Source organism: Diceros bicornis, chromosome 23, assembly GCF_020826845.1.
Source record: "Diceros bicornis minor isolate mBicDic1 chromosome 23, mDicBic1.mat.cur, whole genome shotgun sequence".
NCBI classification, from domain to species: Eukaryota; Metazoa; Chordata; class Mammalia; order Perissodactyla; family Rhinocerotidae; genus Diceros; species Diceros bicornis.
Genome location: NC_080762.1, coordinates 9,074,313 through 10,015,000, shown reverse-complemented (window position 1 = coordinate 10,015,000; position 940,688 = coordinate 9,074,313). Strand labels below are relative to the sequence as shown.

General features: G+C 36.8%; 4 protein-coding genes across 11 annotated transcripts; all 4 read right to left on the bottom strand.

The window, feature by feature from the left end:
- Positions 1-12,555: 12,555 nt before the first annotated feature.
- On the bottom strand, positions 12,556-35,452 carry LOC131420321 (protein LEG1 homolog). The gene is made up of 6 exons (XM_058566163.1): positions 35,152-35,452; positions 31,148-31,234; positions 30,203-30,387; positions 29,126-29,226; positions 17,865-18,103; positions 12,556-12,743 (listed from the first exon to the last, which is right to left on the bottom strand). The coding sequence occupies exons 1-6, from the start codon at positions 35,450-35,452 to the stop codon at positions 12,556-12,558; spliced, it is 1,101 nt and encodes a 366-aa protein (XP_058422146.1).
- A 4,908-nt stretch (positions 35,453-40,360) lies between these two features.
- On the bottom strand, positions 40,361-107,180 carry LOC131420320 (protein LEG1 homolog). The gene is made up of 7 exons (XM_058566162.1): positions 106,850-107,180; positions 105,218-105,304; positions 103,213-103,397; positions 102,576-102,712; positions 98,839-99,077; positions 40,602-40,739; positions 40,361-40,416 (listed from the first exon to the last, which is right to left on the bottom strand). The coding sequence occupies exons 1-7, from the start codon at positions 107,178-107,180 to the stop codon at positions 40,361-40,363; spliced, it is 1,173 nt and encodes a 390-aa protein (XP_058422145.1).
- A 29,193-nt stretch (positions 107,181-136,373) lies between these two features.
- THEMIS (thymocyte selection associated) lies at positions 136,374-321,886 on the bottom strand. The gene is made up of 6 exons (XM_058566324.1): positions 321,711-321,886; positions 284,331-284,489; positions 250,333-250,791; positions 227,043-228,091; positions 149,238-149,392; positions 136,374-138,021 (listed from the first exon to the last, which is right to left on the bottom strand). Exons 1-6 carry the CDS (start codon positions 321,799-321,801, stop codon positions 138,006-138,008), a joined length of 1,929 nt encoding a protein of 642 aa, XP_058422307.1. The 5' UTR covers positions 321,802-321,886; the 3' UTR covers positions 136,374-138,005.
- Positions 321,887-382,814: 60,928 nt separating this feature from the next.
- On the bottom strand, positions 382,815-929,116 carry PTPRK (protein tyrosine phosphatase receptor type K). Of its 8 annotated transcripts, none has more exons than XM_058566316.1 (32): positions 929,004-929,116; positions 925,910-925,975; positions 777,421-777,543; positions 706,100-706,371; positions 632,059-632,140; positions 629,859-629,974; positions 609,633-609,807; positions 578,935-579,228; positions 486,402-486,704; positions 480,785-480,894; positions 479,444-479,645; positions 475,507-475,612; positions 468,447-468,720; positions 465,646-465,682; positions 423,727-423,865; positions 415,578-415,738; positions 413,693-413,728; positions 409,414-409,598; positions 407,620-407,707; positions 406,462-406,538; positions 403,609-403,645; positions 401,979-402,076; positions 401,438-401,554; positions 398,228-398,382; positions 395,979-396,114; positions 395,595-395,744; positions 394,535-394,708; positions 391,187-391,318; positions 390,922-391,047; positions 388,069-388,232; positions 387,459-387,594; positions 382,815-384,306 (listed from the first exon to the last, which is right to left on the bottom strand). In XM_058566316.1, the coding sequence occupies exons 1-32, from the start codon at positions 929,059-929,061 to the stop codon at positions 384,253-384,255; spliced, it is 4,383 nt and encodes a 1,460-aa protein (XP_058422299.1). In that variant the 5' UTR covers positions 929,062-929,116; the 3' UTR covers positions 382,815-384,252. The 8 variants fall into 8 exon arrangements, with proteins under 8 accessions (XP_058422299.1, XP_058422300.1, XP_058422302.1 ...); XM_058566317.1 differs by having other exon boundaries at positions 423,727-423,862; XM_058566319.1 differs by lacking the exon at positions 413,693-413,728.
- Between the last annotated feature and the right edge of the window lie 11,572 nt (positions 929,117-940,688).

The following is a 940,688-nucleotide window of genomic DNA, read 5'->3' as shown; positions in this document are numbered from 1 at the left end:
TCTTTTCTCCCTCTTGGCAGAAGTAATGTTTGTTCATCATTGCTGTTTTTCTATGAGGAAATATTTCCATAAATATCCCTGGAATCTTGCCCTACCCCTCATTTCTCTCCCTGAAGGTGGAGAAGGATATCTGTTGATGGATGGCAATTGGTTGGAGCTCATATATTGAAAGTCCCAAGAGCCAGCAATCGCTGTGCTTTCGCATTTATTCCAACTCTACATTCTCATTTTCTCTTTTTACGTATAGCCACAACTCAAATCTCATATCAGTTCCAATGTTGCCTTTCAATCAAATTGTAGCTTATAAAAATCTAGAGATAACTAGCAAATCACTAAATTTTGTGCCCCTCCTGTCAGTGGTACATAGACAAAAAACAACCTTGCCCCCAGCCGCAACCCAAGCAACTAGGTGGTGCCATGTAAGTAGTCCTGTACAGTGTTTTTATTTTTAACTATGATTCAGATTCTATTTTTCAATATGATTTTGAATTTTTTAAAGGAAATAATATATATGTATGCATGGGTGTGTATATATATATAAAGTGTATATCATCTGTATGTGTAAACCAGCTGGTCACTTCTGGTTCTAGGCATTTAAAAAGAGGTGATGCCTTCTTTTAGGCTAATTCTACTGATGGAAGTGCCCTGGGTGCCAGAATCACCCACCATGGAAGAAAGTCCCCTGACATTTCTTTTCTCCCAGTTGGTGGGTTGTCTTTTCATTTTGCTTATGGTTTCCTTTGCCTTGCTGAAGCTTTTTAGTCTGATGTGGTTGCATTTGTTAATTTTTTCTTTTGTTTCCTTTGCCTGAGTAGACATGGTATTCAAAAATATGCTGCTAAGACTGATGTCAAAGAGCATACTGCCTATATTTTCTTCTAGGAGTTTTATGGTTTCATGTCTTACATCCAAGTCTTTAATCCATTTTGAGTTAATTTTTGTGTATGGTGAAAGAAAATGGTCTACTTTCATTCTTTTGCATGTGGATGTCCAGTTTTCCCAGCACCATTTACTGAAGAGACTTTCCATTCTCCATCGTATGTTCTTGGCTCCTTTGTTGAAGATGAGCTGTCCCTAGATGTGTAGTTTTATTACTGGGCTTTCAGTTCTGGTCCATTGATCTCTGTGTCTGTTTTTGTACCAGTGCCATGCTGTTTTGATTACTATAGCTTTGTAGTATATATTTTTTTAAATTTTTTGTTTATTTCAGTAACATTCGTTTATAACATTGTATAAATTTCAGATGTACATCATTATACTTCTATTTCTGCACAGATTATGTCATGTTCACCACCCAAATACTAATTACAACCCATCACCACACACATGTCCCGAATTAACCCTTTCGCCCTCCTCCCTCCCCCCTTCCCCTCTGGTAACCACCAATCCAATCTCTATCTCTATCAGTGATTGTGATGCCTCCAGCTTTGTTCTTTATTCTCAGGATTGCTTTGGCTACTCAGGGTCTTTTGTTGCCACATACCAATTTTAGTATTCTTTGTTCTATTTCTGTGAAGAATGTCATTGGGATTCTGATTGAGTCTGCATTGAATCTGTAGATCACTTTAGGTAGTATGGACATTTTAACTATGTTTATTTTTCCAATCCATGAGCCTGGAGTATCTTTGTATTTCTTTATGTCTTCTTTGATTTCTTTCAATAATGCCTCATAGTTTTCAGTGTATAGTCTTTCATATGCTTGGTTAAATTTACTCCTAGATATTTTAGTCTTTTTATTGCAATGGTAAATGAGATTGCATTCTTAACTTTTCTTTCTGCTAGTTCCTTATCAATGTATAGAAATGCAACTGGGTTTTGTAGGTTGACTTTTTACCCTGCAACTTTGCTGTGGTTGTTGATTATTTCTAATAGTTTTCTGGTGGATTCTTTAGGGTTTTCTATACATAAAATCATGTCATTTGCAAACAGTGAGAGTTTTACTTCTTTTCCATATTGGATTCCTTTTATTTCTTTTTCTTGCCTAATTGATCTGGCGAAAACCTCCAATACTATTTTGAATAGGAGTAGAGAGATTGGGCACCCTTGTCTTGTTCCTGTTCTCAGAGGGATGGCTTTCAGTTTTTCACTGTTAAGCATGACTTTGGCTGTGGGTTTGTCATATATGGCCTTTATTATGTTGAGGTACTTTCCTTCTATACCCATTTTATTGAGAGTTTTTATCATAAATGGATGTTGGATCTTGTCAAATGCTTTCTCTATCTCTATTGAGATGCTCATGTGATGTTTACTCCTTATTTTGTTAATGAGGTGTATCACATTAATTGATTTGTGGATGTTGAACCATCCCTGTGTCCCTGTGTCCTTGGTATAAATCCCACTTGGTCATGGTGTATGATCCTTTCAATGTATTGCTGTATTCAGTTTGCCAGTATTTTGTTGAGGATTTTTGCATCTATGTTCATCAGCAATATTGACCTGTTATTTTCCTTCTTTGTGTTGTCCTTGTCTGGTTTTAGTATCAGGGTAATGTTGGCCTCATAGGATGAACTAGGAAGCATTCGTCTTCTTCAATTTTTCAGAATAGGTTGAGAAGGATAGGTATTAACTCTTCTTTGAATGTTTTGGTAGAATTCTCCAGAGAAACCATCTGGTCCTGGACTTTTGTTTTTTGGGAGTTTTTGATTGCTATTTCTATCTCTTGTGATTGCTCTATTCAGATTCTCGATTTCTTCTTGATTCAGTTTTGGAAGGTTGTATGATTCTAAGAATTTATCCATTTCTTCTAGGTTATCCGATTTGTTGGCATATAGTATTACATAGTATTCTTTTATAATCCTTTGTATTTATGTGGTATCTGTTATAATTTCTCCGCTTTCACTTTTAATTTTATTTGTTTGTGCCTTCTCTCTTTTTTTCTTAGTGAGGCTGGCTAAGAGTTTGTCAAATTTGTTTATTTTCTCAAAGAACCAGCTCTTAGTTTCATTGATCCCTTCTATTGTTTTTTTTAGTCTCTGTTTCATTTATTTCTGCTCTAATTTTTGTTATTTCCATCTTTCTGCTGACTTTGGGCTTTGTTTGCTCTTCTTTTTCTAGTTCTTTTAGGTGTAGTTTAAGATTACTTATTTGAGATTTTTCTTGTTTGTTGATACAGGCCTGTAATGCTGTATAAATTTCCCTCTTAGTGTTGTTTTTGCTGCATCCTATAAGAGTTGGTAGGTTGTGTTTTGCTTTTCATTTTTCTACAGGTATTTTTTTATTTCTCCTTTGATTTCTTCATTGATCCAATGGTTGTTCTGTAGCATGTTTTTTAGTCTCCACTTATTTGTGCCTTTCCTAGCCTTTTTTCTTGTAGTTGATTTATAGTTTCATAGCATTGTGGTTCAAAAAGATGCTTTATATGATTTCAATTTTCTTAAATTTATCGAGGCATGCCTTGTTTCCCAACATATGGTCTATCTTTGAGAATGTTCCATGTGCACTTGAGAAAAATGTGTATTCTGCTATTTTTGTATGGAATTTCTATGGAGATATGTATTAAGTCCTTCTAGTTTAGTGTTTCATTTAAGGCCACTGTTTCCTTGTTGACTTTCTGTCTGGATGATCTATCCATTGATGTAAGTAAGGTGTTGAGGTTCCCTACTATTATTGTGTTGCTGTTAATTTCTCCCTTTAAGTCTGTTAATATTTGCTTTATGTACTTTGGTGCCCCTGTGTTAGGTGCATATATGTTCATAAGTGTTATGGCCTCTTGGTGGAATGTCCCTTTTATCACTATATACTGCCCCTCTTTGTCTCTCATTGTCTTTCTTAACTTGAAGTCTGCTTGGTCTGATATAAGTATGGCAACACTTACTTTCTTTGCTTGCCATTTGCTTGGAGCATCATCTTCCATCCTTTCACTCTGAGTCTATGTTTGCCTTTAGAGCTGAGATGTGTTTCCTGGAGGTATCATATTGTTGGGTCTTGTTTTTTAATCCATCCCATCACTCTGTGTATCTTCATTGGAGAATTCAATCCATTTACATTTAGAGTGATTATTGATATATGAGGTCTTAATGCTGCCATTTTATCTCTTGTTTTCTTGTTGTTCTATATTTCCATAGTTTCTTTTCCCTTGTGTTTCTTAATGGCATTTCACTTTGGTGGTTTTCTGTGATGGTTTTCTCTTTATTTATGACTTGTGGCTCTGCTCTGACTTTTTGTGTAGTGGTTACCACAAGGTTTGCATAAAAGATTTTATAGATGAGATAGTCTATTTTATGGTAGCTTCTTATCTCCATTAGCCTAAGCAAGTTCCATCCCTTTCCTCTTCCCTTTCTGAGTTATTGTTGTCACAAAATTATTCTTGTTTGTGTTGTGAGTTTGTGACTAAATTGAAGTGTTTATAGTTATTTTTGATGCTTTACTTCTCTTTTTCTTTTATGTTATAATGAAGTGTTTGCTAACCTGTTCTGATAGCTGCAATTTTCTGATTTTCTCTATTTATCTCCTTGCTCAAAGTTTTGTAAAACTGTGCCTTTTCATTTCAGGTCGGAGGGTTTCCTTCATCATTTCTTGTATGGCAGACCTAGTGACAATGAACTCCCTCAGCTTTTGTTTATCTGAGAAAGCTTTCATTTCTCTTTTATACATCTGAAGGATGGTTTCGCTGGATAGAGTATTCTTGGCTGCCAGTTTTTGTCTTTCAGTATTTTGAATATATCATTCCATTCTCTACTAGCCTGTAAGATTTCTGCTGAGAAATCCACTGAAAGCCTGATAGGGGTTCCTTTGTATGTTATTTTCTTCTGCCTTGCTGCTCTTAATATTTTTTCTTTGTCATTGACTTTTGCCAGTTTTAATACTATAAGCCTTGGAGAGGGTCTTTTTGCATTGATATAATTAGGAGTTCTATTGGCTTCATGTACTTGTAAGTCCAGTTCCTTTCCTAGGTTCGCTAATCTCCTAGCTATTATTTATTTGAACAAGATCTCTGTTCCTTTCCCCCTCTCTTCTGCCTCTGGAATACCTCTAATCCTTATATCTCTTTTCCTGACTGAGTCAGATATTTCTCAAAGAATTTTTTCATTTTTTTTAAACCTTAATTTTCTCTAGTCCTCCACCTGAAGCATTTCTATGTTTCTATTCTCTAATTCACTAATTCTTTCCTCTGTAACCTTCAGCTCTGTTTTTTATGGTTTCTAGATTATCTTTTATCTCATTAATTGTGTTCTTCACATCCAGAATTTCTGTTTGTTTTTTTTTTTTAGAACTTCAATCTCTTTGGTGAAGTATTCCTTCTGCTCATTAATTTTATTCCTGAGCTCATTGAACTGTCTTTCTGAATTTTCTTATAACTCATTGAGTTTCTTTATGACAGCTATTTTGAATTCTCTGTCATTTAGATTGTAAACTTCTATGACTTCAAAATTGGTCTCTAGATACTTGTCATTTTCTTTCTCCTCTGAAGTGTTACTGCGGTTCTTCATTGTGTTTGCTGAATTGATCCTTTGCTGGTGCATTTCTGTTGGCATCAGGTTGCAGATTCCACCTGCCACCACTGGGGGTAGGGCACGAGATAAGTTTTCTGATCCTGTCCCATCTCATGGTAGTTGTGCCAGAAGGGCCACTCTGCATGTGTGTGGGCTGGCTGCAGCTGCTCAGCAGGTTGCACTCAGGTGGGTGGGGTTGCATGCTACAGGCAGGGCCTCTGTACTCTGATGGCACTCACTCTCACATGGGTGGAGATGCTGCACTCAGCAGGGGATTTGCTGAGCTGCAGTGGCGGGTGGAAGTGGCACCTACATGGGGACTGAGATGCCACCACTCAGTGGGGAGCATTCCCATGAGTGGGGCCACTGAGGTATGGTGGGCACTCCTGCAGGCCAGGCTGCCACTCCAAAAGCATTTGCACATGGCTGGGCTGCCCCTGCCTCCACTTATAGTTGTTCTGGGCTGGCCCCTGTGTGAGGATCTGTGACCTGGCTTGCTGCCACCGGGGTGAGGGAGGAGTGTGCTCATCTAGTTCCACTGCTTCTTAGGGATCCAGTCCACCTACCTTCAGATGTATGGCTGCATAAATCTCTCAGGCATCCTGTTGTGTTATGTAGAGAATCCTCTGTTTGTTAGTGAATGTCTGTTTAATTGTCACTTAGAAGTGAGAGATAAAGGGAACAACTCACTCTGCCGTGATGCTGACATCATTCTGGGAATTGAGATTTTTATATCTCAACCAGTCAACACTTTGCATTTCTTTTCCTGGTGACAATAGAGTAGAGATGGAAATGCCTTACCAACAAACATGGAGTGACTTGCAGATAAAGTGGAGTATTTGTCAGTTTCTGAGAAATGTTAGTAAGTCTTGGTCTCATTTGTGTCTGTCTTTCTTTTTCTCTCATAGCAACTATAATAATGTCACATGTTTTTACCTTGAGTATGTGTAGTTCTCATGGAGAATCACTGTGAATCCAAATGATTCTGATTGGTGAGATATCAGCAATGTAACTACATAAAATAAACAGTTCCATACAAAATTCAGCAGAGCTTTTTGTTAGATTTGGCACTTACTGGATCCTTTTTCCATTTCACTTTATATACAAGCCAAGAGCTGTATGCCTAACCTGTCTGAACTTTAGTGAGATTTGAGCCAAAGGCTTGTACATAGGTAGAATATATAGGAATGTGATCCTAAGGAAATAGTGAAAGAAAAGGAAAGAGGAAAAGCTAACACAAAGAGAGATAATTGAGCTGCCACCACTAAGGTAAGCAAGCTTAATGTTATGGGATATATGAGAAATATTATGAAAAACATCTTAGAACTTCTGGCCTTGAGACATGGAAGTGATAATCATTTATCCAAATGCTTTCATCATCCATTGTTCAAGGTGTACTAATTATGTTTTTTATTTTCATATATTATGATGTTTTGATATCTCCTGGTGGCTTTACAGACCTAGAGAGAGATTGCGTCTCTCAGAGCCAGTTAATTCCTGGGGTTGAGAGACAGCTTGCCCAAAACATGCTTTTCATGTGCAGACTGGCAGATCTAAGTCTGAGGCCCTAACCACCTTCTTATCTCTCACACACCAAGCCAGTATTTCCCCTGCCATAAGTTATTCCAGGGCCAGGTACTTGGAGACCACCTCTATTGCCCAAAGCCAATCCTAGACTGTTTACTCTTCCCTGTCTTGCCTTTCCCGAGGAAATCTCAATAAAGACCTGACCTGTGCCTTCTCCTCACTCCTGTTGTCTGCCTCATGGCCATCCTCGTGTTTCCCCTGTGCCCCTGTGTGGTGTGGTATGCTCACTTCTTTCTGGAAATGTAAGTAATAAATTCTTCTTTCAATGGCATTGGGCTCTCTGTGTTCTCCTTCAGTCATACCTCCATAAACTAAATCCTAGGTATAATTTTTGAACACAAGAGTGGCCTAATGAGTAGAAAATCTCCTGCCATTCTGGTTGTACAAGTCTGAGTACCCAACAAGTTCTTGCAGGTGTCGCAGGTAGTAGCAGAGGTGTAAAAGCTCAGGGCAGTAGGTAAAAGGTACAAGGAGTGACTGAAATTAAACTGCAAGTTGCACCAGAATGAATCACATCAAAACCTGTGTGGAACTGATCATAATAGCAGCAGTGGCTGCAGTCAGAATTGAGTCCAAGAGGATTCAGGAGTGATGCACAGGATATGGTTAATTCAGAACCCCTGCACTAAGATCTGAACTCTGGGCCATAATTAGGACTATGTAGGCCATGGGCTCACGCAGGCCCAGCCCTTCCCTGTATGTACATGCTGTATGTTTATTCTAACCATGGTGAGTTGCCAGAAAACTATCATAAAATCATTCCCAAGCCTCAGACCTAGTTTGACAGATATTCGTTGAGCAGTGACCTTATTCCTGGTTCCGCATCAGCACTGGGTTGCCATGGGAAGCAAGGTAGAAGAGATGCCTGTCTTTGAGATGTTCAACAAAGAATTACTGTAAAAATTTAATCTCTAATGAAAAAAAGAAATTTGAAGGTATGGTAGAAGAATTTTACCTTTTTTCACCTCACCTCTATTTCTCTTCAATGTAAAGGTGAGGTTTCCTTTTCTCTCTCGTGTGAGTGAGCGTAGAGAATGGGCTGATACACCAGCTGCTCTATACAAGTTCCAAGTCTTATTATTTCAGGGTTCTTTTCCTGTGGTGCAACTCCACTGCATGCCAAGGTGAACATCTGGCCCTCATTGCATCACTCTGTGGAAATTAGGGCATGAGTAACTGGCACTAAGATGTTCTGTGAGTAGTAAGTGGGCTGTTTTCAGATCCAGAGGCATCTTGTTTCCTGTCAAAAATTGTATGTACATGAAATAATGAAATACAAAAATTATATATATATGAAATAATATATATTATGTATAGGTACATTATTTCATAATGTATGGTATATTATATATGATATATATCATCTGTATCAATACATAATATATATCATAATATATATATAAGAAATAATTCTTGGAGACAAGGAAGAGATTCTGTAAGGAACAGAGAGTTGTTGGGGATAGGGGACATACTGAGCAAACTGTATGGTCAGTTGGGCAATATGTGAGACTCTACTTTGAAACAAGCAGCCTGAATGAGACTTTTGGTTTTTCTCTCTAAGTGGAGCAAGAAAGTGTCTACAGATAACCAAGTTTGTTTTGTTTTGTGCAGAGTGAAAACATTAGAATTTCATTTGTTTGTGCTCCCTACCCAAGGCTGGAGGAGAAGGGTCCAGGAGTCCCAAGAGCTGGTATAGGGATTTGTATGGGCCAAAACATTGATAGTCTGCTTTTTTGGTTGCACTTTCTTCCAGATGATAAGAAAAAGGTTAAGTAGTTCCAAAAGCTAAAGGAAGGCTTTAAACGGGCTGAAAACTATAAGTGGGCTGCTCTACTCCACCTTGAAGGTAAATATGTCTTCTTACTGGCATGGAGACACATTCTCTGAATCCCGCCAATCCCTTGCTCCCCCTCTACCCCTATCTCAGCTGCTTCAAGGATTAGGGGTGGGGCCAAAGTATCCCTGTCCCTAACAGAAACCGAGGGACATGTGTATGCTAAGGAACTCCAAAGGCAAGGAGAGATTCAACTCTTTATAGCTCTGTTGGAAGTGGCCAAAGTGGACAAAGCCGTGGACTGTAGGGTGGAAGACATTGCACCACCGCAGCAAGTCCTATTGCCCTATTGCAACTGGGGGAGGGGAGGGGTACAGGAAAAAAATAAAAACAAAACAAAAATCCTGGGGCCAGCCCCGTGGCGCAGTGGTTAAGTTCGCATGTGTGCCTCTTTGGTGGCCTGGGGTTCGCGGGTTCAGATCCTGGGCGCTGACATACTCACCTCATCAAGCCATGCTGAGGCGACGTCCCACATAGAGCAACTAGGAGGATGTACAACTATGACGTGCAACTATCTACTGGGGCTTTGGGGAGCAGAAAGGAAAAAAAAGGAGGAAGATTGGCAACAGATATTAGCACAGGGCCAATGTTCCTCAAAAAAAAAAAAGAAATCCTACCCTACTGGAGATGCAGGGAATCAACTTGCATTCAGATCATTAGAAATCTCTTACCTCCAGGGGGCTCTCAGTAACTAATAAAGTCCTAGGTTGGAGACCCAGTGATACACAGCCTGACTGAGACAGAAGATGAACCAGGACAACAGAGAATGATTCTGCCTACCTACTCCAGGCTAGCAAGCATCAACTAATAACAAACTGCTAACACAAGGGAAGAGCAAAAACATGGAGAGAGACTCTCATTGAGGCACAGGCTGATGCAGAAAAAACTGAAAGCTGAGGGTAGAAGAGGATCATTGAGAAAACCCTCCAGCAAACAAGTTCTCACCCTAAGCACAAAAGACCCTAGAAGAATATTAAGCCAGTGATGCACTGAGAATAATGACAGCAACAACAAAATATGAATCTTGGCTGGATTTGTTCACTCCCTCTCAACTAAAAGCCTATCAGAATAAGAGGCCTGCCCACATCTAAGCATAAACACTTTTTACCCTGCTTTCTACTATCCTGCACATGTCGTTTGGCTTTCAACCAAAAATTATGAGTCACACAAAAAAAGTAAGAAAAAATAACACACTGTCAAGAGATAAAAAAATCAGCAGAACCAGAGTCTTATATGACCCAGATGTTGAAACTGCTTGGCAGGGAATTTAAATTAACTATGTTTAAGATATTATAGGTTTTAGTGGAAAAGGTAGACAACAATATGAATATGTAAATAATTTCAGCAGAGAGATTTAAAACTATGAGAAAGAATCAAGCGGAAATATTAGAAATTAAAAAAAAACACACATGGCAACAGAGGTGAAAAATCCCTTAAAGCTCTCACCAGCAAACTCTACACAGCAGAGGAAAAATGAGCTCAACGATAGGTCCATAGAAATTACTCAAAGTGAAACAAAAGAGAAAAAAGAGCAAAATATCAGAACAGAGAATAAAGGATTTGTGTGATACTATCAAACAATCTAACATCGGTATAACTGGACTCTCAGAAGGAGAAAGGAGAGAGAATGAGGGAGTAATATTTGAAGAGATATTAGTGGATAATTTTCCAAAATAATGAAAGTTATCAATCCCCAGAGCTAAAAATCTCAGAGAACACCAAGGAGAATAAATCTCTCTCCAAAACACCCCTAGACACATCATATTCATCCTGGATGGAATCTAAAAATAAAGAGAACATATTGAAGGCTGCCAGAGAAAAAAGACAAATTACATACAGAAGAATAAATGGAAAGGTTCCAATAGACTTCTCATCAGAAACTATACAGATGACTAGATTGTAGAGTGAAATCTGTATACTAAAAAAGAAAAAAATTAAATGAATAAGAAATAAAGACTTTTTCAGTGAAATAAAATGAAAACAACCACCACCACCACTACTATGAGCATTACGACTGCCAATAGCAAAACAGGGAATCCATTACTTGCAGGACTACAATGCAAAAGATGTTAAAGGAAGTTCTTCAAGCAGAAGGAATTTGGTACCAGAATGAAACTAAAAATAATGAAGACTGCTAGATATAATAAAAAGTAAAACAAACATAAAATTTGCATACTTAGTAATTTCTCTAAAAGACAGCTGACCATTTAAAGAAAAATGATAGCAATATGTTTATCCCATATGTAAAAGTACAATTTATGACCATAGCACAAAGAAGAGAACAAAATGGGAATATTCTGGCACTACACATGAAGTAACACAATATTATTTGATGGTAGATTACTCAATTAAATTTTTATGCTGCAATCCTTGGAACAACCAATTTTTATTTTTAAATGATTTGTATTTCTAAAGTGGTATGAAGTAGGTAAATAGTAGAGATAAAATGAAATCATAAAAAATACTCACTGCAGAAAAAGGCAAAAAGTGATAAATGTGATAATGAAGGAACATATCTCTTTGTGCTTGGTAGATTTAATCTAAACATTTAAAATTACATTAAATACAAATGGTCTAATCATAAAAGTTCAAGACTGTGATTGTTTGGATAAAAAAGTCAAGACCCAATTATATGGTGTAAACATAAGATAAAGATAAAGACAATGGAAGAAAACAATCGAGATTAATATGATAATTCCCAGTCCATAAATTTTTCTACTAAAAAGTTTGATTTTCCTAAAGCAATAGTGCAAATACGAGAACACAAAAAACATAGAAAGCATTTTTGGAGTCATTTTTCATGGATTTTTTTAGGCTATATATATCCCATGAGCTTAACCATTGCTATAAAGTTTATAAAATAATTTGTCTGAACCAATAATTTACTTCAGAATTTTTTGTTATTTGATCGGAACTTCAGGTGTAAGTGGGCATCTGTGAATAGTTTGTACATAGCTATTCAGTCCATATGTTTCTTTCTGAAAACAGCCCACTCATTCTCTGCATGAAATGGAAGATTATTGTCAATTATTTTTACTCTGTGACTGTGTTAGTCCTTGTCCACAGCTCCATTGGAGCCAGTGTGCACAACTGGGAAGAAATAATGATGAGTCATGTGGAAACGGAGCAAAGGAAGCCAGTCTGTATATGGCAAGGGAATAGATAGTGCCCTTTCATCCCACTATTTCTATGCAGTATTGTTGCACTCCACATAAATCCTCTTCCTTTTTTCCTTCATTTATTTGAGCTATTTCACTCCATAAAGCTAGATTACTTTAATTTTTAATTAGTAATGTGATTACTAATCAAGATACTGCCAGCCACCATTTCTGATATGGAATAGAACAATTTCTATTGGATTAAAGCCATCTGTAGAAAACACATATATTAGTTTGTAATGATGTACTCAGAAATTTGTCATGTGTTTATTGCACTGCATGTACTAATGTGCCATTTTCTTATATCTATGCTTGAATACATACAATGCAGAATAGAAATAATGGCCCCCAAAAGATATCCATGTCTGAACACACAGAAGACATGAATAGGTTAGTTTACAAGACAAAAGAGATTTACAGATGTAATTAAATTAGGATCTTGAGATGGGAGATTTTCCTGGACAATTTGAGTGGACCCATTATAATCACAATGGTCCTTATAAGTAAAAAAGGGAGGCAGGGAGGTCAGAATCAGAGAGAGATTTCAAGGTGCTATGCTACTGGTTTCAAAGATGAAAGAAGGAACCATGAACCAAGGAATGAGGGCAGCCTCAAGAGGCTGCAAAAGACAAGAGAATTGACCCTCCCCTGCAGCCTCCAGAAGGAACTCAAACTTGTCAATACCTTGATTTATGTTCAGTGAAATCCATTTCAGACTTGTGATCTCCAGCGCTGTAATATAATAAAGACGTATGGTTTTAAAGCCTCTGAGTTTGTGGTAATTTGTTACAGTAGCAAAAGGAAACTAATACAAATGATTAAAAGTTATTAACAAATGAAGAAGATTCCTATGAATGATAGAGTTGCCATAATTCAACATGGGCATATTTCATGGCTTTATATTCTTGGAGTTTATACTATAGTAATAATTTATTTTTGCTATAATAAGATACCTTATTAGTGTCTTTTTCATCAAAGTACCCTGTGCCACATTTACTGTGTTGTACATATTATACTGGATGCCCACTACCTTCTCGTTATTGAACTAGTCAATTTTTATAACCAAAATCTTGTGGACTCTGCAATAATCTTCATTTTTTTCCATAATCTTAATTGTTTCAATAAGTATATTGAAGTACTGGGAATTTGGTAAGTTGCTTAGGTTTAACCAGCTGATACCGCCTAGAAAATGACAGAGCTTAGATACAAACTCGAGTCTTTCTGACGTCAATGCCTATGTTAATTTACCAGGCTCAATTTATTCATTTTATTTTTCCAAAGCCGTTTGTTAGTGGATATAATTTGCCTGTGGATGGGGACCCATGTAAACCTGTGTAAGCAAGCTTCATAAGAGCTGTGGAAGGAGAGTCCCCAAGAGGACAAGCATGAGGGAGAGCCTCCTTTTTGTCAGTGCACATTGTCTATTCTTAAAGGAGAGAAATTTTGCCCCCTGTGACCCTGAAGTACTCTATAAAAAAATATGAACTAAAAAAAGAGATGTTAAGAACATAATTTTCTAACTTTGAGAGAACGAAGAACCTACCAAAACATTGATAAATCAGGTAATATATTCTAAACTAATAGTTTGTTTTCAAGTGTTTTAGAAATCCAAATTCATCATCCAAATTTTCACTTAAAATCTTCTGCCTCTTGACTACTGACCATGAAAATCCACTCCATCAAATTTCATGAAATTAATTTAGATAGAATAATATCCAAAAATCCAATCAGGTTATATGATCTTTATTAATTTAACAGCATTTGTCAGTTATTTAACCCAATCTACATTGGACAGTTAACATTTTAGTTATTATTGATATTAATTACATAATTATTAATTAAGCAAATTAACAGCAACATTAAATCAAATTTTAAAATATGGGCACAGACAATGACAAAATTAAGCAAACATGTAAGGACTAATCTTTGAGAATACTGCTCCTTGAGAAATTATCATTGTGGATTTTTATTTTATTAAAATTTTCCAGAAGCATTTAATTAAAAAAGTGAAGGATGAATTCCAAAATCTCTATGAACAGTTTCCTTGCAACTTTTAACTTCATTAAAGTTTTCCATACAGCAAAAGACAATGTTCCTAGAAAAATAAAGATATTTAAAAGTTGTAGGTAAAATTTTAATTTTTATCCCAAATGTTCAAATTATTTAAAACAAAATTCAATTTAATTAGTATGAAATTAGTATATTTTTATAGACATTCTTTGATGAAACATGTTTTTCTCTTTAAAATTATGTTATGCCTTCATATTCAAACTTATAAGATACACAAGTAACGAAAGAGAATAATGGATACAGCGATGATTACAGAAATGAAAACCCATAAAAAGTGAAGTGACATTTTTCACATATCAAACTGTTGCAAATTAAAAAGTTTGCTAATGTTCACTTTTGGTGTCTGTGCAGAAACACGAACCTTAATAAATAGTTTCTGTTGTTTTGTTTTTGTTTTTGTTTTTATTTTTACAAGAACACGGTCTATAGCACACTCTTTAGTTGCTGTGTAGCAATACCTGATCCACGAATTCATTCCTAGTAATTTAATCTGTCACTATTCCAAAAAATTAATAAAAGAATAGGTTGAATGTCATTTTAGCATTGCCTAAAACTGTAAAGAATATAAATCCATTCAGTGGAAAGCTATGTACTATTTAAAGAGAATGATGTCTGTCAATATTTGCTGACTTGCTGATACCTCGAATATACAAGGTTAGTGAAAAATACATAGTGCAAAGCAGTGCCATACACAAAATTTCTTTTATGCAAATAACAAGGTTTTTGCCAAATAATTTATTCATTTATTTATATTCACTAATTTATATATATATATATTTTGTAGGAATGAGCCCAAAACTTTAAAAAATATGTCAGGCAAGAAATCAAGGTATGGAGGTTAAGAGATGATGATGGCGTGGGTAAATTTTATTTGCATTGAATAACTTTCTGTAGCATTTTAATTTTTAATAAAAGAAATATAATGAATATATTTTAAAAATAAATATAAATAAAATTATAGCCATAAAAATGAAATATTATTAAGAAATGGAGAAGTATTTAGTAATGGTGTGAATTTTGAGTAGAACAAATGTGTCAGAATGGATTGATCAGTTAATGAGCAAGAAAGAAAAATACAGAAATCTTGAGCCTGGGCCTACTGTTCTTTCCCCTCTATTGATTCCCTGTTAGGAAAAGCATGTTTATTTCCAATCGCTTTATTTCATGAGCAGCTATTTCCAGTAACATCCCTGGACCTTTGCCCCAACCCTAATTCTTCGCCGCGGAGGTCCCTGATTGGTAGCTGACAATTGGTCGGGGCTTATTTATCAAACGTCTCAAGAGGCAGGAATCACTCTTTTCCCCATATTCCACTAGCAGCGAGGCAGGGCAGCCATACAAGTAAGTGATCTATTCTGCAGACTACACTTTCCCCTGAGTAGCTTTCTCAAGTCTGAATGAGGTACATAAATAACTATTTTAAGAAATGCCAAAATAATGGAGACTTGAAATCTCAGAAATATCAAAGCATAAAAAGGCTAAAATACATAGAAGTTCAGCTTAGTTTCTTAAATTTTCTGATCTCAAAAATGTAGCTGAATGTTACGTTAAAAAATTTGTTCAATCTATGTTTATTGACTATAAACCAAACATGTTGAACTGTAAAAATATTTTAATTCACGATATTCTATACTTGAATTAATTAAAAATATCTGCCAAGGTTTTCAGCACCATTTCTGAATTCTGAGCATCAGGAGCGTGCATTTACTAGAGGAAGCTAGGAAGCAAGGTAGCTAGTTTAACTATATTCCAGTTTGTCATTTTTTTCCTTTTCTTTTCTTTCTTTTTTTTTTGAGGAAGATTGGCCCTGAGCTAACATCTATTGCCAATCTTCGTCCTTCTTTCCTTTTTTCTTCCCCAGAGCCCCAGTAGATAGTTGTATGTCATATTTGTACATCCTTCTAGTTGCTCTACGTGAGATGCCACCTCAACCTGGCTTGATGAGCAGTGCACAGGTCCGCGCCAGGATCCGAACTGGCGAAGCCCGAGCTGCCAAACCAGAGCACCCGAACTTAACCGCTATGCCACTGGGCCGACCCTCCTTTTCTTTTTATTGTAGCATATAGAGTCAATTCAAAACTCCTTAACAAATCCCAAGCTAACTTTAGTAAAACCAGAGCTTACAAAAATCTAAAACTCTGTTATATGCAATCTTTAAATGAAATCAATGCTAACCATCCATTTAATCTCTCACTCTTTACACACTAGGAAGTTAGAGTTTGTTTATATCAGCTGGGCCTAGATTGTACTCTCTCTGTTTGACAATGTGGCAAACATGACTGGCAGATCAACAAATTCTGTGGTTTCCCAGTGCGTGGGGCTCAGACAAGGATTAACTTGCCCAAGTCCCTCCCATCCCCCATCTAGTGGGGCTGTATGACTTTTCTTGCTTGTAAGGTAGATGAGAAACAGTTATGTTTGTCACTTCTAGTGCTAGGTCTTTAAAAGAGGGGCTCCCCTTTAAGCTCTCTAATTGCTTTGATTTTGCGGTGGGCACACAGTGGTGAAGTTGTGAAGATTGATGGAGCTGCAGAGGGAAGGATCCTAGCTCCTGAATTACCAAGGAGGAAAGCCTCCTCTCAATTGAGTAGACAACCTGAGTCACTATGTGAGCCAGAGGTAGAATCCTATTGAGTTTTGCCACTGCAATTTGAAGGTTTATTTATTAAAAGAGCAAGTGTTACCCTAAGTAACGCATGCACAATTTTTAAATTTAATACACAATGCATTCATTTTTATTTTGACTCGTATCTTATTTCTGAATTTTGCTTTAGGAAATAGAAATTAAACACACACAAAAAAACATGTATGTATGTGTGTGTGTATGTATGTATACAGACATATTCATATATATTTATAAAAATATGACTATATATACATTTTTTTTCCTCAATAGAACAAGGGTAAATAATATCTCGGAAATTTAATAAAGTAATTTTCAAATTTACCATTGTGTATTTTCTTCTGTTTTCCACTATTAGTAAACCTAGGATTTGGAAAATTTGGAGAAATACACCTCCTCCAAAACCAGAATTTTGAGGGGTCAGATATTTTTCTTTATGTCTACAACCCATAGAACTGGATGAGGAAAGTTCATGTAACAGAATTTATTTCATGGTTCTGTTAGTAATGAAAAGTGTCATTATCATGTTTATTATGTTTTTCCTTTAAAAACAAAACAAAATGAAATAAAATGGTAAGACTTATCCAAGAAAGAGAGATTCCCATTATCTCCTGGCCAAACTAAAATGCAGTGATACTAATCTGTCTTTGTACAAGGACCCCAGGGGAGAGGACATGCCAAGTAAGGAAGGGCCTACAATATATGCCCATTAAATAAAACCTATCATAAGCCCACAAGGATTATTGTTAAAACTTTGAAACAGATACCTATAGGAAGTCAACATTAACTTTTTTTTTTTTTTTGGCTGAGGAAGATTTGCCCTGAGCTAACGTCTGTTGTGGATCTTCCTCTTTTTGCTTGAAGAAGATTCGCCCTGAGCTAACATCTGTGCCAATCTTCCTCTATTTTGTATGTGGGTCCCCACCTCAGCATGGCCACCAATGGGTGGTGTAGGTCTGCGCCTGGGAACAGAACCCAGGTCACCAAGTGGAGCATGCCAAACTTAACAACTAGGCCATGGGGCCGGCCCCAACAGTTCCCTTTTTAGAAAGTCTGCTGTAACGATTTATAATTATGATTCTAATGGTATTTCATTACATATGAAATCAACACAGTGTATAGAAATTACAAAAAAATAATAAAGTCTCTGGGTCTCTTACCTGTATACTCATGCATTTTTTGGATAAAATTTAGAGCAAGCAAGATTGTGTTCTGAAAGCCAGTAAAGTCCTTGATGAAGGGGGCCCTATCCCCACTAACAAGCACCCGTGTTGGCAGGCCCTCTTGGAATTCATGCGTTCTAATCAAAGTTGTAGGAAAGAGGGATGGAGCCAAATAATCCACGAACAAAGCCCAGTTTCTTTCAAAATCTGCTTCTTGTTTAGAGTAATATTTTAACCTAATAGACAAGTAGGGGAAAAGTATGCATTTAGAATTAATCTACTTAGAATTTTGCCAACTTAATTTTTAAAACACATAATTCATTCAAAACAACATTGTTCTACTTTTTAGCAGATAGTTGGTGTTGAATATATGGTGTTGATTTCAGCCTCTAGATCGGAACATTTGAAGAGATGTTGTTAGAATTTTAAATCCGGAAATTACCATCCTAGAAAATATATATTTTTAGTTAAATGTTTTGTCCTTTTCATAAAGCATGCTCTCTTTGCATGAACTCTGAAATGTGACCAAGTCTCATTATTTTAACACGTAAAGATAAAGATAAAAGTCAAAGAAGACTAACAAAATTTCTGCTGGATTTGGATATCTCCTGAAGAACACATGAGTTTCATTTCAGATAACTGCTAAAAAATGAAATAGAGAATTTTTCTTGCTTTTTAGATAGTTTGGTATTTTTTTCTGATGATGTATACTAGAAAGCCAATTTTTCCCTTTTTTTTCAGATGTACAACTTAATGATTTGAGATTTGTATATATTGGGAAATGATTGCCACAAATCTAGTTAACGTTCATCACCATACATAGTTACAACATTTTTTTGCTTATGATGCGAGGTTTTAAGATCTACTCTCTTAGCAACTTTCAAATATGCAATACAATATAGTAGTCACCATGCTGTACATTACATCCCCATGACATTTATTTTATAACTGGAAATTTTAAAATTTTGAGCCCCGTCACCAATCTCTGTACCTATGATCTTGGTTTTTTTTAAGTTCCACATATAAGTGAGATTATAAGATTTTCGTCATTCTCTGTTTGACTTATTTCACTTAGCATAATGCCCTCAAGGTCCATCCATGTTGTTGCAGATGGCAAGATTTTCTTCTTTTTTATGGCTGAATACTATTCCATTGTGTACATATGTATATACTACATTTTCTTTATCTATTCATCTGTCAGTGGATACAGATTGTTTCTGTATCTTGGCTATTGCAAATAATGCTGCAAAGAATATGGGGGTGTAAACATATTTTTGAATTAGAGTTTTCGTTTTCTTCAGGTAAATACCCAGGAATGGAATTGCTGGATCATATGGTAGTTCTCTTTTTAATTTTTTAAGGAGCTTCCACACTGTTTTCCATAGTGGTTGCACCAATTTACATTCCCACTTTCTCTTCTTATGGAGAAAGAAATTTTGATTTTAAATTTCCAGCGAATAATTTTATATCTATATAATCTGTATCACTTGTTCTAGCAGTCTTCTGAGTATGTAAACAACTTGGGGTTTTGAACCATGCTTGTTCCCTCTGAAATATTTTACACTATATGTCTTGCTTATCAGACCCTATGTCCTTCAAGCCTTATTATGGAAGTTATATGGCTTGTTACATTTCCTCTGGTATTACTCTAAGTAATACAGACATGGGGGTCTAGGTACTATGGATTCAGAAAGTAATTGGAACATTCCTTTCCAATTGGAACATTAACCACTTCTGTGAAAGAAACACACCTGTGTATATGCGTTTCCTATGCAGCTATGAGAGTATGGAAAATGAAATAACTAACCTGTTCTTGATTACAGAAAACAGGTAGGCACACCATGCTTTTATAAAACCATCATAGCCAAGTCTCAAATTTAAGAAAGAGAAAACATGAATACATAAGGATATTCAGTAAGGGTCACACAATCTTGATAGTAGCACAACTAGACATTGCATAAATTGTAGGAGAGTCAATAGCACATAAAAAAGAGAAAAGAGATGTGGACGTATGTTTTTAATTCTCTTGAGTATTTGCCTAGATGTGGAATTGCTGGGTCACATAATAACTTCAAGTTAACATTTTGAGGAATTCTTAAACTCTTTTCCAAAGCAAATGCACCATTTTCTATCCCCACCAGGATTATACGAGTTCCAAATACTCCACACCCTCTCCAACACTTGTTACTGTCTGTCTTTTAGATTTTAGCCATTCTAGGAGGTATAAAGTGGTGTCTTATGGTTTTAATTTTTATTTCTTTAATTACATGATTTTTAGCATCTCTTTATGTACTTTTTGGCCATTTGTATGTCTTCTTTGAAGCAATACCTACTCAAATCCCTTTTCAATGTTTAAAAACTGATTTGTTTCTTATTATCTAATTATAAGAGTTTTAAAATATAATTTGGATACAAGTCTCCTACAGATATATGATTTACAAATATTTTCTCCCATTCTGTGTATTGTCTTTCATTTTCTTGATGGCCTCATTTGGTGCTATTTTCTCCCATTCTGTGTATTGTCTTTCATTTTCTTGATGGCCTCATTTGCGGCACCAAAACTATTTAGTTTTTATGAGGTCCATTTTATCCACATTTTCTTTGTCACTTGTGCTTTTAGTGTGACATCTTAGAAGAAAATTCCTAACTCAAAGTAAAAAATCTTTATAATGACTTCTATAGTTTTAGGTCTTACATTTAGGTCTATGATGCATTTTGAGTTAATTTTGTTGTATTGTAGGAGACAAACTTCATTCATTTGCTTGCGGATTTCCAGTTTTCCCTGTATTGTTTGTCAAAAAGACTATTTTTTACCCATTGAATTGTCTTACACTCTTCTTGAAAATCTACTTTTCTTTCTGTACTTTCAGTTCTATTTCATTGTTCCACATCTATCATTATGCAGTAACATACTGTCTTGATTACTGTACTTTTAGACTAAGAAATTAATAGAGATTGCATTGAATCTGTAAACAAATTTAGGGAGTGTTGCCATTTTAAAAATATTAAGTCTTCCAATCCATGAACACAAGAAGTCTTTCCCTTTATATATCTTTAACTTCCTTCAACAATATCTTGTATTTTTTCAGTATATCCAAGTTTTGCAATTCTTATGTTAAATTCATTTCCATGTATTTTATTCTCTTTGATACAGTTATAAATATATCATTTAGTTTCTTAGTTTCATTTTGGGAATTTTTTATTGCTAATGTATAGAAACACAATTGATTTTTGTATGTTGATCTTGTATCCTGTCAGGCTGATGAACTCACGTATTAATTATAATAGATTTTTTTTTTTTTTTGGCAAGGAAGATTAGCCCAGAGCTAACATCCATTGCCAATCCTCCTCTTTTTTTGCTGGGGAAGATTGGCCCTGGCTTAACAACCATGCCTATCTTCCTCTATTTTGTATGTGGGACACCTGCCACAACGTGGCTTGATAAGTGGTGCGCAGGTCTGCACCTGGGATCTGAACCTGCGAACCCCAGGCCGCTGAAGCAGAGCACGCGAACTTAACCACTACGCCACCCGGCTGGCCCCTATAATAGATTTTTAGTAGATTTCTTAGAAAGAAAGTATTACTACTTCCATTCCTATCTAGATTACTTTTATTTCTTTTTATAACCTGATTTCCTTGGCTGGTCTCTCCAGTATAATATTGAATAGATGTGGTAAGAATGGACAACCTTGTCTTATTTTTCATCTTAAGGGGAAAGCATTCAGTCTTTCATCATTATGATATCAACTGTGGGTTTTTCTAGATGCCATTATCAGGATGAGAAACTTTTCTTCTCTTCCCAGTTTTTTGAATATTTTTGTTATGAAAGAGTGTTATCATCAAATGCTTTTTCTGTGTCTATTATGATGATCCTGTGGTTTTTGTCCCTTATTCTATTAATATGTTGTATTATATTGATTGATTATCAGATACTGAGACAACTTTCCATTCCTGGAATAAATCCCATGTGGTCATGGTTTATAGCTCTTTTTTATGTGTGGCTGGGCTTTGTTTACCAGTATAGTGTTTAGGATTTTTGTGTCTATATTCATAAGAAGTGTTGGTGTGTAGTTTTCTTTTCTTGTGATGTGCCTGTCTGGTTTTGGTATCAGAGTAATATCGTCATTTTGTTATTTGTTCTTACATCTTATATCTTTGTCTTCTTTTCCTTCATTACTGTCTTTTTTTGTGGTCAACAGATAGTTTCTAGTGTAACTGTTTATTCCTTTGTGGTTTCTTATAATATATTTTTTTAAAATTTGTTTTCTCAGCTGTTGCTCTTAGCTGATGAGGTTACAATTACCATCATCTTGGGCCGGCCCCGTGGCTTAGCGGTTAAGTGCTCTGCTACTGGCGGCCCGGGTTCAGATCCCAGGCACGCACCGACGCACTGCTTCTCTGGCCATGCTGAGGCCGCGTCCCACATACAGCAACTAGAAGGATGTGCAACTATGACATACAACTATCTACTTGGGCTTTGGGGAAAAAAGAAAAGAAGGAGGAGGATTGGCAATAGATGTTAGCTCAGAGCCGGTCTTCCTCAGCAAAAAGAGGAGGATTAGCATGGATGTTAGCTCAGGGCTGATCTTCCTCACAAAAAAAAAAAACAACAACAACAAACAATTACCATCATCTTAACTTAAAACAATGTAGTCCGGATTAATAATAACTTATTTTAATCATTTACATAAATTTTGCTGCAATATAATTCAATTCCCACTCTCCTCCTTTGTGCTATTATTATTATACTAATTACATCTTTATACATTATAAACCCATCAAAGCAGTTTTATAATTATTGCTTTATGCAGTTGTATTTTAAAATCAAATAGAAAACAAAAGTGATACAAAAATATACATTTCTACTTCTTTTATGTTTATCTATGTAATTCCCTTACTGATACTGTTTATTTCATCATGTGCATTTGAGTTATCATCTGGTATCCTTTCATTTCAACCCTAATGACACCTTTTATTATTTCTTGAAAGGCAAGTCTGCTAGCAATTAATTCCCTCAGTTTTTGTTTATCTGGAAATGTCTTAACTTCTCCTTCATTTTTATAAGATAGTTTTGCTGAATATGTATTTCTTGGTTGACGTTCTTTTTCTTTTAGCACTTCAAATATGTCATAGCTCTGTCTTCTGGCCTCCATAGTTTCTGATAAGAAATCAGCTCTTAAACTTATTGAGGATCGCTTGTACATAATGAGTCATTTTTCTCCTGCTGCTTTTAAGGTTCTTTCTGTGTCTTTGGCTTTGGACACTTTGATGACAATTTGTCTAAATTCTAAATGTGGCTTTTCTTGAGTTTATCCTACTTAGAGTTCATTGAGCTTTTTGGATGTGTAGCTTAATGTTTTAAAATCAAGTTTGGGAAATTTCTGGCTATTATTTCTTCAAATATTCTTTCTGCCCCTGTTTCTCCCTTCCCTCCTTCTGGGAATCCCATTATGTATATGTTACATGTTTCATGGTGTCCTACAGGCATGTGAAGCTCTTTAATTTTCTTTCATTCTTTTCTCTTTTTGTTCCTCACTGGATAATCTCAATTTACCTATATTCACGTTCAATGATTCTTTCTCTTGCCAGTTTAAATCTGCTTTTGAATCCCTCCAGTGAATTATTTATTTTGGCTATTATACTTTTCAACTCCAGAATTTCTATTTTTTCTATAAATTCTATCTCTTTATTGATATTCTCTACTTAGTAAGACATTGTTGTCAGTTGTCATACTTGATTTAAATTCTTTAGACAGGGTTTCTTTTATTTCTTTAAACATGTTCATAATAGCTGATTCAAAAATTGTGTCTAGTAAGTCCATCATCAGAGCCCACAGAGGAACAATTTCTATTGACTGAATGTGTGTTTATGCATGAATGCAATACTTTGCTAGTTTTTTTGCACATATTTGACTTTTTTTTTTGAACACTGGACAGTTTAGACAATATAAAGTGGCAACTGTGAAAATCAGATTCTCACCCTCACCAGGGTTTATTGTTGCTTGGTACTTTCATCATTGTTTGTTTATTGATTTGCCTGGACTAGTTTTGTTATTCAGTCTGTATTCTCTGTAGTGACTCATTGCTGAAATCCCTGCTCAGTAAGCTCAATGGTCAGCTAATGATTCCTTAAAGATTTTCTTAAATTCCTTGAATCAATAAGTCTTCTACCCTTTGTGAGAAGCTCGGTGTATGTGTTGGGGCACACCTTCAATGGTAAGGGCTTTTACAACTTTGCCTTAGCCTTTACTTCTTACTTGTTCAGGGCCTCAGTGTCAGCCAGAGGTGAGATATTGGGGTCCTCTCAGTTTTTGCCTGTGTATGTCCTCAGTTCTGTCCATGTTTGTGGGCTTCTCTATCCCCAGGGATATTTCAGGCCTTTTCAAAGTCCCCTATGGATATCTCATCCCCCAGATTGTCCTTTTAAGTTTTTGGCCTGGCTCTTGTTTGCTCCAACTGCTGTAGTAGTCTCAGGTAGCTGAAATGTCAAACAATTGATGCTGATTATTTTTCATGAATCCTTTGGGGATAGGAATTTTACCACAGAATAATTAGTTTAAATAACTACAACATCTTGCGAATAAAATTTTTCCAGGGAGCTATAAGACAGGTCAAATAGTGACAATGCTCCTGGGATGGGGCTTTTTGAGGAACTCCAAACCCAGTATGCCCTTTTGGTGACTGCACAGCTGCTGGTTTTCACACCTACAGTAATTACAAGGCTGTTAGTTTTCAAGACTCCTGCAGAGCTAGGGAAAGTAGGATGAGATAGGCCAAGTTAAAATACCACAATCCCTGCTGTTCTTAACTAAGTTTATCAATTTTGCTGAATAAATGTTTTTCAGATTATTGCAAGCCATTGTTGCTAGACCAGTAATTCTGAAAATGTTGATTTTGATCATTTTTGGCAGCATTTTTGTTACTTTTATGAAGGAGTAAACTTAGAGAGATCCTCACTCTGCTATTCCAGAAGTACCACCCAGATTATTTCTTCAACAGTTGAACAAGTAGAGTCACATAGAGAACATAACACAATTTTTTAAAACCAATAATATGCAGATCTAGGATTTGAGACTGGATGTTCTGGTTCCAGAATCATATACTTAACTACTACCCTATATTTCCCTTTTTAAATAATAATTGAATTCACTTTATATTGACTGCAGATTATACAGCAATTATTATGTTATGGATGTATTTCTCAAAACAACCCTATGTGTTATTATTCCCATTTTATATATGGAAAACTGATTAGAGATTTCTTATGTCCAAAAGCCAGGATTCAATACTTGGATTTGTCTGACTTCAATGCAAATTATGTCAAAAAGTTTTATTGTATCAAAGAATGATCATTATCTTAACACATCCCAATATGACCTCTGATTGAAATTATAAAAATAATATAGTAAGTAAGAACATATCAACAAAGAGATTAGAAGATAAAGTTGAGGAAATTGAATAGAAAGTTGCAAAAAACAAAAATGTGGAAAATGAGAGAAAAAAACTAGAAAAGTTAGAACTATGATATAGAAGATTTGATATAGAAATAACAGGAATTCCAGTAATAGAACAGAGAAAATAAAGTTTTAAATAGACTATGCACTGCACAAGATGAATGAAAAATAACACACTAAAGCACAACTGCTTGAAATTTCAGAAGCTTTATGAAGAAAGAGAATACTCTATGATATTCCAGAAAGACAATAGGTTATATTCAAAGGATCAATAAACAAAATTACTCAGACTTCTTAATAGCTAGAAGCCAATAGAGCAATGATTCTAAATCTGAAATAAAATTATTTTTGATCTATGATTCTATACCCAGCCAAATTATCTGTCAAGTGTCATGATGGAATAATGTTATTTTGAGATATGCAGAAACTCAAATTTAACCTCCCATCAATACTTCTTCTCCATTTAAAAATGGGATGCATGAAAATAAGGAAGTAAACCAAGAGAAAGGATGATATAAGGTGCAATCAAGTAAGTGTGAAGGGAATTTTTGTTCACTTAACTGATATAAATCTATGGCTTATTTCATCACACTTTGTAAGACTCTTTATGGAAAAAAAATCTCTCCCACATTTTTTGCATCTAACTCATTGTCTAGTACATTGCTTTGTACATCCTAATGTTCAACAAACACTATCAATTGGTTTATATATCTTAAAGAAGGAAGAAGAGCCGTGGTTGATATGGATCTTTGAACATCAGTTTGCAGGATACATAGTTTTACAAACAGAAGTGCTGTGAGAGTAACAGCGTGGTATTTGGAGTCAGGCACACTTGATATACATCTTTGTCCTGCCACTATCTGTGTAACTTCAGCAGATTTACTGTATATAAAATGTATTGTAAGAATTGAGTGAGAGAGAAGAAAATTCATAGTTCCGATTCTGACACTAACACAGCTATTTAAAACAGAGGCTGACACTTACGTAGACAGTCAGTTATGTAAAAAACAGAGGTTTAGGAAATAAAGTAAATGGGTTAGTATGAAAAACAATTAACTGTTGTACTTATATATCCATGTTTCTGCAAACAAAAAAGATGTTATTTTCTGAGGTGGTGTTTGAAAAAAACAGGCGCATACACATTTAAACTGATTCACCAAACAATTCGTATGGATGCCATCTTTTCTCAGGTTGTTTATTAGTTCGATATATTGAAAAATTAGTCAAATATTTCCAAATTCATCACATACAATAATTAGAAATAAATGCAATGAGCATGAAAAACTAAGTAAACCCACCAGCTGGGAGAAAATATTTACAAAACGTATATCTGATAAGGGGTTAATCTCCATAATATATAAAGAACTCACACAACTGAACAACAAAAAAACAAACAACACGATTAAAAAATGGGCAGAGGAAATGAACAGACACTTCTCCAAAGAAGATACACAGATGGCCAATAGGCATATGAAAAGGTGTACAACATCACTAATCTTCAGGGAAATGCAAATCAAAACAACACTAAGATATTACCTCATGCCCATTAGAATGGCTATAATCACCAAGACAAAAAACAATAAATGTTGGAGAGGATGTGGAGAAACGGGAACACTCATACACAGCTGGTGGGAATGCAAACTGGTGCAGCCTCTATGAAAAATGGTATGGGGATTCCTCCCAAAATTAAAAATAGAAATACCCTATGATCCAGCTATCCCACTACTGGGAATCTATCCAATGAACCTGAAATCAACAATCCAAAGAGGCTTATGCACCCTTTTGTTCATTGTAGCATTGTTCACTATAGCCAAGAAGTGGAAGCAACTCAAGTGTCTCTTGACTGATGATTGGATCAAGAAGTTGTGGTATATATATATATACAATGGAATACTACTCAGCCATAAAAAAAGACAAAATCGTCCCATTTGCAACAACATGGATGGACCTGGAAGATATTATGTTAAGTGAAATAAGCCAGAAAGAAAGACAAACACCATGTGATCTCACTCATATATTGAATATAAACCAACACATGGACAGAGAAAACTGTATTGTGGTTACCAGTGGCAATGGGAATGAGGGGTGAGCACAAGGAGTGAAGGGAGACATGTATATGGTGATTGACAAACAATAATGTACAACCAAAATTTCACAATGTTATAAACTATTAAGACACAAATAAAAAAAAAAACTAAGTAAATGATGGAAATTACATCAATAAGCAAAACGTTATCTGCAATATCCCTAAACTTTAACCACTTGAAGTACTGTGATGCTTGTCAGCATAAAAACAGGTTCTCTCATGCCTGGGAAAAGACTAATGCTCTGTAGACATTGTAACAAGTGGCCAACAAGCCATTTTTAGACTTCTTCGATCAATCAAGGAAAAGTTGTCTTAGAACAGGTTTTTGTAAGCCTCCAATCAGTGACATCTCCTTATTTCTGCAAGTCGGCCAACCAGGAATAGACTCCCTGCATAAACATGCCTCTAATGACAATTGACCACTGTCTCACCTGAGTAACCCTCTTATATTGATGATTCAACCCACTCAAATATCTGAAAATCTACCAATCCCTGAACTCTGCATCTCCTAACAACCCACCACAAAAGGAGAAGAGTGCTCTGCTCGGTGATACTGTGCCTGACTGATGTCATTCTTCCTTCCTAGAGTTCCAATAAATTCAGCTTTGTCTTTTTATTTCAGATATTGAGTGCTGTTCTCATCATCCTTTCAGAGTTGCTATGAAAATGCTATTTCCTAGGAGTATCTAATCCTGCATGTGATTGGGAAAACCTACAAATGAAAAAGCAGTATTTTACAAACTATTTTATATAAACTATAATGACTTGGTCTCAATTCCAATCTTGATGTTGTCAACGCCCTCTCTGCTTCCTTGGCTGATAACCTCACCCCTTTTTGGCAGTCATCAGAAGTAGGTTGAGCAGTTGAGTCACAGCTAAAAAATGTTATCATGGCTACAATCCTAATTCATTTCATAGACAAGCCAAGAGGATGAACCCTTCCATTGACCAATAAAAAAATTAGCCCTTGAAACAATACCAAGAGATAAAATATACAAAGCAATAAAAGTCTGTGATTTATCTTAATTGGATTTGGGGTCCGTGAGAAAGATAAAACTAGGTGGTTAACAAGAAGACCTCGAACATGTGTGCCAGTGTTCATATGTGATCTTTAAACCAGTCACCCTTCTTTCCTTCTTTCCACACCATGTGTCACTCTGGGTGGCAGATACCACCCCTAAGACAGTGTCATTCACTTCCATATGAACTCATGCTGCCTCATTCAACCTAGTTTGCTATAAAATGGAGAGAATTTTGACATCATTTTAGCTATCTGGCACGATAAGCAAGATGCTTTTTGAATATTTCCCTCCAAATATGTGTTAACCAAGCTATTTTCCCTGATCAAAATGATGCAGAGATCCTATAATTACTTGCTATTACATCCTTCTGGTTTATAGACAATAGTTTATGTTAAAACCAACTTTTTTAAAACAGTCTTTTTGTACTTTTGCTTCCATTTGTTTTATTGCTTTTTATTTTGTTATGTTTTGTGTTACAAATCTGCTTTGCTTCATATTTTTCCCTCCCTACTTATAAAATACTTTTGAACTTTATCCAGTAAAACATTTTCTTGTCAGTTTCCTCTTTATCAAATAATTCCCCATGGTTGACATACTGATAAATAGGTAAATTGAAAAAGACTTCAATGAAAAAAATAATGTAAGATGCAAAGATTGTTACCATATTAAATCAAAATAACTTTAGATCCATTCTTACCTATTGTGAAAATTTTTACGAGCAACCTCCAAGGATGAGACATGCGCAGCCCATAAGTACTTCAACAAGTCATCACAGTTACTAGAATTTGACTTTACATGCTATTGAAGAAGGAAAAGGTTATTAATATTTAGGCAATTATGACAATCTCTCCTCCTGAAAATCAATTTTATTTACAAATATAATTTTTCAACATTCTAAATGAGGGGAGAACATTTTTTCTAAGAGTTAAGGTATGAAAGATTTAATGCTTAACACTCCCTAAAGAGCTTAATACTAGTTATATTAATTACTATATATTAATTAGTTATATTAATACTGAATCCATTTGAAAAGAATAAACCATGTGTTTTTGAAATGTTCAGAATTTTATGCTATTAAGAACCAGACCTTTAATATTTCACTTTGTTTTTCTCTAGCCATGCAAGGAACTTTCCACAAAGTCTTCAGAGTCATAAATGGGGGAAAGGGGAGGAATGAGAGTATTTTATCTAATCATATGCAATATAATGGGCAAGTTCTCTAAAGGGCACTTCTATCTTTAGTTCTTTACTCTTTCACCCATGATGCTCTACTTGGGACATAAATATTTGATTCTGATTGTCAAATGATCATTTCAGTCAACTCATAGATGATTGACTATCATATACGATTATTTGTAACTGTTTATTAAATAAGCTGATCAAATTCACCACACTTATTCCATAACTGTATTTCTATATAGGTTATTGCTTAGTTGACCTGAAATTATGATGAATTAGGACACTTCATGCACTATTAAGCCATAATTTCTCCAGGTTCAGATGTTCGTATATAATTTATTTGGTGTGAGAAGAGTGGATAGGGCAACCTCAATACTGTATTGGTAATAAGGGTACTAAGGAGATATGATGTCATGTGGTAATCTACTCATATCTACTCATAATATTGTTGTCATCATAATAAGCATTTTCATATTAGGAATTTTATTCCTTAGGAACATATTGTTCAATGTATAAAAAAATTCTACATTAAATATTATTGAAAAATTATCTGGCTACCCTCAAAGAGTATTAATTAGAACTCTGAAAAAAAAACCTGATAAAATTCATTCCACTTTTTCATCACTTCTGGAAAGGATGAATGACAGCTAGAAACATTATAACAAAAACTCATCTGATCCTTGGATGGTGGCAGAACAGTGACATTGTCTGATGATATCCCCATTATGCCAGAATCAACCGCGGCAAAGAAGGGCATTGCAGAGAGATAATAATTAATGTCTGTATAAACAAAAAGTCATTATTAATGTTATCATATAAAAGAGGTTGTTTTTGAAGTAAAGAAATCCACCAGAAAAGTAAAATCCACAGATCTAGAAACATGGTAAAACTTAAGCAGTAGTTCTGGGCACTTCAGAAACTTTATCAGAAATTTCCCTTAGTGTTATATGCAACTCGAACATACTTCTCTTAAAAACCTTACTCTCATAAAGCAGAATGAGTTCATCTTGTAGATTTATTATTTCAAATCCTAGATAATAATTACACTGGAATTTAAAACACTAATTAAATTCTAAAGCACAATAAGTGCAAAAGAAAAAATTTGTATCTTATCTATAAAATACTATTCTTTTATGAGTTTTTATTCTAAGTTTGAAAATCTGATTATCTTTAAAATGTTCTAAGAGGATAATATATTCTAATATTCTAATAAAATATCCTAGATTTTTTTCTTTTTGTTTGATAACATATCACAAATTCCTACTTCTGTCCTATGTATTTAAAGCAAGTTTTTAGGTTACTAGTTTTCTCTAACTGACATTTTCATAGTTGGATAAGGTAATTAGTAAATTTTTAAAATATCTATCTAAAAACCCATTTCAAAACATTTAGAAGACTTAGATCAAACAGATTCTTTTCATAAAAGTAGTAATTCTGGTTTTGTGGTTTTTTTTTTTTTTCTCTAATTGGGATTATAAGTTGAATTGATTCTTTGTGGAAAGGTCATCTATTTGAGGTTTGACTGTTACATTACACTCACCGGCCGACCAGCTGTCCACAGAGATGCACAGATGATCCCCAGATTCATGGCCGCAGTCTGTCGTTTGGGTGGGATCAGCTAATCTGCCTAAAAGAGAGAGGATCCAGAATTGAGTTTACTCGGCCCATTTTTAAGCTATACATAAACTAGATACTTTATGTTTACAGGAATGCACAAAATTTTTATTCTCTGAAAGAATTGTGTTAGCCTTCTCAACACTGTCTTTCCTTCACTTTGTGACTCTGGATAAATAAATTCTGCAAGTCTCAGTCTTCTTTTATCTATTTATTTTTTTGTGAGGAAGATCAACCCTGAGCTAACATCTGTGCTAATCCTCCTCTTTTTGCTGAGGAAGACCGGCTCTGAGCTAACATCCACTGCCAATGCTCCTCCTTTTTTTTTCCCCAAAGCCCCAGTAGATAGTTGAATGTCATAGTTGCACATCCATCTAGTTGCTGTATGTGGGATGCGGCCTCAGCATGGCCGGAGAAGCAGTGCGTCAGTGCGTGCCGGGATCCGAACCCGGGCCGCCAGTAGCGGAGCACGCGTACTTAACCACTAAGCCACGGGGCGGCCCCTGCAAGTCTCAGTCTTCTAATCTACATCCTCGGGAGACTAACAATGACCATCTCGTAGAGGTTTGGGGATGTTAAATGAAGAAGGACATACAAAGTGCTCAGCTCAATGAACATGTGCTCCATAAATATTAGCCATTATTTTATTTTTTCCCCTTTTCTTTCCTGTTCCTGACTCTATATTTACTATGTCCTTCTTACCAGTTCTGCCTGTCTGTTTCCCAGGAACCTATACTGTTTCTTGTTTATTTTCTCATTCTAGTGCTTCACTTGGCTCTTCATGACCTGCTTACCCCCAAGTGGGCAAGAGTAAAGATCTGGATAGTTCTGCGAGTGCATATAAATTTCTCAGAATTCCTATTCCTTTTTTAAACTGCAGTAATATTCAAGTATGTGAAACATTCCTGGCCTGAATCTTAGGCTTTTTCTCATTTGGGAGTTGTTTTGACTCTAATTCCAAGACTCCTTTTAAATCCACTCACTCTCTGAGGACATTCACCCATGATGCTAACCTAAGGATTTCCTTATGTTGCTTACCTCCATATCTTCTACTCTGAAACCTCACTGTGCTCCAGTTCCATATTTGTCAAATCCTTCAGGAACTCCTTTAGTGGTGATTCCAAGTTATCGCCAACTGAACATGCCTGAGGCTGATGCTTCATGAACTTTCCATGTTTTTCTCTCTTTTGAGTTCTTTTTTTTTTTTTTGCAGGGAAAGATTCACCTTGAGCTAACATCTGTTGCCAATCTTCCTCTTTTTATTTTTCATCCCCAAAGCCCCAGTGCATGGTTGTATATCCTAGTTGTAAGTCCTTCTAGTTCTTCTATGTGAGCCACCACCACAGCACGACAACTGATAGACAGGTAGTGTGGGTCTGTGACTGGAAATGAACCCAGGCTATGGAAGCAGTGAAAGCACCAAACTTTAACCACTAGGCTATCAGGGCTGGCTCGTGAACTTTCCATTTCTTGTCAGAGGATTTTCGCTACTCTTCTAGACATTTTATAACCAAACTGTATTCTCCTGTTGTTTTACCCTCTGAAGAATTTTTTTCTTGCCTTCCCATGGCAAGAAATACATCATTCTCAATACCTTTGACCAAAATCTGTTTTTCATCATACTCATTTTTTCAAGAATAAAATTAATGCTATATTTGTTACTATTCGAGCACAAATTTCTCCTGTGAACTTACCCTGTTTTCCCGTTATACTATTTCCCTAGAAAAAGTTACATATCTCCTGTACTTTCAACATTTCCCTCTCTTTTTCTCTCACATGTATCACATTAATTCCAAACTTTGTCCTTGAGCTCATTCTATTTCTTCATGGATTACTTTTTTTAAATCCATAAACATTCTATCCTTTTTCAAGATTCACTTCAAAACTTATTCTATTCCCACATTATTCCAGTTCATAACACTCTCACTTTTATCCAGTACCTTATGTTTTGGCCCTGTACTGTCTTCTGGTTGTATTATTTGTAGCTTTCTTTCCTAACCACGTTAGGAGTCCTTTGAGGGAAGGCATGAAATCTACTGTAAACATCTTTTACGCTTGCCTCAGCCACCCCTTTTTCATCTCTTTTTCTGTTTGGTGCACTTATCCTGCTTCAGATTCCCAATATTCTCTTCCCAATTCCAACATTTTTCCAAGTAAAATTTCTGCTAAGCAATAAAAATGAATGAATATCGACATATGCAACTAGATGGATGAATCTCAAAATAATCAAAACATCTGAAATAAATCAGACCAACAAAGAGTATACAACTGTTTATATGAAAATTCTAGACAATGCTGTCTAAACTGCAGTGATAGAAAGCAGATCAGTGGTTACCTGTGAAGTTGGGGAATGGGGTGGGGTGAGGAATTGAGGGACTTGGGGGGCAGGGAGGGAGTTGACTTAGAGGTAGGGAAGTTCCTGAAGATGAGAATACAAAGGGAAAAGAAAATTTTTAGAATGACACATATGGTCATTATCTGTGGTGATGTGTTCAAGGCTTTATACATAAATCGAACTTATCAAATAATACATTTCTAAAGGTACAGTTTATTGTATGTTTATTATACACTAATAAAGCTATTAAAAAAACGCTACTAAGCAAATAAGAAACAAGCTTTTAAAGTGCTTAAGTCATGTGCAAACATTAGGTCCTTGTTACTAAGCTAAACCATATTGCTTAAGAGCCCAATTAAAACTACTCAGTCTGACTTTAAAGACATCATATAAACTGGCCCTAACTGATCTCAAATTTACTACTCACTACTCTTTTTCACACTTTAATTCTCCTGTCAGTGTAGTAGTTTTGCTCCCAATACAGCCTGCTATTGTTGCCATCTTTGTAATTTGTATTCTAGCAATGCCTCCACCAAGGTTTTTGGTCTTACTTTCTCCTCATGATAATCTCAGCCCAGCGTTGTCACTCTCTTTCCTGAGCTGCTCTTGTTCTTATGGTCCTTATATTCTCTTTCAGACTTAGCATACTGTTGGTGAAAAATTTTTATGAGCTACTTTCATAACTTTTAATCCTATTTTGATTTTCTCTAGTTATAGCACAGAATACAACTCAATTAAATTCTAAGTAAAATCAGCCACTTGAAAGAGAGAAGAATTCCATTTATTGGTTTATAAATGAAAATGAAATTTTGAAAAGTATCCAATCTAACATTCTATCTTTCCATTTTCTCATTACTGGACCCTGAGTAGAAAACTTTCCTAGGAACAGGTGTGTGTCCCCTTCAAGGGCGTTGCTTATTGTTTACAGTGAACCTTATGTTTGGGCTTCTTCTGAACCATGTCTCAAAAGTTCAGATATTCCTCTTCTCCAAGCCAAGGACAGATTAAAAATAGGAGTTATACTAGGTGTCAAGAGATCTTCCCCACCCGAGCTCAGGATGTCATCACAGATCAGACCTTACAGAGTCTCCTCCCTTGTCTTTTCCACAGCACCACCCACTTTCTCATTGATTCTTTTCTTCTAATACTGTTTTCTGGAAGCTATTGGTGAAGGTCTCTTATTTCTTGAATGCCATTTTTAGCCAGAACAAGATAGGTTGGGATTTATAATATTTTTGTTCCAAAACAAATCTCTACTTTTATTCCTGAGTGTAGATGCAATTTTCTGGGAGAGAACATATGAGAGAAAGGTTTTCCTACGGAGGATTTTTGATATTTATTGGACATTGCTGGGTAGAAAAACCATGCACACAAGGGGTATTCCATAAATGCTTAATAAAGACAGATTAGGGAAGAATGAGGAGAAAAATAGAAGAGGAAGAGTGAGAAAAGAATAGTTGGAAAAGGAGTAGGAAGGGGAAAGAGAGAAAAAATAATTTTCCAAAAAGTGGCAGTGTATATACCAGCTACCACTTTCTAATTAATTTAGAGTTAAATCAAATGATCATTGTAATGAAGAATAGAGTCATTCTTACCTGTATGATATTGCCATCCATGCTGTACAGCCAATCCCCATAAAATATTTTGTTCATTTTCCGGTGCAAATTTTTCAAAATACTTGGCTGTCTTGTTCAATAGGATTTTATACGTCCCCAGTCTCTCAGGGTAATGCCAGACATTAATGATGTACTTTCCATTTTCTACATTGTAGTCACTGAACTGACCAGGACTCTCTTTCCACAGAGGGGGATATGCCTCTGAGATGCTGGATGTTCCTGCCAAAGAAGCAAAAATACAACCAAATATTACACAGGCCCAGGAAAGACTGAAAGCCATAGTACTTAACGTGGAGATTGAGGTTATCGTGGGACTTTTATTGGGAAGTGGTGGAGCAAGTCATATTATGTTTGCATACCTCTTCCAATCAACACTTTCAATTCTCTTTCCTGGCGATGACAGAGTGGAGATAAATAAATGCTTTGCCAAAGATAATAGGATACCTCCCTTGTTAATCATCTCCCCAAAAACTAATGTTGATTATGCATCAGTCTCTAGAATTTTCAGCAAGACTTGGTTTCTTCCTAAATTTGTTTCTGTGTCTGTCTTCTCTCTGTTTGTCTCTCATGTTAACTATAATAATAAATTGGATGTCCTTCCCAGAGGTACTTGTATTTTAAAGGATGGCTATTGATCCAAATTAATCTCTAATTGGAGGGATTTCAGCAACACAAAATGGTAAAGAAAATAATTTCAGATAAAATTTGGAAGACATTTTAGTGATATTTTGGACTTTACCATGTCTCTTTTAAATCTCAGCCATGTGCAAGTCCAGACTATGGCAGAGCTGTCGACCCAGACTCCACACTAGCAGGATCTGAGCCAAAAGTTTACATGCAAGTAGTTTATTTGGGGATTACAGAGTGAAAGAAAAGGAGAGAAAAAAAGGAAAGTAGGGAAAGCTAAGACAAGAAGAGATAATTGGCTTGCCTCCACTAAGGGTATGAGTGCTTATATTGTCTTGGGACTAATGAGGAACATTCTTATGAAAGAACCACTGGCCTTAAGGGATGGAAGTGAGAAGCATTTTCTCTCATCATCAACTGGTCAAAGGTGACTCAAAGGGTAGAAACTCTCCTGTGGTTCGGGTTTCACAGTCCTGTGTGCTAAGTGGGCTCCTGGAGGTGTCCCATGTAGCAGCAGCAATGTAGAAGCCCAGGGCAGTAGATAAGAGGTAAAAGGAATGACTGAAAATAAGCTGCAAGTTGCACCTGCATGAAGTAGGTCAAAGCCTGTGTGGAACTGATCATAGCAGCAGTGGCTGCAGTCAGAATTGAGGCCAAGAGGATTCAGGAGTGATGCACAGGAGACGGTCAATTCAGAACCCCTGCACTATGACCTGAACTCTGGGCCATAACTGGGAATACACAGGCCATGGGCTCACGCAGGCTCAGCCCTTCCCTGTATGTACCTGCTGTGTGTTTATTTTAACTACAGTGAGCTGCCAGAAAACTCTGTCAGAAAATCATTCCCAAGCCTCAGATCTAGTTTGACAGATATTCATTGAGCAGCGACCTTATTCCTGGTGCTGCATCAGCACTGGGCTGTCTTAGGGTACAAAGGAGAAAAGATGCCCGTCTCTGAGATGTTCAACAAAAGATTACTGTAAAAATTTAATCTCTAATGAAAGAAAGTAGTTTGATGTCTGACAGATGAACGTTCCATTTAATTTGGCTTTTTTCCCAGCTTCATTGAAGTATAATTGACAAAAATTGTATACATTTAAGGTATATAAAGTAATGTTTTGGAATACATATACATTGTTAAATGATTACCACAATCAAGCTAATAACACATCCATCACCTCACATAGTTACCATTTTGCGTGTATGTGTGTGGTAAGAGTATTTAAGATCTACTCTTTTAGCAGATTTCAAGTATAAAATACAGTATTATTAACTATAGTCGCTATGCTATACATTAGGTCTCCAGAACTTATTCATCTTATAAGCGAAAGTTTGTACACTTTGACCAACATCTCCCCATTTCCCCCACCCCGCAGTCCCTGGTAACCACTGTTGTACTCTCTGCTTATGTGAGTTTATGTGAGTTCAGCTTCTTTAGATTCCACATATAAGTGAGATCATACAGTATTTGTCTTTCCTGTGTCTGGCTTATTTCATTCAGCATAATGTTCTTCAGGTTCATCCATGTTGTTGCAAATGGAAGATTTCTTTTTTATGGCTAAATAATATTCAGTTGACTTCTTATAATTTACATTTTATTACTACATAGAGGAGAACTAAACACATATGCAATGCTAGAAGACTACAAAGGAGGAAGACATATCTTAATGTTGAAGAATCCTGTTAGTGGAGTAGGAAAGTTTATGTATAATTTATTAGTTCAGGAATTTTTTTACATTATAGTGCATTTACTATTATATCTTAATCTTTTACACAATATTGACATTACTAATCCTAAGAACTCAGGACGGCCTTTTAAACAACTTTTTACCTCATGAATCCAGATGTAATGGAAAGTTTAATTTTTTATTTCTTCTGGAAGAGGGACATCGCTTCATTCTTTCTTTCATTCTTTGACTAACTATCCATTTAGTGAACACTAAATCACTAAGTGTGATATGTTATGGAGAATGAAAAAATTTAAAAGACTCCAGTCATCTTTATTCTCAGGGAAAAAAAATCTCAAGAAAATTATGAGGAAAGAGTTATAAAATTTCAGAAAAGGGATTGATATCTGTAGGTCTGAGATGACAATGGGTTCATCAGACAAGGGGAGATTTTACAGAGGATATGGTCTATGAGTTGGAACTCTTCTTTATTTACACACATAGCTTCCCTTTCCATATAACTTGTTTAACTCTGGATGTAGGTCTTCCAGAAGCAGTTGAAAATGGAATGCGGTAAGAGAAATGAAGTGATAAGTACAGTGTGAGGGAGAACTCAATTGTATGCACTCAGTTGAGTTGCAGGCATGAGTTGTAGCTTGCTAAGACACGAGTTCAAATGTCTGTCCTTCCATAAATCTTTCACAATTAGCATATTGCTATGCATGCAACAGGTCTTCTTTCAATGTATTTGGTTACATTTGACTTTAGCAAATGAGACTGTATTCTGGATATATTGTGAATAGGTCAGTGAAAGAAAAAAAAAAGAAATCAGTAACTCTTAATTTTCAGTTCCAAATTAATGGTTCTGTCCTGAATGGCTACATCTGAACTTTTTTTTATTGCCCTTCATGTTTATTAGTTATCCTTGCTATATACCAGTTTCATGCTCCTTAAAATGAAACTTGATGTCTGTGGTACTTGAGTTGGGTAAAGACACAGGTCCAGGAAAGGTTAGCTACCAATTATTAACCACTTCTAATTTATGTAGAATTTAAATATAACCTGGCAGTGAAATCATCACCAACTAACTGCCCTGAGTAACTCAAAGGAGGTTTTGAAAGCACTTAACTGCTTCCCAAAGTTGTTTTTGAATTATGTTGAGACGCAATCACCAACCACCTTGAACTGGTCCAAACCCCACCGCAAGAGCAACACCTGCTCAGATGGGCCGAGGTTTGTCCAAAAATTACCTTTGCTTCATTTTAATGTTAAGATCTCCACTCCAGGAGGAAGTTATACCTTATTAACATAACATGTGATGTACATGAAAGCATGTTTTCAAACAATGCCTGTGTGAGCTTAACCCACCTCTGCATGAGATGATGAAACTTCCCTTTTGAATGTTCATTTGCCCTCCAAAATAAAAGGCCCTTGTTTTCCCTTGCTCGGGGAGCCATGGCTTTGGAAGTGATTCCCCATGGTCTCCTTATTTGCTGCAAATAAACTGTACTTTGTGTGACAACTAATTCTAGCAAAGGCTTTGATTTCAACTCACCAAGAAGTGAACCCACTTGAGTTCAATAACACAATCAGGTGAAAGTTTGTTTAATTGCCAATATTTTTTTCTTGGTTAACTATCAATAAGCATCTAATAAATATTTTTTCACTCATATTTTATTTGTCAAATTCAATATGTCTTCTTTCACTCAGTTTGTTGAAATGTCTTAAAATATACCTGAGAAAAAAATTGGTGCTTTATATAAAGGCATGATATGGTGATATAGAATTGTGCTGATACTGAAACAGAAGTGGTCAAAGAATTATTTAAGGACATGATTATAATCTTCCAGGACATGAAGATTCTATGCTACATCACAGATTGCAGGCGCGAAACTAGAATTCTTTCACTTTTGTTATAATATGTGCTGTAAAATTGGATAAATATAATATAAAAACTGTAACTAACCTGTTTCTTTTGGTGTAATCTTCCATCAAAGGCAATCTTGTGTGTGTGTGTGTGTGTTATCATTTTGATATGCTGTTCAGTTCATTTGCTTATGTTAGGATTCAATTTTTTGTTTTTAACTATATTCATTTAATTTTATTTTTAGTGTAAGTTGTTAACTTTTTAAAGGTCAAAACTACATGAAAAGATATACTCAAAGTTTTATTCCTTTCTCTATCCATGTTCAACACATGTTCACTCACACATGAGTGACCAATTAAATGGTTTCTGGTTTATCTATCCTGTTTTTTTTTTGTGTGTGTGTGTAAAAATAAGTATATCTATATCTATTTGTCTATGTATCTATCTATCTACCTCTATATTTATGTATCTATCTCTTATTGTTCCCTTATTTTTTCTACAAAAGGTAGAATATTATCTTTACTCTTTGGCACCCTAATTTTTTCACTTAATTTTTTTTCTGGGAAATTATTACATATGCCCTCGTAGAGATATTCTTCATTTTAAAAAATGGTGCTTTTTTTGCTGACTACCTAGTACTTCTCTGTGTGGATGTTTAATAGTTTATTCAACCAATATCCTAGGTATGGCCATTTAGATTTTTTCCAATATATTTCAAATACCAATAATATCACAGTGAATAACCTTGGGTATATATTATTTTCCATTTCATAGGAGGTGAATCTCTTAGGTAAATTCCCAGAAAAGGAATTCATTATTCAAAAGATTAGTCATAGGTACTTGTGATTCTGGAACAAAATGGCATAGACTCATATTTCCCTGCTTCTCCCATCTACATAGAACGAAATGCCCTAGAAATTATTCTACAGACCATGGTAAAAGGATTCTGAAAGCTGTCTAGAAGAATGTGGACTGGCTAGAGAGCTCAGGACTTTAGAAATGGCATTGTGATGAGTTCTCTGGGTTTTCATTCATCGACTGTATAATCCCGGACTGCGAGCCAGAGAGATCTGCAGCCTGGAACTGCCAACAGAAATATACAAGAACATCAAGAAAAGCTGCTTTCTCTGGCCGAGAACAAGGAAAGGAGACGTCCAAGAGAGAACTAGTGGGGGCCCAGCCCCTGCTCCACTACCTGAACACCTGCAAGCTGACTAATATGTAGGCAGCTCCCACTCCACAATCAAGGCATAAATGGGTAGTCTCACCCTCTGAAAGGCCAGCAGCACGAATCTGTGTCTCTCTACGACCTCCACACCTGCAGCTTCTGCCCTCACCCAGATTGTTGTTCAGTGACAGCAGGTGACTCAGGGAAGTGACTTCTTTAGCAGAGATTGTGTCGGAGCCTAATAGCACCAGAAGAACACAACAGATCAAAATAACATTGTAAGGGCTGAGAAAACTAAACTGTCATTGGAACTAAAGCCCACAAAAGTTGACTGGAACTCATATACTAAACCTGAACAAGGATATTCTGTGCTGAAATGGAAGATTTATATAGGATTAAGAGTCTCCTAACATAATAATCAAACATTTAGGATACAATCAAAATCATCAGACATAATCAGAAAGAGCAGAAAGAAAAGAAGCAAAAAAATCATCATTTTAATGAGAAATTATAATCAACAAATGCCATTACTGAGATGAATCAAATGTTGAAATTATCTGCCAAGAGTTTTAAACCAGCCATCATAAAAGTGCTTCAGAATCTAATAGACGTTTATAGAACACTCCACCCAATAACAGCAGTATATAAATTCTTTTCAAGTGCCTGTGGAATGGTCACAAAGATAGACCGTATCCTGAACAATAAAATAAACCTTAACAAACTTAAAAGAATTGAAATCATAGAGAGTATGTTCTCTGATCACAATGAAATCAAGCTAGAAACCAGTAACAGAAGGACAGCAAGAAAATCACCCAAGATACAAGATGAACAAACAAAAATCAATCGTTTCTACATACAAACAAGTAGAAACCAAATTTTTTTAAAGTACTATTTACAATCACTCCAAAGAAAATGAAATACTTAGATTTAAATCTAAGAAAACATGTAAAGGATCTTCAAGATGAAAGAAATCAAAGAAGACCTAAATGCTTGTAGAGACAAACCATATCTATGCTTTGGAAAACTCAATATAGTAAAGATGTCAGTTCTCCCTAAATTTTTCTATAGGTTTAACACAATTCTTATCAATATCTTAATAAGTTTTTTTCCCTAGATGTAAACAATCTTACTCTAAAATTTATGTGGAAAAGGAAAGACCCTATAATAGTTAAAAACTATTTTTCACTTTAATAATAAAGTGAGAGAAATCATTCTTCTTGGCCTACTACATAGCTGCAGTAATCAAGACAGTATGGTACTGTGGGAGGAAGAGATACATAGATCAATGGAACAGAATAGGGAAACTAGAAATAAATCTGCACAAATATATGCAATGGATTTTTGACAAAGTTGCAAAAGCAATTTAATAAAGGAGAGATAGCTTTTTAAGTAAATGGTGCTGGAGCAGTTGGACATCCACAGGCAAAACAAGTAAACCTCAATCTAGTCCAAACACCTGATACAAAAATTAACTCAAAGTACATCAGGGACATAAGAGTAAAACATAAAACTGCAAAACTTCTAGAAAAAACATAGGATAAAATATTTGGGACCTAGGACAAGGCAGAGCTCTTAGACTTGACTCCAAAGCACTTAAAAGTGAAAATTCATAAACGGAAATTTGATAAATTGGACTCAGCAAAATTAAAAAATTTTTCTCTGGTAAATTCTCTTAAGAGGATGAAACGATAAGCCATAGGAGAAAAACTGATAAATTGGACTCAAAAATTTTTTTAAATTTTCCTCTGTGAAAGATTCTGTTATGAGGATGAAAAGACAAGCTACACACTGAGGGAAAATATTTGCAAACCACATATCCAACAAATGACTTGTATCTAGAATATATATAGAATTCTCAAAACTTAACAATAAACAATAGAATTAGAAAATGGGCAAAAGTCATGAGCAGACATTTTACTGAAGAAGAGATACAGATAAACACATGAAACAAGCACACAAAAAGACGCTTAACATCATTAACCATTGAAGAGATGAACATTAAAATCACAATGAGATATCGCTGCATACCTATCAGAATGCCTAAAATAAAAAACAGTGATAACACAAACGTTAGTGAGGATGAGAGAAACTGGATCATTCATTCATTGCTGGTGGGAATGTAAAATGGTACAACCACTCTGTAAAAGAGTTTGGCAGTTCGTTTTAAAACTAAAAAGGGTCTTGCCATGTAACCCAGCAATTAAACTCTTAGGCATACATTCCAGGGAAGAGACAATTTATTTTTCAAGCAGAAAATTGTGCACAGACATTCATAGCAGCTTTATTTTTAATAGCCAAAGACTGTAATAGCCAAAAGCCCAAGTGGCCCCAGTGGATGAATGGATAAACAAACTCTATATCTATGCCATAGAGTACTACACAGCAGTAAATAGAAACAAACTGCTGATACAGGCAGCAACTTGAATGAACCTTAAGGAAATTATTCTGAGTAAAAATAGCCAATCTTAAAAGGAAACACACTATAGGATTCCACTTATATAATGTTTGTGGAATAACATTAAGTATAACCATGATGAACAGATTAGTCATTGCCAGGAGTCAGGGTGGGGGAAGGGATGCGCTGAGTGTGGATCTAAAAAGGAAGGATGAGCAAATCTTGTGGTGATGCTATAATTAAGTATCTTGATTGTGGTAGTGATTATACAAAGCTACAGATAAACATATAATTTTATATGATAAATTTGCAGAGGAGGACAGGTATAACTGGTGAAATCTGAATAAGCTGTATGGATTGAACAAATATCAATATTCTGGTTTTGATAATGTAAAATGTTAACATTGGGGGTGTTTAGGTGAAGGGTGCCTGGGACCTCTCTGTACATTTACTTGCACTGTCTTATAAATGTATAATTATTGCAAAATAGAATTTTTTTTAAGTGAGGATATATGTTGTTTTGTTATATATAGTCACATTCTTCTGTGGGTGTTGTGTTATTTTGCCCTGCTACTTACAGTAATGAAGATTTTAAGTTGTCTAGCTTTTTGCTCATTTCAGAGTAGAAAAATGGTGTGCCAGTGTGTATTTAATTTACATTTCTCTTATCATGAATATGTTAACACAAAGAATATAACTTTCAAAGCAGATTCACATAAATCATAAATCTTTCCCAACCCCAGGTTTAATTAAGGATTTTAAGGATACAAGCAAGAAGCAGACATCGACAGAATTTATTTTTTGGAGGGCAAGAAACCTTCAGACATTGCATCCTAATTATCTTTTTCTCCTGCACTAATGTGCAATTTGAATTTGGATTAATAGATGTGTTCTGAACGATGTATACAAATACACTGTTCTCAAAGGCAGTGATTTCAGTTTTGGGCTCCCCAGTTTTATGCTTTGTTACTTACATGGATAAAAAATGCCTACAAGATTAACTCCCGTCATCAGCTCTGTCCCCATAAATCCATAAATTCTATGTTTATGTACTGGCAAGGATGCAGAAGAACTGGATCAATCATGTATTGCAGGTAGGAACGTAAAATGGTACAGTCACTCTGGAAAATAGTTTGACAATTTCTTATAAAACTAAATGTACACTTACTATGTAACCCAGCAATTGCACTCTTGGGCATTTATCCTGAGGAAAAAAAATTATGTTCACATAAAAACCTGTACTATATGAGTTCATGGCAGTTTTATTTCTAATAGCAAAAAACCGGAAACAATTCAGATGTTCGTCAATGGGTGAATAGTTTAACAAATTCTAGTACATCTATATAATGGAATACTACCCAGCAAGAAAAAGGAGCAAACTATTGATATGTGCAACAACAGAGATGGCTTTTAAGATCTTTATGCTTAGTGGAAAAACCAATCTTAAAAAAGGCTACCTATAGTACAATTACATTTATCACATTCTCTTCGACCCTGGATAAAAAATTCTACAACTCTCAATTTTCTAATCCAAATACTAGGGCTACTAACTATAATTACATGATAGTGGTTTGGAGAATGTTAAATGAATATGGAAATACAAACAGCTTGGTGTAGTGAACATGTACATGGTAAATATTAGCTATTCTTTGTTTTCCTCTTTTTTTTTTTTTTTTTTTTTGGTCATCCTCTCTTATTTCCTATTTTCAAAAAAGACAAACTTTTAATCTATTGTACCTTCTATGTATAGTTCCTGCAGTTGTCTTCTAACTCTATGCCCATCTCTTTCCCGCTTTCAACCATTTCCATTCTGGGCTTAGTCTATCTACTTTTGCTAACCTCCTCTTTTCTCAAAGTCTCCCCAAAGCAGTATGTTGACTTTTCATTTGTTCCTCTAGGCTTACTCATCTCCCTCACTGGGTACATCCCCCTGTTTTCTCCCAATACTGTTTTTCTGCAACACTTACCTTACTTCTTTCTCATCCCCATCCCCTACACTCACTATGTCCTCACTATGTCACCAGTTCTGCCTGTGTGTTTCCCATGAACCTATTTTGTCTCTCTTCTATCATCTCATTATAGTTCCTCACTTGGCTCTTCTTGACCTGCTTACCCTCAAGTGGAAAGAGTAAATACTACTCAGCTATAAGAAAAGATGAAATCCAGCCATTTGTGACAACAGGGATGGACATTGAGGGGATTATGCAAAGTGAAATCAGTCAGAGGGAGAAGGTCAAATACCATATGATTTCCTTCATTAAGTAGTAGATAATAACAACAACAAACAAACACATAGAGACAGAGATTGGATTGGTGGTTACCAGAGGGGATGGGGGGAGGGAGGAGGGCGAAAGGGATAATTCGGCACATGTGTGTGGTGATGGGTTGTAATTAGTATTTGGGTGGTGAACATGATGTAATCTATGCAGAAATAGAAGTACAATGATGTACACCTGAAATTTATACAATGTTATAAACCAATGTTACTGCAATAAACAAAAAATTAAAAAAAAAAAAAAGAAAGTAAAGATCTGGGTAGTTCTGTTAATTCATGTAAATTTCTCAAAATCATTATTTCTTTTCTTAAACTGGAATAAAATTCAAGTCTGTGTCATGTTCGTCTTCTGGTTTTTAGACTCTGTCTCCTTTGAGGGTTGTTCTGAATCCTGCCTGCAAGACTCTCTCTCTCCTTTTAAACCTACTCTCTGAGGATGGTCACACACTACACTAACCTAAAGGATTGTTTTATGTTGCCAGCATCTGAGTCCTCTGTCCTGAGTCCTCGCTGTGCTCCAGTTCTGTTTTGGTCAAATCCCCACAGAGCCCCTCCGTCTGTGATTTCAAGTCACCTCAGACCGATGCCTGAGGCAACGCGTCACCGTCAACACAAGCAAGTCTCCTTTGTGAACTTGCCTCTTTGTATTGGAAGAATAAAATCTTTTTCAGTTTCATCACTCCTTAAATATCTTTATCTCTGCTTCCCTCCTTTACAGCCAATCTGTGTCAGCATCCTCTCTTTTTTTCCTTTAAAAATTTTTTGGTTTGCCTCCCTTGACCACTCTTTAATCCATGCTTGTACCTCACACCTGGATTAGTTTCATAGTGTCTGAGCTGGTCACAATGATTCCGTTTTCTTCTGTTAGTTAATCTAACACCCATTCCCAATAATCCTGAAAAAGAAAACTATTTTTGTCGTATCTCTTTCTTCAAGACACAAAGTAATTCTATATTTCCTACTGTTTCAAATGCAAATTCCTGGCCTACTTACACAATATTACAATTAACTTATCTCCTAAGTACACTGCATGTATTTCTGATCTGGCTGGGCCTTTCATCTCTATCCCTCTTCCTTGGTATCACACACGTCACCATCATGATACTTCTAAACCCTATTTTTTCTTAATTTCATTATATTTCTTCCTACATGGATTACTGTTCTTTCCTTTTCTTTCACCTATCCAAATTCTATTCAATTTTGGAGATTTACTCCAATTCTCTTTTCCTTCAATTATCATTCCAGCACATAACACTCTCTCTCTTCTGTAGATCTTATCACACTTGTGAGATAACAGAAAATATATATATATTGTTCTCTGTCCCCAGTTCCCGGCACAGAGCTCCTAAACCCTTATAATTTCCTAAGTGATAAGAACTCTGGTAGCATCTTCTGTTCTATTGAGGTGACGAGGTGGGCTCCTAGATGGCTGCTAGATGGGAGCTGGTCACAGGCAAGACCAACCCATGATTAGAAGCTTGGAATTTTCAGCCCCACTCCTCATCCTCCAAAGAGGGGACAGGGGCTGGAAACAGAGTTAATAATTAATCATGCCTATGTGAGGAAGCCTTCATAAAATCCCAGGAGCAGGGAGCTTGGAGAGCTTCCAGGTTGGTGGACACACCACCCCAGGAAGATGAAGCACCACAACTCCACAAGGACAGAAACCCCCTCACTCAGGACCCTCTCAAACCTTGCCCTTCGTATCTCTTCATCTGGCTGTTTATCTGTATCCTTTATCATATCTTTTAATAAATCGGTAAGTGTATGCTTTCTCTATAATCAACAAATAAGTCATGGGGATGTAATATACAACATAGTGACTATAGTTAATAATACTATATTGCATGTTTGAAAGTTGCTAATATAGTAGATATTAGTAGTTTTCATCACAAGAAAAAAAATTATAACTATGTATGGTGATGGATGTTAACTAGACTTATTGTGGTGATCATTTCACAATATATACAAATATCTAATCATTATGTTGTACATCTGAAACTAACATAATGTTATATGTAAATTGTACCTCAATAAAAAAGAATTCCTACACTCTCTAAGGGGTTTGGCTTTATCTTGAAGTCAGGTAGCATAAAGTTATTGTAAGATTAATAATTGGATTATCTTTATTCCTGGGATGTATCTCAGAACAATCTATGGAGGGGAAAAGTAATTACAAGGTATAAACAAAACAGCTTGTCTCCTTGACATTAGTCTTGGCAGTGATTTTTTTTGGATTTGACACCAAGAGCAAAGCCAACAAAAGCAAAAACAAACAAGTAGAACTACGTCAAACTAAAAAGCTTCTGCATAGCAAAGAAATCATCAACAAAATGAAAAGGTCACCTACAAAATGGGAGAAAATATTTGCAAATCATACATCTGATAAGGAGTTAATATCCAAAATACATAAAGAACACCTACAACTCAATGGCAAACAAACCAAACAATCCAATTAAAAGATAGGCAGAGGGGGGCATTCAGCTTCAGCAGCCCAGGGTTCACCAGTTTGGATCCTGGGCGCGGACCTACTCACCACATATCAAGCCGTGCTGAGGCGGTGTCCCACATAGAAGAACTAGAAGGACCTACAACTAGGATGTATGACTATGTCCTGGGGCTTTGGGGAGAAAAAAGAAAAAAAACGAAGATTGGCAACAGATGTTAGCTCAGGGCCAATCTTCTTCTTCTTCAAAAAAAAATATGGGCAGAGGAACTGAATAGATATTTTTCCAAATAAGACGTACAAAGGTTAACAAGTACATGAAAAGATGCTTAACATCACTAATCATCAGGGAAACACAATACAAAACCACAATGAGATTTCACCTCACACTTGTTAGAATAGCTACTATTAAAAAGACAAGAAATAATAAGTATTGGCAAGGATGTGGAGAAAAGGAAACTCTTGTGCACTGCTGGTGAGAATGTAAATTGCTTCAGCCACTATGGAAAACAGTATGTAGGTTCTTCAAAACATTCAAAATAAAACTACCATATGATCCAGCAATTCCATTCCTGAGTATATATCCTAAGGAAATGAAATCACTATCTCAAAGAAATATCTGCACCCCTATGTTCATTGCAGCATTATTTACAGTAGCCAAGACACGGAAGCAATGTAAGTGTCCATAGACAGATGAATGAATAAAGAAAATGTGGTATATATATACACAGTGGAATATTATTCAGCCATAAAAAGAAAGAAATCCTGCCATTTGTGACAACATGGATGGACATTGAAGGAATTATGCTAAGTGAAATAAGTCATACAGAGAAAGACAAATACTATACGATTTCACATATACGTGGAATATCGAAAAATAGAACTTATAGAAGCAGAGAAGAGATTGGTTGTTGCCAGAGGCAGGGTTTGGGGGATGGGGGAAATATGTGAAGTAGGTCAAAGTTACAAACTTCCAATTATAAGATAAACAAGTTCTGGGGATGCAATGTACAGTATCGTGACTATAGTTAACAATATTGTACTGTATATTTGAAAGTTGCTGAGAGAGTAGGCCTTAAAAGTTCTCATCATAAGAAAAAAAATTCATAACCATAAGATGTTACAGATGTTAACTAAACTTATTATGGTAAATGATTCACTATATCTATATATTGTGAGATATATATATCAAATTGTTATGCTGTACACCTTAAACTAATACAGTGATATATGTCAATTATATCTCAATAAAACTGGAAAAGATAAAAATAAAAAAATAAACTGGCAAATATAAGTAAGTGTTTCCCTGAGTTCTGTGAGCTGCTCTAGCAAATTAATCTAACCCAAGTAAGGAGTTGTGGGAACCCCTGATTTGTAGCCAAGTCAGACAGAAGCTGTGGGTAAGCTGGGGACCTACTGCTTGCTCTTGGCATCTGACATGGGATGGGAGCAGTCTTGTGGGACTGATCCCTAAACCTGTGGGATCTGACACTATCTCCAGGTAGATAGCGTTAGAACTGAGTTAAATTTTAAGACACCCAACTGGTGTCTCAGAGAATTGCATGGCATGGGGAAAAACCCCAGACACATTTGGTGACTAGAAGTGTCACAAGTGAAGTGTTCTGTGTGAGTGTGGTAGTAGTGTGAGAGGAAAGGAGACACACAGGCGAGAAACACACAGTAGGGAAAAACTGAATTTTTCCTTTACGACACCCCTATCCAGTACTTTATACTTTGGTCTCTTGTTGTCCAAGTGTTGGTTTATTTCTAGCTTTCTTCTCCAACCATGTGTAATTCTTTGAGGGAAGTCATGAAAAACTCTCTTAAATTCCTTACATATCCTCCGTAGTCCTTAGAATTGAGCTACTAGACAGGTAAAAATAATCGTCACCAGACAGGTGAAGTCAGAGTCTGTTCTACATTAAATTATGAAACAAATTACTAGTTGTTCAGTGCCCCTCCCTTTTTCTCATCTTTTTTTTTCCTTCCCTGGCACCTCTTTGCCCTGGTGTAAGCTCCCAATATTGTCTTACTGGTTTCATTATTTTCTATTAAAATCTACCTACTAAACAAAAAAATGAAAACTATTGGTACACACAACATGATGATTAAATCTCAAAATAATTATTCTTCATGAATAAAACTTTTATATGATTCCATTTAAACAAAATTCTAGAAAATACAAAGCTAACTACAGGGACAAAAGGCAGAGAAGTGGTTGCTTAGGGCAAGGATGTTGGGGCAGAGAGGGGAATGAGGAAGGACTTATAAAGGAAGTAGAGAGACTTTTGACGGTAATAGATATGTTCATTGTCTTGATTGTGATGACATGACTGATGAGTGCAGTTTATTGTATATCAATCATATCTCAATGGAGCTGTTTTTAACAAGTCCTCTGCCAATCAAGCAAGAAGCAAACAGTTAATAGGCTTAATTATTGGGCAAGTTCTAGGTCCTAGTTCCTGGGTGTCACCACAGAGTCTCCTCTCCAATTTCTTAAAAAAGCAACAAAAATTTTCTCATTGATTCTTATCACTTACCTGTTAAATTGCTTTTGTTAGCCAGAACAAAGTTAACTTTAGATTTATGATGATTTTTGTCCCAAACAATCCTCCAATCTAATTACTGAGTGTTGACACTATTTTCAAGAGGAGGAGAACCTTTACAGAGAAAAGTTTTCCAACACAGGCTGTCTCTCCTTTGTCACTCCAGTCAGAGAATTTCAGATATAGCATACTAATCTTCTACAGCCTTCTATGGGTAACGTATATAGCCTTACTGTTTTGTTCTTGGAGGTATTCATAGTGCTTAGAACTGAGCTTGTCACATAACACCAACTCAATTAATAGCTTATGATCATAGAGTGAACTAGCTCTAAGTCTTTAGAGGTTGGCAGCCACGTGTTTTGCCTTAGTGAATGCCCACTGTCTAGTACAGTCTTCTGCAGTATGTTAGTCACTAGCCACCTGGGCCATTTAAATTTAAATTAATTCAAATTAAATAAAATTAAAAATTTAGTTTCTCTCTCACATTAGCCCCATTTTATGTATTCAACAGATACATGAGGATAGTGCTACCGTACTGGAAAGTACATATGCATAATATTCATCAAGGAAGAAAGTTCTATTTGCCTGCGCCTGGTACAAAATCCTGAACACAGAGGTCATTCCTTAAATGCTTGATACGGAATAATAAGGAGAAAAAAATGAGAGTCATGAGAGAAAGAGAGGCATAAAAAAGATAAAGTGGTGAAGAGAGAGAAAAATAACGATATTTTAAAAACCTGATATCCCTATTAGTTTACTTTATATTAGAAATTTACTAAAATGAAAAAGAGAATCATTCTTACCTGAATGATATTGCCAGTCATGCTGTAAAGGTAATCCCCATAAAATATTTTGTTAATTTTTATGTACAAATTTTTCAAAATACCTGGCTGTCTCGTTTGCTAGGATTTTATACATCTCCATTCTCTCAGGATATGCCCAGTTGCAAATATATTTTCCATTCTGTACCCTGTAGTCATTGAACTCACCAGAACTTTCTTTCCACAGAGGGGAATATAAATCTGAGTTATTGAATATTTCAGCTAAAGAAGCAGAAATCCAGCCAAATATTACAGATGTCCAAGAAAGGTGGAAAGTCATGGTGCCAAAGCTAGAGATTGAGAAAATGCCAAGGCTTTTATTGGGAAACTGAGGAGAGAGTCAAGGCGTTTTTTAATATCCTAGCCAATCAAAACTATGCATTCCTTTTCCTAGTGATAATAGGGTGGAGATGGGAATGCCTTACCAATGAAACTAGGGTGCCTCCCTTGTAATATAATGTTGCCAATCTGGGATTTTACTCACATGACTTGAGATAAATTTATTATTAAACTTATTATAAGGCTATATGAATAAACATTTTGAAGAACTTTAAACATGTTTAACATGTATCAACACTCCTGTATGCAATACTTAATATTGCCTATCCAGAAATTTGAAAGTGTGTGTGTGTGTGTGTGTGTGTGTGTGTGTGTGTGTGATAGAGAGAGAGTCATTTTTCTTTATTCCTATAATCTCTATTTACTCTATGTAAATCTTTCAGAAGTCAATTTATTTATTTCTCCTCAGAGGACTTGAAAATGGTTGCTGTTTAGAACTGCATTGGAATGAAAGGAACTTCAGTGGAATGGAATGAACACCATTAGAATGGAATGGAATGCCGAAGGTCAAATGTCCAATCATTAGCATGATTCAAACGGAAGTTATGCAATCATTGATTGGAGCTTATTTGTAGAAGGCATTTATACATTGACTAAATATTGTACTAAATGTTTTACATATTTGGATTTTTTTCTGGACTTTACCTTCTATTCTATTGCTTGGTCTGTTATTTCCTAATACCACATTGTTTTAAATAATGAGGCTTTCTAATACGTTTTAATATATGTTAGAACACCTCTCTCATTCTCCTTCATATTCAGAGTTTTCCTGATTATTCTTGCTTGATTATTTTTCCAGACAAAATGTAGAATCTGCTAAAAAATTTAGACTTCTAAAAAAATTCCATTAGTACTTTTTTTTTTAATTTTTTGTTTATTGCAGTAACATTGGTTTATAACATTGTAAAAATTTCAGGTGTACATCATTATACTTCTATTTCTGTATAGATTACATCATGTTCACCACCCAAATACTAATTACAACCCATCACCACACACATGTGTCGAATTATCCCTTTCACCCTCCTCCCTCCCCCCTTCCCCTCTGGTAACCACCAATCCAATCTCTGTCCCTATGTGTTTGTTTATTGTTGTTATTACCTACTACTTAATGAAGGAAATCATACGGTATTTGACCTTCTCCCTCTGACTTATTTCACTTTGCATAATCCCCTCAATGTCCATCCATGTTGTCACAAATGGCTGGATTTCATTGTTTCTTATGGCTAAGTAGTATTCCATTGTGTATATATACCACATCTTCTTTATCCATTCGTCCCTTGATGGGCACTTAGGTTGCTTCCAAGTCTTGGCTATTGTGAACAATGCTGCAATGAACACAGGGGTGCACGTACCTTTACAAATTGGTGTTTTCAAGTTCTTTGGGTAAATACCCAACAGTGGAATAGCTGGATCATATGGTAGTTCTATCTTTGATTTTTTGAGGAATCTCCATACTGTTTTCCACAGTGGCTGCACCAGTTTGCACTCCCACCAGCAGTGTATGAGAGTTCCCTTCTCTCCACTTCCTCTCCAACACATGTTGTTTCCTGTCTTGTTAATTATATCCATTCTGACGGGCGTGAGGTGATATCTCATTGTAGTTTTGATTTGCATTTCCCTGATAGTTAGTGATTTTGAACATCTTCTCATGTGTCTGTTAAGAAATGAAACTGTCACTATTTCCAGATGACATGATTTTATATATAGAAAACCCTAAAGAATCCACCAGAAAACTTTTAGAAGTAATAAACGAATATGGTAAAGTTGCAGGATACAAAATCAACATACAAAAATCAGTTGCATTTCTGTACACTAACAATGAAGTAGCAGAAAGAGAAATTAAGAATACCATCCTATTTACTATTGCAACAAAAAGAATAAAATACCTAGGAATAAACTTAACCAAAGAGGTGAAAGATCGGTACATCGAAAACTATAAAACATTTCTGAAAGAAATTGAAGAAGACACAAAGAAATGGAAAGATATTCCGTGCTCTTGGATTGGAAGAATTAACATAGTTAAGATGTCCGTACTTCCTAAAGCCATCTATAGATTCAATGCAATCCCTATCAAAGTTCCAACAACATTTTTCACAGAAATAGAACAAAGAATCCTAAAATTTATATGGAACAACAAAAGACCCCGAATAGCTAAAGGAATCCTGAGAAAAAAGAACAAAGCTGGAGGTATCACACTCCCTGATTTCAAAATATACTACAAAGATATAGTAACCAAAACAGCATGGTACTGGCACAAAAACAGACACACAGATCAATGGAATAGAATCGAAAGCCCAGAAATAAACCCACACATCTATGGACAGCTAATCTTTGACAAAGGAGCCAAGAACATGCAATGGGGAAAAGAAAGTCTCTTCAACAAATGGTGTTGGGAAAACTGGATAGCCATACTCAAAAATATGAAAGTAGACCCTTACCTTACACGATACACAAAAATTAACTCCAAATGGATTAAAGACTTGAATGTAAGACCTGAAACTGTGAAACTTCTAGAAGAAAACATAGGCAGTACGCTCTTCGACATCGGTCTTAGCAACATCTTTTCAAACACCATGTCTGATCTGGCAAGAGAAAGAATGGAAAAAATAAACAAATGGGACTACATCAGACTAAAAGTCTTCTGCACAGCAAAGGAAACCATCAACAAAACTAAAAGACAACCTAACAATTGGGAGAAGATATTTGCAAATCATACATCTGATAAGGGCTTAATCTCCAAAATATATAAAGAACTCATGCATCTCAACAACAAAAAAACTACCAACCCAATTAAAAAATGGGCAAAAGACCTGAACAGACATTTCTCCAAAGAAGATATACAGATGTCCATTAGTACTTTTATTGGGATTAAATTACATTTCAGATAATCTCGGGAATGTTAACATTTTGATGATGTTGGGTCTTCCAATCCAGGAGCTTGTAATGCTTTTCAATTCATTCACATATTCTTCCTCTTTGGAACCCATATAAACAATGGATAAAATAGCAATTCATAAGTAAATTAAGATATGTTTTCAGTAAAATTAAGATATCACGAGTTAACACCAAAAGTACCAACACAGCATATATGTGTAGTAATTACTTAGTGTCATAAGGAAATAAATTAGAATTATTAAAGTAATCTTCAGAAGAATAATTTAAAATGATTCACCATTATCAGATTCACTGTGGTATAAATGTCTAGTTACCTATCCCAATGTCTAGTTAGAGGGTCCATACCTCATTGGAAGTTGACCTCTAATGATAGAGGCCTCCTTACCCAGTGGTATCTACCCATAGTGATATTGGCCTTTCCACCTCTATCTGCATTGCCTGAGAAAACAGTAATGGCCTCTCCTGAAGCAGTTGCCATGCAAGACAATGCTGATTCTGCTCAAGATCCACCCCATCACCCTTGTTTGCTCCTAGAGCTATAACTCGACTCAAGTTCCAGCAGGCCTCTAATGGTGAGGCACAAAGTGTGACCCATGAGGAGGTATGTTATTCTCTAAAACAATGACTTGAATTCTCTAATTTATACAAGCATAAATCTAGGGAATATGTGTGGGAATGGATATTAAGACTGTGGGATAATGGTGGAAGGAATATAAAGTTGGATCAGACCAAATTTATTGATGTGGGCCCACTAAGCAGAGATTCTACATTTAACGTTTCAGCTCAGGAGTTACAAAGGGCTCTAACAGTTTGTTAGTTTGGTTGGTTGGCTGAAACATGAATCAAATATGCCCCTTGTTGGGGCAGGGAAAATCTCCTTTCTTCCCTTCTTGTGTTCTTATGGCTGGAGTACTAATAAAATTGACACAAGACCAGATTAACAGGAGAAAAACCCAGTTTAAAATGTACACATTGGAGATCATAAAGAAATGATGCTAGGAGAAGGCAGTATGTATATCTTTTACACAAATAAACATAAATTTGTGAGGAATTGCCAGGACAAAGAAACTTAGATTTAAGGTATATAAATAGTGAGGAACTTAAGCAGAATTTAGGCTTCAGGTAGTAAATTAGCAAGATTTGTTTATGCAGGCTTCTCTGCCCTGAATTCCCTAGTTCTGGTGGTAAGGATGCAGAAATACTACCTTTCACGTGGGAGATCCATGGAAACAGAGACAGGAGGGTCAGAATCACCTTTTTGCTTCTCAAGTAACTTTAATTCAAAATAACCAATATGCTATTGTGGGATATTTTGGAGTGGCCTGCCCTGGGCCCCAACCCCCACCATGAGTGAATTGGAAATGCCCAGCTTTCCCCTCTGAGAGGGATTCAGAGGCTGAGGAAGATTGGAGTGTTATAGTAGATTTGTCATTTAAGACCAACTCAGTCACACGGGGACAGTCCAGATACATACCTTTCTCCAACTTCTTAAAATAAATTTGTGAGATGAGCCCCAGCATCCTTGAAGAATTCTGTGATTGCTCTTCTCTGTAGGCCAGACCTTACAGTGGGAATTGCAGCCACTCAACTGGAAAACATAGTTGCAGTGGGAGCAATTGGATCCCTTGGGGTGGCATGGGCCAGAAGACGGCACTCCACTGTCAAAGGCAAGATGGGCGTGTTTGCAGTAATGGACAGTAGAGTCACAGCAGCAATCGCAATAGTCTGACTCTAGCTGACCTATGGCATTGACTAATTGATCCTGGTGTTCTTAGAAGAGAAATAGATTGGAAGCCTGCTAAATTTATACTTGATCTGTATGTGCAGAAAAATTCTAGGTCAGGTGAATAAAAGTCTAACTCATATCGTAAAAATAGAGAGTCACAGCCCACAAATAAATTCCCAGATTTGAGCCAGTTTGTAAACTTAAAACTCTTTGAATGAGGGGGAGGCAGGTTATCCTTGAGAAAGGACCCCAGCACATTACTGAAAATTTATACTGTTAATCTTTCTCCCAGACTTCCTCAAAAGGACCTACAGCCTTTTTCAAGATAACTATAAACTGGAGAAAGGAAATAATCAGACTTATCAAGGACTGCTAGACATTGGATCTGATCTGACACAAATTTCAGGAGACCCAAAATGTCACTGTGGCCTACCAGTTGGTGTAGGGGCTTATAGAGGACAGATGATCAATGGAATTTTATCTTAGGTCCATCTAATAATGGGTCCTGTGGGTCCCCAACCCATGTTGTGGTTATTTCTCCAGTTCTGGATGCATAATTGGTATAGACATACTTAGCAGCTGGCAGAATCTCCACAGCGGTTCCCTGACTTGTGGAGTAAGGGCTATTATGGTGGGAAATGACAAGTGAAAGCCATTAGAACTGGCTTTATCTAGGAAAATAGTAAATTAAAAGCAATATCTCATCTCCAGGGGGATTGCAGAGATTAGTGCACCAAAAAGGACTTGAAAGATACAGGGGTGGTGATTCCCACCACATTCCCATTCAACTCTCCTATTTACTCTGTGCAGAAGACAGATGGCTCCTGGAGAATGACAGTGGATATTGTAAGCTTAATCAGGTGATGATTCTGAGAGGCTGAGTTTTGAGATGCCTACTAGAAAAAGCCTACATTTCTGGCAACAAACCATTAAAGGCAGTTCTGGCGAGAGCTCAGAAAGAGAAAAGAAATGCTGTAAAGAAAGCCTCAATCTTCTTAGAGAATACCTAAGTAATCACGAACAGAATGTTGGTAGAAATATGGATGGTAAAGGCCATTCTGATGAGATCTTGGATGGAAATGAACAATATCCTATTGGAAACAGAAGGAAAGACAATCCTTTTTATAAAGTGACAAAGAACTTGGTTGAATTTTGTCTATGTTCTAGTGTTTTATGGAAGATAGAACTTGCAAGCGATGACATTGGATTTTTTTTTTTTTGCCCCAGAACCATTAAATACATTTATTTATTTATTTTTAATTTTTTGTTTATTGCAGTAACATTGCTTTATAACATTGTATAATGATGTAAACCTGAAATTTAGACTGAAGAGATTTCTAAGCAAGGTGTTCAAGGTGCAGCTTGGCCTCTTTGACTGCTAATAGTAAAATGAGAGAAGAAAGAAATGACTTACACGTGGATTGTTAAGCAAAAAGGAAGTAGAACTTAAATAGTTGGAAAATTATAAGCCTATCCATATTGCAAGTAATAAGAACACTAAGGGTGTTGCGAATCAATTGTTTGACAAGGAGTTTATATGGATCAGCCATCTAAACAAAAACCAGACACTATTCTTCAAGACAATGGAAGGATGACCCTAAAGTCAATTCATAGCAGTTCCCACTACAAGCAACAGTTCAAGTGTGGGGAAGAGAGAGGTGGGAAATTTTAAAGGGTAAGCTGCCTCTCTGGGGAGGATGATCCCACCCCGTGCCTCAGTGGTGGGTGATGTTGCCACTCCACTGGGCCTAGAGGGCGGATCATCTAACCAAAGAGCTTTAAGGTTTAATGTTGTCTGCCATGTCAGGTTTTAGGGCTCTGACTTACTTGGGAGCTGTTACCACTTTCTTCTTCCTATTACTCCCTTTTGGAATGGGAATGTCTATCCTATGACTGTCTCACCATTGCATTTTGGAAGAACATAATTTGTTTAGTTTCATAGGTTCATAGCTGGAGAGGAAATTGCCTCAAGATGAATCATACCCTGAGTTTCATCCATACCTAATTTAGATGAGTCTTTGGACTTGGACTTTGGAGTTAATGCTAGAATGAGTTAAGACTTTTGGGGCTGTTGGGATGAAATTGATACTGAACCTCTTAATCTCAAGTTTATGTGCCCAAAGCACAAAAAGTCAATCACTGAGACACCAGTGCTTGGAGATGGAGAAAGATTTATTCAAATTGACTAAAATGAGGAAGGATAGGTTCTCTCAAATCCACATTAACAAAAGAAGAAAGCAGGAGGTCTTTATAGAGCTAAGGAGCTTGGGAGGAGGAGTTTCAGAGAAACGAAATTAAGTTTCTGTTTCTTTCACTCCAGATAAGCCCTTGGACAACCAGACTTCTAGGTGTCGACAGCAGCTTGGGCTAGTTATCTGGTGGTTATAACTTCCTTAAATGCATTCTTTTTCTTCTGCAAAACAAGCTCATAAATCCTTGTAACCCGTGAGTCACCCCCTCAGGTTAAATAGGAAAAGAGCAAGTTAACAAGATTAACTTCTTTTCATCTGTGTCTATGTTGAGAACAAGGTTGAAGGGTTATCACGTTCTTATTGAACAAGTACCTGACTTCAGAATGAATGTTTTTTCACACTAGAAGGACATGAATTTGGGGGGAGGGGTGGTCAGGGCACTGCAGAATGTTATGCAGTGAACGTTTGTGTGTCCCCCAAAACTCATATGTTGAAATCCTAACCTTCAATGTGATGGTACTAGGAAGCGAGGCCTTTGGGAGATGTTTAGATCATGAGAGTGGAGCCCCCATGAAAGGGGTTAGCACTCTAATAAAAAAGATCCAGAGAGCTCTCTTTCCTTTTCTGCCTTCTGTCATGTGAGGACACAGAGAAAAGATAGTTGTCTGTGAATCAGGTAGTGGATTATCACCAGACACCAAATCGGCCAGCACCGTGATCATGAACTTCCTAGCCTCCAGAACTGTGAGAAATAAATGTTTGTTGTACAGTCATGTATTACTTAACCATGGGGGTACATTCTGAGAAATGCATCCTTAGGTGATTTCATGATTGTGCGAACATCAAAGAGTGTGCTTACACAAATGTAGATAGTAAAGGCCTACTACACACCTAGGCTGTATGGTATAGCTTATTGTTCCTGGGCTACAAACCTTTATAGTATGTTACCGTATTCAATACTGTAGGCAGTTGTGACACAATGGTAAGTATTTGTGTATATAAACATAGAAAATGTACAGTAAAAATACAGTATAAAAGATAAAAAACGATACACTTGAATAGGGCACTTACCATGAATGGAGTTTGTAGGACTAGAAGTTGCTCTGGATAGGTCACTGAATGAAGGGTGAGTGAATGTGAAAGGCCAGGACAATACACTACTGTAGACTTTGTAAACACTTAGGCTACACTAAATTTATAGAATTTTTTTTCTTCAATAATAAATTAACTTTAGCTTACTATAACATTTTTACTTTGCAAACTTTTTTTTTTTTTTTGTGAGGAGATCAGCCCTGAGCTAACATCCGCCAATCCTCCTCCTTTTTTGCTGAGGAAGATGGCCCTGGGCTAACATCGGTGCCTATCTTCCTCCACTTTATATGGGACGCCGCCACAGCATGGCTTACCAAGCAGTGCGTCGGTGCGCCCCCGGGATCCGAACCAGCGAACCCCGGGCCGCCGCAGCGGAGCGCGCGCACTTAACCGCTTGCGCCACCGGGCCGGCCCCTACTTTGCAAATTTTTTAATTTAACTTTTTGACTTGTAATGACTTAGCTTAAACCCAAACATGTTGTACAGCTGTACAAAAATATTTTCTTTCTTTATATTCCTATTCCATATGTTTTTTCTATTTTTAAAATTTTTTAAATTTTTTACTTTTTAAACATTTTTGGTAAAAACTAAGACACAAGCACACACATTAGCCTAGGCCTACAGAGTGTCAGAATCATCAACATCACTGTCTTGCATCTCCACATCTTGTCCTACTGGAAGGTCTTCAGGAGCCACAACATGCATGGAGCTGTCGTTTCCTGTGATAACAATGCCTTCTTCTGGAATACCTCCTGAAGGACCTGCCTGAGGTTCTTCTTGAAGAAGTGTCACTCTTCTCAGAAATATGTCCTTGGTGGTTTGCTTGGAGTGTTTTTTTTTTTTTTTCCATCGTAGATTTGCTTGTAAGCAGATAATGCACCATGAACATTCCTCTTTATTAATGAAAACCTTTCAGTGTTGAGGTCCACGTTTTCAAACTTTTTAGTAGCTTGTTGAGGTCTGCAAAAGCTTCTGCTAAACCCTTCACTGTGAATTCTTTTTGGAGTTCTTCTCTTTCTTCTCCTGCAGTTTTCTCTTGCCTCTTCTTCAGCTACGTCTTCCTGTTCCGGTTCCAACAACTCCTCCTTAGTGAATTCCTCAGGAACCACATCTAGCAACTCCTCAATGTCATCCTTAACCACATCCAAGTTAAAATTGTTTACCATCTCAACCACAGCCTTGTTGATTTTTGCAACCTCTTCCTCTTCGGCAAATCCTTTGAAGTCATGGATGAACCTCCTCAGTGTCTTCTTCCAGATGCCATTCGTACACTCCTTGGTGACATCACCCCAAGTCCAAGTAACATTCTTGATGGCAGTCATAGATGCTATAATCCTTCCAGAATTGCATCAGTGTCTTCTTCAGTTGAAGCAACAGTCTGCGCAAAAGTCCTCTCAGGTAGTAAGCCTTAGAAGCTGCTATAACTCCTTGATCCACTGGTTGGATTGAAGAGGTGATGTTTGGAGGGAGAAACACCATTTTGATATTGGGATGAAGATCACCCATAAAAGGAGGCTGTCCAGGAGCATTTTCAACAATAAGCGAAATCTTCAAAGGTATGTTATTCTCCAAACAGTACTTCTCCATTTCACTGGCATAGTAATTCAGGAGGGCATCTTGGAAGAGGAGCTGGGTCATCCATGACTTCTTATTGCTCCTGTAGACACTGGCAGTGTGTGCTTATTGATATGCTTGAAGGCCCTGGGGTTCTCATTGTGGCAGATCACAAATGGTGATCTGGTGATTCACCACAAATGGTGAAATGGTGATTGAAACCACAAAATGTTTCAATTTGTAGCCCACAACATTATCCCCCAAGCAAGACCATTATCCTGTCCTTAAAAGTCTTGAAACCTGACATTGACTTGGCCTCCTTATGGATGAAAGTCCTTTCAGGCATCTGTCTCTAGGATAGGAAGTTTCCATCCATATTAAATATTTGCTTTGGCAAGTAATTTTCCTCCACAGTCAGCTTATCTAGAGTTTCCAAAAATTCTTCAGCTGCCTTCACATCAGCACGTGCAGACCTATCATTCAACTTTTACATTATGTAATGAACAACGATTCTTGAATCATTTCAACTACCCAGAGCTAGCGGTAAATTCAACACTGTAGTTGGGTCTAGCCTTTTCTTTCAACATGGCAAACAAATTTTTCCTTTGGCTGTGATCCTCATGGTGCTGAGAGGGATACACTTCTGTGTCTGGTCTTCAATGCAGGTAATTAGAAGCTTCCTCATGTCTGATATAGGCCCCTCTCAAATTTTTGTTAGTTTCATTTCCTTCAATGAAGCAGATCCTTTAACAGCTTGTCACTTTTTTCTTGTTCTTCAAGATCACAGCTATAGTGGAATAGGGCGTACCTAACTTGTGAGCAATAGCCATCACTGATTTTCTACCTTTGTAGTCCTTAATCACGTTTAATTTTGTTTCCAGACCAATCACTTGACGTGGCCTCTTACTGACAACATTAGCAGTGGATTTTGTATGCTCAGGGGTCATGATGAACAAAACAACATGAGATTAAATCAAGCACAGGAGAAAATAATGCAAACAAGAGATGCAGTAAACACCAGATATATGACGCTGCTCCCAGTGTAACACGGCATACTATTTTACAGTAAACATTTTTTTATAAATAGAAAGAGTACACTCTAAAATAACGATAAAAAGTATAGTATAGTAAACAAAGGAGTAATATAGTCATTTATTATCATTATCAAACACTATGTACTGTATATAATTGTATGTGTTGTACTTTTATATGACTGGCAACGTAGTAGGTTTGTTTACACCAGCATCACCACAAATACATGAGTAATGCATTGCGCTATGCCATTATGACAGCTATGATGTCACTAGACAATAGGAACTTTTCGGCTCCATTATAATTTTATAGGACCACCGTCCTATATTCAGTGTCTCGTTGACCGAAATGTTGTTATGTGGTGCATGACGGTATAAGCCATCCAGTCTACGGTATTTTTGTTACAGCAGCCTGAATGGAATAAGGCAAACAGTAAAGCCATTTAGCCTGTTTGAGGGAAGTTATTACATCATGAATTCATAATTTCTAATAGATAATAGAGTTATTCATTTTTCTATTTCTACTTGAATCAGTTTTGGTAATTAGTATCTTGCCAAGAATCTGTTTATTTTATTTAGGTTCTCAAATTAGTATCATTTTGCTCATGATATTTCCTTATTATCTTTTTAATGTCTAAAGGATATGCAGTGATGTTCCTTCATAAAGTCTTAATGTTGACAATTTGTGTCTTCTTTCTTTCTTTCTTTATTAGGCTAGCCAGATAAACTTTATTCATATTTTTAAAGAACTTACTACTGGTTTTGTTGATCTTCTCTATTCTTTTTTTCATTTTCTGTTTCCTTGATTAGACTCGTTGTTTACTTTATTCCACATTCTTTGAGTTTACCTGTCTTCCTTTTCTTCCTTCTTAACATGGATTATTATATCACTGACTTTGATCTCATTCCTTTTTTCCAATATAATGATTAAAAATATAAATTTCCCTCTAAGTATTGCTTTAGCTGTATTATACTAATTTTGGACTGTTAAACTTTTATTTTCATTCAGTTAAAATTATTTTTTATTTCATTTGTCATATCTTCTTTTCTTCATGAATTATTTATTCATTTATTGATTAATTTCCAAATATTTGTGTATTTTACAGATATATATTTGATGTTGCTTTCTAATTTATTTCTGGTGTGATAAGAAAGAAAATATACTATGCAAAATTTTAATTCTCCTAAATTTATTAAGACTTGTTTTATGTCTAAGCAAATGGTCTATGTTGGTGAATTCTCCACATCCATTTGAAAATAATGATTACTCTTCTTTTTTTGTTCATGTTAATATATAAATGTCAATTAAGTCAAGTTGTTTGTTAATGTTCAAATCATTTGATTCCTCACTAGTTTTGTTTACTTTTTCTGTTTTAAAAAAGGGTAACATATGCACCCGTAATTGTGAATGTTTGTTTCTTTTCAGCTTTGTCATATTTTGCTTCTTGTATTTTGAAGCTATGTTATGTAAGTGCACAATTAGACATTTTATGTCATCTTGATTAATTAATGAAATTTTCATTACAATATGCCCTTCTTCCTCTTTGATGGGAGGGTCAAAGTTTACTTTATCTGGTTTTAATAGAACCACTCTCATTTTTATGCCTAGTGATTGCATATTACATACTTTGCTTTTCCTTCACTTTTAAGACACTTTTTCCTCTTATTATCCTTATATTTAAAGTGGTTTTTGACAAAATTTAGTTAGATTTTGCTTTTCTACCTAGTCTCGCATTCTCAGATTTTTAAATAATGTGTTTAGTACATTTATATTTAATGAAATTATTAACATAGTTGGGTTTAAGTTTATCACTTTGCTATTTTTAATATTTATCTTGTCTTTTTTAATCTTTTTTTGCTTTTCTTACCCTTTGTTGTCAAGTATTTTTAGTCTATTTTATCTCCACTAAATTACCTATTTTATCTCTTCACAGCTATACTATTTTATTATTTATACTATCTCTCTATAGCTATATTATTAGTTTTTCTGTGATTCAAAATATGCTTCTTTAGCTTATTTTATTTCCAAATAATATTATACTACCTCACATATAATGTGAAAAAAAAATTACAACAGTATACCCCCTACACTCTCTTGTATTGATGTCAGACATTTTACTTCTAAATATTATAAACCTCACAATACACTGCTATTATTTCTGCTTTCAACAGTTATCATTTTAAAATATAAAATGATAAAAATATCATTTATGTTTCCCCTCATGTTTACTATTTTGGGCGCTAGTCCTTCCTTCATGTAGATCTTTGTTTTTAACTGGTATCACTTTATTTTTGAATGGATAATTTCTTTTAACATCTTTTGAAGTGCAGGTCTACTGGTGTGAATACTCTTGTCTCTTTTTATTTTTTTCTAAAAAATATTTTTTTCCATCATCCTTTTAGACATTACTTTTACTAGATGTAGAATTATAAGTGGACTTTTTTTTTTCCCTCTCAGCACTTGAAAAATTCTATTTTATTTCTTCTGGCTTTCATTTCTTCTGGTCAGAAATTTCCACTCTTGATTATCTTTGTTTCACTGCCTGACTGTATGTAATTTTCTTTTTACTTCTGGTTGCTTTTAATTCTCTTTATCATTGGCGTACAGTAATCTAATTTTGACATACTTTGGTATAATTTTCTTTGTATTTGATTCATTGATGTTCATTGGGCATGTTAAATCTGTTAATTTATAATTTTCCTCAACTTTGGAAAATTTAAGTCATTATTTCTTCAAAAATGTTTTGTGCCATCTTCTCTCACCTTTTTTCCTGGATACTAACTACATGTACCTTAGGCTACTTGATATTGTCTCCAAATTCAGAAAGTCCCTCCATTTTTTCTAGTATTTTTTCTCTCTGTGCATTTTTTAGTATAGTTTTTATTACAATGTCTTCACTTTCAGTGATTTTTCTTTTCAATATCTAAATTGCTTTTAATTACACTCAGTGATAATATCATTTCAGATATTATATTTTTTACTTCTGGAAGTTCCATTTGGTTTTTTTTTATATCTTCTATTTTTCTCCTACTTATGTTAATGTTTTTCTTAAGTACTTGAACATATTTACTCTATTTACAATATTGTGTTAAATTTCTTTTTCTAATCCGTATATCTCTGTCATTTCTGGGTCCCTTTTCATTGACTGATTTTTCTCCTGGAACTGTTTCACACTTTTCTACTTCTTGCGTGTCTAGTAATTTCTTTTTGGATGATAAATATTTTGATATTTACGTTGGTTTGTGCTAGATATTGTAGTCTTCCTTTAAAGAGTGTTGCACTTTTTCTATGGCAGACATTTAATTCACTTATGGTTTAGCTTCATCCTTCAGATACTTCCTAAAATATTTTTTGGGAGCAACTCTAGAGTCACTTTCACTTGGGACTAGTTCTTACTACTGAGGACATTTGTGGTGTCTATTGAATGCTCCGCTTATTCAACAAGATTTCTCCAGTATGGTTAGAAGAAACTTGACTGAGTCCTGGCCCTCTGTGAACTTGGGACATTTGAAGGCTTAAGCTCCCTAGCAATTATTTTTTTCTTTGACCTATAGAATTTCACTTTACATACATGCATATTGCTGTTCAGCTTAAAGACTCAAAGAGAACTCCATGCAAATTTCTGGACTTGTTTTTTTTCATGCTTCCCTTTTTTCTGGTATTATACTTTTTAATTCTGGTAGCCTCAGTTTCTCTAAAGTCCACTCTGTCTCTCCTTATGTCAGCATAAACTCTGGAGTCTTGAGGATTCTCCTGAACTTGCCATAAGGCAGAAAGCCATGGCTATTATAGGGCTACTAGATTTGTTTTCCTTCTCTAAATGAATTCTGACTTGTTCTGATTGCTCTCCCATGCCCCCAAACAAATTTTATATGTTCTACCAGGGTTTTAGTTGTTTATGTAGAAGACAAGTCCAGTTGGAGTATCTTTGTAATAGCAGAAGGAGAAGTTCTGAAAACTACAACTTTGAGCACCTGGAATGGATTTCTAAGTACTTCATTTTCAAGGAGTGTACTGACAGATCTTGGTATAACAACACTCATGAAAGAGGCAAGTTTTTAGTGTTTGAGTACTATAGGTAGCATTTTTATCCTAGAAAATGACAGCTCTGAATTATTCAAGAGTAAAATACCCATAATTCTTATTTTGTGTTAGACTTGAAGCCAATAACCCCTACATGGAGGGCCAGGGAGATAATTTTTTTTCTTTATCACGTCATTGCTGATTTAAAGAAAAATAATATCTAAGACAAAGTTGATATTCTGAAGCCTACTTAAAAGAAGATTTTTGCCCATAAAAGATATTCTCAGTAGAGATTAGGTGCATGATATGAAGTCATCAAGGTTAGGAGAGAGATATGGAAAGAAGGAGGTATAACTTTTCCTAACTGCTTTAAACATGGGTAAAATGATCTAAAATACTCTAGCAACTACAAGTTCAGAGATGTTGCCAAAGTCCAAAAATCTAACTAAGAACGAGAGAGAAGATTTCCGAAGCAAACTAGATTGACTTCCCCTGGGGACCTTTAATTCTTGATAAGAACACCCTTAAAGTTGCAGATAGAGCACCTTTAACAAGTGGGCTCCCATGCCTGGAATACTAAATGCTGGCCATAAAAGTGTTAATGAATGGCAAGAAATTCTGGGTAGGTCAGTACAAAATATTTAGAGTAATAGTAAGTGAATTTTGAAACGATAACGGTTATTTAAAACGAAGAATTCTTGTATCTCTGTGCTTCCATTTGATTTTTTGTAGTCTCTGGTGAGTTATATTGGCTGGAAATGAGAAAGTAGCTTGAATAGGTTTGTGAATTTCAGCCTAAAGTACAACGTGGCCTTTGAATTCTTTCACTTCATGTACTCTTTGGACCCCTGTTAGAGATTTCTGGGGCCATGACTATACTTCTTAGTGGTAGTCCTGAGGAATGGGGTCATGAAGATGGAAGCATAAGGGCTCTGATTTATTCTGATCTCCTCCCCTAAGGATGAAGTCCAAAGCCTGTTGAATATAAACAGAATTTTTAAGCCTGATTGGTTAAGTGAACAAAAAAATATCGTATTAAAGTTATAGAGTTATTATATCATAATTATATATTTATGTAAGGTAAATTTTGTAATTTATATTTATAAAAGGCTTATATATTATATATATATAATACTTATAAGAGTATAGAGTAAAGTCATTTTTCCTCAGCATTTCTCCATTGATGCATAGAGTATAAATATCCCATTTTCTTTTTTGTGTGTGTGAAATTTTTGTTATACATTATTGTTTATGACTCACCGTATAAGTGCATCCCTCCATCTCTTTCTGGCTTATTTCACTTAGCATAATACCCTCCAGGTCCACCCATGTTGTTGCAAATGGGATGATTTTGTCTTTTTTTATGGCTGGGTAGTATTCCATAGCATATATATACCACATCTTTTTTGTCCAATCATCAGTCGAAGGACACTTGGGTTGCTTCCATGTCTTGGTTATAGCGAACAATGCTGTGATGAACACAGGGGTGTATAAGCCTCTTTGGATTGTTGATTTCAGGTTCGTTGGGTAGATACCCAGTAGTGGGATAGCTGAATCATAAAGTATTTCTATTTTTAATTTTTTTGAGGACTCTCCATACTGTTTTCCATAGAGGCTGCACCAGTTTGCATTCCCACCAGCTGTGTATGAGGGTTTCCATTTCTCCACAGCCTCTCCAGCATTTGTTGCTTTTTGTCTTGGTGATTATAGCCATTCTAACGGGTGTAAGGTGATATCTTAGTGTTGTTTTGATTTGCATTTCCCTGATGATTAGTGATGTTGAGCATCTTTTCATGTGCCTATTGGCCATCTGTATATCTTCTTTGGAGAAGTGTCTGTGCATTTCCTCTGCCCATTTTTTTATTGGGTTGTTTGTTTTTTTGTTATTCAGTTGTGTGAGTTCTTTATATATTATGGAGATTCATCCCATGTCAGATATATGGTTTGCAAATATTTTTTCCCAGCTGGTGGGTTCTCTACTCATTTTGATCCTGGTTTCATTTGCCTTGTAGAAGCTCTTTAATCTGATGAAGTCCCAGTTGTTTATTTTTTCTTTTGTTTCCCTTGTCTGAGTAGACATGGAATTCAAGAAGATCCCTTTATGGCTGATGATGAGTAGTGTACTACCTATATTTTCCTCCAGGTGTTTTATAGTTTCAGGTCTCACTTTCAGATCTTTGATCCATTTTGAGTTAATTGTTGTGTATGGTGAAAGAAGATGGTCTATTTTCATTCTTTTGCAAGTGGCTGTCCAATTTTCCCAGCACCATTTATTGAAGAGACTTTGCTTTCTCCACTGTATGTCCTTAGCTCCTTTGTCAAAGATTAGCTGCCCATAGATATGAAGTTTTATTTCTGGACTTTCAATTCTGTTCCATTGATCTGTGTGTCTGTTTTTGTATCAGTACCATGCTGTTTTAATTACTATTGCTTAGTAGTATATTTTGAAGTCAGGGATTGTGATGCCTCCAGCCTTGTTCTTTTTCAGGATTGCTTTAGCTCTATGGGGTCTTTTGTTGCCCCATGTGAATGTTAGTATTCTGTGTTCTATTTCTGTGAAGAATGTCCTTGGGATTCTTATTGGGATTGCATTGAATCTGTAGATTGCTTTAGGTAGTATGGACATTTTAACTATTTTATTCTTCCAATCCAAGTGCATAGAATATTTTTCCATTTCTTTATGTCATCATTGATTTCACTCAATGATGTCTTATAGTTTTCATCGGATAGGTCTTTCACTTCCTTGGTTAAATTTACTCCTAGATATTTTATTCTTTTTATTGCAATTGTAAATGGGATTGTCTTCTTGAGTTCTCTTTCTGTTAGTTCGTTGTTGGTAGATAGAAATGCAACTGATTTGTGTAAGTTGATTTTGTACCCTGCCACTTAACTGTAGTTGTTGGATTATTTCTAATAGTTTTCCAATGGATTCTTTAGAGTTTTCTATATATAAGATCATGTCATCTGCAAACAACGAGAGTTTCGTTTCTTCATTGCCTATTTTATTCCTTTTTCTTGCCTAATTGCTCTGGCCAGAACCTCCAGTACTGGTTGAATAAGAGTGGTAAGAGTGGGCAATCTTGTCTTGTCCCTGTTTTCAGAGGGGTGGCTTTCAGTTTTGTCCCATTGAGTATGATGTTGGCTGTGGGTTTGTCATATATGGCCTTTATTATGTTAAGGTACTTTCCTTCTATACCTATTTTGTTGAGAGTTTTTATCATAAATGGATCTTGGATCTTGTCAAAAACCTTCTCTGCATCTATTGAAATGATCATATGGTTTTTATTCCTCATTTTGTTAATGTGGTGTATCACATTGATTGATTTGCAGATGTTGAACCATCCCTGTGTCCCTGGTATAAATCCCACTTGATCATGGTGTATGATCTTTTTAAGGTATTGCTGTATTCAGTTTGTCAATGTTTTGTTCAGGGTTTTTGCATCTATGCTTATCAGGGATATTGGTCTGTAGTTTTCCTTCTTAGTATTGTCTATGCCTGGCTTTGGTATCAGGGTGATGTTGGCCTTGTAGAATGTGTTGGGAAGTGTTCCATCTTCCTCTATTTTTTGGAATAGTTTGAGAAGGATAGGTGTCTTCTTTGAATGTTTGGTAGAATTCTCCAGAGAAGCCATCTGGTCCTGGGCTTTTATTTTTTGGGAGGTTTTTGATTGCTGTTTCAATCTCTTTACTTGTAATTGGTCTATTCAAGTTCTCTATTTCTTCTTGATTCAGTTTTGGGGGGTTGTATGAGTCTAGGAATTTATCCATTTCTTCTAGATTTTCCAATGTATTGGCATACTTTTTCACAGTATTCTCTTATAATCTTTTGTATTTCTCTGGTATCTGTTGTAATTTCTCATTTTTTCTAATTTTATTTATTTGAGCCTTCTCTCTTTTTTTCTTGGTGAGTCTGGCTAAGGGTTTGTCAATTTTTTTTATCTTCTCGAAGAACCAGCTCTTTGTTTCATTGATCTTTTCTACTGTTTTTTTAATTTCAATTTCATTTATTTCTGCTCTGATTTTTATTATTTCCCTCCTTATGCCGACTTTAGGCTTTGTTTGTTCTTCTTTTTCTAATTCTGTTAGGCATAGTTTGAGGTTGCTTATTTGGGCTTTTTCTTGTTTGTTAAGGTGGGCGTGTATTGCTATGAGTTTCCCTCTCAGGACTGCTTTTGCTGCATCCCATATGAGTTGGTACTGTGTATTTTCATTTTTGTTTGTCTCCAGATATGCTTTGATTTCTCCTTTAATTTCATCAATGATCCATTGGTTGTTTAGGATCATGTTGTTGAGTTTCCACAGCTTTGTCACTTTCCCAGTTTTTTCCTTGTAGTTGATTTCTAACTTCATGGCATTATGGTCCAAAAAGATGCTTGTTATGATTTCAATCTTCTTAAATTTATATAAGCATGCCTTGTTTCCCAACATATGGTCTATTCTTGAGAATGTTCTATGCGTGCTTGAGAAGAATGTGTAATCTGCTGTCCTTGGATGGAGTGCTCTGTATATGTCTATTAAGTCCGTCTTCTCTAGTTTTTCGTTTAGGTCCATTATTTCCTTATTTATTTTCTGTCTGGATGATCTTTCCATTGATGAGAGTGGGGTGTTAAGATCCTCTACTATTATTGTGTTGTTGTTAATATCTCCTTTTAGGTTTGTTAATAGTTGCTATATGTACCTTCGTGCTCCTGTATCAGGTGCATATATATTTAAAAGTGATATATCTTCTTGGTGGAGTGGCCCTTTTATCATTATATATTGCCTCTATTTGTCTCTCATTACCTGTTTTATCTTGAAGTCAACTTTGTCTGAGATACCTATGGCAACACTTGCTTTCTTTTGTTTGCCATTAGCTTGGAGTATTGTTTTTCATCCTTTCACTCTGAGCCTGTGTTTGTCTTTAGAGCTGTGTTTCCTGGAGGCAGCATATTGTTGGGTCTTGCTTTTTAATCCATCCCACCACTCTGTGTCTTTTGATTGGAGAGTTCAGTCCATTTACATTTAGGGTAATTATTGATATATGGGGCTTGTTGTTATTTTATCGCTCTTTTTCTGGTTCTTTTGCATTTCTTTTGTTTCTTGTCCTGTGTGTTTCAGACTACCAATTTAGTTTGGTAGTTCTGTATGGGGGTTCTCTTAGTTTTCTCTTTCTTTATCATGTGTGATTCTGTTCTGATTATTTGGTTAGTGGTTACCACGAGGTTTGCAGAAAAAATCTCGTGGATGTGATAGTCCATTTTTTGATGGCCTCTTATTCCCTTAGACTAAGTCGATTCGATCCCTTTCCTTTTCCCCTTCTAAGTTATTGTTGTCATATCTTATTCCTTCTTGTGTTGTGAGTTCATGTTTAACATGATGAGGTTATATTTATGCTTGGTGCTTACCTTCCCTCCATCTTTGGTTTTATAATTAAGTGTTTGCTAATATATTTTGATAGAGGACTGCAATTTTTCTGGTTTTGTCAACCTATTTTCCTCCTTGTTCAAAACTTTGAATTCCCTTTCTCTTTTTTTCCTCAGGGATGAGGGCCTTCTTGAGCACTTCTTGTAGTGGGGGTCTTGTGGCAATGAACTCCATTAGCTTTTGTTTGTCAGGGATACTTATTATTTCTCAATCATATCTGAAGGATATTTTTGCTGGATAGAGTATTCTTGGCTGAAAGTTTTTATCCTTCAGAATTTTGAATATATCATTCCACTCTCTCCTTACCTGTAAAGTTTCCATCAAGAAATTGGCTGAGAGCCTGATAGGAAATCCTTTGTATGTTATTTTTTTTTTGTCTAGCTGCCCTTAATATTTTTTCTTTGTTGTTGACTTTTGCCAGCTTTACTACTATATGCCTTGGAGAGGGTATTTTCATGTTGATATATTTAGCAGATCTATTGATTTCATTCACTGATATTTCCAGCTCCTTCCCCAGGTTTGGGAGCTTCTCAGATATTATTTCTTTGAACAAGTTCTCTGCTCCTTTTTCCCTCGCTTCTCCCTCTGGAATACCTATAATCCTTATGTTGGATTTCTTAATTGAATTGGATATTTCTCAGAGAGTTTCTTCATTTCTTGTTGGTCTTAGTTCTCTTTCCTCCTCCATCTGGAGCATTTCTGCATTGCTGTAATCAATATTGCTAATTCTTTCCTCCATATTGTCAGCTCTGATGCTTAAGGCTTCCAGATTTATCTTTATCTCCTCTGTTGTGTTTTTCATCTCTAAGATTTCTGATTGGTTTTTTTTTCGTAGTTTCAATCTCTTCTGTGAAGAAACTCCTGATTTCACTGAATTGTCTGCCTGTGTTTTCTTGTATTTCATTAAGCTTTTTTATGATGGCTATTTTGAATTCCCTGTCATTAAAGTTATACATTTCTGTGCTTTCTGGGTTCACTTCTGGGTGCTTGTCATTTTCATTTTGGTCTGGAGATTTAATATATTTTTGCATGGTGTCTGTTGGTGTTGGCTTACTTTTCCTCATAGTGAAAATATATAGTCACAGTTTCCTCCTGCTGCAGCTTGGTGGGGGCATCAAGGGCTGTGTATTCTGGCCCGCCTCAATCCATGGGCACTCTCGTCAGCCCCTGGCTGATCTGAGGCATGGCTGAGAGGAGGTTGCTGGGGGGGAAGCGTGGGAACAGCTGGAGCTGGAGCATGGGAACAACTGAGACTGGAGTGCAGCTAGGTTGAAGCAGCTGGGGCTCAGGTGCAGGTGGGTTGAAGCAACTGCAGCTGAAGTGCCACTGGGCCAAATAAGCTGGAACTGGAGTGTGCTGGGCCAAAGAAGGAAGAGCTTGAGGGCCACTGGGCCAAAGAAGCTAGAACTAGAGTGCACTGGGCTGAAGGAGGAGAAGCAGGAGTGTCTCTGGGCCAAAGAAGCTGGAACTGGAGTGTGGTGGGCCAAAGTTGCTGACACCAAGTCAGCTGGAGCCTGAGCACAGGCCAAGTCGAAGCAGCTGGAGCCAAGAGGGGATTGGTCAAGCCAAAGGAGTTGGGGGAGGGGTGGTGGTCAAGCTGAAGGAGCTGGGGCTGTGGCATGGTGGGGCCTGAGCTGCCGCTGCCTCTGGTGCAGGGGTGCAGGCTCTCCCCACTGCTGGTCAGGTCCAGGCACCTGGGGGACACTGCCTGTGGGGCTGGGGCTGAGCTGAAGTGCTGCTGTGCTGAAGCACCAGTCAGGTGGGCGGGGTGGGGGAGGGGTGCTTACTTTCACCTCCCACCCCAATATCAGAAGTATTTCACCCCATTGTGGCTCTCTGCTCTCCTGAGGGGCTAGCTTGTTGAAACTACCCTCGTAACAGCTCTGCTCCCTCCATAGGGGGATCTCCTAGAGCTGTGAGGGGTCTTGCAGAGTGCTGTTTTTCACGTGGGGGGGTGAGAGCTGCGTGGTCTAAGTCTCTGGGTCGCAGTCCTTGGATAAGGAAGGGAGCTCCTCTTACCTCCTTCCACCCACTCTGGGTATTCCAGCACCTCAGTCCTCAGGTGTATGGCTGCCTGGGTGACTCAGACGTCCACTGTGTTGTGTGAATAGCTTCTGTTGGAATATGAATGTCCTTTTTGTTGTGTCTTAGAGGGGGAGAGTTTAATGGGGAAAGCTCACTCCACCATGATGCTGACGTCACTCTCAATATTGCATTTTTCTGAAGAGCAGCTTCTACTAATCTCTCACACTGGAGATGCTCAACACTATCTTCACATTAGAATCATCTGAGAAGGCAGAATAAAAATTATTTTGCCCAGGCCAGGCCAGAGAGATTCTGATTTAATTTTTTCAGGGACAGAACCCAAGAATGTGTGTTTTAAAGAGCTCCCCAGGTGATTTTAAGGTGTCGCCATATTTGAGGATCACCGCTCTCCCATTCACTCACTCTTCCCCAAAGGAGGAGGAGTGACTTACAATGTTTCTCAAACTTTAAAATACATCACCTGGGGGTCAGGTTAAAATACACATTCTGATTCAGCAGATCTGGAGTGGATCTTGAGATTCTACATTTCTAACACGGTGGTCCCTGGATCATCTTGCCAGTTTGAGTAGTAAGGTCTTAACTGTTTGGTGAGATTAGAAGGAGGTGTACTCAAGTGAGGCTCCACTCCCTCCTTTTCACTCTTAGTCAACAGCCTTTTTCCAGGGGAACACATTTTCTCCTCTGTGGTATAAGTGACCTGCCTCTTTAGGAAAAGGCCTGCTGTTGAAGAGATCGGCCTACAACTGATGTGTGAGATAATCTTCTACATGGGTGAAGTATTCCTCATCTGTTTCTCAAAACATAAGGAGAATTATGAGCAGTGGTGGTATATTATGGCTTCTAATACTAATACCACTGGGTATTTATCCAAAGAAATTAAAATGAACAATTCAAAGAGATTTATGCACCCCTAAGTTAATTGCAGCATTATTCACAATAGCCAAGATGAGGAAGCAACTCACCTGTCCTTTAACTGATGAATGGATAAAGAAGATGTGGTATATATACACAATGGAATACTACTCAGCCTTTAAAAAAGACACATTTGTCCCATTTGCAGCAACATGGATGGACTTGAAGAATATATTGCAAGGAGCTATTAGCAATATGATTAACAATCATATAATAATAACAATATAGGATCTCACAGGAAATGTTGGAGAATCCTTAAATGATTCTGGTCACATTTTGAGGGACCAAGAGAAAAATATCCCAGATATATGTGAGACAGAGGACTCTCTGTGAAATACCGTCTATTGTTTCATGCTTATTTAAGAACTTTGGTGGGAATTCTTGCTATAATTTCAGGCAAAGTCACAGAAAATTTTATGATTTTTAGTATTTTTCGGAGTAGCTTCAATCGTTCAATACATACTTATTAAATATCTTCTTATTCTAAGAACTGTGAGTCATTCTGCTACTATAGAGAAGTAGTTAAAATTATATCCTCTACATCCTCCCTTAGATGTATATGATCTTGTAAAGAACTTGCCCTAAGTAGTTTTGCATACCAAGTCTCTGACTTGTTGTTCTATCTAGCAAAAATGATTAAGCAACTTAATCTAATTTAACCTGTAACAAAATGAACATCATGGATCTTTTCCCTCTCTGACTTCCCCATTCTGGATGTAAAAGTAGAAAAAGACAAAGAGTAAATATTGAAAAGTGTCTCTCATTCTTCCTGTTTTTTCAATGTGTGAGTGTATGTGTGTTGTGTGATATGAATTTATCCAACCTTTTAATAAACACAAATAGGGACATGCATATTATGCACAATACAATTTTGTGCAATTTTTTAAAAATTTGATTTTCATATATCAGTACATAATAGCCTACCCATTCTTTTTCACGAATGGCATAGAATTTTCTTGCATTAATTTGCAATAATATACATATCAAGACCATTTCAGGGATAGTTTGGACCATTTCTTCTTTTCCCAGTGAGCAACTTTGTGGAGTTTATTTTGCCATAGGACAATAATATATGAATGATAAAAATATTGCATGTGGAATTTTAAATTTTTGAAAAATATTGCCAATGTTATTTTTTCAAACAGTGATGGAAAGTGTATATATTCTTACAAACTTGTCAGTACTCTAGTCTTAAATCTTTTGATCATATCCATTTTTAACAGATGCATTTTTTTTCTGTGCACTTATTTTGCTATGAACTGACTTTTCATATCTTTTACCAAATTTTCTACAGGAATCTTGGTATTTTCCTTACTGAATTGTAACATTTATATATAAGACAAGCCCTTTTTTTGTGTGTGAGGAAGATCAGCCCTGAGCTAACATCTGCCAATCCTCCTCTTTTTGCTGAGGAAGACTGGCCCTCAGCTAACATCCATGCCCATCTTCTTCTACTTTGTATGGGATGCCGCCACAGCATGGCTTGCCAAGCAGTGCATCTGTGCACACCTGGTATCTGAACCCACGCACCCGCGCCGCCGCAGCAGAGTGCACGCACTTAACCACTTGCACCACAGGACTGGCCCCCAAGACAAGCCCTTTTTGATATATTTGTTGCATACTCTTTTCATTTGTCTATTCTTTCCCTGTTTTATTGATATATAAGTGACATTTAAGATTGTGTTAATTTAAGGTGTACAATACAATGGTTTAATGTATGTATATATTGCAAGATAATTACCACAAGTTTAGTTAACATCCAACACCTCACATAGTTACAATATTTTTTTGGTGATGAGAAATTTTAAGGTTTACTCTCTTAGAAACTTTCAAATATATAATTCAGTGTTACTAAATATACTCACCATGCTGTACATTACGTCTCCAGGAGGTAATTATCTTGTAATTGGAAGTTTGTACCCTTTGATCACCTTCATCCACTACCTCCACCTCCCACCCCCCTCCTCTGGCAACCACCAATCTGTTAGCTGTTTCTATGAGTTCAGTTTTTTTAGATTTCACATATACAGTACTTGTCTTTCTCTGACTCATTTCACTTAGTGTAATGTCCTCAAGGTCCATTCATGTTGTCCCAAATAACAAGGTTTCCTTCTGTTTTACTGCTGAATAATATCCCATTGTATACATGTAGCAGACCTTCTTTATCCATTCATCCATTAATGCATACTTAGGTTGTTTCCATGTCTTGGCAATTGTAAATAAAGCTGCAGTCTACATGGGGATATATATATCTCTTCAAGATAGTGACTGTGTTTCCTTCAGATTAATAGCCAGAAATGGAATTGCTGGATCACATGGTAGTTGTATTTTGCATTTTTTGAGGAACGTCCATACTGCTTTCTATAGCGGCTGCATCCATGTACATTCTTACCAACAGTGCACAAGAGATCCCTTTTCTCTACATTCTCGCCAGTAGAGATCTGCTTTTTTTTTCTTTTTTGTGAGGAAGATCAGCCCTGAGCTAACATCTGCCAATCCTCCTCTTTTTGCTGAGGAAGACTGGCCCTGGGCTAACATCCGTGTCCACCTTCCTCCACTTTATATGGGACGCTGCCACAGCATGGCTTGACAAGCGGTACATTCGTGGGCACCCAGGATCCGAACCTGGGCCGCTGCAGCAGAGGGTGTGCACTTAACCACCACACCACCGGGCCGGCCCCTAGAGATCTGCTTTTTTTGATGATAGACATTTTAACATTGTGAGGTGACGTCTCATTGTGGTTTTGATTTGCATTTCCCTGATGATTAGTGACGTTGAGCACCATTTTTGTGTACCTGTAAGTCATTTGTATATCTTCTTTGGAAAAATATCTATTCAGTTCCTGTGCCCACTTATTTTTTTTTTTTTCCTATTGAGTTGTATGAGTTCTTTATATCTTTTGGGTATTAACGCCTTAACAGGTATATGATTTGCAAATGTTCTCTCCCATTCTGTAGGTTGCATTTTCATTTTTTTGATGGCTTCCTTTGCTATGCAAAAGCTTTTTAATTTGATGTAGCCCCATTTGTTGATTTTTACTTTTATTGCCTTTGCTTTTGCTGTCAAATTCAATGTCAGGGAGCCTACTGCCTATGTTTCTTCTGGGAATTTTATGGTATCAGGCCTTATGTTCAAGTCTTTAATTACTCCATTCACATAAATGTAAAAAACAAGCAAAAGTAATCTTTGGTGTTAGAATAGTACGTATCTTTGGGATGAAGTAAAAGAGTAGCAAATAAAAGGAGGAAAGTAGTCCCTTGAGTGATGGTTAGATTCCGTTTCTTGCCCTGGGGGTTGGTAACACATGGAGCATTTATTTTTTGACAACCCCTTGTGTTGAATACTTCACATTTGTGTACTTCTCTGCATGTGTGTTATTATCAGTAAAAATTTATTGCAAATATTTTATTCTATGTTTCTGGCTTAAGAGTTATGGTGATAGAAATAGTCCCTTTTACATATGGAACTCGGTGATAGAGAACATGGTTAAGGGACTTTGAACACTAAAGTAAACATACTTTCCTAATGTAAAACAATTCCATTCTTAATGGATTCATTATTTACAATAATCTCATTATTCCTGTTTTGACAGTAATACTTAAAAACCAAAATGAGTAGACCTGAAATTGTTCAATTCTCTAAAACAAGTAAGGTTTTCGAAAAGCTTAAATGAGATAATGCTTAAAAGCACTAGACATAGTTCTTGGTCCACAGAAGCACTCAAAAAAGTAGACAAGTTACCATTAAAAAAGGGGCTAATTTATTAATGATACTGCGGATGTTTTTAAAAGAAGGCTGGAGCTGCAGGTTAAAACAAAAAAGTGTTGAGGCAATGACATCGCTAAGACAAAAAAATTATACTGTTTCAGCCTGTATTGCAAGCGGACAACTTTAATACTAAAAGATGATGGACTAGGCATAGAGTGATGAGAGTTGTTGAAAAAAGAGTCTGCAGTGGCAGAGAGGAAAATAGCCAGAGAATATTTTATGAATGAGTTAGGAGATTTTGCCAAGACAATTCCCCTTTGAGTACATACTTTATCCTATCTAAATCAAAATACATCCTACTCAAAACACCAATATTAAACACTTTACAAAAGATAGTTGTCAGTGATATTTACCATTAAGAAGAATTCTCTATCCAGGGTTTTCTGAGGTTCATATATCTATGTATTGTCCTATAGGAATAACAACATGAAAGTTTGTTGAAGGTTCTTTGGAGACAAAATCTCATGTTTAATGGCTAAACTTCGGTAATCTAAATCTCTGCCACTCACATTTATACTAAGAAATTACTCATCGGGGTCGGGAGGTCATGGACAGAGCTATGGGCAGGAGCACAGAAGCTGACAATGGAAATCAAGGAAGACCTTGGACCAGGGAGACAAAAGGCTTAGAAGAGAAACAGGACCAGGACCAGGATTCTAGACTTCTCCTGTTCACAGCTTTTATTTACCAATACCTGGATACGACTGACGGACACTTAGCCGCAGACCCCGCCGGAGTCATTGTCAACCATTAAATGAAATTTCCTGTATTTATCTGGGTTTATGTAAAGCGTGTAAATTCACATCATTTATCCCACTACGTTTTTAGTTGTTAAGAAAGAAAAATGGCCACCTCTTTAAGAAATCCCTTAGAAAGTATTACATGAATCTGGTGACTGGGTGGATTTCACAGAATTGTCAAACGACAAACAGATACTAAATTAGTACTTCAAACCATTTTGTTTTCTAGAGGTGAGGTGTTGCACGTTGAAATCTCACACAGAATCTTCTACCACTCTATTTGCATAGCTACCTTATATAAAAATCTAGAATCCAAAAACAGAAATTAATTGCATATTGCATTCATTTATAGAACTTGATCAGACAGTTTTTTCTGATTACGAATCTTACACAGTTTGCGCTAAAACCCACTATGGGGATAACTCTGATGGGGATGGGCTGATATAAGTTTATATAAAAATATTGACTGTGCTATGTTTTTATACTTCAGTACTTACTAGGAAGTTATTTTGAATATGTTTTTATTGTATTTTACTCCACTCAAAATCCTTCTTTATTTAATTCTGAGCTATTTTGAGTTTTATCATTATATATTTACAATTATGAGTTTAGTTGAAATATTGACTAAATCCCCGTCAATGGTGTGAAGATTTAATTAATTACAACTAATTATCTCATAACATTGAGAATAGGGCAAAAATGTGCCACATAGTAATAACATAAAAAGTATTTTATATAATAAAATACATATGTACACGTACAAAAAAATTCCCTGGAAATGTAGACTGCACACAAGTGGTAGAAAATATTTTGAACATGTGAATCTGTATCAATCTCAATTGAGTATGCAAAATATGAATAAATTTAGATATTTCAAGCAAGAAAATAATTAATACTAAAATTAGATGCTCAAGGAACTGATTTTAGGGCTGGGAGAACAAGGCTCAAGCAAAAGTGCCATCTGAATCCAGGAGATCAGGAGGCTGCAAATACAGAAAAATGCCACCAATGCCCTCAGGTGTCTTCAACATTGAAGCAGGTTTTCGTAGGAGAATTCCCACAATCTGATGCAGACTTCCTCTGCACTCTGACCAAATATCTGTCCACACTGGTTAGAGAAGAATGAGTCTTCTCCTTCTCTTCCACCTTACAAATCCTGCATGAGTACCTCTTATTGAGATTATCGAAGCCAGAGCTCTCCCCATAAGTGAAACAAGGAAATGTAGTTCCCGTACCAGACTGAGGGATTAAAGATGATGATGAGCTAACAACAGGCAAATTGATACAGCCACACCTTTGTTAACTCAGCATACATATACACCCTTCTATTCTTTCAAATGCTAATAATAAACAAAGATCATGCTGCACCAAGCTTTGTGTAATCAACACTCTTACAAATGAAGATAGGCTCTTCTCTCCAGAAAGTGGGGAATCCAAGTTTTGTCATTCACTCTGTGTACCCATCTTTGGTTGACGATCATTCCCCTTCTAGTTCAATGAAACTCCTCCTTTGACATCCCACAACCCAACAACAAAATTTTAGAGTCAAATGTGTATAAAATAATACAGAATAAGAAAAAAGCCACTTAAAGATACATATAGATATATAACCAAAGAAAGAAAACATACCTGTCTTCAATAGTAGCCATTATTGGAACTGGTCATGGGAAAATTATAACTTACTTTTGCAGACCCATTCAGAGTTCTCTTTGTGAAATGACCCAAGACTTTATTCCTGAAGTGTCTAAGACTGTGATAGCCCTGCATGTATTGAGTTGCTGTAGAATTCAGTAATTTTTTACCATTGCATTTAGGAACTGGCCAGAGAATTTCTTTGATGCCAGAAATATCTCTTCTTACCTCCTTTGTATAGCAGGAATCATAATTCCCTGGGATAATTAAAGTCAATCAACAGATTTGCCTATTTATTGCCCATCTCATAAATATCCTCCTTCATGAATTCATACTTGATAGCACAGTGCCATGACTCACATAGGCATACCTGATTTACTTGTCCCAATTAAGGATGGGTTGAAAAGAAGTAGTACTATTACCTCACTATGATCACCACGAGTGATCTTTCTAATATATAATTCAGATCATGTTTCTCCCTTGTTTTCAGTGCACTTTCCCTTTGAATTCCATAGGAGAAAATAAAAAAAAAAGATTTAGCTTTAGGAAATCTACACAAATATTAATATTGATCTGCATCTCAAATAAAATATATGTGTGTGTGTATGTGTGTATTGTGAGGGTGTGTGTGTGTGCATATATTGCAGGTAAATAGGCCGCAAAATATACATTTTAAAAATATTTTTATGACTTGTGCTGCTCTTGATGAACATTTAATAATGCTGCATCTGCCTCTTGGCACCCCACACAGTGTTGCAATAAATATTCTCTTTCATACAGCTTTATCTATAGGAGCTTTGAATACTTTAGAATGAATTTCCATTCAGAACTGCTAAGTAAAAGAGTTTGTGTCTGTTTCTTAATATCATTTACATATTACCAGAATAATTCTCAACAATATTGTAGCAATTCACAGTTCATTGAAAAATATATGAGAGTGATAGATATATCCATAATTTTTTCCACAACTAGTTATTTCTTTTCTTTTAGCTTTATTCCATCTGGTGGGTGAATTAATGGCACTTTGTTGGCTTCTTAAATTTGCATTTTCCCATTGAAGTAGCTGGCCGCACTTGCATATGTGTACGTAAAATTTTCATTTCCTCATCTGTAAATTTTCTGTTTGTATTATTTGCCAACTTGGCAAATATGATGGGAGAAAAAATGTCACCCCATTGCTAGTCTATTTATAATTTACTTTTCCCTGACTACCAGTGAGGTTGAATGAATTTTCATGTGTATTGGAAAACCTTATCTTACCTTTTGTAATTTGTTTTTGCCAATTTTCATTTTCTATTCAAGTTGTAACATCACATTGCATTTTTCTAGTCAAATTTCATCCTCTTTGTGGCAAAGAATTTTGAATTTTCTCTCTTTTCTTTTTTGACCTTTGAAATAGTGATCAACTCAGATTACTTTATTTTATTTTATCTTTAAATTACAATACAGTCAAATTGATTTTTTCTCATTTTGAGAAACAGCTTTGGTACACAGCTTTATGAATTTTAAGACCTGTGTAGATTCAAATAAACACCACTATAGTCAGGACACAAAAAAGTTTCATCATCCTCAAAATTCCTTTACACTATCCCTTTACAATGACCACTTTTCCCCATCTTTGTCTCTGGTAACCACTGATCTATACATCATCACTATCAATTTTTCTTTCTGAGAAAGTTGTATACATGGTATCATACAGTGTGATATTTTATTATTGGCTTCTTTCACTCAGCCTTAGCGGTTCACCTAGTTGTGCGTATCAAATTTCTTGGAGGAGTTTTGTTGTTGTTTGTTTTGTTTGTTTTAATTATATTTTAATGTTTTTTGTTGCGTGGGATTCCATTGTATGGATGTGCAGTTTGTTTATCCATTCACCCACTGGAGGATATTTGGGTTCTTTCTGGGTTTTGGCAATTAAAGATTGAACTGTTGTAAACAATCTAGTAGAAGTTTTTGTGTGAACATACCTTTTCATTTCTCTGTGGTAAATGCCCCGGAGTGGGATTGCAAGGTCAATGGTAGGTGTCTGTGTAATTTTATAAGAAATTGCTCAAGAGTTTTCCAGAGTGGCTGTTTTAGTTTGCTATGGCTGCTGTCACAAAGCACCACAAACTGGGTGGTTTAAACAATAGAAATTAATTGCCTCATGGTTCTGAAGGTAGAAGTCCAAGATCAAAGTGTCCATAGAGTTGGCTCCTTCTGAGGTTGTCAGGGAGAATCAGTTTCATGCCTCTCTCCTAGCTTCCAGTGGTTTGCTGACAATCTTGGTTTGTATCATGTCATCTCTCATGGTCACCTGGTATTCTCCCTGTGTGCATATCTGTGTCCATACTTTCCCTTTTTATAAGGATACCAGTCATGTGGATTAAGGGTTCACCCTACTCCAATATGACCTCATCTTAAATAATTACATTTGCAATGATCCTATTTTCAAATAAGTTCACATTCCAAGGTACTGGGGGTTTGGACTTCAAAGTACAAATTTTGGGAGGACATAATTTGACACATGACAGTGGCTATTTCATTTGGCATGCCCACTACAATGTATGAGAGTCCCAGTTCCTCTGCATCCCCACCAACACTTGATGTTGTCAGTTTTATGTTAGCCATCCTAATAGGTATGCAGCAGTATTTGTTGTACTTTTTAATTGCATTTCTTTAATGGCAAACTATGTTGAACATCTTTTTATGTGCTTATTTGCCATCCTTGTATCTTCTTTGAATAGAAATGTCTATGCAAATTATTTGCCCATTTTCAGTTGTGTTGTTTGTTTTCTAAATGTTGAGTTTAGAGAGTTCATTATATGTGCTAGGTACAAGCAGTACATTTTAGATACAAGATTTGCCAGGATTTCTTCCTAGTCTATAACCTGTCTGTCTTTTCATTTCCTTAACTCTGTCTTTTGTAAAGTGAATATTTTTAATTTTGATGAAATCCAATTTTTTATTATTTTCTTTTAAGAATTATGGTTTTGGTGTCAAATCTAAGAACTTCTTGCCTAACTCTAGATTACTAAGATTTTCTCCTATATTTTCTTTTGAAAATCTTATAGTTTTACATTTAAATTTATGATCCCTTTGAGTTAATATTTATATAAGACGTCAAGTAAAGGTTTAATTTTTAACATATGGACATCCAACTTTCCCAACATTTGTTTAAATGGGTTTCCTTTGACCATGGTATTGGTTTTGCTCTTTCATCAAAAATCAATTGGCTTTATTGGGTCTGTTCTGGAGTCAGTGGGTCTATTTCTGGAGTCTCTATTCTATTCCATCCATCTGTCTACCCCTTCACCTTTATCACACTGTCTAACAACCGTAACTTTGTACTAAGTCTTAAAATTAGGTAATGTGATTCCTTTAAATACATTCTTTTACTCAAAATTGTTTAATTCTACCTCCGTTGACATTCCTTTTGGCATTCCACATAAACTTGAGAATCAACTTCTCTATATATAAAAAAATCCTGCTGAGATTTCAATTGTACTGCATTAAAATCCATAAATAAACTGGGGAGAATTTACATGTTTTCCAGAATTATTTTTCCAATGTTTGAACATAGTATATCTCTATGTTTCTTAGTTTTCTTTGATTTCTTTTAGTTGATTTCTTTTCTATAAATTAAAATAATAAACTAAAAATTTATTCAAGCTATACATGCATATCTTTTGGAGTCAAAAAGTTCTCTAAGTAGATGTTCTTATAAATGAAAAATGGAGTTGGAGTATTGGAGAGCTAAAAACTGTCCATAGCACTTAATATCAACATGATTATATTTGTTGTCTACTGTGTGTCAGGCAAAGTGTGGGTGCTGGGACCGGTAAATAAAGAATAAATAGAACAATGAGCAAGAGGTTACATAATATGTTTAAATGGTACACTAAATTAACAGAAAAACAAGATTAAAACCATGATTAATATTAATAGTTTATGATACTAAAACAGAAAATAATAAAAAGGTTAATATGAAAATTATCATACCATTCATATGTAATTAACATGAGGAACACTAAAGTAAAGTAGTAAAAGTTAAAATGGCAATATTTAACAAAAAGGAGTAAAGAAATGACAAACACAGACACCAGAACAAAGGTCAAGGATGAACCCGTTTGAGTAGAAGATACTGTAGGTAGATATACAGCTTCATAAGTCCGGAGTTACTCTCCCTTGGGTGCCTTCTGATGCTGGGATTTGCTGTACAGGACGCATGAGGACGGAAATCCACGAACAGCTGTCCTCAAGAGAGAGCCGATGTTTGGGTGCAGATTGTAAACATAACTGTTATCAGTCATCGTTGCCCTAGCTGAACTAATCTATTCAACAAGTATTTACATCAATTTTATGGAACTTCCCATGGAGCAAAATTATACCAAATCAAACAAACAAACAAAAAAGTTTCTGTCTCTAAACTGCTTCTGTTCCACGTGATTTACCAAATACCAAATGGCAGTTGTGTTTTTCCTCGAACCTACTTTCATTGCCAATTTTACTTGTTATAGGAATAAGTTAATTTAATCAAATATTATATACATTGATGATGAAAAGTACTTTATTGCCTTTCTCTGAGAAGTCTCAGTAAAAGAGAATTGCAAAAAAAATGCTGTCATATTAGAAATAAGCTACAAAAGTTTAGGGTGGTGGATTTTAGAAGAATTCTGCACTCAGACTACTTCTGAAGGATCCTAAATTTTACCTAGTTTGCAGAAATGTATCTAGGAAATCATAAACAAGACATTGTGTGGTTGAGACAAGAAAACCAAAGCTGAACCCTAATTAGCCAAGCCAAGGGAAGGTTGTGGCCATGGACCAATCACTGGCTGATGCATGGATAGCTTTAAGTTTTAAGTTAGATCTAAATATTTGTCATGTTTATATCTTTTTCTGTTTTTTGGTTTTCCAGCCTAGCCAATCTGTACCCATCTCTGACCAACTCCTTTTCATCCAATTGTGACTTTAGGAAGTTTCCCCTGACTTTCACTTTGGCTTTTGTGTCTGCCCTCCACATCTTGACCTATCATCCTCATCCCTTCCTCTTTTATGTGTTGCCGACTCTCCTGCAATTTACTTCCTGTCCAGATGAGTGTTTATTAAGACTTTTCTGTCCTTACCGAAATACTTATAGGCTCACTTTTCTACCCTCCTGTGTTTGACCAGCAGCTGTGGTATATTGTAAAAAGCAGTGACCAACACAGTATTGAAGGAGAACAAACTGGGAAGACTGACAGCGCCCTACTTCAAGACTTACTATAAAGCTATGATAATCAGGACAGTGTGGTACTGGTGAAAGAACAGACAGACCAGTGGAACAGAAGAGAAAGCCCAGAAATAGAACCACACAAATATAGTCAACTGCTCTTTGACAAAGGAGCAAAGTCAATACAATGGAGAAAGGGTAGTCTGTTTAACACTTAGTGATGGAACAATTGGACATCCACATGCAAAAAAAAAAAAGCACTCTAGACACAGACTTTTCACCCTCTGCAAAAACTGACTCGAAATGGATCATAGACCTCAATGTAAAACTTCAGTGCTTGCGATGGAGGGAGAGATGAATAGGTGTAGCACAGAGGATTTTTGGGGCAATAAACTATTTTGTATAACACTGTAATGGTGAATATGTATCATTATACATTTGTTGAAACCCATAGAATGTACAATACCAAGAGTTAACCCTCATATAAACTGTGGACTTTGGGTGTCAATGATGCAGCAATGTAGGTTCATTGATAGCAACAAATGTACCCCTCGGGTATAGGATGTTGAAAATTAGGGAGGCTCTGAATGTGTGGGGTTGGGAGGTACATGGGAGCTCTCTACTTTCCTCTCCATTTTGCTGTGAACTTAAAGCTGCTCTAAAAATAAAATCTGTTAAAGGAAAAAAAAAAGTATTTAATCATTACCAAGTTCTCCTAGGGGAGAAGGTAGCAGAAAGGCAGAGAATTAGTGTGCCCCCAGCATCAGATTCCAAAGGGAAAGCAAGCACTCTCATCTGGGTAATGTTATTGTTTATTCAAAATTAAGAAACATGAACTAAGTAGCTACCTGTAAGGGGTACATTGCTGGATGGTTTGAGATGGGAGATACAAAGCGCAATAAGAATCTAACCTTTGTTCACTGTAGGGAGTGGTGAGGTTTAGGACACACTACCCCCAAATATGGCACCTTGGCATGGTGAATATTTCAAGCTGAAGGAATCTGAGAAATGGCATGTGCAAGAAGGAGCTTCTGACCTTCCCCTGAAGCAGGTCATACAAACCTCATGTGAGTGGTGCCCTCCGTATACCTGGACGAGAGGAGCAAATTTATCTCTGAGGACAAAGGGACAAGAAGAGACATCTGAATGAACAGGCCTTGCTAAAAAGTTTCCCCAGTCAACTCCATTTACCTCATATCTTTTGTCCTCTTATGTTGCTACTCCTTGTCGAACCTAGCACAAAACACTCAGGTTTAACCATTTCTTTGGGCTCATTTCCTTACGAAAGTTCTCAAGTCACATAAAATCTATATTAAATAAATTTGTATACTTTTCTTTTGTTGATCTGTCTTTTATTACTGGGACCTCAGTTGAGAATTTAAAAGAGTGGAATAAAAAGAATTTTTCCTCTGCTGCAGAAGAAATAAATAGATAAATACATAGTCTTTACTGAGCCAGAGGAGTTTGGAGGTAAAAGAAGTGATTAGCTCAGCTCTGGGGGCACAGGGAACTTCCTGAGGATGACATATGTCCTCAGTGTTGAAGGATGAATGGGATTTCACCTGGTGAGCCAGGTAAGGAGGGGATTCATGGCAGAGGTAAAGGCATGCAAAACATTTCACAGGGAAAACTCTTGCTGCACGCCCAGTCAACTGGGGCTGATGTAAGGATTATACAGTTGCCACACTTTTCAATCACCTTGATATTTATTTTTTACTTAAGATGTCCCTTGAAGAAATCCTGTCTTTTGGAGAGGAAAAGCTAGCTTTGGAGCAGACTGCCACTAGAAAATTATCACACTTTTAAGAAGGAATACAAGTTCTTTCTCAATGATGCATCACTTTCTAAGTGCTCCCTCATTGTAGGAAACATTTCTACTTAAATGATTGCCAGATTTTAGTAGAAATTTTGCCTGAACATTTCTGCTTTTTAACTCTATGAATCTAGTGTTATTTAGTCATGGCCCTAAACAGTGGTATTATTTGGTATTCAATTATATTGAGTGTTATTACCTGAGGAGAAAGAAGTGAAAATTAAACTTCGATGAGTTAATCCTTTATAAATTTAAAGTCCTAATAATCTGGTTTCACATTCCCAAAGAATAAAAATTAAAGTCACCAACATCTCCCAAAATATATATTCTACCAATGGAACTCATGCACTTAGTTCAATGGCAGATAATGTCTAATCATCTTCCTTGAGAATTAAGGAAAATGAGACTCAGAAAAATCTCAATTAATTTGCATTTATTTCTCCGTTTTTTTAGATATGAATTTTATGAAATAGAATTTGCAAAAAGCTGGGCTGTCTTTGTCAATTGAAGCCCTCATTCCTACAATCTTAATAAGAAATTTGTTTCTAAAGGACCTATCACAGTGGGTTCTTATTACTGGAGATAAAGACTCCTTCATTAGTGACTTTGCTAAGTCGTAGGACAGTGTTGTCTGATGTAAATTTTCTCCACAAGGCACCTAATTCTACAGCTTCTACAGATTCTTTGGTACATTTTCCATTGTATGGCAGGGAAGGGTGAAGAATTAGAAGTTTAATCGTAGATATAAATCATTGCAGTGCAGGATCAAGGAAAGAAAGTGTGACAGCCTCTAGATCATTTCATCCAGTGTTTCTGCAACAAGAGTTCCTGGCACCTTTCTTGCTCTCCCACAACTGGTCTGCCCTCTCCATGGGGTCTTCAGACAGCAGGCCTCTTGCAAAATGCCCTTCCGCTGATTTTGAGGTAATGTGAAGCGTCTCTATTCCTTTCCTAGGGCTCATGAATTTTGCTTCCTCCATTGCTCTTGAACAGAAAAGAAAGTTAAACACAAAAACTTGCCCAATTGGTGAAAGCCATAATTAAAACTGCCTTCCCAGAGTTTTGCTATCCAGGTCTGTAGATTTCAGACATGAGCAAAAATCCTTTCCCCAAATCCTAGTGTTTGGCCCCAGCCCTTCCCCAACTCCTATGCTATAGAGGAAGAAACCGAAGCAGTCTGTAACTGAAAGTTTGAAAATTACCCATGTAGCCTAGTTCCAGAACAAATGTGCCCTGTTGAACTGAGATATAACATAATTGAATCATCTGTACCCTTATAGCAAAAATATCCAAATTAATATGGGTACGGGCAGAGGGCAATTATACATTTAAAAATGATATTAAGAATAACTTTTTAGATATCATAACTGTATTCCAGATTGGATGATATAAACTCTCTCTTACTTTTTAGAGCGTAAAGAAAGGAGAGTGATGGGAGAGTTGGAAGCATTTAAAAAAAAGTCTTGGATGTTACAAATTTTAGCTTTCCATGAGCTCCAATTTTACTGAAAGTTAGCATTGGGTTAGATATCATATTTGAAAAAACATTAGTGGAGAAAAGGAAGAAGCAAATTTTTTAAAAATACATCTGCTTAGATTTATAATTAGACAACCAGCAGCATCTAGTGGTCGTTCCCATGATCAATCCCTCTGTTCATTTCCATTGTTGCTTAGAATTCAGTCACATGCCAAAAGTCTTGGCAAGTATGTGAATTAAGTTAAATAAATAAGTAAAATAATACAGGAAATGATATACATTGAAATCTAACCATTAGTTTTAATGTATAAGTAATAGAAACATACAATACATATACTGTTATTTACAACTGTTTGCTTGGTTTATGAAAGATAGAATTTAATACATTGTGTATTAAAAATTGTTCCGCTGCTTTACTTGTCGTAAAAAGGATTTTAATGTTTCTATACACAAGATATAAGACTTTAATTTTATCAACCTGAACCCTAAACATTAAATTAATATTTTAAGAATCTTGGTATAGATAATGCTCCATTGTTTTAACTGATAGAATTGTCATGGATTTTGAACCGCTGTTTATTGGACATAACTGTCTGAAATGAGCTATGAGAACAGCCAGTTTCAATCCTTGAATACACATACTCTGGCTGTGAGGTCTCATACACACGTTAACAAATGATAATAGCAAACAATCAATTGCTCAGTGATTACTTGAGACAGGAAACATTGCCTGAGGTTTTTATATTTTACATGGCCTATGGAAAAATACATAATCAACAGTTGAATACAGATTAAAAACTGTCAGGAAATAGGCTGATTCCTATTAACATAATTCAAATGCTCTTAAAGACTAATTATTACAAATATTGATAATACGATATATAGTATTGATACTGAAAACATATACAGGATTGCAATCTAAAAACAGAGAGGGTAAATGGAAGAAAGAGACCAAGGTTTATTACGCACATTTCAGGTGCCCGACACTGGGTAATACTTCATGCACATCTGTCATCATACTTCATCTCCATGACAATTCTGGAGACAGATGTCTTTGCCCCCCACACCCCCAATTTATAGATAAATAAATAGAGTCTCTCTCTTGTGATCACACAACCAGTAAATGACAAAGGAGGATCTGAATTCAGCCCAATCTGACTCCAAAATCAATGCTCTTGGTCATTATCAAATCATCATATACATGCACTAATTTACAGTCTGGGCAAAAAGTTTTAAAAGTGATATCACCATTTTTTTTAGTCTTCTCATTGTTTCCCAAGCTTGGGGAAAAATAGCTCCAGGTCACATGTTGTCTTGAAAGATGCCCCACTGGTCAAGTCTGACTTTTGTTCATCAGTGAACAAAGTCTTTCATTTCACACTCTCATTCCACTGTTACGTTAGGCACTCATGAGACTAGAGAACAAGACAGGCAGGTCCCTGTCTGCATGGGTCTTTCCATCTAGTTGGGAAAGACAAACACATTTAAAAGGTAATACAACCTTTTACCTGCTAAACTCGCAATGGGCAAATACACATTGCTTGGAAATGGATAGCCCGGGTATCTAAATCTCCACAATTAAGGATAAAGTTTAAGATACAAATCTAAGTTAAAGGCAGTATACTCAATTAAATTTGTACAGCATTAGAGATTCATTCATTCAAAATTCACATATTAGGTACCTATAATGTGTGACTGCAGATACAAAGACAAATGGCAGAAACAGCCTGAACACCAGGAAAGCAAGGAAAATGTATGCAAACAGGTATTCACAGCACTGCATGTACATTATTGTACTGTGTGCACTAAGTGGTGAAGGAGAGGACGGAATGAGGGTGTCTGCTTGAAGGAATCTTGCAGACTTCACAGAGGAGATGTTTGAACTCTGCAGTTCACTAGCTCGACTGAGGTGGGATAAAAGATCATGCCAGTTGGAAAGAGAAGTCCATGTAAAGACAAGAAAGAGATGGAGAGAAGTAGATGGATTTGAGATGTATTTAGAAAGTAATAACATCAAGTAATGACTCCTCATGGCCACAGTGTCATGGGGAATGTGCATCGTCACTAGGATGCACGAGAGTCTGGTGCGATGAGAAGAAGCTGTTGATTCTTGTACATTAAGTGGTCTAAGCTGACATCTTCTCTTTCCCCAACATCATTCCCAAATGGTCAATAATTATTCATTTCCTATTTTGGTGACACTTACTATTTAATATAGTTGTAACATTGTCCCTTAGTTATTTTCAAAACTGTAATATATTTATTGCCAAATGTTAAACTATATACCTCTATAATTAGGCTCACAGTGTGTGCTTTACATGGTAGAAAGGGACTGAAAATGACTGTGCAAGCTGAAATTGTGCAAAGTGATCTTAGTATTCAATGAGGACTATTAAAATTGTTCCATAACTTTTAAAAATTCTATCTAAACATTAAAAAATCTTACTGCCAGCCATAAATGTATAAGGAAATGAAAAAATAGTAAAACTAATGTTTATCCATTACACTGGAATTTAAAAATACTTGGAACATTGAAAGTTAAAGTGTCATATTTTTTTCTAAAAAATTTATCGAGAGGTGTGAAGAGCCTTTGCCTTATTCTTCTCATCGCATGTCTTACAATACCCGTGTGCATAATTGGTGAATTGTCATACTCCTTCTAAGTTTGGATCAGCTTCCAACATTGGGTCCTTTCAATGTTGTAAAATATCTCAGAGACTTCTTGTAATGTGAAGATTTGTGCTGTTGGTACCTCTTCTGAGACATCTTTATCCCTTCTATCACATCAGCTTTCCTCCTTTATGGCAATAAGTTGGCCTTCACCCAGTTCCTCTGGCTGCATACCTAGAGTCTCTCAAATGGCAGCAGTGTCAAAATTCCACATTCGGCTGTTCCTCCACAACTCCATGCATGTTAGATTCAAATCTCACTGCCAGTGTTATCACTTTTCCTTTCTTTGCTGCACTTTCATTTTTATTGACCTCTTTAATACCCTCTTTGGATTATCCAATTTTGTAAAATGTCAAATGAATTTATCTTTGAGAGATAAGGAAGCAACATAACTATGTGCTTGGCTGTCCTTTTGTCAAGCAAATAACAGATGTGCAGTGAGTGAATCACCAACATACTTTAAAAGAAGTGACGTGGTTAGTCACTGATCAATATGTATACATATTATTTACATAGGAATGTGTGGACTGAAGAGCTAGCAGCAAGGTTTGCACTATATGCACTCAGTTAATTTACTGTGAAACTGAAATTTGAACCGTGTTGTTGGGACACCGGTGTGATTTGGTGTTACTCCACTAAACCGTGGTGACTGAAAATTGTGCATGTTGGAACCATGTAAGGCAAGGACTGCCTGTGCCCACACACACACACACACACACAACATACACACCCAACCTACCACACTAAAGGAGTGGAACAACTGGAAATCTCATACATGCTCATTGAAATGAAAATAGGACAATTTCGGGAAACACTTTGATAGTTTCTTGAAAGTTAAACATATACCTACCATATGACTCAAACATTTCATTCCTAGATATTTACCTAAGAGAAATGGAAGTGTATATCCATAGAAGGACTTGTACACCATTGTTCATAGCAGCTTTGTTTGTAATAGCCAAAAACTCAAAACAATCCAAATATTCATGAACAGGTGAATGGATAAACAATTTGTGGTATAGTCTATACAATAGAACACTACTCAGCAGAATAAAGAATAAACAATTGATATATATTCAATAACACTATGGCTCTCAAAATAATCACACTATGTAAAAGAGGGCAGACAAAAAGTATATACTCCATGATTCCATTTATAAAAAGTCTAGAAAATGCAAACTAATTCATAGTGATAGAAAGAAAATGGAAAGTAGTTGCCTAGGTACAGAGAGGAGGAGGAATTACCAAGGGACACAAGGAAATTTTGTGGCATCCTGGATATGTTCATTATGTTAGTGGAGGTGATGGTGTTATGGGTATATGTCCAGTTTATCAAATTTTCCCTTGTCAATATGCACAGTTATTATATGTCAAAGATATCTCAATAAACGGTTATAAAGATAAAAATATATGTATAATATTTACCTTTATCTTTTTTTACTGTCATTAATTTTGCAGATACTTAAAAATTGTATTGTTTTATGCTAGCTCATTAGAAATATAAATTAATAAATTAAGATAAATTTAGTTGAATCTTTTTTAAAAAATTTGTTCTGATCTTTCATATCACAAAACAAGAATTTTGATTAAGTATTCACACAACATATTTAAAGTTCCATGTCATTCTTCTTTTTATTCTTATTGTCCAGTAAATTTCTAAAAATAGGTAATGAAATGAAAAAGATTGCTAAACAGTTGCCTTAATTATTTGGCTAGTGGTCAGTGTAATTTTACCACTAAAATTAATTAACATAGCTGCCAACTGTTAGCATACGGAGCTAGTCACAGAAACATTTAAAAATAAAAATTAAGCTTTTTTGTTCCCAAAGATGAATTTTTTCAATTAATTTAGAGAAAACAAATTAGGACAATCCAAAATATTGATTACAATTGTGGGTATATTGTTCAATATAAAATTATCTTTTTTTTAATTACTGAAATTCCCATTTAAGGTTGGTTTAAATATACTGTATATAAATAACAAATGGTTGGTAACCTAAAATGAATTTACTGAGCAAAACATTTGAAACATTATTTAAAAACAAGTGAACTAGAAGGACTCACAACAAGAATATTACAACTATGTAATGGGGTTTGGGGGAGAAAAACCAAAAAAAGGAAAAAAAAAGAGGAAGATTGGCAGCACATGTTAGATGAGGGCAAACATTTACCAGCAAAAAAGGAACCCAAAACAAACTAACAAAAATGTTTATGTTCCGCCTGGCAAGGAATATGATTAAAAATTAAATAAATAAAAATAAGTATCAGTAAGTTTTATATTTGCAGAAATCAGGGGAAACCATAACTTTCTTCTTCCTTCGTCATAACGGATTTTTACACTTATATTTTGATGTAATTGAGTCAAACTTGAAGTCGGACATGTCTGTGAATCAGAACAGGAGCCTGTAGGAGAGAGGCGGTCACAATCTAGTCATTCCATCTTTCTTGTCACTATTGCCTCATTTCAGTTGAGTGTTTGTGGCCCCCACTGCTGTTAATGGAGTTAATTGTTAACTCCATTATAATTTTCTTGCAAAGAAAATTAACAAATTTATATGAATAATTTACTTTATACAAACTGACTGATCATATGGTAGTTCTATTCTTAATTTTTGAGGAATCTCCATTATGGCTGCACCCATTTACATTCTCACCAACAGTGCGCAACGGTTTCCTTTTCTCCACATCCTCGCCATCACTTGTTATCTGTTGTTTTGGTGATAGCCATTCTAATAGTTGTGAAGTGATATCTCATTGTGATTTTGACTTACATTTCCCTGATGATTAGTGATTTTGAGTACCTTTTCATGTACCTGTCGGTCATTTGTACATCTATTTAGAAAAATTTCTATTCAGTTTCTCTGCCCATTTTTAAGTCAGATTTTTTTTCCTATTGAGTTGTATGAGTTCTTTATATATTTTGGATATTAACCCCTTATCAGATATATGATTGGCAAATATTTTCTCCCATTCTATAGGTTGCCTTTTCATTTTTTTTTGATGGTTTCTTCTGCTGTGCAGAAGCTTTTTAGTTTAGTGTAGTCCCACTTGTTTATTTTTACTTTTATTGCCTTCGCTTTTGGTGTCAAATTGAATGTCAAGGAGCTTACTGCCTATGTTTTCTTCTAGGAATTTTATGGTGTCAGGTCTTACATTCAAGTCTTTAATTCAATTTAGTTTTGAGTTGATTTTTGTGTACGGTATAAGATAGTGGTCCAATTTCACTCTTTACATGTGGCTATCCATTTTCCCAACACTATTTATTGAAACGACTATTCTCTCCCCATAGTATATTCTTGGTTCCTTTGTCAGAAATTCAATGACCACATATGCTTGGGTTTTTTCTGAGCTCTCTATTCTGTCTCATTGATCTTTGTGTCTGTTTTGATGCCAATACGATATTGTTGTTTTGATTACTATAGTTTTGTAATATAGTTTGAAATCTTGAAGTGTGATGCCATCAGCTTTATTCTTCTTAGTCAAGATTGCTTTGGCTATTTGGAGTTTTTGTGGTTGCATACGTTTTGTCTCATGACTTCACTTATTATTTGTATTTCTTTATGTAAAGATATCTCATTTGTATGTAGACATTGATCAACCTGTTATTTGACTTTTGCACAGTGGATCTTGGTCACTAAGACCATCTCTTAAGGAACAATGATAATATAAAAAATGTCATCTCCTTTCATAAGAGGCAATTTGGATTGAGAGGTAGTTAAAGAATACTGAGATTTGAGGGTAAATAAAAGACTGACACATTATAGAGAAAAGGTCTAACTGGCACCCGGAACCATTAGAAGATACTTAACCTAATATAATTATTTCCATTAATGCCTCGGCAAAGATTTAACAGCAGTAAGTTTTAGATAATTTTTAACTCATATTTTTAATGTGTTTTTTTTCCAGAAAGGGGATTTAAGACCAAAAATTATATGAAAAAGGAAAATTATAAGTTTGAGTGATTTCCACTGGAGGAGCCCAGAAGTTTCCAACTGGACAGTGAAAATGATTTCTCCAAGTGCTCAGACACTAAGGAAATGGCCTCTTTCACTATGTGGATCAACAATTGTGTTCATTTTGTATGGTACTTTGAGCTCAGACATAGAATATAAAGTAGTTAAAATCTCCATTCCAGGTACCAAAAATTGTATCTTGTAAGAATAATCTGTTAGAGAAGAATTTGCCTTGCTACGTGGCAGTCTATGAGTAAGCATTGAAAAAAACTATCAAAACTGTAAGTAGTATGATCTGCTTTCAGCATAGATATTTGCGTATTCAAGTGTAACTCAGGCATTCTATAGGATTAATTAGGCTTCCAGCAGATACACAGCTAAATTCTGGGGGTGACGAGGGGGAGGTTATTGGATGGTAAGTTCCAACATACAAAGAGGCAAAAGGGAGAAGAGGAACCAAGAAATTTTCATAAAATAATAGTCATAATATTTAATTGCTTTTAATCATGGAATTAAATTGATCAACTGCAGCATACATTTAAGATACTAAGGATTTTTAAGATGACAACAGCATAAATTTAAGCTACTAAAGACTTGGTATTAAGAGGAGCCTCTTAATGAGGAAACGTCCCGCGGCCTGTCCAAGTTTTGAGTTCATGAGAGTCTTCCAAATTGTTAAAAACGCACCTCCTGTGAAAATAGAACCATTTATGTTTCCAGGTGATAAAAATATGAATGCAACTTAGAAATCTAAAAATATACAAAACAAATTAAATTAAATTTTCTAATTAGAGGATTTATAATATATTAGTACCTCTGCCTGATAATTAGACTTGTCAAAAAACAAAAGAAAATACTCTGTGTAGGAGAGTCTAACAGCATAAATGAAGAGCTATTTGCCTTATTTGAGAATGAGATCTATTCAAAAATTCTCAGTCAATGCACTAGCCACTATAACTTATGGAATAAATAAAAGAAAACTATGAAATAGTACAATTTTATTTAAGCTAAGATATTTCACACCTATGGTAACACACTTCCTTCTCCTGCATACAATGTTTTGTGTATTGGCCTGAATGTTTTTCTGGGAGGAAGGAGACATGGTTGTTGTCCAATTGACACTAAAACTGAGTGATATTTGGCAACTCAGCCTCCCTGGGCCTTCGAGTCTGTCTCTGAAAAGATGGACTGGAACTACAGAGCCTACACAGTTCTAATTCTAAAATGCTGAGATTTAAATACATAATATACGTTAATCCATTCATACTTTCATATTTCCAAGGAAGGGAATACTGAATAGTGAAGAAAAATAAAACCCACAAAGATTGAGTTAGACAGCTCCTAGTTCAAATCTGCTTCAGCTACTTACAAAGTGTATCATCTCAAGCATGTTATTTAACCTCAACGGATCTTTCTTATCAAAACTGGGGACAATGCCACTGATTTCATACTGTTATTATGGACAGAAAATAAAATGATGTCTGAAGGCATTAAGCCTAATATCCATTATTTAATTGATGCTCAAAAATATATACATTTTTAAACATATATTATATAACTCCCTCTCCCTGCTCCTGGCCTTCTTGCGTTTATCCCGACCATCTCTATTTCATATAATAGTCTCCATTTTGGTAGACGACACTACCTTACACTCCATCACTATCACCAAAAGTCACTGAGAGTCATTATCTCGTCCTCCCCCTCCTCAAAAGCTATTGCTAAGTCCTGTTGATCTGATGCCTTCATGTCCATTCAAATCTGCCCCGTCGTGTTGACACCCACTGCTATTCTATTGCCACATTAAATTCTATTCGAGCCTTAGCAAGAGTTCCAGATTCAGAATTTTACAATTCACCTCCAGTATCCTCAATCTTATTTGCTTTTTAAACTGAAAAATCACATCACTTCCTTGCTTAAAAGTTTCTAGCACTTCTTTAGTTTGCTCAAATATGAGGGGACTGTGCAATTTATAGTGACACCTCCAGCTGTCATAGCTATGTATTCCCATGTTCTTTAGGGAAACCACTCCTCTTCCTCTGCTTTAGGCTCGGCGTCTAAATGGAGAGGCCACCCTCTAATATGTCCATCCCCCTGTATTACAACCATGGCCAATAGTGAGCACCTGACCTGAGCTTGGCCACTTGTAGTGTTTAGCCTAGCTACTGCAGCAATGAAAAAAGTCACATGCTTTTCAAAGCATTGTGAATAACTAATCAGTAAGCGATTGCATGGATTGCACAGTATGAAAAGGGAAATGGAAGATATTCTACTCGAATATAAAAAGTGATGGGAAAGCCACCCTTGATATTGACCTAGGGTAGCCCGAGGAATGGTCAAGGTAGTGGTCAGAGGAAATTAGCCTTTAGAGTATTTGAAGGAGGAGCAGGAACTAGTCATTTAGAGAATCAGGGGAAGTGGATTGCTGGCAGCATGACACGTGAGGGCACTGCAGAAGGCAGATTGCAAGGCTATCGTATTATGGGAGGCAAGGGAGACTTACATGCCAATAATAAAGGGTCTGGTTTTCACAACCTAATGGGTTGGAGTCTTAATCCAAAACCCAGAATATTATTAGTGTAATCATAAAATTTTTAAGAATAATCATATGAAATATTTATTTTAGAACAGTCACACTGCAGTAGCTGGATGATGTATTGAGGATAGTTTATACAAAATGTGGTTAGATCAGCTAGGGGGAGAATGATGAAAACTAGGTGAGGAGTGATAAAGATTTGTCCTAGGGAAATCCACATGTTGCAGAGGAAGGAACAGAATCAAGTGTGATAAGGAGGCAAGTTGTAAGACCTCATAACTCAGGAGACACAACATATGGGTAACATGGTCACAGTTTGCTATGCCAAATGTGAAATGTCTGTGAGATCTGAAAGTGAAATTTCCCACTACTGATGTTCAGCATTGAGGGCTTAGCTAGAGAGTACAATATTCTTACTGATGCTGTTTCAGACAACGTGCTATGTTGTTTCATCTGTAAAGAGTGATAAGAACAGGAGGCTGAGGACAGATAGCATCTTAAAAAGCTGGGCAGGGAAGGAAAAATCTAGGACAAAGACATATTTTGTCTTTTATTTGGGAAATAATTTGGATCGCCTCTTGCTTTTGCATAAGCTTTGCCATAAAAGTAAATGTTGAATTTAGTTATATTATTGCACTGATGAAAATAAATTGTGATATTTTATTTATGGATCTAATTTATCTATTAAGATATGAGGTCTTAGAAAGATTATTGTTAATTATCATAATTATATTTAACATATCTAAAGGATAGTAGGTACTCAATAATTGTTGTTGAATGGGTCATTAAATATATTTGGAGTTTATATGACTTTGGTTCTTTTAAGCTTCATGTATATTATAGATCATAATCATACCTGTGATTCCATTTACTTTCGAAATGAGTCTTACTGAATTCAAAAGTGCTTTTTCCCGTACGCTGAAACTACTTGTGAGAATGTGATGATCTTGATCTGTGAGTAGCCTATGTGGGAAACCCACTAGGAATTCTGCTGAACTTTCAAAGTATGGGCGATATCTTGCATCTTCGCAAAATTCTATAGCAAGTAGAAAGTCTTTGGTGAAGTCTCTTTCAGTTTCAGAAGAATAAAATGATCTAAAAGAGGGACACACTATTAGCAACATGAGTTACAAAGTATTTCATTTTAACTACAAATTAAAGTCCAAATTGTGTTTTCACCTATGTTCCTTACGGTTATTATGTAATTTACTGAACAGCTTACTCCTCAGAACCTACAATTTCAGTATAATATAATTAATCCCAATAGTATTTTCTACATTGTGCCTGGCTGGAGACTCTTATGAACAGCAACAGAGAAGGCTACATTCTGAATTATAATTTTAAAAAATTGCAGCATACTAATCAATTCCTCTCTTACTTCCATCAGATTTATTCTTTGTAATTTCTCATTGTATTTCTCCTATATCTCATTCCTATGTCCTCACTTCTGCTAGCATCACTTGCTTCCCACAAAAGAAGCTCATGCACTGCGTAAAATGACCCAATATAATGAGTAGAGGGTCATCTAATAGTGATTTCTGAGAATTCTGCAACAAAGTACATGATTGACTCTGATGTTTATTGTGCATGTATGCTTAGAATTATTTTGTAATTCATAGGGAATAAGAAATAGATTAGAAATTTGCCTTGGTAACCAGATCACCTTCTTGAATTTATATATACCGGCAAAAACCAGATGGAAAATTCCGTTGAAAAATTAATCGCATTAACATCACATAAAATCTTCAAACATGATAACATCAAACATAATAATTCCAATGAAAGATGTTAAAGAAGTTGATACAGGAAACTATAAAACATCTTGGTAAAAAAGGACATTGGCAGAGTTATAAAATATGGAAATGTTTTTAACCTTATTTAGTCATCTAGAATTTTTAATTAATTTCCACATTTTTAAATAATTCCATTTTTAAATAATTTCCACAATTTTTAAATAATTTCCACATTTAATTACTATTATTTAAAAGAATGGATAAAAGCATGAGAAGTGACTATATCAAGTATAAGAAAGGATATGGAGCAAAGGAACATATCAAGACTGCTGGAATGATCACTAATTTGGATGAAAATACAAACTATTTGGCAGTATTTCCTAAATTTCAACATATGTATCCTTTGTACACAAAAAAATCCCTTCATCAGAAATTCAATCATAAGCACACTAAAAGGCATATATGAGAATGTGCGTGATAGTGTTATTGGTAATAGCCGAGATTTAGAAACAATGCACTCGTCCTTCTACAGTACACCGGTTAATTAAACTGTCATATATCGCTCTGTCATTATACAAATATGAAAAGGCCAAAGTGTTGCTGCACACATCAACATGGATAACTCCAGCAATGAAAATTTCAATGGAAGAAGCCAACATAGGTACTCTAGTATTCCGTTCACACAAAACATAAAAACAAGCAAAAGTAATCTATGGTGTTAGAATAGTAGTTGTCTTAGGGTTGAAAGGAAAGAGTAACAAATAAAAGGAGGAAAGTAGTCCCTTGAGTGATGGTTAGATTCTGTTTCTGGCCCGGGGGTTGGTAACATATGGAGCATTTATTTTTTGAAACCCCTTGTGTTGAATACTTCACATTTGTGTGCTTCTCTGCAGGTATGTTATTATCGGTAAAAATTTATTATGCGTATTTTCTTCTCTGTTTCTGGCTTAAGAGATATGGTGATAGAAACAGTCCCTTTTACATATGGAACTTTTACATATGGAAGTCACTGATAAAGAACATGTTTAAAGGACTTTGGTGGTGAACATGATGTAATCTATGCAGAAATAGAAGTATAATGATGTACACCTGAAATTTATACAATGTTATAAACCAATGTTACTGCAATAAACAAAAAAATTAAAAATAAAATAAAATAAATAAATTTAAAAAAGGACTTTGAACAATAAAATACACATATTTTCCTGAGCTAATACAATATCGTTCTTAACGGATTCATTATTTACAACAATCTCACTATTCCTGTTCTGACTGTAATACTTAAAAACCATACTGATTAGATCTAAAATTGTTTAATTCTCTAAAACAAGTAAGATATTTGAAAAGCTTAAATGAGATAATGTTTAAAAGCACTAGACACAGTCCTTGGTACACAGGAGCACTCAAAAAGGTACACGAGCTACCATAAAAAGCAGCAGGGGCAAATTTATTGATGTTTCTGTGAAGATGCTTTTAAAGCAAGTTTGGAGCTGCTGGTTAAAACAAAAAATGATGAAACAGTGGGCACGACATGGCTAAGATTAAAAAATTGCACTGCGTCTACCTTTATTATAAGTGAACAACTTTAATACTAAAAGACAGTAGAATAGGCCTAGAGTGATGAGAGCTGGACAAAAAAAGTTTGCAATGGCAAAGAGGAAAGTAGCAAAAGAACATTTTATGAATGAGTTACCAGATTTTGCCACGACCATTTGCTTTTGAGTACATACTTTATCTCATCTAAATCAAAATACATCTCAATCAAAAAATCAGTATTAAATACTTTACAAAAGGTAGTTGCCAGTGATGTTTACAACTGTGAAGAATTCTCTCTCCAGGGTTTCCCGAGGTTCCCATGTCTATGTATTGTCACACAGGAATAACAACAACAAAAATTTTGTTGAAGGCTATTTTGAGACAAAATCTCATGTTTAAAGGCTGAACGAAGATACTTTAAATCTCTGCAACTCACATTTATACTAAGAAACGACTCACTGGGATCAGGAGATCATGGACAGAGCTATGGGCAGGAGCACAGAAGCTGACAATGGGAGTCAAGGATGACCTAGAACCAGGGAGACCAAAGGCCTAGAAGAGAATAAGGACCAGGACCAGGATTCTGGACTTCTCTTGGTGACAGCTTTTATTTTACCAATCCCTAGACACGGCTGACAGATACTTAGCAGCAGACCACACTGTAGTCTTTGTCAATCATTGAATGAAATTTGCTCTATTTACCTGGGTTTATGTTAAGTATGTCAATTTCGCATCTTTTATCCCACTACGTTTTTATTTGTTAAGAAATAAAAAAGGCCAACTCTTTAAGAAATCCCTTAAAAAGTATTATATGAATCAGGTGAGTGGGAGAACTCAACAGAATTGCCAAACAATAAACAGATACTAAATTAGCACTTCAAACCATTTTTGATTTTGGGGGACGTGGAGTGGTGTTGCAAGTTGAAAGCTCACTGAGAATCTTTTACCAATCTATTTGCATAGCTACCTTATATAAACATTTAGAATCCAAGAACAGAAATTAATTGCATATTGAATTCTTAAAAAAAATAAAACTTGATTAGACATAAAGAACTACTTTAATACTAATTGTACTATCAAAGAAGGTTATGGAACTTCCTCCCAGAAGAAGTGTCAACAACCAGCAATCTTTTCGTCAACATCCTCTCTGATGGGTCAGATGATTTTTAGATGAATTGCAAATAAAAATAGAAAAACTGTTTTCTGAGACAGTCTGGAGAATATGAGAAATGACTATTTGAGGAAACAAAAACTTATACATTATGTTTTACCTTGCCAGGAAGAAACAAAGAGTTAATTGTATAACATAGAGCAATTATCTTACATGTCACTGAACTTCAGTTGTCCAACTTCAACAGCTGTTCGATGTAACTTCCACATGTAAAAAATCACTGTGTCCTCATCTGTGTCGTACTTAGGAATATCTCTGATAATTGAAACTATCTTTCTGGACTGCAAATACTAGAGAATAAATAATATTATCCATGTGAATAGAAGGATTTCAAAATAAAATTAAAATAAATTTAATCATCAGTCTCATGAACTCCTGAAATAGAATACTATGAAATATTTGTCTAGCTGATTATCTAGAAATGGGTTTATTTTCTAAATAAATTTTAACACTTGACAGTGTCATTTACCTTTACTTATTTGCTTTGTAAACAGATTTTTCTAATTTATTTGCATAGACAAACATAATTTGGTAATTTTTACACCAAGTCTACTGAAGAAAGCTTTTTTATAAATAAAATTATACTAATTTGCTATTAGTTATCCATTTCGTATCATTTCAGGATAGGAATAGAAACAATTCCAGAAGAGAAGGGGCAAAACTCTATACTCATGGTTTCCTATGCAAGTAAATATGAAGTTTTTTTCTATTTTTAAATCATAAATCCAACACAAAAGCTTCAGTGTCTTCATTGACCCCACTCACATAAAGAATAACCACATTATTTTACCTGATAATACTGGTTGGCTGCATCCATAACTTGTGGGTAGGTTGCACGGCATTCCACAATTGAATAACAGAAGTTAGATCTGTATTCCTCCCGAGGTATTAATTCTACCTCATATGGTAAATTCGTCAAAAACTCAGATTCAATTGCAGCAAGGAAAGATATAACAATCATATAGAAGGTAATACCTGTAATGTAACAGAAGAAAGGTGTCTGGAATCATCAACTGTCCATTCAAAAAAGAAGTTAGCAAAATGACTAAGGCTCAGCCTATACGATTTAGCCAGTTCATCCCCCAAACCATTGTGTTGAATTTGTTGCCTCTAGGAAATGCACAGGACTAGGAGAGCTTAGGGTTAATAACAGACAGGAAATTTCCCACATCAAGGGCACAATTTGCATACAGATACTTGTACATGAATCTACCTAATTCAACCCATTTCTCAATTATCCATGCTCTATATTTATTTACTCCTCAATTAGGAAGTATATAATAAGGTCTGACTGAAGAAAACATTTATCTCAGTTTGGGTATATGTGTCAATGATGCTCAATATGTGTTACTTGTAGAGACTGTTTACCTATTGAGGAAGAGGTTTTGAATTAACTGTCTTGTTCTATCCTCTCAGTTTTTTAAAGGATTTTTTACTCTCTTTCCAATCAACCTCCAATACTTTCCTTAATTTTCAGTTTGATATCTTTCTTCTGTTTCTTGTTACGAATTCATTTCAACGAAGTACTCACTCTAGTACTGGTGCATATTCTGTCTTTGGACTGTTTATCTACTTCTTAATTCCACTGTTCATCTCGTCTACCAGGATGCTGGCAGCTCCCAGGCCTGGGTTATTCCTAGGCCTACTCCTCAGCCTGGATTTGGTAGTCACAGGCATGATTCCATGCCTTCTGTTAATGAACCACATCCGCCCGTACTCCTGCTTGACAGACAGAGAACTATTTTGATTGTTAATCTAGCTGTCAAGTAGAAGCCAAGATAACTAGCAATACAAAACATAAGGGAGAAGGTACAAATAATAGACAGGAATTTCTAGGAATGTTCTTTGGTCCTTTAGATGACAAGTCATCTTCTCACTATTTCAAACTTGATAAACTAGGTGACCTCATTCCTCTTGTTTCAACTTTTAACCTAAATCCTCAAAATTTAATGGATGATTGTCAATATAAACTTTACCTTGGTCTTTCTATACTGGGCCTGAAAGATTTTGTTCATTACCAAGTTCATGACCTTTACTTTGAAATGTGCATTAACAGGATTCGCTTTTTCAAAAGGATGTCATTAGTGAATTTATATTTCTGCATAAACCATTGAGAAGCAGCAGACATATCAGATGTATGCTATAGTGAAAGTGGTCTCTAAGGCCTCAAATAAGTCCCGCAGCTGGAAAAGAAAAATCATTATCAAGCATTTTGCAGGTTAGGGGTTTAGGAAGGCAACTGGCACAGTGATTGAGAAAATGGATTTTAAAGATAGACAGATGAGTGTTAAGAATCTATTACTAGCTTTACAGAAAGAAGAAAATTACTTAACTTCTCTCAGCTTCAGTTTGACTATCTGTATTATGAAAATATTAATATTAATGTCATGCTAATGATTGACATAATCCATGTCTCCATAGGGCTTAAGTAAGAGGCTGGAATGTAGCTGTGTGAAATAAATAGTAGCTAGCTGGAGAAGGGGCTGAGAGCATGTGGAATAAGCAATAGAAAGTCCGACACACTGGGTACTTTAAAGGATCATCTTCTTTAGTATCTACTGAAAATTAAAAATGTGACGTACACCATAATTTAGAAATGGCCATAGTGAAAGTTATCTTTCTTAAGTGGTCTTTTAAATTGATTAGTCCCCAGGGAAACTCCACAGAAAATTGTAAATCTTTACAAACAAAATGCAGGATTTACCCCAACTTGAATTCTACCCTACATAAAACCAGAGTGAGAAGGTCTTGTGGCCACAGATAGTAAAGAAGTATGAGACAGAGATAACTCTTACCTCCCCAGCCACTGTTGATGGATATGCAGCCAGGGCCTCCAGCCTCATAAGCACAGATTGAACTATTGGGTGGTTCTGAATATCGACCTGCAGAGTAAACAGAGCAGTTAAAAAAAAATCTCTAGGATGAAAGTTTAAGCTCTTAATAGAAAGTCGTGAGAAAGACATATATGCTTCCCTTCAAAAAATAGGAAGGAGGTTATTCCTGCTGATGATATGGTCCATTCACAGCATTTCATTTGCTATCACACACTTCAAGAGCTGGAAGCTTCTCAGAGACTCTCGTATGTAAAGACCCCTTCTCAACTACGCTGGACCAGCAGAGTGTCTCACTTCGCAGGCAGCCTCCGTGGGTCACTTGATTCATCCTCAATAAACCAAGAGCTCCTTCTTATAATTCAAATGTGTAAGAAGTCGTTGTCTATACCAAGGTACCACATTCTAAGCCTTGTTTCACTCTGTGTTCAGTCTGAGTTTCTTGGAAGTGTAATCACTTCCAAAGAAGATAATTTGGAAAAGCATTTCATGAAAATGGAAAGTTGGTTCAGTTAGGAAACCTTGGCAATAAGAAAATTGGTTCAAGGAATAGAAAGAGTCAAAGCCAGATAGAGAAATTCACCTAAACACAGGAAGAAAAAAGAAGAGCTTTTTAGAAACCCAGAGTTCCAAGCTGAAGCATCACATCTCTACTTGATTTCCCTATTCTCCTTGCTTCAGTACAAGAAGAGAGTGGTCCAGTTACTAGATCACTTCTTCCTGTTTTCATTCTTTTCTTCTGCCTGCATTTAACAGCTCACAGAAAGGAGACTGTGTATTGAGAGCCTTATCTTAGACACACATTCCATTAACATTTTACGAGGCATAGTCCAAACATTTAAGGGAAAGCATGTTCCCTCCCTTAGTGTGTATGAAACTTCACTCTGAGTTTTATAGTTAAAAGAAGCTTTTGTCATATTTCCTATAATAATCTCATTTTATGAAACAAAGGCGTGTATAGTCCCACATTTCTCTGAGAAGATTGTCAGACTTTAAGATGATGATATCTCAAAATGGAAGATTTTTTATCTAGAGGGAGATATTTCTTCTCTAACCAATATGTTTTGCACCACACACGGATATATATGTATATTTTTTTTTTTTGAGGAAGATTGGGGCTGTGCTAACACCTGTTGCCAATCTTCCTCTTTCTCTTTTTTCCCAATGCCCCAGTATGTAGTTGTATATGTTAGTTGTAGGTCCTTCTAGTTCTTCTATGTGGGGTGCTGTCTCAGCATGGCTTGATGAGTGGTGAACAGGATTCGAACTGGTTAACCCCAGGCTACCAAAGCAGAATGCGTGAACTTAAGGGCCATACCACTATGCCAACCCCAGGGATATTTTTTGTTAATTGCATTTTTTATCAGAAAGTCTAAAATTGTAAAGAGATGGTATGCCAAATAATTTTATCAACCAAAAGGAGTCTTTGGTAAGGTCATAAAAAGACCTGAATAATGGCAGATAAATGATTGTATTGACTGTACCCTCTATGAGCATTCGAACAGTATCACTTAAACACATTAGCTATAATGACACTCTCAGTAGAGGAAGAAAGAAAAATGCAACCTTCCTTGGAAAGAAATCAAATGCACGTACCTGTCTTATATAGTTCTCCACAAAACAAGGTGACTGCCCACAGTACATTGCCTGTATTGTTTTGTCCAAACCCAGCAAAGTATTTGTTTGATTGTGTAATAAGGATCTTATACATTTGCAGTCGATCCAGGTAGTTCCAGGGGTCAATGATGGTTTTGTTATTCTGTACTGGAAATTCTGCAATGTCCCCATTAATCTGGTCCCAGAAAGGAGGGTAGTTGTCACTTTCATCTGTGGCTGACCCTGGATTTTGGGGCAATCCCACAGAAAAGAAACTCAGGAACAGAAAAGTAGGAGTCATCAAAGAAGACCACATCTTCTCATTGCCCATTGCGCTTAGGCCTGTCTCAAACTGTGACAAATTTTATAGCAGGTAGAAATCAAACATCCCCTTTGCCAGTTAGAGAATGAATCTCTGAGTAAATAATACACTGACCAATGAGAATATGCATAACTGATGAGCAAATAAATGGGTATTTGCCAATATAGAATTAGTAATTACAATTATGAAATGCTATTGTGAAATGTAAATAAATCATTTGCACAGATAATTTACTGCAGATAGTTATTCATTCATTTCCTGTTGTTTTAACAACAATAAACAAACACATAAAGACAGAGATTGGATTGGTGGTTACCAGAGGGGAAGGGGGGAGGGAGGAGGGGGAAAGGGATAATTCGGCACATGTGTGTGGTGATGGGTTGTAGTTAGTATTTGGGTGGTGAACATGATGTAATCTATGCAGAAATAGAAGTATAATGATGTACACCTGAAATTTATAAAATGTTATAAACCAATGTTACTGCAATAAACAAAAAATTAAAAAATATATATATATTACACCATTCATAAATGTAATTAACATAAGGAACACTAAAGTAAGTAGTAAAAGTTAAAATGGCAATATTTACAGAAAGGAATAATGAAATGGCAAACATAGGCAACAAAACAAATGTCAAGGATGAACTCGTTTGAGTAGAAGATACTCTAGGTAGATATACAGCTTCATGAACCTGAGGGAACCCTGCCTTGGGTGCCTTCTGAGGCTTGGATTTGCTGTACAGATTGCACAAGGATGGAAATCCAAGGACAGCTGTCCTCAAGAGAGACTCAACGTTCGGGTGCAGATTCTACTCATAACTGTCATCAGCCATGGGTTTGCACTAGCTGACTTAATCTATTCAACAAATATGCACATCAATATTGTGGAAGTTGCCATGGATCAAAATTGTACCAGACAAACAAACAAAAACGGTTTTGTCTCTAAGGTGCTTACGTTCCAGGTGACTTACCAAATACGAAACGGCAGTTGTGCTTTTCCTCAAACCTACTTTTAATGCCAATTTTACTTGTTATAGGAATAATTTAATTTAATCAAATATTATATACATAGACGATGAAAAGTACTTTTCTTGCCGTACTCTGGAAAGTATCAACAAAAGAGAATTGAAAAAAAATTGCTGTTTTATTACAAATAAGCTATAAATGTTTGGGGGGGTGGATTCTAGAAGGATTCTGCACTCACACTACTTCTACAGGATCCTTAAATTTTACCTAGTTTGGAGAAATCTATCCAGGAAATCATAAACAAGGCATTGCATGATTGAGACAAGAAAGACAAAGCTGAACCCTAGTTAGCTAAGCCACGGGAAGACTGTGGTCATTGACCAATCACTAGCTGATACATAGAGAGCTTTAAGTTTTAAGTTAGAACTAAATGTTTGTCATCTTTATATCTTTTTCTGTTTTATGATTTTCCACTTTAGCCAATCTCTACAAATCTCTGACCAACACTTTTGTCATCCAATTATGGCTTTGGGAAGCTAACCCTGAATTTCACATTTGCTTTTGTGTCTGCCCACTATATCCTGATCTATCACCCTCATCTCTTCCTCTTTTACGTGTTGTCAACTCTCCTGTAATTTACTTTCTGTCCAGATGTGTGTTTATTAAGACTTTGCTGTCCTTACTGACAATACTTATAGACTCACTTTTCTACTCTCCTGTGTTTGACCAGAAGTTGTGGTATATTGAAAAAAGCACTAATCAACACAATATTGAAGGAAAACAAACTGGGAGGACTGACACTACCCTACTTCAAGACTTATTATAAAGCTACAGCAAACAGGACATTGTGGTACTGGTGAAACAATAGACAGATCAGTGGAACAGAAGAGAGAGCCCAGAAATAGAACCACACAAATAAATCAACTGCTCTTTGACAAAGGAGTAAAGTCAATACATAGGAGAAAAGGTAATCTTTTTAACAAATAGTGCTGGAACAATTGGACACCCATTTGCTAGAAAAATGAATCTAGACACAGATCTTACACCCTTTACCATTGGCCATTCTGGGAATTTTTGTTTTAGATAATTCCACTTTAAAGGTCGCCCTTAAAAGAGAAGACTCAAAACCTCTCAGAAACAATGCAATGTATTCTTTGACTGATATACAGAAGATTCTAAAAGACAAAATGACTTCAAAAACCACAAAAAAGGATACTTACAAAAAAGAATCTTTAGTAAAAATTTTAACCATCTGAGCAAATAAACTTAACTTAGTTCATCTGCCAGAAGAACAATTTGGTGCAACTATTCTTTTGAACTTTGTACCTGAGACACGGCTAAAATTTTAAAGATCTCTGTGTTTGTATGTTTATGTACGTAAGTCTCTCTCTATATTTGTCTGCCTTCAGATGATATAATTTCTGAAGGAACTCTATTTAACTGGCTTGAAGTAAGCGCTTATATAAATTATTTCTAAATGTAATAGAAATTAACCCAAATGTCTTTCAAGTTAACATGATATAAAATGATCTTTGGTAAGTGAAATCTTGTTTAAGTTGTTGGTTTGATTGAAATAGACATGTTTTCAGAGTTATCAACGCTGGATATGATACAAACATGTTATCTCTGTTACAAAACTTGTCAGTAAAAAATAATAACTTAGAATAATAGCTGATTTTGTCTAATGTCTCATGAGGTTTTTGTAGACAATCAAAATATAATTATTGGGAACAGGTAAACTAAATGGATGTGAAAAAGAGAAAAGTGTTCGGGGTGAACTTTTTAACAATAATTGTGTGTCATGGCCTGTGTACTTAAAATATCTTCAAAACCTTTTGGTGACTTGAAACCTTACAGTTTTGCTAAATTAAGTTAAATGATAAAATTTTTTATTGAGTATCTAGGTCAATTACACAAATGATAAAATATTAAAATTAATTACTAGGCATAGATTTGTCTGCCTTTTGCTGATTTCAGAGGAACTAGACGATGCCTGGGTTTATTGGCGAACGTGTTTTGTGCCACGCTGGGAAATTTTCTATAAGAAAGTACATGTTTCTAGAAAGTCTGTATACAAGAAAAGTAAGGTGTGTTTTCAGTAAAGAAAGTATAAAGAATGCAAATATTTTTATTTGTTTTGTTAAGAAAGATAAATTTGTCCTAACGTACTAGGAAAGAAAAAAAGGAAAGAAGACATGGGACAAATTCTGAATGTAAAAGCAAGCTACAGAAGGTTTGTGGAAGTAAAACCCTGAGGAAAGAGTTTTGTGCATGGTCAAGTTGCCTAAGAGTGAAATAAATTTAGTAAGGTGAATAAGTTTCAATATCAAAAGTAAACTGGTGCAAAATTAGAATTTGGCTTTCTCTCTCTTAAAAGGATAATCTTCTTGAACTTTTGGTCTGCTCTTGATAAAGAGGTTATAAAATGTTTTTCTTTATCTTAGCAAGTTTACCTAAATGACAGAAAATCAATGTCATGTTAAAACAATTTCCTATGTTCAGAAAGACTGAGGTCTCTTTATTAAGGTTTTTTTTTCACCTTTGACATTTTCTGTTGTCACCTCAATTAAATGGATAACTAAGCATTGTTTCCTATTTGGCCAAGTGTTTTAAAACCTTTTGATATTTTTAACCTATTTCCTCAAAATTAAAGTCTCTCTTTTGACTTAAAAAGGAATTTAAAATTTTCCAATCAGGGGTCTGTCCCCAAGGCATAGTGATTAGATTCAGCACACTCTGCTTCAGTGCCCAGGGTTCACAGGTGCAGATCCCGGGCGCAGACCTAACCACTCATCAGCCGTGCTGTGACAGTGACCCACATATAAAGTGGAAGAAGATTGGCACAGATGTTAGTTTAAGGCTAATCTTCTCCAACCAAATAAAAGAGGATGATTGGCAACAGATGTTAGCTCAGGACTAATCTTCCTCAGCAAAGAAAAAAAAATTCCAATCAGCCCTGGAGCTTCCCAAAGATTTTATTCTCTCTTTCTATAAAGAGGGAAATATTAAATTAATTAGACCCATTTTGTATGTCAAATTACATGGGAAGCATTGTAGAATAAGTAATGATAAACCTTCTTTGATTATATTGTACAAGTAAATGTTATTAATGTAAGTATTGTAAAAATTATATAACATTCCTAATGTTCTGCTCTGTCCTGTTTATCAGTCATAATTTTAGGTATTATCTTAACATGTTATATGTCAAAGAAATAACCAAGTTTCTTTGCCAATTGCCATTTTGAAGTCTTTTATCATTTATAGACATTTATTGTTTTACTCTGATGCTTTTACAAATATGTTCATCTTCAGAAAGACTCATGGAAAGGACTATGAAGCTTATTCTAAAATAAGCTTTATCATAAACTTCCAGATCATAAAACTAAACTAAATTTAAAAATTACAGAAACATAATGGAGAAACAGATGGATTCATAAACTGCTAACAAAAAATTGAGGGGAGGCGGTGTGACATCAGCATCATGGCGGAGTGAGCTTTCCCATGAATTCTTCCCCCACAAGATACAACAAAAGCAACAGCCACAGACCAACAACGGAATCCCAGACAGTGAAAACCTAGAGCGGAGGGATCCACACTGCTGCACATCTGAGAGCGGAACGTGCTGGGCCCCTGGAGGAAGTGGGGAGAGGTAAGGAGAACTCCGAGAACTCCGCTCCCTCCCCATCAGATCAGCGATCCCGGTCCGCGCGGCTCCCAGAGAGGGGGGAGGGGCGGCCCTCGGCGGGGAAACCGTGGCTCTTCGGACTCTCTCAGCCAGTGGGAAACTCCCGCACAGAGGACTCAGAGGAGCCACAGGGCTACCATCAACATCTGAGCACCCCAGAGAGCGGATAAAGAGGGGTAAACGAGAAGCCTCCCACGTCAGGGACCCAGAGGGCAAAAGAGAGAGCTCCCCCCTCCCCGCAACCCGGAGTCTGCAGCTCGACCAGACCTAGCGATCCGAGGCAGACCTGATCAAACTGGACTGGACCCGTGGATCACAGCAGGAAAAAAAAAAAAAAAAAACTGTGGATCGCAGCAGAAAAACTGGGGCAGAGCGCAGGGGGCTTAGACTACACAGCCCTTTACCACCAGACAGTGGCGGCAGGTGGAAATTGCAACCAGAGACTTCCAGGATGAGGAAAAACAAAACCAACACAGGAACCACAATGCAAAAATATATGAAATCACCAGACCAGAAACAAAATGACAAGTACCCAGAAATCAACCCCGAAGACACAGAAATCCATAAACTAAATGACAGAGATTTCAAAATAGCTATCATAAAAACACTCAATGTAATACGAGACAACACAGACAAACAATTCAATGAGATTAGGAGTTTCTTCACAAAAGAGATTGAAATCATAAAGAAAAACCAATCAGTGTTGATGGAGATGAAGAACGCAATGGAGGAGATAAAGGAGAATCTGGAATCTTTAAAGAACAGAGCTGACAATATGGAGGAAAGAATTAGTACTTTAGAGGATAGGAATACAGATATACTCCAGATGGAAGAAGAGAGAGATCTAAGACTAAAAAGAAATGAAGAAAGACTCCGAGAAATATCTGACTCTATTAGAAAATGTAACATAAGAATTATAGGTATTCCTGAGGGAGAGGAGAGGGAAAGAGGAACAGAGAGCCTATTCAAGGAAATAATAGCTGAAAATTTCCCAAATCTGAGGAAGGAGCAGGAAATACCAGTAAGCGAAGCCAACAGGACGCCTATATATATTAACAGACAAAGGCCTTCACCACGACACCTAGTGGTAAGGCTAGCCAGGGTCAACGACAAAGAAACAATATTAAGGGCAGCTAGACAAAAACAAAAAATAACGTACAAAGGAACTCCCATCAGGCTCTCAGTGGATTTCTCAACAGAAACTTTTCAGGCTAGAAGAGACTGGAATGATATATTCAAAATACTAAAAGACAAAAACTTTCAGCCAAGAATACTCTATCCAGCAAAAATATCCTTCAAATATGATGGAGAAATAGTAACTCTCCCAGATAAACAAAAGCTAAGGGAGTTCATGGCCACGAGACCCTCACTACAAGAAATACTCAAGAAGGCCCTCAGGCCTGAAAACAAGAAGAGAAAGGGAACACAAAGCTTGGAGGAAGGAGAAAAGTAGGTAGACAAAATCAGAGAAATAGTAGATCTTTACCGGAATAGGTTAGCAACCACTTAAATACTAAACTCAAAGATCAAAGGAAGAAATTCACCAAAAATAAATTTAACCTCATCACTGTAAACACACAGCCACAACACAAGATAGAATAAGGTATAACAAGAGCAACTTAGAAGGGGAAGAGGAAAGTGACTGAAGTGACTTAGTATAAGGAAATAGGAGGCTATCAGATAATGGACTATCTCATACACAAGATTTTTTGCCCAAACCTCAAGGTAACCACTAAACAAATAATCAAAGCAAAACCACATATGATAAACAAAGAGAAAACTAGAAGAATCATAAGACAGAACAACCAAACTGAATTGGCAGTCCAAAACAAATGGGACAAGAAACAAAGGAAATGCAAAAGAACCAGAAAATAAGTGACAAAACAGCAACATTAAGCCCTCATATTTCAATAATTACCCTAAATGTAAATGGATTGAACTCTCCAATCAAAAGATACAGAGTGGCAGGATGGATTAAAAAGCAAGACCCAACAATATGCTGCCTTCAGGAAACACATCTTAGCACTAAAGACAAGCACAGGCTCAGAGTGAAAGGATGGAAGACAATACTCCAAGCTAATGGCAAACAAAAGAAAGCAGGTGTTGCCATACTCATATCAGACAAAGTAGACTTCAAGATAAAACAGGTTAAGAAAGACAAAGAAGGGAAATATATAATGATAAAAGGGACACTCCATCAAGAAGACATATCATTTATAAATATATATGCACCCAACATAGGAGCACCAATGTACATAAAGCAACTATTAACAAACCTAAAAGGAGAAATCAACAACAACACAATAATAGTAGGGGATCTTAACACCCCACTTACAGCAATGGATAGATCATCCAGACAAAAAGTTAATAAAGAAATATTAGACTTAAATGAAAAACTGGACGAGATGGACCTAGTAGACATATACAGAGCACTCCACCCAAAAACAGCTGACTACACATTCTTCTCAAGCGCACATGGAACAATCTCTAGGATAGACCATATGTTGGGAAACAAAGCAAGCCTCAATAAATTTAAGAAGATTGAAATCATAACAAGCATCTTTTCAGACCATAAGGCTATGAAACTGGAAGTGAACCAGGAAAAAAAAACTGGGAAAGTGACAAAATGTGGAGATTAAACAACATGCTACTGAACAACCAATGGATCATTGATGAAATTAAAGGAGAAATCAAAAACTATCTGGAAACAAACGAAAATGATAACATGCCATATCAAACCATATGGGATGCAGCAAAAGCGGTCCTGAGAGGGAAACTCATAGCGATACAAGCCCACCTTAACAAACAAGAAAAAGCCCTAATAGGCAACCTTAAATTACACCTAACAGAACTAGAAAAAGAAGAACAAACAAAGCCCAAAGCCAGCAGAAGGAGAGAAATAATAAAAATCAGAGCAGAAATAAATGATATTGAGACCAAAAAAACAGTAGAAAGGATTAATGAAACAAAGAGTTGGTTCTTCGAGAAGATTAAACAAAATAGACAAACCCTTAGCCAGGCTTACTACGAAAAAAAGAGAAAAGGCTCAAGTAAATAAAATTAGAAATGAAAGAGGAGAAATTACAATGGATACCATGGAAATACAGAGGATTATAAGAGAATACTACGAGAAATTATATGCCAACAAATTGGACAATCTAGAAGAAATGGATAAATTCTTAGACTTATACAACCTCCCAAAATTGAACCAAGAAGAAATGGAGAATCTGAATAGACCAATAACAAGTAAAGAGATTGAAATAGTAATCAAAAACCTCCCAAAAAATAAAAGTCCAGGACCAGATGGCTTCTCCAGTGAATTTTACCAAACATTCAAAGAAGATTTAATACCCATCCTCCTCAAACTATTCCAAAAAATAGAGGAAGATGGAACACTTCCTGAATCATTCTATGAGGCCAACATCACCCTGATACCAAAACCAGACAAAGACAATACAAAGAAAGAAAATTACAGGCCAATATCGCTGATGAACATTGATGCAAAAATCCTCAACAAAATATTGGCAAACCGAATACAACAATACATTAAAAAGATCATACACCATGATCAAGTGGGATTTATACCAGAGACGCAGGGATGGTTCAACATCCGCAAATCAATCAACGTGATACATCACATCAACAAAACAAAGAATAAAAACCACATGATCATCTCAATAGACGCAGAGAAGGCATTTGACAAGATACAACATCCATTTATGATAAAAACTCTCAATAAAATGGGAATAGAAGGAAAGTACCTCAACATAATAAAGGTCATATATGACAAACCCACAGCTAACATCATACTCAACGGGGAAAGACTGAAAGCCATTCCTCTGAGAACAGGAACGAGGCAGGGCTGCCCACTCTCACCACTCCTGTTCAACATAGTACTGAAGGTTTTGGCCAGAGCAATTAGGCAAGAAAAAGGAATAAAAGGAGTCCAAATAGGTAACGAAGAAGTGAAACTCTCACTATTTGCAGATGACATGATTGTATATATAGAAAACCCTAAAGAATCTGTTGGAAAACTATTAGAAACAATCAACAACTACAGCAAAGTTGCAGGGTACAAAATCAATCTACAAAAATCAGTTGCATTTCTATATGCTAATAATGAACTAACAGAAAGAGAGCTCAAAAAGATAATGCCATTTACAATTGCATCAAAAAGAATAAAATACCTAGGAATAAATCTTACCAAGGAGGTGAAGGACCTATACAATGAGAACTACAAGACATTATTGAGGGAAATCCACGATGACATAAAGAAATGGAAAGATATCCCATGCACGTGGATTGGAAGAATAAACATAGTTAAAATGTCTATATGACCTAAAGCAATCTACAGATTCAATGCAATCCCAATCAGAATCCCAATGACATTCTTCACAGAAATAGAAAAAAGAATACTAAAATTTATATGGGGCAACAAAAGACCCCGAATAGCTAAAGAAATCCTAAAGAAAAAGAACAAAGCAGGAGGCATCACAATTCCTGACTTCAAAACATGCTACAAAGCAATAGTAATCAAAACAGCATGGTACTGGTACAAAAACAGACACACAGATCAATGGAACAGAATTGAAAGCCCAGAAATAAAACCACACATATACGGACAGCTAATTTTCGACAAAGGTGCTAAGAACATGCAATGGAGAAAGGAAAGTCTCTTCAATAAATGGTGTTGGGAAAACTGGACAGCCACATGCAAAAGAATGAAAGTGGACCATGTGCTATCGCCATTCACAAAAATTAACTCAAAATGGATCAAAGACCTGAAGGTGAGACCTGAAACTATAAAACTCATAGAAGAAAATATAGGCAACACACTATTTGACATTGGTTTTAAAGGAATCTTTTCGGATGGCATGCCTACCCAGACTAGAGAAACTAAAGAAAAAATAAACAAGTGGGACTTTATCAGACTAAAGAGCTTTTATAAGACAAATGAAACCAGAATCAAGATGAACAAACAACCAACCAGCTGGGAGAGAATATTTGCAAAACATACATCTGACAAGGGGTTGATCTCCATAATATATAAAGAACTCACACAATTGAACAACAAAAAAAACAAACAACCAGATCAAAAAATGGGCAGAGGAAATGAACAGACAATTCTCCAAGGAAGATATACAGATGGCCAATAGGCACATGAAAAGATGCTCAACATCACTAATCATCAGGGAAATGCAAATCAAAACAACACTAAGATACCACCTCACGCCTGTTAGAATGGCTATAATCACCAAGACAAAAAACAACAAATGTTGGAGAGGATGTGGAGAAACAGGAACCCTCATACACAGCTAGTGGGAATGCAAATTGGTGCAGCCTCTATGGAAAACGGTATGGAGATTCCTCAAAGAATTAAAAATAGAGATGCCCTACGATCCAGCCATCCCACTACTGGGAATCTACCCAACGCACCTGAAATCAACAATCCAAAGAGGCTTATGCACCCCTATGTTCATTGCAGCATTATTCACCATAGCCAAGAAGTGGAAGCAACCTAAGTGTCCCTCGACTGACGATTGGATTAAGAAAATGTGGTATATATATACAATGGAATACTACTCAGCCATAAAAAAAGACAAAATCGTCCCATTTGCAACAACATGGGTGGGCCTGGAGCGTATTATGCTAAGTGAAATAAGCCAGAAAGAGAAAGACAAACACTGTATGATCTCACTCATATGTGGAATATAAACCAACACATGGACAGAGAAAACTGGACTGTGGTTACCAGGGCAGTGGGGGTAGGGGGTGGGCACAAGGGGTGAAGGGAGTCATATATGTGGTGATGGACAAACAAAAATGTACAACCCAAAATTTCACAATGTTAGAAACTATTAAAACATCAATAAAAAAAAAATTGAGGGGATTTTTTTTAGAGCTGACAAGATACTGCAAGAACTGGATGCCTAACTTTTCACTCATTGCTCAACCTTTTATATACATATTACTTAAGTCGGACCAGTCTGATTTGATTAAATGAACACCAGAAGGAGAAAAAGCCATAAACACCTCAAAGTCCATTTTGGCTCAGGCACCCACTTTAGGTCACCCTAATTTCAACTTGCCATTTTCTCTCTTTGTACACGAAGATAAAGGAAATGCTTTAGGTGTGTTAACTCGAGAACATGATGATCACCATCCATCTATAAGATATTATGATCAGGGATTAGACTTGGGAGCAAAAGGACTTCTGCCATGTATGGGAGTTATTTCAGCAACAGCTCCCTTGTGTAAAGGTACTAAAAAAAATGATGATGGGGTGTTCTTTAACTATGTATGCTCCTCATTCAATTGAAGCCTTGTTAAATTCTCATCACACTCAACAATATTCTGCAAGTTGAATAACTTCTTATGAAATTGTTTTGTTTTCTCCTAATATAACTTTGCTTAGGTGTAACAGGCTAAGTTCCACCACTTTGCTCCCAGATGATGCCAAATCAATGAAATTTGGTCACGACTACATAAAATTAATTGACCAGCTTTTGACTCCTAGGTATGATGTACATGAGTGTCCTATAACTAATGCTGACCTTATGTTATTCACAGATGGCTCACACTTGCGTAGACCTACTGGGAAATATCCAGCCAGATATGCTGCGGTTTCTGCAGTTTCCATTCTTGAGAGGTCTCCCTAGCCTGATGCTCATTCACTACAACAAAAGTGAATAGAGCTTGTCATTTGGCTAAAGGAAACCACAAATATTGGACTAGCCCATGATTTTGGGATGCTCTAAAAACAAAGGTTTTTTTATTGTTGTTGTTTTTTGCTGAGGGAGCCCAACCCTGAGCTAACATCTATGCCAAGCTTCCACCATTCTGTATGTGGGTTGCTGCCACAGCATGGCTGACGAGTGGTGTAAGTCCACACCCTGGAAACCAAACCTGCAAACCCAGGATGCCGAAGTGGACCCTGCTAAACTAAATCCCTGGGCCAAGAGGCTGTACCCCTAAACAAAGGTTTTCTTTAACCTCTATTAGACAGCATATTAAAAAACAGTAAAAAAGTAGTTGCTTTCTTAAAAGCCACTTTACTCTGTAAGAAATTGGCAATAATTAAAGTACAAGGTCGCTCCAAGGCAGACACTTCAGAAACTAAAACAATCAGAGATCCAAAAAGAGCAGGGCTTTTGTTTCCCACAGGAACTTATGGATTGGACCATATCAAAGCCCAATACTTTCTTTAGAAGCTCAACTTCCATTTCTACATTATATTCATGATCTGACTCATTGGGCCCCAGAGAAAATGGTCCCTTGGGGAAAACAATACTTTTGGAAAACCTCTTTTACTATAGCATGGAAAATATACTCTAAGTGCTTAGCCTGCCCTACAAACAACCCAGGGAGGCCCTTACATAATTCAAAGGAATTTTCCCTTTGCAAACCAGACCATTTGAAATTTGGCAGATGGATTTTATCCAAATGCTTCCCTTTCAAGGTTACCAATGTGTACTTTTATGATTTGCATGTTCTCTCGTCTGGCTGAAGCATTTCCATGCTGAAGGGCTATGGCTCAATCAATAAGTAAACTACTACCAGAATGTATTATTCCAGTATGGAGAGTTCCAACAGAAATACACAGTGACCTGGGACTCATTTCATTGGACATATTATGAAGGAAATTTGTAAAATCTGGCCTATGTTGCATTATCTTCACTGCAGTTGCTACCCTCAATTGTCAGGCCTAATAGAACAAACAAATGGCATAATTAAGACCCAACTGGCTAAGCTCACATATGCATTTTCTTTACCATAGCCTAAAGCCCATCTGCTGGTATTGCTTAACCTAAGATCAAGACCCTTTGGCAAGCACCGATTGTCTCCATTTAAAATTACTACTGGGAGACCTATGCATCTAGATGAAGGATTATATGAACCTTCATTGTGAAAAGGTGACACACTTCACCATTGTAAAATCTTAACCAAACTATTAAAGGAACACTCGACATTGGTTGCTGATGCATATGACACAAACTTACCCAAGCAGGAAGACATACAGACTGATGATTTACAGCCTGGTGACTATGTTTATCAGAAATGTCACCATTTAAAAAATCTCTTTATGGCCTGAGTAGGAAGGACCTTACCATGTCCTTCTGACTAGTTCCTGTGCAGCTAAATTACAGGGAATTGACTCTGGATCCATATTTCTCACTTAAACGGTGTGCCTACTCCAGAGTAGGCCTCAGAGCGTGTTTCAGATTTATGACTGAAATGCTGCTGACAAAACCAGGATGACAAGCAGCCGACAGCTGATGTGGATAGCTCTCCCAAGAGGCTGGACCAGGCTAGTAATTAAGGGACAACATGCATTATTTTTGTTTCTTACTGGACTCACCTACTCTTGTCACAACATTTGTCTTCCCAAGTCTCCCCAAGTCTCCCCAATTCTTAGATACTAGCTATTAGTCTTGGAAAAGTTTACTACTTTGAGTCCAACAAATGGTGAGCCCATAAATCAAATCATGTATAACTCTAAAACCCAGAGTCTAAGATTTACCTTATGCAAACCTGTTCTAAATCTTCCTATTAATTCTGACTTCACAGGATACATCTATTGTATAGGATGTGCTTTGGGGAAAACCTCCCAGGAAATTTTGCCAAGGGACATTTTTGGGAGAAAAATTATAAAAATTGTATTCACATTTGTATTTTTGATTGTGTTGATTATTGTATTATTCCAATGCTATGCTAGCTGTCAGAGAGAGCAACAACAGGACAAGGCCCAGATGATGTTAGCTAGGAAGGTAGAAGCAATCTGGAATGCATTTATATAAGTGACATATACGATAGATAAGGAAATGAGAGGTACCCCACCATGTTAGAGAAAAACTAAAGGAACACCTCATTGGTCAAGAATGCAACCACAGGTTGATAACGATCTAAAGGGAGGATTGCGGACAGATTTTTGGGACCCCTCTCCCCGGTCTAACAGGCGAATCTAGCAAGCAAACTGCATAAGCTTTAAGCCAGTACAGTAAAATCCACGCTGTACTGTGAAGCATCCATGCAGGCCATCTTCCGCCAGCCTCAAATGACCTTGCAACCCCACGTCTCATGACTGAGGAAGCCAGCTGGACAGATCCACAATAAGAAGAGATAAAGGAATACCTCGCTCTCACATTTCCCAGCTGCATTTCTTAGAGATTGAGAGGCTAATTAACAGTCCTAGTCCTCACTTCCCTCCACACATAGATAATGTCAGCATCTCTGCACTTGTTTGATGTATAACCAAGAAATTCTTATTTATGTTACCTTCAATGCATAATCTAGAAAAAAGCTGAGGTGCACTCTATCCTTTTTTTTTTTTTAACACACATGAACACTAATTGTAATTTTTTTTCTCTTTTCCTCTTCCCTGCATGTACGCTGTTTGTGAAAGAGATATAAACTGCACTTAAACTCTCACACCTGGGAGCACTTCCATCAGAGCACTCTGCTGAACTGTTTTCCTGGGGTTTGAACTCCTCACTCTGATTACTGAATAAATCTACGTTAATATCACTTAGACTCTTAATTCACTTGACAGCATACAAAACATTTTATGGGGAAAGCTCTTGCTGCATGCCCAGATAGTCAGCTGGGGCTGGTGTAAGGATTAGACAGTTGCAACACTCTTCACTTACCTTAATATTTATTTTTTATTTCAGATATCCCTTGAAGTAATCCTGTTTTTTTGGAGGGGAAAAACTAGCTTTGGGGTAGACTGCCATTAGAAAAATATCACACTTTTAAGAAGAAATTCTTTCTTGAGGATGCTTCACTTTCTAAATGCTCCCTGGTTTTAACACAGCATCTCTACTTAAATGCTTGCCAGATTCCAGCAGCAATTTTGCCTCAGCATCTTTGCTTTTTAACTCTATGACTCTAGTGTTATTTAGTCATGGCCCTAAACAGTGGTATTATTTGGTATTCCATTATATTGAGCATTATTACGTGGGGAGAAAGAAGTAAAAATTAAAAATTCGGTGAGATAATCCTTTATAAATTTAAAGTTCTAATAATCTGGTTTCACATTTCCAAAGAATAAAAATTAAAGTCGCCAACATCTTGCAAAATATGTATTCCGCCAATGGAACTCATGTGCTTAGTTCAATGGCAGATAATATCTAATCATCTTCCTTGAGAATTAAGGAAGGTGAGACAGAAAAAACTCAATTACTTTGCATTTATTTCTGTTTTCTTTACATTTGAATTTTATGAAGTAGAATTTGCAAAAAGCTAGGCTGTCTTTGTCAACTGCAGCCCTCATTCCTACAATCTTAAGAAGAAATCTGTTTCTAAAGGACCTGTCACAGTGAACTTGCATTACTGGAGATAGACTCCTTCGTTAGTGATGTTGCTAACTTATAGGACAGAGTTGTCTGCTCTAAATTTTCTCCACAAAGTACCGAATTCTACAGCTTCTACAGATTCTTTGATACATTTTCCATTGTATGGCAGGGAAGGGTAAAGAATTAGAAGTTTATTCATAGATATAAATCATTGCAGTGCATGATCAAGGAAAGAAAGTGTGACAGCCTCTAGATCATTTCGTCCAGTGTTTCTGCAACAAGAGTTCCTGGCACCTTTCTTGCTCTCCCACAACTGGTCTGCCCTCTCCATGGGGTCTTCAGGCAGCAGGCCTCTTGCAAAATGCCCTTCCGCTGATTTTGAGGTAATGTGAAGCGTCTCTATTCCTTTCCTGGAGCTCACAAATTTTGCTTCCTCCGTTGTTCTTGAGGAGAAAAAAAAGTTAAACGCAAATACCTGCCTGACTATTGGAAGCAGTAATTAAAACTGCCTTACCAGAGTTTTGTTATCCAGGTCTGTAGATTTCAGACATAATCAAAAATCCTTTCCCCAATTCCTACTGTTCTACCCCAGTCCTTCTCCAACTCCTAGGTTATACAGGAAGAAAGAGAAGCAGTCTGTTACTGAAAGTTTAACAATTACTCATGTAGCCTAATTCCAGAATAAATGTGTCCAATGGAACCAAATTATAAGATAATTGAATCAATTGTAGTCCTCACTGCAAAAATATCCAAATTAAAATGGTTATGGTAGCAGGCAAGTTATACATTTAAAAATTATATTAATATTAAGAATAACTTTTTAGGTATCTTAACTACAGTCCAGATTCGGATGGTATAAACTATCTCTTCCCTTTAGGGTATAACGAAAAGAGATTGAATGGAGAGATAGAAGCATGTTTCTTTTAAAAAACATTGGATGTTATAAATTTTAGCTTTCTATGAGCTCCAATTTTACTGAAAGTTAAATTGGATTAGATATTGTATTTGAAAAAACATTGGTGAACAAAGGGAATAAGTAAGCTTTTGAAAGTACATCGGTTTTGATTTATAAACTAGACAACTAGCAACACCTAGTGGTCATTCCCATTCTCTTCATTTCCATTGTTGCTTAGAATTCAGTCACATGTCAAAAGTCTTGGCAGGTATTTTGAATTAAGTAAAATAAATAAATAAATAAAGTACAAGAAACAATATAAATTTAAGCATTAGTTTTAATGTATATGTAATATAAACAGACAATACACAATCAGTTATTTAGAACAGTTTATTTGGTTTAGGAGAAATAGAATTTAATACATTGAGTATTAAAAAGTGTTCAGCTGCTTTATTTGTCATAAGAAGGGTTGTAATTTTTCTATATATGGGCTATAGGACTTTATTTTTATCAACGTTAACCCTAGAAGTTAAATTAATATTTTAAGACTCCTATTGTAGGTAACTTTCCATTATTTTAACTGATAGAATTGGCATGGATTTTGAACCATTATTTATTGTACTAACTGTTTGAAATGGGCTTATAAGAAGAGCAGGTTTAAATCCTTGAATACACATAATCTGGCGGTGAGGGTTCACACACATGTTAAGAAATAATAATAGCTAATAATTAATTACTCGGGGGTTGCCTGAGGCTTTTATATTTTTCTTGGCCAATCAACAAATGCATAATCAACGGTTGAATACAGACTAAAAACTGTCAGGAAATGGGATGATTCCTGCTTATATAATTCAAATGCTCCAAAAGGTTATTTATTTCAAATATTGACTATATATATAGTATTGATACTTAAAACATATACAGAATTGCAATCTGAAAACAGAGAAGGTAAATGGAGTAAAAAAAACCAATGTTTATTATGCATATTTCAAGTGCCCGACACTGGGTAATACCTCGTCTCTATCTGTCATCATACCTCATCTCCATGACAATTCTGGAGACAGATGTCATTTGCCCCCTACCCAGTGCCCCTAATTTATAGATAAAGAAATGGAGTCCCTCTCTTGTGATCACACAACTAGTAAGTGACAAAGGTGTATCTCAACTCAGCCCAGTTGGACTCCAAAATCGATGCTCTCAGCGCTTATCAAATCATCATATATGTGCACTAAATTTATAGTCTATACAAAAAAGTTTTAAAAATGATATCACCATTTTTTTTAGTCTTCTCATTATTTTGCAAGCTCTGGAAAAAATGGCTCCAGGGTCACATGTTGTCTTGAAAGATGCCCCACTGGTCAAGTCTGAATTTTATTTGTCATTGCATGAGGTCTTTCATTTCACACTCTCATTCCACTGTTACGTTAGGCACTCATGAGACTAGAGAACAAGACAGGCAGGTCCCCGTCTTCATGGGTCTTTCCATCTAGTTGGGAAAGACAAACACGTTTAAAAGATAATACAACCTTTTACCTGCTAAACATGAAAAGGGCAAATACACATTGCTTGGAAATGGATAGCCCGGGTATCTAAATCTCCACGATTAAAGATAAAGCTTAAGATACAAATCTAAGTTAAAGGCAGTTCACTCAATTCAATTTATACAGCGTTAGAGATTCATTCACTCCAAAATCACGTATTAGTTACCTACAATGTGTGACAGCAGATGTAAAGACAAATGACAGAAACAGCCTGAACACCAGAAGCTCAGGGAAAATGTATGCAAACAGCTATTCACAGCACTGCATGTACATTATTGTACTGTGTGCACTAAGTGGTGAAGGAGAGGACGGAATGAGGGTGTCTGCTTGAAGGAATCTTGCAGACTTCACAGAGGAGATGTTTGAACTCTGCAGTTCGCTAGCTCGACTGAGGTGGGATAAAAGATCATGCCAGTTGGAAAGAGAAGTCCATGTAAAGCCAAGAAAAAGATGGAGAGAAGTAGATGGATTTGAGATGTATTTAGAAAGTAATAACATCAAGAAACGACTCCTCATGGCCACAGAATTGGGGGGAATATGCATCGCCACTAGGATGCACGAGAGTCTGGTGCGATGAGAAGTTGATTCTTGTACATTAACTGGTCTCAACTGACAAGTCCCCTTTCCCAGACACCATTCCCAATGGTCACTAATTAGCCATTTCTTATTTTGGTAACATTTACTATTTAATACAGTTGTAACGTTGTTCCTTATTATTTTTAAAACTTTAAAATATTACCAAAATGTTAAACTATATACCTCTATAATTTAGGTACTCACTCCTTGCTTTATGTGGTAGTAAAGAACCATAAACATGACTGTGCAAGCTGAAATTGTGCAAAGTGATCTTAGTAGTCAATGGAAACTATTAAAATTGTTCTGTGGCTTTTAAAATTTTTGTCTAAACATTACAAAATCACAGTCAGTTATAATTGTACAAAGAAATGAAAAAGAATAGTGAAACTAATGTTTATCTAGTACTCTATCATTTAAAACATTAGAAACATTGAGAATTAAAGTGTCATATTTTTTTCTAAAAAATTTATCAAGAGGTGTGAAGAGCCTTTGTCTTATTCTTCTCATCGCATGTCTTACAATACCCGTGTGCATAATTGGTGAATTGTCATACTCCTTCTAAGTTTGGATCAGCTTCCAACATTGTGTCCTTTCAATGTAATATATCTCAGAGAGTTCTTGTAATGTGAGGATTTGTGCTGTTGGCACCTCTTCTGAGACATCTTCTCTCTTTTTTTTTTTTTTTTTTGAGGAAGATCAGCCCTGAGCTAACATCCGTGCTAATTCTCCTCTTTTTACTGAGGAAGACTGGCTCTGAGCTAACATCTATTGCCAATCCTCCTCCTTTTTTTTCCCCCAAAGCCCCAGTAGATAGTTGTATGTCATAGTTGCACATCCTGCTAGTTGCTGTATGTGGGACGCGGCCTCAGCATGGCCGGAGAAGCGGTGCGTCGGTGCGCGCCCGGGATCCGAACCTGGGCCACCAGTAGCGGAGCGCACTCACTTAACCGCTAAGCCACGGGGCCGGCCCCTGAGACATCTATCCTTTCTATCACACCCACTTTCCTCCTTTATGGCAATAAGTTGGCCTTCACCCAGTTCCGCTGGCTGCATACCTAGAGTCTCTCAAATGGCAGCAGTGTCAACATTCCACAGTCGGCTGTTCCTCCACAACTCCATGCATGTTAGATTCAAGTCTCACTGCCAGTGTTATCACTTTTTGTTTCTTTGCTGCACTTTAATTTCTGTTGGCCTCTTTAATACCCTCTTTGGATTACCCAACTTTGTAAAACGCCAGATGAATTTATCTGTGGGAGACAAGGAAGCAACATAACTATGTGTTTTGCTATCCTTGTGTCAACTGAGTAACAGATGTGCAGTGAGTGACCCATCACCAACATACTTTAAAAGAAGTGATGTGGTTAGTTACTGGTCGATATATACACGTATTTTTTACATAGGAATGTGTGGACTGAAGAGCTAGCAGCAATGTTTACACTTTGTGCACTTAGTTAATTTACTGTGAAACTGAAATTTGAACTGTGTTGTTGGGAGACTGGTGTGATTTGGTGTTACTTAACTAAACCATGGTGACTGAAAGTTGTGCCTGCTGGAATCATGCAAGGCAAGGACTGCCTGTGCCCCCACGTACACTTACACACACACACTGGACTTACCACATCAAGGGTGTGGAACAGCTGAAAATCTCATATGTGTTGATTAAAATAAAAAATAGGATAATTTCGGGAAACAATTTTGTAGTTTCTTAAAAAATTAAACATACACTTACTATATAACCCAAACATTTCATTCCTAGATATTTACCTAAGAGAAATGAAAGCATATATCCATAGAAGGATTTGTACACCATTGTTCATAGCAGCTTTGTCTGTAAACCAAAAACTCAAAACAATCCAAATGTTCATTAACAGGTAAATGGATAAACAATTTGTGGTATACCCATACAACAGAACACCATTCAGCAAAATAAAGAATAAACAATTGATATATAAGCAATAACACATATGACTCTCAAAATAATTACACTAAGCAAATAAGACAGTCAAAAAAGTATACACTCCATGATTCCCTTTATAAAAAGTCTAGAAAATGCAAACTAATATACAGTGATAGAAAGAAGATAGAAGGTAGCTGCCTAGAGACAGGGAGGAGGAACAAAGAGAAGTAGGAGGAGGAAATACTAAGGGACATGAGGAAATTTTTTGGCATCATTGATATGTTCATTATGTTGATCAAGGTGATGGTTATGTGGGTATAAGTTCAAATTTATCAAATTTTCCATTTTTAATATGTGTAGTTTATTGTATCTCAATTATATTTCAATAAAACTGTTTATAAATAAATATAAAAATATATTTATTACAGTTTTCTTTCTCTTATTTTACTGTCATTAACTTTGCATATACTTAAAAATTATATTGCTTTATACTCATTCATTGCTAATATAAATTAATTAAAATAAATTGGGTTTAATCTTTTTTCAAAAATTTGTTCTGATCTTTCATGTCACAAGACAAGAATTTTGACTAATTATTGATTATTGATACAACATATTTAAAGTTCCATGTCACTCTTCTTGTTATTATTATTATTGTCCAGGAAATTTCTAAAATAGGTAACGAAATCTAAAAGATTTCTAAAAGATTGCCTTAATTATGAGGTTAATATGCCACCAGTATAATTTTATCATTAAAAGCAATTAACAGGGCCGGCCCCGTGGCTTAGCGGTTAGGGGAACGCGCTCCGCTGCTGGCGGCACTGGTTCGAATCCCGGGCGTGAACGAACACACCACTTCTCTGGCCATGCTGAGACCGAGTCCCACATACAGCAACTAGAAGGATGTGCAGCTATGACATACAACTATCTACTGGAGCTTTGGGGGGAAAAATTAAATAAATAAAATCGGGAAAAAAAAAAGCAATTAACATAGCTGCCGGCTGTTAGACTATGGAGCTAATTAGTCACAGAAACATTTGAAAATAAAAGTTGAGCTTTTTTTTCCAATGACTAAATATTTCAATCAATTTAGAAAAAGTAAATTAGGATAATTCAAAATATTGATGACAATTCTGGGCATTTTATTCAATATAAAAGTTTTTTTTTAATTTACTGAAATTCTCATTTAGGATTGGTTTAAATACACTCTGTAGAAATAACATAACAAATGGTTGGTATCCTAAAATAAATTTATTGAGCAAGACATTTGAAACAATATTTAAAAATAAATATCAGTGAGTTTTATATTTACAGAAATCAGGGGAAACCATGGACCTTCATCTTCCTTCTTCATAACTGATGTTTAAACTTACATTTTGACATAATTGAGTCAAACTTGAAGGCGGACATGTCTGTGAATCAGAACAGGAGCCTGTAGGAGAGAGGCGGTCACAATCTGCTCATTCCTTTTTTCTTATGTTGCCATGTTACAGTTGACTGTTGTGGCCCTGCCTGCCATTAATGGTCAGGTTTTCTTGCAAATAAAATTAAAATTAACAAATTTACATGCATAGTTTATACAAATTGATGAATACTGTTCCAAAAAATATCAAATTTCGGAAGCAAAAAAGCGCTTAGTTTGGCAATTTCGGCACATGAGTCTGTGGAGTACTGTTAGCCTTGCTCCAAGGCTGGAATGTTACAGTATCCTCGTCATGTTGCCTGGCGTTTCCAGAGATTGAATATTTGCTCTAGGCTGCAGCTCTTTGTAACTACTGTAACAGAAGAAATGCAAAGAGAAGAAGATACGAATGCTGTTGTTGAATACTCTGACATGAAATCAGAAACTAATCTAAAATCTAATATAGCCTAAGCGATATGAATGTCAATGGAAAAATCAAAATCAGGACAAGCAGATAAAATATTTTCATTGTTAAAAATGGAAATGAGTCTATATGAAACAACATGCACCCTAACAACCAATCTTTTTTTTTTTTTTTTTGTGAGGAAGATCAGCCCTGAGCTAACATCCATGCCAGTCCTCCTCACTTTTGCTGAGGAAGACTGGCCCTGGGCTAACATCTGTGCTTATCTTCCTCTACTTTATATGGGACGCTGCCACAGCATGGCCTGACAAGTGGTGCATCCGTGCACACCCGGGATCCAAACCCCGGGGCTGCCAGCAGCAGAGCGCGCACGAGCTTAATCACTATGCCACAGGGCCGGCCCCACAACCAATCTTAATAATTCAACCAACATCAATGCAACATTTTCTGTGTCTGGAACATTTGTCTCAAAACAAAGATCAAGCATTATGGCTAAGGATAATTACTGCTTCATGTATTATAAAATTTTATTTTAAGAATAATGACTTTTAAGTAATACATAATTGTGTCATTTAATTTTTAATGTTTTTATTTAACATTTATTTTGTTAATATTCTTTTTTTAAATATTTTCTATCATCAAATTATTTCAAGTAGACACCATTTTCACATCTTATCACAATATATTCTCTCAAGAATAATAAACCATCATTTATCACCTAATCTTTATTTTTTAACTGAAAATCTCTGAATCTAAAATTCTGCCATACAAAATGATTCATTATTTACTATTATGGGCACTGATTATTATTTTAAAACACCAAAATAAATTATTATTGCAAAACATAGGAAAAAATCTGTGATTTGGAGAATTCGCCAGATTCCTCAGGAATTCCAATTTCCTATTCCCAAATCCCCAGTATTAACATCTGTAGGGAATTTGAAAACACCCTTTTAGCAGTTTTATTTTTTCCTCACTTCAACAGACCCTGATTTACAGATTTATTTAAACTCTAGCTCCACCTCTAATTTCCATGGCTTGGAGTATCAGCCCTGGGTTTAGATTGCACCTGTCTATCAAATTGTTCCAGGGCTTTGTAAACGCATGTCCAAAATGTCACTTCCCCATGACTTGTTATCTCCCCATCTGCAAACAGGATGTAGGGTTATTTTGAGCAAATCTTTCTATACACATACCAAAATGAAATAATTAGCTTACTCAAACACAAACCACAGTGACAAAAATCATCAAAAGTTATATAGAATAAAATATATGGTCTAATTCTCACTTTCAGAAGGGAAACCTATTTGTGACAAACTCTGATAAAGTGAACTTATGTTTTAGGTTTTTAGAATTTAGAGAAATATCTATGGATACTTTTTACTTTTTAATACTTTTTTTTTTTTTTTTTTTTGTGAGGAGATCAGCCCTGAGCTAACATCCGCCAATCCTCCTCTTTTTTTTTTTTGCTGAGGAAGACGGCCTTGGGCTAACATCGGTGCCCATCTTCCTCCACTTTATATGGGACGCCGCCACAGCATGGCTTACCAAGCAGTGCGTCGGTGCGCGCCCGGGATCCGAACCAGCGAACTCTGGGCCGCCGCAGCGGAGCACGCGCACTCAACCGCTTGCGCCACCGGGCAGGCCCCACTTTTTAATACTTTTAATAAGTCAGTCAGTAATCCATATAAAGTTATTATCAGGCAATTATTTCCACGTAATGGGAGAAGGGAAATAATATAGCACTTCTCCAATAGCACACTATTAGTCTAATCAAGGATATGAGCCTTCATAAATATTTTTGCCACTATTTCACTATTAATCTCTAATTTAGAAATAAGAGCTACTCGTGTCTGTAGAATCAAACTGAAATGGAGTCACTTATGTCAGGGACAAAATATAAACAGTAAAGGCAGGGGCATATAGGAAACTTAACCTCACCTTGCAGGAATTCACAGCTCTTCTCAGAAATCAGTAGAGGACACAAGCCAGTCCCCAGATGCCAAGTCTGTTCATGCCATCTCTGGACTTCCTTGTTCCCCTGACTCAGCTACTCTGATCCAAACAACAAAGACGACCTCTAGGAAACCAAACAACTGAAAAAGCCAAATAACTTCCGTATTTATCTCATAAAAATGCCTTAGTCTGTAAGCAACTTGGAACCCATTTTTCCCATAGCCTTGAGTTTCCTGGTTTGCAGGTCAAAAGCCTTGCAAAAAATCTTTCTGCTTTGTTTTATTCAGTATGCAGAGTTTGGTTTTTGATAGATCTTTCCATGCAGTGGAAGTATTGACCCCACACTTGAGGTTTCCTCAGAATGTACAGAAGCAAAAATTAATAAAGAAAATAAAAATTTAAATGTCAAGACTACGTCTAAAAGAGTATAAATATCAGATGCATTAAGTACTTTGATAACACTGACTAAAGAGTTTAGCTTTTACTTTTGAATTCTGCAAAAGAAAAGAATTTGACATACAATATAGAAAGCGCTTATTTTCAACAAAAGGATTTGGGGGCATTTTAAGGAATATCCTAGAGAAAATGTATTTCTTATCTTTTATTAGCATGTGGGATAAATGTAAATAAATATTTATGAGATTATCTTAATAGAAAAATGCATTCCAGCAAGATACCAGAGCAAAAGTATAGGCCTCATAATGTTACATATGATAAAATGAAGTGCATACAGGGGATTATAACGTGTATTTTGAGGGAGGTTTGCTGAATATCTACATCCTCTGTTGGCCAAATCAAAAAGCAGTGTTTTCCTTATGTCTTTTTTTTCTTTTACTTATTATAAAATATTTCATATATACAAAACATTTATATGTTTACACATATGATGTAAAGATATAAAGAATCTGATATGATACACACACATGTATATAAAGAATTAAAAAGTGTGGTATAAAAAATACATATGATATAAAAAAAAAAAAAGTATCCACATACCCACCAACAAGCATAAGAAATAGAACATTACCAATACACTTGAAGACCCTTAGACTCCCATCCCCAAACTCTCCTCAACCTCTACCACAGGGTAAGTAGTGTACTAAAATTTGTGCTCATAATTCCCTTGCTTTATCATATACATGCAGCAAAGTGCACAATTCTTCAATGTGAAGCTCGATGACTTTATATCTATGTGAATCTCCCTGTAACCAGAACACAGATTAAGATATGGAACACGGCCAGCACGGAGAGCTCTATTGTACCTCCTCCCAGTCATTACCAACTCAAATGCAACGAGTGTACTTCCTTCTATTCACTTCAAGCAGTGTTGCCTGTTCTTTAAATCCTTACAAATGGAATCACACACATTTACCATTTTTGTGTCTGGCTTCTATCACTCAACATTGTGGTTTTGAAATATAGTCACGTTGTTGCACGTATCACTGCACACTCATGTTGTTGTGCATCATTTTCTACAATTTACTTGTCTATTCTCCAGCTCATGGACATGGACTGTTTCCAGTTTGGAGCTACAATGAATAAGGCTGCTACAAATGTCTTTGTACACGTCTTATTGGCAGGCTAACACACTGAGTTTTGTTGGATTTACAATGTAAGAGTGGAAATTCTGGGTCATGGGGTAAGTATGTGTTTAGCTTTAGTAGATATTGCCAGTTTTCCAAAGTAGATGTATCAATTTAAACTCCCACCAGCAATATGTGTGGGTTCTGATTGCTCTACACTTTCTTCAAAACTTGATTTTGTATTTTTTTTTTTTGATTTTAGCCATCTGGTGGATTTGTAATGGTATATGTCATTGTGGCTTTAATTTTCATTTCCCTAAAGACTGCTGTGATTCTGAGCACATTTATATATGTTCATCATCCATTTGGTTATCCTTATTTATGAAATGCCTGCTTAAATCCTTTATGCTTTCTTAAAATTAGGTTGTCTGCATTTTACTTAATGATTTGTAGGAGTTATTTATATGTTCTGGATACAATTCTTTTGTTGGATGTATGTATACCAAATGTCTTCTCCTATTCTGTGAATTCTCTTTTAACATATGATTCCTTCTTGATTCTCAGATTTTTATTTCTGGATTTATTTTCTTTCTTAGAGTTCATCTTTTATATAGTCTTGTACTGAGAATTCACTGATTATAAATCCTCCCTATTTTGTTTATCTGTAAAAGTCTTTTATTCTTTTTTTTTTTTAACTATATAATTGGGTTCAGAGTTTTGAAAGTTTTTTCCCTTAGTACCCTGGCTTCCAGCTTCTGTTTTAGCCCTGGAAAAGTCTACTATTTTCCCAGTTGATGTCCTAGGCTTATCTTTGCATCTATCTTCTCAACTTTCACTATTATAGTCACATCATATTATATGATGTTTGGGGAAATATTTTTTTATCTTTCTTGAGATATGCTATATTTTCCTTACTCAGAGAATTGGTATCTTTTATCAATTCTAGAAAGTTCTCAGATATCATCTCTTTGAACATTGCCTCACCTCTGCCTTGCACCATTCTCTCAATTTCTCCTGCTCTAACTCTAATTAAATAAGTATTATGCCTTCTTAAACTCATCTCAATGTCTTTGACTCTCTCTTTTATGTGTTTCATTGTCTTGTCATTCTTTGCTGCATTCTGGATTATAACTTAAGATCTACCATCTCACCAACGCGCTCTTCTGTCGTGCCTAACCTGTTTTCATTATTATTATTATATTTTTTGTGTCTAGCATTTTTATGTTTTGTTTGCACTCTTGCAAGGAGAAGACCACTAAAATAAGTTTTATTTTCAGATTGTCAATCAAATACACAAGGCTCAGTAGTCTTACCCAGCACCAAGTTTACTCAACTTGAACAAAGGGTAGAAAAGAGATAGCAAGTACTATGCAGAGCAAGAAAATCCTGGAGGCTTCAAACACCTAGATGCAGCATCTCATGTGCCCAATCATTGCACTGTTCTCAAGAACTGACAAGAAGATTTAAAAGTGTGAGTCACATCAGCATAGGGAAGCCATAGGGACCAGGGATCCTCAGCCTAAGTACCTTTGTAGTCACCTAGATGTGTATCTAGCTCCCATTCTTTAGTGCAGCTTCAGTACATTAATGACAGAATATATATATTATATATATAATAAACAATTGGGACAATCATGCACAGAGTGCTTAGATTTGTCCTTTCATAAATAATACAACTCCTCTTAGAGTAGATCAAATAATAAACACAGTCTTCTGGGCCAAGCCCATCTCACTTGGTTCCACTGGTTCCACAGACCCTACCAGTGGGCAATTCTTCATTTCTCAAGTTACAATCAAAGCAGATACATAATGGCTCTTGGAACCATAGAAATGATTCCTTGGTTTGTGGAGAAAGAACTATTCTAGTAGAAAAAGCTGAGTTGAATCTCTTGAAACTACCGTCACTTACTTCTAGGCAGTACAGTAAACATAAAATGATATCATATCCCAGGTGTATTGGCAGAAATCAGTGCCACCCTCAAAGATTTAAAGAAAATATATAGTATGTTAGATAGAATCAATTATTAGGGAGAAAAATAAAATAAAGTGGGGAAGGAGACAGAAAGAAGCGGTGGGGCTGAGGCTACACTTTGAGGTAGTGTGGTCAGGGCAGGCATTTGTATGACACCTGGCGGAAGTGAGGGAGTGACCTGTGTGGATGTCTAAGCAAAAAGCATTTCCGGATGAGGAGAAAGCAAATGCAAGGGCCTTGAGGCAAGACCACCCTGACCCATTTGATGAATGATCAGGGGGTCAGCATGACTTGAGCACAGTTAGTGTGTTGTGTATTGGTTTGATATGATTTCAAATCCACCTGTTTGTGACAAAAATGAAACTGTTTTTAAGAGTGGAGTTGTTTTGATCTAAGAATGCAGTTGTTTTTATCAGTAAAGTTGTTTTGATCTAAGAGTGAAGTTGTGTCAGGATGTCATCATTGGACATCTGTGGCCATTGGTAACATTCGGGAGGTCAGCTGCTGAGGGACGCAGATGGGGGCTTATGCATAAGAACATCTGAAGAAGCCACTATGGCAAGGGAACATTTAAACTATAAATACCGAGAGTTTGTAAGGACCACACGAGAATGCTCCATCTGGGCAAAGCTACCCATTACTGATCTAAATAGCTCCCCAAGGACCGTGAGGCATTAGCTCCTGCCACGGTCAAGGCGACTCTTTTGACCAGCAGTGGTGAAAGCCATGCAGCTGCAGGCAAAGGAGATTATCTTGCCCGTCAATACTGGCACCGTCATTCCCTAGCAACGTGCTCTCCCTTTCACGCTGGCAGCTAGATATCAGCACTCAGTTGGCGAAGCCATCTCCCCCGAGTACTGGTAGAAAGGTACTCTTAGAACTAAATTTGGACTTTATTTCTTTCATCTCCCCCTTGCCTGTAACAGTAGTGTAATTAATCTATTATTGGTTTGGAGCATGTTATTTCTCTATTGGCTTATTAAGAGACATTATCCTGTATGCTATTGGCTTGTGAAATTATCATAATTTCTGCAGTGAATCTGTGTTAAATAAATTATTGGCAAAGACAATCTCAGTCTCTGAGTGTTATTTCCCATGCCCCAAACAACACGTAGTGAGAGGAGAAGAGGCCAGAGAGGTAACAGGAATAGATCATGTAGGGCTTTGTAGATCATTTTAGGAATTTTGTGTTTTACTCTGAGTGAGGTGGGAAGCAACTGTGGCGTGAAATAATATGATACATACTAATGAGATCATTCTGGCTACAGCATTAAGAGTACCTTGATTGGTAGCAAGAACTAGAATAAGGAGAATGGTTACAGCGTGACTATAGTAATCCAAGAAGAGCTGATTGAAGTTTAGGCCCCACAGTAGTAGAAGTGGAAGCAGTAAGAAGTGGTAAAATTGTGGAAATAGTTTGATGGTAAAATCAAAAGAATACTTTCATTCTATTAGATTCCATTTTTAGTATTCCGGCCAATTGAGATATATTTGGATCCTAATTCTAATTCTGACTCTTCCTTCCCATGGATTTTACATATCCTCTTCCTTTTAGCAGTGACTTGTATTCAAAGGCTTAAGCCTTTGAATAAACATCCAGAAGTCTCATTAATGTTGACTTTGATCTTAAAACAAACACTTTTTATATCAAAGTTCTGGTTATTAGAGCCAAACACATCTCAAAGAAGAACATTTTCCTTTCTCCATTTCTCACTCCCTTTCCATCCCTTTCCCAAAACTACTTGACTGATTCAATTAGGAAGAGCACAGCATTACTAATTGGCAGTCTTGGAGGCTATCTGTGCAGCCTAACCATGCGATGAAATCTGGTCATTGTGCTCAGCACTAGAGGTCCCTGGTCGCGGGGTATGGGGGAAGCCTCTCTCTCCTCTTGGCTTAACACAGGCAGCCTCCTCCTTAATAGTGAAGAATTGATTTCAGTTCTAGTTAAAGAGTATTTTAACTTATTTTTTATAGGAAGATAGTTATTCCACAAACATGGTAAAGAACACATAAACACACACACATACAGAAATGAAAATTAGAAATTTATTGTCAACCTCCCAAAATCTTCCATAGATGAGTATGAAGTTTATTATACTTTTTAATATCAGGAGAGCTGGAAGTACAGTACATAAAAGGATTTATATTAAATTAGAAATGTTACATATGATTTCTACTAGAAAGCTTTTGAAGATTTGCAATAAAACTAAGACATGCATTCTCTTGATTTTCTAATCAAAGAATTGTACTTACTAAACGTACAAATTTAATTGTTCTCATGTACCAAATAAAAAATACTAAGTATTCATTATTACTTGAAAAAATAACAAATTGGCCTGTGAGTTGTATGAGTCCAAAAACACCAGTTTGTCAATGTTGTTGGGTTGAAGAAGGATTCTCTGTGGAAGTCAATAATCAAATGTAGGGACATAAATCTTGAAAAGTTCCTGTTCTTATGGCCAAAAACAAGCAAAATAAAGAAAAGTGAAACCATCTCAGAAAATTTCAGAAATTATAAATAACAAACTATGTTACCACATCAAATCACTAAACAATTTCTAGGATATTGGAAATCAGGATTCATTTCCACTTAAAAAAAATCAAAGATACATGGAAGTAAGCAAATTTGAAATATTAACACTGCCTGAAAGCTTTCTAACTGTATTTTTTTTCTGTTGAAAAGTTGTCTCATGATTTTTTTGTCTTCAGAAACTCTTTGGTACTAAACCAATGAATAATTTCCATACATAATTTAAAATAATTATGATATTAGCTGATATTAGCTAACAGTTTTTGTGAAGAGTGTGACCTATGAACAAAGTCTAACGCTTGCCATTAAATTCCTGTATAACTTTAGTAAGATAACTTCTGTCTCTTCATTTTGTTATTGTCCCTGTGTACTTAATACATAACAATACATAAATGAAATAGTTTTCCTACAACCCTAATAAACATTCATCTAAAGGGTTATCTAATATACAGTACATAAAATAAGAAGGCACATTATCAGATCTTTGTGATATTGCAGTCACGAACTCTGGTTGTTAGGAGGCAGAGGAGAAAGTTATGGAAAATTCCTGTGACTCACGATGACTTTGGCTAACCCTCAACCACATTTATTTACAGTGTGTTTCTAAAACAAACTGAAAGTGTGAAGTCAGACGCATTTCCACAGCTCCAAGGCAATCAGACAAGAAACCTGGGTATTCTAAGTCATTCTTGGATATCATTATTTTTTAAGTTATTTTTAACAGGAATGCTGATAACACTAGAAAAATGGCAAAAGAAATTCTGAAAAAAATGTATTTGTTGGGTTTTCCTTCTATTTTGGACTGGTTTTACTCAGAAACTGAAATATAAAATTATCTTTCAAATGCTTAATTGTTGGTAGTGGAAATAAGAACCACAAAAAATGTGCACATTAAATAAATATGTCCTAAGTAACAATGAAACAATACATACGGATTTTGACACAGCAGAATAGGCTATGTGAATTCCATACCATAGGTTTCTCTTTAAGTTTTAGCTTTTTAAACTTTCAAGGTTGTTTTCTCCTTTGCAGTGGCTAGTCAAGTTTCTTCTGGGGTCTGCTGGAGAATAGTTGTTTTTCAACTACAAAGCTAGGCTTACTTTTCCATTGCAACATTTATGTTCACTGCCCAAATGGCTTCAGTCACTTCTCATTATTTTTGATGTTTTTCATTTTTGAAGATTTCTATAAGTAAAGAAAAAATAAGAGGAGTTTTTCAGAAATACGTATTGGAAATAGCCAGGAAGGACACTACTTGCGTTCAAATACCGTTTATAGGCACTCACATGCATATATGTTTTTGGAGTAATAATCGCGAGCAAAATAAGAAAAGTTGGGGAAAAAAAGGAAGAAAAGTAAACTCTTTAGAAATAACGTAAATGAGGTAGGAGATAATACCTTAAATTTGTGAAGTGTTTTTCAGTTTACAAAGTGCTTTTCTTTGCATTTTAGTTTATCCTTATAAAAACTCTTTATACAGGTAACGTAAGGTAAAAAACTGAATCCACAATGAAGTTAGGAAACTCGCCGAGCAATCACACAACCAGTAAGAGACTGAAGCTGATTGTGCTCTAAAAAAATGTCTGATTGCAGACCCAACACTCTGGCTGTGGCGCAACGCCTACGGAATAGAGCCCAGACCTAGCGGAGTTCTAAAGACTGCAGAGGACAAAAAGGTGAACTATAAATGTTAAACTGAAGAAAAAGCAATAGGTCTCAAGCTGTAAGATCTAAAGCTTCTACGAACATATACACAGACTTGACTTGAACACAACATCATATCAAACTCTCCAGTACAGAAAGCTACACTGCAAATAGAAATTCTGAGTTAGACAAGACGTCATTCTTGTCGGCTTTGTGGAGCATGGGGAATGGGTGGTTTAAAAAAACCCTAATAGCACACACTAGCACTATACTTAATGGTCAAGAGGTACAGAAACCTGGTCTCTCTAGCTCTCGCATTCCTCTTTTGTACTAGTGACTGTTAAGTGCTGCCACGTGGATGTGGAGAGAAGCCCTCTGAGGCCCTTGCCCCTGAGTGTTCATTAGCCTATGACTTCCTCCTTCCTCCCTTTCTCCCTCCCTCCTTTCCTTCCTGCCATCTTTCCTACCTTCTTCCCTTTTTCCCTCCACTTCTTCCTTCCTTTCCTCCTTCTCTCTCCTTCCCTCTCTCTCTCTTCTTCCCTTGTTTTCCTTCTTTCCTTGTCTCTCTCCCTCCCTTTCTTTCTCTCCTCCCCGCCCCAACTTCTCCCTCCTTGTTTCCTTCCTCCCTTTCTTCCTTCCCTATTTTTCTGCTACATACTAACTCTATAACCTTAAGGAATTTATCTAACTTTTATGTGCCTCATTTCCTCATCTAAAAAAAAGGGGGGAGATATAATAATGCCTATTTTATAGTTATATGGCAAAGATTAAATAAGTTAATAAATATAAACGGTTTTGTACTTTACAGTGAAGAGTTTTACTGTCTCAGCAACTGTTAGCTATTTTTATTATACACGAGAAATATAAAGACAAAATATAGTTTTGTGACCTCTGAAGAGCTCACAGACTAATTGGGAAAGAAGAAAGCGGATGTCGAAGCAGAATTTCTCCACACATCATGTTAATTCCCCCCAACAGCCTGAATTTATTTTCCTCTGTCAACATCTCCCTTCAGTGCTAACTGGGGCTGGGGGCTGGGGGCAGGTTGGGGGTAGTCAGTGGCCTGATGAGAGAAAGATAGTCTGGATTCCATGCTTGCCTTGATTTCATGCTCTCTCTCATCATCCACTATCCCCAACTGCTGCCTTTAGATGTCTAGGCCTTCCTTACATCACAAACAGCAAAAAAAACTACACATTGCAGAATACACATTATAGATGAAAGAACACAGGACTTTTAGGCAGTGTGCCCTGATTTATTTCCCAGTTCTATCACCTACTATCTTTGTGACTTTATCTGTAACAAGGGATAACAACAGTATTTCTCAGCGTTGTTTTTCCTGGGGGAAGAAGGGGAGTGAAGGCAAATGAAATGGATATACATTATAGCACAGAGAAGCAGAATCTGAAGACGTACGTCTGATTCCTAATTCTAAGACTTATTGGCTGTGTGTCTTGAAGAATCTCTGAATTTCGTTCCCTTATCTGTGGATGAGTTTTGAGAGTAATAACTGAATCATAGAGTTGAGGAAATATCAAATGAAATAATGGGTCTGCAAGTGCTTTGTAAAATGTAAAGTGCTACAGAAATATTACTTGCTATTACCACCTAATATTCACATAAAACTATTATAAGCCTGTCGTTTGAAAGTTCAATCTGTCATCTTGACAGTTATTAGTCTCACTCTCCCTTGTCAATAAACTGATTTAAGATAGTACATAGTTAAGCAGAAAAATGGGAGGTGAAGGAATTAGAATAATTAAATTATCTCAATATAAAATAATAGGATTTAAGCAAACTTAGTTTTGGAAGGGACCTTACAAGTCACGTCTCTCTGCCTGATCTAGCCCAATCTTCCACTCAATACAGGAATGTTCTAAAAAATATCTTTTCTCTGGTGGCATGCTAAAATTGACAGAGCAGATTTCATATTGAATAGAAACTGTATTCTTTATTGAGTTAACTTTCAAGAAATCTCAGAATGTGCAGGAACTGATTTTTCTGACAATTATTTAGGTTTTAAAATTCAAATTGATTTAAAACCCTGAACTCTTTTGGCATTCATCAACCACTCCTTTTGGAACTGTCACAAACTAATATGGAGGCGACGTTTCTTACATTGAATTAAATATTCACTGATTACTTTTGAAGAGTCACAATTACTTAGATATTCAAATTAACTGAGTAATGTGGAATCATGTACACTCAGTTCCTTGAAGATCAAGCCAAACACTTCATCCATAGAGGAATAGATATAGAAGGTAGTTTCATTTTGTTTTGTTTTTCTCTCTAAAAAATATCTTTCAATAGTCAGAAGTGTCCTTCAACTGTCAAAATCTACATCTTTGTGAGAATAACCCACTGTTCAATCCACAAAATGAAGCTTGATATACATAAAATTAGATGAGTAATTTTTTGAACGAGAGGATGAAAGTGAAAGAAAATCTCCATTTCCTCTTATTTCAGAGGAATCAAGTTCAAGTATACCTAAAATTGCTTTACATTCTCTTGTAAAGCTGATGTTTCCTGAAGAGTTCATCTGAACCAAGGCCAGTCATACTCTGCTCATTTTCCCTTTTGGGAACTTGAGTACCAGTCTCCTCAACTTGCTCAACTTGATGGTGACCAGTCAAACCTGCAGTGAGCACATCTACCTTCTTTAGGAGGCAGCTGGATTGTGAAATGCAGTTTCCTGGAATCTCTTCCAAACATTTTCAGCTGGATTTTCTTCCATGGACCCATTTTCATACTTGTGCCCATCCTCTACTTTCATTAGCACCTATTGTAACTAATGAATTGGTTGCAATTGAAATAGCTGCTTTATTCTTCCTCTCCTCTGCAGTGGTTAAGTGGATATGGCATCATTTTTCAGAAATGAGTCTTATATTTATACTCCTGACAACTGTTTTTGCATACGGAAAATGTTTGATAGGTGTCATACATTATCTGTCAAATACAGAATGGGAGTCTGGGGTTCATTTCTTTATTCAAGAAATAGTTATTGAGAGCCTACAATGAGTCAGGCACTCCTCTAGAATCTAAGGATAGAGCAAATTGATAAAAAATCCCTGACCTCATGGTGCCCTCATGTGAGGAAAGTGCCCCATAAACAAAATAAAGAGGGAAAGTGTATAGTATGTTAGATGGTATAAGGGAAGATAGGCAGTCCCAGTTAGAAAGGTTACGATTTAAAATAAGGTGGTTACAGACAGGATCACCAAGAAGGTAATGGCTGAGGAAAGACCTAAAGGAGGCAAACCTGGAAGCCGTGTAGATCTCTGCAGGGAAGATTATGCCACTTAGAAAGGACAGCCTGTGTAAGCATTGAGGATGGAGCGCCCCTAGAATTTTTGAGGAACAGTTAGGAGGCCAATGTAGCTAAAATAGTGAGAAAGAGGAAGAAGTAGAGAGACCATTAGAGGATTTTGAGGAAAGTAGTTACATCATCTGCCTAAGATTTTAACACTTTCACACTGGCTGTTGTATTGAGAATGGACAGTATGAGGCAAGGGAAGAAGCAGATAGACTAGTTAGGAAGCCAATATAAAAATCCAGACGAGAGATGACAATGGTGTGGACTAGGTTGATAGCAGCGAACGTGGTAAAAATGGTCATACTCTAGATAGTGTTTGAAGATAAAGCTGATAGGATTTGCTGATGATGTGGGTGTGATGAGTGAGTAGAAGAGAAAGGATGTTCACAATTCTTCTACTGCATTATTTTCCAGCGTGGTCCAGAGACCTCTGGCATCAGAATCACCCGAGAAACGTGTTGAAATAGATTCCAAGTTCCAACCTGAGAACTTCTGAATCAGACTTTCTAGAGCAGGGGTTGCAAACTTTGACTTTAAAGGACCAGAGAGTAAATATTTTAGGCTTTGCACATGGTCCCTGTCAAAACTACTCAACTCTGCTGATATAGCAAGAAAGCAGCCACAGACAAAATGTAAATGAACGAGTGAGGCTGTACTCCAATAAAACTTTATACAGACGTCAAAATGTGAATTTCGTCTAATTTTCAAGGGTTAGAAAATGTTCCTCTTCTTTTAATTTTTTTCCAACCATTTAAAATGAAAAAAACAAACATTCTTACCTCATGGGTTATACGAAAGCAGGTGATGGGACAGATCTGACCACTGCCAGAGTTTGCCAATGCGGTTCTAGAGAGCAGATCCCAAGAATACGTATTTCTAACATGCTCATTAAGTGACTTTTTTATGCATAAGAACTTAAAGAATCACTGAGATAAATTTTGAAAGTTACTGTCATCTGTTCTTGCTTTGCTTAGTTCCTGGTCAGAATAATGATGGGCTTCTTGAATGAAATAAGAACCAGAATTGGTTTGGAATAATAAGGATTGTCACCTGCCAATGAGAATAAAGGTTAGAAGAAAGGGGGAAAGAAATTAAAAATGATAAGATTGAAAGTTGTTCATGAGGAAAATTAGGGAATTGGGGAGAAGCTCAAAAGCTTATTATTTAGAAGTAAACTCCATACTTTAAAAAGATGCATTTACCATTAAAAAGAATCAATCAATGATTTGTACATAACTCCATAAAGGTCAAAGTCAGAAGTCACCATATAGATCCCTTGTTCTACCCAAGTTCAGATACTGTCAATGGTCTTTAAAAATATATTATTTTGTCATATGAAAGAACACTACTTATCATAAATTGCACATCACGCACACAGCTCATCTCTGCTTGTAGCAGCCCTGTATTAGGTCTCAGGTATTACGAGTTTGCACGATGACATCTCTTCTTTTTTTATTTTATCATCTAATGCTTCAATTGCTGTTTCTTTCTAGTGTTACACTCAGATCATAAAATAATGGAGAAGGAATAAGAAGAAAGTTAATTCACCTAAACAGACTTGGTAATCATAATCATTTACTGAAATAGTGATCATTCTGGGTTTAAAATAATTGATTTTGCTTCTTCATCCAGTAAGTATTTTTCAACCTTATCTCTACTTTACTGCCATGCTATTGTCTTTTTTGTCTCAATATTTAATTCACCAAAGTTTTATTTCTGATACTGAATCAAATAGAAACCGTCAATTTTTATTTTAGAGAACATAATTTTTAAAAATAAACTCAAATGCAGTTTTAAGTCCTACTAGATAGATCTAAAACTATTAGCAAAGAGCTTTTGGATTTTTTGAAGAACTTGGTGCAAAAAATAATAAGTTCATACATCTCTAGCAGACATTATAAAAACTCTAAGAGTGGTAATAATGAGAAGCGAGAGGACGTGGACAGTAGACAAGACTTTCAACAGGACACCTCAATAACCTCTCTCCATCTAACACTCCTAGCTCCTAAGAGTTGAAAGGTACATGCCTTCAAATCTTAATAGATTCCTTTGTGAACCAACATGAGACTCAGTTAATACCAAACTACAACAATCAATATGCAGAAAGTGCTAAATAAAGTCTGTTGATTGAGTTCTATGAAAATGATAAAATAATTTTTTAGTGTCTACTCTGTGCCAGTCTCATTACACAATTTCATGTGAGGCAGGTATTTTTATCCCCATTTTATAGATGAGGAAATAAAATCACAAAGAAATGTGACAGTCTTTGAATTAGCGCTCAGTCTTGGGTCTGCCTGGTTGCAAAGCCTGTACGTGGTCCTCTATGCCCCACCATCTCACAGACTGTTTTCCCAGTGGTTAATGTTCCTGTCCAGCCACAGAATGAAGAGAGAATGGAGTGAAACAAAAAAAAAAAAAAAGAAAAGAAGAATAATGTTTCTTTGTCTAGAGAACTGTTTTTCCTTTTCAATATGGTATACGGTTTTGCTTTTATAATTAACATTCTGCTGATGAGATCTCCCATTGGTGAAGGCTGACAAGTCAGATTTTCCATGAAGAGCAAGCACTGCAGGAAATAAATTAATCTCTAGGGAAGAAGAGGGACAAGGCTGTCAGTACTCACACGGCTGCCTATTAGGAAATGATATTTCAGAATTGTTCAAAGAATGAAGTGACTGTGGGTTCCCCTTCTAGCATATTCTTAAACATTTAAACCTTCTTAGAAGAGGAAAATAGGTTGCTATAAAACGAAGAGCAATTTTATAACATTTTACTACAGGCTGTCAGTATTTCCAAACTGAGATAATACCCCCTCGAAATGTAAAGGAAATTCTACTAGTATCATTATTTTGTTTATATTATGAAAAATCCACATTGATGTTAAATAGGAGGATAAAACATATATCAGATTTCAGATTACCAGTTTGAAGGTATCCAATATTTTATTTATTTATTTATTTTTTGCTGAGGAAGATTCACCCTGAGCTGACATCTGTGCAAATCTTCCTCTGTTTGTATGTGGGTCACTGCCACCGCATGGCTGCCGACAAGTGGTGTAGGTCTGCACCCATGAACCGAACCCTGGCCGCTGAAGTGAAGTGCACCAAACTTAACCACTAGGCCACGGGGCTGGCCCTGAAATTATCCAATATTTTAGATAACAGGTTTTCTAGTCCTTGGAGTAAACATAATTATTGAGCTTAGACTTACACACTACTTAGAATAATACTGAATTATTGAAGTGTTCCTTTATTAAAATTGAGAAACAAGAATATATTTTATGATACCTAAAGTGCTTACCTCTTGATAGCATATATTCAGTCATTCAGTCAAGGTCTTTAATATAGAATTGCCACTTTCAAAATCGTCCTGATAGGGAACTGTCTTATGTTTTGTTTCCCATCATACAAGTAAAATCTGAAGTTTAGGTTTAACATTAAGATTAAATTAAAGCTCAATACAAAGACTTCTGTATTTTCCTATAAATGCATTCTTTATTTCTAGTTTCCACCTTGACCTCAGTGAAGAATTTTTCTATGGAGCTTGTTGCCTCTCATCTGTTTAATGTACCACAATAAGTAGGTTCCTAGATGTGGTGAATCATTTCTATGTGAGTCTTACTTAGACATGAGCAACAGTTACATTACTCTATGATATCAGAATGGGCCATAGAATCACATGCTTTCAGAATTCAGGTTACCTGGCACACCTTCTACTTTGGTGAGGAAAGTATAACTCAGAAAAATGAAGTGGCTTATGGAAGGCTACACATCTAGGTTGTGCAGAGCTGGGACCGGACCTTAGGGTACCTGCATTTTATTTTCAGACTCAAAGTTCATCTCACTACTTGACAAGTTTAATTTATGAAGGATGAGTCATGGCATGGGGTCAGTCTAAAGATGTAGGAATAATTAGAAGAACATAGTTGAAGCTTCAAAAGAAAGGAAATTCCATGAGAGAATGTTGATCAGGAGTATAAAATATGCTCAGTAGAGAACACTTATGTAGGGCAAAACCAAATAGGCATATTTTAAAAGATTATCCTTTCCAGCAAATCTTGCAGTTTCTAAAGAGACACGTAAGGAGGAAAAAAGAAATCAGCCTCTTGTTTAGCCAGTCAGATCACCAGAAGCAATCATTGAAATTAGTGAGTGACCTACATAATAACCACATCCTCCTCACAGCTAAATGATAATCTTCTGATTCCAAATGAATTTGACCTTGGCTGAAGGAAGCCATCTTGCCCACAGTCACTCCTCCTTCTCAGGGCAGCTGCGTCGATGATTGATTGATGCAGGGCTATAAAAGCCTGGCATCCTCACACCAATACAGGACAACTCTGAAGAGCCACGCCAGCTCCTGAGCTCAACTGAGGTCTTTGTTGTGACTGCTTTATGATTCAACTTCTCCCTGTGTCCAGACCTGCTTTGGTTCCTCTGCCTTATGTGCTGTTCCTGAGAGCACTTTCCAGTAAACTTTCCATGTGCAAGTCCACCCCGGGAACTGGACATACAACAAATAGCTTAAAACAAACATTTGCACTTAACACGTCATCTACCAAAAATAGCGCTTAAACTGATTAAACAATGAAGCCCTGTGCTCTTCCTGAGCTACTGCAGCTGAGGTAAGGCAGGGATGAGGTCCACTAGGGAAGGTCAGGGCTTCCACGTCTCTGCACAATTGCAGTGTTTTTTGGACTCATTGCCCAAGGTTTCTAATCACCTTCCATGTCCATAGGATTCATAGAGACCCTGAAATTTCCCAATAGGATACAGTTCTCGAAGGAAAAAAGTACAGACAGAAACTCAGAGACTGCAAGAGTCACATCAGGTGGTCACAGCCAGCACTTTGCAGAACGTACTGTTGGGAAGCAAAGTTTTCCTTAGCAATCAACTCATAAAGATGCAGAAGTTATTTATAACAGCTATGGTTCAATTGGGGTTTATTATGTACTATACTAAATTTAACCTATTTTATCTAATGTAGTCTTCAAAATAGCCTGTGGTATAGTGCTATTATTAACTCAATTTTATACATAAAAAGATAGAGACGTTAACAAATTGCTCATGGTACACAGCTAGCAAGTGGGAGGCCAAGATTTAAACCCAGCAGTCTGAGTTCAGACTCCAAAGGTTAACCACTTAATCATCCTACTTTCAGAGAACTGTTCTTTCAGTAATTTATGGACCAAATAATGTGCAGACTTAATAACAATGTTCCTAAAATAAGACGTCGGCATCGTGGAGCAAACAGAGTGAATCAAGGGCCCAGAAAAGGTCATCCATGAGACATGGTAGAGCATTTTCATCAGTGTCTTAGTGAAGAGGAGCTGGGACTGATAGCACCAATTCTGAGGTATAGTCGACTGTACTCCTGGCTGCAAGAGTAGACTCTCATCATACAACGTGCATTCAGCCATTCACGGCCAACATTCCAGTTGTTTACATTGAATTCCAAAATAAAGAATGCCCTTTAGCGTGATGATCAGATACATATCTAAAATGGTTGCACTTCATCTAACTGAAAGAATAAGATCTGGGTGTCCAGAAGGAGCAAAACTAGAAAAGCAGCACCCCCTCTTAATAAAGTTTTTGTTTTGTTTTTGCTTTTGTCCGTGATATGCTACTAAGACTCTAAAGCTGCCACTCTTACCCAAAGCAACTTCGGGAAATGACTGACTTGAGTCTAAGCACTAAAAAGAGGAGAAAGCTCAGAAAGGGTATCATTTGCCCATCCTGGATGCCAAGGTAGTTACTGAATACTCAGAGAGGAGCTATCCATCCCAAGCATGGTAAGTGGAGATCCAATGGGTCTTTTTTTCTTTTTTCAAACGAAGAAACATATACTATATTAGACAAGATAAAAATGAAGTTTAAAGAATCATATTTCTGCTTTACTTAACTTTTGTATTTTTACATATGGATTGTCATACAACTCTAATTCATCAGGAAGACAGACTCTGTAATTTATTACAAATAAGGAAGCAAATTAAATATTGCCCAGAGAAGCATACTAAATAATTTCTAAATAAATGTGTGTTGAAATTAATCTAACTAAGGAGATTTTATTTTATTCTCTTAAATAAAGTTAGGAAATCTCACTTGCCTAGAACCACTACTTTAATTCCAGGTCCTCTTTTTCCCTAAGCTATCACTTTACAGGCAATATGCTAAAGCAGGTGATGCCTTGGTCTGTAACATATTCTGCACTATTCATTCAGGGTGCAAGACTGGGGCTGCCACGTACCATCCCAGGAAGATGCACACACAGGGGTAGATCAGATAACAAGTTTTCCTATGACTGAAACAAAAACTTTGATCTCAGGAATTGTGTTATCTGGTACTTTTTAGAATCTATAATCTTAAGGAAAAAAATTGTTTCCCATGAATAATAATGGCTTGAGACTGAACACGTTGCAACAATTTTCACTGTAGTAGTTGTTTCTTTTATAGTCATGCTTGATTATATTTGAAATTTGGAGGAATTGCAATATGCATGGTTTTCAAAGCCCTTTACAGAATTTCATTTTTATCACTCGGAGAGAGTCAATGAAAAGGTAATAAGAAAAACTCTATGGGATATTTTTATAGGAGTGTCAGAAGCCAGTAAGCTAACTACATGAAAGAATCCAGATTGCACAGACAGAGTTTCACCAGAAACACTTCAGAGACTTTATATCTTGTATTTTGACTTTTTAATGCCGTTGGAGGAAAAAAGAGTGCTAGCTACAAAACCAAATAAAGAGGGGAAAGGAATAAACCATATGCTTAAGAATAATTACAGTTTCAATTTTCTTACAAACGAAAGGTGAAGTTTCAAAGATAAAATGTAATAGAAATTGAGCTGTTTGTTGTCTCTAAAATATTGCCAAGGAAGACTATTCTCATTTCCCTTGCTAACTCATCCCAGATTTCCACAATATGGAAGTTACTCTGGGTCGCTTAATTGAATGCTGTCAACTTCTCCACAAGTCCATTTTCTCTTGCTTTGCTTCCAGTAGAGATGAAAAATATCAGATCACTATCTCTATAAACCAAACTATCATCATTCAGTTCTGCATTAGATTACATGGCCGACAGTTCTTTAAATTAAAAACATCTCAATTATTTTAACCTCTTTTCGAGCCATTAACCCTTCTTGTTAATTCTAGCAAAAATTTCAAAATATTGTCGTAATGATACAAGCAGTCTTACAATACACTTTCTTGGCTGTGGAAACCATAAATGAGGAGAAAAATCTAATAACAGCAAACAATGAACAGACCTATCATTATTGTGAGGGTTTAATATTATGCTACACTTGAAACCACATTTCAATGAGATTTGCAGGGCAGGGTGGCCACTTTGGCAGAGCCATATAGTCCAAACAAAATGGTAGTAAGAATCCGTACATTGTGGATTTGTCATGTAGGCAGTTAAAACCAATACCAGGAGGCTTAACTGACCTGTGGTTACATTGTTGCCCTGCGACTGCAGCTGGCCCACTCTTGCTTCTCTCTTTCTCCCGATTGGCCAAATCATTTTGACAACCAACTGGTGCTCTTGAATCCAGGCCAGCTTGATTTGAGTGCGGTTTCTTGGATGTGTCTACATGGAGACTCTGAAATGACACAGGCCAGAGTGAATGATTTCACATGTAAATTATCAGTCCAAAAGAAACACTTCCCAGAGATATGACAAGGATGAACATTTATCATATGGAAAATTATTTATGGATATTTGAAACAGAACATGTTCTATGTCAAAGTGAGTTCCAAATTATATTTTCACCAATATATTTTGGTAATCTAGGTGTGAAATTTTTGAGGCAATCTAAGTGACTAAAATACGAAGTCATCTCAGACACAGAAAATCATCTTCAAAGACAATTTGTGCATATTACCTTCTTCTTGTGAAGCTGATAATAGATTTTTCATCTAGAATATTTTCACTCAGTTTTTATTCTTATAGTTAAATAATCCAGCATTTCAATATATATTATATAATTATATATTGTATAATGGAGAGCAAGTTTCTTTTCTGTATTATCTGTACTCTTTATATGAAACAAATCATAATATCTACTTTAAAATAACCCACACTTCAATTAGCATTATGCAAACTTGACAAAGCTCCTCTAGTCAATTTAAGAATAATAATTCATTACAACCATGAATTATTAAGGAACAACATCAATCGACCCTAAAACTCATCTCACACATAAGAGATGTCATAGTGTTTGATATTATACTGACATATTATATGCTTCAAAAGAATCATCAGATAGGAGCAAAAACTACAGACCTAAATAGGAAATTGAATTTTCAGTGCTTTGCTTCATACTCATATTCAAACTAGAAGTTTTTCAGTTTGAGTGTGATTATAAATTATTCAATGATTCGTAGAGTCAAAATTCGCCAGTCAATTTTCGTCATCCACATTAGCCATTTTGGCTCACTAAAGGATAGGATCATGAACAACTTTCCTTAAAAGTTCCTCCTACAGACTGTGTATAGCATTAAATTCATTAAAAGCTTATATCAAAGTCTTTAAAGCTTGGAAAAAGCCAATAAGGAAATTAAGGTCCAGCATGACTAAATAATTTACCCAAATTAACAGAATGCACAGGGCCGAGCCTCAGCAACATGTCTCCCAGCCCTTAGCCCAGTGCACTTCACGTCACTCTATGATCCATTTGTTCATTTCTTCATTCAGTGTAGTGGACTGGTTGCCCTGGTGGCCCCAATTCTTCAACCTCTTCTGTATGCATGTCCTTTCCATGTAATTTTACAGTACCCTCCTACTCTGACTTTTGACTTATCCACGTGGCTTCTTCTGAACCAACAAGATATTGACACATGTGACACAAACAGAGACTTGAAAGATGCTTGCACAATTGGTTTTGCTTATTCTTGTCCTTCCACTATGACATAAGAACAGGCCTAGACCAGCCTGCTGGAGGCTGAGCAGGAGATCAGAATCAGGTTACCCCAGTCATCTGAGCGGAGACAACCAACAGCCTGTAGAACCCCAGACATTTGGGTGAACCCAGCCTAGATTCACTGAAACTAACTCAGATCAGCTGGACCTCATAGCCTCATGAACTAAATAAATGTGTTTTTGACCGTATGCCATTAAGTCTTTCTGGTGACTATGCAGCCTTGTATGGCAATAGATAAGTGGTACATCCAACAGCCATTTATCTATAGTATCCCAGACAGTGGATGTAGTGTGAGAACACAAATACAAATATGACATGGTCTCATACTCTAACTTGTTCAAACACAATTTCTTAAATTGTTTAAAAAGAGAATTGAAATAGAGTGTGGAAAGTCATTTGTAGATAATTCTCAAGTTCCTTCTCCAATGGCAAAATATACAATCCTGATGATACTACTGGGAACAACTCAAAAGATCAGAGTTTGAATGTTGGTATTACCTAGAACTAAACCACTACACTTGTTTATAGTTGACCCATCCACAGCCCACAAAAACGTAAGTCCATCACTCAGTGTGAATTTTTAAATTTATTGTCGTTATTGTATTACCACATAGCTTTGGAAAGAAGCGGATTCAACTAGCATCTAAGTACTTTCATGATTTTGAATTAGATACTTTTGGAAAATACATTATTTTTTCAAGTTATTAGATGAGTATTAAATCATAATTTCTCAGTACTGAGCAATAAACGAGATTAAATAGGGAAAGTAGCTTCGTGCTTTTTCATACCAAATTCAGTTGATAATATTAAAACATTGAGGGGAAAATGTAGGAAGTTTATGCAAATTAGGTGTTTTATATTATATCCCAGACTTCAAAGAAGAAATGGGGAATTTAAATAAAATCCTTAAATCCGAAACCTTTAACATGAAAGGCTGAGGAGAGAAAATGATTGCTTGATCAGAAGGAGTCAAGTATTGCAAAAGCCCAGTGTTTCTTGGTGCAAATCTCTGGCAGATTGGACATTTTATAAACATATTAGCATTTCAATAATTAAGAACCCACTTTACTGGAGGCAGTCTTCTCCTCGGGTCAAGCCCTGTCAGGTTTTCCAACCTCTCCTTTGCCCACTTGATATGGCCAGGCTCCTGTACCCCGGTCCTAATGTAAAGGGAGGTAGATGTCTCCTAAGCTACTGACCCTGCCACATTCTCTCAATCTTGTTTACTGAGCCCCTCCCTCCAGTTCCCTGGGTCACCAAACCATCCTCAGGTATTGATTTTCTGCTACAGTAAAATTCCCACAATGCTCTGTTCTTCACTACCCAATTGCCCTCCAGTAAGCACCTCCCTCTCTCCCTCTCTTTCTCTTTTTCTCTCTCTTTTCCTATCTCTCAGATTCTACCACTGTGTCTTCAGAACTTTGTTCCATGGTTTGCAAACTTCACTACATACTCAGCTTTCTTTTAGAACATTGTTTATACCTTCCTGCCTTGACTAATATCCCAGTCTCCCTAGAGGACGGCACTTCTGCCAATGAAAATGGCTCTTACGCCACCACACCCTAGATAACCTCTTGCCCCTAGTGCTGTCCATTGCATCTTTACCTCCTCAGAAAAATTCCTACTGCTTTGATGTTCCTGCCTTCCAGCTATGCACCATCTCCCTTCTCAGTGGTATCATCTATCTACTAATCTCTAGTCACAATCCAGCCTTCATAAAAAGGCTGGATTATTGTGTTCCCTTCTAGCCCCATGATCATGAATGATGTTCACATCTACACAAATGTCCCCTTCAACATCCTGACTGGATCTCCTTATTACCAATAAACTTTTCATTTCTCTACCTTAGGCTTCACTCCCAGAGTCACACCTGAAAACTGTCATAATCTGAACCTTTTCCACCCCCAAAATCTCTAAGTATCTTCCTCTCTCACCTAATCTCCTATCCTCAAGTTTATTGTCTCCACTGCAGCCAAGCTTCCACCGCCAAGACTGTTTTTTCCACCAGGACTATTCTTGGACTTCATGGAGAACTGAGATCCACTGATCCCTCTGCTTTCTCTATATCCACCGGCCTTCTGGGCTCTTTTCCCTTTTTTCTCTACACAGCATTCATCCCAGTTGGAAAATTTCAATCTAGCCAGTAACCTGTCAGACTTTATCTTGTTTTGTCCCTCAGCTGTCTAGCCACACCCTTTCCTTGGCTCTGTGTCCCTCCTAACACTCTGACCACTCATTCTTAGTCTCCTCTGCTGGTTCAACCTCCTTTACCTAAACATTGACTGTTGAGAGTTTCTCAGGGTTTTGTTATTGACCCAGTTTTCTTTTTAGCATCCCTAGGTAATTCCAACACTACGTGGCTTAACTTACCATCTATATGTTTGTGACTCCAGGGGTGGGGGGAGATTCATGAAATGAGACGAAGCAGGGGTTGTATGACATGATAAGCACTCTGGTCTCCAATTCTAACGTCCTTTAGCTCTACAATCCCATCACTCTTCCTTCCTGTCTTGGCTTAGCCATACCGTTTGCCTAGAACATTCTTCACAAACTCTTCCTCCTTAATTTTACTGAGTCTCAAGTTCCTGCAAGTTTTCCCTCACCATGTAGACTTCAGCCAGCCCTTTTGTTTTCTAGTCTTTGAACACCTTGTACTTCGACTGCAATGCAATTGTCACAAATACAATTAAATAACACCTGGTTTAGTTTTTAATGTCTATCTCCTGAATAAAATATACATCCACTGAGAATAAGGACTATGTCTGTCCTATTTACTGTTCTCAGTCGTTATCTCAGTGTTTAAATATAGTAAGTGTTAAATAACTACATAATAAATGAATGGAGACTTAGGTTGTATGACTTTTTCTTTGGCCAGCTTATCAATGGTCACTACGTAGTCATATGTTTGCATGTGAAGAGTGATATCCAGTCACTCCTAACAGTAATGCTGATTATATAGTTGAAAGGCACACATATTTTGACTTGTTTTATCCATAAAAAGCACATATTGCAAATCTTGTGCTTTTAAATAAACTCATTGCTGCAATCATTGCAAACACCATAGTTACATAGTATTCCATACATCTCTTTGATTCAACATGGATTGGTCACTGTCTATGGAAATTATAAATTTAATAATGGTGATGTTAGGCAAAGAGATAACTTGAGAACTGAGTGTGTATACTCAGTGACCCCGTATTCCAGAGGCACTAGATTGTGGCCCGACAATAATAGAAGAAATAAAACTCTCTGTAAGCACTGCCTCAATAATGCCAAGCTTCAACCCGAAGATCAGGTACAGAGGAAAATGAGAAAAATAAAATGTGTGCAAAGCATAAAGAGGAACACAGATATATTTGAGCTGGCATGCATCAGCTCTTTGCGACCACTCTGTTTTTTTATCTATTTTGTCATACTTCAAAAATAAATCCTGTTTATTTTGTATAATTTCCATTTAACTTGTCTTTAGAAATGAGTCATTAGGATCCTGTCTGCTAATATAAAATGACTATTAAATTATTTTTCATGTTATTCTTGGCTTGTAGTTTGCATACTGCTTTTAGTGTTCCTACTGAAAGCAATGATCCAATTACATGGTACTGAATATTTTTCTTATGAACAAAGAAAGGAACAAATAAACATTACACAAAAAATAGTTAACCTGGATGTCATGAAAAAAATTGAAAGATTTCTTCAAATCCATCTTTCGTCTCATACCTATGGCCATGTTGTTGGGTAAAAATCATCCTTTTCCAAACAATTCATTGAGATTCCCAGTTCATGATTATACCACTTGTGTCTCTTATCCCCAAGGGCGAATAAGGCTTGCTTTTCCTTACAAAGCCACAGAGGGCCTGTCTTGGCCCAGAGACTAAATATCGTTCACATTTCAAACAACATGAAGTATCCCAGATAATGTACTTTACTTCTTACTTTGTAGGAAAGCACTCTTTTAACAGACTGAAAAAGGTGACCTCCTTCTTTGCTCATATAAACAGCTGCTCCTTCCCACTGCCTCTCCGTTTTCACTGCAGAAAAGTAAATTCAAGTGATCCTGGGGAAGAAATTTCAAGTGATATTTATGAAGAAATTTCTCATTAACTAACTTTCTTCCTGAGAATTATATTATACTTAAAATAAAAACCACGGTAACAGTAATTCAGAGACTACACATTAAAATTGGGAAACCAGGATCAAAATCCAATCACAAGAAATATAGCTTTGCTATGCACTTTCAAATTATCATTCTAGGAGAACACGCAATCCTCTGTGTAATCTCTCTTCTAATGTGTGTGTGTGTGCGTTTGTGTGTGTAAATGTGTGTGTCTGTTTTCTCTTTTGTTTGTTATATGGTTGAATCACCATGAATAATTTAGAAAATTATCCAGTGGTTTAAAAAAACTACTAAATTTCTCATTGTGCATTATAAAGATCCAATTAAACAGAGGCAAATGTTTGACTTTTCCAAGGAAAACATTTAAACAAGCAAGCATATAAACCGGAAAATAATCTAAAGTTCATCATCCATGTAAACAGTCCTTTCAGACAATAATCTGAAGTTTCATACAATTATCCATCCATACTAATAAACTGCCTTTTCTGCACAGAATATGTTCTTTATACCAATTGAAAGAGAATGCTTTTGAGCTTGTTCCCCCCAATCCCAAAGACAAGCCTTCTTTGACACCTTTCCTGCCCCTTGCAGCCTTAGGTTGTTTGCAGGGGGTTCCCTAGGCCTGTGGTTGGCAGGCCTCGTTTTGTCAGCCCATCTGAAGCCCATTTCCATCTCACCCTCTTCTCCCAAGGCTTCAGGCTTTGGCCCTCCCAGGTGAGACTCTTTGCTGGCATCACCTACCCTCATCAGCTAATGCTCTTGCCCCCTCAACCGTGCACACCTTCTTCTTTAAATGGGACTATGCTGGCTAGGATCTGAGCTGGCAGCCAAATGGGGGCCCTCAGACCAGCCACAGGTGCATGTATGTGGCTTGACACTTATATACTCTTGGGCCCAATTATAGTTAACAGTTGGGACAGATTCCTCTCCCCTGACTGCTCCAAGTACCACCAGAAGTTCAGACGTTTGCAAGAGTTGGGGTTTTCTATCTGCTCTGCCCTTTCTCTTGGGTCAGAGAAGAGGCAATTGGCCCACGGAAAAGAAAGATGTCTATATCTGCTTCCCTGGGTGCCCTGATAAGAGATGACAGCCTTCCATCTCAGCTCTTCATGGACCTCCTCTACCTGCTGGACTTGCTAGGACCAGATCCCAGAACAGCTATTCGTGCTGGAATTATGATTAGAGATCTTACCACGCATCATAGACCAAAGACCATACCATGTTCTCTGGGAAAGAAATCCTTCATTTACTATTAATATTACTTTAAACTTTTGCTTTCAGAGACATGTTTCCAGAACGCATTATGTATTAAAGGAAGATATTATAAGACCACATGTTTTTCAGTTGCACCCTCCTCTATTCTCCCTGCTGAGAACTAGACAATTAGACATCTAGAAGTCCCGCTATCCTGATCTGATATTTATTTGACCACCCTCTTGGGAAAAATCAAACTCGAGCTCATGGGTGCAGGAAGAACTCAGTATAATCACACCTTTTGTTTGATGGAAACAAGTTTAAGAATTTTCCTCCAGAGTATTCAGAGTGGAGAAGCTCTTCCCACCCTCTGTCAAGCTCAGTTCAATCTGCTTCCTGCTATTCTAATCTTCTTTGAATTTAGCCAAAGATGATATGGACACTTGAGGCAATGCTTATTCAACATATCTTTATTTTAGAATGAGGTCAGAAGAGACAGCTAATCTGTACATTTGTTATTCTTAAGGAGATAAATGAGAAGTCTGGCTGCCCTCAAAGATATTAACCTGTCACTCCAAATAATGGACACATATGCAAAATGGTTTGCTATTTCAGAGCTGCTGTGACAAGTTCATCCCCTACAAAATACCAAAGTTGGTTTATTACAATGTTGATATTATGAACACTGGAATAGCTCTTCAAGTATAAATAAATTTTTTTCTTTATTTTGCCTTCTTGCAAATTTTATAATTATTAATTCACATGGTTATTGGTATGACTTTCATAACTCCTATTTTAATTGGAAAATCATAACTCTTAGACCCTGTGAGGGTAATCTGTGGCCAAAGGACAGAAAAATTAATCTTAGTTTGAATTATAGAAACAGAAATTACAGTAGAATAAACTATGTGGCACATTTCTTGTTTAGATTAGTTTTTGGTGAAATTAGTTTTGAATCAGTGGACATATGAATAGCATTTGAAAAGTGTCCAGCAGAGCAAAGCTTGCTGCAAATGGCAGATGGGAACTGCAGTGTACCATATAATAGTTCTGTGTCTAGGAAAAGCATTCTAAATTAATTTCTTAAAAATTACATTTCAAATCATTTTAACCTTCTAGGTATTAAAACACAGGCTTTCACATGAATCTTTGAAATATATACATCCTGGCAACCTGATTTAAAACATTGCTGTATTGTTATTTGGCCAGAAGCAATTTTGATGAGTATAATTCATCTCACTATTTCTTTAAGCATTCACATCAGATGAAATGTTAAATGGTGTTCTTGACACTGAAGTGTTGCTAAAATGTAAAAAGTCGGTGCCATTGTGAACAAGTGCCATACATAGGATGTAGTTCTTGAAGGCTGCTTCCCACCCATCACCTTATGTCAAGCCTGACAACATTTCTTTGAAACCCTTTCCTATGAAGGTTGCCTTTCTCACCTCTTCCTACTCACACCCTATTCCTCATCCCCTTTATAAAGCATCCTCTGGCATCGCCATCCAACACCTTCTCTAAATTTCTGCAGAATCCAGGTATGACCTTTCAGTCATCTCCAGGATCCTCCCCCACTTTGCTCATAATGCCCTCTTCAGCTCACGTCCCACTCTTTGCCATCCCTCTATCAACATGACATCAGAAGGTCAAATGTTCACAACTGTCAAACACTTTTTTCTACTCTTTTTTATCCTCTTGTGAGTACAATCAGAACTTAGACCTTATTGTCCCTCAAAATTTCTCCATCATCAAGATCTTGGATTCTGGCACTCTCCTCTCAGCTCACACTTACTTAACACTGTTCTTCCCTCTCAGTCAGTTCATTTCTGCCCATCAGCCTCCTCAGTGCTCACTTGTTTTCCAACCCAAGGGGTCCTTAGAATCTGCTTGTTAATAGTTCTCTCACTGCGGTTATAAGATGCTCACTTTCCATTCTACTCTTTTTGCCAATCCCTAAAAATCACTTTCTGTTCTCTCATCCCCAAAGGCAGCTCAGTGCTGGTAGGGAAAAAAAAAAAAGTCTTGTAATTTTCCTAGGTGTCTCTGACATAAATTCCTATTGTGTGGTCTTCTGAAGACATCTGAGTCTTCAGCATTGCTCAGTTACCTGAGAATCTCTGCTCCAGTTCCTGTGAGGGATTCATAGAGGACATTTCAAATCTTTTCCTCTTTTATCCAGCTCACAATCGCAACCTGGCATTCCTCAATCTTAGGAATTTATTTAATCACTTAATTCATTGAGATTGTGGCCATCTGAAATCCATTCCTGCAGCTTTCCTTATCTTTTCTTAGAAATGTACTTGATTGCTCCTTTCTCACTGACTTACGGTGTTCTGTCCTCTTTCTAAAGTAAATGCCTCTTCCTTTAAGTGTGATGCTTTCTCTCTCCCTTTCCCCTTGACTTACTTAATCAACTATTCTGCCCACTTCTAGTGTATTCTCTGACTCTGCCTCTCCATTGCCTTGTTCATTTTCTGTCAAACTTAAGTAAGAGTAGTCTATTCTTACTGATCCTTTTCCTTCCCCCCAACTCACTTATTATCTGGCTATTCACCATATGGAATCTGGTTTCTGTTCCTACCACTTAACTAAAAATATTGCCACCAATAACTTGCTAATCATCAGTCATAAATTCCCTGGCCTTTTCTCAGACCCCGTGGTTCCTGAGCTTTGTGCTGCACATAACTGTTAACCACCTCATCATTTGTTTAAAGACGCTTTCCTCTCAGTCTCCAGTAAGACTGTACTCTTGTCTCTCTTCCGTCTCTTGGATCCTCATTCACTCATCTCTTTTGCCATCGTTTCTCTTTCTCACCATTCTCTAAATCAGTGATCTCTACACCATTCTGATTGTGTGTTCTTAGCAATAAAAATTGTAAGCATAAAACATAAATGTGATACATGTATCTATACACAAAATTATAGATATATACTCTACTAACATATACATGGTTATATACATTTACTCTACTAATATATCACATGCACTATAAAACAAACTCAAGGTAGAAACTTTAAAATAATAAATTAAGTTGAAGCAAAAATATTTTGAGCAAAATTTATTTCATTTATTGATAATATTGAGAAAAACAGTTGAATAGTTTTCATTATTTTTTAAATCTTAATTTAATACTTTGCAATACAGCAATTCAATTGTTTCCTTCATAATTCAGTTGATTCATATACTGAGTTTTAGTGGCTATCACCACTAAAAATGATGCTTCACAAAGATATATGGTTCCAAATGAAAAAGTACATTGTTAATTGCTTTCACTAAGTCAGAATGCATATTTTTCAACAATGTCTACTAATTTTGCAAAGGTAATATGAATTTGAAATTGGCTAGTAATATCCCATCTTCCCTGATGGCAAACTGTTTTTAAAAACCACACAGATTTGAGTTGATAGTTAATTAATGTTTTAACTATTAGGTTTAAAACCCAGTGAAATTCTTTGGAAGATTTTATAAATGGTTAGAAATTTTGTTTCCAAGTTTTTAAAGTTTGCAAGATGAGATGTTTTATGGGTTGCACACTGTTTTCAGGAATGAAAGCACATTTCAAAACAATCCATTTCCAAAATGTTCTATATAGGATGACTTTTATTACAGTTATTTTCTTCTCCTTTTAATTGAAGTGACAGCTCAAGTGTGTATGTGTGTGTTTCTCTCAGTAACAGATAGGTACCTGGAATCATGGATTAGGTAGACAAATTTGAACACTTGCCTTTTTGTAAAATAAATCTTACTATTAGTACACCTTTAATTTTTGAATAAATGATTTGTCACAAGATAATCTGCAAGTCGTTATACAGTAAAAACGAATGCCATAATCATTCCCCATCTCACGAAGTGTCATGAGGATCCTACTACATTTTTTACTTCTGTTTCTATAAATTAACCATATTCAAAACATCCTGCAGAACTTTGTAAACTTCTGGCTACAATTTCTTTGCTGCAGTAACGTGCTTGTAGTGACACTGGAAATACATTTCATATGTGGATTCATTTCTCTAATCTTCCTTTAGAATCACTTTAAAAAATTCTAGACAATGCAGTGGCTCTATCAGTAGGTGTACTCAGTTCATCCATAAAGCAGTGCGTTCACTAAGAAGTCATTAAGGGATAGAATAATGGCTTCTCCAATGCATTTAAAAAATATTTCATGGAGTGCATTATTGAAGCACAATCTAGCAAATATAATGAACATATATGCCAGGAAAAAACTGAACTCTCATGCAACATTTTAGAAAATCTTCCTCATTAAGTCATTTGTTCATACAGATGATAATAACATGTAACATTTATTTTGTGGTTACTAAGTGTCAGGCACTATTCTATGCCTGTTGCATGTAATAGCATATTGAAATCTTCAGCATTTTTATGTAAGCATCTTCCAAGAGTATTTTCAGAAAAAGAAATGGTTTTAATTTGTCACTATATTGTTTCTTCGTATTACCTTAGCCATTTTTAATAAGAACTGACTTACTCAATAATATGTAGGTTTTTCTTCACCACTATTAAAAAAACTCAAAAGAGTTAACGTTAATTTTAACAAATTTTAAACGTAATGAAGTACACGATTGAGTATAACACAATTATAAACAGCACTGAAAAACTATAAACAATTGTCTTCGTATTCTCATTGCTTAGTTTTAAAATACATTGTTCATCACCATGGTTTCATTTTCTCAGTCGCTAATATCACATAACACAGTATAAAATATGGGGAAGTTTGCTGTCACTTAGAGTGTTTGTCAATTTTCATTTCACTCTTCTTGATAATGTCAACTTTCTGGCTGACATCTTGATGGGTATTATTAGTTCATTTTCTGGTTTTTCCTTAATGTGGCTGATGGAGAAATATAAGTGTGAAAACTGTTAGTTCTACTTTTTTTTTGCTTACATTATAAGTACAAAATTTTAACAAATTTTTTTACTGAAGTATATAATACTTTCAGAAAAATGCACAAATAATAAGGACAGCTCAATGACTTGACACGGATTGGATGTGCCTATGTAATTACTACTGAGATCTGGAAATAGAATGTTAATAGCCCCTTGGCAGCTTCCTCAACCCAGTCACATTTCCAGATCTCTTCCTCCAAGCTAACCACTACTCTGACTTCTAATATCATACATTAGTTTTCTTTCTAGTTTGGAAACTCTCTATACTTTGAAGGACAGAGTATATTCTCTTTTGTCTCTGGTTTCTGTCTTTTTATTCATAACTTCATAGAGTATTCTATTGTATGAACATACCAAAATTTATTCATCTACTCTACGGTTGAAGAACATTTGAAGTGTTTCTTATTTTTATCTATTGCAAATAAGGCTGCCATGAATATTCTTACACATGTCTTTTGCGCACATGTATACACATTTCTTTTGGGTGCACATAGGCATACGTTTCTGTAGGCATGTAATGGTTGGGTCAGAGGGTGTGTATATGCCCAGTTTTAGTAGATCCTGCAAAACAGTATCCTGGGATATACTCTGACCAGGAGTATATGAAGTATATGTAGTTCCAGTTTCTCCATATTCTTGCTAGGATCCGGTACTGTCAGTCTTTTTATTTAACCATTCTGTGATTTTATACTATTATCTCATTGTGGTTTTAATTTACATTTCCCAGATGACTAATGAGGTTAAATAGCTTTTCAATGTTATATTGGTCATTGTGAAGTACCTATTTTGTGAAGTAACTATTCAAGTATTTTGCCCATTTTCTCTACTGTGCCGTCTGTATTTTTGTTATTGATTGGTAAAAGTTCTTTATATATTGTAAATACAAGTCCTTTTTAGTATCCCTTCTCTGTTTTGCAAATAACCTCCTCCACTCTGTAGCTTGCCTTTTCATTCCCTTAATGGCATCTTTATTAGCATAATCTTTAATCAATGGGGGGGGGTTAGTAATTTTTTAAAATACTTGTCTGTTTTGTGAAATTTGATTTTGTTTAAACTAGAAAATAGTTTTCAAACAACTTGACCAGGCTCATCAAGTCTGCAGAATAGTGCAATACACTGAAATCAAGGGTACCACTGTGTATTCTTGGCAGGGTACCTAGCAGGGTCCCAGTCTCAGAAATACTCAATCTCTGGCAATAAAAACAAGATCCAGTGGCCAGAACTGCCTTATAATTTGAGCTAATAATGATCATCAACAGCTGCTAACATTATCAAAAAACAAAAAAACCACCATATGTTACGTATTTCCTGATGGAAAATACACAGCAGCCTTTGTGGTGTAGTCTTCCCCAAAAGTCAAATCTGAATTTATTAAGCTTCAAGAGTTAACTATCAATTAACAGAAAAACAGAAGAACATCTTGAAAAGAAGCCCACTCACCGGCAAAACAATCTTAAAATATATGACATCTAGAATATATGACATTTAGAATATATGACATCTAGAGTACACGGCATGTGGTACACCAGGAAAGAAACCGATATACAAAAGTCCTATGAGAAGTACAAACAATCTAGAAATAGAAGGTGTTTGGAAAACAAAGGGCACTAAAACATCTCAGTTAATTCCAGTTTCTACACAAGTTGCTTTATGTAACAGGCAAAAGAAACACCATTTCTACTCCTGTTCACTAGCAACCACATGGATACAATAGGCAAAAATTCATGCTGTGGGTGTTCATGCTATAGAACAAATCCAGTTTCTCCAACAAATTGAGAAAAAAATAGGAAGAAATCTACAGATTAAAAGAGACTTTAAAACATATCATTCAGTTGCAATGTATGCACCTTATTTAGATCCAGATTCAAACTATAAGACAACATTTATGAGCCAATCAGGCAAATTTGAATCCTAACTTAATATTTGGTAACATTAAAGGATTATTGCTGATGTTTTCAGATATGCCAATTATATTGTTTCAAAAAACCCTACCTTTTAGAGGTACCTAATGAAGCATTTATTCGTGAAATGAAATGAAATGAAATTATGTCTGTTTCCCCCCCGGCCCCAAAAAAATAACCAGTGGGACTGAAGAGTGAGAGATATAAGTAAAAAAATTAGTCTTGAGTTGATAGTTGATGAAGCTGGATGATGGGTACCTGAAGGTTCATTATGCTATTCTCTCTACTTTTGCATATACTTAAAATTTTCCATAATAGTTTGGCATGACTTGAGATCAAGGCCATAATAAACTTATGTACAATGTGAGGACGCATGAAAAATTAAACTAGATTTCAGAAAATAGGCTATAGTTTCTTAAATCATCTCATCTGCCTGAAGTTGAGGTTGCTGGTTAGTACTAGGACAGGATGACATAGCTGGATCTCCTGTGGTCTCCAAGGAGGAGAATTTCAGAGACTTGACTCGACTTCTCCAGGAGCTGTAGAAGAAGCTGCAGTTTGGACAGTGTTGCAGGGAGTGGGGAAGAGGGTAAGGGGCTGAGGTTGCAATTTAACAACAAGACTGAGAAAATGAATAAATACAAGCTATAAGGTGTTTTCAAAGTCAACATGCGGGTCATGAGAGGCATCTCGAAGAACAAGCCAGATAACTTCTGAAATAGCTGACATTGTGTTCAAGAGGCCCTATGCTGTAGACCAGGAACAATCTGTCTTGCATGCTGACAGCCTCAGAAAGCCCTAAATGACAGTCCATGGGGCAGCTCCTCAGAATTGTAGGCATTAATGGGTGATGAAGCTGTTTCTCACATGGGCAACTCGGTGTCACCTGCTCTGGGATGTGGAACATGGAGATTTATTTATTTAATGATGATCGGTGATTCTCCCAGGAAACTCCAGGGAAATCAGCTAGTATGCACTCTTCTTGAAGATTTTTGAGTGCTAATCCTCTATGCTATATATATTCTTGGTTAATGAAACAATCGGTATAGTCAGTCATATAGCTCTGGACCTTTTTGGAAGGGGTTGTTGGTGGACAGTAACACAGATCAGACCCTCCAATGTGGCCAAGCTCACTGTCCATCACGGCATTTACTCTCAGTTAATTACGGGGAATAAAGAGGGAAGAGAAGGATGTTTGGGTCCAGGCGTGTTTCCCATCTAAAATTTTCCCTTCATAGAAAACCAAAAACTTAGACATATCATATCTTTTTTGATGTTTTAGTAATGCATGTCTAAAGTCTTGTATTGAGAGGAAATAAATTTTATTATATATAATTTATACATTAAAGTGGAGCGATCTTAAATTCACACTGAGGAAATATTGAATATGAAGCATAGTTGACATACATATATACATATACACACATTCATCCATACCATTTGAAACTTTGCAGAAAATGCTTCAACGCACTCTCACATTTACTTTGAAGAGAGAAATTCAGTAGAGTAGAGAGTGAAACTGATGATAAGGGATATTTAAGAACTGAGTATTTATTGATACGGGCTTTATGACACCAATTTCTAGCCCCAGGGTCATAGAAGCACTTTAAATACATTAAAATCTCTACACAAGTTTGTGATCTGTCATTATCATCTGTCAAGTTGAAACTCAGCTGATGGAGAAACTATGAGAACCAAAGCTGATAAATGAAACTCAAGTACAAAAGGATTAAACAATATCCTCAAATGCAAACGAGACCAGAGTCTAGACTAAAGGCTCAGGGTTTTCAGCCTTATATTCAGACTACTTTTATTACTTTCCATTTTATTAATTCTTCTATATTCTTCTTACTCTCCTAATGTAATCTCAGTTGTGTATTATGTTACCCTTATTGTCATGAGAGAGTTCATTCTGCTTTCTTAAAATTAGAAAATGATGAGTAGAGAAAACTGAAAGACCAGGTAGAATAAAAGAAAAATATTTGTCAGCGCCTTTTTTTTTTTTTACACGTCAGAGAAAAGATAAAACAATAGAACAAAAAACAGGAAGGAATTTGCAAAACAACAATAATGATATGGTTATTAATTAAAACATTGCTCAGGTAGCGTTTGAGTCAAAATATCATTTTACTCCTGCCTTAAAAGTTAAGACTGTAAACAAATACTTGATAAGGCAATGTATTTTAGTAGTAACTTGATATTCCCACCAGATGGCAGTCTTCCCTGGCTCTTTGCAGCTTCCTTCAGGAGTCTAGCTGTTCACTGTGGACAAAGCAGTGACACTATATCTATGTACTCAGTTTGAATATGGGAAATCTGCCAGGACTCTGTGGCTCCAGGATTAAATGTCTCTCATTTGAAAAGAGGCTTCCATGGGCAGAGGTTTTTATTCTTTCAACTCATACATATATCTTCGGGACAAAGGCTATTTACATAAACTCCAGGCTTAAGTTGAGCTCAGGATCTCAGTTGGCACTTTTTCTTGATGTTCAAGACTCCAAGAGGCTGGTAAATGCACCAGTGAATATTTCAGAGTATTATATTTCTTAAAGCAGAGCCAAGTAAGAAGTATTCAAATGCCACCCATACCTCAAGTATTCTTATCTAATCTCAGCTCCTAGAGTATTTACTTAAAACATTTTCATTTTCTTGGCAAGGAGCTATGTAAATACATTCAATTTTACCTTTTTTATACATATGCCCTTAAGACATTTTGACTAATGTGTTAGGTTTGAGAATTTTACTCTCTAACTACATGTGCACAAACATATCATAAATTAATCCTGGAATGAAAGGCTTATCTCAATGATCAGTGACATCTGCATCCAGGAATTATAAGCAATTGAGAATTTATCCACTCCCTATATTGCTAGAGAGAACCTTAGTGCATTTTCCAATTTATTTATTTTTAACTTGTACTTCTAACAAATTTATATCCCTGACATGGATCAGTATTAGCAGACAACTATTGCAATATGGGAATTCATACGATCCTAAATGTGGTCTACACTTTTTATAGGGAATAGGCTAGGAACATTCTCACAGGGCACCTGTGCAGGGCAAAGGGCTTTGGAGAAAGAGACTTCTCAGGCAAGGGGATGATGGTGACTCAGAGAAGCTGAGGTGGGATTCTGTCCTTACGACCTCATGACCTCAGCTCTTTCCTACTGAATGGTAGCAGAACATACCATCCCAAAATATGACTGTTGGAGTTCAGGGTGTGCTACCCCAAAATACGCCACTTTGGTATATTGATGATTTTGAGCTGTAGGCACTTGAAAAACAGTAAATGCAGGGAAAGAACTGTTTCTGAACTCCTCTTATCTGCCTAAAACACAGATCCTCCAAAAGGAATTCAGTTGTCATTAATCCGCTCCCCAGGAATTTCATCAACCAGGGAAGGTTGATTCATCACAGGCAAGGAGACTAGAAGGCAACACCCCGCCCAGACAAACTTTGTCACAAACTGTCATACCTTCCATCTATTCTTCTAACGGCCCATTCATCTTTCCTATAAATCACTTCCTCTCTCCTAAGAGGCCCACGACCCCCTCCCCTTTCCTTATTAAGATGGTATTCAAGCCTAATTTCCAAAACTATCTCTTTGGGTTGCTCAGTTTCCCTGGGTATCTCCCATGTACACATGAGGTCTACATGTCAATAGACCTCTGTTTGCTTTTCTTTTGTTAATCTGTCTTTTATTACAGGGGTCTCAGCCAAGAACTCAAAAGGGTGTAGGGAAAATTATTTTCCTCCTCTACACTACTCACACCTAACAGGGAAAAGCACAAACCATGGAACAAAGCTACTGGTAAATTCTACCCTGCCCTAGATTCTCATTCTCTCTCCTTCGCCCCTACTCCACACAATACAGGATGCTGCAAATCTAGAGAATTTAAACTATTTTTCAAATGCATAATATAAAGCAAGTGTTAAAATTCAGTATAAGTTTAAGTAAAAAAAAAACAAACTCATTATCCAGAACTAAATTCCCAGTCATCCGCTGAGAATGGAACTATAATCCAGTTGCCAAATAATGTAGCATATGCTGATACAATTATGCAGAGAAAAGGAAAAATTTCTATGGATGGGGAATTGGGGACCAAATTATTCAGGTAAACAATGCAACAAGGAGAGGCTGTAGTATTGTTCATGCTAGCTGAAAACAGAGAAAGTTCTACCCTATTTCAATAGCAAAGAGTCATAGGTTTCTCGTATAAAATTAGAGTTTTCAATTTAACTTCTCTCTTTAAAATTCCTCTAAAACTCCCGTCCTATAGTCCAAAGGATAAATTCCCGACTACTTTCTGCGACCTTAAAGATTATTCCACTGCCCTCTCTCATACCTCCCCTTCTGTGCTTTGCTTTGCAACTCCCTGAGCAGGCCCTGACTGCAAGTCCATCCTGCTACATAGTGTGCTCCTGGCAGTCTTTCTGCTCGTTCATCTTTGAAATTTCCAGTGAGTCCTCAATATGTATGTGATGGATTAACTAATCAATTAAGTAACTCATGGTTAGTTTTCTGACTAGGCTATCTCTGTAAAATTCCAGAATGTCTGGGAAATATATGCCTACTCCTTTTTCCTTGGAAAGCCCTGGAATATCTGTATTATATTCGTTTCCTATAGCTGCTGTAGCAAATTACCATAAACTGGTTGGCTGCTGACATTCCTTGGTGTTCCTTGGCTCGTAGCAGCATCATTCCAATCTCTGCCTCCATCTTCACACTGCCTTTTCCTTTGTGCTCTGTGTGTCTAAACTCTGTCGCTCACTCTCTTATAAGCTATGTATGACGGCATTTAGGGTCCTCCTCTCAAGAGGCTTAATTTAATCACATCATTGCCATATAAGGAAATATTCATTCTTTTGCTGTATGGAGTAACAGTCACATTTTCAGGTGATTAAGATGTAGACATCTTTTTAGGGGCCACATGCAGCCCACCACAACTTGAAAGCAAGCAGTTGACCACATGAGAACACAAAGTCCAAACTGGGTTCAGGGTATCTCTCACCAACACAACATTTTCTTGGTTAGACCTAAGCCCAGACATTTCTATAGCTCTTAAATGGAACTCTTATGTATAGTACCCAGGTGGATGGCTCTTGCTAAGTGAGCTACAAATAACTGACACCTCCTAGAGAACAAGAGGATGCACGAGACAAAAGTGAAGGGGACTCTGGTGATAAAAGGATAATCTGGAAGACAGACCTGATCGATGACCTCTAGTCCTACATGTAGGATCAGCCAATGCTGTGGACGTCCGGGGGTGGAGACCTCAAACACACGCAGTCCAGAGAGAAGCATTTGGGAGCTACATACAAACGTAGATGAGATGCCCAAGATAAAAAATGAATTTTCGTTTCCAAGCAACAAAGGAGTTGAGAGAGCGAGAGTAAGCAAATTGTGTGGCAAAAAACAAATCAAAATTACTTCCAACTACCTCCAAGGGCTGAGACTATAGGAAGAACCAGCCAGTGGGAAGAAGGAGAACCTAGGCAGCCTACTGAAAGCTGTAAACCTAACAAATTGTTCCAAACATATAAACTAAAATGAAGTTTTGTATGAATCTACAATCTGCCACTTTGCCAATATTCTCATCCTCTAAGATTCCATTATACTAATCATTAAAAGCATAAAGTGGTTTATAATATCATTAACTGAAGGGCTCACATTCAGCTAATATGCATTGGTACCAAGCAGAGGACCATTCATGCTCAGGTAAGGTATATTCTGAATGGCCAGTGTCCACATCAATTTTCTCCAGTATCATCTCTGATTGTATGGATGAGCATGTAAGGATAGGGTTGAAAAAAGAGCCTTTGGAGAGGGGATCCCTGCACCTTGAGGCAGAGATTCTCCCCAAATTCCTCCAGGGAAAGAAGTAGGAAAATAATAAGAGCCTTTGCAACAGGAACCTAATTGGTTTTTTTCTGCTTTACGGGTCTTTTCTTGGCAAGTGGGAATATTTTATCACAAAGGACATCTAAAATCATTCAAAATACCCATTAGGTGCTGGAAACTCAGACACCTTCAGAGACCATGAAGCAGGGCTCAAGACAGATAATAGAAAAAAAGCAAGGACCATATTTGTGATTGATTCCAGGGTTGAACTTACCAGTCTGACACCAGTTTGAGAGGATCTTGTCAAATAAACATTACTGAAGTTTGGAAGCCTCTCGTGGATTTGTATGTTGCTATAAATTTTTACTGGATAGAGAGTTCAAACTGTTCATAATCGTAATCCAATGTAATCAAAAAATGGAACAAAGGGATAAATAAGGTGATTTTAATCAACTCAGTTACATAGTCAATCCCATTGATTCTCCCAAAAGTGGCTCTTAATTGGCCTAAAACCTCTCAATGTCTGAAAAAATGGTGATCATATGCAAGGCCAGCTTCATTTTGCTGAGTTGCTCTATAAAGACATGAGAGCATAAACAACTTGACCATTTTTGGTTTTTTGCTGTCTGAAAATGAAGTTAGTATGTGGTTACAAGCAGCTACGGAGAAGGGGAGGACTTATTTATTGAAGCAATCTCTGATGGACATAGCATTAGACCAGCAGAGAGCATTTATGAGTTATTAGGACACAAGGATACAAACTATAAGCCATTTACTACAATATTTTTTTTAAGAAATAAGAATTTAGGGGACATTTTACTATATATATATATATATATATGTTTTATATTACCAATAAGTGTTCTAACATCTAAAAATGAAAAGCTTTAAAAAAAATTTCTGCTTTTTTAATCATGTTCAAAAACATTTCTACCTCTCTCATCCCCTCCATCATATATATACAGACATTTGCACGTTTGCTTGCCCACCCCTGAAAAGTACTTAAATTTTATAGATACCACCTATGAGAAACCAATAAAACCCTACAAATACTGTAGCTCTGTAGGAAATTCAGTTTTAAATCTGCAAACATACTATCCAATGTCACTATTTCTCAACAAACATGCGGTTAATAGACACAGAAGCAGCAAAAGATAACAGTCCACAATACATAAATTATAAACCTATGGGTAAGCTTATCATTTTCCTTAAACTTTGCTATTAAGTTTTCTGGTGCGTTTTCAGTACTTTTAAGGGTCAAACAATGATCTATACCTCATTTAAGTAGAAAATTATCATTTTTACTTCCTTTGGTGTTTATTTTGATCTTGAAAATAGCTCATAGAATAGCATTGTTTGCTGTTGCTTATCAAATTTCATTTGCAATATTATAGACTCAAAATCATAGGGGGAGGAAGAATCTGCTAGACATATTATTCACTCTCTTCCGTAACAAAATACAGAGGCAAAATGGAGTGAACAAGGCGGATATGCCAATTAAGGATATACAACAGTTCTAGAATGAATTCTTAAGGTTTGAAGCACACAAAAATCTAGAGACACAGCAGGAAGTGTTCAGCTGGGAATTTAGAAATTTTGATTTTATAACCAGCTTCTCCAATTCCTTAAGTGACCTATGGAAGTCAGTTATGGTCACTCTGCTTTTCAGTTAATCTTTTACTATACCAATGCATTCTCATAATAGACCTGCTCCTATAATCAATTTCTTAATCTGCAAAAAGCAAATAACAGCTACTGGCTGGCCAAGGTAATGGGTCAAGCTTACATGAGGCCACTCAGGCTAGATGGGAGAGAGAAGAAATCATCAGACTCAGATACTTTTCCATCAGATGACAGCTGCTCTTCAAGCAAACAATAGCAAACTGGCAACAGTGAAAAATGACAAAAGAAGTGGTTGCTACAGAATGAATAAATGAAAAAATTTAAACAAGTTCTTTGCAGAACAGCCAAGGGAATTACATGAAATATAGCGGGGAAAGAGGATACGGATCATTGTGGAAAACAGTATGGTGGTTCCTAAATAAATTAAACATAGAATTACCATATAATCCAGCAATGTGACTTCTGGATATATATCCAAAAGAATTGAAAGAATTGACTGGAATATATATTTGTACACCAAAATTCATATCAGCATTATTCACAACTGCTTGTTGTTGTTCCAACTTCGGCTGCATTCACCAGCCGAAGGTGGAAGCAGCCCAAATATCCATTGACAGATGAACAGATAAACAAAATCTGGAATATACATACAGTGGCATATTAGTCAGCCTTAAAAAGGAATGAAATTCTGACACATGCTACAACACGGATGAACTTTGAAGACATTGTGCTAAGCGAAATAAGCCAGACACAAAAAGACAAGTATTGTATGATTTCACTTATATGCAGTACCTAGAGTAGTCAAATTCACAGAGACAGAAAGTAGAATGGTGGTTGCCAGGGCCTCGAGGGGAGGGAGGAATGAGGAGTTATTGTTTAATGGGTACAAAGTTTCAGTTTGGGAAAATGAAATGTTCCAGAGATGGATGGTGGTGGTGGTCGTCACACAGCAATGTGAATGTACTTAACGCCATTGAACTGTACACCTAAAAATCAATTTAAGTGGTAAATTTATGTTATATATAATCTACCAGGATTAAAAAAAGGATATGAGGGATATTTCTTCCCAGGTTTTACAAAAATCAATTATCAAAAAGGCTAACATCTCAAAGAACAAATTATTTTAGAAATAATATACAGCATGTGAAAAGATGATTCGTGAAAGAAAGGAGAGAGAGAAAGAGGGCTATTCTCTTGAGGAAGGTCAGCATGCCAATAAGAGATCCAGAGAAGGCAAAAAGGCAAGAAGCACCACTAGATGACTGGCTTCTCCAGGTTAAAATAATGATATCTCAGCTCTGGTGATACTTTTATATTAGAGCCTCTTAATTTCAAGTTTATCACTTGGCTGCTCATCTTCTCGGCACCAAACATTCCAGGTAGGAAGTCTAAGCTTGAGAAAATGTCATCAGCCTCAATTTTTCTCCCACCCAAAGCCAAATTAAATGAAAAGATTAGCTTGATATCTAGGAATGTATAAATGTGAATGGAATGGAGGAAAGAGGTTCACGTTAGAAATATGCTTGGTGTTTAAGAGGAGTGAAAGAATGAGATATTTGGGAAAACAGTAGGCCACAACTGTAATGTTCAGAGGACATTATCCTCTAAACCCTGATGTTACCCCAGACCCTTCAGACTGCACTATTCAGTCCTTAAATGTAATGAGGAAGGACTATAATAGGTTTCTTAAGATAGAGTCTCGCATGAAAGATGTACAAGTGTTTCTGAGTTGCTATGGTATTGGCTTTGTGCACAGATGATGAATTTAAACAAAACTACAGACATCTTATTGTGCCCCAGGCCACCTGACACATGTGTGACGCTGAAGATGATGATGAAATTACTTCCTTTCAGAAATCTTAACCCAAATTTCTCAGGTACACAATGTATCATAAAAGCAAAGCTTGTGTTTAGAATAAGTTCTGTTGAAAACAATGTATAAATAGCGAAAACTAGGCCTATGTTTTTCAATATTATTCTAGTCATTTCTGTGTTATACCTACAGGCATGTCCTTAGGTAAAAGAACAACAGCTCACTAGGTTTTACTTCCAACAACATAATATGTTACCCTTTGAAAATTGCTTTTGGCCCAGAAAAAAAAAAACTAGCTAGTAAAGACAAATAACTGACATCTGGAAATAAAACTTTTATTAAGTTATTGAAATGGACCAACTTTCCAATATCTGATATCAGGTGCAATGGTAAGAATTGCCCCTAGAACAGACTGTTCATTGCCTGCTCCAGGCAATTTTTCTCCAATAAGTTGCAGAAGCTGCAAATGTCTTTATTGGGTTTGCAGAGTCATCTGGTCACTTAGCTCAGGCAGTTAAAGAAAGGCTGATCCTTTGGAAATCTTCAGTGGAAACAACATTTGTCTCTAATATTCTCTACTGGTTCCTTCTTCCTCCTTCAATTCCCCAATTCCCTCTAAATCTTTATGTTACCTCAGACCCTTCAGACTGTAGCAAACGCACAATTGAAAAATATGAGAGGGAAAAGAATAACATAAAGAAAATGAAACACAGTGGAACTTATGTCGAGATGGCTCCTAAGCTTTAGAGATATTTAAACAGAATCTTCTCTTTATCTTCACAAGGAATCAGCCAAGGTGACCAGAACAGCACTCTCACACAGATCTAACTTGTGAGAGCTTAAATTATTCCCCAACTCTTATGGAAAGTAATTTGGAAACACATATCGAGGCATTTAAATATCACTCTACCCTTGACCAATAATTCTACTTGTGGGAAATATGCCTAAGTAACCAATCTTAAATATAAAATGTTTTATAGAGAAAAATTAGAAATGATCATACACATGACAATCAAAATCCCAAGTAACACAAAATAACTAGGGAAATTGTGGTGAATCCATAGCGTAGATTTTTAAAGCCATTTGAAATGATGACCTATAAAACTTAGAAATATCTTTATGCTATAATTTTATGCTGAAAAAAGCAAATAGCGCAGGTATGTTATACAATGTATTTGCACTACTGTGTCAAACTACAAGTACTGGTCTGTTGGTGTGAGCATATTTAGTATTTTACCCCGTGAGTGGATTTTGATCCCAATTCTAATTCAACACATTCAACTGTGTTACTTTAAGAGTAAAAGTTTTTAACTTATTTTCTAGACCTATTCTCCTGTATTTATAAATAAGGGTAGAATTCTCAAAGATTATCTGTACTACTAGAATAAGATTTGAAAGCGTGAAATGCCTATTGTTAATAAGCATATTTAAAAACATTGAAAGTATTTGTTTCAAACTCAGTTTATATCCAGCTATTTCTCCATTTATTCCCAAGTTCTTCTTTTACATATGCTACTTCCAACGAATAACATTCTGTTAAATATCATTAATTTGGGCTACATGTGAAAGAAAACTCAAAATATTAGTGATTCAATGGTGACATTGTTTCTTTTACACAAAAAAGTACAATAAAGGTAGGCTGTCCAAGGTTGGTGGGAATTGCACAGTATCAGGGATACAGACTCTCTCATCTAACATCCCCAAAATATTGCTTCCTCTTCATTGCTTCTTCCACATAGCTGCTGAAGCTCCAGCCATCAGAGTCACTACAGTGACCAGCACTTCACCCCCCACTTTAGAGACACTTATTGGAATGTACATATACTATTACATACTTATATCTCACTGGTCATAACTGTGTCATATAATCTACCTAGCTGCAAGGGAAGCTGGGAAAGATAGTGTTTTAACTGGTAGCCATGTCCTAAAAACCAGGAATTTATATTACGAAGGAGGAAGTACAGAAGTACAATTAGAAAACAATCAGCAATCTGCCACATAGGTCTTATTCTTCCTTATATTCCCATAGCACCTAGCACAGTGCTTTGAATGAAATACATGTACAAGAAATATTTGAGGGCCAGCCCTGTGGCGCAAGCGGTTAAGTGCGCACAATCTGCTGCGGTGGCCCAGGGTTAGCCGGTTCTGATCCCAGGCACGCACCAACGCATCACTTGGCAAGCCGTGCTGTGGTGGCGTCCCATACAAAGTGGAGGAAGATGGGCACAGATGTTAGCCCAGGGCCAGTCTTCCTCAGCAAAAAAAGAGGAGGATTGGCAGATGTTAGCACAGGGCTGATCTTCCTCACACACACAAAAAAAATTTGATAAATAGTATTTTTAAAATTTAATTCAACTTATGTGAGGTGATTCAGTAACAAATTTGGGAATATGATCTAGAAAGCTGATTCTAGTCATTTTTATTAAGTAATAAATCAAAGATGAGCTGAAAGATTTAACAAGGATACACTGCTTATGAAAATATTGTCTTTAATACTAAAAAATTGGAAATAATAAATGACCAATGATAGAAGACTGATTGTGTAAATTACAGTATGTCCATAAAATATAATACTATGCATGGAAAATGTTGGATTTATGTTAAATTAATTGAAAGGAGTTGATTACAAACCGGATTGAGCAGAGGGGAAGGAAACTGAAAGGAGATTTATCAAAATTATTAAGGTAATTAACTAAGTATTGAATTATAGGTAATTTTACATTCATGCTTATCTCTTTTTCAAAATATTTTTCAATAATAAAATTTTTTGCATAAAAGGCTACACATATGGAAAAGTTACTTTTTAGATGATATTCAGAAAAGTAATGCCGGCATCAAAAAAGGATGGTGCTCATAATTCACACTGAATATTCTTCACACTCTTAAATGTATACTGAGGGACACGAGAAATCTCCGTCTTATTTCTTCTTTATTATGTTTGTTTCCCTACTTTCCTCTCATTCTCTCTTAGACACTTCTTTTTATCAGATACTCCTCCTTACACACACAAACACACACACACTTGCACAGAAAAGAAGGAAGGAAGGGAGGGAGGGGAGGGAGAGGGAGGGAGGGAGAGAGAGAGACAAGAAAGAAAGAGAGAGAGAGAAAGAGAGAGAGAGAAAGAAAGAGAGAGAGAGAAAGAGACAGAGAGAGAAAGAAAGAGAGAGAGAAAGAGAGAAAGAAAGAAAGAAAGAAAGGGAGGGAGGGAGGGAGGGAGGAAGGAAGGAAGGAAGGAAGGAAGAAGGAAGGAAGGAAGGAAGAAAAAGAAAGAAAGGAAGAAAAAGAAAGAAAGAAAGAAAAAGAAAGAAAAACTTCCAAGGGAATCATAAGAACTGTTTAAACTATAAATCATCTCAATGTTATGAAGACAGCACATAACGAGAAGAGACTCAGTGTTTCTGCTAGTGTTCTCTACAGTTGGTAATGCTGCTGAGTTGGGGCTAACGGCTGGCAGAATCTGCTGCTAGCAGGACTATAGTCTTGCCTCGCTTAGGTAGGTTATATCTATTTGGATTCATTCACTTGAAGGGTGTGCTTTACCAACACACATAATGAAGATCTGACAGCCACATGGAAGTATTATGGATAGTGCAACAAAATGGGAATCAAGAAACAAAGATTTTAATCTCAGTTCTATTACCATTACTATATAACCTTGGGAAAGTCACAATTTCTCAGAAACTCAGTTTCCATGGTAACTTATAATGATATAATACGTAATATTTAGATGCTTTACTGAATTAAAATTTGATATTCATATCTCAAATTCCTTCATAGGGAAAGCAACCCTGGATTGAAAACCAGGAGATTGAAGGGTTCATTCTCAGTTCCCCTCCCAACTTTTTATTGATTTGGGGGTAGACAATGTATTAGGAGTTAACAGCGTATCTGTAAACAAAAGAGTGGGATAAGATGAACTCCAAAGTCTCACTCAGTTTAACGTGCCATGATTCTTTGAGTATGGCCTCCATAACAAGTTCATATGCCAGAATATTGCCATTGGCAAAAATGTCCTCATGTGTGAAACCTGACCCAGCCCTGAGGATACTATGCCTCACTGAAGCTAGAGCTCACTGCAGGATGAAAACTATTCTTCTTTTATCTGGAAAAGCGTGTAATTATTCAGTCTATGCCCGTCACAGTATGGATAACTTCTTCAGCCTACGTTGTTCAAATATGACAAGAGCATAAAGATATCGGTGATTATAAACTGACTGTAAGCAAAGCAACTGAACTCGATATTTATTCAAACCCCAGGATTGATGCTCTCTGTGTCAAGTTAATGGCAAAGAAAAGTCTTTATGAAACTAGATATGAAGCATTGCACATCAGCAGCTTATTTTGAAAGAAGATTTGAAACAGAAAAGAATGATTCATATTCATAAAAAGGCTCTATCACATTTTCAACGCTCCCTTACGATTTTTGCTGCATGTGCCGTATGCCTTCATAGGAAGCGGCATCCCTAATGTAGCAGTAGACTTTCAGCCGCGTCTGAAATAGATGCTGTGATAGGACCAGAGACCTTTTAGAGAATTTGTGAAAGGAGGTTAAGACTGCAATTAAGTAATCTTACTATAAGACGCAGACAGAGCATTACTGGGCCATCAGGTTAAATGTTCCTGGACCCCACTAGATGAAAGATGAAGCTTAAGCCATAAAATAGGCCTTATCCCCTGGACACATAGCTGAACTGGAAGTTTATTAGAGCACAATACATCATGGGGAATTGCAGCCAGCTCCACTGACCATAATAATACCATGTCATGTGTTTTACAGAATATAGGAATAGATTTGGAGTTTTTGAATAGATCAAGGTACTAATAAAAAGGGACTTTGCTTGATCTTTTCTGGGATACTAATAAAAAGTCATTCCTAACCTCTGCTCATGCAATGAGGCCACTATCTTCTAGAGCACTTGGAAATGCTTATCAGAAATGTTCTACACAAAGTGTCAACGGCCTCATTATGATCATTGTTATTAGAGGGTATTACCACACTTCTGTCCAGGTCTCAGTCAACTAACTCTGTTGGACCTGTGTGGTAAACAGAGAGCTGTCCTCACAGGGGAAAGGAACAATTACTGGAGTCTTCTTCTAATTAATAGCATATTCTGATCTTTAGTTGGATAAAAAGGGTTTTTTTTCTCTTAAGTGAAAGAAAAACTAGAAAATATTATGGTTTATATATTATTCTATTGAGTCGGACAGTTTTTTTGTCATGACCTTGGCCTAGATGTAAAGTATCCCTTCATATATACATTTCAAGCACCGATTTTGTTTATTTTTATACATCTCTCATACAATATTTTGTATGGTCAATCTGAAAAGAAAACATAAAACAACTTATTAATTATAGGCACGATTTCATTCATGCTCAATCACAAATTCTAAACCAGGATGTCAATGCATCATCAAAATGAGAGCTGTTCTCCTAATAAATGTTTGGATTTGGATTCCCATAACAGGGGCACAAAACATAGTCAAACTATGGGGCCGGCACCAGGGCCTAATGGTTAAGTTTGGCGCATTCCACTTTGGCAGCCTAAGATCAGTTCCTGGGTGCAGACCTACACCACTAGGCAGCGGCCATGCTGTGGTGGTAACCCACATACAAAGTAGAGGAAGATTGGCACAGATGTTAGCTCAGGGCAAATCTTCCTCAGCAACAAAAACAAAAAAACATAGTTAAACCAGATCTTTTTATCTGACTTGAGGCAGGAAAAATCTGTTTGTTCTAAGATTGTCTAGATAATCACTGATACAATTTTAAGTTAATGGTTGAAGTTTATGGGAAAGTTAAAATATGATAAAGAAACTGCTTAATATTCATTTCACCATATTTAAATGCTTTACAAAGCATAGATTATACAAGCAACCTCAACCCACTAAGGGGTGGTATTCCTACGCTCGGGTAAAGAGATCCAGAGAATTTTTCTAGAAAAGCATTCTCAACCATACGTCTAAGCTCCTGTACTTTTTCACGGTTTTTTTTTGGACTATGTCTAAGCTCCTGGACTTTTTCACATTTTTTTAATGCAGTTGAATTTTAATACAAATAATTTTTTCAAACTGATATTTAATATATAATTCTTATGGTGAAGTGTGGAAATGTATATGAAGTTGCAACTTGGGATGCTGTGGCCTAATGATGCCATTATGGACCCAGATTCTTACTATGTCTCCACTCTGCCATTCTCAGCATGTCAATTTTGTCCACTGCCCAGTTCCTCTCACGGTCACAAGACAGCTACTAGGAGCAACTCAACAAAATGATTCTTAGTTCACATCCACTGGAAGACAAGGAAACCCCTCCCTCAACAAAGGAATATAATTTCCTCCCTTCAATCCCATTAGGCAACCTTCGATCATGTGCTCAGCTCCAGACCAATAATGGTTGATAGCGAAATTGCCTTAAATGAATCATAAAATAACTATGGAGCTTGGGACAGAGGTTTAAAAAACAGAGGTTATATTGGGAAGAGGGAAGACAGAAATGCATTCTGGGCATTCAGAATGCAGTTTAGGGATTTGAGAAGGACAGTGAAGGCAATAAAAACAGATGAGGAAAGAATGGTGAATAGTGAAAACTGTTCAAATTAGTGAACTGCTTATAAATTATCTGTTGATAGTTTGGAGAATGCTCATAATATTCATAACGAAACATGTATGTAGGATATGTTTCTAGAAATTATTGCAACTAACTGGAGAATTTTCCCAAGAAATCAGGTTAAGGGTTATCTTAAAACTCCATCACAACCATTCTTGTCAAAAGACCTCCTAAAAAACTATATGATAGTTTGTTATTTGGGTAATAAATTCTTTTTTTTTTTTTAATTTATTTATTTGTTCCCCCAAAGCCCCAGTAGATAGTTGTATGTCATAGCTGCACATCCTTCTAGTTGCTGTATGTGGGACGCGGCCTCAGCATGGCCGGAGAAGCGGTGTATTGGTGCGTACCCGGGATCCGAACCCGGGCTGCCAGCAGCGGAGCGCGCGCACTCAACCGCTAAGCCACGGGGCCGGCCCAGGGTAATAAATTCTTTAAAGAAAAATTTTGGTCTGCTGGTATGTGAGTATCTTTCCTCTAAAACTGTCAGCATCTACAGAATACCTGTCTTCCAGGAACCTATAACGCTCCAAAACTGTATCTGGCATTAGCACCATCACCACCAATGACTCAGGCAACATAATTCAAGGTTATAGCCCATGATAGGCATTGAATCCCTAAATAAAAGACCTAAATACTTTTCAGATTAAATGTTATTATAAAGGACTGATAGATTTGGCTTCCCAGTCTAAGCACATTTTGGATTTCTACTGAGACAGCAATAGAGATGTCAATGAACAAGAATTGTGAGGTTTCCCATAAAATGTTTAACATTTCTTGTTTTGATGCCAAATATACACTTCTTCCGTCATCTTACAGAATGCTGGAAGAAACCATCTGGCATATCAAGACACCATTTTTTAAAAGATTTTTTTTTTTTACTTTGGTATCAACTTACTATAACTTTTAATTGTGTACTGCACAAATATTCACCACAATCAAACTAATAGCAGAAAATCAGCAACATTCTCATCCTATGTGTCATACTTCAGCAATCAATATTCAACACTAACTCATCCAAGGACAGAAAAGGATTACGGTATGCAATCAAAGTAGGTCATTAAGTAATCCTCCTTTTAAAAAAAAAAAATAAGAAAGAAAGGCTGTATTGTCATTGTCATTAAAAAGTTAGGACTTTCATTTCAACTCTGTTTAATCTAATTTTCTAAAAATCTACATGTAAAAATATCAATATGCAAGCAGCTACTCATTTGTATGATTTTGCAAAAACAATTGTACAGAGATGCTGTCAGGTTAAAAAGGTAGCCCACAGACATCTCATTAACCTGTAGGTCAATGCCACAAACGCAACTGTACAATCATGGAAACATTTTACCAAACCTAAGGTTATTACTAACCAATCTCACTTTTGCAGTAACACAAAACATGAAAACTATTGTGTGACATTCTCTTACAGAATACTTCCATGACCAAATTCAATATTATTCAAGATGACTGTATGCCCATTAGCCCTAATGGCTACTTTTGACAAGATGATAATAAAAATAAAGAGATGAGAATGATCAGTATACAAAATATTTCAGAAAGCATTCTGGCACTTTTAATGAAGCTTTTGATTTTTTCCCCTGACTTCTCTAGCTGTCACTCAACTGCATCCTCTAGTATTTTTCACTAATTATTCACTATTTACTAATATGACAGCTACTTTATTTAGCTGAAGAAATAAAGCCTCGTGTGATAGTGTATTTTCTAGTATTTTAGTATGCTAGTCAAATTAATTCCAAAAGTGAGATTTATCAGAGTGGTTCATTGTTTACCTTTTATGAGGGAGTGGCAATGTCACTTTGAACCCCAAGATGCGCCTGCTCTGCAGTCCAGTTATTTATAGCCTAATAAAAAATGCCACCACAATTAATCTTGGATTTTTTTTTTCTGTTAATTGGACAACATACAATGACTTTTCAATTCAGACTTTTCCTCATTAGAATGTTTCTGCCAATTTGTGATTTTTGTGTCAAAAATAATAATAAAATAGTACAATGAAAAAATTGTTGCCAACTTACTTTAGAAAGGAAAAGTAGGAACTCAAAAATATCTGTACTGAAAGTCAAAAGCACATTCTTTTACTCCATAATAGAGCTTTTGAACAGAACATTCTGGGATGATAGAAATGTGTTGTCTGTCACACTAGCCACTAGCCACATGTGGCTGTGGAGCACTTGAAATGTGACTAGTTGAATTAAGGAACTATATTTTTAATTTCAGCTAATTTAAATTTAATTTAAATAGCTCTACAAGGCTAGTGGTCATATCAACCATGATATATAGTGTAATATGCTACTGGTTTCTACAATTATTGTCAGAGTTACTGATGATGTTTCTAAGCCTTAGATAATATATATAAATTTATTCTTGAGTAGATTAAAAAAAATGTGATAATCTGTAAAGGTGCTAATATGTTTAGGAACTTTATATGTAAAGAGAAATCAATTCACTCATTCAGATAGATTGATAGATAGATCTATCTAGACTACATATGTATATATACACATATACATATACACACACACATTGCATTACTTAGCTCAAATTAGTTAGTTGTGGTATCAACAACCACCAATTCTTAGTGGGTTACAACAACATAGGTTTCTTATTCCTGTTATATGCTTCACCGAGTTAGGCTATAGCTAGGCTCTGAGACCAAGCTGAAGGAGTGGCTACTATCTAGGACTTTGAAATTTCTTGGCAGAGGTTAGAGAACAATGGTGGAACCATGAACTGGCTTTCAAGCTTTTGCTTGGAAGTGGCATATGTCACATATGTCACATTTCACTGGCAAAGTCAAGACACATGGACAAGTCTGATATCAGTGGCGCTGAGAATATTATCTTCCTTCAGGAATAACCTGATCTGTAGAGAGGAATCGGAAAAGGGCAGCAAATATTTTGACAATAATACAATTTATTCTCTATAGATACATACCTACATAGATATAAAAACAGAGAGATACATATACCCACAAATATGTGTATGTATATACATATATACATACACATATACGTGTATATACATATATACTTACACAGCTTCATTACAAAAGAGATTTGAATTGGCTAACAATTATACATAAAACCAGTAGAATATAAAAAATGAAGAATTGATAATACAATAAAAATAAGATATAGTCAAAAAAGACTGAGTATACAATTATCAAATCATAGGTCCTTTACAGTTGACAGAGTTGGGTTGTACAATGGATTCTGAACTTCCTAGTAGCCCAAAAGAGGGATACACAATCAATTCTTACATTTATATTAATCATAAGATAAATCAATTTCTTTGGGAAACATAGCTTTTAATGGTACAACAATTTGTGAAAACACTAAGTGATAATGAAAAAGCAATTCCTTAACAATTACTTTGAAATAAATATATATTATAAATACATACCACTACAATAAATAAATAGCTCTAATGCCTACTAGTATGCCCTCAGTAGGTATTTAGTGAATGAAAAAAAAAAAGACAGGAATGTTGGGTTTCCTATAGCAGCAGCATAAAACCACTTAATGTGTAACACAAAAGCACAAGAAAGTAAACTATCTTTTACTAGAAGGTAAATATATAAATATATATGCATATGGAGATTTCTAATTGTGTGACTTGATGCAATGAAAAAGTTTAGAGTATGGGGCCGGCCCGGTGGCGCAAGCGGTTAAGTGCGCGCGCTCCGCTGCGGCGGCCCGAGGTTCGCTGGTTCGGATCCCGGGCGCGCACCGATGCACTGCTTGGTAAGCCATGCCGTGGCGGCGTCCCATATAAAGTGGAGGAAGATAGGCATAGATGTTAGCCCAGGGCCGTCTTCTTCAGCAAAAAAAGAGGAGGATTGGCGGATGTTAGCTCAGGGCTGATCTCCTCACACGCACACACACAAAAAAAGTTTAGAGTATATAGAGGAATGGATGGGCTACAGGTCATTTAATTGTTTGTGAAAGAGAGAATTATTGGATCACTTCATGAAAAAAGAAACTGGTTCTTTATTGGGTAAGTAACACAATCAGAATTTACAAGAATTTCTAATCCAAGCTGTATACTTTAAAGCAGATACTTAGGTGGTTGGTGCAGTTCTATGCACATTTTAAGGACTTACAAATTATTTAACTAACTAAAGAACTCAGTGCTAGAGATGTCAAGAAGTCTTGAAAGAAATATACTAAAAGCCTGAAGTCATGTTAAATATTCTCTTTTAAAATAGCTATGTGTTACATACAGGAATCGGTTATATTCTTCAGAATTTTGGAAGAGTACTTTTATTTTAATTAGTAAAGAAAGGAAATTTAATATATATGTATAAATTTGTATAGGGAAATAGATTTAATACTTTAAATTAAAAGGATTTAATTGCAAGGAAATTTCTGTTTGTCGTGATTAAACTTTTATAACATAACACAGTGCTTTCATAAATGTTAATCAAATTAATCAATGAATAATAGTTATAGGTAAACTTTGAGGTTTGCTCAGTCATCAGTCACACATAGGTAGGTTAATGACATTCAAAATTACATCTCTAACTGTAATCTCGCCCCTAATCACTCAACTCAAATACGTAATACATATTCAACTACCCTCCAACGGGTACAATTGCACATCCAAAAGACATTTTAAACTAACATCCAAAACTTAATTCCTCCTCTCCTCTCAAATATGTTTCCTTACCAATCTTCTCCATCTCAGTAAATGGCAAATCCTTTCTTCCAACTGCTGAGTTTAATAACCTTGGAGTCATCCTTGATTCTTTGTTTCATATACGGCCATCATTGAATTATGATGGCTCTAGCCTCAAATATATCTAGCCACATCTCATCATATCCAACCCCCCACATCCCTGCTCCAAGCCACCACTATGTCTTCTCAGGACTATTTAAAAGACTTTTTGCATGATGTTTTTTATTTTGTCTTTACCGTTTTACAATCTCCTTCATAGAGCAGCTAAAAGGATCATTTCACAATGTAAATTAGATCATGTTACTTCCTTACTCAAAATCCTCTGTCGGCATCCGATCTTACTCAATAGAAATCTAAAGTTGTTATTGTTGACCACATGATCTGGCCCCTGTTAACTCTTAAATCTAATATCTTACCTCTTATCTCTACTCCAGCCATGACAAGAACTCTATCATCTCAAGGCCTTTGCATTGTCTGTTCCCTCTGGCTTACATTGTCTGTTTCCTCTGCCTCTGTCTGTTCTTCTCTTAGAAATAGGCATGACTGGTTTGCTCACTTCATTCCCTGACCACTCTATCTAATTAACTAAAATAGCTGTCGCCACTCTCATCATTTTCTCTACCTTATCTAAATAATTTTTGATATTCATCAGGCACTGAAAACTATATTCAGCCTGAAAAGTTGGCATTGACCTTGCTCACATTTATCATTTCTATCACCTCCTCTGCATTATCTCTTCTTTCTGCTATTACTCTAAGCAGTTCTAGGCTAAATAAACAGAAGGAAGTCATTCAGGGTTGTCTACCAAGTTACTAACGTTCATGAAAATCAAAGAAAAACCTAATCAATATGCTCTTTATCTGCACCAAAAAAGGGGACAGATAACTGTTAATAACTGGATAATCATAGAGTCTTATATAAGTTTGAAATACCTGGGTTGAGAGGTGGGAAGAAAGACAAGGAAAATGCTTTCAAGTGTTCCCTTTGTCAATCAGGCCCAACCTGGGTTTGTTCATTTACTCATGAATTTGAGACTTCAGAGTTTGAGAAAGAAGAGAATTTGCCTGATTTCCAGGAATAACTTGTAAAGAGAAAGTCCATTAGAAAGGAAAGGAAGAGCGTTATTATTTTAATTTAAGTACACTCACCAACGAAATTTGTGAATGATTAAATTATTCTTGATCCTTAATACGTGTTACGTAGTGCTTTATAGTTTACAGAATGTTTTCATATACATTGTCTTCTTGGATCTTCAAAATCAAGATTTGTGTTGTGGCTGTAACTGGATTAACTAATTAATATGATCCTAAACAAAAGTTAATTTTGACTACCCAAAGGAGTTGATGGTTGTATGAGGCAGGTGTTTCTGAGCAACACTAGGCTTTTGCATATCAGAGTAGGTTATTATTAGAAGTGATTTAAAAACAAAAATAAAAAAAGGCATTTGTCCTAGCTTTTCTACTCTCCTTAGCTATCATGAGTCATGAAAAAAGTTACCTCATCACTTGCAAATGACTAAAAATACATAATTAGAGATGACTTCCTTTAGCTTAAAGTTATACTCTCTTGATATAGATCTGAGCTATCCAATATGTAACTAGTAGTCACATGTGGCTATTGAAACATGGCTAGTCTGAACTGAGACGTGTGTAAGTGTAATATACACACTAGATTTTTAAAACTAAAAAAAGAATGTAGATGATCTCTATACTGATTACATATAAATCAAAGAAATTAATAATATTTTGTAAATATTGCGATAAAGTATATAAATCAAATTAATTTCACTTTTTTAAAAATATTATTACTAGGAAATTTAAAATCACATCTATGTCTCATATTTATGACATACTTGTACTCATATCACTATTGGACTGTTAGTACTGTGAGGGAACATAATAAACAAACCTTATACATTCCTTAAAGCTGGTTTAATTAGATTTAATTAAGGAAGAGATAAATGAGAGCACAAAAGTATCTACCACGAGTTCAGAAAGACACAGGAAAGTGTGCAACGTAATCTGTATCTTAAGATTGGCTGATAGAGGCCTTTATGGTGGGCAACATTTATTGAGTGCTTACTAGATACGGCATTATGCTTACTTTATCCCACTTAATATTCATAAACCCCCATAAGGTAGAAATTAAATCAGGACCCAAGTCATTTGCTTAATATTTTTCCACAGTCATTTGTTAAAAATTAGCTTGTCTTTCTCTTTCATTTGGTTGAAACCTGCAAACTTGGAACTTTTTCACTCTAGCAGTTTCACATTATTTGGAGATAAAATTAATACTAAAGAAACATTAAAAAGTAAAAGTGATTATGAAATGTATCTGTGCAGGAGAATCCTGTGATCAACAAGATAAACTGCTTATTAAGTGTATACAGAGATATAATTGCCTCAGAGAGAGCCTGAAAGGAACACTAGTCCACTAAAACCTTCCCTATCTGCACTCTGACTATTTAAGGCCCTATTTCCTAAAATAATACAGTTGATAAGGATCCAGGACAGGCCCCAAGGAGGGGTGTTGCATGCTGGCTTCACACTAAGGCAGTGGCGATCATTGGTAATGTGGGAGATCAAGATTTGGCCACCCTGAAATCTATCTCTTTACCTTGGTTGTTTTCTCTAAGGACATTTGACCTCCCCCACTAACTGCCTAAAGAATTTGACATGGTGGCTCCTTCCTGGAACAGATCTTCTATCATGATGGCTATAAAGATAATGTAGGATAGAGGTTACAATAGCAAAGGCACCAAGCCTCTTTTATCAAAAACTCTGTCTCTCCCTGACCACATTATCAATAGATGACCCTGAAAAGAATTGTCCTTCTGCCCTCTGAAGTCCCAGGCCACTACCCACCCCCAACACGTTCCTTCGCCTTTAGCTGCAATACTTAAGCAAGCAGCTTAGACAGAGGGACGAGTTGCTCATTTCTGAGTTTCTCCCATGTATACATGTTATTAAACTTGGTATTATTTTCTCCTGCTAACCTGTCTTGTTGATTATTTGGCCAGCCAGAAGAACCTTAAGGGAAAGGGCAGAGGGAGATTCTCCCTCTTCCCCCGACAGTTTTGGCGTAGTCGCCAGGAGCCACACTGGCTGGCAAGTTGCCTTCTCTGGCTGGAAGACCTGCCTTCTCCCTGGACTACTGCAGATGATGAGATACGGGAACGCCTGACGAAAGCCGGCAAAAGGTAAGACTTCTTACCACGTCAGCCTCCCAGAATCTCTATCTGCGGAGCCCGGCGGAAGGAAGTGGTGAGAATTTTTTCTCTTTCTAAATTTAGATTGGCAGGAGGAAATATTTGGGAAACTAGTTTCTTGGGCTTTTAGTGACTCTTGGTTTAAATTTGGTAGAGTACTCTTGGTTTTTGATCTTGATCCCTTTTCCTCCCAGAGGTAGTCTCTCTTTTTCTCTTTTGTCTGTGTCTTTTGTCATAAGAAGGAAATACCACAGGGTAGGACGCAGGCATAGGCCCTACAAGCCTGCTGTCCGGGCCGGCCCCACAGACTGGTGAGTTTGCGGGTCTCACCAGACCGGCGTCTACAAACTTTGCTGTGGGTTATTATGCACATGAAGTGAAGGCCATTGCCGAGGGCATCTTGGAAGCCAAAAAGGCCGCAAATTTGGTGGGTGCGGGTCGAGCAGTTAAGAGCCATTAGGGCGCTCCCCACTTTCAGAAGACTCCTGTGACAGGATAAGTTGGGTCACGGAACCGGGTAGATGACACAGGTCCCCCACCAACTGCAAGAAAATGTCCGTGCAACGACGAGGTACTCTGTAAAGCACACAGTCCCCGACCCCGCGGCACCTCCCCCTCTAGGTATTATTCTGGCTCCAAGAGACCTAAGGCGTGGCTAAAGCTGTCATTGTGCACATAAGAAAAAAAAAAACCGGATGAGGTTTTTCCTTCTGTCTTGTTCTGTGTCCTGAGAAAACTTGGCTTTGTGACCAGTGAGAATATTCTCCTTGGTCTCCACCATACGGAAGGTGCATTTACCGGGGTGCAACTTGGTGGCCAGTCGAGTAGACTGGGGTTCCGAACTGTCTCTGTCCGGCTGTGCCAAGCTCTCAGGGGAGTCTGAATATCTTTGGGAGTGAATTCTGTGGATCATGGGGGCTACATCATCTGCACCCTCACCAGGGACGCCTCTTGCATCCATGGGAAAGATTTATTCTAAGGGTGGAAAGTTACTTCCGGGTCTTTCCTTAAAAAGGCTTATTGGTTCGAGTCACTATTGGAATAAATATACAAATGAAGATCCTACTCGTCAATGGCCAGACGACGGATCCTTTGAATTGGAAAAACTTCTAAATTGGGGGAAAAAAATGTTTTGAGAGCTCTCACATAATTGCTTAATTGGTACCTAAGAATTAAGGCCAGAAAAAGGAAGGGAAAAATTTGACTAGTCTTAAGACCTTGACTCAGGTTACAATTGAATTGAGAACATGTAAGTAAAAGTGTAAGTGTTGATAAGATTATAAAGGTTGGAATGTTTGAGCTAATTTTATACAAAGAGGTTACATCAACTTTGCCTGAGTATGTTTTAAAATGTCTGACTGGGAATGCTTCTCTTGTCCAAAATTAGAAGACCAAGACCTATTGATAAAAATCTTAATGATAATTATGTTTAAAGGTATAAGAGGTGATGAAATTTACATGAAATTTTGTAAGAAAAAAACTGATGTTATTTCTATTACAGAACTGGTTAACAAAAATAGTAATTTAAATCATGGCTAATTTTATCTAATGTCTTACGAAGTCTTATAGGCAATCTAAATAATTATTGGAAATAACTAACTAAATAGTTGTAAAAAAGATAAATGTTGGATGAACTTTAAACAATAATTATGTGTTATGGTGGTTACCGCTTCCAAACTCTTTTTGGTGACTTAAAACTTTAGAGTTTTGCTAAAATTTATGATAAAAATTCTCTGAGTATCATCATTTCCAAATAACATAAGATATCAGACATTGATTGTTAAATGTACATTTGTCTACTTTTGGCTTTTCATTACAGGAAAACTAAAAGGTGTTTTGGGTCTATTGGTAAACATGTGTTTTATTAAAAGATTGTACTATAAAGTAACATATTTCTAGAAGTTATGAAGTGTTCATAAATTTTCCAATCCACAAAATGCTAATGTAAAAAAAAAAAAGTTTATAACTGCTTACTTAGTTTTTACTTAGAAGTCAAAGTCTATAAGGGTTAAAATTTCTAATTAATATATGTGATTGAAGCTACTAAAAATTAAGAAAAATATGTCTGTGTACAAGGAAAGTAAGATGTATAAAGGTACAAAGAATGGAAATATTTTGTTTGGTTGATTAAGAAAGATAAATTTGTCCTCAAGTACTAGGAGGGAAAAGAAAGACATGGGACAAATTCTGAATGTAAAAAGAAAGTTATAGAAGGTTTGTGGAAGAGGAATTCTGGAAAAGGAGTTTTTGCATGGTCAAAGTCAAGGCTAAGATTAAAATAAATTTAATTAAGTCAATAAGTTTTAATAGCACAAGTAAGCTGGTGCAAAATTATAATTTGGTCTTATTTCTCTTAAAAGGATAATTTGCTTAAACTTGATAAAGAGGTTATAAAAGATTTTTCTTTGCCTTTGAGTAAATCTACCTAAAAGACAGAAAAAAAAAAAAAAAACCTGTTAAAATAATTTCCTGTGTTCAAAAGACTCAGGTCTCTCTATTAAGGCTTTTTGGACTGTTAGTGCTCTGTTTGCATTGACTTGACTGTTTATATTTTTGACAAGCCTCCCCAAAATTCATATCTTAAATAAAGTCTTTTTTTTTACTTTTTTTCTTTGAGAATTTTCAAAGGGCCCTGGAACTTCTCAAAGAAATTTGCTCTCTTCCTATAAAGAGAAAGATACTTAACTTATTAGGCTTATTCAGTATGTTAAATTACATGGAAAGCATTGTCAGACAAGTGATGATAAGTCTGCTTAGGTGCTATTATGTGGGCAAATGTTATTGATATAGGCATTTTAAAATTGTATAACATTACTGAAATTCTGATCTGTCCTGGTTATCAGTCATAATTCTGGTTATTATTATTTTAAAGTGTTGTATGTCACAAAATTAACCAAATTTCCTTGTCAATTGCCATTTTGAGGTCTTGTTGTTTACAGACTTATTTCTTTGCTCTAATGCTTTTGCAAAATATGTTTCATCTTCAGAGAAGTTCATGGAAAGGACTTTAACGTTTACTCTAGAATACAAGTTTCTGACAAACTTTCTGATCATAAAACTGAACTTGGTAAAAAAAATTACAGAAATCCGATGGAGAAACTGATGACTTCATGAAGCTGCTAACAAAAAGATTGGGATCAAGAATGGATTACACAGGACTGAATGAACTGATAAGGATGATTATAATTTTTATGATTTTTCATTTGAAGTATTGCTGAATTTTTAATGTTTTGTTTTTTCAGATTTAAGGAAAACTTTTTCTCTTTTCTCCTGAGCTAGCTATGACTTATAGCAATTTGGTAAATGATACTTTTGTAAGTAAAATTGAAATATTTATCTTTTTCTCTCTACCTGATCCCTCGAATTTAGAAACTCTTCATAAGTGAGTATTGTTGTTTTCATGGCAATATAGTTATTTGCATAAGTTAAATAAGAATCTGTTCTCCTTATAACAGGACACAATTGGAAACACTGGTTCTATTACCAAGGTTGTGACTGGAACATCATATTTGCAATATAACCATACAGCTTTTGAGGAATGAAGATTGGACTTTATGGAATAAAGCCACGTGGAAATATTGGCCTGGTACCTTATGTTCCAAGCAGCACTTACCAGGATAAGTAAAGAATGTCACTTATCTGGCAGGTACAAGGAACCTTGAAATATTTTGGGGAAACCTCGGAATAGAGGAATTCACCCAAATTTATAGGTATTGCAGGCAAAGTCTGATGACAAAATCCTTGGCTTGGCTTTCCTGGCCTCGAGAGACCTTTAAAGTTCAATGTGAGATTCCTTATAAAAAGTTCCAGCAAAGCAGATTTAAAAGAGCCTATGTGATCAACTGCTATTCTTGCTGTACTTATGTAAATAATTGAGCCAACTCTATTGGAACTAGACTTATTTTGCAAACTAGTTTTAATTTTGCTATCTTAATAAAAATGAGGGTGATTTTAGAGAGAAAAATTATATTTCAGTAAAAACTATTTCAGTATAAATTTGCGGGTATTAGATCCTAGTTTTGTTGTCTTTTGAGGTTTTTGTTTTATGTCTGTTGACTGGACTGGATCCTGATTTCTTCTAGTCTCCTGAAATATCTGGCTACAGATGTCCAAACTAACATTTTTTATTTTTTTTTCCATCATTTTCATTTGAAATCACTGAGAACTGAACCTGCCCTTTTTCCTGAAGCCTTACAAACTGAAGCTGATGAACTTGATATAAACTAGAGATGACCTGACGACACCATCAGAGACATTTTAAACTGCAAAAGATACTTTGCCGCTGACATCTAAAATTCTTCTTAACTGGCTGTCCTCTTATCTCAAACTCGTTTCTAATTTGCTCCAACCATTAACCTTGTTTTTCTTTTGTTTCCATAGAAATGCTTCTATTAAATACTTGATTGTTTGCTTCCACAATATAGGCATAACCTTGAGAGCCCACCTGCATCATCACCTTCTGAAATGAACTTAATTGAACTGATCTATTATCAGGACTAAGAAATGTGTTCAGTGAGATGAAACAATCTACCAACTCAGCTTCTGTACTATGAAACTTCTTTAAGTTTCAAAAGGACTGTGAAACTTGTAGTTTCAAAGGCGGGACTGTGGGAGATCAAGATTTGGCCACCCTGAAATCTATCTCTTTACCTTGGTTGTTTTCTCTAAGGACATTTGACCTCCCCCACTAACTGCCTAAAGAATTTGACATGGTGGCTCCTTCCTGGAACAGATCTTCTATCATGATGGCTATAAAGATAATGTAGGATAGAGGTTACAATAGCAAAGGCACCAAGCCTCTTTTATCAAAAACTCTGTCTCTCCCTGACCACATTATCAATAGATGACCCTGAAAAGAATTGTCCTTCTGCCCTCTGAAGTCCCAGGCCACTACCCACCCCCAACACGTTCCTTCGCCTTTAGCTGCAATACTTAAGCAAGCAGCTTAGACAGAGGGACGAGTTGCTCATTTCTGAGTTTCTCCCATGTATACATGTTATTAAACTTGGTATTATTTTCTCCTACTAACCTGTCTTGTTGATTATTTGGCCAGCCAGAAGAACCTTAAGGGAAAGGGCAGAGGGAGATTCTCCCTCTTCCCCCGACAGTAATCACACTGTGACTCAATAACAGCCTGTGCATTATCTTACTCTTCCCATTCTCTCATTCAATTTTGTGTACCTATATTTTTTCTTACCTGTTACTTAAAATCTCCAGAAGTTGTACTTTTCCTGAAGAGATTAACATAAATGTTGTCGTTTGTTTTGCTCTCTCTCTTCTTCCACATTATGATAAAATTAGACCCCCTCAACTGCTGTAGGAGATTATGCTTCATTTTGTTCTGACATCTCCATTTGTATGGGCCACCACCAGGGAAACCTCATTAAAAGTGAATTTCAAAGCTGCATGTAAACCACAAGTGCCCCATAAATCTAATCCTGTTACAGAGACCCTTGCATTCTCAAGGGACACACCTTGAGACTTTCAAGAATTCTCAAAGTCAAGAACACTATTACAGCACATAATTTCTTCCATAAAAATTCAGTAATGCAGAATGAAAAAAAAATGTAACTGGTCTCTTCAGACTCTTACTGGCTCTACAAACACAAAGCCAAAATCATGTATAAAGCTATTTGAGGGATGAGGATTGCTACTTTCTTAGCTCTCTTTACTGCTCACCAACATGATCAGCTGGCTATTTTCTGGGAACTATTTCACAAAGCAACAAAGTTTTCATCATGTCACGAGGGTAACTGTGTAGAAGATAATGAAGAGAGAACAATAAATACCCAAGCTGTGATGGAATGCCAACCCAGAAAAATGGATGGAGAAGCTAACTTCAGCATACTAGCTTCAAAGCATGAGAGATTCAATTTCAGTAGTGGTAAATTACAAATTATTACATGTTATTGTGCCTAAAGATTGTGTGCAAAATAATGAAGAGAATTTTGTAAGGCCAAATGTAAAGAATTACTCAAGCAATTTAATCAAAATTGAATTGTATTGGGTATATTTGAATGCTAGCTGACCATTAGAGTATTCCTTGAAGAAATCTGTAATTATTCCTAAATAAATCCTTAGTAATAATCAATCTAGAGCAAAGCTTTATTGAGTGGCTAATGTAGAAGCAAAGAGATCAAAATTTAGCACCCAAAATTCAGAGCGTCTGCCCTCATGACTTTCAATTTGTAGTACATAGCTGAAATCGCTCTTTCATATTCTCTCTCCATGGCCCCTTAATGTGAGAATTCTAACAAACTCTCAGTCATCATCCAATGGGCCCATTACATTGCACTCTTTGCTCCTCCAATGACTCCTTATATTTTTGTGATGCCCACCAGGAATCCCCAAGTGGTTTTCAGACATTCCATGTAGTTTTTTCATTTCTTTGGTGCAGTAACCAACAGTTTTATTGAATGTAACATGAACCATGAGTAGCATTTGGAAATCTTTTTTTTTTAACCTTTAATTGAATATTTGGTAAAAATCGTTGGTTATTAGACACAGAGTTAGCCTCTTTTCTATTCTGCTTCCAAAAATAAGAGAATTCCTTTCCTTAGGTAAGTAAAAATGTAAAATAAGTCCAATATAACAATTGGTGAGTATTTGTTAATGGTTTATGATAGAGCCCCCAAATGTTCATAAGAACTTCTTCCCCTTTCCTCTTAAAATCTCTTTCTGTGAACTATAGCACACACACGCACACAAACACGCAATTTGCTCTATTTAGTTCTGAGCCTAGCTATTTAATGTTTTTTCCATTTATACAGATTATAAATTGGTGGAGGAATATGATGCTTCTTTCATTTAATTAAAGAAGTGTACTTTCAGAGCAAAATAAATGTTAACTAACACTATTTGTATTCCGGGGATCCATCCTCCATCCCTTCTAACTAACTTAAATACCATGCTGTGTTTCAGATCCGTTAACAACTCCAGGCACATTTCCCTCCCCTTGCCTCTGTCAACCCAGCAAGCTGTTCCTTCTGACTTCAAAGTGTGAATATTTTTGCTTCATCATCAGTTTTGTAGTCTGAAGGGGGAATTGGCTTACCTAAAAAGAAACCATACTTTCCAACAAAAACAATAGAATAGGGATGCTAATCACCACTTCCTTTTAAAATATGTATGCCTCTTCCTCCAAAAAGAAAAAGACAAGGGAACTTGCTTTTCTGAAAGAATAAAGGCAAAATGTGAAAGAGATCTTCAAACAGTATTAATTATATTTTTAAAATTCAGGATATTAAAATCACACAACGTAATTATCAGCTGAATTATTTACATATTCAGACAATTATTCTGATTGGAAATTTAACAGTTCCAAAAATATTAAAATATTTCTAAACAAAAGTTCCCATGTTACTCATCATTTCTACAAAGTCACCTGGATATAACCCAATGTTGAATGTAAAAATATCACTTTGTTTTCATCATGTTGGCTTAGCTTTCTAACAGGTTCTAATTTTTTTGGCAATCCTGCTCTTAGCTCCTCTGGCGCATAATCAATCTTTCTTGCCTAAAACGTGGCTAACCCCGAAGAATCTTAAAACCTTAAGCAACATAAAGTTAAACTCAATCTAAAATGCAAATATTAGTGTTTTAAACACAACATCAGAAGACAATGTTCACTTCCAAATCACTTTGCAGACCTTTCCTTACGAAGTGGCTTTCTGAATTCTGGTCAACTAATGGCTCTACAGGAAGATGGAGACATTAATTATATTTGGAAGAATTATTTGACTTCTTAAAGCTACACTTCAAATGAAAAGTTAAATGAGGAAAGAACTAGATTGGAATAAAACTAACATTTTTAAGGATCCCATTAAATTGGGCAAATCATTTGAGTTAATACTCCTTCGATTTCTTTGTTTTGTTCTAATCAGTGATTGAATGAGTTGTTTTAAACTTCTAAGTTTGCTGTATTTATTATAAATAAACGAAAATAGGTACCAATTTTTGAGAACTTTTGTGCTTGGCAGTGTATGAAGTGTTTTCCTACAATATCTTCTTTGATATCCCCCAGGAACTTACTAGGTAAATATTATCTCCTCATTTTACAAGTGAAGAAAGAGGCACAGATGTGAAGCAATATGTTCAATTCCACTAAGTCCGTACACTCAGGCATTGCTCTCTCCTGTCCATCATGCTTATTGTTCCAGCTTAGGAAGACTTTATTTATGCTCCATTAGATAAAGGAGCTTAAAAATTACCATTATATTCCATAGCAATCACTAACCACATGTTGAAAGTTGGAACTGGGAAAACCTTTAATTATTTATGGTTCATCTAAACATAGGTTAAGGGCCGGCCCCATGGCTTAGCGGTTGGATGCACGCGCTCCACTGCTGGTGGCCCGGGTTCGGATCCCGGGTACGCACTGGCGCACCGCTTCTCCGGCCATGCTGAGGCCGCGTCCCACATACAGCAACTGGAAGGATGTGCAACTATGACATACAACTATCTACTGGGGCTTTGGGAGAAAAAATAAATAAATAAATAAATAAATAAATAATTGTTAAACATAGGTTAAAACCAAAGATGGGATTCTTTTAAGTTGCACCATTGACTTTTTCTTATTCTTTTTACTTATGCTAATTACCAATAACTAATAAATACGTAGCCCTTACTTTCACTATTTTTCCTTTCTTCCTCCCCAGGGTCACTGCAGTCAGCATGGTATGTGTGTATCATACTACATATGAGTCTCAGAATATATATATGATCATATGGAAATATATGTCTTTATATTTGAGCTAACAAAGTGTTTTCTTTAATTGCTTAAAGATTAAGCTCTTGAAATCATCCTCTGGAAAAAATTTGGATGTGATGTTTCATTTTTGTATAGCTAGATCATTCAAATGTCTTCCTGTTTCTGTCATCCCATAGACTATACTCTTCTCCTCTTTCGTAAGCATGCTTGCCAACAGATTCTAATTCCTATGGCTTTTTCCCGGAAAATCAGCAATATCTTTCAAATCTAATGTCATTACGATGTTTACACTCCCAGAGGAGTCTAAAACTATAAGAAGTTCTAGCAAATGATTTAGAGGTTCAATCTTTTCATTTAGGTAGCTCACTAAAAGGTAGAGGGAGACTCAGTCTTCAAGGAATCCTTATTCTATAAGTCGAATTTGTTTATTAGACTTCCCTTGGGTCTGCCAGTCATGATCTGCTTAGCATAAAAATGAGGTTATGCTAAAGCAAGTTGATAGCACTGGGTAAGTTCCAGAATTCAATGTCTGTATGTGTATAAAGATATGCTGATTTAAACTTAAGAACCTAAAACCCCTAAATTGCTTTCTGCATAATTTTAAGGATAGAAAAATAATTAACAAGCTAGAGGTAATCCCAAGATTTTGCTGATAAGAAAATAGAACTTTGGCCTAAAATACACTTCCTTGGGGAACAAGGCAAAGAATGTAGCTTTTTATAATTGTCTCATATAATAAAGCTAATGTGGAAGCACTGAGACCTATCAGAATGTTTTGAAGTACCAACTTATCAAAGAATCATAGTTTCTGATCATCACACATACTCTTGATATATTTCAGCATGACTAGCATGCTAAGTTCTAGTTCTAGAAACTTCCAAAAGAAGAATTTACATTTTTAGAACATGTTTGAGCCTCTTTATCCCATTTTCCATCACTAAAATGAAAACACTGTTAAAAAATACTCAGATCTCTTAAAAACATTTTATTTAAAAAAAATTATCTGCTTTCCTATGACTGATAAGTCGCTATAAATCTAAACTTCCACTAGAGGATTTTAAAAGATATTTTAATGACAACAGGAAGATTATGGATATTTTCATCACATACATGACATCTGGTATCTTCTTCCCTGCCATGATCTATAAATGGCTCAAACTGTCACTTAACTTTATAAAAAGCAACCTTAAGAAAGAAGCCAAACAACCCAACGAATGATAATTAATATAGCAACAACTGTACAAGACTCTAACATTGGTGGCAATGTAATTATATGCCAGAGAAAAAGAGTTAAGATTAGCTCAAGTTCAAAGTGAGAAAATCATAATTGGCCAATTTATTCATTTTTATTCTATAAAATCTTAAATTCTTATGCATAGTTAGTGGCTTGTATGAGTGTCTCGGTTATCTATTGCTGCATAACAAATCACCCCAACATTTAATGGTTTAAAACAACATCATTTTATTATGGTCACCATTCTGTAAATCAACTGGGCCCAGCTCTGTGATGTCATCTAGGTCTGCAACATCCCAGAGGGCTCACTCTGTGTGAGCCTGGCACATTAGTGAAGAAAGCTGGGCTCTGCTGGGATGCCGTGACAACTGAGCATCCCAATGGTCTCTCCAATAAGAGAGCCAATTTTTTCACAAGGAGCTCAGGGCTACCCTAAAAAACAAAGCAGAACCCACCAGGCCTTCTGAAGGTTTAGACCAGGAACTGGTTCAGTGACACTTGTACCACATTCAACTGGTTAAAGCAAATCACAAGGCTAGTGCAGATCCAGTGTGAGAGAGGACTGTGGAGAGGCTGGAAGACCAGGAGGCGTGGTTCATTGGGGGATATTGAGAGTTTAGCTAAGCTACTCCATGGTATTGCTGCCTCAGCATCCATTTTGTTCAGCCAAGCAGCCTGTGGGGGCCTTTAAACTGACATTAACCCCTTCGTGCAAGCACATGTCCTAGATAACTCCCCAAAAGTCTCAAGTAAATCCAAGTACCTGATATATCTTCCCCAAAGGCCCTTGTGATAAACAGTCTCCTCTGCCTCCCAGGGTCCTCCCCTTGTGCATTCCTTAGATAAGACCTCCACAGAGCTTACCAAAACCCCGTTCTTTTTGGTTTAAATTAACCAATCCTCCTTGGCCCAGGAACTCCAAAGCACTTACCCTGGGACCCTAATAAAGCATGGTCCCCTGGTCTGCCAGCTCGCTCTGCTGCACCCTGCCTTGACCTCCCTGTGTGCTCCCTCCAGGTTTGCTGTGTACTTTCTCCCAGACCTGTGAGTAATAAACTTCTCTATTTCAATTCTCTCATGATCTTTTGTTGAACCTCAGCTCACCATCTGACACCCCGGGGCTCTCCTTAACAAATGTTAATTTCATAAAATAACAATAGTGGCCATCTCTGGAGAGTAGCTACCACAGTTAGTCCTCCGGCCAAAGATGATGCACATTCCTCATACTTTCGAAATACTGTACACTTACCAACCTCCCCAAACCCCCCAAGTCTCATCCCATTTCAACATCAAGGTGACACTTTAAGTCTAGGATTACATGATGTAAATCAGGTCCAGGCGCAGTTGAGGTTAGTTGCAGGAGACCTCTTCTTGATCAGAAGACCATGAAATAAAGAAACAAGCCATGTGGCCCCACATATCCAGCATACAATGGAGAGACAGGATCAGGAGAACAACAACAGACACTTGCATTCAAAAAGAGAAGGAAAAATGGGAGCAACATAGGAGTCACAGGTCTGAGAAAATTCTGAGATCCAGCAGAGCACAGTTGCCATTTCACTTTGCTCAGAAGGCAGGGACTATGCTGAAGGACCCAAATAGGTTCCCTAGGGGTGGTTCTTCTTGGCCACTAGCCCCAACGCTCTGGACTCTTGACACTACCCTCTGAGTCATCTTCTTTCCTTAAGAAATGGCTCATATTTGCAGCTGAGTGATATTCTCAGCCTGCTTCCTGCCAGGAGGAAGTTTGGGGGCTCAGGAGCCTTTTTGTTTATAACGATCTGTTCTTTTCAGTACAAACTGGTACAATTCCTTTTAAGACCTGTAGATGTGTTATGTACAAATTAAAATCAAATTCATTAGATAAAAGAGACATCCACATATTTTCTGAGTGGGGTTTTTCTCTATTTTAGGTCACTTATGATGATGCAGAGGCTTACAGCAGAGAGAGTCAAAGAGGATGTCCTCAAGATTCTTACAAGTCATTTCTACAGAGAGGAAAAATGAGACACTCACAATTTTCTGAAGCCTCAGCAAAATTACAGCCACACCTTTGGTCTGATTTTGAACTGGAGGCCACAATACTTTATTGGCAGCACTCTGAATTTGACACTTTGCCCTCAAACTTTTTTATTTTGATTTTTCATCACCCCAAAAAGTTATTTCATTCTTCTTTGCATTGAATATCTCCTACCCTTGGCAGCAAATGATCTGTTCTCTACTAATATAGATTAGTTTTGCCTTTCTAGAATTTTATGTAAATGGAATCATGTAGTATTTATTCTTTAATATCTGGCTTCTTTGGCTCAGCATAAGGCTTTTTAGATTCATTCATGCCTTTGCATTCCTTTTCATTGCTGAGTAATATTCTATTGTGTGGCTATACAATGGCGTGTGTATCCATTCATTTGCAAAAGAACAGCAGGGTTTTTCCAGTTTGGGGTTATAATAAAGCATCTATAAATATTCTTGTATAAGTCTTTGTGTGGATATGTTTTCATTTCTATGGTAAGTATCTAAGAGTGGAATGGCTAAGTGTTGTGATAATTTTATGTATAACTTCTTTAAAAAATTGTCATATAGTTTTCTTTTGTGGTTTTTTTTTTTTTTTTTTTTGAGAAAGATCAGCCCTGAGCTAACATTCATGCCAATCCTGCTCTTTTGTTGCTGAGGAAGACTGGCCCTGAGCTAACATCCACAACCATGTTCCTCCACTTAATGTGGGACGTCACCACAGCATGGCTTGACAAGCAGTGCCTTGGTGCGAGCCCGGGATCCAAACCTGGGCTGCCAGCACGGAGCGTGCGCACTTAGCCACTACACCACGGGGCTGGCCCCTGTCATATAGTTTTCTAAAGAAGTCGTATCATTTAATTCCCATCAGTAGTGCATGAGAGTTTCAGTTCCTCCACAAGCACACCATAAGTTGATATTGTTAGTCTTTTTTAACTTTAGCTATTTGGCAACTCATTGTGGTTTATTGATAGTGATTACTTTAAATGTAGATCATTTTTTCATATAGTTATCAACCATTTGAATGACTTCTTTTGTAAAATGTTTGGTCAAATCTTTTTTTCTCTCTTTTTTTAAATTGTGTCATCTTCTCATTGTTGAGTCGTAAGAGTTTTTTATGCCTGACAAATATAAGTATTTTGTCAGATATAGGTATCTCTAACATTTTCTCTCAAGTTGGAGTTTTTCTTTTCATTTTCAGTAGAATATCTTTTAAAAAAAGTTGTTAAATCTGATGAAGTTCAATTTAACTTTTGTTAGTGATTTATACTTGCTGTGTCCTATTAAAAAAAATCTGCCTTCTCAAATTGTGAAGATTTTCTCCTATATTTGCTTCTAAAAATTGTATAATTTTACCTTTTTAATTTGGGTCTACGATTCATTTTAAGTTAATTTTTGTGTATAGTGTGAGGTTAACGTTGAGGTACAATTTTTTCCCAATTGGTAACAAGTTGTTCCAATACCAGATGTTCCAATATTATTTGATTAAAAGACTATATCCATTCAACTACATTGGCACTTTTCTTGAAAATCAGTTGACCATTCATGTCTGGATTTATTTCTCTGCTCTCTCCCATTGCATTGATCTGTAGGTTTATCCTTACACTAGTACTGCACTGTTTTGATTACTGTGGATTTGCTAGTAGTGTTGAAATGAAGTAGCATTTGTCCTACAAATTTGTTCTTGTTTTCAAAATTGCTTTGGCTAATTTAGGTCCTTTGCATTTCCATATAAATTTTAGTATTAGCTTCTTAATTTCTATTTTTAAAAAGGCAGCTAGAATTTTTATTGTGATTTAATATATAGGGTTTAATATATAGATCAATTTGGCATAATTGGCAGCTTAACAATACTGAATCCTTCAATTCATAATCATGGTATATCTTTCCACTAATTTGGTTTTCTATAACTTTTTCAATTTTCTTGATTTTATCAAAGAACCAATTTTTTTCCATTGATTATTGTTTGCTTGTTGTCTATTTCTTTAATTTCAACTCTTATCATCCTTATTAATTCCTTCCTTTACATTTAATTTGTTCTTCTTTTTCTACCTTCCTATGGTGGAAAATAGATTATTGATTTTAGATAGCACTTTTTCTCTATCATAAGCACTTAAAACTATAAATTTATCTGAAACACTACTTTACCTGCATTCCAAAAATTTGAATATTTTGTGCTTTTATTTTCAGTCAGTTCAAATTATTTTCTAATTTCCCTTGTGATTTTTGTTTTTTGTTTTTTGGGTTTTTTTTTGGTGAGGAAGATGGTCCCTGAGCTAACATCCGTGTCAATCTTCCTCTATTCTGCATGTGGGATGCTGCCACAGCATGGACCAATGAGTGGTGCGTACCTCCACGCCAGGGCTGAACCCGGGGACCCTGAGCAGCAGAAGAGGAACACACGAACTCAACTACTACACTGCCACCAGGCCGGCCCCTCCCTTGTGATTTTTGTCTTTGATCCATAGATTCTTTAGAAGTGTATTGTTTAAATGCCAAATAACGAGGAATTTTTCCATATGTCTTTTTGTTATTGATTTCTAATTAATTCCATGTGGTTAAAGAATTTACTTCTGTAATTTCTATTCTTCTAAATTTAACAAGACATTTTTATGTTCCAGCAGAGGTTTGTGGTAGACAACCTCTAAGATGACTCCCCAGTGATCACTGCCCACTGAATTCATGCTGCTTTGTAATTCACTGACTTTGAGTGTGGGCCAGATTCAGTGACTGGCTTCTAATAAATAGAATACGGCAGAAGGGATGGAATCTCACTTCTAAAATTAGCTGATAGAAAGACTGAAGCTTTTTGTCTTAGGTACCCTTTCTCTTGCTCTATCCTGGACCTCTCACTCTGGGGGAGCCAGCTGCCATTTTAAGGCAGCTTTGTAGAGAGGTTCATGTGAGTGATGTTGGAATCAGCTCTTCTAAGGCCTGCCTCAAGCCAGGTAAGTGAACTTGAAAGCAGAACCTCTCTGAGTCAGCTCTTTAGGTGAGAGCAGCCCCACCTCATACCTTGATTGCAGCATCGTAAGGGACTCTGAGCTAGAACCACCCAGCTAAGCTGTCCCAGATTCTTGACCCACAGAACCTGTGACATAATGAATGTTTGTTGTTTTCAGTTACTACATTTGGTATAATTTGTTACGCAATAATAGATAACTAATGTAGATATTGGTTATATATCTTAATGAATGTTCCATGACTGGTAAAGAATGTGTGTTTTTGCTGTTTTTAAGTGGAGTTTTCTATAAAATCAATGAGCTCAACTTAGATGATAGTGTTGTTCATTTCTTCTAGATGTTAACTTTTTCTTTCTTTTTTCTGTCAATTACTGCCAGAGGAGTGTTGAAATCGCCAACTACAATTGTGCATTTGTCTATTTCTCTTTTTATTACGATAGGTTTTTACTTCACATATTTTGGAACTCTCTTACTAGGTGCATACACGTACAAGAACTGTGGTATCTTCTTGATGAATTGATCTTTTGTGATTATAAAATTTCCATCTTTATATCTGGTAATATTTCTTGCCCTAAACTCTATTTCATCTTATATCGTCTCTCCAGCTTTCTTTCGAAGAGTATTTGATGCTCTATCTTTTCTCATTCTTTCACTTTTAACCTATTATATTTATAATGTATTTTCTGTAACTGTTGAGTCTTAATTTTTTATTTAGTCTGACAATTTCTGCCTTTTAATTGGCATTTTTATCCATTTACTTTAAAGTGATTATTGATGTGTTTGAGTTTAAATTTACCACCTTTTTTTGTTTCCTGTTTGTTCCATCTTTTTTCTTTCTTTTCTGCCTTGTATTAATTGCAAATATTTCCTCTCTACAATTAGCATATTAGCTTTACTTTCTTATCTAGTTTTAGAGGTTGCTTTAGGGTTTACAATATTCATCTGTAATTTATGACAGAGTTGTTCCAAATATTATGCTAGTTTTGATCTTTAAGTTCTTCTTCATAATAAGACCTGAGACATCATAATCAGGAAAACATATTTTCCATTGAAAATTTCCAGTATTTCAAATATAAAACAGAGAAAAGATTTGTTATATGACAGTATAGCCTAATAAGGACTAAATGTTTATGCAAATAATTATATTTTTAATAAAAATAATTTTAAAAAATGTTGGCCTCTGAAAACAGCGTTCTAATTTCCTTTTAGACTATAAAATATTGTTAGTACTGGATCAAGAACTGGAAGGCAAGTGCTGCTTACCAGAGGGTGGATAAACACCATTGTGCTTGGGCTGTGCTCTAATCTTCAAATTCTTCGATACTTCCATATTCAATTAGAAATTATTTATATGATAAAAGGAGTGGTTGTTTATCATTTTAAAAGCATTACTTGAGCTTTCTAAATAGGATAATTCATTAAATATTTCTCTTTCAGTTTCGAGTATATGTAGAAAGGTTGTATATGTATATGTAATATATGTATAAGTATATGTAGACATTCATTAGTTTTACATTTGTTTCTGGAGGAGTGACTAGATTCCCTAACATATGAGTCACTAGAATCTATTCATTGTGAAACCGAGATTGTAGGATTGCTGTTCTGTTTACTATTATAGAGGCTGGAACTTGACAAATACACAAATGCAAACATACCAATGGTTGGTTGCTTTCCAGAATTTTGTTGAGTGAGTATATACCTAAACTGAATGTAGAAATCTCAATGCATTCTCAATGTTGGAGGAATCATTGAGCAAGTTAAATAGTAGTATATATTTAGTATATATATATAGTACACACACACACACACACACATATATACAATTTGTGCCAACATGAACGGACTCTAATTATGCTAAGTGATATAAGCTAGTCATAGAAGGACAAATACTGAATCATTCTACTTATACGAAATATCTAAAGTAGTCAAATTCACAGAATCAAAGAGTGGAGTGATAGTTGCCAGTAGCTAGAAGGAGGAGGAAAATGGAAATTACTAATCAATGGGCATAAAGTTTCAGTTAAGCAAGATGAATAAATTCTAAATATCCGCTGTACAACATTGTACCTATATTCAACATTAGCGTATTGCATGTTGAAAAATTTGTTAAGAGGGTAGATCTCTTGTTGTGTTCTTACTACGATAAAACAAAAAGAAAGCCTCATTCTTGGAGCATTGTCACTGTTACCAATCTGGAAGCTCCCTGGAAAAGCCACTTTTGTAAGACTTGTCATTACTTGATCTGACTCCACACGCCCTCTGGGAATAGCTCTATCACTGGAGCATTGTTGAAAATAATCAGCAGCAGTTATTTAACACTGCGTCTTCCTGATGCTGTGATACCAGTTGCAGCAAGCAAGATATAAGATATCAGGTTATCCTTTCCATACTCTAAATCCCCCCAACTTTCTTGCTTCATTTATCTCTGGCTCTCTACAGTAACCTTGCACGTACGCACACACACACACGCCACCACCTTCTTCCTTTAACCAGAAAGCAAAAACCTTTCATGTCTACTCATTCAGATACAAAGCCACAGAGATCACCAATCTACTGGGTCTGTCACCATGGCACTCTGCTGCACTCATGTCACCATGTTCTCTGTATGACATCATCCTTAAACTTAGTATGTTTCAATGAAATTCAAACTCACCATCATCACCAGGGAAATGCTTTCAACCCTCCACCTCAATGGTCCTGTATGTATGTGTGTGTGAAAAATTCCATATTTATACATACATTATTTCTTGGACCTCTTTTTTGAATGTATCATGGAGTACAAGTGATATACAGAATATCATGACAACTAATACCATAAAATGTTTCATTCTTTATCAGTATAACATGGCATGAGCCTCATGAAGGGAAGACATTAGTGTTCAACCTGAAATTGTAAAGGATCTGAGACTTTAACTCTACATATAAGAAGCCAGCCTGCTACAGTGATAGGTAAGTAGATAGGTAAATAGTACGTAAATAATACGTAAATAAATAAGTAGGAGGATAGATAGACTGACAGGAAACATGAAGTCTCTAGATCAGAACACAGTTTATTATTCAAAGAGCATCTTAGCACTAATGAGGTTATGAGAACTTGATGTTACCCTGCACATAAGAGGGACTGTACCACAGACTCACAAAAGTATGACACTAGTTGGCTGATGCATTGACCCATACTCCCCTCTGGAGTGGGAGAATCTTTTACTCTGGAATGTTAGCAAATGTCTCCAGGAGAGATGAGTCTCTAAATGTCTCTGAAGCAATATACAGTCTCTATCTTCCAGGACACATTTGCTATCCAATCATCTTTTAACCAGGTTTGTCAGTGGTCTTTCCTCAAAAAGCCTGGACCATGTGGTCACATGAAAGCATTCACAGAGAATTGCCTCTCAACAATCACATCCAGGGCTTGAGGCTAGACGGTCTGGTGGCCTTTCCTGATTTAATAATGCACTGCTTTCTATTATTGAATAACAAAAGATTGGGAGACTAATGTAAAGGAAGTTTCTCATTCCGTGGGAAAAAATGTAAAATGCTTTCTTTAACATTATTGACATTTTCATTAAACAAATCAATGATACGCATAATTATTGCCTTAGTCTGAACTACCTGAATTTTTGAGAGTAATTATTTACTGGCAGTAAAATGGTACTGGCAGTAAAATATATGATCAGATTGTAGTTCTTATTTGAAAATAGGTTCTTTTCACATTTTATCCCTATATCTTTTCTTGAAAAGACAAAACAGAAATTATTTTACCAGTGGAGAGTCTCCCTTTTTATCACTGAATAGGCAGTAAATTTTTATATCTTATAAATTCTGTTCAGACAAGGCTACTTCACTTAATCCTTATTATCCTCTGCCCACTTTCCCAGAACATGACCGGATATTAGAGAAATAAAATTGACTTTATTTACTTTGATATTGTAAAAATATTTTCAAATAAATTTCAAAATCAGAACAAAATGACCCTAATATGCAGATCACACTTTAGAAACAAACCTTCGGTATCCTGAACATTACTGATGTTAATCATTTAGGACCCTCTTACAGCCATAGTGAGTCTTTTAAAGCATAAATTATATCATGCTTTATGCTTATATAAAGCATCATATCTCTGCTCTAAACCCTTTGATGGCTTCCCATTTAAGTCACAGAAAAAAATCAGTCTCTTCAATGGCCTATAATACCCTACATGGTGTGCCCATCCTCGGTAACAGTTGTTTTGTTTGTTTCTTTTGTTTTGTTTTGTTTTGCTTTATCTACATATTTCCAACCAACTGATAGATGGCTGGATAAACAATTGAGTATAATTATCAGGTAGCTTAGAAATAAGTCTTAGAGTTATGTAGCTTTGCCCTGAAATTGAATGAATTCTGTATATAATCCAAATCTTTTTACCAGGGAGATTTTTCAAGTGTCATGAAAATTTGTTCTCTTGTTCAGCCTCAGACAAAAATTTATTAAGCATCTTTTGAAGACCATCATACACTCATTCAAAACATGGTATTTGCTGTACAGACTATTTCAGGTCTAACAAAGGAGATATGTACACCCATATTAATATTAGCAAATAAAGTAGCAAAAGAAAAAAATGCTGAGGAATTACAAGGAAACTATGGTCAAAATCACTTAATTACTTGATCCAAACCAGAAAATTCTCCAGAGTGAAGTGAGGAATATCCAGAAACTTAGACCTGCTCTATCTAAGAGGAAGACAGAACAGAAGTAGAGAGACATTAATTTTATAAAGTTCAAAAAAAATTGAGTAGCAATGCCAATATACAATCTAGGTGTATTGGCTTAACACAGTCTTTGTTCACCTGGTTAGCACACAGAATCAGTGCAGATGCAAAGAGGAAAATGGTACACAACACCTGTCTCTCCAACCGTGTGTCAGCAACACCATTTTTGTATAAAAAGAAAAATCTCCTTGCTTCTAAACTTGTGTTTCTGATGTACTTAATCACAGTGCCTTTCACCTAGAGGAAATAACTTTATTTCAAATATAGAAATTTACATATAAAGCAACTAAAATTAAGCTGTCTTTTAGATGGGGCTATATTAATTTCCTTTTTATAGGTTAATTATTTAACCATAGGCTATTTCTTTGGATTTTTGTCTTTACAACCATCCCGTGATGAAGGTGCTATTGCTCTGTTTTGTCGGTGATGCAAACAACACAAATGGATTCCATGCAAGGAACAATAGAGCGGAAAAGTTGATAGAGACATCACACACCACTTTTCCAGGAGGCATCATGAGACCATAAGAAGTGCCTGGGTTCTGTAGGCAGGAGAGCAGGGAGAAAGGACCGTCCCGGCACTTTCTGCAAATGGGAACCCTGGGCAATTTTCCTTAGCTATGAAAAGGTGTTAATGATACCTATATCACAAGGTTATGTTACAGGGGTCAAAAGAGATAGCGTACACAAAACCACTGTGTATTACTATTATAGTTGCTAGAAAAGATACAACTTTAAAATTTTGTAATATATTTATCAATAACCCAATGTTAGGAAAATTCTGAGAATCATCATTTTGGATTGTGTTTCTGGCTCTCTCAAAATGCTTCTCATTTTGAACTATTCCCTAAAAAGCCTATGTTGCCAATCAAATCTGAATTACTGCTTACCTCTACAGGCCACTCTCTTGAAGACCGATTACCTTTTAACCATGATTCAAGATTTAGTTTTCATAATAGGAAATAATTCTGCAGAGTGGTCTGGCAGGGCTTTATAGAACTGCTTCAGTCAGGCTAACGTGTGCTTTTATTAACTATATTTCCTGTAGCTGCACAGACAATGAGAAACCCACTTCTGTGAGCAGAACCAATTATAACTGAACAGGCACATTTTTTCCCTGGCCTGGTCATGATGTCAAATACTTGATTAGAAAGGTCTTGTGCTTTTAGCTAAATGGAGGTAAATTTCTTTCCATTTGCAAGAACAAGCTATTTCTGCCTTTCATTCCATAGCCTCTTAGTGTCTTAATTCTGGTCTCTCAATGGCAAATAGAGTCTCAAATGTAATACCCTGGAGATGGGGAAAACAATATTGTTATATTTGTTTGAAAACAAATTGAGTTAGCTTCGGGAAGGAATAGGCTGCACCATTGCACAAAATCAGATGCATGTGTGACCTAGGAAAAAAGAGAGACAAGTTACACAGGAAAAAAGGGTCCCAGTGGAGGCAACATGGCGATGGAGTTGGTAGCCCTGGAAAGGAATCTCAAGAAGAGTGTCAAATACAGGGAAACTTTAAGATGAAACAGATAAAAAGGTGGGCGGGGATATTGCTGTGTGCATATCAAATAGAGAGACACAACCACAACCAATCAGGTGTGGAAGTGCAGGACTGAAATAGGAAAGGGTGATTCTGAAAAGAGGCAGTTCCTGGGAAAATCGTCTTGGAGAAGGTAAGAAAAAACAGGAACCAAGTTCCTACTAAACGCGAGACTAAGAAGACAAAGCAGGCCCTGTCACAGACAAGGGCTCCTCTTTGGGTGCCAAAGACAGAGAAACTCACATGCAATGTCATCAGGAAGACCATCATCCCACCCAAATACCATAAACTTATTTTTGGATACCTCCTGTTTCTTCTTTTTAAAATTCTTCAGTTATAGCAAAGTGACCTGTTGATATTTCAAGGGACTCAAATGAAGATTTTTCAGTTACTTTTAACTCTTTACTGGCCAGTGTATAGATACAGAATCATAAATTGGTAGAATATTTAGGCTCTAAGAAATAGTACTGATCATTTACTCTAACCCCACTTTATAGTCAAGGATGCTAAGATTATCCCAGATCACATGGCAAACTAGTAACAGAACCAGGACAAGAATCATATTCCCTTAATTTCCAAATAGCACTTTTTCTCACCATAGATATCAAAGATTAAATTTTCAACATTTTCAAAAGAGAATTGCACCTATATAAAGTCCAAGAGAAGAAAATACTGTTAATAAGAGAATGCAGGCAAGAATAAGCTAAATTTTAAAGGGTAGTTGTAGAGTTATAAAATGAAGATTCGTTATTGAAAGTAGAAAGAAAAAATGCAACTCAGAAAGAAATACTTTTGGCTTTGCACTCAAAATGTAGCTGGAACTAACCATGTCTTATTACCTCCATTGCTACCCTCCTGGTCCCTGTATGGTATCATGTATGGCAATGTCCCCCTAAATGGCCTCCCTGTTTCCATCCTTGCTTCCCTACTGTCTGACAGCAGCACAAAAGTCAGAATAAGCCATTTAAAATGTAGCTCCATTTTTGTTACTCCCCAACTTGATCCTCTAATCGCTTCATGTCTCATGAAAAGTTAAGCCAAAATCACTACAGTGATCTTCAAAGACCTACACAATCTGCCTCCCCCATTTCCTCTCTGATCTCATCCCCTTTTGTCTCCTTCACTCACTATACTCCAGCCATCCTGGCATTCCAACCGATTCTTGAGCACATTAGGCACCTGCCTGCCTCAGGGTTTGTACCATCTCTTTCTTATGCCTGGAACACTCCCCCACTCTCTGCATGGCTCATCTTATCCATTCAAGTCTTCAGACAAGTGTCTTCTTCTCCGTAAGGCATACCATGACCATCCTATTTAAAGTGATTCTACTCCCCTGGCACTCTTAATTCTGCTTATCTGGCTCCCTTCTTTTTTCCAGAGCACTTTTCATGCGCTGATGTTCTATATTATCTATTCCCACTAGAATGTACCAGTAACCGAGTATCAAACCATTTACCAAGGTGTTTTGTTACTGATGTGTTTGCAGCACCTATAACAGTACCTAAAATATAATAATCAAGAAATATTTGCTGGGGCCAGCCCCGTGGTTTAGTGGTTAAGTGCACACGCTCCACTGCTGGCGGCCCAGGTTCAGATCCCGGGCGCGCACCGACGCACTGCTTCTCCGGCCATGCTGAGGCCGCGTCCCACATATAGCAACTAGAAGGATGTGCAGCTATGACATACAACTATCTACTGGGGCTTTGGGGGAAAAAATAAATAAATAAAATTTAAAAAAAAACTCAAAAAAAACCAGAAATATTTGCTGAATGAGAGATTTGACTAAAAGCAGATGATTGCAATGTCAAAAGACATAATCTCTGGTTTTACTCAGGTGAAAATACATAAATCCTGCATCACAGAGCGAGTACCACAGCACTGAGTGTTCCTAACTCTGAAGGAAGGGATCTAATATGAAGAATGTCAGAGTTTGAAGGAATGTCAGAAGTACATCAGAAATTGATAGAAAGATACACGACTTTAACGAGAAGATTTAACTAAATGGGACATCAAGCCACTTACCAAGACGGGAAAGCCAAGTATCATAAAAATTTATATTCTTCCAAATTAATATTTAAGTTTAACATAATTTCAATGAAAAGCCCCACAAGAAGTTTTTACAGAAGATAAGGAAGTGGTTTAAAAGTTGATTTGAGGGGCCGACACTGTGGCTTAGCAGTTAAGTGAGCATGCTCCGCTGCTGGTGGCCCGGGTTCGGATCCTGGCTGCGCACTGACGCACCGCTTCTCCGGCCATGCTGAGGTGGCGTCCCACATACAGCAACTAGAAGGACGTGCAACTATGACATACAACTATCTACTGGGGATTTGGGGAGAAAAAGGGAAAAAAAGGAGGAGTATTGGCAATAGATGTTAGCTCAGGGCCCGTCTTCCTCGGCAAAAAGAGGAGGATTAGCATGGACGTTAGCTCAGGGCTGATCTTCCTCACAAAAAAAAAAAAAAAGGTTCATTTGAAAGAATAAGGAGCTGAGAACCTACGTAGTTAGTGATAAGGAGAAAAAATATATGTCAATATTAAGACATATTATAAAATAGTACATTGTAAACTACTGATTTAAGACAAACCAGGTAAATCAAAGAAACAGAGTAAAAATCGAGAAACTGCCTCCAGACAGATGAGTAAAGAATAGTTTACTAAATATATGGTACTAGGAAAGTGTATTAACCCTTTGATTAAAAAAAAGATTTTCTTCATTCAATTTACAATGTATAAAATAAATTCCTCATGGATTAAGGAGTTAAATAAAAAAACATAAAGAATTAGAATAATTATAAGTGGATTTGATTTTAAGGCAGGTCAAGCTTTCCAAGCTTAAAATTACATAACTAAATTATGAGAATGAGTATTTTGAATGCATTAAATTAAAATAATAATATTTGTTATTGCTATTATTATTGTTATTATAAAGCAAACAACCACTATGAGATGACCCTGGATGGAAAAGCATTGATTTTGAGAGATGAAAAAACTGGGAGAGAGTTAAGGATCAAGGGTTAATCATTAGGCATTAGAGTTTAGAAATTTCACTTCCTACTCTTAGCTATTATCACCAGACCTTCAGCAAATTCATTTTTACCTACAAGTGCATTGTTAGTGGTTCCTTGAAACATCAAAGAGAACAAATTGAATTCACAGTTTAGGGCTCTTTTAAAGACCAGAGCAATCTGATGCAGTTGGAACACCTGTATTGAGATGAAAAATCAACATGAAGTAAGAGTGAAAAGCAACAATAAAAAGGGCAAGAGGAAGTTTTGGAGGTGATGGATAAGTTTATGGCATAGACTGCATTGATGGTTTCACGGGTGTTTACTAAACTCATCAAAGTATATACAGTGATTATGTATAGCTTTTTGTATGTCAAAAGTAAAAAAATAAAATTCAGGAATAAAAGAGTGAAGAGCAAGAAAGCAAAGGAGACTAGAGAAGAAAATATAAATCTCTCACATAAATTTTTGGAAATAAAGCAGGAGGGTATTGGAATGTCAAAAATTAAATGAAATTGAGGGCTTGTTTGATTTTACTTGAACATTAAAAAACTTGACATCCAAGGGGCCGGCCTGTGGCTTAGCAGTTAAGTGCGCAGGCACCGATACTGGCGGCTCAGGTTCGGATCCGGGCGCACACCCACGCACCGCTTCTCCGGCCACGCTGACGCCGCGTCCCACATACAGCAACTAGAAGGATGCGAAACTAAGACATACCACTATCTACTGGGGCTTTGGGGAAAAAAAGGAGGAGGATTGGCAATAGATGTTAGCTCAGAGCCAGTCTTCCTCAGCAAAAAGAGGAGGATTAGCATGGATGTTAGCTCAGGGCTGATCTTCCTCACAAAAATAAATAAATAAATAAAAACTTGACATCCAAAAGGATGACTGGAGATAAGTGCATTTCACATACCCACACATACATGCTTATATACAGAGATATGCACACATGAGTGTACACATGGGTAGTATACATATAAAAACATATACACGTACACACATACTTATAAGCAATTTATCGAGTAAGTTGGACTTGATAGGATATAAGCAGGCACCAACTTCATTCTTGTTCTTTTATATCCCTTCAAATTTCTGTGAACTAGTGGTTGTTCTAACCCTGCATAAAATCTTGGGGAAATCCCATAGCCTTTAGTGAACAAACAGTTCATAAAAATTTGCATTTGTGTAATAGCCACTGAACTCCAGGCCAGTTTAGTATAATAAACAAAACTCAGAGACCTTCCCTAATTTAAAGCTTCTTCTTGTAGTAGCTTAAGCCCCCTCGAGGCTTCCAAATCTACAACAGAGTTGAAAGTATTGTTGACTTCTTAATTATTAGCTCTCTCCATCTCCTTCTCCTACTCACTAAGTTCTCTTTTGTACTTCTCCAACATAGGGTCTAGGGAGAAAAGGGAGTAAAGAGAAAGGATACACAGTCTTGAGTTACCAATATCTCTGTAATTTGGACATGGTAGACGTTAAAAACTGACCAATTCATTCATGGGATACTTCTGCAGGTTACTTGGAAACCATCCCAATTGGGAACCACACTGTAGCTTCCCTGCTTAAGGCTAGCCACTTACAACTATCACCCTCAGCTCCTGGACTTCAGGAAATACATCCATCGGTCAAGGTCCCTTCCTTTCTCCCAAGTTCATATCTTGTCTCCAGAGAACCCACATATTTGCTCTGCCATTGATGGAAGTGCAGTTTACTCTCAATATCACTTATCCCAGGAGGGGGGAATCTCCAGTCACAGCATCTTACCTTTAGATTTTGTAGATATGGGCCAGTTCCTGTTTTCCTCAAACTCCCACAGCCCAAGGACAAAGCCCCCAAATGGATCACCTGAAGACTCCATCACATAACTTGAGGTGGCGGAGAAAAACCCAACTTCCTTTACCCATAATGTTCAGGATAAAAAATTCACAAGATATGGTTAACTCTTTGCAAAACAAATCTTCTTTCCTCACCTTGCTAACTTCTTAACCTTTCTCTTTCTTGACCTGAGATGAAGAGAAATGCCCCAGCACTTAAAGAACATTTGCTCCTGGCTTCCAAGATGTGAGACTAGACACTGATTGTAAACCCTTCATCTTCCAAGCCCTGCATGGATAGTCTAGCAACTCACTTTAAAAGGTGGAGGTTCATGGGCTCACCTTTACTTCTAAGATTTGGGGTCTCTGGAATAATTCCAGGGCAAAGAGTCAAATGTAACAGTCTGTTAGACTACACACATGTATACGTATGCATATATGTCCATGCATCACTTTATCACAGACACAGATAAATACAGAATCATATATGTATGTGTATCTGGATCTGTATGTTAATGAATAATGAAAATATAATATTTATAGAACAAAATATTAATGTGATGATTACTGGTGATTTCATTTTCTTCTTTTGTTTTCTCTATTTCCTAAAATAGCATGCCTTTCACTTAAAACCTTTTAAAAAGCATAATAATGGATCTCATTTTAAAAATGTGAACCCACTTAAAAAATAAAACAAAAGATCACTGAAAAAGAATGAATAACCCAGAAACAGAATTTTATATAAAGAAATTCATTACATGATAAAGAAAGCATCATAAAATTGGGAAGAATTACTTAATAAATGGTATTGAGATATTTTGGAATCACCTTCATAATAAAAATCAGATGGGTTCAACAGTGTATAATACATATATATAATATGTACAAACACACATACATGTACATATATATGCATTCATACATATATGTATGTATCTGTATTAAATATATATATGAAACCAAATTCTAAAAAAATTAGAAGTAAATAGAATTGATGAACATGTATTAGATCATTGGAATGGGGATAAATTTAAAAGCATTGAAAGCAAGCACAAACGAAAAGGCTAACAAATTTGGCTGCACGAAAATTTAACACTTCCACGCAGGAGTATTAAGAATCAGCAGTCTGAAAATACCCCAAGATGTGACAGATTTTCAGAGTTTTTTAAATATATGGACTGCAAAGGAATTTACTTAGAGAAAAATAAAATACAATAAAATTCCTTCCTTCTTCCCACAGACATTTATTGAGTGATTGCTCTGTACCAGGAACTTTAATACAACACCAAGGAAGCAATCACAGTTATATAATCCCAGGCCTAAAGAAGCACAGAGTCTAATTAGTATGACAGATGAGTGAAAGAGCCATCATAACATTTTACAGTAAGTTCTATGACAGCAGTTCATAAGACCTGTTATGAAAACCCACATGAGGAGCCCCAAACACAGACGTGTGAGCAAGTGTACGGGAGGTACGGAGCGCCAAGGAAATTTCCTTAGAACAGGTAACAACAGAGTAGTTTAGAGATGAAGGATAAAGGATGGTTTAGAATTCTAGCTCTAACACTTACTGGTAGCTCTCTTTCCTTGGGTAATTACTCTCTGAGACTCTGTTTTCTTGTCTATAAATTGGGAATAATAATAACACTCATAGGGACACTGAAAGGATTTAATGAGAATTATTTAGTTATTTAGAATTTAGTAAGTCCCCAATAAATGGTTGTTGAAAATAAATAAAAATTTGGAAAGATTGGGAACTCAGGAGAGAATAAAGTCATTGCAAACTGCAAATTTAGTATGGCTGAAGTATAATGTAAGGCATGGTATGGAGAAAAGTTAGGTTTGAAAAATAAATAAAAGACAGACGTTAAAAAATTAAAAGGAAAGCCAAAAAGGATTTTTAGCAAGAGAGTTACGTGGTAAGATTTTTCCTTTTAGAATGATCAATATGTCAGTGATGTGGGTAATAAATTTGAATATAGTGTGACCAGAAATAAAAAGATTAGTTAGGAGATGCTCTCAATAATCCAGAGGAGAAATGATGAAGACCTGAAGTAGGGAGGTGTACATTCAAGACATATTAAAGAAGTGGAATCTACTTCTACAGAATTTTATAGATAAATGGGAAGAGGGGGAAAAAAGGAAGGATCGTTCCTACATGTCTGGTTTAGGTTACTCAGTAGATGGTTGTCACATCTGCAAAGATAAGAAATACAGAAGAAGGATTATTGTCTTGTTCCAGTTTTCCTCTACTTCAAGGCATAATGGAAGGTTATGCTTTCTCACCCCAAAATAGACATAAAGATTATAATTTTCCTCTGGCCAATTAAATAAGTGCAGTGGATAGAGCTAGAGATAGAGATCTTTCCTCAGTGCATTCTTCTCAATTCATGATTCTCTACCTTCCCTTACTCATACAATGACAACTAGTCGTATTCCAGAAGAAGGAGCCTCCATCAGTGTGAGTCTCTAACAGAGGATGCTGTTTCAGATAGTTTCTGCTACAGTTTCTATAGTTCCATGAAGATTTAAGTTACTTATAAATTAACTATGTTGATGATTTCCACAATTTTTTGTAATGAAAAAAAAAATAGGCATCAATCAACCATAGTTTGAATTTTAATTCTAACATCATAAATATTCTCCATGGTAATGAGTCTCTTAAACTATTGCTCATTATTTCTACCCAAAGAGCAATAATCCAGACTTTTGGTCTTGGAAAGTTACCCAAAGTTGATGAGCCTTAATCACCTATAGAATCTGGATAATAATTTGGGGACTAACTTCATTGGGTTTTTGTGAGGATTAAATGAGTCTATACGTGTAAAAAGCTTAGAATAGGGACTGATTCGCTGTAAGCATTTAGTTCATAAAGCTCATCCAGTTGCTTGTTTTTAGGGTTTTTTCTGTACTTCTTTTGTCCCTGGTATTTTGGAATTCCTCACAAAGCCCATCTTTTTTTTCTCAGGAGCGACACACTCTCCAGCTTCATTTCATCTTCTCGCAGAACTTCTTTACCATTTATTTCTGCTGTCACTTGAATCATCTTCAGCTTGGAATTCTTTCCCGAACTACAGACCATCGTTAACTTCACACTCGACATCTGAGCCCAGACATCTTACAGACATTTCAAACTGAGCATGCTTTCAACTAAACTCTTGCCTTGCCCCTGCAAAACCATCCTTCCATCTACGTCCTGTGCTCCTGAGTTAATGAATTTCACCACCATCCATTCTGACGTCTATGTCAGAAATTTGGATATTTTCCTTACATTTTGTCTTTCTTATTCTCTTCATTTCATCAATCGCACATCCTACACATACCATCTCCTAAAATCCTCTTGAGTATTTCTCTTCCAGTCATGGAGGCAGTCATCTTCTCTCTCTTATATTAGTACTTTAGCTTTCTAATTGGTCTCCCTGTTTCTATTTGAATCTATTATCTGCTCTATAATTAGAGTGATTTTCTAAAATACACATTTTAATAGCTTTATTGAGGTATAATTGATGTTTTCCCCATTGTAAGTGTACGATTCAATGAATTTAATAAATTTATAGAGTTGTATAACCATTGTCACCATCCAGTTTTAGAACTTTTACAACATCCCCCATGCCTGTTTGTGATTCACCCCCACTCCAACCCACCACTCTAGGCAACCACTTATCTCTTCTCTGTCTCTATAAAATTGCCTTTTCTAGATGTTTTGTATTTAAAATAGAAATTTTATTGTTATTTCTCTGCTGGAAACCATACAATAGCCTCTGTAGAAAGTCCAAGGAGGATAAGGAGAAATGGGAACCAGTTTGTTTCAGGTGCTAAAGTTCTATCTGTGGGTTTAATAGGGCACCAGGGATTATTGTCAGAGAAGAGGTGAAAGTGACAGGACAAAAGCTACCTCTTGGGAAAATAAAAAGAAAGGAAGAAATGACTAAAAGGAGGAAAGATACGAGATGGTGGGAAGGGTCCCCGAGAAATAGTAGCAATCCTTAGGAAATTAGCCAAGAAGAGAGGGGTCCACAATCATGTAATCACCTGATGGCTGAACCAGGTAAAGGAAAGGTCAAGTAACGTGAAGACTGAGTTCAGACCATTGGGAGAACATGGTGTGGCAGGAAACCTAATAAGTTAATACTGAGGAAGTCTCATTGTCCACCTGTAACACAATGATGAAGAAGTGAACCCTGAGCTAAGAAACTTGGTAAAGCCACATCTTTCCTGATCTGACCTTCTCTGCTCTCCCACCCTTGTATTATTACTCTATACTACAGCCATTATAAACCTCTCCCAGATCCTGGTAGAGTTATGCCTACACACTGTCACCAACACATGATGTTCCTTCTGGCTGGATCACACTAAACATCCCTCCATATCTTACTAATTCTACTTGTCTAAACTTACCTATTTCAACCTCAACATCTGAATATCTTTTTCTGAGTTCAATCTCAAATTTCAAAGGAGGTCTTAATAAGTTGTCTCCAAAATTCCTGTACCCTACCTCTAATCGCACTCTCTTCTCCAGTTTCCTTACTGTAATTGTCTGCTTCCCGGTTTCTAATCCGTTAGACAGGAAGTCCCCTGAGCATAAATACTGTATTTCATTCACCTAATGTGTCTCCAGTGCTTATCACAGCAAATAACATATAATTAAGCCTTTATATCTATGAAACTAAAATAGGGGTAAACAATTATAATAATAATCATTGTTTTATCATTCTAAAATAATTATAGATATAAATGATTTAAAAGCATTTCAAATACAATGTACAGAGTAATTTTAAAGAAATGCAAACCAATAGATTTTTAAATCTTTCTCCTCAATCTTTTAATGCAACTATATAGTTCTATTTTTCCTCTATGTAGCAGTAACATACTTCAAATTTTTCTTGGCTTATTAAGCATGTGTCTATTATTCTGAGCTCCTTAACATATTAATCCTTATTAGCCTTATTCTTTTTACAGGTCCATATCTCCCAATGAAGAAAAGGCTTCGTATTTTCTCTGGATGTTGTGTTATCACCTACTTGATGTGAAATTCTAAAATTACTAGTCCTAGTCCTAGTCTTAGTTCTAGCTCCTGAAGTTTATTTCACCTAAACCTGAATTGTTACTAAAGAGTTTTCTGCTGATGCCAGGAATGGCCTTAGGTCTTCCATTAAATTCTAACAACTCTCCGATAATTCAAGGTATTCTCCAGCTTTTTCTAATCACTGAATCAGGAAAGAAAAATCCCCAGCATGATAAACCTACATTTACAAGAATAATGTGTCAGAAGGAAGTGCCTTTCCTCACCTGATGGCTTCCCTGACCTCTGACATCTTCCAGGGGTGCAGTGGAAGACTTTGTAACTACTGTAGACCAGACACAGTGTTACAGGCTGGCATCTCTCAACCACTGAACTTTCCTTAAAAGATGATAGATTTTAAGCACATTTAAATACATTTTAAAAGAAAGATATGAGATAATTTCCGGTTGCTTTCCTTAATGAATCCATATACATAACTAATTCCACTAAGAGCCATTTTATACATATAAAATGAGGAATTTGTGAGTGGACAGGAACTTAGAAAGTGAACACAGATAGAGAAGAGATTGAGGATTAAGCTCTAAAGCACTCGAACATTTACAGTTAAGGTAGAACTAGCAAAAAATTCAAGAGAAAATTCAACCACTGCAGCATAAGGAAACCAGGAGGACATGATGTTCCAGAAGACAAAGAAAGGATTTCAAATAGTAGGCTTGTTCAACTGTGCCATTTACCACTCAGTATTCAAATAGTATGAGGACTGAGGATTGACCATAAAATTTGGCAACCTGGACATTACTAGTAACAAGGACACATTACATACCTCTCTGCCTCAATTACCTTGTCTGCGAAATAGGGATAATAATAGTGCCCATTTCATGAAGCTCTGTGAAAGATTAAATAAGATAATAATACACTTAAGCACCTAGCATAACGCCAGCCACAGAGGAAGGGCTCAGTAATCTGCAGATGGTTTTTTAATTACAGAAGTCTGAGACCAGTCTGGATCAAAGACCTTACAATATTTTATTGAACACAGGATGCCTGACAATCCTGTGAGAGAGAATTTGGCTGGAGAAGAATCTAGAATGAATAGAAAATGTTGAAATGATTACAGCTCAGGGGAGAAACTACAACTAGAGACAATGGTGAGAAAAATAACTTGAGGAGGGCAATTCCCATCCTTGGATAACAATTGAGAGTACACACCTCATATGACTTGAAGTTTTACCCTATTTCACAACCGGTAACTGTGTACTTTTTTAACATTAGTTACGATTTGGAAAGCATTTGCAAACAACAACTAACTTCCATTAAGGACAAACGGTATATAAAGTGTAGTGATCTAAATAAGCATAACGTTACAAGTTAAAATTACGTTCTTATCTCTTATACTAGGAGAGCAGGTATTTCTCGCTTTTTATGTATTGTGTAACAGCATAATCTTACAATCATCCCTTTTCAATTCTGTGTCTGCATAAATAAGAATAGATTTATTATACGGTTCTTGTGGTCTTTGATACATAAATTTATTCTTGTTCAGTTCATTTTGTAGTCATGGCCTTCTGATTTTATAGGATTTCCTTTAATTTTTTTTCTCTCCTCATCAAATTTAAAATTAACTATGTGATTCGTTCATGGTATACGTCTTAAACAACAGCATATCTTACAAAATAGCTAAAAGCAAGTTGTTCTATTAAAAGTGTATCCTCTTTTTTTTTTTTTTTTTTGGTGAGGAAGATCAGCCCTGAGCCAACATCCATGACAATCTTCCTCTTTTTTTGCTGAGGAAGACTGGCCCCGGGCCAACATCTGTGCCCACCTTCCTCCACTTTACATGGGACACCGCCACAGCATGGCCTGACGAGCGAGATGCATCAGTGCACGCCCGGGATCCAAACCCAGGCCACCAGCAGCAGAGCACGTGTACTCAACCACCACGCCATGGGGCTGGCCCCCTAGAAGTGTATCTTGATAGTTAAGTACCGGGTAGATGCTTTCTAAGATGTGATCACACTGAAGTTAGATTCTACATGAAGTACTATATGAAGAGTTCAGTGCTATAAAATGTTGGCTAATGCATTTGTATGAATCATTTCTTTCTCTACAAATTTTTAGAGTCTTTATGGACCCTTTGATCTCTTAAATTCAAAGTTCATTTTCATTTACTGCTCTCTTCTATTTTTCATATGAACCTTTTTCTTCTTAAGTTTTCTACTTTTCAAAATTTGAAAAAACAATACTGATTTTTGGAAGCGTATCCTTATGCATTCTTTCCTAGCCATCTTATACTCATTTTCTATCTTAACATTTACCCAGGAAATTTGACTTGGGAAGCAAAGCATAAATGTTTTCATTTATGTAGGTCTGACATCCATGAAAACACCACCAACAGATTAAAAGTAATGGTTGACTTGCAAGAAACTGGGGAGCTATAGCAAAACTTATTTGCTCAAGTATATAGGTTATATCCTATCAATTTATTTCTAGGCAAGGTTTTTACTCTAAAATAAATTCAGAACTGATAAATATAGTAATGGATAAATCAGTATTGGAAACTGCAAAGCCAAGTTAGAACTTACCTCTTCTAGATTTCTCCAAATAATTTTTTAATTTAAAAAACAAAACTGAAGGTAGTGAGCTCAAAGAGCAGAACTTAAATATCTAGCGAGCCCACACTCAACTCAACGATTCTAGGCACTAAGATAAGAAATTGGCAATTCAAATGCCCTCACTTTATACATACTGTGCACTGAACATACCAAACTGCCAATTCTCCTGTTATAGCTGGTCGTTTCTAAACAGAAATTTCCAGGTTATGGACATTTAAGAAAACGAAAACCATTCTAACCTTTGTAAAAACCAGAAATCTAATGTGAAATGATTTGCTCCAAATTTCATTCAATTGTTTTGCCAATCCATTGGTAAAATGAATATTTTTTTTAAAATTCACATTTTTTGGAGCTAAAAAGTAATACTTATTAACACTGAAAATACGATAATCATATATTTGGTGACATTTTAGTTCTGACTCCACAGATGGGAGAGGGAGGCGAGGAACAGTATTAATTAATTTTTTCATCAGGTATTCCCCACTCCCCCAGTGAGAACATTCTTGGTTGGTAAAAGGCTCAGAGAGGGCCAAAATTTTGGTTCATTCAAGAATTTCCAAGTAAGAGTATACTTAATCATCCCATAATGGAAACAAAGTTCTTTGGACAGAAACTCTGTAGAGAAAATGAATATTTTATTATAAATGAACTTGTTCATTTTTTGGTTGAAATTCTCTTAAAATCAGGCAATGTTTCCTAATGCCTTACTTTACCTAATTCTTTTTCATTTAAGACTCATGTAAACCATTCTTCAGAATGTATTAATGTAGTACATGTCAGGCCTACAGTAAAACTTTAAAAATTCTGACTGTTCTCCAGGAGCACAAAAAGAACTTATAAATATTCTGCACTTCCCACTGTGCACACTTCTACCTGCAAGGTTTCTGTTGGAACTCGAGTTTGGCTAATTTTAAACTCAGCACTTCCTTTAATCATCCCTTGCCCTCTCCTCCCATCTTTTTCACCTCCTCCTGCTATAGCTGCCTGTTTACAGGCTCATGCCGCTTACTAAACTATAAACCTCAGGCAACTCAAAAACCATGATGTATTCATCCATATGTGTCTTGCCCTAAGAACAGCTCAAATATCAGCCAAAAATATGCTAAAATTGTATCTCGAAGTTAAAATCTGTCAACTTTTGAAGGGAAGATCACAAGTTCCCTTTATTTTTATTATCCAGACTTAAAATCCCAATTTTTTAAGTATGTCCATGATCCACCTTCATTGCCTACGGTCTTTGAAAATTGCTAAAATATTAATTTTCCCTGTTCACAGGAAAACAGACTTAGAGCTTCTATGCTAGACCAAGAGGACACGCCAAGAGCAGAGAGACAACAGTCTTCAGAAGCTGAGTGGGTTACAAATCCAAACAGGCTTAATGCTTTTACAACAAAACAGGAACAGATCACACCGTTTGTGACCAAATCCTGTAGACGGCACACGCAGGGCTGTAATACTCTTCTCTAAAGATCAGGATTTAGCCCAGGAGCGTGGGTTTCTTTAACACTTTTCAGCCACTCTAACTGTCACACCAGATCAGAGGCGAGCCTTTGCACTCGGCAGCAGCAGCTGCTGACGTGTTCTCTCCTCACTTCCCAAAAACCAGTGCTCTCCTTCTGTCTTTTTCAGCCCTCACTATCCTTCTGGTACAGGGTTTGTTTTCTGCTCAATTCACAGTACCTTGCCATTACTGCCTCCCTTTCTCTTTGCCTTAATGTCTCCTGTGGGTGTTCTCGTCCAACAGAAATCTAGAAATTCCGGCAGCAAAGTGGACACTTGGGCATTAAATGGTCAAACAGAGTTAGTGAAGTGCAAGATTTCTGGTCCCAGTTGCAGTCTCAGAAGGAGCGGAATATCTCATCTTTCAAGCAAAGGTTTGTTTTTCTATCTGGTTATAGGCTCTTTCATCAGAATACAGAAGTTACATTCCTCCTGTGTGGCACTCAGAAGTCATAGCCATATATATCCGTGACAGGCAAAAACCCCAGTGAGCATATATTCTTTCAAACTCTCTGAAACTGCTTCTGACACAGAAACTAACCATCTAGGAAGGCAAGTCCACCCCACAACATTCCTAGCTAGAACACAATTTTAGGCCCAGCCTCATTGATTTAGTCCTTTTGCAATATTGTTTTCATCTGATTAAGAATCAGAATGCACAAATTTTAAAAGATACTATTTCTACATTGTCATAAGCCTAAAAGGAATTTTGAGGGGTGATTTGGTATATTCTCATCCCTTTGTTGAGACCCCATATATTATTCTCCCAAACAGTTAACTAACGATCACATTTTAAAAACAACAATAAAATCTTTCAATGTAAAACTTCATAGGCCTTGAGATATGCTGTCATCTCTGTTGATATCCATCTCCCCCCCACCTGCCCCTGCTCATACCCACATTACAATTCTCAAATTTCTACTACAATTGTTTTTTTTTCCTATTTAGGTACTGCTAAAGCCAGAGAACGGCTGACAATCTTACCCTGGAAAACAATTCTACTTATCCTAGTTCCTATAACCTGTCCTCGTATATTCTTAATTTCTAAATTCCTTAGATGAACTTGTAGGGTTGATAACTGACAACGGATACTTGCTACAAGTAAATTTGGCTAATACTGAATACATTTAGTTTCTTACTCTTAGACAGCCCATAATCCGTCCTGTTATTTAACAGTTCAAGAAATGATCTAGTAAAGCTAATGACCTGCTGGGAAGGCAAAAGTAAACTCATATAATGAAGCATCTGATACTCTTCTCTACATAAGTAATCTGGTATTTTAATGAGTTAAGTGCGTTTGAACATTTAAACTCTGAATAACCCTTACAAATTGTTCTCTGAATTTAAAGCAATATCCCACATACAATCTAAAATCTTAGAGGCTTGTTTTCAATGGCTGCTTCCTGCCTGTAGAGTATTAAAAAATGTTCTATTTAATCACTTCAAAAGCATACATAGAGAAAAGAGCTTTAATGTAGATGTTAGAAGAAACATAAAAGAAATATATGAAAAGATGGCATTGTGATAATAAGAAATAGTTAGTTGTAAGACTTTTGAGTAGATTATGCAGAAACTGACAGTTTCTGTTTATATTCCAAAAATGATCCACTAAGTGGATTCCTATCTTCACGGTGAGAAAAATTGTTGAAAATGAAGAGGTCAGTAGGTCTGAACATTGGTAAATTATAGCGTCCTCTGAAATTTTTGAAGTGATTTCAAAGAAAATATAATTCTTTATCTACCACAGTAGAATTGATGGAACTAATCATAAACAAAAAATCATAGCCCCTTCTCAACTGACTGATAAACTTTCAACCAAGCAGGAATCTCCTGACAACATCACTGACCTAGCATTTCCTAGCTTCTGCTATAATCTTTTCGGAGACAAGAAATCTGTTCCAATATATTACACCAAAATTGTTCTCCCTTTGACTCTCCACCAATGTTGTAATGGAAAATAAGAATGTACTCTTTGCCACGAGTAGCTCTTTAAATGTATAAAATAACTAATATCATCTACTACCAAGTCGTTCAAGTTTAGACTACCACTCAGTTCCCTCAACCTCAGATGAAAATGGTTCCTGGACCTTTTAACATCTTAATAAACAACTCTTAACATCTTAAAAAACTTCAATTAATCAATACTCTTTAGCAGTGAGCCTCAGAACTAGACACAAGAAACCACATGAGGTCCAGTGAACAAGCAGTTAGGAATTATTAAGCTGATCTGGAATCCTACGTTTATGAATTTAGTTAAAGATTTCCTTAGTAGCTGTGAGATAATGGAAAATATATATATTGGTTTCTGCCCCTGATTCCTGGCGCAGAGCTCCTGAAACCCTTATAATTTTCTAAGAGATAAGAGCACGAGGAGTATCTTTCGTTCTAATATTTGGTCTTTGACTCCAGTTTCTGACACAGGGCTCCTAAATTTCTTGGAATTTCCTGGGTGATAGGAGCATCCTTTGTTCTAGTGATGTGACTCTGGTTGGGCTCCTGAAGACTTCCTGGATGGGGGCTGGTCACAGGAAAGACCAAGCGACGATTAGAAGCTTGAAATTTTTAGCCCCTCCTTCATTCTCCAGAGAGGAGAGAGGGACTGGAAACAGAGTTAATAATTGATGCCTATGTGAAGAAGCCTCCATAAAAATCCCGAAAGTACGGGGTTCAGGGAGCGTCCAGGTTAGAGAACACATCCACACACTGGGAGAGTGGCACATCTCAACTCCAAGGGGACAGAAGCTCCTGAGCTCAGGACCTTCCCAGACATCGCCCTATGTATCTCTTCATCTGGCTGCTCAACTGTATCCTTTATTATATCCTTTAATAAACTGGTAAAAGTAAGTAAGTGTTTCCCTGAGTTCTGTGAGCCACTCTAGCAAATTAATTGAACCTGAGGAGGGTCTCATGGGACCCTCTGATTTGTAGCCAAGTCAGACAGAAGTTATGGGCAATCTGGGGACCTATTATTTGTGATTGGTTTCTGAAGTGGGGGGCAGTCTTGTGGGACTGAGCCCTTAACCTGTGGGATCTGACACCATCTTCAGGTAGATAGTGTCAGAACTGAGCTGGACACCCAACTGGTGTCACAAAACTGCTTGGTGAGGGAAAAAACCCACACATCCAGTGTCAGAAGTGTTGTGAGTGTGGTGGTAGTGTGAGAGAAAATAAGAAACCCAGGAGGAGGACTGGAGGTTTTTCCAAAACAGTAGCCTAAACATAACATTGTTGTTTTGTGAGTTTCTCTCCTAGTTAAACACTTAAATCATTTCCATCTGACATTCTGTCAAAGGGCATTTTAAAAAATGTTTAACCTATCTTTTTCTATGAATGCTTTCGTGGTAGTTTGGGATTTTTGATTCCTTCCTTTCCGATTGTAATGGACATCTATTCTTTTGTATCTCCAGATCTTCACATGCTGTTTCAGCATCTCCGTTATTTGAGACAGCCCGTCCTTATTCCTTTCCCCACCAATTGGCTGTAGTTGGAGCAGCCAACGAGTTTATTGAACCAGGAGATGGGCATGAGATCCAAAGTCCTTGTCTTTTTAAATTGGAACCAAACAAAGAGTTCATATTCTTCTCTAGTGATGAAAGTATGAGACGCAGGACTACTAGCAGTAGAGTGCCTCGTGTGAATAAAGCTAGCCTGTGAAAATAAACAAATGTGCGATGGAAAGTAAGGGCCACTCTGGCCGTGTTCAAGATCCTGCTTCCAATTGTCTCTGAAGCTTAGCTGTACACCTAGGTTCTCCATGAGCTAATAAATTCATCAAAAGGAAAAAGAAAAAAAAAAGCTACTTTGCCAACAAAACAAGTCCTAATTTGAATATAGATTTCTCTATCTAAAGTTTTTACTTATTCCTCCCTCCCAACTTTCTGTCCTATATTAGCTTTCTAGTGCTGCTGTAACATAAACTTGGTGCCTTAAACAACACAAATTTATTATCCTAGAGTTCTATAAGTCAGAAATCCAATACAAGTCTGGAGGTTGAGGCATGGACACCTCAGGAGGGGTAATGGGGTGGAGATGGGAGGATAGGATATTATTCTGCCTACCACTAAAAATGAAAACAGCATTTCATCTCTCACGTCATTGAACTCAGTAATAAAAATATAGTAAACAGGAGAAGCCAGACACCCTCCAGATTAATAGTAGCCCGCTAATCAACATTATTTGGGAACAGTTTGATTTTAAACGACTCCTTCAAAATTGTTTTTCTGGAAAGGAAATTTCTGCTAGTTTTATCTTTGAAGATGAGTTTGAAGATCCTTACTGGATTTCCCCAGCATACAATCAGAAAGCAATCTTTGAAATGTAGAATTAAAAGTATTTCCACACCCACATACTTGAAGCCTAAGGCTGCTATCATTCCTGTATATGGAGAGTAAACACAGCATCTCTCTTTGTTTTACTAATTGCTTTGTTTCCCCAAGCTGCCATCACGACATCTGTCGGGCCAGAATGCACTCCTTCCACGCCCCATAGAACCACTGCCAATCAGATAAACGACCTACGCTCCACTGTGGAAGGACAAGTGCTTTCCAAGCCCTCGGCAGGTGGTTTTCAAGAGGCAAAGACTTCAAGTAAAAAGGAAGCTGCAACTCCTCCCCTCCCAAAATCTTTAGAGTGGTTATGGAGTTGTTGATTCTGTAATGATCTCATACTGTCTGCAATTTTATTGATTTTGTTTTTCATAGAACTGTTGAAGATTACAATTCTCAGATAGGCAGAATGTGGGCAGATGCTCATATGCTCACACACAGTTCTGCCAAGATATTTTTACATCTTTCTGCACATAAAATAAAACGAAGACGTGTTATAGATGCATGGTATTGGTAACCCCCCAGGAGAAGAAAGGATATATTGTATGCTCATTTCCTGGATGAAGTATTAAAACAACTCTACCTAGAAAAAATGAACAGCACTTCCAAAATAAAAGAGATTTGCTTCTGAGGCACCTTCTAAAATATTCCTAATTACCAAAACTCATTGAAACAGCAATTTGGGTCATCATATCCAAATGTCATCCCTGCTATTTCTAATTCAATATAAACTTCTTGTCACATCTACTGGTTAAGCATCAAAATACAAAATGCCGTGACAGCTTATGCTCTGCTGATGTTCATTCATCTACTGTGCATCGGAAAGGCTCATTTCAAATATGGCATGAAAGAGAGAAAAGTAAGCAAACAAACAAGCTGGGAAGAGATTGAAATAAACTTCCTCAAGAAAAACACTTCAGAGGAACAACGGTAAAATCATGGCCTTACCTTGGAAGACTTAGGCAGACCCACTGTCCCTTCTTCTGCTAAGTTTAGCAGGGTTAACTTTGTTTCCTCTACTGAGGGATGTTTGGGAGGGCGAGGTGGGGGGTGCAAGAAAGAGCTTTCATATCTCCGCATCATGTAATATTGTTCTTCAGTGATCTCTTCGACCAGAGTCCTGACTAGAAGTGATCCTGTATCCCTAGACAAATTACTAACTAGCTGAACAGTCATATTCAAGCGTCCTACAGGAATTTCCCAGCACTCCCTGGGCTTGGCAAAGTCACTTATGAGTAGATAAGAGTCTGTGATAGCTTCCTCCAACTGCAGTCCTGGGGTAGCAGCCAAAATGTCTTCCTCAATGGAAAGATCTCTCACAGATACCTTCACATTGAAGGGCAAGTGGAACTGCGCACAGAGCTCAGAAATCTGGTACTGTTTCTTATCATGAATCACCTCAACGAAACCTCCTTCCATGTACAAAGGAAGCAGTGCTGGCTCATAAGATTTCTCGAGGATTTTTTCACAGGCCAGAACGTTCACCACTTTTTTGACGCCCTCACAGAGGACTTCAGTCGTCTGCGAGTGATGTACTAGAAACTGATCTCCAACAGATACGGATGACAGCTCATCGTGAGGAGGATGAAAGGCTTTGGTGGCCACCACGTGGAGAGGCTCCTTGTCACTCTTCGCTATCTCTAGGTCATAGGCGGTTGGGAACTCCCGAGGTCGCCGCTTGAATTTGCCTTTATAGCTAGTGGGGATCAAGAAGTGTCTTTTAGGAAAATTGCTTCTAATTTCTGAAGCTAAGATCCTTGATGCCTGGTACTTTTTGTGGATCATAATGGTTTTGCCCGGCTGTAAAATGTTTCTGGGTAGCTGGTTTCCTTGAGGTGCTTCTATGATTTCAGCCACTATGGGGAACTCTTTGCTGGTCATCTCAAAAAGGTCTTGCGTAGATAACAGCTGAAGAAACCAGCTGGCATCATAACTGTCAGTAATGTCTTTGACTTCAACATCTAAACTGGGGAGGATGCGGACTATATCCTTTCGGACTGAAAAAAAAAAAAGATTATGACATTTTGTGCAACAAAATGTTGCAGTGAGGTAATATTAGACTCTCTCCAGGCATCAGAGATAAATTTTATTTTAAAAAAACAAACTCAGATGCTGATGATATAACATTTCTTATGTGTGACTTTCCTTTTCTCAAATTTTAAAATGAAATAGATAGTATATAAAATCAATACCCATAAACCTGCTGCTTAGCTTAAAAAATAGACATTAACCAGTACCGTGGGGCCCTATGAACTTCACCCAAATCACATCCTCCTCACTACAACCTAAGGGTAACCATTCCCCTGATTCCAGTGTTAATCATCCCCTTGTTTTTCTTTATAGTTTTATCACATATAACATACAGGAATATATGTACATGTGTGTAAATGTATATGTGTACGTATTTTTTTCCCAGGAGGTTTATTATATCATTTTAAGTCATGCTCTTGAGGTCCAGACATTATATGTAAAATTACCTTAGAAGAAAGTTTTGGTACTTCAAATAAGACCCTTCCTGCATAAGGCCCAAGACACACATTCTTTATACAAAATTTTATCCTGTGGGTACAACCACATTGCAAAATCATGGGCTATAAGATAGTTAATGCTGGTAAATGGAAATGGATATCAAGATGCAATCTTTTTCCAAAGTGAAAGTTCTTCCTTTCTCCACTGGTGCTACATTAGTACCTGGAAAAGGAGCGGCAGAGGATGGGTCACAGTCAGAGGAGCCACTCAGGAGCCCTAGGCATCCTGGTCAGCTGCTTACCGATGTGCCCTCTGCTTATTGTGTCACTGGGGACTAATGAATCTCTATATTCTTTCCAAGATCCCACCGTCCCAGAAGTCTTTCTTTGAGACTACAGAGACACTTAAAATACTGTCGTGAAATGATCTCCTCTCCATGTAATTCCCCAGAGAGTATACTTATAAATGGTTTTACCTTTAAAAATAAAGTTACATGTTAATGTTAATAGGATTTTATAATGGTGTATATTTTCTTGACAGTTTCCTAACCCTTAATGTTTTATAGCATTTTCATGATCCACCATTGTTTCCCAATATTTCCAGCCACACTTCTGTCAATATTCTTTCCTCCTTGCATGCTTTAGGAAATGATTCGGAAGATTTAGAAAACAGAATTTCTTCTTATAAAACATTACCTATATTATTACTTTTTGTATTATTAACTGTTTGTGCAGCATCTGAAAACTGTAACTCCATAATTTATGTCATATTATTCGTACATGCTGTGGAACAGAGTTCCTGAAGACACAGCATGAAAAAGTATTATTTTATTGTCTTGAATATAAAAAAGAAAAAATCAATGCTTGTCTATAGGCTGAAAGTCGGTAAAAATTGTACAGATTCTTCATTAAAAAAAAAAGAGAGGGGCTCAAATAACACTTCTTACCTGTATCAGTTTGTTTTATACAGTTAATATATCCAGACTTTTGAGATTGTTGCCACAGGATTCTCTGAAGCCCAAGGTAATTTTAGAAACTCTAAAATCTTGGTTACGTGGTTCAAAGGGAACTAAGTTTAAGAATTGTAGAGCTAGCATGACAGAGGCTCACGTCATTTCTCAAGTCGAGGGAACAGCTAGACATTGGTAGAAGAGATGCCATTAAGGAATTTCTGGGAGTTCTAAGTTGATCCATCAGAACATAGGGACTCTAATGCAGGCTAGATGCCAATCTATATGGGGCATAGTGGGTACTATGGGGAGAGAATTGTCTTAATACCTTAGCTAAACTTTATTTCTGCCAGAGAAAACCGCCAGGTCAGGCTATCGAACCTCTGTCAAATGTTTATGTATCCAACTCCTGACTCACTTCAATACTTCTGTACCAAATCCACTGAAGGCGTGCTAGCCTATCTCATCCTATTTGATGTATCAGCAGCATTTGACAGAGCAGATTTTACTCTCCTCTTTGCTACATTTTCCTCATTTATTTCCTTCTTATCTTACTTATGATTCTTCTCAATTTCTTTGTTGCTTTCTTCTGTCTACACACCACCCACTCTCCCCACACACACACCTTTTAGTGCATCTTGGTTCTCTTCCTTTCTCTATCTACATTCACGCCCACTGTGAGCTTACACAGTCAGTCTCATGTCTTTAAGTACCATCTGTATGCTGATGACTCCCCAAAGCATATCTCTAGCCAAATAATTCTCCTGCACTGCAGATATCTACTTAAGACCGCTTGGATGTTTAATAGATGTCTCAAAATTAACAGGCCCAAACTGAAATTCTGATCTTTCTGACCAAAACCTAGTCTATTTCTTGCTTTTTCCATCTCAGTCACTGGAGACTCCATTTTCCTTGTTCAGTCCAGAAATCTCAGAGACATCCTCAGCTTCTCTCTTTTTCTAGGACCCAACATCCCTTACATCAGGACTACCTTGATCTAAGCCACATAATCTCTTTCCTGGTTTATTGCAGTGGCTTCCTGACTAGTGTTCTTACAGTCGAACCTGTATAGGACAGCCAGAGATTCTTTTTAAATGTGAAATTGATACGTCTCTCTTCTGTTTGTAGCCCCACAATGGCAGTCTTTCTCACTCAGAATAAACGTGAAAGCCTTTACCATGGTCCTAGGTACCACTTCAATCTCACCTGCCACTGAGTCACCTCACTCTAACTTACTGCTGTCTCCTTGACCTCCTTGTTGTTCATCAGGTATTTGCATGGCCTGTTTCTTTTGCTGCTGCATCCTTCAGCCTGATATGTTTGTGGCCAACTTCTCTTCTTCTTCACCTCTGCTTAAATATCATCTTCTCAATGAGACTTACTCAATAAGGGCTTGCCACAGACTGAATGTTTGTGCCCCCACTAAAATTCATATGTTGAAACTCAATGCCCAGTGTGATGGTATCTGGAGGTGAGACCTTTCGGAGGTAATTAGGTCATGAGATTAGTGGCTTATAAAAGAGATCCTAGAGAGCTCCCTTGCCCTTCTGCCATGTGAAAGATACAGCAGGAAGATGTCTGTCTATGAACCCAGAAACAGATCTTCATCAGACACCACATCTGACAGCACCTTGATCTTGGACTCCAGAATTGTAAGAAATAAATTTCTACTGTTTATAAGCCACTTGGTCTATGGTGTTTTGTTATAGCTCTCAAATGGACTGATATAGTGCTCTATTTAAAATTGCAACTATCTCTGTCCCTTGCCCTTCTCTATATCTCTATTTTCCATGTCACCATTCACCTTCAATCTCTCTATATAATTTGCTTATTTATTATAACCGTTGTTTGTTGTTTGTTTCCCGAGATTGCAACATATCCTCCACAGGGACAATAGTCTTTGATTGTTTTGTTCACCAATATATCCTGATGTCTAGAACAGTGCCTGGCACATAGTAGGTAGTCAATAAATGAATTGAATAAATTAAAAAGTTGCCAGAACAATGTCCTTATTGAGCACTAAAGGATGTGATCTGGTAAACAAGTGGAGTTCCACGTAAAATTTCATTGGGAAAGAAAAAAACTTTCTACTGCTAAAACTCCTGCTACACATCATAGAAAATATTGTATATTTCATTTAAAACATGTCCCTTTAGGTTGTAGTTTATCTTACTCAATGGCTTATTCAATGCAATAAATACTTTTGTACAATTTCTACAAAATAATCTAGACATTTTATGGTATAAAAATAATCATTATGCATACACCTTAAGAGAAGATTCAATACAGGGAAACAGCGTATGCAGTGAAAATCAACAACTCTTCTTAGATCCATCAGAGAATCAAGGTTACAGGGCAAACCATCACCCCAAAAACTAGACAGATAAGTGAATACAGAGAGTTACAGCTAATTGGGAGCAGAAACCACTGCTGGAGCCAGCAACTGATAAGAACACTTTAAGAGTAATTGACTAATTGGTGGAGACTATGCATGGACAAGCTTCAGAGATAAAGCTTCTAGAGGGCCACACATAGACAGATCCCCCCACGCTTTCCCGAGTTTACTTTTAGGAGCCCCACCAGGTTCTCAGAGTGAAATCGGAGAAAAATCCCCTCATGCTTTGAGCAAGGTGAGGGGAAAAGTAACCATTTTGAAATACACCCAGACCACTAGGGTCTCCTCAAAAAAGGCCTGCCGTCAAGGAAAACTCTTTACCACAGACTAACCATGGGTTTTACCGGAATCTAGCTGATGTGGGGAAAGGGAATTACCCACCTCCAACCTCCTTTATCCTTCCCCACGGGGGAATGGAAATACCCAACTCTAGCTCCCACTCACCATTTTATCTCACTAAGGGGCTGTGGGAAGGAAAGCTGAGAAGCACTTGTGAAGGTCACAACCCAGGGGAACAGGGCCTCTAAAAAACCGAAACCTAATTATGGGATTATAGAATGCTTCCCCTCCCCAACATCTTACCGACCATATCAACAGGACTTCTATATAACAGGGGATTATCATGGAAAGAATGGCATTTGGGACTCTATCTAAGGAGAGGTCTCTAGGGAAAGACAACAGGGGAGACAAAAAATAAGGACATTACATAAAACTTTAGCCTCTGACACCTAGAGTGACAGCAAACAGTAAACACAAATGAACTGCTAGACAGATAAACATAAAATCTCACACTAAAGGCCTATGTACTTCAGTTTCTTTTACCTGATGCCTCGTGTCCAGCTTTCAACAAAAAATTACAAGGTACGTTAGAAAGCAAACAGCATAGTCTGAAGAGACAGAGCAAGCATCAAAACCAGACTCAGATATGGCAGAGATTTTGGAACTATGGGACTGGGAATTTAAAATATGATTAATATACTAAGGGCTCTAATGGAAGAAAATGCAAGAAAAGATGGGTTATGTAAGCAGATGGAAACTCTAGGAAAGAATCAAAAGGAATGTCAGAAATTAAAAACAAGGTAATAGAAGTGAAGAATGACTTTGATGGGTTCATCAGTAGATTGGACACAGCTAAAGAAAGAATCAGTGACCTTGAAGATATATCAATAGAAATTTCTCTAACTGAAAAGCAAAAGAAAAAAGAATGAAAAAGAAGTGGAACAGAATATCCAAGACCTGTGGGACAATTACAAAAAGTGTAACATATGCATCATGGGAATGCCAGAAAGAAAAGAAGAGAGAAAGGAACAGAAGCAATATTTGAAGTAATAATGGCTGAGAATTTTCCAAAATTAAGGAACCTTAGAGAACAAAAAGCAGGATAAATACCAAAAAATCAACACCTAGGAACATCATATTCAAACTATAGAAAATCAAAGAATAGATAAAACTTGAAGCCAGAAGAAAAAAACATCTTATCCATTGAGGAATAAGGATAAGAATTACATTAGACTTCTCTTCAGAAACCACGAAAGCAGAAAGACAGTAAATTGCATATTTAAAGTGTTAAAAGAAAAAAACCATCAACCTAGAATTCTGTGTCCAGTGAAATTATCCTTCAGAAGTCAAGACTATGTCACCTCAAAATACACCACTTTGGTATAAGGATTATTATTATTATTATTTTATTGGTATAAGGATTATTTTGAGCTAAAGTTACTTGAAAAATAGCAGATGCAAGAAGGGCATTCTAATCTCCCCAGTTTCTTTCTGAAAACAGGAGATTAAAAACTCCTATGTAAAAGATGCCCCCTCCCACCAGGAGAAAAGAAGTGTTCTTCTATGGGGAGTCAAAGCCAAGAGAATTCTGCACAAACAGACCTGGATAAAATAATTCTTGTGAGATCTCGAGTCAAGATGGTGGCGTAAGCAGATTCGGAACTCACCTCCTTCCGTGGACACAGCCAATTTACAACTACTCGTGGAAAAATTACCCCTGAGACAGAACTGAAAACTGGATAAGAGGAACTCCTGCAACAACGGACAATCCTAACTGAGGTAGAAGAGCCAGAGACTCCCTTCTAGAGAGGAAAAACGCCGCCTCCACAAGCTGCCAGCTTCACGGCCGCCGGGAGCAGCACACAGGTACGCAGCCTCCCTGGAGGCGCGGGGCCCTGAGCCGGGGAGCGCCCCCACTGTGCGCATTTTGTGGACCAAGCACAATCGAGACCAACGGCATAATATCTGACTTTGCCTGCTACTAAAACATTGGGGAGTACCCCCAGAAAACCCGGTTCACAAAGAAACTAAAACTGGTTCTTAAATGGCCCACGCGCAAACTCACTCGTTTCAGAAAGCATCCTAAAATCACCAGAAAGAAAGGTGCACAATGCTTTGGTGAAAAGAGACTCACCTAATAGGCCCTGAGTGCATCTCGGTGAGGGGTGAGACCTCTCCAGGGTCTGGGACATTGGCGGCGGCCATTGTTGTGGCCTGGTGTGGGCATGCTGACACAGACGCCATTGGAGTTCTCCCTGAGGTCTGCTAGCCCAGGCTCTGCCCCACTCGCTAGAGCACCAATTTAATCCAGCTCAGCCAGGGTGGGCAGCCCACCCTAGAGACTGGTCCCACCCAACAACAAGCCCTCAGGTAACTTGTGGGCCTGCATAGATTGGTGACTGGATTCTCTGCAGCCTGGCAACTGAGCCGACTTGAATGGGGCAGGGTGTGCACAAGGAGCAGGTGGAGAGTGTGGGGCGGTGGCGGAGTGTGTGGGGCTCCCGCCGTGGAGAGACTGGGTCCGCTTGGGGAGGTCGGGGCACGCACACGGGGCAGGATTGTGTTGACTGTGTGTGTGGACCTGTGGGCGGCAGGGCTTGTCAGCTGCAGAAGACTTGTGCTTCTCAAAGACCCACATGGGGGGTTTGCCCCACCTTCCAAAGCCTGAAACAATTGGGTGCTCCTGTGCCTGAGGCCAGCCCCACCCAGCTGCAATCCTCAGAGAGCTGGCAAGAGACCTAATAGGCTAGAGGCTTACAGCAATTGTAAGGCCCTGAGCCTAACAACCTGCCACCCTGGGGGCCTACTCACTTAAAAGAAATACGGCAACACAAATGTGGTATTAGAACTTACAGCCAACTGTGCTGGGGCTCCCCACACCTGCTAAAGAGACTGAAGGGCCCACAAAAACTACAAGCAGCTGAGCATTACAACAGCTGGCCAGGAGCATAACTCGGCCTCCCTGGGCGCCTACAGGGAGAACAAACAGGCCACAACAGAAGGACACACGTAGCCCACATAGGGGTCACCCCTGGAACATTGAGAACTGAGGGAAGCACACTGGAAGCCTCCTAAGGCATCACTTACATAAGGTCACGTATCCAAGAGCAGGAGACGTAGCTGACCTACCTAATACGTAGACACAAGCACAGGGAAAGAGGCAAAATGAGGAGGCAAAAGAATACATTCCAAGTAAGGGAACAGAACAAAACCCCAGAAAAGGAACTAAGTGAAACAGAAATGAGCAACCTACCCGACAGAGAGTTCAAACAAAGAGTGTTAAGGATGCTCACTGATCTGGGGAGAAGAATAGATGAACTCAGTGAGAATGTCAACAAAGAAATGGAAGATATAAAAAAGAACCAATCAGAAATGAAGAATACAATACTGGAAATGAAAAATTCATTAGAGGGACTCAAAAGCAGAGTAGAGGATACAGAAGAACGGATCTGTGAGCTGGACGAAAGACTAGGAGAAATCACCCAAGGTGAACAGGTAAAAGAGAAAAGAATTAAAAAGAGTGAGGACAGTCTAAGGGACCTCTGGGACAACATCAAGCGCACTAACATCCATGTTATAGGTGTCCCAGAAGGAGAAGAGCGAGACAAGGGGGAGGAGAATTTATTTCAAGAAATAATAGATGAGAACTTCCCTAGCTTAAGGAAGGAAGCAGACATCCAGGTACAGGAAGCACAGAGAGCCCCAAACAAGATAAACCCAAAGAGGCCCACACCAAGACACATCATAATCAAAATGTCCAGAATTACAGAGAAAGAGAGAATCCTAAAAGCCGCAAGAGAATGTCAAGTTACATACAAAGGAAACCCATAAGTTTATCAGCTGACTTCTCAGCAGAAACCTTACAGGCTAGAAGAGAATGGCACGATATATTTAAAGTGCTAAAAGGAAAAAAATTACAGCCAAGAATACTCTACCCAGCAAGGTTATCATTCAAAATGGAAGGAGAGATCAAAATTTTCCCAGACAAGCAAAAATTAAAGGAGTTTGTCACCAAGAAACCAGTGTTACAAGAAATGTTAAAGGGACTGATTTAAGGGGAAAAGAGAAGACCACAAATAGGAAAAATTATCTATTTCCATGATAAGAACGTAATGGATACAAATGCACAAAAAAGTGGTTAGATATGATATCAAAAACATAAAAGGAAGGAGGAGGGGAGTTAAAGAGTACAACTTTGAGACAGAGGTCAAACTAAAGTGACCATCAATTCTGTATAGAAGAAGAAAGGAACAGAGAAGGACTACTAAAACACTGAGAAAAAAGAAAAAGTGAAAAAATGGCAGTAAGTACATACTTATCAATAGCTACTTTAAACGTCAGTGGACTAAATGCTCCAATTAAAAGGCATAGGGTGGCTGACTGGATTAAAAAACAAGACCCATATATATGCTGCATACAAGAGACACACTTCAGACCTAAAGACACTCACAAACTGAAAGTGAAGGGATGGAAAAAGATACTCCACACAAATGGCAATGAAAAGAAAGCTGGGCTGGCAGTACTCATATCAGACAAAATAGACTTTAAAACAAAAACTGTAAAAAGAGACAAAGAAGGGCATTACATAATGATCAAGGGAACAATCCAACAAGAGGATATAACACTTGTAAATATCTACGCACCCAATGTAGGTGCACCTAAATATATAAAGCAATTATTAACAGACATAAAAACAGAAATAGACAGTAACACAATAATAGTAGGGGACTTTAACACTCCACTTACACCAACGGACAGATCATCCAAACAGAAGATCAATAAGGAAACATTGGCCTTAAATGACACACTAGAACAGATGGACCTAGTAGATATATACAGAGCATTCCATCCAAAAACCAAAGAATACACATTCTTTTCAAATGCACATGGAACATTCTCCAAGATTGATCACATACTAGGCCACAAAACAAGTCTCCATAAATTTAAGAAGATTGAAATAATACCAAGCATCTTTTCTGACCACAACGGTGTGAAACTAGAAATCAACTATAGGAAGAAAATAAGAAAAGCCACAAATACGTGGAGATTAAACAAAATGCTACTGAACAACGACTGGGTTAACGAAGAAATCAAAGAAGAAATCAAAAAATACCTGGAGACAAATGAAAATGAAAATACGACATGCCAGAATTTATGGGATACAGCTAAAGCGGTTCTAAGAGGGAAGTTTATAGCGATACAGGCCTATCTCAACAAACAAGAAAAATCTCAAATAAACAATCTAACAATGCACCTAAAGGAACTGGAAAAAGAAGAACAAACCAAGCCCCAAATCAGTAGAAGAAGAGAAATAATAAAAATCAGAGCAGAAATAAATGAAATAGAGACCAAAAAAAAATAGAAAAAATTAATAAAACCAAGAGCTGGTTCTTTGAAAAGATCAACAAAATTGACAAACCTTTAGCTAGACTCACCAAGAAAAAAAGAGAGAAGGCACAAATAAGTAAAATCAGAAATGAAAGAGGAGAGGTTACAACAGACACCTCAGAAATACAAAAGATTATAAGAGAATACTATGAAAAGCTATATGCCAACCAATTCGACAATCTGGAAGAAACGGATAAATTCTTAGAATCATACAACCTTCCAAAACTGGATCGAGAGAATTTGAATAGACCAATCACCAGTAATGAGATCGAAACAGTAATCACAAACCTCCCCAAAAATAGAAGTCCAGGACCAGACGGCTTCCCTGCTGAATTCTACCAAACATTCAAAGAAGACTTAATACCTATCCTTCTCAAACTCTTCCAAAAAATTGAGGAGGGGGGGAAGCTCCCTAACTCATTCTACGAAGCCGACATTACCCTGATACCAAAACCAGACAAGGACAACACAAAAAAAAGAAAATTACAGGCCAATATCACTGATGAACATCGATGCAAAAATCCTCAACAAAATACTAGCAAATCGCATACAACAATACGTTAAAAAGATTATACACCATGATCAAGTGGGATTTATTCCAGGGATGCAGGGATGGTTTAACATTCGCAAATCAATCAACATCACACACCACATTAATAAAATGAAGAACAAAAATCACATGATCATCTCAATAGATGCAGAGAAAGCATTTGACAAGATACAGCATCCATTTATGATAAAAACTCTGAATAAAATGGGTATAGAAGGAAAGTGCCTCAACATAATAAAGACGATATATGACAAACCCACAGCTAATATCCTCCTCAATGGTGAAAAACTAAAAGCTATCCCTCTAAGAACAGGAACCAGACAAGGATGCCCACTGTCACCACTCCTATTTAACATAGTACTGGAAGTCCTAGCCAGAGCAATCAGGCAAGAAAAAGAAATAAAAGGGATCCAAATTGGAAAGGAAGAAGTGAAAGAATGGCTATAATTAACAAGACAGGAAACAATATGTGTTGGAGAGGATGTGGAGAGAAGGGAACTCTCATACACTGCTGGTGGGAGTGCAAACTGGTGCAGCCACTATGGAAAACAGTATGGAGATTCCTCAAAAAATCAAGGATAGAACTACCAGATGATCCAGCTATTCCACTGTTGGGTATTTATCCAAAGAACTTGAAAACACCAATTTGTAAAGGTACCTGCACCCCTGTGTCCATTGCAATGTTATTCACAATAGCCAAGACGTGGAAGCAACCTAAGTGTCCATCAACGGACGAATGGATAAAGAAGATGTGCTATATATACACAATGGAATACTACTCAGCCATAAGAAACGATGAAATCCAGCCATTTGTGACAACATGGATGGACATTGAGGGTATAATGCAAAGTGAAATAAGTCAGAGGGAGAAGGACAAATATCGTATGATTTCCTTCATTAAGTAGTAGATAGTAACAACAATAAACAAACACATAGGGACAGAGATTGGATTGGTGGTTACCAGAGGGGAAGGGGGGAGGGAGGAAGGTGAAAGGGATAATTCAGTACATGTGTGTGATGATGGGTTGTAATTAGTATTTTGGTGGTGAACATGATGTAATCTATGCAGAAATAGAAGTATAATGATGTACACCTGAAATTTTTACAATGTTATAAACCAATGTTACTGCAATAAACAAAAAATTAAAAAATAAATAAATAAAATAATAATAATAATAATTCTTGTGTTCTCCCCATATAGTTTAGTTACTTTTTCACACTTGCCTTTCTTTGTTCAACCTAATATAAAAGCATATAGGTTTCACCATTTCTTTGGGTCTTCATTTCCCTATAAGGGCTCCTATGTCACATAAAACTTACACAAATTTTTATGCTTTTCTCCTCTTAATCTGGCTGATGTCAGTTTAATTCCCCGGCCCAGCCAATAAAATCCTAAGAGGGCAAAGGTAAAAGTTTACATCGCCTACAAAAATGAAGGAGAAATAGACTTTCTCATACAAACAAAAATTGAGGGAATTTGTCACCAGTAGACCTGCCTTGCAAGAAGTGTAAAAGAAGTTCTTCCAGAGGCCAGCCCAGTGGCATAGCGGTTGGTGCTCCGCTTTGGTGAGCTCCACTTCTGTGGCCCGGGGTTCGCGGGTTCAGATGCCAGGCACGGACCTGCACACCTCTCATTGGGCTGGGCTGTGGTGGCATCCCACGCACAAAAGGAAAAAAATAAAGGAGTATTGGCACAGATGTTGGCTCAGGGCCAATCTTCCTCACCCCCCCCCCTCGCCCCCCCAAAAAAAAGTTCTTCCAAGAGAAGGAAAATGATATAGGTCAGAAACCGAGATCTACATAAAAAAAGGAAGAGTGTTGGAGAAGGAATAAGTGAAGGCAAAAACGTATTTTATTTTTCCTATTTTTAATTGATAGCAGTTTGTTCAAAATAATAACAACAATATATTGGCTGATTATAGCTCATAGACAATGAAATGAATGACAGCAAAAGTATAAAGGATGGGAGAGAAGAATTGGGAATACTCTGTTATAAGGTCCCTGCACCACTCATGAAGTGGTACAGTGTTATATGAAAGCAGACTTAGATTATAAATATATAATGCAAACTCTAAGGCAACAACTAAAAATATTGTTTAAGTATAATTGATATGCTAAGAGAGGAGAAAAAAATGGAATCATATAAAAGACTCAATTTAAACCACAGTAGGCAGAAAAAGAGTGAGAGAAATAACACATCTAGTTTGGGGATGGGGATAAAAATAGATATTATGAAAAATGTGGCCACAACATGAGTTTTTAAGGATGGGAAGAAATTCCAAGCCAAGATAGGATAGGAGACAGAATACCCCAGATGGTAAGAACACCAGGATCAGAGATAAGGAGGCAGAAAAAATAGGGTATTGTCCGTGATTAACATGTAATCCAGCCTCGGGATTGTAAACTAGAGCACAAAGTCTGGGCAGGAGACCCATTGAAAGTAAGACAAGGAAGATGAATCGACCTTTGAATGCCAGGCAGAGGAATGTATAACTACTTCAAGAGGAAAGCAAAATAGTTGAGATTAAGAATGACCAAATTAAATTAGGAATTTGGCAGATTAATTTGACAGCACAGTGGGAAGAGAAGTTGAAATCAGAGCATTTGCCTTTCTCTGCTAACTGCCGTGAAGCCCACAGATACGGACAACTCAATCTGCCTAATTACTTTGGCATCAGCTTCAAATTTTATGTATTTTGCTCTCGTGTCTGTTAATGCCTTAAAACAAAGCCTTTCTTGGTGTCTTATACTATTCTCTCTACTCTTGCATGTTTTAAGTTCTCCAGAGCCAAAAGTTAAATTAAATCTTAGATTTGTTTAAAGTAACCTAGAATTTGGAAATGACATCCTCAAGTTTTTAAACTAGAATAGGTTTAACTAATCTTTATGACAAATTTTATTATATCTAAGTATGTGTCCAAGGGAAAGATTAAAAAAATCAACATTTTTGTTTTGTTTTTCTTATAAAACCAAAAGTTACATGCTGTTATAAAAATACTTTAAAAAATAAGAAGGGAGAAAAAACATTACAATCTTTTATAAATTTATCAGCTTTAGATTATCACTGCTTACATTTGGTATATATAATTCCAGTCGTGCATGTGTGCATTACAAATTCTTTAAAAAAGCATTTGTTATTTTACAGCTGGAAAAATGTAATCCTCCCCCCTGCAAAAAAAAAAAAAAAAAAAAAAAAAGCAGCTATAGAGTTTAAGCTAAATTAGAAAATTTCCCAAAAAAGTTATCTTGACTTCAAAATGATAAAGAGATAAGAAGGCAGCAACTCAGAGCATGAGAGACATTCCTGGAGGTGTTGATTACAAATTTTCCAGTTTCAAATTAATTTGAAGTAAAAACGATATATATTCATACAACTCTAGTTTAGACTTCCCAAATTTTCTTTCTGGGTGAACATGAATTGTTCTTGCTTGGGTATGTTTACTGGTTATCCAAAGGGAGCTCTTGTGAAAACAATTTCCGTTCCATTTTCTCTAAAAAGGTAGCATTGGTTTCTTCTTTATGCTGCTGAGTCATTTCATTAAACTTTGTCTTTCTGCCTGTTCTCTCAGGGAAAGTCCCTTTACAGTTAGGGCTAAGGTTACCCAGAATGTGGTGCTTTTCTGCATTTTCCTATGCAACAACTCATTTAGCTAAGTGTGAATTTTGGCAACTCCGCTAAAAATTATCTTTAAAGAGAAAATAAAGACTTATATTTACGCTTGGTAAATGATGGGCAATGCATATTTCCTTCAACAGTTAATATTCAATTCTGGAACACTCGAAGTCTCAACTCAGCATGTGAAGACCTATCCTTGCAGTTGGACCTGAATTAGTAGCACGGGGTTGGAAATCTGCTGAGATAATCTTATTCACGTCTTGAAGGCAAGGTGATTGTTTCTGGATATTTTTTTCTACATAAGTCTTGTAAATTCTAACCCTGCAGTTTCTCTCAATTTCTAGTTCCTCCTATATTATTATTTAACCACAATATTAATTCATATATTTGTTGGAAATTTTCCCTTTCTAAGTTTGATTTCTTTGTCATTTACTTTTCAAGGCTATACATATTTTTCTCAAAAGCACTTTCACAAATGTCATCTCCAGGTCTCAACGACTCACTGAATTGTTTTGATTACATTTTTGCATCATATTATAGTCTTTATTATATGGTGATTATTAGATGCACTACTAATTTCTGAACTCTGTCTTATTCTAGGCTTTTAAATTACAATTTGCTTACCGTTCATCCATTTGGTTTCAATTTTCTTTATGAATATTCTGTGAAGTAATTTTTTTTCTGCTTACTCATCTTCATTTCAACTTGAGAAGCTCTACTGTGAATTTCCATTTTGTTAGAAGGTTCTCGCCTTGTTCTGCTGCTATTTGTATTTATAAATAAAGTGCCTTCCAGATTGCTCTCAAATATTTGTAGCAGAAAAAAATCATCATAACCCTCACTGAGAAATCAAGAGTCATTTAAAATGTGAAAAAAATTGTGAATACTTGATATATGATATAGGTTTATTTGTAACACTCCTCTGTCTTTTACATTTTCATTTGCTTTATTAAAGCTAAGAAAAGCGAATAGCCATTTTCTAATACTGGATGATACACTTCAACATGTTTTCTTCGTTGATGTTTGTGATGGTTAGTTTTATGTGTCAACTTGACTGGGCAATAGCACCCAGTTACTTAATCAAACAGTAATTTAGGTGTTGCTGTAAAGGTATTTTGTAGATGTGATTGACATCTAAATCAGTTGACTTTAAGTAAATGATGTTACCCTTAATAATGTGAGTGGGCCTCATCCAATCAGTTGAAGGCCTTAAGAGCAAAAACTGAGATTTCCCAGAGAAGAAGAAATCCTGCCTCAAGACTGCAGCATCAACTTCTGCTTGAGTTTCCAGCCAGCCGGTCCTATAGATGTAGATCTTATAGCACCTGTAACTACATGAGCCAAGTCTTTAAAATTAATTAATTAATATGTAATTAAGTATATAATATAATTACATATAATATACAATATTAACTATATATAAAATTAAATATATATATATTCTCTTCCTCTGGAGAGCCCTCACTGACAAAACATTATTTAATAGTTGGTAGTGTAAGAATAAATAAATAGACTTATGTAGTAAAAACTATGCTTTCCTTTGCTTGCTGTTTGATATTCCTACTAGCAATAAGATTCCTGCCTAAAGGAAGAAAATGAAATGGAAGGTGACTGGAGTATCCACTGGCTCTAAGTCACAGTATTTTCATAGACACATTAGGAAAAGCATCACTAATAAAAATCGAACCTATTATACGATTATAAATGACATCAACTTTGGTGCCATGAAGAGAATACTCAATCTCCTTAGCTATTAAATTCATAAATATGTCATTGTATAAATCAAATCTGGATATGGTGACTGAGAAAATCCTTTTGTTACCTAAATAGGAACTTTGTACTGTATAATATATGTATACAGAAACAATTATTTTAGTGGCTTCATTCATTCATTTATGCATGTACTTGATTTATTGACTATTTAACATTTACTTTATCTCAAGCATTGGGAAGATAAAAATAAATACATAAGAAATTGACTCTGGTATTTTTACAAATTACTGAAAATTATGTTTTATGAAAAATATTAAGTTTATAAATTACATTTATCATCTAGCAATATTAGCAACCAATTTTTTCAGGATTATACTAGGTCCAGGAAAAACTCTAAGCTAGGACTATTAAGTAAATAGGCTTATGGGTGATATATGTTGCTTTCTAACCCTTTCTTCTCAAATTTACAAAGATAAAAAACAGAAAAAGAAGGAAAAAAGAGAAGAAGTTTCAATGAACCTAAAAGATATCTACAATCCTTAAACTAACTGAAGACAGAACTCAGATGGGAGAATGGGAAATGATTTGTCAAAATAGAAAAAGGAAAGCCCACGTGCCTAAGGAGTCAGAGTCCAATGAAAGTCAGCCTTTTTTGCTCCACAGGACCCCCAAAAGGCTTACGAATTGGAGGCATAAGGCCCCTCTGAAGATGGAAGACAAGCTAAGGGGAAAAACAAGGAGATTATGTGAATGTCTGAAGAGCAGTTAAACCCAGATCTCCAGCTCTGAGCTGGGGAAGATGGGTGACCATCCTTCCACGTCTCTCTCTGCAGGAGACAGCAGACACAGGGTCTCAGGATCTGGAAACCAGGCACTGGTGAGCAGGGCAGAAGCACGGACTGAGAGCAAAGGAGGCAAACCTAAACCTGTGGGGGGGATGGTGAAACCCTCAGCAACTCCCCACTCAGCTACAATAGCTTCATAACCCCCAGCAGATACCGAGAAGATTCTTCTCAGGTGAAACTGAACAAGTCCTAGAGGAGACTCACAGAACCTGAATTTGGAGAATGCTCCAGTGAAAAAGCTGGCAAAATGAAACCTAAGATTCATAAACAAAGAGCTTGTATATAAATAGTGCCTCCCTTGTAAATTGGAAAAAAAAAAAATTGTCTCACATGTCAATACGAACAAATAGCAGATAATCACCAGGCATTTGAGGAAAACACTTAACAAGAATGACAGACCAAAACTTAAAAAAAAAGCAAGCCCAAAAGAGGTAGATAAAATGCAAGGAACAGTAGAAAACTTTAAGAAATTGTAAAATATTCACAGAGAGATAAGATATTGCATCCTTAAAACAAAAACATGGTAACATTTAAAAAATGACGTAAGAAATAACTCTTGGAAATTAAAAATATGATAGCTGAAATTAAAAATTCATTAAAACAGTCGGAAACGTAGTTAAGGAATTTTCCCTGAAGGTAAACCAAAGACAAGGAGACATAAAATAGAAAAGAAAATAGTCTTAGATCAGTTCAGGAGCTTCAACATGAGGTTAGAAGTAACAGAAAGAGAAAAACTGGTTGAAAGGAAATTGTCAAAGAAATTTTCCCAGAAAGGAAGGACCTGAACGTCTAGACTGAAAAGTACCATCGTGATGAAAGAAGAGACCCACCACAGAGCACGATACTCTGACACTGCAGAATACCCTGGAGAATCTCTCAAAGGCAATACTGGAAGGTAGAAGATAAGGGAGCAAAGTTGTCACAATCCTGAGAAGTTATTTTCAACCTGGAATTCTATAAGTACTCAAACTACCAATCCTATGTGAGTGTAGAATAAAGGTTTTTCAAACATGCAAGTCCTTTAGTTAACTAATTAATATCTTCTGCACCTTTGTCAGGAAGCAAGTGAAGGATGGACTTCTCAAAACTGGAAGAAAACCAAGAAAGAAGTTATTTGATTCCAGAAACTGCTAGTACACACAGAAGTGAGTCAAAGGGGAACCGCCACAGTGGTTTTAAATGGAAGTCCCACGACAGCACTGTTAAGGACTAAATGTGTGTGTGCTCTATTATCCACACATTAAAATCCTACTCCCCAATGTGATGGACTTAGAAGGCGGGGCCTTTGGGAGGTGATTAGAACTAGATGAGGTCGTGAGGGTGGCGCTCTCATGAATGAGGTTAGTGCCCTTATGGAAGTAAGGAGAGAGCTTGCTTCCCCTCTCTGCTCTCCATTGTGTGAGCATAAGGAGAAGTCAGCAGTCTGCAACCGACAAGAGGTTCCTCACTAGAACTCAACCATGCTGGCACCCAATCTCAGACTTCAAGCCTTCAGAAATGTGAGAAATAAATTTCAGTTGTTTATAAGCCATCCAGCTTATGGTATTTTTCATTTTTTGTGGAGGGGAGGAAGATTAGCCCTGAGCTAACATCTAATGCCAGTCCTCCTCTTTTCGCTGAGGAAGATTGGCCCTGGGCTAACATCCGTGTCCATCTTCCTCTACTTTATATGGGACACAGCCACAGCATGGCTTGACAAGCAGTGCATCAGTCCACACCCGGGATCCGAACCTGCAAACCCAGGGCTGCCGAAGCGGAGTGCGGGAACTTAACCTCTATGCCACCGGGCCGGCCCAAGTGGTATTTTTGTTATAGCAGCCCAAGATGAGTAAGACAAGCACCCATGCAGCAGATCTAGAGAGCAACAAATTCAGATTGGAGCATAAGCATGGAGGGTTCCAGGAGGTACTTCAGGAGGGAAAACAACAGAAAAGGTAGATCTCCTGACAGTTTGGGCTTTGTGGAAAATTGTGTTGAATGGCTTTTTTTTTACAGAGATGTTGGAGAATACTTCAAGATTTAGGAGAGGATGGAAAAAAACCAACAATGAAACAATAAGGTCATCATTACAGAAAAACAAAGAGTTATACCGAATTGGAATTTAGACACTATACACCACTTGACCCACCAATGAATAGTCACAATAATGAAAATACTAACGCTTAACGTCACTCACCGTGTACTGACAGAATGGGGAAAGGGAGGAGCAAGTACCTTGAAGCAGCAGAATGTAGGAGAAATTTGGGAATGGTCAAGGGCACAAGGTTTGCTGATAACTTTGTTATAAGTCTTTTTACCACTATTCGACTTTTTTGACTGATAAAAATTGAAATTATTTTTAAAATAAAATGAGAGAAAGAAGAAATCTTAGAACACTGAAAGATCAATGTATTCTTTCTCCTATTCATTTATCATCTATTATACAATATTCAGATACTGCCTTTCTGATATAACCTTTCTGCTCACATGATTTCAGCCCTCTGCTTATAAATGAATTAACACGTCATATATCTGAGCAAAAACTGAGTTTTTTCCCTAAACTGAAATGCAGCTTTTGGAAGGCGCTGAGTTTTTTTTCCTAAACTGAAATGCAGCATTCCAACTCTTAAAATTCCGTTAAAGAAGAAATAATTATCAATCTATACATCAAAACATAACACCTTTAAAAAGTTTTAATCATCAAGATTTCTGGTGTTTTAAAAACAAGTTTAAATAGCTGACTCAATTTGTCATTTGCAAATATTCTGTATTTCATTTATTACACTAATATGAATTTTATCTTCCCATAAAAGGCACAAAAATATCTTGCTATGACTTATATGATACCAGTAATTAGAAGTCTTGGACAATTGTTTATATCTACTTTCCAAAGACAGATAATTGTTTAAAAAACCTTGAATGTATGGTGATAGAGCAGTTTCAGTCCTGTCATGGGGATTATAACCAACAGTTTCCAGGAACAAATATTTCATTTAAACACTTTCTGCTACTTTTCTTCTTTACGGCACCTAAATTTTCACATTAATAACATATTAAAAACTAGCACTAGGACTATAAGATTTTATATCCTCTCTTTTTTCTATTTACTTGCTGTGTTCTCTTTTCAGCAAATCAATATTTCACAGCTTCCTGTAGTTCTCAATCTTTTTCATCTTGCTTTTTCCCCTAAGGTTTCTCTAAAATTTCCTATCTCTGGCTCAGACCTATTCTTTTTCTTGCCACTTTAGAAGGAAGAATTCGAGCCAAGGGGAGTTTGAACTGTGCCTGACACTCAAGGCCATTGGAAAACAACTTAGCAAGCTACATGCCCTTAACTTCAAGGCAACTTAGCAGGCAAGATGCCCTTGACCTCAAGGCAAGTTTGAATCTTCAATATAAGAAAGAATATTGTAAAACAAGACTACGCTTGATTGAAAAAAAGAGTCTATATTTTATATTTAGAAGAAAAATGCCTACAATGAGAATAATTTTAAAAATTGGGCTTTTTGTGTTGGACAACCATCCTCTATTTCCAAGAATATTCTGTAGTCAGTACACATGCAAAACCATCGCATACATGCCAAACAATCGCGTACAGCATCTGTCCCAAAATTGCTATACAATAAGAGCTAATGTTTAAAACAATCCCTAAGAGAGGGCCAGCTGGGTGGCGCAAGCAGTTAAGTGTGCTGCAGTGGCCCAGGGTTCGCCGGTTCGGATCCCCGGCGCGCCATTCACACACCACTTGGCAAGCCATGCTGTGGCGGCGTCCCATATAAAGGGGGGGAAGATGGATATGGATGTTAGCCCACGGCCAGTCTTTCTCAGCAGAAAGAGGAGGATTGGCAGATGTTAGCTCAGGGCTGATCCTCCTCACACAAAAATAAATAAATAAAAAATAAAGTAAAATAATCCCTAAGAAATTCAAGAGCCAAAATAACTAAAATCAAAATTCAGTTTTAATATCATTAAAGAATGGAAATTGAACTAAAGCCTTTTGGGAAGGACTTTATTTCAACCAAAGGCTTTCTTCTGGGACCTTCGCTGGTTAGCAGAAACCATATTTAGGTCCATCTAAACAATTTTGCTAATATCCCCTGCTCTTCTGTCAATCATTACATTTAATAAATTGCACCACCATTCAACCAGTAGATCAAGCCAGAAGCCTGAGAATCAGGTTGACTTCTTTGTTCCTTCCAATAGACCTCAAATCTTGCTGGTTGTACTTCTTAAATACTCTTTAACACTAACTGTCCCTCTAATCTCCCTCTGATTGTGTTAACCTGCCAGTACCCTACCACAGATCCAATGGCCTCACTACACCCCTCTGACCCTGTTCCTCTCAGCTAAAACCCTTCACTAATCTGCCCTTTGGACAAACAAAATATATGCCCTTAACATATATTCAAGACTCTCCATGACTGATTCCACTTCTCGACTGCATCTTTTGATATTTGTCTCAACCTGCCTCTCCTCTCTTTTTCACACCAGCTGCACTGGAGCTTCAATCTTGCTTACCTGCTTTCCCACAAGCTGCAATGACTTCCTCCAATATTGTCCCCTCCTTCTTGGCCTGACTATCTCCTGTTCATCCTTCAGGTCTTAGTTTAAATGCCATTTCCTCAGAAAAGCCTTTCTTGATCCCTAATCTAAATTCATTAAATGTTGTAACCACCTTGTTCACGTTCTTAGGTTCTGGGTTGGCCTTCACATGCAGCTGTGTGATAGGCGATGCCAATGGTTTTAGAAAATGAACAAATTTTAAAATGAGAAAATGGTATTCATTATTTATGAAAATTGGGGAAAACTCAATTATCAATTTTGATTGCACATTTTGGGATAGCTAACAGAGCACTAATGTGAGGTCTAAAATTTGCTGTAACTTCAATTTTTTATCATATTAAAAATAAGCATGCTGTGGCCTCAATTTTTTGTAGCACTAAAAAATAATCACTACTCGAGTGGGATTCCTTACCTATACCTTTAGTTCAAATGATTAATCAATTTCTGGTTAAATATTTGCAACAAAATTTAACACGCAGTTCTAAAACCTACCCAAAGGTCCATATCAATTTTTTCATAATTGTATAAGCAATCACCAATGTTAATAGGAACAGAGATAAATAAAATTTGAGACATCCAAGGGTACGCTTTGACCAAACATTTTTACATAGTGTTTTTTTTCTCAGGTGTATTATATATAGTACCTCAAGAAAATCTTATTTCATTCTCAAAACAAATCCAAGAGGTAGGCAAAAGGGGTTTCATCATTCCCTGTGCATAGACACATTCTAAATGGCTCACCCAATGCCACTGCCTTTGAAGTTATTTAACTGGAGGTAGAATCCAGAAGTTTTGACTGCAAATACAGAACTCTTTGCTCCATTCGTGCCCCACTTATGTGCCATAATCTTAAAAATTTAAAGTATTAATTCATTCAGGGTAACAACACTCTCTTTAGATATTCCTATTTTAAAATGCAAATAATCCTATGAAGATGACATATTCAAACACACTTATGTGTGAATTAATTTGTCACATCATTTTCCCTTATGTTAGAGGGACTCCCAGCTAACAGGAAGATTTATGACCAATAATGGGTGGCTGAAGTAAAAAGGGGAGGTCTGCCGCAAAAAAGGGAGTAAGGGACCCATTAAAGAAACTTTGCAATCTTATCTCTTTGTTGACCACCTCCACACAAGAAAGCCTCTTTCCAATCAAATATGCTCTACTCTAAAAAGTAGCTCTTTTCTGACCATGTTTAACTGGAGGTGATAGAAATGAATTAGTATTTTAATCTATCTGTACCTGACAGTTGCAGCACCATACATTTGGATAGCACTACACAATTTATAAAATATATTCATATACATTATTCAGTTTGATCCTTGCCCAAAATATATGGTTTGCTTATTTATAGATGAAATTCTAACTCCCAGCAGGCTTAATGGACAAGTCAGGAACAGAGTCCCATTCTTCAGACTCTAAAGCCTTTCTCTTCCCCACGCCCCACAATGCTCATGTTCGTAGAGCATTATTCTCAGTGGATACTTACATTTCATCACACCTTGAATTTCATAAACAGGCTTGAGAATCAGAGTACCATAAAAGCCTTTAGGGAATGGATTTGTTAAGTCCCACTTATTTGAAAAATCTGTGAGTTGCACTGTTCGTGTTCTGTTCTTGGGGATCTTCCATTCGACAATCTCCTTTAGGGTATAAATATGTTCATCTTCACACTCATAGAATTCTCCTTCTTGTGACAAAGGCAAAGTAAAGGAGTGATTTTGGTGATTCCTTACCACTCCACAGTTCACCATTATTTCTCCATTGATCTCTTCAACTGAGTTCAGCATGATTTGTTCATTCTGCTTTATGATGAGATTCTCTAGTTGTATATCCTTCTGATGATAGAAGCAAGGATGCCCTAGTCTACTTGGTCCAATAGGGATAGTCCTTGTAATTTCTTCCATGGTAAGGTATGGAGTTTTATCAGCCACAATCTTAAAAAGACCTAAGAACAGAATTGTGTGAATTAAAGAGAGTTCTTACAATGAAAATTCTCATAAGAAAAATCACAGAGAGAGAGTTATAAAACAAATATAATGTAGCTTTTTAAAGTAATGTACCTTTTTAAAGATTAAAGATACTTGTTTTAATCCTGAATTTTTCTAGGTAAAATTTTAATGTACTGTCTGTAGATTACTGGTCATCATATCCAAGCAAGACAAATGGAAACAAGGGAAAAGCACCTTGAAATAGAAAAGGCCTTGTTCTTGGAAATGGGAAATCTGAATGAGATACTGGCTGTGTCCCAACTACCTGTGTGATCTGGAGCAAGGCATTTAATCGCTCAAGACGACATTTTTTATTTTTAAAGTGAGATGATTGGATAGATCAGTGTTTCCATAAATATATTCTCTGGACGCACAAAAACTAAAAGATATTCCAGAAGGAAACTGTTTTGTGGTCAAATTAATAATTACAAAACTATATACCTGGAACTAGACAGTGATGATGTTTGTACAACATTGTGAATGTACTTAATGACACTGAATTGTATATTTTAAAATGGTAGATTTTATGTTATGTGTATTTTACCACAATAAAATATCTACATATTTCTAATTAATTTAATATTTCTAAGAAACTTTAGATGTACTGTGACTCATATAACATGCAGAATTTCCCAAATTTCTTTGATTATAAAACTTTTGGGGAAACATTCATGAATAAAACACATCATGATATATTAGTGCTCCACATAACTCTCCTGGGAAAATGCCAGGTTAGGTTAAGTAGTTCTGGATTTAATATTCTCGATTATATACTATTTCTTCTCATTACTTCTCTAATTTTGCAATAGTTACACTGTTTGAATTTTTTTCCTCTAATACTATCAGGATAGTCACTAATAACAATGAATTTTTACTGGTTTTTGTTTATGTTTTATTTTTACTGTAATTTTTTATGCCTGCGTATTTAATTCTCCTCTTTGAATTATTTTGCTTTTATTTTATGGGCACATTTGCTTTGCAGCACCTTCAGAAATTTATTTATTGAGTAGATTTTAATAATTCCAGAGAAAATAAGAACAAAGAAAAAATTGGGTAATTGCGTTCTTAACCCAAAAGTAAATTAATGATAATATTACATACTAGCATGCACCGAGAAGACAATGTTTAAAAAAACTTACTAGAATTATATAGCTTGAAAAAATCATTTATTAGTTTACTCAACAAATAAATCCCAATTAAATTCATCTATATATCAAATCATTATTAACCAGGTTGTAATGTCTTTTATGTATATTTGGGGTTACTGTACAAAGATTTATAATCAGTTATTTTTGTAGTTGATTTTTGCTCAAACAAAATACAGGATTTTGGCTATTTTTAGATATAAACTTCCTGAAAAAGTGTGATTCATGCAGTCTTGACAAGGAATGAGTCAGGTAGCCTGTGCAATCTGTCCGGAAAACCTCTAGAAACTGAATAGTGTTCATCCACTGCATGGTATGCTTGAAGACAGTAAGGCAAATAAACATTTACTTTGAAGGAACTTCTTATTTTATTATGTCTTGTATCTGGGAAAATCCATTAAAATAGTATTCTTGAATTCTCCACTGTAAATGAATTTATGTGTGTATGCATGCATGCATGCACATATTTAGTCTCATTTGTCTGTGTGCGAAGATTTATTTCTTTTTTTATTTTATTTTATTTTTTATTTGTTCCCCCAAAGCCCCAGTAGATAGTTGTATGTCATAGCTGCACATCCTTCTAGTTGCTGTATGTGGGACGCGGCCTCAGCATGGCCGGAGAAGCGGTGCGTCGGTGCACGCCTGGGATCCGAACCCCGGCCGCCAGCAGCAGAGCGCGCGCACTTAACCGCCAAGCCACGGGGCCGGCCCCGAAGATTTATTTCTGAGAATCCACAATCGTTATCAGGGTATTGAAAATTCAGCATTTTTTTGTGAAATAAGTTTAAAAAAACAGCTACCTCGAGTCTCATAAACGGTAGAGACACATAGTTTGATTTCTATCCTAGCTATGTTGATGACATAAGTCACAGAAGAATTAATTCAGCATCTTCTTTCTTGGGGAATTGAGTTCACCTAAGGTAATAACAGACTTAAAATGATATGCAGTAGGAAAATCCTGAAACCCTAAGGGCCACCATTATTTCAAGTTAATCACACACTTCAGAGCTGTCTTGCTGGATGTCTCTATTGCAAGAAAAATCTATCTACGAATCCATGTGTTTTCCCTTAGAAGATGATTAAGTACACAGTTTGGCATGCTAAGTGGCAGAATACAAGAAAAACTATTTGATTAACATTTCTTGATATACTATTACAGCCAATCCAAAGAGTCCCTCTTTATAAAGAGCCACATAATACCACACAAATTAGGGCAAGTTTTTTTTAATATATACAAATATGATGTCATATTGGAACTTCAATTTCACAATAAACTAAAATGCTGTAGGCCTGATCAGCTTTCAATTTGACCAATTTTTCCTCCATCTTTTTCACAAAGAGTATAATAGTTTTATACTGGAGAAAATATGATTTGTTATACTTCCAAAGAAAAACAAAACACATTTCAGGAGCTGAGTGATCATGACAATGATTACACAATAAGCCCATATGTAATCTTCATAAAGTAAGTTAAAAAGCAGAAAGAAAATAGATTTCTATTTCCAAATTTGATTGTCACTGATTAAAATGGATATTATTGTTATTTTTAAATTAGGAAAAGTTGTTCATAAAGAGCATGTCACTTGAGAAACAAAAATTATAAAGAAATACAATTGATCTGTTGAAAATTAGTCAATAAGTGAATTCAGTCTCTAAGATTTTGTCCCTGAATCTTAGATTTTGGGGGAGTTTATATTTTTAATTAATTCTTAATGATCTATAATCATTATTATTAATAGTAATAATAAGAACTGAAATTTGTTTAGAAATTTACAAGTTTGAAAGATTTTTTTTCATATGCATCATTTATCCTCACAATAAGCTTTTAAGAACAGTAAAACAAATATTATTACTGGGGGGTATAAAAATGGTCCTGATTTTCATGGTCATGACTCTAGAACCTCAAATCAGACCTTTAACATCCAAGTCTTATGCTTACCACCCCACCAGGCCGCCTCCCTGACACATATATAATTTACAAGGACATTGCTTATGAAAACATGCTTATTCTAGTTCACAAAATATGTATCAAGCTCTCACGAGCTGGTCCTCCCTTTGCATGGATCAGCCTTTCCAGACGCTCCAGTATGAGAAGAGCAAGAATAATTTCCTGGTTCACTGTGCAGAATTTATGCTCATCAGATTTTTTTCCTACTTTTTTCTCTTTCTATCTCATCAACTCCCACCCAAATAGGGAGTAATTTTAAAAATTAAATTTTCCCACTGTACATTACAATATTAATTAATATACATAGCATAAGATCATTGTCAAGAGTTCACAATCTTCTTTCCTAGTCAAATCTCAAGCTTGCTTTCCTAGTTCCCACCAAATATATTCCCTCTATCTCTGAGATAAAGAATCTTAGAGTGAACTTTACCTACTACTTCTCATCTTCCTCTCACATCACCAAAATTAGGATTATTAAAATATTAGCAGCTTAGAATCTGCAGGAAATTTACATTTATGATATAATTTAATTTTCCAAATAGCAATATGAGGCAGCTACAAATAAAACACAAATATGTCACAGATAAGCACGTGAAGGTTTGAAGAGATGCCATAAATTCTCCATCATCACATAGCTCGTAAGATACATCATAGGTCACCGTGTCTCTAAAGATCAAGGGCTTAATCACAGAGTTACGTTTCAACCTTTTGTTATTATTGTAAATCACAAATTGTTTGTCCAGCCTTTCATTAGCTAACAGGGAGGGTTCCAAGGTAGTTGCCCACCCTCCTTTTGGGTGCAGAGAGTCTTAGAACTTTTTAACTCGGGCAACATAAGGAAGTGAATGTCACTGATATTTAAGACATTGATTGGCCCTAGTCTCATCTGTTCATGTGTCAGAAGGCCATGTGCCTGAAGGTGTAGGTGAGGCCTCAGAGGGAGGCCTGGGACCACACAAAGGGAAGGGTTGACAGTGCTGCCCATACAGGTTCATATAATTTCAGGTGCTGCAGGTCACCTGGCCATTTGTAAGTGGGTTTCCAGAATGTATTATCATAGTTTTTAAATACAGTAATTCTCACAAAATGGATAAACGGCTTCAAAGTGCTGAGAAACCATATATTAAAAATAAAACTACTATAAACACAAGTGAACAATGAAACAATGGCAGGGTTGACATTTTTACTCCCACCCAAGGTTGTCTTCAGCCATGTTATGAGATAAAACAATGATACTCTAATGAAATAATTAAGTGGTTGAAACTTTTTTACCACTTCAAATTTATCAAAATATGGATTCATATTCACTATCATTATAAAGAAATTTGCCCTTGAGATATAGGTAAAGATACATCAAATACACACACATAATTTTAAATAATATATATTTGAGATACACGTTTAAAAATTTCTAATGGACTGAGCTACGTGAACAGATTTGGAGGCAAATCAGACTGCTACATATTTCTGATCATGTGTCTTGTCTCTCTGCCAAAAAAGCAAAGTGTGTCTCACTTAATTTTGTGAGTTTTTGCTTCCACCTCTTAAAAAACTGCACTTCATGTTCTGCAATCAAATGCCTAAACATCCTTGTTATTTTGTACTTGCCTAAATAGATTTCTCATTTCATATGCTTCTTGTGACTTTTCTATCATTTTTTTTTACATTCCCAAGACAATTCTTAGGTCAGTATATCTACAAAAACTGTATTCTTCAAGACAACCCCAATTCCAATATTTCCAAATGCTAGCTCAAGCATCTCTATTGATACTGATTTGATACTCTATCAAAGTAAAAAACTCAAAATCCTTGAGCAAAGAATTAGAATATATAATAATAATGTCCAAACTATAAGAAAATTCCCCAGATTTCTGAGTCAATTATAGGATTATTGAAATCATCAACTAATGAGTGATTCCAACAATCTTGATAGAAGAGTCTCCAAGAGTAGAAACAAGGAACATGAGGAAAGTCAAAATTCATAAGAAAATTTTGCATAGTAATTTAACTGAATGTTTCAGAGGAGAGAAGATATATCAAAGATGTTGACCAAGTTTGTTCAGTATTTGATGAGACTAAGTGAGGCTGTAGAATTCCTATGTTTAAATGTCTTTACATTCATAGTGGACTCAGAATTGTGTATAACAGCTATTAAGAGTTTTTGATAGATCTTTTACCTGTAGGTAAAAAGAATAAATCATAAAACCTTTCAATTCATTTTTACCTCTTTTGTTCAGCCATTACATAAAAACAAAAAAAAATCTCTTTTTCCCAATGACATTTAAACCCCTTGAAAAGAGTGACTATGCAATATCTAACACATTTGGGATGTTTCACAAATAATTTACATTAATAATGTTAGGTCTTGAAATCAAATGATATAACTTGATGTCTATGCCTAAAGCTCTGTTATAATCATAGCTTGTTAACAAATGTCATACATACTTGTTCATGTTAAAGCTTTCTCTCTCCCAAGCAATGAGAATGAGTAATAGACCTAGGATTAGGAGTGAGAACTTGAGAAATTCTTCTTCTCATCAACCTTGGTGAGAGCACAGCTCCCTGGATTCTTCAGTTCTGTAGAGCACTGCCCCTTGCATTTTGGGAAGACACATATAGGCATCAGGACTAGAAAGAAACTACACAGACTTTAGGCACCCCAGATCTCTCACTAAGCTTAGCTAGGACGATCTTCAAAACACCACACATTTACTACCCCTAGCCCTGGATGACTCTAGGCAATAGAATTTTCAGGGCCAGTGACACACAACTACCCCAATGGTAAAGTGGAGTGGTTAAAAGTACAAATTGTTGGTTCAGACAATGTGGGTTTAATTCTGGCCTCAGCCCTTTCCTCGCTGTGTAAACTTGAGAGCTTAAACTCTCAGGGCTACGATTTCCTTTCCTGTAAAATGGAGAAAATGATATCATCTACCTCATAAAGTCAATGTGATGATTAAATAAGTTAATACATGTAACATGCTTAGACAGTACTCAACACATAGCAAGCACCAAAAATGAAAAAATAATGGTTATTCTTTCTCCTCATTTTTTTTCACTTTGGAATTGTAAACCATTACAAGATGGTTATAAGGTCAGAGAGATTAGCACTCATAGGGCCAAAGAGGACAAACTAGATATTCCAATCTAGATCATATTAGATGAGACAAAACATACAGAATCCACAATTCAGTATCTGACCCAGATTGAGCAAAAAATCCTGGCAATGAGCTTTTCCACAGATGTCATCAGAGTTTCTGAATACGGAAGTGAGTCTCAGGTGACCTCTTTAGGTGGACTGCCTTTGACAAAATATTTCCAGGTTGCTTGGAGGAGTTTGACCTCATGCTTTGATAAATTGCTTAGAATTTAACCATCCTAATTTTATGCCCATAATGAGCAGATTATGGAAAGATGTAAGCAGACGTTAAATGCAAATATTGTACTGCTTGTAGTTATTCACAAGGTATACATTACACAGTTGCTGAAGTTCCCTTGAAAAAAAAGGCACAGCAAAATGCCAAGGCATTTTTGAAAAGGTGTTTTATTCATGGCTCTGAAAGTAGTTGAAGCCCATTGAGGGAGGAGTATATTTTCCCTCTATTTTAATGATCTAAATTTTGCTAATGGAATGTTAGTGGAAAGAGTTTGGGAGCCCATGTGGCACTGATTGCGTTGTTCAGTATTGATGTTGCCTGCAAATTAAATGTACCTAAGTAGCCACCTGTTTATGCTTATGATTATGTAAAGTCCCATATGTTTCCCTCTCTACACATGGGAGGTAAATATTGAAAAAATTATTCTGGTGTGAAGGGTGAAAACAGCAGCAATTCTTCTATAACTGTCAACATATGCTATGGTGTTTCTTTTAATGTTGTGCTTTGTCTGACATATTTGCTGATTTTTACCACGCAGCATTCAAAAAAATCTGTTACTCATGGTTATACAAAACAATTAAAAATCAGTTTACATTAAATTCAAATTAGGAAGAGATATAATTTTCCGATGTAACCATAAGTTTTAATTCAGAGCTTATGATTTAAATAGATTTTGATTTGCACGATAAAGAAAACTGAGCTTCTCTTTTTTCTAAATTCACCAGCATATAAAAAGGAACATTTTCTTCCTGAGCACATTCTTTTGATTCCACATTACTAGACAACAACAAAAAAAATAACTCAAATAACGTGAATTTGAAAATCCCACCTAAAATCGGCAATGGGCTCTTCCTCTGGCTAGCCCGCTACTATTCCAGCTGGATTTGCTCTGGAAAGCAGCTTGCTGGACCCCAGACAGAAGATCTGACCTGGTCCCTGGTCAGCAAGAGCTCGCGAGCAGTTCCAAGATGAACCTCTTTGGAGCTTTGGGAGATTTAGCGCAGGAAACACCTACGGAACTGCCTCAGACTATTCAGAAATTGGCCCCGATGGTAGCTTGCAGGAAAGAGCAGAGACTGCACTTGCTGTTATTGATCACTTTAGACGCTGAAGACAAACAAATTGGAATTTCCTATGGTTTATATGTGATCAAGAGAGGTTTAAACATTAACTCTCTAGCAGCCTAGACATGACAGTCCCTGACTTCCCAATAAAGCATTCACAAAAAGACACAGAATATGATAGAAAAAGATGAAAACTTCCCACATCGTCAGAAACTAAGACTAATAGACCAACTGCCCCCAAATGCCAGAAATTACTTTCATAATAAAGAAGATAGAGCTGAAAGGAGAACATTAGAGGTCTATCCATGCTGGGTCTCATGCAACAGAGGAATCTCTCTAAATTTTTTAAAGATAATGAGAGTAATAACAATAGTTAATGATCATTGAGTGCTTTCTATAGGCCAAAGTTTGTAGTAACCACTCAATGGTCACCTGATTTCATTTATTTAATTCTTGGAAGAATTTTATGAGATAAATAGTATTAATATTTCCCAACTTTACAGATGAGGAAATTAATAAACTGATGCACTGAAGCATGTCAGGGAGGTCGCTCAGTCTTTTAAAATTTTGGCAATTTTTTTTCAATCTTGACATATTCATAGATAGAAAGAGATAGAAATAGTTTAACATTGAAACTATACCATATACGTTCATTTGGATCCTACTTGTTTAATTTAACATTGAACCATGATTAAATCTCATGTTTTAAAATATTTTTCACAAATATGATTTTTAATGGCTGTATAATATGTTGTAAGGGATGTATCATAACATCCTTTTCTGCACTCTTGGGCATTTAAATTGATTCCATTATTTCGCTATTACAAATAATTCTAGAATGATTATTTCCTTAGAGTTTTTTCTAATAAGTGGAACCACTGAGTTAAACGCCCTTTTCTCAGCAGACTTTTGGTTTCAGGAGGCAGGGACCAAGACGTGAGTGTATCCCTGTCATCAATCATTATCTCTGCATATGCACAAAAGAAATATTGCCAGTTGATTGGTAGATGGCTCGTGAAATATAATATTAAATTTATTTTCAGAAAGGTTATAACCTTTATATGCTATTCTATATACCATTCAGCTGGCTTTGAGAGTGACCACTTGACAACACCTTTATCAACTTTATTATCATAATTGTAAAATCTTAGCTAGTAAATATGTAGAAAAGTTATTATTGTTTTAATTTACATTAATGAATCTGAATTAATTTCTATGTGTTATAAGCCATCCGAATTTCTTCTGTTCTTCGTCCATTTCCCAGTTAGTGTTCCACTACACTATTTAATTGACTTTTTTTTGTTTTACATTTTAGTGTTATCTAGTCTTTTTAAAATTGTATCACTTTGCTGTTAAACTTTTCTTTTTGTCTTCACTTTTCTGATATACAGAAAGTTCCATTTTATGTAATTGAGTAGTTGTTTCTTTATGGTTTTTCATTACATTTATAATCTGAAACTTGTTTCATACACAAACATAAAATAGTTTTATGTAAAATGTAACTTTTTCATCTACTCCAACTTTCCTTTAGTGTGTGGTGTCAGAAATAGATCCAATCTCACCTACTGTTATCTAAATTGATAACTATATTACAATACTCTACTAAATAATTCTTCCTTTAACCCCAGATGTGTTAAATAGATGTGATCAAATAGAAAAGTACGCTCTATAGTAAGGTCTATTTCAGAGCCGTAAACAAATGCTTATGTGCATGGGCACTAGAGCCAAATTCAATGTACCACTCTGAGGTCTCTATAACAGTTAGTACCACCATTATTAGTTTATTGATTCAGCTTTTGATTTTCTGTAAGTAACATTCAGAATAATTTGTTATAACTTTGTAATAGGTTTTAACATTGGCAGGACAAGTCCTCCCTTATTGTTCTGTTTTGTAAATATTTGCTTGAATATTTTCACTTGTTTATTCTCCCAAATGAACTTTAGAATTACTTTCTCAAGAGCTAACATAATAATAATTATGATTATAATATGGGAATTTTGTTTATAATTGTGTTAATCCCACAAATTAATCATCTGCAGTTGATGTATAAACAATATTCAGTTTTCTGATTCAAGCACTTAAAATGTCTTTTTGTTTATTTTTAATAAATAATTAAGCTTTTATAATATTTTAAGTAAACAAAGGAGTTAAAATTTTATAATATTCCTTATACTAGGTATAAAGATATTAAGCCTAGTTGTTCTATGCTTTCCACTTACTCTTTCTTTTTTTTTTTTTTTTTTGGTGAGGAAGATTTGGCCCTGAGCTAACATCAGTGCCAATCTTCTATTTTTTGAACGTGGCATGCTGCCACAGTATGGCTTGATGAGTGATGTGTAGGTCTGCACCCAGGATCTGAATCCGCAGACCCTGGGCCACCAAAGCAGAACATGCAAACTTAGCCACTACGCCACCGGGCGAGCCCCTCACCTTACTCTTTTTAAATAGATTACTCTTATATATTCTAAACAGCCATAAATGGAAAGTTATAACTATATATAGATTTGTCTATATATAAATATATTTGCTTATGTCCATATTTTATTTATATATTTCATATATATTTGCTTATATGTATTCATTTTTTTATATATTTTTATCCCGTCATCTTACTAAACTCACTTATTAATTCTAACAAATTTAAAATTTTTGTTTCATTTGATTCTATTGGTTTTTCTGGACAATCTTACTGCAAATAATGATGATCACCTCATTTCTAAAAGTTTTCCAATTCATTTGTGTCTGGACATATTTACTTCCTTATAATTCTAGAATGTGTTAAATAAGAGTACAAACAAACACCGTTACAAGAACAACTCTTCTTTTGTACGACTCACTGGGTTTTACTACTTGGTGCCTACACCTGGCTCCAGTGCTCACCTAGTGGTGTGACCTCCTGCCGCCCTCTGTGTCAAGCCCTGCCAATTTCTAGGATTCTGAAGGTTTCTAAACTCATGTTGCTGAAAAAACTGAGGCAGGGATACTAAAAACCATTGAATTATATACTTTAAACAGCTGAACTTTATACTATGTCAATTATAGCTCAATAAAGCTGTTAATTTCAAAAAATGAGAGGGGGGAGAAAGATGGGCAGTTAAGTAAAAGCTTCAAAAAAGCAGTTAGATAAGCCCTCTCATTAGCTCCTGGTGGAACATAAATTGGCACAGTCTTTACAGAATGTGATTTGGCAATATGCATCAAAAGCTTTAAAAACAGGAGTGACGTCAGCATCATGGCGGAGTGAGCTTTCCCGTGAATTCTTCCCCCACAAGATACAATAAAAGCAACAGCCACAGACCAACAACGGAATCCCAGACAGTGAAAAGCTAGAGCAGAGGGATCCACACTGTCGCACATCCGCACACTCCGCTCCCTCCCCATCAGATCAGCGATCCGGTCTGCGCGGCTCCCAGAGAGGGGGGAGGGGCGGGCCTCGGCGGGAAACTGTAGCTCTTCGGGCTCTCTCAGCCAGTGGGAAACTCCCGCACAGAGGGCTCAGAGGAGCCACAGGGCTACCATCAACATCTGAGCACCCCAGAGAGCGGATAAAGAGGGGCAAACGAGAAGCCTCCCACGTCAGGGACCCAGAGGGCAAAAGAGAGAGCTCCCCCCTCCCCGCAACCCGGAGTCTGCAGCTCGACCAGATCTAGCGATCCGAGGCAGACCTGAACAAACTGGACTGGACCCGTGGATCGCAGTGGGGGAAAAAAAACAAAACAAAACAAAATAAAACTGCGGATCGCAGCAGAAAAACTGGGGCAGAGCGCAGGGGGCTTAGACTACACAGCCCTTTACCACCAGACAGTGGCGGCAGGTGGAAATTGCAACCAGAGACTTCCAGGATGAGGAAAATCAAAACCAACACAGGAACCACAATGCAAAAATATATGAAATCACCAGACCAGAAACAAAATGACAAGCACCCAGAAATCAACCCCGAAGACACAGAAATCCATAAACTAAATGACAGAGATTTCAAAATAGCTATCATAAAAACACTCAACGAAATACGAGACAACACAGACAAACAATTAAATGAGATTAGGAGTTTCTTCACAAAAGAGATTGAAATCATAAAGAAAAACCTATCAGTGCTGATGGAGATGAAGAACACAATGGAGGAGATAAAGGAGAATCTGGAATCTTTAAAGAACAGAGCTGACAATATGGAGGAAAGAATTAGTACGTTAGAGGATAGGAATACAGATATACTCCAGATGGAAGAAGAGAGAGAACTAAGACTAAAAAGAAATGAAGAAAGACTCCGAGAAATATCGGACTCTATTAGAAAATGTAACATAAGAATTATAGGTATTCCTGAGGGAGAGGAGAGGGAAAGAGGAACAGAGAGCCTATTCAAGGAAATAATAGCTGAAAATTTCCCAAATCTGGGGAAGGAGCAGGAAATACCAGTAAGCGAAGCCAACAGGACGCCTATATATATTAACAGACAAAGGCCTTCACCACGACACCTAGTGGTAAGGCTAGCCAGGGTCAACGACAAAGAAACAATATTAAGGGCAGCTAGACAAAAACAAAAAATAACGTACAAAGGAACTCCCATCAGGCTCTCAGCGAATTTCTCAACAGAAACTTTTCAGGCTAGAAGAGACTGGAATGATATATTCAAAATACTAAAAGACAAAAACTTTCAGCCAAGAATACTCTATCCAGCAAAAATATCCTTCAAATATGATGGAGAAATAGTAACTCTCCCAGATAAACAAAAGCTAAGGGAGTTCATGGCCATGAGACCCCCACTACAAGAAATACTCAAGAAGGCCCTCAGGCCTGAAAACAAGAAGAGAAAGGGAACACAAAGCTTGGAGTAAGGAGAAAAGTAGGTAGACAAAATCAGAGAAATAGTAGATCTTTACCGGAATAGGTTAGCAACCACTTAAATACTAAACTCAAAGATCAAAGGAAGAAATTCACCAAAAATAAATTTAACCTCATCACTGTAAACACACAGCCACAACACAAGATAGAATAAGGTATAACAAGAGCAACTTAGAAGGGGAAGAGGAAAGTGACTGAATTGACTTAGTATAAGGAAATAGGAGGCTATCAGATAATGGACTATCTCATACAGAAGATTTTTTGCCCAAACCTCAAGGTAACCACTAAACAAATAATCAAATTAAAACCACATACGATAAACAAAGAGAAAACTAGAAGAATCATAAGACAGAACAACCAAACTGAATTGGCAGTCCAAAACAAATGGGACAAGAAACAAAGGAAATGCAAAAGAACCAGAAAATAAGTGACAAAACAGCAAAATTCAGCCCTCATATTTCAATAATTACCCTAAATGTAAATGGATTGAACTCTCCAATCAAAAGATACAGAGTGGCAGGATGGATTAAAAAGCAAGACCCAACAATATGCTGCCTTCAGGAAACACATCTTAGCACTAAAGACAAGCACAGGCTCAGAGTGAAAGGATGGAAGACAATACTCCAAGCTAATGGCAAACAAAAGAAAGCAGGTGTTGCCATACTCATATCAGACAAAGTAGACTTCAAGACAAAACAGGTTAAGAAAGACAAAGAAGGGAAATATATAATGATAAAAGGGACACTCCATCAAGAAGACATATCACTTATAAATATATATGCACCCAACATAGGAGCACCAATGTACATAAAACAACTATTAACAAACCTAAAAGGAGAAATCAACAACAAAACAATAATAGTAGGGGATCTTAACACCCCACTTACAGCAATGGATAGATCATCCAGACAAAAAGTTAATAAAGAAATATTAGACTTAAATGAAAAACTGGACGAGATGGACCTAGTAGACATATACAGAGCACTCCACCCAAAAACAGCTGACTACACATTCTTCTCAAGCTCGCATGGAACATTCTCTAGGATAGACCATATGTTGGGAAACAAAGCAAGCCTCAATAAATTTAAGAAGATTGAAATCATAACAAGCATCTTTTCAGACCATAAGGCTATGAAACTGGAAATGAATCAGGAAAAAAAAACTGGGAAAGTGACAAAAATGTGGAGATTAAACAACATGCTACTGAACAACCAATGGATCATTGATGAAATTAAAGGAGAAATCAAAAACTATCTGGAAACAAACGAAAATGATAACATGCCATATCAAACCATATGGGATGCAGCAAAAGCGGTCCTGAGAGGGAAACTCATAGCGATACAAGCCCACCTTAACAAACAAGAAAAAGCCCTAATAGGCAACCTTAAATTACACCTAACAGAACTAGAAAAAGAAGAACAAACAAAGCCCAAAGCCAGCAGAAGGAGAGAAATAATAAAAATCAGAGCAGAAATAAATGATATTGAGACCAAAAAAACAGTAGAAAGGATTAATGAAACAAAGAGTTGGTTCTTCGAGAAGATAAACAAAATAGACAAACCCTTAGCCAGGCTAACTAAGAAAAAAAGAGAAAAGGCTCAAGTAAATAAAATTAGAAATGAAAGAGGAGAAATTACAGCGGATACCATGGAAATACAGAGGATTATAAGAGAATACTATGAGAAATTATATGCCAACAAATAGGACAATCTAGAAGAAATGGATAAATTCTTAGACTTATACAACCTCCCAAAATTGAACCAAGAAGAAATGGAGAATCTGAATAGACCAATAACAAGTAAAGAGATTGAAATAGTAATCAAAAACCTCCCAAAAAATAAAAGTCCAGGACCAGATGGCTTCTCCAGTGAATTTTACCAAACATTCAAAGAAGATTTAATACCCATCCTCCTCAAACTATTCCAAAAAATAGAGGAAGATGGAACACTTCCTGAATCATTCTATGAGGCCAACATCACCCTGATACCAAAACCAGACAAAGATAATACAAAGAAAGAAAATTACAGGCCAATATCGCTGATGAACATTGATGCAAAAATCCTCAACAAAATATTGGCAAACCGAATACAACAATATATTAAAAAGATCATACACCATGATCAAGTGGGATTTATACCAGAGACGCAGGGATGGTTCAACATCCGCAAATCAATCAACGTGATACATCACATCAACAAAACAAAGAATAAAAACCACATGATCGTCTCAATAGACGCAGAGAAGGCATTTGACAAGATACAACATCCATTTATGATAAAAACTCTCAATAAAATGGGAATAGAAGGAAAGTACCTCAACATAATAAAGGCCATATATGACAAACCCACAGCTAACATCATACTCAACGGGGAAAGACTGAAAGCCATTCCTCTGAGAACAGGAACGAGGCAGGGCTGCCCACTCTCACCACTCCTGTTCAACATAGTACTGGAGGTTTTGGCCAGAGCAATTAGGCAAGAAAAAGGAATAAAAGGAATCCAAATAGGTAACGAAGAAGTGAAACTCTCACTATTTGCAGATGACATGATTGTATATATAGAAAACCCTAAAGAATCTGTTGGAAAACTGTTAGAAACAATCAACAACTACAGCAAAGTTGCAGGGTACAAAATCAATCTACAAAAATCAGTTGCATTTCTATATGCTAATAATGAACTAACAGAAAGAGAGCTCAAAAAGATAATACCATTTACAATTGCATCAAAAAGAATAAAATACCTAGGAATAAATCTTACCAAGGAGGTGAAGGACCTATACAATGAGAACTACAAGACATTATTGAGGGAAATCCACGATGACATAAAGAAATGGAAAGATATCCCATGCACGTGGATTGGAAGAATAAACATAGTTAAAATGTCTATATTACCTAAAGCAATCTACAGATTCAATGCAATCCCAATCAGAATCCCAATGACATTCTTCACAGAAATAGAAAAAAGAATACTAAAATTTATATGGGGCAACAAAAGACCCCGAATAGCTAAAGAAATCCTAAAGAAAAAGAACAAAGCAGGAGGCATCACAATTCCTGACTTCAAAACATGCTACAAAGCAATAGTAATCAAAACAGCATGGTACTGGTACAAAAACAGACACACAGATCAATGGAACAGAATTGAAAGCCCAGAAATAAAACCACACATATACGGACAGCTAATTTTCGACAAAGGTGCTAAGAACATGCAATGGAGAAAGGAAAGTCTCTTCAATAAATGGTGTTGGGAAAACTGGACAGCCACATGCAAAAGAATGAAAGTGGACCATGTGCTATCGCCATTCACAAAAATTAACTCAAAATGGATCAAAGACCTGAAGGTGAGACCTGAAACTATAAAACTCATAGAAGAAAATATAGGCAACACACTATTTGACATTGGGTTTAAAGGAATCTTTTCAGATGACATGCCTACCCAGACTAGGGAAACTAAAGAAAAAATAAACAAGTGGGACTTTATCAGACTAAAGAGCTTTTATAAGACAAATGAAACCAGAATCAAGATGAACAAACAACCAACCAGCTGGGAGAGAATATTTGCAAAACATACATCTGACAAGGGGTTGATCTCCATAATATATAAAGAACTCACACAATTGAACAACAAAAAAACAAACAACCCGATCAAAAAATGGGCAGAGGAAATGAACAGACACTTCTCCAAGGAAGATATACAGATGGCCAATAGGCACATGAAAAGATGCTCAACATCACTAATCATCAGGGAAATGCAAATCAAAACAACACTAAGATACCACCTCACGCCCGTTAGAATGGCTATAATCACCAAGACAAAAAACAACAAATGTTGGAGAGGATGTGGAGAAACAGGAACCCTCATACACAGCTGGTGGGAATGCAAATTGGTGCAGCCTCTATGGAAAACGGTATGGAGATTCCTCAAAGAATTAAAAATAGAGATGCCCTATGATCCAGCCATCCCACTACTGGGAATCTATCCAACGCACCTGAAATCAACAATCCAAAGAGGCTTATGCACCCCTATGTTCATTGCAGCATTATTCACCATAGCCAAGAAGTGGAAGCAACCTAAGTGTCCCTCGACTGACGATTGGATTAAGAAAACGTGGTATATATATATACAATGGAATACTACTCAGCCATAAAAAAAGACAAAATCGTCCCATTTGCAACAACATGGATGGGCCTGGAGCGTATTATGTTAAGTGAAATAAGCCAGAAAGAGAAAGACAAACACTGTATGATCTCACTCATATGTGGAATATAAACCAACACATGGACAGAGAAAACTGGACTGTGGTTACCCGGGAAGTGGGGGTGGGGGGTGGGCACAAGGGGTGAAGGGAGTCATATATGGGGTGATGGACAAACAAAAATGTACAACCCAAAATTTCACAATGTTAGAAACCATTAAAACATCAATAAAAAAAAAAAAAAAAGCTTTAAAAACATTTTTACTTCTGAAGTCATAATTTCATGTATATGAAATTAATAATCAGAAGTGCAGACAAAACTTCAGTTAAAAGGCTGCTCTTTACAGCATAAATTGCATAAATGAACATGTTCAGGATGGATTGATTAATTATGGTATATGCATATGAGGTACTATTCTACAGAAAATAAAAATTATGTTTTGAAGAATAATGACATAGGCAAGTCCTCAGAAATAGACTTATTTTCTATTATATTAAAACATATATCTCTATGTGTATGGGTGAAAAACATGTAAAACAACAAGGAAATGCAACAAATACTAATGCTAGATAGCTCTGGGAATGAAATTATAGAGAGTTTTAATTTACTTCCCTGCTTTTTCTTCCATTTTCTAATTTTCTGCAAGATATATGTGGTATTTGTAAAATTTAGAAAAATCAATACATTTTATAACTTTAAAAAGTTATGTTCTTTATGTTCATACAAAAACCTGCACATGGATGTTTATAGCAGCTTTTTTCATAATTGCCAAAACTTGGAAGCAACCAAGATGTCTTTCAGTAGGTGAGTGGATAAATAAACTATGGTACATCCAAACAGTGGAATATTACTCAGCAGTAAAAAGAAATGAGCTATCGTGCCATGAAAAGACATAGAGGAAACTTAAATGCATGTCACTAAGTGTAAGAAGAGCCACTCTGAAAAAGGCTACATAATGTATGATTCCAACTTTATGACATTTTGGAAAAGACAAAACTATGGAAACAGTAAAACAATCAGTGGTTGCCAGAGGTTGCAGGGGAGGAAAGATGAACAGGCAGAGCACAGAGGATTGTTAGGATAGTGAAAATACTCTATATGAAACCATAATGATGAATACAGGTCATTATACCTTTGCTTAAACCCATAGAATGTACAACACCAAGAGTAAACCATAATGCCAACCAAGAACTATGGATGATTGTGATGTGTCAAGGTAGGTTCATCAATTATAACAAGTGTACCACTCTGGTGGGGGATGTTGATAATGAAAGAGGCAGTGCATATGTAGGGGCAGGAGGTACATGGGAAATCTCTGTACTTTCCGCTCAATTTTGCTGTGAACCTAAAACTGCTATAAAAAACTAAGTCTATTTAAAAAAAAAAAAAAAGCTTTTGTTCCAATGGCAGAAACTTTAAATCGCTGATATGTAATAATGTATAAATATAGTAATGTGCTTTAGCAATGTCCAGTTAAGACAGTGAAGAACTGAAGACCTGAGTAGACAATTTTTTGACCATCTCATGAGAGTCCCTCCATGGTAATACGTTAGAGGAATTGTGCTTGTAGGAAAGGGGGATGGCAAGAGCAAAAAGTGATGGGATAGATTTTTAGATGTACATAAAATATAACAAACACCATGAAAACTTATAGAACAGTGCCAGATGTGGAAAAGCCTATCTTAAAATAATCTTTCTGACTGAATTCTGGTCTAATGCTAAAATGTACATAGGTGAGTGAAAAGAACATTTTCACGTAGAACTGCAGTCAATTTGTTTTCCAGATAAAATATATTTCACTTAACCAAAGACCAGGGACTTAGAGAAACAATCTGACCATGTACTTAAGAGCAGAACAAAAAATAGGACAAAAAAAAAGGGAACTGAAAATTAGCGTAAGCCTGAATTTCTTGTACATTTAGATTACTTCATAGTATATTCAGATTACTCCTTTTTGTCTAGGAAAATATTTTGTATAACAGACATAGCTGAATTTATTTTGCTTAAGTGAGCACAGTGGGGAAGAGATGCCTTAAGTGAAGTTGACCCAGAAAATTTGGAAGAATAGCTGGTGATTCCTTGAATAGTAAATTATCCAAAAGGCAGGGAGCCCTATTTAGGGCTTGTCCGAATTATGTGTCAATGTAACATCCAGATGGAAAAATAGAAGCAAATTCGGCCTTATTTCTTGCTTCTTTTAGCAACAGATCTTCAAAAAACAGAATATAAAAGGCTATTCACTATAAAGCTATTAAATATATTTTAAATATTTTTTGCATAACAATTTTCCTATCAGATCCTTTTAGAAACTGATATTCTAGTCAAATGAAAAATTAGCTACAATCATAAAATGGCTAAACATGAAAGGTTCAGTCATTTCAATGGTAGATGAAACATATAATGAATGACAATTAAATGTAATAGTATATGTTTTTATCAATTAAGTATATACTTTACCAAATGAAACAATGGGGAAATTCATCTTGAAAATGTTAATGTATTAGGTATTTTGGTACCCAGGCATGAAGGAGCAAGTTTCATAAATTTTAGTCATTTAATCTTAACCAGTTTCTTGAAGAAATAATTCTATTATTAATCCAATTTTTGTCATTGGTTATTCTTAATACTTTTCTGTATTTTTCACATTTATTATTAAAATGATTTTGAACAGAATCTTACTGCTAAGGGATATAGACATGTTAGGAGATAATTCTTCACTGTGTTTGTACGTGTTTGGAGGTACCAAATTTGTTTCCTGATAGGTATAAAAATGATACAGAATATCTCCCTCCTGGGAGACATTCTACCATAGTATCTCCCTCCTGGGAGACATTCTACCATAGTAAAGTCTCTCTTTTAGCCCCAAAGGAAATTTTATTACATTCCAGGGTAATGAAGACAATGTTTTCCTAGAGGGCAAAGATTGGCAGGTTTGCCAGCAGCCTCTCAAACATTTGGGATTTCCTGCACTGTGTTCCTCCGCTGTGCGTTTGGCACCCACCTGACCCTGCTCTATATCATCCCAAGGGACATGAGGCTCAAGGAGCACTAAGGCGTGAAGCTCATGCTGTCTGCTGGGCCGTGAGAAATAAACTGCTACATTCATTTGGGCTCATTGTTTCATTAATGACCTAATTTATGGTAGAAAGTGTGGCAAGTTCAGCATGGCAGCTAACATGGCTACTTAGGGATGGCTTGATCACTTGAGAGGTAAAAGCCGTTTATCCATTATCTAGTAGAAATTCATTTAAGTAGGAAGCACTGCCTGAAGCTTGTCTTTCAAGCATGATTTACATCCATTAAACATATGAAGGAAATTTTATATTTAGTGAATTTTCTAACATTTATCTAAAAGTTCCAATTTCATGTTATTTTGGGAGTGACATCAGTTTAGATCTATTTAACATTACAATGCTTACTGTATATAATAGAAAAATTAGAAAGGATGCCACATATCCAAGGGATCTGTGAATCTTTATCATAACACTGACGTTGGTTGACAAAAAGACCATTTTGCTCTTTTTTGATGATTAAGAAAGAAGTGCTTCCGAGCACAGATTTTGGAAGCACACTCTTTAGATCTGTATCGGTGCTCTCCAATGCAGAACCACCATCGGAGGCATTGCATTGAGCATTTGAAACATGGCCATTTGAAATTAACATAGCCTGAATCGAGATGTGCTATCAGTGGAAAACACATGCTGGATTTTAAAGACGTGGCATGAGAAAAATGTAAAATATCTCAACAACTTTTATATTGGTTAGACATTAAAAGGATAATATTTTAGATAAATATTTTAAAATAAAATATATTATTAAAATTAAGTTCACATCTTTTTTTTTTTTAACTTTTTTAAATGTCTGTGCTAGGTAGCCTCCAAGATAGCCCCCAGTGATTCCTGCCTCGTGGGAGTCACACCCTTGAGCGGTCTCTTCCCAGACTGCACCAGCATTTGTCTGTGTGATCAAAAGAATATAAGAGAAGTGATGGTAGGTCACTTTTGAGCTTGGGTTATAGAAGACTATGGTTTCCATCTTGGGCGTTCTCTTGCTCTCAGATCACTCACTCAGGAGGAACCTTATGGAGTGGACCATGTGCCAAAGAACTGAAGCCTCCTAGACAGCTACAGAAATAAACTTGGATGAATGAACATGAACATACAGTCTCACATTATATTTCTATCAGACAGTGCTAGTGTAGATTCAACACAACCACTTACTAACTAGGTGATCTTGGGCAAGTTACTTGTTTTCTCATATGCAAAATGTGAATTCAATTAGTAACCTATATATATAAATATAGGTTATATATATATATAGGTTATATATATATATACACACACACACACAAAAGTGTTTAGAACAGTTTTATATGTAAAAACATTTATAACAATGTCTGATACATCACTAGGATTCTCATTTGAGTGAGTGGTATGGGCAGGATAGAGTGTAGTATAGTAGTGAATGTTCCATCTCTAAGCTCTACTATCACATTTCTTACATGCCTCTTACCTCCAGCAGCAAAACTTCTACACAATAATAAAATTTATAGAGTATGATCTAAAAATTCAAGCAAAAATTTCTTCAATCTAGCCTTGTAATTTTAATGGTGGTTTTATAGATGCAAACACAACCTTCCTTGGACATATGGTTTAGAGACACTTACATAAACTTGCTATTCAGGAAGAAAAAAACTCTGATCATCAGAAAAGTGTACTGAAACACTTTCTTTTGGGATATTTCTCATGTCTAAAGAGAAGGTATTTATTATTATTGCTTTATAACAATACAGAGGAAGAATAAATCTTTCCAGGAAGTAATCCAAAATTTGGAACTTCACTATAACCAAAGTATTACATGATATACCAATTTGTGGAGATAATGCAATCAACTACCAAATATCAGAATACATTTTGGTTGTGTTTGGCAAGAATGGCACATGTTCTAGCTCATTAAAAGGTTAAGCCAAGAGGACTGTCTCCTAAAAGAACAAATCATGCTTCTAAAGCAGTATGTTTACTTCCATAAAGAATTGAAATTATTAATTTTTATTTCTTTTAACATATTGAAAACTTTTCGAGGTAACAAAATAGAGACATATTAAAACATAACATTAATATAAGATGCAACTAGTGACGTATATTGCAAGTTTAGGTCTCCATTCACATTTTAGCAAAAAATCAAATTCCAGTTTGTCTGCTGAAAGTATCCTTGCCAAATCTCTACAAAGCTTTTCTTTCTTGACTGTTGCTTGAGCTTCTATTTGCTGGAGCTGCTTTTATAAAGCTATATTTACTGGTCAAAGGCTGGGCATCTTTCTTCAGTAAAGCCTCTTTATTTGCAAAGAAATCATTTACGAGCACTTTGTCAACATTATAATCATCTTCAACAAAACTTTCAAATTACCGTGAGAAATTCAGGATTTGTGTTAATATACTTTAATAAAGAAGGGTAGATGATGTCATCAAAAATAGTGGAATAATTACCTCTGAAAACTGTTTCCTCCATAAAAGCAATGGAGAAACTGTTTTTAAAAAATCATCAGAATTAATTTTTTCAGAACTCTAGAAATTAACTAAAGGATTGCAGCAATCTGGGGAGCATTTATTAAAGAAAAATGGCTGAATTTTGGCAAGAACAGCAAACTTTGCAGCATTTAGCTTGCTGTATTTCCACTTCTCTCACCCCCTTCAACTCCAGAGTAGCCTTGAAAACCAAAAGCCTGCAATTATAGCCAAAACCAGCAGCCTGGCAGTCACAAGAGGGGGTAGAAGGTAGTTGGAGTTCGTCCAAAGTTTGTTCTCAGAGAATTGTCATTATTTGATATGTCTGGTGACTCCCTAGAAGATTCTACTTGCAACACTGTCTATCTGATTTTATTTTGAGCTCACTCAGTGGGAAAAGACTTTTCCTCAGAGCATTTGTCAAAAACAACGAGAGACAATTATTTAATTTTTGTGGCTGCCTGCAGTGGTGTATAACAGTTGGGGAAAACAACAGGCTAACCAAAAAGTTTAAAAGGAAAAGCCAAGGAATGAGATGTCCATAAGGACATTGAAAAGTTCCAATATATTCTCAGAAAAGTTCCTATATATTCTAGGAAACTAGAAGATTGCATACATGTGTAGGACTGTGCACATGCCCCAGACTGTGTGCATGCTTAGGAAAGACCTGATAAGGTTCTAAACTCCCAAGTCTGGCTGACTTTGAAGCTCTACATGAGCAAGAAGCAAAGACTAAGCAAGAGTTTTCAACCGACTTGTTGAGTGTTGAAGCCATGGCCCAAAATGAACACAGAGCCCCTCAACAAAGACTAGGAGACTTCTTTGTTCCAGTTGTTTAAGGAAATCTCTGTCCAGACATTAGCTGTCCACTAAGCTAACTCTAAGCTAAGCAGAGACTTCAGTGGGCACACATGACAAAGAATGCAGACTTTAGAGATTTAGGTCAGAAAAGGCACTAAAGAACCAGCAATCACAATAAGCCTGGAGGGGGGCGAGAATCCAATTTCTAGAGTTGCCACATTATGCTGTTTAAAATATCCAGCTTTCAGGGGCCAGCCCGGTGGCACAAGCAGTTAAGTAAGTGAGCACGCTCCACTGCAGTCGCCTGGGGTTCACCGGTTTGAATTCCGGGCGCACCGACGCATTGCTTGTCAAGCCATGCTGTGATGGTGTTCCATATAAAGTGGAGGAAGATGGGCATGGATGTTAGCCCAGGGCCAGTCTTCCTCAGCAAAAAGAGGAAGAGTGGTAGATGTTAGCTCAGGGCCGATCTTCCTCACAAAAATAAATAAATAAATAAATAAAATATCCAACTTTCAACAGCAAATTATGAGACAGGCAAAGAAAGAAGAAAGTGTGGCCCATATACCGGGGGAAAAAATAATCAATAGAAACTGTCCCTGAGGAAGCTCAGACAATTGGATTTCCTAGAAAAGGAATTTAAATCAGCTATTTTAAATATGTTCAAAGAACTAAAGGAAACTATGTCTACAGGTCTAAAATGAAGTCTTACCAAACAGAGAATATAAATCAAATTTGAAGATAGGTCAATTGTGATTATCCACTCTGAGAAACAGAAAAGAAAAAAGTGTGAAGAGAAATGAATAGAGTCTCAAAGATATATGAGACACCATCAACCACATCAATACATGAGTAATGGGTGTCCCAGGAGGAGAAAAGAGAGAGAAAGGTATAAAAAGAATATTTGAAGAAATAATGGCCAAAATTTGATGAAAAGCGTTAATCTACACATTCAGGAAGCTCAATATACTCCAAGTAGGACAAACTCAGAGATTCATGTCATCATGATCAAGCTGTTGAAAACAGAAGACAAATAGAGAATTTTGAAAGTAGAAAAGAGTTATCACGTACAAGGTTTCTCAATAAGCTTAAAAGCTAATTTTCACTTGGAAACCATGGAAGCCATAAATCACTGGGATGACGTATTTGAAGTGCTGAAAGAAAAGAACTATCAACCAATTCTCTACCCAGAAAATTTATTCTTTAAATATGAAGGAGAATTAAGACGTTTCCAGGTAAACAAAAACCAAGAGAATTTGTTACTATCAAACCTGCCATATGAGAAATACTAAAGAGAATCCTTGAGGCTGAAATGAAAAGACACAAGACAGTGATTCTATTCTATGTGAAGAAATAAAGAGTACCAGTAAAGATAACTACAGAAGTAAATATAAAAGAAAGTTTAAACGCACTTTTTTGTGTTCAAATCTTTTTTTCTCCTATCTTTTTAAAAGACAATTGCATAAAGAATAATTATAAATCTGTGTTGATGGTCACACATGTGTAAAGGTGTAATTTTTATGATAATAACAACTCAAAGGAGGGGGTAGGGAATGGAAATATAGAAGAGCCAAATGTTACATGCTATTGAAATTAAATTAGTTAATCCAAACTAGATTGTTATAAATTAAGACATCAGTTGTAATCCCCAGGAAACTATTGAAAAAAATAACTAAAAATATGTATATATTTTTAAAAAGCATTGGACTTCTTGTTTCTGATCTGGCATATAAGGACTTTGCAAGTTGTCACTCTGTCCTAACAAAACATAAAAAGCTTAACAAACTGAAAAATTAACAGCTCTTCTTAGATCCATCAGAGAAGTAATGTCAGAGGACAAACTACTGCCTCCAAGATTGGAGAGACAGACAAGCAAGTACAGAGAATTACAAGTTACCAAAGAAGAAAACTCTACAGGAACCAGTACCATGGTAGGAAAATCTGAACTATAACTGACAAATTGCTAAAGGTTCAGAATGGACAAGTCTAAAAGTAAAAAATTCTAGGAAAGCCCACTCACAGAGGAGCCCCCACAATTTTGTAAATTTTACCTCCAGGAACTTGACTAGGCTCTCACAGTGAACATCAGAGAAAAATCCCCTCATGCTTCTGGCAGGCAGAGGGTAAAAGAAATCATTTTGAAATACACCAGAGCATTCTGTTCTTTTTAATAAAGCCTGACCTCAAGTGAAACTATTAGTGTTTGATTAGAGCCAACGGACCAGAAGGGAGGAAAATACACAGCTAACACCCACTCTGGCCTTCCACTTAGGGAAAATACACAACCAAAGCCCACTCTAGCCTTTCCACTTGGGCAAAGGGAAACACCCAGCTCTAGCCCACTCTAGTCTTCCACGTGGGAGAAGGGAAATACCCAACTCCGTCCCACTCTAACCATCCTGTCCCACCTAAGGGATGGGGAACAGGACTGAGAAGCACTTGTGAAGTTCACAACTTAGAGGTACAGGCTCACAAAAATACTGAGACCTAATCATAGGACTATAGAATGTTTCCCCTCCTGTCACACCTTATTGCCACATTACTAAAAGCCTATTTACTGCAATTCCTTTTACCCAGTACATGATATCTGGCTATCAAGAAAAAATTAAAAAGCATGCTAAAAAGGCAATATAGACAATTGAAGAGACAGAGCAAGCATCAGAATCAAATTCAGATATGGCAAGGATGTTGGAATAACCAGACTGGAAATTTAAGACAGTTGTGATTAATATGCTAAGAGGTTTACTCGATAAAGTAGAACAGGTGGGCAATGAAAGCAGAGAGATAGAAACCTATGAAAGAACCAAAAAGAGATGATAGAGATCAAGAACACTATAACAGAAATGAAGAATGCCTTTGTTGGGCTCATTAGTAGACTGGACAGAGATGAGGAAAGAATCTCTGAGCTTGAAGATATATCAATAGAGCTTTCTAAAATAGAAAAGCAAAGAGTAAAAACAAAACAAAATAAAATAAAACAAAAGGTGTAACATATGCATAATGAAAATACCAGAAGGAAAAGAAAAAACAAAAGAGAACAGAAGCAATATTTGCAACAATAATGACTGATAATTTCCCCCAAATTAATATCAGACACCAAGTCTCAGATCCAGGAAGCTCAGAGAACACTAAACTGGATGAATACCAAAAAAAACTACACAGTAATATCATATTCAAATTGCAGAAAATCAAAGATAAAGAAAAAATCTTGAAAAAAAAGAGGAATAAAACAACTTACTTACAGAGGAATGAAGATAAGAAGTATATCCAACTACTACTCAGAAATCATGCAAGCAAGAAGAGAGTGGAGTGAAATAATTAAAGTGTTCAGAAAAAAAAAAAAAAAAACTCACCAACCTAGAATTCTGTATCCTGAGAAATTATCCTTCAAAAGCGAAGGAGAATCAGACTTTCTCAGACAGACAACAATAGAGAGAATTTCTTGCCAGTACATTTGTTCTGCAAGAAGGGTAAAAAGAAGTTCTTTCAGAGAGAAGAAAAATTATATAGGTCAGAAACTTGGATCTATGTAAAAAAAAAAAGAAAGAGCATCAGAGAAGGAATAAGGGAGGGTAACATAAAAACTTTTATTTTCTTATTCTTAATTGATCTAAAATATAAAAGTTTGTTTCTACAAATAATATCAACAATGTATTAAATTTTGCATGCTTATGTATAAGTGAAATGAATGATATGAGGGACAGAAGGGATAAATTAGTAACATTTTGTTATTATAAGGTACTTACACAACCCATGAAGCAATATGGTGTTATTTGAAACTGGACTTGGATTGTTTGTAAGTATATTGCAAACTCTAGGGAAACCACTAAAAAATGTTTTAAAAATGAGTATAATAAGTAGAATTGATATGCTAAGAAATGTGAGAAAATATAATCATACAAAATGATCAGTTAAAACCACAAAAGGCAGAAAATGTATGGAAGACAGAAATAGAAACAAAGGCAACAAATAGAAAATAGTAACAAATATCATAGACATTAATCCAACTATATCAATAATCACTTCAAATGTCAATGGTCTAAATATAACAACTAAGAGACAGTTTGTCAGAGGGGATCAAAAAACAAGACCCAACCATATATCATCTACAAGAAATCCACTTTAAATATAAAGACAAATACAGATTAAAAGTAAAGGGATGAATAAAGATATACCATGCTAACACTAATCAAAAGAAAGCTGGAGTAGCTAAATTAATTTCAGATACAGCAGACTTCAGAGCAAGGAAATTTATCAGGGATAAAGAGGGACATTACATAATGAGTAAGAGTCACTATTCCAAGAAGACATAACAATCATTAATATCTATGTGCCTACCCACAGAGTGTCAAAATACATGGAGCAAAAACTGAGAGAACTATAAGTAGAAATAGATAAATCCACTATCATATTTGGAGACTTTAACACCCCTCTATCAGAAATGGATAAATCCAACAGGTAGAAACAATAAGGATATAGTTGAACTCAATGGCATCATCAATCAGTGAGTATAATTGACATCTATAGACTACTTTATCCAACAACAGCAAATTATATATTCTTCTTCAGCTCACATGAAACAGTCATCATGAAAGACCACATTCTGGGTGATAAAACACACCTTAACAAGTTTAAAAGAATATAAATAACACAATATCTGTTCTCAGACCACAATGTAATTAAACTAGAATCAATGACAGAAAGATAACTGGAAAATTAAAAAATACATGGAGATTAAAAAAGACACTTGCGGTCAAAGAAGAAATCTCAAGAGAAATATAAAAATATTTTTGACTAAATGAGAATGAAAATACAACTTATCGAAATTTGTGTGATGCAGCGAAGCAGTGCTTAGAGGGAAATTGAATTGAGTGTGTATATTAGAAAAGAAGAAAGATCTAAAATCAATAATCTAAACTTTCACTTTAGGAAACTAGAAAAAAGAAGAGCAAATTAATTCTAAGTAAGCAGAAGAAAATAAATAATAAAAATTACAGCAGAAATTAATTAAATTAGAAACAGGAAATCCATAGAGAAAATCAACAAAACCAAAAGCTTGTTCTTTGGAAAGAGGAATAAAGTAGATAAGCCTTTAGCTAGGTTAACTAAGAAAAAAAAGAGAAGACACAAACTACTAAAATCATAAATGAAAGAGGAGACATCACTAGAGATCCCATAGACATTAAAAGGATAATAACAGGGGGCCAGCCCAGTGGCACAGCGGTTGGGTTTGCGCACTCTGCTTCGGCAGCCCAGGGTTCACTGGTTTGGATCCTGGGTGCAGACCTGCTCACCACTCATCAGGTCATGCTGGGGCAGCATCCCACATGGAAGAACTGGAAGGACCTACAACTAGGATATACAACTATGTACTGGGGTTTGGGGGAGAAAAATGAAAAAAAAAAAAAGAGGAAGATTAGCAACAGATGTTAGCTCAGGGCCAATCTTCCTCAAAAAAAAAAAGGATAATAACAGAATATTATGAATAACTCTATACTCCAAATTTGATAACCTACCTGAAATGGAAAAACTTCTTGAAAGACACAGTCTGCCAAAACTCACACAAGAAGAAATAGACAATCTGAATAGTCTATATCTACTCATGAAATTGAATCAATAATTAATAACCTTCCAAAATAGAAAGCACCAGGCCCAGATGGCTTCACTGGTGAATTCTACCAAACATTTAAGGAGAAATCGTACCAATTCTCTACAATATCTTTCAGAAGATAGAAGTATAGGGAATACTTCCTCACTCATTTTATGAGATCAGTATTGCTTTAATACCCAAACCAGGTAAAGACAGTACAAGAAAAAAAACTACAGCCCAATCTCTCTCATGAACACAGATGCAAAAATGTTCCACAAAATATTAGCAAAATGAATCCAATAATACATAAAAAGAATTATACATCAAGGCTGGCCTAGTGGCATAGTGGTTAGGTTTGCACACTCCACTTCGGTGTCCTGGGGTTCATGGGTTTGGATCCCAGGCACGGATCTACACACCACTCATCAAGCCATGCTGTGGCAGCGTCCCACGCACAAAACAGAGGAAAGTTGGAACAAACATTAGCTCAGTAACAATATTCCTCGAGCAAAAAGAGGAAGATTGGCAACAGATATTAGCTGGGATTTATCCCATTATGCAAAGACAGTTCAATAAGTGAGAGAACTGACACTATCTCACATCAAAACTTACTATAAAGCTACAGTAATCAAGACCATGTGGTATTGGTGAAAGAATAAACAAATAGATCAATGGAACAGAATGGAGAGCTCAGAAATAAACACATATAAATATACTCAACTGATCTTTGACCAAGGAGTAAAGGCAATACAATGGAGAAAAGATAATATTTTCAATGAATCATGCTAGAACAATTGGACATTCATTTGCAAAAAAATGAATCTAGACACAGACTTTATATCCTTCACAAAAATTAACTCAACATAGATCACAGACTTAAATCTAAAATGCAAATCTATAAAACTCTTAAAAGAAAATATAGGATAAAATCTAGGTGACCTTGGGTTTGACGATGATTTTTTAGATATGACACCAAATTCACAATCTATGAAAAAAATAATTGATACACTGGACTTCACTTAAAAACAATTGTGCTCTGTGCATAATTCTGCCAAGAGAATGAGAAGACAAGCCACAGAGTGGGAGAAAAATATTTCAAAAGACTTATCTTATAAAAGACTTGTGTCCAAAATAGACAAAGAACTCTTAAAACTCACAATAACCTGATTACAAATTGGGCAAAAGACCCGAACAGACGCCTCACCCAGGAAGATATACAGATGGCAAATAAGCATACGAAAAGATGTCTAACGTCATATGTCATTAAAGAATTGAGAATTAAAACAATAATGAGATACCATAGGTGTATGTGTGTTATAATGGCCAAAATCCAAAACACTGACAACACAAAATACTGCTGAGAATGTGGAACACCAGGAACTCGCATTCAATGCTGGTGAGAGGGCAAAATGATACAGCCATTTTGAAAGAGAGTTTGGCAATTTCTTTAAACTAAACATACTCTTATCATATGGTCCAGCAACCATGTTCCTTGGTGTTTACCCAAACAAGTTGAAAACTTATATTCACACAAACACCTGAACATGAATGTTTATAGCAGCTGTATTTATAATTGCCAAAACTTGGAAGCAATCAAGTTGTTCTTCAGTAGGTGAATGGCTGAATAAACTGTGGTACATCCAGACAGTGAAATATTATTCATCCCTAAAAACAAATGAGCTATCATACCATGAAAAGACATTGTGGGATTTTGATATTGGGGAAGCTGTGCATGTTTGGGGGCAGGTAGTGTATGAGAAATCTCTGTACCTTCTGTTCAATTTTGTTGTGAACCTAAAATTGCTCTAAAAAATAGTCTTAATTAAGAAAAAGAATTAAAATAGTACACTAGAAAATATCTATTTAACAGAAAAGGAGGCAATAATGGGGGAATAGAGGAAGACAAAAGACCTAAGACATATGAAAAACAAATAGCAAAATGGCAAATGTAAATACTACCTTATCAGTAATTACATTAAATATAAGTAGATTAAATACTCCAACTGAAAGGCAGAAATTGGCAGAGTGGATTAAAATATATCACCTATTTGCTGTCTACAAGACATATCTCAGATTCAAAGACACAAAAACTTTGAAAGCAAAAGAATAGAAGAAAATAGACCATGCAAATAGTAACCAAAAAAGTAGACTGATTACACTAATAACAGACAAAATAAAAAAAAAAAATTTTTACTAGAGACAAAGAGTATTATATAGTGATAAAAGGGTCACTCCATCAAGAAGAGATAACAATTGTAAACACACATACACCTAACATTAGAGCCCCAGAATATGTGAAGCAAATGCTAACAGAATTAAAGGGAAAAATAAACAATTTAACAATAATAGTTGGAAATTTCAATACTCTATTTTCAATAATGTATAGAACTAGACAGAAGATCCACAAGGAAATAAAAGACTTGAACAACACTATAAACCAACAGACATCTGTAGAACACCCCACCCAACAACAGCAGAATATGCATTCTTCTCAAGTGCACATGGAACATTCTCCAGGATAGGCCATACGTTAGGCCATAAAACAAGTCTCAATAAATTTAAAAGGATTGAAATCATACAAAGTATGTCTGCTGACCACAATAGAATAAAATTAGAAATCAATAACAAAAGGAAATTTACAATAAAGAAATATTTTTAAAAAATATATTGGACTTTTTGAGTTTAAACTCGAAGAGTTTAATTTGAAAGTTTAAAGTAGAGTATAAATAAAGAACTTTTCTGTTAAAATTTATGAAAAATATTAATGGCCTTGAATTTTTTTCTTTCTCCCTAGTACTGATGTACAAGGATTACTCCTATACCTGGGATCCTTTTCACCATCATTTAGGAGTCCTCTTTGAAAGAAAGTACTCCCAAATCATCACCAATCACTTTACCCCTTCATTTTAACCCTGATCTTTACAATAAAACTAGTTTGTAAACACATTTTTCAAATTGTCGCTCAATTAATGCAAGCTTATCATGTAAATTGAAAGCTCAAAGGGATATTCTAAATAGTAACTCTCCAAGTTAAACTGTTTGTCAAAAGCTAAGCGTTTTAACTACTTTAACAAGAAACATTCCTTCCACCAGAAGATTCTAGTCATTTTAACTTACTAAATATTTATTATGTACATCTTCTCCTAAACACTGTGGGAATTAGAGCAATAAATGAGATTCAGATGCTGTCCTCAACAACCTTGTGATCTATTAGGCAGATGGTGCTCATAAGACAAGCACACAAATAACTTCAATTATTTGAAAAATGTAATAAATGTAATGAATAAGACATAAAAGACTATAGTGATTCAAAAGGGGGTTCTTACATCCAATTAGAGTACTTAGGAAAAGCTTCTTCTAAAGCAATTGTTCTCAACCTTGGCTGCTCATTAATATCACCCTGGGAACTTTCGGAAATCTTCATAAACAGACTTCATCCCAGACCAAATAAATCAGAATATCACAGGCAAGTGGCCTGAGCATCAGGATTTTTTTAAGATCCCTAGGTGATTCCAATGTGCAGCCAAGTTTGAGAACCATTGCTATCAAGGATAGGGGTGAGTTAGGAATAGTTAGAATTGAACAATGGGTAACATATCAGTTGAAAGGAGTAAGACCTTGGAGCGCTTGGAAGAATCCTCTCCTCATATAGCTAATTTATTTCATTCCCCAAACCTCAGATCAAGTCTAACATTCTCTGAAAATCTTTCCTTGACTCCACTGATGATAATAATAACAATGGTAATAATAGTAATAAAAGCTGACACTTTTTATAGCCCTTGCTATATAAGTGCCATTCTAAGCACTTTAAATGTACTTCAATACCAATCCTCCCAACAACACTGGAGGATAGATAGTATTATTATTGTCATTTTACATGAGAGGAGAGTGAATAACTTGGCAAGGTTACACAACTAAGTGGCAGAGTTGGGATTCAAATATAATGACTCCAAAATCTATGTTCTGAAACATGACCAACTGGAGTTAAATGTTTCTTATCAAGGCTCTCCTAGAACCCATGAATACTTCAATCATACCACGAATAACATTATACTGTAAATATTGACTAGGTTTTTCTCTTCCCCTAATCATTCATTCATTCTCTCAATAAACAATTATTGAACACATTCTCTGTGCCAGAAAATGTGCTTGGGACTAGAAAAACAAAATCACATATGTCCTATTTTATCTGTCAAGAAGTTCTAGTGTAGAGCAGAGGTCCGCAAACTAAAGTTCACAGGCCAAATTCTGCTGGCCACCTCTTTTTGTAAATACATTTTTATTGAACTACAGCCATGCTCATTGGTTTATGTATTATCTATAGCCTCTTTCATGTTACAGCATCAGAGAAGAGTAGTTGTGACAGAGACCATCTGGCGGCAAAGTCTAAAATATTTACTATCTGGTCCTTTATAAAAAAAGTTTGCCAACTCCTGGTCTAGAGAATAAGACAAATAAGAAAATCATCAATGACTATGATACCCAAGATACTATGGGAACATAAAAAAGAGATATCTGGAATAGGTTAGAGGATCAGCAAATTTTCCAGAAGACATGATATTTGTGCTAATTTTGGAAGGCTGAGTAGAGTTAATGAGACAAGTAAGATCAGACAGAGAAGTTTAGCAGGGACCCAGAGAACTAGAATAACGGAAGAGGAATAAAGAGGATAGATATGTTTAAGAGATATGAATTAGTTCTACATAACTTACAAAAATATGTCTTTATTTTCTTTATCCCCACTATCCAGCACAGCTAGTGGTGCATATAGTTGAAACTCTAAATGTCTGTTAACAGAAAAGATTAAGTCCTAAGTAAAGGACGTTTATTGAAAAGGGGAGAAAGTAATTGCCTTACTTTCCTACTTATTAGTTTTAGTTCCTAAAATCACTGAATTATAAGAATTCTGATTGTTTTCACCCACTGCACTAGTGAAAAAAAGACCACCTTTTCATTGTTTTTAATTGTGTAGATGTTTATATCTATTAATAATATGGTTTTACAAATGAGGAATGGTTACAATATACTGTACCTGGAAAATTCATCGGCAGTTCAAATGATTGTGGAGACTCACAACCTTCAATGTGCTCACAGATTTCAGCTATGATCTTCTTAATTTTGAGGCCAGTAATTTTAATCACTTCTCCTGTCGACAAACAGCATTCATTTCCAAACATTTCATAAATAGAACCTGAAAAAAAGAAGAGTAAAAAGGGCCTTTAAAAAAGAATTCAATAACGAAGAACAAAGCTGGAGTCAAAAACCTCATATGAAGTGTTTTTATTCAGTTTCTCTCTTAGCTACCTACTAAATAGGAATTTAATCAAGCTTGGCAAAATGTACAGCATGTCCCAAGAAAAATATTAGATTTTCACTTCATCCACTGGGCAAAGTAAAAACAACCTTGTGTTTGTTATTATTGTAAATTGAATTTACGGTTTCCTCAGTCCCTTCAGCTCATCTTTCCAAGGTCAAACTACAAACATGTCTGCCCCTGCTGGGATTTATGATCTATTTTTGCTAGGTCACAGAATTTTAGGCTCATATGAGTCAACAATGACCTAAGTAAGTACTACAAACAAGGTTGTAATACAATCTAAGACCTAAAGACTGAGGGTTTGCACGCCAGGGCTTTATATAAGAGCATCATATCTATTTGTTAGACCTGGTTCTCTCCATCATCATGAATATAAGGCTTTTTGTCCATTTTATCTCTTGATTTTTGTCAAGCTGGAAACAACTCTCAATATCTTTATGGCAGTAGGGGGCAGACCAGCCCAGATAAACTGAAAAGCTTCATTTTAGTTCAGGATTCAGCCTCCTTCCTAACGAATCTTTTATCATAAATGCTAAAGCTAAGCTTTTCATCCATTTGTTTTCCTTTTATATCTCCTGGTGGAAGAACAGTGAGCAGTGAAATAACCAGAAGGTGAGCAACAGGACAGAGGAGAAAAAAGTTCTGGATAATCTACTCTTAGTGAAAAGGAACAATCGGAAAACGACATCTCTGGGATATTATCACTTCACAGTTGAACAGTAAACTAAAGGCTACAGAACTGTGGGGGTTGAAACATATCAATTTTTCCTTACCTCCACTATGATTTATATCCTCTTTACTACACTAAGATGTGAACCATATGAGCATAAGGTTTTAGGTTGGTTTGTCTGTTTTCTGAATTTTTCTCTATTGAACCCCCTCCTCATAGAATCTTGCCTGACATACAGCAAGCACTTAAAACATTTTTACAGCAATAATGGTTATCATAAAAGTTGTCAAGCCTGGCATGCAATCTAGCTTTAAACAACTCTGTGATTGTATCAGAGTCTCAACAGGGAGCAAGGAGCACACAAAATAGAGTAATTTGAGGAGGTTTTAACAAAGGAGCAATTTACACAGAGACACAGCCAGTTCTAGGCAACGCAAGAAAGTAAATGTCCTGACCTCACTCTTCTCCCTCCATCTGATTCTCCGCCAGGCACCGCACTGGCCAAATCCAGCCAGAAGCCAGAGGACAAGCGGGCTGCGCATGCCTCCACAGAAGTCAGCCTCCCCAGCAGAGAGTGGAAGCGAAAATCCAGCCACCAACCTTACTGCCCATTATTTAATGAGGATCATTTTTGCAGACATGCTAATATATCTGCTCCTCAAGTTTTGAATATAAACTTTCACAACTCCCTCCTTTTTCCATACTATTCCTTTAACTACATATTTGTTCACACTTTTCATTAACTCGAATGCATAGTGTTGTCAGCCATCTCAAATCCTTTGTGGAACAAATTAGGATATTAAAATATAATAATAAATTCACAGTGACATTTTCCTCCAATGAACTCAGAAGAGTTATTTTCTATGATCCTCATTTGGCAATAATCACATACTAACATTTTACATCTGCAGTATTATCTCATCCTGTACTTAACTTTTTATGACTTTAGTTTTTATTACTCCCAATTCAATTTTAAGCTTCATGAAACAAAATATTACATTATATTTTTGCATAATTACAACACATCAACCTCCCCTCCTCATTCATTCTTCAAACTTTCATGAAAACCTACTATGTGTCAGGTATTTTGACTGGCAGTAGGTATCAGAGATGAAATGTATAATCTCTTCCCCCATTGAAACACTGTCTTGAAGGGATGAGACAGTAAGCCGACAATTGCAACGCAGTATGAGAAAGTTATAATATAGGAAATACAGGGCATTGTGGGAGTATATTGAAGATATTTAATTAAGCAATTACTTGAGAAAGACATTAAGGAAGGATTCCTGGAGGAGATGACAGCTGAGTTTTAAAGGAAGCATCACAAGATGTTAGAAGAGGGAGAAGAAATAGTATTTGAAACGGCACTGAGATGTGAAAGAGCCTGATACATTCTGGAAACTTCAAGTAGTTTGTTATGTCTCAAATGTAAAGTAAGAAAGAGGAAGTGGTAAGAAAGGAGCCTAGAGAAGTAGAGGGAGTCCACATCATGCAATGTCTTTATGAAATTACCAACAAACACAAAAGCCGATTGAAGTCTGAAGCAAACTCAAAGTCAGATAATCTACATTTTCAGTTATCAGGGACCAAGAACTAATACCAATTTAATGAGAGGTCATAGGTATCTAGGTGCTTGCTATCCAAATTGTGGTCTACGGCATCCCCTGGGAACTTGTTAGAATCTTGGCCAGACCCCAGACTGGCTGAATCAGAACCTGCATTTTTAATAAGATCCCCAGATGATTCATAAGCACATTAAGGTTTGAAAAGCACTGGTCTAGGCAACAAATGTGTAACTGAAATAGTTTCTGTTCTGAGCTTGTTGCAAAACTAACCCAAGAGGGAAGGACACGCCAGGCAGAGGAAGCATTTAGTGCCATTGAGGTGGAGGATGTTGTCCGTGGGGACAGGGAAAAGGAAGGATTTTAAACAGGAAAGTGACATGGTAAGATTTTTCTTTGTCACACGAAATAGAATGTAATTTAACCTATCCCATTTCAGCTCAAGTCTTTTTGGCTTAATTTCAATGCAATGAGTGTCTAATTGTAGATGTAATGTATATCAAACTGACTGACTTGGAATGCCATTTTTCTTTCACAGGTTCCACTGTAATTCCAAATTAAAAGATGAAGTTATGTGAGATTACACACCAATTCACAGGGAATATAAGCCAGAATTCATGAAGAGAAAATACTGTGAGTTTTAGTCATCACACAAAATGCTTTTGACTCTTCAGTTCTCTTTCCAAGCATCTATCTCCTTTTGGGAAAAAAAAAAAATCTTTTCTTTCAGTCATGTAAGAACAAGAACCTCAAGCAAATGTTAATCTTTAACATTTATCTTTAATTCTTTGTGACTTCCAATTTTCTCTAAGCAAGAAAGCTGTTAATTCACTTTTAAGAAAGAGAGTGGTCAGCAATGTCCGACACTAGAAAGTGGTATCCATGATAGGCGACAAGAACATACAGCAAATCTCAAATCCCTCAAGTTTGAAGGGTTCTTGTACTTTGTTATCATCAATACAATGTCTCTCAAAATATATTTTTTCCTCAGTGAAAATATAAATGATTAATTTTAAAAATAGCCAACTTTCAGGGGGCCGGCCTGGTGGCACAAGCGGTTAACTGTGTGCACTCCGCTGAGGCTGCCCAGGGTTTGCCAGTTCGGATGCCAGGCGCGCACCGACACACCGCTTGTTAAGCCATGCTGTGGTGGCGTCCCATCTAAAGTAGAGGCAGATGGGCACCGATGTTAGCCCAGGGCCAGTCTTCCTCAGCAAAAAAGAGGAGGATTGGCATTGGATGTTAGCTCAGGGCTGGTCTTCCTCACAAAAAAAAAAAAAGCCAACTTTCATAATCTCAGAACAAGCACATATATTATGTGTAATTGCCTTTTAAAAATGTGTTGAGATGTGTGTCTGAACTATGTGTTTGTGTATATGTAGATACAGATATTAAAATAGTTTTCATTTCATTTTAACCACAAGACATGTATTTTGAATATGCAAAGCTCGAATCTATTAAATCTTTCCAGACTGATTCTTTCCAAGTCAGAGCATATGTATTCAGGATAATGCCAAACATCAGAGAAAACGGGAACAAAGCAGCCTGTTTTCAGTGATCAAACATCGCCCCTGAAGGCTGTAATGAAAGAGCCCTGTGCCTTTGAAATCACCTTTTCTGTAATGCTACTTTGCTCAATAAAAATGACACATTAATATTCTCTTATGAGCTCATCCCTTATTTGACAATCCACACAAGCAATGCTGTGATCACATCGGAACAGCCAAAACAATTGGTTCAACAGATTTTCTTCCATTTCTTGTACAAAGTTAAAAATGTGTGGCAGTCAGAAAGAGGAAATTTACATCGTTTAGAGATTTTTTTCCCTTTACACAAGATGCACCCATTCCCTCCATTCCCCATTCCCTCCCCTAACATACCGGGCCCCTCATCCCTTATTAGGCTGTCAAAATTCAACCAATCCTAAAGATTCAGCTCATGTTCATTGTCTTCCTCAAAGCATTCCCTGCTCTCGACACCTAAGACAGAATTAATTCTTTCCTCTGTGTTCTAATAGCACCTTGCGTATATCTCCATGATAGCCCCTATGTGATTATTATCACAGCCTGCTATCAGAGTATTATTTTCTGACCATTGATATTATGCATATTTTAGAATTTATTATGAGTTTCTAGAGAAGAGGTACCATCTTAACTGTATGTATACCTCTCCTCACATACACAGAGCTAATACTGCAGGTTTTGTCACTTAGTAAATCCTTAGTGAATGTTGAGTTATAACTTAGCTTTGCTGTAAAATGACAGTAAATTATTATGAATATAGTAGAAGTTCTTCTACATCAAAGGTTAAAGCATGATCAACCCAAGGCTTTGGCATGGGTTCTGTCTTCATTTAGTATGTCTAATATCAAATGTGCAAGTATATGTGAGATTAGCTGGTCACGTTGTGAACTCCCTAGACAAGGGACATTAAGAGTGGGTCATTCTATAATACACATCTCTACTTGTTAAGTTTACCACTTTACCATATGTTCACTATGTTTATATTGCTCTACTTGAGGGTGAGGTTCCTGAAACGATCTGAGATATGTTTGGAGGAGTTTGGAAATTACATCTGTAAAGTATGATTGATATTGTACGACAGTGTATATAGAACCGCATCAGACTGAGGATGGCAGTGGAGATGTATCTTTGCTCCTCACAAATAGGTACGATTATTCTTTGCTCAAGAATAGGGCAAATTACCAAGAAGGAGCATTTCCACAAAGGAAACATATAGGTGTGAAATTATTTTATTGGCAATATCGTCCCTAGCCTTTGTGATTGATAAGGCATTAAGAGACCATTATAGTGATACATTCAATTTTCCAAATGAATCTCTAGATAGTTCATCATAGGAATGAAGCTTCAAGGGAACTACGGTTGCAACAGACAGACATATACATGGCCAGTCTCCCATAAAGAGCTGTCTCTATCCCCTGTAAGGCAGAGACAAAGTCATTCCCACTACATGAAGAATACATCTAAGAAGAGATGAGTGTGATATTTGAATGCAGTGTACAAATAAGTAAGCGTTAAACAGCAAGCTCACGACTTTACTAGGGGTGGATTCTACCAGTTAGATACCGGCTATACCACAGAGAGATATATCTGAACATTGATAGGAAATGATCTTTCGAGGTCATAGAAACTCTCTTCCCATCTGCCAAAATTTCAGTATAAGGAGGGCAAAACATTGACAACAGGTAGTAAGAAAAATCATGGCCACTCTAAGAAGAGCCAAGGTATAATCTCTCTTACCTCTAAGAATATGGGGTTCTTCTTGTGAATTGGGGGTTTAAGTGTGATCCAGGAAGTCAAGTTTAAAGACAGGAGTGTGCCAGAGACGATTGTGAATGTTGGTGAGTCTTAAAAAGTTGGAACATAGGGAAGCAATGTAAGGCTGGAGCCTGCGAGTCAATAAAGCAGATTAAAATCACAGTGAGACCAGAAACAAGAAAATGCCCAACTTTTCAACCACTCTGAGTGAAGTGTGTGGCATTGAAATGACTAAGTTTTAGTGGTTGAGGAAGGGAGATTCAGTTTCATATACCAGCTAACAACTTGATGTTTGTTTAATGGCAGAATCAGTTCAAAGATTAAAGAAAACTGATAAAAGGGTTTGCAAGTTGGTGTTATGATAGAAGTCATCATTGCAGCTCTTTGTGTTAACAATTATCAGAGCAAAGGGATTTGGGATGTGTGGGTACGAAATGAATATCCTTCTCACGCATCTACGAAACGTTTCCTTGTGACAATGGAACAATTCAGTGGTTCTGCACCTCCTGACACTATTATTAACCAAATATTCCCCACATTTTACCAAAGTTTAACCCTCAAAATGACATCATAAATAATGTTATAATTTCTTAATAAACAACTTTGCCTTGGGAGTTGGTTTCTTGTTTTAGGAAAGACTTGGTTTCAAGTACATTTTCTATACTTTAATATACCTGCCTATGTTTCATATCCTAAATGTTAAATAAAGCTACTATAGACCTCTATAGCCATTTAAAAACATAAACCTGTTCTCTACATCCCATTTAATAAATAAAAATATACTGATTAAATTGATTGCACATGGACTCCAATGTGCTATGGTATGTTCATCCAATGTATACAAAAGAAAGCTTCACTATATTATAAATTTTCCTTAAGTTCATCAGCATTGAAGCCTGTATTAGCTATTCTGCTTATGAAATGCAGAATTTCAATTTAGAAATTGAGAGTAAAGGTTTAGAAACTTTTATAGGAATTTTGAAGTTATTTTATGTCTGTTAAATTAAATAATAAAAAATATGCTTTATTTTTTGTCTTTTTTTTTTAAAGATTTTATTTATTTATTTTTCCCCCCAAAGCCCCAGTAGATAGTTGTATGCCATAGCTGCACATCCTTCTAGTTGCTGTATGTGGGACTCGGCCTCAGGATGGACAGAGAAGTGGTGCCTCAGTGTGCGCCCGGGATCCGAACCCGGGCCACCAGCATCGGAGCGTGCTCACTTAACCACAAAGCCACGGGGCCAGCCCTATTTTTTGTCTTTTTTTAACTTTTATTTTTATAATAATTAATTTATATTGCATTTTATTAAAGTATCAGTACATAGTGAATTGGAAAAGAAAAGAAATTGGACCTTCACCACAGATAGTTTGAGAAGCACTTCCTAAAACATTAAGTAAAAACATATGACCACAGTCAGTGTAGGGAACCAGGATGTAGTCTCAGGGAGTTAGAGTAAAATTTGAACACACTGGAAAAAGGAAAGTTATAACCTAATACACAAAGTCGTAATCGGTATTATTAACTCATCCATCTCAATGTCACCAGTAGCCTGAGTACCCTGACTAAAGGACACAGGAATTTTAATCAACTTGACAGTAATAGTTCTAATTGCAAGTTATTACATTGGCATTCTGATTTGTACATTATACTCTTCTGAGTTGTATGAGGCAGTGCTTGAACCTAATTGACCCCGGATGCTTTGAGTTGTTGGACCTACACAGCTAAGGTCTAAAGCCACAAGCAGGTCAAATCACCTAGGAGATGAATTCTGTGAGTTCTACCTAACTAGTGTGCCAGGTATTCTCCAGGAGAGAGATGGCAAATATCTAAACCATATTCTACCATTTTTCCTTCCCGTGGCTAATCATCCATAGCACATTTTCAGCTGAATCCAGATGAGTCCTAATAATCCTCCTCAACATAAAGTTCCCGGTGACTATCTATCAATTGAAGACGGCATACCGGGTATAAATTATTCCCAGCCCAGTCCTGCTCTGTGACTTATCTTGCATTCTTTAAGCCCCCTTGGATGATATTTATTTTTAAAGATTTTAATCCTCAGATTGGGCTCATTTACTCCCAAAGGCTTAGTTAAAAGAAATCTGGAAGAAGAAAACAGACTCCCTCAATCCATCATTTTTTCCAGGGCAGCTCTCTAAATTGAGGCATAAAACATCTAACTTGATAATAATCACAACTTGATAGAGCCGGATGGTAGCTGTAGGATGAGTTTCAATTTCATTTACATCTCTAAGCAAAGTGCCATGAATTCTAATGATCTCTTGAATCATTGAGTCTCAGAGTCAGACAGGATCTTAAATACCATCTAATCCTACTAACGTATTACAATGACTGAGTCTTTATACAATGTCTCTACCAAGTGGTTGTCCAAAATATATTTGAAGACTTTCACTGATAGAAATCCAATTATTTTAAAGTGACCTACTCTACTTTAGAGCAATTCTCACTGCTAAAAAACTCTGTATTTGATTAAGTGTTATATGTGTTCCTACAGAATATACACATTAGAACTACTTTTAGCCTTTGGAATCATACAGAAAACAGCTATTTCTTTCTTCTACATAGCAGCCTTAAAATGTTTGAAGATAGCTGTCACTAGTTGTCCTTTATAACAAACCAATCTGTCAAATAATTGAAATATGTCTAGGGCCACTGTTTACAGCATAGGTTGCCCATTATAAAACTACTTGAGGCCCGGCCCCGTGGCTTAGCGGTTAAGTGCGCGCACTCCGCTGCTGGTGGCCCTGGGTTCAGATCCCGGGCGCGCACCGACACACTGCTCCTCCAGCCATGCTGAGGCCGCGTCCCACATACAGCAACTAGAAGGAAGTGCAGCTATGACATACAACTATCTACTGGGGCTTTGGGGGAAAAAATATGTAAAATTATAAAATAAAAAAAAAACTACTTGAAGCACAACTTACATGGATGTGAATGGGATTCTTGAAGTTGTGCAACATGGCATCATGCCTCTCAAAAATGTGTGCCCTTGAGTGTTCCAGGGGAGGCTCAACAGTACCTGTCAGGGATGTTCAAAGGAGGTTTCCTGCCATGAAACTAAAAATCTTTGCATGAGGAACAAGGCAGCCATTTCATACTAGCAACATTTGGCTTTGCCAACCAATGAGTCAAAGGAATTTCTGTAGTAGAAACAATAAAAACGTTCTAAAGTCTAGTAGTAAATTTAAGGAAATAATACCTTCTAGTAGCTGGATTCTTCCTCTTCATTCCTTCCACCATTAAAGGCAAGACATGAAGATTATTTCCCCAGGAAAGGAGAGAGATTTAGTCATTGTTTAGTTCTGAGACTCAAAGAATTTTTGAATACCTGGGGAGATAATAATCTTGAAACAATAGACTTTATTGGAAGGGGAAAATGTTTTTTCACAATTGCCAAAATCTTTTTATGTGAATATAAGAATCAAATAATGGAAGATATCACATAGTAGATTGTAACAAGGAGGACTCAGTACATGACATAAAGGAATTTCCTGCCTGGCTGCAAAGAAAATTAGGATTATTTTTTAAATTGCAAAAATGCAAAGAAATCTAATATTCTATTTTTTATTTCCAAAATTTGCTCTTTGTGCCGCATCAAGAAAAAAAATAGTTTTGTAAATCAAAGCTTTTGATTTACAAGAGCCATTTCTTATTGAGAGAAGTGAAAGCCAGGTCCTAAGGAAGAAGGACATTGAATTTATACTTTGAAGTTAATTTTTAAAGAGAATAGAAGAATCCCAGGCTATCTTATGGGAGACCAGCTGGGAAGGAGAGAGGTGAGTTTAATGGAAAGTCATCCTGGAGAAGATTAGTTGGACCTGATTTGGAGACATCATGTGGAGAGGTACAGAGACTACCATAAACAGCCTACCCCGCATCGTCTATGATCAGCTTCAGGAAGCTGTGACTGCAGTCTATGACAATTGAGCACTCTAATAAGCACTAAATTAACGTGAAAAAACATGCTCAGTTTCTCATCTTCTCACTTCTGTCTGTTGAGGGCCTCCTTCAAAGGCTGTATGAATGTCCAGCAAAAATGATGTCTACCCATGTGTTTCACAGGCCCCTACATCCACCCTGAGGTTTGACTACTTACTAGAAGGACTCACAGAACTCAGAAGAGCTGTTATACTTACACGCACAGTTTATTACAGAGAAATGCTACAGATTAAAATCACAGATAAAAGTGCATAGAGCAGAGTCTGAGACAAGTTTCCACTCCTATCCCAGTGGAGTCACATGGACAGAGCTTAATTCTCCCAGCTACGGTGGATGACAACATATATGAACTATTGGCAACCAGGGAAGCTCACCTGAGCCTTGGTTTCCAGGGATTTTATTAGAGCTCAGTCACATAGGCATAGAGTGCCCATATGACTGATCTTAACTACTCAATGTTCAGTAACCCCTTCAGAGGTCAAATTTATACAGCATGACCCAGGACCCCAGTCAAACAAGAACTGGCATTCACCAAAAGTCACATTGTTAACATAAGCTATCTAGAGTGGCCCAAGTTCCAAAGTGTACAAAGACACCCCTATCCGGCGGGATACTCCAACGAGGCAAAGGATTCTTTCTTTAGAATGTACAGAGTTCGAACATCCAAGGCCTACCGAGCTAACCCTTTACTGCACACCATGTCTCAACACTTTGTTAAAGCTTGTTGAGAAAAAGCTGTCCAAGGCTCATAAAGAGCAAAAAAGAATAATAGATGTCCTTTCTGTAGAGAGCTGTATATTGTCTAGCAGATCTTTTGAGAATTACCTGATTCTATAGAGGTATGCAACTTTGAATGACATTATAATGACATTTAGATAATTGATAGAAATGTAAATGATACTTAGCCATAGCAATGCAAATGATTATTTTCCAGTGAACTAAAAATAATTTTTTTCCGGTATATATACAATTGACCTATGCCTTATGGAAAAGATAGCCCTAAACACTACATATTTGAGGATGATAATTGTGTTTGAATACTGGAAAATTCATTTCAGCATTTCTGATTGTATTTTTGCTTGAGTGTGTGTGTGTGTGTTTGAAATGGTGTTAATATCTCACTGGTTCTCTCATTTAAAGAGTTAAATAAAATCTTTCACATGTTCGTTTTATGTTTATATGGGAGTGATGTTTTTAACTTTGAGAAAAATTTCACTTCATCAATTTCACATTAGTTGTATAGCATTTGCATTCTCTTTTCAATACACCCAGTCATTTGTAACAGAGAGTGGGATCCTTGGTTCCCAGAAGTGCATTGATAATTTGATAAGGAAAGTGTTCAATATCTGTATTTGGGTGGAAATGCACAATGATGAAACTCATCCTCCTTACATTTGTAAGTATTGTATCTGATTTATACCGTAAATTTTCTTCGTTTTCTTTTTTCTTTTTTTGCCTTGCTTTCTCTTTCTTTGTTTTCTGATTTATTGAAGAATTAAAAAAAAATTGATATAGTAAAGAGAGAAGATTAAAGATCTATCTTGTCTTCAAAATATATTAAATGTACTTAAGTTCCTTCTATAAAATGCAATATTAATTATAAGTTGCCTACCCAAAATGTCTATAGTTTTATTCAGTGAGTAAAAATTCTAAAATAAACACTGATTAACATCATTGTATAGTTATGTGACTTAATAGCCTAATTTATTTTTGCAGATCAAATTACCTCTTTATTATAAGGCTTTTCTCATCATAACAAGTCTACAACAGATAAAATTTCAGTATCATTTATTTTTAAGAATGATAAATATTTTAAATTTTATGTTTAAAAAGTCAGATTGAGAAATTTTAAAATACAATAAAATTCTAACATGCATGCTAAATATTAAATCACACTTCTGTGAAAGAGCTCACTGTCCCCATATTTCTATAAAGTTTTGAAAACAATGAGGAAAGTTTCATACCAAATTGAGCTGACAGGTATAATATTGAAATAATTTCCAGTCCTCTTATTAATCAGTTACTATCATCCACTGAGATCCTACACAATGAAAAGCACAATACCAGAAACTATCTAATGATACAAAAACCCAACCAACCAACCAAACAAACCAACAAAAATCAAACAAAGAATCCCTCTCTTTGAGAAGTTTACATTCTAGGTAGCTGGAGATAGAAGTCACACATAGGGGCCGGTCCCGTGGCTTAGCGGTTGAGTGCGCGCACTCCGCTACTGGCGGCCCGGGGTTCGGATCCCGGGCGTGCACCAACGCACCGCTTCTCCGGCCATGCTGAGGCCTCGTCTCACATACAGCAACTAGAAGGATGTGCAGCTATGACATACAACGATCTACTGGGGCTTTGGGGGGAAACATAAATAAATAAAATCTTTAAAACTGGGTTTCAACAAATAAAATATAATAATTAAAAAAAAAAAAAGAAGTCACACATAAATAGTAAAGAACAAAAACAAGTAAAACAGTAGGTACTGATGCCAGGCACAAAGAATTGTAGCTAAGCCTACTAAAGATTTTTGAATCTTTGATAGAACCGATAGTAGCCAAGAAAAAATGGTTTTCTGTGACATGGAAAAGGAGATTTGACTACTCCTTTCTGAAGACTGTTCCTTTCTTCTGGTGCAAAAAAACCTAGAGTTTTTTTACTTATATAAACCATTTTTCTTGAGAAAACTTTGAGGCAACGATTGACTTGAATGTAGCTGTGTTTAGCCAAGCGATTTCTCTTTAATATTAATTGGTATGTTTGAGTCAAAACTCTTTCTCTACTTGGAGAAACAAAATAATGAATGGTTGTGAACCCACCCCAAAAACCCAAATTCAGCTGCTGAAACAAATCCCAACAGCAGTTGCTTAAACAGGAAATATTTCTCTCTCAAGTAACAACCCAGAGGTAACTTGTCAGCCTTTATATGGAATCCTCATAGGATCCAGCTTTTTTGTGTTGCTATTCTGGCCTCTTTAACATAAGGCTTCTGTCTGATGTCCTAAGATCGCTGTTCCAGCTCCTACCATCGTGTCTGAATTTCACCTAGTGAGAAAGAGAGACGAGGAAAAGGAGGAAACATTCCTTTTGTTTTAGTGGTATGTAATAGAAATTTCACACCTCAAATACTTTCACAACCTGCGGGCCAAAACTTAATCAAGTGGCCACGTCAAGCTTCAAGAGAGCTGTGCAATATCATCATTAGCTGGGCAGCTGTGTTCACAGCTTAACCTCTGTTACTACGGAAGCAGGAGAGAACAGATATAGTTAGGGGAACAGCTAACAGTCTCTGATCTAAAAGGTGAGAGAAAAATATGTATATTTCATGATTTAAATTAGGCTGCACTGTGCCTGTAAATCTTACATTGGCTTATGGGGAAAAGAATGTATATTTTTATTTGAAACACCAAAGACAGGAGGTCTGTTGCTGAGGTTGAGACTGTAAGATGGAATTTCAGGGCTTATCTTTATCTCCACTCAAGAGCTACAATTGTTAAAGACACACACACACACACACACACACACACACAATTCCTCTCTCCATTAGTTTCTAGGCATTTAACTAGGTAAATATCACAGATAAGAATGCCTTCTCTAGAGTGAAGTTCAAATCCAGGATCTACAGTTAATAGATGTGTGACCTCAGGCAATATCTTCATTTGTAAAGTGGGATAGTGCCTCAATTTCCTTATCTTTAAAATGAGGATGGTAATATTACCTCAAATAGCTGTTTTGAGGATCAAAGAAGATAATCAATTTTTAAGCACATAGTCAGCACCTATCTATTTAAGGCTTAATAAATATTAGCCGTCATTGGTGTCATCATTATTATTTCATATGATGTTGTTTAAGACTGAATAATTCAGTACAGTGTTATACTATTGTAGGCTGGTGTAATTGTCTTGGTCAAGATGAAAGACGTGTCCTCTTACGGATGGGGGTGGGGTGTTCCCTGAATAAAAAATTGATATTTCCTTTGTCAATAATCCTAAGAAAAGGAGAATATATAGAAGAGAAAATAGGGACTTGAGAAGGTGGACTTGGACTGAGAGTAAAGATATATTCAAGCTCACTTTTCTCGCAACTTGTACCAACAAACCTTGGTACGCCGCAAATGGGTTACAAAAGTGCCAACATATTGAACTTTTCATTCCTTCAAGTGACGAGCTCAAGTGAGTGTGGGATGAGTGCTGGCTTTGGCTGGTGACCTCTGACTGCAAGCTGCCTTGTCTGTTTACCCCATGTTCCAAACAAATATTTCACTGTTTATATGTGTCTGACATAATTTAAACAGTTGGGAGGAATAGTCCAGGAGGACTACTAATGGAAAAGATAAGCCGCTGTCTTTCATATGGAGGTTGGCCGAGACGTAACTGTTACACCAGGCAAGGATACTGCTCTATTGCCATTCAGAAAGGAGCCCTGAAAGATAGTTTATTTGTTTATTTATCAACTTATTCATTTTTAATGTATTTGACAAATTAATTGAATACATGCTATGTGCCAAACCAAAGGACTATGATAAGTACTACTGATGTAATGGTGAACGAATAATATGTGGTCTTAACCTTCATGAAATTTTTAATATATTGAAGTAAAAGATATTGATCAAAGAATCATACATATATATGATTACAAAATGATAATTACTACGAAAGAAAAATGCATGATACTAGGATAAAGGGCCTGGGCTTCTGGGCTCCATGAATAGTACAACTGTACTATATATATTTATTAAACCATTCAACAAATATTTACTGAGTGCCGGGCATATGAATCTCAAGCTTACAGTAAAGTTGTATTAAAAGGCTTCATCTGGGACATCTGTTTCTGGGAAGATGGAGTAGACATACATTCTCCTAACCTCATATATCCCAGACCTGAAGCTGAAGGAGCTGGCAACCTAGAAATGCCAAGGGGTACAGACAAAAAAAAAAAAAAGTTCCGACGAATCTTGATCTCTCTAGCCAAAAGACCAGGAAAGTAACAGCCTGGTAAGACAGCAAACTTTTTGACAGTAAACACTGTACTCAAGCCAAATACCACAGAAAAAAATTCTGGTTTCACAACCACCCACCCCAGGAAAGGCTTTGTGGAGACCTTAGAATCCCACCCTTGATGAGGTCTTAAGATACTCACCCACTCTTTGCTGCGGTGGTGTCAGAAAAGGCAGACTTGAGAGATGAGACTTGCATCTTTGTGAGGCAGTAACGAGCCCCCACCCTCTGTCAGGGAAACCGAGTGGGGAGTCAGGACTTCCACCCCCACCCTGCAATACCGAGATGTTCTTTCTTCTCCCCGCTGGGGTGATGTCAGAGGACGTCCAGTGAAAAATTAGGACTTTCACTACTGCCCAAAGTAATGAGGCACTTCCCCACCACATGGTGTAAATGGAGGTCACGCATGGAACACGCATAATGAGGTCAAGAGTAATGAGGCACTCCTATCCCTCCCAGCAAGGGTGGTCTTGGTGAAGGCCTAGTGAGCAGCCAGGACTCCCACTCTGACCGGCAGTAAGGAGAATACCCTCCCCTGTCAACAGAGGCTGAAGGGGGAACTTGAACTTCTACCCCACCTGGCAGTAATGAGGCAGTGCACCCCAACCCCCACTGAAGAAACAAAAAACAGGAACCAAACAGAAACTAAAGATCCAATAGCAGACTCAAGCCTTGACACATCACCTATGGGACTCCAAGAGGGAGTCCAGAGCAGCACTGTCCAACAGAACTTTCTGCAATGGTGGACATATTATAATTTGAGCTGCCCAACACTGCAGCTGATAGCCTCATGAGGCTCATGAGCACGTCAAATGTAACTAATGTAACTGAGGAACTCAATTTTTAAATTTATTTACTTTAATTAATTTAAATTTAGATACATTCACACACCACATAACGACCTTTCAGTCAATAATTGACTGCATATATGACAGTGGTCCCATAAGATTGGTACCACATAGCTTAGGTGTGTAATAGGCTATACCATTGAGGTTTGTGTAAGTACACTCTATGATGTCCGAACAATGACGAAATTGCCTAGCAACGCATTTCTCAGAACGTATCCCCATCGTTAACAGATGCACGACTGTAGCTACATAAGGCTAGTAGCAACTGTATTGAACAACATTTCCTTTTTCTACTAAAAAGGAAAAAGGGAAGCTTAAATGAGAGCCTAGATTCTTCTATCGGTAAAGTGCTTCAGAGCTTGGTAATCTGGGCATTATCGAATTACCTTCATTGTCCTCTCATACTAATGAAGTCAGCAATAAACAACCCAAAGTATAAGTTCTTACATATGTAGTAGTTGATGGGTGATCATGGCCAAATAGGGTCCATCTGGAAGGCTGGTTATTAATATTTATGGAAAATGCATTCCAGAAAGTAAAAGGATCACTTTCAGATTTCAACAAATTAATGTGTGTTCAAGGATTATCTGACATCAAGTGTCTTTCCAAGATGATCTGATTACAAAATAAAAAGTCAGTGGTTGAAGAGAACTTAAGGAGAGTGGATTTGAACTATAGGCAATATAGTGCTATTCTAAGCAAGTTCTCTCAAGAGCTACTTGCAGAGTAACAAAAGACACCAGGGGCAATGAGATGTGTGACCAGGTACTGTAGTGATGTAAATATGCAGTGACAAGAGCCTGAACAGGATGGCAGCTGCAGACATGGAAATGGTCCTCCAGGAACTGGTGAGAGAAAAGTAGAAAAATGAGACCAAAATGACTTCCAGACTGCGATGCTGGGGCAGGAAGAGAACGATGGCATACTAAGACATGGAAAAATAGGGAAGGAAGCACCAAGCTCCTTGATATATTGTTTCTAATGTCAAATGGTCATCCTTAAGAAGAGATGGCCCTATCTAGTTCCTCTTAAATAACTGTTTGCCAACAGGCTGCACCAGAATTAGTTGGGGAAAATTGAAAAATATAGATTCTTGGGCCATACTACAGAAATTCTAAATAGATTCTCCAGTGTGGAACCCACGAATATATCGTTTTTTTAAAGTTCTCTAGTAGATTCCAAAGTTTACTTAGATTTGAGAAATACTGTTACAAATCACCAAATAGGTAAAGAGAAATCAGGACTACATGTCAACCTGGGAAATCGTACAAATTTAAGAGTTAGTTAAAACTATAAGAGTAAAAACAAAACAAAACAAAAGCAACTCTATGGATAGATTTGCTCCACCGAGAGTGAGAGAACAGAGCATTTGAGATGTGCCAAGGTAAACATTTAATATTATCATAACGTGCATGTAATCTACTTGAAATTATTCAACATAGACAATGAGATACATACGTATGTGTTCAATAGTTTTAACCTATAGCCCTGGGGGAGAGATGAGGAAAATGTTAACATTTGAAGTACGCTAATCACAAATATAAACCCAGGGTGACGAGGTAAAACGCAAAAGGTTTATAGGAAGTCCATACTCTTAAAACAACTGTCACAAGTGTCACCTACATTTATCTCCTACTAATACAGAAGTCTCCTTAACTAGAATAATGGATATTAGTAAGACTGCTTCATTGGTGAAATGAGTGGTGTTCAAAATGTGTTGAATGGTCCCAAATGTAGCATAGGTGGTCCTACCTGTTCTTGCAAAGGGGTACCAGAATCTAGTGAGCCCATTAAAGGTGCTATGGTTCACAGACTTGGTTGGGCGGCTGATTCAAAGCAGTTTTGTCATCTAACTAGAAGGGTAGCTGGATCTTGCTGCTAGAATATTGCTGCAGAAATCTCTAATGAACCTTTCATGCAAGGTGCTGTCAGAGCATCTAAAAAGACAAACAACTGAGACTACATCAAGCTGACACACAGGCCATATAACCGTTTTTATGCCTGCTTGCAAATAAGTGTTTTACATTTGGCAAAATTTGATCTAAGGTTTTCTTTCATTGTATGAGACTACATACATCCAAGGATTGATGGTTATCAATATCTACCAAAAATAACCTAATAACAATGAACAAGCAAATCAATTCTGGTCAGTTTGCAACAAAAGTTATCTTCTCCAGAAAGTTTGGCCTGATTGGTTTTTTTTAGTTACTCTTGATAAATAGGATGAAATTAATATTCATCAATGGGTTACTTTGGTAAAAAGGAGCTGCTGAATTTTACTGAGCAGCCAGCCTGTGGTTTTTTTTAAAAACATGATGCTTCCTTGAATAATTCTGCTTTTTTCAAAGGAATCTGAGTTAGAAAAGCAACTAGCAGGAAGCCCAACAGTAAAAATACAATGCTGCAGGTCACTTGTCAGATGAATGGCATCCATCAGTAGTTAATTTCACTGTGAACTTTTTAATGAGAACTTGCAAATGAATGGCTTATTGTTCCAAGTAAGAAGAGAACATTCCTAACAGCAGAAATTAACATTTCCATTCTTACTTTTACCTTTAGTGGTTATTATCTTAGGTATATTATCTGAAAATTCAGATGGTCTAATCAATAGTTGACAAAAACGATATCAATCCAGGAGTGATCACATAACTTGTTGAGCATAGGTGAGTGTAGAGCAAGTCATGACACATTTCTGTAACTGTTATGTCTGACTTCTCGAAGAGGCCTTGACTTCTTGAGGAGGCCTTAACTTCTTCTAGAGCGCCTTGGTGATTTAAGGATCTTGGTTGCTGCCAATTCAGCCAGATATTAGATACCCAGTCAGAGCATTAGCTGAATAAATGGACATTCTTGGAGATTTATTTATTCATTTGATTATTTATGTTTCCTTGTATTTAACTATCATTAAGAAAGATAATTGTTGATCCTATTTGAAAATAACTTTGAAAAAGAAAGTTCTAATCTTTTTATTAATAATCGGTGAAGGGAATAATTGCACAAAAACATGACTTTGGATAGGTCTCTGTCTTTATAAAATGAGGAGCTTAGTTCCGTTGATCTAAAATGCTGTCTCATTCTAAAAAGAGGAGATTTACTAGAAAGGTAGAAAGTTACTTTTTAAAAAAATGAACAAATTATGCGGGGGCAGGGTGTAGGGGGAAAAAAGAAAATGGATCCTCGGGGCGGTTAGGGAGGGAGGGTGGGTAAGCTGCTTCTGAAGTTGCGGATCTGGCGCACCTGGAGAGGCCGGGGGCGGTGAGGGCGCGCGGCGGCGGGAGGGGGGCGGCGAGAATCCGGGGTGGGGGTGTGGGGGCGGCTGCCTCGCATCTGCGCAGCCCGCGGCTGACCTTCACGACCTGGAGCTGCCCCTGCGTTTCCCAGGAGTTACATCCCGCCCCCTCCAGGCCGGTCCCACTGTGGCGTATTTTCCACAACTGGCCAACGGGAGGTGCGCCCGCGTTAACGCGACCCCGGAGCCCGCTCCTGCCCGAACCCGCCGCCGGGTCTAGCCCAGTCGCTAGGATCACAGCCACCTCGTTCTCCTGATTTTTTAAAGTATGCAATGCGTGTATAGTTGATCTGGATTTTTTTTTAGGTGCCATCTCTATTATTATCCTCTTAATTATTTGTCCTTTCTTTGAATGAAAACCTTGATGGCAGTGGGTTTTACTTTTTACACCCCCCACACTCCTTCATGTTTTACTACAGCACATAACGGGTATTCCAAGTACATTACTGTCAAAGAGCATCTGTAAATGTATCCTATCTCATTTGACTAAGTACAGAGGAGCATGGAAGGGAGGAAGGGAGGGAGGGAAGGAAAGAGCAAGGGCCAGACTGTGTCTGATCTAAGGCAAGTTCAAATTTCCATTATTGTCAAGATTCTATAAACTCTGTGGACATGTTAAATGGTTGCTGGGTTTTTTTTTAATTACTGGAATACATACATTATATTGAAATAGGAATATGTTTAAATTGGTAACTGTGTTACTCATGTTCAAAATCGGAAGTCTCTGCTAATGAACAGTTAATTCAAAACTCACATGACTTGATTTCAGGAGTTCTGGGAAAAAAAATGTTTTAAACTTTTCCTGATGTCAATAGAGAAGTAAAAAAAACTATCCTTTGGTTTGTGGTTAGAGTTCACACATGGTTTATGGGGCAGGTGTTCTTTCCTTAACTGACGCAGATGCTGAATCACTAAAACCAACACTTCTAACCTAGAGTAAAACTCTTTAGACCTAATTATTCTTTATGAGAATCAAAATTGGATAGCTAATTTCATTTCCCAGCTTAGTAGGAAAACCTGCCCCATTTCCTACTGAATTGTCTTTAAAATAACAACAAAATCTTGTAAAATAATGACTATCTGTTGCCATGTAAAAAGTATTATTTCATATGAAAAAGGTATGTTTCATTTAAGTAAATTTCATCTCATGGCTTTTACTAAAATCTTAGTTTTAAAAAGGTGCAATGATTCCAAATATTTATTAGAACTAAAACAAAGTAGATGTCCCAATTAAAATGTAAAGTTTTTAAGTTAAAGAGCTTGAATATTATGTCAAAGATAGATACTTCTAAAAATAATTTTTCAGATTTCTTTTTACACATTACTTGAAGTCACTTTCTCTCCCATTTTCAATACTTACTCACTAGTCAGTTAGCAGTGCCTAACAAAATTTATCAGTATCATGATACACAAAAACATAAAATACTACACTTAAGGCAAAAGTTTTAAATTTCATTCCGTTAGTAAATGTTGTTCAATGTTAAATAATTGACCAATAATTTGTACCTATTAAAATGAATTTAGGTAATTTTTATCTCTAATCAAAATGTCTATTTCACAGCATTTGAAAATGTAACAGCCAAAAAAATATAATTTTTACTTAATCTCTTGCTCAGTCATTTCTTTTTACATACAAAATGAAGGAAGCATATGAATAATCTATATATATATGATTATATGCAAAAGCATGTGCCAGCCTCCATTTTTTAACTTCGTATTACATAGTCAAGGTTGGTACTTAACAACAAATAAGCTAGAAATTTTTAAGTGTGAACACTCTACTATAGATATGAATAATGTACTTGATTATACAAAAATGTCCGCATTTTGGAACATCTCCACTGAGGTAAACAACACAAAAAATTTCCTGGCAGTTACTTTCCTCTACAGCTTTTGAAAATAATGCAACCGAAATTACTCTTATCTGAGCTTCTTTAGCTTGTTTTTAATGTACCTATTATGAACTTTTTCCTAAAATAAGTCCTGCTTGAGTAAATTTTAGGGGAAAAAGCATTCCATTCAAGCACACACACAAAACTGCCCTAAACTTTTAAAATTCTTTTACATTTTTAAACTTCAAATATTTTTATTTATTTATTTACTTATTTTTTGTGAGGAAGATCAGCCCTGAGCTAACATCCATGCTAATCCTCCTCTTTTTGCTGAGGAAGACTGGCTCTGAGCTAACATCTATTGCCAATCCTCCTCCTTCTATTCCCCAAAGCCCCACTAGATAGTTGTATGTCATCGTTGCACATCCTTCTAGTTGCTGTATGTGGGACGCGGCCTCAGCATGGCCGGAGAAGCAATGCGTCGGTGCGCGCCCGGGATCCGAACCCGGGCCACCAGTAGCTGAGCGCGAGCACTCAACCGCTAAGCCCCAGGGCCCGCCCTTGATTACTTTTTAAAAAGTAATGTTTAGTTACAGTGAAAGGGTAACTTCTTATTGACCTGCAGTCTATGGCCCAAAGGCCAAATTATACAGTAGCTGAAGTGTCACATCTTAGATAACAGAAAATGGTCCCAAAGTTTTTATAGAAAAAAAATTGAACATTTTTTTCAAACAAGATGATGCCTTAAAGAATGGAGCCACAAATGTAGTTTTCGTGTATTAACAAATCAACATAATTCCAAATATTTTTTCAATGAAACTGAATATTTAAGTTTTCCAAATTCAATTCTGATGGTCATCTTAGTGACCAACCATAGCCACTGACACAAACAAAGCAAATTTGTATTTATTTAATAAACTATTATCAATTTTATATTTGGGGATATAATAAGTTTGACTTCAATTTAAAGTGTAAATATAAAAATTTTTCAATTTTCAATGTCTGTGAACTTAGGTTGTCCTGAATCTCAAGATCAGTCTCATACCTGTGCAGCTCAACAGAACATGCTAGAAACATAAACATCTACTTCAGAAATTTAATCCTTGTCTTTAATAAATCTTTATAAATGTAAGCTCATGTAGAGAGATACTATTGCTCTGTTTTCATTTGGCTGAAATTCTTTTTAAAAAATGTGACAGGCCATATTTCATTAGACTTTTACATAATCTCATTCCTCTTGAGTCTGTATGAACCAACATCCATGTTGTAAATACATAAAAAGTGAAAAAAGTTTTTGTTCTGTGGAAATATTTAAAGCCTATGAAATATAAATAAATGCAAGTTGGATACAATGCTATAATTTTCAAATTTTCTAGATTTCACTACCTTGTTCCTGGCTGATTAAATTAAGCCTGAAGAAAATTAAATTCAATTAGCCATAAAATAATTAGGTTGGCATTTTTGCCATATGAATTCTCATATATGCATCAAATCTATAAATATAATGTATATTATAATCATATAATGCATAATTCACTAAGTATCATGATTCAATATACTTATTCAACCAGTTTTAGAGTTAATTCTTCCATGTCATACCTATCAAATTGAATCAGTAATAAATAATCAGTAATAAGTAATATTATTAAAAGACAAAAAGAACGTATCTAATACTAGTTATTTCTTGTTCGTGTTTACTTTAGTAACCCAATTTGTGTAATCAAACTGCATTCCATAAATTATTATAAAATTTCTTAAAAATACGGATGGTTCTATAATGATGGAATTTGCTATAGAATTTTGTAAACTCTTCAGGTCGGCAGAGCAAGAATAAACTTAATTATTAGTTTTCTCCCTGGGGCAGAGGTAGGTGATATGGCAAAGAGGTGACGTTGAAAATGGAAATAATACTCTCAGAAGATACTCCAAAGATTAAAAATCTTTACAAATAAGATGAATTAAATAATTTAAATAAGATTAAATATATATTTGTACATATACGCATATGAACACTAAATCTGTGTATAGATGAGTATATATAAAGTATTATTTAATTACATACGTTATATTAGATATATTCACATATATTTATGTAGAAACAAACACATATATGAAATATATTTACATATGTATTATATATGCTTACACACCCAAATCTATATACAAAGGGCATGGCACAGTGCCTAGCCCATAATAAGCCTTCAACATATAGAGCTATAATCATAATTAATAATCTATGACAAACTATGTCCTAAAGCAGACATTTACCCCAACACTTTCTCAGTCTAGTGCTTTACATCATTTCTTCTCATCAACAAGCTACCCCACTTTCTCCTTTTCCTCCAACAGAGACAGGGGTTTTTTTTGTTTGACAGGCTCCTCCTCCGTCCATCCTCCCATGTTGGTATTCTTTGAGAAGCACATACATCTTCTGACCTGACACGTGGACTATAGGGCAATGCTTGAAATAACAAGGCTTCTTTTCACCCCTTCACAAATCTGTAATGTTAAACCTGACAAGTTCACTACTCTTTTTACTTCAGACGTGCGTTTTTGGTGGTCTAATGTTCATTTGCGTCTGACTGTCCTATAGCGCTTCAAATTCATTGGAATATAACTGAATCATGCCTCCATCTGCAAAACTGCTGCTGCTCTTGTAGAAACGCTTTCAAGTAATAGTTTTATCATCTGCCATGGTTACTCAGTCCAGAAACCTCAGGTCTGTCATCAACTCCTCCCTCTTGTTCGCTGCTTCTCATAAGCTGTCCAGTTCAGAAGATTCTACCCAAAAAGACCATGGACTCTGTCTTTTCCCTTCTATCTAGCTGCTATTAGCTCCTTGCTAAACCTCTGCTAGACTGGATGTCTAATCTACTCATCCAAGATGATTTTTTTGCCTTAGATATCTCAGAAATTCTTTGGCTTTTTCTATAATTTTTGAATGATTTACAATGAACATGTTTTACTTTTACAATTTGGAAAACACATTATAAGTATAATATCCTTTTATAGATTCCTGTTGATTACAGAATAAATTCAATATCCTTATGATAGTTCGGAAGCCTTTTAAAATATAACCACAAATTATCTGATTACCCACTATTCCCTGAGCTGTTCTTGGACCATATTTTGAATTTTCAAACTTGTATAACCTTCTAAACACTTTTCTCTCATTCTGGAAACTTCCTATTTACCTGCTTATCTTCTATACAGGCTGAAAGCCCCAGGAAAAAGTATCACCACCTCTTGTTAAGGTTTCTCTGACTTCTTGGGTGTAAGTTGTGCTCTTCCCAATGTTCTCAAAACAGTTTATGTCCATTACAGCACCTTTCACATTTTATCATAAATATTGATTTTAAAAAAAATCTATCTCATTTTACTGGCCTATGGAGTCCTTAAGGGCAACAACCATACTTTATTCATTTTATAGAAAGAAAGAAAGAAAGAGAGAGAGAGAGAGAGAGAGAGAGAGAGAGAGAGAGAGAAAGAAGGGAGGGAGGGAGGGAGGGAAGGAAGGAAGGAAGGAAGGAAGGAAGGAAGGAAGGAAGGAAGGAAGGAAGAAAGGAAGGAAGAAAGAAAGAAAGAAAGAAAGAAAGAAAGAAAGAAAGAAGAAAGAATAGAAGGAAGAAATGAAGGGACATAGATATATAATTTTAAGGAATAATTTACATGATTTTAACATATGTTGGCAGGAAAAAGAAATATAATATTTAATATATTCAAAACACTGTACTTAGAAATCTTACCTCCCAAGAGGAGAAAAACATCTTCATGGTATTTAAAAATCACTATAAAAAACACTTTTGAGCATTATATTTATGGGCTCATTTAAACAAAACTATGCTCTGACCTCTGGAAATGTATGTGTAGTTTCATCAGCATTCTCCGTGATAAAAGGTAAAAGAAATGGCTCATGGTGTCAAAATCATGGTGAAGAAAAAGTTTTAGCATTGTTTTCGTTATTTTTACTAATTTAGATTGGTATCTTCAAGTTCCCAATTCTTCTAAGAGTAAAACTAATGCAGTTTCCAAAAGGACCATATATGGTTCTCCATTTCTTCTCTGATTTTGTATCTGATCACTGCCCCCTCCTTCCAGCCTCACTGGTTTCTCACTTTTTCTGAAATATGCCAACACATTTCTGCCATAACACTTTACTGAAGATGTTCTCTCAGCTTGGAAAGCCATTCACCTAGATATCCATTTGACTAACTCTCACATCTCGCAACTAGAGAGAGCATTTTCTAACTGAGTCATTCCCAACATGCTTTATAACTGTGTAGAAAGTTGGTTAATTCTTCCGTTACTTGGATGTAAGGCTGTAGAAAATTCTGGCCAACTCAAATGGATCTTAGATCTAAAGATGAGATGAAACTCATCTAAAAGAAAACTGTGCAGTAAAGGGTTAACTCCATGGGCTTGGGATGCTCAAATTCTGCACATTCCGAAGACAGGACTAGCCTTTGACAGGCTCCTGAGAGATAAAATCTAAGCCCTTGGAATATCCTGCCAGATAAGAGTGTTTTTGTATATGTGGGAGCTTGGGCCACTCCAGATAGTCTATGCTAACGGTGTGATTTATGGGGAATGCCTGTTTTTGGTCACCCGGGGTCCTGGATCGCAGTGTATCACTTGATCTCTGGAGGGGCTGGAGACTCAGCAGCTAAGGTCAGTCACACAAATACTCCACGCCTATGTGACCATCCAATAAAAACCCTGGACATGAAGGCACAGACGAGCTTCCCTAATTGGAAATACTTTGTGTGCCTTGTGACACATCATTGCCAGGAAAATTAAGGACTATCCATATATCTCCACTGGGAGAGGATAATTGTCTTCTCATGGAGTCTGTCCTCTATGACTTTTTTCCTTTGCTGACCTTAATCTGGACCCCTTCCCTGTAATAAATCATAACTCTGAGTACAACCGCTTTTCTGAGTTCTGTATTTCTAGAAAATTATCGAAACTGGTGGTGATCTGGGGGACCCCAACACAAAACATTGGAGGAAATTTTTGTGATCTTTGATTAAGTATCATGATAACAAAAGCATGAGCCCAAAAGAAAAAAAATTGATAAATTCATCAAAATTTAAAACATTTTTCTTCAAAAGACAGTGATAAGAAAATGAAAAGACAACCCACAGAAGGGAAGAAATATTTGCACTTGCATATCTGAAAATATTTGCAAATCAAATATCCAGAATACAGGAATAATTCTTACAATTCAATAACAAGAAGACAAACAAAGATGGGCAAACAATGTGAAGAGGCATTTTATCAAAAAAGACAAATAAATTGCTAACAAGCACAGAAAAAAATGCTTAGCATCATTTACCATTAAGAAAATGCAAATTAAAACTATAATGAGATGTCATTGGCTATAATATAAAAGATAGACAATGCTAAATTTTGGTAAGGATGTGTAGACACTGGAATCCTAATACATTGTAAGTGGAAATGTAAAATGGTACAGTATTCATATTATCTCCAAAGGGGAAATAATACAGATCTTAAACATGCTACAACATGGATGAGCCTCAAAAACATTACGCTAAGTAAAAGAAACTACATGAAAAAGACTACCTACTGCATGATTTATGTTATATGAAATGTCCAGGAAAGGCAAATTTATAGACAGAAAGCAGATCGGTGGTTGCATGGGGCTGGAAATGTAAGTGATGATTATTGGCAAATAGCTCAAGAGACTTCTTTGAGGTGATAGAAATGGTCTAAAATTGGTGGTGGTTGCACAACTCTATAAATTTATTAAAAATCATTGAATTATACAGTTATAATGGATGAATTTTAAGGTTTAGAAAATTATACCTCAATGAAGCTGTAAGAAAAATGTAATGGGAAAAGACAGAAAAATAAACAGTAAATAAGTAACTTACATGGTATGTAAAAGAAGATAGGTGTTTGGTACAAAAAAAAAATGAAGAACATAACAAGGAGGATAGGGAATACAGGGATGAGGGGGTAGAAAATTTGCAGTGTTAAATAGGGTGGTCAGAGTAGGCCTTATAGAGAAAGGAGTTAGTTAGCCAAGTTGACATCTGGTAAAAGAGCTTGCCAGCCTGAGGGAAGAGACTAAGCAAGAAAAGGCTTTAAGGCAGGAGCATATCTCCAAGCCTGAGGAAATAAGAGGAGGCCAGTGTGGCTGGAAGGAGAAGGAGATTTGTAAACAATAAGCTCAGATAAATAATGAGAGTAAGGAGAAAAAAATATAGGGCCTTACTACCCATTGTAAGGTTTTTACCTCGAGAAAAAATGGAGAGTCATTGGAGGATTTTTAACACAGGAGTGGCATAATCTGACATACAATTTAAAAGCATGACTCTGGATGCTATGTTGAGAATAGACTTTAGAAGTAAAAGAGGTATATTTCTTATGCTACTATATGTCCAATACAGGTGAGTGAGGGCAGGGTCTCTAATAATTGTTGTCACTTAGGGACCTAGACTGTTGAAGGCTCCATTTTGACATGGTCTACCAGACTGAAATATCTTAAATTATGAACTGGTTCTTAAAGTATCTGCCCCAAAATGATACACATTACTTCTCTCATTACATTGGCAATGCAAGTCTTATGGCTACAAGAGAGTTGGAAAGTGCAATCCTATGATGTACTCAAAAGAAGGAGAAAATTGTAATAAATAAACATAATTTTTTTTTAATTCTTCAAATTTGTTCCTTGGATATAAACTGCTCTTTCAAAGAAGTGAAGATGATATGATGACATATCTATGATGTATATCATAATTACTCACGAGCTAGTTTACCCAGTACTTTAATCTGGGATACATGCTGGCAATTTTTAGCTCCCAAAAGGGATCTCTAAAGTGTGCTACGTACTCCACAGAGTATTACAAGATGTAAGGTAAGAGAAGAAAATATTAGCGCTTCAATTTGTATTCATTTCTACATCAAACAAATAAGAAAATTAAACTATACTACTATTCAATACAAAAGTTTTCTAATATTTAATTTTAAACTTTACTAGTATTTAATATTAAAAAAATCCTAATTTATTCCTACATCAGATGGTCACATGACATGTATAGTCCACAACATACTGAGACAGATTGAGAATTTCAAAAAATGAGAGCTAAAAGAATTGTCCTAATTCATTCATTTACTTGGAATACTTCCATATCATGGGTTTTATATGTGTCAAGTTAAATTGATTTAAGAATTGTTATAATCTAATTTTAACTATACTAACTCTCACAAAATAGACAATAACTTTGCAAGATGCCTACAAAGACACATAAGAATTGAAGATTGCAGAACCTATCATGAAGAAAATGGCAGAGTGACACTTCTAATCCTGGTACAGACTTGTCATCAGCTCCATACAATTGCTATCTAAAGAAAGTGCCAAAATCAGATTTAGGAAGAAGATTATTTCACATATAGATTGATTATCCACCATCATTAATGATAAATCTGCTCTCAGTGTATATTGTATTTGGTGTATATTGGACTTTTTGAGGTATATTTAAGAGCGATCATTCAAAACAAGTACCGAAATAAATTAGAACCATGTCTTTGAATCACTCTATCATATGGTATTAAATCAACATTTTCATAAACATTGATGTATTCAGTAACGAAAATATTTAATATTTTCCATAATTTTCAGTAATATTGCTTTCACTAAAATATATGAATAGTTAATATAATAAAGTTAACAACTTTTGTGAGAGAAAAATCGGTTTTATTATGAATGAAAAATTAAAATTGTTTAAAATATTATTAATTTTATCTTTATTTTATCCTCTTGCAATTTTTATTATTGTGTATGTTTTAGAATGACCATAAATATCAATAAAGAAATACTCATATTAAAGGTACATGCTCATTTTTTTTTAACAGATGAGGTTTGTGATCGAGTAAAGTCTTGATCAATTAGTTCACAGATGGGGCATTTCAGCCATGAGCTCACTCTGTGGCCAAAACTGGCTTTTCAATTGTCTACTTGAAATTTCAACTTAGATAAATAACAGGTATTTATATTTAACATGTCCGAAACAGAACTTTTGCTTTCTCCACCAAACCTCTTCCTCTCCTGGTCTTCACAGCTCTGTCAAATGCACAAACATCTATCTGGTGGTTTAGGTCAAAATTCTTGCAATCATCCTTCAGTCTACCCCCTCACACTCATATCAAATTCATTAGTAAGTCCTGACATTTCTGCTTCCAAAGTATATCCTGAATTGGTCTTTTCTCTACAGACTAAATCAAGGCCCCATGATCTCTTTTCTGGATTATTGCACGGCCTCCTGACGTGTCTCCTGGCACCACTTTTGCCCCACCAATGCCTATTCCCCACAGAGCAGCCATGATTCTCCTAAAATGGCAATCAGGTCCTGTCAATCTCCTGCCTCAAACCGGTCATTGGCATTTCTTACAAAATCCAAACTCCTTGAGATGCTCTTGCCCACTCGTTAAACCTCCTCTCATATGACTCTCCTCCTGGCTTTCTATATGTACGAGGTACAGAGATATTTTTATCTTCCTCAATCAGACTAAGCTCTTTTTGGTGTCTAGATGTTTGCACCAGCTGTTCATGCTGCTTGGAACACTCATCTCCCAGATCTTTTCTTGGCTGATTCCTCCTGAATATTCATGTCTCTGCTCCTAAATCAGCCCTTTAGGGTGTGCGGCCTTCCCTGACCACGTGATCTCACAGGCCCCCCCTCGGCTCCCCCAGCCCCACTCTGTACCAAATTATATATTACTATGGCCTTTGAGGCCTACAAAATCTGTGCCTCCCCACATCCCAGCTGCACCTCCTACCGTCCTTCCCCTCACTTGCTCTGCTTCATCCCCACTGGCTTCCTTCCTGTTTCTTAACTAGATGAAGAAAGCTCTAATGTGGTTTGCACTTGCTCCGTCCTCAGCAGGAATGTTCTTCCAGATATGTGCAAGGCTCATTTCCTCAGTTTATTCTGGCCACTCCTCAAATTTCATCTCATCAGAGATATCTGCCCTGATCATCCTATCAAAAGATCATCTCTTCCCTCTGCCTCACTTTACTCTCTACCTATTTAGTTCTTCATGGCACTTGTATATATTTTAAATTTATCATTTGTCCCATCCACTGGAACATAAGCTCCAATAGGGTAGGGGCTTTGCTTTTTCCCCCACTGTAATTCTAGCCTCTTGAACAATGCTTGATAATACATTATTGTAATTTACATAAGCTATACCATGCTGAGGCTCATTTGATGTTTGTCTATAAAACAATCATTATTTTTCTTTTTGGCAATTATATTTTAAGTTAATTTCTAGAGGGCAGATGTTTTCATGCACATGTTGTATGTTGATGAATATTGCCCAGTTGGTACCTAGAAAGTCCGTAGTAGTTTACACACGCACCAGCTGTGCCTCCCCTCATTCCTGCACTTTCATGCCTACATTGGGTTTTGTGAATCTTTTCAATATCTGTGAACTGAGGTGATTAAGAGTGATTTGTTGCTTTATTTGCATTTTATTGTTAGCAAATTTGAAAATTTTTTTATATGATTCTGGCTTGTGAACTGCCTTTTATATCTTTTTCCCATTTTAAAATTTTATATTCATTTTTGTTTACTGTTATTTAACAATTCTTCATATACTTAGAATATTTACATTCTGTCTGCTGTCTAGATTGTGAATATTTTTCCAGTTTGTAGTTCGTCTTTCATCCACATTTATGTATTTTTTTTTCGATAAGGAAGTTTTCTATCTCATAAGTTCAACTTCTTCATTTTTTTAAGTCCCAAGCTTAATATTCTTCTATGGTTTCTTTGAGTATTTTTACTGTTAATGTTTTAACTTTTAATATTTCTTCTCCATATTGAATTTATGTTGGTGTATGTGGCAGTGGTGGAATTCAAATTAGTTTTGTTTCACTTTTTAAAAATAGTTGATCAGTTTCTCTCATAATATACCAACATTATGGTAATCATAATAATAACAGTTAAGATTTACTGCAAGATTTCTATGGGCCAGTCATTTTGCTAAATATTTTATATACAATAGCTCAATTAACCTTCACATCAACGTTCAGGGTTAATATTCACAACCCCTTCAGGGTTTTCTTAAGATTGGGACTAAGCAAGTGTTGAATGTTATAAATTGACCATGGAATCATCTCTTGTTGGTAACAGCCAGAAGGCAGAGTCCTGAGTTTATAACCCTGCTTGGTTCTATGCTTCATATGAGTAGGGCAATTTAATTAATGCTTGAGCAACATGTTAAGAGTATCATGCTGCCTGTTATCACTGTGGTTGTAAAGTGGGAGCGTTCAATCCAGTACCACAGAACCTTACATGACCTTGTGTCAGCCTTTCTCAAATTCCCTCAAACCTCCCTTCCCCAAAAATCTCTTGTCATGGAGCCATCACTACAGGATGGGCGAAACCTGGTTCCACTGCCTGCACTGATACGAAAGGCAGAAAGGGGATGAAGTGTATGTTTCTTCGTACTTAAAACAAAAGACTCCAAAATATTGGAAGTAAATGCTTAGAAAAAGGTATTCCAAAAGAAAACTAGAGTAGTAATATTATTACTGCTAGCTAAACAGAACTTAATGAAAAAATCATATAGGAAAAAGGATGATAATAATAGAGTACGAAGATGTAACCCTCATTAACATAAGTGCATGCAACATCTCAACCTCAAAAATATAATGAAACAAGACAGAAATGAGGAGTGAACTAGATAAATGAACAACTGTCGGAGGATTTTTTTTACATAACCCTCTCAGAAAATGATAGGTAAAGCAGACTAGAAATAAACAATGAGAGCAAGATCTGAACAAAACAAATAAAAACTCAAGTTTTTGGTATATATAGAGTGATGTTATACCAAACAACAAAATATATGCTTTTTTTGAGCACATATGAAATATTTCCAAAAGAGAATGTTTCATAGTGTAAAGGAAGCCTCAATTAATCCCAAAGGAAAAATATAATACAGACTATTATTCTCTAACATAATACAATAAAATTATTAATTAAAAGCAAAAGAATAGTTAAAGGAAATCATATATCGTCAGAAAATAAATAGCCATTGCATTTAAAAGGAATAAATTATACTTTGAGCTGAGTAATAGAGAAAACACTACATGGCAAAATTTATGGAAAATAGTCAAAGAGGTATTTAGAGGAAAAATATATTTTTAGACACACTTATCAAAAAGCAAAAAATGTTTTAAAATGACTGCCAATACAACCCAGGAAGCTAGAAAAGGAGCAAGGGAGCAAACACAGAAACAAGAAAAGATAACAATGAAGATGAAGTCAGAAATCAATGGAAAAAGCAAAATAATAGAGAATATTAACAAAATCAAATTCTGATTTCCCTCCAAAACATTCCATGTTCAGTAGTTCTTTCAGGAGAATTCTACCAAATTTCAAGGAAGAGTTTTAAACCTATTTTGTTGTTTTGCAAATTAACTCAGAAAATAGAAAACAACAAAATCTATGTAGCTCATTTTCGGGCTAGTGTTATCTTGAATCTAACACAGATGAGTCTATTAGCTCCTTTCAATTATGATTAAATGCAAACATTTTAAATGTAATATCAAATCCCTACATTGTATTTTGAAAATGTATATATAATATGAAAATATTCTTCAACTCAAAAAATCTTTAAAGGTAATTTACACTAACAGATTGAAAATACCAAAGCACATTATTATCTTCATCAATGATGAAAAAGTATTGATTAAGTTCAATGCCTATTTATTATGAAAACACCTAGAAAGCAAGAAATAGATGAAAACTTCCTTAACTTAGTGAAGGTTAAATACCAATTTTAATGAGCATTACACTTAACGGAGGAATTTTAGATGCATTTTTTTTTTATGATTAGGAATAAGACAAGTATTCCCATTATTATTTAACATAGTACTGGAGGGCCTGGCCTATAGGTAGGAAAAAACTTAAAGGTAAGAAAAAAGAGACAGTTGTAAAACATAGTAGGGAAGAGACACAACTCTTGATATTTTCTAACAATATCAATATTTAGGTAAACCAATGAAATAAAAGATAAACTATTAGAATTAATAAGAGAAGTCATTGTACTGCTGATAATATTTACTTGTATTTCTCCACTTCAGTGATAACCAATGAGAAAACAGAAAAAATATGATATCATTCAATATAATATATATATATATATACCCATGTGTATGTGTGTGCATTCTAGGAACTAGCCTTGGATACACAAGATCTCTACGGAGACTTTTTATTAAACTTTAATACATGATTTGGAAGACAGGTTTTTGGTTTTTTGTTGTTTGTTTATTTGTGTGTTTTTAGTGAGAGATAAACTACACTCACGGATGGGAAGACCTTACTATTTAAAAAATTGAAATTATAATTTAAAACATTTCTACATTAGAAATCCCAGCTCAGCAAAGTTTCATTTGCAATTGTACTAAATATTGAAATAAGAAATAACACCAAATTTACACAACATCTTTCAAAGAATAGAAAAAGACTCTACCCAAGAACCTCCATAAGTTCAACATAAATCAATACAAAAACCAGGCTAGAACATTATAAGAAATAAAAATTATAAGCCAATTTCACTTGCTAAAAGATGTACAAAAATCCTAAAAATAATTTGGTAAACCAAATTCAGTGTTACATGACCAAACTGGTTTTATTCCACAAGTAAAAGGCTTAACATTTAAAAAAATCAATCAATGTAAAAAAAATCATATAATCATCACAAAAGTTACAGAAAGAGTATTTGATAAGTTTAACATACCTTCACGATTTTTTTAAAAAATTGTTGGAAAACTAGAAACTTCTTTAACCTAAAGCAAACATGATATTTAATGATGAATTATTGAAACTTTCTCTCGTGATTGTGAATGAGACACAGAGGTCCTTTATCATTACTCCTATTCAATATTATACTAGAAGTACTAGCCAGTGCTTTAACTGAAGAAAGAAAAAAGTACAATAATTAGAAAGAAGAATAAGATCCGTCAATATTCACAGAAAACGTGAATGTGTACATAACAAATCCAAAATAATGGAATAAAAAAAGTCAAATAACTAAGAATAAATCTGAAAAAGTGCAAGAATTCCACAAAAGAATTATAAAATGTTATTGACAGAAATGAAAAGAGATCTATATAACTAGATAGGTATACCAGATTCATGGATCAGAAGACTTAATTTAAAATGATGCCAATTCTCTCCAAACCAAAGCACTGCTAATCAAATGCCAAGAGGACTTTTGTGGAAGTTGATAAGTTAACTCTAAAATGTATATGAAAATTCACACAGCAAACTTGAAGGAGAATAATAATTGGGAGAACTTATTCTACAAGAATAGTTCTCAAATTTGGCTGTATGTTATAATCATCAGGGAGATTTTTAAACACCTAATGGTGATGCCCTGTCACTTACATAATTAAATCCTTATCTTTTGAGGAGAGACCCAGGCATCTATATTTTTAATACTTCCCAGGTCTTTTTAATGTGCAACCAAGTTTGAGAACCATGGCTCGGTAGCATATTATTCTATAAAATACAGTATAAATTACATATTATGTATTGTCGCAAACCTGCATTAATTAATACAGGGTGAAATCAGTATAAGAATATAAATTAGATGAATGGAACATAATAGAAGCTGTGGAAAGAGAACTAGACATGTATGGACACTGTTTATGACTAATGTAACACAGTAAGGCAGTAGGAAAAAGGCAGTTTTTCAATAAATGTCACTGCACCAATTGAATCTACAGAAGAAAAAAAAAAACATTGATCTCAGGCTCACACTACATACAAAAAAATCAGTGCCAAGTAGATTGCAGATCTGAAAGAGAGAGTCAACAAATGAAATCTCCAGAAGATAATATAGAAGAATATCTTCATGAACTTAGGGTAAAGAAAAATATCTTTGACAACACACAAAAAGGAAAACAATTGTAAATTGACTACACTAACATTAAAATTAAAAACTTCCATTTATCAAAAGACTCCATTAAAAAAATGAAATGTCAAGCTATAGACTGAGAGAGGACATTTGCAACACAGATAACAAAGTGTCAATATCTCTTATATGTATATCTCCAATATATATAAATTTCATCCAATCAATAATAAAAATTTATAAAATCCAATAGAAAAATGAGCAAGAGAAATGAGCAATCTTTTTGTAAAATAGCCACTCAAAAGACCAATAAACCTATGAAAAGATTCTCAGTCTCATTAGTCACCAGGGAGATGTAAACTAAAACCACGAGCTATCACTATACTCTTACAAGAATAACTAAAATTAAGAAGACTGATAATATCAAGTGTTGCCAAGGATATGGATTAATTGGAACTCTCATATACTGCTGATGGGAATGTAAATTGGTATAACTACTTAGAAAATTTGTTTTTCGTTAGCTACTAAGGTTGAACATATACATATCATATCACATCGTGTTTCCACTTATTTACATACCCAAATGAATATATATACATATGAACATGCATATATAAGAATGTTCATGACATTACTAGTAACAATCCCTAACTGGAAATAATCCAAAATGCTCATTAGCAGTAGAATGGATAAATAAATTATGGTATATTCATGCAATGGAATATTATATGCACTGAAATAAACTATAGAGAACAACTTGGATTAACTTTACAAAGATAATGTTGAACATATATGCCAACCAGAAAAGAATACATTCTATAATTTTCCAGCTCATAAATGAACAAAAGCATAATAATGACTACCTTTGGGAAGGATAGTGGATAATACTTGAGAAAGGGCACAAGATGGGACTTCTAGAATACTTATAATTTTCTATTTCTTGACCAGGGTGGTGGTTACATGAATGTACTTATTTTGTGAAAATTCATCAAGGTGTACACTTTTTTTCTCTTAATTGAAGTATAACATAGTAGTAAGGTATTGAAGAATGAACATAGTCTGAACACATGGAGAGACATTCTATGTTCTTTTGTAAGATAATATAAAAATGTCAATTCTTCCCAAGTTAATCTATAAAATCAACACAATCCAATACAAATTCCAGTTGTATTTCTGAAATAATTGATTTCTTTAAAAACATATTTGAAAGGTCTATGAATAGCTATGTCAACTTAGAAAAAAGGAGTAAAAACAAGGGATTGGTGTATATGTGAACTACGTATTAACACTTGTTTGGGAGACATAGTTCAAAAATAGTGTGATTTTGATACAATTGAGAAAAAAATAAACTAATGAACTAGAAGAGATATTTCAGAGACAGATTAATCCAGAAGTGAGCACACAATATTGTTTAAAGGCAGCAACACTAATCAATGGGGAAAGGATGCTAGCTCAGTAAACGATACTGGGAAGTCATGTTTATTATATGGAAAAAACTAAAATTGGTCCTCCAAATGGATTAAAAACTAAATGTGAAATATAAAACTGTAAAGCTGATATAAAATAATGTAGGAAAATAACTTTGCAACCTGGACATGTAGAAGGACTTCTTATACAAAGCCTCAAAAGCACAAACCATGAGACAAGCAATGATTTGGAGCTGGCTTAAGAACACAGACACATTTCATAATATTGTATACATGGAAAAATGTGGTCTGATTCCAAATAATCAATTTACAAATGAGTTAAACAAAACCTTGTACTAGCTAATGACAGCCTGCTTCAACTCATTGCCTGCAGGTATGTGTGTGTACATGTACGTATGAACCTAATCTGACATTTGTCAACCTTTGTTTTATTTTGTAATATAATACCTAATACATTCTTTTTCTATAAACAGGACAGATTTGCCTACCAAAAGTTCTTTAAGTTATTTTCCCAGTAGTTTGGAGTTGACCTGACTGCTGCCTCAATTCTACCACTTTTGTGACCAGAAATATATATTTGCCTAGAAAATGACTCTTTGTCTTGCATGTATTCAAACTAACTGCTTAAAGATTCTAGGGTATATCTTGTAGGCTTTAATGTTCTTTTACCAAATTAACGTGGTAAGTACATCTAAACATACTAACTTCAATAATTCAATAAATAATTCGATAAAGTCAGTAACCTTAATTGAACTCTGATTTATCAATATAGGTTCTTAAAAATTATCCTGTCATTAGTAGACATTAATTTCTATACCTTCAAATAAGAATGTCATTATTTAAGGAATTAAGAGTTAGGCCACTACAGAAAGAATGAGAGAAGCGGAGGCATAGGCAACATTTAGAAGTGGTTTAAGAGTTTGGTGAATTTTTCTTTCTAAACACTGTGCTTTTAATAGTTGCTTTTGTGTTAGAAAAACTAAATTTTATTTTTTATATTCTAGAAACAGAAATATGGATAACAACTTTTCAGTCTTGATTACAACCAATTTCAAAGAAAAGGCAGAAATAATTTGCCATTTTTGTCAAACCATTTGAAGGCCTACAAAAAGCTCAAGAAGCTTCACTTAATTCCTTGTCCCCGTCCACCCCAGAGTCCTGTCTAGTAGCTCCCTTCTGCAACACTATTGGGTCTTGACCATTTGTCAGTTAAATACTTTCTCTCTTTTACGATAACCTTTCAGAACTCATATATTCTCTATTAAAATTTCCCCCTCCAATTCCCAGAGTATATACCTTACAAGCACTTGCTAGCCAGCCAAGAGACAGGAGGGTGCTTACCTTCAAAATAGATGCCGGACTGGATCTCTAGGACCCTGGGGAGGGTCCTGAGGTCAAGAGCATGGATGAATTCTTCCAGCGACAATGCCATTGCTCTGGCTTGGATGGTGTGCAGACCTGGTACTTACAGAAGATTGTGGCTTCTAGGTGTCGCTTGTCTGCAATTGCAGACCCTGTTCATCATTCCTCCCTCAGGCAGGCAGGGATGTCACACTAAAGCCCAACTGGGGTGGAGTAGCTCTATGTGGGGAGATCAGCGGGGAGGGAGGGAGGAGGCAGGGGACAAAAGGTGTTACAGCTCTTTTTGTTCTCATTGTGGCTTCATTTCCTTCTGACACTGAAGTAGAACAGGATGGGGGTGGGGTGAGCATGTCTGAACAGACACTATCAAAAAAATGAGAATTGATAAGTAGCTCACTCTGTCTGTTGCTTGTCCAGGTGTGCATCTGCAGCAGAGGCAAGACTGTTTGGGGTCAGAGTTGCTTGTGGTTTGTTGACCAGAAAAGAACAGGAATGCAAGACTGAAGTCTAATCTTAAAAACGGCACCATGTTGATTCTTGATCTCTTTAGTTCATTTCTAAAGTTTGGCTTTGTGCCTTATTTGCATACACTCAGTGCCTTTATATTAAATTTGGTTACAAAAGTCTTTGTGTCAGCTCTTTTCAGAAATCTGATACTCTGGAGAGAGAGGATCGAAACCACTTTTTATTCTTCCACATTAAAAATTTTGCTGAATCTTAAAGGAGGGTGGGGGAGGGGGCAATATGCAAAGTGATGCAGTAAATTAATTCAGTAAGTTAATATGAATTTTCTAATCACCACCCTATAGTGAAAGTATCTAAATCTGTTGTTAGGAAACTTGGGTTTCCTGGGTCTAGCTCTGCTTTTGATTTACAGGTGACTTCAGCCTTGTCTTCTCTGTTCCTCATTTGTCTCATTTACTAACTGGAGAAGAAGTAGAAGGAGTCAAATAGATTGCACAATTTCTTCCAAGGCCAAAATTGTACAATTCTGATCCTGTGGTCCAAATTTAGGGATGAAAAATGCCCAAAGTCAAAGGAAGCAAGAGACGCCTCATGAAAACCAATCTCTTAAACATCATCCTTCTCTCGATTCTTTGTCTTTGGCTGAAACAATGTTTTAGAGCTAGAGTATACAATTCAAGGTGATATTTTCTAAATGTTTTTAAGGGTGAATAAAGGAAAACCGGGTGGAATAGATACAGGTGAAAGATGCTGAGAAGCTGTACATTCTTCTTATAAATTGGACTCCAGGCTCCCCGTCTAGAAACAGTTTTAGCCTTAGGCTGCAGAGAGCATAGCCAGATAGGGAGAGTCTGGGCTCCTCTCAGCTCCACCATTTCTTTCATATAAATGACCTAGCAATAAACATACTGCCTTATTTTGCTAGAGCTTGCAAAACTCTTTCAGCTCTTATAATCATTTTTGACACTTGCAGTAATCTGCTTGGCTTCATTGTGCAGGGGAGGAAGACAAATCTTCTACCCTCTGAGTCCTTCTGGCTGGGATACGAATTAAATTGACATGAGACAGAATAACAGGAGAAAATCAAACAAAACTTTATAACACATACATTGGAGAGACCCAGGAAAAACTGAGTAACTCGCCAAAATGGCAGAGGTTCTCATCTTAAATACCATCTTCACCTAAAGACGAAGGAAGATGCTAGGGGTAGCAGGAGTCAGTTATGGGAGATTACCGGAAAAGCATAGTAAACAAAAGTAAGGTTATTATTCAGATTTAAGTCCTTGCCTTCCATATTGATAAGAGTTTCTAGAGATAATGTCATTCCCCCCTTCTTCCTGGTGCAGAGAGGGAGATACATTTACAGATGGAGGTTTCTCTTACAAATGTAAATGTCTCTTACAAAGGGTAAATTCTATTTTTCAGAGCTTCTCCCATGTCTGCAGCTTTTAAAAGTAATAATCCTCATCAGCCCAAAGTAATCCTTATGCCAAAAAGACACATTTTGGGGTGGCCAATTCTGATCCCCCGTAATTGCTTTCCTTACAAAACTAGAATTTATGGGGTCACATCAATTGTTTTTTTACTAGTAGCTTCTACATTCTCACTTGCAACTTTTTTGCCCCAAAATTTCCCAAATTTAAACAGTCTGCCTGCTGCACCCGTCCCCTAAAGCCTAGGATCCTCAGTCAACTACAAACATTGTTTACAGCCTAACAGCGTTATCTCACTTGGTTGAATATATGAAAATGCTGCTGTAGACTTCTCAAAAATCATACATGTGTTAGAATTGGTGCCACAACAAATTTCATTTGATACTTAATCCAAGCTGGATGTCATTGGATTTTTTTTTTTTTTAATTTTACCAAGTCAACTTTCTATCCTACTAGCCAAAGAAGCCATTTCAAAATATCATTAATATCTTACAGTTATCTATGCTACCCCTGTTTTTGCTCTTCAATAGATGACCCTTGATTTCTGTTACAATCTGATTCTCTTGCATCCTCAATCTTAGTTAAGACACTACCATTCTCTCAGTTTCCCAAAGCAGAGGGCTGCATTGTAGAAGATGACATCTTCAGCCTCCAAACCACTCCAGCCCTATGGATGGCAATATCAATATCACTCCCTCTGTTCTTGTTCTGTATCCTTGCTGTTAATACTGTAGTCCAGATTGGAATCACTTCTGACACTGTAGGCTAGGAAATTCTGGCATGAACAGCCAAGATAAAATTGACAAGTGTATTGAGAAGGTACTTGAACCACCAGGTAATAAGATGAATGATTAAAATTCAACAATTGAAACAGCAGATTACAGGTGTAACAATAGTCAGATTCATGAGAATTTAGAAACAAACCAGAGTATAAATAATAATTTACTATATGAAAAAGGTAAAATTCCAAAGCAGTAGGGAAGAATGTTTTATTCAACAAAGTTGTTAATTTTTAAAATAGAAGTTTCCCCAAATTCTAAGTAACAAAATTGTTTAGATAGATTTAAAAATTAAATTTAAATAAAAATAAACCAAAGGAAAAAAACCAGAAAGATGTCTGGACAGGGTAAGGAAAGAACTATTTCTAAGCATTAATGGATGTCTGAAAGGAAAAGACTAATAGATTGGACAACAGACGAAATACTTCTATAAATCAAAAAGGAGCTTTAACAAAATAGAAAAAAAATACTTCAAATAAAGAATTAATGTCTTGGGGCCCACCCGGTGGCACAAGCAGTTAAGTGCCCACACTCCGCTGTGGCACCGGGGTTCGCGGGTTGGGTCGGATCCCAGGCGCGCACAGACACAGCGCTTGTCAAGCCATGCTGTGGCGGCGTCCCATATAAAGTGGAGGAAGATGGGCACGGATGTTAGCCCAGGACCAGTCTGCCTCAGCAAAAAGAGGAGGATTGGCAGATGTTAGCTCAGGGCTGATCTTCCTCATAAAAAAAAAAAAAAAATTAACGTCTTGGATCTATAAAAATCACGTATTAATCAATATGCAAAATAATATATTCAATGACTTCTGCTTCTGGCTATGAGCTTGTATCTGACCAACTCTCCGACAAAGTGCAATGGGAAAAGTGGATGATTTTTTAAAAATCTGTTTTAAGGAATGAGAGAGCTACCAGAGCAGTAGGGACCTGAAAGACCAAGATCCTGAAAAGCAGGAAAACACGATGAGGGGAGCCCAATATTCTGCACTTCTTTTCCCCTCAATGCATTTGTGGATTAGTAATTGGCACCACGAGAGGGGCCGAGAAGCAGAGCAAAAGTGGTGGTTAAGGAGCAGAGAAGCCAAATTGAGTCTTTAGCACTTTCACATGGCCTGGGAGATGAAAATCGGAATTTGGGGCTAGCCGGGCATCCAGGGGAACTCGGAGAAATGAGTTGTTCAGCACATTTCTCCTTAGGGGTTTTACCCATTGGAATGCAGTGCAGGGTTGATTGTATGAGACACCAGTCAGAAAGTGGTGAGTAAGAAGCTAAAAAAGCCCAGCAGTGCTTTCCAGCAGTCTCTTAAAGCTGGAAAGACGAGGCCTGCAGAGGAGGAGGGCGGGGCTCCAGTAAATGCCCTGAGCTTTCAGCTGGGGCCCCTGGAAGCTGCTCCCTAAAAGAAAGGGTTGACTATAAATAGAACAGGCCTTACAAAAATTGAGGCCCTGACTAAATTTAGCTCAATCCCTGATCGGATTAAGGTGATCTACCCCATTTAGCTACCAGACAAAAGCAAAAGTAAATCCTCCCTTGGGGGGAAAACAACCAGAACTTCTATAATTTTTTAAACACAACATCTAGGACAATAATAATAATAATAATAATAATAATAATAATAATAAGCATACCTGACAACAGGACAAGGAGAGAAATAAAAGAGGCCATTGAAACAAATCCATGGTGACTCGTGTATTAGAATTATTAGACATGTAATTTAAAATAATTTTAATTAACATGTTCAAAACTAGAAGACAAGAAGGAGAATTTCAGAAGAGAACTGCCATCTATAAAAAGCATCAAATTAAAATTCTAGAGTTGAAAATACAATAACTGAAATTAAGAATTCAATAGTTGGATTTGACAGCATTTTGGACAGACAGTAAGAGAAGATAGTTGAACTGGAAATAGAAGAATAGAAAATATCTATTCTCTATCTACAGAGAGATAAAAAGAAAGGAAGACTTAAAAGTAAAAGGATGGAAAAAGATACACCAAGAAATCATTAAGCAAAAGAAAGCTCATGAAACTACACCAATATCAGATAAAGTAGATTTATAGACAAGAGGCACTGTTAGACATTTAATAATGAAAAAGTGATCAATTTACAAGGAAGACATGACAGCTCTAAATCTATAGGCACCAATAACATAGTTTCAAAGTATCTAAAGAAAAATTAACCAAATGAAAACAAGATATAGAATCCACCATCAGAGTAAGAAACATTTACACATATATTCAATCATTTACACATGTATTCAATTTCAGAACAATGAAATATTTAATTCATAAAATCCACCCTGCTGAGGGTGCAGTATATAGCCTCTCATACATACTGCAAACTGATGTGATCTATCTTGAAATCAATTTGATCTAGTAATTTTACATTTAAACATAATCAGATACAAAGATTGATTTATACCATTAATTGAAGCATTTATTACTTTTAATGGCAAAACAAAAAAAGGAAAGAAACCTAAAATACAAGAACGGAGATTATTTACATCAATTATCCACATAATTATATACTATGATGCCGTAAAAAGCACGTTTTCAAAGAAAACATTGTTGACATGAGAAAAATGCTAACAATATAATGTTAAAAATTGAAAATAGAGAAGCAGCATAGAAAACAAAATCTAGAACAGCTACTAAATTTTATATTTTTAATGTGCTTGAGTGTGTTTTTATTTAAGAAAATTAAAAAGATTGAAAGCCACTGAAATATTGTTTTTTTCTCTTGAACAAATAGAGATTACTTTTTTATTCTGTCATTTCTAGTACTTTCTTTGTACTGTTTTCACCCAAACCACCTATTACCCTATTCTTCTTTATTATATCTTGGGGACATTTTTTATTCCTTATCTTAGCTTCATACTCATGGCCATGCTCTTTTCCTTGAAATATTCTCTTTACTTGGCTTCCCTCATTTTTCATCCTATTTTTCTACTTGCTCCTTCTAGGTCAAATTTGCAGCCTCCTTTTTTTCCTCCTTTTTAAATACTATTGTGTTCTCAGTCACAACATATGATTTGGGTATTCAAATGCAATTTTTATCTTACATGTGAAGTAAAAGATAACATAAAGCCCTGAAAGGGCTGAGTCTAAGGAAACAAGGTGACATGGGGCTAAGGTCCCCACGGAGAACAGGCTATTGCATCTCCAGCCAACTGTCGTCAGGAAAGAATATAAGCCCAATGGTACTAGTTTTTCAAAATTTTCAAGAAAAACTAAAAATAATGTTTTTCTTGTGAAATCACCTTTATATGTTTACAACTAATTCTCATTTTTAAAAGTGATGGCCAAATTAATATTTTTATGTGAAATTACCTGATCTTTACTAAAAATTTGCAGCTTATTCTCTGAAAAGGAAATGCTGGCCAAAAATAAATAAATCACAAGGCTGCCCATTATGACCTCTGACCTGTATGGGTATGGTGATGGCTTCTAAATCTATGTCTCTGGCCCAAACTCTTTTCTGAGATTGAGACCTATGTAAAACCTTTTGGATATTTTTCAAACCTTATATTCAACATGCCCCAAATTGAACATTTCATTTCTTCTGCTTTCCCCACTCCCATCCATCCCCCTCCCCCCATCTGTTCTCTCCTCCTATATTCTTTCATCAATAAATAGCATCACCCTCACATCCAGTTTTCCAGCCAGAACGCTGTCTCATTAGTGACACTTGCTCTCTGCCACCCCCTCCACCAAACAATCACTGAGGAAATCCAGGTCTATTGCTGGGACATTTCTCAAATCTTCTACATCTCCCCAAGCTTACTACGCCTACGAAATGAAGGCCACCACCATCTCTTGCCTACCTCAGGGTAAAAGGTCTCAGAATATCAAATTTTTACAACTTCCTTCCTCACTTCCTTCCAGTGAGGCCTGAGTGAACTTTCTAAAGTGTGAATCTGACCGAGATTCACTTATAAAACTCTTCAGCAGTTTATTCTTCAGTGGTTTTGTTTTAGAGTTTCTCTGTTGCAATAAATATGTTGCAAGTGACAGGAACTCAACTCAAACAATCTGCTTCACATGACTTGTGGCCAAAATTTACCCCTTTAGAGTCCTAACATCCTGTGTGTGATATTTGGTCCTTTCTTTCAGGAAAAGAAGGAATAAACACTTGAGACTGAAAGCTTTCGTTCTCAGGTGAGCATCACCAATGTCTGAGGGCATCTGTCTCAGAGAGACGCATTTCACATTATTCCAATAACTTAAATATGCTTGGAAAGTTCTTGTAGAGAAAAATCTCTGTTCAAACACTAAGCTTGCCCCTCAATGCTTTTACTAAAGAACAGAGATGGGCCTGCCCATTAACCCACCTAAAAGGAGGTGAGAGAGTAATAGTGTCATCATTGCCAATGATTTCTGCCCTAAAGAAAGTAATGTTGAAAAAAAAGAGAAGGAAAAAAGAAAAATAAAGAAAAGCTAAAAACAAGCCTTGCACAAGATACTCATTCTTTTATTAAACTCTCAGTAGCTATTTTCCTAAAAAGTGAGCAGAACCAGCTGAACATAAAAAAAAAAAAAAATCTCACTACATAAACTACAAAGCAGGGATTCAAAACCAATATTTTAATATTTGAGTATGACAATATTTCTTTGAGTGAAAACTAAACCTTAAAGAACAATCATTTTGACTGGTATCTAAATCTCTTCATTTTCTGAAACTTTCTCCTCCTTATTCATTTTTGTAAAAACAAAAATCAGGAGTTGTCTAGAAAATAGGAATTACTTCCTAATTTTGGCTTAACTAAAATGTGGAATTTACTGTTTCAAGTCATAGATGAGTTACGAAGCAATTCTAGCTACAGGATAAACTGATTTGGGGAAATCATACAATATCATCAGAGCATCAGACTCAGCTTTCTTCTGCAATCCCGGGTTGCGTTTCTGGGATATCATCCTGTTATGGGGGCCCCTGGCAATTCAAAACTTATATCTTCCCAGATCCAAGTGCAATGGAAGAGACTGCCTTCTCCTAGTTATACCAGGAAAAGTCCCAGAATAAGTCAGATTGATTCAACGTGGGTCACATGTCCATCTCTCAAGCAATCACTGTGACTATGAAAAGGAATATGCTAATTGCCCAGGTCAGATTCATGTGCTCCCCTTTGAATTTTATTAGGCTGGTGCCCCAGCCAAATCACAAAAATGGAGTTGGGAGAGGAGAAGTCTCAAAGGAAAATCAGTGTGCTATTACCCCAAAAAAGGAGAAATCAGTGTTTGATGGGCAAAATCATAGAATGCCTACCATACGTGTTCCTGTGGCTACGTGGCTCCCTATTTGCAGTCTTTGATCACCTTGCTCTTCTATCTCCAACTGGAGGTATAATTATGTACATTCTTAATGTATGAGAATGAGTATGAATTATTTTAATAATCCAGAAAGAAAATTAAACCTGCTATAAAACAACTTATTTATCTTGTCAAAATCCACATGAGCATATCTTGAAAAGGATTGCTAAATCAAAACCTCTCACCTTCCCCAGTGACTCTGTGCAAGTCCTGTGAGCCTGTGCCTTCATCATGGCCCCATTCTCAAAAAGGCACTTGCCTCCTAGTATTTTTTTCTCCCAATGCAGGGCTCACATTTCTTCCCAAGTAGGTTTATCATTCTGATCATCCTTTTTGCTACCCTAATGCTCAATTGTTCTTTCTGAAAACATTTGTTGAACCTTCCTCTGCGCCTGTCATTATACAAGGCACTGGGAACATAAATAAGCCCTTAGAGAGGTTACGTCTTAGCAGACCATGCACGCAAGTTAAGAATCACAATCCGATGCCTAAAGTTCTCCACAGAGATGAGCAACCTACTTTATGGGAACACACAGGAGAGACACCCAACCCAGGAACTTGAAGAGTCAGGAATAAATTTCCCTAGGGAGAGTGTTCTGAGGTTAATTTTAAAGGGTAAGAGGCAGTTAGATAGCCAAACTTGCTCACTTTGTGGAGGCTTTATTCAAATAGATGGATTTTTTTTTTTTTTTGCATGAGGTTCAGCCTGTTGCCAGAGAGTGCAGAGCAGGAGCCCTCCTGAAGTATTTTAATAACAGAAGAACATGCTTTGCTCATTTGCCAGATAAGCAAGACATGACTGAGGACATTATGTTTCTAAGTTCCTCTATTTTACAAACTAAGAACATGATACACAATTTCACTGAGATCATTTTCAAAGTTGGAAAAGTTATAGATCTAGTGACAAGAATACCTGGGGCAAGAACTACTCATGGAAAGAAGCCAATTTTCTGAGAAACTATGTTCGGCCCCCCTGACCACCCCCTCCCCACTCCTTCCCCCCGTCCCACCCCACCAAGTAAGAATCTCAAAGAAACCAAGAGTAGCAATGGGAGAGATTTACAGATTCGCTTTACAGAAAAAGAATGACTTTAGATTTCATTACTTTCTAATGTATCTAATTTCTTTTTTTTTTTTGTATACATGAAATAGCTAAGAATAAATGAAGTAAAAGCCTGATAGATGATGATTTTTCACAGATTTGTGGTCATAGTTCAAACTACCTTCTCAGTGACTCTGTTTTCCAATTAAACTCTGAGAGCATTACAACCAGCCTCATCATTTTCCGAGCTCATTGTTTTAGAAGACGTATTTATTTCATTCTTAGAAATCATGAATTTATCTTCCAGAGTTTGTTATCAGGGAAGAAACTTTTTGATATCATAAATAGTTATGACCACATTATGTGAGTATTTGTTTTCTGATGGTAGATATTCAAAAGTAATTTAATATTTTTAACTATTTTCCTGCAGCACTATTCCCAGAATAAAACTGTCTGAATAGAATAAGGCATTGGGAAACCTGTTCCTACTATCACCCTGCCTCAAAGAAGATTAGAGGACTTCTCATTTAAAACACAGCTTAGAAAGTAAAGCAACCATCATTTTTTTATATTTAAAAAATTAATTTTAGAATAGGTTGTAGATTTACAGAAAAGTTGCAAAGATAGTACGGAGATTTCCTGTACACTCCACACCCATTTCCCGTCTTGTTAACATTTATGTTACTGCGGTGCCTTTGTCACAAGTTAGACACCAACACTGAGATATTATTTTCTAAACTCCATACTTTTTTAGAATTTCATTACTTTTTTACTAACGTCCCTTTTCTGTTCCAGAATCCCATCTAAGATACCCCATCATATTTACTCTTCACATCTCCCTAGGCCCCTTTGGGCTGTGACAGTTTCTCAGACATTCCTTGATTTTGATGACTTTGAAATTTGAGGAGTATTGATCAGGTATTTTGCAGAATGTCCCTCAATTTGGGTTTGTCTGATGTTTTTCTCATTGTTGGACTGGAGTTATGGTTTGGTGAGGAAGACCACAGAGGCAAAGTACTGTTCTCATTCCATTATATCAAGGGTTTATGCTACTAACGTGACCTGTCACCCATGATATTTAACTTGAATCATCTGACTAAGGTAGTGTTTGCCAGGTTTCTCCACGGTAAAGTTACGTTTCTCTTCTTTTTGTACTATTTTCTTTGGAAGAAAGTAATTTAGCACAGTCTACAGTTAAGGGGTGGAAATTTATGTTCCAGCTCCTCGAGGGAGAAGTATCTATGTAAATATTTTGGGATTCTGCTGGATGAGAGATTTGTGTCTTCTCCTCCATTTATTTATTTATTCAATCATGTATTTACATCAGTGTGGATTCATGGATATTTATTTTATACCTTGGGTTATAATCTAATACAATTTTTTTTATTATTTTGTAGCTCAAATTGTTCCAGCTTTGACTGTTGCATACACATGTCTATAAAGATTTCTAGCTGTATCCATCTGTATCCACATTAAGCTAAACCTGGGTTCATACTGATGTCTCCAACTCTAATCCTGTACTGCATGGTTCATTCTAGCCTTCTCCTCTTGCCTATTTGTAACCTTCCACTCCAACTATGAGAAATCTGTGTCTCCCACCATCTGCCATTCAATTGCTCATTTTTTCAATCGTAGCATACATGTCAGAGATTTCAGAAGTGTAAACCCATACACAGGTACCTTTGTGAGAAATAGCTTTATCAACTAGGGTACACTGTTTATTATCACTCCTTTTGTCTTTAGTCTTACAGTTTTCAGTCATTTCCAAATTCACTGAGGTCAGCATCGCTTTCTCTCCACCTGCTTCATTAAGGTTATGTCATACATCTATATATAAATACATAGTACAGTTATGTAATAACTGTACACATAATATACATGTTATACATAATAATACAGTTAGATTCTTTTGTCATGGTCTGAATTCCATCCTGGAATTCCCCTGGCAGTCATTACTTTTATAAGCTCTGTATTACTTACCAGTGAGATGCCTAATTATCTTTTCTAAAATACAGAAGAGAGACACAAGAGTACATATGAGCATTAAATTCCCAGTTAATAATTAGGTTTTGCTGTATGGAAATACTTAAATGCATGTTAAATGCGTGTATGGAAGTTGAAAAAAATTAAGATAATGCAAAAAACCGTAGAATTAATAAGTACTTTGGGGCCTATTCCTGCCATGGAATATTATGCAGAGTGAAAAATGAATGATATACAGCTGTACTCATCAACATGACTGCATCTCAAAAACAATAATGAAAGAGGCCACAAAATAATACAAATAATATGATTACATTTAACAGGCAAAAGTATATTTCAATTAATACATAGTAATATAAACAAAGGAATAAGAAACACAAAAATTAAGATACTACAAATATTGGGGGGAAGAAGGAAAGAGAAGTGTTCAAGGACCTCAAAGGTGGTGGTAATGGTCTATTCCTTAAGCTGAACAGATGTTTTTATTATTATTAATATTATTTATTATTATTTAAATTTATTAAACTTATTAAATAAGCACATATGCTATTCAATTTGGCAATTTTATTTTTTATTTTTATTTATTTTTTGTGTGAGGAAGATCAGCCCTGAGCTAACATCCATGCCAATCCTCCTCTTTTTGCTGAGGAAGACTGGCCATGAGCTAACATCCATGCCCAACTGCCTCCACTTTATATGGGACACTGCCACAGCATGGCCTGACAAGCGGTGCATCGGTGCGCACCCGGATCCCAACCCTGGCCACCAGCAGCGGAGCACGCGCACTTAACCGCTACGCCATGGGGCCAGCCCTTGGCTATCTATTTTTTTTTTTTTATTGATGTTTTAATGGTTTCTAACATTGTGAAATTTTGGATTGTACATTTTTGTTTGTCCATCACCCCATATATGACTCCCTTCACCCCTTGTGCCCACCCCCCACCCCCACTTCCCGGGTAACCACAGTCCAGTTTTCTCTGTCCATGTGTTGGTTTATATTCCACATATGAGTGAGATCATACAGTGTTTGTCTTTCTCTTTCTGGCTTATTTCACTTAACATAATACGCTCCAGGCCCATCCATGTTGTTGCAAATGGGACGATTTTGTCTTTTTTTATGGCTGAGTAGTATTCCATTGTATATATATACCACATTTTCTTAATCCAATCGTCAGTCGAGGGACACTTAGGTTGCTTCCACTTCTTGGCTATGGTGAATAATGCTGCAATGAACATAGGGGTGCATAAGCCTCTTTGGATTGTTGATTTCAGGTGCGTTGGATAGATTCCCAGTAGTGGGATGGCTGGATCATAGGGCATCTCTATTTTTAATTCTTTGAGGAATCTCCATACCGTTTTCCATAGAGGCTGCACCAATTTGCATTCCCACCAGCTGTGTATGAGGGTTCCTGTTTCTCCACATCCTCTCCAACATTTGTTGTTTTTTGTCTTGGTGATTATAGCCATTCTAACGGGCGTGAGGTGGTGTCTTAGTGTTGTTTTGATTTGCATTTCCCTGATGATTAGTGATGTTGAGCATCTTTTCATGTGCCTATTGGCCATCTGTATATCTTCCTTGAAGAAGTGTCTGTTCATTTCCTCTGCCCATTTTTTGATCTGGTTGTTTGTTTTTTTGTTGTTCAATTGTGTGAGTTCTTTATATATTATGGAGATCAACCCCTTGTCAGATGTATGTTTTGCAAATATTCTCTCCCAGCTGGTTGGTTGTTTGTTCATCTTGATTCTGGTTTCATTTGTCTTATAAAAGCTCTTTAGTCTGATAAAGTCCCACTTGTTTATTTTTTATTCAGTTTCCCTAGTCTGGGTAGGCATGTCATCCGAAAAGATTCCTTTAAAACCAATGTCAAATAGTGTGTTGCCTATATTTTCTTCTATGAGTTTTATAGTTTCAGGTCTCACCTTCAGGTCTTTGATCCATTTTGAGTTAATTTTTGTGAATGGCGATAGCACATGGTCCACTTTCATTCTTTTGCATGTGTGGCTGTCCAGTTTTCCCAACACCATTTATTGAAGAGACTTTCCTTTCTCCATTGCATGTTCTTAGCACCTTTGTCGAAAATTAGCTGTCTGTATATGTGTGGTTTTATTTCTGGGCTTTCAATTCTGTTCCATTGATCTGTGTGTCTGTTTTTGTACCAGTACCATACTGTTTTGATTACTATTGCTTTGTAGTATGTTTTGAAGTCAGGAATTGTGATGCCTCCTGCTTTGTTCTTTTTCTTTAGGATTTCTTTAGCTATTCGGGGTCTTTTGTTGCCCCATATAAATTTTAGTATTCTTTTTTCTATTTCTGTGAAGAATGTCATTGGGATTCTGATTGGGATTGCATTGAATCTGTAGATTGCTTTAGGTAATATAGACATTTTAACTATGTTTATTCTTCCAATCCACGTGCATGGGATATCTTTCCATTTCTTTATGTCATCGTGGATTTCCCTCAATAATGTCTTGTAGTTCTCATTGTATAGGTCCTTCACCTCCTTGGTAAGATTTATTCCTAGGTATTTTATTCTTTTTGATGCAATTGTAAATGGTATTATCTTTTTGAGCTCTCTTTCTGTTAGTTCATTATTAGCATATAGAAATGCAACTGATTTTTGTAGATTGATTTTGTACCCTGCAACTTTGCTGTAGTTGTTGATTGTTTCTAACAGTTTTCCAACAGATTCTTTAGGGTTTTCTATATATACAATCATGTCATCTGCAAATAGTGAGAGTTTCACCTCTTCGTTACCTATTTGGATTCCTTTTATTCCTTTTTCTTGCCTAATTGCTCTGGCCAAAACCTCCAGTACTATGTTGAACAGGAGTGGTGAGAGTGGGCAGCCCTGCCTCGTTCCTGTTCTCAGAGGAATGGCTTTCAGTCTTTCCCCGTTGAGTATGATGTTAGCTGTGGGTTTGTCATATATGGCCTTTATTATGTTGAGGTACTTTCCTTCTATTCCCATTTTATTGAGAGTTTTTATCATAAATGGATGTTGTATCTTGTCAAATGCCTTCTCTGCGTCTATTGATACGATCATGTGGTTTTTATTCTTTGTTTTGTTGATGTGATGTATCACGTTGACTGATTTGCAGATGTTGAACCATTCCTGCGTCTCTGGTATAAATCCCACTTGATCATGGTGTATGATCTTTTTAATATATTGTTGTATTCGGTTTGCCAATATTTTGTTGAGGATTTTTGCATCAATGTTCATCAGCGATATTGGCCTGTAATTTTCTTTCTTTGTATTGTCTTTGTCTGGTTTTGGTATCAGGGTGATGTTGGCCTCATAGAATGATTCAGGAAGTGTTCCATCTTCCTCTATTTTTTGGAATAGTTTGAGGAGGATGGGTATTAAATCTTCTTTGAATGTTTGGTAAAATTCACTGGAGAAGCCATCTGGTCCTGGACTTTTATTTTTTGGGAGGTTTTTGATTACTGTTTCAATCTCTTTACTTGTGATTGGTCTATTCAGATTCTCCATTTCTTCTTGGTTCAATTTTGGGAGGTTGTATAAGTCTAAGAATTTATTCATTTCTTCTAGATTGTCCAATTTGTTGGCATATAATTTCTCATAGTATTCTCTTATAATCCTCTGTATTTCCATGGTATCCGTTGTAATTTCTCCTCTTTCATTTCTAATTTTATTTACTTGAGCCTTTTCTCTTTTTTTGGCTATCTATTTTAAATTATAAAGTTTAAATAACCAACACTGTATACTCATCTGTTCATTTTTTTAATAGGTATTTATTGCACTCGTACCGTATGCCAGGCATTGAACTAGGTTTTGGTGATTTTTCTGCTGACTTCAAACAGACACGATCCCTTCACTCATGGAGCTGACAGACTAATGTTTGTTTGTTTGCCAGCAATGGGCAATCTGACATTTTTTCCAAAAATGTCATGAGCTTAATGGCCATGGTCACAGCCTATCTGTGCTGTCTCACCTTTAGAAGCCAGTCTGCAACTTACTCAAGCCCTGAGGCATGAGCTTAGGATAAGAGAGAATAGAAGAGCTCTGGAAGTCACATAGTCATTCCCAAGCTTCCATATCAGCCTAGACTCAGGAACCTCTTGGGCCAGCCCTGTGGCTTAGCGGTTAAGTGCGGGAGCTCCGCTACTGGCGGCCCGGGTTTGGATTCCGGGCGCGCACCGACGCACCGCTTCTCCGGCCATGCTGAGGCCACGTCTCACAGACAGCAACTGGAAGGATGTGCGACTACGACATACAACTATCTACTGGGGCTTTGGGGAAAAAAGGAGGAGGATTGGCAATAGATGTTAGCTCAGAGCCAGTCTTCCTCAGCGAAAAAGAGGAGGATTAGCGTGGATGTTAGCTCAGGGCTGATATTCCTCACAAAAAAAAAAAAAGAAAAAGAAAAAGAAAGGAACGAACCTCTTATGTCCAGGACTGGTCTGAGAAGTTCTCACTGGAAGACCAAACCCCTCTTTGAGAAAACTCAAATCCCTTATTCTAGACTATGACCAACTTCTGTGGTCTAACTTAAATTATTCATAGACATAATACATATAACTGAAAAAGTTTAAAAGCATTAAGTAAGTGTAAGAGGAAAAACCATAATCTTCCTGAAAACATGACAAATGTTATCACCCTTTGGTATTCTATAACACTGCCTTCCACACGAAATGGTGTTTTTTGTCTTACAAAGTCCAACTCATGTAGTGCGGAAGTTAAGGCCTCCAGAACCCAGCCTGAAGTTACCACATTCCAACACTTCTGCCATGAATCCTGTCATCTAAGGAAAGTGAAGCACTTGTTCTTCCAGGAACATGTCACTAATCCAGTGAAGAAAGACTGTTATTGTGTGCTTTTCTCAGCAGTCTGACTGGGTCATGTGTCCATCCCTGAACAACCTCAGTGGCCAGGTGACTGTAATGCTCTGACTGGCCAGGTTAGGTCACAGGCCCATTCTGACACTGGACATAAAACACTTGGATGGAGAATGAAGTAGGAAGTGATTCCTCAGAGAAAGGCAAATAGATATGGGGTGGGAAAAAATAATATCTCCTACACTCATCTTTTAAGTTCCAGCTCTAACTCCTTTACCTCCATGAAGACTTTTCTGATCTTTAAACCATTTTCAAAATTCTCTCTTCTTTCTTAGAAGTCTTGTTAGCTGAACATCTCTTCTCATGTGACCTTTTATGTGCTTTTTTCTGTTTCTGGATTGTAAATTCCTTCAAGGAAGGGTCTGTGTCTAATTCAGCTGCATGTGCTTCACAGCTTCAAACACTGTGCTAAGAAATATTTTCTAGAAGAACAAATGAATGGCGTTCACATAGTTGTTATATTTAGTTGAATAATCTGAAAATGAACCAGGTTAAGCTCTTCTCCCCTCTCCTCTTCTTTTCCTCAAGATGACAGAGGAAATCACTACCAGACCTGGACACAGGCCGATGTTAGTGCATTTATCTCACCGAGAGATTTCTCAGTTGAACTAGGACTATAAATTCAGGCTTTTAATCCCCAAAGCATTATTTAATGTGTATCTGAAGTAAATATTGACCACCTAAAGAGGCTAAATCTTCTTCTCCTGAGTAAGATTTTATGGTTCACACCTTAGAATTCAGTCACATGTACTCTACGTCTGGACTACTAGTGTTGAATTGGTAATGACAATCAAGGACTGTGTGCTTCCTAGGACTTAGTCTGGAGAAAATATTGCTCTTAAACCCCTTACTGAAGAGTACAGAGAAATGGTAGATGCTGTCTCATATTGCTATTCCTATAAAGGCAAGTCTGCGAAGATACGAAGAAAAACAGATTCTTCTTTCTTGCCACTTTATAAATCTCTATGCGTGAATCCCTTGTGATATATATCATTTCATATAATGATAGAATTTAAGGAATGAAAAGAACCTTTTCTATAATAGAGTTAAGACATAACTGTATGGCCTCTACAAAGTCCTATTTTGTTTCATATAAAGTAGTATTACAGATAAAATTCCAAGTACAATATTTTATAAATGCACATGATTTGGTTATCAGAAGAGCAAGTGACTTGAAATAGTTTGACTTTATTTTATGTATAACCAGTGAACTTAAAGAGCTGCTCATTGTTCAATACTATTTTTAGACTCAATTCCATATTACTTTTCTCTAGCTTTACTGAGGTATGATCGAGAAATAAAAATTTAAGGTGTACAACGTGATGTTTTGATAAATGTATACATTGTGAAATGATTACCACAATCATTGGTAATCACAATCATTACCACAATCATAAACATATCCATCACCTCAAATAGTTACTTTTTTTTTTTCTTTTTTGTGGTGAGAACACTTAAGAACTGCTCTCTTAGCATAATTAGCATTCAAGTATACAATACATTGTTATTAACTATAGTCACCATGCTGTACATTCAGTCTCCAGAACTTATTCATCTTATAACTGAAAGTTTGCACTCTTTGATCAGTATCTCCCTTTTTCCCCCACCCCCAAGTCTCTGGTAACCATCATTCTACGCTCTGTTATGATGAGTTCAACTTTTTTTAAAATTCCACATATAAGTTTATATTATGCAATATTTATCTTCCTGTGTCTGGCTTATTTTACCTAGCATAATGTCCTCCACATTCATCCATGTTGTCACAAATGGCAGGATTTCCTTCTTTTTTAAGGTTGAATACATATGTGTGTATACGCATATATTTGTTTTATCATTCACACATCAGTGGACACTTAAGTTGCTTCCATATCTTGGCTGCTGTGAATAATGCTTCAGTGAACATGAGAGTGCAGATATCTCTTCAAGATCCTGTTTTAATTTTCTTTGGATATATACCGAGAATTGGGATTGCTAAATCATATGGTAGTTCTATTATTAATTTTTTGAGGAACCTCCTTACTGTTTTCCACAACGTTTACGCCAATTTACATTTCAATCAGCAGTGCACAAGGGTTCTTATTTCTCCACATCTTCATCAGCTCTTGTTACCTTTTGACTTTTTGATAATAGCCATTCTAATACCTTTGAGGTGATATCTCCTCGTGGTCCTGATTTGCATTTTCTGGTGATTAGTGATGTTCAGCATCTTTTCATATACTTGTTGGCCATTTGTATGTCTTCTTTGGAAAAATGACTATTCAAGTCCTTCACCCATTTTTTAATCAGGTTATTTGGGGTTTTTTGCTATCGAGTTGTCTGAATTCCTTATATATTTTGGATATTAACCCCTTATCCAATAGATATTTTGCGAATATTTTCTCCCATTTTGTAGGTTTCCTTTTCATTTTGTTGATGGTTTCCTTTGCTATGTAGAAACTTTTAGTTTAATGTAGTCCCACTTGTCTATTTTTGCCTTTGTTTCCTGTACTTTTGGTGTCAGATTCAAAAAATCATTGCCAAGACCAATATTAAGGAGCTTTTCTCCTATGTTTTCTTTGAGGAATTCTACATTTCGGGTCTTATGTTTAACTTTTTAATTCATTTTGAGTTGACTTTTGTGTAAGATAAGGGTCCAATTTAATTATTTTGCATGTGGATATCCAGTTTTCCCAACACCATTTATTGAAGAGACCATCCTTTTCCCATTGTGTATTCTTGGCCCCTTTGTTGAGAATTAGTTGATTGTATGCGTATGGGTTAATTTCTGGGCTCTCTGTTCTGTTCCATTGGTCTATGTGTCTGTTTTTTTACCAGACCATACTGTTCTTATTACTATAGCTTTGTAATATAATTTGAAATCAGGAAGTGTAATGACTCCAGCTTTGTTCTTCTTGCTCAAGGTTGCTTTCACTATTTGAAGTGTTTCGTGATTCCATACAAATTTTAGTATTGTTTTTCCTATTTCTGTGAAAAATGCCATTGGAGTTTTGCTAGGGATTGCATTGAATCTACAGATCATTTTGAGTTGAATGGACATTTTAATAATAACAATTCTTCCAATCAATGAACATGGGCTATCTTTCCATTTATGGATGTCTTCAATTTCTTTCATCAATGTTTTATAGTTTTCAGTCTACAAATCTTGCACTTCCTTGGTTAAATTTATCCCTCAGCATTTTATTCTCAACTCCATATTATTTCAGTTTTACATATATTAACTTCTCATTATATAGTACATAGTTGATGGATCCATCTTTTGCCATATTTATAGGAAATGTAATTTTAGAAAACCACAGAAAAACATTTTAAAGCTTTTGTTGGGGGTGTTGAATGGGGCTTATCATACCTCCCCTTTGGGAACAAACAAAATTGAAAACAAACATAAGAAGCAAAATAGTGATGATAGTATAGGATCTATTTGTTGTTGTAGTTTGTTTGGGTCCAGCTGGACCAGAGAGCATACCTGTGACTAGGAGATAAAACTGGAGCCTCCAATCACCTTCTCTCAAGTCTAGAGCTTGGTATGGACAGTTGAGAGTTAAAGTTCCCTATTCTAAATGTAAGAAAATTTAGAGCCTCCTTCTCAAGTCAGACTTTCAGGACCGTCTCTGGAAAGCAGACCCTGATGTGGCTATGCTTACTAATTAAAGGCAAGGCAGAGACAGATAAAGTGGTCTGCCTGGGGGCAGGAGAGAGAGAGACTGAACCACACGTGAACCTGTATCCCAATCTTACCAGAAAAGAAACATCTCCTATGGGAGGAGCAAGTAAGGAAGAAGAATGGGCAAACTTTTTTTCTGGCATTTAAAATAGAGTACAGAAGTTTCGATTTTATGGAAAATGGAAATCCAGAGTCAGAAAATTAGCCCTATATTTTGGTTAATTTAAAAATTATTTCATATTTTGAAATCTAGAGAAAATATAGAAAGAATTTCTATATTTTTTTACAATTAAAGACCTTTATTGAAAATATAAGCCTAAGGAAAGAGTTAAAAAGGATGGCCAAAGTTAGAACCACATCCTCTCTGGGGGAACCTTAAATTTGAGAACATTAAGACAAAAGAAAGTAAGAAAAATAAAATGGATGGCGTTCATTCATTTCAGTGGTTAGTAATGCTCAGACAAGGTAGTTAATTACTCCCTGCTACACTGTTAGATTCTAAATCTGGTACTTCCACCTTCTAGTAGAGTCAGGGAACACTTCAATACACTTAAAATAAATTTCCTTTGGCTTAAGCCAGAATCAACTTCTGTTGCAGCCAAGGACCTTAAATAACATACTACCAGGCATTGTTTCATATTTTGCTGAGGCATAGGACAAGATGGAGGCCTAAGCTGACAGACAGGTCAGAACACCTGGTCTCAAGCCCACTGATAAGAAACAGAGGCTCCCAGGCAAGGACTGGAATCAGAGAGTTTGAATCTGCAAGATCAGCGGCTTTGAAATCTAGTCCACAGAGTCCAGGAAATGGAAATAGACACAAGCAAACAATCAAAAAATGTATAAGTTACATTTCTAGAGAAACCAAAGCCTGGAAAATTACAAATTACTGGATTATTCAAACTCTAAAATAATCCCCAATATCACAAACTATAGGAGAATGATTACAAAAGTGGGATGGTCCCCAAATCTTCCCCAAAGCTATCTCAGATGTGGTCTGGAAGTCAAAGTCAAGAGAACAGAATGGAGTCAGTCCTCCAGTTACATTTTGGGACTGTAACACACAACAGCTGCTTCTGGTACCAACCTCTGTATTATTTAGAGTCCTTTGATTGCAAGCAACACATACTAATTAAAGCAATAAGAGGGAATTTATTAGAAGGATAATGTATATAGAATTGATAAGATGCTGAAAACAGGACAGGAACAAGGGTGGCAGGAATGTATGGACAGTGTACCTAGTCTTTCACATGAACCCCCAAATCAGCAGATATCAGTGCATCCCAGAGTCAGAGCTCCTCAGGATGACCATACTTTTGATGTATCTGCCTGGCACCTGATCAAAATTCCCTTCCTTTTGGAATGGTCAGCAGGGGAGCCCCTCTCAGCCATATTTGTATGATATGATCACTCTGTGGACTCCAGTTGATTAACGCAAGACCAACTCCTGAGACAATCCCAGCAAATCAGATTCTCTTCCACAGAAAATTTAGAATTTGAGCTAAAAGACATGCTGGAAATTGGGAATTAAGTGTCACTAAAGTGAGAACTTTTAAAGAACCCGGCACAAACTTCTGCTTCTAAGACCTGTTTTTCTCGTTTTCCACATTCCAAAGTCCTAATGGTTCAACATTTCCTTGGATTTCATGAGCCTTCATATGTTTCTAATAAATTTCCTCTTTCTGCTTAAGTTAGCATGAATCAGCTTATCTCATTGATATCTGTGAGAACCCTACCCACTACACTGTCTAGATGAGGTCCTCACTGTGAGATTCAGTGTTGGTTTTTAAGAGTCATGCATGGCACAAGTAACCTTAGAAGCCATTTTCTTGGAGAGGCCCTAATCCCAGTACAGAGAGTACGTCATCATTTAACTCCACACTGGTACTTAAGACTCCAAAGGACAGACTCCCATCATTAAAAATAAATAAATTAACTCATGTATAATACATGCCCTATGATTGACATTTTAATTCTAAAGAAAGAGAAAGATTATCAACCTGATTCTTCTGGTAACAGTAGTATTTTTATCTAGGCTACATCTCTGTAATTGGCTACTTGCAAGTCGACAACTCTGAGAGCATATACCTAACCAGTGATAATTGTGGTCCTCGAAGTCTTATGCAAGAAGGATTATCTTGCCAAGAGCTGTACATTTGATCAGAGAGACTGATGCTAAGGATCATTATCTGCATAAGGGCATTGGAACAACTCAGGTCTTCTCCTCTCCCCCTGCAGGGAAGAAGGGAACCAGGAAGGGCCCTTCACCCCCACCACCAGCAAAGGAGACCAATGTAAATATAACCTCGTACATGTAAATATAAACCTTGAGTCTTTAGAATGCTCCATTTGTGAACCTGATGTGTCTACAAAGAGGGTGGAGCTTTTAAATCTTGATGTGGTTAAACCTAGATTGGACCAGACTCAGTATTTCCTGCTGTGTTAGCTGAAAGTAACAGCCACCCATTCCAGTTAGATTAATCTGAAGAGTCTAATTATAATAAAGTTTCAGAATTGTTTAAAGACAAGCTTGCAACTGGGGATCAGGTAAAAACTAGAATCACAAGTCAAAAAACCATCTGGAACTTAATGTGTTCTCTATCGATCTTTCATTTTTTATTTTCTCTGCATGTCATAAAAGAGTCTAAGTAACCCTCCCACGTTCACTCAGCTAGTTTGTAATAGAGGTGGAACTGAAATCCAAACCTTTTGACTTCTGGTTTTGAGCAATTTCTACTTCACTTTATCTCTGCCTTGAGAGCACCTAAAATCAGCTATGCAAATCTAACTCCTTTCATGTTTTACTAATTGGTAAATTGCACCAAATGAACATGTATTAAATGAGGTTGATGAATAGTTGCATGAAGGCCCACATCTTTCCCTCCTCCCTCCTGTCTGCTTCTTTTCTAACGTAACGAGGTAGGTGGAGTCATTGACCATGATGTCACATAGTCCTGGCTCTGCACCTCGCTAGGCAGACCCTAAGCAAGCCATTTAAACTGTCCAAGTCTTGACTTTGTCATCTTTAAAACAGGATAGTAATTGTATCACCTACAGAGTATTGCTGTTAGAGTGAAATGAGATATTGCACACGCACGACATCCATAATGCACCAGCGCATGGTAAATCAAATACTTTTGATGGTACTAAAGCTATTAGAATTGCTATTCCCATGTCAGTCCTCCAAGCAGCTCTGCCATCCCGTCTGCAGGTCTAAGCACAAATGCCATGGCGCTGAGCTTTCTCAAAGCAAGGATATTTATATTGATAAAAACAATCTTTCAGTGTTCCTGTGGAGGAGGAGGTAAGCTGAACAGATGAGTTGACAATCATTTGTGACCTAATCCAAGTGTCAAAGTCTGGTTTCCCAAAGAGAATGGCCAGTATTTCTGGGCAGTTGTCAAACCTCCCGATTTACACAGATGCAAAAGCACCTGCTGAATTAACCTGTGACATTTGCCAGAGCCAACCTCTGCCAAAAACAAATCTGTCTCCTCACGGCATGTTGAATAAGAGACAGGGGTGCATTAAACATTTACAGAGACACTTCAAGATAGTCTCAGGTAACGGGAAGTGTTTTGAGATTTATTTGGCATCCTTTAAGTGCACGTAAGACACCGGGAGATACACAGGGAATATTCCCGAGATTTTTTCTTTTCAATCAGCTTCCTTTGTGACTTTTACACTATAATTTATTTTTAAAGAGGCATCATAGCTTTCTGGGTGCCATAATAAAGTCTAAAATAAATGTTTTTTCCCAGGTAAGCACTATTAAAAGGAAAAGATACTGAATTCATTTAAATACATTTGCAAAAGATTGATTTTCCCAAGGAAGTGTACGTATCTTATTTCTTTAATTATTCTTGAAGTTTTGCTTATCAACTGACAATATCCTACAGAAGGGAAGCAAAACACCCTGGCTTTCCTGACAGCAAAGAGCTATAATAATACTAGAATGAAAACGAGTCTGTCACTTTCCTTATCTGTTCTGATGTCTGCGTTACTGGGAGTCAGAAATGAAATAACCTCCACACTAGTGAACACAGTTACCAAGAATGTATTAAACTGAAAGTTAAATTCAAAGTCCAATTTCTCTAGTTTTTTGAAGATTAGTATACTCACTCTAAACTCTAAGTCACCAGTATGATGAGTTATACAAAATTAGAGTAAAATATAGTCATATTTGCTTTATTTTCCTGACTGCTTTTCTTCTCTATAGCTCAGCACCTGCCATTGTGGTTGCTAACAGCAGGGTTTCTCAGAGATGCATTAGCACCTGATACAGTCTCTCCAACTCTCACGCTAAACCCAGGTCACCAGCCCCAAATCTCCTTTCTATCTTAGCACAGTTCCTCTTTAGAAGCCGTGGTCTCTTTCTTGTCCTTCAGCTTGGTTCAGGTCTTCCTGAACCTGGTCCTCCTCCAAAAGCAGTAATCTCTGTTGAAGAGTGGTGATGGCTATACAACACTGTGAATGTACTTAATACACAACATTGTGAATTGTGCATTTAAAAATAGTTAAATATAGTAAATTTTATGTCGTATATATTTTATCACACAAAAAAGTAATGATCTCTAACTTTTATTCCTAGGTAGCAGAGGGACTTGCTTCCCAGAGGGTCCTGGCCTTCTTTTTCCAATAGGTCCACCATCTCTACATCTTTGCATGCCAAAGGCAAAGGCTTTTTGTGCTAATCACAGGTATACAAAATAAAACTGTGCATTTATACCCTTTTCCTCCTCCTTCAAGAGGCAGAATATAAATTTCCCTCTTCTTGAATCTGTGTGGGCTTATGACTCTCTTGAAATCAGTCAAATGTGGCAGATATGATGCTGTGTAAATTGTGAGGGTAGATGATTAAGGGCAGTTCATCTTCTTTCTTGCTTGCTCAAACTCTCATGTCGGCTCCCTCAACTGCCACATAAGCAGTCCAACTACCCTGAAGCCACCACGCTGTAAGGAAGCCCAGACCAACCCCCACAGAGAGACCAACGCAGAAACCCTAAGACGACACGGAGAGAGAGGGGCAACCCTCAGCTGCTCCACCTCCAGTCACTCGCTGACTGCAGCTGCCTGAGACTCGGAGCCAGAACTGCACAGTCGAGTCCTTCTCAAATCCCAGAATCACCAAAACAATGAGAGGCAATAAAATTATTGTTTTCAATTTTGATCCCTAAGTTGTTATGCAACAATGGAGAACTGGAACAGAATTTGGTACCTGAAAGTGTGACGTAATAAAAACCAAAAATAGTGACATTGGGGTTAGGGCCCGGCAGAAGTTGGAAGAGCTTTGAAGAGACTATTAAAAAAAAGGCTAAAGGGCTTGGAGAAAAATTTAGCAGAATCGTGAAAGACCTGAAGGAGGCAGTCTGTGAAAGCTTGAAGGAAAGTGAGGAAAACGTTATTCGAAGGTTTAGGAAGGGAGATCCTTTCATGTAGTGACAGAAAGTTGAGCAAAGCTGTCATCTGAGATAACGTGGAACATAGAAAACGTACCCAAAGAACTCAGTGATCCAGCTGAGGGGATTTCCAGGCAGAGTGTTAGGAGTGCTGCCTGGTCTCTTCTAGCTGCTTATCGTAAAATGAAAGAAGAGACGAACTGAAAAACAAACTATTCAAGTTTTAAATTGGATTTGAAGAGTATGCAAAGGCACCCAAAATAATCTTTTCAGTTAATAAAAGCTTCCCAAAATGAAAAAGGGTTTCAGGCCAAAGATCAAATCCAAAATGTGAATGTAGGAATATAAGAAAGACCCACGGCAGTGCCTCATGGCACCTTTCAGACAAAATGGTCTCCAAGGACCTGAAGGGTATGGTTTTCAGTTAAACAAAAAGGTTTCTAAGAATCTTAAGGGCATTGATGCTCAGCAGCCTCACAGGTAAACCCAAGGTAGAAAAGTGCTTATCTTGAAAAGATCTGTGGGTGTGGCTTTTGTCTAACGAGAAAAATTAGAAATTAATACACAGGAAGCCTGTAGCATTTTAAAAGAATTGTATTCAAGAAAACTGAATATTAAAAAGAGGTCTCTGCCCAGTGGGTGACATAGTGGTTAAGTTCGTGCTCTCCGCTTTGGTGGCCCAGGGTTTGCAGGTTCGCATCCCAGGCACGGACCAATGTACCGCTCATCAAGCCGTGCTATGGCAGGTGTCCCACATATAAAATAGAGGAAGATGGGCACAGATGTTAGCTCAGAGCCAGTCTTCCTCACCAAAAAAAAAAGAGAGAACTTTGAACTCTTTAATTTTCAAAGGCAGCAAGCAAGATGATAAAACTAATGAAATACAAATACAGGCTCCAGGCTCATCTTATATATTTCTGGTCCCAGTCCTAAAATCAGTCATTTCTCCAAGGAGTCTTAGTTCCTTTTTTGGAGGATGGTACTAGAAATCAAGCTCTGAGTACGAGGTGTGCTTATTGCTACTGGGATGTCATTGCTTCTAGGCCTTCTCAGATGACAGAGTAAAGAAATATGTGTGTGTAGTATCCTGTATATGCACACATATTTATAAATATTTCTATATATATGTATTTGTATTAAGCTAAACATGAGTTCATAGTGATGTCTTCAATGCTAATCTATTACCACATGGATCATTCTAGCTTCCTCCCCTTGCTTATTTCTAGCTTCCCACTCCACAAGTGAGAAAGTGGTTTCTACTACCACCATCCATTTACTTCATTGTTTCCCGTGAGGGTGTGGGTTAACAATTCTGATACTGCTATACATGTATACTGGCATTAAACAATATAGTAAGTGGATGATTGATTTAAAACTGGGACAAGAAATACATAAGACAAGAAGATGAGCCTGGGGCATTTTGTAGTAGAAAGGAAGTACTCCTTTTGTAGAAAGGAAGTACTCAAAAAAATAAAATACAAACACACACAATGATAGTGTATGTCCAAGGGACACAGGGGCCAACTGAAAGAGTCCCAATGGCCAAACCTGGAAACAACTTGAAAAAAAAAATTCATAACGTAGTATTGGATTATAACTCAAAGTACAAAATAAATATTCATGAGTCCATGCTGATATTAAAAAATGATTAAATAAATAAATGGAAGAAAATACAAGTATCTTCTGCAGAAGAATTCCAAACAACTTATATAGACATTCCCCCCTCAAGGAGGTAAAGCATAACTCTCCACGCTTTAAGTGTATCATGTGCATAATGACTTTCTTCCAGAGCACAATCTGGAAAGGCACAAAAGGTTAACTTTTCAGTTGAGAAACCTAACAAACACTATCTTAACTAGGTAATCAGAGTCAAATCAACAGTGGTAAGTCATGTTGATAGCATGTCCCCTTGATATTATGTGATACAAACAGCACTTCACCTCTGGGGTTTTCCTCTCCAAACCCTATAACTCCAGTCTAATAATGAGAACATCAGACAAATGACAATTGAGGGACATTCTGCAAAATACTTGACTATTACCCCTCAAAACTCTCAGTCATTAAAAACAAGGCAAGTCTGAGAATCTGCCACAGTGAAGAGGAGCCTAAAAAGCCGCAACAAGTAAATGTAATATGGTATCCTGATTGGGATCCTGGCACAGTAAGAGAACATTAGGAAACAACTAAGAAAATCTGAATAAAGTATAGAGTTTAGTTAATAATAGTGTATTAATACTGATTTGTTAATAGTGACAAATGTACATACTAAACTAAGATATTAATAAGAAGTGAAATTAAATATATGCAAGAATTCTCTGTATGGTCTTTGCAATTTTTCTGTAAATCTAAACCTATTCTAAAATAAAAAGTTTATTTAAAAGAAAAGAAATATGGAAGGATCTGGATCATCCTAAGGGTATCACAGAGTTTCTGTGAGATCACAGAGATACCGATCCTGGATTACCTATTGCCGGATTTCATTTTTCTTTTTTTTTTTTGGTGAAGGAGATCAGCCCTGAGCTAACATCTGTGCTAATCCTCCTCTTTTTGCTGAGGAAGACCAGCTCTGAGCTAACATCTATGGCCAATCTTCCTCCCTTTTTTTCCCCAAAGCCCCAGTAGATAGTTGTGTGTCATAGTTGCACGTCCTTTTAGTTGCTGTATGTGGGACACGGCATCAGCGTGGCCGGACAAGCGGTGCGTCGGTGCGCGCCCAGGATCCAAACCAGGCTGCCAGTAGCAGAACGCGCACACTTAACCGCTAAGCCACGGGGCCGGCCCTTGCTAGATTTCTTATTGCATCTGGAAAATTTCTATGTGGCTAAATTACACTTGATATAACTTTCTAATCCTCCCTGGCAGAGTAAGGCCATGATCAATGGGTATCCTGGGTCTCAGAGGTGTGAGAGAAGAATGGTAGGACATAGAAAAGGAAGAATCATAGAAAGGACCAAGTTCTTTCCGAAGCAGGATCGGTATCTTATGTACCCAGATTCTTACATCATAATTGTGTGAGCAACTACCCTTCTTTTTTTTTTTAACTGAAAGAATTATTTGCTTTCCACAGTTGAAGAAAAATCTCTAACTGTTGTTGTGGATTGTATTATCAAAACAAAGAATATTATAAAAACACGGTGAGTAGAATCTTGAGACAACCTAAGGTAGCAACTGGAGTTTGGCGGAGACAAGGAAGAAAAAGAATACTGACAGAGCATTCAGGAAGGAATTTTTAAGATTTGGTGTGAAGGAAGATGATTGAACATAAAATGTCATGTCACCACAGTCAAGAATGCCTGGAGTTACCCATGATCCTCAGAGAATCATTCTTGTTTGGCAGGTTTAAGCTCCTACCATCTGCAGGGCAAAGGAGGTGATAATCCGGCAGCCCCTTGTTTGTCTTCGGGATTTTGTGCATCTTCAGGCAGAAGCCCCAGAGGCCCAGTGCCTGAGTGAATGTCTCATGAGACTGCCCAGAAAGGGTCTGGGTCCCTCTTGTTAACTGGTTGTGTGATTCATCCGGTTACTGTCCACAGTCGAGGATGCCTCACCAACATCATCAATTAAAGGGGCAACGAGGAATTGGATTTAGGGTAGAAACCCAGATATCGATTGGTATTCTGTTGGAAGCAAAACGAACAAAATAGAAACACAATAATATCAGAAACAGAAAAGTAAAATGTGGTAACCAAGTAAAGCCCATAACCCCAGCAGCAAGGGTATGATGAAGCAAAGGGAAGATCCTGATTTTGGTTCCTGGGCTATTAAGAAGGAACATCCCAAAGCAGATCACTGTAAAAAGGATTTAATATCTATTTACTTCTGGTTATAACTCACCCTTTAGAAGCCCCTGAAGGTCATACCCACGTCATTCCCCCCAGGGTTTTAATGGGATGAATATGGAGGTGCAATTGTGGTCCTCAACTTTGACACCTTAGGAATGGAAGAAGTTCTAGAGACAAATTTTGCATTTTACTTCCTTTCTCAGAAAACCCCATGTCTCATTTCATAAATTAAAAACTTGGCATGATATATTTAATTGTAATTTCTTCCTCAGCCTATGTAAAGTTCAATCTGAAACAATTTCCGAGTGTTTCATTTTAATGACTGAAATGTGTATTCAATTCCTATAAAAATCGAAAGCTCCATTCTGAATGCAGTTGACATTCGCCAGCACATAATTTAAATTTCTCCTAGTAATTTTCTGCCTTCTGTGAGACAGTGATATTACATTGCCTCAAGGCATTTTGCATATTTTGTTGATTTTAACATTTAAAGTCCTGGTGGTTTTTACTCTCTCATTATGTCCCTGTTCATGTCCCACATTTCCCTCTACTTCTCTCTAGGAAGCAGTGAGAAAGGGAAATAATTCGTGTGAATTGAAAAAGCAATTTCTCTGAGCTGGGGACAGCTGAGGGTTTGAGAAGAAAGCATTGATGAAGACACCAGGAGTCAAGGAATTTTGTTCTGGTTATGATGACTATGAGGATAAAATAATTGAATCCTTCTACCTACTATGTAGAAGTCCTAAAAACAAAATGGAAGCCAAGGCCTCGATTGAATTTTAACATTTAGGGAAACAAAAAAATAAATTTATAAAATCACTATATTATTTGAAATTTTTAGGCAAAAGAATCGGAGAGTCATGGAGAAAAATAATCAAGTACTCTAAGTCTCTGACTTGTCAAAAGTAAAGTGTGTTGAGTGCAGAAGAAACACGTGAATGAAAACAGGAGAGAAGAATAAGCTAATCTGATCAGAAGGCAATGGCAAGATCCATTATGTCTGTTAAAATTTTCCAGATACTTCCATTCCAATGTATTAGTATGAAAACATAGGGACTGCCTTATATCTATATTTACTTGTTAACATATATACGTATTATATACTTTACATCATGACATCTAGACTATGATACATATTCCCAGGTATATACATTTAAACTTTAAATAATAATATTCTTTGTAAGTATTTTCATTTTTAATCTTTACCCCTCCTTTCTTTTCATCCATCTGCTTTCTTTGGCCTAGATCTTTTTCGTTTATTCATCCATCAATCCATCCATCCAACACTTATTAAGAAATGCCAGTGGGGTACATTAAAGATAGCCACAAATTCATTGACACTTTTCAAATTGAGAGCTGGGGTCTACTTAGCCTCATTTTGAATCTAGATGGGCTCTGCACCTGCTCTGACTAAATAGAATAATTGACCAAGTAGAATTAACGTTGTTCCGTTTTTTGAGCCAGGCCTTAAAAGACTGTGAGATTCTGTTTCCTATTTCTTGAAATGTTTGTCCTGGGGAAGTCAGTCTTTGCAAGAAATTCAATGGTCCTGAATCTACCATGGTTTGAGGAAGCCCAGGCTAGCCATGTGCAGAGGCCGTGTGAAGGGAGACGGCCGACTAGCCCTGGTGACAGACATGCAAGTAAGGAAGCTTTTGTATGACTCCAGCCACAGGCCATCTGACTGCAACCATATGAATAACCCTAAGAAACAACCAACCACTGAGCCAATCAACACCCAAGAAAGACAAAAAATATGTTGTTGTTTTAGACAACTAAGTTTTGGAATGGATTATTACATGGCAATAAATAACCAGAACAACCATCCCCAGCGTAGGGTGCTGGGAGGATAGAGAGAAAAGTAAAACAAGAACCCCTCTCTCAAGAAAAAGTAAAAAAGAGTTTTAATTAACATGAGAAGTTAGTTCTCATGTTATTTGTGTTCAGAAGTAGTTAAAAAGAAACTAATTCTACAGGAACATAGAAGAATAAAGGATTAATCATGACTAGGATCAGGTTTCATAAAATGTTCATTGTAAAAGTAAAAGAGAGGTGAGTTGCACTGTGTGAATTACTTAAATTCTCTGAGCCTCAGTTTCCTTATCTGTAAATCTTGTAAAGATTAAATAGGTTAACCATGTAAAATACTCAGAATATGGTCAGGCCCACAGTAAATCATCAATATATATTAGCTGCTATCATTATTACGATTATTATTATTATCAGCAGCAGTAGCAGTGACAAATGCCTCCAGCCCAAGATGTAACTGAAAAGACCAGTAACTCTAAAGTTAGTTCCGCTGGCCCTTGTGGGGAGAGGAGGCCATAGTAACACTTCTGCCTCTCACGCTAACGTTCTTTTGAGCATCTTTGTTTTTCAACAGCCACCAAATAGTTGTATTGCTGCAAGTCATACTAGTCTGTCTAAAATCACTGTTTCTAAATAGTATATAGAGGGAAGACATTGTGGCATCATGTTTAAGAGTGGGTTCAAATCCTGTTTCAAATACAGACTGGCTGTGTGACTTTCTGTGTCTTCTCAGTTGTCTCGACTTCCAAACAAAAAATAGTTATTTCTCTACCTCAGTAAGTTGTAGAGAAGATGGAAGAGGATAATCCATGTAAAGTCCTCAGCACATAGTGTTGAATACATTAGTTGTTATCGTTATTAATTATTATTATTACCACTGGCAAGTAAAAATAATACAGTCCTTACAATGTTTGATCATAATTATTATCATTTCTATGAGAAAACCGAGATTCAGAGACAAATCACTATCCCACTATTACCTAGCAAGAAACTGAAAACGTCAGACTTTAATTCACATCTGGTTGATTTCAAACCTTATTCCTTCTTGAAAAAACAATAATATTTACTATAAACAGGAACTAACACACATTCTCACTTTATCAGGGTTGCTAGATTTAGCAAGTAAAGGCAAAAAATATTCATTGTTTATCTGAAATTCACATTTAACTAGGTTTCTTGTGATTATCTGGCAACCCAGTGTCCTTTATATCTTTTTAGCTGTTACACCTAAAAGCATTTTTGTTTTTTTGCTAACCATTAAAAATCAGACGTCTTGCCTTTTGCCACTTATATCTTCTTTCGTTAGAAGAAATTTAGTTGAGAGAAGGAACACGTTCTTGTATTAGATATCTCTCACCCTTAGACTTATAGATTGTCACCCAAGCAGATCGAAAGTGCTCCTTGGAGAAACGGACTTTGTCTCACTCATGTTTGTGTCTCCCAACACTATATATAACATATATGGGCACTCCAAAAATGCTTGTGGAATGAAAACAGCAGTCGAGAGTTCTTAGGAGTCCTTCAGAGGGAAGATTTGTGCTGCGATAAAATATTTTGCAAATGGTGTGTGCAGCAAATATGAAGTGGCAAGAACTTTGCGTAGCGGTTTGGCAACTCAGAAATTAACACTCTTCTTTTTTCTACAACCAGAAGAAACATCAAATCCACTTATCCAAGCCTTAGGTAAATACTTTGACTACTTGCTTATTCATGTTGAAGCTCTAAACAGACAGAATCAACTGATGCTAGCATATCTGGAATGTTAAACGCTACGGACCAAAGTTTGATTCAAAGCTGTATTACAGCAGGAAAGTTTCTTCATCGTCATTATTATCATCATCATCATCATCATCACCATTATCATCATGTTATACCTATTTGCACACTGCATCATCTCCAGGATTCCACTCAGTGAGAAAATCATAAAACTGAGGAAACCTTTTGGAGAGAGCAAGAGAAACCCTGACTAAGGTTTAGCCACAGGGAAGAACAATAGAGTGCCCAAAATAAAATTACCACAAAAGACAGAAGCAGTGGTTGGAATGGAGAAAAAGAAAAAAATAAAATTTTTGATCTGTGAGCTGGAAAAACTGGAAGGCAATCTGACTCAGAACAGACTAATGCTCTGGGGAAGTAGATGCATCTAAAGAACTGTGGCACCAACAGCCCTGGCCAGCTTTTGCATGGAGATCTCTTGACACGGTAACTCTGGAGGGGTGGGGTTATCCCCTCTGCCCAGGCCAGGAATCTGCACTAGCAGCCATCAGAGTGGCAAGAGAAGTGGAGTAATCCAACATCTCTCTGAACTTGACCATCAGTGATGGCACTTATTTACTGTGGGCAATTTTTCTGCCTTATATGATCTTGTGTAATTTACTTATCTCTGTGCCTCTATTTTCTCATCTGTAAAATGGGGTTAATAATGGTACCTATGTCATGTCTGTTGTACAAGCTGACATTAAATAACAATATAGTAAATCTTTACTGTTAATATTACCTATTTTTCACTGTAGACACTGTATTATGCAGTGACAAAGCTTTGTTATATTAAAAGAAGCAGTAGCCTTGGGAGCCCAAAACAGTTTTGGCCTTGAACTCTCTGACTCCATACTGAGGGAGAGAGAGGGCGTTTCCCTCTTTGAAGGCCCCTCTGTCCTGGGCAGTAGGGGGAAACATTCAATCATTCCAGTCTACCCCAATAATTCTTTTGTTGTTGTTGTTTTGTTTTTGTTTTTTTGTGAGGAAGATTGGCCCTGAGCTAACATCTGCCAATCCTCCTCTTTTTGCTGAGGAAGACTGGCCGTGGGCTAACATCCATGCCCATCTTCCTCCACTTTATATGGGACGCCGCCACAGCATGGCTTGACAAGCGGTGCGCCAGTGCGCGCCCAGGATCCAAACCGGCGAACCCCGGGCCGCCGCAGCAGAGCACACGCACTTAACCACTTGCGCCACCAGGCCGGCCCTACCCCAATAATTCTGACATCAGTTTTCAGGTCTGGTGGTCTAGCAGAATGCCAGAGCACCTCAAAAAGCCAACAGCATCGTGGGTGCAGAGCATTCGCCAATCTCAGAGCATGCCCTGGGGCCAGCACCAGCTCTGAGACCTGGAAGTGAACAGGACTGGCAAGTCTGGCCAATACTAAACACACAAGGATTCCTGGATGTAGGGGAAGAGGGAGCTCCTGAGGAGGGCAGGCATCTGTTGGATCTTTATGCTTTAGGCCACCACCTCAAAGTATGGCACTTCTCACCCAATTCCACAGGCACAGAAAAAGTAGTAGCTTCAAATATTTTTTCTAGATGGAGCAGAGGTACTTGTGGACCAAGGGCAAAAAGATGCTCATTGCCGGGGTAAGGAGAGGAAAACGACATATATTCTATAGATCACTGACATGAATGGCTCCTATATTTTCCATTTAGATCAAGGACGAAGAGGACACAACCTCTACATCTCCTGTCTCAGAACTTGATCCATTTTTTCTTAGGTTCTAGAAGCTACACACAGATTATTTTTATTTTTTCGTTCATGCAGTGTAGCATGTTTTAAATTGTTAGCGACTCCTGGATATGACTGGGGTTAGGGATTTGATAATAGAATAGCAGTATGTGATATTAGATTTTTTAAAAAGTTATCTCACATTTCTTTACCCTTTAAGTAGACTTGACTTGTTTAAATTGTGAAGAATTTATTTGGAAAAATGAGAAACAAAAAACCAAAAAATAATTCTGTATCTGTTTTTCAACATTTTCTTCCTCCTGATGATTCATCTTATTTCTGTTTTGCTGACTCACTTTTCTTTGAGTGTTGTGATTCTAAGGCAACTAACTCCTTTAATGTTTTTTGCTTTTTAAAAAAAAAAAAACCCACAGTCTCCTGGTTAAAACACATTTAGAGCGGTTTATTTTCTTCTCTTTCCTCATCAGTTCTCAACGCAAATACAGTACTCACAACTCGTAAAAGACCATCTGCAGTGCTCTTTTCAACACTTGCAGAAATACATTTAGTGGTATGTTTGTGGATGGCAAACTGATGACAGTGCATTTGTCTATCTGCCTTTCTACTAAACTGTAGATCAACACAGGGTATTTGATGTATACCATGGATTATAAGTGCCGTGCTCAACTCTCCTGAAAATGGGTTATACCAAAAGCTATAAGCATGAATCAACAGTACTTTATTTAGAGTTGGAAATCTACAAATCTCAGAATAGCTTATTCTATATCGATTCTTCTGTGGAAGAGATATAATCTTTGGAGATTATGTTGGCTAGAATTTTCTCTCTAAAAAAAAAAACAAACAAAACAAATAAACCAAATAGTAAAAATCCTTTCTCTTTCAGAGAAGTCCTTGCAATTTCCTAGGAACAAATGAATAAGAGCTCATCAAATAAGATTTCTATTTCTGCTTCTGTCTATGATGTGTGTATGTGTGTACATATACTCAGCAGTGGTCCTCAGCAGAGAACTGCTGGGGCATACAGAAGTTGAGGATCCAAGTTCTTCAGCCACCACGTAAGGAGTTCACCTGCCCTTGGGCCACCACGCCGTGAGAAAGCCCAAACTAGACCACGTGTAGAATTCATATGCAGAGACTCAAGACTGCGTGAAGAGAGAGGCCCCAAGGTGACAGGGAGAGCCAGTACCCAGCTGCTCCAGCTCCCACTGTTCCAGCCCCATATCGCTGTCTGACTGCAACTTCATGGAAGACCCCAAGCTGAGACCTTTCCAAATGTTTTACCCACAGAAACTCTGAGATAATAAAATACTGATTGTTGTTTTAAGCCACACACGAAAAGAGATGGAAAACAGGTATTTCCCTCAGAGCATTTCCCAACTTTTGGAGCACAGTGAGAAACCAAGAATCTGGACACAGGATTTAGTCAGGGGGCAACTGCAAAGAGGAAGAGAACTTCTGAAAATATCAGGGTGTTAGACAGACAAAACTTTGAGTTCAAGACTTTCAAGCAGCCAATATTTATAATTAACAGCTCTTTCTACATCACACCCACAAGAATGGCTACGTTGAAAAAAAGACCAATGATAACCAGTATTGGTGAGCATGTGGAGTGACTCGAACTTTCAAATGCTGCTCAGGATTGTTTAAAGTGTTACAGCCACTTTGCAAATCTACTTGGCTCTCAGCATCTACTAACGGCAAATGTGTATATCCCACTCCTAGGTATACCCTTAGATATACACTTAGCAGAAAAGACTACATATGCTCATGAAAAGACATGCACTAGGGCGTAGTAGCACTATTCTTTTTTTTAATAATTTTATTTATTTATTTTTCCCCCAAAGCTCCGGCAGATAGTTGTGTGTCATAGCTGCACATCCTTCTAGTTGCTGTATGTGGGACGCGGCCTCAGCATGGCCGGAGAAGCGGTGCGTTGGTGCGCGCCCGGGATCCGAACCAGGGCCGCCAGTAGCGGAGCACGCACACTTAACCGCTAAGCCACGGGGCGGCCCAGTAGCACTATTCTTAATAGAGAAAAACAGGAAACAATCCAAATGTTCATCACAGTAGAATGGACAAGTAAATAACGTTATATTCATACAATGAAATACTCTTCAGTAATGAGGGTGAATGAATTACTTCTATGAGCAGTAGCACAGCTTAATCCTGTAAACATTATGTTGATTGAAACAAAGCCAGACACAGAAGAATTCCTTCTATTTGATTTCATTTATATAAAGCTCAAATACAGGCAAAATGAATTAATGCTGTGAGAAGTCAGGAAAACAGTTACCTTGGAAAGGGGAGTGACTGGAAGTGGTCATGAGCAGGGATCTGGGATGCTGCCAATGCTCTATTTCTTGATCAGTTGGTTACATGAGTATTTTCTTCTAGTAAAAATGTATCGAGCTGAATTTGTGCATATCAGTATGTAAGCTGAACTTCAACAAATAATTATTATAAAAAGTAAGATCTTGCCCCTACACTTTCATGGATTTCATTTCTGGGAACCCCCTAGGTTTTCACAGTGAAGAGGTAAGGAATATCCCATCCCGGCTCTGGTGGGAGTTGAGGGGAGGGAAGTAACCATTTTGAAATACACCTAAAGCATTCTCCATAACAAAGGCACGCTCTCCAGGGGAAAAGACTTGACCAGAGCCTTACCCCAGGTAGGAGGAAGGACACTTCCCCACTCCAGCTCCCTCTAGCCTTCCTGTCTCACCTAAGGGGAGAAGAAAGCAAAGAAACACCAGTAAAAGTCAAAGCACAGGGACACAGGCCAACTAAACAGCTGAGATGTAATCATAAGATTAAAGTAGATCACTTACCCTCTCCCACATTTTACCACCACACCAACAGGGCTCCAATATAATAACAACAGATTCCAGCTGAAGGAGCTGCAATGCGCAGACTCTATCTAAGGCAGAGTTCTTAGAGAAGCCCCAAAACAACAGGGAGATAAAAACAAGGAGACTAGAGGAATCTGAAGCCAATGGCACCTGCAGCTACAGCAAACATTAAACACAGCCCAGTTCCTAGCCAGATTAACACAGACCCTGGCACTACAGGCCTGCTCACCTCAGTTCCTATTACCTTACGCCTGGCCTTCAACAAAAAATCACGATGCACGATAAAAGGCAAGAAAAAAGTTCTCTGGGCTGAACCAATACATAGTTTTTATGTATAGTATAAATTGTCTCCTGAAAAACTGAGTTAAGGTAATTTTTCTTCATTGAGTATAAGGCTTAGTTACCTGTTTGACTTTATAGTACCAAACTTCTAGAGACTGTAATACTGAATTTAATTAACACATTTTCTGCCAACATGCTGAACAATATTCTCTACCTCAGATCTCTACTCAAATGTCACCTCATCAGTGAGTCCTTCTATTACTTAAAATAGCAATATTTCTCCACACTCCTGACCCACTCTCCCTGTTTATTTTTCTTCATCGCACTAATCTTTGTCTGATACATTATATAGCTTACTCGATTGTTATGTTCCTCCCCCCACTTGAGTGTAACCTTCATGAGAGCTGTCTGTTTTATTCATTGCCCCTCCCAAAGTGCTTACAACAGTTAAGTGTTTGGTAAATATGTGTTGACTAAATATACACTTCATCAACATTTATTTATAGTTAAATAAATATACCAGACTATATCATGGTAGCTAACAGTGATTGAACTCTTACTATGTGCTAAGAACTGTGCTAAACAGCTATGGGTTTTACATATATTACTTTATTTAAGCTTCACAACAACTCTATAGGGAGATGCTATTATCTTTTCCCTTTTGTAGATGAGAAAACTGAAAAACAAAGAGATTAAGTAAATTATCCAACAGATAAATTGGACTTTTTTTTTTGAAGTCTTAGAATTTTGGCTAAATTACAAACATTATAAACCACAAATGGTAGGAACCCACTCAGTCTAAAGAAGAGCCAATATACACATCTCTATTGCACTTAGAAGATATGTCAAACAGTTCTATCATCATCAGACCATCACCCATGTCCAAAGTATATAAACAGAAGACTAGGAATTTGGAAGAGGTTTCTTGGAAGTAATATAGTTCTTTCCAGGTAGTCATTACTAGATTGATGGAAAGGGCTGTGGCTTTCCCATCTCCTCTCCTCCTTCTCTTATCTTGCCTGCCTTCAAGGGTTTGCTGCCCAAGAGAACAATCTGGAAATGATCATCTCACTCCCATACTTGCTGAGCTTCAGAAACTCACAGACACTCCCTAGCTCATTGCACCAACGTGAGATGCAATGAGAGAATTCTCTATACCTAACCTGTGTCCTCTGGAGTTTGGGAGCATACATGGACATAGAATCAGACATCTGCTTCTCACCTGGATAATGCTGAAGGCAAATTGACAGCTGAAGCTGCTCCTGATGGCAGGGCCCAAAGACAGGGAGCCATCCACAGCCATCACTCCCAGCAGTTTGCCATGACGGAGCTGGGATGAATCCATGTTGAGGGTCCCCATTTATGAAGGTGGATTGCCGGGCAGCAGAAGCTCAGCAGCAGGAGACCATGGGATAAACCCACCAGGTGAAGGACCTGAGTGGGGCGTGACCAGATGTCAGTCAGAGAGGGTGCCATAGATATCAGGAAACCATGCAGTGCAAAAGTCCCTACAAGTTCCCCAAGGAACGAAATGCAGCACAATCTGGCATTTGGACATCTCTCCCAGAGCAGGCATTGACAGTTTATCAGTGGTAGCCAAGAGAAAATAAAATTGCAGGACCAGTGAAGTAAGAAATAAAAAGTTTACACCTTAGTTCTGATCTCTCCTCTCCTTCACTGTGCTGCTTCCGATTTCTTTTATGTCAGGTAAGAGAGAGGAAGAGTGAACAAACAGACCCTCGACTAATGCAAGACCACAAGCCCCAGCTCACCATGAGTTGGGATAGGGAAGGGAGTTGCCTTTAACTGGATTAAGATTTAATTATCTTGTAGTCTGTTCTGGAACTTATAACACACAAACTTCTTTTAATTGAAAGTTCTCAGCAAGCTATGGGGTCTGTCTGCCCTAGAGATCAAGGGATGAAGAAGGCAAGATCAAAACAAACATGTTGGAAGCAATGGTGAAGAAAAATTAAACTTTCCTGCTTGTACCCTATCAAGATTGGATTATTCTATAAACAATTTACAATGATAACGTTTATACTATATATAGCCTTGCTATCACAGAAAGTAGATAATTAAAAAGGAATATAAAATAATCCTCATGATTTCTAAAAACACTGAAATATGGCAAAATCTGGGCTGAGAGTCCGCTTCCTATTTTGGTACCAAGGGTCTAGGTTTGTGGTGTCAATCATGGTATAAATGGATTAGTATTATTATTTTTTTTTTGCTGAGGAAGATTGGCCCTGGGCAAACATCTGTGCCCATCTTCCCCTACCTTATGTGTGGGATGCCTGCCACAACATGGCTTGATAAGCAGTGCGTAGGACTGCGCCCGGGATACAAACCCCCAAACCCCAGGCTGCCAAAGTGGAGTGTGTGAACTTAACCACTACACCACGAGGCCGGCCCGAGAAATGGATTATTTTTGACACAAATTCCAAACTCAATCTCAGTCAACCATTTTGCATCTTCACCAATAGCCATGTGTGAAATCTGAATGCGGGAAAGACCAACACAGTAGAGAAGACACAGTGGCATATCCAATCTGCTAAGAGACCATAAGATTATCAAGATTATGTGTGAAGGGATAGCAAAACATCTACTTAGATGACAAAATAATAACAACAATCATTGATTGAGCGATGACAGTCACTGTACAAAATATTTGACTCAACTCATTTAACTGTCACAATCACCCATGAGGTAGGTTCATTATCATTCCCATATATTTTACATATAAGGAAACTGAGGCAAAAAGAGATTAAGAAATTTGTTCATCGCCCAGCTAGTAGGTGGCAGACAGAACTTGAACCCAAGCAGTCTGGATTCAGTCTATGCTTCCTCTAATATTTCTGTAAAATAAATGCCTCAAGGGGCAAAACAGTACTAGTCAAAATTCTTTAAAAGTAGTTATGAAATTATAAGAGAGTGTTTTCTTAAGAACCCAGCACTCCTAATGCCAGAGGTGTCAGTTTTGAAAAATTTCCTCTGCCCAAAGTTGATTATAGCATTACTATAAAATTCTCAGTGCTTGTCTCTTCTGGGTCTTCAAACCCAGGATGGTGGGCAGGGATTTCTTTAAAGTCAAATTTAGCTGGAGGGGAAATATTAATCATTAAAGGTGGACTGGCCCCAAAGGCTTAGTGTTTTTGTTCTTTTATCTTTACACTTACTTCTTGTAATACAAATATTACAAGACTATATATTTCTGCAAATTTTTTTAAAGCCTAAATATATATTGGTTTCACAATTTTGATTTTCACTTTACCAACACTCCAGTTGAAATAGATGTTAAGTGCTCAGAACGAATGCGTTCATTCCCTCAGCTACTAGGAGTGTTGCTGCCAATGGTTCCCAGCTGAGTTCATCCCTAGGAATTATCCTTGGCTGAAAGAAGCAGGCTCAGTCAATATTAAGACACTTCCTTGAGGGCTACTTGAATTTTATGAGTAATCAAAGTTGTGGTACAAAGCTCCTGAACCCCTGGATCAACTGAGATGATTCTGAAGGGCTATCCCAGTTTTAGAAGCTCCATAGGATCAGGTGAGGCCTCTGTTGTGACTCATCACAGTTCCCTTTCATCCTCTGCCCTATTTTGCCTCCCTCATCCCTCGCTCATGTTGATCCCCAGTAAAGGCACTCCCCGATATACCTGCATGCAAACCTCAGAGCCTTAGAGTCCATTTCCTGGGGAATCCAACCTAAGACAGTTGGTACCAAGAGTATTTCTAGGAAGCAAACTCAGAAATGTGATTGTGGAGCTAGCTCCGCTGCTGGCAGTGTGGCAATAAGGACCCCATCACTTGTAGTGCAATTCTTAGAATTATTACCAGTGGCGAACTGGGATGAGACAACTGGTGAAATGGAATGTATTGCCAGGTGTAATATCTTAAGATTTTGAGAGATTTGGGTGAAATAATCATAAGAATGATGGAATCAGATGGTTTTTGCTGGGACAATGAGCATACTGGAAAAAGGCAGTGAAAAGCTGAAGGTGATTAATCACCAACACAAGGTAGGGTGGTAAAATCAGTGAGTCTCCTTGGGACCATATAGAGACTCTCATTTCCTACAGCCAGAGAGCATAAAAAGCTGAGGATCAGACCCAGGACTTATAAAAGAGAACCTGCTCCAGAACAGGTTGAATTCCTAACCCTGGCAGGTCTGATATGCTAAGGTCAGGGCACTGATTGAGAAAGAGTGGGACACTGAGACTTGGAATGGGGACATCTGAGAAAATGTACTAAGGGATCCTGAATCACCAGAATCCTCTGAACCCCTGAGCTGCAGAAATATCTCATTCCTCCTTCTTAATGGTTATCATTCTCCCCTTGCTTGAAGATAAAGCATAGGTTTCTGACCTGAAGGACAACAGCTTCCTTGCTCAAGATATAGCCCCACTTTCTCTCCTTACTACTAGAAAAGCAGCTAGGATTGGGTCACAACATAACCAGGCCAGAAAAGTGCTAGGAATGCTAAGAGAAGATTGTCACTAGATACCAAAGGCACTGAAGGACCTAGGCAATACGTGTGGGTAGGTGCGTGTGAGTACATGTGAGACTGGCTCTTGAGAGTACTATAACAGGGGGGCTGGACTGCAAAGTTGGATAAGGACATTTTTACTATTATGGGATCACTATAAATCACCACAGGACTTAATACACTGGCAAGAACTTGGCAGATGATGCTATTACATTGCTAGATTGGCTCTAGGATGCTTGGAAAAATGATGGTGTACACTGAGTGAAGTAGAGATATCAAGACTGTCAGGACAAATAGTGAAGAAAAGAATTAAAGAGCTCAAAAGTGGGCATACTAGAGTTGATAGTCTACATAAATCCAAGAAAATCACCAGATGACCGTATTCTATTGGAGGTCCTAGAATGACTTCCAATAAAGGTAAAGAATGTGCTTGGGAGAAGGGCAATGATGTCTTAAGAGTTTATTGGAGGCTATCCTCTGTAGACCAGAGCTAATGGTAGGATGTGCTGGAGGTGGAGGGAGGCCTGACACACAGAGAGCTAGGAAGGTAGTTAATAAAATATGGTGTTATCAGAACAAGATAAATGGACAGTCTAGGTTATTCAGTTTACACAACTAACATAAATCAATGGTTCACTATCAGAAGGCCAGCCACCCCAATAACAAGACATGATCAGTTTCGAGACCAGAGCTAGTTCTCAGAGCTAGGAACTCATTGACTGTAGGAGAAGCTGGTTAACCATGAGGAAGGAAACTGCAGTGTATGGTGCATGACAGGTATACAGAAGCTAAGTCCCCCAGTTCTTTCCCCAAGGGAAGCATCATATTTGTTACTGTGTACTGGAGAAAGAGGACTTCTCAAACATTTGAGTATTCTCAAACTGCTGGATGCACCCTCATTCCCTACCCCCATTAGATTGGTAGCTAATGGGCTCAGGGGATAAATGGAGTCCGGACTCAAATCCCACTCACAGTGAGTTCACTAAGTCCATAGACACGCCTATTTTTCTAGTCTCCAAATGTCTGACTCAAATGGATACCTTATGAGTTGGCAGAATCTCCACATTTGTTCCTTGATCTGTGAGATAAAAGCTATTGTAACAGAGAAAACCAAAGGGAATCCTCCGAAACTTCCTCATAAAATGGTAAGTCAAAAACAATATTGCTCAAGTCTATGAGTATACTAAAATATGGAGCTGTGCAGTTTCAATGGGTAAATTGCATGGTATGTTAATTTTATCTCAATAAAACTATTAAAAATATTGCAACTTTGGGAAATAGCAGACATTAGTGTCACTCTTAACACCTACAGGATGCAAGAATGGTAGTCCTTATCATATCCCTCTTTAATTCACCTATCAGGCACCTAGAGAAACCAGATGGATACTCTAGGTAACAATGGTCACCACAAACCCAGTCAAGTAGCAACTCCAATTATAGTTGGCACTCCAGATATATTATCTTTACTACAGCAAATTAACATGGACTTAGAAATGTGATATGTGGCCACTGATCTGGAAAATTAGTTTTTTCCATCCCTATCAGGAAAGAGGACCCCAAGTGATTCACATCCACATGGGATGAACAGCAGCACATATTTACGGTCTTGCCCTAGAGCTGCAGTTTTTTGCCAGTCTTTGACATAAAATAGTCTGAAAGTATCTGGACAGTTGGACTTTTTGCAAAAGATCAATTTGGTTCACTATTCAATGAAAAATTGCTAGTCAGACCTGATGAGCAAGAAGTGGTGAGTACATTGTAGGCCTTGGTAAGAAATAATAACTCCTGAGTCTGGTAGGTAGACTCTACAAAGATTTAGTGATATGCCACATTGGTAAAATTTTTAGGAGTCCAATGGTCTAGGACAGGCTGAGACATCCAAAAGTAAATTACAAAGAACTGTCCAAAGTAAAGAACAAAGGATTTCATCTTTCACCTCCCAAGTAGAAGAAAGTACAATGCCTACTAGAACTCTTCCAATTCTGGAGACCGCATACCACATGCTTTGGAAACTACATCAACTGATTTGCTGAGTGATAAGGAAGGCTGCTGGCTTTGAGGAGGGTCCAGAGTAGGAAAGGGCTCTCAAGCAGGTCCAAGTTGCAGTTCAAGGATCCCAGCTTCTTGGACCCTGAAACCTGGTGGACTCATGGTATTAAAGTTATCTGTGGTGGGAAAGATACCTTGTGGCGCTTGGGCCAACCTAATAGGAGAATCACAGCATGAGTTCTGGAGCAGTGCCATGCTATCTGCAGCCAAGAATTAGTCATTCTAAAAACAACTTTTGGTGTGCTACCGGGCCCTCTTAGAAATGGAGCATCTGACCATAGACATGAAGCAATAAAGAGGACAGAGCTATCTACCTTGAATTGGATTCTCTCAGACCCACTGAGTCATAAGGTCAGACAGGCCTAGCTGTAATCAATTCATTGCAAGATGGGGATGAGTGGTATCACCTGGAGCCAGCAAACGAAGACAGGTAAACTGCACAAGATAGTGCAGATCCCCATGTCCTTCTCTACTGTTTCACCAGCACTCTTCTCTCATCAAATAGCTATAGCAAAATGAGAACTGACCAGCTAAAATTGGGGAGAAAAAGGCCATGCTAAGTTCATAAATTGGTTGATTTAGTAGATGGGTGTAAGCTGGTAAAATAAAAAGCTCTTCCACTACAATGCCACTTAATGGTGGCCTTGAAAGACCGTGGCTCGAGAAAATTATAGCACTCAAAGTTTTGGGCAGTTCTCCTGGTCATCCACTTTGTATGGAAAGAGAATAGCCGTGTATAAATACCCATGAATTCATGGATAGTGACAAATTGCACGGCCATTTGTTTGAGGTCCTGGAATGAGAAAATTAGAAAATTGCAGATAAGGAGATTTGAGGAAGATGTATGTGGCTACATCTATCAGAGAGGACGTAGAGTGTAAAGATCATTGTATTACATGTTAATACCAGAGAATTTCCACCACAACCAAGTGGACAGAATTAAATAGCTTACTGATGTTTACACAGACTTTGTCCTTAGCCACTGGCGAATGTTCAACCTGACAGCAACTGAGAACAATGCTAAGCCTCCAATATGGTACTCATCCCCTGGACAAACCAGTTATTTGGTGGTAGGTTAAGTAAACTGGATTCCATCTACACTGAAAAAAATCAGTGATTTACATTGACTGTAACCAACAGTTATTCTGGGTATGGGTTACTTTTACCACTTTCAGGGCCACTATCCACTATCCAAAGACTTACAGAGTTATATCTACTAACATGGGATCTCTCATAACAACAAATAAAACCAAAGGAACTGTTTCAAAGCAAGGGTGGTTCTCCAGTGATCACATGGTCATGGAATTCCTTGGTCCTATTACATTCCATATTACCCAGAAACTACTAGCTTGATGGAGTGATGGAATCGCTTGTGAATGTGCTGATGAGACATCAGCTTGGATAATGGGCACTATCCTTCATGATGTGACACACACCCCAAATCAACATCCATTATATTGTTCTGTGTCCCCAGTATGTAAATACTTGGGTACAGGAACCACAACGTTCGGGCAAGAGTGGCTCTAAGGTCATTAATCTTACTGACTACTTGGAGTTTTGTTTCCTGTACCTTCAACTCGAGGATCTGTGGCTCTAGTGTTCTGGTTCCCAGAGAAGAAACACTTCCAGAAGAGGACACAGTAAGAGTCTTATCAAACTTTAAGCCTAAGTTGACCTCTGTCCACTTCGAACTCCTTGTACCCAGAGTTCAGCAGGCAAGCAATGGTGTCACCATCATGACAGGTATAATTGATTCTGATTTTCATGGAGAGGTGGCAGGGGGCAAGGCTCCTGGTACATTATGTCCTACATAATAGGACAGGCAAGAATTCATTTGGTGCCCAAGTGATCCACTGGGGCATCTGTTGGTTCTCCTATGTTCATTATTGACAGCAAATAATTAAGTACAGCAGCTGTGGTTTGGGAAATGCATGGGGACTGGGGTGGGGGTGGGGTGTCTCATCCTTCATGGATGTGAGTCTGCATCACTCAACCACATAAGCCATCAAGACAAGCAGAAGAGCTAGTCAAGAATGAGGCAAATCTAGAATGCGTAGTAGAGGAGGAAGATGATGTATATCCCTGAAATTAGTTGTAGCAGTTTGTGCTATCAATCTTCCTCTTGTATGTTTTCCTGGTAATAGAGGCCAACCCAAATCTTGGAAGAGCTGATTCCAGATGGGATGAATTCATTATATGAAGTAAATGGATCTGAGAGACACCTGGGGGTGAATTATAATGAATGCTGTGGTATACCACCCAGATCCCTCCTCAGAGCCTATGCACCCATTCCCCAGCTGTCAGAAGTGTTGCCTATTGACAGCTCTTAGCTGAGCCCCTCTCTAGAAATTATCCTTGGTTTGTGGAAACTTCCTCATCCAAGGTTACACCCCTTCACCCTGGGTAGCCTGCAGCCGATGATTGGTTGATGCAGGCATACAAAGGCCTGGCTTCTTTGCCTCAGTTGGAGCAACCTGCAACTGTGAAGGGCCATCCCAGCTCTGTTGCAACTGCATCATGGTTAAACTCCTCCCTCTGCCAATCCTGCCTTCCTCACCCCTCTTATCCGTTGTTCTCAAGAGCACTTCCTCTAATAAACCGCCGGCTCTCTCATCTCCACCTCAGCATCTTCTCTTCAGGGAACCGACCTGCAATATTACCTAACTCTGTTAGAATGATACTTCTTTTTTCTCAGCTAGCTGTTATGAATGTATGCTAAATTATTTTGTTTACATTCTTCCAAAACAAGGAATAGTCCTTTTAAGTGTATACTTAAATGATTCTTTCATGTCTCCTGAAGGCCTATGTGTCAAATTTCAGCTAGCATCTTTTTCCTTGTCTTCTTCCTAAGATAAGGTTGCTGGAGCTGGGTAACTGAAGACACAGCTGAGGAGATCTGGCGTTTACTCATCTAATATTCAAAATTTCCATATCTATTTCTTCTGTTTCTACAGACCTGGCATAAAGAGAAACCCTGCAACAGCTCCTTTTAATATGAAACAAAGCAAAGTCTTTACCAAAGCCACCAATTTCCTGTGTCTTTAAGCCTCTTTACCTCATTTCAAGAACCACAAAACACTATCATTAACAAAGTCAACAGTATTTCTCAAGCTAAATTCAAATTTGATATTTCAGTTTGTTTATCACAAAGAAAATCTCCAGAAGAGTTTATGGTTGCCTGGATAACATTTCATTGACAACAAAATAAAGTCCAAATGCCTGCCAGGTTAGGTCCTCCATCCTTTGTCTTTAAATTGATCTTCACTATAGTCGGCTCCCGCTAAAAGGGCTGATATACAACTCACTACCATCTCTCATAGTTTTTTGGAGTGCCCTCCTCTCTCACCACTCTTGCCCTCATTAGTCAAACCCCATCTCTCATGTCATCTCTTTCATAAAGTTTTCATGACCAACAGAGGTCATGAAAATGTTTCCATTGCTCATGGGAGAAAGACCCTAATCCTTAACATAGCCTAGGGGCCCTGTATTGCATGGCCTCTATTACACTCCAACTTTATCTTGTACTTTGCTCCCTCAGTTTCAGCCCAACTGGCATTTTTCTCTTTACAGTACCATATTCTTCCTCCTAAAGAGTGATTTGCATACGAGCCCTCATTCTTATAAGACTTCCTTTGGCCTGGAAGTCCCAGTTCTTAGCCTGGTTAATTCTTATTCTTTGAGATCTAAGATCAGTCTTCACTTCCTTGGAGAAACTTGACCTGATTCCCCAGAAGAGGCAAGAATTTCTTTATTATGTGCTCTCACAGAACACATAATTCCAGTTATGCTGTAGCTATGTGCTAGTCCCCCTGCTCTCCTTACTGAATCAGAGCGTTTCTTATTCACTCAGTCCAAGCTTGAGTAGAAGATCAGAAATACCCACTGCAGATATTTCCAGGAAGAAGGGATTAAATACAGGAATGCAAAGCAAGTCTTTGGGGGTTACGGGGAGCAAAGGCTGGGGGAAAACTGCCATGAGAATTCAGGAGCTCATGAAGTGCAGGAGTCATTTGAGATCTCTGCTGGACTTGTGTGGCTCATTCACGAGAGGATGCCTAGAAGCTGCTGGCCAAACCTCCTATCAGCTGCCTGCTAAAGCCCACGAACTTTCCTTCCACCCCTGTGGGAATACTACCTTCTGCTTCTTTTCTTCCTTCTAAATCTGCTGTGAACACTTCTCATTAGTGGAATCTAATCTACTAGGAATTTTGGGTAACATATTTCCCAGGCTTCTAGATCAGGGTCAACAAAGTGATTCTATAAAAGGCCAGGTAGTCAAATAACTTTGCCATTATAGCATGGAAAGCACCCAGAGACACTGAAATTTGAATCTCAGATAATGTTTACCTGCTACGAACTCTTGTTTTTCTTTGGATTTTGCCCCCAACCATTTGCAAATGTAAAAACCATTCTCAGCTGGGGAGCAGTACAAAACAGGAGGCAGGCTGAATGTGGCCTGCAGGCAGTTGTTTGCCAATCCTTGTTCTAGACCCTGCAAAACAAGAGTGGAAATGGTGGTGACATGCCAACAATCTGCTCCCTAACTAATAAAACCACAATGATTTTAGCATCTCAGTGAGGCCATAGGTGTGAGTTAGGGGAGGGGAAGTGAAGAGTAGGAGCATATGTCAGGGGAGTCTGAGCCACCACTCTTGAAATTTACTTGTGGTTTCTTACCTGCGCAGGCTCAGTCTTACACATACCAACTATATTTCATAAAGGAATGCTACTGCACACATCCAACTTTATGATTTGGGTAACACTCAGTTCTTGATGGTAGCCATTCTTATAGTCCATTCTCATAGTTACTTGGTGTTCCATACCATACTCGGCTGTTCCTTTTCTACTAGGGCCAAGTAGCAAAACCAAAGCAGCTTTATCAATGGGAAATAATAATTAGTAGAAGAAGAAAAAGCCTTCTCCCCAAACCTCAGGGATCTGCATTATAATGTTACGGTTGCTGGATACGTACTTCATCCCTTTCTGCCGCAAATTCTTCAAGTACCACTCGGTCTGCTGGGTCATAGGCCTATGTGGCAGGTCAGCTTTTACAGACGCCTGGACCTGCTGCAGACCTTCTCTTGCTCCATACATCTCTCAGAACAGGAAGCCTTACAGATTACTTGGTGGATGGATCAGAGCAGCATACCTAGATATAATGCCTTAGATATACTAAGTGCTAGGGTTTTTTCTGTTGTAGGCTGAGCTAAGTGAGGCAACTTATCTCTCATGTAAGAGAGAATATCATGACATTTTCACACCTTTGTCCTCCTAGAAACTTCATAATCTCCCAGGTCTGTGAACTTTTGCATGGTTGTCTCCCTTCTTCAGTTATGCTTTTTCTTCCTAAGGCATCTGGTTGTTAGCTTCTTCCTGATGACATGGTCAAATTAATACACCACAACATAATATTCTGTTGCACATCGAGATGATCAAGGTCCCTCCAGATCAGAATACCAGCTATTCCAAGTACCTGTCTGCAATGATGAGGTAAAGGGCTTGTACCAGAGTGTAAATCAATTACTGTTCCCTTATTACAAAAGTCTTGCTAAGAAATAAATTGTCAGCTGAACTCAGCAGTGTACTTAGTGACATAGTTCACATTCTGGTGCAAACTCCTTAATTCACTGGGGACAAGTAGGAAACATGGACCAAGCCAGCTCACAGAGGGCTCTTTGAGGGTCACCGCTCCAGTCTAGACTATAACACGACAGAGATCAGACACAGCCTTGATAAAAGACAACAAAGAGATACTGCTGAAGCGCTGGGCAAAGGTGAGATGTTGCAGGTTACATTTACTGATGGGAACTAAAGGGAAAGCATTTGCTAGGGCAATAGGTACATATCACATGCCAGAGGTAGACTTGTTTTTGTAAAGATACCAGCTATTATTTGCATCAGATTACCAGTGTCCCATTGCCCCCGGCAAAGAATCTATCCACGCACTCATCGAATGTAGGAGTGACCCAATCCCATAGTCCAATTTGATGGACTGTGTCTTAGGGCCACTTCTGGGACCAATTGCTGTATCAGTCAAGATGTTGGCAAGAAATGGATGACATACTCAAACACTAAATTGAGAGATTTTTTTTTTACAAAAAGACTATTTACTGTGGTACTAGCAAGTTTAGGGGACCAACAAAGGTTGATGAAGCACTGAGGAAGTAGCAAGGGGTGAATGTCATTGTCATCCCTAGACCTGAAAGGGAAAGAGGATGAAGCGGCGTTCCTGGAATTAGGAGAGCTGAAGCCATGGGGTGAGGGGTGGCCTTCCAGGAGGTCGGTAGAGGAATGCAGTTACTATGAAAAACGTGCATCAGTAGGAGGAAAGCACCACTGCCCCGGCCTCCTGCCACGTGATCTCCCAGTGGTGCCTTGCCTTGGCCAAACCCAACTCTAAGTCAGAGAGCAAGGGAGTCCAGGTGATGCATTCCCAAGAGGTCAGCCTCCCACAACACACAGCTAGGCAGAGAAGGGCAGAGAGAGGCTCTTAAGAGGCCAAGGAAGAAAAACAAATAGAGAATAACATACATTCACCCACGAGAGAAAGTTTTGATAAAATAGGTTGTATCTCTACACAAACACCATACAGCAACTTAAAAAATGAACTAGCTTTCCAAGATAAATAAATATCTCAACAACGTAAGCGAAAAAACAGGAAGCAGCAGCAGGATGTCCCTGCTGTAACATTTATATAACATTTAAAATCCAACAAAACCATATTTTATGGATTCATAAATATGTAGAAAAAGGAAGTTCTAGCAGTAACCACTGGGGATGCAGTTCTGTAAACATCCCTGTTATGAGTTGAATATGTCCGAAAATATCTCTATTCTACCCTCACACTTGAAGGATTTGCCCAGGTGTGTTAGTTATCTATTGCTGTGTGTTATGGGTTGAACTGCACCCTCCAAAAAGATATGTGGAAGTCCTAACGCCCAGTACCTCAGAATGTGACCTTATTTGGAAATAGGTCATTGCAGATGCAATAAGTTAAGTTAAAAGGAGGTTATAGCGTGGTAGGGTGGGCCCTTATTCCAACGTGACTGGTACCGTAAGAGGGGAAGAGACACAGGGGGAATATCACGTGAAGATGCAGGCAGAGATCGGGGTCATGCAGCTGCAAGAGAAGGAAAGCCAAGGATTGTTGGCAAACCACCAGAAGCTGGAAGAGGCAAAGATTCTCCCCTATAGGTGTCCGAGAAAGGATGGCCCTGCTGACACCTTGGCTTTGGACTTCTGGCCTCCAGAACTGAAACAATAAATTTCTGTTGTTTTTAAGCCACACAGTTTGCAGTACTTTGTTACAGCAGCCCTAAAAATCTAACACAACAATCTCAGGACTCTTACCTAGAGTAAGTGACATGCTTCTAGGCTATCAGGCCCCATTAGGTAGAGGTAGGCAACTCCATCTTTTAGTCAAGGGCAGTCTGCTCTTCTGCCCTGGTATGGTTCAGGGCCCAGATATGCAGACATAGTGTGGTCCAGGAGCCCACCTCTCACTGTCAGTCGGCCCTTTGAGTTCAGTTTGGCTCTGGTGCTGCCCATCTCCCCTGCCACCCCCAGGTCACGCAGCTCAATCACTTGCTCACTGCTATGGCTTTCTATACACTTTTTAGGAAAGCCTCTCCATTTCTGATTGATGAAATTTTTATCTCTAGCTTTCATAGTAGGCTCTGTGTTTATAAAATATGTTTATATGTTGCTATCATTTATGTGTTTGGACTGGAATGGAGAAAGATTTTGCTTATATTCAATCAGTGATATTGAACTGGATGAATTGCCATAGTCTCTTTAGATGCAGATTTATTTTCTGTTTCTCATGATTCTGAGTCAAATTGCTTACTAAAGAGCCCATTGAATTCATGAATACTATAAATGAAGTGCCAAAGTACTTAGGGGAATGAGCTACCCAGTGTATTCAAAGGATAATCCTGGAAAATTCCCAGGATCAGATGCCTGTGGGTTTCATTTATTTGTCTGCTTCTTCAGAAACAGAGACGCTGTATGACATTTTGGGGAAAACAGGAGAAGAAAGAAGAAGCCTGGATTCTAGCTCTGGCTTAAATTGTATCTAATAAACGTTTATTGAAATCTGCCATGTACAGTGCAATGTATTAAGCTCTGGATTATGCAGTGTGAGGGTGGAGAGAATGGAGGACCAAGAAGAATATACATCCAAACTCTGTGGACCACTCTCACTGACCTCACATTGTGCCACGCTTCTCAGTGCACTCCAGCCTCACTGGCCACAGTCTCTTCCTTGTACTCATCCAGCTTCATCCCATTTTGGGGCTTTGGGTTGAAAGGACCCTCTCTCTTATTCTCTGTAGCTACCCAGGTCACTTGTAACGTCATCTATTGTTATCCTCTGCTCAGCACACGTCACTATCCATCTGTCTTGATTGTTTATTTACTCTCTATATTTTGTTCATCTTTCTGTCTTCTCTATCTGGTTTCACTCTCTTGGGCCTGATTTTGGACAAACGCAAGATTGGGATTAAAATCTTGTCTCATATTCTCTTTCTTTTGGATACTATTACAGTCCAATAATAGTAAGAGAAGGAATATGCTGGAAAGGAGCACTTTCTCCATTTGAAAAAGAGATTGTGGATTCAGATGTCAATGACTACCTGATGTTTTCCTCTAGATTCAATAAGTAGGGAGATGGCTTTGGATTATTTGCCCTGAGGTGTGGTTGAGAATTTTATAGTTGTATGTTGGATATTGTTGGGTCAACTCCTAGGTGGTGTGTGTGCTGTGGCATATCTTTGGTCAGCAGAAGAATCTCTCTCTTCAAGTTTCACCTTTCAGGGAAGCTTGAACCCTCTTTTCAAAACGAGGTACAAGATCACAACCAGGATATAGACATTGATACAACCCACCAATCTTGTTTAGACTTAATCCAGTTTTGCTTTTACTCGTTTGTGTCTGTGTGTATTTGGTTCTGTGCAGTTTTGTCACATGTGTAGGTTCGTGCACTCCCCACCACAGACAAGCTACTGATCAGTCCCATCCATACAAGGATCCCGTGTTGCCTTTTATAACTACACCCACCTCCCATTCACCCATTCTTAATCTCTGGCAATAACTGATCTATTCTCCATTTCTAAAGTTCTGTCATTTAAAAATGTTACTAAATGGAATCATATTGCATATACCCTTCGAGATTGGCATTTTTTACTTAGTATAATTCCATGGGGATTCTTTCTAGCTATTGCCTATATCAATAGTTTGTTCCTTTTTATTGCTGAGTAGTATTCCATAATATCGATGTACAACAGTGTGTGTAACCCTTCACCTATTTTAGGACCTCTGGGTTGTTTCCAGTTTTTGACTATTACGAATAAAGCTGCCATGAATATTCATGTACAGGTTTTTGTGCGAACGTTGTTTTCATTTTTCTGGTAAATGCCTAGGAATGCAATTAATTGCTGGGTTTTATGTTATTGCATGTTTAGTTTTATAAGACTCTGACATGCTCTTTTCTAGAGTGGCTCTACCATTTTACCTTTTTATCAGCAATTTATGCGTGATCCAGTTTCTCTGCATCCTGGCCAGCATTTGGTGTTTGATATTGTCACTATTTTTTATCTTAGGAATTCTGAAGATGTGTAGTGATAGCTCGTTGTTGTTTTCATTTACATTTCCCTAATGGTTAATGATGTTGAACAGATTTTCATGTGACTATTGGCCATCTGTATATCCTTTTGTGTGAGATGTCTGTTCATGTCTTTTGCCCGTTTTCTAATTGCATTGTTCGTTTTCTTCCTGTTGAGTTTTGAAAGATCTTTATATATTCTACAGCTGATCCTTTTATCGAATATGTACTTTGCAAATATTTTCTTCTAAACTTGTCTTTCATCCTCTTCACATGGATTTTCCCAGAGCAAAAGATTTTAGTTTGATGAAGCCCAAATTATCAATTTTTAGTTTTAGAGATCACGCTTTGGAAACCAAGTTTAAGCACTCCACTTAGCCCTAAATCCAAAAAATTTTCTTTTTTTCTTTCCCTAAAACTAATACTGCACTCTTCGGATTAATACAGCAATATAGTAAGGTTTGATATTGGGTAGAGTGATTCCTCCTGCTTTTTAGTTCTTTGTTAAGATTGTTTTAGCTATCCTAAGGCCTGTGCATTTTCATATTAATTTTAGAATAAGCTTGTCTATATCTACCAAAATTCTATTGGGATTTTATAGGAACTGCATTAAACCTATAGATAAATTTTGGAAAAACTGATATTTTAACTATGTTGAATCTTCCAATCCACAAATATATCTCCCTATTTATCTAGGTATACTTTGATTTTTGTATCAGCATTTTGTAATATTCAGCACATAAACATGATACATATTTTGATAAATATCTATCAAAGTATTTCATTTTCTTTGGAGCAATTGTAAATGGTATTATGTCTTTCAGTTTCACCACGTCCCTTATTAATATACAGAAATACAATTGATATTTTTGTGTTGATCTTGTATCCTGTGAATGAACTTAACTCATTTATTAGTTCTAGGGCATTTTTTTAAAGATTCTTTGGGATTTTCTACGTAGACAATCATGTCATCTGCAAATAGGGGAAGTTTTATTTTATCCTTCAAATCTGTATGACTCTTGTTTCTTTTTCTTCCCTTCTTACAATGCTAGAAATTCCAGTACCACGTTGAATAAAGTATTTGCCTTGTTCCCTATATCAGAGGGAAAGCATTCAGTCTTTCTCGTTTAGTACGAAGGTAGCTGTAGGTTTTTTAGATGTTACCAAGCTGAGGAAGTTTCTCTGCAGAGAGTTTTTATCATGACTGAGTGTTGGATTTTATCAAATGCTTTTTCTCAGTTAGTATGATCATATGCTTTTGTTCTTCAGCTTGTTGGTATCTGGTGTATAACACTGATTTTCAAATGTTGAACCAGGCTTGCATACATGGAAATAATCTCACTTGGTTATGTGCATTATTCCTTTTTACTTTGTTGGATTCAGTTTGCTAATATTTTCTCGAGGATTTTTATGTAAAATTCATGATATATATATTGGTCTGTAGTTTTCTTTTTTTTGTACTATCTTTCACCAGTTTTGGTAACAGGTTTATATTGGCCTTATAAAATGAGTTTGAAGGTGCTCTCTCCTTTTCTAGTTTCTGGAAGAGATTGTGTAAAATTGATATCAATTCTTTAAATGCCTGATAGACTTCTCCAGTAAAATCATCTGGGCCTAGAGATTTTTTTTTTTTTTTGGAGATTTTAATTATAAATTCAATTTCTTTAATAGTTATAGGATTATTCAGTGTATCTATGTCATCTTGTTTGAGTTTTAAGTTTGTGGTTTTTCAGGAATTGGTCCATTTTTTTCTAAATTGTCCAGTTTATGAGAATACATTTTTTATAGTATTTATATTATATTTTATAGTATTTTATTATCTTTTTAATGGCTGCAGTATCTGTAATGATGTCCTCTGTTACAATCCTGAAACTGGTGATTTTGTATTCTCCTTATACATTTTGTCTGTCTTTCCAGACGTTTATCAATTTTATTGATTTTTCTTAGAATCAGATTTTTCTTTCATTGATATTCTCTATTGTTCTCCTATTTTCATTGCCATTAATTTCTGCTCTTATCTTTATTTCCTTTATTCTGCTTGCTTTTGGTTTATTTTCTTCTTCCTTGTCTATTTTCTTGAGGTAGGAACTTAGATAATTGATTTGAGATCCTATCTCATTTCAAATGTAAGCATTTAATGCTATAAATTTCCCTCTCAGCACTGCTTTAGCTGAATCTCACATATTTTAATATGTTGTTTTTCATTTCCTTTCTGGTCTGTTTTTAAAATTTCCTTCGATACTTTGTCTTGTGAATTTTTTAGAAGTGTATAACAATTTCCACATGTTTAAAGATTTTCCTTTTGCCTTTTTGTTATTGAATTCTATAGAAATCTTTTAAATTTGTTTTATGGCCCAAGATGTAATCTATCTTGGTGAATGTTTCACAGGTGCTGGAATAAAGTGTATTCAGCTGCTGCTGGGTAGAGTTTTCTATATTTTTCAATTCGATCCTGTTGGTTGATTGTGTTGTTCAGCTCTTCTATAACTTTGCTGAGTTTTTGTCTACTAGTTCTATCAGTTACTTTTGGGGGTGGGTGTTGAAGTTCCCAACTGTAATTGTGGACTTGTCTATTTCTCCTTTCACCTCTATCAGTTTTTGCTTTATGCATTTTGAGGCTCTGTGATTTGGTGTGCACACATTTAACACCATTATGTCTTCCTTATGAATCGATCCTTTTATCATTATGTAATGTCCCTGTATGTAGTAATTTTATTTGCTCAGAAGTCTACTTAATTAGATGTTAATTGCAGTTACTCATTATTTTCTAAATGGAATGTTTGCATGATATATCTTTTTCAATCTTTTTATTCTCAACCTACCTGTTTCATTGAATATCAAGTCTTTCTTTAATATAGTATATAACTGAGTCATGCTTTTTTAAAAAACCCAATATGTCAATCTATGTTTTTATTGGCATATTTAGACCCTTGAAAGTAATTATTGATATGTTAGCACTTAAGTCTGTCATTATTTGTTTTCTGTTTATTTTCTCTGGTTCTTATTCCTGTTTCTCTTTCTGTACTTTCCTGTGGTTTATGTGACCACGTTTTAGGATTCCATCTTGATTCATTTATAGGGTTTTTGAGCATATATCTTGGTATAGTTTTCTCAGTGGTGTCTCTGGTCATGACAATACACATATGTGATTTATTACAATCTAGTGTATCATTATTTTACTACTTTGAGTATAGTATGGGAACCCTACTTCTATTTAGGTCCCTTTTTCTTTCCGATTGGTTATAATTCTTGTTTCAATCATCAAAAATGATTTATAAAACAAATATATGAGGAAAAGGCTGTTCCATTGTACGTATCCATAATTCTGCTCTTTCCATTGTTCTTCCTTTCTGATGCTTGAAAATTCCTTCTTTTTTCATTTCTTTTTTGTTTGAAGAACTTCCTGTAGCCATTCTTTAAGCATAGGTCTAGCAACAAAAGTAACAGAGACTAACGGCCTGCAAGCCTTCAAATATTTACTATCTGGCCCTTTACTGATAGGCGTATGACTTCTCTAGGTTTTAATTTCTTAAACTTAACAATAAGGACATTGGATTTGATAATCTCAAATATCCCTCTATCAGCTCTCATGTCGTGAGGAAAATCAACCCCTTGATTTCTTATGTGAAGGTAGATTTTTTTCCCTCAGTGACCACATTTGAGGTCAGACAATACAGAAATTGGCATTGGAAAGTAAGTAATTAACAAATACTTACTCGCTTTATCATACCAAGAATATAACATGAAGGTGGAAAGAAATCAATTTCAGTCTGCTGTCTGTGCTTCGGGTAATTAGCTTTATGGAAATGGAGTTCAGGTTCCCACTGCGGGCTGGCAAGAGCCCATATGGTTTTGCCCCTGCTGTGGAAGTCAGCATCTACCTTCACAACCTGGAAGTGTGGTGCTTCCACAGATGCTTTTCTGCACTTGTGACTAAAGTGGTTCAGACCATCCCATGGCTCACAGAACAAGCACTCCCCTTTTGAGTTCTCATTACTATTATTTCCAGAAGAATTATTTCCTAGTCATCATTTTAGGGGTACTTACTAGGTGAAATGTGTGAATTACTTTCTGAAATATGCTCTTTTGAATTGAGTCCAGGTAGGAGGGAGTAGAAAGAGACATTAACCTTGTTTTTTTCCATCTTGAGAGATGAGATCCATCTACACATATTTTTAAAACAGAAAAATACGTGGGAAAGTAAGGCAAATAGTAACCAAAGAATAAGTGTGAAAAAATAGTTATGATGCCTATTTTAGGACAACCAAAATTCATGTTTCTTTAAAAACACTTTTAAAAGGTCAAAACAGTAAAATAACAGTTATTTTACCATGGAGGTGACAAACCGGAAGCCTGCGGCCCTTATGCAACCACACCAGATACAGCCTTCTGGCAGGTTTTGTTTTGCACAGAGTTGGGCCGGAAGATTATTTTTGTCTTTGAATTTAATTGGTTGCCAACATTCAAAAATTTTAAGCGTTCACATAAAAATTTAGATTTCCACACTCTTGAGAGACGAGACACTATTGGGTCCATATTCCCATGCAGCAAAGGCTGCTGGGAAGTAAGTGTGCCATTCTCCTGGCCATCACATGGGCTTTCCAGTCCACATGGGAGCAGCCTTTTCTCTTCATTCCCTCTGGTCCCCACGTCAAACAACAGTTGTCATTTGTCATGAGTCTCATGTTGCTGTGTTTCTTATAGTAGAACTGAAGATGGCAGGGTATCTAGCATCCATTTTTCAATCAAAAGTGGGAAAATACAAGGTGGACCAGAAGGGAAATGTGTCTTCATAAAAATGGGACAGTTATTTTTTTGTAGAGATGAAAAATATTCCCAGTCGAAAATGCACAAGCTAAGGATGTCTGCTATAATAGTACAACCTGAGTGACCATTCTGAAATATACCTGGCCTACTTCCCTCACTCACAGTACCACTGGCCTTGCAGGCATTTGGGTTTGCCTCTCCTCTTTCTAAACAACAAATGGATGCCATGAAGATCTTGTTTTCTCTACTTTCCCAGATTGATTTTGTCTCAGACCAGGCAACATAGTGGGAATGCATGAACTTCACCTGTCTGTACATTCTGAGAAAGAACTCATGGGTGACTCAATTTAGATATTCTTGTTTTTCATATTCTACATCTACTTAGATTGCATTTAAGTAATGAGGGATTTTTGTTGGGGTTTTTTTTTTTCTTTTTGGCCTAAATGCTGTATATCCTCTAACTGAATCAAGACTAATAAAACTTATAATTCTAGTAAGACTATGTGAAAATGAACACAACAGTATCAGAATACATCAACACAATTTTCTGTGTTAGATTCCAGGTATTGTAGATTTCTACAATGGATGCATCATGAGAGATGGTATCTGTCATAACATTTCTCCCCCACCTCTACCCAAGCATATCTTAACATTAAAGAAAGGGCATTCAGATATTCAGTAGGGTCTTTATGTTTGTTTTGATGGTTTAGAAACTCCATCCATGGGTTTCTTTGGGGATATGATACAGTGTCTCTCTGGTGTTTGTTATCTTCCAGGTTAGCAACTCAATTCACTTTGGAGGAAGCTGGAAGTTCAGAAGTGTTATATATCTACCACATTTCCATTGATTTTTGTACAATTTATATTCCAGGAGCCAATTATAGCTGACCTAAAATAGATCCCAAGACAGAGCTTTTCCTTTTAGTTTCAGAGAGATAATATTCTAATACACTGCAAGAGTTCTGAACAAATTCAGACAATATCTCTCCCACTTCAAGGCTCCCTAAGCTGTGGGGAGATTTTATGAAATAATATTTAAGTAGAAATTATTATGGGAGGCACAGTCAGCTGTCTTCTATCTTCACTTAGAATAGTGTTGAATAAAATACCCTATTGCCCCTACATTAAAACAGAGATGTTTACTAAAACACTGAAATGATTCTAGGAAGGCTGTGGAGTTTCTGTCTATGGAAATATTTTATAAATATTCTACATATTACAACTGGGGTATGAGATGGAATATTGATTTCTGGCTATTTTGTTATGAAAAAAGACTGCTTGCTGAAGCGCATAGAAATTAAATATAAATGTACAATTGTCATTTCCTTGTGAAAGTTAGGCAAATCTCAAAGGTGGTCTTCTAAAGCTAACAGACTATCTCGTATTTCTAGTTGAGCTACAGACAGTCATTTCTCTCCTGCATTTTAACATTTATTGGTGTCTAGTAAGTTTTTCAGATGCCAGGAACCTTTCTTTATCTACACTACTTTCTGGCAACAGAGCAGATTTAAAAATGAGCAGCCGTTGATGTCTAACTTCCAAGCTTATTACCTGGAATCCAAGAGATCCTCAATAAGGTCAATATTGAATGAACACATCAGCACATCAGTGTAGAGGTAAACATGTCTCCTCTCCTTCCTTGTCCAGGCAAAAATATCTTTGTTGTTGTTGTTTCTCTGTCACTGTCAGAGATCATTTGGCTGCAATACAGCAACACATTCATGCAAAAACCTTTCCTTTCTCCAAAAACTAAATATTAGAAAAAGACTAGGCAGCTCAGACTAGATAGATAGCTAACACTTATTTTCAAAAGTACTTGGTTAAAACTCATAAATTCCCAGTTGCTTTTCTCTGGCCCACACACTTGCAACATTTCTCTAGTGATGATATACAGAAAGGGGATCTATAAAATTCAAGATCATGACAGCCATTTAAGGAATAACTGATATAGAGATAGGAGGCCTTTAACTACAAACAGTATGACCACTTTTTACGAGTTCTCCCAGGACATCTCCTGCCCAGAGGGCCACAGCTGAGTGGGACAAGGCCATGCATGGGACTACTTAGGGAGCTCCACAAGGGTATAAAGTATAACTTTCTGAATATGAGTTTTGGGAAAAACAGATTTAGAGCACCCCCTCACCATTGTCTCCTGATGAATTGGCCTCTGTGGTGCCCAAAGCAAGCATGACATTTTTATTTCCTGTTAGAGAGAAAGATGATTCCTTTCGTTCTTTGTTTGGATTTTGGAGGCCACATGGACCTCTGAGTTTTGTGGACAGTGTGAGTCACAGTGATTTTGGTGGTATGTGGGTGCAATCACGTGAGTAGAAATGAAATCAGGGTCATGCAACAAAGCAGAATCCTCCATAGGATTAACATCATGAACATTACTGGGGAAAGAAAACTTGGGTGAGTTTGTGGATTTTTTGTTAAATGCATCCATGTTTAAATGGAAATTAGTCTTCCTAGGAAAAGATAAAGCCTTTTTATCTAAATTCTTACTAATAAAAGTCACAAATGTTTCAATAATGTACACGGCAAATGGAAGTTTGAAGATACCCATAATGATAACACTTTCTGAGAAAATCAATTAATGAGGAACAATAAGAATGAAGTGCCCAATTTTCTTCATTATGCCATTGAGGAAGCAGTATGTTTAGTGGAAGAGAGTGAACTGCTCAAACAGACTCAGATTTGAACCTATCCACCAATCATTCACCTTTTCATTAGCTTCAGTTTCATCATCAGCAAAATAGGAATGATAATTATTATTTGTCAAGTTTTTTATAAGGAAGAAGTAAGGGAATGTATATTACATAAAAGGATAGTGATATATAAATACAGAAATTAAAAAAAATTTGATGTTAATCCCCCGGCCTTTTTCTATTCTACTCATCTGGATGTTCTGACATTCAATATAAGAAATAAAAATGAAAGAAATTAGTGCTTGGACATTAGTTTTACTTTTAATTGAATTTTTGTGGTCTATTTGTATCAATGAGAATAGGCTATTTATTTGGGAGTGAAGGCATGAAAATTAAGAGGAGAAAACGATGTGCAAACAATAACTGTTGTAATTATAAAACCTTTATTTCACTCTTACTTTAATTAAATCTTTGTAAGCACCATGTCATGTACTGGCAATCTAGAAAGAGGATACTGGAATGCTTTAGTCAATAACAAACTGCAAGCTGATGATGTAAAGTTATAGCTACGTGGAGCATGTGAACAAGACCACATTTAGAAAGGGTCACTTGCGATCCTGTGACAATGCACAAAACAGGAATCCGGCATTGATTAGTTCACGCTTTCTATGGTCAGAACCCAAAGCTTGTGCAAGTAAATATCAAAAGAAACACTTTATCACATTGACAGTTTACAGTTTGCTAAAACTTGACCCTGAAAGCATATATGTTGCCATTTTGTTTTCTTTACCAGTGCTTGGTCATAGGCTGGAAAGATCAATCCCTTTAAAATTTAAATGATGCTTAAAGGCTATGTTCAACATTGCGCAAGTCATCAGCAAGGCCTTTGAATGTGTGCAATTCTCATATATGATCACCAAACCATTATTTACTTAATGAAATTGTGAAAAATTATACATTTCTAGCAAAATGGTTTAATTTGGTCCTATATTAAAAGACCCAATTGCCAAGGTGTTTTACATAAATTTAATTCACAAGCATGTACACAAGAGAATCACTATAAAGAACATTGCTTCCTGGTTTATAATAAAAAGTTTGTCCTCTACTTACACTAAAACATACAAAAAATAATCTACAAAAATCGTTTACAATTGATTTTAGTGAAAGAAAAAGCTTTCTCCAGAAAAAAAAAAATGATTGTGTGGTGGTAGTATTTTAGCCATCAAAAAAGGAATGTAAGTAACCAATAAATATAATGTGCTTTCTCCATATAGACATATTTACACTTGAGTCTTTGGCTTATGTTTTTTTCAAAAAAGAACTTTAAATGATCCAGCCATCATTGCACATTAAAAGAAAATAAGCCAGTTATATATATTTATATATTTATATAGAGATCTGCTACACTTGAAACATATAAAAAATGAACTTTACTATGAATTTGCACAGCTTTTCTTTCTTCTTCCTTTAATGATTGAACATCTTTTATCTAGAAAAGGGAGAAAAAACGCCACGTAGAAAATATTAATTCATGCAACACGTGGTGGCTGCTCTACCAAAACCAGGAGAGAAAAGGCTGCATATTCACTGTACAAACACTGGTAAGTTCTCATTTGAATCTGGTTCTTATTAAATATAATTTATGTGGCACGAAATGTTGATGCTTTCATACAGTAATAGAAACTAATTGAGTCCTTTTTATTAAGATACACAACTTCATAAGAAAAATACTTTCACCTCTCGAATGTAAAAGTCTCCCACCCCCCACATGAAAATCTCTCTGCACAGGTGTCACAGGTGCCACAGCTGCTGGTTCCACAGACGAGCAGGGTTCTAGCTGGACGCACTCTGCAGTCTCACCCAGCTACGAAGATTCCAGATACTCCAAGGCCACATCATAGCAGAAGCGGTACTGCTCCTGAAAGATGTGAAAACAAAAGGGTGGAAGAAAGTTAAGAAAAAGGAGGCTGATGGTGAATGCTAGCTAACAAACAAATACTGGGCAACCAATTTAGATTATTCAAGAACTACTAATTATCTTTTCTACATACACGTTTAATATCTGGGCATACGTATTTTACAGTTGAGTCTAATGATTGCTGTTTAAGAAAAAGGAAATTGATATAAAAAGATTTATCTTTGCCTTATATTTTCTATCATTTCTTTTAAATCTCCAGTATTTTTATCTGATTATAATAGTAATACCTGATCATTACAGAAAAATCTCCCATTATAGGAAAATACAAAGAATCAGAAAAAGAGTTTTTATAAGTCTATCATCAGAAACAATCATTGTTAAAATAATGCCTTAGTTTTGCTTCAGTTGTTTTTTTTTTCTTTTTTTGTGAGGAAGATTGGCCCTGAGCTGACATCCTTGCCCATCTTCCTCTACTTTATATGGGACACCACCACAGCATGGCTTGATAAGCAGTGCATATGTCCTCGCCTGGAATCCGAACCTGGGAACTCCGGGCCGCCAAAGCTGAGCGCATGAAATTTGCTGCACCACTGGGCCAGCCCCAACTTCAGTCTGTTTTTATGCATGGTTGAAATAATAATTACATACATATATTTGAGGATATAATTTTATACTTTATTTGCTTTTATTTAACATTTTTATGCATCTTTTCCCATGCCATTGACACCTCTTTTAATACTACATAAAAGTCTAACATACGGATCGTTTGACTATTAAATTGAGTTTATTTTTTCTCTATTATAAATAATGCTACAGGGAACACGTGCAAATATTCTTCTCCACGCTTCTGATTTTTTTTCTTAGCAGTAAAGAAAGAAAAAAAGCCAGTCATTTCAAACCGCCACTTCACAATTCCAAATTCTTAATTTCTGAAACAGTTTTTGGTTCATCAGAGTATTTAAGTGAATATTTCAAGAATAGTTGGTAGTTCTCAAATTTTTTTGAGCTTATTTATACCCGAAAATTGATTTCTGCTGCTTTTATATATTTCAGACCAGTTGGTTGGCAGTAAAATTTTTGAGTTAAAACTGCCTTTCCTCTAAGTCCATCTATGTGCTGCTCCATTACGAAGAATTTAGCAAAATTCAAGGACTATACTACATATTATGACTTAAACATGTAACTCATTAAAAACTTCCCAATGTAAAGCCTATATTATTTCTAAAAAGAACTTCCAGGTGCCTCCAGCAATAAACTAGGGTCATAAAAACTTTCCCCAAGAGGTCTTTATCAATCCTACCCAAGTAGGTATGTGATTTTAAATTAGCCTACCTCCGTGGCAAGTATGTTTGAAGGACCAAAAAGTACTTGAAAACAGTTAAGTCTCTGGTAATTTGGTTTACTTGTAAATTTCCTTACCAAACCTGACAGTTCAATTCAATAGCACATTAAACTAATCATTAACCGATTAAACGCAAATCAGAGGGTGGGGTGTTTAGTCAGGATTCAGAGGACATGAATGTAAACGTAAGCAGTAACTCTTTGGAAGGTTCTAGAATGGCAGAGTTTAACCATAGATTTTTTTTTTAAAGCAACAGTGGGAAATCAGAATTAAATTTGAATTCCAAGGCCAGAAGTGACCCCATTAATGATTTTAAGAAGACTTGATCTGAGAGACAGAGGCAGAGTTTACATTAAGAAATCTTCAGACTGCAAAGAGTATAAAGACATAATCACTACCCATCCATTTTGTAAGAAGATCTGAGAACTCTACCTCAAAAATCCCTCAAATCATCCCCCTTTCTCCATCTCCACTGCCAATACCCCAGTCAAAACCAACATTATCTTGTCTGCAATAACCTAAGATTGAGGGGGGGAGAGGGGGTTTGAGGGAAGAAGTCTGTCATCAGACTTAAAAGCGAAACAGTATAAATGTAACTCTTTAGATTTTGTCTCAGGAAGCAATGCACCTCTTGTGTGAACAATCCATGAGCAGGAAGTGGTGAAAATACTTTAAAGGCTTATGAATTGCTCATGTTAGTTATCTGATCATCTTGATAAATGTAGGGCAAGCAACAATGATGCCTTGGTTTTTCTGGTTTACTTTTCTGTGAGCATACACTACACAGCTGCTCCCGACCTTATCCCACCGTGCACAGATGTGTAAGCCACAGATGACTCTCTTTAGGACTGAAATATGCTAGAGAAGTTTTTCTTTCTTACTCTGCACACAGCTTCACCCAGATGAACTCCCACATACACATCCTTACCTGTTCATGTTTTTTAAGCTGTGTTCTGATTTTACAAGGCCTGGCAAATTCAAGTAGCATCATATGAACTACTCTCTATAACTGGTAAAATCTGAAAACTGTCAACGATGACAGTGTAAAAATTTATAATTCAAACAGAAATGAAGATTTATAGATAATAACTAAAATAAATTTTAGTTGCCCTTTAAAAACTTTGGGTGTCTAGAGGCTGGCCCCGTGGTGTAGTGGTTAAATTTGGCATGTTCTGCTTCAGCAGCCTGGGTTCGCGGGTTCAGATCCTGGGTGCGGACCTACACCACTTGTCAGCCATGCTGTGGAGGCAATTCACATAAAAAATAGAGGAAGATTGGCACAGATATTAGCTCAGGGCTAATATTCCTCAAGCAAAAAAAAACGGGGTTGGCAACAGATGTTAGCTCAGAGAGAATCTTCCTCAGCAAAAAAAAAAAAAAAAAAAAAAACAACTTCGGCTGTTTAAAGTGCTGATGCAACCTATGAGTATATCCCTCAGGATAATCAAGATACGTTAAGAAATAAAAATAAGTGAGAATAAAGCCTAGACAGCAGGATTTATTCTTAATATAAACCATTTAAGAAAGCTTACTGCCGCAAATATTCATTGCTTCTACCAGAAAGAAAATGCTATACATTTCCCAAATTAAGTAAAAATAGTTTACTTCATCTCTAGTAGTTTATGTGATAGGTGATTAAGCTCTTTTAGGGAGGGGGGATACTCAGCAATTCATCAGTTAGGCAGGAAAGCCCCCACAAAGACTCACTGACACATCTGATTCCTGATGCGTATATGAAGTCAAATCACAAGTAGCTCTACAACTGACTAACCTCTACACCCCCTTCCCCAGCTAAGCCTCTGTGACTCACCGGGGCCTCCACCATGTTGGGCTTGCTGTTCCTCAGTGTCTTGACAGCGTGGAACACATCGACAACATTTTGCCGTTTCACCATTTCGACAACAATGCCTATCGCACAGAACATGCCACTTCGCCCACCACCATTTCTGAAAGCAAAGAAATTTGCTTCCATTATCTTTTAAATTTTTTTCCATTTGTGTCTTAATTTTGCTTCATACGTGTGCATTTGTGTATGCAGGGCAGAGAGGAAGGACCCGTGAAGACGACGTTAGCTCAGGAGTCTATGCTTAGGAATATGCCATGGGCATAGACTGCCCCAACTTAGGTACCTTGAGATTTCAACCGATTTGTAAACTGTGTAAATCAGAAAAGTGGTTTAAAATAGTGTTTTAAAGAGTTTAAATCATATAAAAACTATATAATAATCAAATTTTAAGAATATACAAAAATTAAAATTTGTAGCTAATTATAGAATCATGAGACAGGAAGATTATTTTAAAATAATATTTATGAGGTCCCTAAGATGGGAGTCAGATACTCTTTAACATAGACAATGGAAAGGCCAATGAGGAAATGAGCTCCAAGGCCCCAGAATGGCCACACCAAGCTGCCATACTCACAGACAGTGGATGATCGTCCGCCCTTCCCCTTCCTCGCATTCCTCCTGCCATTTTTCCACCTGCAGGATCAGTTTCAAAAATGACCGTTTGGAGCCAGGCACTTCTCGATGAGAAGCCCACCCTAGATACTGAAACTGCTGCACCATCAGATAACCTTCTTGTGGCTGTTGAGGGAAAAGTATTCTTATGTAAGTAAGTTGGGACTAGAATTGTTACTAAAAAGCAAAAGGTGCATACCATTCTACACCATGGTATAAATGACATTTACACTGAGTCTAGCTGATGCAAGTCCAAAATATGTACACACAAGTGCAGAAACGTTCTAAGTTACAGAAGCAAGAAACATGAGAATTATCCTTTGTACAAGCTTCCTCGTCACATCCCCTATCCAATAATCAATTCCTATGATTATACTTGTTAAATAACTTTCAAATTCATCTCTTTATCATGACTGACATCATTGCACTCCCAATCACAAGTTATGATAATTAGCTCCTAGTTGATCTCCCTGAATAAACTTTGATCTCCTTCCAAACAGTTCTTACCACACGCATCATGATTTTTTCAAAATGCAAATATGATCTTGTCATTCCCCCGCTTTAATAGCATAAAATCCAAATTGCTGTCACGGCTTAAAAATCCTTACATAATCTGGCTCCACCTCCTTCCCCAACCTTCCCTTTACTCCAACACACTGCTCAAGTTCTAGACACACTGGCCTTTTAATCCATTTATCAAGTCATTTCTTGCTTTGGGGACTTCATACATTCTTTCCCTTTTGCATTGAACATTTCCTTCTTTCAATCCCAAAGAGAGTGACCAACTTTTCTTGGGTTTGCTGGGGACTTTTCTGGTCTTAGCACTGAAATTCTTGTGTCCTGGGAAAACTCTGTCCTGTATAAACCGGATAGTTGGTTATCACACCGCCCCACCCTCCAATAGCTTCTACTGATTCTTCAAGTTTTGGCTTAAATATCACTACCTCAAAGAACCCTGACCACCATCACCCAGCTCTGTCAGACCACTCAGTCAAATGCTCCGTATTCTGTATTTTTTCCTCTATAAAATTTCTCATATTTATAAATAAATGATTATACAATTAGTAGTTTAATCAATTAATTATTCATAACTAACAATTATTTGTTAATAATGGATTATAAAATTAGTTGTCCTCCCTGATAAAATAAAATTCTTTAAGGACTCTTTTTCCCCTAAACTCTGTGTCACTAGAATCTAGCAAAACACTTTCTGAAAAATTGTTGAATAAATGAATCCAAACCTTAATCCCTCAAATGAAAATGTAAGACAGAATATGCAATACATAAGTAAGCTATATCATAAGGCATTGGATCTGAAGCTCCACACGGCAAGGGCTCATGAATTTTTTGGTAGGACAAGGACCTACCTAGTACAACACCCAAACTCTCCTTGGTGCATACTAAATATTTGATGAAGTAAATAACATTAAGTAATGAGATCGAAAACAGAAAAAAAAATCATGTACCAATAAGGACTAGAACACCAAAAACAGAGAAAGATAAACAAATGAACAAATATGCTGACAAAAAAATGTAGCACAGATTTCAGTTCCTGTTCCTAGAATATTTTTCATACAAATAGCTCAATTAACAGACAAGTCTTACTGTCTTAGTTTAGCAGCTACGGTTTCTCAGCTAAAATATTACGAGAACCGTAATGTCACAGATGTGCAGACATAACGAGATTCCATTTAAATTAACATCTAAGATATGCATGAATATTATGAGATTTAAATTATCCTTTTTTCTCCACTGAAATGAGCAACAGAATTGGATATGATTTTATCCTCTGCTTATAGCGATATACATATAGACTTATTAACCAGAAACACATATAGTCATTTTGATATGAGAAACACTGAAACATAACAATCCTAATCCCACACTTAAAATAATACACATACACAGATCCACTGCTCTAAAAATCAGAGCAATCTTTCTCTTTAAAAAAAGAGTTATGACATGGAAGTTACTAATGTTTTAGAAATTCTGCTTGCTATTTGGTTACATAATATAAATAGTTTTTATTAGTATTTTTTGTTTTTTGAAAGAGAGACCCCAAACTCAATTTGTCATTTAGCTCAAAGGGCATGGAAAGTAAGGAAAGAAGACTCCTGAGGGACACAGTTGCTACTTAGCTCCTGGGAAAAGGCACAGTGGTAGCAGCACCGGTTCTATCTTTAGATCTGGGCAGAGCCAGATGATGGGACATCTAGAAGACGAAATTGTAGGTGGGAAGAGAATCAATGATGGCTGTGATTTGCCTTTTCCTTCATGTCTGGGGTTCTCTCTTACATGTAGGATTTGGAATAGTGACATGGAACCCTTCTATAATGGCGGATCTGACATAACCTTTACTCCTGAGGTGAAGCTTCTTCTCTGTCATTATTATTATTATATTCTTATTTTTCATGCCTTTCTTTTTCATGCAATTCTTAATTGCATGTCTTTTGTGGGCTAGATCTCTATACTAATAAAACACGCAGTCAACCTTGAGATAAGTCTACAGATGCTCAGAGGCCTGGCCCAGACAATGAAACTCAGTTGAGCCAGGGCATCTGTATCTGGGTTTCTAGATGGAATATGTTAGTCTAGTAACCGACCAGGAAATCTAGCTTCCAGCACTTCTGCCTTCCTGTTTGTAGAATGCATTCTGTTCTAGGACTAAGGTATAAAATGGTTACTAGCTTTGGGACTCATTATGTAATGCCTAATAATTTTACTATCCGTATTGTCTGAATGGAATTATGCCTCATCACGGTTAGGATCACCTGTTCTGGATCAACTCGGTTACAATGATTAAACAATAACTTACTCTTGTTAGATTGCATATCCTAAAAATCCGGTTGATCACATCACAGTCCATTGAACAAGACATGCATTCCACTTGGATAGGGCCATATCGCAGCATTCCTTCCTCTGGCCAGTACTGAGGGCAGCCCTAGATGATGGATGTTTTGAAAGAAAAAGAAAATGAGCATGATTTTTTTCTAACTAGGATACTATAAAGCAGATTTTAGCATTTTATTACTACTTTATTAAGTTGTGTGTAAGTACACAAAAGCAACCCAGACATTAACCTGGGACAAGTCGACTTCATTTAACATCACAATGGAGGTACAGCCATAATCATACACTAATCTCCAGAAGTCTTTCACAGTGTTTGGCAGAGGGTATTGTGTGACGATGAAAGCAGCTGGTTGCCTGTAGCTCTGTGAAGAAACAAGGTAGATAGAGAAACATAAGAACTTAAAATGCATGGTCAGTTGTACAAGCAGATTTAATGCATTTCAATGTAGGACCAGTAAGATGTAAATAGCTTCACACGGAGATGGAGCCAGACTGCTGTCGAGGCCATGGAATAACAGATTTGGACCACTGAAATGTGCTAGAACTAGTAATTAGTCAATCTGATGGTAAGACTTCAATGCCTCAACAGCAATTCAAGTCAAGAATTTACGTTTTACTTTGTCAAGGAAAGTAAATACGGGACAAAAACAGAAGACGAAATTAAAGAACTTCTTGAGGTTAAGATCATCCACGAGGTGTCCATCGGGCTGTTTCAGTTTTCCAAAGGTAGTCAGCGTGAGAGGTTGAAGGCGAAGTAGGCACAAAATTCTCTGTGTGTGTGTGTGTAAGTATATATGTATCTATCTATCTATCAATTGTTATAACTATTGGGCTCTCCTCCACTCCAAATAAGAAAAACACAAATGTCTTAAACTCATGTGCTTTTACATTATAGGGATATTATCAGCATATTCTGCACATCTTGTAAGCAATCCACTTCCCAAAGTTTTCTAGGCATTTCTAATGTATATCAATGGTCAGAATTATAGTATCAATCATTCAAGATTTTTCAAGTGCCAAAGCACAAAATCAGTGCACTTCTTGGCCTCACATAAGAAAGAATGGCTCCTTGTTTGTCAAGTGCCCCTTCATTGGGACACAATACATTATCTCTTTCTAGAAGAGGGGGTAGTAAAGGCAATGCTCATCTGGCCTGGGCAATCTATTGTTCTGCAGACTGATGATCTACACTAAAACAGAAATATATATTTCTATGTAATAATTTAAACCAATGATTTGTAAAAAATAACTAGAGGGTTGCCTGAGATAGATTTCCTTAATGCTGTTAAAAGCTGTCAGTGATTTCCTAACTCATTGGTATCACACTACTCTTTAAGTTCTTCAAGTGTATTAACATCAGTGTAGAAACGGATCCTTGAACTTCACTGACCTTACCACCATTTGGGAAATGCTGCTGACCATGGCATTCCATTCCATGGAAGACTGCAGGATAAATGTGAATAGATGGTAACTCACCTGGCTGTTTCTAATTGACCTCAAGATCTTACAAAATTACATCTGCAGCTGGAGTGAGTGCCTCCTAAGAAAGGTATGAAGGCTCATGGGAAAGGATCAGAAGAAAGAAGCAAGCTTTCCTTCTAATTAAATGTCTGCTCCATGGAGGGTAAGTCAAAGGAGGCTGAAAGCTATCTACTCATTTTTTTTTTTTTTTTTTTTTTGTGAGGAGATCAGCCCTGTGCTAACATTCGCCAATCCTCCTCTTTTTTTGCTGAGGAAGACGGCCCTGGGCTAACATCTATGCCCATCTTCCTCCACTTTATATGGGACGCCGCCACAGCATGGCTTGCCAAGCAGTGCGTCGGTGCGCGCCCGGGATCCGAACCAGCGAACCCCGGGCCGCCGCAGCGGAGCGCGCGCACTTAACCACTTGCGCCACCGGGCCGGCCCCGCTATCTACTCATTTTTTGAGTCACAGGGGAGGGGAGATAGATGAGGAGAAGATGATATGGGAGAAGACTGAAGATTTCCTATTTTTTTCCTCTCTAAGTACAGGAGCATATCTAAGGCTTTTAAATCATAGAATCCTTGGCCCTACCTCCTAATTTTTCAGAGGCATAGCAAAAGGGTGTATAACAGTAATGATGCGAGAGAGGGCAGGCGGAAGAGGGGAGTGTTGACCAGTGAGCCTTGTTCTTGGAAGTCAAACTAAACTTTACTTTACTTTTCTGAAGCCCCAACTATACTAAATCCACAGTGCAGTTTCCACTATGAAATATATCTGTGTTGAATCACAGCAAATTAAGCAGAGTAGGAACAGGTAGAGTACAAAGCTCAGTCTTCATATTGACTAGAAAACAACCTGGAAATTAAGAAAAATTAGACAGAGATGCCAAAGACAAAATTGAAAGGCATCAATATCTTTCCTAATATTATTATTTTCTCCTTCCCTTTTCCACATGGCCTACTTTCATTTCAAATATAGACTCAGAAGCAAAAAGATCTTGAGTGTTTTCTCTGTATTTAGTATATTTGCCTTTCCAGACAACTAAAATGGGAAGAAATGGTACAATGAGGATCCAATGTGATTTCAGTGGCTATGATTAATGGTTGGGCAAGACTCTGGTCAGAGGGAAGATGGAAACTTTTTGCTTCAGCTTGCCTTTAGACTACTCTGCTCTGCAGCACAAAAAAGAGCAAAGGAACTGGCTGACAGATTTGTCTTAGAAGTAGAATGTGGGCTTTTCTAAGTCTCTACTATCAGAAGCTAATTTTGGAAAACAGAATAGAAGCAACAACTTAGAAAACTTCATTATTAGTCACAAAAGAATGAACTCTGACTTCTAATTTCTCCTTGCTATGGTTCCATAGGCTAAAGGCAAAAACTAGAAAGGTTTACAAATGAAGGTGATCAACTCTTTAAAAGGATTCTGAACCTTGAGAGCCTTCTTGCTTCTTCCCAAGGTAATCAAAGCAAGGTGGCCAAAGATACAATTTAAAACTCTCTTTCCATGTTGTTCTATCTGTGGGATGCTAACATGCTGAGCACATGCTCTTGCATTTACAGTTTATGAAGTTTGGAGTGGAGCCAGATAGTTCTTTCATTGTGATGGATGTGTTAACATAGTATCTTCCATGTCTTTCCTAGTTACTTATAAACAGTCTCCATTAATTATGGCCAATAAAACAAGTTAGCTATAAATTACTGGAACATTAAATGCCAGAGATAAAAATTTCCCAAAGTAACACAACTTCAGTAGGATATAGCATTCTGTGATTTTTAAAATTCATTCTTAATTGTATTCAAAATAGATAAGCATGATTTTCTTTTTTGAAAAGAATTAAGATGAAAACTATCACCTACAGATATTTCCCATACAGAATATAATAACTGACAATCAAGATCCAAATTTACAATAAAGCCTAAAACTTACAGTTTCTAAAAATCCCTAAAGGGGAAATTCAAAATCATTCTCCAAAAAAAATTTGTATTTCAATGAAAGTTTCCAGTTTTCCTTTTTAGGCCATTTTAGTTTTCTTGAAAAGAAAACTAGCCAGTGTTCATCGTATTATGTAGTTTTTCATGACACTTTACACTAACAAACAGAGCAGTCTCTTACATCCATAAGAGCAGCATTGATGTAGTTACTACTCTCCCCATCAATTGTAATTAAAAAAGGCAGACATCTGTCAGGTGGCAGCATGTCCATGAAACGGTTCTTGTCATGGTTCCTTGGCAGGCATGCTATACTGCAGTCTTCAGCTTGTAGTCGAGGGGTGACTGAATTCAACGTCTAAAAGGAAAAGGGGACCCATGTTAAAAGACAGTGACCCATTTAACAGCATAACACAGATCCATCAAGTATTCAGGAGGTCAAGTAGAAAGTGAAGGATTTGCACAAGGCAATGGCGTTTGCCACAATGACAGGATGATAGACTTTGTAGTTAAAACTAATGAAGCCTGAGAAGTGACAAAGAAACAATATACACATTGTTCAGTGTGCTTCTTCTTGAAAGGAAAAGAAAAGCTAAACAACACAGTTACCTGCAAAATGCATTGCCTAAACAAAGGAAATAGAATTAGAGCGGCCTATGATGACTCCCCATCATCAAAGTTGGAAATTATCCTCTGTAATCACATTTTGGCATGCCATATTTAAAGTATGCTGTGACATGTCAGAAAGAGCACTGGGCAAAGAATCAAAGTGTAGGTTTCTAGAGCTACTCTTGACGTCACATTCACATATCTTCAGGGATGTTTTAAGGGCACTGAAAACATTTAGGGTTATTTAGAGACAATGTTTAGTACAAACTTCAGCTATTACTATTAATGTGCTTGATTTCACATTGTGAGTGACACACAAGGTCAAAATCCACACACCTGCATTAAAAAAGGTTGTAAATACACACAAATCACCAAGAAATTTGACTTTTATGATACCTTTTTTCCATACTGTTCCCTGAGTCTGAACTCATTTGTCCTTCAAGATACAGCAGATATGAGCTCATTAATACAAAAGTGATTCCAGAATATATATAATGAAAGAGACAGGTATTATATTTAAAATAGGGCCAAAGGTTATAAATTTGACTTGAAAGACCTTCCTCAGAAGAATTAATAATGGCTGGAACAAATTGTAACAAGTGGCTCATAAAAGAGGCCCTAGAAATAGTAAATACCTGGAATTCATCTTTGAGATGCGAAGAGTTAGTCTGGGAGTCTATTCTAATCATATCGAAATATGCAGCTTTAAATTCACGGACAGGTATGGCCGTTTCTCCACATAAGCAGGCTTCTAAAATGGCATCATGGATAAAAATGTACTGTTCCTATCAAAAGAAAGAAAAAAATTTTTCATAGTATTTTAATAAAAATCTTGTGACATCAAAGGTAGAGAATACAAAGAATTTTCTCTCTATGGAAATATTAATAAAAATATCAATATTTTTCTATATGACTTGATGAGCTAATACTGATTCTATGTGAAAACCATTTACTGCTTCGTTTGATAAATGTTGGAGGGCAAAAAAAGGCCACTAGAGGTAAATCAACGATCAACATACCTCTGTCTGGACCATATTGATACGACGAGATCTTAAGGCCTTGACACAGTTGTAGATGTCAACAACACCCTCTCTCTCAGCCATGTCCAGCATAATGTCAATCACTATGTAACAGCCAGTTCGTCCAGCACCAGCACTGAAAAAATTAAACAAATCTAAAGAATTGCAAGAAGTATGTCTATGCAACCGAAATAAAGATCCTTTCGACTTTCAGATGGGTGATTCAAATTGATTTAACAAAGTACAAGACATAATTTGTATGTGTACTGTGTAAACACTTACTAATGTACAAATAAGTTTATGTAGAGTATCCGCTCTGGTGTAAACTGAAGATTGGAACAAGAGTTCCAAATTCAAAAATATAAACTTTATAAATCAAATTATGTTTTGAAAAAAATGTATATACGTTATTCAAGTTCCACAGCTCTCTTACACAGTCTTCATTTTATGTAAATCAAACACACATAATTTCAAGCTCATAGAACTGATCAAAGGGTGGACTCAGGCTTTAAAATTTAACGTAAAATTGAAAGACGCTTATACTCATGTAGTTGTGGGTCCTCTGGCAAATTGCAAAAATGCTGGGTCAATGTCTTAAACAGATAGACTCTTGTAAATACCAAGGCAAAAGAACATTAATTCCAAAACCTCTAAATGGAAAATCTGAGGAGTCATAATTCAGGGAAAGTGTTAATGGTGAGGGTGGGGAAGAAAATGGTGGTTATCACTGCGGAGGAGACCAATAGTAGAAAGAATATTTGAATGGCGAGCTGAAGAAAAAATGAAAATGAATTGTTAGGTACAGAATATAATTCTTAATAGGTCACAAAGACAGCCACTATTTTACAGTAAATAATTCAGTAACTGAATTATAATACACTGTTGATCATTTTACCCTTTGGGAATGTTTCTCCAATTTTATAACAGAAGTCAATGGAGCAAACAAGATATAGTTGGGATTTTTTGGGGGAAATTCACTTGGTAGTCAGCTTCCTCTTTTCCACAAATTCAGAGATACCTGAGTGTAAGTGGAAAATGACACTTGTGTTTCATGAGAATATCTGAGAATCTTGGAGCACTTCTGAAGCAAGAAATTCATAGGAAAGTAAACCTCTATAATAAGTCAAGACACCCCTGAATTGAAAACCTGTTTATCTCATTTCCTAAGTGCAAAGATGGGCCATTAACATTATTTCTTTGTTGTCCAGATTTGGTCACTTCTCTTAAACCCACTGTTCTTTAAGAAATTTAAGTAAAAGATATTGTGGCTATCTCTATTTCTTTTTTTTGCCTACCATCTTCTCAGTCACTGTTCCCAGGGTTTGAGACAGGAAAGTAATTGAAAAGTACATCAGATTTCTTGAGGAGGATTGAATTAAAGATTTTTTTTTCAAGGTACACAGTATCTAATCCTTATGGGATGCCTTACTTTTATTTCATTCTCTCTGGTTTTTTTCTCCCTCTTTTATACATGGTCATTTAAATTCTGAATAGGTTGGATTTTCAGAAAGAAAAAAAATACTTAAGTACAACCTATTACATAGCTTGGAGGGGATAACATGTGAGAATGGTATGCAGCATTTAGGAAAAGCTTTTCAGATTCAGGACATATTTTTTCTGTTCACATCTCAAAATGAGACCATGTAATTTGCTTTTAGTGTCTCTGAATGCTTAAGATAAGTTTCTAATCAGAAGAAAGTCTGGATATAATGTTAACGTTTTTCTGGCACACATTTGCTGGATCTCACTGATGTTTTCAATGTCCTCTGATGGATGGCTTTTTTTTTCAATTCTTAAATAGCTGTTTTACAGCACAAATTCTTGCAATTTAGGCCATTTAGGTAACTGTATGTCTCAAATTTAGTTTTAAAAGCTGGGATTCTATTGGAAATTTACTAGATTGACAAGAAATCTCTATTTTAACCTACCATTGCATACAACATGGGATTTGCAAAAGTGATTAAAAAAAAAAACAAACCAAAAACACAGATGTTGCCACTAAAAGACAGAGTTTCTACACTCATAATTGTGGACAACTCTACACACATTAGGATGAATGCATTTATTTAAGTTTCTATTTTATACCCTCCTTACAGCTAACTTCTATTTTATTGCTGTTTTACCTTATCTGTTAATACATGCAAGCTGGAACCTTTTAAGCGTGCATTAGTTTTTGTGCTTAAAAGCCTTTCTTGATACTTTAAGACAGCTGGCTGCAAACAATCAACACCGTTTGGACCACCACTCACCTGCAATGCACAACGATGGGGCCAGCACTGGGAGGGTTGGAGAACTTGACTCGCCGGATGAAGGAAAGAAGCCCTGTAGCATGGTATGGCACTCCATGGTCAGGCCAGCCCGTGAAATGAAACTGTTTAACTTCACGGATCTCATTGTACCCCCTCTGTGCAAACAGTGTTTTCAAAGGACCAAAATAAAGCCATTAAACACAATCATGGGTACTAGACTTGATGACAAAAAAAGAAAAAGAAAAATTGACCAAGATCATGCTTTTTCGGAAAAAGGATGCTGGCCTGACACGGCCTAGGAGCTTACCTTTATTGTCAGACAACTGCCAAAGAAAGAAAATTAGAAGTCTTGCTCAGTTCTATAAGTCTGGGTAAATTTTATGTACTTGGACAGTTTGTTCCTTACTGGGAATGACAACACATAAAATTATTAGGGGAAAAGGAAGAAATGGGAAAGCTAAAATGCTGCCCTATTGACCCAACGCACTGAGTTCTCAAGTGGTGTATAAAAGCAACTTTCTAGCTTCTCACCTCACAAAGAGATTTCAATGCCTTGCTTATCCATGTTGAAAATGGTTTTGAAGCATAGCATGTAGGGATTTTCCAGGACAGTGCTACTCTAGATTGGTTTGTAAAAACATACAGACAGCTAAACTGTTCTTTGGGTGAACTATTTTTCTTATCTCTGGGAAATAATTCAGCACACGTAGTATTATTTGTAGTAACAAAAATATAAAATGAAAGAGGCAAAGCATCCATTGTTGTGCCCCTTTCCTACTGAGTTAATTTAAGAGAACTCTTTAAATGCACATGTCAAAGCTTTTTCCTTTCTTTTTGTTAAAGAAGCCTGTAGATAGTGGTAGCACAGCTTGGAGAGCACAGATGAAATGCTACAGAATTTATTTTGAAGAATCCACATTTGTAGCAAAAAGTCCTCCACTATAATCTATATGATTCCAACTCTACTGTGAGCTATCTGTGAAATCTCAATCTCACTTGCACAAACAGGAAAAGTAGAAAAATTTCATGGGATAAATGAACCAAATTGAGAAGGTTTACCTTTAGAGTCTATCCTATATAGATCAATATCATCAAAACCTTGGAAGCCAGTGATCATGTCTTCTTATTCTTTTTAGTTCCAATTCCTAGCACAATACTCTACACAAAGCAGGGCTCAACAAATAATTCTAGCAGTGACAATGATAAACATCATCATCGAATCATATAAATGAAAAAGTCACTTTTTTACTACTTTTCAAGTCAACTCTAGTGAGGAAGGTCATAAATTGTTCTAAGACCTGAGTTTAGACAATTACTTCACCTCCTCTATATTAATCCTTTTACTGGAGTTGCTGTAAGGGCCTTGATCCTTTTGGTAAATTTTAAGACCTGGCAGCACATGTTACCTTATCATTTATTTAAATCTTCCTGAGTAATTTTCAAATATGTGGTATTTCAAAAAAAAAAATCACTCTTTTCCAGTTCAAAATAAGAAAACAAGTTAAAAAAAACCTATGATGTTCCAATTAGCATTGCATTAAATCTATAAAGTGGTATTAATATCAACTATTCCCATTCTGGGGCACAGTGCACGTCTCCATTTATTCACATCTTATTTTATGCCCTTTAATACACTTGAGTGGTTTTGTTCACTTAGGACTTGTATCTTTCTTGTTAAATATATTCCTAGATACGTTAGAATTTTTTATTATTGTTAAAGAGAATTTTTAACGCCTACTTCTGTTTATTGCTAACATAAAGAAAAGCTATGATTTATGAATATTTAACGTGAATTAGTCACTTAAATAAATGATTATTAGTTCCATTTAAAAAACATTATCTCTGGTTTTCTTGGTATAAAGTTATTTCATCTTAAAATAATTTCGTCTTTTCTAATAATTATGCAGTTTATTCCTTTTGTCATCTTATTTCATTTGATAGAGCTTCCAAAAGTGTTGAACGTAAGTGAGAATGATTACCCATATCACATTCCTGACTATGACAGAATGCCTTTCATTTTTCACTTCTTAACATGCGTGCTACTAGCTATTGTTGAATCACCTTTGTCATGTTTAGAGTCTCCTTATTTTCCTAATATAATTAGAGTATGACTATAAATGTCATTTAAATAAAATTAAGTGCACTACAATATCTATTAATAAAATATATGGTTTTGCTGATTTAATGTACTGACATAATGAAATATCCCGCCAGATTTCCCACCACAGTTGTAATATCCTTGCATTCTTAAAAAAATAATCATTATAGATCATGTCGTGACGTTTTCTTACTTCACTGCTAGGTTCAAACTTTCAATCTTTTATTTTGAAATGTTTTCAAGCATTTTCTTGAATGCAATTGGTCTATAGGTGTGTGTGTACACACCTGAGTGAGTGAGAGACGGGGGTGGAGGGAGAAATATCAAAAAAGAGAGAGAGAAGAGCTTGAGAAAGTCTTTATCTGGTTCTATCAGTTATTCTACCTTTTAAAATGTATTTAGTCAGTTTTCATGGTTTTCTGTGGCCTACATAGGTTGATTAACATAGGCATTAACTATTCCTTAAAGGTTAGAGAAACCTCAACTATAAAACCACAGTGCAATTTTAATGGTAAATTTTAACATTCTATTTTCTTCTATCATCTTTTCAGATTTCTAACTCTTCTTGGGTCAAATTTTGAGAATTATTATTTGCTAGACTATCAGTGTATTTAGACTAAAATCTATGCCTCCAAGTTTATAAATAATATTTTTTATAACTTTCCCAATAGCAAGTGTAACTGTAGTTATATCCCTTTTGTATTTTCCAATATCGCATACTTTGTTTTGATTGTTCTTCATTTAAAATCGACAGTGTTTAGATATTTTATTGATCTTTTCAAGGAACTAGCTTTCTGATCTAATTTATTCTTTTTTGTTTCTTTTTGTTTTATATCTAATTTTTCTTTTGTCCTATTGATTTTTTCTGATTTTCTGATTTTATAATTTTTCACATGCATCTAGACTGCCTTTCAAAATAGAAATTATTTATGGATTTAATATGTGTCTTAAGGTTTAGAAACCTGCCTGGCACATGGTATACTCTCAAATAAATGTTTGTTGAATGAAGGAATGAACAGATTTTATAGCACCATCAAAACAAACCTTGACAGGGACTTTAAGAGAAAAAACACTTTCAATATACATATTTAATAGAATTTTAGGGTACTTACCCTTTCCAGGGTGAATGTCCTAACTACATATTCAGCAAGTGGTTCCATTTCTACACAAGTTACTTTGAAGTCACCATAAACTTCAGTATCATCAGGCCAATACTTATAGCACTTAACCTAAATGACAAAAAGAATATATAGGTGGACCTGAATACATAATATACCTTAACCAAGTAGGTCTAATTTCACTGATAACTCTTCAGGTCACAGTTAAAATACAGCTTAAAAAAAAAGCTATAAATGAGATAAAAGAATCTGTTACATACACAATAAATAGAAAAATTTTGTGTACTCTCATAAAAATATATAAGCCTGATAATGTAATAGAGTCTAGTCTAAAATCAAAGTTTATTTTATTACTCAATAAGAAATCAAATAATTTCTCAGTCATCGAAGGTCCATTTAGGAGCACTCATTTGAAATGTTATACCTATGAACTTTTTTTTTAAGAATTAAATTATAATCTATTTTAAGCATGTTATATTTTGTTACTCAACTTATACTCATGTTTTATGACAAAAAAAGTCTTTTTTTCTCTTACCCGGCCAACCTCAACTAAATTTGTAACCATCACAATGCAGGCAGACTGTTCTTGCCAGATCATTCTCCAGAAATCATATACTGTTTCATGAACTGGGCCTATGAAGAAATTAATTTGAATATTATGTTATTAGAGAAATTTCATAGTTAGAAGTAAGCAGTAAGAAACATAGATAAGATTAAAAGCAGAGTAAACCAAATAAACCAAAAAAGAAAATTAAAAGTCTAACACAAAATGTCACTGAAAGTACCTAAATGCAGTTCATATCTAAATAAATTCACACTACAGGCAAAACTATAGGCATATACAAGTTTTTGGGTTTTTTTTCAATTTGCCGTCTATACTTCCCAATTCAGAAGCAAGTATCACTAGTTTCTAAGGTATTTATATCTGTCTCTGAGTTAGTTTAATGTATCTTCAGATATATGTGAAAAATAGGAAGTCTTATACCACTAGCAACCAAATAACATTACCGATAAATATACCCACATCATTTATAAACAGTGCAGGTTTAGGGGTTAATGAAGAAATATCTGTACATATAACAACACAGCCTAACCTTATGTTATTATATTATCATCTCCAAACTGCAAAAGCACCCACTGGGTTACACTCAGTACCATAAAAAAAACTAGAATAGGGGCTAGCTCGGTGGCGTAGCAGTTAAGTGCGCGCGCTCCGCTTGGGCAGCCCGGGTTTCGCAGGTTCGGATCCCGGGTGCGCATGGACGCACCGCTTGTCAAGCCATGCTGTGGCGGTGTCCCATATAAAGTAGAGGAAGATGGGCACGGATGTTACTCCAGGGCCAATTTTCCTCAGCAAAAAGAGGAGGATTGGCAGATCTTCCTCATTAAAAAAAAAAAAAAATAGTAGAATATTGTTCACCATGGATGATCTTTCTAAGTTTAAGGAGTTTGCAATTAAACTCAATTAATCCAAAGCTATGTGAAAATACTTAGAAAACGACCTCAGTCAAAAGAGGAAACACAGCTTTTGTTTTACTTTCCTCTTTCATAAAATAGATACGCAGGTTCTCTTGTGATGGCCAGTGAAGAGATAACTAAAGGTGTTTGGGATACTTCTATTCCCCAGTGTGTCACTGTAACAAGATTTCCAGACTTGCTTCTTATTTTCCAAGAAGAATGACCTTGACTAAGTTCTCTTTAGAACTTCATTTTGTTTCAGTCTCGACTTGTAAAAAAATGCTGGATGACAGTCTCACATCTCATTATCACAATACTGGTCTGGGTACTATTATACTCCTGGCCAACAGACTACGCTGCAAGAAAGCAGGCAACTTACACAAGATGAGACCTCTCTGGCTTTCATCAAAAATAAATAATTCCTCTGTCCAGCACTATTGACTAGCGCCCTGGGACATCAGAACACCATGGACCAAATCACTTATCAGTAGCTTCTCTTTTACTTTTAATTGAAAAATAATCAAGCTTTAATTTATACATGTTTTACACAGATAAAACAATTTGTATTATACGTATGAATAAAGAGCAGTGTTACTCAGAAGAGCTGATCTTTTTTTTAGTGAAGTCAGATAAAATTGCAAAAAACAGCATACGGATGAATATGCAAGTTTGGTTGTTCAATAATATTTAAAAAGGCAAAGTTTTACCTTGAGTTGCAATGTAGTGGCTTGGTCTCTGGTAACCCTAAAACAGGACAACAGATTGGTTATCATTTTACATCAGTATCAGAAATAAATGAATGAAGGCATAAAAAGATGAAGACAACCACCTGTTAAGATTAAGTTATAGTAAAAAGTCCAGAAATGAGTAGTGAACTCATAGTTCACTTCTCAAACCTAAGTTATCTGAAAGGTAAACATAAAACAAAAATTAAATATTTTAAGAGCTCTGATTAGAATATATATTGCATAATTGAGTTTTGTTTACTAGGGATTAACCTCACAGATTTTGTTTGGTATCACTAAAACGTTTATGCCTTCATGTTAATCTTTAGTCATTCATTCCTGGCAAAATTGTGTTCAAAAATATTACTTCTCATTTTATCATCCAAAAGTACAACACACTGCATTACAAATGGACAACAACATATTAGAACCATAAAAAAATAACAGAACATTCCAATGTTAGAGCTGGACAATGCATGTGTGCATTAAGTAAAAGTCCTGCCGAGATATTTTAGAGAATATTCCTGTACTATAATATGTTAAGGAATCTGCCAAAACTATTTTGTGTGTGCTGATAACGTTAATTTACACACACATAATTATAGGTACACACATATATAGGGAAAGAAGAATTTTTAAAAAGGCATCTTATCCTGAACAAAAAATTTAGATATTTTTTTCTCTTTTCTTAGTGTGCCAAGAGTTCTGTGTGGTTAAACTTTTAATATTGTTTCAATATTAAAGGAATAAGAGATTATTCCTGATAAGGAATAAGTTGTTAGTTGCTCTCAATTGCGTTGCATTCCAGTAGATCACGAATACCAAAAATGTTTATGATAACAGGGTTAAGCTTTGAATTTGTTTTGTATTTATCAAAGGGCTTTAGTAAAAGCCTGTGGTACAATTTGTCCACATTCTGGTGTAGGCAACTCAATACACTTATAAATGCATGTAAACTGAGATCTCCAATCTAAAACTTAATAGGTTGAGCATTACACTGTTGCAAATTTGGAAGTTTTCTATTTCTTAACATACCAACATAGCACAATGTTTTATGGAATAATCTTATCTAAGCTTTATAAGCATTTCATCTCCTGTTTGTCATGAAAAATTTACCAATTGCAGAAGATGTCTTTTAAGTATAATAAACTAATGGGAGATGGAAAATTACGAAATTGTTAGTAATCAGCCAAAATATACTGGGGTCTTAACAGGAAGATTGGATAACAACATAGTCTCATTTAGAACATGGTTTCACCGTATGAACCATGAAGTAGTATTATTACAAGGCTCCAGTGTATATGTTTTGGCAGAAAACCAAGGTTCAACTAAACAGGTAAGAACAAGTTCAAATTTGTCAGAAAACTGTTGATTTTTTTATTCCAAAGAGTAGACCCTTAGTTTAGTTTCCCATGTTGAGACGTCTGATAAGTTTAAAATATTGAATGAGAGTAAAACGATGATCAGAAATTTAACCAATATACTCAGAGATTATACTTAATAAAATTCATTAATTCAAATATATTAATAAAGACAATTCACAAGAAAACATGAACCTAAATGTGCTAAAAGTTATTTCCCTGTCTATGGAAATTAGAAAAAGTTGGGCCCTAATTTTCATATCTTTTATATATATAAATGTATACATATATGCTGCAATATTTGATGTTTCTACCTTTTGCCTTACAATTAATGCATATTTTGAATTGATAAATTTCAGCACACCTAGGTTTGACTATAAAAAAAAATAGCCGAAGTTTAAGTGCTTAATATGTGCTAGGCATTGTGCTAAATGCTCAACATGCATTACCTTATTCAATTCTCACAACAAAGTAATGAGGTTAGTACTGTTATTATTATCCCTCGGTAAAGATGAGGAAATTGAGGCACAGAGAGATGAATTAACATTCCAAGATTTCCAGTGTGATTTTCAACCAGGAATTATGAACAAATTCCTGTCCTCTTTATATGTAATGTAATATATTGCTTCCTTAACAATATTTTCTCTCTTATTTGATAATTACTTTCCATTAAATAAAGAATTTACGTGTAGATATGTTTGTAACCAAATTTAACAGTGGAACATGTGATCAAAAGAACCAAACTTTTTGATTTGCATGATTCTATATATATGTGTGATATGTGTATTTTACAAATGCAATTTAGTAATTATTTTGCCTAAGTAATTTTAATACTTTACAAACCAATACCACACACCACAAAATAGTCTCCCTACCCATTTTTAACATCAGAAGTCAAATGTGAAAAGTAAAATTTCAGAAACACTAATACACATCATACTATCCAGCTTCTCACATGTGTTTGGGGAAGGGTAAGAATAAAAGCCAGAAACAGAAATCATCAACAAATAAAACTCGAGTACATAAGAACTTGTCAAAAGCTAAAAATGGTCCTGTCTGTCTAAACATAGAAAAGGAAGGAGGTAAAATAGATCTTGACACATGTAAAGGAGTTACAAAAAAAAGAACATAGATATACTGAGACTAATAGGTGAAGCATGCAGAGATAAATAGTAGTAAGCATTAGTAATAACTGTAATTAAGACTAGTTACATTACATACTTATAATAGGGTGCTGTTATTTACATATAGTGGTACTTACATCCCTGTACAGCCAAATCTACAGCCCAAACCAAAGTCAGGTGTGAAAGAAAGCACAACAGCGTCAGTAAGTACTAGGACGTAGAACAAGGAAAAGTGTACAGTTTGTTCTTTATTTTAAAAAGCTAGCAATCACTTTATAGGCAATAACAAGCAAAAAGATTCACAGGTATAAGCCAACAAACCGGACTTACTGAACTATCAAAATACTTACATCTATATAGTTGGCATTAATGTAATCTGAAGAAGGATCATCCTCAACAGGTTGCAAAATTACTCGGGAGTGATCATCTAAAATTTTTAAATAATAAAATAAAAGCTATTAAATAGCTCCCCTGTCCTGAGACAATGACACTGGTAGAGACTTAAAATAATTCAATGGTTGATAAGAGCTTATCCATAATATACTATCAAAATTTCCTTAAACATCAGACAATTGAAGAAACATAAGAATTTTAATGAGCTTATTACAATATAATATTCTGTTAATAAAGCTTCAACGATTAGCATCTTCATAGTTAGAAAGCTTTTAGGGGACATGACAAAGTCTGATAAATCATCATTTGAGTCATGGACTTGTCTAAAGAATTGAACTTGCCTTAACTCCTAATTTTGCTTCTTAGGCATGATTTTAAATGTGTGGGATCCTTTTTGCCTGCACTTTATAGCAAGTGAGCCGCAGAACTAGGGAGTGAATTTAGAACTCCTGCTCTCAACTTTTTCTTTCCTGAGAGTCAAAGTTAAATTTTGACGTATTCATAAGATACTTTACAATAATTTAAATTGAGAATAGAGTGTTCTAAGTAAATCAGTAGCTAGTTACAAGCAAAACTATGTTACTTTCCTTACTGCTTCTGTAGTTTCATATGATAATCAATTTATTTATCCCATATATCCTTCTTGAAGACTTAATGAGAAGGAAGTCCCTCCCTAACATGGAGCAATGGAGTTCAGACACTGGCTCCAAGGAAGGAATAAAGTTATGTGAAAAGACTAATACTCCCACCTTGAATATGTTTCCTGGAAGTCTTATAGTAATTAATCACTGAAAAGATCTTTCTCTTTCATTAACCTGATATTCTCAGCTGTTTAATAACACCCTCATGCATTTATGTGCAAACATAAAATCAAATAGAACTTTATCTTCACAGGGTGAAGAGTCTGAGTCAATTTAATTAATGAGAATGATGGCAATTTCAGAGTCACTGCTAATAGCCAATGCTGTTTTAATATTAATTAGATTACTTTACAAAGAGATGTGCATCTTCTGGGATTCTCTTAAAGTTTAAAACCATATAGGGAGGAATTGCAACATATTATTTGTCTTCTACACACAATACTTACATTCACCAAGAATTGTTTGAGAACTTACATGCTATAATGTTTCCATATCGGTTTTTGGCTCTATTTTGATCTTTTTTAGCTACATCCCAAGAGGCTGACTGTCCTTCAAAGAAACTCTGGAAAAAATAAATTAACAAGCAGACTGAATTTAATTCCTTTTTCTTGAATCAGGTCATCTGTTCTGAAGACCAAAATAGTAAAAGCCACTTTCTTAGGGAGGAAGGGAGTCCTCCAGTGGTAAACAATTCCATTTTCAGACCTCAAAGCCTGTTTGTTGGACTCCTACTTGCTCATCTTGGATTGGACTGAGTTCAAATTAAGGACAAGAAAACACTTTAGAGAGAAAAAGGACCTTGAAAGTATTTTAAATTTAAGATTGCTATAACTTTGTGAGATGGAAGGAGAGAAAGCATTAAAAACTTCAAAACTACTTTTAATGACTATCTTTCAAATGTACTTTCTTTAGCATTTATAACAGGAAAAAGAAAACCTGTTTTCCCCCATAATTATTCATTAAACTGTGTGCAGTACATCACATTTCAGTTTCTTTGAAGATCATGAAAAGGACTGAGTCTCTATGATAAGGGACCATATGAAAATCAAAAGGAGTCACCATCTCCAAGAATCTTGGAACAGATGAATCTGTTGATTGGTTTAATTACCATATGCAGCAATTTAAAATATGGCTATAGATTTCTTTTTGTAGAAAAACTTAAACTTTGCTCAACACAGGAAATGGGGTCTTCAAAGAGTTAACGTTCTTTGAAGTGAGGTACACAGGAATACACATGAAACGAACAAAAAGAACCATCTCTGGCAGAATATTTATAATTCCTTGCACTTATTTTGTTACCACAGCATAGTGTTTCTGGCATATATTTAAAACCTACTTTCAAAATTCAAAGATAATTTTATTCGCTCCCAAACTAAGGTATGCAAATAATCTATAAATAAAATGTAGAGTTTAGAAGATTCTTCATGAAGTTGGATGTATTTTGGATGTTCTTTCAAAGTAAAGTATTGCTTGAATTCTTTTACTTTAAATGTGTGTGTATGGTGGTACGTGTATGGCGGTGAAGGAGCTTTCTTCTATGCCCCAGACTGATGCTTCTCAGCAAGAGAAGGGTGGTGGCAAAGGAACTTTTTCCTTTTTGCTATCTTACGTTTATTGGGATATTTAGTTTAAATCACATCCTTTGTAGTTTAAATCTTGGCATTTTGGTTTGAGTAGGAAGGGGAAATAAGATTGGGAGAAGAATTTCCCATATGCTTCTTTTGGCTTCTTAATGTTGTTTGGATTTGTGGTGTTCTGTTTTCTTCCCAGCCATGCTCAACCAATCATCCACAAAACAAAACTAAGAGTGACAAGCAGTACATTTAGAACACAAAGCTTGATCCCATTTCTCAGCAGAGGGTCAATAAGCAAAGAGGCAGAGAAGTTCCTACTGTTGAAGTCATTCAAATGATAGATCCTATTATGATACAATGGGACTTAAGGTATGTTGCTATGGATTTTTGAGTGGAGAAATATAAAGTCTAATAAAATGGTTTTTAAATAACATAGTAAAATAAATTATGGAATCCAGCATTTTTTCATTCTTAAAACAAATTTAGACCTAGATATATCCCTGGGAAGTACCCTTTTCTTTCAATCCATCTACCCACTCTCCCCGTATACACACTTGATTTACACTCATAAACACAAGATTAGAGAGTCTATAGCGTACTCCACTCCTTGTTAGGCTAAAGGGAGGAAAAACTGTTAAATTCCACTGAGTATCATGGTCAGAAATAAAATTTAACATAGTATTGAAACTTTCACCTCATATTCCTCTTTGAACCCATAGCTGTCCGAGGTCTTCATGAGATTAATGTGCTGCAGTAAGTCGGCCACCCTGATGGCTGGGTGCAGCTGTCCCGTCTGGTAAGGGGATTCTGTCCCCTCACAGAGGTAACGAGGTACATCTAGAAGACGACTGGACTCTGCTGTAGCACTGTGGTTCTCATCTGGCATTTTTCAGATTCCAGAAGATTAAAAAAAAGACAAAGTTATCTTGTTTAATATATATCTACGCAAAAAAGATTTTAAGAACCTAAAGATCTTTCTGATATCAGGAGGAAGGGAAAGAAATATAGTATAGGTCTAAGGCAGCATCCCCATAAAGACAAAGCTCAAGATATGAGGTCAGAGTATATTACGTTTATGTCAGCAAGACAGCAGATGCTGTGAGACGTAGAGAGACATCTGATCCACTTTAAAAAAAATATAAGGAGGAGATTTTGCTGAGTTCTTGCTTTTTCTTGTATCTGCAGTCAGAGCAGTATAGAGTGGAACCAGAAGATCAAGTTGTCAATTGGAGAGGTGTTTTCATTGTTGATTAAATTGAACAAACTCCTTCCCACCCATTTCCCAACCTCCCTCATGGACCAGATCTAGGCCACCCATCCTCGTAGGGCTGCTGTTCTCACCCTTGTGGCCCTACTGTGACCTACCACCTGGGCTTCTTACCACGATACACTCCAGACTGGGAAACATGGACATTCTACAGAGTCACCCCCTGGCCCTACTCTGTCTGCTAGCCAGGTGACATGTGCATTTACACTCAATCTCTGCCCCCTTGGTTTATTATTATTGCTGTTGTTTTTATTGCTAATACATTTTGACTCTTCTGGCTACTGTGTGAAAGAAACCAGGGTATGTCTCTGGGGCAAAACATATGGGTACTTCCTCTGGAATTCTTCCCTGGCCCATCCAGGCTGAGCTACTCAGCTCCTGCTTTATGTTCTCATGGCCTCCTCCTGTTCTCCTGCACGTCATTTCACCGACTCTGTATTTTAATCATTTGTTTACTGGTCTATTTTCCTCACTAAACTCTGACTGCTTAGAGTGTACAGACAGGGTCATATTTTTCTTTTTATTCGTAGTACCTGGCTCAAGGCAGTCACTCAATAAATATTTCAATGAATGAATTAGTTAAAATCAATTGAATACCTCACCACCCACATTTAAGTGTAGGCCCCATCCCGACTGTGTCATTAGCTTAAAACGAAATGAAACTTTTAAGTCTCTTTCTGTCATAAGAAGGAAGAAAAGAACAAGAACATTTTACCTATGAAGAATAAATATTATTTTAATGACCATAGTACTAATCGTTACAATGAGAAGAAGCATGCTTATATTTATCACATTTAAACTTAGCACTTTAAAAAAAAAACAAGTGTTTTAAAGGGTGTTACTTTGAAAAGCATTATACTGCCATACTCGTTAACAGAAGAGAAAGTACACTCTTAGGGGAACTTTTGATGTTAATGATAATGCATACTGTAGAGAATGATATTTAATTAACAGTTAAACATATTTCAAGTGCTGGTACATTTGCCTGTTCTATCACCAACTCTACAAATAGGATATGGCAAAAAATGAATTGTTGTCCCCATGATAAACATTTTTTCTTCCTGGAGAAGGGAAAAAAAAAAAAAAGAACCCCACAATCAGATTTGTGTGCTTCTATAATTTAGCTTGATTGCATTTACTTTACTTTCTCTTATTAGGCTGAATGCTTTTTTTTTTTTTTTGCATTTACTTCTAAAAATACCACGTTGAATAAAATAAAAACCCTCGTGGATTCTGCTGTGACCTAACCACTCAACTGGATGAATGCCCTTCACTCAGGTTTTGCCCACCCCTCTACACACAAACATTTGCTAGCAAACATGATTCATGAGAGTTTTCTCTTCTTCCTATGAGACTACACTCAATTGATCTACCTTTGCTAAAATATGACAATCAATAAACTGACATAAAGAATATATACATCTCCCCAGTAAAATTAAACTCAGAAGCCACTGATCTGGACACTATCACAGAATACACAGCTTAGGATGAGAAGTAAGGAGAACAGATAATGTCAGAGGCAAAATGCAATCACCCCAGCTGGAATAAGGCAGCCAGGGCTCTGTGGAGCAGCCCAGAGCACACATTGGACCTGCTAGAGCAGCAGAATATTTACAACTGTAAAAGGCTCAGTGAGAAACACAGAATTTACCCATATTCCAAATCTTACATGATTGTGACCCAATATGAAATAGACAGTGCCTTTCCTTTTGCATTAAGGTTTAATACAGTAGTACAATGAGCAGTAGTCTTTAAAATAATCACATATGAATTATTAATCGTAATACAGTTCCACCTCATTAAACCTAATATGACTAGTAGTGAGAGCACAGGTACTAATTATTATCCTTATTACACTTTTGAGAATAATAATTTCAAATATTTCCCTGACGGATTTTCTAGAGTTCTTTGCAACACACTTACCAGTTATAGGGACTTTAACCCAATGAAGCAGTAAAACACAAAAAACAAAAACATGAACCAATATGAAAAGTTTCTAAGCTCTTTTTAAATCAGTAAATAGATATTAATATCAAGCAATATTTGAAGTGATTTCAAAAATTCCTTTATAAATACAAAATCAATTGGATGCAAAACAACTGTAAACACCATGATTCCAACGTTTTAGCTTTTAGAGAATATTAAAAAAAAAAAAAAACCCAATCAGCTTGACTTTCCAAATGAAATAAAATGCATAATGACTGTTTGTACAAATAGATTTTATGACTCTATTGTGTTAACTCTAGTCTTCCTTAAACATAAATATCCCTTTCCACAGGGAAAATTATTGCAATAAACTTTTAAACTTTATAGTTTGTAAAACTCAAATCAATATGTTCTGAGAATTTACTGTAACAAAATTTTCATATTTGGGCAACTAATTTTTTCCCAGTGAGTTTTTAATATTTTAATTGAATTTTACTTATTATTTTGATGCTGACAGCATTCTACAGTGCTCAGTAGAGGACGACATTTTCAGAGGCATTTGACGCCTCTCCAGTGATCATGATTTCCGGCTCCTCCCCACAGGATTGGGCCCCCCCTTTGGGGCAAATTCCCTAGTTCACTTCCTTGCTATCATTGGTGCGGACATCAAAAGGAGAGTGTAATCAGAGATACGGAACATTGACTTTCAGATTCTTTTAGAATATATGTTCTTTATGTTATAAAATTATAACTTTAAATAATTATTTTAGTGAAAAAGAGGTGCATTATACTTAACTGAATTAGTTGTATTGTTCTAAAATATTTTAAAAATGTAATTAAATGTTGACTACATGGATAATAAAAACATGCATAAAATGTAAGCTAAAATTTTATTTTCACAAGAAATTTAAATATAAAACATGAGAACTGGGGACTTTTAAGACACATTTATCAGGCAATATCCACATTTCTTTGGTTAAATCTTAAATATCAGAAATACCAGGGTAAAACTGATAATAAACTTATATACATATAAGCATGCTGGTCATGAATCATTGGTGTGTAATCAGTTAAGGAATAGAGCACAAATTGAAATGAAATTCATTTTATTCTTAACTATACAGTTAGATTAAAAATTAATGTAATTTTACATCTGAAAAGTCCTTATTCATCACTAGCAATACCAGCTGTCTTAGATGTTATATAATGGTAAATCTTGGCTTATTCTAAATTTCTTGAACGATAACACTTATCATGTAAGGTGCATAATATCCACATCAATATTATAGCAAATTTACCTGCATTTATAAATTCTTAATAAAGACAAAACTAAAGCAAATGCACACGTTCCAAATGTTCACTTGGAAATGTGTTCTTTAGTTGCTGTAAAATTAGGAGGATTTAGAAAATCCCTTTCCATTTGATAGACTTTTATATATAAACAAATTATTCAGGTAGCACTTGCCTGAGATGTGTTCATTCTACTAACTAGGATATATAAATATCAGTCATATCTTAAGGGCCATTGTACTTTTCCTCCAAATCTAAAAGAACCAAGAATTAAAAAATATGTTGCTTTAGAAAAGCATACTTTAGTAATTTGAAAAGTGCTAGATCTGATTGGGTTGACCACAGTTGCGTTCTTTGATAAGATCATGACTACATTTTCAACAGTAGGCTGCTTCCTGCACGGTAAATAACTACCGTGTAGACAAAGCTATAACCCATGCAAGAAGGCGTAATCCATGCAAAAAAGGATGATAAAGAACTAGGGCCTCACCTAACACAGCAGTCGGCACAAGCGGATCATTGGGCACTGCAGGAAAACAAAGCTCATGAAGGAACATATTGCCCTAAAGTTGTATTTTACACTCTTTTTTCCTTTAAAATAGATTTATGCTTTCTTAGGAAGGATAACTATTAAACTGTCTTTGATTACTATAACCTGCGAAGGTAAAATTCTCTTTTTTGGCTTGGGTTATCTCAAAACACCAGGAAACGTGCATCTATAATTATAGTTCAGTACTCTGTTCAATTTAAAAAGCGAGGAAGATTCAACTTGACGTTATAAACATTATAAAATTAGTGCAAGGTACTTAAAGAAATAATTATCTCATACTCATTCCAAATAAATTTTTTCAGTTAACTGTGGGAAACAGAGTTAATTCTTTCTCCAAGTTCGTAAGTGAATGTTTATCATTACACTGCTGGATTTAAGCTCCTTAACGAGGTACTAACATAGGCAATAGATAGAAAAGTTTGGGGAATGAAATGCTTTCAAATCCTTAACTGGTTAAATATTAAATCAAGTGGTTAGAGAGATGGTACATCTATATTTTCAGCAAAACTTACTCTCAACAATAATAGTGTTTTATGTTCTTTATCATTTGTCTTATAATGAAATAAAAATAAAACAGATCAGAAAGGCTCTATCATGATTAAAACCTAATTCCAAAATGACTCACACAGCATTTCTAACTTCTAATTTGGTGTAGATCTATACCAGGAAAATGACGGTCTGCATTTAGGGCCAATAATTGTTGAAAAATTTCACAGGCCGAACATTTCAGAAAAAAACTTTCCTTTCTGAAAAGACATAAATGCATACAACCTACAAGTACTTGATTTTCTCAACCTTATCACTAATATATGGTTATAATATGTATAGGAAATAATGTTTGTATTATGTACTTCTTTTCTTATATACATGTTTTCCAAATTGGGATAAGCAAACCTCTGGGATCTGAGGCAGAATGCCTCTGTATACACAAGGCCAAGGATAAGCAGGATTTGCCTTCCTGAAGTATCACTTTTATTTAAGGATTTGAAGAAACAAAGTCAGGTAATTTAACTTAAATTTTAGTAACAAACTAAACACGGTACTATAGAACAGAAGATAAAGTTCATAGGAAATTTGAAGATAAACAGTAATACTGACTGGGGGGCAATTATTCAAACCATTTGTCATTAAGCAGTACCTCAGTGGAAATATTTTAAAGATCCTATCTTCATAGATCAATGTTAGAAATTCTCTACATGAATATATGGATGGAAGGATGGTTGGAGAGACGGATGGATGGATGGATGGATTTCACCATTCCCTGCCAATCCTTCAATTCAAGTAAACTTTTGGATGTCACACCAGATACTTAACAGCATGTAGACTGATCTTTCACCTAGTTAACTTTTTATTACTGAAATTTCCCAGAGGTCTACAGTAGAATATTTTAATAGAATAATTTTACCCATGCCAATAATTCCCTGAAAGAATTACAATGTCTCCTCTGATCTCAAAAGGAACTTTATCATACACAAAGGAAGATTCAAATGACTAACTATAAATAAATTATGATATGAACTAATTTTCTGTAGGCAATCAAGTATTTTAACCTAAAGCAGTGACATGTGATTTGGTCTGACAGGTATATGTTTGGAATATATCTTATGATATAGTAAGAAAACTCATGTGGTTTGAAGTTAAACTAAATCCAATATCAAGACTGAAAATTAACCTTCTTGTAAATTCCATAATATTCTTTTTGCTCTTTCTAGCTGCTGCTTCTCTCTCTTTCTTACTCTCACTATTCAAAAGGTAACTTGTAGAATTCAAAGTGGACTTAAAGACTTTCAAAAATCATTTATTAAAATGTTAATGAAGAACTTACATCTTGGACTAAAATTATGTTGGTCCATGAAGGTGATGGACAGAGGATCTTCTGCATGCAGAGTGCTCTGATCAGCATAACTTCGATCCATAGCATTCACCATGTGAGTCATCTCCTGCCGCGTGTTCCCCATAGCATCTTTACGTTTTTTAGCAAGCTTGCTGCCAAGGCAAATACAAAACGGAAACCTTAGCATGAGGCTTGAAGGAGAGTTGACACCTGCAGTAAGTAGTTCAGGAGAGCCCGAGGATAAGGATATAGTTGTGATTTAGAAACTCTAAGAACCGGTCATAATTTTAGGAATTAAGTTTGACACTCAAACAATATTTTTTGGTTGTTATAAAACTATTCTATTTGTCAATATGGATGTTTCAACATTCAAGCTGTCAACCCAAACTTCTCATCATTTCTTGTATTTTGTCATTAAAATAAATATATCATAAAATATAACTATACTTTATTAAAACCATAAATAAATACTTCTTTAGTAGAGTTGTTCAAAGAAAACTTAAGGTAAAGCTAAGTTTTGGTTTCCCTCCTGGGTGATTAATTCTTTTGATCAACTTTTAGAAGTTCTTCTGGGGAATAACGTGACTACTTTTTCAAGTTTATTTTACCATAATCATTCAACTAAAATAGACAATGAAATCTCTCATTCTTCATTCTCTGTTTTATTACCCAGTAAAAAATGCAACATGTGTAGCATTAACATATTTAGCAATATATTTATAACATTAATCCAAACCTAATCTGAAAATGTATAGAATCAACCACAGCTAGATATAATGCAAATACACATGAATATATGGGAAAATTATATACTGAATAAGAAAAGAATTTTGAGAAAAGTTTTAAAAATGCTATGTATTGGTATTATACAAATGATCATAATCTTGACTTATAGACATGGTGAAATCCTAAAAATGTGTTTTAGAACCACATGGAAAACTATCACCTACAGAAATGTCTTATAAATGCAGCAGGGCAAATGATTTAGGGAATCTGGAAATTAGCAGAGTCAGACTTTTGAGCTATTCAAATACTGATGTCTTTAAACTAAGTATCAAGGATGTGAGATACATTCTGGTTCTTTGCGAATGTTACACATGAAATATACAAGGAAAATAACTATTGAAGGTATCCAAAACATTTACATCACATTAACAACGCAATTTATATCTGATATAAATAAAGGCATTCTAAAAGCCTGGAGTAGTGAGCCTATGTTTCGAAGTTTACGGCAGCAGTTTGCATTGTCTTGGAAATATTCTTTAGTTGTTTTAAGAACACCATTTCTCAGCAGGATTGTTAGCTAGGACATATTCTTCTGAATCTCATTAGTATCTGTAGTAAATGTACTACACATACTTTTAAAAGGCTCATTTAATAGTTGTGTTTATGTCCAAAGGCTTTTCCTTTAAAAAATTAATCTAGCAATTTGAGGGCTGCTCCTGCATAGGATGTTTTTCTCTGAGAATTATTAGTACTTGGCCTCATGGGGTATATACTCTACATACCCAACATATTAACACAGCAGATCTGACATCTAAATACAATAGTCATAAACCAAGCTTTAGGGATGGAAATGGCATTAATTTCTTTTGTGAAATAATAACGATGATAACAACAGTACTAGTAAATAAGAAAACAATGACAAAAGTATAAGAACTACCACCACCACCACCATCACCACCACTACCCCTGCACCATCACGACCACCACCACCACCACCATCATTTATTAGCAATGTTTGCTCTATTCACCGAAAGAGCTATTATCTCGTTTTTTCTAGGCTAGGGGGTAAACACCCTGTAAAAACCTTACAGGCTTCAGACAGGTAATATAAATGAGTGCCACTGCCAGTGGTAAGACACCACCATGGAGGGGACTGTGCAGAACTGGAGATCAGTATGGGGGCAACCTGCCTAAGTGACTATTGGCATCTGATCCCAGTGTTGAGTTTCTGATTTTTAAATTATTTTTAAAAAGAAGTCATGAATCCAAATATTTATGTTAAATTTCCTGATTTTTTTCAAGTGGTCCTATTTTTTGACACAGTAGATGGGGCAAATTGAACATCAGCAGATCATATTTTATTCTATAGACTTCACTTTTCATACTTACCTCTAGGCCGTCATATAGGATATTTGTTCTTTGACCTAGAGTGTTCTTTTATCTCTAACATCTGCTTAACTTCCATTCCGTCTTGCCTCATCAGGGAGGCTTCTCCAACTGATCCAAATACAATGTGTCCCAGGTTAGGTTTCCCTGCTTGGTGTTTTTATAGCACTATGTACTCTGTCTAGAATAACACTCATCACTTATCATTCCAAGTACCCTTTTAATTGTTTTCCCCACTGTGTGTTCCATGAAGGGAAGGACCATCTGTACACCCCCAGCACTTAGAGCCATGTCTGGCACACAGCAGGCATTCAATAAATACTTGTTCAATGGATAAATTAGGTCTGCATTGTGCTTGGCACTTTCCATTTGTCAACTCAATTAATTCTCAGATGAACCTAATGAAAAAGGTATAAGGATTCTAATTGTATAGATGAGTTCATTGAGGTTCAGACAAGTTAAATAACTTGCCCAAGGTTCTTTATCTAATAAGCAGTGAAGAATGACCCGGTTCCAAGGACTAAGCTCTTATACTATATCTAGTGGCTGACTTGTTTTTTGTTTTTTGGGTTTTTTTCTTGCCACTTTACAAAGTGTCCTGTAATATAAAGCATCTACTTATGCTAGGAGTTAAACATTTGTTGTTTTAAATTTGAGAATAAGAATGTGAATACACCGCAAATGTTTTCCCATTTTAAAATTTTAAAACAGCAAAAAAATAGTTTAAGGAATAACTTCCAATCTTTGTTTCTTGGGCAAGAAGAAAGAATGAGTTCATTTCTCAAAAAATTTGAGAGATTGAATTGGATAAAAATAACATAACGAGATTTGGATTAAAAATAATGTTACAATTTTGAAGATGGGCAGTTCAAAGCAAACAGAAAAGACATGTTTAAACTTTGAGGTTTTACTTTCAAACATATATAATTTATACATATTTCATGATTGAGGAAAAATAGAAAGTAATGAATTTGTCAATGCATGACAGGTAAAATGTTTCATGGCAATGAAGGACTTTCATTTTTCAGAATCACAAACCTTTGTTAGTTGACAAATTATGGAGGAATATAACCTTTGTTATATCTGCATTATCAGCTTGGTTTATACCTTAATCCTCACAACAACCCTGTGAGGTAGGCTTTAATTCAGGTTATTACAAAACAAATAAAAATTAACATTGGAGTTGAGTGTTTTGATCAAGAACTGACAGTTACTATGACGATGCCAATGAATGTTAGCTCAAAGATCACATCTGGTTTTCCCTAAAGTTCTACTCTAATTTATTTCTACTTTTATTTTTAAAAAATCTCTAATTGAGATTAGCTTCACTAGGTATGTTTAAGCAGCTTTTAAAAGCATATCTCTGTGACATACTTTGTAATTATGATTGTGCCAGTAGCCCTAAGTACTGCAATAACAGTATCATAATCTACTACATTGTCTAGAATACAGAAATGTTACTCATCCACCAAAAAGCAATCGCATTCTAACATTATAGATTCCTCGACGGTTAATGGTAAGCTTATTGACATTCTAGTAATTAAATACTTATTGATTCCTGTATATTTGATGCTTTGTCTCCCTCTGAGCAACCAGCATATATAACGCGCACTTCAGGACAGTTGAGCAATTCATTTTGCAACTACTTGAGTTTGACAGATGTGCAAACGACTTTCACTATCAAAGCAGCCAAAAGCATAAACTTCTGCAGGTGGATATATGGGTGGGCTATAAAGAGGAAAAGTGCTCCATCACTGTATGAAATGGTACAGTTAATTACTTTTGGCTTCATCAAACATGATTTAACTAGGATATTATGATTCATCACAATAAGCTAGGAGCACTGTTAGTTTACACCTGCTTGTTTTAGTAGATTTTAAGAAGCCAAATGCTTATAATATTTAAAATGTTGGCAGAATTCTATTACAGTCATTGAGACTCTTATCAAATTATGTTGTAAAGCTGGCTTAAATTTACCTAGTGAAATAAATACTGTGGGATATATGCTCCAAATACACTTAATAACAATCCTTAAGCCTTAAATGTTGGTGGATCAAATATCGATCAAGCAATGTCCAAGAATACTTTGTTGTAATGGTCCTTGGGATTGGATGAATACCCTGGCATCTAAGGTCATAAACTGAAAATGACTAGGGAAATAAAGTGCACAATACTCTCCATCGTTATCCAAACCAGCATTCCATACCTAAGTATAGGATGAGCTAAGACTTGGGAAGAGAAAAGGAGATACGTGACACCTATGTGCGTTTTGTGTAGGCTGACATGGGGTTTTTTTGGTCTTTGTTTTGTAAAATTATTGTCCTATTTAAGTTATAATAAGCAAATTCATTTTTCTTCTCTAAAAATAATTTTTATTTATTTGTCACTGCAACATTATGATTGTGTCCATTTGTTTTTACAAGAGCATATTGATTGCCTAGATGGCCAGACCATAAATGTTCTGAGGTTATAACCCATCCTGGATTCCTGGAAATGTGGAGAGATGTTATCACAGTCAGACCTGACCTGATTTGCATCTTGTGAAGGCCTTCTGAATGCTCTTCTACGAATACATCACTTTGGGTCAGTTTGTCAAATAGAAGTGTTACATAAAGATAGGGATTAGTGAGTTACAACCTTATCTCTACTTTACCAGATGACCAATGTATCATATTGATAAGGCACAGGTTGACTTAAGTAAATAAAGGATGTTCTGGGCTGTAGATTAAAGCTACTTATGGAAAATTGTAAATAAAAATTAAAAGTAGCTGAACATACAGAAATACAATATCCCTTTTTAAAAAGATTAACAAAATAAGTTAATACGTAAACTTTATAGTTTTAGAGTCCAGAAAAACATATTTTTTGAAATGTCACCAAAATCACAAACATTTTGTTTTTGTTTTTTTTTTTGAAAAGGGATACTGCATCTTTAACACATGTAAAGTCGTATATCACCCATTTTCTACTTACAGGTAGTAGGAGTAAGAATAGTAGCTCCTCCTGGCAAGCAAATCACAGACAGTGGAAAAAGAGAAGCAATGGTAAATGAAAAGCGTGACTCTGTCACATTCAATAAAGCAGAAAAATGTGCGTTAAAAAATAAAATAAAATAAAATAAAATTCATGTTCTTTTGGTTTGCATTTCAATTTGCTCATGCATTGGTTAGATATATTTCGCCATGCAATTCAACAGATATGCAATAGAAAAATAAAATTTAAAATACATAATTTGGAAAAAAAAACATGCTGACATTTCTTTTATTGCCAAAAAAATTGAAAAATTAAATGGATTGTGTATTTTCAACATGCAGTTAAGCATAATATCATCCATTACCATCTAAATGTCATGACAGATGTCGCAGCTGTGTATAGAACTTGTACACTAAATTGACTATTTTTCTTTATACATAAACATAAAGATCTATTAGTTTAATATAGAATATATGCAGAATGACACCCAAATTTCTATAAACAAGTCATTATATCTTAATGGTACACAAGTACATACATATATTATGTGAATATATATATGCACCATCAATATATATACACAAACATATTTCTACAGTAGATGTATGTGACTATGATACCATACACAAACATTTACTGTATTGAAAGAATTTCAAATTTATGTTTGGAATTATCAATGTACTCATGCTGCGCATTTAAAATATAATACATAACCAATGGAAAAAAATGGCATACATTTGGAAATAATTCAAGTGATAAAATTAAAAATGACATTGCGTTTTGAAAGATGCAATATCCCTTTTCTTAGCCTATAAACTTACTTTATATATATACCCTCAACTGTAGAATTTTACTAAATTGAATTCCAAACCATTTCTTTTCACAACACCCAATACACAGAACTTTTTTCAACATGAGAAGTATACCTACATATATTATTCCCAGTGAAGGATTAAAGTCTTGAGAAAATTAATAATTTCCCACAAAAATAAAGATCATAAGAGGCTAAAATAATTTGTTTTTCCATTATTTTTATTATAGATTTATGTATTGAAGGTAAACTATATTATATAGAAAATTGTTTATCTAAACTTGATACTATCCAATACTGTGTATGTATAATAAACATATTTGTGATTAAATCATACACCATACATGTGTGACACACTGCATATGAGTAGAAGTCATTACAAAGTTGCTTATTATATATCAGAAGGTAATATATCTAAATATGTAACTTTTTCTATCTATAAAATTGCAACTTTTCCTAGTCACAGAGGCAGTGGTAAGGAAGAGAAACAAAAGCCCTAGCATACTTTCTATCAGAAGACAATCAATTAAAGCGGAATTATGAAAACTCAAACATTAAACATTTTAACAGAGAGGCTCATTGATCCAACCATTTAGAATATGTACCAGAAAAAGGATTTGTTACATTGTGCAATTTTAGAGAGTCGTCAGAGCATTTTACCCACAAGAAAATCATGCGTAGATTGCTTTGGTAGACTTCAGAAAATTTAAGTTTCAATTTTTTTGTTATTTCTAAAACAGAGGGCCATGGATAAGGAAGGCTACAATAACGAATAAATGTTTTCAAATAAATAACAAATAAAACCCAAAGTTTAACCCAATTCTTACTGAGTGAGGACATAATTAGAACTCATTTTCATGCTCTCATATCCAATCTGAAGTGACTGGAATAATTTTAATTGTGAAGCAAAGTTTAGTTAACTCTCTAAACTGTTTAGTCCAGTTAACTCGCCAAATACATATTTAAATTAAATAGAGACATAAGATCTGAAGGCTATATTCAATGATTTTATTGATCTTGATTGCCAAATTTGTATTACTAAAATACTTGTCTTCCTGTCTCAAATATGATGTATTTTCCAACCACAGAGGTAGACAACAGCAAAAAGAGAAAGCACTATTGGGGAAAGCACGTATGTAGCTAATTTAACACAAAACACTATAATGCATACCTAATGTTTCTAATGCAGATGTGTCTTCTCCAACATATATATCTCCAGGGGATAATTGTAAAGAGGCAATACATTAAAATAAACTCTGATGGAATCATTAAACATGTAGTATGAGTCTTATCTATACTGTTAATGATTTGAGTACAAAAGAACAATCATAATAGTATATGATTTAATGTAATCAACACCATTTATTATATTAATCAATATAATTCATAAATTACAAATACTTCTATGCACAAAACTATTTTAGGACTGTACTCTGCATGTAAAGATTTTTTTTAAAAGTCCTTCCAATTTGTAGTATTATCTAAAACATATGATTGGAAGGATTGGAGATTTGTGTTAGTTTCTAACACAATGTCTTACAGATAATGACATTTTATAGAATGGAAAAAAGTTCAATTTATGAAAATTGTATACTTTGAAATGTTTTTCAGAAGGAGTATACTTTAATTTCCAAAACAAAGTTCAGTCTAAATTCCAGTAGGTCTTAATATCTTCACATAATTCCAGAAGATGGCGATATTGGTTGATATAGTATAAAAGACTAATAATGCTCAATTTTGTAAAAATTGACACCTCATATTAAAGTGCCGAAATATTTAGTCAGTGAATATTTAATATACAATTTCACAAAATAATGTTTATATTCTTCTCATATCTTATTTGTAGCCAACAATAAGAAAAATAGAGTATAAAATAATTCATAGACCATAATGCAAGTATCATACTAAATCCTTATTTTGCCACTCTTATTAAATAACACTTCAAATATAAGATAAATTAATATCTCCAGTATCTCTGCATTTGAGAAATTTAAATTCATACATTAATTTCAAGGTTAACTTGACAAAACACATATGTTTATGTCAGAAATTAAACTGCAAATAACCAATAAGAATTTATTTTAAAAGCATGAAAAATAAACTCAGATGCTGGCAACATGATTAAAATAAAATGACTCTTCTTGTTGCTTGTTCTAATTTAAAAGAGCTCAAGGAAACAAAAAGTGTTTAAAAACTAGTGACATAAGTAGTAAGTAAGTGGGACAGAACAAAATCAGGCCTTACCTCTTTTTCACAATTAATATGACAACTAGGAGGAGGAGGATGAACACCAGAATTCCAGCACTAATTCCGGCTATTTTCACCACTCTGTCTGTCTGCTTGGCTGGGTCTGGAATCACTTCTGGTTCTTCTGTTGCTGCTGCTAAATGAATCAAAAAAATAAGTTACCGAAAGCCGCTAATTATCACAGAAAGGAAAATTCTTCCTAGCCAGAAATTACTACAAAAGACAACTTGTTTATTTTACTTGAATAGAAATACCCCCAAAATATAAATACAGAAGCATGCTAAACTACAGCATGAGAGATTTAGGGTCGAGATAAGGGAAAAGTTTTCTGAATAGGGGTTTTGTTAATGCAAAAAATAATATGAAAACCTAGAAATAACCGTCAAAGGGAATAGTGAACTATTTTTCTCCAAGGGTGTTTAAAAGTCAGAACACAAGATTTTTAGCAAATAGTACAATGGAAAGACATGGGCCCAGATTTAGAGATTCATTTGTTCATGGGTTCATTCGGCAAACACCTCTAGACTCAATTGCAAAGTGAACTTGGTACCTTAAGGTAGTGCCATGGCGCTTGTCTGGGACATAAGGAGTTTTGATAAATAAACGCTTAGTCTAACTGCGAGAGGTGTGAGTTTATGATTTGATACAGAAGATTTGAAATGAATACTTGCTTTGGAGGAAGAAGAGAATAAGAAAAGAAAAACAGATACATAAAGGAATATTTCACATTCTCTTAACAAATAAAACCCAGATAATAAACCTGGGAACAGAACTTTGAGAAGATGTAGGGTTTTTTGTTTTGTTTCATTTTTAATTCTTTGTATCCCCTTACTTCATTTCTTTCTCGAGCATCCCTCATATACACACACAATAAAAATTACAAATTTTAATCAATGTACAAGCTCTAGTAACCCTCTGAAGACATCTTTCTTTCACCTCATTTACCTTGAAAACTGGCAAGGAAGGTATTATTATCTACGTTACAGATAAAATAACTGAGGCTTAGAGAGATAAGGACCGATGATAAATTGCTCAAGAACAGAGACAAAATCTAACACTTCTCCTATCTTCCAAAGCAGCATTTCTCAATGTCTCCAGATCCACAGCCCTTCCCGCTAAGAATCTGGGTGACAAGAGCACAGGTGACTCTCAGGATGAGGCACATGTGGGAAACTGCCTTCAGGCACCCAACACAGGGTCAGGAGATGGTGGCTCAATGAATGAACAAATGAATCCCTAAGTCTAACCTCATACCTTTCCAATGGATAACCTGCTAATGCCCTTTTTAAAAACTATCCATTTTTCTGCATTCCAATTCTTTCTTCTTTAGCTTCTCTCTCTTGGCTTCTTTACCCTCACCCCCGGCTTTTACCCCCCATTCTGCACACCTAAATATCTGCCTCAGTTTCCCAACCAGCCACAGTTTCCCCCAAAAGGGGACTGACACAAGGTTGCTAACATAATTTTTCCAAGTAGGAAATTAAAAAGAACTAATATCAATATCATTTCATAAAATGGTAATTTAAAGCTAAACCAGTAGGTAACAGAGCTTGAAGAAAAGTGTTAGAGAGAACACAGTTCACTTTGTAAAACAATTCATTTTAACCGTTTTAATTTATCTTATTTCAATTGGATAGAATAAAACTTCCCCACGGACCACTGTTTGGTAACTACTATTCTCAAGTAGGAAAAGCAGGCCTTCATCCTGTATTTTCTGGTAAGCAAGGGAGTTTTCCTTTCTGACTTGACACTTTCCATATATCCAGGCTTCAGGGAATTTCCAATCTCATTAATTATGAATAGAAGTAGTTCAATGCTTAGCACATTCCAAACTACACATTAGGGTTCATTCATCAAAACATGTATTAAATATATTAGAGATCTCATCCTTCCCAAGAGCAACTTTAGAAATATATACCTATAGCATGTATATATCTATATATATCAAATATAAACCTATATAATATATATATAGTTCATTATATATATATTTCTATATATATGTATACATAATGAAAACAAGGAGCATATTCCAAAGTTGGATATGAAGTCTAAAAAGAACATATATATTGTTTGTAATTCTCAAATTGGATTGGTTTGACACAGTTACTGCCTCAAATAGAAAGGGAAACAAATTGTCCAATGTAGAAATTCCTAGCAAAAACTTCAGTACCAGCAACAAGGCATTGCTAGTCACTAATGAGAGCTTACTCTCATTAGGTTCTATGCGACACTTGGCTTCCAGAGGGGAATGATAATGATCCCTTTGCGGTTTTCTGACATCTCACAGCATTAAATGTTTCTGAAACGCTTTGGAAGAGTTCTTGTTCAATGAAGTAAATATATTTTTAACATACCATTTTAATTCAATGAAACACATACTATTATGGGATAATTTTCTAAAGATATTATGCCATAAGTAGCATGCTATATTTCATAAGAATCTTCAGAAGTGCTAAGCCCCACCAGTAGCAGACAATCTTCATAATATACACAGGTACAGATATAAACTATCACCATGAAGTATAAATACCAGCTTAATACCAACTGGGGTTAGTAATTAAATAACAAAATTGACATGAAGGTGATGGGTAAACAATTTCAAATTCAGATGATGGAGAATTTTTTTAAGTCATATTAAATAATATAGATTTGCTAATGAATTAATCTAAGCATATTTCCAGAAACAAAAAGCCAAATCCAAAAGTAAATTTCTGACAAATGATACAACCTTGCAGGTGTATTCAGAGTGCAAAATAGTGAGACTTTTATCATCTATTATGTAAAACAGTGTTATTACTTTAAAGTCATAGTCATATGTCTTTGTTAAACACTGGACTTCAATTAACATTTACCAAATGAATAAAAAAGAAAAAAACACCACGTTCGTTCATTTGGGTTGGGTAAGGTGCTTGTCTGTCATGACTACAACTCTTGTGCAAAGACTTGTTCATCGACGCTTCAACATCATTATTCAACTTGAGTATAGAAGGTTATCAAATTCTCTAGGAACATACAATTTAGTGGTTATTTTCCCTTGATTGTGAATCCTCCTCAAGGTCTTTAGCTATGACATATATTATTATGATTATTACTACTACTACTAACAGTATTTTTAATTAAATGTCTGCATAAATTTATTACTTTAGATACTTTAATCACACATATTTTTCTAAGTTCTTGGCCTACTAGAATCAAGGAATATAAATATCCTATTTAAAGTCATTCAAGCTCAGAAGATTCATTAATGGAAACACAAGCAGTAGGCCCTAAGTAAGCATTTTCTATTTTCTTCAAAGGGAGCAAAAGCTATTACAGTGACCGCACCTCTGAGCCCTGTGTATAATTTATGCACATACACAAAGGCAACGTGGAGCACCTTTTGCAGAAACGCTTTCCTTTGCCATAAATCTTTACCTTTTTTATCTGTCAAAAAATATTCGAAGAGTCCCCAGTGTTCTGAAGCCAAGAGCAGCATAATTCTTTGGATAGTGAGAAAAAACTAAGGCAGTATTTCATTTTCATTGAGCAAATTTATGAGATGCTTTTTTTTCTTGCAAAAGTAGTTAAAGTAACTTTATAAATTGTGTTTTTGCTCCTACTCCTTAAAAATAACTTACTTAAAAAATTTAGGTAAAAGACTTAAGTAGAAAATACATAAATACCTAAAAAATACACAAATTTACTTCAAAAAATTAAAATTATTTAATAGCTGTGATCAGACAAAACCATTTTTCCACTTTTAGGATGGATATCAGAGATGGAAGCCTCTAAGTACAATATAGTAGGTGATGGCATAGTGGCTTCAGAGACACCAACAACGCCCTGCAAATTCTGCAGATCCTTCAGGTCTTTCACTAGTGTTTTCTTTCTTTCTCAGCTATAATTCTGGAAAATTGTTCACACTCACTTCCCAATCATTACTAAAAGTCCCATAATCAACCTTATGTTCCCCAACGCCACCAACCCACCATTACCAATGTTTCTTATGACTTACTAGTTACTGAGTTCAACGTACACTTTTCTCATATCATTTTATGTGCCCTCCTGATAGCGTTTGACACTACTGTCCGCTCTCTCCTTCTTGAAACACTCCCTTCCTGGGGTTTCTATTACTCGGCCATCTCCCAGGTTTCCTATGACTCTGGTCTCTCCTTTCCAGATCTCCTTTGTGAGTCTTTCTTACTTCCCTTAAAAATAGGTGCTTCTTTGAGTTCCTCAAGGACCTGGGCCTCTTGACACTGTTTTCCATACTTTCTGGCTTGGTGATTTAATCCACTTCCATCATTTCAGCTGCCATCCATGCTGATCACTCTCAAATCGATAGATGTCTAAGAGCTCCAACTTGAGCTCCTGAGCATGTAGTCATCTGATTCTCATTACACGTCTGCACTTCGATGTAGGACAGTCACCTTCAACACCTCATATCCAAATCTGAACTCATAATCTTATCCATAGACAAGTTCCTCCTCTAAGACATACGCTTTCAGTCAATGGCACAACTCTTTGTGCAGTTGTTCAAACCAAAAACCTGGGCATCACTCCTGAATCTTCCTCTCTCTCCTGATCTCTAGGATTAACCTATAATTTATCATCCAGATTGGGATGCTTTTGAAAGTGAAAGGGGATATCCTTAATAAATATAACAAGACAAAAGGTAAAAATTGGAATTATCCTGGGCAAACTGGGATGTTCGGTTGCTTTACTTTTTTCTCATAAAATTAGTTACAAAGTACTACTACTTCCTAAATATCTCGTCTCTACTTTTTCCATCTCTGCTACCACCTTAACTCAGGTCAACATCATCTCTCACTACATTACACAGCAGCCGCCTGTCTTTTCTCCCCGACTGCATTCTTTGACTAATCCACATCAAAACCCACATTGCAGCACAGAGTATTTCTTTTTTTCTTTCTTTTTTTTTTTTGTGAGGAAGATCAGCCCTGAGCTAACATCCGTGCTAATCCTCCTCTTTTTGCTGAGGAAGACCGGCTCTGAGCTAACATCTATTGCAAATCCTCCTCCTTTTTGTCCCCCAAAGCCCCAGTAGATAGTTGTATGTCATAGTTGAACATCCTTCTAGTTGCTGTATGTGGGACGCGGCCTCAGCGTGGCCGGAGAAGCGGTGCGTCAGTGCGCGCCCGGGATCTGAACCCGGGCCGCCAGTAGCGGAGCGCGCGCACCCAACCGCTAAGCCACGGGGCCGGCCCAGCACAGAGTATTTCTAAGACTTCAATGTATCATGTCACTCCACTGATTAGAACCCTGCAATGGCTTCCGAATGCTGTCAAGATAAAGTCCATGAAAGCAAGGACCATATTTATTTTGCTTACCATTAGGTTTCTAGCAGATCCTGGAAAGGAACAACAGTACACAAAGTATTGGTTGAATAAATTAAAGAATGACACTAAACCTGCCTATGAGATAGACTCTAGTAGCATACAGAAAATCAGCTGTCTTAAAAAAAACACAAGGATATATTTGGTCAGACACAAATCTTGTTTTCTTTGGATGTTGGCATAAGACAAACTTGGTACATAGATTTCTGAATTGTCTCTAGAAATTTCAAGCCCCTCTACTAGCCATTCCTTCACAAGGCTAACCTTTTCTACTATATGCCACCATCTACAATCAAACCCAAGTGTGGGGAAATTCCAGCATCATAGAAAGTACAAGAGATTTGATATCAGCAAGACTCTATTTTAATTCTTGGATCCTTCTCTTATCTGTTGTGTGACAATGAATAAGTCAACATCTCTTAGAGTTATTTTTTCATCAAAAAATAAAAATAATAACAGTGTCTATATTATATAGCTTTTGGGAATATTAAGTGACATAATGGTGGGAAAAGTTTTTATAAACTGTGAAACAGTGGTATAGTAGAAGGAGTAGTAGATGCTGTTGCCCTGGTTGGAGATGGCTTAGATGTTAGCCCTTTGGGTCCATCATGTAAAAATTAAAAATCATGACTAGGAGAACTGACATTACTGAAAAACAGTTTAAAAAAAATCTTAGCAGTCTATTGTATAAATATATAATGATGAGTTTTGTAAAGTACATGTTATTAATTAAACAGTCTGCCATAGTGCACGGCTAAGCCTTACGGGCATCTTGAAGCATGTATTATTTAACTCAATGATCCTTTGAAGTCACTTTGCCTCATCATGTCATCTGATCTTATGAAACTTGTCTAGTCTTAGATTACTGACAATAAAAAACAGCGTCTATCAGAGTTTTATATTAGTGAAAAATGAAGACAGCTATATGGCACGCATTTTGTTTAAACAGTAACTAGAATAGAGTTTATTCTTGTTTAATACAGATATGGATATTAACTGAAAATTTCTGATGTGGAAAATAATAGTGCAGAAGCCTACAAAGACTTTAAACAAGTATGAAATAAAAGTATAGATTCATATTACAAATATTTAAAGTTAATTTCACACTGCTTAAGGGATCTTCTTGTAGTCTTAGGTTCTCTGAATTTGTTTTGGTTTTGAAACCACAGTTCAAAATGTTATATAAAATCCTGAAGAAATGATAGAAATACCTTTTTTTTACTTGAGGTAATATTGGTTTAAAACATTATATAAATTTCAGGTGTACATAATATTTCAATTTCTACATACACTACGTTGTGTTCACCACCAAAAGGCTGGTTTCCATCTGTCACCATAAAAATGTCCTCCTTTACAAACACTTTCACCTTCCCCCCACCACCCTAGAAATACCTTTTAAAAAAGCACTAAAATAAGTATCACATTTCAGGAATGTACTTAAAGGTTTAAAAACACGTAAAATATTTTTTACTTCATAGTAACTTAATGAATGGCAAATATTTTATGAATTTTTCATTAAGTTTCCCATTTAGTTAAATTAATTCAATTGGGTAAAATAGAGCCTTAGTGTGTTCTCTTACTTCTTAAAACAATTGTGTCTATTTTCTAAGTTATTTATGCAAACTGTCCTCAATTCTTTATTCCATCTTCTTGCTGCCTTAGATCAAGACCTCAGCATCTTGCTTTTTTACCAAGACTTTCTGATTTCCAAATAGGCCCCCTCAGATTTATCCTTTATAACGCCACCAGCATGAGTTTTCTAAAATGCAAATGTGATTAAATGACTCCTTTAACTGCTTTCCATTCAAGAGGAAAGGCAAAAGTTCTTGGTATGACATATAAGGCTTTTCAAAACTAGGCTATAATCAACCTTTTCAATCTCATCTACTGAAATTTCTTTAGGGTATCATATACCCTAATCATTGAAAAGCATCAGCCATTTCCCAAATACTCCTTCATCTATTTCAGGGTTTGGCAAACTGTAGCCCCACGGGTTGTATCCAGCAGATTTTGACTGCAACTATTATATGACCGCAAATATTCAACTTTACAAGATAATATCACATTGTTACCAATTTACGTACTTACCAGTAGGGTATGTCAACTCCATTTAAATTACATCTTAACACTTTGCATTATCAGACTTTGTAATTTTTGCCAAGTTTATAGTAGAAAATTATATCTAACATGCATTTGATTATGGAAATTATCTTTTGAGACACTTATTTAAAATATTTATACCTATTTCTTCTCTGAAATGCTTAGCGCACAACTTTGACCCATTTTTTTGTATTTTGTTTTCATCTTTTTCTTATTGGTTTATAGAAATATTTTGTATGTAGACACTAATTCTTTGTCAGTTATATGTGTTGCAAATATTTTCTAATGGGTTACTTTTCTTTCACTTTGTTTATGGTATCTTGATGAACAGCAGTTCTTAATTTTAATAAGTCAAATTATCATTTATTTGAATTCAGAAAAACAATCTTTTCCTTTTTCTCTAAAAGTTTTAAAACTGTGCATTTCACATTTAATCCTGGATCCACCTGGAGTTGCTTTCTGAGTATGATGTACAGTAGGAAGATACTTCAGGTCCCCAAGCCCACCTGCATAAATATCTACCAGTTACCTGTGGATAATTTTTGAATTGATCCAATGATCTACAAAACCACTTCTGTCCTATGTCCAAATTACATAAATGCATGAATTTAGTTTCCATATTTCCCATTATTTTCCAAGAGGCAATATATCTATTCTGTGCTGATAAAACATGGTTTTAGTTACTATAGTTCTATAGTATGCTGTAATATATGACGAGCATGTTCCCATGCCTCATCCTCTTCTTGAGCATTTGTTTTTTTTGTGTGTGAGGAAGATCAGCCCTGAGCTAACATCCGATGCTGATCCTCCGCTTTTTTTTTGCCGAGGAAGATTGGCCCTGAGCTAACATCCGTGCCCATCTTCCTCGACTTTATATGGGATGCCGCCACAGCGTGGCGTCACAAGCAGTGCATTGGTGCGTGCCAGGGATCTGAACCAGAGAAGCCCGGACCGCCAAAGCGGAGGGCGCGCACTTAACCACTTGAGCCACTGGGCTGGCCCCTTCAGCATCTTGGCTCATCTTTATATTTTGCTGTGGGTAACTTCTTCAGATTAAAGACCAGGTGATAAATTATCTTTTCACTTCTGTCAAAGCTGCTATGTAGTCCATCCAAAGAGTTTTTTAATTTGAACAATTATGCTTTTTCTTCCTAAAAGTTCCATTTGGTTCTTTGCAAATGGTTCTTTGTTTAGTTTTTCTCAATAGCATCTTGCTAAGCTTTATGATTTGCACTTTGTTTCTTTAAATATTTTGCCCACGGCTCTTTCATATTCTGTACCTGACAACCCTAGTCCCTGCAGTCCTTTGGGATTTAGGTCTGTTGTTTCTGCTCACTCTCACAGTGAGCTACTTTCATGAATGCTTGGTGACCTTTGATTGTGAGTTAATTGCTTTCTGTTAGTCTGTGGGAATCCTGCAGGCCTAAATTGATCATGCTTTCATCTAAAAAAAGAACTTGCATCAGCTTCTGCCAGTGACTATGAGGTACCACAGGACTCAGACCACCTTTGCATCCCTCAAGAGTACCAGCTCTATACGGGTGTCCCAGGCTAGGCAACCCCTTTATTATCAGCCTGAAGATCAGTGTCTCAAGGGATCAGTGTCTCGAAGGACAGCTTCAGCATCCCCCCTTCAGGGACTACCCACCCCTCCCTCTGCCTATCGCTCACTGTTCTCAGCTTCGGTCACATACCTTTTTTGGGGGGGGAGAAGCAGAATAATGGGTCCTTAGAGATCTCCCCTAGGTGCTGTGAGCCCAGCAATGTATCTAAAGACTTGTCCTATCCAGGTAGTATTGTTCTGCAGAGGTCCTCAGAGTACCTAATCTGCCAGGCTTCCAAAATTGGGAGTCAGATCATGGGATTTTATGTTTTTACTTTTCCTAAGAACTTACCCTTAACTACACTCTCACTTCTAAACACCAGCTAATTATTGCCCATAACCCATATGTAAAATTGTTTTGCAAATATATTTCAATGTCTGCAACATAGACTAGATTGGGAGCCAATTGAGGGCAGAGATATAATCTCATTCATCTTTTTTATGTCCAACGATTTATACAGTAACCAACAGTTCAGTTTAATGAATAAATAACAAATAAAAATGTACATTTGTCAAAGTGTGTTATCCACATAAAAGCATATTATCAACTACAATATATTGTTTAAAGTTTTAACATTTTTGAAACAATACATAATGCTAGTTAGCTGAATTAATTTATGAAATCTATAATCGTGCTTTAAGAAAAATTCTGTTCTACAGGGCAGCAATTGGTAAAGAACTTCAACATATCTGGAAAATAGACTAATAGGGAACACTCTAATCAGATGGCAATAAATTTTTTTTGAAGAAGCAGATTGGCCCTGTGCTAACATCTGTTGCCAATCTATCTTCCTCTTTTTCTTTTTTCTCCCCGAAGCCCCAGTAAATAGTTGTATATCACAGTTGTAGAGTTGTAACTCTTCTGTGTGGGATGCTGCCCCAGCATGGTTTGATGAGCTATGAGTACATCTGCACCCAGGATCTGAACCAGCGAACCCAGGGCCACTAAAGCAGAATGTGCGAACTTAACTGCTATGCCACCAGGCCGGCCCCTGCATTAAATATTTTTGTTATAACAAAACCATTGATCTGGGGTTAAGTCCCATCTCTGCCACTTACTAGCCAGGTGACCTTGAACAAGTTATTGAACCACCGCATTCCTCAGTTTTCTTATCGGTAAAATAGAAATGATAAAGATTCCCACCTTCTAGGTTGACAGGAAGATTAAATGTGTTAAAATACATAAAGTGTTTAAGACAATACATGATACATAAGGCCCCAGTAAGTGTTAGGGTATATATAATTCAATTCAGATGAAATTCTTTTTCCAAATCTAGATTACTAAACCATAGCTAATATGAGTTCTAATAAACAGCATCACATGGAGAGAAGTCTAATTTCTAAAAGTACAGAGATACTAATGTTCTTCTACATCATTTATCACATTTTTGTTCAATACCTCAGGGGTACAAAAGACGGTACTAGGCTAAAAACTGGAAAGATGAACAAATATTCTTCCTTCAGAGAGTGTACAATCTAGAAGCGGAGCGAAGCACTTAAGTAACTGAACTTATTAGCAGAATATGGCAAAAAAGGGGCACAGCAGGGCTCCTGCACAGGCGGACGACACTGTATCTGGTTTGTTGACATCCTCAAACATTTCTTAGAATCACTCAACATGAAAGTTCAATTCTGATTTTTAGATAAAGAAAAAACTCAGAGGAGGTAAACGGCTTTTTCACGGTCACAGTATTTGTTACTGACACAATTAAAAACATCGCCCACGCTTCCTGACTCCCACCTGGCACTTTCCATTGGAAGAAATGTGATTAGCAACCTCTATTAGGAAGATTTTTACCACTGTCTTCTCAAAGAGAGAGAGAGAGAGAGGTATCAACTTCAATCACTACCTAACAAAAAGAAGGAAGTAAAGCTAGAGGGATAGAAATACAAATAAACTGGCAGTTAGATCAAACTCTTTCTAGAAAAAAAGCAGACGAGTAGATAGGTGGATGGATGGATGAAATCTGGGAGGGCTCTTAGAGGAAGTTATAAATGATTGGGAAAAAAAGGAAAATATAAATTCCATGCCCCATCTTAAATCCATGAAGAAGACATGGGTTTCCTTCCTTTCATTAATAAATAAATTATTTCTTGTTCCTGGCATGTGCCCAGCACATTTCTAGGCTCTGAAGAATCATCACTGAACAAGACAGAGAATAACTCTGCTCTCATGCAGTTTACATCCCTGTGCTGTGAAGCACGTGATACACAAATAAACAAGCATCGTGTAATTGTGAGAAATTCTATACCTAGCGTTAAAATAGGGGATGAGATAGAGCACATGGTGACCTCTTTAGAGTCAAAGGGGAGGGAAGAACTCTCTGAAGAAAACATGGAGGTGGACGGTGGACTTTTTATTGAGATGAGGGAGAGTGTATCATATCAATAGTAAAATGCTCTGAATGCCTTGTCTATGGACTAGGCATTAAAGGGAGTTCAGAGATTATGGAGCTGTTTAGTTGATACAGAAGTTTTTTTTTTTTAACCTCAAGTAATAAAGGAGACGAGAGAATAACAATAGAGTTGAATTAAAAATTAACTTGAGGACGTAAAAAATAAGAAGACAAATAATACAATGCCATAACCCTGGAGAATAATGAGCTGGCCCACATTTATGCCAAAGGTACTGGAAGGGGAAAGGAAAGTGTAAATGATAAGGAACTACATCTTCCCTCTACTGATTATCACGAGTGGGACATCCAACTAGTAATGGCCTATTCAGAGTAAAACAGAGTGAGCTGAAGATTGCTGAAAAATAAAAGGAGTAAGTTAAAACAAACGATGCTGGATCACGTATCCACACAGTGTTTATAACAAAGTAGTCTACAGCACAACTAAATTTGAACCTTAAAGTGTAATGTTTATAAAATGATGAACGTGGATATTGGGAGATGTTAGGGGAAAAAACCTTCATGATAATGTCAGTGATTTGTTTTTCTTCCATAAACTACAGGATCAGGAAAGTCTCTTCTTCAGGGAAAAATTTGGAATATTAAAATCCAGGCACTGCATGTAATTAAAAGGCAAATGCACTTGACATTTTTGTTGGCACAGAACTCAGAATGCCAGATCTAGGCCAGTCATCCAAACATGCCATTCAAAGTATAAACAGGAAAAAAACCCACATTTGAATGCAATGTAATTTGAAATATTAAAGAAATAGAAATCAAACAAAACCTTTAATAGTGCTCAAGTTATAAGGATGTGATGTGATCTAAAATAATAAATACAACCTACCTTTTAACCTATTTCCACTTGCCTTATTTGTAAAATGAGGGGTTAAGATTAGCTGCCTTTTTGGTTGCTTTTAGTTATGAATTCTACTTTCAATTTCAGCAGGTCATTTTCCACCAGGGCTTGGATAATTCATTAATCTGGCATATCTCACGAGAACACACAACAGGGTTTAAATCATATTAATAGAGCTTGCACTGCAATTTTCACAGGTGTTTATTTACGAAATTAGAGACTGCCTTAATATTGTCCAGAGGAGCCAGATTAAAAAATGATTGTATTGGAGTTCCAGTTTTTCCAAGATAATTTAGTATAAAGTCTAAATTATTAATCAATGTTTTAGAATTTGAGATTGGTTTTTAATCCCCAAATATCTTTTGGCCTGGAGTGAACAGAGAGGAGCCACTTTTTTAAATGGTTCTTGATAGTCTAAAATTATCTCAACACTGGCTATATTTCACAATTTCTGCTTCTCAAAACGTCTAGCAAACACTTTCATCCAAGATACTTTAATTGACTATATTTTGTCCACTTCTAGATAATGAACCTCTTCTTATATTCAAAGTCCTCCTCTTATCTAAACAGGACCCTTTCAATAGGAAATTTCTATCTCTTCAATGAAGCCTTCCCCAGTCCTTCAATCTCATTCTCCTCTGAATTCTTATGCCCTTACTGGTTCTATCTCTTCTCTGTACTCTAAATCATGGGCTAACAGACGTAGGGGGTAGTTTTAGGAGGAACAAGGGTTTTGAGGTCACCATTCACTGATTATATGGATTTGGGGAGGTTACATAACTTCTTTGAATCTCTGTTTCTTTATCTATAAAATGGAGCAATAATATTCTCTCATACACATTCTAAGAATTAAAAGAGAGAATCTTGAAGCTCATAAAGGTATGTTCCCTGTGTGTGTTTTCCATGTCTTTTTTCTTTGAGGGCACACACCTCCATTCTCAGGCAAAGAGTAGGGATTCAGGAAATATTTAATCTCCAAATCTCTTACTTACTGTTAGAGATTTAACCACCAACAATCTGCACAGCACTGTTTGGGAAACAGAGTTTTACAGTGTAAATGCAAATAGACTACTTAACCTTTTGCCTACTATTCCAAAAGGTAGGTAGTCGGTATAAATTCATTCCCAGAAGAAGAGTGTCCATCAGAGGTGCCTTCAGCTCTCCCATACTCCGAGTAATATCCTTTCCTCCTTTCACCCTGCTTTACATTCTACTGCAACCAATTTTTAAAACACTGTGGGGAGGGTTGTTTTGTCTCTTTGTGATCCCAAATTTTGGTCCCTTACTTTTCTTTTCTTAAAATCTAATTCTCATCAATCTTCAAACAAGTGGCTTCATTTTTCTTTAGTATATTTGCTTTTTCAATTACAGTCATGCATCACTTGATGGGGATACATTCTGAGAAATATGTCGTTAGGCGATTTTGTAACTGTGGGAACATCATAGAGTGTACTTACACAAACCTAGATGGTACAGCCTACTACACACTTAGGCTGCATGGTACTAGTCATGTAAGACCACTGTCTTATATGTGGTCCATTGTTAACTGAAACATCCCTATGCGGCGGATGACTGTACCTCAAAGCTCACTGAATCCACTGTTCAGATATTTCTTCCATTTATTGTTTTAAATTCCTTCAAGCTGGCTTCTAAGCACCCCACTCCAAATGAGTCCTGCTACTGTCAAGGACTCCTAGCTTATGGAGAAAAAGAAACACCTGCATTTATTCTGAAGCGATCTCTGAGGCACTGGCCCCCAGTATCACCAGATCACACAGCTCGGCTCCCAGTCCTCAGTATTCCCTGGCTGACCTACCTTCCTGGACGATGCTGATCAACTCCTCTTCCATTAACCTCCACGTAAACTTGCTCTTTCTCATGGGCTTCACGGAGCCTTAGATTTTATAAGCATATTTCTTTTTCAATCCCACCAACTTAATATGTTTTCATATTCGGGGGGGTATAGAAAGCCAAGCTTTTTAAAGGAAGATTGTGCTCTTCTACAAAGTTTATACATACTTGGTAGATCAGGTGCTGCATCTTGCCTAACCTTAGCTACTTGAGATCACTGCATAAACCAACATGCTCTGACACAGAGACTAAAAACTTATACGTATTATAAAACCCCATCCTCTGTAGTGAACTGAGCAGCAGGATTTGCAGAAACAAGGAAAAGGGCAAAAGAAGTAAAGCAAAGACCAAATCTGAAAAAACAAGTATAATTTGAGAAACAGAGATACATAAAGATATTCAATAAATTATTAATAATAATGTCATGCGTGCATATTAACAATTATTCCAAAATTCTTAGCTGAAGATTGACTCTAGTTGCCTTGACAAAAACCAAGCTGAAGTTACAAGTGAAGAATCAGGTGGAATCATAGGATTTACCCTATTTTTTTTTAATCAGTTTTGCAACATAATAATTCCATCAATTTTGCAAGAATAAAGATTAATCTTTATTCTAATTCTTTCATTTCTTTCTTTCAACTTCTCTTCCTTTTTCCTCTAGGTTATGTTCATGCTGTTTGCTCCATCTCCTTTCCACATCAAATTAGATCTATGAGATGGCTCCAAACAACCTAGTCTTGTGTCTGCAGAAACAAGGAGTAGTGTGGAGAGGTGCCTCACACTGGCTCCTCCCCACCCCTACCTGCACACCCATGCCGCATCTGTGCTTTCCAAGCTGCATTTATGGGGGATGAACTGGCAAAAGTCCACCCACCCCTCTTTCATCAGAAGTAGACCCCGAGTCAAAGGAATTTAATCCAAATTGGGAAATGAAAGCTGGCTCTGTCCCTCTCTGATGGCAAAGGGAATGAGCATTGACAACGAGTGTGATTTCTCTTGTGAATGGGCAGGACTCAGGAGGAGCGAACAGACCCTGATGTTCCTTTGTACAATGGTGGACACGTTTACCTACTAATGGACAGTGGGAACGGGCAGGTCTGATTTTACTAAATGGTGAGACCAGAATCATGCTGATAGGAGACAGAGTCTACCCCGGGGTTTCGAGTGTATTGTATTCAAAGAAAAAAAACTTACCTGCAAGGTATCCTTGTATCACAGGGGATTTAATAAAGGGAACCAACCACAACTCAACTCTCCTTGGAAAGTAAACTGCACTGGACTTAGGTTTCTCTAGCCATAATATTATAACCCACCTCAATTTTACCTTCTTAACATCTTCTAACCTGCCCCACCGACCTGAAGATATGGAACATCTGGTCAATGACTGAGGGTTTCAGTTTGTAGCATGAAAGAAGGATCCCAAGTGTGATGCATTCTTTTGAGTGGACATTTGATTGCTTCTGAAAGAAGGAGCACAAGTCTGAGGACTCTCAGGGTAGCCCTAAGAAATGAGGAACGAGGAAGGAAGGAGGGAGTGTCCTTAAAGGAAACCTCTTATGGAAAGTCTAAGTATAGAAGGATGCTTCTCACTAATGGTAAAGGAACTAAGATACACTTAAGTCAACTGAAATTCCCCTGTTTATTCCTTCCTCATCATTACATACTTCTACAGTCTTCCCTCAGGACAGGACCTTGCATAACTATGTTGCAATTTGAACCATTTAGTCTTGTGGAACAAGATGGGGTGGATACACGGCTGGGAAGGGATGGGTCTGATTTGCTCCATTTTCTTGTATCTGGAAATCCTGCTGGCTCTTAAAGTGGATCAGCAAACCATGATCTTACAAATCCTCTTGTTTCCCAGGAACATTTTTAAGGAAAAAGACAATATTAATTGTTCCCTATCATATGTTTGCAATACAATAAATGTGTGAGTTTAGTTTCAAGTTTTAAAAAGTGACAATATTTTTACAGTGTACAAAACTAGAACTACATTTTAACTAATCTCTGAAAACCACTAGAATTTATTAGAGAATTTACCAGGAGCATTGGGAATTCTAGGCAGCACACCACTGTAATAATGAACATTTTTGATTGTTTTGCATAGCTAAGTGAAGAGATCCACTTCTGGACAGGAACTGAGAGGGTGCCCAGCTATATCAACGTTCCATTAAGAACTGAGTTCCTAGGAAGACAGAGAGCCTCCATCTGACATCAGTGGTCACCACTCTCTCAGAAATTTGTGTGACCGAACTTGGATGTGGAAAGCAGTACCCTCTTTAGAGAGCAGCAGATGACCTCAGACCCAGTCATCTGTTCTGTAGTCCTTCCCTGCATGTACTAACTTCTGACCTTGAATTCACACCTTCCTAAAGTCAAATTTTATCCATCAAACCTCTCTGGAAGCTAGATTCACAGTCTCAGCCCTCCTAACTTTCTCGACTCTCCTTCAGCCCCAGACCTGGTGTTGCCACCTTTCTCTTCCTACCTGTGGTGGTTAATTCATGTGTCAACTATGACTGGGCCATGGGTGCCTTGTTATCCGGTTAAACATTATTCTGGGTGTGTCTGTGAGGGTGTTTCCAGACGAGATTAGAATTTGAACCACTAGACTGAGTAAAGTAGATGGTTGTCCCCACTGTGGGTGGACCTCATCCAGTCCATTGAGGGCCTGAATAGAATAAAAAGGTGGAGGAAGGGAGAATTCCCTTTCCCTGCCTCACTGCATAAGCTGAGACACAGGTCTTCTCCTGCCCTTGGACTGGGACTAGAATTTACATCATTAATTCTCCTGGATCTCAGGCTGGCCTCAGACTGGAATTACACCACTGGCTTTCCTGGGTCTCCAGTTTACATACAGCAGATGCGGGATTTAGCCTCCATAATTGTGTGAAGTAATTTTTCATAATACATCACTTCTATATCTATATCCTATTGGTTCTGTTTCTCTGGCGAACCCTGACTAGTACACTACCCTTCATATTATCTTCACCACTGAATTTGCTCCCAGCATGGCTGTTCCGTATTTTGCTGTGGTTTCCCATTAAAACTCTGCTGGAATGTATTCTTTTCAAAAACATGATAAAAACAAAAAAACAAACAATCACTGCCCATCTAGTATATTTTAAAACAGGACTATTTGATCTCTTATTTTTATAAACAGAGAACATCTCTAGGGCAATCAGATAACTCACAGATTTTAATCTCTGTCCACTCATATTTTTCTTTTCAAAATAGGCATTTAACCTACTCCTGAAGTTCAAAGCTACTTAAATATTCCAAGTCACAACAGTAACTCAATCCGTTAAGCACCTAACATTTCAACCCACATGAACACACTAAAATAATTCCTTGTAAGAGCCGTATAAACATCTGGACACATCTTATCCTATTACAACACCATGTACTGTAGCAACTGAAAGTCTATTCTAAGCTCATGACCACAACCGCTTGAATGTAACAGCTAATGTTCTCAGTATAAGATTATGTTGCTATGGCACCAGCAAACCATGATCTTATGAATCTTCTTATTTACCAGGAACAGTTTTAAGGAAAAAAGAAAATATTAATGGTTCCCTATTATATGTTTGCCTTTATAATAAATGTAAATTGAGTATCAGGTATGGAAATTAATAATATTTTCTTAGTATACAAAACCAGAACTACGTTTTAACTAACCTCTGCTAATTCCCAGAATTTATCACTAGACTTTGCAGCATTACCGCTATATTTCTGCAGTTCATTAACATGTACCAATAAAATGAATATGAGAAAATAAAATGTAAACTGCAATATTTACCTTTTTAACTGAGGTCACAAACACGGCTAGTTTATTTTGCAGTATAATAAGTATATCTTTGACATATGTGGAATAAATTCTACAAAGCTAAAGGAAATTTCCAGCCCCTTTAAATTAGATTATCTAAAGCTATTTCCAAATCCCCAACAAACAGTGAAACAGAGTTTTGCATTCTTCATGTATGAACTTGGCTGACAACAAAGATTTGCATAAGACATTCTCTCCCTATGAGGCCAAGTTTTGTTTTTCTTCATTAGTTTCTATGAATTCATATTCCAGAGTCTCTGATTCAGACAGATTGTTTTCTCCAACTTTTGTTATATTGAAGTTATTTAAGCTGAACCTCAAAGGAGACCAAGACATTCTTATAAATCTTTTGCAAAATTGTTCTACCTTATAGAGAAAGAATAAGTAAACACATTTAAATGAAGATGAAAATCAATGGTTTGTAGATTAGAAAACTCTGGTTCTATCTTTGCTCAAATAAGATAAAATGCTGACTCAATAGCTACATCTAAGAGACAGGGTCATAACATAACTTTCTTTCTACATATTCATTTCCAATTTCAACAAATTTACTACCAACTTGGTGGCTTAAAACAATGCACATTTATTCTCTTACAGTTCTGGGGACCAGAAGTCCGAAAGCAGTATCATTTGGCCAAAATACAAGGTATCCAAAGGGCTATGCTTCCTGCAGAGGCTCTAGGGGATAATAGGTTCCTTGCCTGTTTCAGCTTCTGATGGCTGTTAGCCTTTGACTTGGAGTAACATCACTCCAATCTCTGCCTCTCTGGTCATGTTGCCTTCTCCTCTGCTGCTGTCAAGTCTTCCTCTGCCCCTCTCTTATGATATACTGGTGATTGGAGTTAGGGCCCACCCAGTTAACACAAGATAATCTCTCCATGTCAAGATCCTTAACTTAATCACATCTGCAAATAATCTTTTCCTCCTGAGGTAACATTTACGGGTTCCAGGGATTAGGACCCTATATCTTTAGGCAGCCATTATTCAGCCTACTAAAATCTATTTGTTTCCAACATGTTTTAAGTAGTCTTTTTCAAGGTACATGCTTTAAGTAATCAATAGACTCCCACAGGAGAGAGATCAAGGTGATGGCATTAAGGAGCAAGGGAAGACAGAGTATCATCTGCCACATCTGATAGACCTTGTGGGCAGGCCTACTTCTCCTCATTCCCACTGTTAGTGATATGTTTTTATTGCTAACAGGACCTCTCTTCATTCTCCACATACTTATGGACATAGTAGCTGCAGAAGACCCTGCAATTTGCTTCAAAACTTTACTCTTCTATGTGTATATGATCTTTCCTTTTCATCAGATCAGATAACACAATCCAGTCATAACAGCTGTTTCTCAACAGCTGAAGGGTTACATTTGGAAAAGTATGAGAATCATTCATGCACTCCAATCTTATTTTCACGAAGCCCTTACTGTAATTACAGGAGTCCAATGCCCCAGTTCCTCTTCTTCACATGGTCCAAGCTCATTTGCATCTCCAGCCTTTAATGAGGCTGCTGTCCTACCCTACCCTTCCTCTGCAAGTCCAATATCCTTTGTTCTCTCCTTCAATGTCTACCTCAAATCCATCTTTTCCATGAAGCTTTCACTGGTAATACATTATCACTTCACATATCAGAATCTCATGGACTTCTTTTTATTAGAATCTCATAGTCTTTTAAAAAACAGTCTTGATTATTACTTGTTTTATACTTAGTTAAATACATGTATATTTTCACCATTACACTGTAAGTTCCTCAAAGGCAAGGACTGTCTTTCTCAGAATTCATGCTCTCTGCCCCGATCCTCATCCCTATACACCCACATCTTGCTAGAGAGACTTTTATATACCTGTGGCTCAATAACTGTTCAATTAATTAAGCTTGTTCTCTACGTTGGGCAAACTATTTCTAACTACATGACTTTGCTTCCCCAGTCAAATTATAAAGGAAAGAGATTATCTCTTCTAATTCCTGGTAAAAAAAAAAAAAAAAAAAAAAAAAGATAGTTAAAAGACACATAATACATACTTATTTATTAAGGGCTTGAATTCCTAAAGAGAAACAAGCTTTATATTTGAAATTGGTATTTTAAATAGCTATCCAGAATAAAAGTTATCTTTTTAAAGAGGAGAAATAACTATTCAAATAGTACATTAGAGCACACACTTTAGTATTTCAAATGATATTATTTCTTTGGAAAATCAAAATTATTTTTAAGTGTATGTTCAAATAATGTGTGCTATTTAACAAGTATGTCTTATTTCTATTTTTATATTTCAAAATATAGATCACAGATAAATTTATTTTATCCAAGCCAAGAAGTATAGAATCTGGATTTTTTAACAAATACCTGAGTGCTTTTTATATGCCAAGCACTGGATAGATGCTCGGCTTGTACCAGCCAATAAGAGGCAGAATCCATCTTTTAGTTTAGAGGGGGAAAGAGACAGTAAACAAAATTTTATAACTAACTGTAATAAATCCTCTGATGTAAAAGACAAGGTATTATGAGAACACATAAGGGAAGAAAGACTCTAATCTAGTTTCTGGAATAAGGAAAGGATAATTATACTGAGGCCTAAAGAGAGTAAGGCAGTGAGACACAGGTGTTGAATAAATAGGTATTGCAGTCACTGGGCTGTAACTCTGAAGAGAGGTCTGAGATAAGAGAAATAGGTTTACAAGCCATCCTAGTATAGGATCCTATATAGTACGGTACCCTGATTGCAGCCATAGGGAAATTTTATAGCAAAAGTACAAGAGAAGAGGACCCAGGTCCAAGCCTTGAGGAGTAGTTAAAAATGAAGGTAATGGTGTGGGTAAGCATTTCAGACAGGTGCAAAGGCTTTCTTGCAAGAAGCAATTAAAGACAGCTTAGTGTGGCTAACTAGTGGGACGTGACACAAGGCCACACTTGAAAGCTAGTTTACAACCAGATAATGCAGGGCTTTGTAGGCCAGACTAAAGATTTTAAACTTCATTTTAAGAGCATTTGGAAACCACGACAGTATTTTAAACAACTGACATAACCAGCTTTGCATTTTATTTATTTATTTATTTATTCATTTATTTTTTTTTTTTAGGAAGATTGGCCCTGCTAATATCTGTTGCCAATCTTCCTCTTTTTTCTTTTTTCTCCCCAAAGCCTCAGTACATAGTTGTATTTCATAGTTGCAGAGCTGTAGCTCTTCTATATGGGACGCCACTTCAGCATGGCTTGATGAGCGGTGACTAGGTCCGTGCCCAGGATCCGAACCACCAAACCCTGGGCCGCTGAAGCAGAATGCGTGAACTTAACTGCTACACCACACTGGGCCAGCCCCCAGATTTGCATTTTTAAATGCTCTCTCTCTATGGCTATCACATGGAGAGTCAACAGGAAGAAGGCAACGGTAGACATGGGAGGACCAGCTGCACTGATGCCACAGTGGTCCAGACAAGAGATGAAGGTGGCTTGGACTAATCTAGTAGCAGTGGAAATGGGAGAAAAGCAGACAAATTTAAGTCGAGGCAGTGGACTGAAGAGTGCCTGATGATTGGCTGGGTAGGGGATGTTAGGAAGAGAGGAGTCAACCATAATTCCCAAGTATTTGAGCTCCTCAGTGGATGGCAGTGATGTAAAGTGAAATAAAGAACACTGGAATGAGAGCAGGTTTTAGGGGGCAATGATCAGATTAGTTTTGAAGGTCTTGAGTCTTATGTGCCAGGGAGAAAGAAAGATTGCAGTTACAGGGCTGCAGCTCAGAAGAGATGTCTGAGATGAGAGAAATAGGTTGGCAAGCCATCCTAGGACAGAACATGATTGCAGCTATGGTAAAATCTTGTAGCGAGAACGTAAGAGGAGAAGAGGGCTCATATCCAAGTCCTGAGAAACTCTAAAAGAGGAGTAAGAGCTAGCAAAAAACATGAAGAAATTGTGGATGGAAAAAAGAAAAACCCATGATAGTAGGGTATTATGGAAGAAGCTAAGGAAAGCAAAACTCTTGGTTTAGTTTTATTCTAAGTTTGGATAAACAGGGGAAGTATTTACCCAAAAGGTTATTTTTAATTGTTATTTTTAAGTCCAAGAACTAGAGGCCAAAGGACATGTTTATTTAGACATTTTCAAACTGCATAAAAGGCTTAAATTCTTTGTTAAGTGAAAAACTAAATATATAATTTTAAACCTCATGCACTAAATAAATAAGTTACTAAGCATGATACATCTAAAGCCTATAATACACTTATAGATTACAACTAGAAATTGACGTGGAGTATTTTTTGGGTAAAGTTAAAAAGCAGTGATAAATTATCAATTGTTTGCCAAAAGTTTATGATTCATGAAAAATTTAGCTACATATGTGCTTTCGTATTTGAAAATCATATTATGACTAGCTAGATTTTTATAAGATCTCTCTTCTAAATATCTTAGAATAAATTTTAGGTTTGTTTTCCTGTTGTTACAATAGGCAAGGGATGAGGTATGATACTGTTTTACAGATCAGAGAGACAGCAGGAAAAATCTGAGTCAGGAAACATTGCTGTGTACTCTGGGGCAAGGTACTATGCTTTCCTGAGGCCCAGTTTTCTCAACTTTAAAATGGGATAAATAATTGCTGCTCTCTCGGTTTGTTTTGAAGATTATTGAATATATATTTAACATACCTGGAAGTGCTTGGCACATAGCGGGAACTTAATATATAGTTATTGGTATCAACATTAGGGAGTAAAAAATTACTGGCATGCAACACATTATATACCTTGGCAGGATTACATAATTTTGAAAAATATTATTAGCACTCTTTTTGCATAGTGTGTCTTATGAAAATCTTTATTTGTTGTTTTTAAAATGGAACAGGGATTCAGTAGTAGATGAGGAAGTTATTATTCGTTTTTTATTATTTTCCTTCCCATTGCAATAAGCAGAACATATCCTCACACTGAAATTGTGGCTGATTCAACACTCTAACCATTGTCCCATTTCATTCATTCAGTTTGCATTCACTAATTCATTTAATAAATATTTTGGAGCACCTGCTGTGATGGCTGCTGAGGGCAGATTCAAGCTCTGCTCTCATGGAGCCTGCAGTCCAGAAGCGGAGACAGACATTAAACAAAAAATTATAATTGAGTTTAGTGCCACAAAGGAAAAAGACAATTCATTCCTTTTCCAGACTTGACTTATACTTCACAGTGCCCAGAGAACTCCTGGATCTTGACGGACCTTGTCACTTATCACATAATTTACAACAATCACTTGTCTGGCCCCATTAATGTATACAGCCAACATACACTTTCACTAGCAAGAGAAGAAAATATCTATTACCACGTGATGACTGAAGTATTTTCACTTCTGCATCCTTTCTTGGAAGAGTGCATATATCATTTCCTTTAAAAGCAGACTCTACTAGCATGCGTCCCCCTAGACAGAATCGTGTGTCCATTTAGCAAACAGGTAACTATTGTCTGGCTGTTCAGTAGTTCATTCATTGAAGAAATATGTATTTGGGGCAATAATGTAAGTCAAACAGTGTAGACAGCACATGAATAAGACAGCACCTGCCTTCAAAGAGTTCAAAGAGTCTTTCAGGAAATTGCATGCCTAAAAGTCAAAGTGACCTTTTGAAACACTTTTTCACAACTTCCTCTGTTGAATGAATGATTATTTAAGAGCATCATAAATGCCAAGTTCTTTTAATATATTATTTCAATTAACTTTCACAAGTACCTACGAGGTATGTGTGGCAGGCATTTGTATCTTCTATAGAAGAGGACAAGGACACAGAGGTTGGTATCACCTCTTTCCTAGTCTACCTTGCGACACTGCCCTTACTGAAGTTTCTGACTCCAAGTCCCACTCATCTTTATCTATCTGCAGCCTTCCTGTGTGGGTTTTCTAAAACCCAAATATAATCCTATGACTGCCCAGTTTCACAGCCTAGGAAACTTTCAGGGAAAATGAAAATGGGAATGTAAATTAAAGTAAATAGACTATTTATAACAGTATTTAGCCACTTAAAATGAAAACACATAATGTAGGAAAAGCTCATGATACAATAGTAACTACAAATAATTAGAAAACACAATTGCTGCAATTATGGAAAATATTTATGTAAGCATTTGATAAGAGAAAAGAAAAAAAGCAAAAATAATAATTGTTTTAGGATAGTGTTTCAAAACACTTAATGTTACTATATTGTTTTAACAATTTTTAAAACAGAGGAGAAAATGAAACCCTGAAGCAGTATTGATAGTTGGCCCCTGTTCTCAAGATAAAAAGTTCAATCCCGAGTCTTGCCTTGTCTCAGGCTCCAGCAGTCAAAAAGCAAGAACTTCCTGGGGAAGGCAGGTGTTATCTGTACAGCTCAAGTGTTTCTGGTTTGGTGGGCCTGCTCTGACCTCAAAATCCTGTCTGATTTTGACCTCTGACCTGTTCCTAATTTCCAGCTCCTGCATAAGGCAGACTAACGAGGCTTCCTCTGGCTGCTGTCTCTCACCTGTGGACTCCATGTGAGCTCTGCCTCCCACTTGAATCTTCCCTTTCAAGTCATTGCTGGTTGGTTCCTGCCCCACCCTACCCCCTGCTTCTGGGTTCTGCGCTGTGTTGTTCAGCCTTCTTGTGGTTTTCCTCCTTCTGGCTTCTGGCTCTGTGTGACGGGTCAGGCTGCTTCCCACAAGCTTAGCCAGTCACGGAATTCAGATCAGTAACAGGAGATTCGCTATTTTGTTAAAGTTTTGTAAAGGTCACAGTTCTAATGGTTTCATCAAGTTATACTTCTAGGAGAGTAATTCTAAGCTCTGGTTATAATTCAAGACATTTTTCAACCAAATATATTGGTCATTATTTATAATGTCTTACTTGCCTATGAATTGATTGTAAGTAGATATAAAAAAATCAAACATCAAATATGAACAAACTATCAGGGTGACAACATTCACCTCTTTAAGAAGGATGAATAAATGTAATAAGTCTGGTTCCCAAGGGCTGAAAGGTTCCGTAGGTTCTCTATTTTTTAATATTTTAAATCAATCCCATGAAGAAAGGAGTCAGTGGCCTCTGTCACAGATCTAGGTCTGGGGACTGAAGGAACACCAGCAGCAATGAGGTTCACCACATGTAGGGCAGAAACACACTCAGGACAGTATTGCCTGGACCTGACACCAGACCTTATTCCCTGGGATGATAAATATTTTTAAAAAGATTAATGTTAATAACCCAGAGGTGTCCCCTGAACCAGTTCTAAGCTATGTGATCTTCCCAGGGAGAAAGCAGCTGAGTTTCTACGTCTGAACAACGGCTGGGAAGGTCGGTGAAGACAATATGTTGCTTTTGGGAAGTGGAGAAGGCAGTAGATGTGGAGAAGGTAGGAAAAGAATGAACTTTGAGTATTTGAGTTTTGAGTATTTCTAAACTGTTCCCAGTTGTTCGTATTCCCTGAGGAGTAACTGAGAAAAGTACTACTGATTTGGGGACATAAAGGTGACACTTGTGGCCTGGCACGGATGCCAGAGCTATGCTCTTAATTGGAAGGTGGATTTTGTTGGGGATTGTCTGGAGATACTGAGGTATAATGGATAAATTGTGGTAGAAGGCAGTAATTGTTGAAGTCAGATTTAGAGCATGAAAATCCAGCTGATAAATCTCTTTCCAGAGAGTTTAGGACTATATTCAAACCTCATGAGATCATAGTTATCCTCACAATTTTCATCTTGCCAAATTCTGAGGATTTTAAAACAGCATATGTCTGCTATTATTACATTAAGATCAATTTTTGTTTTATTTTACTGACAGATTTAGATGTTAAATGAAATGGTGGTTTTACATTTAATGAAAGATTTTGTATTATAAGATAAAATTGGTGATTAAAGTTCAGTATCACACGTCAAGAATAGTTTTGCAAACAATATTGGGTCTGAGTAGGATCCTATGAATGCCAATGAGGATTTGAACACCTTAAGTGTCACACATCTTCATATAAAAAGAAATAGTCCTTTACAGTTAGTAGCAGCTCCTTGAATCCAGACCGGTCCTCCCATACAAGCTGTGTCCTGATCAATAACTGTGTAGACAGGGTAACTAAACCATCCTCAAAACTGTTATCCATATTATGTTTTTTACACAAAGGGCAGTACATTTTTAAAAAACCAACAGAAAGAACTATACACACAGTTAAAGCAACTAAATCTAACTGTGCATCACTATAGAGGAAGGCAGCTAAGGCAGCCCAATCAACTTCTCCTTTCTGTTTTCAGAAATATTTCAACAACATGACAGAAAAGCTATAACATGCATTCAAATTGGTGACTGAGTTTTGATCAGTAGCATTCCAATCAAAGTGTTTAGTACAAGCTTGTTATATAACAAGTTGTATTCATTCACACATTCATTCATTCATTCATTCATGCAGTTAATACAAAAATATTAACTATCCAGAGTATCGTAAAGTAAATGAGGTGGTACAGAGACTGATACAAAAGAAAACAAAGACAGGTTCTGAGTTTTGGGAAACCTATAGTCTCCATGGATTTTAAAATAGGCCATCAAAATGTTTTAACATTTTTAAATGTTAACAGTTTCAACATTTAAAACTGAAAAATTTTTTTTTATAATTATATTTATTTATTTATTTTTCCCCCAAAGCCCCAGTAGATAGTTGTATGTCATAGTTGCACATCCTTCTAGTTGCTGTATGTGGGATGCGGCCTCAGCATGGCCAGAGAAGCGGTGCGTCGGTGAGCGCCCGGGATCCGAACCCGGGCCGCCAGCAGTGGAGCACGCGCTCTTGACCACTAAGCCATGAGGCCGGCCCAAAACTGAAATTTTTATATTTTACAATTCCTCTTTGGAGAATGGAGTAGTTGTGTCAGATGCTATTTTTGTTTTGTTTTTAACTTGAAGAAAACGGATTGGGAAATCAGAAGTAGACAAGCAAGACTTGAAGACTGAGACACGAACTGGAGTTATGTCAAGTATGTAACTCCTTAATAAATACCTGTGGATCAATTGAGTGAAATGCTAAAGTCAGAGTGGTACACCATGAAAATTTGTTAAAGAAGCACATATCTAAAGTAATACTGTGTTTCATAGCTATGCGAAATACGTGAGCAAGACGTTAGCAAAGAAAAAGACTCAAGTGAGATAGACACGAAGATTTTGAAACTACTTATTTCATGTTGTTTGTGCTGGTTAAAGAAAATTCAGGGAGTTCTCATTTTCTGCTGCTTAAAATGCTGTCCTCCTGTCAGAGGGCATTACCTATTAAAAACAATTATGTTAGTTCTCTTCTTATGAAACATTACCAAATCCTTCAGTGAGTGGTTTCTGCCAATCTCACATGGACATATGATGGCAACATGGTAATGATACAATATAAGGAATTTCACTTTATGATCTGCCGCTTGAAGACACACTCGCTAAATAATATCATGCCCAAGTGTGGCATGTCTGGGTTCTATTTTGGGGACTAGAAAAAAGAAAATATTTTGAGACTGTGCTTATGAAAGCTTCATAGCAAAACCTTCCTCAGAGCAACCAAATAGAGACAGAGGTCAAACATAAGCATGAGTATTGAAGGTTAAGTTCTATAACAGTGGTTCTCAATAGGGCAGATAGTGACTTCTGGAGGCATCTAGAAAATGTGTAGGACATATTGGTCTCCCAGTGAGTAGAGCTGAGGCTCTATAACATTCAGTAGGGAGAGGGCAGGGCAGACTGCAGTACGAGTTGTTGCAGTCCATGATTCTAAGAACAGCAGCAAACATCAGAGTACTCCTTAAGTCTTCTAGTGTGGTTGTGTCCAATCATTTACACAATGAAGTAGATGTTATGTTATTTCCATTAGTTTCTCTTTATACTAACGTGAGGGAACTTTATTGATTACTTTTTGAAATTATGTGTGTTGGGACACTGAATGGATTTTGTTTCATGAGAGTGAAGAAGGTCTTACAAAATAGTGGTTCTATTCGGGGACCAGTAGGGTTGGGGAGAATCTATTCTATAAGTATGCCTCAAGACATGAACAAGAAGACGCACAGGCAGCCTAGGCTCTGGGAGTCTGAGCCCAGCAAAACCCCTGAGTTTTACAAGATCTTCTATCCTGTGGTGGCCACAGCATATTCCTGGGAGTAAGTACACCTGGGAGATCTTTGGAGACAAATACTTAATCTTTTGGATAACTAAACTGTACAGTGGTTGCTAGCAACAAAGTTGTATAGAGAACACTAACCTTCTAGGTAAGAAATAATTACCTAAAAAAGATTTCAGAGGGGAAATGATAGTTATTAGCCATAAACAAAAGAGATAAGATAACCTTCATCAATGGAAAATGACAAGAAAAAGATCGTATAAAAGTAGGATAGGGGTGCCTACAGGTCAATAAACATATCTTATTCATTTTTGCATTCTTGAGACTGTTTATACTTAATACACAGCATGACAAGTACTTAATAAAATAAGATATTGAAATAAATATGGGAAATAAAGAATTAACAAAATGGTAAAAAATAGATACACCACAAAATCATAAAGGTTCCTTGAAAAAGTCTACCAACGATCCCTGATATTTTTGGAAGTAAATGACCTGATTTCTTTCAGTCTCCTCCCTAACGCATTCTTTTCATTGTGGTCTTGTTCACAATGCCACCACCTCCCCCCACCCTTTTATTTTGGACTAATCAGATTTTCTGCCTCTTCTCAGTAAGCAATCCTGTATACTTGATCACCAGACCTAGGTCTCTGTCACTGATAGATCCTTTTTGGGAGAAACAGAGACATTATATACTAAGTCATTTAAGTCATCTCAGATAAAGACTGAATTAATTTACATCTTGGGGGAAATTTGAAACTGGAGTCTCCTGTCCTGAGGTCCCTCTCCTTCCTGCAGAAAAGTTAATTTAGGTCAGTTTCCGATACCCTGCGTGATGAGCAACTGTTCCTGCGAATGGATCCAAATAAAAGCATGATGCAAATGTGGGGCAAGGCATTCCTCTGAGAGAGTTACTCAGTTGAAGCTCCAGAGTTCTCAGCCTCCTGGAACATTTCCCTATCAAGGCTTAAGAATGTATATCTTAAAATAATATCTATAAAATCAAATTTAGACTTTACGATTCATATGACACTGACAACATTCAGGAAGTAAGTCTAGCATAATTAGGATTTTACTACATATTTATTTCAATCAAGTCTTTATTTAGATAAAGAAAAATAGAAGTCAGTCATGTTTAGGGTAGCTGCAAAAATCACTTCAGCATCATTTTGATAAATAAATATTTTGTGATGATGACAATGGATTAGGGAGATGAGCACATCACTGGTTATTTGGTCAATTCTAAAACTGAATTCCTCTGAAACTAAAAAGGAAGTAATCCATAGTTTAGCAGTGTGATATATTCTTCTATTTTCTCTGTAATATATTACTTTAGATGACTATATATATACCATGGTGAAATTTGACTTTATTCTTTAAGATTTTTAAAACAATTATTATATTCAGAATAAAGCTGAAATTTTGGCTTCACAAAAAATTTCCATGTGGTTTTAACACTGAGTCCCAAAACCATATGTTCTTTATCAACAAACAGGATACATAGCTTCGATATTTCACAGCACTGTTTCACAGACATCACTATGTTGAACACTGGAAAAGACTTCCACCAAAACATCTGGTAAACAGAAGTCACACTGAACTTAGCTGGTGTTGTGCATATTTTTCTAACTTTTTTTTTTCAACTTGGTTATATATCTTATAAGAGATGTAACTATTTTTTTTTCCAGGAGAAATTTAAAATGCTAATGTACTTTATATATTTTTTATGATTGTTACGATATTCATCTTGTTGTCATTCTGCAAAGTATTGTGTGAATTTTTCAAACAGTTACTTTAAACGGGACTTAAAAAAAAAAAGGTTCTCTTTTCAGCGAATTTAGAAATACTCTCCACGTTTGCCTCTGCCAACTGGCTTACCTAATGAATCCCAACTCATTCCTGTGGCTACTCATACTTTCTTCCACTTGGATTATTTTTTGATGCATTTAGTTTGTTTTTAAAGGATAAAAAGTATGGTTTTCACAATATCTAGGGATGCTGCTGCACTCAATGTGAGAATGTCTGAAGAATTCTGAAATCAGAGACTGTCGGTGATTAATAAAAGCAGATCATAAACCAAGATGATTTAGAATCAATTGCAGCTCAGGAAATGTGACAGGACCACTATGCACTTAAAGACATTCCAAAGCAAAATAAACTATTTCCAGGCTTTCCCTTAGCAGCAGCCTTCAAAAAAAAAGAGCTTAGAATGTTTGTCAATTATTTTCATTCATCAACTCGAAACAAAATGCTGCACATAAATTGAATAATTAACTGTGTTCATGTGATTCTTCATTCTTTATGGGACAGTTTTAAAACAACAATCAGTGGTATCATTATGTAAATCATTTAACGATGAAACATAATAAAATGTTAACATATTTGCCCATTAGATAAGCAAAATCTTAAAAGACTGGTATCAATTAGTAGTGGTAAGGGTATGGAGAAACAAGCATTCTAATATATTATTTGAAATGTACATCTGTATAATTCTTTTTGAGTGTAATTTGGCTGTAATTATTTTAAAATATATACATGTCATATGACTTGGAAATATTGCTTTGAGCAATTTATCCTATAACAATGTAAAGATCTTAGCCAAGGATGTTTATTCCGTTACTGCATGTAATAGCAAGACATTTGAACAACCCAAATGTCTATCAGTAAAGGAAGGATTAAACATACATTTATACAATGGAATATCTGTATTATCTAACTTGAAAATATGTCCAAGACATTTTAGTTTAAAAAAAAAGAAAAGCTAGCTTCAGACCACCATTTCAAATGATAGTAATTTAAAAATCTGTATATTTTTCAATCTCTAGGTAGAAATAGAAATATAGATATGCCTCCCCAATCATAAAAAAGTCAGTAAGAGATCCCCACGTTAGGTAAATACACAAAAATTTGTATCTACAACATAACAGGTTGGTGATTTGTTTGATAAAATCTGTTTTGTCTACATAGTTTTCACACAGGAATATATTTGTTTAATGGAGGTTATTATAAACTATAGCAAATCTATAACACAGACTGTAAATATTCTACTAAAATGAAAAGGGAAGCATATTATTCCCAAGAACAGATCTTGAAAAGTTGAGGAATCTCCATGTGGAAGATGATATCTCATAATTTAAGACAGATGTGGTCAATGACTATTTTTGCCCCAAACCTGCTCTGCATAGTAACTGCATACAGGTGTCACGCCCTCCATCCTAAAACTGTCTTCCTTGGAGCTCAGTATCTGGCTTAGTGCCTGACAAGAGTAAGCACACAATAAATATGCTCTGAGTGATGACCAACTCCCAGTGTTTAGTAGGTGGTGAAAGGTTTAGGTGTAGGAAATTAAGCAACGGACAAAGATGTATTCAAGGGATGACGTTGTTCACTGTGATGTGAAATTTAAATTAAAAAAGCAAATCACACACTAATAAAATAGTTGTTACTAGTATCACTTCTGAGAAATGATGTGGCAGGAAAGCTGAGAGAAAAGCCTGAATTACATGAGTTGATGTCTGAGCTACAAACTCTTTAGAATCTTTAATTTTCTTTCTTCCTTACCTCTCTACAAAAATTTTCTTATTTGCTCTAGTCTTTAGAACACTGTTAGGCCACCAATAATGAACCATGTTTACTTCAAAATATCTCCCCTAGTGGCTGAACTTGTCAGAAAAATAATAACTGGCCAATACAAAGCAGCTTTTGATAAAGGAGTCAGAACCGAGATGATGGTTATCAGAGTGAGCCAAGGAAAGTTTTATGAGTACAGTGAAACCCTACCTCAAAAGTATAGCCCAGTTGGATTTTCATCCGGGAAATAACAGTAGCAAATAGACCAAAAAAGCGGGAGCTATACAAAAATTGGTGTTTCCTCAAAGGCAAAGACCGGGATTTTAAGAGGCACAGATGCAAAGCCAGGTGTTGTAAATAACAGCAGCAGCTGGCAATTAAAACATCGTCTTTCTGAATTTGCAATATGGAAGGCACACCTGCACACATAAACATCTATCAGGAAGAGTAGCATTGTTTTAAAAGGACAATTGGTATATTTCCTTAAGGGTCACTGATACTCAAACTGTGAACTTCTTTCTGTTATTACGAGGGAGACACAAAATGTGGCAAGGATCACTTTCTCACCTCCATCATATTTACAAACAAATTTCTGCATTTCCTTAGACAATGAAGCAGAAATGGTAATCTCTTTACCACTAAATTCAGCGGGAGCTCTTGAATAAAGAATACAAAATGTAAGAAGTGAACAAGATTCCAAAATTTGAAGCTCAGTCAAGATCCGTGTCAAAAACAGGGGACAAATCAAGAACCATTTAGATGTTTGGGCGATAACATTCACTTTCTGTCTTTAAAATAAAAACACAGTAATCTATATATGTGCTCAAGTATGTGGTATTTTTTATATCTCATTTTCACACAATCTGAGAAATTTTTATTTTAAAATGAATTAGAATTTCTCCATGATTTTTATAAGCATAATAGGGACTACATAATTTACTTGATAAAACTGATCACAAAAAAATATTAATCTAAAGTTTTAAACACATAAATTAAATGTCATTTACTATCTTTTCCTCCTATCAATCACACATAGTGGTCACTGCTCATTCAAGAAAGATCCAATTAACTTTGTACTCTAATGCCATTTATTAAATCAGAGAGATAATCTTTAAAGTAATCCACATTTCATTAAAAATTGAATAGAATGCATAATTTCAGACACTAAACTGACAGGAGATAAAGACTACTTTGTCTATTATGGAGCAATAATCATAAACCAATGCTCTCTAACACTCTGCAAATGTGTTTCAATGAGGCCAAACTGGATTTTAATCTTTTTTCCCTAAAATAGGATAATATCGCAATAAAACTAATATAATCTTTTGATGTGGGGATTCACTCTAAAGACCTATTTTTAATTGCTACGAATAAAAATACTTCAAGTTTTCTGTAATTTAGCATTTGCCTTCTTCAAAATCAAAGGATTAAAATAGGGAATTTGTACTGCCACTGTATAAAGATAATAATATCAACAAATTATATATATGTAATTATATATGTGTCTGAATGTATATATCGCTCTCTGTATATATGCACATACATATATATGTATATATAAATATGTATACACATATACACACGTGTGTGTGTTTTTAGAACTTCTGCACCTTCAACAGTTGCTTGGATATCTCCCCACCTATCAAATAAAAATCTCTGGAATGGTCTTTAAATCACATTAGGGAAATGATTACTATAGTGGGCCTCTGGTAATCATATTGCCTTGGTTGACATGAAGATGGGGATTGAACATATATTAGTATTTTAACTGGTGATTCTAGACAGGCAGTGTGGAATAAGCATGATATATTGAAAAAACACAGGGAATTGGTTTCTAGTTCTACACTTTCAACAGTCTATTCTACTTTGGAAAAATCAAATCATCAATGAACATTAGTTTTCTCATTCATAAAATGAGGCCATGACTTAAATCAGTGGTTCTAAACTTTCAGCATAAAATCATTTTGAAAAAGAAATGCTAAACGGAACATACATATTTTATTAATATGTTTATAAGTTCAAATGTACTTATTACCAATACCATATTTGTTCCTTATTATAAAGCCAATCAGTGAAAACATAAGAGCTGTTCAAGGGTAGATTTGAAATCAGGGGTTATGAGTGCTAGCTGCAGTATTTTAGGAACCTATTTATTTTAATATTCTTTTGGTTGCACATTATCAATAGTAACTCACTTTGCAATTTCAAGATATACTTAAAAACAGAGGTAGAAGGAGAAGTTTTATTTTTACATCTTTTCAGAAATAAACTTATTCATAAATAAGCAAAATTTAAGGGAAGATATTTGTAAAAAATATAACAGGTTTGTGTCTGTAAGTTGTTTTCAATTTTAAAAATAATTTATTATAAAAGTAGAGTAAATGCTCTTGAAATCCCTAAAATGTCTGGAAAATAAACTAGTAATATCTTTGTAACATCTACAGTAATTGCTAAAAATAATAATAAAATAATGAATATAATAATAAGTAAATAAAGTTCAATTGGCTTCTTAAGACAGAGATTAGAATTCTTTACTTGCTGGAAATTTCCCATCAGTAACTTTACCGTTTTTGAAAACTCCCCATTACTTTAGTAGAATAATTATAAAATATACGTACGTTACATACAAGAATTTCATTGTTTTTTTTCTAGCCTTTAATTTTCCTCAGGTGTTTACACGTGTCATGAATTGGACCATAAGCTTCTCCAAGTCAAGGGCTTATGTATCATTCGCTCCTTCTATGGACAGCAATGTAAATACTCTACCCAGTGGAGGGAAGGGTCAAAATTTAACTACTTTTTAAGCCTATTCTCCTCATGAAGAAAAAAGGTGAATATTTATATAAGAAATAATGAAATTAACACTTTTCTTCCACATTTTTTCCTTTCTAAGAGTGCAGTATAGTTTAGATGAAAGGGAAGGAAAAGCTGACTGGAATACTAAGAGGGCAAGGCTTTTATTCATTAATTTTTTTTTTCTGTAGAAGATTAAAAAGAAAATAAACACTTCAAATTATTTCTAACTTATATCAATAAAATAAAGATGTAGTGAAAAAAAGACAACTGATATATCTTCAGGGCACTGAAGAGTGGAATAATTCTGGATAACAATATTCATTCATTCATTCATTCGAAAGAGACTGACTGCATTTATATTAAATATCAGGCACGGACTTAACAAATATAAGCAGATTGTCACCCCTATCCTCACAAACCTTACAGTCCATCCAGAGAGTTCTTCATTCTAAGAAATTTCGGAATAATAAAGACTTTGGACAATCATTAGCCTTTGAATCCATTGTAGAAATATTACACTTTTATTCTACTCTAGTTTTTCAAAAGCACAGAGAGATTTTAGTTTTGCAAATAGGCTGAAAAAATCTAGTAGCTGTTAATTTTTTAGTAGCTTTCTCTACATTTAAAAAAAGAATTTACAATGATAAGGCCTTTGACAAAGCATCAGGAAATACTGGTGCCTAACAGAGGTTAATTCCAAGCCATGAACCACTGATTTAAGCTTTATTAAAATTGTACTTGTTCTTGGCTTGGTTTCACTTAGATATGCTTTCATTTCCCTCAGGCTGCAGTCTATTACTCTATTACTAATATACTCTTCTGTAATTTCCTCCCTTCTGAGTTCAAGAAAAATGAAACTCCAAATCAGATTAATTTTTGAAAACTAGTGCATAGATACGATAGGCAGGAAGAACGAGGCACACGCGTTTCCTTGAAGGACCAAGACTGTGAATACCAGCGAGAGCGCTTAAGCTTTCAGAGGAAAAACAACCAAGTTATTCTCACTGATCACAATTTTTCAGAAGAGCTGGCAGCTTCCTCAGAGCTAACTCTATCCTGGGACCAAGAAAAGCCACACCCCTGCTCAGAGTTTCTTAATGGCCATATTAAACTATCGTAGTTGACCCTAGTTTCCATCGGCTTAAAAAAGTGGTTTAAAACAATCAAAAAATTTCTTCCTGATGCTTTACCATTTCCTTCCACATGTAGCTGGCAAAATATAAAGCATCTCAGTGCAACTTAAGAAATTAAGGTTAGAATTTTAGACCCTGAAACCCAATTAAATATATATTTTTTCTTTAGACCTCACCCCTGCTTTCAAACCGCTCTCCACTGCATTCTGTGAGGGATAAGGCACCAGAGTACAATTTAAGAGCCGAGACTGTTGAGTTAGACTCCAGATCAAGTTCATCTGTGGTAAATATGGTGGGAACGAATTCAGTCAAATAGCTTCTACACACATGGTGCAACCAAATGGAGCTTCCATGGTTTCACTGTAACTTCTTGACAGACTAAGTGTTCTTTTTCTTCTCATGTTTATTTTTGAATGTCTGATCACTTAAAAAGGCACTAGATCCATCTGCACACTCAGAGAAAAGGGCACCAATGAAAGATTTGAGAAAAGCAGCATGAGACAAAATTAAGATTATGAAGAAAATGCTGTACAAAAACCTACTCTTTATCCAGTAATTAGGGAATAGACAGCAAAAGAGGGTAGAAAAAATACAGAGAGTAAATAAAATATTACCAGTGTTGGTATGTTTTATCATACATTTTGGATAAAATCTTCCACACACATCAGCTCTTTTGTGACACGTGAATTTTTCTTAATATTGGAATGCATATTTAAAATACGTGCTAGCACTGAAGTCAAGATATTTTCGAGGGGTTCAGGAGGACCTATATCATCATTGTTCAACATAATAGGCTTAATTAATAACAATCTGACAGACCATTCCCTGGAGGGGGATAAAAAAATAAGAATTAAACCCAGTTTACAGGCATCTTTTACAATCACATGTCAATTTCAGGTTTATCAAAAGAATGAATAAACTGATATTAAATGAATGGAGGAATACAGATATGCATGTCTTAGCTGCTGGAAGTCCTTTCTTTCCATGGCTTCTAGGAGAACTGTCTGTGTTCCTCCTTTCCAGTGTTCTTTGGAGTCCACTGAGAATAAATCCCACCAAAGTACCTACACCAAGGCCGCAAATGGCTTCTCGACGTTCTAGCCTGATACCGAAAAGGAGATTCTCTATTTTAAAAACGTCATTGGTAATTATTAAGTTATGTGGACTTTAAGTGCTTTCTTGCAATCGTTCTGTGAAATAAATGGACCTTTACACTTCATATTGGAACCAAACCACTATTATTTATTATTCCTGAGAAAAAATAAAAATCTAACATCAGTTCAACGTTATCTGCTGCAAGTTACAGATTACCCACCAGTAGCGGGTTTCACAATAGGGACATTTATTTTTTCAGACATAAATATCTGGAGTTAAGGAGTTCCAGCAATGGGTAGTTCAGAAGCTCAAAGTTGTTAGGGCTTTGACTTGTCTTATTTGTTTTCTTTGACTTTCTCCTCTTTTTAGCCATTTTAAGTCTCAACTTTGTAAGTATGACACCCTCACAATGCCCGAAGATGAGGATGGGTTGAGGGTTTTTCTTGCCATCTCTCTTTTTATAAATGATGAAGGCAAAAATTTCTTAGAAGACACATCCTTGGCTCTCCCTGATCCAATCTGGGTTCTACATACACAACTCTAACCAAACATTGGCACAGGTGCACGGGATTTGTTTAGAGCTGTGGCTCTAAAAGCGTGGTCACCCGAGCAGCAGCAGCAATAAACTTGCCAGAAATGCATATCTTGGCCCCTCCTCAGGCCTACTGATTTAGAAACTCTGGAGCTGAGACCCAACAGTCCCCTTTAACAAGCCCTTCAGGTGGTTCCGACTCAAGCTGAAATTTGAGAACTGCTAATTGAGACCAATCTGACTCTTCCCCTGGGTCTGAGCCCACCATCCCTGAGCAGCTGAGGATACACTCTCCTCAAGGTCTTTACACATGTTGCCTCTGTCTTCAGTGCTTCTCTCCCCTTCGTGGTTACTTCCTCGTTTCCTTCACCTCTCCAGTGAATCTCTCTCTGATTACTGTATATAAAATAGTAATGCCCTAGACACATGCCCCAGCATTCCCTATCCCGCCTACTGCTTTATTTTTTCCAAAGAACTTATCACCACCTGACCTATCATATATTTATTTGTTTGTGCCTGGTCTGTTTCCCTCTACTGGAACTGAAGTTCCATAGAAGCAAGAGCTTTGTCCTATTTATTCACTGCTCTATCCCCAAAGTCTGGAAAATTGTCTGGTAAAGAATAGGCATTAAATAAGTATTTGCTAAATTAATGACTGGAATATGGATATCCAAATGAAATTGGAAGATGTCAAAGAATGGTTAATGGGTAGACAAACAACAGTTTGCCCAAACAAACTATTTACAAATGGAGTTTTGGAATAAAATCCATTCATGACTTGGGAACTTCAATGTTTGCTATAATATACTATATAACCATATTTTATTAACTTAAAAAACCTCTTTTTCACCTTAAATGCTATGTTTAAATAAGTGTACATACATTACACATTTTTCTGTTTGATCAAATTTGATAGCTTTTACCAATTGAAATGTCAGATTTCTTTTTGAAAATGGATGGATTTGACCAACATAGAAACCTCCATCAAAACTAAATTTTAAGTAACCAGTTTTCTTCTAAAAAAACAGAAATTCTTTTGAGGGGGAAATTGGACACAACCAAAATAGTTTCAAAACGTAAGCTACTTATATAAACAGATTACTTTCAATTTCACATACTATTGATCTTATTTCTTAGTCTTATTCCAGGGAATTATTCAATACCTTGATTTCTTACCAATGCTTGCTTGCTAGAATAATTTTATGTAAATGAGTATTGGTTCCATAAATGATTATTTATCTATTGAGAAAATTCTAAATGACATAATATGCTAAATATTATTGCACAAAATAAAATAAAAATTCAATTGAAATGAATCTCTTGTTAGTTTAATATGGATAAACCATATTTCCAGAGAAGTACTTTTGAAAATCCTTTGAGTAAATTTTATTATAATTTAAATAATATTTGCACGAATCAGTATGTTTAAATCTAACCATTAAAATGGTTATTCATTGAAATAATTTCCTTAAGAAGAAAGTAAAGCTATCACAGTGTAATTCTTTATGACACCATGGCACAAGATTCTTAGTTGCTAATTTACAAATAATTGTGCACGTGTGTGTGTATACCAGTTTAGAGCAGTGTTATAAATTATATGTAAAAAGACAGAGAGCAAACCAATACCAAACAATCTAAAACAGTATTCTTTCAGTGGAGGTTAGAGAGACTTGCGCCTAAACACACTGAGCATGCAAGTTGCACAGTGCCCCTGCCTCACTGTCCCAGTGACTTTCCAGTGGTGCCCCTTTTTCTTAATGTACCACAGGAACTCTTCCTGAGACTTACTCTCCTTTTTGCTTTTCAAAGATACAGCTAACTAAATTCTTTTTCTTATGTTTACAACAATTCTGGGTTTGGATATGCTCTTTTATAAATAGAATGACTTTCGTGATTTCCAGTATAATTTAGATAAAGCCTTCCACTCCATTCCTGACACAGATCTTCTTAATGATTTCTGACCTAAATACGAGTCAGAGAGCAGCACCATTGATCTCAACTGCAATGAACATAACTCCAAACACCTCTTCTCTTGTCTCATAATATGGATTCATATCACTATTTATTTTAGACATTATGACGTTGATTATTTACTTCACACTTTTTTTAATAGTCAAGCCAATGTCTATATTCTCTTTATATGTTGGCTGTCATCAGGTAGGAGTTCCATAAGGTAGGAAACAAATAATCTATTACACTGGAAATTTTCTAGAACAATTCTCTCATGGCAAAAAATTTTCAAAATGATCATACTATTCTAGTATGTATGCTGATTGTTCTTGGCTTTTAAATTCTTTCACTTTCAGTTCTTTCACAAGAATTTTCAGTGCCCTAAATCAGTATGGGGCATACATTTTAAGTATATAGTTTAATGGATTTTTACCTGTATATACACCTGTGAAATACTGAACCATTCCTTGCTCAGATGGTTCCTTCATGCCCCTTCCCAGTCAGTATGGTTATGCCATTTTGACTATTAATTGTATCATCAAAATGCCCTGGTAGAAACCTTTTCATTTTCATATTGAAAAATTTTATACCAAAGCTGACCATACTTATATGGTGTTAGTTTAAAATGTAGTCAGGCAATAAGTTGATTTTACCTTAATAAGTGTGGTTTTTTCATATGTGGAAAAATGCTAAATGTTCCTAGAAAGAATTACATTTGATCTGAATAGAAACATTAAAAAAAAAACAAAAACAAAAACAAAACCTTACTTTTTCCCAAGTAATCTCTATAATGAAAATTTAGTTTTGTTTTTATACATATTTCATTTTAACTACATGACACAAATTATGTCCTTCTGAAGTAAGGTACAAAATGATTATAATAATTATGATGAAAAGGCAGTTAATTAATGTAATAGTCACAATACACTAGGCACTATTCAAGCCCTTCATATATATATAAATATATATATAAAATTAGTCTCACAATAATAGTAAGCGGTGAGCACTCTGTTACTCTTATTTGGGAATGAGGGGTTAAATAATTTGCTCAACAATAAAAAATAGTAAGAGGGAGAGTCAGGATTTGAACACAGATAGTCTAGGGCCAGAGTCCTTTTATCTTACTCATTAAACCACACTGTCAACCTGAGATCCAGAAGTATAGCAGGGCTAGATTATTAGACAAAGAAACTACCACAAATAGACTCTATCTTACCACCTCCGAGTTTCTGGCAAATATTCTATGCCATTTGATAAGTTTGTTTCTCATAATCTCAACTCTCCTGCAGTCTAAATATCATATGATATTTGTCATCATGATTTTATTTGCACTGAGAGAGGGACAAAATGACACTCAAACAGGTCATGTTAATGCAAGGAATTACGTAACTGAGTAGGAAAATTTAAAATTTTTTAATAATTTATAGCTATCTTTTCTCAGTTACAGAAACGCAGCATGACCATGTTGAAGGACTTCTTGGAGGCTAATGGGAGGCCATTTCACATTTCTGGCTCTATTTTAAATCTGGAAAAGCATAAGGGATATATACCTAAATGCCTTCTGCCATTATGTTCTAAAATTTTCAACTCTAACTCTTGATCCCTAAGCTAAGTTTTTAAAATAAAATAAATGCTTCTACATTATGTGCATCTGTATATATTTTCTTTTCTCCTTCATTAAAGATTGCTTTATTTTTTAAAATATCATGAGGAATCTTAGTATTTGAATTGAAAAAGTGTACTTTTTTCCTCTACTGTGAAGCTTTTTTATTCTCATGAGTCAAGGCAAGTCTTTATTGCCTTTACAAATCAAGAGTAAAACACAAATGCTTAATTGAGCAGATTGGTGATTAGATGGAGAAAAATGATGGAAGGAATGATGCCAGCACAAACAGAATATGGTCATTCATTTTTACCCCAAATGAATCAACCACTGCTCATGAATGTGGGTCTAATACTAATTCTGGCAGCAAACCTCCCAGATCGCCAACCCTCTGCAGAGCCCCACATCTGCAGGCGGACAGCTTTTTCTTGTTTCTCTTGCTAGAATACACCAAATAGCTCTCTCTCCCTTGTTGGCACAATCAAAGAACTCTTAAATGAAGGATTATAAACATAGTGAATGCTGGAGATTTTCTCCCACTCTGAACTCCAAATACTCATTCAAAGATGAAAATGTTTTCCCTTAAAGGAACTGGGCAACTAAGCTGTAATAGGTAATGTCAGCAGGAACTGCCCTGGCCATTAGCCATCACAGATCTAATTTCTTGGCATTGGTTAGATTAAAAAAAATTTTATTTAAGTAAAAAGATAGTAAAGTATCTTCAATCAAACTGTACTATTGATGAGGAGATGGACCAGCCTCCACACCTATACTCTTACATCTGCATAGACTAGCTCGGTTCTTTTCATTTGTAAGTCTCTACCATAGAAAGGATCAGAGGTTTTTAAGCAAGCAATTTGCTGTTTTGAGCTGATAAGGCTGAGCTTTTCCTAATACGTTGCTTGATCAGTAGCACAAGACCTTTCAGACACTAAATGGCAGAAATAAGCCCTTCTAAGGTTTTCTAAATCCTTCCTATTCTCATAACAAGATTCCTCCAGTCAAGCACTAGAGGATGCAAAGTAGCGCCCATTATGTGTTAAAGACACCCAAGTGAGTCAGAGAACTTGGCCAGCGGTTTAACTGGGCCCAGCCACAAATGCTCTGGAATAGAAGTGCCACATGTAGTTAGCCCTGAAGCAGGGAACAAAGCTCTTTCATTTCAGAAAGCGTGCGAATGGAATTTGAAAAAAAAGCAAACCTCTTACCTTTTGTAGCAATTCGTACACACTGGGTTTTAGTTTCCTGATGGAGTAAAAAATGAAAGAAAATAGTCAGCATATAGATAAGGTTGCCTACTTCATAAACTATAACTATTATGAAGATCAACTTGGGCTTATAAAATAGGTTTATAAAGAACAGAATTGCAGTATTAAAGAAACGTTTAATTTTTTATACGTATTCTGAGAGAGATTTTTTAAAGATGTAAAAGAACAACTTTTTAAAAAATTTCAGTATTTTCTAAAGATTTAGGTATGTGTTTTCACCTTGTAATGGAACAGGCTATCTTGTCTGGGACAAGTGGTATGGCAATCCATTTGCATTTATTGTACTTTTTGAATGATCAGAAAGAAAAATATATTTGCAAAGCTAATACAAATCAGACCCAAATACAAACTTCATTTCCACCTCGTAGCTGTATTACATACATACTGAGACCAAAGCTGTATTACATACTCTAATTTAGATGCTAGCATCTCACTTGGATCCTGGCATGACTAAAGAGCTAAATGACAGTAGCAAAGATCATCAAGAAATTGCATCGCAGTTGCAGGATAATTTATCTGTTCTTTTTTCCTGTTTAATTTAGCTGTTAAGGGTTAAATATTTCTCAGTGTAGTTATTAGTTATTTTCTTCCTTTTGCTAGAAGATTGGTAGAAGAAGTCAAAGTAGGAATGGCAAAGATCAAGAACTATTTCAGATTCTGGTTTTTTTCTTATCTTTTCTTTTTTTAAAGCTTGTGGGGTGGTACTAGGAGGTGGAACGCACTCCTGGGCCCACACCTCCAGGACTTAGTTCACTCAGTTTCTATCTTTGAATGTACAAGAGGTCGGAAAAGATGTTAAAGCGAGTGAACAAAACAGAGGCTGTTTTCAAGATGCATTTGTAACTCTATCTTGAGTAATTCTATATATTGATAAACCAAGAGTTTATAATTTTCTCTTAAGCATTTATTATTTTTAAATTAAACAAAATAAAGCATTGAGGGGGAGTTAGTAATTAAAAATGCAAGTTTGCACTTCTATTACTTAATTGTGACCTGAGGCCTTCATAGAAAGCTCCAGGAGATTATTTCATATTCCCATAAAGGTCCAAAAGGACTCTGATTTCCTAAAAACAATCACTGTTAACTCTATCAGGGTTACCAGCCTTCCTTTGCTGGTGGGAGCTATGTCAATTTTGAAACTATTTGCCAAGATAACTGTGAAATATATTGTCGCTACTCTGTACTTTTATTAAACCACATGTAGATATATTAACAATTAGAAGATAAAATTCATATCATGGCTTTTCAAGAGAGCCAAAGAAAATCCTAAGTAACAGACATTCATTAACATTCCTCTCATACCACAGACCAAGTAACAAAAGTTAATTTGGAATCTCTCACCTCTCTAAAGATGAATACCCAAACATAGAACTAGGTTTTCACCACCATGCTACTTTATACCCAAAATGGAATAACAATTTCCACAGTCTTCTCTTTTTTGAGGAGCCCAGTGCTACCAGTGGTACGGAATGATGAGTAGGTGGGAAGTGGGCAGCTGACTGGCCTCTAAAGACTCCCACTTACGTAGAAATAAACTAGAAGATGAGAAGAATATTTTCAACCATGAGCAGCCTCTGGCTTGGAAATACATCTTAGAAGATGCTGTGGCATTTCTCTTTGCCATATACTGTAAGCCAACCATGTAGGTAAGCAGCAAGATAGAACTTTCATTCCAAAGCAGCCAATCAATACCCTAAGCTCTTATGGCCTCTGCAGAAATGCAAATGGATTGTTATGTCTTCCAATTAAACTATTCTAAGATATAATATGACTGTTGCAATTGAATATCACATATTTCACATCGTCTCCCAGGTACCCACCTCAGGGACTCAATTACCCAAACCCAACAATTTCCTATATAACTACAAGTACACAAAAATGTCATTCTACTACTGGATTTTTAAATTGTAGGAGTTTTCTACTAACATTTTTTTCTATCCCTCTGAAAAAAAATTAAATTAAATAAGTTTTAGGAAAGCAAATCTTTCAAAGAGAACAGCATGAAAGGCTAGGTTATTTCCCCACACATGGAACCACTGGTAGTTTCTAACTTCCTGTTGTGTTTTCCCCTTCAATATTCATTTGGGATCAGCAGCAGTGTTCAAAAACAACTGTGTCCAAAATGGGAAAAGGAGGGGCAGCCAGGGAATCAGAAAACAGACTTCTCTAACGGCCCAGCATCCAGCCATCTCCAGGCAGCCTTCTGTTTAGGTTCTGTCAGCTGTACCACAGGTGCCCTATTACTTTGTAATCAGAGCATTGTTACTTGTTATTTACTATTTTGCTTGTGCCCCCTGAAAACTTTATAAGGGTTTATTAGCCTGCTGCGGAACACGCATTCTGTTTATCCTGTAGTAAATTTAATCTTCTGAAGTGTGCCGCTACTGAGCAAAGAAGACAGAACAATGCCCCATATTTACTGGGGCTGGAGTCCCAGCTGTGGCATACCCACCTTTTCCAATCATTTGACTCACAATTGCTCTTGGGGGCTTTCCTGAAGAAGGCTCAAGGAGAAGCAGTTACTAGGAAACAGGAGTCTTGTGCAATGTAACTGGCATGGAGCCTCAGCCCTATAGCAGGCACAAAACTGTGCACGCTGCTGGGAACAGAAACAACACCCACTACACACTAATTCTTTTCCCTTTTTTTTTTTTTTCTGACAAACGCTACCAAGTATTTATAAAATTTGACTGCTGCTTTTTCTCAGGGCAATGAAAAAGCAAATCTTGGAGGAAGCTCACCTTCTCCACACTGCTCATTGCCTGGAAATAGATGTTGTATCCTTTGCGTGGGGCCAAAGGGGGGTTCCAAAAGCCCTGATAGGTCCTATTGTCGCCCACTGTGAAGGGGGCAGGTTCAGGAAGATTCCCTGGGGGCAGTTCCGCAGCAAAGTAGTATGGGGCCCCCCCACTGATGGCATTTTGGTAGGTGACGGGAATCTGGTAGCATTCCATTGCTCTGGCTTCTCGCTTGGTTCGGTGTGGGTGCAACTCCTCCACCACAATCTGATAGGCGCTTTTCGGAAAAAGATAAAAAGCACACATTCAGAAATTCTAGACACTAAGATCACTCAAAAAAAGAATGAAGTATTTAAGATTAACACGCAACATTTAAAAGTTTCAAGTCAGCCTTAACCCACTGCATTCTTGTTTTTAGCGATTTGGCAATAAAATAGAATTCCACATGGATTCCAACCCCATCGTAGTTACTAAGGAACTGAAAAAAACGAAGAAAAATCAGCGTAGAACTCGACACATTTTTAAATGTTGAGAAATGAGCCACCATAATAAGGAACCTGACATTAACCAGGGACACATAATAGATCAAGTTCTTTGTCTGATATTTTTAAATGTTTACAGTTAACATTTTCCTTTGAAATGATAGTATGGAAGGCCCAGCTCCAAGGTCCCACAGAATGGCTGCCTCGGGGCGGAGCTCGAAGCACCAGTTTGCCTTGTCAACGTGGTAGAGACAGAATGTGCTGACAGGCCTCTCCACCTCTTGACCTTGCCACGGCATCAACACTGGCTCAGAGCTATGCAGATCGAAAGCACAAGTGACAGGCTGCAATACGGGCACAGATGGACAGAAATCTGTCCTCGCCACCGAAATAGACTGCCTCCTTCTTCTAGAGCTGTTAATAATAAAATGTTACAAATTGTGGAAACAGATGGCATTTGGCCTACTAAAGCTCGAACCTAAACCTTCCAATACCTTTCTTAAAAGTCTTAAAAACTTATCTACAATAGCTATTATTTTATAGAGGAAATGAAAGAAAAAATAATGCAATTTTAAAATAAAGATCTGCCTAATCACTAATAAAATTTTTTTATCAATTTCTGAAACTGGTATACTAATAATATTCTTTCTTTGTAGGACATTCTTTATGTAAACTTTTTTAGCTAATGTACACCTAAGAAAGTTGATGCTATTAAAATATTTTTATATATTATTAATGAATTTGAAAGAATTATGTTTCAAAATTCTTGAAAATTATTAGAAAATGCATTGTGGTGTGTAGGGCTACATGCTTGAATCTTGAGTCCTTAGGCAGATATACTCATTCTGCATAGGGAAAATAGTCACTATTCAATGGATCTCCAACAGGAATAGAATATTTTCTTTAATGAACTTCCATAAAAGCAAAAAGAAAGAAGGGAGGAAGAGAGAGAGAGAGATTGAATTTGTATCTATAACAACTAAAAATTAAATTTTATACCAGTTTAGAATACAGTATAAAATTCTAACCTAATATAAACTCTGTTATACCTACAAATAGAAGACCTTCATAGATTTATAAATTAAAGACTTTCTTTTCTTCCTAATTATTCAAGTTCCCATTTCCCATTAAAATATTGCTAAGAAATTGGTAGGTTGGTAAAAATTGTTCAATAGTACAGAAATTGTATTGATGTCAGAAATTGAGATTGGGCAAGTAACTAAGGCAGAAGTCTACGTTATTTGAAATTACTGCATCATTCTCTGTACCTCTGCCAAGCTGGGTCTCTAAGCTCCTAGTAATGCTAGTGACAAGATACATGCTCTCTGAGGGGTCCATGGAGCAGGCACTTGTCAATTTTAAAATACAGGAAATACACAAGCATAGCCCTCGGAGAGAAAAAAGAAAAGATCATAGCAGACATAAGCCATGCTAAGCAAACCTAGTCTTTTTTTCCCGTGTATTTTCAATGTAGAATCCATATTTGTCTGTTACACATTTGCATATCCTGCGGATACATACATATATGTAGACAAACTCATATACGCACACTTCCTAAACAAGTCTCAGCTCATATTCCTGCCCTAATGGACAATAACGATAATTACCCATTTGTGTTAATCATTTACCCTGATCATTAAAAATAAATTCCTTGTTAATTATTCCATACCTCTGGAAAAATCCAGAAAGTCTAGCGAACATTCAGTCTTAACCAATTCTATTAAATGGACATAGGTTGCACTTTCCAAATTAAGGAACTTCATGCAAGACAGCTCGTGTCTCCAGATCTATCAGGAGCAAAGCAAACTGCTGATGTTGGAGAGGAGTGGAGGAAGAAAAGATACCATCTGCTCTTTGGGAAAGATCTCATTGAACTTGAGATGGAAGACCAAACTGAAAACTATAAAGTTCATTTTTAAAAGAAATTATCTTCCCCTCATTGTTCAATTTGTCTGAGCAGGCTGTTCTCCAACCACATACTTCCACTTTTTAAATCTGCTTTTCCCTGCTACTTTCTTATTTATCAATAAAATTAATTAAAGGACAGAAAATAAGGAATGAGAAATCAAATTATAAGTGATTTGACTGATTACACAAAATAGGCCTGTGCTTTTTCATCCTTGTGGTTGTCTAATTACCTAATGCTACTTAACTCTAGCTAGATGTAAATATTGTTTGAGCTTAGTACTTTAGCAATTTAAAATATTTCAAAACCACCTAAAGAGTTTTATTCACTCTACCCATATTTCCTATGTTACTCATTCCTTTTAATTAAATTTTAAAATATTTCTACAATTAAGTTAAAATCAATATACTGGAATTATGAATCTTCACTTAATACTCAAAATATGATTTCCTTATGTTAAAAAACTGAAAATGATTTCACTATGCTATAATCTAATTTGATTAAACATTGGTATGTAGTCATTTGTAGTTTTGTGGGGGGCCAAATGATGACTTATCATCATACAATGTCCCTTCAGTTATGAGACTGTAAGAAAATATATAAGCAGATTTTGCCATTAGCTCAAAAAGCGATTATATGATACATGTGGTGGATAGTCTTCCTGATTTAATGCTTAAAAATGTTGGAGAGGAACCCAAAATTACATATAACAGCCTTCCGTGGAATTTTTAACCTCTTAGTAAGTAAAGCCTCTGTAAATCTGGTTGTAATTTTTAGCTTGTACAACTTCTTAGTGATAGCAAATAAATTACACAATCGTATACTTCCCCATTTCTTATCCAAAATGTCTCCTTAGGGTCCGGCCTGGTGGCACAGGGGTTAAGTTCACATGCTCCGCTTCAGTGGCCCAGGGTTTGCAGGTTCAGATCCTGGGCGCAGACCTACACACCGCTTATCAAGCCATGCTGTGGCAGGTGCCCCACATATAAAGTAGAGAAAGATGGGCACGGATGTTAGCCCAGGGCCAATCTTCCTCAGCAAAAAGAGGAGGATTGGCAACAGATGTCAGCTTAGGGCTAATCTTCCTCACCAAAAATAAAATAATTAAAAAAATTAAAAAATAAAATGTTTCCTTAAAGCTTCAGGAGAAATTCTCCAGCTCCAATGTTTTGCTATTTCTCCTATAAACAGACTTCCCAAGATCTCACAGCCACCATTGGTCATACCGCCATGTCACCAACTTTTTGATGATCCACAGAATAAAGGTTTAATTATCATTTTGGTTACCATCATATTTCCTGCTCTCCATCTCTTCACTCCTTAAACACACAAGCCAGGTCTCTCATGACTTACCTATTTCTATAAGAGGAACTACCAGTTTCTGAATCAACAAAGCTCAAAATCCTGGCATTAACTTTAACAAGTTCTATTTTTAACCATGTTCTATCTCCCTTGTAATATGCCACTTAAGGGCACATACTAAATCACCTTATGCGGATTTCTATTCCAAGTATCCAGCTCAGCTCCTGGCACATACTGAACATTATTGAATAAATACATTTATAGAAACCAGAGGTAATTTTAGCTTTCTTAATAAAACTAAACTAAACTAAATGAACAAACTATACCCAACCAGGATTTCCCAGGTGCTATGACAGAGGCTTTTGGAATTGGAGTTTGTTTGACATTGGGAAGACCAGAGCAGAAAGAATCAGATATTTCCACTGGAGTTGGGACAAATGGATGGTAAAATGCCATCTGGCAGAAGCTAGTTATGCTATAAAGTAGGGAAAGATAGAACCTAGTATTTAGAGCCTATGATAGCAGACAAAGCTAACAGATGGATGCTCTCAGGAGGTTTAGCTAGGTGGTAAATATGTCTGGTTTTTATTGGAGGGGAGGAGATGGGCAACAGACAGAGTGGAAAGGCACAAGCATTAGCAGAGAAGAGGTTCTGATGGGCTGACACAAATATAGAAGAAATTAGGTGGAAAGGCAAATAGTTTCAAGAATCTGAAGGTAGTGATGAGGATCCAATCAAAGATTTGAAGTACCAGACCATAAATACGTTATGAAAATCGATTGGGTCTCATTTGCAAAGAAATTAGAGCACTGTACAAGATAAGCTCCAAAATAAGCCTCCAGTTACTGGTAGCAATACTGAAGGTAAGAATGTGGTCAGAGGAAAGAAGACAGGACTGCCTGACTGGATGATTCAGAAAACAAAGGAGGCAGGAATCATCTGAGGCCAAATCGCCTGACTAGACCAGTCTGGTCCTGCGACCTGTCTCCCACCAGTGGGTGATCCCAGACAGCTGGGCAAGTCAATACAAAAAACTAAAATGGACAAGATGGGATTGGAGTATCAGTTGTAAAATAGATTTTTTCCTGGTAGTAACATTCTTTTAAAAATACTTATTTGTTTATATATCATTTAATTATTTCTTCTTGTAAAATTCCGGGGCTTTTCTCCTGAGTGTTTTTTTTTTTTTTTTTTGAGGAGGATTGGCCCTAAGCTAACATCTGTTGCCAACCTTCTTCTTTTTCTTTTTTCTCCCCAAAGCCCCAGTAGCTAGTTATATATCCTAATTGTAGGTCCTTCTAGTTCTTCTGTGCAGGACGCTGCCTCAGCATGGCTTGATGAGCTGAGCAACGAGTAGGTCCGTGCCCAGGATCCGAACTGGTGAACCCCGGGCTGCTGAAGGGGAACATGTGAACTTAACTGCTATGCCACTGGGCTGGCCCCAAATTCCAGGTTTTAAATTTATTTCTTTGAACACTAATCTCCTACAGTACAAAATTTGGAGTTCTCAGCCACTGGGTTCAATTCCAGACTAGGCCAAATATCTTTCCAACAAACACAAAGAGGTGCATTTCTGTGTCAGAGAAAGAGGATATATGACTATCTAGGATTATTTTTTTGTTGCTATTAGCTCAGACTACTTGAATTCTTGATAATTAGAAATTTCGTGATAAGTAGATGTAAACAAAGTAAAAGAAAGACTTCTGATTTAAAAACGTGTTATCGATAATGTATTATTTGATTTATAAATATGTTATCATTAACATTAATGAGCAAAGGATTAACAAGGTTGCGGGCACCTCTGATTGTGTCCATGACAAATCTGGGCACAGGCCCTGTGTCTTGTGATCATTTTATCTTTGATTTACAATACCTAGCACAGTGCCGGGCACATAGGACATGGTCAGCCAATGTTTGTGTAATAAACTGATTAAATAAAAAGTTAGTGTAAGTTACGTTATGTAGCATAACTATGCAATAATAATAATACACTGGTTACAATTTACATTAAGTAAAGCTAAATTCACTCAAAAATCTAACTCTTGAAAGATAAATGCAAGTACCTGGGCACTGAATTTAAGCAGCAGGAACAGAACCGAACACCTACATAGGAAATTTTATCACAGGAAGGAACATGTGAATGACCCTGATTACTTGTCAACAGAAAAAGATGTTGAATGCAGGCATTTTCTCTTTCTCCTTTGGATCAGCAATCAGATTCACTCACAGATCACTGATTCATGAATAGCACTATATACTTTGCATTTTCAAGTAGCCAGGGGTTTGCAAGTGTTTATATTACAAGCATATTCAGTCATCTCTCTTTTTCTCCAGTGTGGTATTCCCATGATTTTAGACAGACAGGACTTAAGAGAGTCTCCTTTATGGACTCAAGATTCTTTTATCAATATTTTTTTTTTTACTAAGGAAAATATTTCTTCTTTTTCAGAGATATAGGATTATTTGACTGGTTAATATGTGCTCATAAGGTCAAATGTATTCATTTTACACATAGAACAAAGATTAATTTTCTTTTTTTTAATGAACATGTAAACAACTTGAGATGACTCAATTATGAAATGCTTGTGCTGATTCCTGTGCCTTGATTTGTTTCTCAATAGAAGTATGAAAACAAAAGTATCCACAAAATCTACAAGTGTCAAATGGAAACTTTAAGTTTCAGATATTTATCGAACTACAAATGTGCAGGAATTAAAATCATTGGAATAATTTGATTCAATCCCTGAAAACATGGCTCATAATTTTCTGCGAGATGAGGGATATTAGGTAATATGAGAGCTTTTAATATTGAAAAGATAAAGGAAATGGCAAATTGAATTTTAATATTTATTACCGAATTCCTGATAAGCAACAATTTAGGAATTAAAAAGTCACAGAGGCTGCATTCACTAAAACTCTTCTCCTTTTATTTCTTCAAATATTCCTATTTTTCAATCACTCCTATGAAATTATTCATTACAGATTTACTGCATTGGACAGGAGTTATTTTCTCATTCTATTTCTAAAAATACTTCAAAGCCCATATACCAAAGATACCAACAGAGGAAGTGAAATGAAATGGGACTTGGGGAAGAAAATAAAAAGAGCAACACTCTTAAATCAAAGAGTGCAGAGAGGTGAATGGTTCCGTGCATGAATATCTCAAAAATCCCCTTAGAATTTTAGTCTTAAAGTCTATTTGCAGGTTTCGTCCAAATGAAAAACAAACAAAACAAAAATAAAACCTTTCTGACAATAATTGTCAAATGAACGTCTCTTAGAAATGAACCACTATATTGGCTGCTACGTGACTGTGAGAAAACACCTCTCCTACTGGGTGTTTTTTCCTACAGCTATTATTTCCCCTCTTACCTGATAGGGGCGCCTTTGGCCTGTGCTGGTCTCAACAGTACAGTTATTGTGGTAGCAGTTTCATTGAGAGAGGCATCAATTCCTTCGTAGTCGGGTAAAGTTGGAGCTGGTAAGCGATGAATGAGGAAACAAAGTTTCAGTCAATTAACAGGAATATATCATGGTTCAGGATGAATAAATGATCCTGGCTGAGGGAAAAATCTATTTAATACCTAATTATCTAAAATCTACCTTATTTTGTAGAATAACATATGCCACTGCATGTTAACCCTGAAATTTAAATGATAATCTGGCGATTTGCGATATACATTCCAAACATTTTGTGAAGGTGCTTTAGCTTTTAGTGTCCTGAAACCTTGAAATCAGCATTGATGGGATGGGAGGAAGATGGTAACAGTGTCGACTTTGGGGGGTCCTGGCTGTAGTTGCACGTGGGGATGTGGAGATAGGAACAGCAGGAACTACCATAAGGGGTTCCTGGTGGGGCAGTGCCGTCTATGATCTCATGGTTGTGGAATGAACCAGATTCACAGCTGGACCTTTTTCACTACTGTGGTCACAATAGACACATATCAAGAAGTGTGGTGAATGGGAATGGGAACCTTAGTTTTTATTTACCAAAAACTAGTGCATTAGTTGCCAGATTCTTGAAAAAAAGAAACAAATTTTTAAAATATTTGCTAATGTTTGGGGAGGGGGCCTTCCTAATCTTGAACTGGGTGAAAAAGTAACCTCAAATGGCTTTTGATTATTTCCATGTAGAAAGATGTTTAGAGGAGTACATAACCAGTGAAATGTGTGCATTATCAGAAAATCTGATAAGAAATGGCATCTAATAAAAATTTTTTAAGTATTTCATTCCTTCATTCATTGAACATTTACTGAATACATACTATGTGTCAAATTTTATGAGAAGTCCTAGAAATATAAAGACAAATGAAGCATGGTCTCTGACATTTACAGAATTAAAGGTACAGATTCACATTTTTTATCAGGAGTGAGTGTTTTATAAAGAACAACAAAAATATAACAAACTGTTAGGTGACCAAAACAGGAATATGGTTAATTTGCCAAAACAGTGGTTCTTAAATTAATGAAATTAGAAGCACCTGAAGTTTTTCTTAAAATGCAGATTGCTGCCCCTCTCGCCTAGATTTTCTGATTCCGTAGGTCTGGTGAGGGGTCTGATAATGTGCATTTCTAGAAAGTGTCCACAGATGTTCGTGCTGTTGGTCTGGGGACTCCACTTGGAGAACCACCAGTCTCAGCTTGTGTCGGGAGGTAGGAATGAAACAGGGAAGACTTCAGGTTAGGTGATGCTAGAGCTGAATGTTAAAAGACGAGTAAAAACTCCTCAGGAAGAGAAAGCATGGAATAGAATTCCAGAGAGAGGAAACAATGTTTGAAGACATCGACATATGAAAGGACATGGTGTGTTCCAACAGCTACAAGCAGTTTGCTATGCCTGGACCTTTGGATGCATGGGTAGGAGAGGAAGATGAGAGGAGCCGTACAATGAAGGGCCACAAATACTAATCATGCATGGATGTTTAGGCTTTATCATACTGGATACAATACTATATTAGATTTTGAAAAAATTTAAGAAGCAAATATATGTTATATAAAGATCAATAGAAAAATACATTGAAGCAAGGTGAGTCTGAAGATAAGGATACTGTTCAGAAAGATATTTCAATGATCTTTTTATTTATTTATTTTTCTTTTCTTTTCTTTTTTTTGTATATTTTATTTTATTTTTTTTGCTGAGGAAGACTGGCCCTGAGCTAACATCGTGCCCATCTTCCTCTACTTTATGTGGGACGCTGCCACAGCATGCCCTGACAAGCGGTACCTCGGTGTGTGCCCGGGATCTGAACCGGGGCCGCCAGCAGCAGAACGCGTGCACCTAACTGCTATGCCACAGGCCCGGCCCCACAATGATCTTTTTAAAATATGGTCCAGATGGAAAGGCAAGAACAGTGACATTAGAAAGAGGCAAATTATCTGAGAGTTATTTAAGAAGTAGAATCAATAGATGTTAAATAAGCACAATATGTATATGTGTATTACATATGTGTGTGTACTATATATGTGTATTACATCTAATATGTGTGTTATACAGACACACACATAGACATGCAAATCATGCCCCCAAGCATCATGCCTCAAACAACTTGATTTCACACTTATTTAAATTGCTTTTAAAATGCTGAGAAATATAATTACTGGAGTCAAGGTAAAAAACAACAATAAATTACCTTAAAAGTTCAAGTGATTCTTAGAAACACACTAACCATAAATTTTATAGGCCTTAGCTTAATTACTATGTGTTCCCAAGATATAGTGAACGCAACCAAATTTTCAAAGTCCAAATCAAGTACCGTGTGCATAGGCTGATTCAAGTGAAACTGCAGTTAAATAACTCAAAGAAAACGCATTTAGCATGTTCTAGTCTTTAATTATAAGTTTTCTATTCAACAAAAGACATTGTGCCTGAACCATAAGAAACTATGGCTCTCGATAATGTCCATGTTTAATGCTTTCAGTTTTGCAAATTTATGGGAATTCTGTAGATATCTCTGCTGAAGGATCTTATTCATTTCTAGCACTACTACTAATTCTAGAGGGTAGGAAATATGCTCACAATATCACCAAGTCATATATTCTAGTAAAGTGATTCGATAAATATTTTAAATTGATAAGTTATAATTGCTCCATCAGGAAATGAATTGGCAATTTTAATACACTGCTATTTTCTAATACAATGGATGATATTTTAAAATTCTTTTTTTATTGGAATATTAAGATAAATCAAATGTTATGCAAAGGAACCATAGCTCATATTGAAATAGATAATTTTCCATGATATAAATTTTTAAAGTTTTGTATTATATTCAAAACATTTCCAAATAAAATTTTAGACAAAAAAATTTAGAGAGTATTGCTTCCTTTTGATGCAAATGTTATAGATTCAGAACAATGGTAGAAATTTTCTAATGATGTAGTATAACATACCTATGCTATGTTATATAATAAAATACCATTTTATAATATATATATAATAAAATACCATGCTATATAGAACTATAATGCAAAATGAACATTAAGGAACAAAAAGAACTTAGAAATTCAGAATTAGCACTTTAATATATTAAGTGCTTGATCTTTTCAAACATTTATTTTTCAAATTTAACATTCCATATATAATATATATTTATTTTAGCAATCTTAAATAAATAAGATAAAACATTACGTAAGCTGGAGTAGATTTAGGACATATAGACAATGCTAATTTCTGGCAAAAATTTAATCAGGTTTAACTGATGACTTGACTGAAGTAGAAATCACATCTGTAAACAATCTGGTCAAATGCAAACTATGAAATACTATGTATAACATAATATAAAATTTAATTGTATTTGTTTATCAACCTAACACATTCCCATTCTGATATTTGGATGAATTTATGTGAGATTTCTAAGAGAAAGAAATGCTCATATTTGTTTAAAATTATCAGAATGCCAGGGAAAATGTAACAGAGAGACAAGGTATGTGGTACAATAATAGCAGATCAAGGGTCTTCTACCATTCTTTTGACAAAATCCATTTATAGTAAATATCTGGTACTGTAGTAATTACCAATTCCTTAAAAGTATAATAGGCCTATTAGCATATATTATAAACTCCGAAAGAGTTCTAATAAAGATATAATGTAATTTTTGAAAAGACCACTGTCAACTAAAAGTGACTATTTGAGATGTGTTTAGGTTTGGACATATAATCAATAATAATCTGTATTCAAATAATTCCTTGAAGTTCCTTCAATCACAAATATTAAAGATTCAATAAGTAAGATGAATTACACTCACAATATAAGCGATTCTCTCGGACAGGCTACTAGAAACCAATCCTGTTTGCACTTTATTCATGGGCATACCTGAGATGTTGGTGGTCACATTGATGGCTGTGGCTGGCCCGAAGCCTTTGACTGTGCTGGCTCTTATGAAAAACTGGTAGGTGGTTCCAGGATGAAGATGCATAAAGACATGGTGTGTACTGTTCCATAAATTTGATACAGTCTGGGGAGGTCCAGCCACCGGAACTGCGGGATCAAATGATCTTATGCTGCTGTAGCTGACCTGTTTTAAGAAATACATTTCCTATTACGTATCCAATACGAGTCATAATAAATTCTAAATAAAGCCCTTTTAAATAAGGTAGTATTCAAGGGCATCTCTGTAGAGTGAATCACATTTTTTTCCCCTTCTCTTCCTTCTCATTTTGATATGGTTATTTCACTGTCATTCTGCATCTATCTGTCTGTCTGTCTATCTATCTATCTATCTATCTATCTATCTATCTATCTATCTATCTGCCTATTTATCTATCTATCTATCCAGCCACAGATATACCTAGAGTCATATCTGACTAGACCAATATACGCCTATTTTTTCCATCAAAAGATAAATTAATATACTTAAACATGATTATACATACATCCAAAAACCATGGTTATCTACTTTAATGCATATAAAACACAGAAACTGTTCAACAAATGTTTCTTATAATTAATATTATTCCATACTTTGTCCAAGTTACTTAACAAATTTCATATAAACAGTATTCAACTATGCCGATATAGTCACAGATTATAAGACTACACCAGTGATTCCTATTCCCGTGATGCACTCTGTCGCCACAAGAAATTTAAGCATTTTATGCTCTAATCAACACTGACTAACCGGGAACAGAACTACACATTTGTGCAATTAAAATAATTTTTTTCCTTCTTTTTAGCTCCTCATATTTAAAAATAAGAAAATGATTTATATTCAAAGTTGAGATGAAGCTCTGGAATGTCAGGTTTGTAATATATTTAGCTTTTTTTTTGATATTAGTTCCTCACTCTGAAACAACCAACATTCAATGCCCTCCCCTAAATCACAGTATGAAATGGAAGTTTGTCCATTTCATAAAAATTCATTCATTACAATCATCAGTAAGTCTGTTTGACAAGCCCAACCCCGCATCCCTAAAACAAAAACAAAACATACATTTACCTAAAGAATTTGAAAATTCTAGGTGCTCTACAGTATCTGTTTGGATACTCAGTTTTGAGATCAAGGAATTTGTAAATTAAAAGAGAGGAGAACTAATAATGACTTAAAAACCTAATCCTCATCCACTGCTTTTCCATTATTTCCTTCTCCCTTTTTTTTTTTTTTTTTAAATCTCCTTACAATCCACATTTCAATTAACTTCATTGTTCTCCCAGTACCTCATATTGAGTGATGATTCCATTTGGATCCAAAGGTTCTTTCCAATTTAAGAAGATCTTATTTTCAAAGGATGTTCCTTGAAGAGAATTGACTGGTACAGGGCCAGGCACTGTAAATATATACATCTTTGGTTATAAGACTCCTTACATCAGAAACAGAAAAAGTAAATCATGTAAGCTAGATAAACCAAATTAAAATTACATAAAATAAATAAAAATGTGTGCTTTAAGAGAAAATAAGCTATATGACCAGTTTTCTGACTTCAGTATCTGGGAATTTAAAGTGAGTCTATAAGCTTCAGAAGCAGAAAACGTACAATTACAAAGTTATTTTTATTCAAAAGAACACTCTCACCTTAGAGAGTTGAATAAATAGTGTAGTCTAGTTTTCTCTGTTGTATACCTCTAATAACAAATGAAGATCTCATTTGTAATTTGTTTCGAGAACAGAGCTGTATTTCCCTGAAAGATTTTTTGAAGATTATGATAAGCCCCTAAAGAGTCTCCATAAATAAAGTTCATAAAATTATGAATTATAATAATAATCAACACTCCTTAGACTCAAAAGCCAAATCACATAGTACTGAGAATTGAAATGCCCATTAATAGTCAATCAGACTTTTATAGCTATACTTATTAAATTTCTATAATTTAAAAAAGATAACATTGATTATTACAATATAAAAAAAAAACAGCTCAAGATGAATAGATTCAAATATCATTGCTTTATCTTTTTAAATGAAATTCACTTTTTCAAAGCTAAGAAGCAAACCATTTGATCACATCAGACTTGTTCAGAACTCAACGATCAGCCTAACTGGTTTTGAAGTGTCCCCAGGTATGACAAGACTCGAGGAACCTTCATTCCAGCCCTTATTTGCAAATGTCACGTAACTGACAATACCCAGTGGCAGCAATGAATGATGTGTCAGCTTCTATTGACAAAACACAAGATACGAGACACTTTGCTATTGTGTATTTTCCTTTTATATATTTTACTTAAATACATACATACTTTCTATTTATTCAAACAAAGACCCAGTTTCTCATTCTGCTCCTAAAAATATATCCTCTCCGTCCTATTTTGCTTAAAAAATATGTTTTCTTTTGAAAATATTGACCCAATATTGGGCAAGTATGGTTTTTAATTAATAAATTTCCTTAATCTAACGTTTCAGTGAACTTCACACATGACATTATCTAGAAATGTAGTTTCAGAGTATACAGCAATTTTGTGAGGAACGAAATAAATTAAAAATCACTGGATCAAAGGAAATGCATTGCATCGTGGCTGGCAGCGTCAAGAAATTCTGAATGATATGTCAAAAGAGTAAGATTTATTTCAATCTACAAGGAGACAATGAATGATGTTATGACCTCTGGGACAGCCAACATAATTTGGCACATTAATAATAAATTCATAAAGGAAAGAAACCCACAGTAAACAGAAAAAAATGCCAGCACTAAACTTCAGAAGATATGTTCATGCATCTCTCAGCTGAGGGCTCAGGGAGAAGTCAACCACAGGCATCCGCGCCCCTTGCATGTTCCCATCCCTGCCCTAGGTCCACAGTATTGGCACAGGCTATGCAGTTGATCAAGGCAGAGGGGCCATGATGGCCCCTATGTGCAATCTGTGGCATTTACTGAGGATGCCATGGGCATTAGTTTGTTTTCCAAAGGAGTACCTATTGTTTCTATTCGACTCAAATGACATAAGGGCTGTGACTGTAATTAAGGAAAAAGTATTTCTTCACCTTCCCATACCTCTCATAGAAGATGGCTGTTGGGGGAAGGAGGAGGCAAAACCCCAATTAGTGATAAATGTTTATTTGATGGTATTATAATTACTACCTGTGTTCACCAAACCCAGTTTGGTCTACGAATACTGTAAAATGGCATGGATGTATTTCAAATTGTTCACAAATAGGGATAGTTTAAAATGTTTGCATAATTCTGCATTAGAAGAGAGGTAGCACTGGAAAGTGGCCTTCCGAGAATTTGTGTATTTCTCTGCTCTTCTTACTCCCGTTCTGTGTTGCCAACAGGATTCCCTGAAAGTGCCAGGTCATATGTGTAAGAGGGAAAAGTGTGTGGGAAAATTATGGACAAGACAGTGCCTACTACTGATCCGGCACCAGGATTGGTACAGAGGACGAGAGAAAGAACTACCCTTAGGTGCACAACAAAACACACACACAAACAGGTGGGGGCTGGGGGTGTGGCAGAGACAAATTACATTCGATAACTTTCTACAGGTGAAGAAAGACAATGTCTGTCTATATCCAGACAGCATCTATACGTACTTAGGATTTCTGTAAATACAGCATGAAGTCCCAAGACCATCACCATGGCGGTCTTCACACCGCAGGGAATGTCAGCTCACATTTCTACATCAACAACTTTTAATGGAGACAGAATGCTGACTTTTACTCCCCTGCTTCTGACTTATTTGAGCGCCATTTCAGCTAATTTTTTTGTGCGTATAAGAAAGTCCTTTAAAATATAACTCTCAAAAGGAAAAATGAAATATGGGTGGGGCAAGATTATATTAAATAAGCATTATGGCCTTTAAGATATAATAAATGTACATTTAAAAATAGCTTTGTATTAGCAAAAAATGTCCCCAAATCAGGCTTTTCTGCTGAGCTACCTTCATAATATTGATTTTTATGAATGCTGGAATAAAAAATGAAAACAAAATCTTATACAAAATATTCTACCCATGCATTAAAAAATACACGCAATAAATTAAATATAAATTCTACCTTAGGGTTCTGGTGGGAAATCATTCTAGCTTTGCTCCCATGATTTATGGATGTCGCCAGAATTCTTTTCATGGAATTATATTCATTTATTAGATGGTTGATAATTTATTCTTTTTCTATGTATATAGGGCAGCAATAATTTAGTGAGACTGACTTAATTAGATCATCATCATCCATCAATCTTTGCAACAATGGATTATGATTTAGATATTATGTCCTCCCTCAGGAACACTGAGACACACCAAGTATTCCATGTAGAAACTGGAGCTCACATGGGCAGATGTGAAAACTGAGTTACTTGCAAATACTTCACGAAAGTTTGTACTTCAATCATTTAGTCTTATATATGAAACAAAAGGAAAAATAAAACACCTCACAATAGAAGGAATTACTTTGTGACTGTACTACAAAAAATAATATGCAACTCAATATCATTACAACTAATAAAAAAGTCTTCAAAACAGAAGTTAAAATAGAACTAGGATAGAAAATTAGTCTATATAGTTCATGTGATTTTACTTCTACAAAACAATGTCTAGATCAAATAAATAACACAGTCACGTGTTTGACGGATTAGGACATAATTTAAAACTTCACAGCAATTCACTTCCTGATTATTAATCTAGTCGTATGTGTACCCCAAAATACATTTAAAAATTTAATGCAATATGAAAAAGATTATATAAGCCTGACTGCATTCTTTGGTTTGTGGGAAAGAAAAGCAAACTAAAAAAACCACACCAAAGAATACCATCAAATCAATTATATTGTTAGAGTGATTTGCTGAAGAATCACAAAACTCATTTAACTAAGTCTAATATTACCAATTAAGATATTATGTTTTTTAAAATTTAAGTGCAGGCAAGAAAACATGTGAGTACTCTTACTATGGGTTACAAAATGTCTAGTGTAATACAGTCACTTTAATATTCATCTCACTTTATGAAATGAGATAGAGATTTTTCAAGGGTTTTGAATCTACACTTAGACTTCCCATTTCCATGATCCATCTATGAAACAACTACACTGACCATTCTTTCTTGCATAAGCATGTGTTGAGTATGTGTGGTGTGTGGGGGGGTGGGTAATATGGGTGTTTGTGTGTTTACGTATTAGAGCAGGGCTTGTGTTTAAAATACTGTTAATGCTTCGATTAGGTTCAAGTTCAAACATGATAGCTGAGGTAAATGTTTCATTACCTCGAACATTACAAGAGTACATTTATCATGAATAAGTCTTAGGTTTATTCTTTGAAATTTTAGGAATATGAGAATAATTTCACGAATAATTTTGGGACAATATTATTTGTTTCCTTCAAAGTCTGAGCTAAATAAGGTTAAAAATAAACTTCCCTTTATTACGACATAAACAACAGAACAAACCAGAGTCATTTCCACTTTTCAGAGTGAGAGAGCTTCAAGTGATAAGGATAATTTCTGAAAACTATGGTATATTGATGGCAGTCTCATACTTGGTAGGCATCAAAATATACATCTAAGCCTAAAGTTCAGAACTTGAGGGAAATTGGGAACACATGGGTAAGAAATACATCCTATTTTCTGAAACCCAAATAAAAACATAGTCCTACTGACAAACTATTTAAGGAGAATTTTAGAAGGGGATGGATCCATAGAGCTCATCTAATTTAAACTTTTCATAGAGACGAGAAATGGAGAACTAGAAGGGTGAAAGATTTGCTAACGTTACAGAGTTATTAGAGCTGGGACTGAAAACTCATGATTCCTGACGCCCGGTTCAGCTTTGCCTCAATTCAGTATACACCACACTTTTTTCCCCTACATGGTTTCATTCATAAAAGTAAATTTTGAAAAGGAAATCTTACATTGAAAGAATACATTATTGTTATTATTAGAATATTATTTGTACACTTTTTTGCACAGGATACATTTTTGTGGAATCAGGAAATGTATTCATGTTCACATTAATGACATACTATAGTGCTATAGCAGGTGTGTGCATATTACAAGATTAATATAAATGTTTGTTCCTATTATTTAATAATTCAGAAGTAACATACATAGAAATTGGGCAAAATATAGTTCAATTACTTGGGTGGTAATAGGAGGGATAAAAGATGATAGCTTGCCGATATCTGATAAGGGCCTTTATTTAGACTAAAAGATAAAAACATTGGGGGCCAGCCCTGGTGGCCTAGTGCTTAAGTTTGGTGTGTTCCACTTCGGTGGCCAAAGTTTGGTTCCTAGGTGCAGACCTACACAACTTGTTTGTCAGTGGCCATGCTGTGGTGGCGACTCACACAGAAAAAGAGGAAGATCGGCAGCAGTTGTCAGCTCAGGGCAAATCTTCCTCAGCAAAAAAAAAGATATAAAGTTCGGCCTTCTTTTATATTTAGACTTACATAAAACCATCTAAAAATGAATGGAATAAGTAAACAGTGCTGTTTTCAAATGTTAAGGAAAATGAAAGCAGCTACTATTGGTTTGTAAAATGCAAAGAACTAAATTTTCAACTAAGTGCACTTCACCAATAGGTAACCAATATAGTGTCATAACAGTGAAAATTATTTTGAACATTTGATAAGAAGAACTTGTAAACTTTTAATGTAGTTGCTACTTCTCTAACATTGTATAAAAAGAGAAAACAGCAGAGGTACATTTCATCTAGCATTTGATGCTACTCTGAAGCTACTCTGAAGAATATTAAGCCTTTTTGTCAAAGGCAAACTCTTTGCAAAGTTAACCTCATTAAGAGTATTCAGCAGATTTCAGAATCCAATGTAATACTGGGTATTCTAGGAAAAATTGTAAACAATTACATAATTCTTGCTATATAATCCCCCCTTTTATAATAACAAAGTATGAGCGTACCGTCTTCATCGGTTTGAATAATTGTCTCTTCACTCTCCTTCCTGCCTTCTGGATTGGTCAGGATCATCTTGAGGCTGACGTTTGTATAAGGCGGCAGATGGTTCACAACATGCTGAGGGGCTTTTGGGTCCATATCCAGACAGTCTGCCTTGCTCTCATTGTGACCACGGAAGTAATGGTAGCAGATAGTGACATTGAAAGTGTGGCAACGAGTAATGTTGTAACCCAAGGACTCCCAGTCCACAGCAATGCGTCTTGCCTGTATCTCGGCGATCTTTAAAGTCTTTGGGGTTCGCATGGGTTCTGAAAAATAAATCAAAGACATAGATAGCTGTCACCTTTACAATAAATAATCTTGGGAAAATAAAATACTGAGCATGACATAGCATGTGTAAACCTAGGAAAATTTGAAAGTCATCTTTTATTCTCATTTTCTTCCTTTACTCATGATCTTATTCTTGAAGGTTTCGGTCAGGGGCCATGATTTACCAATAGGAAAAGAAAAGAAATGTAAAATGTCCACAATCCATAGTAGTCAGGAATGTGGGGGAAAAATAAAAACCTGAAAATGTGCCCATGATGCCTTTATACTTGTTGCTGTTGTTACTGCCCAATTCTCCATCTTTCTTTTCTTTTGTCATTATTGAGCAAGTGAATTAACTAATATATCATAATGGATAAGAGTCAACATGTTCTGCTCCATGATTTGTCATGTCACCAAGCTATGCTGTGTACTAATTAGTCTAATTGTAACACCAAACTACCATTTACAAAAAGTGATGCAGATATTAATTAACATTTATTATTTCAGTAATGATGTTGTTCATCAAAGCAAAAAAAATCTGAGAAAAATTACGAGAACACATGTGGATATTCACATTGTCATCTATCCTTCTTGATCTCTTTCTATCTTTTTCTAGGAAACACTCAAGTCTGACAATCCATTCACTGTCACCCAAACCAAACTGGGAGGTGAATTTCCACTCAACTGGAAAATGCTGGCAGAACTAAACACTCCAAAGGCTGAGTCCATCCATCACTGCTTCCCAAGTGTATTCTTTCCTCATGCAAGACTAACTTTAACCATCTAACTTAACCAAAATAATTACTCTATGAAAGTCATGGACATGGCAAAGTTTACACAGTAAACAAACCAACACCCAGCAAAACTTTAATACATTTGACTTGACTAAGAGATTAAAGTCAAGGCCAAGGTGAAGGGCTTGTTAGTGCCTCCCTTAACTCGCTAAGGATAGACAATGCTCTTGCTAAACAAAAATCAGTAGGGAAAAAAGAAGAAAAATAATTAACACCAAAAGCCCAATTTGGGTGTTTTTATAAATTTTCATTTTTGAGATTGAAGTCTCAGTTCTGTAAAAATAATCAGCATGGTACACAGATGGCAAGCCCAAATTGGGATTCTAGTTCAACGTATTTAATTTGCAATCTGAAATACACTCTGGTGGCCATTTAATTTAAAACTTCAAAACTACAAAAATACATATACATACATGCAAATTAATCTTTGGCAGAATCCAATGCTTAGGTTCTAAATGCTGTCTGCCAGTCTTCTGATTGTTCACAGTACCCAGTCTCTCTATCCTACCACTTTCGTTTCATGTGTTTTACCTTAAGCACTTGTAAATCGGCTGGAAGAAAGATGTGACTTTCTAATCATTTAAGAAAGCTCTTTGTATGTCTAGCTCTGTGCTAACATTTTCCCCACCAGGCACCAGAGTGAGGTGATGACACTTGCAGTGCAGGCTAGTTAGACTAAAAACACAGTCTTTAGCACCACTGCCCACCAGCTGACTAGGCAGTTACAGGCAGGATCATCCTAAAATTCCCAGATAAACTGTGATTTTGCTGCCAGTTGGGTAGCAATCAGACACAATTTAGTGGTCATGTTCAGGTTAGGTCATACTTTTTCTAAAAGTATCTAGAATGAGAAAGTAAGATTTCCCCAGAAAATACCTGAAATATATGAATAAAATCTCCCATACAGCAATGAGAGGAAACACCAATAAATATTTACTCCTCTGTTTTAGTTTTCTTAGGTCTAGTGTTGATATTCTTATTTTCACACACTCCTCATTTTGAATCTGGCATTTTCCTCCTTTATAACTTTCTCTATTTCCAATTCATCACTCTCTCTCATCCATCTTTTCATTTTATCCCACTATTCAATTTGCACTTACCCTGGTTCCTAAAACACTTTTAAAAACATAAGAAAAACATAAAAGAAATTGAAGACAACACAAACAAATGGAAAGATATTCCATGCTCATGAATTGAAAGAATTAATATTGTTAAAATATCCATACTACCTAAAGCAATCTACAGATTCAATGCAATCCCTATCAAAATTCCAATGGTATTTTTCAAGATATAGAACAAATAATTCTAAAATTTGTATGGAACCACAAAAAGCCCTGAACAGCTAAAGCAATCTTGAGAAAGAAGAACAGACCTGGAGGTAACACACTCCCTGACTTCAAACTACATTACGAAGCTATAGCAATTAAAACAGTATGGTATTGGCATAAAAATAGACAATGGAACAGAATAGAGTCCAAAAATAAACCTACACAATATGCCCAATTAATTTACAACAAAGGAGCCAAGAATTTACACTGGGGAAAGGACAGTCTCTTCAATAAATGGTGTTGGGAGAACTGGGCAACCACTTGCAAAAGAATGAAATGACCACTATCTCCCAGCATACACAAAAATTAACTCAAAATGGAATAGACTTGAACATAAGATCTGAAACTATAAAACTCCTAAAAGAAAACATAACTGGTAAGCTCTTTGACATAGGTCTTTGTATAATTTTTTTGAATATGACACCAAAAACAAAAGCAACAAAAGCAAAAATAAATGAGCCGGAAATACATCATACTACATCATCCTTTTCTGCACAGCAAAGGAAACCATCAACAAAAATGAAAAGGCAACCTACGGAATGGGAAAAAATATTTGCAAATCATAAAGAACCCATACAACTCAATAGCAAAAAAAAAAAAACAATCTGATTAAAAAATGGGCAGAAGACATGAATAGATATTTTTCCAAAGGAGGCATATAGATGGCCAACAGGTACATGGAAAGATGCTCAACATCATTAATCATCAGGGAAATGCAAATCAAAACCAATGAGACATCACCATACACATGTTAGAATGGCTATTATCAAAAAGACAAGAAATAACAAGTGTTGGTGAGGATGTGGAGAAAAGGGAACCCTTGTGCACTGCTGGTGGAAATGTAAATTGGTGCAGCCGCTGTGGAAAACAGTATGGACGTTCCTCAAAAAATTAAAAATAGAACTACCATATGATGCAGCAATTCCACTTTTGAGTATTTATCTGAAGAAAACAATAACACTAACTTGAAAAGATATATGCACCTCCATGTTCACTGCAGTATTATTTACAATAGCCAAGATATGGAAATAACTTAAGTATCCATCAATGGATGAGTGGATAAAGAAAATGTGGTGTGTGTGTGTGTATAATAGAATATTATTCACCAATAAAAAAGAAGAAATTTTGCCATTTGCTACAACATGGATGGACCTCTAGGGCATTATGCTAGGTGAAATAAGTCAGACAGAGAAAGACAAATACCATATGATCTCTCTTATATGTGGAATCTAAAAACCAACAAACAAATTTATAGATACAGAGAATAGATTGGTGGTTGCCAGAGGTTGGGGGGGTGGTGGAGAGTGGGATAAATGGGTGAAGGGGGTATAAATCTATTTAATTTTTTTTTTGCGGGGGTGAGGAAGATTGTCCTTGAGCTAACATCTGTGCTAATCTTCCTCTATTTTGTATGTGGGATGCCACCCAGCATGGCTTGATGAGTGGCATGTAGGTCCGTGCCTGGGATCCAAACCCAAGAACCTGGGCTGCAGAAGCAGAGCACATGAACTTAACCACTATACTACTGGGCTGGACCCCAAAAATTTTTTAAAAATTGAAAAAAAAGCATTTGTGTTACAGATGTATGACATAATTTAAGGGAGTGGGGGAAAAATTTACTTGAGTAACTTCGGAAATAAGTAGAGACTATAAGACAAAACAAAACAAAAAAACAGTAGATACTCATAGTAATGATTTAAGGTTTACGCATGACTTTAGGGTGCAGTTATCACACAGAGACTATATTTCTAAACAACAAAGTTAGAGGCTTGTTCAACAGAAAGAAAGTGGATACATGAATGTGAAAAAAGTGGAAATGAAAAGTGGTAAAGAAAAAAAAGAAGCTATTTAAAACTTTTTGGTCTAAGAACCTTAAGAAATCCTCTTCAATCTACCTATTATATCACTGATTATATTTCTACATTTTCTCCTAAGCTAATCATAAAATAATCACAGAATTTATTTCTCTACTTATAAACTAAAATAACCACAGAAATAAATAAAAAATTTCTTCTCCTAACTAACCTCATTATATCCAATTTCTTTTGCCTTCTGGCTTCCTTTACACAACTCCTCTATGGAACACTGAAAACAGGAATGGATGTGCTATTTAATCTTGCTGCTCAGCTGCGGCAGCTAGCTGACTACCTATCAGAACTACTTGACGTTCTGAACAGCCCTGGAGCTAAGGCAAAGTTTGCACCAATTTGGTGCTTCTCTAGGCTTGGAAGAGCCAGAAGAGATGCAGATGTGTCCATACTGAGGGACGCAGTGTCAAAAGCAGAAGCAACTCACTCTTTCAGAGTAGCCCGAACTCTCTCATTCTCATATTCAAAATAAATAAAAATTAAAAATAAAAGCTTACCTAGACAGCTTGCACACTGTGACAGAAGAAAGAGCAGCTCTACATCCTCAATACTTATATTTCTAAGAGTTGGCGAAAGAAATATTTATTATGTAGTATGTAAAAAAATGCATAGGGTTCACCTTGAGTGAGAACTTTCTTTTGGTGTATTTAAATGCTGCTTACTATGACACACATATAAGTTATATTTAAAAACTCTCATTTAAAATCAAGAAAGGGTAGCTTTACAAATTATATACATATGTGTATAAACCAGCACCATAATTTCAGTAACCAATACCTTATTAACTGGTATAAAAAAAGAAAGAGTTGTGAAAAGAAACAGTTCTAGGAGGCAAAGAATCTCTCTACAAGGTCAATATGACATTTACAATCTGTATTTTTCACAATGGCTTAAATAAAGGCTGCAAACTGCACTGTTATTACTAAAACAGTGACTTAAAATATAATTTTACTGTCACCTAGGGCAATATTCAGAGACACACACACAACAAAGTAAACACACACACACACATACACACAGACACATCTAAACTCAAAACTCAATTATTTTGAGCTATATGGCATTTGCAATAACTCAGAGGAAGCCACTGTCTAATTACACTTTCTCTTAATTGGCATGTGCCTTACTTTTATTTCCAGTTTTTATTGAGGTGGGGCCTTCTCAGCTATATACATATATTATACATACATATATGTAATCACGCATGTACATTTATATACATATACATACATGCACACATACGATAGGCACTCTGCTATGCAACCCCTCTGAACTGTTAGGTCTGACAGGGGCTGACAAATACACACACATGCATTCTTATATCAGAGCACAAACAGCAGAGACTTGAGATTGTTCTACAAAACCATGAAATTCATTCAAAGAAAATTCTGTCAAAGAATTCAAAAATAAAATTACCTAAATTCCTCACCCCAATCCATTATTCTTGTGCCTCACCAATAACTGCATTGTATTCTAAGATATGAATACATAAATAAAAATTTTAACTTTCTAAATGGAATAATTACTTAAATTGTCATAGAATAACTGGAAGCAGAAGGATATTGCTCAGAACTCACTATGTTATATACAAGCTGGGCATAAGTGCTGTTTTAAGGATTAAATAACTTAAAGAAATGAGCTAGTATGGTGAATGCCACATACAGGAATCACAATAAATAATATTTATAACGAACAACATAAATTACCATAATGATGATAAAACAATGGAGATCACATTCATCAATGCAATATCTGTCAAGTGTTTTCAAATTTACTAAATGTTCTTTCTTCTTCTCAATTTTTTACTTTCTACTTTCAAATCTTTATTAGGCATTCCATACACATGATTTTATAAAACAGTTTTCTCTCTTTTTCTCGTTTTTGCTTTTCTTGTAAAAGGAAATTTAGGAAAGAAACAGGGAATTGAAAAAAACTGTGGGACAAAGTTGTGGCAGAAACTTGGGAAGGAATATAGCAAGAGAGCAATCTTCATGCAGCAAAGGATCATATGAAAATATTTTGAACAAGTCATCCATCTATTATGAGACAGAAATAGATCACCTGTTATATAAAGTATGCAATACCAGACACTGTGGAGGATGCTAAAGTGAATAAAACAATAATAGACTTGTAGGAACTTAACATTTATTTAGCAAAGATCAGTTCAGAAAAAAAAATAATTAAAACTATGATATAAGTGGCATATAAATGGAATAAAATATTATAGGAATTCAAAAAGGAGAGATAACTTTCACCTGTCAAATGGAGGATACATCTGCATTAGGTCTCAATGGATAAGGCAAGAAGATCTATAGACATAGTTTGGGTAAATAATACAAAAGCAGAGGAAATAAGATGAATAAATACGCAGAACACATTGGAAAAATATGTAATCCCATTTGGTTGCTGTGTACGTTATCTAGTAGAAGATTATGCAGGAAAAACTGGTTGGGAAAAGAGTGGGAAAACTTTGGACATCACGGTAAGAGACTGAATTTGATCTAATGGGCTACCAAGAGTTACTGAGCAGCAAATTAACATAATCAATTAGCTACTTTAGAAAAATTAATTTAGAGGTTGTGTCAAGTGTGCAGACACTGGAGGTGGAGAAATCCAAAGATTACAATATGTTAGAGGAGAATATGGGGCCAAGAGGAGTGTGACTTCAATAGAGAATGGAGGTAACCTCAGGTTGGAAATCGGCCGAGTCAAGAACAGCTCCAAGTTAAGATGGTAAAAGAAAAAGCATGAAGTCAAACTTTCTAGACCATTCTACTTGTTGAAATCTGTGTGTTCAGTAGACACCCTAATCTAACTCCTTCCCGTAAATCATCAATCAGGGGGTTCAGACTGGGTGAAATCTACGACATAAGGACTGAGGACACCAGGAGAGGAATTATGAAGGTTTAAGGCCACATGCGACACACTTGGAGAACAGGGTGGGGGGCCTTAAGAACCTTAAGAAGCAGGTAAAAGAATTGATAGGCAAAATCTCGACCTTTCCCATTCTCTCTTTCATTCATTCATTTTCAATAAATCCTAGGAAAACACTTACCTATTAAATTAAAAAAAAAAAAATGTGCTATAAGAAATGTCAATATTAGCTGGTTTTCTTTATCTTTTCTGCCAAATGTTGATAAGCCAGGTTTACTAACTTTTGCCATTCCATTTTTCTTTATACTGTTTACCTATTTCCCAGTTGTTACAGGGATAAAGGCTACAAGAAATCACGAAGAAATAAAAAGAAATGGCAGAAAATTTACATATCAAATTTAGGACCAGTATTAAACAATTAGCAGGTAAATAGAGAAGTAACTTATCACTGTCTTTACCTAAATTCTAAACAGATCAAGCATGGGATTTATGCCTGCAATAATTTTTGTGTCAAATATTTAGCACAACTTGATAGGATAAAATAAAGAACTACTTAACGATTCTCTGAGGGTTAAGAAAAATAAAGGCAACGTGAACAGACAGCACCTGTTGACCTAGAGTCATCTCTCAATAGCAAGATGATTTAATAAGTGGTTCTAGATAAGAGATAAAAGGGAATTCAATTTTTGGTACTTGCTAAGCAACATGTGACATGACAGGTCAATATCCATGTCCTTTTGTAGTGATAATCTCTCGTAATTCTGAAAGAGTTGTGAAAACAAAAGCTTTAGCAGCTACAAGAGAATCAAGGGCAGGGATCATATTTCCCTAGAATCAGTTTTTAATGATAAAACTTATTATCCAGCTGTCAGTCAGAGAAAAACAGAAGAAGTCCCAAAGCTCTTGCCAAGAAAAAAAGGAAGATTCTGTCAAAGATGTACACAGACTAAGAACACTGAAGCATGACAGGGAGCTTGGTGCTCCTGGCTGCCTTTTCATCAGAAATCCTAGAAGCTGACTGCAAAGCACAATTTCCCCTCCATTTATCAAAACAAATACAAGAAGAGTGCATTTCCTGACTGCCAGAGAAAATATTTGTTGGTGTAAAATAAAAAATAATGGAGATGAAATTCTCAACAAAGGAGAATTCTAAAAAATAAAAATGAAAAACAGGGCTGGCACTGTGGCTTGGCAGTTGAGTACACGCGCTCCACTGCTGGCGGCCCAGGTTCGGATCCCGGGCGCGCACCCACGCACCACTTCTCCGGCCATGCTGAGGCCGTGTCCCACATACAGCAGCTAGAAGGATGTGCAGCTATGACATACAACTATCTACTGGGGCTTTAAGGGGAAAAAAATAAATAAATAAAATCTTTAAAAAAAAAAAAAAAAAACGAAAAACACATTGGCATACCTTGGGGGAGGAAGAAACTTAAGGTCTTTGAAAGACATTGCCGGGCCGCCCCGTGGCTTAGCGGTTAAGTGCGCGCGCTCCACTGCTGGAGGCCCGGCTTCGGATCACCGGCGCGCACCGACGCATCGCTTCTCCGGCCATGCTGAGGCCGCATCCCACATACAGCAACTAGAAGGATGTGCAGCTATGACATACAACTACCTACTGGGGCTTTGGGGGGAAAATAAATAAATAAATAAAATCTTTAAAAAAAAAAAAAAAGAAAGACATTCCCTTTCTATGTTTTGTATTTTTATTCTTTTCCTCATGGTAAGGATTGAAGATAATCAAGGTTTTACATTGCACATCTTTGAATCCTATAGCATCATTAGTCTTGCCAAAAGGATTTCATCTCTGCCCCCATGGGTCAAATTGAGTTAATGATAAGTTGGTGAGATGACTTGATTAGTACTGTAACATGAGGGAGCCTCAGGTCCAGGAACAACCACAAACCAACTGTCAGCTCTTTTGGCTCTCTGGCTGTGTTGTTGAAACGACATGCTGGGACTCAGGGGATACAGAATGACAGGGAGTGCATGGTTCACTCAGCTCTACTGCAGAGTCACAGGAATATGTACCCAGTACCATCAGAACAATACTAAGCACATATGAAATTAAAACAAAACATGTCATCTTCACTGCTCTCAAAAGTCGGACTAAAGTTCACCAGATAATTCTGATAAACTTAACATTTGCATGCTCTCTACAATAATGCTGAGAAAACTGTTTGATTTTTGAACAATAATTCCAAAGTGACATGAAAGAAAAAGACAAAGATAGTACTTTTTCCAATAGATAAATCTTACTGAATGTCTTATCATGAAACCTAATTCTCAAAATACGGGCTGTTGAAAATTTGGGGACTCTTTAATGTTTTTTGCTTAAATTTTTATGTAATAATATTAGACTGTGTTGGAAAAACAGGTAATTACAATCAATGAATCCACTTCAATTCATCTCTGATATTGCGTATCCCACTTATGTGTTATAATTTAAATAAAACATTCGCTATAGATAACTGCCTATACTTGGATAAAACATAAAACAGGAAAAAGAAAAGGCACTTTCTTAATTTATAGAAGGAAAAAAAAAAAGAAGAGAATAATCTACTCCAACTGTAAAAACAAGCTTTATTTTTCATAAAAATTTTTAGCAACACCATTTATCAAACACAAAAAGGTAGAGTGACTTGTATACGACCCTACAAAAAAGTAATATGGAAAACAATGCTTCATAATATGCAGTGTAAAAATTAAGGTGACTTTAGAGGAGCTGTATATAGCAATGACAAATTTTAGAAGGGTCTCAATGTCATCTTCATCCCTAAAAAAGAAGATAAATGACATACTTCTTAGATTGTCCTAAAAAATGAGGTAAATATTTTGTATTCCAAGCACAGTGGTTAGCACAGTACATGCTTGGAAATGTTATTTTCTGAACAATAAAGAAAATAATTTTAATATGTTTTAAGTTCAAGAGCTAATGAAAATAGAACCTAAGAACTCAATTCTGTGTAGTAGTGACAACGATGGCTCCAGTTCTTCACCTCTCCTCATATTCACATTGCCACGTGACCTTGTGATTCCTCACACCAAAGAAGTGGGGTCTATTTCCCCATCCTTTGATTTTGGGCTTGCCTTGTGGCTTGCTTGAGTCAACAGGATGAGGTAAAAGTGATGATGTGCTAGTTCTCAGCCTAAATCTCAAAAAGTCCTGAGAGCTCCTGCTTGCTCTTACACCTCCACTAGCATTTGTAGAATAAGAGAGACATGTGGAGTAGGGCTGAGTCGCCCTCGTTGTCCCAGCGAAGGTCAGTCTAGACCAGCCCATAGCCAGTCTGCCAGTAGATTTGTGAGACAACCAACACCATGTGAGGCTCCTAGCCAACCATTCCAGAAGTGTGAGCAATACATGCTTGCTTTATGCCTCTCATGAGATTGTGTGGGCAGTTGTTGCTCAGTATTTTGATATAATCTCTCTTCCTACTTTCTTCATTTGGTAAATTACCTTAACATTTGTGTGAAGATTGTATCTGTGATCTCTCTATGGAACAATTCTTCACAAATTTTATTTCTCTATTAATGGGTTGTACTGAGCCACTGCATGCTTAGTTAGTATTATTTTTGTAATAATTGGAAACATTTATTAAGTGTTTGACATGTGCTAGATACTGTGGTAGAATGATATATGCTTTAAAAGAATACTTTAAATGAATTTGTTTTTGTCTTTGTTTTCTATATGCTCTTTGAAGGTAGGTTCATTTCCTTATTATGCTCCCACAGATACTAATTTATTAAATGTTGGACTAATAATTATGCAAGTGATAAGACATGTCAATACTTTATTCTAAGCTATAATAATTGAGATAGTAGTTTTCTAGTACCCTACTCCATCATGGCAACATAACACTTATTAAAATATTTTAATTTTTTATATCAATATGACTTGTAGGTATATATAAAAATGAATCTGTCTGCAAGATAGTCTAAATTTTTTTACTTTTGAGTGGATAAGTCTGACAAAAAAAATACATTTACATATATATTTTTTATCCAAACCTTTCTTACCGCTTAGATGCAGAAATAGCACATGCTTTTCTCAACTATATAACTCCCCTGTAAACATCTCACATCTGGCCTTGAATGAGTCAGTCGGGTTAATTCAAATCAGGAAAATTGTTATAAAGTTAGTTAATGAAATGTTAAGAGGGCCCATTTTAAATGAGGCTATCTTATGACATGAAGACTCCCCCCACAAATAAAAACCTACAATTACATTATAATGATATATGTATGGCTCATTTTGCTCCTTACAAAGATTATGATTTTAAAACATCAACGTAGGTCCTTCTTTTTGCCTTCTGGAAACTTATTAAATAGACTAATTTGCTTTGGATCACATTTCTGAAGAGAAAATTTCTAAGTTATAACAGAAAAAGCTATAGTATACAAATTTCAGAAGTGATAATGGCTATTGACACACTTTAACACATCATTTGATTTTCTAAAATGCAAGAGTCTGGCAACACGCTTCCTTCGAGGGAACAGAAAGACACATAAGGAACACAGGGCTAAGGATGATTTGTCCATTTCCTTTTCTGAAGCCACAATTTATTCTATGCTTTCATGCATGATTAATAGCTTGCAGATCCTTCACATGTAATCAATAGTTGTGAAGTTTTATATTAGGTTTAGAGATTAGACAGCCTTGATTATAAATTTTATCGATTTGTACAGCTTCGCTGCAGAAATCTCTGTACATTTTTCAGAGATTAAATTAAAAGGTGATATATGGCCTCCACACACTAGAAATGTCAGTGTGATTATAAGGTGTGACCTCTTTATACTCATTCCCCTGGATGAATAAAATCTATCTAGTGCACCAAAACATGAATCAGCACGTCAACAAGCATCAAGCTGAGATAGTAAACACAGTGAAAATGTGACAAAAAGAATTACAAAACCACAAGGAAACCTGCCCAAGTCTATAATTAATGCAGGAGACTTGCAAGGATTAATTGTTTCAGCTCATTTGTAAATTAGGAAATTGACAGAGATAAGAATAATGAACTCCTTAACTTCTACCTAGAAAACTGAAGCCTATATTAAAACTGAAGATTCATGATCTCTTTCAAGATAAAAGAATGAGGACACATTTTTTTAATTGCTATAAAAATAAATATGATCATTTTAAAGTCAGTGAATAACCTAGTGACTATAAAATTCATAACCAAATCTGTTTTATAAATATTCCCACCTTAAAAACTTTTAAAACACTGCCGTATATTTTTTGTCCACAATTTTAAGGCCTGGGGTTGTTATAGAAAAAAATTAGTGAACATCTATACACTCAACAAATACTAGGGAGGCTAGTATTTTCCAACTTCAAAATCTTACTTTTCTCTTTTAATATTCGATTATGGCTTTCTGAATATTATTTCACCTTTGTTTCTTGTGAAATATCTTTCATTATTCTAATTGAGTGTGTCCCTAATCTGCGTAAGTCCTACATACGATGACACATAAGGCAGAGATAAGTAAAAGGTGATTCCTCTTGACATGCATTCTGAAGAACTCATTTCCTTACCTTTGAAAAGGTATTCAATAGTGAGGTTTAGAGCATGGACTGCCTTGAGCCAGTCCATATGGTTAGACAAATGTTTCAGTGTGTTTTATATTGGCCTTAAAAGAAAATGAAACCTCCTTAAATCACATAAATAAAAAGGTAACCTATTTATCATTAAATACTTTATGCAAGATATTTGATGAAGATATTTTCTATTAAAACTTGCTAATATTTTCAAATGATTCCACAGGAGCGCATAAAATGGTGACAACACCTAGAAATGACAACCCAGGGGGCTGCTTTCCTTTGTTTCCACAAATAAGTCCTAGTGAGGCTACATTTTGAAGTATTATGTAGAAATTCCTAATTTCTAGATATTCTCAAAAGAACAGTCAATGAAAGAGGCAGTGTGCAAAAGTGTAAAAGCGCTGAGGAATTATTTCATTTGTTCTGTGTATATGCTACTTTCGTAATTACATTCTTTCCATATCCAAATATGTATGACCAGTTCCAATTCCTTGAATCCAGTTCCTTGAATTCTGGCTCTTAATCTCAAACTGCCTGGAGATTTCCATCTGAATGCTCAGACACAATACTTTTAAAACAAGATTCATCATCTTCCTTTCATGAGTGCCTCCTTCTAACCTCCCTGTTTCTATTAAAGGCTTTAGTCCCTAGACTAAAACCTTGGCAATATCATTGGCTCCTCTGTTCCTCACCTAGCCCCTCATCAGTTACCAAATCTATTTACCACATCATTTCATGCAATCTATGGCATTTCTCTATCTGTCTCTTTAAGCCAGGGCCTAATTTTCTCTCACCTGGATTATTAGAAATTCTTGCTACTTCCAATACTTTCCAATGCACTCTTCACCCAGACCTTCCAAAGTGCAGTTCTAATTACATGACTTGCCCATTCAAAACATTGCTGGAGGTTTCCTAGGCTAAACAAATATAGTAAAAAAACCCTTTCTGGAACCCAAAGCCCCCCTAATACACAGTGTATACAAGGCCCTCCTAATACAACTTTATCTCATATACTTCTCCCAACGCCCTGCACTCAAGCCAATCTACTCATCACATACCAAAACCAATGTAGAACTGCCCAATATAGGTCCCCTTGTCCATTTCACTCCATCTACATAGAACAACTTCCCTTTGTAGATCTCCCTACTGAAGTATTTTATTGACCAGTTAAAAATATACTATCTCCCCAGTGAACACTTGGCCCCAGGAAGCCTGACAAAGTGGTAAGCGATCTTTTAATTCTCAGAAACTTTTAACTGTACCTCTATTAAGGCATTTAATGCATAATATCTTCCACTCATTTGATGTGTCTGTGTGTTCAGGTCTCCTATACTAATATGTAAACTTGAAATCAGAAACTATGCCCTGTATAGAGATAAGTAGAGTACATGTAAAATGGGATTTGAAGAAATAGTGTTAAATAAATAAATGTTGAAATAATTAATCAGCTAATACGTTTGCAATACATAGCCAATTCTTAAAACACAGAATAAACTCCAAAATCAGTTCCTACTAGAACAATTAACTGTAACAAATATTTACCAAGTAAATACAAACGGGCCAGACTAGTTTCTTGGGATAAAAAAATAAATGTTATGACTCCTTTCCTTGCACAACTCACAAAGTAGTGAAGGTGCAGGCCCATACACAGGTAAATTGTATTTTAAGGTGGTAAGAATAAAGCACATTGGACCAAAGAGGTGAATGAAATTTTAAGACTGATGCTCGGAACAATAAGTTGTGTCACCATAATAGTAACAATCAAGCTCTTTTCGAAAGAATGACTAGGTGTTTTCATTGTGAACAGAGTGGATATGAAGGGCCTTCAGAAAAAACAGGTTGCAGGGAACCCTCACTGCCATTTTGGACAGGGAAGGAGAACTTCCACCCACACGTCCAGTATTTCTCTATCTCTATATTCATTCAGTGAGGAGTAAAGCGTACATGGGGAAGGTAAACACTTTGGAATATTAATCTCCAGCTGGATCTCTCCCTGAACTCCAGATTCATATATCCAACTGCCTACCAAACATCTCAACTTGGTTGTTGTCTAATGAGCATCTCAACCAAAATCTGCAACACCGAGCTAATGCTATTCCACAGCCTGTTCCTCCAATAGTCTTCCCCATCTCAGTAAAATAACTCCAAATTCCGGTTATCCAGGCCAGAAAGCCCAGAGTCATCCAAAGTCTTTCCTTCATCTTACACCTCACCCACTTCATCATCAACGCTGTCCATTCTCTCTGCAACATGTTTAGAACCTGACCTCTTTCCGCTACCGGCACCACTGCTATTTCTTGGATCTTAGCCACTATCACGTGGAGCTGCAATCAGTGAAACTGCCTCTAAGCTGGAATGAACTCCTCCTTCCTCTTTTACCCCTCTTTCACATGACTGTCAGAGGGACCCTGAAACACCCTCCATTGATGCCCACTTAAGTCAGAGTAAGAGTGAAAGCCAGCCAGCACAATGGGCTTCTAGGTCCCACACATTCTACTACCCAGCCCACCTCCAACCTTGTTCCCTATCTGGTCTCATCTCCCACTATCTCAGTCTAATCTACCAATCAGACTCCACTCAAACATGCCAGGCACTTTCTTGCCTCTGGTAGGGCCTTTGTACTTGCTCTTCTCTCTGCCTAGAATGTTCTTCTCCCAGATATCCACTTTTTTCACTCCTTCTCCTTCTACAGGGATTTATTCAAATGTCACCTTCTTAGTGGAGCTTACCTTGATCATTTTATTTAAAATCCAATGTCCATTTACTGCTTCATTTTTCTCCCTAGCACTTATTGCCATCTAATATCATTTACATTTCACTTATTTATCTTTATTATTTCCTGTCTTCTCATACTAAAAAGCTTGGTACATAATCACTCTTCAATAAATATTTGGGTCAATGAATGAATGAATATATGAATCAATGGATCTTTGTATCTCAGGAGTCAGTAAATTCCTGGCACATAATAAATGAGCTACAAATTTTTGCTGATGGCAGGTTATTTTTATTAACAGAAAAGCCATCATTAAAATTCTATGTCTGAATTTAGTTATAAAATGAAATTTAAACTACTGACCATATGCATCCTCTAGAAATAGCCTTCACATGTTTTAATGCTTAAGAAGCAAAGTAAAGATTTCAACTTGAATTTAAAAAATGTCAAATTACTGGGAAAAGGTTATTGTAGACTTCTGAAAAAAACTAAGGTGGAAAATCTTTGGAAGAAGGAAGTGTACATTTAATGTTGGAAATTTGAGAAGTACTTTAAAAATTTTATCTAGCATGAATATCAGGCTAGTTTAATGATATTCATTTTGAACTGCCTTTTATTGTTTTTTGGTCTTTCAAGTATTTTTCTTATTTTCTCAACTAGAAAGCAAGTTTCTCCAGGGCAAGGAACATATTTACTACTTCACTTATTTCTTATTCAGTGCTAAGCATACAGTAAGAAAGCAATGAATATATTAACTTTAAGCAATTTTACCCTAAAGGAGTTGTTATGAAATCTAAGGGCTTTGAACATGAAATATCAAAATAAACCTCATCAAGACAGAGGAAAAAAAAATCCTTGAGGTAAATGGATGCTATTTTCAAAGCACAGAAAGAATAAACTTTTGGTATCTTAGATTATTTGATATTCCAACTTAAAAATTCAACGTTCTGTACAAACTGAGTTTAATTTATGAACAATTGATTTTGTTTTGGGTTACACCGTAGAACAGATGGTGTCATTAAACGCATACTGAACATCTTTTTCATTCGCATGGAGACCTCAAGAATTAGTTCTTTCATCAGAGCCTGCATCAGTACTGCTGTCAATCATGCTCTCTAATTCTTGGGGTCGAGCACCTGTGGGCACTGCTTTACTTATACTAGCCTATTTATTTCAGGGGCCTAGAACGAGTTTCACAAGAATATTTCCTAGCCTCTATGTGTTTCTACAAGTGGTACATTTCTTAAATTACTGAATGTAGCCACAATAGGAGAGCAGAGTGCCATTTGTGGAAAGACCACATGTGTGCACGGAATAGGCAAAAGGCAATGGGCTGTGCAATCAGATTTCTGGTTACGTGAGTGCAAGTTACCTAAGATCCATGCACATCATTCCCAAATCCACGCAATGGGAGGGAAAAAAATAGTACCTACCTCAAAGAATTGTAGTAAGGATAAAATAAGATGTTACACATGTAAAGTGCTTAGAAAAATACCCGACACATTTTATGAATAAAATTTAACTATTAATTCTATTATAATTCCATACTAGTGATCCACTACCATTATCAGTCATAAGAATAAAATCCTGGAGAGTTGGGAAAAGGTTTGCTTTTTTTTTTTCAAACTGGATTCCCTGTCACCTGTGGCTATTTATCTATCTTCTATTTTCCATGAAGAAAGTAAAAGCATTCATTTGTAATTTTCAAAATGTCAAGTTAAAAAGTTTTTGAAAAAAAGCATGGTTTCTGGATTACTCTGTCCACTTTCAGGTCCTTTAAGAATACGTGTGGGGGCCGGCCCCGTGGCTTAGCGGTTCAGTGCGCGCGCTCTGCTACCAGCGGCCCGGGCGCACACCAACACACCGCTTCTCCGGCCATGCTGAGGCCGCGTCCCACAAACAGCAACTAGAAGGATGTGCAACTACGACACATAACTACCTACTGGGGCTTTGGGGGGAAAAAAGGGAAAAAAAGGAGGAGGATTGGCAATAGATGTTAGCTCAGAGCCGGTCTTCCTCAGCAAAAAGAGGAGGCTTGGCGTGGATGTTAGCTCAGGGCTGATCTTCCTCACACACACAAAAAAAAAGAATATTTGTGTATTTGTGTAAGGTACTAGGGAAAACATCCTAACTTGAAATAAAAAACAGCCCTAAAATCTAGCAAATAGAAAACTTTACAAAAGAATAGCTAATGCTGCTGAATATAAAGCTTTTCTGCTAAACCAAATCCCTTGAGCCTACCCACTCATTTTCATACATGAATGCAAACTCTTTTCCTCCACTAGCGAAGTTTTCAATATATCATTAAACATTAGTCCTGAAAATTTAAAGAATTCTTGTTTTGAATGTAAAGCTACAGGGAGAGTTGTTTAAAAGATTTTGTTGTTTATTTCTCCTCTACATGAATGGTCGCTCAAGGACATTTCCAGAAACCAAATGTCACGATCAAACTGTAGCTGTTTAAAATATTCTAATATACTCTAATGCTTTCTTGGAACATTTTAGTATGTTTTTCACAAGTGTAAAAAAAGAATTGGTAAGTACAAACAATCTGAGCACCTAACAAAAGATACTTTACTATGAATTCTTCAAAATTGTGTTTAAAGAAATATCCAAGTAGCTAATTTTTGTATTCTTCTGAAATTATAATGGTTTGTCTTGAACATAGGACAGTATATCTAGCCATCTACTAATAAATTCTCATAAATAAACCAAATTTGAAAACTCAAATAATTATACTTCCACAATTAAGGTTACTGATACATCACTAGCAGATAGGATTTCCGTTTGTTTTTAAAAAAATTTACACCATAATTGGAGGGCCTTAAAATCAATTAAAATGTAGTACTCAGCAGTTGAGGTATGGCAGTTCCGTCTCATTCTCTTTTTTCTTTTATATGGTTTGAGAGAATGCATATTCGTATGCATTTTCTAAAGTAAAGTATAATCCATTTCTCTGGTTCATCAAGGAATGAAGTATACCAGAGATGTATATGTCTTTAAATATAAACGTCTCTAAAGGCATTTTGAAATATTTTCCTTAAAGCATTCACATTTTGATTATTGTAACCATTTAGGGAATCCTTTTTCAAAAATGTCATCTGTACGTTCCTGACATCTTAAACACTGCATATATTGAAAATTTTAACTAAAATAATTATTCACGCTCATCATCATGGCTGTGGTTTGTGATGTTGTTCTCCTGGTAAAGTTAATACTCTCTAATTTGAATATTTGTCAGGCTTTTAGAATGTCTTCTCTGATACAAGGGGACTGTACATTCAGTGAAGATGAGAATTACGCCATATTTCTTTGCATCCATCACGGATCCAAGCACAATGTCACATAGTAGATACTTACTTAAAATTAACCCATTGAACGAAACAACAAATAACTTCATGAGTTTTCAGTAAATGAACACATTAAATGTGTCCTTTGAAGACAACCATCTCATCTTTTTGACAGATGTCCCTTGAGTGAGCAGATGCCTATATTAGGTCCTCCAACCCAAAGTGGTATAATGCAAAAAGTGATGGGGAAATAAACAGTATTTATTCAATGTCTTTAAACATTAGTTATGTTCAGGTAAAAAAAACCAACAAAATTTTAAAGGAAAGACTGAGAACTGAAACAAAAAAGTGTGAACAGAACATCAATTTGCTTTATTTGTTACAAGCATACTATTTTATCACATTTCTTTTAAAAATATAATGAAAATACATGTTAATAACACTTGTGACAATACGAGAAATGATTTTGAGAAACAATTTGAGAAAAAGATTTTCAAGCTTCTCCAATGGAAAGCCTGATTCCCTCACTGCGGCTCTGCGTCACTGGGTGAGAACTCACATTGAGGGGCATAATTGAGATGGCACTGCCTGCTGAGCAAGACAGCAGCCCCCTTCAAGGGCACATGCCAGGGACTGTGCAGCAAGAGGCCTCTATTTTCTCTTTGACACAACTGTATTTCCTTTCATTTGTTAACCATCTCATCATTGCAAGTTTCTTTTAATTTTACACTGATCTGAAAGTGAACTTTCGACTGCTTCATTATGCCACCAGGCCATGCCCAAACCAAACCAAAGCCCTAAATAGAAAAAGATGCACAATGTTTTGTTGTTCCTAAGCACATTCTTAAGAGCCTCTGTTGTTTTAGCTCTAATATTGGACTTAGCACTAAGTTTAAAAATTATACTAAGTTTATTGCTTCCTCTACATGACGCTAGTCAGCCCTGGTGGTCTAGTGGTTAAGGTTTGGCAAGGCTCTCACCGCCCTGGCCTGGGTTCATTTCCTGGTCAGGGAACCACAACATCCGCCTGTCAGTTATACTGTGGCAGCTGCATGTTGCTGTGATGCTGAAAGCTATGCCTCTGGGGTTTCAAATACCAGCAGGGTCACCCATGGTAGACAGGTTTCAGTGGAGCTCCCAGACTAAGACAGGCTCGGACGAAGGACCGGCCACCCACTTCTGAAAACACTGGGCATGAAAACCCTGTGAACAGCAGTGGAGCATTGTCTGAGAGAGTGCCGGAGGGGGAGAGGATGCCAAAAAGACCAGGCAGGGTTCCGCTCTGTGTTCACAGGAGTGCTAGGAGTTGGAATTGACTGGACAGCACCAACAACCATAGGATGCTAAAATAACAAGCTAATTTAGTCATTTTAGTGAATAAAAATTAGCTCAAACAACTAAATATTGTCAATAACCCAATAAAATAACAAAAGAAGCAAAACAAAATTTTAACTTTTTGATGTGATTACATAGCGTAGAAAAAAGTGGAGGCATTTAGGTATTGAATACATACCGTGTGCTATGGAAAGAGCTGTAAGTACATTATTTCATTTAATGCTCACAGCAACTCTAACAGGCAGGTATCCCTTTCCTTACAATTTTGTAAAAGATGAAACTGAGACGAGGAGGGGGTTGAGTAACTTATTGGTGGTCCAGCCAGAATTCAAATTTAATTTTAGCAGACTCAAAAACAATACTCAGTTTCTAACCGTATACAGAATTTATATTAAGAAATCTGGAAAATATAAGGAATGATATATATAAAGTTTCCACAGAAAATGATTAAAATTTACTAGAACATTTTTTAAAATGTAAAATACCTACTATGTGCCAGTAGTTACATTTAATTTATAATGCTATAACCATAGTTCTTTAAATAACATCAAAGTAGCTAAATGCAAATAAAAAGCCACATCAGCCTTCTAAATGAGCTCCATCCTTCCCATCCTTGCCCTTTTTCACATGTTTCATAAGTTTGAAATGTAAGATTAATTATGATTTTCAATGTAACTCACTTACATTCTTAATAATTGTTACATTATTAATGGCACACACCTGCCATAAAGACTGTGCTGGTCCAGTTCTCTCATCTAACTTATTTTCAAGCTGTGTGTGCTATGATTCACACATGTTAAATTTGCTTTTTTAATTGCTTCTTTTTTGTTGCTATATGGTAACAATTTAAAATCTGTCAGTGTCTCAGAATTGGTTCATCAAAGCCTAAAAATGGTGATGAACATATCCAGGTCCTTAACATAAAGAGTAAAGAAGAGTCAAGCGTCAAAATATAATGTGAATCTCTTTGTGCTAGGACAAGCAGTGATTAAACAGCCAAAAAAACAAAATAAGATAAACAAATGAAGCACAATTTGAGTACTTGAAACTTGGATTTTCTTATATTGGTGATCCATTCAGTTCTAGATTTCATTGTACTGTCTTTAAAAAAATATTGTCAAATAGTGGCTTACATCTATTGACACTTTCTCACCATTTTCAAAACAGGTTCAGTAATCTCTGTAGCAAACCAAATAAATTTTTGCAAAAATAACATTTCCCATGATGAAATTGATAACTTTAGTCACCAAAGATGAGAAGTACCAAAAGCAGACTTCAAATCACACTATTTCTGATGGGCTTGTAAAGTCACTAAGAATATTAATGATAAATATTTGTGCACTCAAAAAATCAGGAAAGACTATTGACAAAATGTCTACATCAATGAACATTGTTAAACACTGCATAATGTCAACATAGAGGAGCTATACAACGTAGGAGAGCAATGCCTGTCTCTCAGAAGTCATAGTAGACATTCCATTAAACAGTTGAACAAACCACGAATGTGCAGAGGATGTGCTCTTGATGGATGTGTGGAATAAATTTGAGGGCACAGTGCTCTGTAAGTTTTGGTACCAGTCAGCCCTGAAAACCAGGACTACACACAGCTGCAGGAACAAGGCAGTGAGTTCAACACTGGTGGAACACACCTATGCACGCAGAGGGGAAAGCTGGCACTTTGAAAAGAGAATTAAATAAAACTCAAACATCAATAAAGATATGTTTTCCTTAAGAACAGCCAAGAGTCAAGCATAATGCTGCCTGATCTTGATTCAGTGTTAAAGAAAATAATAAAATAGTGAATATAATCACCTTGTATTTTCCATGTATTGAGTGAAAAAATAAGCAGTGAATGCAAGACTGCCTTGCCATACTGAAGTATGCTGACTACCAAGGGGAAAGAGGCTCACATAGGTTGTCAAAATGAAGGATGTGATAAACACATTAAAGACTATTTCCATGATTTCTAGTGGCATGCCCAAATAACCCAATTTCAGCAATACATTCAATTTATTTAATAGTCTAACCCTATCACATCAGGTCAAAATATCACCATATTTAATTCTGAGGATCAGAAAGATTTCTTAAGATGACTGAATAGTGATATAAATGACACAAATTGTTGCAATTTAATCGAATTCAACACGTAATGGTTTTCTCTATTTTTAGAGAAAGAGATTTGTGTCCTATTGATAGGTATATTTAAAAACATATCCGATGCTGCAACAAAACATGAAAAAATAATTTCTACTCCTGAATTCAACAAAAGAGTACATTAAAGTCAGTTTGTCATTATGTCCTAAGTTAAAACACTTAACTCTCTAGCTTCTGAGGATATGTTTGTCAACTTTGACAATTTGCTAAAAGTACTTTCCAATGAAATATCTAGTCATCATTTCTGGTTCCACATTAGATCCAAACATCCAGAACTGACAGTCACCAAACACTTGTTAGAGATCATTCCCACTGACCTGTAATTATGAGTTAGTACTTAGTAAGTTAGAGGAAATAAGGAAAAGAGAAAATACAGAATGGATCTAGAACTTAAGATGCTTCTCAGAATATTCATTTTAAATCTACATACAAGTAACAATGAAAATTGCAATTAATGACATTTTTCTGATATAAAACAAATATCACTTAATTTAAAACGAATTTTTACTTTGGGGTGGGGCCTGGGCAAAGGGGGAAATAGGTGGAGGCGATTAAAGAGGTACAAACTTCCAGTCATAAAAATAAATAAATCGTGGGGATGTAAGTGTACAGCATAGGGAATATACTCAACAATATTGTAACAACTTCGTGTGATGACAGATGGTTACCAGTCTTAACAGGGTGATCATTTTGTAATGTATATAAATGTCGAATTACTATGCTGTATACCTGAAACTAATACAATAGTGTATGTCAACTGTACTTCATTAAAAATATATGTATAAGTTCTTTTATTATTTTTTTTAATTTACCTGTAACTGTATTTTCCAAGTTGCATTAAACTCCCTTATGTCATCTGTAGGTAACAAAGTTGAGAAAAACACTGACCTACTGGGTAAAGTTCAAATTCCTTAGCAAAGTATGTAATACTCTCATTGATCCCAGCTCTGCCTACCTCTTCACTATCTTCTCACCACTCTCTCTCTCTTCATGTTTCTGGAATACTAAACTATCTGTAGTTCTCCATATCCACATGCATTTTTCTTACCTCCATAACTCTGTTTCTGTTTCCCCTGATACAGTATACTTCCCTCTCTGATAGCTCTTCCCTCATTCAACCATTCCATCTGGCTAACTTATCTTAGCCATCATTTAGTATCACTTAGTTCAGTAATATCACTTAGCTTTTTATTTTTATATTAGCTCAAATGTTCTCCAGGAATCCTTCCTTAATCCCACATCTTCTCCTTGGTCAGTTAGATGCCCTTATAATGCTTTGTGATACTGATATCATGGAACTTAAACTTTTAAATCATCAGTGTATATGCTTATCTCTGCAACTGGAAGGTGAGCACCTCTAATTTCTTTTTTATTTTTATATCCCAGAATCTAGCACAACATTTAACATATAGTAAGTATATCCACAAACGACTCAGGATTGAATGAATACTCAATTTTACCTGTGAGGATGGAGGAGAGGGTGTTGGTAAAGGTTTTCATAGCTTTAATAAATTTATTCTTCTAATCACTACTCTCACCATCCACACTGGAGCATGGTGAAGTATATCTTGAGAAGCCAGACAGCTGATTATGAGGGAAGTTACAGATTTTCCTAACGAAGAAATTACTTTTAGAAACTGACTTTAACTTAATATCCAAACTTTTTAATATATCATTCTTAATTTGTATTTTATTTTAATGACACCAAGCCCTTGCTTTCTGCACTTAGTTTGGATCCACTAAAAAGAAATTTAATGAAGAGAATGGGGTAAAACATGCAAAAATAACTGCATTCAAGACTAGTATATAGTTTTTTGAAGTATATATTATAATTTTCTAGGATGAAAACACATTAAAAAGAAAATCAAGGTATTGAAGAATTAGTACTTTTTAAGTTAATATGAGATCTCAGCGTTTAATTTTATGATGGAGAGAACATATTTTAGTAAATTACAATGAATTTTTATTGGCTTAGCAAAGGGAAAACATTTGGGTATGAAAACTGTGGTACAGTAGAAGTATGTCACAGAGTCAACATAAAAATAAGTTTATCACAGGTTCAGAGCTCTCTTTTGACAAGTTATCTGAGCTGGCAATTCCCTTGCCTTGGCAAGATCATTTTCAAAACAGAGCAGACAAATGCTTCTGTGTACTTAAAAAATGCCTCTAGGGGAAGAGGAGTCATAATCTCCCTTAATAATTCACTAAGCCTTTTCTAAACACGGTACCTAAATATAGTTTAGCACATAGAGTTCAGAGGCCATAGTCTTTGCTTTCACTTTAGTGGAGAATTACAGTAACCTAATTCACTGGGTAAAGGCAGTTTGATTTCTTACAGGCAACTCAAACTCATGTCAGTAACTGAAATCATCATCTCTTTCCCTATCTCTCTTCCCAAACTGCTCCCTCCTTCTACAGTCACCCACTCATTTGCTCAAACCCAAGAGTCACCCTAGATACACTAGTTTTTCCCCTCTTCCATACACTTACATCAAATCAAACCCCAAATCTTACTATTTGTTACTCTAAAATTCATCCCTTTCTCGTTACTCCCAGGTCTCACTTAGAACAATGAAAAGCCTCCTAACTAACCTCCTTACCTCTAGTTCTCTCTGTCTTCCCCTTGTTTCTAATTACACAGGAAAATACTCTTAGTATAATAGTCATTTAAAGATGGATACAAAATATGTTTGTGGTGTTGTGTCAATTAACTATACCCTGATACAATGTACACATGTACACACAGATAGAAAAACATGTAGAAAGAATTACAAAATGTTGTTATTTGTTTTTTTGTGCACACACAATAACAGATAAACACATGTATATACTTAACACATGCATATAAACATAGACACACACATATACATACTATCCATAATAACATAATGTATATTTCCTAATGGTATTATATATTATTTAATTAAAATCGTGATCAGTGTTATAAAGGAAAACTAAAAGGAATTATGATAACATACTTTTATTGGTGATAAGGCATCAAAAAAGGCTGCCCTGAAGAAGGACCATGTCAGTTGCACCTTGCAGGATGCACAGGAGTTGATTAGACAGAGTTGTTTGGGGGAGTATTCCAGGAAGGCAGCTCAGTGTGAAGGCCCAGAGGCAGAGTACAGTGCAGCCCAGAGGGGCCAGGGAAATAAAGGCAGGTGTGGTGGGAAGAAAGAAATAGGAGTATAAATTGCTGGCCATGGGGCTTGTGAAAGAGGGTGTGCCTGTGTCACACTGTGCCATACATAAAAAGATTACAGTCTTGATGTTTTTCTGCAATCACCAATCTGTTTGCACATGTGTCTTAAGTTGTGATGGAAAAAATTAAATGAAAATCCCATTCCCCAGGGTGATATTCCTAAAATGTAATCCCCGCATGTCACTCCTCTGCTCCTTATCACACTCAGGACAATGCCAAAGAGCCCTGAAAGCACACCACACACTCTGCAGGGTGGCAGGTTCTGGCTATAGGCCTGCACCTCTCAGCACACCCCACAGTCATGCTGGGCTCCAGCCAACCTGGACGGCTCAGGGCCCCTGACTGGACATAGTCACTTACTCTCTGTGTCTCTGAGTCAAACACACTTGTCTGCCAGGATCCTCTGGCTCATACATGTAGGACAATCAGAACTTAGGTCCCAGTTCCTAAAGCAAGTCCTCCAGGCAACATACCCTCTGTGCTCACATATAAAATTAGGATTCTCCACCCTGCCTGCCTTTATTTTCCCATGTGTGCCTCCCTGGCACAATTTAAACATACACTTAGTAAAAATGTGTGGAATGCCAAAAAATATATAGAAATGTAAACAGCCACAAGGGAAATGATTTTATTATTATAAAAATGAACTTTGGAAGAAGCTGGTATATAATATAAGCCATGTAACATAAATTAAAAGAGTGAAGAGAGAAATTTCACACTATAGTTTTATGAAAGCTTTTGTCTAGCAATAAAATGAGAACATTAATACCTATCTTACAATAGCTCTCAAGGCTGATATAATTATGACATGGAATAATATGTATGAGGAATTTGAAAAATATAATATGTCTAAAAGTATATTTTATTATTAGTTTTGAGCTTAGAATTAAAAATCTGAATGTTCACATGCTCTTATATTGAACAAATCTTACCCTAAGGATACTATAGATAGGACATAATTGAATTCGCCATGCAATGTAGATCTTTTTCACTCTTCCGTGTTTAATGCATACTAGCCATGAACTTAAAAATGTGGTTTTTAATTGCAAAACAAATACATACAATGGTATACAATTACAAGCAAACCCTCCTCCACTCTCACCCTGAATTGCCAGTACTACCCTCCTTCAACATGCTTCCCCAAACCTAATCACAGACCACTGTGAATATATTTGCAAGTCACAGCTTGTCTCCCTGATTTGTTGCTTTTCACAAGAGTTCTTCCATTTTTTTGTTTTTAGAGAATCTATGATGCTTTTAATTGTATTTTCTACACTTGAGTTCTAACCTGTCTTCTATCTACGGTGTCTGTTGCCGGTGAGGGATGGATTAAAGTTAACTGGGATATAGAATTATCTAAATTTAGATTTAGAACTCATAACCTCTTAGAAATTTTATACATTTCCTGTCTTTCCATATTTAATTTATAATTAATTAATGTTATCTATATTTAATCTTTGAAATGTAGTAGTGATATTATCTGATACTCACTTAAAATATCAAGCCATTGGATTTATTCTTTGATTATGAAAAGATCATGCTACAAATACACATTACTACATTGATAACTATGTATTGCGGGGAAAATCAGGAGTCTTCTCCACAATAATCTTTCAAACAGATAAGACACACAAAAGAAGATACAACCAAAGGCACAGCCAAAGAGGAACAGATATGATGTGGCAGAACCACAGAACAACAAATCCAAAACTTGAATTAAAAATAACTAAATTATCCTTTCTAAGGCTGCAAAGGGAATCCACAACCCTGTACCTAAACTAGTAAGCAACAATAGGATGCAGTGGACAGGAGCAGGGTCTCTGCACTTGGACTGTTGGGTTCAAATCTGGATCCAGGATTAGCTGTGTGACCATGGGAAACTTACATACCCTTTCTAAGCTGTTGTTCACTCATCTGTAAAATGCTAGTAGAGAGGGGATCTCCAGTTGAGCAACAATATAAGAAGAGACAAAGTTGTTATTATTAAAACCTAGTTTCAAATTTCAAACTTACAACACTGAATTTTTAAGTATAAATTAATGAATGGGAATAGCAAAGCTGTTGGATTAACAACTGTATCTGAATTCCAGAATTATGGATGACAGCATTCATGATCCCCTAAACTTCCCCCAGGAAGACAGAGTTCTGTAAAATGCAGTTTGAAAACCAATTTTTTATACTAAGTTTTGCATGATTGTAACTTGGGGTGATTACCAATATGTATTCAACAACAATTGAGCAAAACAAATTGACTGATAATACTGCTGAAAGGAGTGTAACATTTTTAGTTGTGCAGACTTTCAAGCTTTAGAAGGAAGAATCTCAAATTAATAAGTCTGATTACACTGGCTACAGAAATAGGTATTTCCTAAAAATGACATCTCATAATCTGCTATATTACATTCTGCAGCTTTCTTTATTTTAAGTCTCCAGTCTAATTTATTTTTATCCATTAAGATCTATGCACCTTTTTAAAAAAATGGTGTCTAGATTTCAAGATTTAAGTATTCATTTTGTTCTAAACATTCTTGTATTTTCATAATTAAGCTATTGATTTGTGATTGAATAAATATGATCCAAGAACCAGAAAATGCACGAACTCCACAAGGAGGCTGCTTCAGTGTGGCAAGTAGAAGGAATCCATGCACCAGCCAAAGGTTTTTTGATTACAACAACATTCATAGGCAATCAACGATGATGTTAAAAAGTAATAGACATAATGACCTATGATTCAAAATAACTCTTCTATCCATCACACTTTCCAGTAAAGGGATCTATGACTCAGTTTGATCCAATGGCAATAAGTCTAGGTTACCATGGACTTGCACTGTGGCACGTCTGTGTTGAGCAAATACCATGATACTTGTGTCAGCGCTCCAGGCTTAATTCTGGAAGTAAAAGAACCAAGCAGTTCTGCTCTCAGTACAATTTTGGTATTATGTATATATTGTTTTTCTCTAATATGGAGGCTTCTTTTAATGAATATAAAATACAGAATTCAGAAAAGCAAGAAGAAAGCTGAATTATATATAACTTCTTCTCTTATGTTAACAATAAAACTTGAAAAGTTTTCCCCTATCAACTTCCTTTGAGCCATTAATATGCGAGTGTAGGACAGCCAGAAGTTTGGAATTGATTCCTTTGATTTTTACGTTTACAATGACCTATGTATTTAAAAAAAGAGGTACTGTTTTTAGCTGTGCTCTTAATCTTTCCCTGTTTTTACTATGATAAATAAAATGATGACATTAGCAAAAATCCATCTTATCTTCTAAATCATTAAGAGATTTAATACCATCAGTACTAAAATTGATCCTGAGGGCACCCCCTATTAACCTCTTTCCAGTTGGGAAATGAGCCATTTATTTCCAGGCTCGCTTCCATCCATTCTACAGTTTTAAATCTGAGATGGAATTTTCCTGTTAATCCTTGGTCATCAGCTTTCCTTAGCTTTGTCTTACTTGTAAGGAACTTCATCAGAAGTTTGAACCTCAGAAGCATTTCCCTTCCCCATACATAACTTTTGCCAATCCACTTCATTTATTGGATTTCTCTCAGGTAAGAGTCTATTTAGTCTTAAGCAGAACAGTCAGAAACATTATTTAAATACTCTAATAGTACTACAAATCAGCTGTTTTGAAAAAGCCAGGCAAACAAATTATAGTGACATGAGTAAATTTAAATTTTACCCATCTGCTAGACTAATGCACAATCCATTAATTAAATGAAATCTACTACACTGGTAAAGCATACCTAAATGGGCTTGATTCTCTCCAGTAATAAAAACATACTTTTAAACAATGTTAGCATGAAAACAAAACTAAACAGAAAGAAAAATTGACAAGTCATGGATCTGTTAAAAAACTTATACTTTTAACTGTTATTCCTTTAAATTAAATTTTCAAAGATCAAAATGACATTCTTTTTTAGATGGATTGATACTCAAGTATCAATTTTATTCTCCAAATGAAGAATCTAAAGTCTCTTAAAATATAAAAGGTTTTGAATATTTACCTGCTGCTAAAAAACGTCTCACAAACTTCCTTAGGCATACTGAAAAAATTCAAAACTATATAATAGTGGCTTCAAAATATTTTCTCAAAGGATTTATTTCTAATAGTGCTGCTGACTTTGGTAGTTATTTCCAGAAATAAGTTAAAGCTGTCTATGAGAAAAAACTAGAAAAGTAAATTTACTCAAGGACCAACTTGACTTTATCCCAAAAGAGAAAGATTTCAGTTTTATATAGGCTTCTTTATCATGTTTTTTCCTGTTTCCATATTAATTTCACAACACCATGATGGGTTTACGTACAATGGAAAATTAGTAACTACAATGCTTATGAGAATAGCATCTAATATATTCACGCCAGACATCCCCTATTTTCAATTGAACTAATGGACATATTTTAAAAATTAATTAATGACACCATGTATTAAGCAACAGCTCGAGACTAGGCACTTATCTAAGTGTTTTACATGTCATTTCCTTTAATTCTAACAACAATATAAGATTGTTTCTCTTGTTATCTCCATATTAGAAATAAGGTTAAATGTTTTGTCCAAGGTCACAGTACTGGCAGGAAGAAGTCTGATTCTTCAATGTTATAATCCAATGAAATCTGAAAAATATTAACTGAAATAAATGTTCTTAACTAATTTACTAGAGACTTTTCAATTTTTTAATATTTTGTACTCCATTACATTATTTTAGACAATCCTACTTTCAAGGATGACTACTATTAATTTTTTTGGAAAATACTAATTCTAGCCTTTTTCTATGCAAATCTCTTTCTCATAGGTGTGGTTAAAAATCCAGATTAGGGGTTGCCTGGTGGCATAGCAGTTAAGTGCACACGCTCTGCTGCGGTGGCCTGGGGTTGACGGGTTCGGATCCCAGGCGCGCACCAAGGCACCGCTTGTTAAGCCATGCTGTGGCGGCGTCCCATATAAAGTAGAGGAAGGTGGGCACAGATGTTAGCTGAGGGCCAGTCTTCCTCAAGAAAAAAGGGGAGGATTGGCATGGATGTTAGCTCAGGGCTAGTCCTCCTCACAAAAAAAAAAAAGAAAAAAAAATTGAGATTATATTCTCAATAATGATTTTCTATGACTTTGCTCTTGATATCAAGAAATATTTGAAAATATTAGTCTTAAATGTCTTCTATGCGGAAGTTCCGCTTCCTTCTTTTTTTTTTTTTTTTAGCAATTCGCGGCTGAGAAACGTTTTTCCAACCTAAAACAAATGTCATTGAACATAAATTTTTATTTCAATTTCAGATTATTTCTTTTGAACACAGTAATTCCATTCTTCAAAATCTATCAAATAGACACTGTATATACATTGTCATGTAGGTGGAGTGACAATTTTTTAATGCTAATGCATTATCAAACTCATAACCTAGAAACCAGGTAAGAGTGGAGGGTGAGCCTAATGATTGTATTTTCTGTATGTAATGCTTGTGAAAAAGTTTCTTTACTTATTGAATATTCACCATGATCAAGGCAGAAAAGTGTCATATCCTTACCTACACAAGAAAAAGGTGAAAATTAAAACATCAGGTTTGTTGAAGAAACAGAAGTCAAAACCTGCTTTTTAGTTTAATTTTGTTTTTAAAAGGATTTAAACACATACTTGATTTCAACTGTTACCATGGGGAATATAATGCTAGAGAAAAATTATAACATATTTCAATAAAATGATAACGTTTATGTTACTAAAAATAAACTTTTCATTACAATGAAAAAAGGAATATAGCACAAGAAATATTTTATCCCATGACAATCTGTCTCTGTATATTAGGTGGACAACTTAACTTTGAAAGAGTGTTACCAAACAATATATTTTACAGTACTAAACTAACTAAAGGAATATTTTTTCCTAACTTCAAGAGGAAAAACTCCATTCCCTTTTTTTCTACAGAATTGGAAAAGAAAAAAGTAAAAAATAGTTATTTAAAATAGGTTTTTATCAATCAATCAAAATTACTCATTAAGTAATAACTGTTGTTGGCAATTAGACTTTGGCTGGTGAATACGATGTAGTCTTCACAGAAATCAAAATATAATGATGTGCATCTGAAATTTATATAATGTTATAAACCAATGTTACCTCAGTAAAAAATAAATACATTAAAAAAGAAAAGAAACAATTATTTATTGAGTAATAACTGTTGTCCAGAAATAAATAACATACTTGAGAAGAGTCATACTTATGTTCAAGGACTTTACAAAATAGTTGTGAAACCATTACTTTGTAAAACAATAAAATCAAAATTTAAAAAGAAAAGAATAACTTGAAAAGATAAATGACAGTATTATAAGTAAGCATTAAAGTATGGTGCTGAGTATAGCTCAAATTTAGAGATTCAGAGTTGACTGGAAGGTGGAAAAGAAGTGAGGAAGTATCTCAATTTTAATTAGACAATATCTTTACCAGTAAGGATTGAGAATTATTGACTACGTCCTTGGGCTGATAGCTACCATTGATAGAAATGTTAAATGGAATACAAAATAAAAGTGACAATGCTTGAATGACCTAATTTGTGTGTTTATCTATGTTTTCAAATATTTCCTTCAAAGTGATTAAAATGTGAAAAATAATAGCATTCAAAATTATATTTTCTCCTCATTCTAGTATAATACTCTTAAGGCTATAAAGAAACATAGACAAACTTATCTACACAGAAATTTTTTCTTGAAAATAGAATAATACTATTTTGCATATGAAACAGGTAATTTTTAAAAAACTCAAAGGAATACTTCACAACAGCTGCTTCCTTTTTCCTAAATGATTGCCGTTGGACTTTATACCTTCCAAATGTTGAGTGAATTTTAAATGGCTTTTAATGTTCAGGTTTTTTTTTTCCCACCCCAGCAATCAACGTTAAGATTACACCACACCTGCTTGCCTGTTCAAGTTTCTATCTTTCTGAACTTAGCCCTAGACTCCAAGAACTGAATTTAGCTTTCCAATTCATGTCTAAAAAATGAGCCAATAGAATTTTCACTAATTTGTGGCCATCAGTCATTTAACTGTGCCTCTCCGGTGTTCAGAGACATCTCATTCCATGAGAGAAGGGCAGTTAACACCTGTAAGGTAATTATATCTACCAAATGCTGTTGGCTAGGAATATGAATACGTAATTGTTCCAGCCATCTGTTAATTGTTCTATTCGAATCACTTACTTCATCATATACATTTACTTGGCATCTACATACTTCTACTAGCCTCTAGAAATGCTACCTTTTCTTGTAGCAGAGTTTATAAGTCTTTATATGATTAAGATGGAATTTTTACGTCTTTGGGGGAAGATACAAATTAAATAGATAAAAAAGCAGATGTGTGCATGTGCAGGCGGGAAGGGGAAGGAAATTATTCTAGGGAGAGGCACACTCAAATAAGACATTTTCAGAGGGAAACAGAAATTTAATAGAGAAGGTGAGAGTTGATTGGAAGAGAGCCGGATAATTGAGATGGAATCTGACCTGAAATCCTATAAATTAAAAAAGCACTATTGATCTCTGTCACAAGGAACCCCCAACAAAAGGGATTGTTAAATCTTCACACTGAACAGCTGAAAAAACATTCAACGCCCCTCATGGCTTTAAGCCTTAAAGTGGAATCCTCTGATTCCACAGAGGGATTCAGAACTCTTAACTGAAACATATCAAATGCTTAATATGCATTTTATTTGCAATTTTTTTAACTGCAATAAACGCTATTAACACAGGTCTGAAATTTTCCAGCTGTGTGAAGTTAGGTAAGTTTCATCACTCCTCAACGCCTCAGTTTCATCGTCTATACATTAAGCATAACTGAAGTATGAAGCTTAAGAGAGAGAATATACATAGAGCACTCACATCCATGCCTAACACATAGTGAGGGTTCAATAATGATTACCTATTATTATTATAATCATCATTTTTATGACAATTCTAACACTTGGCGGACCACTAGTATGTTCATTCGTACTGCAGATTAAGTTATTTTTCTACAGGCTTCTTTTCCCATGTTTATGTGGGTGTTTGAACACCTTATGGATATGGCATGGTGTAAGTAGGTTGAATAGTGGCCTTCAAAACAGATATCAATATCTAGAACTTCAGAATGGGACCTTATTTGGAGTAAGGCTCTTTAAAGTGGTAATCAAGGTAAAGATCTCAAAATGAGATCATGCTGAATTAGGGTGGGCCCTAAATTCAATGATGAGTGTCCTTATAAGAGACAGAAAAGGAGTACACAGAGAAACACAGGAAAGAGGGTTATGTGAAGACAGAGGCAGAGACTGGAGTGATACAGCTACAAGCCAAAGTCCAAGGAGAGCCAGGAGTCACCAGAAGCCAGAAGAAGCAAGGAAGGATTCTCCCCTAGAACCTTCAGAAATGAGCACGGCCATGCTGCCACCTCAATTTCAGACTTCTAGCCTCCAGAACTGTGAGAGAGTAAATTTCTGCTGTTTCAAGCCACCCAGTTTGTGGTCATTTATTAAGGCAGCCCTAGGAAATCAATACACATGGTCAGGAGGTGCTTTGTTTGCACTGGTCATTGTCAAGTCAGCCGCGCCTGTCCACTCCAGTAACACTGCCCAAGCACCACCATAACTTTTTATTTTTTTAGAATATTTAGAGATTTCCAGAAAAATTGCAAATATAGCACAGAGTTCTCATATATCCCACACCCAGTTTCCCCTATTATTAATGTCTTGCTCTGATATGGTAACTTCGTCAAAATTGAACTAATACTGATGCATTATTATTACCTAAACTCCTTACTTTACTCAGTCTTAGATTTACTTGGTTTTAACCTAATGTCCTTTTTAAGTTCCAGGTTACCACATTACATTTAGTCATCATGTCTCCTGCGCCTCCTCAGATCTGAGATGGTTTCTCAGACTTTCCTTGTTTTTGATGACCCTGACAGTTTTGAAAAGTATTGGTCGGATATTTTGAAGAATGTCCATCTACTGGGATCTGTCTGATGTTTTTTCTCAGGATTAGACTGGGTCTATGGATTTTTGGGAGAGAGACCAGAGAGGCAAAGTGCCATTCTCTTCACATCCTATCAAGGGTACACAGTATCAATGTGACTTATCACTGTTAAGGCTGACATCAAGGGTACACAGTATCAATGTGACTTATCACTGTTAAGGCTGACATCAAGGGTACACAGTATCAATGTGACTTATCACTGTTAAGGCTGACATCAATCATTGGGCTGAAGTAGTGTTTGTCAGGTTTCTCCACTACAATGTTACTCTTTTTTGCCCCACTTTGCATACTATAATCTTTGGAAGGAAGTCAGTAGGCAAAGCGCGGCCTCAAGGAGTGGGGAAGTTACGCTCCACCTTGCTGAAGGCAGAATTATCTACATAAATAATTTGGAATTATTCTGCAAGGGAGATTTACCTATTTTTCCTCACTTATTTATTCAATCATTTATATCAATATGGACTCGTGAATATTTTTTTTTATTTCTGGATTATAATCCAATGATACTTTATTTTGCTCGAATTGTTCCTGTTTTGGCCATCGAGAGCTCTTTCAGTTGCTTCCTATGTCCCTTTGACATTACCCTGCCCCCATCATTTTTGGGGTTTTCTTTTCTTTTTTTATTGAGCACTTCCTTACTTTCTGACACTATAATATGCTCCAGGCTCATCTTGTATTTTTCCTGCTCCAGTCTTAGAATCAGCCATTTCTCCAAGGAGCGCTAGTTCCTTTTACTGGAGATTGGTATTCGGTGGTAAGGATGCTCATGACTACTGGTGTGGCGTTGCTTCTAAGCCCTCTCAGCTGACAGAGCAAGAAATATGTGTGTATACTAACCCATGTATGTACATATGCCATATACACATTTCCATATGTAACCATCTGTATCTAAATTACCTAAGCATGAGTTCATACTTATATCTCCAACTCTGATCTATTACCACATGGATCATTCTTGCCTTCTCCCACCCCACTGCTTATTGGTAAATTCCCATTCTAACAGGGAGAAAACTGTCTCCCACCATCTGCCATCTACTTCCATAATCACTCATTTCCCATATACATGTATAGTAGATATAGAATTTTTAACCTTTACCCCTCAGGACACAAGGTTATCAACCAGAGTGCAGCACGTAACGTACAGTTCCTTTAGCCTTCAGTTTTACAGTTATTTCCAGAGTTATGTAGGTCATCACCTTTTCCCCACATTCTCTGTAGTAGAGTTGGTTTCATACATTTGTAATATAGTTAGATTACAGTATCATACAGAATTGTTTCACTGCCCTAAAAAACATCCCTCTTGCTTCACCTATTCAAACATTTTTCCTCCACAAACCCCAGGAAACCACTGATCCCTTAACCTTCTAAGATGTTAATTTTATGTGTGAACTTGAAGGATGTTTTTGGACGAGATTAACTTTTAAACATTGAACTCTGAGTAAGCTGACTGCTCTCCCTAATGTGGGTTGGCCTCATCCAATCAGTTAAAGGCCTGAACAGAACAAACAGATGAGCCTCTGTGAGCAAAGAGGGAATCTCCAGCAGACTGCCTCCGACTTGATCTGCGTCATTGGCTCTTCTTGCTGCTGGCCTTTGGACTGAAATCGCACTCTCAGCTCTCCTGGGTCCTGAGCCTGCCAACCTAAACTGTGGATTTTGGACTTGCCAGCCTCCATAATTGTGTGATCCTATTCCCTATGATAAATCTCTTTCTATATACATATATATGCACACACATTCTATTGGTTCAGTTTCTCTGGAGAATCCTGACTATTACAATGTCTCTATAGTGTTGCCTTTTTCAGAATGTAGTATAATTGGAATCATATAATATTTAGCCTTTCCGACTGACTATTTTCATGGAACAATATGCATTTAAGATTCAGTCATGTCTATGTGTGGCTTGACAGCTCATTCCTTTTTACTGCTGAATAGTATCCCCTTGCATGGATATACCACAGTTTCTTTATCTTTTCACCTATTGAAGAGAATCTTGGTTGCTTTTAGTTTTTAATGATTATGGATACAGCTACTATAAACATTTACATGCAAGTTTTTGTACAGATGTAAGTTTCCCAATCAAATAGGTAAGATTATAAATGCTAGATAGTATACTAAGACTACATTTAACTTTGTAAGAAATGCCAAACTGTCTTCCAAAGTAACTGTACCAATTTGCATTCTCACTAGTAATGAATGAAAATTTCTGTTGCTCCACATCCTTGCTAACAATTGATACTTTCACTTTTTGTGGATATTGGCATTCTAATAATTGTGTATTTGTATCTCTTGTCATATTAATTTGCATTGTTGAAAAGACTATGCCTTATCCATTGAATTTTCTTTGTCCCTTTGCCCAAAAGCAGTAGACTACATGTGGGTAGTTTGTTTCCATGTGTCTGTCTATTTTTTCACCAATACAACACTATCTTGACTACTGTAGCTACATAGCAATTCTTGAAATTGGGTAGTGGAAGAACTCCAACTTTGTTTTCCTTGTTTAGAACTATGGTGGCTATTCTAGGTCTTTTGTCTTGCTATATAAACTTTAGAATCAGTTTATCAACATCTAAGAAACAACTTGCTGGATTTAGATTGAGATTTTGTTGAATTTATAGATTGAGTTAGGAAGAACTGACATCTTAACAATATTGAATCTTCTATTCCATGAACACAGAATATCTCTTTATTTATTTGGATCTTTATGTTTTACATCAGTGTTTTCTAGTTTTCCAAATACAGATCCTGTATGTATTATGTTAGATTTATACCTAAGTAGTTCATTTTTGGGGTAGTACTAATGTAAGCGGTATTTTTTTTATTTGAAATTCCAATTGTTCATTGTTGGTATATGGAAAATACCATATACTATTTTTTTTAATTAATCTTGCATTGTGTGATATTTTTATACTCACTATTATTTCCAGGAGATTTTTGGTAAGTTCTTTACGATGTTCTACATAAACAATCACGTCATCTGTTGAAAAGGAGAGTTTTATGTCTTCCTTTACAATCTGTATTCATGTTACATCTTTTTCTTGTCTTACTACACTAGTAAGGATTTCTAGTATGATGTTAAATAGGGTGGTAAAAAGGACATCTTTACTTTGTTCTCATTCCTAAGGAAAGGACATTACTTTTACATTTCAGTGCATTCATTTAAATTTCAAACCAAGCTGAGGCACGTATTTTTGGCTCATGTTCTTGTCATGGTGAAGAATTTTCTCCTTATTATCACCTTCCAATATATTATACATTTGGTTTATTTACTATGTTATTGTCCCAAAAGGGCGGGGATCTTTGTTTTGTTCACCAATGTGTCCCAAACACCTTGAACAACTTCCTGGCACATATCAGAGATTCAATAAATACTTGCAGAATGAGTAAATCTATTGGGCTCAACATTTACTGGATTTTGGGCACTGCTTATTTACATTTTAGTACTAAAATATTTCCAGTAAGTTGAAATAAATACTTTATTACTAGACAATTCCTGATGACATTTGATAATGGAAGAGTCAAGATTATAAGGATTAATAATAAGTAACAAATCATATTTGGACAATGTGTTTTTTCAACCTGTGTAGACAATACTGCCAATAGTATGAAAGCAATATATCCCAAATGGTCACGCAGAGCCAAACGTTCATCCAACATGGGAGATTTTATAATTACTTCTTGCCATCTGGGCTCACTATTTGTGGCAATAATGCCAGAAGAAAGAATGCAAAATTCACATGGACTTTTAAGATACAGCAATAACTTTCAAAGGAATTGTCCTATTAGAGATGAAGAAGTCAGGCTATATCCACAACTCTCCCAGAGGTAGTCAGTCCTTCCTCTCTAAAGCTAGAGATCTTTGATGGAAAAGTCTGACACTCAAGTTACTTTTGTATATTCACAAGCTAATACAAAATACCAAAAAGATGTTTGTGAAATGAATGATAAATGAGAGCCAAATAAGCCACAGAAATTACATGAACCAATACTTCAATATACTGCAACAGGAGTTCTTTCTCTCAAAGATGCTACCAGTGCCCATTTTGAAAAGTGAGGCTAAAAGGGGCCTATTGACTTCACCAGGAAATGTTTCCATGAATTGCATATACTGCTTATTTGACTCATGATTTCTAGAACTAGAGACCTTAATTTACTTTAGGTCTTCTTTCTCGCTTTGAAAATTATACAATTTACTTTAATTTGATTTATCCTTTAACTGTTGAAGTTGGCTTGTGACTTTGCCTACACCTATTTATTTCTTTTAATTCTGATTATTCCACACTTAAACTCAACGTCTCCTCAAATGATTTTTCCATACCTCTCAGAGTAAGCCATCTCATCATAGCTATTCAAGATATAATACTCATGAGTATCATTCACGTGTAGCGCATGTTTTCACTAATAAATCGACTTATATGAAAAAATTGTGTCTTGCCTTACTGCACTAGAATCTATTGCTTCAATGTAATACTGTTAGTTATTTTCTCCATTTGATCACCAATTAGCTTTGATCACCAGAAATTAAGGATTTGCCTGAATTAAGTTGAGGCTCTCAGGTTCTTCTCTTCCTTTTTGTTACATTCACCCAAGAGGCAGTTTCACAGTACCTTAAACAGAGAAATTATTCAATAAATGTTTGCTAAATTGAACCGAAGGGAATAAGATATGCCATCACTTTTCTGAGATAGAGGAGTCGAGGCAAAAGTGAGGTAATCTATCACTACTAACAAAAACAGCGTATGCACATAAATGAAAAAACATAATGGCAAATTCAACCCATTTACAAGTTGAACATCATTACTTTCAGAACAATCTGAAACTAATAGTATTTAGAAAAAAATTAAGGTAGTGCATTTTATTAGGCATGTCCCTACTCCCATTTTGTATACACTTTATTGTCATTTCACGACCAGATGTGTCATCGTGTTAGTTGAGAACATTAATCTTGCTCAGACTCAAAGAAAAAAAAAATGCCATCCAAGGAAAGCAATGAAGCATTTCTCTATATCTTTTATGTTTAAAGGCTTTCTGAGTGTCATCAGATAATGTCACATTCAGACAATCATCTTGCCAGTTCTGAATGTACAACTCTGCTCCTATTGCTGGGCAAGAAGATTTAAGAATACAGTAAGAGGTATGATATGGTATATTTTGTCTAAATCACAGAACGTTTTCAGATGACAATAATGCAGAAATTAAATAATTGCTTAGGTCAAAAGATTAAAGCATCTTAATGTGGAATATAATTTGTTCTAATTATTCTGGCTATAATTATTCTGGCTATAATTTTTCTATCTCATATTTTTAAATTCAATTTCCTCACATAGCTAGAATACCAAATCTATTTTTGCAAATATTACATTTCTTCTAAGGATGTGCTCTTGATGATAAATCTTGCAATGTACAGATTGACCTGTTTTTCTTCAAAGCAAGAACAATAGTCTTACCTTGTTGCCAGGACATATATGGATGTCGTAATATACACCCAGTGTCCCATCTCAGTGAATAGTACCATGAACCCTGAGTTACAAGCTGGAAACTGAGAAGGCTGGTTCACCTTACTTCCATATTCCTCTCTCACCAATCCTATCAATTTTTCCTTTTGTGTCTTTTGAATCTATGCAATTCTCTTATCCACACATTAATCCAAGATAATGAGATAAAAATAGGTACTATGGGGGGGCCGGCCCGGTGGCGCAAGCGGTTAAGTGCGCACGCTCCGCTGCGGCGGCCCGGGGTTCGCTGGTTTGGATCCCGGGCGCGCACCGAAGTACTGCTTGGTGGGCCATGCTGTGGCGGCGTCCCATATAGAGTGGAGGAAGATGGGCACCGATGTTAGCCCAGGGCCGTCTTCCTCAGCAAAAGGAGAGGAGGATTGGCGGATGTTAGCTCAGGGCTGATCTCCTCACAAAAAAAAAAAAAAAAAAAAAATAGGTACTATGGGATAAAGGGTTTTACATAGGCAATGCCAGGTTAGACAAATTAAACAAGGTTATTTACCTTAAGACTTATTAAGCATTGAACATGGTTATTGTCATTGTAACTCTCCAAACCACACCTGGAAAATTCATTTGGCAATTACCTTAAATGCTTGGGAACTACTTGAATAAACAACGAATTATTTTTCCACAAACGAAAGAATAGCATTGGTATGGAAAGTATACGAAAATGGGGAGATTTCACCTCTAATTAGACACCCAAGACTCTGGATACAGACACATTAACGAATAAGGAAATACTTGATATAAAACCCATTTGAACAAATGAATAACTGAATTATATTATAAGGAACCTGGTTTGAAAGCTACAACCTTCTGGGGTCAGCTCCTCCACTCCAGAATTATACAATTTGCTGTTGCATGAGAGAGCAATTGTTGTCTTCCATCTTATAATTTCCATCCATTTCACATCCCCATGGGATTGTAAATGTCTACTATCTGCTTCCCTTCCCAAACACCTTGTGCACTATTTTTTTTCTTTCCTTCTTCCATTTTAAGAAGAGAGAATTGAGGAGAGGGTGGTACACTGAAAAGAAAAATCAATTCCCTATGAAGCAGTAAAAAGCATAAGTGAAATAATATGCTACAGATTGTGCAGGGACGGAGCTTCGAGCATTCAATTCATGCCATGGCTTTCTTTCAAAGTCGCTCGAAAATAAAACAGCAATTGTGACTTTGGCAATCTTCCAAGTCTCGGCTGTGTCTTGCTTGAAAAACTACTTCTGTGGTGGCAAAACATGGGTGATCAGGTGGGGGCTGAGCAAAGGCCACACGACCTAATAAAAATGTATGAGGAGCCACGTGAGGTGAGAGGCGACCACGAAGAAGGCTCTAGTCTGCATCTGCTTGAGGGAGATGGCAGGTGTGCGTTTGGACACAGGTAGCCTATTAACTACTGCTCGACAGTAAAATTAGCTCTTTTCTGTTCCCAGGCATCTCAGCATCTCAATATAGGATAGATATCCAACTCTCACTGTAGTTTTGGCTGAAAATCTTCTAATGCCCCTCCAGCCAGCAGTGAAATTAGGACACCTGCAGAACAAAATGCCCTCCTTCAAGTTGAGTTGTATAATAGTGCCTTTTTTTCTTTTAATGAGACTGAGTTTTAAAAGAGATTTCCCCAAACCACCATCTCCCAGTTCATAAGAAAGCATGATAAACTCTTCAAGAATTATTTTTTCACTATATTTAATAATGTTAAGTTAGAGGCAACTAAGGCTGTGATAATGTGATTTAAAAGTTGCAAACGGAGTCATTAGTGTTTTTATTTTAGCTCTGATCTCTGCACTAAAGAAAAATATGATACTGGTTAATAATTTGTATATAAAATATTTAAATAATTATTGCTATTGATGTACTCAAATTATGTCTTCAAAGATGAAATACCTTTTCAGACAGATAATTATAAATCACTGTACTGCAAAAAACCCTACATCTGTAATCGAAGCAATGAGATAAAATGCACACTAAAAATATTGTCTAAGATAAAAGGTCAAGTAAAGACATAGTTACAGGCTGTGTGTTTTTAAAACAAGTAGTGTCATCAGTTACAGTTGCTTCTTCTGATTCTCTTTTCCCAACTAGAGCCCACCCTGGAGAATAATACTAATATCGAGCTTCATCATAGATCTTTCCTGAATCATACAGATGATACCACTGTTACATGAACAAAATATAAGCAGCGTTAGTTACATTTATAGCATACTTGATTTTCATTTAGAATAAGAATATCATATTCATTCTATGTCTCACTAAAACTTTCCCACCACAAACAACGTGAATTCTACCTATGCTACCACAAGTCTAATTGATAAAATAGCAAACATTAATAGCCATTCTTCATACCAGATAAACCAGAGAATGGTCCTGATTTTCTCATCAGCCAGATTTTAACACCTGGCTGTCAACATCTTCCATTCCAGTATGAGAGCAACTCTCCACAGAGAAACACTCAAAAGCTACTGAGATAGATTTACTCACATTATCACATCAGTTACAAAATGAAGTGGAAATGATACATTTCTAACAAGGTGTCATTAGTCAAAAATGCAATCTTAAGGAAGAGAGGATCCTACTGAGCATTTTAGCTCAGGGTATTTATACAGGAAGAGATTAAAAGCAGCTACTTAAAATCAGATGTTGAAAAATGAACATTTAGAGTTTAGGCATATAACGTACAAATTAGTTTGATTTCCCGGGGCTCTATATAATAAGTTTACTTTGGACAATATGAATAGAATGATGTAATTTACAAGACATGACCCTGACAACAGATTCATAAGGTCTATTCCACTTCAAAATTTGTATTATTCTGATATCTAACATAAACATCAGAAACAAAACATATTTTCACACGACATACACAGATGATGACTAAAGATGAGAATATTAGGAACCTTGGTATTTCTCACTTTTGTGGACAAAATTTTAAAAACAAAACATGCAGACACTTGAGATTTTAGTTTTTACTTCGAAACAACCTTATGAAGTGATTATATTTGACTTAAATTTATGTAACCATAATTGATGAGCAAAATTATATCTGAGATAACATTTTTACACTTCTCTGGGAGGATGAAAAAGACAAGAATTTATATTTTGAGAAGCTGCATTTCACAATGTAAAAATTCAAATTGGATATCTTACTTAGTATGCTGTTAAATAGCAAAGCCACAAGCAAACATAAAATAAATAACTATCTGTATAGAATAATGACTAAAGAAAATATTTCAATGTAAAATAATAATACATTTGATGTTGTGGATCTCAAATATTTACAGCAACTCTATGTCTTTTATTTCACAGAATGGTCCCAACGTCAAATATTCTAGCTTTTTACACCTATAAATCACTGGAATGGCATAAAATTTCAAATATTTTAAGATCCAAACACTGCCCCTTACAACCAAACTGCCAAACCAATTTTGACAAACTATGAGTTCTGATTTTTCACTTTGAATGGTTCCAACAATAATATTGTTGCAATACCCCTTAACAAAAATATTCACCAGTGAATGCAACAGAGTAAACTATATTTGTGGTGATGCATATATATTTCCATTTCCATACCCAAATACATCTGTGTGATGCCAAAACAAACATACATGCATATTCCTGGCTTCTCTTGGGCATGCATAACCTTAAAAAAAAATTCCTGAGTTCTAACCGCTCTTTGTCTCAGAGCCTTTATTTTTAAAAATTCTACTAAGAATACAAATACGATATTTTATAAAGTGGCTTTTTATAATATTGTCAACACTCTGCTCTACTCCTGCATTGTGAGTTTTGCATTCTTTATTAATTAAATTTGAGGAATCTTTCATAGTCATCAGTGATGGTTGATTTTAACCAGCCAAGTTAACTTGGCTAGGCCATGGTGCCCTGTTCTTTGGCAAACACCAATCTAGACCCAGTGAAGGAATTTTTTAGATGTAACTAACATTTAACTAGTAGATTTTGAATAAGGCAGATTACCCTCCATAAGGTGAGTGGGTCTCATCCAGTCAGTTTAAGGCCTTAAGAGAATAGACTGAGGTCCCCCAAAAAGGAAGAAATTCTGCCTCCAGACTCAACACTGCAACATCAACTCCTGCCAGAATGTCCAGGCTGCCTTGCAAATTTTGGACTTACCAGCCTTCACAATCACATGAGCCAATTCCTTAAAATAAATCTTTCTTTCTTTCTCTGTCCCTCTATCTCTCGATATATCCATCTCTCTCTCTCTATATATATGTATATAATACACACAAACACACTCTAATTGTTCTGTTTCTCTGGAGAACCCTGACTAATACATCACCACATTTGTTTTCTTCTTTATTTCGTCTTAAAGATGAGGCAAAATCTAATCCTGATTGTTGATGTGGGTGCTCACAAACAAAGCACGTAGGATCTCCTCTTTCCACCCTCACAGTTCACGGAACTGCTGTTGAAATCTGTTTGTTGACAGGTTGGAGGGCTGGCTGGCGGGGAGTTGGAGCCAGAGGTCTGGCGCTCTTCCCTCTTGGTTTGGTGAAGCCACTGTGTCAGGGTACACCTTTCACTTTGGCTTAGGCTCCCCCAGGTGTAAGCAGTGGCTGTGTCCTAGCAACTTTTTGCTACTTCTACAACAAAAAAGCCCTGTTGACTTTTTCCTTATTAACACAGCTAGTGAACTCTGGGTTTTCCAATGTTTTTCAATGCTGTTGAGATTCAACCTAGGAAGTGAGCCTGAATGATGTGATGCCCCCCTGCCCCGCTGCACCCTGATACACTTTCAAAGTGGACATTCTTGGTGGAGTTGCGCTAGGGACTGCACCTGTCACTTTCTTTTAGGAACAAAACCTTCTTAGCTAACTCTGCATCTCGGATATCCCTGTGATTTCTGAACCTCTCAGTGCCGCTAATTTCAAATGCTGCTGTTTTGCAACAGTGAAACCAAGTCTATGAGATGTGCCCTGTGTTTGCCCCTGAGTGTTACAATCATGTAAAGAGGTTGGCTACTGTGATCAAGAGCTCAGAAAAGAACAGCATCTGGTAGTTTTAGGAGGTCATCAGACACATGATGAATATGGTGTTATGGGCTGAACTGTGTCCCCCCCGCCGAATTCATATGTTGAAGCCCTAACATGTGGTACTTTAGAATGTGACTGTATTGGGAGATAGTGCCTTTAATGAGGTGATTAAGTTGAAATGAGACCCTTAGGGTGGGCCCTGGGTGTCCTTATAAGAAGAGGAAATTTGGACACTCAGAGAGACACCAGAGACGCAGGTGCAAAGAGGAAAGACCATGTGAGGACACAGCAAGAAGACGGCCATCTGCAAGCCAAGGAGAGAGGCCTCAGGAGAAACCAACATCTTGATCTTTGAACTTCTAGCCTCCAGAACTGTGAGAAATAAGTTTTTGTCGTTTAAGCCGCCCTGTCTTTGGTATTTTGTTACGGCAGCCCTGGCAACTGATACATGTGGTATCAGAAAATGAGGAACTAGCAGAACATCTGAGAAAGGCATTACAGGCAGGGCTCCAAGTTCTTCCTGGACAACACAATCCACCTATCAAACACACATCCCAACTAAGGTCCTGAGATCTGGGATCCGAATGTGTAAGGGAAGATGCCCGACTCACTGAATAGCAAGGCACCTTCAGGCTCTTAATTTCTTCACGGAAGTTGCACGAGAGTGTATTTCCTAAACTCCTGCTTAATAAAATTGCCTTTTTGTTGCCTTCTCATATGAATACTAATTAGATCTGGTGTAAAATTCTTTGCTCGCTACTTTTCCTCAAAACATGGAAGATGCTATTGCATTTTCTACAGGTATTTATTGTTGCAGAGTAATCCTGCAGTATTTTTTATTTCTTAAAAAAGCTCCTATGCTACTAGCTTCTGTTTGTGTATTTGTGGACAAGTCTGCAGCTAGACTGAACTTGGAGTGACAGCTAACAAAGACCATGTATCCTGTACTCTTGGCCCCACTCCATACACCCTTCTGTGATGGCTGAACCCGTTCCTCAGATGGGCAACCTGATGACTAGCTGACATGCATGGCTCCTTATCCAAGCTCCAGAACCTAGCAGACTATGGTCTGGTGAAGCTCCACAGCCCTGAGGTGGATCTTATTCTTCTCCCACGGCCCAGTGATCTAATGTTCAGAACAGCTGGAACACCTAAAAGCCTGGAAGCTCCTGCATAAACGGCCATCTGGCCTTTCCTATCGCTTTTGCTTGTAGCGTCCCACTTGTGGGAACTATACTCTGCAAATACAACCATCAGTTCTCTCCTCCCTATTTCTCATTTACTCTCAGTTACTTTCTTGAATTGAGTTTAAAACCAATAGGGAGTTACTTGAAGAGGGGGTTTACTTTGAAAAGCAAAATCTCTACAATATTTGAGTTGTTGCCCAGTTTTTCACTTTGAGGAAATCTTTTATTTTAAGCTGGGTTCAATACAGCTTTTACTTCTTGCTTCAAGGCGAGTTTAGTTAGCTCTATTTCCAGAGCATAGCATGGGTAACCCACCAACTGCATTTTAAAATCCGGTTCCAACAATAGAGATATGGATATAGGTGTGACAAATCAAGTAGAGTGAAATGATAATAGTAAAATCTAGGTGGTGGGTATACAGGTGTTCACTATAAAATTACTTCAATTGCTCTGTCCTTGAAATGTTATGTAACTAAATATAGGAAAAAAATGCAGAATTTCTCCCAAATTCTGGCAGTAAATTGATCATCAGTCTATGTTTTCCATATTGTGAATTGTCATCTTTTTCTGGGTCTTCAGAGTCAATTTAGTGGAAGTTTAGGGATGTTAGGTCCAGGGCTGCTAGCCAAACACCATTTAAAGTAAAAACTCAGCATCTCTTAATAGTAACATACAGTTATTTACGGAACCCAACAGCATCCAAAATACTCTTTTCAAAGCAAAGGGAGGTTCACAATCTAATGAAGAACACAGCCAAAGCAATTATACTAAATGTTCCCACAAGCTAAAATAACATAGTAATGCAAAATGTAGTAGATAATATGAAACTTTCCAAGCAGCGCATGCAAAGATTATATATCTCTTATGAATTATTTCAAAAATACCAAGTATTAATCAAGAGAAACAAATGAGGATCATCCCACAAAATGAGTATCTCCCACTTCAGGTTTTTTCTTGCCCATTTGAAATATAAACACCTGCCACATATTTACTAAGTAACAGATATTTCATTTTCAAAATATATAGCTTTATAAAAATAAAGGTTTATTATTACCAAGGGGAGACGCGTATCTGGATCTGTGCCAAATTACTTTTCTTAAAAGAGCTAATATATATGCAGTCCCCAAGTTAAAAATGGAAATCATATACATGTTCTTCTTATTGAGATATTACGAAACATGAAAGAGATATTGAACACAACAAACATGAAAGAGATGTTGAACATGTACTGTCACTGTAAATATCTGAGACTGGCCAGAATAATTTTATCTTGCCTGAAAGACATTGTTTTTTGGCCAACCCTAGAGAAGTATAAAGTAGTCATACAAACCATGTAATTAGGTTACACCTCTCGCTCTTTTTTGATTCTTTCCTGCCCTTCAATAGGGAAGAAGAGATATGCAACCTGGGTGTGGATTCCTGAACAGAGATGGGGAAACCTCATGAAGTCTCATTTATTTGTTTGACATCTCCATAATTTCATTTCTTATTCAAAATGGTTTGCATTTCTGCTTCATCTTAGAGATTACTGTCCAATTGACTTATCCAAAATTTCTTCTTAAATTCTCCTTGGTGCTTTCATCACCTTAATTTGTTTTTGTTTTTTTAAATACTAGTCTTGGATATGAGTTTTTTCACCTCTCCTTCAATTAAATTAAATCATCCTCATTTTTCTTTAATACTATTTGATTTGCTAATCACTTTCATTTTTATACTGAAACAATGATTTTTCCAGCTATTATTTAGAACTCCAGGGAACTAGGCATCCTGTCTTTGGAGCATCAGCAATCCTGAGCCTTTCAGACCCTCTGCTTAGTTTCCAGAGTGGCAGCATAATGGGAGATAAAGTAAGGGTCTTGTACTGCAGAAACTTAATGGACAGATTCTATAATCACTTGAGTGCTTTCTCTGCAGACAGCACTCCTCATCACAGCAGTGATGTGGGAAATACAAAAGAAATGGCAAGGCTTTTGTCTCCCCAAGAGACTTCAATCAAATGGGGTGAGGGATGGGCAACTAGCAACACATGCAGGGGTATCTATCAGTTAGAGTTCAGAGAATAACACGAGCTGGAGCAGCCCGGAGAAAACAGGGTGAGCAAACCGTGTGGTCATGGGACAGTAAGGAAGGAAGAGAATGTACCTGGTGGGAGGTTAGGCTCTGGTCAGAGAGCAATGGGATGTAAACTTAGACAGACAGGGAACAGCCACATTATCAAGAATCTTGAACACTAGATGAAGAATTTGGACTTCCTGCAAACAGTGATAAGCCTTTGCAGGTTTTGAGCACGGGAATTAAGTATGTTAAAAGCAGTGTAAGAAAAAGAGAAATGTGTTGGTATATAGAATAGATTTCTTTTCCCTAAGAAAGCCTAGAAAAGACAGGTTGTCTTGGAAGCAGCTGCAGTGGTCCATGTGCGAAGTAATGAGAGCCCAAATAGCTTTATAGTTATCTCAGACATTTTAAGAATAAAATGTCACATAAAAGACATGTCACTAACATATAAAATGTGGAATTTCATGAAACTATAGTTTAAAGAGCTCCTATCTGCTTTTAGCTCTCAAAGATCCCCTATTGAGATCATCATAGTTAGGAAAATAGGTTTCTACACTAACAAAGAAATATGAAACTTTGAGGAAAGTCTTTTGAATGACTGGGGTTCCTTTTTATCATAAAGTTAATGCAGTCCATGAATCTCTCTTCTCTCCTCACTTCCCCTCTCCCTCTCTCCCTGTCTTTCTAACACTAATCTTAATATACAAACATATCTAAAACCAGGTCCCCCTTCATTGACAGTTTCTGATGAGCGGTGTGGACTTCAGTATCCACATCCAGGAGCTCTGGGTAAACTACAGGGTACTGAAGAGATAATGAGAGGAGACTGCTCTAGTTTTGCAAATTCACCTGCTGTCAGATACTAATAGCTTGGTTTTAATTCTATACTTTAGGACACAGTTGTTTGCTTTTTATTTCTCTAGTAACAATTTTTTAACCCAAATAAACTGGCATTGAGCAATTAAAAATAAAATTGAGAGAACAGATAGCAGGATGTCAACAAATGCTGTGAACGATCATGGACCACTCAGACACTGGCACCCCGTTGTCCCTTTTCTGCAGTGTAGGAAGATATTTCCTCATTTCTTGTTTAAAATGCTACCGCACCCTTGTCTTCCAACCAGATGCATAATGTTACTTCCTGGCTCTTTAATAATGGCATTATGTAGAATTCATTATATGCCTGGCAGTCTAGATGGAAATGAATAACGTTTACGACAGTTGTATATATTATTGTTCACACCACTTTGAAGAATAACCCTAACCACAAGTCATCATTTAGAGTCTTATAAACAAAATAGGGAGACTATATTAAAATTCTATAGGCGTGAGATATAATTTGTACAGGGGCTTTGAAATTAGTAAATTATGAAATATATAAGCATTGCTTTTTTTCTTTAATTTCAAGCGTTACACTTGAAATAAATAACTCAAAGTATCCTTTACAGTAATCAAATATCCCACAGTAAGTGTCAAGAGCTTGCCTAGGACATCTCTACTTTCCCAGTCCCATTCCCAGCCTGAATTGTTGCTATGGTGTCATTTGCTTCCATGATTCCTGCAGCAAAACTGATTTGGATACACTGACGACTGAGTCATGACATGTAATTTTTCAGTGATTTGTGAGCGAAATTATTTTTTCAAGGAGGCGTAAATTGACTATTTGAGCTACTGAATATACTCAGAATTATTATGGCTAGCATTTAGGATGTCCACTTTACAGGTAAACATTTTCAGGAGAAAAGACCAGATCCAAATAAAGTTGGGAAATAATGCAATTGGACTTCCAGGTTTAATTTCTTCCTTGGCTTTTGCAATTGAAAACACTTTTAAATTCATACAAAAGCTTAGTTTTGATTTTAATGAAATAATATTCTATTGGCAGAAATGACGTATATCCCTTAAATGTAAAGATTAGTTATTCAAAGATGACCACAGCATTTTGCTTTTACCAGACAGCAGAAGACTCTACTTAAAAGCAAGTATCACAAAGGAGAATTATTTCTATGACTTGAATCCTGTCTCTGTGTCTGTCTCTTTTCTTCTCGTAAGCCTATTAACTTGCACTTTTACCTTCAATGCATTTTGATTGTCTATTAAACACAATGTGATTTCTTGATTGGTGAGAAAAATTTAAGCCCATGAAGGCTTGAGTCTTGATGAAATTAAACTACAAAAGAAGATCTATATTATTTTATTTTGTGCTCTATTTTATTAAATAGCATTTAAAATTATTGTACCATTAAAGAAACTTTGAAAATGTATAACTAACATTTTACTCTGTTTGTTAGAGTAATACAAATTTCTTTATAGTTCAAAGGAATAATCTTGACCAAGAAACTTAAGAATTCAGTACAAACTATTGACTAATATTATCATACCTCCAAAGACAAAATAATACCCTTCTACGTATATTGAGAAAGAGATATGTATATTATAAACTAAAGTGGGACAAATTCTCATTTATCTTCAACTACCACCATAAAAGTTGCAAAGAACATATTAAATAATAAGCTCTTCTAAACGAAATAAATGTGAGAGGATGATTTTAGAATACTTTTAGTCATTAATGTACATTTTAGAAAAAAAATAAAAGCATAAACAAAACTCTTCAACTAAAATCCCTTGGAGCTTTGGAGAATGGAGTCTTTGAACAGCTACAAAAATATCAGAAAGATATTAGATCTGAGTGCAAACCTGAGGTGTAGCCTTTTGACTACATTTTAAATAGCTGTTCTACGTGCTAAAGCAACCATTTTGAGTGGCTAGAGATGTATTAATTCAATTTTGGTTGCAAAAGCATTTTATGTTTATTTGTTTTGATTACAAAATTGTTGCATCTCATGTTGGCCTTGGCTTTCTGATAATTTCCCCCTTTTTATGTATTTGGATGCATTCTAACAATCTTTTTGATCCTTACTTCATACAGAAGCCAGAAGAAAAATATTTAAATGATTTTCCAGTTTTACTTTCAATTTTATATTATAAGATTGTTCATTTTTTCAAAGCAGATGGTGCAATATATTGCTCCATCTAAATTAAGATAATTTTTTCTTCCTTCCAAGCATCAAACTCTTTCTGATAATCAATAACCAGCTCTTCTCCCTTACTGCTAAAATACCAAAAAATATATTAATATATGTGTGCATAGTTATATATTATTAATATGTATATGTGTGTACGTATATATAAGACCATATAGATATAATACAGCCATTGTAAATGGCAATCCATGAACTTGTTTTCCATTCTTTAGTTATCACCGCAGAACCAGAGGGCAGACATAGCTCAGAACATGCGCTCAACGAGCAACACAAATTCATTCATTTTTACTATAAAATTCAAATTGAGACGCCTGCAGAGAAGCTGATAAGCTGTCTAGTAGAGTATAAAGTCTACCATAGGCCTTAAGATCTTGCACAGGTGGATTATGTGTAATGAAGGAAAAGGAATAAATATCATCTAAGGTGAACAAATCCATCACAACTCTCACCCAGGCAGTCAAACACTGAAGTACATTGGAAGTGATGAATATAACATCCCATTAGTAGTTGTGAAGATAAATACTGCAAAGTATATATATATTGCTTTCAAAGACATATGTCTTCCAAATGCAAATGTATTTCTTAGATATGGTAATAGAGAGGAAAATTTTGAAGTGTTTTTCTTTTTCACAGAGAAGTGAACTCAAGAAAATTAGAATGTGTAAATAAAAAGAAAAATACCAGTAAATCTTAGTTTTCAACAAAAATAGATTAAATTTAATAAGGTGTGAATACTCTTCTATTCATAATAGACCTCATCATCTAGGTGTCCTGACATCATACATATAAATGCATTTTTCACACACAGGGAAGCTTTGGTACTATCATATATAAAGGATAGGCTATACTTTAAGCCACAGTCAAATAGAGACAATTTGGTACATCGCTTTTTAATATAATTTTATATTATTGTAATATAACTATTCAAGATATTTATGGTCTCTGATCTAAAATAGTGACATTTCTCAAATACTTTTCAAAACTCATCCACGTTAAAGGAATCAGAATACTCAGTATTATTTTTCCAAAACCGATTGGTCCTGACTTTTATTACACCACTGCCCCCTTTCTCTCCTATAATGCAGATCTCCCCACTATAAATGCCTCCTCTGCACCTTCCAGACACAGAAGAGCTAAAGGAAACAGCAAGAGATTGGCACTGAGCTACATGATAGCAGACACAAATATTATAACTCAGCTCCTCTCTGTCTCTCTCTTCTTTCTTTCAGTAGTTCGACTTATCACCAAATACAGAACACAGTTCACCTCTCACCAGACACAGAAATGGAAGGGGACTATCCATTCACCTAAGAAAAGCATTTGATGAAAAAAGCCTTTTTAACAATTTGATTTGAAACATTAAATGTCATTAATACACATAAATCTTTTTCTTTTTAATGGTGACTGACTTCTCCTAAAACAGAGTAGTGTAAAGCTATCCTGTCCTACGTACATCTGAAGATGAGGCTCTCTATCGGCATTTTAACATATTACCACAGTTATGATGACCTCTTTCCCACCTCAGTCAATATCAATAGTTGCAATATTTCCATAACACCAATTTGGGCATCCCTCTCATTGACTCCATGCCCTCACCAATCAGCTCACGCTCTCCAATGCTCCCATCCCAGATTTCTTTCACTTCACTAGGACTTCTGGTCCACTGATTCAGCCACGTTTTCATTGGTCATCATCCCCTTATGACCTCCCTTCCTTCCTTATCCAGCTTAAATTCCAAGCACATCGTTAGAATCACATCCTTTCATAAGCTCTCAACTCTTTTGTTCCTCTTAATACTTTCCTGGAGAAATCCCAGCTCCCAGTTAAATCCTATCTCTGCCTATTCTGCACTTGCGATGAAGTAGCTGAAAGTCGCTGAAGAAAAAAAAAATGCATAATTATGACGACTGGTTTCACATTCAATTTTGACCACACATCTGAGGTGGGTCCTTAGGACAGCCAGGCAACTACACTATTTCTCTGATCTAGTCACTCTCCTGGAGGACTATTTCCGGTGAATCTCCCTCCTCATATTTTTTCTATTCCCCACTCTCACTCTTAGCTGCTTATAGCTTGGTTCTTTTTCACTCAGAACATCCGCCTCATCCTATAGTAGCTAAGTGATCCAAGTCCTCTCTCTCCTAAGTGACACCAGTGGTCCCCTTCTCTTCCTCTAACATAGTGCGTCTCAAATCATCTGTGGTGAAGGACCAGCTCCTACAACCCAATCTAATGTGAACCTATACTTTGTATAATACAATAAAAATAAACTACAAAATAAAAAATAAAGACATGTACCATGTATCAAATATCAGATTCAACACACACAATTACTACATTAAATTGCTATAAAACCTTACTCTCGAGTTCGGTTTATCTTGTTGTGTATCAGTGATAAATAGCTTGCCACAGGCACCAGCCCAGTGAGCACATTTTGTGTAGCGCTGCCTGGCTCTGGTTGTTTCGTCTGCTGGAATATTCTCCCCCAGAGAGCCACATGGCCTGCTCCTTATCATATTCACCTGAGCTCTAATGTCACCACCTCAGAGAGGACTTCCCTGACCTTCCTATGTTGTCTATCAAAACAAAACCTTGCCGCCACTTTCCATCCCTTTGCATTGTTTTTCTTCATAGGCTTTATAATTTACTTGGCATTCTTACATAATGATTTTTATTGTTTATTCCCCAATATAAGATCAGTTCCGTGAAGTCAATGACTTTATTTTTTACTACTGAGTTCCCCACATTTAAATTCTCCCCGGCACACACTAGATATTCAATGGTATTGACTGAATGCAGGAATTTCACCAAATATGTCACCAAAGATAACTAGTATGGTATTCTCACAGGTGTTTGGATAATGGCAAAAGGTTTCTGTGATTCCGTAAATACCGATGTGCAGTTTCTTTCACAATAATATACTTATAATGTTTTTTCACCATGTGCTCTGAAATTAGGGAAAAAAATCAGGCATCAGCTCTATCTCTCAGGAAGCATGATATTGTGGTGGCAAGGGAGACATTTTAACTATTAGACATGTTGTTTAGAAGAAGTCAACTGTAACAAGCTTTTATACAGAAGAAACGGTTTAATGAACTGAAGGCATGAACAATTAAAACGCATTGCCTTTCAAGAAAATTAGAAGTGAATTCATAAGATTACCGCTCCTTTACTATGGAGGGGCCAGAGTCTATTTGACTTCAGTTCAAAGCTGATTTTACTGTGTATTCGTTACATTAAACAATAAATATATTTAAGTGAAATTCACAATATTAAGAAAATAAATTACAATTAAAAAATCATATCATTTCTTATTCTTGAGGTAAAGAAGCAAGAGTGAAAAACCTACTTTATTTAGAGGAGTTAAAAATGATAAAAAAGATTTCCCTTATTTTTTAAAAAACACATTAAACATAAATCCTTTCAGATTATATTTTTGCCATAAATAAATTTTCTTTTGCATTAGATATAATGTGTATCCTGTTACCTTACAACGGAGGTATGTTACAGTTAACATATTAAAACATCTTTCTTATTTAAAAAAACATTAATTGTAACTATCTCGTTGAAAGTTAATTAACTTTTACCCAATTAGTATAATAATAGACATTCATTATTTTATGTTCCCAGCACTCTAAGCCTGTGTCTTTGGGAACCGCAGCCATTTTCTGCGAAATGCTCCTTCTTCCTTCTCCTTGGTTTGATGGGCACTCCATCTCCTCCCAAACTCAGCCTTAGCCACAGCTGGCTCAGGTATGGTACCCTAGCCCTCTACAGGTGGATAATGGGTGGGCGGGTGGCCCCTGATCTAGGCCAGGCAAATCAGGGCCCTTCCACTGGATCTGGAGTTAGAGGCTTGTTCCCTTCTGGGGATGGCTATGTAAGATGGGAGACAGTAAACCTACTGACATTGAAGTTTGACTACAATAGGGCACAAGGGAACTATCTGGGGTGATGGAAATGTTCTAATCTTGATTATGGTAGTGGTTTGTGATAACTCATATGACTGCACGCTAAAAAGCATAAATTTTACTCTATATTAATTATATCTCAATCTGATTTAAAAATTTTAAAATCCAATGTACTGCTTTACATAATTCGTTATTTGTTGGAGTTGTGTTTTACCATATTGTTTTAATATATATACCAATTCAGCAAAACAGTATTTTTCCACATTCTAATCTGCAAATATGATATATGAGGCCATGAAAAGGTATTAAAATTAATACTTTAATATCATTCTGTGGAGCAGTATATAATACTCAACAATTTCATATCCCGTTTGCACAATCTATAAGCATCATATAATTGCTTCAATTGGGAACATGTTTTAGTACAAATGAATAGCTTGAAAAAACAGGCACTTGAGAACTAAAGTGGGAACATTTCTCCTATTCTAATCTAATTAGCTCATTCTTCTACCTCAGTTTGCTCTCCTCTTATCTTCCGAGGTATTATTGCTTTGTATAAAAAGAATATTACTCCCATTTTTAACTATTCGCTTAAGTAGTAACTATGTTGTTACTTACCATATCTAAAAATGTATGCCATATAGAACAAGAAATTTACACATGACTTATGCAAATAGATATGGGAAATACTTATGAATAAAAATGACAACATGTAGGGGATGGCCTGGTGGTGTAGTGGTTAAGTTCGTGTGCTCTGCTTTGGCAGCCCGGGGTTCGTGGGTTCGGATCCCGGTGTGGACCTATTTATTGCTCATCAAGCCATGCTGTGGCGGCATTCCACATGCCAAAAGTAGAGGAAGACTGGCACAGATGTTAGCTCAGGGACAGTCTTCCTCAAGCAAAAAGAGGAAGATTGACAACAGCTGTTAGCTCAGGGTCAATCTTCCTCACCGAAAAAAAAAAGAAAAAGATAACATGTAGAAACATTTTAAACATGTTAAACACTTTAGTAAAGTAATAATCTGCTTAAGGCTAAATAGCTACACTTTTTTTTTTATAGTTTTTGTATTTAAAATTCTACGAAACGAGGGGCATTTTATGGTTTCAGAGAAACCATTCATCCTTTGGGCACTCAATAGCAAAACCCTAATTCTTTGTCCAGGATGGTCCTTCAGATGTTCATCAAACAAGTTCATCAGTGCCTCTCTTCAAAGGCAGAAGCTATTTCCAAATATCTATGAATTTCATAAAGTCCTAACACTTCAGTTGACAAAACATAATATCATTAGGAATAAACACCGAACCTTCTAAAGAAAATGCATGCAAAAAGTAAGCTCAATAGTTTTCAATACTCATCCATAGAAATCTTCCTATCAAGCATTTCATTGAGTGTGAGGGCTGAACACAGAGTGCTGTAATTATGTTTTTAAAATTCTCTCATTGAAGTAAACATGTGGCCGCTCTGGCTCAACAATAGTTCATATGAAAACCAAGAAAGATGAAGAACAAAACACAACAAACAATAAAACCAGAGAAGTGAGAATGCGTTCTGCCTAAGAAAATAGCCCATGGATCAAAAATCATTAACATAAGTTTATAGTCGTCCCTCCTCCCTCTACCCGCTAAAGCAAAGACTTTTCTGCCTGCTCGATTCCCCCCATTTCACTGCTCTTACAACGTAAGGGATCTTCATTGTTGTGGAGAGGGTTAAAAGGTCAATTTATATAATAACAACGTGATAGAGAGAAACAACAAAAAACACACAGGAATCTGAGTTGGCTGCTAAACCTGAGCCAAGAAACAGCTGCCAAGAATTGCAATGTAATCTTAGTGACCAGAAAAAGGGGGGAGAAAACCCATTACACCCAACATTGCTCGAACCACTGCCCCAGGAGGTCAGTTCTCCATGCCATATTGTAAGAGGGACACTGGTGAACTTGTTTGAACGACAAACATCTGCAGGGCTATCATGGAAGAATAATTAGGGTTTTGTTATCTGGTGCCAGAAGGATGAATGAGAATATATTTTCCTAAGCAGGTAGATGTTGTCTAAAAATAAAAAGGCTTGCTTTGTGAGGTAGAAAATCTTGATTATTGGAATTTAAATATATTCATTCATTCAAAAATTTTATTAGCATATATTATGTAAAAGGCTATGTAAGGCAGTATAGCATTACAGTTAGTATTAATAAAAAAAAGTTCTTCCCTCGAAGAAGTTCTACTCCAGCAATGATCTGGCAGTACCAGTAATTCCTGTGTTGGATGATTGTAGGGGGCAATTCTCCCTTGGCAGGGAGAATATACAAATGGTCCTCTTTAATCCCTTCCAACTCAATTGGTTAATACTGACCATTAGCATTTTATCACTCATTTCCTGAGGAGACTTTGATATTCCCTAACAGGTTACTGAGACATTATTTAGCATTTCTTCAATGTACCAATCAGGACAGAAACCAAGAATTGGCTGATTGTACAACAGAAATGCATTAGCCTTCCATTTCTACCTTTGCAAATTCTCCAAAACATTTTAGTGTTATGAAAAAAATTTTTTTAAGTTCTGCTTAAAAATGTTTCCAGCCACATCGATTTACTTAGAACAATCACTAGTGTGTAGGAAATTTATTTGCATGTTAATTAACTTTGGGGAATGAGACCCAGTTTACTCTAAGATTATATAATGTCTTTCCAGAAAAAGAACAAAGCCGAAGTTTGGAAAAATGACAGAATTTAATTACCTGTTTCCATGATTTCAAGGGGAATTCATCTCACATCTTACATAAATGACTGATGCATTTTAATCAAAGGGAACCACGAACTGAATCAGCCTGCTTGATACCATGATGCAGGCTGTCACTGAATATCAAACAAAATGTTTATGGTACAGCATAGCTAATGAAATAATAATAATAGCACTAAAATGAATATACCAAACGCGAAATGTACTATGTTGGTGTTTTAGATTTGTCTCACTTAAGAACAATATTTTAATTTTTGAAGTTATTACATTGCTGTACCAATATAGTGTTGCACACATGCAGTAAACAGCTTTGCAATCTGATGGGCACAGAGTCCAATCTCAATCTAATATTCACTGTGTGACACTTACCAAATTTCACTAAGGTTATTTCTTCATCTATTTTAAACAGGGTTAATAATAACGTACATCACAGGGAAGGTTTAAGAATCAAAATAAATAAGGCATGAAAAGTACTTGGGAAAGAACCTAGCACTCAGTAGTCTCAATAAATGGAAGCTTTACACAATGTTTGTAGTATAACTTGCAATTTTGAGACATTGGAGCCCATTTGCACGACTATCATCACTCCACCCTCTTTCCTCGTCTCTGCCGAAACTAAATCAGCTTTGGATTTGTGTGCAAATAAATGATAGGTAAGAGAAGCAATAATCATTGCTGAATGCTTTTAAAACTGAGATCACTTGCCACTAATTGCAGACGTTCACTGTGTGGAATGGTGTTCTGGGAGTTATAACATGCCAGGATTTTATAGGAATTACGGGATCTTCCTCAGTAACCCTCAGTGAGTCTTATCATTCCACTGGGTGTTGAAAGAGAGAATGCTTGCTTATGGGATAGAGGCAGGATGTAGTCTTAAGACCTTCATTAGTTTCAATTTGGGTTACAGGGAATGCCAAGAAGTTCAGTGGATTCGGCTGTAATTTTTGCTACAATCAATCTAGCAGCAAGCCAAAAAATAAACCCCTAGGAGTTGGGGTGAGGATGAGGTAATAGATCTACAATTACTACACTGGGCTTAGTGCTGCTTTTTTAAGCTTTTAATATCACATAAAATCATTTCTGATTTTATTTCTTTTGACTTACACAAATACATACTAGGCAATAGGCCAAATAAATTGAGTGTTCCCCAAAAAACTGGATGTGGAGAGGAGCTACATAACCCTTCCATTGTTTGTGAAGCAAATAACCCAAAACAACTATATTGGTATATGTCTTATATTTTACATTCACTGGACTCTGCAGGGTCTGTCCTTTGCACTCACCAGGCCCTCTCTTGGGAGTATGTCACGCCTTCCCTCCTCTGCCTGCCTTGCTTATCTTTCCAGAGGCATCCCAAATGCCACTCCTTCTGGTGAACCTTCCCTGCTTCACTGCAACTTTCAAACAGTTCACTGCTATCAATGCTTTGAAAACACGCCCTCTTATCTTATTACACAAACGTCTGTTTATCTATCCCTTCCTTCCTTCATCTCACATTTTTATTGAGGAGTCACAAGTTTATAAATATACAAATATGAGAGGAAAGAAGTGCAAGGCTATAAAGTCAACAAGGTCCAACCCTGACTGTTTCTATATGATCTGAGGGAGTTGAGTTCAACTTCCTATGTTTACTCATCATCACAGGAGAACAGGAAGGTCAACCCTTCAGGTCTATATTGAGGACTAGTTACAACTTATTGACATGAGTTATGTTAGGTGATTAGCGCAGTATCTGGCAAAGAGAACTATGTTTTAAAATGTCAGTTATTAATTGAATTATTGTCAATAACTCAAATATGGAATATCATGTGACAAGTGTTTTGGTAGGAGAAAAACAAAACACTAAAGGAATACAAAGTAAAAAAGTCATTTTGATTGAGATGTCAGAAGTGTGAAGACTGCCATTTAGGAATTCAATAAATGTTTGCTAAATTGGCTTGAATTTCCAGATCTGCTGGAAATTAAACTGGGAGTTAAAGGACAGATAGAATTTTGAAAAACCAAAACAAGGAAAAAGAGATCTTCCCCTCTTTTATGCATTTCGGCTTTATTCCTGTCCATTCTAAATTATAACAAATCAAGAAAATCCTATGTGATTAGTATACTACTTCATCTTATGGCTGTATACAGCCATAAAAAAATAATTAAGCAAGAGGGGGAGGGGAAAGGGAGAGAACAAATTAAGGCATTCTTAAAGAAACACAGTCCTTCATCCTAATCTGTAGCTTTAGGCAACTCTGTAGTAGATTATTTTGTTATATTAGATATGAGAAGGAAACATAAATGGTAAAAGAACCCAGACAGAGATCAACATTCACTTAATGAGGTGATAACAACAAGTAGTAGAAAAGACAATAAATTCTTCATAGATGAAAACCTTTGATCAAATAGTTTTTCAAAAATCCATATAGCTTTCTCTCTCTCTCTCTGTATGTGTTTGTATATAGACAGTCAAATGTAGCATAAATACAAGTGATACCCATATTCTATAAATCTATGCTTATTGTATTTTACATGAAAACTTCTCCTGTAGAAAAGGTGGTATTTAAGAGGAATGACTTAGGTTTGCCTATTGGACAGTTATTACCAACTTCTAAGAGAGAAGTTTAATGAAGTGGTCAAAGAAACAGAATAACAGATGATTAATGAGTGAGTAAATACTATAGAGAGAAAGTCTAGTACAAAAAGGCAATACTTTTGAGACCTTTATTACTGAAAGAAAAAAGGGAGAGAGCACAGTAAGGGAAAATTGGGGTCAAAATAAAAGGTTTTTTCTCTTTGATAAGGAGATTTAATAATACGAACATTTGTAGCCTGTTGGAAGAATTGGCATAATGGATGAAGAGAAATACATAAGATGAATTATTTGAAGGAAGAGGTCACTGGAAAGATATGAGCAGCTAGTATTAAGAGGACTTAGGAAGGGGTTACTATACTTGAAAAGGACATAGGATGGACCTGCCACAGGGTCAGGAGGAAGGCAGGAGGGAGTAAATTCTGAAAAAATGTTTTGTTGCGGAAGGAAAGAGAAGAAAGAGTAATCATAGAGTTGAGTTCAAATGTCTTTAATTTTTCTCACTAAAAGATTTTCAACAGAGTTAAGAGACTGTTTAGGCATTTGAAAGAAAGGGACATTATTAGGGTCCCCAGTTGCTCTCAGAAATAAGGAGTCAAATAGAGACAAATGAAAGTATTGAGGGTAAACTGGGCTTGTCCTAAAGCCAATCAGCAGAGTGAAAGGACTTCTGGTCACATGGCTTCAGGAAGGGAGATCGCGGGCACTTCTGGTCACATGGTACCATGAAGGGAGATTGTGGGGTTTATTCAAGGATGAGCCCCGGCAAGAGGGAGGGGCAACCTAGCTAGAGTGAGTACAGTGGGGAAAGAGTCAAGTAACAGAGTCTGACTGAGGGGAGACGGAGAGAGAGAGACAGAGAGAGACGGAGGAATTGGGGTCTCTAATGGGACGAGAAAAAACAGAATCAGAGTAGTGGAGAGGAAGAGGTCAAATGGATACTTTAATGCTAGAAATCAACGGGTCTGAGGAGTGCATGGGTGATCACTAAAAAAGAAGTTCTCTAAGAAATGAGTTAGTTATTTGGCTAGTTAAGTCACCTATGACGGTGGTAGAGGGAAAGTTCGGGGAAAAGGCATGGTCTAGATGGCAAGATGGTGACTGAGAATGAAAAAGGTTGCTGAGAGCTGGCAGGTCACGATGAAAGAAGGTAGCATTTGTATGTCATGACTTATGGGGAGCAACTCATGGAAGAGAGAAAGGTGACAGAATGACCAACGGGCCTCACTGAAGCCTCAGGGGAGGCACTTAGTGAGCTGGGACAGAGTAGCACTCCAACACATCTCAAGAACTGACCCCACAACAGCAATTGCTCCTTTTAAAATTAAATATTCAACTAAACTAGAATTTGCCATGCACCTTCCATTTCCCTAAAACTGAATACAATGAGGAATATGGTCCAGAACCTATGACAGTTTTTGCCTTCAAGGAAAATAGAATATGTTTGGGAAGAAAAATAAAATACATGAAGAAATTAGTTAATTAACAAGACAAAATGTGTGTATTATGTGTGAAACAAAAATCAAAAGAAGATCAGAGACATGAGAGAGAGGATTTCAAAAAGCTGAAATGGCAAAGGTGAAAACAGGTAAGATGTGAAGACCGTTTGAAAAAAAGCCACCATTTTCTCAGTAAGGTAAAGAGCATGATATGCTGCAGCCACTGGGACACAGTCGAGAAAGTTATTAATATATAGTATAAGAAAAATAATTACATCTATTTAATCATGTTGATCTTTCTCTAGTATGTGGGTTTTTCTATTAGTCAGAGCATATTATATATTTGCTATCAGAAGAAAGAAAATGTGTTTTCCGGAATTTGATTTAAATTACTTGGGTATAAAAATGTACTATCAGAAAGTGACTGGACCATTCAAACTACAATTAGCATTACATTTTTCACCACAGCTCTACAGATTGAAATCCATCTTTCAGGTTACGATGGATATAAGTAAATACATTGTCCTCTCCTTTAAGAATCAGCCAGTGTAGAAAGAATTTAAGATAAAGGCATTACATTGCTGTTCTGACAGACAATGACAACATTTTAGATACAATGTCTGCTAAATGACAAATATGAAATTCAGCAAGGCCTTGTTAATCATTTCACTTGATGGAAATTTATTCATTCAATATTCCCAGGAAAAAAATGGCTTCTTCCCCTGAAATATTACAATAGCTAAAAGGCGTTTATGACAACCAGTATAAAGGTGTAGTTAGGGCCTCCATTTATCAAAATAAGCTTCACTCTCCATGGTCCCAAGAAAAAAGTGAAACTCCATAAATACTATCAATAATGCTGATGGAAGATTAGGAATTCAGAAGCATGTATTCTTTAGCTGAGACATGATTTATGACTGGAGCAGGCTATGAGTGTGATAGAAAAATTCCATAAGAAGGGCAGAGAAAGCTGAGTCAGGGTTATCCACTAAGACTTAACATATGGGTCATAATTGTGGTGTATAGTTTAGTTATTTCACGTGCATGTCATGTCTCGTATAGGCATTTGTTAATAAATAATCAATATATTAATAATTAATAATTTTGAGATGTATATTTACAAAAAAGACAATTCAATTCATAATAAATGTATAACAATCATGAATATTTATGTATTGAAGACTATATAGCATCAGAATGTCAACAGCAAAAAAAAATTTGTGAAAAAAGAAATTGATCAAAATTTATTTTTATTGTAATTCCATCACTAGCATCTCTAAAAGGGCACTGTAACCAAAAATGACATAGCTGACCTTAATAATATAATGACAAGGAAGATTGACGAATGGTAAAGTACTACATTTTAAAAGAGAACTCCTACTTCTAAGAGTCTACATATCTGTGCAAAAAAATCATCATTTGCTTGGTTAATGAAGAAAAGTTTAATAATTCTGAAAAGGCATAAATTGCCTTACTTCATTTTCTGACCACAATGTAATGCAAATAATTAAAACTAACTGGAGATTTGAAAAAATAAATGATTCACCTAAGGAACTACTTCATCAAAGAGGAAATAAAAATGCAATTAGAGATAATTTCAAAATAATGAAAATAATAACCCAATTTCCAGCTACTAAAAATTCTCATAATTTGTTGCTTGGGTCGCAATGCACGATGAAATTACAATTAGATGCGCAAAGTTATATTTCATTTCTATGTTTATTATGGAAAATGTTAAACATATGGAAAAGTAGGAAGAATAATGTACCAAACTCTCATGTGCCTAACTTCAATAATTATTAGTTTATTTGTCCAAATCCTGAACTAAGCAATATCTACACACTGCATTTGGTTGATGTCTTTTAAGTCCCTTCTAATCTGTAAGTCCTCTCCCTCTCTCTCTCTGATATTGCATTTTAATAATTAAAGAAACTAGGTCATTTATCCTGTAGAATTTCCTACATTCTAGATTTTTCTGCTTGCATATGCTTAGCATTACTTACACATCTCTCAATGCCCAGAATTTCCTATATACTGGTGGTTAGCTAGCAATAGAAGCTCAATCAGATTCAGGTTTGACGTTTTGGCAAGAATATTTTGTAGGTGTTATGGATATCTATCATGAGGCACAGGATGTTCAATGGTCTTTCCTTTTGTGATATTAGCCATTATGATCATCAGCTAAATCCATTCTTTCACTGAGTTTTGCAAAGTGGAAATATTATGGTTCTATCATTTCTTCTTTATTCATTAGTTGAAATAATTCTATAAAGTCTTAAATTTTATAGTTTTGATTTGTTTTTTTTTTTCTCATGATTTACTATGATCGTTTTGTGTTTGGTCATCTCAGCATTTTTCTGTAATCTGCCACAAAGTTGCAATTTCTAGTGTAAGCTAATACTTTATAAATTGTACCTAAAATAAAAATAGCAAATGTGGAATTTCTAGAAAAACAAACTAAATATAAGGTATATACGAGCCTCAATAAAATGTATTAATCTAGATTAGAAAACTTAGTTAATATCCATTAGCAACAAAAATTAAATGCAACATAAAATAGTTATTAAGAGAATATAAACTTTATTTAAAACAATCACATAAACGCACGGAATTTTCAGGATCCACTTCTAAATGGTTCTTAATTAACTGCTTGCTTATGTATAAGTGTGTCTGTCTGTATGCGTGCATGCATGCGTGCATGTATGCATGTCAGAGAGGCAGTGCAGCACCATGGTTAAGAATATGGAATGTGGAGCCAGGCTGCCTCGATTTAAATCCTGATTCCTTCTTTTAATAAGTATGTGACTCAGAAGAAGGCACCTAACTCTTTTTTTTTTCCAGTTTATTTCCTTTAAAAGAGGGATGATAATACCTCATCCTGTTACTGTGAGAATTTAAATGAGCTAATACATATAATCATTTACTCAAATTCTGAACTACGACGAGGCAGTTTATAGTTTTTAACCATCCCCCTTAGTTTTTCTGCAGAGGTATTAATGTATCTGATCACAGAATGTTGCTCTAGACCCCACTGAAGAATTTTCATGTTCTCATGTCTGAGCATAGGCTATTGATTTTTCACAAAGCCTCTTTAAATCCCGATTTGTATCCTTTCAACACTTGTCTAGCACTTTTTCATTTTTAAATGGGAAAGGTACTTCAAGCCTTGTCAGGATTATCTCATTTCGTAAAACAGATAAATGATATTGTTGTCTTATTATGGTAATTTATTGATATATATTATATTGGTATACATATGTAAAGTAAATATTTGAAGTACATCACATCTGAGTAAAAAAACACAAGCACTACAAAGGATGACATTCCTCTAAGAAGAGTGACCTGATTTGTTTTGGATTATTATGCAGCTTGTGAATGGTCAAAAATATTCCACAATCATTTGAATATCTAACTCTATCTTTCTTTCAAAGGCAGTAAATATAAAACTCAAGAAAATAATTTTCGAAGCATCTATAATAAAATGACAACTTTTTAAATGAACGGCCTCTCCGTCTAGTTCTTCTGGACTGAGCTGTGTTCACCCTGGAAAGTGGACAAGGAGGTACACATCTAATAGAGGAGGGACAAAGCCCTGAGGAAGGTCCAAACGCTCCATCCACAGCACACAGACATTTCTAAATAAATCACCAGGAGTGAAATTACAGAGCACTACACAAACTTCCCAGTTCCCATTTCCCATTTCTTGTTCTTTTTCTTCATCTAAATCCACATGAAGCACTAGTGCTCTCAAATTGACTTGACTCTTTGAGTAACTCAGAACATATCTGCCCAGTGGCTACTTTAGGTTTCTCTTTTCCTCTTCCCACACCTTATCAAAGAGTCATTTATTACATTTCTTTTCTTTCTCTCCATTTGAACTAGAAACCTGTTTAATTCTTCCATTTCATTTGCTTAGATATATACTATCCTTCTTTTCTACAGGTACCTGGAAAATGTAATAGTTGGCAAAAGTTACCCCTCACAGATGATAATTTCTGAAGTTCCTTTGAACTCATCAGGACTAATACACATGAAAATCATTTTGGGGGCCAATTGTACAGTTCTAGATTTACTATACATATAGCACTCCTTTTAATTTCTGAACATATTTGGGGTAGTCAATGAGGTCAAAATTAGTTTTGAGTGACAAAGGACACTATTGAAATGCCTCTCTTAGATCTGAACGGTTACAAAATTCAGCATAGAACAAAATAACTTTCATGAAAAAAGAAGTGGCGACTATTACAGAAGGAAAAGATTCTAAAACCTAATTTGCCAGTTTCATCTATGTGAATAACTGAATATGGAGTGTTCCTCCAAGAAGGCATAAAAATGCTTTAAGATTCAATTTTGCATGTTTTTGATCCAATGAGGTAGATCAAAGTCCCAGACTAGAAACTTCCCATAGACTATGCAGAGAAGCTCCAGGTAACTTCTGTCATCTTCTGGTTTCCTTCCCAGTATAAGAACTTTCCTTGAGGCTTAATCCTAACCGCTGTATTTTTACAGAACAAGATAAAGCTGAATGTTCAGCTACCACAGTTTCTTAGCCAGTGGCCGCAAGCTAATTTTATAGTTAAGGTATAAAGCAAAAATTGTACAAAACCCATTATCTGAATTCTTACAAAACATCATCATCCAATCCGGTTTTTGAAAGAATTCACAGAATGAAAAGCAAAGTTCATATACTCTCTAAAGTACCAATTTGCAATTCTTGTATTTTAAAGGAAGATGAAGATGAACATAAAAAAGGTACGTTATCTTTAAAAGTCTGCTGGTGCCCATAAAGTCTATTTTTTTCCTGACAATCTCCTTATGAATCTGCTGTGAAGACAGGAAAATAAATGTAAGGTATAAATCATTTCTATAGCAATGGATTGTGATGTCAAAACAGAGAGGAATATGGATTTATAGTAAGAATGGGATGTCTGTAGATAAACACAAAATTTGGCATAAGGTCTACAGAATACACAAAATAGGCCAGATCACATTATTTATATCCTGAGTTTTTTTTTAATAGCACAAATTAGATATTGTTACAGAAGTATTAAATTTCATTTATGCCCTGATATAAAATTTTTCAAAATTATTCTGCTTATTTCAGGACACTGAAAAACTCATTTAATTTGAAAAAGATAATTACTATTGATTTTTTAAAACTCCTCACACTCTAACAAATAAAAATATTTTTCATATTAAGTAAAAGAAAGGTACACTTATGCAATCAAAAAAGTAGAGTAACAGAAATACACCACATTCATTCTCAAGTGGAGCAATTTCACCCCTAAAGGGGTAAAAATTGGTTCTCGGAGGGGACAAAAAATATTTTTTAATTCACACTACATAAACAAGTATACAGTATATTTGTGGAATTAGAATTTCATGAGAGGAGATAAAAGAAGTTCTAAAATGGCTCTGGAAGAAGTAGGTGATAATGGAAAACAGGTTGAGAAATACTGAATATACCGCCATTATCCAAGGAAAGGACTCGGTAACATGATACAAAGTGGAGGAACCACAAAGCCATGGAAATTTAACTCAAGGAGTGAAGAAGGAATTTGGACTCTAACACTGAGGAGATGGTTCAGTGGAAAAAGAGCTGAATCAGAAAAATTTTGATTTAAGTTACAGCTCAGCTTTTCATTAGACATGTGTCTTGTCCACATTACCTAACTTTCCTGATCCTCATTTTCCTAAATCTATGATGGAGATAATACCTAAGCTCATCAGATTGTAGAACTGAATGCAATAACATAAATGAATACTTAGTGCAGCATCTAATGCATTGAAAATAATCAATGTATGGTACTAAATAAATATTAATAAGTACATAATTTAACAAATTTATATTAACCAATTGAAATATGAAGGCAATTTAGTTTTAAAAAGCCTAGAAAATGACATTAGAAGATGGATTTAAATTAAAATAGTTTGAATATAAAAGACTCCCTTAGCAATCAGAGTGATCAAATTCAAAAATGAGTTATTGAAGGAAGCTTTAGAACTTCTACTTCTATAAAATTTTAGGTGACTACACCTCCATCTGTTCAAGATGATTTATACATTCATGAGCCTGAAGGAGAGGGGCTAGACCAGATGGTCTTGAATTCTCTTCCACCTCTATTATTCTCAATCTTCAAATAGTTTGTGTTAAATATGTCAGCTTAAAATCATATATAATGGATATAATGGAAAGAATAAGAACTTCGAGCCCATATTCTAAAGGACACTATAGCTTACATTTTGAAATAATTTGTTTAGTGTGTGAAATTTTGTCAAAAATAACAAATGATGGTTGCATTCATAATTAACAGTTCCAGGGCTTTCTTGAATATAAATCAGAAAGAAATAATATTTGATGAACGTATCAGTGAAAGTTCACGTTCTAGTAGCCCTCTGTGAATTGTCAGTATGTATTCCATACATCGTTATGATTTATCTTCATCAGCCATAGGCCAAAATTACCAGACTCCAATTACTTTGCTTCCCAGTTTCAAGAGAGAGGGAGAGAAATTATGTCAGTCTACCACAGGAGATAGCTTAAAACGCCTGAGGTAAAGAAAGTAATCTACTGCACTCTGACATTCGCTGCCTGAAAGTCATTCACATCAACAACCATTCAAACTTGTTTAGTGCAAGCCAATTGCTTCTATTTCCTTCTTGTCAGTTACATTAGCTTCAATTCCAATTTAACTCTTATAAAATTAAAGAAATAAAACTCTCGCAAAGCCTGACAAGGGCATATATGGGTCCTGACAGAACATAATGCTTCTGAATTTACCAACTTGAATGTAATAATTGTCAAATTTTGATTTTCACAAAGAACACTACCCCTTTAGAACATATGCTCATTTTTATTCTCTTATTTTCCCCCTAAACCAGGGTGTGATGATGGGCAAATAAATACGTTTACCAAGATAAAAAGAAAAAATAAAAATCCTCCACTTAACGCTAAGTATAGCATCAGCAGAAAAAAACAAATGTCCTTAATTTCAAGCAAGACTATGCCATTATTTATGATTACGAGATGGAGATCAAGTTACATTTCAAACTGCATAATATAACCTAATATTCTTTCACTAAGAACTATTATACTCATATAACAGACCATTAACTTCCAGACAATTTAGACTCACAAGGTTAACATCAGCACTACAATAAGAAAATGGAGATGACATATAAATAACAGCAAGTGCCAATATACTATTATACAACCTAATGGAGATATTAGTTTTGATGTTTATCTATTATGTAGAACTGTAAGGCTTTGACGTTCTACAAATGGATTAACTAATTTTTGATATTATTCAAGACATAAACCTTACCTGTATGAATAAAAATGCATGACATATAACACAACTACCAATGAACTGAATCTTACCTTTTTTTTCTAATTTTACTCTATTTTACCTCATTTTCTCCTTTCTGTCTGTAGGTGTGTTGGTGCGTGTGTAAGAGAGAGAAAAGACATCGAGCTAGATCTTTCTAGGCTTTTCCACGTCTGTATGTGGTGGGAAAGCCTGAATGTGGGCACAGCTAATACATTCATTGAAACTGTCTTGCACGTTTCACATACAGAGAAAGAGACTGAGTTGAAAGCAAGAGATCCAATTATATTTAGAAATAATTGTCAAATCCTGGGTGAAGGCTGTATTTCAATTCAAGAATGAACCAAATACCTCTTTATATGTTCAATTAATAAAAGAAAGAATGGACTCTTTCCAGTTAACTCTATCTGGGTGAGGTCCATTAATGTTGAAAATTGAGCAGTGAGATAAATTGCAGGAAGCTGCAACTATTGGCAAGATCTGCACAGTATCCTTCTCAGAGATGGTGACCAAGATCTCAGAGAAACATATAACGTGAACATCAACACTGACAGGCTTTTCTGTTTTCTTATGTATGTGATTAGCACAATTTTAGGTGTCCTTATTACTTTATCACTGTATCAGTTATTCTACTTAGAATTATTTCAAATCATCAAGATGAAACCTAAGACTATTAAGGAACAGAGTCTGTGATGTTTCTATGCCACTATTTATTAAAACAAAATCCTTTCTTTCTAATGAGAGATTTTTGTAAATGCAGTTATCATTCTGCCTTTTCTTCACTGTGATGTTTAAATGTCTTTAGGCTGGAACAGACGTAAATAAGTTATCAATTTTTCTTTTCCCCCATTATATGGCATACATTTATTTCATGAAATTAAGACAACAACATGATTAAACAGCTCAGTAGAAAAACATTTCTCAATTTCCCTTAGAACTTTATGTTTGATGCCAGAGAAAATGGAGAGATGTTCTCATATTTGGAAAAGAAGGCTAAGCAAGCTGAGTTAGCTTACCTCTTATAGCAAAGGTTCTTACACTTTTTTATGCCATAGCTGCCTTTGGCAATCTACTGAAGTCCAGTCCTCCTATGAAAATAATGTGTATGAACACATAAAATACAGAGGCTTGCACTGGAAACCAGTTATAATGAAACACAGCTATCAAATTACCTTTAAAATATGTGACACAGTAATAAATTTGTTAATTTAGTAATGCATTCAGTAGAGGCACGTCTAATAACTGCTGTAATTGCATAGTAGTGATAAGAGTAAATGATATTTTCAGGCTACCTGCAACATCTATAATGTGATACGAAAATATCTGTGATGTTTGTTGGAGACATCCGTGCTACAAGTAGTATCATAGGTCATGACCTATATTCACAAGTAAAGGAAATACTAAATTAGAGTTGGAGATTAGTGGAAATAACATCATATACTTTTTCTCATGTATAAGTTCTCCAATGGCCTGAGTTCAATTCAAGGACATCCAGGTTAAGAACCCCTGTTACAGAGGAATAGTTTCCAGTCTCCTCCATCATATTCCCTTACAGCTCACTCCCGTCACACACACACAAATCCCTCACCCCTCATCATCTTGTGGAGGACAACCTGTAACCAACTCTAATTATACATCCCCCAATAACGGACATCACTGAAGCTATCGTATGGCAACTCTTATACACATATATAAACATCCATGTATAAATAAAGATATTTGAAAGGGAACATTAATGATGAATCACAGATACAGGAAATACTCTGAGAGAATTGTTCAAATTCAGAGGTATAACTCTCATCATGGAGAAAGAAAGGTAACTGTTCTTGAATGAAGCATGATCCTGTAATCTTAGCTATGACAATTTATAACCCCATGTTTATCTCTCAGCTGCTTTCTTCATAAAAGAAAATCTTCACCCACTGGTTATATTGGATTACTAATAGCTTTATACTTTAATTGGGTTTTGTACCTGACATTACTATGAAATTGGCCGTCCACTTTATTGTGGTTTATTCTGGTCAAGCGTAACTCTCAAAAACCTCTAACTTGTGATAAAAGATACAATGAGTCTGCTTCAACACCATTAATACAGAATTAATATCTCCATCTTTAAAAGTTATTAAATACAGAACTGGGTCTTAAGTTAATTTCTGCATTTTAATCATTAGCTGGAATGAACCGGTTTGCTGATGTGCATATAATAAACAATGCTTAAAAAAAAGCATAAAATAAAGATACAGTTGGGGACTGTGGAAGATTAAAAACATTTAACAAATTGTTGAAGTTGGGAGGAAGGCCAGGGGAAAGGAACATTTGTAAGAAGGCAGACAAAACACATAAAAATGAAATTAGCCAAAGAAAAACAGAGAACCATTCAAGTGTTTTCCATATTTTCAAATACATTTCAGACAATAAAAAAACTCTCTAATTATAAACAATGATAGTTCAAAGAAGGGCATATAAAACAAAAAGGATGAATACTAAGTTGTCATAATTCACCAAGAAGGAAATCCAAATGGCCAATGACCAAATGAGATGTTCAAGTTTGGGATAATTAGATAAATAATTAAAATAAATGTAAGTAAAGAACAGAAATTCAGTTTTACATTCAGGCTGCAAAAGTTAAGGTCTGACAATACCAAATACTAGTGAAGAAGTATAGAAACTGGGACTCTAATAAGTGATAGTGAGAGTATTAACAAATATGAGACTTAGGAATGTAATTTGACAATTTCTAGTAAAAGTGAATATGAATATACCATATGACACTACCATTCCAATTTCAGTTCTACACCATAGAAAATCTTTTACATTTACAAGAAGACATATATGAAGAATGTTCATAACAGCATTGTTTATAATTCAAAAAAAATGGAAAAAATTTAAGTGACCATCAATACAGAAATGATACATAAATGACAAGTCACAGAGTGAGATGATTTTTTAGCCATGAAACTAATAAACTAGATTAATATGTTTCTACATGGATAAATATCAAAAACCTAAAACTAAGAGAAAAGTTATTTGATATATTTGTTTATATATTTAGTACTTTACAAAAAAAATTCCTTCAAAACACTACATTCTCCAAAACTATCCACTGGAAAAAAAATTCAGCCAAAATGGATATATCAAATAAAGAACACAAGGGTAGATAAATCATAGTAAAATGACTGGTGATATAAGTGCTTAAATGTGGAAGTAGGATGACAAAGCAGTGAGAATTATGGCTACGAAATGGGAGACAAATGTTGCATAACATCACAATGTAAAATAACAATGTATCTAATATGTTATTAATTAATTAATAAATAAGTGGTACTGAACTGGGATGTTCATATTTATAGCAAAAGTCAAGAGTTACCATCCAAAATAAAAACTGAATTTAAAAAATAATCATTTTGTCTCCTTAATATTTTTCATAACATTTTCTTAACTCATATAATCTTTAAAATATTCCTGACATCGACTGGATTAGTTTTCCTATATTATAACAAATATAACTCTTTCATACAAATCTCACAGATGCAATTTTATGTATATTTGCATGAATAAATATATCCTATAAATTCTACGTGTGCAAGGTCATGTTTAGAATTACTATGAAATTACCCAGGAAGTTTTGGTGCCTTTCATTAAAAAAATGTAAATGAAGAAAGGAACCAAAGGAAAAAACTGAAAGAATGAAACATTTGCGAAGGGAAAATTTTACCTAGCTGACAATAATTATTTCAGTTTTATCTTAATTGCATATTTATATGAAAAATTAAATATTTATTGTTAAGAACTAGTGCATATGGAATACATTTTGCAAATTATTTTATCCAACTATTAACCCTGCTCCTCTCTCTCTTTTTCCTCCTTATGCACATATACATACATACACACACATATGCACAGAGAAAGAGATGTATGAAATTAAGTTCACTCAAAGTTAATGATCGTTTTTTCTGCATGATAAGATTTTGGGTGATTTTATTTTCTTTTTCTTCATATGTTTGCTTTCAATCTTTAAAACTATAGTAGAAACACAATAGAAAAATCAAATTAACTTCATGGGCACTGAAAACAATTAGGAGATATGAACCTTGTTTTGTAAATATTTACAAATACAATGTAATACAAAGCAGCCCAAAATGTACACACAATTAGGAAAGTAAATTAACCAAGTTTTGTAACTAATAAAATGATTTAAAACTTTTTTCACATTGCCTTCACTTAAACAAACTTCGAAATATATCTCTGCCTTAATAAAATCAGCAATAAATTTATTATAAATTCATAGATACTATGAATGGTCAAGTATTTACTAAAAATTAATGAAACTAAAACCTAATCTATTCTTTTTGTAAAAGTTTATGTCATAGAACAATTGTAGTTCAATAGTTAGGTAAAAGATTACAGAAAAGTAAAACAGATATGTAAAAAATTTAAAAACAGCACTGGATATTTATCAAAATTCTATGTGATAGATAAATTTCCAGATTTAGCTCTCACGTATAAGAGTATTTCTTCTAGATCTTGATAAGATGAAGACAAAGATACCAAAATTCTGACCAGCAAGTCTTCCTCTTGGCTATAATATTAACTGTTCATAGGAGACTTAGCTTCTATAAAATCAATATGCTCATAGCCTCAAGACAAGATAATTTGGGAGCAACAAAGAGCAAAGAGATATTCACAAGGAGTGCCTGAAAGATATGCATTACAGACATTCCTCTGCACAGGCTCCAATTTATCCTTGAATCAAGCCTGAGACCCACAGAAGATATTTTTTTTCTTATGCTTGGAATTAAGACAAGGTATATTTTTCTGAAGCAACTGATTTATTTTATCTTATGAAAACTGTGACTTCCATGGATAAGATTACGGATTTTGGAATTAGAAGGTTCTGGAGTTACATCCCAGATCAATTAGTTAATAGTTGCGTGACCTTGAACAAAACACTTAACTTCTCTAAGATTTTTCTCCATATATAAAATATAACAACATTACCACTTTGCAAGATGGTTGCAATACTTAAATAACACAATCATGTGTCAAATTCTGAGCACAGTTCTTAGAATGCTATAAGAGATTGATAAATATTAGCTCTTTCATTATAAATAATAATAAACATCATAGCTATTCATTGATAAAGGTTTTGCTTTTACTACTAATAAACTCAAAACCAAATGTATGGTCTCCTTTAATAACACCAGATTTTATGCCAAAAATGTTTGTTTACTCTCATTAACCCCTGAATTTATCTGTTTTTTCCCCTAGTGTCTCTTTTTTCCCAAGTGACTTTATCAATTTAGTATTCTTCTGTTCAATCTTGTATGTTCTAGTAAATCACGTCAAATTATTCTTGAAATCAAGAAGCATGTAAATAACTCAAATATTCTTATGTAAATATATAAATAATAAAATAAAGGCTATTTGGATAATCTTTTATATCCTGTAAAATTAACATTGATATTATGTTTTCTGTTATCTAAGATCTCTTGGGTTATCAATAGCATCAGGCAACAACTAAGAATAAAGTATAACCCCTTCAGGGTAAAATATTCAACTGCCCTAAAACTACTCAACAGTGAAAACAACAAAGAACCACAGCCCAATGTTTTACCCGAGACATAGTCTGTGCTATTCCTTATACATAAAAATAAATAAAAAACTTACCACAACACAAAATACCATTACAACTTGGTTGGTGAGACAAAAGTAAAATGGCACAGAAATATGTAAGCAGCCAGGAAAAAATAATCCAATTTTAATAGTAAAGATTACATTAACATATTGTTTGCTGGCAAACACTCTAACAAATGAAATAAATCATAAATATGCAAGTTTAAATAGAAAATTATACCAGAAGTTAAAAACAGTTTATTACACTACCATTTGCCATGAAAATCGACTATGATGATTCATTTCTAAATTGAACAGAAACGATACATAAAATTATTTTCCTATTCGCTATTCTGGTATCTTTCTTTTCATTTGAGATATTTGGGCATTGACTGTGTTTAATATCAGTTCAGTATTTCCATATTACTCTCCCCTCCCCAATAGCGTTAAAATACATTTTACATTACTTGGCTACTAATCAAATGTAAATGGGTCATACAACTATGTGAGTTATGGACAAATTTCCTATAAAGAAATCGTTCCTAGATAATTTTCAGAGAAATTGAATTATGAAGCAGTCCAACAGTAGTAAGACTCTCTTCTATTAAGTACTCCAGGAGGTCAAAATTTAAAAGCAGAACGGACATTTCATAAGCTTGATTCTTGTTATTATCATATGCTGTACTTATTAATATTCCTATCACACAACTGATGCATTTGCTTTTTTTATCTTATTTCTATTTATATGTCTTTTCCAAATTCAATTTAGAAACTGATTCTACCCGCTGTACCTGTCCGAGCATTTTACTGCATTAACTACTAAAGATTTGTCAATGCACTTATTGTCACCAACAACCTTCCTTTAAATAAAAGTTTAATTGAGTTCTAGTCTGGGGCAAATATTTTCAGTTTTGAAATTTTTAAAAATCTAACTTAAAACAACATTCAAAAAGCAGAGGAAAGTGATATTTTTAAAACCTGAAAACAGAAAATGGCACACAGAAGTTGAAATTCCCTCCAAACTAATTACTGGAATGAAAATACTGCTGGATGATCCATAAGTGCCAGAATATTAGGAGTAAATTTTGTGACATCTCTCAAATATGTAACAGTTCAATTTCAACGTCTCATACATTTTGACTGAAATGAAAAGGAAAAAGGATTTTGCTCAAAATAAAAGAGCCGCAAGCCTAAATTAATTGCATAGTTCCAAGTATAGGACTTTATAAAGCCCTCAATTATACTTACTTACAGTAAAACATGTGTGTGTGTGCATCCTGAACTCAGTTTTCAATATTAACTTGCAACATCATTAGCATATTTAGTCCTTAAATGGATCTTTTATGCTAGTGTAATCACCTTAATTTTAAAGATACGGAAACTGAAGTCAGAAAGTTTAAGTGAACCATGAATTAGTTAAATTCACGTCCATTGTTCAAGACCAATCTCTTCTTTCTACTTTGTTCTTGGTAAATTTTCTTCTTTCACAAATACTTACTTTTATAAATGAAATGGCTTTAAATAAAGTTAAGAAACAACAAAATCACCTGTAAAATTATTACCTGACTTTTATTATTTCATCATACCTTGATTTTCTCACTTAACATCATATATTCATATTTCAAATTAAGACTTTATAATATAGAATTTCAGTGGCTACACAATATTTAATACATGGATGACATAATTTATAAAACCATTCCTTACTTTTGAGCATTTAGTTTCTTTCCAATTTCCACTGCTATCTACCATGTTATTTAAAAAGATGGCGCTGTGTGTGTGTGTGTGTGTGTGTGTGTGTGTGCGCATGCGTGTGTTATTTTAAGGCTAATATCACAATTGAGATGACAAATATAAACATTTTAATAACAAATGCCATGGACTTTCTAGAAGAATATGGGAGAAAATCATTTACATTTGACTTGAAACACAAAATAAATTAGCAGTGACAAAAATGCCAAAATCCTAGTGAATGAATATCTTCAAGTTATAGTAGGAGGTTTCTTCTGTTTTAATTGCTTTATTACTCAAAATTTATTTAGACTGTGAACAAATTTTTAAAATGGCAATATGGTTTTCTTGAAGTATTGGTTCAGATATCATAAGTAAAATTTTAATTCTGAATAACACAAAATTAAATAGAATTAGAAACTGCATGCCACAGCTACCACAAAGTAGACCAAAGCTGCCCCCCAAGAGCTGCCCATAGGACATGAGAGTATCAGGGAAGGGTGAACTCCCCGCAGGTCACAAATAAGTGAGTGGGAAGACGTCTGCATCTTCATATCAATACCTACATTTAATATCTAACTACCCATATCTATATCAATATCTATAACTATTTTTATGCTTTTACTCAGCATAGCCAACTCTACTGGGAGAAAATGATAAAGAGACTGAAGACATAGGTAATTCCTTTGTTGTCTTACTTGGATGGTTAGAAAAACTATTGATTTTAGCCTGCATTTTCTAAAGATAATATTTCCTAATGCAGTAACTTTATTTAAAATACAAACAAATCTTACTTGACATATTAAGTTACCAGACAAATGACCTCTTTCTCAGGAGTGCCACTTTGGGAGTTAGCATTGAGAATTCTGCATCACCTTTTAAAGTAATAATGTAATAAACCTTTCATTTCCACTCCTTGAGAGATACAGACGTAACAACTAAAGAAGAAAAATTAAAACAACTACTTCCAAACCACGCATGATTGCAAAGGACATTTTAAGAGTACAAAACTTGTAACTATAAAATCATAAAAGCAAAAAGGCAAAATGTTCATATTTCACACCAACTAACAGATTATGAATGACTTTAAGAGACTAGGGTCATAGAAACTGTATAACAGGGCTTTTTAGAAATAGAGCCCCTGCAAGAAAGCAAAAAAATTATGAATCCCTTAGATTGTGCACTAGTGCATGTGAACACTTATGCACACACAAAACTGAGAAAATAATAAAATAAAGAAGCAAACTACACACTTCCATGGAAAACTTCTTCAGTTTCACTATAAGACATTTCCTTAGCAAAATGATACAGCTTATAGTGGAAAAGGAAGCAGGATGAATCTGAACTCAGGGCAAGAGTGAGGGTAGCGTGGGGTGGGGAGAGAAGGAAAGGGAAAGGGAGAGAAAAATAACACTTGAAGTAAAATTTTACTTTCCTCAATACAGCTAATCCAAAGTCATTTCAGCCAGTGTGTCACAACCTACTTATACACCAACTGGGTTTGAGTGATGAAAATTTGCCAAGCCAGAAGTGATGCAGTGTTTGTCAAAATGATTGAATTCCACTTACATATTAGGACCAAAAAAAAAAGACCATACGTGATTATTGCCACAAGCATGAGGTTGTTTAGGGGATAATGCGAGCTCCTTAACAGTAAGTAGTAATGGAAAATGTCTCTCTTTTTCTTTACTTTCAAGGTAGGCACTTGTAATATGCCTTGTTACAGTGCCAAACCATTTCTCACTCCAAACTCCTTAAATACCACCTGTCCAAGCTGAGAATATATTTTTAACTGAAGACATATGCAATATTCCTTGCTAAAAATCACAATATAACAAATGCCTTACTAGTCCCACGAAAATTAAAATATTATGTACTGTTTGTAATACAGGAGCAGCTCCATTCCACTGTTCTGCTACATGCAGGCACACATCATTTTCTCTCTTATTCTGACTTTTGACAACTGACCTATTTAAGGGCTGTAATTATACCCTCTTATTTTTTAAAAGAATATCTCTAATGCTGAAAGAATTTCTTCATCAGATCAATTCTTGATTTTAACTTAATATATTAGTAATATCACCCAATTTTAACTTTATTGTTACAAATATACATATACATGTTTCTGTCAAAGCATACTTCCAGGAGCTTAGCAGACATCCAAATTTGACATTTTCTGTCACAGCCATTTTAATAATAGAGGTGATAATAACTCATTTTGTTAAAATATAACAGAGGAATTGATCAACCAATTTTAGAATGTATTTTGAGAATCTTTTCACTGAAACTGTACCCAACTAAATAATTGATTAGATTAAACATAACTTTAAACAGCACTTACTGATTATTTACAAATTTACAATGATAAAAATATTGGAACTTCGAGAAAAAGTGATCAGCTAAAAAAGTAGAAATCCGATTAACCTAGCCCATATAATTAGCATTATACTCAAAGACTAAAGAGTACCTTAAGGAATGAATTACTAAAAATTCTCCCTGTTTTTGTTTTAATAATAGGCAATTGTAGAGTCATTTCCACAAGAGCATATTTGTACTGCTGTTTTATAATGCAATCTCAGTCTTGCTGACCTAGTTTTTAGTTTATAAGAATATTCCACTAAAATCTGACAGAGTAGAAACACTTATTTTCTGCTCTTCACTCAAGTAGAGATAGGTGCTTTATTTCCCCTGCTCTGGTGAAAACCCTACGAATGTCTAGATATTTAAGTTTGTCCTACAGAAGCTTCTGATTTGAAGGTTTAAAGAATCAGACTACGGCCAGAGGGTATAGCTCAGGAGTACAGCATTTTGGCTGCAGAATCAGACTATTTTAGTTCATTTTCAAAGCACCCAGGTGTACAATTTGATACGGTGTAGAATTTGATACAAAGTTGAAAAAATAAGTTGTTATAACTCAAAGTTCTAGTAAGATATCAGTGCAACACTGTTTGTCCCATACTAGCATCCCAAAGAATGGGCACGCCAGCGCTATTGTCAATCCCTGGTACATGTGCTCATGACACTCTCCTGTCATGGTATGTAACTACCTGAAGGATGCACATTCTGCATAAGAGCACCGTGAATCTGAGATGAGGTACTATGGGAGGTCAGAGGGCAATAGAGGGAAGAAGATAGAAGTGCACTCAACAGACATTAGCCTATTTGTAGGTTCGCCTAGGATCAGCTGGTAAAAACCAACACTAAACCACATTTTGGTTCTGTCCTTGGCATAACTCTCTGAGCCGTCCATTATTGGGGAACACTTATGCACCTATGCACCTATGGATGTCACAATTCGACAAACTAATCAGTCTTTATAAAGCATATACTGAACAAGTTTAATGCACTTGTAAATATAAAATAGCCATTGTATATTTTAAAATTGGTTCTATGTAAAAACATGAACAGTTTGTGCCCTTGGGCATTATATATTTTAAAGTTGTTTCTGTGTAAAAACACTAACAGTTTTAGTAATCTGAATAGTTCATGCAACAAGATACTAATACAATATAATTCCCCTCCCCCAAAAAAGAGTATAATTTTTTAAATGTGACCGAACAAAATCTACTTGAATTTCTAATTCAAGGAAAGCATACTCATGACTCTGACACCATCAACGAAATGCTAATATCTCATTTGTAAAACTAACATAGCGACTTCCCTTCTAACACTTTCCCCAATGTTTTACCCCTTCAAGTTAAAACCTGCCCCTATACCTTAATTTTCACCTCCAATGTGTCACAAAATTCTACTGATTGCACTTCTCAAATCTCTTTCAACGCTGCCTCCTCATTGGAATTCTCATCTCCGCTGCTTCAGTTCAAGCCCTGATCAATTTTTGCTTAGACTGATGTAGCAGCCTTCTAATCTCCCTGAAATCTCCTTTCAACCCTTTTCCTAAACTACTACTAGAAAAATATTTCCAAAAAACAAATCATGCTAAACATTTTAATAAAATCATTCAAACTAATCATTCTTTAAAAATCACTCTCTTGAAAAAAATATTTTAATGTATTAGTTTAAAAAATCAAGACAGACTGATGAACGAATAAAAAGATGGATTGGTGGACAGATATGTGACATCACATATATAGCAAAATTATAGTGGTAGATATACGTGGGTGTTCACTGAATAATTCTTTGCATGTCTGTAATTTTTAAAATATCAGAGAAAAGTTATTTTTAATGAAATGGTTTGTAATGTAGCAATGGCTAAATTTACTGTGGGCTTCTTATGTGCTAAGTAAGCATTTTGCATGCATTATCTCTAGTGGTGTGCAGGAAAATGTTTAACACTTTCAACATGGTTTTTTGGCTCTCCAAAAAACAGAGGAGGTGGTGAGGGAAAAAAGCCCTGATTTGCAGCATTTGCCAATTTCCATGCTGTAATACCCCCACTACAGTTATAAGCTTCCCAAGACAGAATTGGAAGAGATGAGCATTAGTGTATCATTATATAGTTATCTCCAAAATACAAATAAAATAGACATAAATAGCCTCACGAACATAGATAATGGTGCAATATATTAAAATAATTAGGAAGTTTTAGATATGTATTACTTTTGCTTGAAATATAATTGTATAATTGCTAAAATGTAATCAATTCTCAGCTTTAGCACATCATTGACTAGTTCACAAACACCAAGATGGGTAGATTCAACCATTGATCATTATTTTACAGATGACAATATGAAACATTAGATAGATTAAGTTACTTGCCCAGTAGGAAGTATTAGAGCCAGCTTTCAATCTAGATTTTACTGACTCACGAACCTTAACTCATAACTGCTAATTCTCATGATATGTTGCTTGATGACATTCTACTCATACGTCAAGGCTCCTTTGTGCTCCCATAGAGCCTAAAAGCACATCTATTATACCACTTACAGGTCTAATTATTTCCCTACATGCCTATTTGTCTATCTCTAGACAGCTTAGCATAGAAATGCACTCAGGCAGCCTGGATTCGAATCTAAGAGTTTACACTAGTGCCGGCCACATGGTAAGTACTCAGTACATATGAACTGCTATGACCGTAATTCCCTAGCCTTTGAGTGGCTGCAGAGCAGAGTCTTCATCTTAGAATACCCAGCACTTAAGGCAATGTTTGGCATATAGGAGATACATAAAAGAAAACAAGAAAATACATTGTGAATGATAGCCCTGGTTTTCTCATCAAATATCTGTTTGATATTGATCAAATTTCTTCACTACTGAGTCCCAGTGCCCAGAATGGTGATAAATGGGGGAGCTGGATTTGACTAATTATAAAGTAGTCGCTTGTACTAAAACTGCGTGACTGCATGCATGCCCCTGCTGGTGTCAGTAAAGTGCATTGATACAACACCTACAGACAAATTGAACAGTGTGTGCCAAGAGCTTTTCAACCATATAGAAAAAAGATACATGCATAATCATCATTGCAGCATTTACAATAGTAATCATTGGAGTCAGTCCAAACTTTCAGTACTAGAAGAATGGTTGAATATATTCTAGTATATATATCTAATAGAATATTAAGCAATCATTAAAGACGATGATTAGAATGTCTGGTAGAAACACAGGAAATGAGTTCACATGATGGCAGGTAAAATAAACAGAATGTATAACTGTATACATCTTATACTTACAACTTACAGAAAAAGCCACAAGCATAGAGAATAATAATTCTGCATTGACAAAAATGACAATATATAGTAGTATAAACAGTGTAGCATTATGTGTCTTTTTTTGTGTGTGAGGAAGATCAGCCCTGAGCTAACATCCATGCCAATCCTACTCTCTTTGCTGAGGAAGACTGGACCTGGGCTAACATCTGTGCCTATCTTCCTCCACTTTATATAGGATGCTGCCCCAGCATGGCCTGACAAGCGGTGCCTCGGTGTGTGCCCGGGATCTGAACCCGGGCCGCCAGCAGCAGAGTGCACGCACTTAACCGCTATGCCTCGGGGCCGGCCCCCTATGAGTGTTTTTTAAAGAAAATTCTACTTGTGAAATTTGGTGTAATGCTTTGTTATGTATAATTTATGAAAACAATTTGGGTGTACGAATTCTAATAAAGTCTTTACAATATCTGGGACTTCCAGCAATGGACCTCCAAAACAATTAAGCTTAGGGATAGTTACACTAGGGATAGTTAGTGTACCCCCAGCACATTTTCTCCTCCTAAGCAGAGTGGTTTTGGTTGTTTTAGAGAGCAGACACATGCACAATGACACACATATGTGTAATGTAGAATCCACCAGAGGAGAGAATGGAGAAACACAAAAGGGAACTCTGGAACAATGATTCTGCTTTTCAGTATTCCTCAGTAATATAATTTTTAAGTTGGTACCCAAATTGCTAAAATTTTAAAAGAAAACCTAAATTGGTTCAATTAAGCTGAAAAATCAAATATTAAGTTAATTCAATAGGCTGGCCTTTTCCAAAAGTAACTGGTTCATTGATGGAACTTAGCCTTAAAAAAAATGAGTTTTTCCTGCGGTGGGGAGTAAGCCAGAAACGAAGAGGAGGCAGAAGTTCAAGGATTATCTGAGCCAGCTGGAAGGAAGATTCAGAGAAAAACTCTTCTTGTTGCTTTCCAAAACAAGTAGATTTCTGTATTCTACTGATCTACTTTATGTAAAGTAGGAAAACGGGGGAAAAGCACATTTAAGAGAAATTAAATGGAATGATGAGTCAGTTTCCACATTCTGTCACTTGCTAGAAGGGGATCTACATAACTACATTACCTGTTAACTTTACTTTTAAAAACAAGATAAATGAGAATGTTGTCTTCTCTTTACCACCTTATGCCCCGCTCTACCTGGAAGGAGGTGCCTGGAAGGAGTTCAAAATTCATTGACTAAATCATCAAGGAAAACAGGATCAATGGCCCAACCCATCAGAGTCTGTGTTAATAATCTGATAGAAACAGATTGGTTTTGTTTAAAAAGGACATAGCTTCATGCTGTACAGCACTGTCGTGTTTCATGACGGCACAAGAGGGGTTCATCTCCTGGTGAGAGAACAGCTATTGTTACCTTCATTTTGTAATTCTTAAATTACTAGAGAGAGCTCTAATATACTTGTCCCAAAATCAAAACTTCACCAATATACCAATTTTTTTAAAGTTATGTTAGGTTTTTCCCAAAAGCATCATGCTTTAAAATGCCATCATACAAAGGTGATAAAATGAAGAACAGCTTAAGATAGCACTGTTTTGTATTAGAGAAATTAAACCTTTAAAATGTATTCTTATACTTCTTATAGTGTTACAATTTACTGGATGGCAAAAACGGAGTTAAAAATTAATGAAGTATCTAAGCAAACTGTTCAATGACTACTTCCATTTATAACTCAAAACTAGATATCCATTCCTTTACTCACCTATAAGGTCTATCTCAGAGAAGAAAAACTTCTAGCAAAGTAATAAACTACTATTTCCAAGAAATGTTACACTGAATCTTGAGCAAGCATTTTAGGTGCTCTTGACTTAAAGAAGTATCTAATAATTGGCACAGAAATTATTTCATTTTCCTTCTATAGTTACAGTTCAAAGGGGAGCCTATTATACATACATACATATATATATATAACCATGTTTTGACAATAAAGTATTATAGATTCACACGTACCATTAGTACAAAAAATATGATGTTTATATATTTTGAGAGGCAGATTTAACAAGACAATACGGTACCTGTTGAAAAATAAAGTAAATTAACAGGTAAAAATAAACTTGTTTCTGACTGATTATTATTCCTCTATTGTGAAGGACTATATAGAGGTGGGAAACAGTAACAAAGCCAGAGAATGAAAGATGAGTTATTCAAACTCAAACTTCACCCAGATGATTTCACTGAAACAATTAAAATGGACATCACTCAATGATTTCTAGGCCATATCATACGTAGTGACAGCTGAATTTGCACAGATCTTGCTTAGGGTGACATGAAAGGCATGAATTTCTTCCCTTTGAAGTTCATTTTTTATTGGGTTCACAAAGTATAATATAACTTACAACACTTGAGATTAGAATTCACTCATTATCTCTTTCCTTTGAACATGCTTTTTCCCTCTGCAGCTTATATACAGGTTGGTGAAGAGGAAAGAGGATGGAGCAGTCATCCCTACAAAAATTATTAGCTATAATAAGGCCATATCTTGTAGGAAGACAGTAAAGACTAGAAAGTGAGATTCTAAGATGATGATCCCATCTTTAAGAGTCAAGTTAAATGATGAAAATAAGAGATACATCTTTATAAAGTCATTTTTTCCATTCAAGAAATTGTACAGAGTGACCAACATGCTCCAAAAATGCTAATTATAACTAGGATGGGTCTGGATAAGTGAGTTCCAAAAATAATCATGAAGCTGTACTCCTCCCCACCAACCCTTGTGCAGGAAAAAGTGTCTGCAATTTTTTTTCCTTGCCAGAATCTGATTATAGAGTTTACTTTCTTATTCCAAAGCAAAGAAAATAAATTATAATTCAAATAAGGAAATAAACAGGGAGTGACAATCGAAGGCAGAGGTAGATTCTCTGGGTAAAAAGAAAGAAAATCAGGGACAAGTTTATGCACCAGTGCAACCACAATGGCACTGTAGAAGAGAGATCTGAAGCTCACAGGCTGAGTCTTTTGAACTCATCTTCATAATGAACACATCCCTTAATATTTCTTATCTGTATCACAGCTTTTAATTCTACCTAGGTCATTTTCTTCTTCAGACAGTCTTGTGTTATTATCATTTAAGACATTATTAATATATAATTTTATTTTTATTTCTACTTCCTGATATCAAATAAAAGACCTAGGACCAGAGGGGAAATCCAGGACCTTTAACGGGACTGATGCCGTTATTCAATTCATTTCCACCTGTCAGCTTTAGTGCAGTATGCAAAATGCAATAAAAACAAATGAAGCCAATAAAAAGAGTACTTAATGATACTGTTAACAGACTCAGCATGCAGTAAGGCACTATGGATAAATAAAAATAGTGTCATTTTCACTGGTTACCAAATGCTTTTTTAGCAACAAAGTAAGTCAGAAGAAGACAATTTTAAGCTAAAAGCAACCAACTCTATTTAGTTAATTATACAGCTACTAATGATGGCCCATGTAAGGAAATGTGCCATGAACTGTACGTATGGTTAACTATACATCTCATGCCTGGGGTAAAAAACAAAAAAGATAGTGGGAAAGATGATTTCGTATTTGTTCAAATTTCCTGACTCTTACCCTGGGAGTTCCTAGCATTATAGATCATTAGCAGAGTTAACAAAAGTTGATTATTTTATAACTCTCTCTCTATATGGAAATTTAGAATATATATGCTCCGCGGAAATTCAGAATAACATTTCTATAATCTATGGGCCCCAGAGAATTCAAAACCAAACAAACAAATTACTTTGATGATTTAAATTAGGATATGAATTATATTTTCCATTTAATACCTCCATCTGTGTATACCCTATGTGGAAAGGGAAGAGAGAAGGCAAATCATCCTTATGGTGATTACTGGCTGCACATTGTTCTGTGCATTATTTCACAGTTAAGAAATTAGGAATAAGCCTATGGGTTTGTTCAACAGAAATGTTAATCCAGCTCTGTTCAGAAAAGAAAGGTTAGTATTGTTTTCAGACATATTGCTGGGGAAAAATTATTTTTTGGTCAGAAATTTTCCCTCTCATGTCTGGATTCCAAAGTTCTTAGTATTTTTATTCTGTTACTTATTATGTTTTTGTTGTTATTACAGTTCTAACACTTGACTGTCAGCTCCTTAAGAGTAGGAAACCAGTCTTATTAATGTCATATCTTCTGCGATCTTAAATGTGGCAATGTATACAACTGTGACCCTCAATAAAATTAATGAAATAAATAAATATCCCATCAAATACACAGTAGCTCTTGAATTTCTCTCCAATCCTTCCTAATTTTCTCTTCTAAAATAAGAGGTTATCCTATGAGTTTTACATGGGTGTTAATGACATTGGACAAGCCACTTATTTGAAAAAGAAAAGTAAATCAAATAATAAAGTTAGATCACCTATAAAATGTCATTAAAATCCCTTTAATGAAAGGAACTTTCTTGATTGTTAGGAATGACAATATTTTCCAGGAATTTACAGATTTCCTCTTTCCGATCTAAAATGAGAGAGACATGTTGTAGAGAATCATTCTCTACTTGTTGTAGAAAAATAGAGAATCATATTTTTTTATTATTATAAGCAGTTTTCATGGTCTCTCTGCCCCTCAGTCTTTCCTTAGCTCCAAGTCATCTTCCACAGAGATGGGATGATCTTTCTAAAGGCAAATTTAGTAATGTCAGATTGCTTCTTAAAAACAACAGAACAGCAGCCCAGATCACGTGAGACCCGGCCACATCCTACCTGCAGCCTCGATTCTACCACAACCTGGAGTTAGCCAACGCTCCATCTATTTTCAGAACCCCCAAAAATCAGCAATGTTTACAACTGGGTTAAACATGGGTTTCCTCTGTTTTTAATTCTATTTTCTGTTCTTTTCTGCCTCAAAACCTCATAGTCAATTTGAAGATCCAGTTTGAAAGCTATCCTTTCCTGGTGACAGCTTCTCTGAAACACTGTCTCTTGAAGAACAGCTTCTTCCTCTAAGTTCCTATCACTTTGCATTTTATTCCTTGTTTATAGGTCTGTCCCTGGTGACTTCAAGGGGCTTAAATACAAGGCATTGCTTGCATAACTTTGAAGACCTAGCACTTAACCCAGTGCTGTTAGCAAAGAAAGAAGTCAATAAAAGTTTTTCTTACACTTAATATTTAATAAACAAATGTCTTTTGGACTGAAATATTCTCTACAGAATTTGAAAAAAAAATCAGGTTATTACTCACTACGAAGAAAGAAATCTAAAAAAAGATTTAACTCTTAGATTTTTGAGAAAACTGAAGAACTGTTTTTCATCATTTTTCTTATGGCTTTTTATCTACAGTTTTTTTCTACTTCAATAATAATAGCATTGCCTTTTAAAATCCTTGCTCAAAAACAAAAAAGAAGCCACATAAAGATCATATATAGGAAATCAATACATCTCAAAAAATTTTAAAACCAGCATTGAGATAAGCCTTCAATTTAAATCAAATACCACGTCCTCCTTACACTGTCATATATACCAATTCTTACAAGAGTTGTTTATTTTGTTTTAACCTCAAGGCTGAGTTTCAATGATAACTAATCTTTGTGATTGATAACTATCTTGGACCACAATAAAAATCAATATATGGTTCCATTTTGCTGATGAAACTGTAGCCAAAAAGCCAAAATTTAATTCCTCATCTTGTGGTTTCTGGTATGTACCTGAGTACTTTGTTTTGTTTTGTTTTCTTCCATTTTGGATTTAGGAGAGAGAAAATGCGTTTTTAGTAAATGTTTACATTTAAAATAAGACGATCTATTTTTCACTGCTTCATAGATCTACATGTTTCACCGAAAACTGCCAAGAGCATTGAACTTCAATCTAGGAGCAGAGAGTAGTTTTTCCAACTGTGTAAATATATTACATTCTGGACACCCTGAACTCTTGACCTTCCCTATGAGGGAGATGCTGCTGAAATGTCAGTTAATCATAAAGCAGTGCCATGATGGGTTACCCAGAAGCAGAAGGCAATTTAAAAGAGCAATTTTAACATGCAATTGCCAAAGCATGCAATATAGACAATTTCTGATGATGGCATATTTTATTTCCATTTAATAAGAGAAAGAGAAACTGTATTTTCTTAGCTTCTACACCAGATGGTATACCCAGAGGAAAGAGACACATGAAAAAAAACAAGTATACTTTCTTTGATTGTTCAACGGAGTTTTTGAATTACTTCCAATTTAAGACAACTTCACATTTACACCCTTTTTAAAATTTATAAAATGCCTGAAGAAGCATTATGTGAACAATAACATGGGTCAGGCTGTAAGCTAACAGTGAAATAATCATACCCCTCAGGTGCATAGAGAAGCATGAGGCAAGTGTAGGTGGCTACAGCCACCGGAGGCTGTAATTACCACCTCTGCTGACTTGGGAGACCCAGAGGCAGGTAACTGCATTTGCCAAACGATTTTAATGTTCTTTAGAAAGAAAACAAACAAAAAAATAGCTTTAGCAACTAGGCAGGACGTTTTCAGAAAAGAATAAAGGAAAACTTTTTTTTACACTTCTTTAACTGTTTCAAATATTTAAAACACAGCACATATTGGAGTGTTAAACACACTAATCAATTGTGCTTTCAATAAAAGTGAAAGTGCCAACATGAAGCTGTGTTTTCTCAGGGAATAAAGTAGCCAGGCAGATACTATGTTTAAAAATGTACGACCCTCCAAGACTTTACCTGTTGTACTTTCATTTATTCATGCTATCCTATTAGGAAAGGGAAAACAATTACCTATAGCAGGAGAAAGAGGGATAAGATTCATGCTTTTCAGGTACCAGACAATACTTTTGGGCCCCTGCTACCTACCTGTCTGATATTAGACAAGTCATTGTTTTGTTTTTCCTGAGTCTTAGATTTACCAGCTACAAAATTGGCATTAGAATATATCTAACTCACAAAATTGTTGTGAACATAAAATATAGATCCACTTCATATGCTGATTCTAAAGCAGTATTAATCAATACATAACTATGAAAATCTACATTTGCATTTGAAAATGTAAAATGTACACATAAGTAAAACCATTTAATTGACTTGCTGTAAAATTATGTATTGACAGATTTCTGCCAAGAAAACAAAGTTTACTATTGCCAGAAATAAAATTTCAAAGGCTTAAATCCATTAAAATGAAATTTTTAACACAGTGAATAGTAACTAATTTACTCTTCGATTGGCACCTAGTAGTCAAACATTGTTCCTCTGGTGGTCTAGCATGCAGGGTATGAAAATAGCTATTTCAAAATAATCAATATTTGTTCAGTCAGATGGTATTAATGCTAGAACACTACAACTACAGTGTGGCATTCTCCCAGTCTTTGTGCGGAACCAGTATTCAGTGCCACCTGTAAAACCAGTAATCAGAGCTTGCACAATTCAACACAGTTGGGTGGGAACTTCTCCAAAGGTTATGTTTGGGGTCTCAAAGAAATCATTTCCCCAGAATATGAAGCATTTTTAGGTTTTTGAAATCTGTACTAAATATCAGCTAATATCATAGTTAGCATTAAGTTGTATTCTATTTTGCAGTTTTAGGACATCAGGCTGAGGCCAGTGATGGTGCTGGAAAAGTCTGAAGGATCTTATATTCAACTTCTACTTTTCAGAGATTGTTTAAAAATAAATACCATATATACTTCCACAAGCTTTCTCTCCTTTTCTAATAATAGAGCAAGATTAGTAGACATTCCCAATAAAACAATAACCACAGTTTCTCTCAAATCTACAATGTACTTAAAAATTTAGTCTATGGACACTTTTGTTTTACCATAAAAACCGGCACCAAACACACCTTATGAGAACATTAATAAATTAATAAACATATGTGACAAAGACCACATGTGAAAGATAATTTTAGAAGCAAATAAACTTTCTACAGTTGGAAGTAAAACTATGAGTGAACCTAATAGCATTTTATGCCACAGACCCCACAAATTAAATGTTTCTCAAACAATCATAAAAAAAGACCAAAATGTCGACATTTATAAATTTGAAAGCAGCTATGAGCCTAAGTTATTTTCACTCGATCCACCCACTCACATAGATAAGGTTATTCTCGAAATAAAATACCTCAAAGCACTTTATAGTCATATTTTTACTTACTGAAGTTCAGTGTGCATTCTGAACATAAGTATTTGACAGGGATAAATCAATGCTCATTAACATGTTGCTTTCACCCACTTAATAACATCATAACTAGCTTTAAAACACAATCTCATTTACTTGAAATTGCCATTGGCCCTCATACCAATGACCAATTTCAAATAATTCCTAGGTTAAACAAAAATTACATTATATTAACAGTACATTGTTTGGCACTGCTGATTTTTAATGGTCTATTTTTGATGAAAATAAAAAGGCAGATGGGACTTTTTTTTTTTTTTTTTTTTGGTGAGGAAGATCAGCCCCAAGCTAACATCTGTTGCCAATCTTCCTCTTTTTGCTGAGGAAGATTAGCCCTGAGCTAACATCTGTGCCCATCTTCTTCTATTTTGTGTATGGGATGCTGCCACAGCATGGCTTGATGAGCAGTGTGTAGGTCCACTCCCGGGATCCAAACCCACAAACCCTGGGCCACAGAAGCAGAGTGCACAAACTTAACCACTACACCACTGGGCCTGTCCCCAGATGAGATATTTAAAAGAAAAAAGTTTGGGCACTTTTTTGGGAATTCAAGAGGAAGAACACTGGAATAGTAAAATTACCATTCATCATTTTAATTTGCATATACCTTATAAAGATTAAATGTGGAAAGAAAGCTAATTTTATTAGAAAACATGTGTAGACAATATCCCCGGTAAACCCGACCCATTATTCACCTTTTCTGTTAGCATGGGATATTAATTTTGGAAAACAGAGTGAACTACTTCTCAGTTTCCACACTGTCTCCTCTTTAAATTATTTCTCTGACTAGTTGAAGCTATGGAGTCAACTTGTTTCTCCCTCAAAAAGTTCATCTTACTACAATAAGAATAATTTGTCACATCACCTAGAATGAAAAGGACTCAGCAGTACAGAAAATTTGAAAAGCAAACTGTGTGATTTAGGCTGAGTCATGGAGATTTCCCAATGTCTTCTAGTCTTTCTTCTCTGGATTTACCCGATGTCTACCCTACTGCTTTTCAGCCACAGGATCAAGGTATGACACCAATCAAATCAGCAGACTCTCTACTGTCTAAATCTCAGACTAATGATTGAGTGGTTAAACTTCCTAGTAGTGAATATCTTTCAATAGGTGCAATTCATATATCTAAAAATTGAGCTGGATTTGCAAACATTTAAGCACATATCAGTAACAGAATATCAGGTAACTGAATGGGTTTTACTTTGATTTTTACATCAGTACTCTCGGTGGATAGCCCCAGAATATTATAAATGCTAAACAGATGTTCAAGAAACTAAAGATATTTATAGGCATTTACATTGTCATAGATCTCCACACTCTTAGTTTTCAACTTTCAGAACCTAAATTATTAAACGTTCAAGGTGCATAGACCCATGTACTAGCTCTGCAGATATTTCAAATTAATGCCTGATGGATTAAAAAAATGTCTCTTTCAACTAAACTAAAAATTAAACTATTTTCAATAATAAATAGTGCACTAAAAAAATGCACTTATAACTTAGATGATTAAAACTTTCAGTGGCTTTTAATAAATAGCTAATAATTTCTCACATTATAACAGCATAGTACAATAAGGAACTAGCATGTATATTTACATATTACTTTTTATTTCACTTTTTATTCTTTCTTTGTGTTTTCTCCATATGCTATTATTTTCACCCCACTGTGTCAGGATGGAGAGGGCAGTAACAAGGCTTAAAAACATAGGAAAGCCTCTCTGTATTCTACAGCTGTCTGTCAAGCTGCTCACTTCTCAACAACAGGATTTTCTGATAGAAGAGTTATTTCTAATCGAGGCTTGGTTCAGAGTAACTTATCTCATCTATATTATCAGATACGGCTTCTGCACTGACTATAAGAAAATTATCAAGGAAAACAATTTCCACGTATTAGAAAGGTATTCAGACTTTGCTTGAACTGCAAAGTTTTTGTCTCTCAATAATACTTTCATCTACATTGTGAGAGATTTGGGACTTAGGACAAGCAATCTCAGCAAAATTACCACGAGAGAGAAGATTATGGACTCATAAAATACTGAATAACAACAGAGAAACACTCACATTGCTCTTAAATCAGTCAAATTACGACATAATCAAGGCCATGATGTACCAAATTCACTGGAACTCTTGGAATAGTGTGAATATGTCATGTACCAAATAATTAGAATTGTTAATATTGTATGCATATTATATGCCTTGTGCTAGATTCCTTCCCTGAGCAGAGTGGCCTGCCGTTCAGTCTTACCTGCACATTTGGTTCTGGTGATTAGCGGAGGTCCTGGGAGCCCGGTTCCACCCTCCCCTGGTCTTGTAAGGAGAACACGGATCTCGTATTCAGTATCTGGATCCAAATGCCATAGTTTATAAGTTGGAGCATTGACTGCATGGGTTTCTGTCCAGGATCCCGATGTCATTCGGTACTCCACTTCTTTCAGGATAATGGGACCATCGCCAATGATGGAGTTGGCATTTAGCTGGATCAGCAAATATGTAGGCCCAACACCGAGCAGCTGGGGAGGAGCAATGGGTCTTGGCGGCTCTAGGAGACATGGACGCGCGATCTAATTAGTTAAAAATCCACAAGACTATAATACACAGATACATTAATGTCTCTCAAAGCCTGAAGGCTTAATGAATAATTTACTTAGGAGTACATAAAAAATACTTAAAAGAATACCAGGACATGAGTGGTCTGGCAACTGTACTTTTAAAGAGCAAATACTTTCACAGATGGGATATGACCATTTTACCACAGTTTTCTTTTCTTAAAAACCTGCCTCTCCAGGAGATAAACTTGTCAAGGCACAGTAACCAAGGGAAATAAACAGAAAATACTTAGAGGTGGATAGCTCTGATTAGCTACTAACAGAGTACAGTTGATCTTTGACATTCTTGAGGTCCTAAAACCTTTACCAATCTCCAAATTAATGAATATTGCTATAACTCATTATTTCATTCATGAAATATCGCCAAGTGGTGTTTTTGTTTTTGCTTTGTTTTTTACTCCTGCAGAGTTCCTGCAGACGAGATAAGGAGGAAGACAGAGCAAAAGTGAACTCCGAAGTTGATGCCAGGTGCTGATTTGCTTCCACACACCCACCTGAGCGCATAAGAAACTGAAATTTACACCGAGGCAAAATCACAAATCATGACATATCACTGGCCTTTGGGAGTAGCATGTGAGAAGGCAATGCATCAAATATTAAACTCAAATGTCAAAGGTGCACTGCAATTTAATTTTGGATAGCTGAGATATTTTGCTTGAAAGAAACTTTGGGAAACATTATTTCAATGTCTGAACTTGTAGAAATGATGAATGATGAATCAGAGCACTTTTTTTTTTTTCCTTAACAACAATGTAGCTAAAATTTGATCCTGGGCCTTATGAAGGCCTCCACAGCTCTAGCTTTGTCCACAGGGAAGGCTATGTCGTCAAGTTCTAATTAGTACATTGTGATCAGGTGGAGTCTTCTTTGAATATCTGGAAGAACACTTCTCAGGGGAGCCAAAATAATTTAAAGGAGTGTTAATCTTAAAAAAGTAGTAACTGCCCCAAAATTGTTTTAAAGGGTTTTTTTTTTTTAAGGGTTAAAGCAAATCATATAAAGAAAAACTATTAAATGTAACTACACAATCCCCCCTTCACCCCCACCCCAGGTTGGGGTAGGCTGGAGAAGACGCAGACTGAGGGAAGTTAAGAACAGACAGCCAATATCTTTCAAACTGGATTTCCTATTTTAATGATAATGCACGCTTATAATAACGCACGCCGCAAAAAGCCCATAAACAGGCTTACCTTCTGATACAGGTTTAAATGAAGCAAAAGTTTTCAGTTGTAGCCCAGGATTTGCTTTTAAACCCTGATTGTGTAAAAGTACAGTTTCCACCTTATGTACCCCTGAGTTACAAACTCTCTAACATAAGGGATGAGACCAGCTGGCCTAGATCTCTACACAGGCTAAAGTCATGTTCAAGAATTTTCCTCCAAAATACATATGACAAATATTTATTGAGTAACTACTAATTGCTAGGCTGTTCTTCAAGTTGGGTCTTCATATAATATGCCAAGGGAGACAAAGGAACAATAAATCAACAAATTCATTTTTAATTAAGAGTTATATAAAAAAACAGATACTGTGGTAAAGAATAACAGATGGGGGGAGAGTATCTAGTGAGTAACACTAATTATTTTTCTATCCAAAATCATTTGAAGAATATTAAGTTATTCCCATCATTAATCATAGCTCATTATGGCAATAGCTTTCACACTAGTTTTTGGTAGAACCGTATGAACTTGTGCTTCATGCTGCTCATGTTTAAAGTGAAAACAAAATGAGGATTGAATAAGACAACACGTGTACTATATAAACTGTTCATGTTTATAATTATTCCTATTTCTTTTGAAAAGTAGTTCTTAACACCTGATTTATAAACTTTAACCACAAAATCTGTTCCTTATGATTTGAAAATGGTCTCAACAATATAGTCAAAATTGTGTAGGGGGTGAACTATTTCCAATTTCACAACTGACTTCAATTGAGAAGTTACTCAAAAAGAAAAAGCTTAAATAAAACCAAAAATAGCTTAGAATTTCCATTTATCAGCTAAAGAAAGATAGAGCTAGATATTACATATCATGAAATTTCACCAACTAGTCTAACATCTTTTATATTTCAAGCTTACAAAAGTTTTGGTAGACAGAGAGAAAGAGAAAGTTGACGTATTTTCTAAATCTTAAACTAAAATGAAACTGAATAGAGAAATGAACATAATAGAAAAAATGCAAATGTCTTCCCAGACTATCTAAATACTGCACATATTTTAAGAAGCCGTCTGTATTTTGCGAATAAACTGAGTTGCCTCAGATGTGCAATGTTTGTTTTCATTCCAGATGGCTCATATACTGACTAATTTAAGTTAAGTAGGAAATGTTGCTAAATTCACAGCTTACCGGGGTTTTCACCCAAAGCAGCGATTCCTCCCTTACATTACTGCTAAACAACAATCTGAAGAGGCCTGGTATTTAACATGATGGAACGATTTGTCAAATGAATTATAAATAACAAATAATCTATAAATGTATAAATATTCTGAAACCTTACCTAATAAGTGCATATTGAATGCTAAATCTCACCCATCAAAACTTTGCACACCATCGCCATAGAAAATGAAGAGAAAGGGGGAGAGCAGAGGATGGGAGGGAGAAATAGGGGGGAGCTACAGCAAAACATACTATTAGAAACAAGTGAAAAAGTAAAGCATAGGATTTCTTCTATCATTTCTATCTTTAAGGAAATGACATGTAAAAGAAAACGAAATTTGAAGTCAGGAGATTTGGTTTCAAAAAATGCATACACTAATAGCTGGGTCAACTTGAATATGTTATTTAACTCCTTGGCATTACAATTTCTTCGCTGGTAAACTAGGCATTATTTTCAGAATTTTAAAAGACTTTACATTTCTAAATATGTCAACAAGCCCTATATTTGATGCTATTTTGCCTTGTTTTGTTTTTGCCAGAGAGTATATAAATTTTAAAACCAAAAATTAATATTCAACACTAGTGTTTTGTGTATGTGAAGAAACGAGTTTGATGCAATCAAGTTCTTGGCCCGAGGAAGAGCAGTGCTTCGCTCTGATCAGTTTTACTTCTCACTTGCTGCGGTCAAGCAAACAAAAGGGGCAGCCCAGTAATCAAAGTCGTAGTTCAAATCTGGAGCTGTGGCAATGTTCAGAAAGGCTTAGAAGCATATATATTGATAAACAGCATGATTATAAGAAGTGAAACCTACCATTAATGAGACTAATATACCACTACATATTAGATTTTTTATGTTGGAGGTAAAAAGTAGCCTCATATTAGCATATATATTTTGTTTTTAGGCCCTTGAGAATGAGGAGGCTTATTTATAAAATCTCTATTCATTTCAATAAATTATGCATGAATTTAATCAGTTAGCAAATGAACAAGTAATTGTTCTGCAGCAATATTAATATTCTTCATAACTTAATACACTATCAGACCCAGAGGTGTGGTGCAAATAAATCCCAACTGTACACTAGGTATCAACTGAAGCATGCAGTCCCTAAAATACAAGATAAACTTTGTCGATGCTACCAATTAACTTTCAATTAATGACTTACATTCATTATTCTAGAGCTAAACCTATTATAAAATTGCAATTATACATTCAAATTACTTTATTTGCTTTTTATTTCAAATAATTTTTGTGTCTAGAAATCAAGATAAATCATTATGAAAGTATATTCTCATCCAACTATTTCTAATACAATGCTATTTTACAAGCATATGCGTCATTTATCAAAATTCAGTTAATTAACAAAATGCAAAACCAGAAATAGAAGCCACAAAGCCAAAAAAGTCAGTTAACAAAGTAAACATTAAGGCAATGACAGTGCTACATTTATCTTTCCAATTAAATAAACTAAATAACCTCTCAATCTTATCTCCTTCCAAACCGTTTCACTTATTTGTTAAAAAGTATCTCAAGATTAAACCTACCACTGGAAAAGCAGGCAATGATATTGCATTTGTCTCCTATGGCTAATGTAACAAATTACGACAAATTTGGTGGCTTAAAACAAAAGAAATTTATTCCCTCAAAGTTCTATAGGCCAGATGTTCAAAATCAGTATCACTGGGTCAAAATCAAGGTGGCAGCAGGCCATGCTCCCTCCAAAGGTTCTAGGGGAGAATCAGTTTATTGTTTTTCCAACATCTACTGGCTGCTAGTTTTCCTCGGCTTGTGGCCACATCTCTTCAATCTCTATCTCATTGCTCACACTGCCTTCTCCTGTTCTATCTGTAGTCTCCCTCTGCCTCCCACTTATAAGAACACTTGCGATTGCATCTAGGGCCCACATGGATAATCCAAGATACTCTCCCCATCTCAAGACCCTTAACTTAATCACACCCACAAAGACCATTTTTCCAGATAAGGTGATAGTCATGGGATCCAGGGATTAGGACCTGAGATCTCTGGGGCCATTTTTTAGCCTCCCAAAGACACAGACTGTGATCTCATTCTTCCTCCTGGGAGACAGCTCAGCTCCACCTTTTCTCCAGTTGGTAGGAAGCTTGTGAGCAGAAAATACCTCTCCTCAGAAAGTTTCCTAGCTAGGTTTAGAGCAGTGGAAATTATAAAAGAGCAAATAATTTATCCACATTGTCTTTTTTTTTCTATTTATTTTTTGTAAAAGGAAATAAAAACAGATGATGAAAATTATTACTCAAAATGGCTACGAGTCAATGATCCCCTACCATATCTAAATTCCTGTAAAAATCAATATTAGAATATTTGCCTAGGAGATATTTTCTTATTCGCTATTTTTTTCCTTAAATAAATGGATCACCTCAAAATCAGTATTCCATTTCTTTATTATTTCCATCATTAAAATTTTGATCCAGTTCCAGTTAAAAAAGAAGATTCATGGGGCCAGCCCAGTGGCATAGTGGTTAATTTCACACACTTTGCTTCGGTGGCCCCAGATTCACGGGTTCGGATCCCGGGTGCAGACCAATGCACTGCTCATCAAGCCATGCTGTGGCAGCGTCCCATACAAAGTAGAGGAAGATGGGCATGGATGTTAGTTCAGGGCTAATTTTCCTCAGCAAGAAGAGGAAGATTGGCAGCAGATGTTAGCCCAGGACTGATCTTGCTCACCAAAAAAAAAAAAAAAAAAAAGCAAGATTCACTAGTTTATGCTTCATGTTGTTTAATTTTCTTCCTCATCACCTACTGAAAGCTGAAGTAAAGGGGAATAGACATTAGACACTGAAAGCTGAAAGAATGACATCAGTGTACCAAACAATTCAAGCATTTATTTATCAGCTACCCTATAATAATTTTAAATGATTTTAAATTATGCCTCAAAAGGATAACAATATAATTTAATGGTACTTGAGTGTTTCAAGAAACTTGAAATAATAACACTGATGGATAGGAAGATGGCCCTTCCTCCCACAAGAAATGGAAAGCAGGTGATAGATAATTAGAAGCATTTTCCTTGGGCATTTAATATCATGTGTATGACAACGTTATTTGTTTCATTTTTCCTTAGACATTAAAACATGAAGTACATATTTGAAAATTTTTAGTTTTACTTAACAAGGTTTCTCCTGCACCCACATTTTATGACCTGTAACGCAAATATATCTATGAGAAGGGTAATGTTTTCCCAAGATTTTCACTCTGTTATTTTTCTGATACTTCAAATTTCCAGTCCTAACAAATTCAGCTAAGTACCTCTCCATTCCCTCTTATGGCTACTACTCATAATTTTTTCTCACAGCAATGATGTAGTCAGTAAATTCTATAAATTATCTTTCAGATAAATTACTATTTTAATTATGTTCACAGATTTATGCATTGATAGATTTTTTTAAGTCAAAGAATTTTTTAATTTAATATATTAAAGTTCCTTTTTAAATCCAAACAATCCAATTGGTAGATACTTTTTTCAAATCATATCATTCAGGTAGCTCATAAGCTTGAACTGGTCAGATAAAATTAATGCTAAGACATTGCAAAGTTTGGATGTTGTCAAACCTGAGACTCCGATGCCAGCACCCAGACCAAGTATCAACCAAAAGGAGTTATTGTTATCTATTATCATCTCCATGAGCATTAGATGGATGTGGGCATATAGTTATGGTAGCCTATGGAGAAAGTGTGTACTGTGCCCCACTGCCCCACTCATAATATTTCACATGCAAAAAACCTCTGAGATCCATGAAATAAGCATATGTGATTTCACAGACATAAGTAGGTAGAAAAACTTCATCAAAAAAAAAATTGCAATTGAATAACAAAACCCTCATTTAATGAAGTATTATATACCTTTGTTTATACTATGTATTTTTATTGCTATTAATTATATCCAACTAAACAATAGTTTTTTAACTCCCTCCCAGTTGCTCTCCACTGAGGGCAGTTGTTCTTATGGTTGAGGAGTGCCACTGGCTTTGGGTAGGATGGGCCAGGATTACTTAAGATCATAAAATGCACAAGTCATTTCACTCAATGAAGAATTCTCCAGTCCAAAACACCAAGAGAATTCTCTGGAGAAACACCACAACAATGTTAAAAATAATTGCCCTCAGAAATCCTGGGCCTACACTTACCTAAAATTATATCACTTACATTTCTATTTCTCAAAAGAGCATTGGAGCAGAATTTTGAGGAAGAGGGCACGAACCCTGAACAGGTGATCATTTATTCACACAGGCTTCACAATGGCCAATGAGGTATCGTTAAATGGGCATTTAAGTAAGTACACAGCTTGCTCGTAGGCAAGTTAACTGATAATGTTTTTGGAAAACAGTCTATCAATATATAACAATAAATAAAAATGTGTTCATAAACTGAAATAAGCCCACTTCTAGGAATTTACTGTAAGGAGATAATTTAAATCTTTGTTTAGAAGTGTAAAAACTAAACAATCAAAATATTCAACAATAGGAAAATAGTGACTCAAATTATGGTATAACTATTCAAAAGAATTTTATACAAACTTCAGGAAGGCAAGTTGTGAAAATTATATAACAAATGTTAGGGGACATTTGCATGTTTAAGATTATTATGGCTTTCATTTTAAAAGGTAAAAAATGTGTCCCTAGGAAAAGCAAAAACAAAGACCCCCAACTACCACCACCAGAAGGAAATACACCAAAAAGTTAACAGCAGTGATTATGGAACTGTGAGACCATGAGTGGTTTGGCTTTTTATCTCTGTTTTCCAACAAAATTTGTAATGTGCTCATATAATTTCTCATCATTACATTCTCAGTGTCTGTTACAGTGCCTGACAAAATTCAATAATATTGTTTTAGAATAAATGACTGGCTCAATAATGTCTTCCCAAAAAAAGTTACCCATACTACTCTAAGAAAAAATGATCTGCATAAATTCTACCTATGCCGCATAAGTAATTGTAGATTACAACCTCAGTGTGAGAACAATCATTTGGACATGACAATAGTAAACCTTTGTGTATTTATTTATTAATTTATTTAATTTACTTTCGGATGCTGAAATTAAGTCCTTAAAATGTAAGATTTACCACTTCGTGCTTTCAACCATGTAGCTAGCCATTTGCTCTGACATTGATACACAGCACCTACAAAATGTTACCATTTAATTAAAGGAGTTAGTTGACTGGAACAAAAGAATACTTTCTAAGCAATTGTTTAGCAACCAAGTGGCATCAAATGATTTATCCAGCTTGTAAAAAAGGCACAACTACAAACCTATATAATAATTCTTTTTTTGTCTTTTATTCAAATCAGATCAATTAATTTTTTTTAAAAAAAGGATTTTCTCTGTGAAGAAAAAGTATATATATATATAAATTTGAATGCCCATTAATCAATCAAGAATATTATTGAAATACACAATTGCACTGATACCGGAATATATGCCAATAACTTGAGTTCCTTGAACAAAAATCGAATCAGAATAGGAGAAAATTCTGATGCTAAATATGTCACTCTTCATATTAAACAGCTAGTTTGTCTTTCAATCCCTGTGTGATATGTATTCATTTTTTTAAACTGAGAGATCTGTGGAATTACAGTATTTAATCTCAATGACATGGCTCTTTCCTGCTGCCTAAAGTGCTAAAGTAAGAAGAATCATTTCAGCAACAAAACCGCAAATTTTGCATACTGAATTTTATATCCTATGCATTATCATGGCATTTTATTCATCTTGATTTGAAAACACTGCAGCAATAACTTTATTACCTGCTTGAAATAAAAAGGCACAGCAGCAGCACACTGTTTTAGATCTGTCAGCAGAAACTAAAAAGAAGGTTAGATTCATACTCAGGGTATATGAAAAGGTGAAGGGATTTTGAAAAATGAAGTTTATTTGCTTGTTAGCCTATATAATCTAACCATGAGATAACTACAAATATCTATCTCATTTTGTCCAAAAACTACACTCTGCCTAGTTAATGTCTATGCAATAAATTGGTTCAGAGTTACGAATTACTGCAATAATTCAACAACTTTACAAAAGCCTCTATCAGCACCACAATCTATATGGCAGCAAATCACACACATGATCATGAAAATTATGACTCCCTTTGATTGATAAGCTATTACAGAAAACTTTTCTTATGGCTGTTTAATCCCTCATTTTAGCTTGGTCAGAGCTCAGACTGTTCATGCATTTCAAGGAAAGAACATCCAGTTGATTCCAAGAATAACAATCAGGTCAGTAGTAAAACCAGGAAAGCCTTCAACTCTTTGTTTGGCTCCCCCAAGTCTAGGGCCATAAAAGGTAATCACCTCACCATCTAGTCACCTCTATGAGGGAGGAGAATAAAGAAAAATGTGGTAGGAGAAAGGAGGGAAACTGTGCTTGGCAATGACAATGTATGTTCCAGTAACATGTTAAATATGCCTTGGTTATACAGGCTACTGTTCCATTCTGGGTTACAGGCCAAGGGATCTGGAGCAACACCATTTATATTCATTTTATATTAATATGCATTAAGATACGTTAGCTGACTCCAGTAAACCAAGATAGCAATTAAAAGAAAAAAACTCCACTGCAAAATCTCTATAATGAGATTATAATAAGTCTCTCTCTCTCTTTCTCTATATTCATCTATCTAGCTATCCAATACACATATATGCATATATATACATGTATATGTAATATGTATGACATAATCAAGAAAAAAGTATTTAAAAATATTCTGAGTCTTCTACATCTAGAATATAAAAACATTCAAAAATCTCGGAGGCCTGGGGCCGGCCCCGTGGCTTAGCGGTTAGGTGCGCATGCTCCGCTGCGGGTGGCCCAGGTTCAGGTCCCGGGCGCGTACCGACACACCACTTCTCCGGCCATGCTGAGGCCGCGTCCCACATACAGCAACTAGAAGGATGCGCAGCTATGACATACAACTATCTACTGGGGCTTTAGGGGAAAATAAATAAATAAATCTTTAAAAAAAAAAAAAATATGGGGCCGGCCCGGTGGCACAAGCGTTTAAGTGCACGCGCTCCGCTGCAGCGGCCCGGGGTTCGCAGGTTCGGATCCCGGGTGCGCACCGACGCACTGCTTGTCAAGCCATGCAGTGGCAGCATCCCATATAAAGTGGAGGAAGATGGGCACAGATGTTAGTTCAGGGCCAGTCTTCCTCAGCAAAAAAAGAGGAGGATTGGCAGATGTTAGCACAGGGCTGATCTTCCTCACACACACACACAAAAAAAACAGAGGCCTAAATTCCAAATTTTAAGGAATTTTCAAACTATGCAATTAGAAGAATTTTCCAACATTTAATTGTAACCAAACACAATCCAAGTTTGCCAACTTGATCCCTGGGTCTAAATACTCTGTTGTGTTGACTCGTAATAAGCATATGTTCGTTATGAATATGTACTTTGTGATTATTCCAAATCAATTCAAAATGATGCAGAGTTTTTATGTGTATATAGCCAGCAACAGATGGCCATTTTTTCCATGTAATGACTTAGAGCGGTAATGGAATCAGAAGCGACTCCTCGCTCTCTCCTCTCAGTGACTCCGATTCACAGGCAGGTAAAATCCAAGACTTTATTTACCTCAAGTTAATCAGGAGAACTACTATTAACCTGTTATTGCTACATGACTCTGGAGGGAACAGAGTGGCCATCTTTTAGCCAGGCATTTCCTCTATGTATACAAGTGATACAGTATTTAGTTTTTTATGAAAAAGAATTTGTGATGACATAGTAAAAAACAATGGAACAAGACTTCAGTCATATAGATAACTCCTCTAGATAATAGACTTTATGTATGCACTGCTAAGTCCAGAGCAGTCATAATTTTAGGACATTTTTCAGTTGAAAAAGCATAAATCTTGAGACTTGAAACATCTTTATGGCAGAAAAACTATGTCATTAGCTTATACAGATCCAACTCAGTTTTTTAATGTGAAGAGTCCCAATATATATTCATTCCAAAGGACACATGGTATATATTAGCAATTAGAGAGCATTTCCTCAATTTTGAAGTTAAACAAAACCAAAAACAATTATGCTTACACGTCCTTGATTAAATCAGGAGATAGAGAACTTTCAATGTGGAATGAGTTCAGCAGAAGCGGTCAGTGACTCCAGGTCAAATACTCCTGATAGGAACTAGGCTAGAGAGTCAGGAGATTTGAACAGGGGACCAGAGGACCGATTTTTGTGCACTTCTAAGTCCCTGAACTAAGAAAAGCAGGTTTTTATGGGTAACTAGAGAGTGTACAGGCATAATGATGAAAAAAAGACAATGCCATAAAAATAGAGTCATCAATGTGGTCACCATAATTACTAGGAATTCTGAATAATTATTTTAATCATCCAGTTCTATTAGCATTCCTTCAGGGGCCACAATACCTGTCCCCAATAGTTTAAATGCCATCAGAAATAAAATCAACACATCTAGTTTTATAATCAGATGGAAATAGGAGGCAGACAAGAATAATTATAGACCTATCAGATAAAAAAACAAGATAGTGACACTTGAAAGATATTTAGCCATGTAAACGGTTACCTGCCCAAGGACGTTTAACAGTAGTGTGACAGCTCAGCCAGCAAGAGACCTTTTATTTCCATTCCCTTTGGCCACCCCCACTTCCACACCGTAAAGAGGCATGTAAGCATTCAGAATATCAAAATAAATAATTTCATCTACAACACAAAATATTGGAAAGCAGTCCTAGTTGTGACCTACCAGTGCACAGCAAGGGAAAGTTTCTAGAATAGTACAATAAAGGGTGTCCAGACCATAAGTAATGCATTTATACAGCCAAGGGGTTGGGCTCTTCTTTCGCAGCTACTGCTAAGTGACAAGAAACCTCTCTAGTCTACTTTGATAAATATCATGCCTTTTAAAAATAAGGGCACGAAACAGCTACTGACCCAAACTGTTCATATATTCTTTGGTAAACTTCAAACTTTCCCACTTTAGCCAGATCAAATGAAAATTTGCTAGGGGGAAAAAACAACATAAGTAAAATGTGCAAACATTTTCATGGGCACTGAAGAATCTTGTAAACAGTACCTCCATCAGTGGACTTATGATGAATAAGAATTGGGTAAGAAAGTCTACCATTTTAAGTATTATAAAGAGAAGACAGTATCATGCTTCTTTGGCATGAGTTTTAGTAAACTGACACACTTAGAAAAGTTGGTAGCTGAGAGATCTCCCTATTGTACCTGAAGGGTACCATTTCTTGTTCCAAAGCCATACACTTATATTTTCAAATGTATATGTCTATATCTATGTCCAGGTTTTAAATTAAGAGTCTGACATTGGGCAAAGGTCAAGAAAGTTATTTTGGAGATTAACCATAGAGGTATACCAGATATATTATTCCCATAAGGCATAATGATATGTTTAAAATGTAAAGGCACTAATTTGTGCCTAGACATCTTTTATCTTGTTTCAAATATTATTTTACTTTCATATATAAATGCAAAACATGTTAAATAGATATTTGACTGATTATAAATTCATATTCTTCTCTTTATAAAATCAAATATCAATTAGGTGGTGAGGGAGAGGTCAATGGTCAAGCCTGTGCTCTCTAAGCCGTGGTGCCAGTTGGGTGATATTCACATTATAGGCAGAACGGCCAGGAAAAAAAAAAAGCTAGATAGTTTTTGTGACTACCACAGTATTATAGATAACACGCAGAAAATGGAAAAAAAAAAACAAAACATAAAATAACATAGTCACTGTGGTGGTTTGAAAACATGGCCACAGATTCTCTGAGAGTCCTCCCATTGAGAGGCTGAGTCCATGCTCCCTCCTCCTGAACCTGCCTCAATATGTAGAGTACAGAGGACGTGATATAATGAGACTCCGAGGCTAGGTCACAAAAGATCATGCGGCTTCCCCTCTGTTCACTGGAACTTGAAACACTGGCCCTTGGAGCCCTGAGCTACCATGTTCAAGTTCCATTAGCTGGTGGAGTTATCCCAGCCCAGGTGCCAGGCATGTGCATGAATTAGTTTCCAGATGATTCTTGCCTCTAGGAGTTTGAGTCTCCTTCAACTGTTCAATGTGAGCATTCTCAGCTGAGGACCGCAACCATCGCGTGACAGGGAACGACATCCCCGCTGTACCGTTCCGATTTTCTGACCCACAGAAGCTGTGGAGAGCATTACAAACGGGTATTGTTTTATGCCAGAAAGTTTTGGGGTATTTTATTATGCAGCAGTTGATAAATGGGACACTATGTCTCATTAAGAGGCTGAAGGTAAACTTCAATGAAAGAAGCAAACACAAAATACACTGCTCTTTCATACGTCCCCTGCTTACCCGCCCAGCCCCATGTCTTACCACTCTCCAATTCCAGTCACATGTTCATATATGGCAACCTGTATTTTCTACGGGAAAATCTTCTCTTCATCCACCTTTACCCGTTATATGCTGCCTGCAGTGCCCTTCCACCATTTACAGACTCAGCAAAACCACTTATCTTCAAATCTCAGCTCATTTATTACTGCCTCTGATAAACCTTCCTCAGCACACTCTCTTCAGCCTGAAATAAAGGCAACTTTTCTTGTAAGAAGTTTATCAATATTTTCTCTCTCTAGTTACTTAGCTCCTTGAAGGCAAGAACTTTATATGGTTTGTCTTTGAGTTTGTGTCTTCAGTGGTTGGCATATTAGGCAATCAATGATTTTTAAATGAATGCATTTATGAACAAATGAAAGAATGGACATAAGAGGCAATTAAAAATAAAAGGTAGGATAGTATCTAGTGTTGGTGAAGCTATGGAACAACTAGAACTTTCATACTTCAAGTTGGAATATATATTGATACAACAAATTCAAAAAACTGTTTGCCAGTACCTACTAAAGTTGAGTATAAGCATATCCTAATACCTGGCAATTCTACTTCCAGGTGTAGGCTCCCCCAAAATGAGTACAGCTATCCCTCAAAAATCAGGTACCAGAACATTCCTATACCATCATTATAAATAGTTCAAAGTGAAAATAAATCAAATGCCTATCATTACTAAAATGGATAAATTGAGGCACAGTCACAAGATAGAAAATTTCCAACAATGATGTCAAATGATCTACAGCTACATGCAACAATATGAATGAGTTTCACAAACTTAATGTTGGAGAGAGAAGCTAGAGGAAAGAGTATAAACTATAGAATTCCATTGATCTAAGTTATTCATTACTGTTAGAAGCCAAGGACAGTGTTGGCCTTGGGGGGGTGGGGTTAGCAACTGGAAGGAAGTGAGGAGGTTCTGGGGTGCTGACAATACTTTATTTTTTGATTGTGGATTGTGGGTATATTTAGTTTGTGAAAATTAATTAAGCTATACATTTACCAAGTTTTTTTTTTGGTGAGGAAGACTAGCCCTGAGCCAACATCTGATGTCAGTCCTCCTCTTTTTGTTGGCCCTGGGCTAACATCCGTGCCCATCTTCCTCTACTTTATATGGGACGCCACCACAGCATGGCCTGACAAGTGGTGCGCTGGTGTGCGCCGGGGATCCGAACCTGTGAACCCCGGGCTGCCAAAGCAGAGCGCGTGCACTTAACTGCTGTGCCACTGGGCCGGCCCCAATCAAGTTATATTTTTAATGCACAATTTTCTGTATGTCTATACTATACTTAAATAAGAAATTAAAAAATAAGAGAAAGGTAACTATGTATTTAATTGATCCCAAACTCCTGTCCAGAAACACCCCCACACACAACTCAAGAATCCTTGATACAATTAGAATCTCATCCTAACTGACATTTGAAATTTAAAGTCAGCTTTTATGGCAAAAATCTAATTTAGTCAAAATTTCTCTTGAAAGTTCCTAAATCACTCACAAAGACTAGCTTATATGTTTTTTCTTACACACTTCATTGCATCAGCTCTTTTAAAAGACTTCTAAAAGGTGAGAATCTCTGAATTCAAAAGAAACAAGAGGAATGTCTATCTGCAAAAGCTGGGCCATTAAAATTTTCCTGTCTTTAAGATGGGTCAAGTTCATCTTGGAGGGAGCAATTGAGTTCCACAGTCACCTCTGTATGTTAGGTATATTATGAAGTGACTACGTCGTATAAAGGCATCAAGAAAACTTTTTTCTGCTTTGTAACTGTAAGTCCCTGAGAATTATTTATTTGAATTTGTGTATACATGATAGACTATTTTTACACAGTTCATACATTTCCCATAGCATCTCTCTATTATAATTTCCTTTATTTATTTAACATTATCCTGGAATCACACCAATTTTAGGTCATTAGTGTCTTGACATTTTTTGAACTTTGATTGCATTACCACTGTTAGTTCACAGAAAAATTCTGTGAGCCCATCTAATAGCATCTCTCTAGACTTTTACTGAGGTAGCAAGCACAGAAATGGAACTACTCTACCAGTGAGTCATTTGCAAGAGAGAATCTGGCTTTCAACGTGAAGAGTTACTCAGAGCACATTCCTACTTTGAATAAAAAATAGGTAAGTGGAGGAGAAAACTTCCTCTGGAGCACACATTAGAAGTTTTCTAATCCTATTTCACCAAGCTGAAAATAATAAGATGATAGAGGTAGACTGTAAAGAAAGAAAAAAAAAAAGAAAAAGCAAGAGAGTCTGAGATTTTCAAACGACTTGACCAAAGATGGCTGGACCATGGAAAAAATCCACCCTACTGAGTGTTGTCCAGAAGGCTGTTTGAAGTTGTTAACATTCACATGAAATTAGGATAAGTGCTAATGGCCTTTCTTTGATTACCAAGCACTGTGACTTCAGAAAGAGGATGGGCTATTGAATTCTGAATGATTTATTTTTTTCACAATCAGAGAAGCTTTGAAATCCAAAGAATCTTCTATTATTACAGACATGTAAAATATTTCCAAAGTTTTTGTAGAGCTACAGAGGCAGTTCATAATTGTTGGTATAAAATCCAAGAAGAACGTTCAAGGAAGAGGGGAAGAAGAATGCACGAAGAATATCAGAACAGTTTCTTAGCTTTTCATAAACCACACATGCGCCAGCTTCTGCCCAGATTCTAACAAAGCCCTCCTAGGCTTGCTGGAATCTAGGTTGAGGAAGCACACACATGTGCTTGTGTGTAAAAGCATGCATGCACATGTTTCTGTTAGTACATCAGAATCTGGGAAAGGGACATGTGTGGTGATCATAGTTTTTAAATATCCTATATTTGATTTAAAAAGGGTCATACATCTCCTGCTCCTCTATTGAGAATCACTGCTATAAAGTGGTAGGTTATAGCTGTAATGCTACTTGTCAGGACAGGATGTAGTTAAAAACAGTAGCCAACCAATTTAAAGTAAATGCATTGTTTCTAAAGTCACAATAAAATAATCATAATTGTAGTTAGAATCGCTGAAATTTAGTGGGAAAATTTCAAAAATCTGTTTCTTATTGATGTTTACTTAAATCTTGCTCCAAGTAGTATTTTTCTAAATGTCACTATGTAAATCTAGTTAGTTTATGCATAGCACAGTGTTACCATAACGTTGTGAAAGGAAAATGAGCTCTGGAGTCAGACTTGAGTTACACTCTGGAGCCAGCCTCTTAGAGTCACCTGATCTGAGCCACTTTACCCATTAGCCTCAGGTTCCTGTGGGTAAAATGGGAACGTTAAGCATTCTTGTCATGAAACTGGAGAAATAATGTATGTTAGCCATCTATCATAGCACCTGCCACACTGTAAATGTATTATAAATAGGTGCTTTTTATTACAACTTACACTGATCATTTATATTCTATTTTATTAAATTTACATTTACTAGAAAGAATAGATGGCTTAACTATGTTCATTATCTCCTGTTACACCCATCAGTTACTAAAATAAGCTTATGAGTTGGTGCTAAGCTACCTTCACTACCAATGCATACTGAAAGTGAAGAAATTTCAAGAATAAACATTTGAGAAGAAGAAACAAGTCCCTAGGGACATGCTCTGCTTATTAACATTTCCATACCAGAGAAAAGTCACATTTTCAGATAACTTTAATTTCCATATGCTTGTTATTAACTATATCTGGAATAGCTCTTTTTAGTTGGAAATAGAAAGAAAAGTTATAAAGGTAAGTTTTATTGGCTTCTTAGATGCTTATGGAAAGAAACTAGAGGAGAGAAAAGAATTAGAGTAAGAAATTATACATGCTATAATTTAAAGATGGATATTCCCATAGCTACATATGGAATTATAAGACCCTAAAGATAATGTGTCTTAGTCATTTTTATTAGCAACAAATATAACGATTAACTTATAGCAACTGCTCAAAAACGGTAATCAAATCAGTGAATAAATTGCGAGTTTTTATGTTTATAATAAAATAATTTTCTTATTTAAAGTGAATTGAAGTGTGAAAGAAAGGATGAAAGGTCTGATGGTATTTAAAACAAACTCTATTTTTTTGGTATTTCAGATACATTCGCTTATCAGAATCAAAGAAAACACACACATTCAACAAGAGGGCACACTTTCATCACCCAGCAGAAAGATATGTGCAGCTAATGATAGAAAGTCTTCATAAAAACAATTTCAATTACATATTGCACTGTTCCTAAGCCATTCAATCAAGGCATTGATGACAACAAAACGCTTTATTTTCAGTATCAAAAGAAGATTATCAGTATCAATTACTTAAATCCACTGTAGATAAACAAGTTACTTGAAAAATACAGGCAAGCAATGCAAGAAAAGAGAAAATTTAAAGTGTTAGAGAACTTCTAAAAAATAATTGTGAGAAACTTTTTACAATCATCTTAAGAGTAATTTCGTAGAACACCTTAGGCTCAAGACGATGAAAGGTCACGAATATATTGCCAAACTCATTTTTATGAGATAAATTCAAACATAATTGCTCCGACTATTCCAGCCACAATTTAGACATAGAATCCAATTATCCATTTCATTTTCATTTATACCTCATGGGCTAGATCATTTATCATGTTTCACGATAATGATCAGAAGACACATGGAAAGTGATTTCTGGAGGTAACAAATTACCTGGCATTATTAGCATAGCTTACAAGATCCTGTCAACAGCTACTATGCATAAATATGAGGTAATTAAATTTACAATGTGCAGGAGTGTTTGATATGCTACTTGCTTCCTTCACAGCTGCCAAAAATATGGGTTGCTAAATGCAGCAAATCCATTTGGTTGCAAATCAGGAATCATTATGCCCCAGAACTCCAACAGGTAGCTGGTATGCAGTGGCTCAAGATGCTGAGATGCATCTTTCATCATCTGGTATTATTACTTCTTTCCACCAAACCATCCATCATTACTGTGGAGACAGGTTGGAATGATAGTCCTGGACCCTCGCCATTACTGCTCCTTGAACTCTGTCTCATCCATCTTTTGTATCATTCCTGATTCACAGCTAAGTACCCTCTCCTGGCTGCAAAACCAAGTGTGAACCTGTAATGCCTTTAACCTACACTGCCTCTCTAATAGTAATTGATTTCTCTTTACTGTGGAGCCACTGTTCAGAAAAGACTACTCATGCTTGCTGATGCCGAAAGACGATTTTTAAAAGACCCGAGTTACAGAATTCCCATAGTTGTTGGGAAATGCATAATTTTGTTTTGTTTTGCAAGTTAGGCTTCAGAATTGCATTAATATTTCAATTTTAATATTTATTCATAAAACTCAAACACATAAACTTAAACACAAACACAGATGTCTCTGAGTGCAAAGCTACACACACCAAAAAGGAAAGATAGCCTATAACGTGTATATAAACACCATATTTCAATCTGAAATCTATTAATCAGAGTTTCAAATATGGTTGACAGTAAAAATCATAACTTTAAGATACTTAGTAAGCTGAAATTGCAAAACGTGTTTATCCTTGACACAATGCAAACAAAAGAGAGGGATTTAATGTTAGATGCAAGAATATTTGGGAAAACTGCCTTTTAAAATAAATCTCTCACTCATTCGTTTTTTTTCCTTCTTCACTGACTGCTAAGAAAACCTTCAAAAATGATACCAGTTACATAGTGGTTGGTATGCCATAAACTATCCAAGACTAAAGGGTTTTAATTCTTCTCCATCTGAATGTTGTTATAAAAGTTTAATAAATCAAAATGATCAAAATGTTCCCAGTGGCAGATTGGGATTCGGTTTCCAATTCAAATTCTCTTTAATATATGGCTTCTCTGACATCTTGCATTTCTACCACTCATGTTGAATCCCAAACACCCTGCTTTTCATCATTACCATGCACCAACCAGACTGGTCATGGTAACTACTTTTAAAGCTCTTCTTTTGTGTGCGTGTGAGGAAGATCAACCCTGAGCTAACATCCATGCCAATCCTCCTCTTTTTGCTGAGGAAGACCGGCCCTGAGCTAACATCTATTGCCAATCCTCCTCCTTTTTTTTTCCCTCTTTCTCTCCAAAGCCCCAGCAGACAGTTGTATGTCATAGTTACACATCCTTCTAGTTGCTGTATGTGGGACGCCGCCCCAGCATGGCGGGACAAGCGGTGCGTCCATGCGCGCCCGGGGATCTGAACCTGGGCTGCAAGTAGCAGAGCGCGCGCACTTAACCGCTAAGTCACGGGGCCGGCCTGATACTACTTGTTAACAATCCTGCACAATACAAAGAAACGTCAAGCGTAGTGGGGGTTTTACCATAGGACAATTATGGCAAGTGGGAACTCTTCACCCTTAAGTAAATATCGTTAAAGCAGCTGCTGCAGTGAATGGCATTCTTTGAGGATTGAGAAATGCTGTTGGCCAGAAATCTTAGAAAGAAAATCCCCCTCCTTCTAATGCTTTAAAAAATTGATGTCAGAAAAAGACATGTCTAGGAGCGTTATCATCAGGGGCAATCAAATTCTGAAGAGCAGAGAAAGTAGAGAAGTCTTTAGAGAGCTTGCCTTATTTCTATGAAGTAAAACTTTTTACAAAGAACAGGAAAAAGATTTTCACTACGCTTCAAATCCAACCAGGAATCTACACGAAGTAGCAGGGAAAAAATATTTACACGTGCTATAACTTACATATGCTTTTACATGTGGATAATGTCAAGAATAGAAATAAAGACATTATATTTAACTGTCAGGATTCTCTTTCTAAATTTTCCATTCAGTTGAATATATCTGCTTTTATCCTAAGTTGAACAACATGAAAAATTCTAATAATACTGGCTAAAGGCTATGAAATGGAAGCTTACAAAATACAAAGAATTTCTATGCACTAAGCACCTATTGTTTAATTCATCTTGTGTTGAATCCTTATTTAATACCCTGCAATTAGTGGAAGCCTTTCCCACATGCCTTAAGCTTTTAAACCTGTCTCTCCTGTACCCCAATCAAGAGATTACAACCAAAATTACCATCTCTGCTCTCAAATAAGTTCTTCTACAAGCCTTCCAAATTTATGTCCATAATACCATATTTCACCTAGTATCTCAGGCTGACTACTCCTTCTCCTGTCATTCCACAACGTTCTTAACAATCTGTCATAATCTCTCAAGCTTGACCCACCCTTTCCACCACAACCCCCCCCCTCAAGGATGCCTCATCGTCTCAAGCTTTTATGATTTTTAGAGCCTCCTAACTTACTCTCTGCAAACTCATCATTCTTCAAATCATCTCCCATCCTGGTTTTCTGAAACAGATATGAAGACATGAGTAATCTATTCGAAAATTCCCAAATGTTCCCAAAACAAATGACTCAATAAATTTATATTCCTTAAGCTGGCATTCAAATTGCTCTACTGTTAGGCCTCAAAGTACACTGTCAGGCACATCTCAGACTTCTTCCTTGGAAAACACTGTGTTATGGTCAATATTTAATACTATTTCACAAGAGCATGTTTTCCCATGTCATGCCCTCTGCTTGGAATGCCCTTTACTTATCTTCAAGTACTGAAATCCTACTCATACATCACTGGTAAGATGAAACTTCGTCTCCTTCCCAGCACATTCCCTGATCACCAAAGGTAGGGATGAGGCTGTCCTCTGCTCTACACATTAAGACCAGGCCATTCATAGGGCACTTTATAACCCATGCTGTTTTTGTTTCTTTAACAACAATTATTCAATTGTAGCTGCTGGGTGTTGGCCCTGGTGCAGGCTACCAAACACAATAGCGAACGAGCAAATGGTAATGGTCCTTGACTTTGTCAGTCTGGTGGTGGAGGCAGATGTTAGGAACGCTATAATATTTTGAAGACCGGTGAAGAAGCACTGCAGGCAGAAAAAGCCAAGGCCCTAAGGTAGAAGAGAGCACGGTGCATGAAAGCAAATGAAATAAAGTCAGCGTTGCTAGAATTTGGCGAACAAAGAGGAACCTCATGAAGGACTGGAGAGGTGGGCAGAGCCAGATGAAGACGGGCCTTGGAGACTGTGATGAGACACACGGATTCAGACTGCATGAACCACAAGAGCACATTCTGACTTACTTTGTGTGACATGGTCATTCTGAATGCTGTGTGAAGAGCAATTTGGAGGAGGCAAGTGCTGGGACCACACAGGAGGCTTTTTATAGAAAAGATGAAATGAAATGAAAGATGGTGACATGGATGAAAGTGATGGCAGTGAAGGTAAAGTGCTGGGCACCCAGAGGATATGCAATAAAATTCAAACAAATGAAGGAAGCAGTCAATTAACATACATATTTCAATTTGCTATATCTCACCCAAAAATGCAAAAATATTTGAAATCATTGTCTTATACAAATATTTGTTCTGTACATACTAATAGTAGGCATTACATAAAGATCTTTTGAAAACTGAGAGCTAAATAACTTTGGAGAAAAAATTGTAAAACAAAATCAACGAATTCTCTTCTATACTAGAAAATAACTATCATTTGGCCTATAGGTATTTTGGGAAAAACTGAGAAGAAATCTGAATGAAATATGAATGTGGAAGTACACGTATATTTGAGAAAAAAGAAGTGCTGGTGGAGGGAACAGCAAGTGGAAAGCCCTAAGGCAGAAACATGCTTGGAAGAGTTGGTATGCCTGCTGCGGAATATGGAAGGAGGTGAGTGATGAGAAATAAATTTTGAGTGGTACTCAGGGGATATTTTATTTAAGGATTTTTGGACCAGAAAAAGATTATGATTTTTTTTTCCTTAATATGAAGGGAAGTCATTGGAGGGGGTGACATGGTAACATGAAAGTAGCAATGGTTTTCTCCACATATATATGAAGACGAAAGAAAATGCCAATGGCAATTAGGAAGAAGTAAATAAACATGTGAGTAAAATTTCTTCCTAACAAGGGTAAGGTATTGTTCATTTGTCGTTTCTTTGTTTGTTTTAACACAATGACACATTCTGTGCTATCACAACTAAATCTGATTCCAAATTGTGCAACACTGCAGAAAGACAACAAAATATTTTCTTAGCTTAAGGCTCAGAAAGCAGAAGATGGAAAGCAAAACAAAATTATCTTCCAAATTATACCCTAAAGTTTAAAAATAACCCTGTCCCCATACCTTGTAAGAGATGAGAATACATCTGTAGGCCTTAATTTCTCTAAAAAACAAGCATCAGAGCTAAGATACAGCTATATAAGGAGAGGCTGTTGTGGCTTTATGTGTTGAATGCTGCCACATACTTTGCCATAATTATTTAATCCCTGTCCAATCCTCAGTCCCCAAATCCTCAAAAAAAGTTTTCCTTTTTTATAAAAACTAATAACTGGGGCCGGCCCGGTGGCGCAAGCGGTTAAGTGCGCGCGCTCTGCTGTGGCGGCCCGGGGTTCGCTGGTTCGGATCCCGGGCGCGCACCGACGCACTGCTTGGCAAGCCATGCTGTGGCGGCGTCCCATATAAAGTGGGGGAAGATGGGCACAGATGTTAGCCCAGGGCCGTCTTCCTCAGCAAAAAAAAAGAGGAGGAGTGGCGGATGTTAGCAGACGGTTGATCTGTTCACAAAAAAAAAAAAAAAAAAAAAACTAATAACTATGGGGGCCGCCCGGTGGCACAAGCGGTTAAGTGCGCGCGCTCCGCTGCGGCGGCCCAGGGTTTGCCGGTTCAGATCCCGGCGCGCACCGAAGCACCGCTTGTGAGGCCATGCTATGGCGGCGTCCCATATAAAGTGGAGGAAGATGGGCATGGATGTTAGCCCAGGGCCAGTCTTCCTCAGCAAAAAGAGGAGGATTGGCAGATGTTAGCTCAGGGCTATCTCCTCACACACACACACAAAAAAACTAATAACTATGAACTAAACACAATCCATGCTGAGGATTAACAAAATATAAATGTTTATCTGGACTTTTTTGGATTGATTTTATGATTGTTTTTAATTCTTACCAGACTAAATGTTTCTTAGAAAGGGGAATAACATGGTTTTTACCAACTATAATGGAAAGGAAAGTGCTTTCTGCAGTAATATGATAAACTCTGTTGAACAAATTGGTTTTGACTGATTTATTCATAATAAATACGTACATATTATTCTCTGGCTTCTTTGTAAGATTTCTACCTAACATTTCATGAGTGTTTTCTGTGTATTTCCTAGTTTGCACTCTTAGTTTGACATTTTATTAATAAGCAGAATGTGTAGCAGCTAGCTTACAAAAAGATGTCAACATCCAAGTGCAAATAGTTGATGCTAGCTGCAAAAAACTAAACACCAAAAGTCACCTGTCAGTCCTACACTGGTAGGGAAGCCTGCTGTGATTGACTTCCTTGAAGATGAAGTGGGGGGTGAGTGTGAGAGACTCAAGAATTATAACTAATGAAGTAATGTCCCACCACTACGCTTATATTGCCATCTTTACTCAGTGCACCGCTAAAAACTATGTATTATCTCTCTGCCTCACTGATTGATTTCAAACTGTCAGCTAAAGAGCTTCTGTTTAATCAACACTCTATAAGACTCTCACAGTACAACATTATTTACCAAATTAATGTTTAATACAGGGTTTTAATGGAATAACTCCTTCAGTAGGGAATACCAAGGGAATAGTTCCTTTGTTAGGGGATCTTATTTTTTCCTACAGAATTAAAAATGTGACCAAAATCAAAGTCAAAACTCTGTGCCAAAATATTCAATAATTCTATATTTTCTTATAAAATTAATTTAAATTATAAATTGCTTGAGAGCTGAGAATATGTGTGCTGTTTCTTTATAATTTCCTGGTGCCTATTACTTACCATTTTAAGTACTCAATAAAAAGGCTGCTAGCTGATTTTTCAATGAAGTTGCAAATTGACTTCATTGCTTCTTTTTTGGTTTAGGGTAAGGAAAAGAAAAATAGCAAGCAGGGAGAGGAATATAAATTACAAAGACCCTGTTAGTCCATGAAGTTGATGTAAGTCCTTTGGAAGAAGTGGACCCAAGTTACATTTATCACAAACTCCAAGAGAACAGAATTGCAGGCTCAAGAGGAAAGTATAGATCTACTATCAGGGCTCTGAAATCAAGTTCCCTGGAGTTCCACAGAAAGAATGATTTGGCGTGCGAATCATTCTGCTTCCTCTTTGATCCTTCTCAAATCCTTAGGAAGAAAGCTCCCACGCAAGCAAAATCCCCAAAGATTCACTCGAAAAAAGTAACCAGCCCCTCAACAGCTAAACATTACGTAGAGCTTTACACGTGAATCACTTATGCAAACACACTCAGAAACCCTTTGGGAAAGAACTCTCACTGCATTTTTATATCTAAAACAAGTAGAGAAAATAAATAACATGAAAACAGCCACGCAGGCAAAACAAGTGCTACATTCTACCATTTTTATAAAGTAGCATAAGGAAATTCAGAGAAGGAGAAACTAAATAGGAAAAAGTATTTGGAATAATGGTGTACCAAAGTGGACAGAACAGAGTTTCAGTAATAATATACTATCTGAAATAAGGACATCAAATATCCTTTTGCTCATTTAGAATTTAAAAATGTACCAGACATCTTGTACATTGAATCACCTGAATTACAAGTAGCTATCGTGAATGAGAGGAGACTCCAAATGTTTCTTTTATCATACTCAAGGTGGCAAAGTTAAATTTTCAGATATGTGACATTTGGAGTCTCCTCCAAATTTGAGGCATTTGGTATCCCTTGACTGATTGCATGTCCTTCCCTAACTATGTTGGGGCAGTTGCGGAAAATTATTATGTGGTATATCCCTGTGGTCTTAGACTTTCATTATAGTTCAGATTTTACAAAACATAGATGTTTAAATTGAATTCCTCCAGATAACTCCAAATTTCCCGTCAAGTTGACTAGTTTTCACAATAGAAGCAAAGAAAAGGGATCTTCCAGTCACCATTAAGAAAAAAGATCTTTATATGAATTCATGAGCCTGACAGCTGTGCCATGAAAACTAGTTAAAAATCAATAGTGTGTGGTATTAAGCAGACTGCTGAAGGACTGAAGCTAAAAATTCCATGGCCTTTAACCACCAACTAACAAAAGTATTAGTAAAGTATATTTTGTTTTCCACTTTCCAAATGTCTTTGCCTCTCATGTAAAAATATTAAAAGGAAATATTCAGACCCGATTTTTAACTAGTATATACAAACAGACTAGAATACAACTTATTGGTCAAATCAAGATTATTTTTCAAGTGAAAAAAATGTTACGCTAAACTTAAAAGTCACCCTCCTAGACAATGTGAGAAAGGAGAGACTGGTTCAGACACTAGAAAAAACAGTTGCCTTCATTGTTCCCTGTATGTCAGCCATCTTCACTCCCGCTGTGTGTAGGGAGTGGTATGTGGTTCATCATCCATTCCCTACATCTTTTAGAGTCAGCCCTACAGCTCTGTCTGCAACTAAACAATTGTATTTATTAGTCTTTAGAAAAGTATCGATTGCCTTTATGAAAAGTTGTGCTAGGTTCTGTAGCAAACAAAGATGAACTAGACAGGCTCTGATGGAACATAAACTAAAAATATGACAATAAGAGTGGAATCTAAAAAGTTCAAATGCAAACCTAGGGTTAGTGTGGACTTCTTTCCTTCTTCACATGTGTAGTGGACAGCTGGTACTAGGCAAGTGATTCCATTAATAGCTCACCATTCACCAAATAACCTGTGATCCCACTGTTACCTGACTTCTTGTGATAACACCCTTCTCCCATACCACCAAATTCCAAACTCTGTATGTCTTTCAAGGTTAAGTTGCACCTTCTTTTGAAATATTTCCTCCATTCCTATCTTACCTGAATAGAATTAATAACTCCCTCAGAATAACATTGTTTATGCTCTGAAATTCCAGCTACAAACATTCTCTATTGGACATTCCAGTTGTCTCACTATATGCTGCCATGCGATTTTTGATACTGTGGGAGGTAGTAACCTCTCTAACCCCAAGTGGAAGAGACCAAGGAAGTATGTAGCCATATTGTTATCCTATAACCACAAGGAGACCCTGGGATAGAAGGATAGAAGCCAAACCCACGGACTGCAGAGTGAAGAATCTGAAAGAACCTGGATCCTTCATGACTAAATGAACCAACACTAAAGCCTGTCTCTGCATCTTCCAGTTACAAAAGTCATTAAATATCCTTATTTTTAAGCAAGTTTGTATTGTCTTTCAAAGGGAAGTATTAACAACAATCAAAATTCCTTATGATTGTAAACACCAAACTTCGTTTTCCAGGTCCACCTACACTGAGTAAGATTGGGTAAATGGATTGGCATTCACCCCACTTTACAGCTAGAGGTTACTGGTATTCATTAGGAAGATATAAAAATATTAACGAAATACTTTCTATGTCCAGAGCACTTTGATAAAGGCTAACAGTTGACACGAAAATTTAAAAATCAAACTCGTGACAAGGACAAACAAAAAACTATACTTTTCACATTAAATAACTTAAAATGTAATTGGAATTTCACAGATTAAAAATAATAGACATAAAAGCATAACTAACAACTGGGAATAGAAATTGAGTGTCAGTACAGCAAACAGAATTTTTTATAACTTTATTGAGGGTTAGTTGGTTAGAAACGTAAGTGGGTCTTTGATTCAGACAGGTGGAAAGGAAACAAGCAGATCGCAAATGTGGTAGAGAATGAGAATCTGTAACATAACTTAGACTACAGAGTTGGTGCTTTCAGTTTGAAATTTGTAAACACCATTTCAACCTGTATTTCACATTTTTTACACTTCAATTTGTAGAAACATTGAGCAAAAACATCTGCTCTTTGTCTCATCTCTGTAAAAACTTCTTTGTCAATAAAGATTGGCTTCCACAAGCTGAAGACGTTATCATTACTCAAAATGTTCTGGAAGCAATGCTAACGTCATGATAAAGTAAATTCTGTTTCAACGTACTTTTTTTTTCTTCCTCTGGCTGTGGGCACACAGAGATCAATACCCTTCAACATGAGCATTTTGCAGTGAAATTTTCATTTGTAACAAACAGCAACAAAAAAAGCCTTCAGCATGCCCTGTCACTTTCAGTTTAGGAGAAAATGCACTAATAAACTTTTACCCTGGGGTCATCTTTGGCAACAGGCAATACTATGCCAGCTCTTATTAAAGACTATTCATATCACTGCCCCAAAAATTTCCTTTAAAATTACCATCTTTTGCATCCACATAACAGGATGTCAGCTTTGAAAGTGCCAATGAGAGACAGGACCTGTCACCATAGTTAATTCTCAGCACTATGTCAACACTAGGACAGCTGACCCCAAAGGGTGTGTTTTTTGGTGAGCAATATTTATTTGGTGGTTATCTGGACAAACAAGAAAATTTATCGCTCTACATTAGTTTTCAAATAAAACACCCAGCAAAGTATCACCTTAAGTATTAGATATATAACAAACTAAAACATGTTGAAAAGAAAAATCAAACTGCCAAAACTATCAAAACGTTTCTAAAATGTTAGCCGACTCTGGATAGCACATTCAAAGCCCCACCATATTTTAACATAACAGGTACAATATAATATCTAAAACAGAATATAGGTTAAACGGCAGGACTTTCTTAAAAAAAGAAAAAGAGAAAGGAAAGAAAAAAAGCCAAAATTTTTTATGAAATTCAAGGTTTCTCCTTTTATAAATCTCATTGAAATAATTATTGATCCCACAAGTAACATGCTTAGAAAAGCCAGATGTAGTTGTCTCCAGGTAAAGAAAACCAACCTTTGATCAAATAGTAAAATCCACTTTTCAATTCAGATTATCAGGGAGATCTAGTAATGACAAAATAAATCTCTCTTTTGTGTGTGTGTGTGGGTGTGTGTGTGTAAGACCAGCTCTGAGCTAACATCTATTGCCAATCCTCCTCCTTTTTTTCCCCAGAGCCCCAGTGGATAGTTATATGTCATAGTTGCACATCCTTCTAGTTGCTGTATGTGGGACGCGGCCTCAGCATGGCCGGACAAGCGGTGCGTCGGTGCGCACCCGGGATCCGAACCCGGGCTGCCAGCAGCGGAGCGCGCGCACCTAACCACCAAGCCACGGGGCCGGCCCGTAAATAAATCTCTTTTAAAATAAACAGGTATTAAGTGACTGTGTGAAAGAAGAAGATAGATTTTAAAGGGAGCACTTGGATAAAAGCTTCAACTCTGCCTTCTATAAACTGCTGAATACATCATGGGTCCACACCCTCAAATAAAATGATATATGTATAACCATAAGGTATTCAAAAGCAGTCTAGCCACACTATTAAAGGCCACCATCTCCTTCAGTGGCTGCGTACTGTGAATGCACATACAGTACCATGAAGACACGGTGAGCATGATGATTCAAGAGCACACCCATCGTCCCGTATCCACAGCATATTAATCACACAGAAGATGCACAAGGACAACTTCAGGCTTTCGAAAACTAGGCTCAGGTGAGAAAGATGCTGGAAAGGGGCTCAACAAAGATGAATATACAAGCATGTATGAACCTAAGATAAACTGTCTCTCTACCTAAACACTGGAGTCACATATTATCATATTTTCTTATTATTCAACTAATTAGGGCTATGATTTCATGAACTTAAGCAGGTGATATGACCTGACTCTGGAGACATGAGAGAGTTTTATTTAAAATAGAGTCATATCCAATCCACAAAAATCAACTTTTTTTTTTGATGAGCTATAGAATCTCTCAAGAAAATAGAATCACAAGCAGCTAACAGCATCATTTAATACTGTTAGTGTGAGATAAAGCTGTGTCATTGGGAGCCAAGAAACATGGGGTTAAATCCTGGCTCAGTTATTAGATCTTTGTGGCTCTGGGCAATTATCAAATAGTCTGAATTTTAATTTTCTTCTCTCTAAAAGTATTAAAGGTTAAAGTATTAAAATCAAGTAAATCTTAAAATGAAATAATACATGTAAAAGACATTTGATGTCAAGCATTATAAAATATATTAACTTAAATATGAATGTTTCTCATTTTCTCCTTCCAGCCTCTGGGCATTGACACATACCTTGCTCTCTGCCTGCTAATGCTTCTTTCTCTTAGCCCTGCTCCCACATCCACACCCCTCACCTGGGCAACTTTTTCCCAACCTTCCATTGGAGGAGACAATCGAGAGGACATGACCACCGGTTGACCCTTGAGCTGGACCTGGGCAATTAGAAGTTTCTCATCCCTTCCCCTGTCCTTGGAATGTATGCTCTGGCTACCATTCCCACAGCGAGAGCTGTTCCAAGGATGCAGCCTTGAGGCAGTACGGTGTTGTTGAGACCATCTGGATGGTGTAAGTGACTGAACCCAATTAAGGCCTCTAGGGAAACTTCTAAGATTCTGGGGGACAGGTGCAGAGATCCACTCGTCTTGTGGCCACCCAAGAGAAGCCTTGTAAGGAAATACGTTTCCTTGCTTATTAAACCTGCCACCTACCGATCTGGAGTGGTCTGCCTCTTTCCTCAGTCTCCTTGCCCTCCATGTACGGGGCCCAGTTTGTGAACCAATACCTTCAGATCCTATATCAAAGAAAACTCACTGACAAAGGCCTTCCCTGATGCTTCTGACAAATCTCAGATGAGTTTAGATGTTTTTGTTAGGACCTCCCAAACTTCTCCCTGAAGAGACTTGCTAGTTTATAACTATATTCATTTGTGACATTATTGATTGATGCTTGATAGTCTATTCAACAGAGCTGCTTTTCCTTTAAATTTTCACATGGCTGACATCCTAATTTTCTTAAGGTTTCAGCTCAGTTGTCACCTTCTCAAAGAGGCCTTCCAGATCATCTTAACTAAAAGATCAATCCTCGTTACTTTGTGTGTCTATTTTTCTACATAATATATACCATGACTTGATGATACATTTTCCACATCTTTCTATATAGTGTGCCTAACATCCCTCAATGTTAAGCTCCCTATGGGCAGGGACTTTGTATTTTATTTACAATTATATATCCACAACCTAGCACAGTATATGGAATATACAAAGACTCAGTAAATTTTGAATGAATGTAATATACATTGTGCACTTGTACTTGTTTTTCCACTAATCACCTCAGATATGTACTATGTCATATTCCCTCACATTTCCTCTAGTCACCTTAAGATCCAAGAATGTGAATGAGGACCTCTAAGCAGTCTAACTGTCTAAGATTCTACAGGGGCCAGAATTGGTGAACACCCCCCACTGGGCTTTGATACTGGTAAAATTTATAGTTCTACATGAGGATAGAAACTTTGACCTTGACCTCACTGCCACAAAGCTTCGAAGAACAAAAGTAGTATCTGTGGAACTGTTTTAAAAAGGAAAAGCAAATCTAAAATCAAAATGAAAACTAGATGATGGCAATATGGGATAAAGTGTTTTATACGTTTAGCTCAATTAGAGCTTCTTAAAATGGATTCCTTTTGATGGAAAACACTTGTGGAAAACTTGTTTGGCGAATTGTACAACCACGGTCTTAATTTTACCTTAACATATTATCGGAACTTTTAAAATGATATGATTTTTTTTAGTGACTTAAGCCCCAGGTTTAAAAGACAATCCAATTATCTACAAATTTGCTTTTGTTCTACTAAAGACATGCAATTTCATGAAGTGAAAGCAACTTTACATTACCTCTCACAATGAGTTGAGCAAAATTGGACACACCAGAACCTCGCTCTGATTGAGTTACACAGCGATACAAATCCTGGTCAGTTTTTGTCACTTCTTGCAATCTAAAGGAAGCAGCAAATCTTCTGTGATTGATGTTCTTAGTCTGGGCTACTGGTATATCTTCTCCATTTCGTCTCTGCAAATAGAAACCAATCTTTAAAAAACAGGTTCTTAACATTTCCATAAATCTAAAGCATCTTAGCAACCAACATCTGTGATAAATTATTCCTGTTACTAAATTAGGAAGAAAATGCCTATCTTGCCCCACAAATTTTTACCATTGCCATTCAATCAGGAAAAGTATGTAAGCAAATATTTGTATCCTTTGAGGGGTGTAGTGCTCAAACTATAGTAGTAATCTCAGTTTTCCATAAAATTGCTATTAGCCCAGAGTATATGAAGTAACAGGACAGTTAATGGCTCCACGGCAAATGATTCACTGCCCCACTTCTCTGTGGGTATATATAAGTACAGGCTTCTTTTAGCCCTTATACTCTACTGCATGGGCTTTAATCAGTTTGTCCCCTCCAGAAGACTGAGACCATGACCGATGCATCTCAGTATTCTAAATTGTAGTATGTGATCGCCACAGAACGACAATAAAATACTGATGAAAATTTAGAGTCAAGTCAAAATCTGTACTCTTTGCAAACTTCTCTCTTTGACATTAATGACAGCCAATTTACATCGTTGAAAAGAAATAATCAAAAGAATCTAAATGTTAAAAGAAAATCTGTCAACATTCAAAATGAAATATCGGAAAACATATTTACGATATCAGGGTGCCTCACACAAAACCAATAAGCATAAACTATAAAGGAAATGGTTGAAAATTTAACTATAATAAAATTTATAACTTCTATATGTTATAAGACATCATAAATAAAGTAAAAGAAAACAAGACACAAACTTTGATAAGATCTTTTTCATGGAAATAACCATCGAAAGATAAATAGCCAGGTTACATAAAGATCTACAGCTCAATAAGAAAAAAGACAACCCTATCAAAAAATGCCCAGGCTACACAAGGAGAAAATGTATATGTCTAATAACCATGAAAAGAGATCCTCGACCTAAATTTAAAAACTCTTCATGTCAAAGATAGCACAAAAGGCAAAGAAAAGCCACAACTATGAGAAAGAATTGGTCTTGATCCTCAAGCTTATTCCTTGTTCAGGAAATGCAAAGTATCTCTGGTAAACCTTCACACTACTAGAAATATCATTTCATACTACTAGTTAAGGAAAACAAAACCCTAAGGTTACTAGTGGAAGTGTAAACTGCTCAAGTCATTTTAGAAAATAATTTGTTACTATCTGGTGAGGTTGTAGATGCACAAACCTTAGACCAAACAATTCCACATCTACCTTTCTACATTTGAATCTCTCCCGCATACGCGATCATGGAGATATGTACCAGAATGTGGAACTCAGAATCGTTTGTAATTGTTAAATAGGAAAAAGCTCCGAATATCCCTGAGTAGTGGATAAATAGACTGAGATTTACCCGTGCAATAAAATACAATGAGGGGTTAAGCTAAGCAAACTAAGACCAGCCGTGGGCTGGCAACAACGTTGAACGACACCAGCGTTTCACTGACTCAGAATATGTTTGCACGTTTAAATCTCAAAAAAAAAATTCTTTAACAAAAATTGAGATACGAGACAAAAATGCAACATGTTAACTTCTACAAATCAGAGTGATGGGTACAATAGTGGTTGTTATATTGTTTCCTTAATTTTTTTTTTTGTATTTTTCAACTACTTTGTATTTTTTAAAGGAGTAAATAACGGGATCATTCTATCACTTTAGTGAATTTTTTTTAAAGATTTTATTTATTTATTTTTTCCCCCCAAAGCCCCAGTAGACAGTTGTATGTCATAGCGGCACATCCTTCTAGCTGCTGCATGTGGGGCGCGGCCCCGGCACAGCCGGAGAAGCGGTGCGTCGATGCGCGCCCGGGATCCGAACCCAGGCCGCCAGCAGCGGAGCGCGCGCACCTAACCGCCAAGCCACGGGGCCAGCCCAACTTTAATAATTTTTTAAATCCTAAAATCTGATGTATTTTTAATCTCCTTCTCCATATCTGAAATTATATATATGTGCATATTATGTAGCATATATGTATGTAGCATATGCATAAACATATGCACGCATATATACCTAAGGACATAAAGTTCCAATTACAACTTTACCATTTTTCACTCATTCGGTGTTTTGTTAATTCTTCTTTCCCTACCCACCCAATTTCATGATTTTTTGCACCAAGATCCCCTGCTCATTCCCCTGGATAATAATACAGAGAAACAGCAGCTTATACTCAAAAACCCTAAAATATAAATTCATAAAATCCAGCCTAAATTCTTTCCCTAAAAACCACATAAACAAAAAATCATTACACATCCATCTCAAACCGCATTTTTTTCAATTACCACATCATTTGATACAATTGTTCTAAAAGGAAGGCCGACCATGACTCAGCACTCCTTATACTGTGCACACCCTTACCTCGTCTTCCTCTAATTTATCCCTCCAGTTGTGCTCTCAACCTTCTGTCACCTTTCTCCCTAACATTTATGTTTCTCAGTTCTTCTGCAAGACCAGCCAACTCCTGCTGCCTGCACTTCCTTCTGAATCATCTTGCACGTGCACACACACATCCACATCTTTTTAACACCATGCCTTTCAAAAACTCGTCTTCTCTTGTGAAGAGATTCTAAGTACCCTTAATGTTTCCCTCTTAATAATCATCATTTCATCTTTCCATCTTAATTGGCATTCATCTCACAATGCCACTTTCCTCTAAATTTTTCTCAAAGATGGGCACGTTTTCTTCTACTATCTTACCCTCCCTTTGGAGAAGGCTGCCGTTATCCTGTTTCCCGACTGGCAGATCACTTTTCCACTGTCCCACTCAACAACTTCTCAACTTCTGGAACTCCCAGGATACCCAAATCTCCTTTCCATCACAGTTGTCTACCACTCCAAATTATCGTCTCCACCATAGTCCTGTGAATGTTCTCAGTGATCCCAAAACTCACCTGGCCTCAGTGAGGCCCCACAGCCTTCCTTACCAGCTTGTAACACCCAAGTTCCTGTGCTCTGATACTTCCCTCTGGAATCACAACTGCCAACGTGATTCCATCTCCTATGTTTTCAATCCTCTGCACTGTCAGTGAGACCCCACTTTCTGACCTTTTACTTTATAACTAGCCATTGCACAGAGGTTTTCACTAGCCTAAAAGATTTCTAGATTTTTTTTTAACTTTCCATTGTCTATGCATTGCCAAGATAGGATTTGCACTATTTCAAGAATTATGTAAATCCTCCTTAGGATTTCATAAATTATTATAACAAAATATATAACAGTTATTAGTTAAATTAATAATAAAAGGAAGCTACATAAATAGAGAACCTCAAGGACATCTAGAGATCATTTATGCCAAGCTACTTCTGAACTACACCACAATTCAGAGATGTTGAGGGGCCTGCTTAAGGTGATCCTCTTAGGAGATCACAAAGCTGATTACATTACATTATGTTACATTTGTGTGTATTAATATACTAACTTAACTATAAAATATATAGGCTTATATAGGATATATTACTTAATTAATGAATATAGTAGAGAGGTGCTATTTATCTGTTGAAATAAAATAACAATAAAAATTATTATAGAGTTATAATATTCAGGTTTATCTTCAATGATTATTTAATAAGAACCTCCATGTACCTCATGTCATGTTAGCTATTATCTTGGTTCTGTCACGGCTCTTTCACACAAACCTACTGTGATAGTCATTTCCAATTTAAAGACTATATAATCGGGATTCAGAAAAATTAGAAATGTGATACATAGCCTGTTAGTAGCAGTATTAAAACTCAAAACTAGGTTTGATGGCACAAAATCCAGCACTATTTCCTCAAAACTGAGCCAAAGCTGCTTTTTTGCATTTGTGTCATAGGTCCAGTTGCATGAACTGGTTATTTGTTTTTGAACTCCGTCAATGCGTTGCACCAATGAGAAAATATAAGCTACTATATTAGACATTGCTTTATTTACTTAGCTTCCAGTAATGCATTACAGTTAAAAGTAGCAATTGATGACATCTACATTTCAGAAGTCAAAAATAATGACAACTTTTTCTTTTATAATCCAAAATAATGGGTCTTTGCCTGACTACAAGCTATCAATTTAGCAGAGTGGGCAGGGCCATGAAGAAGGAAATAAGAAGTAATGGGAAATTTTTCTCTTATGCAGCAGTGTTTATGTAGAGTTTTCTGCCTTTATAGTCTTCATTTCCAGGCTCTTTATCCTGCTTTGAGATTTTTATATGATTTCTCCATTGCAAATATCCCCAACTCTGAGAAATACTAAGAAATGAATAACAAAATTATATGATCCAAGAATTATAACCTAGCACTTGGCTTTTTTCTATTCCTCTTCCTCTTCCTCCAGATCCTTCTCATGTTTTCTTATTTGTCTCCAGTGCAGGTTGCTGAGACTTCTCACTTACCAAATAACCCTGGGCAAATCAATGGAATCCCTCACAATTATCACTCCTCCATTAAACTAAGTGAGCTTCATCATGCAGTGTACATGCAGTGTTTATTTAACAAGTTCAGTTCCTGGCATAAGGTAACGTAACAGTAATATCGGTTAATTCCCAATGTCTATAATAACCACAGTATTAACTAAACCCCTTGCTACTCAAAGTGTGGTCTACAGACTAGTAGTGTCAAGATCACCAGTCAGATTGTTACAAATGCAAAGTCTAGAGCTCACTCTAGACCTAACGAATCAAAATCTGTCTTTTAACAAGATCCATAGTGTGCATCAAGATATTACAGTTTGAGACACACTGGTTGGAAACAATCATGGGGGTCCTACTCCCATTAATAGTGACAGGTCTAAAATAGGTGTGTACCCTGATTCTGGTCAATGAGATACTATAGAAATAGGCCAAGTCATTTCCAGAAAGGTTTCCTCACTCCTAGAGAACACACAATGGGTCACCTTTTCTTTTTCTCATGTCTAAAACTAGAAGAGCTGCCTTGTCAATCTGAGAGAGCTCGATCTGAGGGAAAAGTTGACATGCTGAAGATGCACATCAAGGAGAAAGAATCAGGTTCTTGATCAAGTGTCTGAAATGGTGTCAACATCTCTCAGATGCCCCTTTTTTCTGGACTTCCTGTTAAGTGACATAACACATTTGGTTTTCTATCACTTTCAGCTTGACATCCTAAAAGTTAATATGGTACAGTTAAAATATGGTACAGTTTATCTCAGCTGCTCTTTTCAAAGCTTGAGGAATAACATTAATCCAATGTAATTTTAAATTAAATAATGTGGCACTCAGAATATTTGCAGAGATTATTTCACTCTATGGACTTGAAGAAAAAATTAAATTACATTTATTGTTTTATTTATTTTTCACTGCCTTTGCTGGGCACACCATGATATATGACTCCTCCATCCTTTTAGTATTGGAGAAACTAGAAAGAGAGTGTTTTCCTATGTTTGGTATTTAGGTTCCTGCGGAATAGCAGTAAGAAGACTGTATATGATTTGTCAGTACTTGCCCTTTTTTTCCAAAACCAATCCTAAAGTAAATCCACACACTATAATTAAGTGAGGTTGAAGTGAATCATACAACAATTTGACCAAATTCATACCAAAGACCTGAGAGTTCCTTACCAGGGCTTATCTGCCATAAGAAATCTTTTCTTTCTCACAGGAATGATAAAGCTATCATCATCATCCTTATTATTATTGAACAATTAAATTGAAGAATTGTAGAAACATGAAAGGATATCACGGCAAACCTCAAGGTATAGAAATTTAGAAATTTCTCAAATTAACAACACTATGTTACTATTTTGAGAAAAGTACTCATTCATTTCCACTAGAAATTATCATATTTATTTCAATAGATTAAGCACTTAATAAGAAAATGGTGTTCCTCTAGGAAAAATTGCACTAAAATGACAATACTAAGTTCACCAGAGTATTTACTATTTGGCAACGAAAGGAATGAAAACGGTGAATGATATTTTACACAGAAAAAGAGAGAGATGGCAAATATTATAATTCTGATATAGGGCAGGGTAAAAATGTGTAGGGGATAGGAAAATACTAGAATCGTATTCTAGTATTATTATCATTAACCAAGTATAACAAAAGAGAAAGTCAGCTATTAAACAAGACAAGGAGTTTTAACCTAAGAAGCATAGGTGACTTTGCAGTGTTGGGAGAAAGTGACCAATATGAGAAGCCACACAAAGAGAACACGAATAAGTAGACTGAACCATGCCTGAGGGGATGGCACCTATGTTCCAGTCCTGACTACTATTTATTAGCTTCACAATTTCTCACTATTTCTCAAATCTCCACCTTTTCATCTAAAAATGGAGATATCAATTTGGACATGTTTATTCAACACGGATGCTAGGAAAATTAGGTGAGATAACAGGCAACATATTTTCAAGCACCATGTCTGACTGGGCAAGAGAAACAATAGGCCGGCTCCGTGGCTTGATGGTTAAGTGCGCGCGCTCTGATGCTGGTGGCCCGGGTTCGGATCCCGGGTGCGCCCCGAGGCACCACTTCTCCGTCCAACCCGAGGCCGAGTCCCACGTACAGCAACTAGAAGGATGTGAACCTATGACATGCAACTATCTACTGGGGCTTTGGGGGGAAAAAATGAATAAATAAATAAAAAAAAAAAAAAAGAGAAACAATAGAAAAAATAAACAAATGGGACTACATCAAACTAAAAAGCTTCTGCACAGCAAAGGAAACCATCAACAAAACGAAAAGACAACCTAACAATTGGGAGAAGATATTTGCAAACCATACATCTGATAGGGGGTTAATCTCCAAAATATATAAAGAACTCATGCATCTCAACAAGAAAAAAACTAACAACCCAATTAAAAAATGGGCAAAAGACCTGAACAGACATTTCTCCAAAGAAGATATACAGATGGCCAACAGACACATGAAAAGATGTTCAAAATCATTAACTATCAGGGAAATGCAAATCAAAACTACAATGAGATATCACCTCACGCCCGTCAGAATGGCTATAATTAACAAGACAGGAAACAACATGTGTTGGAGAGGATGTGGAGAGAAGGGAACTCTCATACACTGCTGGTGGGAGTGCAAACTGGTGCAGCCACTGTGGAAAACAGTATGGAGATTCCTCAAAAAATCAAGGACAGAACTACCATATGATCCAGCTATTCCACTGCTGGGTATTTATCCAAAGAACTTGAAAACACCAATGCGTAAAGATACATGCACCCTTGTGTTCACTGCAGCGTTATTCACAATAGCCAAGACTTGGAAGCAACCTAAGTGCCCATCAAGGGACGAATGGATAAAGAAGATGTGGTATATATACACCATGGAATACTACTCAGCCATAAGAAACGATGAAATCCAGCCATTTGTGACAACATGGATGGACATTGAGGGTATTATGCAAAGCGAAATAAGTCAGAGGGAGAAGGTCAAATACAGTATGATTTCCTTCATTAAGTAGTAGATAATAACAACAATAAACAAACACATAGAGACAGAGATTGGATTGGTGGTTACCAGAGGGGAAGGGGGGAGGGAGGAGGGCGAAAGGGATAATTCGGCACATGTGTGTGGTGATGGGTTGTAATTAGTATTTGAGTGGTGAACATGATGTAATCTATGCAGAAATAGAAGTATAATGATGTACATCTGACATTTATACAATGTTATAAACCAATGTTACTGCAATAAACAAAAAATTTAAAAAAAAAAGTTCTAATTGCAAACCCTGATAATACGGACATTATGAAGACAATAATCAAAACAATATCTAAGTGAATAATACATTTGATAACTGTGAGAGTCTTTTGATCTGTCAACTTGGCTAGGCTACAGTCCCTAGTTATTCAAACACTAAAATAGGTGTCCCTGTGAAGGTATTTTGTAGATGGGATTAAAGTCCATAACCAATTGACACAAAGTAAGGGAGATTATCCTAGATAATCTGGGTGGACTAGATTCAGTCAGTTGAAAGATCTTAAGAGCAGAGTTGAGGCTTCCCTCAAGTAGAAGAAATTCCACCTGTGAATAGCAACCTCAGCCCGTGCCTGAATACTCCAGCCTGCCCTTCCCAAGGGTTTGCCCCATAGATTTCAGACTTGCCTAGCCAGTCCCCACAATCACATAAACCAATTCCTTGCAGTAAATCTCTTGAAAAACGTTTATATATGTCCTACTGGTTCTACTTTTCATATTTAAACCCTGACTGATAAAGATGATTTTGTTACTAGAAATCGTTCTGCAGTAACAGATTTTTAAGGATGAGTTTTCTGATTTGGTTTGGTTCTGGGTTTTCTGGAATTGGTTCTCTAATCTAATTAGATTTAAAGGCACTGAGAACTCTATTGCCAGTGGTAAAGAAGACACTGCTAGTCCATAGCATGATATAGCAATAGAGATATGCAAAGTATCATCATTAGATATTCCTTATCAAATACCCATAGAAGGTAAAGTTCTAGATGAGCATGTGTTTACTACCTTAGAACATTTCAGACAAACTAAGGAATATAATGGAGTTGGCTGGTTGCTTCAAACTGCACTGGAGAAAGTGGGGAATGTAAAGCATGTGAGTTTACAAATATAAAACTATAGAATTCATAATAAGTGGGAAGTTGAGTAGAGCATGGAGACAGTGGAATTAAACCATTACATCTGGGGGATTCTGAGAAGTTGGTGGCAGTAGCACAGTTTCTCACTCTTTCTAAATCTGCCACATAAAAACAGACAGGACAACAAGAGATACTAAGGAAAGAGAAGATCCAGAGAAAGCGGAGGTGAAAATAACGTCAAGAAATCCCAGAAAGCAAGTGGCCATATTTTTACACATAACTCAAAGCAACAGAAGAGGGATTCTGTGAAATCAGGAACATTCTCCTGAACTCCACCTCATTTTAAAATTTTGAGAAAACTTGTTTCACATAAAAATAAACAACTGAAAAGTATCAAGGTCAAATCCAATATAAAGTCACTATAAGTTTAAAAGAGACTAAGGAGCAGAGTATGATCCCTAATATCAATAAAATAAGTCAGAAGAATATGTGCACAAAACAGATCAAAACTGTAACTTAATATTTCAAGATAAGCTAAAATATATTAAGAAAATTATTCCTGACATGAAAGAACAATATAAATTTGAATTAATAAAACTCATAAATGAAATGACAGAACTTAGGAAAAATTAGAAATGAAAGAAGACATCATTTTGGAAATTATGATTAACCAGAGTAAATAAACTCAACAGATGATATCTTAAGCAAAACAATGTGATAAAAAAGAAACTTTTTTAATTTTAAAAATAAGGAGAAAAAGTATTTGAGAGAAAGTGACTAATAATGATGATATGCAAAGATCAAACATAGAGATAACAGAAGTCCATACAGAAGCAAGGGAACAGAGAAAGTACTAAAATTTTAATTAAAAAAAGAACCTTTGAAAATAGAAAAAAAATGTTTTTAAAATACAGAATAAAAGAACACACCACATACCTGAGAATAGTAACCCAGAATGACCCACAGTGATACATATTCTGATAAAACTAGAATCTTTAAAGAAATAGAAAAAAAAAAATCCTTTGATTATCTAAAAAAAGCAGGTAGATGATTTATAAGGAAAAGAAAATAATCAGACTTTGACAGCAAGGCTTTATGCTAGAAGAAAATGAAGTAACATATTTAAGTCATTCAAGGAAAGAAAATGTGAAGGAAGGATTTTATATCCTGAAAAACTGACTTAAGATTCAAGGGCACGGGCCAGCCCCGTGGCTTAGCGGTTAAGTGCGCGAGCTCCACTGCTGGCGGCCCGGGTTCGGATCCTGGGCTCTCACCGACACACCGCTTCTCCGGCCATGCTGAGGCCGTGTCCCACATACAGCAACTAGAAGGATGTGCAGCTATGACATACAACTATCTACTGGGGCTTTGGGGGAAAAAATACATAAATAAAAATTTAAAAAAAAAGAATCAAGAGCACATATATACTATTATCAACATCCAAGGACTCAGGGAAAATTATTTCCATGAGCTATTCCTGAGGAATCTAGCAGAAAATAAGATTCAGACAACCAAAATTATTAGGAAGACATGACATATGGACTGATGATGAACGTAAAAACATAGTTACACATACAATTAACACTAAATAAGGGCTAAGTGGGAGAGACTATAGAATACAATGGCTGTATGCTAACAATGGAGATATAGGAGATTAAAGTCACAGGAGGTTAAAAAAATGAGTAATTATGCGATATTCTAATTCTCTCTTCCCCTGTGTCATTGAGAACCAAGAATATTAGGGTGGAAAAAAGATGTAATTGACAAATTGTAACAAAACATTAAGTGAAAATCCTTAGGCTTGAATTTGAAATATCAATATGAACTCATAGGTATTTTATCTTTAAATATATGCATATTTTTATGAGTTCTGTTCACTGAAAAAGTCTAGCAATGGGTACCCCTCAGAATCCAGATGGTGGTCCTGAAATACAATTTCTCACTAAAGCAAAAGGGTGTCAGGTCTGGTGGAGAAAATGTACAAGAGGACACTACAACATCTCACAAAACCAGACAGCAAGAAAGTTTCAGAGACTACTCAAGTCATGTCAAAAGGACCTGGAGCCAACTTGAAGACGTTCCCACAGGCCAAAGATGTGACAATTTGAGTTTTCATAATAGTAATAATCACAATGAATTGAAGTTCATCAAATATGTTTAAATCCATGAGTTCATAGTATTAAAAAAAAGAAGAATCAGTCACCTTCGGAATATGAAAGGAAACCAACTCATTACATTGAAAACTAGTAAATAAAGCAGATTTGAGCATTTATCCTCCCTTTCCTTAATGAACTGTCACTGGGTAGCCAATTAGTAGGTGAGGAGAAGTATCTTTTCATTAACTAAACAAATACAAAAGAAATAATAGAATATCACAATTTACAACCGAAAGAATGAATATTGGCATTAAGCATCAATGGCTACCAAGATCACAAAAAGAAAGACGAGACATTTTGTGCCTCCTGTAATCACACCAAATACCACCTCTAGGGTTGCCAAAGGATCAAACTTGACTCTGCATCTGGCTGCCAATTTGCAGGATATTCAGAGGAACATATTGAACCGGAAAAGAACGTTTATATGCAATCAGTAAAATGCAGACTGTGGGAAACTACAAGTCAAATGGCCTGGGTTTCTCAACAGATCAATTGTGAGGAAAAGAAAGTGACAGAGGACAAACCCACAGATTAAAAGAGACTTTAAAAGACATTTTATAAAGATAGACGAGACTAATCTATAGTGTCTAGGAAAGCATATATAAGTAGAAAAACATGAAAAACCATACAAGGGCTTATAGTCCTGGTTATTTGTAGGGGTAGGGAGATGCCTCAGCTGTGACAGGGATGGAGCATTTGGAAGGAGCCTCTAGGATGGCTGGAAAAGTCTCTTTCCTGAGCTGTCAGGTGTGTACCTTATAAAAATTCATTGAGTTATATTTTTTATTTTTGGGTGGTTTTCTATATCTATATTTTATTTTACAATAAAATGATTTTATAAATATTAGATCTTTATATAAGACTGCTTTTCATAAAGAAGAAACTCAGCCTGCTGTCAGAGCCCACATGTTGTAATACTGATCACAGGAGCTCGATGGAAAGTTAAGTGCTTGACATGACACATCTGAAAAACACTGAAAGGGCAGCTCTATGAACAGCAGAGAGTGCATTATTCTTCCACAGAAAAAGCAGTAAATTTTTATTTATAGATACTGATAAGAAGAAATCCTTGAGCTTCTAGGACTGCCAGGCTTTTACAGTCATGCTCCAGGGTTAGAGAAGGAAGATAAAGAATATTCCACACATTATTCATTTATAATCAATTATGTAATCTGCAGACAGCAAACTCAGAGTTTATAAATTATTGAAGAAAGAAAAGAATGCACTGTATCTTTAAGGCATTGAACTCTTTATGGTAAAAAGCCACATAACAGCCAACCAACATGACCTCAGGAATATTTAACAATCCTAAAAATTAAATATGATTAAACTTTCTGATGCTCATCGTTACAAACATATACACCCAAAATGCTGAAGATAAAAGATGAACATTATACTCCATGATACTCGGTCAATGATGTTAATTCAAGATCAATGATCATAATTCTTTATATGAAATCATGAAGGAAGAATGTGATGCCATGAACTCGAATAAACCAATGGCCTGAGGAAAAGCAGGACTGACAAGAGTGATAGCTATTAGCTACCAAATAGAACACAGACTCTTAAGTAGAGCAGAATTAATTGTAAATCAGCATATACACAGAAAAAATCACTACTGCTTAAACTGCTTGAACTAAGGATAAACAGAGAAAATTAGAATTAGATAGTAGGCTAGTGTTCATCTATCAGTTTAAGTCAAGAGCAGTTCATAAGTCAGGAAAGCGCAATGGACACGGCTAGCACTCCTCTCTGACATGACTTCTGTTCTGTGAGCCAAAAGGAACAGAAGAAGCTAAGGCAGAATGCACCAACAGCCTTCCCCTAGATTAATTCTCCTAAGTGATACCGGGACCACATAGGGGTTTAATTTGGCCATAAGCTTCAAACTGTCTTGGTAAACTTTTATTAAGGCTAAAAAGAGCTGAGAGGAATAGAAATGTCTCCTCATCTTTCTCTCCTATTTAGGATAACTTAAATGCAATTATGAAGGTAGAAAGGAAAAAAGCAAGTAAATGGATCTAACAAACAAATTAGTTCTAAGACAGAGAATGAGAAAACAAACTCACTGACTTCACACTGGCTTTACAAAACAAGCTTTTGAGGAAATTTAGAAAGCTGTCTTTATTCTTTCATTCTCACATCTTCCCTAATTCTTTCAATTGGTACCAACCAGACCCAAAACTCTATTATCTTCTTTTCATTTGTCCCTCTCCTTCCCTACTCACTTATTTTCCAAATGCACCAGCACTGTCCATCCACAGGCCCTCACTATTTGCTAACAGTAGCTTTGTCTCTATCACCGCCTGGTCCCAACACTGCCTTAAACTATATTCACCTCTACTACCCATTGTGGACCTTCCACTTCAATAAGATCCATCTCCTGATGTTCCTATCCCATCCCCACACACAAACACTAATCTGCAGTGATAACCATGCCCACTTAATCTTTGCTTATTCAAGTCCTTTATGTCCTTCAAAGACTCAATCAAATCTTCCTTAATGATTTCACCAAACAGTCCATTCTATGTTGCGCTCTCTCAACTCTCAAATGGTATAGTGTTAGAGTCTATATAGTCTTTTCTTATTCAGTTATAGAAGCATCTCTCAGAGCTGAAAGGATCTTAAAAAGCGTTCAGCCCCACGCTTGAATGTCCTCTACATCTCTAGCAAGTGCTTATCCAGATTATGCTTGGGTACTTCCACTAATTGTAATTTTACTACCTCCTGGAGTAGCTCACTCTAGCTTTCAACAGCCCTACAATTACAAAGCTCTTTCTTATTATCAGCTTATATCTCTCACCAAATTGCTTCAAACCATTAGTTATTGTTGCACTTTAGCATCTATAGAGAACAAATTAAATCCCTCTCGTATATTCCCAATATTCTAAGATTTTAAGAAATTTACCCAATCTCCCACAAATCTCAAGATATATTTATAACATGTCCCTTTAGACATTCTGCCATCTTTTCTTCAACTTTATTCACTGTCCTGATAACTATATACTGTCTTTTGTTATTTTAATATTTCAGATATGTGTCAGCCACTCTTAAGGCTGATGACCTAGAAAATGTCCGAACTTGGACCAAGTACAGGCATTAGGACAATTTTCACTATATCTTAGTCCTTTCCTTGTTTTATTTCATGGTACTCAGTATGAGCTGATCACATATTGCATGTTTACCAATTTGGCTTAAAGTCCTCTCAAATTGTTTTCAATGAATTGCCCACCATAAACCGCATGTTTCTAGGTATAGATTAATTTCTTCTCAGAATTTTCCTTCATTATAATAAATGCAGAATTACTAGACTTTTTTCTCAACAAGATATAGTATCAGAGATAGTAAAATCTCTTGTGGAAATCAAATATGGTACAAATACCTAGGCACTTCATATGACAGTATAAACAGGCATGGGAAAGTACTACAGCATGCGGCATCAGGAAGACCTTTGTGAGCGATGACTAGAGGGCATTTGAAATAGTGTAGTGATACATTTCACCAGTTAAAATATTTCTACTTTTAAATTAACTCATTTTTTTAAAAACTCATGCTTCAGATGTCCACTGTTACATGCTGATGTTCACATGTAGTAAAGGACCCAGGCTATGGCATTTGCACTGATAGATAAAACACTATGTGGGCTGGCCCCGTGGCTTAGCGGTTAAGCGCGTGCACTCCGCTACCGGCGGCCTGGGTTCGGATCCCGGGCGCGCACCAACGCACCGCTTCTCCAGCCATGCTAAGGCTGCGTCCCACATACAGCAACTACAAGGATGTGCAACTATGACATACAACTATCTACTGGTGCTTTGGGGGGGAAAAAAAAAGGAGAAGGATTGGCAATAGATGTTAGCTCAGAGCCGGTCTTCCTCAGCAAAAAGAGGAGGATTAGCATGGATGTTAGCTCAGGGATGATCTTCCTCACAAAAAAAAAAAAAAACAAAAAAACAAAAAAAAAAACACCATGTGGCCAGAAGTTTCAGACCAACCATTTTCATCGACCCTCAGCTGACAACAGTTGGTACTGCACGAGGTCAGCCTCTCTCTGGTTGTTTTTTAGAGCAATTTGCATCTCATTTTACAAATTTTACTCTTCAATTATTACTCTCAATCCATTGCTTAAATTATCTATTGCTCCACGAGGAATGACATTTCCTTTGGCTGAGAAACTAGCCGTATCACACTACATTAGCAGTGACGAGCTTTTCACCAAGGGCGAAGCGGTGGCTCACTTTCCTGCTTTGGCCGCCCCACTGAGGAGGCACAGCGCCAGCACCTCTGGCGATTACTGACAGATTGGCCCAATTGCCACAGCTTTGATGGCAATCTGCATAGGATTACCAGCCACACGTTAAACAGCCTCGTTTCAATGCACCAAAACAAATGGTGCCACCAAAGCTCCTCGCACAATTCCCTGCATTTAACAACTCCACCGTTGAATTTCTCTGTCCAATCCAATGACGCCTGCCTGCCAAGCTCCGTAATGATGGATGGAGTCATTAGCATTTCAGTTTCTACACTGAACCTGAAGCCAAAGCATATGGTCTGACAGATGTTCCAGCAAAGGGCTCTATTTGATTTGCCATGTAGGTGTCCACTTGTACTGGACCGTCATGAAAGGACACTAATTTATAACTTATAGTCCAACCCCTGTTTCAACTCTTTCACATTCCCAAAGGTTGTAACGTGTTCTGACAACAGAACACTCACAACACGCTTTCTTCTATATTTCAGCTTAGACTAACGATCAAAAATTACCTTTGCACCTAATCAAATCACTTCAGAAAGCCAAGATGAACAAAAACACAGGTAATGTTTGTAGGCTACTGCCATCTATGGCTTGATTAGTACTGCCAGTACTTGGTTATTAGAGAAAATGTTTCATATACTCATTTTTTCCCTCATTCACGGTTTATTGAGGTAAACCGCACATTTAGTGAGTTGGACAGAGCTTAACTTCTCACAAATGCATATACACCCATAGACCCAACACCTCAGTAAACATATGTGACACATAACATTACCCCAGAAAGTTTCCCCCTGCCCGCTTCCAGGCTATACTCACCCACCATAGGTAATACTGTTCAGATTTCTATCACCATAGATTTTATCTCACCTAGAACTTAATATAAATGGAATCATATAGGATGCACTCTTTTGTGTCTGTCCTCTTTCTGAAGACAAAATGTTGCTGAGATGAAACCCTACCAGTGCATATTTCACTAGGTCATTCCCTGTTATTGCTGAGTAGCATTCCATTGCTGGAATGAGCCATAAATTGTTTATCCATTCTCCTGCTAATGGACATTTGGGATCTTTACAATTATTGGTTATTATGAGTAAAGCTGTTATAAACATTCTTGCACAAATCTTTTTGTGAGCACATGCCTTTATTTCTCTTGGGTAAACACTTAGGAGCCGAACTGCTGGGTCATATGTTAGTTGTTGGCTTATATATTCACTTTTTCCTGCCACCACTTTATCTACTATTCATATTAATAAGAGTTGGAATAAAAAGAACATGACTAAAATTTTTAACCTACAAAAATATATAACCTAATTTTTCTTCTTCCTGTGAGAAAATTATCTTCTCAGGACTATAACCAGATGTTTATATCATTTTACTCAGGAATATAATCAGTATAAATTATACATCAAAATTTCATTTGTGATCTTATTTCCTAAAACCTGTGTTTTACGATAAGCCTTAAGGTATGAACCACAAATTCTCTAGCATTTGGGGTTCCTTAGGAACACAAAATGGCTCAGCTCTAAAACTTGTAAGAATTGAAAAACATCTGTTCACGTGGGAAAAAACTGCAAATCGTAACTTGACAAAAAATGCTAAGTGTTTATATCTAGATACGTGCTACTTCATTGAGCTTTATAATAGAAAAGGAATTTGGAAATTCTCTAAGAGAAATTGAACGAATGAACTGCATAACACACTTTTTAAAACTATGTTCAGAAAGCCTCATGATTTCACCACATCTCTCGCTTGCTGACACTCAACAGACTTCTAAAAACATTCATCCATGTCGTTTTATGTATCAGTAGTGCACTCAGCACATGCAAAGAGGTTAATTTGGGTTATATATTTTGTCATTTTTTTCTAAATGTGTACAGTGAGTGACCTACTTCTAAGACTCCATTAATTATATAATCTGAGATCTTACAGGAAAGAACACTCTCTAAAGATACACCCAGAACTACTATGATATGCTGCACAAATTATCCCAGATAGTTTAAGTAACTCATTGTTGGCTTTTTTGTGCTCCATTTTTTAATTTACCTAATTTGTATGTCATTTGAAACAATAAAAATGGTTGAAATCTGAATTGCAAGCTAGCGACAATAAGTCAGAGAATTTATTCTCTAAGTGTATTTCCATATGTAAATTATTCTAAATAGCAAATACTATCGGGTATTATGGTTAGCGTCTTTCGTAGCAGTTGTAGTGTATCATTTTTCCTTTAAAATAGAAAATTGGCCGCTTTTCTAGTTTTTGTTATTGTACCCTACAGGTAGACAACATTTTAAGAATTAAAGCACAATGCTATATAAGGTAAGTGATTTGGAGGACATAAAACGTCGGTCGCCATTTGTTATCACACCTGCCACGGCAGGTGTGACAGCGACTTCATTATCTCACTACTTCTGCGATAAGATGCAGTGACCTTTCATTGAGTTACTTCGAGCACATTCATCGTCAGTATTGTCAGCAGGTATTTTAAGCAGTTGTTCTCACAAAGATACTTAATTTAAGGGACAATTTTTTTCCCATACAAAACTAATGACATAAAAATTTTACGTTCTTCCATCAAACAATAAAGGTAATCGAGGACAGGTTTCAGGCCATCAAAAATAATATAAAGAAAGACCGAGTTTAGCATCTTATAGCTGAGAGGGATTTTAGTCTATCCAACATCTCCTTTCATAGATAAGGAAATTGAGGCCCAGAACAGTCCAATGAAATCTCTAAGCCCACACAATTAACTGGGTTAGAATTCAGGTTAGAATTAAGATGGGCCTCCTGATCTCTAGGAAGTCGTTCTACACCGAGCAGAAATGACGACGTCTATTTGCATGAGTTGGCTTATAGATGCATTGTGGAACCAAGATTCTTCCTGCTTTCAGCAAAAGATGGATAAGTTTTTTAAGTCACCAACCACTTTCTGGTTGACTCATTTTACATATGTATAATAAACAGTCTTATTCATTTGAAAATGTCCCTAAACTAAGTAATTGACAGTTTTCAATATTTCTTAAACATGGAAAAGACTACTTAAGAAAAGAAGTTAACTTAAGTGGTATTGTTGAAAAAGGTAGGAAAGCTTTTTAATGAACAAGGTGAATATGTAATCTGCTGAGGAATTGGGCAATCTCAATGTCAAAACAGAAGAGAAATACACAAATTCACCTTGGCAAACGTACAGAAGGAAGAGGAGAAAAAAGAAAGAATCAAAATCTCATGCATATTTTTCTCTCTCATCTTTGTTTGAAAAATGGCAGGAGAAAAATGTTAAGAAACTATCACGCAAGGAGCCAATCTACAAAGTAGGAAACAAACAACAAATAAGCAGTATTTTGACTGCAACCCACTCAGACCTGCAGGGCCAGAAAGTCTTTGTTGCCACAAGGCAGCTGGTGTCTGAGTACCCTTTTTATTTCAATGTCACATTAAATCCTGGGGCATAAAACCAGGGGCAGACTGCAGGGCCTCTGGTTTTCCAAGACAAAACTATATGGATCACAACTAAAGTCAAATGTCCCCACCTAAACGATAAATAATTAGCAAAATAATTAGAAAATGTGTCTAAAAACATTTTTAAGCTAATTGTGTACTTAGGTTGAGAGAGAGAAAGTAAGAGGGATTCTGACTTGATGTTTAGCTGATAAAACAAGGTGTAGATTATACAATGTGCTCTCTGGGAAGAATTATCTTATATTATTTGTAGAGGAAATTAGCATAACCACAGAAAAAAGGGGAGGGGCTTTATTTCCTTTTCACATATTCAGGATGGTATCCTGATGCCTGCATTTCAAATAAATTATAAAGTAGTGATAATTAGATTTATATGAAGTACATCTGTTATAACATCCAACTGGATTGTGAGAATTAGATGAAATGACACATAACATCTAGTACAGTATGAGGATTACACTAAGCATGATTTCAATAATCATTTATTCTAATCATTACCCCAACACCTGCAAACTAATAATTATCCCCAACACTAATTTCACCTCTCTAAAGATACAGTAAAATAAATCCTGATGTCTATGTTTAAGAAACTAAGATAATTTTACAAAGATTTCTCTTTTTGGTCTCTATTGGCATTCTCAGGAATTTAAAATTCCAACTAATTAAATCTCTTTCCACATCCGGATACAAATAGAACCAAAAATAACAATAATATGGGCCGGCCCCGTGGCTTAGCGGTTCAGTGCGTGCGCTCCGCTGCTGCCGGCCCGGGTTCGGATCCCGGGCGCACACTGACACACCGCTTCTCCGGCCATGCTGAGGCCGCGTCCCACATACAGCAACTAGAAGAATGTGCAGCTATGACATACAACTATCTACTGGGGCTTTGGGGGAAAAAATAAAATAAAATAAAATAAAATAAAAAAAACAATAATAAAGGTACTCAGATAATATTATTACTCATATTCTAGCTTCAAATATTTAGCTCAACAGCCATCTGTCCTAGGTCCTGCCTCATGGCATTAGAGCTGCTCTTGGCACATTCCTTAGCCTGTTGTTTTCTCTCTGATTCTTTCAAAGCTCTTTATAGTCACCATTTACATTTCTCTAACATGTATGCTAAATTGCAATTCATTAAATATATATTTATTGAGATTTAATATGTGCAGGGCAGATGTCTTGACCTCAGATCTGTGATTAACCCTTATACACAAAAATTCTGAAAAAAAAATTTAATTGGCTCTCTTCCAATTCACATTTCCAGAACTACTCCCTAAGGTTTCTTAAAATACTTTTTAAAAACTTATCAGACTATGACAGTTCCTACTTAAGCACTATGCTCTTGTAAGTTGAATTTTCAAAACATTAAATGAGGAAATTTTCATTTTTTTCTATTTCGAATGGATCTGGAAAAAATGTTTTTGCAGTTTATACATAACATTAGAAAATCAGGTTTCACTAGAAACTAATCCAAATACTTATTAACTATATACTGTTATTATTTTTATTCATGTTCCAAAAATGGAAACATCTAAAATGAATCTGCAGCCAATTAAATCAAACCTACATATAAGACAACCTGTCTCACATACACATAGAGGAAAGAATGAGACCACAAACAGCACATTTGTGAGTTTTTTTTTAAATTAAGTGCACCCATTAGCTCCACCGCCCACCTGGCCTCACCTGCAGCCATAACTTGTTATGCACAGCATCTCTCCCGGTAGCAATACACTGAAACGTAGCATTCTGCCCTGCATTGACCTCCACGTCCCCCAGACGGAGGAAATGAGGAGATTTATCTGTGAAGGCAGGAGAAAAATTATTTTTTTCACACGAAGAAAACATGCAGTCTTACTTTTTCCCAACACAATAATGCTGTTAATATTTTCACCTTTGGCCAAGACTAACATCATATGGAAGAAAATTGAGTTTTATTCGTGCTGAAAGACACCATTTCCTCTCTCACTCGCACAGTTCTCTTTTTCTCAATCACTCCATTACTTACTGACCCATAATTGCTAGAACATTGTTCTATACAGAGTGAGCACTCAACAATTTCTGCTGAAGGAATGTTGCATATGGGTAATAATAAAACAATTACAAGTCAAAGCAAGCAAAAGAGATCAGATAGGCATAAATCAGAACATCATAGAAAAATATAATGAAAACATATAATGATATCTAAAATACTGACATACACATGGCCAGGGAATGATTAAGCTACACTTTGAGAAGCTAGGTCTTTCTTCCTTTCTTTTTTCAACTTCAATAGTTACAATCCTCTAGTACTTCACAGAACAAGGGAATATTTTTGTTTCTCTCAAATAGAATATCAGCTTAACTATTGTTAAATCCACTTCCTATTCTTCTATAACCCTAAGAAACTTACCCAAAAAGGAGTATTAGACCAACAAAAAGTGATAATTGCAGTCAAAATATACACAGCTTCTGTGACTGTCAAACAAGTGTTCTCTATAATTACCTTTTAAAACTGAAGCTGTATTCATATTTTCAACTGAAAGGAAATATAGACAGGGAAAGCTAAGCCTCAGTGAGTAAAAGAAAGCTCATGGAGGACCACATCACAATAAAATGGGTGCTGTGCTCAATTCATACCTTTCTAATTTGTTTATTCATGAAAGCCTTTCTTTAACATCTCTTTCAAGAAGTGAAAATGAACAGTAGATGGAAACACCGTTCTCATATACCAATAGATTGAAAGAACTTAGTAAACCACTTGAACTTTGAGTGAGATAATTTTGTTCTCCTTTTTCTTAGAATCTACCACCTGAAATAAATCATTTGACCCTTGCCTGTTACATCTTTCTCCAGTTCCTCATCTCAGTAGGCACTTCAGAAAAAGGAATGCTCAAACTAGAACATTTGCTAGAACAGTGGTTGTCAAATTGTGAACTCCACACCAGCAGCAGCAGCATCACCTAGGAATGTATGAGAAATGCAAATTCTCAGGCCCCACCCTAGAAGTATTGAACCAGAATCAGGGGAGGGACCAAGCAATCTGTGATTCACCACAGCCTGTAGGTGATTCTGTTGCAGGCTAGAGTTTGACAACCACTCAGCAGGAGCACACGCCTTAGCCCCCTGCATGGTGCTCCCATGCAGGCGGCTTACAATGTGTTGGAGAATTTCTACCAGGAGAATTACTGAACAGATAATCCAGAATTCATAGGCCCTATAAAATACTGCTGTTGGGAGATACAGGTAAAGTTTGAATTTACACCAGCTGTTTTACACCTCGCTCTACTGAATGCATGCAATAATTGTTTTTCAGGGAATGTGATGTAAACACAAACTTAGTCATGCCATCTGAAGTCCAACCAATGTGCATCTAAGGACATAACAAAACTATGTAAACCAAGTTTCTTGTTTTGTTGGCTTTCTACTGTTTTGTTGTCTAATATGGATTAACAAATTAGTCCTAAATTTGGAATAAGGTAAACTTCTCATTCTCTTCATTTCACTCCAACTTTCAACTTAGCAAATCACATAGGTTAGTGAGGCTTCTTTTTATTTTCCTTTCAGCAGAACTCTGATTTGTTATTCTTTGCTTTCTCAGACAATTCAATAAAGCCAAAAAGATGGAACAAGTCCTACCCAGAATTTCATTTACAATTGTATTTTGTTCTCAGTAAATAAATAATTTAAATGAATCCTTTAATGTGTGCTATTAGTTACAAGTCTGAAAAATACGCGATTCAAAAACTAAAAATATTTCAGTATTCTTTTAAAATTGAACAGAAGGCTAGGAGTAACAACAAGAAAGAGATAGCAATGACCAAGTAATAAACAGTCAGCAGTCACTGCCAATATAAGACAAGTGTTGAAAGAACATAGAAAAATACAATTCTTAATCACGACCTACCACAAGGATAACTCAGCACTTGAATGTCATCAATGGCAATATATCCACTTCTCCCTCCTGAGACTTCCGCTTCAAATATTACCTGTCAGGAAGAAACAGAAAACATTTACAACAATCATTTTTAAGGAATTTTCACAATGGAAGAAGAAGAGCTATAACACATTTAAGAAAATTAAATTTGATTTTTGTCCTATAAGAATTAAAAATTTATCTTATAACGTAGAGTAATTTCCTAAAACTCTGTACAGGTAAACTAAAGAATTTTTCTTTTAAGAGCAATTAAATTACTGAGGTTAAGCATCTCTCACTAAATTTTTTAAACAACTACTATTACTTGTTGTTACATGTCCTGAATGGGCAATCTATAGGCAGAAGGAACAAGCAGAGACAGCAAATCTCATATCCCTAAATTTTCTCTTACTGATTTTCTCAATTTTTGTTATTTATTTAACATACATTGAGCACCTTCAATGTGCGAAGCAGTATGCTAACCACTGAAGATATCAAATGAATAAAGAAATAATCTGAACTTTTAAACAGCTGAATTTTTAAAGACAGAGGTCACCAGATAGATTGGTGGTATTCCACGCAAAAGGAACAATATTCAACGGGATAGAATAGAGCTGTGTGTTTAGGGAACTAAGTGAATGTAGTCTGTATGGCTACAAAGGCTCAAAAAGGGAGAGATGGGGTTACAGAGGTGGGCATGGAAGACCTTGAGTATCATGGGAGTGAAGTCAGGAGTACGTCCCATCAATAGTTCCACATTAATAAATGTTAAACAACAACAAAAAAGTTTCCATGTTCAAATATAAGCTCATGTTAGAGTTTTGTTGTTGCTATCAATGGCAGAATTGCATATAGCTTTTCTTTTTTTTTTTTTTTTTTGGTGAGGAAGATTAGCCCTGAGCTAAAATCTGTTGCCAATCCTCCTCTTTTTGCTGAGGAAGATTGGCCCTGGGGTAACATCCGTGCCCATCTTCCTCTACTTTATATGGGACGCCGCCACAGCATGGCTTGATAAACTGTGCGTAGGTCTGCTCCCAGGATCTGAACCTGGGAACCCTGGGCCGCCGAAGTCGAGCAGGTGAACTTAACAACTATGCCACTGGGCCGGCCCCTATACAGCTTTTCTTTTAATACACAATGTGTGCTGGTTCTTTTCAAGAGAAAACAGATTTAGTATGCCACATTTCAATATTTGGGCTCCTTTATTCGTGGAGATACATAGATTATTTTTGGAGTATTCTGCAAAACATTTTAGGAAATTAATGGAAGTTGATGTTTAAAGCAGGAATATAATATAATCAAATTAGTCTATTAAAAATATATTTAGCTATAAGGTGGAGGATGGCCTAAAAGAAGATAAGACTGGAAATAAAGAGAGAGTCAGGTAATATGCTAGTAGCAGTGGGAACAGAGAGATGAGAAAAAAAAGAAGTAAAAAATAATGCTATGGAGATAGACAAAATAGAACTTATTGACTCACTAATTGCGGTGAAATATAGGACAATTCTGATTCCTGGCTGGGGCCACTAGGAGGATGACGCTATGAGGATCCTGAGCCAGGACTAGTGATACAGAAAATGGTACGAATTTGAGCGGGAAGATAACTAAGTACATTTCAGACAGTTCAAAGTTGATCTGCCTAGGATAAATATGTGGTGAATGCTTAGGAGATAACTAGACAGATCTCGAAGAGATGGGATGGGTCTAAAATAAAACTATAGATTTGGAAATCAGCATCATGGAAGTGAGAAAGCTATAGATTTGGAAGTCAAGGCTACGGGTGAGTAACGTGGCATGGGAAGATAAAGTAAGAGGAACCACTGAAATGGAAGGCAGGAGGACAGCCAGCCTGTCTCCCTCTGTAAAGCAAATGAAGCACAATTAGACATAGTGGTCAAAGAAGAAAGAGAAGTATCAGGAGGTTTCAGGCAGGTCAACACTCCCAACAAAAGGATTAGAAAAGGCCAGGTAAATTACAATAACAATAATTTTAAAAACGTAAATTAAAAACATCAGATATCTGCATAAAAAATAGCTTCGAGGGGCTAGCCTGGTGGCACAAGCGGTTAAGTGCGCGCGCTCCGCTGCTGCGGCCCGTGGTTCGCTGGTTCGGATCCCGGGCGTGCATCAACGCACCGCTTGTCAAGCCACGCTAGGGTGGCGTCCCATATAAAGTGGAGGAAGATGGTCATGGATGTTAGCTCAGGACCAGTCTTCCCCAGAAAAAAAAAAAGAGGAGGATTGGCAGATGTTAGCTCAGGGCCGATTTTCCTCACAAAAAAAAAAATAGCTTCGAGATGAACACAAATTTTAGGACAGAGTCTTTCCAAGGTGATCCGATGATCCAGCCATGTTTCCTTTCCCATGGGAATATTTGCCAATTTGGGGATCAGCCTGAGGTTCTAGCTCAGCACAGACTTAGGGCCTCTGATGGAAGAAACTGGAAACAGTGTAGCTTGCTGCAGTTGTGCAGAAATAGAACAACAAACTGGAAATTTGGGAGTCCAGATAAAAAAGATATAGGTTGTGGCAAATAAATGAAATGTAGGAGAGAGGTCAAGAGAAACTGAAATTAAAAGTATCAGTTGGAATTAGCCACTAGGAGTCCTCTGTTTACCTTTGACACACAGTTTTACTATAGTGGAGGGGCAAAAGCTTGATTGACTGGGCTGATAATAGTAATTAACATTTATTGAGCATTTACTATATACAAGAGACTGGCCTAAGCTAGCATGGACATTCATTCACACTCCCATCTGTTGTTTCTCTCTCTCTCTCTAATCCTCACTGCAATCATATGAGGTAGGTATTCTTTTTATCCTCAATTTAAGGAAAAGTTAAGTAACTGGACCAAAGTCTAACAGCTAACAAGTAGTGGAGCCAGGAATGCCAACCCGCCTCTAGGTTCTATTCTTCCACCAACTTCTCTACACAGACTTCTCAAGAAGAAGGCACAGTGAGAGCATTTACTTTAAATGGACTGTAAATTTCCTTTAAAAGTATAAAATTTTAAATTTAAAAAAAAATTAATGTCACTTTAAATAGCACACTAATTAGATACTGTATTGACTAAAGAGCAGTATCATCAGCCTTACACCCTCCCCATTCTCATACCATACTCCTCCTGCCACCCCAAAGCCAATGACAAGGGGACACAGCAGGCTGGGTGGATGGTGCATCTCCCATCCTATCCCATCATAAACCTTCTCCTGCGTTACTTCTTCTCTACTTCAAGTTTGCCCTTTACAACTAGTGATTTCACTGGAATAAGTTGAAGCTGAGAAGTCAGAGAACGGGGGAATGGGGTCTTTGTGGGAAGAGAAATGCTTCCTGATGAAAGGATGGCTCATCTATGAACACAGAAATATGTGTGTGCACATGTGATTTGCACTTCATATAAATGTATTTGATATGAAAACAATTGTCATGCCACTTTCTAACTATTAAAGCAAAGGCTTAGCAAGAAACAGAGAGAATGACTGATTTTATATGTCTTATTTGTTTAATTTGTTCTTATTTGTTTAAATAAGATATAACTTGAAGCAATTGTGAGGTAGGCCACTCTTCTGGGGGTGAGAAAATTTGAATTTGATTCCCAACTCTTCCGTTTACGAATTCTTGAGCAAATCACATAAGCTTTTAGAGCCAAGTCCTAATTCCACAATATGGACCTAATGCAGCTTTCACTATAAAGTTTTATAAGGATTAAATAGAAGCATATGTAAAAGAAGTCCTACGTAAACCAAAAGGTAAGATTGTGAGATTTGTACAAGTGTATCCCAGGAAAATAAGTTTTATTTGCTTGAATGGTGATTCAAGGAAAGGGAAGGTATAGAAAGAAAAAGTGAGAAAACCATTTAAATAAAAATTTTTCATTTGTATGACTAGACCACACATCTGTATAATTAATCATTGCTAGATATTTCAGTTTTGCTGCAGTCAGCATTAATTAAATTATTTTAATTTCTAGGCTTCTCTTAGCTTTTCTTTCTCAAATTGTTTAACTTCCTTTGCTTCATATAGGTGATAAGTTTAAACATGTTTCCTACACCCTTGAGAAAAAGTTTCTTATTTGTTCATTTAAATTGAGCTTTATTCTGGATAATAAATTTAGGCCTTGATTTAAAAGGAGCAAAAAGAATTCGTTCTTTATTAAGGAAAAAAAAGGCTTCTCTTTTTTAGTGATCTCATTTTCCCTGCTAAGTGCTGTCTTTGCCTCATTAACAAGAACTAGAGGAAATTTCTAAGATCAGATTCCTTTACAGCTAAGATCTAATCAGTGTTATCACTTCAACAGAGCCCTCACCTTGTAAGGCTCTTCTGTCCAGTCAGGGGAAACAAATCTCAATAGCTTAATTACACAAAGCTTGCTTGGGCTAATGCTCGGGTCAGCTCTAATGCTTGGTGTCAAGTAGTCAACCAGGGCTTTCCAGAAGAAGAGAGCAATGGAAGCCACACCAGATGCCAACTTTAACCCAGCCAGGAGGCCAGCCTGGGAACGGAATGAACGGGCTCTGCTTTTCATGCTGTTTTCACTTCACTCCATTACCTGAAATACTGAAGGTGATGATTCTAATCAAATTTCTGCTACTCTAGCAACATTCTTGGATTATTAACTAAATAAGTGAAATAAAGTCAAATTAAAGGAGAGGGAGGAAAGAAAGGCAAACCCTAAAGAACAAGCACAACTTTATCTTTTGGCAAACTGAATTAACGCCGAGGAAGTACCTTATCTAACGGAAAGCTAACTTGAAGTCAGGAAGCCCGGGACCTAGTTGCTGGTCTGCTCTCATGTGTAACCCAAACAATTTATCTAACTGTGTCTCGGCAGCCTCATCTGAACAATATTGGCCTTGCTTATATCACAGGTTTGTTGTGAAGATTGAACGGTATATGTGGAAAGACTAAATGATATATGAAATACCATGCAATACTTTATGGATATGAGAAAAATTTTGCACTTAATTTTCTTTCACTATATCATAGTGTTAAAAGTCAGATATACATTTAGTTCAAGATATACATTTAGTTCAGAAAGTCAGATACACATTTAGTTCACAGATATACATTTAGTTCACATTCTGTAGGTATAACTTTAACTTATGGAAAAAACATGAGTAAAGTTACCTATGTAACTTTTAACTTATGCAAAATCCACAGCTCAGCTTCTTTTTCTATAAAAAGAAATTATTAGTATCCACCTCTGGGCTTCAGGGAGGATTAAATGAGATAATGTGCATGAATTATTTAGCACAGCTCCTGGCACACAGTGGGTGTTCTGTGTTAAGGGGCACCAGTGCCATCATGGGAAGACTACATCCATGTACTAAAAAGAAATTTCTTCCCATTCCCTTCTCTCTTTCATCAAAAACTTAACCCCTGCCCCAAATGGAAAAAATATACAGTAAACTGGCATTTTATTCCCATAAACCTCCTTAAATTTGTGGTTTTGTGAACTGAATTTTTTTTTGCGTGTGAGGAAGATTAGCCCTGAGCTAACATCTGTTGCCAATCCTCCTCTTTTTGCTGAGGAAGACTGGCCCTGGGCTAACATCCATGCCCATCTTCCTGTACTTTCTATGGGATGCTGCCAGAGCATGGCTTGACAAGCAGTGCGTCAGTCCACTCCCGGGAACCGAACCTGAGAACCCCGGGCCACCGCCAAAACGGAGTGCATGAACTTAACCACTACGCCACCAGGCCAGCCCCCGTGACTGAATTCTTAAACAGTGAATGTTGCTAACGTAAAGTTCAAAATAAATTACACATTTGTCTTCAAAGAATAAATGTACCAGAATCAAAACCTATTTCTAAATGTTCATGTCCAAATTTTGATAATGAATAAAATAGTCACCTGTAACACATACAAAGATAACTAAGGCTGTAGGTCCATCCATATCAGTGCTAATAAAGCACATATGTCTACATCTCTCATTACAATGAGAAGCCTCAAAATCAGGAGCTGAGGTTGACTCAACTTTGTGTCCTCAAAGCTTACTCACAGTGCCTGGCACATGGCAGACATTCAACAGAGGGAAGCTGGACAACAACAAATTATGTACACACACACACACACACACACACACATATATACACACAACATACAATATATGAACAAAGTATGTCAATATCATTAACTACAATTGACTTCTCTTTCTCAAGTAAACTCTAAACATTGGATTCTCAAAGATCGATCCTAGGCCTTCTGTCTTTTTGTCATACTTTCTACCCTATAGGATAAACAAAGATAAGCCTGCAAAAGGACAGAGGGGATTGGGGGGAAAAAAGTGTGTAGAGATATAAAAGGGAAATGGAAGTACATGGTGTCACAAAGGCAAATAAAAGAATATCTGAAGTGAAAGAGATGTCAGGACCAAATGCTGAGGTGAAACACTAAGTAAAATGGAAATTAAAAATACTCCCTTATACATCTTGTAACTGGAAGTTTGTTGTCTTCGACCAACATCTCCCCATTTCCCCCAGTCCACAGACTCCGGTAACCACCATTCTAGTCTCTGTTTCTATGAGTTGGGCTTTCTTAGATTCCACATATAAGTGATGTTAGACCAAAGAATACAAATTTCCAGTTATAAGATGAATAAGTTCTGGGGATCTAATGTACGGCATGGTGATTATATTTAATGACTCTGTATTATATACTTGAAAGTTGCTAAGAGAGTGGATCTTAAGTGTTCTTACCACAAAAAAAAAAATGGTAATTATGTGACCTGATGGAGGTGTTAGCCAACTCTATGATGGTAACCATTTTGCAATATCTACGTGTGTCAAATCAACACACTGTACATCTTAAACTTACACAAAAACAATTATATCTCAATAAAGCTGGAAAAAATACCCCTTATACGTGCCACTGTGGTTAAGAGTGACCAAAGGAAGAGCTATCTGTATAAAGTAACAGAAGTGGAAACCCTACTGAACAATGATGAAGAGTGCAGAGAAGTGGAAACGACTGTAAAAACTCCTACAGGAAGTTTGCCTGAATCAGTGAAGAAACTTAACCAAGGATAGAAGAAGATATGGGATCAAGAGAAGTGTTCAATTTTTTCTTATTATTTTTAAGATGGGAAACACTTAAATGTTTAGAGGTTGACAAGGATGATTCAATTTGATAAGTAATGTTTGAGTGTACATGAGAAAGAAATGATAACTGTTAGTGTGAGATAGGATAGCACAGAATCCAAATTGTAGGACATAGGAGGGGCTCTACTTTTTTTATAACATGAGGAAAGAAGGAAAGGATGAATGAAGATATGAGTAAATTTGTAGGATTGGTAGATAAGGGAGTTTCTATTACATGGCCTCAATTTTCTCAGCTATAAGGGATGAGCTAGTGAAAAGGAGGAGTGGTCGGAGTTTGGAGAGAATGGAATGGAGAGGAGAATGAGAAAGGGAATTGAACAGAGAAATGTAGTAGGATTTCAGTGTATTGTGGATTGTAGGTGCATTTGAAGTTGGTGACTGTGAAGTTCTAGTGATCTCAATCTATCATGGAGTGTAATTTTTTTTTTTAAAGAGTTTGGTTTTAAGTCCATAAAACATAGACAGAAAAAAAAGCAAGCAAAGAGTTTATGGGAAATGTAACAATAAAGATGATGATGAAACCAAATTTTGATATGATAAGCAAGTTGATGAATTGGCAAAAGACAGACGCTCCGTGAGGATGCTCCCCATGAGGCTGATGGATGATCTCAATAAAATGAACAGAGTAGAAGGAGATGAGTTTATGTTATGGTCAGAAAGCAAGATGTTTACATGTAAAGTTAGAACACTTGTAAGATATTACAAGATCTGTTTAACAAGAGCAGCAGGTTAAAACAAAGTAGATGATTTTGGGAGATGAGGCAAAATAAGGAAGGCGGGTTTTGGAGATGAGAAGGTGAAGGAACTATCAAGGGACTCTCCACAAAACCTGAAGTCATCAGGATGATGGTGGGCCTTGGGAGTGGAGAGAGCAACTCTGACACCAGCACTAAAGTTTATGATGAACAGAAGAAAATGACTTGGGGTCCAGTGGAAGCCAAGAATGAGGATGATGGCATGGTCGAAAGGAAAGAAACTCAAAGGGGCAGGGGCGTTTCCTATCCATTGAACTGATCCTAAGTTACATGGGAATTAATATCTGCTCTTATTTGGGAAGAAGTATCCTCAGGCTAGAGCCACAAATAGAGTATGATTACAATTATATAATTAATTGTATAAGTAAGTTTTCAAGCTTTATCTTCCCTACTAAAATATAAGCTCATTGAAGGCAGTAACTTATTCCCCAGAGCATCAGTGAACCACAGGATTCCTGTTGAAAGTTGGGGCCGGAAAGAGTTCCAGGACGTTACAGAAAACAACTAATATAGTGGATTTTAGTTAATAGTTTTGCCTCAAGGAGAAATATGGGATAAGTCATTTGGTTCACTTTTACCCAACTTATAAAATTTTGATGACATAATGAAATGACTCTTCCTTGAGAAAGTTCCAGATGATTTTCCCAAGCTAATTTACAAATCATGAAACATAATTACTTCCTTTGAATAGCTAAATAATGCTGTAAGGAATAAATTATTGCTTATAGGCCTCAGAAGAATTAATATTAAGTCAAATATCTAGGTGGAAATTTCAAAATCCAGAATCTAGTTGCTTTTCAAACGTGAGTATTCTATTTCTGTTCATACTTAAAGATTAACAAACACATAACTGGCAGGCGAAGCCAAAAGTCCAAGGCACAACTGGCAGTCACTGTCACCCGCTATAGCTCCTCTCACAGGCACTGTCAATCTGAAATTCTGCTGTCTCAACTAAGGATTCACTGGAAGGGTGAGAGAAAAGGAGCTTCTCCCTGTCAGACCCCTGCAGGCCAAGGGCCCTGCCTATTGACTCATGGAATCGTTGATTTCTAAGAGTCTAAGAGTCTAACGTGTGAAAATGCCTTCAGTAAAGGCCTTGAGGCTCTCTGAAACCCATGAACTCAACAGCCCTTGCCTATTGGTTGCTTACCTGTTTGCGTAGTTCCTGAGGGAGATAAACACCTGCCATTGCAAAAGGTACATAGATAAAATATGTAAGCAAGGGAATACTGGTACATTCTTTGGCTTTCAAGCTGTTTGAGAGAGTAATTAGGGGATTCTAATTATATGCCAACTAAACCGAGAAGGCAGTTAAGACATATAATCAAGACCAAATCGATTTTTCATCTAAAACCCTTCCATAGTTCAGATATTAGCTATCCTTAGCACCTCCATGACTTATAGGTGCATAAGAATTCAAAATCATTTATTTTCCTTAAGATGTCCTGAGATTAAATACGACCAGTTTCTTAGAAGGATGAGTCCTGTCAAGACTTCATATTAGGACTTGATACTCTGCAGAGAATAATTAAGGTTCCAGAGATTCTCAAATCTACTCTCTGTTACCTGAATACACACAGGCTTTTTGTAGTTATAGGGTCTGCCACTCAGCAGAAGCTGTTGTATGGGGTTAGATATTCTCTTTCTTTCACATACACACACACAGGTACAGTCCTATCTATGTATCTACACACAATTATAATAACATAACCGTGACTTAAGTTGATTTTAGAATACAAATTCTATGTATAGTGTAGCCAAGAATTCTTAAATAAAATGTCAATGCTACAAAATATCCTGATGTTTAGCATTATCAATTGCCTAAGTGAGGAAAGGGATTGCTCCATTATCTAACGTGGATGACAATATTCAGTATAACAAGACTGCACTTGCATGAAAAACAACAGCATCCATTCAACTGTGACTCTTCTCAGGGTAATACTGTGTTTGCCTGACAAACAACAGAACATCAGTCAAAGCACATGCCAGTGTACAGGAGACACTAAAAGTGCAGGACCACAGATCAAAAGGAGAAAATAAAACCTAAGAGATTTCACACAAAAGTAGACTGTATAAAAGAAAAGCCCAAAGAAGACGATTTTCAGAAGGCTCCACGCTGAAATGCATATGCAAGTATAGTCCATTTCTATGCTTCAAGTTAGCCCAGGGAGTTGGCTATCCCTAATGTAATCACCAAAAGTATCTGGAAGATCTAAATAAAGGAACTAACAATAATCATTTTTAGAGCTTATGCTAGAATGTGTAAGTTCATAATTATAGTCCTTTAGTTATTTAAATTAATTTTCATTTCAGAAATCTTGTACTTGCAAAAAATTGTCAATAGTCTTCTTAATTTGAATAGATACTGATGTAGGTTAATACGTATCATAAACACATGACTCCATAATGTGGCTAAAAGAAACTCAGACAAACCTTTCATCTCTGAAAACAGACAAACTTAAAACTTGAACCAAAATAAATAATATTCACAAAATAAACTCAACCGGAGTTTTTGAGTTCTCTGCATGTTCTCTATATCATTAAGATGCCTTTGGGGGGAAAAAAGATATACACAGCTTTCTCAAAAAGGGTTTGACATAAGCCCTTTATGATAAGGGAGATACATGCACGCACACAGAGCACAGACAAGTGCACACTGGCATCAGGCACGGCCTCGCCTCCGAGTCATAGACCTCAACTTAAATCCCTGTGCTGACCTCAGGGGGTCATTGTGAGGAGGAAAGAGACTATACACAATTTAGGAGGTTCTCCATAAACGTCAATCCCTTCCTCCCTTTCCTGTCCTTCTCCAGGGACTTATTCATCACAGGCAGTGCCTTAAGAGTCCAGCCGGTGAGAAGTAAGGAGGCAAGAGGGCAGCTCCAGGTGGCAGTGATCCTGGAGACCACGAGGAAGCACCTCACAGTTCTTCAGTACTGCAACAAACTCAGCACCACACAGGCTCACTACCTTCCCCATTCCTAATCTCAAACGTAACACGTTTTGAACAATCCTACACCCTTATATGACTCCTTTTTCATTTCAATTCAAAACCCAGTGTGGTGAAGATGGCTGAGACTAGACACCAAGATATAACGTGCCCAACCCCCGGTCTCTCAAGAGGCACCCAGAATTCCGAAACAGGCAGACAGACTGACAGATCATAATGCTATATTCTAAATGCCTGTAACGTCTTCAGAAATAAATTGAAATAAGACCCAGCACTCATGGCACAGCCTAATTTATGTTAGAGTATGAATTCAGCAAAAGAGAGAAAAATCAAAAAGGCAATTAGAAGAGGAAATGAAACAAAAGTTAACTGAAATAATCCAAGATCTAAAAATGCCATGAAACACATTTTTCATCCTGTGGGTCTGTCCGTAGACACATAGGCAAGCAACTTACACCATAAAAGATTTGGTGTAAAACTGAAGTGGAGAAGCAAAGGGTAGCAGAAAATTCATCAGCAAAATGTCATTTCTGTATCTTTACTATCATAGCTCCACCATCTGGGTTATATTTTATAGTTAGTTGTCTAAGCCAAAAATAAAAGATGACTGGTTAAGGTTGCTATTTCTATCAACATGACACTGAATTACAGCACTATTTTTCCTCGCTTCTAGAGATGTGCCATTTGTCTTCCTACAATCCACAGGCAGAACCTTTTAAATTTTAGCACCAACAGTCCAATCTTCCACACAGCAGAAGTAGATCACTTCACTTGCACAACTGTATCTGAAAAAACGCTTTAAACTAACATACTAAGTCTGTTCCTTGCCAAACTGAAGTGACACTGGAGAGCTTTAATTTATAATCATGGAGCTCAATTAAAAAATTAAAATTAATGATGCAACCTATATGTACCATCACACTAAATATCTATTAACTTATGAAATCTGTTGATAGCGTGCACTTATATTATAGAGAAAAGCAAGCTTGAAGTGAATCCAGTGATTAAATTCTACTCAACAGGTAGTATAACCAGATCAGTCTACATGGAGGCAAAGTTCAAGCAGATGCTAAACTTGAGCTCTCACATCACAAATGCAAACAAATTAAGTAAATGTTTTGTTAAGACCATGTGTAAAAAGAGAACTCTTTACTTTCATCATATTGGTTTAAGAACTAAGTAATTTCAGGGCCAGCCCCAATGGCCTAGTGGTTAAGTTTGGCGCACTCTGCTTTGGCAGCCTGGGGTTCAGTTCTCACACTCGGACCTACACCACTTGTCTGTCAGTGGCCATGCTGTGGCGGCAGCTCACGTACAAAGAGGAAGATTGGCAGCAGACATTAGCTCAGGGTGAATCTTCTTCAGCAAAAAAATAAAAATAAAAAAATAGGTAATTCAAAAGTACTGCAATTTTAAATTATTATTTTTAAATTGTTAATTATTATTAATTTAAAAATTAATTTATTATTATTATTTTAAATAAAAAATTATTATTTTAAATAACACAAATATATAACCAGCTATTATTATATAATTTAAGATGTCAGTGCTTTTAGCTAGTAAAAAGCCTACTGAACACACAAAATTATTTACCAGGGAAAGTACTGGATGATACATTTCACAGCTTCCACAGAAGAAAATAATGGGGAACTTTAGAAGATATCCTAGCACTGCTGAAAAATGGGTGCGTACACATAAATATGCACACACATACCTGCCTTGACTTTTTTTCCTAAAAAATAAAAAAATGTATTTAAGATCAATTAACTAAAAGTATACATTTCATTTAATTCCTTGCAGAATATCAACTCAAATATTTGTTAATATATTTAATAAAATGATTATGTGTCATAAATCAGAAAAGGACACAGTCTTAATTTAAGAATCTTTCTTCCTAAAAATTTTAAGACAAAAATTGTTATCTAGCATATTCAGAGATCTGAAGTTAGCTAGTACTGAAGTCTGAAATCTCAGTCAAAAAAAAGCAAAATGACATCCCTTTCCATATCATAAAGTCAACATTATTTTTGAAGAATACCCATAACCCCTCTGGGAGTCTGGCAATCAATAAAAATGGGTTATTTGAGGGAGAGAATTTCTGAAATTATAATACTGATGAGAAAGAAATCCATAGAAGTCTTTGTACATTACAAAAGGCTGACACTATATAAAAAACGTGACTGATTCATGAACCATTTTTGTTACCCACAGAAGACAAAAGGAGTGGAATAAAATTGGGCTTTAAAGATAGATGGGGAGAGAGAAACCTATCTTCACTGAGAACGGGGAATGGAAGAGGAGGGAAAGCCTTAGTTTTATTGGCAGGGTGTAGTTACAGATGGGGGAAGGTGATAGACACTGTAATCACCTAGGGTAATAACACTTCTTTAACGAAGAGCGCAAAGAATAGAAACCAACATAAAGTGAGTTAGGTGATCTGAAAGAGTCACTCAAAGGAATCCAGAAGTAGTTTATGAAAATCAAAGGCCTTTTGCAGAGACATCGGGAGATATTTAACCTACTTAAACTTGGCACTGCTTCTACATATTGGCATTAAGGTATCAACAAATCATCTAGATGTTGAAGACTGCAAAATACCTTAGAGACACCAGGCCAATGGTTCTCAACATGAGGTCCTGCCACCAGCAGCATTGGCATCATCAAGGGACTTGTGAGAAATGCAAATACTTGGGCCTCAGCCACAGAGTTTCTGTGGGTGGGGCCCGGATCCACAGCCCTCCAGGTGATTCTGACTCAGGCAAAAGTCTGAGAACCACTCATCTAAGCTGATCTACCATAGTTAAGAGATAAAGAAACTGAGCTAGTCTTGGTCTTAGACCTATAGTTACTATTGGAAGAGGTGTTTCTAAGAACCAGTCTTCTTGCTTCAGTATCTTTTTCTTGGCATAGAAAATCAATTCATGACTGGATTCATGGGTTTTCTTTTTCAGATACCCAGCTAAAAAAAAAATATATATATATATATATAAGCCTGTACAAAATACTAATTTTCAAAAGTTTAAACAATTGGCCACTCATTTATTCATCAAAAAATGTATGGAGGGCCAGCCCCGTGGCTTGGCGGTTGAGTGCTCGCGCTCCGCTGCTGGCGGCCCGGGTTCGGATCCCGGGCGTGCACCGACGCACTGCTTCTCCCGCCATGCTGAGGCCGCGTCCCACATGCAGCAATTGGAAGGATGTGCAGCTATGACATACAATTATCCACTGGGGCTTTGGGGGGGCAATTAAATAAAATCTTAAAAAAAAAAAAAAGTATGGAGGGCCTAATACTTGATGGACACTAGAAAGAGAGAAATATCTAATTTTTAATCCCTGTCCTCAAAAAAGTCACAATGTGGCAGAAGAAATGGATGTGTTAGGAAATAACCATAGCACAGTTATTTGTGATAAAGCAGAAGTTAGAGAGACAGGAGAGAGTTCAGAGGAGAGAGAAAACTACTGCTCCTGGGGGAAGAACAAAAGATATCAGAGAAAGTGACCTCTGGTGATTCTCTGCTCAAAGGAATCATCCTCCATTCCCCAAGCACCTAGTGAGCACACTCTGAATATCCCAGCCATTAGGGTACCAAGACAGATCAAAGGCAGAGCCACAATTTCCAGGAGGTAAAGATCCACGACTTATGTAAAGCATCACATATAACAAGGGAAAGAGTTGGTAAATTTTTTTCTGTCTGGGAAAGCAGACGATGACTCAAAATGGAAATGATTCCAGAGTAGAATTTTAAAACATAAGGCAAACAAAGAGAAAAAAAGGTGTTACAGATCAAATGAGTTCCATTTGCAAAAGCAGGATAATAGGAAACTTCTTGATGTATTGACACTAAGCAATTTACAGAACTTTTAGGGATAGTTAGGAAGAACAGAAGAGAGGAGGTAAGGCCTGGGAGATAGGAGGCTGGGCCCCTATCTTGCCGAGACTTTTATGCCAGAAGCAGGAGTCTGCCCTTTATCCCGAAGGTGCCATAGTGCCTTTGAAGGGTTTTACAAATGAGATGATGTTCTGGATCTGCACCTAAAAAAAAAGGACACTGTGGTAGGAACAGCCAGATTGAAGGACTGGAATCTCATCAGAAGGACTTAAACATCCAAAGTTACCTAAACATGTTGGATATTAGTCGGCCAGTCAAGAAATACTTATTGCACACTGACTATGTACAATGATGCGAGAAGATTTTATCCCTGCATTCATACACATATATCCTTATGGAGTGAACAAGTATGTGTTACCATATCTCCAGGAAAACGTGTGTATATTTCTGTGTGTTTGCACATTGTTTATTTTTCTCTTTTTTTTTCTTTTTTTTTTTTTTTGTGAGGAAGATCAGCCCTGAGCTAACATCCATGCTAATCCTCTTTTTGCTGAGGAAGACCAGCCCTGAGCTAACATCTATTGCCAATCCTTCTCCTTTTTTTTCCCCCAAAGCCCCAGTAGATAGTTGAATGTCATAGTTGCACATCCTTCTAGTCGCTGTATGTGAGACGTGGCCTCAGCATGGCAGGAGAAGCGGTGCATCAGTGTGCGCCCAGGATCCGAACCCGGGCTGCCAGTAGCAGAGCGCACGCACCCAACCACTAAGCCACGGGGCCAGCCCTGTTTTTCTCTTAAATCCAAAATTTTACTAACAAAGCAACCAAATTTAAGGTAAATAATCCTAAAGAGGCTTTACTTAAATTTAATGTGAGACTAAAAATAACGTCATAAATATTGTCTTCACTCTAAGATTTATAAAACAGTAAATGAAGCTAGTGTAACAAAATGCAAACTTTTTACTCCTTTTGCTCTATGTTAAATCCAGTTTTCATAGATAGGAAAATGGTGAAAATTCATCTTTAATTTTCTCTATACTACATGTCACCAAAAAACCAACAACAATTTACTGAACTAATCTAATTCCAAGTTCCAACTCTCAAAGATCAGAGGGTTCTCTGATTTCCAAACAGACCTAAATTTTACTGATGATAAGCTCATAACAAATCTTGGCAGAAAGAAAAATAGCCAGAAAATATTTGATTCAGAAATCAGTTAGGACCACTGAAAATCACTTAAATATGATACTTTGAGAAGCTGCACAGGGAGGAATGCTACAGGAAATAAAATAATTTCCTTTTTACTTAAACTATAGTTTTATTCGTTTTTATAATAACATTAGCTATGTCTATCCTGTTTGTACCTATTTTCTCCTGTAAAAAAATATAGGTTTTAGGAAATCCCTTAAAATTTCTATATTAGACCACTACATAATGTTAAATCAAGCAAGGTAATAATTAAAACTTCCATTTGATTATGTTAAAAAGATCAAAATATTTTATACACTCTATACCAGAGAATTAATCGTGCCTGGCTTAATTAGCTAATAGATTAACTAGGTCTTTTCTTTGTTGTTGTTGTTAGGAAGATCAGCCCTCAGCTAACATCTGTGCTAATCCTCCTCTTTTTGCTGAGGAAGACCAGCTCTGAGCTAACATCTATTGCCAATCCTTCTCCTTTTTTTCCCCCAAAGCCCCAGTAGATAGTTGTATGTCATAGTTGCACATCCTTCTAGTTGCTGTATGTGGGACACGGCCTCAGCATGGCCGGAGAAGCGGTGCGTCGGTGCGCGCCCAGGATCCGAACCCAGGCTGCCAGTAGTGGAGTGCAAGCACTTAACCGCTAAGCCACGGGGCCGGCCCTAACTAGGGCTTAATTTTGTATTTTTCTTTACCTCTTCCTGAAATGCCCATGCTATTACTAGAGACAATTGTTCAGAGAAACACAAGGCAATGGGAAAAAGTAAGTAAATGAGACAAATATGGAATAAAAATATTAGTTTCATTGTCCACTGACCCTCTTAGCATAGTACATGCATTTGTTCATTATGTAACTGTTTATTGAACACCTAATACGTACAAGAGAGGAACAACAAAGAAAAAGTTGGTGCCTTCATGAAAAATAGTCCAAGATGGAAGAAAGACAATATGCAAACAGATGGTGAGAGGACAAATTGCTATGGAGGCAAGGAGCTGAAGAACAGAGGGGCAGAGACACGGTGATCAGCGAAATCTCTGAGAAAGTAAATATGAGCAGAGATTTGAACGTGACGATGGAGGCAATACAATTCCAGGCAGAGGGAATAACAAGCACAAAGATTTTGAGACAGAAACAATCTTGGAACATCCCAGAAGCATAGGGCAGAGAGAGGGAGACAGAGAGCAGCAGCCAACTTTGTGTGGAGTTAGCCTCAGATCCATTGTAAGGAATTTGGATTTTATTCTAAGTGTGTTGAGAAACCATGAGAGGATTTGGGGTAGGTTCCTTAATACCCGACACGTGTTTTTAAAAGATCAGCCTGCTGTGAGGAGAACAGTCTACTGGGGACAAAGAGGGAAGCTGGGAGAACTATCGAGAGGCAGATGTTGGAGGTGAAAGAGGATGAAAGCCTGAACTTCAGCAGTGCTTCCCAAACATTTTCACATTATATAAAAAAACAAAGACAAACAAAAAAACAGAAAATTATAATATCTATAAGACATCTTGGAGTAAATAGACAAGGTGGTTCATAGCTGGAGTCTTCAGCCTATAGACTGAATTGTCCCAGTAAGGAAACTCATCTCTACATCTCTATACATCTGTCTATACACACATACATATATACACGTATATATACTTACATACATATATACACACGTATATAGCAAATGTACAACATGAATGTAATTTTATAGACAAACGTCTTAAAGCATATAGACCCAACTAATGGTGATTACCTTGAAGGAGGGATTGGGTGAAAGGGGTGGGATGATATGATGGAGCAGCTTCACTTTTTACTCTATTGATTTGCATATTTGAATTTTTATAAGTATTTACCAATGTTTTAATTGCGTAATTTAGAAAATCTTTTTTAGGCCCATTGGTTATATTATTATTTTCTGAACTAGACTTTTGATGACATGGCTTCCTCGAAAATATATTTTAAATTCCATTTTTTAAGAAAGAAAGTGGATTTTATTCTAAATGTAATGGAACAGGCTTATAGTAGAGGAGTGATATAACCTGAATTATGATCTAAAGACGCTTATTGTGATGACTGTGGGGAGAAGTGATTTGCGGGAGAGCAAGAGCTAGAAGCAGAGCCAATATTTAAGGAGACCACTGCAGATGTTCAAGGAAACGATGATGGTATTAACTATGGGGATGGCCTAGGAAATGGAGAAAATGGCCTTATCTTTGCCACCCCTGATATCTAGCATAGCAAGTGGCATGTAGTACACCTTCCACACACAGGTCTTCAGGTGAGCAAGCAGGAAGTGAGTGTAGGAGAAGCCAGCCAATCAGAGGGCTGTAGTGAGCTGCTCTTCTAATTTGAGTTGGAGAGGTGGACATTTTTCTTGGAGATACTTGTATAATGTCCATTTCTGAAAGCAGTTTACTAATCCCCTAAGTATTTAAAGATTTATATAGCAACCACTATTATAATAAATTAATTTTAGAAGCAAGTGAGGTAAAAATTACTTAAAACAAACTTCTTTCTCAGTTCAACTCCAGTATTAAAACATGCTGTCACTCAAGTTTCAAATACGTTAGAAGATGCTACAAAAAATATGAAGTCATAATGAGTTACTCTAAAGGCACCTAAGAAATATTGCTTTAATAATTTAACATTTAATGGTATAGTTCCTCTCTAAAATCTGAAACAAAATTAACCTAAATTAGAAAACTGATTTGCATTCTCTTAGCTTTCCCGTTTCTGATTTTAGCCATAGGCTGAGGTTTCTAATCGGTTTTTATTCTGAGCCTGCTTAGCAGTAATTTCTTTCTACCCCACTTGATCTGTCACTCTGTCCAGCTCTGAACTTCATTTTCTATTTTACCTGCACAAATATAAATCCCTCTTGTCATTACTTTTTTCTACATATCAAACCTAATGCTTAAAATAAAAATTTCAAAGAAAAACTTCAATTCTGTTTCAACAGATTAGATGATTCATTGTTTTATTTTCTTTGGATCATATGATTAAAGATGTAAAAGCAGAAATCAATATTCATAAAGATTATTCACTAGGTTATATGGATTTGAAATTTGAGGATAATGTTTCTAAAGGGGAAAAATGTTACAAATAACAAATAACAGTTAATTTTCCAAGCTAGCCCTTAAGATATTTTTGTCCCAAATACAGGTAAAACAGTACACTGTACATTTGTAACAGGTTTATTTTTATTATACTTTCTTTATAAGATACATTATGTCTTTAACTTTGAATTAGCAAAATGTTTAAAATACAATACAATCTAGCCACATGCCTACAGTTAGTAAAGGACAAGAACTATGTGGGACTTTCTGAGTCTAGAGCAAAACTACCCAACAGAACTGTGTCCCACAATAAAATGTTCTCTATCCATCCTATATGGTGGCCCAGCAACACGTGGGCAGTGAACACTTGAAATGTGGCAAGAGTGACTGAGGAAATAAAATTTTAATTTTATTTAATTTTAATTAAATTTAAATAACCACATCTGACTAGTGGCTACTTCATTGGGCAGTGGAGCTCTGAAATATGAATTTCAACAACTTTGGAGAATAGCATCTAAGAAGTGTACTAATGAGAATGAAGTCAAAAGTAAAAAGAAGCAACTGGAGTGTCGCAGTAAATTTTCATCTAAGAGTAACATAGATTCTGTAAGAATCATGAATGTAGGTTCTACTCTTAAGGAAAGGTTTGAGTTGGGCCCTTACGTGGTCGACTAATTATCTAACGGCACCAACTAGCAAGAGTGACATGTCTAAACGTAGAATCCAATCCCAGGAGTTACTCAGCCTGAGGAGAAAGTCTCTCCATGTGCGCAAATGAGAGAACCGGTCAAGGGTTCTTTATCTGGAGCACACAGTGCTGTATAGTTTGCTATTACAGTCAAATATTACTTTCCAAGTTTGGATTCCATCCCAATTTTATGGATGACAAACTAAGCTGCATGGTGAAAGTTATACTACAACACAATATTGTTGATACACCAATTTTATGTCCAGTTTCCAACATGTTTTCTCCCTAGATTTAAAAAGTGTGAGACAAACTCAAGTTTAAATTATTGAAACCAAATAAGTTCATGCACTGAAAATATATTACAGACTACATTTTCTTGAAAAGGGACTTTTAATCTTAAGGGAATTAGATTGAAAGTCTCAGTCTTAACTTAAAATACAAATATTGATCACTAACATCAGTACTTTAAAATCCTAAACTTTTGGTCTTTTTTTTAATTGCAGAAGTGAATTCTTTTGAAGAGTGTTAAACTCTTCACATACAAAGAGAATACTAACTCCCCAAGGAAATGAAATTAGAGTGTTTATTTACTTAAGTTACCTTTATAAAAGATAAACCCTAAACTATCCCCAATTACAGGGCTATGGAGGGGTGCAGGGCAGAGAAGGAGGAAGAGAGATAACAGACACTTTATCCAAAACCATCTAAACTGTCAGTTGCTTTGGAAAATCAGGTTAAGACTAGAGCCTTAGGTAATAGAATATCTACCTTTTACTTTTATTAGTTTACATGTCAATAGGAAGCATTGACAGGAAAAGTCTATTTTGTGAAATAACTAAAAAATATAATACTACGGCTCTTTTGGTCTTTTTATAATAGGAGGTTAACTGATGCTTCTTTCTTTGAAGAATTTGCAGCTGCAGTCCAAAACAAAGGGCAAAAAATGTGCTACGTACTTTACATTCTAGAGAATTCATAAACAACTGGGGCCTGTCTTCCTTCAGTGTTTGCTGAGCGGTGGCAGACCCAGCCCTACCACATCCTACCACCTCTGACACCCAACCTCAGCAGAACACTGAGGACAAGAGAGAGAAGTGCATCACTGACAGTGACGGGCATCCGTACCTCTGGGAGGGAGAGGAAGCGGGAGCTTATCCCACAGTAATCTCTCTAGGGCCAAGTAAACGGAAAGTTCTAAAAGAACCACTCATCAAGACTGGGAGTGTCTGTGAGAAGGGGAGGCTGGTAAGTGGCTCCCAGACAAATGCTTAGTGAGGGAAGACTTGGCAGAAAGCCCCTTAGAACAAAGAGGCTGTTCCTTTCTCATTGTGGAGATTGCTAACGGTGAGACACTTGCGGTGGTGGCCTGTAGCAATAGGACCAGAAGGGTCTATAATGTTGTGAGCCCAGGGGTCTGCGGGTAAATTTTCAACAATTGACTGGAAGTAGGGGAGGATGACAGACCCTGGTTTTTAGCACTCGTTGATTTTAGTGAGAGTCCTCCCACCATGGCCAATTTCAAGCTACCGATGTGAAGTGACTGAATGCAGAGTGAGAAGAGATGTGCAGTAGCACGCTATTATATAGTATTTCTCACCATAAAAAGACAACAGATGCAAACAACATCAAGAGCATAGGTGATAAAATGCAGTAAAATAATTAGGAAGTCATAAGTTTTGAGTATTTATTACTTTGTTTTTAATATAATTTATTCGATTGTTCACTTACATAATGTAATTAGCAATGACTGTGTTAACAGCAAGATCACAAAATAGCTGAAAATTTAACAATCGGCTCTTGTGAGCCAGTACAAGCCAGCTCTTGCAGACCACTAGTGTTCCTAGAAGGTGAATGGGAGTTTCCCTGCTGTTCTGAGGACCTGGAGGAGGTTCGTCTCTCTCGACATGGAGAAGCACCTTGTAGAGGTAGTACTGGGCCTCTAAGGTCTTTCCAGGCAGCAGCTAAGAGAGGAGCCACCCCTGCTGGAAAGGTCAGAGTAGTGGACCACTGGCAGAAGTCCGGGAGGGACAGAGCAGCCTCTTTCCAAGGCGGTCCTTGAGGATGGAGAGGGCTGGTGTGAAGCAGAATACCATGCCAAGTAAGCCGTGCTCATAGCAGCAATGAGGAAAGACCACATCCATTGGTGGGGCTTTGCAGCAAAGCTAAAAAGCTATAAGAGAAGGAAAGTCAGAGTAAAAGCAAGAGTTCCTCCCCACATGTGACATTAAGTCCAGTTAAGGAAGGAGAGCCTGCCTCCTTTATGTCTGCTTCCCAAGCCAGTCCTGGCAAGAAGACAAAAGAAACAGCTGACTGTACGCTGACTCCTCTCCTTCAAGAGCCAGGCTGCAAAGCCTAGGAGACAGTGGGCAGAGGGAAAGCAAAAGATCATGTATGCTTACACTGGACTGACCTGGATTTTAATAACTGAAAGTGACATAAAATTATGACATTTGTCCAACATGTCATTAAGAATAGGGAAGAGTAAATTAAAAATAATGGCCAAAGGTAGGAAATTAGGTCAAATCCTCCCTGAGTTGAAACCTCTCAACAAATTGGTTACATACAAGCTTAAGGTGTTACTATGTAGAATACTGTGCTAGGTATCCACTGCTAACAAGAAAATTAAAATAAACAAAGACAACTTTTTCTTCAAATAAAAACAATCTATTTTAAATAGTTATCATGCAAATGGTGATATATGTAGTCTGCTATTTCTGCGTGGGCATTGTTTCTCCATCATAGATTGACAGCAAACGTGAAGAACTATAAAGTGCTCTAAATATGCAAGTCATCATTATTAAGAATAGCAACACTATAGTATCTTAATGCACATTCTTTTACTTGATCTGCACAAAAGAGCTGCCAGGTAGGTAAAACAGTTATTAATAGTCACATCTTATAGACACTAAAAATGAAGCTGAGAGAAATTAAATGACAAGCTCACTTAAAAGCCAACACTTGAATACACTCAACGGCCTACCCAGCCAGGTATTAGCTAAGGAGCATTGGCTTTAGAAGTCAGGCCTGGGTTCTAATCTTGGTTATGCCACTTACAGTTATGTGATATTGAGTCAAACAATCTCTCCAGGCCATGATTCTTCTATGAAATTAAATCGTTGGACCACGTCTGTAAGGTGTCTTCTAGAATCATGATTCTATTTCACCAACCGAGAAGGCAACATGTCCGGAAGACCAGGGTAGTGATTACACATCTAAGCACACACAGATGCCACAGGGAAGAATTCAGGCAAGGTTTACAAGGTGCCAGAAATAAAACAAACTTGTGCTAACCAGCTCTCCACTCAGAAGCTTTTATGTGCTTCCTGAAAACCACATTTCCAAGCATTTCCAAGCTTGCCTAATCAACAGGGCTTGCAAGTGGAACTAAGTGAAAACATGAAACTGAAGTAGGGTGTGAAGGAATATAGAGGAGAGTAATTTCTGGGGGAAAAAAATGGCTAAGCAATCCAGGTGAAAATTATTTCTCACTCTGTTGCAGAAATTATCAATAAATAACATAATGAAACATTTTATTATCTATTATGATATTGGCTATTATGTTATTAATCTTATAAAAGTATAGCTAATTAAATGCTAATTTTGATATTTAAGTTTTCGGGAACAAGCAGAAACAAAAATATCCACATATTAATGCGCACCCAGAAAATAACAAATCAGTGTCAGTGATGAGCCAGTAAAAGCAAATGGAAAAAGAAGAAAAGTCTCCGATTCATCTACATGCCATAAATGCGTTCTTTGAACAGGCAAAAATATAATGCATTTCTTCAACCCATTTACCAAGAATTGAAATCACTAGGTGAGTCAATAAAATATGAATTATTCTATGTTCTCTCCTTTATTTCTCTCTCATTTATTCTTTCACCAAAACCTGTTGACTGCTGTATCATTTCAAGCTCATGTATTCCATGGGGGGGAAAAAACTCTCCCTTATTTATATTCATTCTTCATATCCATAATAAAGACATGTGGGCACATACATATATATAAAACCTACAAACCAAAAATAGCTGCAATTAGGTAATTTAGTGCACATGAACTATTATCTTCTAAAGTGATTAAAACATCCTAACCAAGAGAGAAATCATTAAAGTTGACCTTGTAAATAAAGCCTGGGTTTCCAACTAAGTTTATAATTCAGGCTTGACCCACCGGGGCTGGGATTCCGGGTCACCACTTACGATGTGACTCTGAGTACATTACATAAGCCTCCCACATCCCTTCTCATTCTCTGAAACACATGGTTGATTTGAAGGGGTCATGTGATAACATGTGAACTGTTCTAACATGGACTTGGCATTCAATACATTCATTTCCTCTCAGAGTCCTGCTAAGAAAGGTCATGGCTTCAGCAAGGCTTCCTACACACCAGTCTCAGCAAAGGCCTCTAGTCTGTTGACAAGAGTTACATTGACCTCGTTCAGGAATCTCTTGAGCCACTCATGTTATCCCCAAGAATAGGACAATACCTGGGTCTCCTTACTCCTGTTTCTTATACAAAGCTATTAACCATCACCTCGAACCCTGCCACCCATCCAACACACAAACTCCAACCAAACTTATGGACAAGATGGCGACATGAGATGGAGAAAACAAACAACTGCTATTCATTGAGCATTATCTGCCAGACAGTGCCTGAGGCACTTCTGAACAAATTTGGAGCCTAGATACAATAAATAAGTTGTACAAGGAAAGAGAGAGCAAGTGATTCAGCTGGGATTTTATTACAACTGGATTTGATCCTAAAGCCCACGCTCTTTAAAACTGTGTAACTTCCTCCAATATCTAGCTACTACCGATAATTCAGAAAACAGCAGAAAAGTTTATACTAACTAATCAGCCAAACAACCCACGAGACTCCCGAGTTAACAAGAACAACATATAAAACTCCCCTGTCTGTGGTCTTGGGACTGTGGCTATGCACAGTCCTTGAAACACTGAGTACAATGTTCATTTCTAGCTTAAATATTCCAAGAATAGTAAAAAACCACACACACAAGACTGTACATCAAAATTGTCAGCAGCAATAGAATATAAGTTCAAACTGGAAATTTCTGAAAAAAGGAGATCTGGCAAGTCGTTGGGAAAGGCGTGAACAAAAGAGCTCAAGAAAAATCTGTTTTCTCTATTATATCAACTATTCGGGCTAATGGGCCATTCTGATTTCCTAGTGATTATAAGGAAATGTAAGCTCAGTTGAAATATATACTGAACCATCATAAAACTACCAGCATCATATTTTAGCACACAAGAAAAATTCTATTATTCCTCTTTCAGCCTAATAGAATGGGGAAAAAACAGGATTGTGGTGGCAGAGAAGAGTGGAAAAGAAGCACTCAGTTATTGTGAAATAATCATCATGTCAAAAGAATAGATACATTTGTCTGCACCTTTCCCATGCTTACCCTCTAGAGGTGTGTGATTATCTTATCAAAGAGATAAGAGAAACACATTTTGCTTCATGATACAATTTTTTAAAACTGAAAAACGTATTACCAGAGGTGCTTGTTAAATTGATGATGATGACTTAAATTAACCCACATTCGTCACTAAATTCCAAGGGTCATCCATTATTGAGCACAAAAAGTCATATTTTCTACATGAGAGGAAACATAAAATGCAAAGAAAGTGAGAGAACCATTAATTAAAATTTATCTGAATGAAGACAGAGAACTATTAGAAATACTTGTGATTTCAGCTTTTTGGGGGAACAGGGTCAATACTCAGAAAGACAAAGCATCAAAGACAGACAAAAAGAGTAAAGCGGTTTACTTATATTAGCCAATCGCATTATCCTAGAAAATCATTATTCTGCAATAATCACTGTGCCCCCGTGAACAGTAAAATTATTTTTGACAATTCATTTGTTTTATAACCTCTAAAACACAATGGCTCTAGTTAAATTACTGTACAATAACTCGATCATCTAACTTTAAATCAGTTCTTTATCTGTGGTACTAGTCCTCTTTAAATATGAACATCATCTAAAGTAAAATATTTTCAATATATTAAACCCATCTCTAATATTTTATTCTTTGCTGGCTATATAGTCTCTTAAGACAAAATAAGATAATTAAAGTGTTTATCAATGAGTCTATGAACAAAAGCAGAAGATCTAATATATTGCCTTGAGAGAAACTTTTCAAGTTTCTTTCCTAAGTAGGAAAGAGAGAATTGTACTTTTAACGTTCCTGAAGGGAACAGTCATTAGTCTTATCATTTGCTAGCCACCAATAAAAAGTAAATATGAACTCTTAATGAAGATGACTTGTGACTGTTCATCTATTATGTGATCTTCTTCAATCATTTCCTGTACTATTACCCTCATCAAAAGAAACGATCCAGGTGAAATCATAAGCAATAAGCTATCACTCTGATGTCACACACAGAAAGAGAGGCCACATCAATCAGTAATATCCTTGTCAAGTTAAAATCAGACAGGAGAACAATGTGGTAACGAGTGTCTCATATCTCGCACGCTAAAGGCTAATTAGTTCCAGAAAAGTCCCAGAGGGCAGGAATTTATTCTCTTTGATAAAATAAAGGCAGTTTAACAAAATGCCCTCCAAAATTCAGCTCTAAATTCCAGAGTTTAGCAATATTACAAGAAAAGGAAACTGGAATCTATCTGTCCTGCAAAAATATAACCACTTCATTCATTAAATTCATTAATTTCTCCCGCATTAGAATAAGAATTAAATTGCCTAGTTGTAAGCCAACAACTACAATTAAATGCTGTGAACCTGTTATTGAAAATACATGAAGAAAAACTAATTTCCACAATTACATGTATAAAAAGCATTATGTGTTATTTTAAGTAATAAAACTAAAAATGTTCTGAACAGGTAAATATCTGTGAAACAAAAGTCATTACATGGCATGAATTAAGAATAAATAAGTTCTTAAATTGAGATAAGGGCTTAAGGGGCAATTCTGAATTTTAGCACCTATTTTGTGCCCCGGACTGTGCAAGCCAACATGGAGCAGAGAAGTTAAAGTAGAATACGCAGATCCTGTCCTCAGTAGCAGAAAAATGATCTTAAAAAGTATCTATCTATAATGTGTTAGGCAGTGCATCAGGGCATTGGGCTACAAGTCTAAAATGAAGACAATTGCAACAGTCAAGAAATCAGAGATGAGGGATAAGGGTAGTTACAAAATGACATTCTATGTGCTATGACAGATGTAGCTACATAAATCTGCTCAAACACAGAGGAGAGACTAAATGTCAGGTGAAGCTAGAGAGACACAAAAGAAGGTTACATTTTTACTAACATGATGAAAGCAGAAAAGGGTGTGATTAGACAGGTCTGAAAATCAGGCAAAAGATTTTGATTTCCCAAAGTGTTTGCAGAATGCCCTAACTTTGGATACAACGCCAGGGAGGCCAGTTAATCAAGAGACCGACATATAGAAATCTAGGTGATGGTGGGAAGAGAGACCTGCACCCACACATGAAACACATTAAAAAGACAATGTAATTCATTAACTGACTTTAATATGAAAAAATCAGAAGTTTGGGTTGTGATGAAAGTTGAGTCAGGTCCAACTGCAAAGTTTCCAGCCAGAGAGATTCTGAGAACAAGCGTCACTGATAGAAATATAGAAATTGGGACACAGTTGGAGTATAAAGAGTAAATATAGCTGGTGTCTGTTGATAGTTAAAAACATAAAATAGCCACTAGACTTATGTAAAATCTTTCTTTCTTTACATGCATTTCTTTTACTACCTGCATAAGTCCGAGGGCTAAGAATTGACAGATGTTAAATTTGGAATAGTTGTTTTCATGTTTCTTAAAATCATTGGTATAATATGTAGAAGGTAATATATTCTCCAAAAGCAACTCCTTCTGTATAATGAATGTGCTGCAGTTTTTCTATGTAATAAGGCAAAATCAATTTAGCATTCTGTGTGGCTGCAAGAAAGTCTTTAAACCAATTAAATTAACTTTCCTTTCTGCTGATCGTACTTGCTAGTCGATTATTCTTAACTCATAGCAGGCAGTCCTTACTTTTGGGCCAAGATGGTTTCCTGGAAACCACATCTTACAGATAGCTGTAAGGGGACCATGCTTTCCCATAGGAATGATGTTATAATTTGGGTCGAATTTCTGACATCAATAAATTATGACAATGATAATCATATATTATTAAAACAAAAGAAAAATGCACATATATAATCATACAAAAATACAACCATTTTAAATGGTACAATTATGCTCCAAGTCATCTCCCAGAATTTTAGTACTGAGGAAATCTTAGAAAGAACCTAATTGCACCATCGTATTTTTTCAGATAAGAAAAGAGACACACATAGCCTAAATTCCAAGAGGTTTCAGTGTATTACAGACAGAAGTAGGTCTTTAACTGAGTTCTACTGGTTCAAAATCAAGGTATTTAACATTTGATTACATTTCACCCCCCACTCTTACAAAGCCACATACAAAAACCATAAATATTAAGTACACATTGACTATAATAGGAGAGCCAATGTACTACAAAGTGAACACATTCCACAGGAAAGAGGCAATTCCACCGTACTCAGTGCTGAGCATTTTCCACATACAGTGCAGATGCTAGATATCTTAGAAACATCATTTATACATGTGTCTTTAGAGAACGTCTAATACGTAGCATTCAATGGTCTTAACTTTACTTTTGGAGATTATTTATATAGTGTACATTTCTTCAACATGCTACTGAGAACAATTTTAATTTATTTCTCCACCAAAAAAGAGAAATAAAACCATCTTTGGAATCATTCTGTTTAAATGTAGCCAGTGTAGCGTCTAGTCATAGAGGAATCAGTGAATCAGTCAAGAATCAGGAGCCAAGATTCTAACTCCCGCTTTGCTTTTTAGCTGCGTATATGCTATACAAAATGGGAGGACAGGACTGGGTTGTAAGGTCTTTTTTTTTTTTTTATTTATCTTAAAGAGCTATGATTCTGCCTTCAACTGTCAACTTTCGGCAAGTAAGACTTGCTTTATTCAGGTCCCTCACATCAAAAGCAGTCTTAAAGGAATAAAAAAGAACATGTGTGCTGTAGTCCATGGAGGGAGGGAACAGAAGCTGCGACTCTTTGCCTTGATAATAGCGGGAGAAACACAAATCTCAAAAAGAAAAGTCTCTGGAGCCCAATCCAAGGTAACTAAGACGGCTGGCAGACGACCAGGTGCTGAAGAAGCCACAGCAGTGGCCAAGTTAACAGCAAAGGAAACATGGTATCCTACCGCCCCGGAGTCAGCGCAGTGATTACTAGTTAAGTGCTTTACACTTTGACAGGGATGGAGAGGGGACAGACCAGGTGTCCACACTGCAGACACGGTCCTCCCTGGTTCTTAAACAAATCACGATGAAAGCGCCACAGGGAAGTGGAAAGCAGACGATTTGAGCACCCCCACCCTGTTAGCAGCTGTAGAAGAGCTGCAACTGGGAAACGGCTGATGAAACCAATGTAGTAATCTCCCCCGCTACGCTTTGATCTGGTTTTTTGGCAGAAGCAGCTATTATCTACTCAAAAAAAGCAAGGTCTGATCAGGTGCAAATGTCTATTGGCGCCCTGGCCTAAGCTTAGAAGCATCCCTCCTCGATCCAGGTTTAAAAAGCACTCACAGGACACTAGCACACTGGTGTTCTCGACTTTGAAGAAACCATTACACAGATTTCGCAAACGGTGATTATGATATCTCTGGCTCTCTTCCACGATGATTGATGCGTAATCTCTGGCCAATGCTGTGTGTTCTTAGCAAATTTGGTTTATTCGCTTTATTTGGAAGAGTTGGAACAAATGCACTTAAGAATACTATCAAACTGAAAGGTTTAATGTGAAGTTTATCAGGAAAATAAATATAATCATATTAACGGCACCCTTTATTATATTAATAATTCAATTCCCTAAAACGACTTCAACATCAACTGTAATGAACTTTTGCTTGTGTTGATTATGAGGGATTTATCCACATATGAATTAGACATTAAAAGATAAGTAAAAAACAACAGACAATGGGATTTTTAATATGAAGTTAAAGAAAATACCAAGTGCTTACAAAAAGCAGTGGAATCTAATCTTCGTGAAGTCCCAGACCCATTCTATGAAAATCATAGATCCTCCACCCTAATGGAGTAAGTAAAATTGTGTTTTCAAGCCTTTGAAGCTCAAAATTGGACAACCTAGTGATCCATAGACCCCAGATTATGAACCTGATCTCTAAAATTCCTTCTGATTTATAGTCCAACATGTAACATCTTCTGCTATAATCACTTCAAGATTGAACTCTAGACCAAAGCATGTCTAGGTGCCATGGATCAAGAGTCCTTCCTCTTTGGACACAGGAATGTCTAGGGTCACCTCCTTTGAATATACTCATGGACGTGTCTGGTAGTTTCTCTGCAAGCATCTTTGCCATAGACATTTTTGCCACAGACATTTTTGCCACAAACATTTTCACCACATAACTAATTGGCTGTAAGGCAATTTTGCAATAAAAGATAAAATAACTGGTTGACTGTTTTTTGTTGTTTCATTTCTCTATTGACAAAGTTCTAGAAGATACTCCCATTTTTTTTTTTTTTTTTTTTGTGAGGAGATTAGCCCTGAGCTAACATCCGCCAATCCTCCTCTTTTTTTTTTTTTTGCTGAGGAAGACGGCTCTGGGCTAACATCGGTGCCCATCTTCCTCCACTTTATATGGGAGGCCGCCACAGCATGGCTTACCAAGCAGTGCGTCAGTGCGCGCCCGGGATCCGAACCAGCGAACCCCGGGCCGCCGCAGCGGAGCGCGCGCACTTAACCGCTTGCGCCACCGGGCCGGCCCCGATACTCCCATTTTTATATGAGATAAAACTTAGCTAGTCCTCATAAAGGTCTATACAGTGACAAATAGACGTGGTGGTGGTGGTGGTCTTAAAATAGTTAGCATTTCTTCCAGTTAGCATGTTATTGATGGCTTTATCAAGCTGACAGATGACGATGATTTGCCCCAAGAGTTGGTTTCTTATTTTGAAACACACTACACTGAAGAAGAAAGAGAGCCAAGGGCCTCCCTCTCTGAGGGTGCAGAGTTGAACCCACATTTTCCATTGAATGGAGACAAGAGCTTAGTTAGGTACAATCCACATAAAAAAAATAAAATCAGTTATTTGTGCATTATTGCCATGAATCTACACACACACATTTTAAATGTATTCAAATATTTTGTATTTCCCCATAAAGTCTTTTTAATTTTATGATTCATTTTTTCATGTTTCATTATGTCCTTTTTAATTAATGTCCCTCTTTTATTTTTCATGATATTATCTTTTATGGCAAAATTGCCTTACGACCAATTAGTTATGTGGTGAAAATGGTTGCAGTGAAAATGCTTAAGGCAAAACAACCTAGAACCACTCATGGAATCCCCAGTTAAGAAGCATTCTAATAAGGGACTCATGGAATACTAGTCAATCCAGACATAGCGATGTATTACTGTAATGTCTCAAAATCCCTATAACAGTAGGAATTTTACAAGCTTTCTTCTCACTATCGAAACCAAATAATTGTTCAGCAAAAAAAAAAAAAAAAAAAACTATTATTATAAAGTTATATGACTTTTCTTCCCTAGATAGATAGATAGATAGATAGATAGATAGATAGATAAGCAAGTCAGGGCTCCTTTTTTTATTATTAGTGAACACAGTTTGTTGAATTTATTATAGTAAGAGTGAAAACAACAGAAACCAATAGACTAACATCGCTAAAAGATCAAGATTCCATCACACAAGGTGCAAATTTCCCTCTTCAAAATGTTTGAATTCTAACTTTACCATATAATTATAATAAAAAATGTTGGCCAATAGAATAGCAAGCCTAAATAATGATCCACTATTTCAAATAACATTTTTACAAATTACAACACTAGAATGTTATTGTTTTTGATTTCCTGGAAGAACTGCATTTCTAGGACACATGACATAGCATTTTCTATGCTACTCTTTGTCTCTGATCAACTACATCACATTTTCCAGCTCTTAAAGAAACTGGCATTCTGTAAAACTCAGAAAACTACAACTATAATCAAGTGTTTGGCTAAGTATATTATTACTTTGGGCCTACAAAGATAACTTAGAAATTATTAAAACTGTAATTTGAAAATTCCTTCAAGCGCATTTTAAAATTTACTATCCACGTCATAACAAAGTGCTTCCTGGAATTTACAATTCCCCTAAATAAATGTAAAATTACACCACAGTCCCATGGGCAGATATATCTGCAGAGGCAATCATTAGCATTCACACCCAGATAAAAAAGCCCAGGTTGTTCCATTGGTCACCAGAGAAATAGACATGAAAGCATTTTTATTCTGGGTCCAGACAAACGATTCAGAAATACCTCCTAAAAGTTACAAATAGGTTATATCACTATTAAATGTGTAGGCCAGCTTACGGAAGAGTACAAACTGAAACAGCCCATTATGGCTAAAGTGAATGTCTTTCTGTACCATTTTAGATTATCATGGAAAAAGTCAAAAGGCAAACTTCTGGTTTAAGCTAACCAACAGAAACAATGTGAATGAACATGACCTACTTGTTGCTGGTGAAGTCTGACAACTAGAATTATTCAATAGAAGCACGTTTGAAAGCACCTTGCAATACTATCAATTCAGTTACACCACAAGCCAAGCTATGTTCCTGTTTCCAAAGTGAAGAATAAGTGAATCTGTATGACTGCAACATAACAGACTCCAGTATGAACACTCACCAGGCACATCACCTTGTGCCTCAGTAGCACTGGGCAGCACACGACACTGTTTCATTCTATTCATAACAACACACTTATGACGTAGGTGTGATCCCTATTTCAGAGATGAAAACACTAAGCTTCACAGATGTTGACTAACTTGACCAACTCACAGTAAATGAACTCATGATTCCACAGCCCGTGCTCCTGTTTGCATGCCATGCTGCAATATTATTTCTATACGTGTTTGCTTACTTTTTTCAATGTAAAGCTGAGTGTTCAGAGCCCTGAGATGGTTAACTTTATTCATATTTATTTGTTTGTTTGTGGGTTTTTATTTTTTTATTTATTTATAACCAATAGGCAAACTCCATAACGTTACCGGGAAAGAGTAAAGAAAGAGTTCAAGGGCTTATCGCCCCCTCTGGGTCTGTTTGGATGTAAAGAGAAAACAGGTAATAAATTGATGAGTGAGGACAGTGCAATTAATATTAAAAATGGTTACAATAATGAGGGACTGAAAGGAGACAAATGCTGAACCAGGAGTTGAAGGTCCTGATGGTAATCATTGGGAATAAGGATTAGAACGCTCAACTCTACTCGCAGTTAACAGGCTCCCAAAGAGTAGACTTTATACGGGGATTTAACCTTCATCTGAATGCTCTGGAATGACAACGGGCTATGACACTAGGACACAGGGAATAACACAAAGAGAACTGGACTGGTTACCAAGAGACATGACTGCAAGTCCCACTCTCAATAACTAATTGTGTAGTTATCACATAAGTGGAAATTGAGGACCCAAATTGCTTTCACCCATAAAATGAGAAGGCAGGACAAATGCTTTCTAACGTTCCTTTCAGTGTTAATATTCCATGAAACTAAAAGACAACTTGTTACAGTTGACGAATTATAAGTAACTCAAGTTTCTTTTCAAAATTCTGTATCTTATTTTCTTTGCCACATGATACATATGTTTTTTTTTTTTCTTTTTTGGCAGATCATAATCCAACCAAGCCTCTAAAATGGGGGTAATATATATAAACCATGCCAACTTTGTAGAATTTAATCAGTGTGATGGTACATGCAAACTTTTAAAAAATTTTTAAGTATGAACATAAGATAAATTAAATCTTTAATTAAATATTAAATGATTAAATATTAAAATCATTTGTTAATATAAAATAGAATGTCTTAATTACAAATGTCAATGTACTAAATTATCGAATAAACAAGAGCACAAGATCCTGCTTGAGGCAACATATATAAAGTTTTATGATATCTGTAAGTAATTTAAACACAAATTTCTTTATTTACGTCTACTATTACCATTTACCATGACATCATATTTAAGACAGCAAAAATATTGGCCTTAACCACAGAAGTTCAAAAGAAGTTCAAAAAGAAAACAAATTTATTTTTTTTCCTAATTATTCTTTTCTGCTTACAGATGTTTTGTATTTGTTTATTTAGATTCTGCCTCCATTCTAGAAAAGGCTCAAGTTAGCTAAAAGGATACATTAACCACAAGAAAATTCCATAAGTGTAAAATCAGAGGGAGAAAAATGAGAATGAAGACATCAGTTAGAGCCAGAAATAAAGCTCAAATATGTTTACTATAAACATTTATACATTTCTTATTAGAGAGCCATAAATTGGCTCTAAGCTTTCTAGCAATAAATGCAGCATGCAGCTCCCGGTGTAATTTCATTCAGTAAAACAATTCCATTGGGAGGCAAATTGACGTGTTCCTTGTGCCAGTCTCTGAAGATCTGGTTTGATTTGGGGATAGATTTTAGATAATATGGGAAACATAAAGGACTGCATATCTTTCTAGCAATCTTCTCCAAACATTGTTTCTCTATTCAACAATGCCCTTTAAATACAGATGCATATGTTTCAACAAACTCTAAATCTTAAGAAATTATATAGAGAGAGTTCATATACTCTTATGAGAATTAAGGAATCTAGCCTTAAAAAGACATGACTGTGTCCAAAAGGGTATCCTTCCTTTGTTGAGTGCAGCACCACAGGAACAGAGATTTCCTTAGAAAAGTTTTTCTAAATCTTCTCTAACTGAAAGACTATGCATGACCCGCTGCCTGGAAAGTCTACTCCACCCAGCCTGGCCCAACAGTGTGAATCTGAAAAAAGTTTCACTAATGTGAAAATAGCTGTCAGCTTAAGTTGATTAAAAAAATAATAATTTAATAAAACACACATTGAAAGTTTACCTTGGAGCTAAGCTTAAGAATACTACCTGTGAAGTATAAACCAATACTTCATACTTGGATGGATCTTTAAAAAAAAGTCATTCACAGGACATTGACAAAAGAAAACAGTACATTGGTGGTAGGAGCAATTGTCAATTTACGTCACTTTTAGATTGAGATAACAAAACTATGAAACTGTCTGCAAGAAAATGGTTGTCTTGGGCTGGCCCTGTGGCTTGGCGGTTGGGTGCCCGCGCTCCGCTGCTGGCGGCCCGGGTTCGGATCCCCGGTGCACACCGACGCACCGCTTCTCCGGCAATGCTGAGGCTGTGTCCCACATACAGCAACTAGAAGGATGTGCAGCTATGACATACAACTATCTACTGGGGCTTTGGGGGAAAAAATAAATAAAATTAAAAAAAAAAAAAGAAAGAAAATGGTTGTCTTTTGTCCTCCATTAGAGAGCAGGCATGCAAGAGCTCTGTCAAAACAGTGAGAATCAATTTAAAGAGAAGAGAGGTCAGAATACAATCATACTTTACCCTAATGAAATATGCGACCTGCTCTCTCAAAACAATATTCCTGCTGACCCTGGCTCTAGAAATAGTAACACAGAGACAGACTGAAATGAGATCAATAACTGGGAGGGGGAGTCTATGTTAAGCCGGGGTAGCCTAGCTCACAACAGACTCCTGACCAAAGAAGTAAAGGTTGGGGAAAGGACAGACATTAGTTTCTGTGTGGTTAGAATAACATTCTAGTGTGATTTATGAAACGACCTCAGCCAATCGTTTAGGCTTAAATTAATAGCTATCTTGAATTAATTCCAGCCTCTTAGTCCAAACAAATTATATCCTAAGTTATGAGAAAACTTACAGAAGTACCTGATCCCGTCTCTAGTACTTAAAACTATTTGTTGAATGAATGGCTAAATGATCCAATGTGCTATTTGCTCATACTGAGAATAATAAAAATGAATAAATAAAATTATTTTAAAAACTGAATAAATTGATTTAAAAAAAATCCTACAAAATTGGAATCAACAGATTAAGTCAACTAAGTCAAAGTTTCCAAGTTCTCAGTAAAACTCTATTAATATTTTAAATGAATATTTTCTGAGTATTTCCAAAGAAAAGCTAGAAGTATCAGAATAATAGATAAAATAAATGACGCGGTTCTTAGTTTGTCCATATTTCAATAAAGCATTTGGCAAAATCTTTCATGCTCCCCTTATGGGCAAAGTGCAGAGATGAGAGATGGTATAACGCAGTAATGTCACTCTTTGACTAGTCTAACCTCTGTACTGGAAAAAGAGTTGATTAATGCATTGTTATCAACCAGAAGGAAGCCTGTGGCACAAGGCCACAGGGCGGGGTCTGCACCCTTAGTCTATTTATTACTATTATCAAACACTTGAAAGAGAACATAACTAGCTAACATTTATAAACACACACAAGAGTGAAAAGAATATCTAATGCAGTGGCTGAGAAAATCAGGATAAAACAAAATTCTTCACACGCTGTGATAATGAGACACATTTAACAAGATAAAATGTATTAGGAACAATGTACGATCCTTGGTTCAAACACAAACCTCCTGATTTCTCAGGTCAGTGCTCTTGTTACACTCCAACACAGTCACACATGAAAAAGAGTGGAGACCTCTAATCAGTCACAAAAATAATCCAGGAAGGGGTTCTAGGCCAAGAGGCCAGGGATGAGAGTAGAATCAGACTGGTTTGTTCCGGCCTTCAGTCCTCCAAGTGCTGTGTTTACCTTTCCCACTCAGTCATTAACCACCCTTAGATTTGGCCTAAGCACTTCTTTAGACTGAAAGTGGCTCACAGTGTGAGCCATTATAAGTTGAATATAACAGAATTTAGAGCTGAGAATCATATGAATCCCTGGGGGAACAATTCCAAATTTCAACCGAGTGCATATTTTTAAAAGATGCCAAAAAATTGCTTAGAGCTTAGGTCTTTTCTTTGAATGTGTTACAGCCTGATTCTAATTAACAACAATGACAAAAAATTTAATATAAATCAGACCCTGGATTAAGGGGGAAAAAAAAGAATTGATTTGTAATGTTTGAGAAAATGGGAAAGCTACAGGCACCCCAGCATTAGACACTTTAATTAAAAACACAAAGTAAATGGACTCACTCTCCAATGAATGGCTTTCCTTAGCTGACTACAGAATTGCTTATCAGGTACATCTGTTACAGCCACAGCCATTTCGATAGGGATCAATGGAACTGGAAGCCAAGTAAATATACACCGTAATGGTAAACCCAAAAGCTATTTGGGTTTTTTTCCCCTTTTCAATTGAAACCATTGGAAGAAAGTACTTTCACCAAGTTTCTTTTGAAACATTCAAATAGTTAGGCATAAAAAAGAATGCAAAAATGCATCTCCAAAATGATTATTAAAATATTATTTATTTCAATTTTGACAAGAATAGCTATATATCATTTCTGCTGCATGTTTCCCTCCCAAATTTTAGTTGGTGGTTGGAGGAAAGAATTCATAGATAAAAGCCTTTACTATTAACCACTTCTCACATTCCATCCCAAGCCATTTCCCAGCATTTCACTGCCAGCATATTAGTAAATAACAGTTACCAGGAAACTGGAAAAGCCCAAGATCAGGCAGTAAAGGCTTTGTTAATTATTGACTTACTAGAAGAGACCCAGAGAAAGAGAGACAGAGAAGCTTTTGATGTTTTCCTTTACTAATAGTAATAACTTTTTAAAAATCACATTCCTAAGACAAATATCAAGGTTTAAAAAAGATTAACCTCATCTCCATCTCTTAAATCAGTCTCTTCTGGCCAGTGTCTCCTCTGGGCTTGCAGAGTCAGGGGCAGGGCTCTGCAGACTCAGCCCTGGGGGCCTGGCACCCAGCACAGTGATGGGTACACAGTAGCTTCTTAGGGTTAGTGAAAATATTTTACAACACTGTTTCCATATGACCTTAGTGGCCATAAAATTATCACTATCTTGGGGGCCAGCCTGGTAGCGTAGCTGTTAACTTTGCATGCTCTGCTTTGGCAGCCTGGGGTTCGCAGCTTCAGATCCTGGGCACAGACCAGCGCACTATTTGTCAAGCCATGCTGTGGCGGCGTCCCATATAAAGTAGAGGAAGATGGGCACGGATGTTAGCTCAGGGCCAATCTTCTTCAGTAAAAAGAGGAGGATCTGGTTAGCTCAGGGCTAATCTTCCTCTCTCATGCACAAAAAAAAAATTATCACCATCTTTCTCCTCTTTGTAAATATCCCATCAGGAAATTTTACCGAAGAAGAAATTAATATTACCTAATAAAACAGAAGTTTAAAAGATAACTTGTGGTGGCACCATAATCTTAGAAAGCAATTTAACAAACATATTTTATGAGCCACCCTTTCTGAGTTCAAATGCCGTCTTTTGGGAATTAAGGTCTAAGGAAATAATATGGGGTAAAATAAAAAATATATATGTAAAATTTAAGAGAAAATTGGAATCAATAGAACAATTAAGTCAACTATAACATTTTCTCAAGCATGTTTTCCAGTTTGAAAATTACGATCACAAAAAAATGCCAAAATGAGGTGGAAAAACATTAATATATTAAAATATTTAAACATTTAAACAGGATAGGATAGTTTACTTATACTATGATTACAACTACGTGAAAAACACTTAGAAAAATCCAGAAAATGCTAATATATTAATTATAGTTATGTTAGATGTTTGGGGCTTACAATAATTTTAAAATCTATTTTCCATACTTTCTGTATCACACTACTTGAATAATTCTTCCCGGAAAAATATTTTGCTACTTAAGCAAATCAAACTTCTGGGGGAAAAAATCCAGGTGATAGTGATTTCCTATTTTGACGCTTGAAGAGGATCGAGGAGGTAAAATAAATCTCTACTTGCAAACACTCGGCCACATTACCACACAAAAGCAGCAATTATTTCCCTCAACAATACAGAAAGACAGTTTGACATCACGCTGACCCCACTAACATGATCTGCTCTGTGAACCCCTGCCTAGCTGGTCAGGGATCATATGGCCCTGCAAAGCCAAGGTCACTGAGGGGGTAAGGAGAGATCAGGGCATGTCCAGATGAGACTTCTGCAAACAAAGCAAAGGCAGGAGGTGAAGACTGGTCATCAGGGCCTAACGACAAAGAAAACAATCTTTAGTCTTCCGTATATTCAGAAATAATCTGTATCTTAGGCATATTTAATAAAGAATATAACCCCTCCGCTCCAAAAAAAAATTCCCTCCAAATGCATGTGAAAGGGAGTTCAGGAGCCCAACAGGAAGGCTCTCTGAGGCTAAATTGGTAATAAATTAGTTTTCCCTTAATTTTATCATAATTGTATCATCCCATTTTGATCACCCATAAAAATCTCCAGGAGGGAGCCAACCCTGTGGCTTAGTGGTTGGGTTTGGTGCGCTCTGCTTCGGCGGCCCAGATTCATGAGTTTGGATCCTGAACGCGGACCTACACCACTTGTCGTCAGCCATGCTGTGGCAGTGACCCACATACAAAACAGAAAAGACTGGCACAGATCTTAGCTCAGGGCAAATCTTCCTTAGCAAAAAAAACCCAAACCTCCTGGAACTCCCCTATGCCTGGCACCTGAGTAGTCCAGAATCAGGGACTTACGTAATGCTGGAATCCTATTTCCCATCAGTCCTTTACCTCAGTGATAAGAGAACACCTCCCATCAACCTGGAGCCCATGTGCCTACAAATTATAACTCCATTTCCCTGCACTATCATCTCACCAATTGCAAACCCACCCAACACCCCTTTCTGAGGTAATCCTAACAGAGGACAGAGAGGTGCAGAGCAGCACCATATACTCACACACGAACTCAACTTTCTTATAACCCCCAAGTTTCTCTGATACACCCAAGAATCCCTACCAGAATTGATCTGCTATCTTTGTGTGTTTAGACGGAATGGGAATTCAAGAACAGTACTTTCCTAATTATTCAGTAGGTGGAAGAAAAAGAACAGGGAGGAGAAAAAGGCAAACACGATAGGGAAGCCAGAGGGAAGGCCTCCCTCTCCGGCATTCCCTCTCCACCCCCCACCCCCCCCCACCCCCCGCTTATTTGCTATTTTCCCAGTGAATCCATGTGATACAGAGCGGGAAACACTAAGGCACTTTAGGACTATATATTACTTTCAATTAAGAAACATAGTGGAGCCTCTCTCCTTAAGGGGAAAAGTCTTTAGGGTGTTTTGTTCTGAAGAAAGGGTAATCCAGATGGGCCACATCAAACTCTGAAAAAGCATAAAACATCTACCTCAGTTTCAATATATGTTACCAGTATGTCAACATTACAAGTCAGTTAAGCTATTATATACATGTAAATGAGTCACACACATACCAGAGGAGCTTACTGTAACTTTTAAATAATGCTATCATGAATCCAAGTTTATCATTTGCTGGAATCCCTGTTCATTATTAGCTCGTTGCCCCTCAATGCTCCCCAAGACGCAAGATAAAGGAAACAATCTCTCCAACAGAAGTTTAACGTGGAATAATTCTTTAAACACCAGAAGTTGATAAAGCATACTTTACAATTGCAATTTTATGCTACTGGCATGTTCATATTTTTGCCAAGGGATTCAGTTTACATCAATCTCCACAAATTTATGTACTCCGTGTATAAACATTTTAACATAATAACAATCCTCTATCATAATAGAGAGACAGCATGGTCTAGAGAATTGTGTGCTGAACACTCTATCAAGCCTTTCTACCTCATAGGGATTCTGTAAAGATTAATTAGTAGATACCTCCAGAAAGCACTATGAATTCTTTTCCAAACATACCTTACAAACACCATGTGTTTATTACATAAGAGAGGAAAAAGAAGCAATAATATAGGTATGAGCGTAAAAAAGAAATGGCAGTGGGACCAAAATGAATGAGCTAATTGCTGAAAGAGAGTGGAGGAGAGACTAAATATAAGAAATACGGGTATATTAGTCTCAGAAATGTAACAAAGGCTGGGGCTTCCTACATGGGCATCGCAACAAGCCAGCCCATCACAAGCGGTTAAAACAGGCCAGACTTTCCCTCACAAAGTGCCCTGATTCCTCCTGGAGGGCAGCCAGAACCCAGCTTGCCTGACTCAGCTTACTCCCTACCTGCCCTGGCCACAGAGCCCTGAGTGTGCAAACGTCCTTCACAGACCATTTCCTCCACGGGTGCCCCAATCAACCTAGAAAATGACAAAGGCTGACAGGGAACCTAAAAGGAGACATTCTGCATAGAGCCCAATCCAGTCAACAAACAGGAGTCAGAAATATCTATTAACCTAGGAGTAAAATTTTTAGGAGAGCTAAAAATACAATTAGCATATTTTTCATTTATGAAAAGAGTTTCACAGTTATGAAGCCACAAATAAGACAGTTCTTCCTTCTCATATTAGTAATACTGCTTTTATGGCAGAGGGGACCATTTTAAAAAGCAGGTAGTTCTATATGCAAATCATTACTTTATTATTGTAAATTTGTAAACATTGCCTGGTATGTTAAATAATTTTCACTCCATAATCAATCATTCCTAAACGAGCATTATCAGACACAGGAATATGGACTGAAACACAATCTAAATAGAAGCAAAACACATATTTACACTAAAAATAAAATCAACAGCATTTATTAAGAAAATAGACTAGCTATAGAAATAATTAAACTGAACGAAGCAAAAAAGTAGCAACTCATCCAAGGATTCACTGGTTTCGTTGTATAGTATCAACAACGCCTAACAACATCTCCGATACCCATCCTTCTCTTCTCTTTCACAGAGCATTTCACTTTTTTGGCCATTAGCATATACAATGGCCTATTGTATTACAACGGCCCACTGACGAGTCCATCTGACTCCATGAAGTTCCTTGTGGCCTGGATATGGCCCAAAATTAAATTTCCCTAAAGCTAGGCCTGAAGATATTCATTACAGGTAAACCTTCACAGTGGTCCTCTCTACTGTTATTGTATACAACTCAAACTTGTTAGCCTGGCATTCACAGCTCTTCACAATCTGGCCCCATTCAGCCTTTTATGTCCTCACTCTTCACTCCAAAACCAATCCTAAATTCTGTCTAGTTTGGACTTCTCCTCTTCACTGAAAAAGCCCATCTCTCAAGGCCCAAAACGCCTTTTCAAATGCCACTCCTTGTTCCTAGGAGTAAATCCTAACCATTCAAATGCCTCCTCTTCCTTCAAATCTTTTCCACATCCTGGTGATTAGATGCCCAGCTCCACACTCAGCCTCCCTCCCGCTTCACAGACAGATCGCACATCCTGCGCTAATCACATGACACTCTTCAATCTCGATGTGTCTCTACACCCTGACCCATGTGTTTGTTCTGACAGGACAGGAACTCTGCCTCTGACAACTCTGGGCCTCATGTGGTCCCTGCTTAAAATGCTCACTCAATGAATGGCGTCAAATGCAACAACGAATATTTCTACTTTTTGACAAAATTTCTAAGGGTTATTCTCAATTTCACTAGAGTTTGGAAGGACAAAAATACAACGACCTACTTTAAAAAATCTGCATGATATTTATAGAAAAGTTGCATTTACAGAACATTTTCTAAAGGACACGACGTTTTATAATTATTGTTCATAATACATACAAAGAAGGTCAGAAGCATCATCTTCCCTTTAAAGCTGAGGAAAGTAGACTGCAAATAATACTTCCATAAGGCTCTACCATACAATTATTTAACAGAACTTCAGGCTATTGTTACAGTGCTTGGCTTGTAAGTATGTAGGGTTTGTTATGAATTTTTTTAAATCTTAATTTGTTTCTGGTATTAAAGAATTGCCACCAATTAAGAGAGAGCATGGAAAAGTTCATTAAATATCTTATTAAGTCCTAAGTTATGGGTCAGGCATTGTGCTACGCAATGAGAATGTAAAGTTGAAAAAATGTAGTCCTTCTTTCTGAGTCTGCATAGCAATACTCTCTACGCACACGCAACACAAGGAGGCAGATATAGTTCTCTTTTCCCTATCAAAATTTCACAAAAACAGTTAAAAACTGATTTTTGCCATCCCTGTGCAAATGCTGTTGCAAATCACATCGCTGTCCTGAGGCCACAATTGGTCACTGTCTGAGAATCTCAGCCAGTTCTAACATCAAAATGTCATAAAACAAAGTTAGGAATGTTGAGACCATTCACTATAATCCTGGTCATCCTCAGGCACCAGAGGATCCCTCTTAGTTTTCACAGTTCTGCTCCATCTCAATGGCTCCCTTCCCTCCCCCCGCCCCCAAAAAAAAAACCTGGTTCCACATGCCCTCTGGAAGACCCCTGCCATTGTTAAATTCCCCTCTGTGTGGGACTCAGAGTCATCTACCTCCGAATGCTGCTGGTTGTTTCAACCCACCACAGGGAGAATATTGGGCTCCCCCCAGCCTCTGTTGTGCACTTCCCCTCCCCACAGCAGAGAGTGGGGGCTATGCCTTATTTTCTCTGACTGCTCTTAAAATGTTCTCTTTAGCTTTGGTATTCAGTCACTTTATTATGATGCATCTTGGTATGTTTTTCTTTATATTTAATCTGCCTGAAATTCACTGTGCTCTTGGACCTGTGGGTTATAGTTTTCATCAAATTTGGCAAATATCTGACCATCATTTTCCAAATATTTTTCTTTTCTCCCTCTCTTGTCTTGTGGGACCCCACTGCACATGTTAAACTACTTGATACCAGCTCACAGCTCACTGAGACTCTCTTTTCACATTTTTTCTCTTTGTGTTTCATTTTTGATAGTTTCTATTGCTACGACTTCATAACAATAGAAATATCCCTAAAACTTCCATTTGGTTCCTCTTTCTATCTTCCTTTTCTCTCTTTATCATGCTCATATTTTCCTGTCTTTTGAACATATGGCACATAAGCATATAATAGCTGTTTAACATCTTTGTTTGCAAATTTCATCATCTCTATCCTTCCTGGGTATGTTTCTATTGATTATTGTTTCCCACTACTAGTTACAGTTCATATTTTCCTGCTTCTTTGCACACGAGGTAATTTTTTATTGAATGCTAAACATCGTGGATTTTATGTTGTGTGGTGCTGGATTTTGTTATATCCTCTTAAAGAATATTGAGCTTTCTTCAGCAGACTATTATGTGTGAAGCAATATGATCCTTAGAAGGGTTAGTTTTAAGCTTTGTTATGGTGCATCCAGAGCAACCTTTACAATAAGGCCAATTTACTCCCTTTAATAAGGCAATACCATTCTGAAGACTATCCAGTGCTCTGTGTATAATGAAGGCACTCCACCCTGGCTGGTGGGAGTGAAAACTAGTCTCAGCTCTGGGTGAATTCTGAGAATTATTTGTCCTGCTGTTTTCCAGTAGTTCTTTATCCTGCCTCTTAGAGTTTCACGCATGTATGTGCCAATTTGAAGGGCCCCTCTGCAAATCTCCAGAACTCTTTCTGTGCATCTTTCTCTCCACTTCTCTATCCCACAAATTCTCACTGCCTCAGCCTCCCAAACTCTGATGTCAATCTCCCCCCTCACTGAAAGTGCTGGATTCTGTTTAGGTTCCCTTCCCTGTGCCAGGCCTGGATACCACCACCAGCCTGTCAGCTTGGACTATCTTAGGGGTCACCTCATTTGTTTTTCTTCTATCAAGGATTATAGTACTGTGCTGCCTGATGTCCAAGGTCTGAAAACTCTTGCTCAGAAGAGCAACTCCCGCAGCAGTTAATCCTTCATGAGCAACAGCAGAGTTTCTCCCAAGGATGATAATTGAGAGACTTCCAATCCTTTAAACAAAGGATTAAACCCCACAGTTGATCATCTAAATTCCTCTCTTACCTATAACCTTGATTCCATTGCACCCTCTGTTTTTCAACCTCATATACACAGTAAAGCCTCTACTCTCAAACTTTATCAAGAAAAATCAAAGAAATCAGACATCATTTCCTTTAACTTCTTGCCACCAAGCTATAAATTTCTGTGTATCCTCACTACTGTTGCTCCTTTCCATCATTCCTGGAAGATGAACTGATCTCACCTTTTCATGGCCAACACTAGCCCTTTGACCACTTGCTTTCCTGGATCTCATTCCATCTGTCCTCAATTTCTTCTGTATCTTTAACATTTCCTTTCTCTTTGTTCCTTTCTATCACCCTTTTATAAATATGCTCAAGCAGTTCCTTTGATTTTTAAGTCTTCGTTTGATCATGATTATCCTGTGGCTACTGTTCATACTCTTCTCATCCAAATTTCTACTCTCTACTTACTTTCTATATTTTATAATCTCCAACTAATTTATCAACCCACTGAGATATGGCTTCTTCACCCAACACTCTACCAGAACCTTTCTCATGGAAGCAGACTGTCTAATTATTAAATGTAAAGGTATTCTTCAGGTATAGGACTCTGTGATAGCTTGCTTCTTCACACCGAACTAACTTGGCTTGCACAACACTGAAAGTTTCTTGTTCTCTGTATACTCATTGGCTGTTCTCATGTTTGGGTTCTTTTTATTTAATTTATTTCAGAAATATGGATGTTAATCAAGACTCATTCTTTGGCCTTCCTCATCCCTTCTCTCTCAACACACACACACACACACACACACACACACACGTACATGCACACGTGCCCCTCCTAGGTCGGGCTCCTGACCTTTCTTCTTTCTTACTATCAATATGTTGGCCTTTATCCATTTTCCATCTGAATCTCATCTTCAGTGACCTGTTCTTTCTCCCATCAAATCTATGCCCATCATCACTATAACCTATACCAAGGCTTCTCAAAGTGGGATCCCTGAATCATTTGCATCAGAACCACCTAAAATAAATGCTATAAAGAACATTTCTAGTTTATACTAAAGATCTAGTGAGTCATTATCTCTGAGTGGTAGGACACCTCAAACTTGCATTTTTAAGAAGCAAACCAAGTGATTCCTAGGTACTCTAACATTTACAAACCACTGGTGTAGACTCTAAATTCTAGAGATTCTTGTTCATATCAGAGTTCTGAGAGTTGTGTCTATTTTAAGGTACAGAAATGTACAATTATATTGTCTCACCAGGATATTTCAATCGACATTAATATTACACCAAACACAACTCATTAGTAATGAATTAACAGACATTAATTCATTATTTTAAGTGATACTCTTCCAGGAAATGAGCCAAAAATCAAATTTATAAAATCCAAATCCAGGCTGAGTTCAAAAATATTAAGATAGAATGTCCGACTTAAATGGTTTAAATCACCCAAAAGTTCAAAATACTTCAACAATGTATTTGATTCTCTATTATTGTCCAATCATTGCAATGACATTAAATTTCTTTAAAAATCATGTTTTTAAAAAAGAGAGCAATTGATTCAGTAGAGCTATACTTTTTTTAACAACATACTTGAAAATTTTAATGAGACTTCTCTGAGGTCTCTTTCCTCTCTTTAAAATCTCAGTCTCTTACCATATAGATAAATACAGAAAATTCGACCTGCATCACCTTAATATACTTTATGGAGATGAAATAAGTTTTGGAAACTTGTTCTAGGGTTCTATATCAAAGTAAATCTGAGTTTAAACATGGCACAAATTGTTAGGTATTTTATAGTACTATAACTCAAGGACAATTTCAAGGATGTGTCAAACAACATTATTAATCCAACATTTTATTTTTCATGCATAAATGTCATGCATAATAGCACTATGTTTAGTAACTTCAAGACAGTGTTATTAAAAGACACTTGATTTGTGAAGCAGTAACACACTCAGATGGAGAACCATTCAGTTTTATGATTTCCACAACTGAAAAACAGCCAGCTAAGCTGACCAAAAAAAAGATGAGAAATAACCAAAATATCCATATGAATCCTGGTCAGATACTCTTCCTTGGCTAGAAAGGCAAAAGTTTTGATATCTACTCTATGGTTAAAATTTGCTTCACTTCAAATAACAATGTTTTAGAGAACAGATTTGCATTCTAGGATAAAGAAACATGCTCTGCATTTCCACCAAAAATTAACACTTTCCACCACCACCCCGACTTTTTCAGTATTTGGGAAGCTAGCAGCCAAAACGAAAAACAAACAAACAAAAAAACCCCACAGAGATTCACTTAACTGCACATGGGAAGAAAGCCAAATTATCCCCATTTTCTTCATGGTTATTTCTAGAGCAGTCGTTCTCAAAGTGTGGTCCCAAACCAACAGAACTCAATTTGTTAGGACTTTGTTAGAAATGCAAGTGATTGGGTCCTTCCTAATGAGTCAGAAACCCTGGGGATGGGGCCCCGTAGTCTGAGTTTACCAAGCAATCCAGGGATTCTGATGCCTGCTCAAGTTTGAGAACATTGGTGTAGAGTTTAGTGGAAAAGGAGCATTAGGCTGTAGGACAGCAAATTAGAAAATGCTTTAAAGGATTCTACATATAAGCAATTTAATTTTTTAAGCTCTCAAAATTTCTCACTTACTTAAGCCCTCCTGTATGCTTATTGGTATAAAAGCAACACATCCGAAACTCCTAATCACCAGAGAAAACATCTGAAGATTGATTTTAGAAATACAGAGCACAATAAGACAGAAAAGTGAGAGTGTATGAGGAAATGCAATGCAGGAAACAAGAAATAACAGCAGATACCACTTAGTGAATTCCTACTATACACCCGGCATTAGACAAGGCACCTAAGACACTTTAATTTTTTTGTTGTTAATCTTCACAACAGTCTCATTTTACAAAGGGGGAAACTGAAAATAAAAGATAAGTGTATGGGGCCGGCCCAGCGATGTAGTGGTTAAGTTCGCACGCTCCACTTCGGCAGCCCGGGGTTCGCAGGTTCGGATCCCAGGCGCGGACCTACACACCGCTCATCAAGCCATGCTGTGGCAGCGACCCATATAAAGCAGAGGAAGATGGGCATGGATGTTAGCCCAGGGCCAATCTTCCTCACCAAAAAAATAAAAGAAAAAGATAAGTGTAGTAGGCAGAAAACAGCCTTGAGAAAACATCTACATACTAATCCCTGGAACCTGTGAATATGCTGTGACACGGCAAAGGAAATTAAGGTTGCTCATCAGCTAACCTTGAGATGGGGAGAGTACCCTGTATTACCCAGGTGAGCCCATGGGCCCATGGGCCCAAGATTACTCTAGCAATCATGAAGAGTCCTTAAAAATGGAAGAGGGAGATAAGAATCAGAGGAGTGTAACTACAGAAGAGCTCAGGGGGATGCAACGTGGGCAGGGCTCAACCTGCTGTTGCTGGTTTTGAAGATGGAAAGGGCCATGAGCTAAAGAATGTGGGCAGGTAGCCTCTTAAAGCTGGAGAAAGCAAGGAAACACTCCCTCCTAGAGCCTCCAGAAATAAAAACACCCTTGAACACACCTAGATTTTAGGTTAGTGAGACCGTGTGAGACTTCTGACCTACAGAAGGATACAATCATGAACTTGGTAGTTTTACGCCACTAAATTTGTGGTGATCTGTTATGGCAGCAATAGAAACCTAAGACAGTAAGTAATGTGTTCAAGCCCACAATGCTAGGAAGGGGCTGAGCTATATAATTTGAATTCGGACTTTTTCCATGGGGTCATGTTGTTTTCCCATCAATACCCACTGACATCCAGCATTTAATGTAGCTCTAACAGCATACTGATATTTCTAATGCAGCTCTGGTTACAATTAGCAATCTCTTAAGGAGTATTAGACCCTTTCCCAGTTGGGATCGCCTGTCAGCAGTCCTTTACCTGAATTAAGCTTGCAAATGTGTTGTGTTTTACTAATATAGTGTTTTAAAAGAATATTCTTTAGTTCTCTGGTTTTGTCATTTTTTTATTTTCTTACAATTGACCCAGTTCACACATTTGTGCTATCAGCTTGGTTCTAGTAGGCATTTTTTTAATCATTCTTGTTGTAGATAAAGGGTGAAGTTCTCTTACCAGAACTTTTAACTCCTTTGACTACTTGGGGAAAAAAATCTATGGTTTTAGAAGTTCTTGCCAATGCAAAATATAGCATGAAAGAGAAATAAAACATACCACTGTTAAAAAGGAAAAGATCTCTATGGCATTCTTTGCAGAAGATATCATTGGCTACTAATAAAATACTAAAAAAAAATTTGAATTAAATAAATTATTTGGTCAGATGTCCATAAGAAAGCTTACTGTATATTTTATGGACTTGCAAAAAGTAATTGAGAATACACAAAGAAATACAGTAATGTACACTACATTAGAAATACACTAATATTTGTTTTATTTTTCTTGTGAATTATCTTATGAACACATACATGAATAAGTTTTAGACAATTCCATGTTGTTGACTTCATGATTATAATCCATACATTTCTCATGTAATTACGCCATATATTTTAAACATAAATCTTTTAATATGATTTTTTGTGTGTGTGTGAGGAACATCGGCCCTAAGCTAACATCTGCCAATCCTCCTCTTTTTTTGCTGAGGAAGACTGGCCCTGGGCTAACATCCATGCCCATCTTCCTCTACTTTATATGGGACGCCACCACAGCATGGCTTGATGAGCGGTGCATATGTCCGCACCCAGGATCCAAACCCGGGAACCCCAGGCCAGCGAAGCAGAGCGTGAGAACTTAACCACTGCATCGCCGGGCTGGCCCCCAAATGCATTTTTTTAAAAGACTTCGAAAACTACTGGTTTAGATGAAGACCAGATATTTTTTAAACATATTAAATGACATTCTTGCTGATATTCTAATTGCAATTTTATCAAAACTAAATTTAGCATGTGTATAAGTGAGAACTTAATATATCTTTCCCTTTTGAAACACTGACTTCTGTATGAAATAGTCTTTCACATTTATTTTTCCCAGGCTCCAGACACAAAGAAATACAATTCCCAAACATCTCTTTCACACCTCTACATTCACATGTGTTATATTCTCTATCTGTCATGAACTTCCCCTTTTACCCAAAGACGGAACGCAATGGTCCATTCAGGACAGAGTGCACCTGCCCTGTGAATTCTTCTTTTGCCAACCTCAGGCAATAGGCAATCCCCCTCTGTGCTCTCCAGGACACTGACACACAAGCATCATAGCACTTGAAGTTTTTAATGTAATTATTTGTTGACTTCTTTGTATCCTCCACAAGACAGGAAGCTACTCTAGGACAATACCAGTGAGTAATCCATATTTTTACCCCAACACCTAAAAAAAAAGTCTATCTGGCAGAAGGAATTCCAAAAACCTTTGTTAAAGAAACAAAAATATCTTGCTGGTCAAAGAAGAGCCATTGGAGTGACAGAGTTTGGGGTTCAATGAACAACTTACATTTACTAGCTTTGTGACCCTGGTTAAGTAAATTTCACCAAGTCTTTAGTTTCCTTCTTTATAAATTGGGCATAATACTTCACTTCATTCAGTTGCTGTGAAAGTGAAAGTAGATATTGCAAGTAAAAATATCAGTATAGAGTAAGTAGAGATAGCTGTAGTTACAATAATGATTCTGAATTCCAGACCTTCACAGATCTTAACTTCGTTTCACTTGGCTAGGATTTCTGAAACCATACCAGAAATCCCAAACATCATTTACCAGCCTATCTCATGACAGAAGTCAAGTGCCTAATAACATTTTAGAGAAAGCAAAACTCAGACCTTTCCCATAGCAATAAACCAGATCAAAATACTTTTCCAGCAATGATCTGAGTTACAAGGTGTTGGGTCTACTAAAATTAAATAACAATAATAATTAAACTATCTGAGGAAAGAGGAGGTACCCCAGTGACTAAAGTAGAATTTAATTCATTTCAGCAATCTTTTTGTGACTGCCTAGCACAGGTAACTCATGTGCAAAAAGCATGGGGGAAATGCACAAACAGAAGGTAGACCCAGTTCCCTGCCAATGCATTGTGATCAGATGGACTCAAGCAGACAATTATGCAACTTACAGGATCTGAGAAAGCCTACTTGATACCCTAGTGATGGAGCCTTTGTATTAGTAGGTGTGGATTATTACTATTATTTTAATCTTTGCTTTTAGGTGTTTCCCAGTCTCTACCATATTACATCTTTTCCACAAGGACAATTAAAAATCTTTCTATTTGCCACATTAGTATACTAAGTATACTCTTTAAATTTACTTTGTAATTTTAGTGTATTTTACTAAATTTAAGTATATGTAAACAAATATTATTACAAAGAGTCAATCAATAAATGTCTGCTGTGCATGCTACATGAACAGAGCATTTTATTATTCTTAACCCTGGTTCTAACATTCTTTCAAGGGTGTCCAATACGGATTAAATGACAGCCTTCCCTCAAGACACCATTTTCTCCCCACTTCTCTTGGTATTATGTGTAAAGAAATCCCTCTCCTTTTTACTTTCTCCAGAGCACCCTGAAGTAGAAGCGCTGTTTGATGTCTATATCTCTTCTGTCACCTGAATTACCAAGCTGGTCTACTTTGGGGTCCCGATTGGTTTCACAGACTCTTGTTTCTGTCTATAACTAGTGTATATTTGCAAATACCTCCCTGCATTTTGCATACTGGGTTTTAAGTCAATTTATTAAATTAAAGTTTTGGGGCAAGAGATAAAGTTTATTACATTCCATCTCTCTCGTTTTGGTAGACAGAGAGTATATTTGAAAATAATCTGAAATATACCTGCAGTAACCAACAAAATTTCAAGATTTAGCTAAGTATCACATTGGCTAGGACCCCAATTTTTGCTCATCTATTATGATGGCTTAAGACACACTAAGTGTAGAGTTTACATAATATTTGTATAATATATATCCCGCCTCTGCTTTATCCTAAACTCAATTAAGTTTTATTAAATAATTTATGAGGGCAGAAATTATTATAATTTTGCAAATATGAATAAATGACAGAGGGTTGACCAACTCAAAAACAAATCATAGACCTTTGGGAACAAAGTCAGAGTCATTAAAAAAAATATTTGTGCAGAATTATAGCATGAAACAGGAAATATATAATATCCTATATAAACATGTACATAATTGCATATGTGATTTCATTATACTATATGGAAATCCTTTAGTTATTAATATTGGATTTTCTTCCACAAGTTACATATGATTAGTTTGCATCTGAGACACAAACTATGCAATAAACCATGTGTGTCACCATATGAGTATTTTTGAACTATTATTCTTCAAATTTAAAATAATTTAATAAAATCTTTATAGTACCAGGTTGTAGTTACTGTTTAAAAAGACAAAGAGGGCTAGCCAGGTAGTGTAGTGGTTAAATTCAGCATGCTCCACTTCAGTGGCCCGGGAGTGGACCTACACCACTCATCAAGCCATGCTGTGGTGGCGACCCACAAACAAAGTAGAGAAAAGACTGGACACAGATGTTAGCTCAAGGCCAATCTTCCTCAAGCCAAAAGGAAGATTGGCAACAGATGTTAGCTCAGGACCAATCTTCCTCACCAAAATAAATAAATAAATAAATAAAGACAAAAGAAACCCTGACTAGTCCAAGAAGTATGAGATAATTCAGAAAAATGAAATGTAAAATATCATTAAAGTGATTCAGTCTAGCATAGTCATTTATATAAGACAATTAGGAAGTTTCTATAAAGGCATCTAAGTCATAAATATAGAAGATTTTATGTAGAAAGGACAGAGTAGAAAGGAGGAATGGATATTTTTATATGAAAATACACTCAGATATCTGTTGAGAGTACAAGATATAGTCTGCATAAATTTCTAAGATTCAATATGCTTGGATTAGGTCTACTGCTTGGACTAGGCTGTTTCAAGTTTCACTCAAAGACAACCCCCTCACCTCCCTCCTCCAAAATAGATAATAAGTTCCAGAAGGACCACTTTAGGGCAATGCTACTAAAGTGTGACCAGTCTGCAGCCTGGCCAGATCTGGATCACCTGGGAGTAGAATGCAGAGTCTCAGGCCCCACCCTATACTGATGGGATGAGAACCGCTGGGAGTGATGCCTAGGAACATGGGTTTTCACAAGCCCTCCTGGCAATTCCATGCACAAGAAAGTTTGAAAAGCACTGCTCTGGGACAGAAGTCAATGACCTTTTTCTTAAAGCACCTGATAGAAAATATTTAAGGCTTTATGGGCCATTTGCTCTCTGTCACAACTACTCAACTCTGCCATTGTAGCACAAGAGCACCAGAGACAGCAGGTAAAGAAAGGAGCATGGCCATGTGCCAACAAAGTTTCATTTATGGACACTGAATTTTCATGTCATGAAATATTCTTTTTCTTTTTCTTTTTTTCCCCAAACATGTAAAAATGCAAAAACCCTTATTGAATCATTATATTAAAAACAGGCCATAGGGCAGATTTGGTCATAATTTGCCAACGTCTGCTGCAGGATACGGAAAAACCATAGGGCAGGAATGGATTATAAGTATCTATCAAGATGCACATAAAAAAAGAATATTTAAAAATTGGTCCTGAGGCAGAAAAAAAGGATTGATTTTTATATAGTAATTAACAGGAAAGATTCAGTAGTAAAAGCAATGATATCCTCACACCTGGGCAGAGATGTGTAAACGATGCAGCAATGTCATTTCAGTGGGGAAAATGGCCTGGACTAGAACAAAATAAGTAAAGCACTGTGTACAAATCTGATCATAGTAGGTTGTTTTCGGTTCTTGCTTTTCCTTCTCATTTATAGTCAGGAAACCAAAACGCTCATCCTAGCTCTAGCAAAACCAGCTGAGTAGTCTTAGGCAAGTTAGTTTCCACATCTACAAATTAAGGTGATTATATTTTAAATAAATCTTAATTCTCCAAAGTTAAACCTTTTGGATTCTGAAAACAAGGCACATGCAAAGCCAATATAACTTACACTTCAGAACCCTATAAAGTCACGTGGCAATTCCATACATGGCCAGTAGGCTACACTGTAGCAATTATTTACAGCACTGTTATAAATGTTAATTTTAAAAAACATTTAAATTTACACCCTTATAGAATGTGTGCTAAAGAACACAAAAAACAATTAAATTCACCAAAATCAAGTCTCTCCTCTACTCAGAAGCTTCCAATGAATTTCCATGCCCTCTGCGTAAAAGTCAAGGCCTTCCCAGGCACTACAAGTTACAAAGTGAGCTGACCCAACTCTTCTCAGCCTCGCTCACCTCCTTCTCTTCCCCCGCTCACTGCCCTCCAGCCCCAGGGGCCTCCACAGTGGCTACTCCTGGAGATACTAGGCACGCTTCCACCATACGGCCTCTGTCCTGGCACTTCCCCTACCATCACTCTTCTGGCAGATATCCATATGGCTTACACCCTCATCTTCTTCATACATCTTTGCCTGAGCCAACTTGGTGAAACCCACCCACACTATTCAATTTAAAATGACAACCTGTCCCTGCCCCTCAACTCTCAATACCCTCCATCCTGCTCTATTTTCTTTTCCATGGCTGTTACCACCTTCTAGTCTTACTTATAACATTAGATGTTTATTCTTTGTCTCCTGTGACCCCCACAATACAGAGCCTTCTTCGGAGTAGTGATTTATTTGTTCCTTCATTCACTGGTACACTCTAAGTAGCCAGAACAGTGCCTGGCATGAAGAAGGCCCTTGAAAAAATTTGTTGAATAAATGAATTGATGTTTGCCTTAATGGAAGGTAAATATCACTAATTTTTTTAACAGAGGCATAAAAATATACCTGATTTGAAAAAATTTTAGCATCACTTTAATACAATTCTATCTTTCCCAAAATAATAATGTTTTTATTCACATTGTCTTTTTTAGATCTTAAAATTAGAAATTTTCTTGTCAATTTTCTTAAATGCCCTGATGCTTGGTGCTAAGTACAGAAACCAAAATAATATTTTTCATCACTCTCAATATTTTAAAGATGTGGAGTAAAAGTATGTATTCATATTCAAACATAGGTAAATTTTGTATTTTAATTGTTACTTGCTTTAAAACATAAAATAAAAAATAAGAAGTTAAGACAAATGTTGAACACAAAAATATATTATGATTTCAGGCTTGTAGTATCTTCATTTAGAAAATAATATTCATTTATTTAAATTGTAAAAGTAAAAAGTCACATTTCTTCCTTTTATAAGAGACCATAATTCTGCAAATGCACATCTAACTATTACAAATACAGTTTATTAATATTGTCTTAATACATACACTCTAGTCCACTTTAGAGTTGGAGAAAGAGTCACCACTGCTGACATATTCTTTGATAACTAGACTGCCTTGTTTCTACTGCTGGAAAATTATATTATTTTATTCTTCCTTTTGGGATAATGATATTATCTCAATGACTTAGGTTTTAGATCTATCTAAGCTAAAATAAAGTGATTTACATTGTCTTCCCTGCCACGGGTAAGTTATTTTGTAGCACATTCAAAAACGTCCACTAAACAGACAATGCACATAGTTTCATTCATTCTAAGTTTCTGCTACTAAATTAAAAACAAACAAAAAACAAACAAAAACAAACCCAAAAAAGTCTCATTTTTATAAGAAGCCAGGAAAAAAAAGAGTTGCTCTGCCCCAGAACTATCTACCCTCCTTTGCTCTATTCACTCTATTTACTCAAAATATGTACTTGCAAGAAGTTAAAACTAAAATCTTCCAAGCTAAAGTCAATAAAAACCACCCTTTTTTCCTCTTCTCTGAGATTTCTGCAGGATTTGATATTCTTATCTTTTCCCTTCTTAAAACATTCTCTTCTCTTACATTTTCTGTCACTCAGTTTCATGGTTTTCTCTTAATTCTTAGTATCTCCCTTCTGTCTCCTTTGCAGGCTCGACTTTCTGGACTCTTCCACAGATTACCAGAAGAGCTGGCATTCATGAGACCTTCTTCCTACTCTGTTTATTTTCCCTGGGCATCACTAGCTTCCTCTGACTTCTGTCAGCATCTTCACTCTGATGACTTCCAAATCTGTTTCTCTTAAGATCTTTCTCCCGCCCTTTAGGCTATCAAAACTATGAGTCAACTCCACACGGATGGCCCACGGTCACCTAAATCAGCATCTTCCACCCCCACAACTCCCAGCAGACACACACACACAATCCGCCTCCTTTCAAATAACCCGTATCTCGATAAAGAGCATCACAATCCACTACTCTTGCACAACTAAAACTGGGCATCACTTCTACCTTTTTCTCTAACCACACAAGCCAAATAAACCTTCAACTCCTATCAGTTCCATCTCCAAGTCATTTCTGAAACCAATGTATTTCACTCAAGCCTGCACCATCAGTGGCCTATTTCAGGTCCTCCCTCCCTCTCTCTGACCCCTTTACTAAAAGACTCTCCCAAATCGGCAGGCTAATTCTAGGACTGCCTATCATCTCTGCATTACCAACTAGATCTTCCAAAGTTAGCCCCTTTTGTTGTCCACTGACTTTACCTCTAGATTTATTGGAACTTTCTACTTGGGATCCCTCTTACTAGAATTCCTTTAAGGAGTTGCTCTGTCAGTCTACAGGAAGAAGCCCTGGCGGGTGGAGGGGAATATGTGTGAAGGTGTCTCTATGGGTGAAGAGTGGGACAGAGAATAAACACTTGGAGATCACACCCATTAGTGTAGTCATCCCACTATATTTCTCATCAGTTCTCTTCTATGCCACTGCCTGTGTTACTTTCGCAATGAAGTGATTTAATATCGGTTGGATACCATTCAATGATCACTCATATGACTCTGTTATAAATCATGTGTTCTCTAAGTAGAAATGACTTTACTACCTCAAGAGGTTAACCTAATCTCTCCTGTAAGTGATTTTCTTAAGCAAGAAGACTTACGTTAAAGCTGTGGCATGAAGATGCCTTGCTTAATTTTATTCCATTAAAATAAGTTGTTCGAGCAAATTTCTCTTTCTAAAATGGAAAGTTTTCCTTTGGAACACCTGGACTATTTTTATGTAGAATTTAAAGAGCATAAGATTTCCAGTATGATTGCAGTTCCAAGAGCCGATTATCTCAATTACAACACTCATTTAACAATTATTTGAAGTCTAGATACCTGTTGAAACAACAGAAGAGTTTGCCCTCAGAAAACAAAAGCTGCACTGTAGTCAGAACAAAACCCAGTCATGGCCACAGCCCAGGACTTATGCAACACTGGAGCATTAAAATGACTATGAGGCGGGTTCCATATTTTGCCTGTGGCTCACTTAAAAAGACCAAGAGCAGTGCCAGTGCCTTCCGCTCTTCAGTGGTAAACCAGAGGTGAGGTAAGAGCTCTTTCCTAACAATCTTGCCAAGCAAAACCAAAGTATGATACTAAGAAGGAGGACCACACTTCTTTATGGGAAAAAATGTTTTGGGATAACCTTCAAAGTAAGGTTTTCTTCAATTAATGTTACTACTGAAAGTAGCAGCATTTAACATCAGGGAAGCAAAATGTTACCAAATATATTTTATTTAATTATTTAAATTAAATTAAATATTATTTAATTACCCATGATTTATTATATCATATAGAACAAGTTATTTCACTGGATGCAAATGATAAAAATACACAAAACACTGTTTTCTTAAGGGGAAAAAAGTTATTTGATTGTGAAATGCATAAAACAGCTAAGTTATCTTGAAAATAGTTGAACAGAGAAGAAATCCTGACTCACTCAGACACGCTTGTGTGTGCGACACGCACAGATCTGGAAGCCTCTATGAGGCTCCAAAATCACGGGGTTGGACAAAATAATCATTAAAGCCTTCCAGTTTAGAATATGTACAACTCTACCAACTGCTGAGTTTAAAAGTCATCTTCCTAAGAAATGCGACTGTGCACAAAGAAAAGCATTTCAAGATTTACTGGTTCAAAAGAATTGAGAACATTAAATTCCCAGGGAATTCATTTTAACATACAATCGGCATATGTTCTCTAGTCCTGGTAGGAGGATAGCAATAGGCTGATAATCTAGAGGGAAAAAGACAAGAAGCATGTGTTGTATAAAACAAAACTCATGAGAAACAAGTCATTCTGACTCACCAGAGCAGTTTAAGGAATGGATTGAATAGCACAGCTCTATGCCTATTCTGCAATTTCTATATTTCTTTGCTTAAATAAAAATGTTTCTGCATGTAAAAATAGCTCTTTATTCTACTTGTCTTCTAAGTATTCTCTTCTTGATTGCTATAGAAAAGACTTAAATAGTAAGTCTGAAAATGAAGAAAAGAAAGGTCGATATGCCTTTCAGTAGAGTTTTTAAGAACTCCCTTTTCAAAGCCACCATTTTGTTGATTTATCCCCATCGTTTTTGTGCAGACCAATTAACAGCTGAAATAAAGTTGACTGATAGAGAGGCTTGAACCAGATTTTCCCTTTTCTTTTCTTTTTTTCCTACCTTACATGAATCAACAAAGAATACTGAATTCACCTACTACATCATTAGTAGCTTAGAGGATTTCAAGTTTCTTTTTCTCTGCTATCCGGCTTGAATAGCTAGTCTAGGCACTTTCACAGTTACTTGGCCTGTTTATAGAAAAGGGAAAGGGAAGAAAATAAGTCCACCAGAAAGTGGATGTATTATTTCTTTTTTTTTTTTTTCTTTTTTTTTTTTTTTTTTGTGAGGAGATCAGCCCTGTGCTAACATCCGCCAATCCTCCTCTTTTTTTGCTGAGGAAGACGGCCCTGGGCTAACATCTGTGCCCATCTTCCTCCACTTTATATGGGACGCCGCCACAGCATGGCTTGCCAAGCAGTGCGTCGGTGCGCGCCCGGGATCCGAACCAGCGAACCCCGGGCCGCCGCAGCGGAGCGTGCGCACTTAACCGCTTGCGCCACCGGGCCAGCCCCTGGATGTATTATTTCTATAGTTGTACTGAGAAAGTGGAGAAAGACAGAAAAAAAGAAAAAAGAAATCGAGAGAGGAAAAATAGAAATTAACCAACTACTTATAGTTAGCATAAGAAACTACATGTAATTTAGGATGGAAAGATTCTCCACAGAGATTGAAAAATTGAATCTCTCAGAAAAATATAGAATCTGTAAATTTTCCTAAATAAAATTTTTCATATAGAAATTTTTAAAATCCAACTCCCCAAATCAAATAAAATTTTAAAAATTCACCCAGGACAATCCAAATACAATCGCATTGCATAAAATTAGTATCCTTCTATTAATCAACCCACTAGTATGTATTAATTATCTATTATGTGCTAGGTATTGTGATGGATGCCAGTGGTAATGCAACAAAATATAAGAATTGGTAACTATAGTTCAACAAAAGCATTCAGGAAAGTTATAACTCATGAATAATTCATGAATCATGAATGCCAAAAGAATGATAGGAAGGGTTTCATTTAGATTTGCCAGGAAGTAGAACAATAGGTACAGTGGAATGAAGTAATGAATGAAAACAAAAAGCACAAGACAACTTAAAGTGAAACTAACTTTCTTCTTGTGGAAGACAGGTAAAGCAGAGTTGTGGAGAGATGAAAGAACTGGAGAGCCTTAGGGACTAGACACTTTAGCATGAGAAGGATGAGGAGTTAATATAGGTATTTTAATTGGAGAGAATCAAAGTCTTGCTTTAGAAAGATTAATACCAATATGGCATCAGCACCATGATTAGTGTGGGAAAAACAGAGATGTAGGAAGTCTACCTGGAACATCACAGAGGTCTGAGGTTTAGGTCACATTGTATGAAAAGAGCAGTAACGGGAAAAAAAACAGTCAGATAAAAACTCATTTCAAAGGAAACATTTAAAGGATTCAGAAACTAGTTAGATGTAGGGGTGAGTGTTGGAAAATGGTGGGATAAGGAGTTCTAGTTTAGATATGAGTTTAAGGTGATGAACATCAACGTGGAAATTTCTAGCAGACAGTTGGAAAGAGGGTTCAGAAGAAACTATATATACACAAAATGCAAATATATATTAAATATACATACACACACTTACGTACAAAGAGTAGAACAGAGGAGAATGCACATGCATGAGTCCAGCACTAAGAAAAATTATTATAAAAAGTCCCACTTCACACCATATATAAAATCAATTTTAAGATCATTAAATACTTAAATTTAAGAGGCAAATCATAAAACTTTTAAAAGAAATATAGATCAAAATAACCTCAGAGTTGGGGAGGCTTTCTTAAAATATATTTTAATCTGTAAATGAAAAATCAATAAAATTATCAATATTAAAATCAAAATTTTGTACAAAGAACTATAACAAAAGTCAAAAAGTCCAAACTTGAAAAAAATACATATTATTGTCATATAATATCTATATTAGAGAACATCTACCAACTGATAAGAAACAGATAAACCAATAGAAAAATGGCCTAAAGACATAAACGAGCCCTCGAAAATAGGAGAAACACAAATGACAAACATTTGAAAATATACTCAACCTCAACTATAGTCAGAGAAATTCAAATAGTCAAAGAAATACAAATTTTGATTATAATTTTACACCCACCCAATGAAAAAATCTAAAAATACTAATCAGAAAAATCTGAAAATCCAACAATACCAAATATTGTTACATTTGGTAAGAACATGTTAAAAATATAAATGTTTACATAGTGCTGGTTGGAATGCCAATTGTTCAATTGTTTTGGCAAATAACTTAGTGTCATCTTATCAAGAAATATGTATATACCCCACAACTTTGCGATTTTACTACTAGAGAAGATCTTATACATGTGCACAAAGGCACATGTACAACATTTTTTTTTAATATAATAGTGAGAAAACCCAGGAATAACCCAAATATCCATAGGCAGAAGACTGGATAATTAATTTTAGCATATTCAAAAATAGAATACTATAGAGCAATGAAAGAGAATTACAGCTATACACAAAAAATATGGGTGTTGGAGGGGAGGATCAAGTGGCCAAAAAATGCACAAAACATGATATAATTTATATAATATTTCAAAAACATATAAAAGTTAACAAAATACTTGTTTTAAGTAAATTAAGAGAAAAAGAAAGAGTGTTAATAGAAAGACTCTCAAGATTCTGGTAATACTATTTCAGTTGGTCTACGGGTATATGTATGTTTTACGTTTTTTTGTGTTGTGCATAGTCATATTTTAAAAAATATTTCCTTAAAAATAAATATTTATAAAGGAAAACTGACTAAATACTCAGAGCTGCTTACATTTAGAAGAATGAGTAAAAAGAAAGATCAGAGAAAGAGAGAAATGAAAAAATGGTCAGAGAAGTTTGAAAAAAAGAAGAATACAGGCTTTTAGAGCTAAGGAAGGAAAAGAGAGTCCAGTAATGTCAAATGTTACACAGAAGCCAAGGGAAACAAGGACTTGGAAAAAGTTAGAGACATCTCATCATCTTGAGAAAGTAATTTTCAGATGCATGAAAGGAATAACAAGCAAGTTATAAAGTATAAAAGAACAACCTGAGAGGAGCTATAGGCAGTAAGTAAAATCCACCCTCCGCAGCAGAAGTTCGGCTATGAACGAGAATGTGCATGGAGGTACAGTGCAAATTGTCTCCAGCTGGATGAAACATTACATGTTTGCAGAGAGGGGCAGGCATCGGGCTGATGGTATACACTGGGGTGGCCTGGAGAAAGGAACTGAAGATGGGGGAGAAAGGAGACGATTGTAGAGATTATATGTCACTCTTAAATAAATGATATTCTAATCTTGGGCATTAAAAATGATAAGGTTGCTGTTCCCTATATTAAATGTCTCACTCAACGGTCAGAAAATAGTCAACAGACTATAAATTATGTCTCTGCTGCAGAACCGCTTCTTTCTCCTTCCTTTTTAAAAACTCACCACGAAGTCTAAATCAACTGAGCACTCACGAGACTTTTTAAAGGGTCTTATTAAAAGGAATGGTAGAGGCATCACCCCTCCCACTCCTCAGTTCTCCCAGCCTCTGCTCCAAGGACAAGATTCTCTCCTCAGAGGGCATCGCTCCCCTCGGGACTGGAGTGGTGGTGTAAATGCGGCCGGTGGGAGTAAGGCTGAAGACGGAGAGAGGTGGGGGAAACCAGAGACTAGGGAGAGTCAGAAGCCTTCAGGAACCACCCAAACAGTGCAGAAGTGTCAGGGACCAGACGCAGCAGTCCTGGTCTGTGCGCAGGGCTCGGATCGTATGCAAAGCAACAGCCCTACCGGGATGTGGGGGCTGCTCCTCCTCTCACGGGAGTTACTGCCTCCAAAGTCTGTTACATCAGAAGCTGTAATTAACTTCTCATAGGCCTAACCGCTTTGTACTGCTGAAGGAGAGACCTGTAATAACAGGAATTACAGCATTTTTGTGGGTTGTGATAAAAAAGTACAAATGTCTCCCTTAATGTATATTTTCCAAATAATTCCCTCCAAATTAAAAGTCATAATTTTTTTCTCCTCTTCTCCAAGTTAATAAACACCATTTCTATGGAAAATCCCCCATTTTCAGACTGATACCAATTCACTCCCTCTGGGCAATATGATCACAAATTATGGTTGAAGTAATCTCCCTATCCAATTCCTTCTAGTAGTGGCTACGAGATTGAAAAAATAAAAAGTTGCAGACTCTGCTTCTACAAACCAATGTCACCCATTTATATGATAGCTAATCAGAAATGCACAGATATTGGACAATGAACAACACTTTTCTTTTCTTTCTTTCTTTTTTTTTTAAAGCTTAGTAAGTTATACCCTGTCTTGACCTAACAAGCATCATCCTTTACGAAGTTAGTTCTCAATAACCTTCACAGGCTTTTACTTGGAGAACAGAGGAAGTGGATTGTGCCTTTCTTTCTGATTCCCAGTTATTCCACAAGCTAGCTGATAGCTATCCACAATCTCACTGGGTGTAGAGATGATTTGTCAGGAAGGTTTATGTGACTGAAGTGAGAGAATTGGTTCTGCAACATGAGCTCTCTCTGAACTAGAGTGGGGTTCAGGGCTGAAATTCAATTCAGGGCATAACCTCTTGACAAGGTAGCCCTCTAAATTTAACTTAGTACAGTGACAACTAAGAAGCAATGGATGACTTTGCCTCTTGTATTCTTTGCTTGACTTTCTTCCCAAAAGAACCCTGACCAAGGAAGGTCCAAGAACAAACTCATTTAAAAGTTCTGTGCCTTGTAACTCAGGCCCATGACTGAATAACTCAACTGGCTCCAAACTCAGAAGCAAATGGCAAGGAGAAAAGCAGAAAGGATCACAAAGGCAGCACACTGACAAGTCTCAGAGGCTGGCAACGCTGCAAAAGGAACTCTCAACATGAACAAGGAGCTCCCTGCTGCCAATCAATAGGGCCCGCCTGGTTGTAGAGAGAGTGACTGCCATTTACTAACTGGGCTGCATTAAAACCGGCAGGTCCATTTGTGAACAGCAACCCACTTTATTTTCCAGGAGATCTTGGGGCATAGCATGCCCTTTTAAGGCACAAGGAAACTTACTTGGCATACGTGACAAAGGACTTGTCCAACTTGGAACCACTGGTACACAAAGCAAATAAAGGATTAGAAGCCACCCAGGTGTAGGAGATTAAGGACTTAACAGGCAGATGGAGGAGAAGAGCATCATCTGGACATCCTTCATCCTTTATAACAAGGAAAAGATCCCCAGCGATCCCAGCAAAAAGAATAAGCTTAAAAGAACAAAATTTAGCAATTCTGTTGACAAAGGCAAAATCCTTGAATAGGCCTTTTTTTTAATGTGAGTTTGTCTGCCAAAACCTGATTACCTTTCATAACAAATAAATCTCGATCTAGCAGAAAGGGAACTAAGTAACAAAAATATACCTTGCTCCCCACAGGTCATCATCCAAAGATGTTGAACATCACAACTTCAAGAGTCTAGTTTGAACAGATGGGGCTTGAATAATAGCAGAGAGAGGATGGGCAGCAAATGCTGAGTTAAGGCCCACCTTTGATCTGCTGAGCTCCGTCTTGAAAGAATGACTTCTAAAACTCAACTGTCATCACATTGCTCTGCTGATTAGACGCTTCTGAGTGGTCCACAAGCATTTAGGAATCAAACTAACAAAGAAATCTCACCACCTGGATTTGGAAACCTCTGAATAATAGGGTCCAATCTATTCAATGTAACCTATCATTCTTCCTCATTTCAAAACCCTCTACTTCAGCCAGACCAGCGTGGCTGTACCCTCACGCGGTATGACCATTTTCATTTCGGACCAGCTGAGGGCGCTATCTATGCCTTCTAATTGGGAAACCTAAATCCCCTTTTACTCCTGCCTTTACATACCCAGATCCCGCTCCATTTTTGTCTGACCACAGAGCTAGCCTGTGTGTTGCTTCCTTCTTGGAGCTCCTTTAAAAGTACTGTTTTCTTCATTCCTTTGGACATCTAATCCAGTAACAATACAAGACAGCCAACATGGATGTTTCATCTCCTTCAGAAGACTTTTTGGTTTTTTTCCCACTGTTTTATTGTAACATTTTAAAACATATAAAATTAGAGATAATTGTAAAACAAAACCCTATTTAACAATCACCTACCATCAAAACTTATCAACACATGGCGAATCTTTGGAGTGGACTTTATATTCCCTAAAGAAAAGTATGATTAAAAAGCTCCACATACCTAGAACCTGCCCATCTCATCTTTCAAAAGGTCCCTTCTGACCACTATGCTTGTCCCTGCCCCTCCACAATGCCACCCTCCTTCCAGAATTAGGGCCTTGGATGAGCTGTTTACTCTGTCTCTAATGCATTTCCCTGATCTTTGCACGCCTAGGTCCTTTTTGTCATTCAGATCTCCAGGTGAAGGCCACCTTCTCAAACAGTTCTTCCTGAACCACCTGGTCCCAGGTGGTTTCCAAGACTCTAACCCTCACATTATTTTATTTTAATTATCTGCTTAGCACTTACTGCATTCTGATCTTTTTCTCATTTATTTATTTATCTGTTTTTTTCCCCCATCGTCCACTCTGGAGTGGAATTCCCGGGAGAACAGGAACCTTGAGACTTATTTGGCACTGTATGTCCCCAGCAGCCAGAATAGTGCCTGGCATAGATGAGGTTGCTTGATAAATACTTGTCGAATGGATAAATAAATGAGTCATTCATATGGACCTTCAGAGAGACAGTCAATGTTGCTGTTGTCCTCAGGGCTACTCTGGGTCCCATGTCTTCTTTGGGCTTGGATGTTCCACTTTCCTTACAGGCTGTGAGAGAATCCCACATCTTTTCAATTCTGTCTCTTTTTGACTTTGTTAGCTTAATTGGTGTCTTTCATTTGTAAATAAGAGATTTAAATAGACTACTTTGCAGCTTTCATTACCTCCTTCAACCTCACAAAACACATGGATAATGAGTAGACTAGCAATCATTTAACACTGCAGAGACTGAAATGCAAAAGGTCTCACAAAACAGCCACTCAGTGAGCAAGGAGGCCTTGACCAATGGACCCAGGACTGAACACAGGCCAAAGGACATCTGGTTTAAACCTTGACCCAGTATATAAAATGGCCTTGACTTTATTCTCTACTAACATAAAACAACGAGACCTTCTATTTCTAATTCCCATGCTGCATGTCACAATACCTAATGTAACATACATACTCAATAAATGAATAGCTATTTGGTTACGTGTTTATTGTTCTGCTTACAATTGTCCCCCAAAAGGGAAGGTATAAAAACAAATAGGAAGAGGGGAAAACATAAAAGAAAAAGAAAACAGGGGGCTGGCCTGGTGGCGCAAGCGGTGAAGTGCGCGCGCTCCGCTGCGGCGGCCCGGGGTTGCCGGTTTGGATCCCCGGCGCGCACCAACACACCGTTTGTCAAGCCATGCTGTGGCGGCCCATATAAAGTGGAGGAAGATGGGCACGGATGTTAGCCCAGGGCCAGTCTTCCTCAGCAAAAAGAGAAAGATTGGCAGATGTTAGCACAGGGCTTATCTTCCTCACACACACACACACACACACACACACACACACACAAGAAAAGAAAAGAAAAAGAAAACAAACAGCAAAAAAAAAAAAAACAAATCAAAATTCACCGTGGTATTTATGAGGATAAACTGACTTCACCCCTTCGTAAGCCTTACATTACTAAAGCTCCCAACTAAACCAAAGTGTCTTTTAACAAATATTAACCCAGGGAGTCGTTGTATCTGTTTCCAAGTATTATATTAGTGCTGTTGTCGCAAAACACCATCATCGAAGGATGTTTAAGTTTGAACCAAACCTTGATCTTTAGGTGCCAGAAATTTTCCACTCTTTAATACTTTACTGAATTATTATATGGTATAAATTTATGACTATAGACCTTGTTCTTAAGCATAAAATGAAAATTGATTTACTGCTTCCAGAAAGCTAAGAAAAATGATTTTTTAAAAGATCATTCCAAGAATATTAAGAATCTGAATCTCATCAGGGAATTCCAGTGGTGTGTGCAATGGTTATTTATGTAACTAAGTGTAGAAATAACATGTAGCAGCTAGTTTTATAATGACAGTTTTTAAAACACCTTTTGAAAATCAAGACAGTTAAAATTAACCATAAATTGTCCACACGATTACATAAGTGGAAGTTTTAAGTGTCCAAAGTTTGTTTTCCTTTATATTCTAGCTTGCATTACTAACAACAGAATAATTAGACTCTGTGTAATATTATCTAGAGGAAGAGTAAAATAGATACAGACTATAAATATATCTGACATTTCCCTTATATTTCCTTCTACTATACTCTCTTAATTGAAAAACTTATACTAAAATAGATAATTACCTTCTTTTATTTTTCCATCATGTTCTAAGAATTGAAACTGAAATCACCACAGCATAAAAATTAAATTTTAGATAAAAACATAATGTCACTCGGTTTAGTTTTTCCCGTGAAGAGCCAATATTTTGTTCACATACCACATGCAGTCTGAAATGAGGAAAAATCAGGCTTTCAAACAGAAACGGACAAAGAGGTCATGCTGAAATTCAAGTTGCACGGAAACTCAAAAACTCTAAAAAAAAGACACCAATTCCAATTAACTACCAAAGTCACTGAAGAAGGAATTGATTTTAAATTGTTATCTTTATTTTTCTTATATGATACAGTATTGCACTAAAATAAATGGTACAGCATTGTCAGAAACATCATTAAACTGATTGGAAGGAAATGGTTCTTGCATTTTTTTTGTGTTTGACTAGGAATCCTGCCCCAGGAGGATACATTTTTTTAACCTTGGTACATGAACTCCAGACCATTAAATGTATGTTAAATAATTAATACAGAGGTATGGAAAACGAGGAGTCAGAAGTGCGTTAACTCAGATTCAACAAGCTGGGCCGAACACAAGTGAGGAAGGAAAGAATGGGCATCTCTTCTACTATCCTTTGGAGCATCCATCTTCCCCAGTCCCTTAGGATAAAACAAATTCCTAAGGAAAAAGAGTCATAAATTGAACAAACACAGCCTAACTCTCGTTACTGCTCAGTATTTTTCAATCTGCTATTAAAAGGGAAATGAATTAATTTCATGGAAATATTTCTCAAAAGAATTAATAAATGGGCACTTGACAGCTCCTGCTACACTAAATAAAAACAGGTATGATTTAGTGGAATAACAAGAGACTTTTGTCATACACTTGCAATAATTATTGTGTTAACTAGAAGGACTCTTCATTTGTTTACATTTATTTACAAACTGTAAGTTTCATCAATGAATCAATAGAAATGGAGGCTAAAGCAAAAGTAAAGTAGATGTTTTATAATAAAAGCAAATCACTGTCAGGAACCAGGTAGAAGTCACCCTCACAAGGTCTAAGTTTTAAGAAAACAATGACTATAATAACCTGGGAGTGCTTCCAAACCCATTTGGAGTACTTTAAACGAAACAAACAGGGAATCATTAGGATTAAAAATAAGCAGCAAAAGGCTGCTTTGTTAATAACCTATCAAAGAGAAGGTATTTTGCCAGCGTAAACATGAGCCAAAGTGCCCGTGTTAGGCAACTACTATTGCCATAACTGGAATAAGCCTATCTAGTTGCGGCTAACTTCAGCAGTCATTGATATGGCTCAAGTCCAAACTTTTAATAGCAAGATTAAATTACTAAAGAGGAAAAAGGGAAATAAGTTTGACCACCAAATAACCAGCAATTTAGTCCATGCATGAAGATATGAAACACTCACTTAGCACTTGATCGAATATTAAAACAAACTAAAGATGACATACAAGGAAGTATCCAGCCCAGTGTCTTAGCACGGTAGACACCCAACAGGTGGTCTCCCCTTCCTTTCTTTCTACACCCTTCAATCATCAATTCATTGTAGGACAGCCTTATTTACATTTTGAAGTGCACAGTTGTGTCTTCTCTCTACAACTGGACTGAAAAATATGAATTATTTCCTTCATAGATAGACATGTACTATATTTTAATTCTGCTATATGTCTCACATATGCTATCCATAAACGATATGTGTTGACAGGTAGGATTGCTTGAAAGCTCAAGAATGATGGGACATGGTATATTAGGATGCTTTTGGCTGCATAGGAGAATACCTATCTAAAAGTTGTTTTAAAAGTTTTTATTTTTATTATTATCGTTATTATTATGTTGTCTGAGAGTAGGACCCTGGCCCCTTCCACACATTCTTCTGTTACCCTCAGTTTGCTACCTCCTTCCTCATAGTTACAAGGTAACTGCAGTAGTGCCAAGCGTCATGTTCCCATGCAACAAAATGTCCCTCTTTTTTCTATCTTTCCTAGAAATCCCCCAGCAGACCTTTCCTCATAATGCATTGGCCAAAACTGTGTCACATGGCCACTTCTACCTACAAAGGAAGTTGGGAAAGTAAGTAAGGTGGGAGGGAGTCCTGCCAGTGTGGAAGGAAGTGATGAGAATGACTACTGAATAGATAATTAACAATATGTGCAACACTGTTATACAAGATAATGAGCCCGAGTCATTTATAATGCTTATAAATTAAGACGTTAACAGCTATAAGATATATCTAGTGCTATGGACAGAATCTTGTGCCCCCAAATTCATATACTGAAGTCCTAATCCCCAATATGACTGTATTTGGAGACAGGGCATTTGGGAGGTAACTAAGATTAAAAGCAGTCATAAGGGTGGGCGCCTAATCTGACAGACCTGGTGCCCTCATAAGAAGAGGAAGAGACACCAGAGCTCTCTCTCTCTCCACCATGTGAGGACACAGTAGAAGGTAGCCATCTGCAAGCCAGGAAGAGAGCTCTCACCAGAAAACAAATAGGCCAGCCAGCACCTGTATCTCTGGACTTCCCAACCTGGGAAATAGATCTATTGTTTAAGCCACCCAGTCTACAAAATTTTGTTATGGTAGGCCGAGCAGACTAATACATCTAGGAAAGGAAAATCGTGCCACCCCCCAACCCTCCTTCTTCATGGGGCTCTACATGGTTGACTGAGGACCAGTATAAGTAGGAAGAGTTGTAAGAGCTATTGCACAGGCATGATATCCTCTTTTCTTCACTTTTTGCATGGATGGTTCATGAGCATGATCTTACTCCAGCCCCTATCCCCAAAGATCAATCCTTTAGAGGCTTTTTATTTAAGTAAAGAGTCACTTGGTTTAAGTCCCAATCTTCTTAGATCCAAAGCCAGCAGAATCTCTGAAGTGTAACAATCATTCCATTGCCAAACTATGAGAGCAACACATGTTAACATAAACCTTTAAAAAGGAGACAAAAAACAGAAAATCCCATGCCTGTCTAGTTTTTACATTTTTTCAAACCAATAGAAAATGTTAAGAAGAAAATGTGTTGCAAAAGTTCAGTGTTTGTTTCTCAGTGAATTAGGGGGTGAAAAAAAAAAAGCACATTTTCCTATATTATCACTTTCCAATTTCTGGCCAAACCCCTGTAGTTTTCATCACGCATCATTTTCGTGATTAATGATGTGCACCCAGTTAATGGAAAACAGCAGATTAGGTTTCCACTAATAGTTTTGGAAGTTATGTCTGCCTGCCTCATTTGGTAATAACCTCACTGTTCAGTAAGAAACTAATGGATTTAATCCCAAAGCAGAACTTAGTTTTACGCATACAAGACAAGTCAGATTTCCAGAGTGGAGAAAATTACGCTTCTAGAGGTGTGCTGATCTTCAGTTGAAATTTAACACTGAGATAATACCTCATAATGTTTTGGGGTTTTTTTTCTTTTTACTTCTATTTAACGATCAATTTAAAAATTTACAGTACTTACTTAAGGCCTATAAAAATAGGTAGAATTAGCAACTTGTAACCATGGCAAATAAAGTAAATACAATATGCTACTTTCTATAATTAGTATACTGAGCTAAAAAGACATCTATCATTCTGGAGACACAGGTGAGAAACAAGTTCCTTATATACCAGTTTATCTCTGCAAAGCTCATGTCATAAACAAAATTTACATTTGCTTGTTCTGTTTCACTATAGAAAGTGTTGGCTCCAAACAATTGTGGTTTAAGAAAAACTTGTGATTCAGTGGAAAGCATACTAATCTAGGAATAGAAGAATCAAGAGGCAAGAATTCTAGACCCATTTCTGCCTCAAATTACTTTGGAAACAAATCTGTCTTTTGTTTTCATTTACCCCCCATATTAAATCCAGCAGGCTTCTCAAATTTTTTATTTACCCATCATAATGTTAGCCTAACTTTATGGTAAACATACACTACGTGTCAGACACTTTTCTAAACACTTTATATATTAACTCACTTAATACAACAACCCAATGAGGCAGGTACTGTTGTGATCCTCATTTTTTTTTTTTTTTTTTTTTTGTGAGGAGATCGGCCCTGAGCTAACATCCGCCAATCCTCCTCTTTCTTTGCTGAGGAAGACGGCCCTGGGCTAACATCGGTGCCCATCTTCCTCCACTCTACATGGGACACCGCCACAGCATGGCTTACCAAGCAGCGCGTCGGTGCGCGCCCGGGACCCGAACCAGCGAACCCCGGGCCGCCGCAGCGGAGCGCGCGCACTTAACCACTTGCGCCACCGGGCCGGCGTGATCCTCATTTTTCAGATGAGGAAATTGTAGTCAAGAAGATTAAAGAATATGCACAAGGCTGCACAGATGCTAAGTAGTAGAGCCAAGATTCACCCAGGAAAGGCTGGCCCTAAAGTCCATGAGCCTTATCCTGATCTGCCAAATACCAAAATCCATTATTTTGAGGGTCATTTTTGCCTTGATTCACTATGTCATGCATGCTATTTTTTCCTTTTCCCAAATCAGAGCTTAAGTTACTTGGGGTTCAAGACTGGTATCTCCTCATTACTGACTAGTCCACAGTATAAGTGATTAAATTACCACATCGCTCTCCTGTTCAGGCATCTGGCAAGACGGACTCTCTGGGAAGGGCAAATCGCACCAAAGATATACTATATCTGTTTCAGATTTTTAGTCCAACAAAAAAATGGAAAAGAGAAGAGCTAGCCTGTAGAGAGGATTTTTTTTCACTTCCAGGAGTGTTATTTTTATAGAAAAATTATCCAGTACTAACTAAACATAGTAGCACTCTGGGGCTATTCTCTTTTTGATTTTTTTTTTTGTTAAAGTTGAGTGAGAAGTGGATGTATTAGAGGGGTGGTCAGATAAGGAATGGCTCAAGCAAAGACAAGAGAGGATTCTCCACCAGAAATAAAAAAGAAAAAAGAATTTAAAAAATGAGAATATACGGGCCAGCCTGGTGCATAGCGGTTAAGTTTGTACACTCTGCTTCAGCGGCCCGGGGTTCATGGGTTCGGATCCTAGGTGCAGACCTACACACCGCTCATCAGGCCATGCTGCAGCACCATCCCACATATAAAGTAGAGAAGGATGGGCACAGATGTTAGCTCAGCAACTATCTTCCTCAAGCAAAAAGAGGAGGATTGGTAACAGATGTTAGCTCAGGGCCAATCTTCCTCACCAAAAAAAAAGAAGAAGAAAAGAAAAGAAAAGAAAGAAAGAAAAAAGAAAAATCATAAGATTTTAAAAAAAGAGTTAAAAAAGAAGTTTTGGAGAGTGTAAACTCTCTGGAGAAGTTGAATAAATGTGAAAGCAAGGAAAATAATTTCTATGCATATCATAACTCTACTTAATCTAGAGTCTGGGAAAAATAAAAAATATGCAGTGTTTCTTTAAGAATGAAAATGAATAAGCTTCAAAATATGGCACATTGCAATAGCTATATTTTAATTTTAAAAACATCCATAAAGATTCTGCATTAAGCAAGAGTCAAAAGTTTTTCTTGTTATTTCCTAATAGCAAAAATGTTCCATAAATATAGTTTACGTTATGCTGGCTGTTTCTAATAACTGCTGCACAGGTACAACTAGGTATCTAAATGACCGAATGGATGCAAACATCCATCAGGTAATTTATTGAGCACTAAGCACATGAATAAAAAATATTTTCTACTCTGTTATTTGGTTTCATTGATTGTTAAGTTTTGCAGGTTAAAGAAAAAGATGTGGAAGGAAAGTAATCACTAAGAAATGATCCATGGCTCAAAGTTCAATCTGCAGCAAGGAGACATTTATCCACAGGCTCTGTGTATTTAGCAATCTTTTTCTCTGATGAGATCTCCAAAGAGCTCTCACTGGCCACCTTGAAATTCGCAGGGCACTTGCTGCACTGCTTGTTGAAGAACACCGCAGGTACAGGTCACCCAGTGAGCTCTGTCACGCAAAATGGACTGAGCAAAGAAGCATTCATCCAGTTCTAGGTGACATAACTCAACATTAATATTAACTTTGCCTTCCTTAAGAAAATATTATTAATATCAGTGATTGAAAGATAGGTCTTACAGGGCTGGCCCCATGGCTTAGCGGTTAAGTGCACGTGCTCTGCTGCTGGCGGCCCCGGTTCGGATCACGGGCGCGCACCAACGCACCACTTCTCTGGCCATGCTGAGGCCGTGTCCCACATATAGCAACTAGAAGGATGTGCAACTATGACATACAACTATCTACTGGGGCTTTGGGGAAAAAAAAAATAAATTAAAAAAAAATTTTTTTTAAATAAAAAAAAAACAAAGATAGATCTTACCAAAAAATTAGGAAAAAGTAATTATACATATGCCATTTCTTAGTTACAAAGGAACAGAAGTATGATACCATAGATATATTATTTTCGGATTTAACAAAATCTATTCCACGGTTTTTTTTTTAAAGGTACAACTAACAATTTGATTCCTTAATGAACTATCTACACAGGTAGCAAATAGCAAACAGGGTTGAATACAGGCAATCTGACTCCAGAATCCAAAGTTATAACATATTTTGCTAGATTTGTTATTTGGGCGTTAATTTATTTTAAGGAGGTTGAATCTGTCGACAGTTTTATTTTCTTAAATCAGAGCTTTTTCTTTTCAGTGTTATGTTAAGCTCCAATAACAGATTCTCGTGAAGTCAGCATAATGACAGTGTGATGTGAAGGCGACTCAGCAATGACAGCCATCAGCCCACTGCTGTCAGAGAGAGGAGCCCACTGATCTTGCGTCCAGTGCTTTAGCATTAGTTTCACACACTTCCACCCACCCACCCACCTACCACATATGCAGCCCTCCCAGAGCTGGGGGCCCTGAAAAAGCACATGCCTCTCCCAGACTGCAGCAAAACATCCTTCTGTTCAGGAATAACGGAATCACCCGGTATGGGATGCAAATCCATTGAAATCTCAATAGACACATAACCTGAACGGAGAAGTTACCTGTGGAACCATACCTATGAAGTCAGAGGCTTTTAACAAAATAGAAAAACCAACTCAAGACAAAGCAATCAAAACAATGCATTGCTTTTCTCCCTCAGGCAAAAAGACAAGACTAATCTGAAGAAATCGTTCCTGTTTAAAAAACAGAAATGAAACTGTTCTTAGCTTACAAATTACTTACTGATCATAATAAAATATACTTTTACATAAATGCATTCTCAATAGTCTCTGTAAAAAACTACAAACAGGTAAGTCTTTTAAAAGTTTAAATCTCAAGATCTATCACAAAAGTGAACTCTTAAAAGAGGCAGCTTTCTGTTTCCAGGTACTGAACCTCATAGTGAGGATTACTGAATAATTCTCCAAACTGGCAAATGGACTTTTTTTGTTAAATCATATAAAATCAGTCACGCAAAACAAAAAGTATATATTGACACTATTCATTGTCTGGTTTAATCATAATTAAATCAAGCATTTCTGAGGGAAAAAATGCAGACACATGGACAGCTTTTCCTTTTTTGTTTGCTTATTTTTATGCTCCACATAATTGAAAAAAATATAAATAATTATTCAAAATGCCTCCCCCTTAGATAAAGTATTTCATGAAACACTATTTCATGTTTGTTTTCCACGTTATTTTCAAGAAATCAGTAAACCAATCCAGTCTGAATATTGGACTCAGCTCAAAAAGACTATTTCTTCCTGAACAGAGACATAGAAATATATGTGTCAATAAGCAGCTCTCTGGCAAACAACCAACAAATTTGTACCTAAAGCTACTTTTTTCTATATGTGGAAATATTTCCTCTACTTTGAAGGTTTTGTGCCAATGCATTCAAACATTTCTAGGAGGAGGCCTAGGGAGACAATCTCTCATTCGTAGAGGCTAATATTTACCTCTAAGTATTACACACACAATGAGATCCAATGACATCAAAGCATAAACCAGAAAACACAGATGATTACCTGATATTCATTGGGCCAAAAGGTGCTCACTGCTAGCTCAGCCCGAAGCCAATCTCTGCCCGTGAATCCAGTCACATTCCAAATTGGATTGGCAAGAGGTCCTTTATTCACCCGAACTAATATGTTCAAAGTGCCAGGATTCAACCCTTTCTGGCTGTATAACAGGTAACTGAAATCAATACAGTGAGTGTCGTTCTCCTTCATTGTGGGCAGCTGAAGTCTGGCTTTTTCTCCGGGGTCATGATCTGAGGAGTCCACTAGCATGTAGGAACCTGAAATGACATGACATATAATAAAGCTAAATAGATACGCATAGAAAAGGGAATATATAATAACGGAAAGAATACTAAAGACAATACCAATCCATTCTAAGCAGTATTAAATTTAACTCAAAAAGACTATGTCCTCCAGAACAGATCCATAGAAAGATGTCAAATAAGTAAGTAGGTAAATTGAATTCTTAGTAGGTAACAGACACTGTTCAAAGTATATAATGCGTATCAACTCATTTACTCTCCTCAACAAGGTGTTATTCTCATATTAGAAATTAGGAAATTGAGGTACAATTAGTAACTTATTCAAAGTCAAACATACCAGGTAGAGCCTGGTTCAAATCCAGATCCCACTGTAAAAAAATCTCTGGTCTTTCTAAACAGAGGTCTTTTATTACCAAACAAACAAACAAGCAATACCTTATTGGCCTGGTTTACGTTGAGGGTACCTCTTTCCTTTTCCCTATCCGTGATACTCTTGCAGGGAGATAGGCTAAGACTGCAGGCACTGGAATCATTTCTGATTTCAAATCCCAAGATCATCATTTATACAAACTGTGTGACCTTCTGCAAGGCACTGACCACTCTGAACTTCAGTCCAGGGAATAAGAATACTTCGCAGTGTAAGTGTGAGGACTGAAAGTTAAAAATGTCAAATTCCTAGAGCTAAGAATCTGACACATAGTAGATTCACCTACTTGGCCTCATTCACTAAGCCATCAGCTAATCACCATTGCTATTGGCCTCGATTCTGCAATAGTCCCTATGCTCTTCTAAAGCTGCAAGAAACCTGGTTTGAAACTCTCTAATCCACTCCACTACCTTCGATTCAATAAATATTCATTGGTTATCTGTCATGGGGAGGCACAGGACACAAAGAGTCCCAACTTAATAGCACCTTATAGTTCCACCCTCAACACAGTCTCTGCATTGCAGGCAGAGGTCATATAGCGCTAAGTACACAAATGGGACTCGAACATCAGCTGCTGATATTAGTCCCAGGACCTCTGCAGAAAAACCACCAGTTTTTCTCACATCACTGTGGATTTTAACAGACACATATCACAAAAAATGTAAATAAACCTATTTGTCAAAGCAGAATACAAATTTTACTGTAAAATATTTCTTCCTTAACATGTAATTTAACCAAAATATATTAGGTGTACTGTTAGAGAACCCAGTGTTACAAGGATTACACTCAGACATCTCTTCTTAACCAACTTGTAGATCAATCCACCCTCTGTGTTTCCTCCCTAAAACATACAAACTGTCACCCATGACACACTAAACACTTGTTGACTACTAGTCTAACTAGTGCAATTAACCCCTAACAGAGGTGCAAATCATGGCAGATGTGAGGGCTTCAACTACATAAGAAACCAAAATTTCAAATCTGACCAATTCCCATCAGGGGGACTCTACAGGTCAGAGCCTTTGTGAAGCTTTCATACGATAACTCTATCAGCTTGCAGGCCAGGTACAGAATAAGCTTACTATAGTGATAGTTATTGGTATTACTTTTGCTTCATTTTTCCCAATTCTCATCTTCTCATGTAACCTGCAATTCTTTTTTATTTTCTTCCGGATTCTCACAGATTATACACTAATAAATAAATTGGCCATGTATATTTTTGGAGAAATTGTGTCTTTTTTTTTAAGAGGATATCCTGGATCCCAACCCAATTTATAGAATCAGGATGTTTCTATTCTTGGTTATATTCACACTTTGAAGTGCGTGGTTGATTTGCTGAGATGTCTTTCAGACTTACCATAGCAGAGCAGACCAATTATTGCCTTTAACTAGGACCAGGCCTGAGATATTGGATAAGTTTCTTAGTGTTATCGGGCCTTAGCTTCTTCACAAACCTGTGACCTATTTCTCTCCTGCTACAACAGTTTTTTCAGTGACATATTATGGCAGTAGCGGATTTAAATTATTTTTACAAGTCTGCATCAATTATGGCTTCTGATTGTCAGTTTTAAAGTAGTGCTCTATAAATGACTTATGTGCTTTCAAATAGTTATTTTCTTCCATTATAAAATAAACTTTGGAATAAACTATACTTGGTCTCACATTTTAATTATGTAGCATGATATTTACCATTAAGGCCATTTAGCAATTTTCAGCCAGTTGCACTTTTAAGCTACAATAATTTTCTTATTAAGGAAATGGGATGAGCAAAGTATATTAATTTATAGGAGTTACCAATTTGATCATTAGAAAGGCAAAAGTCACAACATAAAAGCTTGTCTGAACTATTTCAGCATTTCAAGGGCATTCAATGTGAGATAAATAAAATTTTTTAAGGTGCTGATATTTCATTTCTATAGGATATTTCTGCTAAATGGGCTTCTTTCAACGCAGCCCGACTATTGCTACATTTTCTGAGTGCTATGAAATAATACTCATTTATTGCACAGTTCCAGAAAGGAAGAAGCAAGAATTAGCACTAAATGCTATCTACATCCTTCTGCCAACTGACTTCATAGAGCGGCAATTTACCCACTAGGCATCATGGAGGTACTTGCCTCTTTGACACAAGATTCCCTTCCAGCATCCCAAACATAGAGAACACTATGCTATTCTTATCAACTTCTAAAAATTACCTCTACCGCCTCCCAGAATATCTAGGTTCCAACCCTTACACTCAGGAAATTCTACAATATGCACTTCCCTCATTCTTTACATTATAATTTAAGCTTTTTTACTATTGTTCTGTTACCAGCTAACTAATCCTCAGATTTCTAATAAGAGTTCACTTCTATTTAGCTGTGATTTAGCTCTCTCGAGGCTTAATAATGAAATATCTGTGTGCACACACAGATAATGTACTATTTTTTATTTTTTTTGTGAGGAAGATCAGCCCTGAGCTAACATCCATGCTAATCCTCCTCTTTTTGCTGAGGAAGACCGGCTCTGAGCTAACATCTATGCCAATCCTCCTCTTTGTTTTTCCCCAAAGCCCCAGTAGATAGTTGTATGTCATAGTCGCACACCCTTCTAGTTGCTGTATGTGCGACGTGGCCTCAGCATGGCCGGAGAAGCAGGGCGTCGCTGCACGCCCGGGATCCGAATCCGGGCCGCCAGTAGCAGAGCGCGCGCATTTAACTGCTAAGCCACGGGGCCCGGCCCTGTAGCAACTAACTATTAATTAATGTAACTTCTTTAACGTAGCTTTACAAATATTCCTTACAATCTCTTGAGCAATGGAGTTCTCTAATATATCACTTAAGACAGAGGAGAAAAACTTATATGCTTATAATAATTTTTAAAAAGTGTAACCTTTTGAGAGAGCAATTTGGCAATAAAAATCAAAAACCTTAAAAGAGATATAGATCCTCTGGTTTGGCAACTCTAAATCTAGAAATGTACACTAACTGAACAATCTGTATATGTACAAAAATATAGCTTAAAAAAGGTGTCCATCTCATCATTACACTGTTTAAAACAGAGAACAAAATATTTTAAATGTCCAATAATAGGCAATTTGTAAAATTGTGGTAAATAAGTTTGTTGAATAATTATGCAGTCATTAAGAATAATATTATTCAAACCATTTAATGGCAGATATTCATAATATGTTAAGTAAAATAAGCAGGGTATAAAATATTTTTTATATATCACGAAAAATATATATTTATGTTAAATACATTTGTGTAAATGTGTGTATATTCATATATGTGCACATAAACATGAACATATAACTGAAAAAAAACAGAGACTATGTAGCAAAATGTTAACTACATTTTCAGGGGGAGCTGTGATGTTTTTGTTTTCTTATTTTTGTTCATGGTACATTCTCTGAATGTTCTACAATGAACATGCATTAGATTTGCACTTCTTGTTTTTAAGAAGAAAGACTGCATGAATGTTATCTTACACAAAGACTATCAAATGAAAAATGATAAATACTTAAGAAATAAACACAGGTATTTAATAAATCCTATTAGCATCCCCCAGATTAGCAGCATCTCGGCTTTCAAAAAAACACGATACAAAACTCAGGAACTTCTTATTTCAATTCATTAAAAAAGAGAGAGAGAGAGGCAGCAAGTACTTAGAGTAAATAGCAGTTCTTATTTAAAAGAATAGCCAAAGAAAACAAGTCCTATATTCATAAACACTGTAGTCTCATATCTGGATGAATAAATAATGCCCTATGGATTGTATGCATTAATGAAAATTTTATCTTTAAGCTATACTTCTAGAAATAACATAGTAACACAGGGAATACGATTAACTGCAAAGAAAATAATGAATAAATAGGTTTCCATACTTCATCCTGAAACCCCTTTATTTAAACATCTCCTTTTATACAATGACACAATATTTTTATTGTCCGTTCTTATTCAAAATCCACTGAATGTGCCTTATGAACCAAGCTGAGAGAAATTCCCACTTCTCTGCTTAGTATTGACAACCTTTCATGATCTCGCCTAGAAGTACATTTGTGACTTTCCCTCCCGCTACTTCTTCTCACAACCATCTTCTCCAACCTGACAGAGCCCTCACTGCTCTCTCCACACACGTGCCAGCTGTCTTCTCCAACCTGACAGAGCCCTCACTGCTCTCTCCACACACGTGCCAGCTGTCTTCTCCAACCTGACAGAGCCCTCACTGCTCTCTCCACACACGCGCCAGCTGTCTTCTCCAGAATGGGCTCACGCTCTTTTAAGAAAGCCTACCCTCGTCTCAGCCCCAAGCCAATTCCTACCCACCGTGCTTCCTCAGCCCAGGCCCACGATGAGCTTCCCTTGCCCTGAGCCCCCTGACACACAGTTTCTGCCTCTCTGATTCTGGCCCCTAATTATATAAAATTAAAATTTGTACAAATTTTAAATAATTTATATAGTGATTGTTTATCTCCCTCAGAAGAGTAATAATGTTCTCTTAGAAAGCACTGGATTAATTCAGAGTCCAATCAGAAGAGAGAAGCCACACAATAAATGTAACAGTGAAAGTGTAATATGAAGAATTACTAACTATCAGAGGGTAGAAACTCTAAAGTTGTAAAGAGAACCCTAAAGAATAGCCCCAATACCCAAGGAAGGAAAAACTGTGGAAAGGGGAAGGAGGTTACTGAGAATCAGATCTCCCTAGAGGTGTGGGTGCAGCCCACCGGATGGTGAGGAAGTTTGCTGGGTTGCTCAGGCCAGAGCTGGTCCACAGCTGCTGAGCAAGCAGGAAACACTCCCTCGTAGCAGTAGGGCATGAGGCGGGGGGTGTGCTGTGTGCCCATGGGGAGGGCCACAGCAAGGTGGTCACCAGGCCAGGGCTGGGGCTTCAAGCTCACATGGGGACTGCAGGCACTGGGCACATCACTGGGCAACTGTCAGCTCTGCAGTACCAGCAAGAAGACACTAAAACAGAAGCACAAGTCAACCAGGTGTAGAAGCTCCTTCCCACTAAAATGCCCCTTCCGCACCCTCTACTGAACAAGTGTAACACTGTGCTAGCTACAAAGGAGAAATGCTTAGAGAGCCAAGCTCCACTACCACAGAGCAGGGTGGATTTGGAGCTGTGAGGCAAGGAATTGATAGCTGGCACAGCATCTAACAAGGGCCTTGTATATAGTAGAAGTTCAATAAACACTTGTTAGTTGCTTGGTTGGTTGGTTGGTTGGATGACTGAATGAGTGAGGAGACAAAGAGACTAGCTCTTAAAATATAACAAGATAGAACTGTTGAGGCAGCACCAACCCTACCGATATGTGAGATAAATGATCACAAAACGTCAAAACAACTACAAAAATAAAACACACAATTGGAATTGCTTTATGCTGCTTCTGGACGAATCATTTGATGGAAGAGTATAATGTTTGGAAGTGTGCACTTAACATTTGTGTCAGAGCCACTCTTGTGTACGTAAGAAACTTTCTATTAGAGAAATAGTTCTCAAACATTTTAGTCCAAGATCTCTTTTACACTCTTAAAAATTGTTGAGGACATCAAACAGCCTTTGTTTCTGTGAGTTCTGTCTATCAATAGTGACTATACTAGGAATTCAAGCTAAGAAATTTTAAAAACATTGATCAATTCAGTTAATATTAACAATAATAAACCCAGTATGTATTAATTTAAACAACACACTTTTACGGAAAAATTACTGTTTTCCAAAACAAACAAAAAAATAGTATAAAGGGAGGCCCTGTTTTATATTATTGCAAATCTCTTTAACGTATGACTTAACGGAAGATACCTAGATTCTCATTTTTATTTCTTCCCTCTATCTGCTGTAATATCACACATCATGTAGCCTCTGGGAATTCTACCATACGCTCATGAGAAAATGAAAGGAAAAAAAGAAGAACAATATCTTAGTGTTATGACAATAGTTTTCACCTTGCAGGTCCCCTGAAAGGGTCTTGGGGACCCACTGTGGTACCTGGATCATGTGTGGAGAACCACTATATTTAATGTACATAATTCTTTTTATCTTGATTCTGTAACGAGAACAATATCAGTGTGTATATTTATATTGCGTCTACTTCACTCATTCGATCTCTGCAGGGTATAAAGACGTACTTCATGAAACAAAGTCTTCACCAGGATGTTGGATGTCTGTAGAATGAAAATCGAAAAAGCTGAATATTTACACCAGTATAAATATAAAGGGTGTATTAGTCAGGGTTCATCAGAGAAACAGAAACAATAAGATACAAACACACACATATATAGAAAGAGATTTATTATAAGAAATTGGCTCCTGTGATCACGGAGGCTGAGAAATCCAGACCCAGGAGAGTCAATAGTATAGTTCCAGTCGGAGTACAAAGGCTAATAAATACTCTATCTTGACGAGAAAAGCATTTTTGTATGTTCTGAAGACCACTTTGAATAGGTACCAAAGCACCAACACACTGGGCAAAACAGTTCTTGGCATTGAGTGAGATTTTCCTAGTAGAAACAAAGAGCACGCCAGAAACTGTTAGTGTGAAAAAACTGAAGACACTGTACAGTAAGACAGTTTCCAGCCCAGCCAGCTTAAGAAGCAATAATCAGGATTGCTGGGTAGAGAGGAGTGGCAACTGAAATCATGATTTGGATCCCAGCCTATGCAGGATAATCTTTTTTGTTGTTGTTGTGAAATTAATGTCTCTTGGCATTTCTGTTGCTATTACCTTTGTTCCGAAGGCAATGCCATTGACCTATTTTTCATAGTATCTCTCAGCTTCTCATTTTCTTTTTTCAGGCTTCTTCCCCTCACTCCATTTTTCTTCATCTGATTAGGTGGCAACATAATAAACCAAGTTACTAAAACTAAGAACCTAGGAATCAGTTTAATGTTTCCCTCTCGCTCACTTTCCTCTGGTAATCCACCAGCAATTCCTATTGTGTCTACTTCCAAATCATCTCCTCCACCCACCCATTTCTCCACATTTTCACTAGTTTATCAAGCTCTGTCATCTCTCAGGAGGACAACCAGAACCACCTCCCAACAGGTTTCATGATTTCCACTCTAGCAGCCCTACATTAGTTTTCTACACACAGCCAGATTAATTTTTGCAAAACAATTAATCTTTTCTTGGCCCCACACTGCAATGAGAGTAAAATCCAAACTCTTTACTCTCGCCTATCAGCTTCAGTATAATCTGGCCACTGCCTTCCTTTCTCACATTATCTCCTACCGCATTCTTCACTTACTCAACATCTTACAGATGCAGTGGGCTTCACTCAGCCCTTCAAAAATCCAAGCTTATGCTGCTCAGTGTCTTTACACTGGATTTCCCTCTGCTTGGAATGCTCTCTCCTCAGCCGGCTTATTTTCATCATTCACCTCACAGCTCAAATGCCATCTACTGGTGAAGCATTTCTTGGCCTGTTAACTAAAGTAGTTCCTCCTAAGATTCTTTCTAACACGTCACTCTTTCTTATCTCCCTCAGGGCGCTTGCCACTTACCAAATTTATTTGTTAACTTGATTGAAAAACTCCACAAAAAGTTTGGATTTCGTCTATCTTGCTTATCCAAAAATCTAGAACAATGTCTAGAGCATTCAGTATGGGGTGGAATGTTTTTATGACAAAATCTGTCAACTATCTATTTGTGTTTCCTGTTCTTCATATCCATAGCACTTCTATAATGCTCTCTTATGTACCAAATATACCATAGCTACCTGTGCACCTATCCAGCCCTAGTGCAAGCTTTTCAAGATCAGAAACCTCTTTTCCCTCCTCGCACCTAACAGAGGGATTTTGCACCTGTAAATTCTTGGTAAATTCAACTGAAGGCAAGCAAAAATGAAGAATTTCAAAAATAATAACAGTATTGTTTTTTTCAAAGATAGAACAAAAAGGAAAAAATCATAGAATTTGAAATGACTTTAAACAGTGTTCTCAATCTTGACAATTTCCCAAGAGATTCCATTATTTGGGTAAGGTTGACATAGGTGCCCTCACTTTTTTGCATGTTCTATTATTAATTCTTCCAATTTTTATATTCTATTACTTCTTTTTTTGTGTGTGTGAGGAAGATCAGCCCTGAGCTAACATTTGTGCTAATCCTCCTCTTTTTGCTGAAGAAGATCAACTCTGAGCTAACATCTATTGCCAATCCTCCTCCTTGTTTTTCCCCAAAGCCCCAGTAGATAGTTGTATGTCATAGTTGCACATCCTTCTAGTTGCTGTATGTGGGACGCGGCCTTAGCATGGCTGGAGAAGCGGTGCGTCAGTGCGCACCCAGGATCCGAACCTGGGCTGCCAGTAGTGGAGCATGCACACTTAACCGCTAAGCCACAGGGCCGGCCCCTATTACTTCTTAAGATAGTGTTTCTATTCTAATGGAACTACCCCTTACATCATACAGTTTGTTTCTAAAAGACAGAATGAAGTGCACTTTATAAAATGTCAGATTAGAAAAAGTAAATGTCCCTCAAACTCCAATACCAAAGGACTGAATTTGCATCTTCACAGGATTCTATTTCCAATAACTTTATTCTCCCTAAAATGTCCCTCCCATTGCCTTGGCAAAATATAAAACTGCTTCCCTCATGTTCTGCAGGGATAAAATTTCTTGTAATCCCTGAGAGTAAGGACTTTGTATTTATTTGTTTTAGGCAGCCAACTTACATTTGAAAATAGAAAAATGTCTTGATTTCAGAGAATAGTTTCTAAAACTTTCAGACAACACAAAACACTACAAAGAAGCCTTCAGGTCAAGTTAGCACAATATTTCTCCATCTTGGGAGACTAGTCTCCTTAGGGAGCTAACCTGCTACGTGTAAGACTCAGGAACCGGGCCAAACATTGTGCTACAGTTCAATCTCCTTCCCCTAAAACATCTTAGGAAGCAAAAGCAGGAATCTACTTGGCCCTTACTTTGACCACCCAAATTTTGATTTTTGTCTGTATGATGTAGAAAACCTGTGCAAGATGACTATTAAAAGTGTTAATATCCTCTGCCTTCTCTTTAGAAGAGGCTAATTTTGTAATCTGCTGGGCTTTTCTCTCCAGCATCTTCCAAAACTCCAGTTTTCCCCACCTCCTATGCATCTATTTAACTGTCTAGCTTGGGCAAATACTTTAACCTTTCCCTATCTTAGTTTCCTTACCTTGAAATGCCTAAACCACTGAGCTCTGCTGTCAGGACTAAATGAGTTTTTCTCTATGATGTGCTAAAGCACACTGATTAGATATGTTCCTTTGAACATATTCATTCCTTTCTCTACCAAACAGTAGAGAGAATCAAAAGGGAAAATGTATAAAAAGAATATTTCCAACGGTAAAAAAATAAGATGACAATATTAAAGAGTAATACATTTAAAAACTTCCAATTCGGTGGCACTTGAACCTTTCTCAACCTTTCTCTTCCCTTCTCTTCCCTCCACCTCACCCCGTCATACCAACCCTCCTTCTCAGCTCTTTCCTTCCTATTTCTTTCTAACTCTCCTGTTCACTCTTTCTTTCTTTCTTTTAAATCTGAGGTAAATACATAATTCTCTCCCTGGCAACACACATACACACCCCACTTTACTGACAATTGTAAAGAACTCATAGATCTAAGTTTAAGATCTCCTGTTCTAAGATTTCTCCAATTTCTGAAATCTTGGTACTCCCCCGATGGCTCTCCAACCTGCAAAGCTCTTATGTTATGTGGTACTGAAATGTTTTGAGAAGCAGCTGCTAAAATGAAAAGCAACTTGAGAGAGAATAATCAGAGTTATATTACCCCAAGAGGGAAGAAAGTCTTTGTCCCATAGCCAATTTTGCAGTCATCACTTGCCTTTTCAAAGGCACCAAGATTGGAAAGAACAATGAAAGGTAAGAGAAGGTAGTACTGCCTGCAGACTCTGGAAACTGCTTGAAGACTAAATATCATGCAACAATTCCAGCGTGTTGTCTGGATATACTTCAGCCCTGTTAATAATGGAAGGCCAGAACTCAAGGTCAGTCGAGAACGAGTGTACAGTGCTTCTATATTTCCATATAAATTGATATTCCCAAAGTCAAAAAATTCTACTCAGTAGTCACAGTATGTCTAAATGGACTGCAAATCTATTTTTATATACTAGAAGAACTAAGCTTTATTTTGACTCAAAATTAATAACAAGAGACAACAACTACTCCTGAATAAGCTAATGGCAAGTAATGATCAGTTTCTCAACTGAGTTTTCAGGTTCAAGGGTAATCAGGCAACAGGAGCAGTCCAACCAAGGAAGTTGCTTCCCGTATTAAACTATAGGACCATTAAAGGTTCTAATTACAATAGAAGATACTTCATAAAAGATCTGAGTGGGGGACTGGTGGCACAGCGGTTAAGTTCGTGTGCTCCACTTGGGCGGCCCGGGGTTCACAGGTTCGGATCCGGGTCACGGACCTGCAAACCGCTTGTCAAGCCATGCTGTGGCAGGTCCCATATAAAGTAGAGGAAGATGGGCACGGACGTTAGCCCAGGGCCAATCTTCCTCAGCAAAAGGAGGAGGATTGACAACGGAAGTTAGCTCAGGGCTAACCTTTCTCACAAAAAAAAATATATATATCTGAGTGCAAGGAATGCCATATATTCCACTATCATCCAAATGAAGTCATGTTCCTGACTATGAAATGGTGAAGAATTCAGGCTCTGAAGTCAGAGACCTGATTCTGCAGCCTGGCTCTGACAGTACCCATTCCAACCATCCACCTCTCCTCTGCCATTTTACTGATGAAAATCTCAGGGCCAGAAAAAAGATAAATGTCTTAGATATAATAAAAGTACTGCTTGAGAGGTTATTGTTTTGAGTACAGAAATGGGATCTATCAAAGTAAAAAAAAATCTTTTTATTTTTTTATTTACAAAGTATGATCTAAACCAAAAATCTGTCTGCCTGTTTTTAAAAACAGTGCCTGCCTTAGAATGCCAAAGACAAAGGAAAAGAAAAGCAAAAGAGAATGAGAGCATAAGATATGAGAAAAAACAAGAAACTAAGTACAGAAAAATGAAGAAAAGAGTCCAAGTGAGGGCAGAAGAAGAGAAGAATTAAGTGCCTACACGTTAAAATGTAAGATCTGAGAAGACAGGAGAAAAGAGGGAAGAACAGGGTGGTGGAGAAAATGAGGTTATCTTTATTTTTGTCTCCCCAAGTAGCTTCCAAACATGAAAAAGGAAACTAAGTTCCCAGGAAATGGAAAGGCAAAAGAAAATGGTATCATCACCTCAAATGTTAAGAATGTTGCTTCTGGTCACAAGATGATTAATCTACTGTAATTCAAACATCTGATGTAAAATTAACAACAACAACAAAAAAAAACACCGAGACCAGTGAAGTCTCCTGAGTCTACGTTAACTTAAGACAGCTCTAGCGGAATTAGTAGCTCCCAGTGCTAGGGCAAAGGATAACAGTCATACCACTGTTCTCTAGGACAAGCCCTTCCACCTCCACTGCTGCCAATCCAGCTGTTATTTTAAAAAAAAAATCACCAAACACACTTGGTCGATTGTGAAATGCCATGTTCACCACTGGTAAGGAAAGGAACAGCATGCATGTACTTCTCTGACTGTTGGCACACAATTAGTTCAACTTCCTCTTAACAAATGCAATCAATCACCCTAGGATATTCCTCCAACAAAACATTCCTTTTAAACATAACCAGAAAAGCTGCATGATGTAAGTGACCTCCAGTCCAACAGCCCTCTTTTTTGCCCTGAGAGCAACTGAGGATTGTACTTTTAATGTTTTCATAAATGCTAACTTAAGGCTCAACGGGTGAACACAAACATTGAGAAATCGCAGAGTTTCAGTTCCCACACGAACTTTTTAAAGCTTCCCTCTGGGGTGTACTGTAGCAGCTAAAATAGAAAATATTTCAGCCAAAACAAAGAACAGTGGGAACTCTGACCAACAATCAAGCACAGGTGTTTCCCTACCCTCCCCCAAGAGGGGAGTGTCTTTCTTTTACGGAAAGGAAGAGGGAACTTTCAATAATTTCAAAAATTTGACTTTCAGATCTTTCAATCTACTATTGAGATGTATTTTCAGAATTTCAGTAATATTCATAAGATAAATGGAAACACTTTAGGAATAGAATCAAATTTCTCTTCCTTGAGAGTAATCAGAGGCAAGGATATATCTCCAACATTTTTTTTTGTAACCATAATATTATCAAGTATCTCACTAAGAACTGTTTACATGACTCAAAAAAAAAGTAATTGCTTTTAAATGGTCCCACGAGCAGTGACTAAACTCTGCAAGCACCATGAACCTGAAGTGATTACTCTAACCACGGTGACATTCTAGATGCAATATGATTCTACTGGTTGAAGCAATAAACGGCATGCCCAGACACAGAGGAGACCACACATTCCATCTGGTATGCAAAGTCCTCACAAGTCTGGTCCATATAAACCTTGCAACGTTTACCTGCCATGAATCACCAGCATGAAGTCATAGCTCACAATTCATAATGATACAGTATGCATTTTTGCCTAGTTTTACCCCTCCTTTTTGCTTAGAAGGTTTGTATTCTCTTATTCTCCCCAGGAAGGTCAAATCCCACCTTCTCCATTAATTTCTGTAACTGATCATACACTTAGCAGAAAATTAACAAATCTTACATTTCCTACCTTGTAGTGCTATAACGTGTAGAATTTTCCAAACTCAACAGTAAACTTCTTAAGGTCTACTGCCTCTGATTCTGCCTTTCTCCGTAATGATCTACACATAGCAGATATTCTATTAATGGAAATGATGATGGAAGCGAACTGGATTATACTAATTAATAGAACTACATAAAACAGTAAAAATATCTTATTTAATTCATCCAACCTTCCAGTGAGAAAGACACTGAATATGTAAAATGCTAAATAATAGACAGAAGAATGTGAGGTTTAGAAAAGTTAAGTAACTTGCTTAGAACTCAATCCAAATCTAATACTAAAATCATCTTTTTTAGCTTCTATATTATACTGCTTACCAAATTGGGTAAGATGTTTAGTTTACAAAAGAATATAATTTAAATATTTTTTAAATTGCATGGAAAACCTTGTGACCATGAATTTAAAATGCTCTAACAGGGCCAGCCCCGTGGCTTAGCGGTTAGGTGCGCGCGCTCTGCTGCCGGCAGCCCGGGTTCGGATCCCGGGCGTGCACCGACGCACCACTCCTCCGGCCATGCTAAGGCCGTGTCCCACATACAGCAACTAGAAGGATGTGCAGCTATGACAGACAACTATCTACTGGGGCTTTGGGGGAAAAATAAATAAATAAAATCTTTAAAAAAAAATGCTCTAACAAATACCATTTCAGTACTTTTCCTTCATGGGGCTTCTTCCACATGGATGAACTATCACATAACGATCAAAGCATCAACAAATATATATCAAAACAAAACTGTGGAAACCTCTATAAGAGAGAGGTTGGCTATGAGATCACATAATGGGATTATATGACCTCATTCAGAAGGTCTGGAGATCTTTCTGGGAAAGCAAGATTAGAGCTGTGAACTGAAGAATGAAAGAGAGTTATTAGCTGAAGAGAATGAGGAAGATCATTTCAGCCAGTAGAAATCACTTGTGCATAGGACCTGGAGTAGGGTAGATTATAATGAATGAGAGAGACTGAAAGTTTGGCTGAATAGGAGAAAAGAAGGGAGATAGGAGGATGGAGATGCAGGATATAAACAGACCAAGAAGGCCTTGTGGGCAAAGATAAGGAGTTTTGCCTTTATCTTAAAAGTTATAGAAAGACAGAAAAGATTTTAGCTGGGGGAAGTGGAGGTCGCTGTTCTAAATCAGATTTACATTTTGAGAAATCACTCTGGCTACATTGTAGAGAATAGAAGGGTGATGGGGTAGTGAGCAAAGTGGATAAGGGAGACCAGTTAGGAAATAGTCGTAGCATTCCAGCAGAGAAAAATTGTATTTAATGATGATAGTAGATGATGGAGAGGATGTGAAGCAACAATCCAAAATCTATATAAGAGGTAAAAATCAGCAAGAATTAGTGATGCATATAGAAGTGAAGATATAGAAGATTTAGAAGAAAAAGTGAAGAAGATATAGAAGTGAAGAAGAGATAGGTGTCCAGAATGTACGACGATACTTCCTGCTTATATACTCAAACAGACAGTGGTGCCATTCCCTGAGACTTGGCATACTGGACAAAGATAAACTTTGGGGAAAAGTAGAATCCACTGTATCATTTTCAGCAAGAAAAGAATCTCATTAAAGGACATTAGGAAGCCCCCAAAATGACCAAAATATACCGCAGGATCCCTCCAATGGAGACCCACTACTAGGCACAGACAACACTGCTTCCAACACCCCGGCTGGTTCCTGTACTTTGCTGCCCCTGGACATCTACGCTTCCACTCTCTGCAGAAGGAAATCCTCAGGAAGCCTCCTTTCTGTAGTCAATAGTTTCCTAATCAAAGTTTCTTGGGGTGGTCTGAACGGTGGAGATTTGATCATTTGTCAATATCTTAGCTATAAGGATGGCTGAAAAAGTAAGTGTTTGACTTCTTTCTGAGGCTGTGAGAACTCACAAGGCAAGAAATTCACCAAACATAGGAAAGGCTGCTAAAAAGAATAATAAATATTATCTAAGGAAGAAGGAGCATTAATTTTACTGAGACATACCCGAGAAGACGTCAAGTAGGCAGTTGGATATACGAATCTGTATTACAGAGGAAAGATCTTGGCTATATACACATTCGTGAATCATCTGCACATATATTTACACATGTAAGTTCCATAAGCTACTATGCTTTTTGAGTTTTAAAAACTTTTCAACAAAATCTTAAATATTTTATAAACATAGAGTAAATTTAATTAGTCAAATTAATGCCACACTGTACATTACTATGAAACACTGAATGCAACAATCTAGTGACAAACCTTTTTTTTTTTTTTTTACTGATGTTTTAATAGTTTTTAACATTGTGAAATTTTGGGTTGTACATTTTTGTTTGTCCATCACCATATATATGACTCCCTTCACCCCTTGTGCCCACCCCCCACCCCCCACCCCCATTGCCCCTGGTAACCACAACACAGTTTTCTCTGTCCATGTGTTGGTTTATATTCCGCATACGAGTGAGATCATACTGTGTTTGTCTCTGTCCTTCTGGCTTACTTCACTTAACATAATATCCTCCAGTCCCATCCATGTTGTTGCACATGGGACGATTTTGTCTTTTTTTTATGGCTGAGTTGTATTCCATTGTATATATATACCACATTTTCTTAATCCAATCGTCAGTCAAGGGACACTTAGGTTGCTTCCACTTCTTGGCTATGGTGAATAATGCTGCAATGAACATAGGGGTGCATAAGCCTCTTTGGATTGTTGATTTCAGGTTCCTTGGATAGATTCCCAGTAGTGGGATGGCTGGATCATAGGGCATCTCTATTTTTAATTCTTTGAGGAATCTCCATACCGTTTTCCATAGAGGCTGCACCAGTCTGCATTCCCACCAGCTGTGTATGAGGGTTCCTGTTTCCCCACATCCTCTCCAACATTTGTTGTTTTTAGTCTTGGTGATTATAGCCATTCTAACGGGCGTGAGCTGATATCTTAGTGTTGTTTTGATTTGCATTTCCCTGATGATTAATGATGTTGAACATCTTTTCATGTGCCTATTGGCCATCTGTATATCTTCTTTGGAGAAGTGAAGTGGCAAACCTTTTTATCACTAATAGTGATAGAATACTACAGAAGACAAGTGAGAAATTCATTTTACACCTCTAACTTATAGGGCTAGCTCTGATAACTAAAAATGTGCTTGCCATCTTTTACCAAAATGTTATTTCAATAGCGATGGACAATTTGGTTGATTTCCAAGACCCCACAAAAGACTCTGTCTGCAGCTGGACGAAAGCCACTTAATAATGCACTCACAAGCATATACAACCAGTTTGGTATCTTGAGTATACTCACAGCTTGACTTGCACTAAACACATCTTTGAATCTGAACAGCAATCTCCTGATTTACTTTTTTTTTCAAATACAAAACCAAAATCCCTGTTGGGTGTGTTGTATATTTACCCTGATCAGCATTCGATTTAAAAAACAATGTGTTCTGGAGAAGAAAAAATTGATAAGACGCTAAAACAGACATCTATATCAGGAGAGACAAAATTGGAACTAATTGTGATGGAAATACCATTGTGATTATCCTCTCCACGACAGTTTTGGCCTAAAATTGCTTCTTGGAACACAGAAAAGCACATAAATATCCTTTTACACCTGAAATATGAAAGAAAGAAAGAAATGAGAATCTAACACACAAGTTCATGGTGATCAGCCAGCTGCAGCGCCATCTGCTGAATGAAGAACTTCATACTGACACCAAGACCCGGCTTCCAGGAAGGACTTGGGGCCAAGGATGTCCTTAAATTTAGAAGAGGCCCCACAAGGGCACTAGCATACCACAGGGCCTCTGATTCTTCTTTTACAGGTAGAAATGACCTCATGATCAAGGTCCTTAAGATAGTAATGGGAAGAGTGGCTTCACCCACCTCTCTGCCCAGGATCATATTTGGGATGAAATCCAAAGGTCAAGGTTACTACCTTAACCCCCCTCCAAAACAAAACCAGATAACGAGGGTGATGGTGAGAGAGACACAAGCTATTAGGGGGCTGAGCAAAAGGAAGATGCAGAAGCCTGAGGAAGCTGATTCTTAGATAAACTTAATAGATTTGTTTCGATGACCTACAAGATGGATAACATTTTGCTAGTGGATAGAATTTCCTCCTAAAATAAGTCATTTTGTCTAAGTATAAACTATTTCTTGGATCTGTATCAAATCAGTAAAAATAGCTAAGAGTTCGCTGGTCTGAACTGTCAGAGTAAACCCATATGGCTCATAACATAAACATGGCAACCAGATAGGGTTTCAGGACTTGTTCTGTCGATGAACATTTCTTTCAAGCCGATTTCTTTACGGAATCCTCACTTTCTAACAGACCCAGCAACGGGGTAAGCACTATTACTTTTGCCTTCAAAACCTCTGAACGTACAAGAAAGCATGCTCTGTTAAATCCCTGTGGGCATGAAACAGCTTAAGAGTAAACTCCTGATTCAGTGTTTCTCAAATATGAGTAAAATTCCAATCTTTAAAAAGGAAAACTTTCTCACAGAGATCAGTGTTAACTTAAACTACGCACAGATAAGTATGAGTTTATAGTGAGTTTATTCATACAAACAAATGAAAAAAATCAATGTAATTTAAATCAATCCTTATTTAACGTGTTATGTTTTATGAAATCAAAATTGCAAATATTAGATTTAATAGTGAACAATATATATTTGTTTGCTTTATAATTTACATTTCACTTTTGGGTTTGTTTTTTTTTTTTTGGTCATGAGAAAACATCATTTGAGTCAATGTTATTATAATCTTTGTTATTTTTGTTTGATAGTGAGTTTTAGCCACTGATTTATGCCTTTGATGGACCTATAAATTTAATAATGCATTCTAAAATACAATAATAGGAAAAATTATGAGCTGCTTAATAAAAATTCTTCTCTGAGTATTTACTGTTAATAAGGTTTTTAAGCTCATATGCATAAATTCAGGAGCTGCACAATATATATGGTAAAAATTATACAATATTGGCTAGTATAACTGTCACAGTTTATTATAAATTTCCTATGTTTGTGGCATGTATTATCTGCCACATGGTAACTTAATTCTCCCATCACTTTTCTCTATGTGAACTACTGTTAAACCTTCTTATGTGCTCTAACATAATATGCAATTCATACTTTCATTTAACAAAGACCATGACATCCACACAAATGCAAATAATGCCTCTGAATTATTTCTCAATCACTCAGAATCTTAAATATGTGTATATTAAATTTTAGACATAAAAATAAAATCATACAATTTTTAAAACTTTCATAGAACTCAGAGACCATGTCTATAGATTATAGTTTGAAAAGCACTGTCCTACCACTTAATAAGAAACTTAGCCTCAAAGAAAACTTATCTTTTACAATACAGATAACTGTAGAGTAAGAAATCAAGAACAAAAAGCACACTGGAATAAAAGTACATCTACATGAACCTAAATTCATTTTCTTGGAAGAAAATCCTTAACTTTCTTTAATTTTCCGAAGAAAAACATTTTTTAAAAAAGATACTCACAAGGATTCACTCCCTTAAAATAAGAAGGACCTCTTTGCTCTCAGCTTTAGAATTTAATACCAGGAAAGGCTTTGCTTCCCCCTTAAAGTACTAAGGTAAAAACTAAGTAACTGATTATGTGTTTCCTTTTTCTTTTTCTTGCTTGTTTTTTTGCTGAGAAAGATTAACCCTGAGCTCACATCTGTTGCCAATCTTCCTCGTTTTTTTTTTTCCTCCCCAAAGCCCTAGCATATATTTATACATTCTAGTTGTAAGTCCTTCCGTTTCTTCTCTGTGAGCTGCCACCACAGCATGGCTACTGACAGACGAGCGGTATGGTTCTGCACCTGGGAACCAGGCCCAGGCCACCGAAGCAGAGCAGGCCAAACATTAACTACCAGGCCATCAGGGCTAGCTGCTGCTTCCTTTTCAAGTTGGTGCGAGAAGATTGCATGTAACTTGGGCGCAGCTAGAACAGCAATGTAGGCCTCTGTGGCTGGAAAATTTAGATTTATTGCTGTGAACTTGATTTTATAATCATGTTTGCATTCTGACATACCAGAAGTATTTTTTTCCTTATTTATCTTTGCCACTTGGGTAACTATCTTAGAAGTAAGTCACCTCAAATTATTCGTGTGACAACGAAAGGTTTAAGTATATAAATTAAAAATGAATGATTAGTAAATGAAGGCAACCCCCACTTGTCACTAAGAGCAAGTTTTCCATAAGTGCCTACACCATCTTGTCAAAAGCTCACAAGCCAATTCTACATAAAATTGTGAATGGAGAAGATAATCAATTGTGATTGCCTGCAAAGCTATATCTAAGAAGTAAAACCATCTACTGGTTATTTATCTCAATATTAAAAACTGAACATAGTTATGTCAAGAAAAAACTGCCCATCTTGTACTTATACTTTCATCCCAACATCACCTCATCTTCCTTGAATAGCTGTGTACTGGCAGTAGAATAGGGTCTTATAAATAACAAAAAGTGTACTATAAATTAAAAATTGATCGCCACTTTAGGATGGCAGAAAATCCAAATTGTGAACAAAATTAAAATGGTAGAACCAAAGGAAAAACTGTTATAAATTCCAAGGAGACTTTTAAAATCATCTTTTTATTTTACCAAGTTCATCCTAGGAAATTTTCAAAGAAAAAAATCTTGATTAGAAGAAATTTTTCTTATTTTGAAAAAGCATAGTTATCAAAACCTACATCAATCATCCTTTGCATTGGTGAAAATTCACAAATATTTCTTTTAAAATCAGAAATGCAGGAAAGGGCCGGCCCTGTGGCTTATCGGTTAAGTGCGCGCTCCGCTACTGGCGTGAAGGGTTCAGATCCTGGGCACGCGCCGACGCGCCGCTTCTTCAGCCATGCTGAGGCCGCGTCCCACACACAGCAACTAGAAGGATGTGCAACTATGATATACAATTATCTACTAGGGCTTTGGGGAAAAAAAAAAAAAGGAGGAGGATTGGCAATCGATGTTAGCTCAGAGCTGGTCTTCCTCAGCAAAAAGAGGAAGATTAGCATGGATGTTAGCTCATGGCTGAACTTCCTCACCAAAAAAAAAAAAAAGAAAGAAAGAAACGCAGGAAAGATGTCCCCTATCTTTCTATCAAACACTGTTCTGGATATTCTGAACAATGCCGTAAAACAGATGATATAAATGTCTATATAAAATTTTTTTTAAAAAAATCAATAGATTGTTATCATTAATAAAAGTAATACAAGGTTTTGAAATATTTAAAGAATAAAAATAAACAGGAGATGACTGATTTACATAAAAAGGTTATTCATATAAGTTAACTCTATAGTACAGTTAGACTTCTATTAACAAATTCCCTCAGAACAAAAAATTTTAAATAGAAATTCAGCTGTTTAATGCTTTATCCAAAACATTTCATAAAATATGTGACAGGGTTGTTTGCATATTTAGCTGCTTGAGAAAATATACAAAGGCAAAATCCTTATTTCTCCCAAGTCCAGTTGAAATAAACAAGACATATCTTAAACAAGGAAACATCTGCAAGTTGGTCTATCTTTCTAAGCATATAGTTAAGAGAATGAACTCTGGAGTCAGATCAAACTTAGTTCAAATCCTGGATCTTCCAATTCTAAGTTAAGTGATTTTCACAACTCGCTTCCCCTTTTATAGAACTGGGCTCTTTATCTACAAAAGAGAGATAACACCGCCTGCCTTATAGAAACTTTGAGAGGCATACATGGAATATATTTATCCCTTGAAATGTTTCAAATATTGCATAGAAAAAACAACAACAACAAATTTCTGTGCTTTGGTTTCTTATGTCAAAAATACTTCCTCACTCTTCTCACCCAAAAGGAAGCCCAACTCCCTCACACGGATCCTCTGTTGTAAACAAGTCAACAACTGTATCCTGATCAACAGGACCAAGGTGAACATGTTTCTTATACCATCCTCTCTGCATCCACTGATGCTGCTCCCTCTCTTAGAAACCCTCCCATCACCACTTAGCCAAAGAAATCACACTTATCTTTCAAAAATTAACTAAAGTTACATCAGGTTCCTTATCCTGAATTCCCTAACAATTGGAGATTTCTTTGCCAAAATACTGTAAAACATAAGGTAATACACTGCAGTGTAAGACATGTGCAGCCAGACTCAACAAAATTAAACCATGACTATTCACAGTCTCTCTTCCATTCTCTCCAATCATCTCTCATTTCTAAGGAGGATTTTTGTTTGTACTCCTCAACTTTTGTCACACCCCTGTGGACAGGGAGAATAAAGGGGAAAATTTTTTATTAATCTAAAGAAACTATAAATTTGTTTATTTAATAAAAAGCAGAAAGTTACCTGAGGAACAGAAAAAAAATTATCCTGAATGTAGAAGAATGGGGGGGAAAGGTAAGTCTCTAAATATAAATCCAAGTGATTACTTTTTGCAGAGACGCACAAAATTAGAGCAACCACTATGTGATAAGGAACTTTGAGGAGTCATAGAAAGAGGGTTTTCTTTTTTAGCAAGTTTTCCACTTATTATGATATATATCATATACACACACAAATACATTGATGCATAGATACATACACATAAATCTGAAGGAGTCTTCAGTGAATGCATGCTATTTTACATACTTTTTGATATTGAATATATGCTTCTCTTTGATGTGACACCAAAGAGAATTGAGCCTTTAGGTATGAGCAAGAAGATGCATTTTTTGTTCCCATTATGCACATGAAACACTTAACTCTGAGACTGGCACAAAGTAAGTATCAAGTGAATGGTAGCTGCTTTCGTCCTGCTGTCTATTCTTTAACCATTCTGTCTGTGTTCGTCATCTCCTCAAGAAGACAAGTCATCTTGCTGATGACAATACCCTATGCTACTTCAAGCCACAGCATCCAGCATTGTACTAAAGAAGAAGTCAGGAATCGATAAGGATCAGCTAATTGAATCACTGACATTTGAGAAAATCCGAACATCTGAGACACAAATAATTAAGTTATGATGTGAAGCTCAGCTTCAGAAGAAGCAAGAATGTTTTCCAATTTATTTCTCCTCCAATACTGTCTAGGATTCCTCTTCAGTACATAACTGAGACTGGAGAGATAATATATGTGCTAATTGCCATGCAAGGGAAGTCCACACTCCTTGCCTTTTATCCCTTCTCACTGACACGTCTTGCTACCAGGAAGGTGTTTAATACATCTTTGCCTGTTATAGCAAGTGCTCTAAGATAATGAATCTAAATGCATAAGCCTTATTTCCATTAGACTTATATATATATAATCCTCAAAATAGAAGCACTTGGTTTTAACTACAAAGGAAAGTGGTAGGTGATTTTTTTTTAATACCCGTAGTATTCATTTTTTTAAAGTTACATTTTAAAAAGATATATATCTCAGGCAATAAGTACCTTATTTATCTACTTTCACCTTAGTGAAAAGCAGAAAAGAATGTACTTTCACCTTAGTATACACCTGCTGTTGAAAAATGTTCCAATGAATAACAATCAGAAGTAGGAAAGAAAAGAGAAATACAAGGATATTACATTCCTGATGTTTCCCTGTTATGGGAGCAGCCGCGATCTCACGAAATTCTGTGGGATTTAGGGACCTTAGAGATCATTTCATTTGCCATATGTTTTATAGACTAAAATTCTGGAAAACACTGAATTTAAGTGACATATCTCAAAGGCAAATATTTTAAATGTTCGAGGAAACAAAGGAAAACACAAAGATGAAAACTGAGAAGAAGAGTCTTCTATTTTTGCTTGATAGTGAGTAATCCTGTCATAAAAAAGCTGAAATTTTTAGCCAATTTTCTGATACATCCTATAGTACCATAAAATTTCAATTATTAATTTCCTGAGTATAATGATCTTATTAATAGATAGTCTGCTGTAAAGCCCCATTCCAAAACATTTCATAAATTATATGAAACAGAATTGTTTTCCTTTTCAACTGCCTGATAAATTAATCCAGCACAGAATCTCGTTCTCTTCATAAGCAGACAGCTCTTCGGGAAAGATAAAACACTTATAAAGCTTATGATTATTCCCAGTAATATGGGTGGGATCAGACCAACCCAGTTTAACAGATGTTAAGGGTCTGATCTTGAGCACGTTATTTCTTCTTTCCGAAACCCAGGTCTTTCTTCTATCAAACAGGGATAATGCAGCCTGTCTCACAAGACTGGCATGAAGAATATATTGGGGAGCACCAGCAAAACATTCAGCATGAGGCCTGCATACAGTAAATCTATAACAAATGATAATCCCATGCTTCCTATCCCTGTAACAATAGGAAAGGAATGAAAAAATATTCATTCACATCATCAAGAGTCTGACCATAAATGCTAATACTTTGACTCTCAAGCACACTAAAAACAGTATATGAGGCTCCTAACAACTATTACAACATTACCCCCAGAAACAATAATATAAATTAATATTTTAATCTTTGATCTATGACTGTGAAAGAAACCTTTGTCATTCACCAGCAGGCTTGGTGGGACAGTGGGACCAATGGGAAGAGAGGGGAGAAGAGGGATCATTTAAATCATGGCAGCATTGTCTACTGACTCAGGGAAGTATGATTTTGTCCCTTCAAGACAACAAGATACCATCAAAGGATTGTCTATACCTTCTTCCTCAAAGGTCAAAAATGGTACCTTAAAAATGTTGCTAATTCAGGCAACTGAAAGATGGACTAAATTCATTGCAGAGCCAATACCTACCATTCTGAGTTATCTCTAAACTAGTAGAAACTGGAGATAAATCTATCATGAAGAAAGATCAATACAATTTTATTTTTTCATTTGTTTGCTTACATGTTTTTAAGAAGCACAAAACTCAACCCTATATCAGAGACCTTTAAGTTTTTCATCTAACCTGTAAAAGTCTGTGAGAGTGTGTGTGTGTGTGTTGGGGGTGGGGGGCCAGCAGGTGCCTGCAAAGGAAAAGCAATCTCTTATCTCGTATGTTTTTAAGCTTAATTACTGTTCTTAACCTCATACAAAACACAGTTAAAATATATGTATACTCATATTTAACCACTACAAATTCAGCTAGTGAGTTCCATTATCTGGAAACGAACTCTTCAAGAAATCTAAAAGTTTCCCACATATTATGTTTTATTTATTTTTTTTCTGAGGAAGATTTGCCCTGAGCTAACATCTGTGCCAATCTTCCTCTATTTTGTATGTGGGTCACTGCCACAGCATGGCTGATGAGTGGTGTGGGTCCCTGCCTGGGATCCGAACCTGGGAACCCAGGCCGCCAAAGCAGAGCATGCCGAACTTAACCACTGTGCCACGGGGCCAGCCCCACATTTTATGTATTTATAACACGTCAATCTCTACAATGTAATTACAATTTAAAAGTGCAACCCAGCATCAAAATATAATAGTCCATGAATTAGCTCTTTTCATTTTTGCTCAAAAAGTTTATTCTAAGTTCTTGAAATCTTGCTTTGTCAGAAATATAGCACCCAAGGGAATTAGATTATGTCGATAACCCAAAGATTTTGACAAAAAATATTAAGACATGGGTCTCAATATAGGTCATCTATTGTAGATTTCACACAAACACAGATGCTTTGATAAAAAGCTGTGGAGAATAATAATATTCAAAAGTCACTAAAGCATTATTATTATGGAAATATCAAACAAAGCTATATTATTTTCAAATCTGTATTTATTTACATAATTTGCTAATAAACTTGCCAATTAATTCATTATATGAAAAACAATGTAATATTAACTAACATCCGATTAAACACAAGCCAAAATTATAAAATTGTGCCAAAAATGAGTTATTTTAGTCAAATGTTGATGAAGACTTCTAGATAAAGTATTGAATTGAATGCCTACCCTTCTCTAAGCCAATGAAAAAGTATCTTCCACAGGCAAATAAAATGGTTGTTAGATATATTAAACTAATTTCTCTTGGTTACTTTAACATAACAAAATCCTCCCCCAAATCTTTAAAATATGATTTCAATTAAGACCTACGTTTATTATATTTTATTCACAGCAAATATTAAAGCCATAACAATTTATAAAAAATTTCTGTGGCAATTACAATCCAAATGTCCCTTTGTAAATTGAAATATTTCTATTTATTTTAACAAAATATACAATCAATTTTTACTTTTTTCTACTGCCATCATACGAGAAGTTTTACTGGAAATAGAATCCTCACAGTCAAATTGAAGAGAATTACTTTTCAGTTAGTTATTAAGTATTTACAGCTATGCCTTTAATAAGTCACGTATGAAAACTTGGAAGCTCTATAACAATTTGTTTAACTTCTAAATTGGAGGTGGAGCAAATCAAACATCCTGTTGAACACTGATAAGAAAAATAATCAGTAATTTGGTGATTATGAATAAAAATATGTGGGCCCCGCAGCATAGGAATGACTGTGTCCTTATTAAATGAGAAAGCAAATGAAAACCCACCTAAGAATGCTAGTTATTGCCATGGGCTTTTGCAAACAGAGATTTCCATACCATACCCACCCTCCTTACTACTCCACGAGAAGGCAATTATAGGTAAGGTAAGAAATGAAGGTAAATGAGAAATCGAGAAAAGAGGCATGAATAAAGCATAAGAGAAAATTCTCATGAGAGTCCCAAAGAACTCAAGTGTGAGATTCAGAAAAAGGAATAAAAATTCATAGCTAACCAAGGGCAATGGGAAGTATTATAGCAAACCTAAAAACATGGGATGTTACTATGTCCCACACCTCTTAGGCTCACTCACTTAATCAAATGTAAGCAGGAAACAAAATGCAGAAATAATTTGCCCATAAATATTCCCCAGTGGATTTTTTTTTCAAGAATTAAATCCCTCAGACAGTGGTTTATAATTGAATGTACAATTGCAGACGAATGAGAGATTTTATCAATAGGAAGACAGAAATTCACTCTAGCTTCATGCTTTCATGATCTCTGCCTTCTTATCTGCTTTTTATTGTATCAAATATAAATAAATGAATAAATGAAACGTGAGGTGAGAGACTCACTGAGACAGTTTAGGTAAAGAGCTTCTGCTGTTTTACTGCCTTAGTTAACAACAAATGAGCAGAGCTTCAAAAGCTGGTGCTGCTACAAAGGAAAGAACAATAACACAACTACAGTTACCCCACTCAACAAAAATCAGAGTACATCATAGGCTTTATTTGTAAAATATATGTAGAATTTTGATGAAAAGAAGTGATGTTGAAAACATGTAGATGTTACATTCTGTCTGCTTTGTTTTACTTGAGGAATAAGGAAATTTTATGCATTTGAAATCTACTCAAGCACTGGGATTTGGGCTAGATTTCCAATGGTGGAAATTCAGTGATGACTGCAGGAGAAAAGGCCCACAGGTAGGGTGACCATGTAAGTCACCCTACAAGTCTAAAATTAGACAGGAATCCATCTATGGCTGAAAAGTGACTCAGTCAATCTTGGAGTTGTAACTGCTACCACATCCTACGCGTTGAAGTCCAGGGGCCTGTAGAGTGAGGAATTTGATCAAGAGTGAGGAATCTCAGAACTTCAAGAAACAAGAGGAAGCATCATTGTGTCAAAGAGTGGTGACTTGATATAAATATAAAACAAAAACATCTGCAAATCCAAAAACAAAACAGTAGTCCTACTTTATATAGGCAAGGGGATTGGTGTGTTTTATGTGGTAGAAAATGAAGTGTGAATTTAAACATGATGTGTTCAGACAGGTAGGACAGAGGCAAATCATCACTATAATAATTCCTTAAAGATCTGAAGGAACATTTGATAGATAACTGTAAAGGACATGGGAACTTAAAAATCAAAAATATCTCTCAAGATAGATCATCAGCTTCTCACATAATTTTCACAAGTCAAATTGATTAAATGAAAGTTCCTGATAGTTCATTTTCTCACCTAGTTCCTACTAAAAACGTACCGCAGAGCCTAAAATTTCTGTTCTCTAAATTAGAATTTACCAACCTGAATTCCCAAAACCCAGAGAGTAATAAGGACTTTCACACCTTTTGTTCATGAGAATTTTTGTGAAAATGAAATTAGGTAATGAAATGTACCAAAACAAGTAAAAGCTAAATGTCAAGGCTGAAACGGTCAGGAGCCTCCTTGTCCTGCACTCCAACCTACAAGGGACACTGTATCCCGGGTGTGGACAGATGGAGTCAAGAGCTGATTGGATGTAGGAAGGGGGAATCAGGTAGTGCTCTGGAGGCTGCACCATCCATCTCAATTTTAAGAAGAGAAGCTCAACTTATTCAGGTTTACATTTTGGTATTGGGCCTTCAAGTTAGTATACAATCATTTGAAACATTCTGCTAATAAAAATCATCCACGGCACACAAACACCAAAGCAAACACAAGCACTAAAATATCTTTGAATGTAAAACACTTCTATAAAGTACTAAATGTTTTAGTTGCACTGTCCTACAATTCATTCTCCAGACTGCAGTCAGGGATCTCTGTGAATTCCAGGTTTAACTGGGTCTCTCTCATCACCCTAATATAAAGGTCATATCTTTTAACACAGATTATGATGTCTTCATGGCCCTGCCTCCTCCTATCTTTGCAGCTTCTCTACTGCCTTTCTGGCACTTTATGTTCCAGCCATACTGAACTTCTTTTATTTCCTCTAAAGTGCCATGCTTTTTCACACCTCCAAGTCTTTGCATATGCAGTTCACTCTGCCTGGAAGGTTGCCCTCCCACCTATCTCTGCCTGGCGACCGCCTATTTGGGTACATATCCCAACTGAGACATCACATTCTCAAAGGCTGTGTGCTTCCACAGCACCTTGTATATCCGCTAACAAAGCACATATCGGGTTATGACTGCAGACAGTCCTCGCGTTGTTCGGTAGCATGGGCCTGTAAAAATGAACACGCAAGCTGAAACTGTGCAAACAAATCTTTATAATCAATGAGAAAACTGATATTTGTTCAATGTTCTTTAGAAATTTTTGTCAAAATTCTAAAAAAACTCTTATTTTCAGTCATAAATTTATAGGGAAATGAAAAAATAGTGGAACTAATAATTATTTAGTACACCGAAATATAAAACTTTAGAAATGTTGAAAGGACACTCAAAGCTCAACACTTAAAAAACAAAAAAGCCAATAAGAAAATGGGCAAAAGACATAAATAGAAACTTCACTGAAGATGTTTCACAGATGGCAAATAAGTAGATGAAAGGATATTCAGTATTATTAACCATTAGTGAAATGCAAATTAAGACCACGATGAGATTACTAAATATCTATCAGTATGGCTAAAATAAAAAATAGTTTTAATCGCCAATGCCGGAGAGAATGCTGAGAAAATGGATCACTCATATGCTGCTGATGGGAATATAAAATGGCTTTGTAAAACAGATTGATAATTTTTTATAAAACTAAGCATGCATTTGTCATACTACACAGAAATTGCACTCTTGGGCACTTATCCAAAAGAAATTTAGGCTCACACAAAAACATGTCGACAAGTGCTCGTAGCAGCTCTATTTGTAATAGCCAAAAAGCAAACAACAAAAATGTCCCTCAGTGAGAGAATGGTTAAAGAAATAGTGGTACATACGTACATGGAATTACTCAGCAATAAAAAGGAATCAACTATCCATCCACTCAACAACTTGCATGGACTCCAGGGAATTATGCAGAGTGAAAAAAGTCAACCCAAAAGGTACATACTATATACACATAGCAATAACACACACATATGCACATACATATTCCATTTATTTAACATTCTTGAAATAAAATTACAGGCAAAGCGAAACAATTAGTGGTTCCCAATGGATAATAATGAAGGAGCAAGGAGAGGTGGATGTGACTATAAAAGGGTAGCCTGAGGGATCCTTGTGGTGACAAAACTGTTCAGTATCATGACCATGGTATTGGTTACAAGAATCTATGTATATGTATTACATATATGTAATATATGTACATATACATACATGCACATGCACAAATGCATATACATACACACAGGAGTTCATGTAAAATTGTTGAAATCTGAATATAAAGTTAGGTTGTATCAATATCAATGTCCAGGTTTTGGTATTGTACTATAGCTATGCAAAATGTAAGAGGGTGTCATTGGGGTAAACTGGATGAAAGGCACACAAGAGCTATTTGTATTATTTATTAAAACTGCATGTGAATCTACAATTATCTCAAAAATAAAAATTGAATTTAAAAACTATCAGGGGGTATTATATTAGCGGTGACAGGGCACGTGTGTACGGTGACAGATGGCAATTAGACTTTGGGTGGCAAACAGATGTTGTCCTCACAGAAATTGAAATACAATGATGTATATCTGAAATTTATAGAATGTCATAAGCCAATGTTACCTCAATAAAAAATACATGAATACAAAAAAATTATCAAAAGTAGTTTGAACAGTACTTGCCTTCTTTTCTTCATAAAACTTACAATATGGAGGTAGCATCTATTTTATGCCTCAACAAATTGTCATAATCCTTTCTACATCTGGATTAGCTTCCAACATTTTATCCCTTGCACTTTCAATGTCATGAAATAACTCCAAGAATTCCTTTAACGTGAACATTTTGCCGCATCACTTCTTCTGGGACATCTTTTCCTTTCTGTCACAACCACTTTCTTCCTTTATGCTGGTAAGTTCACCTTCATTAAGTTTCTCTGGCTGCATATCTAGAGGCTCTTGCAGGAAGATATTTGCTTGGTTGGCAATTTCTTCCATAACTCCACTTAGGTTTGATTTAAATTTTACTTCCAGCATTATCACTTTTTATTTCTTTGCTGCATTTTCATCTTGGTCAGCCAATTTCCTCTTTACGCAATTTTATAAACTGTTAGGTAGGTTTACCACAAGGGGGACAAGGAAGCAACACAACTACACGTTTGCTGTCTGCTTGACTACATGACAGATGAGCAGCGACCACTCACCAACAGACTTTGAAGGAAGTGACATGATTGGTCGTTGATCATGATGCACATCTGTGATTCACGTAGTGATCTGTGGGCTGACAACCCAGCAGGAAGGTTGGTGCTTTATGCAATTACTCACGGTTAATAGACCATGGTAACTGAAATTTGAGTTGTGTTGCTAGGGGACTGGTTAACAGTAGAATAAAGCGAGGACTGCTTGCAGTTGCTCCATATTCCAACTAGTAGATGATCCCCTACATTCCTAGCATTCTTAACATATAATTCTTTATTTCCTCCTTATGTAAATATCTAGAGAAGCTTTGATGAGTGTTTATGAAAACACGCCTGAAAAGAAACCACATACACAGTGATACTGGTATTAATGACCATGTTAACACTGAACTCTAGCGAAAGAACATTGTACAAATTCTGGACTCTAAAATCTCCTCATGATTATCTACTGTTAATAAAGTAAGAAACAAAAAATCTGAAGACATAATTTATACATGATTTGGTGGTTTTTTGGTTTGGTTTGGTTTGGTCTTGTTTTAGCTTTACTCTTCTTTACCCAGCAATTTCCATGCTAAAATGCTGGTTTTCACTCCTTGAACAGACACCCACTCACATTAGGATGAGCCGTCTCAAAGGGAGCTGCAGGGTGGCAAAAGAATCTTATCCCAGGATGTAAAATCTGCTAAAAACATCCACTTAATTACTATGCTCATTGATTAAATCCAGAAAGTGCTCCAATTTCTTAGAAGGGAATTGAATCCCATATATAAAAAGATTCATATAGTCTTGTTAACTTTGTATTTAATTACCAAATATTTCATATTTAGAATGATCTGTATTGTTTCCTAACATCTGCTATATAAATTTTACAAAAGTAATGCATATTCCTCATAACAAATACGAAAAATGCAAAAAAGCTAAAATTAAAAGCATTCATAATCATACCACCCAGAGATAACCACTGTTTACATTTTAACATATTTGTTTTTTCTATATATGGAAATATTTTTTCCCTCAAACAAAATTAGATTCCTAGGATACTCATTCTTATAAATTGCATTTCTTTACATAACATATTCTGAACGTTACATTTTTTATTCAATTTTCTTTCACTACCTAACATAGGAATCAATATAAACAGCAATAAGAATGGCTAACATCATTAGAAAGAGGAGGGCAATGTGTTAAGCATTTTATAAGTATTAACTCATCCAATTCTTATGACAGTGTGAGGGTACTATGATTATTCCTGTTTTATATGAAATATGAAGCCTGGCAGTTTAACCTATCTTGCTTAAGATCACACAGCTGATATATGATGGAGCACAGATTCGAGCCCAGGCCCTTTGCGTCTAGACTGCCCTTCAATCACAGGCTTTCGGTCTCTGATGGTCAGCCTTTTACCTATTCAAGATCAGACTGAAGTAATTAGGTCCAAATTATAGCATATTGGAAACTAAATAGTTACTTCACTGGCAAATATTTAACGGAAATTAAGTAACCAAACATAGCATAGTAAACGTTTTAACGAATTTAACCCTTTACTGGAGGGTTAGGATTATTTTTACAGAAATAAAAAGCTGTTTTTTCCTTATGGTAACGGCTAACTCTAAGTTCTTAAACGTATATTGATGTCCTTATTGTACACCGTTTAAACATTCTCTCTTTATTAGTGTTTATAGTCTGAATATTACTCTGTGAAGATGAAAGAATTTTCCTACACCTACGTGCAGAACAATTGAGTTCAGTAAATGACACTGTGTCCAAAAGTGGGACAGCAGTGGTTGAAGCTGCTTAGCAAACCATTTTACTAAAGATTACAGACAAGTACATTTCTATCCACGATGCCCAAATTATTTGAAATTTAAAACAGAACTGAAATACTTAAGATTGGATACTGAGTCAGTCTTTTACTTTCCCTTTCCTTTCTTACCTAGTGAAAGATTTTTAATGCTTTTAATAAGGCACAGTCCAGACATATTTATAGAGAGCCTCATGTGTGTGAAGCAGCCTCTCTTTACCAATGCACACACATGCACACACGCACACGTGTGTGTGTGTTTATGTATGTATCATATTGTAAAATTCTAGCAACCAGAGAGCAAAGAAAAAGATTCAAGTAAATTGTAAACAATACTTTCACCAAAGCTCCCAATTTTTCCAACCATAAACATTCTTTTCTACTAGAATTTCACAATTTGAGAATGCTGCTGAATGCAGTTTTTCCCTAATCCTTCTCAAACCATCCTTCTCTGAGGTTGTTAAAAATCAGCGAGCCAACTAAAAGGCAAATAGCTTTGGAAGTAAGTAAATAGAAAATCAGTCCACACAACATATTTAAGTTAGACAAATAGAGAACGATCTAAGCCACAGGTGTTACTCATCTTGTGCAAGGCAAAGCCTTCTCTCCAGGTGCAGGATCTCATTCCTTTCCAGGTCTTCTCCCCTTCAGTTATCCCCTTGCTATCCTGTCTCTTTGTCCATCCCTTTTGACTGATCTGCATATAATCTCCTCCATCTCAACAACAGCAAGAGCCCCTCACTTAGGTCCAGATTCCTCTCTATCCACTTTCTCCCTTCCTCCACCCAAGCTTATTGAAGGCATACTCAATGGGGACAGCAAGCTCACTCCACTGCAACCTTGCTCTTCTCCCCTTCTGTGGGTGACACTTGGTCCACCAAGGTCACCAATGAGTCCTTAATTAATGAATCTATTAGGCATTTTTCATTTCTCATCTTAACTATACCTTTCCATAGTTACAGGAACCATTTACTATTCTTCCACCTTCTCGAAACTCTCACCCTCATGCACTTCACACACAACAAGTGCTATTTTTTCCTGCTTCCTCTCTGATGACCCTCCTCAATTTTCTCATGAACTCCTCTTTCTCTGCTAATCCCTCAATTAAAGATTTTCATCTGGGTGTCTTTGGTCTATCATATCAAAAATTGCAACGTTTCATGGACAATCTTCCGTACCCATGGCTTCAGCCAACAATTCATGCTGATGATGCACAAATCTGTATTTCTACTTCAGATCACTTTTCCAACTAATATGGACAAAAGATGTCTGGAAATTCTTCAATTTGTTCTACATCATGCACGTAATCAGAAGCAGAGTTGAGGGCCGGCCCCGTGGCTTAGCGGTTAAGTGCGCACGCTCCGCTGCCCGCGGCCTGGGTTCGGATCCCGGGCGCGCACTGACACACCGCTTCTCCGGCCATGCTGAGGCCGCGTCCCACATACAGCAACTAGAGGGATGTGCAACTATGACATACAACTACCTACTGTGGCTTTGGGGTGAAAATAAATAAATAAATAAAAATCTTTAAAAAAAAGAAGCAGAGTTGAAATTGTAAGCCATGCCTCCTGATTCCACTTGAGTTCCATGCTTTTTTTTAACACGGTGTAGAGCTTCCCTAATTCTACGAGGGAGGAAATGCTAAGTTTCCAAGAAGCAGTGGAAAAAATCTGAATTTCAGGACTGTACATGAGGGTAGTACTTGGTGATGAAGCTGGAGCTTGGAAATTAGGAAGGTTTAAAATTTCCAGACACAATTTAAGAACGAGACGGAGCCCAGAAGTGCTGGGAGATGAGACAGGGCACAAGGATCCATCCTTTATAAACCAAGACACTGAGACAGGTTTTCATCTTCCACATTTTCTTTTTGCTCTATTTTCAATTACAGAGTAAAGCAATGCAATGTAGCAACTATCATGCTATTAAATCTGAGCTTTAAGCATGCTCATTCTGTAGTTGTAATTTAGGAACTATTTAATCAGCTATGAATCGGAGTTCACATTTTAATGGTCTCACATGATATCACAATATTAAGCAGCAGGAATGAGGCAAAGACAGAGAACACGGACCTCTGATTAGTAACCACCTTTTACAAGTTATAGAACATGACCTAGGAAATAGTCACTTCCCTTAGAGGGCAGGAAAGGCAGGAGTAGGAAAGAAGTATGGAGAGATCTATCTTTCAGAGCCCGGCTGGGGAGCCCCAGCTCCCTGATACCTAGTTTCACCATGAGTGTTAAGAATTCAGCATTTCTGGCCATAGTACACACCGTTCCCAGCCTCAGTCTATCCATATTTATAGAAGAGCTAGCTCTCTGCAGCCAGAAGAGATCAACACCACCCAAATAGTTACAAATATTCTTATTTATATGAGTGATTATATGATTATATCACTCATACTTATATGAGTGATTATAAATATCCATACTTATCAATCATAATTATAATTAATTATAAATATTCAAGAGCAATTGTCTTTATTTTTCAAAATGATAGAAAAAGATACAATATTTCCATTTCAAGCACTTCACTGCAATTATCTTATTGATCATATTATACTGGTAATATGTCATATTGTACTGTAACTAATGTTTATCTAACGTGACTGTAAATATTTCTTTCATCAGTGAATTCTTTTCTAGAAATTTAAGACACAAAATCACATTTATGATTAGATGGTGTTGATATGTTTTAACAACTAGTAGTGATGTTATCTATCCATTACTCTATTCAATCACCTCTCTTAGCCATCTCTACACACTTATCAAATTGCTGTGAGATAGAACAATAATTACAGAGAATAGGCCCACTCAGAGCCAGTACCAATTATAATTTTATTTCAGTCTTGTAAACTAATCTCAAAGTTAAATTCAATGTTTTTTTGTTTTTTTGGTTTTTTTTGGTAAGGAAGATTAGCCCTGAGCTAACATCTGTTACCAATCCTCCTCTTGTTGCTGAGGAAGACTGACCCTGCGCTAACATCTGTGCCCATCTTCCTCCACTTTATATGTGGGATGCCTGCCACAGCATAGCTTGATGAGCAGTGCATAGGTCTGTGCCCAGGATTGGAACCCAAGAACACCGGGCTGCGGAAGTGGAGCACGTGAACTTAACCACTACACCACCGGGCCAGTCCCAAAATCAATGTATTTTTATAACCTTGAATACTCAAATACATCAAAACAGGTTAACTTATTCAAATGATATTCTAAGCAGTTGTAATAAAGCAGAGACCAAATTCCACTTGTTCCATAATAATCACTAGTTACTATAATGTCCTTAGCCCTCAAGGAGAGGGCACATTCGGGCCAGAGCCGACAATCCCATTCAGACACCCTCTGTGGAGGGGTGGCGGGGCTCCCTCACACCTTTGTGTGCAAGCTGACCCTTCCTCTCCACCACACAGCTCATGGCCCCCAGGGCACCTGAAGAGTTCAATACCTGTATCTACTCAGAACAGCCAGCTGTGTGCAGCTCAGTGAAAACACTGCTCCAACCACAGAGAAATGTTAGTAGAGGAGGGTGCACAGCCCTAAGTTTCCGACACAGTAGAAGAATGAGAAAAAGATGAAAGAAAGAACCTCAAGCACAGCTCTGGGGAATTTCCCAAAGACTGGAAGGTTTAGTTTACCAAAAATTCTCACCGGACAGTGGAATAACTCAGTGCTACTGTGCTGTCCTCAGTAGCAGATTACTTGGAAGTGAGATGTCTTTCTAAATCTGCCATTTCAAAGCAAATAATTATCCTGATAAATCATGCAAATAGAACTCGTGTTCAGCTGAATGACAAAAGTACCCAGTGCATTATCTCAGCACGAGGGTAGGCAGAGAGATAATATGAAATGAGATGCTTGTTTCAATTTTTCAATATCTGCAGGCATCACCTGGAAAGCAGCAATATATTTCGTTGGGAGGAGTAGTTCCTGAAATTATAATAGACTGCTCTGATTTGAAGGCAGAAGGAGAAAAGTGGGGAGATTGATATACACACGGATAAAAGTCTTTATCTATGTGATATTTACACTCATGGCTCCCATCATGTGAGCTACTTAGAAAGGATGTGCAACGTGGACAACATCATATTTAGCCTTGCTATCCCTAAGATACAGACTCCTCCACGGTACTGGCACTCAAATGTGGCATAGGATTCCTCTGGAAGGCAACCATGCAACCCAATGGTTGCTCATTAAGAAGTACGATTTCCAGTTATCACATTCTGATTTTTGTGCCCAGGAGTCTCCCTTTAAAAATAAGCCCCCAAGAAATTCTGATGTCTGGGGTCCTTAGGTCACACTTGGAGCAACAGCGACATGATTTCCTAGTACCCTATACCCTCACCATCCCTGGCTGCCTGAGAAAACAAACAGTGGATAATTTAAGGGAAGTTTTTAGAAAATTGGTTTCTATAACACTAGAAAAATTACTACCTTGCTGAACTTTAGAGAGTTTTATCAAGTAAGAAACAGTTAATTTTAGAAATGGTTTCCATTTTCCAGTGTGATAGCCACATATCATTATTTCATTTATTTTATGCTTGCATTTTGTGCCTAATGGATTACTATATTATATTGTATTTTATAGACATGATTAAATATTTAAGAATCATGCATTTCAATTGCCTGCAAAAATTCTTGTTTTAAACTTGCAGTATTACTCATACTCTATAAATTTAGTAATATTTTCATTTTATTCAATTTAAAAGAGCATTTTCTATCTTTGAATATAATCTAATGTTATTCTCCATATAATGGTATAATTCAACTTTCCCTAAAGAATAATTTTTTTTATAACATTTAATAGTAATCTAAAAGTGCAGGGCCGGCCCCATGGCTTGGTGGTTAAGTGCGCGCGCTCCGCTGCTGGCGGCCTGGGTTCAGATCCCAGGCGCACACTGGCGTGCGGCTTCTCCGGCCATGCTGTGGCCACGTCCCACATACAGCAACTAGAAGGATGTGCATCTATGACATACAACTATCTACTGGGGCTTTGGGGGAAAAACAAATAAATAAATAAATAAATGAGAAATCAGATTAATTTAAAAAAAATAAAATAAAAATAAAAGTGCAAATTATTTTTCTTTTGTGTTTGCAGTTCAACAAAAAGTCTATAACACACCTGTGAGTGAGCGTCTGTCTACCAACTCAACCGATAAGTGAGGAACAAGCCATAGGGTACACAGTAACATTTCAGTAGATTGCTCAGCTGGCATTATCCTTTAGTCTAGAATCAAAGGAAGGCTGATCTCTTTCACAGACATTTTCCACTATTGTAGTTCAATTCACTGCTTCCTGAGTGATGCAAGTTAGGAGAAGGCCTTCTTCATTAATACACACTTATACAAAATAAAACAGAAATTTCTTATTTCTCTTCAAATGTATGCATTTTTGCATTCATTGTTGCTCAAGGTTAGATCCTACAGAGTTTTTCCAATAGAAAAAGCCATTTGAGACAATGCACGATCTTTTGAGAATGACAAAGCTTAAGAGAACATCGCATAAAATTCCATCATTTTAACATAAATCTAAAAAGCTTAAGAAAATTAAACTCCTCTTATTTCCCCAGGATGGTTCACCTTACTATCAGAAAAACAAGCAACAATTATTGATCTCTTAATACACATAAGGCCTGAGTACTAAACCGTGACATATATTATTTCATTTAATCCTCCTTTAATCTCTGTATTTCAGATGAGAAAGCAATGGTCTTAAAGTCACGGGCCAGGAAGTGGCACAGACAGGATTCCAAAACTTTGCCCTATTCAACACCATCCTGATGAAATCTCATCTATCACAGGCAAAGAAGTAGTCAGAGAGCATAGAGATGTGATGACAGCTGCTATTACATAATGTCAAGGTGAGTCACTAATTAGTATTCGAGAAACACATCCAGAGTACTAACCTACTATGCATGGTGAGTGTGAAGCCAGGAACTCACCTCCAAACCTATTCCTCTATGTCTTCTACTTCTCTTGGCAGAACTCCTAGACTAATTTTCCAAAATGTTCATAATCCAGAGGCCCCCAAGTGACGCCCTTCACATTGATTTCAGCATCGATAAAACTTTAATGTGCCTTTATTATGCTTTTAGATAAACACTGATGAAACTAACAGCTAGGAAACTAAGCAGGGTTGGACGGCAATGTTATTCCACACCCTTTACAACCAAAATTAGCCTGAGCTTGTTTTCAACATAACATCACTGCACTAAAATGCTTTTTAGCTTCAGATATATAAATACTGCCAATTCAGAGCCTCCGAGTAACATGAAATAACTTATGTCACAATTCTGAAATAATATAATTTCAATAAAAATCAAAGAATTTTTTTTTTTTTTTTGTGAGGAGGACCAGCCCTGAGCTGACATCCAATGCCAATCCTCCTCTTTTTTTTTGCTGAGGAAGACTGGCCCTGGGCTAACATCCATGCCCATCTTCCTCTACTTTACATGGGACGCCGCCACAGCATGGCTTAACAAGCGGTGCGTCAGTGCGCACCCGGGATCCGAACCGGCGAACCCCGGGCCGCCGCAGCGGAACGTGCGCACTTAACCGCTTGCGCCACCGGGCTGGCCCCCAAAAAATCAGAGAATTTTGATGCTTTAGACAGAATGAACAAATTCACAATGATAAATATACAATAGCCTTTAGATTTTTTTGAAATATTGAAAATGGGACTTAAGACACCCACTGCCCCTATCATTGCTTTCTTACACTTAAGAATTCAGAGCCAATTGAGAATCATTAACTACTTGAAATGAATACGGCTGAAGGTCAACTACCTAAGTCGATAAGGACTAGTTTTTCAGTTATTTAGAATTTCATAATTAGCACAGTTTACAGGATTCCAAAAGTTAAATCAACTATTCAGTTTATAAACTCTACATATAAGTAGTCCCTGGACAAAACCATAAACACAAAATTACTGTGTCAAGAAAGAAAAATACCTACCTATGAGAAAATTTGATTTTCCATTTTGTGCCTATGAATAGTTACCTGTTCTTTTCTGTGAAACTAAACCTCTCTTTCTCCATTAAAAAGCTAAAAACCAGTATCTAGCTACTTTTTGTTATTTTGTTTTGTCTTTATTTTTTTATAGCACCGCTGTGACTATGCAGGCCATTAAACACACTGGATGATCCTTTAACTTATAAAATGTATAATTTTCGATTAATATAGAACATCTTATGTATTTAAATAATATATTAAGGAAGTTGCTTAATACATCTAAATATATTTTTTGTCAATCAAATAAATGCCTTGCAAATGGCACATTTCATAGTTTCCAGCTTATTTCCACCCACTTATACACTATCTCAACATTTTAACAGAGTATGATATAAAGCAGATTCCTTTTGAAATAAATCTATCTTTCATATCTTAGAGCACAAAAGGAAACCTTGCATGTACTTAATTTGTCTTCAAGTCTATGATGATTCCACAGATATAATCAGGTCATTTTAAGTACATACTACTCTGGAGAGGATTTATAAACCAGGATCTAAATTCTACTCTTAAAAGTGATTTATCAAGGCAATTCTTTTGATTCCTTGCTAACCAAAAAATTAAGAGAAAGAATGGCTATGCAACTTTTACTACAGCATAACAGAAATCCTGGTTTTTACATTTAAAAAGACAGACTGAGAACCTCTGAATCTCCAGTTTTACTGAAGTAAATTTTAAATGTTAAATTAAAATTTTAAAAGATCTAGGGGCCAGCCCCATGGCATAGTGGTTAAGTGCGCACGATCCGCTGCTGGCGGCCCAGGTTCGGATCCCGGGCGCGCACCAACGCACCGCTTGTCAAGCCATGCTGTGGCGGCATCCCATATAAAGTAGAGGAAGATGGGAACGGATGTTAGCCCAGGGCCAGTCTTCCTCAGCAAAAAGGGGAGGATTGGCATGGATGTTAGCTCAGGGCTGATCTTCCTCACAAAAAAAAAAAAAGAAAGAAAGAAAGAAAATTTAAAAGGTCTAGTATCAAATAAAATAGCATTTACAAATGGAGGCAGAGACCACATTTAATGACAACACTGCAAAAAGAAAAATTGCAGATTTTTACGTGTAAATTTTTTCTACAAAGAGAGCACCGAATATAAATTGAGACAAATATAAATGTAAGTTTCAAGTGTACATATATCTTCCCCTCACACAGAGATGTCAGCGTGCTAATGACACAGTATGAATCAAAAATTTGACTGGGCCCAGTGGCGTAGTGGCTAAGTTCCAGTGCTCTGCTTCAGTGGCCTGGAGTTCGCAGGTTCAGATCCCAGGCACAGACCTACACCACTCCCCAAGCCATGCTGTGATGGCACCCCACATACAAAATAGAGGTCAGATTGGCACAGATGTTAGCTCAGGGACAATCATCCTCACCAAAAAAAAAAAGACTGTTATGAAATAGGTCATCATAAACCAAGAGAACTGGTATCAAAACAGAGAAGTCAAGATAGAAAGGAAAAGAATACAGTAATAAATATACAGTAATAAAAATCAAACTTGTTTTAGTTAATACAACTCTCTAAACTTAAAAAAGGTAGAAAAGGGTAGCATTCTTCTGTAGCAATTCTTTGTGCAAGCATCAAAAGCACTCCATCTGCTGCCCACGTTTCCCATCCCACTTGTAGTTAGATGGTGTAATGTGACTTTTTGTGACCAATCAGCTGTGGCACGTGTCACTTCCTGAATAAAGCAGCAGAACACCCATGAAGATTTTCTACTCCCTGTCTTCTCTGACCACTGAATAGAGAAAGTTCCATGTTCCAAGTGGTGCAACTAAAAAATGCAGAGCCTCAGTCAGCACGGGTCTCTGAGTGACTGCAGGATACAAGGACCCCAAAGATTTGCTTTGGACATGTAACATAAGTAAAAAATAAATTGTTATTGTCCTTGAATGCCACAGTTAATTAGGAACTACAATATAATCTAGTCTAGGCTCAAGGAAAAGACCTTCCCAAATCAAGGAGATGGTCATAACAACGGTCTCTTCCAAACTACTTGGTAAAATATTATCTGTTTCCACTCCATTCCATGTCTGGAAGCCTCCTTCATGCCCCTATATTTTGGCTCATAAATAACAGTCTCACTAGAAACAGGCATAACCATTGTATCTCCTTTATCTGAGGATCAGTTTCCTAATCACTCATTTCTATCTATCACTTTTACCACTAATAGTTGATCAAATCATGGCAAACTAACAATATTCACAAAACAACTCAAACAGCCCCAAAAAAAGGCCCATCAAAGAGGAAGGTGCTCTTTTGTAAATCTATTTGGAGAATTTCCTGTGTGTTTCTTTCAGGCCCAGAACTTACATCTATAACACTGTCTTTTTACATGCTGCTTTTGATAGACAACACCCTTCCAAATGGCATTTCCACACACACATTTGTGGTTAGTTAAATTACAGCATTTTAGAAGTAGAAGGAACAGATTATTTAGCCAATCCCTCTCCCATTGTATAGATGAGGAAACCGAAGCTCTCAGAGTCAGTAAAGTAGAGCAAAAACTCAAACTTCTTGGTGTTAGTACAACCTCCAAATGACCTAGCGATTTATCCAATAAATAGACCATACTCAAATTTTATCATCTCAATTATAATTATAGTACTCAAATGTGGTAACTTATTTTATACTGTATTATATAATAAAAGTCTAACATATTGTGATTCTGAGTCATGAAGGATTTGTTCAAGGCTTAATTTTTCTTAAACGTCCTCAATTTTAAGTTTCAAATTTTGGTATATTTCTTAGAAGCAAATGGCATTCAAACAATTATATTTTATTTCTTGTCCTACCATGGAGGGCAAAAGATCCCTACATAAACTTGCCAGATAGTTATAGAAGCTTGCATTACTTCTACTGAACTCAACATGTATTGTGTGTTAATACAAGGTAACTATAAAAACATATCACTAGAAACACCTAATTGATTTGTCTCCTGCATGAAAACTGGTTCAGTTTATTGTCATGAATCTCTCCCACATCTTATTGGCAACTTTCAAAAAGGAAAGTGAAGACATTATTAAGTAAGCTTTTCTATAGAGTTAATAATGATCATTGACTTCTTCAAAACAAATTAAACAAACGAATAAATAAATAACTTTTTCCTAAGCAGCAATGCTTAGATGTTTTAAAGTGGATGGATAATAATATGGATAAGAATTATTTATCTCACTTTTTCATTTCACCTATGTTTCAAGTGTTTAAATGTGCATATTTTAATTTAAATGTAGTAATGAATAGTCTCACCCTTTCTACTGCATCCTGTTTTTCCTATTAGGGTGACCCATAGGCCTGTAATATTCTTAATCAATTAGGGAAAAAAAAACTTTCTTTTTCCTGCCGTCTCATATACCCAAGTCTGAGTTTATTAAACAAGACTGCTGTGGTGAGATCAATGACTCCATTTTCTCCTAGTCGTGACGTGACCGTGAGGAGCTATAGTTCTGTATTGTTAGAGGCAAATTTGAGAATAGATCGTTATAAATATACTGTATCTGCATACATCTGCTTTAGATATGTTTTGAAAATGGCAAAGAAAGTCTGATGAACACTGTGCTTCAAGTCTTTCTCTAATTTCTTGGAAGTCTCCTACAGAACCTCGCACAATACGCCATATGAAGTAGAGATAGCCATGAACAAAAACATGTAAGCGTCATAGGCCAAATCCAACCCCAAACAGTGGTATAACCCACATGCTCAATCTTCATTTTCCCAACAACTTTATCTAAGTCTCCATGGCCATAATCAAAGATATTTAGTGAGGTTAAAAGTCATTTCTGGGTTTAAAGTTTAAGGGCCTAATGTGTCATTTGAGACTTGTTTCATTTGAATAGGGGTAGAGGTGAAAGGAGAATTGAGGTCATATTTAACTAACAACAAATTTATTGGTAAAATGAAAATACTTTCAGAGAATCAAAATTAGACTACAAAAGTCTTTCCAAAGCTTTTACAACTGACCTGAAGTGGAACTGGCATTCTTCTAGCCAGTGACTGTCCCCACTCTCAGGCCACAAGAGCCTCCATGGTACACACCAACAGCCACAGTGTGCCTAGCTTCAGCTGCTTATGGCATCTTGGCACTTGGGGACTGTATTTATAGATTTGTTATAAAACTTGTCAATATCAGTCTTCTAGAACAGAGCGAACAGGTCCCTCTCCTAGTTTGAGCAGTTGGGTGTTTTCCAAGACAATGGTCTTATGTAATGTTTAAGTTAAATCAAGAACAGAGAAAACCTGGTAAGATTGGTTTAAAACCTAATCAGGTTTGCTATCCAAATGCTAATCCATTCTTGAGTACTCTCAAAGGAACTATCAGTATCTCTGTCACTGTGCCACCTACATCTTAAGCCACAGAGAGTAGTGTTTTCCTAGCTTCTGAATCTTTTTGCAAACATTGTGGAGGAACTGAGCTAGGAGATTTCCTCTGTGTTCAAGTCAGCCACAAGGAATGAGTTATTTGAATAGAAGACAGATAAGCCTTTCCATAGAGTCCACCTGGTGGACTAGCCTTTACATCAGAAAAACTGGTCAGTACAGGGGTCAAACAGAGAAACCCAAGGTAAACACAGAAACAAAATGGACCCTAGAAGCTTCTGGGAGTAGTTTATCACTCTGACAAGCTCTTTAGCTGCTACACTGTAGATGTGAGGGCATACTTTTGGAAAAGTTTGCAAAAAAGAAAACTTGAATCACTTAGGCAAAAACATTGTAGCTATCCAAAGCAGTTGTAACTAATACAACAGATTTAGTTAAAACACTTAAACCTGGACTAAAGGATTTACACAAAACAAATTATACCTCACACCTCTTCTGTTGCAGTTCATTATAACTTCCCTATTTCTCCATTTTAAGTATTAAACGAAAATTGCTGCCCCTTTCCATAATAACACAAATATTTCTGTTCCAAGGATCTACACATACCAAGTACTGGGCTAAGGGCTTTACATATGTCAAACCTGCACAAGATCCCTACAAAATGGATAACATTTTATCAATTTTATAGCTGAGTAAATAAAGGCTTCAAGAAGTTTAAGGTAACTTCTCCACCAGAGGAGACAGAGTTGAGATATGAACCAGGTCTTTCTAATCCCAGAGCCTTTATGTCCACAATGCCTTACAGCTTTACAGCAATAATAATAAACAATGAGGATGTGGAGGCACCTTGTGTATGTGTTTAAATTATATAAATCAGCTGTGCGGGTGCAAGAAACAGGAAAGAGAGTGAATTAGACTCATGGCGGCAGTTCACCTGCTTTTAGAGCTAATGAGCAAGCACGTGAGACAACAAGCATGGATCTGCCAATCTCATCATCTTGTCACTTCCTTCCCACCTCTCATAGCATCAGCTTCTTTAGATGCAGAGGATGACTCCCAGTGTTAGACGATATGTGCCTTTATAGAAGCAGGCTTCTAACTCCAAGCAGACTACTCATCTGATGCTCAACTGTTCCAACACTGGAGGCATGGGAGCTCTGTTGGACCTACCGTATGAGAGTACCTTGGTAGCTACGTGGCACCTTTCTCAAGGATCTAAACTCCGTAAGGAAAGAATATGTTACTATTTTGTTCACTTTTCTAACCCCTGTGCCAGGTACACAGTAGGCCCTCAATAAGTAATTGTTGATGCATGGTTAAATTAAATGTAATTCTACCGTATGTGGTATTCTTCATGCTGGTTTTCCAGTGCAGGTAACAGTCGATACTGAAATATCCAGTGCCCCCCACAATCCCTCTACCATTAATTCTCTCCAGTTTGATAACATTTACTTAAGGAGAGATTACCAATATCACAAGATTCTAGAATTTTAGAGAAATGTAAAATCACTCATTAGAACATCCACTTGGGCCCCAAATAGTAGAGTTCTCAAATCCAATCATGCTGAATTCAGGGATTCTCCTAGTGTATCCAATATTCTCCACTCTAACATAGCTTGGAGTACTTTTAAAAATAGCAGTACTCTGGCCCTACCCCTAGAGATTTGAATTTTACTGGTCACAGGTAGGACCAGTACAGGTATTTTTTTAAGCTCCCAAGAGTCTGAGCAGTCAGGTTTGATCACCACTGCCCTTAGCTGAATCTCTGAGTTAAGCGTTGACAGAAGGCCCATATTAAAATAAAAGATAGTAGTTAGGATGGCAATAGAGAGTTGTCTCTCCTTCTAAGTTTTTTCATATATAAATCAAACCCCTAACTTGGGTCTCATTAATATTAGGTCCCTACATCAAACACAGGTCTCTTAGCACATAATAGCAGTGCTAAAATGGAAACCATTAACCACTATAAAAAATACACAGTAATGCCCTACTTGAGAGTTTGAGAGAACCTTTGGGGAAAAAATATTCTCACTTTAATGAGCTACGACGTTAGTTCAATTTTAAAAAGCAATTAAATGAGGCGAATCCAGCACCTAATTTTTGAGATTTGACTCTCTAATGTGCATACATAGCCTTCCCCACATCCACGATCAAAAGTCACGCAAAACGCAAAGACGGCGTCTCATTCCAGAGTTGCCGAGTTTAGTTTATAAGTCATTGGGTTTAAATCTACAAACATCAGGAAATTATAAAACTGACTTCACTGAAATTTAGACATGGAAAAGGAAGAGTGTTGGGGGTAGGCAGGGAAAACAGGAAGCAGAGACTGAAGGAGAGAATCACTGAATTTAGGGTGACAGAGAGCAGAGAAAATAAATTGAAGGAGGGTCTGGGATGAAAAGAAAGGGACAGGGCCGTGATCCGCACTTAGTCTATTAAAACAAACAAAACAAAATCGATTAACGTCAGAGCAATTCCAATAAAGGGAGAGGTGCCTTAACAATTAACTCTCTGTTTAAAAAAAAAAAAAAAAAATCAAAATGCAGACAAACCTGTGACCAGGCCAATGAGCAAGATCCTGTCTTTACCGGTTGCTTCCTCTGACTAGCTGCAGCTTCCTTTGAGTAATCCTAAGTTTCCCCCAATGAAGCTTTATCATTCTTTTCAAGTTACTTCCCATTTATTTTTGACACAAAGTAAGTGCTACTGACCCAAGATTGCTACTAACTGGAATGAGGAGTCTCTGAGTCAGAAGTCATTTTCCTTAACTCTTTAGGGTCACAGCACCAGAGTGAGGGACCGGCCACCCCGTTTGTAACTAATTGTAAGTAGCTCTGTGTTCTTCACCAAGCAAATACAGCCAATTCTCTGAGACTGAGTTTTCATATCTGTAAAGTAAGGAAGTTGAGCTGGGTTTCTAAAGAACTCCCCAGTTCTAAAGTACTGTAAGATTACAGACTACAATAATGGGTTTTAAAATTCAGGTACCAAAAAATCTTTCTATTATTCAGGAAATCTATAAGAATAAAACTCTTAACTTCTTCCCAAAAGAACAAAAATCACCAAAGAGCAAAACTGCACAGTTGACTTAATTCAGTTTCTTTTAAAGAGCCTTGGCTTTGCATGCAATTTAAATTCCACCACCACTCACAAATCAAGCTTTCTGCCATTTAGACATAGCAGGCATTTCACCAAGGGAAAAAAGTTATCCTGAAAGTACATTTATATACTGATTTTGTCTCCCCACTGTCCCACCACTCTTAACTGAAGTTTCACTGAATCATTTCCTATTTTTATATTCCTGAAGAAGAAATGCAGCTTTCAGAAGTGTAGTAATAATGATTTTAGAGAATAGGCTCTTCCAAAGTACAGTTGAGCTTTGAAGAGCTCTGCAGAGAAAATGAAAAGGTTCCATATGTAAATAAGGTTCAAAGACTGAGCATTTTAAGTAAAACCTCAGTAGATAAGCACAGTGTAGATAGACATCTTATAAGACATTCAAAATATATCAGGCCCCAGTCTGATAAATCTAAATTTAATTTTGCATTTCACCAGGTGAAATAAAATGCTACGGGTGAAAATTTACTATTCTTCATTCCTAAATGCTTGACATAGAGGTGGATATTTAAAAGCAATTCAGTTGTAGTCCATGTCCAAAGATTTAAATTTAGTAGATTAAATTTTAATAAACCTATAGAAATTACTTTCTTCCAAACTCACTGTACATTTATTGAGAAGCTGGATAGATTTTGAAAACTTAATAAATTTTAAAAAAAACAAGCTTTAGAAATTCTTAAAAATTTATTTAATTTATATGTTTTCTCTTACATTTTAACATATACGTAGTAAGGCAAATGCCACACAGATGGGTAGGTCACGATTCTGAGGACTATTCTAGGCTACTATCATGAGGAAATCTGTTCCAGGACTGAGCCCTTTGATCTGATGATGGAAGAAGGTAAGCAGAAAGGAGGGAACATGAGTCCCTTTCTTCTAAAGCTGACAGCCTTGTAGAGGAACAAACCATTCAAAATTGGGAAAAAAAAGCTCAGAATAATAAGAAAGCACATAGGAGATTGAAAATTTGAGGGGAAAACAAACAGTTTAATAGTGAAGGCAAATAAAGTTTAGAGCTGTTGTTCAAAACCAAAGTCCCTCCTAATTCAGTTCATGTCCCCCCACCCCCATACACATACACCCACTTTGTGTCTCTGGCATACTTATAAGACGACATCATTCAGATTCACGGTCTAGATAAACATGTGCTGATTATTCCCATGTAGAAGATTTAAAACAAGGTCCTGAATGGACAGGATACAGTAATGAGTAAAAAATGGAAGGCACATTTCAGGGGCTTAAAATCTACCAGGAAGGACATGTCATTTAGTCCTTTGCACACAACAGACTCAAAACAAATGTTTTTTTAAGTAAACATTTTTTTAAAAAACAACCAGTTCAGTAATAACAGCTTCTGCTCATACTGTGGTACTTAGTCGTCCCACCTACAGAGCTTAATGTGCTAAAGCAACACCATCCTCCACCAGGGTATCCCTGTTATTGACGAGGCTGGAAAGTATTATTCATTCTTTATCCAAATGAGGAAAAGGTTTTGGAAGGTTAAATTAGTTGCTCACAGCTGCAGAATTAACAGTAAAGCAGGGAATAGAACTCAGGGTTCCCTAAGCTATTGCTCCAGATATATTTTTTTTCATTTCCTAAATAAAATATTTCTCTTTTACAGGCCTTCAGGGGTCTTAAGTAGTTTTTCATAATAAAGCAGTGTCTTTTTAATATCAAGATAATTCATCATTTCAAGTTTGCATTTTTCTATTTTAAAACCTACTTAAACAGACGTTATTTTTCTGAGGAAAATTTTCCACTCAAGAAAACTCTTCAATTTTAAATTTAAAATTATCACCTAAGCATTCCACATTTCTGTATAAAATTCCCACCAAAAAAACCCCCACATCACTTTGTAAATTAGTTTTAGACTTTTGTTACTACATTAAAATAACCGATTGGCCTCATTGAAGAGGTCTTTTATTACTTTAAGGATAAAAAGATTACCTTCATGATTTATTAAAAAAAATTCACTATTAAGTTGAAGTTTGTTTGTCTTGGAAATAATTTTATGTATTTGGTTCCAAGCAATAGCTCCAACACTGCTAAATACAAATAATGTTTTCCCATTTTGCCCTTTGTTAGCATGGGCAACGACTTTACTACGTCTTGTGGTTATTGTTTCAGTATAATTGAATTTTTAGAAGATTTCATTTGCCTCAAAACATTTCAAGAGCACAATATGAACAATTCAATTATAATCAGACAACTCAGTGAATTGAAACTAAATAAACACAAATACTGGGATTTGTCTATGAATTATACCATGCTTTTCCACACTCTACCACTCCCACCGCCCCCATCAGCAAGAAACACAGAAAACATTTGCTTTGTCTTCGATTCTTCCTCCTCAGGATTATTACCCTGCCAATTCATTTTATTAGTTACATCTGTTTAATCAGTTTGGCCTCTGTACTATAATGTGGAGTTAGTAAAAATAAATAGCTACTTCAATAACTATCATGTGAAATAACACTTTTATTTCAAAGCATTTCTAACCTAAACTGGATAGCTTGTTAGCATATGTTAATTTTATACATTGTCATAAAAATATTTTTATGCAATCTATTTAGATTTTGACTACAGTCGTAACATTGCCATTACTCTTATAGGTCTGAACTGGTAGTTACTATAACAACTTGGAACACTTCAAAATCCGTTACAATCTGCTGCTGTCCTTCTCACATCTCATCAGCATATTTCCATCCTAGCTCACTTGGCTAAAACAGCATCCTTCCTTCCAGAAGAAGGTCAAAATGGGATACTGGGAGCACCCTGACCGCTAACTCACCCAACCAACCACCAAACTTTTGCTTCCCCAAATAACAAGTAAATGTGTATTTAATTCCAGGAAATACAGGTTGTTCCTGATTTCATTCTTCATCCCCAAATTCTCAGCTCTTTAATGAATCGGCTCAAGCTATGAGTTCACCAGCATTTTACTGCAAGGAAAGCTGCTTAGAGATTAGAAACTCTGGGGCACACAGCTGCATGGAATGAACAGTGGCCCTGTTATCCAATTAGCACTCGTTTCTCTTGCATAAATTAAGTGGTCTACCTAGTCTTAAGCCCAAGTCTTCTTATTCTATGGCCAAGTTCTGACTAGATGACTTCTATTTTAAATGGCCAAATAAGATTTTCTAGGAAAGCTCTGCTACCGATTTCCTGTTATCTTAACAAAGGAAAGGACTTCAGAGGCATGGCACAAGTATACCAGGAAATGGGGATAAACGCAAATTCGAAATAAAGAAGTACAATTGAAGGGGAATCTGTAGCAAAGAAAGGATTTCCTAATGCTTTGGATGTGATGGGTAAAGCCATGTTCATCCGCGAATAAAAGAATCAAGCCGAACAGTAGGCTTCAATCCATTCCAACGTTCAATGCGTCCGGTAAAACCAAAGGACATGGGCACATTGTACATGTTGTTCATTTAATCCTTAAGAGAATCTCAAAGGCATTGAAATGTAAGCCGGAAACCTACGGACAAATAAGGATTATCTGTAGTTGGTCTTCCCTGCTTGATTTTAACTTATTCCTTGATTTTAAGTTATTGAGGATGGATAATGATAATAAGGAGAGACAATTTTAGGCTGTATTTCAAGTGCTCACACATGGTACTCTGATGAGCATGAATAACTGGTATGAATGACTACTCCATGGGACATAGAATACACCCCTACCCCTGCTCTCAGAAGAGTATGTCTAACTTCTCGGTACATCACAAATACATTTCTGGGTCAGTCAGTGTCCCGAATTTTTTCACGCCCCCTTGCCAAATTCTGGACAGAAACATGAAATGGGAAAACGAACAGAAAAAACTCTGGTGTCTATGCGTATATGAATTTGGGTGTGTATATAACACCATATGGATACACCATATGCTGTAAATGTTGGAAAATAATGAGAGAGGTAAATTCAAAGAAATGGTGACCTAAAACTGGAAACATTCCAACATATTTTTTAGTTAGTGTTTTCAAGTAAAAGCAAGGTGTACACGGCACACCGTAAGTTCCTTCCAAAGATTTTGTACTAAAGGTGCTAGTCAACCAACTCGATTTATTCCTAGTGTTCTCATGTTATTTTTAGGATTTTTCACCAAGTGATGATATACTTAAATATCATGTCAAGGCTTAGGGGCTTAGGCCTTGGCCCTTACTCCTTGTAAAGCTGTGTTAATTCACATTTTGAAGTGCAGCATATATACATCAATCAGGCATTAATGCATATTCAATATATCTATAAACAAAAACAGGACGACCTCTTGTAACACAAAGTGTTAGAAATGGTTTACACAAAACACACACATACACATTTGCTTTGCTCCCATTACTTTGATGTTTATTATTTTGAAGTTGCACATTAATATCACCTGGGGGACTTTAAGTATCTATGCCCTGGCCCTAACTCAAAACAATTAAACAAAAGTTTCTAGGGTTATGGCATTGGTCCTTCATAAAGAATCCCCAGTTATTCTAAAATGCAGCCAGCTTTGAGAACAGTGTTCTACAATTGTCTTAAAACAGTGCCTAAATGTTACTTGAAATTATCTTTCCTTCCAGACCTAGTATCCTAGTTTTCCATTATGGAAATAATAATATAATATTACAGATTATTAAAGGCAATTATACAATAAATATGCATCCATGAATAGTGGTCTAGAATATGGGCTTCTCCATCATCCATTCATCCTTGTGTTAGTCACTCCAAATTTCTGTCTATGAGACAAGTCTTTTGCCTGCCTATGGGTACCCCTAGGTCTCAGCGCTGGTAGTTATCATTCTCTTGAGTAACAAAATTGTTTCCACTGTATGCATGATTATCTTTTATTTATTTATTTTTTAAACAATTTATTTATTTATTTATTTTTTCCCCCAAAGCCCCAGTAGATAGTTGTATGTCATAGTTGCACATCCTTCTAGTTGCTGTATGTGGGACGCGGCCTCAGCATGGCTGGAGAAGCGGTGCCTCGGTGTGCACCCGGGGTTCTGAACCCAGGCCGCCAGCAGCGGAGCGCACGCACACTTAACTGCTAAGCCACGGGGCCGGCCCCATGATTATCTTTTATTATATGTTGCAATTAATTACATTTCCTTTTTTTCACTTGTGACATAAAAAAAAGAAAATCTCAGAAATGAATATGTAGTCCTCACCTTCCAATTTTCCAGGACTTCTCCCGTATACATTTTAATATTAATTTCACACCTTGTTTCATATTATTTTCCTTCTTTTATTGAAAAGGATAGAAAAGTAGACAGATTTTTGATAATTCCATTCTGCTGTAAGTTCACCTGCATCATTCTCACTATTTGTTGCTATATTTTTCAATATGGTACGTATTCCTCTGATGACACAGGCCTCTACTGCTTAGTTTCCTGTGTATATTTCTCCTCATCTTTGATCTCTAGACACTGGAGTAATGCTTGGTTCAGTCCTTGGAACTCTTCTCTCTATACCTACCATTGTGATCACATCTGCTTTCATGGTTCCAAGTATCATCTATATACTGAAGATTCCCAAATGTGTACCTCCAACATGGTCCTCTCCTCTGAATATCAGACTTGGATATCAAATAGGTATTTCAAATTTAACATTTCTAAAACCAAACTCCTGTTCTTCTCCAAACATCTGCCTGTCCCACATCCCCATCTCAGTTCACGTGTATTCCATGCTTCCAAGTGCTCAGGCCAAAACAAATTGGATTTTGACAAATTCAGTCTGTCATCCAATCTAATTAACCCTAATGTTTAATCACCTCCTCTGATTAAATCCTGGTCTTGAGTCACAGTCTTCTCTCTCTTGGATTATCAAAACAGGCTCCTAAGTGGGCTCCCTGTGTCTACTCTTGCTCTATCCCCACATCTACTCTGTAGAGCCTGCAGTCAGTTTGACCCTGTCAAGATATAAGTCAGATCACGTCACTCCACTTCTACGATCACCATTACTACCCTGACTTATCTCCTACTGTAAATCCTCACACTCACTCCCCTCCAGCCACACCGGCCACGTTACTGTTCCTCAGATGCCAGGTGCTCTCCTCCTTTGGGGAGTTCCCACACTCTTCCCCTAGAGGCTGCATGACTTGCTCCCTCACATCTTTTAAGTCTTCAGGTTTCTCCATGGCACTCAGAAACGCTGCATGTTTTACTTGGAACTTTTCATTATCCTTCTTCCCATCAAAACATAAGCTCCATGAGGGCAAGGAATTTCACCTGTTTTGTTCATAAATTTATCCCCAAGGGCTGGCACATATACAGTTAAATGAATATTTGTGAAGTGAATGAATGAATGGGTTGGTAAGTAACAGGTAACCAGAACTGATTAAATTACCTTCATCAGGGCCGGACCCGTGGCTTAGCGGTTAAGTGCGCGTGCTCCGCTGCTGGCGGCCCGGGTTCAGATCCCGGGCGCGCACCGACACACCCCTTCTCCGGCCATGCTGAGGCCATGTCCCACATACAGCAACTAAAAGGATGTGCAACTATGACATATAAATATCCACTGGGGCTTTGGGGGAGAAAAAAAAAAGGAGGAGGATTGGCAATAGATGTTAGCTCAGACCCGGTCTTCCTCAGCAAAAAGAGGAGGATTAGCACGGATGTTAGCTCAGGGCTGATCTTCCTCACCAAAAAAAAAAAAAAAAAAAAAAAAAAAATACCTTCATCATAGTACTTTAATGTTACTCAAAATCTTGAGGGAAGTTAAAAGGGATCTGATCTGAAAGTGATCAACTTCATCAAAGCAAGAAGAAGCCAAAAAAAAAAAAAGGAATCAAAGTTTACTAGACAAAGAAAATGTACTTAGCTCCAAAATAAATGAAAAAATGTCCTAATTAACAGGGAAGGTCAACTAAAACGAGAACTACATGCAATTTTCATTCACTCTACAGACTTTAATCAACTTCAGAACTGTTATAAGCATATAAATTAGGTTATATTTTAAACACATTAAAACTCTTTCTTTCTGAATGTGAGAAAGAGGACTTGTTCCTTGCTCTGTTTAACTCCAATACACAGATGTAATCTGTGGACGCAGTATGTTTTTTAGGATGTGCAGCATCAAAAATCTTAACAGAAATACAACAAATTAACTACAAGTGTTAAAGTGAAAGTTATATTTTAATAAATATGAATCAAAAGTTACTTTCATTTATATATTAAGAAACTTTTACATTTCTATACTAGAGAGTAAATATAGTAAAGTAAGATAAATAAAATATAAGTTACGTTCTACCTCTGGACAAGACTGAGTAGTTCCTATTGAACCAACCTTCTCAAAGATAACAATTATAAACTGTAGAAGTTTGGGATATTTATTGCAGCATTAACCGTGAGAGGAAACAAAGAGGGAAAGAAACTATATATGCATAGTATCATGGAAATATTGTAAAAGCATGCCACTTCTATATGATAAGGAATCTTTTTGTGTTAGCCATCCCAAAATTATCCTGGAAGTTGAGGAAATACCAAAAACGTATTAGGTAACAAAAAAAAGGGAAGAATATTACATGCTATATGGCCATGAATTCATACATACACATACATTTTTTTTTTTTTAAGATTTTATTTTATTTATTTTTCCCCCCCAAAGCCCCAGTAGATAGTTGTATGTCACAGCTGCACATCCTTCTAGTTGCTGTATGTGGGACGCGGCCACAGCATGGCCGGACAAGCGGTGCGTCGGTGCGCGCCCAGGATCCGAACCCAGGCCACCAGCAGCGGAGTGCGTGCACTTAACCTCCAAGCCACGGGGCCGGCCCCATATATATATATACACACACACAGACACACAGACACACACAGACACACACACACACACACACACACACACAGATGTACACGCAAATGCTATGTACACACAAATATGGACTCATTAGGGACAAAATAGAAAATAACGTCAAAATATTGATAATGGTTTTCTCTTGGTTATGAGACTTATGTGTGATTTTTTAATGGTTTTCTGATTTATTTAAATTTTTGTACACTATACATGTACTAGTTTTAAAATCAGAGGAAAATGAGCATGACAAAAGTTTCCACTGAAAATACAAATAAAGAAGAAATCTTGAGAAAACTATCTTTCAGGAATCTGAAAACAAAGATTAGACTCCAAGATAATTATTGTAATGTATATGTAAAATCTCTTTTTTTCAAAGAAGCCCAAAGAATTTCATGTGAAATATGCTAATATAACTGGAAATTATGTATATTTCACTTTAGGGGAAATTTTACAAAGCAGAATTTTGTCACTTTCTGGTGTCATCTATTTTCTTTTTTAAAATGCTATTTTTACCTATATATAATTATCTGTCTACTTTTACCTCCACTCCACTATAATTGTTACACTATGTAAAGTTCAAATAAGATTGAAAATAATAGCATGAAATGATGAGTTACTCGTTATCGCTAAAATGACCTTAGGACTAAACTTTAAGAGGCTATTTTAATTATTGAATATTTATCACAGTAAAGTACTATTGTAGATACTAATTAAGAAAAGAAAGAATAGGGGCTGGCCCGGTGGTGTAGTGGTTAAATTAGCATGCTCTGCTTTGGCGGTCTGGGGTTCGCAGGTTCGGATCCCAGGTGAAGACCTATGCACCACTTATCAAGCCATGCTATGGCAGGCATCCCACATAAAATAGAGGAAGATGGGCACAGATGTTAGCTCTGGGACAACCTTCCTCAGCAAAAAGAGGAAGATTGGCAACAGATGTTAGCTCAGGGCTAATCTTCCTCAACAAAAAAAAAAAAAAAAGAAAGAAAAGAAAGAGTAAAACCCAGTACCTAATTATTAGCCACTTGCCTCGTCTCCCTGATATTCTTCTACTGGAAGGGAAAAAAATTCAGAGAAAAATCTTTTGAAAATAAAGAATTTTAAATCTTTAAACTTTGGATATGACTAACTCTCTTCGAGGCAGTGGAGATGAAATCAGATGGACAAAAGAGATTTTGCAGGAAGACATCATCTTTGATTGAGTCAGTACACGATACCCAGGAGACGAATAAAGGCAGAGTTTTGTGCCCCAGTATAACCTCAACCTTCCCCTAAGGATGGTGCCTTACAGAACTGTCCAGTCTTGGACTCTATAGAATTCTGTACTATTCTGTGTGATTTTTCTGAAATTCAGTGTCTAATATTTTCCTGGAAAAATCACATACATACCCACACGCAGATACATACCTACACACAGATACATACCAACACACACAAATAGAATATTATAATTTTGAAGGGCTCATAAACCCCCTAAAAACTCATTATTAACACAATATGCAGATGAGATATATAAAGAGCAAAGAAAATTGAACTTACCCTTCTCTCATTCTTGAAAAGAGGAACCAAGGCATAAGAAGAGCCAACATAATCTCATCATCATCTCATCAGAACAAGAACTCACAACTGATAATCTGGGCATATCTCTAGTCTATGATAAAAGGTTAAAAATTTTCCCAAATACGTAGATGTCAAATAAGTACTTGTACAAGTTCTACTTTAAGCTATAAAACCAAAATCAGTTCGCACGATAGAAAATCTAGATTGAAAAAATAATACTAATAAGCCATATCAGAGTCAGATTCAATTTTTCAAACCTAGATATTTGTGCTTAGTTAAAGATACTTGTATACTAACAGACACTCAGTTTTTGTAGCACAAGATACTTTTAACAATTTTTTCCAGTTCCTCAACATTTCAAATGTTGTTCTATGTCTTCTTCCTATGCCTTTATGACATTATAGACTGCAGCTGCTTTCAACATTAAGTAAAATCCAAACTGAATGATGTGTCTCATTTAAAAAATGTTAAAATAAGAATGACCACAAAGCAATTTAGTAAGCCAAAGAGAAAAACAATTATGTAAAAAGTCTTAAGGAATTGAGAAATAATAAAACCTTTTTCCAAATTATTTCCATGTCTTAAATATCCTATCCTCGTTAAGAATAATATTGGAAAAGTTCAGGCTGACCTACAATACTGTTATGTGGAAATCATTTTCAGATATCATTACGTGTCATAGCACGAAGCACCTGCATTCAGTCAACAATTATGTAGGAAAAGTAATTTTCTGACTTGGACATAAAATAATTCCTAATGAGCTGCTGAAAAATTATAATGGGGAAATGCAATTTATTCCTTGCTAAAAAAATAAGTGAAAGGAATTCAAATCAATTTCTCACAGATTAATGAGATTACTAACCAGCCATGTCACTCTGGGCCAGAGGGAAGAAGAGAAATAATATTTATTAAGTATCAAGTACATGCTAGATACTACCAGATGGTACACAAACATTATTTCCTTTCACTGGTGCAACAAAATTGAGAGAGAGTTCTTAGTATTCCTAACTTACTGATGCGAAAATGGAAGCTCAGAAAGGTTATGTGTCATGACCAAATAGCAAGCAAGAGAACCTGGATTTGAATTCAGGTTACTCTGGTTCCTGTGTCAGTTTACGTAGTTCTACACTGTTTTACTTGCAAAATTAAAGGTTAAACCAGAAATAATCTCTAAAGTCTCTTTTAGATTTAATGGAAACTCATTTTCACGATGTGAAGGGAACTATTATGGTTCTACCCAAAAGGTTTATACGATACACTGAATTTGGGATTTCATGTGTCAAAACACAAGGAAAATTGGGCCCAAAGGAACGTGTCTTCTATCATGGTATACTATTATTGTCATAGCATAGTATAACCATGTATCGTCAAGTGTCCATAAAAAATACAGCAAATATTTAAAAGTAGCATGAGGGAAACCTACATGAAAATTATAAAATCGTTTTTATTGACCACTCATTTCTCTGTATACATTCCATTCTAATGATTTCTTGGGGCCTATAGGTGTCCACTTTCTAAACACAGATATAGAGTATTTGAAATTCCAAATAACTTTTGAACCACTGCCAGTGGTCCAGTAAAAAATTGCTCAACCTGCACAAATAAGAGAATAACATGAAAGCTGTCCTGTTTTGAAAATGCAGCTCAGTACAAAGGGTTTCTATAAACATTGTGACTAGAGAGAAACCTGGACTTGATGATGAGGAATGTGACACAGAACAGCAATAGTCAGCTCTTCCCATCGGCTTATGGTCTTCATTGATTTTAGTTTTGAGTAAGAGAACAGAGGAAATAGTCACCTCTACAAGCTAAGGAGACTGTTTCTTGATTTCACTGGCAATGAATCTACCCCAGTAATTGGTAAAAAAAAGAAAAAAAAATCAAAATCAGTACCTATCTTATAAACTAAGGTTTTATTGTCACAATTATACTCTCAATAGTCAAGTTAAACTCTAATACATAACATCAAATATCATCTTCCTATACTGCTGAAAAGATCTAAAATTCCAAAGCTTTCACATAGCCCATAGAAAAAGTATAAACACAAACAATGAAATATTATTATGGTGTTAACCATTAGAAATTGTTCAGTATAAAAAGTGAAAAGAGAAAGCACCAGACATCATTTCTAAATATAGAAAGAGGAAGAAACAAAAAAGGTTGGAATTAAACCCACTCAGACCGTCCTGGTAACTAGACCCCCCAATTCGTCTACATGGGAATGCTTAAAAAGGCCAGTTAACAACAGCAGACACACTAACAGCAGTTAATTCAAATCATTTCCTAAAACACCCCCTTTGTTCTTTCTCATCAATATTACCATTCAAAAATAATTTGAATTCTAAGATAATTAATATATGCTCTCAAGAAAAAAGTTGAGAAAAGCTCATTCATATTTTAAAAGATTTTGAGCCATTTTCAACAATGATTTATTGCAAGTCTATGTGCCAAATACAGCACTAAACTGCACAAAAGTGAGTTATGGTTTTGTTTCACGTTAGTCTCAATTTTACGTATCAGTCCCTTAACCGTTTTCAAGAATGATGTCATTTTAAGAACACTAGCACAGCCTTTAGCATCATTTTAGTTATCATTGTTTTAAGCCACAAAAGTAGTAAGTCAAAATCAGTAGTAGGGTTGCATTCACAAGTCTTTTTATAGTTTAAACAAATTTTTATTTTCTATAAAATTCTAAGTTGTTACTTCTAAGCCCTGTATAGAGTAAAACACTAGAATCATGAAACAAATTAAATATCCAAATGCTATCAATAGCTAATATTGAATTTATTTCTTAAACATTTCAGAGAAGGATAATCTGTTACTCATTTAGGAAGTATATTCATACCCTAATAGGCTTGCACCTTACTGACAACAAAATCAAGAACTTCAAATCAACTTTTTTCTTGTTGAAAAATTACTCCTTTCTCACTAAAGAATAACTTTGTCTTGACAACTGGTTTCAGGTGAACTTCTAATTGTTCCATTCCATACACAGGTGTATTCCACAAAATGTTTCCCTTGTTAACATTTTTATCAACAGAATGATTTTTGGTTTAATACCCAAATTAGAGATATCTCTCAATACAAAGATTTTTAGTCAATACTTTTTTTCTGAGAAAATATTTGTACTCATGATTCAAAAACTCTATAGAGTATATAAACAAAACTATGCATGGGAAGAGTTATGAGCTACATTCAAACACAGTGACACATCAGAATTGTGTAAATATTTTGAAAAGTTCAAAGTGACTAGAAATGGTATGTGTGTGGTATATAATGAATACAAAGCAATGTATTCCACACAAAGCAACTCTGTAATCAATTTAATTATTTGGATCATATTAATTGTTTGGATCAGGAAAAAATGTTTTGTTTTTTTTTTTTTTAAAGATTTTATTTATTTATTTATTTTTCCCCCCAAAGCCCCAGTAGATAGTTGCATGTCATAGCTGCACATCCTTCTAGTTGCTGCATGTGGGACGCAGCCTCAGCATGGCCAGAGAAGCGGTGCGTCGGTGCGCGCCCGGGATCCGAACCCGGGCCGCCAGCAGCGGAGCGCGCACTCTTAACCGCTAAGCCACGGGGCTGGCCCAGGAAAAAATGTTTTAAGCATTATTGCACCTACTTTGAAAATCTATTATGTATGCTGTGTTTTAATTATATTTTAATTATCTGGTTGGGCATTTTGGTTAGCAATCTAACACATCACAATTTTTCCCATTTAAAATAATAGGAAATTGACTCCTTATTAGCATTTTCACACAGAATATATGATTTTCAGAAACAAATTTTCTACATTAAGTGGGAGATGCCTATAAACTTAGAGATGTGTCAAAGACAAATCTTCAATGATATAAGAAATTGTAACAAGTTTGCAGAGAGAAATTTATTTATCTTGGAGTATAATACCTGCAACTAATGAGTCTTGAAAAGAAGCAATGAACTGTGTTAGAAACTTTTGTCAAAGTTGGCTGAGTTTTGACAGGCTTTTTTGTCATTTTTTTAAAGCTTTTATTGCCAAATATTACATTAATGTCAGACTGGAATTATGTTTTCTTTCTGATAAAATGATGAATTAATCTTAATAATTTCAGTCTCCTCTAAACGAGAGGTTGTAAAAATTATCCCCACCTTCTCTTTAATTTGAGCAGAGGTTCTGTATCTCTCCAGAACAATTTTTTGTGCCTTAAGTTGATTTTTTTATGGTTTTGATTACTAAAAACGAACACAACTTCATTACTTCTGGAAGAGCTAAGTTTTCTTATAATTGTGTTACCTTCTGCTGTTTTATTTTTAAATACTAAATATTAATAGCAATTAATATATCAATACAATTGCTATAATAAATATTAATAGTAATATTAAAATATTGATATTATTTCTTGTTCTCAGGCACCTATGCTACGATCTTAGTCAAGTGACCAGTCTCCTGCAATAACTCTTTTGATTCTGCCTGCCGAATTCAGAAAAATAAAAATGTCAAGAATTCTTTTCTTATAAACTGTGGAATTTCCTATCAGGGCTTTGGACAACCACAAAGATTTGTTCCCCTACCTTATGAGCCCAGAGAAACTAAAAATAATTAAGTTTGCTTGGTGTGCTCCATATATTTTAACTAGCTCAACATCTTTGGAAGACTTGCATAAGAAGAGCTTCAAATCAGAAAAGTTCAACCTTCTGTACATTAATTTTCTTCAGGTAAATGTTATTAAAATAAAATATATGCCCAAGATAATACAGTTTACAGGAAGACCCTGAGAATTATTAATATCCTCATCATCCATAGATTCTTTCCCTCAGGGGAAACAATAACCAAATCCTTATGAAATAGTTAAGTCCAGTAGCTTGATAGAGAACTTTTCTCTTCTCCACTCAGGTACTGTTGGTAATAAATTAATCACAGTCATTCAGGCTTATCAGCAAGTGGCTTCCGCATTCTTCCCATATTCCGCCTAAGGATTCTGCTATAAACTATAGGTTCTAGAAATTGGGTCCTCAACTAACGGCCTCAGTGGACTGACTGGACTAGATGCTTCTAACTATGATGTCTTCAAGGACTAGCCTCACGGGTACAGGCTTCAGTGCTGATAACACACATAAGCCAGACTACCAGGACAAAGACCCAGAATACCCAGGGCTGATGACTTCCTGAAACAGACTGCAATCCCCAAATTCAAGAGACTACCAATTAGTAAAGCATAACTTAATGAACTGATGAGGAAAATCTAATTGGAATTTTTGTATGGAAGATTACTGGTATGTTTTTTTTTTCTTTTTTTTTAAATGTAAGCTCACAGAGAGATGGGAGAATTCCAAAGGGAAACGAGAGCTGCAAAGTCCTCACCAGCTTTTTTTTTTTTTTTAACTTTATTTATTTATTTTTCCCCCCAAAGCCCCAGTAGATAGTTGTATGTCATAGCTGCACATCCTTCTAGTTGCTGTATGTGGGACTCTGCCTCAGCATGGCTGGAGAAGCGGTGCATCGGTGCGCGTCCGGGATCCAAACCCAGGCCACCAGCAGCGGAGCGCGCGCACTTAACTGCTAAGCCACGGGGTTGGCCCTACCGGTATGTTTTTAATGTACTATTTTTTGATTAATAGACAATAAAGTTCTTCATTCTTCTTGATTTCTAACCCTTACCTTGATAGAATCTTAAATGATATCTTATTCTCACTGACCCTCAGAAGTTCAGGAATATATTCTTTTTTCTATATTACTTGACTTTTTTTCGGTGAGGAATAGTAGACCTGAGCTAAGATCTGTTGCCAATTCTCCTCATTTTGCTGAGGAAGACTGGCCCTGGGCTAACATCCGTTCCCACTCATGTCTTATCTCCCCCTTTACTGATTGGTTTAGGCCTGAATATGTGACATAATTTTGGCCAGAAGATAAATCTGTTGATACGCACCTCAGAAAAGTTCTTTATGTTTATTTAAAAAAAAAAAGACATAATGAAGAGATAACCTCTTTTTCATCATGTCTGAAGTTAATACCTAGAGTAGCTGCAGATCTTATACAAATGAGGGGATCCAGCCTGAGGTGAAGAGATGACCTATCAGAAGAGAGATCAGAGGGGGCCGGCCCATGGCTTAGCAGTTGAGTGTAGGCACGCTCTGCTACTGGCGGCCCAGGTTCGGATCCTGGGCATGCACCGATGCGCCGCTTGTCCTGCCGTGCTGAGGCGGTGTCCCACATACAGCAACTAGAAGGATGTGCAACTATGACATACAACTACCTACTGGGGCTTTGGGGAGAAAAAAGGGAAAAAAGGAGGAGGATTGGCAATAGATATTAGCTCAGGGCCGGTCTTCCTTAGCTAAAAGAGGAGGATTGGCATGGATGTTAGCTCAGGGCTGATCTTCCTCACCAAAAAAAAAAAGAATAGAGAGCAGAGAGATGCAACAACCTGGATCCTTGAGGACATCATGGAGCCCCTGAATCAGCCCATCCTGGACCTCTTGTTATGTGAAAGCAGCTTGCCCGATGGTTTTAAGACATTTTGAGTTTGGCTTTTCATTACTTGGAGCTGGAGACACAGTTGGAGCTCTTACAAGAGACAACTTTTGCCACACTTCCAAGTCAGCCCTGAAGCTTTCTTCTGTCATATCTAAAGAAGGATCTCTACTTATACTCGTGTATATAGAGTTCAAAAGTCAAATCTTTCTCCTCTATCTCTACATACTTGGATTCCTAACTTTGACTTTCCTAAGACATGAAACCTCTGACAAATTACTTAATATGTCTGACCCTCAGTTCTCTCATCTATAGAATGAGCTTAATACATATATCAAAGGGCTTTTATGACAATTAAGTGAAGTAACAACCTAAGTGCCCATCAATGGACGAATGGATAAAGAAGATGTGGTATATACACACAATGGAATACTACTCAGCCATAAGAAACGATGAAATCCAGCCATTTGTGACATCATGGATGGACATTTTGGGTATTATGCAAAGCGAAATAAGTCAGAGGGAGAAGGTCAAATACTGTATGATTTCCTTCATTAAGTAGTAGATAATAACAACAATAAACAAACATATAGAGACAGAGATTGGATTGGTGGTTACCAAAGGGGAAGGGGGGAGGGGGGAGGGCAAAAGGGATAATTCAGCACATGTGTGTGGTGATGGGTTGTAATTAGTATTTGGGTGGTGAACATGATGTAATCTATGCAGAAATAGAAGTATAATGATGTACACCTGAAATTTACACAATGTTATAAACCAACGCTACTGCAATAAATAAAAAATTAAAAAAAAATGCCTGGGATTAAATAGAAAAGCAATTTTTAAAATATTCAATAAGTCTAACCTGAGATGGGTAAAAATCACACACTCAAAACATAATTTTTGAATAGCTTAGCTACTCCATTTTTCTATTTAATTCACCAACTATTTAAGAACTGGGGGAGGGGAGGAGCTACAGAAATACATAATCAACTTGTGACATTTTCGAAATTGTCCTATTTAATTTTATTCTCATAAACTACAAGAAGCAAGTCAGTATATCTTTTTAATCTGTGTCCCTAGGTGAAGACTTCATATGGTGCTGGCATTTCTAAGTTGTCATGTGCTCTAAGTATATAAAACATTTGCTCTTTATTTAGAAATATTTCTCAATCCATAATTTCTTCTTTGGGGAGGGCGGGGGAAGAGGTCTGTACAACATACCACAGTACTCTCAGCAGAAATTAGGTTTGAAAACAGTCTTCCAAGATTTTAAAAGCATCTTTTTATGTAATGATAATTAAATCTATAAGCATAGCTCTATATTTTTCACAATATTAACTATATGAGATAATTAACATCACATATTTTTAAATAATCCCTAATTTAATCACTTGCCAATCATTGATTTTTTTGTATATTTTTTTTCCCATCATTCTTCTTGTGTTTGAAAGATAAGAACCTTTGAAACTGAGAACGTTTTGAGAGTTCCTTAGCCACCATGAGGCAATTTTATTTTTGGAGAATAAAAGTATAACGTTGTAACTGTACTTTCGGTCACACTCCCCCCAAGGAAAAGTAATTTGTTTCTTTGGACTACATTGATTTTAAGGTCACTGTCTAGTCTTTGAAATTACTCTATATTCTTATCCCTAACTCATTTAGGAGGTTGGAAGTTCTCTAGCACTGACACCAATATTAATTTTTTTCTTTTTTTTTAATACTAGACAATTTTTTTCCACCTGAGATATACTGGGACACATCTAAGTTAGATACATTATGTACCTGAAATATCTGGAAAATATTCCTGTCTCAGCATGCCATTTCTGTCCACTGTAATTTAGACATTCTTCATGCTGCATTTATGTCCACAGGGGTAATAGTCCTTACATTAAAAAGCAGCCTTCGTGAAGTGGCTTACCCTTCACATAGTCCATTACAGCCTTTCACTCTCTGACCCCGCACTGTCTCCAACTCCCACTGCTTTTAATAAGCAACTCAAATGTGGTAAACCTTCTGCGCTGTGCTGAGGGCAAAAGCACCAACAGACACATGATAACATGGTTTGGAAGGGCACACTGAAATAAGCCCATAATTCTAGTCCAAAAATACCCTAGTGCAAAGTCTTCAAATAATTTTCAAACCCTAAACTTTAGTCTGAGTCCTTTAGTCCATGAATTTCTCTTCTACCATACCTGCTCTGAGACAGCAGATAATATATGTGTTTCTAAAGGTTTGCTTAAACAGACATGAGGCAAGTGTTCATCATGTAACTAAAAATAGCATTCAGGTAAATCAAAGAAAGGATAAAGCATCTCCCTGAGGGACTAGAATATCATGAGGAAACCCTGAAGCTCAACAGCAATTCCAAACAACAGCCAGTCTCAGATTCTGTTTTATGTGAAGATGTGAAAATTTTGAAAAGAAATAGTATTTTAGATGAAGTAGGAGAAAATCATTGTGGACCAAATCTAATATATAGCTCATAATATAGTAGATTCAAACGTCCATGACCAAGTCAAGGAAATTAGTCAGCTACACTACAATTATAAAGCAGGATGGTATTGTGGCAAGGGTACTTTTGATAGTAGACAGACAGACTTAAGTTCAAATCTTGTTCCTAGGCGGCTTTAAGTAAGTTATTCACCCTACTTATCCCTAAAATGTCACTGATTTTGTAAGATTCATGTGAGGATTAAAAAAATATATCATGTTCCTGGTACAGTAAAACCCAGGAAGCCACCAGTAAGTCATAGCTAATGGTAGCAAGTACCTTCATCTCGGAGATGCTTATCTGACAGAGTTACTGTGTGTTGAAAGGGTTAGTGTGTGTTGAACCACCATTTTCAAACTGCCCCTTGGAGCCTTACATCGCCAAGTGTTTCTCGCAGAAGCCATTTCGAGTGAGCTGGGGTTGTAGACAAGAAAGAGGTTGGGGTAGGGATGTAGGGAGTACAAAGCAAGCAGGTTCCAGGACCATTGGCTCTTTGTTATCAATTTTACATATTTGAGTACTGGGAAATATTACTTTCAAAAAAATAATTCTGTTGTTTAAAAAAATCTGAAAATCACCAAATGATGCTTTAAACTTCTGAGGTTTTCAGGCTCTGTCACCTTCTTGGAATCGAATGCCTGTATCCAATACTTAGAGGTTTTCCCACCTGTGTTAATGAACTGACATCAAGCTATTTTCTTACCCTTCCCTTCTTCTCCCCACTACCACCCATCTCTCAGTTCTCCTTAGACAAGTGCACAGGTTCACACACACACTATCTTTGGCTGTATTAACAGACAATGCTAACTAGATGACAAAAGGAAAATAAACCAACATTTTGGCCTGATTTGCTCTATCCTCTAACACAAACAAAACTAGCAATAACATTGCAACCCGATATCGCATTACCAACACTATATGCACATAACTTTATTCTATCACTCTCTGCCTTATTTGACTCTGATAGATGTGCTGTCAAATAATTCTGTTAGTTTAGATGCCTGAGATTTTGGCAGTTATAACCTGTAGAAACATATGCCTTATTATCAACTGTTCATAACCGGGTGATGAAAATATTAGTCAAAGTGATCTCCTCATTTTAATGAGTGATTAACGTTCCCAGAGAGATAGACTATAGGTTAGAAATGGTAATTCAACACAAAATCTCCCTTGAAATTTCTCCTCGGATGTATTAAAATGTGATATACCACATACATAATATTGTTTAGTAAATTTTGACTGTCTTCTCTTGTAAAACTAAGACACTAGTATCATTACATAGAAAACTTATCTGAAATTGTATTACCTATAAAATGTTACCATACACATTCAAATTGTGGACACCAATGTTTTATTTTATTTTCACTACATTACACTATCAGAAGAAAGCCAGGCACAAAATCAGGTGACCCAGGTACACTCCCTATTGAATACACGCAAGCACCTTTAGTCTCTCCAAATAAATATTTGAAGAAGGCAAGCCTTATTTTAACAACCTGGCTAATAATTCATCTTTAAACTCTGAGATTAAAAAAAGAAAAAGAAAAGTACACACAGTCCTAAAAGTAAAAGTAATAAATTAACATAAAGGCACATTCCTTAACAGCGTTGTTCATTCCTCATCCTTCTCTGTGTAGTCATTTCACTCTCCATGTGGCAGGACTAAGATATAGTAGGGCCTTAAGCTATTGAATCACACCTCACCGAGTTTCGTAACAGAGAAGGAATGGTTTCTTACTTCACTCTTCAGATTAATTTAATGACAGAGGGCTTTATTTTTTATCATATATATATTGTGTGTGTGCACGTACAGAAGGAATTCTGTATAGTGATTTACGTTATTATCAGAGAAAAGTACCAGATTGAAGGTGGGACACAATGTAGTCATGATTTTAAATACTGTCTGATGGGGACTCTAGAGATTCTAAACTAAAATTCAATTAGTCATTCTACAAAAACCTGTTAAAAGAAAAAGCACTTATAATTACTGCAGAAGATAAATGTATCAAGATGTCAATCATGATCCCTACTCTCAGATCGAGGACAGAAAAGATAGTAAAATGGTCAAATGAGTTTGTTTCATGAGGTCATAAGTTAGAAGAGAATATGTGACAAACAAGGTCATGGGCACAGATGTATTTGAGATCAAAGCACAATTTCTAGTTCCACAAGACCTCTCTCAGTCTCTATGGGTTTGTTTTTTTATATACCAGACTTTGAGAAGAAGATTGGGATTAATTTGACAAGGAAAAGACAAAGAGAGAGAGAGAGAGGGAGGGAGAAATCCTAAAAGGGAGCTCCTTCTTGGTAGTATTAATAACACTTAAAATTACATCCAAAATAAATAGGTGAAATCATTTATAAAGGCAAAGGCCAAATATTAAGAATTATGTGAAGGTCTTCTAATTACATTAAAATCCGAACTGAATATGATACTTGGGTAATGGGGGATTTTTTATTCAATTAATTTCTTAGCAAGAGAAAGAAAAACCTTTTTTGTTTAACCCTTGACCAAAATATTTTAAACCACATTACATAAGCTGACATTTTTGTGTAAGTAAAATGAAATAGAGTCTTGGGAAATCAAAGATGAAAAATATGGCTTACGTTCATGATGACATTACAGTTTAGTGGAGAGAAGGACATAGAAAAAATGATACTATAATAGCTGCAACTGAAAAATGTACAAAGTACAGTGGGGACCACATTTGGATGTGAGGGTGGAAGAAATATTAGGTAAGGTTCCAAGCCAGTCAGGAAAATCTTGAGCAGCATAGTAAGAATGGTAAGAGTTTGGTGAGTGGATAAGTGGACACAGAACTGTCTAAACAGAAGGAAGAGAACAGAGATGTCAAAGAGCATAGTATTTTTGCGTGTGGGGGAGGGGGTCCAGGTTGGAAGAAAAAGAAGAGTTTGAACCCATCTGAGGTCTCCTATTATATATCTTTTATTCTCACCTATAACATTTTTTTTTAATTATTAGTTTAGTTTCCCCATAGATCCCTGTAAGCACTGGTTTCATTTTACTTTATTTTTTGCCAACTTTTATTAACATATAAGATACGTAGAGAAAAGTACACAACTCACAATTGTACAGCTCAATGATTGTTCAGTTTGAGCATACCCATGAAAACACCACTCAGATCAAGAGAGAGAGTATTACCAGCATCCAGAAGCTCCCTCATGCTACCTTCCAAGCACTAACCAGCCCCAACCCATGCCAGCCCCTCCTGCAGGGAAATAATATCCTGAATTCTAACACCATCAACTGGTTTTGCCTGTTTTTGAATTTTATATAAATAAAATACAGCACATGCCCTTCTGTGTCTAGTTTCTTTCCTTCAAGATTATGTTTATGAAATTCATCCATATCGTATACAGCAACAGTTCCTTCACTTACATTGCAGGGTAATATTCCATTATATGAATATATCACTGTTTATCCATTGCACTGGTGACAGACAGTTGGATTGCTTTCAGTTTGAGACTATTATGGATACTGATCCTGTAAACATTCTTGCACATGTTGCTTGGAGAACATATGTACTCAGTTTTGCTGGGCTAATGCCCAAGCAAGGATTTGTTGGGTCATTAGGTTATACAAAGTGGTTGTATGGATTTATACCCGACCAGGATGATATGAGAGTTTCACTTGCTCCATAGTCTCATCATCACTTGAAATTTTGATTTTCTTTCTGCTGAGCATGCAGTAGTCTCTCATTGTGGTTTTAATTTGCATCTCCTTGATAACTGAGTTGAGTGGGCGCTCATATTTTCATACGATTTTTGCCTATTAGAATATAGTTCTCATTCTTTTGCATGCTTTTTTAAACATGCTTGGCAGGCCTTTCAGGCACCATCACTGTCACCTGACAAAGGTGGTGTGGGGCTAGGAACTGCTGAAGAACATTTTAAGCCATCATTGATAGCATATGTCTTCAAATGAGGAGAATTCATTTCTTCCTTTCACTATACCTCTCTTCCTCCCACCTTCATTCTTCTTCAATTCTAATCCATTTATTCACCCTGTCTTTCTTGTTCCCTTCTTTGTTTCCAGTCCAAAAAGATCAATGAGCAGAAGAAGCCAATTAACAATGTCCAAGTACTGTATAGAGAGTTCATTAGCTCAACAACAAGTTTGCATCAGAGACCCAGCCTTCTTAGAGTTGCTAAATGTTTAATTTTTTTTAATAAATGAAAAAGTAAGCATGCCTGACTATTTATTTGAAAATAAATGAATCATTTATAAAATTTTAATAAGATACATCTAAATGTTTCCTTTTTTCCAATTTATGACAGATAATGTTCAGCCAGCATTTTAAAGGAATATCAGAAGGAAGATGGGGAAAGATAGAAGATATTGTAGAAAGCAAACAGTAAAAGAAGACTATACACATGGCTGCTTCTTTCACCTTCTCTGAGATAAATACAAGTTACATTCGGCAAAAATAAGGTGGTCATGACCTTTTTCCCTCCTCTGCATGATTAATTACTTAATGTCCTATTAATTGGAAGATGCTGCTGAATTTCAAACACTTTCATTTTCTGTGCATTATCATCCTGTACTGTAACCAGCGATTAAGCTGTTCGTTAAAGGTGAGCCAGCAAGGTCATCTGAGCAGTATCTCTTCAGCTATTCATTACTCATCTTCAATGGTAATTAACAATGGTAACATTTCCATAAATCAACATCTTTCTGATTATTCTCTGATGATAAACAGTCAAAATGTGTGCATCCCAGCCTACCCCTTTTAATTTTATATAAAAAAAATCAGTCTAAATATACCACAGAGAAAACTCAGACGCAGTATTACAGGAGTTTCTTTAATCAAAATGTACCAGGAAAATAAGGGTATATACCTTTGAAAGAAAAATACAAACCAATGTACAAAACTAGATGAGTCTGCTGACAACATAGTGGTGAAACATAAGAAGCAAGGGGTGCCAGCTGCCTAGTACCAATTTATTCCTCCAGAAAGAAAATCAGAGCTCAGTCCAGCTTCAGAAATAACCATTTGCCTACTAAGCCATGGAAGGTGACGATTTAGAATAGAAAGCAGTCTTAATTCACCCTACTCTCAAAGAACACACCACAGGGTGAACCAATAAAAAACTTTCCAAAGGATATATTTACTATTTTCATTTACAAACCATAATCTGAAAATGTAACTTTTAGGTTTTATTTTGTTTACTTTGTGTACTTGAGGTCTGCTGTTGTTTATTGCTGATTTTTTTTCCTTTTGTTTTTTTATATCATATTAGTTAGTAAGTTCAGAGACACTATCAATAAAATCTCCTCTCTTCCATGACCAGAATTGACATTTTTATCTCTAATGGCTATGTCTAAAATTGTCATATCTAAAATTTACACTCCGTTTAGGAAAGTCTTTCTGAATTTGTAGAAAAATTAATTATAAAGTATTTTAAAATAATCATAATAAAACCATTGAAAATATATTTTAAAACTTAACTTAGTAATAGGCAATCAGCCCATAGTATATATGATTATATACTATAATTAGATAGTGATTATATATTATTACATAGTATATTAATATTTTACATTGTTAAATATTACTATATGGTATATTATTATATATACATGATTATACATAATATATAATTATATACTATATTTATTTCTAAATATTAGAATGAAAATAGTTCATTATCTTTACTATTGTATTTTAATATTCCTGTTCACATTTTCAATTTTTATAATTTAATAAGTTATTGCTAAACATATATACACAGAGCTTGGAATTAGTCCCAAATTAACATATGAAGTGAAGTGAAGGTACATATATATTAGTCCGATAGGATATAAAACGGTATATATATGTTGCTATCCTATGTTATCCTATAATAGTTAATGTGTTCTTCAGAAGAGAAAACACAACTCAAACCGGCTTAAACAATAAGAAAATGTATTATTTTACAAAACCAAAAATCAAAGGCTATAACAAAGTTTACGTAAAGAATGAACAGGGCTCAGCCCTATTTTTCTACAATTCACTCAGAAAAGACCTTCTCCATTTTGACAATTTTGTCTTCAGGCTGTCTCTCCTCAGAGCCACTGGCATGCTCATGACCAGAGGGAAAAGGAGATAAGCTCTCTCCCCACCAGGAAATAGAAGACCTTCCCCTCAGTCTGATTGGATTAAACCTGTGTAATTTAATTGAATAGGAACTAAGGGAGCTAATTTCACATTTTAGATTACTTTTAAAGGATTTTTTGTTTGTTCTGCTTTTATGTTTTTTTATTTCTTGGTTTTGTTTCCATTTTGCTTTTTTATTAAATAGGAAAAAAAAAACCACCAATACTTATATTTTTCCAAATTCAAAGATAACAAAAGATATAACGTGCATTCTTGAAGAATATAGGATTATAGAAAGTTATTGAGGGAAAGGCAAAGAGTGCAGTGTCTCCTCAATGTGGTCAAGTAGCTTGACCACAGTAGTGTATTATAACAATTAACTATTGTGTTATACCTAAAATAAGAAAGTGTTACATATTCCAAAACGATTCCCCCAAGATGGGGTAAACAGAATGCTTCTCACCTGGAGGCATCTCCGGAGGCAGATAATGAGGTTCTTGAGCACTAACGTGGACCCATTCGAAGTCATCATACAGATCCTGGTGGTAATCACAGGCCCCCGGGCCATCATCAAAAGTACAGCCACCTAAATGGGGAAGAGAAGAACTACTGTTACATTCCAAACGTATTTGCTAAAAATATAGAATGTGCTGGAGATGGAAGAGTTACACTGAAATACATAATGTGGTACTCATAATTTTAATAATAAATGGTGCTCCTGTATATCACTATTCTTGTTAAATTTTCACATAAAATAAAATTTCTATCAGTAGCTTCTGTTTGAATAAAAAACCAGTGTAAGCCTCAGAAGGCTGAGGTACAGATTTTGAAATATTAAAAATAATAGAAGATACATGTATAGTGAGGTTTTCTTGAAATATACAAAGCAACTAAAATCTAAATAGTTATTAATAATGTTTAAAGATTTTTAAAATCTTAAAATTTTAACATTTTAATAGATTTAAAATCTAAATAGAGAAGGAGAGGAAGGAAAAGAGTGAAAACTGTCTTTCTTCGTAATACAAGTTCAAAAAGGTGAAGTTAATATTTATCTTACCAAATTACTTGCTTTAAAAGAACACTCTGAAATCTACTCATAATGGCAAAAGAAACATATAAAGCTTCGTAGAGTCTAACGTGTTGGAGGTTAGTGATATACTCTTCCATACTCTAGATTACTTTCATATACAATTATGATTTTAAAGAATGGAAAAAACTGAAGTATAAAACCAATCAGATTAGCCTATAATCACTCTTACCACTTCCGTCTTATTTAATAACCTCTTTTTTAAAAATGAAGGTAGCCTTTCCCCTTTACATCAGTCATTTTTCCTGGCTTTATTTGCAGGGATAATTTTATGGTAGAAGTAGAATGATTATTTTGCTTCTCAGCCTCCATATACAGGCACGCACAACGCAACACATTTAGTTTATTCAAATCATGAAAATAAGAACTAGCCTATATGTCTAATCTTGAAGGAAAATGGATTAGAACTAATGAAAATCCAGCAGTGGGTTTAATGAGAAAAACCAATAACTTGTCTCCTTTCAAGTAGCTTATTTGTTTAGTTTCCATGGGGATCTTCCTCAAGAAACTTAGTGAGTTCTCTGGGAGTGGTAAACTTCAGGCCTATAAATTCTTCTCTGTAAACAAGGAATTTATTTTCCTCATCAAAAGTTTGTCAATTTGAATATGAATAACAGTCATACTCCTCACCAATGACAGAGACAAACCAGCATCTCAGGCAAAGAAGGTAAGATCAGAGAAGTCCACTGTAGCCACAATAACATTTTCAAAAGCAGAATATGCATGTGAGTATCCTTGAACCACTCTTAGGATCACATCAATCTTGTAAAATAACCAAACTCCAGCTTGAAAGATTAATTTTGTCTTTTAAATTTGCCTAAAATAGCTTTTTGATAAATGCTCATGAAAAATGATGTACTTTCTAATTAAAAATTAATCAATGAAAAGAAGTTGCTAGGAAATGCATCTTCACATGGCAAAGGGAAAGTTTTTCTCAAAATACAATTTGCTCTCACAACCCTAAAATGACTTATTGCTTTGCAACACATGCCTTCATGCTCCCCATTGCCCTTGATAATAGTGTGAGTGCCCTCTGTATATAAATTTAAACTACCAGTAAAACCTACACTGGCTCATTTGAAAGACAAATGGCCTTCATTGCGGTCCTTCACGGCCATTGTTAATTTTCGACTCCAGGATTCTCATTAGCAATAGAGACCAGGGGTAGCTGTACAACGTAAGTGGGTCAAGCCGCTATTTGTTGCACATCACTGCCACATCAGTCAAGAGTCTTGGAAAAAGTCACTGGTCTACTTGAGTGACAAGAAAATTTTAAAAGACGATTTTATAGTTTACAATAAGTTCTAACCTAAGAGGTACCATAAATCTACCACATATAAAGCATATCAATAAAACTTTTCTAAACAATTTTTAAATATCTTTTTATAAAGAACTTTATATTTCAAGGTTAAGGACTAATACAGTGTACTGGACAAAATGACAGGAAATAGAAAAGATACTATTCCTGGCCTGATGAATGGCATGGACAGACATGGAGAGGGGAAGAGGGGAAAAAATATACATGTATACAAAATGCAATGTGTTATAAGGGATAATAACAGTATGACCAAAGTCACAAAGAATACAAAGGACAAATGAACTGGTTACCTACACCTGGGTTTGTTAGGAAGGCTGCATGGAGTTAGGCCTATGAAGATGAATAAGGATGTGCCAGGCCAGAATGAAAATGAGATTGCAATTTCCTAATGAAACATGATGTGTTGGGGAGTCTCAAATACTCTCAAAAATTTCTGTGTAATGAGCATGAAAATTATGTAGGGGAAAAGGCAGAAATAAAAGTAAATATGAAAGATTTTAGGTATCATAAAATGTTTAGATTTTATTCTACAGTTGTATGGAAGTCATTATAGGATTTTACCCAGGAGTGACACAATTCAAACCACATTAAAAATAAAAAGTAAGATAATAATAACAACTCTAGCGGCCACATAGAGTTTAAAGAGACATGGGGGAAAATGGAGGTGATAATTTGGTTCAACCCTACACAGATAGCACTTAATATATCTTGAGCTAATTCCATTATACACAATCCCTGTTTACCATTTAAGGCTCACTAGAAATCCTAAAAACAAAGTCTTCTATACACATGTTCCTGAGTTCAAGACATCTTTATATATAGTATTGTAATCTATGTAAAAGAGAAATATTTTAGCAAGGCTATAATTCATAAATAAAAACATAACTCACGAATTTAAAGTTTCACTGAGCTAGATGGCAGAACAAAAGGAAGCAATACTGAAATGATGTTCAAGAAATTTAATTAGGCAGAGGGGATAAAAAATGAGCAAGAAAACATCTTAAACCTTCAATTGTTGTATTTGCTACTGGTGAGAAGACTACTTTGAGTAGCTGCAAATCATGTCAGAGAATGGTGACCACAAGTTCCTTGACCTTTGGAAGAAAATTACTTCTGAAGAGCCATGTCACAGACGGCTAATTCCTCTCTGCCAATCAATCAGCTGAGGGACAGATCTATCATTGCAACGGTCTGCCTTTCACTATGGCAAGCCACTTACGGAGCTTTGCAAGCTGTTCATCTGAAAACAAAAATCAAGCTGTTTTGGTCGTGCCAAATTTCTTTCCTTTCCTAAGCTGCTCTCTGAAAGGACTGGCACTAAGAAAAATACTAGGTACCAAAAAAAAGTATCTGTAACCCCAAAACTATATTGCCTAAACATCTAGCTCTTGGAGAGATTCTTGAGTGCTTATTTAAACAGAGGGTGGCAGCTATAGGAGAGAGCATGGATAGAGACCCTTTCTGGAATCATGAAAGAATGAATACTAAAATCAAATCCTTTCTGCAGTCAAACTTTTCAATAAAACCAAGGGTCAGGTTAATTTAGAACAAAGTTGAACTGGAGAAAAATAAAAAGTCAGTAGGGCCCTGGACAGCTTTGAACATTTTGTGAAGGACATTCTTTCAAAAGATATTGTGCTAGGATCTTCCACAGTCTTCCCTCCAGGGCACTAAGGCAGTCTTAATTTTAGGACTGAGAACAACAGCAAGAAACATATAGAATTATATTTCACGGTTCTTTACTGTTTGTAAAGAACAAGCTTCATTTAGCTAAAGATATAGACCATTTTTGTTTTTATTTTCTTAAATCATTTGAAATATCCAGGGTTTTAACAAGAGGAAAGTCCTGAACAAAATATGTTGGCAAATACAATATCCTTAGAACAGTTGTTTTATGATTCTCAAAAATGGACAAATTAATATTTTCTGGGGCCAGCCCAGTGGCATAGTGGTTAAGTTTGCACGCTCCGCTTCAGAGGCCCGGGGTTTGCAGGTTTGGATCGCGAGTGCAGACATACGCACCCACTTATCAAGCCATGCTGTGGCGGCATCCCATATAAAGTAGAGGAAGATGGGCATGGATGTTAGGCCAGGGTCAATCTTCCTCAGCAAAAAAAAGGAGAATTGGCAACAGATGTTAGCTAAAGTCTACTCTTCCTCACAAAAAAAAATGTATATATATTTTCCAATTGTGAATTAAGCTGTGATACACAAATTTGCTCATGTAAATGATCATCAACTTTGGAATGATCTTTCTTCCATTAAGGACACAAAGAAAGATGAATATATGTCACATTAAGACACATGCACTACTGAATTAAACTAACTCTGAATAGGTCATCTTTATCTATGCTAATCAGAAACCACAATACAAGTTTACTGGTATAATCCCCAAAATTCGTTACAAAAAAACCACAAATATTTCACAAAAAATTCAAAAGAACAAGAAAGGAACTTATTACTGAATATCTTAAATGTAATTCCATTTATATTCTGAGTCAATACAGTCTACTCCCAGAAAAAGAGATTATTGGAAAAAGTGTAAACATTGATACCTTTAAATAAAGTTCATATTTCCTCTGAAATGTACTGGGATTAATAGATTTTTTTTTTCCTTTCAACTCTTCACTTCTGGGAGTACAAAAGGTACAAAATAAGAATTGACATGTCATGATCAAGGTTGAGGTAGTTTACTTCTGCTCTAAGGATAAGCAACACTTTTTCTCAATTACAGTACTGAAATTCAAAGAGGAAAAAGAACAACTAGAAGATGCAAAGAACGAATGCCTTTGAGGGCATAAGTACGAGTCACTGATCATAATACATTGCTCTGGTTCAACACCAAAGAGGATCTACTGAAGAAAAACAGGAAGATTTATGAATAAGACTTCCTAAAAAGATAATCATTTCTGAGCCAGAAAATAATCCTTTGCCCCTTGAGTGGGTTAATTAGTATGCAAAAATATTATTTGAGCCTGGATCCTTCATAAAGAAAAAGGAACTTGAAAGACATCTGTGGAGATCCAAACCCATCATTTATTGATAAATACAAATGACTCTCAATGATGAGAGAAGAGCTCATTTCAAACACACCCATATATTATCTAATTGTTCATCCCTAGAGTTCCATTCCTAGCCAAGAATATATGGTTAATATATATAATACAAGATTTTAGCTCAAAAGATTTCTTTTCAAATTGTCTATGATTCGAAGCAAATGCTATATTCCAACTGACTGAATAATCTTCCTTTAATGAGGCTGAATTAACCGGAATGGAGTAGTAAGTCCAACTGCACTCCCCTCCATCTTTGCAGAGATGCAATATTAAAATCTCCTAAACTTCAATTAATAAGACTTAAGGAATTTTCAGGAACTGAGACACACTACCCACTTAGGTGGTAGAAGAAAGAGAGACAGTGCCTCTAGACACAGCATGGATTGATGGCTAAGTACATTCAGAGCTCTGCTATTTTACTTATTTGAGTTTCAATTTCCTCCCCTGTAAAATCAAGATAATAATAGCTACAGTACAGTGGTATGAGGATTAGTGATAATGCATGTAAAGCCCTTAACACTCAACAAGTTTTTTTTAAAAAGCACCCTTATTTTTTTTTCATGTCCCGTTCTTTACAGTTTATTCTGTATATGTGCTATACAGATGCAACTCGATGCATATATTCAACAGCTAAAGTCTAACTGAGAAAAAACACTTACAGCTTCCATATAATTTACCCAGAAAGACTAAAGAGAGTTCCCATAAAGGGAATATTAGCAGATCACCATAACCAGTTCTCCCCGAACACTCATCAGACATGCTTTCAATTAGGAAATACTTTCCTTTAGATCAGGGGTCAGCAAACTTCATGTATAAAAAGCCAATTAATAAATATTTTAGGCTCTGCAGGCTATAATATCTCTGTCACAACTACATAACTGTGTCATTGTAGCAAGAGAGCAGCCACAAACAGTACCTAACAAATGGGTATGGCTGTATTCAAATAAAACTTTTATTTACAAAAACAGGTGGCAGGCTGGATTTGGCCCCAGGGCCACAGTTCACCAACCCCTGGTTTAGATCACTCTGATCTGAAGTCTACTTGAAAATTATAGATAGTACACAGGCAGGTTAAAAGATACCACCAAGGGGGTCTGTGATTTCTGCATCACCTCCCTATGACTTAATTTTCTTTCCCATATATCAAGACACGCAGCAGTAAGCCACACACAGGAAACGGAACTAGAAAGGGAGCCTGAAGGGCAATTTGAAACCAAATTAGATTAGTCTAGGCAGAGGTATGAGTCAGGAAGTGAGAATACGAGAGCAATAAAGACGCTTTCAAGGCCCACTAGTCCAAAGGCTTCAAACTTTTAAGACCACAAAGCAAAATGTATTTTACATTGTGACCCAGCATATACACGCACACATGGATGCAAATATTTATACACGTAGTGTGTGGGAAAACACAAATACATTGACTCACTCAATCACTTACTATCTGCCAGTGCGGGTCGCTAGGCCAGTGTTCTTTCTGGAAGTGAAATAAAATGAAGAGGATTTGTGTGAATCAGGGAAGGAGACATTAAAAGAAAACAGGCCAGCAATCCTCCGTCTCAAATACATGTGAGCATACGTCCACGGCGGGAGGGGACCCAGACGACAGGTGTGAGCAATCCAAGTCTCTATACCTAATTTTGAGGTCTCAGGCACAAGTTGAAGTCCAAAAGTAAGTCTCTGAGACCCAGGCAGCCCTGACAGTATGTATGTGACTTCATTCAACCTCATTATGGAGCTAATGGTTGATTACATGCCAAACAGCCATAGAAATGATTTCACAGATGAAAAGAGGTTTATTAAAATATAAAAGGAACATACTAATGAAAAATACCTCACAGTAGAAAAAATAAAAATTGCCCAGGGTCACAGAGCAAGAAAGGCTCAGAGCCAGGATCTGAACCCAGGCACTATGGGTTCTTTGCTTTGGACAGCTACTCTAAATGGCTCCTCAAAATTAGGTGAGATTAGACATTTTCAGAATCGTCCAGTACTGCTCCCTCAATGGCCATAACCTCAAGCTATGACTCAACACAGAGAGCATTCCCCACCCCACCCATGTGATGGTATGGTGGTGCTGCCTCCTTTGAGGATAAAATATAGTGAACTTTGAACCACATCACCCGTCAAAGTCTCTCGGGCTTTATGCCATAGATGGGAACGGGTCTTTATCGGACAGAGCTATAAAAGCCTAGCTGATTAACTAGTAACTTAGGCAAGGAATTTTATTTAAATAGGGTGACTCAAGGCTGAGAATTTGTATGATCATAACACTATCCTATCATCCTTGCTTGATAAGCTTCACTCTTCACCTCATCTCCCCCAAAACATGTATAAACAAGTGGCTCTTCTATCTTTAAAAATACTGAAATAAAAGCAATTTTGTTCTGGCCATTTTTGCAGAAGCCCTCACACCAATCCTAGGATAAGAAACCAGGTGTTTTTCCAAAGATCATTAATGTATTTACCCAAGTTTCTTTTCTATTTTTTTATCCTTTTATCTAGTCCAGTAAAATCTCATCTTCTTTGCTTAGCGTTAGGTACACAATCTAGAGAAACCCATTGAACGAAGTAATAGAGAGTAAATGTACTGAAAAATAAAATTCCCAACTGAAGCCATATTTACATTTTGGTATAATTGGAAACCACCCAAGCTCACATTTAAACATTTCTTTGTTTTGTTTTGTTTCTCATGGAGGGATTCCCGGTGGGCTCTACTTCACCCATATCAGACCCATTCTGGCTTATTTCAGCAGTGCCTCCTGACTCAGCTCGAGCGTGATGAGTGATAGATCACTTTTCATTTACGAAGGAAGTTCTGTGAAATGCTGAAGCCACGTAAAACAGAATTCCATAACCCAGCCTCCTAGAAGGAGGGCAAGGATCTGCTGTGAGGCTTTGAATTGAAAGTTTTATATCAGATTGCCAAAGAAATCTTAAATGTACTGTACTACGTTTTAAGAAAGTCAAGAATTCAGTTTTGTAGGACTTTGAAATACACTTCAAGGAAATGCTAATCAACTAATATAGGTAAGTAATTAAAATGCATCTTGAAAGTAAAAAAAAATTTATCTTTCTATTTTTTCATTGCTATGAAGCCCCTTTTCTATTGAAATGTTTTTTCTAGACTTAGTGTCATGTAGAAGGTATAATGACCAATGTTTGGGTTTTTCATAGTTCTTAAAACATATTCTTAAGAGTAAAGAATTATGGTTCTTTCTGCCATTTTCCTTATTTAGAAAAAGAAAGTTGGATATCATCATTTCAATCAGTATAGTAACTACAGATATTGGATGTATTAACCAGTTCTTCTCATTCTAAGCATCATTTCAAGAGTCAGTTTGGCCTTCTACCAGGTCCACAGCAAACAAGCCATTCACACAAACACAAGCAAATCGTTATGTTACTGTTAAGTGATGTCAAAACCCTGTTCTGAGAGATCTCTGCCCCTTTTCTCATAAAAGAAGCATTCTGGGCTTTAACCAAAGTTTTACTATAGCCTTTAAATGCGTCAACTTCTGACCAAGTCAGTGCTGAAGCTGGAATCACAATAACTTTCTCTTCTCATATTGCCTTTCTCAGGAGAGTGCATACGGTTACCATGTAGTAGAGTCACCACATAAAATAAAGATTCCTCAAGCAGCAAAAAACACTACTACACACAGACATTTAAGTGACATGTAAGTCAATGGCCATTCTAACCTAATAGAGAGAGTCTTGATTAAGATAATGGTGAATAAGTTTTTCACAAGGCCACACCAGGACCCAGGTCTGCCTGTATCTTCGTTTTCTCATTTCTATACCAACAAAAAAACAATTTGTTTCACATTCCCATCTCTGCTTCCACCTACTACATGTGAATACTGTGCCAATTAATTTGAAAAATCTCTCTACAATATCCTATGACATTAAAGCAAAATGCTAGACGCAATGAAGGCATCATTAAGTTAGGATTTTAGTTAGGAAAACATCTAGGTGACATCCTTATTATTGTTTTATATTTACATAAATGCTTTAAAGTAATATGACCAATAATTTGGAGGATTAGAAAATGGAAGATGAGCTTACAACAATATCCCATCATTTCTGAGCCTTGTGGAAAAATAAAGCGGCTATATGACAATAAATTCAATTATGTGTCAGAAATTCAGGCCACCACTGACTCCCCCCCCCCCCCCCCGTAGAACTCCTAAAATGTAAACTACCATAATTCAACTATTTTTACATAATAAAAATATTTTAAAGATGTTGACTCTCCCTAGATTAGAATTTCATATGAGATTCAAAAACATAAAAAATGCTTTAGTGCAGAAAAGAGATCTGGGCCTGGAAGAATAATTTAAAGAGATAAGAAGTTAACTGTCTTTTGTTGCAAACTCCATGCAGATCAGGGGCTTATGGTTCTCAAGAATAGGAGGTATAAAAATATCTACAGACTTGAAATAACCTTGTCTCATCAAATTTAGATGATTAGCTGAAGCATTATATTCCATTTATTTAACAATCTTACTTTATTTTTCCCTCCAGTTCTTGCTCTAAAACATAAGGACCGACTTTAAATCTATCAAATTGTACAGTTTACTGACAAAAGGAAAACACATTTCTTCAGAAACGTAAAGACCTGGAAATTTTTCATTTGAAATAGGGGGGTACGAGAAGCTGGCAAATCAGATTTGAATAATAGATTAAAGCAGTCACAGTGTGAAGGTGGCATTTGAAGTCCGGTATCCGCTGTGCAGAAGGACAGCTTTCCTGCCTCCCCTCTCACCTCTAGCCATAGCTTATATTTTGGAATTTTCAAATCCCTAAAAATAGATAAAATAAAAGACATTATTACAACCTGAAATGACAAGGCCATCTTAGCAAATAATTATTAAAAACAAATTCCCCCTAATTAATGTCCCAATAAACTTAAGAAAAGTCTGTGATCCTCACTATTCAAGCAAAAGTAAATTGCAACAAAAGTGAGCACTTTCGTCCGTATCATTTGCAAAACTTTAGAGGATTGATAACATCTAGTGTTGACAGTACACAGGGTAACAGAAGGAGGCACTTTCTTTTTGGGGGGCAATTTGGTTTTACTTATCGAAGTTTTTAATCACTTGCATTTTAATCCAGCAATTACACTTTCAGCAATCTACCTTACATAAATGTTCACATATGTGCAGCCCTGAGTCCTAAAATACAAGCTAGGGCTACCAACAAACCGAAAAACAAAAATTATCTATGGGTCTTTTCAACGACACCCAAAGGCAACAGAACTATCTTCAAGCTTGAAGGCAACTTACAGCAAAACTGCTTGCAAATAAAATCACAAACTTTAGACTAATGAACATTTGTAAGGTATTATAATAGTTAATTCACATGAGGAACCTAAATGTTCAACATTTTCAATCGGTGAAAATGAAGACAAAGCAAATTTTAAGAGACGATATAGAATCCAGCAATTATTTGGCAAGTGTTGAGACAATAAAAAGATCCAAAGACATTATAGAGGTAAAGAAATGTTGACTCGGGCCAGCCTAGTGGCTTAGCGATTAAGTACGCGCGTTCCGCTGCTGGCGGCCCGGGTTCGGATCCCGGGCGCGCACCCATGCACTGCTTCTCCGGCCATGCTGAGGCCACATCCCACATACAGCAACTAGAAGGATGTGCAGCTATGACATACAATTATCTACCGGGGCTTTGGGGGGAAAAAAATAAAATAAATAAAATCTTTAAAAAAAAAAAAAGAAATGTTGACTCAAGTGCACAAATGGAGAGAAGGAAGTGTTATAGGAGATCAGTGATACAAGAGTACCCCTCCCTAGCCACCAATTCCTTCAACTGGCTATTTAAGCAGACTGAGAAAACAAAGAAAAGGAAATTACTTATGAGAAGTAACATTTTATGATAAAACACTCAAGATAAGATTGATTACAGCAATAGCATTTGTAAGCCAGCCAAAAATAAAATTATCTAAAAGAATAGCTTTGAGTATAACTTCCTAGTATTCTCCTGACATCTAATAACATGACTTAGCTCTTTTTCACTCATCCTGTCAGTAACTTCAGGCCTCATCCATAAAGGTAAAACCAGAATGCAAAATAGATTAAGGCATAATAGAGAGCTAAACAGGTCAAAAGCATTCCTGATGCTACTTCATCTGCAAAGAATGGGTTTACAACTTGGTCAGAGAATGCATACATATACATAGTTCCATATGAAATGCTTGGGCCATGATTGTGACTATCTAGGTTCTACTCATAACATTATTTAATTCCACATTTTTCTAATAATCTGATATTAATAAAATAGAGTCTATTCCTAGAAACAGCATTTTCAACTAGTGGAATACAATTCAATCAACTAGCGAAATCACGTTAAAACTTAGGAGAAATAGAAACATATCTCCCAACTTCAAGTACCCTCTTAACCCCTCCTCTTATCTCTCAATTTTGTGTTTCCTTTTAGTCTACAATTTGGATATTAACATAGATTTTACTTAGATCAAGATGATGTGCGGAGGAAGTAGAGATGGAGGAACTCAGGCATGAAAATCACGGTGTAGAGCAACCAATCGGCTGATATTGCAAGTAGTTGTATTTGACTAAGATTCTTTCAGGAACAGCTCTCCGAGTGACTAGTAAGAGAAGAAGTGCTGTTGGATTAGAGAAAATAGGCCACAGAGCCAGGGGAATGAAAGCATCTCTTGCGGAGGGAACAGGAGAGACTTGACTTGGGGGTGGGGAGCTGCGGGAGCTATGCTAACGACTAAGAGCTTGAAGAGTCCAAGGGCGCAGAGGGTGGGAGGCAGAGTCCACTGAGGTGAGCCCTAGGTAAACGTGACGGTGGACTTTGTGACCTACTCAATCTAAGTGGCAAAGCCACAATTCAGGTATAACTGAATTATTCGGGTATAACATAATTCAAGTATAAGTGGCAGACCATTCATGATACCAGGAACTGTATGAAGTTGTATCTCCTTAAGAACTGCCAGTATATACACAGAAGGTTTTTAGTAAGTGAGAGGCATTCAGATTCTTGCTCAACAGGTTTTACCCCCCAACCTGTTAAGGACTGCCTCATCTACAAGGAAATATGTGAAGCTAGGAACCCTCTCCCTGCTGAGATCAGTTCTATAAGCAAATATCCCCCCACAAAATGAGAATCATCCATTTATAGGATTCTGCAGTCCACCCTACCCTTCCCCTTAGTAATCCATAAAAGGGATTGGCTATGTTTCATACTAGGATTTGTTTTTCATGTATTCAAAGCATCTTGTAAAACAGACAAAAAGACTTTGTTTTGCTGAGAAGAGATCGGCAATCACACGGTCATGTTTTCAAGAAAAATTATTTTTACCAAAATATTAAAAGACATTGAAAGTTACTGACTGGTCATGTGGCCCTGCTCCAGGCTGTGGCAATGTCTGCAAAATGAAGTCTGGAACTGGGGTATTTGTGATTTTTTTAAAGACCACAGAGCCTCAATGAGTGAAAGGCTATTGAATCTGACTCAATGGCATTAATTACACCTCCAAGGGTGAAGCGAGAATTGTGTGAGTCAAAGAATAAAATTTTATAGTACTATAAAACACTGGTCTAGAAGTCGCAGGGGAAGGGAACTGCAGGGTAAGTAATTGAAGGCAGGAGAGTTGACTTCCTGCCCAATCACTAACGTGATTGAGCCTTCAGCGGTAAAACTTTCTTCCCAGCCTAAAATTTATAATCACAATAACAACCACAGCCTCCAAAGAAAACCAAATGAACACACCCTCCCCCCTTAAACATTTAAGATACAAAGTAAATCTCTCCAAGGACCCAGAGTGTAAGGCATATACTACTTTCTCCAAATCTCAGCGTTACCATGGAGAAAAGTCAGATCTAAACCAGTCAACATTATTGTATACATTATTCACCAGAACACACAAACATGTATTTTCATACAGAGAAAGGAGGAGTAGATTTCTAAAGTTTCCACTCCTAAATAGAGAGCAGTTTTACTTCAATCCTGTGATCAAATCTATTCTCTACATATTGACAGCTTCAAGCAGATATAAGTAACAGCAAATTACAATATGTGCCATTCGGTCTGCAGTTCTGCAATTACAATCTTTAGATGCATTAGAATTCACAAACAAAACTCAGCAAGGCTATATGGTTCTCAGGGGAGATTAATGAAAATATTTGATCAGAATAAATACAATGTAAAGCCAACAGTTTTTTTTTTTAATAATTTTATTTATTTATTTTTTCCCCCAAAGCCCCAGTAGATAGTTGTATGTTATAACTGCACATTCTTCTAGTTGCTGTATGTGGGACGCGGCCTCAGCATGGCCAGAGAAGCGGTGCGTCGGTGCACGCCGGAGATCCAAACCCGCGCCACCAGTAGCAGAGCGTGCGCACTTAACCACTAAGCCACGGGGCCGGTCTGCCAACAGTTATTTTTAACATACAAAAAATATTTAACACAGTTCACAGCACATAGTAAGTACTAAATAAACATCAGTTGTATATTTTTAATCAAAAAAAGTCACAGATAGGGGCCCGCCTGGTGGCGTAGCAGTTAAGTCTGCACGGTCTGCTTCGGCAGCCTGGGGTTTGCGGGTTCGAATCCCAGGTGTGGACTGATGCACCACTAATCAAGCCATGTGTGGCAGCATCCCATATACAAAATAGAGGAAGCCAGGTATAGATGTTAGCTCAGAGCCAATCTTCCTCAGCAAAAAGAGGAGGATTGGCAACAGATGTCAGCCCAGAGGCAATCTTCCTCACCAAGAAAAAAAAAAATCACATATAGTCCCACCAACCAAAGACAATCAATGCTAACACTTTGGTGTATATTTCTTTCTAGGTTTTCCAACATTATATTTCCTTCCTGCTTAGTGCCGATATTTAGGAAAGCCACCTACTTTTTGAAAATTTACTGTACCTACCCATTTTTCTACTGCTCTAAATCTAATAATGTTACAGTTGATGCTACTGGGACTTCTAAGTATAAATTCATACAGTCTAAATAATGCTAAGTTTGTTCTCCTTTGTGTGTATGTGTGTGTGTGTATATTTATTTGACTCCACAAGAAATTGTAAACCATATTAATAATGGTGATATTGAACACATGTTAATTTTTTAGCACTCTTCCTATTAGCTGGAATTCAGTTACTTTATTGATAGATTAAGCTCTCTCTCCACTCATCTTCAGTGCTTCTTCCAAAAGGGGATATTCTTTAGGCACAAGGTAAGAGTAGTGACAGAGGCTCTAACAATGTCAGAAGCAGTGACAGAAATAGATGTAGAAATAGATGTTCCTCTGGTAGAGATGAAACTGCAGCAGCGGGAACAGCAGGAACAGCAATGATAGCAGGTAATGACGACTGGCTACTACGTACCAGGCATTGTGCTATGCACGTTCTGTGAAGTCATTCACTTAATCCTCACCACAACCTAAAAAGGTGGGTACTATTATTATGTTCAATTTATAGATGAAGAAACTAAGGTAAGCTTAGTTTACCGAGCTCAAGTGATTTGTTCAAGGTCACATTGCCAGTAAGGCACCAATCCAGGAACCAAATCTAAGCAAAGTTGGCATTTCCGAACTTTCTTCAAATGGATGGAAATAAGCACTAAAAAGGGCAGAGAAGCATCAAATTTGAGGAGAAAGCCAAGAGTCAAGCCAGGTATTACCAAGTCAAAAATGCAGACTAAACAAGCAGCCACAAACCATAGGCCAGAAACCATGGGCATTCCCAAAAATGCAGGAAAGATTTCTGGAGAAAGAAGATACATTTTTGACCAAACTGTGGCCAGTGACAAGAGTTCCCTTAGGAAAAGCAGATTTCATGCTCCAAACTCTCCCACGTTGTCGAGTAATGGCTCCTCTTGGACCAAGAATCTCACAGACTTCTCAAGTCAGTCAATTTTAAGTAATAAGCCATCGGCACTAGTTCTCTTTCACTTCTTTCTCCCTGTTTCTTCTCTTGGAGAAAGGGAAGGAGGCACGGTCTCATTTTAGCAGCTGTGACTCAGCTGTCTGTTCCACAGGCACACACTAGGAATTTGGACATCTCTTCAGAGATGCCATTTATGAGTGAGAAATTGTTGGGAGAGCAAGGATGCGTGCCTCTTTCAGTTAGCATCTCTTTTGTGTAATAAATATTTTTAACCCAGTTTATTTCAGCATCTACAACCCATACATTTCCTCAATAGTAGAGGGTATTTAATTTACTAGAACTAGCTATTTGAGGATGGCGACTGTATTTAAGCCCGCCTACATATCTCTAAAGCAGGACAAGACAGTGACATTCAAACATGACTCCTGACAGAGTTCAAAGCAATCCCATAAAGAAAGAGAAACATCATATCAAGGGTATCTGCCAAGTGTCCATCCATGTAGAGTGCTCCTCAGACCAGTGCATAAAAGAACATTCATTGGTTCCTTACCTCAATGAAGTCCACCCTAGTTTTCTAGGAAAATGCAGGGCTCTACTTGTTCTAAACACTCATTTATTTAAAATGAAGGAATGTGAAAATATGAGGAGTTGCAAAAGATCCTCAAACCCATTGAGTACAATTCTCCACCCAGGATAGGAATGCCCCCCAGATCTCAGGACAGATGGCCTCTCTGCATCTGCTTGGATATTTTCACACCCTTCATCTTAAGGCAGGACCTCTGTGGTATCAATGGTATTCCACCATGATGGCTTTGAACAATTCAGATGGAATGGCACAACACTTTTGAGAAATTTGATCTTCCCAAAGACTGTATCCTATTGAGTGCAATACAACCTTTAGACTTCAGAATTCGAAACGATTTTAAGGATCATTTAAGCACAGGTCACTTTTTATTTAACCTAGACCACAATCTAGGTTTACTTAAGCAGGAGGCCTATAGGTGTATATATGTGAAGCTTAACCTATATGATCATCGTATGAGGATTACCTTCCCACAACCAGCCAACTTTTTAAAACAAAGCTTCATTTCCTTTGACTTTTTCTTACTCAATCTGACGTCTGCTTCTTACTTTTTCTGTGTCTATCCTATTTAATTGACCTTAAAAACCTTGATCAAAAAAAAAAAAGACTAATAAAAGTTAATAGGTCATTAAAGGAAGCAGAAAATACAGTCCTGGGATTCTGATGTCTTATGGGTCACAACTTGGAGAACAAGGAAACTGGCTCCATTCAGCCTTTAAGAGGGACTGCATAGAGAAACAAATTCTATGTGATACTGCCCAAACTCTAAGGGACAAGCTTATTCATACTAAATATATTTGTAATATTAAGTAAAGTAGATGCTCATAGAAAAAGGCTGCATTTTCTCCAACTCCTGCTATGGAAGTATCAGAACTAGAAGGGACATAAGAGTTTACTGGAATCAGCTCCCTCTCTCCAGGTGGGAAAGGTATCTTAGACTCCTCTTAACACTGGTTAATTGACTCCTCTAAGGTTAATTGACTTTCCCAGACTCAGTAAATAATGAAAGACTCTACCCTAGGCCCCTCTCCTCTAGTGCAACAATTCTTTTTTCTCCATTGCACACCACCCTGCAATGTTTATTGTTCAGCTTGCCTCCATTAGCCAATTTAATTTTTTAAATATTTTTTTTTGTTAGTGCACACAAATGAAATTTCTTCAGTGTAAGATTTTTTAAAGATAGCAGATACTGTATGTCATTCACCTAATTTTTAAAAAATGAATCAAATAGACAGGAACTTGGATTACTCTGCCACTACTTATTTTCAAAACCTCATCTTCTGGAGACTAGTTCTTTTCTTGCTCTGTCCAGTTGATCTAATGTAATAAAGCCATTTCTACACTTTTCTAAATGTGGTTGAAAATAAGAGAAAGCAAAAACTTCAAGAAAAGATCAAATGTTTAAAAAAGAAAGAAAGAAACAAGTATTTTTTGTAAATTACATATTATGTGTCTGACAACGTAGGTAGTACTTTTATTTAATATTTACAAACATTTCATTTGATTTTATATTATTTCATTTAATATTTACAAATGTTCCTTTCCATAATTCTTTCATTTGATATGAGTATTTAGTTTAATTTAATATGTACAAATAGAGTCAGTGAAAATGTTCTCTTTTTACATTTCAGAAAACTGAGATGCACAACAGTTCATAGATTTGGCTAAGGCCACAAAGCTATTAATCAGTAAATTGAAACCTCTCTCTCTCTGATTCCAAGGCTTGTGTACTATTCAATCCACCTGAAAAACAAAAGCAACTGAGGTCTTGATGACATATGGCAGAATGAGGAAATGGCAGAGACTCTTCATAAACACACAGTCTAGATTAGGGAAGTGTTACTAAATCAGGTAATCGTTGTTTTCCTTGGATAAACTTGCATTAATTTCTGCTCACTGGCTCACATGATTCCAGGGTCGGCACAGCCTGACAGAGCTATTCTCTAAACCTCCTTCTCAACGACATCAGAGTTCTCCCACGCCAAAGCTTCTATATGAAAAAGAAGAGATGTTCTTCTAAGAATTTTAGTATTTATTCTTGAGAAAACTCTGGATGAGGCATCATATGAAAACTTCACTTGTGCTTAGGGTCCAAGGCCACAACACAACTGCCAAGCGTTTCCGTTTAATGAATAACAGTTTATTATTTTAGTAGACAGAAAAGGATATTCATATTTCAGTAATGAAAAAGGTGCCATTTGAGACGTATATTGAGGGGAAAAAACATTATTCTCACAAATCACTTAGGTAGAGAAGATTCTTGAGGATAATTTCCATTTGTCAAGTCCCATTCTCTTCTGAGAGAACAGACTGGAGCTAAGGAGCAGCACCTGAACCCAAGAGGCAGTGGAGCCTTGTTGAAGATAATGCCATAAAAAAATGAACCCTGGGGCCGGCCCGGTGGCGTAGTGGTTAAGTTTGACCACTTCACTTCAGAGGCCTGGGGTTCACAGGTTTGGATCCCAGGTGCAAACCTATACACCGCTCATCAAGCCATGCTGTGGCAGCATCCCATATCCAAAATAGAGGAAGAGTGGCACAGATGCTAGCTCAGGGCCAATCTTCCGCACCAGAAAAAAAGAAGAAAAAAAAAAAAAGCCTAATCCAACAATTGTTATGATTGCAATAACAATAAGTCCCTATTTGTAAAAGACTCTGGGTGTTTATTTGCTCAATCACAGTAGCCTGTGTGGCTTTAATAAAAACTGTTGCAAATAATTGAAAATATAAGATGAAAAACTACATTCTTATATGTGTGATTAAAAAAAAACTTGGTTGTGTTAAATTTGTGATGGTTGGGATTATGTTTGGGGCTGATAATATCTTTGTAGGTGACATCAGAGCTCAGGGAACCTAGTTACCAGTAAAGAACTCAATTCAATAAACATTTATTGAAGTACCATTAGTACCAGTACTGCACTAGATATTGGAAATACAGAGACAAAAAAGTGGCTGCCATAAAGAGGGCTAGAGAAATATAAGTAAATCATTACAATATGAGAAATATACACCGTGTGTATAGTTACAGGATAAGCGATTAATAACCACTGCACTTGGGTAGGTGTTCAACAAAGACTTCACAGAAAATCTGACATATGAACTAAGTTTTGAAGGAAGAATGAAGACAGCCAGACAAAGAAAACAGCCCGTACAAAAACAGAGATAACTAAAATGGGATTAACTTTGTTTGGGGGCAGTATCAGGTCTAAGACAGGGATGCTAAGAGCTAGAGAGGTAAACAATACTTAGTAACAACTGGCATTGTATGCTATGCCGAGGATCCCGGACTCACCTTATAAGTAAGGCACACAAGTGAAATGTGTCTTAAAAAGACTATGTCCACAGTAGTGTAATGGACAGAGGGCCACCCCCAGGAGACAGACGAGATACAAAGAAGTGATTGCAATAGGGTAAAGACAAATCATACTTATATATATATAAATCCTGTGAAGCAGAAAATTTTATATAAAATTCTTTATTTTCCTCTTTTTTGTTGTTGTTTTATATAGTATTCTGACATGCAATGAAAAGGTAATTTCATTTTTTTCCTTGGGTTAATGTTTACATTTTCAGACCACGAACTAGTTAGGTTTAACAAGTGGTCCGGGATTAAAGATATGTGGTATGTGTAAGGGGTAAGAGAGCCTTGGAGTTAAAATACTACAAGATGAGCCATTATGAAGGTCACACACAGGAAGATAGCAGAGAGTTAACTCTAATTTCAAAACTGCTCTATGGATAACCCAATTCTCCCTGCAGCCTTACACAAAGATAGGCCATTAAATATCAAATAGAAATTTATATACTGTTTATACATAGAAAAAAAATATAATGGTTAATAATGCAAATTCAAAAAACAATAATGTTATAATGGAAAGCATGGGAATCATTTAATAATGCTAACAGGCACAGATCACTTTAACACAAGAAAACTAATTTGTTGGCATATCATTAGAGGTTCTTTTTGTATCTATCACTATTATAAATCACTCCAACTTCACTAACAAACAAATATTTAATAATTGGGCAATAATGTTGAGACTTCCATCTTGATTTGCTTAATAACAAGATAATTTCTTTGATCACAGCGGTATTTTTGTTACTCAGTCTCTCTTCCTTAATTTTCTCATTCCTAATAATATTGCCATGAATTCACAGTTCGCCTTTCCTCCCTGAGGAACAAACAGGATTCCACAGTAAATCTCAGTTACCTGAAGCGAGAAAAAGCAAAAACAACGTGGTCCGTTTCATCTCTAATTCCCAGAGACACTCTCAGCAACCTCTCTCCCACTGGTCACAGTCTAACGGACTGCATTACTTCCTCCTACACCTCCCCAAGATGGAAGGGAAAGGAAAAATGGCTCAGGTGCAAGTGGGTGTGTTTGTTTTTTAATTAAGTTTTTTTTAAAGACATTGTATCCTGTCACACACACAAAAAATACTACATAAATACTAGAATTTTATGAATTCTACTTATAATAAAGTTATGACCGTTTAAAACACATTAGGTGCCATTTTCTTAACATAGTCATAGTTCTTTCAAACTCTTCTTCCTCAAAATTCCAAATACTCTAAATAAAATTTTTTTTTTAAGATTTATTTATTTTTTTCCCCCCAAAGCCCCAGTAGATAGTTGTATGTCATAGCTGCACATCCTTCTAGTTGCTGTATGTGGGACGCGGCCTCAGCATCACTGGAGAAGCGGTGCATTGGTGCGCGCCCGGGATCCGAACCTGGGCCGCCAGCAGCGGAGCACGCACACTTAACCGCTAAGCCACGGGGCCAGCCCTAAATAAAATTTTTCCTTTAGGAAAAAACGTGGTTTGAACCAGAGACCATAGTCCTTATTAAAAGATTTTTCCTCATGTCCTAAAGCGTGCACCACAAGCAGATGTCTGTGGCACCCATGTCTTGCAAAGGTGTTCCTGGGAATCTACCTGTGTCCCCCCCAGTACCAGAACATACTAAAAAGAAGCAGCAAGGAGCTAACTTGGACACATCATAGCTCAGCCAAATATTAAATGTTGCATGGAGTGTCTCTGACTTTATAATCAAACCACTTCTTGCCTACAACATTCTCTTTTCCCATCCCAATTTTTTTTTTTTTCGCTGAGGAAGATTGGCCCTGAGCTAACATCTGTGCCAATCTTCCTCTGTTTTGTATGTGGGACACCACCACACATGGCTTGACGAGCAGTGTGTAGGTCCACACCTGGGATCTGAACCCGTGAACCCAGGGCCCCCAAAGCGGAGCACAAAGTGGAGGGAACTTAACCACTATGCCACTGGGCCAGCCCCTCCTATCTCTATTTTTGATGCCTCCCCTTTCTCACAAATACTTCACTCTAACGATTCGCTCTAGCTCTGTAAAGCATTCTGTCATCAATCTACATCACTTAATCAATTACATAAAGGCTTTGCCCTCCTTCCCTTCTGAAATTCTTATCAGGACTTTATGGAGAAGTCTCTAAATGTCTACAAATAACTAGTATCCAATAATCCCAAATAAAGTATAAATAGTAGAAACAAGGTTCTTCTTTGATCTTACTGCATGAAGCTCAGAAAACATTTGGGGGTAAAAACCATTTGGGGGCAGGAGGCCATTATTTGAAACATAAGACTCAGTCTATTCGATTTGTGTATTACAGACCAAAGAAGGAAGAAAATGAAGGCTAAAAGGAGTAGATGTGACCTTCAGCTGCCTCTTTCAAATACTGGAAAGTGAAAAAACAGAGAATCGGAATTCAACAGGAAACCAACCTGAGAACCTGCTGAAGACTTCAATTTCCAATAAGTTTGCTGGCCTTGGGTGCCCCTCACCGCCAGTGCTGAGGAGCCAGAGCGAGACCGGTTCCGGGGTGGAAAGGATCACACACTCTGTTCTCAACAAAAAGCTGTTAAGCAAAAAATGGTAGGAAAATATGACTTCCTCCAAAGTCTTCCCTCCAGAAAAGAAAGTACCAAGGGATCCAAAAACTGTGCTTCGAGCCTTCCCAAGATCAACCCTGTTCCCTTGTGGAAACTCAGGAGTTTGGTTTAGTTAGTGTGAAATCCTTCATAATAGCTGCTTAGTACTGAAGCCCACTGACTACATAGCAAATGAATAATCATGTATAACACTGAATATGTATAAGATCTACTTTGTTGTGAGTTTATGCCATTACATTTCCAAACTTAGTGTACCTAGTCTACCTCGCACATTGCTTAAAATAGGCTGCCTGTTCTCCCTAAAAGAGGAAAGGGAACAGTCATTGGCTATAAAGTTTACAGAGAAAAACAGTCATCTCAAATGACTACAGCAAACAGAAAGAAAAAAATATAAATTGTCTCAATGAGGTTAAAATTCTGGGAATAGTCTTTTTTCCTACACATAGTAGAAGTAACTGTTTAACATAAACACTAGGGCTCTAAACTGAATTATTTGCACAATTTTGCCTGAAAGTCTTCCTAGTAAAAAGCTAAAATGTCTATTTTTTCCTTTTTTGATCTGTGAATCTACTGTTGTTTTAAATCAATGAATGTTTAATTACCACCTACTAAATCCAAGATCCTATAACGTGGGACATGCGTGGACGAATGAGAGCTTCTCATTGCCCTCGGAGAGCTTAGAATTCCATGGAGAAGCCTGGGCATGGACACAAAAGAGGACGACACAGAGCGATCTGTGGTAATTACAACAGAAAATACAAGCAAAACTATGCAAGTGCTTAGAAGGAGGCAGGAAGGCCATTTTACATCTGCCACTTACGGTCAGAAAGATGTCATGGAAATAGCAGCACCGAGACTAAGCCATGAAAGCTTTTGCCAACCAGAGCTGAAGGAGAACATTCAAACTGGGGACAGCATAGGACAGAAAGCCACACGGTGTGTTTGGGGAACAGTGCGTCGTGTAGCTCGTATTTGAATCAGAAAAATAGTGGTAGATAAAGATAGAAATTAGATGGCTGTTCTTGGCATTATCGTCTTCAACTCTGGGCAAAATGACAGAATCCAATTTTGGTATTTGGAAGACTTTCTATGCCCAGGGGAGATACCCTACCTTCCTGCCTCAGTGGCTCATCTGCCTCTCTCAAACTTTATCACTTTTCCTACATCAGTTTCTAGTTGCTTGTGGTATACAATACAAGCATTCATTTTCAGATTTTTTAAAATCCGTATTTATCAAATCAGGCAGGTTTACTTTTCCTGCTGTCATTTTTAAACAAATGAAAGTTTACTGTATTTTTAGTACATTAACTGGTAAAGAAAACTACTAAAATATTTTATCTTAAAAATGATAAAGCAACAAAGATTTTTTGGGGAAAACCTCACCACATAGAATAAAATTGGTAAATATAATTTTTGAGTTTATGAGTTTGGAAAGGTGGAAGGAAAAGGGGGTATGAAAAGAGAAGAGGGGTACTGGCTGTCAGAAACTGTCCCATAAGGGGGCTGGCACAGCGGTTAAGTGGTTAAGTTCGAGTGCTCCACTTTGGCAGCCAGGTTCGCAGGTTTGGATCCTGGGCGCAGACCGACACACTGCTTGTCAAGCCATGGTGTGGCAGCATCCCATATAAAGAAGAGGAAGATGGACATGGATGTTAGCTCAGGGCCAATCTTCCTCAGCAAAAGGAGGAGGATTGGCAACAGATGTTAGCTCAGGGCTAATCTTCCTCAAAAAAAAAAAAAAAAAGAAAGAAAGAAAGAAACTGTCCCACAAGTATTTAAAAAGATATTAGTCAGTCTTTTATCCAAAAAAGTGGAAATAAGAGTGGAGAAATAATACAAGTGCTTATTGTTTGGTTGGGTTTTTTCTTTTCTTCTTCTGTTTTTTAATCTAATAGAAATATTTTTCTGACAAAGATTCAAAACTTGTTGACTGGTAAGAATAGGATTTTTTACAAAGCATTCAAGACTCTTCACAAGGGTTCACCCTTCCAGAGTTAGAATCCATTTCAGGAAGGAAGGACTCGGTAACTACACAGGAGAGCCTCTCTCGGCTTCCCGCTCCACACAATATACCCCAAATGAATTGCTAAATAGTAGAATTAGTCAGGACTGTTGTTCTTTTTTAGCTGGAATCACAAAGATCTGCATACAAAAAGCAGAGAGTTAGAGATTGATTATAATGACAGAATTATCATCAAATAATATTTCTTCAAGCTCCACAATAAATCTGAGAAGCTAAAATTCTGTTCTTAATCCTTCTGGCATAAAAAGGGTCTGGGTCTGATTACCGTTTTGGCAGGCTTGTAAGAACACCTTACTCTTGTAAGTTAACAATTCATGATTCATGAGGCTGGATTCACTCAAACAAAAAAACACACATTGCTAAGCAACATACAAAGGCTCACCCACCTCAGAGCCCAGGCCAGCAACCAGGAGCCAGCAGAGCTGCTTTCTACTTCTACTCAGAGTTCCCCTGCCTACAACCTGTTTTATATTGCAGATTTTCTAAGTGTGTTGACAAAAGGTTATGTTTCATTTTTGATGATGCATTATTTTTCCCCACGCACACATTTTTAATCTATGATATAAATTTAGTGTTGTCATTCTTGTGTGTGTGCATGCAGGTGTGTGTGTGTTGACAAGAGATTTTCACATATTGAGGTTTATGGGGTAACAATTAGGGTTCAAAACTGATTCAGCTTGAACTAAAAAGCCTGACTTATGGCCTATTAAACATACATTGTACATCTGCTTAACGGATAAAGTAAAGCATACACTCTCTTAAGATAAGAATGCATATTTCTCCTCCTACGCCCTAATGGTAACTCCCGGATTACTCCCTTCCCTGCAATCATGGTCACATTGACCTGTTAATTTGCAATTGAATACCTTTTTGAAATTTTGATGAAAATGTATCCTGGGTGTGTTTAATGTATGTTCTTTGTTCTAAAAAGATATAAGACTGTACTGAAAACCATGCTTTTCTGGAACGCTTTCTAAGGCCTTCCCAGGTTATAATCCTTACTCAGGCTCAAGTAAACTCACCTTATTTCTCTTATCTATAGAATGGTCGTTGGTTATTTTGTGTCGACAGTGTGTCTGAATTGATTTTGATACCTTACAATCACTTTAAAATAAAAATCCACTCCTCTGCACTTTCTCCCAACAAAGATAACTCTTTTTCTGTGAAAGATCTGAAGTACCAAAAGAAAAATTTCTTATACTTACTCTAAAAAACATGTGCCACCACGGTAATTCATCTAGATACGATTACTGATTATTCAGAAAATTTCAAATCAAATAACACATGCAGGGCCAGCCCCGTGGCTTAGCGGTTAGGTGCACGCGCTCCGCTGCTGGTGGCCCGGGTTCGGATCCCGGGCGCGCACCGATGCACCGCTTCTGCGGCCATGCTGAGGCCGCGTCCCACATACAGCAACTAGAAGGATGTGCAGCTATGACATACAACTATCTGCTGGGGCTTTGGGGGAAAAATAAATAAATAAAATTATTAAAAAAAATAATAATAACACATGCAAGTCATTATTTTTGCAGTGGCCACACATAGAATTTTTGCCCAGCAACTATTTCTAGGCGGTTCCACTGCAGCCTCACCATTAATCAACATGGTTATTCTGGGAGCTACAATGTTAGTTCCACAGACCTTGTTCCCTTACCATAGTGAAGTGGCACGAGGGTGGGACTAAACCCAACACATTGGAATTCCCTGCCTGAAATTTTGGACCTGGTTAAGACTCACTCTACTGAAAGAAATTAGGATATGAAATTTGGGAACTCTCAATGGTCGTACTATTATGTGGAGAAAAAAGGTGTAACTCAAAAAAAGAAAAATGAAGCCAACACACAAAGAGAAATAGACAAGGAAATGAAGATGGCGCCCTGAGGGGTTCTGTGTCCCAGTTCTACTTGTTCCAGAGGTCAGACTGCATGCCTGACCTCCCCATGATTTGTTATTATTCAGTTCATCCTTGGACTTCATTAGATTCCCACGTAGCTTTCTAATATATTCCTTTTCCCCTCCAAACAGTTAGATCTTTGTCTATAATCAAAAAATTCTTAACTAACACATTATTGGTCCCATTCGTTATGGCACGGGAGAATGCTTTTTTCCCAAAGACCTCAAAATAAAAAGTATCACAGATGTTTTTTAAAAAAATAAACTGAGTATTTCTGCTCCTTAGAAATGTTACAAAACAGAGGGTAAGAGGTTGAAATGCCTAGCATAATAACCTGGGCAATCAGTGGTATACCCACACTGCTAAAATAAAAATTTTCGAAATTACTCTTTTCTTCCTTAATCTATGTGGTTAAACTCAAGACGAGCATACTGTCATCTTAACATAGGTTCAGCTCTCTCTGGCAATTAAAAACCCTTTGATGAGTACAGTTGGGTGTGGTTTTTTCTGAGCACCTAAAATCAAATTAAAATGTCTGGCTGAAAAACCTCGGGATGTCCAGCTTTGCTGATTTAAAAAGAGGAAACTATTTGTGAATTTTCTCTCTCTCTCTTTTTTTTTTTAAATGCAGGATCTGACCATTGGTTAGTAATAACAGCTGTGACTAACAACGAATAAAATGTATTTTCAGATTCTTCTCATGACCTAGGAGCATTATCAACCTAAAAATAAAAAAAGGAAAAAAAAACCTTCACATTTAAAAAAATGCATAAACTCTATCAAACCACTCTGCATAGTTTCTGGGAATTTTTAAAAAAAATAGTTTTGTTTTATTTCATCAAAGGGGCAGGGGCAGGGGAGTAAAAGAAGAAAAAAATATGATCACGAATTTCATGACATTAACATTTGTGCAGGTATATAGAGTCAAACAATATATTTCATAGCAACTTAAGATTATATAATATTGAGTAAACCTTATGGCTTTTCATAATAATTTGCTGGATCAATATTTTTGTTTTGGGGGGTTTTTATGGTGTTCTCTCTTTAATAAATATTTCTTGACTTCTTTAGACTATAAGAAGAGAATGCATAGTAGGGAACATATATCTCAATTTATTTGAATCTGTAAGAAAAAATAACAGACTAAAATTACTCTTAAGAGAACTATAGCAAATAAAATGTTGTGGCACAAAATGTTTTATTTTTTACAGGTAGAGAGTAAAGATCTACTGAAGAGAAAGAATGGCAGCCGCTGAAAACTCACTTTCAGACAGGAAGTTTAGGCCTGCTTACCTTGTCAAGTTAATATCTGGAAGACTGAAAGTAAGGTCCATATCTCTTAATAAAGCAGCATTTTACGTAGTCACACTATTCTCCGTGGCAGGATAAAATAGGACTTAGTAAGTAAGTGATACTTGTGGAAGTTGAGAAGGATTCCCTTCCTTTTATTGACAGCTCAACAGAGCCTATGCCAAAAGCCAGCAGGGAAACCAGGTCTGATGCTCAGTGCCTCTTTTCCTCTGAATCAAATCCGCATTCCCTTTGGCCCAAATGACTGGAAGATACTCTTCTAGTGTCCCCTCTCTTCCAAAAAGCAGTAGAGAACATCATACTGTTAGAAACTGCTAAACCCCAAGTTACTCTCAGCCTACGTTATTACTTTACCTTGAAAGCATCCTTGACAACAACGGTTATTTTAACAAATCTAACTTTATGTACCACTAAGAATGCAATGCACTGGCAGTTACACAATGACTAAATGCTAAAATACTTCCTGATTTCTGAGATTTTAAAACATGGAGGGGGGGGGCGGAATGTGTGTTTTAGAATCAAAACACCAGTCTCTAGTCTCTCTCATATTCGCCACAACCAACTCACATCTGAGAACTGCTGGCTCTACTTCTGTAGGAGCCTTTTCTTCCAACCCTTTCCTCCTCCTACCGCCACAACCCAGGTTAGCCCTACGTCTGCTGACAAAGACTTCCTACTGGAGGCCCCTCCACAAACCTCTTCCCAGTCTCCAATCCATCCCACCTATACACACAGTCTCCGGATTAACTCTCCTGAAGGGGACACCAGATCACAGCCGCCCACATCAGAAAGCGTCACTCTGACGTCCAGACCTTCCACCATCTTGCCAAGACCCACCTTTAGGGACCAACATTTCCCAATAACGGTCTGCAAGAAATTGTTTCATAGCTTTTTTGTGCATTTTACTAAAAAAGAGAGTTTCATGATTAAATAAGTGACTATAACATTAAATACATTTTTTAAGAGAAGACTTCTCAGAATCTTGAATGTTTGAACATCTCTAGGAGGCGTATATAGTATCCAAAGTTGCCCAAACTAATTTCACCATAGAAACCTCTTCGTTCATGTTATCTCTCGAGACTAGTGTTCTTGAGGAAATAAACTAGGATTTACTGCTTCCCATAACTATTCCTCTGATTTCCATCTCAAGTCCTTGTACATTCTAGTCCCTTTGTTGAGGATGCATTTTCCCCTCATGGCCTCCAGTGTCCCCTCATGGCCTCCAATGTGTAAACAAGGCCCAGTTCCAACACCAGTTCATCTTAACAGCTCTCCTTCAGTCGCTAGCTAGAAGTATTACCTCCCAGAGAACACTGATTCTACTTTTCTTTCAGTATCCACCACCTTCTACTTTCTATTAAAGCTATTTTTCTAGCATTTTATTTAATCCCTATAATCCCCTTCACAGCAGCATCTGGGCCTTATTCATCTTTTTATTCTTCTCAGCACCCAACAGTGGGTTTTAATTATTTCTTAAGTGAAAAATTCAAATGCAGCATCATCCTTATGACTTGTTCTAACTCCCCGTGACCCCATCATGCACCACGCTCCTTCAAATGCTCCTTGCTTTGGGAAAAATGAATAAAAAGAGTCAGCATTTCCAATACTCACCACATCTTTAAAATCATATCGGAATAAAATCTAATATTTTTAAAAGAAAAGATGGTAGTTTTAAAGTTTTCCTGAACATTTTGTCACTTCATCTTGTCATTTCTAACGAAAAAGGCTTTATAACATATGTTTTGAGGGGAGGAGGTGCAAAGAAAGAACAGCACTTGCTCCTACATAAGACAACCTTATAAAGTCACTTTTCCTTGACTGACCTGATATTAAATACACAATGTTCCTATTTCAGTTACAACTGTCATGGAAACATTTTTATTTTTTAAAATAAACCAATACACTTTGAAAATTTTAGAGCTATGACTTTTCCTAGTGTTCATCAATTTCAACCTTCCATAAGGAGTCCCCACCCAGCCAGCATGGCAACTGGTGAGGCACAAGTTCTCCTTTCAAAACACAAAACACCAAGAAGTTGACACATAATGTCCTTCCTTTACTGTATTTCCCCATCATATGTTCTAATGTGCATCAGTACTGAACAAACACATGTTAAGGGGTAGAGCTGGCACTGATTGTATTAATAATAACAGCAATAATAGCTAACACTTATTGCCACTTACCATGTGCCAAAGAGTGCTTATGTGTTTTAGAGACATTGTCTCATCTAACCTTCACAACAGCTCTATAAAGAAAGCACTATTATTATCTCCACAAATAAGAAAACATAAGATGTTACACAACTTATCTGAGTCCAGACAGATAGTAAGGTTAGTCCCAGGGTTTTAACCCAGGCAGTCTGACTCCAGAGCCCAAACTCTTAGCCATCATGCTCTCCTTTCTGCCTTCCATTCTGGCATACAAGAAATACTACGCAATTACATTCACAGGTTGGAGAACGACTCCTCTCAACTAGCACACTTCTTCCTGCCATTACTGATAGTCTGAAGATATGTCAAGACATTGGAAACCAATAATGTTTGTGCTCCTTCCTAGACAAGTGAAGTATGTCTTCTGGGAAGAAGACACAGTGTAAAGGATGAACATGATTTTCAAAACTTTTGTGATTTAATTAATAGATTTATAGATTAATTAAATAGATTTAATTTATTAATTACCTCTGTGTTCCTCAAAGTATAATTGGAAACCTTTGTCAATTCCTGGATGACAGCCACACCAGAATCAGTCCTTTCTCCTTAACCTCTCCCTCCACCAGGCTCCCCACTTCAAGGACCAACCAATGCCGTCAGCTAGCAAGACGATATATAACAAAACTTTTAGCATTGCTTTTCCAGTTGCAGTAAAATAAGAAATCATATATGAATCTGTAGATGCTGTGGACTGATGAATCCTCTTCCTAAAGATTCAATGGATTCACTTGCTCAGGGATAACACTGAGTCTATTCTTCTACTGAAGAACTAGCTGCTTGGAATTCTAGAGCAGGACTACCCTATCAATGAGCATTGTAGCTCTAGCCTAGGAGAAAGCAATCTTAGCAATCTAAAGATGCACATCATTAGTAGACTACGGGAAATATCTGAAGCCTACCATTATCTATACAGACTTTCAGTTCGTTCTGTAAATATTTATTAAATGCCAGGCACTGTTCTGAGCAAACCAAGATCAACGAGATAATGCAATGTTGAGAGTCCATATTCCACAAGCAATGGTGAGTGGATCTGGGAACGTAAGACAGAGTGGTAGAGGGATGTCTCCAGAGAAGGAGCTGGAATGACGGGAAGAAGGATGCCAACGTGAAGATCTGTGGTTAAACATCAAGGCAGAGCAAACATCAAGCACAAAATGCCTGAGGTAGGAGTAACCTTTCAGGAACCAGCAGGTGTACACCAGTTGGTAAACCTATGACTTCAAATTTACTACATTATTCCAAGCAACTGAGCTAATTACCAATATCAAAACCTCCTTGGGTTCTTGAAAAATAAAGATTCATATTCCTCAATCTTGTTCTACTAATTAAAAAATAACAATAATCTGGAAATAAGGTATTAAAATCTATCCTTTTAACAGCCAGGGCTACATACAACAAAACAAAGGCAATAGTACTGCTTCCAAAGTAATAGCAAAATAAAGTTTGAAATGAAAAACATACCCACATCCAACTCATCTATAAAATATATCCCCTTATAACGCATCCCAGTGCGTTCTAGTGGTGAGATACAGGGGCAGAGCAGTGTTTTAAAGAGAGAAGTGTTTTAAAGAGGCATCTCTGTTAATAAAAATATATATATATTGTAGAGGCCCTTCTAGAAGTTTGTCTTAGTTATTCAGAATGTAAACTTACTCTACTCAATGAAGTGTACATTATTAATTAGATGATTTCTGCCTTGAGAGACTTAGAATAATGAAGATCAAATACAACTGAGAACATCCAGCATGATGAGATACGTCTGCATAATTTTCAATGCTATATAATAAAGTTTATTTTAAATTATAGGCAGTGTTTGCATTTTTTAATCCACTTCTTGGGTATGGCCTTTTAGTCATAAAAAATCAGAATTCACACCTCAGTAGTTGGTAAGAGATTTTACACTTGATTGTGATGACAAAAAGGTTACTTATAGGAATAACGGAATCACCTTAATAAATGAGTGCAAAATTAGGTATGTTTTATAATATGAGCAATTTAAGTGAAGAAACTTAGATTTGAAAATAGTAGACTCTACCATTTCAGCTTAGCCATGATTTAAGATAGAAAAAGAAAAAAGCCAGGGCCGGCCCCATGGCATAGTGGCTAAGTTCAGTGCACTCTGCTTCAGTGGCCTGAGTTCGCAGGTTCGGATCCCCGGCACGGACCTACACCACTCGTCAGCCATGCTGTGGCGGTGACCCACATACAAAATAGAGGAAGACTGGCAGGGATGTTAGCTCAGGGCAAATCTTCCTGAAACAAACAAACAAAAAGTGGAAGATTGGCAAGGGATGTTAGCTCAGGGTGAATCTTCCTCAGCAAAAAAGAAGAAATAAAAAGAAAAAAGCTACAAAAAAATTCTCAGGAGATAGCTTAATATAGCTTTGATAGGAGACATAAGAAGAGAAAGCCACGTAGTGCACTTGTTAGCCACGTAGTTTCCTCATCTAAGGAAAATAGGGATAATACCTCCTTTCTCCCAAGGTTATTTGAAATATATGGGTATGGGGGCCAGCCCGGTGGCACAAGCGGTTAAGTGCATGTGCTCCGCTGCAGCGGCCCAGGGTTCGCCGGTTCGGATCCCAGGCGTGCACCGACGCACTGCTTGGCAAGCCATGCTGTAGTGGCGTCCCATATAAAGTGGAGGAAGATGGGCATGGATGTTAGCTCAGGGTCAATCTTCCTCAGCAAAAGAAAAAAAAAAAGAGGAGGATTGGCAGATGTTGGCATCTGCCAGAGGGCTGATCTCCTCACACACACACAAAAAAAAGGAAATATATGGGCATTGAATTCTAAAGTAACTAAAGAAGAGCTTAACATGTATTAGGAAATCAATATTCGTTAGTTCTCTTTCCAAGTCATCTTCTTTTGAACACTGTTAGATTTTATTTTATTCAACAAGCATTTATAACGGGTGCCTATGATATGGCAGGAGTGTATTAATGCTGGTGATGCAATGATGACTAAGACACGTTACAAGTTTTCCATGGTAGAAAAGACAGAAAGGACACAATAACTAATGCAGCATGGTATATACTACCCTGAGAGCATAATAAAACATAAAAATTGAATTCTGCTAAAAAGAAAAAAAAGAAGGAAAACCACAGAGGGATAACTTTTATGTTTGACCTTAAAATATAAGCAAGATTTTTCATGGCAAAAAGACAAGAAAGGCCACATCAGGAAAAAGGAGACATGAATTGAGTAAATATTGATTCAGCAGCCTAGTGTGTGCCAGGCCTTGGAGTGGCACCAAGTATGCCTAAGCAGAGGTCTGGAGATGTGAATACACATGGTATCTTCCAGAAAGAGCAAGTACACAATGGTACTCCCTCCCCAATGCCTATCACACATTCCTACATAAAAATATTAATAAGCATGGTGATTTTTTAAGTTTTCTTAATTATTGTGCAAATGTGCAGATTTTATACTGTTTGGGGAATGTTCTCAGAGAAGTTCTTTATATATTTTAAATAAATATGCAGTCTTAAAACAAAAGTGTCTATTATATCTAAAAAATATTTTTAAAAACAATGCAAACTATCTTTGTGAGCTAAGTAGTCTGAAAAATCTTTTATTTAATAAATAACTATGCCAGATTCCATTCTCTCCAGCTCAACTAGTGGTTATAACTGATAATGTTAGAACGAAATCATTTTTTTAAATATGCTTTAAAATTTATCAGATGGTACAAATAATGTCAAGGGAGCATCAACTGAAATGAAATGCCAGTTCAGTCAGGGCAAGCCTCATTATGAACTGGAAAAGCTCAAGATACGTTCATGTGAAACCATCAGTCTAGCATTCTACTACACCTAATTGCTTGTTTTTCTTTTTCTTTTTAATAAAGTAACAGTCGCTTATAAAACCGCACTTAAGTGCATTGAACACACTAAAGCTTAACATGAGATCTCCTTTTACATCATAGATACCTAACAGTAAAACCATTTCCTTGTAAAGCCAAGAAAAATACCCAAATGAATAAGACTTGGCCTAAGGCTGGGATGGAGCTATCGTTGGTAGCCTGACATTTTTATGAAAAAATTTCCTGTTCTCCGCCCCCAACCCTTGTAGAAATAATAGGAAGATATATTATATATTTTCCTACCTCTGCTACTAGAAGGAAGGAAGGAAGGGAGGGAAGGAAGGAGGGGGGAGGGGGAGTGGGAGGGGGAAAAGAGGAAAGGGAGGGTAGGACAGAAAAGCTGTTGAAAACATAGCTCCTTACAGTTTTATCTAATATAATTTCTTATAATTGCCATAAACCACCACAGATCACCACCTTTATACCTACTATTTTCAAAGGATTTTGTTTTTAAAGCTTAAACAGAAATTCAAAATTCTCTCTGAAAAATAAACACTGCTCCTCACTTACAAAATAGGTAACTTGTGATAACTTGTTATTCTATGAATACCCTGGTATCTTTTAAACAAGATGCAGTTTTTTTGAAAAAAGCTGATATAAACTAAACCTTTTAGGAATTACTACTTTAATATATAAAATCAAAGTGCACCTTTGGTGCATTTGCAAAGACAATAATGTCATTGAGAGCAGTTCTTGGAGACAAAGGGCTAAACAAATGCAAGTTATTATTATTATAGAACTCTGTCCATTTATAGTCATGCAGCAATGGGTCTTGACAACTTAACATGCTTTATCTAAATTGTAGAACCATGTAGACCCATTACAAACCATTAAGATTATCAGCTCTCATCTGAACCACACAAAAATATGCCTATTTCAGGTGGGTTAACTCGAGACTTTCAAAGTTTAATATTCTCACAAAGGGCTCAGTTGAGTCATCGGACCGCAAATATGAAGCATGAGATTAGTGTAAACCAATGTTACCTCCAGCATACCGGTATGTTGTGTTCACAGATACACGTACACACACATACGTATCTAACTCAACATAGTTTCTTTGATTCTTACTTTTATATTTTTACTATGAACTTTTATTTAGTATTTTTCTTATTACTTTACATTTTCCTTCCTTAATCCAAGTGTATTCACTTACTGTCTTCTGATTTTGTACTTTGTACTTACTGTCTTCTGATTTTAGTTTATTTTACCTTGATTTTAATATTATTTTAAATATTTTATCTTTTATTCTTTAACTATTCAATTTCCATAGCATTTTCTTATACTTTGTTTGGAAATTTCTAAATAACTTTTGCCCCCTTTGGAATAGATAGGAGGAAGGCACTTGAGCACAGCAGATAAAGTCACAGGAACACAATCCATAACCCATAACAGAGAAAACAGAAGGACATCTTTCTTTTGAGAGGTTTTGTACAGAGCTACCCACGTCCCAAGTCAGAGATCTCCTAGGAAATCCAAGAGAAGATATTTCATCCTAACCATCATTAGCCAGGCGTGGCTGATATACCTATTTTTTAACCATTTAGACAACCGTCTAAGAACTACATGAGTAAAATTGCCCCTGCAGGAGGATGACAAACTAGCCCACAAAACAGGCCTGATGAATTGAAGCGACAATATTATCTTGTCTCTGGGACAATTCACAACCTCTCTGAGGAGGCAGGTGGATATACCAAAACCCACGGTCTCTGAGCACAATTACAGGATTGTGGCTTTTTCTCTTGGGCAAACCAGTCGTGGATAGACAAGAAGGCATAAGGGGCTTTCCTAAATAAATCTTTCTACTCAGTTGTGAAACAGCTTATACTGGAGCATAACTAGATACTTCTGAACCTCTCTTCCACCTTTTTTGGAGAGATGCAGGATACAGAGGGCAGCAGAGCAGAGTTGTGGGCAATAGCAGAGTGGATCCACCCCTTAGTAGCTATGCGACCTTGAGCAAACTGTGTAATCTGGTGAAATCTCAATTTACATACTTGCTTTATAAGGCAGGCATAGCACTTGCCAAATATTTATATATAAATATATATATATATATATATATGTATGTATGGAAGTATTAAATGAGATCGTGCACGTGGATCATGACTGACACTTTAAAAACTCAATAAAAGGTAGCTAGTTAAAAACAAAAACATCAAATCTAAAGTACTGGAATCTTTCTTATGCTGGCGCATTCCAAAATAAACTTAAATAAATAGAATTATTTCACTTCAAGAAAGGAATTAAATATTCCTCATGTGTAATCCTCGCCAGTCTGCTATCTTTATCATAAAAATCAAGAAAATGGCTATAGTGGAGACTCTCCCAAATAGGTTCTACAATTGTTTAAAACAATTTCAAAGCTTAAAACTTTCAAAAGCTTGGTTTGCAATGGCTATCTTAACAGGGTCTAATATTATGAGTCCCACCAATGTGTAATTAAACGGCTTCTCCTAAATTAACTGGTCTTTCCAGGATGAAACAGTTTGACTGGAGGTATATTGTAGATCCATCATTAATAGTGTGGACTTTCTTTTTTTTTTCTTTTTTGGTGAGGAAGATTGGCCCTGTGCTAACATCTGTGCCAATCTTCCTCTATTTTGTACGTGAGATACCGCTACAGCATGGTTCGATGAGTGCTGTGCAGGTCCGTGCCCAGGATCCAAACCCACAAACCCTGGGCCACCAAAGCAGAGCACACGAACTTAACCACTACGCCACCAGGCTGGCCCCTGGACTTATTTTTTTAAATTTTTTTCTTGGTGTGGAAATGATCTCAACATAACTAGCCAATGGCTTAGATCTGAATTGACTACAGCATTCAGAGAGAGGCTGGGCAAAGCCGAAGAGTTGCACACAACATTCATTAGAATGAAAACAACCCATTATGCGCTTTCTAATCATCAAAAGTGTTCTAATAAAAATTAAGCTCTCAAATAAACCACACTGGAAATCATCATTTTGGCATTAGGACTGAATGTAGTTTAAGAAGAGAAGCCAAATAATTGGTTTGCCAAAATGAAAAAGAAAAAAGAGACAATATAAAAGGCAAGAATTATATTTCTTAGACGTTTTGGAGAGTCACAAGTAAAGTAACAAAGGACATCGCCTTAGCTATATACAAAAAGATAATTTATAAGTTGCTATTTGGGATCTCAACCAACATTTTTCCAAAACATTGTTTAAAACAATGACTAGTTTCCCAGGATAGTCCCCTAAAGATTGGTAGGTAGTTTAAATCCAGTTTTAAAGCATAGCTTTAAAATTTTGTATTTAAATTGGAAAATGACAGAAAATAATAAAGTAGCAATATTAGCAATTAAAACAGTAAAATAATCCAATTGAAGGAATCTTTTTAAATATATGTTACCTGCTGGAGTTTAAAGAAAGGCAAATTTGGAAATTTGCAGAGGAGGAATATTTAGAGATATATGAAGTTTCTGAAGACAACTTTTGACATTTTTGCTCACTTAGAAATTGATGTAAAGCTACTTTCTCTAAAACATCTTTTCTTTTCCATGCTTTGAGTATATGCTGACACTAATTTCATCAATTGAGATTATTTATGGCACATAAATGAAAGGGCACAGTGGCAGCTAAATAATAAAAGCTAACAATCATTGAGAAACTTTTTCACATAAAATGATATGCTGAGAACTTCACATACATTATTTTGTTTTATCTTCAAAACAACCCTGTAAGGTAGGTATTATTTTCCCTATTTTATAGAATGCAAAGGCACAGAGTACAAGCTAACTTGCCCAGGATCAGCCGGTAGGAAGAAGATTAAAACCCACGCAGTCGGATTCCACAGCCTTAAGCAATAAGCCATATTGCTTTTGTGAAACATTTTTCTAAAATTTAGCTGGCCAAAAGTGGGAAGAGAGAAAAAAATGGAGACAAAGAAGTTCTTGCTAGAAAGAAACTGAATGACATAAAATTAAATGAGGGGAAAGTGAATAAATAAGGAAGGCACACCCCAAAGCCACAGTACAGGCAGTGTCATCCCTATTGGGTGGGGCCACAGGGATGTAGCATGCGGGCCACGAGGAGAGTGAAGGAGTGGGACTTGAAATAGACAGCTCCCACCATTGGCCAGAAGGTGTCGCTATTCCTAGAAGCTCAGGGTTCAAGGGAGTATATGAAAGGGCTGATTCACTGTATTCAACCTCTTCACACCACAGGGGTTTCAAAAGATAGGCTTGTCTGTGGGTGACCCCCACTGACACTTCCACCTCTGCTCACGAGCGAGGGAATAAACGTAAATTTGGCATGCCCCTTTTAAATGGATGCCAAGCCCTGGCTCTTCACTTTACCTGCTCTTACACACACATTAACACTCTAAACCATAATAATTCTTCTACTGTAACTTTCTTCTTTGAAATGGCAATTGCCAGCGGGGATTTCTCTGAGAAGAATGTGTTTTATCACTGCCAGGGCACAGAGAAGTTTGAATTAAGGAAACAGCTGGCTGCTTGCCACAGGCAGGGAATGGAGAAGAGACAGCCAGTCAGCATTCATCTCTAGTTCTTGCCAACTAACTACTTCTAGCTCTCTTCATCTGCCTTCACCTTACCTCCTTTGATTTGGGGATCAAATCAAAGAGCTGCTGCCCACCTCAGATGCAATGCATTATCAACTTACAAAGAGAGAGGAACAGTGAACTAGGGCTGCCCCAGGTCTCAAGTTAGGATGAAAAAAGCCCAAAGAAAAAGGAGTTAAGGAAACTTGAACACATTACCAAATACTCGTACCACCACCTAAGCTCTTACTGATCAGCTGCTTCTGAATTAATCACCAAATAAAGGCTAGCATTTACAGAGCTCCTACTGTGTGCCAGGAACACAGGAGATACCTCCAATCTTTGCATCAACTCTGGGAGGTAACTTTTGCTTTCCCACTGAAACTGAAGTTCAAAAAAATAACTTAAATATGACCATATAATTATTAAGTGATAGATCAGTATTCCAACCAGATCTCCAAATCTCATGTTCTTTCCATTACACAATGATGTGTTTCTAATACCAGGTGCACACTGAGATTTGCTTACAAGCTACTTTGCAGCAATCAAGGAACTCCTTTTAAAAAATGGGAAATTTTCTTAGGATATCAAGATTCCAATAAATGGTGATAAAGTTCTTTACTAAATGGGAATTGAATATTTAGGAGAGAAACAATAGTTGAACAATTATGCGTCTTTCCCCTTCCCTCCTATTTCACAATATTTTATAATGAAATTATCAGAGGGATTGGGGGTGGTTATGAATGAACAAAGTAGATAACACCTTTATCTATAAAACTACAAATTAAATGAAGGCAGAAACTGTCTGACTCACCCGTGAGTTCCCCTGAGCCACGAATAAAATTTAGTCCATGGCAAGTGGTCAATATATATTTTTAAGAAAGAATTAATTAATTAAGGAAAACTATTCACACTGACGTCATTTGAAATAATCAGCCTTAGTAAATAGGGCTAATTCAACCCAGAAAGAATTAAATACAGTAGGTTTATGATAATTGAATCTCATTTAACATGCTATATTCATGATTTCTGGTATGATTTCAGAATTTTTACATTTATGCTTTAGGGTAAAGAGGAAGTACCAAGAAAACAGGCCAAACACGAAGGAGTAAAGTTCACAATGAATGACAGGGTCTGTGACCCTGCAAATGATTACATGCTGTTCCTAATTAGTCTTTCAAAAGTTTGTGTTAGTTTGTTGAAAGTGAAAATGCACTTGCAACCAGAGACAGACTTCTGAACCTTAGTAAGGTTCCCAGAGTAGATAATTAAACATATTTGGCCTATAATATACTTTAACCATGTGCTAATTCAAAGCACTACTTTAAATTCTGGTTCATCCAAGAACCAGGAAGACAGATAAGGAGGAAAGATGTCTCCGTCCTATCTTTTGCTTTGCTTGGAGTCAGCTGGCTGTAGGCAAAATTTCAAAGTAGTTTACATTAGCCTTCGGCATCCTTTTATCTCCATTTTCTTGCAAAGCTCCTACTACCTCATTTTCAAGTCTCCCAAGGGCTTCAAGATGTCCCCACTGGAGGCTATGGGTGCTATCCTGCCTCCGAGGAGGAATGCTCTGCAATTGCTCAGTCCCTCCTTCCATCACAATCAAAACGTTCTCCCGCTCAGCACAACTGATTTCAGATGAGTGTTGAGAAAGAAACAATGTAATTAAATTAACACACCAAAAGTATGATTTTTTATTTTAATTTTCAATAGAAAGGACTATAATTGACTTAAGTAGTTCCCTATTGGTGGACATTTAGTTGCTTCTCAATCTTTTGCTATTACAAACAATACTGCAATGAACATCTTGTATATGGACATTTTGAATAAATTCCCAGGGTGGGTGTTATTGGCTATATTCATCTGTATCTGATGGACATTGCTAAATTATCTTCTATAGTATAGTTAGTTCCAACTTCCACACCAAACAACAGCATGTAAGAGAATGCCTGCTTCCAAAACCTTCGCTAACAGAGAATGTTATCAAACTTCTGGATATTTGCCATCCAATAGGTAAAAAAAGGCATTTCTCTGTCATTTTAATTTGCACTTCTTTATTATAAGGTTAATTGAGCATCTTTTCATCTGTTTAAAAATTTGTATTTCCTTTTCTATCAATAGTTTGTTCACAGGCTACCTACAATATGAATTTGGGTAGCCACTTAAACCCCTGAAAAGCATTTGATGTTTTTAAGAAGACTTAATCACCCAAATTAGTCCTTAAGTGGTGCTATTTCAGACAAGAAAATGTGAAATGAAAACTTTAGGCAGCTCAGGGGGAACACATTATTGGGCAGAAGTAATCAGCAAAAAGCTAGGTCAGCCTGGCCTAGGTGTTTTGTTTTTGTTTTTGTTTTTCCCCCAAAGCCCCAGTAGATAGTTGTATGTCTTAGCTGCACATCCTTCTGGTTGCTGTACGTGGGACGTGGCCTCAGCATGGCCGGAGAAGTGGTGCGTCAGTGCACGCTCGGGATCTGAACCCGGGCGCCAGCAGTGGAGCACACGCGCACTTAACCGCTAAGCCATGGGGCGGCCCCTGGCCTAGGTGTTTTGAAGTGCTCTTTTATAAACAAGAAAGCCAAAGATTAGAAAATTAAGCCAATCAATAAAAAGCATTTGTTTGCATGCTAGGGAGGACCAGAGTTCATACTCAAAGCTCCTCTCCCAAAGGCCAGTCCTCGTTCGCTTATGTTAAGGCCTTACATTTTTCCTTTAGACAACCTAGAAAAGCACTAATCTACGTAAGCTTGGGAGTCACACAGATCTATCTTCCACAAAGAAAGACAAAATAATAAATGTATAACAATCAGTTCCAAAAAATGGATTAACAAGACAGATGCACTAAAACTAACCTCCTAAGAGGTAATCACAAGATGAGTAATTTAAACAGACATGTACCGGGGGTGGTTACACGTGAAAGTAGGCAGCTGGTGTTATTCACTATTACAGTAATGAGAAAGGTTAGCACAAGTCGTCTATACCATCATCCTCACGGAAGCCATCAGAACAGAAAGCCCAGGGCCGGCCCCGTGGCTTAGTGGTTAAGTGCGTGTGCTCCGCTGCTGGTGGCCTGGGTTCGGATCCCGGACGCGCACCGACACACCGTTTCTCTGGCCATGCTGAGGCCGCATCCCACATACAGCAACTAGAAGGATGTGCAACTATGATGTACAACTATCTACTGGGGCTTTGGGGGAAAAGAAATAAATAAATGAAATTAAAAAAAAAAAAACAGAAAGCCCAGAAACATGGATCAGAAGAGACCTCAGTCAGCGCAAACACTCAGGAGCTACACTAAGTCCCACGTCTAAAGAACAAGCATAACTAACCTTTCAGAGTCCTCAGACTTCCAAAGCCAAACCAACCAAGGAGTCAGATCTCAGGTACTGAATTGATATTTGAATAAATATCAAAAAAGACAGGGAAAGATGAATACTGGTGGATGTGTCCTCAAAATACTTCATAACACTATTTACAATTCTGAATAGAGATGCAGCTTTGTAAAAGTTTAAATATGTGAAAGTTAGTTCTAGAACTATAAATAAATTAAGCAGGTGGACTTTCCTGGCTGAAATTCTCTCTACTCTGCCAGATAAAATCCTTTTAGCCCCACCACCATAGTCATCTCATTTCTCTGTACACTGCCTACTTCCTTTTCTACTCTATCCCCTTTGTATCTTCCTCTTTCATTACTATTATTATTTTATTTTATTATATATATATTTTTTTTGCTGAGAAAGATTCGCCCTAAGTTAACAGCCATTGCCAATCTTCCTCTTTTTGCTTGAGGAAGATTCACCCTGAGCTAACATCCATGCCAATCTTCCTCTATTTTGTATGTGGGTCCCTACCATAGCATGGCCACTGACAAGTGGTGTAGGTCCGTGCCCGGGACCCAAACCTGGGCCGGAGAAGTGGAGCATGCCAAACTTAACCACTAAGCCATGAGGCCTGGCCCTCCCTCTTTCATTATTTTATCTCTGTCCATATTCTCTTCCTTTCCTTCAACACTGATGGGAACGGAATATATTATGGATATGTGGTCTAACATCCCACCCCCTTTTCTCAAGCCCCCAAAATCACCTCAAGTAAACTATGTTCCAAGTAAATAAACATTTGGTTGCTATCAAATGCAGCTTCAAACAAGCCCCTTGGCCTCCCACCCACAACCACACGGCCACCCATAAACCTCTCCTTTGTAAAAAGAAAAAAAAACTGGGCCACCATTGCCCATAAAATGTACTTGCTTCTAATGCCAGATACTTGTACTCTACCAATTACTATGTCATTTCTCTCACACAATGGTGACATTCCAAAGAAGAGTATGTCTTCACACATGGCAAAAAATATATTCAAACCAAAATTGGGCCAAAACGGTAGGGCAGTCTCCACTATGTCCTGAGTAGAACTGAGGACAGTCACAAGCACACAGAGGGTTAAGGAAAAAGCGCTAATTCATTCACTGATTGACTCTTGCATTTTCATGGCTCTAATTAGTGTAGCCAGTACATTAATACAGCATCAGTTAAGTAATGATCAGGAACCTTAATAACTAATTGTGAAGAAAAATCAGATTTATCGTAAAAGCAATTCAAATTCTGATAGCTTTGGTGAATAGCACACATATGTGTATTTTTAGCAGAACAGCAAAGCTCAGAACTTTACAAGAGAGGCTGCATTTCACAAAGAAAAACATGCAAAAAACAAAAAGATTAATTTCTTTAAAATGGTGGCAGAGCAAAACATTCTGGTGATTCTTAAAAAACAGATAATTTGTACGTTGTCTTTAAGTAAGCTCAGTCTAAATCATTGATAAGCAAAACAATTTACTTTAACGCATAAGTCTTGATCATTCCATTTGCCTAGAGAAGGGAGAGGTGAGAAGGAGATGAGGGAGGAGGAGTGAAGAAGAGAATTTGAAAAGAAGGAAAGAGGGAATAAGAGAGGAGTAGATAAGAGGGATAAAGAAGGAAGAAAGGGAGAGAGCGGAGAAGGATCAGCATGATTGAATGATCAGAATCACATTCAAAGATGTATGCTCTATGAAGAATGGATTGGGAGGGAACTCTAAATAAAGTAGGTAGCAAATATAGTCGTCTAGGCTGGCCCGGTGGCTTAGCGGTTAAGTGCGCATGCTCCGCTACTGGCGGCCCAGGTTCGGATCCCGGGCGCGCACCTACGCACCGCTTCTCCGGCCATGCTGAGGCCACGTCCCACATACAGCAACTAGAAGGACGTGCAACTATGACGTACAACTATCTACTGGGACTTTGGGGAAAAAAGGGGAGGAGGATTGGCAATAGATGTTAGCTCAGAGCAAGTCTTCCTCAGCAAAAAGAGGATTAGCATGAATGTTAGCTCAGGGCTGATCTTCCTCACACACACAAAAAAATATATAGAAGTCTAGGTGGCATAGAATGGTGAGGTTGGGGTAAATGTAATAAAGTAGAAAGATCTGACAATAGGCTAACTAGAGTTTAATGAGAGGCATGAGGGGAGGGAGATATTAAGAATGACTCCCAGGCTTCTGATAGTAACCACTCAGTCAAGGCTAGAAGCAGGGCTGGAGGAAGAAAATACAGATCTGTACAGGAATTTGATTATTTCAATTTGCTATGCCTAAGAAATAACCAAATGGAGATATGGAATGAGTGAAAGAAGGGTCCTGGGTCTTGACCAAGATTATCTCCTTGACCAAATTCAGACATGCTCCTCTAAGCCCTCTTCTCGACTAGGCCCCATGTTTGCCAGATCTGCACAGCCCAATTTTAGCCAAAACTCTGCTACGTCAGTTTAGCGGGAATCCCCCATCCTTGAAATCGGATCAACCTCAACATCTGAACAAATTCCTCATCTCCCACCATCTCCCCTGGTGATGTCTGATCACCCTGGCTGCCTTCAGGTTGAATCCTGTCAAATCAGTTCAACCAATCAGTAATTTTCCATCCACTGACACCCACTCTGTTCCTTGGCTATGAATCTCCACTCGTCTGTGCTATATTCGAAATTAAGCCCAGTTCTACACTGAAGTCTCTTTTCTGCTATTGCAATAGTTCCTGAATAAAATCTGTTTTTACCACTTTACTGTCCAGCTCTGGTTTTCTTTAACAGGCTCAGAAGAGAGGTCAAGACTGGAGTGAAATTTAGAGTAATGAATGGGTTTATAGATGGTACTAGTAGCTACGAGATTAGATACAACTATCAAGGAGAGAATGTAGAATAAAAAAGAGAAGAGGACCATTATGAAGAACCCAGGACATCAAACTAAAATTTAAAGTTTAAGAGATAATAGCTTCCCAGTTTGAGCTAAGCAGGAGTGTCCACAAAAGTAGGAGGAAAAAAACAGAGAATGAGTACGAAAAACACGAGAAGTAGATTTCTAAGGAGCTTGTTGCCAAGAGTATTGTCCATTCAGAGAACAACAGAATTTCCTACAAAGCCAGGATTTTCACATACCACTTAAATGGGCAGGTAATTACTGACAGAAGAAACAAGATCTTGAGACCCAACTCTTCATGTGTAAAGAATACTTCATTGGGCTGTAGAAAATTTATACATATATACAATGTGTGTGTATATATAATGTATATACAATTTCTGGCACATACTCAAAAAAGGCTCAAAAACTGAGAGTTCCTTTCTACTATAAATTGAAAGACTGATAATAAAAATGCATGAAATGATTGCGCATCCATTTACGTGCATACATTTTTTTCTTCCTAACATTTGACCAACTTTTAGAAACAAAGCAATGGCAATAGGTAGGTAGCATTAATGTATCTTGATTTTTTTTAAATGCTTTGAAATTTTTAGTTTTGCCTTAGGAATGTATACTGATGTTTATATTATCACTATAGTTGTACAGCCACCGTAAGAAAAGCCATATTAATAATAAGATTGTTGATTCTAATTTGAGAGAGTTCCTCAAATAAGGATTGTTGGATGGGTAATACACTGCTCACAATGCCGAATTCTTTTCCTCGCTTCCTCTGTGTTTTTGAAACTGAGCAGCAATTAACCTTGGTACAGTTGCCAGAAACCTCCATGCGTAGATAGGCCTAACACGTTCCATCTTGCCTAGGTTAAGACTGGGCCAGTTTTCTTTGCTTAGAATCCCAGGTTGGCCTCTCACCAAAAAGAAATGCTAACTGAAGGATCAGACCAAAAAAAATAATAATAATAAATCTAAAGATTTCTCTAAGTAATGCTGATGAACTCACAAATGACTTTGCAATCTGTAACTTCTCACTAATGTTCTGAGATGTCTGGGGATAGGCGATTTCCAGATAAACAAGAGAAAAGGTAAAACCTCTCAGAAAACTCCCTCAATTAGCAATCACCTTCATTTAGCAGCAGCACCTCCACTATGCCAGCTGCAGGGGAAATTAATTAAATTTAATAGAAGCCACGGGGGAAGTAATTAAATTTAATAGAAGTCATGGATTCCAAATGAAGATAAACTGTATCTGTAATCAGACCTACTGTGTCACTTACTCCCAGGTTTGTAAAAAGCATGAGTCAAGTGCAAACCACCTTCCCCAGGAACACCGAGTTACCTGGAATCACTCCCTCCTTCTCACTTCAAAAGGTAAAATGATTGATGCATCCCCTACAAAAAGCATCCCTAATTTTTTTTAATTCTTTTTTCAAAATAAAAAAATCTACACCAGTGTAACATGTCAATTATGTGTAAAGGAGCAGATCTGAATAGCACAGAAGCCATAGCACAGACAAGAAGTAATGGAAGGTTGGCATGTTTGCTTTGGGAAGGAAAACTAGCGGCCCATTCATCTAAATGCAGTTATGTTTCAATTTAACTAAATTACAAGGTTTGAAATTAGCAATGCTTCAAGCGCCCGGGGCTACCGCTCCCTCCAGAACACTTCATCTTTAATACCTGCTCCAGCTTGCAAATAAAACTAAGGAAAACAGTAGGGGAAAATGCTCAAAACATCTTTTTAACAAAGGCCTTTTCTAACTACTGCAATCTTATATTTTTTTACCCGTCAGAAAATCAAAAGCTTAAAGGAGACAAAGCTAAGTAATACTTGATCCTTTTATTTTTTACTGTATGTTCTATGCATAGTTATTTAAATATCTATCTTATTTATCATGATAAAATGTAAGCTTCTTAAGGACAAAGATAATTTCAGTTTCTAGTTTCTTATCTCTAGAATACTCAGCACAGTGCTTTGTATACAGCGAGGGATTAGAAAACTTTATTTAAGCCACTGTGATGGGAAGGAGTCAGATAGCATTGCTCTCTATGAAATCATTACCAACACTGGGTCGAGCAGGCAGGCTGCTCTTGGTTGGTAGTACAGAGCCAGGCAGGAATGCCAAGATTTCCACTTGACCTCTGAAATAAGAAAGAATTCTAATTTAGAGTTGTTTTGAGGACTAACTGTCGTGTGGTTTATTAAAGCACTTTGTTTAAGACGAAATAATAATAGCTAACATATAAGAAGCATCTACTATATGCCAGACACCGTGCTAAGCACTTTCCATAGAGTCTCTCATTAAATGTTCACCAAAACCCTAGGGGTTAGCTACTATTTATTTATTTGTTTATTTATTTATTTATTTATTTATTATTTTGCTGAGGGAGACTCACCCTGAGCTAACATCCGCTGCCAATCTTCCTCTTTTTGTATGTGAGCCGCCACAGCATAGTCACTGACAGATGAGTGGTGTAGGTCCATGCCCAGGAACCAAACCTGGGCCGCCAAAGTGGAGTGTGCCAAACTTAACCACTAGGCACACTGCTCATGTACAGTTGAAGGAATTAGAGGAGTTACATAACTGACTCAAGAACCTAATAGCTACTCAGTGATGGGACCAGGGTTTAAACCAGGCTTAACCTGTTATGTATGGGTGCTTGAAGGTAGTGGGACAACTTTGGCCATTTTCCAGTGTGCAGAATCAAGACCATGCTCCTTAATGATAAGAAACACGTACAGCACAAAAGCTAAGGCCTCTTTTTATTTACAAATATCGGTGCCAAGTACATCAGAAAATATTCCACGATTCAGTAAACATCCCTCTTTACACTGTGGCAAGCACAACTGTTTTGTTGGTCTGGCCAGCCACTGGCCATCTTAGATGCCCCTCTGTGCATTTAGCCTTCAGGGCACTTACTACATCGTATTGAAATTATTTGACTCTCCACTAGACTGTGGCCCAGTCAATGATAAGGACCAAGACATTCATGCCAGCACCACCAGGGCTGCCACACAATAGATGCTATAGATGCTTCATAAATGTTTGTGGACTAAATGAAGAACTATTAATTTCTTTTATAATCTTTGGTTCTAGAGTTCTATAGAATCAATAAATCATTGTTACTTATAATTATTAAGTCATCTGAGTACACATAAGTCCAGTTGGTCACCTGTTCTGCAAAGAGTTTTCTGGTCTTTTCATATCATAGACAGCAGTCCCCCCTTATCCAAGCGGATACGTTCCAAGATCCCCAGTGTACGCCTGAAACATCAGATAGTACTGAACCCTATATATACTATGTTTTTTCCTATACCTACATACCTATGATAAAGTTTAATTTATAAATTAGGCACAGTAAGAGATTAACAATGATAATAAAATAGAACACTTATAACAACATACTGTAATAAAAGCTATGTGAATGTGGTCTCTCTCTCCACTCCCTCTCAAAATATCTTATGTACTGTACTCACACTTCTCTTGGGATGATGTAAGATGATAACATGCCTACGTATGAGATGAAGTGAGGTGAATGACGTGGGCATTGTGACATAGCGTTAGGCTACTATTGACCTTCTGATGATATTTCAGAAGGAGGATCATCTGCTTCCAGACCGTGGTTGACCATGGGTAACAAACCACGGAAAGTGAAACCACGGATAAGGGGGGACTACTGTACTCCCTTCTCCATAGAATTAACCTCTTACTGAGTCCCTGCACATATTCCTATTATAGACCTCATAACACTCTTTCCCCACTTACATGCCCTACTGTCTCCCTCTGTTAAACTATAGACTATATCTTATTTCTTTTTTATCTTGAGCAGCCAGCACAGAGCATGGCATCTATGAGGCACTAAATAATTATTGGAAATAAATTATTTATGTGTGTGCCTCTTTATGATGCTAGTTCTTTGCCATCAGGAATCAAAGATGTTTTACTCTATATGTTTGGAGTGGGGTAGGGGCAAGAAATTAGGAATATCATTTACAACTTAAACTTTAATCATTAACCTAGTGCAAAAAATATTAACCAAGCACAACATTTAAAAGTGGTCCCCTAACAAAATATTTTGCCTTGTCTAAGTAACAAACATCACGTCAATTTCTTGTGTTTCTTTCTTATGCCATCCCAGTTTCATAAAATGTGTTTAAGTGTTTCTACGCAAGTAATTTTTAAACATAAACACACATGCATCAGGAAGGGGCTTCACAAAATCTCATACTGTACATAATTGAAAACAGCCTCCTTTAAAACCCTTTTAACAATCTATCCCTTTGTGTACATAACTTTGCATTATTTAAAACAGAGACTAATACCTATACGTTATTATTTCATTAGAATTTACTATTTTGGTCACCCCTGGTGTTTGATGTGAATCTATAGAACTCTTTTAAGTTTTTAGCACACCGGTAGAACTTGAAAAGAAAATGCACCATAGGCATTATTATTGTTAGAGGGACACTTTCCTCATGGTTCTATCTAATACTTTAGTTTTGCTCTTTTTCCCCACAAAAAAAAAACCTGAAAGAAAAGAGAAAACCCAGAAAACACCAGAAAGACTTATATAATCTCATCTCTGTTTCCCAGGGAAAAAAAAGATTTTTTCCCTCAAGGTGAAATTTTTTAAATTGACTGTTAACCAAAATTAGGAATAAATATTTAATACTTGTGTGTAGACTAGACCCCCTGTGAATTCAATAACTGAAGAGGCAAACACATTCACCCTTAAGTTATTTTTGCCCATACACTTACTGTGTGAGATTGAACTGTAATAGCATAAAAATCAAATGAAGAAATCTATGAGGGGCCGGCCCCGTGGCTTAGCGGTTAAGTGCTTGTGCTCCGCTGCTGGCGGCCCGGGTTCGGACCCCGGGCGCGCACCTACGCACCGCTTGTCAGGACATGCTGAGGCGAGTCCCACATACAGCAACTAGAAGAATGTGCAACTATGACATACAACTATCTACTGGGGCTTTGGAGGGAAAAATAAATAAATAAAGTTTAAAAAAAAAAAAGAAATCTATGAGCAGAGAAATGATTAATATTTTGACAGTGGAGAAGTATGTTACCTGCTCAAACCGTATTTCCTTCCAAGGACACACACACAGTTTTAATGACGAGCAAGATCGCTGTTAAGAAATTCACTGTGAGGCATTATTGTACTTAATTTATTTGAAAATTAAAAACAAATTATCCTCTTCCCTGTAATAGCAATTTAATTTTTTCAAGCTGTTAATGAACCAATTAAACAAAACCACTTATTCTAATGCATGGAAGAAATTCTGTTAGAAATATAAACCAAGATAATTTTTTTACATGTAAGAACTGCATTACATGTACATGACAACCACTCCCCTAAACCAATGGTACTGAAAGTGTAATTCCCCACGACCCTTCTAGGAATCATGAGGTCAAAACTATTTTCATAATGATACTAAGACACTATTCTCTTTTTCACTGATGATGCAAAAGCAATGGTATGTCAAGCTGTTGATGCCATTAGCGTGAATCAAGCAGGGGCACCAAATTGTACTAGTAACATTTACTCTTCGTTGACAGGCAATCACAGTAAATGAAATGCAGTTTCACTTAAGAATGTCTATTAAACCTGTAAAATTAGTTAATTTCAAAAAAAAAATCACAATCCATGAGTACATGCCGTTTTAATATTCTACGTGATAAAAAAGGGAAGCATGTATAAAGCATTTCTGCTGCATATCAAAATACGATGGGATAGCTGTCTCAAGGAAAAGCACTTAGGAGACTGAGATATGAGGCGAACTAGCCTCTCTGTTCATGAAGCACTATTTTTTACTTGAATGAATGACTGAAGACAAACTATTCAGAATTGGGTATGACTGACATTTTCGGGAAAAAGAGCGAGGGCGCCTGCCACTTCAAGGAAAATAACTGACAGTATCTGTTGCCAATGATAAGAATGAAACTTTTTAGTGAAAATTAGTATCTTGAAAATTTATTTTTTAAACTTCTCAGTTTTAATTTCTTATATATTAAATATTGATAGACATAATCCACATAAACAGAAGTTCTTTCGGGCCCTCAATAATTTTTAAGATCATAAATGGGTCCTTAGCCCAAAAAGTTTGAGAACCACTGACCTAAACTAAAGGGTCATTATCTACCTTAAAGCATGATTCTCAATAGGATTTTTACCAAACCTCTAATAAAATTAAAATAATGCTTTTCCTTTGCAACGCCAAGCACCATGTTAATTCCTCATGATACAAGATGATAGTGCTTAGTTCTTATCCTCAAGTGGCTTGTAGTCTCACAATGAGATGTCCTAGTCATCCCAGGACTATGTAGGGACAGGCCATGTGGTACAAAGTCTGCCCCACTGTTCTATTATTTCAGAAGGCTTGTTACCAGTTCAAGTGCCACCATTAATTTCTGCTTCTCATATTTCCCATGTTTTTATTTGTTTTGGTATACTTTCACTTTTTTTTTTTTTAATTTTCCAAATCTCACATAAAAGGTGCCCCCCTTTTAAATAAACAAGGCCATCCATCTCAGTCCTCCTTTCTTTCCACTTAAAGTATACATAAGTGTGCTTGGTATAACCTTCAAATCACTTTTTTTTTTCCCCTGAGTTAATTTGTTGCTGGCTACTGATTGTCTCTTCACTGCCAAAGAGTGTTATAGGGATTCATTGTATTTTCTCTGAGCTTGCGGATTTTAAAAACTTTAGATAAAGTAAAATTATATATATATAAAACCTAAGCTTTAATACCTGGAGCAAATAACACAAACTTACTTTCTGAAATTCAAATTCTGCAACTATGATGAGGTAAGCCGTACAAGAATAAGACACAGCAGGATCTCCTATTGAGTGCTTATTTCCAAATAATGAGCAACACCGACTGAAAAAATCACAGCAAAATTCTGAGCTGCTAGTGATTAGTCAACATCTTATTCCTTCACTGTTCAACACTAGGGAGTAACTGAACAATGAAAACAGATTTCAGAAATACGAGAAAGTTCTGACATTGAGAAAGTTAACTGGACCATACTCTCTAAAATTCGTGTTGTTCATTGCTATGTAGGTCTCCTGTAATGGTTGAGAAACAACCTTAAATGGCTTCCGGAGAAGGTTATATGCTATTCTCCAAACCATTCAATTCCTATTAACTCTTCCTCTACTTGGTCAGCATAATGTGGTTAAGAATAAAGACTGTGCAGTCAGAAGAGCCTTCGTTCAAAGTTCACTGTGTGATATTAAGCGCTTAACTTCCTTAAGCCTATTTCCTCAGACATAAAAAAAGAGCTAACAACATCTAATCTGCAGATTTTATGATTGAATGATATCATAAAGGTAAGTAACCACATTTTAACCATTTGGAAAATGCTAGCTATACTGGTCTAATCAAAATTCCAACCATTATATACAATCGTACATATGTCCATTTTCCTATGGCAGATTCTGAAGATTAAAAACACAGTCATTCCATTTCTTTGACTTAGAATGAAATAGGAAAAACCCACATGAAGGATGGGAATAAGCATATGAAACACCCCACTGTGAGATGAACAGAGAATTGGGATCCGCTGCACAGGCTCCAGGTCTCCCAACTGTCTGCGCCCCTCAGCTCAGCCCTACCCTTTGCTAGTCCCATACCTTTAGACAAGTAGGTAAATTTCAGCTTCTGGTTCCTCCTCTATTGCATGAAGAATTAAATGATCTACTTCATGGGTGTTATGAGGGTCAAACAAGCTAATGACCATAAAGGGCTAAGCACAAAGCAGGGCACAGAATAAGCCGTGAATAAGTGTAAACTAGTGTATTCTCAGCCAGCCCTGGTGCTCTAGTGGTTCAGATTCACTTGGCTCTCACCAACAAGGCCTGGGTTCCTTTCCTGGTCAGAGAACCATGCCACCCGTCTATCAGGTGTCATACTGTGGCAGCTACATGTTGCTGTGATGCTGAAAGGTATGCCACCACTATTTCAAATATCAGCAGGGTCACCCATGGTGGACAGGTTTCAGCAGAGCTTCCAGACTAAGACAGACTGGGAAGAAGGACCCAGCCACTCACTTCTGAAAAAAATGGCTGTGAAAACCTTGTGAATAACAACTGAGCATTGTCTGATACAGTGCCAGAAGGTGAGAGGATGGCGCCAAAAGATCAGGGAGGGTTCCACTCCACTGTACACTGGACGGAACTAACAGCAAAGTGCATTATTATTTTGAGGTTGCCTTTGGAGTGTTTCTTCCATGGTTCATTTACTTCAGTTTACAATTTAACAAAAAGCAAGCACCTCCCAGAACACTCCTACATAAATTGCTTTGAATAAAATCCATACACTGTGATAAAGTTTGGCAAAAGAATATATCATGTAGTAAAAACAACAGCTATCTTGTAAATTTGCTTTTATAATAAGTAATAAAACTTTGGGATTTGGGATGTACCCAAGCTCTAGGTTGGTGCTTCTCTACCCTGGCTGCGTAGAAAAATCACCTGGAGAGATTTTTAAAAATACAACAAGTACTGAGGATCCAACTTAGTATGCTGAAAACTGATACGTAAGAAAGACAATTGTCCCACCTTCCCATTATGAACTGTATTTCAAGGAAACCAAACAGCCATAGGAGATAAACAAGTTCTTCTATATAAAATAATTCTAGATAATATATGGAGAAGGAACAATATAATAAGGAAATCTCCATTTTGCAACCCTAATGGAATAAGAGAACGGCCCTCAATGAATGACAAAACCATTATGTATAAGGTTGATAAGGAATCCTATAAGAAAACGATTAGGCTTTTCCTACCTGAACCATTGGTCAATCTTACCACCACTAAATGTGAGACAATCAGTCCTTATATTCCTTGAGATATGATGCAATAGAAGTACTTGAGAGGGAAGAGGGAGGGGTTTGGGGAGAGGAGGAGAGAGAAGACACAAAGAGAAGGGAGAAGAGAGAAAGGAGAGAGAGAGGTAGAGAGAGAGGAGAAAGGGGAAGAGAGGAATCGAGGAGGATAGGAAGCAGTAGAGGATGGGAAGAATAAATAGGGACAGGAGGGGGAAGGAGAGAAGAGAGGGTATGATGAAAGTGGAGAAGAAGCTAAATAGAGTCAAGTTCCTGACTCTCGTTGATCCTGAAACTCACCATGTTCTTGTTCTTTAGTAACTGTGGACCCCCAGTTTCCTTGTAATAAATTTTTCCGTTTGCTCAAGATAAGCCCATGCCAGCTCTATTACTTACAATCTTCAGAGTTGTGAATATGAATAGAATTCAGAGAACAAAAGAGGGATCTACTTTATTTCTAACTTAAAACACTGCAATAATCAATTACTATTCCTAATTACTAATAGGGACTATTTCAGATTGACTGTTGATAGATATTCCAAACGACAAAATATTAGAAGATGAACACAATCAGTGACTTGACCACATTCTGAAATGATTCCATCCAACAAGTATAAATTTGAATTGTCATACGAATTTAATGAAAACTTTAAATGACAACCAAAAAAATTAAACGTTAGAAAATCTGCTTAAGACAAACACATTCTCTGCATATTTCAGAAATCTAAATCTGGATTGATGGATGGATGGATAGATGGAAGGAAGGAGGGGAGGAAGGAAAGAAAGGAAAGAGGGAGGAAAGGAGGGAGGGAGGGATAGATGAGAAGTAAGGAGAGGAGAGAGAGTGGGGAAAAACGCAAGTTCAGATGCTGCTAAACAAACTTTGATGATAATTCAAAAAGGATTGTCTAGACAGTATAGATAATAAAATGCCTCAAAAGACACAGGTTCTAGACTAGGCTGTGGCTAACCAGCCATGCTGTCCTACCAAGAAATCATGTTACTATTCTCCTTTCACATCAAATTGACTAGTCTGAAAAAGAAGGGCTCTGGTGAGGATTAAATGTCATGCTGTAGGGACCGGCCCAGTAGCACAGTGGTTAAGTACATGTGCTCCGCTTCGGTGGCCCAGGGTTCGCGGGTTGGGATCCCGGGCGCGGACATACGCACCACTTGTCAGGCCATGCTGTGGCAGCGTCCCATAAAAAGTAGAGGAAGATGGGCTCAGATGTTAGCTCAGGGCCAGTCTTCCTCAGCAAAAAAGAGGAGGATTGGCATCGGATGTTAGCTTAGGGCTAATCTTCCTCACGAAAAAAATAAAGTCATGCTGTACATGAAAGCCTTTTGCAAAGCACTGATCTCTATGTAGAAAATATTAAACTATTTTAAAACTCAAGCAATAGCATAAAGAAGATTGCAGATAGAGTACTAATGTAAAATAAACTATTCTAGTGAGTAACTCAGAAGCCTAGTTTCCTCAGCTCCTAAGTGATAAGCTAATTATACGTATCAGAAAAATAATAAAACTTAATTTCTGTAAAATTATTTTGTGATTCAGACTTTGTTAATTCAGACAGGTGTTGCCCACAATTCATCTAAATTAGCAAGTTTTTACTGCAGTGCTATTAAGCTGCATGGGAAACAAAAATTAAATGAACCCAAAATGGGTATATTTGCTCATTTGAAACCTCATTATAAATTCTTATCATTAAGTACACTCATTTTCTTCTTAGCCTCATGCCAATTCTCTGCTTCTGTGACCTTGAGAGCAGGGATACTGCAGATAGGAAGCAACCATTCGCACTTAGGGGCTCCAGGGACATGTTCTCAGAATTTGGAAATAAGCTCATGGCTTATTGAAAACAATGAAAATTAAAACGTAAGTAGCATATCACATGTTAAAAAAAAAAGATCAATCTGTATATGAGCCCAGCAGTAAGTGCCCTGACTCCAGAATCAGATTCAAATCCCAGTGCCTCCACTTATTTCAATATGTGATTTGAGGCAAGTCACCGCACATTTCTGCACCTCTCCTCCTCTCTGTTATAGGGGGAGAGCAGGAGTCGTCATCTCCTGTGGTTGTCAAAACATCGTGAATGTGACAATGCCCGTAAAGCACTTAGCACAATGTCAGGCATGGAGTAAATCTTTGACGTATGTTGCCAGTCATCATCACAGAGTCCCAGGGTGAATTCTCAGGAAGGTAAGTATATGAGTACATAAGCGAACTAGTACAAGTTTACTGCCACTCTATTGTCTGAAGTAATAATTAAAGGAAGGGCAAAGATAGGCAAGTCATTTTAGGGGAAGAAATGAACATAATTATTGGTGGTTAGATGAGTCAGGGTTCTCTAAAGAAACAGAACCAATAGAGATACGTAATATAATATATACCCTATATATAGGATATATAATATATATTACATATAACCAATACAATATTATATACATATAATATACACATATGTATATATATCTAGTTTTATATTTTCTTATTATAGGAATTGCCTCACACGATTATGGAGGCTCAAGTCCCATGATCTGCTGTCTGCAAGCTAGAGAACCAGGAAAGCCAGTGGTATAATTCAGCCCAAGTTGGAAGGCCTGAGAGCCAGAGGAGCCAATGATGTAAGTCCTAGTCTGAGTTTTAAGGCCCAAGAATTGGGGAGCCAATGGTGTAAGCCCTGGTCTGAGTGGGAAGGCTCAAGAACTAGAAGCCCCAGTGTCTGAGAGCAGAAGATGGATGTCTCAACTCAAGCAGAGAGCAACTTGGCCCTTCCTGAGCCTTTTTGTTCTCATCAGACTCTCAAAGGATTGGATGATACACATCAGCATTGTTAAGGGCTACCTTCTTTACTCAGTCTACCAATTCAAATGCTAATCTCATCTGGGAACACCCACACAGACATGCCCAGAAATGTTCTACCAGCTGTCCGGGCACACCTTTAGCCTAGTTAAATTGACACATAAAGTTAACCAACAAGTGGTGTTTGTCCAGTACAGTTCACAGTGAGAGAACTCTTTCATCCTATGGATGGCTATCAGGTTCCTGGACAGAAATGTCCAGGGATAATTTATGTAGCAACCAAAATACCTTTGAAAACCTAATTCACCAAGTTCCAGCCAGCACTGGTTCACCCAGGAGCCTTCTAATCTATAACGTGATCCATCGCATGGACTTGGTCATCAAAAGAAGTTAACAGACAGAATCAGGAAATTATCTCCAGTTACACATAAGTCAGTCTCTTTTCAGTTCTCTTATGATGAATCACTCTCCTAAAAACGGGGAAAATTTTAATCCTGCAAAACTCAAGATCCATCAGTAAAAGGGGAGACACCATCAACATTCTGAGAATCTGTAATGCCCTGACAATCCATGAGATCACACCTATTTTTCAACGAATAGAATTAGAGTACCCACTATGTGCCAGACACTGGGAATATACTCAGTCCCTGCCTTCACGATCAAGTCAGAGAGGTAGAAGCCCAAATGAACATGAATACAATGAGAGCAGACTTACGGCAAATTACATATAAAGGGCTATGGAACAGAAAAGTATCAGAAATAACTTTCGATTCAATAAAAAAGTTTATTCATAGGAATCAAATCTAATTGTTTCCCCTGAGAGTTAGCAATAAGGAATGAGTAGAATCACATCCGGAATAAGTCACAGAACACTAAATACTCTTCATGGGAGCACAAAATGACACATGAAGGAAGGCAAAGTGCCACAAAATCTCTGAAGCTATCCCATCCATACAGTACAGAAGAGCAGCTGTAATTATGATATCCTAAACCAAAGACAGAGAGATTCCATAATTTAAAGCTGAGATACAACGATAGTTTATATACATTACGTAAATAAAAGTAAGGTTTTTATTAATAATAAAACCTTATAAAATAAAATAAAAGTATAGTTCTGGATTTTTATTCTTCTTTACTACTGACAACTGACTGAGTCTTTACTCTTCTAAGTTTTTGAGTAAACATTTATTAAATCAGATTCAAACTCTTACTTGCAACTGTCACAGAGAGAGTAAATGTTCTTCATTATGTCTTTGTACATATAGGTAGAAGGGTATTTACACAGTTTAGGTCTAGTTTTTTTGAGATATGATTGACATATAATATTACATTAGTTTCATGTATGTATATTTTTATATTTTCCTCTTTAAAAGTAAACTTAAAATTTTTTTAAAGCTTAAGATTATTTCCCAAAGATATTTCTATTTCTCTTTCTTAAAGATTTGTGCTTCAATAAGAATTCCCAACCCACCCCTGTAATCCAAATTCTATTTGGTCCTGCAGTGAAGTCAAATGTGAGATCCTGACATCAATTTGTTGCCATGGAAATAATTGAGATGTCAATGTTTCTGCATTATGACTGTACCATAGGAGCAGATGGGCTGACAAGGGGAAAAATCTTTGCAAATATCTCTCTAATAATTAACCAAACTGTCGGGTATTATTTTAAATTCACATTATTATAAAAACTTGAGTAAGATTGATTTGAACAGCACAGAATACAACCAATTTCAATTTCTAGATTTTTACTGAGGAAAATATTTTCATATTATACAAACAGAAGGGCTTGCTGTATTCTTTTATCTATTTGATTACGTTTTCTTGCTTGTCGCATCACTTTTGTGCTGCATAAAAATATATACACCAAGTTCAGAATAAATCAGATTTGACAAAAGCAAACCCTATTCCACATAGAGAAGTAGGTGACAATGTTAGATGAGTGAAGAGACAGACTTAGTCCTGTAACTTCTTTCCCCCATCTAATTGAAAATATTTTCCTTGTGAAGAATACGGAACTTGGTTAAGTAACTCATACACCTAATCAATTACAATATATTTTTGCTATAAAAATACTTGTCAGATCCTGTATTTGCCACTGTCCCATGAATTTGTTACAGAAAATTGGCTATTTGAATACAAAGACCAAATTCCTTTCTGTATCCTCCATAATACTTAGCCACATCTCCTGGACTAAGCTGAATTAATAGTCATTTATGCATTCACTTACAGAGAGTTTTTCCTAAAAGTAACAAGGGTTAGTATACTTAAGTACAATAGGCTGGGAGATAACGTCTATGTGCAAGCATACACCATATATGCCTAAATCATGAGATATAAAACTGTCACTCTCCTAAATCTCCTAATCTTCATAAGGTACGGTCATTTGGAACCTCTTACTTTACCACCCACAGTGAGCCCTCTTTATCCAAACATGAAAACATTGTTCTTTCCCATTGTGGGCTAATTACACCATCTGTTTAGCCACAGTACTATTAATGTTAACTCCTTAACATTCCCACATGGACTGCCCTCAAATACCTTATACTGTCAAATGTACAAGTGGTGGACAAGGCAAGAAAATCAGTCTCCTGACTTGTATTCTCACCTCTCTCTACCAGGGCAACACCATGGTCTCCTCAGGGACTTGTACATTTGGACACGTTCCCTCCATCTCACCTTAGTTTAATGGTGTGAGCTGTAAAGATGAATAACAACAATAACAACCAAAAATCAATCTCTTCCCTCCACCAAAACTAAAAATTGGAAAAGATGTGAACGTTTTGGGGAACAGATGGGAACAAAGCCAGGAAAGGAAGGGAAGATGAAGAATAAAGTATCTGACAGGCATTGCTTATCCTTGAAATTAAGCCAACCAGTTTATCTTCCTTACTATAAAATAAAGGCAAAATAAAATTAATAAAGAGATACAAAAAAATCTCCTTACAGGTTAGGAGTATGTAGCCATATACCCATGATGGATAGATAGATAGATAGATAGATAGATAGATAGATAGATAGATAGATAGATTCTACACTAAAAAATTAAAAGTATAACCTCAGAAAAGATCATAAACCAGACATCTAAGTGTCGACTAGAAATAAATGACTACCTCATTTAATTTGTTCACAATAAGAAATAAGAAACCATACCATTTGAAAGAACCAGAGCATTTCTAAACGTAATTCGCTGTTAAACATATGAAAGAAATCCATTATGCACTCTTTCTCCTTATTGTTCCCTATACCCATCTCTATCACCAATAAAAAGACACACAATGATGAATACTTTTCTCATGGCAATTAAAAAATAAATATATTCTTTGGATTATTAAAGCCCACAGAACTTTGGAAATACATGCATTTATCTTAAAATGATATGTACATAAAAAGCCATTCTCATAGCTTGAAGATTGGAGCATTTAAAGATGGGTGCTATGGGTTAAAATTATCAGGAGTGCATTAGGAAAGAAGAAAGGGATTAATGCTAAGGGTGTCGGGATCTTCGGTAGACTCCTCATCTGGAAAAAGAGGAGGATGAATTTCACTGTCTCTAGGTTCCTTCAAGTTATAATATCCAATAAATCAAAACATCTCCTTATAGTCAGATTATCACACTAATTAATATACCTAGTTTCTACAAAGGTCATGACATGGTACCAAAACTTGGCTGAGTTCATCATAGCCTATAGTTTTTAAGACCAGTGCTACAATGGGACAAAAGGAAGAAGGCAGGAAACCCACAGCCACCAGCGCATCCTGTTCCACCTCATCAAGTTCCCCCTCGGAGGCAAATGATAACAGGCCATTCTCCCACCATCTGAGTACTTTCTATGGACTCTGAAAAGAGGTCTTTGAAACCTTTGCACCCAGAGCTGATATTAAAAGACAAACTGGCAATCACAGCAACAGCAAACGGAGTCATCTGGACAAAAGCACAGGCCCTCAGATTCGCCCCACTCTCTACTGACTACAAGAAGCTGCTAGTAGTCTGTTACTACCATTCTTTAAATTTCTCCAAGTAATAAACCTTCATGGGTTGCCTTTTCTAATAAATAAGGCAATAATGGTGCTTTTCTATCAGAATAACAACGTTACATTGAAGATAATAGTAGAGTCTCGGTACATTTGGTCTGCTGTTACAAAATATCATAGACTGGGTGGCTTATAAACATCAGAAATTCATTTTTCAGTTCTGGAGGCTGAAAGGTACAAGATCAAGGCACCGTCAGATACGGTGTCTGGTGAGGGCCCACTTCCTGGTTCATAGATGGTTGTCTTTTCGTTGTGTCCTCACATGGCAGAAGGGGGCAAGGGACCTCTTCTATAAGAACACTAATCCCATTCACGAGAGTTCCACCCTCATGACCTAACCACCTCCCAAAGGCCCCGCCTCCAAATACCATCATACTGGCGATCAGGTTTCAACATATGAATTTGATGGGGACACGGACATTCAGTCTATAGCAACTAGTATATAATTAATGGAAAAAGGTGCAAAGAGGTGAAGAGCCATAATATGCTGATTATGTATTTGTTATACAGCCCAACTGTGGCTTGAAAATTATGAAGAATGTCCTTTTCCTTCCAAAAGAAGTAATCATTAAGGGATGCATATAGTTGCAAATTTGGGGGTTCCTTGCCCACTAAGTCATTGGCACAATTCAAGTGATTATAAATTTCTTCACTTGGGAAAAACTTTATTTAATGAAGACACAACTGCAGCTGATGGAAAAGATGCAAGAAAGCTTGCCCAGTGAAGACACTGAACTTCTGTGAAGAATGATAACACCGTCCAACTTGACTGTTTCCACTTTTCTCTCACTTACCGTCAAATGGATCAAAGTCCAGGTAGCATCCATCAACATCTATATAGTTTTATAACTATTTACTTATATATTTATTTTGAAGGTTAGAAAATAAAGTGCCCCAAAACAGAACACAGAAATAAAATAATAAACACTAAGAGGCATAAATATAAAAATAATATTTCCTTAAGATATTGCAATTTGCAGCCAGCTTTAAAGGAAAATGGTGAAAGGAAAAAATGTAGCTTGAAAGAAATTGTTTAAAAAATACTCTTTTACACTAATCTTTTTTCATTTCTTATAATGGACCAATTTAATCAAAATGTTTCTCTTCAGCACACAGACCTGTGTATTGTCTGGAGTTGTTAGAAAAAAAGACATATTTATGCACTTGTAGTATAAATAGATATATGTAACTATCTTGAAAAAAAAGACTTGTCTCTTTTTTGTTATTTTTTTGTATGTATACGAAATCCAGATGTCCTAATGGAAAGCCACAATTCATCAGATGTTGAAATATCATGGAAGTATAAAGGAATAAATAAAAGCTATAAAAATGCATTAAAATGACACTTAATACATTTGCCTAACAAGTGTCCTTAGGGGGGAAACTGCGTTAAAATAACTTGCTTTGCATATACTCCAATTTTTAAAAGAGACTGTAACTGCTTACAAAAGTTCCAACACACATTGACCTATTTTTTCATTTTTTAAGATGAAAGCATCTGATTACTACTAACATTAACAAAAACATACACTTAATTTCTAAGGCTAAATTGATTAATAAAGGATAAGCCAAATTTGCCCTAAGAAGCAGGAAAAGGGAACCAGAGCACCAAACAAGACCGACCCATGACACTCTGATGTGAGGAGAAGGACCTCGTCACATTGTTTATTGTTTTAACGGCTTTGTTAAGATATAGTTTGCATACCATAAAATTTGCCCTTTTAAAGTATATAATTCAGTGGTTTTCAGTACATTCAAAGTTATGCAACCATCACCACTATGTAATTTTACATTTCATCTCTCCTAAAAAAACCTAGTACTACCTACCAGTAGTCATTACTCACAACCCCCTCCCGCCCACCCCTCACCCCAGGTAACCACTGATCTACTTTCTGTCTCTATAGATTTACCTAGTCCAGATATCACATAGAACTGAAATCATATAGTATATGTTCTATTGTGACCAGCTTCGTTCACTTAGCATAATGTTTCTGAGGTTCATCCACGTGGTAGCATGTATCAGTACTTCATGGCTTGTTATTGCTGAATATTCCATCCAACATTTATTTTTAAAGACAGTTTCAGGAGATTTGCCATTTTTCTAATTTCTGGCCTCTGAGAAAATATTCGGGGCGAGAGGGGGTGGTGGTGAGAATAGAACACAAAGGAAGTTGTCCTAAGAGTATTAGTAAAAAATCAATAAAAGAATCTAGAGCATGGGCCGGCCCCGTGGCTTAGCGGTTGGATGCGTGTCTTCTGCTGCTGGCGGCCCTGGGTTCGGATCCCAGGTGCGCACCGACACACCACACTGCTTCTCTGGCCATGCTGAGGCCACGTCCCACATACAGCAACTAGAAAGATATGCAACTATGATGTACAACTATCTACTGGGGCTTTGGGGAAAAAAAAAAGAGTAGAATAAAATTACCCTTAAAAAAAAAAAAAAAAGAATCTAGAGCAGCAGTCCCCAATAGAAATATAATTAGATCAATGTATTTAATTCTAAATTTTCTAGTTAACTGCATTTTAAAAAGTAAAAAGCAAATAACATTAATTTTAATAATATTTTATTTAATCCAATATATCCAAAATGTTATCACATCAATATGCAATCAATATAAAAACTGAGATATTTTACATTCTTTTCTTCATATCCTATCCACTATGTAACTTACATTTATTGCAGATCTCAGTTTGGCCTAGTCACATTTTAAGGGCTCAAAAGACACTTGTGGCTGGCTAGTTGCTACCATTTGGACAGCATAGATTTAGAGAGTGGAGAGACAGCAGAGGGATATTAGAGAAAAGAGAGAATGGTTAGAAAGGATGCAGATTGAAGAACACAAATGAAAAGAGAGTGGAGAGTGGAAGAGTATCAGGGGGAAAAAACAGGCAGATTTTAATTTCGACACTAAACATTTTTTGAATCTCACATCTATAGTATCTATCATAGTGCATGGCACATGTTAGAATTAATTGACTAACTGGGTTACTGAGGGGACTATAAAGAAAGGTACAATACATGCCCATCCTCAATAAAATATCACTAAGAGGGGCCAGCCTGGTGGCATAGCAGTTAAGTGCGCGCACTCCACCTCAGCTGAGGGTTCGCAGGTTCAGATCCCGGGTGCTCACCGACACACTGCTTGTCAAGCCATGCTGTGGCGGCATCTCATATAAAGTAGAGGACGATGGGCACAGATGTTAGCCCAGGGCCAATCTTCCTCAGCAAAAAAGAGGAGGATTGGCATCGGATGTTAGCTCAGGGCTGATCTTCCTCACAAAGATACGGAAAGTAGGTGGTGCAATGATTCACACCTGGGACAATCCAGCAGTGCCCTTCCAAATTTGTCTTAGACTCACTCTATGCTCTTTTATACTTGAACTGCCTCTATTAGAACAGTTAAAATGAAAAGATGTTTGATGTTAGTGTTCTCATCACCTGCTAGCCTCCAGCAGGCTATTCCCAGGGTTAATAATCAGTGGGGGATTCGGAGCTCTGCTTCCTTACCTATGTTGCGTGTCTGTGATGTACACTCACTCCTGCAAGCTACTCAAGCCTCAGTTTATCCGTGAACTGCACCTTCACATCACGCGTCGCCAACATTCACCAACCACTCAGGTCTCTTCTACGTCATTCGTATTCTATCTTAAGTAGTTTTACGTAAAACAAATATACACTTTAAATAATGTGCCCTTCTAGATAACCACAACATAAAATTTCTAGCTATTAGAAAGCAAGAAAACCGAAGCATTTTAATTGAAATTTAATTACAGTTTCTGCAAAATAATTCAACTTTCTCTATACAAGTGAAACTTGACCTTTAAATAAATGATTTCATCCTTGAATTCCATGAAAAAGTTAGAGATAAACTAAATTATTCCTGGAATGTAAGCACTTATTCATTATTGCATAATATTTTAGGGAAAAAGCCAAATTACAAGAAGCACAAAATCTGTATATATCTTTATATAGCTAAACAGTTGTTGCTAGTGTGAAACCATTTAAAAAGTCACAAGTTCAGCTATTAAGCTGGAGGGGCAGTCTAACCTCTAGATGGAAAGCAAATGCTAGGTCATAAACTAGATAAATACTGGCATAGGAACCAAAGTAAATTCCTTAAGATCTCTAAGACTTTTGAGAAAGAAAAGAGTGCATTAACAACCCAAAATGTCCATTTGTATGATCTGCCTTAGTAGACATTAAATAAAGCTAAGTTAATTTGGATAGAATCAACAAAGCAGATCTCTGAAATCTCAAAAAACAAAAAAAGATGCTGTACTGATATAACTCTAAATCAAAAGTAATAAATCAGCAATCTTTGAACATCTCATTAGTATGTATTTCACAAGGACTCCTTTAGAAGCTTTATTTTATTTATTTATTTTTTTTCCCCCAAAGCCCCAGTAGACAGTTGTATGTCATAGCTGCACATCCCTCTAGTTGCTGTATGTGGGACGCGGCCTCAGCATGGCCGGAAAAGCGGTGCGTTGGTGCGCGCCCAGTATGGAACCCGGGCCGCCAGCAGCAGAGCGTGCGCACTCAACCACTAAGCCACGGGGCCGGCCCTAGAAGCTTTATTTTAGTTTAAAAAAATAATACAACAGATGACCACCCAATGGCCCCAGCACATTCCCCAGCAAGTACCTATAACATCAGCAAGATCAACTCTTCCAACTCGTGACAAAGAAGAAAACTCAAACAGTAACACCAATATTATTCTTTTTTAATTTAGAAGAAAATAAGGTCGAGTTTCAAAAAAAAAAAAAAAAAAGACACCACCACCAACACAACAAAAACACTGCCAGTCTACAGGAGTGGGAACAGCAGAGGTCACAAAACTTATGGATGGAAAGATTAAATCCAATTTGTTCTCTCTTTTTCTTGGGTTTGATTTTTACCCTGGAAAAAGGTTTGGGAATTTGCCATGGGCAGCCCTACACAACTCTCATGTCTTAAAAGGCCTTGTGCAAAGCAAATATGACTTTCAGTAAAACAATCAAATAAAATTTACATTTTCCAACAAAAGCAGTTTGGTAACTTAAGTCAATTAAGGGTGCAAAAATGGCTGAGATGCACAGTGGGGGCCAGTGACGGTGTGGAAAAAGCACAACTTAGAAATAAGTCTCCAAATACTAAGTCATGAATTGCAACCATAAGAAAAAAAAAGATGAAGAAGAAGAATTTCTGTTCAACAATTACTATCAAGCAGCGTACTTTTCAACAAAAGGTAAAAATAATTATACAATATTTGGGATTAATTTTGTAAATCCATTTAAATTCAAATTCTTTTTGTTACTACTGTGAGGGTATAAATAGCTCAATTTTAAAAATCTTTTTTGGGGGGCCAGCCCGGTGGCGTAGCGGCAAGTTCACACACTCCGCTTCAGCAGCCCAGGATTCGCAGGTTCGGATCCCAGGTGCGGACCTACACACCGCTCATCAAGCCATGCTGGGGTGGTGTCCCACAAGCAAAATAGAGGAAGACTGGTATAGACGTTAGCTCAGGGACAATCTTCCTCAAGCATAAAGAGGAAGATTGGCAACAGATGTTAGCTCAGGGCCAATCTTCCTCACCAAAAAAAAAAAAAAAGAGGACAAGAAGAATCTTTTTTTTTTTTTTTTTAATGAAAAGTAAATTGAACTGCTAACAGCATGATGTGTGGGAAGGAAACTACTATTGTAAATTATTTAGGTTCTAAGTACAACCAAATCCATACATATACCATGTTTCCAAAAAACTGTGAAAATGTTGAAAACGTTTTACCTTGTTGCTAATCATACAATCAATAAGTTGCAAAGGTGAAGTTTGTTCCTAGGCACTAATTCACTATTAATGATTGTCAGGACCAACTGCATAATTTGACTGAAGCAAAATGAAAACGCAGGACGCTTGTTCAAAAACCAGGAAAAAATTCTTTCATCTTTCTTTCTTCTGCGATTTCTCAACGTGTCATAATATTTTTTATTTGCTATTTAATGTCAAGCTTTCATGGACATGGGAATACTCATCGGGTGATTACAGACCCTCACAGGTGTCTGAGGCCCTGCACTATACCTCGATAAGCAGGAGGCACATTCTAGATTCAACCCTCCCCACACAGGCACCCAAGCTCCCTCCAGGGGCAGAGGGTGAAGAGTCACTGCACTGGGTGGGGGCAGGAAAGTGGGTGGCCAAGAACCAATCCCATGGGGCAGGAAGCAACGGGAGGGGGAGCACGTTCATGCTGAGGGTCCAAGCCTCAGTCTCTTGCTCCGTTGTCCCACAGGGCTTCATTTACAAAACTCAAATCAAAGATCAAATTAACAAAAATTTCAAGACAGCAATCACAGGGCATTAAATCCCAAGCGCGTGTCCTCTTCTGAATTTGAGGCCCTGTGTGACTGCCCAGGTTGTCTGCCCATGAAGCAAGCCCTGACAATTGTGACTTAGACTAAAGAAAGAAAATTACCAAGATTTTTTTGTAGCAGCTACCTCCAGTTTACTTGGTTGAATCTGTCTTCATAATATCTACCTGCGTGTCTTTGTTACAGAGGAGTTACAGATAGGAGTTACAAATAGGAGAAATCTAACTAGAAGAAAAATATCATGGATATACAATATCTTATCTATTAATTCACGTGTCAGACAGTCCATACAAACTGCAATGCAAGTCAGTCCTGAAATTTAAAGAAGACAATAGTATGGGCAAGAATGGCAAAAAGGAATACACCAAAAAATAGATTTGTTGGTTTTTTTTTTTGTGAGGAAGATCAGCCCTGTGCTAACATCTGCCAAGCCTCCTCTTTTTGCTGAGGAAGACTGGCCCTGAGCTAACATCCGTGCCCATCGTCCTCCACTTTATATGGAGGATAGCCATCACAGCATGGCTTGCCAAGCGGTGCATCAGTGCATGCCCGGGATCCACACCGGCAAACCCCGGGCCACCGCAGCAGAGCGAGCGCACTTAACCGCTTGTGCCACGGGGACAGCCCCCTAGATTTTTTTTTTTTTAATCTAGAAAATAAAACAATTACAGTTGAAGGGCTTCCCATGCATAATGTACAAGGGACTGCTACTGGCCCCAGGGTAACAACTGGCAGTAGATGTATTTCAGGCCTTTGAAATGCATAAAATGACCAAAAATTTTTGAAATTTTTGAAAATCTTTGAAATGCAAAGTGACTAGAAACATGGGAGAGAATTAGGTTCCTTCCTAATAACTAGAAAGGGGAATAGTAGGTATGGTCAGATATACAGACATTTTAAAAATGAATTATTGTTAATTGAGGATGGGAAAAAATGATTTTATGAGTACAGAGGAAAGGGAATATGGCTCATTCTAACAAACAACCTAATATGCAATTAAAATGAATCAATTAGAAAAGGTAGGGTACACTTAAAAGCAAAGCTCACAGAACTTTCTTTGAGCTAAGGTATTTAATATGCATAAAATTTAAATAAAACTTAAGAGAATAAAATTATACAAATGAAAATTATCCTCAAATAATGCCACAGAGACAGGTTGAGAATGAACTAAGACTCCTGAAAGATACTAAAAATAACAAAAGAAGCTTTTACTATTATATTTTGGGCAAGAGGAACAAAGAAAAGTTGTGCTCATAACAGGGCAAATAGTGTAGTGTTAACACTGGCAAATCCTATTTTGGTTTTGAGAAGAAGAGAGAGAGGAGATGAGAGGAGGAGGTGGGAGGCGGGGGGAAGAAAAAGTAGAAGAAAGTAAATGCTGCATATAGATGAGAATTCTATAAAACAGCAGAAAAGCACTTTTGGTAAGTTTACATATCCACTCCCAGAAGAATTACGTCCCACTATAAGAAATCCTGCAGGTTCACGCCACTGAAACCACTTTGATTAAAGTCACTGATGACTTTCACATCATCTGTGCCATGCACATTTTTCTTTCTTTCTTTTTTTTCCTGTGAGGAAGATCAGCCCTGAGCTAACATCCATGCCAATCTTCCTCTTTTTGCTGAGGAAGACTGGCCCTGGGCTAACATCCATGCCCATCTTCTTCTACTTTATATGGGACGCCACCACAGCATGGCCTGACAAGCGGTGCATCAGTGTGTAACCGGGATCCGAACCCGGGCCGCCAGCATCGGGGCGCGCGCACTTAACCACTATGCCACGGGGCCCACCCCCATGCACACTTTTCAACCATCACTATTCTTGATGTTTCAGCAGAATTCAATACTGATAACCACTCCTTCCCCTTCACATCTTGGTTTCCATGATGTATACCTACTAGTTTCTTCCACCTTTCTGGCCACTCCTAGGTTTCCTTTGCAGATTCACTGTCCTCTCATTGGCAACTACATGTTGGAATTTCTCATCGGTATTAATAGCTTCAATTACAAGGTAATGCAGATGTCTAATAAAGTTCTCTAATCCAAGCATGGCCTTTGCACTCTAGAATTATATATCCAACTGCCTAATCGATCTCTCATCTTGTCTGTCACAAAGGCATTTCAAATATATCCATATCCAAGCTGAGGATCTACATCCCCTTCCTCACCTTCAAATGTGGTCCTGTTCCAGGGCTCCCTCTCTCAGTAATACTCTCTCCTCTCATCCAGATTTAAGAGCCAGAAATATCCAGAGTACATTCTCAACTCCACCTTCTCTATCATTCCCCCATCCGATCCATCACCAGATCTTGAGATTTTACCTTCTAACTTTCTCTCAATTCCATCCCCTTCTCTCCATATCCTGCAACACTAACCAAGGTACCAATTTCTCTCACCTGGATAACTGCGGAGGTCTCAGCACATCTTCCTGTGCCACGTCTACCTGCTTCCATTCTGCTTTCTACCTTATACCCAAAATGATCTTTTGAAACAGAAATCCAATTTTATCACCGCCACCACCCGCCTTGTTACAATCCTTTAGTTGCTTCCTATTTGTCTGTCCTTAACCTGAGCATCTCTTTCCTCGCCATCCTCATCTCACTCAAAACATTCTCCCACTGTACTCTGTGAACTCTCGCACCTTCAGCCACACAGTCTTATAAAGGTTATCCCCTCACACTAGAATACTTTGCTCTCCCACAGTCAGCTTTCTTCACTTCATTAATTTCTATTTATCCCTCAAATCACAGCTCACCTTTTTGGGGAAGCTTTTCCAGACTCTCATAGCCTCATGCACCTTAATGTTATGCAATTAACTAATTAATGTGTTTCTTCCCCATTAGACTATAAACTCCGTGAGGTCAGGGACTAAATTTGCTTATATTCCGTATCCTACATCTACCCTCAAGCATAATGCCTGGCAATGAGTAGACATTCAAGTTCTTGTCAAACAAATAAAAGACTGTTCTAACTTGAGATATCTTACTTGACAGTGGAGAGAACAAGACTTTTTTTTACTGGTGATTGAGTCAATAGGACAAACCAATTTGGGACTCACAGTCTCTAGGAATATTAACAGGTCAATGTTTCTATGTTTACTAAATATATATGCAAAACACACACAATCTTGGACGGAATTTCAGCCTAGCAGTATCACACAAATCTTAAATTTCAAGCTTTTAGTTAACTATACTCTTCAGCAGGAGTTCATTAGAATCCTCGTTAAACTGCCTGTCAATACCACATTGGACATTTCTTATCATGTAAAGTTTATCTTTAAGTAGTGTAATTTGTATCTATTTAGACTGACTCCTTTCTTTCAGTGCTCAAGTTTATATTACTGTGGAACCTACTATCTTTGATATAAAATGTCACGAGTACAAGTTGGGGGCAGCCCTGTGGCGCAAGCGGTTAAGTGCTCGCGCTCCGCTGCGGCGGCCCCGGGGTCGCGGGTTCCGATCCTGGGCACGCACCGACGCACTGCTTGTCGAGCCGTGCTGTGGCGGCGTCCCATATAAAATGGAGGAAGATGGGCACAGATGTTAGCTCAGGGCCAATCTTCCTCGGCAAAAGGAGGAGGATTGGTATCAGATATTAGCTCAGGGCTGATCTTCCTCACATTAAAAAAAAAGTCATGAGTACAAAATTGTTCTGGAATAGATTTATAGAAAAGGATTTCCCAACAAACCAAGCAGTGATTCCATAACCTCCATGGACAGTGCCCAAACCTTCTCACTGGCCATTCATTTATAGACATGCCCCGTGGCCCCTGCCCAAGAAACAGACTGCTACTAGTTCTGTTTTATTTTTTCTTATCTTTCATCTAACTAGCATTTGGTACTTTCCTTTAATCAGAGATTTCTCGAACCCTTTGAAAAGTTGCAATGTTTCTATTTCAATCAGAAATAATTTTCTAAAATCTTTGTATGGAACAGAAACACTGCCTTGGGCCGGGAAATTCAATGTATACATTAAACACCTTTTTTTTTTTTTGTGAGGAAGATCGGCGCTGAGCTAACATCCATGCTAATCCTCCTCTTTTTGCTGAGGAAGACTGGCTCTGAGCTAACATCTATTGCCAATCCTCCTCCTTTTTTTCCCCAAAGCCCCAGTAGATAGTTGTATGTCACAGTTGCATATGCTTCTAGTTGCTGTATGTGGGACGCAGCCTCAGCATGGCCGGAGAAGCGGTGCGTTGGTGCGCGCCCGGGTCGAACCCAGGGCCGCCAATAGCTGAGCGTGCGCACTTAACCGCTAAGCCACGGGGCGGCCCCATTAAACACCTTTAAAAGAAAAAGTTTTAATGTATCTAATTTCACCAACATAGTGTAGGTTCCTTTCCCACAGAAGTTCTCCTTGATAAATAAATCTCACAACTTTAAAACAAGGTAGTTTTGATAACAACGATAAATGTACTTTTCACATTTGTGGAAAAATAAGATCCTAATATCCATGGCAAGATTAATAAAACCAGACCAGTATCTAACCTTGAAAAAAATAGAAATGACTACTATAAATGAGTGCCTCCTCCGTTGATTTTATCTAGCTAGAAAGCATATGTTAAGCCATCTATCAAGAAACAAAATGTTACCTGATGTACTTAGCCATAGATGTGTGTAAGCCAAGGGAACTTGCTGTTACAAATTAATAAGGTAAAAATGCACACAAGGAGAGCCTGCCTGACCTGCTCAACTTCCAATAACTTGAAAATACCTCCAAAATGATTTATATCCTGACCTGGAAAGCCACTTCAAATGCAGTAAGACAAAATGCTGGCCATTTCTTACATTGTTGTTATTTATTAACGCCCTAGAGTAGCTTTAAGGACGTGTTCTAACACAAAGGTTGAGGATAGGGGAAGAAACAGGGGCATTCAACAGCAAATAAATCTAGGTCTGTGCCTCCAAACAGAAAGCATTTAGGTGCTTCTAGTCATATTTTTATTTAACATGAGTATTAAATTAGTACTTGTGATAAACAGAATAATGTCCACTCCCCAAAAGTGTCTTTATCCTAATCCCTGGAACCTGTGAATATGTTAGATGACATGACAAAGAGGAATTGAGGTTGTAGATGGAGTTGAGGTTGCTCATCAGCTGACTTTGAGGTGGAGAGACTATCCTGGATTACCTGGGTGAACCCAGTGTAGTCATTAGTGTCCTTAAATGTGGAAGAAGGAAGCAGAAGAGGAGAACCAGAGAGACAGCAACATGGCAAGGGCTTGGCGTGACATTGCTGGCTGTAAAGCTAGAGAAAAGGAACCATGAGCCAAGCAAGGTAGTAAACCTTTAGAAGCTGGAAAAGGCAAGCAAACGGATCCTTCCCTAGAGCCTCCAGAGGCAACCCAGCCCTGCCTTGATTTTAGCCTAGTGAGACCCACCTGACCTCTGACCTCCAGAAATGTAAATTAATAAATTTGTATTGTTTAAGCCATTAACTTTGTTGCAATATGTTGCAGCAGCCATAGAAAACTAATATAATACATACTTCACAACTAACAAATATGTTATACATCCTGCTATTTCTAAGCATAATAATAAACTAATCATTTTATCTTACATACTTTGTAGTTAAAAAAAAAAAATCGTGGTCTATTTCAGACCTCACTAAACCAATTCATTAAGTTACTTCTCCTTGGGTTTCAGTTTCCTTATTTTCTAATACAATGGAGTTTGTTGGAATGTTCTAAGGTTGCTTTGAGTTCTAGAGTTCTTTGCGTCCTTGTCTCATGAACGCTAATTATGAAGTGTTCTTTGAGCTTTGACTTTTTCTATGAAATCATTTTCTTAAACTCTAATGAGCTTTTTAATAAAAGTAGTCATGTTAAAATAAATCCGATATAAGTCCACAAAATTATTCATAACGACATATTGCTTTTCCCTTCAGGTCTCTAACAACTTCTTTGCTTTACCAGGGCACTTTTCTCATCTTTCAAAAAGAACAGGTTCAAGTAAAAGAAGGCTTCAGATAGGAATTGCATACAGCTTTTTTGTTGTGGTGGTTATCTCAGAAGAGGCAAGGCAAAAAAAAATCAATACAGTGCAGAATTTTGCTTTTAAATAATTCTTTACATACAGATCTTTAGAGGTTCAATAAGGCATTATCTAGAGAAGAAACAATATGTCTCTCTTAAATGGCCAAAAAGCCTTTCCTTATAAACTATTACAAGTCCTGGTTATACTGCTTAATATGTACAGTTAAAAAAAAAAATGCTCATTTTCACTGCATTTAACCAATGTAGTGAATTTATTTTTCTTTAAAAAAAGAGAGGGAGTGTGTCACCAAACTAAAAAGAAACCAGATAAGGAAAGTTAAAGCCACATTACATTAAGGGCTAAGGTAAGCCTCGTTTAAGTTGGAGAGTCAAAATACTGTTAGAATACATGACAGTGTCTTCAATAAACACCACGGAGGGACATCATTTAAAAGTAAATTGTATGCAACAATGTTCTCTTGGCCTTAACTGAATTTAATACACCCGAGAATAACTGACAGTCAAGGCCAGTAGTTGAAAACATTGAGTGTACATAGATGCAACAGTTTCCCAACCACAGTCATAAATATGCCAAATAGTAAAGGTATTTGCAGGATATCCAGTTTTCTGATAACTTTGAGGTATATTTTTTGTATAAAATTTTCCTGAACAAAATAATATGTTTGATTTTCAATACATTTGAAAGCAGAAATTGGGGCAGGAAATGAATAGGAAAAACAAAAATGAACTGGGCAGAAGATTCTAGATATTTTGGAAGATGAGCAGAAAAGGTTGGTACAATCTTGTTCCAGAAGAAAACCAATGACAATAAAAAAGTTAAATTAATAGAACCAGAGAAGAGAACAGAGGTTTCCAGGGCCTGGGGGTGGAGGCAATGGGGCAATGTTGGTCCAAGTGTACAAACTTTCAGTATAAGTTGAATAAGGTCTGTGGATCTGATGTACAGCATGGTGATTATAGTCAATAACACTGAACTGTACAATGGAAATTTGCTAAGAGTAGATCTGAAGTGTTATCACCACACATACGCACAAATGGTAACTGTGAGATGATAGATGTGTTAATTAACTTGATTGTGGTAATCGCTTCACAACTTATATGTATATTAAATCATCACACTGTATACCTTTAAAAAATAAACACTATTTTACATGAAAAAAAAGAAATCTGTCGGGAAGAGTTTCGGGCAAGGTGCAAATGGGGCGATAGAGATGTGAGAGGGACTATATTTATGGGGAAAAGAGAGGTCTTAAAGGGAATCAATCACAAATAAGTGAAAAAAGTAAATCAGAAATGCATTTGATACAAAACAACCTCCAAAACACACACACACAACAAAAATAGGACAATCAATAAGGAGAAAGTGGCCTGGTTGTGAAATGGACCAGGCTAATGGACTCACAGGTGAAGCACCTTCCCTCCTATTTTTAATCACAAGCTACAGGTCGGCAGGTATACATGAGTGTGTGTGAGGTCACCACTGGATATTTTCGTCTTGCAGTTTGGGAGCTCGGTTCAAATGATGTGAACACAGTTGTGCTGATTATGGTTTCTCAACAATGATTTTAACTGAGTTAATGTCTAATAAGAATACACCAGAAGCAAGTCCAGGTGCTTTCTTCTGAAAGGGAAGTGAAGAGCAGAGAAAGAGAGGGAGAAAACTAAAAAAGGCCAACAACGGGAACAAAGTGGTGGGAGAGAGGGAGGTTGGGAGGAGGGTAAGGAAGGCAGAGCAAAAGCCTCAGCAGCACCCCCACTTCTTGCCTTCTCCCCAAGGCTTCGTCCCTCAAGAGAGCATGAAAGCCAAGTGAAATCAGGGGGTTCTGCCGAGCCTCTGTTCCTAATTCTGCTCTCTGTTATTCTCCCTCATGAATTCTGCCTTTTATTTGAATAGTCCCCCAGCAGCCCGGTTTTTGTAGCTTCCGTTTATTCACATGGAGTGTATGTCACGGATGGTGCAACACAGCCAAACGCAGCAAGTGGGTGTGTGCACACGTGTGTGTTGTTACTTTTGTTTTTGCTTCCCTCCCACCTTTCAGTACAGGGAACTCTCTTAATTTGCTTTTATCTTTTTATTTGGAAATAATCTCAAACTTACAGAAAAGTTCCAAGAATAATGTGAAGAACTCCTGTATATCCTCTACCAACCAAATTCGCCAATCTTCAACATTTTGTCACATTTCTCTTTCTGTATATTTAATATTTATTCTATGCAATTCTATACAATTTATTTATGTTTCTGAAACAATTTGATAGTACATTGCATACAACATGCCCTTTACACTCCAGTATTTCTCCATGGTGTATATTTCCAAACCACAAGAATATTCTCTTATATAACCACAATACTATCATCAAATTCAGAAACATTAACATTGATACAATATTATTATACAATGCAGGGTTCAGCAAATCTGTGGACCAAACCTGGCCTGCCAACTGATTTTGTAAATAAAATTTTACTGGAACACAGTTACATCCATTCTTTTATGTACTGTCCATGGCAAAAATGTGAACAACAGCAGAGCTGGGTAATTGTTGCAAGGGGGACAATATGGCCTGCATAGCCTAAAAAATGTATTATTTGGCCCTTTACAGAAAAGATTTTGCTGATCCCGATATAAGTTACTGTCTATATTCCACTGTCAGTTGTCTCAATAATGTCCTTTTTAACTATATTTCCCAGTCTAGGATTCAATCAAGGATCATGCATTGCATTTAATTGTCACATCTCTGAGTCTCCTTTAATTCAGAACAGCTCCTCAGCCTTTCTTTGTCTTTCATGACATTGCCATTTTGAAGAAGAAAAGCCAGGTATTTTTTAGAATATTCCTCTATTTGGGTTTATCTGATGTTGCCTCATGGTTAGATTCGGGTAATGCATTCATTGTCAGAACACAACAAAAGGGATTTTATGTTCTTCTTATGGTAGCATACCCAGATCACAGGGTATCTGTCTGCCCATGGTAATCGTCATGTTCTGTTTCTCCACTATATGGGTACTTTTTTGGTCCTTGCAATTAATTAAAAAATCTGTAGGGAGATACTTTAAGACCACGTAAATATTCTGCTCTCCATCAAACTTCTCCTGCCCCCAATTTAACATCCACTGATGATTCTTTCTCACAACAATCTTCTCTATTACAAATGCAAACTGATAATTTTCCTAATTCATTTGTAATATCACAGAATCCAAGACAGTATCAGTTTATGATCAGAAATCAGATGTTCAGAAATATTGACTCATCTGTTGCTAGCTATTTTTCAAGGATCTCTCAGAGAACTTTAGGACTTTTACTTATTTATTTATTTTTTTGTGAGGAAGATCAGCCCTGAGCTAACATCCATGCTAATCCTCCTCTTTTTGCTGAGGAAGACTGGCTCTGAGCTAACATCTATTGCCAATCCTCCTCCTTTTTTTCCCCAAAGCCCCAGTAGATAGTTGTATGTCATAGTTGCACATCCTTCTAGTTGCTGTATGTGGGATGCGGCCTCAGCATGGCCAGAGAAGTGGTGCATGGGTGCGTGCCCGGGATCCGAACCCAGGCCGCCAGTAGCGGAGCGCGCGCACTTAACCACTAAGCCACAGGGCCGGCCCGAGAACTTTAGGACTTTTAAAACTCTGGAACTTTGATGGTCCTAAAGTCTCTCAGGCTACAGAATATCAATTCTGGCAAATGTTCTCAGAACTCAATCAGAATTTCCTGCTCCTCAGCATACAAAACGTACCTTATGAAGCTACCACTTATGTTAAAAAGCTACATTTTTAAATTTCCATTGTTTTCACTTAAAAATGAACATTCATTTCTGCAGTACAAAGTAGAAAAGACATATCCAAGACAAAATAACACAAAAACAAAACCTAACATATTTTGTATAATATCAGTTTTGAGTCTGCCCATAAATCATTCCTTTCTACTTAACCTACCAGGGCCACAAATCATGACTCAATAACCACTGTCTTGGGTGTGAAGAACAAAGGTACAGAGTTTAGGGACTGTATTAGCTTGCTAAGGCTGCCATGACAAAATATACAGACTGGATGGCTCAAACAACAGAAATTTATTTTCTCACAATTCTGGAAGCTAGAAGTCCAAGACCAAGGTGTTGGCAGATTTGGCTTCTTTTGAGGCCTCTCTCTCTGACTTGGAGATGGCCACCTTCTCACTGTGTTCTCACATGGTCTTCTCTCTGTACACATCTGTGTCCTAATCTCTTTCTATAAGGACAACAGTCATATTGGATTAGGGACCACCTGTATGACCTCATTTTCCTTAAGTATCTCTTTAAAGGCCCTATTTCCAGATATAGTCACACTTTAAGGTACTGGGAGTTAGGACTTCAACACATGAATTTGGATGGGACACAATTCAGCCTATAACAGGAACCAATTACCAAGTTCTATCTAAGATAACTGTCACTGATTTTCTAGGTGACACTAAACCATATCTACTTATATACTTGGGTCTTCCAATTCAAAGTGGGACCATGATAGTTAAAAGCCTGAGAGTCATGTTGTGGGAGGAACGTGAATATTTATTTAAAGGAGAGGTGATGGGGACATGATGGCTGTCATCAAATAGATGAAGGGCTCTCATATGGAAGATGCATTAGAAATTGACTTAAGTCATTCACAACAGTTTGAACGTTGACCAAAAAACAATACATTTTTCAATGGAAAAAATTATCTTTCTAACTTATCTGACACTAGAAGGAAAATCAATGACCTCAGAAAATAGGATAAATGCTGAAAATAAATTGAGGATTGAAAGAATGGCAAGGAGTTGGCAACATGAGGCTGTATATTTATATTTGTATATTCCTTTTCTCAAACAAACAACTTTAAGACAGAAAGCTTTCAATGGCTCTGTCCATCAAAATTTAAAAGTTTTCTGAATTTCTGCAACAACTGAAAACTCATGATTGCTTCAGGCAGAAGCAAGAAGTGAAATATCTTCATAGCAAGGCTCAGTGTTCACTATATTTTTCTCTGGAGCAAAATGTATGTCCCAAACTGTCAATGACACAAGGGCAGTAAAAGACAGGGCTAAAAGGAAAATATCATGTATGAGTGTTGCAAAACATTTAAAAATGACTCAGCTGAAACTGAAGCCATACAATGTACCTAATAGCTGAAGAACCATTAGTACTTATGACAGACCAGCCAAGAACCATTGCCTTTCAACATTAATTTTATACTGTAAAATTTAAAATAATCTCCTTTTCAGAAAGTGGCAAAGCAGACCACATACGTAGGTATATATTGATATAAAATGAGTACATCTTCTCTGTTCACTTTGAATTTCAAATCCTGCCTTTATGTGAAGCTAAGTTAGAAGCACATAGCACAGTTTACAAATAGGGGATCTAGCATCAGCCTGCCTGGGCCAAATCGTGGCCCTGTTATTATCAGCTATGTGACCCTGGGCCAGGTACTTAAGCTCTCTCTGTCTGTTTCCTCATTTGAAAAATGGAGATAATAAGGGTTAGTAAGTACCTCATTTACTTGCTGTAAGGATTATACAAGATAATATATTTAAAGAGTGCCTCATGCATAAAAACCATTGAAGAAGTAAAGCTATATTCTGTTGGCAATAAGGAGGCAGTGAACATTTAAGATGAAATTCACATGATCAGATTTTTGTTTCAGATAAATCACTTTGAGAGCACAGCGCAAGATGGATTGATTAGAGGAGGTCATTTGTGCAGCCAAGGCAGGAGGCCAGATAAGGAGACTACTGCAATAGTCCAGGAAAGATATTCTGTGGGTCTTAACTAAAGCAGTATTGAAATAGGCAGGAGGTATAGGTATGGGAGATTTTAAAGAGACAGTACAGGATTTGCTATAAGGAAGGAAAGAGGAAGAATCAGTTGGGTAAATGGAACTCTGAAGGATTGGTATGAAGCATGCTTGAGAGCAAATAATACAATTGCTTTTAAACAGGTTGAGACTGAGGTACCCTCCTGGGCATCCCTGTGGGTTACTGCCTTAAATAGATCTGAAGCATAAAGGAGAGGCTGAGCTGGGATACCATTTTGATTGAGAGTCAATCATATTTCACTGATGAGAAAAACATTCTTTTTTTTTTTTGTGAGGCAGATCGGCCCTGAGCTAACATCCATGCCAATCCTCCTCTTTTTGCTGAGGAAGACTGGCCCTGGGCTAACATCCATGCCCATCTTCCTCCACTTTATATGGGACACCTGCCACAGCATGGCCTGACAAATGGTGCATTGGTGCACGCCCGGGATCCGGGCCAGCGAACCCTGGGCCGCTGGAGCTGAGCGCACGCACTTAACCGCTTGTGCCAGCGGGCCGCCCGAGAAAAACATTCTTAAAATTTAGTTAGAGAAGAAACAGATAGCACTTCCTAATAAAAAACAAAGTTTACAGCCACACCCTAGTATAATGTTCAGTGCCAAGTACTTTTGTACAGTATTTTATACTTATATTAAAGTCATTCCATCAACACTGTATCGATTCTTCAAAATCAGCACTGGTTTGTTTTGTTTTGTTTTTTTTTTGAGTTCTTTTTTGTTGTTGTTATTTTTTTTTTGGTGAGGAAGATCAGCCCTGAGCTAACATTCAAGGCCAATCCTCCTCTTTTTTCGCTGAGGAAGACTGGCCCTGAGCTAACATCGGTGCTCAACTTCCTCTACTTTATATGGGACGCCGCCACAACATGGCTTGACAAGCAGTGTGTCGGTGCACGCCCGGGATCTCAACCCACAAACCCCACGCCACCAAAGCAGAGCACGCATTAACCGCTTGCGCCACCGGGCCGGGCCCTCAGCACTGGTTTTGACAGACCAAATCCTTTTCTTAAAAAATTTAGAATGGATGTTTTACTACCAAGTTTTCTGTTATGTTTCATTCATTATTTCATTCCGTAATTCCCAAAAGAGGACATTCATAGTGCTGATCTGATTCTACTAGCCAAGAACCACACCTCCGCATGGCAATCCCTGTGTTCACCAGCACCTTTTCCTCGTATACCCAGGGGTGATCTAGTTTTTACTGGGGTCATATAAACAGACCTGCAAAAACATCTCACATAGGATCTTGGTTACGAATATGTTCCTCAGGTCTTGTGTGTTAGGGAGCATCCTTTTTGTTTGAGGTCAACTCACCCAGAACAATGTAAACAGTATTGTCAGGTAAGTGTGAATCTTTGGATAAAATATGTCTAAATAACACACTGGAGAATCATAAAGTCATCTTAATAAAGCAAGTTCAGCTTAATAAGTGTATAATATGTAGATTTAGTTTTATCTCAAAACGTTTTACTAGGATTTGGTAGTCTTTAAATAATTTAGTTTCATTCATGGTTAAGAAAGCATAATTTCATTTTGGTTTGATTCAGTAAATTACTACATACTTTTCAGGTTTATGGTTTATTACTTATTTAAGTCCTGGAAACCTGCAAACAATTATTGAGGAACTTAGACTATGTGATATTAAGGTCTAGACGATGATCAATGTCAACAAGCATGGGTTTATTCTAAACTACTTTTTTAAAAAACCAATCTTGGGGCCAGCCCGGTGGTGTGGTGGTTAAGTGCGCGCGCTCCGCTGCAGTGGCCTGGGGTTTGCAGGTTCGGATCCCGGGCACGCACCAACGCACAGCCTGTCAAGCCATGCTGTGGCGGCATCCCATATAAAGTGGAGGAAGATGTGCACAGATGTTAGCCCAGGGCCAATCTTCCTCAGCAAAAAAGAGGAGGATTGGCAATAGATGTTAGCTCAGGGCTAATCTTCCTCACCAAAAAAAAAAAAAAAGTTCAAAAAAAAATCTTGAAATTGAAAAAAATCAAATTTTATTAGGTTGTTACCACCAATATGTAAAATAAGGATGCTTCCATGTGCTTAATTTCCCAAACACTTAATAAAGAAGCAATGAAAAGTTAAAATATAATTTCCAAATTTTATGAAGAAGTCAGAGCAATCAAGAAAGCCAGGAAGAATAAAAATGTTTACCCATTTTGGTGTGAAATTACCCTGAATTAAATTTTAGAAAAAGTTACACACTTATGACAAATAAAGCAAGCCAATTTTATTTCTAGAAGCTAACAAATTCTATTAAAGAAAAGACACACAGTTACACTTAGGAATCTGTGGCAGATGTATTGTAGCCAAGAGAGAGGAAAAAAAAGGCAATAACTTTATTTTCATTGTTGCACTCAACATTTACCACAAAGTTGCAATCTCTTTTCTGTAACCTATAAATTAAAGTCTAAAAGCTAAATTTCAAGAGGAGTAACCACCATAAATCAACTAATATTATTTAAAAGCACTAAAGAAAAGGCTACACTTACCTAGTTCTTTCTAAAACACTCAGAAATGAAAAACTCTTTGTGTAAAAAGCAGCAGCTATTTGTGATGTAAACTTGACACACAGAGAACATATTCAAATATACAAGTTAGACACTGACAATTTCTTTTTCCATTAAGAATAAAGCAAAGTTGATGATAATAAAGTTCCTATTTTAAAACCACTCTCTTTTCATAGGTCAGAGAGAAGAGGTACAGCTCAATTCTGAGGCATTAACAGCTCCTCTTCCTGCCATCATTCTCCATATGCCATTGCCACTGTCACCAAATCAAAGGGCCTAGAGAAAGAACTGTGCACTATATGTAAAGGGATGGTTAAGCATCACCTTCCTCAGGGCAGATATGTGGATGCTATTTGAAACTAATTGAAAGAGGGGGCGTGGCATTCCTTCCTCGTTGGAATTAATGAATGCAGGCAATCTTTGGAGACAGTGTTTTGATATCAGTGTTCAGTGAAAAAAAAAAAAGAGTCAAAGATTAAAGAGTTTAAGAACTGGCACAATTTTGCTTGCGGTTCCTGGACTCCTTCCCACCCTACTCACATCTCTCCTTCCCCTGCCATTGTTTTCTGATAGATACCAGCATACACATAAGACCTTCACTTTTCCCTCCTCACAGAAGCCAGGCCAGAGCCATCACTGTGTCTGAGGGTGGCTGCAATGGGACGCATCCACCTGTTGGAGGCAGACGCTTTAGTGGTTTATTTGCCCTCCGTGTGAACAGCCTCACCCTGAAGTACTGCTTGGTACTTTTATTTAGTATACTCATGCTGGGACTGCTCTCACATGCCTCTGATCATCTGTCTCCTCTGGAAAGCGGAATACACGTATTCAGGGAACCCTAACATGACCTTCATCCTGACAAAGGCAAACAACGAAATGATGCTACAAAACAAGAGTGTGGCTACAGGACATTTTGCAATTTTATGATGTCTTTGCCACTCTGGGAGAGAGAAGATCTCAAGTACACAGGGGGTTTTGTTTGTTTTTGGTTTCTAGCAAAAGGAAAGATCACCGTGCCTTGGAAGTCTGTTACTTAGCAGAACATTTTCATAGTTATTTTGCTTTCACCTGCCCATGTCAAAGAAAAGCAGTATTATAGCTAGAAAAAAAATTAGTAAAACAATATTTTTAAAGTTTTGCTAATCTGCAGGCAAATTAAGAAGTGCCTTCAATGGTAGGCCAAGATATATTGTTAGAAATAAAATATAAAATTCAGCAGCTTTCCTACAGCACTTCCTCTCCATAGACTAACGGGTAAATTGAGCATTCAGCTCCACACGGGCCTCACTTGCATCACGCTCCTGGCTTAATCTTCCTCATCAAGGCAGTGTGTTCGCATCTACAGAGAATGTACATCTGGCTACAGAAAAGACCAGATGCTCTCAATGGGTAAAAGGGGTGGGTCTGAGGCTGGGGTAAAGCCTCAGCAAACACTATTTATACCAGAGTGGACCTGGGATTGTTCTAGCTGACGAAAAGCTACTCAGTGACTAGCCCCACTCTAAGATCCAGAAGACTTCTTGTGGTCCTGCACAATATTAGTGGTGTACTCAATGGTCCAGATGTTCACCAGTGCTTTATCTCCTCTGCTTCAATAAAGCTGTATGGTTCTGGTGCTAAGTCATTGGAACTAATTAGATGGACAAAACAAATCTGCATTCGACTTCTGAAATGATTATGGCACTGAAAATTAGGGGGAGAAAACAGTCATCTTGGCCATCCTCAGATAGATGTTTCTCACTATAACATCGTGCTTTAAGTTCTTATTTACAAACTAAACAGAGGCATGAAGTCCTGTATTGACTCAATCCCACTGTCCAAATTCCGCTGTAACAAAATCCATCTTAACCCACACATGGTGTTTACAGATGGGGGTGATCAAACCCAGCTGGCTCAGGGCCTCTTTGTAGTAAACAAATTGGGAAAGGGTGTATTTTTCATCTCAGTGGTTGTGAAAGAGGAGGTTTCACACAAAGGTTTTCTCTCTCTGCCTTGCAGCAAGGGATATGCTTTGTTTGGGAAGATGGTAGTACAGTTGAGGTAGGATTTGAGAGAAGAATGATTAGAAAGGATTGTTAATTGCTCATTGAAGACAGAGCTAAAAGGGGGAGAAAATGTTTTTCTTTTCTGTTGGCACACTATTAAATTAAGTGTCTTAAGTTTTACTTAATACTATTTATTTTCCTACTTATTAGAACTTCTGTATACTGTCTTGTGGTTAAAATAAGAAGTCTATTCTTATAATTTCCATTTCTTCCATAAAACTTTTTCTTATACTTCAATATTCTAGAAATAGTCCAAGGAAACTACCTGAGGCCACCTACTATCTCACAACCAAATTTAACAGCTTTCTCAACCTTCCAGGTCCCCTTGGCCTTTTTTCATTTCTCTAACTTATTTTTGTCCTTAACTTCCACCCTGTTGGCTATGAATTACACAAAGGATTTCCCCCCAACCTCACTCCAACCTTAGGCCAATGTTCTTTTTCTCTTCCCATTCCTTCCTCAGTGAACTGGTTCACTTTCAGTTCTAAGACAGTCTGTGGCTGACACCCAGGAGCCATCACCAGGCTTGACCTCTCTCATTCCTCTTTCACTGTTGTACTTCCAGATGCCTGTGGGACATCTCACTCAGATGTGAACTGAAATTTGACAAGTGAAAACCTGGGCTCATCTTCCCCCAACAATAAGCAAGTGTTCGCAAATTTCCTGAACTGTCAATGTTAACTCTGTCGTCCCAATCCACTAGGCTCCAAAATTTTAAGTTATTTTTGACTTTCTCCCTCTTCTTCATCCTCAATATTCAACCTGTCTACAAACTCTGCCATGTCCACCTCTGCCATATCTCCCTGACCTTTCCTCTTCATTCTTAAATGCCATTCCAACCCAAGCCCTTATTCCTCATGCACAAATTAACAGTAATTCCCTAGCTCATCGATTCACCTTCAGTTTCTTCTAATATACTGAATTCTCAGAATAACCTGCACAAGATATGGAAGGCACTTTACAGATCAGTTGAACACCCTCATTTTCCTGATGAAAACAAAGGCTCAAAGAAATGTGCATATCTAGTTGGCGGTGGAGTCACAGGGCTCCTGACTTTCAGCCCAGTGTTCTACCCGCTGCATATGGGTGCTTCTAACTATCACATCCAGCACCCATGGCCAAGGCCCACTCTGAGTCTTCATGCATCACTCTGTACAAGGCCCCAAACCTTATACTGTACCATTCAAGCCCTTAAAAATACTTTCACTGCTTCTCCAAATTCACTTCTCAGTACTCATCAGTATGGCCCTCTTCTCTAAGTCACTCTCTTTGTCAAGTCCATACCAACCTAATTTTTCACCCCACTGCTGGGTCAGTGTATATACAACCCCCTAGAAAGACAATCCTCTATTTTTGACATGTGGTTGAGTTCTGACAACAGTTTTAAGACAAATACGGGAGACAAATAGGCTTGCATTTCCAACTCTAATTTCAGAGAGTAAAAAATTTATTTAAAAGCTCTAATTACATTTTATCTTTTGAAATAATTTTTAAAATGTATTTTCATCGTCTCATACATATTCTTTAACTTTGTTCTACCGTTAACACTAAATAGATAGCCAATTACTTAAGTTCAACTGTTAACTGGACATTTATCCTACATACCTCATATACCAATGATTTTGAGAAGCTTTAGAACATGAAATCTTTTATCTTTTTAAAATTTTGCAATTTTGCATACCCAATACTTTGTATTTTTATTGCTTTGTAGTGTTGGATGTTTACAATATAGAGCAATCCCCAAGAGACTAACCAATCAAGACCTTGAGACAGTGGGCTGAGATAACATGAATGAATGGAGACTCACTTTTTAAGTGATGGATTAATTCATTATTTTCCTGTTTCTCCACGCAACATCTGCAACATTGTATTACAGGGACTGTGGTATCAAGGCCCCCTTTATAAGAAACTCTTTTATAACTTCTCCAGTTCTAAATCTGTTCCTTCATTCTTGACTGGATTCAATAATCATTCCTCAGTTACCTTATAGATATTTTGATCACAATGCATCCCTTCATTCATTTGTTTTAAATCATAATAATAATTGTTAAGTTTGTGACAGCTAGTCTTCAGTTTCTACCAAGAATTTTTATAAATATACATTTCAAGAGTCTCCAACAAGATTTACATACCTAAAGGAATTGGGTCTTACAGGTTTTTACCTCTTCCAATTCTATATAGCACAGCATTTTCCAGAAGACAAGCATTCAATAAAAGCTTGTTAACTAACTCAAGAGGGGTTCTAAAAATGGACCATCAGGAATGCTGTGCATTTTCTTCTCAGAAGTTAATCTTGTCTAATTGAATCATTGCCAAAAGATAAAAAATGTAAAAATAAATGAATGAATGAATAAATCCTTCCTGGATGGATTTCAGGCAGTAACACAAATGAGCAGTTTACAGGTTCTGGAATGTTATTGTTTGTTTGCTTGTTTTGAACACTCACCCCTTGTGGCAGGAAGCACGTTCTTGCTTTCTTCAAACAAGACAACAGACTCAAGAGCCGTAATAAGACCTGTGCTGGATGACGTTGAATAATATTCCCCAGCCCTTTGAAGAGGTGAAGTACCAAGACAAATAGCCAGAGCTATCATATCCACTCCAGCTGATAAGTGAAATCGAAAATATATTTCTTGTGGTCCAGCTCTGTCTACCTTTTCTCATAGCTCATAGTGCACTGTACTCTATTTGGTTTTTAGCCACAATGTATAGCTTAAGCTACTCTGAGATGGGAAGAGACTGAAAGAAAATCCTGATTGTGAAGGATGCATGGCCACAGGATGAGAAACAGGAGGAGAAGGAGGTGGAGAAAGAGAAGGAAGACTAGAAATAGAGACCTGGTTAAAATAAAATGTATATATCAGAAGAGACAAACAGAAACACAACGTAGGAGAGAGGCTCAAATGGAAATGACAAAAATGAACTAGGAATGTGGACATTTTTAGATACTGAGTGGTTACAAAGTAATAAAGAACAGCCAGATCACAGAAAAGCAGTACCTCCTCAAAAGCCACCAACGTCCCACTTTAGTCAGTGAACAGTTTCTGCTACTGATGGACACACAACAGAAAAAGCAAGGTGTGAGAGGGTACAGAGAATTCCCTACTGTTCGCAATAAACAAGACAACAATTGTTCTTGGTTGAATGGCTTATTCTGGGAATTCTTCTGACAGGAGGGATCAGATAGCATCTGCCTCTTACAAGTAAAGGCATTAAGCCAATGAACAGTTCTCATTATTCCAGACAACAACAAATGAAGTCAGGGCAAGGAGGAACCAGGTGGTATCCTGCTCATGAGACCACTTGATGCATCGACATCATGCTTTTATCTTAGCTGAGCCAACTCAGAGCTAACTTCCTTAGATGCAGGATTCTTGATAAAATGAAACTACTCATCTGAATGTCTAATTATCAAGTACTGAGACTCGAGTTCTTAATAGTGTAGTAACGCCACCAATACTGAGCCCAGCAATTTCTCTATTTATTCATTTTTAAATGCTTGAGCAATGTATTACATTATCAAGACCTACAAGAGCAGTATTTTTTTCTACCAACATATTTTTATCCTATTGACTCATTTACATCTTGTTTTCTACCACTCTGAATGTTTAAAAGCAAAAAAGCAGCCTATCTTTCATAAAAATAATATAATTCTGATTTTTCATTTCCTTTTCCTTCTCATCTTCCTTTCCTTGGATATTATGAATGAGTGTAGTTTAAGTACAATACTATTAAGTCTGATTCTCTTTCTGAGTAACTATTTATTCATAAAGATGAACAAGGAAACAAAAAATAATAAAGTGATGGAAATCTAATGTACTAAAGGAACACACATATTTCCCTAATGTTCAGGTCACGGACACTAAGCTGTGCACTCGATGTCATTTTGCACACAACCAGGGCTATCGCTTGATATGAAGAGCCAGTCCTAAAGAATATCTCTGTACTCTATCATCAGACAGCCCGTGCTTACAGCTAGCTTAGAATTAGACTGTAATTACACTGAAACTCTAATTAAAAGTACTAGGCTAATGTGATATGAAACGTCCTTTATCATCACAGGCCAATTATGTCTCCGTTTGCCATTGTCCTCTGGTGTGTATAGATTTTATCTTTTTATAAAAATAACGGAACACAGATTTGGTAATGACATCCTGTGCAGGATGTCCTGGTAATTTCCAGGGGCAGTCATTTCCTTTTCAATTTATTTTCCCCTCTTCATGGTTCTGTTATACATCCCAATGCCCCTTGATTCCTCAGAAACATATCCTAACTATCGACCAAAGTGTCCTTCAAATACAGTAACTGATGAATCCTAGATATACATGTTATGATTGCCATGTTTATCAAATAAAAGAAAAGAAAACAAAAGCTGGTTTTTCTCACATGGTATTAACGGGCTTATCTATCACCTTCAGTCTTAAATTATTTCCAAGACAGTATAAAGCAGGTTTAATGAGCAGTAACCTGTTAGCAAATTCATATTTTCCCAAGAATAGTGGGGTACAGTTCCACTAACTCTTCTTGCCACTTCCTTTTATAGGAGCCTTAACATTAAATACTTAGCAACATTTTAAATGCCAAACAGTAAAACTATAATCTAATTCTTTTGGAAAAGTAATGCTTTCTACTGGTTATTTTCAATCCTGTTTATAATCTTGGTGAAATTTTCAAATGAATTATTAACCTTCAATACACATTTGCCTCCAAGTCGTAACAAGTTAAAGAATCTAATACTATCCTCAACAAATTTGAATAAGATTAAGTCTGGGATGCTAATTGCATTGTCATTGAGCCAGTTACCAAATGATAATACTAACAAATATTTGTCCCCATGGTCAGAAGTAAACTAGGAAAGAAAATATTTCCTGAGTAATCCTTTGTAAGGTAAACTTTTAAAACGCAAATAAGTCACTTGTAAATGACTTTCTGTTGACGCTCTATTTAAAAAACAAAAGTGTTAAGAAACTATTGAGTTATACTTAGGAAATACAAAAAGAGGCAATGGAAAATTATCCCCATTTATATTTTTTCTACTAATAGTATCCTCAAAAAAATATAATTAACATAGTTGGTTCAAATTGAATCACATTTTTAAGCTCAATAGTTTCCTTCCTTTCAGAAAATACAAATCAAATCACAACCTAACTGCTGTAATTTTAATTTGCTTCAAAACACATATAAACCTCGTAAAAATTAAATTTCCATTTTAACAAGCAGACAGTCTCAACAGGATGCTCATAGGATCAAAGACATTAGAGTGGAGTCTCTGAACCCACAATAAAAAGAATGATCTACATATAACAGTCAATTATGTGAAGTTTTAATGCTACCTACAAATAAATACAAGCAATATAATTACAATTCAACTATATGTTTAGGAAAATTATCAGAAGTACCTAGCACACATTATAATAGCGCACATTACACATTTATCGACAGGTTCTAAGCAAATAACTAGTGCTCGTGCTGTTTAGGCTTCAGTCAGTTCTGCTGCCATCAGATTTCTAACAATTCCCTTCATTGGGGGAAAAATAGAGTGGAAAGAAGAAAACTTGCCTGGCATCTAATTCTATCATAATCTTACAAAGATCTGTATCATTAAAATGCTTTATCTAGCAAATCAATCATTGAAAATGCATACAGATGATTACATTTAATAATACTGTATTGAACACTGGAAATATGCAAAGAGAGTAGATTTCAGGCACACTCATCACACACACAAAGGATAGTAACTACGTGAGGAGGTGGCATGTTAATTAGCTTGGCTGTAATAGTCACGTCACTATGTATATGTATATCAAATCATCATGTTGTACACCATAAATATATACAATTTTATCAAAAAATATATCAATAAAGGGAAAAAGGCATATCTACACACACAGATAATGCCTACTCTATGGCAAGAACTGTAATTACGAAGACAAAGTCTCTTCTCTTTACAAATTACAAAGTCTCTTCTATTTGTGGAGAAGACACACAGAGATAACTCCTGTGTGTTGGTACAATAAATAAAATGAAGTAAAACAAGAAGAATGAAAAGACAGGAAAAGAAAAGAAGACTAGGTTACAATTGCTGTCATACTGAGGGGTGCCCGTGAACAAAGGAAGATCCCATGAGCAACTGGGAAGAACTCTTCCTAGGGAACCAAGATTGGAGGTAATCACCATAGAAAGGACGTAGAAGCAGAAAAGGGAAGTTGACAAGGTCCAAGAAGAAACAGAATGGTGCTCCCGCAGAAACACATTATTAAAGAATAAATTAGGGCCGGCCTCGTGGCTTAGCGGTTAAGTGCGCGCGCTCCGCTGCTGGCAGCCCGGGTTCGGATCCCGGGCGTGCACTGACACACCACTTCTCCGGCCATGCTGAGGCCGCGTCCCACATACAGCAACTAGAAGGATGTGCAGCTATGACATACAACTATCTACTGGGGCTTTGGGGGAAAAAATAAATAAATAATTAAAAAAGAAAAAAAAATTAAAAAAAAAAAGAATAAATTAATAATAACCAGACAGGCAATAATGGAAAATACCTTCTAGAAATGAAAAATAATCAGCAGTTTTTCTTAGGTATTGAACACACTTTTTAAAAATCTAGGTAACATTTTTTCATTCAATCTTTATAACAGAGCCAGAAAACAGGTACTATTATCACCATTTTGTACCAAGAAGTTAAACAAGTTTCAACTAATGTAACTTAGCGACTCGCAGAGTTTAGATTTGTATTCAGTTTTATTTGGGCTCCAAAGTCCGTGCTCATTCTGAATTCTGTGACAAGATCAGTAAGTGCCTGGCCCCCAACCCCAACACTGCTCTGCCCTACATTTGGTTTTCTTTCTAAAGTCAATACTTCTTTGGACACGGAGCGTACCTAACGTGAATGAGGACTCTGCCAGGCTATTGGAATTCTTTCTAGAAATTTAATACTTGTCTCATATCTATATTCTGTTTGTCAGTGAATCTTTATCCTCCAAATAACTGTGAACCAAGTATACCCAAAAAAGGGAGGGGGGTTATGTAAAGATCCCGCCTATAATCCAATGGGGGCTACGTAAAGATGGGGAGTTATGTAAAGATCCTGCCTTTATCCAGTGCATAAATTTCTTATAAGTAATTTACATCCTATGTGCCAGACACCATACAAAGTATTCTATGTGCATTATACCACTCTAAGGTAGGTACTATTATTAGCTCATCTAGATAGGTTACTTGAGAATTTAATATCTCGTTCAAGGCTATGCACTTAATAAGTAATAGAGATGAAAAATGAGTGGCATGAGAGAGACTGAATATATTAAATATCAGCTAGGAATTTACTCAAATAATACATGAGTAAATTGATAAGGGGTTGAAATAGGGTGCAAGTAGTTAAGAATTAAATGGAAGGGAGAGATTGTAGAATCTAAACAAAAACAACAATAGATTTGATAAATATTTAAACACAGAACGTGTTATTAAAATGTTGTGTTAATTTAAAAAATCGTAATAAACAAAGCTGGTGCAGTTGTAGGTAAATGATGGAAACCTATATTGTTATTGTCAATACAAATGTGGAATATCTATTTAGGAATCCAATATGGAATTACATTAAAGCACATTAAAATAGTCTCATCTTTTTCTCAAGAATCAAAGTTTTAGAAATTAGCCCAGGAAATACTACTAAAAAAAATGCCAAAGTTCTTTGTTATTTTTAATTGTCAAAAAAAAAATTTTTAATGTGAAAGGAAACCTAACTATTTAACATAGGTTAAATGGCAAACTAAACTATAGTACAAATTCATATATTATACAGGTTTTTATGACAAATATAAAGAAAATACTTAGAAAAAAGCATGCATTTAATAGATATATTAATTGGCAAAAAGCAGAAAACAAATTATATCTGTGCTGTGATTGTAAGTATTGAAAATAATTTATGCATATGGAAAAGGAGAGGGAAAATCTGGACACAGAAACAAATCTGATTGAGGTGATTATCAGGTTGGTTGTAAGTGACAGAAATTGAACTCAAACTAGCTTAGGCAAAAGGAGAAATATATTCACTGGTATAATTACAGGAAATGTTGAATAATTAAACCATACGATATGCAAGAAAGAAGCTAGTTCTCATAAACAGTTAAGTTAAAAAACTAAAATTCAACTGAATAAATTTTAAAGACCTTATTGGCTTTATTCAACCATTCATGAATCAGGCAGCAACCAATCTAGCAGATGGAAAGGAGCTCTGAGGAGCTATGCAAAATGAAAGACCTTTATAGGCAAGAGGGAGCAGGAATAAGGAAGTTATACCAGGCAAAAAAGCGGATTGGTTATTGCAAGGTTACTTTCCTTTAGGAAATGACGGGGATCTATCAGGCAGACTACCTAATTAGTGCTGATGGGACAATTCCTGATTGACTGGTTTAAGATCCCACTTCCGGGAAAGGTGGAAACTGTAACAAAATTAAATCTTGGTTTTGTGATGTGGAGCTTAGCATAAGGGACTCCATTTAGGGCCTGTTGTCTTGTTTTCAACAGTTGGAATCAGGGATTTTTAACATGGTGTTAACTCTCCAGTTCCTCTCTCTAACACTCTTCCACTGCTTTCTCCACATGGCAAGAAAGATGGATGCCACGAGCTCTCATATCTTAAATCTTACAATTTTCACAGCCTGTTAGTAAATGGCTTTCTCATCCAGTTTAAGAAATCCTAGGGAAGGGCTCTTATTTTTCTAGCATCGCTCAGCTACTTACACCCTGGATAAGGGAAACCAGGACACCTTGACTGCAAGTTCCTCCAAGACTGCATAGAATCAGGAGGTGTGGCTTCCCAAACTCTGGATGCTGCAATCAGAAGGGAGAATAGATGCTGGGTATCCACAAACTACAGCTGCCTACTCTAGGATCGTAAACAAAAGCAGATAATTATCTTTGAAACAAGGGTTCTACCTCACCTTTCACGTTGAGCATTGTGATACTGTGATTTATAATAGGATATATATATTTGATCCCTATTTCTGGACAGAGCTCCTAAAACTCTTGGAATTTCCTAAGAGATAAGAATGATAAAGCTTTTGATATTCATAACAAACTCCTTTCAACCACACCTGAGTTTATGTTAATGAGATGACCTTTGGAAAGCACCTGAGGATGGGGGCTGGTTGCCAGAGGAACCAACCAAGTGATTGCAGGGTTGGGACTTTCAGTTCCACCCCCCTCGACACACATACCTCTGGGGAGGGGAGAGGGGCTGCAGGTTGACTCAATCGCCAATGGCCAATCATTTAATCAACCATGCCTATGTAATAAATTCTCCATAAAAACCCAAAATAATGGGGTTTCGTGAACACGTGGAGATTTGGGGACAGTAGCGTGCCTGAAGAGGGCGTGGAAACTCCACACCTTTTCTCCATACCTTGCCCCATGCATCTCTTCCATCTGGCTGTTCCTGAGTTATACCCTTTCATAATAAACTGGTAATCCAGTAAGCAAAATGTTTCTCAGGGTTCTGTGAGCCACTCTATCAAATTAATCGAACCAAAGGAGGAAGTCGTGGGGACCTCCAATTTATAGTCTGGCACAGGTGACAAGCTGGATTTTTGATTGGCATCTGAGGGGCGTGGGAGGGCAGTCTTGTAGGACTAACTCCAGGTAGGAGATAATTCCAGGTAGACTGTCAGAATTGAGTCAATTGCTTCACGGTGTTGGGAAAACCATATCTCAGAATTGTCAGAATCAGAAGTGTTAGATAATTCTACCCTAAAATTGCTTAAATGCAGAGAAAAACTTCCTATTTTCTGTTAGGTTTACCAATAAGTAGGCCAGATTTATCATATCTGAGAGCTGGTATTGAGGGGGGTGTGATTCAAGAAGAATATCATTATACCTGTTTTAGTATAGTGTGTATTGAAGTTCTTCAACAAATAAATTTAAATGTCATTTAATTCTTTAAAATCTGATGAGAATTCTTAAAATAAAAGTTAATTTAAGCTATAATTAAAGAATTACTTTCTTTCACCTTTCACTGGCAAACAGAATAGTTTAAAACTAGAACAAGCCTGGGGCCGGCCCCATGGTGTAGCAGTTAAGTGCATGTGCTCCGCTGCTGGCAGCCCTGGTTTGGATGCCAATGCACCGCTTGTCAGGCCATGCTGTGGCGGCGTCCCATATAAAGTGGAGGAAGATGGGCACGGATGTTAGCCCAGGGCCAGTCTTCCTCAGCAAAAAAAAAAAAAAGGAAGATTGGCATGGATGTTAGCTCAGGGCTGACCTTCCTCACAAAAAAAAAACTAGAACAAGCTTATAGACATAAAAAAATTTACACTGAAACATAAAGCCATTGATCTCTAATGAGAAAGAAAAAACTCTACTGTATATGAAAATAATCTCTTTTTCTCATAATTTATATTCTTTTATTTTTATTGTGAGTAGTCTTTTTTTTTTTTTTTTTTTTTGGTGAGGGAGATCAGCCCTGAGCTAACATCCGTGCTAATCCTCCTCTTTTTTTTGCTGAGGAAGCCCGGCTCTGAGCTAAAATCCATTGCCAATCCTCCTCCTCTTTCTCCCCAAAGCCCCCCAGTAGATAGTTGTATGTCATAGTTGCACATCCTTCTAGTTGCTGTATGTGGGACATGGCCTCAGCATGGCCCGAGAAGCAGTGCGTCGGTGCACGCCCGGGATCCGAACCCGGGCCGCCAGTAGCGGAGCGCGCGCACTTAACCGCTAAGCCACCGGGCCGGCCCTGTTGTGAGTAGTCTTGAGAAAAGAGCCAACTTAAAAAAAAAATTCATGTGATTCTCTGATTCATTTTCCACAAATCATAAGCCCAGGTTTTTTTTTTTCTTAAAGACTTTATTTATTTATTTTTCCCCCCCTAAAGCCCCAGTAGATAGTGTATGTCATAGCTGCACATCCTTCTAGTTGCTGTATGTGGGACGCAGCCTCAGCATGGCCGGAGAAGCGGTGCGTCAGTGCGCGCCCGGGATCCGAACCCGGGCCGCCAGCAGCAGAGCGCGAGCACTTAACCGCTAAGCCACGGGGCGGCCCAAGCCTAGGGTTTTGAAAATATTTCCACAGCAGCCAATTTCAGTGCCATAAATTGAGAAGTGTATATGCAGGTATTAAATAAGGTAACTTACAAAGACAAATGTCTTATTTTGAAAAATGGAATATATTTTCTACTGAAATTATACACAGAAATACAAAGATAACAAAGTGGCTCCAAGATAGATAAAAAAACTTCATAACTCATTCCAAAGGCAGTTTATGTTTAGTTTCACACTTAGAGTAAAGCACATTCTCCTGTTTTTTCTAATCCTGTAAGATCCTGCACACAGAGCAGGAAATGCATTGGTCCATAAACTGGGAGCAAACCTCACCAAGAAATGATGCTATTCTCAAGCCTCTATCATAAAAATAAATGAAGTGATATTAACATGGTTTCAGAAACTAAACTATCCTTACCATGTAACTCTCAATCATATAAAATTAAGTAAAATACGAAATCTAAAGATTAATATAATGTAATTTTATTATTTTTATATATCTAAATATCTGTATCAAATTACATTTATATAAGAGGCCCCTGACAATGCACACAAACTAGTCTTCATTCAATTACATGTTAAAAGGGGGATCAGGACAAGAGTCCAAGTATTCATTGTAAGTTTTTTTTCCTATACAACCTACACAATTGCAAATTCATAAGAAATGTTTAATAAGCTTAGAAATAAACTTTTTATTATTTCCCAGACCAATCCCAATGTAGATATGTGTGTAATCCACTCTGTGTATTTTTGGGAAAGATCCCACAAGTTACCTTCAGAGGTCACTGTACTGCATTTTCACAACTGCACCATTTCTTTAGGTTTACTGAGGCATAAATATCTACCAAAAACACTAACATATTTTAAAGACTCTTTTAAAACATATATTAAACATATTTTTAAATAATTAAAAAGTGCTCAGTTCATCAGTTAGACCAGTCTTGGGCATTAACATGGCCACTTTAATTCAAACAACTTCTCTTTTTTCTCTCCCTTTCCCTCTTGCTGTCCTTTCCAAGAAATTCTTTTCCAAAAGACGGCAGTCAGGGAGATACTACAAAAGCAGCCTTTAACAGAAATAATGAGACTAAATGCTGGGAAAAAATGAAGGTGAGTTTTGCTATTATTTGAAAAGTTAATGCATGACAAGAAAAATTTTAACAGTGTTTCCTGACCCTGCTCAATCTGAACCATGAAATTGCTTGAGCCACAGCAAATCACCAACCATGATAAGAGTGAGGGATTCTGCAGATGGATCATTCCTATACAGTACAGCCCAAAGTGAACAGTCCGTGGATACTGTGCACCAGAAAGCAATGGGACGGGTGGAGGAAAGGAGGGGAGGGAAAACGCCAGAGGCAGTACGTAGTCACACTCCTCAGGCCCAGATCCTGGGCAGCTCCGTCTACAAGAGAACCAGTATAGCAGAGTGGTTAACCACACTGATTATGTAATCACACTTTCCAAGTGTGAATCCTGACTCTGTCATTGTCTAGCTGTGTGACCTTGAGTCAGTTGCTTAATCTCTCTCTGGGCCTCCATTTTCTCAAGTGCAAAATTTGTAAGAATTAATCTGTTAGGGCTGTCATAACAAAATACCACAGACTGGGTGGCTTAAACAACAAATTTATTTTCTCCAGGTTCCCGAGGCTGGAAGTCCAAGGTCAAGATGCTGACAAGGTTCTCCTGAGGCTTCTCTCCTTGGCTGGCTGATGGCTGCCTTCTCCCTATGTCCTCACATGGCCTTTTCTCTGTGCGCACCCATCCCTGGTGTCTCTTTCTCTTCCTATAAGGACACAGGGTCCTACTGCATTAGGGCCCCACCTTTATGATCTCATTTAATCTTAATTACCTCTTTATTTTTATTTATTTATTTTTTGGTGAGGAAGACTAGCCCTGAGCTAACACCTGTGCCAATCTTCCTCTATTTTATGTGGGACGCCTGCCACAGCATGGTTTGATAAGCGGCATGCAGGTCCACGCCCAGGATCCCAACCTGCGAACCCCGGGCCACCGAAGCGGAACGTGCGAACTTAACCACTATGGCACGGGGCCAGCCCCTTAATTACCTCTATAAAGTCTCTATCTCCAAATGCAGTCCTATTGGGGCTTAGGGCTTCAACATATGAATCTGGGGGGGACACAACTCTGTCCATAAGAGTGTATAACAATAATACCTACCTCAGATGATTGCGGTAAAGATTAAATATGTTAATTTACATAAGGTGTCTTGGCACATAGGAAGTGCTATATAAGTGCTTACTATTAGGCTAAGCTCCATTAAATTTCCGTTGCTAACAAGTACTCACAAATCATAGCATCAGGCAGATGAAAACAAACATTTATAGCCTGTCTTGAAGATATCTTGTATTGGAATGGTGATATCTTTGGGGAAAATGTAGGACACAGCTTGCTGAAAACATTTATCTCAATTCAAAACCTGGGTGGTTAATATAGAAATATTAGTGGTTCCTAACCAGAAACAAAACCAATATATAGGTTTGATTTTCTCACATTCCCAGTGGGACACAAAGGCTTTTTGTGTCTCAGGATTATGTGCTGATAAAGAATGCGGAAAGAATGTTTATGAGGAAGCAGAGAAAAGCAGCCTGGCTCCCATGTATCCACACTTGGCAGCTGTAATGTAGTTTGGGTTATACCAATAATTTCCAATTATTCTACCTGTGGTCAATTCCCGAGCTGGAAAATTGGGATGAGAACATCTGATTAATTTAGATAGACTCAAGTACTCATATGAACACCAAAATATACCACTAAAATAAACGTTAGGCTTACATTGATACATAATTTTTTTCTCTTGTTACTGTTTCAACCGACTTTCTTGATCCTGGCCGGGGCTCTGGGAACCACAAACATGACGGATGCACATGAGAATGGTGGACAGCAGCAAGGACCAGGGTAGCAAAAATTACCGCAAGCACAGGACACTAAAAGCTAACGCTGCTAGGTAACTAATAGCCCAAGCATCGAGGCAGGAAGAGTTCTAAATGATGAAGCTTCCCCTGGGAACTGATTCACCAATGTTCCCAATTCTTTAAATCAATTTAACATAATCTTCTAAGTGGAAGTCTGATCCTATCACTCCCCTGCCTAAAATCCTGCAACGTCATGAGGCTGCCTCCAAGAGTCAATGCTCCCTGGAACCCAAAGTTTTCATGATCTAACCCAACAAATCACGCCATTCATCTCTAGAGCCTTCGAAGACAGCAGCAGCAATGCTCACTGCTTTATTCCTGGGCCTTTCACAGGCTGCTCTCTCTGCCTAGAAAATTCTTGCAGCCTCTCTCTTACTCTTCTAATTCCTGCCCATCTTCAGATCTCAACGCTGGTATCACTTCCTAGGTAAACTCCATCCATCCACCCCCCACTGAGTAATTTGCCTCTTCAGTGTGTTCCCACCATGCCCCAAAGCTGACACTATTATCAAGTTTATTATACTGTTACATTGCAAATATTTAAGCCACTCCCCTGCTCTTCATCTGGAAACCCCAAGGATAATACTTAACAACTGTTTCCTCATCCATGATGCTTTTCCCAGCTTTTCCAGGTAGAGCCAGTTCCTCCCCCATCTGTCTTCTCTCAGCACTTCATTCCTAAATAGTTATAACATTTATCAACATGTCCACTTCTCTCAATAGTCTGAAGCTCCTGGAGGGCAAAGTCTAAACAGAACCTAACATGATGCCCAGCATACACTAGTGGCTTAATACAATTGTTAGTTTTAATGGTGAATGAATAAACACTAGTTACTGGAACCTGCTATTTGATTAATTTGCTTGCGGTTTGGTAGACCAAGTTTTATGTTGAAGTTCATCATTTTTTTCAAGGATATAATAATTTAAGTAAATTAGATTTTATGTTAAAAAAATAAAATAAGCTGCATTCTGGTCAATTTTGACAAAGATTTCCCTGCAAATATAGCCCCTGACATTAGTATATTACACTTCAGATCAGACTTGGGAAGTTTTCTGATCAGCCAGAATTACGGTGTGTAAATAAGGAACAACTTTGAAACCGCTGCCCAACAGCGGAGCCCTCAGCAGGTGCACCCAAGTAAGAAAACACTTTTGTTTCCCGGGGAGTAAAAGGTTAGAGCCAAACACAATGGCCCAACAGAAACAACAAAACGAGAAAAAATGTTCACAGGATTTATCGTGACTCTTTGGGAAAGAAAAATATTAGAAGCCTTCAATCGAAGTGGCACCACGCCGTCATGCAATCCAAAAGCATTTTAAAATCTGCCCGTGATGTTTTCTAGTAAACATTTCCGAAAGAGCCTGAAACTTGATTTACGTGCATGAAAGGGAATTAGAGTATACCTCCTACATTTTACAATTCACATTAAAACTGTCATAATGCCCTGAAAGTGTGTAGGGAAGAATAAGTGTCGAATTTCTTTTTTTCTGACTTTAGTAAGCAGCCAAATGGTAAAATCTTTGCTTTTCTCACACACACAAAAAATTCTCAGTTCTCAACCTGCTAGTATGTGTCCATTTTTTATGACAATCCATTAAAAACAATTTTTTAAGGTTTTCTTCCTATCTCTATATTTTATTACATACCGACTCACTGTAGTCTAAAAGAAACTATATGTGTGGATGGGTGGGTGTACATATATACATGTATATGTATTCATATACATATGAATTTCTTTTTTTTTTTTTTTGGTGAGGAAGATCAGCCCTGAGGTAACATCCATGCTAATCCTCTTTTTGCTGAGGAAGACCGGCTCTGAGCTAACATCTATGGCCAATCCTCCTCCTTTTTTATTTTCCCCCAAAGCCCCAGTAGATAGTTGTATGTCATAGTTGCACATCCTTCTAGTTGCTGTATGTGGGACGCGGCCTCAGCGTGGCCGGAGAAGCAGTGCGTCCGGGCGCGCCCGGGATCCGAACCCGGGCTGCCAGTAGCAGAGCGCGCGCACCCAACCACTAAGCCACGGGCCGGCCCTTACATATGAATTTCTAAAGAAGAGAAAGTTAACAGAGGAAGAACTCCAAAAATAGTAAAGCTTATCACTCAAGGAAGCTAAATTATAAAGGAGAGAGAATTAACACAGTAAGGTGCCTGAGAGGAAGGACCCCGTTATTTGGAACTTAAATTGTAAATGACTTCTGTTTTCCAGAGACACACAAGTACCTATACTTATACACATACCTTAAACCACAATAGAAAGGGAGACGATTTTGAAAAATAAGAATATTCAGTCATGATGCTTAAAACAGAATTATGCAGGGAAAACAGTAACATGCAAATTTATTTTTAAATTCTCACGAAGGCAAAAGTGCAAAAAACTCAACTTTAATATTCAGTTTCTTGGTCAATGTTATCACTCAATCCAAGTGCTTACGAAGCATCTCTCATCTTTTCCTCTCACTAAGTCCCCACAAATGTGTCAGTAAGCCCTATCATTCCTACCTTCAAATATCTCTTCTTTTTTTTTTTTTTTCTGAGGTCATTAGGGTGGGCCCTAATCCCATATGACCGGTGTCCTTTTTTTTTTTTTTTTTTGTGGGGAAGATGGGCCCTGAGCTAACATCTGCCAATCCCCTCTTTTTGCTGAGGAAGACTGGCCCTGGGCTAACATCCGTGCCCATCTTCCTCTACTTTATATGGGACGCCACCACAGCATGGCCTGACAAGCGGTACGTCAGTGCACGCCCGGGATCCCAACCGGCGAACCCCGGACCACCACAGCAGAGTGCCTGCACCCAACCGCTTTCGCCACCGGGCTGGCCCCCCAATACCTCTTCTACCTGTCCATTTCTCTCCCACCCGCTCCTCCTCTGGACCACTGTCATCTCTCCCTTGGATTACAAAGATGTCCTCCTAACCTGTCTCACCAAAATCCATACGGCCCCCTCCAAACCATTTTTCACGCTGTGCTCAGAGTGATCCTTATAACCCTAGAATGTAAGGACCATGATGAAAGGTCCACGATGAAAAGGACCGCATCCTCCGTCCCTGCCCACGCCATAGCAAAGGTGCTCAATGTATATTTAAAGACTCATTGAGAGGGTCCTCCAAAATCTTGGGAGAAGAAGCAGGCCTAATGAGGAAGTCTCAGATTCCGGCAATGTAGGTGGAAAAAACAGTTTCCTAAATCTTGAGGTAGAAAAGTAGGACAAAGAGAGGGCCAGTCCTAAAACCCTATTCGGTAGTAAAGTGGAAAACAGAATATTAATTATAAAATTCTACCTATGATTGTCATATACTTCATCTATTAAGGAATTTATCTTATACTTTATATCTTGACAAGGTCTAGCTAAACACTATACATATAATTAGTATTTAATAAATTACTATTTTTTTAATATAAAATATTAAGCAAAAATGAAGTAACTTAAATTTAATTTAGGAGGAGGAGTCAAGATGGCGGCGTAGGCAGACTCGGAACTCACCTCCTGCCGTGGACACAGCCAATTTACAACTACTCGTGGAAAAATTACCCCTGAGACAGAACTGAAAACTGGATGAGAGGAACTCCTGCAACAACGGACAATCCTAACTGGGGTAGAAGAGGCAGAGACTCCCTTCTGGAGAGGAAAAACGCCGCCTTCACAAGCCGCCAGCTTCACGGCCGCCGGGAGCAGCGCACAGGTCCGCAGCCTCCCTGGAGGCGCGGGGTCCTGAGCCGGGGAGCGCCCCCGCTGTGGGCATTTTGTGGACCCAGCACAATCGACACCAGCGGCATAATATCTGACTTTGCCTGCTACTAAAATACTGGGGAGCACCCCAAGAAAACCCGGTTCACAAAGAAACTAAAACTCGCTCTTTAAGGGCCCGTGCGCAAACTCACCCGTTTCAGGAAGCACCCTAAAATCACCAGAAAGAAAGGTGTACAGTGCTTTGGTGACAAGAGACTCACCTAATAGGCCCTGAGTGCATCTCGGTGAGGGGTGAGACCTCTCCAGGGACTGGGACATTGGCGGCGGCCATTGTTGTGGCCTGGTGTGGTCGTGCTGACACAGCCACCATTGGAGTTCTCCCTGAGGCCTGCTAGCCCAGGGTCTGCCCCACCCGCTAGATCACCGATTTAATCCAGCTCAGCCAGGGCAGGCAGCCCACCCTAGAGACGGGCCCCACCCAACAACAAGCCCTCAGGCAACTTGTGGGCCTGCATAGATTGGTGACTGGATTCTCTGCAGCCTGGCAACTGAGCTGACTTGAGCGGGGCAGGGTGTGCACAAGGAGCGGGTGGAGAGTGTGGGGCGGTGGCAGAGTGTGTGGGGCTCCAACCGTGGAGAGACTGGGTCCGCTTGGGGAGGTCAGGGCACTCACACGGGGCAGGACTGTGTTGACTGTGTGTGTGGACCTGTGGGCGGCAGGGCTTCTCAGCCACAGAAGACTTGTACTTCTCAAAGACCCACATGGGGGGTTTGCCCCACCTTCCAAAGCCTGAAACAATTGGGTGCTCCTGTGCCTGAGGCCAGCCCCACCCAGCTGCAATCCTCAGAGAGCTGACAAGAGACCTAATAGGCTAGAGGCTTACAGCAATTGTAAGCCCCTGAGCCTAACAACCTGCCACGGTGGGGGCTTACTCACTTAAAAGAAATACTGCAACATAAATGTGGTATTAGAACTTGCAGCCAACTGTGCTGGGGCTCCCCACACCTGATAAAGAGACTGAAGGGCCCACAACAACTACAAGCAGCTGAGCATTACAACAGCTGGCCAGGAGCATAACTCAGCCTCCCTGGGCGCCTACAGGGAGAGCAAACAGGCCACAGCAGAAGGATACACGTAGCCCACATAGGGGTCACCCCTGGAACATTGAGAACTGAGGGAAGCACACTGGAAGCCTCCTAAGGCATCACTTACATAAGGTCACCTATCCAAGAGCAGGAGACATAGCTGACCTACCTAATACGTAGACACAAGCACAGGGAAAGAGGCAAAATGAAGAGGCAAAAGAATACATTCCAAGTAAGGGAACAGGGCAAAACCCCAGAAAAGGAACTAAGTGAAACAGAAATGAGCAACCTACCCGACAGAGAGTTCAAACTAAGAGTGTTAAGGATGCTCACTGATCTGGGGAGAAGAATAGATGAACTCAGTGAGAATGTCAACAAAGAGATGGAAGATATAAAAAAGAACCAATCAGAAATGAAGAATACAATACTGGAAATGAAAAATTCATTAGAGGGACTCAAAAGCAGAGTAGAGGATACAGAAGAACGGATCTGTGAGCTGGACGAAAGACTAGGAGAAATTACCCAAGGTGAACAGGTAAAAGAGAAAAGAATTAAAAAGAGTGAGGACAGTCTAAGGGACCTCTGGGACAACATCAAGCGCACTAACATCCCTGTTATAGGTGTCCCAGAAGGAGAAGAGCGAGACAAGGGGGCAGAGAATTTATTTCAAGAAATAATAGATGAGAACTTCGCTAACTTAAGGAAGGAAGCAGACATCCAGGTACAGGAAGCACAGAGAGCCCCAAACAAGATAAACCCAAAGAGGCCCACACCAAGACACATCATAATCAAAATGTCCAGAATTACAGAGAAAGAGAGAATCCTAAAAGCCGCAAGAGAATGTCAAGTTACATACAAAGGAAACCCCATAAGTTTATCAGCTGACTTCTCAGCAGAAACCTTACAGGCTAGAAGAGAATGGCACGATATATTTAAAGTGCTAAAAGGAAAAAACTTACAGCCAAGAATACTCTACCCAGCAAGGTTATCATTCAAAATGGAAGGAGAGATCAAAATTTTCCCAGATAAGCAAAAATTAAAGGAGTTTTTCACCAAGAAACCAGTGCTACAAGAAATGTTAAAGGGACTGATTTAAGGGGAAAAGAAAAGACCACAAATAGGAAAAATTATCTATTTCCATGATTAGAACGTAATGGATACAAATGCACAACAAAGAGGTTAGATATGATATCAAAAACATGAGGGAGGAGGGGAGTTAAAGAGTACAGCTTTCAGACAGAGGTCAAACTAAAGTGACCATCAATTCTGTATAGAAGAAGAAAGGAACAGAGAAGGACTACTAAAACACTGAGGAAAAAAAAAAAGTTAAAAAATGTCAGTAAGTACATACTTATCAATAGCTACTTTAAACGTCAATGGACTAAATGCTCCAATTAAAAGGCATAGGGTGGCTGACTGGATAAAAAAACAAGACCCATGTATATGCTGCATACAAGAGACACACTTCAGACCTAAAGACACTCACAAACTGAAAGTGAAGGGATGGAAAAAGATACTCCACGCAAATGGCAATGAAAAGAAAGCTGGGGTAGCAGTACTCATATCAGACAAAATAGACTTTAAAACAAAAACTGTAAAAAGTGACAAAGAAGGGCATTACATAATGATCAAGGGAACAATCAAACAAGAGGATATAACACTTGTAAATATCTACGCACCCAATGTAGGTGCACCTAAATATATAAAGCAATTATTAACAGACATAAAAACAGAAATAGACAGTAACACAATAATAGTAGGGGACTTTAACACTCCACTTACACAAACGGATAGATCGTCCAAACAGAAGATCAATAAGGAAACATTGGCCTTAAACGACACACTACAACAGATGGACCTAGTAGATATATACAGAGCATTCCATCCAAAAACCGAAGAATACATGTTCTTTTCAAATGCACATGGAACATTCTCCAGGATTGATCACATATTAGGCCACAAAACAAGTCTCCATAAATTTAAGAAGATTGAAATAATACCAAGCATCTTTTCTGATCACAACAGTATGAAACTAGAAATCAACTATAGGAAGAAAATCAGAAAAGCCACAAATACGTGGAGATTAAACAAAATGCTACTGAACAACGACTGGATTAATGAAGAAATCAAAGAAGAAATCAAAAAATACCTGGAGACAAATGAAAATGAAAATATGACATGCCAGAATTTATGGGATACAGCAAAAGCAGTTCTAAGAGGGAAGTTTATAGCGATACAGGCCTATCTCAACAAACAAGAAAAATCTCAAATAAACAATCTAACAATGCACCTGAAGGAACTGGAAAAAGAAGAACAAACAAAGCCCAAAATCAGTAGAAGAAGGGAAATAATAAAAATCAGAGCAGAAATAAATGAAATAGAGACCAAAAAAACAATAGAAAAAATTAATAAAACCAAGACCTGGTTCTTTGAAAAGATCAACAAAATTGACAAACCTAAGCAAGACTCACCAAGAAAAAAAGAGAGAAGGCACAAATAAGTAAAATCAGAAATGAAAGAGGAGAGGTTACAACAGACACCTCAGAAATACAAAAGATTATAAGAGAATACTATGAAAAGCTATATGCCAACCAATTCGACAATCTGGAAGAAATGGATAAATTCTTAGAATCATACAACTTTCCAAAACTGGATCAAGAAGAAGTAGAGAATTTGAATAGACCAATCACCAGTAAGGAGATCGAAACAGTAATCACAAACCTCCCCAAAAATAAAAGTCCAGGACCAGACGGCTTCCCTGGTGAATTCTACCAAACATTCAAAGAAGACTTAATACCTATCCTTCTCAAACTCTTCCAAAAAATTGAGGAGGGGGGGAAGCTCCCTAACTCATTCTATGAAGCCGACATTACCCTGATACCAAAACCAGACAAGGACAACACAAAAAAAAGAAAATTACAGGCCAATATCACTGATGAACATCGATGCAAAAATCCTCAACAAAATACCAGCAAATCGCATACAACAATACGTTAAAAAGATTATACATCATGATCAAGTGGGATTTATTCCAGGGATGCAGGGATGGTTTAACATTCGCAAATCAGTCAACGTAATACACCACATTAAGAAAATGAAGAATAAAAATCACATGATCATCTCAATAGATGCAGAGAAAGCATTTGACAAGATACAGCATCCATTTATGATAAAAACTCTGAATAAAATGGGTATAGAAGGAAAGTACCTCAACATAATAAAGATCATATATGAGAAACCCACAGCTAATATCATCCTCAATGGTGAAAAACTGAAAGCCATCCCTCTAAGAACAGGAACCAGACAAGGATGCCCACTGTCACCACTCCTATTTAACATAGTACTGGAAGTCCTAGCCAGAGCAATCAGGCAAGAAAAAGAAATAAAAGGGATCCAAATTGGAAAGGAAGAAGTGAAACTGTCACTATTTGCAGATGACATGATTTTATATATAGAAAACCCCAAAGAATCCACCAGAAAACTTTTAGAAGTAATAAACGAATATGGTAAAGTTGCAGGATACAAAATCAACATACAAAAATCAGTTGCATTTCTGTACACTAACAACGAAGTAGCAGAAAGAGAAATTAAGAATACCATCCCATTTACAATTGCAACAAGAAGAATAAAATACCTAGGAATAAACTTAACCAAAGAGGTGAAAGATCTGTACACCGAAAACTATAAAACATTTCTGAAAGAAATTGAAGAAGACACAAAGAAATGGAAAGATATTCCGTGCTCTTGGATTGGAAGAATTAACATAGTTAAGATGTCCATACTTCCTAAAGCCATCTATAGATTCAATGCAATCCCTATCAAAGTTCCAACTACATTTTTCACAGAAATAGAACAAAGAATCCTAAAATTTATATGGAACAACAAAAGACCCCGAATAGCTAAAGGAATCCTGAGAAAAAAGAACAAAACTGGAGGTATCACATTCCCTGATTTCAAAATATACTACAAAGCTGTAGTAACCAAAACAGCATGGTACTGGCACAAAAACAGACACACAGATCAATGGAATAGAATCGAAAGCCCAGAAATAAACTCACACATCTATGGACAGCTAATCTTTGACAAAGGAGCCAAGAACATACAATGGGGAAAAGAAAGTCTCTTCAACAAATGGTGTTGGGAAAACTGGAGAGCCATATGCAAAAAAATGAAAATAGACCATTACCTTACACCATACACAAAAATTAACTCCAAATGGATTAAAGACTTGAATGTAAGACCTGAAACTGTGAAACTTCTAGAAGAAAACATAGGCAGTACGCTCTTCGACATCAGTCTTAGCAACATCTTCTCAAACACCACGTCTGACCGGGCAAGAGAAACAATAGAAAAAAATAAACAAATGGGACTACATCAAACTAAAAAGCTTCTGCACAGCAAAGGAAACCATCAACAAAACGAAAAGACAACCTAACAATTGGGAGAAGATATTTGCAAACCATACTTCTGATAAGGGCTTAATCTCCAAAATATATAAAGAACTCATGCATCTTACCAACAAAAAAACTACTGACCCAATTAAAAAATGGGCAACGGACCTGAACAGACATTTCTCCAAAGAAGATATACAGATGGCCAACAGACACATGAAAAGATGTTCAAAATCATTAACTATCACGGAAATGCAAATCAAAACTACAATGAGATATCACCTCACGCCTGTCAGAATGGCTATAATTAACAAGACAGGAAACAACATGTGTTGGAGAGGGTGTGGAGAGAAGGGAACTCTCATACACTGCTGGTGGGAGTGCAAACTGTTGCAGCCACTATGGAAAACAGTATGGAGATTCCTCAGAAAATCAAGGATAGAACTACCATATGATCCAGCCATCCCACTGCTGGGTATTTATCCAAAGAACTTGAAAACACCAATGTGTAAAGATACATGCACCCCTGTGTTCATTGCAGCGTTATTCACAATAGCCAAGACTTGGAAGCAACCTAAGTGCCCATCAAGGGACGAATGGATAAAGAAGCTGTGGTATATATACACAATGGAATACTACTCAGCCATAAGAAACGATGAAATCCAGCCATTTGTGACAACATGGATGGACATTGAGGGTATAATGCAAAGTGAAATAAGTCAGAGGGAGAAGGTCAAATACCGCATGATTTCCTTCATTAAGTAGTAGATAATAACAACAATAAACAAACACATAGGGACAGAGATTGGATTGGTGGTTACCAGAGGGGAAGGGGGGAGGGAGGAGGGTGAAAGGGATAATTCGGTACATGTGTGTGGTGATGGGTTGTAATTAGTATTTTGGTGGTGAACATGATGTAATCTATGCAGAAATAGAAGTACAATGATGTACACCTGATATTTTTACAATGTTACAAACCAATGTTACTGCAATAAACAAAAAATTTAAAAAAAAAAAAATTTAATTTAGGATCTTGTGATTTGAGATCAGGTCAAGATTTAATCCTTACATGTCCTGTCCTAGAGGATCAGAAAGACAGCAGTCTTTGAAATAATGTTAACTTCCTTCAGCTTGACCATTAGTGACAACATATACAGCCTTTAAAATTATTACCAGCCTGTGAAATTCATTATCTCCTAAACAAATAAATATTGAATAAACCAACTCTAACTGCTTCCAGATATATAGAAAGCATAAATGTTACACAAGGTGTGACGATGAACTAACAATGACGTAACGTGACATTTTCAGGTGTGCCTTGTGGAACTGTTCCCATTTTTTAAAAAAATTCTGCATAAACGGAGAAGACTATGGTTTCCCTCAGAAAATGTTACTCAAAATAGGTTTATAGTGCTTGCATCACAGTAAACTAAAGAAGCGAAGGCGGCTCAGAAATGAGTAACACATTATAGGTAACAAACATTAGGTTCGTTATAAACTAAAAAGGATAACATCCAAAAAGAATAACAAAATAACTCTATGCCACAACCCTCCCACATACACAACAGCACATGAGTAATCACTTATAAAATTGCCTTCTATCAACTGTCAGAACCGGAGATTACTGAATTCTATACTACCAGCAAATAAAAGTAAGCCTTCACTTCAGAGGGACAAAAGAAACACGTAAGGGCCAGTCAGTAGTAGGACACGAACCTTAATATTAATAGTTTTAAGATGCCAATGAATGAGGAAAATAATATTAAAGTAAGCTCCCTTCTTAAATACTTTTAATTTAATTATCCCTGGCTATACACTGAAAAAATAATACTTTTAACACAAACTAGACAGAAATAAAATTGCTCTCACTACTTGAGATTTTCATCTTGCTTTGAAATGAGTAAATGCAAAATTTCACACTTAATCAAGTAAACATCAAAACGAGAGTCAGACATTTAAATACTTCGGCTTTCTTGTTTTGACAGAATTCTTCCCATTTCCCCTCCTTTATTTCTTACTCCATCATTCTTAAACATTCCCTCCTATTATTAATTCATTCATATTTTGATGAGCCCTGTTCTCTTAGTTTGGATCCAAAGTTTAAGTGATTATCACTTATCAGAAGGGTTCTTTTTTTTTCCTTTCTATTAGACATAGCTCACACGTAAACAGTAAAATCTCATTAACTGGAGGTAGAGTGAGGGGATTCTGTGAATTGTTTTAAGATCTGAATTGTAGAACACTTTAAAAGAATATATTTTTTATACATTGAAGAATTTTTTCTAACAATGTGTTGTTGCTGTGTTTTTTTTTTTGAGGAGATAGCCCTGTGCTAACACCTGCCAATCCTCCTCTTTTTGCTGAGGAAGACTGGCCCTGGGCTAACATCCGTGCCCATCTTCCTCCACTTTATATGGGACGCCGCCACAGCATGGCTTGCCAAGCGGTGTGTTGGTGCGCGCCCGGGATCCCAACCAGTGAACCCCGGGCCGACGCAGCACACTTAACTGCTTGCGCCACCAGGCTGGCCCCAAACAATAAGTGTTTTTTAACTAGTTAGTTGACTAACCAAGTCCTCTAGAGAATTTTTCTCATGAATAGGTATGGATGCTTTGTTATTAGCATACTAACTGTTTATATCTGAAGTGTGAAAAGTAAAACAGTTCTCTTAGGAACTGTAAATAAATCTCTTGAAACTGTTCTCATTCTATTTCCTTAACACTCACCCCCTTTCTGTTAAATTGTTAAAAGATAAATCACAGCCTACCTTCCATTCCAAGGACCCTAACTTCTAAACTGTGGACAGTTCCCAGTTTCAAAACAGGCAGTCTGCTCAACCTGGGCTCCCGGATGGGGAGGAGCCTTCTGGTCTGCCCCTCCCATCGGGAGCCCAGGGAATCTACATTTGGGGTATTTCTTCGAGATACCTCAGCACTTGGTACTATGCTTACTCTTCCTGCCCACTTAATCCAACCAGCTCCCTCCAACCCATGGAGGAGACGTCTATTCAGTTCAATAAACAACACTTGGCAAAGAGCCTTTCTCTATCTAATTTGCATTCCAATATCCTCCTCTGCTTTTAGTAAGACTAGACTAAGGCTGATGAAGAACAGAGGCATCAATGCTCCTCTGTCCAGATAACTGCCTCTTCCTCCAAAGGCTGAGAAATATGTTTAATTATGATAATGTTCATAACTCTAAGGCTTCAGGATATATACTGAATTGTGAAGTTATGCCATACTGACACACAACATGCAAAATATGTATATTTTTATCATTGTATCCTGGAATTAGGCCACAGAATAAATATGGAATAAAAACAAATATCTTAAAAAGAAGTTTGGCTAAATGGCCTCATAGATAGAAAGATACGTGATTGAGAGAGAGAATGACAGAAAGATAGAAGATAGGCAACAGACAGCTAGCTACTCTGCTAGCTACTTTTATTCAGTGAAATACCTCCACTCACAATTTTTACAATCAATTGGAGGTTTTGTGTTTGTTTTTTGTTCCTTTGTTGTTTTTCTTTAAGTCTTGGAGATCTTTTTACTCGGAAGTTTTTAGGTGTTCCATTGAGTATCACTATTGGTATTTGAAATTTTTTTTAAAAAAATCAAGTTTTATTTACGTAGTGTTATTTTTCTTTTAAAATCAAGATGCAGGTTTATTTGATCAAGACAAATGTGAATAATGAGTTTGTACAGGTATATCCCAAGTACATTTGCCTTCTATTGTTTTGTCAAGAGTAACACCAAAATAGGAAAAGTAAATATAAATAAAAATCATAGCTTCTTTATTCACCACAACATCCTGTCATAAACAAGAAAGAAAAAACTATAAAAAGTACTGAACAGGAAAGATCTCTACTCATGAAACACAGAATTGTAGAGTTCTGAGTTTGAAAAATACTTTAAAAGGCGCTTAATTCAACTATTTCTAGTCAAACCTGGTATCAGTTAGTGTTTGAAGAGCCAAAGAGCAAGTCATTGTAATAATTACACATTTGTGTAGATCCTCCAAGGTCGGAAACGCATATTCACATAAATTACCTTATTTGATCCCTACAACCCTGTAAACAGTTAGGATGGTGGTGGCATTATCTCCAAATTGAGGACAAGGAAACAGGCCCAGGTAAGTTAAATCGCTCACTTACCAAATTAAGCAAACCCTGTGCTCTTTATAGGCCACTAGAAGTGCCACAACATAAGAAAGAATGAACTTGGAGCTTATCAACTGCGTGACCTTGGGTGCATCATAGACCTTGGCTTACTTCATAGGATTATAGTGAACATTATTGTATATGAAAAGTGTAGTGGCTTTCCGACTTTTTTGGTCAGACCCACAGTGAGAAATTCATTTCACATTGTGACTCAGTACACAGAAAAATAAAGATGCATAAATCTATTTAAATGAAACCAAAGTGTCATGAAACAATATCTCCTCTAAGACCCATGCTTGTTTTTATTGTTGTTGTTGTTATATTCTCTTCTAGTTCATTTTTTTTTCAGCTGGTTGCTACCTACTGAATTGAATTCAGTACCTACAAAATGGGTGGGTTACGTGCAGTTTGAAAATACTGAGCTGATGTTTATAAAGTATTTAGTCAGTGCTAGACCCAGTAAACACTAAAATGTTAGCTACTGAAGATAATATTTTTAAAAGTAAATGTCACCATAGGTTAGTGGAACTAAAACAATAAAATAGGATATATTTTTTGCCCTTGAAATAACAGTGTAGACAAGACATATAAATGCCCAGAGAAATATATACCAATGGCTTCAGCGTCTGATGCAGAATCAGGTAAAATCCTGATGCCTACGCATTGTTGTGTTATGGCATCAGGCTTCAGTGAAGCAGTGGCTAAATATAGTGAGAAACAATTACAGATCTTCATCAGGCCCAGAGGAATAAACAGTGTTGAGATACAAAGTAATACAAAATAGAAGTCGTCTGTCAAAAACAGATGCTCTAAAATGGGTTGTCCTAGGTAATATAATCACGTGATTAATTCAGAACTGAGAGGAGGGAGGAGAGAGAGTCTTGGATTTCAATCACTGTGGCCACTATTGGTAAGCTTTCCAGCCTTACGTATTATGAATACACCTAGCATACTTAAATCTTTGATTATGCTTAGCTAATTCAGCCATCATTGTGAATATCAATTAATTGCTATAGTATTACAGGCATAAAGGTAAGAGATTGAGTTTAAAGTCTACTGATTCCAGGTCATACAATAGAAACTGATCTTATAAAGTAAATCCCTGAGAGTTTATATTAACATATGCCTCGTTCCTATAACCATGTAAGTGCAGAAAACACAACTTCCAGTCAATTCAGTACTACATGTTTATTAATACTGAGTAATATCAGTCTCTATATCTTTTCCCACTTGATTACTTCAAGGAAAAGAGACCACCAATTGAGAAGAATTAAAATCTATATTTTGTTTTGAACAGACTGGGAAAATTTTGTTATGGAATCTAGCTTTAAGTTGTAAAGTTTGGAACACTTCCAAATTCTTGAAATTGTTCTTATATGAGGGAAGATAGATTTTTTTCCCCCAAATATGAGATGAAAGATTTTATATAAGATATACAGGGAGAAATCATACAGAGAGAAATCCATTTTGCCAAAATAAGTCACTTGGGGACTGTCAGCATTCCATCATATATTACTAAATTCAATGACACACACACCCCCCTACCAAAAGGAAAAAAATATACATACACAACATATTCACAATCTGCCAATTTCAAAAATTACCTTACAATATACTCTGAAGTGTGGGTATCTTACTTTTATGAGGCACAGGAATTTTCATTTAGCACTGCAGGATTAACTTACAGAACATTTTTTAGAACATGAAATATTCTTGTCTTATGGAAATAAATATTATAGGAGCATCTGTTAAAACAACATTCCACTTGTATGCAACACTGGTCAAGATTAAATAAGGAGAAACTTTTTTAAATCAAGTAAAATAGCCAGAAGTACCTTTAGCTAACAACTGTATAATTCAGTGGAAAATAATAATAAAAGATCACTAAACCAAGAGCTCAAATAAATGTAAGACAATGAATATATGTTGTATATTAAAAAATGTAGATTTTGTAGATGTCAGTTTCATATACATCAAAAAAAAAAATCCATCAAAGCAACTGTATATTGTATAGCAGAATGTATAGCAGAATGGGATGCAAATCCATTTACTTTCACCGACGTGTTTATTCTTCCAATATTTCTGAATAACTCAAATGCTAGCTGCTCTTGTGGGCCACAAGCAGTGTGTTATTACAAGGATTATAAAATAATTTTCAAGCTATATTGGCTGGAAAACCACCACCTACCGCGTAATATTCTGGAAAAGATGGTGCTCCGCATAAAAATGTACATAATTCAAAGGCAGTTAAAAGCTTACTCTTTAAGTAGACTTAACAGGGCTTTAAGTTAACAGTCCTTAAGGAGCGCTTGACTACTGACACCAATACCCAGAACCAAAAATATTCACCCTGTGCAGTCAGGAAACTTCAGTTAAGCAGAAAGACAGTCTTCTTCTTGGGACTTTTCCTGAGATCAGGCTCCATTATGGATGCTCCAAAAGCCTCTGACATCAGCATTTTATATCTATGAACCTAAACCTTGTTGATAACTAAATCCTCGCTAATGAGTTTCAAGATGGACTAGTCTTTCTCACGCTAAATTCTGCTCTTTGGGGAGAGCGTTACAGAAAGGCCCCATAATTAAAGAGGATTCATTCACTGGGCCCCTCACACCCATATCCAAGATAATAATGCATTGAGTGGTGTGCTGGAACAAGCCCAGACCAGCACTTGACAGTCAATTGTGCAAATTTTCAGCACTTTTGTGAGCCAGTTGTTAATCACAGCCATTTTTAAAAATTAAATTATAGAAACTTACATTTGAATAAATCATATTTAAAACAGAGGTTTTAACTAAAAACTCATCACTTCCTAATTATTTTACCACATTTTACAATTACTACATCATATTACATTTATGTTTTGAGGTTATTTACTTCTCTCGTATCTGTGTGGTGGAATTACTATACAATGGCATGCTTCTATGCATCTCTTCCCAACTCTGTGTTCAATGACGTCACATTGGTAATTTGAAATCAGCCATAGTGGGAGTACTTACATGGTGGAAATGGGAAAATGCTAAAAGCTGAACTTTCGTGGGTTTTTCTTTTTGAGAGTTGATTGTTAAACATTTACCACCATCACCATTACTTCCTCATTTTTCCATGAGCGTTGCATGTCCATTCTTGGGAATTTTGCCTTTGATGGCCTTCTGATCCAGTAAGGCCTAACAAATCACCCCAAAAGTCAGTGACTGTCCTTTCTCCATGTCCTGATGGTACTCTCTCATGTTCCTCCCACTCTGAATTATAATTTATTTATTCCTAGATCCCTAACTAGTCTGTGAGGTCCTTGAGTACAGGGACTTAGCCAACTTTTCCATCTTTTTGCCCTCTGTGCTAAATGCACTGCCAGGCACAAAATGGACATGCAATAAATACTTGGTGAGCTTAACCGAATTAACACCAAAGGAATGAGACAAGCTCTGCCATACACATCTTATTGAATGAAGAGGCCACTAGCTCACCAGCTCTCTAACAGGGATTCCAATCAATCACAGGACTGCACAAATCAATGTTGCTTGCCCCAACAAGGTATTGCCAAAAAGAAAGTGCTAATAATTTAAACTAGTATCACCTATTTTAACAAGCTCAAAAGGATATTATATTTGACATGTTGTCATTAAAGTTCCAGTCTACTGCATAATGTACAGAATAGATATATCCTTTTTGTCATTGCTCACATAAAAAACAGTGCTTGAGGTAGCTGTAATCCCAACAATAGATGGAGATGTCAACAACAATAAAAGTCTCCACCTCAGAGGAAACCTCTCACTGCTTTCAAGGCATTGGCACCTGAAAAGGTAAACGCTGATGTGAGATCCTGCCCCTCCTAATTCTCCTCCCCTTTACTTGACTGTATTTGAAAGCAATATGAGACACTCTTAATAAAAGTCCATGCCTTTCTAAAATGTGTTGGCCACTGGGGAAGTTTGTGGTATAATTATGCAGGAGTGATGGGGTGGATAGAGTGCTTCTATCTACTGGTATCCTGACTCCAAACCGAGCAAACTGCTGAGACCAGAGAAGACCTTAAGTGGATACTTAATCACACAGCATGTAGCTGTGGGAAATCCTGTACCTAAGCTAAGGAGTGAAGAACACCCTCCAAGCAATTCCCAGGCCTCCCCTGGGATCTGCATTCCTGATGGGAATGGGCCAGGAAAGGACACAATCTACTCCGCAGAATCCAGGAGACTTTGCCTTAAAAGCGAGGAGTCAGAGCACCTGGGTTCTTCTGGAGAGATCTGCTCTAACATTTCCTGGTTATGTAATTCTCCAATTCCCTCATGAAAAAAGACTGGAAGCCACAGTTTGAACCACCCTGGTTAGAATTTATAGTTCCTGTGTATATTATTATATTTACACATACTGTCTGTTATATGGTGTTTTCATCCCATGCATCGGTCTGCCATTCTCAATTAATCTTTTTCTGATTCGGTATCCTTCAGATATTTTTGTGACATTTAAGGGCCAGTCTCTTTTCCAAACAATAGCTAGGTCATGATTCTGGAGCCCAGAACAAGCAGTCCAGGTTTTCATCCCCTGTTTTGAATGGTTCCATAATTAAGTTGACATGTGCTACAGAAGATTGTTTTTTATTTCTCCTTTTTATTAAGACCATGAACCTGTTCAATTACCCAGATGTACCCAAACGGCAACATCTTAGAAACTCTCTCTTTAAATGGAGAGGAGCTTATGAAGACACCTACTGCCACCACAATCACAAAGGCGTATGTTGTAGGAGCATCCAGTCGGGATACAAAACTGCATTATTATGGAAAACAGAATATTATAAGAACATTCATTTCAGCAAGATTCAACTCTGCAGTGCCAAGAGTTTCTCTGATAAGAAAGTTGACCAGAATTTTTAATTATATCTGGAGGGCAAATAATTTCACAAGTATAACATATGGAAAAGGGAAATTTGTTTCAACTAAAGCTAGAAGAAATATAGCAAGAAGGTGAAAGAGTAGAAGAAATTTGAAGCTTGGATCAAACACGAAATCCTTGTTGAAGTTTAGAGAAGTTTAGGCTTTCCTTTGAATTGACTGGTGTGAAAGATGACATGAGAGGAGCCATATTAAAATAGAGCCAGAGCAGCCATTTCAGAGGAATTCGCTTGCACATCTTGTTTTCTTTACCTTCCAAACTGGACCAAACCACCAACATTCCAAGAAGTCAGTAAGGACGAGAATATCCTGTTTGTAAGGACTGATGGAATTGGACTCTGCTGATGACCGAATCGCTAAACAATCTATGAAGTACAAACCTAGCCTTACCTCATCCAGCACCAATGAACTCTTCCTTAATATGACTTAATTCATCTTCCTGCCGTTTTCTCATAAAAACCCTGAGCCCTTCTCCTGTAATCGGGACACCATTTGAGTTTCTACCTGAATCTGTGCTACCTGAATCTGTGCTCCCCAAATCAATTCTTTGATCCCAAATAAACACTATGCCCCTTAAACTGGTTTCTTTTTTCGTAGGTTGAGAGCCTGGCCAGAGAGCAACTCTGCAAGGGAGCTAGCAGTTGTCAAAAGTTTAAGCAGCCCCATGCTCTGTCCGTAGGACTCTAAAATGGCTTTACCCTGTTGACGGTGCTTGAAAAAGTCTTGGGGTTTAAATGGATTGGAAACTACCTGGGCTAAGGAAGAAAAGAAAACAAAAATACATTAACTAGAATTCATAGGTAAATGGATGTTCTAAATGCCAGTAATGCATTTACTTAGCAAGTGTCAAATGCAAACGAAGCAGCACAAATACCCTTTTCTCATTCTATAACCTCGGGGAAACAACGTTCTTTAGGAGCTCAGGAGGCCTCTCTTCCACTTAATTCTAATGATCTCATTTCTAAATCTGAGTGCTGCTCCAAGACGAGACATTAGTCCCAAGAAGATGGACACTTCTTGAAAGTGGTTTGGTTTCACTCCTCAACTTTCTGGTCAATCCCCATTTTAATCTTATTCCCAAATTAGAATTTTCATATTTTAGCTGAGATTAAATCTCTCCAGGGGGTAAGCAGTTTCATGAATGCCCAAAATTTCCCACCTCCCCAAACCTGCCCAAGAAATGTTAAATGCATTTTCCAAAGATTTGTTAGCTATTTTATACCTAAAACTTGATGCTTTTTGCACATTCACTCTAGCTCCCCCCACCCATCACTTTTATGGGTGTTTTGTTTTGTTTTGTCATTCAGTCTAACACTCTGATTCTTAAGAATCAATGTAAAATTGCCTCTTGCTTTCATAAACATTGAATTATATTCTTTACAGTGCTTGCAGTGGTCTGTTGACTGTAAACAAACGGACAGCCAGTTATTTCTCCTGCAAAAATGGATTTATTTGGGATTAGCAAAGAATTGCAATTCGGAGTATGCAACCATGGCAAGCCAAGTGCAAGTCCCCAGCAGCAAGAAGAGAAACTCTTTTTTACAGGGGAAGAGGAAGTTGGGAGGGCTGTCATAAACAAAGAGTCCATTGGAGAAACTGGGAGTTTGAAGTGTAGTGGCTTTTCATTGGCTGAGTTGTGACAGTCTCTCATTGGCTGAGCTTCTTGCTGGTCAAGAAGAGAAGTCTTTCTTCTTCCTGCTGGGCTCTGCTATCCACATAGGATGTGAGAGCGCCCCCTTTTGGCCTCCTGATTCCATTTTAATGAGGTTTCTGCTTTTTTTTTAAATTTTCACAGGTCTTTGTTAACCAGCATCTTGAGTTGATTTATTTAGGCATCCTATTTCTACTCTCTGCTGGTTTTATTTTAAAGTAAAAGACAATGCAGTTAGAAATTTTAAGAGATAACAGCATGGGATCCAACATTCTGCAAACATTGGTTAATTTAGTCCAGTAATAATGATGATGATAACAATAAAAGATAAAGTGAATAAATTTTATTAGCATGCCAGGCACTCTTTTAAGCACTTTAACTCAATATTTCTCAAAACAGTGTCCGGGATAGGTACTTGAATAATCCCATTTTACAGATGTGGAAATTGAAGGAAAGTGGTTAAGTCACGGAGCAAGAAAATGTGGGAATCAGGATTTACACTCAGGCAGTCAGTTTCCAAAGTCTTCTATCTTAAACATTACACTATATATTCTATGAGTGTCCTTTGTTTAAATACTAAAAAGGCAACATTTTGTTAGTGACTTGACTAAAACAAAATAGTTTTCTAAATTTCTATTTTTGAAGCTTGGGTCTATGAATTTTGACAATTTTGACTTTGCTTAGAAAAAAGTTATAAATCTCCAAAATTACTTCTCTTCTTACTTAATTCACACACTGCAAGTCACGTGGGTCTCCTTTAATACTGATTTTCAAAATCTCCATTTCCTAATAGGACAATGGGTGTATTTAAATGACAACACTGTTGCTCTCCCCAAAATGAATGATGAAAGCACCAGGGACAGAATTTGCTCTACTTGCAGGATGCAGGTACAGGGGCAGTCTGGGGGTCATGGCCCACCCTCGGTCCTGGCTGCCAGGCCTCTCTGCCGACCTCTGGCCTCCCTCTCTACTGGCTGCCCACTGCTCAGGACACTGCGCTCCCCCGAGACAGCGGAGACACGGCTGATCAGAGTCAAGGCAACAGCGGCAGTTGACAAGCAGCTGTAGGTCCCAGCCAATACGAATCTGCAGCCAAACAACCATGGCCTCTGCATACGAACGTTTAGATTGTGAATGCCCATTTACATACACTGTCCTCTATGAGGATGCCCCCAACCTTCCTGCTCCTGCTTCCAGAGGGAGAGTAAGTGACTGTGAGCTTCCAGAAAACAAATGTGCTCTCTCCTTTTACCCCACTTGTTTACACTTCCAATTACTCAAATTTCTGGGGCATTCCACTTAGTGGAATTTTACTATCACTGTGGCAAAGTTTTAGGTAATTCTTTTTTGGTAGGCTCCTAGCTTTTTGTGTGTAGACTCAAGGATGTGGAAAGAGGGCTGACGCACTGCACTCTCCCAGGCAAGTTCTAAAGTGGACCAGCAAATTGTGAGAGACAGACTGCGCTTTGAGACTTCCCAAGCCACAGGGGGATGGTCAGTTACAAAAGAGCCACAGGCTTCACCTGTGAATCACTAGATGCGAAGTCATGCAAAGATTACTGTTCTTTAATAAAGTCACATATGCTCCCAAAGTGAAGGGACAATACCTAGCTTGCTTGCCAGCATACCCATGACCTGACACAGCATTGTCACAAAGACAAAGATGCTCAAAGAAATGTGGAGTGAAAGAATAAATAAAGGGGATACAAACCTTATCAGAATCATGCTCTCACCGACTAGGCAAACCAGCTCAGTCAGCAAGAGTATTTTTTATCTCTTCATGAAAATATTCAAAAAGAAAAACTATACACACAACTGGCTATATATGATCTCAGTCCTTAAAACCTATGTTTAAAAATTTTCAGTAAAAATATTTTATAATCACATAATTTTTATTAATGTATCTGCTGAGAATACAATAACTGTTTTGTAGCGTTACAGAGTAAAAGTTACTTAAATATATAAGAAATACATATATGTGAAAATGAATTTGGGGGCTACGTTTTATGATACGTAACAAAATTACCTATTGTTCACAAGAACCTCATTGAACCTCATTGACTCTTCTTTATCATACCACTTTCCTCAAAAACTTAGATACCCAAACAACTTAGATATGCAGTGCATAACTTAGATATGCAAATATATATCTACTGTTTTCATTTTTAATTCTTCAGCATATACTTTGTGCCTTCGACAACAACTTCTTTATTATCAAAGTTTACATTCCCAACAAAAATAATTTACATTTTTATGGTAGTTTACAATTACAGAAGTACTTTCACGTATTTTACTCATCTTAAAAGTGTCCTCTTGACCAACTGGAGAGGATATTAAAATCACTTTTCATTGTAATATTCCCATTTTAGTGATAAGAAAATTAAGGGGGCTGGCCCAGTGGCATGGTGTTAAGTTTTTGCACTCGGCTTTGGCAGCCGGAGGTTTGGGGGTTTGGATCCGGGCGTGGACCTACACACGGATCCTCAAGCCACACTGTGGCGGCGTCCCATGTACAAAATAGAGGAAGACTGGCAAGGATGTTAACTCAGGGACAATCTTCCTCACCAAAAAAAATAAAAATAAAAAAATAAGGATCAAGCAGAAAAGAATTACATACAAATCTCAGAGCCAGAAAGTGACAGAGCTAAGGGTGGAACACAGGTTTTACAGCAAGCCCAATGCTCTGTGCACTAAAACGGTTTCGTACATGTCTTTCCAAAGAAGCCTTTTGCTCTCTCTGAAGCAGGTTGTTGCCAACCCCTTCACTTCATATATTGCCTAAGTATTTATTTATTTATTTATTTGTGTGTGTGCGAGGAAGATCGGCCCTGAGCTAACATCTGCCAATCCTCCTCTTTTTGCTGAGGAAGACTGGCCCTGGGCTAACATCCATGCCCATCTTCCTCCACTTTATATGGGACGCCGCCACAGCATGGCTCGACAAGCGGTGCATGGGTGCGCACCTGGGATCCGAACCTGCGAACCCCAGGACGCAGCAGCGGAGCGCATGCACCTAACCACTTGCGCCACTGGGCCGGCCCCTGCCTAAGTATTTAAATGTGAGATTAAACAAAAGGGCAATAATGGTTCAAGGCTAAATAGCACTCTGCTTCAACTAGCCAGGTTGTTAGACAAATCATTACAAACTTCGTCATTCAGAAGTCCCAGTTATCACACCTGATAAGGATATAATAAGGGGCAAAAAAGAGTCACAGAGAAAGCAGGCAATACACAGGGAAGAAAACAATTATTCATTAAGTTCTTTAAGATAATAGACAAAGGTGTGTGAAAAGAAGCCTCCAGTGCCAGAAGGAAGCATGCCAAAGTCAGCCAGGCTTCCTCCACAACCACTGTCTGCACCCTACGGGCTGGGCCAGCCATGGCCAGAGAAGGGCCATTCCCGACCATGAGGACCTGGAGGTGACAGCCTGGTCTACACTGGCACAGTCACATTTGGACCCCTGGTCTTTGGTCACACCCAGCTTTAGGCCACTGGCACAGACATATCTAACACAGGTCCAGTATCTCTCACATGAAGGGTGAGGCTGCTACTGCTCTGCGTTTTATTCATGATTCAGTGCCTTCTTACAGCAATTCTTTCAAATACCCCACATTTCTCAGATATGCATTATAAAGTTAGGCAGCAGAGGTAAGAAGATCAAAACTATAAACAAGTTCACCTTCACCTCTTTTGAGTTTTTCAAAATTAGTTTCCAAAGAGTGAAGTTACTAGGTTTCATTCTCTGCGTCAATTAGCATCATTTACCACAGTTTGGCATACCCTTTGGCTTCTATCAAAAATAAACAAATGCGTACATGCAAACACCTATTCATGCATGTATGTATACATAAATCCTGTAGGATAGCTGGAGGCCAGGCAGTTATCTAAGATGATCTCTTTTAGTCACAAATATGTTGATTAGTATCACCCTATATTTGGATTACTATTTTAATTCAAGCTAATCATTAAGTCAGGTTTGCATTTGGAAACATTGTTTTAGAACTTCAGAATACAAACCAAAATAATTAAATAAAATTTTAAATAATAATTATCTATATTAATGACTGTTAAGCAAACAATGTATATGTTCCAAAAAACAGTGACCTATAAATCAAAATCTTGAGTTTGAGCTCAAGTTCTTCCAGGCTGTATGACTTTGGGCAAGTTATATCAAACGGGGCACTAATTTCCAAGGTCCCTTTTAGCACACAAAATTCTGTGAATTTTTAATATTGGACTTCTTCAATACTGAGGCAAAGAGAATAAAATAATGAAAATAATAAAATTCATGATTTAAAACAGGGCTTAGGGGCCGGCCCGGTGGCGCACGCGGTTAAGTGCACACACTCCGCTGCGGCGGTCCGGGGTTCGCTGGTTCGGGGTCCGGGGTTCGCTGGTTCGGATCCCGGCGCGAACCGACACATCGCTTGGCAAGCCATGCTGTGGTGGCGTCCCATATAAAGTGGAAGATGGGCATGGATGTTAGCCCAGGGCCAGTCTTCCTCAGCAAAAAGAGGAGGATTGGCAGATGTTAGCTCAGGGGCGATCTTCCTCACACACACAAATAAAAATAAAAAACAGGGTTTAAAGGGAAAACCAAAAAAAGAAACACTCCCTCAATGATGAGCAGCTGCTCTGCAATGCACACAACCCTGCAGGGGACAAACTGCCCCTTTCCTCCCTTCCTCCTCCACCCTCTTCCTCTTAGAGACTAAGGCTTATTAGACCACCAAGTCTTCCTGCTGGCACCACCTATTACTGGTCCAGAGCTGGGAACCATCTCACCCAACTGTCTTTTCCCCACCATCTCCTTCCTTCCCCCTCAGAAGGATTATAAATACCCACAGGTGAACACTGCTTTCTTTGCTTTTACTGCACCTGACTTTCATCTTGAGCAACCACAGTGTAGTTTGGTTGCCCTTCGAGAACCCATCCCCCTATCGGTGGACAACTGATCAGTCCCTGTGACCTAGGTGGGCATGGGGGGCTGAACCCATAATCCTGGTGGACTAAGCCAATCAGCACACTCACTTCCTCTCAGTCAGAGCCTTTGACTCAGAGGCTGGATACATGATTCACTGGATCCAATCAGTGAACCTCTGGGCCTTTTCAGGTGCAACCAGCACATACGATCATATTTTCCTAATGGACTTGAACCTGGAATTTTTTGATGTGGGAGCTGCTGAAGCCACCTCACCTCTACATGGAGCCTAAAAACGTAGATGATATCCCAACGGAATTGTGTGAACTCCTAAAGGAAGCTCCACCTGAACTGTCAGCTAGGAGAGACAATAAATTCTCCTTTTGTTGCGACCAGTCTGGGTGGCATTTTCCACCAATATGCAACCAAAAAAAAAAAGGTCTCATCGCTACACATATGTGTATATATTTAATAAGGAATCTTAGCTCTACTAGTTCTTCACATTGTCACCCAAGGCAAGTTGTTACTTAACCTCTTAGGCCTCAGTTTATAAAATGGAGACAATTCCAATCCTAAAGGACTATTGCGAGGATTTAAAATTATGTAAAACAGTGATCATCAGGCCTGACAGGTTGCAGGAACTCAGTAAATGGCAGCTCCTATGGTGGTTTTTGCAATTGCTTTAGGGAACTCTCTCCTCTCCAATGTGTGAGAGAATAAATGAGCCTATTTATTGCTGACAAGAATGAAAGTAGAACTAGTACAAAAGGCAAGCTCTAGAATTTGGAGTAAAATTGGAAAAAGTAAGGAGTCAAAACCGTCAGACTCTAAAACTCTTGAAGACGCCAGGAAGTACCTTTCAGAGCTTCTCTCCATCTTTAAGTTCTCCTCCAACACCAATCTGTCTCCAATTAAACCTCTTCCTGGGAGAGGTGTCAAGATGGCTGCATAGGCGGGCTCTGAACTCACCTCCCCCCGCGGACACAACAAATTTACAACTACTCTTGGAACAATTACACCTGAGAAAGAACTGAAAACTAGATATAAAGAACCCCTGCAACAAGGGACAGTCCCGACTGAGGTGGAAGAGGCAGAAATTCCTTTCTGGAGGAAAAAAAAGCCACCTTCGCAAGCCGAGGTGCTTCATGGCCGCCGGGGAGCAATCCTAAGCATTATTCACGGTAGCCAAGACTTGGAAGCAACCTAGGTGCCCATCAAGGGACGAACAGATAAAGAAGATGTGGTATACATACACAATGGAATACTACTCAGCCATAAGAAACAATGAAATCCGGCCATTTGTGACAACATGGATGGACCTTGAGGGTATTATGCAAAGTGAAATAAGTCAGAGGGAGAAGGTCAAACACCATATGATCTCACTCATAAGTAGAAGATAAAAACAACAACAAAGAATCACACAGAGACAGAGATTGGATTGGTGGTTACCAGAGGGGAAGGGGGGAGGGAAGAGGGCAAAAGGGGCGATTAGGCATATGTGTATGGTGATGGATGGTAATTAGTCTTTGGGTGGTGACCATGATGTAATCTACACAGAAATTGAAATATAATGATGTACACCTGAAATTTATATAATGTTATAAACCAACGTTACCGCAATTAAGAAAAAAACCTCTTCCTTTAAACACCACTGTGTCAAATAAGTAACCATGGAAATCATTAATCCAGCAGCTGTTTTTTGTATTTCAAACAGTACAGGTTAAGCAGACTTTCATTTACAGTCAAACATGCACAAATTCTGCTATGTATCACCCCAAACTCCAGCTCCCAGTATCACACAACACAACCAACTATTATGAGTTCACATTAATTTATACTTTTTGTTTTTCATTAGTCTCTGCCATAACCATGTCATTACGCCAGTATTTTCTGAATTGCCAGTCAATGGCAAGAACAAATATAGCAGTCGTGATTTAATCAGAGACTGCAGTGTTGAAACAGCCAGCAAAAGTAGACACATTTAGAATAGTAAATGGATAACAAAACACACTTACAGGCTCATTAATAAGAAGGCAATTAGGTCTTCTGGGAAAATTCATTTTCTAAAAGAATGCTAAAGCAAGCTATAAAATGCAAATAAAATTGTGTTTTGACATGAATAGTGTACACTGTCTATTACATCATAATTTTTCTCTTGGGAGAACTGACAAGAATCTCTGTACTTAAATATGAGCACAAAAGATAGTAAAAAGAACACCAGTGATATTTAATGCATGCCACCTAACTTCCATTCATTAAATTTGGCTGTCCTATAAATGAGCTCCTTATTACAGAGATCCTTAAATTACACTTAGAAGAAAAAGAGAAATATAAAACAAGAAACTACTGCTACTAGTAATGTCAGAGGGACTATTATTTCCTGTATCAACATATCAATATGCTAGGTAAAAATGATTGGCATATATCATGTTTGATTCCTCATATAATATGCTTATCTTTAAATCTTTTTAGACAACATGTTCATAACCAAAACTATTTAGCCTTATTTTTATTCTCTTATGAAAATATTTGTCAAAATTGTCTGAGTATTCTTTAAAAAAACTTGAATAGTACTGTTGTTTGAGTTGTTCAATCATAATTAAGTAAATACTGATCAGAAACACAATTCCAGGGAAATTTGTTTTCATGTTGTAATTAATCCTTTTCACAACACTTTACAATTCTACAGTAAAGTGCACGTGGCAAATCTTTTCAAGCCACGCTTTCTTTGTCCTAGAGCAGTGTTTCTCAAAATTAAATGTTCAAGCAAATCACCTGGGGATTATATTAAACTACAGATGCTGAGTCAGAAGGTCTCGGGTGGGCTCTGACAGGTGATCACAAGATCACCACCAGTTCCCAGGTGATGCTGATGCTGCTGGTCCATGGACCACAATTCAAGAAGCAAAATTCTAGGGTACCCGGCAGCTGACGAATACAATGACCATGAAGCAATCAGCCATCAACCCCTAGGTGGGCAGTGAGGGCACTAGAAAGGCTTCCTCTCTACTCTTGATTTGCTGAACGACCTAAGGCAAATCACATCAAGGAGCTGTGGCCAGTCTGCCAATTAAGCAGCTGCTAGGTCACCCCACCGCCTGACAAGGATTAGGGGAATTTCTGTGGCTCATCAGCTGCTGCCCTGGAGAGGGTTTGGAGAATCAGCCTACAAGCAGCTGGTTAAGGATCGGGCTGCATTGGCAAGGCTTTATATAAATAGACACCAATCTGGAGCAAGACTTATTACTTTCCCACTAAAAGTATAGTATAGTACAGTATATTATATACTATAAAATTTATTTTCCATTTCGGTTCCTTCATCTATGAAACAGACACAATAATTATCTATTTTCAATACTCTTACCAGAATACAAGTATAGGAGTTTGATCCCATCTGTAGATGTCCTTAGCTTCCTTCTCACCTGAACCTTTGAAATACAAAGTTCTATCATTGTTAAGATGTGTGTGTATGTGGTCCATGGACCACAATTCAAGTAGCAAAATTCTAGGGCACCTTGCAATTGATGAATCCAATGACCACGAAGCAATCAGCCATCAACTCCTAGGTGGGCAGTGAGGGCCCTGGAAAGGCTTCCTCTCTACTCTTGAATTTCCTGAAACGAATTCACATATTTATATCTTTACCTACATATTTACATATCTACATCTTTCAGCTTTCCCAACAAAATAAACACAAACAATAACTCAACTAGACATTATTTTATTTGGCTTTATTTCTGAGTTCCTCTTATGAAAATAATTCCTAGAATGACACCTGTAGAAGGATTCAGCCAGCACTGCCCTGTTCATCATTTTTATTAACAGACCTCTACAATCACATTAAGTGGAAACATGGATTATTTCATTCAGGACTACTTAATTTGCTCCTCAAACAACTGTAAGTGACAAAATAAGCCACTTGTAATTTTTATGGTTTATCAACACACAGAAGACAATGCCAAAAAATGCAACCAGAGTTAAGTGGGGGAAAGGCAGTGTTCCACAACAGGATCAATGTGGTCCTTACAACAGGCCCAACGTTTTCCCAGAACCTCAACACTCTGCAAAACCTCATAAAACTAAGTTTATTTAATTATGTAAGCTCAGTTTTTATTACTAAAATATTAACTACAAATCAAAAGAATTTCCACAAGAATACTACAGGAAAATAAACATACCTCTCACAACAGAATCTTCATGGGACTAATAAAACCTTTTATGTGGAACTATGTCTCTTTAAGAGCATTTTTCGTATAAACACATTCCCACTAAGATGGAGCTTGAAGTTTATAAACCATCTACCTCCAGAGTTCTCATTGATAGCAAGCAGTCAAAGACAATTTTTTAAAATTTTCCAAAGCATATATGTATGTAACTTATCCTGCTTATCTCAAAATATCAGGCAATATGGTACTCAATTTTTTTCTACCCCATTTACAAAAAGGAACTTAGAGTCTCTCTTCCATTCAGAGATATAGAAGCACAAACAAATAAATATTCTGCAACACTAAAAGATTATTTCATGGATTTGCAAGTCTGTTTCTGGCTTCAAGGGAAATAAAAATTAGCCTGAGTGATGTACTTACTCACTTTGTCATCAAATAGCAGTTTAAGACACGTCATGAATTTTCATTATTCAGGGGGCCGGCCTGTGGCTTAGCTGTTGAGTGCGCGCACTCTGCTACTGGCGGCCTGGGTTCGGATCCCCGGCGTGCACCCACGCACCGCTTGCCCAGCCATGCTGAGGCCCCGTCCCACATACAGCAACTAGAAGGATGTGCCACCATGACATACAACTATCTACTGGGGCTTTGGGGAGAAAAAGGAAAAAAAAAAAAAAAAGGAGGAGGTTTGGCAACAGATGTTAGCTCAGGGCCGGTCTTCCTCAGCAAAAAGAGGAGGATTGGCATGGATGTTAGCTCAGGGCTGATCTTCCTCACAAAAATAAATAAATAAATAAAATAAAAAATAAAATACCATTATTCAGTAACTCTAACAAACAGTATGAGTTTTGATGAAAAAAACAAGTTATGTTCAAAAGCAATTATAACCTTTTTAGGCAAAGAGAAACACTATTTGATAAAGGAACACAAATCAGATATATATGCTCCAAGGGTAAAGTCTGAGAGGAATACACAGAGGGGAATTTTTACATCCACAGAATAAGAAATGAATGTGTTTGGACAAAGGCAGAGACTGATTCCAATAAACAAGTCAAAAATAGGGCTTTTTTTCGTCGTCAGAAAAATAAAAGATCAAATACACACACACACACACAGACACACACACACACGCAATCCCCGTGTTCTTTGTTTTGTCTTTAAGAACAATCTGTGAACTCTCTTGATGTTTCCTGTGCTCAGTCGTCTGGCATTCCTCTTCCTGCCTTCCATGAAGAGCAAGTAGGGGTATGGGAACAGCACAGGGCAGATGAGGACAGAATTTTCCATGCCTCTGAGAAGCAGATCCATATTTAGCATGATTTGCACTGTCTTTAATACCACCTTGAGCAGACCTAGAACACTGCACTTCAAAAGTATAAGTAGGCAGCAGCATAGTTTCTCTATAAAATAGGACCATGTCACATGAATTAAATGTTTTTTAAAGACCATAAAAACATGTAGTAAACCATCATTGCTAGCAACACAAGATTTGGTGGGAGGACTGGCATCTGCTGTGGGTAGCGGTTGAGTCATATTTCCAGTTTTTAAGAACATGTCCAGCAGCAAAAGATATTTGGCGAAAACAAAAAGGCTGTGATTTTGTGTATATGCATGTGGGGTTTTGTTGTTGCTGGAGAGGAGTCTGGAGGAGCGAGGGAGAAGGGTGGAGTGGCAGGGGCACTGATTTATTTTTCAAATTCACATCTATGAACACAAAGAGAAGAGCTGTCAGCAGCGCAGATGCCAAAGCCCAAACAGTGGCCAGAGCTGCCTCTTCCTGTCTGGGGAGGCCAGACACAAACGACATCTTGCAATCTAGGAAAATCTACAGTCTGATAAAAGGAGACTAGTGAGAGAAAAATCAGCCCTGAAAACGTCCCGTTACATATCATTACTAGTGTTAGAATTTGGAGTTTTAATGAACTGAGTGACCGAGAGAGTCTAGCCAATCAAAACTAGAAAACTGATAGGCAAACCTTAAAACAAGCTGTCTCTGATCTATCTTCCTCGCAGGTAGTAAGTATAAGACAAATGAGCTTCCCATACAGAGATGTCAAGGAGTCAGACACTAAGAAAGTGGCACTGCTTCGATGAGTTGCAAGGTCCTAAGAGATCAAGTGAGTGCACGCTTACAGTGTGACATGCCAGGAACTATATCCCAGGCAGGATGTTGAGCTGCATTTCCAGGCTTGCATCACACTAGAGAGACAATAGTCCCTCTCTAGGTCATTGATAAGACTGCATCTGAAAAGCTGCATATTTTTCTCCACACTGAGAAGAAAAAGCTGAACAACCAACAGTGGAACAGCCAAAGAAACTGACTAAAAACATTTCCTCTATAGTTAGAATACCGGGAATGTTAACAGTGACTCTTCCACAGGCACAGCTCAAGACAGGGCTTCCAATACGTAAGTAAAAACAATTAAAAACTAAAGGATAATTTCTCTCACTGTGCTGATAAAATTTCGATCTGTCCAATGTAGGATGTTTATATTTAATAAGGAATAAAATGAATGACTGGCCAAGTGAAACACACACACACAATCCTGAATAGCCTGTCCTCATGAGGTGAGTGTGAGAGCAAGCAAAAGAAGTTGAGGCACTTAGCTGCCTTAACGGATGATGATTACACCCCAGATAGCTGCGTAATGCTTTACAATTTACAGTGCCAGTTCACATAAATTATTTCATACCGTCCTCATAAAAACCATGCGGAGAGGTCAGGATGGGTATTATTAGTCCCATTTTACAGTTGAGAACGCTGAGTTTCCAAGTTACCTCATCTGTGACTGGTTTTCTCCATCATCTGAGTCCTAGCAGAGACAACTTTCTTACGTTACGATGTCAAGAGATGACACCTTCACAACCCAGTGGGTAAACTTCAGTACATCTTTGTGCTTCTATGCCTCAGTTTCCCCAGATGTAACACAGATATGACACTGGTTTCATTTTAAGGGAGAGATTAAACTGAAAGATTATAAATATAAGTTGATATTTATGGGAAATTCTGGTTTTAAAGAGGCTCACCATGCAGCATTTTTACACTTTAACTCCAAAAGCTAAGAAAAAAGTCACAATGAGGAAAATATTCTTAAATTTGTGGTTTAAACAAAGCAGACTGAACACATGACATATCAAAGATCCAACAATCTCAGTTTTTCAAAATTTGCTTTTGAAGCTTACTTACTACATTAAGAAGCACATAATATCTAAAAGTGGTAAACTGGCCTTAACGAATGTGATTTAAAAGGCATTTAACAGGATGTTTAAAAATTCTGAACATATATTTGTTTTAGACTTTTAAAGCATTTTTATTTAAATTTATCAAAAGAAATAAAAGTTCATCATTTAAAGTAGAATATAAGAAAAAAAAAACAGCAAGAAAGAATACACCTCCAATCTCCGAATCTATGTCTTGGCCACAAATCTGACTGCCATAAAAGCTGATGACAGTAGAATACCAAATGACTTAGGATCGCAAGAAAGTGTAAATTTTTACAAAACAAACTTTTTATTTTTGGAGAAAGGCAGATCCACAATCTGACTTTAAACTGTGGGAATAAAAGGCATTCATTTCTGGGCAAACACATAAATCCTGAATGGCAAAATTTTGAGATACAGTCCTGCAAGAATTGTACTTATTAGAACTGCATATCCTTTTACTTAAATATAACATAAAGTCAAATGTTTTGCTTTGTCATTAAATAAAAGCCAGGCATATTTAGTTAAATTACTTAGAACTGGATGCGTAAGAACACAAGTGTTCATTAGAGATGTCTGGACTCCTGGGATCAGAACTCATCTGCACATTTTGCTGGAGGAAATTTAATATTTACTTGCTCATTAAAGGGTAACTAACATTTGAAAAGAGAAAAAGAAAAGCTTCTTTACTGCTAAAAATATATCCATCAGCTGTTGAGACATTAATAGTGGCGACTCTTGAATACATGTAAGTTTAATGTATTGTATAATCACGCAACTGGTAGAATTCAAACTTTCAATTAACAAACTACATGCCTTTTCAAGCGTAGGCTCTCCGTGCAGTGACGAACACTGGGCAGAAATCAATACCCACTCCAACTTGCCTGCATATAATGACTAACATCAAGCACGGTTCCAATACTAACGGCACTGTATGTCAGAGATGCATGCAGTAATGCTTACTCGAGAAAGAATTAAATTAAGCATCGAACCACCCATTGCATAGAGCTGTTGCCCTCTGCATACATCACCGATATACATAGCTTTTCCTCCACACGCTGCATTTTGTAATCTGCCTGAGTGCACAATACTGCCGGGCGACTCCGGGCTGCCACCAGAGTCTGCTAACTCCTTTTATAGAGTTCTAAAGGGGGGAGAGGGAGGGGACGGAAGGGAAATAAACATTACCCCAGATCACAACAATTTGAGTTTATTTCCAGGAAACAGGGCAGCCATAACAACGAGAAAAAACTGACAAGTGCAAAGTAAGGTCGTTCTCCGCGTCCTGCGGCCTCCGCCAGGAGCGCGGGCTGCCGTTCTCCCAGTCCTCTCCATCACTCCTCGGCCACCTCTGCGTTTCCATCTGCACCGCGAACCAAGGCGGCAGATGCGCTCACCCGCCAAGCTGAGCTGGGTGGATTGGCCAGACAAGTTGTCAGGACCGGCGGGAGGCAGACGAGCGCCCGAGAGCCCGCTCCCCAGCGTCTACCTGGCGAAACTTCAGAGCCCCCAGAGGAGAGAACGAAAGAAGCAACCAACAGGAAAGATAACAAAACTGGAAGGGAACAGAGGACCGGAGCGGGAGAGACGGGGTTTCACAGACTTCTCGAAGTGGCTTTACCTAGAACCCAAAGGGCTAACATGCGAGACCGCACACATCCCTCCTTTTGGGTTCTCGTGGCGGGCGGCGGGCGCTGGCAGCCCCCATCACGCAGCCCGGCTCCGGGAGTAGCGGGGCCAGCCTCGCCGCGGCTCTGCGCGAGAAGCGGGCTCCCACCCCGGGGTCAGGCGTCCCCGACCCGGCGCCCAGACCTCGCTGCCCTGGATGCCTCGGTGTGGATCCTCGGAATCATATTTCAAAACATCTTCCAGGCTCCGCCAACACACACACGGAACCTACTCGATGCAGTGCCCTAACCCACAGGGCAAGCCCAGAGCAGCCCCACGCTGGGGGAGGAGAAAGGGACTGGGGGAGGGACGGGCAAGTCGTTGGACAATAGTCCGGGGAGGTTATTGCCGGGACAAAAAGCACCTGGCAGAGCGCGCCGAAGTCAGTCCCCTGGAGTCTCCACATTTCTGACAATGGCTTCCCGGGGAAATTTTGTTGGAACACTCTAGCGGCAGACAGCAACAAGCCCGCACCACGAGCAACAGAGTAGCCCTCCCCAGAGTCGTAACTACTTTTTCTTTCTCTCTTGCCCAGCGCGGTGCAGCCTGCGCCGGACGCCGAGGCCACCACCAGTGTCCCCAGAAAAGCTCTGTGTCCCACGCTCCCGCACGCCCGGCCGGCCGGAGCCCCGAGCGGGAGAGGAACAATGGGCGGCGAAGAGGAAAGTTACCTGCGCCAAGTGGCGCCCAGCCCGCTGCCCCGCGTCCCACCTGGCACCAGCTCCTGGGGACACCTCTCTCTCTGCCCCCTGCCCCCCCGGGCCGCGAAAGCTTCCCCGAAATCCTTGCCCCCGGCCCTGCAAGGAGCCGCCTCCACCCCTCGCGAGCGCGGGGGCTTCCGTCGGGGCTCCGGACGCCCCCCGGCCACTCACCTGCGGAGAACTGGCCTTGGGCCGACCCCAGGAGAGGCCACGGGGACAGGAGCAGGAGCGCCACAAAAGCGGGCAGCGCCGCCGCCGCCGTATCCATGTCGACTTTGGGAGAAGTTTCAAGCCGCTTTGCAAAGAGCTGCCGGGGGGATCGCAGCGGAATCCACGACGGAGGGGCGGGCCGGGCCGCGCGGGCTGAGGGCGGGGGTCGCCGGCCGCCCGCCGGCACTTTTGCTTTCTGCGCGGTCGCCAAACTACCTCTGGGGAGCCAGCGTCGCCCGCGTCGCCGGCCGGCCGCGGCGGCAGCTCTCCATGCTCGGCCGAGGCTGCTCCCGTTCGTCAAGAGTTACTTTGCTCGGGGAGGGACGGGGGCGGAGCCGCGGGTGACGTCGCCCCGCGGGCTCCGGGCGCTTCGGAGGAATGCGGGCTCGGGCGCGGCGCCGCCACCGCCTCCTGCCGGAGAGCCGCGCGCCAGCCCGGCCGCGCGCCCCGCGCTCCGCGCCGCCTTTGTTCGCGCCGGGCCCCGCCGCCGCTCGGGGGGAGCGGCCGGCAAGGGGGCCCCGCGCCGCTGGCTGCCCTGTTGCAGAGATCGGAGTTGGAGTTTGGTGAGCAGTGTGGCCCGAGCACAGAGGACGAGCGCACAGGACGAGCAGGGGCGTCCCGGGGCTCTGTCCCCACGGTGGAGGGCCACCCGCGCGGTTGCCGGTAGGAAGAAGGGGGAGTGTAGCAGCCCCTAAAAAAACACCCACCTGCGTTGCAAACTCACTGTTCCTTATTCATGTTAGAAAGAATAAGACACCCCACCCCCACAGAAAACTTATTGTTCCTTATTCATATAAAAATAAAACTTCAACCAAAATAAACGTTGTGTAACTTTCCAGTTACTGAACAGCTGGCGTGTCTCCTTTCTGGTTTATTTGTCATTTGCCGAATTTTTGGATTTACTCTCTGCTTCACTGACTTTGCTTGTTGTTCTGAAACCTTCCGGCCTCTTTCCACTTCTTCCCTCAGGAAGAACCTAAGAACAGCATCAGGCTCACTATCCTCTCCCTTCGCTCAGGTCTGCTGGAGGAGAAAGTGTTTCTGTTTTGTTTTCAACATCTAATAGCTATTTAAGACATAGGATTTAACAAAAGGACTTTATACCGACAATGAAAACAGCAGCGAATGATTTCATCCGGAGGAAAATAATGCAGTCAAGTATTCTACAGTTTGCTACTTTTTCGGCAGCTTGAAGTGATTTCACCATATGCCACCCTTACGCGCCTCTGTGAAAAGACTGTATATGTAGTACCTACTTTATTCATTTTTGTAAAATAGCAAATAAAGTAGATGTGGTCATAATTGAATACACAATTTTTATTCAGAATTTTGGTGTCATATGTACAAGTCCTGGAACAATGGAATCTTGATTGACATCTGTCAGTCATTCAGACTGACTTTATCTTTAGCCTTGGTAAATCAAGACGATGTGAAATTCAGCTTAATATAACATTCACATAATTGACACATTTTTTATTCAAATTAAATATATGCTATTAATGACCAGGCTTGTGATAGAACTGGAAAAATTATATATATAAAATCATGAAGGAAAAGACTTTTTAAAAACGTTAATAAGAATAGAAGCTTGATTAAACAGAATTTGGAGTCTTATAGCTCATTAGCACACTGACTAGCCCAACACTTGTCAATTCAATTCAGCATAGCCAAATTCATTCTTCCTTAGGGTGCAACATAGAAGTTTTTTTAACTCATTAACCTATAACTGTTAGCACATCACTCTTCCTATTTGATTGAGGAATGTTCCTAAATCCTAGGTAACAGAAAAGGACGTATATTTTCCTTTTGAAGGACTTAGCAGAACTTTGTAAAATTTAGCAGCAATATGCCTCGGGAAGAACAAACAAAAACCCACCATCCGTATACTAATTAATCTGTTCTTCTACTCTTGAAAGAAAGATGAAGGATGTTCATGACCTGGTAGATTTGTTTGTTTAAACATGGAAAAAGCTTGTTTAAAAATTGACATACAGTGCCAGGGCAAAGTGCACAGAGTTCCTAGCTTGCCCATACTTTGGGTCAACTGACAGAAGATTCATCTCACTTCCTCCATCCTGGAAGTAATAACAGTAACAGGTAATGTTTACAGAGTGCTTACAGTGTGCTTGGCACTGGCTTAAGATATACAATGTCTCACTGAGACATTAAGTATACAATGTCTCCTTGAGTTCAGACAACAATCCTATGACATTGGTACAATTATTACTACCATTTGACAAATAAGGAAACAAGGTTAGGGATTAAGTAATTTGCCCAATAGCACATATTTGGGTGAACAGCAGCGGAGGGGAAACAAAGAGGGGCAAGGAAATTCTCAAAGGAATCAGCAAACTAACGAGGATGCCTTCTCACTAAAAATCAAAGAAATGCAATAAAACTTTTGCACAAGTAAATCAGTCCTTTTGTCTTAGTTGTCACTAATGCTGGCCACAGTAACTAATGCTGGCCAGAGCGGACTGAAATCATTTGAGTAGAGAGTATGTGTGTCTTCCACATAGTGCCTGGCAAATATTAGGAACTTACCAGGTCTTTGTTTATTTGAAAGAATGAATGGCTGTATCTATCAATCAATAGAACTTGTTTAAATTTGGTATAACTGAGGGAAAAAAAGTTGTCAACATGCGTTTAAAAAATCACTAAAGTGTTCATACTCTTTATTCTACTAGATATTCTAAGGAAATAATTCAAAATATGGAAAGTGTTATATACACAAAGATATTTATCATTTACAAAAGGGAAAGGTAGAAATAATATAAATGTCCAACAATAGGCAGATTCATGAGCATTACCTGGATAGAGTATCTCACAGCCCCTAGAAATGAGGATTATTAAAAAAGAGTAAGTAGCAATGTGGAAAAATGCTCATGATAAAATGTTGGGTTGGGCAGGCCCGGTTGCTTAGCGGTTAAGTGTGCGCGCGCCGCTACTGGCGGCCCGGGTTCGGATCCCGGGCGCACACCAACGCACCGCTTCTCCGGCCATGCTGAGGCCACGTCCCACATACAGCAACTAGAAGGATGTGCAACTACAACATACAACTATCTACTGGGGCTTTGGGGGAAAAAAAGGTGGAGGATTGGCAATAGATGTTAGCTCAGAGCCGGTGTTCTTCAGCAAAAAGAGGAGGATTAGCATGGATGTTAGCTCAGGGCTGATCTTCCTCACAAAAAAAAAAAAAAATGTTGGGTAAAAAAAAAATCAGAAGACAGTACAGAGTTTCAGTCTGGAAAGACGAAAAAGTTCTGGAGATGGATGGCAGTGACAGTTGCACAACAATGTGAATGTATTTAATGGCACTGAACTGTATACTTAAAAATGGTTAAAATGGTAATATTTATGTTACATTTATTTTACTACAATAAAATAATCAGAAAACAAAAGTTAACATGTACTATGATTACAACTAAGAAAAAAGAAGACTAAAAAAACCTCATAAACCATAATATTGATATAATTAATAGTAGGTATAGAATAATAAAATTTTATAACGGCCCTTCTCTATTTTCCTAATGCTTTTGGTATACAGTTAAAGTATATCTTTTTAAAGAGGACAAATTTGTATTCTGGTTACAAGTTTGTCACATAGGAAATTCAATCATAAATTTAGATCTGCATTTGGCAGAAGTGTTTTCTGTAGAATCCCAGTTCCATCAAAATTTAGTAAGCGGAATTGGAAAATAGGATCTCCAGATCAAATAAGCTTGAAAAACTCTGGACTGAGCAAAGGTAAGCGGTTTCCTTTACTATAGCAGGCTTCTATACTATAGGACTTATCCATGGTTACCAATATGGTATTGCCCACTGTGAATCTCTTGGAGGGGGGAAAGAATGCACTGTTTCTCAAAGTTTTGGATCATAAAACTCTTTAATAGAGAAGTATTTCTCTGGATTATGCTTTCAGGGAACAGAATTTGGAAAGCACTGCTCTAAGCAACATTTAATATCTCTGTATCTCAATTTCCTTCGTATGGAAATGAGGCGAATCAATCGGATTTTTCAGAGGATTAAATGAAATCTATATTTTATATATGTTTTTCATATAGAAAATTTAGTTATAGGTATAGATATGAAAGGGCCTGGATGACAGTAATTGCTGTGTAAATGTTCTTTTCTTTCTCTTATTCCACTGAAGGATTATGTACAAACCTGTACCCAGCAGAAGCAAGGTTTTATTTACCCCGTGACAGACCATGAGTGTACCCACAGTACGTATTTATAAGCAATTAGATAATATTCTCAGCTTATTAATAAAAACTAATTGCTTATATTGTGCTTTTCAGTTTGTAATGCCTATTGACCCACATGATCTCAATCTATCTTCACTCCAACCCCGTGAAGTAGTCAGGGCGGGTAGTAGTATTAATTTCACGTAACTGATGAGGAAAACCAAAGCTTAGAGGGATGAAAATGCTTGGCCAAAGTTATGAGGCTGATTAACAGCAGAGCTGTTACTCTAACCTGTGTATTCTGATTCTGAATCTCATTTTTCCCCATTCCCCAATACCTAGATACCTAATTCTCATCTCTAAAAACTTTCATTTGAGTTAGGTGTCAAAATCCTCAATGCCATTCATCAGACAGAGCCTTTTGGGCTGGTGGGTGGAAATGAGCTTCTATTTTCTCTTGGAAAGGAGAAAAAAGAAGAAGAAAAAAAAAACTAAAAGCACTTCCTTACAGTAATAGTCTTGGCATGGGTATGTACGTTGTCAGTAGAGTCCTCCAGGAAGGGAGGGGCAGGGAATTTCTGACAATAAAGCCCTTGAATAGAACAGGGACTTTCAAAAAAGAAAAAAAAGGGCCTGTTATGTCTTTGAAAGCTGATGTTCTGGATGAGTGTTGGAGTTTTCGACTGTAGGGCAAAGCCCAGTTGCTCCCCGCAGTAGTGCGGGAACCTGGCCAGTTGCTGCTTAGGTCTTGACACCAGAGCATCCAGGAACAAATGGAATAGCGAGGACCGTGTGCCTAAGTCTCTAAGGAAATTCTCCTCTCTATATGTTCTTAGGTAATTCTGGACCAAATGGAAAGAAATTCACTGTACTCAAAACCAGAGCTATTTTGTGAGTCCCTTGAACCCTTTAAAATATCCATAACTGAGGATTAGTTCAGAAAGACTAGGGAAGAAAATGCATGCTCCAAAGGTTTCATCCAGAGAAGAAAGAAAAAATATGAGCAGCTTTGAGAGCTCAGTCAGTGTTGCCAATTTGGAAGAGCAATTAGCCTACAGCTGGATATAATTAACAAGCATGGGTCAAAAAGGAAGCCAATCATAAAAGTGTGAATTGGATTGAGGTGGAGGGATGGGACAGTTGACAGTCACTTCCAGAGCTGGCATATTCTGACTTTAGAGTCTCTCCTCATTTTCAAAAAACCTAGTCTAACGGTGTTAATAAAAGATTGAACTCTGAAGGAAAAAATGTTTGGTCTTCATGGTACACTAGGATGTATTTGATAAATTACCTTTTCTGGGACACTATATGGTACCTTATTCACCCTTTAAACTAGAGAGTAATTTCCATGCCTCCCCCCCGAAAGAAATACATAAATATGTATTTTTCTCCCCAGCTCACTATAGGAAAAAACATATAAAGAACATCAGCTATATAGCATCCCATTGAATACTGCTTGAATTCTTTTGGTCTGAATGGACAAATTATCTTGAGATTTTTGTTTGTTGGTTATTTTAGTAAAGAACAGGAAAGAGGATAACTCTTAAAACTAATTAAATACATCTTATATTCAATAATATATTTTGCAGAGTTAAGAGCTCATATGCAGAGTTGCAGCCTGAGGAGAATTAACACAGCTGAATGAGAAATTCTCTAATGATTATGCTCCTTCCTTCCTCCCACTTACTTCTGAAAGGGGGTTGGGGAGCTGGCGTCACATATGGAACCCTGTGGATCTTGCCATCTTTCTTCTCTGCTTATTCTGGTCTGGAGACAGAATGAAATAGAATTCTGAACACAAAATGTGGTGCTTCCAAAGCTCTGGAGATTTTTCTAATCCTCCAAATGTTCTCCAATAAAATCCTCCCTTTATGCTGTTGGTGCTGCCACAGCGTTCATAACCAGGGGAAGTCTGACAGGAAAATGAACCATTAAAACCTACACACAAACATAAGGGCTCATTTCAGTCCTCAAGTCCTCTTTAACCAAAGCAAAGAATTCATTTTGTCATTTGCAAGCATTTATTAAGTGTACAACACAGTGCTAGTTACTCTATGGGGGATACAGGAGAATTAGTAGTTTACATTTGAGTTTAACAGACAAAAAAATAAGAGACAACAAACCGTGTGTGTGTATGTGTGTGTGTGTGTGTGTGTGTGTGTGATATATATATATATATATATCTCCTAAATGTGAAGGAATAGAATGCAAAGTATTAGGTCATGGTGAAATGCAGTTGGAGGGAAAAGCTTTTGGGGGATGACCAGTTTTGAGCTAAATCTTGAAGAAAGTGGTGGTTGTGACTGGCAGAAAAAAAGGCCTGAGGTATAAACCACTTTTTGGAGCTTGAACTTCTTACTCGAACAGGCTTTCTGTGAAGTAATTTGCTCTTGATAACTGACCAAAATGTGCCTCTCATTGACTGTAACGCCTGTCTATCCTGGAGATGAGTTCTCATTTTATTGTTCAACATTTTCAAATCACCTGAGAAGCCCTGTTGGAAGACGCATAAAATACAGATTTCTTGTAACATCAGTTTTTACACTTTTAAAGCTTCACAACTGCCTAAACTAAATAAGCCCGGAGAAGAGGTCATTAAGAAATAGTCATACAAGCACAGTGGAGTATTAAAATCACATGCAATTTCTTTGGGACCGTGAGGAAGTAGTTGATTAGCTCTTTTACTTGTTGACAATTACAGCTGATACAAACTAATGGTCCACCAATCTCGGCAGAAAGTCAAAGAATGACAAGCTACAACACTCCAGGGGAAGAATCAGAGGCTGAATTCGTCAAAGCCTGGTTTTATGCCAGTTTCTACATGATGTAAAATGGCCACTTATCTAATTTATGTAAACTTTAGAGAAGCTTGGTGGACAGTGTGAATGTACATAAGAAATAATAATATTAGCTAATTTCTTTTTTTTTTTTATAATTTTTATTTATTTACTTTTTTCCCCCAAAGCCCCAGTAGATAGTTGTATGTCATAGCTGCACATCCTTCTAGTTGCTGTATGTGGGACGCGGCCATGAGGCCGGAGAATAGGTGTGTTGGTGCGCGCCCGGGATCGAACCCGGGCCGCCAGCAGCGGAGCGCGAGCACTCAACCGCTAAGCCACGGGGCCGGCCCAGCTAATTTCTAAAAAAGCACGTTACATGGGTTGTTAGGCAGAATAATGACACCCCCCCTCCAGACCCCTAAAATATCTATGTCCCTGAAACCTATGACTATGTTCCCTTACGTGGCAAAAGAGACTTTGCAGGTATGACTGAGGACCTTGAGATGGCAATGTTATCCTGGAATATCTGGGTGGGCTCAATGTAATCCGCAAAGTCCTTATAAGACAGAGGCAATAAAGTAAGAGAGAAAAGATGTAGAGATGGAAGCAGAAATCAGAGAGGAGAGAAAATGCTACACTGCCAGCTTTGAAGATAAAGGAGGGGCCATGAGCCAAGAAATGCAAGTGTACCCTAGAAGCTGGAAAAGTCAAGTGAATGGATTCTCCCCTAGAGACTCCATATGGAAGGCAGCGCTCCTGACACCTTGATTTTAGTCCAGTGAAATCCGTTGCAGACTTCTGACCTACAGAACTGTAAGATAATAAATTTATGCAGTTTTAAGCCATTACGTTTGTGATTGCTGTTACAGCAGCAATAGGAAGCTAATACACGTGGGTTATCTCATTTGATCCTTGAAGCTAGTATACCACTCTTACATGTTCAGATGACAAATGACAAAACCGATGAGAAAATCGATGCTCTAATAGGTTAATCAATTTGCTTAAGTAAGTAGTGGAGCCGAAGTACAAATCCAGGCACTGTGACCCCCGAGTCTGCAGTGTTAAGGAATATCCTGTTTCAAAACACTAATTTTGAACGGCATGAATATATTGAATTATCACATGATGGTACATTGTGATAGAAAATTTATAAAAATTTTTTGGATGTATTTGCAGTTTTCTGTATTTGCAGTGAACATAGTTCTGAACATTCTGTTTCAGTTCTTTTGCTATAAATGCTGGCAATCACATTCTAGACTGGTAGAATTATATTATTTAGTCAGAGGAACACGTGGACAAGGAGATCGCCTTATCAGCAGTTATCCTGAAGGTTAATTATTTACATTTGATATCTTTCCTGTGGTAGATACCATTTGGCATGGTCATAACAACCATTATACCATCTTCCATAGACTATAAGTTACTGAAGGGGCTGAGACTATTTCCTCTGTTTCCTACAAGGCCCAGAGTCCATGTCAGCCCATCCACTTGCTTGAATCCTTTCCATATGAATCAGTTGGTCATTAGTTCTGTGCCTCGTTGCCTCCTTAGAAATCAAACTTTTACTTCATTGTTGCATACGCTATCACTCTAATTTCCCAGAATTCGAGGATTGTATATTGTTTATCATCGTACCTCTGCCCATAAAATAGTTACTGTCACATAGCTGTTCAATTAATGATAGTTGAGGAATGAATGAATGAATGGATGAATGAATGAAAAGACTTTTCAAAGTCACTTAGCTTTATAGTCTGGCAGGAAAAGGTATAGAATTCTGAGATAATGAAAGGACAAACCCCTGGAAAGAGGATTAAAGAATAATAGAACAAAGAAAATCTTAACTCCTATGGCCATTTGAAGTTTAAAAGTATCATTCTGATGCAAGATATTGAAGCCCATTTTTTCCTTTATTCCATTTCTAATATTTTTTTTGTTTATAGCCACAATATTGATCAAGAATACGGGCTTATTAGTTTATTGCTTTTTGTGTTCTTCCTGCTGATGAAATATTTTTTTGTGTGCATAACAAATAGCTGTCAACACCACTTATTTATACCCGGAGATATTGAAGGCTTATGTTCACAACTCATTGTGTGAAACTCAGAACTCTGTTCCTCCTGCAGCAACAAGACCTGTGAGTCTAAAGCCAAGGCCTCCTGGGTAAGGTGAGATTGTACCCTGACAGTTTAGAGCTGTTGAAGTCATCTTAGATCTGGGTGTTTGTGGTTCTCCCCTCTTCCTAGATAGCTTCGAGAAGGGAAAGCTAAGCTCATACCTCTTATTCAGAATGTTATCTTTCAATTGTAAAACACCTCAGTAAACACATCCTGATCAGGTCCATGGCCCAGGATCAGTTACTGGATATACACCCTTAATTCAGGGTGGTTTGAGTAAGATACTTCTCCTGCCAGCCTGCCCCACACAACCTGATTTTTTCCTTCATTTATTTCATAAATATTCACAGTGCGTCAAAGTGCTGGGTACTATTCTAGGAACTGTTCACACGGCAGGGTGCAAAGTAGGCAAAAATGTCCACATTGTGTTTATATTCTAGCAGAAGGAGATGGACGACAAACAAGTAAAATGTATAGATGGCCAAGGAAGAATAACTGCTATCATTAAAATTAATATTGTAATATCTGAAAAATATCATAAAAAGGAGAGACTTGCATTGTATTTTTCTCTTGAAACCAAGACTAGATTCAACTTAATAAATGTTACCAAAAGTAAAATTGTGACTAAGTATAAGAAAAGAATGTATGATTAATAAATAAGAAAAATTTTTTTCTTGGAAACCACATGCATTTATATTTTATGAATAATTGCGTAACTATCTGGGTTTCCTTTTTTACTTTGGCTGCTAGGAAACTCAGAGCTAAATTTTTAGTCATATTTATGTGTACAACATATTTCTGTACAACTTGTTCATCTACATTGTTATATATTAACTTTCTAGTGGTCTTATTTTCCTATTCTACTCTGGTTTTTCTTTCACCTTGATTTCTTTACTTATTTGTATTTTAATGTATTGGTTTCATTTTTGTAGACCAAGAGCTAAGCTTACTAATAAATAAGCAAAACGACCAAACAAATAAAAAACCTACCCCAGGAGAATGGGTACTTAAGTTTTATAGATTCATAAAGAATAGATCAAGAGGTTCTACCTTCCAGCTTCTGAAATCTTTTTAGATAAAAAATGCCAAGCCACATAAAGTTAGGGTGCCTTATCCAAGATTTTGTAGTGCATCTTCAAGCATAGTGCTAATTAACCACTTGTCAGGATGAAACGGGAATGGGGATGGTATCTACATTATGATAGGCTGTTGGTTAAAATATTATCTAAGGTTACTCATCTCTAAGTCACAGAATTTTACTAGCTGTTAAGTTTCTATCTCCTTTATACGACATTCTGCCAGTTCTCCTTGGATTTTGGTGAGAGAAAGAGATTAGGGTGACCTACCAGGTCCTCCAAATTCTTAACAAAACTGTCAAGGAAAAGAAATCTTGGTACAGAATCAATAAATCTTAGCAAACGGGCGTGTTTGAGGAGACTAGGTAAGACACTAGAAATGCTTTAAATTATTGCAACCTACTCTTGCATTAGAAAGAAATTATGTGATTCAGATCCAAAGGTATGATTTCTCAAGAAGAAAAATGACACTTGAGTTGGTAAGTGACAAGACCCATCATAGAGCTATTTTGTCCAGTAGTAATATAGCTGCTGATCAGTTTACTAAGGAGCCCAAGGTCAGATTAATTATTTAGCAGTGAAATAAATTGAAAAGTTTGCACTAACTACTCCAATACAAATTGAAACACCAGACTCTGCAAAACTCGCAGCAATATTCACAGAAAACGTAAGTGAATTTGAAACTAGGTGTTGCAACTGGCCTATCCTCACCATCTCTTCTTTCTTCTTCCTCCAGCCCATCCAATTACCTCCTCTCCCCCATCCCCATCTGCCCCTTCATGTTTACCAATATCTTTCTTTTTTTTTTTTCTGTGAGGAAGATCAGCCCTGAGCTAACATCTGATACCAATTCTCCTGTTTTTTCTGAGGAAGACTGGCCCTCAGCTAACATCCGTGCCCATCTTCCTCCACTTTATATAGGGCACCGCCACAGCATGGCTCGACAAGCAGTGCGTCGGTGCGGGCCCAGGATCTGAACCAGTGAACCCCGGGCTCCTGCAGCGGAGCTCGCGCACTTAACTGCTTGCGCCACTGGGCTGGCCCCCCAATACCTTTCTAATATCACAATTCCTCTCTGCATCTCTCGTTCCCTCCTCCCCTCTCCCTCCCTTCCTATATTTAATGTTCTGTACTGGGCATTGAGGGGCACAGAGACAGAGAACACAGTCCCATACCTTCAAGAGCATAAGTTACCTTCTAATGGTGAGTATGGCGACAGGGAGAATGACACCTGAAAAAAGAATTACGAATAAAGGCAAGAATGATGGGCACAACTGAGGTACAAACAACCTGCTGCGAAAACACAGATGAAGAAGCAATTAATTTCTGTCATTTTCCAGCAAGCATGGGTGACAGATATCTTCACTCTGCATATTCCCCTCCCATCTGTTTCTCTCACTTCCAATAGGGACAGTTTGGGATCTGGGTTGTCAGTTTCTGCTACCGAAATGTGAAACCGGAGGATGAGATTTATTCTAATGTCAACCACAGAAGAGGCTGTATTTAACTTCATAGAGTGAAAGAGCAGTTTGGTGACCAAACCTCCACGAGGAACAATGATCCTAGGTCCCTGCTGCCGGTTTCTGCGTTAGGACCTGCAATACTGGTTATTTCAGCCGTGTGTTCTCATTTCTCCCTCTCTCCTCCAACTTACCAATGCCTTCCTAGGATTTCCCAGTGTTTTGCCTTACTAGTTCCTTGTACCAGACTATTCTGGCTGCTGTGTGCCTCAGGTACAGACCAGTCTGATTGCCTATGGGTTATGAATTCAGAGGCACTCTCCAGAGACACTTTGTCTAAAATGCCATCATTTTATATGTCTTATCAAACATTCAAATGTTCCTGTGAGGGTAGAGCAGAAGGTCTGTCAGTCATTTATACCTCAGTTTCAATGATTTCATCATATCATTTTTCTCTGAACATCTAGCAGACATGAGCTACCCTCGGGAGGCTAATTCACTCATTCAGCTACTATTTGTTTAGCATCCTATTAGAGGTTAACTTGTTACAAAAACGAATAAGACCTCTCCAACTCATATGCCAGTTGGAGAAAGAAACACACTGTAATTTTACTTTTTTGGTGTGTGTGTGTGTGTGTGAGAAAGATCAGCCCTGAGCTAACATCTGCCACTCCTCCTCTTTCTGCTGAGGAAGACTGGCCCTGGGCTAACATCCGTGCCCATCTTCCTCCACTTTATATGGGGTGCCGCCACAGCATGGCTTGACAAGCGGTGTCCGTGTGCGCCGGGATCCGAACCCCAGGCCGCCACAGTGGAGCATGCGCACTTAACAGCTACACCACTGGCTGGCCCCAATACACTGTAATTTTAATAAATGATAATTGTATGGAGGAACAACAAATGCTGCCTTGGGAATTGGGTGCAGGCTTCAGAAAGAGGACCATAGAATTTGGGGTAAATCTTGAAGTTTAAGTTGGAGTTGGCCAGAGCTAGGGAAGGAGCGGGAAAAAAATTGGAATTACGAACACTTTAAAATGAGGAAGTTTTGGGTGAAGGCCAGGATAGAGACATCAAGCTGCCAGGAATAGCATAAGAGATTGTGGGTAGGGGAGAAGGGGTAGATTCAGAATTTGGGAGAAAATGTCAAAAGGGAGAAAGGGATAGAGGAAGATTATAAGACAGTCTGTGACTATTTTAGATTTTTGCCATTGAGAGCTTGTTTCAAGAGGCAAAGAAATAAGGCAGTTGGGATTACATTAGTAAGATAACTTGGAAGGAATTAGAACATGAAAAATAGAACTGACAGTACATAAATCATCGACACTACTTTTAACCAACTCTTTTCCGAGTCACCTAGGATCTGCGTGGTTTGTTACACAGAAACATGTTAAAAAGCACAGGTGTCCTGGTTCTATCATTCACTAACTGCTGGTAGGTACCCTATACTCCTAGGGATCCATTTCATCATATTTTACCAGAAAGCACAAGAAAAGATGATCCTTAAGATCTCTTTTAGTTCTAAAAACTATGATTATTTTTAGGTCTTGGAAGAACTGTGCTGTGTATTGCACTAAGTAGACACAAGCTCCTCCTACTAGGAGCGTAAGAGTTACAAGAACATTGGCATCAAAGAACTCAGGGTTTTATTATTTTAAATTTTAAAAATAACTTTCTTCCTCATTACAAAAATAATACATGTTCATTACAGAAAAATTCAAAAGAAGAAAATTGTAAAACATCACAATTCCTACCCACTCAGACAAAACCACAGTTAATGCTTGGTATATAATCAGACTGAGAACACTATTATTTCATGTAAGACCATATTCAATTAATGGTGCATTATTCTCTACTAGAAAAAGCTTCCTGTTTGCTTCTTCTAGAACCAAGAGATTTTCACACAAATAACTATTGAGCATTTCATGGGGTTCATCAAATCCAGGCAGATTTCATTCTCCCTAGAAAGTCAGTCAACATACATTAAGTAAAAGCTAACAGAATTACAGCTCAATACAAACGTCTTCCCTGTGTTTTCAGATTAATGCTTCCTTGAAGTGTCTTCAAGGAACACACTCAAACATTACTAGGAGGTGTGATTTATGGTGCATGCACCACGTGTCAGTACTTGCTGTGTCCCATCTTTAAACCTCATAATAATACTCGAGGGCAGGTATTTTGATCCCAGTTTTACAGATAAGATTTCAGCAGCTTGCAGAAGTTAATCGACTTTATTGTGACCACATTGCTAGTAAAGAGCTGAGCCAAGATTTGGACCCCAAACTGCCTGGTACCAAATGCCATCTTCTTACCACAACATCAGCATTCGCCAAACTGTTTTCCAAATAATGCTAGTGTCCAGTGAGATGATAAGAGTGTTCCATCAAAAAATGTTTCATTGTCAACTATGTTTGAAAAACATCACACTGCAGGAAAGAAACATATCTAACTTAATCTAATGCTTAGTTCCTTAATCTTATTTGGGCGCTACACACGTTTTTCACTGACAGACCTTCAGCCACATCACCTTAGAGACCAAGGTGAACAATAATGAATGAGGAAACCCAGGAACCATTCACTGGTCTAGGATTTTCCCTATTCAGTACAATTTAAATAATCGCTGCCCACTAGGAACACTTCATGCAAGATCAGGGAACCCTTGAATAATAGAGCATAAAAATACCAAAAGTCGTTATTTTCTTTGTAGTCTCAAGTACAAACAGAAACTGATTTACCGTAAAGTTAATGAAGATTAATCCATAAGCCCCCCTGCACAGACCTATTCCAAAACCCTGGCAGGTTCCTAACAATGTACTCATATAACCATAAGCTTTTTGTACAATTTGCACACAAAAAAATATCACACCTGCAATTGGTTAAGACTTTGTCTCCTTCCTCATCAACTTGCCCTGTGCCATGTTTTGCCCTGCTGAGTGATATTGGAGTAGCCATGGACTTTTTTGGTATTCAGTTAACTAGATGAGTGGGAAATGCCATTGGATTTGTCTAATGCACTGATTCTCAATGGGGGGCAATTTGTCCCCTCAGGAGACATTTGGCAGTACCTGGGGACATTTTTGGGTGTCATATCCGGGGTGGAAGGTGGGAATATTACTGGCATATAGAAGCCAGGAAAGCTGCCAAACACCTGGAATTCGCGGAATGCCCCTTCCTCCCACCAACAAACATTTACCAGGCCCAAAATGTGAATAGTGCCAAGATGGAGAAATCTTGGTTTAGTGGAATAAATTTTGTGGTTTGCAATCACTTTCATGTACAGTTAAGTTATTCCTGATTGTCCTCATGTAGAAATGGCTTCCATGAATATTCTGTGCTGACTTGCCCAAGGTCGTGACATGAAGATAGAAGACCAGATACCATGTCACTATATGAACTTACTCTAACATAATTGACACTACAAGTACATAGGTGGCGGAAGAGAAAGCACGTTTGAAATTTACGGGGCAGAAGCTGGTCTGAGATAATTTTTCCAAACCTTGAACATTTAAAATTAGTGGGAGGATAACTACTCAAAACAGAAGACTTCTGTTAAGAACCTCCTCAACAATGCAGTATGTACAATTACAAATGCATCACACGTTTTTCTATTTTTGGATGAGAATTATGCAAAATGGAATTTATAGAACTCCTCAGATTGTAGGGCACATGCTTATAGCCGTACTACAAACATCATGTAGTTCTGTTTTTTTTGTGTGTGTGTGTGTGAGGAAGATCAGCCCTGAGCTAACATCCATGCCAATCCTCCTCTTTTTGCTGAGGAAGACCGGCCCTGAGCTAACATCTATTGCTAATCCTCCTCCTTTTTTTCCCCCTTTTCTCCCCAAAGCCCCAGTAGATAGTTGTACATCATAGTTGCACATCCTTCTAGTTGCTGTATGTGGGACGCCGCCTCAGCATGGCCAGACAAGCGGTGCGTCAGTGCGCGCCCAGGATCTGAACCTGGGCCGCCAGTAGCAGAGCACGCGCACTTAACCACTATGCCACAGGGCCGGCCCCTATATATATCTGTTTTTAAAGTCACCCGTTTTATGCCTCCCAACATAGGAGCATCTTGGCACGACATCACCAACTACGAATTGTGAGGCTGAAATAAAGCTTTCTAAACTGTCGTTAATTTAAAACTCATTTGATCTACTATGCTAGAAGACAGACAGAATTATCTTTCCATTCCATTTATAGAAACTACAGGAATTGTCATAGAAAGAGGTGCTGGGGGAAAAGTATCATACAGGTATGTTAGGCAGACAATGAATAAAAATGTTACATTTTTCTTGAATTTTTGTGATGTTTATTTTATTTGTCAGCTTTTTAAAATGTGTAATTTGTTGTGATTTCTCTTGTCATTTTAAATATTCACTTTTGAATCCAATTTTGAATTTATAATTTCAATTTCTTTTCTTAAAAAGGGTCTACAAAGTTATGTTAAACTCCAGTCTCCACAAAATCTAGACATTCTCCTAGAAATACATTTTATTTTTATATAAATACTAAATTGGTATTTCTTTAAAGACAGTGTTTGCTTCCTGCTAACAGCTCATTGCAGAAAGCAGCCCCACTGAGAAGTCCATTTTTTTTCCATCTTCTCCTCTGAAGGACTGAAATATTCTCTTCCATTTCCCTTAATGGAAAATGAAGATGCAAGAAAAAAAAATCCCATTTCCCCTGTGAAACCTGCTGCCCTAGAGGCACAAATATAATTGATGGATTCTAGCCACGCTTGCTTTCCTTGCCATACCAATAAAGTTTATTGAAATTGGAATTGGAATTAAAAAGCTTAAACCACAGAACAAGTCCAGGGGTCAGATAAAAATATATATGTAGGCTATACCCAAATAAGAATAGTGCTCTACCCTCAGCCAGACTGTAATGCAAATTAGCAAAACCAGTCTCTTTTATTTTCTAATCCAAGCTAATCACGTTAACATTGAGGAAAATTTTCATTTTTATTTAATATTTTATGATCTAAGACTTGTCATTCCATATTAGAGAGAGGGTCCAAGATAAAGAGAACTTTTTGCCTTATGGTTTAGAGTTCTATGGCTTTAAGATTTAGAGAGAACACGACAAAAACTATCTACGGTAAGGCTAAAATTACAAGTCAGGGTGAACATCAGAAAAATGTAAGTAAAAATGAATTTAAAATTGATACATGTACATTGAATTGGTTGAAATGTAAAATCCCACAGAGAAGTATTTGTGGATTGCTGCAGGAAATCTACATTAAAGTACATTATTTCATGCCGAGAGAGTCGTACTGAAATTATCAAGCACTCCTATGGCAAAAAGGAAAGAACAACCCACAGCTTTATAGCAGCGGTGAGGGGAACAGCGCATCTCAAAATAAACCCCTCACGCTTTCTGAGGACTAACTCCTGCTAATCGAATGTCTTGAAACATCTGGGCACTACTCGAAGTTGCCTGAACATTCCCGCCAAAGAGACAGACATGCAGGTTGCAATAGAGTGTAATAATATTTCAGAGACACTGCTTTTGAAGAATTTCTAATTTCACTCCATGTTAAAATGCCCCAGTCTAACAGGAAGACAAAGATGATGGGCATCAAGAGCCCTAGAATGTAGTGGAGGGAATATTTGAAGCTAAAAACAATCTGGGTGGATGTGTGCAGATAACAGCACAAATGAAGCATTTGAGCTCCTGATTCAACTTCTTGTTCTCTACTGTGTGTAGCTCTGGAGCGATCAGATAGGCTTGTTGCCAGAAACTTTTGGGGAGAATCTGCGTACTTTGATGTTTTAGTGGGAGAATTTGGTTGAGAATTCTGTCAAGCTCCCAGCATTAGGGAAAATATCTACAGGGCTCTGTAGACTTAATCTTTTGCAGAATCAGGAAAAAAGGAAGTAGTCTGATATAAAGAAAACGCTACGGATTTAGAGACAGAGAAAAGGTGCAGAGCTGTGACCTGGGTAAATTCCTTCACCTTATCTGCAAAGTATAGACTAGTAACTAGTACACATCTGAGAGCTCTGTGATGAAGATTTAATGGCAATAATGTACTTGAAATGACTTCACAAGGGGCCTGGAACAGAGTGGTTTTGTTGTCGTTGTGTTAATAGTTATTTTTCTCCTCCTTCATCTAACCTCAACTGCACTTAGGTGATCATGTTTAAGAGAAAGCTGTTTACTATATGTTGAAATTAATCGTAATCATTCTGTTTCTTTATATGGGTAAACATTTTGAAATTTGAGGGAGAAGGTGTTAACAAAATGAAGAGAAAGACTTACTCATTAGATGATTCACAGAATAACATTCAAGTTCACATTTGCTGAGGAGAGGGAATGGGGACACGAGGTTTTAATAGTATCTTACCTTTGTAAGGACTCAGACTACGTTGTGTACTCAGAATTTCTTTTAAATTGATCAAATAAGTCCAACCTAATCTGAATAAAAATAAAGTTTCTAAAAACAATATTACATATGAAAACCATGCTGAAATTAAGTGCATATTTTAATTTAAGCAGGAAGCTTGCGCTAACAATTTCTACCATCGCACATGAAATGTCCAATACACTATTCACCAGAATGAAATATGCTTGGATCTTTCTTCTCTCCTCCCTCTCTCCCTCCGTCTCTCTCTTTCTCTCTTTTTCTCTTGCTTTCTTTGGTTTCAGATGAACCAGAAGTCAGTTGGACCTCAGTCCGTGTCTAGATTTTAGACCTAAAAGATATCACTATGATAGACTTATCTATAAGGTTATTCTATATAGATTCTGATGATAGTATCATAATGAGGTTCCAATGTAACAGAAAAGTAAATATAATATGAGAAGTATATATAGAAGTATATATTAAGTGTTCTTAAATATGATATATTACAATTTTTACTATTCTTCCTACCATACCATTATTCATAATTCTTGAGTTTTTTTCTCTAAATACAACATGGTTTCATGATCCATAGCTGCACTTTTCAGAAATGACATGACCATTCTGTTAAGACTCTGGGAAAATAAAATTAAAATACAATAGTTGAAATCAACCGGCCATATATCTATATTATCAGCACTGTGAAAGTTAATGGGAATCTATTAAAATGTGTGCATATACATATTTTTTTCATACCTAAGCTGACCTTCCCCAATTTTATGCCACTCTTTTCGTCTCTTCTTTTCAATATATTGAAATTACAGGTCCGTAACGCCTTACCTGCAAATCCAAAATAATCTGAATAACAAAAGGCGTTTTGAAACTCATAGGATGGCAAAACCTAGCTGACCATGAGGTTATTTATGATCTCTGTTTTACACACTTATGGATGTTAACACATTTCCCTACAAATGTAGCTGTCTTTGATTACAGTGCTTCCACAGACCCCACTGTGGATGTATACAATACATGGTACGTGTACCACATCATTGGTCTAAAATTCTAAAAGTTCTTAACTTTGATACACATCTTGCCCCATGGATTTCAGGAAAGGGATTGTAGACCTAGATTTCTTTCAGGATTGCTCTTGTAGTATTGACTCTCAACTTTTCCTCTTTATTTGTATTTTAAAAAATTCAATAAACTTGGATTACGTTAAAGGTCAGTTGTGTTTAGAAACTGATCAGGGGTTAATTCAGGGCCTCTTTCGTGAGCTATTAAAAGTAGAATTAAAATTATTTCTATTAGAGAACAAGAGAAAGCTAGATGTCCAACAGGAGTATTCATTTGAAAACAAACAGAAAGACACGATTCCTTATCATGGAGGGAAATAGAATGCTAAATTCTAGGTAACCCTATTAAAATGTAGGAGTTTCATTTTATCAACGCATCTCAAAAAGAAGATGCCTGGCACTGTATGCTAACTGCTAAGAGTCCCGTGATTTTCTATCATAATCCAGCTGTTTTCAAAGTTTTTGATAGATGGCCCTTAGCGCTCTGCCACCTTGCTCTGTGAATCATGTAATTGTTTACTGTACCGGTCCATTTAACTCCCATTTAGCACCATATCTCATACATACCCCCGAGTATTCATATTTCCTTTCTTTGATGGTAAAAGAAAACATTTTATGTTTTCTATATATGGGAATTCAGAAGTCAAGTTATTAAGCAAAAAGATGATTTTTTTTTTTGCCTGTTAAGTCTTTCCCTTCCTTCCTTCTTTTCTTCTTTCCCTCTTTCCTTCTCTCCCTCCCTTGCTCCCTTCCTTTCTTCCTTCTCTCTTTTCTCTCTCTCCCTCCATCTCTTACTCCTTCCGTCCCTTACTTCCTCCCTCCTTCCCTCTCATTTGCCCTTCCTTCCTTCAAATAAATACTATCTTTAAGGAACTTTGATGCACGGGAGCACTTCCCTTGAAATACAATGCTTTTTTCTCATATGGAAGTTAAACACATAAATATTGCCCCATTAAAAACAATTATAATAACCTTTGGACTTTATTATGAAAATGCTATTATATAGCACTTGGCCAAGTGATAATATGATTATATCAATTAAGCAAACATAGACCACATATTAATGACATTTGGCCTGGATAGAAAAATAAGAATTCGAGAGTAAACTTCTCTAAATAAGTAAAATTTTCAAATCAACTCAGAGGTGTAAAAATATACAATAAACTGCACATAAAGTATACAATCTGATAAATTTTGGCATATATACACCTGTGAAAACATCAACACAATCAAGATAATGAACATATCCATCAGCCCCAAAAGTTTCTTCAAGATTCTCTGCCACCTCCTCCTGCCATCCCTCCTGGCCCTCTCCCCCATCTTGTCCTCAGACAACCACTAATCTGCTTTCTGTCATTATAAATTAGTTTGCATTTTCTACAAAATTATATAAATGGAATCATGCAATGCCTACTCTTTTTCTGATTGACTTATTTCACTCAGTATAATTATTGTGAAATCCATCCATGCTGTTAGATGCATTAATAGTTCATTCCTGTTCTCAGAATGTATCCCCATAGAGAAGTCAAGATGGCGGCGTAGGCAGACTCTGAACTCACCTCCTCCCGCGGACACAGCCAATTTCCAACTACTCGTAGTAAAATTACCCCTGAGACAGAACTGAAAACTGGATAAGAGGAACTCCTGCAACAACAGACAATCCTAACCGAGGTGGAAGAGGCGGAGACTGCCTTCTGGAGAGAAAAACGCCGCCTTCACAAGCCGCCAGCTTCACGGCCGCGGGGAGCAGCTCACAGGTACGCAGCCTCCCTGGAGGCGCGGGGCCCTGAGCCGGGAGCGCCCCCACTGTGGGCATTTTGTGGACCCAGCACAATCGAGACGAGTGGCATAATATGTGACTATGCCTGCTACTAAAACATTGGGGAGTACCCACAGAAAAGCTGGTTCACAAAGATATTAAAACCGGCTCTTAAAGGGCCCACGTGCAAACTCACCCGTCTCAGAAAGCAACTGAAAATCACCAGAAAGACAGGTGCACAGTGCTTTGGTGAAAAGAGACTCACCTGATAGGCTCTCAGTGCATATCAGTGAGAGGTGAGACCTCACCAGGGACTGGGACATTGGCGGCGGCCATTGTTGTGGCCTGGTGTGGACGTGCTGATGCAGACGACATTGGAATTCTCCCTGGGGCATGCTAGCCCAGGGTCTGCCCCACCCGCTACAGCACCAATTTAATCCAGCTCAGCCAGGGCGGGCAGCCCACCCTAGAGACTGGCCCCACCCAACAACAAGCCCTCAGGCAACTTGTGGGCCTGCATAGATTGGTGACTGGATTCTCTGCAGCCTGGCAACTGAGCCCACTTCAGTGGGGCAGGGTGTGCACAAGGAGTGGGTGGAGAGTGTGGGGTGGTGGTAGAGTGTGTGGGGCTCCTGCCATGGAGAGACTGGGTCCACTTCAGGATGTCGGGGCGCGCGCGCACGGGGCAGGACTGTGTTGACTGTGTGTGTGGACCTGTGGGCAGCAGGGCTTGTCAGCTGCAGAAGACTTGTGCTTCCCAAAGACCCACATGGGGGGTTTGCCCCACCTTCCAAAGCCTGAAACAATTGGGTGCTCCTGTGCCTGAGGCCAGCCCCACCCAGCTGCAATCCTCAGAGAGCTGACAAGAGACCTAAAGGCTGGAGGCTTAGAGCAATTGTAAGCCCCTGAACCTAACAACCTGCCACGCTGGGGGCCTACTCACTTAAAAGAAATAGTGCAACACAAATGTGGTATTAGAACCTGCAGCCAACTGTGCTGGGGCTCCCCACACCTGATAAAGAGACTGAAGGGCCCACAACAACTACAAGCAGCTGAGAATTACAACAGCTGGCCAGGAGCATAACTTAGCCTCCCTGGGCGCCTACAGGGAGAGCAAACAGGCCACAGCAGAAGGACACACGTAGCCCACATAGGGGTCACCCCTGGAACATTGAGAACTGAGGGAAGCACAGTGAAGGCCTCCCAAGGTGTCACTTATATAAGGTCACCTATCCAAGGGCAGGAGACATAGCTGACCTACCTAATACGTAGACACAAGCACAGGGAAAGAGGCAAAATGAGGAGGCAAAGGAATACATTCCAAGTAAGGGAACAGGGCAAAACACCAGAAAAGGAACTAAGTGAAACAGAAATGAGCAACCTACCCGACAGAGAGTTCAAACTAAGAGTGTTAAGGATGCTCACTGATCTGGGTAGAAGAAGAGACGAACTCAGTGAGAATGTCAACAAAGAAATGGAAGATATGAAAAAGAACCAATCAGAAATGAAGAATACAATACTGGAAATGAAAAATTCACTAGAGAGACTCAAAAGCAGAGTAGAGGATACAGAAGAACGGATCTGCAAGCTGGACGAAAGACTAGAAGAAATTACCCAAGCTGAACGGGTAAAAGAGAAAAGAATTGAAAAGAGTGAGGACAGTCTAAGGGACCTCTGGGACAACATCAAGCACACTAACATCCGTGTTATAGGTGTCCTGGAAGGAGAAGAGCGAGACAAAGGGGCAGAGAATCTATTTCAAGAAATAATAGATGAAAACTTCCCTAACCGAAGGAAGGAAACAGACATCCAGGTACAGGAAGCACAGAGAGCCCCAAACAAGATAAACCCAAAGAGGCCCACACCAAGACACATCATAGTCAAAATGTCCAGAATTAAAGATAAAGAGAGAATCCTAAAAGCCACAAGAGAAAGACAACTTACATACAAAGGAAACCCCATAAGGCTATCAGCTGACTTCTCAGCAGAAACCTTACAGGCTAGAAGAGAGTGGCATGATATATTTAAAGTGCTAAAAGGAAAAAACTTACAGCCAAGAATACTCTACCCAGCAAGGTTATCATTCATAATGGAAGGAGAGATCAAAAATTTCCCAGACAAGCAAAAATTAAAGGAATTTGTCACCAAGAAACCAGTGCTACAAGAAATGTTAAAGGGACTGATTTAAGGAGAAAAGAGAAGACCACAAATAGGAAAAATTATCTATTTTCATGATAAGAGGGTAATGGATACAAATGCACAAAAAAGAGGTTAGATATGATATCAAAAACATAAAAGGAGGGAGGAGGGGAGTTAAAGAGTAGAGCTTTCAGACAGAGGTCAAACTAAAGAGACCATCAATTCTGTATAGAAGGAGAAAGGAACAGAGAAGGACCACTAAAACACTGAGAAAAAAAAAAGTTAAAAAATGGCAGTAAGTACATACTTATCAATAGCTACTTTAAACATCAATGGACTAAATGCTCCAATTAAAAGGCATAAGGTGGCTGATCGGATAAAACAACAAGACCCATATATATGATGCATACAAGAGACACACTTCAGACCTAAAGACACTCACAAACTGAAAGTGAAGGGATGGAAGAAGATACTCCTTGCAAATGGCAATGAAAAGAAAGCTGGGGTAGCAATACTCATATCAGACAAAATAGACTTTAAAACAAAAACTGTAAAAAGAGACAAAGAAGGACATTACATAATGATCAAGGGAACAATCCAACAAGAGGATATAACACTTGTAAATATCTACGCACCCAATGTAGGTGCACCTAAATATATAAAGCAATTATTAACAGACATAAAAAGAGAAACAGACAGTAACACAATAATAGTAGGGGACTTTAACACTCCACTTACACCAACGGATAGATCATCCAAACAGAAGATCAATAAGGAAACATTGGCTTTAAATGACACACTGGAACAGATGGACCTGGTAGATATATACAGAGCATTCCATCCAAAAACCGAAGAATACACGTTCTTTTCAAATGCACATGGAACATTCTCCAGATTGATCACATATTAGGCCACAAAACAAGTTTCCATAAATTTAAGAAGATTGAAATAATGCCAAGCATCTTTTCTGACCAGAATGGTATGAAACTAGAAATCAACTATAGGAAGAAAATCAGAAAAGCCACAAATACGTGGAGATTAAACAAAATGCTACTGAACAACGACTGGGTCAACGAAGAAATCAAAGAAGAAATAAAAAAATACCTGGAACTAATGAAAATGAAAATATGACATGCAGAATTTATGTGATACAGCAAAAGCGGTTCTAAGAGGGAAGTTTATAGCAATAACGGCCTATCTCAACAAACAAGAAAAATCTCAAATAAACAATTTAACAATGGACCTAAAGGAACTGGAAAAAGAAGAACAAACCAAGCCCAAAATCAGTAGAAGAAGGGAAATAATAAAAATCAGAGCAGAAATAAATGAAATAGAGACCAAAAAAAAAAATAGAAAAATTTAATAAAACCAAGAGCTGGTTCTTTGTAAAGATAAACAAAATTGACAAACCTTTTGCTAGACTCACCAAGAAAAAAAGAGAGAAGGCACAAATAAGTAAAATCAGAAATGAAAGAGGAGAAATTACAACAGACACCTCAGAAATACAAAAGATTATAAGAGAATACTATGAAAAGCTATATGCCAACAAATTCAACAATCTGGAAGAAATGAATAAAATCTTAGAATCACACAACCTTCCAAAACTGGATGAAGAAGAAGTAGAGAATTTGAATAGACCAACCACCAGTAAGGAGATCGAAACAGTAATCCAAAACCTCCCCAAAAATAAAAGTCCAGGACCAGACGGCTTCCCTGGTGAATTCTACCAAACATTCAAAGAAAACTTAACACCTATCCTTCTCAAACTCTTCCAAAAAATTGAGGAGGGTGGGCAGCTCCCTAACTCATCCTACGAAGCCGACATTACCCTGATACCAAAACCAGACAAGGACAACACAAAAAAAGAAAATTACAGGCCAATATGAACATGAACATCGATGCAAAAATCCTCAACAAAATACTAGCAAATCGCATACAACAATACGTTAAAAAGATACACCATGATCAAGTGGGATTTATTCCAGGTATGCAGGGATGGTTCAACATTGGCAAATCAATCAACATAATACACCACATTAAGAAAATGAAGAATAAAAATCACATGATCATCTCAATAGATGCAGAGAAAGCATTTGACAAGATACAGCATCCATTTATGATAAAAACTCTGAATAAAATGGGTATAGAAGGAAAGTATCTCAACATAATAAAGGCCATATATGACAAACCCACAGCTAATACCATTCTCAACTGTGAAAAACTGAAACCTATCCCTCTAAGAACAGGAACCAGACAAGGATGCCCACTGTCACCACTCCTATTTAACATAGTACTGGAAGTCCTAGCCAGAGCAATCAGGCCAGAGAAAGAAATAAAAGGGATCCAAATTGGAAAGGAAGAAGTGAAACTGTCACTATTTGCAGATGACATGATTTTATATATAGAAAACCCTAAATAATACACCAGAAAACTTTTAAAGATTTTATTTATTCATTTTTTCCCCCCAAAGCCCCAGTAGATAGTCGTATGTCATAGGTTCACATCCTTCTAGTTGCTGTACGTGGGACTCGGCCTCGGGTTGGACGGAGAAGTGGTGCCTTGGGGCGTGCCCGGGATCCGAACCCGGGCCGCCAGCATCAGAGCGCGCGCACTTAACCGCTAAGCCACGGAGCCGGCCAGAAAACTTTTAGAAGTAACAAACGAATACGGTAAAGTTGCAGGATACAAAATCAACATACAAAAATCAGTTGTATTTCTATACACTAACAATGAAGTAGCAGAAAGAGAAATTAAGAATACAATCCCATTTACAATTGCAACAAGAAGAATAAAATACCTAGGAATAAACTTAATCAAAGAGGTGAAAGATCTGTACACCGAAAACTATAAAACATTGCTGAAAGAAACTGAAGAAGACACAAAGAAATGGAACGATATTCCGTGCTCTTGGATTGGAAGAATTAACATATTTAAGACGTCCATACTTTCTAAACAAATCTATAGATTAAAGGCAATGCCTATCAAAGTTCCAACATTTTTCACAGAAATAGAACAAAGAATCCTAAAATTTATATGGAACAACAAAAGACCCCGAATAGGTAAAGGAATCCTGAGACAAAAGAACAAAGCTGGAGGTATCACACTCCCTGATTTCAAAATATACTACAAAGCTATAGTAATTAAAACAGCATGGTACTGGCACAAAAACAGACACACAGATCAGTGGAATAGAATCGAAAGCCCAGAAATAAACCCACACATCTATGGACAGCTAATCTTTGACAAAGGAGCCAAGAACATACAACAGAGAAAAAAAAGTCTCTTCAACAAATGGTGTTGGGAAAACTGGACAGCCACATGCAGAAAAATGAAAGTAGACCCTTACCTTACACCATACACAAAAATTAACTCCAAATGGATTCAAGACTTGAATGTAAGACCTGAAACTATGAAACTTCTAGAAGAAAACATAGGCAGTACGCTCTTCGACATTGGTCTTAGCAACATATTTTCAAGCACCATGTCTGATCGGGCAAGAGAAATAATAGAAAAAATAAACAAATGGGATTACATCAAACTAAAAAGCTTCTGCACAGCAAAGGAAACCATCAACAAAACGAAAAGACAACCTAACAATTGGGAGAAGATATTTGCTAACCATACATCTGATAAGGGGTTAATTTCCAAAATATATAAAGAACTCATGCATCTCAACAACAAAAAAACTAACAACCCAATTAAAAAATGGGCAAAAGACCTGAACAGACATTTCTCCAAAGAAGATATACAGATGGCCAACAGACACATGAAAAGATGTTCAAAATCACTAACTACCAGGGAAATGCAAATCAAAACTACAATGAGATATCACCTCACGCCCGTCAGAATGGCTATAATTAACAAGACAGGAAACAACATGTGTTGGAGAGGGTGTGGAGAGAAGGGAACTCTCATACACTGCTGGTGGGAGTGCAAACTGGTGCAGCCACTGTGGAAAACACTATGGAGATTCCTCAAAAAATCAAGGATAGAACTACCATATGATCCAGCTATTCCACTGCTGGGTATTTATCCAAAGAACTTGAAAACACCAATTTGTAAAGATACATGCACCCCTGTGTTCATTGTAGCATTATTCACAATAGCCAAGACTTGGAAGGAACCTAAGTGCCCATCAAGGGAAGAATGGATAAAGAAGCTGTGGTATATATACACAATGGAATACTACTCAGCCATAAGAAACGATGAAATCCAGCCATTTGTGACAACATGGATGGACATTGAGGGTATTATGCAAAGTGAAATAAGTCAGAGGGAGAAGGTCAAATACCGTATGATTTCCTTCATTAAGTTGTAGATAATAACAACAGTAAACAAACACATAGGGACAGAGATTGGATTGGTGGTTATTACCAGATAGGAAGGGGGGAGGGAGGAGGGCGAAGGGATAATTAGGCACATGTGTGTGGTGATGGGTTGTAATTAGTATTTGGGCAGTGAACATGATGTAATCTATGCAGAAATAGAAGTATAATGATGTACACCTGAAATTTATACAATGTTATAAACCAATGTTACTGCAATAAACAAAAATTAAAAAATAAATAAATAAATAAAATATGAGGTCAGCTTAAAAAAAAAAAAGAATGTATTCCCATTGTTAAGCGATGCATGACTGTATAAAGCTATTGATGGAGGAAAAAAAAAAATAGTTCATTTTTTTTTTTTGTGAGGAAGATCAACCCTGAGCTAACATCCATGCTCATCCTCCTCTTTTTGCTGAGGAAGACCTGCTCTTAGCTAACATCTATTGCCGATCATCCTCCTTTTTTTCCCCCAAAGCCCCAGCAGATAGTTGTAAGTCATAGTTTCACATCCTTCTAGTTGCTGTATGAGGGATGCGGCCCCAGCATGGCCGGAGAAGCAGTGCGTCCTGCGCGCCCAGGATCCGAACCCGGGCCACCAGTAGTGGAGCTCACGCACTTAACTGCTAAGCCATGGGGCCGGCCCCAATAGTTTATTCCTTTTAATGCTGAAGAGTGTTACGTTGTATGGGTATGTCACAGTTTCTTTATTCACTTACCTGTTTATGAATCACTTTGGGTATATTCCAGTATTTGATATTACTAATAAAGCTGCTGTGAAGATCTCTACATTAGTGTTTGTATGGACAAATGCTTTCATTTTTCTTGAATAAATATCTAGGAGTGGAAGAGATGGACCATATGGTAGGAGTATATTTAACTTTCAAGAAACTGCCTCACTGTTTTTCAAAGCAGTTGTACTGTTTTACATTCCCTTCAGCAGTGTATGAGAACTTTTGTTATTCTGCATCTTCATCGACATTTGGTATGGTCAACCTTTCGGTTTGAGCCATTCAAGTAAGTATGTAATGGTATCTAACTATGGTTTTAATATGCATTTTTCTACTGGCGAATGATGCTGAGAATCTTTCCATGTGACTGTTTTCCATCCATATTTCTTTTTTTTTTTTGCAGTAATGTTGGTTTATAACATTATATAAATTTCGGGTGTACATCACTATATTTCAATTTTTGTGTAGATTACATCATGGTCACCACCCAAAGACTAATTACCATCCATCACCACACACATGTGCCTAATCACCCCTTTCACCCTCCCCGATTCCCCTCTGGTAACCACCAATCCAATCTCTGTCTCTATGTGTTTGTTTGTTGTTGTTTCTATCTTCTATTTATGAGTGAGATTATACGGTATTTGACCTTCTCCCTCTGACTTATTTCACTTAGCATTATACCCTCAAGGTCCATCCATGTTGTCACAAATGTCCAGATTTCATCCATTTTTATGGCTGAGTAGAATTCCATTGTGTATATACACCACATCTTCTTTATCCATTCATCCCTTGATGGGCACATAGCTTGCTTCCAAGTCTAGGCTATTGTTAATAATGCTGCAATGAACATAAGGGTGCATATATCTTTATGCATTCATGTTTTCATGTTCTTTGGATAAATACTCAGCAGTGGAATACCTGGATCGTATGGTAGTTTTAGTCTTAATTTTTTGAGGAATCTCCATACTGTTTTCCATAGTGGCTACACCAGTTTGCACTCCCACCAGCAGTGTATGAGAGGTCCCTTCTCTCCATACCCTCTTCGACACTTGTTGTTTCCTGTCTTGTTAATTATAGCCACTCTGATGGGTGTGAGGTGACATCTCATTGTAGTTTGGATTTGCATTTTCCTGATAATTAGTGATGTTGAACATCTTTTCATGTGCCTGTTGGCCATCTGTTTATCTTCTTTGGAGAAATGTCTATTCAGATCTGTTGCCCATTTTTTAATTGAGTTGTTAGGCTTTTTTTGTGTGTGTGAGGAAGATTAGCCCTGAGCTAACATCTGTTGCCAATCCTCCTCTTTTTGCTGAGGAAGATTGACCATGGGCTAACATCTGTGCCCTTCTTCTCCTACTTTATATGTGGGACGCCTGCTACAGCATGGCTTGATAAGCAGTGCATAGGTCCACACCCAGGATCCGAACCTGCGAACCCCAAGCCACCAAGGCGGAACACATGAACTTAACGAGTACGCCACCAGGCTGGCCCCAAGTTGTTAGTTTTTTTGCTGTTAAGATGTATGAGTTCTTTACATATTTTGGATATTAACCCCTTATCAGATATATGGTTTGCAAATATCTTCTCCCAATTTTTAGGTTGTCTTTTCATTTTGTTGATGGTTTTCTTTGCTGTGCAGAAGATTTTTAGTCTGATGTAGTCCCATTTGTTTATTTTTTCTATTGTTTTCCTTGCCAGGTCAGACATAGTACATGAAAATATGTTGCTAAGACCGATGTCGAAGAACATACTGCCTAAGTTTTCTTCTAGAAGTTTCATGGATTCAGGTCTTACATTCAAGTCTTGAATCCATTTGGAGTTAATATTTGTGTATGGTGTAAGATAATGGTCTACTTTCATTTTTTTGCATGTGGCTGTCCAGTTTTCCCAACACCATTTATTGAAGAGACTTTCCTTTCTCCATTGTATGTTCTTGTCTCCTTTGTCAAATATTAGCTGACCATAGATCCATCCATATCCTTATTTGGTGAAGTATTTTTTCAAATTTTATATCCATCCTTTAAAAATAGACTTTATTTTTTAGAAGAGTTTTAGACACAGAAACACTGAGAAGATAGCACCAGAGTTCCCACATATAGTTCCTATATCCAGTTTCCTCTAACATTTTACATTAGTATGGTAACTTTGTTACAATCAATGAACCAATATTGACACATTATCATTAACCAAAATCCATATTTTATTCGGATTTCCTTAGTTTTTACCTAATGTCCTAGATTTATTCCAGGATCCCATCCAGGATACCACAATATATTTAGTTATCATGACTCCTTAGGCTCCTCTTGTCCATGACAGTTTCTCAGACTTTCCTTGTTTTCCATGGCCCTGACAATTCTGAGAGTATGGATCAGATATTTTGTAGAATGCTCCTCTAATTGAATTTGCTTGGTATTTTTTTCACGGTTAGACTAGGATTATAGTTTTTTTGGAAAAGACTACAAAGGTAAGGTACCATTTTCATCATATCATGTCAACAACACATGTACTATCAAGTTGATTTATCACTGTTGATGTTAACCTTGATCACCTGACTAACATGGTGTCAGGTTTCTTCCCTGTAAGGTTACTCTTCCCCTTCCCCCTTTCCATTCTGTACTCTTTGCAAAGAAGTCCCTACGTGCAGCCCACACTTATTAAGCGGGAAGTTATACTCCCCCTGCTTGAGGGTGAAGATCTATATACATTATTCAGAATTCTTCTGTCCAGGCAACTTGTTTCTTTTTCTTCATTTAGTTATTTAATCATTTACTTATATTAATATGGAGTAACTCATGAAAATTTATTTTATACTCTGGGTTATAAACCAATATTTTTGCTGTTGTTGTTGTTATTGCTTGAATTGTTCCAGCTTTGGACATTGAAGTCTCTTTCATTTTGTTTCTGTGTCCCTTTAACATAACCCCACCAACGTTTTGAGCATCTCCTGACTCTCCAGCATAAAAGGTGCTCCAGCTTGATTCTCCTCACACCCATTTTTAAATTAGGTTGTTGTTTTCTTATTAGTGAGACTTGTGGGTGCTTTATATATTTTGGATATAGGACCGCTACCAAATACAGGATATGCACATATTTTCACCAAGTCTCTGGCTTGTCTTTTCGTTCTCTTAACAATGTCTTTTGAATAGCAGAAGTTTTTAATTTGATGAACCCCAGTTTATAGTTCTTTTTGTTTTATTTTATGTGTGATGATTTCAGTATTGTACCTAAGAAATCTTTGCCTAACCTAATGTCACAAATTTTCTATGACTTTTCTAAAATCTTTAAAGTTTCAGATTTAACACTTAGGTCTGTGATGCATTTCGATTTGTTTTGTGTACATGGTGTGAGGTATGGATTGAGGTTGCCTTCTTTTAGCTTTGTGTATCCAATCGTTCCAGCACCATTTGATGAAGAGGGTATACTTTCTCCATCCACTGAACACCCTTTGCACTTTTGCCAAAACACGATTGGCCATAATTATGTGTATCTATCTCTGGACACTACATTTATTCTCTTCCTTTGGCCTATTTTTCTATCTTTACACCATTATCATATCACACTGTCTTGATTACTGTACCTTTATATTCTCTGGAAATAAGGTGATGTAATTCTTACAGCTTTGTTCTTCTTTCTCAAAATTTGTTTTGACTATTTCAGGTTCTTTGAATTTCCAGATGAATTTTAGAATCAGCTTCTCAATTTCTACAAAACAAAGATTGCTGGAATTTTTATTAGAATTGCATTGAATCTATAGCAAAATCTGGGCTGGGGAGAATTGACATTTTACATTATTGAACTTTTGATCCATGAACATAGTATATCTCTCTATTTGTTTAGATCTTATTTCTCTCAACATTGTTTTGAAGTTTTCAGTGTACATCTTGACAACTTTTGTCAAATTTATTCACAATTATTTTATATATTTCATGCTATTTTAAATGCTATTTTAAAATTTCAACTTATAGTCGTTCACTGCTAGCATGTAGAAATACAATTGATTTTGTATATTGATCTTGCATACTGCAAATTGCTAAACTAACTTACTGATTCTGGTAGGGTTTTTTTGTAAATTCTAAAAGATTTTCTCCATATGACCATGTCATCTGAGAATAAAGATAATTTTACTTTTTCCTTTCAATGCTGGATGCCTTTTATTTTATTTTCTTGTCTTGTTGTACTACCTAGAACTTCCAGTACAATATTGACTAGAAGTGGTGAAGTAGTCATCCCAACTTTGTTCCTGATCTTAAGGAGAAAGACTTTTGTCTTTCTTCATTTAATATCATGTTACCTCTTCCATATCATAATCAGAAAGCACTCAATGTTTTACTTTAAGCAGCTGTAGGTTAACTGTAGATTGTGGCCCTTATCAGGTTGAAGATTTTCTCTTCTCTTCCTGGTCAGTTGAGAGTTTTCATCAGGAATGAATGTTGGATTTTGTCAAATATTTATTCTGCGTTTATTGAGATGTTCACAGAGTTTTTCCTTTTTAGTCTGTTAATATGGTGAATTACACTGACTGATTTACATATTATTGATTTATATTTTGCTAAAATTTTAAGTATTATTTCATCTATGTTCATCATAAATATTTGTCTGGTTTTAGTATTAGCATTCTAGTGCTAGCATCACAGAATGACACAGAAAATATTCCTTCCTCTTTAATTTTCTGGAACTTTTTGTGGAGAATTGGTGCTATGTCTTCAATAAATGTTTGGTAGCATTCACCAGTGAAGCCATCTAGGACTAGAC

Coding starts and splice junctions, on each gene's coding strand:
- PTPRK (XM_058566316.1), bottom strand. CDS start 929,061: ATGTCCCAGTCCCTGGTGAGGTCTCACCTCTCACTGATATGCACTGAG. Junction 609,808..629,858: donor ATAACAAGTTATGGCTGCAG/GTGAGGCCAGGT, acceptor TTCTATTTGCAG/AGACGAAATGGAGAAGATAT. Junction 465,683..468,446: donor CAATGAGCAGTGTGGAGAAG/GTGAGCTTCCTC, acceptor TTACTCCATCAG/GAAACTAAAACCCAGTGTGT.
- LOC131420321 (XM_058566163.1), bottom strand. CDS start 35,452: ATGGCTTTCAGTCTTTCCTGGGCCTGTGTAATATTTGGTTGTATTTTT. Junction 29,227..30,202: donor AGTGGAATGAATTTTATCAG/GTTTTTTTTTCA, acceptor CTTCTTCAATAG/CATGTAAAGTCAAATTCTAG. Junction 12,744..17,864: donor AAAAATGCATGAGTATACAG/GTAAGAGACCCA, acceptor ATTATATTACAG/CGCTGGAGATCACAAGTCTG.
- LOC131420320 (XM_058566162.1), bottom strand. CDS start 107,180: ATGGGCAATGAGAAGATGTGGTCTTCTTTGATGACTCCTACTTTTCTG. Junction 40,740..98,838: donor GAAAGTAAATGGAATCACAG/GTATGATTATGA, acceptor TGGTGCTATTAG/GCTCCGACACAATCTCTGCT. Junction 40,417..40,601: donor TGCTGCTGGCCTTTCAGAGG/GTGAGACTACCC, acceptor TTCTGTTGGCAG/TTCCAGGCTGCAGATCTCTC.
- THEMIS (XM_058566324.1), bottom strand. CDS start 321,801: ATGGCATTGTCGCTGGAAGAATTCATCCATGCTCTTGACCTCAGGACC. Junction 250,792..284,330: donor ACTGCCGATGAATTTTCCAG/GTACAGTATATT, acceptor TTCTGTTCTTAG/GTCTTTTTAAGATTGTGGCT. Junction 228,092..250,332: donor AATTCAAGGTGTGATGAAAT/GTAAGTATCCAC, acceptor TTTTTTTTTCAG/TCCGAAAGGATATAGTCCGC.